Source organism: Mesoplodon densirostris, chromosome 11 (assembly GCF_025265405.1).
Source record: "Mesoplodon densirostris isolate mMesDen1 chromosome 11, mMesDen1 primary haplotype, whole genome shotgun sequence".
Taxonomy (NCBI): domain Eukaryota; kingdom Metazoa; phylum Chordata; class Mammalia; order Artiodactyla; family Ziphiidae; genus Mesoplodon; species Mesoplodon densirostris.
The window spans coordinates 36,139,260-37,292,692 of NC_082671.1; the positions used below are offsets into that span (position 1 = coordinate 36,139,260).

The window sequence follows — 1,153,433 nt, forward strand, 5'->3', positions numbered from 1 at the left end:
TGCACTGTGCAGGGAAGGGAGTAAAACAAAAGTTCTCCATCCCTACCGGGTCCCATGAAGGAAAGAGTGTGAATAACGGGTTAAATAGAGCTCTTAAGTTATAAAAGTCACAATTATAGATGCGTGTAATTTTTAGCACAGAGATTTATTAATTTGCATTCAGATCATTAGAGCCAATTAGCAGCTTCAGCTTCTGCAGCCATGCTTTAAGTCTTTTACCCTTTACTTCCCTGGTGAACCCCAGATCACATCTTCACAGACTAAGGCTTAAAACTCACCTCTGGTGTTAGTGTCCAAAAAAAAAAAGGAAGTTCTACACTGTCGCCCCCTGCCCGCCATACCCAGAAGCTTCTTCTCCTCTTTCTCTCTTTTTTTCTGTCCATCGGGGCCTTTTTCTTTATGTACTATTCATTAGAGAGCCCATTTGTAGCAATATCTGAGGAGTTAATAAGGGAAGGGAAAAGAAAACTCCCTTTAGTCCTCCTTTTCCCACTCAACTGAGACACCTGTAATTTTCAGGAAAGGAAAAGAACAGAAGAGTAACAGAAATATTGCTTGAAAACCTGACTTCTAATGTTGGGCCACAGGCAAGACCTAGAGATTTCCCCATTCCTCTCACCCTTCACTTGGATATGCTGTCTGTAGGGAACACATATTAAATGAACCTTGAGAAACATTAACAAAAGTCTACTTAATTTTTAAGAGTTTGCCTATGGAGTGGTACAGGTCAGTTAATCAGTTCAACATTCTTTTGGGATTCCTTTGGCTAATCTTTGGCTACTATCAGTTGGTTGCTTTTGCTCTATTCCAATTACATTATAAACTGGGAGTTGGAAGCGACAGAGTCTACGTTCCTTATTGCTGCTAACCATTGCATCCTTATAAATAATTTAAAAATTAGCTCAGGAATCCATCACGCCCACGCCGATTGTGTTTATCCCTGGTTATTGCTGCAGTCTCTCTGGTTTCCATTCCCAAGTGGTTGAGAATGGATCAGGATCTCCCGTCGGTGGTGATGATCGATGTCTGTGCTGACCGATGAACTCACCGTCAGGGCACTTTACCGTCACTGCGTCCTCGGTTTTGTCATGATGCATTTATTTTGGATCCCCTGTTTAATTTTCTGTCAGTGTAATTAACATGGCTATTTCTGACCTTCTCTAAGACAAAGCTTTTACCCACCCCCACCTCCCTTCCTCTTAGCAGATGATCTTACCGGTCACAACTCTAGAAAGTGTGAGGTTCTCAGGCTTCATCTTCTGCCTCCCTTGCACCCTCGTTTGCTCTTAATTACATGCATCCTTCACTCCCTCCTAACTTTGCATGGCTAACCACCTCCTCTTTGCTCTTCACGAGCTGGCTTCTCTCCTTACTGCTCCAGCTGCATCTTTTCCAAATACTCACACTCCCTTTTGTCTCCCCTACAGTATTTACCATCTGCATTTCTTCAAGTAAACCTTGCTGTAAACACCTCCACCTACTGTGAACAGACACCTCAACCTTTGCTGAATTGGTTTCACTCTTCCTCATCTGAATGCAGCTCTGAGGTCTGGGTTTTAGATACGCGTCCCACAGGTTCCCAGAACCTCTGCGCATATCTTTATCATAGCACTAATTACACCGTATACCAACTGCCTGTAAACTGTCTTATCTAGTCTTATATTGCTGCATCTAGAGTAGTGCCTGGTACATAAGCGTCAACAAATGGGCATTGAAAATTGAGCAATGAAAAAAAGGAATGACTGAGTGAATGTTGTAACCAATTGCCAATCAATCCATTCTGCTTTGAGAGTGACTCTTAACTCTACTGCTATCTTTGTCAACCCTCCTTCACTGACAAGTTTTCTTCAGCTCAACCTTTTATTTATTTTGGGGGAGGCAGTTTGGTTCAGTGGTTTCATGTATTGTCTTTTTGCTACCTTGCTTTAGAGCCCCTGTGTCTTAGTTTGCTAGCTGTGTCCAAATTTCCTAGTCTCTGTGTCTCATTTATGTCTTGTTCCCTTTAAATGAAAGATAATAATCACAGCCCTTCCATAAGGCTGTTCTATGAATCAATTGAGGTAGTCCCTGTGTAGCCCTTACTGCCTAGTACATAGTAAATGGTAATTATATATGAGTTATTTTAATGACTTCTAGCTTCTACTTTTACAATTTTCTTTTCAGTTTTTGTGAACTATTTCAAACATGCAAGTAGGAATAGAGGCTGATATAACACACACCCATGCAGCCGCTACCAGCCTAAGAAAGAAATCAACAAAGACAATAAAAGCTACCTCAGAGCCCTTTCCTGTATCAACTTTTCCCTCCTTTCCTTTGCTTCTCCCTTCCTCCATCCCAGAGATAACTACTGACCCAAATTTGGTGTTTATCATTTGTATGTATATTTTTACACATTGACTGTGTAGCTAAGAATTATGAATGCAGTATGGTATGCAATGCATTGTCCTCTAGTTACCTGCCCCCCAATGCATCCCTCAAATCAGTAATTCATATTATTTCTAGAGTTATCATCCCAAAACACAAATCTGTTTCTGTAAATCATTCAGCTTTCTTCCTTCCTTCTTTCCTTCCCTCCTTTCTCTCTCTCTCTTTCTAGACTTGGTGTTTTTAGGGCAGTTTTAATTTACAACAGAATTGAGAGGGAAGTAGAAAGATTTCCCGTATACCCTCTGTTCCCAAGTATAGCTTCTCCCATTATTAACATGACTCAACAAAATGTTCCTTTTTTTTTTTTTTTTTTTTTTTTTTAACCAAGGATGAACCTCCATTGAACATCACAATCTCTCAAAGTCCATAGATAGTTTACCTTAGAGTTCACTCTTGCTGTTATACATTCTATAGGTTTAGACAAATGTATAATGGCATATATTCATCATTATAATATCATATAGAGTATTTTCACTGCCCTGGAAATCCTTTGTACTCTTGCTATTCACCTCTCTTCCCCTGTGCCCATCAGAAACCACTGATCTTTTTATTGTCTCCATTGTTTTGCCTTTTCCAAAATGTCATATGGTTGGAATCAAAGGCTACAATATGTAGCATTTCCCAGTTGACTTCTTTCACTTAGTAATATGCATTTGAGGTCTCTCCATGTCTTTTTATAGATTAATAGCTCATTTTCTTTTAGCACTGAATAATGTGCCCTCATCTAATGTATCACAGTTTATCCACTCACTCACTAAAGAACATTTTGGTCACTTCCAAGTTTGGGCAGTTATGAGTAATGCTGCTATGTAAACATCCATGTGCAGGTGTTTGTGTGGACACACATAAGTTTTCCTTTGGGTAAATACCAAGGAGTGCAATTGCTGGATTGGATGGTTAAGAATACGTTTAGTTTTGTAAGAAACTATCAAACTGTCTTCCAAAGTGACTGTATTATTTTGCATTCCCTCCTGCAATGTGAGTTCCTGTTGCTCCACATCCTCATCAGCATTTGGTGTTGTCAGTGTTCTGGATTTTGGCCATTCCCATAGGTGTGTAGTGGTCACAATCTACTGTTGAATCCCTATTAACATATATTCTCATCTCCTATAAGCCGTTATTCAAATGCCACTATCTCAGTGAAGCCTTCCCAGGACATTCTAAAATGGCAACACCCCCATTCATTTTCCTTTCTTCCTTTTTCTCCACAATACTTTTTACCCTGTGACATACTGTGTATTTGTTCTTATTTATCTTTTTGTATATTTCTACAGTTAATTAAGTAAGCTCCATGAGGTCAGGAATTTTGTCTGCCTTGTTTCCTGCTATATCCCTACTGCCTAAAACATAGTAGCTGCTCTGTAATATTTGTTTAATGAGTGTTGAATCTATAGAATACTGCCCCAACTCCTCAACCTGGATTTCAAATTTATATTTCTTTTGGCCCTCCGCAGTGTTGCTTCCCACCCTAACACCATCATTCCAATTTGCCCTGCATCTTCTTGTCCCCCAGCCCTTGGTTCAAGCTGTTGCCTGTGTCTGGGCTACCTCCCTCTCCTACTCATGTCTGCTTACGAGAGCTTTTCTTCTTCCTCAAGCTCAGTTCAAATCCTACCTCCTCCAAGAAGCCTTCTCAGATTCCCCCAGTTGAAATGAACCTCTCCTTCTCCCAGGCTGCTTCAGCGCTTTGTTGCTCTCTTACAACTTGTTTCACGGTCTTCCTTGTTTCAGATTTATTTATCTGTGTGTGTCCCGCAGGAGTGTGGAGGGTGGGAATCCCTGCATTCCCGCCACGCTCCGGAGCACCCAGCACAATGCTCTGCTGCTCTGCTCAGTGAGGGCTCAGCCTGTCTTGTTTAATCAGTGAACCTGCGTGTGAGGAGGGCCTTCAGAAAGGCCATCATACCCCTCAGAAAAGAGTACTGAACTCTTCTTTAACGATTGTTTGGCAAAGTGACCCTTTTAGAGGGCAAAGCACTGAGGAAACTTTAAGCTCTTCTTTAGTTAAAATGATGATATTTCATTGTAATTCTCTGAATATTTCCATGATGTCGGCCCACGGTGCAGAGTAATCAAATTACTTTAAGTCCACGTCGTTTCTCTCTTTTGCCATACATTGTTCCTATTGCTGTTCCTTTCACTTAATTTGTTATATTTTTTCATTTAAAATTAATTTGTCAGCATAGTCTCACTTTTCTAATCCAGCTGGCTTTCTGCCAGCTAAGTTTTATGGGTGGGTTAAAAGGGAAGAATGAACATGTGCGGGTGTATGTAGAATGTCATTTTCTGCTTCACAGACTAGGAAAGGCACTTCCCATCATACAAAATGTGCAAATTAGGGAATTTCCAGAAATATGTCTGTATTCTGCGAGCAATCATGCTAAGTAAGAGGGAGTGTGTAATTTACCTTTGATTTTGGCTGTAGCTACTTTTGTAGAGAAAAATTGCTGGCTATGGCTTTATTTAATAGGATGTTAATAGAATGTTAAAGCTGGGTGAGACCTTAGACACTCCTAGTCCAGAATTTCTTTATCTTCTCAGGACTAGTGCACTCTTTTTTGACAAATATTTAGTAACAGTGCCTTACTGGCTTAAAATAAATTTCACCAACAATTTAATCAACAAACACATTTTTTTTTTTTTTTTTTTTTTTTAGCGGTACGCGGGCCTCTCACTGTTGTGGCCTCTCCCGTTGCGGAGCACAGGCTCCGGACGTGCAGGCTCAGCGGCCATGGCTCACGGGCCCAGCCGCTCCACGGCACGTGGGATCCTCCCAGACCAGGGCACGAACCCATGTCCCCTGCATCGGCAGGCGGACTCTCAACCACTGGGCCACCAGGGAAGCCCCAACAAACACATATTTTTAAAAATCAATATAACAGCCTGACTGAAATAGCCAGGAAAAATAAAATAATATATAATAAAATTAAATATATGTATATAAAATTATATATGTATTTAATTTACATATAAATAAAATCAAAATTTACAATATATATATATATATATAAGTATGTTTATAATAAAAATTATACATGTACATATACATGCATCAGTATCGATATATAAATGTTTGAGCATGACTCTTCTGGAAACATATGAAGTAGTCAGATGCACCTGTACATAGAATAATCATGAATGCAACAGCCATAAATGCCTTTGGATAAAGGTGTGTTGTATTGGCAACTCAAACACTGTATGTTTTATGTCAATGGTATGATTTTCCCAGATAGTGAACTATAATTTAAAAAATATTCAAAGTGAAGCACCTTCACTCATCCATACACAGTCACCCACACGTACACATAGACTGCAGCTGCATGCCTGGAGAAATCAGGGTGTATTAAAATAGCACGAGACAAAAAATACTTTGTGTTTGCCTGTGGAAAAGGAGTTACTGTGTAGGCTCTGATAGTTATAAAAAGGGTTTATTGAATAGCTGAATGTCTGGTAGAACATTTGGAAAATCATGCAGAACATAGGACAGTTTTCCTCTAGTGGAATTTTTCCACTCTTTACAATTTCTGTGACTGACCCTTGCCCCCCACATGCCCACAAGACTGGTCCACAGTCATTGTGATGCCACCTCCCTGTAAATGTCTAGATGGCTCCCTAGCAGCTCGTGCCACCCAGTTTCAAATCTCTAGTCTAGTTCTACCGCCTTCTAAAGGACTTTGAGAACCAGAAAGTTTCAGTTACCTGAGACTAGTCACATAACTAGTTAAGTTCTATGAGGCTCATGAGCTGCTTGACAGCTTTGCTCTGTCTGTAGCTACTCTGTCCATCAGACCTATCGTCAGAAATATCTAGACAGATGATAATTACGAGAAAATTTGAAATCGGACTGCCTAGAATTTTAACTTGCCGCTTACAAGTTTTAGGCAAATAATTTGTGCTAGTTAACCTGTTTGAGCCTCAGTTTCTTAAATAGTAAACCATAGGTAATAATAGAACCTAACTCATAGAATTTTTTTGAGGATTAGTAGAAAGTGTGTATAAAGTGCTTGCTATCGAGTAAACATTTGGTAAAGGATGGCCATGATGATGGTGATGATGATGATGATGATGACGATGACGACGATGGTGACAACGACAATGAAAAAGAATTGTACTTGAGATAAAAACATGTTTATCCTTGATTTTTTTCTAACTTAACTAGACATTTTCTTCTTTAAGCAGCTAGATCACCGAGTCTAGTTTTTATTTCAGTTTGATCCTTATTATCACTCTTACAGATTTCTTTAAGTTAAATGCTCATGCTTTTCCTTTTAGCTAACACTATAATTTAAATTGCCTAGCCCTTGAAATTTTTTCTTCACTGACACACTGGAGATTTGAATACATGACTTTAAATGAAATTGTAGTAATAAAATCCTGTTTACATTGGTAGAGAATAAATATCTAAATTTTATCACACCACTATTTTTGAAAAAGGTATTTCCCTTCACTTTTGTAGAGGCTGTATTCTCAGAACTTAGCTGCTATAATGATTTCTTCAGTAGCACACAAATTCTGTATTACTCTCTCAGCAGTTTTCTCTGTTAAGTGCATTTTTATGCTTGGCAGGATTAGGGTAGTCTAGGAAAATAAGTTTTCTTATTACTTTTCCTGTTTAATTTGTAACTAGTTAAAATACCACAATATGATGGATGATTGATCCTAGTAAAACAGCAAAGTTAAGGGGTAATTGGCAGACTTTGGTTAAGCAATGAAGTCTTCCACTACCTCTCAACAGCCTTTAAGACGACCTCATTATTAAAATGTACATACTAGCAAAATTCTGGGTGTGTGTGGAATTTGATTACTGACTAAATAGCACCGATGCCAAGGTTTTATTTTTATGGTTGATGTGTAATGTTTGTAAAGCAGCCTGTGGAGTGGGTGAGCCCTGGCACTCACAGAGGAGCTTGCATAGAAATGGAATTTTGCAGCTAGCTAACTATATCCTGATCACTTTCTGTTCACTTAACAGGGAAACGTACATGCTTCCAATTGTTGGGTCCAATCAAGAATCATTCCTGGAAATCTAGCTCAATTTACATAGTTTGCTTGTGGAAATTTAATCCTTTCTTGTGATGACAGTCCAGGATGTGAGCCAGTTATTTTCTTCAGAAGCTGAGGCCCCATTTTATAACTATGTGGATATTACCAACTTTATTTTGAGGTGGGTTCATGGGATAATGAATGAATAAGACAAGGTGGCCTAAGACCCAAGTATGCCTTTTTCTTTCATTTATTCAATCAATAATTGCATCATTTTACAAATGTTTATTGAACACCTACTCTGTATGAAGCACTAGTATTCAAGGTGCAGGGAATATGTAAGATAGACATGGTTCCTGTCCTCATGCGTCTTGTTACCAATTCTGATGGATTTGACTTTAGTGTACAGACAAAGTATGTATGCAGGAAGTGTAATATATCTTAGAATGTAAATCTAATGACCATCTCATGGAATGTCAGCCATCAAAAGTTTAAAAATTTAGATTCCTAGCCAAATATAAAAGAGCTAGCATTGTAGTGCATGAACTGTATATTCATGAAAGCAATGTGTAATCATAAAATTCTTGTCAACAGACATTAGTTGAACAAACACTATGTAAATGAACTGGGTATCTGTGGCTAAGACCCAAGCCCTGGCCTTGAGGAACAAATGCACATTCCATTAAAAAAGATGCTGGGTATATTTTCTTCAGGAGAGGTTTGGTACCTTAAGAGTAATAGCCCTCAGTTGTTACCTTTGAAATCGGACAGTCAAAACTTTTAAATTTGCCAAGAAAATAACTGATGAGTGTATATCTTGAAATAGCCTATATCTCCCCAGATCACATACCCATGAGAAGAAATGTCCTTCAAGAATCTTAAGTGACTTTTCCTAGCAGAATCCGTTTTTGCCTCGAAGGGAGTCAGGAAAGACTTAAGGGCATCTTTTAGCAGTGGCGTTAGAATGTAAAGAAATGTAATTGAATTTTTCAGTGGAAAACTCACCTGCAATGATCTGCTCAATGAGTATGATATAAATTATCATGCTGTTATCAACACCATCTTCCATCTGTAAAACCAGGGGAAATACATGAGCATCATAAAAACCCTTTTACCATCAAAAGAATTTTATATTCATGACATTGCTCTGAAAGCAAACACAAGATTTTTCAAGAGATCTTTAATGATTTTGCAGAGGAATCATAGCACTAGGAGCTTATGCTAAGCTGGAAGAAACACAGACTATATATTAATTTGGACTATTACTGAGAGATTTTAGTATTCAGAATGTAAGTAGTCACTAGATTTCTTCTAGAAGGGTATTCCATAGTCAAATTATGTACTGATGGATGAAAAATAGAAAGCAAAATTGAGAAAGTCAGCTTGTCTTTTTGGGAGCTATACCAGATATAAAGTATTACAATAATATCAAGCCTCGAAGTACCCCAGCAGTCTAAATGTCTGACTACGACTCCTAGACATCTTTAGAATTAACATTTGGGTTCTAAATCCATTTTGCCAGCATCACTGTGTCAGATTTCATTTTCCAAAGATGGATGCAAAACACCTCTCATTCCACACACTCTTGCACAACATGATTTTGCCATTTCCTTATGAATCTAATTTCCTTCCTCTTGATTCTGGGCAGGCTTGTGACTGCTTTGGCCAATAGGGTATGCTGGAATTAACACTGTGTAGCTTCCAAGATGGGTCATAAAAGTCAGTACACCTTCCCCCTCGTTCATTGGAATACTTGAGCTGACAAGTAACAAGTCTGATTACCCTGAGGCAACCATATTGTAAGGAAGCCAAGGCATCTCTAGGTGCTCCAAACAGTGGTCCTAGTCTTTGAGTCATATCAGCCCAGGCAGCAGAGATGAACAATGAAACGGGGTCTCCAGGTAATTCCAGCTAGAAAAATCATTGATAAGGTAAACTCAACATCCTAATGACAAAGCATTATAGTCAACTGCGAAGGCCTGGACAAAGTCTTTCCTTCTCTGTAGAAATATTTGTTGAAAAAGTTGGAGAAGAAATTTGCACATTTATGGTAGACATAATCATATCAACCACCATTTTAAAACACTAGGTGTTTTATATATATTCCTGGTATGGGTTGATGCCTATATTCCCTTTCATAGTAGATGTAGCTCTTTCAGTCAAGATTTTTAATGGGAAGCAACACAAAGCAACTTGGGCTGATTAACCAGAAAAGGACAAGGCTATTTGGTAGCTCACAGAACTGTAGGGAGGGCTGGAGTCTAAACATATAAGAACAGTTGAGTTTAAACTTACAGGAACTATTGTAAAACCATGCATCAGAACTGGTCTGATGAATAAACTGCAGGAGCTTCTGCTGCCCACTGAGCACCAGGGGGAACCTCTGGGCTGGCTGCCCATGATTGTTGGATGCCTCTGCTGCCACCAAAGCCAGCAAAATGACCTCCTCCCAAAGCTTGTCCCCTCAAGTTGCTTGTTTCCAAACCAGAGTCAGTAGCACGGACTGGCTGGCAAAACCTTGTCCAAGTGCCTGTTTCCTAGCTGCAAGGGAGTCTGGGAACTTGACTTTTCCAGATTCTGCCCTGATGAAGCCAGATCCGTAAGGCTGCACATTCCCCAAACGTAGTGAGAGTGTTTGGAAGGTGCTGGACAGCTTGAACACATGACAGTTATGTATGAGACGGGATGCATTAGAAGAAGACAAACAGAAGTCTTGCTGCCCACAGCTCAGAAGATTGCGTTATTCCAATGGTGCCAAAAAGCAAAACTAGAGACAGCTGATGGAGCGTTCAGGTCTACCCGCAGGCTTAAATTTTATACCAATGTACATAGGTCAAGAAAAACCCTTGCCCCCAGCACATCACTCAATCTTATTTTACTTTCAAGTCTCTCTTAGCAAAACCCCTACCTGGCATAATGTGGAGATGGGGGAAATATGATCAGAAGCAATGAAATAAATAAGCTTAACTCTGTAGTCTTTACACTGTAGGGTGGGGACGGGGTTCCCTGCCCATCATCTCCTATCATCTCTTGGCAGAGTGTGGTCCTGAGAACAAATGATGATGATGGTGATGGTGCCAGCACTTATTGAGTCTTTACCACATGCCAGGCACTCTTTTAAGTACTTTATAGTTATTAATTCTTTTAAAACCTTATAACAACCCTATGAGGTAGGAAATGTTATTACCCGATTTTACAGATGAAAAAAGTGAGGCAAAAAGAGGCCACGTAGCTAGTAAATGGTAGTGCTGGCATGTGGACCCAGGTAGTCTGACTCTAGATCTGCTTTCTTAAGCACTGATAAATAGGGATTTTGCAAGGTATCTTGGTGGTTGTTCTTTCCCCCCTTGTCAGAGTGGATGCCAGGAATATGTAATGTTTATATATTAACTAGGGGGAAAAGTAGAAAGTGTTCTAAAACACAGGTTTTCATAAGGTGGGCCTGTTTGAAAAAGAAGAAAAGAGCACGGAACTGCAACATTGTCTCATCCTTCAACAGTCTGCCTTCCAGACCCTGCTGCCCAGGAACCCCTTCTTCCTCCTCCTGCAATGATTCCAGTTGTAGCTTTCCAACCTTTTGCTTTGTTTAATCATCACACCGGTGCTGAGAGATTGGTCATTATGCCTCTATTTTACACATGAAAAAATGACTCTCAGAAGGTTAAGTGTTATGGTCAAGATCAGACAGACCATAAATGATAAAAACCAGGCTTTGAATACAAACCCTACATTCTCCACTGTTGTGTAAGCTCTACTCTTAAGGATCTCAGTGAAATGCAATAGTTCAGCACAGTAAACACGATCCAAAAGCAACAATGGCAAGGGCACCAGATTGGTATGTAGTCTTTGGAAGTGGAGTGGCTCTTCATGAAATGACAACATATGAGGCCATGACTATAAATCCTAGCATTTATGAAAAGTTTACACCCTGTTGGTCAAGTACCCATCTTTCCAGTCTGAAAGCACTTGTCAATGAACCTATGAGAAGCATGAACCCAATCACTGCCCCTTTTCCATCTCCATATCTATGCCCAAGTTTGGCTAACCTTACATGAGAAATAACTTCTGCAGTTAGACCAAATGCATTTGGTGAGACCCAGAATGAACAAAATAGAACACTTAAAAATCAGAACTGAAGAAATCAGCTAATTTCAGCCTAACATTTATCAACATTTATGTTAGACTAAACTGATATTCTCTCTTTCTTTGCACCAAGAAATGTTTTGTGGAGGAATAGCATTGCCCTCTAAGAGATTAAGATGAAAAGAAAAGCTTTGGGGTCTGTCCACACATGACTTTGCCAAACATTTCTCCAACCTGTTTTTGTCAATCCTGGTCCATTTCCTGAGGTGAAATTAAATTTACAAGTTTGCATCCTATTTAGTAATGCTGCTGTGATTTAAAAGGCATTTAAAAGTGCATCTCTTCAGCTATACCTGTAGTCCTGAAATTTAGCAAGCATATGCATATTTGCATCAACTCTCTCATGGGATGTTTATTTCTGTCACATACTTAGCAGATTTCATCTCCAGTTGGGGACTCTGTTGATCACTTTAGAGCAGTGGTTCTTATATCAGATAGTTTTGCTCCCCAGGGAGGATTTGGCAATTTCTGGAGATATCTTTGGTGGTCACAACTGGGACTGTGCTGCTGGCGTCCAGTGGGTGGAGGTCAGGGATGGTGCTAAACATTCTGCAGTACCCTGGACAGCACCCCACCTCCTAACAACAAAGAATTATCCACCTACAATGTCAATAGTGCATAGGTTGAGTATCCTGCCTAGGTGTCTCTCTATAGATCCTTTCTTACTTTGTGTGTCTGTCTCTCTTCAGGCACAGTCCCAGAATCTGGATTTAATGCAAAGGGAAAAAAATACCCTTTGTTTTTCCAAACTCTGCCTGACAATACTTGGAAGTTTTTGGTCAGTATGTTTAGAAAATGCCTGAGCTTAGGGCCTTTCCAGAATTGTTACCAATGACTCTGAATCTCCAAGTCCAGTATCCTATATGATACGTTTGTATTTTAATCCTCAGTTTGCACTTTTCTTCAATGCATGTCTGTCGCTCTTCATTCCACTCAACTCTGCCATTTATTTTCTTTGCCATTTATGTTCATCAGCTTGACTTCTTATCTGGAACACATTATGGCCTATCAGCCAGATGACTTATATCTTAAAAAAGGTTAATTAAGGTCAGCTGCAACAGACTCTTTGTTTTAACTCCTTTTCGTTTAGAGAAAGTATACATTTCTCCTTCCTTCTTGTTTGTAGTTTTGAATCGGTTTTCTTCCCTTGGCAAAACGTTTTCCCAATTACCATGCAATTCAGTTGGAAAAGTATGCCCAATGAGTTCTCCTTGGCCACAAACTGATGTCAATCTCTTAAAGAATTCTAGATCTAAATTCTAAATATAATTCTAAATAGTATCTCCCCTGACAGAAACCACAGTTGCCTTTCCACCCAGCAGTTGTGCTTACTGATGTGGTGAGGGGTTGATTTAATTAAATATTGAGTATCTATTATGTACAGGTCAGTATGCCAGGCTGTCAGGGCATACAACCTGAATAAGACAACCTTTGCTAAACAGCTTAAAACCTGGTCAAGGGTGGTAAAATATGTACATAAATAACTGTAATATACTGTTGAAATAGATGTACATATACGAGAGGTGCAGTTTCCATGGTGTGTCTGAAGCACCTTGCTGGTCGAGCTTGCCTGCCAGTCATGCATGAAAGTTCAAGTTACTGATCTAGACCTCTGAAACCCATATTCTGTGTTAGAATCGTGCTGACAGGCTTCCAGACTTCTCGCGTAAGGATAATTTTGTAAATGACAAGTTGTACATTTTGGCCCAGTGTGTCACTGTTTCATCCTGAAGTTCCTTAGACCTCTAAAGTGTATTACAACCACTCCTGGTGATTTATTTATGTCTGGTGTGTCAATTAGACTCAGAACATCACACATTCTGAACATTAATTTGACCTCTCTGCTTCAAAAGATAATTTTAGCTTTCCGATCTCTGTAATAACTGCTGAAGGAAGGACTCAAATGAAATTTTTGTTTAATTTCTGTGTTCTTTAATTTCATCATTTTGGGGGTAGATGATTGCCCTCTCTTCCCTCCACCCCAACTTATATTCTATAGTCTTTTCTCTTCTTGAGGTTGCCTGGTATAAAATTATAAGATTTGGAGTCAAATATATCTGGATTTAAATCCCTGCTGTAACTTTGTGTGTTTTAGGGTAATTTTTCTAAATTCACATAAGTATGATTTCTTCGCCTGTACAGACAGGATAATAACATCTACTTTTCATAGTTTTGAGAAGATTCATTAAGATGACATATAAAATGCTTGCCAAAAAATGCTTCAGGGACTCCTCTCCCCACCTGTTCATCTTCCTCACTTAGGTAATATTTCTTAGGGAACTCTCTCCTCCTCTGTCTCAGCTTCTGTGGCTTCTGTTGCTTCACTATTTACCAGCCCAGATTCCGCCCCGCCGACTCCCACCCCGTCCCTTCTTGGTCATTCTGATCGACAGCATACGTTTTCCCACTTGTCTTCTAAAAAGTTATGTTTAATGTAAAATTTTAACTAATTCCATAATTTACCATTGCTATCATCTGAATGTTTGTGATCCTTCCAAATTCACATGTTGAAATTCTAACCCACAAAGGTGATGGTATTAGTAGGTGGGGACTTCAAGTAAGGAAAGGTGTAACTTTCATGAATGAGGTTAGTGCCCTTATGCAAGTAGTCCTAGAGAGCTCCCTTGCGCCTTCCGCTATGTGAGGACACACCGAGAAGTCGGCAGTCTGCAATCTGGAAGAGGGTCTTCACCAGACCCTGACCATGCTGCCACCCTGGTCTTGGATGTCTAGTCTCCAGAACTGTGAGAAATAAATTTCTGTTGTTTATAAGCTACCCAGTCTGTGGTATTTTGTTATGGTGGCAGAACACACCAAGACAAATATGCTTTCCTTTGGTTAAGTTAAGTGAACCGTGTGATGTATTTTTAAGCAGTTTTCCTTCTGTAGCCCACATGTCGAGATTAATTATGTGGTACTTTTTGTTATCCCGTCCTTTACCAATCACTACTTCCTATTTACGATTCCTATATTTGTATTAAAATAAAGAATCATATTTTTATTTTCCTGTGGAATTGAAAACTTAGTGTAGTTTAATACCAAACTTTTCTGCATGTCTTCCTCCAGAAGATTTTTGTTTCCTGTTTAGCAGTCTGTTTTTGACTTCAAGGTGGTTCATTGAGTACCTTGTATATACAAAGCAATGTACTAGGTGCCTTAAATTCATTACCTCACAACTCCACCAAAAGTTGTGAAGTATCTCTGTCATGAATAAAGTTCTTTAGCACCACATATGGTATTCTGGTAGATTTATTTTTATTTAGAAGTGTCTATAGATAATAGATGTTCTTCTGCCTTTTTCTAAAGAGATACCATTATAAATCAATTCTTTTCAAAGAATGGACTTTAATAATTTTGTTTCTATTATATATTGAACATAGACAAGATAATATATATATAAAGTATAAAAACAAAATAACATTGCATATCCACCAACCAGTTTAAGAAACAAACACAAGTATTTTTTTAAAAAAAAACTTTATTGAAATATAGTTGATTTACAGTGTGTGATAGTTTCGGATGTACAGCAAAGTGATTCATATTCATATATATATACACATATATATTCTTTTTGTACATTCTCTTCCATTATAGGTTATTACAAGATATTGAATATAGTTCCCTGTGCTATACAGTAGGTCCTTGTTGGTTATCTCTTTTATATGTAATAGTGTATATATTTTAATCCCAAACTCCTAATTTATCCCTCCCCCCTTTCCCCTTTGGTAATCATGAGTTTGTTTTCTATGTCTCTGAGTCTATTTCTCTGTTGCAAATAAGTTTATTTGTATCATTTGTTTAGATTCCATATATGATATTTGTCTTTGTCTATCTGACTTCGCTTCATATGATAATGTCTAGGTTGATCCATGTTGCTGCAAATGGCATTATTTCATTCTTTTTTATGGCTGAGTAATAGTCCATTATATATATGTATATATATATTATATATATATGTATATATATTATATATACCACATCTTCTTTATCCTTTCATCTGTTGATGGACACTTAGGTTGCTTCCATGTCTTGGCTGTTGTAAATAGTGCTGCTGTGAACATTGGGATACATGTATCTTTTTGAATTATGGTTTTCCCTGGTATATGCCCAGGAGTGAGATTGCAGGATCATATGGTAGTTCTATTTCTAGTTTTTTGAGGAACCTCCGTACTCTTCTCCATAGTGGCTGCAGCAATTTACATTCCCACCAACAGTGCAAGAGGGTTCCCTTTTCTCCACACCCTCTCCAGCATTTATTATTCGTAAACTTTTTGATGATGGTCATTCTGACTGGTGTGAGGTGATACTTCATTGTAGTTTTGATTTGCATTTCTCTAAAATTTGCGATGTTGAGCATCTTTTTATGTAACAAGTGTATTTAAAAGCTCCTGTGTGTCCTTTGCCTACTCCAGCCCCGCCCAAAGATAACCTCTAAATGCTTAAACTTTGTATGTTTAAATTTATAATGACAACAATGATGCTAATTCAGTGTTTCAAGCTTTTCTGGTATTGAGTCATTGCAGTCAAGGGGCACCAGTGTCTGTCTTGGAAGGTCAAATTGTGGTCATCGGTTTTTAATGCACAATATGAAATAACTGCCTTTTCTTTTTTTTTTTTTTTTTTTTGCGGTATGCGGGCCTCTCACTGTTGTGGCCTCTCCCGTTGCGGAGCACAGGCTCCGGACGCGCAGGCTCAGTGGCCATGGCTCACGGGCCCAGCCTCTCCGCGGCATGTGGGATCCTCCCGGACCGGGGCACGAACCTGTATCCCCTTCATCGGCAGGCGGACTCTCAACCACTGCGCCACCAGGGAAGCCCTGCCTTTTCTTTTAAAAATAATTTATGAGCAGGTTTTCCCCTTATTTCTTATAGATTTTTTCAGATGGTTGTAAGTTATTTTATATGTTTTCTCTGGGTGAAGTGCTGGCACAAAAGCCACCAAGTGAGAAGTCTGTTGGTGGCAGCCATTAAAGTCACAACCCCAGGAGGGGAGGGGCTCCAGATAAAAGACCCAGCAAAGGAAGGCCTTGGGTCCTTGTTCTTTTCTTGCTTTACAAAGACCCCTGAGCAAAAGCTATGGTGTTCATTTAAATTTGCTTCTGCGGGTTGACAGAAAGAAATGGAGAGTTACGTATAGAAGAAAAACATTAGATTTAGGTAAAGGAGAAAAGTGGGTTGGGGAAAAGGCAGTAGGAAAATTGCTGAAGAAAGTTGATTGTTCAGGAATATAGAAAGATGAGCATAAAGATATGCCTAGGGTTTTGTTTTAAATCTTGGGATCTTGGGGAAGAAAATATTATTTGTTTCACTCTGAAGGTTAGAAAAAGGAAAGAGAGATAGATCAAGTGATCAACTGACAGAGAGAGATGTGGGTGAGTGGATGGGTTGGCAAATGTATGGGTGGGTGGATGGATGGGATGGATGGATGGATGGGTGGATGGATGGGATGGATGGATGGATGGGTGGATGGATGGTTTGGTGGGTGGGTGGATGGATGGGTGGATGGGTGAGTGGATGGGTGGATGGACAGATATAGGAGAGAATAGACTGTGTTGCTGACTACTGTAGATTGAATGTATCTTCCCAACATTCATGTGTCGAAATCCTTAACCCCCAAGATGGTGGTGTTGAGAGATGGGGACTTTGGGAGGTTATTAGGTCATGAGGGTGGAACTCTCATGAATGGGATTGGTGCCCTTATAAATGAGGCCCCAGAGAGATCCTTCATCCCTTCTGCCTTGTGAGGACACAGCATAAGGGTGCCATCTGTAAGCCAGGAAGTAGGCTCTCATTAGACACCAGATCTGCCTGTGCCTTGATCTTGGACTTTGCAGCCTCCACAACAGTGAGAAATAAATGTATATTATTTATAAGCCATCCAGTCTGTGGTATTTTGTTATAGCAGCCCGAGAGGACTAAGACCTTTTAAAACTCTGTGTACCAAATTAAGACGATCCCTTTGCAGCTAGAAATGAGGATATTTCTGTCCGTGCAATAAAGCTACGGCAAAGATCTGCTGCTCTGTTTAGGTAATCCTTCTTACTGCCCTCCTGCTCTTAAAAGATTTTCATCTTTTGTAAGGGAGAAAGTTATAATTTTGAGAAAAATAATAACATTCTCTGATTAGGAATGGTGTTTTCTTTTTTTAATCAGGAATTTCATCACAAATTGTGATTCATTCCAAAGACACAAACACTCAAGAATGCACGGATGACTCTGTTTCTTCATAGTAAAACTAAAGTTAGAATCACCACAACGTTTTTCATATTGGATTTTAGAGCAATAATCTTCTTGCTATGCTTCTTTGAGCTAAAATATTGAAAGCTAAATTTTCTATTTCTTTACACATTTAACATAGCAGATTGTTACTTCTAATGTGAAAAGTAACTGTAGGTCTGGGACATATACAAACAATGCTGTTTCTTGGTCACTGACTTTTTAAGGGAGCATTTAAATTCTTCAGCCCTATAGGTCAAACTGCATTATACCACATTTCATTAGAAAAGGAATCTATATAGGACTAAGATAGTAACAAGTTCCAGCCAGTGAGCCATGTATTTCAAGAAATATGCCATAGACAAGAGATTAGAACTACATAAGTTTTGAACCAGTAACGATTTTCTGGATTTGATCTGTAGAGTTACAGGGAGCTTGAAAAATGTCAGCACTTTCCAAAATGCTGTAAACAGGTCTTTAAAAGATTGTTTTATATAGTCACATCATATTATTGATGACTGATCTTTATAGGTCTAGTTTAGAGCTCAACTCAAGAGCATGTATTGAGTGTCAGGTTAACATAATAAGTATAAGGTTTATGAAACAGTCTCTGATATTTAAGAGCTTAGACTACTTGGAGAAATGTGGCATATATTCAAAAATCATAATATTGTGTAGATGAATGCCATGAAGCGTAGAGCAAAAAAAAAAGAGAAGAATTTTCATTGAAAGCGATTACTTTTGGTGGGGGTGAAGGAGAAGCCACGAGATGAGGTCAGTAAATGAACGTCAAGTGCAGAGAGGGCTCCTGGCTGAAGGTATTCTCCGTAAGTGGTGGATATGTTTCCTGTAACTGAGTGAGCTCCTGCCATTTGGCACTGTGGGAAGGAACAGAGGTCTCTCAGATCAGAACCTTCGAGTGGTGGTGCAACTGCTCAGAATATAATTTAAAGCACTGACCCTGGCCTCCCAACCCCCCTCAGTGCTGTGCAGTGTGCCCCTCCCCATCACTGCTGATCTGAGAATAGCTGTGGGTCTGTGAGGAGACAGATTCAGAAGCGTTTATAGCAGTAGATATTGCTGTGACATTTTAACTGTACTTTATAAAAGAACTGATCTGCAGTGGACTGTGAAAAACACCCCAGTGGTTCTTTACCACAGAACGTTTGAGGAGCACTTGCCTGTACAACCTTCCTGCTGCATCTTCTGTCCTTTCCCTTCATTCTCCCACCTTCTTCCCACAATGCACCAGCGGCCTCCTAGCTGTTACTTGAACTTGCCAAGCGAACCCTTCGTCTTGTGCTTTTCCCTCTGCTTGGGATGCACTTCCTCCACGTGACTACACCTTTCTCTCCCTAGCTTCATCCAGAGCTCTGTTCAGGTGTTACCGTACCAGAACCGCGTGCCCTGGTGACTGAAACACGCCAGCCTCATTACTGTCTCTTTACCTTGCTTTCTCTTTCTTCCCTGAGTAATTCATCCCTGGTATATATTTATTGGGCTATTCCTTATTGTCTGCCCCACCCTACTAGAAGTCAACTCCACGAGTCCAGGGACTTGTTTATCTTGGACACTGCTGTAGACTTAGCACCTGGAACAGTGCCTGACTCCTAGCTGGCCTTAATATTTGTTCAGTGCATGAGGGCAGGAAGAAGTGAGTGAGGGAATGAATGGCAGAACAGTTGCAGTGGGGCTAGAAAACGCAGATATGCTCTAGGAAACAGGACGTGATTTAATTTGGCTAGTAAGAAGGAGAAGAGAAAATTTTAGTCAGCTCTAGTTTCAGTTCAAGTGGGTAGAGTCATATTTTGGTTCTAGACTTCAGTACTTAAAATAAAAGAACATTCTCCTTTTTCTGAGCTTTACCAGATGCCATATTACCATCAGAGATCCTTTTCCTGACCAGCTTGAGATGTGCTTCTTTTGTTTTGGAATTTCAGTCTCAGCGCCATAGTATTCCATATCTTAATTTTCATCATCTTTACCCTGTAAGAGTTTGCTCCCAAAACTCTGGTTCAACATTCCCGAAACGGCCGCATATTGGACATTTGTGTGGATGCAGGCAGAGAAGAGTAATGCTGTCTTAACCATTTGGAAAGATGGAATGCAGGGTGCGGTTTCCCTTCCAGTAGAGCTGGGGCCTCAGGCGATGCTTAGTTCATGAAAATGTACAGTTGGGAATCATCCCGCTAAGGGTGATGAAGGCCTGGGGTGGGGTGAGCCTTGACAGTTGGAAAGAAAGGTCAATTTTCCCCGGCTACTGAGGAGATCCTAAAAGATGAGACAAGACAGCTGGATGAAACATCTGCCCCCCATGCGAGCTCCCAGCACTGTTGGCATTGCTGCCATTGGGTCTCACTCAGAAGAAGGCAGTCCCACTTATGAGCGACAAGGAAGCCATTTTTCTCCTCTTGGAGTGGCCTGGTATACAAATAGCATACATAATTAATGTGCCTCAGAAAGCTGTTTAAATTAATTAGGGGATTGTCCCCCAAGAAGTATTCTACAGGAAGAAGTGCTTTAGGTGTTTTCAGCTAGGATATGGGAGTCCTAGGTTCTTTTTTCCTCTCACTGTTAGGACTTTGTGACCTGAGGCAATTCACTTAATGTTCCCCCAAATACCTATAAGATGCTTTATTGTTCCATATTTTATTCATACTTTCCACTTCTAAATCTTTGGAAAACCTCAGTAGAGCCATTCTCAGGGTCATTGAATGAAAGCCAATAATGCCCTTCGAGATCCTTTATAGAAATTTGCTTAAAAGGGCCTGGTTACATATGTTTTTTCTAACATCCCAAAGTAGATATTTCACAGCACTAATCATTATTCTTTAATATGTGCAGTTAAACCCATCTTCTTAATTCTTTAAAATGGAAGACTGCCTAAGACCTATGTGATCAGCTCTTGCAACTAGACTGAATGCATATCAGGTAGGAAATAGTTAAATAACTTCAAAATTATATTACTACTCTGATAGAGCAAGCTGCACTCTCCTTGAAAGATGTCAGTAGGCAAGTCTTACCTAAGCCTCCCATCTTTCCCATTTATTCCTTTCTTTCCATTTGTGCTAAAGAATTTGACCAGGGCTTCCCTGGTGGCACAGTGGTTGAGAGTCCGCCTGCCGATGCAGGGGATGCGGGTTCATGCCCTGGTCCTGGAAGATCCCACATGCCGTGGAGCGGCTGGGCCCGTGAGCCATGGCCGCTGAGCCTGTGCGTCCGGAGCCTGTGCTCCGCAGGGGGAGAGGCCACAACAGTGAGAGGCCCGTGTACCGCAAAAAAATAAAATAAAAAATTTGAACAGTTGTAAGGCTCAAGAGGTACTTGTGTGCAGAAGTGAACTCTATTGGGGATTTATATTTTCTACTGTTATATCTGTTTCTTGCTTGGGGTGCTGCAAGACAGTGTGCGCTAATATTTTGTTGATTAAGTCATGTAAACTCCAGTGGTGCCCAGAAAACCAGGTTTTCTTTGGAAGAAGGAAGCAGTTCTTTCTTCTCCACGGCCATATGGGAGTTCTGGGTTCAGCCTTTAGTCCTGCGTCAATATACATATCTCTATAAAACTGTTCTACTTCTCTAAGCAAAAGAGCATAGATGCTGTACAATATTCTCTCCAATAAACAAGTGCAGAACAGTAGGATTTGCATAAATCTCATTGAAAAGCCACAGAAATCTTGATGTTATTATTCCCAGGGGGTTATCTCATATTTTTTTTCCGCTGCACGTCAGCAGTCGTCCAGCAGATGGTACTGTGTGGTAACTGAATGACAGCTTCCTTTTGCAAATGTGGCTGTGTGCATTTCTGGCCTATATATTTACAAATACTCATTCTGTTAACATTACTGTGGTGGAGTGAATGACACTTTTTGAAATACAAGGTATTAAATGTCAGAGATTTGTAAATTTGTGTCTTATTCCAGCACATTATTATATAGTGTTGCCCTATAGCGCTATAGCGAAACTGTTCATTGTTCCTTAAGGAGCTTTTTATTTTCTGATGATTAACACTGGAGTTTACTTAATAGCTTGTCCTAATAGGGTAGAGATATACCAGTAAATAATCCCCATAGAGTATTATCCTGGGTGTCCCCATCCTCTGTGTTTATGTCGAGCAAAAGATGAGGTTGGGCTGAGGGTAACAGCCCTCAAAGAGCTGCTCACAAATAGCTCACTGTTGCCACTTCATGGAATATTGTGGTGGCCAAAAAGGAAGGAAAGGAAAGGAAACTAGTACGTAGTTACTCAAAGGGTGGTCCTTTGACCCCAGCAGCATGGGTCTTCCTGGGTGCTTGTCAGAACTGCAGTGTCTTGGGGCTCACGCCAGATGTAATGCCTCAGAATATGCTTTTTAACAAGATTCCCAGATAATTCATATGCATGTTAAAGTTGGAGAAGCACTATTAAGTGCCTCCTCTTCCGTTAATGTAAAGCAGATGTTGAGAGCCTGCTGGAAGTCAAGCAGTGCACCTGGGCTTGGGTGCAGCTATGGCCAAGTCAGGATACCAGCCAGCAGGGAGCTTAGAGTCAGGGGATGGAGAGGGTGTTTAAAAAAGAAGAAATTCAGCCATGTAGGTGCTAAGAGAGGTATGTACTAAGGGCAAGCATGTGTTTGTAGGCATTGGGCTGAGATTCACATTTCATCTTTGTGACAGCTCTGAGAGAGAGAAATTACTGTCCCAGAAGAGGAGACCATGCAAAGTCACTCACACAGCCAGTCAATGATGAGCAAAAGCATAAACCCAGCTCTGCCAGGCTCCAAAGCCCATGGTTTTGAATAAGCTGCATCCTAGAAGCCCAGGCTCTTCCAGTAAGTTATCTATCTGTATCACCCCTGTTATAGATAACAAAGGAAAGGGTTGATTCCCAGACCAAGGATCTGAGGACCTTACACTGAAATACCAATTTTGGAAAGTTTGTGAGTTAAACACTGAAGAGTTACTTCCTAAATGGGGGTGGTGATCACTTATACCTCCTGTATGGGTCATCTGAGTTCCTCCATCTCATACAGCCTTGCCATCCTGAGGAAGTCGAGACTGACTGCAGATGGGTGGCGATTGGGGACCTTTAGCTGGAAAATTTGTTATAGAGTGGGATTATATTAATGCTGAGCTCAAGAGATCTAAGCACCAAGTATTCTCTCCCAAATCCAACCAGGTGCCGCTTGCAAATCAGCATTTTCAGGACACTGACTGAGCCCTGCATTGCCCACAGAGCACTGGTTTTAGGAATTGCCCAGATTGGCATTGATTGTTTCAAAACCATTTTCAGGGGATAATATAGTTGTAATTACCTACACTTACAGGAGCCTGGTTGTGTTAGCTAAATGTGTTGATGAGTCTCCCACAGAGAACAGAATTAGATATCTCAGTAAGATAAGGAAGGTACATCTATTTTTTTGTTACTGTATGTAGGAGGATTGTTGCTCAGTCTGAGAAAATTGTTTCAGAGCCTTTTTTCTTCTTGTATCATCTTTTATTAATTCATGTATTGAGCATATCTATAAGCAGAGATGAATGTTAAATTTTTTTTTTTTTTTTTTTTTTTTTTGCGGTACACGGGCCTCTCACTGTTGTGGCCTCTCCCGTTGTGGAGCACAGGCTCTGGACGTGCAGGCTCAGTGGCCATGGCTCACAGGCCCAGCCGCTCCGCGGCATGTGGGATCTTCCCGGACCGGGGCACGAACCCGTGTCCCCTGCATCGTCAGGCGGACTCTCAACCACTGCGCCACCAGGGAAGCCCTACTAGTTCATTTTTAAATTCGCTTCAACTCCACGCGTCCTTAGAGTCAAGGATTTTATTTCAAATGTAGAGAGATGACCACAACTATGAAAGAAATTTATTGTGAATCGTTTCTGGTGATTGTCTCAAGACACTTTCAGAATCGGGCTCTTGACCATTTCATTTTACCTTCACCTTTCTCTGTAAGAAAATGAAATGTTTCCGAAGAGAACAGTAGACTTTGTTACCTAGTATTCCGTCCATGGGAAAGCCGGTAATGGTTGCAATCTGCAGAAGAGACGAAAATGCCAAGGAAGAAAAGTCAATTGGAGTGATTTAGATTTTTAAGAGTGGTTCTGGGACATAATATAAAGTCGATTCATATTCATCTTAACTTCTTAAACATACAAAGCTCAGAGTCATAAAACTTACCATGGCAGTGAGGGTGAATTATCACAAAGAAGCAGTAAGGGTGCCGTAGGTATTCTAAAATCTGTGGAGCTTTGTTGTAGTTAAGAGCATGTGGACCACCTTGAAAATTAGAATAAAAAATATCTCTTGTATATATAGTAATCCTCTCCTAACCATATTGGTTAATTAAACAGAACATTCTTTCCTTTACCAGGCTGAATAACTTCCCAGTACTGACAGTGGAAAAATACATTTAAAAAAACCCAAACAAACAAAGAACACATGAGAAATGTGTTGCCCATGCTAGGGTTGCCCTGGAAAATACGATCAAAGGAAAGGTGTAAAGTGTACCTTCCCTCATCCCTGTGCTCCAGTCAAGCTGAGTTACCGAGAGCCCCGTGAGTGTGCCGCGCGATTCCACACCTCCATGCTCTGCATTCATATTGCCTCTCCCTGCAGCGTCAACTTTGATGCTCCATCCTCTCTGCCCGCTTGATGAACTTGCACGCATCCTTCAAGACTCAGATCAGGTAGCCTTTAATCTTTGAAGTTAGCCAATCACTCCTGCGCTCCTCTTTCTGTTACAGTCTCCTATTCTTATTCTTGTCTCACTGTGTTGAAATTAGATGATGATATGCCTCACCTCTCCCCACCCCAGATGAGCTTCTTGAAGTCAGGAGCCACATTTTATTCATTTATGTCTGCCTAGTTCATGGATTGAAAATATATGGCCACATGCCTCCACGCTTCAATTCATGGTACTTTTTCTCTCGGAATCTAGGCATAGCCACATGGTATTTTTGAACACCATGCTTCGGTCAGCCGCTTACTACAAATTCATTGTGATTGACACACTGGTTTCAGCTTCCTTGCTACCCCTGGCCTAGGAGAACACCTGGCTCAGAGTAGGCATTATTTTTATGTGAAAAATGATACTAAATGGAAACCTTATAAAATCCATGTTTGATTTGACTTTTGATTTAACTAATCTGTTGGAGTTGAACCTAGAAATGTTATAAAACTTTCTGGGATCTTAGCCACTGATATTCAACCACATCTCCTGTTTGTTTTTTTTTTTTTTCGGTATGCGGGCCTCTCACTGTTGTGGCCTCCCCCGTTGCGGAGCACAGGCTCCGGACGCGCAGGCTCAGCGGCCATGGCTCACGGGCCCAGCCGCTCCGCGGCATATGGGATCCTCCCAGACCGGGGCGCGAACCCGTATCCCCTGCATCGGCAGGCGGACTCTCAACCGCTGCGCCACCAGGGAGGCCCCATCTCCTGTTTTGCTTTCATTATTTTGAAGCACTCTGAATTAAATAACATTAGACAGGTTCTTTTACATTGTAAGACTTATCAAACCTTTATATGCCAGAGTGCACTAGGGATCTGCATGAAGAGAATAAAATATTTCCAGTTTCACAAACTTATTGGAACAATGAGGGAATGTTTGATGGAACTAGCGTTCCTCAGAACCCACTTTGGGGAACACTGCTGTAGCAGATTCTAGCTGGTTCTGTTCATGTCATCAGCAGACTGTGTTTGTATGTAGTAATCAGTACTCAGTAATTGGGATAATGAGAACCCCAGGCTTTTCTTTTGCTATCTTAGAATGACATAATCTACGATATTCTTGTAGAAACATGGTGAAATGTTGACTTCCTCTAGTTGATTTGTAAATGCTTTAACCTTCAAAAATATACTATTAATTGAAAAAAATCTTTCTGAAGCATGAAGATAAAGCATTAAGTGGTGTGTGTCAACAAGCTTGGATTCAAGAACCAAGCCTGACATTCCCAAACTCTGTGAAAGCATACTTGTCATTTCTCTTCATGCCCTTAGTTTTCTCACCTATGAAGTGGGGATATTGACTCTGACACGCGAATACAGGCTCAGAACAAACAGTGCAAAGACGTATTTTCTCTCTGCTTCATTCCAGATGTAACACTCTTGAAGCTATTTTTTAAACCAACTTGCTTAGAGAGTAGTTTCATTTCCAGAAGATAGGGATGTCCTTGAAAGTGACTAACAGCATCTGACCAGTTATATAACGTGCCTTGTGTACAGTAGCAGCTGGTAAAGCCTAATATTTCTAAGTCAGTCTTAATGACTTAGTAACATAGTTTGAGACATTTGATAACCAATGTGATTTCTTCGCAGCCTTCCAGCCACCTTCTGTCTTCACACATGCCCAAAAAAAGCAGATGGGAAGGGAGGAATAGCCTGAAATCATCTCTTCCAACAGTGACGATGTTGATGAAGATGGACACTGTAATTTAAAAATAAGTAATTTCTTTTAACAAAGTGCCATGGGAATGAAGTCCATAGGAAAACAGGTTGGGGTTTCTCCATGTTACCTGCCTGCCTGGGTAGTGTAGGTAGTAATGTTCCTGTCCTTGGCCCCATCTCATACATGCCTCTCTTGCATCAGTGCTATGACTTTTGTTTTAAATTGGTAGCAGCATCCATGTATTGGTCATGAAGCTTAGGCTGCACATGGGTTGTTCAGGTTTCATTTTGCATTTTGTTGCAACACATTCATGCAGTTGGAAAATTTGGAGATTGCAACCCAGGCAAGATTTAAATTCCAGTCTTACCACTTATCAGTGATGTGCTCTTGCCAAACTATTTAATTTTTCTTCGTCTTCTTTCCTTAGCCATGAAATGGAGATGGTGATGTATAGGATTGTTGTGAGGATTCCATGAGACGATATAAGTAAAGAACCTGGTGTCTAATCGCTGCTTGCTAAATGCTAGTTCCCACAAAGCCCTCCTTCATTAGTTACCCCTGGAGTAACTAATATAAAATATTAATCTGTGCTTTCTATGTCATTGCACGTTTCCATTTTAATACAATCTGTTTATCTGTCTGTTCTTACAAGATTGCACATCAAGGGTCCAAGTACCTTATTTATATTTATATTCCCAGTATATAATATCTAGCATACAGCAAGCGCTCAGTAAGCCTTTGCTTTATGGATTCTCGCTCACTTTATTTTCTTCCTTATCCCTGTCAATCCAATGAGTGTGAAAAGATTTGTCATTATTTATTAATCCTAATAAGGCCAGACATGTTTTAGTAATTTTGTGAATCAGAAAAATAACCCTCTGTTTTAAATATCTATTTAGAAAAAAAAAAGATAGACTTGTATGTATGTTAAAAAAAACCTCCAGTGACAGCAACCAATCATATTCATGAATTCTCAAATTGTATTCTTATAGAATTAAGTGTAGTTGAACTTCAGATATTGAAGTCTTTCTGCAACCTCAGTGTCATGTTTACTCTCAGTAATTGGGGAAGAATTCTGGTGTTAGAATGCATGCCAGTAATTGTTGGCTCAAGAATTTGTGAAAGGTACACACTCGATTGGGGTTTTAACTTTGGCTCATGATTTATAAGTGTATAAATGGCAAAAAGACATTTCAAGATTGTATATATTCATGCATGTGGTGTTAGAACTTCCGAGAAGCTCTGATTCATTAGAATTGAGCTGACATTTATAAAGACATAAAACTCCTGTGTAGCAGCAGCTTTAATTATTACTTAAGAGCAGAATTGTTAAAATGGCTCCCTCAGATACTGGAGCTTTTGATTATGTAAGGAGAAAAAAAAAGATAAATTTCAAAAATGAAGTTCAGTTATCCAGTTCGCACTGCCAATTACCCTATAATTCATCGTGGGGACAACTTTTACATTTGGTCTAGGAAAGAAGCCAAATATCAAATGTGTCCTTGGCGGCTGGCAGGTAATGATAACGTCTTAAGAAAAAAAGAACACCTTGCCTCTTGTAAGAAAGATTTGGGGGTATTTACAGAAGTATTGGAGCATCTTCAAAGTACATGAGCTCTACAGCAACTGGAAGATTTAAAAATCTCCCTTTTCTGTTATTCATGTAAAGAGTTCTCTTATGGTTACTGGAAAATGCTCCCAATCGGAAGAAAAAGCCCCCAGCGTTTGACCCATGAGACACAAACTCTGAGCTAATGGCATCTTAGTCATCTGTTACTTGTCGTATTTATCAAGGGGAACGTTAACAAGGAGAGCAGTTGCCTGGGAGGGTTAAGGTGCATTCTGCCAGGGTGGCATGTTTTACTTACTCTTATGTTTGCAATAAATGGAGGTTGGTTTGTGTTAGACTGTGAGTCTATTCTCCAAAGACATATATGCTGATAGCACTAATGATTTGCAGTATTTAACAGCAAAACCGTTTTACTTGCTGTGAGTCCAGGCTTTGAATTATAAATGGAATCATTTTATATCTTTTGTCATTAGTTGAAATACATGGGAATTGTTCCACATTTCCCAATAATAATGTATCGAGTACATATTTCAAAATCATTAAATATTTCAAAATCTATTTCTATTTTGAAATAGAAATATTTCAAAATTGCTATCTCTAATTGGTATTTAGAAAAATATGTTTTATCAAACTATACATTTATATAAATTTATATAAATTTACACGGGTTGGAAAAAATATCCAAATTAATTTTAATGTATACAGTGGTATGTTATGTTTATTTGTGCGTATAAGCAGTTTTTATTTGCTTATTGTTTGGGATGATTAAAAATTCTGCCCAAACTCAGGAGGTATTAAGAGGTTGTTTCCTACTGTGGTCTCATTCTAAATGACATTTCTTTTTCTTTGACCTCAAGTTTAACTTCTTGGGAGGGCTGCTAACTCAGCACAGTAAGTAAGTCTTGGCCTCTTTCCTGATTTAAAGCTAATCATATGCAATTTTGGAAAGGCATCAAATTTACTTCTGAAAAAAAAATTCCCTGGCACAGCTAATGGGAGATATAATTTTCATGACTAAAGTAGGTACAAAAAAGTGTCCAAAAATGGAAGAATGAACTTGTGTTTCCACAGACAGCCCTTTTCAGAGTCTTGACCCAGTCCTTCTCAGCTAAAGTTGCTGGCTCTATTTATGGAAGACTTTAAATACCCCTAATTTGCAATTAAATTTTTCATTTGAAATTGTATCCCCTCTATTTAGAGATTATGACTCTAATGCATGATGATGTGATGAGGAAAGGGAGTGTTAGTCATGAAGAAGTTAGAATTGTGAATGGGCTGACCTGTCGTGTTAGGGTTCTTTGGTTTTTGTTAATAGAAGTATAGTTGATTTACAGTGTCGTGTTAGTTTCTGGTATGCAGCAAAGTGATTCAGTTACATAAATATAAATATTCTTTTTCATATTCTTTTCCATTATGGTTTATCACTTGATATTGAATATAGCTCCCTGTGCTATACAGTAGGTCCTTGTTGTTTATCTATTTTATATATAGTTGTGTGTATGTTAATCCCAAACTCCTCATTTATCCCCTCTGCCCCCACTGTCTTCCCCTTTGGTAACCATAACTTTGTTTTCTATGTCCGTCTGTAAATAAGTTCATTTGTATCATATTTTAGATTCCACATATAAGTGATATCATATGATATTTGTCTTTCTGTTTCTGACTTAAAATACTTCACTTAGTATGATAATCTCTAGGTCCATCCATATTGCTGCAAATGGCACTATTTCATTCTTTTTTATGGCTGAGTAGTATTCCATTATGTATATATACCACATCTTCTTTATCCATTCATCTGCCAGTGGACATTGGTTGCTTCCATGTCTTGGCTATTGTGAATAGTGCTGCTATGAATATTGGGGTGCATGTATCTTTTTGAATTAGAGTTTTCATCTTTTCCAGATATGTACCCAGGAGTGGGATTGCAGGATCATATGGTAACTCTATTTTTAGTTTTTTTTTTTTTTAGAAGATGTTGGGGGTAGGAGTTTTATTAATTAATTTATTTATTTTTGCTGTGTTGGGTCTTCGTTTCTGTGCGAGGCCTTTCTCTGGTTGTGGCGAGCGGGGGCCACTCTTCATCGCGGTGCGCGGGCCTCTCACTGTCGTGGTCTCTCTTGTTGCGGAGCACAGGCTCCAGATGCGCAGGCTCAGTAGTTGTGGCTCACGGGCCTAGCTGCTCCACGGCATGTGGGATCCTCCCAGACTAGGGCTCGAACCCGCGTCCCCTGCATTGGCAGGCAGATTCTCAACCACTGTGCCACCAGGGAAGCCCTATTTTTAGTTTTTAAAGGAACTTCCATACTGTTCTCCATAGTGGCTGCAGATAGGTTGTTTTTTTTATAAGGTTTACAATTATGATTATATAAAGGCACCTTCAACCTAAAAAATGCAAATGGTTTGTGATTAAAGGAAGAATGCTCAGTCTTTTTGTAACTTGCTCAATACGAGAAAGAAAAAAATGTATGAAGAGGCTGCAATTCAGAGAACAAAGAAAGAGCATCCAAGATCCTGCTCAGCCAAGTACTAGTGAGCACTTGGTGACATTACCCACTTTCCACGGCAGGGATTTTAGAGCTAAAAGGGAACTTAAATTAGCCCATATTACATATAGAGAAACTGAATCCAGAGAGGTGAAATTGGTGTGCCCAAGCACACTTTAGCTGCATCTTCTGATTTCCATTGCATCTTAGTCACTTCTAGAATGGCCCAGCTGGTCAAATCTACAAGATGGCTGTGAGGCCCTGCAATATGAAGATTTGGTTAGCTGTTTGCAGTATAAAAGGGCTATATAAATTTCAAATGTAATTATACTAAAACTCTATATTTTGGCTTTGGGCAGCTGAGCTCTTGGATGGACAGCTGTTCTAGCTGTGAAAACATCCTCCTACCCATAACTTCCTCTTTTGTCAGAGACAGAGGCACTTGCCAATGTTCCTGCTTTAATGTGCAGCCTTCTGTTTCCAGATGTCCTGTGTCTTGTGAAAGGCTGTTGTTCTTTCAGATGGGGAAGCTTTTAAAAGGAACAGCTGTATCACTTACTAATAGTTTATCTCCATACCCTTTATTCCCAAATTCCTCTTCAGTTTATCCTTCCCTCTCAAGAAAACTAGGGGTAATTTAAATAGAGGAAGGAGGGGAAGACAACTAACATTTCTTCAGCACTTACTATTGGCCAAGTATGCCCTCAAATCGCATTTGGCATGAGGTCAGTATGAATAAATAAATCACTAAAAGATTCCAGGTATCATGCTAGATACCTTACCTACATTGTTAATGGCTGAATAAATCAAGGCTCAGAGATGTTAAAGAAGTCAGGGAGAGAAATGGAAGAGCTAAGAAGCCCAAAAGGAGAGACAGCACTGGGAGAGAGGTCACATTTTCCTTTTCTCATTAATTAAAAAGAGAAGAAAGAAAAAAAGGAAAGAAGGGAGGGAGGAATGAAGGAAGGAAGGAGAGAGGGAGGGAGGGACTTTATTTGCTGGCTGGTCCTATCTGAAAACAGTAATAAATATATTTACATATTTTTATTTCAGAAAGATGTGCTTTTAAGAAAACGTGCTCTGCATTTCTTTGTTAACTCTATTCAGTAACTCTTGCAGCAATGTTCCTGATGTCCTAGACATCCAAGAGGCACCTCTAGGTATTCCTGAGAATACCCTTCGGGATCACTGAAAATGTTTTGTTTCTGTTGCATCCCTTTCCCATCTCAGGCTAAGATTGCATCAAGACCTGTGATTTCAAGATACAAAGTTGAAATCCATTCTTATGAAGTGTTGAAACAAAAACAGCATGTAGGGTGATAGATGTGAACTTGATTCATCATGGTGATCATTTCACAACATATGCAAATATCGAATCATCATATTGTACACCTGACATTAATATAATGTTATATGTCCATTATACCTCAATAAAAAAGAAATCAAACAAACAACAACAAAAAAAAAACCAGCATAAAAACTTTGCCACCTGCAAATCCAATAGGGTGATATTTTACTGAGTCTTACAATACAGTTTCATCACCTGATAGAGGGCTGTCCTGACTGAATCCACAACTGTTACAAGGTCTTGAAAATTGTGCAGTCACCTCTCAGGAACCCAGATCTGTGTTCACAAGGAGGGCTGAATGACAGAGCTACAGTTTAAACTGCTTGCTGATTGGCCAGAGTTGTCAGCTAACGTCCTAGAGAGATAATGTGTTCAAAGGATGAGCTGTTACCTCCCTTCACAGTAGTTTTCCAGATTCATTTTCATCGTGGGATTTGTAATACAATTCATCTCCTCTTTTGTCTCATATCCCCCTTACATTGACTAGTGCTTCCTTCTTTAACCAGTTACTGCTCTGCTTATCTAGACGTGCCCGGGGTTATAGAATGTATCTCCGTAAAGGAGAGACTGAAAAGGGACTTTAATATTATCTGGACGCAACTCCTTCATTTTGTTTATGAGAAAATGGTGACACAGAGGTGTTAGGAGGCTAGGTCAGAGTTATTAAGCTGGAGACTGGCAGAGCCAGAATTGAGCTTGGGATGCGGGGCTTTTAGTCCAGTGCTTTCTGCACTAGACTACATCTGCTAGCCAAGAGGTAACTGATCCTTGAAAATAAAGAAGAGAGATAGATTGTTGTTGTTGTTTGCAGTCAGAACGGCTAGAGCTTTAATGGACACTTGGTAACTTCTTAGCTGAAGACCATTTTCCATCCTTTTCTGAGGGGCTCAAGCTATCAGCATTGCCACACTGAGGGACAGAGATGAACAGGGTGAGGAAGGGGTCTGGTGCCCTGACTCTCTGGGCCCCTGAGCAGGGCAAGAATCAGACACTGTTGAGTGGTGATAGTGGCCCATTCGTGCTGGGGCGGGGCTGGCAGCGCTAAGATGGGTCCAGAGCACCATCCTCCACCATTTGAAGGCAAAGGGCACCTGGTGAATGTTGGCACAGGGATTGTAAATAGGGCTATTTTGTTACTTGTAATTCTGTTTGTTCTAGGGCAAGCCTACATGTCGTTTAGGAACTAGGTATGTCTTCATTTACCTTCAATTCAGGAGGTAGTCTGGGTTTAACACGATTACAGAGAGGGTGGTAAGGAGGAGAGGTAATAATAGGATTTTTAAGATCTAAAAGAATTTGTAATATAATTAGGGAAATGAAAATAACACAGATTGTGGTGTTGGGTTAAAAAAAAAGAGGTTTCAAAATAAGTGGCACAGTAGATGTTCAGAGAAAGAGGAAGCAACACAGTCTGGAGTGACCTGCAAAGGCTTCACAGAGGAGGTTGGGATGCAAGATGAGCTTTCTGTACATATAAGAAATGACCAGATAGAAGAAGAGGCTCAGGCCTCCTTAGCAGGAAGGAGCAGGTATCAGTGTTCCCAGCACTGAGTGTGCATTGGAGCCTGTAAAAGGTGGGAGGCTTATCTCGGGGAGATGAGGTGGGACTGGTGGTACAGGGTGAGATGAGATGCTATCTTGAGGGCCGCTAGATATCCTGGAGGAGAGATGTGACGTATGCAGGTTGGATGGGAGTCGGGAAAAACTAGGCGGGCAAAAGGCAAGAGCTAATGGACTCTAGAATACTTATAATTAGAAACTACATCAGCATTCTTTCTACTTAAATTGAAATTTATTTGGAATGTCCATCTGGCTGATTCTTTGATGTCATAGTTTAGATGTCACTTCTTTCAGAAAGCCTTCTGTGACCCCTGGGTTGAGGTTATTTTCCTTCCTATGTGCTCTCATAGCACCCTGCACTTCTCCTGCCATAGCCTCTCCCAGGCTAGGTTGTAATTGTCTAATGGTTGGCCACACCTTTGGACCGTGAGCTTCCCAACCACAGGACTCGTTTCTGTCTTGTTCACTGTTTTATCCCCAGGGCCTGGTATAGTGTCTGCATAGAGATAATGCTCACTAAATTCTTAGTGAATAACTGAGTGACAGACCAGCTGAAAGAAGAGGAGAGACAAGAGGGTGGAGGGGAGTGGGGAAGAGAGAGGGAGAGACAGAGAGAGAAAGAAGGGAAGGAAGGAAGAGGAGAAACCAAAGATTCAGAGATAAAGAAAACTAATTTAGGGTTATTACAAAGAACTTTGTTTTCAACTAGGCTTCATGTGCCTTTCCACAAAGCCTATTCATACTGATTTAGTATGATGTTAGGTTAGCATCATGGCCTTTGGAAGTCACATACGAAGGAAATCATATCACTTATCGATTGGTTCTGTCTCCTGGTAAAATGAATCAAAATGTTCAAGTTAGTGAGGGAAATTATGACAAACCCAAGGATCAAATAAACTTACTTGCTGCCTCTTCAATAAATGTTTTATTTAAAATGATGATAATGCATCAAAAAAAAAAAACATTAAAGCACTTTCTCATATCCTCTTCCCACAGTTTAAATGCTGTAGGAGAAATTTCATCTTGAAGTGAGTTTTTAACATGCTACCATTGGATCCTGAGGATGTTTAGTAGTCTGATGGAATTGTCAGACACGTCCTCAAGCAAAATTTGTGCCTTCGTTAGCTTGTAAGTTCGTAGAAACAAGGATTTTCTGAACAGACATTTTCATTGCAAGATCCAGTAATCAAATTTAAGATGTTTACCTGAAACCTACTCTTTCTATGGAAATAAACCCAGCCATTTTGCCTTTGGGGTTTGTATAATGATGCAGATAAGTATGTATAATGGATAGCAGCATCTGATTAATTACTGTTAAATCACATTATCTGATTTGCCAAATAAAAATAAATCAGAGACTTCCGGGTAAGATGGCGGAAGAGTAAGATGCGGAGATCACCTTCCTCCCCACAGATACACCAGAAATACAGCTACACGTGGAACAACTCCTACAGAACACCTACTGAAAGCTGGCAGAAGACCCCAGACCTCCCAAAAGGCAAGAAACTCCCCACATACCTGGGTAGGGCAAAGCAGAGAGATTCCCGCACGGAGGAGCGGTGCCGAGCGGCACTCACCAGCCCGAGAGGCTTGTCTGCTCCCCCGCTGGGGCGGGCGGCGCTGGAGCTGAGGCTCGGGCTTCGGTCAGAGCGCAGTGAGAGGACTGGGGCTGGCGGCGAGAACTCAGCCTGAAGGGGGCTAATGTGCCACAGCTAGCCGGGAGGGAGTCCGGGAAAACTCTGGAGCTGCCGAAGAGGCAGGAGACTTTTTCTTCCCTCTTGGTTTCCTGGTGCGCGAGGAGAGGGGATTAAGAGCGCCGCGTAAAGGAGCTCCAGAGACGGGCGTGAGTCGCGGCTGAAAGCGCGGAGCCCAGAGACGGGCGTGGGACACTGGGGCTGCTGCTGCCGCCGCCAAGAAGCCTGTGTGCGAGCGAAGGTCACTGCCCACACCGCCCTTCCGGGAGCCTGTGCAGCCTGCCACTGCCAGGGTCCCGGGATCCAGGGGCGGCTTCCCTGGGAGAACGCACGGCACGCCTCGGGCTGGTGCAACGTCACGCCGACCTCTGCCGCTGCAGGCTCGCCCCGCACTCCGTGCCCCTCCCTCCTGCCCGGCCTGAGTGAGCCAGAGTCCCCGAAGAGGCTGCTCCTTTAACCCTGTCCTGTCTGAGCGAAGAACAGACGCCACAGACGCCCTCCGGCGACCTACACGCAGAGGCGGGGCCAAATCCAAAGCTGAGACCCAGGAGCTGTGAGAACAAAGAAGAGAAAGGGAAACCTCTCCCAGCAGCCTCAGAAGCAGCGGATTAAAGCTCCACAATCAACTTCATGTACCCTGCATCTGTGGAATACATGAATAGACAACAAATCATCCCAAATTGAGGAGCCAGGAGTCAGTGCTGTGCCTCTGATGTGGGAGAGCGAACTTCAGGACACTGGTCCACAAGAGACCTCCCAGCGCCACATAATATCAAACGGCGAAAATCTTCCAGAGATCTCCATCTCAACACCAGCACCCAGCTTCACTCAACGACCAGCAAGCTACAGTGCTGGACACCCTATGCCAAACAACTAGCAAGACAGGAACACAACGCCACCCATTAGCAGAGAGGCTGCCTCAAATCATAAAAAGTCCGCAAACACCCCAAAACACACCACCAGACGTGGACCTGCCCACCAGAAAGACAAGATCCAGCCTCATCCACCAGAACACAGGCAGTAGTCCCCTCCACCAAGAAGCCTACACAACCCACTAAACCAACCTTAGCCACTGGGGACAGACACCAAAAACAACGGGAACTACGAACCTGCAGCCTGCAAAAAGGAGACCCCAAACACAGTAACATAAGCAAAATGAGAAGACAGAAAAACACACAGCAGGAGAAGGAGCAAGATAAAAACCCACCAGACCTAACAAATGAAGAGGTAATAGGCAGTCTATCTGAAAAAGAATTCAGAATAATGATGGTAAAGATGATCCAAAATCTTGGAAATAGAATAGACAAAATGCAAGAAACAGTTAACAAGGACCTAGAAGAACTAAAGACGAATCAAGCATCGATTAAAAACACAATAAATGAAATAAAAAATACTCTAGATGGGATCAATAGCAGAATAACTGAGGCAGAAGAACGGATAAGTGAGGTGGAAGATAAAATAGTGGAAATAACTGCTGCACAGCAAAATAAAGAAAAAAGAATGAAAAGAACAGAGGACAGTCTCAGAGACCTCTGGGACAACATTAAACGCACCAACATTCGAATTATAGGGGTTCCAGAAGAAGAAGAGAAAAAGAAAGGGACTGAGAAAATATTTGAAGAGATTATAGTTGAAAACTTCCCTAATATGGGAAAGGAAATAGTTAATCAAGTCCAGGAGGCACAGAGAGTCCCATACAGAATAAATCCAAGGAGAAATACACCAAGACACATATTAATCAAACTGTCAAAAATTAAACACAACGAAATCATATTAAAAGCAGCAAGGCAAAAACAACAAATAACACACAAGGGAATCCCCATCAGGATAACAGCTGATCTCTCAGCAGAAACTCTACAAGCCAGAAGGGAGTGGCAGGACATACTTAAAGTGATGAAGGAGAAAAACCTGCAACCAAGATTACTCTACCCAGCAAGGATCTCATTCAGATGTGATGGAGAAATTAAAACCTTTACAGACAAGCAAAAGCTGAGAGAGTTCAGCACCACCAAACCAGCTTTACAACAAATGCTAAAGGAACTTCTCTAGGCAAGAAACACAACAGAAGGAAAAGAACTACAATAACGAACCCAAAACAATTAAGAAAATGGGAATAGGAACATACATATCAATAATTACCTTAAATGTAAATGGATTAAATGCTCCCACCAAAAGACACAGACTGGCTGAATGGATACAAAAACAAGACCCATATATATGCTGTCTACAAGAGACCCACTTCAGACCTAGAGACACATACAGACTGAAAGTAAGGGGATGGAAAAAGATATTCCATGCAAATGGAAACCAAAAGAAAGCTGGAGTAGCAATTCTCATATCAGACAAAATAGACTTTAAAATAAAGACTACTAGAAGAGACAAAGAAGGACACTACATAATGATCAAGGGATCAATCCAAGAAGAAGATATAACAATTGTAAATATTTATGCACCAAACATAGGAGCACCTCAATACATAAGGGAAATATTAACAGCCATAAAAGGAGAAATCGACAGTAACACAATCATAGTAGGGGACTTTAACACCCCACTTTCACCAATGGACAGGTCATCCAAAATGAAAATAAATAAGGAAACACAAGCTTTAAATGATACATTAAACAAGATGGACTTAATTGATATTTATAGGACATTCCATCCAAAAACAACAGAATACACATTTTTCTCAAGTGCTCATGGAACATTCTCCAGGATAGATCATATCTTGGGTCACAAATCAAGCCTTGGTAAATTTAAGAAAATTGAAATTGTATCAAGTATCTTTTCTGACCACAATGCTATGAGACTAGATATCAATTACAGGAAAAGAGCTGTAAAACATACAAACACATGGAGGCTACACAATACACTACTTAATAACGAAGTGATCACTGAAGAAATCAAAGAGGAAATTAAAAAATACCTAGAAACAAATGACAATGGAGACACGACGACCCAAAACCTATGGGATGCAGCAAAAGCAGTTCTAAGAGGGAAGTTTATGGCAATACAATCCCACCTTAAGAAACAGGAAATATCTCGAATAAACAACCTAACCTTGCACCTAAAGCAATTAGAGAAAGAAGAACAAAAACATCCCAAAGTTAGCAGAAGGAAAGAAATCATAAAAATCAGATCAGAAATAAATGAAAAAGAAATGAAGGAAACGATAGCAAAGATCAATAAAACTAAAAGCTGGTTCTTTGAGAAGATAAACAAAATTGATAAACCATTAGCCAGACTCCTCAAGAAAAAAAGGGAGAAGACTCAAATCAATAGAATTAGAAATGAAAAAGGAGAAGTAACAACTGACACTGCAGAAATACAAAAGATCATGAGAGATTACTATAAGCAACTCTATGCCAATAAAATGGACAACCTGGAAGAAATGGACAAATTCTTAGAAATGCACAACCTGCCAAGACTGAATCAGGAAGAAATAGAAAATATGAACAGACCAATCACAAGCACTGAAATTGAAACTGTGATTAAAAATCTTCCAACAAACAAAAGCCCAGGACCAGATGGCTTCACAGGCGAATTCTATCAAGCATTTAGAGAAGAGCTAACACCTATCCTTCTCAAACTCTTCCAAAATATAGCAGAGGGAGGAACACTCCCAAACTCATTCTACGAGGCCACCATCACCTTGATACCAAAACCAGACAAGGATGTCACAAAGAAAGAAAACTACAGGCCAATATCACTGATGAACATAGATGCAAAAATCCTCAACAAAATACTAGCAAACAGAATCCAACAGCACATTAAAAGGATCATACACCATGATCAAGTGGGGTTTATTCCAGGAATGCAAGGATTCTTCAATATACGCAAATCAATCAACGTGATACACCATATTAACAAATTGAAGGAGAAAAACCATATGATCATCTCAATAGATGCAGAGAAAGCTTTTGACAAAATTCAACACCCATTTATGATAAAAACCCTGCAGAAAGTAGGCATAGAGGGAACTTTCCTCAACATAATAAAGGCCATATATGACAAACCCACAGCCAGCATCGTCCTCAATGGTGAAAAACTGAAACCATTTCCACTAAGATCAGGAACAAGACAAGGTTGCCCACTCTCACCACTCTTATTCAACATAGTTTTGGAAGTTTTAGCCACAGCAATCAGAGAAGAAAAGGAAATAAAAGGAATCCAAATGGGAAAAGAAGAAGTAAAGCTGTCACTGTTTGCAGATGACATGATACTATACATAGAGAATCCTAAAGATGCTACCAGAAAACTACTAGAGCTAATCAATGAATTTGGTAAAGTTGCAGGATACAAAATTAATGCACAGAAATCTCTGGCATTCCTATATACTAATGATGAAAAATCTGAAAGTGAAATCAAGGAAATACTCCCATTTACCACTGCAACAAAAAGAATAAAATATCTAGGAATAAACCTACCTAAGGAGACAAAAGACCTGTATGCAGAAAATTATAAGACACTGATGAAAGAAATTAAAGATGATACAAATAGATGGAGAGATGTACCATGTTCTTGGATTGGAAGAATCAACATTGTGAAAATGACTCTACTACCCAAAGCAATCTACAGATTCAATGCAATACCTATCAAACTACCAATGGCATTTTTCACAGAACTAGAACAAAAAATTTCACAATTTGTATGGAAACACAAAAGACCCCGAATAGCCAAAGCAATCTTGAGAACAAAAAACGGAGCTGGAGGAATCAGGCTCCCTGACTTCAGACTATACTACAAAGCTACAGTAATCAAGACAGTATGGTACTGGCACAAAAACAGAAAGATAGATCAATGGAACAGGATAGAAAGCCCAGAGATAAACCCACGGACATATGGTCACCTTATCTTTGATAAAGGAGGCAGGAATGTACAGTGGAGAAAGGACAGTCTCTTCAATAAGTGGTGCTGGGAAAACTGGACAGGGACATGTAAAAGTATGAGATTAGATCACTCCCTAACACCATACACAAAAATTAGCTCAAAATGGATTAAAGACCTAAATGTAAGGCCAGACACTATCAAACTCCTAGAGGAAAACATAGGCAGAACACTCTATGACATAAATCACAGCAAGATCCTTTTTGACCCACCTCCTAGAGAAATGGAAATAAAGACAAAAATAAACACATGGGACCTAATGAAACTTCAAAGCTTTTGCACAGCAAAGGAAACCATAAAGAAGACAAAAAGACAACCCTCAGAATGGGAGAAAATATTTGCAAATGAAGCAACTGACAAAGGATTAATCTCCAAAATTTATAAGCAGCTCATGCAGCTCAATAGCAAAAAAACAAAGAACCCAATCCAAAAATGGGCAGAAGACCTAAATAGACATTTCTCCACAGAAGATATACAGACAGCCAACAAACACATGAAAGGATGCTCAACATCTTTACTCATTAGAGAAATGCAAATCAAAACTACAATGAGATATCATCTCACACCAGTCAGAATGGCCATCATCAAAAAATCTAGAAACAATAAATGCTGGAGAGGGTGTGGAAAAAAGGGAACACTCTTGCACTGCTGGTGGGAATGTGAATTGGTACAGCCACTATGGAGAACGGTATGGAGGTTCCTTAAAAAACTACAAATAGAACTACCATATGACCCAGCAATCCCACTACTGGGCATATACCCTGAGAAAACCATAATTCAAAAAGAGACATGTACCAAAATGTTCATAGCAGCCCTATTTACAATAGCCCGGAGATGGAAACAACCTAAGTGTCCATCATCGGATGAATGGATAAAGAAGATGTGGCACATATATACAATGGAATATTACTCAGCCATAAAAAGAAATGAAATTGAGCTATTTGTAATGAGGTGGATGGACCTAGAGTCTGTCATACAGAGTGAAGTAAGTCAGAAAGAGAAAGACAAATACTGTATGCTGACACATATATATGGAATTTAAGAAAAAAATGTCATCAAGAACATAGGGGTAAGACAGGAATAAAGACACAGACCTACTAGAGCATGGACTTGAGGATATGGGGAGCGGGAAGGGTAAGCTGTGACAAAGTGAAAGAGCGGCATGGACATATATACACTACCAAACGTAAGGTAGATAGCTAGTGGGAAGCAGCCGCATAGCACAGGGAGATCAGCTTGGTTCTTTGTGACTGCCTGGAGGGGTGGGATAGGGAGGGTGGGAGGGAGACGCAAAAGGGAGGGGATATGGGAACATATGTATATGTATAACTGATTAAATTTGTAAAATAAAAAAAAATGTGATGAAACTGTCAAAAAAAAAAAATCAGAACTGGAATTGATTTAAGATGTTCACTAAAATTCTCACAACTGACGTCTTCTCAGCAGGAAAGCACCTTTTTGTGGAGCAAATGACAAGGTATATATACAGGTAGATAAGAACTAAGTATATAGTGAGGGGAAGCAAGGTGAAACTGTGCCTGGGGAAGTGAGAATACCAGAGTATTCAGGGGTTCATAAACCGTGTTAGAGACTTGTCTTTATTCTAAGGCAATAGGAAATCTCCGAAGGGTTTTAGGGGATGCCCCAGAACCTGCTGAAGTTACGAGCCAATCCTAAACTGGCCGATTCCACCTCATCTGTTCCTTCCTATGGAAACCAGAGTAAAGGCTCTTGCCCACAGCTCCTCCCTGAGGAAGGAGATTCTGCCTCAGGGCTGAGCCCCATGATTCCCTGTGTGCCCCTCATCCTCTGCCCCCTGTGGTGTGACACCTACTCCCTCTCTTGGGAACTGTGAGTGGAAGAAACCGTCTCTTCAATGTCAGTCATCTCCCAATCTGTTGGCTTTCCCATACCTAAATAATAATAAAACCTATTAAAACAATGCAGGCCTAGGTTGGTGGTGGAGACAGCAAAAACCTGGTAAATGCAAAGGTAGGTATGACATAACAACAACGTTATTCCAAGATAGGTCCATATTGAGGATGAGAGAAAAGTAGGGGATGAAGATGACTTGTAGATTTCTGGCTTGTGTCACAGGGGCCATTCATCAAGACCAAGAAAACTGGAAGAGGCCCTGGGTGTGGGATAAGGTCTTGAGTTCAATTTGGGGTGTATTGATATGGGGCTAACTTTGAGATACTCAAGTGGAAATGTCAAGGAGACAGACAGACAGTTCACGGACTGGTGACTAGATCTCGTTGAGAAAAGAGGATTATATAAATAATAGAATTTAAAAAATCCTAGCAAGTGAGAATTACAGATGGTAACAATCACCAAAAAAGATAGCAGACTCCAAACTGCTTATTATGGGGAGTACCTCCTGCAGGGAGTGAGACGTGAACATTGCTGTGTTGAGGCAAGAGGACACTAAGCAGGAGAAATAAACAGTGTGAACAAAGGTTCAGAAGCAAAATGTGTGTTGCAGATTTGGACAACAATGAATAGTCCAGCTGATGAGAGCAGACACTTTGTATGGGGGAGGAGTAGGGTACCTTAATACCAGTCATTCCCCCCCACCCACCACCACCACCAAGACCTGGAAGGTAAGGAGTTTATTTAAAGTGCCAGCAGTCCTCTGGGCACTTCCTTAAGAGAGTTAAATAGAGTTCCTCTTGTTCAGGCTTTTGTCTTTTAAAATAGATGTTCCTGCAGGATGGAAATTCTCCTTTGCCTGCTGATTACTCTCAGCTAGTGTAGAGGCTATTAATGTTTGAGGCTCAACTGAAGATTAACCAAACATTATTATGTTAATTTTTTTAGCACCAACTATCAAAGATTTATTATTAGTCTACTGTGGGCCCAAATCATGGGACCCAGCCCCCACGATCCCATGGAAATTATGGTTTTGTTGGGAAGACAGAACTTAATACTTACCCAGTGATTTAAAAGAGAGAAGTAACCTAAAATTTCAAGCCAGAAAGAATATATCATGAAATATTTCTGTATTTATCCTTAAACATTTTTATCGTGTATTTCTTTTCAATTGTGGTAAAATATACCACAAGATAACATAAATTTTGTCATCTGAACCTTCTTTTAGTGTACAGTTTGGTAGTGTTAAGTACATTAACATTGTTTTGCAGCCAGTCTCCAGAACTGTTTTCATCTTGCAAAACTGAAACAATTAAATTAAACAATAACTCCCCATTCCCTTCTCCCTTTCCAGTCCTTTCATGTAAGTGAAATCATACATTATTTGTCTTTTTGTGACTGGCTTCTTTCTTTCTTTTCTTTTTTTTTTTTTTGGCCGCGCCGTGCGGCTTGCGGGATCTTATTGTTCCCTGACCAGGGATCGACCCCGGGCCCCTGGCAGTGGAAGCATGGAGTCCTAACCACTGGATTACCAGGGAATTCGTGACTGGCTTATTTCATTTAGCATAATGTCTTCAGGGTTCATCTGTGTCCTAGTTTGTGTGAGAATTTCCTTTTTTTTTTTTTTTTTTTTTTTTTGCGGTATGCGGGCCTCTCACTGTTGTGGCCTCCCCCGTTGCGGAGCACAGGCTCCGGACGCGCAGGCTCCGGACGCGCAGGCTCAGCGGCTATGGCTCACGGGCCCAGCCGCTCCGCGGCATATGGGATCCTCCCAGACCGGGGCACGAACCCGTATCCCCTGCATCGGCAGGCGGACTCTCAACCACTTGCGCCACCAGGGAGGCCCTTTCCTTCTTTTTTTAAGACTCAATAATATCCATTCTGTGTATATACCACATTTTGTTTTTTCATTCATCTATTGATAGATACTTGGGTTACTTCCATCTTTTGGCTATTGGAAATAAAGCTGCTATGAACATGAGTGTACAGATATCTCTTCAAGATCTAACTTTCAATTCTTTTGGACATATACCCAGAAGTGGAATTGCTGGATTATATGATAATTCTATTTTTAATTTTTTGAGGAACCACCATACTGTTTTCCATAGAGGTTATACCATTTTATATTTCCAACAGTGCATAAGGGTTCCAGTTTCTCTACATCCTTAACACTTGGTATTTTGGGACGTTTTTGATAGCAGCCATCCTAATGAAATACCACATGAGGTGGTATTTCATGGTGGTTTTGATTCACACTTGCTTAATGATTAGTGATATTGAGTATCTTTTCATGTGCTTATTGACCATTTGTTTACCTTCTTTGTAGAAATGTCTATTCAAGTCCTTTGCCCATTTTTAAAATAGGTTGTTTTTATGTTGTTGTTCTGAGTTGTAGGAGTTCTTTATATATTATGGATACTAGCCCTTTATCAGAAATATGCTTTGCAAATATTTTCTCCTGTTTTGTAAGTTGCCTTTCACTCTGGGCTATTTCTATACCATTAGTTTCCATGTCTGTCATTATACCAGTACCACACTATTTTGGTTACTATAGTTTTGTAATACATTTCAAAATTAGAAAATATGAGACCTACAATTTTATTCTTCTTTTTCAAGATTGTTTTCACTATTTGGGGTCACTTGAAATTCCATACAAATTTTCAGATGGATTTTCCTATTTCTGCAAAAAATGCCACTGGGATTTTGATAGGAATTACATTAAATGTGAAGATTACTTCAGGTAGTATTGTCATCTTAACAATATTAAGTCTTCTAATGCATTAAATGGGATAGTTTTCTACTTATTTATGTCTTTAATTTGTTTCAGCAATGTTTCTTAGCTGTTAGTGTACAAGTCTTTTGCCTCCTTGATTAGATTTATTCCTAAGTATTTTATTCTTTTTGATACTGTTGTAAATGGAATCTTTTTTTATATTTAAATGTTTTGTCATTAATTCAGAAATAGTAGCTCACATTTCAGAAATTGGTTTAGGAGCTTTTGCCCCTCTCTCCACTATTACTTGGTATTTTGCCCCTCTCTCCACTATTACTTGTCAGGGTTTTTTAAGGCATTTTTTGGGACAATTTCAGTTAAAAGCTTTTTCAGTCCGATGAATGAATCTCTTCCCAAATACAAATTTATGTAATATTTCAACAACTTTAACAACCTTTATTCTATTATAAATATCAAGTGGTTCTACAGACTGAATCTTTGATTTCAAGGACATAAGAAGTTGGTGACTTTCTATATTTTACTTTTTGATTTCCATAGACACATCTTACACATGGAAACAAATGAAAATATGACCTGTGCCCCTAAGCCAAAAGCCATTGGTCCATGATTTATTGATTAACTCATTCAGCATTATCAGTTGGATATCCATTATGTGCCAAACATTGGAAATCTATACAAAATTTCATTTCTGGTAGAATCAAAGAAATTCCTCTCAGTCCTACTGGAATTTTTCTCTTTTATCTACACTCTTCTGATTTTTCTAGCTTCTCGCCTTCAAAAGATATACAAAATAATTTTATCATAATTACAAAAATACTAATAGCTAAGGTTATTTAGAATTCATAATGTGTCAGGCAGTATATAAGTGCTATACTTATTATTAACTCATTTATGACTCATTAACAACAACCAGAGTAAACCAAGGCAGGGAGTGCTGATGGCCACACAAGGTTAATTGGTGGTGTTGGGATCCAACACAGGAAGTCTTGATCAGAAACACTTACTAAAATATAGACAAGTGATGAATCATGGAATGTCCTTTCAGTATAAAATCATATGTCTAACATATGTTCAGTAGTGCATGTACAAGATTTTATATAGAATAAGATTATAAGTAATTATAAATTATGTAAGTTGTATATATATAAAAACTAATAAGAAATATGAAGATGTTATCAGCAAGCATTCTAGATGTTTGGGTTTTTCTCTGGGTAATTCATTTATTCATTTAAAAACTTTCTCTATAGTGGGCATCATTTTTATTTTTAGAAAAAAAAGTTTAAAAATATGCCTCATCTCAGTGAGGGGACTAATAACAAAGCACTTGAAATTAATCTCCATGTTGGGAGTGGCATAGGGGCAAGAGTAGAGGAATCACTGATGATCTTATTTTGACAAAAATAACTAGGCCTGTGAAGATTATAGAAAACTTTAGTCCTGTACATACTTAAAAAATAAAATCTGTGTTTTGAACATGTGTGTGTTTAATTCTTTTGCCTACTTAGCCTTTGTAAATGTGATTTGCAGAATTGGGAAATATAAGCCTTGAGCTTGACATTTGTGAAAGGAGGATGTTTACCCCAAGATGCTTCCCAGAAGGAATGAAGGTGTCTTTGGGCTGCTGGAATGGCTCCCCAGTTTCTGTGGTCTGGTTGCTTTGTATGCCAGTTAACTGTGGCCACCTATATGGACGTATTTCCTGAAATCCTAGTTGAGACTTGAGATTTGAGCCCAACTTAACTGAGTCCAAAGGCATGAAGCTGAGCTAATACCTGTAGAAAATAATTTAGGGAATGAAGGGTAAGCCTCAAAATGTATATTGAGGAATGTGAAGGATACTGAAAACACCCCAGGTAGTGCCCTGCTTCATCTCATGTCTTTGTGTGTTAGAAGTATTTTAAGCGATGTTTGCTTATTAGATAAGGATGCATGTTTAACTAGACTTGATCTCTTTCTTTCTGTAGGAGGTTGCTCCCAGCCTCCTCTTTGGCCCTAGCACATGTCATATTTCATGATATGACTGTATTTGTTTTATTAGTAGTATGCACACTGAGGACAGGAATATAATCATCTTGGTATTTCTTTAAGGCCCAGCAGAGGGGCAAGAAAAGAAGGAACAAACACATGGGAAGCATGGACTATATGCCAGTCACTCAGATAGATCTTCAGTTTGGGTTCCTTTTTGCCTCCCACCCCAACTCTGAGCATTTCTCTCATATCCTGGGGAGCTCAGCTAAGCCAGATTTTGCAAATAAAATACAGTGTGCTCAGTTAAACTTGAATTTCAGAAAGGCAGCAAATGCTTTTTTGTTAGTGGAAGTATAGCCCATGCAGTGTTTGGGATATACCTATATTAAAAAATTATTCATTGCTCTCTGAATTTCAAATTTAAATGGGTCTTTTACCTGGCAATTGGTATTTTACCTGGCAATTCTTTTAAATTTTAAAATGGTTTTTAAAATATTTTAGATAGTTAGAAAAAAGTAGACGAATGACCAGCCAATTAAAAAAGATCCACTGGGCTTGTCTTTGCACATTTAACAGTACTGTTGTTGGTCAGGTACTGGAAGACCAGAGGCTGACATGACTTCTACCCTTGAATGCGCGCCTCAGGCAGCCCAAACGACCAGTTAGGGCTTGGGGACTCTTGTCTGGCGCATAGTAGGAGTTCAATAGGTTTCAATTTAAACAGTAGATTTCTCAGTAATATATGAAAAATCTTAAGGTCTTTCAGAGTTGATACTACGCCCTGATGTTGTCAAATGACTTCACTTTACAAGGTGAATGATAACATCACTGGCAAGAAAAATGCCGGCCACTCAGCTAGGAAAAATTTTATATCCGCCTCATTAAAAGGGCAGCCCTCCCTGTCATTGTCTAATGATCTTGTTCCTTTCCTGCTCTTGTCTAGGACAGATTTTCTTCCTACATTGTTTTCTAGTCATTTCCCTAGCAGGTTAACATTAGGAAAATGTTGAGCTTTCACAATTTCATTAGCAATTAAAAGCCACCACCCCAAACTTGTAGCTCATTATTGTTCCTTGATAAGAATAACCTCCATTGCTTTATACTTGAAATAATAACTATGGAGATTAAAAGCTCCTCAAACTTGCTTTAGTTGGCAGTCAATAGCAGGAGCCTATTCTTCTTATTATTACTATTGTTATTACTTAAAATTCCCTAGTAGTAGAGATAGAGATCCTTTAATTAAACATTGAGGAGTTGTTTATCCTTGTACTTGGGGTAGCTGTAGCTTGAGGCATTTATGGGCCTGGAAGAGAGAGAATTTGTGTGCCTAAACTACAAAGCAGCAATGCAGGACCAAAGCCTGGAAATACCAATATCTAAACGAATTTCCCATTTTGGTCATGGTTTAAACTATATTGAATTGGCAGCCTTATGGATTATATTTGCTAGCTAGAGTATCTGTTGAACACACTGTCAGCTATAAGTGGAAGTATTATGGAGGGAAGAGACGAGATTGGTACAGAGCGCCAGTGAGTGGGAATTTGTCTGACCCTCTGCGGACCTGAAACACTTGGCAGAGAACTTCCCACAGAGCAAGTGCGAAATTAACATGTGTTGAGGTGAACTTTATGTCCCGCTCTGGGTCTGACCAGGTAGGATACCCATTCTCCTTAGGATACACATTCTCCTAAGTAAGCTGTCACTTAGCTGACTACCTATTTCAGGAATCCATTATGCCGTGAATTCTTGTTTTCTTTTTTGGCTTTTGAAGCCCAAGCTTGTCCCTTTGGTGGTATATCTCTTCATTGTTTCTCACACTACCCAGCTGCTGAAACTGATTGACTGAGTTGAATTTTGCAGATGTTTCTTGTATGACTGTGAGTCTTCATAGAGTCTTATACATATATTCATGGACTGAGGCATTAGTGTGTATACGCAAAAACATGTTTAAAATAAACTCAGAGGTGAATACTACATGCAATTAACTTGCAGAATTAAATCCTTTTGAATATTCTCATTCCATAGAATTGTGGCTATTACAATTTGACCTCATAAACTGGTAACATAGGACCGAGACAGCTGGGCCTGTATACTTGAATTACCTGCCCACAACGGTCTCTATAATAGGTACCCTAGGGGTTCTAGAATCACTGATTTGGCAATTTTGCCTAGTAAATTATTCCCCCGTCCGTTATTTACCAGCAGCGAAGGAGAGGATTCTTTTTGTTCAGTAAATGCAAGTTTTCCCATTTTTCTCTGTTTCCTTTTGTAGTTTTACCTCGAATATGAGCCTATTGGGAATTAAATCCAAAGTAGTCTGATGTTCTTTCACAGCAATGGTCCTATTACAGTAATGCTCATTACTGCAGCGGCCAGCACTTAGTGTCTTGATTTCATTCCTGGGCTAGAAAACGCTCAAGCCTGTGCCGGAGTTCTTGTTGTATTTGTGACCCAGACAGCTCATCATTTCTGCCTCTGCTCTGACTTGCCCTTTAAAATGTCTTTTTCACTGCTAAGTTTAAAATTGGCCTTTATACGTAGGAGGCTGCCCTTATCTACGACCCCAATATTTCACTCTGACAATTTTGTTATCCTTATGCCTCTTCTGTCATCCTTTCTTATTTATTTGGCTTCTCTTTATTTAACCTCTTCTATTTTCTCACTTGCCCGATTACCGCTATTACCAAACCAGAAAGAATCACCTGACTCACTCACCTATTTTTATCAATTCAAACCAAAGTATATACCCTGCCCCCTTTATCAGGCAGCGTTCTGTCCTTGTGCTTTCCTTTCCTGTTATTTTAACCCAGTCACTGATCCCAAACACTCCTAATCAAATCCTTTGGCTTTATTATGTCTAAGTTGATTTGTCCCCATGCATGAGTGAGTGTGTCACACCTTTGCTCCTGGCAGGAGTCTTGTCTGATCAGAGCTTGCATCTCCTGCATTTGCTCTGGGCAAGTAGAGTCCTGTCTCGTTAATGTAATCCTGATGTTCTAACCTCATCTCTCTGTCTGCTAACGGTTCTACCCATTACCCACCAAGCTTTCTCACTTTGAAACACCGGAAGTATTTTTTTTTTTTTTTTTTTTTTTTTTTGTGGTACGCGGGCCTCTCACTGTTATGGCCTTTCCCGTTGCGGAGCACAGGCTCCAGACGCCGCAGGCTCAGCGGCCATGGCTCACGGGCCCAGCCGCTCCGCGGCACGTGGGATCTTCCCGAAGTGGGGCATGAACCCGCGTCCCCTGCATCGGCAGGCGGACTCTCAACCACTGCGCCACCAGGGAAGCCCTGGAAGTATTTTTTAAGGTCTTTAAAATTAGTGCTCTAAAACACATAGAAGCATAAATAGTACCTGGTGGTAGATTAATGAATGAAGAGTATTTCTTCTGCCTCACCTATTGATGTTCTGGGAAAGCCTGAACTCATTATTGCCTTTTCCTTAAAACTGTTCTCCTGCTGGGTTCTAGATCCCCTTTTTCTCAAAGAACCCGAGCTTAAAACTGGATCCTCACCCCTGGTGCTCTCCTCTTTATTCTGCCTTAAGAATACTTGACCTTTCTTCAATATCCCTTCACTCCTGCCCTGGTTCCCACCCTCAGGCCCATGTGCCTGGACTATTGTAGTAGGTTTCTACTGCAGGTTTCTAGTAGGTTTCTAACTGGCTTCCTGCCATCCTTCTCCAGTCTACTCTCCATACTGCTCATCAGTGATTTTTCTAAAACTCAAATCGGTTTGTGGCTGATCATTGCTTGCAAGATCAAATATTAACTCCTTAATATGCCCTTTCATTACTTTGCCTTGCCAACCTCTCCATCCTTTTTCTACTTTTCCTGCACTCATTGCACACTGGACTAGTTACAGTGGGCCTCTCTGGGCATTGGTGCCTGTAGCCACCGCTGCAGGAATGCCCTTCTTTTTGGAAACTATACAAAGTGCCCTTCAGTGATTGGCTCAGACGTCTTCTCTGCTCTGAAGCCTTCCTTGACTCACCCAAGTAGCGTTAGTCACTTGCTTCTTTGTCCTTTCTCTGTATGTTTTAGCTACCTTTGTTAATGCAACTCTTCCCTAAATCTCTCACTCTAGTGTGAGATTTTGAAGACTGGAACAATGCCTTATTTACCTTTGTATCCTGCTGGCCTGCTATGGCTCATGGAAGGCACTCAGTAAATATGTGTTAAATTAATTTGAATGAGAATAAAGGCGGGCTTCCCTGGTGGCACAGTGGTTGAGAGTCCGCCTGCCGATGCAGGGGAAACGGGTTCGTGCCCCGGTCCAGGAAGATCCCACATGCCGCGGAGCGGCTAGGCCAGGCCCGTGAGCCATGGCCGCTGAGCCTGCGCGTCTGGAGCCTGTGCTCCGCAAGGGGAGAGGCCACAACAGTGAGAGGCCCGCGTACCACAAAAAAAAAAAAAAAAAAAAAAAGAATAAAGGCATTACTAACTTTTTCTTGGAAAAAGGAAAGCCATGAGTAGTGAGTCTAGGGAAATAAATGAAAGTGACAGAGTCTGATGTTTCCATGTACAGTGGAACTGATTTCATACTAGGTTGTTTGAGGGCAATTATCATTTGGATAAAAGCATGCATTTCCTCCTCTACAGCCCTCATTTGAAGGATGGGCTTTGAAGAGAAAAACAACACGAATGTATCCTTCCTTTCTTTGAAAGAGCAGTGGACTGCTTTGATGGTCAAGCTTCCCAACTGTGAGCAATAAACATCCTCCTCTTCAAATGAACTAATCATCACTCATCCTTTCTGTGGGGCACCCGGCTGCCAGCCTGCAAATGAGGCCTATTAATGATATTACTCATTTCCAGTCTGTAAGGGTGAACACAAGGGAAGGAGGACCCTAAGGACTCCTGCTGGCCATTAATCCATGATACTAATGGAAGCATTTTTATCAATGCCAGTCTCTCATGTTTCTAATGAAGGAATTCTCATCATTTCATTGTTTACAGTTAAAGTTAAAAGGTATATGTGTTTAAAAAGAGACATTAAAAAAATATTACACTTGTATTTTCTCTCCAAATTTAGTGAAATCAATTTCCGAGAGGGTGGTTGTGGGGATCCTTCTAAAGACATTTCTACTCCAAGAGCTATGGCCTGTTTTAAAAGATGTATTGAAAAGCATGCTAATGTAATTGCCACTATGTCACCGCCTGAAAGCGCCCATTAACTAGGGGCAGGCTTATATAATAGGGTTGTGGATAAAGACCCAGGAAGTCTGGAAGCCAGAGAAGGGCATGGGGGAGGCAGGCATCTTCTGGAGGAGATAAGGTCCTGGCACTCCCAGGCCTGGGCTCCTCCAAGCATTTAGAAATGTGTGATGTTGTTATCCATGAGGAATACTTACTCAGTGTATCTTAGGTGGGTGCAGAGATCTTAGACACATCAGGATGGCAAAGCCATCATGTCATATTAGTTATTTCCTTAGAGCTTTGACTCCTTACCAAGAGCAGTAGCAGGTTGTATAAAAGAGTTCTTTTGGGCTTCCCTGGTGGCACAGTGGTTGAGAGTCCGCCTGCCGATGCAGGGGACACGGGTTCGTGCCCCGGTCCGGGTGGATCCCACATGCCGTGGAGCGGCTGGGCCCGTGAGCCATGGCCGCTGAGTGCACGTCTGGAGCCTGTGCTCCGCAACGGGAGAGGCCACAACAGTGAGAGGCCCGCGTACCGCAAAAAAAAAAAAAAAAAAAAAAAAAAAGAGCTCTTTTTATTACCTATACATATGGTCCAGCCTATTGTATGCTTCTACTAAAATGACATAATTCATCAGCAAACCTGAAATATTTTAAAGCTTATTTGAGGCAAATACAATGGAGAACAAGATATAAAGAAATGCTAACATACTGGATGTTAATTTGACTATTATTAATTGCTATTTAATGAAACCTTAGTTTTTCCTTGATCCAAAGGAGAAGTTTTAATTTCATTTTCCCTTTGGGATTATAAGCCCTTTTTCTTGCTTTATCATACATCTGTATTAATTCAGAGTCACTGTTTTCTCATGCATATACTAAACTGCCAGTGAGGAGTAGAAGGCCATTGCTTAATCATTTCACAGAGGCAGTGCAATATACTATTTAAATCCTGGTTCTACCACTTATTAAGTGTGTGACATAGAGTGATAGAACGTCCCCAAAGCTTCAGTGTAATCATTTGTTAAATGGAGCTAATAAGAGTAACACTTAACTCATTGGTCTGCGTGGAGGGTTAAAGGATATAATCCTTTTAAACTGTTATTTGACGCTGGGCACATAGTAAGCCTTTGATATACTTTGTCTGTTATTATCTATTAAGGCTTTTGTCTCTCAATTCTTGAGCTTCCTTATTTTTTTTAAAGGAAATTAATATTGTTACTTGTTTTACGTAGTTGCACACGGTATCTAACTTCAGGATGATTTTTAAATGACAGTGATCATGATGACAGGAATCCTAAGTTTAGGGTTGATGGTGAGGGTCCCGCATTGGGGTGGGGGAGGGGTGCAGGTCTGTAGGTTACAGTGAACTAGGGGAGGGTGTGAGGGGGAAGGAGAAGGGGAGAGGAGCTGGGAGAAAGGGGGAGAAGCTTGGGCCCAGTGACACAGGAGAGAGGGCTGCTTCCCCTGGAGAAAGGGAGGCCGCATGGCAGAGTCCCAGGGTGACGTGAAGACACCCTGGATCTCCACGAGGTGTGTGGGGGGGCGCAAGATGGGGGTTTTATGGGTCTCACCTAGGGCCCAGCAAAGAATGGTTGACAGTATGGTGATGCTTCTGAAGAGAAGGAAAAGCAGCGCTGCTCTCGTGCCAGAATAAAGAGGGTGGCAGGAGTCAAATATTCCAGAAGGACCGCTATGGAGTGCACACCCTGCCTCAGAGCCCTGGCCAGGGGCGCCTGTAAAATAGACAACCTTGCTCCACCCTAGACCCACTCAAACACCTTCATTAGGGCCAGCGCTTGTGGAAGCAGCCAGGAAAGCTGGCTGCGTCGTGCAGCTGTGGCCCCAGGTTTAAGGAGGAAATTGGCTTTGTGCAATTGGGAATTCCTGGATCAGGTTCTGCCCTTAGTTGGCTCCGTTCCATCTCTCTGTCTCTGTAAGCTGGGCACTCACTTCAAGGGACAGCAGAAGGAACACATCTCAAAGCAAACCCCCTTCTGCAAAGGTGAAAAGAGCTCAGAAAGTCGGGATGCTTGTAGTCATGCCACTGGGATTGAGGGTCAGAGACTGTGCCTGGTGATAGCCAAGATCTTCCCCCGGGGAACCACCTGTTACACGTATCCTGTAATCACTGATATGCTTTACTTAACACGATCTCACTTGAATGTCACAACATGCCCGTAAAATAAACAGGGTAGTTATCATCATCCCCTTTTTATGGGTCTGCCTAAGGCCAGATAAATAGTCAGTGGAGAAGCCTTATGTAGAATTTGTTTCTCTTTATTTTCAGTCTGAAGGTTTTCTTAACACCTCACTCTTACCAGTTCAACCCCCAGTTTGCTCCATTAACAGGGCTCAGCTTGCGGTAAATCACTTCCTTACCAAGCTCTGCAGTTCTGAAAGGAACATAACAGATGTTCCATAAACAGATGATACGTTTTTTAAATTGAAATATTCATTAATTCCAAGGACAGATGGAAGGAAACATGGATTAGGCGTTGATTTAGAAGGAGGGGTACCAGCTGAAGTTCAAGAAGCCCCTTTGTAAAATGGCCCAGGTCTCTATAGGAAGATTTTAGGTGTCCCTGACCTTGAGCCGCAAGTGAAGCGTGAGGCATGGTGCTCATGGCTTTGGATTTGTCCACATCTGAGATTTAAATCAGTTACCACAGGAAGCTATAAAACCTTTTTCTCTGGAGGTATTTCCAACTGAGGTAGATAATTTCAGAAGGGACCTGGCCACAGCTTGAAGATGAGCTAAGTGACCTCTTGGTATTTTCTAAGCATGAAACTAATTCGGTAGGAGTGCACAGGTCTTAAGTGTACACAAAGAGAGTCTCAGAGGTAACTTGTCTCAGTTCACAACGTGTCCTGATCTTTTGCAGAAGCTAAGATTTCTCCAAATATGACTCTGGATAAAATGAGGTGTAGTGCAGGACTACTGTGGAAAGCCGGGCTTATAATTCAAGTTTATTAATAAATAGTAATCCTGGCTTAAAATATGTACTGCACACCTTACATTATTCCAGGGACTTTTCTAAGCACTATGTACGTGTTAACTCATTTAGTTTTCACTGTGGCCCATGTGATAGGGTTTTTTGTTGTCCTGGTTTTACAGGTAAGGAAACTGAGGCTTCCAGAGGTTAGAGAGGTTACTTGGCAAGTAAGAGGTAAATCTGGGTTTTATAACGTGCTCCTCCAAAAGGGCCACACATCCCTCCTTGGTGTGGAATCTAGAAAGAGCATATGCCTTGGAGCTAGACTGACTTGGGATTCCAGCATTGCCATTTTCAGGCTGTGTGACCTCAGCAGAGTTACTTCTCTGAGACTCAGTTTTTGTTTTTTTTTTTTTTCTTTTTGCGGTATGTGGGCCTCTCACTGTTGTGGCCTCTCCCGTTGCGGAGCACAGGCTCCGGATGCGCAGGCCCAGCGGCCATGGCTCACGGGCCCAGCTGCTCCGCGGCATATGGGATCCTCCCAGACCGGGGCACGAACCCGTATCCCCTGCATCGGCAGGCGGACTCTGAACCACTGCGCCACCAGGGAGGCCCTAAGTCTCAGTTTTTAAAACTGTAAAGGGAAGATGAAATACTTGCTTTGAAGTGTTGTTTGTAGGAACACACATAAACTGCTGTTATAAGTTTGAAGTATGTCCAGGGAAGTTGGTTGGGTCAACATATGACATTTTGCAAGGAGTATGATTAGTCCTAGCTTTAAACTTGGGGTGACCGAGCCAACTCATACTTTCTCTTGTCATTCTTGAGGGAAATTGCTAATGTAAGATATCTCAAAATCCTTGACAATATCAATAACATTAACATGATGCTAATGTGAATACATCAACATGAACTAATCAGCCTTCCTGGAAAAAGAGACAAGTGTCACCTTGTACAAGTAAAAGAGCAACTTGCTGTGGACATCTGAACCTGGCTACAGGGCCAGCTCCCAAGTAGTTGGTGGGAATGAGACTCAGAAGTTACTGCCTTGGAGAGAGAGTTTCAGATGCTTCCTGTTTGACAGCGATGTCTCTGCTTTTTGGTACAGGCTGAAGGGTTTCCCAGTGAAAGATCCATGAAAAAAAGACTGTCATACTCTTCTTCTCATCAGCCTCCAGCCACTGAGCAAGTGCTGAAAAAACTAGAGTTCTAAGCACCAAGAAAATTCCAAATAAGATACATTTTTACTAAAAGGAATCTGTTTTTAAATTTGAATTGTAGGCAAATATTTAGCTAGTGTTCACGGTCACTTCAAAATAATATATTAAAAGAGCCAGTACTCAATTATTGAGGGGACAAAAGGGAAAACGCTTAATGTAGACTTTGTCTTCTAAAATCAATATTGTCATCCTTCTCGTCCACTAAAAATGAATCTACTAATAAGTATTAAAATACATGAGTGTAGCAGACAGACTCTTAAAGTGACCTTCATCCCCCTGCCTGATGGTGCTCATGCCCTTGTGTGACCCCTCCCCTTGACTATGGATGGTGACTCGCTTCCAAGCAATAGAACAGGACAAAAGCGACAGGATATATGTGATTATGTGATTGTGTTACATAAAATTGTAGTGTGTCATGCTGGGGTGTCTCTCTCCTTTGCTGGTTTTGAGAAGGCAAGCAGGCATGTTGGGGAACCCTGGGTAGCAAGGAACTACAAGCAGCTTCTACAAACTGAGGGCAGCCACCAGCTGACCACCAGCAGGACCCTGAAGCTCTTAGTCTTAACAGCTGTAAGGAACTTAATTCCGCCAACAACCTGAGTAGGCTGGGAAGTAGACTCTTCCCCAGTTGAGTTTCAGATGAAAACTTAGCCAAGGTGACGTGTTGATTGCAGGGGACCCAGCTAAGCCTTGCTCAGACTCTGACCCACAGAAACTGTGAGATAGTAAGTGTGTGTTGTTTTGAACCACTATGTTTGGGGACTATTGTTGTGCTATGTAACAAGAGATGTTAGTACAATGAATGTGATTGATTTTTCTCTCTACATCCAAAAGCTTGCATCAAGGAGAAGAGAGAGAAATGCAGGCCATAGGTATTAAACAAGATGCTAATCATTTTGGAAATTATATTTAGGATGTATATTGTTTCTATATTGATTTCCCTATACCCAGACTCTCTTTTATGCATTTTCAAAGATGAAACACAGACTATACCAGGTGAATATTTTGAAAAGAGGAATTGAAATTATGATATATTCAGAATATGAGAATTATTCCCACCTTCACCCCAATTTTTATTTAATTCAGTGGCATTTAAAATTTTGAGCTTTAGAGGAAAATCATTCCTTCCTCACTTTTTATTTTTTCATTGGGCAGAATGTAATATGTTGGGTTTTTTATCTTTTTTGTGACTTCATTTTCACCTAATATGTATAGTACAGAGATTTATCTAGTTGACACTTTAAATCTCTAGTAGCATTTGAAGTAGGAATACTGCTGAGGACTTAGATTCAATTACCGTAAAATAACATTTTGCTAACTTTTCATTTCAGTTTGCCTAATTCTTTATAAGTACTTTGGAATCATAGAAACTCTGAATATTAGTCAAAGGTTTAGTTCCTTAATTCTTAATCAAAAGTTTTATTTCAGAGACATAGGATACTTTTTAACATTTTAAAATATAGTTTTGTTCCTTAAAAAAGGAAAAAAGAAATTGGCTATTAGTCACCCAAAGGGCATCCCCATTATTTTATTACAACAGTAGCAGCAGCAGAATTGTATTAAATGTCAGAGACATTTATGGGTGCTGATTACTTGCAGTTATCCTCACAAACATATGGTGAGTAGGTACTAGCATTATGCCCATTTTACAGATGAGGAAACTGTGGGATAAAGAGGGCAAATGCCTTATCTAATGTCTCAGATGTAGTAATTGGCAGAGTAAGATGGTAACCAAGCTGACTCCAGAACTAATCACTGAAAATAAGGGTGGAGGCATTTTTATAATAAACTAGCTTCCCCAGGAGAAAAGGCAGTTAATGCCATTTGTACTAAATAATATGATCATGCCTAATATAAACAGACTGTGTTTAACTTCTCATGCTTTGTGTGTAAAATCACACAGAGAAAAGTAATAACAGTAATGCTATTAAAAAGTCCCTGTTAAATGAATTACAAAGCAAAAATTGTTATAACATGAAAAAAATTTACTTAGGAACTACTTTAAAATTTGTCCTTGTGAAACCATCTCTCCTGTATTTACTGTCTGCCTTTGCCTTGCCAGTTTTTTCAGTCAATCTCTCTTCCTTTTTAAGATATCCATAAATATATGCTGTCGCTGATGACTCTTCTTTACAATGAAGAACAGTGTACATTGAAAATCTCACCAAAGTTTCAGAGTTTCATGAAATGGATAAGGAGATGTGGACAAACTGCTCAAACCTAAAAATAGAATTGAACTAGTTAAAAATTGAAGATGAAAAATAGACAAGAATAGTGGTAATATGGGCACTTCAAAAGAGGATGATTTGTGTGTTGAGGGATTTAGTGAAGCCTTTGGGAAAATTAATAAAGCCCTTGAAAACTTACAAAAATGACCTTTTTTAGACTGAACTGTCAAAGTCCATTACAAAGTAAAGGATGTTAAATTCTTCTATCATATAATTTTGTGCTATCATATAAATTTACCCCAAATTTTAAAAATTATGCCCTCTCTAATAACAATCAAAGTCAATATTTGATTCATCTTTGGGGGTTCAGTTTTCCAGCCTTCTTATTTCTGCTCAGTACTATGAAGTATAGCTTGCGTTTTAAGTGGATTCGCCTTGAGTGGCCTTTTCTCGGTACCAACTAGCCCTGAACGGTAAGACCCGCATGCTTCCTGTAGGCAAAGCACAGTTATTTAACTCCAATGGATAAAGTGAAGGAGAGACTGAGCAACCACTTGTCCCGATTATGGGGAGGGCATCTAACTCGATGCGGAGAAGGTGGTGTTGGACTTACGACCTTCAAGCCTAGCCACTTGCAATGCCAACGTCCTATGAAATCCCCTGAGATATGTCAAAGCAAAAAGACCCAGTCAGAGCCTTGAGGCGAGCAGTAAGTGCCCGTGTGCCATTCAAGGAGAGGCTGATCCTGTGAGGCAGCCCTAGCACAGAGGCCTTACCCGGGCCTGGGGCTTCAGTAGCTCCCGTTGTGTCTTTATTCACCTTTCTTTTCTCTATGGAGCATTACCTTTTAGCAGCCCCAAACAGCCTCTCCGAGAGTGCCGTTCAACCAGTAACTCTTGCTTCTTTACTTCCCATCTGTGTGTGTGTGACTTTCCAGTTGACGATCAAAATGCCTTATCCTTGAACCTCTTTGTGTTTAGGGATTGTGCCTCACCCGCCTTTTTAAAATCCTGGCAGACTCAGGGCACCTCTGCCATGGTTACACTATGGAAATCACTGCTAATGCTATTAACATGTGAAAACTCGTCAGGCTTGTACAAAGAATGAAACATGAGGTCCTTGGGACAGCTGGAGCCCATTTCTATGTACTCTCCTGAAAAGGGCAGAGCTGTTAGCAGAATTAGAACTGGTTACACTTGGGAATCACCAGGCTTTCTGTATCAGAGTTGAGGATGGTGTTGCATTGTCTTTCCTACATGTTGTCCAGTGGATAAGAAGTTTAGTCCAGGCATGGCAATAAGAAGCGCGTGGATATGTGTTGGTGTTTGGGACCCAGAAGAGGGAGGCTTATGCTCTCTCCCCCAAATTCTTTCAGAACTCTTTTCCCATGAGTCCAGCTTGCATGGTTGCTATAAGTTAGTGCCAGGATTCTCAGGTCTGGAAAGCATTGTATAGAGAAATGATTCCCAAGTATCACAGATGGTGTCTACTGAGTAAATATGTGATTTCCAGTGTTGCTTCTATTAAATGTCTCTAATTTTTTCAGTCAAAGAAGAAAATCTTAATTCGTCTCCCAAAGAGGTTGATATGTGTGGTTGTTAGATGCCAGAGTATGTACTAAATACTAAGGAAGGAGAAAGGTGAATCTTAATGAAGGTATAATTTTCTTATAAACCAGTACTTGAGCAAGAGAAGCTTTAAATGATCATTGACCATTTTTTATCATGAAAGTGTTAATGTGCCAAGCACTTTATTGGACTAGACATTATTGGGTAATTAACCACATAGAAATCTAGAGATCCCCATCCTCAAGGAACTTTAATCTCACACATGATCTAAGGTGACTTAGATCATGAACTGATTGCGGCAGAGCCTCCACTTTTTGTTACTTGATGAAACATACAGATGCCCCCCTCATTCGGGTGGGGGGTCCAGATCCCATGTTCAGTCCCCCTTCTTTCCGTCAGAGACCACCTACTTTCACAAGGCTTTTTCAGAAGAGGGGAGTTGCTGATGATCTCAATGGTTTGTTTATAAACCCCAGAGGAGTGAGTATGTATTAGAGAGATTTTTTAATTACTATTGGCTCAGTTTCCCTAGGGAGACTAGTTAGCAGCACCACAAATTAAAGTATAACACTGGCTAAATTGTATTGACAAAGATAATGTTTTTATTTCTGTAGGCTGACATTTGTTTCAACTTTTTCCAACCCAAGTTATAAAATGACAAACATAATCTATAGGAATATACTTTATTTCTTATGGCAGAAAGTCAGAGACAGTCACAATTATTCATATCATGGTGCTCCTGAATTGAGTACTCATGGCATCTATTAAGAAAAAAGCCAAGGGGTTCCCTGGTGGCGCAGTGGTTGACAGTCCGCCTGCCGATGCAGGGGACACGGGTTCGTGCCCCGGTCCGGGAAGATCCCACATGCCGCGGAGCGGCTGGGCCCGTGAGCCGTGGCCGCTGAGACTGCGCGTCTGGAGCCTGTGCTCGGCAACGGGAGAGGCCACAACAGTGAGAGGCCCGTGTACCGCAAAAAAAAAAAAAAAAAAAAAAAAACCAATAATCATTGACCTTTATTCACCTGTAACTCTATATTTTGGCTGAAACGCAAAGTTTATAGTACTTATCTGATGATAAATTTTAAAAACAATGTCAAGTTAAATTTCTTACTGAATTTCACTCTTCTCTACCAAGTTCAGAATTTTACTATAAATGCTAGAATAGGAATAGGTTGAATTTTGACAGTGAATATTAAAAATTATCAGTTTAGTTGGACATTTTGAGCATATAAATCTCAGAAATTACCTTGTACTGGTATTATAAAAAATTGTTTCAATATAACAATGTGTATTATTTATAAACTTCTTTATCAAATATTTTTTAGTGCCCAGTTCAATTCCTGGTACATAATATTCAATAAATATTTATTAACTGTTGAGTGAATGGTTTAATTCATGTGTTTTTACCATAATTGCTTTGTGAGGCAAGTAACCTAAGAATACTATAGTGTAACTACTTACAGAAAACATTTGAAAGGTTGATTACTTAACATCTTAAAATATTGATGTTTCTAGTACAATTCAATATAACTACTACTTTATGGTATACATTGCTCTAGTTGATTTTTAAACTTTGTAAAACCTTTTTACCAGCTGAGCTCCTTGACTGAAAGGATTGAATTTGTAGTTTTATCCTTAAAATCACCAAAAGAACAAGGTTTTGATACATACACAACAGTTTGTATGTATCAAAAAAAAAATCGAATGGAGGCAGATATAGTAACTGAGGTGGCCAAGCAAAGGGCCTCCTTCACCAATCCATGTGGAAGCAGTTACAGACAAAAATTTTAAACTAAAAGTTGATTTTTTCAAATGTACTAAACTAAATATGTGTAAAAGACATTTAACTAAGTTGTTGGCATTATACTTCTGAAATTATTAAAGCTTTACATTGCACTAAAATTTGGGGAAAACCCTTTGTTAGAACTTGGAGCAAATAACAGAAAACCAAGGCTCTTATCTGTTTTACTTAGCAGTGATTCTGTATAGCTGGGTTCTCAAAGTATAGTGGACCCTTGGGGTTCCATATTATTTGCTGTTACCCGATGGTGGATAACACCTCTGGATCTTTAGTACCAAGACAGTGGCATCAGAATGCACCACGAGTCATTTATTATTCACCACCATATACTTGCAATTAAAAATAAAACGTGGGGGGCTTCCCTGGTGGCGCAGTGGTTGGGAGTCCGCCTGCCGATGCAGGGGACGTGGGTTCGTGCCCGGGTCCTGGAGGATCCCACATGCCGCGGAGTGGCTGAGCCCATGAGCCATGGCCACTGGGCCTGCGCATCCGGAGCCTGTGCTCCGCAACGGGAGAGGCCACAGCAGTGAGAGGCCCACGTACCACAAAAAAAATAATAATAAAATAAAATAATACAAATAAAAATAAAAAGTGGGTTTCACGTAAGAGTGCCTTTGGTGAAACAATAAACATGTTTTAATATTCTGTGTTACAAAATGGGAAGCACTCTTAGAACACTTCTGTTGCATACCAGTGTACTAGGGCTGTCTTGAGAAAAAGCACTTGCCAGACTGTTTGAGTTGTGAACTGAACTAGCCACTTTACCATGGAATAACATTTTACTGAAAGAACTGACAAACTAACTCTGGTTATTCAGACTTGGGTATTTGGCAGGTATTTTTTTGAAAATGAACAAAATGAACCTGTCACTTCAAGGACAGCAACAGATAATATTTGTTGCCAGGGATAAAATTCGAGCTTTCAAGTGAAAATTGCAAGTTTGGGACACTTGTATCTACCATCATGAGCTTGACAGTTTCCCAATACCGTAATACTTAATGACTTTTCTGAGATGAGTGGTGACAATTAATATGATGTATTGATATGGTATAATGAAATATATCAACATTTGCAAGACCTACATAATTCACTGAACCATTATTTTCCAAGTGACCAATACATGGTGCTATAAAATCATATGTAAAAGTCCATTCAAATGTAAGATAGACCAATGGATTTTAATGTAACAGAGTATAAAAAGTTCATTGACAAAATTTCAGATTCCACACTGAGACTAATCTTTAAGAATCTACCCCTTGTTGGTTTCTGGTGTAGTCTCAAAGAATATTCACAACTATCTGAAAAGGCTATTAAAATACTACTTCCTCTTCCAACTACATGTCTGTGTGAGGTTGGATTTTCTTTGTATGCTTTGATCAGACAACATATTGCAACAGATTAAATGCAGGATCTGACATGAAAATGCAACTATTTCTTATTAAGCTATAAATTTGATTTGTAAAAATATACAGCAGTGCCAATCTTCCCACTGAATTTTTTTGTTTTGAGAAATGTAGTTATTATTCATAAAATATGTTACTTATATTAACATGTTATTTTAAAATAAATTAGTAATAAATATACTTTCAAATTCTCAGTTTTATCATGGTAAATATCAATAGATATAACTGATATGCTCTTTGATGTCCTCAATAATATTTAAGAGGATAAAGAGTTCTTGAGACCAGATAGTTTAAGAACCACTTAAAGTGAGGTAGTCCATGGGAAAAAAAAACATATACTGTGGTGAAATTTTTACTCCCTATCAGAGAGTCACAATGCACAGTGGCATAGAAGCTCTAGGTCCTTCAGTTGCAAAACGTGCTTAATTTTGTTTAATTTGGCAGTGTTCAAACTCCTGAATAAAATCCTATTTGTTTTCTGAGGAAGAAGTGTTTGTGAGGAACACTATTGTGCAAATATTGCTTCATTCACATCTTGCTTCAAATATCTAGTGCCTTGCCTAGGTTAAGATGTTACTGTATTGCAGAATTTCATTCCTTTTAAAGGCTGAATGATGTATATATGTATATACTACATACTAAATACTATGTACTATAATGTATAGTATGTATATACTATATAGTAAATACTATATACTAAATTTCCTTTTTCCACTCACCCATCAATGAGTATTTGGGTTATTTCTACATCTTGGCTATGGTGACTAGTGAACATGGGAGTGCAATTATCTCTTTGAGATCCTGATTTCAGTTCTTTTGAATAAAGATCCATAAGTCGGATTGCTGGATCATATGATAGTTTTATTTTGAATTTTCTGGGGATCCTCTATATTGTTTTCCATAGCAGCAGCACTGTTTTGCATTCCTACCAACAAGTTTCGGTTATGTAAGATGAGTAAGTTGTAGAGATCTGCTGTATAACATTGTGCCTATAGTTAATAATACTGCATTGTACATTTAAAAATCTGTTAAGGGGGGACTTCCTTGGTGGACCAGTGGTTAAGACTCTGAGCTTCCAATGCAGGGGACACAGGTTCGATCCCTGGTCGGGGAAGTAAGATTCCTGCATGTTGCGTGGTGTGGCCAAAAAAAATTGAAATGAAATAAAATAAAATAAATCTGTTAGGGGGCTAGATCACATGTTAAGTGTTTTTACCACAGTAAAATAAAAATAAAAATTTTAAAAATTTATTTTAAACCCCACAGTTCTCTAGAATAGAATAAAAGGGTGGTAAGCTTAATCATGAGACAAGTGATATAGCAATATGTAATGAACATAAGTGGCTGAGGATCTAGTTTTTTTTTTTTTTTTTTTTTTTGCGGTATGCGGGCCTCTCACTGCTGTGGCCTCCCCCGTTGCGGAGCACAGGCTCCGGACGCGCAGGCTCCGGACGCGCAGGCTCAGCGGCCATGGCTCACGGGCCCAGCCGCTCCGCGGCATATGGGATCCTCCCAGACCGGGGCACGAACCCGTATCCCCTGCATCGGCAGGCGGACTCTCAACCACTTGCGCCACCAGGGAGGCCCCGGATCTAGTTTTTTTTTAAATTTCAAATGTTTTCAAGATTTTGTAAGAAGTTCAAAGTCTTTCACCATCAGAATTCTTATTTCTTGTCCTATTTGCATTGGTATAACATAAAAATAAGGCTGTTAATGTTAGAATAATCACTTGAAAATTCTAAGATATTGCCAGTGAAAGGTTTTGAGGGTAGATTTTAAAATAATAGCCTCAAGTTTTGGTGTTTACTTAAAACATGCCAGCATGGTTTTTTGTAACAGCAAGGGATTTGAAGAGTCATACAAGTTTGGTTTCAAATACTGAATCCATAATGTATTGAGTCTTTAAGTGAGCATGTTTATGAATATTGGCACCTATAAAACGGGCTTATTTTACCTAGCTGACTAGGTTATTGTAAAAAGAAAATGAAATTTCAATAGAGCCTGTAGTATAGTCAATACACAGGAATTGAGTGCTCCTTAGAGGCCAGGCTCCGTGCTCAGTACCAGGGTAACAAAGATGAATAGAATACTGGTTCTTTACTGAACAGACTTTGAAATCAGCTCCAGGGAAGAACAAATAAGGTCTCACTCACAGCAGAGAATAATAATGCTATAATAAAGTAAGTGAGGGGAGATAAATTAGGTATCCTCCAATACTTATTCACCCATTCTTTGGTGAACTCCCACATTTTAGCTAAGCACATAGGTACTCAGCTGGAGAAACCCCATTTCCCTTCCTTGATTTCAGCACAGTGTGGCCATATAACGATGGCAGCAAGCAGAAATAGTATGTGCAATTTACTGGTTCTGTGTTTAAAAGGAAACTTTACCATTTTTCTCCTTCTTTGGGCTGAGACTTGGCCATGGCAGTGGTGAGCCAAACTCAGGGCTATAAGGAGAGCATGCCAAGCTATACCATTTCAGATAGAAGGAACCCAGATCCCTGGGTGACTTACATAGCAGCGCTACCTGCCACCTACTTTCCCCAATCCCAGCTACCATCCACCAGCACAGACCCTAATATGAAAAAGTATACCTCCATCGTGTTTCAGCACTCTTACCAATTTGCTAGTGTCCTAATTAATAGAGTAAGCTCAGGACACTGTAACTCCTAGACCTGGACCACTTGGAAGAGATGGGAGAGGGTAGGCCAAGACAAGCCTTCCTGGAGGAAGGGCTCCCTGACCTGGGTTTTGAAGGGTTGTTTTGAGTTGGAAAACACTCCTCCCCAGGTGGTTCTGACCCCCCCACTTAGGAACCCCTCCGCCATGAGAATCACTGATATGATGCCATATAATGAGACTTTACTTTAGTATGATTCCAGTGGAAGATTGCATGAAATAGGAATTGCTTCATTCTTTAAACAAATGTGTATGGAGCATTTACTATATACACATAAATAAAGAATATAAATATCCAATGTAGGACCTTCTCACCGATTTTCTTTGTTTATTTACTTTTTCTACAAACTTGTCACCCCTCCCTCCCCCATATAAGCTTCATTAAGATGTGCTCATTGTCTGTTTTTTAATTTTTTTTTGGTATCAGTTGTACTCGATGCCATTGGTCACATAGTTAGCATTCAGTAAATTCTTTGTTGAAAGAGCCAATGAATAAAGATGAATAAAAGGAATGATATATGCTTAGACATTCAGCCCACCGCAATAAATAGGACAGTTTTGCCCTTGAACTCACAGTTAACTAAGCAGATGATTACAAGTTTGTGTAAGGAGCAGCTATGATAGCATCGATGAAGATGTTCTGCCTTTGAAACTCGGACAGTCGTTACTATAAAAAATAATTGAATTTTATTTCTTCAATAATGCATTACAAAATGAGCTCATGCTTAGATATCGTTGTCCTTAAGTGGGCTCTGAACAGTTCAACTTTAACTATATCACTAAAATAGCTACATCACTTCTTGAGAGTTTGAAGTCAGTAGGGTACTGCTTAGGGAAAGAAATTTACTCAGTGATGTACCAGTGACATGAAAGAACAGTCAATATGGATATGGATAACTGACTTGCAGTGCCCCCGAGGATCAGATGCAAATCATGACTAAGACTAACACCTTGGGCCCTACAGGATAAAGCTTCCATACTGGGGAGTAGTGTGTATTCCAACATTAAAGAAAATTTCTTTAGTTCATATCTGTCAATTTTAATGTTTGATTAGTCAAAGGAAAATTTTTTCCTGGATGTAAAATCTGCATCAATAATTTGCCTTTTCAATAATTTGTAATTGAAAAGTGTTATTGTGTAACAATTTTAAAACTTAAATAAATATTCAACAGAAAGTTTTCACATACTAAGTGGGATTTTGGCATCGAAATTATAAAGTATGTTATGAGTGTTTTTTTCTGTATGTTTTCATGTTGTATCTTTATTACATTTACTAAGTAACTGATAAATGCATATGACAAATGAAATGACAGTATTATGAAACCAAATATGTTTAAATAAAGAAAGTTTCCTCTTTACATATAATCTGTAAATGAAGGTAAATGCTGATAAATACAGTAGTTACCTAGCACTCTGTAGCACTCAGTACTCATTTGATTTCCCAAACCCCTGTATAATCTGATGATTTCTTCAAAGTATTTCCTTGCTTTCATTGAAGTGGATGCAAACTGTTTAAAGAAATTTTCCATTAACAAATGAAAGCAGAATCAAGTTTCTAAAAAAATTTGAACGCACACAAAAAAATGCTCCTTATCTTTAAAAGACTTTTCTTGAATAACTCCTAATTGGGTCTCTAATTTGATTCCCTCTAATCATTAATTATTTGTGTTGTTTATTAAATAAAGCATAGAGCCACCTGCCTAAACAGTAGTACATATAGCCTAAGTTTGCTAGTCTGTAAATTGACGAATAAACTAAGCCAGTTCATCCATCTGTGAAATATTTCAAGGTCGACCATCCATTGGCTAAAAGATTTTGAGTTAAAAAGACAGTGGAGGACAGTGCTTACAGTTTGATAATGTCTGCTTACTGAGCGTGAAATGAAATTTAACTGTGGCATGTCTGCATTTGTAAATTTATTGTGGTTGTTTAGGCTTCTTGCAAAATGAAATGTCAGGCAGTCATTCTGAGGTTCCAAATATATTAGGCTTCAAAGGGCTTGAGTGAATGAGATTATTCTTTCAGTTTTAAAAGATTTTTTCTATTTTTTCCATCATGTAAAATTAATATATTCAATCAATAACTACTGTGGAATAAGCATAGGAGAGTTAAAAATTAAAACTTAAAAATAATTTCCAAATTGGAAATTCTAAATGTGCCATGTAAATATTATAGGGGTTTCAGAAATTTGCAAAGTATCAGAATTCATATGTTCCCTGGAGATGTATTGTAGATAGAAAGATTTAGACTAGGAAGTCTCTTCTAGCTGCATGATGTTATTATTTTTATACAGCTAGGTGCTTTCAAGTGATGAAAAAAAACTAGTGCTGATTATGAAGTCCTTTTAGGTAATGGTGAGAATTCATGTGATCTATTTAAGCTCGATATTGATGGTTCTGAACAATATATTACCAAATGTCTTCTATTGCCTGGGAATTCATTTATACTTCCTTCCGCCATCCCGCTGTCCCCTACTCCCTTCGTCCTCCCTCCTCCTTCTTCTCCTTTCTTTCTCCTTCTTGCATTCTTTCATGTGCTTCTTGGCCATTGGGATGTCTTCTTTGGAGAAATGTCTGTTTAGGTCTTCTGCCCAGTTTTTGATTGGGTAGTTTGTTTTTTAATATTGAACTGCATGAGCTGTTTATATATGTTGGAGATTAATCCTTTGTCCACTGATTCGTTTGCAAATATTTTCTCCCATTGTGAGGGGTGTCTTTTCATCTTACTTATGGTTTCCTTTGCTGTGCAAAAGCTTTTAGGTTTCATTAGGTCCCATTTCTTTATTTTTGTTTTTGTTTCCATTACTCTAGGAGGTGGATCAAAAAATACCTTGCTGTGATTTATGTCAAAGAGTGTTCTCCCTATGTTTTCCTCTAAGAGTTTTATAGCGCCTGGTCTTACATTTAGGTCTCTAATCATTTTGAGTTTATTTTTGTATATGGTGTTAGGGAGTGTTCTAATTTCATTCTTTTACACGTAGCTGTCCAGTTTTCCCAGCACCACTTATTGAAGACACTGTCTTTTCTCCATTGTATATCCTTGCCTCCTTTGTCATAGATTAGTTTACCGTAGGTGTGTGGGTTTATCTCTGGGCTTTTTATCCTGTTCCATTCATCTATATTTCTGTTTCTGTGCCAGTACAATATTGTCTTGATTACGGTAGCTTTGTAGTATAGTCTGAAATCAGGGAGTCTAATTCCTCCAGCTCTGTTTTTTTCACTCAAGACTGCTTTGACTATTCAGGGTCTTTTGTGTCTCCATAAAAATTTTAAGATTTTTTGTTCTAGTTCTGTAAAAAAAATGCCATTGGTAATTTGATAGGGATTGCATTGAATCTGTAGATTGCTTTGGGTAGTATAGTCATTTCCACAATGTTGATTCTTCCAATCCAAGAACATCTCACCATCTTTTGGTATCATCTTTAATTTCTTTCATCAGTGTCTTACAGTTTCCTGCATACAGGCCTTTTGTCTCCTTAGGTAGGTTCATTCCTAGGTATTTTATTCTATTTGTTGCAGTGGTAAATGGGAGTGTTTCCTTAATTTCTATTTCAGATTTTTCATCATTAGTGTATAGGAATGCAAGAGATTTCTGTGCATTAATTTTGTATCCTGCAACTTTACCAAATTCATTGATTAGCTCTCGTAGTTTTCTGGTGGCATCTTTAGGATTCTCTATGTATAGTATGTCATCTGCAAACAGTGACAGTTTTACTTCTTCTTTTCCAATTTGGATTCCTTTTATTTCTTTTTCTTCTCTGATTGCTGTGACTAAAACTTCCAAAACTGTGTTGAATAATAGTTGTGAGAGTAGACATCCTTGTCTTGTTCCTGATCTTAGAGGAAATGCTTTCAGTTTTTCCACCATTGAGAATGATGTTTGCTGTGGGTTTGTCGTATATGGCCTTTATTATGTTGAAGTAGGTTCCCTCTATGCCCACTTCCTGGAGAGTTTTTATCATAAATGGGTGTTGAATTTTCTCAAAAGCTTTTTCTGCATCTATTGAGATGATGATATGGTTTTTATTCTTCAATTTGTTAATATGGTGTATCACATTGATTGATTGTGTATATGGAAGAATCCTTGCATCTCTGGGATAAATCCCACTTGATCATGGTGTATGATCCTTTTAATGTGTTGTTGGATTCTGTTTGCTAGCATTTTGTTGAGGATTTTTGCATCTATATTCGTCAGTGATATTGGTCTCTAATTTTCTTTTTTTGTAGTATCTTTGTCTGGTTTTGGTCTCAGGGTGATGGCAGCCTCATAGAATGAGTTTGGGAGTTTTCCTTCCTCTGCAATTATTTGGAAGAGTTTGAGAAGGATGGATGTTAGCTCTTCTCTAAATGTTTGATAGAATTCACCTGTGAAGCCATCCGATCCTGGACTTTTGTTTGTTGGAAGATTTTTAATCACAGTTTCAATTTCATTACTTGTGATTGGTCTGTTCATATTTTCTATTTCTTCCTGGTTCAGTCTTGGAAGGTTATACCTTTCTAAGAATTTGTCCATTTCTTCCAGGTTGTCCATTTTATTGGCATAGAGTTGCTTGTAGTAGTCTCTTAGGATGCTTTGTATTTCTGTGGCGTCTGTTGTAACTTCTCCTTTTTTATTTCTAATTTTATTGATTTGAGTCCTCTCCCTCTTTTTCTTGATGAGTCTGGCTAATGGTTTATCAATTTTGTTTATCTTCTCAAAGAACCAGCTTTTAGTTTTATTGATCTTTGCTATTGTTTTCTTTGTTTCTATTTCATTTATTTCTGCTGTGATACTTATGATTTCTTTCCTTATGCTAACTTTGGGTTTTGTTTGTTCTTCTTTCTCTAGCTCCTTTAGGTGTAAGGTTAGATTGTTTATTTGAGATTTTTCTTGTTTCTTGAGGTAGGCTTGTACTGCTATAAACATCCCTCTTAGAACTGCTTTTGCTGCATCCCATAGGTTTTGGATCATTGTGTTTTCAATTGTCATTTGTCTCTAGGTACTTTTGATTTCCTCTTTGATTTCTTCAGTGATCTCTTGGTTATTTAGTAACGTATTGTTTAGCCTCCAGGTGTTTGTGTTTTTTACATTTTTTTCCCCTGTAATTGATTCTAATCTCATAGCTTTGTGGTCAGAAAAGATGCTTGATATGATTTCAATTTTCTTAAATTTAGTGAGGCCTGATTTGTGACCCAAGATGTGATCTATCCTGGAGAATGTTCCATATGCACTTGAGAAGAAAATGTGGTTTACTGTTTTTGGATGGAATGTCCTATGAATATTAATTAAATCTATCTGGTCTGTTCTGTCATTTAAAGCTTCTGTTTCCTTATTAATTTTCTGTTTGGATGGTCTGTCCATTGGTGTAAGTGAGGTGTTAAAGTCCCCCACTATTATTGTGTTACTGTCGATTTCCTCTTTTAGAGCTGTTAGCAGTTAATTTATGTATTGAGGTGCTCTTGTGTTGGGTGCATTTATATTTATAGTTGTTATATCTTCTTCCTGGATTGATCCCTTGATCATTACATAATATCCTTCCTTGTCTCTTGTAACATTCTTTATTTTAAAGTCTGTCTTATCTGATATGAGTATTGCTACTCCAGCTTTATTTTGATTTCCATTTGCATGGAATATCTTTTTCCATCCCCTCACTTTCAGTCTGTATGTTTCCCTAGGTCTGAAGTGGGTCTCTTTTAGACAGCATATATATGGGTCTTGTTTCTGTATCCATTCAGCAAGCCTGTGTCTTTTGGTTGGAGCATTTAATCCATTCACGTTTAAGGTAATTATCTATATGAATGTTCCTATGACCATTTTCTCAATTGTTTTGGGTTTGTTTTTGTAAGTCCTTTTCCTCTCTTGTGTTTCCCACTTAGAGAAGTTCCTTTAGCATTTGTTGTAGAGCTGGTTTGGTGGTGCTGAATTCTCTTAGCTTTTGCTTGTCTGTAAAGCTTTTGATTTCTCCATCAAATCTGAATGAAATCCTTGCCGGGTAGAGTAATCTTGGTTGTAGGTTCTTCCCTTTCATCACTTTAAGTCTATCATGCCACTCCCTTCTGTCTTGTAGTGTTTCTGCTGAGAAATCAGCTGTTAACCTTCTGGGAGTTCCCTTGTATGTTGTTTGTCGTTTTTCCCTTGCTGCTTTCAATAATTCTTCTTTGTCTTTAATTTTTGCCAATTTGATTACTATGTATCTCAGCGTGTTTCTCCTTGGGTTTATCCTGTATGGGACTCTCTGTGCTTCTTGGACTTGGGTGGCTCTTTCCTTTCCCATGTTAGGAAGTTTTCGACTATGATCTCTTCAAACATTTTCTCTGGTCCTTTCTCTCTCTCTTCTCCTTCTGGGACCCCTATAATGCGAATGTTGTTGCATTTAATGTTGTCCCAGAGGTCTCTTAGGCTGTCTTCATTTCTTTTCATTCTTTTTTCTTTATACTGTTCTGCAGCAGTGAATTCCACCATTCTGTCTTCCAGGTCACTTATCCGTTCTTCTGTCTCAGTTATTCTGCTATTGATTCCTTCTAGTGTAGTTTTCATGTCAGCTATTGTGTTGTTCATCTATGTTTGTTTGTTCTTTATTCATCTAGATCTTAGTTAAACATTGCTTGCATCTTCTCAATCTCTGCCTCCATTCTTTTTTTGAAGTCCTGGATCATCTTCACTATCATTATTCTGAATTCTTTTTCTGGAAGGTTTCCTATCTCCACTTCACTTAGTTGTTTTTCTGGGCTTTTATCTTGTTCCTTCATCTGGTACATAGCGCTCTGCCTTTTCATCTTGTCTATCTTTTTGTGAATGTGGTTTTTTTTCCACAGGCTGCAGGATTGTAGTTCTTCTTGCTTCTGCTGTCTGCCCTCTGGTGGATGAGGCTATCAAGAAAAGTCTATTTTTAAATGCCACACATTTATTTGTTTATTTATGTTTCTTGGTTGGTTGATTCCTTTTTCCAGAGCATTGCATTTCAAAAAGCTTAGGTTTTTTTTGTTTGTTTGTTTTTAATCGATTCATTTGGCTATAGGGACATTCTCTTGATCTTTAAAATAGTTTCCTGTAGTCTCACTTCTTTTTTGAATTATGATGACTAATCTAATTTAAATTTCTCTTCTTTTCTTTCCTGTAAGTGCTTTGCCATATGATTCATCTTAGCTTCTTGACCTTTTCCTCTTAAAGTCATTTCTTAGACCCCTAATTCTAGCTGTCGTTTATAGGCACACTTGTCTGGTTTGCTATCACAGTACTTACATGTTGTTGATTTTTTTAGGACTTGTTTATCCAACTTGGATTAACCTGTGTTCTTACCTCTCTTCTTTACTTTTATTATTAAATCTTTGGCTGTTTCATTCCTTTGTTTATGCATTTATTTGCTCAGTTATTTCCCACATACATATTATACACTCAGTATTTATTAAGTAGTGGGTGTGCATCAGGAGACAGAGAAAATTCAAAGCCATCTTTCTTCTTGATATTAGCTTTAGTTATAAGTTTAGTGAAGAGTTTGAAACCATTAGCTTAAAAGGGCTTTTGGAGTGTCTGTAGCTTTAAAGATTTATTTATTCACTCTATAAAATGTATTTAGCACCTATGACATGCTAGATACTTAATGCATGCCAGCTCTAACCAATCTTTAGAACTGGCCCTATTTCATATTCTTGCTGGCCAATTTTGGTGTTTAATACAGTTTCAGGAAGGACACTTTAAAGGCCCCTGTATAATTTAAATAGTATGTTTCCATGAACCGTGAAGAGTATGTGCTCATCTCACACTAAATCTGATTCATTCATTTGACTAATGCTATGGTTTGTCTATATTGCCAGGCACTGTTCACAGCTGGGAAACAGAGCAGTGTACATGAGAGTAAACGTCCCTCTTCTCACAGAGATCATATTCTAGAAGAGAAAAAACAGATAACATACGAGTAATCACATTGTGAAACAAAGTAACTTCTGACTAGGAGAAGTGACAGGGTGGTATGATGGAAAGTGACTGTGGGGCTGTATCACAATGGGGGAATCTGGGGTGGCCTCACCAGGAGGAGACAAAAGTTGAGCTGAAGCCTAAATAATACAAAAAGATCCATCCATGCAAACATCTGGTGCAGAGTGAACAGGAAGGACAAAGACCCTGGGCTTCGCATTTTGCCAGGGACAGGAAAAGATCACTGTGGAAGGTAATATGAGCAGATGCTAAAGAGGTAGGCAGCGGCCAGCTCAACTTGGGTTTTAAATGCCCTGATAAAGATTGTTGAGTTTTATGTGTATTAGGAGCACCTAGAATTCATTGCAGAGTTTCAAGAAGGGTAGTGACATTATCTGATGTATGTTTAAGGTGGTCATTCTGATTGTTGTATGGAAAATAGAGCAAGAGTAGAAGTAGGGTGCCTAGTTAGAAAGGATGCTGGCTGGCTTTAGGGGTGGCAGTGGAGCACAGATAGGTAGGCTTGGGAAATATCTATCTATCTATATATTTAAGTATAGTTGATTTACAATGTTGTGTTAATTTCTGCTGTACAGCAAAGTGACTCACTTATAGACATATATATATATACATATATATATTCTTTTCTATATTCTTTTCCATTATAGTTTATCACAGGATATTGAATATAGTTCCCTGTGCTGTATGGTAGGACCTTCTTGTTTATCCATCTTATATATAATAGTTTGCATCTGCTAATAGGTTTGGGATATATTTTGAAGGTATAGCTGATAAATTTGATATGGGTAGGCTAAAGGAGAGGAGTCAAGGATGACTGTGGTTCCTGGTTTGAACAACTAGAAGGATAATACTCTTTACTAAGATGGGAACTATGATGAGAGGTACAGGGTTGAGGGTTGTGCCTAGAGTTTCTGACCTTATTATCTTGGACATGCCTATTACGCATCTTAGTAGAGAGTTGGATACGGTTAAGTGAATCTGGAGCTTAGTGGGGGCATAGCATATGGGTGAGAGTATAAAAGCATTCTCCTGGGCTTCCCTGGTGGCACAGTGGTTGACAGTCCGCCTGCCGATGCAGGGGACATGGGTTCGTGCCCCAGTCCGGGAAGATCCCACGTGCCTCGGAGCGGCTGGGCCCGTGAGCCATGGCCGCTGAGCCTGCGCGTCCGGAGGCTGTGCTCCGCAACGGGAGAGGCCACAACAGTGAGAGGCCCACATACAGCCAAAAAAAAAAAAAAAGCATTCTCCTTTTATTTAATACCACAGTGCCAATTATAAATTGCACTAAGATACTTTCTGTGTTTATTTAGCCTTGTTTCCATCATCATCCAACAATGAAATACTTAAAAGGCACAATGTACTACCTACCTGTTTGGTATACTGTACCTCCATTTGGTAAAATCAGTGCAGAAAAAAATTAATTTAGGCATATACTAGATATGCACACTTGCAAAACTAATTTGGTTATTTTGAAAGACTTAGCAGCAAACTCTACACTTCACATCATTCTTCTTGAGAAAAATGATCCAATAGTTTATATTCTTTTTTCAGGTATATTTTATACAAAACAGAGATTCCAGCCTTTCCTGATAAGATTTTACATTTTGTTTTCACCATGAAGCTAAATTTCCTGACATGAAATACTTAGTTAGAATCAGTGAAACTTAAATAGGTAGACCAGAATTTCTTTCCTTGGGTTGGCCTTTGAGCTACATGGATTATGAAATTATTCTCTCATAATCCGTAATTCCAGAAACATCTAATTCCAAAAACATCTACCAGAAATGGGTTTATTGTCAATGTCCAAAGAAAGTAAGGAGTGTGTGTTGTTTTTTTCTTAAGCCATAGTATCAAAAGCCTAATTGAGTTTTTCTAACAAGTAGCCATTACTGATCCTCAAACTGAAGAGAACCTTTCACATCCTGACCTCCTTAATTTCTGGAGGACCCGAATAGGATTCTCCTCATGGGTGCATTGTGTGTCAAGATGCACATTCTTGGATCTACAGGAACAATGATCAGTGTCAGTCACGATCTGGGACAATTTCCTTGACATTTCCTAGGTGGTCACTGGTCTATTTCTTAGGCTCCCCCAATGTGTATTTGGGCCAACTCAGTGCCTGGGACTGGGTGCTCAAGTGGCTGCAGTCAGAACTGAAAGAAACATCAGAACTTACCTAGGACTTCATCCATTCATTCCGTCTTTAAACATGTATTGAACGTGTACTCTGGGCCCAGTGCTCTGCTGGAGACCAGAGGTCCAAACATCAATAAGATGTGGCTCTTGTTCTGTGTACCTCCCCGTCAAGAAAGAAAGACAGATTTTTAAAAAGGGGCCTTTGTAATACAGCATGAACTGTACTAGATGAGTCGGCAATGGTATCCTAGTCAGCATGCACTAATATGGCTGCATCAGGAGCCCCTCCCAAATCCAGTGGTTTCCAACAATAATCATTTCTATTCTCCCACTCATGGGTGTTCCCGGAGTGGGTTGCAATTGGGTTAACTAAGGCTGGGCCCAACCTGGCAGCTCTGCTTCAGACTGCTAAGCAGGTGGGCTTGGCTGCAGCGGTGGGCTTAGATCCACTCAGTGTCTCTCATTCAGGTCTGTCTCCCCTTTAAGTGACAGTGACTTACTGGCTGTGTTCCCTTGGAGCATCTCAGGGAGGTCAAGGCAGCAAGCCTAAGTTTGTGCTTTAATGCCTCCACTCACATCCCTGTCTTCTTCATGCACTGTTAGCCCAGTGGGACTGGACACGGTTTTATTTCCACTATACAACAGCTTTCCCACTCTTGGTGAGCAAGGTTATGCAAATCTAGTCTCTTCAGCCATCCTTCAGTCAAGTATTCATTCATCCATTTATTCACTCTTCATTGCATCTTTCATCTGCTCATCAGACATTGAGCATATAACATGTTCTCGCAACTGAGGATACAAAGGTGAAAAAATCACCACGACATTTAGGCAGTTTTCTCAAACATTTTTGCACTAAGAGAATTTGAGACACAAATGCATTCCCCTTGCAGATTTTTAACTTCACATCTGAAGTTTTTCATCATACTTTTCCTCATTTATATATTTGTGAAATAGATCATTTCTAGCACATTATACATTTTAGATAAATCTGTAAGATCATTCATTTGAATGTATACAGTGACATCAAAATTACTATAGCAATTTGTTATAATCATCTTTTAAAAGATACTGTACTGTTCAAGTAGAAGAACTCTTGAGAGGCAGCACAGCATGACAGTGACGAGCAGAAACTCTAAACTGCCTGGTTTATTATTAGGAGGTTTATATCTATTAAATTATCTAAGTAACGGTTATGTGATGTATGAATTTCATTTCACACTAGTAAATATGCCACCTCAGCTGTGCGGCAGAGAGCAAGTTATTTAACTATTCTGTATCTCCTTTCCTCACCTACAAATAAGGGTAAAGGACTGTGCCACCTTCATAAAATTGTCCGCAGGATTAAATGAGTACGCGAAGTTCTTGGAGACAGGCTCAGCAATAGATATTTAAATTTGTTGTTGTTGTTATTATTATAAGGGTTAATTGACTGAAAACAGCCTTATAGGGAACACGTGCAAAGGCAGTTTTTCATAAGTAAATGAAATATATACTTATAATTTTCCCTGAAATAAAACAATGATAGCACATCAAATGATAAAAATATGCGTGCCATTTTATGTATCTCAAATTAGTAGTAATGACTACCATGCATTAACTGACTAGACTTTTGAGACGAGGGATGTTGTGAGGAGGTAAAAGTTACATTAACGGAGGCAGAAGCAAAGAGCCGTCAGAGTGCAGAGGAAACATCCTTTATTCTGCTCCAGGCGAGGGTCCGGGGTGCATCAAGAAGACATAGGTCTAAGGCTGGGCCTTGTAGGATTTCTAGAATCTTGTGCGAACGTTGGGTTTGAATGTCAGTGCGGATTAGAGAGGCTGAGAATGATGTCTGAAATCTTTTCTCTTTTTTTTTTTTTTTGCGGTATGCGGGCCTCTCACTGTTGTGGCCTCCCCCGTTGCGGAGCACAGGCTCCGGACGTGCAGGCTCCGGACGCGCAGGCTCAGCGGCCATGGCTCACGGGCCCAGCCGCTCCGCGGCATATGGGATCCTCCCAGACCGGGGCACGAACCCGTATCCCCTGCATCGGCAGGCGGACTCTCAACCACTTGCGCCACCAGGGAGGCCCTGAAATCTTTTCTAACATCAATATTTTGTGAATCTAAATTCCTAAAAAATATTTAATTAGATTACCTATCTTTTGTTAACTAAGGTATCTTGGCATTGTTATCATATTAATGCAAAAAAAAGCTTTATTGAGCATCTACTATCGATACCAGTAGCAATGAGTGCCTATCTCTGTGTGGATGTGTCTCCTTACCCACAGATAAGTATGCCTGAGGAGAGTATAGAAAACACTTACTTGTACACTGAAAGCATTTTACTTCAGGCTCTGATGTGCCCTGTTTGGACCATGAGCTATTATTTTGCTGTTTATTTTTTTTTAACAGTGAAAACAAGTGTTTTCCTTACTGAGATAAATGTACGAACTGGAGTGTTGGTTGAGCTGCTGCAGGGCTTTGGTGACTTTATCTAGAATAACTTAATTCTCGTATACCAACAGACGGTATTTTCCTTCTAGTAAACCTAAGCTTAGTTACTGGCAGAATAATAATTTAAATGCCTTGCATTTGGTGTGAAGAACTTATTTTTAATCTGAAGCATTCATTTTGGAACTTAGTTTCTCTTAAATTTTACACAAATTCATGAAGATCAAGAAGACAGGAAGGATTAGTATTATACCACTCATATTTCTTAGGATATTACCTGTCTTTGAATATCAACTGCGGAAATAGCTAAGTGTTAAAATTAGTCTTCACACTTCAAAGTATCTTAAACAAGGAGAACAAAGGCGGGGCAGGGGGTAGGTACTACACACATAGGAAGAAGAATCCCAGGGGGAGGGCAGCGTTTGCTTGGTTAATTTATAACTTAGCTCCGTGGTTGTCAGAAGGAACAACCCATTGTTCCTTCCAAAAACCTGTTGGAAACTTAGAGGGACATTTTGGATTGTCACAATGCTGGGTAAGGTTGGAGGGAAGGGGGGTGGGTAACCAGCACTTAGTGGATGGAGGCTTGGGGTGCTAGAAGCACTGAAATGAGGGAGAAACTCTGACAAATCATCCTGCATCTTTATAACATTCAAATATCTATATGAATACATATTCCTGTAAGTGAAAGCTTATTTATAATTATTTGAGCCTAGAAACTAATACTGTTATATGCAGAGGCATACGTACTGTTATACAGAGAGGCATAAATCTATTTTTTAAACAGACTTTACTTTTTAGAGCAGTTTTTGGTTCACAGCAAAATTGAGCAGAAAGTACAGAGAGTTCCCATCTACCCTCCTACCCCCCTCGCACGCATAGAATCCCCTCTTAGCAGTGTCCCCCACCAGAGTGCTCCATGTGTTACAATCCATGAGCCTACGCTGACACATCACTGTCACCCAGAGCCCATTAGGGTTCCTTCTTGTTGTTGTACGTGCTCTGAGTTTGGACACATGCATAATAACATGTACCTAGTATTGCAGTACCGTACAGAGTACTTTCACTGCACTGAAAACCCTATGTGCTCTGCCTAGTCATCCCTCCCTCCCTCCCGCTGACTTCTAGCAACCACTGATCTTTTTACTGTCTCCAGAGTTTTGCCTTTTCCAGTATGTCCTATGATTGGAATCATACGGAATGTAGCCTTTTCACATTGATTTCTTTCACTTAGTAATATGCACTTAAAGTTCCCTTATGTCTCATCCTGGCTTGATGGCTCATTTTTCTCTGGTGCTGAATAATATTCCATTATCTGATGTATCAGAGCTTATTTATTCACTCACCTATGGAAGGACAACTGGGTTGCTTCCAAGTTTTGGCAATTCTGAATAAAGCTGCCATAAACATCCGAGTGCAGATTTTTGTGTGGACATAAGGCTTAAACTCTTTTGGGTAAATACCAAGGAGTGTGATTGATGAATTGTATGGTAAGAGTATGTTTAGTTTTGTAAGAAACTGCCAAACTGTCACCCAAAATGGCTGTACCATTTTGCATTCCCACCAGCAATGACTGAGAGTTCCTGTTGTTCCACATCCTCGTAGGCATTTGGTGTTGTCAGTGTTCCAGATTTTGGCCATTCTAATAGGTGTAATGGGTACCTCATTATTGCTTTCATTTGCATTTCCTTGATGCCGTATGATGTGGAACATTTTTTCATCTGCTTATTTGTTGTCTGTAAATCTTGCTGAGGTGTCTATTAAAGTCATAGCCCCATTTTCCAATCAGGCAGTTTGTTTTCTTCTTGTTGAGTTTTAAGGGTTCTTTGTATATTTTGGATAATAGTCACTTATGCGATGTGTCTTTTGCAAATAGTTTCTCACAGTCTGTGATTTGTCTTTTCACTCTTTTGACGTGAGCTATTTTTCAGTTTTAATATATGGTGAACATACTAATTTTTACTGTGCTATCTGTGACTCTACCCTTTTAGTTTCTGTAAATTGTATGGAATGGCTTTTGATCATCTCTCAAATTTGAAATTGTTTATTAGAAGTAGGTGCAAGGATCCAGCTTCATCTTCTGGTGTGATAAGTGTCCTCAGATTACTAATTTAAACATCTATTGTTAAACATATACCTAAATATAGATTATTATTAAGACATTTTATGTTGAAATTATGTATGTGTGGGTTGCATGATCTATAAATTTCATTTAGACTAATAATAGGGCATATTACAAATCTTTGCTGCAGTAAAGTGGTGTTGGGTCTGACAGGGTCATTTCCAGAGCGTTTTCCCTGCCTGCTCTGCCATCTTCAGTATGTCTGAGTGTCTCCCCTCAGGTCACAGGGAGTCGGCTGCAGTTTTTGGCATCACAGGTAAACACCATGGCATCTAAAAGGGCCAGATTGATTTAATGTCTCAAAGGTTTCTCTAATAGATTGGATGTTCCATACTACTACTCAGAAAATACTCTAACCACTACTCAATCTAAATAAACACAGAAGGGCCCTACTAATCAAGAGATCTAGGGAAGATCATAAATCGAAGATTTAATCTCAATAGTTGATCGATTCCTCTTTTCCTAAAAGACAATAGAGAATCTAATTCAGAAGAGTATGGAAACCATGAAAATGCTATTCAGGCAGTTACCTACTTCCCAGAAAGAAAAGATTTAGCTTTTTAAAAAAGAAAAATTTGCTGGCATGTATTTGCTATTCTTGGTTGAAGCACATTTTGTTGACTAATTCAACCTGCTTTATATTCCCATTTTCCCATGTGAGCAAATTTTTTTCTAAGAGAGTTAATTTTATAGTTTAGTGAACATTTAGTTCAACTGAAACCAATTTGTCATAATAATCTTCTTTCTTTACATGAAAATATAAGGGAGCTGAAATTTCTCTTAAAGAAATTTAGTGTTTTGGAATTGGCAGGATAATACCTCAACCAAGGTTCACAATCATAAAAGCCTACAGGGGCCAGGTGGTAACTGGATGAGAGAATTGGGCCCAGGGGAGGGGACTGTGGCTAAGTGGAAAGCACATGTTTATTTATGGTTGGCAGCCACCACTCAGTTCTAATCCGTAGTTGCCATGTTGGAACTTGGCCCAGAGTTACCAGATCTTTGACTTCGCAAGGAAAAAAAATGCTAATGTATGACTTATTTGTGAAATTCCTGACTTTTAGATATTGGCCCAGTTAAAAAAAAAAAAACTCTAATGTGAGCCAAACAAAACACAATTGTGGGAGTTACCTGTTCTGTGAACTGCCATTTGCAGCCTCTAAACCATCCCATCTGTTTAGACTGTAGGGTACAGTCACTGGGGAATAGCACCACTTAACCAGTGTTTACGTTATGGAGTGAAAGGGTGACTCTACAGAAACCGTAGTGTACTTAACTTGAATGGACTTGAACTTCACTCCACTAATTTATCAACTCTTGTGGCGTATTAGTTAATTATTGCAGTGCCTCAGTTATTATAGACTTTAGGTTGCTAAATATGGAGTATTCAGGATAGAACGTGGGAAAAATTCTGGGCCCAGAGTTATGGGCCCAGGATGATGGGTTAAAGAATCCTGTCCTCGTGCACACCCCTCAGACAGGGTAGCAAGTGTCTTGCCTTTTGTCTTTTGGATTGTGACACATACACAATTCTCCTTTCCCCTCGCATTGTACACTGCCACCTTTCTTCATTCACTGTGACCCAGGTAGACTCCTCTAAATACCCGATTCCCTATTCCTGCTTCCCAAGCATCTATGATTGTTTCAATAGGGTTGTCACCTCCTCTCCCATACCTCTCCAAATATATGGCTGAACTCAAAACTTTTCCCTAGCACCACCAAATCTCATCTTGTATAATAATCATGTCATGGGCTTCCCTGGTGGCGCAGTGGCTGAGAGTCCGCCTGCCGATGCGGGGGACATGGGTTCGTGCCCTGGTCTGGGAGGATCCCACGTGCCGCGGAGCAGCTGGGCCCGTGAGCCATGGCTGCAGGGCCTGCGCGTCCGGAGCCTGTGCTCCACAGCGGGAGAGGCCACAGCAGTGAGAGGCCCGCGTACTGCAAAAAAGAAAAAAAAAAAAAATTATGTCATTATAATGACATACCAAAATGTTAACCTTTTGAATAAAATCCTATGAAACTAGGAAAATAACAGAAAGGTGCTTAAGCATAATTTCTGTGTATTTATGAGAACAGTTTCATATGTAGATACTTTTACTTTGCATTGTTTCTTGTTAAAAAATAGTTGCTTATCACTGCTTGGGAAACTCTCAGCCTCTTTAAATACTAAAATTAAAAATCAGTAAACTGTAATGAAATGTTTTAAGGTTGTTCTCTGGGAAAAGGATCTTCTGTTTAAAGCATCATCTGATCTGTAATGTCAGTCCTTTCAGGTTGAACTGGGAGCTAATAACTATAAAACTTAAATAATGTGGACTCCACAAATTTAGAAGTTATAATAAGTCAGGGATAGTTGGGTAAAATTTGTTGCCTGCATAATCTCTGGGGGACAAGTGTATTTGACAGATTAATCATGTGACCCAGGATATATGTTTAGCCCAATTGAAAATGAAACTCTGCTACTATTTTCAAACTCCATTTCAATAGCAAACGACGTACATAGAAAAAATTGAATCACTGAATGCAAATAATACATAATCTCTGAATTTGTATGAAAAAATACCTGGCACTAGGTAATACTTGGCAGTGTTACCTTCATGATCTTGGATAAACCAGTAAAGCACCTTTGAACCTTCTTTCCTCATCCGTAGGGATATCACCTCATTATAAAGGTTGTTAGGATTAAATGATATAAAAGGTTATGTATTATTATTATCATTTATTTAGTGACTTATTCAAGATCCAGACGCCAGATGTTCACATTTTTAGTTCACTGTTTTTAAACTGTTCTAGTTTATTTTTTTGAGAATAATAAATGATTTGAAACCTACAGACAAGTGATTTTTTTGTTTAAAGATGTTTGTAAAACATTTTATAGTATCTTTTTGTCAGCATCATTAAGTTTGTGTTTCTCTTCATGGGCTCGCTCATAAGGCATAAAGAAGGGAAATCTCTAGGAATAGGGGAAATTCATGTAATCATTGAGCATAACTGTAAATCTAACTTTACACATTTCAGAGATGAAATGTTCTCGATTGATGAACTTTTACCTCTTTGAGTAAATGTCTCCCTACTCCATCATTAGCAGTTAATATCTGAAGATAGAGAACTGTCAAAATCTAGAGGAGAGACAGATTGCCTGTGAATCTAAGAACAGATAAGGCAAAGTGCAATCACTTCCCTCTGGGATGTTCCTACAAACTTGATATTGCATAGATATTGAACGACCTTTATACAGTAAGAAGCTTTTTTAAAAATTACATTTCTGGGAATATGGAGCTTCTGCAGAATATTATGAGTTTAGTAGGTAATATGCTAACATGTTTGATTCATTATATTGTAAACAAATCGAATTTTTCCTGGTGTTAAAAATTTGCATTCATTGGAAGATCTGAAAAAGAAACTGGAGAGAAAAAGATTATCCATGATTAACGCTGACCTGTCTAGACTTTAGTGTACCTCTTTCGTCTAGTCTGAAGTGTTTCTGATTGTCATACTTAAAAAAAAAAAAAAGGTTGTGATTATAGAGACAAAGGACGAACTGGGTGTGAGCATTTTTCAAAACTTCTCTCCCTCCTTACATCTTCATCAAGAACTAAATTTTATTTACTATTTAGCCCATTTGTTTTCATATTTTTTAAAAAAGTATAACAACTCAGCTAGATTTATATTTGAGTTCAGTGTAAGCAGAAATTGGATTTTTTAAATATTTCTTTCCCCCAAACCATGCAGTTTCCTTTATTTGCTGATTATGGTATGCTGTTACTAAGTCTATGAGAAACCTCTCTGTGAAGTGCATTTTAATATTTAGATCAAACAGCAATTGGAATACATTAATGCCCAGTGGGTAAATGTGTCATTTGAAAGCAGCTGCTGAGCCTTCTCCCTGCTGCTCCAGTTAACACATACTGCACACTTTTGTCAGCAAGAGGCAGTGCATATGGATGAAACCACTTTGCAGCTCATTAATATGATATGCAGGAGTGAGCAAAGGATTAATCAATCTGCCCATTGCAAACAATACCTTGCCAAGACCTTTCCCAAGTACATGCTTTGCCCTAAAGGGTGCTAGGCTCTAGGGGGTGGGATTAGCATGTAAGAAAACGTCCCTTGGGTCTCTAGCTTTGGTTCAGTCCATTGACTAACAAGTTTCCCCGCCCCTCACTTCTCCTTCATCCCCCGTCCCTGATGATGGAGACATTGGATAGTGAAATTCTAGTTCTGGGACTCCTCGCGTCTCAGCGGAATCTCTCGTTGAACTTTTTTTTGTTTTGCTTCAAAGCTATTTGAAGTACAAAGCTTTGCTGTTGATTTTTTCTCTTAGTCTTTCATTATCATTTCACTTTCTCTCTTCCTTTTTAAAAAAAATTCTTTCTAAATTGCACACTTGACATTTTACTGAGCAAAGTAAGAAATCTTGTAAACCCAATTGTTGTTATTTTTTCCTCTCCCCTGGCTAAAATCTCTGCGTTAGTGGTAGCACGGAGGCAGATGGAAGGGTAGCGCGTCCCCCAGCCCAAGGTTTCATTCATGCTCCGCTGGCTCCCCAGGCAGCTGGGCTGGTGCTCCACTCTGGTGCTGGCTGAGCCAGGCTGTGCGGTGAGCGAGAGATGGACCGCTTCCTGGGTTTTGTCAAGCAGATAAGAAGATCTAGGAGAAGAAAGGGGAAAAAGTACCGACCAGAAGAGGATTACCACGAGGGCTATGAGGATGTCTATTATTACGCCTCAGAGCATTTTCGAAGTAAGCGCTACCCTCCACCTCCTGTTCCTTCTCGCATGCTGGGGCTAACAATAAACCTTGTGTGGAGCTTTAATCTTAAATGCAAAAGGTTTTCCAGATGGTGTTCTCTGGGAGCTGTCTGTAAGTACTGAAGTGCTACATTTTGCTTGATTTGTTGCAAGAATAGCTATCAGATAGCATCTAGACAGTATAAACTGTCCAGATCTATACACATGGTTAATATTTTCAGTGCAATTAATTGATTATGTTAGCATTTTAATGAGCCACTCAAAAAAGTATCTTGCAAGCCCATGTAGTAGGTGGTTAGAATACGTTCGGTTTTAATTGTTGCTCTTAGATAACTGTTTTTTCTTTTTGATTAGGAGAGTAGTTTATTCGGAAGAAATAATTGTTCAAGTTGATGCTGATAATTATTGTTCCTTATGCAGACTTCTAGACAGTTATCTATGATAAATCCGAGGTGTTGTTTGTACAAGGAAGTTCAAATGCTTTTCTCTGATGCATGTTCATAATTTTATTACTAAGTTAAGGGAACTCTTATTTGCTGTCAACTAGAAGCAGTGATACCTTAAGAAAAAAAGAATATATCTATATTAAGATATTTGTAAATGAGCTTCTGAATAGCAGAGAACTAGAATTTCTCTTGTGCTTATCATTGCTTTAAGTTCCTGGTGAGGTTTAGACTTGTCCTAATAGATTTAAAATGCCTAGAAACACCTAAGGGTTCAGAGAGAAAGCAGATACATAGTTTATGAGGTGTCCTAAATGGGGGATACTGGCAGCTATGCATGCTCTACACTTACAAAATTCAAATTTATTTTTATCTTCTTGAATAAGGATCTTTATAAACTTATATTTCAGTTCTAATATATCCTGGCCTTTTGATGTTTAACCATGAATATATACCAGTTACAACCTGTGAGTGTTGACTGATAAATAATTTAGATTCCATTTCCGTGGTATTGGAATCCATGAGAATTAGTTCTAAATGCCAGAAATTCTGTTGTGATTGATGAAAGTTGAGGGTTGAAAATTCATGTGGTGGCAATAACACAATAATGAAAAATTATAATTCTTTGACATTTGCTTGAATAATATGGCTGTGTTGCTTTTACAGAGTAATTCCTGAGTTTTAGAGATGTTTCTTTTCATCATGCTTTTACATGAATAATCTGTTCTAGTGTAGTGACGATCTATGTTTCCTGAACTTAGTTTCCATTGAATTTAACTAAGATTTGTGTCACATCAAAAAATACTGTCAGTTTGCATGCATAATTCTGAAAACTCGGAGACTGAAAAGAAAAACGGAGCTTAGGAACTTTTAGTTACTTTGGTATTGGAAATTGTACATATTTCTTACAACCAATATATACTGAGTCAAATTCACACCTTCTTGGGTTTGTATTGTGATGTGTTTGTGCAAATAGAATCAAACAATCTCAAATTCCTGCATCCTACTAGTTTTGGTAAGAATTTAAAAACAACAAAAGTACTTTATAAGTTTACAAAATGCGCCCACAAGGAGAAATATTTATGGAGATATCTAAGAAGTAGCCCTAAACTAGAGTTAGGAGAATTAGATATCAAAGACAGTAGTCTCCACACATTAAATGCAGTAACTTAAAGAGAATCATGTTTTATCTGATTTGTCAAGGTCATGCTAAGGATAAGATGCTGAACATCAAAAGTCATTTGCTTTAGATGCAGGATGGACATGTTTTCCCCTATGATTTATCAGAAAGTACCCGTTATGTAACATATAACTTTTGGAGTTAGATGCATATCAAATCTCCAACTTCAGACTGCTACATAATAAACAGAAGGTGTCACAATGGGCTCTGACACTTGGGATTTGACATTTCATCAAATGTCAAATTGCCAGGGCTTTTAAAGAAGCCATGTCATACAACATAATGACCTCTCAGTGCATCTTTTGGCTTCCGTTTCAGGTCCTGTCTGAATGGGGTAGGAGAGACATCCCCTCATATTTTACAGGTGTAAAATAGCTGTATTTTACAGCTGTAAAATAGTAAGGCTGATACTCATCCTTAAGATCAATTCTCAAAGAGTTAATTAACATGGTTGACTTTAATTACATCTACAGCGTATCTATTCTAATTAGTCTTTGGCATAATTTGAAAGTTTTATGCCCTGCATTTCCCTAGATGGCTTAGAAAAATTATTTACATTGAGACTCAAATCTTGGTGAAATTTACTGATGACGTTCACATCTTAGTTAATGGTACTATTGATAAACCAGAAGTGTCATTATTATTTTTCTCCCTGTGGTGTTTCTTTCTTGAAAGAAACTTACCTCTCTGTTTTGTCAATTTATCCGATGGTTCAGATTACCGCAAGGACGTTATACGTATAATAATGAATGACTGAGCCCAGAAAGACCTTCCCAGAAAGGTCCCCAATAAGTCTGCCCTTCCTTTAGTACATTCTCAAGTGTTTGCTGATATTTAACTTTATCCTAGATAATTTCTCTTCTATCGTAAGGGTTCTGGTTTCAGATTTTACCATCTTTTCCTTCATCTGAAATACAACGCAGCTTATAATTTCATGAAATGCCAAAACCTGAATTACAATATCAGTAGGGTCTGATAGTATGAAAGAGAAGTTATCCTAAAAATGGAAAATTTTTCTGTAACTCCATCAAAACTGACTTTTAGCAGTGATCATGGTGATAGACTGATTTTAAATCTTCCCTGATTTTATGTTGACTTAATGAATGTCACTGTGCATGGGATGACTGTCTTTGGTTTTTTAAAATCTGCTTTCATCATTCATCTATCCTTTCATAATTCTAAGGTTAGAGTTTAAATAAACTAAACAATTGTTTTGGGAAAATCACCACACTTTTCTGGGGTTTTGTTTCCTAAAATGTGACAGGAGGGATATTTGTTTCTTAAGATTTTTCAAGTTCTAAGACTCTATGATTTTAAACTTTGTTTTACTTTCTAAAGCAATTCAGGTAAAGGTATTGGCTGAAGGATTTTAACCGGGATTTAAACTAAAAAATTCACCTGTGTTATGGGGAATTGGTTTTTCTGGCAGGAATCATCGGTAGGACGGTTCCTGTTGCTTTAAGTTAGTAATCTATCATTGAATATGCAGGAGTTTTAGAGAATCTTTATAAACCTATGAAATTCTGAGCATGTTGTTAAGTCCTAGACCTCATCTTTTAATGTAATTTTATCTGCCCCAAACCACCATTTACTCTGAAATTCTCACATGGATGATTCATTTGGTATTTTTATTTAAGAAAACCTGGCACTGATTACAGAACTGCTTTATAAACCTTACTGCAACAAAAAGCTAAAAAAAAGGATACTGAAATTCAGTTTTATGGTATTTGTTGCTTTTATTTGTTGTTCCCTAAATACTGGATTATAACAATGCCTTTTTAAAGACTGGCAGATCATATTTGATTAGTCTGTTCATAAAAAATTAAATCTTCTGATCCTGTTTTTAATGTATATTTTTATTTAATCACATAGGATAATATTCAAGTTCTAAGACAGATAATGTGCATTTTATAAGTATTCTCTTAGCTCTGTTCGTATTCATGATAGAAATCCTGACCTGCCTGAGTCCAGGCAGGGTATGGTTATTGAATGACTTGAAAAGGAGGAATTTGTTTATCTCTTACTAATGTGAAAGTATGTGAGCCACTTTCACTTATGGCCCTGGCGCCTTTTTGCACATGTGTAATGGCTTTGAATTAGGCATGGAGTTCCTCCGAGGTAGCCACTCTTTTCTGCTTTCATCCTGACTCACCTGGGCAGGTGTGAGCTGTGTGGTGAAGCTACTCAGGGCAGTCCTCAGCGACCCATTCATCTTTCCCACTGAGGTCCTTTCAGGAAAACCAGAGAAAGGGGGGGAACAGGAATACGTACCAGGAACAGGTCTTTTGAAAATAGGTCATTTGTATTTACAAATCTTTTTTTGTTCTTTTGTTGTTGTTCTTTGCCTATTCTAATAGGTATTGAGCAACAATTGTGATGTGTGTGCATACAATCACTGTTAGCTAAGTTACTTTATTAAACAATGTCTGCATCTAAAGTCCCCAGTTAGCCAATTCAGGCTTTAAGTTGCCTGAGATGTTCAAAATGCATTTTAAGAGGGCTGCTCACTTTCTTTTATTTCATTGAAAGATGTCCTACACTGTTCTTAGAGGAAAAACAGTTTTGGTAGTGGGTGTTTGTAGTTTGAGAATTTTTAGGAATTGCTGTGGGTAATTAGTTCAAGTAATTTTTTCTCACTAGTTTCCTTTACAAGTTTGTTTGTTTGTAAATTCATGTAACCACATCCTCTCTGCTTACTGGAATTGACATCAAATTCGGATTCTGTCTCTTGATAAGCATGCCATAAGGATAGAGTGAGAACTTTCACCTACACTTTGGAAAGATGGCTGGTCCCTGCTCCTCTGTGTGCAAAAGCTGAACACAGCAATCACAGGGTGGGGGAGTGAGGGAGAGGAAGGGAGGAAGGGAAGAAGAGAGGGCAGCACATTTCATAGGTCATCCTTACCTATCTGAGGTTTGCAAGCGTAAAAGCCATTTATTTCTATGTTAAAAACAGTGATCATCGAAGTGGCAGGTCTTGGATGTGAGATACTGAATGATTCAAACCTTAGCTGTACTTAGTTTGATTCACAAAATCCCAAATGAGAAACATCGGTTATATAGAAATAGGGCAAACTTGCTTGTTTTATGACCACACTGCTTATTTTTCTTTCCTAAGAATTGCTTTCCATCTCTAGTATAATGGTTTGGTTGAAAATTGATTGACTACCATGTTACATTTGTCTGGGGTGTTTTGTGTCATCAACTTCATTATTTCAAACTGTATTTTTTTCCCACATGGAATAGTGTAAAGGAATATTAAAGTTGAAAGGGACCTTAGAATCCGTTTGTCCAATCTGAGTCTTTTTTTTAGATGAATAAAGCAGGATACAAACAAGGTAAGTGGCTTATGCAAGCCCCCACTGATCCTCAAGGCAGACCTGATAGAGTCTGGTCCTCCACCCTTTATTCTACACTCATCTTTTAGTTCTCCGATGACTCTTCCAATATTTAAGGGCTTGGATCCATCTACAAATGAATTAGAATTTTAATTTCCCTTCTTGGTGGCTTTATTCTTTTGAGCAGTGGGTCATCTTATCTTAAACTAAACTCTTGAACAAAAACTAACTCCTAATATAATATTGAAGGTGAAATTACCTTGGTGTCTTATTTATAGATGATGCTAGTAACAGTGACTGTCACTGACTCAAAAACCAGCCAACAATATTTTTTGTATCACCTCCCATTTGCTCTGTGGTTTGTGCATATACAGCCACTTCTGCCAATGAATATCCCTTCAGGAGACTGAAAGTGGCATAAGTCTATCAGGAATATTAGAATTAGGAGGATCCTTGGAGTTCAGTTAGGGAGCCCTGCTATTTCATATAGGAAGTTCTTTCTCAGCATCCCTGCTCTATGGACCTCCAGCTTTTATTTATATCCTTCCTGTATGAACACATTCATTTCCAGACCAGGCAAGTCATTGAATAAGCCTAAGTCTCTTTTAAACAAGCTCTAAGCTTTATGTTAAGTTGTTTGTGTATTCCAACAAATACAGTAATATGCTCAAAATTTTATCTTGACCCAGATAAACATAGACTCTTATATTTAATGTGCAATAAGATTTCACGCCTCCCCTCTCTTCACATTATTCTTTTGCCGACGTAACATATGGTATGTGGAGGTGAGTAATGCCTTCAATGCTATTTTTGTTTTAACTGTACAAACCCAGAAGAGCTCTGCATTGGGCCCACATCCATTTGGTAATTTTTCTTTTTAAAATTTCTTAAAGGTCACCAAATCTCCCATTTATTTAATGAGAAATACATACTGTGCTTTGTGTTTGCATGATGTAGTGGACATCTATTTGTTTGCCTTGAAAATCTTTTTCCCCCCTGGGAGGAACAATTCTCATATTTAAAATATTCCTGTTTCTATTCCAATTTGGTCATTATTGATTAATCAAAACCGACATAATTAAATTATACCATTGCCTTGGCTATGGTGATTGGTCTGGCAATAGACACATAAACCAAGCTGGGTCAATGAGAGCGCTCCTCTGGGAGCTTGCAAATTCAACTCAGTGCCCTTTATCACATGGAAAAAAACAGTCTGGAATAGGAGAGAATCAAGTCAATATGTAAAAGAGATGAGAATAAAAGATCAAGAGACCTGTCACAGTTTTTGGTTTTTTTTTTTTTAAAGGTTAGCGTTTTTTTTGTTTTTTTAAAAAATATTTTATTGATGGATTGATTGATGCCGGGTCTTAGTTGCGGCAGGCAGGCTCCTTAGTTGCAGACTGTGGGATCTTCATTGTGGCATGTGGGATCTTTTTAGTTGTGGCATGCATACTCTTAGCTGCAGCATGTGGGATGTAGTTCCCTGACCAAGGATCAAACCCGGGCCCTCTGCATTGGGAGTGCGGAGTCTTAACCTCTGTGCCACCGGGGAAGTCCCCCTCTCACAGTTTTGTAGTCACCAGTCCAGACCTTGGGGTCTCTAGGGCTGCCCACATTGAATGTCACATAGCTAGAAAGGACCAGAACCAAAACTGGAACTCAGATCAGCTATTTTCTAGTTTGATCGTGTGGGTAGTTTTTTAAATTTGGAAAATATTATTGTTTGGTATTCTCATCGGTAGAGATAAGTGCCAGAGGTAGAAACTAGATTCTTTCAATTAAACTTCCTACCCTCCAAAAAAGTAATTTTCTTAATGGGATTAAGGTACTCTGTGACTTTAGAGGAATCATGTAGATCTCTATGCTTCTTCAGTTTCTTATTTGTAAAGTGTGGGTACTCCATCCCAGTGCAGAGGACCAGAGACCCTCAGAGAGGATCCATTGGCAGGTCTAGATACAGTATTTTAGAGCTGTGTCTCTCAGGGCATCACACAGCCAAAGCAGCTGGAGGAGGGAGATGGCCAGAAGACAGATTTGAGCAGAAGACATGATTTCACCTAGCAACATAACTGCTGTGCATTTAACATTCTCTGCCCTCACTTTCTGTTCAGAGTTAAATCTTGTTTGAGAGGGGGCCACACAACTTCCCTATCCACATCTCACTGGAGTTCTGCCACCAGTATCTATAGATGCATAAAAGAGGGTTTGGATACACACAATTCTTTCTCATCAGTATATGCCCTAAAACTAGGTGCTGTAGAATACCAAGTACAGGACAGTGAGTCCCCCGAAAGGACATGCGTGTGTGTGTACGCGTGCGTGCGTGTGTGCATGTGCATGTGTGTGTGCATGAGAGAGAGAGAGAGCGCACAACCCCCAACTCACACACGGGACTTATATAGATACTTGTGAGGTCAAAAACAACACCCTTTCTTAACCCTAAGGCAATATCTATTTCTCCGGGCAGGCTGTGTCCTGCTGGTTAAGGATGTGGGACCTGGGTGAGACTACCTGAGTTGGAATCATTGATAAGTGAACTTGGCAAGTAAATCTGTTTGTGCCTCAGTTTCCTCATCTATGAAATTGGGTCAATAACTACCCATCTCTTAGTGTGGGTTATTGTGAATTGAATGACATAATACAGCACTAAGTGCTTGACACATAGTGAGCACTTAGTAAATGTTAATAGAAGAAAGCCTTATTCATAAAGGTATTAAGTAAAGCACAATGGATAGTTATGAATGGCAGGCTAAGGAGCTTACATTCATTGTGCAGGCACTGGGGCACTATTGTAGGTTTTCAAGTAGAGGTAGAGCCAGCAAAGAGCTGTACTTTAGGGGGATTAGTATGGTATTAGTGTATAAAAGGGATTAGAGGTAGAGATATAAATAAAAGGGCATATACGGCAGTTGTGGGATAACATAGGTATGAACAGAAAAAAATATATTCGACACACTGAGTTTGTGTTGCCAGGAAGATGTCCAAGGAGAGCTGTAAGGAGGCAGCTTGAAATATGGAAGTTGGAATTGTGGAAAGGGGGTAGGATTCAAGAGATTTGGAAGATGTGTATATAGATTTGATGGATGAATCATGGGACTAGACGACCTTGGTAAGAAAGAGCGGTCTTTTGACTCTGTCTTATGCTGACTATTCTTGGGACCAAATGAGGAAAACTGATTAAACATACAATTCTGATGATGTAAGAGAGAGTGTCAACAGATAGAGGAATCAATGCTGTGGCTACCTTCATAAGGGAATTCGTAATGAGTACTGAATGGATTGCCCATTTGATTAATTTCTTATAATACTGATATAAAAGATTAATTGAAAGTTGATTATGCAAAGGGAAATGCAACTCAAAATAGGTGTTAGGATTCAAAAGTTGGATTTTTATTAGTGTTGTACATTGGGTTGTGGTGTCCTGGAGAGGAAGCAACTTCTAAATGAGTTTAGAAAGAGCGGGGACTAGTATGTGCTGCAACATGGAAGAACCTCAAAACATGCTAAATGAAAAAGCTAGACTCAAAAATCCATGCACTGATGCAGACGGGCACAAGGTTTCCTGATGGGGTGATAGAAATGTTTTAAAAATTAGACTGTGATAATGGTTGTACAGTTCTGTAAACTTACTTAGAAATTGTTAAATTGATTTTTAAAAAGATAGAGCGATAGGCCCTCAAATGAATATATGTAAGGTTTTTGGTTTTGTTTTAGCAGCTCCCAAATGAGCAATCAGAGTTTATTTTCCACTATGGAATGTCCTAGGCATTAGCTCAATCAAGAAGTGTTTGTTAAGTCCCAACTCAGAAAAAAAGCAAATCAAATATGGAATACAGAATGATTCACCATGATGCCAGAGGGAAACACTCCCAGTGGTATTTTAGAATATATAACAGAATTGATTATATGCCTTTTTTATTTGAAGTGTTAGAATTCCACTCCAATATCTCATCAACTATTACTATAATTATTACTAGCTTAGAGCCAAGAAGCTTTTCTGAAACATTGAACCATAGAACTGAGCACTTTGGGTCAGTAGATTTGAACTAAATATCAGCACTTAGGTCTATAGTTATGTAGAAATTGAGTTGGACTTCAGTTAACATACTAATATACCTTTGAAGTATATTACTTACTATACTAATATACCTTTGAAGATCTCTGTTCTAGAAACTGCCTGAACCGAGTCCAAAATATTATGGCTAAACAGATTATCATAATTAAGTCATTTTAAATTTATTTATTTAAATTAAGTAATATTTAAGGTAGAGTATAATGCTTGAATTTTCTCCTTTACTTCCCTATCCTGCCAAGAAAAGGAAGACAACTTATGGTAAGCACCCCATCATTTTTATTCATTCAGCAAGTACTTGATGATACTCTTCACATGCCAGGCGTCATTCTAGGTGCTAGGGATTGGGTGGTTCAGAAAACAGAGAAGGTCCTTGCTTTACTAGAACCAGAAATCTAACGGGGGAACAGAAAATAAAGAAAGTGTGTTGGGTACAGTGGAGAAAATCAGAGTTTTACGGGCTAGAGCTTTAGAGGTAGTAACGGGGGTGCTTGTCTTAGCTAAGGCGATCTCTCTTTGAGAACGAGATGTTTGGGCTGACTCTGATAGAAGAGACAGAGCCCCCTTGTGATAATCTGCATAGGAGCCAGGGCACAAACCCTCCAGTATTAGAAATGTGTTTATTCGTTTTCATACAGCGCTTGCAGTGACATCTTCTGAATGAGCTGTCTCTTTAGCCTTCATTTGTAAAATCAGTTGTTTGGAACTGCAAATGCATTTTCCCCTAGATTTCAAGCTACGCCTGACCCTAAAGGCCTTTGCAATATTTCACTAACAGGTAAAGTATGGCTGTGGCCAAAGGAGGGGGAGTTAGTGGAGAAAACCTTAATTTTGCTGAAAAAGGTAGGGCTGCAGTTGCCTTTCATGTATAGGAGTCTTCTGTTAGAAGACTTCTGCCAAGTTAAGGGATGCCTAAAGCAGCAGCAGTGTTTCGGAGGAATGAGAAAATAGTTCGCTTTACCTTTAGATTAGTGTCACTTGATTCTGAACATCCATTGAGCACATTTCTTAACCTAAAAGTGTACTTGCCATGTAATCAGAGGATACTAAAATGTATGCTTGTTTCATAGTTTCTTGTTCAAAAATATACCCCACTTCTCCCTGGTCTTTGAAAATCACCACAGTATAGATACTCAATGGCTTGTGCATTTTATAGGAAAGATTATACATCAAAGAATTTTTTTCCAGAGAGTGAGCAGAGTTGTACAGGGTCTTTAGGTTACAGCCCATAGCATTGCCAGTCTCTGTGCTTTATGGAGAATTGGACCCTTTACATTTCTGTTGTTTATTATTTTACTAGCAGTAGATAGCCAGGGAATTTTATATTGCTTCTTGGAATATTAAGTTGTTTGCCAGATCAGTTACTATTTGTTAACTATGATTTATAGGATAATTTTTTATATTTAGAAATAAATTCAGTGTAAGATTTAAAATATCTTTCTGTTTTCTGTCGATTGTCTGAATTGCTTTTCTGGAGACATGTCAAACCAACAAACTTAAAACTTATGCCTGATTTCGATGCTGTGATGAGCGCTTTGTGAAAAGAGGTGCTTCTGATCACTGCAGAGCTGATCTTACGTTTTCATGTTGCTCTTCTGCTGGTGGTGGTATGTGAATCATGAATTTGCAGGTGTGGAAAATATTTGATTTGTGAAGCCCCATTTTTGAGATAAAACTAGGCACATATCACATGCACTGGTTAAATGTCACATGTAACCAGTATAGAATGTGAAGCCAACAGTGGCATCTTGCTGATTCTAAAAATTGAATGTAGGTTAACAAATAGCCACAGTGGAGAGTTTTGCAGTCACAGTTGTGGCTAATGTTTTTTTTTAACATCTTTATAGGAGTATGGTTGCTTTACAGTGGTGTGTTACTTTCTGCTGTATAACAAAGTGAATCAGCTATATGTATACATATATTACCGTATCGCCTCCCTCTTGCGTCTCCCTCCCACCCTCCCTATCCCACCGCTCTAGGTGGACACAAAGCACCGAAGTGATCTCCCTGCACTATGTGGCTGCTTCCCACTAGCTAGCTATTTTACGTTTGGTAGTGTATGTATGTCCATGCCACTCTCTCACTTCGTCCCAGCTTACCCTTCCCCCTCCCTTTCCAATCCAAGAACATGGTATATCTCTCCATCTGTTTGTGTCATCTTTAATTTCTTTCATCAGTGTCTTACAGTTTTCTACATACAGGTCTTATGTCTCCTTAGGTACGTTTATTCCTAAGTAGTTTACTCTTTTTGTGGCAATGGTAAATGGGAGAGTTTCCTTCTCTTTCAGATTTTTCATCACTAGTGTATAGGAATGCAAGAAATTTCTGTGCATTAATTTTGTATCCTGCAACTTTACCAAATTCATTGATTAGCTCTAGTAGTGTTCTGGTGGCATCTTTAGGATTTTCACTATATAGTATCATGTCATCTGCAAACAGTGACAGTTTTACTTCTTCTTTTCCGATTTGGATTCCTCTTCTTTCTTTTTCTTCTCTGATTGCTGTGGCTAAAACTTCCAAAACTATGTTGAATAAGAGTGGGAAGAGTGGGCAACCTTGTCTTGTTCCTGATCTTAGAGGAAATGTTTTCAGTTTCTCACCATTGAGAATGATGTTGGCTGTGGGTTTGTCATATATGGCCTTTATTATGTTGAGGAAAGTTCCCTCTATGCCTACTTTCTGGAGGGTTTTTACCATAAATGGATGTTTAATTTTGTCAGAAGCTTTCTCTGCATCTATTGAGGTGATCATATGTTTTTTCTCTTTCAATTTGTTAATATGGTGTATCACATTGATTGATTTGCATATATTGAAGAATCCTTGCATTCCTGGGATAAACGCTAATTGATCATGGTGTATGTACCTTTTAATGTGCTGTTGGATTCTGTTTGCTAGTATTTTGTTGAGGATTTTTGCATCTATGTTTGTCAGTGATATTGGCCTCTGGCTTTCTTTCTTTGTCACACGTTTGTCTGGTTTTGGTATCAGGGTGATGGTGGCCTCGTAGAATGAGTTTGGAGTGTTCCTCCCTCTGCTATATTTTGGAAGAGTTTGAGAAGGATGGGTGTTAGCTCTTCTCTAAATGTTTGATAGAATTCGCCTGTGAAGCCTTCTGGTCCTGGGCTTTTGTTTGTTGGAAGATTTTTTTTTTTTCTTTTTTTTTTTTGCGGTACACGGGCCTCTCACTGCTGTGGCCTCTCCCACCGCGGAGCACAGGCTCCAGACGCGCAGGCTCAGCGGCCATGGCTCACGGGCCCAGCCACTCTGCGGCATGTGGGATCTTCCCAGACCGGGGCACGAACCCGTGTCCCCTACATTGGCAGGCGGACCCTCAAACACTGTGCCACCAGGGAAGCCCTGTTGGAAGATTTTTAATCACAGTCTCAATTTCAGTGCTTGTGATTGGTCTGTTTATATTTTCTATTTCTTCCTGGTTCAGTCTCAGAAGGTTGTGCTTTTCTATGAATTTGTCCATTTCTTCCAGGTTGTCCATTTTATTGGCATAGAGTTGCTTGTAGTAATCTTTCATGATCCTTTGTATTTCTGCAGTGTCAGTTGTTACTTCTCCATATTCATTTCCAATTCTGTTGATTTGAGTCTTCTCCCTTTTTGTCTTGATGAGTCTGGCTAATGGTTTATCCATTTTGTTTATCTTCTCAAAGAACCAGCTTTTAGTTTTATTGATCTTTGCTCTCATTTCCTTCATTTCTTTTTCATTTATTTCTGATCTGATCTTTATGATTTATTTCCTTTGCTAACTTTGGGGTTCTTTTGTTCTTCTTTCTCTAATTGCTTTAGGTGTAAGGTTAGGTTGTTTATTTGAGATGTTTCTTGTTTCTTGAGGCAGTATTGTATTGCTCTAAACTTCCCTCTTAGAACTGCTTTTGCTGCATCCCATAGGTTTTGGGTCATTGTGGTTTCGTTGTCATTTGTTTCTAGGTATTTTTTGATTTCCTCTGATTTCTTCAGTGATCTCTTGGTTATTTAGTAGTGTATTGTTTAGCCTCCATGTGTTTGTATTTTTTACAGATTTTTTCCTGTTATTGATATCTAGTCTCATAGCCTTGTGTCGTAAAATACACTTGGGACGATTTCAATTTTCTTAAATTTACCAGGGCTTGATTTGTGACCCAAGATATGATCCGTCCTGGAGAATGTTCCATGAGCACTTGAGAAGAAAGTGTATATGTTGTTTTTCAATGGAATGTCCTATAAATATCAATTAAGTCCATCTTGTTTAATGTGTCATTTAAAGCTTGTGTTTCCTTATTTATTTTCATTTTGGATGATCTGTCCATTGGTGAAAGTGGGGTGTTAAAGTCCCCTAGTATGACTGTGTTACTGTTGATTTCCCCGTTTATGGCCGTTAGCATTTGCCTTATGTATTGAGTTGCTCCTATGCTGGGTGCATAAATATTTACAATTGTTATATCTTTTTCTTGTATTAATGCCTTGATCATTATGTAGTGTCCTTCTTTGTCTCTTGTAACAGTCTTTATTTTAAAGTCTATTTTGTCTGATATGAGAATTGGTACTCCATTTTCTTTTGATTTCCATTTGCATGGAATATCTTTTTCCATCCCCTCACTTTCAGTCTGTATGTGTCCCTAGGTCTGAAGTGGGTCTCTTGTATAAACAGCATATATACAGGTCTTGTTTTTGTATCCATTCAGCCAATCTCTGATTTTGGTTGGAGCATTTAATCCATTTACATTTAAGGTAGTTATCAATATGTATGTTCCTATTACCACTTTCTTAAATGTTTGGGGTTTATTATTGTAGGTCTTTTCCTTATCTTGTGTTTCCTGCCTAGAGAAGTTCCTTTAGCATTTGTTGTAAAGCTGGTTTGGTGGTGCTGAATTCTCTTCGCTTTTGCTTGTCTGTAAAGGTTTTAATTTCTCCATCAAATCTGAATGAGATCCTTGCTGGGTAGAGTAATCTTGGTTTTAGGTTTTTCCCTTTCATCACTTTGTCCTGCCACTCCCTTCTGGCTTGCCGAGTTTCTGCTGAAAGATCAGCTTATGGGGATTCCCTTGTATGTTAATTGTTGCATTTCCCTTGCTGTTTTTAATATTTTTTCTTTGTATTTAATTTTTGATAGTTTGATTAATATATGTCTCGGTGTGTTTCTCCTTGGATTTATCCTGTTATGGGACTCTCTGCATTTCCTGGACGTGACTATTTCCTTTCCCTTATTAGGGAAGTTTTCAACTATAATCTCTTCAAATATTTTCTCAGCCCGTGTTTTTTCTCTTCTCCTTCTGGGACCCCCATACTTTGAATGTTGTTGCGTTGAATGTTGTTCCTGAGGTCTCTGAGACTGTCCTCAATTCTTTTTATTCTTTTTCCCTTATTTTTCTCTTCAGTGGTTATTTCCACTGTTTTATCTTCCAGGTCACTTATGCGTTCTTCTGCCTCAGTTATTCTGCTATTGATTCCTTCTAGAGAATTTTAAATTTCATTTATTGTGTTGTTCATCACTGTTTGTTTGCTCTTTAGTTCGTCTAGGCCCTTGTTAAACATTTCTTGTATTTTCTGCATTCTATTTCCAAGATTTGGGATCATCTCTACTATCATTACTCTGAATTCTTTTTCAGGTAGACTGCCTATTTCCTCTTCATTTGTTTGGTCTGGTGGGTTTTTACCTTGCTTCTTCATCTGGTGTGTATTTCTCTGTCTTCTCATTTTGCTTAACTTACTGTGTTTGGGGCCTCCTTTTTACAGACTGCCAGTTTGTAGTTCCCATTGTTTTTGGTGTCTTATCCCAGTGGCTATGTTTAGTTCAGTGGGTTGTGTAGGCTTCCTGGTGGAGGGGACTGGTGCCTGTGTTCTGGTGGATGAGGCTGGATCTTGTCTTGGTGGTGGGCAGGACTGCATCCAGTGGTGTGTTCTGGGGTGTCTGTGAACTTACTATTATTTTAGGCAGCCTCTCTGCTAATGGGTTGAGTTGTGTTCCTGTCTTGCTAGTTGTTTGGCATAGGGTGTTCAGCACTGTAGCTTGATGGTTGTGGAGTGGAGCTCTGTCTTAGCATTGAGATGGAGATCGCTGAGAGAGCTTTCGCCATTTGATATTATGTGGAGCTGGGAGGTCTGTGGTGGAACAATGTCCTGAACTCGGCCCTGTCCCAGCTCAGAGGCTCAGGCCTGACACCCGGCTGGAGCACCAAGACCCTATCAGCCACATGGCTCAGAAAAAAAGAAAGAAAAGAAAAGATAGAAAGAAAAAATAAAATATAGTAAAATAAACAATGTTATTAAAATAAATAAATAAAATTATTAAAAATTTTAAAAGTAATTAAAAAAAAGAAAGAAGAGAGCAACCAAACCAAAAGCAGATCCACCAATGATAACAAGTGCTAAAAACTGTACCCCAAAATAAAGAAAATGGACAGACAGAACCCTAGGACAAATTGTAAAAGGAAAGCTATACAGACAGAATCACACAAAGAAGCATACACGTAAACACTCACAAAACGAGAAAAAGGGGAATATATATATATAAAAGGAAGAGAGCAACCAAATGAATAAATAAATCTACTAGTGATAATAAGCTCTAAATACTAAACTAAGATAAACATAAAACCAGAAATAAATTAAATGCAGAAAGCAAACCCTAAGTCTACAGTTGCTCTCAAAGTCCACCTCCTCAATTTGGGATGATTCGTTGTCTATTCAGGTATTCCACAGATGCAGGGTACATCAAGCTGATTGTGGAGATTTAATCCGCTGCTCCTGAGGCTGCTGGGAGAGGTTTCCCTTTGTCTTCTTTGTTCGCACAGCTCCCGGGGTTCAGCTTTGGATTTGGCCCCGCCTCTGCGTGTAGGTCGCCTGAGGGCGTCTGTTCTTCGCTCAGACAGGCCGGGGTTAAAGGAGCAAATGATTCGGGGGCTCTGGCTCACTCAGGCCGGGGGGAGGGAGGGGTACGGATGCGGGGCGAGCCTGCAGTGGCAGAGGCCGACCTGACATTGCACCAGCCTGAGGCACGCGTGTGTTCTCCCGGGGAAGTTGTCCCTGGATCCTGGGACGGTGGCAGTGGTGGGCAGCACAGATTTCCGGGAGGGGAGGCGTGGATAGTGACCTGTGCTCGCACACAGGCTTCTTGGTGGCGGCAGCAGCAGCCTTAGCGTCTCATGCCCGTCTCTGGGGAGCGCGCCGGTAGCCGCGGCTCGTGCCCGTCTCTGGAGCTCGTTCAGGTGGTGCTCTGAATCCCCTCTCCTCACGCACAAGGAAACAAAGAGGGAAGAAAAAGTCTCTTGCCTCTTCGGCAGCTCCAGGCTTTTTCCCGGACTCCCTCCCGGCTAGCCGTGGCGCACTAGCCCCCTTCAGGCTGTGTTCACGCCTCCAACCCCGGTCCTCTCCCTGGGATCCGCCCTCCGAAGCCTGAGCCTCAGCTCCCAGCCCCCACCTACCCTGGCACGTGAGCAGACAAGCCTCTCGGGCTGGTGAGTGCCGGTCGGCACCGATCCTCTGTGCGGGAATCTCTCCGCTTTGCCCTCCGCACCCCTGTGGCTGTGCTCTCCTCCCTGGCTCCGAAGCTTTCCCCCTCCGCCACCCGCAGTCTCCGCCCATGAAGGGGTTTCTAGTGTGTGGAGACCTTTCCTTCTTCACAGCTCCCTCCTATGGGTGCAGGCCCCGTCCCTATTCTTTGTCTCTGTTTTTTCTTTTGCCCTACCCAGGTACGTGGGGAATTTCTTGCCTTTTGGGAAGTCTGAGGTCTTCTGCCAGCGTTCAGTGGGTGTTCTGTAGGAGTTGTTGCACATGTAGATGTATTTTTGATGTATCTGTGGGGAGGAAGGTGATCTCCACATCTTACTTCTCTGCCATCTTGAAGGTCTCCCTGCAACACTTGTTTTTATAAACTGTGATGGGCAAAAAATTAACGTGTGGAAAAAATTAATTTATGCAAGTATTTTGAAGACATGAATATGAACTTACTTTGCTCAGTGAGTTTTACCCTGCCTGGAATCATGATCACTTTTAAGGGAGCAGCTGTCAAAATTTATGGTGAGAAATACAGGTGCTCAGCTGCTGGTTATAAATTTCCACTTTATGGGTTTACAGTGGCCTTTCATTATTGGAATAGAGTTGGGGAATTCCCAGCACCTAAGAACTACTGTTTATGGCTCAGTTTTTCTACCAATACCAAGTTTTCGTGACTTACAGGGACGAACACCTCTTTCATTCTTTAAAATCTCAAAATGTTTGTGTAATGGTGTATTTAGAACCGTTTGGAAGATGATCAGGCATAAAAGGAAACTTAGAGCAAAGAAAAACTATTGGGATCTTCTAGTCCAGCTCTCTGATGCTACATATGATGAATATTCTTAACAGCATAGGAATTTGCTTAGTAATTGTTTTTTAAGACTTAAAGAGAGAAAATATTTAACTCGGGGGCACATAGTCTGCTAAGAATAGGACTGACGAATTTAAGTCTCTTAACTTGGTGTATTTTTAATCTTATCTTTCTCTAAACCTTGCCCATTGAGTCAAAGATTGTCTTCAACTGAATCTCCACCCCACCCCAATCCCAAGGGTTAGATCTGGGGGCACCTGTATACGCAAATGATGGCTTACTTAGTTTGTAATTACCTATATGTCTCTCCTGTGAGTGCCACTCTTTATATTCCAGCACCTAGGACAGTGCCTGGCTGCCTGGCACATTCTGGGCCATCAGTAGATGTTTCTTGCTTAAAAATTTGTGGAGACTGATTCCCATGAGCCACCCACAGACACCCATCTTATTATTTTATAGTAACTTATTCATATATCCATAATGATTAGGAAGTTTAGAAAATAATACTCTCTAGTGGGAAGAATTTGCATTTGCCCTATCTGTAACTCTGATACTGCCCCTCTGTAACTCCACGTAGCATAAGATAGCACAGCTCTTACAACAAATATTTAAGAGAATCTAAATGTGAAGAAAATATAAGGGGAAAAGAAATGTTTGTATTTTATAATATTTTATAGACCTACCTTCTTTTTTTCAATATACACTTGTTACACACTTCTTGAGGCTTGGTCTTCTGGGGTTAGTGCATGCTGGGCCCTGTGCTAAGCACTTACATGAGTTACTCATTTTTACAAATTGAAGAAGATATTATCTGTGGGACAGATATTATCATCCTTATTTTCCATAAAACTAGGGCCAAATGAGCTTAATTATCTGAGCTGTTAGATGTTATTAGCGAATATTCATTAAGCAGTTACTGTGTGCTGTGAGTGGAGCCAAGTGCATCTCATCTCCCAACTACTATGCTGTGTGCCTTCCTCCCCCATGGTGCTGTTTGAGGATGCTGTTGTGATAGGAACCTCTACCGTTTTGATAGGTTGATGACCTCCTAGGTCATCTTGGACATAATTCCAAGCCTCCAAAGGTAAAAAGACAGCAAAAGCAACTGCTGTTATGACTGTTTTTGTAACAAGGTAAATTTTCTCCTCAATCCTGTTTATTCAGTCATTTTGAAATCAGTTGTGCTTTGAACAGGTTAATTTGCCATATTACATTCTGGTGTAACTTTGTGAGGTGTGTGTGTGTGTGTGTGTGTGTGTGTGTGTGTATTCTTCCCCACTGAATCTAAAATTAGGAAATGATGTATATAATTCACAGCATATTTGGATTAGAAGAAAACTTACAATCACCAAAGTGAGCAAACATATCCAGTCTAGGCTGGGGTCCTTGACTAAACCTTGTTCATAATCCCACAGAAACATAGAAGTGACAGCAGGAGGTCTGGGACACATTTGGTCATCTGAATAGGAATGCATGTTGTGTCTATGCTACGTAGAACGCAGATAATTAAAAGTTAAACTGTCCAAAACCAGTGCATCTGTATGAACAAAAATGTGAATATGGGTATAAATCTGTCATAAAAACAAAGAGTTCTCTTAGGGGTTCCAAATAAATCCTAGAATTTATGAGAGTTAGAAAATGATATAGGAACTAGTTTTCTTTATTTATTTTCTCTATTACTAAGTCACACATGAATCATATCCCACCCAGATAAAATACTCACCTGTGAAGTTTGCTGATGGGAAATATTAATCAAGTAGAGTGAAGTTATTTGCTCTAAGGTATAAAGTTTAGGAATGGGTAATATTCTGATACTTGACAACGGTGATCAAGGAACCCTCAGTGTCAGGTTACATCATTTATATCATCCAGTTTGAGCTTGACTTTATCAAAGTATCATCCTTGGGGTTTTGTAAATGTCTCAAATAATTAGCTGTTTATTCTTTTTTTTTTTTTCCATTTGGAAGTTTTCTATTTTTTACTTAATTTTTTTTCCTTTAAGTTGCAAGTTTCCCAGGTCATCAGAAATTAAAATACTTTATTAACTTGACAGGAATCTCTTAGTTTGAAATATAACAGCAAACCTCAGAAATGACCTGATATTATTTAGAATTATGTAATGTTAAAAGCAAAGTATAAATTTTAAGTTATATAGCGAAAAGTTATAGGGAAGTGTATCCTTTTTTAAGGTGATCAATCAGTTATTTTGAATTGTTAAGACACCGGGTAACTTTTAATAATATCAGGTTTTCTCTCTATCTTTATATCCTCTTCTTTTCAGAAATCTCATTAAATCCCCCTTTTCAGCCTCTCCCTCACCATCAAACCTGAATGTTAACCTCACCAGGCCCTTCAGCCCCTACCTGTCCCCTCCAGCTGTCAGCATGTCGCTGACTTCTCCTTCTTTCATTAGGGGTCCAGCTCCCCTTTACTGTCTGTCTCCCCTGGACCGCAGCCTCACGTGCCTGACAGTGCTTGGTCTTAGTGACGCCAAACCATCTGTGGTCTTTACTCCTGCTCTCAGGTCACTGACACTGTTGGAGGAAAAAGACTGTACAGCCATGGAGGTTGGCTGCATTACAACTTGATGAGTTCCAGCCTTAGCTGGGCTTTCAACACTAGTCATCAGTCTTTCTTTATCTCTAGCCACTCTCTTACCCTTTCTCCAAGCAATTATTCCCCTGTTGTACCTCTCTTCTTCTTTTTTTTTTTTTTTTTGCGGTACGCGGGCCTCTCACTGCTGTGGCCTCTCCGTCGCGGAGCACAGCCTCTGGACACGCAGGCTCAGTGGCCGTGGCTTACGGGCCCAGCCTCTCTGCGGCATGTGGGATCCTCCTAGACCGGGGCACGAACCCATGTCCCCTGCATCGGCAGGCGGACTCTCAACCACTGCGCCACCAGGGAAGCCCTGTACCTCTCTTCTGAAGCCCCAACCTGCGCTTCCCCTCCCTAAACACACTCTCAACCAAAGACATAGACTACTACTCAGTTTTCTTGACTCTGCTTCCCCACCTCCCCCCACCTCCCAAATATCTTTTACAACAACAACAAAATATTCCACATATATAGCTTGGACTTTGTCATCCCCAAAGCACAAAGAAGGTGCTCAGTTAATATTAGACTGATGGATGCCTCAGGGTCCTCCTCATTCCACACCTGCCACTTCTCTGAAAGTGATCCAGCAAAGATCATGAGTGACCTCCTGAATGTATATTTAGCAGCCTTTAAAACTTCTTAATGTTGTTGATCTTTCTCTAGCATTTGACAGTTGGTCATCATTTAGTTTTTTGAGTCTTTTCTCTCTTGGCTCCTCCATCTTTTTCCTGGTTCTTCTCCCCTTTTCTGATCACCTATTTCTGCTCCCCCTTTTCCTGGCTTTTTTGCTTTCCCCCCTCTTGTAAGCTCTTCCTGGGCAATCTCTGTCTCCCTCTTCTTTGTAGTTTAGCTGGCACGAATGAGATCATACTGCCAATTGTCATCTGGATACTCCATCACCTCAGATTTCAGCATTTCCTAAACTGAAACCTGTACCTTATCTCCCACCCCACACGTTTGTTCCACCTTCCTTCTTTCTTTTAAAGGCACAGTCCTCTAAAAATTCGTCCAAAATAAGAAGCTCAAAATCATTCCTCACCCTACCTTCTGTACATTTTTCAATTATATTTTATCTACTTCATCTACTTCATACTCCCTCTGCACCTGGGCTAGACCATAGTTAGAGCTTAATAAATGTTTAATTTTTTTTCCACACAAAATGTAGACAACAAGAATAGTGGATTCCAAGGGACTTGTCTACAACTTTGATATATATATTAATATTTAGGCCTACTGGAAAGATACGTGGCAGTTTATGATGGCTCGAGGCTAAAATTTTTCTGAGGTAATGTATTCTGTTAATGTCGTAGAATTTCAATTCATGATTTTGACCTTGTTCATTAAAAGCAAAGTAGCCAACTTGAGTCTCAAGGACCTGTGTAGCTGGAAATATTAGTTTGGAGTCGAGAATTCAATAACCATTGATTGCCTCAGTACAAAGCAGTTTATTGTTGATGTCTTTTCCCTAAAATGGAGTCAATTATTCTTACCAATGCATTTTTATTAGCAGACTAGCTATTTGGACTAAAATAAGGAAGTGCAAGCACATATTGAAAATTTGAAAAAGTGTTTTTCAGTGACCTCAAAATGTTGATCTAATAAATCAGAGTATAACAGAGGTTTAGTGAAGAAAGGCAATAGAAGTAATGAGAACATGTAATTGATTCTAAATGGTAGCTCTAGATATTGTTTAAATTTAATATCAAAGAAAATTTTGTCTCTTTTTTTATAGAATGGAACTTTTTTGCTTACAAGAATCATTAATTGACCAAAATGTTTAGAATTTTCATGTTCTTTATAATTTTCACTCAGTTTTTTAAACAATTACAATAACTGTTTTCTCACAGAGAACACATTTAAATGAAAGTATGAGAAATTTAAATTCAAGGGAGAAGTAATTCACACTGCATGGTTTTGGAAAGAATGATCAAGACCAAGCAACCTTTCGAGTGCAAATTTCAAATTTAAAGACATGTTTAAATAGTTAATAGAAAAGAAAATTTGCATGCCAGTAAACAAAAAATTAATTATGAATCATTCTTGTCTATTTTGTAGTAAAGCCTGAATATTGTAGTTTTGATAGTAAGTACTGCAGTAATTATACTTTTATTTTATTTCAGAATTTTACAGTAATTTTATGTACATTTTACTTTGTGGTCCTTCTAGCAATCTTATGAGTTGATAAATTAGCTGTTGTTATGTTATTCCCTACTTTATAAATGAGGGAAAAGAAAATAGTGGAAAATTAAATGGCTGTACAGTGTCACACAGTTAGTGAGTAGTGGCACTCCTCTTGATTCTTCTGGGCTTTTCTCCTTTCCTGAATGGACTTGGAGATCTATTGAAACAGCCTACTCTGCCCTGTTTATCCTCCTGTGCCTGCAACATAACAGATGCATGAAATGTATTTGTTGAACAGATTACTGTACGCTAGAATGGAATTTCAATTATCAGTCTCTTAAAGAATCTTACTGCTCAAATACGATATTTTATCAACCTAATAGAATTATGCTGTGCACTTGAAATCATTGAAACTGCATTTTTAAAGTCTTCTAAATGAAGTACTTTTTATAAATTGAGACTTGTCACAGGAAACATAACAAAGAGGAAAAGGATGAGTACTTTATTGTTAATCTATTTGGGGTTAATTCCATTCTATTAGTTCTCTATGACTGCATGACAGATTATCCCCAAAGATAGCAGCTTAAAACAACAAACATTTATTATATCATAGTTCAGGTGGGTTGGAAGTCTTGTGCATCAGCTGGGTCCTTGGGCTCACTGTGTCTCATAAGGCTGCAATCAAGGCATAGGCTGGACTGGGTGAGGATCCCCTTCCAAGCTCATTCATGGGGCTGTCATCTCAGGTCCCTGCTGGCTGTTGATTGGAGACATTAGTTTTTTCCCAAGTGGGCCATCTATTAGGTAGCTCAAAAATGGCAGCTGGTTTCCCTTAGAGCAAGTGAGCTGAGAGAGAGCATGAAAGGCCATGCCAGACAGAAGCTACAGTCTCTGTAACTTAATCTGGGAACTGACAACCCATCACTCTTGCCTTCTGTTCATTAGAGGATAGTCACCAGCTCAGCCCACACTGAAGAGGATGGGATTACACCAGGCTGTGAATACTAAGAGGCAGAATCATTGGAGACATCTTAAGGCTGCGTAGCCCATTCATATGAAATGCTCTTGTTCAAATAGACTAAATCGGAAGTAAAATTCCGGTAGACTGACCTTCACCTTGTTCCGACTTTTTAAAGAAAAAGTTAAAGAAACCCAGCTCAAACTGGCTTTAGACCTCCACCCTCAAAATCAATTTATTTGTTTATTTAACAAAATAGTCATGGGGTTGTCCTGACTTTAGGTCCAGCAGGATTCTGTTTTGTTCTCCCAACACTCTGCTTTCTTAAATAGTCCTGAAGGGATTCTACTGGCCTGTCTTGTGCTTCAGGCTCATCCCTATGGTTATTGGGAATGGAATTCCCCAACTGACCAGTTCTGGGTTATCTACCAGGCCTGGAACCTGGGGGAAAGTGACAGGAGCAGAAATCCAAATCATGTGAACTGAGAGTGGGGGAAAGAAGGATCGAGGTGCTGTTCTCACAATAAGTGTTTTGGCTAATGGGCAAGCAAGCCAGTATTTGCGCTCATCCATCCTCGTTACGGCCCTACTTGTTCTCACTCATGCAATTTACTATGTTTGTGGAGGACCTAACATAGTAAAGGAGGGCAGATCTGACTTTGGTGGCAGTAATAAGAACTACCCTCCTGAACAAAAGAGTTCATGCTAAATAATTGTGTAAAGCTAACAACAAACGGCAATCCATAGTTTTGCAGTGTGTGTCCTCTGGAAGCAAAATGTTTCCTAAACTTTTTCGTGTAACCTTTAATCATTACCAGAGCTCATCCCTAGGACTGAATCCAGTTCATCTATCTGGAGTTTAGCATGAATGCAAGGCCTTATTAATATGTTGACTCACAGAAAGCACAGGTGTGTGTGTGTGCCCGGATATTAATTGGGGTCAGCTGGGGCCACTGGGGGGGTTGTCGAATACTGGGTATCCAGGGTCACTGGTGTGTAAAATTAAACCTAATAAGCTGTAGCTATGGCTTTATAGCAGCTTGTGGTTGTTTTATTTGGGGCTTTTTTCGCTTCCTACTTTTACATATCTGAAAGATGAGACCTGAGGGATCAGCTGTGCTCTTTTTTAGAAGGAAAGTGGAAGTATTAGACTGCCACTGTGATTCAGTTAAACTGTATGAGGTTGATAGCAAAGCCAGTGATCATTTGTCAGATCTTGGAACCCTGTGGATCCATTTAAATGGGACTCTTGCCGGCATAAGCATGCCTGTGGGCTCCTCCTCTAGTCCCGTGAGGATCCCTGGGAGTCAGAATGTCCCGGACGGCCAGCCAGCCAAGGCTCTCACCACAGTACTTCAAGCAGCAGCACTTGCAGGCTGGACATTTGATGGGGAGACTGTCCAGCAACCTTCATTCTTGAGTGCTTATTACTAGACATTGGGTAAGGCACTGGGGATGCTGAGAAAAACAGTGGTCCCTGTCTCTGTGTGATAAGAAATAAATCACATCTGCACTTGGGTTCAGGAGAGGAGAAAGCAGCTGCTTAACTGGCCCTGGATTAAATGGCCATGAAGGTGAACTTGCTTCCTGAAACCGCCGTCCACAGCCCTCCTGCTGCCCAATGGTTGCCTCTTGGTGCCCATGGTGATGTTCTTTCCAGGTCTGCTCACCAACAAAGTACTTATGGCCTCCATGTGCCTCAGGTGTTTGGTTCCTGGGCCAGTTCAAAACTCCTCTGACCTCTGTTCATCCATGAATACTGATTTTTATGTTGCAAAACAGGGTCATCATATCCATCCTTCAGAGTGGATTTTGGTTTTCTGTACCCCTCCACCACCCATCCCCAAATTCCCAGTCTCCTTTACCTTCTTCCTAACACTTATCCCAGTCAAAAACTTATCATCTCAACACCAAAACGTACTGTCATTTGCTAAACCAAATTACTTTCTTTTTTTAAAACTCACAAGGTGTGTGATTGTCTGGTAACCCATGTTATTATGGATGAGTTTTATGGTTTATTTTGCTTTTGTTTTTGTTTTTTTGCTTATTAACCCCAATAAATCTTCAAATGTTGAGATTTCAGGCAACATAGGAGAGAGCATTTGGACTGGATTGCTTTTACTAAATTTTGCTTCTAAGCGTATTCTGTTTAGATACGAGGACACCTTGATGTGGGGAATCCTCAGACTCTCCTGGAAACAGTTCCATCTCCGCAGCCTTCTTCCTTTGGCCAGTACTTAACTTTCCTCTACTTTCCTTTTCTCGCATCCAGCTTCATCTTTGGTGTTTGAGGCCTATGCTGACTTAGTAGACTATTAAATAGCATAAGCCTATAGAGCTGTGAACTTGGTTTAAAAATCAGTCCTCGGGTGTGAGAATCAAGAGAGGCAGAACGTGGAAGGGAAGGATGGCCCTGCTGCACTTGGGCTGGTCAGACCTCTCTAGAAACAGTCTGTTGGCTTTGGGGAGATGTGGGCAAACTGAAGCAGTGCCAGAGAAGAATGACTAGATGCAGGAACGGCACATATGGGCTGGCTGAAAGGACGGAAGGTGTTCACCTTACTTAAGAGAAGACTTCGCAGAAAAATAGCAGAGAGGAGGTTGGAGGTACAGCAGTGCTGCCATGTGCAACCCCAGAATTCGCTCTGTGTGACCTTTAAAAACAAGGCTAAAACTAGTGCGTAGCTTTGAGGAAAGATTCTGTTTTCAGAAAACAAAATGGCATCTTTTCTGTGACCACTGTTAGCAGTGCAGTGAAGGAAGGTATGCACAGAGAACCGAGATGATATTTAGCCTTTTATATTATGTGCTAACTCCGCTCAGTTGGTGGAAGCTGGCTGTAGTAGTATAAGCAGCCTGGCCCTGGACATAGGAGTACAGTGAACTTGGCTTTGAATGCCAGCTCCACCCCTTCCACCTGTGTGACTTAACCTCAGACTCTCAGTGGCCACACCTCTAAAAGAGGAATAGTAGTAGTACTTATCTCACTAGGAATATTGTGAGGCTATTAAAGGGGATGATGCATGGAAAGCAGTTAGTACAGTGCCTTACACGTACTATAAGTGATGCATCTTAGTACTGAAAAAGATTGTGAGGTCAGAGAAAGAAAGATTATGAGATCATGGTTGGTGAGAAAGCAAGCCCTGCTCAGTTGCCATGGGAGTGAGAGAAAGTACGCCATATATTTATCATCTTTGGGATATAGTTAGAATGAAACGATCATTTATACTCAGTCGTATTTTATTTTTATGTTACATAGTTATCTACTTACATCTTAAAAAATAAATTAGAGGGAGCATTGGCTTAAATTAGGGACCTTCTCCCATGTATATTTCCTTTTGTTCCCTCCATCTTTATTTGTATTTCCTAAGTTTAAAATTATGACAGTTACATGGAAAGAAAATGCAATTTTTGTTCTCCTGTTAGCCTTGCTAGTCTTGCCACATGAATGAACTGGAAGGAAGTACATTTTACAATGCATAATGAATGAGCCCCTGCTTCTTAAATGTCTCAGTTCTACTACAGATTAGCTATTTGGAGAGAACGTGAGGGAACTCAGATGGGAAAGCAAGCTATCTTTTTGACAAATCAGATATGTCTTATCTGGCTATACGTATATTTGTATTGAACTCAAAATAGTGTATTTTCAGCACTTTAGGGTATGAATAGTTACTTAGACTCTACTTGGAGTACCTTATCTTAAGTATCCATGGACACTTAAGGAGAAAACTGTAAAATTGATGTGTTGGCCGTGAATCTTTAACGCTGCCTGTTGTATGTTGTCAAGAACGTTGCTAAGGACGTAAAGATGTGTCATTAAAAGAGGTGATGTTGCATGGTCATCTATTTGGGTGTTGAATAACTTCTAGAACACTAAGCACAGAGCCACTTCACTTAGAAATGGCTGCCGAGCGGAAAATGTGAGTGCTTACTGAAGACAGCCTTGATCCAATGGATGTATTTGCCTCAGATATGAATAAGTGAGAACAACTAGATTTTAACATAGAAGTAAATTACATACTCACTTGTTTTTTTCCATGACCCAGTGATTAAGGAACAACACATCTATTTACTCATTTACCCGTCAGCTTAGAAATACGGTGATGTACTATTCATTCAAAGAAGCAGTATTGCCCCTTGGCCAAATCTCAGATGCTAGAATGAGAACGAATTGAAATCCTGGCTCCTCTATTTTATTGATTTTTAACCTTGTTAAGGTATACGAACTTTTCTGAGCATCTCCAGTTTTACCCTCTGTAAAATGGGGATAACTGTGATACCTGTTGTCTGTTGTGGAGATTAAATTAGATCAAAAGGAATGCTCTTGTCACAGTTTGCTACCTGGTAAGCCATAGAGTAACAAACATTATTATTGGGAAAAATGGTTTACGAGTCAAGAGTTATGAACCCAGCTTTGTCACTGACTAGCTGTGTAATTTGGGGCAAATCCTATCAATTCCCTGGACTTTAGTTTCCTTAACTGTAAAGTGAAAGGAATTGATCAAATGACCTTGAATATTGCTTCCAACTCTAAAATATTATCCTCGTTAGCAGACGCATTTAAAAACTCTAAAACAGAAAGCCTCCATTAATTCTAAGTGGTGGTTAATTATTTCAGTCTTTACTTAAACATTCCTTTATGTGAGGGGAGGACCTTTTGCTTTTTCCCACCTCTGTTTCCCTAGGAGTTTCAGTGCCACTAGTTCAAGGGAAAGGTGTTAAGGAGAAAATTAACACCTTGTTTTTAGTGTGTGAACACTAACTGCTCGTAACTGCTCTCTTTAAGGTGGCTCTCTGTTAATGAGCTTGGAAATTCTGTTTCAGTTATAAAGGAATATTCTTAATATTCCTTTGTCAAACATAAACCTATCCATTTCTGAGTCAGCTTTTTATCGAAGTCTGCAACCATGTAGAAAAGTGCACGGATTATAAGCATACAACTTGCAGAATCTTTGCAAAGCGAACACACTCATATAATTAGCACCTAGATCAAGAAACGGAACATTCTCAGCACCTCAAACTCTCCCTCACGCTCCCTTCCAGTCACTAACTCCTGTCCAAGTTTAACCACTGTCCTGATCTGTGCTATTGTAGGTTGCTTTTGCATGTTTTTGAAGTTCACGTAAGTGAAATCACAGAGCAAGTTGTTGTTTCTGTGCTCATAGTGTAGGTGCGTATGTGCAGCTTTAATAGACACTGCCAGAGAGTTTTTGAAACGGGTTCTGCCAATTTATACACTCTCCCCCCCCACCCCCAGCCTCAGTAGGGAATGAGAATTCCATTTTTAATTATTTATCTACTTTAAAATCATGTTTCTTAAAGCAAGCTACTGTTTTGAATTAGGTTATACAGATTTCTTCCTGACACCAGTACCCTCTACTTCGGGTGATGATGTACTCTGATTTGCCCTGGACAGACCCTGGATATACCAAGTTTATACCTATTGTCCTTGTATCATTTTTATTAGTGCTCCCTTCACTTTTAAATTGTCTTAGATTGAGGGGATGATAATGTTCTAAAATTAGATTTTAGTAATGGTCGCAGAACCCTGTGACTATAATTCTAAAAAACATTGAATTATACTTTATATGGGCAAATTTTCTGGTGTGTGAATTATATCTCAATAAAGATGTTTTGAAAAATTGTTCTAGTTTAGATGATAAATCATGTGGTCATCCTGCTTGACCCCTTTTCTACCATTTTAAAAGAGAGGGAAAGAAAAAAAAGGAAGAAACTTAATGTGTCTGGCTGCTTCTTTTGGAAAAAACAGACCTCCCTGGCATGGTTTTTGAAGGATTTGTTAATGAGATGCCATCCAAAGCAAAGAAAAATTGATTATGCTGCACCAATCCATTAAGCTAGACTTTTGAAAGGGGAACCCTTCCACTGGCATTGAGTTTATTTTATAATTTACCAAAAAAAGAAGACTTCTAAAATAAACCTGCCTTAAAGTTTGGCTATGAGATTAAAAATTTTAATTAAAACTATTCTGTTACAATTTCTAGGTAATTTACTACCCTAAAACTCAATAGTGAAAATAACCATTTCATCATGCTCTTGGATTCTGTGGGTCAGGGATTCAGATAGAGCACAGGAGAGGTGACCTGTCCACTCGACACTTTCTAAGGCCCCAGCCGGTCGTTGGTGGGGACCTCAGCTCAGCTGTCAACTAAACTACCTACAGGTGGCCTAGTTGGGCTTCCTCACATTATGGCAGCTGGGTTCCAAGAGCGAGCATCCCAGAGCGCAAGGTAGAAGTGCATGGCATTGTTATGATCTCGTCTCAAAAGTCACCTGCAGTCACTTTTGCCATGCTCTATTGGTTAAGTTTGTCACAAAATTCTGCCCAGATTTAGGGGGAAGGGACATAGACCTAATCCTTTGATGGGAGGGGTGTCAAGGGCACCATGCAATAAGAACATGTAGAATGGGAGTTATTGTGGGGTGCAGCCTTGGAAAATATGCCTCCCACTTCCCTGGATCTTCTCTTTCCTTCACCACTATTGTTTCTGTCCTGCTCAGTTTTGATTCCACTCCCAGTAGTTTCTCCTCAGTGTGGAGTCCTGTCCTGGAAGGGATCCCTGGCTGGATCAGATTCAAAAGTTCACGGTGGGTAGCCTGCCAGACCATGTCTTGGCCCTCACTGGCTTTTGGATTGGGCAGTTTCAGCCACTATGATCGAACTGATCTGCAACACTCTCTAGTGAATACCTGTTGGCTGTTTGGAGGTTCTCCTGTTCTCAGATCCACCAGAGACCTCTTTGCTTCTCTGCTTTCTCCTGCACAGATGCTGATGTTGTTCCTCTTGGTAGTTTGTCCTCACTAGCTTGGAATTTGGAGTCAGTGAACAATCAATACATCATCTAGTTTTGTCTGAATGTTGTCCCTAGGGTTTTGAGTTGGCTATCTAGTTACTCTCTGTTTTTTATGTGGGGATCTGGGAAAATCCAAAATTGTGCTTCCACTACTACCATCATTTTACCATAATTCACCCAAAGAGATCTTTTAAAAAATGTGAATCAGATCATGCCAGTGCTATTTAAGACTTTCCGTAACATCCCATTGCAAGCAGAGTGAAATGCAAACGTCTTACCTTGAGCACTCAGCATATCAGGATTTTCATGCCTCCTCCACTGCCTGTGCTCAGGCCATACTAGTGAATGTCTAATCCAGGTTCCCTGATTCTGTGACAGCTCTCATTATGATCTCTAAGCTGCTTTGTCTTGAGGACCTCAGTTTACTGAATCGCCTTCCCATCTCTGATACAGTAGACCTGTGGCATTCATGGGGAATATGCCTAAGGGGCCTTTCTTGTTTCCACAGATTGACAAATACTATACAGTTTCCTCCATAAAATGAAGTAAAGTATAACTGAAAAATTTAAGTGACCTCCTAATGTTTCTTTGAATACAGAACTAAAATCAATCCTAAAGCCTTTAAAATAAATCCAGCCACTAACATAAATGCTATACTACATTAAACAAGCTTTTTATTGATACTTTCAAGAGGTGCTTACTATTCCCCTCAATGCCCTGTGGTTTGGCAGATAGTGAAGTCCAGCTTAATTTGAAAATCTGCCATATTGACCTGGAATAGAAAAGACAAACTGTCCTTGGGCACCTGAAATCTGGTATCACTTTTTAAAAAAAGGCATCTTCTTCAAGTACAGCACTTCATCACTCTTGAGCTGGTGTTCTGGTTTCTCCCTCTGGTCCTTTATGAATTCCTGTTTTGGGAGACAGGCTTCCAAAGTGATGCGGTCAGCTGTTGTGCTCTCCCCCAAACCTCTCATTCCAGAGAGCGCTTCCCCTCATTTCCAAATCACCTCTCGCTTGGAGGTGAGGCCAGTTCAGACCTCGCCCTCATGTCTGGGATGGTGTTGGTACATGCTCCTCGGCTGTCCATCAATTCTCATTTCCCTTTCCTATCTTTGCAGTTTTCACTGTTGAAGGATTTGGCACCTCCTGAATACTATGAAACTATTTGCCTATAGAAATGTGGCACCAACCCTGTACCGAAAAGTCAGCCCTTCGTTCATTTATTTCCTACTTGTGTTTTTCTGTGTCAGATGCAAATCTTTATTGTGTCTTTAATTTTCCTTTCCCCGAGGAAATACAATCTGCACAACAATGCAGAAACGTCATATCCCCCACTGCTTGATGGTAGGGCTCATGGTTTCATACACGCCTTATGAACTTTTCCTCTGGAGAAGAAAATCCCAGCACTATACCATTTTATGGTACACCTTTGTGTACCAAATACTTTATATACATTTATCTCCTTTCATTTCCACTGTAATCCTGCAGGGTAAATGATCGTATCCCCATTTTACTGATAAAGGAAACTAAGGCTCAGGGAAGTTAAGTAAAAGCAAAACTCGTTTTTATTACAGGTCCCACTAAAAGTCTCTTTACCATTCTCGTTAGTGTGTGGGTACATGTGTATTTGTATGTATGTGTGTATATGGATATCTATATTATCTATATGTTTTTGGAGAGAGAGCAGCACTGTCCCATAGAAATATAATATGATCCACAAATGCGACTCACATATACAATTTTATGTTTTAGTATAGCCATATTTTTAAAAGCCAGAACAGGTGAAATTAACTTTAATGATATATTTTATTAAACCGGTATATCCAAATTAGTGTCATTTCAACATGCAATCAATATAAAAATTGTTAATGAGCTATGTTACATTCTATTTTTCTGTACGATTCTTCAAAATTTGGTATGTGTTTTACACTCACAGTATGTTTCGAAGAGGACTAACCACATTTCAAGTGTTCATTAGTTATGAGTGGCTAGTGGCTGCCATATTGTATTGTACAGAGAGAGGAAGGGCGGGAGGGAGAAAGTAATAATGTATAAGAGGTTGTACAGTACGAAATAAGACTCTGGTAATCCTCAGTTCCTCCATCTTTCTCCTCAAAGGCAAACACAACTTTTTATGTACTTTTCAAAGTTATTCTATACGTCAAGTATATTTTTCCTCGTTTTTTTAACACAAATAAAGGCATACTATACACACGTTTGTATTTTAGTGCTTTTCTTTTTCACTTAACACCATAACTTGGAAGTTATTCCTTAGTAGTATGGGTGTGTGTGTTTATGTGTATATGAAGATATGCATGTATGTGTGTATCTGTGCATATTCAAATAAATTCAACAAATATTTATGGACAACCTACTATGTGCCGCATGCTTTGCTAGGCACTTGGGTTCTATCAGTGAGCAAAATTGATAAACACCTCTGCCTTTGGATATTACATTTTAGAAGAGCGAGATAGACAGTAAACACCTAATTAAGTAAACTCTTTAGTATTTTAGAAGGTAACAAATACTATTAAAAAAAAGAAAAGGAAAAGTTGTAGCGGGTCAGGAATTTCCATTTCAAATGGGGTGCTCGGGAGAGACCTCATTAAGAAGGTGAGATTTGCTCAGTGTCTTGAAGGAGGTGAGGGGTTATCTGTGGGTAAATCTACGGGGGAGGGTGTTCCCAGCAGGGGGAGGGCAGTGCAAAGGCCCAAAGTGGGAGGGTTCCTGTCACATTTTTTATTTTTAATTTTTTTCATTGAAGTATAGTTGATTTACAATGTTGTGTTAGTTTCAGGTGTACAGCAAAATGATTCAGTTATATATATGTATATATATATATTCTTTTTCAGATTCTTTTCCATTATGGGTTATTGTAAAATATTGAATATAGTTCCCTGTGCTATATAGTAGATCCCTGTTGGTTATCTATTTTACATTTAGTGTATATGTCAATCCCAAACTCCTAATTTATCCTCTCCCTTTCCCCTTTGACAACCATAACTTTGTTCTCTAAGTCTGTGGGTCTATTTCTGTTTTGTAAGTAAGTTCATTTGTATCATTTTTTTAAAGATTCCGTATACAAGCAGTATCATGTGATATTTGTCTTTGTATGATTTACTTCACTTAGTATGATAATCTCTAGGTCCATCCATGCTGCTGCAAATGGCATTATTTCATTCTTTTACGACTGAGTAGTATTCCGTTGTATACATGTACCACATCTTCTTTATCCGTTCATGTGTCGATGGACATTTAGGTTGCTTCCATGCCTTGGCTATTGTAAATAGTGCTGTAGTGAACATTGGGATGCATGTACCTTTTAGTGAGGAGCAGTGAGAAGGCCAGTGGAGTGGAGTGAAGTGATTGGAGAGGACAGTGGGTCTTGTCTACTTGAGAGGCTCCTGTAGCCCCTGGAACTCTTGCTGTGAGAGTAAGGAGGTCTGCCAGGTTCTCACTGGCAGCCACAAAGCATTCCAGTGTTTGGAGGTACCATGTACCAGTCTCCTATTGAGAAGGGACACTTAGGTTGTTTCTGTCCTGTCTGATATTCTAAACAATAACATAGTATATATCCTTGAATCTACATGTTTTTGCTCATGCGTGTGAACTTTCATGTAGAATAAATTCCTAGTAGTAGAATAACTCATTGAGGAGATGCTAATTTTTAATTTTCCTAGATATTGCCAATTTGCCCTCTAGAGAGGTTGTACAAATTTATAGTCTCACACACAATGTAGGAGAGTGCTGTTTTCCTATTAACACTGTAGCCATTAACCAACAATTTTATTTTTGCCAATTCTGTGAGTAAAAGTGTTCCCTTACGGGTATGATTTTGGGGTGATCACTCCTCCACTCTAAATCATATAATAATGTGGTTTCTATCCCGCTCCTTTTCCTTTTCTCAGGGCTCCCAACTGCTTTGCACTTTACATCTCTTCATAGCATTTATTGCTTATATTTTCATTGTTTATGTCCTTGTGTCCCATTTTTTTATTATAAGCTTCTCAAGAGCCAGACTAACCTCTTATTTTTTATACCCTCCCCCTGTGCCTAGAACTTGGCTTAAGGCACAATGAACAGTTATCATATCTTTGTTGATTAATGAGTGAATGACATAATTCTGTTTGAATTATGCTATATAATCTTATACTTGTGTTATGAATTTGATAATTAAAACGACAGCAATAGCTGTCACTGAAACACTGATTTATTGGATTACATGTTTCTAACTACTAGCTGAGAACAATTATGTATTCCATCTGTAGTGTTCAGGATGGAAATAGTCAATGCGTTTTCTCATTTCTAATCCCCAAAGTAAGCATTTCTTTAAATATACAAAAACCTGAGTGGGACTGAATTGGACCCTGTGCAGGTGACAGTTTATACAGTTCAATCAGATTTCAGTAGCTTTGTCTGCTTCCATCAGGTTTGTCATCTTGAAGCTGAGCAGCAATTTCTGGTTTGCAGCCTTGGGCATCTGGCTGCTGAGGTCATGAAGTTAACGGCTATACTGTCACTTAGTTTTGAGAACCTTGAAAATGTGATTTGAAAATGGATTTGGGCAGAGGGTTGTGTGGGCTGAGGGAGATGAGCCGCGTTTCCTGGGCTGGCTTTCCCCCCCACCCCGCCCCCCGTACACTTGGGTCCCTGGAGAGAATAACAAATGTTCCATTTTGGAAGTGTTGTACTGAATCTCTCTCCTCCATGCACAGAAGCATATGAAGGGTTCTGAGAAGCCCAGCAGTAAAGAAAACTCTTTATCCCAGTGTTTCTCAAATTAATTTGACCACAGGAAATTATTTTTTTTCCTAGTAACGCCTGTCAGTATATCACAGGATATCAGTGTTTCACAGAACAGAGCTGGAGAAAAAACAAGAGAAATTAGTGGGTTTTTTTTTCCTGTTTTTCATTTTGTACCAATAGAGATGATTGTATAAATTTATAAATAATTATCACTAAATATGTCTATTTTCAGTTCCTAGCATGTATTCATCAATTCAGAAGAGTTGCTGTCTAGTATGGGCTGGTTTGTAGCCATTGACCACAGAAATAGGCCACAGATGAATTGAACATTTTAATTTAGTAATCTGTTTTTGTAAATAGACTACATCCTAGGACTAATTAGAAACTTTAAAGTTAACCTGAGAGCTTAGGAACAGGTATAAGACTGAAAATGGACATGTGAAGAAAGTGATGATTTTTAAAAGTAAACCTAGATATTAATTTCTCCTAACTATAAAACATCTTCACATACCTGAAATGTTGTCAGAAGAATGCTTCTAAAACTTCTGTCTGTATTGTCAAAGAAGCCAACTGATGACCACTCTTGCTTGTGTTTTAATTATGGAGATTTACTTAACAGGCACTGAGAACTTTAATCTGTGCATAGAAATTCTTAAATGGCTCTCCCCTCCTTTTGTTACATTTTTCGTGTTTTTCAGGCTCTCTGATGCCCTCAACTTGCTTCTTCCTCTTCTTCTCATTTCTCTCGCTTCCCTCTCTGTACTCCTGAAAAACATCCACTAGGCTGGCAATTACAGGCTGAGCACAGATGCAGCCTTTAATTTAATTTCACATTCCATCATTTGAAACATGACCGAGGGTGTGCTGCTTCTGCCCTTCAGAGTGCTGGGAAATCAATATGTGAATTTACCTCCATCTTTGCAAACCATCTTTAAGAGAGAGAAGCACCTCCTGTGAAATGAGAGGCTCAGACCCACGAGGCGTGGCTCTGTGTCTGAGACACAGCCCCAAGTACTTGTACTCTCCCACCCCACCCTGCTTTGTGAATGAGTTCTGTTCCACAGTATGTTTGTAAATTGACTGTTTGGGACTTCGAGCACTTTTTTTTTCCCTCCTACTGAAAAATGTTGTTCATGATTATTATGATTCTAGACCAGCCCTTAAAAACCCATTAACCCCTACTGTATCTAAATCACATGTAATTCATGGAAGCTACATTAGTACAAGTTTATTTCCAGTTGAACACAAGGAACAGCCCTACTCTCTTCTACTGGAGTGATGGTTCCATTAGTGCAGCTTATGGCTGGCTGCATTTCCTTTTAGCATCCAGATCTTATTGGTGACTCATATTCAGCTCGTGGTAAGATGAAATCTCCAGGGTTTTTCCTGCATCAAATGAACTAAGGTTAGAGCTGCACCGCCCCCTGCTTTCTTGTACCTGTGCAGTTAAAATGTTTCCTTGTTACGTTCCATCTCATCTGGTTTTGTTCATGCAAGTGGAGTGCTTTATTAATCTTCTTTTAATCATTATTCAACACATTAGTTTTAACTCAGTTGTGTCACTTTCATATTGGGTTAGTTTTATTTCTGTGCTTTTATACAACTTGTGGATAGAAATGTGGGACATGGCAGCTTTGAGAGCTTCAGTTTTCAGAGCATTTTCACAAGAAAACATAGCTCAGTTGAGCATCCCTCAAACTGTGAGGATGGAGCTAATGATCTTAATGATCTTCATTTCTATGGATGGCAAAATAGAGGCAACAAGGTTATCAATAAATGATGACTCTGAACCATACTCTAAGCATTTAGTTTTGTCCTTTTTCTACTACATGACAATAAATCACTGAATGTATTCTCAAATATACTGTTCTCTATTTTTTGAATATATATATATATATATATATATATATATATATATATATATATATATATATTTACTCCCATCTTCTAGCACCATTTAAGTTTACTGTGACTACACAGATTAACCACAGTAGTTCTTGGATCACTGACCCAGTAGTTCTTGGATTCAGGAACTACTGTGGTTCATCTCTGCAGAGTTGTGGGAAACTAGAATGTATTATGAATGCAAGAAAGGAGCTCAGCACTTATTTTTGATTTTGATATTTTCTTAACATTATAGCAACAAAAACAGCCCCCAGCAAAAACGAGAACAATGGCCAACAATGAGTTGGTCCCTTTCTTTCTTCTTTCCAAGACCAGAGCTTATGTAACCAACCTCAGCTTCCAAAGGTCCTGCCAACCTGAGGATACGTAAGGGCCTCAGTAACTATTAAATGGTCATTTCTAGGCTCTGCCTCCTGTCATGATTCCATTGTGTGTCCGCCACCACTAACAGAATTGCAGGAATTCCTTCTCCTCTTAAATCTCTTCCACATACCAACTCTCCAACTTGTTTTGGAAGTCTTTCGTTTACTTGGCCCAGAAAGTTCTGTTTTCCCAGCTGCCATGAGTTGGGGAGCCTCTCTTGTGGCTTTATGGGTCTCCTCCCACTGCTAATGCTCCGAGGCATGGCTGTCCGCCTGTGTTCAACCCCCGTTAGAATCTCCAGTGGGCTTCAAGGGTCAACCCAAATGGGAAAAGCTCTTTCCCTCCCACTTGTGCTATGCTTTCTAACATGGACCTTAGGGTGGGCTGCTCTGTGCTCTTCAAAGCCTAAGGGGCTTTAAAGAAGCAGTGGTTTTCTATCTCTAGTCTCCAGAGTTCTGGCACAAACCTAAGGGCTGGGGGAAACACACACTAATGACCCAGAATCAGGCGTCCCTCTAACCTGACGCCATTATCCTTTTAGACCAAGCCTTTGTATGGCAGCAGACCTCTCTCAGGATATATTATTCCCTCGGTGGTTTCTCGTTCCTCTGTTAAAGACATACCCCATTAGCCCTTCAGACTGCTCAGCTGTGGCTGAAGCTTGGCACTTGCAGGATTTATGTTCTCAATCTTGAATCCCATCAGTAAAATGTCCTTTGCATCATTTTCAGTAATATTCCAAAGGATCCAACTTATTTGGGGTCTTAGGTCCCCATACTGTCCTTTAGGATCACACTCTAATATTCTTTCTTGATTATGTGCCAATTCTTCCATGTTGTATAATTTCTCATCTAAGATCTAAAACCACTGAGGGGTTCCCTGCTCAATTGCTCTCTACTGAGGCAAACTAGGGTAGGGTTGAGGGTTCCAGTTTTGGACATCCCAGGCCCAGGGTTACATTCTGGTTCTGTATGTGACTTCAGGCAACTAACTCAATGTTACTAAGCCACAGTTCCCTAAACTATAAAATGGAGATGATGATACAGTACCCATCTCATGGGGCTGTTGGGGCATAATGTGAGATAACCCTGTACAATATCTGCACAGTATCTAGAATATATTAAACTCTCAGTAAGTCTTGGCTACTTGGTTATCACCACTATTATTATCATTTTTATTATAATTTTTCCTTTGCCATTCAAGCATTTTTAGGTGTCATTTATATGTGTAGGTCCTGTCTGAATAAGTTGAAGACTCTTCCATCAGTTTTGGCACATGCAATGTGCCTCCATGGACTTACCCTCCATAGTAGATCCTAGGCTTGGCTGTAGGTGGCCCAAATCCTAAGGACTTGGTCTGTTTCCAGAGCTAGCGAGCTAACTTTTCTTGTTTACTTCAGGGTTAAGGGAATTACTTTTTTTCAAAATCATTTAGAAGGAGACTCTCTGGCTTTGAGGTAGCCTTTGTAAGAGCCCCTCCAAAAGCCAGGTCAGTTGTATAACCCTCTAAGCAAATTTGAATGAGTCTTAGTATTCACCTGTTCTTTGGTGGAGACTCTGGCCTGGAATTGGCTGAAAGCAGATTGTATCCAAAACTCTTTAGACCAAAATGAGCCCCTAATTTAATTCAACCTTAACGTCTACTCCATAAATACAAAGCAACAGACAGTGAGTGGGCCTTATTTTATGATGTACTCTATGGTTTAATTATTTGCTTGGATAGGAGTGCATGCATCTTTGTGTGTGTGTTGTGTGTGTGTGTGTGTGTGTGCAAGGTCTTGTATGCTTATGGCCCAATATACACATTTCAGTACAGTTGAAACTTAATGGTGCATTGTGTTGCTATATTAGATTTGAGTATCAGGTTGGAAAAATGTCATAATGAAAATAAAAGTATCATTATTAAAATGAATTTCCGTTAAATAAGCATTTTCTGAATTTAAGGGGGAGATCAGGACTCTCAAAGATGAAATGGCCTGTGGTGTTGAGTCTTCAACATGTCTCTGAATAATAAACCACAACACATAGGCCAGCTGCTGAGTTTTATACTGTGGCATGGACTGATAAGTTAAATCAGGGATGCTGGTACCATGAGATAGGGAGTATAACTTGTTATATTTATCAACATAAAGGGGAGAAAATCCATAATGCACAGTAAAGTTACAGCAGACCCCTGATCCATCCAGCTCATCTTTTCGAGCTTCATCGCCCATATGTTTATTCCTCAGTCGCCTGCTTCTCTCTGGCCATCTGAAGGCCCTCTTCCAGTTGCCCTGCCTCAGCTTCCCCCTAGGCTGAACCAGTGGGTCAGCCTCAGGACGTCACTTCCGGCCCTGCTATTTGCCATTCTGTTCTGGTTGACTCTCCGTTCCATGGAATGAAAGACCTGAGTCCCTCTTCTTTTCTTTTTCTTGGCAACAGTTACTTTCACAGGGCTTCCCTGGTGGCGCAGTGGTTGAGAGTCCGCCTGCTGCAGGGGACACGGGTTCGTGCCCCAGTCTGGGAAGATCCCACATGCCGCGGAGCGGCTGGGCCCGTGAGCCATGGCCGCTGAGCCTGCGCGTCCAGAGCCTGTGCTCCGCAACGGGAGAGGCCACAACAGTGAGAGGCCCGCGTACCAGCCCCCCCCCCAAAAAAAAGAATAAAGCTTTCCTTTAAAAAAAACAAAAAACAAAAGTTACTTTCACAGAATAAACTTGGGCCTGACCCAGCTATAAAAAATAAATGTCATAGCACATCTGAGAATGAACTTCATCCTGAATCAAACTCTCCATCCAGGCACTCTTAAATTTTAGGTCCCCTGAGCAATAACTTAGTCTGAATTTGAAGTTTCATTGACCTAAAAGACTGCCTTTCCTATTATCTGGTTAGTCATGTGTTTATTCATTTATTCTATCCTTTGTTCAGCATTTGCTGAGCATCCACTATGTCATAATTAAAACAAAAGCTCACATTTTTTTGGACACTTATGTGTTAGGCATTGTGCTAAGTACTTTATATGCTTTAGTTCATTTCAGTAATCCCATGAATTAGGCATTATTATTACCTCCATTGTACAGGTGAGGAAATGGAGGCATAGGGGGTTAACTAATTTCCCCCCAAGGTCACCAGCTGGTGTGTCTCATTTTTTTTTTATTGGAGTATAGTTGATTTACAACATTGTGTTACTTTTAGGTGTACAGCAAAGTGATTCAGTTATACACATATATATTCTTTTTCAGATTCTTTCCCATTATAGGTTATTATAAGATATTGAATATAGTTCCCTGTGCTATACAGTAGGACCTTGTTGTTTATTTTATATATAGTGGTGTGTATCTGCTAATCCCAAACTCCTAATTTATCCCTCCCCACCTTTCCCCTTTGGTAACCATAAGTTTGTTTTCTATGTCTGTGAGTCTGTTTCTGTCTTGTAAATAAGTTCATTCGTATCATTGTTTTAGATTCCACATATAAGTGATATTGTATGATATTTGTCTTTCTGTGTCTGACTTACTTCACTTAGTATGATAATCTGTAGGTCTACCCATGTTGCTGCAAATGGCACTATTTCATTCTTTTTATGGCTGAGTAGTATTCCACAGTATATATGTACCACATCTTCTTTATCCATTCATCTGTTGATGGGGTGAGTCTCATTTGAATGGCTCTAACACCCAACCTTCAACCAACTTACCAGAGTAGTTTTAAATTATAAGCAGTTAAACTATTCTATTATCCAGTCCTCTTATTCCTCACTAATTAAACCTGAGAATGTCAGCATGGTGGGCTAAGGAAGGAAACAGCTCCTTTCCGAATACTCTATTATTTTTTGTGAACTCAGGAGTGGGTGCAGAGAAAGTGATGCATGCCAGGAAGACATAAGGAGATATTACAAGAAAGTTATTGGTTGTTATGGTGAACTTGCTGGAAAGGAGGATTTTTTCCCTCTTAAATTCAGAGGGTTTGCAGCAATAAGATAATGAATCTGTTTCTGTTGAAAAAGAATAGATACGTGTATATGTATAACTGAATCACTTTGCTGTACACCTGAAACTAACACAGCATTGTTAATCAACTATACGCCAATATAAAATAAAAAAAATTTTTTTTAAGATAATGAAGAGATGCTCTGGGCTTCCCTGGTGGCGCAGTGGTTAGGAGTCTGCCTGCCAATGCAGGGGACACGGGTTCGAGCACTGGTCTGGGAGGATCCCACATGCCGCGTGGCGGCTGGGCCCGTGGGCCACAACTACTGAGCCTGCATGTCCGGAGCCTGTGCTCCACAACAAGAGAGGCCCGTGCACCGCGGGCCTCTAGTGATAGTGAGAGGCCCGTGCACCGCGATGAAGAGTGGCCCCCGCTTGCCACAACTGGAGAAAGCCCTTGCACAGAAACGAAGACCCAACACAGCCATAAATAAATAAATAAACAAACAAATAAATAAATAAATAGATAAATAGATAAATAAATAAATAAATAAAGCAAGCAAGCAAACTGTCAACAAGTAAAAATGAATCAACACTATTAAAAAAAAAAAAGAGATGCTCAGTACACTGGAGACTTTGTGACGGAGTCAATTTCTCAGACACTGTGTTCTGAAAATGTTACCTGTGAATAATGTAGTGAAGAAACCACATCTCAGGGGATTCACTCTTTCCCACTTCTAGGTTGGGACCCAGCGGCCTTTCTATGCTTGAGTCATTTTGGTTATTAGGGGAGAACTATTTCATATTCATACAGGATATTCATACAGGAAGAGGGAGTAAAGAAGTGGTTCTCAAGTTTTGTTGAGCACAATCACAAGGGAGGGGTAGTAAAATGAAGTTTCTGGGGCCTCATCCAGAGTGCTTCTGATCTAGGACATCTGGAGTGGGGCCTGAGAATCTGCATTTCACCGGGCACACCAGGGAAATTTGATGACAGTGGTCTGAGGACCACACTTACAGAAAGGCTAACATAAAAGAACATTTCTAGCCCGAGAATCATTTAGGCAACTGGATCCATTTAATGGAGGCAGTGATCCTCAAAGTGTGGTCCCTGGACAGCCCAGCATCACCTGGGAACTTGTTAGGAATGGCAATTCAGACCTCCTAAGCCAGAAAGTCTGGGGGTAGGGCCCAGCAATCTGTGTTTTAACGACTCCAGGGGATTCTGAGCAAGAACCACTGGCTGAAGGGAAGAAAAGCACTGTTGTAGAATCCTATACCATTGGTTCTCAGATGCAGCTGCACATTAGAATCACCTGGGGAGGTTTAGAAACTATGTCACATTGCCAGAGATTCTGATTGAGTTGGTCTGGGATGTAGGCTGGGTATCGGGATTTTTCCAAAGGTCCCCAGGCTACTCTAATGTGCAGCAGAATTTGAGAACCACTGTCCTATAGCTCTGATTACCTGAGGGTTTTTTTTGTCACCCTGTAATGTGAAAACTCTTTAATGTAAGCATTGCCTTTGTCCCCAGTCACCCATAATGAAATGCCACTGGAAATGGATAAATGTTATTATATATAAACAGTCTCTAGCTGACTTGTTTGTTTTCCATAATTCACGCTTACACTGAGCATGGAGAAGGCACAGAACTTCCTCGAAGCCATTGGGAAAATCAGAGCCGAGCGTGAAATAAGAACACAGTGCTCCCGCCTTCACTCCCTTAGCCCGCTGTCCAGTCCACCAGGCCACGTAAACTCTCACATCACTGACTTCCTCAATTCCCACAGGTGTATCACCCCCTGTGCTGGCAAAATCTCCTCTTTATTACCATGGAAGCAATTGGCAAGGTTGCAAGTCCCAACCAACCAAATCTGTAGCATCCCCAGCTGCATGTGGCTGTATGTGAGTGCATTTTTAGACAAATACTTCAGTGATTGGTGATGGTAAAAAATGTCATTTGGGGAAGTGGGTGCCTGCTAAAGCGAGATTATATAAAATATTAATGTCAGTGAAGTTCATCAGAAAGTGCCAGCAGTTTGCAAATGGCATCCCTTGATGGAAGACACCCTTACCTGGTTTTATCCTCAAAGCCCAGGCAAGCAATACTAATGTGCTGCCCCGCCTCCACCTTCAATACAATATATAGTAAACAGAGCATTTAATCAGTGTCACTGGATGTATAGTTGTGACTCTAGCATTTCTCAAAGTGCTTCTTCAAGGACATAGAGGTTATTACACATTGCTGAAGCAAATTGATTCTACGTTTTATAAGCCTACAGGATACAAACATTCCACAGGAATTGTGTTGATTCTTAACCCTCTCTTCTTCCTGTTATGCGGCCTGTGGTTGTTTTAACAAGGCACATCACAAATGAGTCATTGGACCTCAACATTGTTCCAAAGGGGAACAACCCAAGGCTATTATCTTGTTATAAGACATTACCTCATACGGCACCAAAACATGTATGCATGTTATGTCTCTGGTGGCTAAAGCTGAGGAGAGGCAAACCGACATCCTGGCAGGGCTGCTCCATCTCAATTGACTCATGTATAAATTATTTGCTTGTCTTCTGCTTCAGTGATTATGTAATTTTCTCTCATGTTAGTTGCAATTTTTCAGCCTACTGTGAGAAATCATGCCTGGTAGGCTATTAATCCCGTCAAAGGTCAGTTATACTGATTAAAGCTATTTTTTAACATAGAGACCGCCACTTGCTGCGAAGGCAAAAACGATGATGAATAGCATTCTTCTTCAGCTTCTACTGCTTAATTAGATATATCAGAAAACTCTAGTGCCTTTAATCCTGTCCCAGACCTTTCCATTGAAATAACTCTTTAAACATCTAAGCACAGATGATATGAATAATGAAAGTCATTTTGTTTGTTTATTTATTCCTAAGTCCCTTGTCCTTAGATGCATCTTCTGAGAATTTCTTCCCTCCTCCCATCTCCCCTCCTCCTCACTGCTCATCCCCCAGAGCTGGTTGGCTTCTTCTGATTTGGCGTGTGTCTGGAGATGCCTTGTTAATGTGAAGTACTTTTAATGTAAGTGCAATCTGGAATTTGCAAGTATCTCTTTGTAACAATAAGACTAGCTTACACTGAATTTTTAAAGCAAATCAAATTAAAGCATTTACATTCAAAAGCTGAACAAAGACTTTTCTGAGATTTGAAGGTGATTAGATTGGTAGCAGAATTAAAGAAATTAATCCAAAAAATTGTGGACCATTCTTTAATCCTCTGCCTTGTTTAATGACTATTACCTGGAAGCACAGAAAAGGTTTAGTGAAGGGTGTGTAATACAAGCACACCTCAGGCAGTTGCTTGCTAAATTCTACATCACTTCACATTCTGTCAAAGTGTTTCCGATTTCATGGATGAAGAAACTGAGGCAAAGATGTGTTATGACCTGCCTTTGAACCAGTGACCTCTAGGCTATGGTTTTATTTGGGGTTTCTTCACTCCTTGAGGAACATGAGGGTTTTGAAACTGACTTATTAGCTTTGCTTTTATATGTGCGCTTTTCATAATGTAATTCAACTAAAAACAAGCCGGCATTCCTGTTGATATGGGAAGTGTGTTTGCCACAATTAGTGTATTATACCTGATTAATTATAAAAATCTCTTTGGGTTTTTTTTTTTAATTAGAAAAACGTATGGATTTCAAGCATGATTTTCATTTAAAATAACTGATTTTATTTTTGTCAAATTGGGAGCCAGTATTAAAAAGATAACTCCATTTCTCCATGGTCTGTTGTTACCTAAGCCTAGGCATGCTAAATTGACTTTCAGTCTTTAGTATTTTTTTTTTTTTTTTTTTTTTTTTTTTTGCGGTATGCGGGCCTCTCACTGTTGTGGCCTCCCCCGTTGAGGAGCACAGGCTCCGGACGCGCAGGCTCCGGACGCGCAGGCTCAGCGGCCATGGCTCACGGGCCCAGCCGCTCCGCGGCATATGGGATCCTCCCAGACCGGGGCACGAACCCGTATCCCCTGCATCGGCAGGCGGACTCTCAACCACTTGCGCCACCAGGGAGGCCCAGTATTTTTTTTTATTTTAAAATCAATTTTATTGAAGCATAACTTAGATACAATAAATTCACCCTTTTTAAATTGTGATGGGTTTTGACAAACATATGCATGACCACATCAGGGCAGAGATATCAAACAGCTCCATCACACCAGTAAGTTCCCTTTTACCCTCTTTTAGACGATACCTACATCCCTGGCTGCAAGCAACTGCTGATCTACTTTACATCACTATAAACTAGTTTTGCTTGTACTGGAATTTCATAAAGTGGTGTCATTCAGTATATACTATTTTTGGCTTGGTTTCCTTCATGTGGCATAATTTTTTAGAGATTCTAACATGTCATTGTGCCTATAAGTAGCTAGTTCCATTTTATTGCCGAGTAATATTATTTTATGGTATACCATAATTTCTTTATCCATTCCCATGTTGATGTGCATTTGGGATGTTTGTAGTTTGAGGCTATTTCAAATAAGGTTTCTATGAATATTTGAGAAGAAGTCTTTGTGTAAACACTCATTTCCACATACGAGTGTAATTCCTAGGTCACATGGTAGGTGGACATTTACCTTTTTAAAGAAATTGTCAAACTGGTTTCTAAAGTGATTGTAACATTTTAGGTTCTCAGAGCAATATATGATGGTTCTAGTGGCTACATATCATCACCAACACTTGGTACTATCAGTCTTTAGTATTTATGCTTCTACTCATTTTTTTTTTTTGGTAATTATCAAAGCAGTTAGGTCACCTGATCTACTGCTTAATCATCAGGCTTATCTTCCTTTAGTTAATGATGTCTTGTTCACTTCGAAGTCATTTTAGTTTTTATTTAAATGCCTTAAAACTAAACCCTTGAACCATAGAATTTTGAGTCTCCTGTAACTTAAAGATGATCAAACACAACCTATTTTTAATGGGTAACAAATTGCAGTAGAATGGGGAAACCAGAGTGATTCCCTTATCCACATATTCATTCTCTTTCTCATTCATAGTCAATGCTTGCTCAGTGGCGGGTGGATTCTTCAGTAGGTATTACTCAAAACTTCACTTGTTGAGAATATGCTTGCGTGAACACTGAATTAGAAAGAACAAGTTGTAACTCCATTAAATAAAAATCACAAGTATACCATTAGCAAGTTTATATTTTGATGAAAAGATTAACCAGTCTTGGCCTTGATTGTTGATCTTTAAGTCAAGGTCTTGTCGATACCTGGAGAGGCTCCTGTACTGTTATTATTGCACCTCCCTAAATGTAAGACTGCCCATGTATAGCTGTATTTCGTGTGTCTGGTTCCTTGCAGGGCAGCCATGTGGGAGGGAGGGGTGATCAGGCAGGCCTGATACGAAGTGCTGAAAATCTAAAGTTGACCAACACACAGTCTCTGCCCGCAAGGGGCTCACAGTCTAGTGGGTGGAGACAGACACACGAACTCCAAGTATGATAGGGTAGATGTTTTCATGGAGGTGTGTGTGCTGTATTCTAGTAAAGTCTCAAAGAAACAAGTGATAACTCTGCCTAGAATGCCAGCCACCTTCTGAAAAGAGATGTCATGTACAGAGAGTCCAAGGGGAGCCCCAGGAATTGAAGCCAGTCCTGGAAAGGACCACTGACCTCCACAATATCTCTGCCACTTGCTGATGGATACACTAAATTCAAGACCTGGCACTTCAGCTCTCTAATATAAGGTTTTCATTCCTTTTGAAAACATTCTTTTGATGGTGCTAAGACTTCAAGTTGTCATCAGTCATTTACATCTTAGTGTGGATGAGCTTGAGGTGTTTTTTCTGAGCATGTTTTCAGAGTATAAGGAAAAAAAACCAGAGCCACGGGATAGTAAGTCCTGGAGAAGAGTGGATAAAGAGGCTCAGAAAGCTGGCTGGTAGCCCCAGAAGAATAGACTTGGGTGGTCTGGAAGTTCTGAAGATAACTACGCCTTCACACCCTTTCCCTAAGCAGGTCCTATCCCTGCAGTCATCACCTCCTCCTGTTCATCCTCCCCGCCCACTTCCTCCTGGCTCCCCCATCTCCTCCTCCTGCCTCTTCCCTCAAACCCACTGTTCAATTCTTTCTCTCAAATAGAATGGAGTAGTGAGTCTTCACACCATTTATTAAAGGGAAAAAAAAAAAACTGCTTTGGCTTCACTTATCAAGAGCTTCCTACTCAGCATAAATCTTAGTGTGTTTTCCCTAAGGCAATGTGAAGGAGTTTTAGCACATTCACCAGTGGAGAAGCCAGAGGAAGCAAGGAGAGTGTGACCGCCAGGAATGAGGATCAGATCTCCCAACCCACACATGGCGACCAGCCTCCTTCATTTCGTTACATGGAAGTCTGTAATATTACGCTCTTGATTTCAGCTAAGATCTATTTAAAAAAACAAACTAGGACATTGCTCCTTACTCTTTCACTTGCATAGAGTAACACTTCAAAGGAAGAAGTTCTTGACTGACTAAAGAAAAGCCATTTCAAAGACTGTTGGTGGTGTGAATCAACAGGGGAACCTTGACCCCTGGAGCTCTTCATCCACAAGATAGGCTGGAGGTGCTCAGAGGATAGCTGGAAATCCGTTCCAAATGGTTGGTTCTGCAGCGGCGTGAACATTGCCCTAAATGACTCCAGCACCTTTTTCAACTTTAAGAGCGTTTGAGTCTATGAAGTATCATCACCAGATCAGATGAATAGACTGTGACCAAGGGCCTGTCCCATCAGGGAGTAAGACCAAATGTGCTGTTGTCAGTGATGGGGTTGTATTTAGTGAGATAAGGAACTCCATCTCCTTTCTAATCATATACTCTATTGAAGTTTCAAGAAAGTAACCTTATTCATGAGAAAAAATATGAATACATGCACTTGTTTCCTTCTCTATCAAATAAGGATGTTAATACAGTCTACTTCATAAAGTGTTATAAGGATTAGATGAGTTAATTCACATAAAGCACTTAGAACAGTGTTTGGGACATAGGAAGCAGTAAAGTATTAGCTGCTACCAGTCATACTGTTGTTATATTTTGCAGTCTGCATAAGCTGTCCTCCTTCTCATAGGTAGGGGAACATGGTAGTGACTGTATACAGGCAAGAGATGGTAGGCTTTGCTCAAATTCAAGTGACTTTCTTTGTGTCTGATTACATTTTATTCCAACAAAGAAAAATATAAAGAAAGGAGAAAGACAGCACGTTGTCCTTTTCCACCCCTCATTCTTTCAAAGAACTGTGAATAATAGGCTTTAAAAAGTGTATAAGCCTTCTAAAATGTATCCATGACTAGATGGGGTTTTGGCAATTATAACCCATTCATTTGCTGTGAGCTGTAGGTGAACTTCTTGTTATAAAATAAAACACATCCCTGAAAGGTTTAGCTTACATTAAATTTTGGTCAAAGATCTCAGTATAATTTAAGTCGTAACTATTATCAAAATTATTTTGTTATTTATTAGGTTTTCCTAAGGCATACCTTGAGGTTGCAGCTGGCTGATGTGAGTAAGAAGATGCCCTAGCCAAGCCACATTAAGACTGCTAATTAGTAGTGAAATGGCTGTAGCCTAAAGCCAAGGTCAAGGAATTCTAGCTCCTTTCATCTTTAATATTCACACTAAATCTTACATTCCTTATATTGGTGAGCTATTGGCCTCTGATTCTTTTCCATTTAGTTTTCACTCTCCGCCCAGTTTTTCTGTGGCCAGAAACACAAATGGAACCTATTTTCCAAATGATTGTTTATATGCAGTTTTCATTTGGACAGACAAATGGCCTCTCTGCATCGTCCACATCACTCTTGCCTTTCTTGTTCACAGCTGCTCATCGAATAGAATGGGGAAGCGTGATGTTCCATAGCTGTCCATGGCAAGGTGCATTTGCCTTGTTAGGCAATGTTAGTGCTTTGCTGCACCACTTTGTAATTTGTGTCACTTGGATACAAGTGGGAAGACTTTTAGAGAATTTTCAGAGAAAAGTATAAAACAAACTCCTTGAAAATGTGAGAACATAATACATGCTTAGCAGACTGTCATGGGTGATCTGTATATAATTATTACTCAGTTTTAAGTGGTACTTAAGCCCTTTGTCCAGGATGAGAAGATTCATTTGTGTACATCATCATTATACCTCCTGACATGGGCTTTGGTGACATTAATCTGTGTTTTATTTCCTGCAGCAGTAATGATGGGGTTGTCTTCTGTGGCTTTATTATGTTGTCATGTTTTCTCAGTGATCATCCTCACAGCACAAAAGAAATATCTCATGTGGGGATAAACTCCAAAGTAGCTGACATTTAACAGTCATGCTGGCAAGCATCTAGTTTTCTTCCACTTATTCTTTTTCCTTGTCAAGCTGAGTCCTGGGGAATTATCATTGACTGTGGTCAGCCCAACAGTTGTTTGTGATTTTATGTCAGAACACATTTCTGAGGTGGAGCTTGTTTCTAAACACTAGGTAGCTTGAACAGAGGTGGGCTAGAGAGAACATCAGTCCAAGCCTGCAAACAACTAGCTAATTTGAGGGAAGCTTGGCATAGAAGAGGAGATCACCAGGGTGACCGATTTGGAAAGACCACCAAGTTGCAGTCAGTGGCCTTTGTAGTTCGAGGGTCAGGTTCTATATCTGATGATGGAAGCACCAAGGGGAACAAATGCACCAGATCCTGTTTTGAGGATAGCAAGGATTAGTTTAGTAGTAGAAACCTAATGATCCCATTTTAAAGCTACAATTTTTTAAACAGTATCTCATAGGACTTTTCTTTGCATTTTGCAGTAGCAGAACAAACAATGTGGGCATGGCTTCTGTAAACAGAATATTCAAGAATATGATGATCAGTTACTGTTCTCTGTACTTCAGCTCAATAGCCCCTGGTCACAGCCTCATATACAAAACACATGAAATACAAGGAATGATGAAATGAAATCGACCAGTATTGTTTACTAATTTGTTAGATGTTTTAATGAAGACAATCTCCAGGGCAGAATCAATCTGTGTAACCACTGCACATTGTCTAATCTCCCGTTGAGGCACTTAACACATTACCTTACAGTTGTGTGTTCCATGCCTGTCTCTTTCAGAACGTGGCCTCATTTCTCTTGGATTCCGCAGCATAATGCTCAGCACAGAATGGTGCTGGTGGTGTTTGGGGAATTGAATTGAACCAAATATTGCATCTATCTGCTGAAAGATTTAGGCAGATGTTTAGCTACAAATTTTAAGTTGTACAGAGCACACTGTGAAATAAAAATAAGGGGAAACTAGGAAGGATATTAACAACAGGTAATAGGAAAATGAGACTGGAACGGAAGACAGGAGACATGCTTCCAGCCCCCAGCCCCTTTTCCTGTCAGCCTGCTCTGACCAGGGGGAGATGAAACTCTCAACATAGCTGTATAGCAGGAAGCTTCCTCCAGGCCAGCTGAATTGCCTGCAGTCTAGAATCTCCTAGTTGACAATTATGCCTTCACATTTAACGTTAAGTAAAACTCACACTAAGTAAATATAAAGGGCCAGAAAGTTTTGTCCAAGTTCGTAGAACCATGCTTTCAAAATAGAAGGTGACTATCACAGAAAGAGCAAAAAGCATGGAGACCCAGTTTTAATATTATTTTAATTTATTATGTGTAGGCACAGAGCTAAGTGCTATACAAATATTAACTCATTTATTTTTCTTAATAACCCTCTAGGATAGGCAATATAATTACCCTTATATTACAGATGAGGAAACTGAGGCAGTGGGAAATAAAGGCTAAAGAAATAAAACCTGCTCAAGGTTACATCATGGCTAGCATGTGGCAGAACTGAGACTCACCCTCAGGCTGCATAGCTGCAGAATCTGGACTCTTTCCTGCTGTGCTGGCTTGCGTCTCTTTTGTTCAGTTGTTTAATGAAACACAAAGACTTGAGGCAGCTGAGGTTTGGCTCTTTTAGCTCTAGGAGTCCTTTAAAACTCAGCTTATAAACACCAGAAGCCCTTGAGATTGATGTCTTAAAGCTCTTTCCATTAAAAACATATTTAATGAGCCTTGCTGTGTGCTAGACTCCAAAGGAAAAGCCAAGATAAAGGTGACACACATCCTCCAGAAGCTTTCAGTTGAGTAGAGTGGTAATTTGGGGGGTTCTGTAGAGCTCAAAGCTTTCATTGAAGTTTGCTACCTGTCTGGCATCCTGGCCAGAATCATGGTAACAAAGATACCCCAGGCTATCTGGGGCGGAGCAATAAAGAATACTAACAGGATGAGGCACTAACATTGAAACAAGTTCCAGATCAAATTAAGGATGTACAAAATACTACCTTTTTTTTTTTTTTTTTTTGCGGTACGCGGGCCTCTCACTGTTGTGGTCTCTCCCGTTGCGGAGCACAGGCTCCGGACACGTAGGCTCAGCGGCCATGGCTCACGGGCCCAGCCGCTCCGCGGCACGTGGGATCCTCCCGGACTGGGGTACAAACCCGCGTCACCTGCATCGGAAGGCGGACTCTCAACCACTGCACCACCAGGGAAGCCCAAGGATGTACAAAATATTGATAGTGTGTAATCGTCATTGTGTATGGATTTTTATCCCAAATTAATTTCACAATACTCCTGTTTCCAGAAATACGTCTTTTTTTTAAACTAACTGCCTTTTGTAAGTCTGTATTATTTTTCACAGATTCCATAAATTTTCTGTTTCATTCCTATAATAAAGTATACAAGAAAAGTTTATTTTCTTCCTAGATTTGTTTGGGGAAAAATGATAGAATTTTACACATCTGTGAGGCTTTTTCATTTCAAAGAATCGTTTTGGGGATTTAACAACAACGAAAAGATGCGTGTAAAGCGTTGGCAGAGTTCCTGGAACAAAGGAGGACTCAGATTGATTTGACTGAAAGCAAGGCAGCACCTCTCACACACGTGGTCAAGAGCCAGGCTCTGAGGGCAGAAAGGCTTCATTTCAAACTCCAGTTCTGCCACTTCTTGGCTCCGTGGCCCAAGACCTTGATATCACCTTGATAACCTCAGCTCTTCCTCTATCCTATGGTGATGATGAGACCTACTTCACCACAGATGGGATTAAATGAGATGATGCATAATGCCTGGCCCCAGGAACTCAGTAGTGGTTAACTATCTCTACTAGCACCATACCACTACCACCTCTGCCATCACTAAAGCCCAACTACCCACCATTATTGGGGCTTTTATGGCCGGTTTAATATCTACAATAAAAAGTTAATATAAAAACCAGGTACTTACAAAAAAGGGTACTTATGAAATGAAATGTTATTATATGATATAATTTTCTAGACTAGTTCTGATATCCAAGTCAAGGATCTGTCTCCAAGAGACAGGTTTACTGCTTCAGTGAGTTAACTCTCAGGTATCAGAACACTGTGTTCTAGCCAGAATTTTCTAGAGACTCACCTGAGGCAAGGATTGAAGTACTAGGACTTTATTTGGGATATACAAATCCAGGCCAGTGAGGAAAAGAAACAGGGGAGGATGTCACAAAAAGACAAGTGAGCTGTCAAAAGCAGTCAAACTCAGAAACAGAAAGTAGAATGGTGGTTGCCAGGAGCCTGGGGGAGGGGAAATGGGGAGTTGTACAGTGGGTACAGAGTTTCAGTTTTGCTAGATGAAAAAGTTCTAGAGATCTGTTGCACGACAGTGTGATTATACTTGACGTTGCTGAACTGCACCTGTGAATATGGTGACGATGGTAAATTTTATGTCGTGTTTTTTACCACAATTTTGAAAAAGGAAAGGAGGAAGACAGTTACCCACCCACCTCCCTCCCATCTCCCTTAGGTCACAGTTTGCCCCTTGGGAAGTTAACTCCCCACATTTGCAGGTTGTATTGGGCCTCTCCAGCTGTTGTGTGGAATGCCAGCTTCCACATCGGTAAGTAGAAGGAGAAGCCAGAAGCTCCAAGTGGGTGACTGATGGGCCCAGCTGCCCAGCAGCAGCCATATTAAGGGAACATTCAACACTCCCAGGACAAGTGATGCTGGTGATGTAAACTGAGCTCCCCAGGTAGGAGGAAGCATGGCCAAGGGAGTCTGAAGATGGCAGTGGTCTCCCTTTTTGTGTTAATGAAATAATTGCTACTGCGCTCTACCTTTCTTTATTTTTTTCTTTTTTAATAACAAAAGCATTGCTGTGAGTCAGTATGCCTCATATTAGAAGCCAATATATCATTATTACTTGGCTGGATGCAGAACGTGATTGTTCCTCTTGTTCTTTGCCCTCTTTACCTTTGGAAATAAAGTGAGTCCTAATTACTTATCCTAGTTACTTATTTATCACATAATGCAATGAGAGAGAGCAGTTTCAAGATATTTCATATTTCTAAAAAAATATGAAAGTCTTGATTTTTCATGGCCTTTTTAATGTTCTAAATATTAGCAAGCATCACTGTAGCAATTGCGTTCTCAATTCCTGCTCTGGGCTTTTTCTCATAGGAAAATTTCTGGGTAAATATCACAGGTTCCAACCTCAGTGTTTTCTTTTGGCCCAACTTTCTTTTGCTTTACTACAATCATCACTATGTTTGGGAAGACAGATCAGTCTGTATTCCCTAGAAAAAAAAATTAAATGTAATGATGTTTTAGAAAATATTAAAGTACTTCACATTTAAAAAAAAATTCACAGTTAGAAAATGTGGAACTCATGCTTATTTACCTCTTGATAAATGGTGGCATAGTTTTGTGTGTAGGGAAATGGAGTTTTGATCATAACCCTCAGACCAAACTCATATGACAACCAACTAGATAAAATGATATTAGAATGAGGCAGACAGACTCTGGAAGATGGGCTTCCCAAAATGCTGGAGTGTGGAGTTACTTAGAGGAGCATCTGGGCTTTCCTCCCTTTACTACTTTCTGGCCTTCACTTCCACCCTCAGGTGGGGCCGCCCTCAGGCTGATGTTGGTTTGAGAGTCGAGAGAACTCCATGTTAGGCTTACTTTTTCTGGAATAATGATATATACCTGAGTTGTAAAGGGCAGTGGTTTAGGAAGAATTGTGCTCTTGGGTCCTTTGAGACTCTACCCTGAGTGGGCTGTCTGCCCTTGCTCAGCATCCTGAGGGCCAACAGGAGATATAATGTTTCGTTTCTTTCATTAATTAAACGGGATTGAATCCAGTCATATTGTCTGTGTGCATATGTGTGAGCGGGCGTGTGCATTTGCTTCATCCCATTTTATAGCTCCAAGAAATCCTGCAGTATGGGAATGCAACTTGTGGAGAGAGGCAAGCACGTAATACTTAGGAACTCAGAAATGGATGGATTTTGTTTTAATTTTCAATTTTATAGACTATAAATTGAACCTTTACATAGTTTCAGTTTTACATTAACATTCGTTTTGCAGCCCCTCTAAAATTATTGGATTGGCCAAAAAGTTCATTCAGCTTTTTCCATGTTAACAGAAAAACCCGAATGGACTTTTTGGCCAACCCAACATTTCTGGCTAGATTTTTCTTGAAGGAATACTAAAGGTATCCTTCCAACGATCTGTTTTCCTTTGTCAAAAAGAAACGTAAAACTATTCTAAAAATTGCAACAGGTCATTATTATTTACCAGCAGGTTGTCCCTTAAACCTTAGGTGACTATTAAGAGTCAGAGTAAGACAAACACATCTGTGATAGTTGTATTTGGCGGTTCAAATTGCCAAGCATCATAAAGGAGAAGAGTAAATGATATATCATGTTTATCCAAAGAAATGTTACTGTTTAAGCATGGAGTTGAAGTGCAAGTTGAATACATTGTTGGATCCAACAGTAGTATTTTCTCATCAACTATAAAAGAAAGTGTCTTCTTTTGTGTTCTAAGTCAAATACAGGTATAAACATTCTAGTAAGTTAATGCAACTCTCAGATACCATCCATTGTTCAAGAACTTTCAATAAACATTCATTGAGTACTCACTATGAACTAGGTGTTACAAGATTCCCAGATGAATAAAACAGGATCTACCTTCAGGGTGCTCACAAACTAGTTGATGAATTAGACAACAATAAATAATAAATATACATAATAAATGCTCTGGGAACACAAGGAAGAAGGTGATTAATTCCACCTGAGGGGGTGGAAAAGACTTTGCAGAGGAGGAATCTTTCATCTATGACTGATTTCATCTGTGGTGTATTTGTTGTGGTAAATAATGCTAGCTGTATAACAGATCAACTCCCACATATTAGTGGCTTAACACAATAGGAGATTTATCACTCATGTCATAGGCCAACAGTCCAAAGCGGTGATGAAAGGTGTCTCTGCCTGACACAGTGATTTTGGGACCCTGGATCCTTTCTAGTTGTTGCTTTACTTTCTTCCAGATCCTTAGAATCAGAGGTCTGCAGATGGAAGTTTTTATGGGCCAGACCAGGAAGGGGTCCCTATCACTCCCATTCACATTCTGTTTTCTGGGACGCAGACATATGGTCACATCAAAGTGCAAGGGAGATGGAAAATGTATTTTAGCCACATGCCCAAATAGAAGGGAACACAGATATTAGTAAATGCTAGTAATCTTACTGCAGTGAGTTTTTTTAGATTAAAAGTAAGGTTGGAGGGCCTCCCTGGTGGCGCAAGTGGTTGAGAGTCCGCCTGCCGATGCAGGGGATACGGGTTCGTGCCCCGGTCTGGGAGGATCCCATATGCCGCGGAGCGGCTGGGCCCGTGAGCCATGGCCGCTGAGCCTGCGCGTCCGGAGCCTGCGCGTCCGGAGCCTGTGCTCCGCAACGGGGGAGGCCACAGCAGTGAGAGGCCCGCATACCGCAAAAAAAAAAAAAAAAAAAAAGTAAGGTTGGAGATACACACTACTATTGTATATATATAAAAGAGATATACAGCAAGGACCTATTGTATAGCACAGAGACCTATATTCAGTATCTTGTAATAACCTATAATGGAAAAGAATCTGAAGAAGTTTTATATATATATTATACATATATATATATTCACACACATACATATACGTATATATAACTGAATCACTTTGCTGTACCCCTGAAACTAACATCAACATTTACAAATCATTTTTTAATTTAAAAAATGATTAAAAAGGTGAGTTTGGATAGGAATATAAACAGGAGAGAAGTGCATGAGAAACACACAGTGATCTGAGTTTGGGAAAGAGGAAGTTTTCTACTTTTTCTCCATGCACAGCCTAGTAGGCAGGCGGGGATCAATGAGAAATAATACTAGGATGGTAGTTCAGGCCTAGATTATAAAAGTTCATAAATACCTTACTAAGAAGTTTCCACTCGCCTTAGAATTATAGCTCTTCATTGTTGTTTTAATATTATAAGTATTAGTTGACTGATTTGCTGGGCTGAATTTTTTTGAAGTAGACTTTATATTTATTACTTGTGATTGGAGGCATTATATTTTCATAATGCAATTTTTAAAAATTCAAGCTTTGTTTTTTCAATAGGATTATAACCTTGCAGGTAAGGGCCACATTTATACTCCATATATTTCCCTATAGTTTCCCTAGGCCACCGAGGTACAGAAGTACTCAGTCAGTGTTTAATTAACTAGCTGACAGTTTAATAACAGCTTCACAGAAATGGCTTTTATTTAAATAGGTATAAGAAAGCAGTGTCACTGGCCCATGATACTGTTTCTAAATAATTCAGTTCATATGGACTAGCAACAAAGGGGCATCTGTATTGAATCATGAGATGAAACGTCACTTGCCCATAGATCCAAGGCTTTGAGTTGGAACAGAATAATGGGAACAATTCTTATTCTCTAGGTATTTTAGATTTTGAAATAACAAATTGTATATCGTCCTTGGAAAATCTTTACAGTATTTTTAAGAGTATTTAGTCCTATATCAGAACATTGGTCTAATTTACTATATTTTGTTTCAAACTAGAAAACATTTAAAATAGACATGTGAATTCAGTTTCCCTGAAAATAGTAGATTAGTGGGACTCTCAGATGGAGGATTATGCAGGTGTTTATAAAAATACTTAACACTCCAAGCAGTTTACTTTGTTCATCCTATGCCAAGGCCCTTATAACCATAGTCTCAGTTTTTGCTTAAATGGAAGCTTCTAACCATAATAAATTGTTATGTCAGACTTCGTTATGGTTTGTAATATGGATAAATATTTCCTCTATACAAGAAGCATTTTCATTAGTGACTTGTTGAGAAATTGAGGGCCTGCCAGTGAGAATGACAGTCCAGTGTACGCTCTCTCCGTGCCTATCGCGTCAGCCTCTTGGATTTGTGACATTACTTACTGATAGTTCCTCGTGATGGCTCTGTGCTTTGCTTTTATTTGAAATTGCAGCAGGGTAATTGAAGTCACTTTAAATTTCACTTCCCACCATTGGAGCCTAATGGAGACTTTAAGCTGGTGACACACGTTGTTAGCACGTTCAGATTACATGGGGACCTTAAAAGTAAATTCGCCTAGTTTATGAGTGAGGCAAATTTGGTACAAAATCTAAATCTATTCATTTTAACTAAACAAACTGTGAATTGTTTCCCACTGCGGTTAATGAAGGCACTACACTAAATCTATCTTCTTATTTAATTCAATACTCCTTCAGGGAGCGTCTGCCTGAGAGCCAGTTGTGAATCCCAAGAAGTCCTCCACGTCCTGCCCTTGAGGCACTCACCCAGTGGGGAGAGAGGGCCTCAGGGAGGAGGTGACTTTCGAGCCAGGTTAGAATTGAAATATACCAAACCAAGCAATTAGTAGTTCTTCTATGGACTCCACCCTGCCCTTCTGGAAGAAGCAATCATGAATATTTCTTTACCTTTTATTTCCAAAGTGTACGGACTAGGTTGTGGGTTCGGGTAGCTACAAACTACCTAAATGCAAAACATGGGAAGAGAGAAGAGTTTCCCAGTTATGCTGTTTACTTCTCTTCTGTCCATACGTTTGTGCATCCATCAGCGGGCACATCTCTCCTAGTCTCCCTGCTCCCCTGACTCCTCTATGTGCTTTAGTTTTCTTAATCTTTTTTATTTTTCTGTTCTTTTCTTCTCCATTACGGTTAGAAGTGAGAGGGGTAAAATTGTTTCATGATGGAATATTGATGAGGACAGCCACTCCAGCATCCCACCTTAAAGTCTAATAATGAGACCTCTGGAGCATTCCACAAGCTGCATCTATAATTCTTTCTGAATTTCTCACTTAAAAAGTATTTTTAAAATCTAAAACCTTTCTTAAAATCAGTGCTATGCCCCGTAAAGCAGACTGCTACAATAAATACCTGAAGATGAAAGAGAATGAAGTTATAGCAACCTTAGAATATTTCAGTCTTTATTAGTTTAAATCAACCTTCCTATTACTTTAGGAGATGCATTATAGTTCATTGCCTGTGCTGTTTTAATGATCGCATGTAAAGAATTTATTTTAGATATCTGTGGTTTGGTGACTTAACCCCTATTTCACAAGTCTTCTGCTGATTCTGTGAAATTCTGTTGCTGTTCATATGTGTCATTTAAGAGTGATTTTGGAATTGTATTCCCTTTACTACTCTTACTTTAATACTCTGTAGGTATTTTTGGCACTCTGATCTGATCTAACAGATTTATTCAAAGTCGTTATTGAAAAGCAACTCTGTGGGGCTTCCCTGGTGGTGCAGTGGTTAAGAATCCGCCTGCCAATGCAGGGGAAATGGGTTTGAGCCCTGGTCCAGGAAGATCCCACATGCCGCGGAGCAGCTAAGCCCGTGCGCCACAACTACTGAGCCTGTGCTCTAGGGCCCGTGAGCCACAACTACTGAAGCCCACGTACCTAGAGCCCGTGCTCCGCAACAAGAGAAGCCACTGCAATGAGAAGCCCGCGCACCACAACGAAGAGTGGCCCCCACTTGCCTTAACTAGTGAAAGCCGTACACAGCAGCAAAGACCCAGTGCAGCCAAATAATATATAAATTATTAAAAAAATAATTATTAAAACAAAAAAAAACACAAAAGCAACCCTGTGTCCTTAGATATGTACAGAGAATGGCAGCCCTGGCTTGACCCTGTTGATTCTGGGTTGCCTGGACAACAGGCAGCTGGGACAAGGTGGAGGAAGAAGGGCTGCCTCCTTTTCCTGGTGGGTGAGATTATACCAAGCTCAAGTTCAGCTTCCTACAGGACCTGTGACTCCCTCCCCTAGACAGGTCCACCGTAGCATCTGGATGCTTGGCTTTCTCTGGCCATTCATGTAAGCAGCCAGCACCCTATACTGCAGCTGCGTAACAGTGAGCCCTGAGCACTGATGAGGCTGATTCCCATGCTTGGCCTAGAAAGTGGAGGCTCTCGGGGGAGCTAGATTCCTCTGTCGGAACTCAGACTCACACTGTGGCAACAGCAGCACCCCGCCCAGCATGCTTCTCTGTGGGATGATGAAAGCATCAAGGAACCTTTGGCTTACAAATATTTTCCTTATAAAGCCTATTTAACTCATGCCACGTGGTGTTGTGCAGTTCTCCCCATTCCTGGTCCTTGACAGGTGTGATTCACCCTGTCTGATGGTACTGGGCAAAAGAAAGTAAGCTGATATAATCTCTACCCATTAGGAGGGAAGAAAAAGGCATGAACATTCTCTGTGGTATAGACAATGGGCATATAACTTGCCGTGCATTATCCCTGGTTTGTTGGGGCTGACTCTGTGGCAGGGGTGGAATCCATAAAGGATACCTCAACTGGTACTTGGTTGTCTGCCAGAGAAATAAGAGGAGTATGGAGGGGTAACCCAATGAGATAATCTGCTTTTATATTAGTTTTAAGACATAAACTAAGGTAGCAATTTATTTCTCTCTCATGTACCCATCTGGGCAGAAACAGTCCATGGCAATAGGGACCCAGGCTCCTTCTACCCTGCTGCCCTCTCATCCCCAGGGCATTGTCTTTATCCAAGATGTCTCACCACCACTATATCTCCATTTCAGCCAACAGGAAGGGCGAAGGAGGCGGGGAGGGGCATTTAGAAGATGCGCACGTAGATTCTGCTGCAGGGGAGGCTGGGAGATGAAGTCATCCCCACTGACCTCAGGTGGCAAAACTGCCAAATTTTCCTCCACAGGAAGTCTGACTATACTATATACTAGTCAGTAAAAAGGATTATAGTTTTACAAAATTGGCATCTAGGAAGAGTCAGTAAAACACAGCACAAAATGAGCAAGTGGCTTATGGAACATTCAGTTAGAGAACAGAAATAGCCCCATCAGTTTTCTCATAGACGAGCCTAATACATGGCCTAATATATGGCCGGAAAAAGGCTAGTATTCTGGGGTGAATGAAAAGGTTAGGACCGTTGAGAACTGAGCTTGTTTCTTTCATAAAAGCCTGCTGACTAAACAGTATGGAAAAACAAGTGGACCAAAAATGGTGTCCTTCATTCAACATTTGCTCTGTGCCTTGTAGGTGCCAGATACTCTGTTAGGAATTATGACAATGAGATTGAAGGAGACATAGTTTTTATTCTTGAGGAGCTCATATTCTAATGAGAGAGACAATCATGTATCAATAATTAAAATATTATAATGGATATACCCAGATAAAATCAGGGATTCTGTAAAAGAAGGGGAGAATGGAACGAAGGGATACTGGTGAGCAGCTAGCAGTCTCTGATACAGTTGGCATGGTAATTAATTTATCCAACAGATGTTTATTAATTGTCTACTAAGTGTTAGCCCTGCTCTAGGTGTTAGGGTTACGGTAGTGATCTATCTGTCTGTCTATCTTATCTATCTATCTATCTATCTATCTATCTATCTATCAATCAATCATCCTATTATCTATCTATAATGTATGCACAGTGAAAAGTCTGGGGTTTATACACATACTAAGTCTACAAGAGTGATCACCTCTGGGGATGGATACACTTCTATACAGTGTAAATTTGATAGAGTGTATGTTTTGTCCATATAATTTTTAAAAATTACTTTAAAATGGTAGTAGCAAACAAATTGGAGCATAGACTGTCAAAATACCCAGGAACATCTGGATAGGAAAAAACACACAGAAAGTCTGCATAGCCAAGAAACAGCAGACCATTTGTGGGCTCAGGGCTCGTCACTGGACATTGGGAGGCAAAGAAATTAAAATTTCCTGCACAGCAAAGGTGGAACTGGACCTTAAGTCTCTGTGGATCCTAAGGCAGCTAGGCACATGGTATTCTTGACAGAACTTTTGGTTGGTTACTGATAGGACTTTGGGGTACATGCCATCAACAACTGGGAGGTAAAGGGAATGTGCTGCTGCTAGTTGAGTAGGGAGAGTTACAAGACAACCAAGAGCAAATACCATGGGAAACATGTAAGATATAGGGATTACTGTTAGCCTTATTTTACAGATGAGGAAACTGAGCACAGAGAATTAAATATATCTTCTAGGATCCCACATTTTAAAATGGTGATGCGAGGATTTGCATCCAGGCAGTTTGGCTCTACTGCTTATAGTCTTGGTACAAGTAATTTATAATGATGGCTTAGCATAGTGGAGAAGTTGTAGAATAAGAATGCAAGATCAAAAGAAAAATATATATATATAGCCAAGAAGCAGATATATACATATACATACTTACATGTAAATGTTAATATGTATAAATTTCTCTTACTCTCTTCTTTATAATTTTTGAACTTTTATTGAATATGAATTACAGCTTATTATACTCAAAATATTGTAACTCATATTTCATTCTCTATGAAATTAAACAAAAGCTCAAACATTTATTGACTATTTCTGAGCGAGACAATCTACAGTTTTCACCAAGTCCTAGAGACAACCCTAAAAAAAAGGTAGGTGTTGTTAAGCTCATTTTTCAAATTAAGAGATTAAGTCTCAGAAAGTTTAAGTAACTTGGCTCTTGCCGTGTATAAGCTTTTGCTCAAATCGAGATAGAATTGTACCTGTATAGCTTTTCTTATTTTGTTTGTGATCCTGTGCAATATTCTGTTCTCTATTGTCCAAACAAAAATTCCTTTTGAAATGATTTTATTTTTCTCTTGAACCTTACCTACCTGTTTAGTCACCCAATGAGAAAGCACAGAAAGAGATGCTTCTTTTGCTTCACATTTATTGTAGATAATTTAAATTTTGGACCCCTGTCAAGAACATATAGCTTGCCTGATTTTAGAAGCATCTACTGAAGTACATTCTTTTCACGTACACAACTGCCTCTTGGATTGTGTAGGCAGTAATGCTATGGTTATTATTCAAATTAGAAATGGCTTCATTTGATATCTCTCCCCCTTTTTTCTAGTTTCGATTTTTTTTTTCAAGCGCTTTTTTTTTTTTATGAGAAGAGTGCCATTGTTTTACATTAAGTTCTTTTTACATAGATTTACATCACAGTTTTTTTTTTAAATTCAAACAAAGTCACAAAAATTATAATTATCCTCATCAGTTCACTCAGTCCCATGTAATTAATTTTTTTATCTTTATCTTTTGTTAGCACTTTTATGAATTTATCAGTTTTCCATTAGAGTTCTGAAAATGCTTATTCATGCAGTTCAGCAGTATAGTCACTTACCAGAAACGAGTACTTGTCAGAGTCTTTTGAATTCTGTGAAGATGAAACTCTTTTACAGGAACATTTTTGCAAAAACATCAGAATACACCCAGAACTGTCTATAAATGACAAAAGACTTAAAAATGACCATGGTTAAAGATTTGATGAAAGTTCATAATAATGCAATTGACAAGGAAATTTAGTTATTTCTGAGATATACATTTTAAAGTAATAATTAAAATTATGACTTATAACATTATACCAGAACATATAAGATTTTTATGAAATTCATGTAATGTCTGAAACATTTATATTAACATATTTCCATACAAATAACCCAAAGAAAGTTTAGTATTAATTTTTTGAATTTTTTTTTAATTTTTTGCTTTATAACAAATTTAATCAGTTATACATATACATATGTTTCCATATCCCCTCCCTTTTGCGTCTCCCTCCCACCCTCCCTATCCCACCCCTCCAGGCAGTCACAAAGCACCGAGCTGATCTCCCTGTGCTATGCGGCTGCTTCCCACTAGCTATCTACCTTACGTTTGGTAGTGTATATATGTCCATGCCGCTCTTTCACTTTGTCACAGCTTACCCTTTCCCCTCCCCATATCCTCAAGTCCATTCTCTAGTAGGTCTGTGTCTTTATTCCTGTCTTACCCCTATGTTCTTCATGACATTTTTTTTTCTTAAATTCCATATATATGTGTCAGCATACAGTATTTGTCTTTCTCTTTCTGACTTACTTCACTCTGTATGACAGACTCTAGGTCTATCCACCTCATTACAAATAGCTCAATTTCATTTCTTTTTATGGCTGAGTAATATTCCATTGTATATACGTGCCACATCTTCTTTATCCATTCATCCGATGATGGACACTTAGGTTGTTTCCATCTCCGGGCTATTGTAAATAGGGCTGCTATGAACATTTTGGTACATGTCTCTTTTTGAATTATGGTTTTCTCAGGGTATATGCCCAGTAGTGGGATTGCTGGGTCATATGGTAGTTCTATTTGTAGTTTTTTAAGGAACCTCCATACCGTTCTCCATAGTGGCTGTACCAATTCACATTCCCACCAGCAGTGCAAGAGTGTTCCCTTTTCTCCACACCCTCTCCAGCATTTATTGTTTCTAGATTTTTTGATGATGGCCATTCTGACTGGTGTGAGATGATATCTCATTGTAGTTTTGATTTGCATTTCTCTAATGAGTAAAGATGTTGAGCATCCTTTCATGTGTGTGTTGGCAGTCTGTATATCTTCTGTGGAGAAATGTCTATTTAGGTCTTCTGCCCATTTTTGGATTGGGTTGTTTGTTTTTCTGTTATTGAGCTGCATGAGCTGCTTATAAATTTTGGAGATTAATCCTTTGTCAGTTGCTTCATTTGCAAATATTTTCTCCCATTCTGAGGGTTGTCTTTTCGTCTTGTTTATGGTTTCCTTTGCTGTGCAAAAGCTTTGAAGTTTCATTAGGTCCCATGTGTTTATTTTTGTCTTTATTTCCATTTCTCTAGGAGGTGGGCCCAAAAGGATCTTGCTGTGATTTATGTCATAGAGTGTTCTGCCTATGTTTTCCTCTAAGAGTTTGATAGTTTCTGGCCTTACATTTAGGTCTTTAATCCATTTTGAGCTTATTTTTGTGTATGGTGTTAGGGAGTGATCTAATCTCATACTTTTACATGTCCCTATCCAGTTTTCCCAGCACCACTTATTGAAGAGACTGTCCTTTCTCCACTGTACATTCCTACCTCCTTTATCAAAGATAAGGTGACCATATGTCCGTGGGTTTAACTCTGGGCTTTCTATCCTGTTCCATTGATCTATCTTTCTGTTTTTGTGCCAGTACCATACTGTCTTGATTACTGTAGCTTTGTAGTATAGTCTGAAGTCAGGGAGCCTGATTCCTCCACCTCCATTTTTCGTTCTCAAGATTGCTTTGGCTATTCGGGGTCTTTTGTGTTTCCATACAAATTGTGAAATTTTTTGTTCTAGTTCTCTGAAAAATTCCAGTGGTAGTTTGATAGGGATTGCATTGAATCTGTAGATTGCTTTGGGTAGTAGAGTCATTTTCACAATGTTGATTCTTCCAATCCAAGAACATGGTACATCTCTCCATCTATTTGTATCATCTTTAATTTCTTTCATCAGTGTCTTATAATTTTGTGCATACAGGTCTTTTGTCTCCTTAGGTAGGTTTATTCCTAGATATTTTATTCTTTTTGTTGCAATGGTAAATGGGAGTGTTTTCTTGATTTCATTTTCAGATTTTTCATCATTAGTGTACAGGAATGCCAGAGATTTCTGTGCATTAATTTTGTATCGTGCTACTTTACCACAATCGTTGATTAGCTCTAGTAGTTTTCTGGTAGCATCTTTAGGGTTCTCTATGTATAGTATCATGTCATCTGCAAACAGTGACAGCTTTACTTCTTCTTTTCCAATTTGGATTCCTTTTATTTCCTTTTCTTCTCTGATTGCTGTGGCTAAAACTTCCAAAACTATGTTGAATAAGAGTGGTGAGAGTGGGCAACCTTGTCTTGTTCCTGATCTTAGTGGAAATGGTTTCAGTTTTTCACCATTGAGGAGGATGCTGGCTGTGGGTTTGTCATATATGGCCTTTATTATGTTGAGGAAAGTTCCCTCTATGCCTACTTTCTGCAGGGTTTTTATCATAAATGGGTGTTGAATTTTGTCAAAAGCTTTCTCTGCATCTATTGAGATGATCATATGGTTTTTCTCCTTCAATTTGTTAATATGGTGTATCACGTTGATTGATTTGCGTATATTGAAGAATCCTTGCATTCCTGGAATAAACCCCACTTGATCATGGTGTATGATCCTTTTAATGTGCTGTTGGATTCTGTTTGCTAGTATTTTGTTGAGGATTTTTGCATCTATGTTCATCAGTGATATTGGCCTGTAGTTTTCTTTGTGACATCCTTGTCTGGTTTTGGTATCAAGGTGATGGTGGCCTCGTAGAATGAGTTTGGGAGTGTTCCTCCCTCTGCTATATTTTGGAAGAGTTTCAGAAGGATAGGTGTTAGCTCTTCTCTAAATGCTTGATAGAATTCGCCTGTGAAGCCATCTGGTCCTGGGCTTTTGTTTGTTGGAAGATTTTTAATCACAGTTTCAATTTCAGTGCTTGTGATTGGTCTGTTCATATTTTCTATTTCTTCCTGGTTCAGTCTTGGCAGGTTGTGCATTTCTAAGAACTTGTCCATTTCTTCCAGGTTGTCCATTTTATTGGCATAGAGTTGCTTGTAGTAATCTCTCATGATCTTTTGTATTTCCGCAGTGTCAGTTGTTACTTCTCCTTTTTCATTTCTAATTCTATTGATTTGAGTCTTCTCCCTTTTTTTCTTGATGAGTCTGGCTAATGGTTTATCAATTTTGTTTATCTTCTCTAAGAACCAGCTTTTAGTTTTATTGATCTTTGCTGTCGTTTCCTTCATTTCTTTTTCATTTATTTCTGATCTGATTTTTATGATTTCTTTCCTTATGCTAACTTTGGGATGTTTTTGTTCTTCTTTCTCTAATTGCTTTAGGTGCAAGGTTAGGTTGTTTATTCGAGATGTTTCCTGTTTCTTAAGGTGGGATTGTATTGCCATAAACTTCCCTCTTAGAACTGCTTTTGCTGCATCCCATAGGTTTTGGGTCGTCGTGTCTCCATTGTCATTTGTTTCTAGGTATTTTTTTATTTCCTCTTTGATTTCATCAGTGATCACTTCGTTATTAAGTAGTGTATTGTTTAGCCTCCATGTGTTTGTATTTTTTACAGCTCTTTTCCTGTAATTGATATCTAGTCTCATAGCATTGTGTTCGGAAAAGATACTTGATACAATTTCAATTTTCTTAAATTTACCAAGGCTTGATTTGTGACCCAAGATATGATCTATCCTGGAGAATGTTCCATGAGCACTTGAGAAAAATGTGTATTCTGTTGTTTTTGGATGGAATGTCCTATAAATATTAAGTCCATCTTGTTTAATGTATCATTTAAAGCTTGTGTTTCCTTATTTATTTTCATTTTGGATGATCTGTCCATTGGTGAAAGTGGGGTGTTAAAGTCCCCTACTATGAGTGTGTTACTGTCGATTTCTCCTTTTATGGCTGTTAATATTTCCCTTATGTATTGAGGTGCTCCTATGTTTGGTGCATAAATATTTACAATTGTTATATCTTCTTCTTGGATCGATCCCTTGATCATTATGTAGTGTCCTTCTTTGTCTCTTCTAGTAGTCTTTATTTTAAAGTCTATTTTGTCTGATATGAGAATTGCTACTCCAGCTTTCTTTTGGTTTCCATTTGCATGGAATATCTTTTTCCATCCCCTTACTTTCAGTCTGTATGTGTCTCTAGGTCTGAAGTGGGTCTCTTGTAGACAGCATATATATGGGTCTTGTTTTTGTATCCATTCAGCCAATCTGTATCTTTTGGTGGGAGCATTTAGTCCATTTACATTTAAGGTAATTATCGATATGTATATTCCTATTCCCATTTTCTTAATTGTTTTGGGTTCGTTATTGTAGGTCTTTTACTTCTGTTGTGTTTCTTGCCTAGAGAAGTTCCTTTAGCATTTGTTGTAAAGCTGGTTTGGTGGTGCTGAACTCTCTCAGCTTTTGCTTGTCTGTAAACGTTTTAATTTCTCCATCAAATCTGAATGAGATCCTTGCTGGGTAGAGTAATCTTGGTTGCAGGTTTTTCTCCTTCATCACTTTAATTATGTCCTGCCACTCCCTTCTGGCTTGTAGAGTTTCTGCTGAGAGATCAGCTGTTATCCTGATGGGGATTCCCTTGTGTGTTATTTGTTGTTTTTGCCTCGCTGCTTTTAATATGATTTCTTTGTGTTTAATTTTTGACAGTTTGATTAATATGTGTCTTGGCGTATTTCTCCTTGGATTTATTCTGTATGGGACTCTCTGTGCCTCCTGGACTTGATTTACTATTTCCTTTCCCATATTAGGGAAGTTTTCAACTATAATCTCTTCAAATATTTTCTCAGTCCCTTTCTTTTTCTCTTCTTCTTCTGGAACTCCTATAATTCGAATGTTGGTGCGTTTAATGTTGTCCCAGAGGTCTCTGAGACTGTCCTCTGTTCTTTTCATTCTTTTTTCTTTATTTTGCTGTGCAGCAGTTATTTCCACTATTTTATCTTCCACCTCACTTATCCGTTCTTCTGCCTCAGTTATTCTGCTATTGATCCCATCTAGAGTATTTTTTATTTCATGTATTTTGTTTTTAATCGATGCTTGATTCATCTTTAGTTCTTCTAGGTCCTTGTTAACTGTTTCTTGCATTTTGTCTATTCTATTTCCAAGATTTTGGATCTGGGAAATAGAATCTTGGATCATCTTTACCATCATTATTCTGAATTCTTTTTCAGGTAGACTGCCTATTACCTCTTCATTTGTTAGGTCTGGTGGGTTTTTATCTTGCTCCTTCTCCTGCTGTGTGTTTTTCTGTCTTCTCATTTTGCTTATGTTACTGTGTTTGGGGTCTCCTTTTTGCAGGCTGCAGGTTCGTAGTTCCCGTTGTTTTTGGTGTCTGTCCCCAGTGGCTAAGGTTGGTTTAGTGGGTTGTGTAGGCTTCCTGGTGGAGGGGACTAGTGCCTGTGTTCTGGTGGATGAGGCTGGATCTTGTCTTTCTGGTGGGCAGGTCCACGTCTGGTGGTGTGTTTTGGGGTGTCTGCGGACCTTTTATGATTTTAGGCCACCTCTCTGCTAATGGGTGGCGTTGTGTTCCTGTCTTGCTAGTTGTTTGGCTTAGGGTGTCCAGCACTGTAGCTTGCTGGTCGTTGAGTGAAGCTGGGTGCTGGTGTTGAGATGGAGATCTCTGGAAGATTTTTGCCGTTTGATATTATGTGGAGCTGGGAGGTCTCTTGTGGACCAGTGTCCTGAAGTTGGCTCTCCCACCTCAGAGGCACAGCACTGACTCCTGGCTCCTCAATTTGGGATGATGTGTTGTCTATTCATGTATTCCACAGATGCAGGGTACATCAAGTTGATTGTGGAGCTTTAATCCGCTGCTTCTGAGGCTGCTGGGAGAGGTTTCCCTTTCTCTTCTTTGTTCTCACAGCTCCTGGGTCTCAGCTTTGGATTTGGCCCCGCCTCTGCGTGTAGGTCGCCGGAGGGCGTCTGTTCTTCGCTCAGACAGGACAGGGTTAAAGGAGCAGCCTCTTCGGGGACTCTGGCTCACTCAGGCCGGGCGGGAGGGAGGGGCACGGAGTGCGGGGCGAGCCTGCAGCGGCAGAGGTCGGCGTGACGTTGCACCAGCCCGAGGCGCGCCGTGCGTTCTCCCAGGGAAGCCGCCCCTGGATCCCGGGACCCCGGCAGTGGCGGGCTGCACAGGCTCCCGGAAGGGCGGTGTGGGCAGTGACCTGCGCTCGCACACAGGCTTCTTGGCGGCGGCAGCAGCAGCCCCAGCGTCCCACGCCCGTCACTGGGCTCCGCGCTTTCAGTCGCGACTCGCGCCCGTCTGTGGAGCCCCTTTAAGCAGCGCTCTTAATCCCCTCTCCTCGCGCACCAGGAAACCAAGAGGGAAGAAAAAGTCTTTTGCCTCTTCAGCAGCTCCAGAGTTTTCCCGGACTCCCTCCCGGCTAGCTGTGGCACATTAGCCCCCTTCAGGCTGAGTTCTCGCCGCCAGCCCCAGTCCTCTCCCTGCGCTCTGACCGAAGCCCGAGCCTCAGCTTCCAGCGCTGCGCGCCCCGGCGGGCGAGCAGACAAGCCTCTCGGGCTGGTGAGTGCCGCTCGGCACCGATCCTCTGTGTGGGGAATCTCTCCGCTTTGCCCTACCCAGGTATGTGGGGAGTTTCTTGCCTTTTGGGAGGTCTGGGGTCTTCTGCCAGCGTTCAGTAGGTGTTCTGTAGGAGTTGTTCCACGTGTAGCTGTATTTCTGGTGTATCCATGGGGAGGAAGGTGATCTCTGCGTCTTACTCTTCCGCCATCTTACCCGGAAGTCCTAGTTTCGATTTTTAAATAATTTATACAACTAGGGCTTCCCTGGTGGCGCAGTAGTTGAGAGTCCGCCTGCCAATGCAGGGGACACGGGTTCGTGCCCCGGTCTGGGAAGATCCCACATGCCGCAGAGCGGCTGGGCCCGTGAGCCATGGCTGCTGATCCTGCGTGTCCGGAGCCTGTGCTCCGCAATGGGAGAGGCCATAACAGTGAGAGGCTCACGTACCGCAAAAAAAAAATAATAATAATAATAATAATTTATACAACCAAACAACCTGGACGTAACTTTTATTTACTCACCTTTTTTATCCCTTATATTTTTTTCTAGAGATCATCTTAAATTTTATTTTTTTGGATAGAGTATATAATTTGTTAATTTCCTTCTCAGTTCACTTCCTTTCACTTCTACCTAAATATATTTTTTCAGCTTTTCTAATCCTAAACCCAATTTACTGTTCTATCTATCCATGCTCTCTTATTTATCATAATATATAATTTAATCTTAGCTAGTCTGCTTAGCTGTCATTACCATTGTTTCCATAACTCAGAAGAATATGGTTTAATTTATTGTAACAGTATATGACCCATAAGTGGATTCTAGAAATTTATTGTTCTGCTAGCGGTGGTCTGGGGTAGATAGGAACAATACATACCTGAAGGATTCTCAGCTCAAGAAGAACTCTTTCCCATTGATTACGAATTAGAAATCCATTTGGATTAACACGTACCCTGAAAATGTCAGTGCTTGCTGAGAATGTTAATCCAATCAGCCTTTTACACCTTAGTGCATGATATATTACTTTAATGAGATAATCATGTTCTTTTTCCCTTAGTACCTAATTGAGCTCAGTCGCAATGCTGTAGACATATGGGTGATGTAGGTATTCCGAGGCATTGCAGGGAAACCTGTGATAGATCTGCAGGATTTCAATTGAGACATCAACAAGGGGGCGCTGAGGAGCAGAGGTGGAGAAGGGCGTGTCCCAATTTAGTGTCTTAGCAATAGTTTCCCTGCCCCTTTATAGCATGGATAGTTTCCCTAGTTCTATAAAACAATTCTTCTCAAACTTCACTGTGCATGTGATTCTTCTAGGGGTCATAATAACCGCAGATTCTGATTCAGCAGCTCTCAGGTGCAGCCCAAGATTCTGCATTTCTAACAAGTTTCCAGGCAATGCTGCTGCTGCTGGTCTGAGTACCACATTTTGAGTCACAAGGCTGTAAAAGGTGTGCCAGAAAAGTTTTGAAAATAAGTGACTTTTTGGATGTTCTTTCATTTCTAAATTCTTTTTAGCTCCTCTTACAGAGATTCATTTCTCTTCTAAGTTCTCTCAGCAGCATTATTTTGTTTTTTCAAGCAACAAGATTTCTGATGTTTCCTTCCTTTTTGTCTCTCTTTTTTTAAAAATTCAATTGATGTGACAGCCAGTGCAGAATTTATCTTTTCTTATGACTAGACTGGCCCTTCATATCATATTTATTTTGTGAACTATTCTAAGCTCATACGTGTGAGAACTAACTTCAAGTGAATAAATTTACTCTTCTTAAATTGTAAGCTTTCCATACAACCTACAGCAGACAAAGTACCACATGATTGGGTGTGGCTGAGTGCTGGAGGCCACCAGCACTCACCAGCTTTGCCACCTCTGACTCTACTGCTCACACTGTGGTCACTGAACATCTGTCCTCCCTGGCTTCTGGGGCACCTCTGGGTCCTGCTCCTAAATGGTCCTTTTCAGGGCACTTTATTATCTTGACCTTCTTCCTTTGGTGTCTCGAACCTTTTCTTACACTTTGAAATGTGTACCTCTCTCTTTTTAAGATAGGATTCAAAGTTTCCTCCTACCTGTTCCATGCAGTTAATTACGTGTCTCTCTGCTCTGTAAAGAGATTTGCATAGTTCTACTAGAGCACTTATCAGCTATTACAATGTTTTATTTATGTGTTTGTCTCAGCAGTGGAATGTGAGGTTCTCAAGAACAAAAGCACTATCTTACTCATTTTTATTTCTGTGGGACCTACTGGGCACAGAATAAATGTTGAATGAATGAATACATTTATTACTTTTAATGTGTTGATATTTTTATTGAAGTATAGTTGATTTACAATATTGTGTTAGTTTCAGGTGTACAGCAAAGTGATTCAGTTATATATATATATATATATAGATAGATAGATAGATAGATAGATAGATAGATATTCTTTTCCAGGTTCTTTTACGTTATAGGTCATTACAAAATATTGAGTATAATTCCAATTAGGTCCTTATTGGTTATCTATTTTATATATAGTAGTGTGTTTATGTTAATCCCAAACTCCTAATTTATCCCTCCCACCCCCTTTCCCCTTTGGTAACCATAAGTTTGTTTTCTATGTCTATGGGTCTATTTCTGTTTTGTATGTAAGTTCACTTGTCTAATTTTTTTTAGATTCCACATATAAGCAATATCATATGATATTTGTCTTTGTCTGGGCTTTACTTAGTATGATAAGCAGAATACATTTATTGATCAGCCTCTTTTTCTTATCGTTTTCTCTGTCTGATTCCCCATTTATCATTTACCTCATACGACTTGCCTTTTATCAGCTTTGATTTGTCTACAATCTTGGTCAAACCAATAATATAAATTATCTATAAGTCATTTGTTTACTTTCTGCTAGGTTTTACTGACTGTTCCTGAACACTGATTCTTTAAAACTGCAGTCCTTTTCACTGACTAGTTTATATATGTTATTGTCAGACTTCCTGTAGAGGTACTTTGTCAGCTTTGCCACCTGGGAACAATAGAAGCTTTTGGTGTTACTCACCATCTACAGACCTCATGTGATGGGGCGGTGCTTTCAGTTACAGTTGTCAGGTGCTGCATGAAATGCTTTGTCCTTGACATTCAGGAGCCCCCTGCAATGCAATGCCTCCTACTTTTGCCTTTTATAGGACCAAAGTGACTTTGTTAGAACTGGGAGTCCAATTCATTAATTTCCTGCTGATAATAGATAACATAACCATACAGTACTATGAATTTAGTCATTGTTAACAGTGCTAATAGAACTGTTTGCAACATAATTGGATAGGATTTCTGTGTATGGAACTAAGTTATGATGAATGAGTTACTCAAAGGATGAGGAAAAGTCACCTTTAGATTGTATCAGAGCCTGGGTGGTGCAGGGTTGTCTATGCAGAATGTCTCAGACTGAGACACCAGGGGCTGGGCTGCGGTGCAGACAGGAGATGAAGAGGGTGGGGAGCCAGGCCTCAGGAGGGTCAGGGGACGCAGGGTCAGTATCAAGGTCTGCCGTGGGTTTAACAGTCCAGAGCAGATTGCTTCACAGTCAGGGACGCTCATTCAGACAAGTCTTGGCGGTCACAGTGAACAGTAGGATCCAAGCCCAGGAAGACAAACAAGGCATCTTCCTGAGGATCCTGCAGGGATCCTCCTGAGCAGTCTAGGAGCAAGGGGAATCAGAAACTCAGCAAAAACTCTCTATAGGAGCGATGGACACCATGCTTTATGACCTCCCAGGCACCAGTCCCCGAAGAATGGAGTGACTAGAGAAGGAGGGAAGGGGAAGGCTATTCTTATAGAAATGGACCTTTTTTTTTCAGGAATAGAGGACCATCCGGGTAAATGCATTGGTGAAGAATGAAGGGGAAAGAGGGACATGAAGTAATTAGAGTTAAGCAATGTTTAATTTCTCTCATTTTTAATGTTTTTATGTATTTGTTTGTGTATTAGTTGACTACGCTGCTTACTTCAGTAATTTTTCACTGCCACCATCTGGAAAAATAAAAGCTAGGTGGATCTCTAGGGAACACACTCATGGAATGAAGACAAATAATTTAATTATTACATAGGAAGCAATAGAAAAAAACACTGAAGGCACCTTCTGAGAAAGAGATAACTATTACCATAAGTAACAGCAAGGAAGTCCGCACAGCTAAAGTGTCTGTATTGGTGACTGGAAGATAAGGATGCTACTGGTAATGAGAATTTGCCTCCTTACACAGAAACATACAAATGAAGAAAAGGTCCTCCAGAGATTTCAGTCTTTTCATACTTGTGGCCCTTGTGGTAATCCATGGGGAACTGATGGTTTTGAATAGAAGGTAGGTTAATTTGTTGGCACACTAACCTTACTAGCATTAACTTTGTCTGGTTTTATAGAATGTTAACTTTCCTTCTCCTCTTTGTTATCCCATACTTTGGTGGGCTCATACAACATCCTAGACACTCCAGGACAGACTCCTTGTATGTCCTGGTAAAGGTCAAGTGCCTGGTTACAACAAAAGTCTACAAACATTATGGATATCATGTACTCAACTTGCTCCATGGAGAGCATGGCCACTGTTCTGTACCAGCTGATGTATTTATTCACTTCTCCCAGGTCCTTGGCTCCTGATCCATGGGATCTAGTTTAATCAGTCAGACCTTGGCTTCCGATAGGGTTCTTCCTCATGACCCGTATTCTGATTGAGATTCATAATAAAGTTCCTTTTGATCTCTGCACCACCTCAGATAATAGCAGGACCCCTGTTGCCACCCAGTCTTAACCCTTCCACTTTGGGAGAGGTTTCCCCTAACCCAGTAGTTTTCAACACTTTTTCTACCCCAACATATTTGGGGGTAGAAATATACCTACCAGTAACCCACAGCTATAGCCATTGCCCGAAAATACTTTCAACAAATATTTAATGAGTACTTGCTTTGTGCCAGGCATTACACTAAGCTCTGGGGTGAATATCCGGGGAATAAAATGCAGTCTCTGCATTCTAGCTTCAGACCCCCCATTCTCTTTTTCATGTCTACTCTCAGTGGGTTTTCAGGGGCTGTTTGTTTGCCTTGAGAAATAAACATCTCTTATTGGCCTGTTTATTTGCATACTCTGATCAGGAAAGGCTGCTGGCACTGTCCTATGTTGAAAAGGTTCTTCACAGCTAGACATTAACTGTTCTGTTCACAGAGAGGTATATCCTGCTCTTTTTTGCAATATGAATTTAATTCTTAAGTTGATTATTTTACCTCCTAATTTTGCTAGTCATTAACCGCCTTGAATTAACTATGATTTTTAATTATCAAAATACAGGTAATAAATCGGGCTGACATTCTCTCTTTACCTTTTATTGCCTCATCACGTTTCATTTGCCCTTTTCTTCTCTCAGCTTGCCGTCTTATATTATCATCTGGGGAAGCTGCAGCCATTTCCTCAAATGTTATTATTTGTCTTTCCGTTCAGTCTCTCACTTGAAGCAACTTTACAATGCAATGCTTTTGTATTTTTCTGGGTAAAAAGTGTATGGTGTGATACACCAGACATGGCCACAGATCCATTTATCTAAACAGTGTTAATCTGCTTATCAGCTCATTTCCAATTCATCTTTCTTCAGGATGATCTTTGAAGTGCTATGGTTGTTTTTTTCTTGACTTTCTAACGATCTTCCTGTAATAATATATTCTACTTCCGAAGGGTTTGGTGGTTTTGTCAGGAGACCCTTCTGGGCAGCATATCCACTTTAGGCAATTTCATACCAGTTCCTTGATGATTTCAAGCAAACGTTTCCATCTGGTATTTGTTTTTTACTTGGATTCTGTTCTCTGTCTCTCTCTTCTCCCCCTTCTCAGTTTTTCCTAAGGAAACCATTTTATTAGCATTTCACTTGTAACAAATATCCCAACTTTTTTGGGGGAAAACAATGAGTAGAGGAGGCTTCCCATAAAAATGCAAATGGAACAGGATAGTTACCATCAGAAAGTAAGACCAGCCCTCTCATAGAGGAAACGCTTTATGGAGTTTTTACAGTAAACCTCGGAAAAGCTGGCAGCCGTTATACATCAAAGGGAAAGATATATGAAAGTAAAATAATATAAGAGTAGGGAAATAACCTAGGTACTGTGTAAAACAGAGGGAAGAAAAGGTACAATGGCATATAATTTTACACTTTTGTATTGTGATCTGTTGACAGAAAATTGTTTAGTATGAGTCGAGTAAAGAATTGATAGAGGTGATGGGGAACAATGAAAGGGAAAAGTTCCAGGGAAGAAATGGATGAGGAGGGAACTAGCTATTTTCTGAAGGTGGAAAGCTATGATGCTCTGAAACTCAAAGAATATTCAGATTTGTCGCAGTTCAGCTCTGTGCTGTCCAATACCATAGCTACTTGCCGCTTGTGACTACAGCATACTTGAAATGTGGTTAGTCCAAATGGAGATGTGCTGTAAGTGAAAAATACATACCAGATTCCACTTCTTAGCATCAAATGTATATATATTTTAATAATCTTTAATAAGATATGAGCTATCTTCTTAAGTTTTAGATTGATTACATGTTTAAGTGATAACTTTTTATACATTGGGTTAAGTAAAACGTTATTAAAATTAGCTTCACTAGTGTTTTTATTTTTAAATATGACTACAGAAAATTTACATATGTGGCTCATATCATATCTCTATTGGACAGGGCTGGTCCAGCCCTATACCACGTTAGTAGGACTGCCTACTAACTAATCTAATCCCGTCAGATTTTCATTATTGATAGAAACACCACACAGAAGAACCTAGGAGGATACAATTTTTAAAATTTAATTTTATTTATTTATTTTTATACAGCAGGTTCTTTTTTTATAGATTTATTTATTTATTTTTGGCTGTGTTGGGTCTTCATTGCTGCATGCGGCCTTTCTCTGGTTGCGGCAAGCGAGAGCTACTCTTCGTTGTGGTGCGCAGGCTTCTCATGAGCACGGGCTCTAGGCACGCAGGCTTCAGTAGTTGTGGCTTGCAGTCTCTAGAGCGCAGGCTCAGTAGTTGTGGCACATGGGCTTAGTTGCTCCGCAGCATGTTGAATCTTCCCGGACCAGGGATCGAACCCATGTCCTCTGCATTGGCAGGCGGATTCTTAAGCACTGCACCACCATGGAAGCCCCAGCAGGTTCTTATTAGGTATCAGTTTTATACATATTAGTGTATATATGTCAATCCCAAAGAATAGATTGATTTAGAATACTTCTGTCTTATTCCTACTAGTAGGAGGAGATGTTTCATCTTTCTTGAAAAAGAGAGCTGTGAATGGTTTGTTAAAGAGTGGGGAGCTGTTTTTCTGAGCATCATTCTTCACCACCACGCCCCTTTCTCAAAGATTCGAGAAGGCTCGGTCAAATTGGATGTTTTTTCTTTAATTATTTTTCTAACTTTGAAATTTAAATTTGCATACATTTAAAAACATGTCCATATGCATGTCTTCAGTACACGTGGCTATGCTGAAAGTATGACCTTTCCATCCAGGGTTGAGAATGAGGGCTTTGGCTGGCTTCTAAACTCATGTCCTGGCTCTGTGATCTTAGACAAGTTCCCTCTCCAAGCTTAATTTTTATCAAATGTAATGTCAAGATAATTATAATAACTACTCACTGGGTTGTTGTGAGAGTTAAATGAGATAATTATTCAAAGTATTTAGTACAGTGTCTGGCACATGAGTGCTTAATAAATATTAACTGGTCTTATAACTTTGTGAAAACACCATCTTCATTTACCTCCCCATATTTTGGCCCTGTATTCTTCTAATGGGGTGAATCAACAGAAGGCTAAGTGATTTTTTCCAACAACTTTAATGAGATAAAAGCACTCCTGGCATTATAACTCAAATTTAAACTCTTCTGTGCCTTGGGCCAGCAGCCAGAAATTATTGCTGGCCACAGTTCAGATTCTAGGAGAGAAGCTGGCATGACTACAGTCCTAACATCCCTGTGTTGAAGTCAGGACCTTACATGGATGCTGACACTGTCATTTGTATCACTTATGCCTCCTAGGCACTGACAGGGCTGGGGATGATCCAGTTAAACTTAGAGGGCTAGAGCAAACTGAGAAAAACATGACCTGGGATAAGATCTTTCCCACGGTAGGGTGGAGGTAGGGATAGGAAAGGCAGGCAGAACACACATCAGAGGGCCGAGGTCCAACATACGTGGCATTATAACAAGGACCTCTCTCCACGAAACCACGCCCAATCACCAGGCTTCTGGACACTGGCAGAATTTGAAGATCTTTTCATTCACATCAGGGGCATCTATTAGAAGAGCCTAGATAAAATGCCAGGACTCAGTACTGCAGAGGAGAGCTGGAAGAGACAGGAGCACCGTCCTAGGGGTACTGGGCTTGCTGCTGGGGAAGAGGCTCAGGAAGGAATCGGTTTATTCACACTCATGTATGAAGCAGATGGTGGCTACCCCAGTAACAGATAGAAGCTAGTTCAGAGGACTGAGCCTCAACGAACTTGTAGCAAGATTAGCCTGATGTTGACTTTTTTTCCCTTAAAGAGCAAAATTGATCCAATATTGTGCCTTAAATCTTTCTTGCCTGAGTTGCAGAACCGGATGTGAGGCTGAGTTTACAAACTAGAAAGGGGGGGATTGGATAGGGGACTATTAAATGACTCCCTCCCCAGGAAGAGAATACAGAGAAGTAATCAAGTTATGATAATCCCAATAGTCAGTTTGACAAATATGGGTATCCCCAAGACTTTCTAAGCCTCAGTCTATTCATCTGTAAAATGGAGGTAAATTACAGGACCCACTTTATAGGAGTTCTGTGAGGTTTATATTAGACAACCTAGAATACCTGGCATATTGGTAAGTACTCAGTAGATGTTAATAACAATTATTATTATCTACTTTCTAATCTTAGTTTTCCTGTTGGCAGGTATTACAGTAGCCAGTGTACTTCTTTGATGACTTCAATATCATTACCTCATTACTTTAGCCCGGATCCCTTTAGCCTGGAGCTTTATCGTGACCCAAGCAAAGTGTAGACCCAGTGTTTGTAGTCACTGGAAAATACACTGACTTACTACTCATGCCAATCTGTGAACAAATATCTAAGGCTCTCCTGGTCAAGGAAATGCTTGAGGAACTTCTGAGCAAAAGAAAAGACAGAAAAACACTGAATATGTAAAGGAGGAATCTGGCAGGATGGCTTTCTAGCAGGAGTGAGAGGCAACGTAGGAAGGTAAACTCCCATACAGACAAGAGTTTCACACCTTCACGTTATTGCAGTAGGAGAAACATCAAGGGCATTTATGAGTTGCCTGTATTCTCCGTAATTCAGATTTCTTACTCCCACCCATTTCCATTCATTCTCACTGCTGGCAGCATCGTCTCTTCCCTGGAGTGCCTTGGTGGCCTCCTAGCTCGCTTAGTCTCTTTGTGTCCCCTTTTGCTTCTCCTGATCCATGCTCTCCATGTTACAAGAACGCTGTCTCTCAAAACATGCAGTGGACCGTGCCTCTTCTTCCTGCTTCAAATCCTCCAATGGCTTCACATTGCTCTTGGGATAAAGCATGTCACCTCCTTAACTTACAAGGCTCTCGTGCTCCAGCCCCCGCCCGCCTCACCAGCTCTTCTCCTGCTCAGCTCCCTCTCCTCCCGTCCATCTCTGCACTTCTTTCCAGTCTTCAGACATCTGTGCTTCTCGCTGCCTTGAGACCTGCCAGCCAAGGGGTCCTGGGCACCAGAAGTGGATTCCCCTCACCCATCCCTTCCCTTCTCCTGTCCTTCCCAAGTGAAACTTTCCTTGATTTCTTTGAGCTGGCTGTTAACTGCTCTCTTTGCACTCGGTCCGTCTTCTTTGCAGTAAATCATCACAAATGTCTCAAATAATCACATGTTTGGTGTCTGCCTTCTCAACTGGAATTTAAAATTAAATTTTTAAAATTAGAATTTAAAATCTAAAATTTAGATTTTATGAGGATATACAGTTGGTCTGCCTTGTTCCTTGTGGTATCCAGAATGCCTTACATGGCACCTGGCACAGGGTGCGTGAGGATTAACTATTTATTAAAGGAGGGACAAAAGAGTAAAGAAATAGATCCAAGACAGAGCAAAGAGATGTGGCAATATTGTTTGCTTTTAAAAATAATCTCAAAGGGATACTAGGGTGAAGGGAGAGGAAGAGAGAGAGAGAAGTTATGCTGGAAAAGCTAGAGAGATAATGAGTAATGAGGTGATTTTATGAGGTGAGAGTGTGTAGTAGAGACAGAGAGTATCCTGGGAATCACTAGAGGTGAAATAGGGGACGATTTGAAGAACCTAGAAAGGAAAGAGGCAGTCAGTCACAGTGGACTGAAACCTAGGCAGATAAGCATCTCGCGCAGCTTAGGGTAATGACTTAGGAACCTTCTGGTACCAAAGGGAAGGACACTGACCCTTGTTTAGCTCTGTGCTTAATTTAACCCACCGAGATGTACACATGATCGTGGCCGATTCTTCAGACCTTAGTCTTCCTTGCTGCTTTGCAGCTGTACCTGAAAATTCCTAATGAGTAGTCAGTCTGCAAAGCTCTGTGGAGGTTAGCATGTTAGTGTTTCACCACAGCATCACAAAGACTTGAGAAGCAAGGGAAAGCCAAAGCAAGCACTGATATATATTCAATCTGAAGACTTCTTTCCCAGAAAATGCCATAATGGAACCTCGTCCAACTTTGATGCATCTTTACGACACCAATTCATCTACCTAGCAAAACTCTTTCCTGGTATCTCCTTAAATTTTTCATGTAACTTTTTTTTCCAGGGATTTTTAGCAGCAGATAAATATCAGTTCAGGTACTTAGAATACAGTTCACCTTCTCTGTCCTTTTCCTGGATGCCACATCGCAGGTCTGTCTCAAGAGTCCTCTCCTTCTTTAACTGTGTCATATCCTAAGGGGCGTGTTTGCTTGCTGGCAAGAGGGGAGTGAAGGGGAGAGCCTGGAGTTACTGTTTAATGCCGAAGCGTATTCCCTGGGGGATGGATTCCTGCTGAAATTGATAAGAAATGGGATTATGAAAAGATTTGTCTATCTGGAAGTCACGCCACTTTCGATCGATTGCCTCTGTCTTCCTGGAGCTTTCCTTATGTGGCCTATTTTCTCAAACCCCTACTTGATGGTTTCTTTCCCCTGACACCTCACTCTGCCTCTTCCTGCCACCTCTGTTCTCAGGTTTTCTCCTCTCTTGTCACCTCACTTGTTTTTTTCCCCTCCTGCTGCCACTTAAACTTTTTATCTTCCTACCAGGTTTGATCACATTTTCCCCTTTGTCCTAAAGGAGTCTTAGAATGACTCCAGGAAATATGGAGCAAGTCAGAAATTTATATTCGGACTCTGGGCTTGTTATCCCGCCAGGGTCCCCTGTCACCACTGCCACTGGGCTGCTGAGAGCTTTTATTATTGCCTCCACAGTCCCTTCAGGTGACTTTGTTCCTTTAACTTATCTTTAGTCCAGAATTCTTCTTCCTTCCCAGTCCTTTTTCTATGCCTCAGAAAATTCTTATTATCATTTCAACATTACAGACATATGGCTTTTAATATCTGTAGAGTATCTTAAAACCTGCTTATCCTTCTTTCATAAAACCATGGAAATCTGGTATAAGAAAGCTTATTTTTCAGTAGATTTGTGCACAACCTGGGGAAACCATGTTCTTTTAAATAGAATCAGGCAGAACGCAGATGGGTCCACCTCTTCTTGCCCATCGTTGCTCCAAAGACAAGTATTTGCATATTTTTTCCCTCCAGTTTCCATATCTGTGAAATGGGAATAATAAGTACCTACTTCCTAGGATTGTCATGAGTGTTAAATGAGTTCATAATGTAAATGCTATCAAAAGACCTGTCCATAGTTAATGCTCAATACATTTTAGTTATTATATTATACTTAAGCTTATTATTACTATTGAAGCTTGACATAATATGCAGCCTTTAACATACTATCAATCCTATAAAGAGATTTCACACTTCTTTAAGCGTCAGTTCTTCTGGGGATGCTTCTTTCTAATAAAGAATCTCCTAATATTGCCTTTCTGCTGCATTTTTATAACTCTGTTTCACCATTCACAAAACTTAGGTGTTAATTCCTACCCACCTAGGTAGAGTTCCGTTTGTAAAGTCATTTTCTTCTCACACTGATCTGAGTTGATCCCTTCTTTAAATCTCTTGCTTATTTTGCTCCTCACAAATCATTCCATCATAGACCTGCGGACCAAGAAAATTAACACTTCTATATCATGACTCTGGTTTCCCTCTTTAAAGTACAGTTCAGAGAGGTGATTTTAATTTCTAAACACGAATCATTTTGAGCCTTTGTTACCATAGCAACCACAGTTGTCATCCTGAAACATGATAGCACTGATCACCCCTGACAGCTCACAGACCTGAATTTCAGACAATCAAAAGCAGAGTAATTTGGAGGTCTGTTCGTTTAGAATTTTCTCTTTCACAGTTTCAAGGAAACACAGCTCAGGCTCTCTTCCAATTTGTCAAAAGCGAGAAAAGGCATGGAGGTGGCCACGTTTCCGGCCAAGGTATCAGTCCCAAACACGTTTTTATGATTCTCTGGAAAATAAGGTTGTAAAAAAGTAGTTGCTGACATAACCTTAATGACAGCGGTTTAAGTATGCTGCTGTAATTAAAATAAGAACTTTATTATCCTAGACCTTTGAGAGACTAGCATATATACCATTCAGATCTCAGGATTTACAAAGCAAGCAACTTTGATTCTTGCTGTTTTGCTGTGTGGGCCACACATTTCCTTTGTGCCTCTCCGAGTTGCAGCTTGAATAGAAAACCTGGCAAATAGCAATAAGCATCTGTGTTCAGAATGATGCCCTGTGGTGACAGTGCCATGGCTTTCAACACACTAAACTCTGAAATGTCACAAAAGGAGCTACTCTTTCTCCTTTGATCTCCCCTAGAATAAAATGTTTATATATTGCTCCATGAGGTTAAAACTCTACAGGATATTTTGGTTACAATTTGAAGAGGGCTCTCTTCTTTCCCCGGGATGTCATATCCATTTTATTCCTATTTTACCTGATAAGTTAGTTAGAAATTGTATACAGCTGCTAGTTATAAAGACCCAAAGAGAGTGGCTTTAAAAAATTAATTGATTCTCATTCTCCCATGCTGACAATTTTTTAGACGTTGGCAATTCACATATGAAAATGCCACAGCCCACAGTGGGATCCAGGCAACTTCCATTTTTTCCTGCTTGGACATCTTTACCAAGTGATTTTTGCCTGGGGCCCCAGAACAGCTACTAGAGCTTCATCCATCTCATCCAAGTTTCAGAGTAAGAGAAAGGGTCACATCCCAGCTAAGCCAGCCCTCTTTTTTAGGGAGTTTTCACCAGAAGTCCCATCCACACACTATCACTCTTATCTTATTAGCCGGAACTTAGTCACATGGAAAATACATAGTTTATCAGCTGAATGTGTTACCATCTCTCCAAAAAAACCAGTGTTCTGTATTAAGGAGGTAGGAGAGAATTGATATTGCTTTGGCAGTTAGCAGTCTTTGCCACAATTGGCAATGTATGAAAACAAATATAAACAGCAGATTCCTCTCTCTTCATGATGTGCCGTTTTCCACAGCAAATACTTATTTATTCAGCATGTAAATAATCAGAAAGCTATAATTCTTTTCTGTTGATACAAAAATTACTCTTCATCGTGGTAAAATTCAGCCCCAGCACAATCCTTAATGACTTCAGAATCGTCAAATATTTTTAAAGTATAATTTTCATGCTACCTTCATGTTTTAAATTATTTAATAGTGGGCCATTTGGATATGACACTTTGAGTACCTGTTAAAAAGAATGTTTAATTCTCATCCACATTACATTTCTCAATCCTTTGAATTAAAGCAAGTTTCTTATAAAACTGAAGTCCAGTACACAGATGTTTAAAAACTTAGAAGTCAACACATTTCATGCATTAATACGAGTCCTGTCTCTATTGTTAACTCACCATAGTCCATTTGTGTTTTTATCTCTCTATTATGGCCTGATTATTTTCTTGTCTCCCATAGTATCTGGCACAAAATAATGCTCTATCGATGTTTGTTCATGCAGATGAATTTTTAGGTAACATGTTCCCACCCTATTTATTTGGAATTCCAGTGATTAAATAAAGCAGATATTTTGTAAATGACCATAAACAGGTCTAAATGGACAATGTATTACTTAACAGTGAATTTTCTATCCGAAAAAGTGCATAAGTAATTTTATGCAGTTACAGCACCTTCATTCCCATGACCTCTAAAACTGAATTTAAGACATGTGAAACGCCAAATGGCTAAGATCATCTTTTTGACAAGAATAATTTAGTCTCTTCTGAGTCCAGTGCAGTACAATACTAACTTAATGATAGTCCAAAAATGTTTCTCACTTTTAATCTTTTTTAATGGCAATTATAACAAAGACCTCTTTTCTTTTTATATTCTGTTTCATGCTGTCTTGCTTTTAGCTGAATCTATTCTTTTCTTCATTGGCAATCCAATGGTTCTCCTTCAAATAATGAAATCCACCAGCAGAGAAAATGTCTAATGAGATCTCCCTAAGGAAAAAAAATATGAAAACCTCATGGGCTCTTTATGACCCCAGAGCTAAAAGAGTGGGCTTATAGTCTCCTTTTGCTATTTAACCAAGGATAAAAATGACTTCAATTTTTTTTATTTTACTAGAACAAATTAGTGTGGTTTATTGCATTAGCACAACAGTACAGACAGAAAACTGATATCTTACAAAATAATACCTATATTAGAATATACATATAATGACTTTAATTTTAACATTAATAATCATGCTTTCCACACTTACGTAGTGCCTTTTCTTCCCAAGAGTGTTACAGAATATTGTATTTTGACATAAAATTTCAGTGACAGGTAAGGCAACCAAAGACACATGGAGAAATAGAAGTTATATACAAGTTTTTTGCAAATTTGAAATAAGAAGCCACTTTCTCTGCATATCAGCTCAGTGCTGTGCTCTGGGCATGGGAAATGGGCACAGGAAATACTGCATATGTCTCTTCTTTGTTGATGATCCTCCTGGCATCTTATTCCTGGGCTAGCATCCAGTTAGGGTCTGAGCCTCGTTGTTAAGAACAAGCATATTTTAGGTTAACGATTTGTGTCTTCTTTAGATAACCTACTTTTGGCAAAATGATGTGTAATTTACATATATTTTTGAAAGTAATGAGCTTTTTTAGGACAAATGATTATAAATGTAATATCGGGAGATTGCTGCTGATCTTTAATAACAGGAATTGTAAATAAAAGCAGTAAACAATGCATTTTCCGATCATCCTTTCTTCTCCTAAAATGTTACGGCAAACTATGTACACATAGTTCAAATATTAAGACATTTGCAATTATAGCTACTTATGAAATTATTTGCGGTAGTCTAACACCGCTACTAGCCATTAACAATAGATGATATTTTATAATAGAAATTCAGAGTGGTGAAATTGGATATGATCTTGGGAAATGTTTGTGATTTTTAAGTGTTATTACCGTAAAACAAAAACCACTAGTAGGGTATATATGTATTGGAAAGCAGATGAAAAATAGAACTACTGTTAAGTGTAATAATTTCACATTTCATTCAATCATTCCACAACTAACCTGTGGCTACTATATATGAGTTACTCTCCTGGATGCTGGTTTTGTGATGAATTAGAGGCAATTTTCTGAATATTCATTTAACTATAAGATGATAAGACAAAAAGGAAGTATAAAAATAAAGGCATATATGCAATTATCTAGTTATCTCTAAATTGTGTACCATTTTCCCTAAGATATGTGCTGCAATAAAGCAGTGGTTAAGCTTGAGTCTTATAATCAGAGACTTAAATGTGTATCCTGGATTCACCTTCATCATTGAGTAAACCTGTGACCATAAGCTAGTTACCCATTTCAAATTTCTATTCTGTAATTTGGAAGACACAGTAGTCTCTCCTTCTAGGTTTATTTTTTAAATTATTTTTTATAAATTTATTTATTTATTTTTGGCTGTGTTGTGTCTTAGTTGCAGTGTGCGGGCTTCTCACTGCAGTGGCTTCTCTTGTTGCAGAGCACGGGCTCTAGGCGCACGGACTTCAGTAGTCGTAGCCCACGGGCTTAGTTGCTCTTCAGCACATGGCATCTTCCCGGACCAGGGCTCGAACCCGTGTCCCCTGCATTGGCAGGCGGATTCTCAGCCACTGTGCCACCAGGGAAGCCCTAGGTTTATTTTTGAAAAAGGAATGAAGTGAAGTAAGTAATGTCAGTCACAGAGCATGGTACCTGACACATAGCAAGTATTCACTACATGCTCACTTTATATTGTTACTACAGAGAAGCCATAGATTATTTATACTATACATAAATAATTGTGCACATTCAAAATAAGTACGTTATATGCAGAAAAAGATTAACGTCAATATGGTTTATCTTAATGTTAACCAAAAACCTTCTGGATAAGCAATATCAGAGGCAAAAGGTAGTAATATGTGCCTCTTTTTCATCAAATTTAGTCCATTAATGCTAGTGATCAACGTGAACATGTTTTGTCTGAAGAAACCCTTCTTTCCTTTTTTTTTCCACCTTAATTGAGGTGTAATTGACATATAAAATTGTAAGCTATTTAAAGTGTACATCAAGGAAATGTGCTGTACTTACACATTGTAAAACGATTCTTCCCTTCCAGTTAATTAATAAGTCCATCATCATCTTTGTGTGTGTGTGTGTGGTGAAAACATTTAAGTTCTACTCTCTTAGCACATTTCAATTATACAATTCAGTGTTATCAACTGTAGTCACCATGTTTTACACTTAATCCTCATGAAGAGAGCTTTTTCCTAATCAGTTAATCCACCAACCCTTTTTGATCTGACTGGCAAGATGTTTTGGATAATGTTAAAGATTACTGGATTTTGGATTTTAATCAGCCCCAAAGAAGGAAGGGAGGGAGGGAGGAAAGTTGACAGATGTCACTTTAGTTTTATGTATGCCGGGATTCTGTAAGTTAGTTAGTGTTGTTAGTGTTCTGTTTAGGTCTCGAAATGAAATGCTGTTGTTTTATTTATTTCTGTAAATTTCTGGTCTCGGCTTGCCTAGTGACTTAGGGCAGGCTGTTGAAGGACTGCATGTTTCTTGCCTATATGTTGTATGCTTGACACAATAGAAACTGTAGCAGAGGCTACTGGTCCCCTAAATCCATTCTTTCCTTCTTCATTAATAGCAGAACTCCCTGTTGTTGTTTGTTTGTTTTTAACTTGGGTGCATTTCTTTAAAGCTACCTGTGAATCTAAGCTCCGGTTAGTTTGACATAAGCTAAAATGCAACATGGCACATCTCGGACGTGCCCTGCAAAGAAAGGGTATTATCTTCTTTATCTCTTCCTCTCTTCTGCTTCCTGAATATGGATGTGATGGCTGAGAGTAGGAAGCCACCTTAGAGCTTAAAGGGGGATCTGCGCACTGAGAATTCTGGGGCAAAATAGAAAGACCCTGGGCCCAGGGCATTGTGATGAACCATTCCAGCCTTGCTTCACTGCCTCTGAACTGTTTTTTACAAGACAGAAGAAATCCTACTGTGTTCAAGCCACTATTAATTTAGATTATCTGTCACTCATAACCAAACATCATCCTAAAAAGTACAAGCAACATAAGGAAATTTTTATAAATTGTGAATATGAACTGTATTAAAATCTGAATTCTCTTCCTCCATTTCATTTTTGTAACAAGTCAGCCCTCAAGTTGGATCTTTTGTCTTGGCAATGTGTCTGTTGTGGTGTTTTAATCTTTCAAGTGCCTAGTCTCCTACAAATTCGTAGCATCTGTGAGTATTAATCAACCTCTTTGTGGATTTAACTTAGGTCAAGATTTAGTATCATCAAGAACAGCGCTGTTTAAAAAATTAGAATTTTTCTTTCCCTTCGGTTTATAAAGAATTTTCCCTGGTTTCTTTGAGTATATCAGCAGTTCCTCAGAATTTATAGGCATATATCTGTACCCATTTTGTCTGTTTCAGCTTCTACATATTATTTTATAGATCGTCACAAGACAACTGTTCTTTATTTCCCTGGCATTTCTATTCTTTTTCTGCTTTCTTTCAAGAGTCTTCTATGTTTAAAGAGTGGAGAATTTGTAGAAGGAGTTTTGGAACTTCTTTAAAAAGATTCTGCCTCTGTGTTTTCCTCATTTGTACCAGTTAGGTTTTCTCCACCAACACAGCATGATAGACAACCCCAATGTTTCAGTGCTTACAACAATCCAATCTCCATTTATTTTTCTGCCTCCTGGGTCTGTGAGATGGGGGCAGCTTTACTTCTGAGGCAGATTCGGTCAGATTTGCTCCACATGTCTCTCATTCTGCAACTGGCAGCTACCTGGGTCATATTCTTCCATTGGCTGCTGGGGGAAGAGCAAGAGGACTGAGCCTCTTAAGGCCTCAGCTCTGAGCTGTCATCCTCCCACTTCCGCCATATTCACCTGGGCCAAGTCAGTGAGGCAGGGCTGTCTGTCCCGCCTGTCCCACTGCTGTGCATTGATTGCAGTTACGCGGTGAAGGGTGCAGACCTACAACCCTATTACAGAAAAGTGAAAGTCGGAAACCATACTTTATTCTACCAGACCCACCATATGCATGTGTGCGTGTGTGTGCGTGCGCACGCTCACACACACACACACACACACACACACACACACCCCACAGCACATGTGAGCACAGAATCATCTAATTCTGACTTTAAGATCTAGATGGAGAAAAGCCCAAAAAGGAATAAATGTACTTTGGGAGGTTTGAGCTGTATTTTAGAGTATTCTTTATTTTTATTGTCTTTAGAAAGAGATTTTAGTTTTTAGTATTAAAATATAAATGGGTTGGTCAGCTAACCAAACTACATATAGTATATTTTTAACAAATTCTAACGGCCAAGGCTACCAGCCAATATCCTGAAGGGCACGTTGGGTCTCCTGAGGAAATTTGCTTTTGCTTCTGATAACTGGTGTCGCTTCATTTTAGGATCCAGCTGATTTTACTTAATGGACAAAACGAAGCTAGTGGCTAACTTTACTGCCTTAAATTCTTCCAGCTCAGTGATGCTTTGAGAACTGTACTAAAAATACCCTGCTCAACAGAGTGTAGTTTCTATATATGATTGCAATATACTTTGGGGCCTCTGTGGACATAAAATATTATAGCTCCATGACAGCCTGCTTCACTGGCTGTTAGAGGTCAGGCCAATTATAAATAGGTGCTTAAGCTTTTAAAAATTTATTGTTCATGCCCCCAGATCACAGTCTGAAAAACAGAAACACAAATCATGATGATATGTCGGATACTACAGTTTTATACTAGTTAGGCTGAGGAATATGCACAAATACAGCTCAGTGTACTTAGTTGGTTTCTAACGATTATAATATCACTCAATATAGTTAGTTGGTTTCTAAAAATTATAATGTAGGTCAGAGTAGTTAGTTGGTTTCTAATAATTTTGGCATCATTTGCTGGGAGAGGAGAGACCTTTTGCTATGGGTGTATCCTTCTGTGGCCCCATGTTTTCTGGCTCCCTGTAGTTGGGTAGGACCATTTACTGGACCTAGACAATGATCTGTGAGTAGGTGTTATTGTGACCTGCTGGGCCAGTGGTAAGAGCCAGCATGCCACCCTCTAGCTGTCTTTTTCTCTTACTGTATTGACCTGGAAGCCGCATGTGGAGATGATGGTACCACAAGATGGAAGCAGCCTGGGTCATGGGGTTACCACAGGGAGCACAGTTACCTTGGATGCTCAGTCAGCCTGCGCTACAAACAAGGCAAACAAGAAATGAAGGTGGTTGGAGTTAAGGCTTACATTCTCTCAGGTGTGCAGGGCAGTCATTTCCATTTTACAGATAAAGAAAGTGACTGAAGTTCATAAAGTCAATGTATTTTGCCAACCCACAGAGTGATCATCTGACATTTTCTACAGCATGGTGGTTTACAGTTAACCCAACTACTGACTTGTATCTGTGATAGCTTGAATTTTAGTCAGCTGTAGAAATTTAGTGGACCTGTTGCCTTAGAAAATTATAAAGCTGTGTAAGAAAATTTACTCATAAATCATGTTAGCTATTTTAATAATTTTTCTTATGGAAAATGTTGAGCGTTTTTCTATATATTTCAGGGTGCTATGTGCTCCCCCATCATCACCTCCAACACACACACACACAGACACACCCAACACTCACACATATACATCTCTGTCTGTCAGTGGTTAGTGATTCACTCCCCCATCATCACCTCCAACACACACACACACACACACCCAACACTCACACATATACATCTCTGTCTGTCAGTGGTTAGTGATTCACTCCCCCATCATCACCTCCAACACACACACACACATACACACACACACCCAACACTCACACATATACATCTCTGTCTGTCAGTGGTTAGTGATTCACTCCCCCATCATCACCTCCAACACACACACACACACACAAAACTCACACATATACATCTCTGTCTGTCAGTGGTTAGTGATTCACTCCCCCATCATCACCTCCAACACATACACACACACACACACACACACACCCAACACTCACACATATACATCTCTGTCTGTCAGTGGTTAGTGATTCACTCCCCCATCATCACCTCCAACACACACACACACATACACACACACACCCAACACTCACACATATACATCTCTGTCTGTCAGTGGTTAGTGATTCACTCCCCCATCATCACCTCCAACACACACTCACACACACACACCCAACACTCACACATATACATCTCTGTCTGTCAGTGGTTAGTGATTCACTCCCCCATCATCACCTCCAACACACATACACACAGACACACACACCCAACACCCACACTATACATCTCTGTCCGTCAGTGGTTAGTGATTCACAGTGTCCAGGAGATACAGAGACGATGTGGGACAGAAACAAGAAGATCTGATCCTGCCAGTGCCGTTTATTCACTGTGTGATCTTAGGAAACCACTTAATTTTCGAGCCTCAGTTTTCTTCTTCTTAGAAGAAGGGGTCTAATTAGATAAGGGTTTTTTTTTTCCAAACTGTGAGTCCCAACCAAGTAGTGAGTTATAAATCTGTAAATGATCTCTGCTAGCATATTTTAAAGACCTTCACGGCAAAATTAAGAGGAAGTTACAGAGAGTTCTCGTATACTCCCCTCCCCCCCACATGCACAGCCTCCCCCATTGTCAACATCCCCCACTAGAGTGGTGCATTTGTTAAAATTGAGGAACCCACACTGACACATCATAATCAAAGTCCATAGTTTACATTAAGGTTCACTCTTTTTTTTTTTTTTTTGCGGTACGCGGGCCTCTCACTGTTGTGGCCTCTCCCGCCGCAGAGCACAGGCTCCGGATGCGCAGGCCCAGCGGCCATGGCTCACGGGCCCAGCCGCTCCACGGCATGTGGGATCCTCCCGGACCAGGGCACGAACCCGTGTCCCCTGCATTGGCAGGCGGACTCTCAACCACTGCGCCACCAGGGAAGCCCAAGGTTCACTCTTGGTTGTGCACATTTTATGGGTTTGGACAAATGTCTGATTCCATGTACCCATCATTATAATATCCTACTGAGTACTTTCACTGCCCTAAAAATCCTCTGTGCTCTGCCTTTTCAGCCCCCCTGCACACAACCCGTAACAAGTTTTTACTGTCTTTTAACAATCTCCATAGTTTTTTTAGGATGTTAGAGTTGGAATCATACAGTATGTAGCCTTTCAGACTGGCTTCTTTCACTTAGTAATATGCATTTAAGTTTCCTCCATGTCTCTTTATGGCTTGCTAGCTCCTTTCTTTTTAGTGATGATTAATATTCCACTCTCTGAATGGACCACAGTTTATTTATCCATTTACCTACAGAGGACATCTTAGTTGCTTCCAAGTTTTGGCAGTTATGAATAAAGCTGCTATAACATCTGAGTGCAGACTTTTGCATGGACATAAGTTTTCAACTCCTTTCGGTAAATACCAAGGATTGCTGGATTCAGCTACATTACTGGAACATATGGGGAGAGTTTAGTTTTGTAAGAAACCATCAAACTAAATCCCAAAGTGGCTGTAATATTTTGTATTCCCACCAGCAATGAATGAGAGTTCCTGTTGCTCCATATCCTCATCAGCATTTGGTGTTGTCAGTGATACATTTTTATTATTATAAAAGTAAACTAGAAATGATTAGAGTGCTTAGTAAGGGTAAATGTTATGACATAAAACTTTTGTTTCTGGTGTGTGTGTGTGTATAACAAATATGAATGTGTGTACTGAGTTGAAATGTAAAATGTATTTTTAATGTTGTGTAGTCACAGTTCGAAATAGATGATCTCTTACATCTTTTCCAAATCTAACATTTCTTGATTCTGTGAATTTTCATATGCGTACATATGCACACACACACACAATTTAGTGATTTTAAAAGATATTCATAATATACTAAGTGAAAAAACTAATTTTTAAAAAGCAATACATATATATTTTATGTGAGTGTGTATGTAGTAAAAAAAAAATGTATGTGTGGGCTTCCCTGGTGGCGCAGTGGTTGAGAGTCCGCCTGCCGATGCAGGGGACACGGGTTCGTGCCCCGGTCTGGGAGGATCCCACATGCCGCGGAGCGGCTGGGCCCGTGAGCCATGGCCGCTGGGCCTGCGCGTCCGGAGCCTGCGCTCCGCAACGGGAGAGACCACAACAGTGAGAGGCCCGCGTACTGCAAAAAAAAAAAAAAAAAAAAAAAAAAAAAAAAAATGTATGTGTATAATAGAAAAAAACTGCAAAGTTAATACCAAGATTCGCTCCAGAAGATGTTTTTTAAAATTTTTATTCGTTTCTTTGCCTTTACATTATATAATATTCATGTATTACTTCTATTTTTTTTAATGTACTTTTAAAAGATTCTCTTGTTCTGAAAGGAATCCTTAATTAGTGAGCTTCCATTTTGGTGGCAAAGTAGAGAGAAACAGGTGGGCAGTATGGGGAAGAGTGTCTTATAGTCAGGGCCTGGACGTGCCTGCTGTCCTCCCAGTGGGTGACATGGGCACGAACCCGCGTCCCCTGCAACGGCAGGCCAACTCTCAACCACTACGCCACCAGGGAAGCCCAATAAATAAATTTTTTAAAAAATGTAACTGTGCACTAATTCGACTCTGAGACTCTGATTTTGGACTGGAGGAGTGTCAAGATGTTATGACATGTGGTCTTGATGCTCTCCTACCCTATCATTTCTACAAAGCACCATTTCCCTGCTTTATCTTGTTTCTGTTTCCTAACCCATCTTCTCCCTGCCACATCACAGCTTAATCTATAACCCATTGACCTAATAAAAGAAATGCTCATTTTGCTGAACCACTGTTTTCTTCATCAGGTGTGTATTTGCAAAATGACCCTTAAAATGGGTAGTTGTGCTTAATTCTTTGTGCTGAAGCTATCCTAGAAAGTTGCTAATTCTCTCTTTCTCCTGCTTTTTCTCGGCATGAAGCATCTCCAGTTGTTTTGCCCATAGATACCTTGCTGTTGTGTGGCTTTCTAGTGCCTCACAAAACTCCATGGTGAAGTGGGTGTGTGTGCAAAACTCTTCTTTGCATTCTCAAACCAAAAAGAAAACGAGGAACTCTTATTTGATGGAGGATTCCCATGTGTAGAAACTCAGTTGATTATGTTCTTCCGTTTGCTCATTTGTTTTCCAAAAGATAGGCTGCCCAGGAACCTGTGGCTCCTGTGACTTGATTTAGGGTCAATGAAGGCCTAAGGGCAAATGGGTCTTAAAAATGTAGGGTTTTCTGTTTTGTTTTTCTTTATTGATTTGATGGAAGTACTTCAAAACAATGAAATATCAAAGACAGCATTGGCAGACACAAAAATTATGGGAACAGGCAGACAGAATGGAAATACTACTGTACTTGTCTTCAAGTGACATGACTGGGGTTAGAATTCTGGTCCTTCCCATTTTAGCAGTTTGACCTTAGTCCTATCATTTACCTTCCCACCTGTAAAATGGGAGCTTTTGATCCTATATTACTATTTATCACTAGTAAAGAGTATTAAAGTTGAAATGATTAATTACTTCTGTATTACCTTTATTTTGAACTTCCTTTTCTAGGGACTAGAAGGATTAGAGATTTGTTCCAGAAACCATATAAATCACTACCTATTTTCATAAAATGAGAGAATTCAGCACCTTGCAGTACCTGAAAATTCATCTTAATTTGTTAATATATGCTATTTTCTTATGTGAGGATAGGTAAAATAATTTTAACTTTCTGTACATGTCCTACGCAGATCCATACCTAGATTATGATTTCAATTATGCTCCTAATTTACTGTTTGATATTGGGTAAGATACATTATATATCCCTAGGCTTGTGTCCTTATGAGGAAACAAGCAAACTGAATTAGGATGACCTGCAAGTTTCCTTCCGCTCCACATTTTGTTCATCTGTAAGTTGTACCTAAGTCTGCACCTCCCAATTCTTTATCATCACTGCCCCTGGGAATTTTCAGAGCCTTCATTTTTACATAAATGCAGTGGCTTCTTCAAGACCAAGACCTCATGGCAAAGTGTCCAGTGTGGTTTAACTTGTGTGAAGCTCAGTTACTCAAGTTTGATGATGTTTCTTTTGTTCAGTACTGTATTCTGTATATGCCTTTGGGCAAATGGTTAAGTGGAAAAAGTTGGATTATAAGACATTTTGAGTCCTCTCTTGAAACAATCATGTTTACTTAGATTGAATTGTGGTGATGTCTCAGGACTTTGCAGTGAGTTTCCATTAGTGAAATCATAGAATTATAAAACAGTAGTTGGTTCTTAGAAGTCATATACTCCATACTCAAATAGTGTCCGTCGCTCATCAACATGCAGCCTCTGTTTGAATACCTCTAGGGAGGGAAGCAGGAGGCACATCTTCCCAACAGAATTTATTCCCTTTTTGGACGGATCTGATTTCTAAAAATTCCCTTTTTACATTGTGTAAAAACCTTTTTCCATCTAATTTCCCCCTTTTCCTATTATTATTATTGTTGTTGCTGTTGTCATGATTACTATTACCATTATTATTGTTGTTATTATTATCATTGTCTTCTGGAGCAAAACAGAGTAATACTTGTCTTTCCTATAAATTATAGCCTTCAAGATGGGAGACAGTATGACTGCCTTTCTGTTATCTTTAGCCCTCATAATGTTTTGTTTTGTTTTATGCCTCTAGGACCAGACATCCCATTCAGGATAGTCCCACTTTATGCTATTTTCCCAGCATAAATATTAATGGCATCTCCTTTCACTCTCAAAATTTTCCTAATAGGGCAATAAATCATATAGTCACTCCATGCCTCTGTAATAGTGTCTACCAAAATTATTCTGCAAATTTCTAGATCTCAAGAGTGCTCTATGAGAAAAGGAAAAAAATATTTCGGAAACATTTGTATGTACCATCACTCTTCCTATATATTCACAAAGAACGTCAGTGAGAATTTCTGCAGGAAGGAGATCTGTTTTATTTTGCTTATCCTACTGTTTTTTGAACTTTTAAAATCATGGAAATACCCAGTGTTCCAAGGAAAACAGCTTGAAATTCTCTCTTTTGGAAAAAGAGCTTAGGTGAATTTTGAATTTTAATTCTTGTTATTTTAATATTCTTTTCCAAATTGTTAAGCAACTTTTTCCCAGAATATTAACCACACTAGCTCTTTGTTTTCTAGCTGTAAAATGAGGGAATTAGAGTAGGCTCTGAAGCTCAACAAGTTGGAAAAACTTTGGCAGCCATCATGGAAGCACCTCCCTCATCTTATTTCTCCAGTGTTGGTAGCTCATGGTAATGCAGAATCAGCAGGACATTGGGGGTGGTGGCAATCCACTGGCATTATTGAAGGGCAACGTTGCAGCCTGGAAGGACTGACCATTGTGTGAATGGTAGCTGGAAACTAGTCAGGGGATTTGAAGAAAATTGAAGAGCAGTTAACCAAGTGTGACGTCAGAGGCAGATCTCCATGGAAACCATGTTGCGATGACCCCATTAGCGCTGATTCGGGCGGTGCTCCCACCTCCAGGAACACATCTTCCCCAAGACACAGGGTACCACCTACCTGTTGTCTTCTACACAAGAGAACCACAGATTTGTTATTGTCTAGTCCAAGAATCTATTAACCAAAACAAAAATGGGAAATAGACTTCTTCTAGAACATCTTATTTGGCTTTAAAATCAATATCTTTTAAAGCCCGCTAATTTAATTTTGTCAATTGGGTACATTGGATTTAAGTGCAATATCATTTATAATTAAAGAAAAGACCAACACAATTACTATTCAATATGCATCACCATTATAAGGCAGAGGCAGCCATAGAGAGTCAATTTTAAAATGATCTGCTAAAGATGACATTTTTTAATTGTCTTTCAACTGCACTGACGTAAATCACTTTGGCAATACATTTCTTGGATTTGCATAATGACAGAGCATGACAAGATTAGTTATCATTTTTAACTACTGGGTTTTCTGGCATGATGCTTGTCATCACATCTGTGTGTATTCCCTTTCCAAGGCCATGGTGATATCACATGCATACATTTTCTGAACCAAAGAAATGAACACTTCCCTGGGTCATGTAGTGATTTTTTTTTAACGGTGAGCAAAAGTACCAGTCCACTATAAATAAACAATATTCAGAGGTTGAAAAGGACCATTACAGAAAGACATCTTAGAGCATTTTCTGTAAAACTGACACACAGGCTTTTGCTTGTACAGTTGGATTGTGCATGCTGCCCTCTGTCTACAAAATTCAAGAAAAATAAATTTCTGTCCTAAGTTGTCCAGTAAGAACAGGCTATTACAAGTATGTGGGTCCTGTAACTTGCTGGACTTGTCTTTGTAGGGTAACAGAGACTGTTTCTGATCTAAGTATAAGTTGTGTTTCTATAAAGGTCACTGTGACTAAGGTTTTTGGAACTTGGAACATATTCTGTCTTAAAAACAGAGCTACGTAAATAGTTAATGGGCTCTCAGCAAGTTTACCAATTTCTTGTCTAGGCTGTGTGTTTGGTTGTAAGAAGGGTTAAGAAGGGAGACTATAAAATAGTCTGAAATAGCTGAATTAGAATACTTAGGACAAGCCTGAGTTTCCTGTCCTGAGAACTGGGACTGTGGAGTTTATGAGACTGTCACTTTTCTTCCACTTCTAAGTGCCCCTCACGCCCACATCGCTACCAGTCAAGCTCCCAGGATTGCAGAGTCATGAAGAGTCGGGGAGGCACATTTAGCACACAGGTCTTATTTGTCTGTCTGGGGTCCAGATACCTGTGTTCTTTTTTTTTTTTTTTTTTTTTTCTATTTTTTTTTATTAGTTTCTGCTTTATAACAAAGTGAATCAGTCATACATATACATCTGTTCCCACATCCCCTCCCTCATGCATCTCCCTCCCTCCCACCCTCCCCATCCCTACCCTCCAGGCAGTCACAAAGCACCGAGCTGATCTCCCTGTGCTCTGCGGCTGCTTCCCACTATCTGTCTACCCTACGTTTGGTAGTGTATATATGTCCATGCCTCTCTTTCGCTTTGTCACAGCTTACCCTTCCCCCTCACCATATCCTCAAGTCCATTCTCAAGTAGGTCTGTGTCTTTATTCCCGTTTTACCCCTAGGTTCTTCATGACATTTTTTTTCTTATATTCCATATATATGTGTTAGCATACGGTATTTGTCTTTCTCTTTCTGACTTACTTCACTCTGTATGACAGACTCTAGGTCTATCCACCTCATTACAAATAGCTCAGTTTCATTTCTTTTTATGGCTGAGTAATATTCCATTGTATATATGTGCCACATCTTCTTTATCCATTCATCCGATGATGGACACTTAGGTTGTTTCCAGCTCCAGGCTATTGTGAATAGAGCTGCAATGAACATTTTGGTACATGTCTCTTTTTGAATTATGGTTTTCTCAGGGTATATGCCTAGTAGTGGGATTGCTGGATCATATGGTAGTTCTATTTTTAGTTTTTTAAGGAACCTCCATATTGTTCTCCATAGTGGCTGCAACCAATTCACATTCCCACCAGCAGTGCAAGAGTGTTCCCTTTTCTCCACACCCTCTCCAGCATTTATTGTTTCTAGATTTCTTGATGATGGCCATTCTGACTGGTGTGAGATGATATCTCATTGTAGTTTTGATTTGCATTTCTCTAATGATTAATGATGTTGAGCATTCTTTCATGTGTTTGTTGGCAGTCTGTATATCTTCTTTGGAGAAATGCCTATTTAAGTCTTCTGCCCATTTTTGGATTGGGTTGTTTGTTTTTTTGCTATTGAGCTGCATGAGCTGTTTATAAATTTTGGAGATTAATCCTTTGTCAGTTGCTTCATTTGCAAATATTTTCTCCCATTCTGAGGGTTGTCTTTTGGTCTTGTTTATGGTTTCCTTTGCTGTGCAAAAGCTTTGAAGTTTCATTAGGTCCCATGTGTTTATCTTTGTTTTTATTTCCATTTCTCTAGGAGGTGGGTCCAAAAGGATCTTGCTGTGATTTATGTCATAGAGTGTTCTACCTATGTTTTCCTCTAAGAGTTTGATAGTTTCTGGCCTTACATTTAAGTCTTTAATCCATTTTGAGCTTATTTTTGTGTATGGTGTTAGGGAATGATCTAATCTCATACTTTTACATGTCCCTGTCCAGTTTTCCCAGCACCACTTATTGAAGAGGCTGTCCTTTCTCCACTGTACATTCCTGCCTCCTTTATCAAAGATAAGTTGGCCATATGTGCGTGGGTTTATCTCTGGGCTTTCTATCCTGATCCACTGATCTATCTTTCTGTTTTTATGCCAGTACCACACTGTCTTAATTACTGTAGCTTTGTAGTATAGTCTGAAGTCAGGGAGCCTGATTCCTCCAGCTCCTTTTTTCGTTCTCAAGATTGCTTTGGCTATTCGGGGTCTTTTGTTTTTCCAAACAAATTTTGAAATTTTTTGTTCTAGTTCTGTGAAAAGTGCCAGTGGTAGTTTGATAGGGATTGCATTGAATCTGTAGATTGCTTTGGGTAGTAGAGTCATTTTCACAATATTGATTCTTCCAATCCAGGAGCATGGTATATCTCTCCATCTATTTGTATCATCTTTAATTTCTTTCATCAGTGTCTTATAATTTTCTGCATACAGGTCTTTTGTCTCCTTAGGTAGGTTTATTCCTAGATATTTTATTCTTTTTGTTGCAATGGTAAATGGGAGTGTTTTCTTGATTTCATTTTCAGGTTTTTCATCATTAGTGTACAGGAATGCCAGAGATTTCTGTACATTAATTTTGTAACCTGCTACTTTACCAAATTCATTGATTAGCTCTAGTAGTTTTTCGGTAGCATCTTTAGGATTCTCTATGTATAGTATCATGTCATCTGCAAACAATGACAGCTTTACTTCTTCTTTTCCGATTTGGATTCCTTTTATTTCCTTTTCTTCTCTGATTGCTGTGGCCAAAACTTCCAAAACTAGGTTGAATAAGAGTGGTGAGAGTGGGCAGCCTTGTCTTGTTCCTGATCTTAGTGGAAATGGTTTCAGTTTTTCACCATTGAGGACAATGTTGGCTGTGGGTTTGTCATATATGGCCTTTATTATGTTGACGAAAGATCCCTCTATGCCTACTTTCTGCAGGGTTTTTATCATAAATGGGTGTTGAATTTTGTCGAAAGCTTTCTCTGCATCTATTGAGATGATCATATGGTTTTTCTCCTTCAACTTGTTAATATGGTGTATCACATTGATTGATTTGAGTATATTGAAGAATCCTTGCATTCCTGGAATAAACCCCACTTGATCATGGTGTATGATCCTTTTAATGTGCTGTTGGATTCTGTTTGCTAGTATTTTGTTGAGGATTTTTGCATCTATGTTCATCAGTGATATTGGCCTGTAGTTTTCTTTCTTTGTGACATCCTTGCCTGGTTTTGGTATCAAGGTGATGGTGGCCTCGTAGAATGAGTTTGGGAGTGTTCCTTCCTCTGAAATTGTTTGGAAGAGTTTGAGAAGGATGGGTGTTAGCTCTTCTCTAAATGTTTGATAGAATTCGCCTGTGAAGCCATCTGGTCCTGGGCTTTTGTTTGATGGAAGATTTTTAATCACAGTTTCAATTTCAGTGCTTGTGATTGGTCTATTCATATTTTCTATTTCTTCCTGGTTCAGTCTTGGCAGGTTGTGCATTTCTAAGAATTTGTCCATTTCTTCCAGGTTGTCCATTTTATTGGCATAGAGTTGCTTGTAGTAATCTCTCATGATCTTTTGTATTTCTGCAGTGTCAGTTGTTACTTCTCCTTTTTCATTTCTAATTCTATTGATTTGAGTCTTCTCCCTTCTTTTCTTGATGAGTCTGGCTAATGGTTTGTCAATTTTGTTTATCTTCTCAAAGAACCAGCTTTTAGTTTGGTTGATCTTTGCTATCGTTTCCTTCATTTCTTTTTCATTTATTTCTGGTCTGATCTTTATGATTTCTTTCCTTCTGCTAGCTTTGGGGGTTTTTTGTTCTTCTTTCTCTAATTGCTTTAGGTGCAGGGTCAGGTTGTTTACTCGAAATGTTTCCTGTTTCTTAAGGTGGGATTGTATTGCTATAAACTTCCCCCTTAGAACTGCTTTTGCTGCATCCCATAGGTTTTGGGTTGTCGTGTCTCCATTGTCATTTGTTTCTAGGTATTTTTTAATTTCCTCTTTGATTTCTTCAGTGATCACTTCGTTATTGAGTAGTGTATTGTTTAGCCTCCATGTGTTTGTATTTTTTACAGATCTTTTCCTGTAATTGATGTCTAGTCTCATAGCATTGTGTTCGGAAAAGATACTTGATACAATTTCAATTTTCTTAAATTTACCAAGGCTTGATTTGTGACCCAAGATATGATCTATCCTGGAGAATGTTCCATGAGCACTTGAGAAAAATGTGTATTCTGTTGTTTTTGGATGAAATGTCCTATAAATATCAACTACGTCCATCTTGTTTAATGTATCATTTAAAGCTTGTGTTTCCTTATTTATTTTCATTTTGGACGATCTGTCCATTGGTGAAAGTGGGGTGTTAAAGTCCCCTACTATGATTGTGTTACTGTCGATTTCCCCTTTTATGGCTGTTAGTATTTGCCTTATGTATTGAGGTGCTCCTATGTTGGGTGCATAAATATTTACAATTGTTATATCTTCTTCTTGGATCGATCCCTTGATCATTATGTAGTGTCCTTCTTTGTCTCTTCTAATAGTCTTTTTTTTTTTTTTTTTTTTGCGGTATGCGGGCCTCTCACTGCTGTGGCCTCCCCCGTTGCGGAGCACAGGCTCCGGACGCGCAGGCTCCGGACGCGCAGGCTCAGCTGCCATGGCCCACGGGCCCAGCCGCCCCGCGGCATATGGGATCCTCCCAGACCGGGGCACGAACCCGTATCCCCTGCATCGGCAGGCGGACTCCCAACCACTTGCGCCACCAGGGAGGCCCATAATAGTCTTTATTTTAAAGTCTATTTTGTCTGATATAAGAATTGCTACTCCAGCTTTCTTTTGATTTCCATTTGCATGGAATATCTTTTTCCATCCCCTTACTTTCAATCTGTATGTGCCTTTAGGTCTGAAGTGGGTCTCTTGTAGACAGCATATATATGGGTCTTGTTTTTGTATCCATTCAGCCACTCTGTGTCTTTTGGTGGGAGCATTTAGTCCATTTACATTTAAGGTAATTATTGATATGTATGTTCCTATTCCCATTTCCTTAATTGCTTTGGGTTCGTTATTGTAGGTATATTCCTTCTGTTGTGTTTCTTGCCTAGAGAAGTTCCTTTAGCATTTGTTGTAAAGCTGGTTTGGTGGTGCTGAACTCTCTCAGCTTTTGCTTGTCTGTAAAGGTTTTAATTTCTCCATCAAATCTGAATGAGATCCTTGCTGGGTAGAGTAATCTTGGCTGCAGGTTTCTCTCCTTCATCACTTTAATTATGTCCTGCCACTCCCTTCTGGCTTGTAGAGTTTCTGCTGAGAGATCAGCTGTTAACCTGATGGGGAATCCCTTGTGTGTTATTTGTTGTTTTTCCCTTGCTGCTTTTAATATGATTTCTTTGTGTTTAATTTTTGACAGTTTGATTAATATGTGTTTTGGTGTATTTCTCCTTGGATTTATTCTGTATGGGACTCTCTGTGCCTCCTGGACTTGATTAACTATTTCCTTTCCCATATTGGGGAAGTTTTCAACTATAATCTCTTCAAATATTTTCTCAGTCCCTTTCTTTTTCTCTTCTTCTTCTGGAACCCCTATAATTCGAATGTTGGTGCGTTTAATGTTGTCCCAGAGGTCTCTGAGACTGTCCTCTGTTCTTTTCATTCTTTTTTCTTTATTTTGCTCTGCAGCAGTTATTTCCACTATTTTATCTTCCACCTCACTCATCCGTTCTTCTGCCTCAGTTATTCTGCTATTGATCCCATCTAGAGTATTTTTTATTTCATGTATTGTGTTTTTAATTGATGCTTGATTCATCTTTAGTTCTTCTAGGTCCTTGTTAACTGTTTCTTGCATTTTGTCTATTCTATTTCCAAGAGTTTGGATCATCTTTACCATCATTATTCTGAATTCTTTTTCAGGTAGACTGCCTATTACCTCTTCATTTGTTAGGTGTGGTAGGTTTTTATCTTGCTCCTTCACCTGCTGTGTGTTTTTCTGTCTTCTTATTTTGCTTATGTTACTGTGTTTGGGGTCTCCTTTTTGCAGGCTGCAGATTCGTAGTTCCCGTTGTTTTTCGTGTCTGACCCCAGTGGCTAAGGTTGTTTCAGTAGGTTGTGTAGCCTTCCTGGTGGGGGGGACTAATGCCTGTGTTCTGGTGGTTGAGGCTCGATCTTGTCTTTCTGGTGGACAGGTCCACGTCTGGTGGTGTGTTTTGGGGTGCCTATGGCCTTATTATGTTTTTAGGTAGCTTCTCTGCTAATGGGTGGGGTTGTGTTCCTGCCTTGCTAGTTGCTTGGCATAGGGTGACCAGCACTGTAGCTTGCTGGTCGTTGACTGAAGCTGGGTGCTGGTGTTGGGATGGAGATCTCTGGGAGATTTTCGCTGCTTGATATTATGTGGAGCTGGGAGGTCTCTTGTGGACCCGTGTCCTGAAGTTGGCTCTCCCACTTCAGATGCACAGCACTGGCTCCCGGCTGCAGCACCAAGAGCCTTTCATCCACCCGGCTCAGAATAACAGGGAGAAAAAGCAGAAAGAAAGAATTAGTAGAAGAAAGAAAGAGAGAGGGAAAGAAAGGAAGAAGGGAAGAAAGGAAGGAAGGAAGGAAGAAAGAAAGGAGGGAGGGAGTGAGGAAGGATGGAAAGAAAGAAGGAAAGAAAGGAGGGAGGGAGGGAGCAATGAAAGCAAAAGGAAGAGTGAATGGAAGAAGGGAGGGAGGGAGGAAGGAAAGTAAGAAAGAAAGACAGGAGGGAGGGAGGGAGGAAGGAAAGAAAAAGAAAGTGGAAAGAAGAAGGGTGGGAGGGAGGGAGGAAAGAAAAAGAAAGAAGGAAAGGAAGAGCGGAGGGAGGGAGGGAGGAAGGGAAGGTAGGAAAAAAAGAAAGAGCAGGTAAAGTAAAATAGAATAAAGTATGAAATATAGTAGCGTTATTAAAATTAGAAAGTAATTATTGGGGAAAAAAAAAAAAAACGGACCGATAGAACCCTGGGACATATGGTGGAAGCAAAGCTATACAGAGAGAATCTTACACAGAAGATTACACATACACATTCACAAAAAGAGAGCAGGGGGAAAAATCAAAAATCTTGCTCTCCAAGCCCACCTCCTCAATTTGGGATAATTCGTTGTAAAAAGAGGAAAAGGGCAAGAAGTCTGAAATCTTGCTCTCTAAGTCCACCTCCTTACTTTGGAATAATTCGTTGTAAAAAGAGGAAAAGGGGGGAAAGTCTTAAATCTTGTCCTCAAAGTCCACTTCCTCAATTTGGGATGATTCGCTGTCCATTCATGCACTCCACAGACGCAGGGCACATCAAATGGACCGTGGAGCTTTAATCCGCTGCCTCCGAGGCTGCACAGAGAGATTTCCCTGACTCTGCTCTCACAGCTCCCGGGTCTCAGCCTTAGACCTGGCCCCGTCTCTGTGCGTAGGTCGCCGGAGGGCGTCCGTTCTTCGCTCAGACAGGACGGGTTTAAAGGAGCCGCTGATTCGGGGGCTCTGGCTCACTCATGCAGAGGGGAGGGAGGGGCGCGCAGTGTTGGGCGGGCCTGCGGCGGCAGAGGCCGGCGTGACGTTGCAGCAGCCCGTGGCGCTCCGTGCGCTTTCCCGGGAAAGCCTTCCCCGGGTCTCGGGACGCCGGCAGTGGCGGGGTGCACAGGTCCCCCGGAAGGCGGGGCGGACAGTGACCCGCGCTCGCACACAGGCCCCGCGGCTGCGGCGGCGGCGGGCGGCGGCAGGCGGCGGCGGTGGCGGGCCGCGGGGGCGGCGGCGGCGGCGGGCCGCGGCGGCGGCGGGCGGCGGCGGGCGGTGGGCGGCGGCGGCGGCGGCCCACGCCCGTCTCCGAGGTCCACGCCTTACCCGCGGCTCGCGCCTGTCTCCGGCGCTTCCCTAAGCAGCCCTTTTAATGCCCTCTCCTCGCACGCCAGGAAACAAAAGTGAAAGTGAAAAAAGACTCTTGCCTCTTCAGCAACTCCAGACCCTTTCCCCGGACTCCCTCCGGGCTAGCCGTGGTGCACTAACCCCTTCAGGCTCTCTTCCTGCCGCCAGCCCCAGTCCTCTCCCTGCGCTCCGACTGAAAGCCGATACCCAAGCCTCAGCTCCCAGCCCCGCCCGCCACGGCGGCCGAGCAGACAAGCCTCTCGGGCTGGTGTGTGCCTGAGGGCACCGATCCTCCGTGCCGGAATCTCTCCGCTTTGCCCTCCACACCCCTGTTGCTGTGCTCTCCTCCGCTACTCCGAAGCTTTCCCCCTCCGCCACCTGCAGTCTCCGCCCGCGAAGGGGCTTGTAGTGTGTAGAAACCTTCCCTCCTTCACGGCTCCCTCCCACTGGTGCAGGTCCCGTCCCTATCCTATTGTCTCTGTTTATTCTTTTTTTCTTTTGCCCTACCCAGGTATGTGGGGAGTTTCTTGCCTTTTAGGGGGTCTGAGGTCTTCTGTCAGCGTTCAGTAGGTGTTCTGTAGGAGTTGTTCCACGTGTAGATGAATTTCTGATGTATCTGTGGGGAGGAAGGTGATCTCCGCGTCTTACTCTTCCGCCATCTTCCTCCGGGGTCCTACCTGTGTTCTTAATATCAATACATGTCCACTTTGAGGAGCGCCTTCTCAAAGGATGTGATCCTGAAACATAGATTTTTCCACCTAATTGGTTATTGGAGTACACCAGGAGCTTTTAGCAACCTGCAGATTCCTGGGCTTCTCCCTTTATAGCCCCTGACTTCCCAGATCAGAAATGGTCATGGGCATCTGTATGTCACCAGGAGCCTCTAATGAGTAGCCAGGTCAGGGAACCAATTATCAAAACATCTGAATCCCTTCCCTCCTGATCAAAAATCATGTTTCTTCAAATCAGTTTAACTAGAGTAAGGAAAAAAATACAAATTATGTTTTTTTCTTTTTCTTTTTTCTGTTTTTTTTTTTTTTTTTTTTTTTTGGCTGCACTGCACAGCATATGGGATCTTAGTTCCCTGACCAGGGATCAAACCCACACCACTGCAGTGGAAGCGCAGAGTCTTAACCACTGGACTGCCAGGGAAGTCCCCCAAAGTACAAATTAAATGAACTCACATAAGCTGGGAGTAAAAATAATAAATTAAATGTGTTTGATATTTTTAATGCTTCTCAAAGTAGTTTCACTTCATCACATTTGAACTTTATAGCAGAGAAAAAAGGGAGATTATTATTTTTTAGATAAGGAAACTAACCTTATAAAGCAGCTATAGCAAATCTTCCGTAGCACAAAATGAGTATCAATCTCGAAAGCATCATAAATGAGAGGAATTCTAGATGGATGAGTGAGATCTTCATGCCAGCTGAGCAGTGTATCTTTTGGTCACAGGGGTACCCAGATACTGACGGGGCCTGACTGAGTGTTCCTCTGTGGGAAAACCCTCTTAAGTTATTCCAGATTATCACAGTTTCATCCCTTCTGAAGCTTCTAGATCTACAGTGTCTTCATCAAAGCTCCCACAGCAGAATCAGTGAGGACAGGCGAGGAGGAGAGAGATGACTAGAGGTGGGGTGAGTTGAGCTCTTTATAGCTCTGCCTGTATTCCCACGTATTACTTGCTTTAATGTTTTCGTAGTTTCTAGCACATCTCGGAGCATGACCAGTCAGGCATAGGTGAAGTAGACAACTCTTCATTTATTCAACCCGTATTTACTGGCTATCTTCCTTCTGCCAGGCACTCCTCTTGACATGAGGGCAACAGAGATGAAAAGAAATACTCATGACCATGAGGTGTTTAATCTAGAAGGGAGACAGACACAAAAACAAAAACTACAATTAGAAGATTGCTGTGGCGGATTTATGCTTAAGCTCAGATCTAATGGATAAAATAAGAGTTTGTCAGTCCAATAAGTGAGAAGGTTCTAGGAACAGGGATCACGTGCATTGTCTAAGGAGGAGCAAGACCACATGACAAGTTCAAGAAAGTACAAGGAGTGCAGCGAGCATTGTCTGAGGGACTAGAGCCAAGTATAAATACGGCCCAGGAGACAGATCAGAAAAGACCCTGTGTACCTTGCTGAAGAGTTCGGGTTTTTATGCCCTTGGCAACTGAAAATAACTGAAGGCTTTTTAGCTGGGAAGTTGGAGGATCACTGGCCCCAGCTGAGGAGGGAGGAGAAAAAGCAGACAGGAAGACCTGCACTGGAGCAGCAGAAGTGGGCATAGGAAAGAGCCGGGAGTTATACGAGATATTTATGGAGTACGATCTATGGGACCTTGCTTTGACTAACAGGTGGATTGGTGGTACGGATGGACTGGATGGACGATGAGGGAAAAATAGGCTCACTCCCTGTTTTCTGGCTTGATCACCTGGAAGATTGGGAGCACCATTCACCAAGTAAATATAGAAGTCACTTTTTTTTTCTTTCTTTTTTTTTTTTTTCTGTACGCGGGCGTCTCACTGTTGTGGCCTCTCCCGTTGCGGAGCACAGGCTCCGGACGCTCAGGCGCAGCGGCCATGGCTCACGGGCCCAGCCGCTCCGCGGCATGTGGGATCTTCCCGGACCGGGGCACAAATCCGTGTCCCCTGCATCGGCAGGCAGACTCTCAACCACTGCGCCACCAGGGAGGCCCTAGAAGTCACTTTTGAAGAAGTCATATAAATAAATGTTCACCAAATAAAACTTAATGACATGCAGTTTTCTCATAGTATACTGAATAAGGCAATGTTCATTGTAAACCATGCATGAAAAATGCAGTGATTATTTAATAATTACCATAACTATAAGGGGTAAACATTTTATGCTGATCTCCTTTGAAGAGGTTATTAGGTACAATTACAAACAAATTAAGATTATGTGATATATTTATTTTAGATAGAGTCTGACACAAACTTTTATAGTAACAGAATAGAAAATGAAAGATTTAGAGGACACATTTGGTAGTCAAGTTGATAATTAAGCCACTTTATATTATTTACTGTTCTTCTCTGCTTATGTATTTCCCTTAATTCTTATAGCTTCTTGCACTCATAGTATTTCAGAGTTAAATTATCATTTTCATTGAATATAGTGTGAATAGAAAATGTTTACTTCAAATATTTCACATACTAAATATACAAAATCCTTAAGTTATGAGTTGGATTCTAGTTTTCTTTTCTAAAAAGTCATCAGACCAAACTGATCTGTTGGGTAGATTTAGAGAGTGAAACAAAGATATATTTTCACATTGGTTTAGAATACTAAGTCCTAAACTTAAAAATTACAACTGAAGACATCTTGTAGGAAATTTTAAAATAATAATAAAATTCTATGTCTTGTCAAAACAATCTTGCAGTTTGGGGAATTTGACTGTGCTGGGTCCCTGAGCTGGCAGTAGGATGAATTTCAATGAATTTTTTTACCCATGCCAATCTCTGACTAAGGACGTTCCCAAGTTTATCTGTCAGGGAGCTTTTTCAGTTTTTCCATTTATAATTCAGTAAATGTTTCCTGACCATCCACTGCATACAGGCTCTGTGCTAGGTCCCAGGAAGCAGAGATGAATGGGGCTTAGTTTTTGTTGACAGAGCCCCTAGATCAGTAAGGGAAGCAGATATGTAGAGTAATAAATTACATAGCAGCATGGTAAGCTTGTGATTGATAGAACGGCTGCAAGGTAAGCAAAGGGTCAGAGAAAGAAGAAGTTAACTCTGTAATTAATTCTCTGGGGGACAGGGATAATTAGGAAAGGTTCCTAGAGGCCGTAGCATTGGAGCAGAACAATGAAGGGTGAGTAGGTGGGGGATACAAGTGGAAGATATTTTGGACAAGCCTTGCAGCGTGGGCAACGGCACTGAGAGTGGGGATTCAGGAGACAAGCTTGCTAATTTCTGGTTCCATTGTTCTGAGAGGACACCCAAGAATCTACGTTTTTGACAAGTACCCCAGCTGACTCTTAGGCAGACTACAGTCTACCTTAGTGCATCCTTAAATTTTAAATTCCGTGAGTGGAGATTGCTTTACTTATCACTGAATCCACAGTACCTGGCACACTATCTGGCCCATAGTAGGTAATTAACAAATGTATTTTGAGGAACAAGACTGGTTGCTAAACATTTGGATCTTAAGAAACAATTCCGACTCAATTTCGTAGCTATTTTCTGTTTTGGCTGTGAGTAGATGAGTGTATCACTGCCCCATCCCACTTGGAGAAAGTAAGAGGGTTAACTGTCATAAAGGCAAAACTTAAGGAAGGAAGTGTTTGATGGATGGGTATTAGGTTATTGTAGTGGAAGCAAAAAGAGGCTACTGGTTTATTTTCTTTTTTTTTTCTGCCTCAGAGGCTTAAAATAAAAATAAAAGAAGAGGTCTATGAAAGTACTTTCAATTTTCTGAATGTGCACTGTTCATTCAGCACCCATTTAGCCATTTTTTGGACTTAGTAATCTGCTGATAAAGTCCTAGGACTGTAGAGATGAAAAAGACCGCCCTCAGCAAGCACTCAACCTAGAGGTGACGACAAAGAAGCAAAACTCCATTGCCCTACCTGGTGATACATGCTAGGACTGCAGAGTAAGTGCCAAGCACGGGGTTGAGGACTTTCCATATGCTATCATCTCACTTAATCTAAGAACCTTATTAGACAAATATTTTTCAAATGATGAAACTGTGACTTAGGAATTAAGTGATTCACCCCAGCTCATGTAATAGCAAGGGCTGAAATTTGAATTCAATGTCTGTAAAAATGTGTTGCTATTACTCACTGCATTTCTCCATCACGATACTCTCCTTTTGCTTATGTTTGGCTCTATTTGTTCACGCCCAAATAATTAGGAAACATAATGGAGCTGTGTAAAACGCACTGGCGTCTTAAGTTTCCTCAAAATTCAAGTTCAGAATGGAAAGCTATCCCAGAGGAAACAGAATCCCTATGTCAAATCAATACGCTCAATATGCTGTCTGACATCAGTCATTCATTCAGTGTCCCTATAGTCAACGTCTGAACTTGTTTTATGCTGACAATTAAGGTTTTGCCATTTTCCCAACTCTTATGGGATCTTAAATGACTTTAGTAGGTTTTAGCCATAAATTATGTCCATTTCCTTTGACCAAAAGTACCACTTGCTGCATGATGATTTTATTAATATAAAATATTTTTCCAGTTGGTAAGTACCAAGGTTAACTTAAAATGTAAAAGCATAAATTATGGTCAGAAATCAGACTAGTTAGACACAGTACATTTCATTGCGTGTGAAGTAAGAGATGTATAGGATTGTATTGAATTTCAAGGTTTGAAAGCACCGATATATATATTTTTAAATAGTTACTTTAAAAAAAAACAAAACCTGGCACTAAGATAAAAAGTAAACTACAGTTCTTGGATAACTCAATTCAGTTGATTTTTCACTGATGTGATAGTTTTACATGAATATTTATTTTTTAAAATTATGCAAGTCCTAAATCACTTGGGATTCTTTCTGTTCATACCAACTGATGGTCCAGTTTTGATCTACCCATTTAGGACCTGTGACTCCATGTTCTGTATAGGTTGGCAAATAACTTTTTTGGGTGTTCTCAAACTCATTCTATAAAGCAGTAATGTTATTAATCATACTTTCTCATGTATAACCCATTGAGGCAGACCCAAATAGGCCAATTCTGAGTTCCAAAAGGGCATTTTTTGGTAGGTGGATTTTTATTTTATCCATTAATTGTGTAATGCCCTTGGATTTACAGTCATTCAGTTTATAAGAAATATAAATTTACCAAGGTTTGCAGCAGTGTGAACTCAATTAATGTAAGAAAAATCCCAACATTGAATACAAATATATGTTTTACCTATCATATTTTAGGCATTTAATATCTAAGAGCACAGTGAATTTTGTTTTATTCATATATTTCAAGGCTTAGGCAAAATTTAATTTTTTTTTTTTTTTTGCGGTACGTGGGCCTCTCACTGTTGTGGCCTCTCCCGTTGCCGAGCACAGGCTCCAGACGCGCAGGCTCAGCGGCCATGGCTCACGGGCCCAGCCGCTCCGCGGCATGTGGGATCTTCCCGGACCGGGGCACGAACCCGTGTCCCCTGCATCAGCAGGCGGACTCTCAACCACTGTGCCACCAGGGAAGCCCAAAATTTAATTTTCTTGATGTCAAAACCTTTTGTTGAGCTATGGTGAGGTAAAATTTACCATGCTCAGGAAAATTTCTTGATCATTTAATTATGCTCATAAATTCTTAGAAATCTCCAGATTTTTTTGTATAAACATTTATAAAATTCTGTTTCTCAAGGATATACATTTACTAATAACAACTGAGATGCATCAATTTTGAATCCACTTTTAGGGAGTTTGCTTTTCATTTGTAAATGGAAGCTTTTAGGAATACCCTTCATTAAGATCCTGTATTCATATTTTCCTGCTAAATACATTTTTAACCAAACATTTTGAAAATACTTGTTCTTAAAGCAGGAATCAGAGCAAACAAGTTCCAAAGCAGGTTATCCAGATGATTTAGATCCATCTGAGCTCTAAATCAATACCCAAAGCTATAACTATACTGGTCTAGTAAATTAAATCACTATGTTTGAAGAATGAAGGAAAAGATACCCTCTGTAAAGTCACAACAGATTTCTTGGAGACAAATCTACCGTATCTGTGCCAAACACACCATATTATTTAGGGTTTTCAGAAACTCATGTGCTCTGTACTTACTGACGTAAACTGTGCTGAAGTGATCCAGAAGGGCAGAAACCTTTGGAAGGTTCTTCTATAAATTCATTTCAGAGCTATTTAGACTCACTGATATATTGTATCCCTTCCTCTTCAGAAGCCTCAGTTTGAATTGCAATTTGTGGTTTTATTTTTTAAGAGAATTACATGAATATTTAAAATGCAATTTGGTGTACTGTGTTACTGATCATGCATTATTTATGTTAAGATTCTCTTTAATCATAAGGACTTGCAAAGTGTATGACAGGGGGAATGGGGTGAATTTCTTCTTTGTATTTGGGGTCATTAACTCAGGGGTTATAGCAACAGTAAGTAAGTGCTTTGGTTTCTATGCATCTTGTTTATAGAGGTGCGGAAGTTCACGTAACGGTTTGGAAACAAATTGATCGGGCTTAGAAATACTCATCTACCACGTTCATATGTTTTAACAAATAAATATTAACTTCCTTCAGGAATAAGACAGATTTACAAAAGATGGAAAAAACATCATGGCTGACTTGCTTGTTTCCAACGAAAGGGAAAACCGTAGAACACCTCTCAGGTGGAAATGTCTTAGGGAAGCTCTACTTATTTCCTTAAGAGACTATTTATTATTCTAACAGTTCCCAGGGCGAGTTTATGGTCTTCCAAAGAACAGAGTATATTTTGTTTATTTTATCGAACTCTTTCTCTTCTCTCTTAAGACATAATTCTACCCTCTTCTACTTTTAAAAACACTTTACAGAGGTGGAACATAAACTCCGACTCCTTAAGTATGATCAGTCCCTTTAAATATTCTCAACATGACCTAGATTTAAGTCTCTTTTCTATCCTTTTTTTGATGGCAGTGTAGTTATAAAGGTGCAACCTTAAAAGTCAGGATGAATTGGGGTCAGATCCTGGTTCTGCCACATAATAGCTGTTATCTTTGCATCCATTATTTGACCACACTGAGCCTCAGTTTTCTTATCTGTAAAATGAGAGTAAAATTTTTACTTTACACAGTTATTGTAAAATAAGATAATTTATATAAAATGCGCAGCAAAGTGCTGGGCAAATAGCAGGCATTTTAAAAAATAGCAACTCACTATAAGCTGGCTGATCTCCTTTTATTAAGGAAATTATTATGCTCCTTGTTACGCTAAGTCTTCTGCACTCGTGCTGTGGCATTTTTGGTCCTTCGTGCATACTGTTATTTACCCCTTTTAGTTTAGTTTTGTTATACATTCACAATCCTTCATCAAAAACCCATAAGGAGGGCCTCCCTGGTGGCGCAGTGGTTGAGAGTCCGCCTGCCGATGCAGGGGATACGGGTTCGTGCCCCGGTCTGGGAGGATCCCATATGCCGCGGAGCGGCTGGGCCCGTGAGCCATGGCCGCTGGGCCTGCGCATCCGGAGCCTGTGCTCCGCAACGGGAGAGGCCACAACAGTGAGAGGCCCACATACCGCAAAAAGAAAAAAAAAAAAAAAAAAAAGCCCATAAGGAGATTTTTTTTGAACTACCAGCCTTTAGAAGGTAACACAGTGGCCCCTGTATTACCTGTATGTTACCAAATATGCCCCCTGCCCAGGATTATCCTAACAGCTGCCTGTAATCAAGTATATTAATACTTCTGCAGTGAAAAATGTGGATCTTCACATTTAGTGGGACTGATAAAGATTTATATAGCCTCTGGTTAACTCAGGTCAGATTCTGCCATCAAAACGGTTAAAAACAACTCTCAGTGTTGGGTGCTTTTGGTCTGGGGACCTTAGACAAGAGATTAACTTCAGTCAATCCATGAGGCGACCCTTGAAGATCACCTTGAGTCCTGAGTCTGTCATCAACAGTATACGAGTGTTCCCTCCTCCTTCTGAGTCATCAACAATTTTATAAATATACTTTAAAATTTTTTCAAGTCACTGTGATAAAAAACAAAGTGAGGAGAAACCTTTTTTCTTGTAGATCTGACCAGATCCTGAGACGTTTTCTTTTTCATTCATTTAAGAAAGTTGTGGGCCTCCCTGGTGGCGCAGTGGTTGAGAGTCCACCTGCCGATTCAGGGGATACGGGTTCGTGCCCCGGTCCGGGAGGATCCCATATGCCGCGGAGCGGCTGGGCCCGTGAGCCATGGCCGCTGAGCCTGCGCATCTGGAGCCTGTGCTCCGCAACGGGAGAGGCCACAACAGTGAGAGGCCCGCGTACCGCAAAAAATAAAAAAATAAAAATAAATTAAAAAAAATTAAAAAAAGAAAGTTGTTGTCCTTAACAGAAATAGATCCACAGACATAGAAAACAAACTTATGGTTACCAAAGGGGAAGGGGGGGAGGGATAAATTAGGAGGATGGGATTAAACATATACTCACTACTATATATGAAATAGATAACCAACAAGGACCTACTGTATAGCACAGGGAATTATACTCAATATTTTTTAATAACCTATAAGGGAAAAGAACCCGAAAAAGAATATGTGTATATGTGTATATATATGTATGTAAGTAAGTATATATATGTGTGTAACTGAATCACTGTGCTGTACACCTGAAAGTAACACGACATTGTAAATCAACTATACTTCAATTTTTTTTAAAGTTATTTGGCCTTTGCAGACATAGAGAATGCACTTGAGGACACGGAGAGGGGGAAGGGTAAGCTAGGACAAAGTGAGAGAGTGGCATGGACATATATACACTACCAAACGTAAAATAGATAGCTAGTCGGAAGCAGCCGCATAGCAGCGGGAGATCAGCTCAGTGCTTTGTGACCACATAGAGGGGTGGGATAGGGAGGGTGGGAGGGAGGGAGATGCAAGAGGGAAGAGATGTGGGGACATATGTATATGTATAACTGATTCACTTTGTTATAAAGCAGAAACTAACACACCATTGTAAAGCATTTATACTCTAATAAAGACGTTAAAAAAATACTGCAGTCAAAGCAGAAAAAAAAAACCCAGTTATTTGTCCTTAAATATAATTAAAAATACTTGGATAGACTCTAAAATTTGTTTCAAAATGCTTTGTATTGAATATTTCCTTTTCTTTGTATACTTAATACCCCCAGGAGCTTTTTTCTTATTTTTCTTTGTGTTCTAATTCATGGTGGTATATTAACTTCCCTCTGCTTATAAAAATCATGTTCCATGGTAATGGTATTAATTTGTCAGATGTTACAAATTATATTTATATATTTCATCTGTCAAAATCTTGGCAAAAAATGAATTTTCACCAAAAATATCATTTCAGCCAATAGAGGGAGTCAGCTACAACTGAATATAGTTTATGACATTCAAAGTAAAAGTATAAATTTTAATTTGTGGATTTTTAAAATGTATAATCATATAAATTTTTAAGTATATACATGTAATCTAAGCATAAATATAACCTAATTTCGTGTATTTTCATTGTGGACAGACTAAAGTTTGTCTTTTTATTTCCATAAACATTTATCTATATTCTTTTGTTCTTCTGCCTAACATTGTTTTAATTTTCTTTTAAAACAAAGTATAAAAAAGATATGAATGTTAAATGAACATATAAAACATGTGTTTATATTTGAAAGCTGTATAAAAACTAATTTCTCTTAATATTTCAAAGAAGTAATAATATTATAGCCCTAATGGTATCAAATTGTATCTTTGTACCTGTGGCTTATTGTTATCAAAGGAACTTTTAAAACTGTTACAAAATCTTAAGGTGAAACAGTATATTACTGTCAGTTTCCCTTATAAACTAATCGCAGGTCCTGCATAGACCGTGTGTGGTGACCCCAGGCTGCACCAGGAGCGCCTGCCTGCTTCCGCATCAGTGAGAAAAGCCAGCAGTTCTGCGGCATCTTCTCACTGCCCTTCTGCTACTCTCCTCTGTACCACCTCTTTTATTATATCACAGCCCTCTTGGGGGTTAGTTTGTTTTACTTTGCTGCACTGATAGGGGAGTATACACAGCAGTTTCACCAGCAAATCTAGTGATCAGGAAGGTATAGGGACACATCCCTGATTCCATATCAAAAATCTATCCACTCCCGGGCTTCCCTGGTGGCGCAGTGGTTGAGAGTCCTCCTGCCAATGCAGGGGACACAGATTTGTGCCCTGGTCTGGGAAGATCCCACATGCCGCAGAGCGGCTGGGCCCGTGAGCCATAGCCGCTGAGCCTGCGCGTCCGGAGCCTGTGCTCCGCAACGGGAGAGGCCACAACAGTGAGAGGCCCGTGTATCGAAAAAAAAAAAAAAATCTATCCACTCCAGAGGCTTGTACAAAGGGAGCACTATTAACTGTGTGCTCCAGTGCCCACTGTCTCCATCTCCTAATCCTTCAGTGTGGTTGGGTGCACCCCACCAGACATGGTTCGATCTGACATACTGTTTTCATTGTGGTTGCTGTTGTTTGTTTAGTTTTGAGAAGAAAAAGGAGACTGAGAAATTTACTCAGTGAGAGAATCACTGAGGGGTTGGTTTTATATTTTTTAATTTTTATTTTATATTGGAGTATAGTTGATTCACAATGTTGTGTTAGTTTCAGGTATACAGCAAAGTGATTCAGTTCTACATATATCTATTCTTTTTCAAGTTCTTTTCCCATATAGGTTATTACAGAGTATTGAGTAGAGTTCCCCGTGCTATACTAGTAGGTCCCTGTTGATCATCTATTTTAAGTGTGTATATGGATTGGGATTGACATATATACACTAATATGTATAAAATGTTTAATAAGAACCTGCTGTATAAAAAAATAAATACAATTCTAAAATTTAAAAAAAAAGTGTGTATCTTTTAATCCCAAACTGCTAATGTATCCCTCCCCACCTTTCCCCTTTGGTAACCATAAATTTGTTTTCTAAGCCTGTGAGTCTGTTTCTGTTTTGTAAATAACTTCATTTGTATCATTTTTTTTGACTTATATGTTTTTCTCAATTTCCTTTTTGTTGTCATTATTTTTATTAAATCTTTATTTTTGCTTTTAATTTTTCAGATACTAATATAACTACATGAACCTTTTCTGGTTATTGTGTACCTGGCTTATCCTTTGTCATTCTTTTTTTTTTTCCTTTACATCTTTATTGGAGTATAATTGCTTTACAATGGTTTGTTAGTTTCTGCTTTATAACAAAGTGAATCAGTTATACATATACATATGTCCCCATATATCTTCCCTCTTGCGTCTCCCTGCCACCCTCCCTATCCCACCCCTCTAGGTGGTCACAAAGCACAGAGCTGATCTCCCACTGCTATACGGCTGCTTCCCACTAGCTATCTATTTTACGTTTGGTAGTGTATATATGTCCATGCCACTCTCTCACTTTGTCACAGCTTACCCTTCCCCCTCCCCATATCCACAAGTCCATTCTCTAGTAGGTCTGTGTCTTTATTCCTGTCTTACCCCTAGGTTCTTCATGACATTTTTTTCTTAAATTCCATATATGTGTGTTAGCATATGGTATTTGTCTTTCTCTTTTTGACTTACTTCACTCTGTATGACAGACTCTAGGTCCATCCACCTCATTACAGATAGCTCAATTTCGTTTCTTTTTATGGCTGAGTAATATTCCATTGTATATATGTGCCACATCTTCTTTATCCATTCATCCGATGATGGACACTTAGGTTGTTTCCATCTCCTGGCTATTGTAAATAGAGCTGCAGTGAACATTTTGCTACATGACTTTTTTTGAATTATGGTTTTCTCAGGGTATATGCCCAGTCGTGAGATTGCTGGGTCATATGGTAGTTCTATTTGTAGTTTTTTAAGGAACCTCCGTACTGTTCTCCATAGTGGCTGTACCAATTCACATTCCCACCAGCAGTGCAAGAGTGTTCCCTTTTCTCCACACCCTCTCTAGCATTTATTGTTTCTAGATTTTTTTATGATGACCATTCTGACTGGTGTGAGATGATATCTCATTGTAGTTTTGATTTGCATTTCTCTAATGATTAATGATGTTGAGCATTCTTTCATGTGTTTGTTGGCAGTCTGTATATCTTCTTTGGAGAAATGTGTATTTAGGTCTTCTACCCATTTTTGGATTGGGTTGTTTGTTTTTTTGCTATTGAGCTGCATGAGCTGCTTGTAAATTTTGGAGATTAATCCTTTGTCAGTTGCTTCATTTGCAAATATTTTCTCCCATTCTAAGGGTTGTCTTTTGGTCTTGTTTATGGTTTCCTTTGCTGTGCAAAAGCTTTGAAGTTTCATTAGGTCCCATTTGTTTATTTTTGTTTTTATTTCCATTTCTCTATAATTTTTTTAGATTCCCCATATAAGTGATATCATATAATATTTGTCTTTCTATGTCTGACTTACTTAATGAGAGGTTGTTTTTCTTTTTTACTCTTTTTATTTTTCTTTCTTTCTTTCTTTTCTTATTAGTCATCCATTTTATACACATCAGAGTATACATGTCACTCTATCTTTAAAATAATTTATTTCATCTTCACTTGGAAACACTGGATTAACATCTACCTGAGCCTGATCTGAGAAAATAAGCATTACAAATTAAAACTTCCTGATAGAATTTAAAAGTAAACTAACAAAACATAAATCTGGTGCTGTAAATCTTTAGCATTGCCTTGAATGAATAGTCTTAAAAGATACTCTTTTCATTATAGATACCTAAGATTTTAATAAAATCTTAGACTGATTTTTCCTTTCTTTTTTGTTTTTTTAAAAACTACTGTTAATTTGCCCCATTCAGTTCTGTGGGGAGCTATGTTTAATTCTGTTTATCAAGTACCATGTAAAAGAGCATTCTGGATGCCATTGTTACATTCCTCACGCTGGGTGCATGTGCTGTGTGTTCTGTGTCCCAAGACACACCCCAGTGCTACTGGGGGCTTCAGAGATTTTATGGACCAGTTCACTTTAAGTAGTCAAAGGGCAGTAACGGGATCCTGACAATATGCCCTTTTAAACTATTAGCAACATTCTTAGAGACCATTATACAAATAGCCATTGCTTCTCTGTTTCTTTTTTCTTTTCAGTTTTATTGAGGTGTAACCAACTAATTAAACTGTAAGATATTTAAATTGTATGACATGATCATTTGATATCCATGTATATTGGATCCCTCCATCAAGTTAATTAACACACCTATCACCTCGAATATTTATACCCCCCCTTTGTGGGGTAAGAACATTTAAATTCTACTCTCTCAGCAAATTTCAATTATACAATACAGTGTTATCAACTGCAGTCACCATATTAAACATTAGATCCTCAGACCTTATTTATCTTAAAACTGAAAGTTTGTACCCCTTTACCAACATCTCCCTGTTTCCCCTACTCCAATCCCTGGCAATCACTTTTCTACTCTCTGGTTCCATGAGTTTGACTTTTTTTTTTTTTAAGACTTCACATATAAGTGACATCATGCAGTGTTGGACACTGTTGGTGAGAATGTAAGCTGGTGCAGCACTATGGAAAACGGAATGAAGTTTTCTCGAGAAATTAAAAATAAAACTAGCATATAGTCCAGCAATCCCACTTCTGGGTACATATCTAAAGGAAACAAAAACATTGTCTTAATGAGATACCTGTACTCCTATGTTCATTGCAGTATTACTATTCACAAGCACCAAGGTGTGGAAACAACCTAAATGTCTATCAATGGATGAATGGATACAAAAGATATAATACTTTATATATATATATGTATATATACATTTATATATATGTATATATACACATATACAGAATAGTATATTATTCAGCCATGATGAAGAAGGAAATCCTCTCATTTGTGACAACACGGATGGAACCTGGAGGGCATTTTGCTAAGTGAATAAGCCAGACTTAGAAAGACAAACACTATAGTATAACATTGATGTGGGACATGTTAACACTGATAAAGGACTGTTAGCAAAAATGCATGGGGCCGACTCTCACCACTATTATTCAACATAGTTTTGGAAGTTTTAGTCACAGCAATCAGAGAAGAAAAAGAAATAAAAGGAATCCAAATTGGAAAAGAAGAAGTAAAACTGTCACTGTTTGCAGATGACATGATACTATACATAGAGAATCCTAAAGTTGCTACCAGAAAACTACTAGAGCTAATCAATGAATTTGGTAAAGTAGCAGGATAGAAAATTAATGCACAGAAATCTCTTGCATTCCTATACATTAACGACGAAAAATCTGAAAGAGAAATTAAGGAAACATTCCCATTTACCATTGCAACAAAAAGAATAAAATACTTAGGAATAAACCTACCTAAGGAGACAAAAGGCCTGTATGCAGAAAACTGTAAGACAGTGATGAAAGAAATTAAAGACGATTCAAACAGGTGGAGTGATATACCATGTTCTTGGATTGGAAAAATCAACACTGTGAAAATGACTATACTACCCAAAGCAATCTACAGATTCAGTGCGATCCCTATCAAACTACCAATGGCATTTTTCACAGACCTAGAACAAAAGAATTTCATAATTTGTATGGAAACTCAAAAGACCCCAAATAGCCAGAGCAATCTTGAGAAAGAAAAACGAGCTGGAGAAATCAGACTCCCTGACTTCGGACTATACTACAAAGCTACAGTAATCAAGACAGTATGGTACTGGCACAAAAACAGAAATATAGATCAACGGAACAGGATAGAAAGCCCAGAGAAACCCATGCTCATATGGTCACCTTATCTTTGAAAAAGGAGGCAAGAATATACAATGGAGAAGAAACAGCCTTTTCAATAAGTGGTGCTGGGAAAACTGGACAGCTACATGTAAAAGAATGAAATTAGAACACTTCCTAACACCATACACAAAAATAAACTCAAAATGGTTTAAAGTCCTAAATGTAAGGCCAGACACTATAAAACTTTAGAGAAAAAAATAGGAAGAACACTCTTTGATATAAATCACAGCAAGATTCTTTTTGACGCACCTCCTAGAGAAATGGAAATAAAAACAAACAAATGGGACCTAATGAAACTTCAAAGCTTTTGCAGAGCCAAGGAAACCATAAACAAGGCAAAAAGACAACCCTCAGAATGGGAGAAAATATTTGCAAATGAAGCAACTGACAAAGGATTAATCTCCAAAATATACAAGCAGTTCATGCATCTCAATATCAAAAGAACAAACAACCCAATTCAAAAATGGGCAGAAGACCTAAGTAGACATTTCTCCAAAGAAGATATACAGACTGCCAACGAACACATGAAAGGATGCTCAACATCACTAATCATTAGAGAAATGCAAATGAAAACTGAAATGAGGTATCACCTCACACCAGTCAGAATGGCCATCATCAAAAAATCTACAAACAATAAATGCTGGAGAGGGTGTGGAGAAAAGGGAACCCTCTTGCACTGTTGGTGAGAATGTAAATTGATACAGCCACTATGGAGAACAGTAGAGAGGTTCCTTAAAAAGCTAAAAATAGAACTACCATATGACCCAACAGTCCCACTACTGGGCATGCACCCTGAGAAAACCATAATTCAAAAAGAGTCTTGTACTACAATGTTCATTGCAGCACTATTTTCAATAGCCAGGACATGGAAGCAACCTAAGTGTCCATCGACTGATGAATGGATAAAGAAGATGTGGCACATATATACAATGGAATATTACTCAGCCATAAAAAAATGAAATTTAACTATTTGTAGTGAGGTGGATGGATCTAGAGTCTGTCATACAGAGTGAAGTATGTCAGAAAGAGAAAAACAAATACCATATGCTAACACATACATATGGAATCTAAAAAAAGAAAAAATGTTTCTGATGAACCTATTGGTAGGACAGGAATAAAGATGGAGGTGTAGAGAATGGACCTGAGGACAGGGGGAGGGGGAAGGGTAAGCTGGGACAAAGTGAGAGAGTAGCATTGACGTATATACACTACTAAATGTAAAACAGACAGCTAGTGGGAAGCAGCTGCATGGCACAGGGAGATCAGCTCAGTGCTTTGTGACCACCCAGAGGGGTGGGATAAGGAGGGTGGGAGGGAGATGCAAGAGGGAGGGGATATGGGGATACATGTATTCATATAGCTAATTCACTTTGTTATAAAGCAGAAACTAACTCACCATTATAAAGCAATTATACTCCAGTAAAGATGTTTTTTATAAAATGCATGGGTTTTCAATACATAGCTTTCATTACAGGGCACTGAAAGGAATTTTACGAGTGGTTGAATTATGGGCACATTCACATTGTTCCAACTTTGTAAAGGAGAAATAAACAAGAAGGACTTTAACCCCCACAAAAAACCAACCTCGTTTTAAAAGAAATATTACTTGAAGTGCCCAAGAGGGTCATTAAAGGCATTATCTATGCCTCTGAATAGGCCAGTACAAGTTTTCAGACTTTTTAAAAGAAATCAGTGATTGGCTCGGCAGTAAAATCACAGAAAGCTGCTACTCAGAGAAGAAAGATTGTGTTTACTCTTTTTAATCAGACTTTAGAGACTGAGTATAAGTGAGTTTTATCCACATTGCTTATTTACATGGTATGTTTTAACTTGTCAAAATAAGTGTGTAAATTTGCAGAAGTAATAAATCGTGAGATCAGCAAATCCGGGAAAGTCTCAGAGCAGCAGCTACAGCTTAGAAACTATGGCACGAAGGCTCTAATGTTGGTCATCTCCAAGAACATGTGGATTTGGGGACAGAGTGAAGGTTCTAGAGTGGACAGAGCATGAACAGCTTCATGTATGGGAACCAGCTTGCAAGCTGAAGAATTTAAAACAAACCTGAAACAAATGTTTTTATTAGTTTTAAATTCTGTGTAGTATTTCACAGTTTATTTGTAGCGTATTAACTTTTAGTGCAGTACGCTAACTGTATGAAAGGATGCTGTTTTTTATATCTCTTTTTGTAGTTATTCTGAGTAGAAAAGTCATGTAAGAGCTATTTCAAATCTTAAGGAAAAAAAGAAAAGTAAAAATGATTGCAGTCCTGTTTCTCAGCAATCATACATTGATTCATTCATACAGTCATTCAACAAGGACTTTGTTAAGGACTCTATTAGGTGAATGATATATAACAGAGAAGGAGACTTTCATGGAGCTTATCATTTAGATGAGAATTCTAGGCAGAGAAAGACAATATCAACATGATGAGCTGCCTTTAGGGGATCACAGGATGCTCTCTCAATGTATATCAGGGATAGCAGTGTGGACTGGCTGCAACTTGAAGGAAAAGAAGAAATTATCTAGAGAAATAATGGGAAAAAATGTTCCAGGCAGAGGAATCAATAAATCCTTTATTTTAAGTAGAAAAAAAGAAACTGTGATGATGTGCAAAACTCATGGCTATATTTCTGAATATTTATTTGGGATAGATCCCAACAATGCCATTACTTCATCAGGGGGTGGGAACATTTTTTTAAACATTTTTATTGGAGTATAATTGTTTTACAATGGTGTGTTAGTTTCTGCTTTATAACAAAGTGAATCAGTTGATGGGAACATTTTTAAGGCTCTTGATACAAGTCATGAGGGAGCTCTCTGCAGAAGCGGTACCCAATTGACCTCCTATCTGTGGCACCTAGGCTTACATTTTCTGCAGAGTGCTTGCGAGCATTGGAGAACTCAGTTTCATAGGTGAAAAACATGTCTCATATTTCTGTTTGGCAGTTCTGTGATTATTCGTGATGCTGAAGAGTTTTTCATTAATTTACTGGATATTTGTATTTGTCCTTTAACGTACTGTTTCTTCACATCTCTTGTTCATTTTTCTGTTTAGATCGTAGTGGCCTTTTTATTGATCCTCATGTATTGTGTCAAATTCTTTACCATTCTGATTTACCTTTTATTTCTTTTAATATTAAAATTTTTAAAATATGAAAGTTTGTTGATTTTTTCTTCCATTGTTCTTATGCTTTGAAAATCCTTCCCTATCCATAGATCAAATATTAACCGAAATGTTTCTCTGGATAGTTTATGTTCTTTGTTTACATATTATGCTTATCAAACTGTAGTGTATTTTGATATTTGTGCAGTGTATCTAAATTGACTGTTTTGGAGGAGCGAGCCAGTTTTACCCTCTATTTCTTTGCTATTGATGTATTATTTGTCATCTACTGCCTTCTTCTATGTATTGCTTTAGATCTATTTCCTTTCATTGTCACTTGCGTACTTCTCATACCTTTGTCACATGGTTTTTGGGTGTTTTCTTTTTAACTATTTAAATCATTTGAAGTGTACCATTCATTGGCATTAAGTGCGTTCACAGTGTTGTGCAACCATCACTACTAACCATTTGCAGAACTTTTTTATCATCCCAAACAGTAACTCTGTGCTTATTAAACAATAACTCCTCATTCCCTTCTCCCCCAACATGATTTTATCATAGATTTGTAATCATTTTTAATATCTGATAGGCAGAATATCACCCAGTGCATGACTTTTCTTTGAAGTCGATGCTCTTCATTTACGTATGTGTAGTGATGTTTGAGATGCTTCTCCTGGTTTATCTCCTATCCCATGAGTGGCTCCACCCTCCAACAGTCATTTGGGCCAAGAAATCTGGGTGTCTTCTCAGGCTCTTCTTTCTTCCCCTCTCCTCACATCCATCAGTGTCCTTTTGATCCCCTACCATTAGTACTCCTTGAGTCTCCACTTTGTTTCTACCCCACATGGGCCCTGCTCTTCCTCAGGTCCTCATCACCTGCCACAGGCATTGTTGCCTCAGCCTCCTCTTCCTTTGCCTCCCCCCAGCCATCCTTCACACTGGTGCCACCTGATGGTCTTTTTTTTTTTTTTTTTTTGGTTGCATTGGGTCTTCGTTGCCGCGCACAGGCTTTCTCTAGTTGCGGCAAGCAGGGGCCACTCTTCGTTGTGGTGCACGGGCTTCTCACTGCAGTGGCTTCTTTTGTTGCGGAGCACTGGCTCTAGGCGCATGGGCTTCAGTAGCTGTGGCTCGCAGGGTCTAGAGCACAGGCTCAGTAGTTGCGGCACACGGGCCTCAGAGCACAGGCTCAGTAGTTGTGGTGCACGGGCTTAGTTGCTCCATGGCATGTGGGATCTTCCTGGACCAGGGCTCGAACCCGCGTCCCCTACATTGGCAGGAGGACTCTCAACCACTGCGCCACCAGGGAAGCCATTCCACCTGATGGTCTTTTTAATACAAATATGATCATGCCACCGCTCTGGCTTAAAATCTTCCTGAAGTTCATGACTTTCAGGATCAAGTCCAGATTCTTTGGCAAGGCTTTAGAAATCCACTACATCTCTTTCACCTCTGCTCCACTCTCCCTGCTACACACACACACACACACACACACACACACACACACAGCCAGCAAGCTTAAGCCTAACTGAATTGCATTCACACTCCAGGAAGTCCAACCTCTGTTTAGGTTCCATATCTTTGCTCAAGTCCAGAAACCTCGCCTGTTACTCTCTTTCTCCCTTCCTCCTCCCCTCTCCGTCCCCACCACTGGCTCCAGTCTATTAGGTCTCCTGCCCCTGAGCTTCAGGTCCTTCTGCCTCCTTCCCCCTGGCAGTCACCACACTGCTATGTAATTGTCTACTCCCTAGAGGTTCCAGTTAGGACCTCCATCTCTCACGAGCGCAGTTTACGGCACAATAAATATTTAAGTAACTAGAGTGAGGGTATAAGTGTATGCCTATGCTCACTTACACTTCATTCATCTCGTAATGTTTCTTTAAAACTGATTGAGGGCTTCCCTGGTGGCGCAGTGGTTGAGAGTTCGCCTGCCGATGCAGGGGACACAGGTTCGTGCCCCAGTCCGGGAAGACCCCACATGCCACAGAGCAGCTGGGCCTGTGAGCCATGGCCGCTGAGCCTGTGCGTCCGGAGCCTGTGCTCAGCGGCGGGAGAGGCCACAACAGTGAGAGGCCCGCGTACTGCAAAAAAAAAAAAAAAAAAAATGCTGATTGAAGTTAATAAGATTTGTCTGAAATAATTTTTCACAAGGTTACTGGGAGTTGTTTTCTTCCTTGAATTCTAACTGCCACTTCCTACTGATCACAAAAGAGACCCTCACCCTTTCTTAGTCCACCTCTTGTGAAATAGAATGATTCATTAACTTCTACGTGAAAGAAACTTCCTTTCTCTACCACCCACTCAGTATTTAACTTCTGAATAAGCTATTAATGTGCATTGTATTATGTCTCTTTTTTTGCTATGTTATGGTGACTTTTAATTGAGTTTGTCTTTATTACACTGCCTCTTATGGCCACTTTGTTGTAACTCATTTCCTAGTAATTGGATATGTACCTTCTCTGAAATGTAATTTTCTTTGGGCTTGTAAAATGCACAGAGCAAGCCATATACATAAACCCCTTCATATAACTTTTGCTGTCATTAAAAATAGGATCAAAAATTACTACACTGGGGCTTCCCTGGTGGCGCAGTGGTTGAGAGTCCGCCTGCCAATGCAGGGGACACGGGTTCGTGCCCCCATCTGGGAAGATCCCACATGCCGCGGAGCGGCTGGACCCATGGGCCATGGCCCCTGGGCCTGCACATCCGGAGCCTGTGCTCCGCAACGGGAGAGGCCCGCGTACCGCAAAAAAAAAAAAAAAAAAAATTACTACCCTGAAAACAGAACTCTAGGTATTTAAGCTGCAATTCGAAACTGTCAAGAGAACAAAAGAAGTGAATTTAGCCTAAGAGATCCCAAATTAGGGGAGGAAGCGTAATTCCAGAGCACTATTAGGTGAAAACATTGAATCACAGTGAAAAGAAGCATTTAGTCTTTGCCTGGAAGACTATCTGAGATTCATAAAGAGTAAACTAAATGAGCCTGGTGGTCTCCTTTTAATAGAATATCATGAATATAATAGAGCCAGCATTTAAAATTTAGCCTGACTTGAGTATATATAGCCTGGTGTAAATAGGTAGAAATGGCAGAAATAATACCCTTGTTGGGGTACTGCTGGAGGAATCTGTAGTCCCTTTTCCCCATCATTTACGACCCAGACTTCTCAAAGTGGAGTTGGAATTTGTGTTGCAGGACCAGCTCTGTGACACTTGAATGTCTTGAGATTTAGATTTTTGAATGACTGCATTCACTATAATGTCAGCATCCATAGTAATAATTTTTTCAAGTACTTGTACAGATGGGGTTCTAAAAAGAGATTGATTACCAATTAAGTAGATAGCTGTTGCAAAAGTAACCATGTAGCAGCTGTGTGAATGGGTTCTCTTAAAGGTTTACAGGAGATACACCATTTAAGCTAGCATGAAGTTAATTTAAGGTTTAATTAATCAGGTATTTATTGAACACCTACTGTGTGTCTAACACTCTGATGTATGTAACAGCCATTGCCCTCAAGGAGACAAGATTAATATTTATGAAACAATTTGAGGTTAATTGTGTGCTAAACTCTGGGGCACTGCATTATGGATAATAGGAGGAATCCAGAGGAGGAAGAAAGCAGTGAAGGCAGGAGTTGGAGAAGCCTTCTTATGGGCAGCCTAAAGCACATGTATCTATTTATGTTTATACATGCCCTGTATGTCTTTTCAGAAGTATTCCATAAACTGGTAACAGTGTTACCAAACTCAGGTTTGGCTGCTCACCACTCAAAAGCCAATAATTTGAGAGGCAAGTGTCAGTAGGAAGGAAAGTCGCTTTAATCAGGAAAGACGGCAATCTGGGGAGAAGGTGGACTCGTGTCCTGAGACCAACTCCAAAGATTCTACTCAGCCATGACATTTTTTAAAGGAAAAAAAATGGGGGTGGAGGGGCAGGCAGGGGGAATCTCAGTGAATCATCGAGGCAGGAGGATAGGTTCTGCATCATCCTCCATTGTGTGCAGGCTGGCTGACTCTCTCTTCATATGTTATCTTGCGTGCATTGCTAAAGGGGCTGCTGGGGGTAAAGAGCTAGTTATTTTTTAACTACTTAATTCTTCATTCTTACATCTGTTCATCTAAGGATGAACAGGTTAGGCAAGGCATGGTGTGCATTCAGGAGAGCATAAATCAGGAGTTAGTTTAAATTGCCTGGTGATCTCATTCCTATAATTAGGTTCTTTCAAGGTTAGAGGGGAATAGAAACAGGCAAACAGGAAAGCGGCAAAAGAGCTGCTTTCAACAGTACCTGCTTCTGGAGAAAGGACCTGAGGAAGGACTTACTTTTTTACTGTATTCTCAATTAGATTGTTTGGCTTTCTTACCTTGTGTATATATTTACTATTCACAAAATAAATAGTATAATTAAAGATGGTAGCTCAGGGAGCTGCTTAATGGAAAAGCATCAATGTGCAATTGAAAATATGGCACAGGTACAAGTACAACCTTGACTATTCAATAAATATTTATGTTTTTAAAACATCAGACATCCTCATATATAAAGAACATGATGTTGTAGACAAATAAAATTTTCTTTCTAAATCATTTGCAATAATTGTGATCTTAATTACCTTTTCTCACTCCTGGTTGTTTGTATTTTTGATGTGTGGATTCCTTCCAGTGCATATTCAAGTCCAGGTGCATATTGATGCCATGATGATTAACAGAAGAATTTTGACACAGATGTGACATAACCTGCATATCTGATGGCACAAGTCCCATTATTGATGTATTTCATTCTTTTTCAAGCTCCTAATCTCTGGTTATTTTAAGCATTGTAGGAACTATTGCTTGTGATCTTTTCTCTGTTTAATGCTATACATTGAAGATCTTTTTCTAGTTCTAGGATCCAGATGAATCTAGATGTTTGGTGCCGATCAATAATGAGAAGATCAATAAGCTATTATTCTTATTCCGCTTCCCTATACTGAAGGGGTCTTAATTTGCATTTGCTGATTAAAGCAGTTTGTCTGCAATGTTGACATGAGACATGTAGTTTTAAAAGGGTCAGTACTTCCTACAAAGAGAATAACCCACTTAAAATACCTTCAAACCCATTGCTTTTCATCTTCTTTACACCTCCTCTCCTGGAATTTAGTTCAGAATCAGGGCTCTCAGTGGACAGAGAAAGATGCATTCCTTTCATCCCACCCCGCCCTGCCGACTTAGTTCAGTGCAGGCTGATAGTGCAACCAAACAACCTAAAGTAAGGTCTTCAATTTGCGATTGCCCCAAAAGGGAGCCCTGAGTGAGTCCAAGGCTGCAGACCAGGTGGGTTTGGTTTTTTTTGTTTGTTTTTTCTTTGTTTTTTTTCCAGGTGGGTTTGTTTTGTTGACAGTTTTCCCTATTGCCACATAGCTCATTCCCTTTTCTACTTGAAGATATTTGAGACATCAACAAAAATGGTTTGTTTAAGGGTGTGACAGCTGTATTTTCACAAGAAGCTTACAATAATGAAATAAGTACCTGTAGTGGCCCTCTTCGACAAACTCCAGAAGCTTTGCACATATTAGCATATTTACCCTTCCCACATCCCTCTGAAGTGAGAAAAGGGTCATGTTTATGCTTCTCTTGATCCAAGGAAAGTGAGATATGCCAAAGGTGAAGTTTGAGGTAGGTGAGTAGAGAATGAAATGCAGTCTTTATCTTCCCTTTAGATTTTGCTCTCTTACTTCCTGATTGGTAACATTCAAACAATTCCATCCTTGTGTTCGTTAAATTTGCTTATTCCTTCATTCATTCACTATCAAATATTTATGAAGCACCTGTTGTATGTCAGGCGCGAGGTCAAACATGTCTACAAAGCGGTGTAAACCTTCACTGTTGTACAGCAATGACTTTGGGGTTTAACAGAACCCAAGCCACCTCTAAAAGGCACAGTCTGTAAACCACTGAAGTAGAATAACCATTCATTTAATCATTCATTCAACAAGTTTTTTTTAGCATCTGTCATGTTCTTTTAGGGAAGGTGTCTGACATCCCTCTTAGATCTACATTTCTATAATTTTTTAAAATTTCTTTTTCATGTATATTCTGCCTTTTTCTAACTTATGTTCTTTTGGCATCTGATCTTTATGACTACTGAGAATCAAGAATTTGTAGAATTTCTTTTCTGTTACTCCACCCATAATAATGTTTAGATTAGTATTGTACTTTACTCAGAAAACAAATTTTTTAAAATGACAAGGAGCATGCAGAGTTAGAGTGTTCTGTATATTTAGAAAGTTGAATGGATTGACTTGTATTTCTGTACACCCCCTGGGGCAAGGGACCATTCCTGAGGCATGGAAGTAACCTAAATTTGTAAGGAGCCCCACAGTGGGAGGTATTGTGGTGTGCTGTCCTCTTAATAATGGTGTTTTGCAATAACAGTAACTCTGCTTGTCATTAGCTTCCCCTATATTTATTAGCTGAATTGTAATTTGGATTTGTCTTCACGCCTTCACTTAGTTCTTTAATTTCTTTCAAACTTAGTTCCCATCTGCCCCAGGTTGCATACTGCTTCTTCTACCTGAAATATTTGCTGCCTCCTCCATGGACGGACTCCTACTTATCCTCCAAGATCCAGCTCCAATTCAACGTCCTCTGGGAAACTTTCCCCCAGTTGTCTTACTCCCCCACTTATCCATTCACCTCGCTAACCTGTTCCCTCCTTTTTGCTTCTGCAACCCTTTGTTGATAATACCAGTGTAACATGTATCCTGTTGAATTATTGTTACTTGTTTAAAGTGATCCTGAAAATGTAAATTACATTGCAGAAAAGATGTTCATTAAACAGAATTTCCATTTTCAGTAACTCCTAAGAAACTCCCTAAAGACAAGGGTCATCATGTGCATTTTGTACCTCCAGTATCCTACCCAGCACTTGAAACATCTACTTTTAGACTAGTAACAGCACACAGTAGCAGTTTTGGATAGGATAACCTCCCATGTGCCTGGCAAGGTCTTTCAGATTTATGCCCATGGATCAATCCCATTAGTGGTGAACGTGGACTAGAGCCAAGAGAAGGAGTTGGATCCAAAAGCTGACAGGGTGGCAGGATCTGCTCCCCACAGGTGGCCCCAAGCCTGTGCTGTGTATGCCAGCCTCAGGTTAATCAGTCCGTTTCTAGAACAGGTGTTCTTTGTACTGCATACGGTTGCTGAGAGCAGAGGGGAAGAGTTGGCCGCCTGGTCAGAATTTGTGTAAACAGATGCTATAAAGGAAAAGCGTCGATTGCCTGCTGTGACAGCAGTTTGGGAGTGACCTGAGGAGTGTCCTCCCTTCTAAGAGCAAGGCTCCTCTTCACATGTGCCTGCCCCCTCCTTCACCCCCAGGTGTCAGAGCCTTTTCTAGAAACCAAGGTCTTTTTTTGTGTGTGTGTGGTACGCGGGCCTCTCACTGCTGTGGCCTCTCCCGTTGCGGAGCACAGGCTCCGGACGCGCAGGCCCAGCGGCCATGTCTCACGGGCCCAGCGGCTCCGCGGCATGTGGGATCTTCCCGGACCGGGGCACGAACCCGTGTCCCCTGTATCGGCAGGCGGACTCTCAACCACTGCGCCACCAGGGAAGCCCGAAACCAAGGTCTTTTATGCTGCTTATTCCTCCTGTTGAAAACCTAACACCCCTCACTGTACTGGGAGCCCAATGGTCCTTATGACTTGGGTAGGTACAGATGATTTAGAGGTGGGACTGAAAAGTGTCTCTCTCTTATTTTACAAAGAGTTGCCATTTCTTTTATGAAATTAAAACAACAGTGACGACAATAACAACCAGTAAGACTACATGGTCTGGAGAGGTGTCAACTCTCAGATAAGATAGAAAAGTAGAAGGTCCCTGTTAGTCTTGCCCTCAGCCTGGAGCTGGATCTGCCCTTAGCTTCTGGGTGTTTCCTGGTCATTGGGATGCCGAGTGTGGTCATCCAAGAATTGGTCACCGTCATCTACCTCCTGGGATATGGAAGCATCTCATTAGTAGTGATTACTTATGATTTTACACCTAGAAAACTGGAATGACAGTATGCTAGAAAACTGGGTGGTGGTGGGGACATTAGACCACAGAAATAATAACAGGTAATATCACCACCAATATCAACAATTAATGTTTCTGTATGTCAAGCACTGTGCTAAACAGTTTACATATTGGGCATTTACTATGTGCTGGCACTAAGCCCATCTGCCAAAATCTTGTCAGAATCATAATTGACACCCTGATTTGTATGGCTATAAAACCGAAACTCTTTGGGAGAGTCTGGGTAAGGGATTCATTTGTGGAAACTCTGTTCTATTTTTGCAGCTTTTCATGAAGTCCAAGAGTAGTTCAAAATAACGTTTTTTTAAAAAACTCAGACCAGGACTTCCCTGGCGGTCCACTACTGGGGGTGCGGGTTCCATCCCTGGTCGGGGAACTAAGATCCCACATGCTGCACAGCTGCACAGCTCTGCCAAAAAAAAAAAAAGAGAGAGAGAGCGAGAAAAAGAACAAAACCTCAGAACAACACAGCTCAACAGCACTGCTCTTTGCTGCCCCACCTGGGTAACAAACAGCCTTCTGTAGTAATAGTCAGCCCAAGTCAGGGAGGCTGACAACTCAGATCATGCTGGAAACTCTTGTGCAGCTGTACAAAACTCCAGGACTCCATGTCTAGGGAGTGCCGTTCTCATCTTAGACATGGTGAATATATGTACATAGTTAATATGGCACTTTTCCCCCAGCAGATGGCAGTCAAATGTCTTGAGCCTTTTTATAATGCTCGCCACTGTACCCTTTTGGACTAGCAGTGACCCTGGCAGTGAGGAGACGAGACACGGAGAAAAGATGATGAAATTGAAAAGTGTGTAGGAGGTGAAATGAGATAGCAAGCTCATAGGATGATTTTATTTTAAAGATGTCAAATTTGACTGAAACCAAATCAACCACTAAATTTATCATTGATTCAAAGCATTTAGTCTTCCTAAGCATAGTCCTCCCGTTTATGCATTGCATAACTTCCCTTATTTTAATCATGTTCTCCTCCTTGCAACACACAGTAGTCATCTAAGGAAGCGTGAGGGTTAATGGAATTTTCTTGTCCATGAGTAAACCCTTAAAGCTGGAAGTTTTCCCATGAGTGGGCTTTAGGGGGTCCATGACCCCCCGGGATTATCATATGCTGTGAGCATGTGAATTTATGTGTATTTTATTGGGGTGAGTTTCCCTAACTTTCATTAGATTCTCAGATGGGGTAAAGGCCATAAGAAACACATTCTGTCTGAGGGCCTATCACCCAAGGAGCCCTAGAACAGACTCAGGAGTGGCAGAGGCAGCAGACACCAGTGCAGACAAGGGCCAGCCAGATACCACGGTGAGTGAAGGCAACCTGGGGGGGACTGCATAATGTGCACCCCAAATACCTAAGGAGGCGGCCCCTGCTCAGCCCCTGGTGACAGTCACCCAGTATGCAGACCCAGTGTGGGATGACCTCTGGATTTTCCGAGAGAAGCCACAGATCCATAATTTTCATTGAACTTCAGAAATTTCTGAAGTGTACAACTCAATCAGAACATTCGTAAGCATGGTTCAGGCAAAACGGATGTACCTACAGTTCATGTGTGACCCTTGAGTTGCCAGTTTGATAACCTGAGTTGAGACATCAGCCTTTGATTGATAAGCTGAAGACCTGATTCTCTTGGGATGTTACCATGTTAGGAATACTAGTACTTCTACTAATTATTGTCATCATTCTAATAACAACATTCATAGTAGCAATGGCTAACACTCCAGCACCTATATGTACCAAGCACTACCCTAAAGACTTGATTCACAGTAACTCCTTTTACCATCTCTGAAACCTTGTGAGTTAGGCTACTACTGGTTTTGCAGACACTTATATAGCATTTACTGTATGTCACTGTTCTAGGGACTTCTAGGTACAAGCCTTAACTGGTTTAACCCTTATAACAATCCTTTGAATAACTAGGGGCACTGAGGCATGGGGCTATTTAGTAACTGGCCCCAGCCCAAGCTCTTATTCAAACCCAGGCAGACTGGTTCCAGAGCCTGCAACTCTTAACCAATATGCTGTTCTGACTGCCTCTGTGGTGCTCTGGGTACTGGCCACTCTTCAAATACCTCTCAGCTGTGGTGCCTCGTGGTCCCAGAAAAACCCTGTCCACATTAGCATGGCCATGTGGCATTTCTGACTGTCTCAGCCCTGGGTCTTCTTTGAAACTCATCTCATTTTCATGCATCACCAGACATGCTTTATTCAATCTTTGGAGTTTTTAATCTGCTCTGAAATGAGCAGATCGTAAATCCTTTGCTAGATGAGATTTCCAAATAATGGTGAGAGATGGCCTTGTCTTTTGTCTCTCAACAAGTTTAGCCCCCGCTGACATCATCTGAGCAGTGGAAGGGGTGGAATGAGAGTGAGACTGCGGTGCCGGAGAAGGAAGCGCCCACTTAGCTGTCTACTCACATTTTTGTTTCATCTGAACCTCCTCAAAATGAGTGAGGCTTTCTAAAGGTTTGCACAAAATAAACTCCTGAAATAGATGAGAAATTACAGCTGTAATGACAGGGAATTGACTTTAAGTGCAGCAGCAACGTGGAATCTGTGTCTGATGTACAAGGATGGGATTAGGACATGGGAGCCTGCGCTGGTTTGTGACACACACTTGTTTCCATTTCTGTCCAAACCCTGCTGAGAGACTGATAATGGAAAACAGAGGGAGGGAGGGAGACAAAGGACAGGGTGTGAATTTACTCCAAAGCGGTGATATGCCATGAATTATATCAGTGGGTCTCTCATTTGCTGCTTAGAAGATGCCCCTTAGATTTGGCTGTTGCTTTACAGCTTTGCATTTTCATCAGCTCACTGGTTTGTGATGCTTCCTGTAAGCAGTGAGTCTTAGAGGTTGGTGCACTTCCTTTAGCTTATGCTTATGCGAAACATTTCCTCACCTTATGACTCCCTTTTCATCAGTTAAGCTCTTGTGATTCCCTCCTCAAACAAGTTCAGAGGAGGATCTGCAGAAGACCTTTCGTACTGGGGACTAGTTTTACCATCAGTTCTGAAATAAAACATGAGACATGAAGCCAAAAGGAGGGTTTTAAAAGATGCCAGTAAAAAGAACTCTTACTGACCGCTGGAACTCACAACGAAAAATATGGAAGAGTGAGTGAGCAAGGGCATTCTGGGGGCATTGTAGAATTCCAGGCTTAATTATATAGCCAATCATTAAAAACCATTCAGAGATCTATATGTTGGGAAAGCAGAAGTTGATGGATCTAACTACCTTTTGAAACGTGTATATATTCTTTTAAATTCTGTAAGAACTTGAAAGTAAACTTTCCCCTATTTTATTTTTGATTAAATATTTGGACTATTTTTTCTTTTTTTATGAAAGAAAAATCTGGTGTGTCCATTTGATGCTTTCTCCTATTGGGCCTAACCATAAATCACAGGATTTGCACAAACCTAATGTTTCTACTAGTTTGTGCCCTTGTCATCATCTAGGACCACAGATACAAACAACTGAAAGCATGTTGCTTAAAGAAACCCGTTACTGTGAGGAATGACATTATCAGAATTGGTTTAGAAAGTGCAAATTTAGTAGCAGTTGCCCTGCAGTTGAGCATGTGGAGGTTAGTTCTAAAAGGTTACCAAGGGGGAAAGGGGGGGAAGAGATAAAATTGGGAGATTGGGATTGACATATACACACTACTCTACATACAATAGGTAACTAGTAAGAACCCACTGTATAGCACAGGGAACTCTACTCAATACTCTGTAATGACCTATATGGGAATAGAATCTAAAAAAGAGTGGATATATGTATACATATAACTGATTCACTTTGCTGTACAGGAAAAACTAACACAAGATTGTAAATCAGCTATACTCCAATAAAAATTAATTTTAAAAAAAAGAAAGAAAATAGGCAAATCCCACTAAGTAAAAATAGATTATTTTCCTTATAAGGCAAAAAATTTTTAAATTAAAAAAAAATAAAGTTAGAGAGTGAGGCAAAAATCTCATAAAGTCAAAACTACCGCGATCCTTGTATTTCTTGGGTTGTGCAGATAGAATAGCTGGCCAAAATATAGGGGCTGGGTTATGTTCAAATACAGAATCATCTTCAGTGTGGCAAAATGCTCACCTGATGAGAATCAAGCAAGAACTGAGAACTTGTATGGAATGAGAGAGAGGGAGGGAGGGAGAGAGAGAGAGAGGGAACTCAAAGTTGCTGAAATCATGTAAGTTAAATCTGTATACATTGGCTCCACCATATTACATTTTTTTAATTATAGAAGTTTCAAGTGTACAGAATTCTAATTTGAAATCTGTGTACACTCCAAAGTGATCACCAGCACAAGCCTAGTTACCATCCCTCACCATACAGTTGACTCCCTTCACCCATTTTGCCCACCCCCTGCCCCCTTTCCCTCTGGTAGCCACTAATCTGATCTCTGTATCTATGGGTTTGTTTTGTTTTATTTTGTGTGTTCATTTGTTATTGTTATTGTTTTGTTTTTTTAGATTCTTCATATGAGTGAAATCCTATGGTATTTGTTCTTCTTCATCTGACTTATTTCACTTAGCATAGTACCTTCAAGGCCCATCCCTGTTGTTGCAAATGACAGGATTTCATTCCTTTTTTATGGCTGAGTAGTATTCTGTTTTGTATATATACCATATCCTCTTTGTTCATTCATCCATCCATGGGCACTAAGGTTGTTTTCATATCTTGGCTATTGTAAATAATGCTGCAATGAGCATAGGGGTGTACAGGGTGCATAATTTTTCAAATTAGTGTTTTCATGTTTTTAGATAAATACTCAGAGGTGGAACAGCTGGGCCATACGGTAATTCTCTTCTTAATTTTTTGAGGGATCACCATACTCTTTTCCATGGTGGCAGCACCAATTTATGTTCCCACCAACAGTGGACATGTTCCACCATGTTCCAACATGTTCCCACCAATAGTGCACAGATCTTTCTTCCAGATCCTCTCCAACATTTATTCCTTGTCTTTTCAATAATAGCCATTTTAACAGGTGTGAGGTGATATCTCATTGTGGTTTTGATTTGAATTTCCCTGATAATTGTGATGTTGAACATCCTTTCATGTGCCTTTTGACTATCTGTGTATCTCCTTTGGAAAAATGTCTATTCAGATCCTCTGCTCATGTTTGAATTGGGTTTTTGTTGTTGTTGAGTTGTATGAGTTCTTTATATATTTTGGGAATTAACCCCTTTTGGGATATATCATTTGCAAATATCTTCTCCCATTCAGTAGGTTGTCTTTTCCATTTTGAAAAATGGTTTCCTTTGCTGCACAGAAGCTTTTTAGTCTGATGTGGTCACGTCTGTTTATTTTTGCTTTTGTTTCCCTTGTCTGGGATTCAGATCCCAAAAGATCACTAAACCCAATGTCAGTGAGGTTACTGCCTATGTTTTCTTCTAGGAATTTTATGGTTTCAGGCATTACATCCAAGTCTTTAATCCATTTTGAATTAATTTTTGTGTATATTGCATTTTTGATGCAGCATGTAGTGACTTATTTTTTTTCTTACCACAAATCCAAACTGCATGCTGTCTTCCGAAGCCTGCCTAAATGACCTGGAACCCCAATCATATTTTCTTCACTTTGGATAAGTACAGCACATATACTGCTGAGAACTATTTTATGATTCATTTATTTGGATCATGAGCTTAAGCTCTTCAAGGCAGATACCCCTGTCTTCTGTCTCATTTATATCTTGAATGGTATCTAGAACATGCTTATCACAAGACAATGTGTGTCATTGAATGAATGATTTTACAAAGGCTCAATACTAAACTTCTTCAGTTTTTGGCATGTATTTAAAACTATCCCCATCTCCTGCTTCAATTAATATTTTTCACATAGACTACATTCTGTATCTGAAAACTTCTTATTGACTTATAATTCACAGTTTACAGCTGAGAATTATATTGGGAACTCTCTTGACCCGAAGAAAATTGTCTGTAACAGATAAGTGTTCCAGATGATTAATGTTTCTTATAACTGGTGTTAACTTTTTTTGGACAAATCTCAGCCTTTTTTTGGAACAAGAGGGAGAAGGGGAATGGCTTGAGAGATTTGCCTGGAGATGGAGATACACACACACACATACACACACACACACACACACACTCATGTTTTATACATAAGTATATATAAATTATATATTATAAATATTTTTACAAATTTCATATAGATTTATATATGATGATTTATATAGCTATTTTACAAGCATGTGCAGTTGGTAGGGCAAGTATTACAATTCAAATTTTGTAGGTGAGGAATCTGAGGTTTGGAGAGGTTAAGTGATTTCTCTGAGGTTATCCAGCTAGAAAATGATGAAGTCACATCTCAAACTAAAGTTTCTTGAATTTTAGTATTCAATCATCCATTCATACATGCCTTTAGTGTTCCAGTTACATGTACAGAGTCAAAGACAAACAAGACCCATCTCTTCCTTAAAGAGTTCCCAGCCCAGTAGAAGAGATTAACAGTTAAACTAATAACAGTCCACAGCATTGCAGGCAAGGGTGGTACAGGGAGCAAAGGTGTGGATTTCAGGGTAGACTGGGGTGTTCTGGTGCTCTTTGTCATTCTGTACGGCTGGAACTTTACCAACAGGAGTGGTGAGACAGGGCTGGAGAAGCAGGCTGCGGATCACTTCATGAAGATCCTGATGGCAATGTTACAGGGATTGAAAGAACTGGGAGAGGGATAATCAACCTTTTTTTTTTTAAAGCAAAAGTCAGAAAGATGGATCAAAGGAGTATGAGATGAGAATACAGAAGATTAATGCAAAGGGAACATTAAAACTAGTACAAAAGTTAGGGCAAGACATGATGTAGTTGTAAAAAGGCAGTTTAGCCTGTGGGGCAGTTGGTGGGCAGTTGGATATGGGACTGAAGAAGTCCAGGATGGCACCCAGGTGTTTGGACTGGGGATGATGTGTCATTTAACAGGATAAGAAATGCAGGGGAGGATCAGAAGAATTTGTCACACAACAAAACGTTGGAACCTAGTGGAAGTTCTTTTCATAGTTGTTATATCATAGAGTGCATTAGGCATGTGATATGCAATATGATAGCCACACATGGCTAGTGAGCACTTGAAATAGAGCTTCTCCAAATTGAGATATGTTGTGTGAATACACAGCAGATTTCACTAACTATGTGGAAAACATGTAAAACTCTCATGGGTAATATTTTATATTGATTACATGATAATAGTATTTGGATATATTGCGTTAAATAAAATATGTTATTAATTAATTTTTTCTTAATTTATTTCATCTGTTTCTTTTTCACTTTCTTAATGTGGCTACTGGAACAAAAGAAAATATATATGGTCTTGCATTTGTAGCTTGCATTAAATTTATATTGAATAGCACTGCCTTAAAAATCAGTAGATAATACATATTCAAAAGGCTTAGGGCAGTGAGGATTTGTGAGCAGCACCTTAGAATCCCTCCCGTGTACCTCATGTGAAGCTGATTTCCCATTGTCCCTTAGGATAATTTGGGAGTGGGTTCTGTTGATATTTTACCTATTTTTTTAACATCTTTATTGAAGTATAATTGCCTTACAATGGTGTATTAGTTTCTTTCTAACAAAGTGAATCAGCTGTACATATACATATATCCTGATATCTCCTCCCTCTTGCATCTCCCTCCCACCCTCCCTATCCCACCCCTCTAGGTGATCACAAAGCACTGAGCTGATCTCCCTGTGCTATGCGGCTGCTTCCCAGTAGCTAGCTATTTTACATTTGGTAGTGTATATGTGTCCGTGCCACTCTCCACTTCGTCCCAGCTTACCCTTCCCCCTCCCTGTGTCCTCAAGTCCATTCTCTACATCTGCATCTTTATTCCTGTCCTGCCCCTTTATTCCTGTCCTGGTTCTTCAAAACCATTTTCTTTTTTAAGACTCCATATACACATGTTAGCATATGGTATTTGTTTTTCTCTTGCTGACTACTTTACTCTGTATGACAGACTCTAGGTCCATCCACCTCACTACAAATAACTCAATTTCGTTTCTTTTTATGGCTGAGTAATATTCCATTGTATATATGTGCCACATCTTCTTTATCCATTCATCTGTCAGTGGACACTGAGGTTGTTTCCATGTCCTGGCTATTGTAAATAGTGCTGCAGTGAACATTGTGGTACATGACTCTTTCTGAATTATGGTTTTCTCAAGGTATATGCCCAGTAGTGGGATTGCTGGGTCATATGGTAGTTCTATTTTTAGTTTTTTAAGGAACCTCCATACTGTTCTCCATAGTGGCTGTATCAGTTTACATTCCCACCAACAGTGCAAGAGGGTTCCCTTTTCTCCACACTCTCTCCAGCATTTATTGTTTGTAGATTCTTTGATGATGATTTTCTGACCGCTGTGAGGTGATACCTCCTTGTAGTTTTGATTTGCATTTCTCTAATGATTAGTGATGTTGAGCATTCTTTAATGTGTTCGTTGGCAATCTGTTTTATTCTTTGGATAAATGTCTATTTAGGTCTTCTGCCTATTTTTGGATTGGGTTGTTTGTTTTTTAGATATTGAGCTGCATGAGCTGCTTATAAATTTTGGATATTAATCCTTTGTCAGTTGTTTCATTTGCAAATATTTTCTCCCATTCTGATGGTTGTCTTTTCGCATTGTTTATGGTTTCCCTTGCTGTGCAAAAGCTTTTTTTTTTTTTTTTTTTTTTTTTTTTTTTTTTTTGCGGTACGCGGGCCTCTCACTGTTGTGGCCTCTCCCGTTGTGGAGGACAGGCTCTGGACCTGCAGGCTCAGCAGCCATGGCTCACGGGCCCAGCCGCTCCGTGGCATATGGAATCCTCCTGGACCGGGGCACGAACCCGTGTCCCCGGCATCGTTAGGCGGAATCTCAACCACTGTGCCACAAGGGAAGCCCTGTGCAAAAGCTTTTAAGCTTCATTAGGTCCCATTTGTTTATTTTTGTTTTTATTTCCATCTCTCTAGGAGGTGTGTCAAAAAGGATATTGCTATGATTTATGTCATAGAGTGTTCTGCCTGTGTTTTCCTCTAAGAGTTTTATAGTATCTGGCCTTACATTTAGGTCTTTAATCCATTTTGAGATTATTTTTGTGTATGGTGTTAGGGAAGGAGTGTTCTAATTTCATTCTTTTACATGTAGCTGTCCAGTTTTCCCAGCACCACTTATTGAAGAGGCTGTCTTTTCTCCATTGTATATTCTTGCGTCCTTTATCAAAGATAAGGTGACCGTATGTGCATGGGTTTCTCTGGGCTTTCTATCCTGTTCCATTGATCTATATTTCTATTTTTGTGCCAGTACCATACTGTCTTGATTACTGTAGCTTTGTAGTATAGTCTGAAGTCAGGGAGCCTGATTCCTCCAGCTCATTTTCTTTCTCAAGATTCCTTTGGCTCTTCAGGGTATTTTGTGTTTACATACAAATTGTGAAATTTTTTATTCTACTTCTGTGAAAAATGCCATTGGTAGTTTGATAGGGATTGCACTGAATCTGTAGATTGCTTTGGGTAGTATAGTCATTTCCATAATGTTGATTACCAACATTATATACCAAGAACATGCTATATCTCTCCATCTGTTTGTATCATCTTTAATTTCTTTCATCAGTGTCATAGTTTTCTGCATACAGGTCTTTTGTCTCCTTAGATAGGTTTATGCCTACGTGTTTTATTCTTTTGGGGGCAATGGTAAATGGGAGTGTTTCCTTAATTTCTCTTTCAGATTTTTCATCATTACTGTGTAGGAATGCAAGAGATTTCTGTGCATTAATTTTGTATCCTTCTACTTTACCAAATTCATTGATTAGCTCTAGTAGTTTTCTGGTAGCTTCTTTAGGATTCTCTATGTGTAGTAGCATGTCATCTGCAAAAGGTGACAGTTTTACTTCTTCTTTTCCAATTTGGATTCCGTTTATTTCTTTTTCTTCTCTGACGCTGTGGCTAAAACTTCCAAAACTATGTTGAATAATAGTGGGGGGAGTGGACAACCTTATCTTGTTCCTGATCTTAGAGGAAATGGTTTCAGTTTTTCACCATTGAGAACGATGTTGGCTGTGGGTTTCTTATATGTGGCCTTTATTATGTTGAGTTAAGATCCCTCTATGCCTACTTTCTGGAGGCTTTTTTATCATAAATGGGTGTTGAATTTTGTCAAAAGCTTTTTCTGCATCTCTTGAGATGATCATATGGTTTTTATCCTTCAATTTGTTAATATGGTGTACCACATTGATTGATTTGCGTATATTGAAGAATCCTTCCATTTCTGGGATAAACCCCACTTGATCATGGTGTATGATCCTTTTCATGTGCTGTTGGATTCTGTTTGCTAGTATTTTGTTGAGGATTTTTTCCTCTATGTTCATCAGTGATATCGGCCTGTAGTTTTCTTTCTTTGTGACATTCTTGTCTGGTTTTGGTATCAAGGTGATGGTGGGCTTGTATATTGAGTTTGGGAGTGTTCCTCCATCTGCTATATTTTGGAAGAGTTTGAGAAGGACAGGTGTTAGCTCTTCACTAAATGTTGGATAGAATTTGCCTGTGAAGCCATCTGGTCCTGGGCTTTTGTTTGTTGGAAGATTTTTAATCACAGTCTCAATTTCAGTGCTTGTGATTGATATATTTATATTTTCTATTTCTTCCTGATTCAATCTCAGAAGGTTGTGCTTTTCTAAGATTTTGCCCATGTCTTCCAGGTTGTCCATTTTATTGGCATATAGTAGTTTGTATTAATCTCTCATGAACCTTTGTATTTCTGCAGTGTCAGTTGTTACTTCTCCTTTTTCATTTCTAATTCTATTGATTTGAGTCTTCTCCCTTTTTTTCTTGATGAGTCTGGCTAATGGTTTATCAATTTTGTTTATCTTCTCAAAGAACCAGCTTTTCCTTTTATTGAACTTTGCTAATGTTTCCTTCATTTTCATTTATTTCTGATCTGATCTCTATGATTTCTTTCCTTCTGCTAACTTTGGGGGTTTTTTGTTCTTCTTTCTCTAATTGCTTTAGGTGTAAGGTTAAGTTGTTTATTTGAGACGTTTCTTGTTTCTTGAGGTAGGACTGTATTGCTATAAACTTCCCTCTTAGAATGGCTTTTGCTGCATTCCATAGGTTTTGGGTCATCGTGTTTTCATTGTCATTTGTTTCTAGGCATTTTTGGATTTCCTCTTTGATTTCTTCAGTGTCCTCTTGTTTATTTAGTAGTGTATTGTTTAGCCTCCAAGTGTTTGTATTTTTTACAGCTCTTTTCCTGTAATTGATATCTAGTCTCATAATGTTGTGGTCAGAAAAGACACTTGATATGATTTCAATTTTCTTAAATTTACCAAGGCTTGATTTGACCCAAGATATGATCTATCCTGGATAGTGTTCCATGAGCACTTGAGAAGAAAGAGTATTCTGTTGTTTTTGGATGGAATGTCCTATAAATATCAGTTAAGTCCATCTTAATTAATGTATCATTTAAAGCTTGTGTTTCCTTGCTTATTTTCATTTTAGATGATCGGTCCATTGGTTAAAGTGGGGTGTCAAAGTCCCCTACTATTATTGTGTTACTGTCGATTTCCCATGTTATGGCTGTTAGCATTTACCTTATGTATGGAGGTGCTCCTATGTTGGGTGCATAAATATTTACAATTGTTATATCTTCTTCTTGGATTGATCCCTTGATCATTATGTAGTGCCTTGTTTGTCTCTTGTAATAGTCTTTATTTTAAAGTCTATTTTGTCTGATATGAGAATTGCCACTCCAGCTTTATTTGATTTCCATTAGCATAGAATATCTTTTTCCATCCCCTCAGTTTCAGTCTGTATGTGTCCCTAGGTCTGAAGTGGGTCTCTTGTAGACAGCATATATATAGGTCTTGTTTTTGTATCCATTCAGCCAGTCTGTGTCTTTTGGTTGGAGCATTTAATCCGTTTACATTTAAGGTAATTATCAATATGTATGTTTGTTTTACCATTTTTTTAGTTGTTTGGGGTTTGTTATTGTAGGTCTTTTGCTAAAGTTCCGTTAGCATTTGTTGTAAAGCTGGTTTGGTGGTGCTGAATTCTCTTAGCTTTTGCTTGTCTGTAAAGGTTTTGATTTCTCCATCGAATCTGAATGAGATCCTTGCTGGGTAGAGTACTCTTGATTGTGGTTTTCCCTTTCATCACTTTAAATATGTCCTGGGCTTCCCTGGTGGCGCAGTGGTTGAGAGTCCGCCTGCCGATGCAGGGGACACAGGTTCGTGCCCCGATCCCGGAAGATCCCACATGCCGCGGAGCGGCTGGGCCCGCGAGCCATGGCCGCGGAGGCTGTGTGTCCGGAGCCTGTGCTCCGCAACGGGAGAGGCCATAGCAGTGAGAGGCCCGCGTACAGCAAAAAAAAAATAAAAAATAAATAAATAAATAAATAAATATGTCCTGCCACTCCCTTCTGGTTTGCAGAATTTCTGCTGAAAGATCAGCTGTTACCCTTATGGGGATTCCCTTGTATGTTATTTGTTGTTTTTCCCTTGCTGCTTTTAATATTTTTTCTTTGTATTTAATTTTTGATAGTTTGATTAATATGTTTCTTGGCGTGTTTCTCCTTGGATTTATCCTGTGTCGGACTCTCTGTGCTTCCTGGACTTTATTGACTATTTCCTTTCCCATATTAGGGAAGTTTTCAACTATAACCTCTTCAAGTATTTTCTCCGTCACTTTTTTTTTCTCTTCTTCCTCTGGGACCCCTATAATTCGAATGTTGTTGTATTTAATGTTTTCCCGGAGGTCTCTGAGACTGTCCTCAATTCTTTTCATTCTTTTTTCTTTATTCTGCTCTGCGGTAGTTATTTCCACTATTTTATCTTCCAGGTCACTTATCCGTTTTTCTGCCTCAGTTATTCTGCTATTGCTTCCTTCTAGAGAATTTTTAATTTCATTTATTGTGTTATTCATCATTGTTTGTTTGCTCTTTAGTTCTTCTAGGTTCTTGTTGAACGTTTCTTGTATTTTCTCCATTCTATTTCCCAGATTTTTGATCATCTTTACTATCAATACTCTGAATTCTTTTACAGGTAAACTGCATATTTCCTCTTCATTTGTTTGGTCTGGTGGGTTTTTACCTTGCTCCTTCATCTGATCTGTGTTTCTGTCTTCTCGTTTTGCTTCACTTACTGTGTTTGAGGTCTCTGTTTCTCAGGCTGCAGGTTCGTACTTCCCATTTTTTTTTGGTGTCTGCCCTCAGTGGCTAAGGTTGGTTCAGTGGGTTGTGTAGGCTTCCTGGTGGAGGGGACTGGGGCCTGTGTTCTGGTGGATGAGGCTGGATCTTTTCTTTCTTTCTTTTTTTTTTTTTTTGTGATATGCGGGCCTCTCACTGTTGTGGCCTCTCCCTTTGCGGAGCACAGGCTCCATACGCGCAGGCTCAGCAGCCATGGCTCATGGGCCCAGCCGCTCCGTGGCATGTGGGATCTTTCCAGACCAGGGCACGAACCCGTGTCCCCTGCATCAGCAGGCGGACTCTCAATCACTGCGCCACCAGGGAAGCCCTGGATCTTTTCTTTCTGATCCAGCCTCATGTGCTGGACTGCGTCCAGTGGTGTGTTTTGGTTTGTCTGTGACCTTATTATAATTTTAGGCAGACTCTCTGCTCATGGGTGGTATGTGTTCCTGTCTTGCTAGCTGTTTGGCATAGGGTGTGCAGCACTGGAGCTTGCTGGTCGGTGAGTGGAGCTGGGTCTTAGTGTTGAGATGGAGATCTCTGGGAGAGCTTTCGCCATTTGATATTATGTGGATCTGGGAGGTCTCTGGTGGACCAATGTCTTGAACTCAGCTCTCCCACCTCAGAGGCACAGGCCTGACACGCGGCCGGAGCACCAAGACCCCGTCAGTCACACGGCAGGCTCTTTTTGGCCCTCATCTTCCAGTCCTCTAGCCACCACACATCAGCCATTTCCATGCCCTCAGAGTTTCCCAGCGGTGCCCCCCTTAGGATAATTTTAAGAGCTCTTTCTGGCCAGAGTGGATGGGTGTATTTGGAATCCTCCGGCCCTTAAAGTACTTCTGCTGTGTATTCTGAAGCCAGGGTGTTTAGAAAGTTTCTAAAACTTTCCAAGAAAACTCCCAAGAGACTGGGATTATACATCCAAGAAGTCTCCTTGTAGGAGACTCAGAGACATAACAAGCCTTTGGGAGCACAAAGAAGACTGAGAAATGGGGAGAGGGGCCCTAGACTTGACCCTGCTTCCTAGACCCGTCTTATCCAAGGTCCCCCAGATGCTGCAGAAGCATCCCGACCCTTCAGGTGACCTGACATCTGAAAGCCCCAGACCATTCATAGTGCTTCATGCCAGATACTTGCAGTGCCTGCCCCCAGCTCTTGGTTAATATGATGCTCCCTGAAATGTCTGTTGTTTCACCTTCTCTAGTACAGGAAAGGCCCTAAGAAAGAAAGAAAGGCCTAGCGGTAGCGAGGAAAATGAAATCTGCTCTCAAGACCCCACTTCCTGGACTGAGGTGCTCCATGAGAACTGCTGTCCGGGCACACAAGTCTGAGAGCTGCAGCTGTTTTGTGCTTAGTCCTCGGCCTCTTACATCCCAATGTATATTGGCTATACACTTTGAAATAGGACTTTCTGGTTCTCCCAGTCCTTTCCTCTCATGCCCCCTTCATTCATTCATTCTTTCATTCAAGGAAAAAAGTATCAAAAATCTGCTGTTCTTCAAGTCCTAGGCCTTGAGATCCTCAAAATGAAAAGACGGCCTCTGTCCTCCAAAGCTTTCAGTACCCTGGAAATTTGACCAAATTCACCAGCATTGCTCCTAAGTGTAGTGGGCAAATAGAGGAACTACTTGGAACTCCCTCAACTGCAAAATGGGGTCATCATAGTTCCCCCTGCATTGGCTTTTTGTGAGCATTCAATGAGGACATGTAAGTCTAGGCTTGGACCATGCCCGGCACACAGGGAGCTCCATGTAAGTGCTGGCCTTGTTGCTGTTGCCCATGGTAATGGCAATGATGATGGAAAAGATGACAACAGTTGACATAATGGATTCCCTGAATTCTAAGGCAGAACCCAGGTGCCCCAACCTCCTCCCCACCTTTCCTTGACTTTGCCTCCCCCATGGCTTCTCCCTACACCCCTGGTTTCTTTGTGACTCTCTACCTATGCTCCTGTCACTGGATGCTCAGGTAAGTCCTTGCATTACTGTCAACACAGGCTTTGTCATGAGCCATAGAGAAAGTTGAGGGGCCCCTGCAAGTTAATGCTCCCTGCCTTATGATGGGAAGCTGGGCTGAGGTCTTCTCTAGGCTGCTGGCCTCAGTTTGGTCACCTGGTCAGTTCCAGGCAGGCCCTGCAGGCCCATTTCTGATCCTTTGCTGCCCTCTAGTAGCTATTCACCCAATTGAGCAGCCAGAACATAAAGCCGACCCTGCTTTTGCTGGATTGCAGGGGGCTCACGGAACTGGATCTTTTTATTTTTTTAATTTTATGTTAATTCTATTATTTTTTATTCGTGTCCTAGTGGATATTAGGATGCCTGATGAGAGAAAGAATGACCCTCTCTACTGACTTCTTTTCTCTTTTTCTTAATTTCTATACTCCTTCCATCTTTATGGAGTCCCTTTTTTCCCTTTAGGAATTATTAGAGGGCTATTTCCTCTTAAAGAAACACCTTGACTTTTTTCTCAGAGTCAGTGATCAGTGATTGAGAGTGTTTGCAAAACATCCCCAAGGAGCCCTTTAACGTTATTTTTATAAGGAAAAAAAAAGTGAAAAATAATGGGCAGCATTTTTTTTTTTTTAAGTGAGAGAGGTGTGGTGATAAGCTTAGGAAGACAGGATATAGTTCGTATAAAACTTTGAATTTGATAAAGTGTGGATTTCCTATGAGAGGAGACCTTTCTCCCCCTTGTTCTCTGAGTCTGTACTCCTTATGTAACTGTATTACAGATGGGTAGATTCCGGAGCCTCCGAATGTTTTTTCCAACACACCCGTGTGCACATGCACACACACAGACACATACACATACACACAAACACATACGTACACACACATTTGAATATTATTATTTTCAGAAACTCTGTTGCTCTTTATAGAGCACTTTGACAAAATACTTTCCTATTCACTATCTCATTTGATCACCACAGCAACACCGTAAGATAGGTGAATGCAGTATTGGAATAGAATGGCAGAGCTGTAAGGGATTTTAGAGACACAATCCCCTTATTTTACAGGTCAACAATCTGAAGTTCAGAAAGATGTTTAGTGAGTCAAGATCTTTTTGATCCCAAGTGACCGTAACCCAAGCCAAACTGATTTAGCCAAAAGGAGACACAATTGACACATATAACCAAAAAGTCCAGGGTTTATGGTTTTAGGAGGGGGTGGATCCAGATGTTCCAACAACATCTCCAGGAACCTGTCACTCTCCATCTCTTTCCCCTGTCTTGGCATGGTTCAAAGACACCTTCTTCGGGCATATAACCTTACCATTCTTGGTGGAATGAGAGTTATCTTCTTTTTTGTAGTTCTAGCAAAAATCCTGGGATTGTATCTCATCAGCTTGGCTTGTATGACTGCCTATTTCTGGACCCGTTTGTGTGGTCAGCCCTGGAAGGGCAGTTGGAGGGAGTGCCTGCTGCACTCGCATCACATGGTCTGAGAGTGGGTCCCCCCAAAAAAGTCAAGGTGTTAACCTTCTTTAAAGGGGGAGGGGGACCTTGATGCTGCATAGGCCTGAGCAGTTTATAAGGCTATATGGCAATTTGTATAAAGTGGTTCCATAGTCTTTTGGTTGGAATTCTGGACTGTGTATTCTAAGTTGGAATTTATCCCGGTGAATGTACGTTTGCAGCAAAGAGATTGTGTATTTTTCACCTTTGCACTCACAGGGCACATCACGGTGGCCAGCATGAAGGAGGTGCCCAGCAACTTTTATCCCAGAAACGCCCAATCGGTAACTGCACCAGAACTTCAACCTTAGCCTTCTGACTCCTTAGGACATCTCTCAGTTCTGCCTCCTATTTCCTGTGGGGATTTTTTCATACTTTCCGCCATCATTTCCCTGTTTTTTGATTAAAATATTCTGGTGGGTGGTGGCCTTGGTCACCCAATTAATTGTATGTGTTTTAATGACCCACAATACACATTACTTGAAGGTGTGAAACATTTGTCCATTTCATCGTATCATATATGATAATTATATCCAGACTTACTTTTCCCTCATTTTATTAAAATTATTTAGATTTTTGTATATCTATAGTATGCCTTAAAATATTCAGTTCAGTTTTATTTGAATGAGTCAAGTGTCTTAGAATTGAGGAGGCTTTTGTTGTAGTTTGTTTTCAAAGTATACATTCTCACTACGGAAGGTTTTACTCCTGTATTCACAAAATGAAAGCTGTCAGAATAATTCCATACTCCTAATTTATCCTTTCCCTTTCCCCTTTGGTAACCATAGTTTATTTTCTATGTCTGTGAGCCTGTTCTTGTTTCGTATATGGATTCATTTGTATAATTTTTTAGATTCCACATATAAGTGATATCATATAATATTTGTCTTTCTCTGACTTAGTATGATATTCTCTAGGTTCATTCATATTGCTGCAAAAATTTCATTCTTTTTTATGGCTGAATAATATTCCATTGTATACATATACCACGTATTCCTTTTTTAAAAAAAATTATTGGGCCTCCCTGGTGGCGCAAGTGGTTGAGAGTCCGCCTGCCGATGCAGGGGATACGGGTTCGTGCCCCGGTCTGGGAGGATCCCATATGCCGCGGAGCGGCTGGGCCCGTGAGCCATGGCCGCTGAGCCTGCGCGTCCGGAGCCTGCGCGTCCGGAGCCTGCGCGTCCGGAGCCTGTGCTCCGCAACGGGGGAGGCCACAGCAGTGAGAGGCCCGCATACCACAAAAAAAAAAAATAATAAAATAAAATAAATTATTTATTTATGTATTTATTTATGGCTGCGTTGGGTCTTCATTGCTGGGAGTGGGCTTTCTCTAGTTGCGGCGAGCGGGGGCTACTCTTTGTTGCAGTGCATGGGCTTCTCACTGTGGTGGCTTCTCTTGTTGCGGAGCACGGGCTCTAGGTGCACGGGCTTCAGTAGTTGTGGCACGTGGGCTCAGTAGTTGTGGCGCACAGGCTTAGTTGCTCCGTGGCATGTGGGATCTTCCTGGACCAGGGATCGAACCTGTGTCCCCTGCATTGGCAGGCGGATTCTTAACCACTGCGCCCCCAAGGAAGTCCTATACCACATATTCTTAAACCAATCAGCTGTTGAAAGGCACCTGGGTTGCTTCCATGTCTTGGCTACTGTAAATAGTGCTACTATGAACATACAAAGTACTGTACACAAAATAAATAAGCAAAAAGGATTTACTGTATAACACAGAGAACTATATTCAATATCTTATAATAACCTATAATGGAAAATAATCTGAAGATATATATATAGATAGATATATAGAGATATATATAGCTATATAACTGAATCACTTTGCTGTACACCTGAAACTCAAAATTGTATATCAGCTATACTTCAATAAAAGGAAGAAATTAAAATAGCAGCTAAAACAGCAACAAGTTCAGTTTAGAGGTTAATTGTTATAGTACAAAGTCCTGTTGAATATGGAATGTCAAAGTTTTTTAGCCATATGTCACTAGATATAGAAACTTTTAGACAGATACATACTGTTACTTTAGAGATATATTATCTGTCTAAAAGTTTGTATATCTAGTGACACATGGCTAAAAAACTTTGACATTCCATCCTTGACAGGCGATAATTATGCTTGTCACACCACAATCTACTATCAGGATGAGTTTGTATTTGCTACTTTCTTTATTCACAGAGCAAGCCAAAGGCAGAATTTTTTTTAATTTTAGCATTACTTTTACTTTGCCTTTTTCTTTGTTGCTCTTGCTGCCTCTGACTTCAGTGAAAAACCAGCTGTGTTGTGTGTTTCTTCATATTTGGAAAAGGACAGGGTCCTCATGAGTCACCTTGCCAGAAGTACCAGAAATAAATCTGAGGTATGCTCTGAAAAGGAAGGCACATGGTGCATCCAAAGAGATGGCTTTGTGCCATTGCGATCATGCAAGACTTCATGGAAAAGGGATCATTTTAGTTGTGAATCCCAATGCCCATCTCAAGAATCTGGGCTCTGTAACCAACTGCCAGATTGTAAGACTGTATCCTCTACCAAATACCTAGTGACTAATAAAACCTTTTGCTATTCTGTGTTCAAGCCACTTTGTACAAATAACACAGTTCATCATTAAAACAAGCCTAGAAATGATGTTCACCATTTTACAAGTGAAGAACAGGAAGGGTAAGAAACTTGCTCAAGGTCACACAGCCACTTAGTGGTAAAAGCAGGATTCAAAGCCACGCAATTTGTTTCTAACGCATGAGCTTTTGGCCACTATACCGTCTTCTCTCTACCTAATGCCCCAGTAAATAGTTGGATTTAACCTGGGCTCAGGAGGGTGATTTGTGGCAGGTTTCCTCTTGTACTGCATTTCTCATTTTCTACATATTCCATGCTTTAATGTTTTTCCACCAGATGCTTTTAGCTGACACATTTCTAAGGTCCTTACCTCGGTGGGAGCTTTCCTGGCCTTCTCATGTTGAGTGGAAGCAGGCTTCCTCCCCTGGCACTGGGAAGGGCATTAGGGCCTGGATGCCAGAAGCACGGGGTGTGCGTTATACCCTCCCTTTTATATCACAACACACCAGAGGCGCAGAGCCACGAAGTGCTTTTTAATCACCCCAGATTTGCAAGAGTATGTCCTAATGACACTTCCTAAAGGGCATCATGACTTCTGCAAAACTGTTTTCTCATAAAATATTTGTTAAAAATGCCTAATAAATCCTGTCTTGGGCAATTACACCCTCACCCTTCACACTGCTGTCAGTAAATTAGGTCTTGTTCTTCCTCTTTCTCATAGTTGCCCTCAGCTCCAGTTGGGCAGTGGCACGTTCTGTTTGCAGCCCGATCCGAATATTTGGCCTCACTTTGACACACTCCATAAATTAAGTGGCAGACAGTGGCCACAAGGACTCTAACCTGTTTGAGGCTCATGGCTGCTTTTAACATCTTTGAAAAGGAAACTAAAAGCAGCAGATTATAATAAGCTAATGATGAGTCAGTGAGAGTGTCCATAAGAAACCGAAAAGGGGGTTCTGGTCCCATTTTAAGACCGCCATGAACACTGCTGTGTTCTAAAATACCCTCAAGACTCAGGAGATGCCTTAAAGTTATTAACTGTGAGGGAAAAACATCAGTCTCCTCAACACTAGCCAATTCAGGATGTCCTGTGGTGTTTAATTAATGACCTAAACATGTTTAGCATTTTGAATCAACTGCATTCAAAGAAAAAGAAGTAATATTTAAATAAACACTCAAATGGGGTCTGTCAAGTGTGTTTTGTAACAGAATTACAAAATCAGTTGAAACCAGGAAGAAGGTACAAATTATTCTAGTAATTTAATCAAATTGTTTCTAATGATATAAAATAGTGCAGTGTTTGTTTGTGGAGTTAACCACATTTTTATGTTTTTTATTTTTTAAATGAATTCCCCAGGTGTAGGTAGATGGCAGGAAATTTATGGTTCATGATGACTCTTTCTTGCTAAGAATCAGGAGAATCTGCAAACAGCAGTGTTTATTTTGGGAGTGGAGATATTATATAGAAGAGTGTATACAATGGAGGAGAATCAAAGAGATGAGAAAAATTAGAGTAAGAATGTGTGTGTGCGCGCGTGCGCGCATGTGTGTGTGTTCCCACCTACTACTGATGGTGCTGTGGAATGGTTTCGAGAAGATACTGGAGTCCTTGAGCCAGTATGAAAGGGTTTTTTGTCCTCACTCCCCTCCCCCATCCTAGAATTAGTACCATACTGTCATTGGCAGTGATATTCAGAATATTTAAAAACAAGCATGACAAAGACGCCAACTAGTCAGAGCGGGCAAGCTATCTAGTCAGAATGGACTCCTCTGGGAAACACTTGGTACGTAATTAATGGTCTGGAGCCTGAAGGTGCCTGTCTTAACTGCCTCCGGTTTCTGGTTTCTTCTGGTCGCTGTGGTTCTGGGCACATTACCTGTGCTTCAGAGGGGCATGGGCACAGGTGGGGGAGAAGGGGACGTTGAAGAAGTGATTGACTCTAGATTTGCCTCCTATTATAAAATGTAACTACACGGAAAGGTTCTTTGTTAATTGGACTTTTTTCCCCCTGTAATAGGGATCACGTTTTCTATCAATGAAAAAGGGACACAGTGAAAAAGCAAAGAGTAGAAAGGATATTCAGCCAGGGTGAGAAACCTTGGATTCTTTCCTTTTCTTTACCACTTACTAGCTGAATGACTGTGATGAAAAGTGCTCTCTCTGAGAAACAGGTTCCTTATCTGGAACAAAAACTCATAACAGAGTCGCTCCAATGAGACACTGTGTATAGATGTGCTTTGTAATCTGGTTTTAAAAATTTTACACACACACACACACAGAATACACACACATACACACAGTATACTTGTATTATACCTTAGCAAAATTAATATTTTTTTAAAATCCTGAAATAATTATCATTTTAAGGGAATAACCAATCCTAAATCCAGTAAGCCCAATTCATATATTGAGTTTAAAAAAAAAAAAAAAAAGAGGGGTAAACTTCATGAACCAGCTCTTCTCCAGATCACCTTGGAACTTAATCCGATATATATTTTGTGTAATTCTGCCTGCTCTTCTATCTCCATAGCCCTCACCTGCTGACCTCAAAGAGCACATTGTTAAGTTTGAGCCACCATGAAGAATGCGGTTGATGGCTCCAAGGACACGTGCTTGCATTCGTCTGGTGGCTGAGAGATGGAGGTTCCTCTGCCCCAGGGGTGGCTATGGTAGGAGACTGTGGTCCAGTTCCACAAGTTGCCTGTAGCTGCTTGGGACCTTTGTCCTGCATGTCAGTAAATTTTGAGATTAAAAAATTCACGCTACTGGAAGGCATTTTGCCAGCATTCGAATTCAGGATCTGAGGCTGGGCTCTGATTAGGTGACAGAAGAAGGAGGGGCTTACAGTAAGAAGGCTGAGTTGGGAATGACTCCCAGGGAAATCTCTGAGGACTAGAGAGGCCACACGTGGAAGAAGGTGGGAACACATGGCAGACTCCTTCATTTCCTGGAAAAGGGTTACTCCAGGATGGCTCCAGTTCTGTAAGTTTCCTGGAGCTTTGAGCATGAGCTCAGCTGGATTAGCTGGATTAACCATGATATACAAAGAGAAAAAAAAAAAAATCCCCTAATTTGAGCCCTCGGGAACCTTTAAAAAGGGCTCTAGGATGGGTTATTTCTCCTGCCAGAAAAACAGGATGTTTTGGCAGTTCTGAAGATCTTTCTAGGACCAGAGGACAGAGCCTTAAAAAAAAAAAAAAAAAGTGTTCTAGTAAAAGAGGAAATATTTGATTATTTTAGCCTTAAGGAAAAAGCAAATTAGATCTGAGTTGGCATAATAGCAGGGGGCAAGAGATTTCTGTATGATTTTGAGTTTTATTTGAATAGACATTAAAAAAATGGGCTAGAGTGGTGATGTTCCACTGGCAAGACTTTACTAATGCTATTTGACAGCTGCATATTCTGAGTGCCTGGATTTAAAGAAAGACAAATTTAGGGAAGGCTCTATTAAAGAGCTAACTATAAATATTTATCTCATTTTCACTCATAACCCAATTCTCTACCAGTAAGGTACATCTCATTTAAAGCAAAAAAAAAAAAAAAAGAAAGAAATCAAGGAGGCTAAAATATTACTAGGGGATGACCTAATAGAGATGAAAATGAGATGGGTTAAAATTCAAAAACAGATTTATGCTAATTGAAACAGTTATAAAAATTTGATTCTGCAGTACAATCCATTTAATATACTTTCTTATTGATTAGTGGTGGATGACAACTCTAGCTAGAACATCCTTGGTAAGGGAATTTCATTATTTTCAAAGACCTTTAAAGTAGATGCTTACGATATTAAACTATTGTTCCCACAGAAATTATTTTTCTATTGGACTCCAAGTAGGAAGCATACACATTTCAATATCAGTGGGTTGAAACTGAATTATTATGGCAATTATGGATGGAGAGGATAAAGCTCTATCATTAAATTTGGAATGTTGAGAGTTATTTTAGAAACGAGATTGAAAGATTTTTTTTTTACAGCTTTAGAGTAGAGAATAAGACTACATGAATAATTTATATAGTCCTAGAAATGTTAATCAAATAGTTTGGACAGTGATATATCTTTCTGTTTTGACTAATTCACTGAGTTCCTGGCCAACTATGATTTTTTTCCTTTGGTTTTTGGAATGTTTATCGAGGTTCTTGAATTAAAATTCCGTACCAAATGTTAGTTTGTATTGACTGTACAGTGAGTAGGCTGGTGCTGGCAGATGAGGAACTTGCTCCGCCTTCTTGTCATTTTGTGAATGGATTGTGAAGAGTTTGTTCATTTGCTCTTCACTCCACTGAAGCAGATACTCCCAAATATCTGCTATGTTGCAAGACTGTTTTATTTGCATAATGAGAAGAATGGTTTGGGGGAGGGTTGTTTGGGAAATAGGATAATAAGGTACTTTAAAAATAGAAATACTTGGCCTTGTTTGCTTTTTATTCCTGGTATCTTTAGAAACTGTCTTGACTGTGTTGCTTTCCAGCCAAGTCCTTTTTTGGAAAGGGTGATTAAAGGGGCTGGCACTCCATCTGCCTGTTGATCGCCTTGCCTGCACCCTTTTCCTGAGCCCTTCTTGCATTTCCTCTCTCCATCTAGACTGGCTTGACCCTCATAGATTTGTAAAGTGCCACACAGTGTTGTCTTTCTGTCATAGGGCTGCATCTCTTCTGTAGGCAAAAATACTATTCTCTACTGCATCCCAGAGATAGACTGCCTCCCTCCTTTGCCTTTCTTTTTTGTTGTTCAAAGAACATAGTATATGATACAAACGGTTCCCCCTAAAGGAAGAGTGCAAGCATTTCACTTGCATTTCCAGTTAAATGAGAAGCCCTGAAGCACACTGACCTGATGCTGAGCTGGAAAGGGAAGGGGGTGGAGGGCTGAACTGACGGGAAAACATAGCCCTTTGCCTAAAACTGTAGGTATTGCTCAGTGTTTAGTATTAGATTTATGGAATGGCTCCTCTCCCAGCGTTGTCCCTGCTTTCTACAATTTGGTGCTTTGTTGCTATCGAAACAGCCTCACTTTCTAAGCCATTGTGATTATGCAGGGGGAGGAGGCTGTGGCGGGCAGGGGTGGCAGGAGTTGTGAATGACACATGTTTGCCAGATGACAAGTAGCGGACCTCTGCATCAGGCAAGAGGAATTAAGCTTTGTCACTCCCCGCTGGGACTACCTTTCTCCTGGTATGTGCGCAAGGAATTCATATGCTGCTGCTGCAGCCACCAGAGCAGAGCCCGGAGTACACTTTGCCACGGCAAGCAGTGAGCAAGAATGATAGCTGTCTCTTTTAAATGCCGTTGTCAAATTCTGAGGCGACTTACTAAAGGTACCGTAATTTCCTTGTTATTCACTCTGCGAGTCTGCTGCAGTAGCCTATAAACACAGTTTAATGGTTTTTACTTTCAAATATGACTGCCTTTACAATTTATTGTCAAGCAACAAAGAACTCTGAGATAGGTGTAGATAGATAGAGAGATATGGACTGGTAGACTGGGCTTTGCTTGCTGTCCTTACATCCTGATTGTATTCATGCTGAAATCATGAACCCGACGTGTGTGTGTGTGTGTGTGTGTGTGTGTGTGTATCTGTGTGTCTGTGTGTCTTTTTTTTCTTAGCAACTTCATTCATTGCTGAAAAGAAAATGCGTTTGTGTCCGGTGCTGAAGTTATCATGGGAACCTGTCATTTTGCATGCTGATTAACTGGGCAAGAAAATTCACGTGTGTGTTACTGTCCTTTCCATGACACACGTGCTAAATGCAGCTGGCAGCTTCAGGACCCACACAGCTGACGAATGCACAGAATCATTGTTTATTCTGTTTATTTCTGACATGAGCTTTTTCCCAGGACAGCTTTAGTTTTTTTGTTTATTTTTTAGAATTGCATGTTCAGAAATGTAGGTAGGTAATTTGAAATGCTTTGGTCTTATGTGCTGTTTGAAGAACTTTATTTGAAAGTAAAAAACCATTGCTTTGGGCTTCCCTGGTGGTGCAGTGGTTGAGAGTCCGCCTGCCGATGCAGGGGACACGGGTTCATGCCCCGGTCCGGGAAGATCCCACATGCTGCGGAGTGGCTGGGCCCGTGAGCCATGGCCGCTAAGCCTGCGCGTCCGGAGCCTGTGCTCCGCAACGGGAGAGGCCACAACAGTGAGAGGCCCGCGTACCGCAAAAAAAAAAAAAACAAACAAAAAAAACCATTGCTTTGTATCCTCCCTTCAAGAATTCCTGGCTTGTGATTGTCTCTCTTAGAACTCTAAAATATTAATTAAATCTCTCCGTAATATTTTAAATATGCTTTTCTTTGAAATCACTCTCCGTATGCCATCCCATTTACTTTGTGAGCCTTCTTTTGCAAAGTTAGTGAATGTTGTTTTTAAAAATCTTGCCTTAGGTGCGGATAGATGTGTGAGTTCTTTTGCCTTATTTCCTTTAGATAGAATCTTCTTTAGAGAGAATTTATTATTTTAAAAAACTTCACTCTGAGTAAAAGTGTGTAGCTGCAAATGCCTTTCTTTTGCAGCCTGTGACATGAGTACTGTCAAGTAATTAATGGATGTAATTATGCTCTAGAAGCTCTGCACCTATAAATATGTTAATGCATGCTGTTTCTATCAGTTCAGCTTGACATATCAGAGTTCTTTTATCACCAGCAGTACAGCTAAAAATGCAATTAATATTTTATTTGGCAGAAGAATGAGCACAAAGCAAATAGTGTGGAATAGATCTTGAGTCAATAACAGGAAAGAGAATAAATACTAGAGCCAAACTTACCGAAGGCATTTGCAAGTTGTTTGGATAGCAGAGCAAGTCCTTTGAAAAGGTACTTTGGGAAAAATATAGGAAAGACTATCCATTTTAAATTAGGCTGTTAGCATGGGGTAGTGAATTCTGTTTTGACTTTATCCTCTGCACTTGGTACAAATGTACCATTTCTGTTTATGAATCACTATTAACAGACTATCTTTTATGTGATGGTTTGGGCTAAGACTTAGAAGGTCTCTATTCTAAAAAGTTCTTAGCTGAGTTTAGCATTTACTCATCTTGATGTTAAGAAGTTGATGCTCTTATTAGACTATAACCATAAAACAATTGATATTTTCTATTCATGTGTATCAGAGATTCTTTTACAAATCCTACATACTAGGATGAAAGTGAACCTAAGCAATTTTTAGTTTTTACAAATATTTTTAAACTTTGTCCAGTTTTCTGTGTCTTACGGAAGCATTGCTGTCCGTTAGTGAAAGGAGATTTAAATGTTTACTAAGATAGTTTTAGAAATCTAGATAAATGAGGAAAATATTGATACCTTCTTTGTCATTGCTATTTCACTCCCCCCCCCAATCTTTATATCTGTCTGCCTCTTTTCTCTTTGGCATCTGGCTGAAGACTGCCAATTGATGACTGCAGTAAAATCTCTATGTGGAATCAATTTGCCATCATTCGGTTCCTCTGTGCATTTGACTGGATGTTCAGATGTTGGACATGATGTGTCTGAGTAATGCACCACCTACCTTGTCATCTCCTTACCGTCCTGTCAAACAAAGTTCAAGTCCCACTAATGCTACCTGTTGTTCCAAACTGGATACATTGAGTTCCAGCACCCCACCCCTACCTGTTGTGCTATTTTTCTTAGGCTGTAGTAATGAAACCAAGAACTATATGTAATTACAATCTTAAATTACGCTTCTTTGGTTTTTTTGGGGTGAGGAGTAATGTGCAGATACGCACTTGGATGAAGGTTCTTTCCTGCCTTGTCCCCCTCCTCACACAGCTCCCACACCCTCACTCTCCACCCCCAAAGGCATATATTTCTTTATACCCATTGAAGGCTTCACCTAATACACCTCCTCCAGATAGTTACCCCAGTGCCCTGCAATTTGTCTATTAAGAGGAATTAGATTTGCCTAGTTGAAAGTGGTAGGACTTATGAATTTTCTGTGAGTTTTTAGCAAATGCTTCAAGTTCCTTATTGGACCCCTTGTGGCTAGAACCTTGTCCAGCTCTTAGGAGGGGCAGGGAAGATTTGCTTTGTGTTTCTGAGACTACTTTGCTATTTGTGGTTGGTGTCACCCACAAGAAAAAACAATATGGCAATTATAATATCTTTTTGATTCTCTTAAAGAGAAAAGGATGCAATTAAAGGTAAACTATTTTCTACACACACACACAAATTCTTAGTAGTTTACTTGTGTTTTAGGTTTCTTCATTCATTCATCTATTGTCCATTTAACAAATATCTGTTGAGTATCTACTATGTGTGCCAGGCACTGCCATTTTTGTACTAAAATCCTGGGCTGGGACACTTTATAAGGGTGTCAAGCATTTTAAAATCAATATATTTTTAACAATAAATAAATTGTTCTTTATTTGTGAAATGATTTTTAAAGATCTATAAAATATACACTTTACAGACAAATCCTTTGGTCACCCTGCATAGAAGCATGACCCGCAGGTTTATGGCAGAACATATTTTAGGTGGCCTTAGTACTTTTCAGACTTGGGAATTGAGTCTGTTTTCTTATTAAGGCTTCAAGTGACTGTTTCAATTTGTTTGCCTTATGGACCTCCTACCAAGGTAGATCAAGGACAAAAAAATAACCTTTTCTTAAAAGTCCTGGTCCTACAGTTAAGATAGGAACTTTGGGCCACTAAGAGACCAAAATGGTCATAAGTATTCTTTTACATCTAATAATGAAATCTAGAGAAGAGATGCTGTCTTCCGCCTCTGTTCTAACGCCACAGTGAGACCGTCTACTGATTACCTAGCGTAGGAGCCAAACCCAAAAATAATATTTTCCAGGCACATTGAACAAAGGAATTTTCTTGAGCAAGTAAAGCTGGGCTTCTTGGCACCTACCTTCACAACTGCTTACCTCTGAGAGCCTGCTTTCTTTGCCAGGGGTTACAGTACCTTAAGAGAGGTGAGTGTGTTCTTGGGGAAGGGAATATATTTTCACAGCTTCTACAGCCATTGTTCTGTTTCTCACGTCATGTTTGTGTCGTTTTATTCTCCTTGAAATTGGTTGGCCTCCTCTGCAAAGAATCATTTTCTGTGTGATAACTGGTGTGACCCCACTTCTTTCTCAGGTGCCACTGTTTTTAGTTGGGAGATTGGAATTTCCATGCTCCACTGGTAATGGCATTTTTCTTTCACAAGCTTTCCTCTGTCTACCAAAGTCAACATCAGCCAACTAATATTTACTGACACTCCACAGGGAGCATGCGGCTCTGGTCACCTCTTGTTTTTGGTCTCCATTCATTTTATCTCCCCATCTTCTCTTTACTGGCTCAGGACTCATGTCCAAAAATCTCTGCCTTCACTTTAGTATAGATTTCAAAATCATTTATCATAGCTGGCCTAAGTGTCATTTTATTTTCCTTTTTTTTTTAAATTTTATTTATTTTTGGTTGCGTTGGGTCTCAGTTGCTTCACACAGGCTTTCTCTAGTTGCAGGTGAGCAGGGACTACTCTTTGTTGCGATGCGCGGGCTTCTCATTGCGGTGGCTTCTCTTGTTGCGGAGCACAGGCTCTAGGTACGCGGGCTTCAGTAGTTGCAGCACACGAGTGCAGTAGTTGTGGCTCGCGGACTCTAGAGCGCAGGTGCAGTAGCTGTGGCGCACGGGCTTAGTTGCTTCGTGGCATGTGGGATCTTCCCTGACCAGGGCTCGAACCCATGTCCCCTGCATTGGCAGGCAGATTCTCAACCACTGCACCACCAGGGAAGTCCCTCATTTTATTTTCTACTTGCCTTCTCTTCCTCTCTCTTCCCAGACACACATATGTCCTAGAATAGAATGAACGTTCCCTGTCCCTTTCCCATTAGCTTACTCCAGGCTGCCCTGTTGACCTGAGTCCCAGTGGGGCATCTGAGCTTGTGGCTGGCATCCCACTGCCCCCTGCTGTGCACTCTTTCTTTCTTCTTCCTGATTACCCCTCCCAGCCTGGGTATCCTCTCTCCTCTCCTGCTGCCTGAGCATTCCTGGGCCTCACTTTATCCACTGGCGCTGAGCAGGATTAAAAGGCACTTCCTCTCAGTCTCTGCTCCTTACACCCCCGCCCCCAGCATGGAATCATCGTGCTTGAAAGGGAAGGTCAGACATTAATCTAGGACATGTCTCTTGATGGAACTGCAACTCAACCATTTTAGTCAGCCAGCGATCTTATTCTTAATTCTCTTCAATAAGAACGATCTCACGATGTGTCTGATAACCTTTCAAAGGACCATTTAAGTGAGCTCTGAGTCTTTTTAAACTCTTCGACACTCATCCAATGTTTAAAACTTTTTCTATTCAGAAATTCATCTTCTATGTGTAATCTCCATCAATTTCAACAGTACATTTAATTTTTTTTTTGGTCTTGATGGAAGAGGAAAAATATTTCCTATGTCTTCCCTTCTGCAATATTCTTTTAATCCAAGGAACTCTGTATCAGCCATTGAGTTCAACGTCATTGTTCTGAATGTGATTGCTCCGCTTTTGATGGCTTCGAATTTTCTGCTCAGGTCCCTCTGCACTTCGCCATCTGTCTGTGTCTAGTCTCCCAGCTCCTCTGGCATTCTCCTCTGATGAGTCCTCATCCACGCCGTGATATGATTCAGAATTGATTATCATCTGGGTTAAGAATATTCTCTCTCCCTGCTGGACCTCATTACTCGCATTTCCCCATCCCCATTTCTTCTGCTAACCCACGCTGTCCTCCTCTGTCAGATGCTGCCATCTGGAACAGCTTGACTGTATCTCTCTACCTCATTAACTTTCCATCCCTTTTCACATCTCACCTGAAAACATATCCTTTCTCCTTTGCCTCTACCTCTTAATTTCATCCCCTCGAAGCTAGTTTACTCATTCATCATTCCAGCCTATAAACTTTTAAAAATTCCATGCCCTTAAAAGCTGTTGCACAAAATAAGATTGTCTTATTTTGTTGAAGTGTCATCAGTTGCTAGGACACGAGCATATTTCTCTCGCAAATGGAGAGACCCCACTTGAATAGGAGAATTCTGCAACTGGATCTCAGGCAAGTCTTGCTGTTCCCCCACAAGTGCTGCTAACTGAGGGGATGGTGATGGATTTCTTGCTGTGCTCCTTGTCCAGTGCTCTGAGGGAGTTCACATGGAACAGCGGCTTGGACCACATTACTCCTAGTGGTCTGAGGCTATTCTTTTGTAAAACTAGCTCGGCTTGTCATAGTTGCCAGGTTTATTTCTCCCCTATCTTCTTGGATGGGAATTGCATGCTGGAAATGCTTTTCCTCCTTCCAGAAGCCACGCATCCTTCTGATGGAGTAACTGGTTATCCTTCATATAACCTCCTATGAACAAGAGTTCAGACTCTCTGATATGATTGCGGCTGTTCAGAGAGGAAAAGCTGGTTCGTTACTGAGAAAAGGAATTCCAATTCAGGATAGGCATTCTCACTTTGGGAAAATGAGACCCAGTGTTTCCTTTTTGCCCCACTTTTTCTAGAGTAGGAAAAGGGGGTGGGAACCATATATTGATACCTGCTCGCCCAGAATATTAAAGGGAAATCAACCAAGGTAATACATCACTAATCCCTCAGTGTTCTACATGGTATAGGGGCAACAGAATTGACTTAAAAGTGAGATGACATGTGATCTTGTCGCAGCTCTTCTGTTTTTACCTGTGTGGCCAAAAAAAAGAACTGAACCTCCCCGTTAAACCTCAGTTTCCTCATCTATAAATTAAAAATCATATGCAAAAGCTTTTATATGGCTTTATGCTCATGTTAGCTATAAGAAAATTGTTTCATTCTAATTTTCTACTGCAATTGATTTGAATTTCTGTCTTAGTCAATTTACTTTATTCTGACAGAAAACATATTTTTGGTAATTCAAGAGAAGGCAAAATATGTATTCTGAAAATTTCTAGGAATATAAGGGAGCAGTCAATGCTTAGATCCTTCTCTTTTTTCTCTCTTTCATTCAGTCAGTCTCTTGGCATTATTCTGCCCATATGCGTGAGAATTGTATGTTCACCTAAAAATTAATCATCTGTGCCTTCTACATCTACAGAAGAAAATATATTGTTGCAAAATTTGTTTGGTAATCACTTTAAAGTTTCAGGACCACATGTCTCTCAAAGAAAAGCCATGCACACTTAGCTTCTTGAAGGATGTTACTTCACCTTTCAAATGCAAAGAGACACTTTGACCTTGCCATTAAAAAAGCAATTGAAACAAAATGGTCTCATATTAAGTCAGTGGTAACCACCTAAATTCAGACAAACCTTCTCAGGCTATTAGAACATGAGAAAAAGTATTAATTTGTTATTAAATAATAAGAATTACTGTTACTAATTCTTATTAATAATTCAAACTAGATTTTTAAACAGCTGAACATATGAAGAAAGCACAATAATTAAAATTTGTACTGAGTAAATTTTCTACCCAGTTTTCAAAACAAAGATGAATTAAGAGAAAAGGTAAAATCTTACGTCATGTCACTAAAAATACATTGCTGGTGTTATAATGGAAACCTGGAACCTGGTGTGGGGGGCAAGGTGATTTGCAATTTATCCTATTCTATGTGCTTTTTAATAAGAGTTGAAGTTATACTAGATGTGAACCCATATCTTTGCCCTACATTTTCTTCTTAAAATTCTGCCCACTTGTGTGTGTTAGCACACTGTTGTCATAGGATGTTACTGACTCTGTAGTATACCATTATGTGGATTACCATACTTAACATATCACCCTAGTTTGTTTCCACATTTTCACTCAAATAAATGATGGTGTTGAGTATCTTTAAAGAATTGCTTTGTATCATTTTTTTTTAGATTCCACATATAAGCAATATCATATGATATCCGTCTTTCTCCGTCTGGCTTACCTCAGTGTGATAATCTCTGGGTCCATCCATGCTGCTGCAGATGGCATTATTTCATTCTTTTTTACGGCTGAGTAATATTCCACTGTATAAATATACCACATCTTCTTTATCTATTCATCTGTCGATGGACATTTAGGTTGCTTCCATGTTTTGGCTATTGTAAATAGTGCTGTAGTGAACATTGGGGTGTATATATCTTCTTGAATTATGGTTTTCTCCAGATATATGCCCAGGAGTGGGATTGCAGGATCATATGATACAAATGAAATTATATATAAAACAGAAATAGGCCCACAAACATAGAAAATAAACTTATGGTTACCAAAGGGAAGGGAGAGAGGGATAAATTAGGAGTTTGGGATTAACATATACACACGATTATATATAAAATAGATAACCAACAAGGACCTACTGTGTAACACAGGGAACTATACTCAGTATTTCATAACAACCTATAAGGGAAAAGAATCCTTGGTGTTCTAAATTGTTGCCTCAGTATATTTTCACTTTAAAATCTCCTGACACACATCTCCTGAGAAATGTGTTCGGGATATGTACCTCACATGTGTTCTCAAAGGCTTTTTAAAGCTAACAAAGGTGGCAGAAATGTGTTTGGAATACATAGCCCATATGTGTTCTCAAAGGCAGAAAAACAGTGAGGGAAGCAGCATTTGGATGCCATAATATCCAAAAAGTGAAGCAAGGATAATATTTCATACAGGAGAGAGAGAGAGCAGCCTTCAGTGAGAAGGAGAGTGAAAATGAACAGCCATTCAGCTTTTTAAGTGGGTCATCATTGACCTTTGAGAGAACAGTTTCAGCAGAGTAGTGATGTCCACAACCAGATTATAAGGGCTTCAGGCACACCTAAAGGTCATGAGTACACACCACTCTTCAAAGGTGGACAGTGAAGGTGAGGCTATGGCCTGGGAGTAGCCTCTAGGGGTGGAGGGTGGAACCACAGGGAATAGGGAAGGGTATTATGAGATAGAGATGTGGTCATTTTTTTAGGTTTAGAGGAAGGAGCTTGTAGAGAGGTGAAACTTCAAGATGCAAATCAGAGGAGAGATGATTCCAGAGCAAGGCAAGGCAAGGTGAGAGAGAGTGAGGGCCAAATGCAGAGGGAGACCAGCCTGGGCCAGCAGGAGGAATGCCTTCATCATGGAGATGGTACAGCACAGGAAGAAAGCTTTTGAGGTAGACACTAAGAAAGTTAACCTAACTCAACTTTCTTAATAAATTAGAAGGAGATTCTAAAAACTCATATTCTTGTGAGCTCCTAATGTAGGGGTTTCTAAATTTGTCTATGCATTGGAATCACCTGGGAGCTTAAAAAATCACCTGTGTCAACCCCAGAGCCTGTGATTTAATTGACTGGGGATGTGGTCTACACTTGGGAATTTTTAAAAATTTCCCAGGTGATTCTGCTTTGCAGGTGCATTTGGGAGCCACCAACCTAACCATTTAGGGAGCCCCATGAGGACATCACACTGGTCCTTGGGAATCAGACATGTTTCCGCCAGAGACAAGCCTGGGATTTTGTTCAGCTGCTGGGAGGGAGAAATTGAGCAGATTCAACTTCCTGTGACCTTGAAGGCAGAGACCATCTGAAAATGGAAATGGAGCCAAAAGAAAGAGACACCAGGTCCCAGTATCATCACCTGAGCCTCTGGTCAAGAACTACCTTAAGTGAGCTCTGATCTCTGCCCTATACTTCTTCCGTTATATTAGCCAATAATTTTCCCCAACACCTAAGCTAATTACAGCCAGGTTTGTTTCAGTCACTTGCAATCAAAAGAAGCCTGATATATGGGTGGTAACAGTTGAGCGTACACATTTTGATAACCAGAATCGCTCACGTTCCCCAGAATACCAGTACAACCTCAACAAATCTTGGTCCCCCAGCTCCGTGCTGAGTTATGAGCACCACTACTCATTTAGGATTTCCTTTGGATCATTTTGTTTAGTGGACCATTGATCAAGTGGACCCCTCCCCCCACTAGGTGGTCCACATCAGCATAAACTAGAAGGAATGTCCAGATAGGGATGGAAAGGAATATTTTTCCATGTGGTTTTTCTGTCTTTACTATCCCAGGAGCTAATTCCTCCCCTCCCCTCCCCACTAAGCAGAAGGTGATTGTTTAATGAATGCTGACATAGACCTACTTACGGTAAAGGATTCCACCCTCATTTGTGTTCTTCAGGAAGTCTGTCACCCCAGCCCCCAGATAGGGGTAGTTGCATGCTAAAGCCAGCTTATACTAGCTTAAAAGAGCCAGTGATTAAATTTTCAAGAGTTTTGTGAGCCAGTTGTTAAACATATCTGTTATTAAACATCATTTTATATAAACTTATGGTTAAATAAATTATATTAAAAACAAAGGTAATAAATGCTCAAACTTCATCACTTTCCAATCATTGCCTAATTATTATTTTACAACATTTTATTCTCTGTACTCTTAAGGTCTAGTGTATCAGTATGGTGGAAATACTATATAATGGTGTGCTACTGTACATTTCTCCCCAATACCACAGTCAGTGACATCACATTAGTAGCTTGAAATTAGCTATGGTGTGTTTACACCATGGAAATTGGCATACGCAATAAATCAAGGCTCCCTCATAAGCCCCAGAAAGCCAGCTGTTAAACATTTACCAACACACCACTGAATAGGTACCTCTACTGTACGTATTCATAAAACATGTGTAGATGTCTTTCCTTTTGCTTTCCAAGTGGAATTGTGATTGTCCGTTTATCTGTATACAACCATCAGACTATGAATTCCTTGAAATTAATATACATGCTTTACTTATCACTATATCCCCAGCAAATACACAGTATTTGGCGCAACGAAAATGCCCTGTTGAAGGGATAGTGTTAATTTCTAAAGGTCTCCTGGATTAACCAATCTCATGTGTTCATTTTGGACTTGGAATGTTTCAGTTAACTCCTTCCTTTTCTCCAGAGCTCTTGATTTTTGAAAATATTCTTTCAGGTTTTCACATCACATGAGAAAGTAAGCACCAGGACTATTCCAAGGAGCTTCAGCATCCTCTAACACCTGCTGATTTCCCAGTTTCCCTCCTAACAAGAGGGGTGTTCAACATCCTCCTCCTTTCCCTCTTTCTCTGGAAACCTGCTCTGGGCAGTCTAGAGGAAGATTCTGGCAGGAGGCCAGGAACAGCACCTAGGGGCTGGAGGCTGAAGGACAAACTGTTGTTGAATTCTGCATGACCAAATTCCCAACTGAATTCAATCTGAGGAACATTTAGGACCCCACAGAGTTTCTGATTGAATTGAATTTTTCCCATTCTATAAAGCTAGGGGACCTCATATAGATCAAAGTGAAGTTCATTTATTGCCTTTGTTTTCTAAATGCTTTGTTGGTAAGTTTGGTTCATAAACTGTGAAAATTCAGTTATAAAGTCTCAGAATCAAAAGAGTTTCCAAGAGTATTAATTCCTAATGATATTTTTATGTTGACGATATTTATTTGTTTTAGATGTATGCCTCCCGAATGTTAAAATCTGTATAAGGATTAGGGGCTCAAATCACACTGACCAAAAACTTTCCCTCAGCTACATCCCAAATGTCAACATGAAAGCAAAAAGGGCAGTTCTAAAAATGGAAGTAATGGATGGATATCAAGAGACCAGAGATTTTCAGAAATTTCTGAAAGATGGAAAGTAGATAAACCAAAGCAGACATTATAGTCCAGGACAAATACAAGAAAAATGGAATGGGCAGGGGGAGTCATGCTTCCTGGGAGAGGAGGCACAGACAGGCTCCAAATCTGTGTTGATTTGGGAGATCAGGAAGAAGGAGGTAGAAAATAATGTGATTTTTTTTGAAGGATGAAACACCTGGGAAAGTCAACCCCACTCCCCTTTAATCACCTTCCATTACAGTATTGTTCCCTAATCTAAAACTAGAAAACCAGCCTTTTAAGATGTTCCTGGATATGTAGTGATGATGACCCTCAGAGTAAAACCCTCCTCATTTTGGCATGAAGTTAGTGAGGAATAGGCAGGTATAACATGCCTGTTTACCTTACTGTCTGTTCCCAGCCCAAGACCTTCAGGTAAAGCCTGCCAGTTTTCACATCCTGTCATTCTGAGGAAAGGTTGATCGAAGAAATATATCTGTATAATTTGCACTAGCTACTTGTATTAGCAACTTAGTTTTCTATTAATAAATGTAAACTGATAATGACTGACATTTGAGGGCTAACAACTAACTTGAAGAAAGGAGAGGTGATTCAAGAACAAAAGATACACTTTTAAACATTCTAATTATTAACCTCAGAAACATTGAAGAAGGTATAGTATTACATACATAAAACAAGACCAGCTATAATGATAAGGGGGCAAAAATATGCAGAATTGTTAGAATATAAAAATATGACTACTGGGTCTTCCCTGGCAGTCCAGTGGTTAAGACTTCACACTTCCACTGCAGGGGGCATGGGTTCGATCCTGGTTGGGGAACTAAGATCCCACATGCTGCACAGTACAGCCAAAAAAAAAAAAAAAAGAAGGAAGATATTTTTTAAAAGTAGATACATAGAAGATCAATTGGAAAGACACAGCAGCAACCTAAAAAGACATTGGGAGAGTAGAGAGAAAAAGAAATTATAATGGATATGATTGATACAAGTTCCTGAAACAAAAGAAAGTTTTCAGATTGAAAAGGCCCATTGAGCCCTAAGCAAGATGACTGAAGAAAGACCTAAACAAATTCTCTTGAAATTCTAGGACATTATGAAAAAGAGAAGATCCTAAGAGTTTCTCAAGAGAAATAAATATAGACTTCCTATAAAGGAATGAGAGTCAACTTGGTATCAGACTTTTTATTAACACTAGATTCTAGAAGATTTTTTCAATGCTTTCAACGTTTTGAGGAGGTGTGCTTTTAAAACTAGAACTGTCAGTCAAGGGTGAGCATAAAATAAAGACATATTTAGGCATGCAATGATTCAGATGATTTATATCCAACATGCACTTTTAGAAAAAGCTTGCTGAGAAACTTAGGCAAAGAAAAAATATGTATATGTATCTCTGTCTCTCTCTAAAGAAATTAAAGATGATACAAACAGATGGAGAGATATACCATGTTCTTGGATTGGAAGAATCAATACTGTGAAAATGACTATACTACCCAAAGCAATCTACAGATTCAATGCAATCCCTATCAAATTACCAATGGCACTTTTTATGGAGCTAGAACAAAAAATCTTAAAATTTGTATGGCAACACAAAAGACCCCGAATAGCCAAAGCAGTCTTGAGTGAAAAAAACAGAGCTGGAGGAATCAGACTCCTTGACTTCAGACTATACTACAAAGCTACAGTAATCAAGACAGTATGGTACTGGCACAAAAACAGAAACATAGATCAATGGAACAAGATAGAAAGCCCAGAGATAAACCCACATACCTATGGTCAACTAATCTATGACAAAGGAGGCAAGGGTATACAATGGAGAAAAGACAGTCTCTTCAATAAGTGGTGCTGGGAAAACTGGACAGCTACATGTAAATGAATGAAATTAGAACACTCCCTAACACCATACACAAAAATAAACTCAAAATAGATTAGAGACCTAAATGTAAGACCGGACACTATAAAACTCTTAGAGGAAAACATAGGAAGAACACTCTTTGACATAAATCACAGCAAGATCTTTTTTATCCTCCTCTAGAGTAATGGAAATAAAAACAAAAATAAACAAATGGTACCTAATGAAACTTAAAAGCTTTTGCACAGCAAAGGAAACCATAAACAAGATAAAAAGACAACCCTCAGAATGGGAGAAAATATTTGCAAATGAATCAACGGACAAAGGATTAATCTCCAAAATATATAAACAGCTCATGCAGCTCAATATAAAAAAAACAAACAACCCAATCCAAAAATGGGCAGAAGACCTAAATAGACACTTCTCCAAAGAAGACATACAGATGGCCAAGAAGCACATGAAAAGCTGCTCAACATCACTAATTATTAGAGAAATGCAAATCAAAACTACAATGAGGTATCACCTCACACCAGTTAGAATGGGCACCATCAGAAAATCTACAAACAATAAATGCTGGAGAGGGTGTGGAGAAAAGGGAACCCTCTTGCACTGTTGGTGGGAATGTAAATTGATACAGCCACTATGGAGAACAGTATGGAGGTTCCTTAAAAAACGAAAAATAGAATTACCATATGACCCAGCAATCCCACTACTGGGCATATACCCAGAGAAAACCATAATTCAAAAAGAGACATGCACCCCAATGTTCATTGCAGCACTATTTACAATAGCCAGATCATTGAAGCAACCTAAATGCCCGTCGACAGATGAATGGATAAAGAAGATGTGGTACGTATATATAATGGAGTATTACTCAGCCATAAAAAGGAATGAAATTGGGTCATTTGTAGAGACGTGGATGGACCTAGAGACTGTCATACAGAGTGAAGTAAGTCAGAAGGAGAAAAACAAATACCGCATGCTAACACAGAGAGAAGTCAGAAAGAGGAAAAGAAATAACGTATATTAACGCATATATGTGGAACCTAGAAGAATGGTACAGATGAGCTGGTTTGCAGGGCAGAAACTGAGACACAGATGTAGAGAACAAACGTATGGACACCAAGGGGGGAAAACGGCGGGGGGTGTGTGTGTGTGTGTGTGTGATGAATTGGGTGACTGGGATTGACATGTATACACTGATGTGTATAAAATTGATGACTAATAAGAACCTGCTGTATAAGAAAAAAAAGTTCATTTGGTTGAACCCTGAGTGATTGACAGCTGAAACTGAAAACAAATGTGCCATGCTTACCAATGTGAAGCTGTGTTGTCCCTCTTCACCCACTGGACTCTCACTCCCCTTCTATTCCAATTTCATCTGCTTGGAGGATAAGGAGGATTCGTGGTGGGGCCCAGGTCTCTCTAGTCCCAAGGAGGACCAAAGGCCATAAACACTCTGAACTACGGCATGGAGAGAGGGTTTTAAACCTTTATAACTCTGTTGGTTCTGGCACCCAAGTGCCAACCTTCTTGCTTCCATGGGAGAGGAGGCGTCCAAATATAGCTAACGCAGTTAGGCTAGGGTTCATAGGGGTCACAGTAGGTGAGAGAAGTTTGGACCAACTCAATGTACTTTTTTTGCTGCTTCTATATCTCATGTATAGTAGGAATTGGCATATTATATGCATGTACTTCCCATCCCAATAGTGTCAGGGGGGTTCTCCTAGGAGTTGCGGTAGAAAAGTTGCTTCTACCTCTGGGGTACTGCAACCCTAGCTCTTTGAATTTCAGTGACTGATGATTTTGCTGATTGGAGCCTACTGTGGCTTGAATTGTATCCTCATAAAAAAACGTTCGTACCCCCAGGGACGCGGGGCGCGCACGCGCGCGGCACACGACCCCCGCCCCGGCCCACACCTCGGCCGCCGGAGAGTCCCCTCCCGACGGCCGCGGCGGGGAGGACCCGTGGCGCGCGGCGCGGCGCCCCGGCCCCATGCCGGGGTGGGGGTGGGGGTGGGGGTGGGAAGCGGAGTCTAGGGGTAGAAGGGAGGGGCCTCCCGACTCCCCGCGGGCCCGACCGCCCCGACCCCAAGGCGGACGGGCGACCCCCCATGGGTCTTTAAACCTCTGCGCCGGGACGCGCTAGGTACCTGGAGAGGGGTAGGCGGGCGAGGCTGGGGGGCGGAGCGCCCCACGCTCGCTGCCGCCCTAACACTGACCAACACGCTCTCCGCTCGCGGCCGCCCGCAGCACGCGGGCCTCGGCGCTACCGGCCCGTGACGCGGGGCCCCGGCCGGGCGCAGGGCCGACCACCACACGAGACACCACGGCCACCGCCAGACGACGCCCCCACCATGTCCCCGAAACCAAAAAATAAAAAAAAACTGCATCGCCTGCTTTAGGGATTCCATCACATTATTTTATTTTGCAATGAATGATATTTATATAATCGTAATTTTATAATTGTCATTTATTGGATTTTTAATTTTTATAGTCTAGCTGTACAGAGAAAGCACAAAACTAAATTACAATTAGGGAAGAGAATGTAAATGCTATAAACGTTTGTAATATAAAGATAATTAGGGCTTCCCTGGTGGCGCAGTGGTTGAGAGTCCGCCTGCTGATGCAGGGGACACGGGTTTGTACCCCGGTTCGGGAGGATCCCACATGCCGCGGAGCGGCTGGGCCCGTGAGCCATGGCCGCTGAGCCTGCGCGTCCGGAGCCTGTGCTCCGCAACGGGAGAGGCCACAACAGTGAGAGGCCCGCGTACCGCAAAAACAAACAAACAAAAAACAAAACAAAGATAATTATAGGGGCTTCCCTGGTGGCACAGTGGTTGGGGGTCCACCTGCCGATGCGGGGGGCGCGGGTTCGTGCCCCGGTCCGGGAGGCCTGCGTACCGCAAAAAAAAAAAAAAAAAGATAATTATATACTTAATAAGCTTGGAGGTTTATGGAGAAGAGAGGAATGGAAGGAAGTATAGAGCTGCTAATTTCCTCAATTTATGTGGAATATATCTTAAGGTATTATGTGAAGTTAAGGAAACAAAAAGACCACAAAGTCTGGCGCTGTGAAATGTTGACGTGGATATGAGGCAGCTGAACATTTCATGCACTTCTCAGGGAAGTAAAATTTAGTACAATCACTTTTGGAAAACTGTTTGGTGATGTCTACTGAAGTGTAACTGCTACATATTATCTAGCCCAGCAAGTCCACTCCTAGTTTTATACCCAACAAAAATACATAAATACATGATTCAAGACTTGCACAAGAATGGCTATTGCATTAGTATTAGTATAAAGCTAGAAACAACCCAGATATCCTTTAACACTAGAATGGCTACATATATTATGGTATTCAGTGGCATACTGTATGTAATTAAAAAGAAGACACTACTGCTCCATTCAATAAAATGCATGAATCTCACTAGCATACTTTTGAGTGAAAGAGGCTAAACACGAAAAAGTATACGATTCATTTATTAAAAGGTTTAAAAACACTCAAAATCAATCTATGAGGTTAGAAATCAAGATAATGTGGAGACAGGAAGGAAATTGATCGGACACTGGTAGAGGTCTGTATCTTCATCTGGGCTGTGGTTACATGGGTGTGTTTACTTTGTGACAACTCATGTAGCTGTTCACTTTTACTTCATGCACTTTGTGTGTACAATAAAAAGTTTATTTTAAAAATCCCAGAGTTGAAGAGTACACTATTTATACTTCATAAATATATCTAATAGAACTACCAATATGAGGGGAAGAGGGAGGAGTGGACGGTGCACATTTCCCTCTTTCACAGACAACATTGACAAACAGTGTTTGAAAATGATAAATGAAAAAATGGTAACATTTATTTTGGTAGTTTCAGAAGTTTGGAAAGTGAAACAATTAAAAAAAATATTTCCCATTGAGGAATGGGAGTGAGATGAGAAATAATGAAGAAGGAAATTTTTACTTTTTATCTTTTACTCCTCTACCATAACATTAAAAAGACAAAACAAAAGTAATATTAACAATAATAATCATAGCTGCCATTTATTTCATGTTTACCATTATTGAGATACTGAACTAGATATTCTGTATAATTTATCTCAGTTAAATCTTCACACTTGATATTCTTCACTGCATTTATTAGGGTGGAATTTATTAACCCAGTTATAATGATATAACCTAAAAATCAAGATACCCAATTATAATATGAAAGGATAAAACATTATTTAGAAAGAAAAATTCTCAGCAATCCAGAATATATTTGTTATAAGATTAAGGTACATATATTTGAGTTTGAGCTCCCTAGCAGTTGGAGGCAGGGGAAGCTCTTACTGTGGTTATAAGTCTCATTGCCCATTTAAAAACCTGGAGAGATAATCGGTACCTGGCAACAAATTCTGGAAGGAACGTACACTATGAATGTTTGTCTAAGGTGTGATAGATGCTATAATTATGTTATGGCAAAAAGATAGAAAAGTTATTTGAAAAACTCTCTTATTGACTCACTATAAAAGCCAAGAGCATCATATTATATCATAATGCAGGGAAGTAATTTCTTTAGGAAATGCAGGTAGTAGAATCAGGACATATTGATTTCTGGAGAGTTTCCCAACCTTTGTTCTTCAGAGAACTAATTATGCTCGATGTTAATAGTTACTTCATCAAAAAATGGGTTAAATTGTCTTCGAAAATGCAGCAAACTGTAATCTCTCTTTCATAGACTCAAAACTATCCTAGCATATTAAAGAGCCTTAGAAGTTCAATAGAAAATAAAGCTAATTAATTTCGCTTAACCCAGTTTTTCCCCCAGTTTTTTGAATGATAGGACCTTTCTTCAAGTAACACTGTTACTGCAGATACCAGAGTTTGGGAAACATTAGTTTACCTAGTACAGGTTGGAAGGTAGCAAGCATACAAGCACCAGTGATAATAGCTTTCAAAACTAGTTGTTTCAGATACACTTTTGGCAAGTACTGGAAGATGAATTTTCTGAGAATTGCCTCAAGTGCCAGTATTCTCTGGTATCATGTATAACATTAGACCCATAGGATACAGAGTGCAAAAGTATAGAAAACAAAGTTTGTGTCCTGTTAACAGAAACTTAGGACTCTGACAAAGTCTTTCCTAGACATACTCCTCTATTTTTACACGGAAATAAACTTCAGGGTTGTCTGCAGCTAGATGATGCACACACCCACCCCCCATTCCTCCAAAGTGCAGAGCTGTCTGCATTTTGAATCTGTCAAATCATTTCAACTCAATTCTAGGAAACCTCTAAGATCTGTGCCATGAAGCACAAAAGAAATGATTCGATTCATAACATTTAAAAGGCACTGTTACAAACTGGCCACCCAATGAAAGAGGCAGATGACCCCCAGACACTGTCTAGTTTTTACTGCAACTACTTCCTAAGGAACCTGGCAAACTGAGTTCTCTACAAAGTATGCCCTACACCCAGAGAGCTGAATGAGTAAACTTTGGGGTGGAGTTTCAATTTTCCATTTATATATTAGAGAATGTCTGCCAAATTCTTTATAGCAGAATTAATCAGTATATCTGATAACAATGGCATATGGTCAGCTTTCAGTGTGGTAGAATCTGTGGGCATAATTCTAATGGAGCTCAGATGTTATCAAGTTACCTTGATAAAGGTTAACAGGAAGGGAGATGCCACACCATTTAGAATTAGAATTTGATCTGTCAGACAAGCGTTCTTATCCATGCTGATTCTGACAGTGGTATTATGGTATACCCTTTGAAAAAGCATTAGTAGCTTGTACTTTAATCCAAGAGTGTACAGCTTGACTCATAGATAGTTCTGTTTATGGAATCAAAGGCAAAAAAGATCAATGAACACGACAAGAAGTCTTACCTCGTCTCAGTGTGGTAAAGCAAGGGGAGAACAGTAATCAGCAACGGAAGAGTGACTCCTTAATGCAAGGTAGTAGATTGAGGGACCCAGACTTACCATTTTTCTTTGTTTTTATGAAGAAAATGAGTCATAGTTTTGCACTTTTTAAAAAAAATAAATTTATCCATTTATTTATTTTTGGCTGCGTTGGGTCTTCATTGCTGCATGCGGGCTTTCTCTAGTTGTGGCGAGCAGGGGCTACTCTTCGTTGCGGTGTGTGGGCTTCTCATTGCAGTGGCTTCTCTTGTTGTGGAGCACAGGCTCTAGGCACGTGGGCTTCAGTAGTTGTGGCTCGCAGGCTCTAGAGCGCAGGCTCAGTAGCTGTGGTGCACGGGCTTAGTTGCTCCGAGGCAAGTGGGATCTTCCCGGACCAGGGCTTGAACCCGTGTCTCCTGCATTGGCAGGCAGATTCCCAACCACTGTGCCACCAGGGAAGCCCTAGTTTTGCACTTTGAATGAAATATAAGATGGTTTCCTACTTTGAATGGAGAGCCCACCAGGAAGGAATTATGTGCCAAGAAGGTCATTACAGTAAGTGGCCTGATAGAAAAGACACAGGCACATGGGACAGAACTGTAATAATTCTTGGAGGAAAAGGTATTTTTCTGAGATCTTTTTCAACATTTAGGCAAGTGATAGAAATTTTTAAAAGAGGTTTTTGGGGAAAGAAATAACAGGCGTTGGCAAGGATGTGGAGAAAAGGGATCCTTCATACACTCTTGGTGAGAATGTTAGTTGGTGCAGCCACTATGGAGAACAGTATGGCAGTTCCTCAAAAAATTAAGCATAGAACTACCATATGATCCAGATATCCCATTTCTGGGTATTTATGCAGAGAATATGAAAACACTAATTTGAAAAGATATATGCATCCCTATGTTCATCACAGCATTATTTATAATAGCCAAGATATGGTAACAACCTAAGTGGCCATCAGTGGATGAATGGATAAAAAAGATGTGGAATATATATACACAATAGAATATTACTCAGTTATAAAAAAATAAAATCTTGCCATTTGTAGCAACAGAAATGGACCTTAAAGGTATTATGCTAAGTGAAGTAAGTCTGATGGAGAAAGACAAATACCATATTATTTCACTCTTATGTGGAATATAAAAAAACAAACAACAAAAAAAAAACAGATGAACAAACCAAAACAAAACAAAACAAACATGTAGATACAGAGAACAGAGCTGTAGTTATCAGAGGGGAAGGGGGGAGGGTGAAATGGGTAAAGGGGGTCAACTGTATGGTGATGAGTGGAAACTAACTTTTGGTAGTAAGCATGCTGTAGTGTATACAGAAGTTGAAATATAATGTTATGCACATAAAACATATGTTGTTATAAACCAATGTTCCCTCAATAAAAAATAAATAAAAGAGGTTTGAGTTTGTTTGTTTTTTGGTTTGTTTTAACCAAATTTTAGGAAGAGACAGGCCTGTAAACTATAAAATTTGGGGAAAGCATCATGAAATAATTCACCCAACCATCTAAAGAAACATGTGCTTCTACTTTTCTTCCTGGGGACATTATAACTCAGATGACAATGCACAAGACCCTCAACTCTTGTCAGCCAAAATTGTTCACAGAAACTTACTAGTACCCTTCCCCTGCCCCCAGAGGAATATGTTGCACTGAAAAGGTTTTGAAGTTAAACAGTTTATGCATGATTTCCTCCATACTGTACAGACTTTCAGTGGGAGGGTAGAGTATGGAAATGGGCAGGGAACCTGGTAAAGAAGAGGGAGAGGGAGGAAGCAGGATTCCTGATTTCAGCAGACAGTGGACTGACAAATAACAAAGGGGCCATCAAGATGAGTCGATATTGGTCAGCCATGGTTAGAAGGGAAACCTCTCCAGAAGGACATTTTGCATGGAGTGAATCTGGATCTTCTCGGCCTAGCTCCTCATTTGAAACACAGAAGACAGAAAATATTTTGAGTGGTTATTTTCTTAATCCTTACTAGGATGATACACAATTACTGTCATTCTACATGTGCAGGGGTATGGACACCTTAGAATATTAGGGCTTAATTCTCTCACTGAACCCAGAGTGGGAAAGGCTACAGTGTTATTGATGGGGAAGAAAAGATTTTGTTTTATCTAAACCTTACATGCCCCAAATTTCACTGTTCAACTGATACATATGGTGAAATCTTAAAATAGTTGTATTAAGTGCTAAAGATTAATTTGAGGATGAATTAATCATTTTATTTAAAATCTCTTAAGGGCAGAGTTGGAAAAAAGTGGATTGGTAATTGTATAAATAGGACACTGGTCATCGTAAAGCCTTGAGAGGGTGCTTTTTAGTGATGCTTAAAATAAAACTAAATGAGGGGGCTTCCCTGGTGGCACAGTGGTTGAGAATCTGCCTGCCAATGCAGGGGACACGGGTTCGAGCCCTGGTCTGGGAAGATCCCACGGGGCAACTAGGCCCGTGAGCCACAACTACTGAGCCTGCATGTCTGGAGCCTGTGCTCCGCAAGAGAGGCCGCGACAGTGAGAGGCCCACGCACCGCAATGAAGAGTGGCCCCCCGCTCGCCGCAACTGGAGAAAGCCCTCACACAGAAATGAAGACCCAACACAGCCAAAAATAAATAAATAAATAAATAAACAAATAAACAAAAAAAACCTAAATGAGGACTCAAAAATATTAGTTTGGGGAAAAGAAAATGTTTCAATTACCTTTTTCATTACTTTGGTGAAATTCTAGACAATACAGAGTGTAAAATGTATATTATATGGTGTCTGATATTCAAATGAAGTCCATCTGAGATTTTAATGAAGACTATGATGAATTTTCTAGACTGGACTGTCTTTCCCCAAGTCAAATTGAAAAATTGTAGTAGGTATGGTTTGTTTTGGTTTCTTTGCCACCTCCCCTATTTTTCCAAAATCTAAGCAGGGTTTTATTTTCACAGGACCTAGCTTTCAGAGCTAGTTTGTTTGTTTGTTTGTTTTGGAGAGAAGTAGTCTCTGCTTTGAGAGATTAACTCCAAGGGACTTTGGTGGTTTGAATGCTCCAGCACTTGACCTTTTTCATTGGAAATTCTAGATGAGCAAAATCTCCTTAAGACTCAAATCTCTAGGGGCAGAACTTTGAACTCTCTGGCGGGCTGATATTTAGCATAGGAAGTTCAAATCAGCTACATAGATGGAGCCCTACTCATAAAAATAATTCTGCTTTCAGATTACTCTATAGAAGCCATTTTTCCCCAAATATTCTTAATTTCTATAAGGTCATGGATCTTTCATCACAGCTGGACACTTGAGCATATTTCTGTGTTTCTAGGAAAGCCGCCATATATCTGCATATTTTAACTTGTATTTTCCTAAAAATTATAGCATCCATTCCAACTTCAGTATTTATGTGTCTTCAGAGTATAACTAGTGACTTACATAGATCAGAAGATATATGCATGTGTAATCTGTAATATATATTTGTATATATGTAATACATATGCATAATTTGTATACATATAACATATATACATGAATACACATATATACACATACAAACATGCACACACAAATTTATTTGATGCTGTGCAAAAATACATTTTTTTTTCCATACTTAAACCGTCAATACTGTAATGGGCACAGCCCATATCTTACTCCTCTCAGTATCTCCAGCACCAGGCAAAATGCCTAGAACATATCAGGCAATCAATAAATATAAATATATAAATAAATAAAATGAAATTAATATTAAATTAGTAACTTATTTTCTGTTCACACATCTCCCCCCAAAACAGAAATGTGTTAGTGAAATGAAATAGTGGGCTGAAAATGACTTACAAGAAATATATGTAAAAGTGCTATGTAAAATTTTATATAAATATGGTGTAGTGTTATGTTCCCATGAAATATTAACATTTGAAATGTTATAACTGTACAATATACGTAGTTTTAATAATAGACCCTGGACTAATAATAGTCAATTGAGACTAGGTCATTAGCTGAGGAATAGGTCCTTGACTTAAAATATCAATAAGAGGATAATTCATGGGTGTAATCATTTTTCTTCCTAGCCTTAAATAGCATTAAATGTTGTTCTGTGACATAGAAACAATTTGATAGCTATTCTAATATTAAGATGATGCTAATCATTTGACTATGTAGGCACATCATTTTAATGGGTGATATGTTACGATATTGATTTCATTATTTACTATTTAGCTTTTATTTTAGGGTATGAGTGCTAGAGATTAGTTTTTTTTATTTGTTTTTAAGTGAAGTATAGTTGATTTACAATTAGTTTCTGGTATACAGCAAAGTGATTCAGGTGTGTGTGTGTGTGTGTGTGTGTGTGTGTGTGTATACTTTTTTCATATTCTTTTCCATTACAGTTTATTACAGGATACTGAATATAATTCCCTATGCTATACAGTAGGTCCTTGTTATCCTTGTTGTTTATCTCTTTTATATGTAGTAGTTTGTATCTACTAATCCCAAACTCCTAATTTATCCCTCCCCCTTGCTTTCTCCTTTGGTAACCATAAGTTTGCTTTCTATGGAGATTTTTTTTTAACAGCATTAACTAAGATTTTAAGATATATGAAGAAAATTCTAATAAGGACACATTATTGATTCCTTATCCTCACCGATGGCTAACAGTTCACCAGAGAAGAGTTGGGCTGAGGCTGTTGAGTTGTATGCAGTGTAGACACCAACATGAGAATCATGGAAAACAATGGATAGTTTAGTTTTCTCTCTAGAGAAGCATGAGCACTGATTTATTTCGACGGCTATCTTTGTACAGCAAACAGAATCTTTTAATAGAAAAACAATCCTTTGTATATTTTGTGTGTAGAACCTATGTGTTAACTTGAGATTTATTTGGGGAGTTTGTACTGTAAAATACCATTTTTATGGTCTAAAATCCAGGTAGAACTTCTTTTTATTTTCCACTGGAGAGAGTTTACATTACATAGCAACAATTCACCAGGAGTTAATAGTTATTGAGCCTCTAGTGGGTACATGGTACAACTGGGTCCTTCAAGAAATGTATCTTTTAAATGTCCATTTTTAGAGGACATACTAGATACACTGTCAGAATGAACAACCATTTGAAAGGAAAAAGAATTGTTCTCTTAGATTGAGTTCAGTGTATATATATATATAGTTTATGTTAAATTAGAATCTATACTGAGACATGTCCTTTTTCAGTAACGTATAAAATAAAAATAGTACATTAATAGTCACATCCTCAAGGATTGTGTGATACTATATTACATGCATGTAGAAGTGTAGCTTTTAAATGTTTTGTTTTGAAGGAAATAAAGTTGTTTTCAAAAAGGAAGGTACAGTGACAGCTTCATTCATTCCTTCACAAATATTTATTGAGCACCCAAATGTCAGATAAAGCTGTGGGTGGTGGGTATTCACACCACCGTGTGCAAAACAAGCATTGCTCTTAAACTATGGAGGCTACTTTTAATGGTAAAGTCAGACAATAAACAAATACACGAATAAATGGACACTCTCAGTGTTATGCAGAAGTTAAAGGAAGACATGGGGTAGAGAGTAAGGGGCAAGGCACTAAGTGAGATGGGGGATGTCATCTCATCAGGGATGGCCTCTGATGAGATAATATCTGGGCCAAGACCTGAGAGCCATGTGATTATCTGGGGGAAGAATGTTCTGCACAGAGGGAACAGCAAGTGCAAAGGCCCTGAGGTAGGAATGAGCTTGGCGTGTGAGGCTCACCGAGAGGACGATATTGTTAGAGCAGAGTAAGAGTTGAGTAAAGTAAGCAAAGCAAAGAGTTGAGGAGCTACTTTTTAAATAGGGATTTTAAGTTGATTGCTTATCATCTCCATGTGCAGTCACACCCCTGAGATCTCTAAAAAGGTACAGATTACAAGAATACAAGGATTCAAGCTTATTTAGTACCATACTTTCTAGGCATTTCTTCATGTTTATGAGGATCGTTCCTAGCTGCAAAGAGGGCCCTCATCTAGATCCACGGTCAGCATAGACTGCATTAAGTTCTCAAAGTAATTTGCTAATGAATAGTAGCAATAATCCTGTGCAATGTTTCCATTGTTCTTATTGATTCCTTTTTTTTTTAATTAGGATGAGCTGTGGTTTAACAACTTTTTTTTTAATGTACAGCAGTTTCTTATTAGTCATCAGTTTTATACACATCAGTGTATACATGTCAGTCCCAATTGCCCAATTCATCCCACCACCACCACCCCCTCCACTTTCCCCCCTTGGTGTCCATATGTTTGTTCTCTACATCTGTGTCTCAATTTCTGCCCTGCAAACCGGTTCATCTGTACCATTTTTCTAGGTTCCACATATATGCATTAATATACGTTATTTGTTTTTCTCTTTCTGACTTACCTTATTGATTCCTTTTGTCTCTACCTCTCTGTTTTTTTGTTTTGTTTTGTTTTGTTTTTGTTTTGTTTTTTTGAGGTACGCGGGCCTCTCACTGTTGTGGCCTCTCCCATTGCAGAACACAGGCTCCGGATGCGCAGGCTCAGTGGCCATGGCTCACGAGCACAGCCGCTCCGCGGCATGTGGGATCTTCCCGGACCGGGGCACGAACCCGTGTCCCCTGCATCGGCAGGCGGACTCTCAACCACTGCGCCACCAGGGAAGCCCCTTACCTTGTTTTTGAGTGTGGTTGTGCCCCCTTAATTTTGCTTTAAATTTTCGTTGCTATGTGTCCAGCATGAGCCAGAGGAATGCTTCTCTTGGATAGGGTTTATGGTAGATCTTCCGCGTTCTTATAGCAAATAGTTTCTTCCTTTAGGTCTAGTGTGGATCAACAATTTCTTGGGTTCTATATCCTCTCAGTGACATAAATGCTGAGCTGCTAAATTGAAGTGTGTAAGAAACTGAAGGAAGGGAATACTGGGATGAAGCTTCTATTCTGCTACATTAGATTAATAAATGGAGGAATTGCTAATCCAGAGATGTTATTATTCACTGATTTTATTTCCCAAATTGGTACCAGTACTCATTTGAGGTGATACTTTCAGGAGACAGGTGGGCTAGTATAAAACGGCTAAATATTCTGTGAGAACGTGCACTGTTCAGCATACAGGGGTACCTCACGTTTATAAAGTGCCTGGTTTAAGCTATTGGGTGTTTGGCAAACAGATGCTTGGAAAGTTATAATAGGGTAGTAATTAGATCAATTATATATTCATACTTAAGGGAAAGAGATTTTAAAAAAATTATTATGCCATTTTAAATTTAGAAGCTCTGTGAAAATTGTATGTGGAAACTGAGAGCCTGAGATCTAGAAATCAATGTCAAGGAATCCAAAGACTCAGCTCTTACCATTGTACCTCCGTCAGCCACAACTTTTCTGGCACAATAGAATTGTAAGCACAATAGGATTTATCACAGAACAACCAAATTAAAATACATGAGTGTGGGCTGTTTTAAAGATAGCCTTCTTGACCTCTGGAATCTTTCAAGTAAAACAACTGACATTCATATTTTATAGATCAAGCAAACTAGAGGTGAAAACTGTAGCCTGTTTCATAATCCTCATGTGCTCCTTTCCACTATTTGCAAGGTACACATAGGCCCTAAAGAAAATCCCAAGTAAGCGCCTCTGGGGTGGAAATCTTTCATCACGTTCTAAGAAGAAAAGCCAAACTTCTGGTGAGTCAAATCAGCTTTGGTCCCAGAAGGGAAAGCATATGTGTGGAGAGCACATGGGCATGGACATATTCCAGCTCATAGGTGAGATGCTTTCCCAGCATCCGCTATGCAAAGGCTCCACTTGTTAACTCTACTCATAGACAACTCAACACTAACTGCCCATCGTCAATTATCTTTCAAACTCATGTTTTCTCTCTCCCGCTACATTAGACTATCCATGAAGGCAAAGAACTATCTCCTGTATTTCTCCTGTATTTCCTTGAGTTCCTCCATAGCTTCCACTATAGGACTTGCAGATTGGAGTAGTGGAATAAAGATTTGTTTCATATTATTTGACTTTTCATTAAGAAAATTTTTCACCTTTCCCAGAAAGCAGAATACTTCTCTATCATTCAGTTTGAACATACTACCCAGAACCCCTTTTGCTTCCTAGTATTTTAATTTTTCCCACAATAATTCCCAGATGCCACCTCTGCTAAGAAAACTCTGAAAATACAATGCACGTTGTAGTGGGAAATGGATCTGGCAGCCCCATGTGCTTCTGTCCTGATTCTAATACTTTTTCTTTAATAAAAACAATGTATTCAGAAGTGATGAATGGTATTATTCAGTTTAGAATGAGTGAGTAAAAGCTCCCCTCCCTCCTGCTTAAAATTATGTCCATAGAGATTGCCACCAAGCAAAGGAATTTTTTTTGCTTATTACACAATACTGTGAAATTCTGCTTAATGTGTTGCCAGAGTGCCAGTGAATGGTCACAGGCCTGCAGATATAATCCTAATGTGCTTGTTTCCTGTTTTCCCCAATTAGTCATGGTGTATTAAAGTGAATAACATCTTTTAAGGTCTATTGGCAGCTATTTTTGCTGAAGCATTCATATCCGTGCTTTTTAAAAAGAACAGTAATTGTGAGCATTCTGATTTGGAAATAAAGAGAATTTGAAAATGGGGTGGGGGGAGCTAAGTGACGTAGGGAGAAAAACAGTCCCTAGAGCAGAACACAATAGCTCTTAAAGCTTAAGGTTTAGGAAATAATTTAAATTTTGCTGATGCCTTTCCTCCAGCCTCCGACTTTCCTGGGCTCTGTAGAAGATTGTAGGCTGTGAAATGAGTTAAGTATCCATCCTGCTTTAGGGTAATCCTTACATCTATGGACTGTGAATTTAAGGAGATTAATGGATACATTGAGTGAAATTCTAGGTTTCTTATTTTGGTGCTTAATATTCCAGAGTTACTACGCCACTGCTTGTCTGGGCAAAGTGGAATCCAATAAAGCCACAAAGTATATGCATCCCGATGGGAAATGAATGTTCTAGCAGTAGCAGGAGCCCCTAACACATGTAGGTAGTATATACTAACACATACTAGGCAATAATAAAAATAACTGCTAACTATGTTTCCTGAGCACTTTCCATGGAATTAGGCATTGTTCTAAGCATTACCCGTATTATCCCCTTTAATCCCTATAACAGTGCTGTGACTCGGGTATTATTACCATATTTTAGAGATGAGGAAGTTTAGGGACAGAGAAGTTAAGTATTTTGCCCAAAGTCATGCAGCTAGATTTGAAAGTGGTCTGTGTGGTACCAGAGCCTGACTCCTGACCTCCACTCTGTACCACCTTCCTACATTTACATTAGATACTTGTTGAATCAACGAAGAGGAGGAGTTTGCGGAAGGCATTTAATCCTCTAGTGTATAGGGGGTTGCCAGTTGGGTTTGTAAAAGAATGTTACACAACACTGCAGTAATCTGTTACTCTAAAATATTATCTACCCAAAACTATAAGTCCCAAGAGGCACACCAGTATATGTTGGTGTTCATTACATACCATGTACCAAATTGCTAGCAGACAAATCTCAGAGTATCTTTGATCTGTAATGTCCTATGTGTTTCAAACATTGGTTTCTTGTCGAATTCTTCCTTAATAACTAAAATCAGTCTGTGGTCTAAACTCTGAATAGGTAATAATAGTGACCAGTATGTGTAAACTATCCTTCAAAGAAGGTATTACTTGTCACAGTGCCTGGCAACTGAGATAACGTTTGAAGTATTTCCATTAGCTTCTTTCTACTGAGAAAACTTAAGTTGCATCTCTCTGACTGTCTTTTACTAAAATTCATATTCCAAAACATAGCATGTTCATCACTTGATCTTTGAGGGCTCAAAGTTTCCTCCAAAGCAGACTGACAATGGATATGGTAATATCTCTCTAGTAAAATATGCTTTGATTACTAAATTTCTTGGAGGAAGCCCACAAAATTAAAGCATATTTCTGTCCTGTTGCTTCTTGTCTCCCTCATCATCTTGAGACACATATTTGGACCTTGGCCAGTGAGGTATCCCATTGGCCAGATGACCCAAGCAGACTTGTAAAAGCATTAGTCTATGAATGACTTAAACTGGGGTACAGATTTCTGGTTGCTGCATGGGTGGGTGGAGTGGGGTATTCTCACTTGGATGTGGAGCTGAACACCATGGGGTGCAGGAAAGGAGTGGCCAAGAACGTCTGTGCTTGTTCATTCAGATGTTGGGGAAAGACAGGCAGGGAAAGGACACTGGGATGTGATAGAAAGAATATGAGCTCTGAAGCTTTAAGTCTCAGATCTGACACTCACTACATGTATTCCCTTAGAGCACTCTAAAAGCTTTCCTTTTCTTTAAAATAGGTATAATACTTAGCCCTAAAAGTCACAACTTTGTTCTATACGGTATGGAATAGAGTATTTCCAGCCTTTTCTGTCACTACCTGACAACGCAAGAAATTCGGATATATTCCTCCGTCTAAATTATGTATGAAGATTTTCTATTTCAATGTCTTTGATTATGTTGTTCCTTCTTCCTGGCCTATCCATTTTCCTCATCTGCATGGGCCTGAAACCTACTTCTTTTGCAAGTCCTGGTTTTAAATACTGTGTCCAAAAAGGAAACTTTCCCCAATTCTACGAAACAGAAGTAATCTCTCTTCTCTGTGTTCCAGCCACCCTTGGGGGCACTCGATGACATTTAGCACACCCTTCCTTATACTCATTTATATGCTGCTTTTATCTTTCCTGCTGGACTTCAAGCTCCTTGTGAGGGAGATAATGTCTAGCCTATCACTGTATCCCTATCCAGTGCTAAGCGTGGCTCCTTGCACATCAGTGGTCAATAATTGTGTGTTTAATTGAGTTGAATGAGAGAGGGAAACTGAACTTTGTGCCAATCTCTGGACCTTTCTCTCTGTCCAGGCTTGAGGGACTCAGCCACTTTGACTGAGTCTGCTTTAACCTAAGGTGATAAGGGGGACAGAGGTGATGACTTTCTCTACTCCTCTTACCTGTATAATCTTCTCTGTTCTTCAAGTATTGGTTGCCTGCTGGTAGATGGATTTTATAGATTGAATACATTTTTTAAATACCATCGAAGAGAATCAAGCCAGACCAACTTCAAACATGAAATTGCCAGGGGAAATATCCAAACAATCTGCATTTTATTTGATTTATGGTTAGGAAATGTATTGATTCTTTTTTCTTTTCTTAGTTATCGCATATGGTTTCTTGCTTTTTAAACTGCAAGAGTGATCATCCCTTTCTTTGCTTCTTAGCCCCTGTGAGTCTATAATGATGAGAAACCAAGAGAATGAATTTGTTGCCATGTATTTGATAAAATGAAATGTACAAAATAAACTCAAACTTATAGTGTTCACTTATTAGGATCATCAACATATTTTACACCTTGATTTTTTCCTCTATATTGTTTTAGAAATATTTAGTTATCAAGCTTCCTTTACAGTGTTATTCATGCACTTAGGTGATACAGAAAATGCCTTTAAATGTCCAGTTGAAACGACTTTGAGCTGTGGATGCACATTGGACAGTCGGTGCTAAAGATTTGCCATAAGTGAACCTCCAAAATATAACCAACATGGGAGATAATCTCACCAACTCTCTCATCAACTTCTTGCTCTCCGTGCATTCAGCCCTTCTCTCATTAAATCCTTGACTTAAATACATTATTCTATTCACCTGTTTTATTGCATCTCAGCAGCTACTAATAAACCCAAAGGACTCCATCTTTCAGAGCATTTTAAGGACTGCAGTAATCACACAGGAATGCTCTACAGTGAAAGGAACATTTGGCTGAAATTCAATTCGACAAACATCTATCGGGCAGCTGCCATGGGCTGGAAGACCAGAAATACCATTCCTTATTTTGCTTGAACTTAGAGAGGGAAAAAGACACATACCCAGCTATCATATAGGTCAAATCATGATGAATATGAGGCAAAGCACCAAGGATGAAGAAAGGAAAAACACACACACTTGCTGCATACCACAGCTTCTCAGGGATCTATTCAAAACATTTAACAATCTGCATGCCCAGGGCTTCCCTGGTGGCTCAGTGGTTAAGAATCCTCCTGCTAATGCAGCAGACATGGGTTTGAGCCCTGGTCCGGGAAGATCCCACATGCCGCAGAGCAACTAAGCCCGTGCGCCACAACTACTGAGCCTGTGCTCTAGAGCCTGCGAGCCACAACTACTGAGCCCGTGAGCCACAACTACTGAAGCCTGCGCACCTAGAGCCCGTGCTCCTCAACAAGAGAAGCCACTGCAATGAGAAGCCTGCGCACCGCAACGAAGAGTAGCCCCTGCTCGCCGCAACTAAAGAAAGACCGCGTGTAGCACTGAAGACCCGATGCAGCCAAAAATAAATAAATAAAATAAAATAAAAAAATCTGTATGTCCAGACACTAACCAAATAGATTGGGCATCGACCATAGCATGGAGCAGAGTCCTGCAGAGCCAGGCAGTAGCTCTTACGTTGCCGGATCATGGGACGGTCTGAGGGCTTCTGGGTGAAGAGGGCTAGAGCTGGAGTAGCTAGAAGGCGCTGTGGTGTGTGTTGAGCGGTATGGGTGCAGGTGAAGGACAGCAGCTTTTTCCAGCTGTCTTCAAGGTATTTCAACATGTTACCCCTGATAGGGCCGTCCCAGTGCAAAACAGCAGAAGAGCAAACACAGCCACCCCAGGAGCTAAGTATTATTAAGCAGAATTAAAAATGAGGAAATCACCTCTGAGGGAGGGGATGGAGGCTTACAGCTAGTAAAGGGTAGAACTGAGATTAACCCACATCTCCTTTATTCTAAAGCCCATTGTCTGTAATGGTAACTAATTCATACTGACAAATCCAGAGGAGGAGAAGAGGAAGATGATCATGGCCATGGTTTACAAAGAAAGTGCCTTCTGAGCTGTACCTTTAAATTCAAAAGATACATTATCATCATATCTCCAAGACTGTGTGATACCAGGTGTTCCATCCCTACCAAGGATCTTCTAATCATTCTTTTCCTAGCTCTCCTTCTTTCCCTTCCTTTCTTCCCTCACCTATCACTTTCTTTAGATGAAAGTTCTTAACTTAGAGTTCACGGGGGCCATGCATGAGCTTCAGGAATCTTAGAACCCATTGCATTTGTGTCTATTAACATACGTTTTTGTGGGAAGATGATCCATAGTTTTCTTCTGGTTGTCAAAGGCTTCTGTATAACTCCATTACATTAGAGGAAACTAAAAAACATTACACAGATGAAAACTGTAGGTATTATGATGCCACGTAATGTAACATTCTGAAAATTCAGCGTATCCACTTGAATTTCAAAGACCAAAAAAGTGAATACTCTCTCTTTGACACTTGCACATATATTATTATCCAATAACTGGCATTTTCCATTGCACACAGTAAATACTCTAAGCATTTTAGAGAAATAAGAGACCACAGAACTTAGGCACCCAAAACCTTTGTAGACCTTGCTGGCACATTAGATGTGGCTGACATTAAAGAAATCACCGGTTACATGGGCCGTTCCAGCACATGTGAGGTGATGGTCTAGTGCAGTGGTTAAGTTCAAGCTTGGAATCCGACCACTGAGGTTCAACCTTGGCTGTTGTTTCCGTGCTCTATAGCTTTGGACAAGTTACTTGATCTCCATGTGTCACCATATTCTCATTTTGAAAAGGAGGGCACTGTATTGCCTGTTTTTAGTAGTTAGTGTGGAGAGTTTGCCATCACTGTTGTGCTGGGGTCCCTTGTTGCTGTCTTCTTGTCTTCGCATGGGGCTTTCTCTGCCCCATCAATGAGGTGGGAACAGGCGTAGGGAATGAAAACTGACATGATTCTGAAGGCTTATCCTGTCTTCATGTAGCAAATAAAAATACCTCGAGATTCCAGACTACTTATTCAATCGAGGAAACCTAAAGACAAAGGAAAGCAACCCCTCAGTTTTCTGCTTTACCCGACAAAGCTTCTATTCTTAGTACCCAAATATGTTTCTAAAGCACAGTTTACAGTTGTGGCCATAGCGGTGAAACTGTCAATCAACAAACATTGCTTGAGAGTGCAATACATAAAATACAAAGGGGAATAAAAAGTGATTTCATTTGTAAAAAAGCAAATGTATAGGATATGAAGATGAGCAAGGATTTTGTGAGTATTATCATCCATTACCTATATTAACTGAAATCATGTATACCTTTACATGTTTAGAGTTTTTTGGAAAATGAATGGACCTTGCAGCCCATTTTGAGAAAGCCATGGCAAAGTCAGTTAAGAAACGTTACTTTAGCACTTCTGAACCTTCTGTTCCAGCATCTTTAATCCTCAACAGCATCTCCTTTAATATTGATGGTTCCATCCAATACAAAGAAAAGTCATATTCCTTTGCCTCTGAAGCCCTAGAAGCTTACACTGACGATTTTCATTTAAGCTGTGAGCTTCCTGAAATTAATGATACAAAGGTTAACCTGGATCTCTGATAGAGCCCTCTTGAATTTCTTGCTAAACTAAACAAGGGTAAGCTTTCATTATTCTCTGAGTTCAGTTTTTAATTATCTGTAGGAAGCTGATGCTTTGAAAAGATATATGAGATAAAAGAGTTTTTTCCTTGGGAAATAATTGTCTTAACAGTTCGTGAATCTTTTAATCAGATTGCTATATAATTTTAAGTTTCCAAGACTTTTTCAACAATGGATTCCTTCAAATTGAGAGTTAGAGAAGACACATCCCAGTCTTGATTTCAGAGTGAAAAAGTTCTGGTCCTGGTATAAAGCCTTGGGCTTTGTGACTGAAAGTGTTACCAAGTCACTTAAATTCTCCAAGTGACAGTTACCTCTTTATAAAATGAGACTAATATTCATCATCATCATCATCATATAATCATACCTCACACAGTGATTGTGGGAACTAAGTGTGTGGAGTACAGTCTGTAATTTCCTATGGCTGGGGGGTTGCTCAGGCTCTCTGTCTAGCACAGTGAGCACTTGTAATAGAGGAAGGGGGCTGAGGTCTGGTTCCCATCCCACTAATGACACTTAAGATGTGAGGAGAGCCGCTTACTCTCCCTGTGCTTTAGTTTCTTTGTCAATAAGATGAGGAGACCAAACTTGACATCTCCATAATTATTAAATTATTATATTATGTAGATGGCAGAAAAATAAAATTGGTCAACTCCAGTATTACTCATTGAAAAAGCATCGTTCATATTAGAAGCTGAAAAAAAATACCACCATGAAAGCAGTACTGAGTGTAAATCTGAATTTGTGGCTGATCGACTGTGAAACCCTTGGGAAAATAAACTCTAATCGTAACTTCTCTTTTCTATATAAGTAGGGATAATAATAATGATAATAATATTAAAAATGCCTGCTCCTCCACTAAACATGGTCTTTTTGAGACTATAGGTTGTGTGCAGAAAAGAATATTGGGAAACTGCGTTACAAAAGTAAGGTGGTGTTTATTGCTTTTGGTCTTAGATTATTATGAAAAAGACATTTACCATATTAGTGCTTGATAGGCAAAGTTAGAGTACATGAAACAACTTCTTATTGTTTCATAAGTGAAAAAACAGAGAAACATGAGGATTCATACGAATATGACACAGTCCCACACAAGAGAAAAGCATGTTCCTCAAAGCTAAGTTGTACTGTTTATGGTATTTGACACAGTTTGATAAATGGGCAGGCATGATATGGGGATTGCATCTGAAAGTGTGGTTTGAGTGTCTGCATTATCTATGCAATTGAAGTGCAAAATATGTTGTAATTTATTCAGTAATGCTACTGGTTTTCATGGCAGGGATTTTCATTCTTCTTTTGAGGTTTGGTGGTAGAAAGTTTTTCTGTGTCAGTTTTTCTCCTTGAATCCAGAGAGAAGAGACTTTGTAGCTGTCACTTGTCAATGACTTGGAATGTGATGCAGGCACTTGCTCTTTCCTTCTGAGTTAGTTAACTCCACTATCAGTGCTATTCTTTTTTTTTTTTTTTTTTTTTTTTTTTGTGGTACGCGGACCTCTCACTGTTGTGGCCTCTCCCGTTGCGGAGCACAGGCTCCGGATGCGCAAGCTCAGCAGCCATGGCTCACGGGCCCAGCCGCTCCGTGGCATGTGGGATCCTCCCGGACCGGGACATGAACCCATGTCCCCTGCATCAGCAGGCGGACTCTCAACCACTGTGCCACCAGGGAAGCCCAGCTTCCATGTTTTTATCTTATGTTGCACACATGCTGGAATTTCTCTGGAGTGCACCCCAGGCAATGGAGTCACCGGGTTATGAGTGTACACCTAGACCTGGCCAGACTGTCCCTGTGTCTACTCTTATCAGCAGCATATGAGCTCCCACTGCTCCATTATTACTGTCTTAGTCTGCTTGGGCTGCCATAACAAAATATCATCAGCCGGCTGACTTAAACAACCGAAATTTATTTTCTCACTGTTCTGGAGACTGGAAAGACCAAGATCAAGGTTCCAGCAGGGTTCAGGTTCTGGAGAGGCCTCTCTTTCTGACTTGCAGACTGCAGCCTTCTCACTGTATCCTTAAGGGTGGAGAGAGAGAGCAAGCTTTCTGATGTCTCTTCCTCTTTAATAAGGACACCAGTTCTGTTGGATCAGGACTCTACACTTATGAGTTCATTTAACTTTAATCTCCTCCTTACAGGCCTGTCTCCAATACAGTCACATGACAGGGGGCTGGGGGGGCTAGGGCTTCAACATTTGAATTTATAGGGGTATGCATTTTAGTCTATAACAATTATAAACACTTGATATTGTCAGAAGTTTTGGTTTATGTCTTTTTTGTCAGTCTAGTGTAATAAATTGATATCTCATTGTGGTTTCTTTTTTTGTGGTAAAACATATATAACAAAATTTACCACTTTAACCATTTTTAAGGGTACAGTTCAGTAGCATTAAGTACATTCATATTGTTGTTCAACCATTACCGCAGTTCATTTCCAGAACTATTTTCATCTTCTCAAACTGAAACTTCATACCCATTGAACAATAACTTCCCATCCACCACTTCTGCCAACCCCTGGCTATCTTCATTCTATTTCTATGGATTTGACTATGTACCTCACATAGTAAAATTATACAATATTTGTCTTTTTGTGCTTGACCTGTTTACACTTAGCACAATATCTTCAAGGTTCATCTATGTTGTAGCATGTGTCAAAATTTCCTTCTTTTTAAAGGCCAACTAATATTCCATTGTTACTATTCCATTTGTCATCAAAATACAATTTGTTTATCCACTCATCTGTCCATGGTCACAGATTGCTGCCACCTTTTGGCTGTTGTCAGTAATGCTGCTATGGACATTGATATACAAATAAGTGTACAAAAATGGGTGTATTGTTTGAGTCTCTGCTTTCAGTGTTTTTTTTTGAGTATATATTATTGAGGTTTTTAATTTTCATTTCCCTGATTACTAAAGAGGTTGAATATTGATCTTATTTTTATTGGTCATTATTGGCCATTATTAGCCATGTGTATTTTCTTTTCTTTAAAATGTATGCTCCTATCTTTCACCATTTTATTTTTCTAATGTGTAACTTGTATTTATTTTCCTGATTGAATTTGAGAAGTATTTGTGTATTCTAGGGTACTAATTCTTTGTTGCTTATATGTGTGGCAATTTTCTTCCCCTTGTCTGTAGACTTGTATTGACAATCTCTTTGTGGTAGCTTTTTGTTGAATAGAAGCCCTTAATTTTAGTGTAGCAGAATTTATCATTTTTTGCTTCTATGACTTCTTATTTAAGAAGTCTTGTACCTTGAGGATATTAAGGTTTTTTTTTTTTAATTCTGGTAAAGCAAACAGATATTTTAGGGAATACAATATAAATTATGGGAGAAATTTAAGGCTATATTCAAAACTTCCTTTATCAGGTATTTATTGACTCCTACTATATACCAGGCACCATTAGAGGCCACAGATTCTTTGTCCTCATGGAACTTACATTCTTTCTAGGAGAAAGACAATAGCCAAGTGAATATATAACATGGCGCCAGGTTGTCAGGAATGCTATGATGAGAGCCTCAAAGAAGTTCCCGTCATCAGTGCCAGAACACACTCCCAGGCATGTGAGCTATTTGCAAAACAAAAGAAGAAGGGTATAACATTCAAAGCAGAGTGAGGCTGAAAGGATACAATGGCAGCCCATAGATAGGACTTCTAATCCAGGCTTGCTCCCTATTTCTGTGAGTTGGGTGAAACTCATCTTATTTATTAGTTAAATGTGTGGTTTGAATCACATAACTGGTATGACTCCTTTCCCCTTGAAAATTTTTCTAGAATCTAAAAGGTTTTTGCTTTACTAAACCTCCGTGGGATAAACTGTTTAGAAGGAAATAATCGGGTATTTAAAATTTTCATAAAGCTAAAAGAACATGGTTCACTTCCAATCGTAATTCTTAAGTCTGTGTCCCGGGAAGAGTGATTTTTCATCATTTCCAATAAAACCAACGTTAGATTCCAGCTGAAGCACTGTAAATGGATAGCCATTTATAAAGGAATTTCCCTATAATTAAGATGACTCTGCAGAGAAAGCTATAAAAGCAAGTCTTCCATGATTGGCTGCAAAAAGCAAAGCACTAAAATTGCTAAGTAATACTATAGATTTCAAAATTTATATGTACCTTTAGAGCTAGTCTCATAAAAGGAATGATTATTTAGCAGTCTAACTTCTCGAAAATGGTTTTCATATTGGGAAAAAAAATGTAACGCATACTGCTGTACTTCTTTATCTATGGACATTAAAATGTAGATTTCACCTTGGAACATGTGGAAAATCTTTTCATGGAATGAATGCTATATTAAGTGTAACAGGTGATTGTGATTAATCACTACTTATTACCAGGAGAGGAAAAAGAGAAACCTTTGTTGCCTAATGAAATATAACACAACGCAAAAGGAAAATGCAGAGATGGACCATTTTTGAAGTAGAATATAAACCATTTCACATGTTTTTGAAATACTGGGGGAAAGCATATGCATCTCATGCTTCCCATCATCTGAAGGTTACCCTGGACTCTGACCCTCTTGAACTTGAAGGTTCAGAGTTCCTTCAAGATAATAATCCTCAAGTGTGCTTAAAGTATGTTATTTGACTGCCATTGGCAACTTTACTTTGAGATGTTGCCAGTAGAGATGGATGAAGCCAGTGGTTGCTGAGGCTGTGACCAGATGTTACATAGGGTAGATAATAGCAAAGCCTCTGGAACACAGCTTCCTGCTCAAATTTAGTTCCATCACTTGTAGCTAAGAAAACTTGAGCAAGTTGTGTAACCTCAGGTAATTTCTACCCTTCAGTAAAATGGGGATAGAGGTAAATTAATCCATGTCTTTACTAATTAAAAGAAAGTTTTGGCCATCTTTAAATGCCCAAAAGTTATACCCATTTCCCTATTTCTCAACTCACTCCTTTTTGATTTCGTTTGAACTGGAGATGAAATTTTCATTTATAAAGAGTAATTTTAAAAATTGAAGGTAGTCTTATACCTACTGTAGACGTTGATAAATTTCTTATTCTGTCCTTTACTGGCTGGCCCTGGAGCAAGTCACTGAACCTTCCTGAGCTTCTGTTTTCTTATTTATGAAATGGAATTGATACCAATCCATAAGGATCATAGGTCTCATGGACTCTGAGTATTACCCTTTATCAATATGTAATGGATCAGAGCAAGAATATGCACATTTATCTTAAGCAATGATTTTAACCTTGGATTCAAGTATGAGTTTCTAGAATTCTGGAAATAATGTATATTTGTATTTGTGTACATGGTTTTTTCTGGAGAGAAGCTTCTTATCTTTCAAAACATTCGTAAAGGAGTTTATGACTCAATAAAGGTTAAAAACCACTTCCTCAACATGAGACCAAATAACTGCTTAAAAAGCAAGACTTTTCTGTAACCTGACCAAATGTATTAATGTATAAGGATGTATGAATATATATCTCTATAAGGAAAATGTTCATAAGAACAGAATTTGGTGCTCATTGGAAGCATAGTAGAAAGGAGGATCACAGAGGTAAATACTGGCACCATCCAGGGAGGAGAGGAAATCTCAGCCAATGGTTTCAAGTGGTCCAACCCGAATACCTAGATCATTCCTAACGTATAGAGAGGAGTATTGTCAAGCTCTTCTTGTTGCAAGCGTTCCTACTTTAATAACGTTGCCATCCATTTAGATATAGTTCCTTTCGTTTTCATTCCCTTCTCACCCAGCAACCTTCAGAATATATCTTGCCTCCCATGTAGTTTTGCTTACAGCAAATATTCTTGTACCCATGACAACTTTCTCATTATACATCCATCTCAATATACATCAGTCTCCTCAGTTTGATAACACGTTTCTTACCTCTGAGAAATGAGGCCATGCTGGGTGTGCCAACAAAGCAAGTTTCTAGACCTGCAAGGCAGATGGCTTGAAGAAGAACCAGGGTAAGATCACCAAGGAGTTGAGTGCCACCTTGGAGGGCCTCATAGGAGACGGGAGACTGGGACCCCAGTCTACTTACTACCCCTGTGCAGTACTTCATATGTCATTTTCTATGTTGAACTTCTCCAGAAAAGAATACCTACCTCATAAGGTTATACAAGAATGATATAAAATAATACATGTAAAATACTAACCAGCCCTGGGCATATATTCAGAGTTAATCCCTGCTCATTCCACTTTTCCTCTATTTCTATCACCTTAAAAAACTCACCTTTGACAATCCTCTGCTTTGATGGAAATTTCTGATTCAACCAGTTCACAAGGCGGGACCACCATGCTACGATTTGTCACCAGTCTCCCAGAATAATGACAAAGATAGTATCATTTGTCCCTTTTCTTGTGTTATGTAGAAATCAGGTGGCTGCAGTAGATGGCACTGTAATAGGAAATAGAAAAATCTTGCCTCTTTCTAATGCTTACTAAATGAAGGAAAGCAACAACAAAAAAGAGGGCTACACTATATATGTCTTTAGTATTGCTGTTGTAGTCATAAAAAGGTTGGGTACAGGTACTGTTTCTTTTTCTCATTAATATGTTTTCATGTTCTATTTGAATACTACCTGTAATATCTCTTGTATCTGAGCAGTAAGCAAAAGTCAATAGACAAATACTTATTAAGCACCTAAAATGTACAAGATATTTTGTGGGGAACAAAAATGAATTTGAAAATGGTCCCAGAGTCACTCTGAAGAGTCAGAGACACCTGAAGGGATTCTCTTAGCTGCTGCTCGGCCCCCAGCTTTCCACAGGCCCAAGGTGGTTTAGAGGGTTCCCTCTCAGCACCACTGCTCCTCTTCCCCTCCCCCACTCTCCCCCCGACCTCAGTCCTGCACCCCGCTGTAAAGGTAACCTCTAGCTCCTGCTTTGGAAGCTGTCTCTCAGTTCACCTGCCCTGCCTCCAGTCTCCTGAATGAGCCCTTGATGAAGAACCATGGGAAAGAGTTGATAGAACAGGAGACCTTCAAGATGGCAGTGGAGTAAAACATGGAGATCAACTTCCTCCCCATGAAAACATCAGAAATACATCTACCTGTGGAACAACTACTGAATGCTGGCAGAAGATCTCAGACTTCCCAAAAGGCAAGACACTCCCCACGTACCTGGCCATGTGGCTGACAGGGTCTTGGTGCTCCGGCTGGCTGTCAGGCCTGTGCCTCTGAGGTGGGAGAGTTGAGTTCAGGACATTAGTCCGCCAGAGACCTCCCGGCTCCATGTAATATCAAATGGTGAAAGCTCTCCCAGAGATCACCATCTCAACGCTAAGACCCAGCTTCACTCAACGACCAGCAAGCTGCAGCGCTGGACACCCTAAGCCAAACAACTAGCAACACAGGAACACAACCCCACCCATCAACAGAGAGGCTGCTTAAAATCATAATAAGTTCACAGACACCCCAAAACACACCACCGAATGCGGTCCTGCCCACCAGAAAGACAAGGTCCAGCCTCATCCACCAGAACTCAGGCACTAGTCCCCTCCTCCAGGAAGCCTACACAACCCACTGAACCAACCTTAGCCACTGGGGACAGACACCAAAAACAACGGGAAGTACGAACCTGCAGCCTGCAAAAAGGAGACCCCAAACACAGTAAGATAAGCAAAATGAGAAGACAGAAAAACACACAGCAGGAGAAGGAGCAAGATAAAAACCCACCAGACCTAACAAATGAAGAGGAAATAGGCAGTCTACCTGAAAAAGAATTCAGAATAATGATAGTAAAGATGATCCAAAATCTTGGAAATAGAATGGAGAAAATACAAGAAACATTTAACAACGGCCTAGGAGAACTAAAGAGTGAACAAACAATGATGAGCAACACCATAAATGAAATTAAAAATTCTCTAGAAGGGATCAATAGCAGAATAACTGAGGCAGGAGAATGGATAAGTGACCTGGAAGATAAAATACTGCAAACAGCAAAGGATTAATCTCCAAACAGCTCATGCAGCTCAATATCAAAAAAACAAACAACCCAATCCAAAAATGGGCAGAAGACCTAAATATAAATTTCTCCAAAGAAGATATACAGATGGCCAAAAAACACATGAAAGAATGCTCAACATCACTAATCATTAGAGAAATGCAAATCAAAACTACAATGAGGTATCACCTCACACCAGTCAGAATGGCCATCATCAAAAAATCTACAAACAATAGGTGCTGGAGAGGGTGTGGAGAAAAGGGAACCCTCTTGCTCTCTTGGTGGGAGTGTAAGTTGATATAGTCACTATGGAGAACAGTATGGAGGTTCCTTAAAAAACTAAAAATAGAACTACCATATGACCCAGCAATCCCACTACTGGGCATATACCCTGAGAAAACCATAATTCAAAAAGAGTCATGTACCACAGTGTTCATTGCAGCTCTATTTACAATACCCAGGACATGGAAGCAACCTAAGTGTCCATTGACAGATGAATGGATAAAGATGTGACACATATATACTATGGAATATTACTCAGCCATAAAAAGAAACAAAATTGAGTTATTTGTAGTGAGGTGGATGGACCTAGAGTCTATCACACAGAGTGAAGTAAGTCAGAAAGAGAAAAACAAATACCGTATGCTAACACATATATATGGAATCTAAAAAAAAAGAAAAAAAATGGTCAGAAAAACCTAGGGGCAAGACAGGAATAAAGATGCAGACCTACTAGAGAATGGACTTGAGGATATGGGGAGGGGGAAGGGTAAGCTGGGACAAAGTGAGAGAGTGGCATGGACGTATATACACTACCAAATATAAAATAGATAGCTAGTGGGAAGCAGCTGCATAGCACAGGGAGATGAGCTCTGTGCTTTGTGACCACCTAGAGGGTGGGATGGGGGTGGGTGGGAGGGAGATGCAAGAGGGAGGAGATATGGAGATATATGTATACGTATAGCTGATTCACCTTGTTATAAAGCAGAAACTAACACACCATTGTAAAGCAACTAGTTACTTTTTATTTTTATATAGTAAGAGTATTTTAGTACATTGTTTTATATTTGCTTTAATAATTAACCGGCTCCTTTCCCCAATGTTTTTACATTGTAGGTCTTCCAGAAATTGACTTCTATATAAAAATCACATTTGAATGTTCACTTGAGGTAAAGCGCTAAAGCAAATATTATGACTCAAGATTGTAATTAGAGGCTTTAGACGTACGAGGCACTGAGGACTTGGCTCGGTAGAATGCAAGCTTCCTGTTCTTAGGGAGCAGATGGGAAGTATAGGAGGCTGTATAGCATTTACTTAAGGGATATTTTGATGACATCACTGTGCAAACTCTGTGACATGCCAGTCATCACCTGTTATGTTTCCTGCTATTTGTGTCATGGAGGCTTGTCAGTTCTATATACTGCAAAGTATGAGCGATTATTACTGCAGCCGGATCCATACATTCTATAGGTCTTGTCAACCTCCCAAGAATTTCCTCGTACATTAAAACAAATATTTTCATATGGGGTATTTTCATTTTGGAATGGAACCTGTTCAATTAAACTAAATTACAACCATGCAACCGACACCTATTTTTTCTAGAAAATGATAATTGAGTACAGAGAATTACATTTGTCTTGCTAGCATACATACTTACAGTAAAGGAGAAATTGCTTGAATATTGTATTCTGTTTCAGAGAGACTTAACGTTTCTTTAAAGACAGCATTCAATAAATGATTGTTGAGTGCCTACTACTTGTAAGTCTTTGGGAATATAATGGTGCAAAACAGACTTAGTCCCTGCTTTTTTGGAACTTACAATTCGGTGGCGGAAAATACATCAATCAAATAATGACAAAAATAGTTCAGTAGTTCTAAACTGTGAAGATTTGTATAAGAGTTTCTCAGCCTCAGCACTACTGACATTTGGGCCAGATAGTTCTTTGTCGTGGGGAGCTGTCTTCTTCTGTAGCATCCTTATCCTTACTCTCTGTATGCCACAGGCCACCTCTCTCAGTAGTAACAATCAAAAATGTCTCCAGATGTGGTCAGATGTCCTTGGGAAGGGGAAGCAAAATCACCCCTGGTTGAGAACGCTGATTTCTATAAAAGAGAAATACAAAGCATTTTGAGAACCTGTAACAGGGAACCTGGACCTAAATTGGCAAAGCTTTCCGATAAGTGACAGGGAGATACTTGTGTTAAGCTCTGATGGAAGGTTAGCTAGACTAGAATGCTGGGGGAGAAGGGGGAAAGGACATGGGGAGGGGAAGGGGAAAATGAGAAAAAGAATAAGTTATCTTAGGTGTCTTTCTGAAGGCGGTTCTCCAAACATGATAGTTACCCTGGCAAATTCCGCAAGAGCGGGGCCAGCATTCTGCTCCTGTTTGAACCCCCTGCCTTCAATATAGGGCTGGGGACATAGAGGCACTCAAGGAATTTTCCTTGAAGGCATACTGTGTATCCAATCTAACAGGCACAGTGCTGTGCGCTAGGAGATACATATATGACCAAGCCATGTTCTCTGGTGTCTGTGAGCTCATGATCTCTTAAGAACAAAGTCAAGGTAGCAAGTAATCCTTCTGGGAGGAAGGACAGTCTCCCCTGAAGAGGTGACATTTGAAGAACAGTGAAGAAGAGGCAGGTGCCAGGTGGATGTGCATTTCCCCAGCTGCTCCAGCGTTGGTGACTTACCACTTGACACTCATGTTGTGCTTTATCAGAGCTTCTATCATTGCCCTTAAAACTTTGGAGCACAAAGAGATCTAAACACTCAAATGTTGGAATTAGCACCTAATTAAATAGATAGATAGATACAGATAGACATATCTATTTATATATCTATATATCCAAATCTATCTATCTATATAAAGAGGTGCTAATAAAGGGAGAAATGGTTGCTAATTAGACAAAAACATCGCTTGTTCACTACAGTCACCTACCTGATTCACCCCTTCCTGACTACACTGTGAGCCCTGCTACCGTGACATTGGCACTTGTAAGACATGTGCTTGACACCTGGAAGCTATTCAGTAAATATTGTGAATCGTTATTGAATTAATGAGTGAATAAGCAAGTAGCCTTGTAGTTTCATTTTGTTTTACATGTAGAGCTCCAATGATTGAAGAAGAGTCAGGAAAACCAGTTAGGAGCCTGGTAGTCCAAGATAGAGATTTGGTAGACTTTGGGCACTGTGTTGAATTTCGGGGTTGCAGTTTCCTTCCTAGCTTAGTACATAACATCCTAAGGTTAGATACTGATCTCTGCCACGAAGAAACCATCTGATGAAGAGACAATAGTAATATGGTCTTCCTAGGTGGGCGTTGACCTGCCTTGAGAGATGAGCAAGAACACCTAAGTATTCTTCATCAAAGGAAAGAGTATGGGCTTCCCTGGTGGCGCAGTGGTTGAGAGTCCGTCTGCCGATGCAGGGGTCACGGGTTCGTGCCCCGGTCTGGGAAGATCCCACATGCCGCAGAGCGGCTGGGCCCGTGAGCCATGGCCGCTGAGCCTGCGCGTCCAGAGCCTGTGTTCTGCAATGGGAGAGGCCACAACAGTGAGAGGCCCGCGTACTGCAAAAAAAAAAAAAAAAAAAAAAAAAAAAAAAAAAAAAGGAAAGAGTACAGCTGTCCTCATGTCTGTACGATGGATAATGGCTCAACAGCCAGTGGCAGATTGAGCAAGGGCCTGATCTGTGGTCAGAAAGTGGGAAGGCATGGTGTGCAGTGACATTTGGAGCTTAATGTCCATGCAAATGAATTACTTGGATCAAGCAGAGATGGTCAGAGAGCATAAGAGCACAAATTCTGGCAAAAGAGCATCTGTGCCAAGTCCCTGGGTGTCCCCGCTCAGTGCCCTTTCTTTTTACCACCTGCAGAGTCACCTCTGTAGAAAGAAGCAGACCTCTCTCTCATCAGGATTCCATGCTCGTTTCAGCACAGTGGAATGTGGAGTTGTGGTGCTGACCCTACCTGTTTTGAATTGAGACACGAAGGCCTTTTCACCTTCCCTAGCTCACGGGAGGGAGGGACACAATATGTGACACTGGCAGAAAGAGAGGCCAAGAGAAGGACAAGGCAGATGTATTAGGACAAACCATAAGCAAATGTTTTCAGGATATGGGTTATCCAGCTACTCCTAGCTTCTGCTGGCTTACATTCAAAACAGTTAAGAACTATATTCTCAGTTTTCTTTATAGAAATACTATTTATTTATGTACATCCATTCAGTATATACATGTGTGTATATATATGTATAATTATATATGTATACATAATATGTGTGCATGTATATTGTCAGAACACAATATATATGCACCTTACTTATAGCTATATTAATTTGTAATTGAATTTTTGTTTAACTCTTTTAGCATTTGGTTTAAAAATAGGTATACTTTTAATGTGCATTTGAGACTGATGTTCTTGCTCTGGCCTCTGCCTGGGACTGTCCTCCCCAGAGGTGGGCCGCTCCATGTCTTTCTTTGGGTCTCAGCATTTCCTTCCTAATGGTGCATCCTCCCTCCCACTCAGGAACTCTCGGTATCTGAGATTCTTAGTAGACATGAGACAGATACTTGTTGAATCCTGTTTGGAAGATACTTGCAAATGTCTCTGTATACTCTTTATGCTATTTATATTTTTGGCAGAATTCTTATCTAAATAATGCCTGACTCCTCAAATTTGATAGGTTATCTTAAAATTATTCCTTTCTAGAAGCTCCATTTAAAATTTATGTTTGCAAAATTATTCTACCTCAGTAACATTTTTCATTAAACTCTAACATTTAAAAAACTACTTACATGGGCTCAAATTTTAAGATTAATTGCACCATTTTGAATTTCTTCATTTTATGCATATTGTCAGAGGGTAACTATATTAAAAAATCACTAATACCAACTATGGTTTTCCTTATATAACAGTACAAATGACTATATTTCAATCTAAGTTTGTAAATATTTTATCACTTTATTGAGTCTCTTTGAAAATTAGTGTGGGTAATTTGTAATATTATAAATACTCAGAAAAGAATGTTATAAGACCTACTGGTCATCAGTTCATATGGGAAAGTACATATGTGAAAATCTGTCCATTTGCAAGTCTGACGCATGAGCCAGATTAAGGAGTCAGTTCAGTTTGGACAAAACATAATGTAAGCTATCCATAATGAACAGATTATAAAAATATAAAAGACAACATTTGAGCTATATTGGTTAACAAAAAATGAAGCTAGTATAATATATGTGAACATGGCCGCTCGTCTGGCCCTTTGAAGGCCTGTCTTCAAATGGCAGATTTATAACTATAGGGTCATGACAGATGTGAACATGTGTCTTCTCCTCCCTGAGACCTTTCTACCATTTGTTTTAAACAAAGAATAACATTACAAGCTTACCACCTACACCAAACCTATTTTTCTGGAAAAGGAACTGAAATACATGATCTAAAAGTAAAATATAGCCTTGCCTTGGCTTTTATTTGCATTTGGCTTTTAAACATGGCAAAAACCAATAATGGATTTTCACTTTGAGCTGTTTCTAAATGTTATGTTGGAAATAAGCTGCAAATGTTACATTCTGTGCAACAAGTTAAATTGGAAATGTTGTCCATGCTAAATGAAATATACCCACAAGCATTCTCAACCATGAATGAGAATTCATGAAAGAAAAATGTACTTTTCATATAACTTTTAAAGATTTACTGTGTAATATGAGAAACTGCACATGGGGAAAACCGAATAATAACCACTATCTTTCCTTAGAGATATATTTAAAAGGGCAAGAGGTATGAAAATGAATGTATGTGCTGTTGACCATCAGCCTAGTGCTTGCTGCAGAGAATAATTTTGATTCTTTTACTGTATGTCCTTAGTATAAATGATTATTTTATAGGCTTTATTTCTCTAATACATTCAGAGAGAATCAATAAATTATATTTATTATTCAGATGCAAGAGACATTTTGCAATCTATCTAATGATAAATTTCTAATGCATCCATCTTGCCTTAAAATGTTACTTTACTTATAATTTTTTTTCTCTCCTTAAGAGGATAATTCACAACGATAGTACCTGTTATATACTTTGACTTAAAGCTGTAAATCATTTTGTTACATATTTTTGTACTTCCTGAAATGAGATGTTTTGTTTAATTATTCAAAGCAAAGTAATGATATCAATCTCTATGCCACCGTATTCTAGCCTTTTGAGAGGGCAGATATGAGTATGGAAAAAGAGGAACCAATTGAAATAATTTATTTTCTTACAAATTTTTTAATATCTCAAATCATAGAATGGTTTAATTTCCATGGTATTGGACAAACCTTTTTAAATGGGAAGATACTGAGAATAAAAGTTGTATTTCCATCATCTAGCATAGTGCCTGGCACCTTGAAACTACTGAATAAATATTTAAATAAATGACTGAATGAATGAATGAGGAAAGAAAGGAGGAAGGAAGGAAAGAGAGAAGGAAGGAACTGTGTTTAAAGAGACACCATGCTATGTAACAATAATAATGTGACTGAAGATTACTTTTATTGAAGGCAACTGATAAATAATAATTTTAAAAGAAAATAATTCAAATATCCCTTAGGGTAATAAACTGAGGTACTACCAGCTAAAATTGAGAAAAGGACCTAAGGGTTATTTTAGGTAGTTATTTAAATACATTGATCAAATTTAAAGTAAAGAGGTATCAGAAACCAAGTAAAAAGTTTTATTTTTAATCCTGAAAATGAATATTTTTTTTAAAAGCTCTGGTCTGCAGCTTTGTGAAGGTCTTATTTTTGTTCTTGCTCTCATGGAAGGCACAATATACCTGGCGTATAAGATCAGTCCTGCTGGCTCCTTAATTGTGTATTGTTCTTTGAACATGTCTAATTGTTAACATCTGTCTGATATTGAAGTGGGATGTCCAGAAGGTGAGAGCAGAGCTTTCCGAGGATTTCAGAGCCGCCTACTCAGGAATTTGAACCAAAGGAAAATCAATTTCTTGTTCAACTTATGGCTCAAAATTATATTGGCCTTTTGGGTGAAGGGAATTTGAGGGTCCTGGATGGTGGCAGTGTATCAGTGCATCTTTGTAACTATCATTGAACCGATTTTTGAGAACTCTCTCAGCACACCATTGGCGCAGACTGTCAAAATACCTTTAGTCCCTGGCTGGTTACTCTAGAGGAAAACTGAATACCTTATTTTTTTTTTTTTCTTTAAGATTACTTGCACATATTCTTAAGGATCTATGGAGAACAGAGCACAGAATTTGTGGAGTCGTGAACTAGATTTGAATCTCTGCGCCACTATTTTCTACCTGTGCTACCTTGAGCAGGTAGTTTAATGCCTCTGAGTTTTGGTGTCTATATAGTATCTGTATTACAGGGATGATAATATCAGCTCATCAAATGAAAAAATGAATCTAAAATTGCACTGAAATTGTAAATGCCTTCTAAATAAGAATTTTTTCTATTAGAGGTTTGTAAGAGACAGTAATTTCATCCCCAAACAATGAATTACTTTTAACTCTTCTTTGATAATCAAAACCATATAAGAGTAAATGAGTATTTTTTAAATCTCATTCTTTTTTAATCCTCTGTGCATGTAGAATTCTCTTTGGATGTTTGCTTTCTTGCTGGAGAATAAAATTAGGTGGACAATATGCAGTCATGCTTTTTGTAACCATTTTGAGAAAGTTGTTCCTACATAACTATCCTCAAATGTTTTTTTCTTTCTCCTTTTGGTTTCTTGTACAAGGCAGATAAAAATGAAAAGTTTAATGTTTTGACCATTTTATCGTCTTCACTGATTTCACTTTCAGTGTTCACTTATTGTTCTTTATTTTACCCAATACATGGCAAATGCTAGAAACTTACTGCTCCATTCTTTCCGAAGTGGGCCTTGTACAAATACTGTGAGCTGCTACTTTTGTCAAAGATGCCACCAGGGAGAAAGCAAAAATTCCCTAATGTGTTCTGTTGATTCAGGGAGGCCAAGAAAAACCATCTCTAATGGCTGCCGCTACTTATGTCCACTTTTTCCTACTCCACTTGCCCATTAGGCTTGATGATCTAGTACCCAGTTCTCAATGTGTCATTTTAAAGTTGTGAACTGTGAACATTAGGTGCCCATCTAAAAATACCTTATGTGAGTTTTTGGTTGCCTTTTAAAAGAGAAATATAACTCTTACATTGTAGTACTTCTTGCCCTGTGGCTCCTGAGCTATTTCTCTAATCACAGTGTTTCCTTTGATTTTAACGTGTACATTTTAGTTTATCTTATTTTGTCTATGTCTTCATCGGGATACCTTCTTAACTATCCAGGCAAGACTTCAAATAACTACAACAACAACAGACTTGGAGGAAATGCCGTCTATAGTTTTATCTGAGTGTTTTAAATACCCTTTGTTCACCTCTACCTGAACATCATTTTTAAGCATAATAGAGTAAGAGGATTTGTAACTTCCTCATATTAGAAACCTGTAAAAATAAAATAAACAAATCCTTTATTTGTCTTACTAAGATATGTGATAGTGATAGCTACTGAATGTTTCATTTTTTCTCTTTTACTGTAGGTGATATTGGTGCTTGTCTTTTTTCAGCATTCTCCATCTAATAAGCTTCAGATCCTAATTGTTTTACAAATATGACATTTAATCAATGCTCATTCTCAAGAAACCTCATTCACTACATGCATCAGTGGCTCTTTATGTTTCATTATGCACATTCATTCATATAATTGCTTTCACTGTTTATCTTTTGATACTTATTAGACTTCCTTGGCAAAGAAAGCTGTCAGAAAAATTTTAAGTATGTTCAGTTTTAGATATATAGGTATATATATATATCAATATGGTTTCGGAAATTGTGACATCCTAATCAATAATGCTTTACTTTTACTTTATTTTTTTGAAGAGGTAGATTCTGGTACAACCAGATGGTTCAAAACACAGAACATATAAAAAGGTATAAAATAAAAAGATTAATTCTCTTCCACATCCCCCAGCCAGCCAGTTCCCACCACTATGTTCACAAAATGGAAATAACATTTATTCGTTTCTTAGAATTCCTCCAGATGTTCTTTATGCAAATATAAGCAAATATAAATTCATATTCAAAACTTTCCTTTTAAAAACAAAATATAGCATTCTATGCACACTCTTCTATATTGCTTTTTTCACTGAAAAAGTAAATCTTGAAAATCGTTCCATATTGGCACGAAAAGTGGTTCATCATTCTTTGTTTATAGCTGCATGATGCTCTATTGTATGAGTACATTCTAATTTACTTAACCAATCCCTCATTTGTGAACATGTGAGTTGTTTCCAGTCTTTACTTACCAATATGTATGTTATCCAACTTGTAGAATTTTGCTAATCTTAGAAGTGAAAAAAAAATGGTATTTTGTGTGGCCTTAATTTGCATTTCTTATGAGTAAGATTGAACATCTTTTCTTACTTTTAAGAGCCATTTGTATTTCTTTTTCTGTGAATTTTTCTTAATATCACAGGCCCATTTTTCTACTGGGTTTTGGTTATAGTGTATTAAAATCAAGTATGTGTAAATATCTCAGATTTGGGCAAATGTTAGAAACTGTTTTCTAACCAAAACCTGTCTTTCTTTATCCTGTCAGACTCTTGGAATATGCCCACTTTGGGATGAAAAGTGGAATATCTAGGTCATCCCTGAGATTTTTACATTCTTAGGGAAATGATTCTAATTAATACTGAGAAAAATAAAGAGAGAATGTGATGAAGCATTCATATTGCTAAATTAAATCATATGGTGATTCAAGTACCATGATATCATTAGCTTCAATTAAGCATCATTCTTGTAAAACCAATTAAGAACTAAAGCTTATTAGATGGTAATGTCACTAAAGAAAGATGAATAGGACCACCAACACAGTAGTTTACCAGCATCTTTTTTTTTTCCTTTGGCTCTGTGGAGGAAAGAGCCAGATCTGAACTGGGGTCTCTTCGGATAAATAGAACTGAGTTATCCCCAGCCTCACCGTAGCGCTGATTTTCTGAAGTTGAAACAGACCTCAGGCTATACATCTCTTCACCTTCTCCAGAAAGACAGGCAGACAGACAGACAGACACACACACACACACACACGCACACACATTTGTACCTAAAGCTTATCAAATTGCTCCCTAACTCTTGAGGAAATGAATTTGGTTTCCTTTCTCCTATAACTTGCCTCTCAGGACCCAACAGACCTTTCAGAACACACTTCTGCAATACCAATAAAGCCCTTTGGGATTCATCCTAATAAATAGATATGTTGCTTTAATTTCAATTTATGCCTGGAATGCAAGTGCAAGTCAGGTTTTGGCCATGGCCAGAGAAGGTTGTCCTCATTCAGGATTAGGCCACAGTAACTGCTAATCCCAAACAGCTACTCACTTTTCCCCCCGAGTATCAGAGAGGCAGTGGATTGAGAGAGATAAAAAGAGTCACATCAGTTATTTTCACTTATTTGGTCGGTTGGTTTTCAAGTTCTGAGACCAGAAAGAGTCTGTCCCTCCTCACTTTTTGTACACTGGATTTCAGCTGCCTTTTGGTGGCTAAGATCTCCCCCATCGCCTGCCATCCTCTCCCCACATGACTTGCTTGCTGTTGGCATGAAGGCAGAAAGAAAATCAGATACACAAGGTCTGTCCTGGGTGCTAGGAGGACCACTTGGCCCAGGTTCTACCATCATAAAGAACTGCAGTCTTGGATTTTTACATTATTTTCATGTATTCATCCTAGAGATTCACAGACAGCATTGCAAGGAGTAGGTGTTCCTCTTAAATTTTTGAAATATTGTCCCTGCAGTAGATCATAGAGCCTCCAGTGCATGAGGAATAAGCTTTAAAAAAAAAAATCCTATACTAATAAGGCACTCTTTCAGGGGTTAATATGTATAATGTAAATATTTAAAATATTCCATAACTTTGTTAACTTCATCTAAATATTTCTTTATTTAAAAAACTGCCTATGGTCTCAAATATTTAAAGTGGCCCAGACCTCTCTCAGTGTCCAGGAAATTCCTGGGCACTCAAGAGGGCTATATTATATACATCATTATGTCTCTTCACTAAAGTCACCCAGATAATGAAATGCAGTTATGCAGGTTTTTGGAAGTGATGTTTATGGACATTTTTGGAGAGAAACTATAAAAGTCAGTTAAAACTTTCCTGGTTATATTTTTAAGAGACATGTGCCATTTGGTTGTCCCTGAAAAGTTTTCTAAATTCTAATGCAAGCATACGGATAATTAAAAGGTTACCATTTATTATGAACACTAGCATATTCATTTAAGATAAATCAAATTTATGATTCAAAATAATATTTTTACTTGCTGTACATAATGAATTGCATTTTGGTGCTGGATTTGGGTTTCTTTGTATAGTCGATGAAGTCTATAAAATCACTTATGTGTGTTGTATAATAATGGACAACCAGCTGTATTTGATGCTGTATTGGGGACCTGGCCAGGCCTGACTCTGCCGCTCTTTCACTTTGTGAGCTGTTTTTGGCTCACTGCCCCCCTCTAAGCCTCATGACATTGTAAAATAAGAGGGTTCATTATAATTTCTAGGACCCTTCCCAGTCCTTGAACTCTATGACCAGGAGCATGATTTCATTATTTTAAATTATTATAAAGAATTTTAGTTGTTAGGTTTGACTCTAGTATATGGTATATCTATACTACATTACATATATATGATGGTCAGGAATGCATTCAAAATATATATTCAACAAATATTTATTGAGCATTCACTATGTGCCAAGACACATAGACTATATATGCAAGGACGCTACTCTCTCGGAGTTGATATTCTAGTGGAAAAGACAGACATTAGAAAAGCAAATAAATAGACATTTCAGGTAGTTATAGGTATTGGGAAGAAAGTGAAAATAAGTTAATGGATAGAGAGTGACTTGAGAAGAGAGGACCTGGGAAAGGATGCTCAGAGATAAAGAGATGGCATTTTAGCAAGATCAGAATAAGAGGCTGGTTGTGCAAAGGCCTGGAGGAATAATGTTCCAGGTAGAGGGAATAGCAAAAGTAAAAGCTCTAAGGTGAGAATGATGTTAGCGTGGTCGAGGAGCAGGAGAAATGCCCATGTGGCCAGAGTGGAGGGAGAAATATACAAGACGGGGTGAGCAAGTTGGGTAGAGGGCAGATTACACCTGACATTGTGGTCAGGTGTCTGGATAGTTCTCTCAGTATAGTGGGAAGCCTCTGGATAACTTTAAGCCAAAGAATAATGTGATTTTGCTGGGGGAGCAAGTTAAATGATAATTCTGGCAGTCAAGTGGGCAGTAGATAGGCAAGTTTCAGGGTCTGTTTTCATAGTGCAGAGAGGTGATGGTGGATTAGACCAGGTTGGTAGCACAGTAGGTGGTGAGAAGTAAATGAATTGGGGAAATAGTCTAAGGAAGAACCAGCAGAACTTGCTTAGGGATTCAAGGTAGAATGTAAGGGCAAGAAAGAATCCAAGATAACTCAGAGATTTCTAGCCTGAGTAACTGGTTGGATGGGCATGTCATGGGGTTGGCTTGGGGGGGGAATCAATCATTCTGTGTTGGACATCTTAAGATTAAAATGCCATTTTTAAAAGAAAATTATTTATTTATTTATGGCTGTGTTGGGTCTTCGTTTCTGTGCGAGGGCTTTCTCTATTTGCGGCAAGTGGGGGCCACTCTTCATCGCGGTGCACGGGCCTCTCACTATCGCGGCCTCTCTTGTTGTGGAGCACAGGCTCCAGATGTGCAGGCTCAGTAGTTGTGGCTCACAGGCCTAGTTGCTCCGCGGCATGTGGGATCTTCCCAAACCAGGGCTCGAAGCCATGTCCCCTGCATTGGCAGGCAGATTCTCAACCACTGCGCCACCAGGGAAGCCCTAAAATGCCTTTTTGATGTTCAAGCAGAGATGCCAGATAGACAGTTGTATGTTGTGAGTCTGGAGCTCAAGGGGATGTCTTGGCAGCAGATAGAAATGTGGGAGTCTTTAGCATCTTAGAAATGGATGAGAGAAGGAGAGAGAGGTGTTGATAAGTGAAAGAGGGTCATATATGTATTTCCAGGTCTAAGGGAGGGAGGAGTAAAAGAGAGGGAGGCACCAATAGAGGCTGAGAAGGTGTGGTCATCAAGGCATGGGGGAAGCCAAGACCAACTGCTATATCCAAAGCCAAGAGGACGGAGAGATTGATTCCAGTAATGCTGCCAAAATGTCAAGAATGAAGAGATCAGGGAATATTTTAAAAATCATATTAATGCTAATATGTCTTAAGACATGATTTCTAGAGAACCTTCGGACCAGAAATGAGTGCTACTACCTATACTGAATTTTAAATGTGTGCTATTTCTACAGTTTTAAACTCCAAGATGCAGAAGCATTTTTCTTTAATGCTTGCACAGTATAAACCTAAATCCAATGAAAAGTAATTGCCCTCTAATAGTGATTCAGGAAAAAGAACAAATCAGTGTGCCCTGGGCAGCCTTCCAGCAAATCTGTTTCTAGCTGGGAGAAAAATGATTTATAATACCCAAGAGTACTCGCTTTTTGCCGTATTTCACTTTTGAAAGTAAAATTTCATGGAAAGAAATTTGAAAGTTCTTTTTTTTTCTTAGCTGTTGCCAAACTGGATATGGATTCCATTCTGTCCTTTGTCATTATTTATCACACGAAGCAAGGAGTCTAGTGCATATTCATTATTTAAAAGCTGTGGATGCCTTGTTATTGGATTGTTTCTCATTTATTTAGTAAAAATTTGAACTGAATTGTAACACGTAGGAAACTTCCTATATGTAGACAGAGTATGCATCCCAGAGTTGGTCTGTATACAAAACGATGTCATTGGAGGTACATAATGGAACAAATGCAAACCAGATTTGTGCAGTTAGTGATAATTATGCATAAAGGATCAGGTGAGCAAATCATCTTCCTCATTCTAACTTAAACCTTTACAAGGAGCATTAGTTCTAGGGCCACCAGGGTGCTATGAAAGTGGTAATTTAATAAATGATATCCTAGTACCATGAAAGAATTGGCATTTGCCCACCTGATATGTCTGGTTTAGGGGACTAAGTTATGCCTCTGGGAGGATTTACCCCGTAACATTTTAAAGATATGTTTTATACTTAATAGGTTTCTTGTGTATTTTTTGGATTATTTAACTAAGCTTTTAAGGAGCCATTTTTAGCCCTCTCAGAACTCATCTCTAATCAATTCAATTATGTGTGAAGAGCAGTGGTTTTGTTTCCTGTTGTTGGGTTCTGTCTTTCCCTCATCAAAAAATTAAAACATTTGAAAAAAATTCTAGGCTTTAAAAAATTCTCTATTTGCATGATTTTTATTTCTACCAAATATGATCAATTAACATGTATCAAATGCCCAAGAGGTCCATGAAATCATACCAGGCCAAAGTGGCATGAGAAGCTGGTATAATTGACGCTGGGCTATATACCAAGGTCTTTACATGCATTCTCCCAATTCTCATAAGTTTGAAAAATAGCTAGTGTTATCCCCATTTAAGAGATAAGAAAATCACAGCTTATATAACTTGTCCAAAGTCAACGGAGAAACCGAGTTTCAAATATTTTATGAACATAAAACCTATGTGCTTTCTTCCTCTACTCGAATTGTTTGCAGTTATATTAGCCAAGAAACATTAAACACTGCATGTGTGTACTATAAAGACAGTACACACATGCTCTGTTGCTGTAAACTTTAAGAAGAAAACCTTTAGAAGAAAATAAAAGAATTGCTTCTCTCACCTATTTCTAATTGGCTTATCTTTGCCGATGGCAGTAAAAACAAATGTGGTCAATGCATGCCTCCTTCTATTTATAAAATTTCTAATAGGCCCTCGTGACTCACAGTCTAGATGAGAAGAGATCATTTAGTGGATGTGCATCCAATCCTGAAGTTTGTTACTCACAGAGGAGCTTGCCCTCAAATGATTCTGAGGGCTCCTAGGATGAGTTCAGCCTTTGCTTCATACTTCATCTCAATTATGCAAAAATATGCAATACAAGAAGGAAATTCTGGGGTCAGAAGGATAAAACATAAAGGAAATGGAAAAGAAGATGGTTTAATTATGCGAATTGCTCGAGACTTTCTGGTATTTCTCCAACTAGTTTAATGTCATTTTTTTTTTCAGGTAAGTTTGTAGGTATTTAACAGAGGTGGGAAAGCTTTCTACTTGGTTTAACAAAGAATTTTTTGACCTAATAGATTTTTAGCTAAAATCTCTAATAATTGGAATTTATAAAAGTATCCTTTGAAATTGTTTCCTACAGGAAAGATGCTGACAGGAGTAGCACCAGCAGTGCTTACATGTATCAGTTTTATTAAGTCTGTTTACATAAGTGGGGTGTTTTTCAGATAATGCACAAATGCTTGCAATACATCCCTAATTGTCAAAGAAGCAAATATCTGAGCTTTATGGTACCCAGAAGAGCTATTATGTGTTGTCTACTCTTTCTATCGCAATAAATATCAAATGTTTTGTTAAGCTTGTCTTAAGCAAAATCGAAGCCAATAAAGGCTGCTGTTATACAGTGAAGAAATGTGAAGGCAGGCTACTCTTTTTTTTTTTTTTTTTGCTTTTCTTTTTTTTATTTTACAAATTTAATCAGTTATACATATACATATGTTCCCATATCCCCTCCCTTTTGCGTCTCCCTCCCACCCTCCCTATCCCACCCCTCCAGGCAGTCACAAAGAACTGAGCTGATCTCCCTGTGCTATGCGGCTGCTTCCCACTAGCTATCTACCTTACGTTTGGTAGTGTATATATGTCCATGCCGATCTTTCACTTTGTCACAGCTTACCCTTCCCCCTCCCCATATCCTCAAGTCCATGCTCTAGTAGATCTGTGTCTTTATTCCTGTCTTACTCCTAGGTTCTTGATGACATTTTTTTTTCTTAAATTCCACATATATGTGTCAGCATACAGTATTTGTCTTTCTCTTTCTGACTTACTTCACTCTGTATGACAGACTCTAGGTCCATCCACCTCATTACAAATAGCTCAATTTCATTTCTTTTTATGGCTGAGTAATATTCCATTGTATATATGTGCCACATCTTCTTTACCCATTCATCCGATGATGGACACTTAGGTTGTTTCCATCTCCGGGCTATTGTAAATAGGGCTGCTATGAACATTTTGGTACATGTCTCTTTTTGAATTATGGTTTTCTCAGGGTATATGCCCAGTAGTGGGATTGCTGGGTCATATGGTAGTTCTATTTGTAGTTTTTTAAGGAACCTCCATACCGTTCTCCATAGTGGCTGTACCAATTCACATTCCCACCAGCAGTGCAAGAGTGTTCCCCTTTTTCCACACCCTCTCCAGCATTTATTGTTTCTAGATTTTTTGATGATGGCCATTCTGACTGGTGTGAGATGATATCTCATTGTAGTTTTGATTTGCATTTCTCTAATGAGTAAAGATGTTGAGCATCCTTTCATGTGTTTGTTGGCTGTCTGTATATCTTCTGTGGAGAAATGTCTATTTAGGTCTTCTGCCCATTTTTGGATTGGGTTGTTTGTTTTTTTGCTATTGAGCTGCATGAGCTGCTTATAAATTTTGGAGATTAATCCTTTGTCAGTTGCTTCATTTGCAAATATTTTCTCCCTTTCTGAGGGTTGTCTTTTGGTCTTGTTTATGGTTTCCTTTGCTGTGCAAAAGCTTTGAAGTTTCATTAGGACCCATGTGTTTATTTTTGTCTTTATTTCCATTTCTCTAGGAGGTGGGTCAAAAAGGATCTTGCTGTGATTTATGTCATAGAGTGTTCTGCCTATGTTTTCCTCTAGGAGTTTGATAGTGTCTGGCTTTACATTTAGGTCTTTAATCCATTTTGAGCTTATTTTTGTGTATGGTGTTAGGGAGTGATCTAATCTCATACTTTTACATGTCCCTATCCAGTTTTCCCAGCACCACTTATTGAAGAGACTGTCCTTTCTCCACTGTACATTCCTGCCTCCTTTATCAAAGATAAGGTGACCATATGTCCGTGGGTTTATCTCTGGGCTTTCTATCCTGTTCCATTGATCTATCTTTCTGTTTTTGTGCCAGTACCATACTGTCTTGATTACTGTAGCTTTGTAGTACAGTCTGAAGTCAGGGAGCCTGATTCCTCCAGCTCCATTTTTCGTTCTCAAGATTGCTTTGGCTATTCGGGGTCTTTTGTGTTTCCATACAAATTGTGAAATTTTTTGTTCTAGCTCTGTGAAAAATGCCATTGGTAGTTTGATAGGGATTGCATTGAATCTGTAGATTGCTTTGGGTAGTAGAGTCATTTTCACAATGTTGATTCTTCCAATCCAAGAACATGGTATATCTCTCCATCTATTTGTATCATCTTTAATTTCTTTCATCAGTGTCTTATAATTTTCTGCATACAGGTCTTTTGTCTCCTTAGGTAGGTTTATTCCTAGATATTTTATTCTTTTTGTTGCAATGGTAAATGGGAGTGTTTCCTTGATTTCACTTTCAGATTTTTCATCATTAGTATATAGGAATGCCAGAGATTTCTGTGCATTAATTTTGTATCCTGCAACTTTACCAAATTCATTGATTAGCTCTAGTAGTTTTCTGGTAGCATCTTTAGGATTCTCTATGTATAGAATCATGTCATCTGCAAACAGTGACAGCTTTACTTCTTCTTTTCCCATTTGGATTCCTTTTATTTCCTTTTCTTCTCTGATTGCTGTGGCTAAAACTTCCAAAACTATGTTGAATAAGAGTGGTGAGAGTGGGCAACCTTGTCTTGTTCCTGATCTTAGTGGAAATGGTGTCAATTTTTCACCATTGAGGACGATGCTGGCTGTGGGTTTGTCATATATGGCCTTTATTATGTTGAGGAAAGTTCCCTCTATGCCTACTTTCTGCAGGGTTTTTATCATAAATGGGTGTTGAATTTTGTCAAAAGCTTTCTCTGCATCTATTGAGATGATCATATGGTTTTTCTCCTTCAGTTTGTTAATATGGTGTATCACGTTGATTGATTTGCGTATATTGAAGAATCCTTGCATTCCTGGAATAAACCCCACTTGATCATGGTGTATGATCCTTTTAATGTGCTGTTGGATTCTGTTTGCTAGTATTTTGTTGAGGATTTTTGCATCTATGTTCATCAGTGATATTGGCCTGTAGTTTTCTTTCTTTGTGACATCCTTGTCTGGTTTTGGTATCAAGGTGATGGTGGCCTCATAGAATGAGTTTGGGAGTGTTCCTCCCTCTGCTATATTTTGGAAGAGTTTCAGAAGGATAGGTGTTAGCTCTTCTCTAAATGCTTGATAGAATTCGCCTGTGAAGCCATCTGGTCCTGGGCTTTTGTTTGTTGGAAGATTTTTTATCACAGTTTCAATTTCAGTGCTTGTGATTGGTCTGTTCATATTTTCTATTTCTTCCTGATTCAGTCTTGGCAGGTTGTGCATTTCTAAGAATTTGTCCATTTCTTCCAGGTTGTCCATTTTATTGGCATAGAGTTGATTATAGTAATCTCTCATGATCTTTTGTATTTCTGCAGTGTCAGTTGTTACTTCTCCTTTTTCATTTCTAATTCTATTGATTTGAGTCTTCTCCCTTTTTTCCTTGATGAGTCTGGCTAATGGTTTATCAATTTTGTTTATCTTCTCAAAGAACCAGCTTTTAGTTTTATTGATCTTTGCTATCGTTTCCTTCATTTCTTTTTCATTTATTTCTGATCTGATTTTTATGATTTCTTTCCTTCTGCTAACTTTGGGATGTTTTTGTTCTTCTTTCTCTAATTGCTTTAGGTGCAAGGTTAGGTTGTTTATTCGAGATGTTTCCTGTTTCTTAAGGTGGGATTGTATTGCCATAAACTTCCCTCTTAGAACTGCTTTTGCTGCATCCCATAGGTTTTGGGTCGTCGTGTCTCCATTGTCATTTGTTTCTAGGTATTTTTTAATTTCCTCTTTGATTTCTTCAGTGATCACTTCGTTATTAAGTAGTGTATTGTTTAGCCTCCATGTGTTTGTATGTTTTACAGCTCTTTTCCTGTAATTGATATCTAGTCTCATAGCATTGTGGTCGGAAAAGATACTTGATACAATTTCAATTTTCTTAAATTTACCAAGGCTTGATTTGTGACCCAAGATATGATCTATCCTGGAGAATGTTCCATGAGCACTTGAGAAAAATGTGTATTCTGTTGTTTTTGGATGGAATGTCCTATAAATATCAATTAAGTCCATCTTGTTTAATGTATCATTTAAAGCTTGTGTTTCCTTATTTATTTTCATTTTGGATGACCTGTCCATTGGTGAAAGTGGGGTGTTAAAGTCCCCTACTATGATTGTGTTACTGTCGATTTCTCCTTTCATGGCTGTTAATATTTCCCTTATGTATTGAGGTGCTCCTATGTTTGGTGCATAAATATTTACAATTGTTATATCTTCTTCTTGGATCGATCCCTTGATCATTATGTAGTGTCCTTCTTTGTCTCTTCTAGTAGTCTTTATTTTAAAGTCTATTTTGTCTGATATGAGAATTGCTACTCCAGCTTTCTTTTGGTTTCCATTTGCATGGAATATCTTTTTCCATCCCCTTACTTTCAGTCTGTATGTGTCTCTAGGTCTGAAGTGGGTCTCTTGTAGACAGCATATATATAGGTCTTGTTTTTGTATCCATTCAGCCAGTCTGTGTCTTTTGGTGGGAGCATTTTGTCCATTTACATTTAAGGTAATTATTGATATGTATATTCCTATTCCCATTTTCTTAATTGTTTTGGGTTTGTTATTGTAGGTCTTTTACTTCTGTTGTGTTTCTTGCCTAGAGAAGTTCCTTTAGCATTTGTTGTAAAGCTGGTTTGGTGGTGCTGAACTCTCTCAGCTTTTGCTTGTCTGTAAACGTTTTAATTTCTCCATCAAATCTGAATGAGATCTTTGCTGGGTAGAGTAATCTTGGTTGCAGGTTTTTCTCCTTCATCACTTTAATTATGTCCTGCCACTCCCTTCTGGCTTGTAGAGTTTCTGCTGAGAGATCAGCTGTTATCCTGATGGGGATTCCCTTGTGTGTTATTTGTTGTTTTTGCCTTGCTGCTTTTAATATGATTTCTTTGTGTTTAATTTTTGACAGTTTGATTAATATGTGTCTTGGCGTATTTCTCCTTGGATTTATTCTGTATGGGACTCTCTGTGCCTCCTGGACTTGATTTACTATTTCCTTTCCCATATTAGGGAAGTTTTCAACTATAATCTCTTCAAATATTTTCTCAGTCCCTTTCTTTTTCTCTTCTTCTTCTGGAACTCCTATAATTCGAATGTTGGTGCGTTTAATGTTGTCCCAGAGGTCTCTGAGACTGTCCTCTGTTCTTTTCATTCTTTTTTCTTTATTTTGCTCTGCAGCAGTTATTTCCACTATTTTATCTTCCACCTCACTTATCCGTTCTTCTGCCTCAGTTATTCTGCTATTGATCCCATCTAGAGTATTTTTTATTTCATGTATTGTGTTTTTAATCGATGCTTGATTCATCTTTAGTTCTTCTAGGTCCTTGTTAACTGTTTCTTGCATTTTGTCTATTCTATTTCCAAGATTTTGGATCATCTTTACCATCATTATTCTGAATTCTTTTTCAGGTAGACTGCCTATTACCTCTTCATTTGTTAGGTCTGGTGGGTTTTTATCTTGCTCCTTCTCCTGCTGTGTGTTTTTCTGTCTTCTCATTTTGCTTATGTTACTGTGTTTGGGGTCTCCTTTTTGCAGGCTGCAGGTTCGTAGTTCCCGTTGTTTTTGGTGTCTGTCCCCAGTGGCTAAGGTTGGTTTAGTGGGTTGTGTAGGCTTCCTGGTGGAGGGGACTAGTGCCTGTGTTCTGGTGGATGAGGCTGGATCTTGTCTTTCTGGTGGGCAGGTCCACGTCTGGTGGTGTGTTTTGGGGTGTCTGCGGACTTTTTATGATTTTAGGCCACCTCTCTGCTAATGGGTGGCGTTGTGTTCCTGTCTTGCTAGTTGTTTGGCTTAGGGTGTCCAGCACTGTAGCTTGCTGGTCGTTGAGTGAAGCTGGGTGCTGGTGTTGAGATGGAGATCTCTGGAAGATTTTTGCCGTTTGATATTATGTGGAGCTGGGAGGTCTCTTGTGGACCAGTGTCCTGAAGTTGGCTCTCCCACCTCAGAGGCACAGCACTGACTCCTGGCTCCTCAATTTGGGATGATGTGTTGTCTATTCATGTATTCCACAGATGCAGGGTACATGAAGTTGATTGTGGAGCTTTAATCCGCTGCTTCTGAGGCTGCTGGGAGAGGTTTCCCTTTCTCTTCTTTGTTCTCACAGCTCCTGGGTCTCAGCTTTGGATTTGGCCCCGCCTCTGCGTGTAGGTCGCCGGAGGGCGTCTGTTCTTCGCTCAGACAGGACAGGGTTAAAGGAGCAGCCTCTTCGGGGACTCTGGCTCACTCAGGCCGGGCGGGAGGGAGGGGCACGGAGTGCGGGGCGAGCCTGCAGCGGCAGAGGTCGGCGTGACGTTGCACCAGCCCGAGGCGCGCCGTGCGTTCTCCCAGGGAAGCCGCCCCTGGATCCCGGGACCCCGGCAGTGGCAGGCTGCACAGGCTCCCGGAAGGGCGGTGTGGACAGTGACCTGCGCTCGCACACAGGCTTCTTGGCGGCGGCAGCAGCAGCCCCAGCGTCCCACGCCCGTCTCTGGCCTCCGCGCTTTCAGCCGCGACTCACGCCCGTCTCTGGAGCTCCTTTACGCGGCGCTCTTAATCCCCTCTCCTCGCGCACCAGGAAACCAAGAGGGAAGAAAAAGTCTCCTGCCTCTTCAGCAGCTCCAGAGTTTTCCCGGACTCCCTCCCGGCTAGCTGTGGCACATTAGCCCCCTTCAGGCTGAGTTCTCGCCGCCAGCCCCAGTCCTCTCCCTGCGCTCTGACCGAAGCCCGAGCCTCAGCTCCAGCTCCGCCCGCCCCGGCGGGGGAGCAGACAATCCTCTCGGGCTGGTGAGTGCCGCTCGTCACCGCTCCTCTGTGCGGGAATCTCTCCGCTTTGCCCTACCCAGGTATGTGGGGAGTTTCTTGCCTTTTGGGATGTCTGGGGTATTCTGCCAGCGTTCAGTAGGTGTTCTGTAGGAGTTGTTCCACGTGTAGCTGTATTTCTGGTGTATCCGTGGGGAGGAAGGTGATCTCCGCGTCTTACTCTTCCGCCATCTTACCCGGAAGTCCCAGGCTACTCTTGAAGTCAGTACCCAAATTGTTCAATAGATCTACACACACGTGCATAACCTTTCTAAGCTACTTCTTTATGCAGTGGATGTGTGGATAGTGCATGTCAAATGGTAACCATGCCCACCTCTACAATGTCTGCTTTGCTGTGCTTGAATTATTCACTTTGGACCACTGAGATCAACTCATTTCTCACGTAACTCTTTTGTACTTCTACAAGCTGTGTCATTACATATTTATAGGCTGTCTCCAAGAGAAATTACAATTTCTCTGAAAACGTCTTTTGCTAGAATGTGGCAATCCTAGGTGTAGAATTCCAAAGTCTATGAATTATATAAATTAAGGTACAAGTTTGCATATATTTTCTAAAAGTTGAAGTTTCTGGAATATTACGAAAGCTTTTCCGTCTTGGGCCTTGCCATTAGCTCTAAGCTTCTTGTTATTCTACTACAAGGCTAAATAAGATGTCACTGGGTTAAAGATGGTAGTCTCCAACTTTTCCTCATTATATTTTGCCCTGCAGAATAGGAGAGAATGACTCGGGGCTGAGGGGTCCTTTTAGATCTCCTGTTCATATGTGTACTTATTCCTAGTAGTGCTCGTAAATAGATACATATATGGATGACTATATCTGTGAAATATGGATGGATGGATGGATGTGCATATGTGTGTATGTGTGTGTATATCTTTGTGTTTTTCTCATACAGCATTGATGAATTGATCTGGAAAATTTAAACAACGTTTTTATTGAAAAATGCTGAGTGATTTGCGTGTCAGTATTGGATTTCATAAAATATCTGTGTTTCAAAGTATACTGTGGCTCAGTGTTAAATGCTTATTAGGAGTGTCCTTCTAAAGCTTTGACAATGTAATTTTCAAATTTTCACCTTAAAATACCTTAAGGTGAATTACATGGCAGAAGAGAGAGTGTCAGAGAAAGTTTCAGTTTCCATAAATAAACCTCCTCTATGGTATTATTGCTAACAGAACCCAATATAGTTTTACGTGATTACTTTCATGATTGAAGTATCCCAAAGCAGACCCAAAATTCAATAATGAAGCTGACAAACAGTGATGGAAGGAAAGGTTTCTTTTATTCTAGATGTTCGTAAATGTCAGTAACTTAATTGGAAAACTGCAAGGGTCCTACTGAGTATAATGCTACAAAATCAGTTTAAAATTAAACATTCACATTTTGTGGAGTTGAACTGCATTTTCCTTGTTTGTCCTAATCAACTATAAAAGCTGAATCTTTGCTCAGGCAAGGTTTATGGGGAAAAGTAGTGAAGTTGATGAAGTAGACATAACCCAAGGAGAGTTAGACAAGCAAGTAATTCGTGAGGAAATTGTACGTCTGAATAATTTGTCTCAGAAGCAAATGAAGATAATTTGATAATCTTTGGACTATTAAATCTAGGTTCCTGGGTTTTAATTTTTATTTTGCCACTGACAAATTGAGTCATAATAGACCACTTAATGTCAATGAATTTCTCTAACTAGAAATTCAGCAAATCGTAGCCCATAATGGGCCTTGAAAAAAAGATGTGTCAAGTGTCTGCATCTTTATTATGATAGAAAGTGGAAGGACAGGTTTGGGCAACACTCAGATTGGTCTGCAATGGCCAAATAACAGACTTTCCTCTCCACTAAGGGTTGTTCGTCCTGCAGACTCTCTTTATTGAGGCAGTGGATCCATATTGGGAAAAGAATGGTCTTTGCTGTCAGACAGACCTCGGTTGGAATCATGTCTCTGCCACTTATTAGCTATTTAGTCTTAGATTTTTAACTTCCCCGAGATTCCGTTTTCTCACCTGTAAAAACGGGGATAGTAATATTTGTGACTGTAGAAGTAAATTCCTGCTCAAAGGCCTTCATACCTTAAAGATAAGCAGGTTGATGTTTACAAGGCAGTTCGGTAAGTGCTGTCATGGGAACACGTGTTTGTTGCTGTGGGATCCCTGTTAACTGTGGTCTATCACTCAGCTTCCTCACCCACAAGATAAAGGGATGCAGCCACCACCTCTTGAACTCAGCCAGTCCTGGTGCTTTATTTACACTATTTTATTCAATCCTCACAGCAATTGTATGAGGTAGGTACTATTTCCATTTTATAGGTGATGAAACTGAAGCTCAGGGAGAAGAAGGGACTTGTCCAAGGTCACACAGCTAATAAATGGCAGTGCAGTATGAACTATGAAAATTGCATTACAGTAAAATCTAGAGTATTAAAACTGGTTTGTGTTTTCCATACAAAAGTTATCTCTGTTCTAACACCCTGGTAAGGTTTTGTCTGTATAATCACTGCCTCTCACTGTAACACCAGAGAGTCTCCAAAGTATGGCTTTAAATAATGAAAATCACAGACTTCCAGCCTTCTGACAGCCATGATAAATCCTGCTTTAATCAAGCATTAAAAACATGTCATCCAGGGCCTCCCTGGTGGTGCAAGTGGTTGAGAGTCCGCCTGCCGATGCAGGGGATACGGGTTCGTGCCCCGGTCTGGGAGGATCCCATATGCCGTGGAGCGGCTGGGCCCGTGAGCCATGGCCGCTGAGCCTGCGCGTCCGGAGCCTGCGCGTCCGGAGCCTGTGCTCCGCAACGGGGGAGGCCACAACAGTGAGAGGCCCGCATACCGCAAAAAAAAAAAAAAAAAAAAAAAAAAAAAAAACATGTCATCTGTTTGATAAGCAGTCATTCTGCTATTGCTTGACCTAGCAATGAATTAATGAAGCAAAATGTGTGACAACTCGAGGCATATGTATGATATATGTTATTCCCAAGGCATCCAAACGTGACTCTCACACCCAGTCCTGGGTGCAAAAAGGTGTTGGTTCTAAAATAGTATATAACAACACCAGCTCACACTTAGAAATTGAGATTAAATCTGGGAATTTTCGAAACTAAAAGGAGTTAAGAGATAGGTCCTGAAATGAGCCAAGGCCAAAGGAGATGACAACATTGGAAAGAATGGCTGAAGAGTGCTCGTCACCTGGTTTCCAAAAGCTCTCTGTGAAATTCTTAAGTTCAGCAAAGAGTCTGCCCCTGTCTGCCCAGTAACCTTGCTGCACAGAGCCTCTCCTGCGTCTGAGAACAGAGATTGCAGCCTCCCTACACTGGAGCCTGGCTATTTGTAGGGGTGGCTGGGAGAGCCAGAGGGAGAGGAAAGACAGATTCAATGATCTTTGCTAACCGCACAAATCATTCCACCATTTTCTTTGTTGCATTGCTCCATGTCATCTGGTCTAAGATTTATTTTACCCGTCTAGCTGCGTGAACACTAATGAAAAGTTTGACATGCTGTAAGCAGCAGGCTCTGAACCTGTTGTCTGGAATACGAAAGGAGAAAAGAGAGGGTCCCACTATTTATTCATTTTAAGATGATAAACCACTTGTAGGAACCAGTTCATAAATACTCTGTCGGGGACAATGGTGGGCATAGAGGAGGAGTTGAGAGATAAATTCAGCCAAATTTCATCTTCTAAAATGCTTGGAGCGTCTTGGCTAAAAGGCATTCTTCCAAGTGATTTGTTTATGTGCTGGAAAAAAAAACAAAACTTGAATCTTATAAAGTAAACCAAGAACTCATGATGAGGAAGTGAGATGTGAAAATTTGGAGAAACGATATATTCTTTTCTCAGCGGAAATTTCAGGGAATCTTCAAATGCAGCCTCAAGTCCCTATTCTGTATCAGTGATAGATAGTCATCCAGAATACATCCAGTAGTGACTACTATATGAAAATATGCCTTTCTTTACACACACACACACACACACACACACACACACACTATAAAAAAGGATGTCAATCAAATTTGGGCAAATATTATATCATAGTGATAAAGAGCATGTAAGTTAAAGCTTTATTTCTACACTTTGCTTCCTGGGAACATTTAGGCACCTTATTTCATCTCTATAAGCCTCTGTATCCTCAAATTTTCAGAAGTGTTATTGTACCTGCAACCTGTGCAGTTACATCGTCCTAAGTATTGATAATGTATATGAAGTACTAAGCACAGTGCTAGGCATGTATGTACACCCACACTGCTCTCAGCAGCAATATAATAGTAATGCCATTGAGAATTCACCATGGAATCTATTTAGCATGAGCAATGGCCAATTCTTCCTGAAAACCAGGACTCCTTTTGTAAAATGAAGTTATCATTTTTTACAATTTTAAATATTATTGAGTTGTTGAGAAGAAAAAAGATTATGCATATAGAGGATTTAGACTCGTGCTGACACACAGTGAGTGCTCAGTGTTAGCTATCATTGTGTACAGGAGTATTAGTATTACTGGCATAAAAAATCTTCTAGTTGACTCAAGTATGCTTTTTTTTTTTATGTAACTTATATCCCTTACATACAACCCAGGGCTTCAACCTGAGGTTTACTTTTCCTTCCATCTACTTTGCGTTCTGATAACTTCTGGCTTAATCCATTTTCTCCATTACCACTAAGTCTCATCTCTTGTTTCAGTGTTTTGATTATTAATGAAAGTAGACTCTCAGAAAAAGCGTTGCTTTTCCTCAGCATATTGGAAACATTCTTTGGAGTATTTTTTTCTAAGACCACTGCACACTTCAGCCATGAAAGTAGGAGTTGGGGGTCACAGAGTGGGTTTGGGCACATATATGGCCCGTGTTCTGCAGTCAGATCAATGACCCTGGGGAGAAGAGTCTGTGCTCCTAGCTCCAAAATGTTGCTCAAGATTATAAATGTACACTATTCATTTTGCCTTTTCTGTTACGCCAGGGTGCTAGATATAGAGACCGATTTTCAGCTTGTATTTTGGGAACTGAGTCTGGACAATATTTATTTTTCCAGTTTCATTAGGAATTTGTCAGCAGTAGGGACTATCTGATCATTTATTTGTATAAAGTAATTGTTCAGCAGTTGACATTTGTTTCCGTTTACACGACACTTGGTTAACAGGAAAAAGAAAGAAAGAAAAAAGAAGAAAAAATATTGAGCCACTGAACCAGGTTGGAAAGTTACCTTAGTTATAAGATTTCATCATGTCACTGATTGTCAGAGCAACAGGTCAGGGTTTAAAGGCTATTTTCATGGTAATCAAACCTAGACAAGAATGCTCCTCTCCACAGATCAATGTGAATCATTCTTTTCTTCTAATGACACCCAGCATTCATTCACAAGCTGGCACAAGATTCAGACCTCTTAAAATAAAGTCATCCTGATTGCATTTTACTCCCTCTCATTTTCCCATCAATCTTGACTGCATTCTAGAAACTACCATACTGAAATTTTCTAAATGTAGAAATCTTTGCAGTAATATCATGTAAAAGAAGAGTTCTTGGAGAGCCCTGATTTTACAGAAATCTCCATCTTTCTCTCTACAGTTTACATTAGAAATGCAAAAAAGTTCCCAGACAAGGGGCAAAAAAAAAAAGTGATTTAAGTAATCAAGAGATATGATCATTTAAATGATCCAGTTTTGAAGCTGTGACTGTTGTTATTGGAATGTTAAAAAAAAAAACACTCTCAATCTTTTTTTTAATTTTATTTATTCTTTTTTCACTCTCAGTCTTTTTAATGAAAATACTTTTAACATTTTTCATTAGTTATCTCAAGAAAATCTATGTACTGTTTTAATTATTTTCCACAAAATTTCCTTCAGTCTAAATTGTGATCAATATGTATCCAAGTAACTTAATTTTCTATTATTCATTGGTCAAAAAATTGGGGGGAACCCTAATTTCTCCAAATGTCTTATTTATTTCTATTGATCCTACCATACAGGTCTAGTTGCTATTACATAAAATCATTGATTCATATAACCCTCCAAGAATACTCAGATATGTATAACCTATTTATGCCCACATGAATACTTTCTCCTGAAGAATGGTGCACTTTTAAAATAAGAATTAACAGGTGTGGTTTTAAACAGTCAATACTCACTATGCTGAAGTAATCCATATTTTTTATCAGATTATTATTCTAATGCTTAGAACTTACTGAACCTAGGCGTATTTCACAGTGTTGAGGTACAGAGAATGCCAGCTGGCATAATCTGATGGTCAAACCAAAGATTTACAGCAGATAGGCCTCCCTACATATAGAAAATGTAGAAGCTGTACTGAAAATAAGATTTTAAAGTTTTTAACTGGGGTCTGATATGGTCATGAAAATGAGTTTTATGGCACAGAGTCCATCCCTCCAGAAATTTTTGGTGATGAGGCCTATGACTCTTGTTCATCTGTCCTTGCTGGAAACAGTACTAGGAAGAAGCATCGGAGTTATCATTTGTGATTCAGACACACAAGCAATAGGAATGCCAGAGGCAGAAAATGTGCAATTTCATGCTCATTAATTTCAGAGAGGATTTACAAATTAACCTGGCTCGAGATATTACTCTTCCAAAAGGCCTGCAGGCATCATGGAGCAGCACAGTTACCACAGACCACGTCCACAAGGTTGACTAGATGCTTGGGGGCCACAGTGGTCCTATTTATTCCCACATGAAGATTATAGGTCAAGTTCTGTGTTGGAGACCTACCTTGCAGATGCAAGGAAGCGACTTTGTGTCTGAAACAAAAGAGTTTAAGGAGATAGTACCATGGAAGATGCTTCCCCCATGTCCCTGCTACGAGGTAGAACATAAGTTTTCATTTTCAGTTGTTCTTTACTAGCTAGGGGGTAGTAACTCAATGCTATTTTCTCTCTCCACTTTAAAGTGTAAGTTGACTAATAGATTATTATTACAGTCAATCAACTGCTGTAGGTAATCTGACCTTAGCTGTATCCAGGTACCCCCATAAATCAGCCATGTTAGGATTGTTAAAGCATTTAAAGTGGATCGAGAAGATGAAATTTACTCAAAACCATACATTGCAACAGTTTCATTTCCATTTGAGGAATTCATTCCATAAGCAATTTGATAATTCTAATATTTGAGGTCTGGGGATAGTATTGAAGCCATTCTGCCAGCTTCTTTATGGGCTGCCACTGACACAATCAGGTGACAATCAGGACAGGTGGATCCTCACTAGTTTTGCCTTTGCTGTTGGTCAAATCAATTAGAGCAGGTCTTTCTTCAATGTGTGTGCAGATCACCTGGAGATTTTGTTAAATGTAGGCTCTGATTGCATAGGTCTGGAGTGGGGCCTGAGATTCTCCATTTCTGACAAGCTCCTAGGTGATGCCCATGCTGTTCATCTGTGGACCTCATTTTGAGTAGCAAGGCATTAGATAATGGAGGAGTGAGGGAGAAAGATGGTCTTACAAGACAGGCCAGCAGCAATATGGGCTGTATGGTTGGCATTCTTTTTAGCTGTAATATTTAATCTCTGAAATGGCAATGTGATTGCAATTAATAAATTTTACAGGACATTCTATCATTGTGAATAAACCACTGTACATTTGGGGTTTTTTTAATCTGTAAACATTTTTTTTAATTGTTATTTTATATTGGAGTGTAGTTGATTTACAGTGTTGTTAGTTTCAGGTGTACAGCAAAGTGATTCAGTTATACATATACATATATGCATTCTTTTTCAGATTCCTTTCCCATATTGGTTATTACAGAGTACTGAGTAGCATTCCCTGTGCTATACAGTAGGTCCTTGTTGATTATCTATTGTATATATAGTAGTGTGTATATGTTAATCCCAAACTGCTAATTTATTCCTCCCCCCCTACCTTTCCCCTTTGGTAACCATAAGTTTGTTTTCTAAGTCTGTGAGTCTGTTTCTGTTTTGTAAATAAGTTCATTTGTATTATTTTTTCAGATTCCACATAAGTCATATCATATGATATTTATCTTTCTCTGTCTGACTTACTTCACTTAGTATGATAATCTCTAGGTCCATCCGTGTTGCTGAAAATGGCATTATTTCATTCTTTTTTATGGCTGAGTAGTTTTCCATTGTGTGTGTGTGTGTGTGTGTACTATATCTTCTTTCTTTTTTTTTTTTTTTCTTTTGCAGTACGCGGGCCTCTCACTGTTGTGGCCTCTCCCGTTGCGGAGCACAGGCTCCAGATGCGCAGGCTCAGCGGCCATGGCTCACGGGCCTAGCCGTTCCGCGGCATGTAGGATCTTCCTGGACTGGGGCACGAACTCATGTCCCCTGCATCAGCAGGTGGACTCTCAACCACTGCGCCACCAGGGAAGCCCTATATCTTCTTTATTTTATAAGATGGTCTTATCAGACAGGCCTGCAGCAATATGGTCTGTATGGTTGGCATTCTTTTTACTTTTTTTTTCTTTTATTTTTTGGTTTTCTTTTTCTTTTTCTTTTTTTTTTTGAATTTTTGAATTTTATTTTATTTATTTTTTATACAGCAGGTTCTTATTAGTTATCCATTTTATACATATAAGTGTATATATGTCAATCCCAATCTCCCAATTCATCCCAACACCACCACCACCCCCGCTGTATTCCCCCCTTGGTGTCCATATGTTTGCTCTCTACATCTGTGTCTCAATTTCTGCCCTACAAACAAGTTCATCTGTACCGTTTTTCTAGGTTCCACATATATGCATTAATATACGATATTTCTTTTTCTCTTTCTGACTTAATTCACTCTGTATAACAGTCTCTACATTCATCCATGTCTTTACAAATGACCCAATTTCGTTCCTTTTTGTACCTGAGTAATATTCCATTGTATATATGTACCACGTCTTCTTTATGCATTCATCTGTCGATGGGCATTTAGGTTGCTTCCATGACCTGGCTATTGTAAATAGCACTGCAATGAACATTGGGGTGCATGTCTCTTTTTGAATTATGGTTTTCTCTGGGTATATGTGCAGTAGTGGGATTGCTGGGTCATATGGTAATTCTATTTTTAGTCTTTTAAGGAACCTCCATACTGTTCTCCATAGTGGCTGTATCAGTTGACATTCCCACCAATAGTGCAAGAGGGTTCCCTTTTCTCCACACCATCTCCAGCATTTGTTGTTTGTAGATATTCTGATAATGCCCACTCTAACTGGTGTGAGGTGATACCTCATTGTAGTTTTGATTTTCATTTCTCTAATAATTAGTGATGTAGAGCAGCTTTTCATGTGCTTCTTGGCCATCTGTATGTCTTCTTTGGAGAAATGTCTATTTAGATCTTTTGTCCGTTTTTGGATTGGGTTTTTTGTTTTTTTAATATTGAGCTGCATGAGCTATTTATATATTTTGGAGATTACTTCTTTGTCCGTTGATTTGTTTGCAAATATTTTCTTCTATTCTGAGGGTTGTCTTTTCATCTTGTTTATGGTTTCCTTTGCTTTGCAAAAGCTTTTAAGTTTCATTAGGTCCAATTTGTTTCTTTTTGTTTTTATTTCCATTACCCTAGGATGTGGATCAGAAAGGATCTTGCTGTGATTTATGTCAAAGAGTGTTCTTCCTATGTTTTCCTCTAAGAGTTTTATAGTATCTGGTCTTACATTTAGGTCTCTAATCCATTTTGAGTTTATTTTTGTGTATGGTGTTAGGGAGTGTTCTAATTTCATTCATTTACATGTAGCTGTCCAGTTTCCCCACCACCACTTATTGAAGAGACTGTCTTTTCTCCATTGTATATCCTTGCCTCCTTTGTCATGATTAGTTGACCATAGGTGCATGGTTTTATCTCTGGGCTTTCTATCCTTTCTATCTATATTTCTGTTTCTGTGCCAGTACCATATTGTCTTGATTACTGTAGCTTTGTAGTACAGTCTGAACTCAGGGAGTCAGATTCCTCCAGCTCTGTATTTTTCCCTCAAGACTGCTTTGGCTATTCGGGGTCTCTTGTGTCTACCTACAAATTTAAACATTTTTTGTTCTAGTTCCATAAAAAATGCCATTGGTAATTTGATAGGGATTGCATTGAATCTGTAGATTGCTTTGGGTAGTAGAGTCATTTTCACAACATTGATTCTTGCAATCCAAGAACATGGTATACCTCTCCATCTATTTGTATCATCTTTAATTTCTTTCATCAGTGTCTTATAGTTTTCTGCATACAGGTCTTTTGTCTCCCTAGGTAGATTTATTCCTAGGTATTTTATTCTTTTTCTTTTCATTGCAATAGTAAATGGGGGTGTTTCCTTAATTTCTTTTGCAGATTTTTCATCATTTGTGTATAGGAATGCAAGAGATTTCTGTGCATTAATTTTGTATCCTGCAACTTTACCAAATTCATTGATTAGTCCTAGTAGTTTTCTGGTGGCATCTTTAGGATTCTCTACATATAGTATCATGTCATCTGCAAACACTGACAGTTTTACTTCTTCTTTTCCAATTTGTATTCCTTTTATTTCTTTTTCTGCTCTGACTGCCATGGCTAGGACTTCCAAAACTATGTTGAATAATAGTGCTGAGAGTGGACATCCTTGTCTTGTTCCTGGTCTTAGAGGAAATGCTTAAAGTTTTTCACCATTGAGAATGATGCTTGATGTAGGTTTGTCATATATGGCCTTTATATGTTGAGGTAGGTTCCCTCTGTGTCCGCTTTCTGGAGAGTTTTTATCATAAATGGGTGTTGAATTTTGTCAGAAACTTTTTCTGTATCTATTGAGATGATCATATGGATTTTCTTCAATTTGTTAATATGGTTTATCACATTGATTGATTTGCGTATGTTGAAGAATCCTTGCATCACTGGGATAAATCCCACTTGATCATGATGTATGATCCTTTTAATGTGCTGTTGAATTCTGTTTGCTAGTATTCTGTTGAGGATTTTTGCACCTATATTCATCAATGGTATTAGTCTGTAATTTTCTTTCTTTGTAGTATCTTTGTCTGGTTTTGGTTTCAGGGTGATGGTGGCCTCATAGAATGAGTTTGGGAGTGTTCCTTCCTCTGCAGTTTTTTGGAAGAGTCGAGAAGGATAGGTGTTAGCTCTTCTCTAAGTGTTTGATAGAATTCACCTGTGAAGCCATCTGGTCCTGGACTTTTGTTTGTTGGAAGATTTTTAATCACAATTTCAATTTCATTACTTGTGATTTGTCTGTTCATATTTTCTATTTCTTCCTGGTTCAGTCTTGGAAGGTTATACCTTTCTAAGAATTTGTCCATTTCTTCCAGGTTGTCCATTTAATTGGCATAGAGTTGCATGCAGTAGTCTCTTAGGATGCTTTGTATTTCTTCAGTGTCTGTTGTGACTTCTCCTTTTTCATTTCTAATTTTACTGATTTGAGTCCTCTCCCTCTTGATGAGTCTGGCTAATGTTTTATCAATTTTGTTTATCTTCTCAAAGAACCAGCTTTTAGTTTTATGGATCTTTGCTATTGTTTTCTTGTTTCTATTTCATTTATTTCTGCTCTGATCTTTATGATTTCTTTCCTTCTGCTAACTTTGGAGGGTTTTTTTTTCTTCTTTCTCTAGCTCCTTTAGGTGTAAGGATAGATTGTTTATTTGAGATTTTTCTTGTTTCTTGAGGTAGGCTTGTACTGCTGTAAACTTCCCTCTTAGAACTGCCATTGCTGCATCCCATAGGTTTTGGATCATTGTATTTTCATTGTCATTTGTCTCTGCGTATTTTTGATGTTTTCTTTGATTTCTTCAGTGATCTCTTCGTTATTTGGTAACATATTGTTTAGCCTCCATGTGTTTGTGTTTTTTTACGTTTTTTTTCCCTGTAATTCATTTCTGATCTCACAGAGTTGTGGTCAGAAAAGATGCTTGGTATGATTTCAATTTTCTTAAATTTACCGAGGCTTCATTTGTGAGCCAAGATGTGATCTATCCTGGAGAATGTTCCGTGTGCACTTGAGAAGAAAGGGTAATCTGCTCTTTTTGGATGGAATGTCCTATAAATATCAGTTAGATCTATCTGGTCCGTTGTGTCATTTAAAACTTGTGATTCCTTATTAATTTTCTGTTTGGATGATCTGTCCATTGGTGTAAGTGAGGTGTTAAAGTCCCCCACTATTATTGTGTTACTGTCGATTTCCTCTTTTATAGCTGTTAGCAGTTGCCTTATGTTTTGAGGTGCTCCTATGTTGGGTGCATATTTATTTATAATTTTTATATCTTCTTCTTAGATTGATCCCTTGATCATTATGTAGTGTCCTTCCTTGTCTCTTGTGACATCCTTTATTTTTAAGTCTATTTTATCTGATATGAGGATTGTTACTCCAGCTTTCATTTGATTTCCATTTGCATGGGATATCTTTTCCCATCCCCTCACTTTCAGTCTGTATGTGTCCCTAGGTCTGAAATGGGTCTCTTGTAGACAGCATATATATGGGTCTTGCTTTTGTATCCATTCAGCAAGCCTGTGTCTTTTGGTTGGAGCATTTAATTCATTTACGTTTAAGGTAATTATCGATATGTATGTTCCTGTTACCATTTTCTTAATTGTTTTGGGTTTGTTTTTGTAGGTCCTTTTCTTCTCTTATGTTTCCCACTTAGAGAAGTTCCTTTAGCATTTCTTGTAGAGCTGGTTTGGTGGTGCTGAATTCTCTTAGCTTTGCTTGTCTGTAAAGCTTTTGATTTCTCCGTCGATTGTGAATGAGATCCTTGCTGCATAGAGTAATCTTGGTTGTAGGTTCTTCCCTTTCATCACTTTAAGTATGTCATGCCACCCCCTTCTGGCTTGTAGAGTTTCTGCTGAGAAATGACCTATTAACCTTATGGGAGTTCCCTTGTATGTTATTTGTTGTTTTTCCCTTGCTGCTTTCAGTAAGTTTTCTTTGTCTTTAATTTTTGCCAATTGGACTGCTACGTGTCTCCGCGTGTTTCTCCTTGGGTTTATCCTGTATGGGACTCTCTGCACTTCCTGGACTTGGGTGACTATTTCCTTTCCCATGTTAGGGAAGTTTTTGACTGTGATCTCTTCAGATATTTTCTCAGGTCCTTTATCTCTCTCTTCGCCTTCTGGAACCCCTATAATGCAAATGTTTGTGTGACTAATGTTGTCCCAGAGGTCTCTTAGGCTGTCTTCATTGCTTTTTCCTTTATTCTGTTCTGCAGCAGTGAATTCCACCAGTCTGTCTTCCAGGTCACTTATTCTTTCTTCTGCCTCAGTTATTCCGCTATTGATTCCTTCTAGTGTATTTTCATTTCAGTTTTTGTATTGTTCATCTCTGTTTGTTTGTTCTTTAATTCTTCTAGGTCTTTGTTAGGTCTCCTAGGTCTTCTAGGTCTTCTAGGTCTTGCATCTTCTCAATCTTTGAGTCCATTCTTTTTCCGAGGTCCTGGATCATCTTTACTCTCATTATTCTGAATTATTTTGCTGGAGGGTTGCCTATCTCCACTTCATGTAGTTGTTTTTCTGGGTTTTTTTCTTGTTCCTTCATCTGGTACATAGCCCTCTGCCTTTTCATCTTGTCTATCTTTCTGTGAATGTGGTTTTCATTCCAGAGGTTGCAGGATTATAGTTCTTCTTGCTTCTGCTGTCTGCCCTCTGGTAGATGAGGCTACCTTAGAGGCTTGTGCAAGTTTCCTGATGGGACAGACTGGTGGTGTGTAGAGCTGGCTGTTGCTCTGGTGGGCAGAGCTCAGTAAAACTTTAATCTGCTTGTGTGCTGATGGGTGGGGCTGGGTTCCCTCCCTGTTGGTTGTTTGGCCTGAGGCAACCCAACACTGGAGCCTACCTGGGCTTTTTGTTGGGGCTAATGGCGGACTCTGGGAGGGCTCATACCAAGGACTACTTCCCAGAACTTCTGCTGCCAGTGTCCTTGTCCTCACGGTGAGACACAGCCACCCCCCGCCTCTGCGTGAGACCCTCCAACACTAGCAGCTTGGCCTGGTTCAGTCTCCTATGCGGTCACTGCTCCTTCCCCAGGGTCCCGATGTGCACACTACTTTTGTGTGCCCTTCAAGGGTGGAGTCTCTGTTTCCCCAGTCCTGTTGAAGTCCTGCAATCAAATCCCGCTAGGCTTCAAAGTCTGATTCTCTAGGAATTCCTCCTCCCCTTGCAGGACCCCCAGGTTGGGAAGCCTGACGTGGGGCTCAGAACCTTCACTCCAGTGGGTGGACTTCTGTGGTATATGTGTTCTCCACTTTGTGGTCACACCCAGCGGTCATGGGATTTGATTTTATTGTGATTGCGCCCCTCCTGCCATCTCATGTGGCTTCTCCTTTGTCTTTGGATATCTTTTTTAGTGAGTTCCAATGTCTTCCTGTCTATGATTGTTCAGCCGTTTTCCTCAGTTAGCATTCATTTAAGCTGTAATATTTAATCCCTGAAATGATGATGTGATTGTGATTAATATAATTTTAGAGGACATTCTGTCAGTGTGAAGAAACCACCATACATTCATTTTTAAATGAAGTTTTGCTCTGTTTGGATGTTTTTTAATGTTCAGAATCAAAAGACCTGGTCCCCTTTAAGAATATAGAGCACATCAGTGTCAGAATGAGAAAACTGTAAGGAAACCTGCAGAGTAAAGGATAGGCAGTGATGCCATGGAGACGCAAAACAAATAACAAAAGAGAGGAGAGAAGTAGAAGGTTGGAGTCGGGGGAATCATCTCTTCATAGGAAAGGGACTGTAATGGAGCAGTCGCTGCCTCTGCCTCCTGCCTTTAAGCTCAGGTCGTTCTTGCTCCCTTCTGATTTAAACCTAGTTGTGTGGACCACTTTACCCCAGTAGGGAAGGAGATGAAATTAATTTATTCTCAAAAACTTATGCCAAAGCAATAGAGCTAAAGTCTATGTAGCACCCAGAAGCCTCTGACTCTAGGAGAGATTAAGGGTGTACTTTTCATTTGCCCTAGAAAAACAGGGTCATTTTAATCAGGAAATAAGAACTATTTTGGATTGCAGAGGAATATTTGGCCATATCATTGAGTTTGCATTTCTTTAAATTATGCAGGGCTTTGTGCTTGTAGTTATACCTTGTCTTAATAAGTAGATAAAGACATAATTAAGATCTGTGATCAAAATCATGTGACAGCTAGCCCTCAGGAAATCTTGCTTAAATTTTAGAGTATGCCATCAAACCAGCAAGGCAGCAAACTGAACTGGAGGTCTAATGTCAAAAAGAAACATATTATCTCTGGCTGCTTTTTTGCTCCATTGTCAATCTCTTGTCACCACTACAAAACTGACGACAGAGCAAAAAAGCAGCCAGAGATAATATGCAAATTAATAGCTGTAGCTCTGTGCATATGTACTCCTGTTTTCTAACAAGGACGAGTTGCATTGACTTAGGGCCGTGGTTTGTCAGCTGTTTTCAAGAGTCAAGATGCTTCTTTGTGTCCCAGTTTCTGAGTTTTATATCATTAGTATATGTTGAATGTATCAAATGCTTTTTTCTGAATTGTCTGTGATAATAGTTCTCTTTATCTCCTTCGTCCTGGGAATATTCTGAATTGCAGCAACTGATTTTCAAATGTTAGTAAGAATTTGAAAAAGAATAGATACATGTATATGTATAACTGAATCACTTTGCTGTACACATGAAACTATCACAACGTTGTTAACTATACTTTAATATAAAATAAAAAGTTTATAAAAATAAAAAAATAAATAAATTCTCACTATGGCTTTTGTAAATTTATTAAAAATAAAATGTATGCCTGGAGTATAACCCAATTGAATGTGATGAATTATTTGTCTTTTTTAAAATTTTTAAAGATTTAGTTTTTAAAATATATTGTCAGTTTTTCTTATTTTTTGTTTTGTTTGTTTTGTTTTAGATGCACTCTGCTGTAATTTTTCTTCCTTGTAATATTTTTGTCTTACTTTTCTACCAAGACCATGTTGCTCAAACTTACAAAAAAAAAGAGAGAGAGAGAGAGAAACAGTCCATCTGTAATATGTTCCTGCTGGGCTGGGATAAAATGTTCACAAGACCCAGGTACTGGAAAGGTTATGGTCCCACACCACACAAAACTTCCAGGCTAGCTGAAAATTAACATTGCCTGTTTCTTGATTTTTCTGATTGCAAAATTCTGCATTAATTCATCACAGTGGAGCTACCTTTCTCCTACTGGGTCCCACCTCCACCAGTACCCTAAGCCTATGCTCATTTTTCCCCTCAGCTAATGAACCACATGCTCCAGTCTCAAACCTATGATGTAATAAGGATTCCTCCATCACCATTCATTAATGGTGAATATAAAATTGGATATAAGATATGAGTCTTATTATCTTATATCCACTTTCTTAGTTTGCACATAGTAGGCACTAAAATTTGTGGAATGTAATTGAATTCTAGGGACAGATTATTTCCTTCACAATGGATTTCATTTTGTTCATTCACGAAAAACAGTTTTCTTCTGCGTTCGTAAGGATGTGCATGAACGTTGTAGCATGAGCTGGCTGTCTCCCTCCCTGCTACTAGGAAATAGTCATAATGTTTAATCGCACAAAGTGCCTTTTTTTCCCTAATCAAGAAGTTGAGGGATTTTCTGGCTTAGCAGGCACATCAGTTGTGCATAATTAGTTGCAAGGAATTGTTTAGCAAAGGCTGATTAGTCTCAGCCAAAGGAAATTAAATTTTTTTTTTCAATAAAGCCCTGAAAACAGCTAGAGATTCTTGAAACCATAGTCATATCCAGTTTCTCTGGGAAGCCCAGACTCTGGGAATGGGAGAAGCAAAAGATGGAGACAAGGACCAGCCTGATTACACATGGATGCTATTTGATGCCAGGCAACCATTCAAGCTTATGAGAACATGAGGAGACATGAGTCCATTCCTCAAGATGGGTTTCCCCCAACTCCAGCATGGGCTTTGGTTGTGATGCAGAATGAAACCTTGCTTCTTAGGTGCCTGCCATTTGCTTTCCAAGTTTGTAAATACCAGCTTCACTCGGAACATGTAATCAAAACAGATGATCTGTGTTTGCCGCTCCTGCGTTGGGCACATAAGGAGAGTGGCCAAATTAGGGAAAATGAGAGGGATAGATGGGTCCCCGCCATTGTTCCACTTCTGTTTTAAGTACATGCTTGACTAAGCCCTTTCTGTGTCTCTGTCACAGTGTCGATTCTCCGTTTAATGGAGGGCATTTTCCCTAGCCTCATGGGATGTCACCATAAAGGGGACCCATGCTCTTTCTTGTTATGACCAACGGCAATGGGCGGCCATCATATGTGAAAGTGATTATCTAGCTGCTAAGATGTCATGTTAAAAGGCTGACAGTTCTGGTACCCTGAGGTGCCCTTGATGATTACTTGCAGCATTCACTTCAGTGAGCAGTGACTCACTAGCTCAATGCCTCCTTTGCCCCTATAGTGACTTTCCATAAGGATCCCTTGTTAACATGATCCACCATCAAAGTCAAGGTTGGGCATCTGGTATGAAAATCAGAATTCTTTCGTTTAAAGGCATTATGTTAAAGGTTGTTCGATAAACCTTTCTGTAGTCTGAACGAAAATTAAAGGAAATATATTTTAATATTATTTTTATAAAGAGTCACAGATTTTGAACATACAATAGGGCAATACTTAATAGCTGTTAGGTGGTGATGTGGCTTTAAAAGCAATAGGGTGTAAACCTAGAAAATGAAATCAGAAGGAGGAGGCAGGACAGCTCATAACTAATGTTTGACTTTCTTCAGTTTGCTTATTTACAATAAATGCTCTAGTTTGAAAAGTTAAATGCAGTCTAATCATCTATCAGCAAATATTTAATGAATGCATACTATGAGTCAGGCACTGTTCTAGAGATATTATCAATAGATTGATTCCTTTCTTTGTTATTTGAGCTATTTTTTAATTCACTTACATAATTAGATGGAACTGGAAAGTCTATTTAGTGTCTTCCTGATAAATCAAAGAAGTATTACCATAGATCTTATAGTTCACTGAAACTTTTGAGGCCTTTACTGAGGATCAGTGAATTGTATTGGCATTTATTTTATTTATTTTATTTTTTTAATTGAAGTATAGTTGATTTACAATGTGCTAATTTCTGCTGTACAGCAAAGTGACTCAGTTATACACATATATACGTTCTTATTTTATATTCTTTTCCATTATGGTTTATCCCAGGAGATTTGGATATAGTTCCTGGTGCTATACAGTAGGACCTTGTTTATCCATTCTAAATGTAATAGTTTGCATCTACTAACCCCAAACTCCCAGTCCATCTCTCTCCCTCGCCCCACCCGCTGGCAACCACAAGTCTGTTCTCTATGTCTGTGAGTCTGTTTCTGTTTTGTAGATAGATTCATTTGTGCCATATTTTAGATTCCACATATAAGTGATATCACATGATATTTGTCTTTCTCTGTCTGACCTCACTCAGTATGACAATCTCTGGGTCCATCCATGTTGCTGCAAATGGCATTATTTCATTCTTTTTTATGGCTGAGTAATATTCCATTGTTTATATGTGCCACATCTTCGTTATCCATTCCTCCATCGATGGACATTTAGGTTGCTTCCATATCCTGGCTATTGTAGATAGTGCTGCAATGAACATTGGGATACATGTATCTCTTTGAATTATGGTTTCCTCCAGATATATTCCCAGGAATGGGATTGCTGGATCACATGGTAGCTCTATTTTTAGTTTTTTTTAAGGAACCTCCATACTGTTCTCCATAGTGGCTGTACCAACAGTGTAGGAGGGGTCCCTTCTCTCCACACCTTCTCCACCATTTGTTATTTGTAGACTTTTTAATGATGGCCATTCTGACCAGTGTGAAGTGGTACCTCATTGTACTTTGGATTTGCATTTCTCTAATAATTAGTGATGTGGTGTATCTTTTCATGTGTATTGGTATTTATTTAAAATTTTTGTCTTCAAATAAGTGACCTTAAAGGTATAAATTGGTTCTGCAGTAAAATTTAAATTTACTTATTTTAGGCAAATAAGTATATGGAAGAGAGGGAAGTGAGATTTATCTATACACACAAAAAGAACTGGCTAAGATTGCTCATTTTTGTAGGCTTCTCCAAAGTAATTGACTTACATGATGCCAGGTGTCTGCTGGAGTGGTGTGTCCAGTCACTTGCCTGTGTGATGCCAAAATGTGTGATAACTGATAACCTATCAAATCTTGTTGTCTATCCAAGAGGAAATAACATAAGGAGGAAAGAGCACAGAAATAGGAATAAAAGAAATTCAGTCTAGACTCATTCTAGATGCAGGTCCTTCTATAAATTTTCATCTCTGGGCCTCAAGTCCTGACTCTAAAATGAAAGAGTGGTCTAGAGCATCCCTTATAATCATGAGATTCTAGTGATATATCTACAAATGGCCGTTAAGGGACTTACGAGAAAACTACCATGGAAGACTCCACAGCTCTCCATGACTGTCTGCTCCCCAGACATTCTTGCCCTTGAATATCCTATTATGGAGCCATCAGCCACTGATTCATTCAGTGTCTTCCCTCTGTTTCTATCTTCAAAGTTTGAATCAAGAATTGACTTTGCGTAAATCACATCAAGAGAATTGATGCGCATTCTCTGATGGGTAGGTTTTTGTAAAAGGCCTACGATGCCTCCTGGAGGTTTAAATTAAAGATATATTCTTAGGAAAAAGTTTCTTTAAAAGCAAATGTTAAAAGTGCCATGTTGCTCTGTTGCTATGCTCTCCTTAACTCATGATGAATGTTGCCAAGATTCTGCCTCACTTCCATTAAGAATTATTGCTTTCACCCTAACTTCGGTAAGCTATTCCCAGATAATATCAAACTTATTCCAGTCTGGTCCTTTGACCAATGCAAATTTTGACTTCTAGGTAATTGTCTACTTCCGCCTATGTTCAGCAAGGACACTCTTGATACTGGGAGTGAGGCTGGGGGCTGGAGCGTGGATAAGCCGAGGCTGGCCAGGTGGCCATCTATAATTCAGTTTCAACCTTTTAAGGATGTGTGTAACTAGACTTCTCAGCTCTAAATCAAGGACATTGTTTTCAAATATAAATGAGAAAACAGTTTTACCAGGGTTGACTGCTTCTGTAATGCAAACTGGGTAAATTTCTAAAGACATGGCTCCTTAAAATAGAGCATCAAGTGCAAAACACCCCAGAGTCTCCTGGTCAAATCTCTTATTGCCCTTTAAGAAAATCCAACACTGAATTCAACCCAAGACTTTAATTGGCTGGACTCTAGACAAATTGAAAACTGAGGAAAGCCCTTAGGCTTCCAAGATGCTGTCCCTGTAACTGGTCATTGTGACTGGTGTCTCCTGGCTCACTGCTCTGTCCTCATAAATACACAGTTTCAAAGTTTTAGATAATAAAAGGAAATACATTTTTAAACTGGTTTTATAAAGAATCCAGATTTTAACGTATAGTAAGTTTGTTTTAATGGGTGCTATATAAAGCATATTGCCTGGTTATTAAATCAACACTGTGAGAAAAGAGTTCAAATACTCAGGTGGGCATGGTGTAGCAAAATGAAGACTTTTGTAGTATAATGCTTGCATTTTGTTTTGTGGTTTGTGATTCTACTCAAAATCACATTTGCAAAGAGAAGAGTCAGAGATCTAGGATACTGCTTCCTAAGCAAAAGTGACACTGTTGAGTGTATTGGTATCTGAAAGCTGGTAGTTTATCTTTATGGTTGGAAGAATTTAAAGAGTTGTGTGACAAATGGAATAGAAACATGAAACAGCATGACTGCCATTTTTTAATTGCAGCTTACAGCAGTATTAATCTTTCCTTTTTGTCATTGCTTACAAAGACCTTGTTAGTTTTATGAAGAAATCGTGAATCATTTCAACCAGAAGAACATCCTAAAGAGGAATCGAGTTCCTCAATTTTGCAACACAAACTACTTAGTTGGGAGAAGTATGTTTTCAGATGACTAAGTCTTGTTGCTGAATTAAATCCTTGTTATATTTAATAGTTTGCCATGCACAATATAATGCTTTTTAATCCTTTAATGATTTCCTATCACAACAATGACAACAACAACAACAAATTAACCTGAGAGTGTGGCCAGAAGTAACCTTTGGGTCATCCAGCTTGAGTAGATCTTCTAGGTAATTATTTTACATTATGTCTGCTCAGGCCATATACATCCTATTCTTGAAAATGTTTAAGGTTGTCACTCAGACATCTCTTTTACTTTATACAAATGTCCCATGCAAACTAGAAAGAATACTTCCTTTCTATTTAACCCTGATATTTGATCATTATATCAAATATATTTGATCATCCTAGATCATTATTCCTATATTCCAAGCCAGACTAAATCCTTTCCTAGATTTAAAAAAAAAAAAAATCACTTTACTTAGAATTTGATGGATCCATCACTTGTATGAGTTTGTCACCTAGTGTTTTGCTCATTCAGCTTCTTGCCTGTCACAGGGATACTAGGCTTCTGTCTTCAGTTGCTCTTTTTCTGGTTCTGCAAGTTATTTTCATCTCTTTCTAAAAGAGGGCAAATCAGCTCATTGCAATGTATGTCTTCTTTTCCCAAACCATCCTTCCTTCCCTGTTCTTAACCTAGCTTCTCTGGTCTTACTCTGAATGTCCCTGTCCCTTTATTTTCCACTGGATGCCAGTTCATACTTCCAAGAGGAACCCACTAATTCTGTGTCTTTATTCCCCTGCAATACTAATACTCTGTCATCTGCTTCTCTGAAATATAACATTTCTTTTCCTTTCCTTTGTTCCTCTACCTGTTTATTCTTAGTGCCCATTGAGCCGTTTTATTCCTTCTTTGTCTTCTGGTTACTGATATTCACTGATCCTTATTTATCAATGAATATAGGTGACAGGCAAATCATCTGTGTACTGTGTTTACAAACTTCTTACCATTCTATGCCTTCATGTGCATTATAGCTTGATCCTGACAATCCTAAGAGGTGGATGAAAAAGTATATCCCTCTTTCATAGGAGAGGAAACTGATATTCGGAGCATTTTAAATGACTTGACCTTGTCCTATGGCTAACCCAAGGTTAGGACCCAGGGCTACAGACTCTTTTCTGTTGTATCATATCACCTCTCTCTGGCAGAAGGATTGCAGTCCATTGAAAAATCTTCACTACATTAGAAACTGGATGGAAATTAACCAAACCCTTCATTGTACCTTTGCAGATGAGAGTCCCTACACTAAATCCGCCAGCCAGACAAAGCCGCCTGATGGAGCATTGGCTGTGAGAAGACAGAGCATCCCAGGTTAGACCAGACTGCTGGAGTTTTCAGCTGTTTTCCTTTTGAACCCTGTTATTTGGTGATCCTAAATAGTTCCAACTTGGTAAAAAAAAAAAAAATGCTATTTCATAGGGTGGAGACTGCATTCTACACAACTTGTTCAAACAACGTTCATGAAAGCTAGACTCTGGAAAAGCTTGCAGACTTGTGAAAACTCATCTTGTGTGCAAATCCTTTGTAAAATGACTTGAATTTATATCAGCTCTCACTCACTGATTTACTTTCACCTCTGATTTCAGGGTATGATTCTCAGAGCAGCATCTATCCCTTTACTGAGACAAACCCGGCATAACCGAGTGGTTCAGAATTGCTGTGGCAGATCATATGTTTGCTGAATAACAAATTACTCTCTTCTTGTCTCGTTGAACTTGGATTTACTTCCCTCGAACAACTCTTGTAGAATTCTGGGATTTTGTTTCCTTAGGAAGCTGTGATTAGGTTCCTTGTAGTACAATAAACGATACCTATTTTTTTCAACAAAACATTTGGCAGAAATATCTTAAAATGTCTTGATCCCAAACTTCCGTATTTTGAAACTTTGAATTTGAGAATGACATAAACATTCTAAAATTAAAGGAGGAAGGAGATTCACAATATTATTCAAACTTTATCTGAACTAGGTAATTTGTGGAAAACCTCTTATGGTAGCATCTATACTTAAGAGAAGGATTAAAAGCATTAATACATTTAGAAATTTATTGAAATTAATGTCTTTCTATATTATATACAAGTAAATTGAGTACAGCTAAAGCCTTAGTGACAGGATTCTAGAGTACAGTAGTTTAACAATCCAGGAGAGACAAAGCAGTGTTTCCAATGTTAAATTGAATGGCTTGGCAACTCTGTCAGTGAAAGGGGAATTTTCCATTTGAAAAAAGAGCAAGATGAGTCCAGTTTCTGCCCTGTTCATGATTATTATTTATTTTTGTAAGAACTACATGTGGTTATTTTTATTCTTATTCTGAAGGCTTAGACTCATAATGAAAGTACATGGCTTATAAAGAGGCATATTGTGAATGTTACCTATCCTTGTCTGTGTGCTTTGAAGATTCTAAAGTAATTTGAAATTTGTAATTAGATGGCATCACCCAGTGCTGAGATTTCTTCTATTCCATCCTATAAAATGTCATTCTTAGTGCCGATCACGTTTAGAAAAACTACTGCAATCAGCTATGTGCTGTGTTCTCTGCTTTCTCCTTCTCAGCAATAAGGAAGTACCCAAAGTTTGAAGCTCAAGAATGCCAGTTATCTATCAATTCCTTCTTGGCCTCTCTTATTAGCTGGTGCTCAGTACTCTGCTGGGAAGAGTTGAAGAGACTTTCCACTGTCCTTACCACTTTATGTGGTACTAAACAAAAGCACCGACTAGTCTCATGTCTTCCTTTCATGGGTTTTCTAGTGTTACATACTACATTATAACACAGGTTTATGGGCCAGACTTTTCCTTAAAGTCAATAAGTAGTTTTTAACATTACATGTTAGGTACAGAGAAGTTGTTAATTATAATCCTTAGTTCATGACGTATAGCAATTCTTCATAATAGACTTTTTCCTTTTGTTCTTCCTCAGGTCAGTTTTTAAGTCACTGGAAGCAGGAACCTTTTTTGTAGGCTTCAGGGGTTATTTTCCTGGAGTTTGAACATGAACAAACACCCTTTTGTTCTCTCTTAGAAGGCAGCAGCCAGAAGGGTTGGGCATCCTCAAAATCTTCTTAGTTATTTAGAACAGCCCAAGAGAAAAAAAGAGTTCACCAGCCAGAAGGCTAAGAAACCAAAGTGATTAATAGCTGATTAAGACTTACTGTTATATCTTAAGGAGAAAATTAGGGAACTTCTTGGAAACTGCTTCCTGACTGAGTTCTGGTACTTGGAGTTCTGAACCTTTACTGTCTTACCTAAAAATCCCCATTAATTCTTGTTCTGGCAAAAAAAAAAAAAAAAAAAAAGGGGGGGGGGGACTCTCCCCTGATCTTTGACCAAATAATTAAGTCAAAGGGAGATCTAATCCAGCATCCAGAAATCTTAACCAGTCACCTACCATGGCAACCTTTATCCCTGTGAAGTCAGAGAGAGAGAGGGAAATGCGCAGAGTCCTGGAAAATGCACACTCTTTATTATTTGCTGGAGCTTCAGCTGAAAAATCCCAAAGTGTCCTACCGAGGAATTAAGGTGGACCCCGGGGAGCTAAAAGAGCAAAATCAAAGTTTACAGCCTTTTTTTCTTTCTCCTATGCTTACCTCCCAACCTCACTTCCCTCAAAAGTATTATCACCACCCTGGTAGCAAGGAAAGATGTGTCTAAAGAAAAAATGCACCAAGGAACTGAAAAAAGGCGTAAAGGAAAGTGTGGCTCCTCTACTGGCCCCTGGATCTTCTCAGTGCAAAGGCACTTCTCAGGGCAGATTTTGGTGCCCCAATTCCTGGGCAGTAAGCAAACACCCAGAAGCTGCAATTTTAAAGGAGCTATGGCTTTTCCTCACATCTCTCCCCACTGATCCAATGATGGTGATTGGATTTGACCATTCATGTGAGCACTTTCTCTGATGGAAGGGGGGGAGGTGTAAGGGAGGAAGAGTATAAGGTAGTGGAAGGCATTTTAAAGCTCTCTATACACGTTTTTATGAAAGCTTAAGCTGTTCTTTGAAACTAGTTCTATAGAGACCTGATGCTTCCTGGAATAAATATTTGTACATATATACATAGATAAGGTTTCTTAACATGGGTTCCACTATTTCCATGGCATAACAAAGCGTAACTTTTGATAATTCTGACCCAGAGAAGTAACCTTGAATGTTAACAAAAATATAATTTGCTTTTCATTCATATCAAAATCTACTACCACTGTCTAAACTCAAGATTGCTCTAGCAGTTATTTTATAATCACAAGTCAAATATGTGTTCTTCATGAAATGACAATTCTAACTGTAAATCCTTTCGTTCCACTCCTGTCTCTTCTCAAAAAAGGGAATGGGTTAAACATCTCTTAGGAGCAAAATGTATTTGATTTGGATAAAGGGGAAATGCATTTTTCTTGTTATTTGGAAACGTCATTTTAATCGTGTCTCTTATGGCATAATGTGTTAAAAAAAAAAAGGTTTTTTAGTCTTTCATAAGGTTTTGTAAAAGTTTTAATAACCAGGGCTTCCCTGGTGGCGCAGTGGTTGGGAGTCCGCCTGCTGATGCAGGGGACATGGGTTCGTGCCCCAGTCCGGGAAGATCCCACATGCCGCAGAGCAGCTGGGCCCGTGAGCCATGGCCGCTGAGCCTGCGCGTCCGGAGCCTGTGCTCCGCAACGGGAGAGGCCACAACAGTGAGAGGCCCGTGTACCCCAAAAAAAGAAAAAAAAATTAATAACCATAATAGTAAAAAAGAAATGACATGACTATCTATGACACTGAAGTTTAAATTTAAAGACTTAGCATTCTATTTAAAAATATTAAGGAGGCATATTTCAATCTCACTTCTGCTCATTTTTTTTTCAAAGAGAAGGTGAATCCCAAGTACAAAGCTATTTTGAACTAACAGATTCTACTACACATCTATGATTATTAAAAAGAATCTGTTGGTCTGATCTTCCTTTATTTGAGAGATTACTGGTGAATCAAAGTTTGACCACCTGAGGGTTTGTCCAGATTATTACAGGATATCTGTATGATTCTTGGATTAGCATATTTTACAATACTTTGTGGCTTTAGCCACTTAGAGATGAGGCATTTAATCATGTCTGTCTAATGTTCATGAATGGAAAAGACAGGATACTATACTAGACCTGAAGGCCTAGAGTTAGTGTATTATTTATTTGATTCACCTACTTTTTCCAAGTAGGATAGCTTTCTTTGTTTATGCTAGTCTTGACAAAGAATTCTGGGCAATTCACAAAAGCAGGAAGATGTCAAGTGCTCACACCCATTGCATTTCCAAACTTTGGTGCCCCAGGAAAATTATCTTAACTCTGTAGCCAAAATGAGCCCTCAAAAGTTTGTGTGGGAATTTTTTTTCCTCCTAGAATATGAGAAAAGACATTTATCAATTTGGTCATAATTAAATGAAGGTGATATGTCTTTCTTGCTTCTCACATTTGAGTATTTGCAGAGGGTGTACAGATATGGAGCTGAGAGTCTGAAATGCCCATTAGCCCAAGATGTATTCACTCACGCTGTTTGGAGTACATCCAGGAAGCATTGACACCTACTGAAAAATCAAAGTGTCGAAAATAATACAGTGCCCTTGGTATCACAGAGAAGCTGGCAACCTTGAATTAAGGGGGAAGGACAGGAATTTTGAAGGTTCTGCCCTCCCTGTTCAGCATTTTCCTCTTCGTTAACACACAATTTGACACGTCATTGGTCTAAATTTTCATTATTATAGTAGATATATAGTGTGACATTTACAATAGGATTTTATAGCTAACACTCTTCAGGTGGATGAAGGGCATTTCCTCTGATTTTCGGGCCTGGTTCTCCTTCCTCTGTTTAGTTCCACCATTGAGCTGCTCCAAGAAATGGGCGAGTCCCACAGATGGGAAACCAGGCTCATTTGACTCATACAAAGCACGGTGCTGCACAATGCATACGTGTATCAAATCGTCACATTGTACACTTTAAATGTCTTACAATTCTGTCAATTACATAGAGAATTTCAAAGGCCAGAGGTCTCTCCCCCAAGTCTCATTTGTTCCTGTTTGAACAGAAAATGTCTGTGCGATCCTCTAACACCTAAAGAGAACGTTTGAGCACAATTTAACAATAAAATCGACAAGATGAGAGTGATTCATTCAAGAACGTGTGCTGCTATAGAAAAAAGGCCACAAAAGATATGCAAAAATAGCTGGAGTCTGTAAATAGAGTGATGCAAAGCAGAACTTATTACTTCTTATGGCAGGTACACATGAAGGATTTCCCCCGGAGAGCTGATCCACTTTGCTCTGTGGTACATCCTGAGTTATCAAATAGCGCTGGGCAAAATGAGCAGCTTGATTTGTGTGTTCAGTGCTGCAGCTTTCATTAGCGATTCAGACAAATGACAGTCTATTATGTTTGAACTTCTCTCCTGCCTTAGTAAACACAGGTGAAATATAATGAAATGGTACATAGGCAGCAAATGATTTTTAAACAATAGTTCTTCCAGCATGCAGTTTAGGGGAAATTATTTGTAATGAATTAGTCCTGTGCTTGGATATTCCTTGAGCCCCACTGTGTTACAGGAGTGGTGGCATTTGGTCAATGTCGTGCTCTGGGTACACGAAGTAATAAGAATGATTCTGATGATGGCCAGCACAGCTTCCCAGTGTCTGGAAACATTTTAGAAGGAGACTCAAGGAGACGTGCACAAGAGCCACAGGAGAAAGTCTTTTCTGTCTACTACTTTGGCACTGAAGAAAAATGAATTCTCCTGCTCCCCAGGTTAGGGAGACCTTCAGTTCAGGGTGTTTTAATTAAGTGACTTTAGAGAATTTGGCAGGGTGCAAGCTGTCTGGATAAAATAGATAACCAACAAGCACCTTCTGTGTAGCACAGGGAACTCTACTCAATATTCTGTAATAACCTATATGGGAAAAGAATCTGAAAAAGAATGAATATATGTATAACTGAATCACTATGCCATACACCTGAAACTAACACAACATTGTAAATCAACTATACTCCAATAAAATGTTTTTAAAATAGTTGCTCTGTAAAAAAAATAAAAGAGTTGTATGGATTGATTGGCACTAGGGAAAGAAAAGAACCATCCTACACAGTTTAATGTAGAATAGAGCAGTTGGGCTCATTAATACTCCTTTCTTATTAGGGCTGACATGACTTAGAACAGCCCTCCAATTTCAGTCGTGTCATCTTCATAATGTTTGTTATATATGTTTGTTCCACCTTGACTATAATTAATATGATTTTAAGTAAATTTGAATTGATTCACTTTTTTCCTTATCTTTATCCTAAGCTTTATTATCTTGAATTTGATATGCTAATTATATTTTTCTAATATAAGTTTTTAAAAATTGTAACTGAAATTTTTTTTTTAAGTTTTATGTGTTCCCTCAAATACATCCATCAGTGTTTACATACACTATACTTTGGGAAACACTGACTTGGAGTGAGATTCTTCTCCAAAGAAATGCCTTTGAGAACTTCAGTTTGTCAGTATATTGTTGAGTAGTCGTTGATTTATAGTGCAGAAGTGGGGTGTTTGGATGGGAGTGGAAGGCATTTGGAGCTTTTGCTATAAAATGGAAGAAATACTGATAGCGAGGAGAGAGAACAATATTAACCTAAAGCCTAGGAAATAACAAGAATGCAGTGATCACAAGAGTAACCTAATCTAGAAAGAGAGAGTGAGGGAAGCCATAGATAAATCATAAAAATACTGGTTGTCATTCATTTCATGCTGTGTTCCAAGTATTGGCCTAACCATTCTGATAAATAATGTTGCATTTCTTCCACAACACCTGCAGGAACTAAGTTTTGTTCATTTCCCTCCTACAGTTGAGGGAACAAGTTCGGAGAGCTAAAGTAACATGCCAAGGTCATAGGGCTGGAAAGTAGTGGACAAAATAAAATTTTATCTGAAATGCATTTAGGTAACAATGAATTTCCACCAGAGTCCTGAGCAGTGAGTGAAAGGAGAAGGTGGTGAGAATTCTTAATGAGAATGAGGTGTAAAGACTGACTCCTAGTGGCCAATGGAGTCTCTGCTCTGAAGTAATGTAAGAAAACATAAGGTGGGCAGGAGCCTCTGAGTGTGGGTGGCCTCCGTCTGTCCAAGTTGCAGAATCTATCTCAGTCATCACTGACTGTGCCTTGGATTCCAGGTGGGTCAGTGAGTAGAGGCTGCGCTCAAAGGGGTCATGCCATTATTTCTCTACGTAACTGAGGGCTAGCAGAAACTGAGGAAGCAAGCTGGTAGTTTGCTTTAGGCTGTGCTGTCATTTATTCTATACATGTGTAATTTTCAAGGAAAAAAACTGAAATTGCTAAAGCAGGCTTTTAAATACTTGTTCTTGAACAGGTAACACCATAACTCTCTGCTTTGTGTTTCGCTTCTAAAACCTTAGAATAATACAGAGTTTTAAGATAACACTGACTGAGTAAAATGAGTCACTTTGCTCTGTGTCAGAGCATTTCACCTGGCAAATAGATTTCTAAAATCAGTTCACATAGATCTCCCATGATCTGATTCAATGAGTAGAGACTGGCTCTGGGCAATGTGCTCAGTATATACATTTTCAATTCTCTTAATTATTAAACATTCTTGTACATTTCTAAGGACTCTTACTGAGCTAGATGGTAAACTGATGTTATGAAGATTTCTGCTTCAGAACTGGGGGGGGGGGTGGAAACTTTATAGCATCTGGGAAGTATTTTTCTCTTTAGGAGTTTGATTACTCCCCTGGTGCTTTCCTGCCTTCTGCATGTAAATGTAAACTACTTACACATTGATTCCATGCATTTCACCCTTGCATATTTCACCGAATGGCCTTTATTTTTCCTCCAGCCAATCCTTTACTTGCTCCCTAAGTCCATTATAACTAAAATGATCCTCTCTCATTTTTTTATATGTGCCTAGTAGTGTTCCAGAAGCTAGCAGTATCCTACAAGCGTGTGTCCTCCTGGAGTTTGCATGCTAGTGGCGAAACTGACATTCAACAAGCACTGACTGCCTAACATAAGGTCAGGCTGTGCTAAGTGCAGTAAAGTGAAATAAACTAGTATAAGGTATAGAGAGTGGTGGGCAGAAAGACCTGGACTCTGTGTTTGAAAAGAAAGTCAAGGATAGCCTCAATCAGGCGGTAACAACTGAGTGAGCCTAAAAAGAGGGGTGAACCCATAATGGTCTGGGGGAAGAGGATTCTAGGCCAAAAAGAACAGCCAGTACAAAGGCGCTGAGGTCAGAACGAGCTTGGCTTGTTAAAGAAACTGAGAGAAAGCCAGCATGACCAGAAAGGATGAAGCAATGCTGAGAGTGGCAACAGATGAGGTTGGAGAGAGGGAGAGACAAAGGTAGGTTCTGTAGAACTTGTAGCCAAGGTAAGAGCTTGAGTTTTATTCTTGGTGTGACAAGAAACCATTGCAAGGACTGAACAGTTGAGGTACTGATGCATTTCTTTTTAAATCTCTCTAGCGTCTATATGGAAAATAGACTTTAAGGAGACAGGAGCAAAGACAGGAAGATCAGTTGCCATTGCACTATTTCATTCAAGAAATGATGGTGTCTTGGACTAGGATGATGGAGGTAGAGGTAGTAAAAATGGTCCGATTAGATGTGGAATGTGAGAGGAAGAGAGGAGTCTGGGATGAGTCCAAGGGCTTTGCTCTTAACTGGGTAAGTAGTGATGCCATTTACTGAGACGGACCCTGAGGAAGAAATGGATCAGTGGAAGAGGGGAGTAGGGAACTCAGAGGAAAGGTCAGTGGAGATATAAATTTTGGAGCAATCCGTTTGTATTTACACCCTTGGGGATGAGGGATACCATCTTGGTAGTGCAGATAGATGGAGATGGGGTCCAAGGTCTGAGCCTGGGGCTTCCAGCCTTCCAAGGTCAGCCGTGAAGGGAGTTTCAGCAAAAGACTTGAAGAGGGCTTCCCTGGTGTGGCCCAGTGGTTGAGAGTCCGCCTGCCGATGCAGGAGACACGGGTTTGTGTCCCGGTCTGGGAAGATCCCACATGCCGCGGAGCGGCTGGGCCCGTGAGCCATGGCCGCTGAGCCTGTGCGTCCGGAGCCTGTGCTCCGCAATGGGAGAGGCCACAACAGTGAGAGGCCTGCGTACCGCAAAAAAAAAAAAAAAAAAAAAAAGACTTGAAGAAACGCAGGCAGTAGCAGGAGAATGTGGTGCCCTGGAATCCAAGAACCACGTGGGACCAAGGAGGGAGAAAAAGACTGAACCAAGTATTGATGATAAGATGAAGAAGACGAGGACCGAGAACTGGCTAAAGGATCGTGTAAGAAGAGAGTGTGTAGTGGACCCTAACTGGAGAAGCTTCAGTGAAGTGGTGGGAGCAAAAGCCTGCTTTGAGTGGGCTGAGGTGAGAATAGGACCTAAGTAAACAGAGTCAGAGAATGTGCACAACTCTTTCAAAATTTCAAAAGACTTGGACTTCCCTGGTGGCACAGCGGTTAAGAATCTGCCTGCCAATGCAGGGGACACAGGTTCAAGCCCCAATCCGGGAAGATCCTATGTGCCGCGGAGCAACTAAGCCCATGTGCCACAACTACTGAAGCCCACACTGCAGAGCCCCCGAGCCACAACTACTGAGCCTGTGAGCCACAACTACTGAAGTCTGCGCACGTAGAGCCCATGCTCCACAACAAGAGAAGCCACCGCAATGAGAGGCCCGTGCACCGCAACGAAGAGTAGCCCCCGCTCGCCCACACGCAGCAGCGAAGACCCAACGCAGCCAAAAATAAATAAATTAATTTAAAAAAATTTTTTTTTCAAAAGACTCTATCAAGAGGAGCAGAAAAATGGGACAGTAGCCGGAGGGGGCATGTGGTCTCGGGGAGACTCCCTTTTTAAATACAGGAGAGGATACAGCGTGTTTGTGTGCTGATGTGGTTGATCTAGTGGAGTGGGAGAAATTGACGCAGGAGGGAAAGGGAATGAAAGCGAAAGCAAAACCTTTGAAGAGGCTCAAAGGGGGGCATCCAGCATGCAGTGGAGGTGTCAGCAGGAGGGAAGGCAGACTAATCCAGAGGCACAAAGGCAGGAGGATTATGGTAGGTTTCCTGCTAAGAAGATACTGAGTCCTCTTCTGACTGCTCTGTTTTCTTCTTGAAATAATAGGTGAGGTCATCACAGAGAGGAAGGAGGGGAAGGGGATGATACAGGCTTGTAGAGTGAGGAGGAGGTGTCATTTCAAAGGCTGGGAGAGTGGATTGCCTTGGGCAACGTCCAAGGATTACCCTGCAGCCTTGTAGATCCCTAACTAAATAGAAGCCTCTTCTCTCTTAAAAACCTGACTTCTTCAGATCAAAAAGGGATGAAATGAACTTACACATCTGATGCTGATGCCCCATGTCGTCCCCACATATCATATTCCGTCTCCCCTTGGAGCTCTCCTACAGCTTCTACCTTTCATAAGCATTTCTCTTTATGAACACCCAGAATATCTCGGCTTTTTATTAAACCTTCTGGCAGGTTAGCTCATCCTGTTTCAAGTCGCTCTGCAATTATTTTCCTGGGTTCTAGACTTACCTCTAATTTAAGGTTACAGTCCCTTATATTTAAGAAAATGTTTCTTTATTTAAAGTTCTCCCACCAAGCTTTGCCCAGCAGGGTTCATAACTGGGTGTGGTTCATAGTTGTTGTATTAAAGACTTCTCTCATCACCTGCTTTAGGATCTGATCACTGTTATGCACCAAACCTTACAAAACACTGAGATGAAATGGTGAAGCATGGCTTGTAGTACTCTTACTGGTCTTTCTCTTTCAAACACTGTCCGTGCGCACACACACACACAGATACATCTTTCCTTGTTTTCCTCTTTCAATATAGGAAACTTCACATCTAACCTCTTCTGCTTCAATATTTTTCGAGGCAGGAAACTTACTATCTTACAAGGTAACCCCTGCTTTTTAAAATCTGTGTGTGTTAGGAAGTATTCCTTATGCCGACAGGCTGCGGATTCCTACCTTATACCTCTACCCATTGGCTCTTCTAATTCTTCTGAAGTTCCCCAAAGTCTTTCGAGTACTTTAATGCACCTATCAGCTCCTCCCTGAGCCGTCATTGTTGTTTAACCAGATAAAGCATGTTCCTTCCTTCAGCTTGGCCTTCTGTGACCTATTTTTCACACCCTGGTAGCCTTTCTCCATTTTGTCAATGCTGTCTTGCATGTGGCAGCCAAAACCGAATCCTTCCTCCAGCTAAAGAGCACAGAGTATAAGAAAACCAGTACCTTCCCTGACCTGGGTGTTGTACTCAATTAGTGCAGATTAAGATTGTATTTTTGAATGAAATGTTTGTTTACACTGAACTTTCAGTCAATAGGCCTTATTCTCATGAATATCCTTCAAGAGCTAGGCTTCCTGCCTTGAACAGTAGCACTTCGTATAATGCTGGCCAACACTGTACCCTTTGTTCTACACATGTATTTCTGTTATATTCCGCTAGGAAGATTTGAGAAGAGGAGAGGAGGAGGGGTACTAACAATTGTGGAGCATCAATTGTGTACCAGACTTATTTATTCAAAAGAGATATTTAGGGCTTCCCTTGTGGCTCAGTGGTTGAGAGTCTGCCTGCCTGCCGATGCAGGGGACACGGGTTCATGCCCCGGTCCGGGAGGATCCCACATGCTGCAGAGCAGCTGGGCCCGTGAGCCATGGCCGCTGAGCTTGCGCGTCCAGAGCCTGTGCTCCGCAACGGGAGAGGCCACAAAGGCCCGCGTACAGAAAAAAAAGAAAAAAGAGAGAGAGATATTTAATGATCCCAATTTTATGGAGGAAGAAATTAAGGCTCACTGAGGCTTAAGTAACTTGCGCAAGTTCATCCAACAACAAAGCTGATATTTGAGTTTAGATTAGTGTAATCCAAAGCCCCTCATCTTTCAGCTCTTGTTCCCAGCTCTCAAATGATTCAGCTCATCTTTCCAACATAGTGGAAACAGTCTCTATTCCTGCACATCACATATATTTCCCACTGTCCTAGCAGTGAATTAGCCATAAATTTGACAAGCATCTAACAATGTTAAGAATTTTGAGCATACCGTGCTTTGTGACCACCTAGAGGAGTGGGATAGGGAGGGTGGGAGCGAGACACAAGAGGGAGGGGATATGAGGATATAGGTATACGTATAGCTGATTCACTTTGTTATACAGCAGAAACTAACACACCATTGTAAAGCAATTATACTCCAATAAAGATGTTAAAAAATAATAAGAAAAGAAAAGAATTTTGAGCCTAGCAGTCAGTACCAAGGACAGAGCTGTGCGGCACCGCCAGCACCAGAAACCTTGATCCTCCCCCATCAGCAATGACGTTCGGCCTTTTGGGTGTCATCCTCAGTGAGCTTCAAAGCCACCAGCTTTTAGTTCATGGTACTCTGTTCTGTCCACAAGTTATCATGAGAGATCTTTCTCAAATCCCACTGAAATATTCAAATATGCATTTACATTATATTGTCTTTGTATATAGGTATCCCTTGGAGTTACGACAGGTTCAGTTCCAGACCACCACAATGAAGCGAATATCACAATGAAGCAAGTCACACAAACTTTTTGGTTTCCCATTGTATATAAAAGTTATGTGTACACTATATTGTAGTCTACTAAGTGGGCAATATCATTATGTCTAAAAAAAACCGATGTACATATCTTAATTTAGAAATACTTTATTGCTAAAAAATGCTAACCATCATCTAAGCCTTCAGTGAGTCGTAAGCTTTTTGCTGGTGGAAGGTCTTGCCTCAGTGCTGATGGCGGCTGACTGACCAGGGTGGTGGCTGCTGAAGGGTGGGGTGGCTGTGGACATTTCTTAACATAAGACAGCCATGACGTTTGCCACATGGATCAACTCTTCCCTTCATGAACGATTTCTCTATAGTGTGCAATGATGTTTGATAGCATTTTACCCACAGTAGAACTTCTTGCAAAATTGGAGTCGATCCTCTCAAACCCCACCACTGCTTTATCAACTAAGTTTATGTAATATTCTAAATCTTTTGTTCTCATTTCAGCAGTCTTCACAGTGTCTTCATCAGGAATAGATCCATCTCAAGAAACCAATTCCTTTGCTCATCTGCAAGAAACAACTCCTCATCCATGAAAGTCCTATCAGAGCTTATTACAATTCAGTCACATCTTCAGTCTCCACTTCTAATTGTATTTTTCTTGCTATTTCCACCACATCTGTAGTCACTTCCTCCACTAAAGTCTTGAACCCCTCAAAGTCATCCAGGAGGGTTGGAATCAACTTCTTCCAAACTCCTATTAATGTTGATATTTTGACTTCTTCCCATGAATCAGGAATGTTCTTCATGGCATCTAAGAATAGTGAATTCTTTCCAAAAGGTTTTCAAGTTACTTTGCCCAGATCCATCAAAGGAATCACTCTCTATGGCAGCTATAGCCTTACAAAATGTAGTTCTTAAATAATAAGACTTGAAAGTCAAAATTACCCCTTGATCCATGGGCTACAGAATGGATGCTGTGTTAGCAGGCATGAAAACAGCATTAATCTCATTGTAGATGTCCATCAGAGCTCCTGGGTGACCAGGTGCTCATATTTTTAAAGAAATATTTTTTTCTGAGCAGTAGGTCTCAACAGTGGGCTTAAAATATTCAGTAACCATGTAGTCAACAAATGTGCTGTCATCCAGGCTTTGTTGTTCCATTTATAGAGCATAGGTGGAGTAGATTTAACCTAATTCTTAAGGGCCCTAGGATTTTTGGAGTAGCAAATGAGAATTGGCTTCAACTTAAAGTTACCAACTGCATTAGCTCCTAACTGACAAGAGAATCAGCCTGTCTTTTGATGCTCTGAAGCCAGGCATTGACCTCTCCTCTCCAGCTATGAAAGTCCTAGATGGCATCTTCTTCCAATACAAGGCTGTTTCATCTACATTGAAAATCTGTTGTTTAGTGTAGCCACCTTCACGAATTATCTTAGCTGGATCTTCTGGATAACTTGCTGCAGCTTCTAAATCAGCACTTGCTTCTTCACCTTGAACTTTTATTTTATGGAAATGGCTTTTTTCCTTAAACCTCATGAACCAATGTCTACTGGCTTCAGACTTTTCTTCTGCAGCTTCCTCACCTCTCTCATCTTCATGTAATTGAAGAGAGTTATGGCCTTGCTCTGGATTAGGCTTTGGCTTAAGGAAATGTTGTGGTTGGTTTGATCTTCTATGAAGACCACATTTGTGTGTTCACTGGAGTAGCACCTTTAATTTCCTTCAAGAACTTTTCCTTTGCATTCTTGTTTGGCACAAGAGGTCTAGCGTTTGGCCTATCTCAGCTTTTGATGTCTTCCTCACTAAGCTTAATCATGTCTAGCTTTTGATTTAAAGTGAGAGATGTGTGACTCCTTTCACTTGAACACTCAGAGGCCATTGTAGGGTTATTAATTGGCCTAATTTCAGTATTATTGTGTGTTTAGGAAATAGGGAAGCCCAAACAGGGAGAAAGATTGGACAAGGGCCAGTAAGTGAAGCAGAACCCATGAAATGTTTATTGGTCAAGTTCACCATCTTATATGGGTGCAGTTCGTGGTGCCCCAAAACAATGACAATAGTAACATCAAAGATCACTAATCACAGATCACCACAACAAACATAGTAATAATGAAAAAGTTTGAAATATTTCGAGAATTACCAAAATGTGACACAGAGACACGAAGTGAGCAAATGCTACTGGGAAAATGGTGCTGATAAACTTGATGCAGGGTTGCCACAAACCTTCAGTTTGTAAAAAAGCATAAAGCAAGCCACAACAAAATGGGGTATACCTGTATAATGTTGGTTTGCATGCCTTAATCTTCACTGGTCTAATAATCCTTTCTAAAATTTTGCCAGTACATGCCATCAATCCCAGAGATCTAGGATTTCCAGAGCCCCTGATTGTAGAAATTTAGTTGCTCACTTATTCCCAGACTTTAGGCATATCTTTCTTTTTTTTTTTTTTTTTTTTTTTGCGGTACGTGGGCCTCTCACTGTTGTGGCCTCTCCAGCTTTGCAGCACAGGCTCCGGACGCGCAGGCTCAGCGGCCATGGCTCACGGGCCCAGCCGCTCCGCGGTATGTGGGATCTTCCCGGACCGGGGCACGAACCCGTGTCCCCTGCATCGGCAGGCGGACTCTCAACCACTGCGCCACCAGGGAAGCCCCCCTCGATTACTATTTTTTTTTTTTTTTTTTTGCGGTACGCAGGCCTCTCACTGTTGTGGCCTCCCCCGTTGCGGAGCACAGGCTCCGGACACGCAGGTTCAGCGGCCATGGCTCACGGGCCCAGCCGCTCCGTGGCACGTGGGATCCTCCTGGACCGGGGCACGAACCCGTGTCCCCTGCACTGGCAGGCGGACTCTCAACCACTGCGCCACCAGGGAAGCCCCCATTTTTATGTTTTTTTCATTATTACATCTGCGTATTCTTTTAATTCTCTGGGAGGTAATTTACCTGACTGGAAACTCGAATATATTTTAAACAACTAAGGGATTATTTTAATATCACTCTACTTAACCTTTGGGATAAGTTTCCTCTTACTTTAATCTTAAATTCTGTCCTTTCTAGTTTAAGGTTATTCTCCTTGGAAGCTACTGGAGATGTATCATTGGAATAGAGTAACTCAGCATTTCACCATGCTAAAAGTAACTTGACACCAGCTTCTTCCCCAGGTTCTTCTTCTGGCCTAGAGAACCTGGAAAAATTATTCTTGTTGACCTTATCATCTCTTGTTAGCTATAGTCTCACATGATAAAAGTTGTCCGTATTTCAATAAAGCATATTCAAGAACTATTCTTTCCAGGAGGCCAGATGAAGGTGGTAGTCATTATGGTGGCAAGGACTCCTCTTCTGCTCTCCAGGCACAAGGAATAAAGGGAAGAAAATATTAGAAGTTTGCAAAAAAATGAAATGGCAAATACTTAAAATGCTGATTATATCAAGTGCTATCAAGGATACAGGAAAATAGAAACATATGTTGTTGGCAGGAATATAAAATTTTTGGAAGACATGTTGGTAGCATCAATCAGAGTGTTTAAAAATATATGCACTTTTCCCAACATTTGTGAGAATATATTCTACAGTAATCCTCACACTTGTGCACAAAGATGTAACCATACTTGCCTACTTATAAGATGTGGTAATTTTTGAGAATCATGCCAATCTGATAAAGAAATGCTTTGAAAAAATGCAGGTAGCCCCCAACAACCACTGTCACCATCACTCAATGTCTCTGAGGGAGAGCATCACTGGCTTTGAAGGAGGGTGACTCCAGGGGTAGAAGGGGACCTCTCCCAACTCTGGTGCCTCATTGTGGAAAAGTGGGGACTGAGAATCCCTGTAGTCGTCCAGGAGTTGGACAGGCGAAGTGTGTTTGACCGTGAAAATGGGCAGGTCTGGGAATAAAGTGTGCCAGCAAGTTGGTATATACAGAGATGTTCATTGGAGCTTTGCTTATTATTGAAGTATTGGAAACAACCTAAAGTATCCATCAGTTGAGGAATGGTCAAACCAGCTAGGGTGCAGCCATTCTAAGAGAGATTATAAAACTGTTAAAAAGTATGAGGTAAACCTATAGACCATGTCATGAAAAGATCTCCAAGACATATTGCCATGTTGAAAGCAGCAAGTTAGGGACTTCCCTGGTGGTGCAGTGGTTAAGAATCCACCTGCCAATGCTGGGGACATGGGTTTGAGCCCTGGTCCGGGAAGATCCCACATGCCTCAGAGCAACTAAGCCCATGCACCACAACTACTGAGCCTGCGCTCTAGAGCCTGTGAGCCACAACTACTGAGCCCACGTGCCACAACTACTGAAGCCCACGTGCCTAGAGCCCATGCTCTGCAACAGGAGAAGCCACTGCAATGAGAAGCCCGCGCACCGCAGCGAAGAGTAGCCCCCGCTCGCCACAACTAGAGAAAGCCCGCATGCAGCAACAGAGACCCAATGCAGCCAAAAATAAATAAACAAATTTATTTTTAAAAAAAGAAAGGAAAGAAAAGAAAACAGCAAGTTAGCATTGCGTGGTTTAACCCAATTTTGGTTAAATGTTAGTGCCTGAAAAGAGAATGGAAGTTGGGTACAAACTTTGACAGTGCTTTCCTCTGAGATGAGAGGAGGATTAGAGGGAGAGTGTGGAAGGGCGCCCTCAGGCTTTGAGCCATATACTTCTGTATCATTTGAATATTCCACTAAAGTGTATTTGTGTAATACCTGGGTGGTTTTTTAAAAATACTATAATGACAACAAGGAATATTAGTGGATTGGAGCCGACTGGCATAACCACATCTTGGAGGACATACCAGACCCAACCCTGCAGATGGAGAAGGAGCGGAGGCGGCATGCCTGCCAGCAGATACTACGCAGAGCCGACAAACTTGTAAATATTTATCCATGTGTCAAGAAGCTCATCTGCAAGAGAGAACAACAAAAATGTGAGGGTATCACCATTCATTTACGTAGAAGAAAAGAGAAGATTGGAAACAAAAATGAGTACTGGCATGTAATATTTTAAGTCATATGGAAAAGGGGTCCATGTGTCCCCCGTGATCTCAGAAGCATAACAAGAACTTGTGTGTCAGAGGTCACCAGCCAACATCATCCCACTGGCTGAGGGCAGCCTAGATACACTTGGCCAGTAAATACCGTGAGGCCGTACCCATTGCCCTTCACTCTGTTTCATGTCCGCACCCTGCTGATCAGGTCACAGACGGCCTGCTTCATTCATTTAATGTATCAGATTCGTATGTGCATTTGGATTTTTCACCCAAGCTATCAGGGTAAGTTATAGGAAATCAGATTTGGAAGCAACTTAAGGTGGAACTTTCTAAGAAGTACAGAAAGGCAACCTACCTTCCTGGCTGGGAACACAGACTCTGGAGTTAGCCTGCCCCTTATTTGAATTCTCGTCCTGCCACCTACTGCTATGTGAACTTTGGCTGGTTGCTGAGGTTTCATGCTTCATGTAGCAGTTTTCCTATTGTGTGAAATGAGAGAGTAATAAGTTAGTGCCTATAAAGCATCTGTATTAGCTATCCATTGCTGTGTGTCAATACTACTGCAAATTTCACAGCTTAAAACCAACACACGGGCTTCCCTGGTGGCGCAGTGGTTGAGAGTCCGCCTGCCAATGCAGGAGATGTGGGTTCATGCCCCGGTCCGGGAAGATCCCACATGCCGCGGGGGCGGCTGGGCCCGTGAGCCATGGCCGCTGAACCTGCACGTCCGGAGCCTGTGCTCCGCAATGGGAGAGGTCACAACAGTGAGAGGCCCACGTACCCGGAAAAAAAAAAAAAAAAAAAAAAAAAAAACACACATTCATGACCTCACAGTCTCTATGGGTCAGTTGTCGAGACATAGCTTCTCTGGTTCTCTTTTTTAGGGTCTCACAAAGCTCAATCGGGGTGTCAGCCAGGGCTGCAGCCTCATCTGAGACTTGACTGGAGAAGGATCTGCTTTTAAGCTCACTCAGGGTGTTGGCAGAATTCAGTTCAGGGCTTCCGTTTCTTGCTGGCTGTCAGCCAGAGGCCTTCAGCCCTAACCCAGTTGCCTGCTTTTCCAAAACCCACAAGGGCAGGAAAGGCTCCAGCAAGATGGGTGCTACAGTCTTACGTGCATAATCACTTACATGTCATCGCATACATCCCAGCACCTTTGCCATATTCTGCTGGTTAGAGACAAGTCACAGGTGACACCCACACTCAAAAAAAGGGGATAATACAAGGCCTCATAGTCAGAAGTTAGGCATCATGAATGACCACCTTAGCGTCTGTCTGCCACAGCATACTAACTCAGGCCCAGTACCTTTAAGGTGCCTAATATATGTAGTTAGTATTCATTTAAACTGTCTGAAGAAGACATAGGTAGCTTTCTGAGAAGATTAGTTTCTCACACTGTGGGTACTCAGACAGGACTGGATGGTGACTGTAAATAAAATCAAATGGAGGTAGGTCTTGAACCAGATGACCTTTAAGATCATCTGTGATTTAATTCAGCCACTAGACAAGGTGAACAAACTGCCCTCCTCCAAAGTCTCCTGCAGCATCTTTATGCGTTTGTTGCTGCTATTCTTCTTGCATGGTATCTTATCATAAACAGGTGCTGAATTTTATCAAAAGCTTTTTCTGCATCAATTGAGATGATCATATGGTTTTTATTCTTCACTTTGTTAATGTGGCATATCACATTGATCGATTTGTGGTTACTGATGAATCCTTACCTCCCTGGGTTAAATCCCACTTGATCATGGTTTATGATACTTTTAATGTATTGTTGGATCCGGTTTGTTAGTATTTCATTGAGGATTTTTGCGTCTCTGTTCATCAGTGATATTGACCTGTAAGTTTCTTTTTTGGGGGGTATCTCTGTCTGGTTTTGATATCAAGGTGATGGTGGCCTCATAGAATGAGTTTGGAGGTGTTCCTTCCTCTGTAATTTTTTGAAATAGTTTCAGAAGGATAGGTGTTTTGCAGGTATTTTTTTTCATTTTTACCTGACTTCCCCTGTGTAAATGGGAACTAGAGCAGCCTATGTGATTTTCTCTGAGAATTCTGAGAGTGACTTTGGTCCCTCTTAAAACAGCTGAGCTTTGGGCTTCCCTGGTGGCGCAGTGGTTGAGAGTCTGCCTGCCGATGCAAGGGACACGGGTTCGTGCCCTGGTCCGGGAGGATCCCACATGCCGCGGAGCAGCTGGGCCCGTGAGCCATGGCCACTGAGCCTGCGCATCGGAGCCTGTGCTCCGCAACAGGAGAGGCCACAGCAGTGAGAGGCCCGTGTACCGCAAACAAACAAACAAAAAACAGCTGAGCTTTAAGGGTGGGGTGGGGAGGAAGGAAAGAAATGCATTTTACCTTGACTAAGATTTGCAGAGGTGCAAGGCCTCTTTTCAGCTTCCGGGCCTCTCAAAACCCTAATCAGGTTTGTGTACCTAGACTGCACTCAATAGAGGCCGTGTAACATTACTGGGAAGAGGGCGAGATGATGGATTGGACTTCTAGACTCTCTCTAGATCTTGCTGGTGACTAACGAGGCTTTTTACCCTTCTGATTCACTCACCAGCTCAGCCTCTGCTGTTTGCACTGAAGGCTTGGTAAACATAAACTTTCTGTTTAGTAGCCCAGCCATGGAAGAGGATGAACAAGGCAGTTCCATTGTGGCAGCATAGAATCCAGAAAGCTGTTTTTTATGCCTGAGAAATTATTGATTTAAGACATACATAGCCTTGCATGTGAATTGCATCAGTGCACACACCAGCCCTATTTCTGCATTCAGCCTCTGAGAAATGTGACCAAAGAACCACATGCACCACACATGCCAACATCCAAATACACCCTGAGTCATGCACACACTAGCACCTGGCCCTGTTGTGCTGGGGGGGGTGGGGAGGGGGATGACTGAGGCACTCTACAGCCATGCGAGTGACTAAATATTAGAAATACAATAACCAGGATGCATCCCTGTTATTTCTTTAATTTAAGCAATTTCCCCGTAGAGTTGAGGTGTTAATTGCTTCTGCACTTCTTTGTTGACAGGTATGTTCTTTTTCACCTGGCTAGGAGAAGCAATTATTGTAATGCTCTCCTGGGCTTGGTGAGATATTCTTTAATAGATTTTAAAGGTATTGGTAGGGCAGTGTGCTTTTAAAAAGAAACTGTTCTCTGCCCTGTTCATACTTGATAACATGGGTGGATGTTGTATTCAGACCACATGATGAATCTGTTAAAGAGAAATATGCAATGGAGGAAAAAAAGACAGGAGTAATATTTTTTCAAGAAATATATATCGAGATTTCAGATATGAGAAAAAAATGTTCCTGTGTGTGTATATCACTGAGTGGAACAAAGATTAAACAAAACAACAACAAAAAGAAAGAGGAAGACTTTTCTTTCAACATTCAGCTGAGCATATTTCTCATGAACTTCAACACAAAGTTGTTATTTTCTGGGACTGTTGTGGCTTTCCAAATGACTGTCTGGCAGGTCACTAACTCAATACAAATCAGTAAATATTCTTTTACCCGTTGCGTGAAAGTGACTTTCACAATCCGCTTGAACCACACGTGGTTTTGTGTTTCATACTTACATTCAAGAAGAAAAAGAAAAACAGTCTTAGAATTTTTTTGTTAGAATTTGGAACTTTTTTTTTTTGGCGAGAGTCACTTTGGCAACCTACCAAGCCAAGGCAACCCATGTTAACCAAAGTGATGTTGTGAAAAGAAGCCTGAATTCTGAGTTGAGAGCACCTGGCTTTAAGTTCTAGCAAAATGGTTTGCCTGATATGGTGTCCTTAGGCAAATCATCTAACCTTGAAAAGCTTCTGTGTTTTCATCTTTAAGATGCTGAGTTTCTGTGAGAATCAAATGAGAAAATGTAACACTGCTAGACGCCTCTTCAAGTGGTATAGAGATGTAAGATGGTGTGATCAAAGGAAAGTGTAGGTTTTTGTGGTACCCAAAGCTTATACAATTTGAGGGTAGGCAGCTTTTTCAGGAAAAAAATACAAAAATGTCTTTTTAAGATTTTACAAAACCATGTGACCATGTGAACATCTTGCTAGGACCTACCTCTACCAAGGCTTTAGAAGAAGCCTGTGGCAGTGAAGGTCCTGGAAGCTTGAGTCAGTAGCTTTAGTTGTGCATTATTATTACAGACTTACAGAATGCCAGAGCTGAGAGTGGGTTCACCCCTGTTTTTTCCCAGTAGAAACTTCTTTGGAAACAAAATCTTACATGGAGAAACAGAAGAGAAAACAGATAGGAGGAGCTGAAGTTAGGGCAAGGGATTTAGTTAGAACTGTGTCTGTGTGGCCTCCTCCATCCTTGGGTACCTAAGAACTTCAGTTGAAAGGGGAGTTTGGAGAAACACCATATTTCATTTATTTGAAGACCGCCCCCCCCCCCATTTTAACTACCATGAAACCAGGATGCACCTTACAGCTGTTCTCGGACCTGCAGTGGTTGTGATGTCATCGTTATTGCCTGTGCATGCTCTTACTTGGTTGTAATTCCTGGTAATATGATTGGATAAATGCAACCCCTTGAAGTTTCAGGCAATAAATCATTTAAGGACCATTTGAGGCAGGAACATGCACTGTTGTCTAAAACATTCTTTTGACACTTTGGGGGAAGATCAAGGAAGCATAAGCATCATAACTTGCCAAAAAGGGTCTCAGCAGCTTGGAAGAAAGACCAGGAGACAGTAACATGGCCTCTCTCAGAAACTGGCATCATCAGTGTTCTTGAGGCCCAGAGGACAATGTCATATGGCAAATAAAGACATCAGTGACACTGGTTCAGAAAGTGAATGTGAAGAAGTCCCTTAACTGACTTTAACTTACATCTTCCTTCTTAGGTATGCACTTCGAGTTCATTTGTAAGTACAAAAAAATTTTAAACTTAGTGGTAAGAAAGCATTATGTTGTAATTTAATTGGCAGCATTTCTTAGTGGTAGATAAAACAATAGCGTTCCTTAAAAGTGCTGATGTCTTGGAGTCAATGAAATGTGGTACTTTTTAAACCATTTAGTTCTATTCTCTCATTTTGTAGTTCAGAGATTAATACCCAGAGAGGGTTTAGTGACTTGCCCAAGGCAATATGGCTGATTTTTCCAGGGCATAATGAACTAGCTGCAAATATTTTTCAAGCAGTTGTTCCCTAGTTAGCCCCAGACTAGAACCCTCACTCTTTATTTCACTAATCATCACTAATCAGATTTGTTATTTTTTTTAATTGCTTGGGATCTGCATTTCCTACTAGAATATAAATTCCTGAGGGCAACGATGAAGTCTGTCTTGTTTACTGCTAGGTAGCAAGGTGCCTACCATTTAGCAAATGATCATTAGATTTTTCCAGTGGAAGGATGGATGGATGGATGGATGAAGGAGAGGTAGATGAAGAGAGGGATAGATGGATGGATGGAAAGAACTGAAACATTTCATACTCAGATTGAGGCTACAAGACAGTTAGATAAGGTGGTGTTATATATGACAATTGATGTACTAATACAAGTATGGACTGAGCAAAGGAAATAATAATGACTCTGGTTGGTCTGCTCACTTCCTTGCTGCTCACCCTAAGGGGGAGCCTTTCTCTTGAGACAAGAATATGTTGTCTCTCAAGTAGAGCAGGAAAAAAAGAGCTGGACCAGAAGAGGGACCAGGAGAGAAGGCTACCCTCCTTGTCAGGGTGGAAGAAGCTGACAGGGAGGATGTGGATGTAGGATGGGGGAGCTATCCTTGACGTGGGCAGCACAGCCTCCTCCAGTTCTGGACTCCAGCGGGGTCTCAGTAGGGCTCGAATAAAACGGAAACTCACTGCAGCAGGCTGCTTGCCTTCTCCATGGAGAGTCCACAGGGCTCCCCTGATGCCTTGCTTCTTGGTTATCTGCAGTGACTGCAGTTTTCCATCTGTTCCTTTGAAATGGATCATGTCTCATAAAACAAGAGAGTCAAATAAATGCCTCTGACATCTGTAACAAAATGATAGGGATGGATTTACTGATTTACTGTTGCCCTGGTGGCTTGGAGTTGGCCTAAGGCTGGCCTTATTTTTCAGCTCCTTTCTCAGTAGTATTTCAACTACATGTTTTTGCATCCATTGTTTAGCAATTACTTTATGACTGTTTGAACATTTATAGCATTCAGTTATATGAGAAGGCAATCCCATGCACCTAAAACAGATACAGGCTTCTGCCTAACAAACCAATTTTCAAGACTCAAGTTTCCTGATTTATAAAATGGAAGTGTTGTCCTCTTCACAGGGTTATGCTGAAGGTTAAATTAGATGACAGATGTGAACCATTTTGAGAAGGATTAACTGCTTTAAAAGGATGGATAATCTTAAACGGTGTCAGGGATTTCTTCATTTTAATTTTTCTCTTCAATCCAGTTATCTCACTCATGGTAGACTCACGGGTACTTTGGTCTCCATGGAAGGAGGAGGCCAAGCAGGTGTAGCTCTGAGTCCCATTTTGTCCTGATTATTCAAGAAGTCTGATTTCCTGTTGAAGTTTATCCTCCCTTCATTTCCTTTTCAGGCAGAAAGAATGTTTCCCCCAAGCATTGTTCTTTTAATTGTCTTTGAAGACGCAAAGGCCCCTGAACAGTGTTTAGCTCCCTGTCTTGGGCACTAGCTAAGCTCCTAACTCCTTGATGACTTACTCTCACTAGCTGCCGGTGCAGCCTTACCTGATGTCTGTCTGTCTCAGGGTTTTCCTTTTTCTTTCTTTTTTTTTTTGAATTTTTGTTTTTAAATTTTATTGAAGTATAGTGGATTTACAATGTTGTGTTAATTTCTGATGTACAGCAAAGTGACTCAGTTATACATATATATTCTTTTTCATATTCTTTTCCATTATGGTTTGTCACAGGATATTGAATATAGTTCCTTGTGCTATACTGTAGGACCTTGTTGTTTATCCATTTAAGTGTAATAGTTTGCATCTGCTAATCCCAAACTCCCATTCCTTCCCTCCCCTACCTCCCCCTCCCCCTTGGCCACCACAAGTCTGTTCTCTATGTCTGTGGGTCTGTTTTTGTTTCATACATATGTTGATTTGTATCATATTTTAGGTTCCATGTATAAGTGATATCATGTGGTATTTGTCTTTCTCTATCTGACTTACTTCACTTAGAATGATAATCTCTAGGTCCATCCATGTTGCGGCAAATGGCATTATTTCATTCTTTTTACAGCTAATATTCCACTGTACATATATACCACATCTTCTTTATCCATTTATCTGCCAATGGACATTTAGGTTACTTCCATGTCTTGGCTATTGTAATAGTGCTGCTATGAACATGGGGGTGCATGTATCTTTTTGAATTTCAGGGTTTTCCTTTGCTTACAGAGTGTTTCTTTCTTCTCACTCACCCAGCTGAACAAGACATATTTCTCATCCCTTGTTCAGCTGGGCTCCCAGACCAGACCATCTGATCACTCTGATCCTAGTATGGGAGCTCTGGGTTTTCATATCTAAATAGTTATTTAATATAAGATACTAGCCAAAAGGATATCCTAAAAGTCATGCAAAAATAAAAGACCCTCCCCCAGCAATATCTCATTAATTTGCTAAGCAAATGTTGATACATCTATTTCTCCAACTATTGGATGGAAATAATAGTAATATTGCAAGTAAATTTCCTACTCTCCCCTAAAGAAAGTATTTAAACCTCCAAATACACATCCATAGCCTACAGGGGCTTTCTCAGGACCACGGATTGAACTGTTTGTTTTTCTTCAGGCTCCCAGGCCATGCTGTGCACCAACCACATTTCATTGAAAGTATAGACATTTGTCTCTTAGACATTTAGAATGCAGAAAGGTAGAGGCTGTGATTATGGGTCTTGGAAATGCTATCCCCTAGCACAGAGTCCGACAATAACAGATGCTCACAAAATATTTTTGGACCAAAATGATCCACAAATAGCTGTAAGAATTCAGTTAGCTTCTCTAGGAGAACATTGAAGATCAGAGTAATTTCAAAGTTAGCTGTGCTAGTTGCTTAGTTTCACTTGTAGAATCCAGGTTTTAATCATGTCAACAACTTTAAAAATGTGAGTACAACCACCTGCAAGTAAAAAGTTGCAGACTGGGAGCCTTCCCAAAGCAAAATTGCCTGGGGCTCTTGAGACAAGTGCAATTGTTGGATCTCCTGGCCAGTGCCTTTTGCTGGTCCTTATGGATTCTCAGATATAAATGTCCACCCCTTGGGCAGTCCTGCTCAGGAATCAGGGGAGTTTCACCAAGGTGAGTCACTTCGTGTTTCTGATGTCTTGAATATGGTTTCATCTTGATTTTTAGATGACTACGTAGGAACATGTCACTGATAGGTTTGACATTATTTGCTGTTTCATGACTCCCTACCTGACATGCACACAGTTTATAAAATGTCAGCCTAGCAGAGGATGTACTTTGATTTTCACATTGCTCAAATCTGATCTGACTTAAGATCTTCAGGATTTCTATGTAGAGTACATGGATAGAGTTCAGGGTATCCATGAATTCCCCTGAAACTGTATACAAAATTTTTCTGGGAAGAGGCTTTCTTTAGATTCACAAAGGATTCTGTGATTCCACAAGTGGTTGAATACTGCTGCTAATTGTTTTGTCTTCTATTCATAACAATCAAAATACAGCAGAAGATTGGCAACCTACATATCTGGAATTTTCCTATATCCAAATAATAATAATGCTGACAACCGTAATACCGTGACTAACATATATATTGAACACTTACTATGTGGCAGGTACTATAATAAGTCCCTTATGAGAATTTTATCACTTAATCTTCACAACACCCTAAAGGTAGGTACTTTTTTTAACCATTTTTAAAAATTGAAGTATAGTTAATTTACAATGTTGTGTTGTTTCCAGGGCCTGCTCATCATGAATGTGGTGGTGTGGTGTGTGTGCTTCTCTGGGCCAGGTGTGTGTGTGCCCACACGCACGTGTGTGCACAGGAATGTACATATCTCAGTGATTCCAGATGCCACCACATGGTTCTCTAGGAATCATACCCTTGACTCATATTCTGAAAACAAATTCTCATGCTTGATCTAAAAGCAAGAGCAGAGAGTGGTGTATGAGAAGCAGTAAATATTTTATAGCAAAAATTATACAACTTTATTTGAAGATATATATTTTTATTGAAGTATAGTTGATTTACAATGTGTTAGTTTCAGGTGTACAGCAAAGTGATTCAGTTATATATATATACACACACACACATTCTTTTTCAGATTCTTTTCCCTTATAGGTTATTACAAAATATTGAGTATAGTTCCCTGTGCTATGCAGTGGGTCCTTGTCGGTTATCTATTTTATATATAGTAGTGTGTATATGTTAATGCCATCCTCCTAATTTATCCCTCCCCACCATCCCCCCTGGTAACCATAGGTTTGTTTTCTACATCTGTGACTCTATTGCTGTTTTGTAAATAAGTTCATTTCTACTGTTATTTTAGATTCCACGTATAAGTGATATCATGTGATATTTGTCTTTGGCTTACTTCACTTAATATCATAATCTCTAGATTCATCCATATTGCTGCAAGTGTCATTACTGCATTCGTTTTATGGCTGAGTAATATTCCATTGTGTGTGTGTATGTATATATATATATATATATATATATATATACATACACACACATCTTCTTTATCCATTCATCTGCCAGTGGACATTTAGATTGTTGCCATGCCTAAGCTCTTGTAAATAGTGCTGCTATAAACATTGGGGTGCACATATCTTTTCGAATTAGAGCTTTTTATGAATATATGCCCAGGAGTGGGATTGCTGGATCATATGGTAGTTCTATTTTTAGTTTTTTAAGGAACCTCCATAGTGTTCTCCATAGTGACTGCACCAATTTACATTCCCACCAACAGTGCAGGAGGGTTCTTTTTCTTCACATAAGGGTAGGTACTTTTATTATCCTTGTTTCAGATAAGGAAACTAAGATAAAAAAAATTAAATAACATATAAGTTGTGACACTGTGACATATAAGCTTAATAGAAAATTTTGACAATTAAATTATTGATTTTGGAACAGTGGAAAACTGAAAGAATCCTACTATTGCCATAATTTAAAAGCAGTGATATTTCTTCTAAATGGCTCAAAAGACATAATATATCTGAGTCAATTACACCAAGAGTCCACATTTCTGCTTTATCTATTTTTTAAAATGCTGATCTATACATCGCATACTTTCAGGGGTCTCAGATTTTTGTGGCTGGTACTACATATTTGTGTATCCTCTTTCTCTTGAGGTGATCTGAGTAACTTACAGATATTAATCCAGCCCTCCCATCACTGTGGGAGATAAATACCTATCATAATTTTGTTTCACATGAATATTTGTGGGAGATAATATTTATGTGCTGTACATCCCTGCCATGAATCTAACTTATGTTCAGATTCCCAGGGGATGAGAAAAATTCTGGTACATCCTTCATGTCACTATACAAAGGTGGAAAGTGCCAGAAGACCTTTCCCTGCTAGTCTGGGTGGCAAGAACTGAGACAGAAAATGCAGCCATTCATCACAGAAACCCAGCTTTGAGCCCAACAGCTTTGCTGAAGCAGGGGATGTTAGAAGGAACTTGAAATGAGTATTGGAAAAAGCATCTGTTTATTTCCTGAGGGAGATAAACATCCTAGTGGCACCACTAAAAGTAATATACAGATAAGACTGCACTGTGAGCAATAATATTCTCTCCAAAAGTAATACACAGGAATAGCTATAGTATTCTGGTATGAGCCTCAATCACCCTTATGAAGGCAATGGTAAAAAATAATCAACCAAAGTAGCTTAGAGAAATAACTCTGTCTGCTCCTGTTCAAATTCCGCCACTTTATCATTTTGCTTTGGCACCATCCAGCAAGAATTCTGTTTGCCACAAGCCGATGCTCATCTCCAGCTCATAATTCCCTGTGTTGGGACTGACGTGCCCATTCATTCAGTAGCTCCCAGGAAGCACCTACCACAGCGCCAGGTGCCATTCTAGGCACTGGAGATACAGGAGAGAACAGAACACTATCTCTGTCACTAGCATTGAAAATCTGTGACTTACTGTATAAAGTATTTTATAATAAATATATCAATAGTATTTTTAATACTCTTGCTATTATATTTAATAAAATATACTATTAATTTTTTATTCAATAAAAAATACTATTTTATCAATAGTATTTCTATTTTACTGTTTATGATGTACTTTTAAAAATCTAGTGAATGGAACTTCAGTAAGTAAAGAGCTCTCAGGGTCTATTGAATGTGCCAATGGTGGTTGCTGTTACATGGCTTTTTTATTATTTTTTTTTATTCTTTGGCCACGTTGGATCTTCGTTGCTGCGTGCAGGCTTTCTCTAGTTGTGGCGAGCAGGGACTATTCTTCATTGCAGTGTGTGGGCTTCTCACTGTGGTGGCTTCTCTTGTTGCAGAGCACGGGCTCTAGGGTGTGCAGGCTTCAGTAGTTGTGGCACACGGGCTCAGTAGTTGTGGCACATGGGCTCAGGAGTTGTGGCTCGCGAACTCTAGAGCGCAGGCTCAGTAGTTGTGGTGCATGGGCTTAGTTGCTCCACAGCATGTGGGATCTTCCTGGCCCAGGGATTGAACCCATGTTCCCTGAATTGGCAGGCAGATTCTTAACCACTGCGCCACCAGGGAAGTCCTGGTGGTTGCTTTTAAAATGCGTCTTTTTCTTTTTGTGATATGGCTCTAAGGTGAGGGTCTTACAGACCCTTTGGGGTGTGACAAAAACTATTCTAAGACTAGGTTTTTCCCTAGAACTTAAATCTCATTTGGTTTCTCTCTAACTGGCATTCTATCACGTGACTTTGCCCCCTCCAATCAGTCTCAACAGCACAAACTTCCTCTCTTTTCTGGATTCCCTTCCTCTCTTTTCTGGATTCGCTTCCTCTCTTTTCTGGATTCCTAGTCAAACAAGGTGGAGATCTTGAGATCCGCTTGTCTGTTCTAGCTCCTCACTCCCCGCACACTAATTTATCTCTAACTCAGGGAAGTTCTTCCTCGGTGTATCTGGAGTTCGTGCCATCCACATAGCTATGATGGATTTCAGTTTTTCATGTGTTGCCTACCTGCCCCCCCAAGTCTACACTTCCCTCATTGCCTTGGCATCTGTCCACACTCCAATTCTTAGCCTCCCTTGCAGTTAGGTGTGGACATGGAACAAGTTCTTGCCCTGGGGATATGAACAGAAGCAGGCCAGTGGTGGCTTTTGAGAGCTTTTTCCCCTTCCCCCAGGGAAATGCAGACAAGATAAAGTCCTAAGGCAGAAGTTCTCAAACTTTCTCAGTTCACAGAGCCCTTGATGTCTCAGTAATTTTTTCACAGCACCTCTAGGTCAAGTGAAATATCAGTAGTTCCACTTATTAAGTAGTTAGGTCCAAACAACATAATACATATTATCTCCTAACCATTTAGTAGCCATTTGAAGAAATATAATACGTATAAATTTAAAGAATCACAAATAGTAATGGTATGTGTGTGCTTGTTAGGCATTGCACAGTTTCTCAGACCTTCAAATCAAATGAAATACTGACAAACTCATTTCCTGTTCCTCATTGACTTTCACACAGAACTTCCTTTTTGTCATAGACACCACCAAAAAACCCAGCTTTGGAAAGATAGGCCATCAACAAAAGCAGGGTTGTGTGTTCTAATGTTGAACAAAACTGCTAGTAGGTGGTGGTGTGCCCAACTGATATCACACATGGCTGTAATTCCTTCAGATTTTTAAGATACTCCACTGTGCTCCCATGAGTTCACTTTGAAACCTTGAGGCACCTTGTGCACAGTTTGGGAACCAGATCCCTGGGGGATGACAGAGTCACAAAATGGAAAAGAGCAGAGATCCCTGAATCTCTTTGTAAAGGGGAGCAGGCTGCTGATTGGGAACACCCACCGCAGGCTTGTAAATATATGAGTGGAATAAGCTTCTGCTGTGGTTGAGCCATTGTTCGTTTTTGAATTTGTTGACACAACCTAGCCTAACTTAATTAATACCTTATAGTACTGCAGTGACCTTCTAATGGTTCTCCTTGATCCAAATCTAATGCCTTCCTCCTCAACAGTTCATGTCATCATTACCAAATCAACTGCTTTACGCTAATAACAGGCTAAAACTTTTCTAAAACTCAAAGCTGAGCACTTCCTTTGTTTGCTTCCCAGCCTGATTTCCACCACCAATCTTTCCTCATGCACTAAGCCCTAAATCAGTGTCTCTCAATCTTGACTACATATAAGAATCACCTGGGGAGGTTTAAAAACTACCAATGCTGGGCTTCCCTGGTGGCGCAGTGGTTGAGAGTCTGCCTGCTGATGCAGGGGACACGGGTTCGTGCCCCGGTCCGGGAAGATCCCACATGCTGTGGAGCGGCTGGGCCCGTGAGCCATGGCTGCTGAGCCTGTGCGTCCGGAGCCTGTGCTCCGCAACGGGAGAGGCCACAACAGTGAGAGACCCGCGTACCGCCAAAAAAACAAAACAACAAAAAACCCCACAAAAAACCATTGCCCAGTTCCCCACCTGCAAGGATTATCATCTGATTGAAATGGACCAGTTCCTTGAAGAGCACAAACTACCACAACTCACTGAACCTGAAATAGATCATTTGAATAGCCCTGTAACTATTAAGGGAAATGAATTTGTAATTTTAAAACTCCGAAAAGAAGAAATGTCCAGACCCAGATGGCTTCATTGAAAATTACACAAATATTTTAAAAAGAATAAACACCAACTCTACGCAATCTCTTCCAGAAAATAGAAGAGGAAAGGATGTGTTTCTCAATTCATTTTATGAAGCTAGTATTATTACCCTGATACCCAAACTGAAGAAAAAAATAAAACTACAGATGATATCCCTCATGCATATAGATGCAAAAAAAGTCCTTAACAAAATATTAGCAAATAAAATTCAGCAATATATAAAAAGAATTATATACCATAAGCAAGTGGAGTTTATTTCAGGAATGCAAGATTGGATCAATATTAGAAGATCAATCAATGTAATCCACTACATTTTCAGACTAAATGGTTTTTTTCTTCTGTGATTAACTTCTAACTAGTTGTTTGTTTATAAAAGGCTATGGTTTTCTTCATATTAATTTTTTAACCATCTATGTTATGGAATTTTCTTATTTGTTTGCAAGAATTTTTCATACTTCTCTTGTTTTTGCCAGGTATCATTGTTACTTTTCTGAAAACTTTCTGGAGTTCAGTAATTAAGAGGATTGAATTTCAAGCCCAAAGAAAAACAGCAGACAACTAAATCTCATTCTATCAGTGAGATTCTTGTTGGTTGAGTGTGTGCTGGTACAGATGTAAACCTGCAATTTCTTTTCTAATATAATTAAATATGGTGATTAAGGAAACCGTCAAATCCAGAACCGTCTCATTCCTTGCCAGTTGGGTATCATCTGTTCCCTGTGCTGCTTGCTAATTTGGAGAGACTGCAGTCTTTACTACAGAATCCTCTTAATTTGGGGAGGGATATTTGTAATTTAAATCACAAAGAAAGAAACTGTTAATATATATTGATTTGCCCAAGTTCCACTGTTTCACTGCGAGCTTTTTTCAGTAAGCCTTGATATACAAGCGAATTTATGCAAATGAATGCATCTGTCTTCATTTCTCCTTGCCATTAGATCATTATGCAAGCATTAAACACCAAAAAAGACATAAAATGAGTGATTAGTCTAGTGCAGAGTGCAGGTTAGCAGAAAGCCAACGCCAGAAACATGTTCCTCCCTCTCCAGACTGCTTCTTTTCTCCTTTCTTCAGAAACACCCATAAATGATTTGGTCAGTCCTTCAGGGACTAGAGATACTTATTGGCAGTTAACATTCTTGTGATTCAGCACATTTTCTTGCAACAATATTCTATCTTTATCCCTGAGTTTTGCCTAATTTAGATTCTGCCATAGGTCTGTTCTTCTCCACTTATCCTGATTGATAAGTACAGACAGATTAGACAGAAGACAAAATTGTGAAATAGATGTTGCATTTGGAACAGCAAGTTTTCATTTTACATTGTTGCCAGGACCATCTCCTCTGTGGCCGCCTTCCCCACAACCAGCACTGTGGCATGGTGCCCTGTGACTCATTTGCCTCTGTGACTAGGCTTTAAGCATCTCTGACTTTTTCTGTCTTTGAGTTTCATTGTCTGACTCATAGTAAGCACTCAATAAATGCTTGAATCAATGAATACACAAATTACTCAGTTAACTGGTATATTAATATTTTCTTTGTTTCGTGTTTTTAAACTAGCTCTTGGGGAAAGATTTGAAATATTTTTAAACAAGAGAGTAATTGACTATTACCAGTTTAAAAAGTAGCCCAGATGGATTTGTATTTTAACAGAGATCAAATCAAACTAATTGAATTTAGCTTTTCTAGCTTTTCAGGATTCAGCCAGAGACCTGGGAAGGACCTGGTTCCTTCTGGAGGAAACTGCATTGTCCACGTCCCTTAAGGCTGCACTTATGTCCTGGTATCCCATTCTATTCAGGAAGCACACTCCTGAAAACCAAAGTACAAATGAAATTCTTACTAATTGAAACTTATTTCTCACTTGTCTGTTACTACTATTTTATAGTTGCTTCTTTGTGCATTTCTGATTGACCTTTAAGACAGGCCCTTAAAAACCCATGCTCCCAACTCCTTAAGTAAAGCTCTATAAATCAAGTGCTTAAACATACAGGGTCAATCTACATATTTAAAGAAAATGCAAATAATTTGTTGGGTAAAATTGTATACATTATGTCTCTGTAATATGGAAAGTCATCATCCATTATGTAATTTTCGTTCCTTTAGTTATTAACCTTATTTTTAAAATAATTTATACCTAGCCTTCTGCCAAGGAGGACTGATAGGGGTTGTTTGTTAAATTGACCTCTTCAACTATCAGTTGGGCCTATGTATGTCTCTATGGGATATATAGAGGGTTGTTCTGTTCTGTGTTAAGAGAGCTTAGGTAAAATGCACACTGTGGTGGACTTTTGTTACAAATGCTCCTGGTAAATGATGTAAAGGGCCCTGTGCTTTTATGGACTTGACAAGAATTTTGCTTCTTGAATGTCTATCTTTATTTGGTCTCTCATTCAAAATGTAGTAAATGAAGCTGATATCACTCACACTCACTGACTCTTCCTTGGCTTCTATTTTAAAGAGCAGTAACCACTCATATATACAGTGTCATGAATCTGCCATGAAAAAGGAAGTATGCAGGGCTGCTTAGGTCACAGGATCTGGCAATCTTGAAAGTCCTGCCTAGACTGACATTATTACACCAAAATCAGTGGCCTATCCCTGTTGCCTTCTTTCCCCAAGTACTCTGTTCTCCTCACTAGATCAGATGAGAGATTATTTCTTTCCCTAACATGATTCAATTTTTTTAAATCAGCTAATGGGATAGTGGACCAGCAGCAACAATTTAAAAACCTTTATGATAAGCATTCATAAATTTTGAAATTATAATTAACTCTGTCATGTGTAATAAAGGGCAGAGGTGTGTAAGTAACCTTTTCAGTTTTTTGACTTTGAAAAAGAAAGTCTGTTCTTGAATTTTAATATGAGTGTCTCTGATGTCCTAGAAGTTCATAACCCCTGAAATTCATAACCTGATTCAAGAGGAATTGGAAAACTGTCCAGTTTCCCCATCCCTACCCAGAAAGTGTATGCAGTGAGGGGGATAACATAACAGAGAATTTTAAAACAATGTTTATCGTAGTTAGCCTCTGGATAGGTAAATACTGACGCATTTTTATTTCTGAAAGCAAGGATAGTCTTAAAATTTTCTTTCTGTATTGCCTAAAATCAAAAGATGTGGGTTCCCTCTTGGTGCGTAGACATTATCCCCACAAGATCAGTGAGATTTTAAATTTTCGAAAGTAGAGAGTGGGAGGTTAACAGAAGTGCCCTGGGGTTTCTGAGGACCAACCCTGCTTTAACATACTGTGACACATTTTGTAAGAAATGATGTAAGTCATAACATGAAGCTATTGTACTTTGTTTTCTGAAAGCCAAAAAAAAAAAAAAAAGTCAATAATATTTTTCTTGAACCTGTAGAAAGCTCTTCTCTTGTGTCACTTGGCTTCCTCAGCAAAAATGTATCGGGAACTTGGAGTCTGCACTATATGCTTTTGTATCATTGTTTAAAATTCCATTCTAGCCCCTTGTCTTATGACTCTCACTTTTTCCCTTTGGAATTAACAAGGAGAGACACCAGAGAAAGTCACTTCAGAAGGACAGAAAACAAAGGGCGAATATTATCCTTGTACATAAGCCATGTCAGACTATTGTGAATCTAGAGCGAACTACGCCACTGCTACTACCCATTTTAATAACCTGTAATGGAATATCTGCTCCGCTTTATCTGTATGCTCATCTTTATGAGACACTCTGCAAATTGCAATGGAAAAGAGGCCCCAGATCTTTTCCCACAAAAGAAGAAGTGCAAAGAGTTTATGGGGAGGAGTCCCTTCACCACCCACAGAAACAACCCCTTGCGCTTCTACTGTCATTTACTAAAGCAGATGCTTTTCTTTTAACAGAGGAATTCAAGGGCTCCACCGTGGTTGAACTGATGAAGAAGGAAGGCACCACCCTCGGGCTGACGGTCTCGGGTGGAATTGACAAGGACGGCAGGCCAAGAGTATCTAATCTGCGGCAGGGAGGAATTGCTGCTAGGTAACTGCATTGTGTGGAAAGGTAGAAAGAGGAATGCATGATGTAATTAATTCAAAAGTTAAAGCTCCATCAGAAAAGGTCACTAGTAAACAAACGACACTGCTGTCTGCCGGGCAGAAGCACAGGGGGGCACGTTTCAGAAGCATGGCTTTGCTGGCCTGTGCCAGAATCACCAGGGAGCTCTCGTGTCTTCTCAGGAGCAGCCAGGCTCTCCTAAGATTTTAATTTTAAAGTGTCTGTATGGATCTAGTCCTCGGGTTGCCACTGACCAGCAGACAGGCTGCAGTGGGAGTGAGATGGTCCACTCACCTAATGGGGAACAGATGACCCATATGCTGTGGATAAGGGGAAACTGCCACAGAGGGATATGACAAGCCTAGAAAATGAGGGAGGCCCAACTCCAAGTTTCTAAGTAACAATTTTGCTTCTCCTGCATATTCTCAACTTTTCTACTTGTGAGATTTTCCTTTCATTAAGACAAAGAGGTGGTTTCCAACAGGACAGAAGGCTTGGGTGAGGAGGTCTCATTTTTTGTCCTTGTTCTGATGAGCTGCAGATTGCACTGCGTCTTGCTGACAGCAGAATGTCCTGGGTGCTGGGCAGCGGTAGGCTTGCTTTGCAGACAAATTCTAAATCTACCTCAGAAAAAGGGGGTGGAATGCCCAGGTTTCATTCAAAGTGAGGTTAATGTCCCTTAAATCCTGGACACCAATATTTGTGTCCACATAAGCACAAATTAAGTTTTAGAGTTCTTAACTTATAAAGTGTCACCTGAAATAGTGATTACTTTTGATGATCAACCTATTGGTACAGTTTATAAGCTCAATCCAATTGATTGCTCCATGATCTGGGGAATTGTTTGTAAAACAGGCTGATGTCAACACAAGCACCTTAGTCTCCTGCCTTCGGGTTTTTTTTCTTTTTTTTTTTTTGCATTTTTATTTTTTTGTGTGATTGAAGGACAGTTGATTTACAATGTTGTGTTAACTTCTGCTGTACCGCAAAGTGATTCAGTAATACATATATACATTCTTTTTTAGGTTCTTTTCCTTTATGATTTTTAAGAGAGTTCTTTCCACACCATAGCCTCCTTTAACTTTTAACATTCGTGGCCAATCCGTGATGCTAGGACTTCCTATGTCTTCAGGGCTTCTGCATATGTAGCCCCTAGAGCAAGTGTGATTGGCAGGGGAGAGGATAAGAATGTGGTTTTCACATGTATTGATGCTATAATTAAATGTAGCGCTGTGCCAGTTATGTTGAGTGTTATCGATCACCAAATATTTATTATTTAAGCCACTACCATTTAACAGGTAGTAAACCAAAATAAGTAAAGATAAGATCCCTGCCGTAGGAGGGTTTATAATCTATTGGGGGAAATAAGGTATAAAAAACATGAAAAGTTTGGGAGCAATAATCGCATTGCATAATAGTAAAAAGCAACCACATAAGGGTTGTCACAGAGCATTAGGCAATTAAGTTGCCAAATAAGTGTCAGTCAGTAAACCTGAGTTAAGAGTGACAACACGGACTGCTGGCGAGAGCGGATTACGGAGGCGTCGAAGGAGGAATGATTGGAGCTGGGCTTACGTAAAACAAATGAACTTGGTATTTTTATTTGGGGAGAAAATATTATTGAATTAAGTCCTATCATAGTTCTTGCTGCCTGCTCTTGGTTTAAAAGGAGAGTTTGACTAAAAGCCCCAGAGTAGCCAAGGTTCTACTACGATGGTGAAGAGAGGAGAATGTTACTGAAAACCAGTACTTTTGTTGAACTTTCTTCACCAATACTTTTTTTATTAGTCCCGCTATAAGCAATAAATAGCAAAATAAGGTCACCCTCTGGTTGGCCCTGGACACACTCCTGGTGAAGATACCAAAAGTGGTGAAATGTCCAAAAGGCAGGCAGCAAAAATGAGAGGGAATGAGAAGAAAGGGAAAATTCTAGTGTGTCCAGGATCTGGATAATTTGCCCCAAGAACACCACCTCTTTATGGGCAGAGCAACTAAAAATAACGTTCTCTTTATTTTGTTTTACGGTGCTCCTTAAAAGTAAAAGAGGTAGAGGGTTAGGAAGAAATTGGGGACAGCAGCAGACCCAGTACAGGACTTCCGAAGTGTGCAGTCAGCATGAGAAGAGGGATCCACTGAGTGTCTCTCATCCACCCTCCACTGCACACCCGCTCTTAGGAACCAGCCACATCCTAGGAGCCAGGACTCCAGCTGCGTCGGCATTCTGGGCTTGCATGCTTATCCATGATGGGAAAGACGGAAGTATGCTCAGACTGGCCTGCAGAAAGGAGGGGTCCACTGAGGTGACATTCTCTGTTTTGCAGAAGTGATCAGCTGGATGTGGGTGACTATATCAAAGCAGTGAATGGCATCAACCTGGCCAGATTCCGCCATGATGAGATCATCAGCTTGCTGAAGAATGTCGGGGAAAGAGTGGTTCTTGAAGTCGAGTATGAGCTGCCGCCAGTCTGTAAGTCATTACAAGCCAGGGGCAGAACAGCTGCACCACGTTTTGGCCTAAAACTATTGGTTCCTATCTTTTTCTCTTTTGCCATCATTGTCTTATTACAGGAATGGGAGAGTATAGTTTCTTAATATTTAAAACTTATTTGAGTTGCTATAGCCTACTCAGGAAGAATGTAAAAGAGCATAAATAATGATGCATTTATCTAGGACTCACGTTTCATTAAGGCCATCTGTGAACATCATAACTGTACTTAAGCTATTTTAATAAACCGTCCACATATTTATAAATTCTGTGCCTAAGTTCCATCCAGGCTTTGTACTTAGTGACTAAGTTTAGGAAAAGCATGTTTAACGTGATTTCTATTGATTCTTGTGTAGTTACGTTCATTTCTGAAGCATGAAAATAGAATCAGAATACATTGTTAAGTAATAATAATAGACATAATAAAAGCGCAGCCAACATATTTTGAGAGCTTACTAAATGTCCAGCGTTATAAGGAACCCCTTTTATTGGTACTTAAATCCTCACCACAAAGAAAGTCAGCACAGCAGAGCTGAACTTTGATGTCAAATAGCCAGTTAAGGGCTTCCCTGGTGGCGCAGTGGTTGAGAGTCCGCCTGCTGATGCAGGGGACACAGGTTCGTGCCCCAGTCTGGGAAGATCCCACATGCCGCAGAGCGGCTGGGCCCATGAGCCATGGCCGCTGAGCCTGCACCTCCGGAGCCTGTGCTCCGCAACGGGAGAGGCCACAGCAGTGAGAGGCCCAAGTACCGCAAAAAAAAAAAAAAAAAAAAAAAGCCAGTTAAATCCCAGCTCCAACTTTTACAAGCTACATGCCTTTGAGAAAGTTACTTAAGCTTCTTGTGTTTCAGTTTGCACATCTGAAAAATGGGGATGATATTAGGAATCTATGGTATTACTCACAGATCTGTTATGAGGATTAAATGAGTTAGGTTTTGTATAGCATTTAGGACAGTGCCCGACACTATAAAAGTTTTTGTTAAATAATAAATATATAAATCAATCAAAACTGTAAGAGAGGCATTATTTTCATTATTATTCTCATTTTTACAGAGACTTAAATTAAATCTTTCCCAAATTAGTAGGCATCAAAGTCAGCTCTTTGCTCTTCTATACTACTGAGAACTCAGACTGATTATTACTAACCGATAATAATTCATTTGTTTAGCAATGACTTATCGGCATTACTATGTTCCAGTCCCCACAAAGTACATCGGTGTCATTTATATTCTAGCAGGCGAAGACAGATATTAAAATAAAACCACAGTAAATAAGTTAATTAAAATTGACCCTTGAACAACAAGGCGGTTAGGGGTGCCAGCCCTCTGCGCAGTTGAAAATCAATGCATAACTTATAGTTGGCCCTCCATATATGTGGTTCCTCCAAAACCAAGGTTCTTCCATATCTGCAGATTCAACCAGCCAGGTATAGTGCAGTACTGTGGTGTTTACTATGGAAAAATATCCACATGTACATGGAGCCATGCAGGTCAAACCCATGTTGTTCAAGGGTCAGCTGTATGTTGTATGAATGTTATGGGTCATGAATACTGTGGGCAAAAGAAAATAGAGCAAGGAGGGGGGTTAGGAGTGCTGGGCTGGGGATGGGATTGCAATTTTAAATAGAGTGGTTAGGAACAGCTTCATTGAGAAAGTGACCTTACTCAGCGACTTGAAGGAGGTGAGGAAGTTAGCTGTATGGATTTCTGGGGGAAAAGAGTTCCAGAAAGAAGGAAAAGCCAGTGCTAAGATCAAAAGCAGGAACATATCTGGCATTGTTCTAGAAACATGAAGAAGGGCGGTGTGCTCTAGCAGAGTAAGCATGCAGAGAAGTGGGGGGAGGTGGTCTGAAGTGTAAAGGATAGGAGCGTCTGTGTAGGCCATTGGAGGGGCCTTAAGTTTTGCTCTGAACGATGCGGGAAGGTATTGTATGGTTTGGGGCAGAGGAGTGACAGGATCTGATGTATGTTTTCAAAGGCGCCTCTAGCTGCTGTGTTGAGAGTGGACTGCAGGGACAGGGTAGAAGTTTGGAGGACTGTTGCAGTGATTCAGATAAAAGATGGTGGTGGAGACGGTGACAAGCACTCACATTCCTCATCTGTTTTGAAGATAGAGCCAACAGGATTTCCTGATGGATTTAATGTGGGTTGTGCAGAAAGAGAGGAGTGAAGGCCCACAGGGGGTTTTGAGTCTGAGTAACTGGAAGGATGGAGTTGCCATGAACGGGGATGGGTAAAAATGCAGGCAGAGCTGACTTGCCAGGAGAAGATCCGTAGTTTGTTGTTTGAAATGCTACAGTTAAGGGGCCTATTTGCCATGCTGAGAGAAAATGTCAAGACGAGAGCTGGAGATACGGTTTGGCATTTGGGAGAAAGATCTGGACTAGAAATGTAAATTTAAGAGTAATGGGACTATAGATGGTGTTTGAAGCTTTGGGACCAGATGACAGCACTCAGAGAGTGAGTGTACATACTAATCATAAATTCTTATTCTTAACATAAAATCTAACACTGAAAATCTAATGGTGATTTTACAACAAAATCCATTGGAATCTGTGTTCTGAAACCTTGCTACAATGTTTTTCATTTTCATTAAGAGCAGGCAGTAAAATAGAGTGTTGAGAGCTTGGGCTGTGTCACTAGTTAAATGTCAGTTTTGTCCCTTTCTAGCTTTGTGACTTTGGGCATTTTATTTAAGTTCTCTGAGCCGTAGGTTTCTCAGCTATAAAACAACTATAATGGATGTAGAATTTTTGTAAGAATTCAAGGCTATAATCCTGTAAAGTATTTAGATCATAAGCACATACTCACTAAGCCATAGTGCGTCTTAGCCATTATTACCATTATTATTATTATTATTACTACTACTACTACACTGAAAGTACTGTGTTTTCTTGAACTTAAAGTCAGTTTGCTTTGAAATCACTATCTTAAACCACTGCTAAGGAGTTAAGAGGAGTCAAATATCTAGAGCTAATGCTCTTTGATTAACCATTTGTATTCTAGTGGGTAGATGAATATCAATAAAACACAACCTCTTCCTAAGAGGAACTCTTAGTATAGCTCTCAGGGTGAGGCCAGTAGTGGAGATTTGCTGAGTATTATCCAGCAAATCCAGATCATCCAGATCTGGGGATTTCAGGGTAGATTTGAAGGAGTTTATGTAGGTCCAGTAGGAAGACGAACATTCCAGGCACAGGATATGGCAAAGAGGTAAGAAGATAGTCCAGTACGTAGGTAGAACTGCAAACGGGTTGGAGTTGCTGGAACACAAAGGGAAAGAGAGGGCCTAGAGAGGGATGAGGCCAGTGAGGTAAACAGGAAGCAAGTGAAGGAGGGCCTTATAAGCCATGTGGGTAGAGTGTGGATGGTGTCAAGTGGGCAATAAGGAGCCTTTAAAAGCTTTTAAGGCCAAGGAACAGCATCATCAGATCAGGGTTTTTAGACTTATTTTAAGAGGTCAAATGGAGAACAGATCAGAGGCTATAAGCCCCAAGGCTGTTATAATTTCCCAAAGGAGAGGTAATATCCTGAATAACTATAGCATTCATAGGGTTAAAGAGGAGAGGGTGGGCATCAGAAATATTCAGTGGTTGGTGATTATACCAGCTTTTCCTCCCTCACACAGTAAAGCTGATGGAAAAAGAGAAAATATTTTTAAACACAAAAGTGTGAATTTTGTGGTAGAAATCAGATAGAAGAGGTCTATTCGCCAAGGATTATCTCTGTCTCCTTCTATTATGTTAGATAAATTGATAAGATCTGTGAGTTCAGGGAGGTTGAAAGGATTAATAAGCCTCCCTTTCACTGAGCTTAGACAGCCAGAGCAGGAGCAAGCCAGCAGCAGTGAGCGCCCGGGAGGAGAGCTGCCTGATGAAAGGTAGGCCACCCGAGGCCGAGACTGTAACTCTCTCAACAATCACAGCAATCTGAGGCTCAGCCAATCCCAGAGTCCAGAAAGAATTGGAGGAAGGTTTGTGTGTGTGTGTGTGTGAGAGTGAGAGAGAGAGAGAGAGAGAGAGAGAGAGTGAGAGAGAAAGAGAGAGAGAATGGTACAGAGACAGAGATCTGATAGAAGAAAAATGAAACTTTAACCTTGGGCAGAGCACTTACCTTTTCTGAGATTCAGTTTCTTAGTGAAAAGGAAATAGTTGATCTTCATGAGCTCTAAAGTTCTTTTTGACTCTAAAATTATGTGGTGTTTTGAGACCATATTTAGAGAGAATGTTACCAGGCTGTATCTTGAGTATTAGTGTGTTCAAAATTGGTCTAGAGGAGTGCCTTCAAATTTTTTGGTCGCATAACCCCTAAAGAATTTTGAAATATTACATAATTCTCATCCAATTTTTAACACCTAAAATTCTTTATGATAAACTTCAGTAGTTGGATAGGATATAATTTTTAGCATGATGCTTATTTTATACATCTTTGAATACCATTTCCATTCAAACCTTGGAGCTACAGATTTACCTCATTTGTTTTATGGAAAACATCTGCCACAGAGTCTTATTTTCAAAGGCAGTCCTCACCGTTAAACCATCAGCTAAATCAGACTAGCTTTTTATTGGAAGGAATGCTTCCTTAATTCAAATAAATGTGTTAAAGCATGTCCCTGTGACAGCCTTATTACTTCTCTTTTCTAATTCTAAGAAAGACAGATGATAGATGATGATGGTGATGATGATGATGATGATGATGATGATGATGATGATGATATGAGGGGGAGGTGCGGCATGGTGGGCGTCCCAGGCCTCCTCCCCATGGTTCATTCTGGGATGTAGTCTGAAGAAGCATCAGCTACCCAGGGGAAGCTCTTCCTGTGACAGTGGCAGAGGGAAAACAAGACAAGCCCAACCACAGGAGCACATTTCCAGACTCTGCTTACGTGTCTTAACACCCCATTGGCTAAAGCAAGTCAGCTGTGCAAACCCAATGTAATGAGGTAGGAAAGTGCACAACTCCTATTCTCCTATGGGAAATAGTATATATTGATAAGTTAGAAAAACCAAATCCACCATAGTAAAATAGAGAATGTCACTTTATGTTATAGAAGTATATGCATATGCACATATAGAAACAAGGGACAACAGTACAGCTAAAATAATAGGGAGGAATATTTTTGCATTATAACATTGGTTTCTACCTCGCCTTCGTATGTGCCCAGTTTGATTTTTGGGGTAAGCCCCTAAATTGGATCTCTGTGTCCACATACACACATGTGAAGTAATGAGTAAAATTCACGTGGCCAAACAGGATGTCTGGTGCTGAATATGAAAACCCAGTCGCCAAGAGCCAGTCATGCAAATATAAATTATAAAGACCAAATCTATTTCATTAAATATATTAAAATGTAGTCAACATTCCCATTTATCTTTGTAAATGATGAACAGCAATAGTGTGGATAATCTAAAGCTGTAGATAATCCCCGAAGTCTATATTGACTTTAGATTTGTTTGTAAGATTTTATGGTCAGCAAGATTTAGTTCAAGCAAAATTGAAATTACAGTGCTTTGCATCCCCAGAACAGACACTCAGCCAACAAGGACAGGTGGCCCAGAATTAGAATTTGGTTGTATATAACTGAAAGTTGATTTAATGATTAAATGAAATAAAATTTGTAAACCGCTTTGCAGAGTTCCTTGCATACAGTAGATGCTCATTAATTATTTCTCTCCATATCTTTTCCTTAATAGAACAGAAAGATCATGTTCTTAACCAGGTCTTCAAGTGGCTTGTTGGGTCATGGAAATAAGAAAACTTTTGGTTTGAACTCAGTTTTTTACGTTTAATTAAAACCGTACCTCAACACTTTCAGCTATTTGTATGCACTGTTCCTAGCTGATTAGAATAAACTGAAATTCCCCTGATAGCAAGAATATGACATTTAATTAAATCAGCAGTGTACCAAAACATTTTGTTCAACCGTAGGTTTATGTTGTTTTTTTAGCAGATCCAAGTTCTTATTGTACTTTATGTCCCAGCTGGCTGTGTGCAGTTTTGTGAATTTAACTGTGTACTTTTCATAATCATGTCCATTCCTTTGAGGATTCAGAATTTCTGATAATTAAAAAATAATTATAATTAATGCTTAATTAAAATTACTTCCTATTTCTGTCAATGGCAAGAAACGTTCTTTTCAAAGATACCTTTAAATTCTGTCTGTATGTTTCTTGTTGACAGCTTGATGTAATAAGCCCTTCAGGATCTAGTAACAATGTAAAAAATGTGTCATTGATAATGAACACAGCCTTAGACAATTAGACATCACTGTACAAATTCAAGACAAGGAGTTAAGACCATCAAATTCTATAGATTGCCAACCCTTGTCTCCATGAATAAAAATATCCTTGTATCCATAATGATAAAATATTTTTTAAATCTAGCAAGAGTATACTGTATAATCAGAATTACTAGTTTCTTGAAAAAACAGTCTTAAAGAGTAGTTTAGTTAGTATTCATATAACTTCATATAACTTATCCCCTCGTGTATAATGTAATTAGAGATAGCAACTTGGCAATGGAATTTCATTTTGTGAAATGAGAGCAGTAACCAGGCAAACACAACCTAAGCATGATAGTATCAAGTAAAATTAAGTAGATCTTTATTTTATTAGTCAGTAATAATATTTTGAATGTACTTCGAATTTCTTTTTCTCTCCAAGTTTCATTCAGGTTGCTGTTATCTTTGTTTAATTGCTATGCATCATGTCAGAAAATCAATTTGCATCAGCTTAACCTATTAATGGTAATCTGAGAGTAATACTTTTCCTTCTTGTGCTAGCTGCAAAAATAAATATAGAGGCAGTAATTATTTCATAAGTTTTATAAAAATCATATTATTTTTGCATTATACAAAAGGAAAACAATTCTATTTATCATATGGAGATTGTCTCTCTTGTTATATAGAATTTTAACAATGTGAATATTATGCTCTGTCTAAAAACTGCCTACACGGGAGGAAAGGAAGTATCTCTGATTTTGATTCCACCTGGACCTATATAAGTCATTTATGCACATGACTATTTTATGGTTTTGTATGTCATTCCAATTATTTTTTGTAACATTTTCTTTAAAAACAGATTTTTTTTGCTGTTTTATTACTCAACAAGAATTATTTGCAACAAGGGAATTGTAGTATTTTATGCCTGTCAAAAAAATCCAGAGACGTTATTATGATGTAAGACTTATATTTCCTCTCTCTTTCCTGCATTCAGCTGTTCAAGGATCGAGTGTTATTTTCCGAACGGTGGAGGTCACGTTACATAAAGAAGGCAATACCTTTGGTTTTGTAATACGAGGTAGGTGGCGGTTAGAAAATAGAACTAACACATATTCTTGGAGAATTTGTCAGTGAAATACTGGGAGTGAACTAGAAAGTCATCCTAAAAAAGACTGGTGTTTTCAGTGCCTAAAGTCACATTATAATATTTGCACCCATTTTTCTTTAAAGAAATAAAGCAGTAATTGGGAATCAAAGTGGAATCCAAATGATCTAGCTAATTTATTCCAGTTTGTTAATACAGAACAAGAAGCCATTATTTGTAAACCTTGTGAACTCACAGTCATCCTACTGATTTGCCACTTGTCAACATGTCTTTTGTCTTCCCTTTTATACTTTTCTATATCACTGAGTCAAAAATGTTGATGAATATGGATGATTTGATTTAATGCACTAAGATTAAGTAACTTTGTTTAAATTGTTTTCTCCTAAAATACATCTTGTTACTGTAGCTTCCACCTGATGTGCATCAGCTCAATTCATCTTATTTTGGAATGATATGAATAATAAAAATGTCAGGTGACTCCAACTTGTCTACAAAACCATTAATTCTGAGCTGTAATTCTGGCTTTTATTATTTTAGTTTTCTTATTAGTAATTTCATCCCTTAAAGATTACACATACAAGGGACTTCCCTGGTGGTGCAGTGGTTAAGAATCCACCTGCCAATGCAGGGGACATGGATTCGAGCCCTGGTCCAGGAAGATCCCACATGCCCCAGAGCAGCTAAGCCCACGAGCCACAACTACTGAGCCTGCATGCCACAACTACTGAAGCTCACGCACCCTAGAGTCCATTCACTGCAACAAGAGAAGCCACCCCAATGAGAAGCCCGTGCACCACAACGAAGAGTAGCCCCCGCTTGCCACAACTAGAGAAAGCCCACGCATAGCAACAAAGACCCAACACAGCCAAAAATAAATTTATTTTTAAAAGGCTACACATACATTAATAACTCATAATTCCTAGTATGACAGTGAGGTTCAATAGGGAACTAGATAAGCATCAGGAATTTTTTAACATTTCTTGATTTTTTAATTTGTTTTTACCTATTACATTTTGTACTTCACCAGAGTCAAAATTCTATCAAAATTATTAAGACATTAATTAAAATTAACTAAGCATCTTAATAAATGTACATACATCAAGGAATAAAACAGATGTGTTCACTTATACAGACTTGCCTTAATGACTGAGCTTTGGGCATTAGGTTCAGTTCTGTGTGAATCATTTAGAAAATCAATCAATCAAATGTTCATTAAGGACATGTCAACATGTCAGCATCAGGCAGAGTACTATGGAGTCATGAGACAGGACCCCTATCTACAGGAGATTACAGTCCAGTGAATTTAAGACATAAGTTGATAAAGTACCCAAATGAATATTAGAGAAAACAGGCAACTAGGAACCCATGGAGTGGTTTAGACCAGTAGTTATTACACTTTTCTAACCAAGTCCTACATTTAGGTGGAGTGACAGACTCCAAGATCATTTACCTTAACCATTTTCAAATTTCTGTGCAAAAAATCTAGATGATTATAATGAAAAGTCAGTGTACAAGTAATTTTAGCTTGGAGAGTGTTATATACAAATCTGTTTTTGAAATATAAATATGAAAGAGAGGCACTCCTGAATCGCATGCCTACAAGCCTGATTATTGAAATACTGCAGTAAAAAATACTGCTGGTGCAGATATTCATCACTAGCTGCTGTATGGTTAATCAATAAAAAATCAAATTGCTAATGAAAGAGCTAAACTAACTGTAATTTATCACTTAAGAACTAAAAAGAATAGAAGCAATTGCAATCTACAACCACCTCAAGACAACTGATGATATGATGCTAACAAATGTCCTTCCCACAATTGGCAGGAATTTCAAATATCCATGTGTACATGCATAGTAAGAATATTTTAAGATGAGCCTAGACTCCTACCTAGTACATGGTAGGCACTTAATAAATGGAAGAATGAATGGATGAGGCCTAGATTTGTGTGGACATTAGACTTTTTGGTATTATACTGGTTTTAAAACCTTAGTAATAATAAGCCAATTTTAGTTTATGAGTACCAAATTTTTGTAGGTTTTAATAACTCCCTTAGTATGTCGGTTGAACATAAAAATGCATCAAATTTTACATAATTTTTAATGAGAATAAATAAAGAACTTATATTTTCAAATCAATTTGAGGCCCATCTGGAGGGTCTTCTTGCTCAAAAGGTGGCCATTGCCCATCCCTTAAGAGTTATTGGTTAATCGCAGAGTTGCAGAATGAGAAAGTACTGTGGATAAATGCTATCATGGCAGGTAAAACATTATGGCATAGATGGGATTTGAGCTTAACTTAGATCAATGGGGAATACCAGGACATTCAGGGAGGAGGGAGGGGAAGATATTGCAGATGAAGCATATTCATTTAGTGCTGGAGAATTTCTTCGTACCCAATTAGGATGGATCTTTTAACAAAAAACCAGGCTTTTAGCTGATGAATGGAATTACGTTTCTAATGCTATATGTCACAGATCCAAACACCTTCACTGCCCAAACAATAGAAACTTGTACCCATAAAATGAAAAATGATGTTCTGGCCTAAATCACGGAGAGTTAAATTTCCCTTAATTCCTTTGCCACCAAGCCAGAAGATGGTTTAGGTTAACAGGAAAAATCAATGAACTTATTTATAAAACAGAAAGAGAGTCACAGATGTAGAAAACAAACTTATGATTACTGGGGGGGAAGGGAGGGAGGGATAAATTGGGAGATTGGGATTAACATATACACACTATATATAAAATGGATAACTAATAAGGACCTACTGTAGAGCACAGGGGACTCTACTTAATACTCTGTAATGACCTATTTGGAAAGAGTATCTAAAAAGGAGTGGAGATACTTTGCTGTAGAGCAGAAACTAACACAACATTGTAAATCAACTATACTCCAATAAAAGAAATTTTTAAATAGATGAATAAAATTATGATAAATTTTTTAAAAAAGGAAAAATCACTCTGCCACTAATTTGCTTTTCACTTTGGATGAGGAAATTTCTCTAGTCATTCTCAACTATAAAATTGTAGGTATGTGTACTCATTTAACATATGGAGCCCAATATTCAGATTTGGTCTGCATTGTGTCCCTAGCATTGATATTATTCTAATAGCATGCCAGGTGGGTCATGTTAATGGGCAACCAGGATTGAAAATACCACTGGTCTCTGAGTGGTCTTTATTATGCTTTACAGCTCCAAACATCTAGAACGTAAGTGAAGCACAAACTAAACTTGGCTCATTATTTCAAATAATGACATAATGTCACATACCAATAAATTTAGAGTTCTCTCTCTCACACTTTAACATGTATTCACTGTTATATACTTGTATTTGGACCTCCAAATCAAAATAGTGGAAAGTTTTCTTGCTGTCTTCAGCCCCTTTCCTCTTCTTTTTTTTTTTTTTTTTTTTTTTTTTGCGGTACACGGGGCTTTCACTGCTGTGGCCTCTCCTGTTGCGGAGCACAGGGTCCGGACATGCAGGCTCAGCGGCCATGGCTCACGGGCCCAGCCACTCTGCAGCATGTGGGATCCTACCAGACCGGGGTATGAACCCGTGTCCCCTGCATTGTCAGGCGGACTCTCAACCACTGCGCCACCAGGGAAGCCCCCCTTTCCTCTTCTAAATCAATAGCCCTCAGGGGAAAATACACCTATCTTTTTATGATCACCTTGCAAAAAAGAAGTTACATAATGGTATTTATGTTAATATGATTAAACATGTGCTGTAACTTATTGTCATGATTTTCATTAAAAAAATTTTTCTGAAAAAATTCGGAATTTTCTTTTTTAATTAAGGAAGAATTTTAAAAGAAGCCATCAAATTGATTGAAAGAAATAAAATACTGAAATAGAGCTTTTACCAATCAACCAGACTGAATGAATCTCTTGTAATAGCAATGAACATAAAGGAAGCATTTGCTTTCATCAAGAACAGTGAATGCCTTTTAAAGTTTCTCTTAGGCTAGGTTCTTTAAGCTGACCTCTTTACCAGTGCCAAATTTGGGAACTGGCACTCTGTTCTACAAGACAAACATTAAATGTTACATGATGGTGAGAGGGTACACAGCAGAAGCAAGAAGAATTACAGTCCTGCAGCCTGTGGAATTAAAACCACATTCACAGAAGTATAGACAAAATGAAAAGGCAGAGGGCTATGTACCAGATGAAGGAACAAGATAAAATCTGAGAAAAACAATGAAATGAAGTGGAGATAGGCAACCTACCAGAAAAAGAATTCAGAACAATGATAGTGAAGAGATCCAGGACCTTGGAAAAAGAATGGAGACAGAGATCAAGAAGATGCAAGAAATGTTTAACAAAGACCTAGAAGAATTAAAGAACAAACAAACAGAGATGAATAATACAATAACTGAAATGAAAAGTACACTAGAAGGAACCAGTAGCAGAATAACTGATGCAGAAGAACAGATAAGTGACCTGGAAGACAGAATGGTGGAATTCACTGCCGTGCAACAGACTAAAGAAAAAACGAATGAAAAGAAATGAAGACAAGCTAAGAGAGCTCTGGGACAACATTAAGTGCACCAACATTTGCATTATAGGGGTCCCAGAAGGAGAAGAGAGAGAGAAAGGACCTGAGAAAATATTTGAAGACATTATAGTTGAAAACTTCCCTAACATGGGAAAGGAAATAGCCACCCAAGTCCAGGAAGCACAGAGAGAGTCCCATACAGGATAAACCCAAGGAGAAACACACTGAGACACATAGTAATCAAATTGACAAAAATTAAAGACAAACAACAATTATTAAAATCAACAAGGGAAAAACAACAAATAACATACAACGGAACTCCCATAAGGTTAACAGCTGATTTCTCAGCAGAAACTCTACAAGCTAGGAGGGAGTGGCATGATATATTTAAAGTGATGAAAGGGAAGAACCTACAACGAAGATTACTCTAGCCAGCAAGGATCTCATTCAGATTCTATGAAGAAATCAAAAGCTTTACAGACAAGCAAAAGCTAAGAGGATTCAACAGCACCAAACCAGCTCTACAACAAATGCTAAAGGAACTTCTCTAAGTGGGAAACACAAGAGAAGAAAAGGACCTACAAAAACAAACCCATAACAATTAAGATAATGGTAATAGGAACATACATATCGATAATTACCTTAAATGTGAATGGATTAAATGCTCCAACCAAAAGACACAGGCTTGCTCAATGGATATGAAAACAAGACCTGTATGTGTGTTGTCTACAAGAGACCCACTTCAGACCTAGGGACACATACAGACTGAAAGTGAGGGGATGGAAAAAGATAGTCCATGCAAATTGAAATCAAACAAAGCTGGAGTATCAGTACTCTTATCAGATGAAATATACTTTAAAATAAAGAATGTTACAAGAGACAAGGAAGGACACTACATAATGAATAAGGGATCAATCCAAGAAGAAGATATAACAATTCTAAATAAATATGCACCCAACATAGGAGCATCTCAATACATTAGGCAAATGCTAACAGCTATAAAAGAGGAAGTTGACAGTAACACAGTGATAGTGGGGGACTTTAACATCTCACTTACACCAAAACACAGATCATCCAGACAGAAAATTAATAAGGAAACACAAGCTTTAAATGACACAACAGATCAGATAGATCTAATTGATATTTATAGTACATTCAATCCAAAAACAGCAGATTACACTTTCTTCTCAAGTGTACACAGAACATTCTCCAGGATAGATCACATCTTGGGTCACAAATCAAGCCTTGGTAAATTTAAGAAAATTAAAATCATATCAAGCATCTTTTCTGATCACAATGCTATGAGATTAGAAATAAATTACAGGGAAAAACACGTAAAAATCACAAACACATGGAGGCTAAACAATATGTTACTGAATAACCAAGAGATCATTGAAGAAATCAATGAGGAAATCAAAAAATTCCTAGAGACAAATGAATATGAAAACACAATGATCCAAAACCTATGGGATGCAGCAAAAGCAGTTCTAAGAGAGAAGTTTGTAGCAATACAATCCTACCTCAAGAAACAAGAAACATCTCAAATAAACATTGTAACCTTACACCTAGATGAACTAGAGAAAGAAGAACAAACAAAACCCAAAGTTAATAGAAGGAAAGAAATCGTAAAGATGAGAGCAGAAATAAATGAAATAGAAGCAAAGATCAATAAAACTAAAAGCTGGTTCTTTGAGAAGATAAACAAAATTGATAAACCTTTAGCCAGGCTCATCAAGAAAAAGAGGGAGAAGACTCCAATCAATAAAATTAGAAATGAAAAAGGAGATGTTACAATGGACACTGCAGAAATACAAAGCATCATGAGATGACTGCAAGCAACTGTATGCCAATAAAATGGACAACCTGGAAGAAATGGATAAATTCTTAGAAAGGTGTAACCTTCCTAGACTGAACCAGGAAGAAGTAGAAAATATGAACAGGCCAATCACAAGTAATGAAATTGAAACTGTAATTAAAAATCTTCCAACAGCTTCCCTGGTGGTGCAGTGATTAAGAATCCGCCTGCCAATGCAGGAGACAGGGGTTTGAGCCATGGTTTGGGAAGATCCCACATGCCACAGAGCAACTAAGCCCATACGCCACAACTACTGAGCCTGCATTCTGAAGCCCACGAGCCACAATTACTGAGCCCACATGCCACAACTACTGAAGCCCATGCGCCGAGAGCCCGTGCTCTGCAACAAGAGATGCCACTGCAATGAGAAGCCTGCACACCACAACGAAGGGTAGCACCCACTCATTGCAACTAGAGAAAGCCTGCGCACAGCAACAAAGACTCAGTGCAGCCAAAAATAAATTAATTGGTTAATTAAATGAATAATTTTTTTAAAAAAATCTTCCAACAAACAAAAGTCCACTACCAGATGCCTTCACAGGTGAATTCTATCAAACATTTAGAAAAGAGCTAACACCCATCCTTCGCAAACTCTTCCAAAAAATTGCAGAGGAGGAAACACTCCCAAATTCATTCTGCAATGCCACCATCACCCAGATTCCAAAACCATAAAAAGATACTACAAAAGAAAGAAAATTACAGACCAATATCACTGATGAATATAGATGCAAAAATCCTTAACAAAATACCAGCAAACAAAATCCAACAACACATTAAAAGGATCATACACCATGATCAAGTGGGATTTATCCCAGGGATGCAAGGATTCTCCAATATACACAAATCAATCAATGTGAAATATCATATTAACAAATTGAAGAATAAAAAACCACATGATCATCTCAATATATGCAGGAAAAGCTTTTGACAAAATTCAACACCCGTTTATGATAAAAATTCTCCAGAAAATGGGCACAGAAGGAACCTACCTCAACATAATAAAGACCGTATACGACAAACCCACAGCAAACATCATTCTCGATGAAAAACTGAAACCATTTCCACTAACATCAGGAACAAGACAAGGATGTCCACTCTCGCCACTATTATTCAACATAGTTTTGGAAGTCCTAGCCATGGCAATTAGACAAGAAAAATAAATACAAGGAATACATATTTGGAAAAGAAGAAGTAAAACTGTCACTGTCTGCATGCAAACGACATGATACTATACATAGATAATCCTAAAGATGCCACCAGAAAACTACTAGAGCTAATCAATGAATTTGGTAAAGTTGAAAGACACAAAATTAATGCACAGAAATCTCTTGCATTTCTGTACACTAACAATGAAACATCAGAAAGAGAAATTAAGGAAACAATCTCATTCACCATTGCAACAAAAAGAATAAAATACCTAGGAATAAACCTACCTAAGGAGGTAAAAGACCTGTACTCAGAAAACTCTAAGATACTGATGAAAGAAATCAAAGATGACACAAACAGATGCAGAGATATACCATGTTCTTAGACTGGAAGAATCAACATTGTGAAAATGCCTATAGTACCCAAAGCAATCTACAGATTCAATGCAATCCCTATCAAATTACCAATGGCATTTTTTATAGAACTAGAACAAAAAATCTTAAAATTTGTATGGAGACACAAAAGACCTCAAATAGCCAAAGCAATCTTGAGGGGAAAAAAATGGAGCTGGAGGAATCAGATGCCCTGCCTTCAGACTATACTACGAAGCTACAGTAATCAAGACAATATGGTACTGGCACAAAAACAGAAAGATAGATCAATGGAACAGCATACAAAGCCCAGAGATAAACCCACACACCTATGGTGAACTAATGTATGACAAAGGAGGCAAGGATATACAATGGAGAAAAGACTGTCTCTTCAATAAGTGGTGCTGGGAAAACTGGACAGCTACATGTAAAAGAATGAAATTAGAACACTCCCTAACACCATACACAAATATAAACTCAACATGAATTAAAGACCTAAATGTAAGACTGAACACTATAAAACTCTTAGAGGAAAACATAGGAAGAACCTCCTATTGACATAAATCACAGCAAGATCTTTTTTGACCCATCTCCTAGAGTAATGGAAATAAAAACAAAAATAAACAAATGGTACCTAATGAAACTTAAAAGCTTTTGCACAGCAAGGGAAACCATAAATAAGATGAAAAGACACCCCTCACAATGGGAGAAAATATTTGCAAATGAATCAATGGAGAAAGGATTAATCTCCAAAATATATAAACAGCTCATGCAGCTCAATATTAAAAAAACAAACAACCCAATCAAAAAATGGGCAGAAGACCTAAATAGACGTTTCTCCAAAGAAGACATGCAGATGGCCAAGAGGTACATGAAAAGCTGCTCAACATCACCAATTATTAGAGAAATGCATATCAAAACTACAATGAGGTATCACCTCAAACCAGTGAGAATGGGCATCATCAGAAAATCTACAAACAATAAATGCTAGAGAGGGTGTGGAGAAAAGGGAACCCTCTTGCACTGTTGGTGGGAATGTAAATTGATACAGCCACTATGGAGAACAGCATGGAGGTTCCTTAAAAAACTAAAAATAGACCTACCATATGACCCAGCAATCCCACTACTGGGCATATACCCAGAGAAATCCATAATTCAAAAAGACACATGCACCCCAATGTTCATTGCAGCACTATTTACAATAGCCAGGTCATAGAAGCAACCTAGATGCCCATCGACAGATGAATGGATAAAGGAGATGTGGTACATATATACAATGGAATATTAGCCATAAAAAGGAACGAAATTGGGTCATTTATAGATACGTGGATGGACCTAGAGACTGTCATACAGACTGAAGTCAGTCAGAAAGAGAAAAACAAATATTGTATATTATTGTATATTAATGGAATCTAGAGAAATGGTACAGATGAACCAGTTTGCAAGGCGGAAATAGAGACACAGATGTAGAGAACAAACGTATGGACACCAAAGGGGGAAAGCGGGGGGTGTGGGCGGTGACGGTGTTGGGATGAATTGGGATTGACATATACACACTAATATGTGTAAAATAGATAACTAATAAGAACATGCTTTATAAAAACTAAAATAAAATTCAAAAAAAAACCCCAAAAATATGTCATATGATGGTAACATTCATATTTATCAAATACTGGCAAACTAGAGACCATCCAGATGGGCAGCCAGGATGGTGATGTATGAGGAAATCAGGTCACGCAAACAATAGTTAAGAAAGTGGAAATGAACAGAGGGTGGTTCAAGATGGCTGGGTAGGAAGATCCTGAATTCAGTTCCTCCCACAGACACAACAAACATACAGCTACACATAAAACAGTTTACTCTGAAAATAACCCCAGAAACAGCTGAATTCCTACTCCCCCAGAAATTATGAAGGGGCCACATCGAGACTGGGACAATCTTTGAAGACTGAGAGATGGCTGTTTTGCATAATACATCAAAACAAACACAGAGAGTCAAACAAAATGAGGAAACAGAAGAAAATGTTCCAAATAAAGGAACAAGATAAAACTTCAGGAAAAAAAAAAAAACCTAATGAAATGGAGATAAGTAATTTACCTGATAAAGAGTTCAAAGTAATGGTCATAAAGATGCTCACCCAACTCAGGAGAAGAATGAAGAACACAGTGAGGCCTTCAACAAAGAGAACACAAAAGAAAGAACCAAACAGAAGTCATAAAGCTGAAGAATACAATAACTGAACTGAAAAATACACTAGAGGGATTCAATAGCAAACTAGTTGAAACAGAAGAACAGATCAGTGACCTGGAAGACAAGGTAGTAGAAATCATCCAAACAGAATGGCTAAAAGAAAAAAGAATTTTTAAAAATGAGAATAACTTAAGGGACTTGTGGGACAACATGTAGCATACTAGCATTCACTTTATAAGGGTCCCAGAAAGAGAAGAGAGAGAGAGAAAGGGGCAGAAAACTTATTTGAAGAAATAATGGCTGAAAACATTTCTAACCTGGGGAAGGAAATAGACATCCAGGTTTGGGAAGCACAGAGAATCCCAAACAAGATGAGCCCAAAGAGATCCATACCAAGACACATTATAATTAAACTGTCAAAAGTTAAATATAAAGAGACTCAAAGCAGAAAGAGAAAGACAACTCATAATATACAAGGGAACTCCCATAAGACTATCAACTGATTTTTCCGCAGAAAATTTGCAGGCCAGAAGGGAGTGACATGATATATTCAAGGTGCTAAAAGGAAAAAACTTCCAAGAATACTCTACCTGGCAAGGTTAACTTTCAGAATTGAAGGAGAGATAAAGAGTTTTCCAGACAAGCAAAGCAAAAGTAGTTCATTACCACTAAACTGGCCTTACAAGAAATGTCCCTTTAGGGACATCTTTAAGCTGAGAAGAAATGGCCCTAAATATAAATAAGAAAATATATGAAAGAAAAAATCTCACTGGTAAAGTCAAATATATGGTAAAGGTAGTGGATCAACAACTTATAAAGTTAGTATGAAGGTTAAAAGACAGAAGTAGTAAAATTAGCTATAACTACAAAAATTTGTTAAGGGATACAAAATAAAAAGATGTAAAATGTAACATCAAAACACATCAGGGACTTCCCTGGTGGCACAGTAGTTAAGAATCCACCTGCCAATGCAGGGGACATGGGTTCGAGCCCTAGTCTGGGAAGATCCCACATGCCACGGAACAACTAAGCCCATGCGCCACAACTACTGAGCCTGCGCTCCAGAGCCTGCGAGCCACAACTACTGAGCCCATGTGCCACAACTACTGAAGCCCACACGCCTAGAGTCCATGCTCCGCAACAAGAGAAGCCACTGCGATGAGAAGACCACGCACCACCACAAAGAGTCACCCCAGCTCACCTCAACTAGAGAAAGCCCACACACAGCAATGAAGACCCAATGCAGCTAAAAATAAATAAATAAATTTATTTATTTATATTTTTTAAAAACCCACATCAAATGTGGGGGATACTACAATGTTCAGTGCAGCTCTATTTACAATAGCCAGGACATGGAAGCAACCTAAGTGTCCATTGACAGATGAATGGATAAAGAAGGTGTGGCACATATACACAATGGAATATTACTCAGCCATAAAAAGAAACGAAATTGAGTTATTTGTAGTGAGGTGGATGGACCTAGAGTCTGTCATACAGAGTGAAGTAAGTCAGAAAGAGAAAAACAAATACCGTATGCTAACACATATATATGGAATCTAAAAAAAAAAAAAAAAAAAAAAAAACGGTCTTGAAGAACCTAGGGGCAAGATGGGAATAAAGACGCAGACCTACTAGAGAATGGACTTGAGGACACAGGGAGGTGGAAGGGTAAGCTGGGACAAAGTGAGAGAGTGGTAGTGTATATATGGACAGATGTACACTACCAAATGTAAAAAAGATAGCTAGTGGAAGCAGCCACATAGCACAGGGCGATCAGCTCGGTGCTTTGTGACCACCTAGAGGGGTGGGATAGGGAGGGTGGGAGGGAGACACAAGAGGGAAGCGATATGGGGATATCTATATATATATATATATATATATGTATAACTGATTCACTCTGTTATAAAGCAGAAACTAACACACCACTGTAAAGCAATTATACTCCAATAAAAACGTTAAAAAAAATGTGGTCGGTACTAAATATGTAGTGCTTTTAGAATGCACAAATATTTTGAACACCCCGTTTTTAATGGAGGCCACTTCAGCCACTTGAATTTTTCTTTTTTTAATATTTGGATTTTTTTTTCCTTTAGTTTTTGCTTCATGTCAGGTTGTAGACTCACCAGTATAACAGCCCAGGTTGATTGACACCAAATATGCCCACCTACACTTTGTTTATAACCAGCAGCTGTTCTAATTGGGCTAGTATTTATAATTATTTGATGCTCTTATCACAGTAGTTGTTAAACATTTTGTATCTCACCCCGATTACAGCCATATATTTATTGAGAGGAGCAGAAATGTTGACTTCAACAATATATTCTATATAAAATGAATAAGATTTTTAAGTCTATTATGTGCCAGAAGGAAACATTATATGTATTCCTCCATACAACAATAAAATTTGTTTCGGTTTCTCAGCTGGCATTTTGTAAGTGAATTTTTTAATGGCAGCAATGAGAGCATTTTGTGAGCCGTATTCCTTTTCTTTGCTAGGGGGAGCACATGATGATAGAAATAAATCTCGTCCGGTTGTAATAACATGTGTTCGTCCTGGAGGGCCTGCTGACAGGTAAACTTCATCTTTCTGTGTCACTATCCAAATAGATTAAATAAAGCTGGGGACTTTGGCATAGAAGTTGATGAATTAGAAATTTCATAGTAACAGATAGGTATTAAGTAAATATGTTGGAATGTGAAAAACAAAGAATTCAGGCTGCAGAATCAGAAGAAAGTTTGACTCCAGATTCAATGCTTGCTACCCTATGTTTTTGGCAAATGACTTAACAGTTCTAAGCTCAGTTCCCTCCAACTGTAAAATGTAGATGATAATGCGTACCTTTCAAGGTTTTTTGTTTTATCAAAGATCAGAGATTTGTGGTGCCTTGCAGGAGGCCTTTCATACTGGAAGGAAATCCAAAAAAGAGGGGAGATATATATATATATATGTATAGCTGATTCACTTTGCTGTACAGTAGAAACTGACACAACATTGTAAAGCAACTATACTCCAATAAAAATTAATTATAAAAATAAAAGGCAGCTGGCCCTTTAACAGCAGGTCCTTGAAATGCATCCTCTCCAATTGGTAATATCCTAACTTGAAAAGACAGATGGTGGTGTTCTCGGACTCTTACTATTGCCAACGTCATTATCATGATTATCACCCTTTGATGATGATTATGTATGTCAGAATAGAAGTGACTTTTAGTAAAAGGGAAGGAATATTGTCAGTGTTAGTGTTTAGAGCATTCTCTTCCTGGCTAATTTGAAGATCTGAAAGAAGCTCCTTCAGCTTTCCTACAATAAACCTTGGGGGTCCCAAGTAAACTGACAACTTAGATGTCTCAAGAGATGCTTATCTTTGTATTAATTTCCCACAGCGAAAGTCTGCTCCATAACGGTAGGGAACACAATGCCTGCCACTAGATATAGTTGAAGGAGAGGAGGAAAACGCACTGATTACCCCTGACTCTGCACTATGTTTCAGCCAAGGATGGATTTTTAAAAACTTTTCTTAAGCACTCAAAATAGTAATAATAATAATAAATACTGCTTGTTGAGTGACCACCATGGGCCAGGAACTGTGCTCAGTACTTGGCAGACATTATCTTATTTTATCTTCACAACCACCCACTAAATCAGGTATTTTTATCCAGATTTACAGGTGACAAAACTGAGGCCCAGTACGGTTAAATGACTTGCCAGCTAGGATAGAAATTCAGGTTTATTTTCCTTCAAAGCTCATACTGTTAGCTCCGTTTGTTTTTTTAAGTCAATGTTTAATATAAAATGAGAAAATATGAAGATGCTGGATTCTCCTCTGCACTAAAGTATATTTGCCTTTGCAGAGGATAATACAAAGTCAAAATTTCCAAGGAAATTTTGCTGGTTTTTTTTTCCTTCTCCTGCCTTTTCTTGTGAATTATTCTTCCTGAAGCAAATGAGAATATTTCTATTTCTTAGTAACATTTTAGAGTTGGAGTTGACAGAAATGTCAGGAGCAGGCTACTAGTTTGTGAGCAATGTATTACCAAATTAATGGAGGACTAAAGGACATCTAAGAATTTAAGATAAAAATATAGAGTCAAAATACATAGAGAGTTGCTGGGTGAAAGATATTTAAGACAGCATTTTTATTCTTTCCAAATCCTAAACTTGTAATCCCTGCATCTGATTTTCTTATCTTCATTGACCCTCCCTGAGGCAGGAGGGTTATAACCTGGTAGCCTCTCTGGCTACATTTTAATGGTGTCATTACTATCCTGAGGCATCTTCTCCCAGTGCCTTGAGTGTCTATGGCCACAGAAGGGAGAATAGTATTTGCCGGCCTTTTCCATTGAATGTGAGACTGAATCGATTTAATGATCGTCAAATGGCCTTATAAATCAGTAGGAAAATGGACAGACTAGGGAAATTTTTCACCAGCATTCCCTATCCAGCTTGGGTTCACTGGTGATAAATTGAATGAAATCAACAGACTTTTCTGCTCACCTGGCTTTGGGAAAATAGGTGAGTGCTATTTCCTGGGCTCTAATAAATCAATTTGAGACATTTTGGCAAAAACCTAGAAAAGAGAAAGTGTGCCTTTATTACTTTTACACCCCAAGAGTTCATCGTGGGTGACCTGGTTATTTGCTAATGTGTGGTTATTTTCTTATTACTGATTTTCATATTGCAGCAACTTTCTGGTCAGGGTTACCTCTTTACTCTCTTAATGTCACACTTGATGCTTAAAAGGAAATGCAAATGGGATAGATGGTAGAATGTGTGTGGAAGAGCCTCTTTGGCTAAGTGACTATTAATGCTAAGCCCCATGATGCTAAATTAATGACCATTTCTTTATTCTCCCTTCAGAGAGGGCACAATCAAACCTGGTGATAGGTTGCTCAGTGTGGATGGAATTCGGCTTCTTGGAACCACACATGCTGAGGCCATGAGTATTCTCAAACAGTGTGGACAAGAAGCGACGCTGCTGATCGAATATGATGTCTCGGTCATGGGTATGTCGGATCCTGAGGTTGGGATCTCTAACTAAGCTCTACATCCTGTCACTGTCCATCCCTGATAAACCACTTTGGATTAAGAGTGAACTGTTGTGTCCTCCTGTAGCAGACAGAATTTCATCAATACCATATTACTCTGTTTGAGTTCAGAAAGAGGTGAGAAGTACTTCTCAGCGATTTTGAATTCTTGTGTTGATAGAGTCTATGATAACATCTCATTCTGTCAGTGTGTTTCACCTAGCAATCAGCTCTTATACATGGATTACGCTTTGGCAGGAAAGTGTTTTCCCCCTCCAAATCACAAAAGTGGTATTATTAACTTAGGGGCTAGTACTTTTTCTTTTACTACATAGAGACTGGAAACAGTAGGGGATTCCTTTCCTTCTTGTTACAACACAGAGTGAAGCCAGCTGATCAGAATTAATGGAAATTACCATTTTATCATCAGACTTAGAGACAAAGAAAGGAAAGGGGACAAATAGTATCATTGATTAAAATGAAAGTTGAGTACAATATTCTTTCTTGAAATATGATTCCAATAGAAAGTAATTCTGTTTCTACCCTCTCAACTGTAGTACAACTGGAAAGATATTCACACGTGGCTTTTCAATGTGAAGAGAGAGCCAAAGTTTTGTGTAAAGTTGACTAAGGCAGATAAATTATGAGAGAATGAATTGGAACCTGAAATTGAAACTTAAATCATGTTGTAAATACTTCTTACAATTATCAGACTTGATTGTGTGCCTGACTTTACCAGCAAGTTTTGTCCTGGTAAAATGTAGCCAAGAAAAAAACACTTATTCTGTAACTGCAAACTCCTTTATTTCCCGCTCTATATGATTCACGTAGAACAGTGTTGCTTGAACGTATTCTTAATCTGTCTACTGGCCTGAAATGTGTTTGAGAGGTATGAGGCTTACTAAAAGACTTAAAGTGTGAGTTAAGGAGTTCTTAGCAGAATAAGTGGTATGATATGCCCTTAAGATGGAAAGGTCAGGAATGAATGAACTTTCCTCCCTCTATTCTTCCTTTCTCTTGTCTTCTCTTTCTCCCTTTTTTCTTTCTCTTTTTTATTGTTTTGTGTGGCTTTTGAGTTAGATGATTTGGGTTCTGTTTTCAATCCTACTGATTTCTAGCTATTAGTTTGGACCATGTTACTTATTTCCCTGTGCCTTAATTACCTCATTTGTCACATGGAGATCAGCAGTGCCTATTTTAAAAGGCAGTTAGGAAGATAAAATAAAATTATACAAGTAAGATATATTTTAACTGACGATCCAATTAATTATTAACATAAAAATTGAAGCAGGGCTTCCCTGGTGGCGCAGTGGTTGGGAGTCCACCTGCCGATTCAGGGGATGCGGGTTCGTGCCCCGGTCCGGAAAGATCCCACATGCCGCGGAGCAGCTGGGCCCATGAGCCATGGCCGCTGAGCCTGCGCATCCGGAGCCTGTGCTCTGCAATGGGAGAGGCCACAACAGTGAGAGGCCCACGTACCACAAAAAAAAACAAAAAAAAATTGAAGCAGATATTTGACATATTTAACTCATTCAGTCTACAAATATATTTTTTTAATATTTAAGCTAAGTGACAGGTACCAAGAGTACAGAAATATACAAAACAGACCTGGTCTCTGCTCTTATGAAGTTTGCAATTGACAAGGAGGAGAGACAGTAAACAGGAACATGACCAAACAAATAAACACTCAGAAAGTGATCATTACCTACCATGAAAGGCATGAACTGGATTCTGTAATAGGGAATAAGGGCAGGCACAGGTGAGGGTTGACAGATGCCAATCAGGAGTCAGTGAAGAGGTGACAGGTAGGCTAAAACCTGAAGGATGAGAAGGAACCAGTTCCCAAACTAAATACAGCAACAGTTTGTAAGTTCTGAGCAGCCCACCTCAGAGAGACAAGGGCTCCCCACCTGGGGATGGGCACCATTTCAGACGAGAGCCCTCCATATTTCATTATTACCAGAGTCAGGAGGAGAGAGGATGACTCACCTGTCTTCCTTCCCTACTCACATTCACATTCTGAATCATGCCTGACAGTTTTCATACCTCAGAGTTCTCAGATATCCCCCTAATATAGGGGAAAGTGCCATCAGGAAGGAAACTCATTAAAAGTTTCTCTAAGTTGCTAGATATAAGATCAGTATACAAAAATCAGTTACATTTCTATATACCAGCTAAAACCAGAAAGTTAATTTTTAATATACCATTTATAATAACAATAAAATAATAAGGTTCCTATAAGGAATAAATACAACAAAAGTTGTATCTTCCCATTAGATATAGATATTGATATAGATACAGATATGCATATACATAAAGAATACTTAAATAAATGAAGACCTACATCATGAACTTGGGTGGGAAGTCTTCATATCTAAAATACATCATTTCTTTCAAATGCATCCATAAATTCTATTCAGAATCCCAGAAGGATCTTTGGAGGACTTCAATAAGCTGTTTCTAAAACGTATACGGAGTAAGAAAAGTGGGAGGGAAAACAGCCAAAATGTTTTTGAAACAATATGAAAGCAGAGAAACTTGTTCTACCCAATATCAAGACTCATTCTAAAATTGTGCCATTAAGTCTATGTAATATTTACATGAGGTAATAAAGAACCCAGTGGAAGAGAATCGAATGCCACAGACCACTACAGATATGTAAGCAGAGGTGTAGTCTTACATCAGTGGGGAATGGTTGAGCTAGTCAGTAAATGATACTGGGTCAATTAGTTAGCCACATGGGAAAAAATTCAATTAATCTACTTTATACCACACCCAAAAATAAATTCTGTATTTATATAACCATTTCCCAACAGACTGCTATTATAGATAACTGGAATGAATATCCTTTTATCCAAATCTTTGCTGTGTATCTGACTTCATTAAGTCGAAGGGCATATTTCTTTTTTAAATATTTGATACATAATTCCAATTTTCCTCCAGAAAGGTTATACTATTTTATAATATATTACTACCAGCAATGTTTTAAGTGTACCTGTCTCAACAGAGCACCAGATACAACATTAAATAGTATTGGTTTTAATCTATCTGATTTGTTAAGTAAAAATTGCATTTATATTTTAGTTTACTTTTTTAAAAAAATTTCTAGCACAACTAAATGTTTTTTCACATGAACACTAGCCATTTTCATCTCCTATTGTCTGCTTATGCCCTGTATTCATTTTTCTATTGGAGGTGCTCTTAGTTTTTTTTTTTTTTATTGATTTGTGTAACTATTTGTATTTTAAGGATATTAGTTCTTATCAGTTTTTTGTAAAAATTCTTCTTAGTAGTTTATTTGCCCTTTCTGATGTATCAAAGTTCCTTTCTTTTAAATTTGGATCTAGTATTTTTCTTAGGATATAAATATTAATTTTTTCTAAAGTTACCTAATATCCCTGGATTATTTAATAAAGAATCTATCACATGCCTACTGATTTTTTAAATCATACCTTAAGCTGTTAAATATACTGGACTCGACATCTGGGCTAGCTAGTCTGATTGTATCTAGTTTCACACCAGATTTCAGTATAGGACTTTTGAATTTAATGTCTTAGTATTAGAGCTCTTATTATCATAAAAAGACACATTTTTGGAAAATTATTTATCTGCATACTACATTTATTGTATTATTCTAAGTTTTGCTAACTTTATACAGCAAATGAGCAAACTTTGATTTGGGTTTTTTATGTCTTTTTAAATTCCTTTTTCTCTCTTCTCTTCCATTCAACTCTCTTGCACTTGGTTACTTGCTCTCAGCCTTTTCTCTCCCACTGTGTTCCTCATGCTCTGTCTTCCTTTCTTTCTCCTTCCATTTCTAGCCTCCCAATTATTTTTTTTAGACTCTGTTCTCGGTTTCTCACTTGTCAATACCCTTCTTTATTCTAATCATCTTACTTGGATTGTTTTCAGTATTCCCCTGTAATTATTATCCTTTCTCTCTGTTATGTCCTTCTTGCTTGTTTCAATCCTATTTTTCTAAAACAGGGTTAAAATGGGATTAGGTATAGATAAGGTCAGATAATTGAGAATGACGATTTGTGGAAAGAAGTAAAAATGGTACCTTAGAAAATCAGAATATAGGATACTTTCAATTAGAATTACTGTTCATCAAATATTAACTAACCTTTCCTTTTACCAACCTCCCTAGATATTAGACTCAATGATTTCATTTCTTCGTATCATCTTTTACTTGTATAAAATAAGAATAATGATATTTACCCTGTCGAGCTCATTGGGATATAAAAATCCTCAATAATTAAACTTTTAAAGTAAAAAGCTATTTATCTTTTTTTTTTGTTTGTTTTGTTTTTATAAAGTATTTTATTTTATTTTTTTTTTTTATTATTTTTATTTTACAAATTTAATCAGTTATACATATACATATGTTCCCATATCCCCTCCCTTTTGCGTCTCCCTCCCACCCTCCCTATCCCACCCCTCCAGGCGGTCACAAAGAACCGGGCTGATCTCCCTGTGCTATGCGGCTGCTTCCCACTAGCTATCTACCTTACATTTGGTAGTGTATATATGTCCATGCCGCTCTTTCACTTTGTCACAGCTTACCCTTCCCCCTCCCCATATACTCAAGTCCATGCTCTAGTAGGTCTGTGTCTTTATTCCTGTCTTACCCCTATGTTCTTGATGACATTTTTTTCTTAAATTCCATATATATGTGTCAGCATACAGTATTTGTCTTTCTCTTTCTGACTTACTTCACTCTGTATGACAGACTCTAGGTCCATCCACCTCATTACAAATAGCTCAATTTCATTTCTTTTTATGGCTGAGTAATATTCCATTGTATATATGTGCCACATCTTCTTTATCCATTCATCCGATGATGGACACTTAGGTTGTTTCCATCTCCGGGCTATTGTAAATAGGGCTGCTATGAACATTTTGGTACATGTCTCTTTTTGAATTATGGTTTTCTCAGGGTATATGCCCAGTAGTGGGATTGCTGGGTCATATGGTAGTTCTATTTGTAGTTTTTTAAGGAACCTCCATACTGTTCTCCATAGTGGCTGTACCAATTCACATTCCCACCAGCAGTGCAAGAGTGTTCCCTTTTTTCCACACCCTCTCCAGCATTTATTGTTTCTAGATTTTTTGATGATGGCCATTCTGACTGGTGTGAGATGATATCTCATTGTAGTTTTGATTTGCATTTCTCTAATGAGTAAAGATGTTGAGCATCCTTTCATGTGTTTGTTGGCTGTCTGTATATCTTCTGTGGAGAAATGTCTATTTAGGTCTTCTGCCCATTTTTGGATTGGGTTGTTTGTTTTTTTGCTATTGAGCTGCATGAGCTGCTTATAAATTTTGGAGATTAATCCTTTGTCAGTTGCTTCATTTGCAAATATTTTCTCCCATTCTGAGGGTTGTCTTTTGGTCTTGTTTATGGTTTCCTTTGCTGTGCAAAAGCTTTGAAGTTTCATTAGGTCCCATGTGTTTATTTTTGTCTTTATTTCCATTTCTCTAGGAGGTGGGTCAAAAAGGATCTTGCTGTGATTTATGTCATAGAGTGTTCTGCCTATGTTTTCCTCTAGGAGTTTGATAGTGTCTGGCCTTACATTTAGGTCTTTAATCCATTTTGAGCTAATTTTTGTGTATGGTGTTAGGGAGTGATCTAATCTCATACTTTTACATGTCCCTGTCCAGTTTTCCCAGCACCACTTATTGAAGAGACTGTCCTTTCTCCACTGTACATTCCTGCCTCCTTTATCAAAGATAAGGTGACCATATGTCCGTGGGTTTATCTCTGGGCTTTCTATCCTGTTCCATTGATCTATCTTTCTGTTTTTGTGCCAGTACCATACTGTCTTGATTACTGTAGCTTTGTAGTATAGTCTGAAGTCAGGGAGCCTGATTCCTCCAGCTCCATTTTTCGTTCTCAAGATTGCTTTGGCTATTCGGGGTCTTTTGTGTTTCCATACAAATTGTGAAATTTTTTGTTCTAGTTCTGTGAAAAATGCCATTGGTAGTTTGATAGGTATTGCATTGAATCTGTAGATTGCTTTGGGTAGTAGAGTCATTTTCACAATGTTGATTCTTCCAATCCAAGAACATGGTACATCTCTCCATCTATTTGTATCATCTTTAATTTCTTTCATCAGTGTCTTATAATTTTCTGCATACAGGTCTTTTGTCTCCTTAGGTAGGTTTATTCCTAGATATTTTATTCTTTTTGTTGCAATGGTAAATGGGAGTGTTTCCTTGATTTCACTTTCAGATTTTTCATCATTAGTATATAGGAATGCCAGAGATTTCTGTGCATTAATTTTGTATCCTGCAACTTTACCAAATTCATTGATTAGCTCTAGTAGTTTTCTGGTAGCATCTTTAGGATTCTCTATGTATAGTATCATGTCATCTGCAAACAGTGACAGCTTTACTTCTTCTTTTCCAATTTGGATTCCTTTTATTTCCTTTTCTTCTCTGATTGCTGTGGCTAAAACTTCCAAAACTATGTTGAATAAGAGTGGTGAGAGTGGGCAACCTTGTCTTGTTCCTGATCTTAGTGGAAATGGTTTCAGTTTTTCACCATTGAGGACGATGCTGGCTGTGGGTTTGTCATATATGGCCTTTATTATGTTGAGGAAAGTTCCCTCTATGCCTACTTTCTGCAGGGTTTTTATCATAAATGGGTGTTGAATTTTGTCAAAAGCTTTCTCTGCATCTATTGAGATGATCATATGGTTTTTCTCCTTCAACTTGTTAATATGGTGTATCACATTGATTGATTTGCGTATATTGAAGAATCCTTGCATTCCTGGAATAAACCCCACTTGATCATGGTGTATGATCCTTTTAATGTGCTGTTGGATTCTGTTTGCTAGTATTTTGTTGAGGATTTTTGCATCTATGTTCATCAGTGATATTGGCCTGTAGTTTTCTTTCTTTGTGACATCCTTGTCTGGTTTTGGTATCAAGGTGATGGTGGCCTCGTAGAATGAGTTTGGGAGTGTTCCTCCCTCTGCTATATTTTGGAAGAGTTTGAGAAGGATAGGTGTTAGCTCTTCTCTAAATGCTTGATAGAATTCGCCTGTGAAGCCATCTGGTCCTGGGCTTTTGTTTGTTGGAAGATTTTTAATCACAGTTTCAATTTCAGTGCTTGTGATTGGTCTATTCATATTTTCTATTTCTTCCTGATTCAGTCTTGGCAGGTTGTGCATTTCTAAGAATTTGTCCATTTCTTCCAGGTTTTCCATTTTATTGGCATAGAGTTGCTTATAGTAATCTCTCATGATCTTTTGTATTTCTGCAGTGTCAGTTGTTACTTCTCCTTTTTCATTTCTAATTCTATTGATTTGAGTCTTCTCCCTTTTTTTCTTGATGAGTCTGGCTAATGGTTTATCAATTTTGTTTATCTTCTCAAAGAACCAGCTTTTAGTTTTATTGATCTTTGCTATCGTTTCCTTCATTTCTTTTTCATTTATTTCTGATCTGATTTTTATGATTTCTTTCCTTCTGCTAACTTTGGGATGTTTTTGTTCTTCTTTCTCTAATTGCTTTAGGTGCAAGGTTAGGTTGTTTATTCGAGATATTTCCTGTTTCTTAAGGTGGGATTGTATTGCTATAAACTTCCCTCTTAGAACTGCTTTTGCTGCATCCCATAGGTTTTGGGTCGTCGTGTCTCCATTGTCATTTGTTTCTAGGTATTTTTTAATTTCCTCTTTGATTTCTTCAGTGATCACTTCGTTATTAAGTAGTGTATTGTTTAGCCTCCATGTGTTTGTATGTTTTACAGCTCTTTTCCTGTAATTGATATCTAGTCTCATAGCATTGTGGTCGGAAAAGATACTTGATACAATTTCAATTTTCTTAAATTTACCAAGGCTTGATTTGTGACCCAAGATATGATCTATCCTGGAGAATGTTCCATGAGCACTTGAGAAAAATGTGTATTCTGTTGTTTTTGGATGGAATGTCCTATAAATATCAATTAAGTCCATCTTGTTTAATGTATCATTTAAAGCTTGTGTTTCCTTATTTATTTTCATTTTGGATGACCTGTCCATTGGTGAAAGTGGGGTGTTAAAGTCCCCTACTATGATTGTGTTACTGTCGATTTCTCCTTTTATGGCTGTTAATATTTCCCTTATGTATTGAGGTGCTCCTATGTTTGGTGCATAAATATTTACAATTGTTATATCTTCTTCTTGGATTGATCCCTTGATCATTATGTAGTGTCCTTCTTTGTCTCTTCTAGTAGTCTTTATTTTAAAGTCTATTTTGTCTGATATGAGAATTGCTACTCCAGCTTTCTTTTGGTTTCCATTTGCATGGAATATCTTTTTCCATCCCCTTACTTTCAGTCTGTATGTATCTCTAGGTCTGAAGTGGGTCTCTTGTAGACAGCATATATATGGGTCTTGTTTTTGTATCCATTCAGCCAGTCTGTGTCTTTTGGTGGGAGCATTTAGTCCATTTACATTTAAGGTAATTATTGATATGTATGTTCCTATTCCCATTTTCTTAATTGTTTTGGGTTCGTTATTGTAGTTCTTTTCCTTCTGTTGTGTTTCTTGCCTAGAGAAGTTCCTTTAGCATTTGTTGTAAAGCTGGTTTGGTGGTGCTGAACTCTCTCAGCTTTTGCTTGTCTGTAAAGGTTTTAATTTCTCCATCAAATCTGAATGAGATCCTTGCTGGGTAGAGTAATCTTGGTTGCAGGTTTTTCTCCTTCATCACTTTAAGTATGTCCTGCCACTCCCTTCTGGCTTGTAGAGTTTCTGCTGAGAGATCAGCTGTTAACCTGATTGGGATTCCCTTGTGTGTTGTTGTTTTTGCCTTGCTGCTTTTAATATGATTTCTTTGTGTTTAATTTTTGACAGTTTGATTAATATGTGTCTTGGTGTATTTCTCCTTGGATTTATTCTGTATGGGACTCTCTGTGCCTCCTGGACTTGATTAACTATTTCCTTTCCCATATTAGGGAAGTTTTCAGCTATAATCTCTTCAAATATTTTCTCAGTCCCTTTCTTTTTCTCTTCTTCTTCTGGAACCCCTATAATTCGAATGTTGGTGCGTTTAATGTTGTCCCAGAGGTCTCTGAGACTGTCCTCTGTTCTTTTCATTCTTTTTTCTTTATTTTGCTGTACAGCAGTTATTTCCACTATTTTATCTTCCACCTCACTTATCCGTTCTTCTGCCTCAGTTATTCTGCTATTGATCCCATCTAGAGTATTTTTTATTTCATTTATTGTGTTTTTAATCGATGCTTGATTCGTCTTTAGTTCTTCTAGGTCCTTGTTAACTGTTTCTTGCATTTTGTCTATTCTATTTCCAAGATTTTGGATCATCTTTACCATCATTATTCTGAATTCTTTTTCAGATAGACTGCCTATTACCTCTTCATTTGTTAGGTCTGGTGGGTTTTTATCTTGCTCCTTCTCCTGCTGTGTGTTTTTTTGTCTTCTCATTTTGCTTATGTTACTGTGTTTGGGGTCTCCTCTTTGCAGGCTGCAGGTTCGTAGTTCCCGTTGTTTTTGGTGTCTGTCCCCAGTGGCTAAGGTTGGTTTAGTGGGCTGTGTAGGCTTCTTGGTGGAGGGGACTACTGCCTGTGTTCTGGTGGATGAGGCTGGATCTTGTCTTTCTGGTGGGCAGGTCCACGTCTGGTGGTGTGTTTTGGGGTGTTTGCGGACTTTTTATGATTTGAGGCAGCCTCTCTGCTAATGGGTGGTGTTGTGTTCCTGTCTTGCTAGTTGTTTGGCATAGGGTGTCCAGCACTGTAGCTTGCTGGTCGTTGAGTGAAGCTGGGTGCTGGTGTTGAGATGGAGATCTCTGGAAGATTTTCGCCGTTTGATATTATGTGGAGCTGGGAGGTCTCTTGTGGACCAGTGTCCTGAAGTTCGCTCTCCCACCTCAGAGGCACAGCACTGACTCCTGGCTCCTCAATTTGGGATGATTTGTTGTCTATTCATGTATTCCACAGATGCAGGGTACATGAAGTTGATTGTGGAGCTTTAATCCGCTGCTTCTGAGGCTGCTGGGAGAGGTTTCCCTTTCTCTTCTTTGTTCTCACAGCTCCTGGGTCTCAGCTTTGGATTTGGCCCCGCCTCTGCGTGTAGGTCGCCGGAGGGCGTCTGTTCTTCGCTCAGACAGGACAGGGTTAAAGGAGCAGCCTCTTCGGGGACTCTGGCTCACTCAGGCCGGGCGGGAGGGAGGGGCACGGAGTGCGGGGCGAGCCTGCAGCGGCAGAGATTGGCGTGACGTTGCACCAGCCCGAGGCGCGCCGTGCGTTCCCCCAGGGAAGCCGCCCCTGGATCCCGGGACCCCGGCGGTGGCAGGCTGCACAGGCTCCCGGAAGGGCGGTGTGGACAGTGTCCTGCGCTCGCACACAGGCTTCTTGGCGGCGGCAGCAGCAGCCCCAGCGTCCCACGCCCGTCTCTGGGCTCCGCGCTTTCAGCCGCGACTCGCGCCCGTCTCTGGAGCTCCTTTACGCGGCGCTCTTAATCCCCTCTCCTCGCGCACCAGGAAACCAAGAGGGAAGAAAAAGTCTCCTGCCTCTTCGGCAGCTCCAGAGTTTTCCCGGACTCTCTCCCGGCTAGCTGTGGCACACTAGCCCCCTTCAGGCTGAGTTCTCGCCGCCAGTCCCAGTCCTCTCCCTGCGCTCTGACCGAAGCCCGAGCCTCAGCTCCAGCGCCGCCCGCCCTGGCGGGGGAGCAGACAAGCCTCTCGGGCTGGTGAGTGCCGCTCGGCACCGCTCCTCTGTGCGGGAATCTCTCTGCTTTGCCCTACCCAGGTATGTGGGGAGTTTCTTGCCTTTTGGGAGGTCTGGGGTCTTCTGCCAGCGTTCAGTAGGTGTTCTGTAGGAGTTGTTGCACGTGTAGCTGTATTTCTGGTGTATCTGTGGGGAGGAAGGTGATCTCCGCGTCTTACTCTTCCGCCATCTTACCCGGAAGTCGCTATTTATCTTCAAAGGAAGCCAGGAGATATTTAGAAGTACAAAGGAAATAAAATTATGAAAGAATGTATAAAACTTAAAGTTCATGGACCTCCATTGAGACACCTTTCTGTCACTCCTATATAAAGCTAAATAGGTGAAAAATTGCAATAGAAAGCTTAAGGTCTTAAATTAGGAAAATGAGGAGCAATAGATCATTAGTATATGAAGATGCCATCAGGTACAAATGGCAGAAACCAATTTAGAATAAAGAGGGAATTGATTAGCTTGCGAAAGTGGGGAGTCAATATATATCCTGGCTTCAGAAGAAGCTCAGTAATATCACAGGTGTTCTGTCTCTCAGTTCTCTTTGCCTGGGAAAGACTCTCCTTGTGTCATGACCAGATGGTCCCAGGCAGCCACAGGTCTATATTATGTTGTGAGTTCATAATGCCAGAAAAAGAAATGAAACTGAATCTCCTCTAAAAGATGCTGAGTGACTTAGCTTGGAGCAAATGCTGACCACTGCAGTAATCACTATGTCTAGGGATATAGTGTACCCTCTGCTCTTTGGCAGGGCAGGAAGGAATGTGTGTTGAACAGAACAAGACAAAGAATGGCACTTTCCCAAAGCAGATGATGAAAGTAATAGATGCCACACATATGAGAATTTTCCTTACTTCACGTCCTCGCCAGCACTTGGTATTCTCAGTCTGTTTCGTGTTAACTATTCTTATGGGTATGTAGTGATATCCCATGGTAGATTGAATGTATATTTCCAGGATGAATAATGATATGAAGCACCTTTTCATTTGCCACTTGGACATTCCTGTTGCATTATTTTACTTTTAATACCTTCATTTATTTACATACTATTAAAATTATGTCACATTATATCTTAGGAAGCATGTGTATATCTATAATCATAAATATAAATATTGATTTTATTTATATGTTATTAAAAGTACACAAATTATTTTGTAGGAAACGTGTGTGTCTGTGCAGAGATATTGATATCTCATCACTGGAATGAGATATATTTTCTAGTAAATCTCAGATCACAAATTTTAGCAAATTCAGTAGTCTGGGAAAGCTATTGAAACTATCAATTTTATTAACTAAAGTTGAATTTAGTCTTTGTTAAAATTTTAAAGAAAATTTATTGAGATAAGACTGGTAGGAATAGGTCTGAGGGAAAAGTAAGAGTTCAGTTTTGGATATGTTATGTTTGAGGTGTCTATCCATCATCCAAGTGGAGATATGGAGTATACAGATGGGTCATCAAGCCTGGAATTTAGTGCAGAGGTTAGGGCAGGAGGTATAAATTTTTGAATCATCAGCACAGAGATGGACCTTAAAACCATGAGGCACCTTAGGGAAGTAAGCGTGGACAGAGAAAAGCAAGGCCCGAGGATAGAGCTCTGGGTCTCTCCAATAGTGACCAATCAGAAAGGTGATGAGGAACCTTTGAAATAAATTGAGAAGGAACATCAAGTGATGGAGACAGAGAACCAAGGCAGAGTGTGGAGTCCTGGAGGCCAGATTTTTCCTTCGTAAAACGGTGGTAATTATACTACCACATTCACAAGTTGCTGTGAGGAGAAAAAGAGTTAATGCATATGTGGTGTTTGGCCCATAATATGTGCTCAATAAATATGAACTAATTATTTTAAATGTTTATAGGGAAAAAACCCTCCACTTCATTATTGTTGAAATGTACTACCAAATAATTGGGTCTCAAGAGCCCTGATGTTAGAAGCCAAATAACATAAAATATAAGGAAAGCTTGAACATCTCAGGCAAAAGTTCTGAAAACAATAACTTTAGTAAAATGTAGTGCCTTTTGGAGTCAGACAAACTTGGTTTTTGAATCTTGGCTGTCTGTTGACCTTGAACAAGTTACTTAGCCTCTCCAAGCTTCAACTTTCTCATCTCTAATATAAGGATGATAACAGTACTTCTTCAAAGGATTGATGAAAAGATGAAGCGAGTGAATACATTTAAAGTGTTTATCATAACTAAACTAAACTTTTGTTGACTACCAGGGAATTAAATTTCACGGTTTCCATGCTCCACTTTCCTAAAATGAACCTCAGGTCTCCCATTACCCTGGATTAAGCAGCAGCTGAGGCGTTATTCTGTGACAACATTGAGTCCTCAGTAGAAAGAATGAAAAATGATGTGTTCTGGGTGGCTTTATTTTCTAAAGTTCATCAGAATACTTACTTTGCTTAAACTTTAGCTGAAAATATTTCTAAATAATGTTTTTGAGAATATATATTAAAGATACTTGGGTCTTTGGTAGAGGCACATACAGTTATAAAGGACATCATTCTGAATATCAGTCCTTAGGCCTGTGTTACAGAGTCAAGGGGTACAGATGGTACCAAATCTGTGCTGACATAATTTACTCAGGATTTTCAAAACTTACACGATTCTCTAATAATTATTTATTTTATGATTTTTTCTTCCATAGGAAGACTGGGGGAGGGCTTTTGGTTACTATTGATTTCTTGTTGGCCGTATTAAACAAGAATGACTGTAGTGTAATTTTTTGTTTTGTTTTGTTATTATTTCAGCTTTATTAGGTGTAATTGACAGATCTGTAAGATATATTTAAAGTGTGCATCGTGATAATTTGATATACACATACATTGTGTAAAGATGCTACACTCTTAGCATATTATACAATACAGTGTTATCAACTATAGTCACAATTTTTACGTTAGATCCGCAGACCTTATTCATCTTCTAGCTGAAAGTTTGTACCCTTTATTTTTTTAACATACTTATTGGAGTATAACTGCTTTACAATGGTGTGTTAGTTTCTGCTTTATAACAAAGTGAATCAGCTATACATACACATATATCCCCATATCTCCTCCCTTTTGCGTCTCCCTCCCACCCTCCCTATCCCACCCCTCTAGGTGAACAAAAAGCACTGAGCTGATCTCCCTGTGCTATGCGGCTGCTTCCCACTATCTATTTTACATTTGGTACTGTATATATGTCCATGCCACTCTCTCACTTCGTCCCAGCTTACCCTTCCCCCTCCCAATGTCCTCAAGTCCATTCTCTATGTCTGTGTCTTTACTCCTGTCCTGCCCCTAGGTTCTTCAGAACCATTTTTTTTTTTTTTTAGATTCCATATATATGTGTTAGCATACGGTATTTGTTTTTCTCTTTCTGACTACTTCACTCTGTATGACAGACTTTAGGTCCATCCACCTCACTACAAATAACTCAATTTCGTTTCTTTTTATGGCTGAGTAATATTCCATTGTATATATGTGCCACATCTTCTGTATCCATTCATCTGTTGATGAACACTTAGGTTGCTTCCATGTCCTGGCTATTATAAATAGAGCTGCAATGAACACTGTGGTACATGACTCTTTGAATTATGGTTTTCTCAGGGTATATGCCCAGTAGTGGGATTGCTGGGTCATTTGGTAGTTCTATTTTTAGTTTTTTAAGGACCCTCCATACTGTTCTCCATAGTGGCTGTATCAATTTACATTCCCACCAACAGTGCAAGAGGGTTCACTTCTCTCCACACCCTCTCCAGCATTTATTGTCTGTATTTTTTGATGATGGCCATTCTGACTGGTGTGAGGTGATACCTCACTGTAGTTTTGATTTGCATTTCTCTAATGATTAGTGATGTTGAGCATCCTTTCATGTGTTTGTTAGCAATCTGTCTGTCTTCTTTGGAGAAATGTCTATTTAGGTCTTCTGCCCATTTTTGGATTGGGTTGTTTGTTTTTTTGATATTGAGCTGCATGAGCTGCTTGCATATTTTGGAGATTAATCCTTTGTCAGTTGCTTCGTTTGCAATTATTTTCTCCCATACTGAGGGTTGTCTTTTCATCTTGTTTATGGGTTCCTTTGCTGTGAAAAAGCTTTTAAGTTTCATTAGGTCCCATTTGTTTATTTTTGTTTTTATTTCTATTACTCTAGGAGGTGGGTCAAAAAGGATATTGCTGTGATTTATGTCATAGAGTGTTCTGCCTATGTTTCCCTCTAAGAGTTTTCTAGTGTCTGGCCTTAAATTTAGGACGTTAATCCATTTTGAGTTGATTTTTGTGTATGGTGTTAGAGACGGTTCTAATTTCGTTCTTTTACAGGTAGCTGTCCAGTTTTCCCAGCACCACTTATTGAAGTGGCTGTCTTTTCTCCATTGTATATTTCTGCCTCCTTTATCAAAGATAAGGTGACCATATGTGTGGGGGTTTACCTCTGGGCTTTCTATCCTGTTGCATTAATCTATATTTCTGTTTTTGTGCCAGTACTATACTGTCTTTTTTTTTTTTTTTTTCTTTTTGCGGTATGCGGGCCTCTCACTGTTGTGGCCTCTCCCGTTGCGGAGCACAGGCTCCGGATGCGCAGGCCCAGCGGCCATGGCTCACGGGCCCAGCCACTCCGTGGCATATGGGATCCTCCCAGACCGGGGCACGAACCCGTATCCCCTGCATCGGCAGGCGGGCTCTCAACCACTGCGCCACCAGGGAGGCCCACTATACTGTCTTGATTACTGTACCTTTGTAGTGTAGTCTGAAGTCAGGGAGCCTGATTCCTCCAGCTCTGCTTTTCTTTCTCAAGATTGCTTTGGCTATTTGGGATCTTTTATGTTTCCATATAAATTGTGTAATTTTTTATTCTAGCTCTGTGAAAAATGCCATTGGTAGTTTGACAGGGATTGCATTGAATCTGTAGATTGCTTTGGATAGTGGAGTCATTTTCACAATGTTTATTGTTCCAAACCAAGAACATGGTATATCTCTCCATCTATTTGTATCATCTTTAATTTCTTTCATCAGTGTATTATAATTTTTTGCATACAGGTCTTTTGTCTCCTTAGGTAGGTTTATTCCTAGATATTTTATTCTTTTTGTTGCAATGGTAAATGCAAGTGTTTCCTTAATTTCTCTTTCAGATTTTTCATCATGAGTGTATAGGAATGCAAGAGATTTCTGTGCATTAATTTTATATCCTGCTACTTTACCAAATTCATTGGCTAACTCTAGTAGTTTTCTGATAGCATCTTTAGGATTCTCTGTGTATAGTATCATGTCATCTGCAAACAGTGACAGTTGTACTTCTTCTTTTCCAATTTGGATTCCTTTTATTTCTTTTCCTTCTCTGATTGCTGTGGCTAAAACTTCCAAAACTATGTTGAATAATAGTGCTGAGAGTGGGCAACCTTGGCTTGTTCCTGATCTTAGTGGAAATGGTTTCAGTTTTTCACCATTGAGAACGATGTTGGCTGTGGGTTTGTCACTTAAGGCCTTTATTATGTTGAGGTAAGTTCCCTCTATGCCTACTTTCTGGATAATTTTTATCATAAATGGGTGTTCAATTTTGTCAAAAGCTTTTTCTGCATCTGTTGAAATGATCATATGGTTTTTATTCTCCAATTTGTTAATATGGTGTATCACATTGATTGATTTGTATATATTAAAGAATCCTTGCATCCCTGGGATAAATCCCACTTGATCATGGTGTATGATCCTTTTTTTGTGTTGTTGGATTTGGTTTGCTGGTGTTTTGTTGAGGATTTTTGCATCTATATTCATCAGTGATATTGGTCTGTAATTTTCTTTTTTTGTAGTATCTCTGTCTGGTTTTGGTATCAGGATGATGGGGACTTCGTAGAATGAGTTTGGAGTGTTCCTCCCTCTGCTGTATTTTGGAAGAGTTTGAGAAGCATAGGTGTTAGCTCTCCTCTAAATTCTTGATAGAATTCGCCTGTGAATCCATCTGGTCCTGGGCTTTTATTTGTTGGAAGATTTTTAATCACAGTTTCAATTTCAGTGCTTGTGATTGGTCTATTTATATTTTCTATTTCTTTGTGATTCAGTCTCGGAATGTTCTTCTTTTCTAAGAACTTGTCCATTTTTTCCAGGTTGTCCATTTTATTGGCATATAGTTGCTTGTAGTAATCTCTCATGATCCTTTGTATTTCTGCAGTGTCGGTTGTTACTTATTTTTCATTTCTAATTCTGTTGAGCTGAGTCTTTTCCCACTTTTTCTTGATGAGTCTGGCTAATGGGTTATCAATTTTGTTTATCTTCTCTAAGAACCAGCTTTTAGTTTTATTCATATTTGCTATCATTTTCATTTCTTTTTCATTTATTTCTGTTCTGATCTTTATGATTTCTTTCCTTCTGCTAACTTTGGGATGTTTTTGTTCTTCTTTCTCTAATTGCTTTAGGTGTAAGGTTAGGTTGTTTGTTTGAGATGTTTTTTGTTTCTTGAGGTAGGATTGTATTGCTTAGAAGTACTTTTGCTGCATCCCATGGGCTTTGGGTCATCATGTTTTCCTTGTCATTTGTTTCGAGGTATTTTTGGATTTCCTCTTTGATTTCTTCAGTGATCTCTTGGTTATTTAGTAGTGAATTGTTTAGCCTCCATGTGTTTGTATTTTTACAGTTTTTTTCTTGTAATTGACATCTGGTCTTAATAGTGTTTTGGTCAGAAAAGGTACTTGATATGACTTCAGTTTTCTGAAATTTACCAAGGCTTGATTTGTGACCCAAGATATGATCTATCCTGGAGAATGTTCCATGAGCACTTGAGAAGAAAGTGTATTCTGTTGTTTTTGGATAGAATGTCCTATAAATATCAATTAAGTCCAGTTTGTTTAATGTATCATTTAAAGCTTGTGTTTCCTTGTTTATTTCCATTTTGCGTGATTTGTCCATTGGTGAAAGTGGGGTGTTAAAGTCCCCTACTATTATTGTGTTACTGTCGATTTCCCCTTTTATGGCTGTTAGCATTTGCCTTATATATTGAGGTGCTCCTGTTTTGGGTGCATAAATATAACAGTTGTTATATCTTCTTCTTGGATTGATCCCTTGATCATTATGTAGTGTCCTTCTTTGTCTCTTGTAATAGTCTTTATTCTAAAGTCTATTTTGTCTGATATGAGAATTGCTACTCCAGCTTTCTTTTGATTTCCCTTTGCATGAAATATCTTTTCCATCCCCTCACTTTCAGTCTATATGTGTCCCTAGGTCTGAAGTGGGTCTCTTGTAGATAGCATATATATGGGTCTTGTTTTTGTATCCATTCAGCCAGTCTGTGTCTTTTGGTTGGAGCACTTAACCCATTTACATTTAAGGTAGTTATTGATATGTATGTTCCTATTACCATATTCTTAATTGTTTTGGGTTTGTTATTGTAGGTCTTTTGCTTGTCTTGTATTTCCTGCCTAGAGAAGTTCCTTTAGCATTTGTTGTAAAGCTGGTTTGGTGGTGCTGAATTCTCTTAGCTTTTGCTTGTCTGTAAAGGTTTTAATTTCTCCATCGAATCTGAATGAGATCCTTGCTGGGTAGAATAATCTTGGTTGTAGGTTTTTCCCTTTCATGACTTTAAATATGTCCTGCCACACCCTCTGGCTTGCAGAGTTTCTGCTGAAAGATCAGCTGTTAACCTTATGGGTATTCCCTTGTACATTATTTGTTGCTTTTCCCTTGCTGCTTGTACTATTTTTTCTTTGTATTTAATTTTTGATAGTTTGATTAATATGTGTCTTGGCATCTTTCTCCTTGGATTTATCCTGTATGGGAGTCTGTTCTTCCTGGACTTTATTGACTATTTCCTTTCCCATATTAGGGAAGTTGTCAACTATAACCTCTTCAAATATTTTCTCAGTCCCTTTTTTTTCTCTTTTTCTTCTGGGACCCCTATAATTCGAATGTTGGTGTGTTTAATGTTGTCCAAGAGGTCTCTGAGACTCCTCAATTGTTTTCATTCTTTTTTCTTTATTCTGCTCTGCGGTAGTTATTTCCACTATTTTATCTTCCAGGTCACTTATCCGTTCTTCTGCCTCAGTTATTCTGCTATTGATTCCTTCTAGAGAATTTTTAATTTCATTTATTGTGTTGTTCATCATTCTTTGTTTGCTCTTTAGTTCTTCTAGATCCTTGTTAAATGTTTCTTGTATTTTCTCCATTCTATTTCCCAGATTTTGGATCATCTTTATCATCATCACTCTGAATTCTTTTTCAGGTAGACTGCCTATTTCCTCTTCATTTGTTTGGTCTGGTGGGTTTTTACCTTGCTCCTTCATCTGCTGTGTATTTCTGTGTCTTCTCATTTTGCTTCACTTACTGTGTTTGGGGTCTCCTTTCACAGGCTGCAGGTTCATACTTCCCATTGTTTTTGGTGTCTGCCCCCAGTGGGTGAGGTTGGTTCAGTGGGTTGTGTAGGCTTCCTGGTGGAGGGGACTGGTGCCTGTGTTCTCTGGATCAGGCTGGATCTTGTCTTTTCATGGGCAGGACCACATCCGGTGGTGTGTTTTGGGGTTTCTGTGAACTTAGTATGAATTTAAACAGCCTCTCTGCTAATGGGTGGGGTTGGGTTCCTGTCTTGCTAGTTGTTTGGCATAGGGTGTCCAGCACTGTAGTTTGCGGGTCATTGAGTAGAGCTGGGTCTCAGCGTAGAGATGGAGATCTCTGGGAGAGCTTTCACCATTTGATATTATGTGGGGCTGGGAGGTCTTTGGTGGACCAGTGTCCTGAAGTTGTCTCTCCCACCTCAGAGGCTCAGGCCTGACACCCGTCCAGAGCAACAAGACCCTGACAGCCACACAGTAGATCCGTGGTTGATCAGAAAATGATGTAACTCAGGAACAGCCAGATGAAAGGGATGCATAGGGCAAGGCACAGGGACTGGGAGCAGAGTTCCCATGCCTTCTCTAGACGCACCACTCTCCCAGCATCTCCACGCGTTCACCAACCCAGAATCCCTCTCTGTAGTGTAATTTAAACAAAGTTTCTTACTAAGAAACAGTAATCTTAGTCATTTTAGTAGATGTCAAATGTAACCTACAAACTATTATATTTGATAATAAAGATGGAAAGATAACTAAATGTTTCTCCAAAATGTCATGAATTTTCCCACTGTTGTTCCCAATATTTACTATTCCCATGTATAAACCTTCCAAAAAAATACATATACTAGATAGATAGGTAGATAGATAATCTCCAATTTAAATCTACGTCCCTGCCTCATCCTGCTCTTATTTGTCTTACTCAATCTCTTGTTTTCTCTTCCTTTTGAACTCCTGTATCACTTTCTTGGCAACTCTTGAGGGTATTTACATTTTGCCTTGTCTTAGTTATTGATGAGTTTTTCTGTTGTGCCACTAGGTTCCATAGATTCCTTGGGGACATTAATAAACTATTTGTTGTTTATTTCTGTTGTACCTCATATGGAGTCTTCAGGTATACTAGGTATAATAGGAGGCTGTTAATGATAATTGTGTTTTGAACAATGCATTCACGTATAGATTAGTTGTTCTTATGACTAATCATCATTAAGTGGGTATGTATAGAATATAGCAAAATATCAATGTTTATCCTGTAGGTTTGAAATGAAGTTACTTCATGATATCATCTTATGTTGCAGAATGACATTATAAATCTTTGAGTCACAAAACCTTTTAATCTACCTGTGGTGTTTTTCTGCATTCCTATAAGCCTGTGACTTTCCTCAATATTTATCTGCTCAGCTTCAAACCTTTCCTTCTATTTCCTTCTATTTACCTAGACTAAGCCAGCATGCAAAACCAAGGATACTGAGCAAAATGTTATCCTTTTCTTAGAAATGCCCAAGTGTATTACATCTTTGCCCATCTGTATGGCTAGTCCTTACTTACATTCAATCCTAAGCAAACATAAAATAGTAATTTTCAAGTAATTGTTTTATCAGGGATGGATTTGAATGTTATGAGTCTTCAGAAGAGATGATTAATTCTCTTGCAACCAAACAGTATATAGGTTTACTGGTGTTACCACAACTGAATCTTGGCTAGGCTTTGCATTTCATTTTTCAGAATATGACGACCAAGATATATAATGTCCACTAATGACTTCTCAAGCATAAGTACCAAGAGTAAATTGACCACTATTTGTATTTTCTAATCAGTTTCTTCCAAATGATCTCAATTTACTGTAAACTGAGTTTTTCAAGGGCTCCTAAAAGTAATTAGGAGCATACTTCCTTGTGAGTCCCCAGTTCTATGATATTTTCATAGAAAATATCATAAATGGAAGCCCAGAGAGTTTCCTCCATAAAAGAAGTCTAATTTTTATATGGAAGTAGCAGTTTATTTAGAACGTTACTTTTCTGTAATTAAAGGTAGATTTTCTTATACATTCTCCATTTTTATCTAAAAAATGAATTTTTGCAGAATCCTCTTATTCCTACTCACTACTCATTCACTTTTACATATTCAGAGCCACTTGTCATATATTTGGGAAATAAAAGTAGTAGGTGAGGAGAGAATTACCCTAAATTTTAAAAACTAGATTTTTTATTTTAAATTAATAGATTAGATTTGTTTTTAATTTAACTTTTATAGTATAGTACAATACACAAAGAGAAAAATGTTGAAATCTTATTTGTACAGCTTGCTGAATTTTCACTTGTATATCCTCCAACCAGGTCAAGAAATAGAACACAAACATCATCACCAAAAACCCCACTGTGCCTCCTCCCAATTGCTACCCCATCTCTTCCACCAATGTAACTCCTATCTTGACTTCCTAAGCCACAGATTTATTTTCCTAATTTTTGAACTGTATGTAAATGGAATCATATAGTATATTTCTCTGCTATTGGGCTTCTTCTGTCCAACACTATGTTGTGAGATGTGCTCATTTTGTTGCCTGTAGCAGTAATCCTTTTTCATTGTTCTTGTAGTAGTCCATTATATGAATAGATCACAATTTATCCCTTTCTTGGTGATGATCATTTGGGTATTTTCCAGTTTGAAACTCTTGTAAATAATGCTATGATGAACTTTCTGGTATATATCTTTTGGTGAACATGTGTGCATTTCTATAAGGTTATACCCAGAGGTAGAGTTGCTAGTCCATAAGTCACATGTATGCTCAACATTACTACCTAGCATCAAACAATTTTTCAAAGTGCTTGTACCAATTTGCATTTTCAGTAACAGTTTCTCTTCCTTTACATCTCACTAGCACTTGGTGTTGTCAATCTTTTTCATTTTAACAATTCTGAGAGTGTGTAGTGGTACCTATATGTGACTTTAATATAAATTTATATTAATATAAATTATATTAAATAAATATAATATAATGTAATTTAATATAAATTACATCCTTATGTAAATAAGGATGTCAGGCACCTTTTCATTACTGGCCATTTGGATATTCTCCTTTGAGATATTTCTGTTCAAGCCTTTTGATCCATTCTTTTATTCTGTTAGGCAACTCTTCCATCATTATAGATTTATATGAGTTCTTTATATATTACATATGCAATTCCTTTTTAGTTATATGTATTACAAATTAACCCTAAATACTGCATGCAGAATAAATGCCAAAATCAGTATATATAAGCTATAACATTCCAATAAACTGTATTTGGTTACTTTTTGGAAATTTTCTATGATTTAGACATCCAGGAGCCTAGAAGAAAATGTAATATTTCATCTGGTTTGTTCTACAATATTCAGGTAGATGTTGTCACTGGATTTTAGTACTGTATTAGTTTTCTATTGCTATGTAGTAAAATATCACAAACTAGTGGCTTAAAAACAGTGCCTGTTTATCATCTCACAGTTCTGCAGGTCAGAAGTCCAGGCAGGCTTTCCTGGGTTCTTTTTTTTTTTTTTTTTAGAGTTATTTATTATTTATTTATTTTATTATTTATTTCTGGGTGCGTTGGGTCTTAGTTGCGGCACACGGGATCTTCATTGAGGCATGCTGGACCTTTCGTTGCAGCACGCAGGCTCTTCGTTGAGGCTCGTGGGCCTCTCTCTAGTTGTGGTGTGCAGGTTTTCTCTCTCTAGTTGTGGCACACAGGCTCCAGGGCACATGGGCTCTGTAGTTGTGGTGCGTGGGTTCCAGAGTATGTGGGCTCTGTAGTTTGCAGCGCGTGGGCTCTCTAGTTGAGGCGTGCAAGCTCAGTAGTTATGGCGCACGGGCTTAGTTGTCCTGAGGTATGTGGGATCTTAGTCCCCTGACCAGGGATCGAACCAGTGTCCTCTGCATTGGAAGGTGGATTTTTTACCACTGGACCACCAGGGAGGTCCTTGGGTTCTCTGCTTTGCATCTCTCAAGGTCCACACCTGTACAGGGGTTTTTAAAAGTTGGAATCAGTTTTCAACATTTAAAAATAAGGATTTTCCATTTAAAATAAATCTAACTATCTGACTGCTCTTAAAAGTTTGACTCCTCTGGGCCAGCATTCCTGCATGTAACTGTTGGCTTGAGTTGAGTCTCAGGCTGCCTCCTTGGATAGGGGATATTGTCTTCCATTCGTCCAAATTGTTTCCCTGACACCAACACCTTACAGCAAGTCCCCATCTTGCCTGTTCCCCACAGGCATTTGGGTTTGTGCCACTTGCTCTACCCCAGGACCTTTGTGTTTCAGCCAGAAGAGCTCCAAGACACTGTAGGTTGTGTAGGCGCTCAGAAAGAAGGTCCCGACTAGAATTTCCTGTTCCACATAGTCAACATTCTTCTCTATCTAACCTCACATTTCCCAAAACAGCTATGTGAGGGCTCCTGGGAGAAGGGTGAAGATTTTTGACAGAGTATCAGAGGTGAGAGCTGAGATGCTCCACCTAACTCATTAATTAGTACAATGCACTCTCTCAGTCCCCCTTTTCTGAGCAACTGTTGGCCTCCACATTTTATTCCCTACTGGACCTCCTTCTTCATGCTTGTTACACCCTGATTGTTTCCTGGGGCTTGGGGGCAGGTACCTACCTTGAAGGCTCATCACTTATAAGTTTTTAATTTCTGGGTCTCCCAAGCAATTTGGATAGTCTCATTTTAGTGTCAGAATACTTACTGACATCTTTAAAGACCTGAGTCCCACTAATGTAAGAATAGAACAGAATATCGTTCCAGAGCTCCTTCTGTAAGTTTAGTATTATATTTGGTGCGAAGGGGCTGAATAGTGGTATCAGACTGGGAGTAACATGGATTAGCAATCTAATATTTACCTTTCCCTAAGGGCCCATTTGACTATATTTTAGGTGACATCCATTGTGATAGAATTAGAAGGGTCTTTTAAATATTTTGGGCTACTGTTCCTCACTTGTAACATGAGGGAACTAGACTACATAATTTCAAAGTTCCTTCCAGCTCTAATATCCTATATGATGCTTTGAATTTAGTAACTTCTCTTAAAAGATTTCAGAAGTTATCACTTTTTAAAATTGATGTAACCATAACTCCAAAGCAAAATATTATAAATAAAAATAGTATTTTTATTTTATTTATAAATAAATAAAATAACATTTAACTGTTGTTCAAACTGAATTAAAATGACTACAGCTTAAACCACTATTTAAAAAAGGAAAGTTGGTTGTTTCCTTTGTTAATCACATCAAACCCATCAGTCGCACTGCCAGTTACAAATTTCCAGGAGATTATTTTCTGGCATTCCCAGAGTAAGCATAAGGCCAGCATGCTGCTGTGAAGTCATTATCTGCAAGGATCTTGATCTTGGCATTCTGAGACATTTAATAAATTAATGGAAAGTTGGTTAAAATTCCCTCATTTTCAGATTGTATATTATACTTCTAAAATTAAACACGTCCCTTAAGGGGAATATTAGCCCTTTAATTTAGTGTATTTTAAAAGATGAAAAACTGACTGAACCCTGTCAGGGGAAATCTCTCCTCATGAAGTTTCTTTGAAGTCGTATACATGTATTAGATAGCCTAGAATTGCTTTTCTTTTTGAGAGGGGTAGGAGACAAGCACTTCAATTGATTATAAGGACAGTTCTAGACCATCTTTTTAGAGTACTACCAAAGAACTAATCAAGATTACGTCTTTCTGTGGTTGGATACTAATTTTTTTTAATTTAATTTAATTTATTTATTTTTTATACAGCATGTTCTCAGTAGTTACCTATTTCATACATATTAGTGGAGACATGTCAATCCCAATCTCCCAATTCATCCCACCACCACCCCCACCAAACTTTCCCCCTTGATGTCTATACGTTTGTCCTCTACATCTGTGTCTCTATTTCTGCCTTGCAAACCAGTTCATCTGTACCATTTTTCTAGATTCCACATATATGCATTAATATACAATATTTGTTTTTTTCTTTCTAACTAACTTCACTCTTTATGACAGTCTCTAGGTCCATCCACAGCTCTACAAATAACTCAATTTCATTCCTTTTTATGGCTGAGTAATAATCCATTGTATATATGTACCACATCTCCTTTATCTGTTCATCTGTAGATGGGCATTTAGGTTGCTTCCATGTCTTGGCTATTGTAAATAGTGCTGCAATGAAAAATGGGGTGCATGTGTCTTTTTGAATTATGGTTTTCTCTGGGTATATGCCCAGTAGTGGGCTTGCTGGGTCATATGGTAATTCGATTTTTAGTTTTTTAAGGAACCTCCATACTGTTCTCCATAGTAGCTGTATCAATTTACATTCCCACCAACAGTGCAAGAGGGTTCCCTTTTCTCCACACACTCTCCAGCACTTACTGTTTGTAGATTTTCTGAAGATGCCCATTCTAACTGGTGTGAGGTGATACCTCATTGTAGTTTTGATTTGCATTTCTCTAATAATTAAGTGATGTTGAGCAGCTTTTCATGTGCCTCTTGGCCATTAATATGTCTTCTTTGGAGAGATGTCTATTGAGGTCTTCTGCCCATTTTGGGATTGGGTTTTTTGTTTTTTTAATATTGAGCTGCATGAGCTGTTTATATATTTTGGAGATTAATCCTTTGTCTGCTGATTCGTTTGCAAATATTTTCCCCCATTATGAGGGTTGTCTTTTCATCTTGTTTATGGTTCCTTTGCTGTGCAAAAGCTTTTAAGATTCATTAGGTCCCATTTGTTTATTTTTGTTTTTATTTCCATTACTATAGGAGGTGGGTCAAAAAACATGTTGCTGTGATTTATGTCAAAGAGTGTTCTTCCTATGTTTTCCTCTAAGAGTTTTATAGTGTCCGGTCTTACACTCAGGTCTTTAATTCATTTTGAGTTTATATTTGTGTATGGTGTTAGGGAGTGTTCTAATTTCATTCTTTTACATGTAGCTGTCCAGTTTTCCCAGCACCACTTATTGAAGAGACAATCTTTTCTCCATTGTATATCTTTGCCTCCTTTGTCATAGGTTAGTTGACCATAGGTGCATGGATTCATCTCTGGGCTTTGTATGCTCTTCCATTGATCTATATTTCTGTTTTTGTCCCAGTACCATATTTTCTTGATTACTGTAGCTTTGTAGTATAGTCTGAATGCAGGGAGTCTGATTCCTCCAGCTCCGTTTTTTTCCATCAAGATTGCTATGGCTATTTGGGGTCTTTTGTGTCTCCATACCAAATTTAAGGTTTTTTTTGTTCTAGTTCTGTAAAAAATGCCATTGGTAATTTGATAGGGATTGCACTGAATCTGTAGATTGCTTTGGATAGTATAGTCATTTTCACAATATTGATTCTTCCACTCTGAGAACATGGTATATCTCTGCATCTGTTTGTGTCATCTTTGATTTCTTTCATCAGTGTCTTATAGTTTTCTGAGTACAGGTCTTTTATCTCCTTAGGTAAGTTTATTCCTAGGTATTTTATTCTTTTTGTTGCAAAGGTGAATGGGATTGTTTCCTTAATTTCTGTTTCTGATCTTTCATTGTTAGTGTATAGGAATGCAAGAGATTTCTGTGCATTAATTTTGTATCCCGCTACTTTACCAAATTCATTGATTAGCTCTAGTAGTTTTCTGGTGGCATATTTAGGATTATCTATGTATAGTATCATGTCACCTCCAAACAGTGGCAGTTTTACTTATTCTTTTCCAAATTTATATTCCTTTTATTTCTTTTTTCTTCTCTGACTGTCATGGCTAGGACTTCCAAAACTCTGTTGAATAATAGTGGTGAGAGTAGACATCCTTGTCTTTTTCCTGATCTTAGAGGAGATGCATTCAGTTTTTCATCATTGCGAATGATGTTTGTTGTGGGTTTGTCATATGTGGCCTTTATTATGTTGAGGTAGGTTCCCTCTGTGCCCACCTTCTTGAGAGTGTTTATCATAAATGGGTGTTGAATTTTGTCAAAAGCTTTTTCTGCATCTAATGAGATGATCATGTGGTTTTTATTCTTCAATTTGTTAATATGGTATATCTCATTCATTGATTTGCATATATTGAAGAATCCATGATCAAGAACCACTTGATCATGGTGTATGATCCTTTTAATGTGTTGTTGGATTCTGTTTGCTAGTATTTTGTTGAGGATTTTTGCATCTATATGCATCAGTGATATTGGTCTGTAATTTTCTTTTTTTTGTAGTATCTCTGTCTGGTTTTGATATCAGGATGATTGTGGCTTCATAGAATGAGTTTGGAGTGTTCCTTCCTCTGCAGTTTTTTGGAAGAGTTTGAGAAGGATAGGTGTTAGCTCTTCTCTAAAAGTTTGGTAGAATTCACCTGAGAAACCATCTGGTCCTGGACTTTTGTTTGTTGGAAGATTTTTTTTTTTTTTTGCAGTACGCAGGCCTCTCACTGTTGTGGCCTCGGGATGCGCAGGCTCAGCAGCCATGGCTCATGGGCCCAGCCGCTCCGCGGCATGCGGGATCCTCCCGGACCGGGGCACGAACCCGTGTCCCCTGCATCGGCAGGCAGACTCTCAACCACTGCGCCATCAGGGAAGCCCGTTTGTTGGAAGATTTTTAATCACAGTTTCAATTTCATTATTTGTGTTTGGTCTTTTCGTATTTTGTTTCTTCCTGGTTCAGTCTTGGAAGGTTATGCCCTTCTAAAAATTTGTCCATTTCTTCCATGTGGTCCATTTTATTGGCATAGAGTTGCTTGGTGTAGTCTCTTAGGATGCTTTGTATTTCTGTAGTGTCTATTGTAACTTCTCCTTTTTCATATCTAATTTTATTGATTTGAGCCCTCTCCCTCTTTTTCTTAATGAGTCTGGCTAATTGTTTATCAATTTTGTTTATCTTTCAAGGAACCAGCTTTTAGTTTTATTGATCTTTGCTAGCATTTCCTTCATTTCTTTTTCATTTATTTCTGATCTGATCTTTATGATTTCTTTCCCTCTGCTAATTTTGGGGGTTTTTTGTTCTTCTTTCTCTAATTGCTTTAGGTGTAAGATTAGCTTGTTTATTTGAGATTTTTCTTGTTTCTTGAGGTAGGATTGTATTGCTATAAACTGCCCTCTTAGAACTGCTTTTGCTGCATCCCTTAGGTTTTGGATCATCGGGTTTTCATCTTCATTTGTCTCTAGGTATTTTTTGATTTCCTCATTGATTCTTCAGTGATCTCTTGGTTACTTAGTAATGTATTGTTTAGCCTCCACGTGTTTGTGTTTTTTATGCTTTTTTCCCTGTAATTGATTTCTAATCTCATAGCGTTGTGGTCAGAAAAGAAGACTGATATGATTTCAGTTTTCTTAATTTACCAAGGCTTGATTTGTGACCCAAGATATGATCTATTCTGGAGAATGTTCCATGTGCACTTGAGAAGAAAGTGCAATCTGCTGGTTTTGGATGGGATGTCCTATAAATATCAATTAAATCTATCTGGTCTATTGTGTCATTTAAAGCTTGTGTTTCCTTATTAATTTTCTGTCTGGATGATCTGTCTTTTGGTGAAAGTGAGGTGTTAAAATCCCCCACTATTATTGTGTTAATGTCAATATCCTCTTTTATAGCTGTTAGCATTTGCCTTATGTATTGAGATGCTCCTATGTTGGGTGCATATTTATTTATAATTGTTATATCTTCTTCTTGGATTGATCCCTTCTTCATTATGTAGTTTCCTTCTTTGTCTCTTGTAACATTCTTTATTTTAAAGTATATTTCATCTGATACAAGTATTGCTACTCCAGCATTTCCATTTGCATGGAATATCTTTTTCTATCCCCTCACTTTCAGTCTGTATGTGTCTCTGGGTCTGAAGTCGGTCTTTTGTAGACAACATGTATATGGGTCCTGTTTTTGTATCCACTCAGCCAGTCTATGTCTTTTGGTTGGAGCATTTAATCCATTCACAATTAAGGTAATTATCAGTATGTATGTTCCTATTACCATTATCTTGTTTTGGGTTTGTTTTTGTAGGTCCTTTTCTCCTCTTGTGTTTCCCACTTAGAGAAGTTCCTTTAGCATTTGTTGTAGAGCTGTTTAGGTGGTGCTGAATTCTTTTAGCTTTTGCTTGTCTGTGAAGCTTTTGATTTCTCTGTAGAATCTGCATGAGATCCTTGCCAGCTAGAGTAATCTTGGTTGTAGGTTCTTCCCTTTCATCACTTTAAATATATTGTACCACTCCCTCCTAGCTTGTAGAGTTTCTGCTGAGATATCAGCTGTTAACGTTATGGGATTTCCCTTGTGTGTTATTTGTCATTTTTCCCTTGTTGCTTTTAATAATTTTTGTTTGTCTTTAATTTTTGTCAGTTTGATTACTATGTGTCTCGGCATGTTTCTCCTTGGGTTTATCCTGCCTGGGCCTCTCTGCGCTTCCTGGACTTGGGTGGCTATTTCCTTTCCCATGTTAGGGAAGATTTTAACTATAATCTCTTCAAATATTTTCTCGGCTCCTTTCTCTCTCTCTTCTCCTTCTGGGACCCCTATAATACGAATGTTGGTGCGTTTAATGTTGTCCCAGAGGTCTCTTAGGCTGTCTTTATTTCTTTTCATTCCTTTTTCTTTTTTCTGTTGCACAGCAGTGAATTCCACCATTCTCTTCCAGGTCACTTATCTGTTATTCTGCCTTGGTTATTCTGCTATTGATTCCTTCTAGTGTATTTTTCATTTCAGTTATTTTATTTTTTATCTCTGTTTGTTTGTCCTTTAATTCTTCTAGGTCTTTGTTAAACATTTCTTCCATCTTCTCAATCGTTGCCTCCATTCTTTTTCCAAGGTCCTGGATCATCTTCACTATCATTATTCTGTGTTCTTTTTCTGGAAGGTTGCCTATCTCCACTTCATTTAGTTGTTTTTCTGGGTTTTATCTTGTTCCTTCCTCTGATACATAGCCCTCTGCCTTTTCATTTTGTCTATCTTTCTGTGAATGTGGGTTTCATTCCGCAGACTGCAGAATTGTAGTTCTTCTTGCTTCTGCTGTCTGCCCTCTGGTGAATGAGGCTATCTAAGAGGCTTGTGCAAGCTTCCTGATGGGAGGGACTGGTGGTGGGTAGAGCTAGCTATTGCTCTGATGCGCAGAGCTCAGTAAAACTTCAGTCTGCTTGTCTGCTGATGGGTGGGGCTGGGTTCCCTCCCTGTTGGTTGTTTGCCCTAAGGCAACCCAGCGCTGGAGTCTACCCAGCTCTTCGGTGAGGCTAATGTTGGACTCTGGGAGGGCTCACGCCAAAGAGCCCTGGGAAACCTAGCTGGCAGCAATCCCTCTCTCCCCTTAACTCCCATAACGTCTTGTTTATACACCTCATGGTCTTTACCCCATCAGTGTGGTAGTCTAGTTATTTGTGTATATGACTCTCGCTCCTCTATGACGTTATAAACTCCTTGGGAACAGGGACTATTTCATACCCATACTATATCCTTTGCAGTGTCCAATACATGGAAGACACTTATTTCTTGGTTGATTGAAGAAATGAATGAACAAGTAAATGAAGAGTATTTGATGTTGAGACTATCATTCCCCTAAATTTAATAATGTTCAAAATAATTTCTCATGTATTTAGAGCTCTTTTAGCTTGTAGTGTACTTCACAACTGCAATCCTATTTTATCCTTCTATTACCTTTTAAGGAAACCAAGCTTCCTTTTGTGGTTTGTTTTTTTTTTTTTTTTTTTTTTTTTTTTTGAGAAAACCTGAAAGGATTATGTTGACCACAGGAGTCTGGCACTTTCTGATTAGTATAAGGATCCACAAGACTTCTATGATAGGTCAGTTCACAAAAAGCTAGTGAATTCATTCACGTTTTAATTGAGCACATCAAAATACATTCTTGAAAAACATAGAAGCCTTTATAGGCTTCATGGTCATCACACATTTAATGTTTAATGTTGAAGGTTACAGTTCAGGAATATTAGATAAGACCTTTGTTGTTAACATTTGAACATCTTAGGGAACTTTTTGTTCCTTCTCAGTGAACATACATGAGACTGACCTTAAATAAGGCCTTTCTCCCAGTTCACTCTTCTCTTCACAGTGCTGTTTTTTCACAGAGCTTCTGTGGTCACAGACTGTTAATATTCCTGATCTTCTCTTCCTTATGGTACAAAAAAAGAATCTTTCATTCCAAGGCTTCTCATTGCCTGTCAGTGGGACCTATGGGGTCAAGACTAAATCAAAGATGTTAGAGTAGAAATTATTGTTTGTATATACCTTGTGATGTAGGAAAGGAGGGTATTAGGCTGTTTTAAAAATTAGAAATTTAAGATTCCTTATTTGCCTGGATGACACAGTTTATAAATGTCAAAGTCAAAATTCATCCTTTTCTCTAACATAATATGCTGCTATTAGCAAATTACAGTAATAGTAACTGCAGTTTACTAAGTACCTATTATGTGCAAGGCAATTTTATAAACATTATCTCATTGTATTCTTACCATAAGAGATAGGCATAGGTATCCCTGTTTCAGGAATCAGAGGAAATAAAAGAACTTGCCCAGGTAGAAAAGAACAGAGTCAGAATTCAAACTATTATGTCTGATTCTAGAACCTTTGCTTAAAGCAAATGAACCATCAGAGCAGTCTCTTTTTAAATTTATTTTATTGAAGTATAGTTGATTTACAGTGTTGTGTTAATTTCTCCAGTACGGCAAAGTGATTCAGTTATACACACACACACACACACACACACACACACACACACACGTTCTTTTTTCATTTTCTTTTCCATTATGGATTATCACAGGATATTGAATATAATTCCCTGTGCTGTACAGTAGGACCTTGTTGTTTATCCATTCTATAGATAATAGTTTGCATCTGCTAATCCCAAACTCCCAATCCATCCCTACCCCTCCTCCTCCTTGGCAGCTACAAGTCTATTCCATCAGAGCAGTCTTAATGCAACATTTATATGGTAATTCTTAAAGCTAACTGTTTAGAACTGAACTTGACTTCTCCCCTTAGCCTGTTCCCCTCCCATCTTCCCCATCTCAGGCGTTAGTGCCTCCATCTGAGCAGCTCTCAAATCAAGAGTCTGGGTCATCCTTCATTTTCCCCCACCCCATTTATACCTAGCTCTTCCACAGGGTCCAACTCTCCTCCTTCCAGCCACCCTCCTTGTCTCCATCTTCACTTTCCCTGCACTTGTCCTCGCTGCTCACCCACATACACCACCCTCTCTCTCCCAGCCACCTCCCAGCTTGTGCCCATCCCCACTCTTTACTCCCTCTTCATTCAAATCCATGCTCATACAGAAGCCCGAGAAACCTTTACATAGCATGCATGGAATCGTGTCACTCTCATTCAATTTGTCATCTACTAAATTTCAGATAAAATTAAACTCTATGCCGTGCCTATGAATCCCTGCGTGCTCTCCCCTATCTCAACTCTCCATGGTTTCCCAGGAACTCTCTTCTCTGATTCCCAAGCCTCTTTTTTTTAGCTCCTCCCACATACCAGGCTCCTATCCTCAGGGACTTTGCAAGCTCGGTTCCCTCTGCCAACACCTCCCCACCCTGCATGTGAACAAACTCACATTCTTTACCCAGCTATTTTATACATGTCCTTTCATGTCACTGCCTCAGAGAAAACTTCCCTGACACCCTGTCTAAATTAGGTCTCCCTGTTTTATTTACCCAGGGAACTCTTACTTTTCCTTCACAGTAATTATCACCATTAAAATGCTAATTCTTTGGTGAGCTAATCTGCTGTTTCCTTCACTAAACTATAAGCACCATAAGGGCAGGGACAGGGACATTGTATATTTTTTAACCACTGTATGCACAGTGTATGCCTGAAGCACAGAAAAAGTGCACATTAAATATTTGTTGATGGAATGAAATGCAGACAGCTTAAAACCAGCACATTCACTTATTTCACTAAGTTGAGAGTAAATATTTACTCTTCTCTGAAGGACTCCAAAAGTAGTAGTAAAAGATGCAATAAAGCTTTAAGTAACCAATTTGTATTGCTATTCTGTTAATCTTATCCATTCTTTCCTCCCCTCTCTTCTCTCTCCTCTCCCCTCCCCTCATCACCCCCTTCCCTTCCTTTCCCTTCCCTTCAAGAAGCATTTCCTCTAGGTTATCAGTGAAAACATCAGGGTACCTGAATCCCACAGAGCTACATGGAAGGGCTTTCTGTGAATCATTGGCCCATACCCACAGTTAATTTCTCACCCAAATTTTTATTAGTTATTTTCAGTGATTCCAGAACACCATAGCTCCAGAGTCTAACAGTAAACATTCATCTGGAGATCCAGACTTTTAGGGAATATACCAAACCAGACTCCCCCAAAGAAGGTGCACTGGTATACAAGCAACAAATTATTTCTCTCCAGTTCTTTGAAGATTGGGAAGTACTGGGATCAGAGTACAAAGTGGTCTGTATCACCCTGTGTCCAGCCCTTCTATTTTAGAAGACCCTTGTTTTCACCAAGTAGCAAATATGAGTCTTCATAATAGAAACCCCTAATATATGGTTTTTGAAAGGTGCCCTGCTGTGGTGTCATGGCGGTTTGAAACCTTAGTGTTCTGTAGGTCATTTGAGGACCCCCAGTTTCTCTTTAGTTACAGCTGTTGCTGCTAATTGGGAGTGTAAATCAATTGTATTGTCCAACCTGTCATGTTCCAGACCATCCACAGAGGCCTCAGCCATGTAGGCACTGGTACAAGTAAGATTCTCTTAAGACACTCAGGTGCGGTTTCAGGTAAGCATCATAAATTTGCACCAGCAGAGTACTGAGACCTGACATTTTTAACCCACTGGAGACTTTCATTCTGGCTTAATTTTGTGCCTCTCAAGAGGTTAAAAAAAAAAAAAAAAAAACTACTAAGTCACACACTCTCTCCCAGAGAGTAGGAAGGAGTAGTTATCATTAATTCATAAGAACTCAAGTAATATTTCAGCTGTACCCATGTAAACTCCCACCAGGCTTTTTGCCTTATACACTTTGGTTCATCACTGTTGGTTGCCTGCTTCTTAGGACCCTCTGAAGTTTTGTTCCAGACTTAGATTATCTGAGATGTCTCATGTTGTGGAGACCTGCTGTGGGCGACTCTGGGACTCCCTACTTCTCAGAGGTGATTTCCGTAACTTGAACACATCTTTTGAATTCCTTAAAAGACAATTTTGTGCTGAGTGGTACATTCACCAGTGGAATCGGCTTCACTTAAGCCTTACTATCCAAACAGAATTATAGTACAAGCTCGGCAGACTTTCCAGCAGAACTCTCACACTGGGGAAGGCATATGGGGTGTCTAAAACAGGTTTGAGGATGGTCAGTCAAGTTGAAGATATCATTTGGCAAGAATATTAAATATCCCACCTGTGAAAAAATGAAAATTAGCTTAATTTTCATAATTTGTAGTTAAGAGCCTCCATGTGTAGATTTTCTTTTTAGTACCTTGTCCAAGATATGGATTCATTAGCTATAGATTATAAAACTCAATCCATAACAGTGTAGCTAATCTGAAATTGCAGAGAGAATAATATTGAAATCATTCACGACACTTAAAACTAAGTAAGTGGAACAACGCATGAAAATCTAACTAGCGATACACTCAAAGCTCTCTGGCTCCCTCATCCTGTCCTCCTTTCTCTTTCTGTTAGAAGTTCTCTTGATGACAACATCACTGCATGTTATGTAGATGCAAACACTAAAAGTTTTGGAGGCATATAAATAATAATTTAATTTGAAAAAAAATGTTATTGGAGTATAGTTGATTTACAATGTTTTGTTAGTTTCTGCTTCACAGCAAAGTGAATCAGTTATATATATATTGCATATTTTCACTCTTTTTTTATATTATTTTCTCATATAGGCCATTACAGAGTATTGAGTAGAGTTCCCTGTGCTATACAGTAGGTCCTTATTAGTTATCTATTTTATATATAGTAGTGTGTATATGTCAATCCCAATCTTCCAGTTTATCCCTACTCCCCTTACCTCTGCTAACCATAAGTTTGTTTTCTACATCCGTGACTCTACTTCTGTTTTGTAAATAAGTTCATTTGTACCCGTTTTTAGATTCCACATATAAGCGATATCATATGATATTTGTCTTTCTGTGTCTGACTTACTTCACTCAGTATGATAATCTCAGGTCCATCCATATTGCTGCAGATGGCATTATTTTGTTCTTTTTTATGGCTGAGTAATATTGCATATATCCACGTCTTCTTTATCTATTGCTCTGTTGATGGACACTTAGGTTGCTTCCATGTCCTGTCTACTGTAAATAGTGCTGCAATGAACATTGGGGTGCATGTATCTTTTTCAGTTATGGTTTTCTCAGGGTATATGCCCAGTAGTGGGATTGCTGGGTCGTATGATAGTTCTATTTTTAGTTTTTTAAGGAACCTCCATACTGTTCTCCATAGTGGCTGTACCAATTTACATTCCCACCAACAGTGTAGGAGGGTTCCCTTATAATTTAATTTTTTTATTTAATAGTCCTTTCTCTAGATTTCTCTGGCCAAGTAAAGACAGTAATTTTTTCACCATCAACTAGGAAATTAAATAAGCAGCATAGATAACGTCAGCATGTCCTGGGTTTAACCCAGGAAATAGTAGAGAAGGAGAGAACTAACAATTGGTGTGGTTCATTTCTGCCAAGAGTTGTACAAGGTACTTTATACATTTTATTAACTCTGTCATAGCAACTCAATAGTTAATACATTATTATCCTTATTTTTCATAAATGAAGTTATGTCTCAAAGACATTACAGTAACTGCACCAAATAACACAGATAATATCATGTTAAACCTAGGCTCAACCTCACAGGTCTGATATTGTACCCACAGAAGATTGAGTGCAATTATAGCCAGTCTGTGAAGCAATAAGTGTTTTAAGTATGGATGAAAGTTTTGAAAGCAGCAGAAAAACTAAGGGAATATGGCTTTGTTTTGTTCTCAATGTAAGATTGTGAAATTGAAATGTAAGTTTCAGTTTATATTCTTTCAAAACTAAAAGTTCTGCAGGGACTATTTAAAAATAAAAGTGAAATCTTATTATTTAAAATATAATTGTTTAGGTTCATTATTGAATAAAAATTCATTACTGAACACCCCATTAAAAATCCCAGAACATCAAATATTTAACATTAAGTACCTAAGAGTGTTCTGAGTATGAAGGAAGAAAGTGAGACAATGAATTAATTATGTACTGGTGTTTAATCATTCAGGCATTTTTATTGATTCAAATTATGGTAAAGTTACTTAGACTAAGGGAGTGAGGCATAATTTTCCAGGAATGCTCCTACTTCTTTTTTTTTCATTTGAAACATATAGTGTTTATTTTTTTGTTTTGTTTTGTTTTTGGATATAGTTGATTATATATATAGTGTTAGTTTCAGGTGTACAGCAAAGTGAATCAGTTATACATGTACATATAGGCACTTTTTTTTATATTCATTTCCCATATAGGTCATTACAGAGTATTGAGTAGAGTTCCCTGTTCTATACAGTAGGTCCTTATTAGTTATCTATTTTATATATAGTAGTGTGTATATGTCAATCCCAATCTCCCAATTTATCCCTCCCTTCCATCCCTCCTGGTAACCATAGGTTTGTTTTCTACATCTGTGACTCTATTTCTGTTTTGTAAATAAGTTCATTTGTACCATTTTTTAGATTCCGCTACTTCTTTTTTCTTTTCTCTCTTAATATCTCAAGTATACTCAGAGACATCTTCACAGATTCCTGGGCACTATATCTGCAGCCCAGATTTCCTAGACAAGGATCTAGCTTATCTTCCAAGTGAGGGGAGGAATAGATAGCCCAGGAAAAGGCCACAGGTGTACTCCCAAAGCAGGGTCTATGTTCACTTCTTAAAGTAATAAAGATACCATGAATGATACAGCACCATCATAAAAGTCGAGGTTCCATGATGAAGAGTTTAAAATGGAACAATCTGTTAGCTCTTGCCCTTTGGCAAAAAACTGTCACCTTTTAAAATTCTACAGACATGTCCAGAATGTCCTTGGGCTCCCTTAAATCTTGAATTTCCCACCAAAAAGAGTTGGCTCTACTTTCTGCTGTTTCTACTGGTTTAGAGAAGTTTTCTACTTTCGTATTTTGAAGTATTTCAGGAGTTGTTTCAATTTCTGTTAGTGGGAGTATATCTTATAGTGGCGTGAAGTGCTGTTTATCACTTTCCAATGCCTTCCCTTGTCAAGCAGCAGATGCCTACAGAAGATCCTATCTAATCCAATAGGTGAAAAGATGATGTTCAAAACATGTTTCTGAAGACGTGTAAGCGTCCTGGGAGACAATGTTCTTTAAAGTTGATAACACCACAGTAATTGAATCTCAGCATCATTTGCTTGAACCACTATCTAATGCTGGAATTTCTTCAGAACTTTCCTTACCAAGCTCTATTTGAACACCTGTAATAACAGACATCTTCCTGCCGACCAAGCCTACAGCCCAGAGCAACAGTCCTGCACCTTCACTGCATGATGGAATCACCTGAAGGGTGTTTAGAATGCCCAGGCCCATCCCAGAGGGTTGTTGTGAGAAACAAAGCAAGATGAAATATGTGACAGCACTTTGTAAAGTGTAACTTACAGTAAAAATGTAAGGCACATCATCATGCATCCTGTTAAAAGTAATTTCTAAATATTCACCCATCATTCCAACCTATCTAAACTTTTTGAGATCCTGATTCTGACATCCAACTTATTTTCTATCCCTTCCAGCTATATGTCAAACTTTTCTATTTAAAATTTCATTTGTCATATTCATAAATGAGTATTATTGAGGACCTACAGAATTCAAGACACTGGACAGTGTGCCTAGTATTCCTAGCCAGTGGTCACATTGGCCCAAGTTGGGGGCCCCCTTAGTGCCCTTATTCTGTTGATGCCCTGGTCAGGCTTTCTTTGCTTTTTCATTGACAAGGGATTGGTGGTTTTAATATGTAGTAGTCCAATAGGTTCTCTTTTTTAAATCTAACCATGTCTTTAGACCTGTACCTTTGCCCCATATTGGTTTTTTTTAATATTGCATTTACCCCCTGTAAAAGCCCAAGATCAGTCAGAAATAGAGATGCTTTAAGTACTTCTAAGTATATTTTGGCACCTTATAAGTAAATTGGCTTTTAGGATGTCTGCATGGTTGGTATTCATTTGTCTTATTTCAGATCTGTTCCTAGAGAACTAGGGTACTTTCTTTTAATGTAACCATAAAGCTAAACCTAGCACAAGATGCCAGAGTCTGTGTCTTGCCATTAAGCCATTAACTCTTCCTGATGAACGTTCCCTTCCAGTTTGGGGATGTTAAGAACCCTAAGTAGTAAGAATTCTTTTTCTGTCTGGCAGACACTTACTCCCACTTAAGTAGTTTCTCTGCCTCAGCAGAACCTGATGGAGATTCATTCCATTTTCTGTGTGGATCACTTATCCAACTCAGAAAAACCTGACACTAACTATTTTTAGATGGAGGAGGAATCAGGCTTTCTGGAAAATAATGATATGGAATATGATGATTGTGCAGTAGTCAAATCTTTTTAATAACCAGGGTAAAGCATTTCTCACTTTGTGGCTAATATTTCTACTTTCTCATTGGTATCGGTCACTTAAATGCAAGATTCATTTACACTTTTTACAGCGAGTAGGACATGAACCTTGTGAGTTTCCTGAAAGCTTGCTGCTAGTAGACAGAATTATGCCCTTTTTGTTAAGTCCTTACATTGGTACTGACAATGGAAACACAATTTTCCGGAGCTCGTACAGTAAGGGACACACACAGCCTTATCTACGAAGTGTGCCCAGGTCACTCTGCCTGAGCTCAGAAATCTCTGTAAGGAATTGTGTCACCTGACTTTTCTCACCCACTCTTTTAAAAGTTTAAAAGCTCTTTATCATTTCTCTATGGGCGGGGGACAAGACTAGAGCCCTAGAAATTTTAATTGGAAGATTTTTATTAGCATTCTAAAAAACACATTTAAATATCTATAAAAACTGTCAGTCTATCAAATTTAATACTGAAACCCACCATGTGAATCCTAACAATTATTAATCGTTAGGATTAATGATTATAATTATTAATAATTAGGATTATTAATAATCCTAATGATTATTTCATATGTTATTATTCCCTTAGCCAGGAGCCTCAACTCCCTCACTGATTTAGTTATGGATTCCAGTTTCCCCTGAAGTAAATACACAATAAAACATCACTATACAAAGGGCCAAGAAAAACCAAGGCAGGCTTAAAGAATAATAACAAAACCAGAGAACTTATACCACAAGGTACCCAGATCTATTAACAAGCTACAGTAATTAACAGCGTCATAATAAGCACAGACCGATTGAGCAGTGAAACAGAGAAGAGAGTCTAGAAACAGAGCTGTACATATATAGTCATCTAATTTATGACACAAGTGACATTGCAATGCACTGAGGAAAAATGATCTTTTCAAAAAGTGGCGATGGGTCAGCTATATCCATGTGGAGAAAATATATGGTGACCCTCCTTATCCCACACCATACATAGAAATCAATTCCGGATGGACTACTGATCTAAATGTGAAAATTAAATAGTAAATCCTGTAGAAAAAGCATAGGCGAACATCATCATGACTTTACAGTACACAAAGATTTCTTAAAGAGAACACAAAGTATAACCATTAAAAAAAAGAATAATTAAGAACTTCTCTTTATCAAAAGACACCTTTAACCGTCTGAAATAGTAAGCCATAGAGGGGGAAAATATATTTCCACACCACATATCCAATAAAGGACTCATATCAGAATATGGTTTTTTTTTTTTCAATTCCCAGAAAACAATAAGCCAGATAACCTAATAGAAAGTTGTGGGCAGGGAGATTTGAACAGACAGTTTGTAAAAAAAGATATCCAAGTAGCCAATGAGCCATGAAAGATTGCTCAACACCTTAGTTGCCAGGGAAATGCACATTGAAACCACAATGCAATACTACTACACACCCACCTAAATGGTTATGATGGAAAAGACTGACCACAGCAGGAGCTGACAAACTTGTGGAGCAACTGGAACTCTCATTCCCTGTTGCTGAGATGGTAAATTTATACAACTCTTTTGAAAAACTCTTTGACAGAATCTCCTTAAACTGAACATATTCATACCCTACCGCCCAACGATTCCACTTCTAGTTATGACTCCCACAGGGATGCATACCTGTGTTCACCAAAAGACATACTAGAATGTTCCTAGGAGCAATATTTGTATTAGCCCCAAACCAGAAAAAACCTAAATGGTAAAATGAATAAATTATGGCTTATTTATACAATGGAATATTGTTCATCAATGAGAAGGAATGATCTAAAAATGATCCCCAACAATATGCATGAGTCTCAGAAACGTAATATTAAGCAAAGGAAGCCAGATACAGAAGAGTACAGGCAGAGTCTTTTTTAAAAGTACAAAAGCAAGCAATACTAACCTAGGCTGCTAGATGTTAAGATGGTGGTTACCTGTGTGTCGGGGGAGTGATTTAAAGGAGCATGTGGTGCGGGAATTCTTTGATGCTGGTATTGTTCTATTTCTAGCTCTGGGTATGGTTACACAGATCAGTTTATGAAAATCTATCAAGCGCCAACCTTAGGATTTATGCTTTGCTCCATATGTTTGTTATACTTCAGTAAAAATTTTAAAAACACTTAAGCTAATACTCAGGGTACAAAAGAAAAATCAGTCCTGTAAAATGGAGGTGGCATGTCAAAATATTCCAAAGTTAATAAAATTACTAGGTTGAGGCTGCTGCAGAGAATGAAAGTTAATCATCAGTCATGCTTTAGCTAAACTCAAGGTAACATGGGGTGTGTTATTTAATTTCACTTGCATTGTTTGAACTTTTCTTCTGATATAGTAACTGTTCAACTTGACCCCTTTAACTCCCCAAGAAAAACTTAGGATTTCAGATAAAGCTCATTGGAATATGGAAGGTACATTTTTTGTTGTATGGGAATATTTTCCAAGTAGTGTATTGCAATAGACAAAAATAAGTCAGCAATTTTTTAAAGTTAAAAAAAATTTTAGGGCTTCCCTGGTGGCGCAGTGGTTGAGAGTCCGCCTGCCGATGCAGGGGACGCGGGTTCGTGCCCCGGTCCGGGAAGATCCCACATGCCACGGAGTGGCTGGGCCCGTGAGCCACGACCGCTGAGCCTGCGCGTCCGGAGCCTGTGCTCCGCAACAGGAGAGGCCACAACAGTGAGAGGCCCGCGTACCACACACACACACAAAAAATTTATTAGAGTTTAACTCATCTGAAAAGGGTTGAAATCATTAGTAGCATTATTTGAATAGGATGTCACTGATAAAAATACTTTTAACTAATGGGTAAGTTGAAAAGTCCCCAAAGGTACTTTTTGTCTGCAGGAAGGTACAGCAGGCAAAGCTGCTGTTACCAAGCAGTCTTTTGCCTCCCCTGGGAGGTTCTAATCAAGCCTCCTGCTCTGATTGAAATGCAGGGCTCAAAGTGGGAAGACTGATTAACAAAATAAAAAACCTTAAGTGTTTCCCATGCAAACAGTCATCAGCGTATCTTATGTAATTATGTAGCCCATAAATCAACACAGCGTGCAAGGACTTCAGTCAGAGTGTAAATATCTTAATGACTGAGACATCTTTAACCATGAATAATTTATATCTGCATGATCCATTTTTCTCAGCCATACTTCACTTCAGCAGAATAAACTAATCTTCTGTCAGCGGATGGGCTCTGCATTATATCTTCCTGATTTTTCTTCTGTTTGTTTTTCTCATTTTGACACAGTCCATTTTTTTCTCTTGCACTTTCTTAAATAAGGGTTCCGCATTCATCCACCCTGTCTGCTTGCTTTTATTTTTCCTATGCATCTTATTAGACATCTTGGAATTAAGCCAGAGCTTTTGGACTCCGGCTTTTCATAAGGCTCTCTGTGGATGGAATTGGTTGGCAGCTAGGGAAATAGGCTTAATACCACAAGGCAGTATGAACTTCCTGATGTTGCTGTGTGGAAACATTTATTATGGAAAGCAATTGCCAGAAAAGGCTAATGGTCAATTAACCGTGAGCATTTGTAGATCCCCTTCTGTGATGCGGAGAGTAACTGCCACATGGTAATGCTGGAACGCAGTACTTGCTAAAATTGTTTGTTTTCCTAGAGCGCATTAAAATAAAGGCAGCTGAGAAACATTCAGTTTAAATTCTCTCATCTAAGAAGCTCATCCCGAGCATCCCAGCTCACCATGCTCAGCCTCCTCTGACCCCCATAGGTCTCACATCACTGCCATTCCCTTGACATGTGCCATAGATACTTGGTAATAATAATTGCGCTGGTGGTCCAGTGGTTAAGACTCCGCACTTCCACTGCAGAGGACACGGGTTCGATCTCTGGTCAGGGAACTAAGATTCCTACATGCTGAATGGCATGGCCAAAAAAACAAAACAAAATAAAAATAATTGCCTTGGGCTTCCCTTGTGGCCCAGAGGTTGAGAGTCTGCCTGCCGATGCAGGGGACGCAGGTTCGTGCCCCGGTCCGGGAAAGATCCCACATGCCGTGGAGCGGCTGGACCCGTGAGCCATGACCGCTGAGCCTGCGCGTCCGGAGCCTGTGCTCCGCAGCGGGAGAGGCCACAACAGTGAGAGGCCTGCGTACTGCAAAAAAAAAAAAAATTGCCTTTCTCTAGACAGCTCTATGGACAGGGAGCTTGAGTCACCTTCTGTGGATGATGACATATTTGACATACTTTTTGACATACTTGAGTAATCTTCCTAGAAAGCTGGAAATCATATCCCATTAGGTAACCCAATATTTTTATAAGCACTTTGACACTACTGTATTAAAGATTTCATAGGGGGTGGGGGGATTGCAAACGTTAAGGGTCCTGCGGTTTTTTTAAAAAAGTAACTAGACACTTCATGAGGTTCAACAGAATAAATTTCCATAGTGGAATCCAAGAGTTCTATCCCATCCCCCTGCCTTTTTGGCAAGGGATCTCAAGGGGTTATGAGAAGGAAGGGATAATACATTTTCATCTTTGAGTCCCCAGTACCTTCTGGGGTTCCTGGAATATAGTTAGCACTCAATAAATGTATTTTAAAATTCATGTTGTTGGGACTTCCCAGGTGGTGCAGTGGTTAAGAATTCGCCTGCCAATGCAGGGGACACGGATTCGAGCCCTGGTCCAGGAAGATCCCACATGCCACGGAGCAACTAAGCCCGTGCGCCACAACTACTGAGCCTGTGCTCTAGAACCTATGAGCCACAACTTCTGAAGCCTGAGCACCACAACTACTGAAGCCCACGTGCCTAGAGCCCATGCTCTGCAACAAGAGAAGCCATCGCAGTGAGAAGCCTGCACACCGCAACGAAGAGTAGTAGTGCCACTGCAATGAGAAACTCGCCGCAAGTAGAGAAAGCCCGCATGCAGCAACAAAGACCCAACGCAGCCATAAATAAATAAATTTATAAGAAAAAAATTCATGTTGTTGCAGGAATGATGACTTATCCTGCAGACTTAGAAAGCCCAGTGTGCAGGAATGTGAGATGGGTGATCTTCTATCCTGGCAAGAATCTAGTTAGGCTTCTCCAGCCTCCTGGCCAAAGCATTTGGACTTGGTCTTAGTCATATATATAAAATGCTAACAGAGCAGGGTCTCCTCACAGAGGACGTTCTTGAATTATCTAACATCCAGCTTCTGCTGGAAACCTAAGTAAGGGAAAAGATTGCTATCTAGGAAGATCCCCAGAGAGACATCCAGTCTGTCTACCCAGGGATCTGTCTTTAGATCAAGTTGACCATCACATTAGCTTGTCGCATTTAGAGACACCAGCATTGATTTGCTTTTTAATCTTATGCCTCAACTTTGATCAAGGAGTAGTCATTATGAAAATGCACTGAGAGCATTACCCATTATATCAGTTTGCACCATCTATATACAAAACTCCATGGGAGAGATAGCTCTTAGAACTCCCTGCTACAAGAAAATTTCCACTGTAGGGATGAGAAGACTTCCTCTTCTCCAACAGTGAGAGCTGCATAATTGACAATGTTCCTGTAACCGTTGTAGTTTCCAGGAAGTGTCATCATATTTTTTTAATTGTAACAGAATTCACATAACATATAATTAACCACTTTAAAGTATAAAATTCAGTAGCATTTAGTACATTCACAATGTTGTGCTACACCATCAGCTCTGCTTGGTTCTAAAGCTGAAGCAGTCACTCTTTATTCCCCTCTGCCCCCAACCCCTGGCAACTACTAATCTACTTTCTGTCTCTGTGGATTTACCTATAATTTAGAGTCATTTTTGCTATTCAGTCAGAGCATCTCTATTAACCCTTGTAGGCAAGCATTTGTAGGTCTTTTTATTCTTCCTGATTGCTTCTTTATATTGCATATTTTGTTTAAAGCAAGCAGCCTCCAGACTTTTGTGGAAAGGAGTTGAGTGGAGATAATGTACAAATAAGGATAGCCTCCTTCTTACCTCCAGAACTACTCACGACCCTTCTCCATGCTACTCTGCACTGTGACCTGTGTGGCCTGCATTATGGGCTCCCTTGTCTTCTGGCTCCAGTTGGGTTTAGCTAACAGGGAATCATGGCCAGAGATCAGAGGGAGGGAGGACAGTGAGGTCCAGTGTTATTCCCTGGCTTCACCCTGTGGATTCACTGGGGATGGCTGCATCCTTTGACTGAAGGTCCCAGCTCCTGTCAGCTAGCCCTGTCCATACAGTCCTTTCTGAATCCTGGTTTCGCTAACAGCTCTATCCTTTGCCTTTTTGGGCCTAGTGGAGTATGGTGCCCTGTTGCTTCTAACCCCAGAGTATTGCATTATCCCTTGTGGTTTCCCTATAACCTGCCCACACACTTCTAAATAAGTAAGCCCCCTACATACGAACGAGTTCCATTCCAAGAATGTGTTCGTTAGTCCAATTTGTTCATAAGTCCAACAAAGTTAGCCTAGGTACCCAACTAACACAATCAGCTGTATACCGCTGCTTTTACGCTTGCTTCCAGACATCCTGGGCCTGAAATAAAGATACAGTCCTGCTGTACTTTATACAGTACTGTACAGTAAAGTACACAAAAGCACAACCACTTGTAGAGGATGCACGCATGTGACAATGTACACCAGACACATGAACTAATTTACGTGACTGGACATGTGAATGCATGTTTGCAACTTTGAAAGTTCACAACTTGAAGGTTCGTATGTAAGGGACTTACTGTAGTTCCTTCATTAAAATCTCATCAAATTATCCTAATTTGAGTATATCATGTTTTTTGCTAGCACCTTGACTTAGTAAGCTTATGCTACCCCATGTTTCTGTTCAGCTTTCAGTCAACATGATTTGCTCAGAGTCCTCTGCAGATCATCTGGTCTGGCAGATTCTCCAATGGCCAGACAGTGTCCTTTCCCAGGCATCCAGAGCATTCACATCTCTTCATGCTGTTAGGGTACAGAACCTTTGTTCAATCTCTGAGTGATGCCAGTCTTTTCAAGAGCTCATAATCCTGGAAGTAGCTTATTTACTTGACCATTTCCAGCTATTAGAATACCCACTTATAGAAGGGAAATGACCAATGAGTTCAAGTTCCATCTGGAAGGTGGGTTACCTTTCGTGGAATGGATTGTTCCCTAATGATTTTGCCATCAGATAAACTCAAACCTTCTCAGTCTGGTATTATGAGACATTGAATAGAATTCATTATTCAGGCTTAGAATTTAGACAAAGGAAAAATATCCCTCATCATCAACATCTTCTGGGTATGCATATGCACCCTGTTACAAGAACAGCCATTCAAAGGGTTTAAACATGGGGTTAACATGATTTCAACTACACTAGGAACTCTTAAGCATAACAATATGACTTAAATGTCTGCATCATCACTACTGTTAGCATAACACCTTGAATAAAATAATAGGTCTTCATTCATTCCATCAACAAATAACATTGAGCACCTACTGTGTACACAGATGCTATGTAGACAATATGGAGAGTCACAGTCATGAGCAGGACGTACACAGTCCCTACAGCATGGAGCTTACATTATTATTATTATTATTTTTTTGCGGTACGCGGGCCTCTCACTGTTGTGGCCTCTCCTGTTGCGGAGCACAGGCTCCGGACGCACAGGCTCAGCGACCATGGCTCACGGGCCCAGCCGCTCCGCGACATGTGGGATCTTCCCGGACCGGGGCACAAACCCGCGTCCCCTGCATCGGCAGGCGGACTCTCAACCACTGCGCCACCAAGGAAGCCCCGGAGCTTACATTATTAATCAAAGAACAATTAATTAAAGAGGGAATTGAACAACTAATTGTTGAATTACGTTTATTAGAAGTGCTGTGAAGGGAAAGCGTAGGGTTCTGTTAAAGCATATAGCAGACAGGTTGACGTGGTTTGCAGGGCAGGGCAGGAATCCCTACAGAAGTGACATTTGATCAGAGAGCAGCGGTGGAGGAGGGACCAGGGGAGAGTTAGAACATTCCAGGTAGACAGAACAGTATATATAAGGGGCCAGAGGCAGGAAGGCACACAGTGTTTTTGAAGAATTGAAAGAGGACTAGGAAGCTGGGGCAGAGAGAGCAAGGGCAGAATGGTGGTAAAGGAAACTGGTGAGCTAAGCAGGAGCCAGATCACGTAGGTCCTTGAAGACCCCGCTAATACATTTTACCCTGTTACAAGAACAGCTGTTAAAAGGTTTTAAGCGTGGGGTTAACATCATGAGATCTGCACTTTTAAAAAATTCGATCTGGATTGGGGAAGTTGGGAGACGTGAGAAGAAGAGGGATATACCAGTTGATGGAAGCTTGGACTAAAATGGTGATGATGGATTTGGAAATTGAATGAAATTGAGAACTCTTTAGAAATTAGAATCCAGAGGAATTTGTGAGAGTGAGGGAGAAGATGGAGTTGGGGATGACTCCTGGGTTTCTGGTTTGCCTGACAGGATAAAACATGAGCCATTCACTGGGAGGAGATATGGAGAAGAATCAGTGGAATGGGGTGGCCTCACCATTCGCTTTGGGCATGTTGTGTTTGATGGGCTTGTGAGATATTCAGGAATTGTGCAAGGCAGCAGTGAAGGAATGTATGCTGGACACATGCATTTGAGAGTGCACGTGGTGAGGTGAAACTCTGGGGTGCTAAGGAGAGAGAACAGAGGGCTGAGCTCATACACTGTAAGCTGTTGTCAACAATCCCTGATCGGCTTTACATGAGATAAGCGCCTTCTTTTCCTCATCATTTTTTTCTGCATAAGTTAGGACCTCATTATGACACAGTCTTGTTAGAAAGTTAAAGTTGTGCCCTAGAAAGTTCTTAATGTGAATGCTTCATATTATGGGATGAATGTACGAAGGTGGGGGACCATCCCTCAAACTCAGCCTTTAAAAGATGTTAGTGTTGTCATCAAAATATTTAAAGGTCTGAGGTTTTTCATCCCATCTTTATATATATATATATATATAATTTATTTATTTATTTATTTATTTATGGTTGTGTTGGGTCTTCGTTGCTGCGCTCAGGCTTTCTCTAGTTGCAGCGAGCGGGGGCTACTCTTCTTTGCAGTGCACGGGCTTCTCGCTGCGGTGGCTTCTTCTTTGTTGTGAGGCACAGGTTCTAGGCACATGGGCTTCAGTAGTTGTGGTGCATGGGCTCAGTCGTTGTGGCTCGCGGGCTCTAGAGCACAGGCTCAATAGTTGTGGTGCACGGGCTTAGTTGCTCCATGGCATGTGGCATCTTCCCGGACCAGGGCTCGAACCTGTGTCCCTTGCATTAGCAGGTGGATTCTCAACCACTGCACCACCAGGGAAGACCCTGCATCCCATTTTGATAAACAGTAATTGTCTAGAATCACTTTTATATCTAGCAGCTCCCTTCTTCTAACCATTAGTAGGATTCTGGAATTTAAATTCAGCTATTGTGTATTTTCATAAAGTTTATTAACCTTGTCTAATTTTCCAATTCCCACTAGGCTCTTCCTTACTGACATTGCTAGCTCTTTGCAGAGTCATAGATTATCAGAGTTAGAGATCTTTTATTGAAGTCCCCTAATTTTACAGATTAAGAAAATGAGGTCCAGGGGAGATGATGGCTTGGGCCACACGGTAAGTTGGTGGCATAGCTAGGACCACCCTCCAGAGCTCCAGATCTGAGCCCAGCTTAGAATCACACTGTGTCTTCTCTTAACCATGAGCTTACATTTCTCTTTTCAGAGTTCTGAAGCTTTCCAGAGTTCTGAAGCTTTCCACTTTAAATTTTAAAAGAAACTCATTAATTGCACATTAGGCTCCCCCAAATGTAAATGTTGCATTTGTTGTTCCTTCAAAGCTTTCATGGGGAAAGTACTGCTTAAAGAGAGACTGTTATTCTAGTTTTCCATTCCAGAGGTGCACCAGAGCAGCTATGAGTACACTCTCTCTCTCCCTCTAAATTAATGGTGGCAGAAAATATGATAGCCTTTTTCTATGCTTCTTAGTGTTCCTGTTCCTATCATTTCTTTCTACAAGAAAAAATTTAATATTAATTCTTCACTATAACTGGAACATTAGAGCCAAACATAAGAATATAATTTTTAATACCTTGACAAATATATAGGCCAGGAAAAAAGCATAACAATGTAAGAGTTTATATTTAAACAACTTTCACATATGCTGATAACCTCTTTATAAACTCTGATCTTTAATCCTGATGTAATGCTTTTAAGAAACATGAAAACCTAGTGTGTGTACTGGGTGATGGTTGATGGTGGCTTTATAAAACTTACATCTGCAAATAACTATAAATAGCTGCTTCTTAGAATAAAAGTTCAAGAAAGTTATGTTGGAGGCATAAACTCAAGTGAAAAGGCCTGTCACAGTACAGATTCATTTGGCAACAAAAACTCAAACTTACACTACTAGCTTAAATGTGGTAGAAGTTTATTTCTTGGGAGAGCAAGCAGTCTCTGGAGATACAGTTTCAGGAATCTAAGCATCCCCTATCTGGGAGTGCCATGCCCTTGTCTGCATGGTGGGAGATGGCTCACCAGTTCTGGGCCCACAGTGCAACATCAAGAAAGGGAAAATGAGGTAGAGGAGGGCACAGCCATTCTTTTTAAGAATGTGCCACATCTCACTTCTACTCACTTCCCATTGGCTGGAACTTAGTCTCATGGCTACACCTCACTGCAGAGAACGCTGGAAAATGTTGTTCTTAGCTGGGCAGCCATTCGCTCAGCTAAAACTTAGAAAGCTTATTACTAAGAAAGAAGGAAAGATGGGATGCCAAGGAACAACTCTATTTCTGTCATTTGTAAGAGGTTAAGTTATAAGTAACAAAAAACTTTATTACTTTCATCTGTTAAGCCCAATAAATGTATCTTTAGACAGAAAACCATGTGGAAGAATACATGTGATTGTCACCTCACAAACCTGTCTGTTAAAACTCCAACAAGTCTATGAGAAATGATTTGGGAAATTAGCCCTTCTAAAATTAGTACTAAAGTTCTATAAAAAGAATGTGAGAAAAGACCCCACTAGGCCAGAGCTCACATGAGGTTCAACCTGAACAGGAAAAGACATTGCAAGGGAGCAAACTCCAGGAAGAGGAGGACAGCAGACTTCTGGGGATGGAGCTATAGGCATCAGATTATGTGCACTTGGCTTAGCAGCGAACTTTGACTGTTAGAGTTGAAAGGGGGAAAGAGTCAGCTCCCCTCGTGATGGAAGGACAGCTCACACAGGGGCTGGAAAGACAGCTCACATAGGGACTACAAGGACTGACCAGAATTCTTTACTAGGAGGTCCCAGGGAGACAGATGACGTGCAAACCACTGTTCCAGATAGGCCTGGGAACACTCACTATAAACTCCAAGGTGAGAGTAAGGCAGGACCCTGGGCAGCACATGACCAAGGGAAGCACTGGAGAGAAACAAAGCAGGAAACGAGGGAGAAAGAAGAGAAGCCAGATGATGTCAATGGCCTGAGATCAAGGTGTTAACACAGCAGGGTGAGCAGGACCAGAGAGTTCGGTTTATGGGAAAATTATAGCCATAACACCCAAGAATCAAAAAATCCTCTTAGTGGACTAAGACCTTTGGCTCCTCCCAGCATTTATTAATGGGACTCTGCCCTGAAATTGACAGGAAGAGGTACAGGCCTTTTAACCTTTTTTAGGACTAAATATTACCAATCATTTAAGAAACATAGTGCATACAGTAATCCTTAGCCCTGGAATATGAATGCCGTTGGCATGACTGTTCTCATCTTTACCTTATTTCAGAAAAATCTTGCTTCATCTGGGACTGAAGATGGCTCTCTCCCAGGGGACTTTTAGCTTCAGGAGTCAGTGCATATTGCCTGAGCTTCAGCTATAGGAATACAGATTTCGTAGTTCACCATATCTGAGTGGTGGCTTGGTGATAAAGATGTACTTGCAGGAAGACAAAGTGGTATTAATGAAGTCTCAAACACCAGAGCAGTAGAAAGCCATAAAAATACTACCTAGAGGACCTTCATGATGGTGGAGGAGTAAGACATGGAGATCACCTTCCTCCCCACAAATACATCAGAAATACATCTACATGTGCAACAACTCCTACAGAACACCTACTGAACGCTGGCAGAAGACCTCAGACGGCCCAAAGGCAGGAAACTCCCCACATACCTAGGTTGGGCAAAAGTAAAGGAAAACAGAGACAAAAGAATAGGGACGGTACCTGCCCCTCTGGGAGGGAGCTGTGAAGGAGTGAAAGTTTCCACACACTAGGAAGCCTCTTCACTGGTGGAGACAGGGGGTGGGCGGGGGGGAAGCTTCGGAGCCACGGAGGAGAGCACAGCAACAGGAGTTCAGAGGGCAAAGCAGAGAGATTCGCACAAAGAGGATCAGAGCCGACCAGCACTCACCAGCCCGAGAGGCTTGTCTGCTCACCCGCCAGGGCGGGTGGGGGCTGGGAGCTGAGGCTCGGGCTTTGGAGGTCAGACCCCAGGGAGAGGAGTGGGGTTGGCTGCATGAACGCAGCCTGAAGGGGGCTAAGTGCACCACAGCTAGCCGGGAGGGAGTCTGGGAAAAAGTCTGGACTTGTCTAAGAGGCAAGAGACCATTGTTTTGAGGTGCCTGAAGAGAGGAGATTCAGAGCACCGCCTAAACGAGCTCCAGAGACGGGCACGAGGTGCGGCTATCAGCACGGACCCCAGAGACGGGCGTGAGACGCTAAGGCTGCTGCTGCCGCCACCAAGAAGCCTCTGTGCAAGCACCGGTCACTATCCACACCTCCCCTCCCAGGAACCTGTGCAGCCCGCACTGCCAGGGTCCGGTGATCCAGGAACAACTTCCCCGGGAGAACACACGGCGTGCCTCAGGCTGGTGCAATGTTATACCGGCCTCTGCGGTTGCAGGCTCACCCCGCATCCGTACCCCTCCCTTCCCCCGGCCTGAGTGAGCCAGAGCCCCATAATCAGCTGCTCCTTTAACCCCGTCTTGTCTGGGCAGGAACAGATGCCCTCAGGCAACCTGCATGCAGAGGTGGGGCCAAATCCAAAGCTGAACCCCAGGAACTGTGTGAACAAAGAAGAGAAAGGGAAATCTCTCCCAGCAGCCTCAGGAGCAGCAGATTAAATCTCCACAATCAACTTGATGTACCCTGCATTTCTGGAATACCTGAATAGACAACGAATCATCCCAAACCTGAGACAGTGGACTTTGGGAAAAACTGTAGACTTGGGGTTTGCTTTCTGCGTCTAATTTGTATCTAGTTTTATGTTTATCTTAGTTTAGTATTTAGAGCTTATTATCAATGGCAGATTTGTTTCTTGATTTGGTTTGCTCTCTTCCTTTTTATTTATATATATATATTTTAATTTTTCCTTTTTCTCTTTTTGTGAGTGTATATGTGTATGCTTCTTTGTGTGATTTTGTCTGTATAGGTTTGCTTTTACCTTTTGTACTAGGGCTCTATCTGACCTCTTTTTTTTTAGTGTAGTTTTTAGCACTTGTTATCATTTGTGGATTTGTTTATTGGTTTGGTTACTCTTTTCCTTTTTATTTTTTTCATTACTTTTTAATATTTTTTATTTTAATAATTTTTAATGTATTTTTTTCTTTCTTTTTTTTTTTTTTTCATTTCTCCCTTTCTTCTGAGCTGTGTGGCTGACACGGTCTTGATGCTCCAGCCGGGTGTCAGGCCTGAGCCTCTGAGGTGGGAGAGCTGAGATCAGGACATTGGTCCACCAGGGACCTCACGGCCTCTCATAATATCAATCGGTGAGAGCTCTCCCAGAGATCTCTGTCTCAATGCTAAGACCCAGATCCACTCAACGACCAGCAAGCTCCAGTGCTGGACACCCCATGCCAGACAACTAGCAAGACAGGAACACAACACCACCCGTTAGCAGAGAGGCTGCTTAAAATCATACTAAGTTCACAGACACCCCAAAACACACCACTGGACGCGGTCCTGCCCACCAAAAGACAAGATCCAGCCTCATCCACCAGAACACAGGCACCAGTCCTCTCCACCAGGAAGCCTACACAACCCACTGAACTAACCTTAGCCACTGGGGGCAGACACCAAAAACAACGGGAAGTATGAACCTGCAGCCTGTGAAAAGGACACCCCAAACACAGTAAGTTAAGCAAAATGAGAAGACAGAGAAACACACAACAGATGAAGGAGCAAGGTAAAAACCCACCAGACTGAACAAATGAAGTGGAAATAGGGAGTCTACCTGAAAAAGAATTCAGAGTAATGATAGTGGAGATAATCCAAAATCTTTGAAATAGAATGGAGAAAATACAAGAAACGTTTAACAAGGACCTAGAAAAACTAAAGAGCAAACAAAGAATGATGAACAACAAAATAAATGAAATAAAAATTCTCTAGAAGGAATCAAGAGCAGAATAACTGAGGCAGAAGAACAGATAAGTGACCTGGAAGATAAAATAGTAGAAATAACTACCGCAGAGCACAATAAAGAAAAAAGAATGAAAACAATTGAGTACAGTCTCAGAGACCCCTGGGACAACATTAAATGCACCAACATTCAAATTATACGGGTCCCAGAAGAAGAAGAGAAAAAAAAAAGGACTGAGAAAATATTTGAAGAAGTTATAGCTGAAAACTTCCTTAATAAGGGAAAGGAAATAGTCAATCAAGTCAATCAATTCTTATGCACCCAACACAGGATCACCTCAATGCATAAGGCAAATGCTAACAGCCATAAAAGGGGAAATCGACCATAACACAATAATAGTAGGGGACTTTAACACCCCACTTTCACCAATGGACAGATAATCCAAAATGAAAATAAACAAAGACACACAAGCCTAAAAAGACACATTAAACAACATGGACGTAATTGATATTTATAGGACATTCCATCCAAAAACAACAGAATACACTTTATTCTCAAGTGCTCATGGAACATTTTCCAGGATAGACCATATCTTGGGTCACAAATCAAGCCTTGGTAAATTTAAGAAAATTGAAATCGTATCAAGTATCTTTTCTGACCACAACGTTACAAGACTAGAAATCAAAAAATACCTAGAGACAAATGACCGTGAAAACACAATGACCCAAAACCTATGGGATGCAGCAAAAGCAGTTCTAAAAGGGATGTTTATAGCAGTACAAGCCTACCTCAAGAAACAACAAACATCTCAAATAAACAACCTAACCTTACACCTAAAGCAATTAGAGAAAGAAGAACAAAAAAAATCCAAAGTTAGCAGAAGGAAAGAAATCATAAAGATCAGATCAGAAATAAATGGAAAAGAAATGAAGGAAATGATAGTAAAGATCAATAAAACTAAAAGCTGGTTCTTTGAGAAGATAAACAAAATTGATCAACCATTAGCCAGACTTACCAAGAAAAAAAGGGAGAAGACTCAAATCAGTAGAATTAGAAATTAAAAAGGAGAAGTAACAACCTGGAAGAAATGGACAAATTCTTAGAAAAGAACAACCTTCTGAGACTGAACCAGGAAGAAATAGAAAATATAAACAGACCAGTTATAAGCACTGAAATTGAAACTGTGATTAAAAATCTTCCAACAGGGCTTCCTGGTGGCGCAGTGGTTGAGAGTCCGCCTGCCAATGCAGGAGACATGGGTTCGTGCCCCGGTCCGGGAAGATCCCACATGCCGCGGAGTGGCTAGGCCCGTGAGCCATGGCCTCTGAGCCTGCGTGTCTGGAGCCTGTGCTCCGCAACAGGAGAGGCCACAACAGTGAGAGGCCTGCGTACTGCAAAAAAAAAAAAAAAAAAAAATCTTCCAACAAACAAAAGCCCAGCACCAGATGGCTTCACAGGCGAATTCTATCAAATATTTACAAAAGAGCTAACACCTATCCTTCTCAAAATCCTCCAAAATATAGCAGAGGGAGGAACACTCCCAAACTCATTCTATGAGTCCACCATCACCCTGATACCAAAACCAGACAAAGATGTCACAAAAAAAAGAAAACAACAGGCCAATATCACTGATGAACATAAATGCAAAAATCCTCAACAAAATACTAGCAAACAGTATCCAACAGCACATTAAAAGGGTCATACACCATGACCAAGTGGGGTTTATCCCAGGAATGTAATGATTCTTCAATATACGCATATCAATCGGTGTGATACACCATATTAAATTGAAGGAGAAAAGCCACATGATCATCTCAGTACATGCAGAAAATGCTTTTGACAAAATTCAACACCCATTTATGATAAAAACCCTCCAGAAAGTAGGCATGGAGGGAACCTACCTCAACATAATAAAGGCCATATATGACAAACCCACAGCCAACATCATTCCCAGTGGTGAAAAACTGAAACCATTTTCACTAAGATCAGGAACAAGACAAGGTTGCCCACTCTCACCACTATTATTCAACATAGTTTTGGAAGTTTTGGCCACAGCAATCAGAGATGAAAAATAAATAAAAAGAATCCAAATCAGAAAAGAAGAAGTAAAACGGTCACCTTTTGCAGGTGACGTGATACTATACATAGAGAGTCCTAAAGATGCTACCAGAAAACTACTAGAGCTAATTAATGAATTTGGTGACGTAGCAGGATACAAAATTAATGCACAGAAATCTCTCGCATTCCTATACACTAATGATGACAAATCTGAAAGAGAAATTAAGGAAACAGTCGCATTTACCATTGCAAAAAAAAGAATAAAATACCTAGGAATAAACCTATCTAATGAGACAAAAGACCTGTATGCAGAAAACTATAAGACACTGATGAAAGAAATTAAAGATGATACAAACAGATGGAGAAATATACCACGTTCTTGAATTGGAAGAATCGACATTGTGAAAATGACTATACTACCCAAAGCAATCTACAGATTCAATGCAATCCCTATCAAACTACCAATGGCATTTTTCACAGAACTAGAACAAAAAATTGAACAACTTGTATGGAAACACAAAGACCCCGAATATCCAAACAATCTTGAGAAAGAAAAACGGAGCTGGAGGAATCAGGCTCCCTGACTTGAGACTATACTACAAATCTACAGTAATCAAGACAGTATGGTACTGGCACAAAAACAGAAATATAGATCAATGGAACAGGACAGAAAGCCCAGAGATAAACCCCCGCACATATAGTCACCTTATCTTTGATAAAGGAGGCAAGAATATACAGTGGAGAAAAGACAGCCTCTTCAATAAGTGGTGCTGGGAAAACTGGACAGCTACATGTAAAAGAATGAAATTAGAACACTCCCTAACACCATACACAAAAATAAACTCAAACTGGATTAAAGACCTAAATGTAAGGCCAGATACAATAAAACTCTCAGAGGAAAACATAGGCAGAACACTCTATGACATTAATCACAGCAAGATCCTTTTTGACCCACCTCCTAGAGAAATGGAAATAAAACCAAAAATAAACAAATGGGACCTAATGAAACTTAAAAGCTTTTTCACAGCAAAGGAAACCATAAACAAGATGAAAAGACAACCCTCAGAATGGGAGAAAATAGTTGCAAACGAAGCAACTGACAAAGGATTAATCTCCAAAATATACAAGCAGCTCATGCAGCTCAATATCAAACAACCCAATCCAGAAATGGTTGGAAGACCTAAGTAGACATTTCTCCAAAGAAGACATACAGATTGCCAACAAACACATGAAAAGATGCTCAACATCACTAATGGTTAGAGAAATGCAAATCAAAACCACAATGAGGTGTATCACTTCACACCAGTCAGAATGGCCATCATCAAAAAAATCAACAAAGAATAAATGCTGGAGAGGGTGTGGAGAGAAGGGAACCCTCTTGCACTGTTGGTGGGAGTGTAAATTGATACAGTCACTATGGGGAACAGTATGGAGGTTCCTTAAAAAACTAAAAATAGAACTACCATATGACCCAGCAATCCCACTACTGGGCATGTACCCTGAGAAACCATAATTCAAAAAGAGTCATGTACCACAATATTCATTGCAGCACTATTTACAATAGCCAGGACATGGAAGCAGCCTTAGTGTCCATCGACAGATGAATGGATACAGAAGATGTGACACATATATACAATGGAATATTTACTCAGCCATAAAAAGAAACAAAGTTGAGTTATTTGTAGTGAGGTGGTTGGACCTAGAGTCTGTCATACAGAGTGAAGTAAATCAGAAAGAGAAAAACAAATACTGTATGCTAAAACATATATATGGAATCTAAAAAAAAAAAAAAAGTGGTTCTGAAGAGCCTAAGGGCAGGACAGGAATAAAGACGCAGATGTAGAGAATGGACTTGAGGACACGGGAAGGGGGAAGGGTAAGCTGGGACGAAGTGAGAGAGTGGCATGGACATATATACACTACCAAACATAAAATAGATACCTAGTGGGAAGCAGCCGCATAGCAGTAGGAGATCAGCTCAGTGCTTTGTGACCACCTAGAGGGGTGGATAGGGAGGGTGGAAGGGAGACGCAAGAAGAAGGGGATATGGGGATATGTATGCATATAGCTGATTCACTTTGTTATACAGCAGAAACTAACACAACATTGTAAAGCAATTATACTACAATAAAGATGTTAAAAAAAATAACTACCAAAACTATACAGTCTTGAAAAGTGAGATGACTCAAAGGCTTGAGGTCATAATATATCAATAATAATTATAATAATATTCTATGTGTATAGCACTTTATAAATTACAAAATGCTTTAACTGTACATTGATTTCCATTGTAGTAAATGCTGAGGAAAAGGTACCATTTTCTAGGTAAGCAAGCAGACTTAGAAAATTTTAGTAACTAGTCTACGATACCATGATATCTTCTTTTACACAAAATATTGAGAAAAGAAGAAATAAGTACAGGTGTTATAAATCCAGGCCCAGGCCTCTTTCCCATGTGACCTCTGCCTCTTCTGAGCTTTAAAGGATGTAATGAGTTTTCTCATTTATTCATACATTCATTCGACAACTATTTATTGTACAACCTCTGTGTGCCAGTCATTATGCTGGGCACTGTGGATGCTCTGATGGACCAGACATATGCTCTGCCTTCACAGCAAGCTTGCCATCTGGCAAAGGACAGAGGCATGTCATCCACACTAGTCATTAAGAATGAGTGAGGTGTGTACGACAATAGCAGAAAAATAGCAGGCTGTGGGAGCACAGGAGAAAAGGATCTCACCAAATCATAGGTCAGGAGAGGCTTCCCAGAGGAATTGATGTTTACATCCCCAAGGGTAAGTACCAGTTGATGGAATGAAGAGAGTTCCAAGCTAAAAATAAAGCATGTGTGAAGATGCTTCTGAGGGAGAGGTGACCCTAGATCAGATCCAGAATAGGGATAACCCAGAGGATTTACATATTTAAGTTAGTGTATGCCTTCCTACTATTGGCCTACTTAGGCACATCATCAGTTCACCCTTCCTTCCATCCATCCATCCATCCATCCATAGTAGGTGCTAACATGTTTATTGAGTTAATTAATTTTTTAAACTTTTCTCAAGAGACCCAGTATGTGCCAGGCACTGTGCCTAGTGATGGAGAGGGCATAAAGGTACACAAGACATCCTCCCAGCTGACGTGAAGCTTAAGTGTTAATTGAAGAGATAAACCCGTGCACATATTACCGTAATACAAGCTCGATAGAACAGGTGTCCTAAAAGATGCCCTAAAGTTACCACGCACTGGACGTGGGGATAGTACACAGAGGGAAGTCTAAGCTTCGGTGACAATGTTAACAGATCAACATCAGACTCAACATTCTCCACCTTTTTCATGTGTCTGTTTGATTATTTATTCTGTTTTGTTTTGTTTTCTGAAATTTGTTCTTCCATAGATTCTGTGGCAACAGCATCCGGACCACTACTAGTTGAAGTTGCCAAAACTCCTGGTGCCAGCCTTGGTGTGGCCCTGACTACCTCGATGTGCTGTAACAAACAGGTCATTGTCATAGACAAAATCAAATCTGCAAGTATCGCAGACAGGTGAGAGTCATAGAAAGTGCCTACTCTTCAAAACTGCATGTGTGTTAAAATATGTAGAGATATATTTATATATGTATATACATGCACATATGTAATACCTACACACACAGTAAAAAAAGAGCTCTTCTACCAGTTTATGCAAGCTTCATATACAAAACAAGTTACTGTTCTAGCGCTTAAAAATTCACCTACCTTATCAGCCACCCCATCATGTAATGTTGCTTCACCCAAATGTTTGGTGTGGCCTTTAGAAATGGGAAAAAAAGTCAAGCAACTCAGCACATTTACCTACTGTGTCCTAGGGTAATAGCCCATTTTTGGTTTAGGGTAGCTAAGCAGATCTTTATTATGTGAACAATTAATCCTGCCACCATACAATCTTATTCCTTTTTTCTGAAATAAATAAAACAACATTTTTAAAATGATACAATCTTGAAAGAAAGGCCCTCTACCATCATAGTATGTTAGTCTTAGGGTTTCACCATTTTCAAGGGTCCCCGAAAACATCATTCATTCCCATGACAATAAAAATGCAAGACTTTTATCCTGAACTCTTCTTCCTAATTAATATTTTAGACTTACAAGAAGGGGGAAAAAAAGACTACCTTACCACCTAATAAATTATTTTACAGCTTCTGGTGAGAAAACCCCCAACTCATAGCTGAAGCACTCCAAGTGCATCCATGTGGAATTTTATTTTTAGATGACTTGAAATGCTTTTGTCTTGAGAAGTAGACTCTGGTCACCTTGGAAATGTTTAGATCTATTGGGTTGGCCGAAAAGTTCATCTGGGTTTTTCCATAAGATCTTACCAAAAAAACCTGAACGAACTTTTTGGCCAACCCAATACTTGACTACCCAATCTCCCTTCATGTTTCCAGCCCTCTTCTGCCCAGACCCTGGCCCTGCCTGGGGAACCTCTGACTCCGATGCACCCGTGGCAACCCCTGTAGTGGTCAATCTACAGCTCCACTGTGCTGTTACCTACATTCAGCCCTTTAACAGTAATGGCCATTGACCCACGGGTACTCTCCCATTCAACGGTGCAGGATGCTTTCATTTTCTCCCTGTTTCTTTCCCATTTCACAGCAGGTAAGCAGTTTAAGCAGCTGTCCACTTGACTGGTACCTCGGGATGCTGACTGCTGTGTTTGCTGTTCTCAACGCATCCAGTAGCCAGTCTCTTGAGTTCAGCAAGATGTAGCAGCCAGCCCCTCCCCCATCCCAGCTACCCCCGCACTCCACTCACCACGAAGGCCTCCTTTGACTACTCTTTGACTTCTGCATAATTTCCATCATCATCAAGAGCTTTTGTACTAATAATTGTTTAACTCCAGAAAAACAAAATAAAACACAGTAATCAAGCACTGGTGATCTGGGAGCTTGAGTGAGACAATTCTGAGCAAGCACTGGCTGAATCTTTCCCCAAGTTATTCCCGTTAACACAGAAAATAGTTGTAAATGACCCTATTCCCATTCTGTGAGTCACATCTTAACATTCTGAATGTTTACCAACTCACAGATATAAAAACCTAGGAGGAAAAACCACAGAAAAAAGTCAAGGGGAAACATTTTCCTGTTCTTGCCTCCCTTCCTGCTCACTTCCCCTCAACTTGCAGCATCACCACCCCCCAAATAATATATTTTTTATGAAGGACAAAAGAAAAACATTTCCTTGAGTTTTTCTGTATATTCTACAAGGTTTTACATTCCTCTTCATATCCAAGGAACTTAACATCTGAGAGGCGGTGTTTCCTATAACATCCAAACGATTCCTTTTTTTTCTTACGTAAGTGAAAACTGTGTGAAGTTTTCACTATGAGGACGTGAGAGTCGGCATCCAAGGAGGACCGCACGCCACTGTAGTGAGACTTTCTCCTTTCCGTAGATGTGGCGCTCTGCACGGGGGCGATCACATCCTGTCCATCGACGGGACCAGCATGGAGTACTGTACGCTCGCAGAAGCAACCCAGTTCCTGGCCAACACCACCGACCAGGTCAAGCTTGAGATTCTTCCCCACCATCAGACCCGCCTGGCCCTGAAGGGACCTGACCATGGTGAGAGGGTCCATCCGGATAAATCTCTGTTATCCTCCCCTTGCAATGATTGCTTCTCCAGCAGAGTTAGAAAGCAGGGAGACGCTGAGTTTAATTTTGCTTCTGTCATTTCTTTTCAAAACAACAGGTGATATTTGTTTACTCTTCTTCATCTTCCAAGTCCCTTTTCCTAAGCCACAGGTATTTTACTTGAAACCCCCAAATTGAGGAAAGAAACGTTGTTTGAAATAGAATTTTCAGGCTTGTACTATTTGATTTTTTTTTTAAAGCCTTTGGTGCAAATTGAGTGTGGAGAGAAGGGAAATAATTTGACTTCCTGTTATTCATGTTGAATTTCCACTCTACTTAAAGGACAGTAAGGGCAAATAGTAAAGCTCCCAGTTTTCAAAAATAAGGTGGGTATCATGCCAGACCCTTCAAATATTGGGGGAGGTGGGTGGGAAGTGTTGCATGAGGGATGACTTTCTCTAGATTTTGTCTGTTCGCCAGAGTAGTTTTTTTCTTAGGATGGAGAACAACCTTTCTGGCCAAATATTTCTCCTGGGAGTATCAGAATATTTCACTACAGTTATTCAGTAACAAGTGTCAACTGAGGGAATCTGCATTTTCACTGTCTTGAAGCTCACAGATCTGCTTGCTGAACATTTATATACCATCCCACCTAGGCATCTTTAAATAAAACCCAGTGCAGGAAAAAGGACTTTGAGCCCAAAAGACCTCCAGTGAGGTCTTTGTTCCAACCCTCCTCCCTCCTTTTCCTTAAACCAAGCACCCTCCATTTTTATTCATTGAAACCAATTCCTCGAAGCCTCACTAATACTATCAGGGCTCCCTAAAGGCAAAGAACACATTTCTGTATGTTTAGTTAGCAAGAGAAGAATTTTCTCTGGAACCGAAATTTTGCTTATGAGGAGGTCATTTGTATCCTATGTCTCCAACCTTCTAAAACACACTGCACTTTTCCACAGTTTAGAAGAAAAAGAGGTACCAAATAATTTTCATACTGAATGAGTCAGCTGGATGCAACCTTTTTTAATTAAACAGAACTTAGACAGCCCTGGAGCTAATGAAAATCTCCAGTACAACATTCCCTTTATCAGATTTTAATTTTACACATTGGAGTTGGAGAAATGAGGCAACCGAGGCAGTTTATGAAATTCTGCCTCATTTGAATGGAAATGATAAGGGGGTGCAATTCATGGGAACGTTCCCTTCCCGTCAAGGGGCCATGCGGGCCTTTGCCGCTCACTGGCTGAGAAGGGAGATTTCTAAAATCATTAAGTTTCTTCTAAATTAATCTGAAGTTGCCACTGGATTTGGAGCACAGTGGGCACAACAGTGCACATTGCCTAGTGCTTTTTCAGCATGAGATTTCACTTGGTAAATTCTGGTATCAGTGAATCAGGAAAGTGAACAGACCCTATAAAAATGTCATTGTCTTCAGCAACCTCATTTTTCCCACCTTTTATTTGCCCTGTATACAAATCATAAATAGTTCAAATAGTTTCCACTCATGAAATATTAAATATTTTTACCTGCCAAGACAGTCTGAGAAGATGAATTTATAGACTAAAATGGATGGAGACCAAAAATTAATTTTTCTTTTCTTCACTGTGGAAAACCTGACATCATTTGTGATTTTTCAGGGGGATGAAGGGCTGGTCATTTTAGTAATTCTAGCTTCTATTTTTGATCCTGTCATCCACTTTTGTTGAAAATTGTTCACCATCTTCTTTATCTAACATACAGACATCTTCCTACATTTTACATTAAAATCAGACTTGTATTTCCAAGAAGAAATAAATATTGGCTCTTAAACATAATTAAATCCCCATTAATCCTCAAAAATGTTATTGTGTTTATAATTCTCAAACTTCTGTTTTGGTATGTAGTGGTGGTGTTTTACATAGTTTTACCCTTTTACTACAAGAAAGTTCTGGTTATTTTTTCAAAATCTCTGATGCCTAAACAGCATGTCTCTCATCCCATAGGTGGATGGAGATATAACATTTCCCAGATTTTGCTTAGCAACAAAGCATTCAGGAAAATATAGCATTCAGGGAAATATAGAAATGGGCACATCAACCAGGAATAGATTAACTGTGCCTTTTGCTGGGAAGTAGCAACATTCAAAAAGCCAACAAGAATGAGTTTTTTAAAGAGCTCAGAAATTGTTCCCACTGAGGGTCTTTGGGAAACATAGTCATGACTGGAGGAAACTTCGTAAAAGAGTTTGGAAAAGAAAATGTGAGCAGAGTCATGAGGTTCCATACATTCAGTACCAGGAGGACTTCCATTTCTGAGCCCCAGGAGCAACCACCAGAGTAGCTGTTGCCTACACCCTTGAACTCCTGGACAGGACAAGAGGGTACAGTTAGAGAAGAGAACAAACAGAAGTACCTTCCATATCAGATACCTCAAGATTTCAACAGTGATGTCACCATGGAATGATAGGAAAAACATTATATTTTCCTTGCTCTTTATCTGTAACAAAGGACTTAGGAACACACATAGGAAGAGGCAGTGGAGTATGGTGGCTGAGGGCAGCAACTCAGAGTCAGACTTTCAGCACTTTAATTCTGGCTCCACCACTTGGGAACTTAGCAAGTTACCCAACTTTTCTATACCTCAGTTTCTTCACTGTAAAATGGGTATTATAAAAATACCTACCTCATAGGTATATCGTGAGTATTATCTGAGATTATCCATGTAAAAGCACTTAGCACAGTGCCTGGTATATAGCGAGTACTCAGTGAAAGCTGACTGTTATTATGGAGACCATTAAATGGGAGAATATAAATGAATGTTTTTTGCAAAATGAAAGAGCACGCCAAAAATGTACCATCTAGGGCTTCCCTAGTGGTGCAGTGGTTGAGAGTCCGCCCGCCGATGCAGGGGACACGGGTTTGTGCCTCAGTCCAGGAGGATCCCACATGCCATGGAGCGGCTGGGCCCGTGAGCCATGGCCACTGAACCTGCGTGTCCGGAGTCTCTGCTCCGCAGTGGGAGAGGCTACAACGGTGAGAGGCCCGTGTACCACAAAAAAAAAAAAAAAAAAAAAAAAAAAGTACCATCTAATTTTTAAACTAAAATACTTGCCTAACATATGAGTATTAAGTACACCACCATAAAACAGAATAGATTTAGAGTGCACGTTCAGAATAAGCTATAGCTGTCTTCTCTGGCCTACAATGTTTGTTGAACACCTTTTGCATTCATTATCCATGACATGCAGTTTTTTGCATTACCGAATATAAATTCTGTCTCAATTATTTTACGTGTATGAAGATTTAGTCCCCAGTAGTAGTTCAAAGTCAAAGTCAATGTTATGACCTACATTTAACCTGCCTGCCACAAATGGCACAGTGCCAGGCATACAATAGGTGCTCAATAGTTTTCTTATTGTGTTATTAATTGGGCTTGACAGTAATCAAAACTGCCCAGTAATTTTCAAAGCACTCCATAAAGAACTGGGTCAAAAAGTGAGTGCAGAATTCTGAAGTTCACTCACTGTACCTCATTTGACAATATTTTACAGAGCTCAATAGAATGGCTGTGGGTAGATTAGTCAGACCCAGCAATGACTGCATCTTGCTAAGAAGTCTTCTGGTACACCCTAAAGTCGAATGAGGATGGTGAAAGAGAATCCATCAGGGACTTTCTGGGCAGTGCTCTTTATCCCAAGGAAACTGCTGCTGCAGTGTGGACAGTGTGGACATGGACCCTCTGGCTGATACTCCTGTTCATTCGTGCATGCCTCCATTCACTCATTCATTCACTCATTCATCAGTCATTATATACCAGACACTGTTCTAGTTTCCATGATACATCTAGTGAGCAAGACAAGCAAAGTGGATTCCTAGTCTCATGGAATTTACATTCCAGTCTAGAGGGACAAACATTAAAAGTATATTAAATAAATAAAGCCATTTCAGACAGTAATAAGTGGTATGAAGAATATAAAACAGCAGTGGGATAGCATGATTGGGAGAGGGCAGCTACTTCATCCAAGGAGGTCAGAACAACTCTGAGGTGGTGGTACCTGAGCTGAGACCTGAATCATAGTAAGAAGCCAGCCATGCAAACAAGGGGGAGAAGAATATTAGAGGTAGGAAGAACAGGAAGTGTAAATGCCCTGAGGCAGGAAGCAGCCTGGCTTGTTCTAAGACAAGACAAAAGACCAACATGGCTCAAACAGGCAGTGATGAGGAGAGTGCTAGGGGATGAAGCTGGAGAGATAAGTAGGACTCACTTTTGATTCTGTTTGTAATTGTAACCCGTTGAAGTACCTTAAATAGGAGTCACATGATCTAACTTATGGATTTGAAAGACCATTCTGTATTGTGGATACAGAGATGAACCAGGGAGCCAAGTCTGAAGATGAGGAAGTGATCTAGGTGAAGGAGATGGTGGCTTGAAAGTAGAATAGTGGAGAGGGAGATGGAACCCAAATTAGAAACAGCAGTGGATAGAAGGAAAGGGCCAGATGGTTTAGGGTTACAAAATTATGGTGGCCAGAAAAGTGTGCTGCAGATTCCTGAAATATTCTCTAAACTTAAGTGCCCAATGAGTGAAATTTGTTGAGTGAGAGATACATCTATTTCCTTTAAAAGATGATTCATTGGCAAGTAAATAGAAAGTAGACACAATCAATGCTATTAATAAAGGGCCATTGGATTTTATTCTGTGTACGAGCATCACGCTAAGCACCTTAGGTACATAATTCTCACAGTTGGCCTGTGGAATAGATGCTTTCATGATCTCCACTTGACATACGAGGAAACTGAGGCCTAGAGAGGTTGAGTAACTGGCCAGGGTTATATACAGAAGATGGGCTGGAGCCGGAACAGAAGAAACTCAGCTTGGCCTGAGCCCATGGTGATCTGTCCACACTAGTGCTTTTGTTCCATTTACTGTCTCATTCCAGAAAGGCTGTGAAGTGGCCAGTGAGACTGATATCATGGATGGTATAATCTAAACTCTTATGTAAATAACCCTCCTTTAAATACTTACAGAGTATTTGGCCTCACTACATGAATAGATACTGCAGTCATTCACATGTAAGGCATCTAACCTTAGAATCATAACAGTAGGAGATAAAAGTTCATATTTTATTTTTCATTTTTAAAGATACTTAAATGAAAAATTTCATGTCAATACAGTAACAAACATAAAAGTGCTTGTATTTCAGAACACTGGGTAGAAAATCAAATCTAAACAATATTGAAATTAGAATGGAAATATGATATACAATTTTTTTTTTTTTTTTTTTTTTTTGCGTTACGGGGGCCTCTCACTGTTGTGGCCTCTCCCGTTGCGGAGCACAGGCTCCGGACGCGCAGGCTCAGCGGCCATGGCTCACGGGCCCAGCCGCTCCACGGCACGTGGGATCTTCCCAGACCGGGGCACGAACCCGCATCCCCTGCATCGGCAGGCGGACTCTCAACCACTGCGCCACCAGGGAAGCCCCTGATATACAATTTTTTGAAAATAAAGGGGACACCAGAATTTTGAATTGTATTGACTCTATTAAAATTTCATGGCATCTTAAGGAAATATAAAGTATTTGATATACTTTAATAATTAAATATCTCTTTCAAATGTAAATACATCTTTTAAAAATACCCCCAAAATTATAAAATATATTGAGACTTTTATCTTCTGATTAGAGTATAAATAAGATCCTGATAATGATAGATGATTAGAGTGGTTTATTGTTGAGAAAAATCAAGTTCAAGTGATGAATAGTTGTATAATTAAAATGTCAGAGCAGTAAATTGTGATGTGTGACTAGTAAACTCCTTGAATCAGGAGCCAATGTGATTTATCCTTCCTTCTTTTCTTTTTCTCAAAACAAGTGCTACTAACTGGCCAAGATTTGCAAATCTTTAATCACTAATCTTGTGCCATAGATCTTTGTGTGGTTGACTTTTAAGTTTAAAAAAAATGTTTTTAATCTCTGCTGTGAAGCACAGGGGGAGATTAGAAATTGATTCAATAGTCATCTTAAAAGGAGAAAAAATGGGCTGGGGAAAGTCATGCATTATTCTTGGGAAGATGAAAAGTTACCATCCCTGATGTTAATCATCAGTTTTGCTGACCACTGAGAAAAGTCAATATATATATATATTTTTTGCAAGCAGCTTTCATTTTTTTGTTACACTTTTTATTTGTGCAATTCAGTTACTTTTTCCTCTTTTTTTTTTTGGTTCTTTGTTTGTTTGTTTTTCTTATTTTTCATCATCACTTCATATGGGCAGTGAAAATTCAGAGGAGCGACAGGCAACCTCCCTGGGATTCCTGGGCCAGCGACCACTGCAGTCTTCACACCTACCATCACTATAATACGTACCACCCTGACCATTGCAGAGCGCCAGCCCTGACATTCGCGAAAGCACCTCCACCAAACAGCCCTCGTAATGTTCCAGGCTTTCGCCTCCTGGTCTTTTACTTAAATTATATTCTTCTCACCCCTTCCTCATCTGATTCATACCATTTTTGGTTTCATGGGTCTGGTGTGCTTTTCTTTATGTAGTAGCAACTTATCATTTCTGTCATCTCTTAAGTCCTTCTTTTCCATCAGAAAGCATTTGTTGTTAGGACAGGACGTAAAGGTTCCGAATGCTTTACGTGTGGTCAGGAAATAACAATGCAGAATAGTATATACAGTACAGTATTCTCAGACCTTATTGGTGTATGTGGAACCACTTGTGAAATTCATGTCAGAAAATATCTATGAAAATGAGGTTATGTATTTGATGCATTGAGTTGTTGTTTATGGAGAAACTTGTTTTAATGTTTACTATTTTGTCTAAAGCAAAATTCATAGAGCCTCTCCATGTTGCATTATACTTATGAGGATCAGCGCTGCTCCTCAGGCATTTCCGGGCCCTTGTAACTCAGATTCTAAAGCGCTGTCTCCATGGCTCCTGAGATCCGGTCTCTTATTGGTTGGGGTACCTACTAGCCATTGCTGTGCCTCTTGTGTGTCTTTCTGTATTGTTGCTGGTTGGCAGGCGTGGCCGGCTTACACCCCCCCTGAGAATGCTCTGTGCCAAGTCCTCACTCTTTTACAGCAGCTTTGTCTTCATCCTTCTCTCCTACCTCCACGAGTGCATACAGCCTGAGTTCCCTGAACGTGGGGACTTTGCCTCGAAGCCTCTACTGCACTAGCCCACGTGGAACCATGATGAGGAGGAGGTTGAAAAAGAAAGACTTCAAAAGCTCACGTAAGTGAAATGTTAGCCAATGACTTTGGGCCTGGAGGAAACGTGTGGGTCCGTTGGAGTCTTGGCTATAAGGAAACCTGGGAAGAGTGTTTCACAGGTAGACGCTAAGCAGCTCACAGCCCTGTGCCAAAGACCGTTGAAATGATCTCTCTTATCGACATGGTAATGATTGCACCAAATACAATTTCAGACTGAATTTGTTAGTTCATTCTACCTTTGCCTACACCTTTTTTTTTGAGACCTTTTTCTTGCTCTTTTGATCTGATAAAATAACCAAAGATGTGATGTTTTTTCTTTAAGACTCCTTCCTTATATTCTGGGTAGTTTGGGACATGAAATCTTTGTTCTTAGATTCTTATTCACTCTAAAGCAATTTTTTGAAAACTAGGTCCCCCTTTTGATAAATATAAGAGTTCCATGCAGTTGTTTAATATTATTATAAATTTCATACTAAATTATATTTCATGAACCTCCCCCTGCAAGAAAGGCAATGATAAGTTTAAACATGCGTTTTCAAACTATATCTCATTCCCTTGAATGTGCCTTTTCAAACTCTGTTTCACTCCCCAAGATTCTAATACTTTCCCCAGGAACCTGCCCCCCTGAAAATCTCTGCCCTAACATATATCTCTGTTACACACTCCAGCGTCAGGAAGATTGAAGGATGCTCGTCTTTACAACAAGCATCCTAAGGTCCAGGAATTTCGACTGTGATTCTTAGAAATATGATCTTCTGGGACAGCCAAGCACATTATAGATTAGGCAAGACTAGGAAGATGTGGTTGGCTGCTTGCTTCTGGATAGCTGGTTGTACATGTAAACAAAAAAGGGTGGCTGAATGCCTTAGGGAAGAAGGGAAGAAACACATCACTCCTAAATTTTTCTTTTGTGGTGACGGGAGGGCAGAATATAATCTCTCATCATAATCACATAACTTTTAAAGGAAGAGAACACCTATCTCTCCAACCAGATCTAATCATAGTCTAGAGAGGTGTGAGTATTTCTTGTTTTTTTTGGTGGCCATGATTGTGATTCCTGTAAAGAAGTTCAAAGAAGATGGGATCTCTTCCTGTGCTTACCATGGGGATAAAGTAAGGACCACTCTTAAGTTACCTAAACAAAACCAAACCCAGGTACTTCAAGACTGGTGTTAAAGAGAAAATGTTCTTGTGAGGAAGGGTGGTTGGATCTATTGGCTCTTCAGCTAGTTTGCCAGAGATTCATCTTCAGAGGTGGGTCTGTGGCCAGGCCTACCAATGCCACCATCAGTGTAGGAGACCAGCCATCACCCATACTGGGACATGGTCTCTTCATGTTATAAGAACCTGAGGTTTCCTTACAAGGAAAACCATCGCAAACCTCCACTGTGGTGTATTCATGATATTGACGTGCATATCCCTTCAAATATAAGATTTGTCATCTTCAGTATAGGTAAATAGAAGGAAGACTGAGAACAAGGAGCTTCTAGAGCCTCATATGTTTCTTAGCTGACTCGAGAGAGTAAATTATTTACTCATGGAAGAAATGAGTTAAAGGCAACTTAGTGAACTGGTTATGAGCATAGCCTCTGGAACCAGGTTGTGTGGGTTCTCATCCCAGTGTCATTAATTTCTAGCTCTAGGACCTTGAGCAGGTTTTCTAAGCTCTCTGTACCTTGGCCTTCTTAGCTACAAAGTGGGGCTAATTATAGTATTTACCTTATTGGGTATTTGTGAAGATTATATGAAAATGTGTATATGTGTGTGTGTGTGTATTATATATATGTATATATTCTCATCACTGAAAGGAACATACAGGACAAGAAATACATTCTAGACTATATATTCATATATATATATGATATGTTCATATATATATGTGAACAATGATATATTCTCACATAATCTTCACAATTACCCAATGAAATAAGAACTATAATTATAAATATACTATATATATATAATATATATATGCTAGAACAATACTTATTAAATAGTAAGCACTATTGAGATTGTTAGCTATTTTGAATAGTTTAAGTGTTTGCTATTATGATGCCTAAATCTGAAATGTTAACACTGCTTTCAAACTTAGGCATTTTTCACATGGTTCCACTTTGATATAATACATAGGTTGAGTCTTCCGTTTAATGCCTCAGGATTTGTGGTGGATATTTTTATATGAGATTTTTTACATAAAATGGCTTCTTGTGCAACACTGCTTACTGAGAGAAAACAGGCTAACAGCCCTCAGCAGGGAAGAGCAATTAAAACAGATGCATTCATGTTCATACTTCTGCTTTAATAGCCAAACATTTGTTTGTGTGAGGTAAGACTGCTGTCTTGATTAAGGATATTAGTGACTACAAATAAATGATTATCTGTTTGGCTATCTCAGGTGGATGTTTACACATCTTAAAGTTTTTTGGGTTTTGGGTTTTTTTTTTTTTTTTTTTTTGGCTGTGTTGGGTCTTTGTTGCTACACACAGGCTTTCTCTAGTTGCAGTGAGCAGGGGCTACTCTTCGTTGCGGTGTGTGGGCTTCTCATTGCGATGGCTTCTCTTTGTTGTGGAGCACGGGCTCTAGGCACACAGGCTTCAGTAGTTGTGGCACGTGGGCTCAGTAGTTGTGGCTTGCAGGCTTTAGAGCTCAGTCTCAGTAGTTGTGGCACACGGGCTTAGTTGCTCCTGAGTCATGTTCTCCAGGCCTGCTCTCATGCCTCTGGACCTCTGTATGTGCTGTGCCCTCTGCCACTTTAGCCCTTCCCTTGTTTTTTTTGATATTTATTTATTTGGTTGCACTGGATCTTAGTTGCAGCAGGTGGGCTCCTTGGTTGCAGCACATGGGCTCCTTAGTTGCAGCAGGTGAAATGGGGGTGGAGGGGGAGAGCAAATGATAATACTGAGAAGCTGAGGTTGAGAAGAATGTTGTTTAAGGAATTCTTGTCAAATGGCTGGATCTTTTCAGTCTTGTAGGAAAGACTCAGGAACAGAGCATAAGGGAACATGAGACTGGATGGGCAGGAGAAAATGGACTTATGAAGGATCCTTCATAGTCTGCTAGAATTAAAGATTTTGTTCTCTAGGAAATCGGGAGCCATTAAAAGATTCTAAACTGGGGGGTGACCTTTGCGTAGTAGAAAAGCCCCTTGGGAGCAATTTGGAGCTGTTAGCAAAAGATAAGGGGCAGGGACACTTGTTGGAAGCCTATGTAGTCATCTCTACTAGCAGTGATGAGGCTCTACGCTAGGGGAGTAGAGAAGTTGGGCCCTCATCTTAAACAAAGTTCATCTGGCAATAGTATGCGGAAAGCACTGGACATGAGGGGACCCAGAAACAGGTATATCAGAATAATTGGAATAATGAATGGAATGCAGTAAAAGTAATGAGAGCCTGAATTAAGGCATTGGTGATAAGAAGGGAAAAGAGGATTTATACAAGGTATATTTTAGTCATCATCCTGGGAGAACTTAGCAACTGATTGGATTTATGGCCATGAGTTGTTGTGAGTCAAAGGTTACTTTGAGATTTCAAGCCTAGAGGACTATCAACATGATGGTCCCATTCATAGAAATAGTGGTGGCAACGAGAAAGAGAAGATGATTAACTCAATTTGAAGATGTTGAGTTTGAGGAGTCAATGAGACATCCTTGTGGATGGGACATCAAGGAAATTCATCACTGGAGCTTGAGAGAGTCAAGAGAGGGAGACGCGAGAAGATACATGAGAGGTCATATTACAGGTGCGCTGGAAGTGAATGGGGGAAAGAATGAGAGTAGAAAACACTTAGGACAGAACCGTGGTCAGCTCTGTGTTTGGAGTGCAGAAGGCAAAGGAAGTGGTAAGGGCTGGGAAAGCAAGAAAGTAAGAACAAAGCTTCATCAGAAGTAAGAGAGGAGCTTCAGGAAGAAAGGGATAGTGCCCAAGGCCAGTTGCTGCAAAGTGGTTAGAGAGGACGAGGCCATTGATTTTGACAATCAGGAAGTCATCCTCGTGAGAGCAGTTACGGTAAAGGGTGAAAGGAGAAGTCAATTTTAAGCAGTTTGGGAATCAGTACAAATCTATAGAGAAAGGTCAGAAAGCTAGGGGAGTGAGTAGGAAAGTTAGGAAAAATGTTGAGAGAAGTTTTTATGGCACAAAATCACAGAGGGAGTGGAAAGGGAGGGATAGTATCAAAAATAATGAAAGGAGGAATTAGCCTTGTACATACTCCTGAAATGGGGGTGGAGGGGGAGAGCAAACGATGATACTGAGAAGCTGAGGTTGAGAAGCATGTTGTTTAAGGAATTCTTGTCAAATGGCTGGATCTTTTCAGTCTTGTAGGAAAGGAAGTTTGACCCTTAAAAGAGTAGAAATGTTTGTGAAAAATCCCATGAGGAATCAAATAAGGTGACAAAATATTACACCACAAAAGATTCCAGGGCCCCATAGAGAATAATGTGAATTCGTCATGACTTTCTGTAGCACCCTTCAGCAACTCAGTAACAGCAGTGCAGTGACTGGCTATTACCAAAGAGTATGGTGTATGAGAGTAGACAAAATCACATGAGGTGTAAGAATGCTAGCAGAAGCATCACTGAAATGGTCACCGGAGGTCCAGGTGGAGTGTGGAGGAAAATGACGTTAGAAAAGGCAGCGAGGAAAGATGATGGCTTGCAAACCAGATTCTCACGTGAGGGAGGCAGAGGCTTCTGGAATGTTCTGCTCCTGCCTCACTACCTGCAGTGGCTGTGTTTTTATCTGGAATACAAGGGCATGTCTTACGTGCTTTCATATGAAGCGGGGGAAATATCCGTTGCTAAAAATATTGTTTGAAAGCCATTAGACTGGGAGACAAGTGAGAGAAAGTGGGACTAGACGTCATAAAGAGGAGAAAGTCAGATCGTAGGGACTCGGGAAGATGGCTCAGAAGGACGTGTGATCAATAAGGAGGATTCAGATATTGAGATCCTGGAGCTCTATCCACTTTGAAGGAAGATGGGGTCCAGCACAGGGCTCTGCTGGCAGAGAACTGGAGGAGGATGGAACTGCTTAGTAACTGGCATTGAGGGAGATGAAGAACCGTCAGGCCAGCATGTTAGGAGATTACGGCCATGATGTCAAAGGTGCCGAGGACAACGAAGGGTTAGAGGAGGTAGGTTAAGAGTCAAGTCCTGAAGTCAGTGAGGAAATGGAGGGACTTTGCAAAACCAGAAAACTATGGGTTTGAAGATGAGACAAAACAGAAATAAATACAGAATATGGAACTTGAAATAGGAGTGATTTGAGATTAACAGCACTGCATACGGGGAGCAAGGAGTATTCTAAACCCTTCTCTCTCCTTGCCCCAGGCAGGGAGCATGAGGGAAAATAGCTTCTGGTTGGAGAGGGTCCTGAGGTGTATGGTGTCATCAGGTTTCAGTTGGAGGAAGGAGGCCAGAGACCTTTGTTGGAGGAAGTGGCAGTCAAGCGCAGGACCCTACAGGCAGAGAGCTTGCTCACAGAGAGCAAAGGAGGCCCGGGTGCCAGTGAGCAGCGCTGAGAGGAAGGCACTCCAGGAGGATGCTTCCTCACGACCTAGGTCGGGAATGGGAACTAGACAGCTGTGTGCCTGGGGGCTTGGATGAATATCAGAGAAGTGAATGAACTAAGAGAGGACAAAACAGGCTGGCGAGCCAGTGGGAAAGAACAAGAGCTGAAGAGACCAAATTTACGGGTAGGAGGAATGTAGGGTTTAAAGGACTCCACTGTGGCAACCCAACGCCACGTTAAGGCTGATGACCAGAACATCCTCATCAGCCCAGGAGCCAGACTTGGATGAGTTGTTTCTTCAAAACTGAAGGTCAAGTTGTTTGTAAAAAGCTGGAACCTTAGGTACAAATGGCTAAACTGGGGAGAAAAAAACCACATTAGACCAGTTAAGCCCAACCCCCATTTTCCTAGATAAGAAGGAGATAAATGACTTACCCCAAGGTCACCCGACTGGTTGCTTAGTGATCGAGCCAGGACTAGACCCCAGGTACCCTGACCCCAAGACCATCCTCTTCCTACAGCTCCCACAACTGTCCCTGCTTTTAGGGGGTGGGCCTGAGGAGGGGGCTACACTGATGCTGTGACTTAGATGTGACAGATATTGGGAGATTCATCTATCCTGTTCAGCTCTGGTGAAACATTTTATGCTAAAAGACCAAAACCTCACATCCCACCATCGCCAATGAGCTTTTGTTCCGGAGACATGATCTGTTTCAGAAACGTTGGCGTTCCTGGTGCCTGTTCCAATCTAAAGTCATTTCTTGTGTGTGTGTTTGTTCCTCTAGTGTCATTAGCCTCCAGTACGGTGGGCTTGGCTGGGCAGGTTGTTCACACAGAAACCACAGAGGTTGTGCTCACAGCAGATCCTGTCACAGGATTTGGGATTCAACTGCAGGGCAGTGTGTTTGCCACAGAGACCCTCTCCTCTCCACCTCTGATTTCCTATATTGAAGCTGACAGCCCGGCAGAGAGGTGAGACATTTTCTTTCACGGCATCGTTGTCTGCCCTACATTTCTCGCTGGCTATCTTTGACTAGCTAATAAATTATGGAACAGTGCTCAACGCAGGAAATGCAAGACGTGATGAACTCTGTTCTGACAAAAAAATTTTATGTTCTTGATCAGGTTTGAGAAAGAATAGCGAGCATGAGTGCCTTTAGCAGATTTTTGTCCATTGGCGACTAGAGGCTAAATTAATTAAAAAGGAAAAAAAAATCCATTAAAAAAATCTCTAAAGTCCAAACTTCATAATAATTTCTCTGCCATGGGGGAATGCACATTCATCATTACTATATATTGGTTCAGATCAGATTATAACAATACCATGGTGCTGAATTATTAATTACTTTTCTGGGATACATCAAGATTCCCTTGCTCACATTTGTAGCCATGAAATGCAAGAAAGTAGGACATTGCATATAACCGAATCACTTTGCTGTACACCTGAAACTAACACAATATTGTAAATCAACTACACTTTTATTAAAAAAAAAAAAAAGGAATGTGGGATATTGCAGTTGACCTAATAGGATGCCCACAACATTAAATAAATAAGACCAAATGCTATTTGCCAGGATCTTGGCAACTTCAACTGGATAATTATTTACTCCATTATGACCTATAATGTGTGGTTCTAAATTCAGATGTGGGGTGCTACAGATTGGAGACAGATTGCTGGCCATTAATGGAATTCCAACTGAAGACAGCACCTTTGAGGAAGCTAGTCAGCTCCTCCGAGACTCTTCAATCACAAGCAAGGTCACACTGGAAATTGAGTTCGATGTTGCAGGTATGATCATATAATCTCAAGTCAGCTGCTTAGTCAGGAGTGGACTGCATGTGAATTATGTGGATTATGTGGCAGGCGATGGGGGAGGAACGACAAATTGTTTTTATATAATGAGCGTGTTTTTGTTTCTGAGGTTCAAGGTGTCATTTTGAATTGAGCATTGCTTTTGTATTATTCATTAAAATCTCACCACAAGAACAATTGAAAATAAATGTGACAAAATGAATAAGTAATAGCTGCTACAAAAGTGATTAAAAAAATCATGTAGCCTTTATTCTTCCTGACTTTTCCCCTATATGCTAGAGAAACCATATTCTTCAGTCACAGGGACAAGAAATGCCTCTCTTTGACTCTTCCCACTGCAGAAAAAAATATGAAAGTTCTGTGGGGAACAATGAAAATTCATTGGGTGGATTTATTCAAGCCCAGTAGGTAAATATTTGGTCTCTAGTGTTAAAGAGAAATTGCACCAGACACTTGTTAAAAATGACAAGGGAGACTTTATTCAAGACTATTTCAATAGCGATCAAGACTTGCAATAGGAAAGAGAGATTGAACTCAGCGTCAAAAACAGCAAGTGCATTTGTATGACTTAAGTTTGGCCATGGAAGGAGTCCTTGTCGTAGCTAATAGGTGTACAGGTTTTAGAGGTCGGTGCTAGTTCCCATTTAAGAAAGTTGTCTTCTCTTAGTGAAATACTATCTCACAGACCCAATAACCTTTACCAATCAATAAAGATATGCCTTTGGACATAGGGATCACATCATCCCAACAAATGTTTGCTGAATGTTTACTGTGGTCCAGTTACTATTCTATACAGTGGCGATGCAACAGTGGACAGGAGAGGGAAAAAAAAAATGCTTGTCTTCATGAAGCTTATATTATAGCAGTACAGAAAGTTAATTTAAAAATTAGTAAATATAAATTTAGGCAGTAATAGTGCTCTGAGGAAAATAAAGCAGAATGGGGGTTAGAGAATGACTGTAGGGTTCCCCCCCCCCCCCGCATAGGGTAGCTCTCTAAGGAAGAGACATTTCAGCAGAGATTTAAAGGTTGAGAAGGAGCCAGCCATGTCAGAATCTGGGAGGAGAGCATTCCAGGCAGAGGGAGCAGCCAGTGTAATAAGCTTGGTGGATTTGAGAAACAGCAAAAAGGGCTCTTGCTGGAGCATATAAGGGAGCTGGGGATAGGAGTCAGGTTTGGATTTGGAGGTGGGGTGGGAGAGATTAGAACAGGCCAGTGCAGTGCCTTGGTACAATTTTATAAGTGTAACGAAGTCATGGAGCATGTTATGGAGGGGAGTGAGATAACCTGATGGATGTTTTGGAGAGATCCTTATGACGTGTAGGGGGGACAGTAGCAAACTTAGAAAAAAACAGAAGATTGTAGCAGAAGATTGGTGGCTTGGACAAGGTAGTAGTGCTAGAGATGGTGACAGAGAGTGAAGTTTAGGATGCGGCTTGAAGCAGAGCTAACATAACTTGGTTATGGGTCGGATATGGAAGGTGAGAGACAGGGAAGAGCATAATGATCCTGAGTTATGAAGGTGAGTGGTTGAGCAGATAGCGATATCTTTAACTGAGAAGACCTGAAGCATAGAAATTTGGGGATAACATAAAGAGTTATGTTTTAAACATGAGTAGGCAAATCCACTGTCAATACTAGGGAAAAAAGGACAAGTGCATCCATTCCTTACTCCAAAGACTGTTCCCAAGTACCAGTTACTAAGTGCTAGGTGCTGCGCTATGTTCAGATCATTGAAAGAAAGAATAGAAAGGATTGACATCTTCAAGGACTTTGTATCCAATTAGACACAAGAAAGAACTGCTGAAAGATAAGAATAGACTTGCTGAAAGTGTGTTGCCACTGGAATGCAGAAGGAAGTGCCCAGGAGACTGCAGGCTACCTCCTGGAACCTGGGATTGGGGTCTCTGCTGGAGAGCAGGACTGAGGAGTGACCAACATGGTGGTGATGGTTAAAGTCATGGAATAAAGGACACCACTAGGGAAAGAGTAGTGTTAAGAAGGGGACTGAGGAGGGGACTTTGCCTGAGGAATACTAAGATTTAAAGGGAAAGGACGCTAGTAAAGGAGACGATGAAGATGCTATAGGAGAAGTGGGAGGAGAACCAAAACTCTTTGGAAGCCAAAGCAAGAGTTTCAAGGCAAAAGTCACCATCAATAGCATAAAAGTGCTGTGGAGAATTCAAGTAAGAAAGGCAGGAAAGGAAATGTCCACTGGATTTGGCAATTAGGAAGAAAGACATCGTAGAGAAGTTTCAAGCAACCGGGGGACAGAAGTCAGATTGCAGGGAGCTGAGGGGTGAGGGAAGAAAGTGTCGAGAAGTACAGACAAGCTGCGCTTGTTGTCTGTCTGCCAAGGGGTCTTGGAAGACAGTTTGGCAGGAAAAATGCAGGGAGTGGATGAAAAGGACTGGAGGCCACCATGGGCTCCTCTTTTGAGAACTTCTGCAACATTTAGTTACATACTCGGTGCTCTGTTTTATACTGTCCTATCTTCTTTTTTTTTAAGTTTATTTATTTTATTTATTTTTGGCTGCGTTGGGTCTTCGTTGCTGCGCACAGGCTTTCTCTAGTTGCGGCGAGCGGGGGCTACTCTTCGTTGCGGTGCGTGGGCTTCTCATCGCGGTGGCTTCTCTTGTTGCGGAGCATGGGCTCTAGGCGGGTGGGCTCAGTAGTTGTGGCTCATGGGCTTAGTTGCTCCGAGGCATGTGGGATCTTCCCGGATCAGGGCTCCAACCCGTGTCCCCTGCATTGGCAGGCGGATTCTTAACCACTGCACCGCCAGGGAAGTCCTATACCACCCTATCTTCTAATCAGTGGTTCTCAACCAAGGTCAGTTTTGCCCCAGAGGACATTTGGTAGTGTCAAGACATTTCGCTGTAGATGAAAGGAGATGGGACAACAGATAGAAGGGGATTCCGCATTCAGAGAGGTGTTATTTTGTTTGGTTAAGACTGGAGAGATTTGAGCATGTTTGGGGCCCGGAATAAATGAGAGAGAAAAGAGATAATTGGTAGATACGGCTTTCCAAAGGGATGAGAAGGCAAGTTATCTAGAATATAGGTAGATAACTCGTCTAAGACAGAAACTAGAAGACCTCTCCCTAGGAGTTTGAAGAGAAAGATGTGAGAATATAATTAGATGTTTAGCTGTGATTAGGAAGATCATGTAAGAACTCTCAAGCAAGGGTGAAAGGGTCAGCACCTTGGGGAGAAAAGAATGATGAAGGTTTAGAATAGCTAATGGGGAAATGAATGAGATAACCAACCAGACTCATGTAAAGGGATTTTCAAGCTGGGTGGTAGACCAAGCAGAGTCCAGAAGCTCTAGGTCTATAGCAGCATCAACCTGCATGGTCAAGTAGTTTTTTGTCAGGAGACCTCAACTGCCGAAGAATAAAAGCAAAGACAGTAGATGATTAGATTGATCCAGAGACTGAGATTTCCAGAGAAGTTTCAAAGAAGGAGCGTGTAAGTCATAGAGGTTCAAATCGTTGCAGGAAGAGCAGAGGAATGATTATGATAATAGCATCAAAATTATCATGATATTTATCAAATGCTTACTCTATGGCATGTTACTTTCCTAAGCCCTGCCTGTGCATTAGCTCATTTAGTCCTTAAAACGGCAATGGAGAAAGTTACTATTATTATGTCCCCAGAAAACGGAGATTCCCGTTAATGGTAGGGCTGGGATTTTAACACAGGCAGTGTGGCTCCAAAGGCCACACTCTAAGCACTACGCATACTGCCTGTGCTTGAAAGAATCTAGCTTAGAGAGGGACGGAAATCAATAAAGGATCAGCAGGAGAAACCAAAAGGAAAGGGAGCAGTTAAGGAACTAGGAGTCTTCAGGAAGGAAAATGGGGAGAGTGAGAGGAAGGGAATGAGAAGGCTAACAGCCAGGAGACTGAGGTCAAAGTGGCATATGAGAGTTTAAGATTTCAGAGGTCAAGTAAGGCTCAGGGTAGTGAGCTGCCGAAGTGAAGCGGAGTGGAGGCAAGTATCATTCAACCAGAGGTCTAGGAGTGGGGGATACAGAGTGATGGGAGGAGCATCCACGTGGTGAAGTCTCTCAGGAGGAGGGCGGGACTTGGAATGAGGAGGGCGGGACTTGGAATGAGGAGGGAGTATGAACTAGCTGCTGCTGTTGCCGTGCACAGTCCCATCAAAGTCTCTCTGCAGTTGCTGTTCCCTCTGCCTGGGCAGCTCTTCCCCAACATGTCTGGGTGGTTTGCTCACTTCATTCAGATCTTTGCTCAGATTGCTCCAAGAAGCTTTCCACAACATCTATCACTGTCTGTCCCCTTGCCCAGATTTATAGCTCTTCTTATCCCTTCTTATGCCATGATGTTATGGGGTATATTTATTTGTTTATTGTCTTGTCTTCTCCAGTAGGAAAATCTGTGATGTCAGGGACTTTGTGCCTTTTGTTCAAGAATGTACCCCAGCATCCAGAATAGTGCTTGGAATACAGGAGGCTCTCAGCCGATACTTGGTGAATGAATGAATGAAGTACAATTGGCACTCCTGAGAGACTAGGATCAGGGACTTCAATCTTCACCAAGAACTGATTTCATACCCATTGCTTCTCTGAGGTTCCTCGTCTCTTGGTGCTGCTTGTTTCGTCACATCTGCTCCCTTTGTCCCTGTACAAGTTTTCTGTGACTTCTGACTGTACATGATCGCCCCATCCTTGCTAACATGCGCAGCCAGGACCAGCCATTTTTAACTTCTAATTCCCAAGAAAAAGCATCTAATTGGCCCAGCTTAGGTGTGGCAGCTTCCCCTTCCCGTCAGCTGTGGCCAAGCAGAAGCCAGTAAAAGACCTCATAAGGATCAGTCAGATGGCACTGAGGGTATTCCTTTCAAAGAAGGCTGTCCTGTGGCCCCAGAATGTACTTATTATAATTGTAGAACATTCATGGCAGGAGGACTATCATAATCCAATACCTTCATTTATTTGTGAATGGGAAAACTGAGGTTCAGGTGGGGAAACTCAAGGTCATACAGCAAAGTGAACGGTAGATCCCGGGTCTGTTGACTTGCACCTGTCTTTTCCATATCGTATTACACTCCCTCTTCAAAACGATATTAGGGTTCCCAGCGTGAAACAACAGGATTTCTGAGCCTCTGCCCTACTGACATTGTTTGTTGAGGGGAGGTGTCTCTCCTGCGCACTGTAGGATCTTGAGCAGCATCTACTCACTACATTCCAGTAGTGGAATGGCCAGCACAATTGACCTTCTCCATAGCAGTGTCTACTAAGTATTTACTTGTGCTATACATGCATTTTTATTTTATGTGTATCACTCCTAATTGTCTGGATATAAACCACCATTCATTTCCAGTTCTTCCTCAGAAATATATTATACCCAGACAGTAATTCTCAAACTATTGGATCTTAGAGAGTACCTATCTCTATTTTATAAACATTCTAAGTGACACAGACAGTGGTTAAAAAGCTTGATGGTGAGTACACTTTGGCCTAAATCTATCTCTTTTTACATGGGTACCACTGTCCAAACAAATTGTAGTAATGTTAAAGGGATTTTTCTTATGCTGAAGTTACTTATAACCCCATGATTCTAATAAACAAAAGTTTATTATTTTTATATTTCTTTACCAAAGTCCTTTACCATACATATAATTTTGTAAAGCTATAATCATAACATATGCACAGTTTACATTCTGCCTTTTTCAATACTCTTTTAAATACCAGTGTACAATATCATGAATGCTTAAAGTTTCTACTTTAATGCTGAAGTTACTTTGCTGGAAAAAATACAGCTTTGTCCTGGCAAGAAGCCTCAGTGAAAAATCCTATCAAATGATGTTTGCCATCATTACTAGAATCCCCAGTGTTTTTCTCTGTGTGAGTGGGAGTTAAACATTTACATTTGCCCCCGTTATAATTCCTTAATTTTTTCAAATCTCACAAGGGTGTCCAGGTTGATGAATTGTGATGTGGTGGTTATCTTACTGTGCCAACAATGAATGCTTTGGGCAGAAAAAGCAGACCAGTTGGAAAGAAAGAGGACTTTGTTTACCCAAATGTGTTTTTAATTACAGTATTAACAAAGATAAAGGAAAACCAGGGAAGCACAAAATAATCACATGGGAGTCTAAGAAAATAAATGTTCTGTTTACTTACTCTAAACCTGTTGTTTCTCCAAATATTGGATCTTTTTCCTCTTTATTATTATTTCCTTAAGAAACCCCAAATTAAATGTGCCTTGGCTTTAACAACCAAGTAATTTTATGGGGGGAAAAATTACCAAATAGAAAATAAAACATGTTGACATTTAAGATTAAAATGAAGCCACAGCTTGATCAAAGAGATTCATATGTTGATATTTATTCATCATTATAAATATTTCAAATCTTATGTAGTCAAAAGTGATCTATTACTGTTTTCCAGGAAGTGATAATGTCTCCTTCAGTGTCATTAACAATGTTAATCTTGGTCAAGATTCCCTACATTAAAAATGTAAAGCAAGGGCTTCCCTGGTGGCACAGTGGTTAAGAATCCGCCTGCCAATGCAGGGGACACGGGTTCGAGCCCTGGTCGGGGAAGATCCCACGTGCTGCAGAGCAACTAAGCTCGTGCGCCACAACTACTGAGCCTGCGCTCTATAGCCCACAAGCCACAACTACTGAGCTTGTATGCCACAACTACTGAAGCCTGCACGCCTAGAGCCTGTGCTCCGCAACAAGAGAAGCCACTGCAATGAGTAGCCCGCGCACTGCAACGAAGAGTAGCCCAGCTCCCCGCAACTAGAGAAAGCCCACATGCAGCAAAGAAGACCCAACACAGCCAAAAATAACAAATAAATAAAATAAATAATTTTTTTTAAACGTAAAGCAAAATGTTACTATAGTAACTTTTTTTTTTTTTTTTTTTTGTGGTACACGGGCCTCTCACTGTTGTGGCCTCTCCCGTTGCGGAGCACAGGCTCCGGACGCGCAGGCTCAGCGGCCATGGCTTACGGGCCTAGCCGCTCCGCGGCATGTGGGTCCTCCCAGACCAGGGCACGAACCCATGTCCCCTACATCGGCAGGCGGACTCTCAACCACTGCGCCACCAGGGAAGCCCTATAGTAACTATTTTAGATCTGTGTTTTCCAGGCCCTTATGAATCAAAGACTCACTTGTATAGCATCTTGGGCAAGATGTCATATACATACGTGGATACACATATACATACATTATGCTCCCCTCCCCTTTCACAGAGAACATTTTCGTAAAACGGATAACACTAAAACAAACATACGTGAAATGAGTTCTCTAAATAGCAAAGCTGTTTGTTCCTCTAAAACTTCTAATACATTTACTTATGGACCACTTGTCGTACTTCATCCAAGTAATGGAAAATTTATTCCTGCTACACTCACGAACATTGTATGGGGGCTTGCTGTTTGGCTCCCATCCCATTTCCTCTACTGGATCAACGTGTTCATTAAGAGATCTTTCAGTTGCAAGCCTCAGAAATGCACTCAAGCTAATTTAGACAGAAGAGAGGCATTTCCTGGAAGCACACTGGTGTTTCACAGCCTTTGAGGACAGGTAATAGGCAGCCCCTGGAAGAGCTAGACCCAGGGGCTGTCAAGGCTAACCACTGGCTCTCTCCAAGACCTCACACTCTCTCCTCAAGTACACTTGTTTCTTTCTGCCTTCTCTCTGAAGCCTGGCTATTGGTGCGGATGGGCCAAACTAGCCTCTTCCAAATACCCTCTCTGCCCCCAGTCTGCATGCTAATTCCAAATTCCTAAACTTTCTCTTTTGGTGGTGGGAAGCAGGTAGTAATTAGCCTTCACAAAGATTCAGAAAAGAGATGAAAGGAAGGATTTGAGAGATCTTTTAGAAGTAAGTATTTGTGATACTTGGAGCACCTGAAGCAAGGAAGTAAAGCATACCGAGGTGGTTATTACTTAACCTCATTTCTCTTTTTCTGCCCCAATATATTAAAATTAGCCAGTTCTTTTTGAAATCTACTGGGGAAATAACTAATTTTATCTATCTCAAGTTCCGATTGGGAAATGGGAATGATACAAATTCTTCATGAATAAATAAACAAATAAATATATGTTGTTACTTCCTGGCACATCTTAGTTGAGTCTTAGTTGAGGACAACATCTGTGACACTCAAGGGGCCACACCTGACAGGACAGGAGAATTAAGAAGAGAGGGAGGAAGTGGGAGAAGGCGACAGATTCCCTCACGCCCCAGCGAAGTGAGGAAATAACTGGGAAGAAGGAAGAGGCCAGAGGGGGCAAACTTGCCTTTACTCAGCAGCCCCGGCTGAAACTTACCAGGGCAGTTTGGGGAACCTTCTTTACAGATGACTTTCTAGAAGGCTGGAGGGACCAGGAAAATCAAAATTTTACTGTGTGCTCCAGTCTGTCTATGGCAGTTACTCTGAGTTGGAAGATCAGGTTCTGGTCTTGTAAAAGGTTTACTGCCTAAATTCTTCATGGGCAAGTAGAAAAGGCCAGGAAGAGCAGGTTAAGGCAGATCAAGGAAGGAAGTACTCTGTTTCCATGAGGCCACTCCACCTTTCACCTCTGCTTTGCAGAGACTCAAAACGTGTTTAAAATGTGATTAACAAATTGGACGAGGGGCCTGAGGACCGAATAGTTCTACCCACATCACAGCAGCTGTAGTTAATTCTTTGTGGCGGTTTGGGAGCTAGCTGGGCGCAAAATCAAGCAGAGAAAGTGGTTTCACTCCGACATCCCACAGGCCTCCCCTTATGCTAATGTTTCCTTTGTTTCTTGCCAACCCTTCCCACCCCTTTCTAAAGCCTTCAAGAAAGGATTATAGTCATTAGCTACTTAGTGTGAATAGATGTTATCTCTTCAGAGGATATTTCCATTTTAACCTTGTCTGCAATTGAAGGCCTCCCAGACTGTTAGAGGAAATTTAAGAATATATTTAAGAATATGTAGCAATTCTTTCTTCCTCAGATACTAGTCAGGCCCTGGTAAGATCACAGTAGATCTATCCAAGGTTGAGAGTCGAGCAGTACACACCGCTTCCCTCTCTGTTGCTACATTAGCTTACTTCTCTACTGGTTGGCCAACACTTGAGCCCAACTTCGCTTGTTCCAGTGCCCCCTGCCCTCGTGCTCCTCCCTGAAACGTCCCCATGATCCAGAAACTAGAGGGTCATCCTTGGTGCAGTGGGGCCTCCTGGGTCCCTTTGTTCCAACTGTGCTCAGCATTCAGTCTGGTTGGTTGTGGTCAGGACCATTCTGGTTGTGAGATATTTTGAATATCACTCCTGCTTCTACATCTTTAAGTGTACTTTTCCACACTTACCTTACAAATTCAGGCACACCTCTCCTCCTCCAAATCAACAACCGTCACAGCTAACTGAAATCTTTTCTGAAATCGATCTCCCCCAGCTATAAATGAAAAAAGGAAAGCACTGCTGAATAATAAACTCTGCAAAAAATATGGTTGGGGGAGAAAAGAATATAACTGCTTTTGGTTCTTCAACTTTAGTATACCTAAGAATCACCTGGAGAATATGTTTAAAATGCAGATTTCTAGGCCTTGTCTTCAGAGATTCGTATCCCACAGATCTGGGATGATTCAGGAATCGATATTTTTAACTTGCATCCTAGGTAAATTTGATGGAGATGCTGTCTGAATCACATTTTAAAAACATGGAACTCGACTGTTGCTGTGAATTATGCACTGTTGCCTGTGGGTAGGACGTCTGTTCTTCACAAGGAGCTTAGTTTATCAGGATTTTATGTCAGTTCCTACAGCTTTAACTACAGATGATGATGATGATACAAGTATTCCTGATGCATTTTCATTGATTGGTGCTCCAATCTTCCTAGTCTTCTCTAAACACATTCTTTTTTGTTTTCAAATTCCAGAGTCTGTCATCCCGAGTAGTGGAACATTTCATGTAAAGCTCCCTAAGAAACACAGTGTGGAACTTGGAATAACCATAAGTTGTAAGTACAAGTGATATCTTTTAAAATGCAGAGTTTTAGGAAGACATTAGAAAAGTGTATTCTCAAATGGTTTACAGGTGTGGCAAATGTGTTAAGTTTCATTGCCAAGTTTCTACCTAATGGTACAAAAATGTGGAGCCAGTCACCCTCCAGCACTTAATAGCTGTGTGAATGGGGCAAGTTACTGTAACTCTCTTCAGTCTCAGGTTTCTTCACCTATAAAATGGAAATAAGGGTATCTGCAAAATGTCCTCATTTTGTAGGTTATTCAGAGTATTAAATAAAATAACATATTTATATACCTAGTATAGTCCCTGACAAATAATGAGTAAGTACTCAATAAATATGTCTCACACACCCCACATGAATAATTAGATGGCATATGAAGGAGGTTCTCTACATTTTAACATACGATAGATTAAGTTTTCACAATAATCTATTGAGACTATATTCCCATCTGTCCACTATGCATCTATAATTCATTTTGCAAGAATGAAATAATGTCTTTTTCTTTAGTAACTTCCTGAATTCCTCCATGGTACAAGGTGCCTGGGTAACCAAGCTAAAAAGAAAAGGAGGACATATAAATGTGTTTAATTCCCTCTTTTCCTCAGGCTCTAGATTTATAACTGCTTTGGTAAAACAGCTTTGAAAATTTGAGCCCCAGTGGGAATTTATAGAATGGAAATTGAGGCCTCTGTGCTTTTAATATCCATAAACTAAGTTCATCCATAAATGCTCCAAGAAAATGAAGCAAATGATTAATGCATGAAGACCAGAGGAGACCTAGAAGCAACATCTGTGACCAAGGTGTGGTCCCTTCCAGAGAATGATGAGGCTACATAAAGGTGCCTCACTACACTCTGTCGGATAGCATTTACATCAGTGGCTAAGGAAAAAACAAAGAGTTCTCAAGTGGGTGTATGAAATGGGAGCTGTCCAATTCAACTTTGACAATATACATTTAACATCGAAAATGAAGTTTTATTAATAACCAATAAATCACATATATCTAATGCAACACCAAAAATAGTGGTACTACAATATGGAATAAATGTTAAGAACAAGAAGCCAGGGCTTCCCTGGTGGCACAGTGGTTGAGAGTGCCTGCCGATGCAGGGAACACGGGTTCGTGCCCCGGTCCGGGAAGATCCCACATGCCGCAGAGAGGCTGGGCCCGTGAACCATGGCCGCTGAGCCTGTGCGTCGGAGCCTGTGCTCCGCAACGGGAGAGGCCACAGCAGTGAGAGGCCTGCGTACCGCAAAAAAAAAAAAGAACAAGAAGCCATATGTATGAGAGCCTGTATCTCCCCCAACCCCCAGTACTGGGAGAAAAGTAGGACTGATGGATCTGACGTTCCTCTGTAGAGTAAGCAGAAAGATGAAATGGGACTTTGGAGACTCCAGACCTATTCTAGTTGCTACTACAGTCATTTACGCCTTTAACTGGGTCGCTTCCCCTTTTGGTTTGTTCATTACGAAGCAAAGATGGTATGCCACTGTTCTGTCACCAGCTGTGCTTGCTGAGATTAAGGGAGAGCTCATCAGAACTTACTATTCTAAAAGTATGTGGGGCTCCACGTGGCTTCTGCAACCCCCATGTAACTTTAACCCTGCTCTCATTTATCCTGTCTATTCCATTCCATTCATTTATTCCATCAGAATTGGCTGTGAACGTGGTACCTCTTGGAGTTGCGCAGTGTAGAGCCTGCTGGCTGCACGCAGAGACCCTGCTTCCACCCCATTCTTTCTTCCTCCTGCCTCCATTCAGTAAAGACACTCTGAGTGCCACGGCCGAATACTAAGTTTTGAGTCCTTAGAAATACTTACTACTGGTGCATCTACAGAAGACACCTATTCCTCAGAAGCTTCTCTTACCACACAGTTTGCCACACTGTAATTTTACTCTCAAATTTTACTTAAGAGGATGGTCTTTTTTAATGCAATAGATTTATTCTTTTTTATTTGAAAAGCCGTTTTATTTATTTTATTTTCCATTATGGTGTATCACAGGATATTGAATATAGTTGCCTGTGCTATACAGTAGGACCTGGTGGTTTATCCAGTCTATAGATAATAGTTTGCATCTGCTAATCCCAAACTTCCAATCTTTCCCTTCCCCATCCCCCTCCCCCTTGGCAACCACAAGTCTGTTCTCTATGTCTGTGAGTCTCTTCTGTTTCATAGATAAGTTCATTTGTGTCGTATTTTAGGTTCCACATATAAGTGATATCATATGGTATTTGTCTTTCTCTTTCTGACTTACTGCACTTAGTATGATTATCTCTAGGTCCATCCATGTACATAACTGCAAATGGCATTATTTCATTCTTTTTTATGGCTGAGTAATATTCCATTGTATATATATATATATATATATATATATATATATATATATATATATATATATCTCTTCTTTATCCATTCATCTGTCCATGGACATTTAGGTTGTTTCCACACCTTGGTTATTGTAAATAGTGCTGCTATGAACCTAGGGGTGCGTGTATCTTTGTGAATTATAGCTTTGTCCAGATATATGCTCAGGAGTGAGATTGCAGGATCATATGGCAACTTGCAATAGATTTATTCCTAAAAATTAATATACATAAAAATGTAATTTAATTATAAAGGAGAGTATCCCTTTAAAAACTAATCGTGTGATAGATTCCTTTTTCAAAGTCAGCATTTATATGTTCAGTTTGTTTCAAGTGTGGCCATGTACACACAACTGCAAAATATTTTATTCACATAAAGAACCATATAAAATTATGCTTTATGATGATGTTACATATGTACTAAAACTGATTTTAATACCAATAATGGAAACTATCCCAAAACCCCACGAAACTGCTTGAATTTTAGCCAGCTGTAAACTAAAGCTATTCATGGAAGCTAAAAGTTTTGTGCCATTCCTGGATGGAGAAATGATACGTAAGCTCATCAAACATGCCTGTCAGTCCTTCTACAGCTCCAGCTCCATTTATACAACTAACTGTCACCATCCTGAGTTTGTGTTTCCTCATGGAAAATACTCATATTTTGCCAGTTGGGAAAGCAGAATTTGCTAAAGAAAAAAAAAAACAGAATCCATTTTCATTGTTACGAAATAGTAAATTCCTGAGGTCTAGCACAGTTCCTGGCACATGCAAGATGCTTGTTTAATCCCTGTCTTTGTTGAAGGAGTGAATGAGGAGTCTGTAAACAGTGTTCTTCTAACCAGTGTGCCCTCCAGGAAATGAGCCTCTGAGGGTGATGAGGAATATAGATGTTTGTGCAAAGTGGAAAATGATGAAGAGCAAGGACTCAGAGCCCAGACTGCCCCAATTCCCAACTCTCTTGACCTGTCTGAACTGAGTTTCCTTGTCTAGAAAATGGAGTGCTCATTACCTTCTTTGGAGCATTGTTGAGAAAATTAAATGAGTTAGTGTATGTAAGCTGCCCAGAACACATTGTGAACCATAATGAATGTTAATTATTATAATGATCGATATTTATTTTCCACATAGAGCCTCATGAAATATTTTAAGCAAGGCTCTACCCCATAAAATTTAGTGCCAATCATAATTATCCTACCTAAGTAGGAAATCAAAGGACCCTCTTCTCACTCATACACACACAGGTACTGTTAGGGAAACTGAGGCACTACAGGGGTTTATGAATGTTTCTTGCTATCTTTTTTTTTGTACATCTTTATTGGAGTATAATTGCTTTACAATGGTGTGTTAGTTTCTGCTTTATAACAAAGTGAATCAGTTATACATATACGTATGTTCCCATATCTCTTCCCTCTTGCGTCTCCCTCCCTCCCACCCTCCCTATCCCACCCCTGTAGGTGGTCACAAAGCACCAAGCTGATCTCCCTGTGCTATACAGCTGCTTCCCACTAGCTGTCTATTTTACGTTTGGTAGTGTATATATGTCCATGCCACTCTCTCACTTTGTCACAGCTTACACTTCCCCCTCCCCATATCCTCAAGTCCATTCTCTAGTAGGTCTGTGTCTTTATTCCCGCCTTACCCCTAGGTTCTTCATGACATTTTTTTTTCTTAGATTCCATATATATGTGTTAGCATATGGTATTTGTCTTTCTCTTTCTGACTTACTTCACTCTGTATGACAGACTCTAGGTCCATCCACCTCACTACAAATAACTCAATTTCGTTTCTTTTTATGGCTGAGTAATATTCCTTTGTATATATGTGCCACATCTTCTTTATCCATTCATCTGTCAATGGACAATTAGGTTGTATACATGTCCTGGCTACTGTAAACAGTGCTGCACTGACGACTGTGGTACACGTCTCTTTTTGAATTATGATTTTCTCAGGGTATATGCCCAGTAGTGGGATTGCTGGGTCATATGGTAGTTCTATTTGTAGTTTTTTAAGGAACCTCCATACTGTTCTCCATAGTGGCTGTACCAATTCACATTCCCAACAGCAGTGCAAGAGTGTTCCCTTTTCTCCACACCCTCTCCAGCATTTATTGTTTCTAGATTTTTTGATGATGGCCATTCTGACCGGTGTGAGATGATATCTCATTGTAGTTTTGACTTGCATTTCTCTAATGATCTCACTATCTTTATGCAAAGTCCTCTTTCTGTATCTTCATCTTGTGAAAGCTCTGAGTAGTGAGAAATAGGCCTCCATCTCAGGAAGCGTACCATCAGAGCCTTCACACTTGGCTTAAGGCTCACTCTTCATACCTAATTGACTGAGAAATGAGTCCCTTTGATTTTGGATGTGGTGAGCAGTTTTAGACTAATTTTCATAAGTTCCTGATGAGACATTCATAGCACATTAGTATCAGGCATTACTTTTATAGATTTTATTGCTATGATATGGAGTAATTTATTATAGCAAATAAAGTAGAACAGCCTAGCAGAAGGATGCAGTTTGGGACAAGAAGCAGCATCCTGAAGCTCTGATACCTCAGCCAATCAGAAACCAGAGCCCATACCCTCCAATGCAGCTCACCTGCCTTTCAAGTCAGAGAACTGTGGTTGTCTCTGCCATGTGTAGTTGTCAGTAAAGATCTTTTGGTATCGAAGTTTTCTTTTGAGGTTTTATTACAAGGGAGTTTTATCTACTTTGTACCATGCATGGCACTAAGCAGTTTATATGTGTTTTCTCATTTAATCCTGAAAGTGGCCCGATAACATCTGTGCCCATTTTACACAGCTGGATAAGCTGCCCAAAGACCCAGAGCTAATAAAAGGCCATGCAGGGATTCAAACCCTTTCTGTCTGACTTAACACTGGCTGTGTTAATGTTAACACTCATCCCTGTCACCGTCTGATTGATGAATCTTCCCAGATCCTATATTAGAAAAGCAAGAGACAGCATTTTGTGAGTGCAGTTAATTTGTTGGCTTTCCTCTTTAGTTGTGACTGAATTGTCTGCAGGAACAAAGGCTTGCTTTATTTTTTGTAAAATCATAAAGCAGTCTTTATAACAAGAACAACAAATCTGTCATTTTCGCCTTAAGTCTTAAACATATTTAGAAGAGAAAGGTTCATGGTTTTTTGCCAACTTTGCAATAAAAACTCTACTCACTGGTCCATTTCAAATCAAATAACCAGTGTTACTTACTTACCAGGTAGTATATGTGTGTGTGTGTGTGTGTACACACACACGCGCACATATTTATATGGTTACAATGAAAGTAAAACTGAATGATTGTGTGAGTGAGTGTGTGTGTGTGTGCTTCTCCAGTGTAGTTTGGACAGTTTATCAGGCCCTTTGAGCAACGTACCTTGACTAGCAGCGTAAGTTCCATGAACGGCTAGACATTATAGAATGTTCTTGGAATGATTCACATTTACTTAGCTTCACACTGCAGAAGATTTCACCTGTCTTCAGATACAGAAAGTGTTTTAAACCAAAGATAGGGACTGTCATTTTCTACCTCTTCCAACAACTGTTTGAGGAGAAAAGAATCCAAATCCACTGTGAGCACCAGTTTCTGACAGTGACAGACGACCAATGATTTTCAAGCTTCGTGAGTCAAAAGATGCTAGCTTGAAAACACGCATTTAGCCCTGCTCCTACCCCAAACCCCCATTTTAAAATGAGAGTATAAGATTTTTCAGGAGGCAGAAACTCATAAGGAGAAGAGGAAAAGAAAAATACATAACAGCAACCAAACTTGGAAGTGGCAAAGAAGATGGAGAAAGATTAATTTAAAGAAGCAGAGTGGAAAGCCGACAGTGAGCCTGATTTGCATGCTAAACTCCCAGCAAGTCAGAGAGGTGGAATCAGGAACTTCTGGAAGCAAGAGTGATGGGAGAGTACGAAGACGGGGGATTGGTTGAAAGTCTGTTAAGAATGAATGAGTCCCTCCCCCAACTCAGAACCGCCAAGCACCCCTCCCCTTCCTGGCAGAGCCTAGTTTTATCCTCTGGAAAACGCGAAAGGGAGGGTCTCTGGATTGGGAGGGCACCGCTGAGTGTACCAGTCCAGCTCTGAAAGCAGAGATTCAGTGAAACACTGAATGAGGAGGCTGCTGGTCTTCTCACAGAAGCTCAAAGAAGCCAGGTATCCAGGCTTAATCCCCTCCAAGCTGGAGGAAGAATCAGTGCCATCTGACCCAAAGAAGCAGTCTGGCCTGAACTCTACAGTGACGACCGTAATCCAGGAGCCCCACTCAGGGGCACCAAGCTTTCAAACAGCTACTTTGCAGAGCCATCTTTGATGTGAACAGACAGCTAAGAAAAACATGGGCACTTGGAGGAAAGCATCTAAGATGCAAGACTATCACCAAAAACAAAGAAAAAAACAGAAGCAGCACATGCAGGAAGAAGAAAACTTTAAAAAGAAAGAAAAAAAATGATCATTAACCTCATTTGTATCCCTGGGTGGGAGGCCCTGAATACTATTACACAGTGGCCTCCAGAGGGGAGCAAAGAGCTCCTGAAAAGTAAGAATATGGCAGAAATGAAGGAGTTCAACAGAAATACTGGAAAAAATGTTGAGGAAGATTTCTAGAAATTAGGACAAAACAACAAATAAATAAATGAAGAGTCTAGACTAAATAGGAAAATTATACGAGTCCAAATAACACAATATCCAAATAATAGACGTTACAAAAAGTAAGAAGAGAGAAAAGCATCAAGGATATATTTTCATAAATTTCCTAGAATTGATGGATATAAGTTTCCAGATGTATGGGTCCATGAGCTGTGGATGAAAACAGACCCACACCAAGGCATGTCATCATGAGATTTGAAAACTGGGAGAAAAAGACAATCCTATAGGCTTCCAGTGGGGGTGGGCAGTTTTCACACAGTGTATCAGAACACAAATAATAACCGAGTAATCAGAATGGCGTCAGGCTTCTCAACAAATAGCAGTTCTGGAATCTAGAAACCAATGGAACAGTGCCTTCAAAATTCTGAGGGAAAAGAAATTTCCAGCCTAGAATTCTCCATCTAGCAAAGGTGGAAGTAAAAAAAAGACAACTATGGATTCAAAATACTCTCCTCCCATGCACTCTTCCTCAGGAAGCTGTCAGAGAACGTGTACCAACCACCAAAAGAGAGTAAAGCCAGAAAGAGGGAAAATTGGATTCAGGATGCAAGGGCTCCAAGGATGCAAGAGAGAGTGTTAAAAGGTAAACCGAGGCATATTAAACATTTTAAGAGTTTATTTGAGCAAAAAAAATTGATTCAAATCTGGCAGCACCAAACCAGTAGTTAGGAATGCTCCCCCAACAGGAGTCTGGGGAAAGACAGATATAGGAAGAGCAGAGGCAAAGAAAGGAAATTATTTAACTGGCTGTAACTTAAAGCCTAGTTGGCTGTTTGTGTCTGGTTGTCCTTAGTATTTTGATTTCATAACCTTGTAAAAGCTTAGATTTTGGTTGGCTTCCTTGGGCTACCACAGCATTAGAGCCACCTCAGTTTAATGGCCTCCTTTAATTAATTTAACAGGAATGAAAAGAAACTCTGGGTTCCCAGGGTCTACGGGAAGGAAGTTCCCAAGGTCTGTGTAGTAACCCTAGAAAGCAAACATTTCAGATGGGTTGGAAACCTCTAATACAATTCTTGGTATGTAATAACATGTTGAGAGATTACAAGTCTGAGGAGTTGAATTCATGGTAAACACAAGAAAATTAAGCCAACAAAGACATCAAGACAACAGAAAATATATCCTGTAGAAAAGGCAGGTAATCATGCCATGCAACATGACTTGTCTTCTAATACTGTTTGCAGTCATACTAAAGTAAATGCTAAATATCGATTTTACAAAAAATGACAAAACTGTATTGGAAGAATGGGGGAACAAGAACTGTGTCTGAATATGGTGGTGATATAGAGGCGGAAGAGAACTGACTTCTCATCTTTCATAATAGAAAAAGGCAGCATGCGAGATTTTTTCTTTTTTTAGTTGCGGCCTGCAAACTCTTAGTTGCGGCATGTGGGATCTAGTTCCCTGACCAGGGATCGAACCCGGGCCCCCTGCACTGGGAGTGTGGAGTCTTAGCCACTGGACCACCAGGGAAGTCCCCCCGTCTCCCCTTTTTATCCAGCTTTTCTCCAGGATTTCGTGGCCAGTGCCCAGAGCAGACGTGCCTAGCTCATAGTTGGTGTTCAGTGAGTATGTGTTCGATGGATGACTCTGTGAACTTCAATTCAATGGATTTCACAGAATTGTTCAATGGAGAACTCCAAGCAAATTCAAAGCACTGAGTAAGTGCTAATGTATTCTCGCTCAAAGGGTCCCAAAGCCCTCAGAGCTGAGGCAAGTCAGGAAAGTGAGATCCTTCCAATGAGGACAATGGCAAATTAGAGACGGAAGGCTCCATCTGAAGGAGAGAGTGGGAAAGTGAGTCCAATGTTGCTGGATAATCATCATCATAAACACTTATGTAGTGTATTGTATGCGCACTGCTCCAGTCAATTTACATAGAAAAACTCAATCCTTACAACAAAAACTGTATGAGATCAGCACTGTTGTTCTTTATCACCATTTCACAGACCAGGAAACTAAGGTGTCTGAACACTATGTGCTCAGGCATACGCGGCTTATATGTGGAAGAGGCAGGATTTGGAACCCAAGCATTCCGGCTGCCAAAACTTGCCTCTTCATCACTATACCATATTGCCTCTCTAATTTTTTAAAAGAAGCTGTACATCTGTATGAAATCTACTACTTTTTAAATGTTGGCAACTAAGTTTTTAAAGCACTACAAGTTAAGCTAAGCATGCTTGGTTTGTACCTTCCTCAGAGAAGAATCAAAACATGGTGCTAACCTAAGTGTCCATCGACAAATGAATGGATAAAGAAGATGTGGCACATATATACAGTGGAATATTACTCAGCCATAAAAAGAAACTAAATTGAGTTATTTGTAGTGAGGTGGATGGACCTAGAGCCTGTCATACAGAGTGAAGTAAGTCAGAAGAGAAAAATAAATACCGTATGCCAACACATATATATGGAATCTAAAAAAAAAAAATGGTTCTCAAGAGCCTAGGGGCAGGACAGGAATAAAGACGTGAATGTAGAGAATGGACCTGAGGACACGGGGAGGGGGAAGGGTAAGCTGGAACAAAGTGAGAGAGTGGCATGGACATATATACACTACCAAATGTAAAATAGATAGCGAGTGGGAAGCAGCCGCATAGCACAGGGAGATCAGCTCAGTGCTTTGTGACCACCTAGAGGGGTGGGATAGGGAGGGTGGGAGGGAGACGCAAGAGGGAGGAGATATGGGGATATATGTATATGTATAGCTGATTCACTTTGTTATAAAGCAGAAACTAACACACCATTGTAAAGCAATTATACTCCAATAAAGATGTTAAAATTAAATAAATAAATAATATAGGCTCCAAAAAAAAAAAAAAAACATGGTGCTAGGTCTATTCACAATAGCCAAGACATGGAAGCAATCTAAATGTCCATCGACAAATGAATGAATAAAGAAGATGTGGTACATATATACAATGAAATACTACTCGGCCATAAAAAAGAATGAAATAATGCCATTTGCAGCAACATGGATGGACCTAGAGATTATCATACTAAATGAAGTAAGTCAGAAATAGAAAGACAAATAACATATAATACCACTTATGTGTGGAATCTAAACTATGACACAAATGCACTTATTTATGAAACAGACACAGACTCACAGATATAGAGAACAGACTTGTGGTTGTCAAGGGGAAGGGGAATGGGGGAGGGATGGACTGGGAAGTTGGGGTTAGCAGATATAAACTATTATATATAGAATGGATAAACAACCCCAAGGTCCTGCTGTATAGCACAGAGAACTATATTCAATATCCTCTGATAATCCATCATGGAAAAGAATATAAAGAAAGAATGTATATATATGTATAACTGAGTCACTTTGCTGTACAGCAGAAATTCACATAACATTGTAAATCAACTATACTTCAATAAAAAAAATTTTTTAAAGAAAAGTAAAATAAAACATGGTGCCAGGGTGTGCAAACCATGACTGAGCCCTCGAAGCCCCAAAGGCATGGCCACATTTAATGTGCCTGGTAAGCATGGTAGTGATGGTATCAGGAGCTCAACTTCTGGGCTCAACTACATCAACTCCAATGGGCATCCACCCTGATGAACCTTCCAAACCTCAAGTATGGACTTGATTAAAGGAGAAAGAGAAGAATGTAGTAAACATGAAATGGGCACCATACATGTCTGTAGACCATTAGAAGTTTCACACCTCTCTGCAAAGCTGTGTGGGTTTGTCCAGAGGTCACAGGGTTATTTTCCTCTGTTAGAAGGATGACAGAGATGGGCTTGATGTATTTCGTTGCCTATACTGTTTTGTTTTAGTCCATTTCAATGGAAAATGAATTTTTTTAAAAACCAAAGGAAACATTGAGTGCTCTGTGATGGTTACTAAAGCTTGGAAAAATGTCATGTAAAGTTATTGGCAGATGCTAGGAAAGTTGTATTTGCTGGTCATAACAAAGTTTTTGTTTTTGTGCCCTGTGCCCAGAACAATTTGCTGTTTGAAATGTAATATGAGTAAAACTGCTGGATGTTTATATTTCTCTAGTGGAATTATATCAAATCCTTGAGTGGAGGTTTAAATTATGAATTAATTGTAGTGAACAGAATGTTTTGCATTCTTTGCTAGAAGCTAAGAATAATGATTGGATGAAGTCCCATTAACATTTACTGTGGACTAAGACAGTGGGTAAGGTATTGGTATATGTGTTTGCTTTTTCTTTCAATGATGTGTTACGATATTAAACCATCTGTTCTTGTGCATAAACATTTTCCTGGGATTCAAATGGGATTATGGGATATGATATGGTTCTATGATTATTATGGGGTGATCAGACTGTTTATAATAAAATCTTACATTAGGCGCCTTTTAATGATCCTTAAAAAGAAATCACTCCAGGCTTCAGGTTGCTAAAACATCTCCTATTGGAGGCAAATTGTTGTTTATAAATGTTGGTATGTTCATTTTAATTATCGAACTCCTAAACTAAATGTAAACTTTCTAGGTCAAGATGATATTTTTGTACTGAAATATGGACTATAGTTCATTTTGAGGATTAAGTCTAAGTAGACTCATTCCTAATAGCTTTTCATTATTATTATTTCATTATCACCAAAGGGAAATATTCCTAAGAAAAGTTATAAAGCCCAAAACTGACCACTGTGCAGGATAATAGATTTATCTATAAACTCAATAAAAGTTACATGTACATGTTTAAATATGAATATATATATCAATATAAATAAATAACATCAGTCAGATTTCTGAACATTTCAGAGCATTCTAGGTATGAATTTGTGAGCAAAATTTTAATATTTGTAGTCTTATCTAGCAAAAGATATCCTTCTGGGGAAAAAAAAAATTTACATTAGTGATTCTCATCCACTTTCCCACCCAGTACACTTGAGTAATATGGCAGGATCCCATGAAGAGTGGTGTCTCCTCACAGGTAAGGAGTGAAAGAATGGGTAGGAGAAGGGATCACATGTAAGTACCACTAAGGGGAGCCCCTAATTGCTTTTAATACACTTTTCTGTTGGACTGTTCACTCTTCACCTCCCTCTCTTGAGAATCACGGATTGAAATAGATTTAATCCAGATGGGCAGCTTTTCAATTGCTTTCTCCAATTGCAGATTTAAAATAACTTTGCTTTAGTTTTCAAGTTTATGAGAACTTTAACACAAACATTTTTTATATCAAGAAGGGGTAATATGCGCATTTTAAAATTCATTTGCTGATTCTCTTTGCTTTGCATACAAACTGTACTTGCATTAATGGTTGCTATACTGTGAGACCTGTACAGTAGTGGGTGAATCGTGGATATAAAGATGTGACTATTCTATCTTCATTATTACAGCACCATCCAGTAGAAAACCAGGAGACCCCCTGGTCATATCAGATATCAAGAAAGGCAGTGTGGCACACAGGTAAGAGAGATGGATTTACTGATTCATCCCAAGGTATTTCTTTTTTTTTTTTTTTTTTTTTAATTAATTTATTTATTTTTGCTGTGTTGGGTCTTCGTTTCTGTGCGAGGGCTTTCTCTAGTTGTGGCAAGCGGGGGCCACTCTTCATTGCGGTGCGCGGGCCTCTCACTGTCACGGCCTCTCTTGTTGCGGAGCACAAGCTCCAGACGCGCAGGCTCAGTAGTTGTGGCTCACGGGCCTAGTTGCTCCACGGCACGTGGGATCCTCCCAGACCAGGGCTCGAACCCGTGTCCCCTGCATTGGCAGGCAGATTCTCAACCACTGCGCCACCAGGGAAGCCCTCAAGGTATTTCTTAATTACAGCAGAAATGACCTCTTCCACACCCAAGACAACCTTGCTAATAGGTCATAGTATTCTCAGTATTTTCCAGGCAGCCACGATTAATCGATTATATTTGACATTCCTAAGATCAATGACTATGTAGAGCTCTCCCCCGGTGTCAGTTTGTTTCTGCACCCAGTGCAGACAACAATCACATGAAAATGTTTTTTAGGGTCATTCATGAGTCCAACATAGCCTCTCCTTCCCTGATCATCTTCCATCCTTCATTTTTCCCGCTAAAAAACTGAAAGTGGCCCCAATGATGAGAGTCACCCCACATGGAGATAATAGCTTAGAGGAGAGTTTTGCTAGATACCAGGATGTCCTCCCTAGTCAAGCCAGGTCCTTGAGCCTTAAACAGTGTTTATGTATCCTATTTGGTTCATAGACCACAAAAATCAGGGAGCCTCCAACTTTCAATTTCACAGATCAAAAATATTTTTCAGTGATTAGGCATATTGATATAAGACTGTTAACTTTCTTTTTATTTTCCAGTTAAGGACTTAAAAAATCCCATCTGTTATCACAGTCATTTCATTAAAGAAATATTTTAACACTCAGAAAGTAGGAAGGACATTGTATGAACTTAGGTATATAGGTATAGGCTCAGATACTGTGACAAGGAGACATAAACGGAGTGGATCCAAAAAGACAGAAGTCTGTCTCTCATACAGCAGTTGGGAGGTAGACAGCCAACGCAGGGCTGGAGAAGCAGCTCTGCCGTCCTCTCCAGCTTCTCCAGTCATTGTGATTTTCCAGCCATAGAAGGGCAGTGGGGTGGTGCAGAGAGAGTCTGGGGTGTGTATCTATAGGGGATGACCCAGAAGAAGGAAGGGAGAATGGATTCTGGGAAGCAATTAGCAATCTCGGTCACAGACATAATGCATAAAGGATGGTTCTTACCAAAACATAACCTTCCTTACAGATATGTGTGCACATACATACAGAAGCACCTGCAAGCACTTTAACCTTCTCATTGTTTTTCTCATTTCATGATGGACCTTTAAAAACTTTCAAGACCTGAAGCAGTCCATAACCAGTATTAGACTCTCAGTGGCCACCTTCCAGATAGGTAGCATCCAGTTCACCTTTTCTCCCTACTGCAGCCATAGTGAGTTCCCCAGTGCAGGTGGAAATAGCAGAGACACCAGGACTCAGACCTCCCCTAAGTCCCTCCCACCTTGACTCGCCTCACTCCCTGTATCCTCTCCTAGTGTCTGGACTGCCAAGGACCAAAAGTGGTGCAACAATCTGGAGAAGCATAAGGACACCCGGGCTGTGTAAACCTGGGCCCATTACCCCCCTTCCTGGAAACCTTAGAATTCCTGAGTGATGCTTATATGGTTGTCCTGGTCTAATTGAAGAAAACAGAAGAAAAATATTTTTTAATGCTCTGCAATGTAATGTCACGGCAGCCATCCAGATTAAGACTGGAAAAAGGGGATTTGTCAATAAAATGCAATTTTAACAGTTGAAGAATCTTACTTCTTCTAAAGACTACCATAATGCTGCTTTGTGCTAAATGCCTCTTAAATGGCCTGGTTAAGTGCTCATCATTAATCATGCATTTGCTCTGCCTTTACTATCAGAACGGGAACCCTGGAACTTGGGGATAAATTACTTGCCATAGATAACATCAGGCTGGACAACTGTTCCATGGAAGATGCAGTTCAGATCCTCCAGCAGTGTGAAGACTTGGTGAAGCTGAAAATCCGCAAAGATGAAGATAATTCAGGTATTGATAACCTCCTTAGTTAAGCCTGATTTCTCTAATTGCCTGTCTGTCACCAAAGATATTAGATCTTGGTGTTTTACATACAACAGCTGGCTAGTGACATTGCAGCGGTGTTTTTTGTAGTTAAGAGGGTCTTTAAATTGGGCCTTGAGAGTGTAGTATGAATTTTAAATAATGGTGCTTTTAAATGATATAATTAAGATATTTTCATTATATAAACATAGCTATATTAAAATAACTTTAAAGATGAAAACTAAATCATCACCTGATACCACCCTAATACAATAGAACTGGTCATTTTCTAGTTGATATTATATTACGTAATTATAACCACAGTACATGTTCTCTTTTTTCCTTAGCTTTATAAACATGTTACCATTTTACAAACCCTTAATAGCTATCATTTTAATTTACTGCCCATAATTTATTTACCATTCTTTTCTTCTTACTTAGATTGCTCCCAGTCGTTTTATTACTGTAGGTGGCACAGTAACTGATATTTTTATGCGTGGATATCTTTATTCAACTTTTTTTCTTTTGAATTATTTCCTTAGGAAATATGCCTAAAAGTAGGGTGACTGAGTCAAAATAAAAAGGGAATTTTTATGGTTTCTGATGAGTCTTGTACCATGTTGCTTTCTAAAAGGGCTGTATCCATTGTTAGTGCTTCCAGTAATGTGCAAATACAGGAGAGCAGTGCTTCTCAAACTTGAGAAGGCCTCAGAATCACCTGAAGAGCTCGTTAAAACACAGTTCCTGAGCACTCACCCTAGGTGGGGCCTGAGAATGTCATTTCTAACAAACTTCATCATGATGCTGCTGTGGGCCAAGACCCAGCAACCTGAGTAGCCCCGCAGCAGACGCCCTTTTATCTGCTTTTGATAAGAACCCAAGCTAACTGAAAAAAGTTCATGAACTGAAAGAGTCAACTAATGTGGGGATTTATAGAAAGTGACATATATCTATAACATAAACACTTAATTTAAAAATTTACCAATCTTATGGGTGAAGCCAACACCTTCTGCTGATTGTAATTACAAGCCTTTTGACTTGTTTGCCTAAGTCATACCCATAATATACAGTTTATGATTTCCAGGTTTGGTTTTTGTGTGTTGTTTTGCTTTAATGCAGTGAGAATTTAAATAATTTAAAGCAATCTGAATGCTTACTCCATCTAGATTTTTATTTCCCCAATGTTTTCAAGTTTTTCCTTTATGTAATTAACTGTTGATTTTTTGCCTAATAATCCCCCTTATTGAATCTTTCCAAAGCATTTGATTTTTTCATAGATCCAATATACTCATGTTTCATAGGTTATGTAAGATTCATTAAATTATGTAGTTACAATAACAAGTAAAACTGGCATAAACAGGATTGGGAATAATCATAATTGACTCTAAACTTTCAAGCTTTTGACTCAATTGGTTGCAGGAACAGAGGTACACGGGGTACTACAGAGGGAAACCTATTATTCTGGAACATTCAATGGCATTGGTCAGTATATTTTACAAAGAGGATGGAGAGTCACAATTAATCCAGTAAATTGGTTAAAGGGAGATTGGTTAAGAGAGTTTCTACTGAATATAGTTTCATCCCAACCAGTAATGAGCCGTTGTCAATGTCCTGGAATCTCCTGGAATCTAATCCTCTAGATACAGAGTTCGTGGTCATGTCAGGCCTTGTGTTTATGATTCCTATTCAAAGTCAAAACAAGTTGGTAGTTACATCCATCAGTACAGCTGGTAAAGATGATTATATCCAAGTATATTTTATAACGAACGTTTAAAAATATGCATAGATTTCTACTAGTTATTTCCCAAGCAACTGATTTTCCACACCAACACTTGCATTTCTCTCCTAACAAGCATGCCTCAATGGCATTTTCTTTGGGGGATTTATTTAAAAAGAAGGATAAAGCCTCCAGCATCAGACTGGGTTCTGTCCTAGTAAAGAGGCAAAGCCCTGTGGAGAAACCCATTTTGCATGATTTGCCAAGCTAAGCAGATCTCAGCTACCTTCCTTGCAGAGTGAAGAAGCCAAGCCAGAGATGAATATGTATGGTGCTTGTGATTGGCGATGTTCCCAGTTCCAAAGCCAGGCTGTGCAGACACACTGGGGGGAGTTTCAGAAACAACAGCTGAGCACTTGGAGAGCCGGATCTTACTTTCAGTTGCTTCTTTCCTTTGGCTTATTTTTCCCCTTTAGACCCTTTGCCCTACAATCCCTATGCCTAATACTATGGTAATGGTCATGCTTGTTAGGTGGTTTTTTTTTCTAATTTTAAGAGGTCCAATTTTTTTTTTTTTTTTTTCGGTATGGGGGCCTCTCACTGTTGTGGCCTCTCCCGTTGCGGAGCACAGGCTCCGGACGCGCAGGCTCAGCGGCCATGGCTCACGGGCCCAGCCACTCCACGGCATGTGGGATCTTCCCGGACCAGGGCACGAACCCGCGTCCCCTGCATTGGCAGGCGGACTCTCAACCACTGCACCACCAGGGAAGCCCTAAGAGGTCCAGTTTTTAAAATCCTAAGTCCTTCCATTGAAAACCATGCACCTACCCAAAATAAGACTGTAAATATAGGTGCAAGAGACATATTTACCCAAACCAGATTTTCTCCAGTTGTCATACTAAAATATACACCCACTTAGACACATTTTTATAACAGACCGTTATTTGAAAATTATCATCTGATCATCGAATAGGAAGAATTTGAGTGTTTCTGTATCCTCTTCCCCCATGAGAATATAAGTATAATTTGAGTAACTGAATCCTTTTTTATTCAGAGCAAAGCAAGGGGAAGGGATTATTCAAAATGTAAAACCTGGATATAGACTAGTTCAAGGCCAACTATGTAGACATAAAGAGCACACACTTTAAAATCCAGCTCTACCACATTTGAACTGTGTCAGTTTGGGCAAGTTACTTAACCTGCCTGAGATTCAGTACCATTTTCAGTAATGCGCACAAAATAATACCCACCTCGGGGAGCTGTTGTAGCTTGTTGAGAGAGAGATTTCCTGGCACGATCAATATTCAGTAACTGGGAACTATTTTTATTATTATTACATCCTGAAACGCCTTTCCCCACATTAGTTCTGATCCTTGGTCAAGATATAAATGAGTGGGAAGTAAGCATTATTCATGACAGCAGTCACTGATTTTGGAAGTTTGATACCTTGCTTAATCTGAAATTAAGCTGGTGATTTTAAATTGTTGCCATCCTTTGTCTCTGTATTTTAGAATGGTAATACTCAGTATATATTCTTCACTCCCTAAAATATTGCTTATACTAATATTGGACTTTCGGTACCAGTAGACTTCAGGAATCTTCCAGTTCTTTCCTTAAGTGTCTGCTCCTCTCCATCCTTGGTTCTCTGATCAGTTACAGAAAGTTTATAACCATACTTGATATAAATTGGTTTCCTAAGCTAGTAATACTGCAGTTGAGTTTAACAGATGTTGCTTCAAAACGGAAGCCTCTCTTCCAGCTACAATAATTTTATTGCTCTGCCTTGTACTTTAAAGGAGATGGTACAACTATTCTCAAAGGTTGTTAAAGTCTTTGTTTTTCATTCAGTCATGCCATCAGCATTTATTTAGCATCTGTAAGGTACTAGGGACTGCCAGTTCTTAGATTAAAAAGGACACACAATCTCTGCCCTTAAATCAGTCACCATGTTATAGGAGACACGGAAGAAAATAATCAACAGTATTATGAATGTTCTAGGTGTGTGCACAAAATGTTAAGAGAACGTGAAGGCACCCATTTGAGACTGGGGAGCTCAAGGAAATGCTTCTAACAACCTTGGTCTTGAAAGTATTTGGGAGGTGCTGTTAAAATTAACCAGAGGAAGAGTATGAGCCAAAGGAAGTCAGAGAGTGGCACTTCCTAGTAGCAGGTATAGCTGAAGCAAAAAGTTTGTGTAAGGACTCAGTAGTGGGTGAATAGATGGATACACTGAAGCCAGATCATTATGGTCCTTCTAACTATGTTAAAAATTTTGAACTTTACCCCAGAAGCCAATGAGGAGCCATTAAAAGACAAAAAGCAGGGGAACGAGGCCAGGGTATTTGGTCTGTGACCACTGGTTGCAGTCACTTACTGAAGTAATGAAGAGGCATTCAAGAGAGTCTGCATTAACTCTGTTTCTAGCACTGGCTAGGGGAAGCAGTAAAATAAAATGACTAAGAACACTAGGCTGACTTCACAACTGACAAGCTGGGAAACTTGGGAAAATTAACTTCTCTGGGCATCAGTGTCCTCATCCACAATGTCCATTGAATGCGTCCTGCACATGGCAGTTTTAAGGATCAAAGGAGGCAATATATTGATAGTTAAGCACTCAGCGATAATGAATGGCACCAAGTAAGGCCCAGTGAAGGCAGACTATCAACAGCCATTATTAGGATGCTTTTAAAATTAATTTTAGCTTTATTTTACTATGGCCAAATCTTTTGGAACACCTGGGATTGTAGGGAAACCCCCACCCCCCATATTCAGCGGCCATTCTCTCTAGAGGAGCTTTTACATCTGTCATCTTTCATTACCACGGGAACATAAAATCGAGTAGAGCCAATCGGTGCTTGTCTGGGTCCAAGCCTCTAGAACCATGGCTGTTACCTAATCCCCAGGCCCTCAGAGAAGCAAATAAGATCTATTGCTTGAAATAAGATCTATTGCCTTGACTGCATTTAGATCCAACGTAGCTGAAGAGGGGAGAGTTTGGAGACCTGAGAAAGAACCCTGAAGCAAAGGAGAGAATTTGGGGAAATTGTGGGAGGAAATACATGGAAGCTTCCAAATCTGTCCCAAATAATTTCTAAGGGTCCGCTTTGTATCACTGCCTTTGTGCCAGTCAAATACACAGACGCTAATGACCTCTCTCTTGATTTAGTGTACCTCACTTCTAATACATAGCATGTTTGTAGAGACTAAAAATTCAGTATTTTCCCTGCACCGGCTCTAATCTGCGTTGAGAAACATTTCCAGGCTGCAACTTGTCCCATCTGAAGCAAATTACCTTTTTACAATTTCAAATAGAGTCTTATGCAAATATAGCCTTATTAGTACCAGTTAAATCTGCCCTTCAAAGATTTGGGCTTTCATCTTTTTTTTTTTTTTTTTTTCACTTCATCAGTGTTAAGCTGGCTAAGTAATTTGCAGCAGCATTTTCCCCTTCAAATCTAGGTTGAAGTAGCAGAAATGCCCCATCAGAGCAACCAAGAATGATCCTGGCTATGCGAAGAGCAGTGGTAGGGGTTGTTTTGGCAAGAGGCTGGCTGCAAGAAGAAACTCTGATAGATTTTTTTAAAAAAGTACTCTTCCCTTTTTTCTGCTTTATCTCAAAGTAGTAATGATTTTCAAACTCAAGTCAGCATCACAGTCACCCAGAGGGCTTGTTAAAACACTGGTGACTGGGCCCTTCCTCCAGAGTTTCAGATTCCTACGGGTCTGGGATAGAGCTGAGAATTGGTATTTCTAACAAGTTCTCAGATACTGCTAAAATTTCTCATCCCAGAACTACACTTGAAGAAACACTGTCACAAGGCAACCTAATTTGGAGACTTATAAATGATCACTTACATAAGGAAATTCAAATTCTACTCTTAAACACTCAACAACTCCTTGGAACATGACTTTGATAAGGCCAGAAAGGTTGGCCTTTCTGGCACAACAGTAAGGCAGTTGTAGAGAGTATTGTTCTACATGGTTCATTTTCTCAGGTCTGTCCACCTCCAAGAAGTGTAGCCATACTCTGTGAAATGAATTCCATCACTTTTAGTTGAAGTTAACTTTGATTGACCTGTGCATTTATGCATTCCAAAGACCCTCTCCCAAATCCAAGCCTCCCCAATCCAGCTGCCATTGTGGATTCAAGCCAGATAGCATTCATTTTGTTAAACAAGCAGCATTCAGAAGCCTGAAAATAACATTGCAGATGAGTAATGCTGCAATTTTGCATCTGTTCCGTGATCCCATTAATTTTCTTAACTAGAGCTGAGCAGAACAAACAAGTAGGCTGGCCCCCTTTCACCTCTTTTGCTAATAGTGGTAAACCTTCTGTTGTGATATAGAAGCTGTTTATAATATCACTAAGATCTGTTTAGGCTCACTTTGCAACTTCCTGGTGATCCTGCATTCTTCCTTCTCAGAAAGTTTCTGTTCTGGTTCAACACTCCAGTTGCTCCTTTCTAAGCTGGACCAGCCTCAAGGAGAGAGCGTCTTGGAGTGCTTCCACCTCCAAAATGGTCTGAGCGTAAATGGCAGTTATCACCTTCCTCCCAAGCTGCAGGGCCTTACCGCTGCCAGTTGGGCTGACGCCCGAGAAGGCAGATGGATTTGGAAGTGCAGCCTGCAGCTAACTCAGGCAGCCCAGGCTTTATTCTCACTCTTTGAATGAGCCTGATTGGGTCTGCATCACCTTGGAGAAGGAATCTAGACCTTGGAGTAGCCGGAAGGGTGACTCACAAAGCTAGGAACCAGTGACTGCCTGCTAACAGGCATTTGTCCTTTCGCTCATTTGTTTAGGCATTTACTGGAGTCTCCTTGGTGCCAGGCATAGTTCCAGGCTCTGGGCATGTGAATATAAAAAAATCGTAATTTTCAGGGGCTTCCCTGGTGGCACAGTGGTTGAGAGTCCGCCTGCTAATGCAGGGGACACGGGTTCGTGCCCCGGTCCGGGAAGATCCCACATGCCGCGGAGCGGCTGGGCCCGTGAGCCATGGCCGCTGAGCCTGCGCGTCCGGAGCCTGTGCTCCGCAACGGGAGAGGCCACAACAGTGAGAGGCCCGTGTACAGCAAAAAAAAAAAAAAAAAAAAAAAAAATCATAATTTTCAGGGTGATCTTGTTCTAATTAAGGAGACACATAGAGCGAAAAGCATATATACCAGACCATTCATTCCCGATGGGGGCAAAAATTGGTTCTCAGGTATAAGGGAAAAGAATCTGAAAAAAATAGATATATATGTATGTATAACTGAATCACTTTGCTGTACACCTGAAACTAACACAACATTGTAAATCAACTCCACTTCAATTAAAAAAAATAAAATTTGGTTCTCAGGGAGCAAAGAATCTTAGATATTACGTTACAATAATTTGTGACCCTCCAAAGCCCAACCCTACCCGACTGACTCTTATTCCCTCATATTTAATTTCTCTCATTAGGGAGAATTTAAATTTAATTTTTCTCCTTGATGGGAGGAGAGGAGGCAATAATTTTTTTTTAAAGAAGTTGAGAAACACTATAAAAATACACAGGAGCTGTAGGATCTCATAGGAAAGGTCTCTAGTCTCAGCTGAGGAGCCATGAAGGCTTCCAGAGATATAAGACATCTGAGCCAAGTTCTGAAGGAAGAGTAGAAATTCTCGGGGGGAGGAAAGACGTCTGCTTCCAGGGAGTAACACGTGCAAGGTTAAAGATGTGAACAAAGTGTTTTTAAATGGCCCACAGGTCATTCAGTGGGGAGAGAATTAGATTGGATTGGGATGGGAAAGGATAGTAGAAGACAGAGGCTCCAGCACTGTTCATGCCAAGGGGTTGCGCTTTATTCTTCAGAAATCTGGGACCTAACGGAAAGCTTCAAGGAAGAGAGTAACATGTTCAGATTTATGCTTTCAGAATGTTCTGGGGAGAAAAGAGACGGAATTCAGTGTTGGCAGGACTGGTGAAAATAGATGTGGGAGAGAGGGACAAAGTCTGGATCCGAAGTAGGAAAACAATTTAGGAAGAGACCATTGCTGTGAACAACTGGGCAGAACTGACATGGGGCCTCCTCAAGAGCACATGGCAGTAGGATGCTCTGGGAACCCTGCCTGGTGGGCAGATGGGTCATAGGGTCTGGACGAGACAGTGTACAGGCAGCCGTCATCAGCTAAGAGAGTAAGGAACCCAAACTAATTAAATGTCTCTTTACTCAAGGCATCCACATAGTGTTTTCTAAGGGAATTAATATTTTTTCTTTTTAAAAAATTACTATGAAAATGTATTTAAAAATAGAGAAAGATGGTGTAATGAACCAGCCTACCTCACCTAACATCAACAGTTAGCAACTTAGAATCAGTCTTGCTTCAGATCTACTCCCACCCTAATTTCCGCACCCCACCCACACACTGAATTATTCTGAAGCAATTCCAGACATCATATCATTGCATCTTGCAAATATTATTAATGTATCCCTAAACAATACTCTTATAAAAGACTTCTAAAACACATAACTAAATATCGTCACAATTTTAAATATTAGCAATAATTCTTTTTAAAATTTATTTACTTATTTATTTATTTTTGGCTGCATTGGGTCTTTGTTGCTGCATGAGGGCTTTCTCTAGTTGCAGTGAGCTGGAGCTATGCCTCGCTACGGTGCGCAGGCTTCTCATTGCGGTGGCTTCTCTTGTTGCGGAGCACGGGCTCTAGGCTCACGGGCTTCAGTAGTTGTGGCTCATGGGCTCTAGGTGCGTGGGCTTCAGTAGTTGTGGCTCGCAGGCTTTAGAGCGCAGGCTCAGTAGTTGTGGCGCACAGGCTTTGTTGCTCTGCGGCATGTGGCATCTTCCTGGACCAGGGCTCAAATCCGTGTCCCCTGCATTGGCAGGCAGATTCTTAACTGTGTCACAAGGGAAGCCCCAAAATATTAGCAATAATTCTTAATCTCCTCAAATATGTACTCAATGTTCCCATCTCCCTGGTTTTCATATACATGGGTAGATAGACAAGTTTTTTTAAAACAGTTGGTTTGAATTAGGATCCAAAAAGAAGTATTCATTGCTTTTGGTTGTAACGTCTCTTAAATTTACCCATTCTCGTTTTTGTTTCCAAGTTCTTTATTTGTTGAAGAAATCAGAAATCAACTACATTTTTGTCATAATCTAAATATAGCATCACTTCTTCATTAATATACAGCCATTTTCTTGATTTGCATCTCACCACTATTTAAACTCATTGAGTCCCTAACAATTGCCTTTTGTTATTGTGGTGCCTCAGCTGCCTAATTTAAAATGTTCCTACATAAAGTGGCCTGAAACCATCCTAAACCGGTTTACTCCATTCTGGCGTTATTTTGTCATCTTAGGTGCAAGTTGCCAAACTGTCCAGAAATAACACAGGGCACTCACTCCGGGTTACCTGAAGAATGAGCTAGCTGGAACCAATTTCTCCCCCTTCTCCTGGTGAATGGGACTGCACCCCAGCTCACCTTCCTATGGGCCAGTGGTTGTTTTCATCTAGACTAAATTTTCAACTGAAGCTTCCCACAGGTTCCTGGGTTCTGGGCAGCTGGGTTCCATGTACTTGGTCACTGCCATTTCCCACAACTCCCATAAAGAGCTGATGGCCACATCCGGAATGCTTGGTGCCCATTGACAAGGCAGTGCTCGCACTTGCCCTGTAAGGGAGAAGGGCAATAAAAGGGCAGGGTCTTCCCACTGGCACACACACCCACGCTGAATGGCCAGCAGAGTGCCCAGTGGTAACTAACACTTAACTATATCAAGGTTTACTAATCAAATGACTCACCTAGAATTTTATGCAGAATATAGTTGGTGGCACAGACTGCAAAATACGTGTAATCTGTCCAGTAATACCCTATTCATTTATGTCAAAGCCAGTTCTGACAGGTGATGATGTATCACAGTGTAGAAAAAGTTAGACTTTTGACTGTCCCTCCATTTTTGGTTACTCTGCATCCTGGTGCTTCTCTCAGCAGCTGCTTGGCAGCCCATCACCAGCCTGTTGGCCACAACTAAAGTAGAACCCTGGAAGAAGTGTGTAAACCATGAAACAGAGCTGTTGAAGCAGTGGAGGATTCTCAGCTGCCAGTATAAATTTGAGTCTAATGTTGAAGATGTTTATACCCTAGGATGTTGATTTAAGCATTCCAGTGTGTGGTAGATGGTCTTTATTCTCTATGTATGGAGCTTCTTCTTCCTCCACTGAGGGAGTGGAGGCAATGGGTACGTCCCAGAGCTCCCAATCTGTGGCCAGAAGTGAAGTAAGTGCTGGCAGGAAAGGACACATCGCTTCCTACATTTCTCTATAGACATTTCATTTTATATTCATTATAATTCTTCACTGCACACACAGATAATTGAATTGTTAATTCAAGCTTTTCTATTCCTCCTTAGTTTAGGGTCTCATATCATAAATGAACAGCTGCTCATTGCAGAAATGTGACTGTATTAATGCTTCTCCAGGATACAGCCTGACTATAAAAGCTGACTGTTTTGTTCAAGTATCTACTGGACCATTTCATTGTATCCTTAGGTACAGCAATGAACAACTCCTTAACCACTCACAGCTCCCAGGCCCAACGAATAAAGCAAGAAATGCTCAAGAACTTTCAGCATGTCATAAGCAAATAAAACCCTTTGAATTCTGAGACTTCATATTTGCAACTTGGGTGCAGTCAAAATACCCAACCATGCGAAAGGTGTCCCATGACATCTTTCAAGCCAATGCTTTAGGCAGACCACACTCACAAATGTTTTCCTTCATAGGAACATTAAATGGTGAAACTTAGCTCACAAGAGTGTGGCAACCTGGCATGTGCTACTGAAATGTAACTTACATGGCTCCTAGTCTCAAGAACAGCAGAGAGATAATCATTCAAACGTCTGTTTTACTATCTGTGTATTTGTGAATAAGATTCACAGATTTTGTGAATAAGATTCACATTTTAAGACACAGAGGAACAATAGGTAAGGGATTCCAGATTTCCAAGCCCTACTTAACCATGCATATATTAAAGTTTGCTCCAACCGTGAGTTAAATCAACTTTTCTATATTGAGAGTTAGCTTGCTTGTAAAGCCTGAAAATAGGTATTGCGGAGCCCAGTCTCTGTTTACTGCGTGACTCTCTCCACCCATATCGCCTCCTCAGCGGTGTGTTCAGTCCATGGATATTCGTGGCACACTCACAAAATGCTGGGCAAGCACTGTACTAGGCAGGGACATTGTCTAAAGGGCCCGCAGTGCTGGCTGGGTAGCTTGCTCACAGATTAAAATATAGGTCATCAGGCAGAGAACCCCTTCCCTGACACTGATAAGAACTGCATCCCTGTATTAGAATGGTATATCCATCCTACTAAGGAAATGCTACTTCCCAAAATAATTATTTTCTGAGACACAGTGCTTTGATGACGATGTTTTGAATTTCTTATTTTATGTATGAATATATGTGTCTTTTTACTCTGCTTCTTCCAAAGAAACCAATTACGACTCATTGGCATTTATTGCAGATGAGCAAGAAAGTTCCGGAGCAATTATTTACACCGTGGAGCTGAAGCGCTATGGGGGGCCCCTTGGCATCACGATTTCAGGAACTGAAGAGCCTTTTGATCCTATAATCATTTCAAGCCTCACTAAAGGAGGGTTAGCTGAAAGGTAACATTCGAAGCACCTTCAACAATTATCTGTCTGAAATGGGTTTCCTTCCTCACAGCCACATAAAAGCATGCTCCCCTCTCCTGCTTGGTTATCTGTTGCCTTTTTCAACTCTGCACAAAGGATTGATTTTAGAGCTTGAAAACTCTCAGGCAGAGCTCTGACTTGATTTTGAGGGGCATGTTATAGGCAGTTAAAAGTGTCCTGGGCTTAGCATTGATATTAGTCTCCAGAAATGTGTAAACCGACCACAATGGACTAGAGGTAAATTTATATTGTGTCCATTTTGAGAGGAGGAGACTAAAATTCAAGGAGGTTAAAAGGCTTGTCCAATTCAATTCAGCAAACATTTCCTGAGCCTCTGTTACCTGACAGGTACCAGGCTTAGCTGCTGAGAGGGTGACAGAAGCTTCGTCTTCAAAGATTTCAGGAAACAGTGCTGTGACTTAATAACATCTTGAAATTTGGAATGCCCATTTGTTCCTTTGGCAGTTTGTTTCCATTGGCATGCACTCCACCCCCATTATACTGTATTTCTTTCCAAGACCTGTTGTAGGACATATTCCAAACCCCATAACCCGACCTGTCCTCCAGTAACCTAGCTCAGGAGTGCACACACACTGTTCATGCTGACACTTGAAGACACTGGTGTGCAAAACAGAGATATAGCATCACAGAATTTTGGAGCTGCAGGGTACCTTAGAAATCAGCTCATCCAACATCCTCATCTGTCAGGTGAGGGCACCGAGGCAGCTCAAAAAAGGCTGCCCTGTTGGAATTTCATATTCTGATATTAACAGAGACACCTATGATATGGTATTCTTCAGGTGTTCCCCTGTCCTAGGTTTCTCTGTTAGACAATGAGGAAAAGGTTAATATTGATCTGATTCAGCAACCTCCTGGTCAAGTGTTCTATGGCTTACAGCATGGCTTTTTTTTTTATTTTTTTAGTTTCTGCTTTATAACAAAGTGAATCAGTCATACATATACATCTCTTCCCACATCCCTTCCCTCATGCATCTCCCTCCCTCCCACTCTCCCCATCCCACCCCTCCAGGCGGTCACAAAGCACCGAGCTGATCTCCCTGTGCTCTGCGGCTGCTTCCCACTATCTATCTACCCTACGTTTGGTAGTGTATATATGTCCATGCCTCTCTTTCGCTTTGTCACAGTTTACCCTTCCCCCTCCCCATATCCTCAAGTCCATTCTCAAGTAGGTCTGTGTCTTTATTCCCGTTTTACCCCTAGGTTCTTCATGACATTTTTTTTTTAATTCCATATATATGTGTTAGCATATGGTATTTGTCTTTCTCTTTCTGACTTACTTCACTCTGTATAACAGACTCTAGGTCTATCCACCTCATTACAAATAGCTCAGTTTCGTTTCTTTTTATGGCTGAGTAATATTCCATTGTATATATGTGCCACATCTTCTTTATCCATTCATCCAATGATGGACACTTAGGTTGTTTCCATCTCCGGGCTATTGTGAATAGAGCTGCAATGAACATTTTGGTACATGTCTCTTTTTGAATTATGGTTTTCTCAGGGTATATGCCTAGTAGTGGGATTGCTGGGTCATATGGTAGTTCTATTTTTCATAAGCTGGAGACTGTTGTTTTTTTTGGCCGTGCCGTCACACAGTTGTGGGATCTTAGTTCCCCGACCAGGGATTGAACCCAGGCCACGTTAGTGAAAGCACCGAGTCCTAACCACTGGACTGCCGGGGCACTCCCCAGAGACTCTTTATGGAAGAATGAATTGATCTCTTTTTTTTTTTTAAAGGAAAAAAAAATTCCTTGAGAGTAGATGCATCGGTAGACTTGTTAGGCAGCCCCTCATAATCTATGTGACCCAGTGTCACCTCCGTTGACCCACTTGCTGCTGCCCAGCACTGCTGCCCGCCGACCCCAAAGCAACCTGGGGTCGGGCCACTCAGTCACAAGCAGGCTGTGAGCTGGGCTTCCTTCACTCAGGATATTTCAAGTGAGCCAGCACCCCAGAGGCTAGCACATGGGATTCCCACTCCACATCCTTCTACCCAGGTGGAGAGATCTGAGTGTTTAAACCTTTCCTGAGTTTGACTGCTGTGAGTCTCCCCTCCCCCATCCTGTGCTTTCAAACAAAGATAGACATGGTGAACATCAGAATCGTAAGTTTCAGTCTGCTGGTTCAGAATCGGGTGAGAATGGGACGAGAAGAGAAAAGATCAAAGGTTTATCTATTGCTCAATAAATTAATTTTCTTTTTCCACATTTCAAGCAGGATGTTAAGCCCTTTTACATGTGTTTTCCTATTTAGCCCTCAGAGCTTCCCTGTGAGATGACTATCCCAATTCTAGTGATGAGGAAATTGACACCTAGAGAGGTGAAAATAAGGTGCCCAGGTCACACAGCTGGTGGGTGACAGAGTTGGATTCTAATTGATTCCTGGGGACTCCCTGGCAGTCCAGTGGTTAGGACTCCACGCTTCCACTTCGGGGGACACAGGTTCGATCCCTGGTCAGGGAACTGAACTCCTGCAGGTCGCAGTGCGGCAAAAACAACAACAACAACAACAACAACAAAAAACAGATTCCTGAGTTCAACCTTTTTCAATTCTTGGAATCACCACTGGGGGGTGGCGGGGGGCCTGCCACACCAGGGTCTTGTGTCTAAGCCTTGCTTCCGGTAAACTGGGATGCTGACTGACTGTGTTCAACACTTCTAAGTCTGTAGAAAGAAGGACTGCTCCATGGTAAACATCACCACAGTGATTGTCCCACTTTGTTCGTTTCCTTGGGATTTTTAAGAGGGTTATCAAATGACTCAGCTTTCTTGGAATTTAAACAGCCCACAAGTCCATTTTAAATACTAATTAAAACATTTTTCCTGATTTTATTTGAAACTAAAAGGTAATTCACAACAGACACAGTTATCTTGTAACATTGTTCAGGAGAAGGCAAGGAGTGACTTCTAGAGACCCTTGCCAAGTCCTTATTATTATGAATAAATAAAGTATATCAGGGAATTTATATTCAGTAGCATTCAGGGATGATTTCTACCTTTCCTATTATTATTTGGTGTTTCAGAACTGGCGCGATCCACATAGGAGACCGAATCCTAGCCATCAATAGCAGCAGCTTGAAAGGGAAGCCTCTGAGTGAAGCCATCCATTTGTTACAGATGGCAGGAGAGACTGTCACCTTGAAAATTAAGAAGCAGACAGATGGTGAGTGGGTTGAAAGCCACAATTAAGGATTTGCAGTGCATTTCCTTCCCTTAAAGAATGTGCAAATGTCTACGTGTTTGTTTCTCGGGAAATACACAGCCAGGGAGTGTTGAAGTATCTTTGGATATAAATTTTCTGTGGTACTTAAGCTCCTTTTCTGTCTTTAAAGCCCAGTCAGCATCAAGTCCCAAGAAGTTCCCCATTGCCAGCCACCTGAGTGACCTGGGAGACGTGGAGGACCCGTCTCCAGCACAGAAGCCAGGCAAACTCACCGATACATACCCCTCCACTGTGCCCAGCGTGGACAGTGCCGTGGACTCGTGGGATGGCTCAGGAATAGAAGGCAGCTACGGGAATCAAGGTATGTCCTAGCCGTGGGGTACAGGAAATTTGTCATTGGTGAAGCTCAGGTTTCTCAAAGATCCACCTTCTGCTCCGTGAAAAGAATATCTTTATTTTACTTGTGTCTGCATCAATGTAACCATAGTGAACACATTGAATATGGTCGCCTTTCATCTCCTCCTCCTTAATGCTAATAAGTTATGACCATCTATCCAACACTAGCAGGCCCCCATAGACCTACTGCTGTCCAAGTGTTGGATCCAGAGCTTGTCCTTCGAGCACAGTTTAATATGAGGCAAACCACACAATAAATCGGGTCACTGAAGACCGGCCCCATTGTCCTACTTTTTTTTTTTTTTTTTTTTTTTGTGGTACGCGGACCTCTCACTGTTGTGGCCTCTCCCATTGTGGAGCACAGGCTCCGGACGCGCTGGCTCAGCGGCCATGGCTCACAGGCCCAGCCTCTCCGCGGCATGTGGGATCTTCCCGGACCAGGGCACGAACCCATGTCCTCTGCATCGGCAGGCGGACTCTCAACCACTGCGCCACCAGGGAAGCCCTGTCTTACTTTTTTAGCAAGTTTCCACAAAGATGGAATGAGGAGAGCAGGGGATGTGCAAAGAGATGAGCCAAAGATTTGTGACCCCATTTATTCCTGCCTCTTCCCAACTTTTCATGGAAACGTGTAGGGGTTTCCCCCAATACTCATCATTAGAGAGTTGTAATCATAGTATATTAAAGTATATTGTAGTTCTTTCTTCACAAACATCATCTTCATGGGACGAAGTATAACCTATATGAAAAGGTAAACCTCACTAACACAATATAAACACACAAAAAGTATTAGACTGAAGACAGAGTATAAACTAAATGCTTCGTTTAAAAATATGTTTCCTTCTTAACGATACTTAGCATCCAAAGAGAAGTGTGTCAAAAATTCTCTCTATTTCTCCTTATCTGAGCCTTACCTTCTCTCTAACACCCTGTATAAATACCAGCCTCTGAATCCCTTTTCTGCTCTTGGTTTAAGTCAGAGAATAAAATACATAAACAGTTTGGAGAACATGTGTTCAGGCGGGAGGGTTGCTTTGTAAGAACTTAGGTAACCACTTTTGAGGAGAGTCTGTATCCAGTTTGCTCTCTTCCTGGTTCTAGTTTTTTTCTCTCTGCCTATGTCACTTTCTGTTAAATCCCAAGAAGGATGGACAAAAATGAAAAGAAATGATATTTCAAAGTTATCAAGTCATTACTTGTTAGAGATGATATTGGAGTTCGGTGGAGAAAATATTTTGGTTTTCTTTTTGTTGTTTTGTTTTTTTAAAAAACAAGAAAATTTAATTTAATTTTTAAAGAAAATTCGATTTTACTGGTTTATTCTTATTCAAGACACTATATATTTTAACAGCTTTTTTGAGATATAATTTACATAACATAAAGTTCACTGTTTTAAATGCACAATTCAGTGGTTTTTTAGTATATGTACAGAGTTGTGCAACCATTACCATAATCTATTATAGAACATTTAGTGACCCCAAAAAGAAACACCATACACATTAGCACACACCCACCCTCTCCACCCAAACCTAGGTAACCACTAATCTACTTTCTGTCTTTATAGATTTGCCTATTCTGGACATTTCATATAAGTGGAATCGTATAATATGTGGCCTTTTGTGACTGGCTTCTTTCACTTAGCATAATATTTTTAAGTTCATCCATGTTGCAGCATGTATCAGTACTTCATTTATTTTTATGGCTCAGTAATATTCTGTTGTATGAGTAAACAGGTGGAGAAAATATTTTGAACACCCAAAAGAGGATTGGGACTTTCATTTATCTGGCAAGTAATTTTTTCCAAGTCCAAATACCTTGTGACAAGTTAGCTATGCCACCAAATAACAGCTATTTTCATTGCCAGGGAGTTGATAAACTCCCAGAGGACACTCTGGATAAAGGACCCAAGTCACATTCTATCAGCATAGACTGAGGTTTATTTCTTAATGTGTTTGTTTATTGTTTATTTACTAATGTGGGAACTTTTTTGTTACACAGATTTTGGTGAGCTATTGATTATAATGAGTTCTGCCCCTAAGTGATATGTGAGAACTTCGCTACTCTATCCTCTTACACAATAAGATCAGGCCCATGATTAGCACACTGAATATAAGGCCTATCTCTCGTTTATAAAAGATGAAGAACCATTTATTATTTATGAAGGATTTTGAAAATTTGAAATCCCAGACAGGGAATAGTAGTCATAATTATTGGTATGATAAGTTTGGCATTTATAAATTAAAAATCATTATGAGTTTGAAGAGAGATTAGAGAGATATAGAAAATGGCAATTGGGATAGAATTGACATCCTCCAAGGTGATGAAAAATTGGTAATAATACCTTGTGTTTGTAAAACTAGAGTTTACAAAGCACGTCTACATAACTCATCTCCAGTGATTCCCATAAGGAACACGGAAGCTGAAATCAAGGGATTTCGGTATTGGGAGAGAATCTGAAGTCAGCTAGTCTGGCGTCCAGTGCAGCCCTTGATGTCCTGTCCAGCCTGGCTGCCCGCCGTCATGCTACACGGCCTAGAGCGCCCAGAGCGGCAAGTTGCTGCCTAACTGCTAAGGCAGCTCTCCCCACTCCCCGTACTTAGTTCTGACGGCTCGGAGTTCTCCCTTGTATTGAGCTGAAATCTGTCAGCCTGCAGCTTCTGCCTATTTGTTCTGGTTCTACCCTCAAGGTCATTCCGAAGTAAAGCCTCCTCGACATTTGACAGCCCTTCAGCTGCTCAAAGACAGCTCTCATGCCTCTCTTGAGTCTTTCCTTCTCTAAGCAAAGTAGCCCCAGTTCCTTTCACTGTTCCTCACATAACTTACTTTTGAGTGTTTTTGTCATCCTGGGGGCCTCTCTTCTGAATACGTTCAAGTTTAACTCTATACAAGTGTAGCACTCAGAAAGGAAAGTCATACTATAGTATGGCAGCCCGGAGCAACTCAAGCCTGCCACCTTCATCACTGGAAATTGTAGAACCCATCAGTGCAGCCTACCTCACCATAAGAATTTTGATGGGGAAAAAAAAAAGAATTTTGATGGGCACGTCCTAGTCACTCATTTTGATCTTACTGTTTACCAAGATCTCAAAGTCTGTCTTTTCCCCCTTTTTCCCCTTTACTTGTGATATTGGGTTAAACCAGATCTCTCCAGATAGTGCTTGTGAAGTTGACTTTTTTTAAAATAAATTTATTTAATTTTATTTATTTATTTTTGGCTGTGTTAGGTCTTTGTTGCTGCATGCAGGCTTTCTGTAGTTGCAGCGAGCGGGAGCTACTCTTCGTTGCGGTGCGTGGGCTTCTCATTGCGATGGCTTCTCTTGTTGCAGAGCACGGGCTCTAAGTGCACGGGCTTCAGTAGTTGTGGCTCGTGGGCTCTAGAGCGCAGGCTCGGTAGCTGTGGCACACAGGCTTAGTTGCTCCACGGCATGTGGGATCTTCCCAGACCAGCACTCGAACCCATGTCCCCTGCATTGGCAGGTGGATTCTTACCCACTGTGCCACGAGGGAAGCCCATGAAGTTGACTTTTTAAAGGAAGGCCTAGAACCATACCTTTTTTCCCCTGTGATATATCATGTTGTGAGATGTAGATTATCTTTCCGCCTTGTCTGCGCAGTCTCTCAGCACACTCTCTCTACCATATCTCAAGAAGACTTTTACCTTTAAATCTATAATAGTTGCTCCATTCCCAGTAGGATGTTGTACCTCCGTCATGCACATCTTCCTCCTTGGGCTAGGAATTCATGTCTCTGCAGCCATGTTCCTTATTGTTCTCTGATTCTAGTCCAAAATGTCAAGCTTGCCCCATGCATTCATTAAGTAAATATGTAATGACTGGCACAATAAAAGCCAATATATGATGGGTATACAATGTTGGACAAAAGAGGTATGGTCCTTATTCTTGTGAAGGAGGTTACCCAGCTGAAGGGCCAGACAATTAACAAGTACCAACAGAGTGAATTTTTACTTAGTTAATGAAAAGGGAAAAAGGATGGAGTAATCAAAGCTGGTGGAGAAAGAAGGACTGTGTTTAAAGAAGTCTCACAGTGGGATGACTCTCAGTTCTATTGATGCACACCTTTTCTAGTCTGCTTCTGGGCCAGCTTCTTCCACTCCCCATTCTCTTGACTCTTATATTATTCATGCCTTTCTGCCTTATCAAGAGCTTATGCTTTGGGCCCCCTTGTCTTATTTATTCCTCCTTCAAACTCTCAGGAAACCCTATGATTGCTTTCCTTAGAGTTTGCAAAGGTCAATCAATACAAGAGGAGACTGACAAATTGATGGTACCTGGACTGTCATACTCATGGACGGTGAGGCTCTTGTGATGTCTGTAATTCTTGACTCTTAAGTCAGGCAGTCTGATCCTGTCATATATATTCTTTAGACAGTTCTCTCTTTTGAGTTTATTTTTTCAACTTTATTGAGGTGTAATTGACAAAATTATATGTAGTTAAAGTATACAATGTAATAAGATTTGGTATACATATATATTGTGAAATGATTACCACCAAGTTGATTACCACATCTCTCACCTCGCATAGTTACCATTTATGTGTGTGTGTGTTTGGTGAGAAGGCTTAAGGTCTCCTTTCTTAGCATCAAGTATACAATACAGTACTAGTAACTATCATCACCAGGCTGTGCATTACATCCCCAGAACTTTTTCATCTTATAAATGAAAGTTTGCACCCTTAGACCCACATCTCTCATCTCCTGCTCCCCAGCCCCTGGCAACCACATACTACTCTCTGTTTCTATGAGTCTGACTTTATTTTTAGGTTCCACAGATAAGTGAGCTCACATAGTATTTGTCTTTTTCTCTCTGGCTTATTTTAGCATTATGTCCTCCAGGTTCATCCATGTTGTTGCAAATGGCAGGATTTCCTTCATTTTTATGGCTAAAGCATTTCCCTATATAAATACATATATCCCACACTTTATCCATTCATCCATTGGCAGACACTTAGGTTGTTTCCATATCTTGGCTATCGTGAATAATGACCCAATGACATAGGAGTAAAGCCATCTCTTCAATACAGATTTTATTTCCTTCTGATATACACCCCAAAGTGGGATTGCTGGATCCTTTTTGAGGTCATTATGATCATTTGTATTCTCTCAGAAAAAGAAAACAACTCCATTTCATCCAGGTTTTCAAATATATTTGCATATAATTATATAATCACTTATTTGATTATTGTAATTTTCTTGGTTTCTATAATTATATCCCAAGTATGGTTCTATATTTGATGTATTTGTTCTTTTTTTTTACAAAGAACTGACTCTTGCATTTATTTAATTCCATTCTGATTTTTTAAAATAAATTTTTGCTTTTAATTTGATTAACTTTGTTCTTCTTAGATTTTGTTCTGTTTATGACTTGAATGCATAATTCATTTATTTTCATTCGTCCTTATAGTTTTCATAAAAGGTGATGGTGATTGATCAAAAAGACACCAACATGTACAGTCAGAGTCCAGCTTTCCTTGAACGTAGTTAGGTAACACAACATAGTACGTACAAAGAGTAGCACAGAGCAGGAGATTCAGCAGGATTTTCTCCATTGGGGGAGGGTTATTTTTCTCTTCCATTTCTTTTCTGATCTCTACAAGCTCATATTTCGCCTCCTTCTATAATTTTGCCTTGCCCAGTTTTCCTTGAGCTCTCATATCTCTGATCTCTTGTTTTATAGAGATGTGTATTTTTTAAATTTTGTTGTGATATATTTGGTCATATTCATCATTTGCTCCATGGCAGTCTTTTTCTCATAAGTATCCTTCATCTGTTATGGCTTTGTTTTTCTGTGCCTTCTCTCCTTTGTTTAAATATTAACTTGGTATATGTCTTATGCCAGTTACTTTTAAATTACTGCTTATGTTTAAATGAGATGACTTTCTCCTAAATTGGAAGGGCGCAGAATTTACCCTCAGTTCACGGTACCTGTGATGAGTGCATTCTTCATCAGCCAGCAGAGGGCAGTGACTGCAGGCTGCCACCAATGTAGAATTCCTCTCTGGCTCACTGGACGATTGCTTCATGCAGTCTGTGGCATGTCTGGAGGTATCTCTCAGCCCACCTCCCTGGCTTTTCCCTGGGGCCAAACTGGGTCTAGGGCGCTTCCTGCCACCAGTCAATGCAGTCGGTTCTAGTGTTCCAAACAAAGCATTATTGTTTTGCCTCATGCCATGGCCCCTGCTTTGGAGGACTGGGCCTTCTCCAATATCTCTGGTCAGAGGTGTCTCCTCTTGGCTTCTTAGCACCACACCGCATTTGTCTTTCACGGGATTTGGTAACTCTCCCCGTGTATTATGGTTCGATATTCTAGTTTTGCTGAAGATGGACTCTACATTCTGTTCTTTGTTTTGAGGTGATTTCTAAGAGAAGGTAGATCTATCTTTGCTCTGCCATTTTGAAACCACCGTCTCCTCTAAATGCATTGAATATTTCTTGGCAACAACAATTACAAATAGTTACACAAATGTATGATTTGATTTTCTCATTTTTAGCAAAATTGGGGCTTTAGGAAATAAATTTGGCAGGAAATTATCTGACTTGCTCTCCTGTGCTAAAATTGGCTTTCAAAAATAAAAGTAACGGCAGGAGCTACAATCCCAAAATTGTAGAGTTGAAGACTGATTTTCAAAACCATTCTCTGATTTTAAACTTTATGAATAAGAACCAGCATCACTTTTCTAAATTAATAGTGAATGTGAATTAAGAGCTACAAATGGAAGATATTTATCTGCATCATATTGTGGTACTAAAAACAATATTGAGCATCCGAATTTTACAAATATCTGAGGTGTAGTTACCCTAAAAATAAAAATTATTATACCAAGAGTCCATCAACTTTCAGAAGTACCTACATTTGTGAAGACCTATTTTTTCATCATGCAACTGAATAAAAATTAAACATTACTCTCAGTGAAAGGAATCTAGACTGAATTTTACACCTTGTGTTAGTTTTCTTGGGCTGCTGTAACAAAATACCACAGACTAGTAGTGGCTTCAACAACAGAAATTCATTTTCTCACTGTTTGGGAGGCTAGAAGTCCTTGATCAGGTGTTGGCAGATTTCGTTTCTTCTGAAGCCCCTCTCTCCTTGGTCTGCAGATGGCCACCTTCTCACTGTGTCCTCACATGGCCTTCTGTGTACCTGCATCCCTGGTGTTTTGTGTGTATCCACATTTCCTCTTCTTATAAGGGCACCCATCTGATGGGACCATAGCCCCACCCTTATGACCTCATTTAACTTTAATTACCTCTTTAAAAGCCCTATTTCCAAATAGAGTCATATTAGGGGTTAGGGCATCAACTTATGAGTTGGGGGTGACACAAGTCAATCCATAACATCCCTCACATTATTATACAAAATATAAGACTAGATACTGAAACCTAGATGTGAAAGAAAGAAAGAAGGAAGGGAAGGAGGGAGGGAGAAAGGGAAAGGAGGGAGAAAAAAAGAAAAATGAAAAGGTTTCCAGTTCTAAATAAGAAGAGTAACTACTTAGGACATACGTTTTTTAATTACTTCTATCTTTCACTTTTTTAATCAATTTAGAATTTTAAATCTAGTTTACAGTATCATACCTGTTAATTTTATGTGCTTATTTACATCATCACTCAGTAAAAACAAGTCTAATTATATTTCTGGCAATTGATTTTTCTGGCACCTGGGCTGCCTCATTTATTTTATTCTTTCCATGGCTTTTAAGTTTGACTCCTAGTGTAAAGGGATATTCCTCAGGGCCTGGTAACATCTTCTCAACTGTGGCAACCAACTTGCCTTTACCCAAACCTAATTTCCCTCAGATATTCCCTATTTTAATCATCTACCTGCATCAGTTAGGGATTGGATTCACCTACGTATAAAAGAAAATACAGAGGATGGTGTTTAAACAAGATAGAGGCTTATTTTTCTCCCACTGTAGGGAAGAGCCTGAGGGGGCAGGTAGCCCCACTGTGTTATCAGGACCCAGGCATCCTCCTACTTTCTACTAGCTTCACATCTCATGTCTCTCCATTCATTGCCATTGCCTTTGTTATAAATCCTTCATCAGGTCTGAAATATTTACTTCCTCATTCATCTTACTTTGAGCATCTTACCATTCCACGTTACTATCAATGACCTTTAGAAAACCTAAATCAAACAATGCCACTCCCTTTAAAAAAAAAAAACAAACTCTTTTGATTGTTCTCTCTTGCTGTTGGATGAAGCCAAAGGTCCTTAGTTTAAAACACAGAGTTCTTTGTAATCCAGTCCCCAACTTCTTTTTTTTTTTTTTTGCGGTACGCGGGCCTCTCACTGCCGTGGCCTCTCCCGTTGCGGAGCACAGGCTCCGGTCGCGCAGGCTCAGCAGCCATGGCTCACGGGCCCAGCCACTCCGCAGCATGTGGGATCTTCCCGGACCGGGGCACGAACCCATGTTCCCTGCATCGGCAGGCAGACTCTCAACCACTGCGCCACCAGGGAAGCCCCGGTCCTGAACTTCTTTATCGATCTCATCTCCTGACACTTCCCCACAGTACCTTTTACTCCTCATCCTGAGTTTCTCACTCTTCTCTAAGCAAGCTTTGGTCTTTGGTACCTTGATAGCGCTAGGTGTTTTGATGTTAATCAGTCCCTGCCTTTATCAATTCTAAATCTGTTGGGAAATAGAAATTGGAGTCAGCAATGGATTAAAATATCAACATCTTAATTTTTTTTTGACAGAGTCGGGGTGTTGTTAGAAAATCTGGATTGAACATACACCCAGAGTCAGGATTGTTATTTCCCTACCCCAACCCAGGTCTGATGTTGGGACTTAAGTAAGGGGAAAGTCAGATCTACAAAGCAAACTCTAACCCCAGCATATCAGTTGGATTTGACTTAGCTGAATAGAACTAAAAACCCTAATATTGCAGTGACTTAACTCAAAAAGGAGTAGGCATTTCAGAACTAGTATATAATTCAACAGTGTCATCAAAGACCCATGCTCTTAAGTGTTTCTTCTCTATTATGCTTAGCACTTGCCTTTCATCCTTGGGTTTATCACATCATCCAAGATAGTTATTGGGGCTCCAGCCATTTCATCTACATTCCGGGCAGCAGGAAAGAGAGTTGTAAGGAGCCTTTCTGGAAGTTTTGTTTACATGTCATTGGCCAGAACTTTCTACATAATTAAATTAACACAACTTCAAGGGAGGCTAGGAAATATAGTCTTATCCTGAGCAGTAATATGTCCACCCTCAAAACTGGTATTCTAGTAAAAAGATGAAGATAAGAATGGATGTTTTGATGGGCAATTAGTAGTCTGCCACAGTCAGCTAACTGTGCAGTCTTGGCCTCCAGCCTCCTTTGAGTTCAGTGAGCCCCAGGAGTGGGCCCCAGGTTTGCTTACCTCATGGTGCAGCAGCAGTGGGAGAGAATGGGTCAGGAGAGAGCCAAGAAGGGCCCAAGGGTACATTCCCAGTGCTCTTTTCCAGAACTGGACCATTGGGTAAATCGCTGTTCCTCCTCTGGGGAGAATTAAGTACAGATGGTAAGAGGGACCAGAAAATCCCTGGACTACTGCTCCCTCCATGAGAGTGAAGCAGGAACCCACTGACGGAACATGAGGCCAAGGAGCGGCGCTTATCGCGAGTGCACCTTTCCAGCCCCTCCTGCTAGGCCTGCACTGCTTCCACAGTACTTCCACTAGTAAATGCCAGCTTATCCTCTAAGTCCCAGCTTGTATGTTGCTTTTCCGTTGACACCTTTCATGACCTGTATTCTGACCCCCAGACAGATCTCTATTCTTTTCTCTCAGTGTGTTCAGACTGAAAGGATAACACTTCTCACATGCTATTAGAATTCTCATTTTCTATCTATGCCTGTTTCTCCTCCTCTTTCTCCAAAACCTATACTAAACTGTGCAGTTTGGGAGGACAGGAACCTAGTTTTATTATCTTTTCATTTCAGCTCCTCCAGCAGCACCTGACAAGTCTTAGAGGTGCTGGAACATCTCCTGAATTAGCAATGCTGATTTCCTACTTTCCCTGTTTTATAATAAGGAGACTGAGATCTTGACAAGTTGAGTGACTTAGTAAATAATAAAAGTAATGAACATTAAATGATGCTTTCATTAAAACCTCATTGTGTTCCAGGCATGTTCATGAGTGTTTGTGTGTATTATTCTCAATTCTCATATCAACCTGGTGAAGCACGTGTCATTATCCCTATTTTACATGAAGGTGAATTGGCCAAGACTGCAGAGCAAGGAAGTGGCAAACCTGGGATTTGAACCTAGGTCTTCTCTTACTTCAATCCCTGTGCTAGCATAGCATGGACCAGACCCAGGTCTTCTAAGTTCATGCCTAACGCAAAAATATTTGAATTGTATCCCCTTTTTGTGCCCTGCTTTGTTGTAATGCAATAATCATTTAATAATGCTTATTAAGACAAGGCATCCTTGGTATAGATAGACACGCCTTTCGGCAGGGAGGGGACATTTTCCTAGTACTGATGCTTCATATCTGCTCAAGGCCATCCTTACACTCTTGCCCAAGTCACCAAGAACTAGTTACAGCAGTTGGAAGGAAAAACAGAAAGTTAATCTGCTCAGTTTAAAACATGTTGGAATTTCCCCTGGGAACTGAACGGTCATATGGGTTTAATGCCTGTCAGAAAAGGATGCTCCCCCAGAGGACACAACCATTTAGCATCTGGCTTTTAGCAAGTTTAAAGCTGGGTAAGGGAAGTGAGACGCGGGCTTCCCCTAACTCTTTTTAAGAGACTTCATGTAAATATTTGGGGGTTAGTTTATTTGGTTCAGAAGGAGAAGATGCATAGCCTGTCAGACGGAGCCAGGAGAAATGCAGCGTTGCCCAGTCACCCCCTGTCAAGAGGAGACTCATGTGTTCCCTTAATTCAACACTTCTGACAGAAAACTGCACATTCATCACACAAGACTTCTCCCCAAATATCTAGCCACACTCTGCCGTTACCCAAGAAAGAAAATGAGATTTTGAACTGTAAATAGTTCCTCTGTGCCAAGGACTTCTTATCCTTGGTTTCCTAAAACAGGAGATTCGTAGATTATTTCCATCATGCGGCTGTGTGCTTTCCCCTGCATTCTGGAGATTAAATCCTTTTGATCAGAGAACGTTACCCTTGGCCATCCTGCTTTCTCTGGGCTCTAACTGATAGTGAGGATGGCATTATAGGACCAAACGAGTAGAGGGAAGGTGAATGGGGAAGACAAACAAAAGGATGGCATGGAGACAGTCATCTTATGTGGTTGGGTCATTGAATTGTATGTGAAATTGGAGCCCTAGGCCTGTTTGCTAGATTATGTGTTTTAAGCATAGTAAGAAATGCATGTAATACTGCAACCCGGTACACACACGTAAACACACACATACGTAACGGGTCACAGCCTGAAGTAGTAGATGAAGCCATGTGTGGTGGTTACAGCACGAACCACAAAGTCAGACCTGCCAGTCAGCCCCTGCTCTCCCAGGTGAAGACCCCTCGGGAAGAATTTTGGAAACTGAGACCCCGCAACACAGTTAAAGTTGTCATCCTAACTTTTTTCTCCTCAAATTATAATACTTGCAAAAACTGTCATTTCCAGTTTGTGGTAAATATGCTTAAATATATTTTTGTCAAAATATGGAGCCACAGATTTTGCTCAAATTCGTGGAAAATTGTCCATTATATAACCTCATTGTCAAAGCCATTCCTCACTGTCACCCATCAAGTCAATCAGACTTAATTCCCTGTCGGAAAGAAAGTGAGTCTTTGTTTTGCAGCTCAAATAAACATCATAATGTGCCCACCTCCTCACCCTGACAGCTGTCCTTCTGAATTCTGATTCTGAGATGCAGGGAGATAGATGGATGAGAGGGGGTAAAAGCCTTGCGCTAAATCTGTGCCTGGTTGAAATAAGGCTCCACTCCAAGACCTTCCCTCAGGAATGAGGCTTTCCCGAATTATCCTTTGATTTGATGCCTGGGAGTTTTTATATCCCGGGGCCAAGCTCATTCAAAGGTTTGATATGGATGAGAAATATGTCTTTCATTTGTAGAGGGGCAGGAAAACAATTGTGAATGGGGAAGTAAGAAGGGAGACTTGACCGATCTCAGATCCTCCCGGAACTTTCTCAGCGAGGCCGGTTTTGGGAAGACCTACCTGCCTGTGGAATCTGAGGATCTGAAAACTGATTCTCCTAAAGTTAGGACTGGAGCCCCCAGGAAAGTGTGCAAGTACCCCTAGGTCCTTGAATGCAAATAATAACAGTATCTACCTTCAAAGATAATTATGAAGAATAAATAAGGTGATACAAATAAAGCACTTAATGAAGTTCTGGGTGCATAGTAAATGCCCACCTTATGTTTGCCGTTATTGCTGGTGCTGTAGTTATTTGACCCCTCTGCTCGCTAATAATGTCATTTCTTGGTGGATGAAATAATCCTCGGGCCCATCCCTAACATTGGTGGGTGCCAGCCGATTTAGCCACGGTTGGCCCACACCCCTGCAACCAGCGCCCCTTAGCCACTCCTTGGGCCGGGAACCCACATCTGGTGGCAAATTCCACTCTCAGAAGGACAGACTTCCACCTGGAAGTGGACACAGGGTGTCTGAGCAGGAAAGTCAGGGTTCTGACCTTCTGGAGATTGCACTAGAAAGGGTTAGTTACAGGTCTGGGCATATTCCACCACCACCGCCCCCAGGCCCCAGCAGATTTCTCACCCAGACAGAGGAGGGCAGGAGCCACAGAAAGCACAGATCCAGCACTGTGGCTCCTCCTGCTTGGGTCTAAGGGTCTTACCTCAGGGTTGTTGTTAGACTCATTTGGGATAATAGGTGTGAATGTGTCTTTAATGTAAGATTTAAGTATTGTCTTGATGGCCTTCATGATCCCAAATTCTGTTTAAGTCAGCCCCCTTGAACAAACTAGTGGAACCTACAGAAAAAGACAAGTTACTAAAATAGAATATAATGCCTTGTTTTTGTTTCAGGCACTGGCTTTCAGGCCTCAGGCTACAACTTCAACACCTATGACTGGAGGAGTCCCAAACAGAGAGGCAGTTTGTCCCCAGTCACTAAGCCTCGAAGCCAGACTTACCCAGATGTGGGGCTGAGTAATGAAGACTGGGACCGGTCCACAGTCAGTGGGTAAGGTTTTCACCAACTGCTGCCCTGTCCCAACTGCTTCCGGGTCATTTGGGCCAGATGTGAACTTCTCTACTTCCAGTGGCACCTACTGCTAGCATTGGAAGCATTGTGTGAAGCCACTGTCACCATCCATGCTGGCCCCATGCCCAGATTCGAAGACTTGGGCCTGCCAAGTGGGAGCCAGGGGCTCCACCACACAACAGGGCAAGAGCTAAGTTTCCCTGAATGAAAACAACAGTAGCACATGAGGAAATTCTACTTCTGTAAACCATGTCCTCGCTCTATGACTAGTTCCCTCTCTTTTCATTTAGAAGGTAGTTTCACATTAACTTACATTAGAAAAAAAATATTTTTTTAACTGAGGGTTCCATATTTTCAACTGAGAGGTCTATTTTAGCAGTTTGCTCCTTACCAAAATATTTTAAGGAAATTCATAAAAGGCGATAGCACTTAACGGCTCTATACTGATGTTTGTAATGAGTGGGGAAAACATATTTTTCTCTCTTAGAGAAAAGTTTGATTTCCCTTTCCCTGTAGACAGAGCAGCTGACAGATATTCCCATGTGCCATGTTGACACAGCCGTGAATACTCTGAAATTCAATTAGTAAGACCATGGTCCTTCTGGTCTTTGAGATACTTTGAGTTTCCTAAAGCGTCCTTCTACTGGAGCTGGCTTGCCTTGGAGGCCACAGTGGGAAGAAAGCCAGATCCAAAACGAATCTCTATTTTGTGTGTGAGATGAAGGAGAGGGAGATTCTGGATACCAAAAAAAAAAAAAAAAAAAGTCTGGCAAGTTCTTAACCCAGACTGTTTTTCACAACAGTTTTACAGGGGCTCCGGACAGTGCAGAGGCTGAACAAGAGGAGAACTTCTGGTCCCAAGCGCTAGAGGATTTGGAAACCTGTGGACAATCAGGAATTCTCAGAGAACTCGAGGTAGCCTCGGTCCTGCTACTTTTATTGTTTCTACATTCATTTTTTTCTTGGTCCTTTTGAGTTGGCATTGATCACACCAGTTCATTTAAAAGCTTTAACCCTTTCCACAGGAGAAAGCTGACAGGCGTGTGTCTTTGAGAAACATGAATCTCTTGGTAGCTACCCTTTATGTTTATATTTTTGCTTGTGAAGCTGCCTTCCCTGCCCCCTTGCCGTCTGGACAGTGATTTGATTTTATCCAATGCAGTTAAAAGTATTTCTTTCCCCATTTCCACCCCTCCCCCACCCACCCACCCCTGCCCCGAGCTTACTGATCTGTGGCTTCTGCCATTGCTCCCTGCTAACCCTGACTGTACCTGTTTGCCACTGGATCGTTTGGGGCGAGCTAAGTCTCCCAGCAGTGGCATCTCTCATTCTCTTACTTGCTTTAGAAAGGTTTCTTTGGCATGTTTTCATTTGTACCTGGTAGAGACATTAATTTGATCGTGAAGAGGAACATAAGAGGAAATTTTATTTTACTTCATTTTGCCCTTAAAGTAGATGACAGTGCCTCTGGTGAAAAAAGCCAGTCTGTTTGAAAAGCATCCAACATATTACAGACTACATTGCTGTTAATTGCAAATCCTGATTCTATGTTAACTTAGTGTGAATTCAAGGAGTTGCAGAGAGACGGAGTATAATAGCTGAACTCCTGGGGAGTTCTTTAATCAAAGCCATAAATTTGCTGATGGTATTCACACTTTGGTCTGGGAAGTCCTAGACTGTTTCCTTTTATGTTCTTTTAAATTTTCTGAGCTGTAAAAAATAAAGTGGCAAAAGTTTCATTTTTATTTTGATGTCATATGAGGTCCCCAAGTCACCATAAGGAATGTGAATGGCCTAATGGGGTGGAACTCTTGCAATTCTAAAATGATGACTCATCTTTATATTATTTTGCTTCTCAAATGCATGTGTGGATATTTTATGTGATTCTAATGTTTGTGAATCTGCAAAGAGAATTATAAAGAAAAATATTAGTTTGAATTTGTAAACATTATGATTATTACCTGGCATGAATTGCAGCTTCAGAGCACAAGTTAAAGGACCTGGAGATGGATAATCCTATAAAATTTAAATAAATTAAGATGTTAGCAATTGATTCCCTTTTATGAAACTTTCAAAAAAAGTAGAGTGCTTAAGTATCAGGTGGCTTATTTAAACTTTTACCACTTCCCATATGGAGAAGGATCAGCATTCTCCCAAACTGAATAAAGATCTCAGTTCACAATTTTTGAACATATTCCTGCTTTTCAAAGCATGTTTTGGCTCATATGCCTTTTTCATTTTGCATTTTGAAATACTTCTCTTTTGAAGAAGGAGCTATTCTTCTAATAGCTTCTACATCAGGTAAAATGAAGATGATGTAAAAAGTAATACAATGAAGTTGTGTTTTCACTCAGACATTGAGTTACCTAATGGAAACAACATACGTCAGCATAGAAGTCATGTTGCAGGAGCCAATAGGTTTTCTCTAACATCGTTTCAGGTAGGCGTGGCCCTCGAAATTATACATCCAGGAAAAAAAAAATGGGTTGAATTAATAAGCCACATAGAAATTAAAGTTTTCAACTAGGAAGAATGATTGACAAATCCATAAATTAGAATCTCATTCACACTTTTAGCACAAAGAGATTCATTTATCAGTTTAGATGAACTCTGCTCCCGTGATTGCAAACGCTATTATGCAAAACATATTTTTGGAGCTAGGTTCCTGAATAAGAAATGTATATCCAGGGGCTTCCCTGGTGGCACAGTGGTTGAGAGTCTGCCTGCCAATGCAGGGGACACGGGTTCGAGCCCTGGTCTGGGAGGATCCCACATGCCGCGGAGCAACTAGGCCCGTGAGCCACACCTACTGAGCCTGCGCATCTGGAGCCTGTGCTCCGCAACAAGAGAGGCCACTATAGTGAGAGGCCCGCGCACTGCGATGAAGAGTGGCCCCCGCTCACCGCAACTAGAGAAAGCCCTCGCACGGAAACGAAGACCCAACACAGCAAAAATAAATAAATAAAAAATAAAAATAAAAAAAGAAATGTATATCCAGCATTAAAAGTTAAAGCATACTATAACTGTAACAAATGTAGAAGATTAGCTAAGATGAAAAATGATTACGATTGAAATGAAAATGAAAATTATACTAGTCATTTTCCCCATTGCCAGCAATAATTTAGGTTCAGCTTTAGCGCTGAAAAATATATAGTTTTAACAGAAGAGAAAAATTCAAACTAAGACTTTGGACAAGTTACTTAATTTCCTTATCGGGTATTTTTTCTTTAAAATATGGGGATTATAATGACTAATGTTTATATGGCACTTAACGTAGAACATGACACAATAAATGTTTGATAGAAATTACTTTTGCCACTTTTTTGAGTAATGAATACTGCCTTAACTACCTTTTGCTTAGTATAACATAGGAAGAAGGTTTAACTAAATGTCAGATAGAGAACTGTTGAACTATTCCTCCTAAGTTGTATGTATACCAGTTATCTCACTAATAATTTTGAAAAAGTATAATATAAATTATGAATTGTACAAAATGAAAACAGGCAATACATACTCTTGAAGCAGAAACAAATCCTAGAAAACTTTAAATAATTATTTTTTATTTTAGTTTTTGTATTTGTGTTTTAATTTTAATATTCCTTCAGCAATATCACTAATTCAATTTACATTCACTTTAAACAAAACAATCTATCCCTTGAAAACTCAACCTGAAGGCCTTTTTTTTTTTTTTTTTTTTTTTTTTTTGCGGTATGCGGGCCTCTCACTGTTGTGGCCTCCCCCGTTGCGGAGCACAGGCTCCGGACGCGCAGGCTCCGGACGCGCAGGCTCAGCGGCCATGGCTCACGGGCCCAGCCGCTCCGCGGCATATGGGATCCTCCCAGACCGGGGCACGAACCCGTATCCCCTGCATCGGCAGGCGGACTCTCAACCACTTGCGCCACCAGGGAGGCCCCCTGAAGGCCTTTTGATAGTCTGTCATTGCTTCCATTAGAACCCTTTCTAGATCAGATTGTAACTTCTGTTGTGGCTAAGGCTCATCAAAGCAGAAGTGTTGTCTCCTGGCTGTAGTGATTATTTGACTTCCAATGTGTTTCCTATGGGTCTAATGAAAAATGAGTATTAAAAATAAATGTTAACAAAGCAAATAGCTAGTCTAAATAGGTAAAAACAATAGGTGGATGGTCACCACAGCAAGAAAACAATCATCAGATGCTATCAGTAACAGTAGATTAAACAAGGAAATGATATGTGTGAGTTAAATGCCATAAAATAAAAGGATGTCCCATGTTACCAACAAAACTAGTAATAGAAAGGTTTCAATTTAAAGGGGATTTATCTGAAGTCAACCATTATATGGATAGTCCACACTGGATAAATGTTAAGGGTCTTTTTTCATTTACTAAAAAAAGTCAGTTTTATGTGTTTCAACCTCAAACTTGACTGAGAACCAATATAGCCTCATAGTCAAGAATAAGAGTTTTGGAGACAGATTGCTAAAGTTGTAATCCCAGACTCTTGGGCAAGTTACTTCACTTATCCAGGCATCCCCTTCCTTAAGTGAAATGAGGAGGTATAATAATTATAATACCTTACCATATAGAGTTATTATAAGTATTTAATGGTATGCTACATACACACACACATATGTGGTACTTAGCATTTGTAAATGCTCAATGACCCATGAGGGTTTTTTTACAGTTTTTTTTTTTTTTTGCGGTACGCGGGCCTCTCACTGTTGTGGCCTCTCCCGTTGCAGAGCACAGGCTCCGGATGCGGAGGCCCAGCGGCCATGGCTCACGGGCCCAGCTGCTCCGCGGCATATGGGATCCTCCCAGACCGGGGCACGAACCCGTATCCCCTGCATCGGCAGGCGGACTCTCAACCACTGCGCCACCAGGGAGGCCCCTACAGTTGTTTTTTAAAAAATTATCAGTAAGATAACTGATCTAGTCAGGATATTGATAAGTTCACTTGTTTTGTTTCTTTTTCAACAGAGTTGTAGATATACCTACCTGTGTGCTAATACTTGGCTGTCATTCAAAGATCTTGTTAGTGGCATGTGTATAGCTGAACACCAGGTGAAGCTTGGAATTATAAATCTTAGCAAGATAACAAATGAAAACTCTACTCACTTTGCAGTATTCCCTCCTGATCAGTAATTTTAGATAGTGCACTTGGCTCATTTACTACCTATGGGACCTTGTGTAGATCAGCCTTTTTGTGCCTCAGTTTCCTCACATGTAAATTAGGAGGAATAACAGCACTTACCTCATAAAGTTGTTGTGAGGCTTAAATGCGTGAATACATTCAAAGGACTCAACAAATTACACTTCTGTTACTTTAGCATCGGTATTAACACCACTAGATCATGTTGTAGCCAGTCACGTGGCACGTGGAATTTGTTTTCTGTATCCATGATTTCATGCAGATTCACCGATGCTGGTACACCATTATATAACCATCATACGGAGGAACACAGAGCTGGCTACAGGCATATTTACAGAATTTTAGCATCCTCTAACCATGAGAAATAAACATTCCCAGCATGATATTGGTTTCAAATGCTCTTTTTGTTCCACTTCTGAGACTCAGTCATTTTTAAGTCTAATCTTACCATTCCTTGTGTATTATGCAGGGAACATATTTGAAACTGAACAAACTTCTCAATTCACTGGTAAAATCCAACCCAGGTCTCATCACTTTTGAGCAAAGGGTTGAATACAATAGCGTGATAAATGATTATTCCTTAACCTCTCTGAGGATCTTACACAAAGGTCATTTCTAAGAAACACTGACCTACGCCAAATGATGTGGAGACCTAGCTGATTTACAAACTTCTCCGGCCGGCCACGTGGCCAAAGGAAAGACAGTATGCCAGAGCTAGGCAGCCAGCATTCGGTAGAAGCCCTTGCCTTTGTATCAGTAGCCTCAATTCAGCCCATTGTTACCTCCAGGTGGGACTAGAGGCACCATTGCAAATGGGGTCAGCCTGTTCCCCACTGAGGAGTTCTTAGTTCATTTCTGTAAGATATACTGAAGGTTGCCTCGTGAATCCCATCTTTAGATCCCACTCAGTGGAAAGTTAATGCTTAAAATGTAGTTTGCAGGGCCTCCCTGGTGGTGCAAGTGGTTGAGAGTCCACCTGCCGATGCAGGGGATACGGGTTCGTGCCCCGGTCTGGGAGGATCCCATATGCCGCGGAGCGGCTGGGCCCGTGAGCCATGGCCGCTGAGCCTGCGCGTCCGGAGCCTGCGCGTCCGGAGCCTGTGCTCCGCAACGGGGGAGGCCACAACAGTGAGAGGCCCGCATACCGCAAAAAAAAAAAAAAAAAAAAAAAAAAATGTAGTTTGCAGTGAGCAGATGTTAGAGCTTTTCAGTTTTCCTCCAAACTGCCAGGGGTGGTATTTGATTAAATAAACTCAATGGCTTAAGTACTTAAATTGGATTTGAGTTGTGCATTATAAATGTCACTTGCGAAGCATTTTCCCAGACTTTTCATGGTGCAATTAGTACGTCCATTCTCCAGCCTTTGGTTATGCCCTGAAGAGACCGTATTTTGACTGAGCAGAAGGAGAAATGTGCTTCATGTTGAACAACCAAACGCTTTTCTTAGTCCGTGGCTTAATTGTTTCTGAACATTGTCAATGCCACAGGCAACAATCATGTCGGGGAGCACGATGAGCCTGAATCACGAGGCCCCTACACCTCGCAGTCAGCTGGGGCGACAGGCCAGCTTCCAGGAACGGAGCAGTTCGCGGCCACACTATAGCCAGACCACTCGGAGCAACACTCTGCCCTCGGATGTGGGCAGGAAGTCTGTCACCCTGAGAAAAATGAAGCAGGAAATGAAGGAGATCATGTCCCCAACTCCTGTGGAGCTGCACAAGGTCAGGAAACTCTCTTTCCTTCCCTTAGGGTCACATTCTGTTCAGCGTGGCCACCCTGATGCAAGCATGATCATGACATTCTCCCGTGGCCTCAGCCAAGGAGAGAAGCTAGAGCTTAAAGGCAGATCATCAGAGACCGATTGTTTGCAAAACGTGATCTCTGAGAGGTAATCTCATAAAACGGGGAACACTGGCTTTCAAGCAATGAATTTATCAGAAATGTATTTATGGCCAAAATCTTCTCACAGAAGTTTGAGGTTCTAGTGTCACGTGGAGCTTGAATGAGTTGGTCCTTTACTCCAACTTCATTGGAAGGGAGAAGGATTTTCTAAATGTCATACACTCCCAGCTTCACTGAAAAGGGGTTTCAGGGGTGATGGTGGAAGGCTTAATCATCAGTTACAGACTTCTCAGTAGACGGTTATATTATTCAGGGGACATGAAGTTCTCTTCGAGACATCATTTAGGTGTCTTGGGTCAGGACAGGGTAAGCCCTGGTTACGTTCCATCTCTGCTATGCTAGTTGCCTCACTTTGCTTCATGGAAGAAAACCTATGATTGCAAACAGCTGAATTTGAGTTGCTGGCAGAGTTTGAACAAGGCACGTGTAGGTGACAGTGTCTGTAGAACCCAGGCCAAGGAAAGCAGTGGGAGGGAACTTTCTCTGGTTTTCTTTTGTAGAACTCTAATGCTTTTTGTTGTTTTGTTGCTAATACATAAGGATGTATAGTTGGTAACAATCTCACCCTACTTTTCTTGAGAGCCAAGATCCTCTCTGTAGTTAATAATCTGTTAACTAGAGATAAGTTATCGGTCTTTCCCAGAAGAGCATATAAATGTCAGGTTGAGAGGAGGTAAAGGCCAACTACTCCCTTTTTCCTCTAACGACTTCAGTCTCCCTAACTATTAAAAGCAGCTGTTTTGCAGCTGACAAAGGATAGAGTGAAAGAAAGGATTGTATAGGAAGTTGGGTTCTGAATTCTGTGTTCCAATCCTGGGTTCATTCTTTCATCACTCATTCATTCATTCATTCATTCAATGCATAGACTGTGCATTTACTTACTTAAAGAATGTATTATAAATCCCCAGGGAGCACATGGTCTAATGGGGAGACAGTCCAGGAAAAGGTAGGAAGATGGTGGGATAAGTACAATAGACGCTAGACTAGGCTGCCCTGAGGGACGATGGTGGTGGCGGGCAGGGTTGGGGAGGAACCTGAACCCACTACAGAGGAAGATGAAGCCTTCCTAGATGCAGGTGTTGACTCCACAGGAAGGTGGAGGGTGGGAAGGCATTCCAAAGCACAGAAAGAAACATGTACAAAAGGATGTCACAGATAGCAGTGTACTGAGGGAGTGCAGATCTGCCAACGAGAGCCTTGTGCATTAAGAGGCATTACAGGGCTCCCCTGGTGGCGCAGTGGTTGAGAGTCCGCCTGCCGATGCAGGGGACACGGGTTCGTGCCGCGGTCCGGGAAGATCCCACATGCCGCGGAGTGGCTGGGCCCGTGAGCCATGGCCGCTGAGCCTGCGCGTCCGGAGCCTGAGCTCCACAACAGGAGAGGCCACAACAGTGAGAGGCCCGCGTACCGCAAAAAAAAAAAAAGAGGCATTACAGACTTTACAGAAAAGCAAAGAAGTTTCTGACACTTTAGGGTGGGGACCCAGCTCTAGCCCCATATCACAAGTTAGTTTGTTTATCCAGTTACCCTGAATTGATGTCTGTCTGATAAACACCAGCCTTCACCACCTGTCACATATCCTAATCTGCTAATTGACAAACACCATTAGGAGGCTGTAAGGGCTCCATTGGTGATTAAATTGCAGAAGCTGCATAGTCACTGCTAATTCTGCTGTACCAAGAGAAGGGCTGGCCCTTCCTGATTCCCTTGGTTATTTAGGAACCCTGCCTTCCCCTCTTCTCTTAAAGTCTACTGCCCAGGCAGAGGGGAGCATGCTGGGTAACCCACCTTCCCTCAGCACCAAAGGAAAAGGATACCAGTGAGTGCCTACTGTGTGCTCTGTTCTTTCTATTTTTAGCCTCCCACAACAGTGCTTCTTAGCAGATATTGATTACCTCCAGCTACAGGATAGGGAAATAGCAAGTATAAAATAGAGCCATTTTTCCTTCTGGAATGAAGCAGTCTCCTCAAAGGGAGATAGATTCCTGATAGCCCAGCAATACAAAAGGCTTGTCTTCCCATCCCTCCTGTACTGAAAGCAGTTAGCAAAGATAACGACAGTCAATTGGCTGTGCAAGTTGTTATAGCTGAGGTTTTAAAAAATGTGCTGAAAATAGGTCTTTTAAAAAAAAAAAAAAGGCCTCATGCATTTAAGCAGCACAATGAGTGGCAGAGGATGGACTGGTTGGAACATTTGTGTGGGGGTGTGTGAATTGAGAGGCCGCAGATCACAGACTCCGCTGGACCCACTTGACCTAATAAATGGGTTACTTCTTTCTTCCTTCACTTCAGTCATTTCCCCTCAATGGTAGCATAAGTGCATTTCCCATGTGGCTTCACTCTTCTTCCAGATGGATACCAAACAAAATAAGATGCTTAGAAGTAGGTGGTGTCCTGGGCATTGTAAGACACCCAAAATGATCTTGTTAAGTGAAAATGTAGCGGAGGAGCCTGCCGCCTGACAATTTGGAATTCTGGGGGTGGTTTATGCTCACATCTCGGGTATCTTTTCTTTTTTAAGTGAATTCAATTACCCTGATAGGTCATCCACATGTTTGTTGTTAAACACATTCTCCAATTTTGAAATGCTTGACAGGAGAAATAGTCATTAGAAGAGTCACTTTACTCAGAGCAGAGACTGGTAATTTCACGCTTGTGTCTTGATTATGGGTGACCCTTGAACACTGGAGGATTACCTGACACCATGAAAAGGCACAGTGCCTTGTTGATGCAGTTGAGTTATCTTCCCATTGGGGTGCTATTAGCCTGTACTAAACCTTCACAGAAGTGAGGAAAAGGTACTCTTTTTGGGGGCGGTGGTGTAGAGAGGGGACCAGGGAAATAGAAAAACATCCCTTCCTCAAGTTAAAAATAACCCCAAGTCAAGACTGCACGGCTTGGCAAGTGGAATGAAGGCTGGTTTTCAGTTCCCTGAGCCCCTTGGGTGGACTTTTCTACACAGACCTAGTGGAGGAATTCCCAAGGGGCTGCAAAGACCAGAGTGAAGAGGCTGGGTAGGGTTAATAGCACACCATTCTGAACACACTTGGTGTTATTTTCCAGTTGCCATCTTTCTCGAGGCTGTGTGCCACTTGGTGAAAGCTGGCCACGAGAGCAAGTTGTGGATCTATCCATATTCAAGCCAGTACCTACAAACTCTTACTAGCACTAGAAGCTGCCTCAAGAGGATAGGAATGAATGGGCCGGTATCCACCCCCCTTCCTGGGGAACACAAACAAAAAGCAAAAACCACTCCATCTCCTGATACAGAAAGAATAAAGCGTGGGCTTAATCTTCCAGTTTCTTGAGTTTCCACTTCCTCTCCATTATCTGCCCCTCCTTTTCCACCCAGTCCTCCTCACCAGTACCTTTTCTTCCTTTAGACCTTATGAAAATGCAGAGCTCAGGTGAGAGGCTACATGGTTTTTGTTTATTTCACACTATCTATTGTGTCTGAGGCTCTGCCGTGTCCCAGCAGGTCTTCCGTCAGGTCGTCCCCGTTCGTTCCTGAACCTGAAAAGCTACTTATCCTTCCTGACACTTGAGAACCAAGCACCACGGCCTCACTTCCCTTTTGGGCCTTTGTGGTTGGAGGAGGAAGTTGGCGCTGGAGTGATGGTTTGGTACTTAGATGCACGGCAGGTAGACAATGAGGGAGTCACAGGGAAGTGATACTCGTGTCTCCAGAGGCCATTGCCTCTCAAACTTTCTTGGCTAAGACACAGTCCAAAATACCTTTCACCTCACAATTCAGGACACACGTACACCCACATTCGTATATGTAAATGAATCCAAAAATTGACTGCACAGTATACGCTAACATTTTCTGTTTTGTTTTCTTTTATTTATTTGTTTGTTTGTTTATTTTAACATCTTTGTTTGTTTTCAAATGCTGTCACATTAAGCTGATTTCAAGACTTATTAATGGGTCTCCACCAAAAGTTTGGGAACCATAGCCTCAGAGAATAGTTTGGCATATGGACCTCTGATGATGTTTACCGTCATCACATGGCTGCTTGTTAAAACGCAGGTTCCTAAGCCCAACCTAGACCCACCTGGTCAGCACTTTCTGGGAGTGGGGGCCAAGAATCTACATTTTAGCAACCCCTTAATGGATTCTTTTGCTCCCTAAGGATTGAGAATCACTCCCTTAGGTTTTGCTAACAGGAGGTGATTATCTTGTGTCAGTGAAATCAGAGTCACTGACACATAGTGGCTGAGTAAAGGGGAAATGAGGTTGCATCTTTGGCCCTGGAGCTTCTGAAGTTTTATCTTTAAAATGAATTCTGGTTTGTACTATAGCTTATCACAGATTTTTTTTTTCTCTTTGCAGATAAGGAGCCTGTGATCTTAGCTACAGTTCATTGATAAACCCTCTTTTCCTTCTGAAGCTTAAATATTCTTTGGTGTCCACTTAATCTATTTCTGAGATGAATTCTAGCCTCATTTCTCTTTGCATACTTTAAGGCAAAAAACTTTTTTTTCAATAGAGTAGAAAATTCTTCATATTCAGAGCATTTGGACTTCTTAGAAAATCATTTCCTTTTGCTGGTTTTTTTTTTTGGCTGCACCGCGCGGCATGCAGGATCTTAGTTCCCTGACCAGGGATCAAATCTGCGGCCCCTGTAGAGGAAGCATGTAGTCTTAACCACTGGACTACCAGGGAAGTCCGTGTCATTTGTGTTTTTCAATAAAATTATATTCCTTAATTGTATGCAGCTGTTTTTATTTATATTTTACAGAAAGGTTTTTAAAAATTATTTTCCAGAATCATCTCTTATTTATGGCTGCTGATGGCATGACCCGTGAACATTTGAGTCTCATATTTCTTGTAGCTGCATTTGCTACCATCAGCTTTTCTCTCAGCCAAGTTCACTTTGCAGTTTCAATATATTTGAGTGTTTTGAGAGTGGACCTTTGTTCTTCTTGATGTGATAAAGTTGTTTCACTTCTTGGAAGGAGTGTCATTTTTGGTGTTTAATGCCCAATTCTTTTGCAATATTCTCCCCAGTTCAGGAACAGGCTTGGCCTTAAGAGGAAATATGAAATGGAAACACATATCTTATTCCGGCACAGGCGTCTTCTTCACCAAATATTTGCAGTTGGTACTCAAGATCCAGTGAATTGTCAGGCAGACAGAGGTTTGGTCACAAACTGACAGTCACTGGCTACATCACTTCTCTGAACTTCAGCTTACTCGCTTAGCAGAAAAGAGGAGGGATCCCCTGTTATCAGGAGAGGAGACTTCACAAATAGCATTTCCCAGGTGAAGTCACCATTCAGTCTTACCTCAGCCCTACAGTGACAGAAACCCAGAAAATGAGATCTCCTCAGGATCCCAGCCTTAAAGACGATTCAGGCAGCTGCCTTCGAGCCTCCAGAGGTGGAGGTGTACACCATAATGAGAATCTCTTTACAGAGAGAAATGGACGTGTGTCTAGTTACTAGTCTACAGCAGTCTGACAAGCATATTCTCCCCTTGTAAAACCAGGGGCAGCTGACAATCAGTGTGGAATTATAGGACAAGGGTTGGAGTTTAGGTTGTATGTTTTATATGAGTAATGACATCCAGCCCCCACAGTCCTCAAAATAGATTGTTTCAATCAGCTTCCCTTGTCTGTGATTCTGTTAAGACTTACTTTTCAAAAATGTAAAAAAACAAAATTCTTAAACAAATGATTGGCTTGTGCAAAAAAAAGTGTTTTTTAGCTCATCAATGAGGAATGACAGCAGGATGAAAAAGCTTGTTCAAAGGGAAGATAAAGAAACTATACCATATATATACACATATATATATATATATACATATATATATATGTATATATATATATGTATATATATATATGTGTGTGTATATATATATATATATATATATATATATATATATATATATATGTATATATCTCAGTCCATGGAGGGAAAAAAAAAGAATGCCAAATGAGATTTCCTAGTTAAAATGAAAGCTGCTCAATGACTTACAGGGAAATAAAAGCAAGGCCTTTGAACTTATCTTTTTTGAGGGACAGAACTCAATTTGCATCGTATCTCTTCTCTGTAAGTTGCCATCCACTTTTACAGAGTCTGAGCCCTGAGCCATAGAAATGCTAAGTCAAACAGAGTGCAGTCCCCTAGACTCAGATGACCCTTAGGCGGGCTTGTTAGGCAGTGGTCTAGTGTGCCTGATATTTCAGTTTTTGATCTCTCACTTCTGTCCAGAAATGTTAATAGCTTCCCTTAAGTCTAGCCCTGGCCTAGGGATCATTCATCTTTTTCTGATGTTTTTGCTTGTCTCTGTTGTGATCAAATGTGTTTATTAATAGGTCGTAAAATATTGCTACCTACGAGATATTCACTTTACAAATGAGGTGGCTCCCTGAGGGTCACTCTGTTTCCCTAACGTCCAGGTCCTTGGAGAGTAGCCTGTTGGACCTCTTCCTCCACCATCGTTCTGCTCTATTGTGTGTCTATTGCGTGTCTGGCCGGGCTGTGGTGAGGATGACATTGATAACAGTCCAGCCCAGGGCTGCCCTCTTTCTTGTTTGAGGATCTTTGTAGTGTCAAACCACAGCATTACCTGGAATGAGGAAGTCAACTTTCTTAGTGCTCAGTGCAGTGGGAGTTTGGTCCGCTGTCATTTGTCATACTTCCCGAATGACAAGCTCCTGCCCCCAAATTCCCAGAAGCCCAGAGGATGGGTGAAGGGGATGCCTCTCACCCAGAGATGCAGGTGGCCCCTGAATCAAGGAGGCCACCTGTGATACTGTGGTTTATAATAAGTATACATTTGATCTTGGTCCCAGTCGCTGGCACAGAGCTCCTAAAACCCTTGGAATTTCTTAAATGTTGAGAGTGAGAAAGGTATCTTTTGTTATGTTAATGAGGTTCCCTTTAGATGCAGTTAAGGACGGGTTGGTTGCCAGGTGGAGCCAACCCTGTGATTAGAGGGTTGGAACTTTCAGTCCCACCTCCAGCCTCCAGGGAGGGGAGGGGATTTGCAGGTGAAATCAATCGCCAAAGGTCAATTACTTAGTGCCTGTGTAATGAAGCCTCTATAAAAACCCGAAAGGCTGGGTCTCCAGGAGCTTCCAGGTTGGTGGGGGATGCGGGGAGAGTGGTGCGCTCAGAGGGCACGGAGGCTCTGTGCCCTTCCCGAATACCTTGCCCCAGAGCAATGCTTCCAGCTGGCTGTTCCTGAGTTGTACCATTTTATGATAAACTGGTGATCTGGTAAGTTCTGTGAGCCGCTCTAGTAAATTAGTCAAACCCAAGGAGAGGGCTGCTGGAACCTCTGAGATATAGCCGGTTGGTCAAAGGCACGGGTGACAACCCGTGTCTGAAGACCATTGTCTAAAATGCTGGGGTGGAGGTGAGGTGACATTGTAAGACTGAGCCCTTAACCTGTGGAGTCTGACGCTATCACCAGGGAGATAATGTCAGAACTGAGTTGAATTGTAGGACACTCAGCTGGTGTTGCAGGATTGCTTGGTGGTGTAGGGAACCCGCCTACTCCCAACACACACACACATGTTCGAGCTGTGATCAGGACATCTTGCCCACATGGGCCTGAGGGCTATGGAGGTCAGTAAGTTGCCAGAGGGACTCAGGAAGAGACAGGAGTTCGAGGAGAGCCAGGCCAGAGCAGCCCTGGGGGCCGGAGAGCAGAGGCAGGTGTGGAGAGGGGCCGGCAGGCAGTCCTGAGCTGAGATGCTGGAATGGTCTCTGCCAGGCTGGCTGATTTGGTGCTGGCTGGGCAAGGAGAAAGGGCCAGGGGCAGAGCTAACGGTAACTAGGTGTCCATCAGCTGCCCGTGGCGTGGCTTGATCTCCTGGAGGATTGGAGAATGATCTGGTTCTTTCCTCTTTGGTATGATGTGAAATGAAAGCTGCAAAGGTCCTCTGAGATTAATTGGGAAAGCAGCCCTCAACCCACCATGGATCTTAAAAACTGTGAACTTCCTTGGTTGGGACCTAGTTCTCTGAGGGCCAAGTCAACCCTGACACGCACAGACTTAGGGCCACGATCCAAGCTCTGACTCTCCCATTGTTCAGCCCCCATTTGTCAAGCTCATGGGGCCATATGCTTGCCAGAAATCAGGAGGCAGCGTCTGACGCTGCTGTCTGTCCAGTTCTCTCCTCTGCCAATGAGACTCCTGGACAGGAAGGCAGCAGCTGCTTTTCCTGACCCTATTCATCTTGGAACCCACACTTTTGAGTGGCAGAATCCAAGATGGCTTCCTCTGGGCTGGAAGAATGCAGCTGGAAAAGCCATACTTTATTTTTTTCTTCCAGCCCCACAGGTAGTATAGGATTGTGCTCAAAACCAACATTACTTGAATTGTCAGGTTTAAAGGAACAGGGCTCCCCCAGTGGTGTCTGCAAGAATAAACCCAAGTGCCCGGTAATTTGTGGAAATACTAGAACCATCTCTGATAAGGCCATAGGGCAAGAGGCTGAGCCACAGAGGCAGCCAGGGCTTAGGAACTGCTTCTGGGGATGGCTGCCACTTGCCTTGACGTGCTCAAGAGAGTAGAGACAGTTGCCATTAAAATCCAAGTGGGGAGAGTTGGCTCTGCTGCTGAGGCTTTTCACTTGTGTCAAAACTGAAAACACAGGGGCTTCCCTGGTGGCACAGTGGTTGAGAGTCCGCCTGCCGATGCAGGGGACGCGGGTTCGTGCCCCGGTCCGGGAGGATCCCACATGCCGCGGGGCGGCTGGGCCCGTGAGCCATGGCCGCTGAGCCTGCGCGTCTGGAGCCTGTGCTCCGCGGCGGGAGAGGCCACGACAGTGAGAGGCCCGCGAGGATGTTGTTCAGACATGCAGATAGACTTGCTTAGAAATACAAAACAAGGCTCAACTTGAATCACGGTGAAACCCGCCACCTCCTGTTAAAGCTTCTGTTCTCAGGAGGGTTAGAGGCCATTGCAGGTGCGCTGTGATGAATGGTTAAAATTGAACTGGGTTTCATAAAAGGGTATCCTCGCCCAGAGAGTTACGTTCCAAGAGACTTCATTGGCCCTTTTAGAACAGAAAATCTATCGTTGTGTTCATAGTCGGTTCCCCGGAGGCATCCTCTGGTCAGCACGGAATGGAGATCTTGCAAGAAAAATCTTGATTTACTTGGGTTAGGGTGGAACACGGAGAGCTCTCAGCAGCTGGGAGCAGTTTGGCCGGATGCTTGGGGAAAGCCACAGAAGGGCTCTGATGGGAAGAAATACAGCAGATGTGATCAATTATTCATCTTTGGTTGGTTGGGCAGTTGGAAATGGATAAAAACTGCCTGACCAGCTAGTAGATTTGTATGTCGAGGGGAAAAAAGGTCATGATTTGGTGGAAGGAACACAGCACATGAGGTCAGATATTCTAATACCAAAATTCCCAGGCTTATGTGTTCTAACTGGACAAGTCCATTCACCAAGTTCAAGGGGCGGTGTCCTCGTTCGTAGGAAGGGCATGATTCTGCTGCACAGAGTTGTTGGGAGGTCAAAAGCAGTCATATATAGGAAAGTTCCTGGTGAAAGGATTCATCTGTGGGGGGAAATTGTGACTTAAACTTTGAAATCCTTAGAATTACTTTTGGACGGGAACTAAATCAGAAGTAACCACTACCCATCTCCAGCTAAACAGGAGGGCAGCAGCTACACGGCACAATTTATTGTTGCTGCTTTTGAGAGCAGCCGTGTGTCCTATTTTTGTGAATTATTGATTCCTGGAATCGTACCTCTGTATCATTTTTAAATTTCCTGTTGTTATTTGCTATTTCCAGGAGAACCATAGCGCTGGCTATTAAAATTCACTCTCCTCTAACCTTAGGAAATCTTCCTAGAGAAACAGATTACTTTCAAATTTAAACCTTTTATTAGCCTCTCATCCTGAAGAGTTGGCCATAAAGCTGTATCATCAAGTCTAAGGCTCAGGAGAGCCAAGCCTCTTAGCCAACAGCTGTTACTTTCCAGTTAATGGGCTAATCTGCTAACCTGCTCTGGTTGACGTCCGTTCTCTACTGTGTGGTTAACATATTACCACTGCCTTGTGTTGGCAGTGTTTGGTGACACTCATCCTTCTGCCCTTTCTGGTGGGTTCTGGCCTGTGGAGCAAACGCCCAAGCAGCACAGGCCAACTGAGCAATGAAGAACTTCACTATTACTTGAGGCCCACACCAACTGTACCCCAAATGCAAGGGTTCAGGTTCACTGTATTGAGAAACATATCTCAGAGCTAAGACAGAGTTGGGCTTCCTAATGGCCATTGCAAGCATAGGCTTTGTGACTCTCAGATTCAGATGTGACTGAAGAGTATGGCTTGGCTTGCAGAGCAGACGCCAGTCCTCTTACTGGCCAGCCATATGCAGAGGGTCCATGGGACTGCTCTCCTAACCTATGCCTAGTGGAACAGAGATAACTAGAGTGCACCACCTTCCACCCCATTTGTGCTGCTTGTCACATAGAGAGAACCTGACTAGGAACAAAGATGGAAAGGGGGCATAAGGACAGGAGATCCCACAGACAAAGCCAAAGAGAGGCGTAAAAGCAGGGACCTTGGAGTAGAGAAATTTCATCCACTCGTAAACAGAGTCCCAAGAATAGCAGACTATCACCAACCATGTTAGCTATTTGTCACTGCCACTCCCTCCTCCTTTGTACCCATCTCTCCCTATTCCTCCCCTTCCTCCCTTTGAGAAAGGAACATGAGTCTGGGAAGAAAGGGACTAGAATGTAAACCAGAAGTGTTTCCTCCAATCAAGGCAGGAAGTTCATGGTGAGTCTATGATATCTTGTGCCAGAAAGCAAATAACTTATCAGAGCAAACGGGTCATATCAAAAGGACAACATGAAGTCAATATGGGAGGACTTCCCTTGGCCAAAGATGAGGAAACTTGAGCACCGAAAAGAATGATGCAATTGATCGTAACATATATATAAAACCCCATAGGTTCATATTGATAATGTACTTTAAAAAGGTCATTCCCTTCCCCCTCACCTCAAAAAAAAAAAACCTCATTGGGACACCATTGGAAATATTTAGTGCACTAATTCCCTATTTTAAAAATGAAAGGAAAGAATTAGCATCCATTTTGCCTTTCTTGTACAAACTACTTCAGAGTAACCAAACGGCACTAATTGAAGAAATGAGAATTCTTTACAAAAGAATTCTAGCTCATATAGAAGATAGTAAGAGATCATAAAAAGATTATCATTTTGCAACCCCTAATAAAATTATTGATTCAGACAACGGTCATCAATGGATGAAACCATTAAATTGAAGTTTAATGGGGAACCTTATGATGGAAGAATTAAACTGTCATCACCCGAACCCACCCAAACTGGGACACCTAGACACTGAGTGATGTGTTGTTATAGGAATCACATTGTCCTACCTGTGATCTACCCCTCCCCCCAAAGCTGATTCTGCCTCAACTCAAGCATCCAGAGCTAATTTCCTTTTAAAGGAAAATAGGGCACAGAAGGGCATGCTACAGAGCGAATGACATGGTTTCAACAATAAGTCAGTAACACAGGGAAAAAATGATGGGGGCATGCTCTAGGTAAGAGGACATTTAGAGACCTAACACCAATGCGTGGGCCTTGCTGGAACAAACTAACTCTAAAAATCACTTTTTGAGACAATCAGGGAAATTTTATTATAGACTAGATATTAGAATATATCAAGGAATAAGTGCTGATTTTGTGAATGAATTAATGGCATTGAGGTTGTGTAAAAAAGTGATTATATTTTTTAGAGATTCATACTGAGTTATGTAAGGGTGAAATGACATGAGGACTGGCATTTGCTTTAAAATACTCCCCCAAAGAAGATAAAAGACCGGGGGATGAAGTAAGTGAGCTCTTGATGCTTGTTGGATCTGAGTGATGAGTATATGAGGATTCATTGTCCTAGCATCTCTGCTCTTGAATATGTTTGAAATCTTTCATTAAAAAATAGATTTCTCAGGATTTACCTGGCAGTCTAGTGGTTAGGACTCCACACTTCCACTGCAGGGGGTACAGGTTCCCCTGGTAGGGGAACTAAGACCCCACATGCCTTGCTGCATGGCCCCCCCCAAAAAACTTTCTCCTAACCAAACTTATTGTGGTAATCATTTCACAATATATGTATGTCAAGTCATTATGTGATACACCTTAAACTTCTACAGAGTTGTATGTCAATTATATCTCAGTAACATTCCCACCTCACATAAAACTCTCCTGTCCTATTGGCCTAAGGCAAAATCATAATTCCAGAGAGGCTTCAAATATCTTCTCTGCAATGAATATTTATTAAGCAACCACGTGCTAGGTAAAGAGGTAGTATGCCATGCAATGATCCATGCTTTGCAGTCAGAGCCACTTGGGTTTGAACCACTTCTCTGTTGCTTACTATCTGTGTACCTTGGGCAAGTTTCTAACCCTCCCTGAGCTTTCATTTCCGTCTGTTTGAACTAACTAGGTGGAGACAGTAGCAACTGGTTTGCTTTTTGTTTGTTTTTTTGGTTTTTTTGGTGGTACGCGGGCCTCTCACTGTTGTGGCCTCTCCCGTTGCGGAGCACAGGCTCCGGATGCGCAGGCTCAGCGGCCATGGCTCACGGGCCCAGGCGCTCCGTGGCATGCGGGATCCTTCCGGACCGGGGCACGAACCCGTGTCCCCTGCATCGGCAGGCGGACTCTCAACCACTGCGCCACCAGGGAAGCCCTGGTTTGCTTTTAAAGTTAATCAAGCCCCGCAGCCTTATTAGCAAGAAGTCTAGTATCTTGAGCTGGAGGACCCTCCATCCAACCCTACTCTCCGTGCAAGAATGGGGCTTCCTCAGCTCAAGGCAGGGCAGGCCTGGCTCTAACGTCAGAGGTGCTCTCACCTCTCGTGGCCACACGGTGTCACTATGGAGCTTTGTCCTGCCGGGCCCCATCCACGCCAGCCACCCTGCAGCTTTTTGCCTTGCTCATTTCCAGCATGGCCCGCCCGGGGGCCAGGAGGCGGGGCATGGCTTGACCCTCAGAACTAAATCCCACTCCATTCACACAGCACGTGATGGTCAGTTCTGACTAGCTTCCAAGCGCAACCACATGGTATGTCAGAACCAGTCATTTCATTTATTTGACAAAATACTAGCCCTACTGTGTGGCAGGTACCATTTGAGGAGTTTGGAATATTATCAGGGAAAAAAACAAAAATCTTTGCCCCCCTCGAGGAAGTTGGCAGGGCATCTCCCACATACTCTCCTCAGGCTTTTACCTGAGCCCAGGTTACCAACAAAGACCTCTCCTCTCCTCCTGATGAGTTTTGCTTTGAGGGGAGGGGGTGCTCTCATTCATGCAGTTTAACTTCTCCCCATGCATCATCAAGGTACATGTCAGATGCGAGGGGCTGGATTTTGCTAAAACACACACACACCTCTTCTATAGTAAAGTAGGACTTTCTACTCTATGCTTGTATAAATGAGTGCCACAAAAGTGATCCTTCCACAGATACCAGGTCATTTCAGGTTTTAAAACTTCATATACACTACCTCGTTTAAAACTGTGATTCTTGGGCTTCCCTGGTGGCGCAGTGGTTGAGAGTCTGTCTGCCGATGCAGGGGACACGGGTTCGTACGGAGCGGCTGGGCCCGTCAGCCATGGCTGCTGAGCCTGCGCGTCCAGAGCCTGTGCTCCGCAACGGGAGAGGCCACAACAGTTAGAGGCCCGCGTACCGCTAAAAAAAAAAACAAAAAAAAAACAACTGTGATTCTTGCCCGTCTTGCAGGATTGTTAGTTAGGAGGATTAAGGCAGATATGGTCACTGGACTGTATACTCATGATGGCTGTGCTGTGTTTATTGCTGTATCTTTTTTTTTTTTAATCTTTTTTTTTTTTTTTTTGCTGTATCTTTTTTTTTTAATCTTTTTTTCACTCAGTCCTTCAAACAGTGCCTAGACATCATAGGGTCCAATGCACACGTGTGCACACACACATACACACATTCATATATGCACAGTGATGGAATGAGCCTGCCAAGAGCGTCATTAAGTGTTAGTTCCCTCTCTTCCTTTTCAGAACATGTAATAGCCCCTCTGGTGTGTGAAGTACCACACAGAGCAAACTTCATTGTGCACAGAAATTGGCAGATGGCAGTTCAGAGCAGGGTCTGAGGTTCTGCATTTTAACACACTCCTGAGTGATGTTGATGCTTCTGATCAGGACAACCCGGCAAGGCACAGCTTCTTTTCTCTTAAAGTAAATATGTAACAAAATTCTGGCCCCTTTCCTTCTAGTGTATTGTTGGAAAGAGGCAGGTAGTGGTGAGATGTTGATATACCCTATTTCATAGGTCCTAAGATTACCATGGCCTATAAAACACAGCCTGATTTCAGAGAATTTAAAGTATGAAAAATAAGTACATCTTAGAATCTATGAAATAAGGCACTTGAGCAACAATAGAATATAACGGTTAAGTGCCTGGGGTCAGACAGAGACGGCCCCACCATTCAATACTTTTGTGATCTTGGGCGAGTTACTTAACGTCTATAAAATTGAATTTCCTAACCTCTAATATGGCAGTAACCACTAGGGCTGCCTGGTGATTAGAATTGACGCGGCCAGCTTGGTATTTTAGCTCTCTGTCCAGTGAGATGAAAATCCACAAATGACCACTTTTGTATTCCTTCAATATTCCATATCTCTCTGCAGTAAAGTAACTTGGTATAAAAACATAAACCCGCTATAAGAGTATCAATCTTCACGTTTTGCCCTGTATAGCTCTGAATTTTTGACTCTTCTACAAGAATGTATTTAGGTATTATGTGTGTTCAATAAGACATACATTTTTAAAAAAAAATTGATTTGGCTGTGCTGGGTCTTAGTTGCGGCACGCGGTATCTTCGTTGCAGCATGTGAGGTTTTTTTTTTTTTTTTTGCGGTATGCAGGCCTCTCACTGTTGTGGCCTCTCCTGTTGCGGAGCACAGGCTCCGGACGCGCAGGCTCAGCGGCCATGGCTCACAGGCCCAGCCGCTCCGCGGCATGTGGAATCTTCCCGGATCGGGGCACGAACCCCTGTCCCCTGCATCGGCAGGTGGACTCTCAACCACTGCGCCACCGGGGAAGCCCGTGAGATCTTTTTTTTTTTTTTTTTTTTTTTTTTTTTTTTTTTGCTGTACGCGGGCCTCTCACCGCTGTGGCCTCTCCCATTGCGGAGCACAGGCTCCGGACACACAGGCTCCGCGGCCACGGCTCGCGGGCCCAGCCGCTCCGCGGCATGTGGGATCCTCCGGGATAGGGGCACGAACCCGTGTCCCCTGCATCGGCAGGCGGACTCTCAACCACTGCGCCACCAGGGAAGCCCCCGTGAGATCTTTTTAGTTGCGGCATGCAGGATCTTTTAGTTGTGGCATGGGGAATCTTTAGTTGTAGCATACGGAATTTTTAGTTGTGGCATGCAAACTCTTAGTTGCAGCATGTAGGCTCTAGTTCCCTGACCAGGGATCGAACCTGGTCCCCCTGCTTTGGGAGCACGGAGTCTTACCCACTGGACCACCAGGGGAGTCCCAAAACATACATTTTGAAATAATTAGAGTTAAAAACTAAGCCCAAATTATTGCTTGATGTGTGCATCAGTTTTTGTGGAGGGCATGCAGCAAACCTTACTAAAAATAGCTGTCACATTAAGTGTTACATGAGTGTGATGTGCTGAGTATGTTGTCTGGCGTGTCCAGCACAGTGGGTCTCAGTGAACATTACACATTAATGTGTTTGCCTCTAGAAGGCGGCCTCTTCTCTCTCATTCACTGCTGTTTCCAAGCACCCGGAACCAGGCTTAGCACATGGAGGAGGGACTCAGTACACATTTGATGAACGCGTAAACCTCAGACTAACTCTTGCAGGTGGTCAGAGGAGGACTGGGGGTTGGGGGAAACTTTAGCTGGTGGTACTGCCTTAATGCAGAGAGAACAAGCTGAGGCCCACAGCTGAGAAGGGTGGATTTGCAAATCCTGGCATTTCCAGGAATGCCTGGAATTGCTAAACCAAACCCAGGACAAGGACTGAGGGAGCTACTGAAGGCAGGCCCCAGAGGAGGGTGTTCCTTACAGGAGCACTTTCAGGTCTTTTAAGACTTTTCAAAAAATTGAACTATAGTTCATTTACAATGTTTCAGGTGTACAGCAAAGCGATTCAGTTATATATATGTATGTATATATATATATATATATATATATATATACACACACACACACATACATATATATATTCATTTTCAGATTCTTTTCCATTATAGGTTATTACAAGATATTGAATATAGTTACCTGTGCTATACAGTAGGTCCTTGTTGTTGATCTATTTTATATTATAGTAGTGTGTATCTGATAATCCCAAATTTCCAATTTATCCCACACCCCCCGCCTTTCCCTTTTGTAATTATGAGTTTGTTTTCTATGTCTGAGTCTATTTCTATTTGTAAATAAGTTCATTTGTATCAGTTTTTTAGATTCTACATATAAGTGATATCATATGGTTTTTATCTTTCTCTGTCTGGTTTACTTCACTTAGTATGATAATCTCTAGGTCCATCCATGTTGCTGCAAATGGCATTTTTCTTTCTTTTTAATGGCTGAGTAATATTCCACTGTATATATACCACATCTTCTTTATCCATTCGTCTGTTGATGGACATTTAGGTTGTTTCCACGTCTTAGCTGTTGTAAATAGTGCTGCTATGAACACTGGAGTGCATGTATTGGGTTAACCAAAAAGTTCTTTTGGTTTTAAGTAATAAATAAAAGACACATTTTTCATTTTCACCAAGAACTTTATTGAACAATGTATTCATTAACCAAACATTTTGGCCAACCCAATGTCTTTTCGAATTATAGGTTTGTCTGGATATATGCCCAGACGTGGGATTGCTGGATCATATGGTAAATCTATTTTTAGTTTTCTAAGGAATATCCATATTGTTTTCTATAGTGGCTGCAGCAACTTACATTCCCACCAACAGTGTAGAAGTGTTCCCTTTTCTCCACACCCTCTCCAGCATTTGTTATTTGTAGACTTCTTGATGAGGGCCATCCTGACCAGTGTGAGGTGATACCTCATTGTAGCTTTGATTTGCATTTCTCTAATAATTAGTCATATTGAACATCTTTTCATGTTCCTGTAGACCATCTGTATGTTTTTGGAGAAATGTCTATTTAGGTTTTCTGCCTGTTTTTTGATTGGGTTGCCTTTTTGATATCAAGCTCTATGAGCTGTTTGAATATTTTGGAAATTAATCCCTTGTCAGTTGCGTCGTTTGCAAATATTTTCCCCCATTCTGTAGGTTGTCTTTTCATTTTGTTTATGGTTTCCTTTGTATGCAAAAGCTTTTAGGTTTAATTAGGTCCTATTTGTTTATTTTTACTTTGGTTTCTATTACTCTAGGAGACACATCCAAACGAATATTGCTGCGACTTATCTCAAAGAGTGTTCTGCCTATGTTTTCCTCTAGCAGTTTTATAGTATCCAGTCTTACATGTAGGCCTTTCATCCATTTTGCGTTTATTTTTGTATATGGTGTTAGAAAATGTTCTAATTTCATTCTTTTCCCAGCACCACTTATTGAAGAGACTGTCTTTTCTCCATTGTATATTCTTCCCTGTTATCATAGATTAAGTAACCATAATTGTGTGGGTTTATTTCTGGGCTTTCTATTCTGTTCCATTGATCTATGTGCCTGTCTTAGTGCTGGTACCATACTGTTTCGATATGGTAGCTTTGTAGAATAGTCTGGAGTCAGAGAGAGTGATTCCATTATACCATTCTTCTTTCTCAAGCTTGTTTTGGCTATTCGGGGTCTTTTGTGTTTCCATACAAATTTCTTCTTTTTCTTTTTTTTTTTTTTTTTTTGGCCACACTGCGCAGCTTGCGGGACCTTAGTTCCCCGATCAGGGATTGAACCCAGGCTACAGCAGTGAAAGCACTGAGTCCTAACCACTGGACCACCAGGGAATTCCCTCCATATAAATTTAAACATTTTTTGTTCTAGTTCTGTGAAAAATGCCATTGGTAATTTGATAGGGATTGCACTGAATCTCTAGATTGCCTTGTGTAGTATGATCATTTTAATATTGTTTCTTCCAATCCAAGAACATGGTATATCTTTTCATCTGTTTGTGTCACCTTCAGTTTCTTTGATGAGTGTCTTATAGTTTTCAGAGTATAGGTCTTTTGCCTCCTTAGGTAGGTTTATTCCTACGTATTTAATTCTTTTTGGTGAAGTAGTAAATGGGATTTTTTCCTTAATATCTCTTTCTGATAGTTCATTGTTAGTGTATAGGAATAGAGCAGATTTCTGTACATTAATTTTGAATCTTGCAACTTTACCAAATTCATTGATGAGCTCTAGTAGTTTTCTACTGGCATCTTTAGGATTTTCTCTCTATATTATCATGTCATTTGCAAACAGTGACAGTTCTACTCTTTCCTTTCTAATTTGGACTCCTTTGTTTTTCTTCTCTGATTGCTGTGGTTAGCACTTCCAAAACTATGTTGAATAAAAGTGGTGAGAGTGGGCATCCTTGTCTTGTTCCTAATCTTAGAGGGAATGATTTCAGCTTTTCACCATTGAATATGATGTTAGCTGTGGGTTTGTCATATATGGCCTTCATTATGTTGAGGTAGGTTCCCTCTATGCCCAATTTCTGGAGAGTTTTTATCATAAATGGGTGTTGAACTTTATCAAAAGTGTTTTCTGTACCTATTGAGATGATCATATGCTTTTTATTCTTCAACTTGTTAACATTGATTTGCAGATATTGAGAAATCCTTGCACCCCTGGGATAAATTCCACTTGACCATGGTGTATGATCCTTCTAAGGCATTGCTAGTATTTGGAATTGGTTTGCTAGTATTTTGTTGAGGATCTTTGCATCTATGTTCATCAGTGATATTGGCCTGTAATTTCTTTTTTTGTGATATCTTTTGATATCAGGGTGATGGTGGCCTCATGGAATGTGTTTCGAAGTGTTCCGTCCTCTGCAATTTTTTGGAATAGTTTCAGAAGGATAAGTGTTAACTATTCTCTAAATGTTTGGTAGAATTCACCAATGAAACCATCTGGTCTTGGACTTTTGTTTGTTTTGGGAGTTTTTAAATTACTGGTTCAATTTCAGTACTGGTAATTGGTCTGTTCATATTTGCTATTTCTTCCTGGTTCAGTTTTGGGAGATTGTACCTTTCTAAGAATTTGTCCATTGCTTCTAGGTTGTCCATTTTATTGCTGTATAGTTTCTCATTGTAATCTCTTAATATCCTTTGTATTTCTTTGGTGTCAGTTGTAACTTCTTTTTCATTCTTGTTTTGATTTGAGCCTTCTCCCTTTCTTTATTTTTATTTTTGGTGCTGTGTATTTTTTTAATATTTAATTTTTATATTTATTTGGTTGTGCCGGGTCTTAGTTGCAGCAGGGAGGCTCCCTAGTTGCAGCAAGTGGGCTCCCTAGTTGCTGCAGGTGGGTTCCTTAGTTGCAGCTCAAGGGCTCCTTAGTTGCGGCTCACTGGCTCCTTAGTTGTGGCTCACTGGCTCCTTAGTTGCGGCAGGTGGGCTCCTTAGTTGCAGCAGGTGGGTTCCTTAGTTGCGGCTCACCTGCTCCTTGGTTGTGGCATGCATGTGGGCTCTAGTTCCCAGACCAGGGATCAAACCCAGACCCCCTGCGTTGGGAGCGTGGAGTCTTAACCACTGCACCACCAGGGAAGTTCCTCCCTTTCTTTCTTGATGAGTCTGGCAAAAGGCTTATCAATTTTGTTTATTTTTTCAAAGAACCAGCTTTTGGTTTCATTGATCTTTTCTATTTTTTTTTGTCTTTTTCATTTATTTCTGTTCTGCTCTTTATGCTTTCTTTCCTTCTGTTAACTTCAGGTTTTGTTTGTTCTTCTTTTTGTAATTGCTTTAGGTGTAACGTTAGGTTGTTTATTTGAGATTTTTCTTGTTTCCTGAGGTGAGCTTGTATCACTATAAGCTTTTGCTGTATCCCATAGGTTTTTGATCATCATGTTTTCATTTTCATTTGTCTCTAGGTATTTTTTGATTTCCTCTTTCAGTGATCCATTGGTTTAGTAGCATATTGTTTAGCCTCCATGTGTTTGTATTTTTTGCAGTTCTTTTTTCTTGTAGGTGATTTCTGGTCTCATAGCATTGTGGTTGGAAAAGATGCTTGATGTGATTTCAGCTTTCTTAAATTTATGGAGACTCGTTTTGTGGCCTAGCATGTGATCTATCCTGGAGAATATTCCATGCACACTTGAAAAGAATGTGTATTTTGCTGCTTTCGGATGGAATGCTGTATATATATATATCAATTAAGTCCATGGGGTCTAATGTGTTATTTAAGGCCTGTGTTTCCTTATTGATTTTCTGTCTGGATGATCTGTCCATTGATGAAAGTGGGGTGTTAAAGTCTCCTACTATTATTGTTACTGTCGATTTCTCCTTTCATTTCTGTTAATATTTCCCTTATATATTGAGGTGCTCCTATGTTGCATGCATATATATTTACAATTGTTATATCTTATTCTTGGATTTATTCTTTGATCATTATGTAGTGTCCTTCTTTGTCTCTTGTAACAGTCTTTAAAGTTTATCTAAGTATGCTACTCCAGCTTTCTTCTGATTTTTTGTTTGCATGGAATGCCTTTTTCCATCCTCTCACTTCCAGTCTGTATGTGTTTTTAGATCTAAAGTGAGTCTCTTGTAGGCAGCATATATACAGGTCTAGTTTTTTTTTTTTTTTTTTTTTTTGCGGTATGCGGGCCTCTCACTGTTGTGGCCTCTCCCGTTGTGGAGCACAGGCTCCAGACGCGCAAGCTCAGCAGCCATGGCTTACGGGCCCAGCTGCTCCGTGGCATGTGGGATCTTCCCGGACCAGGGCACGAACCCATGTCCCCTGCATTGGCAAGTGGACTCTCAACCACTGCGCCACGAGGGAAGCCCCAGGTCTAGTTTTTTTTGTATCCATTTCAGGCAGTCTGCTTCTTCTGGTTGGAGCATTTAGTCCATTTACATTCAAGTTAATTATCAATATGTATGTTCTTATTGCCATTTTGTTAATTGTTTCAGATTTGTTTTCATAGGTCTTCCCCCCTCCTTTTCTCTTCTGATATGATGACTATTGTTAGTGTTATTTTGGATTCCTTTTTCATGTGTATATCTATTATAGATTTTTGGTTTGTGGTTACCATGAAGTTTCTATATAGCAGTCTATATACATACCTGATTGTTTTATGTTGCTGATCTCTTAATTTCAAAAGCATTTTAAATACTCTGCATTTCTATTCTCCTCCCCTCATGATTTCTGTTTTTGATATTGTATTTTCCATCAAATTGTTTTATGTATCCCTTAACTGCTTATTGTGCATACAGGTGACAGTTCTACTTTTGTCTTTTAACCTCTACTGGTGAGCTTTTTCCTCCCGTAATTTTGTTTCTAGTTGTGACCCTTTTTTTTTAATTCTTTTTTTTTTTCTGCCTAGAGAAGTTCCTTTAACATTTGTTTTAAAGCTGGTTTGGTGGTGCTAAATTGTTTTAGCTTTTGCTTGTCTGTAAAGCTTTTGATTTCTCCATCAAATCTAAATGAGAGCCTTTATGCATAGTATTCTCAGCTGTAGGGTTTTTTCCCTTTCATCACTTTAAATATATTGTGCCACTCCCTTCTGTCCTTCAGTTTCTGCTGAAAAATCAGCTGATAGGCTTATGGGACTTCCCTTGTATGTTATTTGTTGCTTTTCCCTTGCTGCTTTTAGTATTCTCTCTTTAATTTTTGTCATTTTGATTACAGTGTGTCTTGGTATTGTTCCTCTTTGGATTAATCCTGTATGGGACTCTCTGTGCTTCGTAGACTTGGGTACCTGTTTCCTTTGCCAGGTTAGAGAATTTTTCAGCTATTATCTCTTCAAATATTTTCTTGGGCCCTTTCTCTCTCTCTTTTCCTTCTGGGACCCCCTATAATGCAAATACTAATATGCTTGATATTGTCCCAGAGGTGTCTTAAACTGTCCCCATTTCTTTTCATTCTTTTTTCTATTCAGCAGTACTGATTTCTACTACTCTTGTCTTCCAGCTCACTGATCTGTTCTTCTGAATCATTTAGTCTATTATTAATTCCTTCTAGTGAATTTTTTATTTTAGTTATTGTGTACTTAACCTCTGTTTGGTCGTTCTTTATATTTTCTAATTCTTTGTGTAAAACTTTTAACTTCTCACTCTGTGCATCTATACTTCTCCTGAGTTCTTTGGTCATCTTTATGACTATTACTCTGAACTCTTTCTCAGGTAGATCGCCTATCTCCATTTCATTTAGTTCTTCTGGAGTTTTATCTTGTTCCTTGGTCTGGAACATAGTCCTCTGCCACCTCATTTTGTCTAAGTTACTGTTTGTGGGTTTTTTTTTTTTTTGGCGGTACGCGGGCTTCTCACTGTTGTGGCCTCTCCCGTTGCGGAGCACAGGCTCCAGACACGCAGGCCCAGCGGCCATGGCTCACGGGCCCAGCCGCTCTGCAGCATGTGGGATCTTCCTGGACCAGGGCACGAACCCGTGTCCCCTGCATCGGCAGGCGGACTCTCAACCACTGCGTCACCAGGGAAGCCCAACTGTTTGTGTTTTTATGTCTGTGGTAGGTTAATTACATTTCTCAACCTTGGAGAAGTGGCCCTTTGTAGGAGGTATCCTATGCATCCCAGCAGTGTACTCCCCTTTCATCACCCAAGCTATATGCTCTAGGGGTTCCCCCTAAGAGGGCTGCATGGGTCCTTCTTTGTGGTAGGCTGACTGTGTGGGCAGTCTGGTAGGCTTGGTTGGTTGCTAGACCCTGCCTTGTGCAGATGCTGCTGGTACTGTTTAGTGGGGCCTTGTCACCAGGCAAGGTGACAAGGTTGTGCAACCCTAGTAGGCCTCAGGGGCAGTGCTGGCTTACTGGTGGGCGGAGCCAGGGTCCCAAAGACTCTGGGGCTGTTGCCCACCCACTGGCAAGTGAAGTCAGATCCTGGAGTTAGTGCCGGCAGGCAGAGATGGTTCCTGGAGTCTGTTTGCATGGCCCAGGGATCCCAGAGCTCGTTTCAGATTGTTGGTTGGTGGGGGTGGTGGTTTCCTAATACAGTTGGGTATGGGGTCTGTGGTGTCCAGAAGTTTGCATTGGCCTGCTAGTGGGGAGGGCCGGGCCTCAGCTTGCCCTGGGGTAGGGTCCAGCCTGCATTGTGGGATTGTAGTTTTCTTGCTTCTGGTGTCTGTCCCCTGGTGGGTGAGGCTGATCACGAGGCTAGTGCAGGCTTCCTGGAGAGAAGGGCTCAAGCCTACCCACTGGTGGGTGGAGCTGGGTCTTGGCCCTCTGGAGGGCAGGGCCCTGTCTTGGTGCGAGTCCAGAGGCGGCTGTGGGCTCAGGAAGTCGTTAGGCAGCCTGTCTGCTGATGGGTTCCCTGCCCAGTTAGTTGTTTGGCCTGAGGCTTCGCAGCACTGGAGCCTAGAGGCTGTAGGGTGGAGCCAGGTCTTGGTGCTAATGATCCAGTATGTCAGCCACCAGTAGTGTTTATGTGGCTGAATGATCCCCAGTATGTCTGCCACCGGTGTCTGTGTCCCCAGGGTGAGCCACAGCCACCTCCCACCTCTCCAGGAGACTTGCCAAGACCAGCAGGCAGGTCTGGCCCAGGCTCCTATCAAATTGCTTCTTTTGCCCTGGGTCCTGGTGTGCGTGAGATTTTGTGTGTGCCCTTTAAGAGCGAAGTCTCTGTTTACCCCAGTCCCCTGGGGCTCCTGCACTTAAGCTCCACTGGCCTTCAAAGCCAATGCTATGGGGGCTCATTTCCCTGGTGCAGGAGCCCTGGGCTGGGGAGCCTGACTGTGGGGCTCAGAACTCTCATTCCTGGAGGAGAACCTCTGCAGTCTAATTATTCTCCAGTTTGTGGGTTGCCCACCTGGGGTGTATGGGATTTGATTACATCATGAGTCTACTGGTGGTTCCATCTTGTGGTTCCTTCTTTGCCTTGCGTTGTAGAAGATGTTTCCTTGTAGGTTCCAGTCTTTTTCATCTATGGTGGTTCTGCAGGTAGGTGTGATTTTGGTGTGCTCATACGAGGAGGTGAGCTCAGGACCTTTCTACTCTGCCATCTTGGCCACTCTCCCTTTTAAGACATTTCTTGCCCACAGTACTGAAGCACTGACTGGGATACTAGAGAAAATAAAATGGTGGACTTCCTGGCTCTTGCTCAAAGGCAGAGGATATGCTGAGCACTGAACACAGCACCAGGCACAGTGAACAGGAAGGAAAGGCCTTTGGCCTAGTCCTGATATCCAGCTGCAAAGGGCTAACCCTGGCTTCTCCCAACACCTAGGGGTTGCTCCAGGAGAAGTGAACATGCCCCTGGGAAATTCTCACCTATATACACCTGATGACTGCAAGTAAAAAAAAGAGAGAGACCAGAACTCTCCAGCATTTCTCCTCCTTTTCCAGTTCTGGGTGGGACTTGGCAAATTCCAAGGATGTTCCTAGAGAATGGAAAAAGCTTCAAGACTGGGGGGAGCTGCCTCATCTATTACAAATCTATTATATTGAAATTAGCTTGAAAATATGGTTCATCAAGAAATTTCACAAGCAAAAGTCCTCAACCTACCTAAATATCCCCTTCACATTTTCTCATTTTCCAGGTGACCTTGTACAAGAGCTCTGACATGGAGGACTTTGGGTTCAGTGTAGCAGATGGCTTGCTGGAGAAAGGAGTATATGTCAAAAATATTCGCCCAGCTGGGCCAGGAGATCTTGGTGGCCTAAAGCCCTACGATAGGCTCTTACAGGTAAGACCTCAGATGGAATTTTATTTGGAAATTAATTTGGAAGTCTTATTTGATCAGTGTCCACCCATCCTCCTTTGCCTCAAGACTAGATTAGAGGCCCCTCCTATAGAGGATAGACACTTTTTCCTTTGGTAGAACGTACCAGTTACTGAAACGGCCTGTTTCCCTGTATATATTCCCCAGCAGATTCTAAACTTCTTGAGAACAGGGCTAGTACCTTATTCTCCCATTTCCCATTATACAGTGATTGATATCAGTATCTCACACAATGTCTAAAACCCAAAAGCTGAACCTTGTTTACTGTTAAGTACTAGGAGTACTCTGGTGGTCAGGTATAGTTTCATTGAGCAAAGCAAATTCCTGATCTTATGTACAGTTTTTAGAAAGAGCATTTTGCAGGAAGAGGAGAGGGTTGCCATGAGTCTTGAAAGTATGTTCAAATGGAATGAGTCTGTCCCTAAACAGTTGCCTTTCAAAGCATGAGGCTGCACCGATTGGTTGGCTTTCAGACACGTGGTCATTGAGCAAGTTGTCATTGATTGATTAGATAGTTTTAAAACCAATTCTAGTGATCTTTTTACCATGGCAATATAACAATTACTCTTGTCCTAAGAGTAAGGAACACGTTTATTTTCCATAGATACTCTAGTATTTGCTGAATAAATAACTATGGACAAGTTATTTGACCTCTTTGTCTTCCTAATCTGTAAATTAGAGCTATACCTACTTTTATGGAAGATGAGGCTATAAAAGTAGACTGGACTCAGATTGTAAAGGGCCTTGAAAGCCAAGGTAAAGCTCTTGGACTTTATTCTGGAGGTATATTAATTTTCTAAGCAGAATAATGACATATTTTATAACTTAGAAAGACAATACAATTATATCATAGGTGGAGTGGGGTAGGGTGACAAAGGGGAGGATCACAGGAAAAGGAGACCAGGTAGGTAAGGGTAAGACACACGTACCAGACCTGAGTCTTTAATGCCTTCAGTGCATCCTGGCAGAGCAGTGTGTGAGGCAGCTGGCAGCTTGCATTTGTTGCTCAGGAGAGATGTTACAGCCAAAAGTAAAGATTTGGGATACTGAAGGCATGGATTTGAATAAAGTTTCCTATGGTGGATTTCTAGTAAGGAAGAGAAGAGAAGAGAACTAAAGATAGAATTCTAAGAAAAACAAAATTTAAAGGACAGGAAGACGTAAAGGCAGGAAAGGACTGAAAGTGAGCAGTTAAAATGGTAAAAAGGTCAAAACAAAGTGGTGTCATAAGAGCCAAGGAAGGAGTTTTAAGGATGAGTAGGTAAAGGCCAAAGGGGATGAGAACTCAAGACACCATTCTTGTGTTGGACAATTGGGGTCATTTATACAATATATAAGGGTCAGGTCCCAGACTGAGAAGATTGGGGAGACAGTGAAAAGTCAAGGAATGGAAGCAGCATGTAGATGATTCTTTAAACTTTTAGGGGGAAAGAATAAGGAAACAATGTAATACAGAGTGAAGAAAGAGAAAAACAAATACTGTATGCTAACACATATATATGGAATCTAAAAAAAAATGGTTCTGAAGAACCTAGGGGCAGACAGGAATAAGATGCAGACATAGAGAATGGACTTAAGGACACGGGGTGGGGGGGGGGAAGGGTAACCTGGGATGAAGTGAGAGAGTGGCATGGACATATATACACTACCAAATGTAAAATAGATACCTAGTGGGAAGCAGCTGCATAGCACAGGGAGATCAGCTCGGTGCTTTGTTACCACCTAGAGGGTTGGGACAGGGAGGGTGGAAGGGAGACACAAGAGGGAGGGCATATGGGGATATAAATATACGTATAGCTGATTCACTTTGTTACACAGCAGAAACTAACACAACAATGTAAAGCAATTATACTCCAATAAAGATGTTAAAAAAAAATAAGGAAACATGAAAGAAGATGAACGCATGCGTAAGCTGAGGAGGGGGTGGGTTCATGACCGAGAGAAGTAGTTCAGTATCATGGTCAAGAGCACGAGCTTTGGAATCATCCAGACTGCCTTGAGATTACATCCTCGCTGGACCACTTGCCAACTTCTGATCTCAGGCAAATCTCTTAACCACTATGTGCCTTACTTTCCTCATCTGTAAATTAGGGATAATATTTGGCACTTGGAGCACCTGCCATGAATAAGGTGATCTGCTCAGCATGGGGACACTAGGATGTGTCCCTGTTTCCTGCTCGCAAGGGCCTTACAATTTAGTAGCAGAGAGTAAGTAAGCCAATACCCATGTTATAGTGTGGTCAGGGCCAGGATAGACCTCTCTCTACAGAGTGCTCATTCAAGCACTTTCAAGACTCTAATCAACCTGTTATGTCTGAAATGTTACTCTGGGTTTTGGGAATCATCTTATGTCTATAACAGTAATTCAAAATGGCGCTTCTTGACCTTTCAGGTTAATCATGTCCGAACGAGAGACTTTGACTGCTGCCTTGTTGTGCCCCTCATAGCAGAATCTGGTAATAAGCTGGACCTGGTTATTAGTAGAAACCCCCTGGCTTCACAGAAGTCCATAGAACAGACTCTACCAGGAGGAGAATGGAGTGAACAGAACAGTGCTTTTTTCCAACAGTCGAGCCACGGTGGTAATTTGGAGATACGAGAACCCACTAATACATTATAGCGATGCTTTTGATAAAGCAGGACAAAAGACAATATCTACATGGTGCTAAAAAAAAAAAAATCCCTTTAAGATTTCTGTGACATTTGAAGCACAGATAATCATGTGGCATTAACTGCAAGCACAGGGGTCTTTTAAATCTCATGGCTCATGTTCACTTCCCCTTTCAAGTTGAAGAGGTTTCTTTGTTGGTGATCACTATGTTATATGACAGGCAATCCCCTGCCAAGACCAAGGGTAGAGAAAAAGAAAAACACCTAGGCCACCCCTCTCTACAGTTAACATCAGAGGAAATTTTTTACAAGTCCATCTTCCTATTCCTTTTTAAAAAGAGAAATATCTGTTTGAAAATGTTCTCTATGATAATTTCCTTAATTCACTTTGAAATCAGTTTCTTACTACAAAGTCATTCATGTAAGAATTTAACCAACAAGGCTTTTTCATAAAGCTGGCTGTACTAGAAGAACTAGTTTGGTGAACTGCTGGGACTGCTGCTATGGGAGGGGTACAGGTATAAAATCATCTTAACAACGTTTCAGCACTGATGCACGTAGGCAACCGTAATAGGTGGTGGTAAATGTTTTGCCCAAGTATAGGAATGATTTTAACTAAGATGTATGCTATTCCCTATGCAACAAATTATCAAACAGGATATGTCTTGTGACCTGTTTTTTTTTTTTAAGGACACATTTTTAATAGCTGAAAAAATCTCTGATAATGAATTAGGGTGTTTAGCAACACTGAGAATTAGTTATCTTATTTTTTAAATTCAAGACTAAGAATTTGAGAATGAAGAGTCTATTAAAATGAGGTTTATCTTGATAGGCAAATCAAACTCATACTGCTTGACATGTCTTGAAAACTGATTATATTGAGGGGTGTACAGCACATGTACTTAAAAATGACACTGGACTGTCTTTTGTTCTGAGCCATGCCACTTACTGAAATTGTAAATACATTTTTCACAAAATGCATTGCCAATTATTACCATCCCTCAAAGCAATAAATTGTGACAGTTGCTTTTAATGTTTGTCAGCAACTGTTTTCATTTCTTCAGATATTTTGAATAGTTACACTAATAACTAACTGTTATTTGGTGAATATAAAAAAAATAGATCTGTATATTAATTGTAGAATCTCCATACTGAAACAATTATTTTCCAAACATTTTTATTTTGGTCAATAATTCAAACAACTGCTTAGGTAAAGCATTTGAACACTGTGTCCTTTGTTTAAGGAAAAAGTTCACCTTTCTTTTTTGTGCAAAGAAATATATTATTTCAATCATAGTTCAGAACTGCCAGGGCAAGAAAGTATAAAGCAGAATCATGTTAAGGAAAAAAAAAAAGATCATGAGGAGTCACTTAAATATGTATTTTTATTTGTAACAAGTATTAAACTGTAAAGTATTTTTGTACAAATTTAATACTTTATAGCATGGTATTTATCGTCTATGTATGGTTTTGGGGAATTAAAAATTGTTGCAAATATTTGTATGAAAAAAAACCCTCTACCAAATGGAATAAACAGTGATTTTAAAAAGCCAAAAGAAAAACTTTTTTTTTTTTTTGGTGCTTTGAATATATTTTAGTGTTCTAGACTGAGCCCTACACAATACTTATAGTTACATAACTTTCTACAGGGGGAAGATTTTGCCATAAACTTGAAAAGCAACATGGAAGAGCAGGAAGAGCTTAGGTTTTGAAATTCGATCTGGACTTGAAGTCCAGCTCTGGTACTCACCTAGTGGTGGCATAAAATTTAATTACTGTGAGTCAGTTTCCCCACCTATAATACTGAAGGTCATATCTACATTCCAGTACTTTCATGAGAAGAGGTGTGACACATATGTGAAAATGCTAAAACATCCTGTAAACAGGAACACCTCCAAGACTAATGGTACATTTACTTTAGGTGACAAAGCTTGATCTTAACTCAAGGATCACATCTACCCTGAGAACATTATATGTATCCTATAAAATACATTTCCAAAAACTATTAAAATGTATAAATTTTAATCATGCTATCTTAAAAAAGAAAACAACTATTACCTTATAGTCCCAACGTTTTCATTTTTGCAGATTGCCTAGCAGGCTTTGTAAATTCACAGGAACAAGGCAGGATGTCCATTCTTGCCACTTCTATTTAACAGTATGACAAGGAAATGAAATAAAAGGCAACTAGATTGGAAAGGAAGAAGTAAAACTCTACTTGCAGATGATACAATCTTGTGTATACAAAAACCTTAAGGAATCCACTAAAAAACCTATTAAAACTAATATGAGTTTAGCAAGATTACAAGATACAAGATCAATATACAAAAATCAATTGAATCTCTATACTGTAGCAATGAACAAACCAAAAATAAAACAATTGTATTCTATAAGGCACAGGAAGCTCAGCTTGGTGCTCTGTGATGACCTAGTTGGGTGGGATGGGGGGCGGGGTGGGAGGGAGGTCCAAGAGGGAGGGGATGTAGGTATACATATAGCTGATTCACTTCACTGTACGGCAGAAACTAACACAACGTTGTATAGCAATTGTACTCCAATTAAAAAAAAGAAAACAATTATATTCTCATAGGATCAACAATAAAATACTTAGGAATAAATTCAATAAAAGTATAGAGTAGGTGTGGAAGATGGCAGAGTAAAAGACCCTGAGCTCACCTCCTCTCATGAGCACACCAAAGTAACAACTATCTGCAGAACAACCATCTGTGAAGACTGGAACCTACCAGAAAAGATCTTCTACAACTAAAGATATAAAGAAGGTACCACAACAAGACAGACAGGAGGGGAGGGCTTGAAGTATAATCAAATCCCATACCCCACAGGTGGGTGACCCACAAACTGGAGAATAATTATACTGCAGAGGTTCTCCCACAGGAGTGACAGTTCTGAGCCCCACTTCAGGTTCCCCAGCCTGGGGGTCCGGCACTGGGAAGACAAATCCTCAGAGCATTTGGTTTTGAAGGCTAACAGGCCTTCACTGCAGGAGCCCCACAGGACTGGGGGAAATAGAGACTTCACTTTTCAAAGGGCACACACAAAATCTCACACACGCCAGGACCCAGGGCAAAATCAGTAATTTGATAGGAGCCTGGGCCAGACCTGCCTGTTGGTCTTGTGGACTGTCCTGGAGAGGCAGGGGGATGGCAGCAGCTCACCCAGGGGGACACAGACACTGGTGTCAGACATTGAGGAACATTCAATTGCGTGAACATTCCAAGTGGCTGACATGTTGGATCATTAGCACCAAGATCTGGCCCCATCCAACGGCCTGAAGGCTCCAATGCTGGGATGCCACAGGCCAAACAACTAACTGGGTGGGGACACATCCCCACCCATCAGCAGACAGGCTGCCTAACGACTTCCTGAGCCCACAGCACCAGCCCCTCCCACCAGGAAGCCAGCAGAAGCCTCTAGACCAGCCTCATCCACCAGGGGGCAGACTCCAGAAAGAAGAAAGGTACGATCCTGCAACACAGGCCAGACCCCACCCTAGGACTCGTTGGCCCCCTGCCCTGCCTACTAGCAGGCTAATACAACCTTCCAGACACTCTGGACCCATGACCAGCTGTCAGGAATGGCCCCTGACAACACCAGCAATCTGAAATGAGCTCTGAGATCCCTGGGCCCTGCAGTCAAACTCCAGGAAACACCTCTAACTGCTAGTAGTCTGGTACTACTCCCAGGGTCTGGCTTCACCTCTCAGTGGGCGGGCAACAGCCCCAGAGTTTTTGGGACCCTGATTCTGCTCACCAGTGTGCCAGCACTAGCCTCAGGGCCCATTAGGGTTCCACAACCAGCCACCTCATGACCAGGCCCCTCTAAAGAGCAGCCAGCAGCATCCATGCAAGGCAGGGCTGTGCAAACAACCAGACTAGGCACCAACCAAGCCTTCCATACCACCCACATAGCCAGCCAAAACAGAAAGATCCATGCAACCCTCTTAGGGGGACCCTCTAGAGCATACAGCTTGGGTAACAGGTGGAGTGCACTGCTGGGACACATAGGACATCTACAGAGGGCCACTTCTCCAAGGATGAGAAACGTAACTAACTTACCACGTACATAAAAATATAAATAGCAATAGACAAAATGAGGTGGCAGAGGACTATGTTCCAGACCAAGAAACAAGATAAAACTCCAGAAGCAGAGTTAAGTGAAGTGAATAGGCAATCTACCCAAGAAACAGTTCAGAGTAATGATCATAAAGATGATCAAAGAACTCAGGAGGAGAATGGATGTGCAGAGCAAGAAGTTAGAATTTTTTAACAAAGAATGAGAAAATATAAAGAACAACAAAACAGAGATGAAGAGTACAATAACTGAAATGAAAAATACTCTAGAAGGAATCAATAATAGACTACATGATACAGAAGAGTGGATCAGTGACTGGAAGACAGCGTAGTAGAAATCACTGCTGCTGAACAGAAAAAAGAATGAAAAGAAATGAAGACAGTTTAAGACACCTCTGGGAAAACATGAAGCACATTAATATTTGCATTATAGGGTTGCCAGAAGGAGAAAAGAGAGAAAGGGCCCAAGAAAATATTTGAAGAGATAATAGCTGAAAACCATCCTAACCTAGTAAAGGAAACAGTCACCCAAGTCCAGGAAGCACAGAGTCCCATGGAGGATTAACCCAAAGAGGAGCACACCAAGACACACTATAATCAAAAGGACAAAAATTAAAGAGAGAATACTAAAAGCAGCAGGGAAAAGCAACAAATAACATACAAGGGAACTCCCATAAGCCTATCAGCTGATTTTTCAGCAGAAACTCTGCAGGCCAGAAGGGAGTGACACAATATATTTAAAGTGATGAAAGGGAAAAACTGACAACCAAGAATACTCTACCCAGGAAGACTCTCATTTAGATTTGATGGAGAAATCAAGCTTTACAGACAAGTGAAAGCTAAAAGAATTCAGCACCACCAAACCAGCTTCACAACAAATGTTAAAGGAACTTCTCTAGGCAAAAAAGAAAAGGCCACAACTAGAAAAAAAAATTATGGAAGGAAAAAGTCCACCAGAAAAGGCAAACATATAGTAATGTTAGGAAATCATCCACACACAAAGCTAGTAGGGAGGCTGAAAGATAAAAGTAGTAATATCACCCATATCCACAATAAGCAGTTAAAGGATACCTAAAACAATTAGATGTAAAATATATCAAAACAGTAATAGTGAGGGGAGGAGAGTACAAATGCAGGGTATTTAAAATGCATTTGAAATTAAGAGAACAGCAACTTAAAACAATCAGGTATGTATACAGACTGCTACACAAAAACTTCATGGTAACCACAAACCAAGAATCTAAAATAGATATACACACAAAAAAGAAAAAAGAATCCAAAATAACACCAAAAATAGTCATCAAAGCATAAGAGAATAAAAGAAAAGGGAAGAAAAAGACCTACAAAAACAAATCCAAAACAATTAACAAAATGGCAACAAGAACATACATATCAATACTTACCTTAAACGTAAACAGACTAAATGCTCCAACCAGAAGACACAGACTGCCTGAATGGATACAAAAACAAGACCCATATATATGCTGCCTACAAGAGACTCACTTTAGATCTAAAGACACATACAGACAAAGTGAGGGGATGGAAGAAGGTATTCCACAAAAATGGAAATCAAAAGAAAACTGGGGTAGCAATACTTACATCAGACAAAATAGACTTTCAAATAAAGACTGTTACAAGAGACAAAGAAGGACACTACATAATGATCAAGGGATCCATCCAAGAAGAGGGTGTAACAATTGTAAATATATATGCACCCAACATAGGAGCACATCAATGTATAAGGCAATATTAACAGACATAAAGGAGAAATCAACAGTAACACAATAATAGTGGGGGACTTTAACACTCCACTTACATCAATGGACAGATCATCCAGACAGAAAATCAATAACAAACCACAGGCCTTAAATAACACATTAGAACAAATGGACTTAACCCATATTTTTATAGCATTCCATTCAAAAGCAGCAAAATACATTCTTTTCGAGTGCACATGGAATGTTCTCGAGGATAGATCACATGCTAGGCCACAAAACAAGCCTTGATAAATTTAAGAAAATTGAAATCATATCAAGCATCTTTTCCAACCACAACATTAAGAGGCCAGAAATCAACTATAAGGAAAAAAACTGCAAAAAACAAATACGTGGAGGCTAAACAATATGCTACTTAACAACAAATGGATCACTGAAGAAATAAAAGAAAAATAAAAAAATACCTAGAGACAAATGAAAATGAAAACCCGATGATCCAAAACCTATGGGATGCAGCAAAAGCAGTTTTAGGAAGGAAGTTTATAGTGATACAAGCTTACCTCAGGAAACAAGAAAAATCTCAAATAAACAACCTACCATTATGCTTAAAGCAACCAGAGAAAGAACAAACAAAATCCAAAGTTTGTAGAAGGAAAGAAAGCATAAAAAATCAGATCAGAAATAAATAGAGACAAAAAAAAAGAAAAAAAATCAGTGAAACTAAAAGTTTGTTCTTTGAAAGGACAAAATGGATAAACCTTTAGCCAAACTCATCAAGAAAAAGAGATGGAGAGCCCAAATCAATAAAACCAGAAATGAAAAAGAAGTTACAATTGATACCACAGAGATGCAAAGGATCATAGAAGACAGCTATGAGCAAGTATATGGAAATAAAATGGACAACCTAAAAGAAATGGACAAATTCTTAGAAAGGTAAAATCTCCAAAGACTGAATTAGGAAGAAACAGAAAATATGAACAGACCAATTACTAGTACTGAAATTCAATCAGTAATTTAAAAACTCCCAACGAACAAAAGTCCAGGACCTGACGGTTTCATGGGTGAATTCTACCAAACATTTAGAGAATAGTTAACACCTATCCTCAAACTATTCCAAAAATTTGCAGAGGAAGGAACACTTCCAAATACTTCCTGACACAGTGGTCTCAGGGTGAGACCACTGTCACCCTGATACCAAAACCAGACAAAGATATCCCAAAAAAGAAATTACAGGCCAATATCACTGATGAACATAGATGCAAAAATCCTCAACAAAATACTAGCAAACTGACTCCAACAATACCTTAAAAGAATCATACACCATGATCAAGTGGGATTTATCCCAGGGGTGCAAGGATTTTTCAATATCTGTATATCAATCAATGTTAACAAACTGAAGAATAAAAAGCATATGATCATCTCAATAGGTGCAGAAAATGCTTTTGACAAAGTTCAACACCCATTTATGATAAAAATTCTCCAGAAACTGGGCAAAGAGGGAACCTACCTCAACATAATAAGGGCGACGTATGACAGACCCACAGCTAACATCATATTGAACAGGGAAAAGCTGAAAACTTCCCCTGTAAGATTAGGAACAAGACAAGGATGCCCACTCTCACCACTTTTATTCAACATAGTTTTGGAAGTGCTAGCCACAGCAATCAGACAAGAAAAACAAAGGAGTCCAAATTAGGAAGAAGTAGAACTGTCACTGTTTGCAGATGACATGATAATATAGAGAGAAAATCCTAAAGATGCTACTAGAAAACTACTAGAGCTCATCAATGAATTTAGTAAAGTTGCAGGATTCAAAATTAACGTACAGAAATCTGTTGTATTTCTATACACTAACAATGAACTACCAGAAAGCGATATTAAGGAAACATTCCCATTTACCATCACATCAAAAAGAAAAAAACACCTAGGAATAAACCTATCTAAGGAGGCAAAAGACCTGTACTCTGAAAACTAGAAGACACTGACAAAAGAAACTGAAGATGACACAAATGTAAAGATATACCACGTTCTTGGATTGAAAGTATCAATACTGTTAAAAAGGCCATACTACAAAAGACAATCTACAGATTTAATGCAATCCCTATCAAATTACAGAACTAGAACAAAAAAATTTTTAATTTGTATAGAAACACAAAAGACCAAAACAGCCAAAACAAGCTTGAAGAAGAAGAACAAAGTTGGAGGAATCACGCTCCCTGGCTTCAGACTATACTACAAAACTACAGTCATCACAACAGTATGGAACTGGCACAAAAACAAAAACATAGATCAATGAAACAGGATACAATGCCCAGAAATAAACCCACACACTTACAGTCAATCTACAACGAAGGAGGCAAGAATATACAATGGAGAAAAGACAGTCTCTTCAATAAGTGGTGCTGGGAAAACTGGACAGCTACATGTAAAAGAATGAAATTAGAACATTCTCTAACACCATATACAAAAATAAACTCAAAACGGATTAAAGACCTAAATGTAAGACCATATTTTAAAAATCTTGGAGGAGAACATAGGCAGGACACTGTCTAACATAAATAGCAGCCATACTTGTTTGGATCTGTCCCCTAGGGTAGTGGAAACAAAAGCAAAAATATACAAATGGGACCTTAATAAGCTAAAAGCTTTTGCACAGCAAAGGAAACCACAAACAAAATGAAAAGACAACCTACAGAATGGGAGAAAATATTTGCAAATGATGTCACTGACATGGTATTAATTTCCATAATATGCAGACAGGTTATAGAGCTCAATATGAAAAAAAAAAGAACCTAATCCAAAAATGGGCAGAAAACCTAAATAGATATTTCTGTGAAGAAGACATACAGATGGCCAACGGGCACATGAAAAGATGTTCAACATCGCTAATTAATAGAGAAATGCAAATCAAAACTACAATGAAGTAATCACTTCACGTCGGTCAGAATGGCATCACCCAAAAGTCTCCAAATAATAAATGCTGGAGAGGGTGTGGAGAAAAGGAAACTCTCCTGCACTGTTGGTGGGAATGTAAACTGGTGAAGCCACTATGGAGAACGGTATGGATGTTCGTTAAAAAACTAAAAATGGAGTTACCATATGGTCGAACAATTCCACACCTGGGCATATATCCAGAGAAAACTCTAATTCGAAAAGATACATACACCCCTATGTTCATACCAGCACTATTTACAGTAGTCAAGACATGGAAGCAACCTAAACGTCCATGGATAGATGAATGGATAAAGAAGATGTGGTATGTATATATATACACATATATGTATACACACACACACATATACATATAATGGAAGATTACTCAGCCATAAAAAAAGAATGAAATAATGCCATTTGCAGCAACATGGATGTACTTAGAGATTATCATACTAAATGAGGTCAGACAACAATAAATATTATACGATATCACTTACGTGTGGAATCTTAAAAAATAATAGAAATGAACTGATTTACAAAACACAGACTCACAGACATAGAAAACAAACATGGTTACCAAATGGGAAAGGGGTGGGGATGGATAAATTAGGAGTTTGAGATTAGCACATACACACTACTATACATAAAATAGATAAGCAACAAGGACCTATTGTATAGCACAGGGAACTATATTCAATATCTTTTAATAACCTGCAATAAAAAAGAATCTGAAAAAGAATATACTATGTATCTATAGATAAAGATAACTCAATCACTTTGCTTTACACCTGAATCTAACACATTGTAAATCAGCTATACTTCAATTAAATAACAGCACAAAGCTATACTCTGAAGCTATAAGACATTGTTGAAAGAAATGAAAGAAGACATAAATAGAAAGACATCCCATGTTTATAGATCAGAAGACTTAATATTGTTAAGATGGCAATACTCCCCAGATATACAGATTCAACACAATCCCAATCAAAATGCCAGTTGGCTCCTTTGTCAATAAAATTGACAAGCTGATCCTAAAATTCATACGAAAAGCAAGGGATCCACAAGAGCCAAAAAATCTTGAAAGAGAGGAGTAAATTGAAGGACTCACACTTCTTTCTTTCTTTTTTTTTTTTTTTTTTTTTGTGGTACGCGGGCCTCTCCCGTTGCGGAGCACAAGCTCCAGACGCACAGGCTCAGCGGCCATGGCTCACGGGCCCAGCCGCTCTGCGGCATGTGGGATCTTCCCGGACCGGGGCACGAACCCACATCCCCTGCATCAGCAGGCAGACTCTCAACCACTGCACCACCAGGGAAGCCCAAAGGACTCACATTTCTTGATTTCCTTTTTTTTTTTTTGGCTGCGCCACACAGCATGTGGGAATCTTATCTTAGTTCCCTGACCAGGGACTGAACCTGCACCCACTGCAGTGGAAGCGTGGAGTCTTAACCACTGGACCACCAGGTAAGGCCCCACATTTGTTGACTTCAAACCTGCAAAACTAATGAAGACTCATGGTGCTGGCAAAAGGACAGATGTTTGGATCAATGGAATAGATAGAGAATCCAGAAATAAACCCTCACATTTATAATAAACTGTTTTTTTTGTTTTGTTGTGTTTTTTTTTTGCGGTACGCGGGCCTCTCACTGCTGTGGCCTCCCGTGTTGTGGAGCACAGGCTCCGGACGCGCAGGCTCAGCGGCCATGGCTCACGGGCCCAGCTGCTCCGAGGCATGTGGGATCCTCCCGGACTGGGGCACGAACCCACATCCCCTGCATCGGCAGGCAGACTCCCAACCACTGTGCCACCAGGGAAGCCCAATCAACTGATTTTTTGACAAGGATGCCAACACAATTCAATGGAGAAATAGTCACTTTAAGAAATGGAATTGGAAAAACTGGAGAGCAACATGCAAAAGAATAAAGTTGGGCTCCTACCCCACCATAAAAAAAAATTAACTCAAAATGAATCCAAGAGCTAAATGTAACACTTAGCACTATTTAACTCGTGTAAGAAAAAATAGGAGTAGGTCTTCATGACTTTAGATAAGCATTGGTTTCTCAGATGTAGCACCAATAGCACAAGCAATAACAACAACAAAAATACATACACTGGACATCATCACAATTAAAAACGTTGGTAAATAATGTTTCTAAGGAGACAGGTATGTAGAACATATTAAGAACTCATACTCAATAATAAAAAGGAAAATAACCCAATTTTTAATTGGACAAAGTATCTGAATAGACATTTCTCTGAAGACATACAAATGGCCAATAAGCACACAAAAAGGTGATCAACATCATTAGTCATAAGGGAAAAGCAAATCAAAACCATTATGTCACTTCATATCCACTAGGATGGCTATAATTAAAAAGTCAGATAATAACAAATGTTGGCGATAATGGAGAAACTGGAACCCTCACACACTGCTAGTGTAAGTATAAAATGGTACAGCTGCTTTGGAAAAGAGTTTAGCAGCTCCTCAAAAGGTTAAACATAGAGTTACCATACGACCAGCAATTCCATTCCTAGGTATATACTTAGAAGAAATGAAAATATATACCCACACAAAAACTTGTACACAGATGTTCATAGCAACATTAGTTATGATAGCCAAAAAGAGGAAGCAACCCACATGTCCATGAACTAATGAATGGATAAATTCAACATACCATATCCATACAATGGAATATTTCGTAATAAAAAGAAATGAAAGCCTTCTGCCTCATTGCACTACTGAAAGCAGGATGGGTCATCAGCAACTCTACTAGAGCTACCTGCAAAAATTCAGCCAAGGTTCCTGTGATCTCGCCACATCAGCTCAAACCAGCATGGTCTGATCTGGGAATATTACCTCAATATATGCCGCCAGTTTTTCCATCAGTACATGAAAGATCTAGGCTTCATCAAGCTGGATAAAATGATACTCCTTGAATGGATTATCCAAGACATATACCCAATAAAAGAAATAATGATAGTTCTTTGTACATAATTTTTTTTTAAACTTTAAAAAAGGGAGAGGGATGAAGCACTGTTACATGTTGCAACGTGGATGAAGTCTGAAAACATTATTCTAAGTCAAAGAAGTCAGTAACAAGGGATCATATATTGTATGATTCCATTTATATGAAATGTCTGAAATAGGCAAATCAATAGAGACAAAATAGATTAGCAGTTCTAGGACTGAAAGGGAAAAGGGATTAGAGCTAAGAGGTATAGGATTTCTTTGGGGGATGATTAAAATGTTCTAAAATCAATTGTGTTGTTGGTTGCACAATTCTGTGAATTTACTAAAAGCCACTCAACTACGTAAACGGGTGAACTGTATGTGAATTACATCTCAGGAAGGCTTTTTTTTTTTTTTGCGATACGCGGGCCTCTCACTGTTGGGGCCTCTCCCGCCGTGGAGCACAGGCTCCGGACGCGCAGGCTCAGCGTCCATGGCTCACGGGCCCAGCCGCTCTACGGCACGTGGGATCTTCCCGGACCAGGGCACGAACCCGTGTCCCCTGCATCGGCAGGCGGACTCTCAACCACTGCGCCACCAGGGAAGCCCAGGAAGGCTATTTTTAAAACACTGGGATAACAGGTAAATTTTTCCTAACTTTTTCTTTTACCATTTAATAATAAATAAAACTCAAAAAAATCAAATCACTGAGAGGAAAAAAAATTTTCAAAGTGGAATATCTTTAAAACAATATATTCTCAGAAGAAATGATAACTATGTGACATGATAGACATATTAGCTAATGCTACAGTGATAATTATATTGCAATATAGAAGTAGTGAATCAACATGATGCACACCTTAAACTTACCCAACGTCCTATGTCAATTATATCTCAAATTAAGAAAACCAAAACCAAAACCAATGTGCTTCCAGCTCAGCAGGAATTTCCAGGAAAAGGTACCAGGTAGGTCCAGGCAGCAGTGACGGAGCAAGTAGCAGCCTTGTGAGATGACCACTTTGCAGAAGACACAATGTCCTAGAATATGTGTTAACAATTTGAGAGATATAATTACAGTTTATCTTTACCACTGCTTCAACCCAATGGCAAAGATCACCCACAATGATGATGGAATTTAATAAGGCGTTATTCTAAAAATAAAACACTTTTAAAAGTACAGGTTTTTAAAAAATATATATAACATATTTTTCCCTCATATATGACCAGTGCTGTTAGTTCTCCTGATGACAGATGTCAAAATCACTAAGGTTTTCGTTGATGAAATGATTTTAAAATATCTGCTAACCCAAATGTCTTAAAATAAAACTCCAGTTAATAGACATCCTCTTTTGTCTTGATCCTTTGAAGCTATGTTCATTTTGTGTTGAATGGAAAAAAATAGACAATTATTTTGAGCAATCTGAAATAAAACTAAGTTTCTTGATTATCTGTAGGTTTGAAAAGTTGCCTGGGGGTTAAACTATTTAGTCTCAAATTCTGAAGTTTACAAGACACTTGTGGAGATGACTCTTCCACCTGTTGGAACAACAATAAAAATAAAGTTAATTTTATAAAAATATAGTCAGTCTACCCTGTGTAATTCTATTCCCTCTGACTGCTTCTCAGAAGACATCATACATTTTCCCACCCCGTGGAAGCCTGGAGCAGACCAGAGCAATCAGCTGTCATCCTGCTTTTGCTCACTGTGGTAACGCCACTACCCACCTCCAGGACTGGCATGTAGAAGTGACTATTTGCTAACTGAGTACATATATTTAATTTCTAAAAGTATGGACAGGGTCCACTACATAATTGGGCAGTGCAAAATTAAAATGTGGGCCCCTTGTTCAAAAATTAAGAATTTCAAGATGGCAAGCAGAGAACATTAAAACAAGCATGGGTTCCTTCTAAGCACAAAGCCCTGTATGACCGACTGCCCAGCCTGCATGTCCACGACGCCAGCTGTAGGTGTGGTTAAGACGATACACTGCAAGTACACCTCAAGTATACTCTTGGTACTGTTAGTGATTCCCAAGCACCAATGGACCAGTACAGTCATGAAGAAGACTCACCACCACAGGGAAAGAGAAAAATTAGCAAAATTCAACTCATCATTCATCATGCTAAATCTGTTCAATTTAGAGGACGGTGATGGTTAATTTCATGTGTTAACTTGGCTAAGCCACAGTACCCCGATATTTGGTTGAATAATACTGTTCTAGACGTTTCTTTGAAGGTATTTTTTAGAGGAGACCAACATTTAAATCAGCCGACTGAGTAAAGTGGATTACCCTCCATAATGTAGGTGGGCTTCATCCAATCAACTGAAAGCCTTAACAGAAAAAAGACTGACCTCCCCCCAGGAAGAAGGAATTCTGCCAGCAGACTACCTTCGGAACTTGAAATGCAACATCAACTCTTCTCTGAGCCTCCTATCTGCCAGCTTACCTGCAGATTTTGGACTTTACCAACACCAGCCTTCACAATGGCATGAGCCAACTCCTTAAAATAAATTCAGATAGATAGGTTAAATTAAATAGCCTAGAAAGATAGATAGATAGATAGACAGACAGATAGATGGAGACACACGCTATTGGTTCTGTTTCTCTAGGGAACTCTAAGACAAGGACTATCTTTATTCAGGGACTATGTGATTATGTCTTTCCTAGCTTTTTTTTATTTTTAAGTAAAAATGTCATTTTCTTTCAAAAAATTCTGGAAATCCTGCTTTAAACATGATACATTTTAGCAATATTTTACACATATGTTTTTTAAGGGTCATTTTTGTCACCCATCCCTTTTTTTCTTTGATGGTGGGAGGCTAGGCAAAAGGAAAAAAAAAAAATCAGGTCAACATTTTCTTTGAGGACTTTTTTCCAAACCCAAAGCTATTAATTGACGGAAAAGCAAAAGCTTTCTTCTAGGAGGGAGGGGCTCAGGTACTTTAGTCATTGGTATTTGTAGAATCTCAGTGCTGGTTTGGCTCTTATGTAGCAATACAAATATGAAGGATAGATATGTGGGCAGCCCTTGTCATCGAATTTGATCTTTCACAAACGACACATCTCAATGCACCTGAAAGTCTAGAATTACGAGACAAAGAAGTCCCTAATTTATAAAGTCCTGAAGCTTTGAATTCTAGTTTCCTCGTTTCTAGGGATTCCTGTAAATGCCACATACTTGTGGCAAACCATGTGAGAGAACTCATCCTCTTCAGTTAGGGGACTTCGCTTGTACTGCCGCCATCACGCGGTGAGAACAACCCACACGGGGCAGCCCCCCACCGTCACTCTTGGCGCTCCAGACCTTCAGGGACATTAGCCTCCCCTGGAGCTTAAAAGCTTTGGCAAGCTCAAAACTGAAGATGAATAGTGCTGCCAGTTTCTCTTCGTACCATCCTATAAACCATGATTCCTCCACCCCATGTTGCTGCTAAGAAATAGAAAGCAAGAAACTTTTAGAAAAAGACTCTTTCCTTGGAACTGCTTCTGTTTTCTGCTCCAGGTCAAAAGCTTTATTTATCCCAGGGTCTTTGTAAGATGTAACATAGTTAATTAAAAAAAAAAAAGATGCTTTGTTGAGATGGAAATTCCATCTCAGCAGAGTTGATCTTGAGTACTGAATGAAACTTAGAATCAGCAGTGATCCTACTATTTTGAAGAAGAAAAAAAGGGAAAACTTTTTTCTGCTATGTCTACTTTTATCACTTTCTTTTTTATGGCTGAGTAATATTCCATTATATGCATGTGTATACATATATGTGTGTGTATACACACACACACACACACACACACACACACACCCCACAATGTCCCCAATCCTATCTAAGGGAAACTCCTCTACTTATGCTCTGGATTTTCCCATCTCACCCACTTCAGGACTCCATTCCTACAATTATCCCCTCTCTCTGAATCATGAATTTCTTGTTTTCCATTGGACCATTCCATCAATACGCTAGGATGCTTTAATGTACCCATCCAAAATAAATAAATCAATAAATCCTTCCTTGACCATGAGTCCTCCATCCAGATACAGCCCTATCTCTCTGCTCCTTTTCATAGCAACCTTCTCAAGAACCCTGCCTCTCTACTGCTTCCTCCACCCTCTCACCCCCTAGTCTCTGACCAGTCCACCCTAGGTAGACTTTTGTCCCCTCCCACCACCCTAGTCTTCCTTTTCTCTCACTCGTACTTCTTTTCAGTCACTTTTGCCAGTTCTTCCTCCTCTGCCAGACCTCTGAAAGTTAGGAGTACCCCCAGAACTCAGTCTTAAGGCCTCCTCCTCTATCTGTGGCATCTCCTGAAATTAACCCACCACTATATGCTAATGACTCCTAAATGGACATTCCCCTCCCTAACCTACCCTGAGGCTCTAAACTTCTCTACCAACCACTGCCTTTCTCAACAAGTCCACATATACATCTAATTAATAACTTAAACATAACATGCTGAAAGAGAACTCTCCATTTCCCCAAACGCAGTTCTCCTCATTATCTTTCCCATCTCAAGAAACGGCACTACCATTCACCAAGCTGCTTCAGGCAGAAATCCAGGAATCGTCCTGGGTCATTGTTTGTTTTACCCCCTCACATCCAATCAGCAAGTCAAATAGACTCCATCTCCAACAGGCATCAAGAATCCAACCACTTCTCATCACCCTCGCTGCTCGTTCACTGCTCTCCCTGGGACAACCCGACTGGTCTTCTTGCTTCCACCTTTCTTTCCACAGGTCACTCTCTACAGCAGAGAGATGGCTGTCAAGCATACATCAGATGATATCGCACCTTTGCTTAAAGCCCTCCAATGGATTCCCGTGGCAAGTAGGATAAAGTCCCAGCTGCCTCCTGTAGTTCTGCCTGTCTCTCTGAGATCATCACATCTTCTCTCTTCCTCATTCACTAGGCACACTGGTCACCCTTCCCCTTCCAGTAAGGTCACTCCTTCTCAGCTTTGCATGTTCTACATCCTCTGCCTGGGATGCTCTTCCTCAGGGCCTCAACCGGCTGGCTTCTTTGCATCATTTAGTGCTCAGCTCACACGTAACCTCCTCAGCAAGGACTTACCAGACCAACATGGCAGAATAGCACCTCCTGCCCCCCAACTCCTACCGACCATTCCCTACCTCATTACCTGTATTTTCTTCATAGAATTTTTCTTGACCTGAAAACTTTATTTTCTGTGGTATGGATTGCCTATGACCCACTGGTACAATGTAGTGGCCACGAAGCCAGGGACCTATCTGTTTCTCTCCCTCCAACATTTAGATCAGTGACTAGCAGAGGAGCTATGTTTTTTTATTTCAAATGCTGAAAGAGAGGGGGCAGAGAAAAGGAGGAATCCAAGAAAAACCAAAAGGAAGAGATGAGAATAAGTTTGGTTCAATGTAGTGAATGAATGAAGACTAGATTGACTAAAGAAAAAAAAAAAGGAATAGTGAGAAATAAATGAAATGATGCTGGGAAAGATGGAATTGAACAGAGAAAGGTCTCAAATGCCAAGCCAGATTGCCTGGAATTTATGCAGTAGGAACTAGGGAGCCACTGAAGCCACTGAACTTCTGAATGCCCAGTGCCTGGAATGCAATGGACAGTTGAAAACTATTTGTTGACCAAATCACCAGTGCAAAGGTGACAGCTAAAACTGAGAGAATGGGATCAGGCCTCAAGGGAAAGAAGCCCTGAGCCTGGGGGAGATGTCTCCAGTCAGAGGAAGGGAAGAAAAGGAGGGAAGACATGAAGGGGCGATGAGCCAGAGATGGAGGGGAAGTGTCAGAGGGAAAGGGCACACTGAAACCAAGGGAAGGAAACGTGGCAACAGCAACTGCAGTTAAAAATGTTAACTGTCGGGGGGAAAAGTCCAGAATGAGACCTAAGAAAAGGCCTCTGAAGTTGATAAGAAGATGACTGGGACCAGCCACTTCAATGGAGCTGTGGGGATAAAAATGGGACCATGGCCTGCGAAAGGAAGGGGAAGGTGATGAGGAAGACGAGGAAGTTTCTCCTGGCATGCCGCCTCCACCAGTCCACTGACGCTGTCCAGAGTGCCAGCCTCAAGCAGAGGGAGAAACGTTCAACCGAGATCAAGCTAAGATCCACCGGGATATAGAAATAGAGAGGAAATGGGACAGAGGTGAGAGGAACACTTGTTTTTTAAGTCCTGCAGCACTATGTGGCATTAACAAAAATACACAGTCATTTATAAGCGCACTGAAGCCAGCAATATTGAAATAAAACCTGAACATCAGTCCTACCATAAGAATTTTGCTTGGACTTGCAGCGGCATTCATGCTACATGTTCTTTTGGACCCTCTCGATGGTGATGGATCCTCAATTGTATGCACTTCATCAGATGAAGGTAATTCCCATCCTTCAGCAAAGGGAAACAGCGTGTCACCAGCCACAGAGGCCCTCCTTCTGGGGACGTAATCTGTCACCCTGTCATCTGTGGCTGTAGGGAGTGGGGATGCTGATGGATGTGTGCTGGGTCTCCTGCTGTCTTCAGGGCTCTTTGATGGGGATGCAAACTCTGCTGGAGATGCACAGCTCTCAGAGAGCTTGTTTTGCAAAAAATGTTTTAAACGAGTTTTTCTGGGAACGCTGTTTTTCATAATTGCGCTCCGAAGCTGAGACTCCTCTGCAATGACGTACACTCTGCAGCGGCCCCGGGTCACCGCTGTGTACACGTGCTGCCAGTGCTGGCGGCCCGCCTTCCCAACCACATACACGACTGTCTTCTCCTCCGACCCCTGAGGGGAAATAATGCACGAGGGAAATTTAATACTGCATAATGGGTTCATGTCTCTGGACAGTCTACAAAGGCAGAAAGGAGACAAGTCCTCAAAGTGCTCTCAAGAGCATTCTACCTGGCCAGAGTATTCAAATGAATCCATCTGATGGGTTCCATTTTATTCATTATCCTGGAATTCCCGTTTTCTAATTATGCTGCTAAGTTTGGGTGTCATAGATCCAAAACTGGCATGTAGAAACCCAGCAATAAACTTTAAACTGCATGCAGTGCTAAATCTTCCTTAATAAAAGAATTTGAAACAGCTGTATGGGCTTTATGTATGGATGTCTTACTCCACTGTTACTTATATAACAAAAAACAGACACCTGAAATATCCAATAATAGGAAATAGATAAATATATATATGTTTATTTTTCTATATCATGTATCTATATATGTTACAAACATCAGATATGCTTTAAAATATAACAAAATTTTAAAAACTTGATACATATATATAAAAAATGATCACAACCATGTAACACAAAATACTCTGATCAAAAATACGAAGTGCACATAAAGATGTAACAAAAACAAAGTAAATCACAAAGCAAGAAGGGAATCCTACCAAAAATGCAACCAGTCTGTTTCCAAACGGAGGGCCTATGGAGGATTTTTTTTTCTACTTTCCGTATTTTTCCAATGTTGAACCATTTATTACTCTTATCAAAGTAAGACAAAAGAGAATGACGAACCTTTGTTTCTTGGGTTTAACAAACCAAGAACTATACTACAGGCAAGAAAAATGCCCAATGTCACAATGTAACTGTGAGAAAACAATTTCAAGAAAACAATAACAAATTGTGGCTATTCTTAGTCCCTGTATTTTCAGTGCCAATATAAACTAAGAAGGGGTTAGAGCCATTCTCTCTCCCAATGCTCCCACATTCCTCTGCCTGAAAGAGGAATTGTGGGGGAGACAAACAACAAGATGAGGCATGTAGAAAATACACATCTGCACTAAAAAAAACCTTGTACATACCAAGCACTTCTACCTTGCTGGACACAGAGAGTTTGAACCAACTCTTCAGGTTATAAAAGTTTGATAAATACTTCCTTCCAATGCTGCTGAATCTCAGAAATGAATGTAAATGATACATAATTCTACAAATGTTAAACACATTTGCTAGATATACAGCACCATCCCCTCATCCTCCCATGGACTTTATACTTTACACTGTATTTTTGTAAACAGGTAAACGTCTACCTAAACTTAGCTGAGTTCTTAATCATCAATTAAGTATCACAGAAAAATCTAATAGCCTCATAATGTCTCCCTGTACCCACATTTACTGCAATACACTGTCCTCACAAATAGCAGCCACGGTACTATTTGTCAAATGCAAATCTAGTCACATCAGATTCTGCTTAAAACCCATTAATGGCTCCCAGGCTCTCCAAACAAAAGTCCTAACTCCTTAATCTCGTGCAGCCCTTCAGGAGCCAGCCTTGGCCTTTCCCCTCCTTCCTTTCCCCCTTCCTTCCCATGAGCCAGGCTCCCTCAAGCACAAAGAACTTCCTTGTGATCCTGCCTGTGCTCCCCAGTCCCTGGCCTTCATCTGGCCTACTTCTGGATTAGCTGCCCAATCCATGTACTTTCCAGCACCCTGTACTTCCTCTATCACAGTATTTTTACCTGACTGGACTGTCACCAACTGCCTTCTTAACTGTACTCCTCACTGGACTGTAAGCTCTGTGAAGGCAGGACCACATCTGTCTTGCTCACTGTTCTTTATCAGGTGTCTCATTGAGTGAATGAGGATAAAAATTAGACTGTGAGCCAAGGCTGTCCTCCGAAAGTGGGACATGGGCACCTACCTTCACCTCACAACCTGCTATTAATCATTTGCCCATGTTTTAAATCTTCCTCAAATCATTAAGAACTGTCAAACTTCTTAAAGGAGGCAAGTTTTATTTATTTACTTCTCTAAATTTGTTCAAAAACTCAACAACTGGTATGAATAGACACAAACCACTAATGCCCTTCATGAGTTTATGGACCTAGAATCTGAAAGTCTATATGGACCTTAGAGTGGGGGTCAAAAAACTTTTTCTGTGGCTTCCCTGGTGGCGCAGTGGTTGGGAGTCCGCCTGCCGATGCGGGGGACACGGGTTCGTGCCCCGGTCCGGGAGGATCCCGCATGCCACGGAGCGGCTGGGCCGTGGGCCATGGCCGCTGGGCCTGCGTGTCTGGGGCCTGTGCTCCGCAACGGGAGAGGCCACGGCAGTGGGAGGCCCGCGTACCGCAAAAAAAACAAAAAAAAAACTTTTTCTGTGAAGGGTCAAAGCATCAGTATTTTAAGCTTTGTAGGCCAGATGGTCTCTATGGCAACCACTCTGTTCTTCCTTTGTAGTGCAAGAACAGCCATAACCAATATGTGAATGAATGTGGGACTGGGTTCCAATAAAAATTTATCTACCAAAACAGGTGGTGGACCAGATTTGTCTACCATATTGGATAACACAGTCCTAGAAGGCCCCAGGAGGTGACCTGGCCCACATCACTCCTCTAACCTCATCTCCTGTCACTCTCCCACACTGGCCTCCTTGCTGTTCCTGTTTCTCAAACCTGCTGGACAGCCTCCCACCTTAGAACTTTGGTCTTGGCTATTCTCTCTACCTAGAATGCTCTTGTCCCAGATATTCACATGGTTTAACTTCATTACCTCCTTCAAATCTTTGCTCAGATGCCACCTTGTCAGCAAGGCCTACCCTGACCACCTATTTAAAATTACAACTGCACCTCACCCCCACCCCTTTCCCACAGCATTTACCACCTTCTCACATAATACATAGTTTACTTATTTTTTTCAATTACATCTGTCTCTATCCTCTTCCTTACCAAATATAATCCTCAAAATGTCAAGTATCATTGATTATTTCATGGACTGACCTATACCAAGCACAGAGAAGAGAGTCTGACTCAATACATTTTTGTTGAGCTCAAATGAACTTGAAGAACAAACTATACTGATAGAAGACAACAATCACAAATGTTCTCAGAGGTAAGAGGCATTATTTCAACTATGAAATAAGAGCCAGATTCAATGAAGAGAACATTCCAAGATATCTACTCCAATCTCCAGCCAGTAGTAATAAAAACCCTTCACTACTTATTTGTCTAGAAATGCAACAGAAAAACTGGATTATAAATGTGAAGAAATAAACAGAACAAAACATTAATGAGAGGGAAAATAGGAGAGCTGATAAGAATTCAGGTAACCAGTTCTGGAGGTCCAATATCCATACAGTAGAAGTTCTAGAAAGAAAAAACAGAGAAAGCTGAGGATGAGATAATGAAATTATTTAAGAAAATTTCCCAAAATTGAAGAATATGAGTTTCCAGAATTCCAGAGTCCCCATCATAAAAATCCATGGGAGAAATTTCTCCCAGATCTCACAGCTAGGAATATTTGCCCTTCTCAAAAACTGCTTGTTCGTTCATTTACTTTAACCTAGTAGACATAGTCAACTGACTGCTTCTCTCTTTGCTTTGGGAACTTTGGCCTTAAGGGAACTTAAAAGCTAAATCTGCAGTCTACATTAACACACAAATAGGACAGTATGCATATCAGCATTCTAATCCACTCTTGGCAGTAATCCTTTTATCATGTTTAACTTTATTTTCCACTTGACATGCATTTTTCTTGTTAAATTTATTTATTTATTTATTTATTTTTGGCTGCGTTGGGTCTTCGTTGCTGCACACAGGATTTCCCTAGTTGCAGTGAGTGGGGGCTACTCTTCGTTGTGGTGCACGGGCCTCTCATTGCGGTGGCTTCTCTTGTTATGGGGCATGGGTTCTAGGCACTCAGTCTTCAGTAGTCGTGCCACGTGGGCTCAGTAGTTATGGCTCGTGGCCCCTAGAGCACAGGCTCAGTAGCTGTGGCGCACGGGCTTAGTTGCTCTGCAACATGTGGGATCTTCCTGGACCAGGGCTCAACCCAGTGTCCTCTGCATTGGCAGGCAGATTCTTAACCACTGCACCACCAGGGAAGTCCCTGACGTGCATTTCTTTATATTTTAAAAAATCATGCTCAACTGTGGGCACTTTTTGTAAGCCATTTCAAATTCTTTCTGGAACTGAGGTGGGGTAAGTTAATAAATAAAACACCATCCACTTTGAAAAAAAAACCCTATGCTAATTAATGTTTGCCTACTATTAGAGGATACAGTCTAACCCATAAAATTTTCTGCATAAAAATGAAAGTGGGGGCTTCCCTGGTGGTGCAGTGGTTAAGAATCCACCTGCCAATGCAGGGGACACAGGTTCAAGCCCTGGTCCGGGAAGTTCCCACATGCCGTGGAGCAACTAAGCCCGTGCGCCACAACTAGTGAGCCTGTGAGCCACAACTACTGAAGCCTGCACTCCTAGAGCCTATGCTCCGCAACAAGAGAAGCCACCACAGTGAGAAGCCCATGCACTGCAATGAAGAGTAGCCCCCGCTCATTGCAACTAGAGAACGCCCACACACAGCAACAAAGACCCAATGCAGCCAAAAATAAATAAATAAATAAAATTTATATATATATAAAAAAAGAAAGTGGATGCAGCTTTGTCACCAAAACAACACAATGGCAGAGAGAGGAGTTTAAAACAATGAGATAAATAACAGAGCCACAAATAACTTGTGAGAATTAAAAAATATTAAAATAAAGTTGAAAAGCAAGTTGCAGCAAATGCAATGTGGTGTCCAGAATAAGATTCTGGAGCAGAAAAAGGACATTAATGGACAAACTGGTGAAATCAAAATAAAGTGTATTTTTTAGTTAATAGTACTGTACCAATAGTAGTTTCTTAGTTTTGACAAATATACCATAGTTATATAAGATGCTAATATTAGGGGAAGCTGGGTGAAGGGTACATGGGAACTCTCTGTACTAACTTCCCAACTCTTCCATAAATCTAAAATTATTCCCAAATCAAAAGTAATTACCTCAAAAAAAATAAAGTAATTACCTCACAAGGGTAGAGGAAGGGGATACATTTTTATACCCCAATAAAGTTGGTTAAACAAATAAAAAAGAAGTTGTAAAAATATATATAATCAATACAATACCATTTATGTAAAACTTGGTTACCTTGTTTCTATATGAACAGACAAATTCAGGTCAGAAATCACCTCTGAGGAGGGTGAGAAGGCCTGGGATGAGGGGAGGGCAAATGAGGCAGTTGCTTTGGGTACAAAATTTAAGAGGATACCAAGAAACTCAGCAATCAAGACAAATAAATTAAAAAAAATAAAAAACTCTCCAGAAAGTGGGCACAAAGGGAACATACTCAACATAATAAAGGCCATATATGACAAACCCAAAGCTAACATCATACTCAATGGTGAAAAGCTGAAAGCATTCCCTCTAAGATCAGGAACAAGACAAGGATGCCCACTCTCGCCACTTTTATTAAACATAGTTTTGGAATTCCTAGCCAAAGCATCAGAGAAGAAAAACAAATAAAGGCAATCCAAATTGAAAAGGAAAAAGTAAGACTGTTATTATTTGCAAATGACATGATAGTATAAATAGAAAATCCTAAAGATGCCACCAGAAAGCCACTAGAACTCATCAATGAATTCAGTAAAGCTGCAGGACACAAAATTAATATATGGAAATCTGTTATATTTCTATACACTAACAGTAAACTATCAGAAAGAGAAATTAAGGAAACAATTCCATTTATAACCACTTCAGAAAGAATAAAATATCTAGGACTAAAAAGGAGGCAGAATACCTGTACTCCAAAAACTATAAGACACTGATAATAGAAACTGAAGACGACACAAACAGATGGAAAGATATACCATGTTCTTGGATTGAAAGAATCAATATTGTTAAAATGACCATATTACCCAAGGCAATCTACAGAGTCAATGTAATCCCTAACAAATTATCAACATTTGGTAATTTGACATTTGTGACATTTTTCACAGAACTGGAACAAAAAATTTTTAAATTCGTGTAGAAACACAAAAACCCAAAAATAGCCAAAACAAGTTTGAGAAAGAAGAATGGAGCTGAAGGAATCATGCTCCCTGACTTCAGACTATACTACAAAGCTAAAGTCATCAAAACAGTATGGTACTGGCACACACACAAAAAAAAGACACAGATCAATCCAATAGGATAGAAAGCCCAGAAATAAACCCGTGCGCTTATGGTCAATTAATCTATGACAACAGAGGCAAGAATATACAATGGAGAAAAGTCTCTTCAATAAGTGGTGCTGGGAAAACTGGACAGCTACATGTAAAAGAACGAAATTAGAACATTCTCTAACACCATATACAAAAATAAAATCAAACAGATTAAAGAGCTAAATGTAAGACCAGATATTTTAAAACTCCTGGAGGAAAACATAGGCAGAACACTCTTTGACATAAATCACAGCAATATTTTTGGGGATCCATCTCCTAGAACAATGGAAACAAAAGCAAAAATAAGCAAATGGGACCTCATTAAACTTAAAAGCTTTTGCACAGCAAAGGAAACCATAAACAAAATGAAAAGACAACCTATGGACTGGGAAAAAATATTTGCAAACAATGCAACCGACAAGGGATTAATTTCCAAAATATACAAACAGCTCATACAGCTCAATATCAAAAAAACAAACAACCCAATCAAAAAATGGGCAGAAAACCTAAACAGACATTTCTCCAAAGACATACAGATGGCCAACAGGCTCATGAAAAGATGCTCAACATTACTAATTATTAGAGAAATTCAAATTAGAACTACAATGAGGTATCACCTCACACCAGTCAGAACAGCCATCATCAAAAAGTCTATAAATAATAAATGCTGGAGAGGGTGTGGAGAAAAACAGAACCCTCCTACACTGTTGGTGGGAATGTAAATTGGTGCAGCCACTATGGAGAACAGTATGGAAGTTCCTCAAAAAATTAAAAATAGGGAATTCCCTGGTGGTCCACTGGTTAGGACTTGCACTTTCACTGCTGAGGGTGTGGGTTCAATCCCTGGTCAGGGAATTGAGATTCCGTAAGCCACACAGCGTGGATAAAAAATAAAGTTACTTGCATTTTTAAAAAATTTTTTTAAAAAACTAAAACTAAAAATAGAATTACCATATGATCCAGCAATCCCACTCCTGGGCATATATCCAGAGAAAACTCTAATTTGAAAAGATACATGCACCCCAATGTTCACAGCAGCACTACTTACAATAGCCAAGACATGGAAGCAACCTAAATGTGAATCGACACATGAATGGATAAAGAAGATGTGGTATGTATACATACATACATACATACATATATATATATATATATATATATATATATATAAATACACACACGCATACATACAACGGAATACTACTCAGCCATAAAAAAGAATGAAATAGGGAATTCCCTGGCAGTACAGTGGTTAGGACTTGGTGCTTTCACTGCTGGGCCTGGGTTCAATCCTTAGTCAGGTAACTAAGGTCCCAGAAGCTGCATGATGTGGCAAAAAAAAAAAAAAAAAAAAAGGAAAAAGGAATGAAATAATGCCATTTGCAGCAACACGGATGGACCTAGAAATTACCATACTAAGTGAAGTGAGTCAGAGAAAGACAACTATATGATATCACTTATATGTGGAATCTAAAAAAATGATACAAATGAACTTATTTACAAAACAGAAACAGTCTCACAGACATAGAAAACAAACTTATGGTTACCAAAGGGGGAAAGGAAGGGGTGGGGAGGGATAAATTAGGGATTTCAAATTAACAGATACACTCTACTATACATAAAATAAACAACAAGGACCTTCTATATCGCACAGGGCACTACTGATATATTCAATATCTTGTAATAACCAATAATGGAAAAGAACCTGAAAATACATATACATATATATTTACACATATAACTGAATCACTTTTGTGTACACCTGAAACATTGTAAGTCAACTATATTTCAGTTTAAGAAAATAATTTTAAAGTTAAAATTTAGAGCAAAAATGATCCACAATGAACAAAATATCAAAATTTTAAATAAAGGCAAGATCAGTAAGAGTGCCATGCCAAGTGACACTGGAGACGGAAGCAAGAGGGAAATTCAGTTATTCTGGTCCTGACTGCTCTTTTCCTGGGAGACATGGGAAGGCCTGCAGGATGAGACTTTAACTATGTCTTAGATCCAGAAAATAAAGACAGCTCTGAAGCAGACAGTGTAAAACATTAGTGTCTGTACAGTAGTTTTTGTACTTTTGTGTATTTTGTTTCCTAATTAAAAAAATAATAAAAGCAACAAAACTTAGGAAGAAAATAATGCAAGGTACTCTATCTTGGCAAGCTATTTAAATTGCTTTATAAAAGTCCATTCTTACCTGAAAAGTGTGAATAGTTCTTGCCCATGCATGTTTTATGTTACAATATTGCATTAGTTTCCCAAAATCCACAGTTACTTCGAAGCCAGCCATATTATTAATAGTCAAAAATCTTTTCTTTCCAAAAGTTATATCAGTTTTATCCTGTCATCAAAACAAATAACTGTTTTGTATGTTTTCAAATATGTACACTGTAAAGGTCTATTTTGGGGTTGAACATAAAATGCAAGCACCTTATAAATAAAATAGCATGTATAATTGTTAAGAATTTCAAAAAGCTTAAAATCTAAGCATTAACTGAATACAGACACACCCAAATATTTTAATAACCACAAATGGAAGTTTTTGGTCCTTGAAATTTAACCTTAATTTGACTCTTTGGAGAACAGTCTGTGTTGTCTTTCTTATCTTGAAGACTATACATTTCACTTCTTGCACTGACTATGTGAGTCTGAATGTATTTTTGGCAAAGGGTTTACTTTTCCTCACAGATTTTAAAGAATAAACTTGTAAGTTTAAAAGGCTGTTTATACAATGAGGACAAATTCAAGGTGACCACTTCCATAGTTCCTACATGTAAGCAGCAACCAAGGAAGTGATGCTTTGTAAAATATAAGTGTGTCACTTGTCCTTTGTTTTTTGTTACTCAAGCACTTCAAACTTATTAAAAATGTTTCTTCACAAAGTCTTCCAGAACACGTAAGAGAAAGGAACACTTCCCAACTCACTTTATGAGGCCAGCATTAGTCAGACACCAAAACCAGACAAGATATCACTAGAAAACTACAAACCAAGATCCCTCATGGACACAGATGCAAAAATCCTTAACAAAAAATTATAGAAGAAGAATGCCAGCTCTGATATGATTAAATTCTGAATCAATCCTCGGGCAATAAAAGAAAACTAAATCTATCCCTCATAGGTAAAAAGGTACTATTTTTCTGTTATCATTTACCTCTGTTATGAAAAATACTTCTCCATTGCAGAGTCGAATACCACTTTCAAAGTCATGCTTATTTTTAGCAAAACCATGAGGAGTACCATTAAAGTCTTCGCCACCGGCCTTTAGTTCATTATTTTGTTGGCTGTTGAAGGTATTTTCAGGGAGTAAGTCTGAGAGATACGCGTTCCTGGTACAACAAATTTTATCACCAACTCCAAATTCAAGTCTATTCTGATGGTTTCTGGGTTAGAAAATAATAATACTACATCAGAGTTTGGAAAACCTCAATTTCATTTTCTTTAAGCACTGACTCTTACTCAGATCTGATCCAGTTCTCAAAATTATTTCCACAGTCTTTTTACGTCACTTTTGTTCTCCAAAGGTGAACAAGAAATCAGGCTCCCTCAGTTGTGGTCTATCTACACTTTCTGCAGCACCTCAAACTCAGTAACATTTCCCAGTCGAACTTTTTCAAGTTAGAAATCTTGGCATAAAGGCTCATGTCTCTCTTTGCCTTTATATTACAAAAGTTACCAAAAATCTTATTGACTCTACCTTTTAAATTCATCCTCTCCTCTCTAATCTCTCTTATCACTACCCCAATTCAAGTCTTACAGCACTTACACATATTTCTATTGTAATAATTATATTGTATCAGAATAATAGCAGCAAATCAAATAAGTGCTGGCGATAATACCAGTTACCGTGGTACGTGCTTTAGGTATATTATTTCATTACATCCTTACTATAACTTTATGAGGGAAATTCTGGGTAAGTGTCCTCTTTTACATACATAGAAAGGTGAAATTACCTGCCCAAGATCACAATTACTGTGACCCAGACTGGATGGCCCCAATCTTATGCTTTTCAACCCTTTGTTGGGCTACCTATCATGGTTTTTTGTGTCTTTCCTCAATAGACAGGGAGCTCCTCTTGTAATTTACACTTCTCTGGGTTCTCTGCACTTAATAAAGAGTAGGTATTGATAAATGCCAAAGAAGCGAGTTAGTCTGTCCTACGTGTGAATAGAATGGCTTTTCTATGCTCCTACTTCCCTGATAAAAGTCCACCTAAGGTGCTCTCTGTAGGCACCCTGTTGCTAAGGTTCTTGTACACATTCCACACATATTCTAATTTGAAAAATTGCCCTGAATTCTCCACGCTCATCTTGGAGAAGCTAGAGGTAGGAAACCACAGGGACAATTTTATTCTTTATTTTTCTTATTACGCTGATTACCAAATAATCAATTCCTAAGGATATATATTATATTTAATTGAAGATATCATTTGACTTCACAAAAGAGAAAAAAGATTTTTAAATGTGCAGCTACAGTGATAAATGTCAAAACAAACAAAAGTATGGCGAATCCAGGAAGCACTGTCCTCACTTGATTAGACGGCCCGTGTAGTGCTTGCAACAGCAGGTGTTGATCACGTCACAGTCTTGCCTGGAACACAGAAAAATACAAGGGTCACCTTAATGGAACCTCTTTTGTGTGGATCCCTGTTACCAACAATTATGAGATACTGGATTCTATCAAAAGTTTCCAGGACTGGGACTTCCCTGGTGGTCCAGTGGTAAAGAATCTGCCTTGCAATGCAGGGGACGTAGGTTCAAACCCTGGTAGGGGAACTAAGATCCCACATGCCACGGGGCAACTAAGCCCACGTGCCACAACTACTGAGCTTGCTCACCTCAACTAGAGCCTGCGTACCATAAACTACAGAGCCCACGCGCTCTGGAGCCTGTGTGCCACAACTAGAGAAAGAAAACCTGCACGCCACAACTAGAGAGAAGCCCGCGCACCACAACGAAGAGCCCGCGCGCCGCAACTAAGACCCGACGCAGCCAAAAATAAAATAAAATAAATAATAAATCTTAAAAAAAAAAAAAAGTTTCCAGGACTTTCTCCAGAAAAAGTATTTTGTAATTTTGATCTTAACCCTTTCTTCCACTCAGATTTCCTATGAGTTACCAAATATAATATTTGGTAGAAAGAGCACTTCTTTAGGGAATTCCCTGGCAGTCCAGTGGTTAGGACTCAGCATTCTCACTGCCAAGGGCCTGGGTTCGATCCCTAGTCAGGGACCTAAGATCCCACAAGCTGCAAGGCGTGGCCAATAAAAAGAAAGAGCCCTCTTTAGAAACTGCCTTCTGCTGGACCTACCCAAGAAATACCTCAAAATAAGAGAGAGAATTCACAGTGATGAACTACCAGTCTCCCTTTCCAACAGCACCTAGATTCATAAGGTATGAGATTTAAAAGCTTCATTAAAAACACCAAAATTTTGTAAATGCTTTACCTTCTAAATGCAATAAATTGTGATGTTTTTGCATCTTCTAGGTCCTTCTCTTTGAGTAAAGTACTAACTGCAGAATATAAATCTGATAATTCAAGAGAAAAAAGTTAACACAGCAAAGCACTAAATTATAACATTGTTTCAATGCAGAAACTAATTCATAAATCCTGCTAAGGGGTCCAGGAAAACATCTCACCAAATGGGATACAAGCTCACCATGGGAGCATCAACCTCATTTGTTTCATCAGCCAGGAGCAAGAGAAAAGAGAATGAAGGTGACGGTTCCAGACACACTATCCTCAATCACTAGCCAGGACAGCTCCTAATTTGTAATATCACCACTGTGTATTTACTGATGGTTTGTGAATGCTGAATTTAAAGTAGAAGCAAGAGGACAAAATATGTAACGTAATTACTAATGTAAGACTTCTTTCTGTCTTAAGTTCTGGTGGTACTAGTGGTCATGAGTTATAATTTGAGAATCTATATGCTTTGCGTATGTGATTTCATCTTTAATCTTCACAATACTCACACGATACATGTATTATTATATACAGGGCCAACATTTAGCTTTTACATACCAGTATAACATATGGAGATATTTCTGTTTTAACTAGAAAATAGCGACTCCCCGAACACCACAGTGCCCTCCCTCCCACCCCAGCCATGTCTTTCCTTCCTCCAGAGCCCCCAGATCTCCCCATGATTCAGCAGCTAAAAGGTTAACCCTGACACAGGAAGGGATCCATTCCAAGAGTGACCAGACCCTACCAGCTATTAAATAGTTTAACTAGCACCACTGATTACATCCTTGTTACGACCATGAAACTGAGGCTCTCGGAAGTAAAAGAAATTTTCCAGTGGGGTAGGGTGACCAGCCTCCCTCTTTTTTTTTTTTTTTTTTTTTTTTTTTTTGCGGTACATGGGCCTCTCACTGTTGTGGCCTCTCCCGTTGCGGAGCACAGGCTCCGGACGCGCAGGCTCAGTGGCCATGGCTCACGGGCCCAGCCGCTCTGCGGCATGTGGGATCTTCCCAGACCGGGGCACGAACCCGTGTCCCCTGCATCGGCAGGCGGGCTCTCAACCACTGCGCCACCAGGGGAGCCCTTTTCCTCATATTTTAACATCTCTGGAATTCTAGCCCAGCTATGAAGCCTGTCTTAGGCCTTTGTACCTTGCAATAATGGGAATACCTGAGTAATTTATTAAGAAATACTTATTACTTAAGTATTAAGGAATAATACTTAATTATTAACGAAAAAATACTATATGCCTAAGGAGTAATATATTCAATTCTCTTAAAGAAGAGGCTCATTTTCCAGCTGACGTTTGTAATTAAGATAGAAAACAGCTCCAGCTAAGCTCCACTACCATTCTGAAACAACTTTTTTTTTAAGTACATTCTCATTAATGTAAAGAATGGGTGCCAGAAATAAAACTAAATACATTTTAGGTAGATCTAAATGGAGTGGCAAAGAAAGCCAGTTTCTTAACCATCTTAGTCTCATTTTCTTCATCTGTACTAATACCTACTATGAACTAAGTTAGCTGTGGAGAGAATAAACATTATCTATAAATTACTCACAACATGTGTAATAAAAAACAAGTCAAAAAACAATACACAGCTTATAAACCAAATTATGTAAAACTAATACATGTCTGTGTATGGATATAATATGGTTTAAAAAGAGAAACTCCAAGCTCTTCCTATAGTTTAAAAAGAGGAACTCCAAGCTCTTCCTATAGATGTGACCTTTATGGGGCTGATTCAGGGGAAGAGGACAGGGGATGATTAAAGGAAATATTAAGTTTTACTTCAAACACTTCTGTATCACTTGACTTTTGTTAAGGAATATAAATGATTTCTATAATAATAATTTTTAAAAAGCCAAAAAGACATTTATAGAATCCTATAATTACATGAGCTCATTTTAAAAAAGAATAATGTAACATGTGAACGAACACTAACCCAAAGGAACTGAGATGGGGACACACAAAGGAGGAAAGGCTTACAGATAAAGTCGAATGTCAATTAATTTCACATGCAGAGTGAAAGCTGCTAAGGAGAAAGGATATACCTTGAAGAACTGTGGCAACTACAATAAATCCTCAATAAAAATCATTTAAATGTTCACTAATTCAATTTTGAGTAAACCACTACACTATTTAAAAAAGCTTGCTAAGTTAAGTTTCTAATATAAAGATCAAATTATTTAAATAAATAAATAAATAAATTCAATTTAAATAAATTCATTTGGAGTAGATAATTTAATACCTATTATTCACAAAAAACTAACATTCATACAGTTCCTCAAAACCTATGAACACCCTCAACCTTCACAACTGTCCCCCAGGCACTGTCACTATGACTCCCATTTTACAAATAGTAGAGTGATGTGACATAAGGCAGAAGATTCCCTATCCCATGCACTTCCTCAACCCTGCCATGCTGTCACCCTAACACCCACAATTAGAAGTAATGCTTGTCCACTTTACTAGAAACAGAACTATTAGGAACTCAGCTTGGCAAGAGTTTCACAGCCATTACTTTTGTTTCACAAATATACTCAAAACAACAAATGTAGTATTTACTTTTACAGCAAATACTGTACTTTTACAGTAAATACTGTACTTTTACAGTATTTGCTGTAAAAGAAAAGCTTCATTCATTAAGACATGCTTTCTCAGGCTTCCCTGGTGGCACAGTGGTTGAGAGTCTGCCTGCCGATGCAGGGGACACGGGTTCGTGCCCTGGTCTGGGAAGATCCCACATGCCGCGGAGCGGCTAGGCCCGTGAGCCATGGCTGCTGAGCCTGCGTGTCTGGAGCCTGTGCTCTGCAATGGGAGAGGCCACAACAGTGAGAGGCCCGTGTACCGTAAAACAAAACAAAAAAACAAAAAAACAACAACAACAAAAAAAGACATGCTTTCTCCTGAATGAACCTGGATTACTTAGGGCTTTGCTTTATTTTAAACTAATCACCTACATCCACTTATTTACTCAACAAATATTTACTAAGTCCTTAGTATGCATGTGTCAAGAGCTTACTTCTTTACAAAATTCTAAAGTAATCTGCTTTTGATGATTAATAAATTAGTTTATTTTCAGTGCCTAACGTTTTACTAGCAATATTTATCTTTACCATCAAATAAAATTATAACTAGTCATTTAATAACTATATTACAAAACTGAAATATTTAACCCTATATAACATAAAAGTTTATACTTACAAGAGCGATGATTACTTTTTGAGAACTGAGAACTGCCATCTTCTTCTGGGAGTCTAACAAAAATAAATGATTTATCTTGTATTGAGACAGGGAATGGTGGATCATCAGAGATATTCAGCTCTGCATCAAACGTTGGAAACTGGCGTCTTGAGATTCTTAAATAAAGGTAAAATAATACACCAAGAGCATTAGCATCCAAAAATGTATCTTCACATATGAGCAGAGATAATGTCATTACAATAATTAATATCTGTGAATAGGTCATAAATAGGGTAAAAGGGCTACCCATATATGCATTATAAATAGTAAATGAGTTTCAAAATACACTTAAAAAGACCATAATGTTACTTTTATCCATCAGTCCCCTACCCCTAGCACATTAAAAGCATTAGAAAAAACTGTCATGGAATTTACTAAGCAACATTCTGAGAACTTGACCTACTTTTCTCCAGACCGCTAAAGAACCATACCAAGTAGGTATTATCCTCCTTTCACAGATGAGCAACATGAGGCTTAGTTAAGTACAGTGAGGTTGTCCAAGATCACAGAGGTAAAAAGCAGGGGAGCTAGGAGGGAAATTTGGGCCCACTGGGCTCCATATTCCTTTCTATTTAAATTAATTTAAACTCTTTGGGGCCTTTTCCATACATTTACATCATACTCTTTCTTTTCTCCTTTCTTCTGTATATATCATATATATGGTCTCATCTTCCCAGCTGAACCAAGTATCCACATCTTCTCTTTGTTTCTGTTCCCTCCTCATCCTTCTTTTGCTCTTGTATTCCCCAAGACTAGCAAGTCATATCAGAAAGCACAGTAAAGGCCAGGGGCCTTGGCATACTAGAGTCCCTCCTTGGTTATGTGGAAGAAAACTGACACCCTGTAAAGACCTAACAGCAGCCTAGCTATCAAAGGTAGTGTACCCTACTGTGTCATCTTTCAATCCTTCCCAACAGGGCTGGAAGGGAGGAAAGGAGAAAGAGGGAAGAAGCCTGTCCCTGCTGGAACTATCCCAGATTTAATGTGGGGTACTGAGAAACACCATGGATTTCCTGTTTTGCTTCTGACCCAGGACATGTAACATACTTCTATCTCTAGAAGCTTTTCCGTGGTATCACTGGGATCCTTCTGTCATTAAACACTTGGTGATGATGACCAAGAATAATGAAAGGAGCACAGCTCAGCCCAAAAGATATCGAAAGGGTTACTAAAAGGAATTCCTAAATTTCAGATAAAATTGAGTTCTAAGAAACCTAATGTGCTTTAGATTCTCCCAAGATTTCTAGACTTTAAAATGACCCATCATCTACCAACATTCCAAAACTGCAGTGGACTTTAGGTAGGAGCAGAAGTTATAGGTAAGAGTTATAGAAGAGTTATAGCTACACTTCCAACTGCAGTGTTTTTCTTTCTCTCACTGTTGTGGCCTCTCCCGTTGCGGAGCACAGGCTCCGGACGTGCAGGCTCAGCGGCCATGGCTCACGGGCCCAGCCGCTCCGCAGCATGTGGGATCTTCCTGGACCGGGACACGAACCCGTATTCCCTGCATCGGCAGGCGGACTCTCAACCACTGCACCACCAGGGAGGCCCCTTTTTTCTTTCTTTCTTTTTTTTTTTTTGGCAGTATTTTTCTTAATGTCCCAGTACGAACCTATATCATCTACCCTATTCCTGTCCATTCTGCCTCTACCCCCACTATCTTTTCCAGGGTAGATGGGGCAGGGAGATAGCAGGCTTTGAATATTCTAGTTTCTGCTGACATCCAACCAAGAAAATGTTTAAGCAACAAAAACAGCATCTTGTAGTCTAATACAATACCCTGTCCTGCTGAATATCTGAGCCCGATAGCTACTGCAAAGACCTCCACATAAGCTAATAAGTTTTTTATCCATCATTAAAGAAATAAGAACTCTTCTGACAGAAAACAAATCATCGTAAAGAAAGCACTTCTTTGAGCAAAATCTACCTTTCAATGTAATTCTGCGTTATCTAGTAAGTCATTTTTTGTTCTCAAGTATAGTCAAAAATCTAGTTCCAGGTCCTAAGCCCCAGATGGATACATAGCAGGTGCAACGGCAGGAGGACAGACACACACAAAATGCTGTACAAAGAAGAGCTAAGGCAATGAAGTTTCAGGCTAAATTCGTGATCTTAGCAACAGTTCAGGACCTGTGCTAAATTTTTATTCAAATCAACTATAATCCTCTGCCACTCAGCTGATTGCCCCCTGATCCCTATAATTCCCAAAATAATGGATAATGATAAGGTAGAACCAAAATAATTCCATGCAGATACAGAAATAAAGCATGCACTACAGCCAACAAAGGGAAAATGAAACCTAAAACCAACCAACAAACAAAAACAGCACCTGGTAAAAGAGAGTCAAAAACAAAGGTAAATTTTGGCCCAATGAATAAACAGTCTCTTAATATTCTGTGGCCCCATCACATCTATTACAGAGGATTACTCTAGAGGCTTATGCAAAGATTAAGGAAAGAGAAGGATTCTTTCCTACTTTAAGGAGAGTAATATGCCACAGGTGCCACCAGGATTCATCAAGGAGTAAAATACCTTTTTCTTTACCTTTTTCTTTTTTTTTTCTTTTTTTTTGCTTTAGGCTCCCCTTATAAAAATTACAGGAAATGTCTTCCCCAAGTCACCCTTGAACTCTAATGAATTCATTTCTGAGTCTCTGTTCCCCTTGGGTTTATTCTGGTCTCTAAGCCTGATGCAACTTTATTTCACATATATACTTTTAAAATCAGGAAAACACATTTATACTTAAATTTCAACACTAATTTATCTTGGATCAATAATGAAAAATACTTTGCTTTTCTAACTGTGGGACAAAAGGTATACATATACCTGAAGGACAGAAAAGGTTTGCTAAGAGCATAGTAAACATACTGCACTGAATCACCCTAATTCAAAAGCTAATATTTTTTTTTACCTTTATTTCTAATACGACAGAGAGAAAATGCAAAATTTTAGTTATATTATACCTTGTAGCATTGTCCACAATTAGTTCAGATTCTGCTCTATGGTTTGTCTTTAGTTCAATAGCACAATTTCTTGACTTGAGAGTCTCAAAAAGATCTTTCAGCAAGTTACCAGGTTCAATACTGGGTAACTGTCTAATATCACCTAAAAGGGGGAAAAATACATAGAGTAGGTTTTATGTAACTGGGATCTCGAAATTTAGAAATTATTTTTATTTCTCCCTACTGATATATGCTATAATTATAAAGACTTACTCTGAGGAAAAATGAAAAAAATCTTCGTTTAAAATTACTTAAGAACATTAAGTCTTCAAAAATATTCAACAACAACAATAACAACAAAAACTATTCCAATTGGGCTTCCCTGGTGGCGCAGTGGTTGAGAGTCCGCCTGCCGATGCAGGGGACACGGGTTCATAACCCCGGTCCGGGAAGATCCCACATGCCGCGGAGCGGCTGGGCCCGTGAGCCATGGCCGCTGAGCCTGCGCGTCCGGAGCCTGTGCTCCGCACGGAAGAGGCCACAACAGTGAGAGGCCCGCATACCGCAAAAAAAAAAAAACACAAAAAACCCCACAAAAACAACAACAACAAAAAAAACCCATTCCAATTAAACAATATAAGATAGAAAAAATAGTGATAACACAGTAGGGTAAAACATGACTTGAACTTTTTTCATATCTATAAACACAGGCAAACTGTTGGGGCGTATATTTTCACCAACAGGTAAAGAAAAAAACAGGCCTTAGATATCTAGAATTTAGTCACTTACTCAATCTTGCTCAATGTCTTACTAAACATGGAAAAATCTATGGCCTCAAATAAATAAACTTAACATACAAAATGCAAAATAAACAAACCCAGTGCATTTGATAATAAATTCCAGTAATGTAATGATAACATTTTGCTCTATTAAAAATCTTTTTACTTTAAACAAACAAGCAAACCTTAGAGAAAAGAGAAACTATTTTCTGGGTGGAAACTGAGAGAATGCTTAAGCTATTAATAAAATCAACTGCTTACACAATATCCTCAAATACCTAAAACAGTTATTTATAAATACATTGATTCTCTCATTGCAATTCTATTTTTTCCTCCATTAAAAAACAGGGTCTACACATCGGTACTACCTAATAGCATCAAACTGAATCTCACTGGAATTGGAAAGGACTTACGAGGCTGGTGAGGTCTAATGTGCATTATTAGCTTAAAATCATAAAATTATTTTTAAGTGGTCTATAATTCAGACCTTCTATTATTTCCAAATGATCTACATCCTGATTTACTCTGAGTCTATGAGAATTTTACTTTTTTAATAGTCATCATTTAGGTAATTACAGTAACTCCTCACAACTCTATTTCATTCACAACCTAGCTTGCTGATATCCTGGCCAAAACAAAGAGCCACCCAAGCTGATAAAGAGACTGGTCAAGCTGAAATCAGAGTGGCTTCAGTGAGGTCTGAGAAATGGCTTCCCGCCTGTAGGATATGGATATTAAAACAGTGAAATGGTATAAAGAACCTACTAACCATAATAATTTGAACCAAACAACCGGATTCCAACAGTATTTTAACTTACCAAGAATAATAAGCTTAGAAAGTTGGGAGTGCTCACACAGTAAATTTAAAACTGATTTAAAGATTCCGACAGATACCAAACTCCCTTCATCCACAACCAGAACTCTAACCGAAGAAAATTTCCATGGCATGTCCTTGGTCATTGTTTTTTTCTCCCATAAGTAGAAGCTATAATTGACCTACAAGCAAAGTATGGCATTTTAAAATTCAGGTTATAAAATTTACCAAAAAAAAAAATTTTTTTTAACAACATATTCTTTTAAAACAAAACTCTTAAATGGGGAAGGGACAGGGAGAATGTACATAGAGTAACACAGGGAAACAGACTAAAGTAGAGAACACAAAAGTTATAGTATGAATCCCAGAAAAGACAGATGAAATAGTTCAAAACATTGCTTCCTAGGGAGTACTTGGTGTGTTTAACAAGCTTCTCACACAGCACCATTCCACTGCAAGAATCCCAACTGTTCTCTTATCACTCTTGACCAGACAGAACTCCCTACTGTTTTCTACCCCCAAATAAACCTTCTCTTGGCCTTCTGAGATGGCCCAAACACTTAAGCCCCACTCTTCTCCCAACTATAATACTCCATTCTGGAAATTAGGGGGCGCCTGCCCAAACTAACTATGAAAATACTACTTTTTCTCCTAGTACTCTAAACTCCCTTACTTCCCCAACATTGAAAAAACCACCACCAAGACAACTTAAAAAACTATTTATTACAGGGGTAATAATATTTACTATTTAAAAAATTACAGAAGAGGGAAAATTTTTTTTGTAAAACTACAACCAGAGAATGTTAAATATTTTGTTGTAAACCATTCCACAAATGTTTCTATGTTGTATGCATATATCTATATATGCTCACTTACACTAAAAAATTATTGGCATTTTTATCTGCTAAACCTGGTATCCCTAGCCCAAGGATGATAAATAAGTGGCCTAAGTGCCACCTCAATGCCTCTCCTGTGCCCTTACACTCTTTCCTGAGCCTAAACATGGCTTCAGAAATGTCCTCCCAGCATCCCAACCCGATATTAAGATACTACCAATTGATCAGAGTTGGAACATAAGATGAAATTTAGTAATGATCCCTCTCTGGCCTCTCCTTTTCTAATTCAATCCTTCAGACTAAACAGAAGTGAAGGTGTAACGGAAAAAATCATAAATTGATCAGAAGACTCTTCCACCAATGAGCTACAATGAACTGCTCTAGGATCATGCCCACTCATGTGACAAATAAAAGTAATGCAAAAGCAATTTCTGAGGTGGCTCGTGGGTCTATGATTCTAGGTAGCCTTCCCTAGAACTGCTTTCTCCATTTCACTCTCTTGCTTAGGAACCTAAATGGCTCCCCAGTAAATCAAGTCCAAGCTTCTTTGTTAGGTATACAAGGTCCGTAGTAAATGAGGAGATCATGGCACCTTGGAAAGAGAAGCAAGCTGGGAGGTCAGAAATGTGAATCCCAGTGCTAACTCTGCACTCAGTTAAGGTTTGGGGCCAATTGTTTAACACACCCAAATTTTAAATGGCTCTCCTGTAAAATGCAGATAACATCACTTACCCACTTCACTCGTTTGTCAAGGATTTAATGAAACGGCAAAATACTTTACAAACTTTAAAGCTCAAATTCCCAGTCTAAACCAAGTGTAATTTCCATTATCTTACAATACACAGACTTCATTCCAATCAACGCAGTCCCCTCAAAACCCTCTATATGCACTTGATCATTCACCTCAATGCCTCTGGGAAGGCCTTTCCCTTAAATAAAATGTTCTTCTCCTTACCTGAGCTTCCTTGTCCATTAGACTCCAATTCAATTATTATTTCCTTCAGAAATCTTCCAACGACTAAGTTCCTTGATCTATAAAATGGCAGATCAGGGCTAAAGGAAACTCTCCAACTCTTTACAAGTTTAAAACTTCATGACTCTTAACTATAGCCAAAGCTATTTTTTTCAAGCATCTTAATTCATTTGAAATTTTTATTATGCAACTACTATTTGCCAGGCACTGTAGGCAAAGGAGATAAAGCACTAAACCAGATGATCCAAGTCCTCACTTTGACGGAGCTTTCATTCTACAAAATGTGGACTCATGTTTGAAACCAGTCCCATTGAGAAACAGGGCATGTGCCAGAATCTAAACTAACTACAGCATTAAGCATACACTTTAGTTTACCTGACCTTTTTTTTTTTTTTTTCATAATAAGACTTTCTCAATGAAGGAAGCAGTACACTGATCTACTTTCTGGCACAAGCTCCTATCTCACTGCAAATAGTAACAGTTTATAGACTGGCTGTTTTGAATGGCACTGATCTAAGTGATTAGCTACCACAAGGCAAGAATCTAGAAGACATTCAATAAATGCCTATTGATTGCTGTCAGGAAGAAATGAAAAATAAACTCATTACATTAAGCCCGTGTTTAAGGCAAATGTTTTAGGTAGAGAAAAAATGTAAAAGGCTTTACCTGACATAGTGTATAAGCGTTGAAACCAGTTTTCTGTCTCAGTAAGCCAGCTGCTTTCCCTGTAGGTGCTGTAAGTAAAACTTCTATAGCCTTGCCCGGCTTCCGCTGACTTTGCTCAGTGAAGGTAATCCATTCTTCTGGTACATTCTGGTCTTGTTCAAAATCTTCACAAGCTTTTTTCACTTCTCTTTCTTCCAACAGCTCTATATGCTTAAAAAGCTGGCTAACAATTGTGGTCTTCCCACTACCACCTTTCCCACTTATGACTGTCACAGCATTGGAGCAAATCATGTCCAAAGCAGCCACCTGATCCTGATCCAGTTGGAATTCACTTATTTCTGCCTTAACTTCATTTTCACCATTATCCCAAATAAGGTCACCGCTGTCCTGCATGTCCCAAATATCCACAGGATCTTCTAATCTTGTTTCATCAGGTTTACTTTTATTCAGTGTATCATCACTTCCTGAATTCTCAGGTCTTGTGGTGTGGATAGACGCAAGCACCTTTTTAACATCAACATGTAATCGCCATGGCGACCTTGTCATCAGGTCACAGATTGAAGAGGCAATGCCTCTTTCAGCCTGGTAAAGGTCATAAAGAAAGACACAGCCCTTCTCATACGTCACCACACCGATATCCTTCAAGAACTTCAGAGACTGCCAAGCATCATGAAAAGACATGCGGTCTAACAATTCACAAGTTAAGTCAGCTTCTTCAACACACGTGTGCCCTTGCTCTCTACACATCCGCTTCAGTTCAGAATATATTACTAATGCATTCTTCTCCAAATCAGTCATCAACTGGAGAAGAGACCTGCACTGACAAAATGATGTCCAACTTGCCTCACATCGCAGAAGCTTCAACTGTCTGTAGGTTATCTTTAAGAAAAGTAAATTCAAGTTTGCTTTATAAAAATTATAAATATTTTTATAATTGACTATTTGATGACTATTATGAGAATTACAGTGAAAACTATGGTGTTTATTAATAATTTTTTAAGTCCCAGAAGACATGTGTTTCAACAAAATTTGGGGAAAAAAAACTATGTACCTAATACATCACTAATTTTTTTTAATTAACTGTACTGTGATTAGAGATCTATATAATTTCATAATTAAAATTATGTTTTTTCAAAGCAATACACATACAGTTTTAAAAGTCAAATAACACTGAGACTTATCACAAAAAATAGGAATCCTCTGACTTACCCTTTCCATGCCTTCTAAAGGCAACACCCTCAACATTTTCAGTTATTTCTTCCAGAATTTATCTCCACATTTCTACATATTGTTTATACTATTCCTTAATTTCTTAAAAAAAAAATTAGGTAATTAGAGTTAACTCCTTACTATGGAAAGTCTTTCTTCATGGAAGTTTGCTCCCTTTGTACTGTCACTTCCACACATGCTTCTCTTCCTTTTTTTTTTTTTTTTTTGCAGTACACGGGCCTCTCACTGTTGTGGCCTCTCCTGTTGCAGAGCACAGGCTGCGGACGTGCAGGCCCAGTGGCCATGGCTCACGGGCCCAGCCGCTCTGCAGCATGTGGGATCTTCCTGGACCGGGGCACGAACCCGTGTCCCCTGCATCGGCAGGCGGACTCTCAACCACTGCACCACCAGGGAAGCCCTCTTCCTCCCATCTTTGAGAAAAGTTAACAGTATACATTTTGAAAACTGATTTTAGTTAAATCAGTGTAAACAGGATTCACGGCTGTGACATGATATGCTGTGATTACATTAACTTTGTGTTGAACTCTTGTGTATATTGTGAAGTTACTGACTGCCTCATTTTCTAGGCTTGTTTAGTTTTCCATGTGCCTAACAATTCTGCCCAAACTCTACTGAAAAGGTATAGAACTTCCTTCACCATGATCCACTAAGTAGGTCGTCTACCAGCTCCATTTTTTTTCCCCATGGAGACATCACCCCTGGAGCCCTCCATATATTTTATGGGCTGAAATGTGTCCCCCCCAAAATTCGTATGTTGAAATCCTAACACCCTGTACCCCAGAATGTGATCATATTTGGAGACAGGGTCTTTAAGGAGGTAATTAAGTTAAAATGAGATGACTGAGGTGGTCCCTAATCCAATATGACTGATGTCATAAGAAGATTTTAGGACCCAGACAAGCACAGAGGGAAGACCATGTGACGACACAGGAAGAAGACAGTCATCCATAAGCTAAGGAGAGAGGCCTCAGAAGAAACCAACCCTGCTGGCACCTTGACTTTGGATTTATAGCCTCCAGAACTGTGAGAAAATAAATGTCTGTGGTTTAAGGCACCCAGTCTATGCTGTTTGTTACAGCAGCCCTAGCAAATGAATACAAAACCTCAGTAAAAGTCTTTATTCTGGGTGGTGGTTTACATGCTGAAAAGGGGACTTAAGTCCCACTTGAGTCCCAGAAGGTTCATTACTCTGCTTCTCTTTCCTACTGAATAAATATATATAATAATCTAATGTTCCAGAATCTCATTTTTCCAAGCATATTGAAATCATAGTCATTTTATAGAGGGAACAAATTCATTATTCTAGTATTTCTCAAATGGGGGGCAGGGGAGTGGGATCTGTAAACATTCTTGGGGATCCCACCAATTATCTCAGAATTTTTAAATTGTATTTTCATTTGGAAAACCATCTATAACCAAGTACTGCCAAGATTTAAGTGCCACATTTGGTTTTCAACATCTCTGGAGCTTCACAGTGCCACTTTACTACTCCTGGTCTCTAATAAGAAAAACAGAAGTGCCAAAGAAATTGTAAATAATATTATTGTGCCAAAGAAAAAAAATCAAATGGCATCATCATATACCATATGAATAATGAAGGTCTTCGAAAGTTCAAATAGGAAAGTGAGGAATTGCATAGCACAGCAGAATGGACTTGCCAAACTCATAAGAACTTGTCTTCGATGAGATCTATATTCAAGGTGCAATGGCAATTTAGTTACAAAAAATGTCATATGAAATTAAATTATGTAACTGAAGTATTGATAATTTGAATGTCATTTATTTTGTTATTTTGTTTTCCTTTGTAAATTTATTGCATAAGAGCTACAGGTAGAAGAAGTTTATATTTAGTTGCAACACTGCAAGGAAAATAAATCAACACTGAAGTCATACAAATTTCTTTCCCTTGAAAGAGATGCAAAAAACTGTCAAGCTTGAGACATCCTCCCTTGTATAAGATTACAAAATGCTAAGCAAATGTCTTTCTTACTTTACGATATCCGAGTTTCCATGGCTGTGTACCTAAAATCTCTTCTATCTCTTCCAACACCTCTGTAGAATCTGAGCTTATGAGCCGTTTAAAGTGTCGTGGCAGAAGAACTGGAAGGAATTCCATTATTTTGGGGAACTGCAAAGCTCTCATCACAGTTATAAATGGAACTACAGGATATCAAAAAAGAACAAATAAAAACATACAAATGAGCTCATAAAACAACTGATTTGATGGACTTTCCCATTTAGCACAACCAGTTTAAGAAATCCAAATCAAAGACAGAGTAATAAATTTACTGTGACCAGCAAGAAAATTGATTGTATTATAACACTTGCTTTTGTATCAAGATGGTTTTCATTGTGCTTAACACCAAAATTTATGTTCTTCAAATGCTTAGATAGCTACCTCTTAGCCTTTTGTTTCCTTCTGCTTGCAGTAGAATCAGAATAAAATTTCTGACTCAATAATATATAAATTTAAAGCTAAGCATTAAAAATCATTTACATATTAATCTTATAGTCATTCTTCTTACTGTAATCATGATGCTTTCATCATTGAAATCATTCAATGATGTACTGCCAAATTTATTTGATAAAATTAAGAAATGAAATATTCTATATATATGAATGTCCAGATAACAAACCATATTTAAAAGTTATTTTAAACTATTTTGAACTGAAATCTTTCCAAAATGGATTGCTCATTTTCTTGCCTTTCTTCTCTGCCTTCTGAAATAGAATAATTGATAACTGAACTTCTTAATGACTCAAGGTAATCCTAGGACACAAAAGTTAGAGAGAGACCTAGAATCACACTTTTAGAGCAGGAAAGGAACTGAAAGGTGTTTAAAGATCATCTCACCCAATCTCTTCACATTACAGATGAGGAAACTGCAATGTCAATGACATACTCCAAAAGCAATACAAACACACTTCATCAAACCAATTTAAAAAAAGAATACTATACCAAGATATCAATACTGTACTGGTAATATTTTAAACACACCAGTCATCCAGTATCTCAATTACACTAAAACTCAATGATAAAATCACTTACTTGTGTTTTCCAGAGGAAGCAGTATCTCGTAATCTGGTGGTGACTCTTGTGTTTTCTGTGTAGATTGTTTTTGAGTATTCCTTTCAACGTTCTTTTGGTAAGTTCTTAATTTTTCCCTAAGATTTTCAAAGTTGAGGTCTTTATAACTTGATTCAGCATTTACCCATGCTAAAAATTTATTTCTGTTTTCACTGGAGACATTACAGTCTTTAAGAAAGAGGGAACAGATGTGTAACTGATTTGGTGCTGACATATCTGATTGTAAAAAGTAAGAAGGAAATCCTTGAACTTGATAGCTCCTTGATCCTACAGGCTTTACCTGTACCTTCACTCGCCACCAAGCACCCATTAATGGAAAACGTCCAAACACTTCACATTGCTGGTGAGTGTTTTCATCAAAAATTGAAACTTAAAAAAAAAAAAAAAAAGTTAATTTAGGATAAATTTAAAATCTTTTCCCAATGTTTTGTCAAATCCACTACTCTCTTTAATCCCTGGACAGTACCCTCTATAGATGTCTATTACAGTGTCTGTATTCCACTTACCTGTTTATCTGTCTCTCTCTACTACACTGTAAGCTCTCTAGAACATGACAACGTTTCATCTGTTTTTGTATTCCAGGAGGGAGGCATGGTACATGGCAAAAGTCTGTTGTTCCTCTTCTAAAAGCAGTCCTCTCTCTGCTACTCTGATCTCAGTCAATACTGACCTTCAAGCAGTTTCTAAAAAATGTCCCTCCTACCCAGGGCCTTTGCAAAAGCTATTCCACTTGCCTTAAATAATTTCTTCCTTACTGTTTACTACAGACCTCATTTACTACAGACTTCAGCTTAATCGTCACTTCCAAAAGCCCTGAAACTCATGAACATAACCTCTCATAGCACTTCTTACTATTCCTTCTAAGCACTGAGTGATATTATAGTTACTTCTGTGATTATTTATAGAATATCTGTTTAATTCATTAGAGGGTAAGCTCCATTAAGACAGCAACCTCATCATCTAATCTCTCCAAGGTATCCAAACAAAACAAACACCTTGCTTGGAAGATGGTAGCCAATCACTAACACTTTCAGGATAAATGACTAAACCCTCCAGAAATACTTAAAAATTTTCTGTCTAAACCTGTACTGTCCACTCACCTGTAACTATTTAAATTTAAATTAATTAAAATTAAAATTTAAAATTCAACTCCTCAGGTGCACTAGCTGCATTTCAAGTTCTCAATAGCCACATGTGGCTAACAGCTGTTGGATTGGACAGAGCAAATATAGAGCAGTGCCATCACCAGAGAAAATTCTACAGTACAGCAGTGGTCTGAACAAACATTCTTAAACATCAGTCACCAGGTACACATAATAGGTATAATTCTTAGGACAGGAAACTATACAAGGTAAACACAGATCACAAGGTTATTAACACAAGGTTAATGAATCAACAGTGCCTTGGTGTGTTTCTTATGTGTCTAAGTAGCTGAAAAGTAACCACATACTCGACTCCAGGAAAGACAGGAAAATAGTTAAAAGCCCTGATTCTGTGAATATTGGCTGGACACCCATTGTTTCCTCGACTATGAAACTACCTGAAAAAGTTGTCATCATTAAATGAGATACACGTGGCGCCCAAGCTTAACACAGAGTATTTGCTCAAGTCTCTGCTATTCTTGTGGTTGTTGCTGTTTTTATTTTACCCTAAACAGGACGAAACAGCTAGGCCATACCAAAGGAAGTCTATTAGCAGCGATGGGGCGCCTTACTTGGGACGAGGCCATAATGGGAAACAGTTCATTAATCCTCCAAACCCATCCCCAGGGGCGAGTTGCTTCCTCACCACGGAGCCGACCAGGGAGGCTGCCCGCCTTTACGCCCCCACTGCAGAGCTCCTCGGCATCGACAAACACCGTGTCTTCCTCCTCCTCCGCATCGTCCCTCAGATAATCACCTTCCTCCTCCACCAGGTCCTTGGGTGGGAGCAAAGGTCCCTGTAGCTCGCGCAAGAGCTGACTCAGAGAAGCCATATTCCACTCTCCCCAGCTCAACCCAAATTCCGGAAAACCCGGGCTACGTAGTCGCCCAAGATCAGCCAATCAGCTCCGCGACTGTAGGACCGTCAGCTTCCAGGGGGTTGGGCGAAATGCATGAAGTGGGTTAACTGTATGGTGACTGATCGCAACTAGACTGTAGTGGTGATCACGCTCTAGTATATACAGATGTTGAACTATAATGCTGTACATCTGAAACTTATTTTCTAAAAAAACACCATCAGCTTTCGCAAACGCTCCCACTCCCCAGACTGCTAGCTTGCGCGGAGGGGCGGGGCGGCGGCTAAGCTCCGCTCCAAGCTCCCAGCGGAGGACCGGGATTGCGTGGGGAGGGCCGAGGCTCAGCGGGGGCGGGCAAGGGGCAGAGCTGATGAGGGGGCGGGGTGCTCTCTCCCGCCTCCGCCCCGCAGCCAGACTTGAGGCTTCGCCAGGTTCCCGGAGGAAACCAGCTGATTGGGCAGCGGCAGCTCTGCACTTGGCAGAGCAGCTAACCCACTGCGACTCCTGCATAGAGAGAAACGCGAGGGAACGGCAGTCTAGTGAACCCAGAGAACATGGAAAAGCAAGCCCTCCCTGATGCCTCCAAAACGAAAACCCAGATGCCCTTCGACCAGCACCCAAAGCGCAGAACCGCGAATCTCCAATCGGGAGACCCGCCTGGTCGTGACTCCTTTGGGCCTCTGTTTTCGTCAGGTGTTGAATTTGTATGATCAAAGGCACTTTATTCAAGGTACAGATCTCTAGGCCCAATTCCATACCCATTGTATCCGGTTCTATGGCAGAGACCCAGGCTTCTTTTCAACCCACGTTCCAAGTTGTAGATTTTGATGCTCAGCCAGGTTTGGAAAGCACTACATTAGATGACTTTCAAAGTCCTCTTTATCATTTGCTCTGTGAGTACACCCAGGCCTCCCAAACTTCTTTAAGCTGGACTGCTGCCTGCTCGCAGTGGGGCAAAAAAGTCTAGTTACAGCCCAGGGTATAGACAGGAGTGAGGGAAAGCAAGTAGAAGAGAACAGTGGTTTAAAAGTTATTCTGGAGCCATGGTTCCCATACTTGATGGGGATAGTGTTTGAAAGTCATGGTACTTCTTGAGGAACACCATAAAATATATTACTACATTACTATTTTGATACTATTTATTATGAAATTACTCAATAATAAACCTAAAATAACTAAGCATACACTGTTTGCTAAATCCAAAAGCATCTTATTCTGGATTCTAATATAAATAACAACCACCACCAAAGTTTTTTTGTTTGTTTGTTTGTTTAATTTATGGGACCATAGACCTGAAACTAACACACTTTGTAAATCAACTATACTTCAATAAAAAATAAAGTTCTTTTGTTCTTTTTTAAAAAACTTATGGGGGAAATTACTAAAATTGATTTTTTTTCCTTTGGGTACAAATGTTGACTTTTGTTGCTTTTAGAAACACTCTCTGTTGCATCAGTGTTTCCTAGGATAGTCTGTATGAGGTGGAACGCCTTCCTTAACACTCAGGATGGCTGCTGTTTCCACCACAACATGGAATCTGATCTGACAAATGTCTCACCACTGGTCTCTTTGTTACTAAATGCAGTGGATACCTTTCTGCCTTTGTCTTGACTCATCTCTCAACAGTATTTGACACAGATAACTATTTTCTTCTTGGAACACTCTGCTTCCTAGGCTTTAGTGACTTGTCTTCTCGGGTTTTCCTCCAACCTCTCTGGCCATTTATAGTTTCTTTGGGTTTTTCTACTGGCCTCTTAAGTACTTGTGTTCCCCAGGGTTCCATCCTAAGCACCTTCTCACTCTGTAATACTTCCCTCAATCATCTTTCACCTACTCTGTCACCTACATGCTAATGACCCCAATCTAATCTCCAAACCTGTGCAAACAACTGCCTATTAGATGCCAGGACTGGATGCCCCTTGGCTCCCTCTGACTCAACGCATCCAAACTGAAAGCCATCTGCTGCCCAAATGTGGGTCACTTATGCATTTATACGGAAGATAACCTTGTTACCAACAGGATGATTTAGGCACAAGACTCCAGATGTTAAGCTTCTGTTTATATAACTCAATTGCATTCTACTAGGTAGTGCAGGTTAGGATTCAGGATGGTGAGGACTTTGCTTCTTTACCTGTTGATTCCTCTTTTTTAAAAATGTTAACAATTCTAGGTTCCTGGATACCATCTTTACAGTACACAGTAAGCAACAATACTCAAACCTGGCTGTGCATCAGAATCACTTGGGATGTTTCTAAAAATATGATTCTTGGGCCTCCCTGGTGGCGCAGTGGTTGAGAGTCCGCCTGCCGATGCAGGGGATACGGGTTCGTGCCCCGGTCTGGGAGGATCCCATATGCCGCGGAGCGGCTGGGCCCGTGAGCCATGGCCGCTGGGCCTGCGCATCCGGAGCCTGCGCATCCGGAGCCTGTGCTCCGCAACGGGGGAGGCCACAACAGTGAGAGGCCCGCATACCACAAAAAAAAAAAAAAAAAAAAATGATTCTTGAAGGTACATTTCCACAAACATAAGACAACATAGGCATAAGGTTATTCACTGTATAACTTTTGTAGTAGCAAAGGATTGGAAACAGTAGAAATGTGCACCAGTAAGAGACCTATTGAATAAACTATTGTACATCCACACAATGGAGTATTCTTCAGCAATTTTATAAAAGAAAGAAAGAGGAATACCTTTTTGAACTGATAAGGAGACCTTCCAGGATATTATGTTAAATAAGAAAAAAGACATAAAACAATGAAAATAGTTTTATGTGTTTGCATATGCTTCTTTCTGCAAAAACAAAACAAGCAAACAAACACAGGGAACATAAACCAGAATTTAATGAAAATGTTACCTACAGATAGAGTGGAAACAGGATAACAGAGAAAAAGATGGGAACAAGATCTCTGAGTAACTTTTTATAATGGTTTTGACTTCTGAACCATGAAAATGTTTCACATATTCAAAAATAAAGAAACAAAATCAAAACCTAAAATTGAACACAAACAGAAACAAAGGAAACTATCTATCAAATGGATAACATAACCTCTCAGGGAAAATAATTACTTCAAGTTACTTTTAAATACTTTGAATAAATATTTTAAGTTACTCTGACTATATACCCTTAGTAGGTTATATTCTGAGGACAAAAGATCTACAAAGTAATCTTAAAATTTACCACACACTATGGTTAATGTTAGTTGTAATATTGTTATTGTAATTTGAATACAATGTGTATTGTAGGATAAAGCAAACAAGTAAATGTCTTTGTGTTTTATCAAAGGAAGGTTTTTAATGTACATGAAGAGAAATACAAACATAGAATAAAAGAAGTTAAGAGGGCTTCCCTGGTGGCGCAGTGGTTGAGAGTCCGCCTGCCGATGCAGGGGACACAGGTTCGTGCCCCGGTCCGGGAAGATCCCACATGCCACAGAGCGGCTAGGCCCGTGAGCCATGGCGGCTGAGCCTGCGTGTCCGGAGCCTGTGCTCTGCAACGGGAGGGGCCACAACAGTGAGAGGCCCACGTACCGCAAAAAAAAAGAAGTTAAGAAAATCTCTTATAGCATTATACCTGAGCTGGAAATATCAATATGAGCTTGTGATTTCTTAAAATATATATCTTAGCTCTGTCTACTGAAAGGGCCTGAAAATAACATCACCCCAGTAACTCTGATCCCATCTACCACCTTCATCTTGGTTTTGGAATACCATTTCTTTTTTTTTTTTTTTTGGTGGTATGCGGGCCTCTCACTGTTGTGGCCTCTCCCATTGCAGAGCACAGGCTCTGGATGCACAGGCTCAGCGGCCATGGCTCACGGGCCCAGCCGCGCCATGGCATGTGGGATCTTCCCGGACCGGGGCACGAACCCGTGTCCCCTGCATCGGCAGGCGGACTCTCAACCACTGCGCCACCAATACCATTTCTTATTAAAAGAAATGGAGGCTTCTTAAGAAATGGCTGGGGCTTCCCTGGTGGCGTAGTGGTTAAGAATCCACCTGCCAATGCAGGAGACATGGGTTCAAGCCCTGGTCCAGGAAGTTCCCACATGCCTCAGAGCAACGAAGCCTGTGCACCACAACTACTGAGCCTGCGCTCTAGAGCCCGCGAGCCACAACTACTGAGCCCAAGTGCCACAACTACTGAAGCCCGTGTGCCACAACTACCGAAGCCCGCGTGCCTAGAGCCCGTGCTCCGCAACAAGAAAAGCCACCACAATGAGAACCCCACGCACCACAACGAAGAGTAGCCTCTGCTCGCTGCAACTAGAGAAAGCCCGCGCCCAGCAACTAAGACCCAATGCAGCCAAAAAATAAATAAATTAAATTAATTAATTAATTTTAAAAAAAAGAAGAAGAAAGGGCTGATTCCACCTCTGGGACAGGAAAGTACAAGGTGGCCCTAGGATTTCCTGTACCAGAAGGCAAGGAAGCACTCAAAAGCTAATAGGGTCATGATAAAAAGGATTCAGGAGCCAGCTTGAAGGGCCTCCCACTAGCCAAATTTAGAGAGGTTTGAGTAACAAAAAGAATAATGCCCGCACTTGATTGTAACACACTGAGCAAATGAAAACTGATGTGTCCATTGTGATACTCACTAAAAAAAAATTTTTAAGGAAAGTTAGAAAAGAATGTCAGTTAAGGAATTTAATTGACATTAAATAAGAGTATGGAGAGTAGTATAGAGGTTCCTTAAAAAACTAAAAATAGAGTTACCATATGATCCAGCAATCCCACTCCTGGGCATATATTCGGAAAAGACAAAGATTCTAATTCGAAAGGATACATGCACCCCAATGTTCGTAGCAGCACTACTTACAATAGCCAAGACATGGAAGCAACCTAAATGTCCATCGACAGGTGAATGGATAATGAAGATGTGGCACATATATACAATGGAATATTACTCAGCCATAAAAAGAATGGAATAATGTCATTTGCAGCAACATGGATGGACCTAGATATTATCATTCTAAGTGAAGTAAGTCATATAGAGAAAGACAAATATCATATATCACTTATATATGGAATCTTAAAAGAATGATACAAATGAACTTATTTACAAAACAGAAATAGACTCACAGATATAGAAAACAAACTTATGGTTACCAAAGGGGAAAGGGGAGGGGGAGGAATAAACTAGGAGTTTGGGATTAACATATACACAATACTCTATATAAAATAGATAAACAACAAGGACCTACTGTATGGCACAGGGAACTATATTCAATATCTTGTAATAACCTATAATGAAAAAGACTTTGGAAAAGAATATGTATATAACTGAATCTCTTTGCTGTACACCAAAAACTAACACAACATTGTAAATCAAGTATACGTGAATAAAAAGTTGTTTGTTTTGAAAAAGTAAAAAATAAATAAAAAATAAAAGAAATTTAAGAAGAAATTCTAAAATACAAAACACCATTTTGCAATCCCCAGTATAATAACTAATTCAAGCGAGGATCACCAAAGGATACTAAAACCACTAAGTGAAAAGTCACTGGGAAGCTGATGGTCCCATGGCTATAAGAAATTATAAATTGTGAAGGGGAAAGTGGACCTTTACAGTGGAGACACTTGTCAGTCTCCTCTTAATCAAGTTATCAAACTTAGTGCCGTTAATAATGGGACAAACTGATGTGTGTCTCATGCTGTGATGCACTATGATTACATAAGATCAGCTATGAAGTATTCTTGCCAAAAATATTTAACCTGATTTTAATCAAGGTTCTAGACAAGCACTGTCCAATGGAAATATAATGTGAAGCACATATGCAATGTAAAAGTTTCTGGTAGCCACATGAAAAAAGAAACAGGTGATATTAATTTTAACGATGCATTTTATTTAATCCAACATATCCAAAATATTATTTCAACATGATAATCAATATAAAATCATTAATGAAATATTTCACACTCTTTATCCTAAATCTTTGAAATCTGATGTGTATTTTACCCTTATAGCACAACTCAGTTTGAACGAGCCACATTTCAAGTGCTCAACAGCCACATGTGGCTGGTGACTATAATATTGGACAGCACAGTTCTAGACCTACTTTTCAATTTGCCCAAAATCCAAAGAACTGAGGTACAAAGTGAATAATACCATGTGGAAACAAAAAGATCTAGAATAAAGGTCAGAAAGTAAATACTTTAGGCTTTTCAGCCACAAATGGTCTCCATCACATAACTCCGCTCCCCCCACCCTTTTTCCTCCACTTTTTTCTTTTTCTTTTTTTTTTTAAATTTTCTTCTAAAACCCTCTTAAAATGTAAAAACTATTCTTAGCTCTAGGGCTGTACAACAACAGGCTATAATATGTGCATACTCGATCTGGCACATGGGATATTTTACAAGACAACTGACCTGGATTTTCCAGAAAGTCAATGTCATGGGGAAAAAAGCAGGAAAGAGCAAGAGGGATTCCAGGATTGACAGAGGCCAGTAGCCGAAGTCAAGAGTAGAAGGAGTGGGTAGGAGATGAGGCTGGACAGAGAGCCGGGCTAGAGCCAGAACTTGCAGTACTTTGGGAGGCCACAGTGAGAAGCCAGTGAAGGTCGTAAACAGAAGCTTAACCATATTCTTCTGAAAACATGGCTATTCATCTCACACAAACCAAGCTCTCATTTCAATATCCCCTTGAAATCCAGGCAATGTTTGTTAAATAAATCAATCAACCTGAATCATGAAGCAAAGAATTTCAGTATCTCATTCATATTGCTTCTTCTCATGTAGAAGTTTTTCCCCCTAAATTACACAGAATGTATTTTCTGGTTACACTGGAAATACCTTTGTTTTAGTGTGCCTGGATGGTATCAAGGCAGCTAACACACTGTGAAGCTATCATTAGTAAAACCTAAATGTTTTATTGGGAGAGTAGGGAGGGAATAAGGTTTAGTGACCTGTTTAATTAATGACTAGGTAAAGCATGCAATTAAGATGTAGTCATGATAATGATGGTTTCACAGTTATGGGAAAGCACCCTGAATTAATTTATCCAGGTGAATGTTTAAATTAGCATTTTGTCTGTTTTGTTTATTAAACTGGGGTCCAAAGGAGAACAGTAGAATTAAAAAATGAATTAATAATAGGATTACCCAAGAGATTAACAATTACATACAGAGCAGAAATCCTAATTAAAAATGTGTTAGATTTTGTTCAGTCAAGAGGTTGCATGTGTGTGGCACGTATTACCCCCGTCTACTGGTATCGCGTTCCCCTCTCTTTCTAGGCACACAGTAGGGCTGTATTTCTCCACCTATTTGGAGTTAGTCATGGCCATCTGACCTGCTTTGGGCGATAAAATGATAGCGAAGCATCATTTCAGGGTGGAGCCATTTAATTTTGGGTGCTCAACTCTCCTTGCCTTGGTGATTGTAGGAGTGTGAGGTTTAACGATGAGCCATCATCTAATGGACAACTGCCCTGGAGAGTGACACAGACCCGCAGTAGGGTCTGAATAAATGAGGAGAAATCCTTTTGTGTTAATCCACTAAGGCAGTAGACTTGTTTCTTTCTTTCTTTTTTTAAAAATAAATTTATTTATTTATTTATTTTTGGCTGTGTTGGGTCTTTGTTGCTGTGCGCAGGCTTTCTCTAGCTGCAGCGAGTTGGGGCTACTCTTCATTGCGGTGTGCGGGCTTCTCATTGCGGTGGCTTCTCTTGTTGCAGAGCACGGGCTCTAGGCACGTGGGCTTCAGTAGTTGTGGCTCGCAGGCTCTAGAGCGCAGGCTCAGTAGTTGTGTCGAACGGGCTTAGTTGCTCTGTGGCATGTGGGATCTTCCCGGACCAGGGCTCAAACCCGTGTCCCCTGCATTGGCAGGCGAATTCTTAACCATTGCACCACCAGGGAAGCACTGGACTTGTTTCTTAAGTCAGCAGAACCTAGCCTATCCTTCCTGACACAATACTGACCACACACCAGATGGTTGTGTTTGGTGAGTATAGTGAGAGACATAAGTAAATAATAATGGCCCTTGCTAAAAGTTTCTATAATTTAATTAAGATATGTAGATTTGGGATTAATGGGACACGGGGCTGGAAAACTGCACTGAGGGCCTGATTCAGAGGACCTTTGAAAGCTAAAACACTGTGATAGTATTCTGCAGTCCCAAAATGGATTTAAAGAAGCAAAAAGGGGAATTATACTCAATATTTTATAATAACCTATAGGGGAAAAGAATTTGAAAAAGAATATATATATATACCTATATATATATATATATATATATATATATACACATATATATGACTGAATCACTTTGTTGTATACCTGAAACTAACACAACATTGTAAATCAACTGTACTTCAATAAAAAAAGAAGAAACAAAATGACTTACTCACAGAGCTGACATCTAGTTCCATAATTCTCTAATCAGGACTCTAGACTCCTGGTAGGTAAGTGGTGATACACCAGAAAGGGACAAAAAGTCTCAAGGTAAAAGGCTTTTTGAAGTGTCCAGTTGTCTCATAATGTTATCTAGTACACTGTTCTAATATTTTAAAAAATAAGGATGCATTATATAGAATGAAAAGTTGGCAAGAATTTTTAAGGTAAAAGATAAAAGTAATTTCACCTTTACGAAGACAGACTGGCTAGTACCTCAAGATCCCATGAGGCATGCAAGCCCGCTTCTTTGCCATATGGGCATTTCAGTGGAAATGCTGATGAAATTAACTGACTTTGATGTTAAGCCCTTGTCTCTAAATGTTACAAACAAAGAAATGGCCCCAGTCACCTCAATTGCAATTCAATTTAGCTTGCTTTATTACATAAGTTTTTGCTCAAGCTAAAATATTGCTAGGGCTAAATCTATACCCTTCTATTTCTGTTTCAGTATATGAGTTTTTAAGTTGTAGGAGAATATACTGATAAAAAATTATTGTTTCCTTAAGTATATTTTCTAGAAGCTCCTTTCCTAACAAACATGCCATGAGTGAGGTAAGCACCAAAGCAAAAGCATTCAGCTCTGTTACCACAGGGAGGTGGTGCTGGGGGTAGATGCCTCCTCAGTCATATTGGTCTTTATTTGTGAGGCATTTTATGAAAATTATTGATCTAATCTTATATAATAAGTGAAATAAAAAATAGAAATAAAAAAGAGAAAAAGTTTGGGAAGTATTCATAAAAAGATTACAACTCATTTATTCAGTAAATATAGATTTCAGGACAGTTATTGTTCTGGGTGCTGGAGAAGAACAGTGAACAAAACAGACCAAGTCCCAGTATATTCTAGTGAGAGGAGATAGTCAAAAGTAAGTAAATACAAATATCAAGTTGATGATGAGAACTAGGAGTAAGGGGATAGAGAATGTCTAGAGTGGAAGTTAGTTATTTCAGATATGGATCGATAGAAACAGAGGCAGAAATATTAAACTGACATTGATAAGATAGTGTGTCATATTGGCTATGGGATGAATTATTGAACAGAAGGAAAGCAAATCAGGGACCAGGTAAAAAGTGCTATGCCCATGCAATTCATAGTCAGCAATAGAAGACTGACTTTGTGGGATAGAAATATATTTGAGCATTCCATAGGGTCCACCCTGTTTGAGAAATCAAACTGTCTTCAGATTAGCAGGTATGTTTCCCTGGGTTTATCTTAAATGTCTGGAAAATTTCCTCCCTTTGTGAGAAGATTCCGCATATGACATCTACTTCTGGCCAAGGACAAAAAAAAAAACCATCCAGCTTATGAAGCACTGGAGAAAAGTAAGATATAAAGAAGAGCAGGGCCTCCCTGGTGGCGCAGTGGTTGAGAGTCCGCCTGCCGAAGCAGGGGATGCGGGTTCGTGCCCCGGTCTGGGAGGATCCCATGTGCCGCGGAGCGGCTGGGCCCGTGAGCCATGGCCGCTGAGCCTGCACGTCCGGAGCCTGTGCTCTGCAACGGGGGAGGCCACAACAGTGAGAGGCCCGCATACCGCAAAAAAAAAAAAAAAAAGAAGAGCAAAAAAGAGAAGGAATGTCTGAAAGAGAGACAGACAAGGAGTACAGTGCAGAAAGAGAATTACACTGAGCATAAAGGAGGTAGATGCATGGCAGTAGAGAAAAGAATTTGAACACTCTGCTTTAAAAACAAGTCATAGGGGCCTCCCTGGTGGCGCAGTGGTTAAGAGTCCGCCTGCCGATGCAGGGGATACGGGTTCGTGCCCCGGTCTGGGAGGGTCCCATATGCCGCGGAGCGGCTGGGCCCGTGAGCCATGGCCGCTGGGCCTGCGCATCCGGAGCCTGTGCTCCGCAACGGGAGAGGCCACAACAGTGAGAGGCCCACATACCGCAAAAAGAAAAAAAAACAAAAAACAACAAAAAAAACAAGTCATAGGGGCTTCCCTGGTGGCGCAGTGGTTGAGAGTCCACCTGCCAATGCAGGGGACGCGGGTTCGTGCCCCGGTCCGGGAGGATCCCACATGCTGCGGAGCGCCTGGGCCCGTGAGCCATGGCCGCTGAGCCTGCGTGTCCGGAGCCTGTGCTCCGCAACGGGAGAGGCCACAACAGTGAGAGGCCCGCGTACCGCAAAAAAAAAAAAAAAAAAAAAAAAAGTCATAATGCTGTAATACCACCTCATTTTACCCAATGGCAGATTTCATTAAGAGATATAAAATCTCCAAAATTCCATTTTTGATGGAAAAAAAAACAGAGAATGTGGAGAGTGCAAAGAAAATGTTTTCACACTCAGAAAACAGAATGTTTCTGTATTTTTATCTTCATCCTTTATTATTATTTATGATGATGATAAACAATAATAATGGCTAATTTTGAGTGTTTATGAGGTGCCAACCACAAAGTGCTTTTTGTGAATTAACTCATTTACTCTTCACAACAGCCCCATGAAGTGGTAACATTAAAATGCCCATTTTATTTTGTAGTGAAATTAAGATTTAAAATCTTACATTAAAATAGTCAAATATTTCAATAATAATAATAATAATAATAATAAATAAGATGTCCATTTTAATTATGAGGAAACTGCTACTGAGAGATAAAATGACTTGATTAAGGTTGGAAATGGCCGAGCCAGGATTTGAACCCAGGGAGTCTGGCTCCAGTGCCCATGCTCTTTCCTGCTACACGTTCTCACCTTCTGTGGATGCACCCAGAACACTCTGGGGTCGTGTGCAGACTCATATTTCAGCAGATTAAAACTCATTCTTGATTTGTTGCCTCTCTCTTGTTTGTTTGAGATTTGTAAAATATACACATACTTCTCTGAGATCTTAGAGTAGATTTAAAACTATTATAAAGGTACCTACAACCTGATGTCATAGATTAGTGATAAATAACTCAGATTGCATGGAGGTTACTTATTTTTCACATAGCTACTGTATCAAGTTATAAGAACTCTATACTCAGGGGTCTGAGGTTCATCGTACAGGTGGGAGAAATGAATGCTCTTTACCTCTTTCCTGGCTGGCTCTGTTTTGGAGACATTATTGTTGGCTTACACCTTCCCCATAATATTTGACCATGACTTCACATTTTGAGAAAAACTACTTCCTTACATCTCTCACAATGCTTTTCAAAAATCTCCACCTATTATTTCTTTCCTAAATCATATGATTGCCAAATGATGGGGGTAAGCACAAGGTCTGAGGCATTTCTGTAGTGGGGAAATTCACCTAAAAAGATGACAGTAAGATAGACACTCAGATATCGGTACATCTAATTAATCCCTAAGTTGTATCTATGCTTCCTTTTTCTCTGAAATATCTCTTTGATTGCCCCTTCATTACTATGGCAGGGTCATCCCTAGGGTGTGTGCGTACCTGCACAAATATTTTTTATAGGGTCCCTGTCTATGTAAACAATTGAAGCCACCCTAAATCAGCATGTCAGTGCCATTCTGGCAGCCCAATCTCGCACAATCCTTTAAAAAAAAATACTGTGTTGTCCAATGGGCATGATTAGCTTGCCAGGTCACCCTCCCAGAATTAGGACCTGGCCACAGAACCCCAGGATGAGTGCACAGGCATGAGTTATGGAGCAACTTGGGACAGCTGGTCAACCCACTCATTGGACAGCAGATGGGAGAGCATCCCAAAAGGGAGAAACTGGGACTGAACTTATGTGGGGCCCGGTTCTAGCTTGGAGTGCCCCCATCCAGATAGATGCCAATGCAATCTCAGCTGGTCCTAAGTACCAGAGAGGCTCTAAAAAATTGAGGATGTACCTCAAAGAGAGAGACCCTTTGGATGCCTCAGGCCCTTGTTAGGAGCCCTGCTTGACCAAGTCTGAGTCACACCAACACCTTATTCTGTACCCTTTTCACATAATATATTACAGCTTTCTCCTGGCTAGCCTCCAGACCTCCACTTTCTTTCCTTTTGTGTCCATTGCTCTCATAGTACAAACGTACTATAATATTTTACTGTCTTACTTTGCACCCTGTTCCTTCTGATTTTATTAAACATGAATTTCTCCATTGCAGTCCTCATGAAGTGAGGAATTCATTCCCTTTCATCTCCTCAGGAACATCACTCCAGAAATTCTCTTCTCCCTCCTATATCATTCATTTCTCTCTCTGTCTCTCTCTTGAAGTATTTCCATCAGCATACAAATACGCCATCTTCTTTAAAATCCTTTCTTTGTTCTCACTTGCCCCACCAGAGACCATTCCATTTCTTTGTTCTCCTGAAGTTCGTCTATATTTATGTATCCCCTGCTCCTCTCTTCCAGTGCTGACCTGGGCTTTAGTTCAGGCTCTGCTCTGAGGCATTTGGTAGAGAAGGCGTGGGTAGAAGCTGAAATCCAGTCCATTCTTTGCCTGCCAAGCAGAAAGCCTGGCACAGGACTTTGTCATCCTTGAGGAAGGAACAACATTTTGAAACTGATCTACCCAGGGCACCACCATTTCCAGCTGGCCAGCCTGAGGCAGCCTTCTTTTCCTAATTTGCACAAAGGTCCTGTATATGCTTGCGATAGCCCTGTTCTCCTGTGCTTTGTTAATGCACTTCAGTCAGCCTTTCCCCCACCCCGCATCATTCCCCTGAAATTCCTCTGGTCCAAAGTCACCAGTGACCTCCACAGAGCTATATCCAGTGGTTAGGGTATTCATTCCCTACTGCTGCTGCAACAAATCACCACAAATATAATGGCTTAAAAACAACACAATTCATTCTCACATGGTTCTGGAGGTCTGAAGTTCAAAATGGGTCACCGGGACTGATTTTCTTCTGGAGACTCTAGAGGATAATTCATCTCTTGCCACATCACTCCAACCTCTGCCTCCATTGTCACATGCCGTTCTCTTCCTCTTACCCTCTTGCCTCCTCTTATAAGGACACCTGTGATTACATTAAGCCCACCTGGACAACCCAGAATAACCTTCCCATTTCAAGGTCCTTAACAAAATCACTTTGACGAAGTCTTTTTTGCCATGTAAGGTAACATGTTCAAGGTTCTGGGATGAGGATATGAACATCTTTGGCGGGGGGGCAGGGTGGGGCGGGGGGTGGTTATTACTCAGTCTACCACAGTTAGTTCTCAGCTGCCTTTTTTTAAAACATCTTTATTGGAGTATAATTGCTTTACAATGTTGTGTTTGTTTCTGCTGTATAACAAAGTGAATCAGCTATATGTAGACATGAATCCCCCTGAACTACCAGCAGTATTTGATGCACTTGATCTCTCCTGCCTTGATAAATTTTTGTTTCTTGATTTTGGGGACATCACAATCTCTTGGGTGTCTCCCTCTCTTGTGGCTGCTGCTTCTGAGTAGTCTCCCTTGCTGGTCTCCCCTATTCTCTCTGACCTGGTCTTTGGTCTTCTCTTCTTTGTCTAGGCTCCCTTCATTCAGTCCCATGTCTTTAAATATCATCTATACGCTGTCATTCTTAAATCTCAGCACCTCCATTTAGGTCTCTAACAGGCATTTACAACTTAACATGGCCAAATATGAATTCCTGATCTTCCTCCCTCCTTAAATTTGGTCCACCTTCGATCTTCCCCATCTGGGTTGTTGGCAGCTGCATGCTTTGATGGCTCTAGCCAAACTTTTTGGATTCATCCCCAACTCCTCTCTGTCTCCTAATATCCCATCCACCATCCATCAGCAAATCCCAGTGACTCTACTTTCAACATATACCTAGAATCGACACTTCTCACCATCTTCACTGCTTTCATGCTACTCTCATTTCTGCCCTCCTTTCTGTGTGAACTTATTGCTAATGCCTCCTAACTGGTCTCCTGCTTCCGATTTTGCTCCCTGTAGCCTTTTCTCAACATAGCAGCCATAGCGATCCTTTTAAAACAGGCCTTGGTGTGTCACTCCTTTGCTTAAAACCCTGCAATGGCTCCACATCACCCTCATGATGAAAGCAAAAGCCAGTATCATTCTCTGCCCATCAATCTCACTGACATCCTCTCCTCCTGGGCTCCCCTTTGCTCGTTCTGCTTCAGCTACACTGGCCTATTTTTTGTTCCTTGAACACATCAGATGTGCTTCTGCCTTAGGGTCCTTGAACTGTCTCTTCCTTCTGTCTGGAATTGTCTTTCCCAGGGATCTGTGTGGCAAATTCCTTTACCATCTTTGAGCTTTGCTCATATATCATCTTCTCAGTGGGACTTTCCCTGTCCACCCTGCCAAAGGCCTTTCATGGGACTGTGAATTGCTAGAACCTTTTGAAAGTAATTGAAGAGTGTCTCTTAAAATATTTAACCACATCCTTTAATACAGCCATTCCATTTGAGGGAATCTCTCCCACAGAAATAGAAAGCACAGAAGCACCACTGTGTAAGTATCCATTTATAAGGATAGTTATTGCACCATTTTTCATAGGCTAAAAAGCAGCTGGAAACAATCTGATTGCTCATCAATAGATAAATGTTTGACTTAATTATGGTAAATCATATTAAAGAACATTATGCAGCTATTAAAAAGAATGAAGTTAGATATATAATTACTAAGCTGAAGGATGGCAATGCTGCTTAATTAAGCCAAAGCAACACACATTGCAGAGTAATGTGTAAAGTATTATTACATTTCTGAAAAACAGGAGCAAAAATCTATATGACTGTTTTAAGACCATGGGAAAAGTGTAGCTGGATACACACTAAGCTGTTAACATCAGTTACCTAAAGGATATGGAAGAGAGCAGGAAAAAACTGATCTTTTCTTGAGGTATTTTCAAAGTGTTGCATTCAGTAAAATGGGCACATAATAATTCAGTAATTACAATTTAAAAAATTTAAACTGCAAACAACTTAGTAACAGCTTGCTTGCTATGACCTCATTGTCCATTTTCACTCACTTAAGTCATTGATGATCACCTGTTGTATGTCAGGCACTTTGCTGGATGCAGAGCTACGGGAAGGATAAAGGATGGGGGCAGGGGACAGGGTGTGCTTGTTTTCCATCCAATAGTTGGGTTTTTTTAAAATTATTTGTTCCAATTAAAAAATCAGAATGTTTCACATTTTAAAAATGTAGACCTCTCTTAAATTGAGAATATCTGTCAATACTGGGCCTGCATTCCCTGATGGTAAGAATCTGCTTAAACTAAGTATTTTGTGCCCCCTTTAAATGAAGCTTGTTGTCTCCAGCTGGTCACAGCCCTCACTGTCCTGTATTACTGGCGTGTGCCCTATCTCACTTGTTTATCTCCTGTAGGCATTTGAACCTGTGACTCCTGGCCTAGACTAAGGCTGGGGCTGTGTGGATGCAGAGGAAGTGATGAGTACAGAGATGGGGACACCACTGTACTCATCACAGTGAGTACAGTGGGGTGAGGGGACATCCCTCATGTCCCCTCATGAGAAGAGGACATGGCGTGAGAGGGCTTGGTGACCAATCAGTGAGGGGGATAGGGACCTGGAGACTGGGATGGCTGATGATGTCACTATCTAAGACATAGAACACAGGAAGAGAACCCCGTTTGTGGGGGAACGATGGAAAAGATGAGGTTTCAGTTTTGGACTATTTGAGGCATCTGTAGACCATCTGGGAAAAGATATGCAGATGACAGTTGAAAATATAGATCCTAGGAAAACGATCAGAACTAAAGATAAATATTTGTGAATCAAAGAGGTACTTTGTAAGGTAACCAAAACATTGGTAGTTGGTAGACTGTTCAGGGAGGGAGGGTGAGGGAGTGAACTCTCAGGAACATTCCTCTTCAGAGTAGAGCAGAGGAAGGCACTAGCAAAGCAGACAGAGGAGGGCATCAGAAGAGGGCAGAGACAGCCCAGGGGAAGGTACTCATAGAAGCCAAGCACCTACAAGAGTCTCCCGGGGAAAAAAGTGGTTACGAGCCACACATCACAGAGCATCGTTATATCGTTATCTAGTCCTTCAGAACCTAATCTTAGACACACCTAGAAGTCTTGAGCTCACATCCCAGCTCTGGCACAAGCTTAGTGTGCGATCTTATACAAGTCTTTAAATTCTGGGCCTTGCGTATCATATCTGTAAGTAAGAAGGTTGGACCACGTGATTGATCCCTAAAGTTCTTTGAAGTATTGAATACTAACATCCTAGGATTCTTAAAAGCCTCCGCCTCCAGCCGGTTATCACTACCCGTTCTTCCTGAAGCCATGAAGCAGTCAGTGTATGTGTGCGGGGGTGTATTTCAATCACTTTTACATTTTTAAATATAAGTAAGGCTAGATTTTGTCAGTTCTACCTACCTCAAAAGAAGAAGCAAACAACTGCTCTCTGAGAAACGAGGGAATTTAAAGAAGACCCTACTGATAACTCCCAATTTCACAGATCACTTGTAACATGTTCATGAATTCTCTTACTCTGAAGTTACTTCCAATTCATAGGAATAGGAGAACAGTGATTTACAAAGGGACCAGCTGTTCTCTGGCAACCTGTATCAATCACTTCTCAGAGGGAGGATCTCCCCTTTGGTTTCTAATGTTATAATTCATTAACTAGATTACAAGTTTCTTAATGGTGAAGCTTTTTCTCCTACATAGTAAGCCCTCAATAAATGTGTATTGAAATGAATGTGTCTTAAATTATTCAATGTTCATGTTTAACAACTGGATTGAGAATGGATGTCTCCACTTAATTAGAGAAAGGAACACTTAAGAAGTGAAATTTCAGGGCTTCCCTGGTGGCGCAGTGGTTGAGAGTCCACCTGCCGATGCAGGGGACACGGGTTCGTGCCCCGGTCCGGGAAGATCCCACATGCCACGGAGCGGTTGGGCCCGTGAGCCATGGCCGCTGAGCCTGCGCGTCCGGAGCCTGTGCTCCGCAACAGGAGAGGCCACAGCAATGAGAGGCCCGCGTACCACAAAAAAAAAAAAAAAAGAAGTGAAATTTCAGGAGGGCCCCCCAAAAAAAATGAGCCTTAGAGGATAGGGAATGTCATAGGAAAAAATATGTGGAAAATGGCAGATTCTGAAATAAGAGAATTGGATTGTTATGCAAGGTGAGAGACCACAAGATTAAGAAGGGAAGGTGGATACAAGTTACAACAGTCACAGTGTGGGGGATTAAACAATCATTACCCAATCAATCTGTGGCCACAAATGGAGATGTTGCACATCCTCTTTCACCTGTTACCATCTGATGCCATCACAGTGCAGGACGGGACAGAGGAAGGGCCCGTCAGCCAGATCAATCCAGGTAACATTACAGCGTCTTCTCCTCCAGAGCAGAATTTTAACATAGGCTGACCTTGAATTAGCCAATCCCCTATGTGATGAGCACCTGCGACTTCTGTAAGCTCACCAACAACTTCCCCATCCAATGCCTCCTAACAGGTTCCTTCTAAGGACCAACTCCACTTCTGGAGCATCCATCTGGTTCACATGCAATGGCACTTGTTAGCGTGGCCAGGTGAAACACAGGACACCCAGATAATTTGAATTTCACATGAACAATGAATATTTTTTAAATATACGTATTCCCAGAGTGTCATGTATTTTTACTTGCTAAATCTGACAAACCCTGCACTTTGTATTCCATACCATTTCTGGTTCTGATGTTTTCTGACTTTGACTTCACTGCGACACTTCAATGATCCCCTCCCTAGTGCTTTTCACACCTCTGCTGCCCTCTAATGGTCACAGTTGGTCACTGGCACCAGAGGGACAGGCCGGGCAGCTTGTGTCTAAAAGAATGTCGAGGGACAGTGGATCAAGCTTGTTCATTCAGCAAAGAGTCATGGAGCATAATCTTACTATGTTCCAGGCACTGTGCTGAGCTAGCTAACAATTCCACACCCTCAACTCCCAGGCTAGAAGACGAGAGAGATCTGTACAGAAAGTATACTGGATTCAAAGTCAGAAGTCTCCAAAAAAAAAAAAAATTCTGATCTAAAATCTATCAGTGACAAGCTGTGCAACTTTGAAGTCACTGAGGATTTGGAGGCTTCTGTTTTCTAATCAAAATAGCGTATAGACAGCAGGAAGGAAAAAATTTACTGTTTGAAAAGTGCAGCAGAGTTCATCTGAGAGATAGAACAGCTTTGGAGAAATTCTTGGCTATGCAAAGCCAAGATGCAGAGACTAGCAAGAATGAGAAATATTAAACATAAGTGGATAAAACTGTTGTCAATCAAATGGAAAAGGGCATTGTCCTTGGAGGAATTTTTTGGATGATAAGTGGTTTGGGAAGGGGCTGGGGACAGAGGGTTGGGGTCTTAAAGAATGGGGAAGAGAGAAGTGAGGTAAGAGATGCATTGTAAATGAGAGCACAGCTAGCAACATGGCAGCTGGCGAGGCCCAGGAGGCGGGCCAGGAAGGCCAGTGGGAGGAAGGGAACGTCTGATATCTGAGTCTAAATTTTCTTAGTTTGTTTAGTAAATCTGCTTTATTTCCTTCCAGCCTTTTATTTATTTATTTATTTATTTTTGGCTGCGTTGGGTCTTCGTTGCTGCACCCAGGCACACGGGCTTTCTCTAGTTGCGGCGAGCAGGGGTTACTCTTGGTTGCGGTGTGCGGGCTTATTGCGGTGGCTTCTCTTGTTGTGGAGCATGGGATCTAGGCACGAGGGCTTCAGTAGTTGTGGCACAGGGGCTCAGTAGTTGTGGCTCGCGGGCTCTAGAGTGCAGGCTCAGTAGTTGTGGCACACGGGCTTAGTTGCTCCGTGGCATGTGGGATCTTCCCAGACCAGGGCTCGAACCCGTGTCCCTTGCATTGGCAGGCAGATTCTTAACCACTGCACCACCAGGGAAGCCCATTCCGGCCTTTTATAAAAGAAGTTACAGAGAACAGTACTAGGCTTATAGAGTCTTAGAAATAAAAGTCTGGGGCTGTGTAGCCAAATTAAAATGAAGTGCATTTGCTTATTCAACAAATATTTACTGAATGCTTACTTCGCACCAGACACTGCTAGGTAATGGTAAGCAAAGTTATACCTGGAGCTCTCCTGGAGCTTCAGCTGAGTCTGAGAGTCAGTAATTAATCAAATAATTACCAGTGTTTAATTAAACAAGGAGGCCATTAGACTGAGGGGGCTCTAATGCCATGGCGGCCTGCATAAGAAAACCAAAATCTAAGCTGGAAATGCCTCAACATTACGAAAGTGAAACATAAGGACAACCAGTCACAAACAGCCAACTAGGCTTTAAGCTATAACCAATCAATAATTTCCTTACTTTGCTTCCACCTTTTCTCTATAAAAATCTCTCCTCCACCTCCTGTGGGTGGAGTGCTCCTAACCACTTCCGGTTTCTGGCTGCCTGACTCCAACCAATTTTTCCCTGAATAAACTGTTAAAAATTTTAATATGCCTCAGTTTATCTTTGAACACCAGAAAAGCAATGCAAAATTGCAATAATGATAAGGGCTGCAAAAGAGAAGTATTTAGAGCTAAGAGACAACTCAGAACAGAAGTTGGGGGCTTCCCTGGCGGCGCAGTGGTTGAGAGTCCGCCTGCCGATGCAGGGCACACGGGTTCGTGCCCCGGTCCGGGAAGATCCCACATGCCGCGGAACGGCTGGGCCCATGAGCCATGGCCACTGAGCCTGCGCGTCCGGAGCCTGTGCTCCGCAATGGGAGAGGCCACAACAGTGAGAGGCCCACGTACCCCAAAAAACAAAACAAAACAAAAACAGAAGTTGGACCTAATCTAAGAAGTCAGGGAAGGTTTTCTCTGAGGAAAAGATTGAGCTAAAACCTCAAGTCAAACCTTCTGTTAAAGTCCGGAGGAAGAAGAAGAGTTCATTCCATTGTGGGCAGGTAGGGTGTTCCAGGCAGAGGACACAGAAATAGCTTCCCATTATGTGAGAAAATACATGCACTGGGGAGTCAGAGTAGATCTGGTCAGAAGTGCTCATGCAGGCCAGGATACTCCAAGAATTCTTCCCAGAATCAACTCAGGGATGAGCAAAAAGCCAAGCTGAAGAAGCAAGACCTTTCTCCAGCTCACTGAATGTTGAGGGTTTTCCACAGTGGTGTGACCATTCCTGATACCAAAACCCCTATGAAATATGCTTACACACCTAAATTTACCTAATGTGGTTTCCTTGACATACTATGGATAAATGACCCACATCCATATGCAGTCATTAGAGAGGGAAACTTCTGTTATGGGATGGAGACATTTCATGAACTTTCCCCAAGCTGATGGGAAATGCTCCTTTCAGCCCTTTCTATCAAGCAACTATCCTTTAGCTAATTCCCCCCGTGTTCCCATAGCGTTTGTTGTCAATGCACTCACCTCATGGTATTTAATAATTTGTTGATGTTTCTGTGTCCTAGAAGGTTGACAGCCAGTATACACTCAATGTTTGACCAACAGCTGTGCTACTACATTTGCAGTGTTGCTAAGAACAATATTTTCCCTTAAGAACAGAATCTTGATACCACGGCTCTTCTGGAGGCCAGTCAAGTATATTATATTTGAGAGAGTAACCAAAATAGTAAAGCATTATATCTATGGTAAGTGTGTTTGCACTGTTTTTAAGTGGCTATTGATTGCTAGTAAAGTCAGTTTCTCCCCCTTTCACTCCCCTTATTAAAAATCTCTGTGGTATGAGGCAGATCAAGATAATCAGTAGGAATATACCATTAATTTTGCAACTGAGGTCAAATGAGACTAAGTGTGGTAAAGAAATAAAGGTTTAGAAGAACAGGCCTTTGGGATAATCTATAAATAAACATATTTGAAATTAACTAAATATTAACCTTATCCAAGGATATTAACCTAAAAATATGGAAGAAACTTTCATATAAATTCAGTGATCTGAATTCTTAAAATGCAAAATTAAATGCTGTGTTCAATTTTGTTTCTTACACAAACATGAGTATTGACATGATCCATACAACCAGAAAGAGCTGGCCACCGTACAGTGCTTCGAGGCTTGTACGACATGACAGCATTTCAGTTTCCATTAAATAAACAACAAATGACTTTAAAAATTTAAACACAAGCTGAAATTTTCATAAAGAATCGATTTACTACGTGCCTGCACTATTTCTTCCTAAAACGTACAGAAAGTGACCCCTAGTGGAATATTGAGGAAACATCTCTCCAGTATTTTTCATTGATCTCTTTAATCCCTGTATAGATGCTAAAGGTCCGTTGTGTGCCAGGCATCATGTTAGGCTCTGGGGACAAAACATGACTGAAAGTGAAGTTCAGTGTGGCTGAGAGGCAAACATTAATAGAGAAGACTGATCAGAGCTGTGGTACAGATAGACAAAGTGGAAATAGCTAATTTGGCAAGGGGCTGGGGAGAGGCACAGAGGAGGGTAGAAGTGGAGACAGGCTATTCAGATGGAGAAGCTGGAGCAGCATGGTACCTTCTGGAAATTGTCAGTGGTTTCATTTGGTGAGGCATGAGCTCTTACAGAAGAGTGGATAAAGTAGAAAAGTAGGCAAGGACCAGGCCTTTATCCTGTTGGATAGTGTCTCCCACACTCTGTTCGAAGGCTATAAACAGAGTTGTAACAAATACTGCACAAAAGCATGCTGAGAATGTCAGTATTAACTAGGCTTTACATAGTATGGGAGACTGTTCAAAACTGGGCTTCTTTAAGTTTGTAGCCCTCAGAAAGACTGAGTCAGATAGAAGATTATTTAAGTCAGGAAGTCAAGAGAGAGCATCCCCTGCTCTGTGTGGGTTAGACAGGAGAGTGGGTTAGACTGAGAGGAAGCAGAGAACATGCAGCAGCTCCAGGTGTTGTGATTATGGATAGAAAGAGGTGCCAGTGGGTCAAAAAAGTGTCCACAGTTAATACCGATGGGAGGGAGCATGTATGGGTGAGTCTCACAAATACCCAGCAAGGGTTGAAGAGCAGCTACCCGTAAACAGCACCACCATTAGCAGCAGCAGCAGCGGCAGCATCACTACCACTTATTGAATCATTTATATGTGCCAGGAACTGTGCTGTTTCTGCATTATTTGAATCCTCACAATAAGCCCTTAAGATATATATATATTACTCCTCTCATTGTACAAATGAGGAAGCTGACACTTACCCGGGTTAACCGGTTTGCTCCCAATCCATTCAGCTGGCCGCGGAGTGGCTAATCAATGCTGAATCCACTGTGCTCCTCTGGTTCAGTGGGCCTGGCGCCGGCACTGTGGGCTCCTCAGAAAATCGAGGGCGGTTAAAGCCATGAGACTAAATGAGTTCATCAAGAGAGGCTGTGAGAGGGAGAAAAGAAGGGGGGTGGAGGTGGAAGCTCTGAGAATGGCAACACCTGAGGGAAAGGACGGGGGAGGGGGAGAAAGAGGAGACGAAAGAAGAGAGGGAGGAATCAAAATGATAGTAATATAACCGAAAGAGAGTCATTTCTTGGAAGGGGAGAGAGAGACAGAGACAGGAGAGTGAGAGAGCGAGCCCTTCCAGAAGGAAGTAGAATTCAACAATGTCTGATGCTGCAGAGGAATCAAGGGTGGTGACGTCTGAATGTTGATTACCAGCATTGGCCCTTAGGAGGCCACCGATTGTCTCAGAAAGACAAATCTTTCTGGCATGGAGGGCAAAGCCTTGCTTCAAGGAACTGAGGAACAAACAGGAAGTAAAGGAAGGGAGCGAGCCAGTGCCATCTGCTCTATCAAAGAGTCTGGCTGAGGGGCTTCCCTGGTGGCACAGTGGTTGGGGGCCTGCCTGCCGATGCAGGGGACGTGGGTTCGTGCCCCGGTCCGGGAGGATCCCACATGCCGCGGAGCGGCTGGGCCCGTGAGCCATGGCCGCTGAGCCTGCGCGTCCGGAGCCTGTGCTCCGCAACGGGAGAGGCCACAACAGTGAGAGGCCCGCGCACCGCAAAAAAAAAAAAAAAAAGAGTCTGGCTGAGAATAAGAAGTTAGATAAGATGTGATCAAAGAAGGGGTTTCCCTCTAAATATTGAAAATATATATATAATCACGTATCTATGTTGAGGAGAAGCAGAGATGGAAAATAAGAGGTTGACGGTAAAGTACAAAGGCTAAATGACCGAATACAGGAGAGAAAGGGGGTCTAGAGCATAGACGGAAAAGGCCAAGAAGACCGATGGAGAAAGACAGGGAAGGAGAGAAGAGCGCAGGATAGGCAGATCTGTCCACCAGCAGAAGGGGGCGGGGTGGCGGGAGCAGAGGCAAGGCCGCTGCCGGTCTTTTCCCTCTGAAGTGGGGGAGGATGGCTCAGAGTCAGAGGATAGAAAGGAAAGGAGGCTTGGAGGGAAGCCTTCTAACAAGGGCTGCTGGGTCTGGAGGTGACGGACCACCTGAGACCAGCTGAAGCCAGCAGGCCCGCGTCTGCGCGGTGCTGCCGTGGACTTCCCCCGGCTCACCTGGTACAGACGCAGAGAATGCACATCACAGGGAACTGGAGAGGTGCTGGGAGTAAGCCGGTGAGAGCCGGAGGGATAGGAAGGTGTGATCCGTGGGGAAAATGCTAGCCATTTCGTGAGAACACCTATGTCCCAGGCGCCATGCTAAGCGCATCTTGTATATCATCTTATTTAACCTTACGGCAAACCTGTGAAGTTAATATTACTCTCCTTATTTTACAGGTGAGGCCACGGAGTCTCAAAGACAGCAGCTAACTTGTTCAATGTCACACAGCTGGTTGACCTTTCCCAGAGTTGATGGATTAAATTGGACCGAGGTTGAGAGGTGGAGCAGTTAGATAATGCAAAGCGGGAGGCTGGGCTCCAACAGCGAACTCCTCTCCTAGACTGGATTTGAAGGTCAGTGAAATAGAGAGCTAGGTGTAGATGGGTCCGTCACATTAGTAACGGATTACCACACCGTAATAGCTAGGAGTGGGGATAAAGATGCTAGCCAAGGAAGAAAATTGTATGTATAGAAGCAAGAGTATTGAGGAGAGAGGGTGAAAAAGCCAGATTGTATGAGCCCTGAAAGTGCTGACTTTTTTTGCATGGGGCTCAGCAGGGCTAGCTAATTTGTAGGGCCCAGTACAAAATGAAAATGTGCAGGCCTTTGTTCAAATATAGTGCTGTTAAAGGTACTGAAATGTTAAAAACTCTCTTTTTTCTGCAGTCGCTCTCTCTTGACCTGTCATGGTGTTTTTATTTACTATTTCGTGCCTTGGTCCCTTGGACAAGGGGAATCCCTGCAGAGTGAGTGTGGACCCTCACAGGTGCCCAGTGGCAGCTCTGTCCCATGACTCAGGGCATGGTCCACCGGCTTAGCGGTTCTACCTTCCCTGAGATGCTGCACCCCAGCTGAAGACAAAGAAACCAGTCTCCCCTTCCCTCAACCCACCACGCCACCCCAGAGCAGAAGGACAACCCCGTGCCTGGTGTCTGGATTTGGTTGGGCAAGAGATCCAAGCACACACACTGTGACCCTGCCAGCCTGGAGAGGAGATGGTGCTTCCGTGCTCTCCCTGAAGATGGCACAGGGCAGTGTTGCCCCAACTTTAAACCCCCCTGCCTGTGCCTGCATCCAGTCCCTCACCAGGGGCAGAGGGCAACAGCAGGAGCAAGCACCAGTAGGCTTGTTCTGCTGACATGACCCAATCACTGTCCTGGGGAGGGCACGGAAAGGGGAAGGCTGGGTGGGACCCAGGGTGCTGGGGGTCAGGGAAGGGGAGAGTGAGAGGCAAGAAGCTGACCAGGGAAGGTGGGGAGGCAGTGGAAGGTGGAGCCCCATGTGAGCCAAGGTTCCAGGCCCCTGGTGCAGGCTCCACTGTTCCATCAGACTTCAGTTACAAAGTACAAATTAAAAGGTGAAACTGTTATGTTAGTTTGCTAAGGCTGCTGTAACAAAGAACTACAGCTGAATGGCTTCAACAGCAGACATTTATATCATCATATTTCTGGAGGCTAGAAGTTTGAGATCAAGATAATAGCAGGTTTAGTTTATCTTGTGGCCTCTCTGCTTGGCTTGGAGATGGCCATTTTCTCCCTGTGTCTTTATGTAGTCTTTCCTGTGTGTGTCCTTATCTCCTCTTCTCATAATGAATCTTATAAAATTAGGAATCTCTTTTTCTCCCCAGTCATACTGGATTAGGGCCAATCCCAATGACCTCATTTAACCTTAAGTAAAGGGTCTTTAAAGGACCCTATTTTCAAACACAGTCACACTGTGAGGTACTGAGGGTTAGGACTTCAAAATATGAATTTTGGGGGGACAAAACAATTTAGCCCATAACAATTGTTAAGAGTTTCAAGATGACCACTGCAGAGCATTAACCCCCAAGCCTGGGACAATTCTGTGCACGGGGGCCCGTGTGACTGCACTGGACACATGACCGTGAAGCCTCCCTGGGCTGGGAGGTGAATGGCATAGGAGCAGCGGTGTGCAGCTGGAAGGATTGGACCTCCTCCTCCCTGCCCTAGAAGTGTCAGGTTCATGGAAGAATGAGCACCCTTCCCAGGACCGAATTGTAAAGGAAGCAAAGCAGCGTTCTTGGTGAGAGCCAGGTTTTGTTAAGATAATGGGAAGATATGGTCTTTGTTAACACAATATCTTGAGCAGGTTGAGAATGAAGAGACATTTCTGTGCAAGCAAATGACCATTCCACCGGACTGAGCAGAGCTGTCTGGGAGGGAGGTGGGCAGTGAGCAAAGAAACCCTGGAGGGAAGACGAGTGTATGAGGATGAGAGAATAGAATCAGAGGACTTTACATTTTATTACTTTTAATTATGCTGGTTTTAAACCCTCTGAATTCAGAAATTGAATTAAATTTCAATTGAATTATAATGAAATATTAACATTCCTTGATCCAACTGCTGCTTCACTTCACCTACAAACGTGGTATGACTGACCACTGGAAGGATATTTCATGCTGGTCTACCTGTGTTCTCCTGCGGTCTCCATTCCAATCAAGCAACATTTGCGGGGGATGGACCATGAAGAAGTACATTCTGGAGCTTTCATATACAGTTTACTCTCCCACACTGGAAACAGAAGCATAATTGGTATCACATCACTGTAGTATTCTAACAGATTCAGCTGAGTCCCTTGAATATTTGCTTGGGGGTCATTATCCTCACTATCTTTTAATAGTCTCTCCCAGAGAACAACAACAAAAAAGACTTGTCTGCATTTATATGGATAGAAATACAGGTGACTGATAAGTTTAAAGAGCTCCTCTAGTGGAATATCACTACAGGAAATTAATAACATGTGAAGTAGAAAGATAAAAGCAGCTTTCTTACACAGAAAGTTACATAATGAAAATACCGATATACTGTTGCATATGGTTTTTATTTTCTATTCAAATCCCATCAAATAAGATTATGAAAATTAATTTTCAACTATTCTAATAATGGCAATCATTTTTAAAATTGAAGTAATACATGTTCATTGTAGAAAATTAAAAAAAAAACAAATACGCCAAAAAAGGGAAAACATCATTATAATCCTAACCACTTTCTTTATTTTTATTTTCTTCTAGTTCTTTTTCTATAATTATGTATCCATACACTTTCTTTTTGCAAAAAGTAGGATCCTATTTTACATAGTGTTTCGTAATCTGCCTTTTCCAACTTAGCAATGTAAGTCGAACATTCTTTATAACATTATGTTAATAACTATAGTTGTAATTTCAAAAATTTCCTGTTGTTGAACATTTAGGTTCTTTTCAGCTATTTACTATTGTAAACCATGTAGCAATGGACATCCTTCTAGCTATAATTTTTGTACCTCCATAGGATATGATTTCCATAGGACAGATTCATAGATGAGCCAAAAATGTGTCAAAGTTTTTAAGCCTTTTGAAAAAACATATGTTTAATCAGGTAAAAAAGGCTAAGAACTAGTCCTTCTTGAATAATTATTAGGGATTTCCACATGAAAATAATAATAGAAAGCATACCAGATTAGAGCAACAAGACCAGGGATGAATTTCTGCCTCTTCCACTGACAAGTTCTAAGACCTTGATTAGCCACTCAACCCTTTTAGGTCTTGTTGTCATCAAACAGGGTTGGCAATGAGGTGGAAATATAGTTGTCCTTGAAGTTAAATTAGTTAAATCTATACACAGTAAATATGAACAGGAACAAACCAGGAGAGCGTCCATGATTATATAAATGGGAAGAATGGGAACTCAGATACAAACATAACTTTGTCACCATACATTTAGTGAAATTTCTTTAAGTCCTGTCTGGGCCAAGAGATGTTGGTTGAGCAAAGCCGCACAGGAAATGGAGAGTTAGCAGACATGTTGAAGGCGATCATCCAGGCCCTGCCCAGGTGTGGCAGTCTTGGTTAAGCACCAAGTTTCCTTGGAGAGGCTACTTCTCTAGTGCATGAGACAGTCTCAAGCTTCCTTCATTGAGGAATACTTAAGATCAACGAATTCCCCTGGGTCATATCATATTGCTTCAAATATAACTTACCTCCAGGGGGACAATGCACTAATAGGTTGACTTAAGGATTTCAGTTCTCTGGACAGTTATATTTTTTCATTAGAAAGTAGAGAATTAGTATGCTGTTTTTGTTTGTTTGTTTTTTTTGCTGTACGCGGGCCTCTCACTGTTGTGGCCTCTCCCATTGTGTAGCACAGGCTCCGGACGCGCAGGCTCAGCGACCATGGCTCACGGACCCAGCCGCTCCGTGGCATGTGGGATCCTACTGGACCAGGGCACGAACCCGTGTCCCCTGCATCGGCAGGCGGACTCTCAACCACTGCGCCACCAGGGAAGCCCCTAGTATGCTGATTTTTATAAACCTCCATGAACCTGATCAATGCAGCTCTGCTACTGAGAGTAAGTCCATTCCAAACAGACTGAGGAATTCAGGTCTCTGAGGTGGCAAGGCTAAGATGGATCCCAAAAAACTCACCAATGTCAATGCTGTCCCTGATGGAAGCCAGTCCTACTGAGCATGACCTGCTTTTTTAAAGCTGTAACAAGCAATGAACTAAATATTTCATTATGTTTTTCATTTATTCAGTAGATATCAATCAGTATCTAACTTCATACCTGGAGGAGGTCAGCATCTTAACACTGAAAAGAGACCTAAATAATATGGTAAAGATTACAAACAATAAGCAAAATGCAAAAGTGGACAAACATCTAAATTACTGAGGGAGAACAGAGGAGTGGGTGATTAATCACCCAGGGAAGTTTGGGTGAAAGTTTCATGGAGAAAGTGATATTTATGCTAGGTTGTGGATGGTGTATAAGGATGCCCCTAGCTGAAGGTGGGGATGGGAGAGGAGGGTATTCCAGATAGCTGTAACCGCATGTGCTAAGGCATGGAGATGAGAAGGGACGTGGTATGCTTCAGGAATCATAACAAGTTTAGTGGGACTAGAATGAAAGATACAAAGTCTATGGAAAGGAGGCAGGAAGCAGGTAGTGATGTGATATAAATGACGGAAAACTTGTTTGGGACCAGTTTGTGAAGTCCCTCTTGCACTACTTAAAGAACTTGGATCATATCTTGCATTCAAGATAGAGAAGTATTTGGAAAATGAGATGAAATCAGAGTTCGTTGAATTTATTCCTAATTTTTAAAAATTATTGGAAAGACATTAACCTCAAAGAAAGTACTCTGTGGAGTGCCACATGGTTCTGAAACTGGCCTTATCCTGTAGAGCACTTTTTATCAACAATTTTGTGGATAGAGAAAGCAATCTCATCAAACCGGCCAATGATACAAGTCTGAACAGAACTTAAAGGTTGGATAATAAAATTAAAAATTTTAAGAAAATATTATGATCTCACTTATATGTGGAATCTAAAAAATTATACAAATGAATTTATTTACAAAACAAAAACAGACTCACAGACATAGAAAACAAACTTATGATTACCAAAGGGGAAAGGAGAGAGGGATAAATTAGGGGTATGGGATTAGCAGATATAGACTACTGTATATAGAATAAACAACAAGGTCCTACTGTATAGCACAGGGAACTATATTCAATATCTTGTAATAAACTATAATGGAAAAGAACCTGAAAAATATATATATAACCGAATCACTTTGCTGTATACCTGAAACTAACACATCATTGTAAATCAACCATACTTCAATTAAAAATTTCTTTAAAGACTAGCTAGTTCATGTATTCAAAAAATGTTTATGGGGCATCTGTTATGTTTCAGGAAATTTTCTAAGTGTGGCAGGGATCCATCGGTGAACAAGTGAAAGTCCTTGACCTCATGGATTTTATATTCTAGAGAAGATTGATGATAAACAAATAAATATATAATGTCATGCACTGACAAATGAATTGAAGGAAACAGATACAGTGTAAAAGGTGATAGAGAGTAATAGCAGAGGGAGAAATTCTTGGGGAAAAGAGTTCCAGGCAGGGGAACAACGAGTGTGAAAGTCCTGCATGGGAACGAGCTTGGCATGCAAGAAGGCTAGCGAGGCTGGAGCTGACTGCTGAAAGGCAGCGTGATAAGCTCAAAAGGTGGGATCAATAAATCAAAACAAACAAGATGGCACTGAAGCACGAGGCCTATAAAGTCATTTTAAAATGGTTGGATAGTGTTATAAAAATGCAAATGTAATATACTCTGGGTTTTATTTCATAAAAATTAATTACACAAGGAAAGGATGAAGGAGAGGTGTGCTATCAGCAGTTTATGTGAAAAAGACCTCAAGACCTTGGTAGATCCACAAGCTCAGTAAGAGCTAGTATAAAGTGATGAATTCGAGAGACACACACACACACATACACCACAGACAAGCACATACACACATGCATATGTACATGCATGTATCTCCACCCAGCACAACCTTAGACTAAATTAACAGTAACATATAACATACCCAAATTAAATGACAGAATAACTAATATTCTTTTTACCTACCATATTGAAAGTATTACATTTGATTTGACTATATATTTTAGGAGAGTTATTGATGATTTAAATTTTTCCCCAGTTTTCAATGACCAGGATGCTGTGAAAAATAAAAATATTCGCTCACATATGTTTTTTTTTTTTGCTACCCATCTCTTCTTCCCAGACTCAGAACTCTGCTAACTTAAAGGTCCTGGATCTCAAGTGAGAAATGATCCCTGTGAACACAACCATGGTTTCACTGAACTGGAAGTTGAGGGACTGTCTTTTGGGGCTCTTTGTGCCACTGAACCAAGAAGAAAGAAGTAGGTTATTATTACTGGCTCTGGGGATTGATTGTAGTTTTCAAGGGGAAATCAGATTGGTGAGCACAATGAGGGCAGGAAGGACTAAGTTGGGAATCCAAGGAATTCTGCTTGCTAATAGTTCCATATCCAGGGGTAAAAGTTAAGTGCAGTTGTTACACACCAATAAAAGCAGGGTCACTGAGGAATGACCCTTCAGGAATGAAGGTTTGGTGCACGCCATCAGGGAAAGAAACATAGACAACCAGGGTGCTGGCTGAGGGCAAAGGAAACATGGAAGGAGACTAAAAAAAAAGCACATTGTAAATACAAATTGCAGGCTCGTGACAAATTATAGAAACAAAGACCACAGCAGCCATGCATATTTCCTTTGTTTTGTATTTGTGTATATTAACCGATTTTTATTTTTCCCTCTCATTTCTTCTGTACGAGAAATGTTGGTGATGAGTACCTTTATTCTTAGAAAATCCAGGTGGAAGATAAATTAAGATCACCTAGAGACGGAAATGATGACTGATGAGACCTTGTGTCTCCTCTTTTGGGACAGTGACAGCATCTTGAATTATTTAAGGGTTATTTGTATGATACTATTATTGTTACTGCAAGGTTAAATATAGGGTACAGGGGTGAGGATAAATGCTGAACAGCTGAAGAGTAGGATTTGTCTTTTGTCTTTTAGCTCCATGCTTGCCTGTCTGTGCTTTCCACTATAGTTCAGACAAAACTGTATTTCCAGGACTTCCCCGGTGGCGCAGTGGCTAAGAATCCTCCTGCCAACTCAAGGGGCGCGGGTTCGATCCCTGGTCTGGGAAGATCCCACATGCCGTGGAGCAACTAAGCCCATGCACCACAACCATTGAACCTGAGCTCTAGAGCCCATGAGCCACGACTACTGAGCCCACGTGCTGCAACTACTGAAGCCCACGCACTCTAGGGCCTGTACTCTGCAACAAGAGAAGCCACCGCAATGAGAAGCCCGCGTAACTCAACGAAGAGTAGCCCCCACTCGCCGCAACTAGAGAAAGCCCGCATGCAGCAATGAAGACCCAAGGCAGCCAAAAACAAAAACAAAAAAAAACAAAAAACCCTCTATTTCCTAGATGCCCTTGTCAGCTAACGTCTCATAATGGGATGTGGAAGAAATAGAGGTTTTTCTTTCGCTGCGTCTTACGGGGCCCCTGGCAGTGACAGTGGCAGCAGCACGGGTGGTGGTTCCGTCCACATTCCTGCTTTTCTCCTTGGCAACACTATTCCAGAAGCATCGGCAGCAAGTTGTCAGCAGCCTCAGCAGTACAGTGGTCATGGGCTCTTAGGTATACATTTCCCCTTTTCTCTCTTTCATCCATAAGAGGGAGAATGGCTTCCTGTAGTTATTAATCTCTGGATAACTTCACATTTTCCTCTTTTCGCTCTTCTAGGCTTGCCAAACTTTTGATAGTTGATTCCCACTATTAAATTTCATCTGTTTGAAACACCTAGTAGGGGTTCTATTTCTCCATAAGCACAATCACTGATACAGATGAACGCATGGCCCAGCCTATGCAAAGGAAAAAACATGGAGCAGATGGGAGAGGAAGAGAATGGTCACTGATAGGCCTGGACAAAATGGAGAGATCAGATAATGGGAGGTCTTTATAAAGTCAAGGACAACATACTGTGATTTCTGATGTGTAGCAGCTTCAGGTGGTGATAAGGTCCAGTGTGGCCATGGGAACAGTGGCTGAAGGGAAGTTTAAGTGTGGCTTCACTGTAACCAATGAGATCTTTTAACTGTGATGCAGTAATGCTACTTGGTTCACTCACATGACTATTGCAATCAGGAGCGATGATGCCAGGATATGAGATGGGGAGAAAGAAGAAGACATGTCAGACGATGCCTTCTAAAATATGGTGATAATTTTTTTATTAGGAAAATACATTTTAATGGCCAAGACAGGATATTAGCAATCACGTGAATTATTTCTCCTGCTTCAAACTGCCAGACAAATGCATAGTGAACATGTCAGAGATGGCCCTGCCTCCCATCGCAAAGCAAATGGCCTTAGAGCTGCAGGCAGCGAGTTAACATAAACATGCATATTCGGCTTTGTAAGCATACTGGAGGGTAAGCACACACTTTCCTCCAGGTATATAAAATAAAAACAGTAAAAGGTCATTGATTAATATTTGCCCTTGGCTGAAGTCACTGCAGCCCTTTTTAAAAATCCTGTTACAAACATTTAAAAACATCACAAGATCCAGCGTTTCATGGTCCTGCAAGTACACCATAATTTGCCTGTACACTTTCAGAAGGACATGAAAGTATCATTAGTGAATAATGGGGTTAAGAAGACCACCAGAAGTTATTTCTATCTCACTCCAACGTGCTGTTCAGAATGATTCCATTTTACACTGTATTTATGTATTGGATTCCTTAACTTCTCTTCTGTTGAAATCTTTGTAATGATGGTACCATTGGGATTACCTGGCATTTCCCTTCTAGGAAACACAAGAATAGCACCAACACATTAATTTAGTATAAAAGAACAAAATTTGTGGCTATGTTATGCTCTTAAGAAGCCAACATTCATTTATCTTTTAGCTGGATTTGCCTAGGAAGTGTTTTTATCATATTTACACACTCCATAACTTCGTTATGTCCACAACAGTCCCAGATAGAACTCATTAGAATTGGTATTTTACCCTAGAGTATACTTTGCTTTTTCCCTTTATAATTCATGTGTTATTGTGGATCCCATTAGCATTGTTATATAGCCTCCATCTCTACCTGCTGGAGAAAAGCACGGTATTCAGCCATTCTTTCTCTGCACTGTTGCAAGTTTTATTTTCAGTTGATAATGATAACCAGAGTCTACTAAATTCAGCAAGTTAAAATTTTTGTGTAGGCTAGAAACAGATAGTGAGGCACAAGTCTGGGGTATGGATACTTAAGGGTGAAAAATTTATCTCCCCAAAGATCCTTAATTTAACTGTAGGTTGCTTCTTGAAGTACTTGAAGCAAGTATAGATCTTAAGGGTAACTTTTAAAGATTTTACCAAAATCAACTAATATTTAATTACAGATATTCTCAGTTGTATACTGTGATCTCTTCTCCATTCTTCTGTATTTCAGCTTGTCTGGCTTTCCCCTCTTGGACTGCTTTATTATAAGCCCTCTCAAAACTTGTTACTCAGGGGATACCAGACAAATCTATGTGGGAGCTTCAGTCACTAAGGTTGGAAGACAGAAATAATAAAGGGCATTGGAATAAAAGCATTATTACCAGTTGCCAGTTGTTACCAAGGGCACAGCTGAGCGAAGAGTCAGGCAAATGTAGAAATCTGGAGAACATTTTTTTCCAATATAAAAATAGCTTTAGGGGCTTCGCTGGTAGCGCAGTGGTTGAGAGTCTGCCTGCCAATGCAGGGGACACGGGTTCGTGCCCCGGTCCGGGAAGATCCCACATGCCGCGGAGCGGCTGGGCCCGTGAGCCATGGCCGCTGAGCCTGCACGTCCGGAGCCTGTGCTCCGCAACGGGAGAGGCCACAACAGTGAGAGGCCCGTGTACCGCAAAAAAAAAAAAAAAAAATAGCTTTATTGTTTTCTGATAATAAAAGTGATACATGCTCATTATAAAAACTTCAAATACATAAAAGTCTAAAGAAAGTAAAGAGCACCCAAATGCCACAGCCCAGAAAGAAACGATCATTAACTTTTTAGTGAAGATTTCTCTATGAAACACATATTATTTAAAAATATCTAATGTTATAAATGGGCCCATATTAAACATACTATTCGGTAGTGTGCTTTCTCATTCAATAATATTTCAGGGACACATTTTCTATAGCAATAAACACAGATCTAAACAATTTTTAATTAGTTGCATACAACTCAAGAAGAATATTTAGGCTGTTTCCAATATTTTAATATCCAAACATGTTTACACACTTGTGAAATTTTTATTCATTAGGATAAATTCCTAAACAAATTGCTGGGTAAAAGTGTATCACCATTTAAAATTTTGACATACTACCTTCTAGAAAGGCTGTACTAATCTCCACTCCTGCCAATAGTGAATAAGAATGCCCATTTGCCCATATTCCTGTCAATTGTTTTAATCTTTGCCCATCTGTGAGGACAAAATTAATAATAATGAAAAATAATAAAAACATATTTATTAGCTGTTTTCATTTTCAAATAGGGGATACTTCTAATTTATTAATTTACTCCTTTTCAGAGCAGATATTTCCTGAGCTTAAATAAAGAATTTTCAGTTTGTATCCCCATCAGTGTGACTCAGAATGAGAGTCAACTTCTTTGAACCTCATTTTCCTTGATCTTATAGTAACAGAACCCAACTCAATAGCTTAGATGATGTGTGAATGCAGCTAGCACAGTACTAAACACACCAATATTAACTGAGTCTGAATCTCCTGCAAGTACACTCTTCCTACCTTCTTACCCTCTATCCCAATTAACATTCGTCTATAAGAAAGTTTTAAAACTAAGGAGCCACTGAAAAATATTGGAAATACTCTCTTGCTACTTATAGAGATGACCATAAAAATTTGCAATTAGGCAGATGACATCAATGAGAAGGCTGTTAAGTGAAAGTTTGATGGGTAATGCAGGTTTGGTAGGCATCTTTGGAATAAAAATGCCTACCAAGGAAATACCTGCAATAAAATCTAATGGACCATCAAATACACATAAATAATTTGGGACAGAAAGATGGAAGCAAAGTACAACAAACATCAGCTTATTCCCTGTCAAAATGTTGGCTTATCATTGCGTAGACATGGTTGGGGAATGTTTTTCACCATGAAGCAAATTTATAAGCAACATATACAATTTCTAATTCCTCTTTTCAAAGATATCACAGATATTAATATTTGAAATTAATAACTTTCATCCAAGAATGGTGAAATGGAACCATTTAAGCCAATGATTGATAACAGTCTGGATATTAGAAAGACAGACTTTGGGTACAATCTAGATGACCGTGTTGAGACACTAGATACCAATGATTCTGAAGAGGTTTTGAAGGATTATTCAATTCATTCATTTTACAAATATTCGTTGGGCCATAGTGTGTGCTAGGTACTGTGCTAGCTGTTAGGGATACCAAAAGGAGCAAGATATAGCCTCTGCCCTCATGGAAGTTTCGGTTTTATGGAGGAGAGAGAAGTCAACAGGCAGTTCCAGCTTGGGGTGATGGTGCAGTGAGGCATGTGTAGATGCTTCAAGTTTCTTAGCAGAAGCCTGCTGAAGATGGCATCAGTAGCCCAAATCGACAAATGACCTTTGCATAGGGGCTTGAATCTGCAGTGGCTTCTTTATGTCATGTCGAGTACAAGAAAGACCATGGGCTTTGAAGTCAGACAGATGTGGGTTCAAATCCTGGCTCCTCCAGATCTGGGACGACCTTAGGCAAGTTACATACCCACCCTGAGTCAGTTTCCTCATCTATAAAATGGGATTCATACCTTCAGGGTGGCTGTAAAGGTTAAACGGAAAAAAACATCCACAGCTCTGGACCCAGTTCCCTTTGCCCTCACCCCATCCTTCCAGCCCCAGAGGTGGGGCTGTGCAGAGGTCTGGTAGAGCTGTGGACCCCTGGTTCCCTGGGTGTCCATCCTGGAGTGCTTCTTGGGTGTTTTTTTTCTATTTCTCTTAACCCCTTCTCTCTTTCCAGGAAACTTCTCCAAGACACCTTCCTTGCCCTCTCGAAAGTGCACAGTAAAAAGGGTAAGCCTCCTCCTCACCCTTTCAGCCCTTACTTTCGGTTCCAATAGTTTATGGTTCAAATAACAGATGTCACTGAACAGTTAACTTGGGTAGATGCCTTTTCGTCCTTTCTAAAATGTTTGCTCCTTACTTGGTACCCTAGTAGCTAACACAGTGCCTTGATTCTTCATAAATGCTACTCACGTAACCCTCACTTCCTAGACTCATCATACCTCAGGTCATAAAAGCTGTTTTACACAAGCTGATGTACCACCTTATGAAACTTCACGATTATGCAGTGGATCACAGATCGTTATAACAATTCTTGGGAAGCCAATAAAACTGATTATGTCAGAAATCCCATACCTAATTTCAAAAACAACAAAATACTTTCTTCATGTTTTGGGGATTGTAAAATGGCACAAAAACCTATCAAGTAAATAGGATCTGCCTGGAGGATTGCCCATGGTGCGTTATAAGGATGAAGATGAGTGAAATTCTTTACTAATTCACGTCTGCTGATCAGAGGAAACACCTGGGGGCTCATTATTGGTTTCTTCGTGTCTTAGTCTTTACATCATGAAGCCACAAAGGTATCCTCTTACTGCCTGTAGCAGGATGCAAGATTTAATTTCTATCAGTTAACATTTATTAACGCACCCACTAGAAGGCAAATCTAGTAAGGACTGGATCACTCAATAGAAAATTCTGGTAATTTCTAGCCACAGTGGTATCTGCTTACCATATCATTAATTAGGTTATTGCCAGCTAATCTGACTTGGTCTTTAAGATGTCCAAAATAGTCACACCCTAGCAAGGTGATCTAGTTAAAAAGATCATTGACTAATAGTATTTCTAGAGCTTCTACTCAGTGCTAAGCAAAATCCCATGTAATAGGTTGGGAGCTAGCAATCTGTGTTTTTAACAAGCCTTCCATGTCATTTTGCTGCACGTTAAAGTTTGAGAAACACTGCTTTTTTTTTTTTTTTGAGAAACACTGCTTTAAGTCAACTAAGCAAATTCAAATCAACATCATACCAACGGATTACACATGTGATGAATAATGGTGTGGGTCTGGTGTCAATCAGAGCTTCCTGAATGATCTCTCTTTGAAGGTACTGGGGGATTCAGATTCAAAGTGAAGAGCAGTTTAACACAGAGTCAGTTCTTGATTATCTTGATCACCTCGTTTGAATTATTAGTGGCAACTTCACACAATTCCAGGCTTATTTGCCCGATTCAGCCAAAATACTTTCAGACTACATAAGACAAGCTAAATCGGCCTCAGAATGGTTGGTGATATATAAGGCCAAATGTTGAAGACTTCTACTGATTCCTTGATTAACGTGTATAATCAAGAGTTTTCAAACTGGACAGGTCACAAGAGGTAAAATCACATGAGTCTAGTGCAACCCTTTCCCCTGATAGTCTTAGCACATGGGCAGTTTGGGAGCACTGTGAACACATACTTCATGCTCAGATGGGGAAGACAGCACTGGGCAGCCAGGTACCCCCAGACCAGCCCTCAGGGATGGCCTCTCCCAACTGCTTGCCTGGGGCTTTTATTTGGCTTGTCAATCAGGCTAAGGCTTATTGTGTTTTGAACCTCACTTCCTGCCATGAGATCCTTTCTCCCAGAATTGTAGCTCCATGTTTCTGACCTTGGTCTGTTAACCTGACCCTGATTTCTGATGACTTCCTTCTTTGATTTACTGTTCTTGAATCTGGACTCCAATCTGACTATGATTAACTCAACCGTACTGACTTATCAAAAAAAAAAAAACTACAAAAAACAATCATAGGCCTATTCCTTTGATGCAGAGAAAACTAGAGGTCTGCCCTTTTATTATAAACATCCTGGAGAGGGAGATTCTGTAAATCCTCTGGAAATGGTTTTCGTGGAGTGTTTCTGTCCATCATCATAAAGACAGTCATTATCCCCACTTTGTTCATTTACTCCGGAATGTTTATTATAGCTGAATTTTTGATTATGTGGGTTCACAGAGATAATGTAACTCAATTTAACTTATAAGGAAACACCTGCTCTGTATAGGATGACATGCTAGACCCTGAAGAGATGGACCCTACACAGTCAGGGAATGTGATAGACAGAGTAATGGCCCCAAAGATGTCCATGTCCTAATTCCAGAAACCTGTGAATATATGACTTTAGAGGAGAAAACGAACATTGCAGGTGTGATTAAATTAAGGATCTTAAGATGCAGAGATTTTCCTGTATTATCTGAGTGGGCCCCATGCAATCACAAGGATCCTTTGGAGGGCCAAAAAAAGAGGAAGTGGTCATGAAAAAGAGTTCAGAGAGAGAGGAAGAGAGAGATCTAGATTTAAAGATGTCATGTTGCTGGCTTTGAGGATAGAGGAAGAAGCCATGAACCAAAGAATGCATACAACGTCTAGAAGCTAGAAAAGGCAAGGGAACGAATTCTCCCCTAGAGCCTTCAGAAGGAATGCCAAGGACTTCTGACCTCTAGAACTGTAAAATAATTAATTTATGTTGTTTTAAGCCACTAAGTTTGTGATAATTTGTTATAGCAACAGTAGGAAACTAATACAGGTGTTTACCATCTAGGAAGAGAGATATGATAGCACAGCCAACTTGGATATAATTCAAAAAGTGACAAATATAAAACAGAAATACAAAGAAATTGCTACAGATGATACAAATGAAGTTATTTACAAAACATGAACAGATTCACAGACACAGAAAACAAACTTATTGTTATCAAAGGGGAAAGGGGGGGTCAATTAGGAGTTTGGGATTAGCTGATACGAACTACTATAAATAAAATAAACAACAAGGTCCTACTGAATAGCACAGGGAACTATATTCAATTTTCTGTAATAAACCATAATGGAAAAGAATATGAAAAAGAATATGTATATATGTGTCTAAATGAATCATTTTGCTGTACACCAGAAACTAACACAACACTGTAAATCAACTGTACTTCAATTAAAAATCTTTAAAAATTGAAAAAAAAAAGAAATTGCTATGGAAATGCTGATAAAGTGAGTACTATTGGCTGGAAAGATTAGGAAAGCTTCCTGGAGGATGGCAGTTATGGTGGGCCCTGAAAGACTGGGTAGGATTTCAAAAGGGGGAGATCCAGTAAACACCAGGAGTAAAGGCACAGAGTTGGAATCAAACAAAAAACTGACCTAGGCCTTTATGACCAGCCATTTTCTTGGAACAAAAATTGCTTGATTAAAATTTCATACATTCTACTCAGGATATAATAGTCTCTATGTAAAAAAAAACTGTAATAATAGTCAATATTATATGAGATAAACTATCTTAAGAGTTTAAATACAGAAATACAGATCTTGGGCATGTCATGGCTCCTGTTCAGATAGGCAGACTTGACAGGGATGAACAGAAATATACTAAGAATTGACTGAAATAAGCAAAAAGGCAATTCTTTAAAAAGGTACGGTATTTATTAACATTTACAAGTTAGACGTTTCTGACGACCTTCGCAAGCAAGCTAAACGAAAACAATGGAATCCAACTGAACTGAATGTACTTAGCAGACTGGAGGCTCTGAGGATTCACATGGATGTTGATGGAGAAGACACTGGAATCCACTCCATTTTGGTAGGTTTTGATTGTTTTGTTTGTCTGAAGTCAGAGTCTACGATCTTAAGTAATTCTGAATGGTTCTAATTTAGTCCAGGTTTGATCATGAGGCAATGATCGTGCTAAAACAAAATTTTAAGCCACTCTGTTCTGCAAGTTGGAAGGAATGGAATAGAATTGTTCAGACCATTGATCTGCATTACCCAAATTCACCATCAATCATCCTCTTGGCACTACCGATAAAGACAATGTCTTCCCAAGATGAGACCTGTACTCAGGTGACTCAGCAATACTTGCTTTCTTCTTTATCTTCTGGTGAAATTGATGCCTTTTTGTACTGTTCACATTCATTCCAGGAAAACTCAGAGGAACAGCCAGTCTCCACTGGCATGCCCCTATAGGAATGCCCTGGAACTTCCGCAGAAGGGTCCACATTCACACCAGAGGCCCTCAAGTCCTGGGATGGAGCTGCATGCTTTGGAGACCCACTTTCTTCACAAGGAGAACTGGGCACATTGCAACTGTCCTCGTTCCTCCCGCTCCCTGTCTTTCTGTCAAAGCCCAGGAATGTAACCTCAGACTGGCTGCATTCAAAGGGAGTTTTCTGAGTCGTTCTCCCTTTTCTCCAACCTTTATCATGAGGCAGCGATGGATTATTCTGGTTTTCATCATCTTCCACTGGAATACTTGGTACGTTATCGAAGAACAGAGGAGAAGGACTCCTGAAGGACTTCAAGGATGTGGGAGGATCTTCCGCAAAATACAAGCTGGCTTGAGTACTTTCAAGAACAGTTAGGACCTGATTAACCAAGAAGCCAACACACATTGAATGAAGTCTGAATAACCTCTCCTTTTACCTTTTTTTTTCTGTCTACCTATTAAGGAATATTCTCTTATTTTCATGAAATAAGTTCAACTATAGAATTTGAAATGCGAAGGAACTAAAGATTAGCTAAACTCCTTCATGTTATTAATTGACTTGAAGCAAAGTAGAAAAGAAATTGATTATCAAGAGACCTGACTTTAGGCCTAGATTTGCCACCAACTACTTTGTGACCTTGGATGAATTTCTTATCATTTTTTACTTCAGCCTTAATATGTGGAGGATTGGAAGGGGTCAGGGGATGGTGAACCCAATCTATAGTTCTCAAATGCCAGACTACCTAGGGAAGCTTTCTTAAAATACAGATCCCTTAGCCCCAACCTAAAGATGGTCATTCAAAAAATATGGACATGGGGGCCCAGGGATCTGTATTTTAAAAGCTTTGCAGTTGATTTGGATATGCAGCTGAATTGAGAACCATTAACCTGATATAAAATAATATACATTCACACACACATGTTATTAAAAAAATACATATAGAGAGCTTTATAATTTACAAAGTGTTTTCACACACATCACCTCATTTAACCTGCACAAACATTAATACCCTCACTTTATAGATGAAAAGGCTGAGGCTCAGAAAAGGGAATCACTATCACTAGCCAGTAAAGAGCAGACCTGTTGCCTGACCCCACGTCTTCTGGCTCCCGATTTCAAGTTCCCTCCACTATATATCGCAAAGCTCCTTTCCGGGCCCAAGATTGCAGGTCACACAGTTCTTACTGGTGGTGTCAGGCCTAGAACACAGCTCTCCTGACTCCCAGGCCAATGGTCTTTATATTCTGATTATGTCAACTCCTTGTTTAAAACCCTTCCATGGGGCTCCCCTGGTGGCGCAGTGCTTGAGAGTCCGCCTGCCGATGCAGGGGATACGGGTTCGTGCCCCGGTCCGGGAGGATCCCACATGCCGCAGAGCGGCTGGGCCCGTGAGCCATGGCTGCTGAGCCTGTGCGTCCGGAGCCTGTGCTCCGCAATGGGAGAGGCCACAACAGTGAGAGGCCCGCGTACCGCAAAAAAAAAAAAAAAAAAAAAAAAACCCTTCCCTGGCTCTACAACAGACTTAGGATGGAATCCAAATTCCTAGAATGGAATTCATGTCCCTTGATCACCTGGAACCTCCTATTATTTTAAACCTGTCCAGCTTTTGCTCTCCACCATCCCACTTCCATGGTGCTAGACTATCTGCAGTCTTGGTGCCAAGGAATCCACTGCACCTCTGAGTCTTTGCAGGTATAGATTCTCTCCCTGGAATGTCCTTCCATCCTTAATACCTAAATTCAACCTGTTCTTCAGATCATAGCTCAGCTATCACCTCCATCAAGAAGCTTCCTTGGGGTTTCCCTGGTGGTGCAGTGGCTGAGAATCTGCCTGCCAATGCAGGGGACACGGGTTCGAGCCCTGGGCTGGGAGGATCCCACATGCCACGGAGCAACTAGGCCTATGAGCCACAACTACTGAGCCTGCGCATCTGGAGCCTGTGCTCCGCAACAAGAGAGGCCACGATAGTGAGAGGCCTGCACACTGCGATGAAGAGTGGCCCCCACTTGCCACAACTAGAGAAAGCCCTCACACAGAAACGAAGACCCAACACAGCAAAAAAAAAAAAAAAAAAAAAGTGTAACAACATTATTAAAAAAAAAAAAAAGAAGTTTCCTTGACTTCATAGGCTGGGACGTATTCTGACTCTATGCTGCCATATTGGCCTGTGTTCTCATCTATCATCATGCTTATCTTCTGGTACCGAAACTTCATGTTTATAGATCTGACTCTCCCTTTGGACTGTGAGCTGAAGGGCAGCAATCCAGTATCTTGATCACTGTTGTATCACCAGCACCTAGTCCAAAGCCTGGCACGTGCAAAGCAGGTACTAAATATTTGTTTACTGTAAACAAATAAACGTCTAGATGATTCAATTGATGGACATATGAGTAAATGTAAAAAATCAATAAGGGAAATACATGCTGCATTTAAAAAAAAATTTGGCTGCACCACACAGCATGTGGAATCTTAGTTCCCCAACCAGGGTTTGAACCCAGGCCCTGGCAGTGAAAGCGCTGAGTCCTAACCACTGGACCACCAGGGAATTCCCGTATGCTTCATTCTTAATGGACCAGATCTCTTCATGAATGTTGAATAAAATATTCTCTCCAAATTAGTCACTTATGTCTTTTCATTAAATGTTTTGTGGTTGCCCTGGTCCCACCCAGTAATACCCTCTTTCAGAATACCAAATGATGTGACATTCTGATCTGCAAAAGCTATCTATTAGGTGAGAATTCTCTGTTGGAAGCTGCATTTGTCTCATTGATATTCACATAGGTACACAATTTATCCAATTTAGATTTTCCATGGTTCCATGGACTCAGTTTTTAATAAAACCATGGGTATACGCACTTCATCCATTGAGGGTCTTAATTTTGCCCGTGTTGCAGCACACTGGCCTGCCAAAGAGAACAGCTTGGCGGAAAAATTCCGAGGACAGGGATGTACTTTCTTATCTAGAAATGAGATACATGAATCGAGGCCTCTCTTCTCCAGCAATTCTATAAGGAGATCCCTCTAGGAAAAAAAGGAGACAAACTCGTCATTGAGAACTCAGAATCTATCTGAAAAGTGACCAAGAAATAGGCACAGAGATGAAGACAATTCTTACCAGCTGGATATGCTTTGGCTCATCTAACACCACTTTACAACCTGTCAGAACTTCCATTATTACCTACAAGGAACATATAGAAAGTCAGCTACATAATATAAATATTATACGCGTAGTAATAATTACTAATTATAAATATTACTAAAATATTACAAATTTTAAATATATACACATAATTAGTCATGACTATTAACCTCAATACTGAATACAGTTCATTCTAATTAATGACTTTACATTTCACTACTTGATGGATTACACAAAATTAATGTATAAGACAATGAGTAACAGAAAATCAATAGGTCTAAAAGCTAAAGCCTTTAAAATAATTCTTGGAATTTAGTGTATTCTTGGCAACAAACTCTTCTACTTTGTTAACTGGTAGTTGGTACTTACAATTCCAAAGCTGTAGACGTCTGTTTTAACAGAAAGTTTGCCCTGTCTGATATACTCTTCTGGCATGTACCACAAACGTTTACTGCTGCTGCTGGTCATGCTTATGACAGAGCTCTGAGGTTCTAGGTGGGGTCGGATGTGTGCCATGGCAAAATCAGTTAGTTTGGGTTGAAACTGATCATCCAGAAGTATGTTTGCACTGAAATTGTGATCAAGGGCAAACAAGACAAAAACATCATAAAGGTATTTCGAAAACAGGACAAGCTCACCATTATAGCTGATCAATTCCAAGTAAAGCCATATGTTATTTTCCATGAACTTTTTAAAGGACATTTTCTCATTTTTCTTAAAGTATAAATCCAAGTGTTGTATAAAACCTAAAACAAAAACCTGACCTAGGAACAGTAGGCATTTCAAATTTACAGGCACATATATGGAGCTGGTGGATAAAGCTGATGCTTTGTCAACAGGAGAAACTGAAGTTAACCAAAGCAGCTTTCCTTGTGTTCTTCTTACATGCATGTAGTGAGAACATTAACTGTTTTTTGTTTTTTGTTTTTTTTTCAGTACGCGGGCTTCTCACTGTTGTGGCCTCTCTCGCTGTGGAGCACAGGCTCCGGACGCGCAGGCTCAGCGGCCACGGCTCACGGGCCCCAGCCACTCCACGACATGTGGGATCTTCCCAGACCGGGGCACGAACCCACGTCCCCTGCATCGGCAGGCAGATTCTCAACTACTGCACCACCTGGGAAGCCCCATTAACTGAGTTTTAATCAGATTATAATTAAGTGTCTGATGTGCACAGGGCTGTGCTGTGGAATGCTCAGCGTAGAGCTACTGCTCTGCAGTCATTTGAGGAACTTTTGGTAGTCCCTGCCTTCCTAATAACCCTATTCCATTGTTCCACCTCTATGGATTTTTTGTCTTTGAGTTTTTTTTTAAATATAAATATCTGCAGAGGCGAAGGCAAAGTGCTCAGAGTCAGTTTTAGCTGCTTGGCACATAAAAACCTTAATAGTCACTTAACATCTTAGCTGAGAATAAGCAGCAGCTTCTTTTATCTTTGAAGGGTGGTCTTAGCAAGGATGGGAAATGATAAGCTTTTCACAGGACACACACCTGGGAGCAAGTCCCAGCTCTGCGTCTTCCTGGCTCTGTGACTGCCGGTGGGTTACCTCACCCTGTAAGCCTCAATGTCATCTTTCCTCACATGTGAGATGAGGAAAAAAATAGAACTCACAGAACTGATGTGGGGCATATAAATAGCCTGGCATACAGTAATGCTCAATACTGGTAGCTGGGATGAAGATTAGCAACCCCTCATAAGACAGCAGATGGATATTGATAAAAGAGGTGGGTGGATCGTGAGAAAGTCATCTACTTTTCCACTTTACTTAGGGCTATCTAGAGCTTGCTTTTCATCCCCTGAAACCAAAGCTTCCAACAGTGGGCCTGCCCATCCAAAATGCCACATGGGATGTTTGTAGTAAATGTGGTAATAGCTATAGGATAAGAAGAAGAAATTCTTAGTCTAGAACAAATATTGGATCTTATGAAAGTTCTAGAAATTCTTGCTGTCCCTATACAAATAGGCCCACAGGCAGACCCCAGTTCTAAGGTGTGAACTACAGGTCTTATTATGATTCAGAGTATTGAGTCCTAGTTCTATTTAGAGGATTTGATGCTAATGTCTTGAGAATTCTAGTCCAGACTTTGTCTAGGACTGAGTTGACAACAGACAAAATGATGGGACTCCCCAGGGCCCTTTAAGGATAGAGAAAGATGTGCTCTAAACTTTATTTCACTCTCCCTCCTCTAAAGGTGGCAGGAGAGTTTCAAGGTCCAAAGAGCCCACCTTGTCCATAAGCTGAGGGCCTTTACCTGTTGCGTGATCCTTGTACCTACAAAGAGAAAGTCAGAGAAGGCCTGGCTCTCTAGACTTGTATCAGTAAGCACAGTCCTCATTATTCTCCTTGCCTGGTCTTTTCTCCCCAGATATTTCAAACCTGGCAGTTTCTAAGGCCAGATGGGGTCTCACACAGCACCATCTATGTTACTCCTTACCTGTTCTTCTGTTTTCTCAGTTGGAGAACAGTGGTAGCTATCCTGAACCTCTGAATATGGGGAATACATTAGAGCCAGATCCTACCTTCAACTCAGCTCTAGATAAGAACAGACATTTAGTTCTTAATGACTTCTTCCATAGGTGTACACTTCACTTGTTCAGATCAAGGCTGGGGCTTCCAGAGATCCCCTGATCATTTCAGAGTCCCCGGGTATTTAATGCAGTTTGCCAGGTGTGCCAGGAGGTGAGGTGGGCAGAGAGTTTCATTAACTCTCATTACCAGGACCCAAGCTTCTGCCACCCTGACAGCCTGGCTCTCTTCTGCCCCCCTGCCCTACCACTGCCCCCCCCCCCCGCTTTATTTCAGCATAAGAGGAGGACAGCAAAGATCTGAATGCCAGATCTTCAAGGTCAAACATCTCATCCTCTTCTTCCTCCACCCTAGCCTTAAAGATGGTATAAAACCATAACTTAAAAGAGAATGCAAAAAGCTGAACTGGTGAAACAGAATCCCTGAAGAATAGGTCTTTTCTAAGTACAAAAGGAAAAAAAAGAAACACCACCACTCATAATCTAATCCATTTATTTGATCCTCAGTAAAACTGGGGAAGTTTTCAGCAACTGGTGACTCATGCTTCTGTAAGAGTTAGGCAGAAGTGAGCTGAGTAACCACAGCATTACACAGTGTTACACAATAAAGAACTTTGGGTTACATAGAGGACTTGGTTACACACAGTGACTCATGCTTCTGTAAGAGTTAGGCAGAGGTGAGCTGAGTAACCACAGCGTTACACAATAAAGGACTTTGGGTTACACAGAGGACTTTGGGTCAGTGAGAAGCCATCAATAAGAATGTGAAATTGTTCCAGGGCACTGCATTTACACTTTGAATAATGAAAGTGTAAAGACAAATTGTTTACCAGCAGACTTTAGTGTACAACATAAATTTTGAGTCCAGTGATTTACTCTGTTCTAAATAAAGGTTAATGGTAGCTGAGAAAGAAGGATGTTCTCTTTTAGGAAAGTGGGAACTGCAAAAGGCCCTTCAACAATCAATTGTACCTGAATTCTTTCCCCTCCTTCAACCTCAAATAGAATGTTCAAACATAAGGTGCCTTCAGCTACCTTGCAGGTCAACTGAATGCATTCACCCTACAGGAGTAAAAACAGACTAACAAAACAAAGACAACATAAAATAACTGAAATCATGTAACAACAGAATGCAACAAACAAATGAGAAACATCCAATGGCCCACGCCTTCAATTTAGCACTTCTACCACCTATTTCTTCTCCTCTCCCACAAGGCTACTTACTGTAGCAGAGAGACCACCACCTCTCTAGATAACTCTTCTAGCAGAAGGACTAGCAGTGGTACATTAAGGTGATGGGGAAAATCCCACACAAAGTGGTGAATTTGTATTCTGATTCTGGGGATGTTACTTCATCTCTCTATTGCTAGGGGTCTCTAGGACAATTCTCTTTGGGTACCTTTTGCTCACGTTGTCTCCTCATTTAAAGCTGAAGCCCTTGGGCCTTAAATATAAAGCAAGATGATACACCTAGATTGTAACACAGGATCTGAATTTAAGTGCAAATATGTTTGACATGTAAGCGCATGACTGGTTTTTAAAAATCTGTATCTATATTTTGACTTTAGGGGGAGTTGTTGGTGCTCAGTAGCCCAGTTCCTGAATACCTGGCAACTCTCAGGAAAAGTCTAGGCTTCACTTAATTGGCCCCAGAGATAAAGAGCACCCAACTGGCTCTCCATGGCAGCCTGAGGCACCAGGACAGCTTGCTGTCTGTGTCACTGCTGTTGCAACACTAAGACACCCCTCACCAGATGTCTTGCCTTCCCTCACCAGATGAGGGAAGACCCAGTTTCTCGGACAACCTGCAGATTACTGGAAAAAGGCATACACACCCTCTCCCACTTCAGCATGCAGTGTTATCTTCGCAGTTTCTGCAAAGCTGGAACCCGTTATGCCCCTCTTGGATTATACAGCTTTCCCTTTCTTTCCCATTGACCTAGGCAGCACTCAGAGACAGTATTATGGCTTGTTCTTGCTTTATTGGTGTCTTGTGAGTCCTAGGCCCAGACAATAAGGGGTTTACCTCCTTTAAATGTGAAATTTCGTCTCTGACCAAACTAGCACAACTTCCCTAAGCCTCAACTTCCTTGTAGGTAAAAAGATCTGATGATGCTTACCTCACAGGATTGTTACAAGGACTAAATGAGAAAACATAAGCAGAGTGCCTGATGCACAGGGAGAGCCTCAAAACATGCTTTCAAGGATGTAGTCTGGCCACTGTCCATCCTATATCCACCACCTTACCTTAAAATCCTACAGAACTTGGTTAGGTGTCTCTAGAAGTTCAAGCACACCAATTTGATGTAACAAAGGTACAGAGGGTTGCAGGATAACCCTGGAGATCTGAACACCCTTGGGTTAATCAGTTTCAAGGCATCAGTTGTGTTTCAAAATAGTTCCAGAGAACTTCTGGAAGAACCTGACTAAACTAATATTCACAGATATTTTAAGACCACGGAGAGAAAAATATACATAGTTTGGTATGTATGTGTGCATGCATGTATGTATTCCTGTATATAAATAAATGAACATTGGGGTTTAGAGACAATAGTGGTAAATAAAATCAATAGGGAAAATTTTAATTTACGTAATATTTGTTTTGGCATTCCTTAGAAAAAATGAACATATTTGGAGATTTTAGAAGAAGGCAGCCACTAGGGGGAGAATAGGAAAAATCTGAGGAAAAAGAATTGCTATATCTAAAATGTTTCTGAAAAACAAAAGTAGTTTTTTTTGGCGGGGGAGGGGGGTGATGTCAGACAGGGAGGAGACTGGTTAATTAAACCATCAATCAAACAAACATGTGCATTCCCTGCATTTTCGGTCCCTGGTAAACGCTGAGCTGGAGCCCAGTGGCCTCGCCACACACGTCAGGTCTTGGGGGTAAAGGCAGGAGGAGCTTGGGTCCATGGGCAAGGGTGACACAGTCACACTGAGGGAGCCCATCTGTGGCTGCCCACCCTCCTTCCCAACTACTCAGTCTTTCTAGTCCCTCACAAAGGAAATTCCCTACGCACTTACTACGGCCATATATATTTGATCAATTTCCATTTTTTAAAAAATTCATTTTTAAGCAGATGGCTTCTTCCTTCCTTTCTTTCCTAGACCACCTCCCTTGTATGAAAGACTGTTTCACTTGGCAGGAGACACACGGCCATACCATAAGAGAACATGATCTTGTAGGAAACATTAGAAATGTTCCCCAAGATTATCTCCTCACTTTGGCAACATTAACAAGAATGAATGTCTGGGATGAAAAATGCCGGGGATAAAATGCATTTCAATTTAAAATCATTCATAAATGTGAAAACAGTTAAGCTCGCTAAGGAATAAGATGGAAATAACAAGAAGGTTTACTGCCTTCAGATGCTTTTATGTGATCCCGTAATTCAAAAACATCTTCGTTTTCCCCAATAAAAATGTGAGGGTCTTTCACCAAGAACAGAGACTTCAACTCTTTAGGATTCTTTTCTTTCAATCCTTTTCCTCCTCAAATTCCACCATCTGGAAATGGATTTTGTTTTTATAACATTCTCTTTGCAGAGTTCAAATTACTAAGACATTTTGGGGGTAACTGAACCAGCAGACTTCTTGACAATACCTTTGAAATGTGGTCTCAGCTTCATCCTTGGTGTTCTGCAGCTGTGTCCTTGACAGTGTCTTCTTCCTTCGAAGACCATTTACTCTCTCTCTCTGCTTGCACAAGGCGAAGATTCCGAATGCAGACCACCAGGCCTAATCTCCCCCCGAAAGTCGGCCGCCTGCTGCCATTTTCACTAGGAGTCCAAGGTCAACATTCCCAAATTTGCACATACTAATTATGTTCTCCTGTCCCATTTCCCTGCCTTTGCTGATGAAGCCGACATGCTCCCAGGAGTCCCGGCTAGAAAGGCTTAATTACCTAATAAGAGCATGACTGTTGGACCCACACAAGCGTGGAAGCCACCTCCTCAACCCATCTACAGACATGTGACTGAGGCAGGTTACTACCTCTGTAAGTCTCAGCTTTCTCCTCTGTCAAACCAACGATAAGACCAAACGATGTGTAAACTCAGTCCCCTGGCTTTCACTGAGCTCCCTAACACGTCTGCAGCCTATCAGCCACGCTGAAGGTACTAACACCAGTGCAGTCAGGATAGACTGGGCTTACTGCTGTCTGGGGGCCTTCTTTATGCTGCTCCCTTACCTGCAAAGTACTCCCTCCCACTTATTATCATCCAAATCCTCTATGCAGCTTGATTCACTTCCTCCGCGGAGTTTCCACTCGACTGCTCTGAATTCCAGCAGCCATCCTTTCTCCAAGTTCCTACTGTACAGCCTGCACTCTTCGATTTGGCACTCCCTCAGAGACCATCTTCTGCTGTTTACAGAAGCATAATGCTGAATCTATAGAAGATACCAACTAAACATCTGATCATATAATCAGTTTGTAAATTAAGAGAAGTTGAAACCGTAAGCAGCCTTAGACCACTGGGCATAGGGCAGGTATGTGGCCCAAATGTTGCCGAAACATACTCCCACATTCTTGGCAGACATCACTAACTGAGTTCAGAGCCACCCACCCCAGACTCCCTTTCAACAAGGCACACGGGAAGTCATTACCAACCAATCAAAGATGGAATGTGAGACGAAACATCTGTCAGCGCTGCTAAAAGTATAACCACTCTTTTTCAGATGAGGTAAATAAGGCCCAGCTGGTTGAAATGACTCATTCTATGCAAAATAGCTTACACTAAAGCCTAGCCCTCCTATTTCCCTGTTCGGTGTTCTCTCGATTTACTATAGTTAACTGAAAGAAACATCTTTTGATTCAGCTATTCATAAAAGATCAAGAAACTGTTGATTACAAAGCAGAAAGGAAATGAATTTTAGCTCTTCTTCTCTTTAGTTGTATATAGATAATTCCGGTGCCAAAATAACGGCTAATGGGCGAATCACATTTTGGTGCAGCAAAGAGGAAGTTCTAATAATTAGAGCTGCACCCAAATAGAGGTCTAACAATGTGCTGTGCGGGGGTCCAAGGACAGGTCAGATGAGATACCTGAGTCTCCATTAGGTGGGAGGAACTAAACTCACTGCCAAACCCTGGGCTGTGCTTCACAGAGATAATCTTATTTCATCCTCACAACCCTGGGAAGAAGCACAGTGGTTCTAGTCCCATATAAGGAGACTGAGCCTCAAGGAATTGAGTAATTTACCCACGATCACACTGCTGGAAAGTAGTAAAGCTGGCGTTTGTACTGAGACCTGGGAGACCCCGAAGGCCACACCCTTAGGCAGTGACAAGAGACAGGGGCAGCAATGAGATCACTGGGGTGGGTGCTGGAAAGGGGGAAGGACAGGGCAAAGACTGGGGAGGGGTGTTTCTGGAAAACAGGCAAGTCAGAACTCTCCCTAACCTGCTCTAGGGTGAGCAGGTGTCTGGAGGTGCCTCCTAAAACATATCTGAGCTCATCCTCACTCAGAAGCTGACCAGGGGAAAGCCTGGCCAAGATCTAAGAAAATGTGGTGTCATGTCATTCTCCAGCCACAAGCCCTAGATTTGTGAGTATAGAACACAGTAAAAAAACAACCAGGTGGGGCCTCCCTGGTGGCGCAGTGGTTAAGAGTCCGCCTGCCGATGCAGGGGATACGGGTTCGTGCCCCGGTCTGGGAGGATCCCATATGCCGCGGAGCGGCTGGGCCCGTGAGCCATGGCCGCTGGGCCTGCGCATCCGGAGCCTGTGCTCCGCAACGGGAGAGGCCACAACAGTGAGAGGCCCGCATACCGCAAAAAGAAAAAAAATAAAAATAAAAAATAAAATAAAATAAAATAAAAAACAACCAGGTGAAATGGCACAGAATTTGAAAGCAAGAAGAGGTCCAACTCAAGATTATCCCACTTGGCTCTGATGTACAAGTGAGAAAACTGTGGCCTGAGAGCGGGAGGCGGGGCCTGGACTCGAACCCAGACTTCCTGTGCTCTTTCCATGTCACCCCCGTGACAGCATTTCGTGTTGCCCAGACAGAAGGTGCTCCTCACACTTTGGGCACCTGGCTGCTGAAGGATGACCTTACAATCTTCATTTTTTAAACTATTTTTAAAACGACGAAGGTGTGAGATTATCAAGCTTCTTTGCAGACAGAATTAATTACAGAGAATGAAAAGAAACTTTGGGATATCATTCAGCAACTAGAGACTCCTTCTTGAAATTTCTGATTCTCTGGTTTGAGATAGAAAGGTCTGATGATGAGTTATTTTTTTTCTAATAAATTTTATTTTTATTATAAGAGGAGACATAATCCTTAAATAAGAATTTAATATCAAGTAGAAGTAAAAAATAAGCCATTAAATGAAAAGCCATAGTCTCTCTATCTAATTAAAGCCTTATTGATATTTTGGTATGCTCCACTTTTAATCTTTTTTTTTTAATTCCTGAAGTTGTAGTTCTACAAGGTTATAATTGTATACTGTTTACTATTTCAATTTGGCTTTTTGCGCTGTCACTTTATGTACACTGTATGTTATTTCATACTATTATAAACAATATTTAATAATGTCAAATGATGTATGAGAACTCTTTGGTGATTCATCAGTCTGAGGCCCAAGTGCAGAAAGGAAAATAAAGGTCTTCCATTTCTCACTTCAACAAAAACAGAGCCCTGACTTACCCACAGAAAAGGTCACTGTTTTAACACATTCTGAGATGTCCTTTTTTGAGCCAATTATCAGGGCTGTGCCATAAAATGACATCTCTTCAAGAAGCTGCCTTTCCTTGCAAAGAATTAGAAAATTAATATGACAAAGGCCAAATAGTAGGGATTTCAGACATCCCTGAAAACACAAGGCTGTACACAGTGGGACCAAGAATCGGGGAGGCCCAAGTTTAGAGCAAAATAAAGGATTCAAAAAGAGATTCAGGAGGGTGATCTAGGTCAGCCAATTCACGTTTGGTCAAGGAAGGGGGGAAAGTCTACTGTTATAGTTGGCACTAATTAACACCTTTGCTGGCAGGCTCAGCAGAAAGGCCAAGAGTTCAGTGGCTGTGGAGGGGGCTGATTTGCACTGGAACAGATGGGGACACACTGATGAGCCCTTGTGAAACCACAATTCTCAAATCAATGCCCAGAGCCCCAGAATTCCACACCTTGACACATGACTGGGTGGGTGTAATCTATACATGGTTATGTTTGAGCCCTTGAACCCTCTGGAAAACCCAGAAAGGCAACAATCAGCAGCAGCCCCTTCACCAACAAAAAATAAAATAAAATACACTGCTAGCTTCATTTCCAGCTCAACCCTGCCTCTTCCATGAAATTCTACCTTTCTCTGATCAGATCTCTTTTGCTACTCGTCTCAATATTACCTGTTGAGCACTCTGTGTTATTTAAGTGATTTTATAGCTCAGCACATCCAGACAAATACCTGGATACTGGCCTGAAAGAAATAGCCTCCTTTTAAATTGTGAGACTACCTAAGAGACTTCAGAACCTTTCTGTTCCCACCTATACCCCAGAGAGAAGAAGCCTCAGAGTCCCTTGTAAGAGCCTAGCTTATCAAACCCAGGTCCTTAGCCTAGGAAGTGTTCAAAGCTCCATCCAACCCTCTCCCCACAATTTTCCTTATTTTTCTCCAGTCTTATCTTTCATTATTCTCCAATCTCATCCTTTCCTCTCCAATCAACCAACCTGTCTTTTTTTTTTTTTTTAAGTGTTTATTTATTTATTTATTTGGCTGTGCTGGGTCTTAGTTGCGGCATGCGAGATCTTTAGTTGCGGCACGTGGGATCTAGTTCCCTGACCAGGGATCAAACCCAGGCCCCCTGCATTGAGAGTGTGGAGTCTTGGCCACTGGACCACCAGGGAAGTCCCTCAACTAACTTGTCTTGATTTCATTACACACCCAGCATTTCTTTACTCTGTTCCCTTGAATAAATTATGCCACCACCAGGAATATTCTCTTCCCTTCTTTCAACCAATCCACTGACAATGACCATCTCCTCAAAGATTTGGCTTGGAACTAACTAATTAGAATTAGCCTTCTCAGACCAACCACACATTAGGCATATAAAGTGTCACACTATATATTTTCTGTGTTTTCACTATCTATCTGATCACCAGGTTGAAGCTTCAAGGTCAAGACTATGATCGTCAATGTCTTCCCCCCACTGTGGTCTAAGACAATGCTCTGCACACAGCAGATGTTCCATAAATATTTGTGAACTAAAATGAATGTGATTCGCAAAATGTTCAATAAACATGTGCTAACACAGAAATGATTTTTATTAAAAGAGAACTTAGTTTGTAGGTCCATTTTTCAAACACAGTAAATTGATGATAGAGGTAAGGGCTATGGACTGAATATCTGTGTCTCCCCTAAATTCCTGTGTTGAAATCCTAACCCTTAATAATGTGACGGTATTAGGAGGTGGGGCCTTTGGGAGGTGATTAGGTCATAATGGCTCCCCTCATGAATGGGATTAGTGCCCTCATAAAAGAGACCCCAGAGAGACCCCTCACACCTTCCACCAGAGAAAAGATGGCCATCTGTGAACTCTCACGGGACACAGAATCGGCCAGTGCTATGATTTTGGATTTCCCAGCCTCCAGAACTATGAGAAATAAACGTGTACTGTTCATAAGCCACTCAATTTACAGTATTTCTGTTAGAGCAGCCCAAATGGACTAAGACAATAAGCAAAAGGGTGATAAGTAAAAAGGCTGACTGGCCAGAATATCTCTTAGCCTCCGCCTCTGCTACTCCTACCACTTCTTGACCATTATAACAGGAGCCACCGTTTAGTGAGTGCATCCTCTTTGCCAAGCACCAGACAGACTTTCTGCCATTTACCCTAAGGGGTAGAAGCTACTGTTCTCTTATTAGCACTTTGCAGAGGAAAAAACCTGAGGCATAGAGGAGTCAAGCAGTTGGCTCAGAATCGCATTTTAAAGCCAGCTTCTTAAACCAGATGTCTCTGATTTAAACAATTGTGGATACTGAACTAAGAGGACAGGATGGCAAGAAGGTGGGGAGGAAAGTACAAGAAAAAGAAAATCACTTGGTCACATTTTACAGAGCGCCATGCAGCCGACTTCCTCCCTAACTGTGGCGGCTGCAGTGGTGTGGCCCCATCCTTCCTTCACGATCCAGGGAGGCACTCGGTCCCCAACAGGGAGGCGTGGCTGCTGAGGGCTCCCAGCTGAGCCCCAACCTGGGAATTGCTAGCGGGAGAAGGGAGCTGCCTCACCCCAATACAGCCTCACTCAGGGCTGGCTGGATGCAGGGATGCCAAAACCAAGCACCCTGCCTCATTTGGGGATAGTTTCTAGGGGCCACCCCAACGTCAGCAGTCCCCATGGCATCTGCCGAGGCCTCTGCTTCCATATCCCAGCTCAGCTTCTCCAACCGCCCAATTCTGTCTTCCTCCTCCTTCCCTTACTTTTGTTATTCCCGAGAGCATTCTCAAAAAATTCCCCTGCAGGTAAATTTCTGCCTCTGAGCCTACTTCCTGGGAACTTGCCTGAAGACACTTGCCAATCATGAGAAAGCAGAGATCAGGGTCACAGCCTGTGCTCTGACCTAAAAGCAGGAGAGGCATGCTGGAGGGGCACATGCAAATCTCCCTGCCCAGTGTCAGCTGTGGGAAAGCCTTGTGACTCAGGCAGAGCCGGGATCCTGATGTTCCCTTCGCTCTGGTCGGTGGCCTTCCCTGTCCCCCTCTCCCATCAAGTACCAGGACCTCCACACTGTCTCCCTTCTCACCCCTCTTTCCTATCAAGCTCTGCTTTCAGGAAAGGAGGTGATGAATCAGTCACACAAAAGGAAAATGTTTAAAATTAATGGATTACTTCATGGGATTAAAAATAAGTTCAAGCCCACTTTAAACCAAAGAAAGAATATGTATAGCAAAATTCCAGGTATTTATTTTATCTACCCAGTTAGAACATATATTTAAGCACCTACAGTGCTGAGCTGGCTGAGAGCTGAGTGGAAGAGGGAGGTTCCACTAGGGGGAACCTAGTGGTTGGTTCCACCGACCGCTGAGACTTTCACTGTCCATCTCTGTCCCAGGCCCCATGAGGGCGCACAAATTTTACGCTGATTCCACTGGCAGTTGATGAACTGCCACACTGCAACAGGAGCAGATGCCTACGGGTTGTGTCCCCTCCACCCTACCCTCACTACTCCCCCAGGACAAAACAAAATCTAGAGTCTTCTTATATGAAATACACTTCACCAGAAAAACAAAGTAAGCAATCAGTTCCTCTTCGGTTCAACTTGAAGGCGCACTTAAAGCTTTTCCCAAGATACTAGGTGATGGTTCACAAGAGGCAGCGCCTTTTAACTTCAGTCTCCTCTGCTATTCACCAAAGGTGTATTTACCTACTTTGAGACAGGTTCATGATGAAGGGCACACAGGAAAAATGCACAGTGGGGTGTGGGGGTGGGGTTTGCTACAGGGTATACTCTTTGAATGATTCTTTACTTCTGCTGAAGAAGAAAAAAAACGGAAGATGTTGCTTCTAATTTTCTCACGTGTCTCAAAAATGAACACTGGGATTGCCACTCAGCTTGTCACAGGTGAGTACCTACAGCTAGGAGGCAGCGGGCTCAGTGGCATGGCAGGAGGCTGGAGACTCAAGGAGGAAGAATTTAAATTGCTGATCACTACTGTTATCTTGTGAGGAGTCCCTGTATAAGCCACTTAACCTTTCCTGAGACCTCAGTTTTCTTTTTTTAAAAAAGTGAGATGAATACAGGTTCATTTCACAGTTTGCTGTGAGGTATAATTAATAAAATACACAAAACGGTCTATCCTACACTGTTCATTAATGATTCCCAAAGATAATACAAACTCTCCAATTGGCAATATAAGGGCAGCCTTTAAAATTTGGTACACATGTTTTCATTAAAAGGTAAGATTTTAAATACTTCAATGAGATTTCTTAACACATACACACCAGGGAAACTATAGACAGAAAATAGGGTGAAGTGCGACTCTTCCATGATGATGAAAGGGGCCTTCAGCTGTAACCTACAGCTCTGGGATAATTTACCTTGATACACTGCCACAGATGACAGAGCACGGTTCCATGTTGTGCAAGTACTGAACGGCTCTGGTTGTTCCTATTAAGGTACTGATTCGAATGTGCCAAGAGAGTGGGGCTGTGTCACCCTGAAAAGACAACAGTAGTTGGTTTGGTTGTATTTTCTGAGTAAAAACCAATAAACGCTAATGAGGAGGTGGGGAGAGGGGGTGAATGAACATTGTAGTTTACCATAACCTATTTTTAATTCAAAATAGGTTTTCCTCTACTACCAACGCTGGTTCTAAGCCCCTTTATAGGCAATGGAAATACCCAATAATTTTAATGTTATCTTAATTGAAATATGGCTAATAAGGCGTTTAAGAGTTCATTAAACAAGATTTTAAAATTATTGTGGCACAATGGTGTGGGTAATTGAAAATAATCTGGTTTTATTCTCATCTTAATTGAAATTTAACCAATTTGGAATCAGTTTTTAAACTTATCTTTCAGAAACATCACAAAAGAGAAACCATGGCATTTATTCAACCTCGTTCCTTCTCTTTAAGGTGTCTATCACTTTTATGTCTATCCTTTGTGCTGAATGGTACTTTGCATAAAGTTATGCAAATAAAAATTATCTGAGAAATAAGGGTAGCTGATGTAAACTCATTTGAGACATGGTATCAATGAGGAGTAAGGACCCAGCAACTCTTCTGGCCACCATGTTGCACAACACACAATAGCTCAAGTATTTCAGCAGCTGCCCCAGGGCTTTAGAGGGTCAGAGTATCAGGGAGAGTAATAGATATAACTTACTACACACTGTAATCTGTCAAAAAGTGATCCATTTCTCATATACGGATAAACCAGGCAAAACTTCTCACTCTCTGTAAAATATGCAGCCAACTCCAATATGTTTGGATGTTGGAACCTTGAAACAAAAGATTTTTTAAATCCATCAAACTGTTTATTCAAATAGGAAATGAATAACACTTTGTTTTGGGGATGGTAGGGTGGGCTGGGGAATAGGTATAAAGCAGAATATAAATTTGGCCAAGAGAGAAGGAATTTCAATGGACACGTGATACAGATTTGCCTTCCAAATTGGTCTAAAGCGTTCTGACAGATATTAGCCAATATCCAAATATAAGACAGACATTTTACGAAAGTAAAGGGTTCTTAAGATTTGGGCTTTTGGGAACATTACAACAAGTAGAAAACAATATTTGATATTAACTTATTTTTATCAACATGAAACCCAATATAACTTATTTATTAAAGATAATACAACTGAAATTATCCATTTCATTGCTTTAGGTATACATGTGTAACTAAAATCACCAAAATAGAAGAGTTCGGAAGACTGTTTTCATTCATCCATTTACTGAATGCTACCATGTCAAGTGCTGTACTAGGTCCCAGTCACACAGTTAAGAGACATCCAATGCCTTCAGAAAGCTTGTATTGTTACCTGAAATCCATGTGACTAGTAAAGTTTGATGTTGAAAAACACATCACTGATTTTTAAATCCCAGAATTCTATATCAGTATCATATACATTTTTCAGGTTCTTTTAAAAAAAAAAATCTATTTCTTGAGGGCATGTGTCATCACTGTGAAAACCAATGGAACCCAGTAACAGCTATGAAATATAAAACATGTGAAATTCACCACACATACTGTGAACTCAGCTCAATTCAACAATTATTTATGGAACACCTCCTATGTCTTAGGCATGCCTGGTGATATTAAAATAAATAAAGCTATTTTTCCATAAATGGTGTTATATATAAAATCCTATTATAGGGCTTCCCTGGTGGCGCAGTGGTTGAGAGTCCACCTGCCGATGCAGGGGACACGGGTTCGTGCCCCAGTCCGGAAAGAGCCCACATGCCGCGAAGCGGCTGGGCCTGTGAGCCATGGCCGCTGAGCCTGCGCGTCCGGAGCCTGTGCTCCGCAACAGGAGAGGCCACAGCAGTGAGAGGCCCGCGTACCGCAAAAAAAAAAAAAAAAAAAAAAAAAAAATCCTATTACACATTTCTTCAGTAGCAAAACTTACCTATAAAACACGTGTGTGTGTGCATGTGTGTCTGTGTGTGTGTGTGTATATATATATATCTCCCTTGAGTCCCTCTATTCCTTCTTCCTCAAGAAAGGCAATGTGTAGGTGTGTGTAAGTGTACATACATAAACACATAATACAATCCCTTAAGTAGTTCCCTTAATATTAAACAAAAAAAACTCATCCTCAGGCCTCAGCTTAGATGTTACTTTTTCCAAGACACCTACTCTGCCACCCACCCACCTCCCCAAATTAGCATTTCCTCCTCCCTCAGTGCTCTGTACTTGCTTGTCTTATTATTTAACTTACTGAAATTGACTGTTTGCTTGTGCACTTCTCTCCTAAACCCTGCCTCTGACTTATTTACTAGTAACTGTCTGAGAAAAGGGAGATTGAGTATGATTCAGGAAATAAACTGGATCTTGTTTAAAAAAAAAGTACGCTCTGACTCAGTTTCCTCATCTGCAAAATGGGGATAATAGCAGGACTCACCTCACAGGATTGTTGTGAGGATTAAAGAATTAATACATGTAAAGTACTTGGTATAGGGCCTAAAACTAAAGAAACATTAGCAATATAAATGATAATGATGGCACACAAGGAATATTCAATGTCATAGAGCTGTTAATTCTCTCTAAAGTAATACATAAATGCCTCAGCAGAATAAATCCAAATGGATCAGATATACAAATGTAAAAAATGAAAATATAAAAGTACTTGGAAAAATGGCATAATTATTTTATAACCTCTCAGTGGGGAAGGCCTTTTAAACTATAATACAAAACCCAGAATCCATAAGAGAAAGTATAGATTAAATTCAACTACGTGAAAACTGTTTCCACATGGCAAAAACTAGAATAAGCAAAGACAAACGAAAATGTGATAAAAAATTATTTGTATCTTGTAACATAAAAATAGGGCTAATTTTCTCTAATATATAAAATGCTCTTACAAACCATTAAGAAAAAACCCAACAGCCTAATAAAAAAATGGGCAAAAAACATTAACAGATATTTCATGGAAAAGGAAATATATCTCTTAATATATGAAAAGATTCATTCATCATAGAAAAAGAAATTTAAACTACACTGAGAAACCATTTCCACTTAGCAGATCAGAAAAAACTAAAAGAATAAATGCTATGTTATCAAGAATATGGGGAACCAGGCACTCTAACATATGACTGGTGTAAGTGTAAATTGGTATAGCTTCCACTGGAGGACAATGTGGTAACATGTAACACATACAACCATTTGACCCTATAATTTTATTTATGTGAAGCTTTCTTAGTTTCTAAGCGATATTAAAACTTAGATAAGTTTTCCAACAGGTCTGAAATAACATATATAAAAGGTTTCTTGTTGTAGCAATTTTTTTTAAGTAAAAGATTAGGAAAAATCTAAAAATCCATCAATAGGAAAATGGTTAATTACATTACAGCACGGCACACAGTGGAATACTAAAATAAGCAAAGTGAACAATGTATGCATGCTACCTCTTGTGTGAGAAGAGGAAAGTAAGAAAACAAAATACATATATGCTTACACATAAAATATCTCTGAAAAGATTTACAGGAAACTGATAACTCTGTTGCCTTTGGGAAAATCAGCTGGGTGGTTGGATGAGAATAGTGGAAGAAAATCTCTTGGCTTACCCTTTTGCCCTTTTGGAATTTTGAAGTGTCTGAACTTATTATTTATTCATAAGCAAAGAAATAGTTTAAATATAAAAACCTTCTTATTACAATTTTGGTTTTAGTTTTTTGTTGACTAAATGATATAGTAAGTGTTTATACTTAGCCTCTAACATTTTGATTTCTGGTCCTGGGTATAAACGGAGAAGGATTTAGGATAATACCTCCCTCCCCCCAATTCATGTATTGGTTTAGAACACATCTGAAAAGAACATTTTCTGTTTGTAAAGGGTGATGACTGAACTCTATAGGGTTAGGGGCCTTCAGTGAGACAGGCTGCACAGCTGCAGATATGAATATATATGAAAATGAAGTCATTTTAGTTTGTCTCCAAGGACTTTCAGGCTCATGAATGAATTCCCAGAAAATAATGTGCACATCGAAAGCACTTGATTTCTTTGCCTAAAACTCTCTTCCAGAAGAGGTTTATATTGATGAAAGTTTCTTGACTGGAATGTCTCTAAGAAAGGGGGGAAATGGTAAAATATATACAATTCTAAAGTTCTAAGAATTAGTTTACATTCAGTCATGTTAGTCACATATGATTTAACCCATTTCCTTGTGACAGTTTCTTATTAAAATATGTTCAAGTGAATTATATAAATGGTCTATTTTAAAATGTATTCCAAGGAATATACTAAGCAGATGTCAAAATTTTACCCAATGTTCTAACATCCAACCCACATTTATTAAATGCCAACCATGCCAAGCTCTGTGCTGTTGAATCAAAGATGAACAGAGATGAAAACCAGGCACAAGTGGAGAAATCCAAAGGAATATACTCACAGCAGTAACACTTCAAGCTCAGATAAAAAGCTCTTCCATTGTTTCTTACATTGCATTTTTTCCCCCTAAATATTATACAGAAACACAAGAAAAAAATTAAGGAAAGGATCTCTCTATTTCTGGGATTCTTGCCTAGGGTCTATAGTCTCCCTGAAATTAGATACTTTATGGTATAAATGCATATGAACATTTTTCTGGGGAGAGGATCCTTAGCTTGCATCAGACTTTCAAAAATCCATTAACCCCAAAACAGATTTAGAACCACTGCTTTTGAATTAGAAGTTTTTCATGAAATGTATCATACTATTCTATTTTATATTCAAACCCTTTCACCATATTTTGTACACATTTACATGAATTCAAAAATATGCATTCAAAGAAAATCCCATGACAGAAACTCCCCACTTGATCTCAAAGAATCCTGGTTGTGATAGTTGTATTCTGATTAGAATTGATTTCAATAATTTGGCATTTATGAGTTGGGTCATTTGGCTGTTGGTTCAAGTTTACCTTTGTACTACTTTTGAAAAAATGGGCCCACTAGGAAAATGAAACATATAACTCCTTACTTCAAAGAAGATTCAGAAGCTAGCAGAGTGCCTGACATATGAATAAATTAATGAATTCAATAATATTGTATGGAGCACCTCCACTGTTCTTGATGGCTTCATACACCTGACATCGTTGCATGTCTCTGAATCTCAAATTCCTAACTTCTACCATGAAAGGGTTAAAGTAAGTGTGCTCCAGTTATCGTTTGCAAATTGCTAGACAGGGCAGAGTTCTTTTTTGTTTTTGTTTTTTAAAAAAATATTTATTTATTTAATTTATTTTTTGGCTGCACTGGGTCTTCGTTGCTGTGCGCAGGCTTTCTCTAGTTGCAGCGAGCAGGGGCTACTCTCCGTTATGGTGCGTGGGCTTCTCATTGCAGTGGCTTTTCTTGTTGTGGAGCACAAGCTCTAGAGCGCAGGCTCAGTAGTTGTGGTGCACGGGCTTAGTTGCTCCGCGGCATGTGGGATCTTCCTGGACCAGCGGTCGAACCCGTGTCCCCTGCATTGGCAGGCGGATTCTTAACCACTGCGCCACCAGGGAAGTCCCAGGGCAGAATTTTTAGAGCTCTCTGTCCTCAGGAACAAAGGGAGAGAAATCCAACAGGAATCCTGGAAACTATTTTCCAAGTTAACCCAAGAAGTCAGAAACAATAAACTAGTCTAACAAATCATTTGCAAGGACCACATTATGAGAATTTACATTTTAAAAAACCACTGCCCTGGGAGCAAGTGGATTGGGTCTCAGGCCCACCTCTAACACTCATTATTTGTGACTTATTGTCACCAAACCTCCCTGGGGTCCTCGTTTTCTTAATCTGAAAAAGTGAAGGCGTTAGTTTTTGTGTTCATGCTACCCTAGCACTCTTGCTGCTCAAAGTGTGTTCTGTGCATGAGGAATACCAGCTTCTCTGGGAGCTGGTGGGAAAAGCTGAGTCTCAGGTCCCTACCCAAATGTGCTGAATCAGAATCTGCACTGTAAGATCCCCAGGTGAGCTGGATGCACTAATCTAACACACCTAAGTACAGTTCCCAGCCTCAGTCCCTCTAAGAAAGGTTACTGAAGTTAAGGTCTCAATGGGACAAAACTACATTTCTAGTAAAAAATGCTCTGTGGCTAAGGCTTCATTAAATTATCTCATTCTTCCTGATGTGTATGTGTGTGTGTAGGAGTTTGTACAATCTCTAGGTCTTGGGTAACTTTGTTCCCTCCTGTCTTTTTACTAATACTGAATAGCAACTAAATTCATGAAAACAGCCAATGTGCTTCATTCAATTCACCCAACAAACATTTACTGAGCAACTACTATAGGCCAGGCTCTGTAATAAGGCACTGGGATACAAAGATAAATAAAAGCTCCTTAAAGAAAACCATTCAGTCCACTGGGAGAGGCAGATGAAGAAATCAGTACTATGAGACAGTGGTATTTTGCTGAGACTATACAGAGGAGGGTCACCAAAACCATCCTGGAGGGGTCGGAAGGAATCAAGGAAATGATCATTGTCTTCGGGACAGAAAGGGCAAAGACGTCCCATTCTGAAGCCAGACCCCTGGAAAGAACACTCCCAAGAGGGAGTGTGAGTTGGTGGCAATCGCAGAGAGAAGAGGAAAGTAGACGCATGGAGTCTTTGGGGAGGTGGCCCTGGGGCTCAACCAGAAGAGAATGTACAAATGGGGCCAGGGACACACTGGCCCTAAGAAGCAGGACACCTCTAGGACACCTCTAGAGTAACCACATTCTTCTTGTTGAATGGTTGTAACAGTAGATGGTTTCATTTCTTCATTAGACATTCATCTTCTCAGGAATCTTGAGATGTCTCTACAGAATTAGTGGGGCAAATGCAATTTGAGGAAATGGACAAATTGGGTTCATAATTTTTTTTAAAAAGGCCCTGTAATCTAAGCTGCAAAACTGGAACCACCTCAGATCCCTTCTTCTCCCCTATTTCCCCAGCCCTGTCTAACAGATCACCAGATTTGCTCCATTTCACCTCATCTTTCAGACATAGTACCCTCCCTTGCCATCCCCACTGCCTCTGCCCTGGCTTAGAGCGGTTACCAACACTGGTCACACATCTGAACCACCTGGGGACGCCTACCACCACCACTACTCTGACCCAACCAGATGCTGCAGAGCTCAGTTTTTAAAATGCTTCCTGGGTGATTCTAATATTAAACTGGAGAAGGCAGGTTTCAGCCCTATCCACTTCAGTTTACACATCTGAAATATCCCTCTGCCAGGTCTTTCTACCTCTAGTCTAATTCCTGCCGTCTTTCCTCCAGTGCCCCTGCCAACCTCCAGTCCATCATCTGACCGGTAATCGAAGGGATACTTCAAAACACAAATCTCGTCCTTTCACTCTCCTACTTAGAAACCATCCATGGACTTCACCTATCTTTCCAGTATCATCTGATGCCACTACGTTCCCACCCTCTCACACTAAACTCTACTCCAAACGAACTGGTCTTCGTGAGTAAGATACAGGCTTTCATGCATGTGCCTCTAGGCCTGGGCACCTGCTATCTCTTCCATCTAGAAAGTACTTCCCTCGCTGCCTGGAAAATTCTCCTTATCCTTCAAAATCCAGTTGAAAGGTCACTTCCTTTCATCCACTTTTCCATGTGTTTACTGAGGAAATGTTTACTGCGTGGTTACTCTGTGCCAGCCCCTCCTCTGCCTATCTTCTATGTGCTCCCATGAACTTTGGGGCAAATCTCTGCTAAAGTACTTATCACACTGCAATTTAATCTTTTCTTTACCTGTTTTCCCCATAAGACTGGGAACTCTTGGAGAATGTAACTATGCTTTATTCATCTCCACCCAACACGCAGCCCATAAAAGAAGTTTAGTAAATGTTTATTGGCTGTTGACCAACAATGAAGAACAGCTCTTTGGGTATGCGAGTGCAGACCTATCTCCTCCTGACTCCTGAGTCGGACCCCCGATAGCCTTTCTGTTTCCCTGGCTGTACTCAGCTGTATTCTAACCTCCTGCTCCAATCACTGCTGTGCTGCTCCTACCAAAGCCTCCTCTTTCCCCCGTCCTGAACTGTGATTGGAGATGATTCATAAAGTAGCACCAAATATCAGTCTGTGGCTTAGCCTGTGAAGCTGCCTGGAGAGGGCGCTGCCCATCCTAGAAAGCCAGGAAAACTGGAGCAGACCAGCACAATCTGACCATCTTTAGCAAAGTCCCAATGGTCCTAACAACGCTTTTCAAAAAAGTCTTTCTCAGGCCATACATCTGGGGAGGGGAAGGATTTAACTTCCACATTCCTGCAAGACAGGCATTCATTTCTCAGTCATTTCTCCAGTCACCAGAGGTCATATATCTTATTTCCATTTATGAAATTTTATTTTCAAGTATACCTCCTTTCAATGTTGATGAAAAATGACACATTTTAATGTGAAATATGAGCCAATAAATGGAATGGATATCCTGTGATAGTAATTCTTTCCATACCTGTTTAAATAATTTAATGGCATATGTTCGGTTTTGGATTTCCACTCTGTATACCTCAAAAATTTCCCCTTCTCCGATTAAAAAGTCTTTGTGGAAATTTTTGGTTCCTTCTATGACGTTGTGAAAGCTGATGGAGGATTTAAACAATACTCCTTAGGAAGGAAAGTAGGGAGAAGATAAGTTACTTTTTCTCTTTTTAAGAATCAACCATCATTATAAAGAACCAAGACTTCCCTATTAGAAACAAATCAGAGCCCAGTGAAAAGTCAACAGAGAAAGGCCCAGGAGCAAAAACTGAAGCCCACCATGTGCTCTCTGTACATTTACTTGGGCCTGGCTCCCACCATCCCACAGAGCAAATGGCTTTTTAGATATTCAAACAAAAGCACTGTGATTCTATCACCTTCCCAAAGAGATCAGCCAGACAACTTAGTTGAGGAAACTTTTCCATGACTGTTTCCCTGTCATTAGATCAACAGATTGCTGTTGACCCACTATGAACCTAAAATCAGTAAAAAAAAAAAAAAACTATAGAAGTGGAAATTTTGATAAGATTAAATAATATTCTCTATGCATGACTGGTAGAAACATTTTTCATAAGCCAAATCCTCTAAATGGCTAACTAACTTGCTCAGAGTAAATCAGGAAGATGCTTCACCTTTTTAAAAAAATCATCTAAAGCAGAGATTGGGAGGAAACATTTCAAAGGAAATCAAATACAAATTCAAAGGGAAAAGCCTGGCTAAATGCTTCAGAGACCAATTTTGGCTATATTTACACACTTAGTCTGTCTGATTTAAACCTTTTTTGCTAAACATTAAAGGACCACAACCTTATCTAACTATTCTAATTCTCTTTTGAACCAAAGAAGCATCGGATCAAGTGGCAAAGATTAGGCAAGGCAGCCTTAAATAGCCACTAAAGTTTATCAGAATGATTCCCAGATAGAAGTAAATTATTCTCCCTGCTGATAAAGTAGGAAAGTTGGTGTGGAAAATAACTGATTTTCATAGTCACCTTCAGCACTGCCCTACAATCACCTCTAAAGATTTCTCTATAAGTGCTATGAAAATTTCTAAAACTGTATAAAACCCAACATAATTTTTAAATGTCTTCCTATGACACATAAAAATAGCAAATGCCATGAAATTCTCCTGAGACCACAATTATGCTCTTTACTGGCCAATGAAATTTTAATATAACAATAATGTGTCACCCATCAGAACTATGTGTCAGTCAAAATTGAGAATATTTTGATATCTATGAAAAATTTATCCTGAATCTGCATATTAATGAATAGTTATTATGTTTATTGGATCTTTCTAAATTTCACTTAAAAGAATTCATGAATTCACTTAAAGGAAAACATGATTTAAAGAAAAGTTGTTTTGTTTTTCTTACCTTTTTCATTACGTTCAGGAATAAGAACATTATCCACTGTGACACTAGCTGTTTCCTAGGAGAAGAAATACATATTAAAGTATAATTCAATTTCATCAAGTCTAGAAAGAACAGAACCTCAACAGAAATCCATAGCTCCCCCTGGGACTGTACAGTGCAACAGGGTGGAATCTAATTTAGAAGAAAGCTAGTAGAATGCAAAGTTATTTTATTTTATTCAATAGTATTCACTGCTATATATATTTAAGGCTTCCATACCAACGGTAAAAACTCAAGTATCAAAGTCATAGTTATAGTCAATTTTAAATGACTTCTATTGCTGTAAAAATGATCACCGTTAGTTTGCTTTAATAAAAACTAACAGTAACATGCAAAACACTAGAACAGGAAAACTAAAAGCTGAGTTAAGACAAATGCGTAACTTACAGTACTCTTAAAAGTTCTAAGACTTATCTCTGACAGATCACTGAGAGGACAAAGCTCTTAACTCTTCAAACATTTACAAATCTCCAGTTTCCTGAATCCCCAAATAAATGAACAAGAATGAGAGCTAAAGCTCTCCAGACTTTAAAAAAGTACCTGCAAATACAGGATTTTTCTGCCTGATAACTTCATTCCTTACACTCAATTATATATGCAACAGGGTTCAAGGGTCATTCCCCATGCACACACACTCTACCTTGGATAACATGATCGGAAATCCTTTTCCCTGATGATTGTGCTCTGAAGGATTCAAGGTTGCCCCTGAAAGAGAAATAAGGGAAGCTAGATACAAAAAATGTTATGTCCTTAACAAACTTTATTTTTCTTTTTTACACTGTGAAAATAAATACCTTGCCAGTAAGGTTCATTTCTAAAGCTCAGTTTCATTCCCATTGAATGGTTACAAATTTCTATATGTGAAAGAGCTTTCTAATGATCAAATATACAAACATACCTTTGTTCACTTAAAACATGAGCACCTATCTTTTTTTCTTGTTTGTTTGTTTGTATTCTTGTTTTTTTAATTTTTGTCCGTGAGGCGCGGCACGCGGGATCTTAGTTGCCTGACCAGGGATCAAACCCGTGCCCCTTGCAGTGGAAGCTCGAAGTCTTAACCACTGGACTGCCAGGGAAGTCCATGAGCACCTATCTTAAATTATTGTTAGACATCATTAAAAATATTAAAGTATGAAGGAGAGAATTGACAGGAAAAAAGCAATGTTGTTATCAGTTTTTTGTACATGTATTTAAAATTTTTACCATTATGGGATTATACCTCTCTCGGTTAGTTCACTTTTTATCCCATCTTGTGCCATAAGGTATTAGAGGGGTGAGTGAGTGTGAGTGTGAGTGTGTGTGTGTGTGTGTGTGTGTGCGCGTGCACGCGATCAATCAAAAATGCCCACAAATGCTGCCCAACTGAAGACTATTACTTCTGTCTGAACTAAGGAAGTCTATGTAGCTTCCTACAAAAAATTAAAACTCTGCAATATTTTGCTGTTACTTCTGACATTTTGATTCAGACTTCAGAAGAGTTTCATTTCATCTTCTAGTTTTTCTTAGATTGTATTCTAATGTTTCCTAGATTATTTTGCTTAGAAGACTAGCAACAAAATACAATCAATTAATAATAAGCCTCCTTGAACAAAACTATAAATCAATTAGACTGAACAGACATCTATAGAACATTCCATCCAAAAGAGAAGAATACATTCATACTTTGCAAGTGTACGTTGAACATTCTCCAGAACAGATCACATGTTAGGCAATAAAATGAGCCTCAATAAATTTGGAAGGATGAAATCATACAAAGCATATTCTCTGACTACATGGAATTAAAGTAGAAATCAAGGGCTTCCCTGGTGGCACAGTGGTTAAGAATCCACCTGCCAATGCAGGTGACATGGGTTCAAGCCCTGGTCTGGGAGGATCCCACATGCCATGGAGCAACTAAGCCCGTGCGCCACAACTACTAAGCCTGTGCTCTAGAGCCCGCAAGCCACAACTACTGAGCCTACGTGCCACAACTACTGAGCCCGTGCACCTAGAGCCCATGCTCCGCAACAAGAGAAGCCACTGCAGTGAGAAGCCCGCGTGCTGCAACGAAGAGTAGCCCCCATTCACTGCAACTGCAGAAAGCCCGCGTGCAGCAATGAAGACCCAATGCAGCCAAAAATAAATAAAAATAAATACATTTTTTAAATGCAAAAAAAATAAAGTAGAAATCAATAACAAAAGGAAATTTTTTTTTTTTTTGGAAATTGACAAATACATGAAAATCATACACCAAACTCATAAATAACCAATGAGTCAAAGAAGAAATCACAAGGGAAATTAGAAAATACTTTGTGATGAATGAAAACAAAAGCACAACATGCCAAAACATATGGCATGCAGCAAAAGCAGCACTTAAAGGGAAATTTATTGCTGTTAATGCCCACCTTTAAAAAGAAGAAAAATATCAAATAAATAGCCTAAACTTTTGTCTTGAGGAACTAAAATAGAAGAAACAACTAACCCACAGGAAGCAGAAGGAAGGAAGAATTAAGACTGGAGTGGAAATAAATGAAACAGAAGAACAGAATAGAAAAACAGAAGAGAAATATCAATGAAACTGAAGCTGGTTCTTTGAAAATATAAACAAAGTTGACAATCTTATAGTTAGACTGACCAAGAAAGAAAGAAGATGCAAATTGCTAAAATTAAGAACAAAAGACATAACTACTGACCTTACAGAAATAAAAAGAATTATAAGGGAATACTGTGAACAACTATTTGTCAAAAAACTAGATAAATGATATGGACAGATTCCTAGAAAGACACAAACTACCAAAACTAATTCAAGGAGAAATAAACAACCTGAATGGGTCTGTAACAAGGGAAGAGATTTAATTAATATTTTAAGACTTCCCATAAAGAAAAGCCCAGGCCCAAATGGCTTCACAGGTAAATTTTACCAAACATTTAAAGAAGATTTAAGACCAGTTCTTCACACATTCTTCCAAAATAGAAGAGGAAGAAACAACTCCCAAATCTTTCTTTGAAGCCAATATTATCCTAATATCAATGCCACACAAAATAGCACAGGAAAACTACAGACTTATATCCCTCATGAATATAGATGCAAAAGTCCTCACCAAAATACTAAATCCAGAAACATATAACAAAGATGAGGTACCATGACCAAGTGGGATTCATCCCAGGAATCCAAGGTTAGCTTAATATCTGAAAATATACCATATTAATAAAATGAACAAAACTCATAAAATCCAATAATCTATCATGATGAAGCTCTAGGGAGAGAAAAAAATTTCCTTAATTTGGTAAAGGGCATCTGTGAAAAACTTACAGTGAACATCATACATAATGGTGAAAGACTGAATGTTTTCTCCTTAGATCAGGAACAAGAAAAGAATGTGTTGATCTTGCCACTTCTATTCAACATTACACTAGAGGTTCCAGCGAGGGCAATTAGGCAAGAAATAGCAAACATCCTGAATAAGGTATTGTTGTGTAGAACAAAATTTGAAGTTTGGGGGCGGCAAGGGCACTAAAAGCCATTGTCCTTTTGCTGCACATAAAAAGAGAGACAATACTTCACTGTCATATAAAATGGAAGATTCAAAATGGCTTGACTAAGGTGATTAAGGTGAAACCATCCCACCAAATGGAACAATTTTAAGGAAAGCTAGGCAAAAATAGATTATTTAGATAAGTGATAACTCGGTTCATGGTAGCAACAAAGAAAGACTAAATCTTTACGCATTTCAATTAGGAGCTCCAACTCCTGACTTCAGTGAGCTGCTGTCATAGGAAACACCTGTGCAGCAGGTTACATTTAAATGTTTCCAATGAATCATCATGTGGCTGCTTTCAACAAGCTATAACATTAATGTTTGTAAGATCATAATTCAAAGCATTAATTCAACAAACTGCAAATAAATAATGCTATTTTCCTTAGCAAAGGATTCAGAACAAAGCACTATCCTCCTTTTCATCTCAGATGTATCTATCTCCTGCTATTAGGGCAGTAAATAATTGCCTTTCCACAAATCAACTAATCCCACATTGTAAAAAATAAATTAATTTTCCATGTGCAACAGACTAGGAGTCAACCAAGGATGTGGAGTTTTTGTCCATATAATTCCCCGCTGCATAAATAAACAACACAGAGTGTGAAAAGACACCCTGAAATCTATTCCAGAACACTGAAGTATAAAATATACCCGTGTCCTATCAAATTGGTGTGAGTTTATATTGTGAACAAGTCACGTGGGTGGTTTCAGTGTCTGGAAAAGGCTCAGATAATGAAAAGGCATTACATTTACAGCTCCCAGAGACTCACTACATTTTACCTGATCAGTCAGCTTCAGAGTGAAGCATTCTGCTGTATAAAACTAAGTGAAGGGACTTCCTGGTGGTCCAGTGGGTAAGACTCTGCACTCCCAATGCAGGGGGCCGGGGTTCGATCTCTGGTTGGGGAACTAGATCCTGCATACATGCTGCAACTATGAGCTTGCATGCCACAACTAAGAGTCCGAATGCTGCAACTAAGAAGTCCACATGCCACAACTAAAGAGCCACATGCTGCAGTGAAGAACCCACGTGCTGCAACTAAGACCCGGAGTGGCCAAAATAAATAAATAAATAAACATTAAGGGAAAAAAAAACCTAAGTGAAGAAATAGTGTGCAACAGAAAAAAGGGATTAGCCAAGTTATACAGATAATATCATGGTGGAAGCCTATTGGGAACTGTCTAATACCTTATTGATGTGAAAAACCTATAAAATAAAAGTCATTCTGAAGCTACAGTTTTCTGGTACAAACCTCTTGGGATTTCTTCTTGTGTGTGCAAAGCTTCTTTAGGTGAGGAGGCAGTGGCTTGAGTGGACAAAATATATTATCAAAGAGCATGTGTGCAAATACACAGAACTAAAAATATGCCTGAATGAAAAAGCCAAAGAATAAGCCTGCTGATTTAAAGGAGTTTCCAACCTAAGAGCCCTGAATCTATAACATAAGACCCAAGATCACTCAAGATCATTCTTGTTGAAGTCAATGAATCTAAAGTGGAATAACAGAACAGGTGACATTGGGAGATTATTTTATTGACAAAGAATGAACAGAGAAAACTTCATGAGCTTTATTTATCAGGTTACTATAAACGTAACGCATGACACAGCATCAGAAAGAGAAGGCAAAGAGAAGGAAGAATCAAGCCACTGTGAAATGGACAGTAAACAGGTTAGAAGTTAGAAAGCCATGGCATAAAAACAGCAGTGAAGATAATAGAGAAATCCCAGGGTTATTTTGGAGGTATCACCTGCCTCCAAAATCACTAAAATACAGGGGGGAAACCCAATTATTTTTAACTTCTAATCATATGGTAAAACAAATTATAGCATTATTTGTATTTTACTCATATTGTGGTTCTGGTCATGTTTATGACTCAGAGAGTCAGAGTTTTGGACAGAGAGCTGATTCTCTTAACTAAGTGAGAATGAAACATTTTAAGAAGTGTAGCTTGGGCCTCCCTGGTGGCGCAGTGGTTGAGAGTCCGCCTGCCGATGCAGGGGATACGGGTTCGTGCCCCGGTCTGGGAGGATCCCATATGCCGCGGAGCGGCTGGGCCCGTGAGCCATGGCCGCTGGGCCTGCGCATCCGGAGCCTGTGCTCCGCAACGGGAGAGGCCACAACAGTGAGAGGCCCACATAACGCAAAAAGGAAAAAAAAAAAAAAAAAAAAAAGTGTAGCTTGTAAATAAATATTTTTTAAAAACCAAACTATAAAGTGGTAAAAGGGAATGTGTTGTATAAGTTAGGCAATAAGAAAAGAAAGTGTCAGACACAAAAACGTGAAGCTGCAAACCCCGCTTCAGATAAAATCACAGGTAAGGAATCACTGACATACAGCATGACCAGTCAATGCCTTAGATAAAATACAATATTTACAAGTTACAATTCATATAAAATTGAGTAAGAGCCATATCGTTAGAATCAATGCTTACCATAAGTTGCAATTAAATGGATAGCTCGATGATGCCCCATCTCCTGGAGAATCTGTAAAAGGTCACCAATAGTCTTGTTTTTCTGTGCCCAGGACCAAAGTAATTCTCTTGTTCCACTTTTACCCTGGTCTACATATTTTTCAATGTGACGAACATCCAGCCAGCTGCTTGAAAGTCGCTCCGCTGTGGAAATTGTAATAGGAAGAACCAAAGAATAGTTTACTTTTATTGGAATCCCTTTTTTTTGTGTACCTTATATGTTCTGTTGCATTTTATTTATATTTTTATTTTTAACTAATTTTAGCATGTATTTCTCACCCAACTTCCCCTAATGTTAACATCTTACGTAACCATGGTACAAAGATTAGACCCAGAGATTACTAAACTGAAGACCTTATTCTAATTTCACCTGTTTTTCTACTGATGTCTTTTTTCTGTTCTAAGAGCCTATCCATTTTCTCACATTGCAATTACTTGTTCCTTCTCCTTAATCTCCACTAATCTGATGTTCCTCAGTTTTTCCTTATCTTTAAGGACAATGAAATGCTGTTGTATCCTTCTTGGTGCATAATATCAAGAGGTTCATGATGTCCATGTCTTATCACTGGTGATGTTAACCTTGATCCCTTGGTTAAGGTGATGTCTGCAGGTTTCTCCACTATAAAATTATTATTAAATATTTTTAACTAGTAACTATGTTGGGGGAGATACTCTGAGACTATGGAAGTATCCTGCTTCTCAGATTTTGCCTAAAAATATCTGCATCTGTCTATGGTTCTTGTTTATCATAATTATTACTGTGGGGTTTGCTTAATGGTATTTTTCAATTTCCCCTTTTTCCTTCTATGTTCATTAACTGCAATTCTTCTGTAAGAAAGTATTGTCTCTTCTTCCACATTTATTTAGGTAATTAATTTATTTATATCAGTGTGGACTCATGGATATTTATTTTATTTTATTTTATTTTTTATTTATTTATTTTTTTTTGCGGTATGCAGGCCTCTCACTGTTGTGGCCTCCCCCGTTGTGGAGCACAGGCTCCGGACGCGCAGGCTCAGCGGCCATGGCTCACGGGCCCAGCCGCTCCGCGGCATATGGGATCCTCCCAGACCGGGGCACGAACCCGTATCCCCTGCATCGGCAGGCGGACTCTCAACCACTTGCGCCACCAGGGAGGCCCATGGATATTTATTTTACTCTAGAGGTTAAAATCCAATACTATCATTATTTATTTTGTTGCTAAAATTGCTCCAGCTTTGTCCATTCAGGCTGCTCCTGTATTCTTTTGACAAGCCCTATCATTTTGGGAACACTTTCTTATTGTCTGGCTTTACAAGATGCTCTAGGCTCATTTTGTATTTCCCCTGCCCCAGCCCTTGATACAATTACTTTTCCAAGGAGTCCTGATTCCTTTTATTGGATAATGGTGTTTAAACTTAGATGCTATATGCACTCACTGCTGCCAGGTCCTTCAAGCAGACAGAGGTGGGAAATATATGTATGTGCTCTCACCCATGCATCTGTATTTCTGTCTGTACACACATTAAAAACCATGATTTTTAACTGATACCTCTGATCCAAGTCAATACCATACGGCACATTTTAGACCTTTCTCACTTATATAACTTCATTCTCACACAGTGAGAAACTTTGCTCTCATTATCCACAATATATTTGCTTGTTTGTTCAGTTCTACTATGTACATAAAGTACTTTCAGAATGACTAACCCATAGCCCTGTGAGGAACACATTAACTAATCAAATTACAGCATTTGTGCACACTTGTTTTCGTCCTCAGGCTAAGGGTATTCTGGGAAGAGCCTGTTTTCCAAGGTTACTTAGGTTAGTTCTTTTCTCTCTCATTCTCTTCAGTGTGGTTACTCATTGATAATATAGTTAGGTTCATTCGTTGAAGCTTTTATGAAATGCTGTTTAAAATTTTTGTTCTACGTAAAATAGATAGCTAGTGGGAAGCAGCCGCATAGCACAGGGAGATCAGCTCGGTGCTTTGTGACCACCTAGAGGGGTGGGATAGGGAGGGTGGGAGGGAGGGAGATGCAAGAGGGAAGAGATATGGGGACATATGTATATGTATAACTGATTCAGTTTGTTATAAAGCAGAAACTAACACACCATTGTAAAGCAGTTATACTACAATAAAGATGTTAAAAAATTTTTTTTGTTCTAGACTGTCTTTGCTGAACATTTTTGAGCAATTAAAAGTTATTATCTGGGTAGGGTCAGGGAAATATTCTACTGGGAGAACAGGATTTTAATTACTCGAAAACAGTGTATATGACTTATTTAGGGTCCTGTATAAATACCTTAAAGCTGTACTGAAAGTTTATGACTTTGTAAACAATTTTTATTGGAGTATAGTTGATTTAGTATATGACTTTTTATGGCACCCTGAGATAATAGGATTCTTCAGGTAAAATATTACACGGCCTTTCTGCATAACTCCCAAATTTTAAAGTGTATTTCAAGGCAAAGGAGGAAGAAAGCAAGCAAATGACAGATGGAAAGAATAGCTTTCTTGTCCCTGGGACAGTACTCCCGGATTAGTCCAGCCATCCTGAGTACTGAAATTAGCAATGTGTTTTAGGGCTGGTGATGGTGATGGCAGCATCCCCTCATACCTTTATCCTCCAGAGTCTTAAAAATTCAGGCAGCCAGATACAGATCTATAGATAAAATCCAACTGTCACCTGAGAGTGATTGTGGGGACCTGCAACACATCACTGTCACTGGTTGTGGGAATCGGCCCCTCTCCCTCTACCACACACAAATATGGAAGCTGACCTCCAAGACGAATCAAGGTAACCTCATGGAAGGGCTCACTTCTCCAACAATGATGTTCTCCAAAGGCTGATGTCCTTTTATAAGATGAACAGGCTCTCAGCTCTGAGAAGAGCAATAAGCCCTAGGGAACTATCTTTTGTTCACTCTGTTTCAGACTCCACAGGTTTTAAAAATTTCTTAAGGAACTACTACACCAGTTACAGTCTTTGAACTAAGACATCAGAAAGGCAAATGTCGGGTTTCCCTGGTGGCGCAGTGGTTGAGAGTCCGCCTGCCGATGCAGGGGACACGGGTTCGTGCCCCGGTCCGGGAAGATCCCCACATGCCGTGGAGCGGCTGGGCCCGTGAGCCATGGCCGCTGAGCCTGCGCGTCTGGAGTCTGTGCCCCGCAACGGGAGAGGCCCGCGTACCGCCAAAAAAAAAAAAGGCAAATGTCTTCTGTTTAATATGGCATCCCTTGCCCCCATATATTCAGTCCTACAAGGGTTTGCTGGACTATTCAATTTCCTTCAGTTTTATGTTCCTGCTGAGACTGTAAGTAAATCCTAAAAGTTGAAAGAGATCACAATATGATACCATTATTGCCCCTATTTCGGAGCAAAAAAATGGACTTGGAAGACATTGTTAGTGTCCACCAATATTTCTAGTCCCCTACCCCATCAGAGAGGATGATATTTTCTTGCTCTAGGTTGGTTATGCCTATGTGTCTCTTCCAGCCAGAAACACTGAAGAGCCAGGGGGCAATTCACCAGGTTCCCATCCCTGTCACAGCAATGGGAGAAGCACATGTCAAGATGGGGATGCCCCAAGATGCTGGACCACCACACGGAGGTCAGCTGCCCTGGACTCTCAGTGCTCTTCCCATGAGCCAAAAGTAAGCTTCTGTTATGCTAACCACTGAGATTTAGGTGGTGGTTAGTTTTTTTTTCGTTTTGTTTTTTACTGCAGTATAACTTAGTCTAACCTAATACATACAAAGTTTTTTATCTAGAATGTTTTTTTTTTTTAATTAATTAATTTATTTATTTTTGGCTGTGTTGGGTCTTCATTGCTGCGTCCGGGCTTTCTCTAGTTGCAGCGAGTTGGGGCTACTCTTTGTTGCGGTGCGCGGGACTCTTATTGCGGTAGCTTCTCTTGTTAGAGAGCACAGGGTCTAGAGTGCAGGCTTCAGCGGTTGTGACACGTGGGCTCGGTAGTTGTGGCTCGCGGGCTCTAGAGTGCAGGCTCAGTAGTCGTGGTGCATGGGCTTAGTTGCTCCGTGGCATGTGGGATCTTCCTGGACCAGGGCTGGAACCCGTGTCCCATGCATTGGCAGGTGGATTCTTAACCACTGCACCACCAGGGAAGTCAGAGTGTTTTGTTATTTCAGTCACATCTTATACCCGAAAAGTGTGAAAGGAAGTGGCTGCTCTGGTAAGTACATGTCAAACAAGGGAAGATAAAGTTGAAACATTCAATCTGAATGCCTGCTTAGGCTGTAGGGGGAAAACAGTTACTACAAAATATGTGATATCATTCATTAAGTTGGAATGTTTTTGTCCTTCTTCCATATTTTAAGTTCTGGCAAGAATATCTTCCTTTTACATCTCTTTGTAGAGATGATGTCTCATGAAGAGGCAAGGACTATCCAAATGCCAATATGTTTTAGATAGAGTAGCACTAAAAAAAAAAAATAGAAGGGAACCTTCAAAGCAAAAATAGTTGGCAAGACACGCTAACTCTATTTTAAAGTATTTTTGGATGATGTCATCTGCCTATTTGGTTGAGGCACATTTTTATGAACACTTTAACTCTTTCTAAAAACTCTTGGAAGAAATACTGTAAATCAGTGTAATTCAAACATTTGCTGAGCATCTACTGTGTGCAACAGTGCAGTAACTGCACATAGCACGTGTGAGTGGAGCACAAAGAAGGGTCCCTAACTAAAGATGGGGCATCATGGAAGGCTTCCTAGAGGGGTGGTTTCTGGAGCCTGAGCCAAGTTTAAAACTATGAGTATTTCTAAAGAGAGGCCAATTCTTAAGGAATAACTGGATAGGATATACTACCCTGAGGAGAAAAAAATCTTTCGAGTTATTATTTGAAAACAAGACAACAGAATGAACTCTGAGCCCCATAGACTATGCTGACTTCTAATGAGAAGTCACCAGTCCAGATATCACTGTGGCCCCCTGGATACATGCAGGAACACGTGGGTTTAGTGGCGGATCTGTCACCAACCTATAGTACAACTCCAGACAAGTCACAGCCTCACTGAGCAATCTCAAACTTCTCATCAGTTAATGTCCTTTGACAAACAGTCCCTCCTAAAACAGACACTAAATTTAGTTGCCCTTCGCTGGCCTGCTGATTACATAAGCACTGACTTTAAGACACCTCCAGTCTTTAAAACACTTCCCAGTCTCCAAATGAACGTTCCAATAAGGGAATGCTAAATATCAAGTTTCAGCAAAGGGAAAATTTGGATTTCTACTTTGTCTGTTAGTAAATCAACTGGCTAACATTTATAGAGGCATAATGTACCATATAAATTAACAATTTATGTAACACACAGCAGGACTTTTTTTTTTTTTCCTTATTAAAACAGTTCCCTTTCCACTTTGACTCTGTGAGATAAGACATGCACATAATTTAACAGGGGTGAAGAAAGAAGATGTCCGTGTGGGCTGCCACAGCCCGGGAAGGAGCTTGAGGTGGTGGGACATCAGCTGACTCTGCAACAGCAGGGGCCTGGGGCAAGGTTTCAGTCAGATGAAGGAAGAGGGAAGAGTCTGTCAGATGGAGAGTTGTTCCAGAAATGAAGAAAAGGGCATGAGGGGACAAAGAGGAGACCACTATGCTTAGAGCAGAGGGTTCAAGTGAAAGAAAAGGTGAACAAGCTCCATGAAGTCTCCGTGTTACCTGCATAGGAATGTGCTTAGCACATAGCAGACGTTCAATACGTATCTGCTGAATGACAGACAGAGGCCCTGAGTGTCAGTGTAACTTAAAATTTTACCCTGAAAGTAAATGGGACCAATCTAAGATTTCTGAGGAGGTGATGCAAAGATGGAAGCTTTAGTTTTTGGAAGATCCATCTGGTGGCAATAGCAGCAGGAGTCTCATATACAGTATTTGCACATAAAAAGGTATAAACATTTCATGACTCACAATTCTCATAGTAGGAAAGGAACAGTTTATAACTATTAAGGAAATCCGGAGTTAACCTTTCAAGTTCCAAGGGATGTCAGATTTCCCACATAATTCTATTCCCCATTTTTCTTTTTCTTAATTTCTGAATTTCCTTTTTAAAAGTGCAACAGGCCATGATTCCCTTGAGCACATCTCTAAGATTTAGCTGGAGGGTGAATGAACAGATGCCAAATGAGCTGAGGTTTTTACAGTTCCCTAACACTGACCCCGCGGGCAAAGGTTTCTGAGTTTGCACTAAGCCTAAGGAAAGCTAGATTAGACAAAGGCGTTTTTCCAAGAGTACATAGTTGACAGTGCTGAAACTGACCCAGCTCAGTGAAAATGGATCCTGAAAGCATGGGCTGCTTCCAGGACTGGAAATGAAATGTTTTCTCTTTCCCTAACTGGTGATTCACAGTACAATCTTAAGAGCTTTTCTCCAATGATGATGCATTGGGAATAGAAACACCACTAAAAGAGTATTCTTAGCATCCACAAAATGTATAATTCATTTAGATCAAATTCTGTAAAACAACAGCTTCAATATGATGCGACAGGAATGCAAACTCTTTTTTTTTTTTGCTTTATAACAAATTTAATCAGTTATACATATACATATGTTCCCATATCCCCTCCCTTTTGCGTCTCCCTCCCACCCTCCCTATCCCACCCCTCCAGGCGGTCACAAAGCACCGAGCTGATCTCCCTGTGCTATGCGGCTGCTTCCCACTAGCTATCTACCTTACGTCTGGTAGTGTATATATGTCCATGCCTCTCTTTCGCTTTGTCACAGCTTACCCTTCCCCCTCCCCATGTCCTCAGGTCCATTCTCTAGTAGGTCTGTGTCTTTATTCCTGTCTTACCCCTATGTTCTTCATGACAATTTTTTTTCTTAAATTCCATATACATGTGTCAGCATACAGTATTTGTCTTTTTTTAAAAAATTTTTTTATTAGTTTCTGCTTTATAACAAAGTGAATCAGTCATACATATACATCTGTTCCCCCTTCCCTTCCCTCATGCATCTCCCTCCCTCCCACCCTCCCCATCCCACCCCTCCAGGCGGTCACAAAGCACTGAGCTGATCTCCCTGTGCTCTGTGGCTGCTTCCCACTATCTATCTACCTTACGTTTGGTAGTGTATATATGTCCATGCCGCTCTTTCGCTTTGTCACAGCTTACCCTTCCCCCTCCCCATATCCTCAGGTCCATTCTCAATTAGGTCTGTGTCTTTATTCCCGTTTTACCCCTAGGTTCTTCATGACATTTTTTTTTTTAATTCCATATATATGTGTTAGCATACGGTATTTGTCTTTCTCTTTCTGACTTACTTCACTCTGTATGTCAGACTCTAGGTCTATCCACCTCATTACAAATAGCTCAATTTCATTTCTTTTTATGGCTGAGTAATATTCCATTGTATATATGTGCCACATCTTCTTTACCCATTCATCCGATGATGGACACTTAGGTTGTTTCCATCTCCGGGCTATTGCAAATAGGGCTGCTATGAACATTTTGGTACATGTCTCTTTTTGAATTATGGTTTTCTCAGGGTATATGCCCAGTAGTGGGATTGCTGGGTCATATGGTAGTTCTATTTGTAGTTTTTTAAGGAACCTCCATACCATTCAGGAATGCAAACTCTTAATTCCTGTTATATTCTTCAACACGCAAAGTTTTCTCTAGTCCTTCCTACTTGTTCCTTCCGGAATGTAGAACTTTATTTATTAATAGTCCTAAACAAAGAGTGAACTTCCCAATGACTGTGGTGTTGTAAAAGTGAAGAGCCTTCTACGTGAAAAGATAAAGCAGGAAAAATATGCTGTACTTAAACAGAGTTTAAAATCATTTTTTGGAAGGCAAATGTTTTGTTTGAAAGACATCTTGGCATAATATAAGCCAAGAAAGTCGACCTGAGAAGTCCAGAAATAAATTGATCTGAAAATAGTGACAGCTTAATAATCATTCAATGCTCAAAGGTTCTCAGGGCTCTGTTTTGAGAGGGCTCTGTTTTGAGAGGACAGGACTATCTAGGAGGGCTACGCTGGGGAATTCAGCTGTAGAAATCACTCTCCACATGCAAATATGTCTCGGAAGGGGTTTTTTAGAATGACGCAACATACCCTATTTGGAATGTTTGTATTTGCATATAACCACATGCCAAAACCCCTAGGAAATTGTCTGCGTTCTTGCAAAGTTTGTTTTGAGATAAGAAAATGGGAAGAGGAAAAGATGGTGCTTTTTTTTTTCCCCACAAAGCACACAAACAAATTAGGCAATTAGAAAAAAAAAAACTTGAGGATTTAAAAGATATTTTTAATTCCTAAAAAAGTAAAACGAAACTCAAAAGCATAATTTAGCTCAACTCATCTTACAGACCATAGCATTAACACCCACTAGGTCATACATTTTACAAGAAATAATATTTGTCCATACTTAAGCTTATGTGTACTTTTTACCCCCTACATGAGTAGGACTCCTATTTGATAAACAGGAAGGCCTGCACATGATTTTTCAGGGATCTTTGCATCTGTCCTGCTCTCTCAATCCCAGACCCAGGTAAGGATCAAACTTTAATGACTTCTGGGAGACAAGTGAAGAACAGTTCACCCTCAACACCAGTGTTTCAGTCTGGAACTCAGAAGCTGTACAATTCCACACTCAGGTAATGATCAGTACTATTTTCCCATACTTCCTTCCCTTGTTAAACTTTATAGCATCTCTATTGTTCTGTTGCCTATGTTAAATTGGAAAATCCTTACATGCAGGGGCCATGACATTGTATCTAGTATAATACTTTGGCTAAGATTCTGCCCAAAAAGGTTTTGGATGTTTAACAGACATCTGTTCATTCATTAATTCATTCAGTCCACAGATATTTAGTGCATACCTTCTCTGTACCAGGTACAATATTAGATCCTAGAGGAATAAGCAGAAAACAAGGCAAACAAAAATCCTTGCCCTCATGAAGCTTATTTCTAGGTGGACAATAAACAAAGAAATATATACATATTTATATGTATATATATAAAGTATATGAGGAATGATAACTGATACAGAGAAAAATAAGGCAGTAAAAGAGCATAAGGGAGCACAGAGGTATCAATTTTAAAAGCATAGTTAGGGTGTGTAATAGTTAATCAAAATCAGGAAGGATGTGAAGTAAGCCTCAAGGTTACCTACAGGAAAAACATTCCTTGAATGTCCACGGAGGCCAATTTATCTGGAGTTGAACAAAGAAGAAGAAAGAAGTGAGAAAAGCAATGTAGGTCTTTGGTGTTTACTGTGAGATGGGAAGCTACTGGACGGTTCTGAATAGGATAATGGTATAAGATGCTTCATATGTTAAACAGGCTCACTGGCTGCTGTGTTGAAAAGAAACTTGAGGCGGGCAGATGCAGTAGCAAGGAGCCCAGTTAGGAGACTGCTGAAATTAACCAGGTGGAATCTGATGGTGGTTTGGACAAGGATGGCTGTGGTGACAGTGATAAGAAGTGGTCAGATTATTAGATCGATCCTGAAGGCAGAGTGAACGGCATTTGCTGAGACACAGGATGTGGTTTGTGAGAGAAAGCAAGAAGTCGCAGAAGACTAATAACTTTGGCCTGAACAAACGAAGGATGGGGTTGCCATTAACGAAGATGGGGAAAAGCTCTGGGGGAGGGGAGCACTTCTGGACTGTTCAGTTGGAGACGTCTGTCAGGTAGGCAAATAGGTGGACTAGGTAGTCGGTGCTGATGTGCAAGAGAGAGACCCAGGCAGGAAATCTGGGAGTTATGAGCACATAGATGGCAATGACAAGATAGTGGGTAGAGTAAATAAACAGAAGAGAAGAGGTCCATGGACTAATCCCAGGGGCATGCTAAGAGATGAGAGAGAGAACGAGGAACCTGTAAGAACAGAATAAAATAAAGAGTGGAATGTTCTAGAAGTGAAGTAGAGCTTTCAGGAGAAAGGAGTGATCATCTGTGATCACTTCACTGTGATCATCTTCATCAAATAAGATGAAGACTGAGAACTGACTGTTGGATTTAGACACGGTGACTCTGGACAAGAGGAATTCCAATGGAGCAGTGCAGTGTGGGGTGAAGGCCTGATTGGAGCAGGTTCAAGGGAGAATGGAGAAAATGGAGAGTAAACAGCCCTTTTGAGGAATTTTACCATAAAGTGGAACAGAAAAAGGGGTGGCAACTGAAGAGTAGAAGTTTGATCTACATAGAACATTGTAAGATGTGAGAAATGACATGGCGGTCAGAAGAACATGGGTTTTACTCCACTTTCAGGGAGGGAATAACTCTCTATTCCTTAAGTGTGGGCCACACATAGTGACTTCCTTCCAAAGAGCATAATATGGAAAGGGGTGGGAGGGGGCGCGGAGGAAGACTGCTTTTACAGTGTGGAAACCTGACAGACACCACTCCAGCCATGGTTAACGTCAACAGTGATTAGTCATGTAAACAGTGTGTCCCCCTGATAGGATGTAACGAAAATGGCACTCTACCTCTTGTGGTCTGCCTTCCCCCAATCCACCACCTCAGTCTAGTCATGAGAAAAACATCAGACAAATCTCAAGTGAGGGACATTCTACAAAACACTGATCAGTAGTGACCAGTACTCCTCAAAACTGTAAAGGTCATCAAAAACTAGAAAAGTCTGAGAAATTATCACAGCCAAAAGCAGCCAAAGGATACATAATAACTAAATGAAATGTGTGAAATGTGATATCCTAGATGGGATCCTGGAAGACAAAAGGGACTTGAGGTAAAAATGAAGGAAATCTGAATAAAGTATGAACTGTATTTAATAATAATGTATCAATATTGTAACAAATGTACCATACTAATGTAAGATGTTAATAATGGGAAACTGGGTACAGAGTATATGAGAAGGACAGAATATATGAGGACTCTTTGTACTGATACTATCTTCTAAATTTTTCTGTCAATTTAAAACTGTTCTAAGCAATAAAGTCTATTTAAAATTAAAGAAAGACAACAACATAGACTCTAGAGTCTGACAATCTGGTTAGAATCCTAGTCTGCAACATACTAGACTATGATTTGAGGTAGGTTACCTAAATTCTCTGAGAGTCAGTTTTCCTATCTATAAAATGGAAATAGGAAGAGTACCTGTCTCAGAGTTTTTGTGATAAATAATGAGATAATCCATGTAAAGTGCTTAGCACAGAGTGTCTGGCAAACAGTATGCACTCAAAAGATGGTGGCAATTATTAGTATTATTATTGTTTTAAATCTTTACTAAATACTCAAATGCATATTTAATGTGATTTTACATTTAATTTGTTTTAAAGTGATTAATAATAATTTCTATGATAATTTTCTTTCCTTTTTTGAGAGGAAGAAAATTGAATACAACCTATTACATAGTATCTGTAAGCAGGGTTCCTCTCTCATTGAAGTGTTGAGAGGTTTTACAGTGTGAGCTGCTCCAAACAATTTAAACACTAGTTCAAGGTAATGTAATGAAATCAGTTGTCACCAGAGGCTCTGCATATACATTATGTCTTTGAGGTAGTATAAGATGAATGGCATTTTCTACAGTGGTCCTACTTTCATTATAAAGCCATAAAATCATCAACATCAACCAGAGAATATATTATCTTGTGATTACACCATTTTTAATAACAATAAAATATAAGTGATTTAATGATTAATATGTAGAATGTGTTTAAAGATAGAATTAAATAGAGTAGTGAAAGACTACAGTAAAGTAACTGTTACAAAGATGTTATTAAAGAAGAGGATCTGGCCTAAGCAAATGGCTCCCAAACCAGGCTGTACATCAGATTCAACCGTGGGGCTTGGCAAAAAACAGAAAGATGCTGGACCCTTGACCCAGACCTACTGAATCAACAGCTCCAGGGGTGGGGCCTGGGCATTTGTAGCTTTTAAAGACTGCACAGGTGATTCCTGTTTGTTAACATCTTGTCTACCTTATCCTGTATACACTGATTATACCATATAGGCCACCACATGATCTGCCTTTGCCTGAACTGCCTTTGTAAACATAGCTTGATATTCACCATCATCAAGAATCATGATAAGCTTGAGAACCAACACTTAGTTTGGTTAATCTCTTCTACTGCTTTTCTCTTCTCTTGCCCATTACTATGACAGTTGCTTTCTATATCAAATTTTGGACCCTCTGTATCCTCAGGCTTTCAGCTGTCCTGAGCATAAAAGAAACTGTCTTCTTGATTCAGTCCTCCAATATTCCCCTTTCTGCCCTCTAAGGTCAAGTCTTCCCTCCCAGCACCTCTTTCCCCCCTTTTTCCTTTCACTGTGCCAATGGAGAAACTCAGCCTATTTAACCACAGGCAGTTGCCCTCAACCACCTGGAACGGAGCCAGGCTTCCCTTTCTGCTGAGCCAACAATTCATGAAGCAGCTGGTCCGTTCCAGGTCTCCTTCTAGAGCTCTGGTCCAGACAGCAGGGGCACAACCCCCTACACAATGAATTATAGCTGGAGTATAAAGGAGTAAACAGTTTAGATTCTTCCCCTATAAGAGAACAAATATACAAAGGAACAATGGCCAGATATATATACAAACAGAACTCTAACCCACAACATGCATCAACCAGCCCAGGAAGCCAATGTTCTATCTAGAGTAACCAGTCTGGGAAGTCAAACTACTATCTGTAACAACTAGTCCAGAAAGCCAAACAATAACCCTTATAGCAATTGGCCCAAAATGGCCAAGGCTTCATTAATAGCTGATAGCTTTCCTCATTTTGCCCCAATTCCAATTTAGGGCCAACTGGAGAAAGCCAAATATGTACCCTTAATTAAATAGAATTCCCCACTCCTAGTTGGCCTGCATACAGCTTCCCCATGCCAACAGCCTCCAATCAGGGCATACCTGAAGCCTTCTTTTTCAGCTATAAAGCTTTTCCAATCCTCTGCTTGCCTTTGCATCTCAGTCAAATGCAAGCCATGGGAGCTGACTCCTGACAAGCCTTTACTTGTTCTCATTTCGGTGGTCTTCATTTATTTCCACTACTAGGAAAATGGGGCTGCATGTTTGAAATGCTTCACTGAATGGTTCTTTCATGGCAGAAGTGGCTGTACTTTAGGAAGACTGTGAGATGCAGCTGAAAGAACACAGCAGTACTTGTGACCCTGAGGAAGTCATAGAGGGAAATGTAGACAGACTCCAGAGTCTATGTGTTTTTTGTTTTCATTTTAAATAGACTTTATTGTTTAGAACAGGGTTTTTTTAAGATTTAATTTTTAATTTTTTTGGCTGCATTGGGTCTTCATTGCTGCACGCAGGCTTTCTCTAGTTGCGGCAAGAGAGGGCTACTCTTTGTTGTGGTACACGGCTTCTCATTTCGGTGGCTTCTCTTGTTGCGGAGCATGGGCTCTAGGTGCGCGGGCTTCAGTAGTTGTGGCACGTGGGCTCAGTAGTTGTGGCTCTGGGCTCTAGAATGCAGGCTCAGTAGTTGTGGCGCACGGGCTTAGTTGCTCTGTGGCGTGTGGGATCTTCCCGGACCAGGGCTTGAACCCGTATTCCCTGCATTGGCAGGCGGATACTTATCCACTGCGCCACCAGGCAAGTCCCAGAACAGATTTAAATATATAGAAAAATTTAGAATACAGTCCAGAGAGTCCTCATCTGCTTCATCCTTCCTGTATAATGTGCTTCAAGTCCTCCCTTTGCACTTCCCAGCTGTTGACTTGGGCCAGTTACTAAACCAATGTGCACCACAGTTTCCTCACCTGTTCAAACACTGAGGATGATGATAGTGCCTGCCTGACAGGGGCATTGGAAGGGTTTATGAAACAACGCAGGTAATGAATGAATATCTGAATTTCAATGCTGAGTAAGAGGGGGGAGGGAGGGAGGGAGAGAGGGGGGTGGGAGAGAAAAGATTCAGCAACACTGAGCTGAACTTCCTGAAAAGGAGCAGTGACCTGGGGCTGAGTACTCATGTTTCAGATGAGACATATGTTCTTGTATTTTCACAGTCTACACCAACCTACTTCACACATTTATCATATCTACTCAGTCCATTCACTAACCATGGACTGGACTAAAAACATTTTTCACTTACAAATTCAGTATCTCTAGGAAACCAACAGGTGCAAAAACTGCCATGCCATCATCCATTTCAAAAAGATCTGGTGTGGGAGGGATATCTCTCAAATGCATACTAGAAATGTCCGTGCTTTCCAGAAATCAGAGTTTTCTGATTTTTACTGAAAGGCTACAATATAAAATTACAGAGCCTATAATGAACTATCTTTATACAACTAGAAACCCAATGCCACATTCCATAAAGTGTGACCATACTGTTCATCAACAACAAATTAAACTTTTTTCCTCCTTAGTCTTGTGCTATTTTTGGTAAGAATAATAGCTATTTAAGAGAATTAAGGCTAAGCTGCTTTGACATATTTGTGTTTATTTTCAACTAACATTAATTGCGACATCATGGGGTATCAAATCTAACCATGAACGCACGTACTTACAGATTTTTGCCTGAATTATTTCTGATCACACTCAACACTTCCAACAGGCCGTTGCTCAACTTTCCAAAGCCTGCAGAAAATGAAGTCTTGGAGCCAACTTGCTAGACTAAATTAAAAAGCCACTCTCTAGCCTAAAACTTCATTCCACCAGATTGGGTAAATAAGCAAGATGTATTTAATTAAGCAAACTGGGAGGCACGTTAATTACAAATAATGTTTTACTTTAGCATTTCACCTGAAGTGTAATTAAGGGGAGTGCATTGAAAACACCACAGGATAAATATTTTAAAGGTATAAACATGTCTTCATACGAAAATTATATTCTGGGGGTCATTTTGAAAGGACAGGAAGACATCCCACAGGCGTTTCTTATTGAAAATATTCCGAACCAAGCAAGGCAGGAATCGTGGAGAAACATTAGATGGTTTCACGGGGGGAGCTGGTTTCCCCAAGGCTCCGGTCACACTTAAATCTTACCCGAAGTTTCAGTGACTTAGGGGGAGCTCGGAGGTGGGTCTGGGGAGTCGCTCCCAGTGCGAGCGAGGAAAGCGAGGGTTTGCAGCAAGGACCCCCGGAGGCCGCGCAGTCCTGGACCGCGCGGGCCGCACGTCGGACGGGGCGTGGACGCCGCCCCTCACGGCCGCCGCCGCCCCTCACGGCCCCCGCCGCCCGGGCCGCACTCACCGAGGCTGCGCCAGCCGAGCGCGCCGTCGCAGCTGTCCAGGACAGCGCAGAACTCCCCCAGCAGCGCGGGCGGCATGTCGAACAGGAGCGTGTGCGCCGAGAGCGCGCCGCGGGCCCCGCGGCTCCCCGCCGCCACCGTCCAGGCCATGGCTGGGCTGCCGGAGACGAGGGGCCGGGCCGGGGAGGAACGTGGAGCCCAGGCTCTCCGCGGAAGCGCGGTGCCGTTGCACAACCGCGGAAATCCTGCTTCCACGACGGCTGCTAAGACGGCCGCACGCGCGGAGTCCGGGCCGCGCCTGGGAGGGCCCCACGTGACGCACAGAGCCGCTCCCCGGAGAGGCCCCTGGGCTCGCCCGGCCCGGCCCGGCGCTGGCTCGCCCGGCCCCGGCTTCCCCCTGCAGGTTGGCTTTCAGTTTTAAACAGTCCGTTAGTTCCTCCGGCTTTGGGACGTGAGTGAAGAGACCAAGCAAAGAGTGAGAGGTGGAGAAAGACCAGAAGCTCAGAACTGATGGAGAGTCCGCCACCCCCTCGACCTGGCCTGGATGGATATGAGATGACCTGTCATGACTTCTTTTTACAAAGTTATTTCGTTTTGTCCTGTTTCTTGAGGAGCACTTGGAAAACTCAGAAAAACTGAAAGAAAATAATCACTCATAGCCACACCCGCCCCCCGCCCCAGCTGAAGACAACCACTCTAAACGTTTGGCACATTTTCCTCCCAACTTTTACCGAAGTTAAACAGGTAAATGTGTATGTCTGAAATAATAATTGGAAAAAGATGAACCTAGATACCGAGAACAGAAAAACATAAGAGAGAACGAAGTGAAATAAAAGTGTGGTCGTTTTCTTCTCGAGGCTGTCCTTTGTGCAAACTGCTATTTGGTTTTACTACCTTCTCTTGTCCATGGGCTTTCCTGATGAAGCATTTTTCGACCTCTTTTTCCTTCCTCAAAGTGCTTCACAGAATCTTCCTCTTGCTTTCAACAGGGAATTTAAGTAAAATTGGTTGTTGTTTTGAAATCTACCGTTTATGCTGTAATATCCCACCGCAGGCATGATACGAATGCCACTGCCAAAAAAGAGGGGATGCTTCGAAAGTGGTGAGAAAAATCCCAGCCTGAAGGACTGAAGAGTGGACGATGGCTATCCGCTGAAAAAATCAACACCTGTTTGCAACCTTTCAGATTTGTACTTTTTGGGAATGACGCCCTCTAGAGATCAACAGTGATGATGCACCATCATTTCGTAGCTACGTGCATTTCCAGGTCGTTCTCAGCTAAAATATCCCACAAAATCTACTTGAAAATTGGTAAAACCAACATCGTTTGGGCAAGAGTTTCTGTATCCCTGTTTTCAATGTTCAAATGGCTAAAATTTTATAGCCAATCTGTGCACGCTTTAGAAGCCCCACACCCCTCAAAGGGACTACCTGAATAAGCTGAGTAACAGAGGCTAATCTAGTAGCTCTTGAATTGCTGGAACAGGGGAGCCAAACTCAAATTCGCCAGGGAGCCAGGAAATCACTGTGGCTGAGTGAAGCCAGCACGGATTGCTTTGCCAGATCTTCTGATTTACAGAGAAGGAACAATTTTATGTGAAAGCCAGACTATGCGAAATCTACGTATAGATATGTGAAATTTCTTGCATTTTCAATGTTGGCAGTATCAGACTATGCTTCTTCCCTGTTCCCTAAAACTGTCTTTGACTTCTGAACTTTATATCATCAGGTTGTATCACTCACTACTCTTCACTGTTGCCATCATCCACTGCTCTCCCCCACCTCAATTTCTCCTCCTCATTTTTACACTATATAGCTCCTGCTTACTGTAATTCTTTCCAGTGCTAATTTCTTCTTAATCCTTGGTGATTTAGAATATATGTAGAATAGATGATGATCTTTCTCATACCCTGGACTCTCAGTTCCTCGATATGTCTTCTCCAGTGATTTTCTCCTCCCCACTATTTCAGCCACTTACTCATCCCCTAGAACTTCTCATTATCAATAACTGCACCCCGTCCATAAATTCTATTTCATTAATCTGCTCGAGATTCATTAACAGTACATCTCCTATCCTCTAGTACTCTGACCCCAACAATCCCTACCCCCGTCTGGATACCAAGTCCAAAATCTTGCCACCTCCTCTCTGGCCCCAACCTCTTGACGTTCTCACTTTTCTCTTTATCCAGAAAGTCCACACTCAATTATTATAATCCCTCCCTTGCACATGCTCTCCATTCTCTTGCTCCTTTCTCACTTTGGTGAACTCCCTTGGCAAATCTACCATACTGATGAAATCCAGTTTTCCAATTTTGAGCTCCACCCATACACCTGAATGTAGCTGGAAGGGGGAGGGGGAATAAAAACCCTGTTAATTGGACTCAGTTTAAAATCAAAGTCATGGCTCTCAAGTGGGTCCTTTATGCTGCCAGGCAGTCACACTTGTGCCTTTAGTCCATTTACTCTGCTGATCTCCTTGACAACTAGTATATGGCGTCTCTTTGCTCCTCAATCCCATCACCTTCTCCCCCATCCTCATGCTCAGCTGATGATCTTGAGAGTACTGATGCACCAGGAGAAAACTTCCACAGAATCTCATTACCGCATCGACGGTACCTACCTGCATTTGTACTAATATACACTCCCCCTCCCACCACCTTTTCCATGGATCAATTATCTAGGCTCCTAAATCTAATCTCTTCACTCGGGCACTAGATCCCATCTCCTGTCCCCTACTCAAAGACATTAAGGGCAGCTGTTCACACTCTGCAAAATCCACAATTTCTCACTGTTTACTGGATCAGTTCTATCAGCATACAAATATGAAGTTATTTCTTCCATTTTAAAACCAAAAAACTTTTTTGACGCCATTGTCCCTCTTTTTTTTTTTTTTTTTTTTTTTTTTTTTGCGGTACGCGGGCCTCTCACTGTTGTGGCCTCTCCCCCGTTGCGGAGCACAGGCTCCGGACACGCAGGCTCAGCGGCCATGGCTCAAGGGCCCAGCAGCTCCGCGGCACGTGGGATCCTCCCGGACTGGGGCACGAACCCGTGTCCCCCGCATCGGCAGGCGGACTCTCAACCACTGCGCCACCAGGGAAGCCCCCATTGTCCCCTTTGATGCCACAATCATCCCATTACCTTGCTCCTTTTTGTAGTAAAGAGTTGACTATTTCATCTCTAATTTTTCTCCTTTTATTTTCTCTTAAATCCACTGTAACTAGGGCCATCTGTCCCACCTTACTCCATTAAAACTTCTCTCTTCAGGGTCACCTATGTCCATATCACTGCTGAAGATAATAGTCAAGTTTCAGTCCCCATCTTACTTGACCAACTAGTAGTTTTTGACGCGGTTGATCACCCCCTCCTTCTTGTACACTTTCTTCATTTATCTTCCACATTCTCTTACAATTTCCCTGACTTCATTGGTCACCCTTCAGCTTCCCTTGCTGTTCCTCCACTTCTCCCTTAACTCAATGTCAGAGTGCCACAGGGCTCAGTCCGTAGTTCTCTCCATTGACACCCACTCCCTTGGTGATCCCAGATGGTTTCGAGGCTTTAAATACCAACTATCTACCCAGCACTGCCAAGTGTACATGTTTAGCCCAGACCTCTCTCTTGAACTTCAGACTCATGTCCAAAACTGAACGCTTGATCATGCCTCCTGAACCTGCCCTTCGACATTCTTCCTCATCTTGATTACTGAATCCTTCCAGTAGCTTGAACCCAAAACTATAGAGTCATCCTTGGCTCCTCCTTTTCTTCACAGCCCATGTTCAATCCACCAGCAAATCCTGCTGACTCTATTCAGAATATATTTAGAATCTGACACTTTTCTCCACCTCCACAGCCGCCATCCTGGTTTGAGTCATCACTATGTCTTGTCCAGGTCACTGTAGTAAGTAGCTTTCACTATTGCTTCCTACAGGCTCTTCTCAACACTGCAGCCAGATTGATCTTTTTAAATCAAATCTGATTATGCCTCTCCTCTGTTCAGAAACCAAGAATGGCTTCTAATTTCAGTCAGAAGAAAAATCCGATTCTTCATACGTGCTGCATTCTCTCTCCCACACCCCATCCACTCTGCTACCCTCTGATCACGATTCCTTGTTCATTCTGCATAGCCACACTGACTCCTTGCTGGTCCTTGAACACAGCAGGCAGAATCCCTCATTAGAGCCTTTGTACCTGCTATTCCCTTGCCTGGTATGCTCTTCCCATGTGGCTAAGGTCTACCTTGACCTCCATATTTAAAATCGCTATGGTCCATGTACTCAGATTCAGGCTGGCACGTGACTGGAATTGGCAATAATTTATGGCCTCGGGAACCAAATCTCATTGGGATTTCTCTCTTTCTTGATCTGAGTAAGAACAGGCGGCAGCTCTGGCCGTCTCTGGAACCACTTTGGAACCACACAGAGATCAATATTAGAATGAAGTGAGTCTTAGGGATGGTCTAGTGAGAGAAAGAACCAGATGCTTGATAAGGTCATTAACTTGCTCATTTGTTTTTTTTTTTTTTTTTTTTTTTTTTTTTCTTTTTGCGGTATGTGGGCCTCTCACTGTTGTGGCCTCTCCCGTTGCGGAGCACAGGCTCCGGATGCGCAGGCCCAGCGGCCATGGCTCACGGGCCCAGCCGCTCCGCGGCATATGGGATCCTCCCAGACCGGGGCACGAACCCGTATCCCCTGCATCGGCAGGCGGACTCTCAACCACTGCGCCACCAGGGAGGCCCGCTCATTTGTTTTATGCCTGGAGAATGTCCTGCTTGTGGACTTATAATTATATGACATAAATTCCCTTATTAAATCAGTTTTTTTTTTTTTTTTTTTTTTTTTTTGCTGTACGCGGGCCTCTCACTGCTGTGGCCTCTCCCGTTGCGGAGCACAGGCTCCGGACACACAGGCCCCGCGGCCATGGCTCGCGGGCCCAGCCGCTCCGCGGCATGTGGGATCCTCCGGGATCGGGGCACGAACCCGTGTCCCCTGCATCGGCAGGCGGACTCTCAACCACTGCGCCACCAGGGAGGCCCATTAAATCAGTTTTTAAACCAAGGATCTTGTCATGTGCAGCTAAATGCATCCTGATTCACTGAACAGACATTTGGTATTACTCCCTGATTTTGCTGAGGACCTGAAACCTATGGGAGGGAAACTAACCCCTGTCCAAAACTGGAGTTCAAATGTACATTTACAGCTATATCTGTGGGATGTGAGATAGGCATGGAAACTGGATTGCAGAGAGAGACAACTGGGTCCATGAGAGAAAATGAATGTTAGTAGAGAATGATTCTGGCAGTGTGGGTGGAAGCAATGTGAAGTTCATGAGACGTGCCTGAGACTGTGCTAGACGTGCATGAGACTGCATCAGAATCCATGAAGACTCAGACCCCCTGCCAGCATACATGCTTTCTAGTGAGGAGAGGGCTGTGGTGAGACCGCAAAACTGCTTCACACTATGACCTAGCCCTTTGCCACGGAATGCTCTCTAGAGCCACCCCTCCCCCTCAAGTTTTGGACACTAGAAGAAGAAAGTGTTTCCACCCCAGCTGGAGGTAAGAGAGTAATGAACTGCAAAGATTACAAATGGAGATGCTGAGGAAACCCTGAAGGCCAAAGTGACAATGGCACAGATACATGGTATTATCAGTGGTGAAGCTCCAGCTAAGCACAGGCATCAAAGTCTCAGAAATCTAAAAACAGGTGAGAGAAAGCAGGTGAGGCAGATAACAGCTCTTAATATGTATGAGACAACTATCTTGGTGGCACCTATTTACCCAGTATCCCTAAGGATGAATGTTCAAAGGACACACAGGCTTGTGGGTCGTAGGGAATTTTCTGGTTTCAGAAATAATTTTTGAAACAAAGATCACTAACCTATCCCATCTTTGAGTTTCATCTCATCCTTGAGCCTTATTCTAGAGGGTCATTGGTGCCCTGGGGTTCAGGAATAGGGTAAAGATCAATAATGGGGTGAGAACATTTGTAGTGTGCATTACTTGGTAATTTTAAAAAGTGAAAGTTCAATGGTTTCTTGGGCTTTCATCAAAATGACCTCACGAAAATAACATGCAATAATTATTCCCCAGTTCCTTCTCTCTTTCTCCCTCTCTCCCTCCCTCTCTCTCTCTCTCTCTCTCTCTCTCTCTCTCTCTCTCTCTGTATTTTTAAGGAACATTAGGGTTGCATTGTCTTGTAACTCAGCCTTTTCCCATTTAAGGTATCAAAACATTTTTCTAAAAATCTATTATTTCACAACATAATAAATACTAAAGTTTTAACAATTATCCTTTTACGGTTGATAGAAAGGATTGGGGGGATTTTATTTTCTTACTTTGTGTTTTCTAAACTTACTAAAGTTAACGTATTATCTCTATGATTAGAAAACCTTCAACTATAGAAAATAATTTCTTCCAGCACTTTTATCGTTCATCCCATTTCACTATTTCCTTTTCAAATTATTTTCACAGTATTTTTCATCCCAGAATGTATTTCTAGAATAACTTTTGCCTAACTTGCATGCACACAACAGAGAGAGGGAGGGGGAGAGGGAGAGAGAGAGAGGGAGGGAGGCAACTCTCTAGTGTCTCTTCTTAGAAAGACACTAATCCTATCTGATCAGGGCCCCACCCTGCATGGCTGTTAGCATAACTGGGCCATCTTGGGCCTGTTCAGTTCCTCCTGTCCTTCCACTGAACCTACCTAGGGCTGTACTGTGTAGTGAATCTCTTTTCTGTCATCAAGGGCTTTGTAGTTATTAGATATTGTTTAGTGATCATTAGGTCCAGGTAACCTCTATGCTCTGTTAGTCCCCAAATGATGAAAAATGTTGCTGACGTATTCCCTGTGCCCTCGAGACTAGTTACCCCTTCATAAATCTTGTTTTAGGAGTACACATCCTGTTTCCAAGCACCTACCCCCATAACCCTATAAAATTGTCCCAATGGCCCCTCAGCTGTGTGGAGTGCAGCTTTGAATGCTTCCAGATTGTTGTCCAACTAATCACCCCCTGTGAGTAAGTTACCCTATAATAAACCGATCCATCGAGTGTATGGAGCTGCCTGCCTCATTTTTCAGCCTTAAAATGCATTCTCAGTTCAGTGGATACGTTTTGTCCCTTCCGTTCTCCAGCACACCCTATGACCTCATTAACCTTAATTGCCTCCTTAGAAGCCCCTTCTCCAAATTCACCCATACTGGGGGTTAGGGCTTCAATATATGAATTGGGGTGGCGGGAATGACACAGATTTCAGTTCATAGGAAACCCTCTGCACGGAAATTCAAGAAACAATGCCACATCATCGGGTTTCAGAGTACACATCCTAACAACACTTGGTAATTAGTTGTCTACATCATGTAGCCTTTCATAGTGGTCATAGTTCCTCTTGTTCTTGTACTGAATTTATTTCATTGTCCTTAACTTTTGAAAGAAAAATAAAAGCTTGGATTTTAATATGGTGTCTTGATAATGAAAGCAATAACAAGTCTGTATATGAAAATATCCAGCATATTTGGGTCTAAAGATACTAGTAATTTTTCAGATCAAATGGCCTCAGGGCTTATTCTGAGCATTAGTCTCTCATCACATCATCTTTCTTGAATTTTTGCCTTTTTTTCCTCTATGATGATGCTTGGTATTTTCTTCCTATATTCGTGATTGTTTCTTCTGTTTTCCTAACTGACTCTTCCTCTGGCCTGTACTATGCACCCACAGGCTGAATTCTTGGATCTTTTTATTCCAGATGTTGGAGATTTCATATAATCTCATTTTCATCTATTATCTCTATGTGGACTACACTCATATATATATATATATATATATCTCTCTTTTTTGCATGTGTTTTTTTTTGAATTTTTGAATTTTATTTTTTATACAGCAGGTTCTTATTAGTTATCCATTTTATACATATTAGTGTATACATGTCAATTCCAATCTCCCAATTCATCACACTACAACCCCCACTGCTTTCCCCCCTTGGTGTCCAAATGTTTGTTCTCTACATCTGTGTCTCAATTTCTGCCCTGCAAACCGCAAACTAATATTTGTGTCTTCAGCCCTAGCCTGCCCTGCAGACTCCCTTCTCACTCCTGTCTCCAGTATTTGTTTATTTCATTTCAGTTTTCTGCTTTCATCTCAAATCAACACGCCCCAAACTGATCATTTTCTGAAAAATCAACTCCTTGTTTCTGGTGACATGGCCAAGGGAACTCTTAGTAATTTTGACTAATTGATTGATATATTCAAAAGAATTTTCTGAGCAACTGCTGTGTCAGACATTGTGCTAGGTGCTATATTTGATAAGTCACAAAATTTTTTCTTCTGTAATGTCTCTCATAAGTGTCTGAGTCTTTTCCAATTTGTCTTTACTAGTTATTTTTTTTTTTTTTTTTTTTTTTTTTTTTTTTTTTGCAGAACATGGGCCTCTCACTGTTGTGGCCTCTCCCGTTGCGGAGCACAGGCTCCGGACGCGCAGGCTCAGCGGCCATGGCTCATGGGCCTAGCCGCTCCGTGGCATGTGGGATCTTCCCGGACTGGGGCATGAACCCGTGTCCCCTGCATCGGCAGGCGGACTCTCAACCACTGCGCCACCAGGGAAGCCCATGTTTGTGTTTTTTGAATATCAAACCCATACTTATCCACTGAGACCAGTTGAGAAGTCACCACCTCTGTGTTGTAAATTGACTTGTGTAATACCAAAATATGTGCTTAAATCCTAACCCTTGGTACCTCTAAATGTGACCATAATTGGAAATAAAGTCTTTGCAGATGCAATCAAATTAAGATGGGGTCATACTGGATGAGGGTGGGCCTTAATCCAGTGACTGGTGTCCTTATAAGAAGAGGGAGATTTAGACATAGAGACACAGAAGGTAGAAGACCTAGTGCCACTGGAGAGACATGGCACAGATTCTAAGAGCTTCTAGAAGGAACTAACCCCGCTGACACCTGGATTTCTGACTTGTGGCCTCCAGAGCTGTGAGAAAAAAAACATCTATTGTTTTAAACCCCAGTTTGTGGTAATTTGTTACAGCAGCCCCAGCAAACTAAAACACTCTGTGAGGCCATTTATAACCTCCCCAAAGTTAATCATTCCTTTTTTGGTTCTATAACACTCAGTACTTATTTCCATCATCACTTTTTGTTGTTGTTATTTCCTTGTGGGCTTGTTGAGGGTTGGAGTGTAGTGGGACAGCCCTAGTCATCTTTGGGTACCTTGCATACTGCTTGGCACAGGGTAATTACTCAACAAATGTCTAACAAATGAAAAAAGTGATGATTTTGCCTCTAGCCAATAATAATTACTGCTATCATTTACTGAGCACTTCCTCTGTACAGGGCGCTGTGTCAGTACTTTACATACTGTGTTCCAACTACAATATGCTGACACCAACTGAGTGTATTACAGGTGAATCTAACTCTAATACTCACTACTGGAGTTAGCATGGACCCCACAAGTTAAGGTCAAAGGCCTTCATTTCTGACACTAACTACCCAGAGTTAATACAGGTCCTTCAAGTTAAGGGCTCAGTCCCACATGACTAACCCCACTTCAGATGCCAGCTGCAAGTCTCAGGTATCCCAAATCTACATGTATTTCTGCCTATTTGACTACACATTTGAGAGTTCCCAGAATCCAGCCCCCACCAATTTGATAATTCACTAGAACAACTCAGGAAAACACTATACATATGATGACCATTTTATTATGAAGGACACAAATGAATAGCAAGATGAAGAGGTAAACAGCACAACAAAGTCTAGAAGAGTCCTGAGCTTCCTTGTCCCCTCCAGGTGTACCATCCTCCCAGGACATGGATGCTTTCATCAACCAACAAGCTCCCAGAGCCTCACTGTTTCAGAGTTTTTATCTAGGATTTTGTTACATAAGCATGATCGATTAAGTCATCAACCACTTGATTGAATTCAAGATCTAGGAGGGTGTGGCTGAAAGTTCCAACCCTCTAATCACAAGCTTGGTCTTTCTGGCTTGGCCAGCCCCTTCCTTGTAACTATCTCAAGGCCCACCTAAGTCACCTCATGAATTAGCATAAATTCAGATATGGAGGAAAGGGGTTCTTTGTGAATAACAAAAGATACTCTGATCACTCCAGAAATTCCAAGGTTTTTTGAAGCTCTGTGCCAGGAACCGAGAACAAAAACAAAATACATTTTTTATTATACCACACATATGTATTCACATGAGGGCTCCTTGAAGTAGGTATCTGTGCCATCTGCATGTTACAGATGAGGAAACTGAGGCTTAACCTCAAAACTGTGTTGCCTCTCTAGCCTAGCTTTCTCCCAATCCATTTTATTTCCAAATTCATCTACATTAAACAGAGATTTCATCACATTACTTCCTTAGTGACTCTCTATTACATAATAAAGTCTACTATTCAAGTTCCTCTAAAGTCTGTTTCATGGTGGTTGTGTTCATTTCTACCTCTGGCCATGCTTAATGCCTGCTTTTCCTCCCTCCTTCTAACATTCTCTGCATTCCTTAATAACTCTCAAATCCTACCTATTTAGATTCAGTGAGGGTGGGATAGTAGAGGACCTGCTATCACAGAGTTAAGTGCTTTACACATGTTGTCTCCAATGTTACATATGTTAATACTCCAGCAAACCCACAGTTTAGGTGTTCTGATTCTTAGTTTACAGTAGAAAAAATCCAGGCCTGGAGATATAAGTTTGGGTGCTTGAAAGTTAGTGAGTGATTGAGCTAGGATTCAGACTCAAATTTATTTAGCTCTAAAAGCCCATGCTCTTTTTCGGTAATTCATGAGATTTGTAACCCTCTACTGTTCTGGTCCCTAAACTTGAGTTGTAGATAAAACTCTAAAGATAAAAATTTTTTTTGAGATAGTAGCAGCTTGAGTCTCTACTTCCTTCACTGTTGAACGCAGATTATTATCTAAAAGCCAAAAAAAAAAGGTTTTCGAGTCAATCTATGAATAGGATAGAATTATTATAGTCTGGGAATAATCTAGAAGAGATTTTAGCCTGTAGTTGGTAGAACAAACATATTAAATGAAAAGGAGGGGAGAAAGAAGAAGAGACAGTAAGAAAGAAGAGGAAAGATGCAGGAAGAGGAGAGATGCAGATAGGTCTTTAAAACCACTGAAATTTGTTTAGATTAGTGACTTTATTTACGAAGCACTTTCTTTGAAATTGCAGCTTTAAAGGAAGAGAGGAGGGACTTCCCTGGTGGTACAGTGGTTAGAGCTCTGTGCTCTCACTGCTGAAGGCTGGTGTTCAATCCCTGGTTGGGGAACTAGATCCCACAAGCCGTGTGGCCAAAAAACAAAACAAAAACAAAAACAAAACAAAACAAAACCCAACGACAACAAATAAACTTGTTCTTGAAAATATAAGCTTAAAAAAAATAGAGGATACTGAGTTATTGGATTCCATATCTGCAATTAAGTGCTTTATTGTCATAAGATAACTTTCTTATCTAAACTGAGAGGGAGCAAATAACTTCTGTCACTTTTAAAAACACAATTTAAAAATTTTAGTATAATACACAAAATAGTACACAAACCCTCAGTATAAACAGCTTGCTACATTATCACAAGGAAACATATGTAATCAGCCATCCCAGAAGTCCTTCTAAGTGCCTTCTCCCAGTTCTTATCCCTTCTTACTCCCCAAAGATAATTTCCTGATGTCTAAGACCACAGGTTAATTTTGCTTGCTTTTTAAAAATTAATTAATTAATTAATTAATGCATTGGGTCTTTGTTGCTGCATGCGGGTTTCTCACTGCGGTGGCTTCTCTTGTTGCAGAGCACGGGCTCTAGGCATGTGGGCTCAGCAGTTGTGGCTTGTGGGCTCTAGAGCGCAGGCTCACTAGTTGTGGTGCACAGGCCTAGTTGCTCCGCGGCATGTGGGATCTTCCCGGACCAGGGCTCGAACCTGTGTCCCCTGCATTGACAGGTGGATTCTTAACCACTGCACCACCAGGGAAGTCCCCTTTTGCTTGCTTTTTTAACTTTACATAGAATCTCATAGTGCATATTCTTTGTATTTGGTTTCTTTTGCTTAACATAAGGTTTGTGAAGTTCATTCATGTTGTATATAGTAGTAATTTGTTCATTTTCATTGTAGAAACTATGCAAGTATATGAACATACCACAATTTTTAAATCCATTTTACCAACAGTGGTCAGTTGGGTTGTTTCTAGTTTTTGGCTATTATGAATAAGGCTGCCCACCATTATTTTTTAACTTGCTATTTAATGTCATTTTAAGTAAAGAAAAAAATATCATTTAAAATTATTAGCACAAATTTTACCATTGATCTTTATATTGTGCAATGCCAGTTTTAAATGCAAAGTCATGTGTGGAATCATCAAAATTACATAATTTGTATTTCATAGCCTGTACATGCTTATGTTTTTCATTCTTAACTTCAACTGTGGAAAAGCTGCATGAAATTAACTCAAAATGTTTTTATTTCATTTCCTGTTATGTGCACAATCTACCAACACTCTCTACCTTCAGCTTCCAGATAAGGATGGACTAAAGGGAAAACAAACTATAGTTGTGCTATCTCTCTTTCCTTCTATATCTTCGTTTATAGTGTAAGCGGTTGGCTAATGCTGGGAAGTAGCACAAATTTTAAAAGTTATGATAGGATTCCTTGGTCATTCATGTTTCTTAGAACACCATTCTTTCTGCAAAGTAAATTCTGGTTGGTAAGGAAAGCTTGGCCTCTTTCAGCTGTTTTCACCCTCCCTCCCTTTCTCTTTACTAAGCTGCAGATGTAACGCATTTATCTTGTACTGTTTTCTTTTTCTTTTTCTTTTTTTTTGGCCATGCCGTGAGGCTTGTGGGGTCTTAGTTCCCCTACCAGGGATTGAACCGGGACCTCGGCAGTGAGAGCACAGAGTCCTAACCACTGGACCGCCAGGGAATTTAATCTTGTACTGGTTTCAATCTAGCCTAACTCCCATGCATTACAGGTCTAATAGAATTCTGCACTAATGGGGCTGCCTGAATGCTAAATGCAAATGGTTGGCATGGAAGAGTGTACACACTTATATATTGTGTGTAACTCTTCTGCTCATGCTCCGTTGTGCTTTCACTTATAAAACACAAGTTCAAAGGAAAAATTATGAAGAATTGCAAAATGGCGACAGTTGAACATTAAGTCAAATGCAAGGTCCTTCTGAAAGCAGGGCCCTATGCAGTTGTACAAGTTACATGCCTATGAAGCCAGTTCTAGTTTAAGAGTTCCAGTTAATCCACAACCTTTTCAACACATGGTATTGTCAACCTCTTAACTTTAGTCATTTGGTGAATGTGTAGAGATATCTCATTGTGGCACTGATTTGCATTTCTCTGAACATTGAGGGTAAGCATCTTTTTATATGTTTATTAGTAATTTAGTGTGTGTGTGTGTGTGTGTGAGTGAGTGTGATGCCTGTTTGCCTATTTTTCTGTTGGCTGCCTGTCTCTCTTTTTTTCTTGATTTGTAACAATTGTTTTTATATTCTGGAAAGAAGCATTATGTATATTACATGGGTAGCAAATATCTTCCTCTGTTCTGTGACTTGCTTTTACTCTCTTATAGTGTATTTTGATTACTAGAAGTTCCTCATTTTAATATAGTTTAGTTTGTCAATCTTCTCCTTTGGGGTTAACTGCTAGTTTGTATCTGGTTTCAGAAATCTTTTCTTTCCTCCAAATCATATTTTCCTATATATCATCTTCTCAAAGTTTTATTGTTTTGTCTTTCACATTTATATCCACAATCCATCTGAAGTTTACCTTTTGTAAATGGTAAGAGGGAGGAGATCAAATTTTGCTGATGGTGCTTTTAGTCAATAAGACAATGGGTTTGGACTTTCCTGGTGGCACAGTGGTTAAGAATCCGCCTGCCAATTCAGGGGACACAGGTTTGAGCCCTGGTCCAGGAAGAACCCACATACTGCAGAGCAGCTAAGCTCATCTGCCACAACTACTGAGCCTGCACTCTAGAGCCCGTGAGCCACGATTACGGAGCCCGCAAGCTACAACTACTGAAGCCCGCGTGCCTACAACCCATGAGAAGCCACCGCAATAAGCCTGTGCGCCGCAACGAAAAGTAGCCCCCGCTCGCCACAACTAGAGAAAAGCCAGAGCACAGCAACAAAGACCCAACACAGCCAAAATAAAAAAAAACTAAATAAAATATATAAAATTAAAAAAAAAAGCAAAAGAGTATGACATTAAAAAAAAAAAAAGATGGTGGGTTCCCAGTCCAACTCTGGTTAGTTCTATATAATAAATCCTATTATGACTTTATATTAAAATGAGTAATGTGTTTTTGAAATGCCTGTAACATCATAAAAGGTAAGGTTTTTTTGCTTGTCTTTATGGAAATGAGGTTAGTTCTTTTTTTTCGTTGTTTTATTTATTTAATTTAATTTATTTATTTTTGGCTGCATTGCTGTGCGTGGGCTTTCTTCTAGTTGTGGTGAGTGGAGGCTACTCTTCTCTGAGGTGCGCGGGCCTCTCACTGCAGTGGTTTCTCTTGTTGTGGAACACGGGCTCTAGGCACGCGGGCTTCAGTAGTTGTGGCACGCGGGCTCAGTAGTTGTGGCTCGCGGGTTCTAGAGCGCAGGCTCAGTAGTTGTGGCTCATGGGCTTAGTTGCTCTGCAGCATGTGGGATCTTCCCAGAGCAGGGCTCGAACCTCTGTCCCCTGCATTGGCAGGCGGATTCTTAACCACTGCACCACCAGGGAAGCCCTGAGTTTAGTTCTTTAGACAAAAGCTCCCAATAACATCAAGTTTAAGGATTTGGTTTCAGAATAGACCGTTCCACAGCTATTCTGAGTTCTACTTGCTAAGTCTTTTGAGTGTTATGGTTAAAGTGAGGATGGCAAATGTGGGTGTATCAAAGTAAATGCATCATAAAAATTCCAAGGGATCCTGGGATGACATTACTCTGTGTATATCTACACCTCATCTTTGTACTGGAATGACAGCAATACCATGAATATTCACTCTGATCCATCGTGTTCGCCACCATCATTTCTTTTATTAGTACAGCAACATCCCTTCTTCCCTGGCTGTGGTCATGACTCTACAATGTATTCTACATTTGGCAGTGATCTGGCCTTTATCTATTCAGCCTCATACTTTGCCATCTGTGCCCTACTCAAAGTGAGCTCTGGGCTTCCCTGGTGGCGCAGTGGTTGAGAGTCCGCCTGCCGATGCAGGGGACACGGGTTCGTGCCCCGGTCCGGGAAGATCCCACATGCCGCGGAGCGGCTGGGCCCGTGAGCCATGGCCGCTGAGCCTGCGCGTCCGGAGCCTGTTCTCCGCAACGGGAGAGGCCACAGCAATGAGAGGCCCGTGTACCGCAGAAAAGAAAAGAAAACAAAAAACAAAACAAAAAAAAACACTGAGCTTTGCTCCCTGCTCCCCGCCGCTTTGCAGATGTTGGTCCCTTGAGAGCCTACCTACATCACTCCACTCTTCCCTGGTTGGCTCCGACTTGTCTTCCAGGATTAAGCATTATCTCATTAAGAAAGCCTGGTTTATAGAAAGTGCTCAATAATTTTAGGGATTGTTATTATTAAAAAATAGTGTAAATAAAATCAACTATACTTCAATAAAAATAATGTAATTAAAAGTGTCTCCCTAATGTGATTATTGACAGAGTATATGAATGAGATGGGTATTTGTTGAAAGGAAGGATGAATGGGACTTCGCTTTTATCACTTTTAGCAACTCACCAGGTCAGAAGATTGAAGAAGCTTGTGGAGGAAAATCTGAGAAAACCTTCACTTCAGATGACGCCGAGAATGTAACTCGTTTTCTCTCCCACCCTCATCTGAAGCCATCTCCTTTTTCTCAGCCTAACTGAAGTTTTGAGGCGAGATCATCGATTAGTTGGGGCTTGGCTCGGCCTCAGCCGCTCGGCTAGTTGGGTCTGGACCGCTTCCACCGGAAGTGGCTTGGAGGCAGTTGTGCTGGCGTTGTCTCAGCTCGGAAAGGTGGTTGGGTGTGCGGTTCTGACATGGCGGACACTGACCCCCGCTACCCCTGCTCCTCCATCGAGGACGACTTCAACTATGGCAGCTGCGTGGCCTCCGCCAACGTGCACATCCGAATGGGTAAGTCGCCGGGCCCGTCTCGGCCGCCCCTAGTCGGTCCCGCCGCGCCGCCGGCCTCTGAGGCGAGCATCCTCACCGGCCGGGCTCGGGGGAGAGCGCGGGTGTCCTGGGGTTCAGAGGGCAGCCTTCCCTTCTCCTGCCAGCCCCGCCGGCTCCGAGGAAGAGCGTTCTCCCTCCGCAGGGGCTCAGAGGGAGAGGCGGTGGTCCCCCAGCTGTGCGCTCAGAAACCTGAACCCATCGTGCCTTAAACCCTGTCTTCGGTGGAGAAGGGGACAGTTGAAAACCTCAGTAGCCTGAATTTGGCATCTTTCAGTTAAGAGAAACCTAGGGTTATTTTTTCGGTTAAAATAAGTTTATTATGTTATCATTGTGACATACACGTGAATGGAGTTATTTGCTTGGATGTTTTTGGTTTAGGGGGTGTGAACTTGTTTCCAGGTTCCATGTCCTTATCTTCTTTGCTGGATTGTAAGAAACTGTGAGGGCAGGGACCATATCTATCTCGTTTACTGTTTTCTCTCTTAAGGACCTAAAACTCAACATAGGTGTGAGTATTATTGAGGCACTTGCTGGAAATGGAACATTCCTAGGTCAATCAAAATGCCATGTTAGTTATAAGTTATTATGTAATATCCAGCGGGTAGAAATTATTTTGAATTTAAAATGCTCAGCTTCATGTAAGTGGAATTCATTGTCCGCTCTAGTTCAGCCAATTGATCACAGAAGCTGCAGCAGATTTTCATCCTATCGGGCAGCTGGAACTTGTTCTGGGAGAGGACTTATGAAGCGCTCATGCGCTAAGAATCTTGATCTATATTTCTGGAAGTGAATTTTGGAACTATTTTGGCAATAGAACTCAGTTTTTTTAATAAAAAAATTTTTTAATTGTGATAAAATATATACTACATTAAAATTTTACCATCTTAACCATTTTTAAGTGTACAGTTCAGTGTGTAGTGTTAAATATATTCACATTGTTATGCAACTAATCACCAGAACTTTTTCATCTTGCAAAACTGAAACTCTGTACCCATCAAACAACTTGCCACTTTCCCCTCTCCCAAGCCCCACCACTCTACTTTTTTTGTTTTATGAATTTGACCACTCTAGATAACTTCATATAAGTGGAATCATCAGTATTCGTCTTTTTGTGACTAGTATATTTCAATTAGCATATTTTCAGGGTGTGTTTATTTTATAGCATGCGTCAGAGTTTCCTTTTTAAGGCTGAATAATTTTCCATTGTATTATTTGTATATCAGGAAAATACAATTTTCCATTGTATTGCTTCTATTATTGCGCCCTCACCAACACTGAGATCATCAAACTTTTTAGTATCTGGCAATCTGGTAGATCAGGGGTTGGCAAACATTTTCTACAAAGGGCCAAATGGTAAATATTTTCAGCTTTGTGGATTCTAAGGACACTGTGGCACAGCTCTGCCATCGTGGTGCAAGAGCAGCTATAGAGGACACACACATGACAGTGTGACTGTGCCCAGTAACGCCTACAAGGTCAGGTGATGTGCTGGGTTTGGCCCTTAGCTGTAGTTTACTGACTCTTGTTGTGGGTAAAACATGTTATCTTGTTTTAATCTACATTTCTTTAGCTAGGTGAGTGAAGGTGAGCGTTTTTTCTTTGTTTACACAACTTTATTGGGCTCCCTGCCAATATTAGGGATATAGCAGTAACCAGATAATAGTTCAGTTCTCTAGAGTTGTTATTTGGGTGGAGGAGTAGGGGAGATAGACCCTAAAGAGTCAAGCAAACAAATAGACTACTAACAGTGATAAGTTCTCTGAAGAAAAGAAACAGTGATGGAGTAGACTCTAGGGTCTAGAATAGCAGCAATTTTAGTTCAGGAATGGCCAGGAAAAGAACTCGTAAAGGAGATGGCAGTTGTGTTGTATTGGAAGGAGCTAGCCAGGCGTATTAGTTATCTATTGCTTTATTAAAAATTACCCCAAATTTTAGACGCTTAAAACAACACATCGGGCCTCCCTGGTGGCGCAAGTGGTTGAGAGTCCGCCTGCCGATGCAGGGGATACGGGTTCGTGCCCCGGTCTGGGAGGATCCCATATGCCGCGGAGCGGCTGGGCCCGTGAGCCATGGCCGCTGAGCCTGCGCGTCCGGAGCCTGTGCTCCGCAACGGGAGAGGCCACAGCAGTGAGAGGCCCGCATACCGCAAAAAAAAAAAAACAAAACACAACACATAGTTATTGCCTCACACAGTTTCTGAGAGTCAAGGGTCTGGGAGAGGTTTAGCTAGGTGGCTGTGGCGCAAGGTGTCTCATGAGAGTCCACTCAAGGAGTGGGCTGGGACTGCAATCAGCTAAGGCTTGACTAGCCTGGAGGATCCATTTCCTGGAAACCTCATTCATGCAGATGTTGACAGAGGCCTTAGTTCTTTGCCACATGACATTTCCATAGGCTGCATGAGTGTCATGGGCATGGTGGCTGGCTTCCTCAAGAGCAAGCAATCCGTGAGAGACCATCGAGGAAGCTACAGTGTCTTTTATGACCTAGTCATGGCAGTCCCACACACCATCACATCTTCCTTATTGTATTTATTAGAAGCAAGTTCCTAAGTCCAGTCCACATTCAAGGGGAGGGTATTTAGGCTCCACCTTTTGAAGATGTGTTAAAGAACTTACAGGCATATTTATTTCCCTCTGGCTACAAGTTATTTTTCTTTCTTCCACATGCAAGCTAAGACCCTCCAAAAGTCTTATCCTATTATAACATCAGCTCAAAGTTCAGAATCTTGTCATCTAACGGTATGGATGAGGCTCCTTGGCTATGGTTCCTTAAGTATAGCTCCTATGAGTACATTTCCTCTCAGACTCTGTGGAACTAAAGAATTTTTTAATTACCTGTATCCACACACCCAACATCCAAAGGTAAGACAGCCATAATTTGGTGGTATTTTTGCCAATAATATTCTTCAAAAAACTTTGTGGGTCTCCTGTGATTGTTACTGAGGTTCACTCCATTAGATAAAAGCCACACCCAAACGTCTTAGAGTGAGTTTTGGTTGAGACTGATGAGTGACTATTTCCTCTCAGAAGCCCTATTGTTTGAATGATTTTTTCTGAGGTACAATGTTGGATATTTGTGAGGTTCGTTCTGTTTTGTTTTCTTTTCTTTTTGGCCGCGCCACGCGGCGTGTGGGATCTTAGTTCCCCGACCAGGGCTGGAACTCATTCCCCCTGCAGTGGAAGCGCAGAGTCTTAACGACTGGACCACCAGGGAAGTCCCTTTGTGAGGTTCTAACAAAGGATTTTATCATCACATGCTGTGTCATCTCTTGCATTTTAGTATGAGCAGCAAGAAGGCAGCAAGTGCATGCTCTGTCTGGAAATCTCCTTACTTTGATCACCACTTCATTAGGCACATCTTCTACTTTCCATGTTCCCACAGGTGACAGTGTTGCTAAATTTTTTGACAGTACATAACAAGGATTCTGTTTCCTCCAGTTTCCATAAGATTTTCCTCTTTTAAAGTCCTTACCCACAGCCTCCATAAAGGCGTCATCCTTCTATAGTCTCTTCAAGGCTCTTTGAGCTTTTACCTCGAAGACCTACCTACTTCTACCCACTACCTGGTTCCAAAGCCTCTTCCATATTTTAGGTTTTTGGTACAGCAGCATCCCACTTCCAGGGGATACCAAAATCTGTATTAGTCTTTACTGCTGTGTAACAAATTACCACAAAACTTAGTGGCTTGAATACATGTTTATTATCAGTTTCTAAGAGCCAGGTAGCTGAGAGACTCTAGCTCAGGATTTGTCATAGGTGTAGTCAGGATGCTGGCTGAGGCTGCAGTCGTCTGAAGTCCCGCCTGGTGGTGACGGATACGCTTGCAGGGAGGCACACTCACATCACTATGAGCAGAAGGCTTCAGTTTCTCACTGGCTGTTGGCAGGAGACCTCACTTTCTCATGGATCTTTCCAGAGGGCTGCTTGAGATTTCTCACAACATTGGCAGCTGGCTTCTCCTACAGTGTTCATTCTCAGTGGGGACAGTATTGCCTCCAAGAGGGTGAAAATTGGTTCCTGAGGTGGAGAGCAAAGAATCTCAGGTATTTCAATGGTTTGTAGCCTTCCAAAGAGTTGTGATACATAAACATATGTACAGTATATTTGTGGCATTCAATTTTTTTTTTTTTTAATTTGGCCACGCCACTTTTGGGATGTGGCTTTTGGGATCCTAGTTCCCCGACCAGGGATTGAACCTGGGCCCCCAGCAGTGAAAGTGTGGAGTCCTCACCACTGGACCGCCAGGGAAGTCCCTGTGGCATTAACATTTTATTGGAGGGCTATTAGGATAAAAACGTTCAGAAGGCTTCTTAGATGGGCAACAAAAAAAGGTTGATAAACACTGCTCTAGAGCAAGTGATCTAAGAAAGAGCAAGTAGGTAGCCATATTGCCTTAAAATTTTTTTTTATTGAGGTATAGTTGACAGGTGTTGCCTTTTATGACGTAGAAATAATACACACTGCCACTTCTGCCTTATTCTTTTTGTTAGAAGTGAGTCACTTGAAGGGAGTGTCAAAAGTTAAACCATCATTTCATGTAAAGAATGATAAGGGCATTTCAGGCAGAGGAAACAGCAAGGGCAAAGGCCCAGAAGCAGGAAGGATTTGGCATGTTTGGGGAACATAAAGGTGGCTAGTGAGGGTAATGCATGGTGAGGAAAAGGAAGAGTAGTAGGAGATGAGGTTAGAGAGGTTCCATATCATGTAGGGCCTGTAGGCCCTATAAAATCTTCAAAATTTTATTCTAAGTTTAAGGGACACCATTAAAAGTAGTTAAGCAGGGAGTCACGTGATATGGATTACTTTACAAAAAGATTGCTGACAGCTGTGGAGAATGGGTTGGGACTACAGGTGGGACCAGTGAGAGCGTAGAGACCAATTAGAAGGCTGCTCTAATAGTCCAGGTGAGAGATCATAAGACTGACTGGAGAGGCTGCAGAGGAGACCAGAGAGGTGGTCGACGTTGCAGGTGGAAGCTATGGTAGTTGTTGATGGATTGGGAAAAGGGAGGGGAATGAGAGATGACTCCTACATTTTTGGCTTGGGGGATGTTGGTGCTGGTTACAGATTGGGTAGAACTGAAGAGTTCCTGGTTTAGCCTGTTAAGTTTGAGTAGAAAGGGGAGAAGTAGAAGGGGAGAAATTAGGACTCAAAAAAAAAAAAAAGAAATTGAAAGATTGCTGTTTGGCTTGTTTTCTTTTCATATTAGATCTTCTATTTTTCCCTGTGAGCTGCTTATGTATATCTTTTGCCACTTTTTATGTTAGTTATTCAAAATGGGTGTCAGGTGTTACTTTTTGTGAGATTTGATTTAAGTTCTCATTTTTAAAGAGTATAGAAAAGCTGTGATCTAGAGTATCTGCATAAGGATTATTTTTATGATGAATTTATTGGCTTAACATAGGTTTCTTTTTTTTAATTTATTTTATTTTTGGCTGCATTGGGTCTTCGTTGCTGCGTGTGGGCTTTCTCTAGTTGCGGCGAGCGGCGGCTACTCTTCGTTGTGGTGCGCAGGCTTCTCTTGTTGCGGAGCACGGGCTCTAGGTGCACGGGATTCAGTAGTTGTGGCTCGCGGGCCCTAGAGCGTGAGCTCAGTAGTTGTGGCACACTGGCTTAGTTGCTCCGCAGTATGTGGGATCTTCCCGGACCAGGGCTTGAACCCGTGTCCCCTGCATTGGCAGGCGGATTCTTAACCACTGCGCCACCAGTGACGACCCCTGCATAGGTTTCTTTAAAACGTTTTTCTGTTACAAAAGTAATAAATATTTATTGGTGATATATTAAAAAAAACACAGATTAGCAAAGAACTGAACATGGAAACACCCTCAGTCATACTGCCCAAGGAAAACCATTATTAACACCTTCACTTGTATTCTTCCAGTCTTTTATCACATATGCACTTGTGCACACGCACATATACAAATAAACATTAAACACACTGTTTTGACTGTAGAACAGGTCCATAAAATGTTAAGGATTAACACTGACTTTCACTGCTTAACTGAGAATATATATTATGTGCAATGGGTTTGAATTACATAAGGTACATTGTAGGGTATCAGAAGTAAAGAATATGATTTTTTTATAGTCCAGAAAATCCCTTGGGGGAATAATGGTTTGACCTTTGGTTTAGAATTAAATTTGTGGAAACATAGCCCAAATAATTGCCTATGGCAGATTCTTTGCTTTTGTGAAAAAGGCAGAAACAACTTCCCAAAGCTTGCAGACATCAGGGCCTTTTTAAGAAAGTAAGTTGTAGATTGGTTGTGGAGATGAACACTGTTTATCTCCTTTTTGTTCAAGATTACCTCTGCCTAGGCCAAAGTAGGACTGATTCTCACTGTGACTGTGAGTCATTGGTTACGATATACGTTCATTAAAACCTGTTTAAGACATGAGGAAAAACTCACTATGTTTTGGAAAGGGTGCCAGAAGGAAACACTGATTAAGATTTAATTGCGGGGCCTTTAAGTATTAAATCTTGGGCTTCCCTGGTGGCGCAGTGGTTGAGTCCGCCTGCCGATGCAGGGGACATGGGTTTGTGCCCTGGTCCGGGAAGATCCCACATGCCGCGGAGCGGCTGGGCCCGTGAGCCATGGCCGCTGAGCCTCCGCGTCCGGAGCCTGTGCTCTGCAACGGGAGAGGCCACAACAGTGAGAGGCCCGCATACCACAAAAAAAAAAAAAAAAAAAAGAATTAAATCTTTAGTATTTATGAAAATTCCCTTATTCTTATAAAATATTTATTTTATTACTCGATATTTGGCAGACATACCATCAAAGCACTTCATCATTCCTTGAGGAACCAGGTCTTTGGTAGGAATTTTTTTCAAAGAGAACATGTATCATATTCGCCTTGTCATGAGAGTCAAGAGACAATATCACATCTTTTGTTGGGTAAAAGTCATTCAATAGTGTTTTTCTTGCCTAAGAACAATGCTCTATAGAAGTTATGTAGCTCCATTATTGTTTCAGAATAAGACCTTTTCCCTGACTGGCAAGATTCACTTTTCATTAATTCAATATACGTTTATTTAAAAGCAAATAAAATTTAATGAGTATTTATTCTGTGCCAACTCCTTGGCTGGGTGCTAGGAGTATAAAAATGAATATTATTATCCTATTATTAGGGAGCTTTTTAGTCTTTATAGTCTAATAGTGAAAGACAAGTAGACTTATCACTATAAAATAAAGTGACTAGAAGTATATTTAGGGTCCCTTGGGAACATGGGGAGGAACATTTAATTCAGACTGGGGAACTGAGAAAGGCTGAAATTTTTTTTTTTAACATTTATTTATTTGTTTGGCCACGTCGGGTCTTAGTTGCGGCCTGTGGGATCATTTAGTTGCGGCATGCAGGCTCTTAATTGTGGCATGCCAGATCTAGTTCCCTGACCAGGGATCGAACACAGGCCCCCTGCAGTGGGAGTGCCGAGTCTTAACCAATGGACCAATAGGGAAGTCCTGAGGAAGGGTGAATCTTGAAAGATGATTAGCAGTTTGTTAAGGAGAGATGAGAACTGTTGTTAATGTTTTTTTATTTCTGAAGCTGGTGGTAAGTTGGGTGTTCACTGTATCATTTATGTCATCTGTAGGTCAGAAGACGTTAATAAGTATTTTTAGATCATTAGGCCTTGGAGTTGATATATGGATGTCGGTAATATTTTGAAAGTAAGAATTTCTAATATAGAAACTAGAGGTAAAGGTACTAGAAGTGAGAAATAAAAATAGGTGAGTGAAAGTAAGTTTAAATATTGTTCGCCTTTTATGGAGAATTTCATTTTGGGGAAACATTTGTATTCCTTGGAAATTAAGATTTCCTTTTTAATTTTATATCTAACCATATGCTTTCTATTCCTGCTTTTCAGTTTCAACATAGCTTCGTTCTTTAAATTGTTCTGTTTCTAATCTTTTGCTTTGTTGTATGTTTTACAAATATGCATTTAATGTTTTTTTATTTTGATGAAAACATTTGTATTCTGGCCCATTAACTTAATTTTTTTAAGCTCATGCTTCCTGGAGGATAGTTATCACTTAAAATTTTTGATTTTTTTGGGAGGCGTTTTTTGTTTTTAGTTTTAGTTACAGATTGCATTTTTTGGATTAAGATTTTTAAAAGAATTCAGGGTTTCCCTGGTGGCGCAGTGGTTGAGAGTCCACCTGCCGATGCAGGGGACACGGGTTCGTGCCCCGGTCCGGGAAGATCCCACATGCCACGGAGCGGCTGGGCCTGTGAGCCATGGCCGCTGAGTCTGCGCGTCTGGAGCCTGTGCTCCGCAGCGGGAGAGGCCACAACAGTGAGAGGCCCGCATACCACCAAAAAATAAATAAATAAAATAAAATAAAATAAAAAATAAAAAAGAATTCATATAACAATTTAATGTTTCTAAGAAGACATTTGATCTTGCTGTTCTCTGATAAATGCTTAAGAAAATAGTCATGTGTAACTTTTTTCTCTTTCAGCCTTTCTAAGAAAAGTCTACAGCATCCTTTCTCTGCAAGTTCTCTTAACTACAGTGACATCCATGCTTTTTTTATACTTTGATTCTATACGGACATTTGTTCATGAAAGGTAAGGTAATGACATGGTTCTGACTCATTTTCAGCCGTTGCATATCACTGAAAGGGCATAATATGAGCAAAGTTAGTTTTTTTTTTCTATTAACTTTTAAGGTTAGAACGTAAAAAAGGTTCATTATTAACTCTTGTAAATAAGTTTTAATAAGGAAAATGTTCTACAATATGGTATTTACCTCTAAACTTTTTAGCTTAATTTCATAGGGTTAAATCCTCATCTTCTGGAATAGTATTAAGAATTTTTAACTGTGTATGCAGTTTTTTTAAGTCTTAGGTTTTTTGTGTGTTTATTAGACTTATGTCCTGTCCCCAAAGCCCAAGACAGTGCTTGAAAAGTAAAGATACTTAAAAAAAGTTTAACTTACCTTAGTGTTGGATCACAACTAGGAAAATTTCACTGAAAAGTTTTCAAAGGAGTTCCATATGATTCATCCCTAATTTGTTTAAGATCTGACCTCCAAAATAATTATTTCCACAGCTAAAAGTAATATAGGTTCTTTATATTAAAGGAAAGGAGAAGTAGAGAATGAATATTTTCTTAGAAGTAGATAATTTCTATTCTCCCTTTATGAAAGGGGAATCTTGAACTATTAGTTTGCTATTTGGAGTAAAGTTCTTTAATTTAAATTACAGCTATATAGTAAATACCCTAAAAAAAGTAGTTAGGTACAAAATTGGTTTATTATTTAATAGTTTTTATGTATTGTATTTTAGTTTAAAAAAGCAGTATGCTAATTGCAAAAATTATTCAAGTATGTTAGAAGTTCATGAAGTAAAAAGGCTAAGTCTTCCCCATTCATTGTGGAGAAGATTCTTCTTTTTTTTTTTTTTAATTAATTTATTTTTATTTATTTATTTTTGGCTGTGTTGGGTCTTTGTTGCTGCTCACGGACTTTCTCTAGTTGTGACGCATGGGGGCTACTCTTTGTTGCAGTGTGTGGGCTTCTCATTGCAGTGGCTTCTCTTGCGGAGCCTGCGGGCTTCAGTAATTGTGGCATGTGGGCTCAGTAGTTGTGGCTCACAGGCTCTAGAGTGCAGGCTCAGTAGTTGTGGTACACGGGCTTATTGCTCTGAGGCATGTGGGATCTTTCCGGACCAGGGCTCGAACCTGTGTCCCCTGCATTGGCAGGCAGATTCTTAACCACTGCGCCACCAGGGAAGTCCCTGTGGGGAAGATTCTTTGTCTTCCTGCTCCTCCCCATCTCACAGTCCTCAAATATTCCCCATGGAAAAATAATTTCCTTTGACAGTTTGGTGTAGATCCTTTCAGATTTTTTTCCCCTGTACTTTCACAAATACATAGACAAATTTTATTAAATTGGATAAAACTATAGTGTCTTTTAACTTGAGAATGATTTAATTTTTTGTCTTTCAGTCCTGCCTTAATTTTGGTGTGTGCCCTTGGATCTTTGGGTTTGATTTTAGCCTTGACTTTAAACAGACATAAGCATCCCCTTAACCTGTACCTGCTTTTTGGATTTGTGAGTACTTTGACAATATCTGTTCCTTTAACATTTATTCCTGAGTTTTAGATTTATTTATTTAATTGAATGCATATACATATGTTACAGTAACAGGACAAAATTAATGAGTTTTTAAAAAAATTCAAGGCTTTACCTTTATGATAATCTTCTATCAGATAAAATCTAACTAGAGTAAGCATATAAAACAAAGATACGTAATTAAGGGGAAAGAGAAGCTAGAGGATGAAGCTCAATATCCCTAACTCTTACTTAGGATATGAGTTTAGCTACTTTTGACATGGCTTAAACAATGACAAAATAACAATGGCTTAAACAAGATGGTTTACTTCTCTTTCATATAAAAATCTGAGTGACTGTTTAGGGAAGTTCTCAGGGGCCCATTCATCTGCTATGGTTCAGACATTTCTAAAGTGTTGCATGGTATAAGATAGCTCACCACCATATCTACATTCTATCCATTTATTTAAAAAAATGAAAAGAGAAAGGAGAGAGCAAGCCTTTTTGCTTTTTGAAGTTGTATGCCTCTCTGCTCACATTCTGTTGACTAGAATATAGTCTTGTGACCAGATCTAGCTGCAAGAGAGGCTGAAAAATGTAATGATTAATCTGAACAGTTGTGTGTTAAGGCAAAAATTCTGTTACTAAGGAAGAAAGAAAAAAAGAATATTCAGAGACAGTTTCAAGACTCTGCCACACCAAAGTACTACTTAAATATTTTATTCTTCCTGTGTTTGTGTGAGGTAGTGAGGTTTCTATAAATGTGCATGTGATTTGCAGTTTCATTTGTATTTATATTATAGTGAGTGAGAAAAATAGAATTTTCCATATTACTTTTAGAATCTTCCTGTTACAGATATGAAAAATCTAGTTGAGTTCAAGGAGTAATGGGATCACAGTTAGAATCTAAATATTCTCACAGGAGTTCCCTGGCAATCCAGTGGTTAGGACTTAGCGCTTTCACTGCCGTGGCCTGGGTTCAGCCCTGGTCAGGAAACTTAAGATCCTGCAAGCTGTGCTGCACAGCCAAAAAAAAAAAAGGAATTCTGAATATTCTCACTTAATACATTGAGGTCTCATTTTCATTATGGTGGGCTTATTATCTGTCCCATATACTTCACAAGGCTGCTCTGAAGCTAAAATGAAATCATGCATATGGAATCACATTGAACTCCTGGAAATTAGAACATGTGCATAACATAGTATAAATTTTACATGCATCTATGTAATTTCAATTTCTTTTTCTTAGACACTGTTGGAAGCTCTGACTGTGGCCTTCGTTGGTAAGCCATAATTGTGCTTCCATATGTTAGAGTAACTTTTTTTTTTTTTTTTTTTTGTGGTACGCGGGCCTCTCACTGCTGTGGCCTCCCCCGTTGCAGAGCACAGGCTCCGGATGCGCAGGCCCAGCGGCCATGGCTCACGGGCCCAGCCGCTCCGCGGCATATGGGATCCTCCCAGACCGGGGCACGAACCCGTATCCCCTGCATCGGCAGGCGGACTCTGAACCACTGCGCCACCAGGGAGGCCCAACAGTAACTTTTTAATGTGGGTAAATGTTTTGGATAAAAACGTGTTTGGGGCTAAAGCTTACCATCATGGAATGTCATATTAAAAAATATGGCATAGGATGAAGAATTCCTAAAATATAAGCAAATATTAAATGTTTATGTAGTTAACTGAGTTTAGAGGAAGTGGAAAAGAATTAGGAAAACAATAGGAATAAGAACAATACTCATTTTGTTTATCCATTTGTGAAAATAAGACAACCATAGCTAATCTTTTCCCTTATTTAAAGGGAGCTTAGAAGAACTGATAACATGTTTGGAGCCATGTACTTTCATCACATAAGCTCAGTATCTCAAATTGTCTGCATTGAACTGTACTTTATTATATCCTCATATTTCATCAAATGGCACTACAAGAAACAGTGTCCATTTCTGTTTTGTATTTTGTGTTAAATATATATTTAAAAGGAAGTATCTGTTATAGTTACTTGATGTGCTCTATGTAATGCCTCAAAAAGTTTTGTGATTTATTAACAATAAAAATTCTGATTAACTCAGAATGATTAATCTGGCATACTAAAAAGATCAGAATTGACTATTACTCTCAATAACAGTAAATTGTTGATCCTTATTATTAATATATTTATCTCTTCCTATTTTGTCATTACTGTTTTTAACTTTTTTATGCCAGTTTTATTGAACCTATTTTTTGGTAATTCATCTCTTCCTTTTATAAAAGAATCAGAATATAAATAAATAATAATAACGAAAAAAAATAGGATTGAAATTTCTCAGCATAAAAAGGAAGTATTATTAATATTTACTTATTATTAGTGTTATTATCTATTAATGTTACTATTAATGTTATTATCAAGTCCATCTCTGTCGTCTCTGGCTCCCACCATTTGTAAGGGATGTAGGAGAGAGATTTATTTCAGGGTTATTGGAATCCACCTAATCTTACACTGAAATTTCTAATGAGAAGCAAAAGTGATTTCATGGTTTACCTTTTCTTTGTTCATCTTCCTAACCCTGTAATGGCATAAGTAGAGAAAGTCCAATTAGTTAGCATTTAGGAATAGAAAGAACTGAATAATTAATCCCCCTCAAATTAAAAATTACTTAAATGGGGCTTCCCTGGTGGCTCAGTGGTTGAGAGTCCGCCTGCCGATGCAGGGGACATGGGTTCGTGCCCCAGTCTGGGACGATCCCACGTGCCGCGGAGCGGCTGGGCCCGTGAGCCATGGCCACTGAGCCTGCGCCTCCGGAACCTGTGCTCCGCAATGGGAGAGGCCACGACAGTGAAAGGCCCGCGTACCACAAAAAAAAAAAAAAAAAAAAATTACTTAAATGGTTTTGGGTTCAAAGTACATAATTTCCTTTAAAGAGGTTATAAGTTAGTATTCTGTTAAAATGTTAAGCAGTTGTATTACAATAGTCCTAGACAATCCAGATGATCATACTAAAACTTCAGAAGGGAATTCAATATATATTCAGTAAACCCCCAATAATGTACTCCAAGATAAAGCAGATTTGGATATAAAGCAATTAGTGGTTGGTTTCTGTTCCCTATGGTGTTGGTAAACAGCTGATAGCCCCAGACAGCCCTAATATTTTTCTTGCCTAGGAATTCCCAGCCAGCCACAGGACCCAGAACCATCCCTACTGATATATATATATATTTTTTTTTAACTTTTTATTTTATATTGGAGTATAGTTAATTAACAATGTTGTGTTAGTTTCAGGTGTACAACAAAGTGATTCAGTTATACATATACATGTATCTATTCTTTTCCCAATTAGGTTGTTATAGAATATCCTATTGATATTTAAGCCAGAGTTGACAGTCACCACTGTCAACTATGGTGATAAACTGCAGTGGGGACAGAAATGGGTGAGAATCATTTCACCATATCCCCCAAACTCCTAAACCAACTAGTTGTGTAATATCTCTCTAGTCATTTCTTTAACTTCATAATAACGTGAACCCTTATGTTGCATATTTTGGAGCCTCTTTATTGCACTATGGGTGTGGTTTTACTGTACCAGTATTGAAGACTGAATAAGGAATCTTTCCATAATTGTTTTTATTAGCAAGTAGTACAGGACAAAATAAGGCATTTCTGTTATATGACAGAAAAAAAACTTTTTTTTTTACATCCTCCCATACACTAATATTTCTTTTTTTAAAAAATAGAAGTATAGTTGATTTATAATATTTTATTAGTTTCAAGTGTACAAAGAAACCAATACTTTTTAAATTTAACATCTTTATTGGGGTATAATTGCTTTACAATGGTGTGTTAGTTTCTGCTTTATAACAAAGTGAATCAGCTATACGTATACATATATCCCCATATCCCCTCCCTCTTGCGTCTCCCTCCCACCCTCCCTATCCCACCCCTCTGGGTGGTCACAAAGCACCGAGCTGATCTCCCTGTGCTATGTGGCTGCTTCCCACTAGAAAAAAACTTTTATATTGAGTATGTTTATATGTATTTTAAATCAGTGTTTTGTAATTTTTACAGTTACTTTCTATGATGTGTATATTGTTCTGCAAGCTTTTATACTGACTACTGCAGTATTTCTTGGTTTGACTGTATGTACTCTACAATCTAAGAGAGATTTCAGCAAGTTTGGAGCAGGGTAAGTTATATATGTCCTGGTTATGATAGATAAGTATATTTAGTATTACCTAGTTTTGAGAGAAATTCTATACTGTTAGCTTTGGATACTTTAAAAATAGAGGGTAATGAGAGGTCATCCCTTTGAGTACTAGAGCCAGGCCCTACTCTCCCAGAGCATGCTAGGAGATGGAAAGTGGCTTTGAGTCTTTTGCTTCCCCCGTATTGAAAGGGAAGTGAATGCGAAAAAATTTAAGCCTTCTAGAGAGGCTAGGCTTGCATGCTTTATAAATGGTATGAAATTTACCTAAATTATTTAGATCTTTGTCTTAGCATAAATGTTACCAAATGTTACCATCTACATCTCTGTGGCAAAAGCAAGGTAATTGTGACCCAGGAGTCTGCATGAACTTAAAAATCTTTTTGATCCATCTAAATTAACCTGTATCATTCTTCAAACTAATTAATATAGGGAATGATCCTTTTTATACCAGGATCATGGTACTGTATCGCCCTCACCTTGGTAAGAATACATAGACTCTTTCCTAAGTTCACAGTGGCCTTCTGTTGGCACATAATCACTCAAACATTTTCTGTTCTTTTTCCGGTTACAACACTAAAAATTTACAACTGGTCTACTTTTACAAAACTTTCTTTCCTCCCCCTTTTTTTCTGGTAATCCAGATTACCAGAAGTCTCTATGGGGGTAAAATATAGTTGGTCAGCCAACACTGACAATTGTGCAGGATGCTTATAGTTGTATTAGAATGGAGTTTGATTTAGGGAGAGGCAACATTTTTTTTTCCTTTCCTGTCTTATATGTATGTTGGGGGGGATGTTTTTTATATATTTGTATGTTGTATATGATTTATGATGTATATGTAGTTTCTCTCTCTGCTTCTTCCCATCCCTATCTCCATATGCACCCCTTCCTCCCATCTGCTCTACTATAGTCTCTAGAACTCCTTATATATCTTCCTTATATTTTAGCCTCTTCAGAATAAATTCTTTCTTCTTCCTTATCTCAGCTGAAACTCAATCCCTCCCTGAGAACACTGTTCTCAAGCTGCTCATTCCCCACACCCTATGTTGTTTGGGATGGGGGGTTAGTATTGAAAACTGCTTCAGTCCCCTAATGCTCCTTTCATTATTCCTCAGCATGCTGGACATTCATTGCTTTAAGGTTTATGCTGTCTGGCTATATGCTTCATACTCTTGCTCATTCCTATTACTCATTCCCTTTTTGGTCAAGCCTCCCTCATGCTTTAAAGACGTTAGCGTCAAACTGCATTTTAGGCCCATCCATCACCTTAGCTTCTTGATATCTCTGGACCTCTTCTACTTTGGCAGCTTTCATCTTCCTGCCGTGTCCACATCATAGACATCACATCGTAGTGATTGTCATCACTAGGGGTTGTTCCATTGCTGAAATCTTAAATATCAGTGTCTCATTTTCTTTCTTCACCTTCTGTCCTCTATTTCTTTCATTTCTTTACTCCCACAACACCTGTCTCCTATGCCTGTTCTTCAGCTACTGCTATTGCTGTTATAAACCACTCTTCATCTCAGACCTAAGTGTTGCATGTCTTCTACTTAACATCCATGAAATTCTGCCAGACTAACTTACTAGCTTACAAGTAGGTAAACTTTCAGTTGCTTTACAGTTCTTAATACCACCTTTCCCATACTCCTTGGTGCAGAAGCTTTGGAGTTTCCCTAGGGTTTAAGTATGAAAAAGCAGGTCCTGAGTCCTTTTCAATCCTGAAGGATCTGTACGGTGAGGTGGCAAGATACATCAGTCTAACTTAAGTATAACAGATGTATCCAAGAAATTCTGTGGCCATTCCAGCAAGAAAACTGAGAGCTGGAATCTCACCATGCCCTTGATTCACCAAAGTGGATTATAATACTATGTATGTTTAATTTCTGATTTAATTCTGTTGTTAAAGAACATATTTTATATGATTTCAGTCTTTTGGCATTTATTAAGATTCATTTTATGATATCGGTAAATGTTCTTTGTGTACTAGAGGAGAATGTATATTTTGCTGTTGTTAGATGAGTGTTTAATAAATGTCAATTAGGTCAAGTTGCTTGATAGCATTATTCAAGTCTTCTGCAGGCTTACTAATTTTCTGCCTGCTTATTCTATCAGTTAATGTGAAAGTGGTGTTGAAATCTCCAACTACAAGTATGGCTTGGTTTGTTTCTCCTATTCTGTAAGTTTTGCTTCCTGTTATTTGAAGCTCTGTTTTTGTATGCATACATATTCAGGATTGTATGTCCTCTTGATGATCCCCTTATCATCATGAAGGGGTTATCTCTGGTAATATTCTTGCCCTAAAATCTACTTTGTTAAGATAGCCACCCCAGCTTTCTATTGATTGTGTTAGCATGGTATATCTTTTTCCATCCTTTTATATTTAGCTTATTTGTGTCTTTAGAGTTAAAATCGTTTTCTCGCAGGCAGCATATGGTTGGATCTTACTTTTTGTCCAATCTGATCATCTCTGCTATTAATTGGCTTGTTTAGACCATTTATATTTAATGTGATTTTTGATATGGTTGGACTTAAGCCTACTCTGTTGCCACTTGTTTTCTTTCTGCTTGTCCTATCCTTTGCTACTTTGTTTCTTTTCTCCTCTTTTTCTTTTGGATTATTTAATTCCATATATCTCCTTTATTAGTTATTAGCTGTAGTTCTTTTAAATAGAGGTTGCTTTAGGTTTTACAGTATACATCTTTAAATCATCATAGTCTGCCTTCAAGAATATACCGTTTCATGCGCAGTATACGTAGGTTGCTTCTCTTTACCTTTGTGCTATTGTTACCATAACTTAGTTCCACATATGTTCTAAACCTCATGATACATTGTTATTATTATTTTTGCTCTTTTGTTTTTAAATCTTTAAGAGATTTAAAATATAGACAAAGCCTTTTATGTTCACCCACATATTTACTGTTTCTGTTGTTCTCCATTTCTTTGTGTAGATCCAAATTTCCGTCTAATACTTTTCTGTCTGAGGGATTTCATTTTAACATTTCTTATAGTGCTGGTCTGTTGGTGTCAGCTTTTGAGTGTCTGCAAAAAAAATCTTCATTTTACTTCTGTTTTTGAGAGTAGTTTTTGCTGGTGCAGAATTCTAGGTTTGGGTTTTTTCTTACTTTCAGTACTCTAAAGATGTCACTCCACTGTATTCTGGCTTGTGTAGTTCTGACAAGAAGTCTGCTTTTTTATCTTTGTGCCTTTACATAATATGTCTTTTATCCCCTAAATACCTTTAACATTTTCTTCGTAATTTTCAGTAATATGATTAACATTTTCAGTAATCTGATTATGATATTCCGTGGTGTGTTTTTCTCACGTTTCTTCTGCTTCTTGGATCTGTCAGTGTAAAGTTTTAATCAAATTTGGAACATTTTGGGCCATTATTTCTTCAACCATTTTTATGTTCCCCTTCTTCCTCCTCTCAGTTGAGACTCCAACTACATATTTGCTAACCGTCTTGATGTCGTCCCACAGGTCACTGGTGCTCTGTTCATTTTTTTTTCCCTAGTCTTTTTTTCTCTGATTTCATTCTGGTTAGTGTCTGTTGCTGTTTTCCAGTTCAATAATCTTCTTCAGTGTCTAAACTGTTGTTAACCCCAATCACTCTAATGGATATGCAAGTTCACAGAATAATTTGTTATTGTTATTTGGTTAAAAAAGGGCAATTAAAAAAAAGGCAATTTTGTTTCATTTGTTCATTTATAGATTTTCTAGAAGTTCTATAGCTCTAGAAGAATTAAAATACTTCTAATGATTTTTGGCTTATATCAGTATTTATGTTCCAGTTGAAAACTTTAAAAATGATACTCTTAAACTAGTTTTGTACCCATAAAAACAAATGTTGAATAGATAGCTGTTCTTTCCATTTCTGGGTGTTCTACAGTATTCATTGTACAGTAAAGACTTCTTACATTTCAATTATTCTTTGGCAAATATCAGGATGGATTTATTTCTTTAGAAAATGTTGAATGGGTTTACAAAGTTTTTTGGTTAGGAACAATATTCTAAATTATTAATATTTTGTTTTTATAGACTATTTGCTACTTTGTGGATTTTGTGCTTGTCAGGAATCTTGAGGGTAAGTTGTTTTAGGATGGTAACTTGAAATATAAATAATCTCAAAAAGCTATAAGAAGCATCTTATGGTCAGACACTTGGTTATAATTATCTGGGAACATTTGTATGTAGAATGATTTTAAAATGATATTTTAAAAAATCAAGGTCTTATGCCAATATTATTGATGGAAAGGAAGATGAATGAACAAATGAGTTAAATTACATAGAAAGAGGCCCTCACTTGTAATTGCTAACCTTCAAGTGGCACATGTAATTCTGAATAGGAAATATATTTTAAATTATTTATATTTGGAATGCTACTGTTCAAAGACAGGTGGGTAATTTAATAAAAGGAGGATATCCATTGGTTCATCCATTCACCCTTTCATACAACAGTAGTGGACCTGCCTTGCCTTTTTCTACTTTTAACATTTGTATTCAAAGTTGTACAGAATTATTAAATACATAGGTAGAATATATACCTTAAGAGCAAGTAACTTAAGTATTCTTAATGCTGTTTTTAAATATAAAATTATTATTTTAATCTCTTGCCTATAGTTATTTTTTTACAGTGAGACAGTGGAGTTGGTCTTGGCTGCTGTAGGAGCCCTTCTTTTCTGTGGATTCATCATCTATGACACACACTCCTTGATGCATAGGCTGTCACCTGAAGAGTATGTATTAGCTGCCATCAGCCTCTACTTGGATATCATCAATCTATTCTTGCACCTGTTGCGGGTTTTGGAAGCAGTTAATAAAAAGTGATTGAAAGCAGTGTATAGAAACTGATTCATTAAGTAATAAAGTTTGAGATATAACTATTAAATACTTTTAAGATTTTATTTGTATGCCATGTACTATATTATAAAGTATAAATCTCCTTTTACTGGGAGATTTTAATCTTATTTAGAAAGGAAAAAGTATAAAGAATAAATTCCAGAGAATTATTCAGTATTAAAATTATATTAAAATGTTAATGACATTTCATTATAAAATGATATATTAAAAACTAAAATTCTGCTTGACAGATATTTTGACATAAAATTTAATTTAATATTATTAGTTTTTTAAAGTATAGGTTTCATTTAAAAATTATAGCAGTATACCAGTGACCAGTGAAACTTCGGTAAATTCCTGACTGCATTAGTTTGCTAGGGTGTCATAACAAAGTACCAAAGCACCAAAGAGTGCGTGGCTTAAACAGAAATTTATTTTATTACAGTTTTGGAGGTTAGAAGTCTGAGATCAAGGTGTCAGCAAGGGTTGGTTTCTTCTGAGGTCTGTCTCTCTCTTGGCTGGTAGATGGACATCTCCGTCTTCACGTGGACTTCTCTCTGTACTGGTCTGTGTCCAAATTTCCTCTTCTTATAAGGACACCAGTCATATTGGATTAGGGCCCATCCTAATAACCTCATTTTACTTTAATTACCTCTTCATAAAGATTCTATCTCCAAATACAGTCACACTCTGAGGTACTAGGAGTTAGGACTGCAGTGCTCCTAATGTTTGTGTCCCCCCAAATAATTTGTTGAAACCTAATGCCCACTTGTGATGGTATGAGGAGGTAGGGCTTTTGGGATGTGCTTATTAGGTCATGAGGGTGGAGTTTTCATGAATGGGATTAGTGCTTTTATAAAAGAGACCCCACAGAGATCCCTTATTTCTGCCACATGAGGTGACGGCGAAAAGACACAGTCTATGAACCAGGATGAGGGCCTTTAAACTAGACACCGAATATGCCTGCTAAACTTCCCAGCCTCTAGAACTGTGAGAAATAAATTTCTGTTGTTTATAAACCACTCAATCTCTAGTGTTTTGTTTTGGCTGCCCAAATAGACTGAGACAGACTTCATCATATGAATTTTCAGGGGATACAACTCAGCACATAACACTAAGCATTAAGCTATTAAACTGAAATAAATTAGTAGTATATAGATTTAGCCTTTGGTGAGTTTCAGATGTAAATTTGACTCCATCACTATCAATTAATTTTTGAATACCCAGTTGCATAATGCTATACTCAGGTTTAACATAGTATCATGGGTAAGAGAATTTAAATTGGAATCCTTACTAGGCAACTTACTGGTGATGTGACCTTTGGCAAGTTTCTTATTCTTCCTTACTTACGTCTTTTACCTTATCTTTATAATGGGAATAATAACACCTACTTTATTGGCTGTTATAAGGATTAAATGAGATGGATATATTATATAAACTAAGTGCTTATTAATGTCAGCTGCTGTTATTAATTAATGTTATTGTTGGTCCAAAGGGAGAATGTACTGAATTGTGACTAGAGACCATAAATAAGTGAATGCAGATTTGACATTTAAAAAATATAAAACAATACCATTTTTCATCCAGTAAATTATTGTTTGCTTTGAGAAATGTAGTTTAATAAAAATCGTGTAGACATATAATTAATTATTTTTTTTAATGACAGGTAAACTTTTAAAAATTTGTCTTTCTGATATGACAAATATAATTTCTAAGAGTGTAAAGAGATGACAAGACCAAGAAGTTTGACAACCACTGGTGTATTTATTATGTTTTGTAAATCGACCATAGTTACTCATACATTCTTCTGTTAATGAATTTTATATGGTTCCTCCTTTTTTACTGTCACAATCAGTACTGCCATGTGTACATCCCTGTGTGTGTCCCAGTGTGCATAGATATGAGAGTTTGCATAGGTAGGGAATATACCTAGGAGCAGAATTGCTGAATAAAAGGGCATATGCAACCTCAATTTTTTACAGCAAGTAAAGGTGAAAATACCTAGACTGCACAAATAATAAAAAAGGGGAATTAGCAGGGCTTGGACAGAGTGACAGGTAACTGTAAAACGTACCAAGTGCAGCCAGGGAGGTAGGAGGAAAATAGGGAAGAGCAGTATCTGAGAACTGTTTTTATTGAATATAATTTGGGGAAAGAAGTGCAGTGGGCCCTGTCTGCCTGCCTTCATTTCTTTTCTGCAGATCTCGCACCTGGCTTTTATCCACTTGATCCACTTATGGGGATTAGTGGTGTCAACAGCCAGTTGTGGGCCTTTTTGGAGCAGCTGGGAAGTTAAGTTCTTGTTGCTTGTTCATCTTTAAAGCTTTGTTTTGAAGTCCCTGTCACCTAGTGCCTGGGCAGCTTGGAGTCACCATCTGAATCCCATTCGTCTTCCTAGTCCTTACTAAGTGATTATTCAGATCAGGAATTCCATGGGCGAGGCCTGACTGTAGAGGCCCCATTAGCTGGTCCCAGTAGTGTAGCATGGCTTTGAGATGGGAAACCATTCTGCTTCCTGTCAGGTATTCAGTGCGACCCACTGTGCCTCCTGTCCCACAGGCTCCTCCTAGCTCTGTGATGGAGCTGAAGCAATGTCCAGTTTGACCCTTAAGCTTTATCCCACCATCAGGGGTTAAAGTTTCCTGAAGACAGTAGTTTAGTTCCCATCATCTCTGTATACCCAGCATAGTGCCTATCACAGAATGCATACTCAAGTGTATGAATGAGGGAATGAATTAAGGATATTTAAATATAGCAAGGCCATTTAACTATTCTGTTACAACTGCTTTTATATAAACTGGTGAGGAACATGTTCAAAAAGGTTTTTTTCTCAGTAATGCAATCTAGGATTCAGCCTTTTAAAGCATCAGTAATGCAGAATTATGCCATATATTTAACACTATGACATTTTCATAATAAACTTTTTTCTCTTTTTTGGTGCCAAGTATCTATTCAAAAGTCTTGGCCTGGTATGTTAAGCAAGATGCAGTCAATTTGGACTACCTGAAAGTGAGCTTTCTCTGATTTAAAATGCAATGTGAACATGTATTTTTGGGAGAGGTGGCCAGATCTAACATATAGTTAACTTTAAAATAGAAATTCACTTGCTGTATAGGAACTTCTTAATCTCTAAAGAAAGCAGGTTTTTCAAGCATGTTTTTTTTTTAATATACTGCATGTTATGAGCTTTTTCCAGCCTCTTTTAAAAAACAAAAAACAAAAACAACTTGCTGTAGTCTGAGTTTAGTAATTTCCACATGATGCATGGTTTCTTTAAGGACACAAATTTAAAGAAAAAAGGAACCCATAAATTGTCTCAGAATGAACTCTTTTACTAGTAACCAGACAGGAGTTTACTAGGCCATGATTAAAGACAATTCATTTACTGGTTTTTGGTGTATGTTGTAAATCTCTAGAAAATACTGCTTACAAATAGTCCCGTGCATGCTTGAATTTATTATGTGAAAATGAGGTGAGCGGCCATTTGTTGAGCTCTTATATCCCCTACCTAGGATTATTAGGTTGTATTAGCTTCGTTCTACGGATAAGGAAATCCAGGCTCTGAGTACTCATATCACTCACAAGGAAGTGTTAGAACCATAAATACCACAGACCTGTTCGGTTGCAAAGCTAGTGATATTAGGAGCATATGTAAAATAATAACAAAAAGAACTGGTGTTGTTTGTGATCAGCGTGACCGTCACCGAAGACGAGTGTCCTAGGCTAAGTATTGTGTCTGGTATACATTAGTGATTAGCCGGTAAACACTGATTGAACTGAATTAGTTTGATCATTTTACCCTTTGAACCTGTCTTCGGGATGAGAAAGGGGTTTTTGCTTTTGGTAACAGCTTTGAGGTATAACGGACATACAATGAATTGCACATACTTAAAGGATACAGTTTGACAAGTTTTGATATATGTGTACAACTGTGAGACCACCACCGGGGATAGGGAAATTTAAGGGCTGCAAATAAAGATCCTAATTTGGCTTCTAGAGGAACACGCGACGTGGTGAATATGTGCGAATGGGGAGGTCTGACGTGAATCTAGAGGTCGGCTCTGAGCTCCCTACCTGACGGCAGGGTCATTTGGCGGTTCTCCCTCCTTGGGTTAGTCTCGGGGCTACCCCGCTCACGCTCGGGACGCAGGCCTAGCTGGCGTCCGACCCTCGACCCGGCTTCTCCGCATTTCCCTAATCCGACTTCAGAACCTATGTGGGAGGAGCCCAGCTCCCAGATCAGCTCTCGAACCTGAGGCAAGAAGCGCGTCAGCCCGGAACTCCAGAGGACCCCGCCTCTCGAGGCCGTCCGGGGCGTTTTGGCTCCCAGCGAGCAGCGCGCCGCCCGCGGGGCGGGGGCAGTAGAGCGGGTTGCCGGGAAGGTGGAAGTGCGGGGGCTTCCGGTCGGCGTGAGCAGCGTGCAGTGTCTGAGTTCCTGCGTCTTAGGTGAGTTCTTTTTACCAACCGGCCCCAGTGGGGCGTGGGACTTGGGACTCGATTCCGGCGCCCGTGGAATGACTCTCAAGCCTCGTCCCTCTCTGGCAAGCTTGAGCCCGGGCCAGAGACGCAGGCCTCCTCTAGGACGAGGGTCTCCCGTTGTCTTGGCAGTCCTGGTGGGGCTTCTCGGTGCTTTGTGGGAAGTGGAGTTCTTAGTGGTTCAGCCCCGCTCAGGGCTGTGTACCGCAACCCTTCTCTCCCAGCCCCTCGCAGGGCTTGCGTTGTACACACGGGACAGAGTGAGTCTGTGATTGCTGCCGTCCAGAAATTTTACTCCACCAGTCGTCCGTTTAACAAATGTTACTTAAACTTTACTGTGTGCACAGTGCTACGCGCTGGGGGATCCAGTAGCGAACAAGACCTATTTATCCCTTGCCTTCGTGGAGCCCACAGGCCATCGGGAATAACAGAAAGTAAACTTAAGAATTTTAGATTGTAACACGTATTAAACTGGAAAGAAAAAAATGAGGTGGTAGAGAATAAAAGGTGAGCTTACAGGAGTCAGAAAAGCTGTCTCTGAGGTACTGAAGTGAAGGATCAGTTCCCAGGCAAAGGGACGGCAAATGTAAAGATACTGAAGTCAACGTCATTTGGACATTTTTCTTTTTTTTCCCAAAATAATGTCTTAATGATTAACTGCCTATTGATGTGTAATTAACACAACAAATTGCACATATTTAAAGTGTGTAAGATATATCCATGTATACTCACAAACATAAATCTGTCAGCATAGTCAAGATAATGTTATAAGTCATTCCCACGAGCTTCCCTCTAAACTCTTTATAATCCCTATAATCCCTTCCCAGCCCTCATCACATCCCCACACTGTCCCTCGGTTGTCATTGATTGGACTTTCTTTCTTTTCTTTTCTTTTTTCTTTTTTTTTTTTTTTTTTTTTGTGGTACGCGGGCCTCTCACTGTTGTGGCCTCTCCCGTTGCGGAGCACAGGCTCCGGACGCGCAGGCTCAGCGGCCATGGCTCACGGGCCCAGCCGCTCCGCACCATGTGGGATCTTCCCAGACCGGGGCACGAACCTGTGTCCCCTGCAGCGGCAGGCGGACTCTCAACCACTGCGCCACCAGGGAAGCCCTGATTGGACTTTCTTCAGATGTAATTGGTGCTTGAGGATGGGGTGGAGCATGAGATAAGAGTTAAAGGAGTCAGGGGCCAGGTCACAAATACCCTTGTAGATCTTGAATATATGAGTTGGAAAATCATTAATTCCAAGAAAGACAGTGTCTGCTCTTTAAGTTTTTAAAAGCTCACGTTGACCACCTTCTGGGGGATGGGCTGGGACTGAGGGGTTGAGGGAAAGTAAGAGTAGAAATAGACAAGTTTAAAATAGCTAGATTGATTTGAGGGGGTGGATAATGAGGAAAATTGGGGTGGGTGGAGTCGCCTGTAGTTTTGGGGGAAATCAGGATTCAGTTAAAAGATTTATAAAATATTTTGTGATTTTTAAGTTGTTGCATAAATGTAAGGTGATGGCACTCTGCATTTTGGGGGAAATTAAATTTCTGCATCTTGTATGGAAACTACCGGAGCTTTCAGAATTGGTTTGACTCACAGTGTGCCGGTGGCCACGGGGAGTTTGGTTTGGTGTTCTTAATTGTTATTTAGTGGCTGTATATGCCACGTTGATTCTCACATAATTTGCACATTATGCCATCATAAATCATGAACAGAGTGAAGAGTTTACTTTCCAGTTGTTCATGTTCTGCAGAGATGCCTTTTGACCTGGTTTTCCAAAGATTTGTTTTTTTGTTTGATAGTAAATATTTGCTTTTGAAAATGTAATTTTTTAGCTTTCCAGCTAAAATATGGCTAAAAGTTTACGGAGTAAGTGGAAAAGGAAGATGCGTGCTGAAAAGAGAAAAAAGAATGCCCCAAAGGAGCTCAGCAGACTTAAAAGTATTCTTAAAGTAGATGGTGATGTTTTAATGAAAGACGTTCAAGAGATAGCAACTGTGGTGGAACCCAACCATTGTCAAGAGAAAACGCAATGTGTGGTGAAAGATGAAACAGGTGAGTTTATGTGTTTCATTAAAAAAAAAATTATATCAACTTCCTTTTGTGACTCTTTTCCCCTTTTTCACTGTCTTGAATTCTTTCTCACATTTACTTCCCTACAAACGTCCTGCCATGCCCACATAATTCTTTGGAGGTGCTCCTAGAGATTCTATGCTAAGCTATTTTGAAGCCACCTCATGTGAGTAGGTATGTTTTGGATTGTTCAGAGTGAGCCTTTTGTGCTTATACAATAGCCTAAGTGTCTCAGAAATAGACAGTACTTCAGGAGTAGACAAACCTAGACACACTCTCGTTGGAAGGGTACACAGGAGTCAAGAACTAGGCAGGATAGAAGGAGGTCTTTTTCATTTTACCCTTTGCAAGATCTAGGTTCCATTCTGAGAGTCCTCTGCCCTTATATTATTATTCTAAAGATTAGTTTCCCTGTATTTGATTTTGACAGAGTCTAGGTATGTCTGTTTTAATATAGTCTAAAGTTGGAAGCTGTATATAATGTGTATAATAGTCATTATCCTTAATCCCTCTTTCCTTTATCCCCCACCTGTAAACCATTAGCACCTCTTCTTGACTATCTCCAAAATACATTAGTAATCTATCCATTTTTCTCCTACTTTCATGCTTTCACTTTAATGACAGTTACCTTTCCTGAACCACAGTAGTAGCCATTTTACCTCTCTCTTCAGCTTTTGCTCATTTCTGATTCATTTTGGACATATCACCCAGTATGATCTTTTTAGGATATAAATCAATTATGTCATTCCCATGCTTAAATCACCTCATTATATTTCCGTGTGCTTACCACAGCCTGCCTGGTCCTACTTAATCTCGTTCCAGTACTTCTCTTTAAAAAGGCTGTAACCACAAGCTGAAGTTTGCTTTGTCATTCTCCCCTCAACAGAACATTGAGAACTCCATGAAAGCAAGGAGCTTATTTGGAACACTGTATGCCCAGAACCTAGAACAGCACCTGAAATAATCATTCAGTGACCAGTTATTGAAGGGCTAATGTATATCAGGCACTATTCTAGGAACTGAGGCAACAATGATGAATAACAGAAATGGCCTCCATCCTAGTGGGATTTACATCACATTGGAGGAGACAGAAAGTAAACCAGATAAATGAACTAATATAATATAATGTCAGGTAGCAGAGTCCACAGAAAACCTGTATACCCTGGTAAGTTCCCAGAGAGGGACATTATGGACATGTCCTTCACAATAGATGAGGTTGGTGATAGATGGACCACAGCATGACTGTGCTGAGCTTCCTGCTAAGTCTTCTGTTAGAAGAGCTGGATACCTGAGTGTGACCTGGATAAAAAAGTGTGGCAGCCCCAGGATATCCAGGTCTGTTCTGTCATGAAGCTTGCTGCTTATTGCTGTTCCTCTTCCAAGTACTCTTCATTGGAAGTGGCCAGTCATTCCTAATAGTTTTTCTTCTAAGCCCTGTCCATTAGAAGCGTGGGTGCACTTTTTATTGACGCAACAATTTTATTTAGCTCAAGAAAGCACCTAATCCGAGGAGTGTTCTCATAACTCGCATGTTTTCAGAACCATAAACTTACCCCTAATGCGGTAATTCAAACCCATATCTCCTAAATGTTTCCTATTTAACTTTCCCTGTTGCAAAGGACAATCATAACAATGTTCTCTTTTTTATAAATTTATTTCTTATTGAAGTGTAGTTGAATTACAGTGTTGTATTAATTAGTGCTGTACAGCAGAGTGACTCAGTTATACATATATATATACATTCTTTTTCATATTCTTTTCCATTATTGTTTATCAGAGGATACTGAATATAGTTCCCTGTGCTGTATGGTAGGACCTTGTTGTTTATCCATTCTATATATACCAGTTTGCATCTGCTAACCCAAACTCTGACTTCTACTCTCTCCCACTCCCCTCCTCCTTGGCAACCACCAGTCTTTGTCCCTGATTCTGTTTCTGTTTCATAGATAGGTTCATTTGTGTCATATTTTAGGTTCCACATATAAGTGATATCATATGGTATCTGTCTTTCTCTTTCTGACGTACTTCACTTAATATGATAATCTATAGTTGCATCCGTGTTGCCACAAATGGCATTATTTGGTTCTTTTTTTCTTTTTTATGGCTGAGTAGTATTCTATATATGTACCACATCTTTATCCATTCATCTGTCGATGGACATTTACGTTGTTTCCATGTCTTGGCTATTGTGAATAGTGCTGCTACAAACATAGTGGTGCATGTATCTTTTTGAGTTACAGTTTTGTCTGGATATATGCCCAGGAGTGGGATTGCTGGATCAAATGGTAATTCTATTTTTAGTTTTCTGAGGAACCTCCATACTGTTTTCCACAGTGGCTGCACCAACTTACATTCCCACCAGCAGTGTAGGAGGGTTCCCTTTTCTCTATACCCTCTCCAGCATTTGTTATTTGTAGACTTTGTAATGATGGCCATTCTGACTGGTGTGAGGTGATACCTCATTGTAGTTTTGATTTGCATTTCTCTAATAATTAGCGATGTTGAGCATCTTTGCATGTGCCTATTGGCCATCTGTATTTCTTCTTTGGAGAAATGTCTCTTTAGGTCTTCTGCCCATTTTTTGATTGGGTTGCATAACAACATTCTTTAGAAAGTTTCTTAGTGACTAAATAGATGGTGTCTCTAGTTCCTCACAGATACTTTTTATGTCTTTCATGGTTGTGGGAACACATGGCATCATGTGTATGATCCTACTGAATGTGCTGTAAGGAGTTTTTTCAGTGTTAGTCAAAGATCATTGCACAAACAAAGGAATTTTTTTTTTTTTTTTTGCTTTTGTGGTTTCATGCCACTTTTAAGTTCAGTGTCCTCATTGCATTTATGTGCTTTTTCACGGGGTTGCATTCGTGAGTATTAATAGTTTTTCCATTTTTTAATTCAGATGACATGAAAATGGAGACTGATATTAAGAGAAACAAAAAGACTCTTCTAGACCAGCATGGGCAGTACCCCGTATGGATGAACCAGAGGCAAAGAAAAAGGCTGAAAGCAAAGCGAGAGAAAAAGAAAGGAAAAAGCAAAGCAAAAGCCATCAAGGCAGCAAAGGGTTTGACCTGGTAGACCCTTAAAAACTTGAAAAATGCCGCATGGGACAGGTCTTTGATTAGAATGTATACATTGATTTCAGCTTCCACCAAATGGAAACTTTGTTTCCATTTTTTAACTTGGCCTTTTTCTTCAATTCAAGCCCAATGTAACTCCTCAAATTTGTCTTGGTAACTTGAATAAAATATTTTCTTTGATGAATGAAAGCTACACTGATATTTTAATTGAATGCTATCCAATATGCAGGGATTATCAGACATCAGAATTCTCTCGAGTATTAATGTGGTTGTAATCATTCAGTCTTAGGAAAGATGAAACAATATACTGACAAATTTGAGCTAACTCAGATTTAAAGTAAATTATATATCGTGAAAATATGTTAGTGGATCGTATAAGCAGTACTTGTTTGGAGTTTTGATTTTGTATAATTCAGAATAAAAGATACTCTGTCTAGATCTTGAAGATCTGTTCTCTCATATATCCTTAAGGTTTCCTAGTAGTAGAGAAGACCAGATTCTTCAGTTAAATTTTTTAAAAATTTAAAATTTTTAGGTGGAGTATTGACATGTGAAAATTATTATGCTCCATCTTTTTAGGAGATTAGAACATCCTGGGAACTAGTTTAATGTGCTTCAATTTTTATATTATTCTCAGAGTATGATTCTCAGAATTAGCATTTGTGGATGTGTGGCGAAAAAAATATATTACATGGTCATTAAGTTTGGGAAATGCTACATACTTGAAGGTTCAAAAACAATATTAGCTTAACACAGGCATATCTCAGAGATACTGCACATTCAGTTCCAGACCACTGCAATAAAGTTGACCACATGAGTTTCTGGTTTCCTAGTGCATATAAAAATTACGTTTACACTATACTGTAGTCTGTTTTACAATAGCACTGCATGTAAAAAAACGACATACATACCTTAATTAAAATAATGCTGTTGGAAAAATGGCGCTGATAGACTTATTTGACAGAATGTTGCCACAAACCTTCAATTTGTAAAAAAAAAAAAAAAAATGCAGTATGTGCAAAGCGCAATAAAACGAAGTATGCCTATATAGTCATATAGAGATCTAGCAGACTTTTCCAGGTGCTAGGGACCCAGGGAACAAGATGAGGTGTCTGCCCTCATGGGTATGTACTCAGAAGAGGCTGTTAGCTTCAGAGAAAACCAAGTTAAAAATGAGACCTAGTGGAATAAGGTCACAGGCATCAGGTCACAAATTTTGTACTGTGCACACAGCTACGCTGGGACACAGTATAGAGATAAATAGGACAGGACCCAAATCTTTTAGGAGATTTGAAGCTGAAATTTAATGCTAGTAAAATCTTAGAATTATTTTATATAATAGGCTTTTGTTAATCTATTCAGTGGTTAGTTCACCAAAAAGTTAGTGGATTATTTTTAAATTTATTTATTTTTTGTTTATTTTTGACTGCGTTGGGTCTTCATTGTGGCACGTGGGCTTTCTCTAGTTGCGGTGCACGGGCTTCTCATTGCGGTGGCCTCTCCTGCTGCAGAGCACGGGCTCCAGGCACGCAGGCTCAGCAGTTGTGGCTCAAGGGCTCTAGAGCGCAGGCTCAGCGGCCATGGCTCACGGGCTTATTTGCTCCGCAGCATGTGGGACCTTCCCGGACCAGGGCTCGAAACCGTGTCCCCTGCATTGGCAGGCGGATTCTCAACCACTGCACCACCAGGGAAGCCCCAGTGGATTATTTTTAAATACTTAAGGAAGCTAACAGAAGATGTGAGTTGGAAAGTTCAAAAAAGTTCATAACCTTTTTTTGCCTTTTGGTATAATTTTGAACAGAGTTTGTGAGGAAAAGGCAAATACATAAATGTTTATTCATGAAATAAAAATTTGCTAACATTATCTAATTAAGCCATGATAATATCAGCCTAAATATACCAGCTGTTTCCTTTTTTTTTTCCCATCATAGGAATTGTCTACATCAGTGATGTTACACACTTAGTGCTTATTTAAAATTTGGCAGCATTGTTACGTATGTTGTTTCTGGATTTTTGAGGTCAGAAGCCAGTACCAGGGATATCATGTTTTCTGAGGCTGATAACCTCCAATTTGACTCCAACGGTAGATAGTAGCTTTGAGCTTTCATCCAGGGCCTTTCAGTGATGTTAGGCTGGTCACTTAATGGTTGTCTAGTCATGAAGTTTATACAGTCAGGATTTAACTTAAAAGTTAACAAAATCAAAATATCACTATCAACGTATTTGAGAAACATGTTCTCAAGTGTCGAATGTCCTCTGGCAAGTTGGCTGTGAAAGTGAAATTGTCTTGCATAGCTTGTGATGGGGACCTCTACGGTCACTGAGTTCCTGAACTGTGTGGCCAGCAGGATTCTTCCTACCTCCAAATTTTAGCGGGAAATTTAGACTAGCATTCCAGAATGAGTGCAACGTACAATCACTTCTTTGTTGCTTTTTTCCTGGAGGTTATAAATTGAGAAGTATAGCATAGTCCTTTAATCTCTTAAATGATTAGCTTCATAAAATTTGTCATCTCTTTATTTGACTGATGTTTTCCAGAGAATTCTGTAAAACCACCAGATGGAGCTCAAGCTAAGCACCAAATCATTTTTTGGAATTATGTTGAGTGAGCTGAATCACATTAGGGATTGAATGTGACATTTTATTTTTGTTTTTTAAGAAATTAAATTTAAAATTAAAATATCTAAGGATAATCAAAACTGCTTTCATTTATTGGTTGCTTTGCATATCAGGCTTTGTTCTAAATTATTTAATCCTAAACTCTTCAATCGAAGTATTAACTCATTTAATCCTCCCAGCAGTCCTTTGAGTTTGGTATTGATACTATCTCTCTATACACCAGGGGAAACTGAGGCACACGGGCCATATAGCTGGGATTCAAATTCAGACAGTCAAGCTCCAGAGGCTATGCTCTTGCAGTGCCATTCTGCCTCTCAAGGGTGTGCAAACTCTTGCTAAGTAAAAAAGGTAGTTTTAGGGTAGAATACTTATTTTTGGTTCAATCTGTTTGGGGGGCTCAGGATCAGATGAAGAGCTGGTTTCAGTAGAGAAGTGATTTATTGACCCCTTCTCAAATCTCTAGGCCTAAACCAGACTGGAGTTCCTTTGGTAGCATGCCCTTAGAATGGGCTGATCCCATCCTAAAGGTATAGCCCACATTCAGTGGTACCCAGGCTACTAATCAGAGAAGGAATGTGAACTGCCATTGACACTCTGAAGTAGAATCTAGTGGTTTTGACTACATGTTTTTTTCTAATGTCACATTTTAGATACATTTTCCCCCTACTAGTTCACATGCTGCGTAGAGTAAATATGCAGCAGAATATATTTGCTTATAAGGAAATCTGAATATTTTCAAAATTTGGATCAATATATCTGGGATATGATTTTTAGGAGTTGGAGGAAAAAAGTAACTGGCTATAAATGACTTGATTTAAATATCTGAAATGGACTGGTGTTGATGGTGAGGGTAGTGGTGTGTAGGAGTAGTGAAGTGCTAGCCACAAAATAGAATAAATAGGAGAAATCTAAAGAGACCTCAGGGAATTCCCAAATTTATAAATACTGCAATTGAGATGCAGATGGTGGGCTGTTGACTAAGCTTACTAGCTAAGCAACTAACTTCTGATGCCACCTGGCAGAGTGATTCACATTTATGCTATAGTTAAAAAATAGAAAGCTTTTCCCCTGTATTTGCCGGAATGTAAAAACACCATTGCAGCAGGCACATGCCAGTTTAACAAGGAAATGTTGAGGGGGAATAGGGAACTGTTAAATACTCATGCCAGGTTAAGGCCACTCTGTTGTTCCCAGGGCCCCATCAGGCAGCAGGAGGGCCAGGGCAAGGTTTGTCCCTGCTTACAAAAGCCCTTAAACTTTACACAGTTGAATGCCAAGAGTCTTTCGCACCTATTTTAGAATAGGAGAAGAATAGGATGCAATGTCAAATAGGACTCATTTGCTAGAATACTAGTAATAACAGCCAACATTTAGAGAATGCATACTGTGTTAAATGCTTTACCTGTATTATTTCATTTAATCCCTAAAACAATACTGTGGGGTCAGTACTCTTATTATCTCTATTTGCAGAGGAGGAAACAGCTTTGAAGAGGTAAGTAAAGTTGCCTAAAGCTATACAATTATTAAGTAGTGGGCAAGGCTGTCCCAGAGTGTAGAATGAATGTCTCTGATGGGAAGCTTCAGAGACAGGTTTTGATTGAATCTAAGGAAGAACCTTCTAACTAAGATGTTTGTTGGGAGGTGGAACAAGCAGCTTGGGAGGACTATCCTGTCAAGCTAAGACTGGCCAGCCACTTGTTTGGAATGTGGCAGAATGGACTCAAATATTGTACTTGGAATTTCAGTAGAAAGCTGGTGAAGTACTTTCCAGCTTAGAAGTGCCTTGCAGGAAGTTGTCACTTTGAAATGTATTGTGCTTATTTTGCCCTTAGATAGTTTTTTGGCACCCCATGATTGCAGACTTAAGTATCTTTTTGGTGGAAGGAACAAAATCTGAAATCTTAAATTTGTTAATGTCGTTAAGTCTGGTATTCATTCCACTAAGTTCCACTTTAAAGTATGGAAAAACGTTATGAACATCTGCTTTGAACAATGAATGGGGTGAAGTCCTTTGCATTTTAATTTAAAAACGGCATAGTTTTATAATACATTAAGTTTATAATATGCAGAGTGTGTTTAATTTCCTAAAGCGATGACTTGTCTTGGCATTATGCTGTCTTACGGAACACTTTCTCATTCTCACATTGTCTTTATAGTTTTCAATATCAGCAAAGCCTTTAAATAGTCTTAGTTGGGTGTTGTGTATCACTGTACAGTAACTGCTAGTACATATGGTATTTCTGATCCGTGTAATAAAGTACATTTGTCATGTATCTTGTGATCTACATACCTTTCAGCTGTTACTTCATAAATCTGTTCCATCAGAGAACTGCTTTGTACAGCAGTGGTTCAAGCTGCTTCTAATAAACTAATATTTTGTGTCTTTTATATGTAATCAACGGGGAGTATTATAGACTTGTGCCTCTGTGGAGAAACATTCCACTAAACTTCTTTTCTCTTGACAATAATGGGGGAAAAAAATAGCTTGGGAAGATCACAGATGTTCAAGAACATATGTTGTTTGCTCCTAAAAGTCAACTGAAGATCTTTTGTATTGCTCCAGGTTTTTTGTTTGTTTGTTTGTTTTTATTTTTTTAATGCTTTAGAGAAGAAACAGTTTGAGATATGTGATGGGGGCACAGGGAGATAGGATTACAAATTTCAGTGGAGACCCACATTGGGTGCTGTTTTTCAAAATTCTAAAAAGCTTCATCTTGCTCACACAAAGGGGTGATATTCTGAGCAGAGTGGTAGGCAGTTGGCCAAAGACTGGTCATTCCTACATGCTTTCCTACTCAGATGTAAGCATTCTGCTCTAGGTTTAGTCTTTGTTCTGTCCCAAACTTCAAACTAATATTGTCTTCACAAAAGCATAAGTATTTACTAATGCAGGCAGTCCCTTGAGTAATTGGATAGGGGCTATTGTCTTTCTCCAGCTGTAGAAATTTGCTCAATGGGTAAGCTCTCCACAGACTAGGCAATGGGTTATTGATACTGTATAGTAAAATATTCATGGAAAATGCTTAAGGAAGCTGTATGCCATGGGTGAAATTGGTATGGTTGTCCTTTATAAGCCTGTGAATCTTTAAGAAGAGTTGCCATAAAGAGAATGGGAATCGGCTGTTCCAAATCTCCACTGACGAAATGGGTTTTAACTGTAGCAGAAGGGATTTGAGTTAAATGTAAAGAAGAACTTCCTGAATGTGAGTGTTATTTGAAGCCAGGTATGGGTTGAGAAGAGGCTGTTGAATTGTCTCTCTGGAAGAGAGGGAGCGCTAGAGAAAGAAATGGAAGGGAGCGGGGAGTGGGAGACCCCCACTTGAGATGATTTAAATGTAATTCTGCCCAATGGTTATGAGTCCTTTATTCTCTTTTCTCACACTCACATCTCAGGTTTTGAGGTTTAAAAGGTCAGACCTGAAGAGTATACTTTAGTCATCAGAACTAAAGTGCCAGAGGACCTCTAGGTCTGGAGGTTCTTTTGGTGTAATTCTTAATTGAAAGGAAATGCTAAGTTGTGACCAGTGGATGAGAAAATTGACTCAGGGTTGATTTTCCACCCTTGTCATTAAAGACCAGTGTACACACTGAGCTCACAGTGCCAGAGAGGAATTTGACATTGAGCAATTTCTGGAAAGGCAAGTGGTTGGTAGGCTGTGACCACTTAGGCTTGGGATGGGTTAGAGGGCTGGGGGAAGGGTACAGCTGCCACGTTGCTGCTTGGGCATGTGCCTACTAAATATTTTTTCCAGGAATACTCCAGCAGGACCAGAGGGTTGCAGATCAAACTTGGCACTTTAAATTCCAGAGAGCAGAGACTGAGAGGACAGGATAAGTTTACCCTTTCCTTTTTTTTTTTTTCCCCTGGCTGTCACCTCCCTGTCCTGTCCCCATTTGGTACTCTTTTGCACCTCCCTCTTCTTTGCTTTCCTTCAGTCTGTTTTTCTTGAATATAACTGAAAGAAAAAAAAAAATTTTTTTAAATAAAAACTTAAAGCTGCGAGTCAAACATTCTTTATTTACTTCTTAGGGAAAACAAAAATCCCACCAACTTTAGTTGTAAGTGCTTTTGTTTATAAATGACCCCTGGCATTTTTCTTTGTGGTCCAGTGACAGTAGCTCAAATAGATTTCCCACTTCTGTGCTGTTTTTCCTCATCAGTTTGTCTTTCTCTCTTCCTCTGCATTTTCTTTTTTTTTTTACTTTTTACTTATTTTATTTATTTATTTTTGGCTGCATTGGGTCTTCATTGCTGCACGCAGGCTTTCTCTAGTTGCTGTGAGCGGGAGCTACTCTTCGTTGCGGTGCACGGGCTTCTCACTGCGGTGGCCTCTCTAGTTGCGGAACACGGGCTCTAGAGCTCAGGCTCAGTAGTTGTGGCGCATGGGCTTAGTTGCTCCGCGGCATGTGGGATCTTCCTGGACCAGGGCTCGAACCTGTGGCCCCTGCATTGGCAGGTGGATTCTTTTTTTTTTTTTTTTTTCTGGTACACGGGCCTCTCACTGTTGTGGCCTCTCCCGTTGCGGCGCACAGGCTCCGGACGCGCATGCTCAGTGGCCATGGCTCACAGGACCAGCCGCTCCACGGCATGTGGGATCTTCCCGGACTGGGGCATGAACCCGTGTCCCCTGCATCGGCAGGCGGACCCTCAACCACTGTGCCACCAGGGAAGCCCTGGCAGGTGGATTCTTAACCACTGCGCCACCGAGGAAGTCCCTCTTGTTGTTCTTAATAGTTTTACCACCTATGCATGAATTCCCTAAATACCATACCTTTGTTTTGTCTATTTTTATTTTTTTTATTATTAAAAAAGTTGTTTTTAATTTATTTTTGGCTGCAATGGGTCTTTGTTGCTGCTCATGGGCTTCCTCTAGTTGCGGCGAGCGGGGGCTACTCTTCGTTGTGGTGCGTGGGCTTCTCATTGCGGTGGCTTCTCTTGTTGTGGAGCACAGGCTCTAGGCCCGTGGGCTTCAGTAGTTGTGGTTTGCAGGCTCTAGAGTGCAGGCTCAGTAGCTGTGGCGCATGGGCTTAGTTGCTCCGAGGCATGTGGGATCTTCCCAGACCAGGGATGGAGCCTGTGACCCATGCATTGGCAGGCAGATTCTTAACCACTTCGCCACCAGGGAAGGCCTGCATTTTCCTCTTTTAAAATAAATTTTCTGCACTGGCCTCTTTTTCTGTGTGGATATTACTTCAATTTCCTCCTTAGGCTCAAATCACTACTCTTCTTGCATTCTCTCTCTCCCCTCTCATCTCAGTTTTTCCACTTACTATGTTTTTCTTCCTCTTCCTTTTCACCCTCATCTTCTAACTGGATGCATAAATAGAAGATATGCTTTATAACAGGGGCAGGCCAATTGGCTGGTCATCTGTTTTTGCAAATAAAGTTTTATTGGAACATAGCCAGCCCCACTCATTCATGTATTTTCTATGACTGCTTTTGTGCAACAGAGGCAGAGTTGAATACTTATGAATGAGACCCTCCTCTGGCCTGAAAATCCCAAAATATTTACTTTCTGGCCTGTTAAGAAAAAGTTTCCTGAATCCTGCTTTAAAATATTTTCTGTATTTATTAATGAAGGCTTTTTGTTCTTTATCTGGAAATTCAGGTGAGTTGGATCTGTTTTATGTCTCCCTACTTAGTGAAATTGAGTTGCATTTTATATTTGCAAATTTCTCCCAAATTTCTCACTTAAAGGCAGTGGTATCCAAAAGAACAAAGACAAGCTTACCATCCTGACTATCAAAGCTAAGTGCGTAACGGTGGTCGTTTGTGGTGAGTGTGTGTCTGTGTGTTTAGATGTCTTCCCCACCTTCCACCTCCAACTGGGCTCTTTTTAGTCTTTGGGGGGAAAAAAAGATAATTCCATTGTAAAGCTCTTCAAAAATCTCACAGCCAACTTTTCCTTTAAGTCTGAACCATTTTTGGAAACGTTAAATGCTGGAGAAAGGACTCTTAATTTAATATGGCACCTAGCATACTGACACATAAAAGCATTTCAATGTAGTTTTATTTGGTGGGTGGTCTATCTGAAGATGTTTCACACAAATACCCTTACAGATTGGTTTCATTAACATGAAATCAATATGAACTAAAATAGTCATAAGACTTAAGGCTGAAAAATGTTTTAGAGATGACCTATTTTAACCCTGTGCTTTTCAGCAGATGAGGAAACCGTTGAGGTCCCAACTTTGCCGAGATATTAGGAGTTCATGACCCAGTTCAGAGCCCAGGTCTCTTTACTCTCAGACCAATCTTTTTCTAAACCATAAGGCGGTGACAACTGGCCACACAAATGTAACATTCTGACTAATGTCAAGATTAATTCTATTCTTTTCCTCTCTATAAAAAGAGGGGCTGGGGCTTCCCTGGTGGTGCAGTGGTTGAGAGTCCGCCTGCTGATGCAGGGGACATGGGGTCGTGCCCGGGTCTGGGAAGATCCCACATGCCGCAGAGCGGCTGGGCCCGTGAGCCATGGCCGCTGAGCCTGCGCATCCGAAGCCACAACAGTAAGAGGCCCGCGTACCGCAAAAAAAAAAAAAAAAGGGGGCTGCTAAATGAAATGATGGTATGTGATTAGTCTTTTCTGCAGCTCTATTCCTTCTGTGGTTAATAACCAAACCTTTCCCGTTGGTGGCTGTGCCTCTTTACCTCACAGGCAGTATAACATCTTTTAGTTAAAAGGAAACAACACAGTAACAAACTTCTCCTCTTGCCCTGTGCCCCCATAAAAGGCTAGATTTTTGTTTGTTTGTTTCTACTCTCTTCTAATTCACCCTGTGTAGTTATCGATTTCTTTTTATATTTTATTATTTTTCTCATAAAAGTAATACGTGTATGTTGTAGAAAATTAGAAAACCCAGGAAACTCTAAATGAAATACAATCATTCATAATCCAGCCACCCAGAGAATATTGTATATGTGTCTATATTTTCATAACTGTCTCAACACTGTACAGTTTTATGTTCTGTTTTCTTAACTTTACATCATGAGGATTTTCCCCATGCCACTGAAAATCTTTTGAAACATTCCCTCATATTCTGTCTCGTGGGTAAACTACATTTTCTTGTTTGCCTGTGTTTGGACATTTAAATTTTTTACAAAATATTTTTGTGTGTGTGATTAAAATACTTCCCTGTAATATTAATGGCCTTACTAATCCTTATCTGATATATTCTTGTAGAAGAGTTTTAGAAGAGAATGAACTTTTCTTTAAAAGACTCCTGGGCTTCCCTGGTGGCGCAGTGGTTGAGAGTCCGCCTGCCGATGCAGGGGACACGGGTTTGTGCCCTGGTCCGGGAAGATCCCACATGCCGTGGAGCGGCTGGGCCCGTGAGCCATGGCCGCTGAGCCTGCGCGTCCGGAGCCTGTGCTCCACAACGGGAAAGGCCACAACAGTGAGAGGCCCGCGTACTGCAAAAAAAAAAAAAAATTCTTCCCGGAGCATGTGACTGCCTGTCTGGGGCACACTGGAGGGGCTGTAAATTAAGCTTTTAAAACATTCCTTTCAATATGTCACTCTCCAGCTAGGAAACTTCCCATGGCTGCAAGGTCAGATCTAAGCTTCTTAGTGTGTATGCTCTTCCATTTCTTCACTTCCAGCTAATTTCTCAACCACTGCAGTCTGGCATCTGCCCCCATCTGTCTGCCTGGAGGCATCAAGGAAACAGCCCTAGACTAGACTAAGTGTCAGGAAACTATGGTTCAAATCCCAGCCCTGCCACTTAGTAGTATGTGACCTTGGGCAAGTAACTTAATTTCTTTAAGCCTGTTTCCTCAGGCTTTAAAATGGAAATAAAAAAAACAGACCTTGATTTTTGGGGCTTCCGTGAGATAATAGAGGTAAGAAATATTTTTAATCTGTGGAACACTGTAAACATTAGGGGGTGTATTGTTATTGAGACTGCTCTTGGGGTAGTGTGGTATCCACCAAATATTTCTGATCCTCTTAGGCTTGTGGTAGAATTTTTTACTTCCCCAGCCCTTGCATTGGAATGTGGCCACATGACTGACTTCCGCCAATGAGATATGAGTGGAAGTGACACATGCATTTGCATGCAAAATCTTTTACGAGCTAGGCCTTAGTCAGCTGCTCTCCCATTCTCTCTCCTGTGCAAAGGGCAATGCTGCAGGTGGTTGCTGCCCAGGTCCTGAAGGAAGCACATCAGTGTGGAGAGGAATTCCCAGCTACCCAGTGATGGGCATGTATCTTGAGCAAGACTTTGTTTCGTAAAGCCTAAGTTTTGGGGTGGTTTGTTACTGCACTCTCACCTAGTGGTACAAGCCTACTCTTGGTGTGTCTTTCTGTGTAGTCCTTGGTATTACTGAAATTTTTGAAACCCTCTTTTCCTTTGACTTGGTGCCACTCACACTCTTGGTATTTTCCTCCATCTCTAACAAATCCTCAGTCTCCATTGTATTCTCTTCCTTTTCCACTCAAATATGCACATAAGATGAGTTTCTGACTTCCTCTCCTTTCGTTATATGCTTACCTTCGTCAATTTAGTTTACTCTGACAGCTTTAAATATTTTGTCTTTCTTAGCCCTGTATGTTTGAAAAAGGTTTCCAGTTTGAGGATTACTGGTCTACCCTTTTTCTTATGCCTTGAGGGCAGGGACCCTAAACTGGAATCAGATGGCCAGCTGGCTCTTCCACTTGTCTACCTGCCAGAGACCTAACTTCTCTATGCCTCTGTTTCTGCATCTGTAACATGGGGTTAATTGTAGTTCCTACTTCACAGGTGGTTGTGAGGATTAAATAAGAAAATATATGTAAAACACTTCCTGCCTACCTAGGACACAGTAAGTTTACTATAAATGGTGGTGGTTGTTTGGTTGTTACACATCTTTTTTTCTCTCCTTCACTCCCCAAGTTCTATCTCCAGTTTCTGGTAAGATATGCTTAGAAGTAGAAGACCCATAAGAAGTGTTTGTTTTAGTTCTAACATCACATTGATGGCTGATAATAAGAGTGAAAGATTGGTACCCTTGCCCTGAAGATGCTTTGTGCAGTGTTTGCTTTTTTTTTTTTAAGAAAAAGTCCCAAATCAAAAGAGCTTTTATTGAATCTTTAATATATCACAAATGAGTCTGAAGAATCATCTGGTATCTTTCTGTTTCTGTAGCCAGACCACTCGGATCTTGTTCATCAGCCTACTGAACTGTTCCTTTTTCAGAAACATAGATACCATCCAAAAGTTTTCTGATGTCCTTGTTTTTAACTGTTGTGGCTTGCTAAGTCAAAGCAGCTGAATTTTTTTTAAACATCTTTATTGGAGTATAATTGCTTTACAATGTTGTTTTAGTTTCTGCCATACAACAAAGTGAATCAGCTATATGTATACATATATCCCCATATCCCCTCCCACTTGCGTCTCCCTCCCACCCTCCCTACCCCACCCCTCTAGGTGGTCACAAAACACTGAGCTGATCTCCCCGTGCAATTCAGCAAGCAGCTGAGTTTGACACAAGTTCAATATCATTTCCTTCAAGAATCGACTCATCCTTCTGGGCTTGAGATACTGAACAAGCAACGCCTGGCCTCATCTGAACGCTGCGGATGTATTTTTCACCCCCAAAATTTCAGATTTCAACAAGAGAACCATTCTCCTGAATAGCAACGTTGATGAGGAAGTGAGCATACACAGACCTCATCTGTAACGGAAGCCCATTGTAACACCCTTGATCATGTTCTATACATGACTATAGATAGTGTAAACAGTTGCCAGTTCCTTTCTATTTCCCTACCATTTGTCAACCCGGAGCCTCTTCTTTTTCTTTCCAAGGAGACTGACTTCTACACTGATGTGATTGAAGTCCCATTGCAGGGTGCCTCTGGGGCCCTTCACAATAACTGTGTGTCCCTTCGGAGTAACGTGGACATTTTTTTTGAATGTCGACAGTCTGATTGTTGAGAATGGTCTTCATTCTTGCAGCAGATGCAGCAAAGAGCTGCTGTGTGTTTTAATTGAATATTGCCTTTAGGTGGGTCAGGCACTTCTAAGTTCTCACAGTAATCCCTACACCCTGTCGTTCCCTGGGAGGAAATCAGCTTTCCACAAGCCTGCTCTACCTACACTCACTCATCTTTCCCTTGTGTACTCCGGGCCTATCACTGCCAGGCACCTTGGCTTCCACTGGCTTTTCCCCTGAGAACATCTTTTTTTATGGTAAAATATACATAGTATAAAATTTACCATTTAACCTGTTTTTAAGTGTACAATTCAGTGGTATTAAGTACATCCACAATGTGGTGTAACCATCACCATTATCCATTTCCAGAAATTTTCCATTATCTGAAACAGAAACTCTGTCCCAGTTAAACAGTAACTCCCCATTCCACCCTCCACTCAGCCTCCAGTAACCACTGTTTGACTTTCTGTCTCTATGAATTTGCCTATTCTAAGTATACCTCATACAAGTGGAATTATACATCCTTCTGTGTCTGGCTTCTTTCACTTAGCATAATCTTTTCAAGGTTGTGGCATGTGTCAGGATTTCATTCATTTTAATGGCTGAATAATATTCTATTGTATGGATATACCACATATTGTTCATTCATTTTAATGGCTGAATAATATTCTATTGTATGGATATACCACATATTGTTTATCCATTCATCTATTGATGGACATTTAGGACATTTAGGACATTTAGGTTGTTCTGCTGAGAATATCTTGAAGCTCACGGTGCTCACGGTGCTGGCTCATCCAAGTTCTTCAATCTCAGACAAACTTACCTTTTTTTTTTGCGATACGCGGTCCTCTCACTGTTGTGGCCTCTCTCGCTGCGGAGCACAGGCTCCGGACCCGCAGGCTCAGCGGCCGTGGCTCACGGGCCGAGCCGCTCCGCGGCATGTGGGATCTTCCCGGACTGGGGCACGAACCCGTGTCTCCTGCATCGGCAGGCAGACTCTCAACTGCTGCGCCACCAGGGAAGGCCAAACTTCCCTTCTTGAAACTCCTTTGTACTCTTTGCCTCAAAGTCATATACTGAGTGATGAAAATATTGGAGAAGGAGGTCGGGAAGGAGCAGAGGAAGGGGTCACAGACTGGGTAAACATGATGGTGATAGACCTTTAATTTCTTTTTGCAAACAGATGTATGATTTTAAAAAATAATCTTAGTTAACAATTATAATGCTGTAGGTTTCACATGCTTTTTTTTTTGGTAGCTGATTTCATGTGTTTTTCAATGCGTTTTGACTGCTACAGATAGCTTTTTGTTTTTGTTGTTTGGAAAGTTGGTGGTAGGAGATACCCAGAGCCCCTCAAAGCTGTACTTATGCTGACTTGTGACACCTATTATTTTGTTTGGGATTTAACTTCTGAATCTGGCGGGGGAGGGTTGCATATCTCATGTCTTTGGCACTGTATATTAAGTTTCTCCAGGGAAGAGACCATTCTATGGTTTGGTGTATCCAGATAAAAAAACATAAATTTCTTAAAGAACTTGATGCATACTTGGCACTCCTTAAATCATTTCCTTTTACTTTCTGTTTCTTTTAGCAACATCAACACAATATCATACAGCTAGTAGGCATGTTGTAGTTTACTATTTAACAGCTTGATTCGTCTATGGAGTCTAGCTTTCCAGAGTGCCTGCTTTTTTAAATAAAAATTGACACTAGAATATTTGAAATATTCATCTTCCCTCATAACCACCAACATTCTAATTAGAATACATTCAATACTGATCTTGAGCTATAATACAAAGTTATCCATTTATATCAGCACTGAGTATAGAAAAAAAATTTCAGGGGCAGAGGATGAAGTTTTTCCTTGCTTTCTCTGTGAGCTGTGCTAGTTTGCATCCCTGGCTTATATAGTAAAATATTTTAGTGCTTATTATAGCATCTTAACTCCCTGAGATTTACCAAGGACAAATGTGATCTTAATATTGTATTGTATTTCATTTCACAGGTTTGTTTCATAACCTCAATAGTTATTTCTATTTGCAATTCTGTTTCCTTTCTAAATGTGTTAATAAAATGCTTGCACTAGGATTGGCTTGATGCCAGAATTCAATATGGTCATTCTTCAAGTAAGTGATAAAACTCGTGACAGTGTAGCACTTGGAGATCTTTGGATGCATCCTAACTATACAAGTGGGGAAACTCTTAGTTCCTTATAGAGTTAAATTAAGGTCAGACCTGGTTTCCGACATGAAGTTCAGATGTATTGGCAGATCCCCATGCTTGCATTTATTATACTGTAATTTGGGGCTTAAAGAGTTATATCCAGTCCATCCCCAACATCTGGATAGTGTTTATAACGATCACATTTGATCCTAATGTAATTTTGTTGGGGAATTCACTAGAATTCCTCTGTTGGCTACATTACAACTGAACATGAGATCTGCTAAAATATTACCCCAAACTAGTGTATATCTACAGAGAATATAAATATAGATAGATTTCATCCCCCATCCAACCCCCCTGCCACTAAGGCATCATGATCATCTAGCGGGGCTTCCTTGTCTCCATTGATAAAAATGGGGGTGATGCTTTAACAGCAGCCAACATTCATCAAGGGTTTTGAACCTTGAAAAGCAGAGCAGGCACAAAAATCTTTCAAGGGTGATTATTGTACATGTGCAACCACAATGGCAGCATCATAGACTCAACAGACAGGGATGACATGAGCTTGTCGGTGATTTTTTCCTTTCATTTTCATTTTGATTTAGATGCAATTCCTTACTGTTAGGAAAACATCACTTGGAAAGTAGAGCCAAAGGATTGGTTTTAACCACCCTCCCCCACCAATGGAAGCCCCAAATGAATCAAGTTGAACCTTTTAAAGGCTATTAAGGGAGCCTTTAATTATGTGAGGGGGACACGGGGGAGGGCACAGGGGAAGTTTGGCAATGCAGTTTTAGGACCTCCCAGCCCTGCCAGCAGGGAGATTATTAGCATATTTCATGTAATTTGTGCACAGCCATATACTCTTCCCATGAAATAATTTTAACATTCAAAAAGAGGTAGATGAGAAAAGAAAAAGATAGATAGGGAAGGATAGAGACTGCAGCAGTCTTTAGAGAGGGAAAATTATTTCATTAAATCTAAATAGCATATGCTTTTCTGATGCATAGCATATGCAAGTCTATGCAAATTATTTAATAACAGTGCACTCAGAGTAATTTCCATTTCCTCCCTCGCTTGTGACGGGAATATTCCTTTTAATCAGATTAGATGACATCCTCTGCAAACTTTTGGGGGTTTCAACTTAATTTACCATGCTAAGTAGTTAGGGTAATTTGAAGTAAAGCAATCAGTGGGCTGAAATGAAGCCAAACCTCATTTCTGTCTTTGCGATGAGGAGCTGGCCGGCTGCGTGAGCCCCACAGGACTTCTTTCCCCTCCTCTCCTCGCCCTGCTCCCCAGCACCCGAGACCTCAGCAGAGTTACTAGTGGCCAGTTCCTTGTTTTGACGGCACCTAGTCAGATCTGTTTTGCACCCACAGAGCTTGCATACGATGCTGTATTCCATTGGTTCTCGATGACTGTCACAATGTATGGCGCTGCCTCAAGCAATGATGGAAAGATGAATTCACACTCCTTAAAAACTTTTTCACCTGGGGAGGTCATGGACCCCTGAAGGGGTCTTTAAAGTGATCTGAAGGGGCCCTGCAGATATTCCCAGTCTAGGGGTTCTGGAAAAAGGGAGCAACATTCAGTCCAGTACCATGCATGGGCAAGAAAATTCTTTGCAGGGAAGAATTCATGCGACCCCACACCTGAAGGTGACAGCCACTTATCAATGGTGCCTGTGCTGCATGAGTAGTGCCTTGGCAAAACTATGAAGCTTGTGTTGAACTGTTGCTCACAGTTGTGTGGGCTTTGTGTCTCACAATTCCAGGGGGTGCCATTGTCTTGTAGTCAATGGGAGAATCTGGGAGTTGTCCAGCAGATGGCAGTAAAGGGTCTTTTTTTAATTTTTTATTTTATTTTATTTTATTTTATTTTGGCTGCTTTGGTTCTTCGTTGCTGTGCGCGGCTTTCTCTAGTTGCAGCGAGCAGGGACTACTCTTTGTTGCGGTGCGCGGGCTTCTCGTTGCGGTGGCTTCCCTTGTTGCAGAGCACAGGCTCTAGGCATGGGCTTCAATAGTTGTGCCTCGCAGGTTCTAGAGCGCAGGCTCAGTAGTTGTGGCGCCCGGGCTTAGTTGCTCCGCGGCATGTGAGATCTTCCGGGAGCAGGGCTTGAACCTGTGTCCCCTGCATTGGCAGGCGGATTCTTAACCACTGCGCCACCAGGGAAGCCCCCAGTAAAAGGTCTTAAGGATAAAATTACTTTTAAAATTGTATCAACTAGCAGTTTGAACTGGACCAGAGGCTGCTCGACCTTCCCTTTCACCAGTCCTCTGTTTTATGGATGGTGGTGTTTGGGTAAGGGAAAGATTTTAATTACTTAAACTAATTCCCTGCAAAGTGTTAGCAGATGAGGTTTAAGAATCATCTATGCCAAGGCTGCTAGGGATTTACTAGCCACTGGGATATAAAAGAGAAATTTAATGGTGAAATTTCATGTACCAAGACAAGTAGTAAAAGTTCCTTTCCCTCTTTTTTCTTCAAATCCACCTTTCCCTCATGGTAATGCCTCAACTGGGATCTTGATCTTGAGGCACCAAGATTTGCTCCCTGTGGCATAGTGAGGCGTTTCTCCTTAAAGTCTTGTTTACAACCTTTGGATGTGGCAGAGATGGAAAAGAACAGGCTGTAATCAATTAACTCTTTAAAAATGATTAAGGACGTCATATAACCAAAGCAAGTCCCTTCCTACATTCAGGGAGGAATTCGGGCTTAGGGTTTTCTGAGTGCCTGCTGCGTTTTTCCATTCCTTGTTTTCGATAATCCCGAGGCAACCCTTAAAGTAGTTATCATCTCCCCCATGTCTCAGAGAAGAGAACTTCAGGGAAGTTAAGGGACCCACAGGAAGTCTCTCAGTTAGCATGTGTGTTCGGATCTTAACCTGGCTTACCCCAAAGCTCAACCTTGTGTCCGAAGAGCACTCTACCACATGACTACTAAACAGGGGACTGAGGGAGACTTCTTTGTGATTCTTTTGCCTTTTTGTTGAATGGGTAAAACATATGCATGATAAATTCAGACACAGGAACAAATAGGTTTCTGTCCTTCCATTCCTCCTCCTCTGGCCACACTCCCTTTACCCACCACAGGCAAAGTTTCCCATGTGTCCTTTCAGGAAAAGTTTGTGCTTTTATAAACATATACATATATATTCTTCTTTCCCCTCATGTAAATGGTAGCACACTACACACAGTGTTGCATCTGTCTTTTTTCACTTAATGTATCCTGGAGGTGAGCTAAATAATTCTTAACAGCGACTGAGTTGGGAGTACTTTCCATTGTATGTTTGTGCCGTAATTTTATTTAGCTTAAATTGATTTATTTAACTGATGTATTCAATATTTATTTAACTGAGATTGATGAACCCAACAGAGATTATATTGTTGAATGACTATATTCCTGTCAATGTAGCCAGCCTTTAGAAATATCTTCATGAACAAATGTCTCAAAACTGGAATAAGCAGGGACTTCCCTGGTGGTCCAGTGGTTAAAACTTTGCCTTCCAATGGACGGGGTGCGGGTTCAATCTCTGGTCGGGGAGCTAGGATCCCACATGCCTTACGGCCCAAAAACCAAAGCATAAAAGAGAAGCAATATTGTAACAAATTCAATAAAGACAAAAAAAAAAAACCTAGAATAAGCATACGGCCTCCCAGAGTCACTTAATAATAGGTACATTTTTGAAAAAAGTTATTTTGTGTTTTAAAAATATATTATCATTTCTAACATGTGCCTACACACATGTACACACACACACACACACACACATACACAGACACCACCTGAACTAGAATGAAAAGTTACCTAAGAAAGATACTAAGGATGTTTAAGAAAAGTTAGCAGTGCTTACAGGATCCTTATGCCCCTTTTACGGTAATTGAACAATGAAACGTAGTCTGTGATCTTTCTAAACCTCAACTCTCTTTCTTTGAAGTAGGATGAGATGCATCAGTAAGAAAAAAGTAGGAACAGATCAGCCTTCCAGGAGAGAAAGAGAAGGAAGTAATAATAAAAGAAGGAATTCTAAAATTTCTGAAGATAAAGAGGGAAATTCCTTTCTAATCCAGTCTAACTTCAATCTCTTTGGAGAGGAAGAATTCTTTCTGGGCTGAGGTGAATACTGGTTGGCTTTCTATGTTGACACTTTATTAAGATGAACTACAACTTTATTTTATTTATTTTTAAATTTATTTATTTATTTATTTATTATTTTTGGCTGTGTTGGGTCTTCGTTTCTGTGCGAGGGCTTTCTCCAGTTGCGGCGAGCTACGGCCACTCCTCATCGCGGTGCACAGGCCTCTCACTATCGCAGCCTCTCGTTGCGGAGCACAGGCCCCAGACGCGCAGGCTCAGTAGTTGTGGCTCACGGACCCAGTTGCTCCGGGGCATGTGGGATCCTCCCAGACCAGGGCTCGAACCCGTGTCCCCTTCATCGGCAGGCAGACTCTCAACCACTGCGCCACCAGGGAAGCCTGAACTACAACTTTAAAAGTGCTTAAGAGTTCCCTAAAAGGTGGACTTTATCTCTCGTTAGCTTTGTGTGCTCCTCAGAAGTTACAGGGAGCTTGTTTAAAAGAGAGAGAGATAACACAGCAGTTATTTTCCCCGTATCCATCTACATTTAAGGTCAGGCCCTGTTTAGGGATTTCCAGTATATCAGTGAAATATCTGTGATGATGAGACTTTCAAATATTCTACATAGTTTCATTTTTCCTCTATCTTAGTTTTTCTATTCAAATGACAAATCAACCAAGTTATCTATTGAGTATTAATATTTATCCAATATTTCCAGTATGGTACTTTTATTTCCACATTTGTGCTATTAATCAAATTTTGCCCTATTTCCAGACACCCCTGTTTCTTTTTTTTTTTTTAACATCTTTATTGGAGTATAATTGCTTTACAGTGGTGTGTTAGTTTCTGCTTTATAACAAAGTGAATCAGTTATACATATACATATGTTCCCATATCTCTCCCCTCTTGCATCTCCCTCCCTCCCACCCTCCCTATCCCACCCCTCTAGGTGGTCACAAAGCACCGAGCTGATCTCCCTGTGCTATGTGGCTGTTTCCCACTAGCAATCTATTTTATGTTTGGTAGTGTATATATGTCCCTGCCACTCTCTTACTTTGTCCCAGCTTACCCTTCCCCCTTCCCATATCCTCAAGTCCATTCTCTAGTAGGTCTGTATCTTTATTCCCATCTTGCCCCTAGGTTCTTCATGACCACTTTTTTTTTTTTTTAGATTCCATATATATGTGTTAGCATACGGTATTTGCTTTTCTCTTCCTGACTTACTTCACTCTGTATGACAGTCTCTAGGTCCATCCACCTCACTACAAATAACTCAGTTTCGTTCCTTTTTATGGCTGAGTAATATTCCATTGTATATATGTGCCACATCTTCTTTATCCATTCATCTGTTGATGGACACTTTGGTTGCTTTCCTATCCTGGCTATTGTAAATAGAGCTGCAATGAACATTTTGGTACATAACTCTTTTTGAATGATGATTTTCTCAGGGTATATGCCCAGTAGTGGGATTGCTGGGTCGCGTGGTAGTTCTATTTTTAGTTTTTTAAGGAATGTCCATACTGTTCTCCATAGTGGCTGTATCAATTTACATTCCCACCAACAGTGTAAGAGGGTTCCATTTTCTCCACACCCTCTCCAGCATTTATTGTTTGTAGATATTTTGGTGATGGCCATTCTGACTGGTGTGAGGTGATACCTCATTGTAGTTTTGATTTGCATTTCTCTAATGATTAGTGATGTTGAGCATCCTTTCATGTGTCTGTTGGCAATCTGTATATCTTCTTTGGAGAAATGTCTATTTAGGTCTTCTGCCCATTTTTGGATTGGGTTGTTTGTTTTTTTAATGTTGAGCTGCATGAGCTGCTTGTAAATTTTGGAGATTAATCCTTTGTCAGTTGCTCCATTTGAAAATATTTTCTTCCATTCTGAGGGTTGTCTTTTCATCTTTATGGTTTCCTTTGCTGTGCAAAAGTTTTAAGTTTCATTAGGTCCCATTTGTTTATTTTTATTTTTATTTCCATTTCTCTAGGAGGTGGGTCAAAAAGGATCTTGCTGTGATTTATGTCATAGAGTGTTCTGCCTATGTTTTCCTCTAAGAGTTTGATGGTGTCTGGCCTTACTTTTAGGTCTTTAATCCATTTTGAGTTTACTTTTGTGTATGGTGTTAGGGAGTGTTCTAATTTCATTCTTTTACATGTAGCTGTCCAGTTTTCCCAGCACCACTTATTGAAGAGGCTGTCTTTTCTCCACTGTATATTCTTGCCTCCTTTATCAAAGATAAGGTGACCATATGTGCGTGGTTTATCTCTGGACTTTCTATCCTGTTCCATTGATCTATATTTCTGTTTCTGTGCCAGTACCATACTGTCTTGATTACTGTAGCTTTGTAGTATAGTCTGAAGTCAGGGAGGCTGATTCCTCCAGCTCTGTTGTTCTTTCTCAAGATTGCTTTGGCTACTCGGGGTCTTTTGTGTTTCCATACAAATTGTGAAATTTTTTGTTCTAGTTCTGTGAAAAATGCCAGTGGTAGTTTGATAGGGATTGCATTGAATCTGTAGATTGCTTTGGGTAGTGGAGTCATTTTCACAATGTTTATTCTTCCAATCCAAGAACATGGTATATCTCTCCATCTATTTGTATCATCTTTAATTTCTTTCATCAGTGTATTATAATTTTCTGCATACCGGTCTTTTGTCTCCTTAGGTAGGTTTATTCCTAGATATTTTATTCTTTTTGTTGCAATGGTAAATGGGAGTGTTTTCTTGATTTCATTTTCAGATTTTTCATCATTAGTATACAGGAATGCCAGAGATTTCTGTGCATTAATTTTGTATCCTGCTACTTTACCACAATCATTGATTAGCTCTAGTAGTTTTCTGGTAGCATCTTTAGGATTCTCTATGTATAGTATCATGTCATCTGCAAACAGTGACAGCTTTACTTCTTCTTTTCCAATTTGGATTCCTTTTATTTCCTTTTCTTCTCTGATTGCTGTGGCTAAAACTTCCAAAACTATGTTGAATAAGAGTGGTGAGAGTGGGCAACCTTGTCTTGTTCCTGATCTTAGTGGAAATGGTTTCAGTTTTTCACCATTGAGGATGATGTTGGCTGTGGTTTTGTCATATATGGCCTTAATTATGTTGAGGAAAGTTCCCTCTATGCCTACTTTCTGGAGTGTTTTTATCATAATTGGGTGTTGAATTTTGTCGCAAGCTTTCTCTGCATCTATTGAGATGATCATATGGTTTTTCTCCTTCAATTTGTTAATACGGTGTATCACATTGATTGATTTGCATATATTGAAGAATCCTTGCATTCCTGGGATAAACCCCACTTGATCATGGTGTATGATCCTTTTAATGGGCTGTTGGATTCTGTTTGCTAGTATTTTGTTGAGGATTTTTGCATCTATGTTCATCAGTGATATTGGCCTGTAGTTTTCTTTCTTTGTGACATCTTTGTCTGGTTTTGATAGCAGAGTGATGGTGGCCTCATGGAATGAGTTTGGGAGTGTTCCTCCCTCTGCTATATTTTGGAAGAGTTTGAGAAGGATAGGTGTTAGCTCTTCTCCAAATGTTTGATAGAATTTGCTTGTGAAGCCATCTGGTCCTGGACTTTTGTTTATTGGAAGATTTTTAATCACAGTCTCAATTTCAGTGCTTGTGATTGGTCTGTTCATATTTTCTATTTCTTACTGGTTCAGTCTTGGAAGGTTGTGCATTTCTAAGAATTTGTCCATTTCTTCCAGGTTGTTACTTCTCCTTTTTCATTTCTAATTCTATTGATTTGAGTCTTCTCCCTTTTTTTCTTGGTAAGTCTGGCTAATGGTTTATCAAGTTTGTTTATCTTCTCAAAGAACGAGCTTTTAGGGGCTTCCCTGGTGGCGCAGTGGTTGAGAGTCCACCTGCCGATGCAGGGGACGCGGGTTCGTGCCCCGATCCCGGAGGATCCCACATGCCGCGGAGCGGCTGGGCCCGCGAGCCATGGCCGCGGAGCCTGTGTGTCCGGAGCCTATGCTCCGCAACGGGAGAGGCCACAGCAGTGAGAGGCCCGCGTACAGGAAAAAAAAAAAAAAAAAAAAAAAAAAAGAACGAGCTTTTAGTTTTATTGATCTTTGCTATCGTTTCCTTCATTTCTTTTTTATTTATTTCTGATCTGATCTTTATGATTTCTTTCCTTCTGCTAAATTTAGGTTTTTTTTGTTCTTCTTTCTCTAATTGCTTTAGGTGTAAGGTTGGGTTGTTTATTTGAGATGTTTCTTGTTTCTTAAGGTAAGATTGTATTGCTATAAACTTCCCTCTTAGAACTGCTTTTGCTGCATCCCGTAGGTTTTGGGTCATCGTGTTTTCATTGTCATTTGTTTCTAGGTATTTTTTGATTTCCTCTTTGATTTCTTCAGTGATCTCTTGGTTATTAATTAGTGTGTTGTTTAGCCTCCATGTGTTTGTATTTCTTACAGACTTTTTCCTGTAATTGATATCTAGTCTCATAGCGTTGTGTTCAGAAAAGATACTTGATACGATTTCAATTTTCTTAAATTTACCAAGGCTTGATTTGTGACCCAAGGTATGATCTATCCTGGAGAATGTTCCATGAGCACTTGAGAAGAAAGTGTGTTCTGTTGTTTTTGGATGGAATGTCCTATAAATATCAATTAAGTCCATCTTGTTTAATGTATCATTTAAAGCTTGTGTTTCCTTATTTATTTTCATTTTGGATGATCTGTCCATTGGTGAAAGTGGGGTGTTAAAGTCCCCTACTATGATTGTTTTACTGTCAATTTCCCCTTTTATGTCTGTTAGTATTTGCTTTATGTATTGAGGTGCTCCTATGTTAGGTGCATAAATATTTACAATTGTTATATCTTCTTCTTGGATCGATCCGTTGATCATTATGTAGTGTCCTTCTTCGTCTCTTGTAGTAGTCTTTGTTTTAAAGTCTATTTTGTCTGATATGAGAATTGCTACTCCAGCTTTCTTTTGATTTCCATTTGCATGGAATATCTTTTTCCATCCCCTCACTTTCAGTCTGTATGTGTCCCTAGGTCTGAAGTGGGTCTCTTGTAGACAGCATATATACGAGTCTTGTTTTTGTATCCAATCAGCCAATCTGTGTCTTTTGGTTGGAGCATTTAATCCATTTACATTTAAGGTAATTATCGATATGTATGTTCCTATTACCATTTTCTTAATTGTTCTGGGTTTATTATTGTAGGTCTTTTCCTTCTCTTATGTTTCCTGCCTAGAGAAGTTCCTTTAGCATTTGTTGTAAAGCTGGTTTGGTGGTGCTGAATTCTCTTAGCTTTTGCTTGTCTGTAAAGGTTTTAATTTCTCTGTCAAATCTGAATGAGATCCTTGCTGGGTAGAGTAATCTTGGTTGTAGGTTTTTCTCCTTCATCACTTTAAATATGTCCTGCCACTCCCTTCTGCCTTGAAGAGTTTCTGCTGAAAGATCAGCTGTTAACCTTATGGGGATTCCCTTATGTGTTATTTGTTGTTTTTCCCTTGCCGCTTTTACTATTTTTTCTTTGTATTTAATTTTTGATAGTTTGATTAATATGTGTCTTGGCGTGTTTATCCTTGGATTTATCCTGTATGAGACTCTCTGTGCTTCCTGGACTTGATTAACTCTTTCCTTACCCATATTAGGGAAGTTTTCAACTATAATCTCTTCACATATTTTCTCAGTCCCTTTCTTTTTCTCTTCTTCTTCTGGGACCCCTATAATTTGAATGTTGGTGTGTTTAGTGTTGTCCCAGAGGTCTCTGAGACTGTCCTCAATTCTTTTCATTCTTTTTTCTTTATTCTGCTCTACAGTAGTTATTTCCACTATTTTATCTTCCAGGTCACTTATCTGTTCTTCTGCCTCAGTTATTCTGCTATTGATCCCTTCTAGCGAATTTTTAAGTTCATTTATGTGTTGTTCATCACTGTTTGTTTGCTCTTTAGTTCTTCTAGGTCCTTGTTAAACTTTTCTTGTATTTTCTCCATTGTATTTCAAAGATTTTGGATCATCTTTACTATCATTATTCTGAATTCTGTTTCAGGTAGACTGCCTATTTCCTCTTCAGTTGTTAGGTGGTGGGTTTTTGCCTTGTTCCTTGATCTGCTCTGTGTTTCTCTGTCTTCTCATTTTGCTTAACTTACTGTGTTTGGGGTCTCCTTTTCGCAGGCTGCAGGTTCGTAGTTCCAGTTGTTTTTGATGTCTGTCCCCAGTGGCTAAGGTTGGTTCAGTGGGTTGTGTAGGCTTCCTGGTGGAGGCGACTAGTGCCTGTGTTCTGGTGGATGAGGCTGGACCTTGTCTTTCTGTTGAGCAGTTCCACGTCTCAGGCACCCCTGTTTCTACTGTAAGCAGTTGTTTGATCTGCAAGCCCAGGGGTCCTGCAGCACCAACTGTCTTCCCTGCTCCTCTGCCATCCCACCACCGTGCCCTACAGTAACTCACACCACGTCCCATTCCGTCTCTCTGCTCACCTCCTTCCCCCTCATCTAAAGGGTGTGGCATAAGTGTCTGGAAAGGCAGAGGCCTCTTGCATTTGCTGGTTGCAAAGGACCTCAGAATTAACGACGACACTAAAGTGTAGGGACACCTCCACTTGGCTTAAAGCAGAAGCTGTCAGAATGGAGGGACTACATGTGATGCAATGAACAGATGGTGTGAGCTAGATTGTGTAGGATCATGAAGTTTGAGATTTGGAACAAATCTTAGAGGTCACCTAGTCTAGAGGTTCCTGAGCCTGGCCATGAACATCAACTGAGAAATACACACACACACACACACACACACACACACACACACACCTGTGCAAGAAATGTCACATCACCTATCTAAATCACACAAAAGCAGTTCTGACTAAGGCAGGGGGACTCCCCATCTCTTTGGGTTGTATAAGTGTTCCCGGGGACTTCTGTGTCATTTTGATAGTCAGCTATTGCTTCAGTGATGTTTACCACAAGCTCAGTGGCTTGTAACAGTAAATTTCTTTCCTATGCTCACAGGTCTGTAAGTTAGATGGGGCAGATATGCTTGGGCTGTAGGTTGGGTTCAGGTGTGCTCCACGAGTCTTTCATTTTCCTTCAGCCAGGAGCCACCCAGAACATGTTCTTCTCATGGAAAATTCCAGGAATGCAAGAGATAGAACAAACCATGCAAGTCCACTTCAAGCTTTTGCTTCATTCACACCCACCGGAAGTAAGTCATGTACCCAAGCCCAGTGGAGGTGGGCGGGAACTACAAAGCTACATGACAAATGGTATGGATGTATAGTCCTATGACGGGTGAGTGAAGAATTGGACCAATAATCCTTATTTTCATCTGGCTTCCAAGACATCTTACTCATGATTTTCTGCTTGCCTCACTGGATATTCCTTCTAAGTTTCTTTTGTGAATCCTTCTCTCTCCAAGCATTCAGCATTACATTCCCAGGGCTCATTCCTTTGCATTCTTCTCTATTTGCTTGTATTCCCTTTCCATCACATTGTAGACTCAGGGCAATACCAAGGACACACACACTTTCATCTCTAGCCATTTCTGAGCTCCAGATGCATATATCCTCTTGGATGCCTAACAGACATCTCAAACCCAGTAGGTCCTTTCTAAAACTGCTCTGCCTATAGCCTTCTCTCTTTCAGGGACTGGAAAACCCATCTTCCAATCTTTCAGGTCAATAGCTTCGGAGTCATCAGAGTCTTCTCTTTCTCTCATGTCCTTATCCAATATCTAAGCAAATTCAATTGGTTTTACCATCAAAAGAGACCCAGAATCTTGCCACTTCTTACCACTCTCACAAATTACCCTTTTTGTCTGAGCCACGGTCATCTCTCACCTGGACCACTAAGATGGCCTCCTAACAGGTCTCCCTGCTCCTACTTTTGCCACCTACAGTCTGTTCGGAGTAATGCTTTTGAATTGTAAATCACATCAAGTTACTCTTCTGCTCAAAACCCCCATTTCACCCAAACTAAAAGCCCAAATCTGGGCTTCCCTGGTGGCGCAGTGGTTGAGAGTCCGCCTGCCGATGCAGGGGACACGGGTTCGTGCCCCGGTCCGGGAAGATCCCACATGTCGTGGAGCAGCTGGGTCCGTGAGCCATGGCCAATGAGCCGGTGCGTCCGGAGCCTGTTCTCCGCAACGGGAGAGGCCACAACAGTGAGAGGCCCGCGTATCGCAAAAAAAAAAAAAAAAAAAGCCCAAATCCTTGCGACGACCTACAACACTGTACATCATCTGTCCTCAGCCCTTACTTCTCTGACAATCATCCCCTGCCATTCTCTTTCTCACTCTCCTCTCCCCAGTCTAGCTTCCTTGAATGCATGAGGCATACCCCTGTCTTAGTGACTTGGCTTTCTCTTTCTTAAATTATCTTCTTCCAGATATCTGCTTCTCTCAGACATCTGCTCCAAATAGCTCCCTCACCTCTATCCAGTCTTGGCTCAGATGTTACCTTCCCAGTGGAGCGACTCTGGCCAATAGGTTTAATACCAAACCTGATACCTCTCCCCGATCCTAATCCAGTACCCCTTATTCCCCTTAATTTGCTCAACTTTTTCCATAACACCTATCATCTTCTAACAGTATATCATTTACTAATTTATTATGCTTATTGTTTATTGTAGGACAATTTGTAGGACAGATGGAGGTAAGATGTCTTGAGGAAGGGACATCTTTTTTGTAGTCACACAGTGTTCTGTATTTGCTAGTAGTAGCCTTCACTTGGTGTAAATTCATACATTACTTACAGAATCCACTTCTTTTTCTCATTAGACCATGATAATAAAAGTAGGACTCTTTGGTGTCTAAGCAGTTGTAAACACTATTGTAAATGTGGACTCTGGAATTTCAAAAACAATTGCAAACCTAGGCACTGAAGTTACTCAATTAAATATGATCATGATGATAAGATTACATTAATTTTAATTAATTAATTTGACATTAATTTAAATGAAAACACAAAAATTACTCCGGAAAACTCTCTGGATCTCCCAGAATACACTTATGGACCCCGATTTTGGAACCACTGCCTTATGGAATGATAATTCCCAAGCAGATTTTAAGGTCACCCAAAGTGAAGCACTGAGCTTGAAACTTCTGGGATGTTTCTGACACTGTTACTTGTTCACCTGGTAAAACAAAGCATAAGTCATGCTCTTCTTTCCAACCCTCTCCCCCAATAGAGCAAATTCAAAGTATTAAGTAAGCAGGTTGAAAAGAAAAAGGAACAAATATTTATAGATGTCTGGTGTTTTGCATGTACCATCTCACTCGTGGTCCAATGAAACTATTGAATTATTTCACACTTTTACAAAAAGCAAACTCAGGGAAGTTCGTTGACTTGCTTAAGGTCACATAGAAAGTGGTTGAATTTTTTTTTTTTTTTTTTTTTGGCTGTGTTGGGTCTTTGTTTCTTTGTGAGGGCTTTCTCCAGTTGCGGTGAGTGGGGGCAACTCTTCATCGCGGTACGCGGGCCTCTCACTGTTGTGGCCTGTCCCGTTGCGGAGCACAGGCTCCAGACGTGCAGGCTCAGCAGCTGTGGCGCACGGGCTCAGCTGCTCCGCGGCATGTGGGATCCTCCCAAACCAGGGCTCAAACCCATGTCCCCTGCACTGGCAGGCAGATTCTCAACTATTGCGCCAGCAGTGAAGCCCCTGGTTGAATTTTTAAAAAAATATTTTTTATTTGATAGGCTTCAAGCTTCAAGTTGCAAGAAGGTAAAAAGAAATATATATTCTTCACCCAGAGACCCCATTTAAATTTTGCCAGTTTTCCCAGTGACACCTTAAAGAATCTAATCCAAGGTCACATATTGCACTCTGTTGTGTTTTCATCAGTCTCTTTATTCTGGATCATGTCTTCAGTCTTTCATGACATTGACATTTTTGAAAATTATACACCTGTCATTCTGTAGACTGTCCCTCTATTTGTGTTTTTCTGATGTTTTCTCATGATTAGACCCCAGGATGAATTTTTGGCTATGATATCATGGATGCTGTGTTTTCTTTATTGTATCTTATTGAGAGGCATGTAGTGTCTGTCCTGTGACTGGTGGTATTAACTTTGACTTCTTTTTTTTTTTTTTTTAGAAGATGTTGGGGGTAGGAGTTTATTAATTAATTAATCTATTTTTGCTGTGTTGGGTCTTCGTTTCTGTGCGAGGGCTTTCTCTAGTTCTGGCAAGTGGGGGCCACTCTTCATCGCGGTGCACGGGCCTCTCACTATCGTGGCCTCTCTTGTTGCAGAGCACAGGCTCCAGTCACACAGGCTCAGTAGTTGTGGCTCACGGGCCTAGTTGCTCCGCGGCATGTGGGATCCTCCCAGACCAGGGCTCGTACCCGTGTCACCTGCATTAGCAGGCAGATTCTCAACCACTGCACCACCAGGGAAGCCCCAACTTTGACTTCTTGATTAAGATTGTAGTGTCTGCCTTGTCTCTCTGTTGTAAAATTATTTTCCCCCTGGTATTAATAAATACTTTGTGGGGAGATACTTTGAGACTATATTCCTCACTCCACTTCCACCCACTAGTTTTGGCATCCATTGATGTTTCTTGCAAGAGTTAATTATTACTATGGTGATTGCCACTGTGGTGGTTTTCTAATTCCATCATTCTTTCTGTATTTATTGGCTGGCTTTCTACTTTAAGGAAAAGCTTTCTATTCTCTTCATTTATTCATTCATATAAGTGTGGACTCATGAATTCCTACTAACCAAATGCATCATAATCCATTACTGTCATTATTTATTTTGAGGCTCAAATTGTCCCAGATTTGGAGAGTGAGAGCCCCTTCCAACTGGTTTTGAATCCATGTCTTCCAGATCTGAAGTTTCTTCAGATACCATTTACATTACGTTAAATAGAAATAAAGGAAAAAAATAAATGCAAAATTAGAAAAGCAACTAAGTAGGGATAGTGCATGGCATAGGTTAAGTATTCAGGCTTTGAAATTACCTAAATATTGGTTAAAATCCTGGCTTCATCTTGCCTTAGTTGAATGCTATTGGGCAAGTTGTCTGCCTTGCTGTGCCCTCATTTACTCATTTATAAAGTGGAGATGATAAGATTTATATAACTAGGTTGTAAGAATTAAAAACATAATGCATTGTATATAAAAAAATGTGATGCAGTTCCTGGTATGCAATTAGTATATAATAGGTGGTAGCTAGTATAAATAATTATGAGCCACATTCTCCTCATCTTTAAAATAGGGACAAAAACATATCTCACAGAATCATGAAAGATTAGATGAGCAGTGTGTGTAAAACCATCTAGCACATGTAAGTATTTTAAAAAGTAAGCATTATTATTAATATTATTATTCTCTGAGCTTTCATTTCCTCATCTTTAAAGGGGCAACACTATCCATGTCACAGATTTGTTGTGAAGATTAAATGAAATTACATATGTAAAACTCCCAGCCCAGTGCCCAGGACTTAGAATGTGCACTGTAAATAGGAAGTATTGTTGTCGGAAAGCAGGTTTAAGAACATCTGGAGAAATTACAAAGGGAAAATACCACTTCACCTGAGGAAAATCGTGCATGCTCTGTGTGTGTTGTGTATGTGTTGTATGTGTGTTGTGTAGGTGTGTGTGTTGTGTGTTGCATATCTGTGTGTGTTGTGTATGTGTGTGCTGTGTGTGTTGTGTGTGTTGTGTATGTATGTATGTGTTGTGTGTGTTGTGTTGCGTGTGTTGTATGTGTGTGTTGTATGTGTGTGTTGTCTATGTGTTGTGTACGTGTGTGTATGTGTGTGTATGTATGTGTGTGTTGTCTATGTGTGTGTGTTGTGTATGTATGTGTGTATGTGTGTGTTGTATGTGTGTGTTGTGTGTGTATGTGTGTGTTGTGTGTGTATGTATGTGTGTGTTGTCTGTGTGTTGTGTGTGTATGTGTGTGTTGTGTATCTGTGTGTATGTGTGTGTGTTGTGTGTGTGTTGCGTATCTGTGTGGGTATGTGTGTGTTGTGTATGTATGTGTGTTGTGGTGTGTGTGTATGTATGTGTGTGTGTTGTGTATGTGTGTGTTGTGTGTGTGTGTGTGTATTGTGTGTGTGTGAAGCCAATGACTATAGCTTACCACTCAGAGTTTGAGTCTCTTTTTTTCCTGAATCACTGCTCGCTCCTTTGGGCTGGAGCAGAAGGCATACTTAAATGTAATTGGTTTGGTCAAGTGCAGTGGTTTAGAGATGCACTCACATTCCCTAATCTCATTTTTATTCACTTTCCTCTAACAGGGACTCTAATCGGCCTCCCCACTGATTTACTTCACTTCCTGTAATAAATGAGCACTCAGAAGTGACATTAAAGATGTGGAGGCAGTCACTGAGGGATCAGCACCTCAGCTGAAATGGATACAAGGCTATTTTTAAGCATAAAATCAACAGATCAGCATTAATGTTTGTACATTAATAAGTCCTGCCTTCGTTTCCATTTTCCATTTTCATTTCAAAACAAATCGCATTCAGCAGGTCTGCAGCCAATCAAGTCAAATGCCAAATTAGGTTTATCCTTCATAACTAAGACTGATAACATCGGACATTGAAATCTCAAAAAACAGGTAACTAGTGCTTGGAAACCCTCGCCAAGTGGTCGTCTCAGAGAGAGGTTGAAAGTGGCTTGATGCCAGCCTAGCACTATCCCTCCTCATTCATTCAAAATAAATGCCAAAGACGTTTCATAATCAAGTATTTTACAAAAATGAAGTGGAGTCAGTTCCAGGCTTTAAACACAGCTGGGTGGCGCTGAAGCTGAAATAGTCCAACAAGAATCCCAAACCATTTGGTTTGGTGTGCCAGGTACTGTCAGTCAACACGCTATACGGATTGTTTCAATTAATCCTCACAGCGATATTGGGTGGCAAATACTATTATTATCTCAATTTTTGGACGAGGGATCTGAGGTAAAGGAACTGCTTAGCTAAGGTCGCAGGACAGCAGCTCAGTGAGGATTCACACGGAGGCAGTCTGACCCTGGAGTTCAAGCTCTTATCCTCCTCTAAATACCAGAGGGATTAGAGTTTTGTTATTACTGCTCTTTCGTTTTTGATACTTCTATTTGATTATGAAGCTGTTGGTTGCGCTAGGAATTCACTTCGAGCCGAGTAATGACCTCAGAGGAGGCTGGATCATGATTGCTTCTGCATCCTGTCTGCACGCAGACTGCCTCCTGCCGCTGGATGCTCGGTCCCGTTTCTCAGACTAGCTCAAGAGCAGCCTGAAGCGCAGGGAGGCTGCCCAAGCGTTGATTTCATGATCCAAAAGCTGCGGCCAAGTACCTATTTGTTTTGTTTCTGTAACTTTTCTCCAACAGTGATATCTAGCTATGTGACTTCCGTTTAGTTATTTAACCTCCCCAGCCCTCTCTTTCGGAATCTGTACTCTGAAGTGTTGGATGAGATGTTCTATAATATTCCTTCCATCTTGGACCTGCTGAGTTTCTAAACGGCTGGGTAACTAGGTTATTATCTGTGTTCCTCAGCCTCTCCAGGGATCCATCCCCCACTACCCTTCGTTGACTCTTTCATTCCCCCCACTGCCTCATAATTTTGTCCTCCCTCTTCCTCTTTTTCTATCCTTTCTCTCTTGCTTCTTTTCCTTTTTCCTTTCTCACCTTTCTTGTGCTGTATTCCCTCCTGCTTCCTCCCCCCACCTTTCCTTCCTCCCTCCTTAGATTTCCTGTCTCTGCCCCCTTACTGTCTTGACCTCTCTCACCCCCTCCATTCCCCTCTCTCTTTTCTGTATCTCTCTTTTCTCTGAATGTTCTCTTCTCTCCTTCTTTTCCTCACCGTTTTCTTTTTCTTTCTTTCATTGAATTCGACACACCATATTTTCCTTTTGCGGTACCGTTTAGATACATGTAGATCCTTGGAAAATAATAGGATTGATCAAAGGAAAATCAGAATGTGTGGTACATTTCTTTCACAAAAGAGGCATGAACACTTGGGTTTGCTGGGAGTTTGGGAGCTGAAAATATATTATCTCAGTTTCTCTGTGATGCAAGATAATCTCATCACTACCCTTGCAAATATGATTGAGGTTCTTATTCAATAGAAGCTATTTTTCTTGGGTGTGCCATGTTTTGGGTGCCCATCTAGAATAATCTAGGTTCCTATTTATAGTAAAAATAGCACTTACAAGTTGGTAGTTTTATTTAGAAAACTTGAAACAAGAGAATGATCCTCAAAAGACCCAGACCAAAACTTATACCTCTGTGAGTATATCAAATTGAAAATTCACAAATTGTATCAGCTGGATTTGGGCTCTAAATGAACACAGTAAATGATGTCACTATTTTATCTTGTATTCTTTCTCTGTGCATCACAAATCTATTTTGTATCCCTCCATTTTTAGTTAAATTATTGAAGACTTATCCTTTTCTAAAAGGCTTCTTGTATATATATCCCAGATATCTTAAGTAGAAAAACAACTGTTTTGTTTCGAGTAATGAATCGTCCATTTATCTTCTGACACACAGGCATTAGTTGGATTTTAGCAGAGTGTTTTTAGATTTTCTTTCAAAAAACAACCATTTTTTTCTAGGCCCCTCTTCTGCGCCAACTGAAGTGAGACCAGCCTTTGAAGATAAAACAATGTTTGGATACAACATTTATTTTAAAAATCACTCATGCTTGTAGAACCTGTTGTTTTAAATTCTTGTTGTGGTCTGGGACTTAATACTGTGTGCTCTTGTGAACACTTAGATCCATTCAAGTTTCCATTCTTGTTTCTCAGGAGGGGCCGATCGCTAAAATCATCAGTATGCTTCCAATATTGTTGTGTTAACTCATACCAGTATTTTTAAGGACATACAGATAGACCCATGTTTGATGTGAAGGGATGAAGAAATTGTCTTTGAGTCCTAATTTCTACCAAATTTTCCACACCATCTTATTTTTAGAGATCTCAGATAACCATAGCTTTTGAAAGGGGCAAGGTTGATATTTGGTTCAAGAGGGACCCTACCCTCCTCTCAGAATTTTGGATTCTAGCCTCAAAATATACATCAGGTTTGGAATTTAATTTAATTATTGGAAAATACTTTCTTCATAGAGTCTTTAATAAAAAAGAGATTTCAGAAGTCTCTGATCAGGTGGTCTCCATGTAGAGACCTACGGGACACTTCCTGATTTGTGTGAAAGGACCATGGCTGCTTAGTCCTGGGCTTAACCAACAGCTAGGGCAGCTCTGAAGCCCGCCGGCTGTGGCTGACATGGGCTTACATTCAAAAACGTCCAGGCCCCCAGGAGCTCCCAACTCAGAGCACCTCAAAAGGGGCCGGGCAGGATGATGAATGGGCTCATTAGTGATGTGTGGATTATCCACAAGGGCCTTCTGCACCTGAGACACAGAAAACATTAAAGAGGAGAACAAGCTTAGCTTCTGAAAAGTAGAAAGATGCCATGAAAAGAGCATACACTCAGTGGGGAGATGACATTGGACCTGCTCTCCAGGAATGGACCTTATGAGAGAACTTGCTCAGAAAGTCACTGGCAAAGGTGAGCCATCTCCTGCAGCCTGTAGTAACCTCATGACTTCTGAAGGGAGGACCAAGATCTGTCCACTACTCTTTATAGAGACATAATCATTTTAGCACCTACATATACCACCTCCCCTCTTTTCTCGTCAGCTTCATTCTACTGGGAACACTACGTGCTCCTGAGAGGGTGTTTCCATGAAGACACATTTGGCCAGGACAACTCCCCTTCCTCACGTTGATGCTCAGACTGAGCAGGTAGATGACCATCTTTGCTTCTAGTGCAGAATGTAGCTTAAACTTTGTTTTATTAGAAGCATTACTGTTCAAAATGAGATGCCTGATCATTCTGGTGACACTCAACAATTTGGATGTCTTTTTTGTGAAAAAGGAAATCAGCATAGCTGGGTATTTTAAGTAAAATCGGGCCACCACATTGGAGCTGTGGATGTCTGGCAACGTGGAGGTTGCTTTGTACCGAAAACACAACTTTCCAAATCCAGGTCTCTCAGTCAAATGGCCAGTAGATGGCACCATGAGCATCTGATATCAGATCCAAGGCTGAGAATATTTATCTTCTCAAAGCTCTTCTCGAAATATTAAGCAAAACTTTGACTGTAACGCAACCATATTTGGACAAGCAGGTTTATTTTACTTTAGTCCTTTGTTATTAGAAACATACATATGTGTGTGTACTGTGTGTATACATTTTACTATCAAACCCTGAAGTTCTGGAAAGTATCCTTGATGGTTAGGATGGACTGTAAACTTTTACAGTATTATTTGCAGGCAGGTTTTTCGATTTCTTATTTAACTAAGTTTTTCTTAGTATGAGGTTTAGTGGTTATGTGTCATACCAGTGCTCAGTAAAACTCAGGAGGATATTTTTCACGCTCTAATACCCCGTAAAAGAAACTCATTCGTAGAAATACAGTGTGACACATTGTGTGTTTTTTAAAAGAACAACATAAATAACGTTTTTATTCCAATGAATGCATCTATAATAAAGATATGCACACAAACACATACAGCTCTTGATCAAGATTAAGAAATAAAAGAATGTCTATGTGTGTATAACCGAATCACTTTGCTGTACAGCAGAGATTGGCACAATATTGTAAATCAACTACAATAAAAAGACATTTAAAAAAGAAATAGATGGATATGGTTTAGAATAGGAATGTCGCCTCCATCTCAGCCTCTGCTCCACCCCCAAACCTGAAGGTTTCAGAGTAGGAAATGATTCTTAGAATTCAGCTGTAGGTATAACATTTGGAAGGGACGTTATCCCCTAACTGAACAAGCCATTTCCTTGGGCGGAAGTCTGAACAAAACCTTCGACTATCTCTTCATGGATATTCTCCTTGTTGGGTAAGCAGTCAGACAAAACGTGGTGGACACAGACAAAGACTATAGGGCAGATTAGAGGGTCTAAGACCAAAGTCAAATGCCCAAACTGAATTTGGAACAGAAGCAAAGTTGGGGTCAATTATCAGAAGGGTATTTATGAGAGACACCGAAGTTCCAGAGGCACATGTAAAAAGAGAAACTGGGAACATTCAAGACTCAAGGTGAAAGGTGCATACACGTGGTGACTAGGACTTATGAGCAGGGGTACAAGATTAGCTTCTGGGATGAATATTGTTTGCCTGTAATTTTGTTCTATTTGAAGATGCAAGATTTGCCTTCAAGGATGCCTCTTCGTCCTTCTTAAATGGCATTCTTTTTTTTTTTTTTTTTTGCATGCAGTATCTGACAGACATTGACTTCTTAATCACAAATATTGACTTCAATCATTAATTCAGAGCTTATTTCATTTCTAACTTTGACACAGAGTTATATCTTGCAGAAAATAAAATAATCATTCTTTGAGGTACCCTGGATAGAAGGGGAGGAAGAGTACTGGGGATGTCCAGAAAGGGTGAGCTGCTGTTGGGTTTCTACAGGAATTTCCGTCATTTGGGTTGCAAGTTGGTTTGGGGAAAGCCTTCAGGAAGTTGAGTGGGAGAGAAGGACAGGCAGGAACTGCAGGAGAAGAGAAATCCTAGTCAAAGGCATCATGCCCAAGGCCTGATGTTTGCAGTGACAGAGGTTTCAAGTGTCACCAGGATATATTGGGGGAAAATACTTTTGCATGTGACATTTGGAAGCAGATTCAAATGTAGTTGGCTTTAGGGGTCTTTGTATCACCCTTCCCTGAGGTGGGCACATTTTCATCAGCTCATTGATCTTGATGCACAAGGATTAAAATAGTTAGAGGCAAAGAGCAAAGCCATGTTATCTTCAGTCAAGTTCGAAATATGAGGAGAAAGAAGTATTAGAGTTTACCAAATGGAAACAGAAACTAGTCTGTGGGAAAAGAAGTTTTATTTTCAGTCTTCCAAAATATTTCAAATAGCAGACGATAAAAAGTAATATGAAGACTATTGAGGGATTGCCTGAAACACACACGAAGGGACCAGGCAAACAGTTAATAATGAGAGCAATATTGCTTTAGTGTCCACAGGAATGTTCAAGACTTTTGAGGGGAGAAAGTGCAGAGAGAAAATGTACCTAATTGCTTCTAAATGGCTAAAACAAGCTAAGTCTGATTCTTCCACTTCACAGGGGAGCTAGAGATGTTGGAAAGTCTGGGAGTTCATTCAGTTCATTCAACAAAGAATTATCATTGTGTAGTTCTAGCTTTGGTATCAGATCTCATTTTGAGTTGATGCTCCAACAAATACCAACTGTGTGATTTTCAGTAAGTTGCTTAACTTCTCCAAGCCTTAGTCTGACAGTCATATCTACCTCAAGGATTAAATGAAAGTATGTTAGTAATGAATGTAGAAATACTATCATTCATATTAGTAAATATATATCGAATGCCTACTATATTCTAAGTATAGCTCACCAGTTTAAATTTTCTCCATAATTATTTATGTCGTAGGTGCTAGTTCAGGACTTTGTGTCATGGGGGAGAAGCTGTTTTTCCCAAAGACTGAGGAAGGCAATGTGCAGGAGCTAATCTTCAAGGTCTGCTGAACACAGAGCTTAGTCTTCCCTCAGCAAAAATGTGGTAAAGGATCGTTATTATTATTTTAAAGAGAAAGAAAGGAAAGATATATTGTTGGATTTCCCTTTATGTTTTCATTGTTATTCTTTCTTTTTTTTTTTTTTTTTGTGGTATGCGGGCCTCTCACTGTTGTGGCCTCCCCCGTTGTGGAGCACAGGCTCCGGATGCGCAGGCTCCGGATGCGCAGGCCCAGCGGCCATGGCTCACGGGCCCAGCCGCTCCGCGGCATATGGGATCCTCCCAGACCGGGGCACGAACCCGTATCCCCTGCATCGGCAGGCGGACTCTCAACCACTGCGCCACCAGGGAGGCCCAATTGTTATTCTTTCTAAGTTTCTTCTAGACTCACTTCCACTACATTCTAAAATAAAATGCCTTATAGACACAGGTAGTTAGCAGGAACTTTGGCCCAACACCCTATGATGGAACTGCTCCTTAAACTGACAGCGTATTTGGGGGTTCCACATTTGCCAGCCACTGCCTTCAGTCAGAACAGGTCAATGGTGTGGACTGGGCTTTCTACTCTAGGCAACAGAAATAATTAATTACTTGAGATATATGTAAAATGAAAACTAAATATAAATGAAGTGCAATATGAGTATTGCTGCAGAGGGAAGTATGAAGCCTGATTCTTCTTCTGCTGTATAAAGCTTCTCAACAGGATGGAATTTTAGGGAATTTTTTCAAACAGAATTTGGAAGCACCCTTTAAAAAAAATCTGCAAGTGTTAGTTTTGCTGTGTAATAACCAACCACAGTACATCAGTACTTTACAGTGATAAGCGTGTAACTCTTGCATGGGTCTATGTGTTGGTTAGGGTTCAGGTGGAATTCAGGTCTGCTCATCATGTCTTATTCCAGGACCCAACTTGGAGGAACAGTGGTCAACTGAGACATGTTCTTCCCATGGCAGAAGTCAGAAGCTCCCAGAGGGGTGAGTGGAAACTAGTGATGCCTTATAAGGCCTAAGCTATGAACTGCTGCCTTGTCATTCACCCCACATTCCACTGACCAAAGCAAGTCATGGGTACAAGCCCAACATCAGTGGAGTGGGGAGAGAATCTGAAAAATATTCTAATCTACCATAAGTAGATATTCCAGTTAACTATCAGAAGCTATGAGGTAGTGGTGATTACAAATTAACCAGTATTTGGTACAGATTTGATGATATGAAACCCTGTTTTCAAGTACTAAAATTCAATGAACTTATTTCTGTAAGTTTTCTTAAAGCCATTACTGATGGTAATGGGACATAAGAGCTCTAAAGAGCTTTTTCACAGCCACTCCTGTGCTAGCAGGGTAGGAGGAAAGCGCAGTAATGTTGTCCACCAGTGGCTCCATCTCTAGGGAGAGTTTCACCTGTCCCCTGCTCCTCCAGCAGATGCTTTTAGATTAGCAAATGACTTTCCTTCATGTAATAGACAGTTTTCAAACTGCTGTTTTTTTAATGCATCTTGGGACAAGAGAGACTGTACATGAGCCCTGTAGAAGGGGAATCTCAGTTTCTTGTAACACTTTGGGTCCCTGGACATCAGCCCCATTGACCCTCTAAGCCACACGTTTTGGAGGTTGTCTCTCTGGTGCAGATCTCAGGGGTTGGGGTGCTTGATGGGGCGACAACTCCTCTGTCTTTTGGGGGAAGCACCCGACTGGTGAGATTCCTCCCTATGCATGTTGCCATGCTGGAAATGCAATTTTTGCCAAGACTGTGTCTCTGTCTTGCCTACCCATATCATTGTGGTCCTTGTATCCTTTGTTGTGGAGAAGCAGCTCACCTAGTTTTCAGTTCTTTTTCAGAGGGAAATGATCCATATGTAGCTGTAGACTTGGTGTGTCCACGGGAGGTGGTGAGTTCAGGTTCTCCCTATGCCACCATCTTGGACCTTAGATGGCTATTGCTATCTTTAACCAGAAGCCTACTTTACTTTTCTATATGAAGTTTATTCTGCTTCAACCCGTAACGTGTCTGGCCATAAATTTGTCCTCGGTCATTTAGGAAGCATCTTTCTTTACACTATAGTATCAGGCAGGAACCCTGGTTTTAAGTAATAGCAAAAAGTGGGGACAGACAGCAGTCTGGGAGCACTTCATCTTTACTGTCACTCTGTTTGCTGCCCAGTGCAGTTGTCTTGTACCCAGCTCTGCCTTCTGTCTCTTCGGCCATGATGCTCTGGCCAGGCTTAGAGATACTTCTCCCAGGAATCCTCGCCTGACCACAGACTCAGCATCTCGTGGCCATTCCTCTGTGTAAAGGATGCTACCTTTGCCACTTTGTCCTTCGTCTCTTCCCCAGTCTCAGAGAAACTCAAACTCCCCTATGATCTCAACTCCATCACTTTGCCCTCAAGGGCTTACCCACTTTAATCTTCAGTGTGTATAATCTATGGAACTACTACTTATTCCCCAACCTGAGTGAGGGCTGGGGGCAGCAGTGCTGGGGAGTCAGTATCATAAGGCCAGTTGATTAGCTTAGAAATGCAGTACAGGTTTCTGTTTCTGGGATGGTGATGGGCAAAAAGATGTTAACACTATGTATTTTTTCTTAATAATTCACACTGTTATACTCTGCTTGGAAGCCCTCTACCTCCTTCTTTCCAAGGGCTTCTCTTTTCCCACTTCTTGCTCATTTCACTGGGTTTTTTAATTTACTGCCTGGGGGAAGAGATAAAGTCACCTTTTCAACGGGTAAGTCGAGTCTCTACAGTAAATGAAAGCCTTTTCTCATCTAGGGAACATTCTGTTATACAATTGAATCTTATCAGCATGACCATATTTAATTGAGTGACTTCAATGTCCATGTTTGCGATTGTTTTTGAAATTTTAGAGCCCACGTTTATAATTGTTTTATAATTGCTTAAACATTTAGAGAAATTCAGTTTCTTCTTCTCTAAGGAAAAATATTAGTTTAGTTCTTCTGCATTATGAATGAATTCTCTCTTTTTTGGATGTGGTGACTGGGTTCCACTGGCAATACAGACTCCTAAATAACAATAGCTCAAATATCTTAGAAGATTTTAAAGAGCATTCAACATTTTAGTTTAAACCCAAGATTTATTAAATATTTGCCTCAAGTATAAGTCATTTCTCTCCCTCTGCCCCAGCTCCCCAATTAGTATTTCATAAAGAACATAATTTTTAGAGTTTTTGATTCACATCATTTTTCGCCTCACAAAGAGCGGTTTAGAGCCTGGGTTTTAGAGTGTGTCAGAGTTCAGGTCTAGGCTCTGTAAAATAACCCCAGTGTGATCTAGAGGAATTTCTTACCCTTGATTTTCCCTACCTGTGAAATAAGGCTAGTGCCATTACCTCAGGGACTAGACAATCACAGGAAAACATCATTCGTAAAGCACTTTACCCAAATGAACACTAGACAGATTTGAATATTAACTAATGTTATTGTCACATAAAAGAAAAGATCAAAATTTTCTATAGATTCTTCTATGTATGTAAAAAAGGATATGAAATTTTTTGAAGCTCAGAAGTTTTTCTGGACTTCTCAGTTCTGACTATAAGATATGACATCTACCTTCATGAGAAAACTGGGTGCATGTTCTAAAGATATTATTTTAGAGAAACTGGGTATAAATTAATTTTTTTGTTGTAAAGTTCTATTCTACATATGCCTGTGGCCACCAGTCAAAGGATTTTTATGCCACCTTCTATTGTAAAAGGCAGAGTGAGGAACTGTCTGTAGTCAAACCCATGTTGTTGCTGTCCCCTCCCTGGTCTCCTCTGCATCACATTTCCCAGAATCTCCTTCTTCATTTGTTCTAGACTTGAGTCTGCCAGTGTGAGACCCAAGGGTGAGGTCTGGAAGGAAGTTGAGAAGGAGAGGTCATTTCTCTGCAGAGGTATTTTCAGGCAAACCCATGGGCAGATGACACAAGAATGGTTCACAGCTGCTACTGGGTGAGCGCCTGCTTATTGCCTGCTTTGGTACTCTCAGAGGTTGATGCAGTTGGGAGCGGCTTTTGGAAACTCATTTGCTTTAGTGCAGGCTGAGACCATCAGAAAGGCTTCTGGAAGAGCTCTGGAGAGCCACCAACATAGTGCTGCAGAGTGAGATCTTCAGTGATAGCCTCCCTGACCACTTTTCCCCAGCCCTTCCAATAGTTGTGTAAGCCTCTATTTCCCTCTGTGAAAGCCCTTCCTGCTTAAAATACATAGAGCGGCTTCTGCTGTCCTGATCAAACCCTGACTGAAATTGGCAACATGGTATACTGAACACTAAACTGGGAGTGGAAAGATCTTGTATATTATGGTCATTCCATATCAGCCCATGATGACCTAAATCATTCTTTTTAAAGCAACTCTTGATTTTCCATTTTGTAGATGTATCCTAATTCATTTAACCAATCTCCCATTGAAAGACACTTAGTTTCTCATTTCTAGTTTTTCTCTAACACCAATGAGCATCCTTGTATTTGTACTTTGCACACTTGTGTGAGCATATCTATGGGATAAAGTCCTGGAAGCAAAATTGCTGTGTGCCAAAATAGTTGTAGCAGTTCCAAGAACAGTGTCTGATTTTTACTTTTGCCTTTTAGAAACCATACGTGTGATTGGGTGAATTAATTAAATAATCTGAGTTTCACTTTCTCTGTCAAAAACCCCTGACTTTGTCTAAGAAAGATGTTATTTATACCCAAGGGAGTAATGAAAGTGAGAGCACAGATATTGAAATCCACTTTCTTTCTAGAGGACCAAATTAGACACATTATGAAAATATTTTTTGTATTTTATATTTAAAATATATATATATCATTTGAGGGTAGTTGATTGGGCTTTCAATAAAATAAGTCAGAAAGGATCCCATTACCATATGTTAGCTGGGAAACAAAGAGACCATGAGGTGAGACCTTCTTGCTTCATGCCTCCTTCTCTCTGAAATGCCAGAACTCTGTGGGAGGATTGTGTTTGTATATTTGTGGCTGGATATATATTTGTGTGGGAAGCAAGAAATGCTTGAAACTTTATTATCAAGTTTAGAAGTTTTATGTTCTTCCTTACAACTAGTATCAACACATATAGCTTCCATAATAAAATCTGTCCTTTTTTTCTTTTTTATGAAAAGGCTAACTAACGATTTGCCTAACTAGATGGAAACATATACCTTAATGCTAGGATCACATTTCTAGTTAGGGAGGTAAGTAAGTGTTCCTAGACCTTGGCTTATTTAGGATCTCAATTCTGAGGCTAAATTGCAAGTTTGATAGTGCCTAATCCATAATCAGTACTCAAGAAGTATTTGTTGAAAGAATGAATGAATGTATTAATTACAGAGGGTATTGTGACATTTATTTTCATTAAAAATGATTTGTGCCACCTTGAAGAAAATATTCTTTGTCATTGCCTTTGTGAAAGAAAGACAGCCTCCCACGAAGCTGAAAACCTTATAGAATTTCTGGGTTGAACTTCTTTTTTCAAGAATACCAGAAGATACACTACCTGTTTTTTGAATGAAAAGTTTCACTTTCATTTTCGAGCAGGAAAAATTATCTTTGCCTTGGCCACATAGGTGAAGGTAGAGCCTTGATCGGGTAGTGGAAGGTGGGATTGAATGGATTCCCTTTTGTCCACCTTTCCCTCATTCCTGGATCTGATTTGCAGATCACTTTGGGGAATGATTAGTTGGTACCGAGATGGGAAGTGATGAGAAAAATTAAAAGTAATGGCTACTTGATGGTAAGCCATGTGAAGACCTTACATGGTTCAAGCTGTGAGCTATTCCTAAAATGGAATTATAAATGGGATTTTAACATGTAAAGCCAGGATTGATGGGAAAGCAACACAGAAAAAAAATGTGTGTGTTGTAACACAAACAAACAAACAGACATTGGGCTTGGAAGCCAGATACATTTCACTTCACATTTTACAAGTTGTGTGAGGTTAGGCAAATAAGTTTTCCCATCTTTACAACAAGGTAATCATGCCATTCTCAGAGGGATACTAAGAGACTGAAATGAGATATGCCAAACAGTTTGCAATGGATAAATCTTTACCTCTTCTCCTTTCATTATCATTAAATACTTTTGCATGTTCAAGGACCCAGTATGTACTGGTCCCTCTTGCATTTGTATTTGTAGTTAGTAGATCAACAAAACATAGGTTCAATGAACTAACCCCTTAGGACTATACAGGTTGTATCTAATCTCCCCCTACAAATCTATTTTTTCTAATGGAGCTTAAGAAAATTTCTTTCAGTTTTAATGCTTCTCACCTGTAAAGTGAAGGTGTTGGCATAAGCAGACTTTCCTGCCTGCCTGTGGCTCTCCAAGAGGAAGTTTACAGCTGGTCTTGTTTAAGTGCTGGTACAAGACAGATTACAACTTCGGGTTATTTTTCTTCCTGGTCTTGAACCCTCTTTGAAGGACCCTTATTCTATGTCACCCACCCTCTTTTCTCTTGATAAAACATTTAGTCATTTTGTATCTTTGGACTATCTATGATCTCCAGAAGAAAAAGAGGAGCTGCGAAAACACCTTCCTAGAATTTACAGATAGTAATTTGCCGAATCATTGGGACAAGTCATGGTTCATGCCAAAAAGCAGAAAAACTTGATTTCATTCAATTAAAAAAATATTTTTTTCATTTTTAACCTTGGTGTTGAAAGTGGAATAGAAAGATTGTGAAGTTGGTAAAATGGGGGACTTATTTTTAAGGCAAAATACACCATGGTCTCCTCAAAGTGAAGTAAAGAACTAAATTCTTACCCGTCCGATGTATAGATGGCACTGTTTGCAAAGGAAAAGTCTCTGGGCCCAAGAGAAGCACAAAGAGACTGGGATCCCCACATGCACGGATCTCTTCTTCCTCCTCTGTTCCTAGGCAATAGCTAGCTCTAAGGGGCTTGCTACTCATGTTCTTTCCTTACCAACTTCCCTGAGGAAATGGTTCTGAGCAATGACTCATAGCTAAGGTATTCCACTGAGGAAAGAGAAATCTTGGAGCCAAGCCCAGCAACTAAAGAGAGAATCCACTTCCCCCATCCCAACTTAGGTACAGTCCCTTAGCTATTAATCTGAGCTTCCGCTGTGGGTTGGAGGGACAGAGATAAAGGGCTGGAAAATTCACCAAGACTTGGTAGGGCTGAGGCTCATAATCTTTAACTTACTCCCCTGGGTGCACCACACCATTAACCAGTTAGGGATGGGAGTGGATTTCACAGAGGGTGAGGCTGGTAGACAGGAGGGAAAGGATAGATTAGACGGCTGCAGACTGGAGCAGGTTAAAGAGAACATGGCAAGTTGGTGAAATTCATTCATTCGGTGCTTACTTTGAGCCAAGCACATGGATTATTTAATTTAATTCTCATAACAACCCTGTGAGGTGGGTTGCCACCCGCATTTTACAAACTAGGAAACCAAGGCTTAGAGGTTAAGTTACTTGCTTAGAATGATATAGTTAGTAAATGAGTTACTTACTTAGGATGACGTAGCTAGTAAGTGGTGGAGTCTGAGTTTGATCATCATTCCTGTACATCATCATCAGTGCAAGTGTTTCCTGCTCTTCCACTTTGAACACTCCCTCAGAGATACATGCGTCTCCATCTCTATACCCCTAGCACTTCCCAGGGTGCTGGGCAGGTGTCTGCGAATGTGTCTTCTGCTTCCTCCTTCCTATTTCTGCTTAACCTGATCATGTGGCCAAGCTCACCACCAGCCTCATTAGATTCCATCCTTGAGAGTCAATTTCCTGTTGCCCCTTCTATCAACCTACACTTCCTGGTTCCCGAATAACCAAATCCCCACCCAGATCAACCCTTATTATTGTCTTCTCAGTGAACTATCAGGATGCAGTGCACTACTAAGAAAAACCATTAGCCAGTATTTTACATTTGTGTTTTGTTTTGTTTTTGGTGTGTACAATATCTTTAGGGTAACTTCCAAAGATCACTCACTATTACTAAGCACTTTAAAAATCCATCTCTTGTTGATTCTGTTTTTATCATATGCTTTATGACAGCTTTTCTAAATCTCCTAGAACCCTATATTTACGTTAATTCCCATTTCTACTTTCTCCTGAGATGTTACGCCTTCAATTGGCTACTGAAATCTACTCTTGAAGGTCACCAGTGACCTTCTAATCATCAAGTCATATGTCATTTTTTCATGTCTGACCTCAGTGATGGCCTGGCTGGCCGTCCCTCCTTTTTGAGGGTTCTTCTTTTCTATATATTCTGTGCCTTGGCACCTCCCCTATGTGGATAGAGGCAATATATATAATATATATATATAATACATATATATATATATATATTATATATATATAATCACTGTGCCTTTGTTCTTTGGGCCCAGTATTGCATTTCCAACTACATGCTAGGAATCTTCACCTGGATTCAGCACAAATTCTTGAACTTAATATGTGAAAAACTAAATTAATCATTTTCCCATGGAAACTGGGTCCTTCTCCTGATTTCTTTATTTCTGTTTTTTTTAATCTAATTTCTAACCTAGAGATCTCCTTTCATATCCCCATAGCAAACTTGTTAAAGTTCTGTGAAATCAATTTTCTCCATTTCCTTTGATCCTCCCCTCCCCCACCTCTTTAGCACCATACTCCATTCCCTGGTTAGATTTGTAATTACCTTGACCTAGACTCCAGCCTTCAGCCCTGGAATCCACCTAACACAGCCCTATCATGTCAACATCTTAAAGCATAAGTCTCATCTTAATATTTCCCCCGTTGAAAACAAAGATAAAATCCTCAATAGCCCGTTGTTATTTACTGAGTTGATTAATTTCTTAGGGTCTTCCAAAATATATTTCCAACTAGCCTTTCCTTTTGTCTCCTGCTTCTCCCCTCACTTATATCCTATTTCAAGAAACATCTTTACTTAGTTCCAAGGAACTAACCCATGTTTTCCCATTTCTAGGCCTTTGCTTTTAAGGTTCCTTCCCTGTTAAAATGTCCCCCCCTGACACTTTGGCCTATTAAAAGCACATATTTTTGTCAAGAGCCACCTCAAAGATTACCTCTTCCTGAGAATCTTTCCTGAACCTTCCAATGTGATTTTTTTTCCTTCTTTTCTTTCTTTATTTAAAAAATAATTCATGCCATACAGTGGGAGTTCACCCTTGATGGTAGGTTTGTCTTATTCATCTTTGTATACTCAGCACACATGTCATAGTCTCTTAATAAATAGCTTTTGTGAAGAACTAGGTTGAATGTACTTTGCTTACCACTACTGCAGATATGGAGAAATATAATGCATGGTTCCTGCTCAGATAAATCTTAGAGACATATTGATGAGAAAAGATATTTAGAATTAATGAGATCTCCATTGACAGCCTATGATAAGGGCCAAATCAGTGCTACAGATTGTAAGTACTGAGTGAGTTTGGTGTTAGATGAGTTTTTGGTGGAATGAATTTCGTCTGGTGATAGACCTGAACTTAGTAAATGGGTGAGAGCTGAATTGATGCCCAGAGATAGTGGGAAAAGATATTCTAGGCTGGGGCTGGGAGGAAGGGCTTTTCTCCGCCTCTCTGTGATTTCTACCCACTGGTCCTGGTTCTGTTCTATGGGGCAACAAAGTATGTTTGCTCTTCAAACGTCAGTTCTTCCTCCCTCCCTCCCTCCCTCCCTCTCATCCTCCTTCCCTTCCACCCTTCCTCCCTCCCTGTTTCCCTCCTCCCCTTCCTTCCTTCGTTTCTTTTTTGGTTAAACATTCCCTATTCCTTTGGGCATGTCACAATATCATTTGTAGATCCTTCATCATTCTGGTGGCCTCTGAAGACATGCTGCTCTTAGATAAGGTACCTCTCTTACATGCATCTCCAGAGTTGAATACACTGTCCCGGATATGATATTTTTCGGTTGGAGGGCAGTGAGACTGTCCCTCTCCTGTCCTGATTTGTACTTCCATTAAAGCCGTCCAATAGCACATTGACCGCTCGCTCTTCTGGACAAATGAACACGTGGACACTCCTGCCCCTTTGTATACTAGGAGCACTTTTAAATTGAGGTTCTCCACATGCTTTTATGAGCACTAATTAATTAAGCATCACCGCACCTTGGTGAGGATCTGGGAATCACTTCTTCCCACAGGGAATTACAGACTGCGCCTCCATGGAATGCTAACCGCCATGCCCAGCAACGCTGTGAGGTGGAGGGTTGAGACTATCATATTCAGTTGAAACTGCAGGGGGAATTTTAGGGAGGCAGAATGTAATTACTTTAGTTGGACTGGAGCCAGGATTCCGGAGTTAACACAACTGCTCTTAGAAAGTCTGCCATAAGATCTCTGGTGACCACAAATGGTTAGGTCTGTGGTTTTAGGTTTCATCCAAAAGGTAAACAGCTCAGTGTAGCACAGTGCCCTGAACACCACGCGGGACATCGATTCACACAGCCCCGGAGAGGAAAGGCCACCTACTGAATGAGAAACACCATTTCCTGAAGTACCTACTTGTTCCTGGGAGGTCTCTCATCCTTGCACCAAAGCAGCCCAGCCCTTACTTAGCTAGTGAGAACTGACAGGCTCCCAGCACAGAGTGGTATGGCTGCCAGACTAAATTATGTGCTTGTCATTTTTCCCTGTGTTGTCCAAGATTCCAGCAACAAAACAGTAGGGAACTCCCCGTACACATTTTTGCTCAAAATACATTCGTTTCTCCTCTCAGTAAAGTTCCTGGATCCCACAGTCCAAGTTAAACACAACTGGAATTTCCCTATAAGTCAAAAACAATATTAATTCTGAGCCCACATATTTTTCTTCTTGTAGGGAATGTACACAGTTAAACACAGCACATGTTGCAGACAATGTGCAAATGGTAAAAAGCTCTGGAGGAAAGAAACAAAAAGGAAGAAGTGCAAGAGAACATATTTTTCAGCAAGACAGCAGAGGAGATTTGGTGGGGTGTCTGACCCAGCAATGAGAATTTTCCTCTGTGGTCTGTTGAAAGAAGAGCAGAGGCTGGCATCATGCCGTGGGGTGGACGGTTGGAGGTTTCTATACCACACTAATCTTCAATGAGGATGACTTCTTGGTGGGAAGCAAAGAGATTCTTGTACAATATTAGCATGGTACACAGCTGAATTCATGTGTCCCTGACTTCGGCTGTACAGGAGACATTAAAGTACCTGTTTATCTGAAGTCTCAGGATTACCATAGTCATCTTTTTCAAATTAAAATGGCAATGTAAAGTTTTGTGAATGTTAGTTCTTCTAATTGACAGTGGCTTGTATAATTAAAACAAAGTCACTAATATTTTCTCTTGTTTTCTTTTTTATCACTGAAAGTTCATTTTTCACTAACCCAGACAAGGTCTTCATTTTTATGAAGACCCATGCTGACCCCTAAAAAATCTGATTTTTTTTTTTTTTTTAGTTAATGTTTGTGCCCATCTGGTTTGAATTTAGCATTCTTATGAGTCATTTCACTGTGATAGGAACACTCCACTATAGAAAACTTCTGTTAATATTTTAACATTTTAAATCAAACACCACATAGAGCATTACCTAAGCCTCCTTGCAATTATAGGAAACTGTGCCTTCTATTTGTTCATGGTTCCTGCCTTCACGTTTATTTTCTTTAAATTGAACATAGTATATGGTAAATAAGTGCATACCCCATATGTGTGTTCAAATACTTTACCATTTTGGCCCAACGTATCCTTTTGCAGTTTAAGAGCCTTTTGGAGGCGACATTTGCCTGAGCAAGGATGAATAATTCTATAGGAAGTCGGATGGTCTTTACTTCTCAGGGCTGACACTTAACCCATTTAAAAGAGCTCAATTTATTTTCCGATCAACATTGACATTGACTTTATAACTTACATTTTTACTATCCAAATTTCCTGATTTTGAAGCTTGAACTCATTTTCCTTTTACTGCTGGGCAACATTTCTCAAGGTAGTCTTTAAGGTGAAACGAAGGAGGAAAAAAATGCCAGGAATCTCTTTAAGAAAATACAGCAGTGTCTCCTCCACCTTCTTAAGCAAATGGATGGTTCCCAGGGAGGCTAGATTTGGTTGTGTACTTAGTCAGTAAATCGAATCTGCACATGGGGTGGACATAATTTAACTTAAAAAAATAAAAAGGAGGATTTTGAAGTATTATTTGTATATTAAAAGTAAAGCAAGCATGCTTTAACAAGCCAAGCCATTTTGTCTTTTATTTGTTATATTTAAAATATTTCATCTTAATTTTGGAAGGGAAAAAAAATATCAGTGGTTTAAATCAAGTGCTTCGGGAAGGAGCAGGCCATTTTTAAGGTAGGTATGAGTTCCACACTTCAGCGAAGATACAAATGAACTCCTGCTCTGCATGAATAATAAGGCTGCATTGCCCTGTACCCCCATTCAAGTTTCTTGAGCTTATTTCCTAATCTGCAGGAATAAAGCTTAACAAAACAAAGTGCCTTACCTGGGCTCTGAGCACAAGTTTCTTAAGATAACTTTATTCTAATTCTCATTACATTTTAGTTCACTGATGGCGCTTGGAGAAGTTTAAATCAAAAGAGGAAAAAATAATAACCGTTGACTCACAGAGGTGGGACCCAGTTTCTTAGTCTTTGTTCAGGCAAAACATGTGTTGGAGGCTATGAAAGCTTTGCAAGATCCAAATCTGGGGATTTTCGCAGCCACATGCCATACTGCAGATCCCAGGCTCTGGGCATGACGAATATGGCTGTACTTTCCGTTAGCCATATTGTTGTGACTGAATAAAAAATGTCGTCTTTTTTCACACAATTTAATTAGAAGTACCAGATGTGGTGTTGTATGACCGATGTCAAAATACGACACTTTTATGTAAACACTTTAACTTAATCAATCAAGTAAATAGCTTTCACTATTTTAAAGCATTTCAAATCTGCTTGGTACAAATACATTATTTTTGTGTTATGCTAAATAGATCATGGCCAGCTGCAGCATTATTAAGAGATTAGGGGAATAAAGTTAGATTTTACTATATTATTTTTCAAGTGCCGGCCTTTACAATTTCCTCCTCTGGGAAAGACAAAAAGAAGACAGGGTTAGAAAATCCTTTAATTTTGTGGTGCCGAAGAAAGTTCTCCTAGGGAAAAAAAAGTTCTTTCTCCTCCCCCATCAAATATCGTTATTAAATGTATCTTTGCATTCCCCGATGCTTCCAGGGAAAATTGTTTTTCTCTGGTTCCCTGTACAGTAAACAACCCATCGCTGAGGCAGTGGATCTTCACTAGCATATTAAGTGTCCTGGAAGTTTGATACTCCCGGGAGTACAGCCTGAGAACTGAGCATTCAAAAGCCAAGCCATTAAGTTTCCAAGCACCTTACCTTATCCTGCTTAGTTTGAATCCTTTGTTAAGTTCAAATTGCCCTGTATCGCTAGGGTCACCTTTACTTCATCAGTAGAAGTGGTGGTGCTGCCTAGAGATGTCCCTCTTTGAAGAGCAGAAGCTTAGGGGAGACAGGAAACTAAGTGATGCAAGAAACTCAAGGTCTCAACTGTGAAATGAACTATAGTTACGTGCTCTGAGAGTCGTATGAATCTTTGTGGAATGTTCACAGGGAGGGTGGCTGAAATGGCACTCAGTGGGAAATACTTCATTTGAAGAAGAGGCAAAGAAGGAACAGATTTAAGGCTTCTTCAGGGCCATCGTGGCTCAGCAGGATGGCTAAATGTGTGTTTCTAATAAACCTGTTTCTCACTTGGCCCTGCTTCCCCTAGTCCCCTTTTTTCCTCCCCCGCGCGGGACGTTTGTGACAAAAAGAAGGATCATTTTGGAGAGTGGTTAGGAGAAGCGCTGGGTAAATGTAGAAGCTGATGCATATCCAGCTAATGTTCTAGAATGGTCTGCAGCCCCTAACCTTGGTAGACCTTTGGGACAGTTCTCCCACATTGCACCATCCACACTGCAGTTGACAAAAGCTCGGTGCTCTCTGAAGTTGGGCAACCTAGCAGCTTGGCTTTATCTCCTTTGGAAACTAAGGGGAGGACAAAATGAAAATGAGACCAAAGGCAGGCTCTGCCTTTTCCTGCTTTAAGAACTATGGACAGAGAGAACATCTTCTGGAGAAAATTCGATCTATAGCTTATATCTATTTTCCCTTTCAGGTAACATTTATTTATTTCACTCAAGTCCAAACTTTTTTTGTTTGGTTAGAACAATGAGATTGCTTTAAAACTCAAAACAGAACTAAGGCAAAGCTTAAACAGTGCATAGTTGGTTCAGAATTCCCCTTTAAAAGCCAGTCATAAATGGTGAGTGATTCTGTGTAGGGAGATAGGCAAGATGAAATCCCCACCCAGCCTCTTGAAAAAGGATTGAGATTATTGGAAAGCCCACGCATGCTGGGTGGCACTTACCCCATTTCCATGCCAGACTGGGAGTGTTTTAGTCAGAGAGGTGTCTACGGATTCAAAATTAGGAGAGTGCTGAGTAACCTGTGATTGAGCTTTCTATTAATTTATATGTAAAAATTTTGCCATTTTTAGCTCTATGCTCTGCTACCCATACCTTGAGAGGACTCGGGCATCTGAAGACTGATCAGACTTTCCCTTGGGTCCCAGGATAAAGGAGGCTCTCCTGTTCCCGCCTGCATCTCCCTCCATCTTCTCCCTCCCACCCATGTTTCCTGTACTTTATCAAGGGCTACTAACTTTACTGATCCTACTTAGGTTTCAGGCATTACCTGGAGAAAACAATAAGTGAGGAAACCGAATGAACTTGCAAAGAAGAGGTGTGGGCTTTGTCTTCCAAATGGATTGGTTTTCTGGACCACACACCGTGAATGCAATCAGTTGGTGGGTCTGCTTTTCATGCCACTTAAGCTGGGGGACTGGGTTGTTGTGTGCTTTGAAAAGCTACAGGAGTCCGGTTGGCATTCAGATAGTTTTGCTGTGTGAATCCCAAAGTGCAAAATGTCCTGAAGGGATTTATTTTCCCCTTTCTCCTTTTTTCCTCTTTTTATTCTTATTCTTTTTCTTTCTTTCTTTCTTTCTTTCTAAGGCATCTCTGTTTGTTTTGGCAGTTGTATAAGTCTAAGTGAAAGGTGGGTGGAGGCATTCAGGGAAGGAAGCATTTGGAGGGAGAAAATGGAAATGCGGCGAGGCCGGCTGCCACCCTGTTTTATTTTGCTAGAAGACCTGAATAAGCATCAGATGAATGTTTTGGAAGAGGCTATTCCATAGGACCCTCTCTCTCTCCCTCTCTTCTCATTCTCTGTGGTGGGAGATGAGGCAGGCAGGGCCTGAGAGAGGCAATAGGATCTTCCTGGTAGACTCACTAACACTGCAGAGGTTGCTTCCAGACCAAACAGTTCCAAAGAATTGCCAGCACCATGGCCAATGGTGTGATTGTTTGACTACTTTTCTTGGTCTGTCTTGCAGTATCCCGTTTTCTAGTGCTCAGCTTACATGGCGGTTTCTAGAAAGATACTCCTCTATTGCCAAGCCATGACGTGTTAATTATTTAATAATGAAAACAAATACCCATACTGCATCCAGCTCTTTCCTGCCTCATGGTGTTTAGGCATGCTGTCACGTGCTGTTCCCTCTGCTTGGAACTTTTTCACCTATTATGTCCCCAATCCCCTTCCCTGGGGAAATTTCTATTCATCTTCCATATTTTCTATTCAGGTCTCAGCTTAAATATCCTCTCAGTGAAGTTTTCCTTGATTCCTCTAGGCTGGGCAAGTACCACCTTGACACCCCTCGTGTGTGACGTTTCTCTCCTTGAGAGCACGCATCTTGATTGTAATTTGTTAACTGTTTGGGCAATTACTTGTTTATCACTAGGATTCCCTGCTGGACTGCAAGATCCTGAGCTCAGGACTGTGTCTGGTTCACCACCATATCCCCAGAGCCTGACATAGATGCTTTGTGAAAATTTGTAGAATGAGTGAAGAACCAGTGAGTGCTTGGATGACCACTAGATGGGTGCTGCTGGAGTGGGAGGTGATTGCTACCATGTATTGGAGACCGATAAACCATTAGCTCCAAACGAAATGGCAATAATGATCATGGTTATGCAGAACAGTTAAAAGCCAACTTAAGTATAATCATGGGACATTCAATTAAAAAAAAAAGATAACCAGGAGGAGAGTGTGTGATGATCACTGTATTTTGATCACTGCAGTATGCAATAATGCGTCTTCCCAATCGTGTTAAGCAATCCTAGGTATTTTCAGAGTTCCTCATCCTTTTTTTCGGTGTCTTTTCCCTTCAGTTAGAATAATATATGCATACTTAGTGAATTTGCATGTTAAGAAACTAGATGCCTACCCTGAAATGCATTCACTTCCCTTATTCATTTAAATACATGTTGAGTATTGATAACATGTCACAATTGCTAATGGGTGACATTGGGGAAAACAATTAACCTCTGTGTGCCTCAGTTTCCTTAAATGTAAAATAGGGTTCTAAGGATTAAATGGAGTAATACTTGGAGTGAAGTTTTTAGCACAGTGCCTGGCATACAGTAAGCCTTCAGCCATGTTAGTGATTATCTTTCTTTTGTTGTGTCAGGAGCCATGTCAAACTCTGGCCATCCAAAGATTAAAAAGAGGTGGTCCTCGCTCTCTTGAGTTCATGGCTTGTGAGTGATTGGCACTGTGATGCTCAGGAGTGCCTTTCCTTATCTACAACCTGCCAAGTTCATAAAATGAGCACCAGTGGGAGTTTCTCATTGCACTCACTCTGCATGATGGCTCCCAGCTTTTCAAATATTTTGGCAGGAGCTGCCGTTATGTTCAGTGTGCCTCATCCCCAGAAGAATTGGTTTTTCTTCTTCTGTGGGCAAGAGCCACCTGAAGTCCTCCCCTCTATACCCCAGGGCATTTGAGTGGCAGGGCAGATGTTGGCCATTTGCTGTTGCTCTCAGATTTTGTGGAGCTTGGGTGCTGCTGGACACATACATGGTGGAAGGTTTAGCGAAAATTGTTCACAATCTGTGAAGCATGTGAATTATATTCCTGTGACATTTAAAAAATTCTTGGCAGAGGGAGAAGTGTTGAGTGAAAGGTAATAATCCACTGTTACCTTCCCCTTCATTTGGCTGCTGTAAGAGCTGTTGGAAAGGCCTTTGAGAAATCTGTTGAATTGGATTCGTCATTGTGCTTCCCGTTCATTAGATAACCTCCTCATTCTTCTGTACCATTTTCCACTGACTGCGTGCGATTAAAAAATACTTTTTCCACAGGCATGCAATTGATGTTTGCTCCCCAAGAGATTAACTTCTTAACATAGTGGGTTCTAAGTGAAATTGAGAACAAGTTTTGGCCATTACTTTTATAGGTGAAAATGTCTCACAAGTGACTGCTGTTTCGTTAAAAACGTAATCTCAGCCTTGTGGGAGGTTTGTTTTTGTTTGTGGCAAAGTTTGGGTGATAGTATAGAAGTCTCCCCTCATATTTCCTCGAGACTTTCACCCAGATGTAAGAGAAAACTCCCCAACTGCATAACTCAGAACCATGAAAGCATCTGCATATAATTTCTAATTTTTCAAAAACAGTGTTCACAATACTGTTTGGCAATTCTTCTTTCTTCCTTCTTGACTTCTCTTTTATTTATTTTCACACTGACTGTATTTGTGAATACAGTTAATACTTCTAATTTATTATGTTCTAGGCATTGCTCTAAGAACTTTGCATGGAATAACTTTATTGACACCTTACAACAGCTTTGTGATAGAGTAGTAGTATTATTATCCTTATCTACAGACAAGGAATCAGAGGCAGAAAGAACTAAAATAAGTCACCCAAGGTCACGAGAGAGTGAACAGGGGAGCTGGGATCTGAACCCAAGCAGTCTGGCTCCAGAGCCCTTAACTGCTATGTTCCACTGCCATTCAGGTCCTAGTCTGTGCAAAGTGAACCACAGAGAGGACCTGCATAGCTCAAAGGACTGTAAGTTATTGGAGATCCTTGCAAGGCAACCAGTGGCCTTTGGGTCTTGGTGTTGGAGAGCAGTCTGCCCACTTGTCCTTCACTAGAGGACATTCATTGCTTTGCTGCTTAAAGTAATAACCTTTGGAGATCAATTCAATCTGTATGAAAAACAAGTTGTTCCCAGGATAAAATAATAAGAAACCTTTCTTTTCAGTGATGGTTCCATTGAAGAAAATCATCCTTAGTTATAGTTAAAACATATAATCTCTTTTTTGGCTTTCAAATATGGACCTTGTAAACGAAACCAGACAGATGTGTGCATCTTTCTCCTTTCTCTGATTGGTATTATTTTAAAGTATTAGATGTCTTAAGTTTTGTTTTCAGTATTAAATATTGCTTCTAAGAGGAAACATAAGAATAAAAATGATTTCTATGATGAGTCCACTCAGGCTGAGGCTAGAATTAGCCAATTCTAATTGTCTTTTCATGTCTGTTTGTCTTCTCACATTTGTTTGTTTGAATGAATTCCATTTCTTATACTCCTGTTTGGTCCAGTAGGATGATGGTTTAGACATAGACTGAGTTTACTGACTGCAACATCTGTTTTCAGAAATCTCAGCACTTCTCACCTTTAGTTGGAAGCTGCTAAGTTCTACCCCAAGAACGAGGTACACTTTGAAAAGTTAGGGTGAAGAGTTTACCAGGCCCTCTTAAACGTTCATATCTTTTATGCCTTCCTGAACAGAGCTCTGGGGATAGAGCAATGTGGTCTCGGCTATTAAAGATAGTGGGCCAGGAACACCTGGTCACAATAAATATAGGCTCCTTCTTTCAGCCTTCTCTGTGGTCTTAAAATGAATCTACAAATCTTAAAATCTGTCATTTCCAGGATTATGATAATCCCAGGTAATGAGACATTTTCACAAGTCTCACATTGTAAATCTGATGCTTGCTTATTTAAAAGGCCATATCAAAAGGAGACTGAATTTTGTTAATTGTGCAGTTTCCTGGATTGAATTCATACGCACACCAGATAGACTGAAAAATTAAGAATATTTACAAGATATCTAATTATAAAATCATTAAAGCAAATGAATTCATTGACTGTCATTTTAAGAAGTTGTCCACCACACTGGAAGCAGTTAAGCAAATTCCTGCAGTGTAGAAATAAATTTGGGCAAGCCCAAATATCTATGGGCTTCGGCAAGTCTAAAATCTTCTTTCCAAATAACATTTATTGGTATGTTTCTAATTACAAAAGTTGTTCATGCTTATTTTAGAAAACTTGAGGGGAAAAAAGAAGAAAACAGAACCATCTTCGATCTTACTCATGCCTGAAATCTTGATATCCAAGAAAAAACCAATCGTGTGTTCTGTTGAGGGTCCTTTTTCAAAGCGACTATATTTTGAACTGAATACGCACTTGAATTTAAAATACGAATGAGAATATCTGATAGTAGCACCAGTAACAATGGCTCTACACCCTATTTTCTAACGGTTGGGCAGCTCAGCTTAAGATACACTTTCCTTATTCTTTTTCTAAGTTACTTTTTCCAATTGTGAAAGTAACACCTTAATTATGGAAAATTTGGAGAACATTAAAAAAAAAAATCACTCTTAATGATCCCTACTTCTCCTGAAGACAAGCACTGATGTTGGTATATATTCCTCTAGCCCCAAATCTTTTTTTCTCACATCAGTAGGTGCTTTCTTAGAAATGGATTGGCTCAGGTCCTGTTAGTAAGGCAGGCAAATTTAACAATGTTAGACAACCTGGGCCAGGGTTGTGTAGACTAGAACGGTGTAAGGGGAGAGTTTCCAACCACTGTGCTCTCTGGGCAGAAATTTGTGTGTGGGGTGCCTGGGAAGGGAAACAAAAATGATCTGATCCGTAAAAGTGAATTCAAATGTATTGCAGATCGAATGACCTGTCTGTCTGTAGCTCAGATTTGCTCCAGGGATTCTTTGGTGGAGAGAAGTGGTACCTTGTCCTTATTCCAGCTCATCCTCCACCACAATGTGGTTTTTTGGGGGTTTTTTTGTTTGTTTGTTTGTTTGTTTTTTGTTTTTGCGGTACGCGGGCCTCTCACTGTTGTGGCCTCTCCCGTTGCGGAGCACAGGTTCCGGACGCGCAGGCTCAGTGGCCATGGCTCACGGACCCAGCTGCTCCGTGGCATGTGGGATCTTCCCGGACCGGGGCACGAACCTGTGTCCCCTGCATCGGCAGGCGGACTCTCAACCACTGTGCCACCAGGGAAGCCCCACAATGTGGTTTTCATTCCCCTATCGACTTGTGAAAATAACCAGCCCCGCCTAATAGAATTGGGCACATGGTAGGTCCTATATAAATGCTTATTGAGTGCAACTAAGGAAAACCAAATTTATAATCTGGACTGCAATCTCACTTAAGAATATCAAATTGTTTTCATGAAAGAACGATAACTGAACTTAGTTAAGGGATATATCTTTTAAGTGAATGTGGATATGATTTAATATGCACTGGATGAGGTGACGATGATGACGATGACAGTGGAAAAGGAGGAAAACGTGAAGGCCAGGAAGAATTATTCATTTAATAAAGCATTATGCTTATCTCAATGAATATATATATATGTATATATATATATATATATATATACACACACACACACACACACACACACACATGTCTCTAAGTGTATATGTACAAATGAAATTTTTTACAAAAATGTCTTGGCTGTGGTGCCAGTAGGCTTATTTTTAGAAAAAAGAAGAGGAATTGAAAGTGCCATAAAATAGAGAATGTCAGATGCCAAGAAATATGTTCAAGAAATAAAAAACCATAGTGAGAAAAATGTTACGTTTATACATTAGCAGGAACCTTATTTTTGCTTCCATGAATTTTAAAGTTGCGTTGATTTGACTCAACAAATTTCATTAGCAACCCATTTCGCTTAGAATTTAATGATATGCAAATGATCTATCTGAAATGAAGGCCGGAAACACACATACTTGGAGATATTTTTTTTATTCCTTGGAAAATTCCTTTAATGTTTAGAAAGTGTCAACTGTGGATACTGTCTACTCAGCGTAGAAAATAGAATCAGTGAATGTTCCCTCTGTTTCAACAGATGCTCTTTATAATCTCTGAGATCCTGAGACTCAGAGGGTCTGTGTTTCTGAAAGGGTGGCCCAAAGACCACCTACGTCAGAATCACCTGGGCACTGATTAACATGCAGATTCCTGGGCCTCACCCCAGATCTACTGAAAGAGAATATTTAGGTATGGCGCCCCAGAAATCCAGGTGACGTTTATGCATACCAGAGTTTGAAAACCCGGTGTAGGGTAAATATTAGGAGGTATTTGTTTAAAGATTTAGGCAAGTCCAGACGGGAAGGGATGGAATGGAATACACTGGTTCTTCTACCAGTAGGGGTCACTCACTCTTTAGTCTTGAATTTGGTTCCAACAGGCTAAGAGATAACAAAATCCACATGCTGAGAGTGAACTGATATTCAACAGAGGAGAAAATCAGGAGGTTTCTTCTCCAATGGATTAATCCATTTTTCAGGCATTGTAATAACGATAATAATGATAAATGCCATCTTTTGATTACTTCTTTACATTCAGCACTTTCCACATGCAACTGTAAGGGATCTCATTTGATCCTCTCAATAATTCAGTGACATAGGCACATCTTTATTTTATTGATGGGGCCCCTGACACTCAGAGAGATTAAATAACTTAGACTGGGTCTTCCTTCTAGTAAATTCAGGAGATGGTATCTCTGCTTTCAGAATCTGGGACTTTAGCCCCCAAACCACAGTGCTTTCACAACTTTGCTAAATCTCAGTTTTGAGAGCACCTCACCGGGAAAGAGCTTTAATTGAAGTGTCTTCCGCCCTCTTCCATACTTACCTTGGATCCAGCTTGAGCAGTCGGTGTCACACCTACCATGGTGGGACCCAGAAACCCTGCTAAAACCACAAGCAGAGAGAATTCAGCTCTGGCTATCGTCATTCCCTATTGCTTTCCAGCTCCAGGGATTCACTATTCTTTCAAATCATGATATAGAGAAAGATCTAAGTGCCCACTGTGGGTGAAGATACATTGCTAAGTTTAAAAAAAATCTGTAAGGCTGCCGAGAATGTTCTGTTTCTTGATCCGAGTACTTGCTACATGGATAAATGCAGTTTGTGAAAATTCAGCAAACTGTACACTCATGAAATATGCACTTTTCTATATGTCTATTACATATAGTTAAAAAAATAAAGCTGTAGTCTTATACTGAGTTAAAAAAATAAAGCTGTAGTCTTGTAACTTAGCTGCTGAAACTTGTCTCCTCTCTGCCATCTTCCTCTCGTTCCCACTCCCCCTTTCATTTCCAAATCAACAAACAGTTCTCTGGTGAGAAAATGGTAAGGTAATTATTCCAACAACTGCATATAGAATTGTTTGTTAGACCAAAGGCTCAGAGTAGGAGTTCACCCCAGTGAGGGAAATGGTCTGTTTCCTTGTTGAATCCTTTTCATGTCTTGGTTTCAATAATCTTAAATGTTTAGCATATTTTTCTATTATGTTAACACATTGTGTACTGACTAGGCAGACTCAAAGCATCTTGAATGTGCTTTAAAATTTTTGCTGAAGTAACCTCACAAGACTCCCACATTCTTTAGTTCTGCCTGTATTGAGAATCAGCAGTTACTTTTAAGTTTTAATAAGTTTCACATGTTTTGTACTGAAACTGTGTTTGGTTAATTCCAACCTTTAATTAGTAGCCTCTGGATTGGTGTATACCAGACACGGGGATGTTATTAGTGTGAACTGAAAGCTATGTGTGTTACTCCATAACAGATCAAAACAAACCTTGTATGCTCTGACAGCATTAAACCCCACTGAGACCTGACCAGGATATGGTTTTCAGTTGTAAAAGAAAATTGTAATTCACAAGTCCTCGCCAGATGTCGTACCCCAATACCTCAACTTCATTACATCTACCCAGAGTAGGTGGTCATATGAGGTTCAGCCAAAGGGACTTAGTTTGGTATTTTAATCATGTAAAAATTAGATTTATTCAAAATATTTAAAGTGGGCATATTGATGCATCTTGGGATTTTTTGAGCTTTTTAATTTTTAAAAAACATTTAGAAAGTACATTCTTAGGGATGTAAATCATACTTTTTAATTTAGGAGGGAGTTTTGAAATCCTCATATATAACGGAAGTTCTATCTTTTGACAATGTTAAAGAAGAAAATTTTCATCTACAAAATGTAAAAAGAGGCTAAGGTAAAATAATGGGAAATAACTCTTTTAAGGAGTAAACAAATGAATTCTAAAATTTTCTTATCTCAAACCCAGGCTACACTGTGGATGTCACCAAGTGAAAAATTACATAACAAATAAACAAACAAAAAAATAACTTTACTAGGTCGACGGGGAGAAAAAGAGCCAATCAGTATTTTTAAAAACTAGTTTGATTGGCAGTGGCCTCTGAAGTGTTGAAAGGTATTTGATAAAGTTCAAATACTGATGCACATGGTGAACTCCCAGACTTCTAGGCATTTTGCACACTCTTCCCTGATCAGTGTGTTATATGACTTTAGCAAAATACACATTTTGTAACTTACATTTCTCATATCCTTTTTTAAACTGTTAGATTTGTGAATTTTTTTTTGGTTAGACAGTTGGTCTTATTTTAATACTTATTTCAATATAACTTCAATATAAGCTCACAGTAATATATAATGCAGATGGTAGAGCATAGTAGTAGCTTTCATCTTACAGGCAAATCATATTTTATCTGGCTATAATTATAAAAAGTTATTCTTGAGGGAATGTTGTAGCAAGATTTTTTTTTTAAATGAGAGTTTACTGTAGTAAAGGTCACTGTTAAATTCCAATGATTTAAAATGTAAATTATTGTATTATTTTTTTCCCTATAAAGGGGTAGCTACAGAAAGCAACCCCAAGGTATTCTAGTTATATACATAATTTGACACTAGGCTCCCTATTGACTAATTTGAAAGATAACCGTTATGTTTCTTTGCTTTTAGAAGCCCCTGATTGCCCATAATTGACGGAAGAGCAACATTTTAAAATGTGGTAGAAGGAAGTTCTTTTAAAGAAACTCCCCTTTCTCTTTTTACACATCTTGAACTTGTGAGGAACCAAATAATCACATTTTTGAGAAAGAATGTTTTCTTTCATCAACACCAGGAGCAAAAGATTTCCTTTCTTCCTTCCTTTCTCTCTTTCTTTCTTTCTTCCTTCTTTCTTTCTTTCTTTTTTTTTTTTAAGCTGGCTTTTAGGATCTCCAGTGCTAATTTGTGTGTGTGAACTAAGCAATAAAACCACACAGGCAAACCTGAACTAGGCTCTGAGGTTGGAGAATAAATTTGAACCTTCTTTGGAATTTTTCCTTTTGATTTGTTTTCCTTTCCAGATACAAACCACAGAAGTGGAATTTGTTGCTCTTCATGCTGTGTATAAATTGTTGTTGGCACCGACTTTTTGAATGATATTATCCTCTAAGCATCCTTCAGAGGGCTAAATTTTTACTCTTTCCTCTCCATTTTAAATGTAAAAATTTCAACTTCAAGAACTAACAAGATCCAAAGGTCTCCTGGTTCATTATCTGTTCAGGGTTTTCATTAACAATTCATTTTAGAAAAATTTCCCCTTTTTCAGATTAAAACAGGTAGATAATGAGTTACTCCTTTTTTGTTGATGTTGTTTTTTGCCTACAATGAAAAAGATTTAAAATCATTATCTATAATTTAAAGAAATCTCCAGTCTTCGAAAGGTTATTAGGTAGACTAAGAAAAGTACATCTTATAATCAGTAAAATCTTAACGTTTCATGAGAACTGATAAATATTTGATCCTTTTGGACTTTATTATTAGGCTTGTTAACAGTTACAATTGCTACTAAATTTTCGTAAAAAAAATTAAAATTGATTTGTTTTAATTCAAATGATCATTTTAGCAGCATAAAGAGATATAGTAATATCTCCTTATTTGTTGCGTGTATGTGCATATATGTTTGTGTAGAGCAAACTTTCCATCACTTCTCTTTCTACCTATTATGGCAGAGCAATTATAGCAGAGGATTTGAAACCAGAAGAAGGCCTGCTTTCCAGTCTTCATTCTGCCTTTTGCTGGTTGGATGACTTTAGGTAAGTCCCTTAATTTCTTTGAGCCTCAATGTACTCAGCTCTAAAAAAGAGGAATTAACAACACCTACCTCACGGATTGTTGTTAGAGATGACAAATTCTAACATATGTAAAAACATTTTGTAAACTGTAAGGTGATATATAACCACGTTACCAACCAGGGATGAGTATCTGCTATAAGTAGCTCTCCAATTAGCATGTTTATTATGTAAGACAATGGGGAGATAGTAGTTAAGAGACAAGTCTTTGGAATTAGACATTCCTGCGTTCAAAACTTGGCTCTGTGTTGTTAGCTCTAATAAACTTTGACAAATTTTCTTGATCCCTCAGACTCAGATTTCTCACCTATAAAAAAGGGGATAATAAACTTACCCCAAGGGGTTACCAAGAGGATTAAATTTGGTAATATTTCCATTGAACACTTAGTATAGTGCCTGGCACTTGTAATTGCTCAGTACATAGTAATATAATTTTACGATTTTGTCTTTGCCCACGGTAGTCACTGTAAGTTCTCCTTGAGTAATTATAATCATTACTTTAAAAAAAAATGACATGTCAAGGATTTATAGCTGATAGTATCTATACAAATGAAATAACTCAGTAAACATTTGCTGAGTGAATATACATAACCTTAACCAATATGGAATTTTTAAAATGTACTTTGCATTATCTAGCAAATGCTTAGCCTTTTAAAAATATTTTTGTAAGACAGCTATCAATCAAGGCATAGCTACATAAGTTTCCAATGATTATTTCACCACAAAACTTCAAACAAAGATACTTATAACTGTTCTCTGTTCAAGGACTTTAGCCTAAGATAGGTCTTTAGTCACAACATAATTATCTTTATACAGTGCACTCCCTTGCTAATAACGTCAAACCCCTACACTTGCTATATGGACTTTTCCTAGTGCTCAAGAAATTCAGCAGAATTATAGTCGTCCAACAATTTTGGAGACTAGCGAAAAACGTTTTTCACCAAAAAGAACATTTTAACAGTTTCATAATTTTTTCATAAAATAAAACAAGTATCTTGATTTTCTGTGAAATAAATCAAACAAAAACAGAAAGTCCACAGATTATTCTCCAATTTTATTGCATTCCTCAATTTGAACTTTTATCGGTCTAAGATGTAACAGTAGCTGACGGCATATAATAAGTGCTATGTTAGTGTTTATAAAATAAATCTTTACCACTATGAGGAGGAGTAATGGAGTTTGGCTACTTTTTTTGGATTGATTTCTTATTTTATTGCATTGTGGTCCATGAAAATTATTTGTATAATATCATTGTTCCAGAATTTGTTGAGACATCCTTTGGGGTCAAAATACTGAACATCCTCTGTATGAAGGTTAGAGTTTTAGGTTAGGCTTCTTACTTGTCATAACCTTTTTAGTTGTATTAACCCATTGATTATTTTATTAGTCCAAAAGAAATGTGTTAGTATCTCCTACTATAATTGGGTGTTTGTCAATTTCTCCCTGTAGTATTATTGGTTTTTGCATAATACATTTTGAAGCTGCGCTGTTAGGATCTTATAAATTCACTAACGGGGGAAAAAAGAAAGAAGAAATAACAATAGCTGAAAGAGTGGAATCACACAACCAATTGTGGGCATAAAAGTCAACAAACAGTGAAAATAGCCAAATGGTAAACAACAGAGAAAGAGTTATTGAAAGCACGGCTAATACACATATTAAGCAACCAGGCTCTGGAATTTAGACTACAAATGGTTGTTTGAAGAAGCTCTTTTTGTGAGACTGACAAAAACGAGGACACGACTTATTGCTGTTTATCTGATCTTCCCACTGGTGTTGCTCAGGTCTTCTATCACATGCTTGAGAATTTAGGAGCAGACGCTACCATTATTTGACAGAAAAAGAAGGGGAGCCGGGAGAGCAGTTAGGGGTATCTGGGAGCCTGCGGGCTGGGGGCCGGGGGGAGAAGATGCTGGCAGCAGATGTCATGAGCTGAAGCGGTCTGGTGTCTGACTCAGCTCTCCGTGCAAAGCCCCCTACAAACACTGCCCCACTTCTCAACCTTCTCAGGAGGTTTTCTCTTGATCGGTAGACCCCCGGGAGACTCCCAAATCATGCCATTTCGGCTTTGAGCTTGCTTCGCCTTTTGCCTGGAAAAGTCCTCATCCTCCTCTTGGGGACCTTCTGTTCTTTCAGAGCCGCTCAAACATCACTTCCTCCATAAAGCCTCCCCTCCCCCGGGCACACCCACATGCACCCCACGTGGTAGTGTGGCTGATCTACAGGCACTGGTCGTATATTGTATATTGTCAACCAGTATCCACCTCACTGTGCTGTGATCAGTGGTTTACTCACCTCTCTCCCAGTGTACTCTCAAGTCTGGCTCATGTTGGATTCCTTTACATTCAACCCACAGCATAGCGCCTGGCAGATAGAAGGCCCCAAGGTAATCTAAAATAATGGAATATAAATGTAAATGAAGCCATTTTTATTTGCATTTTAATTATATAATGGCTTTATAAGAGAGCTCAAGTATAATGAATAACCCTGTAGGAAATTCTAAACCTGAACCTTGATTGGGAGATTAAAAATTAATTTTCAAATGTAAAGGAATGACTTAGAGTGGCATTAGGTGCTTCTTGAAAAAAAAAGTTTTCTCAGGATTCAAAAAGTTAAAGAAATATGGGGTTCAGCAAAATTAAAAATAACATATCTTTAAACTCAAGGTTTTACTGGAGCCTAGTTTATTGTGTTTTGTTTCCTTATCTAAATTTTAAATTCCTTAGAGAGTATTTTTATTTCTATTTTCCAACAAGTAGGCACTTGACATATAGTTAATGCTCAGTAAATGCCTAATTGACATTACACACACACACACACTCTTCACCACCACACACAAATACCCCACATCTTGAAACCCAGTGGGAAGCCTGGCACTATTTTTGGTTAAGAAACGTATAAGAAGTTATCGGCTTTTAATTGAATTAACAAATATATAGTTAATTCATGAATAAGAGAATACATGTCTTAGTCAGTGAATGATTGAGAGTCCCCCTCAAATTCCTGGCAGCCCAGTGACTCCAATTAAAGAAAAAAAACTTCAAGGGTATTTTCCCAGTATGGAACTTAGGCTTGTTTTTATTTTGTATTTGTGAAATCCTCTAGCTGCTACTGTAACCCAAAAGCTGGTGTGATGTGAATGTGCCTCTAGTTGCAGGAATGAGTTCAGCTGTGAGGACTTCTCCAGACAACCTGTTTTCTCTATCTGCCTGAGGAAGAGAGAGAGAGCAAACACAAGAATTTCTCCCTTGTAGGACTGACTTCCTCTGAGGCCCCAGAGAAGCCATTTGAACACTCTTCCTTAGTTCCTCCAGCTGTAAAATGGAACTAATAATGACTAATAATGTATTTCACAAGGTAAGTGTGAAGATTCAGTGGTCAGTGTTTCAAGGTGGTAGACTCTGAGTGTTGAAATATTTTCTATAATGTGAAACTCTGTTGGACCTATTTCTTTTTCCTGGCTGAGCAGTATTGTTTTCTATTAGGTTGGGTTTTCAAATCTCCTAAGTTCATTTAAATACTCAATTCACGTGGCATGTAAGCAAGGTGATTTATTTCTATGTTCAGAATTCCATTTTGTGGCAAAGACGTTTCTAGAAACAATAACACTTGGCATCAAGACAAACACTGTGAATTCCTATCCCAGCTACATTGCAGTGTGGGCAGGTCCCCACATTTCTTTGCCCCTCTGTTTCCGTTTAGGTCCTAACTCAAAGTATCTTGTGCCTGACTACGGGAGTGTGAGAAGTCAAGAGGTAACATATGGTGAAATGCTTTAAGCTCTGTGGTAAGGATGCCAGAGAGTATTATTCTACAGATGTGAAAACTGAGTCCCACAGAAGCAAACAGGCTTGCCTTAAATCATGTGACAAGTGAACATCAGGAACTACACTCGGTGCCCTGGATTACAACCGGTTATTTTGCCCTTATCGCTTCCTAAGGAATCAAGTTCCTACAGGGATAGAGCTTTCTCTTGGAGGAACTGCCCTTCCCGCTTTGATGGAAGTCGGCTTTCTTTCACCTGTTGAGCTAGCTTTTGCCTTGCTCTAAAAATGGAGCTGTCTCTCTTGGCCTGCCGGACAGAAGAGGAGGCTGCTAGAGCTTCTTGCCAAGGAAAACAGCCTGGTTACAGTGTCCAGCTGAAGACTTATTACTGGCTGCCGAGAGCCCCGTTATGTAGAAATCAAATAAAGTCTTTAGAGGAGGCCAGAAAGGCAAAGAAATGCTGTTAAATCTTGAGACCTTTATGATGTAGAATAAGGGGAAAATATAGGGTGTAAATTGAGTTGTAATTCCGACCAAGTCAATGCAGTCAGTTGTGATGGCCAAACAGCAGATACATAAAGGCTTAAGGACCCCAAATGTTACAGACTCTGGCTGCTACCCAAACACCCTTGCAGCTGAAACAAAAGAGTCTTGTATTCTTGCAGAGACAAAGCCTTAAAGACAAAGCAGCATACCCTCTTGACTAAAAGGGTTTGCAATGGATATATTGCTAGTAATCTTAAACCTGCTAGGCAGAGACTGGGCAGGCTTGGAAGCAAGCAGCTTTTGTAGGATGACGGGTTTTGTGTAATGCCTCACATCTTCGTGGTACCCAGTGACCTCGTTATTATGCCTGTGAGTACTGGTTGATGTAGCACAATAGTATATGGACACAGGACTCTCTGGATGGGGAGTTTCTTTTCTAGAAACTGGCATGATTTCTTCAACCCCCTCCTGCTGGTCCCACCTCTTTGGATCTGGGCTAAAAGGAGGAGGAAAGAAAAGCAAAAAATAATAGCTGGCATTTTTGATTGCTTATTGTACCCCAGGCCTGTGGTGAGTATACAATATCTCATTTGACTAACACAATATATCTGTGAAGTTTATGGTCTACTTTTTTTTTTTTTTTTGCGGTACGTGGGTCTCTCACTGTTGTGGCCTCTCCCATTGCGGAGCACAGGCTCCGGACGTGCAGGCTCAGCGGCCATGGCTCACGGGCCCAGCCGCTCTGCGGCATGTGGGATCTTCCCAGACCGGGGCACGAACCCCTGTCCCCTGCATCGGCAGGCGGACTCTCAACCACTGCACCACCAGGGAAGCCCTATGGTCTACATTTTTTAAGAAGAGAAAACAGGGGCTTAGATAGGTGAGAGTGCAGGTGTTAAGAGCTTGTGGTCCCCTACTTCTGAGCTGCCTGACATTGGGCAAGTGACTTAATTGCTGTCTCATCTATAAAGTGGTGTGAAAATAGTACTTACTACCATTATGATCATTAAATAAATTAATAGACACAAAACATTGAGAAGAGTACCCAGCACATAGTAGGTACTCTGTAAATGTTACTTTTTTTTTTTTCGGCCGCGCCACGCAATTCGCAGGATCTTAGTTCCGAAACCAGGAATCAAACCTGGGCCCCAGCAGTGAAAACGCCGAGTCCTAACCACTGAACCACCAGGGAATAGCCTTATTTTTATTACTGCCCAAGGTTTTAAGCACAACTATGAACAGCTGTGATAGCAGAACGGCGCCTAGAACTCAGGTCTCTCTGAAGCCTGAAGTGGCTTTTCCCTTAACCATCTCACTCTATTGCCTATAAAAGAAGAGAGACTGTAGCCAGGAAAGGCAGAAGCAATGCTCTGGAGCAGTTTCTAGCTGTTTAGCAATAGTGAAGCATCAGAAAGACAATTCTTTCCACCCTCCACCCTCAGCCATTCTCACCACCACCAACTGTATTCATTTTATTTTTATTATTTCCAATTGCTCCCACTGACAGCCACAAATAAGAGTAGCAAAACATATTTACTTTTGTGCTGTCTCAATTTTGTCTCTATTCAGTGTTTTAAAGGCACAGGCATTTAGATGTTGAAAGGGGACTGTCTAACGTGATTTCCTTCACACAACCCTTTGGACTTGGCTTCAGTTTGGATGAAACACACAGGAAAGCTCTCATCATCGGCTTGGACACATACTGCTTTCCTCACAACCCTGCATGTTGTCTGCACAGGGAAAGGAGAATGTATTGTGTCCTCTTGTGCTTGCAGCTGCCAGCCGTGCTCTGGTGGCAGCAAGGTCCTAGGCTCTCTGCAGGTCATAGTTAGATTTCAAGTAGGATTTGAAGAGCCTGAATCTGTAACAGAGTAAATTGTAAAACTCAGTCTAGCAGTTTAGAGGAATAAAGCAGTTATTAGGCTTTTAATTTTAATAACGATGTTAAGTTTTTAAAAACTTAGGACCAAAAGAAAGTACTCACATGGCTGTATTCAGGGGGTTTGCAAGTTTTAACTCGGGAAATCTGAATTGATTTGGTCCTGCTGGCAGGCTTCTCTGATGTCCAGTAGGGGGTGGGAAACAGTGCCATGGAAGTGCCCCCTGTTAAAATGGTGCAGGCAGGTAGTGCCCTGCCTAGCAGCGTGGGGACATCTTCTCTGGGGCCTGCAGCATCACAGCGTTTTCCTGCAAGTGGCCACTGCTTTGCTTCAGAGTCCATAGGTTAGAGACCCAGAAAAGATCTCCCACTTGTTGGGTGGGAAACCAGGACTTAAAGGTTTGAGTTACTGAAGGGATTGATGTGTCAGTGGAGTCCAGGAACTTGGCCTTTGCCAGTGAGCACAGAGAGCACTAGAAGAAGCTACAGCACAGTCTCTGGAGGTGTTTAAACCCCTTTTCCCCCTCTGCCAACCCCCCACCCCCTGCATATAGCAAATGTTCTCTGGCACATACCCGGGGCTGCGTTATATTTCCACTTCAGAAGGAACTAACCTATCTCCAGTGGCCACAGGGAGACCATGTCAGAGTATTTCAGCAGCTCTCTCTCGGGGGCCGGCTTCCCTCTGTCCTTGGATGGGTCTCTTCATCAGCAAATGAACAGCATGTGCTATTCAACATCTGGAAACACTGAGTCCACACTCCTGCCCAATGGGGAAATCCTTCTACACTCCTGACACTGAATATGCCCTGGGACTGGGCAGGCACTACTTTCAGGGTTTGATGGAATAAATCATCTTTACACTGGGTCAAAGGCTTCTTAAACAGAAAATGATAGAAATGTAAGATTGACCAGCTAATATTCTGGACTAATATCTGATTTGTCATTATGTTGGAGCTGGCTTCCCTTTCTGATGGTTTTGTTAGCTCCTCCATATGGAACTGGTGTCTGTGTGGAATGATTACGTGAATTTTCCTATTTTGTAATAAGCTTGATCAAAGAGTTTTGTTTGTTTGAGGGAAGTTGAAACTAATACCTAAATTAAACAAGAGGGTCATATGCATTTTTCTTATGCTTAGTGTTTTCACTGCCAATCTTGCTGGGGAGGGGGGAAAGCTATGATTGGTGGGTACTAGGAAAGCAGCTCCTCCCCCTATTTTTTCTTCTAGAAGTATGAAAAGTCACTTTACATGGTGAAAAGTGGGTAAGTTCACAGAAGCCTGTTCCCTGCTGGATGATCAAGACTTGTCTCAGGTAAAATTGCTTTCTAGAAAACGTTTTGCTTCATATTAAAGACCTACATATGGACACACACTTGTGCTCATTGGCTTCCTACCTCCCTAGATCTTTTAAGCACTCATCTCTGAGGTAGATGTTGGTGATTCCCATACTGAAAGAAAATGTTTTAAAGTTGTTTTTCTTATCAATGGGTGATACATCATTCGCCCATTTAGCCATGAACACAATGCTGCTAGTCAACGTTCTTCTTTGTTCCAGGTTTTCTATGTTAACGTGGTCTGCGTAGTAAAATCCTTGCCAGTGAAGGGAGAGCCAGATTTGTGGCATGGCCCATAACACACATACGTTACTGAGACCACACACAGATCAAAAAGATAAAGGCACGCATTGCTTTTGAGCAGTGACCCGTGTGCCAGAAATGAGGTTTCACCTACAAGAGACCAGCAGAATGTAAGAGTTTGGGTTCAGGGTATCAGGAGTTTCCTTTTCTGTTGTAGTCTTTTTTTTAAAAGGACAGTAGGACAACATTTTTTAACCCTTTCTATTGTCCTAGTCTCGCTATTTACAGCTGAAAAAGAAATAAAGAACATCTCCCTCCCACCAGTAACCTTTGCAAGGAGAGGAGTAACCTGATGCTAAGATCTGTGGCTCTGGAGCCAGACTACTTGGCCTCATTTCTGAGTAACCCACTGTGGATTTAACTATGGGCCTCAGTTTCCTGTAAAACAGGAATAATCACTGTACCTACCTCATGAGATTGTTGTGAGAATTAACCAAGATAATACAAGTAGAGTGCTCAGCATGGTACCTAAACCCTAGGAAGGTTTCAACTGTTTGCTATGAGTACAGTAAAAATCTTGCCTTGATGCCATCAATATGCTCCAAAAATTAAATCGCATAAAATATGGGGTCAGTTTACTCCAACATTAATAAATAATATACTTTCAGTCGATCTGTGCTGTTTCAAAAATCACCAAGAAGACTAGATAGTACAACTATCACTGGACTGTGAAGGTCCATGAAAAGGTCACCTCTTGAATGCATCCTCTTCCAGAAAATTAAAGCTTTACTCATCTGCCCACCTCCCAGCCCCTTATAGGGTTGGGGTGTAGTATAGGTATAATGTGTCCAGACTGGGGTAACAGTAACAGGGGAGGGGAAACATTATGGATGGCGTTACTTGTTATTACGGTGGATATCTCAGACCTGCTTTTAACCTTTCTAATAGGTGGCTTTTGACCTGGGTGCTCATTAGAATCACCCAAAGAGCTTTAAAGACATTGGGCCCAGCAAAATATAGTCACCCGGACTTGGGTTCAGATTCTGTCTCCACCATCTTTAGATATATAACATTTGACAGGCTATTAACCTCTTTCTTTTCTCATCTGTGAAATGGGGCTGTCATAAGGGTTAAAGATAATGTGTTTAAAACTCTGAGCATGAATCTTGGCATGTGGTAGTTTATCAATAAATACAATTTGTTAATAACCTATTTTCTCTAAAGAGCTCATCCTGAAGTGTCCTCCACCTCCACTAAGCTAAATTATAGAAACTTTGCCGTGAAAATGGTTAAGAACTGGTTAAGAGGGCCTCTTATTTTACAAATGAGAAAACGAAAACACAAAAAATTGCTCCAGGTTACACAGCTAATAATAGGCTAGAACTTGAACCCAGGTCTCCTAAATCTTTGTTCGTGGTTTTTCTTCCTGTTCCACAGTTATCAATCACATGATCTCTGAGGCCCCAAATTCTGGCCCTAGACCCCAGTTTCAGCTTCACGTTTTGACAGTCCCTTCCCGCATTTGGCTTTATGGTGCATCAACACCAAATTGTTACTTCCTGAAACTTGTGCTTGTTGTTTCTCACCTGTTTTCCTTGGCTTATGCGATCATTCTTGCCTGAAATGCTCTCCTTGTCTTTATTTTCTACTAACTACACTAACTCCTGCTTCTGCTGTTGATTAGCTACTACAGCAATTGCCATACCACCATAAACATTTAGAAATCAGACGAAATGTCAGCTATTGGACAACAAGACTTTATTCTTGTGAATGAGAAAGCAAATAAGGTGAGCCCTATGATTGCCAGAGCTTACGGCTTGGAGGCAGTTTCCAAGCCACTTCTCAGGATGGGGGAACGAAAGCAGAGCCCAGTGATCTCACTGACTTGAGGAGGCAGACATCAAAATCTGGGAAGACCAAGGAGGCAAGAATTTGCAAGTCATACCGCCAGAAAGGAGGGCACTAAATGCAAAGGGGACTCTGGAGAGCTGCAAAGCTTACTCAAAGTGTTTGGCTGAATATTATCTGCACATGCATGTGAAGAAAATACCAAGACTAGGGAAAGAATGCACTGAGCTGAACCACACCTGGAGCTCACACAGAATTGGGAAGAGTTTCTGTCTCCCTAGCTCATGTGAAGAAACTTCAAAATCCACAGGGCCTTGGGTGGAATTCTCAGAAGTGTCAAGCCTTAGAAGTGGGGTTACATTAGTCCTAGAATAAAAGCTGCTGTGGGCCCACCATAAAAAGCTTGAAAGCTAGTCTCTCATGGATCAAACTGAGCTGCTATAAAATCCAATATTCTTTAAAGGAAGACAATAAAATCCAGCATCTTACAAAATAAAATTCACAATATGTGAAATTCAAAAAGTAATGACTAGACATATACCAAGAAGCATGAAAATATTGTTTATAACAAGAGAAAAATTAATCAGTAGAAACAAGTTGAGGAAGGACAAAGATAAAGGAATTAGTAGATAAGGACCTTGAGAATACTGTACAAAGCTTATTCTTATGACGAAGGATGTAAAAAAGAAAACATAACATGATAAAAGGAGAATGAAAGATATCAAAATGACCCAAATGTAACCTGTAGAGATGAAAATATTTGAAATTAAAAAGACTGGTTAGGATTAGCAGCATATTATTTGATACAGGAGAAAAGATCACCAAACCTGAAGACAGTAACAGAAACTATCGAAAATGAAGCACAGTTTAAAAAGAGACCAAAAACAGAACCAAAAACAAGTACACACGCAACAGAGCCTCAGTGAACTCTGGGACCATATCAAGCCATGCAATATATGTGTGATTGGGGTCCTAGAAATGTGGTGTTGGGGAAACAGAACGACTATTTGAAGAAGTAATGGCTAAAAATTATCCAAATATTATGAAAAATATAAACCCACAGATCCAAGAACCTCAACAAACTGAAAACAGAAGGAACATAAAGAAAGCCACACCCACGCACATCATAATTAAATTTCTGAAACCAACGCCAAAGAGAAAATCTAAATAGCAACTAGCAGGTAAAAAAGATACCTGCTATAGAGGAACAAAAATAATAATCATAGCAGACTTCTCATAAGCCATGCAGGCCTAAAGGCAATAGACTGTTATCTTTTAAGTGCTGAAAGAAAAAAAATCCCAACCTAGAATTCTATACCCAGGGAAGATATCTTTTAAAAAAGAAGGCAAAATAAAAACCTTTTCAGGGCAATAAAAGGTAAGAGACTTTCACTGTAAGAAATGTGTTTTTTTAAATAAATTTATTTATTTTATTTATTCATTTTTGGCTGCGTTGGGTCCTCATTGTTGTGCGTGGGCTTTCTCTAGTTGCAGAGAGCAGGGGTTACTCTTCGTTGCAGTGCGCGGGCTCCTCATTGCAGTGGCTTCTCTTGTTGCAGAGCATGGGCTCTAGGCACGCAGGCTTCAGCAGTTGTGGCACATGGGCTCAGTAGTTGTGGCTCACAGGCTCTCTAGAGTGCAGGCTCAGTAGTAGTGGCACACGGACTTAGTTGCTCCACAGCATGTGGGCTCTTCCTGGACCAGGGCTTGAACCAATGTCCCCTGCATTGGCAGGCAGATTCTTAACCACTGAGCCACCAGGGAAGCCCAAGAAATGCCAAAATAAGTCCTTTCAGCAGAAGGAAAATAATATCAGATGGGAATTTGGATCTATAGAAAGAGGTAAAGAGCAACCCAAATGATAAATATGTGGGTAAATATAAAAAACCATGTTTTTCCCCTCATTTTCATCTCTTTCACACCTATCCATCCTTCTGGGGAGAAACCCTATACTTCTTTAGCAGCTCTCCTTAGGTCAAACTCAACACCCTATATGAACCAGATTGATTAGGTAAATGAGGGAAGCCTGTGAATGATGACAGGAAATAGTGGGGACAGTGATAAACTCAAGAACGTATGCCTCATCTAAAAGGAACATCTGTTACTCAGCTTTGGCTGATTTTTGTTGGGAGGAAATTGAGCACAACTCTTCCTTTATTTTAATGTAGCCAACTAATCAAACTCAACCCAAACTGAAAAGCCCTGTCTCTCTATATTATACTCATGGGCTATATTTAGCCTTTGGACCACCAGGATACAACTAGTATGTTAGCTATTCTTCACGTGTACTCTCATAGTACTCGGTGGGTATCTCTGTTACACTTACTAAAATGTATTATAATGTTTTGTTGATATACATATGTCTTCCCAACTAGATTAGAACTGTTCGTGGGAAAGAGCCATGTCTTATTTGTTTTATATTCCAAGTGATTAGCACACAGCCTGGTACAGGAAGCACTTCAGAAATGCTTATTAAAGTGGAGATCATTTCGATGTATTTTTTTTCACAAATACGCTCATACTATCTGCATCTCAGAGAACTGAGGAAAGTTTAGGAGTTAAGCACTTGACTAAAAGTTTGGTGCAGTACTCTGGGAATGCATCAAAATAATTTGGTTTACTTTCTTTCATTCAGTTGATAATTCTATGCTATCCTTATTGTGGAAATGTTCTGTGACAACCACAAATATGAGCATTAAAGCAATCTGGCATTTTGGTAGCTGCAGTCTTACTTCAATGCCTTTATTTTTGGACTAAAAAACAGAAACCACAAAGCTTGTCCCTCACCTTCTCCAGGAAACACCTCTCCTAAAGTAATTTCACTGAGGTGCATTTGTTACTGGGCTAGTTTCTATCTAAGCATGAATGGAGGTATGGGTGGGAATCTCTCATTTTATTCCACCCCAGGTTTTCTTTTTAGCCCACCTCCTCTACCCACCCACCCAGCCTCCCTACACATACACATTTCACCTCATCCTGCACACCTTGGTCTCACCATTAAAAAACGAAGTTGACAATGAGCATCATTTTTTGGAAGTTGTCCCAACACTCAGAGAAGTAAAAATAAAATATTAATGGTAGTCAATGCATTGAGTCCTTATTATGTGCCAGGTAGATGATATCATGTCGTGTAATGCTCACAATAATCTCTGTTTCACAGATAAGAAGACTGTAGCCCAAGGTTTCACAGCTCATATGTTCTGATGTTGGATTTTGTGTCCTTACTTGCTCCTCAAAGCATCATCACCTTCATGTCTGTTAGAAAGGTAGCATCTTGGGTCTCACTCAAGACCCACTGAGTCAGAACCTGCATTTCAGTATGATCCCAGGTAACTCGTATGTACGGTAAAGTTTGGGAAACACTGGTCTACATGGGACCACTTCCTGCTGGGTACACAGTTCCTGATAGTGTCCATGATCTCTGTGGCTGAAAGCTCCAACATATTTCTTGGTGTGCCCAACTTTCTCTTCAGGAATGATTTGAGCAGCAAGATTGTTGCTTGTAGAATTCCATTGTGTTGATATGAATACTCACCCCAAGAACTCCCCTTTCCTCCCATCCATCATCATGTTTCATTTTCCACTTTTGGACTTAGCTCAAAGATGTGAACAAGGAGGGCCAGGAGGCTTGCAGAGAAGTGGGTGGGCCACTGGGCTTGCTTGTGGCACTGATGCCCTAAACAGTATATGGCCCCAACTTCTGAGTGACTCTGGAGGGCCACCTAACTAATAATTTCTCCCAGTGGCTGCTTCTGTCCCTGTGCAGGTCATAGGGAAGTGCTCTGCATGGCAGGGCAGGGGAGCCCTCACAGGAAACACCCCTCAAACAAGAAACTTGGCAGAACTAGAGGTATAGAAGCGGTTATGGGTACAAAGGTACATGGATGCTAGTAACTTTATTAAAGCTTATTTTTACATCAGTACCACTCACAAGCAAAAGTCTAACCATTACATACACATGTTATTGGGTCCAAAACAGCATGGAACTGACTTATTGTAAAAGTGGGCTCTCAAAATACTATGTGAATCAAAGTTGTTGGGTGGTCAATGAAAAATGGTTTTTCCAGTTAAGGTGTTTCATACACATTTGCTTTCATATGGCACTGGTGACAAAGGATGCTTTTTATGACATTCTTCTAAGCACCATTATGATGTTAATAAATAAATAATTAATTTTCTTCTTTTCAAGAGCTAGGGTGTCTCCAAGCTTCTTTTTTTCCCTCTTTCCCCCCCCCCCCAAGCTTTTTGTTTGCCAGTTCTGTCTTAGGAAGCCTTTTGTCTTCATCACCAGCCATCTGTAGGGGTCTGAGTTAAGCAGAAGGGGCTGCTGTGGAGTGATGGGAGGAATTCTTTCCTCCTGAGATATGGCTGAGGCAGAATGCTGGGACAGGGGCCAAGTTTCTTGCCAACAGTGTAGAGCATGAAACCGTAGGATACTCATTGATGTTGTTGTAACTTTGTTTTCCACATTAAGTGAGCATAAACACTTCATAGAAATAATGTCATTTTGTACAGATAGCATGGCATAGCCAACCAGAGCCCTGTCTCTGGACACTTATCCACCTGGGTAGCAAAGGGACATTTTCACAGGGTTCTTGCATTAGCAAGACTAGGAAGTGATGGGAATATCTTTACCATAGAATTGAAGTGCTCCAAGGAGGCGCTGTAAGATCATTTTATGTATTCTCTTCAAAGATAGGCAAACATCCAAAGTTTTACAGAGATGAGAGGCAGTGAGGTATAATGAAAAAAGCTAGGCCGTAGGCTGATCCAAATATTGGAATGAAATTTAGTCATATTATTTATTAACATGACTTTGAGGGAGTTGTTCAAGCTCTTTGATTTTTAATTTTCTCATATTCAAAGATGAGGAAATAGGTGCTTTTGTACTTTCGATTGTAAGACAGTGAAACAATGGATTTACCGGATGAGGGATCCTGTTTCCATATAAGTTTTGCTTTTTAGACACAATATTTTAACGATTTAAATTCTAGCATCTCACCTATGTTCTTTAATTTTGTTTCTCTTCACAGCTGAACAAGTAGTAAGCCTGTTTAAGTGAGAATCTGGTGAGGTTAGAGATTTATCATTTTTAACATTCTGAGTAACTTTTTGTCCTCTTCTGGATTGTATTAAGTTTGTGATACTCCTATTACTTACTAGTATCTTTTATTTTTCTATTTTTCACCCTTTTAATAGAAAATAATGATAAACTGAAATAAAATATTCAAATAACTGCACAAATATTGAACTTTGTTTGGATTGCTCTATTCATAGAAGTTACTTATTGGGGTAGTTGGTAGTTGGTAGCTGTCGCTACAAAGAACTTCCAAACCTCAGTGGCTTGGTTTACTTTTTTGCTCACATAGAGTCCAGTGGAGCTGATCTTGCTTGAGCAGTTCTTCTCCAAGATGGGACTCAGGGTTCCTGTCATCTTCCCTGGGTGGCTCTGTCACCCATTAGGGCCTCCTTGGGAGGCCTCTGCTGAATCTGTTCTATTCAGCCAGCTGGTGTGCAAAGAGAAAGAATGAGGAGAATCTCATGGGTCTTTCTAAGGGCCTGTAAATAGGTATATAATATCTGCTCATATTCCATTGGCCGTAAATTGTCAAAAGATCCCATCTAGATGCAAGAGAAGTGAGAGATGTTGTTTTCGTCTTTGTTTTCCAAGAGGGAAACAAAATGGTTTTGGTGAACCCATCACAGTGCCTCTGCCTGACAGCACTGCTGACCACACTGAATTACAGCTTCAGGCAGCCAGCAGGTGGTCTCTCAAAAAGTTTGTTCATCAACTGATGTACAAAACGGTGGTTTGGTTGTATAGTAGGCAGTTTATAGCCATCCACGCATGGTATATGAGAGCTGAATGTATGAACGTTGTAGAATTAACTGTATGTCTATCTCTCAGAGTTACATCTATTTCTGAGTTGTTGCAAAGAGTCAGGGAGAGAGTTAAGTGACAGTGCCTGACACCGAGTTAGCACTGACCAGTGGTTCTCATGGTGCAGCACCCAGATCAGCATCATTGGCATCACCTTGGAACTTGGCAGAAATAAATGATTGGGTTTCACCCCAGACCTACTGAATCAGAAACTCTGGGGGTGGGGCTGACATTCTGTGTTTTTACAAATCCTTCCAGGTGATTCTAATGCAATGAAGTTTGAGAACTACCAGCTGAGACATCGGTTTTCTTTTTTTTCAAGGAAGGGAAATATTCTTTTCGAAGAAAATAGATTCTTTCACAATCTCCTTTAGTAAACTTTTCTAGTGATGAATGGGTTCCAGCTACTCTGAAATTTCTTATAGGTTGCCAAACTTGATTCTTCTACATTTCATCATATTCATTTTGAATTGTCCTCAGAGAAAGAGTAAAACATCTGATCATCACTATTCCTGTACTTCTCCATCAATGTCGAGACCGCTTGGCCAGCTGTAAGTCTTTTCTTCTTTAGGTTCACTTAAAACTTTTATGACTCACAAGTGTATTATGACTCAAAGTGTATTAACTGCTATTTTCTTGTGGCTTTTTGGGTGTGAAATATGGAGCATTATAATAATTTCATACCTGAGAAAATTTCCATTGACTTTTATTTCCCATTCAAAAATGGATGTTCATTTCTTCAAAGCTCTTTATCAAATAAGACTGTATATCATATGAGAACACATCAGGAAAACAAACACTTCTTTAGAAAATTCAGAATGTTAATTTATTGCAATGGGCTACTGTTATCTGAAAATTGTCAGCCATACCAGCATAATGATATTTTCTATCAAGAACATATGAGTGATACTTGCTATTTTGATCATTATTTATATCAGAACATTTTAAAAAGAAGTAAATCCTGATGAGTTCAATAACTTGAAAGGTATTTGACTTGAGTGAAAAATAGGTCATACAATAAACCACAATTATTTAACCAGATTGAAGGTTAGTAGTTTTTCTTCTGGACTGGTGGTGAGATCTCCCCTTTCTGCATCTGGTGGAGAGAAAATGAAGAGATAATGACTTCATAGGTGAATTTATAGAAGGCACTTTAAAAAAGAATAGAAAAGAAATACAATCACACAAAGAAGATGGCTTGGGACACTGGCTTGGGAATAGGGCAGATCCTTTGGAAATACCTTCCCAAGATTTTCACCTTATCCTTTTGTTTAACTTTGTCTGCATCTGAAAACTTACTATCTTCTGGGAATGAATCAGATCTGTCCTGGGCCTTCCTTCTGATGTGCCCCTAGGATTCAGATCCTCAGGAATGAGGAGCTACCTCATAATGTGAACACTTAAGGGAACAGAGACCATGTTTTCTCTGGTATGATTTGAACTTGGGAGGACTGATTTGCCTAATTTCAGAAGTGTGGTGACCCGGCGACATGGAGGCCATGTTTTCCTGCTTCCTTACCAAGCCACTTACCAGTTTCCTGTCCAATTCTCTTCTTTTGCTTAGTAGGTTTTTGGATATTTTCATTTATTCATGTTAAAAATACCTTTTCAGGTGAATTACTCATTTACACATTCAAATTAGAATTTTCATTTGCCAGTTTTATCACAGCTGGCATAATTAACAATGTCAAGTTTTTAAACTATATTGTGACAACATTTAAGCTTGTTATGCTTTTGCTTGTGGATGTAATTAAGACAGTGTGTTTGGTATCAGTTTATTCTTGAAAAGCAAAGTAAAAGCAGATGAGGTGTATTTATAGACTCATCAGCCAATGAATGGATGAAAGATAAAAAGAAATTAATGGGGAAATGTCAGCCAGAATGGAGGAGGGACCCACTGCGAAGTTCATTTCCAGACCAACTATTTGGAATTTATTCCAAAGACAGCTGTCTCTTGAATTACAGTAGGGGGAAAAAAAAATGACATTGTAAGACTATCAGGCCTCAAGTTAAGAAGCAGGCAAAGAGTAACATACTTCAAATAAACTTCTGCAGTCAGGATGGGGGCCCAGGCACAATATGTACAGTCAGAGCCCCACCTGGAGTTATGCCCTCCTACAAAGATTGGGGCTTAGGAAAATCTGGGAAAGAAGGAAAATCTCTAGGAAGCGTAGGAGCTTTGGAACTTGGTCCTGGCCACTTGAAAGCTGTTTTGATTTGGAGCCAAGGACCCCGCTGTGGGGGAGGGGAAGTAGAGGAAAGGGCAGAAGACAAAATTGTAGCGTGAAACTCCAACCCAGGGAATTCAGTTTTCAGAACAGGCAAAGAAGAAAAACGAATTGGAAAGCTTAAGGGACCTAGATTCATTTCTCTGTGTTTTCTTGCGAGCCTGGGCAGTACACTTCCTTGACTGCGACATGAAGCCCAAAAGTTGTCAGAGATTCTTGGGCATGTGTCTAACGTTAGACACAGGTGAGGCCGAGCAAACCTGCATCGTTTTGAGTACATATAAAGGGGCGGCCTGGTGGGAGGAAGTATGGTTGTTTTTGGCGTCCTAGTTTTAACCTTCAGTATTTCAGAAACTAGGAGAAATGACTTGGGTCCGATGAAAGTTCTGTGGTCTGAAGAGCTCAGCTGCAGGCGGGGTGGGAGGCAGGAGCGGCAGAGGGAATGGCTTCACCAATTTTCTTCGCAGAAGAGTCTAAAGGAATCTCTATTAATGACTTAGAAGAAATTTCTCTGGATTTTCATGGGTGAACGGCCAAGAACTGTTCTTCCAAAATTCAGATCGAAAATCCCTTTTCTAGACAATTAAAACATGTTAGTAAACGGTGACTTAATTCAGAAAAAAAAGGGGTTCATGGAGGAATGCTTCTTTTGTTTGTTGTGGATGCTCCTCTGGATCCTAATGTACCCATGTTTCCCATCCGTAGTTTTGTTTCTTCATATTTCCTTACAGTCTTTTTCTCCTCTTCCACCTCAGTGAATTTTATTGACGTACTTTATTGATGTGTGTGAACACAGGCTCTTGGTTTCACTCTTTAAAGAGAGAGAAGGTTATGACACTGTCTCTACATAGAAAAGAAAGAAGGGAGGGAGGGAGGGAGGGAAGAAGGAAGGAAGGAAAGAAGGGAAGGAAAAGAATCAAGGCATAACAAATCCAGTTGTTTTCATTATCTAATCAAACCATCCTATTTCTGAACAATCTCCTCAGCTGTGGCACATCTGGAAAGACTGAGGAAATGAGTTCACAGAGTTTTGAGCTTTGTATTTATTGAGTTATTTTTCTGTCATATAGATAAGGCCTGTGTGCATACATATTTTAAATATATATATATATACGTATATATATGTGAAAGCTGTACATTTAATTGACAAGGCAGTTACCTGACTATCCAGATCACTTTGTAGTTTAAAACAATGCTTCTCAAACTACCTGTGACAAAGGTCCAGTGTGAGAATTTCCAATCAGTCATGACTGATATTTTTGTAAAATATAACGAACATGAATTACAAGAAAAATTAAATTTAAAAAAACCCCTCAAATCATGCACAATGCAAGCCTCTAATGTTAGATTTAGCAGGCAAAAAAATTACCTGTGAAATTACTCTAAAAGTATCTAAATGCTTCCTCTCAGTTTCTGTGCTTAACTTGTTGTATGGTGACAGTCAGCTCACGGGCAGGCACTGTCCATCAAGTAGCACCAGTTTAGATGGTCTCTGTGCTGAGGTATGAAAGGAAAAGGATTATAGTTTAGATTGTTAAACTTCAGAGCCATTAACATACTCTTGAAATACAGACAGGGAGATCAATTCTGGTATTTTTCAAATAATTTGGTCTCGTATACTTATGTATTCTTTTCTTTTGAAAGAAAATATTTAATTGCCTGAGCACTGTTGATTTATAAAAATCACTGAAGTGTTTGCTTAAGTAAAATAAACTATATACATGGAGTATCTCTGGTATCATATGGGTCCTGTTTGTACTCAGACACTGGAAGAATGAATCTATTTTAACACTGAAATTGTTTTAAGAATGAAGCAGTTTCTAAAATGTAAATAAGGGCATGGTATTCTGAAATGCATATACAGCTGACATGATATACACATTCATGTATGCCATGTTTTTCTTTTCAATTGATCTTTCTTTACCCAAATATAATCAATTAATGTGGACCATTGCCTAATCCAGTGTTGACTGAAGTAGCATTAATTCACATATTGGGTTGAAATGCCAGGAATATTGTGGAGAGCTGAAAAGATTGTAAAGTGAATTGTATGTTTTCCTCTTAAACTGTAAGACATTTACCAATTCCCACTGATCCTGAGTTACCCTAATGAACTTTCCACACATAGGCTAATAGAATTTATGTCTATAAAAGCAGTAAGTTAAAGAAATGAAAGCTTGAGTCTCAAAGACCTTCTCTTACTATAAATTTATTATTTGTGAGGAAGAATTTCTTTTTTAACAAAAGATGCAGAGCAGAACTATTGATTATCATCCCCACATGGACCAAGTGGTGAAAGGACTGTGGCATTGTGGAAATCATATTTATTGTTATCATATGTTTTCCTTAACTGTGGCTATCAGAGAGAACCTTTTTTGGGAGGGTGTCATTTACAATACCCTATTGTTTGACATTCAGCTGTACGATTCTGTTTCAATAGTAGTTTATTACCACATCTTTTTTTTTTTCCTTTGTAGATTTAATTTTAGATAAATGTTGCACTCTAGTAATGAGATTTTAAGAATTGCTCAGTAATTGAACCATGTGAATTCAATGGTCTCTAAGTCTCGGGTCTTAAGAAATTACTGAGTAAGTAAATTTTGGGTGGTGAGCGTGAAGAGAGTTCACATAAATATGTAATTTAAACATGGAACTAAAATCCACAGAGAGACAACAAACTGACACCAACAGGCTTTGTTGTGGCCAGTGAGAGGAGCTGGCTCTCCCAAGGCTGAATTAGAGGTGGGGACAGAATGTCAGAGCTTGCATGGGGGGTCCCTGTGGGTCCAGGTGCACTAAGGCTTGGAGTGTGACTGTTGACTCTGCACTTTGGACACCTCAGGCTGCTGAAACCTCTTACAATTTGCCCAGTGTAAGTTGTTTGCCTCCCATAGGGGACCCTTCCAGTGCCCTGGACAGCAGGAACCATCCAGTTTTGTCAAAACACATGCATAAAACTGAGGAGCTCTGTGTTCTGAGGGAGGATGCATCCAGGAGAAGACCATCATTCTCTCTGTCCCTTGGTTAGATCCGTGTTTGACCCCAGGGCATGATTTGCCATCATTTGGCCTATTCTGGGTCTCTGTCTTCCGTCCCTTGTGCTTACTAATATATAGCCCCCAGCTTGTTGCCTTTTTGTGTGTGTGGTGAATATTTTTATTTATTTATTTTTAAATTTTATTGAAGTATAGTTGATTTACAATGTTGTGTTAATTTCTGCTGTACAGCAAAGTGACTCAGTTATACATATATGTATGTATATATATTCTTTTTCATATTCTTTTTCATTCTGGTTTATCACAGGCTACTGAATATAGTTCCCTGTGCTGTACAGTAGGACCTTGTTGCTTATCCAACCTATATATACTAGTTTGCATCTGCTAACCCCAAACTCCCAATCCTTCCATCCCCCCACCCCTTGGCAACCACAAGTCTATTCTCTATGTCTGTGAGTCTGTTTCTGTTTTGTAGATATGTTCATTTGTGTCGTATTTTAGATTCCACATATAAGTGATATCATATGGTATTTGTCTCTCTCTTTCTGACTTAACTTCGCTTAGTATGATAATCTCTAGGTCCATCCATCTGGTTGCTTTTTGAGTGTCAGTTATGATCCATGTTTCCACAGTGATGACATTGGCTGCTTCGGTTTTAGGAACTGTCAGAAATAGCCACTAACTACGAGAAAGAGAGCAAGGACTAGGCCCGGGTAATTGGTAGGCGACCCTGGTTTTGTCGGTTTCATTTTCCTCTTGCCTCCTGGGAAATACAGTCCTACAAAGTGACCACTGAGAATGGGTTGAGATTCCAGCATCATCAAACCCAGAAGGATGACTGTGAGTTCCGTCACCTCGTCTGTTCCCTATGGACCCAATATTAGAGTGTTTTAGAAGGCTTGAATCAGATTCTATACTCTGACTCTGGTCTGTTCTCCAAATGGAAACACAAGGGGAGAATGGACATTATTTGTCTTCCTAACTTTCTTACAAGGTACTAAGTTACATCGTTTGGGGACCATTCTGAAGATGGGGAAATTCATTTTTCAAGGCCAGCAGGGCTGGTTGCTATGAGCAGACTGATGTCTGCACACACACCCTGCTCTCCTCAACCTGTGAAGTTTCCAGATGATGAAAAACTTTTCCATAATCAGAGGATAGTAGTTGAAGGATGAGGGGGTCACTAGATTATGAAGATGGCTATAGTAACAGTGACCGATCATTTCACACAGTTTTTATTGAACCTTTACTTTGTGAAAGACCCTTTGCCAGGTGCTGGGGAGTAGTATATTTTCATTGCTTTGTGAACTCTTTAAAGTCACTTTTGTTATTTTATTTTATTAGCATTTATAAGTCAACATCTAGGGAACTTGATCAAAGCACTCAATAGAACTTCCCCCAGTGGGCAAAATCTTGATCTAATGATTTACTGCCTCTGTCTCTCTGTCTCTCTCTGTTTTCTCTCTCACACACTCCCACCCATACACACTTCTCCTTCTAAATATTTATCAAGGTTGCAGTGGGAGGAACAGTAATATAGCTATACCATTACTTGAGTGAATTTAAAATGATTATTTGTGAGGCCTCTTTCATTCATGTCCAGAGAAGCAGAAATAATTTGATCTAGACTTCGTTGAAGCAATGTTTCAAGGTGGAAAATATTGGTTACTCATTTCAGAAGAAGTAATAAATAACACGTTGTGTTTTATTGCTGAGGTGTGTAAGACATAGAATTATAGAAGTCCAAAGAAGGAAGTGTCTTTAAGGGAAGCTCTCCATGGAAACCCATCAAGCTTTGAATTTGAAGAGTGCTAAGTGGTTTCTGGTAAAGCCACATCATTGGAGATGTTTATCACTTAACAGTGTTCGCACATGGAATGCTGTAATTCTGTGGTAACTGCAGCCAACATCTCCTAGGTTTTCTGGACAACTACACAAATGTTTTCTCTCAGTGTGATATTTAACATCTTCTATTGTAATTCTGAAGGTTTTTCTCATGCCTCTGCATCTGAAACAATTCAATGCTATATTTATTTGAAGTCTCTCCTGGTCAGCGGGCTGACTGTTAGTGATGTATCACATACAGTGGTTTCTGTGATGTGATTTGCTGACCATGGAAAGATGAATGAAGATCACAGTCACATCAAGTTGAAGACTATGGTCAGACTTAAACCATTTCCTTGAGTTGTATGGCTGTTTATTAATCAATGTCTTCATTTTTAAGAATGAAATCTTCTCAAGGTTGCCGTACACTTTGTGGATGTATCAGATGAAGTATAATGTTATACTCGCTCATAACTTCATAAATATGAATGTATTGCTTTGAGGCTGGAATAAAATGACAAGCTCTATTTGGCATCTCTATATTAAAAGGGTCATGAAGAGATTAATGGTTGTTGGCAGCTCGTCAAATTTCTTTGATGTCCACTATTTTTTTTTCCACTAGAATTCTGCATCTGTCACTCCCTGAACGAGTTGCCCACACATTTATGTACACAAATTATGATGCCTTTATTACATCACTTCCAACCTATCTGGATAAAAGCATGGTGGGATTTTTTCCCCCGTGTGCAATTTCCATTTTGGTGGCATTTCTGCTTCTTAATAAATTCCAGACAAAGCAAATACCCAAGCCTGTTTTTTTAATGTAGTTCAGCTTTCTGTTTTCAGTCACACTTTGTTTGGGAGATGTCCTGCTAGGAAGTTACTTAGATTCATGAATATTTGGAGAGATATTTGCAGACACGGGGGTCTGGGGATTCATATAATCCCATTGTATATGATATCTCTTTTCTTTTTCTTTTTCTTTTTATTTATTTATTTATTTATTTATTTATTTATTTATTTTGCACTACGCGGGCCTCTCACTGTTGTGGCCTCTCCCGTTGTGGAGCACAGGCTCCGGATGCTCAGGCTCAGTGGCCATGGCTCACGGGCCCAGCCGCTCCGCGGCATGTGGGATCTTCCCGGACCGGGGCACGAACCCGTGTCCCCTGCATCGGCAGGCGGACTCTCAACCACTGCGCCACCAGGGAAGCCCCTTCTTTTTAAATTCTGTATTTAAAATTTTAATAATTTGGATGTGATATTTAATAACTTCCTGGCTTAATTAATTTTTTACTTAATAGTTTCAATTTTGATCTCTTTCTAAACTGTTATCAGAAGAATGCAAAAAAATTCCAAAATGAACTCTGACAGATATAAAAGGTGCCTCCTCTATTCATATGGTTTTCTGGTCTTCAAAGACAGGCCAGGAGGAGGAGTCAGATGGTGGTGTGGGAAGATGCGGAGTTAGTGTCTCCTCACAACTAGGGTGCCGGCTGTACGCTGGTGGGGGACTCTGATGCCCAAGGAGATGGGAGGAACCCCAAAGTGAACCGGTAGGATGTGGGGGGATTTAGAGGGGAGGAGAAGTGGAGGCCAGACAGGATCAGTGCCCCTGAAGCTGGGGAGATCAGGAGAGGCAGGCGAGAGGCAGGAGAGGAGAGGAGGGTGTTTGCCCTCCTCTTCAGCTAATTTTTCAGTGGAAATCTGCAGGCCAGAGGGAGTGGCAGGATATACTTAAAGTGATGAAAGAGAAAAACCTACAACCAAGATTACTCTACCCAGCAAGGATCTCATTCACATTCGATGGAGAAGTCAAAAGCTTTTCAGGCATCAAAAGCTAAGAGAATTCAGCACCACCAAACCAGTTTTACAACAAATGCTAAAGAAACGTCTCTAGGTGGGAAACATAAGAGAAGAAAAAGACCTACAAAAAACAAACCCAAAACAATTAAGAAAATGGTGATAGGAACATACATATCAATAATAACCTTAAATGTAAATGGATTAAATGCCCCAACCAAAAGACACAGACTGGCTGAATGGATACAAAAATAAGACCCATATATATGCTGTATACAAGAGACCCACTTCAGACCTAGGGACACATACAGACTGAAAGTGAAGGGAGGGAAAAAGATATTCCATGCAAATGGAAATCAAAAGAAAGCTGGAGTAGCAATACTTGTATCAGATAAAATAGACTTTAAAATAAAGACTGTTACAGGAGATAAGGAGGGACATTCCATAATGATCAAAGGATCAATCCAAGAAGAAGATATAACAATTATAAATGTGTATGCATCCAACATAAGAGCACCTCAATACATAAGGCAAATGCTAACAACCATGAAAGGAGAAATCAACAGTAACACAATAATAGTAGGGGACTTTAACACCCCATTTACACCAATGGACAGGTCATCCAAACAGAAAATAAAGAAGGGAACACAAGCTTTAAATGACACAATAGACCAGATATATTTAATTGATATTTATAGAACATTCCACGCATAAGTGGCAGAATACACTTTCTTCTCAAGTGCACATGGAACATTCTCCAGGATAGATCACATCTTGGCTCACAAATCAAGCCTCAGAAAATTTAAGAAAACTGAAATCATATCAAGCATCTTTTCTGACCACAACGCTATGAGATTGGAAATCAATTACAGGAAAAAAACTGTAAAAAACACAAATACATGGAGGATAAACAGTGCACTACAAAATAACCAGGAGATCACTGAAGAAATCAAAGAAGAAATAAAAAAATACATAGAAACAAATGACAACAAAAACACAGCAACTCAAAACCTTTGGGATGCAGCAAAAGCAGTTCAAAGAGGGAAGTTTATAGCAATTCAATCTCACCTCAAGAAACAAGAAAAATCTCAAATAAACAATCTAACCCTACGCTTAAAACAACTAGAGAAGGAGGAACATAGAAAACCCAAATTCAGTAGAAGGAAAGAAATCATAAAGATCAGAGCAGAAATAAGAGAAATATAAATGAAGAACACAGTAACAAAGATCAATAAAACTAAAAGCTGGTTCTTTGAGAAGATAAACAAAATTGATAAACCTTTAGTCAGACTCGTCAAGAAAAAAGGGAGAGGATGCAAATCAATAAAATTAGAAATGAAAAAGGAGAACTCACAACTGACACTGCAGAAATACAAAGGATCATGAGAGATTACTACAAGCAACTATATGCCAATAAAATGGACAACCACGAAGACATGGACAAATTCTTGGAAACGTACAGTTTTCCAAGACTGAACAAGGAAGAATTAGAAAATATAAACAGACCTATCACAAGTAATGAAATTGAAACTGCAATTTAAAATCTTCCAAAAAACAAAAGTCCAGGACCAGATGGCTTCACTGGTGAATTCTACCAAACATTTAGAGAAGAGCTAACACCTATCCTTCTCAAACTCTTACAAAAAATTGCGGAGAGAGGAACACTCCCAAATTCATTGTACGAAGCCACCATCACCCTGATACCAAAACCCAAAAAAGATATCAGAAAAAAAGAAAATTATAGACCAATATCACTGATTAACATAGATGTAAAAATCCTGAACAAAATACTAGGAAACAGAATCCAATAACACATTAAAAGGATCATACACCACTGACTGATTCACTTCATTATACAGCAGAAGATAATGCACCATTGTAGAGCAATTATACTCCAATAAAGATGTTGAAAAAAAAAAAAAGGATCATACACCATGATTAAGTGGGTTTTATCCCAGGAATGCAAGGATTCTTCAAAATACTCAAATCAGTCAATGTGGTACACCACATTAACAAATTAAGGAATAAAAACCCTATGATCATCTCAGTAGATGCAGAAAAAAGCTTTTGACAAAATCCAACCCCATTTATGATAAAAACTCTCCAGAAAGTGGGCATAGATGGAACCTACCTCAACATAATAAAGGCCATATATGACAAACCCACAGCAAGCATCATACTCAATGGTGAAAAATCGAAAGCATTTCCACTAAGATCAGGAACAAGACAAGGTTGCCCACTCTCACCACTATTATTCAACATAGTTTTGGGAGTCCTAGCCACAGCAATCAGAGAAGAAAAAGAAATAAAAGGAATACAAAGTGGAAAAGAAGACTTAAAACTGTCACTGCCAATGACATGATACTACACATATAAAATCCTAAAGATTCCACCAGAAAACTACTAGAACTAATCAATGAATTTGGTAAGGTTGCAGGACACAAAATTAATGCACAGAAATCTCTGGCATTCCTATACATCAGCAACGAAAAATCAGAGAAATTAAGGAAACACTCCCATTTACCATTGTAACAAAAAGAATAAAATACCTAGGAATAAACCTGCTTAAGGAGGTGAAAGAGGTGTACTCAGAAGACCACAAAACACTGATGAAAGAAATAAAAGATGACATGAACAGATGGAGAAATATACCATGTTCTTGGATTGAAAGAATCAATATCGTGAAAATGACTATACTACCCAAAGCAATCTACAGATTCAATGCAATCCCTATCAAGCTACCAATGGCATTTCTCACAGAATTAGAACAAAAAAACTTTACAATTCATATGGAAACACAAAAGACTCTGAATAGTCAGAACAATCTTGAGAAAGAAAAACAGAGTTGGAGCAACAAGGCTCCTGGACTTCAAACTATACCACAAAGCTACAGTAATCAAGACAGTATGGTACTAGCACAAAAACAGAAATATAGATCAATGATACAGGATAGAATGCCCAGAGATAAACCCACACGCATATGGGCACCTAATTTACAACAAAGGAAGCAAGAACATACAATGGAGAAAAGACAGCCTCTTCAATAAGTGGTGCTGGGAAAACTGGACAGCTCCATGTAAAAGAATGAAATTAGAATACTACCTAACACCAGACACAAAAATAAACTCCAAATGGATTAAAGACTTAAATGTAAGACCAGACACTATAAAACTCTTAGAGGAAAACCTAGGAAAAACATCCTTTGACATAAATCACAGCAAGATCTTTTTTGACCCACCTCCCAGAGTAACGGAAATAAAAACAAAAATAAACAAATGAGACTTAAAAGCTTTTGCACATCAAAGGAAACCATAAAGAAGACAAAAAGATGGCCCTCAGAATGGGAGAAAGTATTTGCAAATGAAACAACAGACAAAGGATTAATCTCCAAAATATACAAACAGCTCATGGAGCTCAATATCAAAAAACCAAACAATCCAGTTAAAAAAATGGGCAGAAGATCTAAATAGACATTTCACCAAGGAAGACATACAGATGGCCAAGAGACACAAGAAAAATGCTCAACATCACTAATTATTAGAGAAATGCAAATCAAAACTACAATGAGGTATCACCTCACACTAGTTAGAATGGGCATCATCAGAAAATCTGCAAACAACAAATGCTGGAAAGGGTGTGATGAAAAGGGAACCCTCCTGCACTGTTGATGGGAATGTAAATTGATACAACCACTATGGAAAACAGTATGGAGGTTCCTTAAAAAACTAAAAATAGAAATACCACATGACCCAGCAATCCCACTACTGGGAATATACACAGAGAAAACCATCATTCAAAAAGAGACATGTACCACAATGTTCATTGCAGCACTATTTACAATAGCCAGGACATGGAACCAACCTAAATGCCCATCAACAGATGAATGGATAAAGAAGATGTGGCACATATATACAATGGAATATTACTCAGCCATAGAAAGGAATGAAATTGAGTTATTTGTAGTGAGGTGGATGGACCTAGAGTCTGTCATACAGAGTGAAGTAAGTCAGAAAGAGAAAAACAAATACCGTATGCTAACACATATATATGGAATCTAAAAAAAAAAAAAAAAAAAGAAGGTACTGATGAACCTAGTTGCAGGGCAGGAATAAAGAGGTAGACATAGAGAATGGACTTGAGGACATGGGTAGGAGAGGGAAGCTGGGGCAAAGTGAATGTAGCATCGACGTATATACACTACCGAATGTCAAACAGTTGGCTGGTGGGAAGCAGTCACATAGCACAGGGAGATCGGCTTGGTGCTTTGCGATGACCTAGAGGGGTGGGATAGGGAGGATCTGAGGAAGGCTCAAGAGGGAGGGGATATGGAGACGTGTATGCATATGGCTGAGTCGCTTTGTTGTGCAACAGAAACTAACAGTATTGTGAAGCAATTATACGCCAATAGAGATCTATTTAAAAAAAAGTGAAGGATAAATAAAGACTTTCTCAGATTAAAAAAAAAAAAAAAAAAAAGACAGGCCCATTCTTTAACTTCCACCACTTCCCTAGCATAAAATGTATAGGTGCCCTAAAGAGGTCTCAGCCCACACTCACTTTTCTGTTACTTCCTTTCTTCATTTCACTGCATTTAGGTGTGGAAGTTGGCTTTTTCTGTCACTTGAAACCAATGTCTCAAGGATAAGTGTTTATGTATTTTTATTTTGGTTTTTTTAATGTTTTAATACTAACACACCACTGAATAAATGTTTCTGGGGCAAATAAAAAGTCCAACAGATATTAAGTTGATAAAATCAGTTTATTGATTTTGCTTAAACCACAAACAAAACAGGAAACACATTAATATCTAAACCTGTAAAAGTAAAGTAAAGTAAAAAAGTATAAAATTGTTATATGCGTTGTACTGAGGATTCAGTAATACTACTAGATTTACTGAGAAACCATTCTACCCTCTGCAAAGATGTGTATAACAATATGACTCAATTATCCAGGTCAGTGGGTTAGAGCCCCAGGCTCATTGGAATCCACAGAGAAATATCAGAGCATGACATTTCTGGTCAGCAGTTTTGACTGCCAACCCCTATAGTTTTTACTAACCTGGACTTGGGTTGACTTGTTGCATTGCTCTCCAGTGGCGACGCTTAGGAATATACTCAGAAGTTGGCAGTGGGTAGGGTCGGCAGATAGTTGTGGAGAGAACAAAAACCCGTAAACCAAAAGACAGGCAGTTATCTGAAAACTGACTATGATGTATGCAACAAAGGTGACTCCAATGTTAAACTTTCTGCTCTAAGAAAAACCACTTAAGGTATATTTCACACCTGTTAGAATGGTTATTATTAAAGAGGAAAGAGATAACAAGTGTAGGTAAGGATGTGGAGAAAAGGAAACACTTGTACACTGTTGGGAATGTAAATTGGTGCAGCCACTATGGCAACTGCTATGGAGGTTTTCCTCAAAAAATTCAAAATAGAACTACCATATGATCCAGCAACTCAACTTCTGGGTATTTATTTGAAGGAAAAGAAATTACTAACTTGCAAAGATATCTGCACTCCCATGTTCATTGCAGCATTATTTACAGAAACTGAGACAGGGGAAACAACCTAACTATCCATCAGTAGATGAATGGATAAAGAAAATGTGGAACGGAATATTACTAAGCCACAAAAAGGAAAGATATCCTGACATTTGTGACCATATGGATGGTCCTTGAGGGCATTATGCTTAGTGAAATAAGTCAGACAGAAAAAGACAGATACTGTGTGTAGTCTTAAAAAAATTATATGTGGAATCTTAAAAAAAAAAACCAAACCGAACTCAGGGCCTCCCTGGTGGCGCAAGTGGTTGAGAGTCCGCCTGCCGATGCAGGGGATACGGGTTCGTGCCCCGGTCTGGGAGGATCCCATATGCCGCGGAGCGGCTGGGCCCGTGAGCCGTGGCCGCTGAGCCTGCGCGTCTGGAGCCTGCGCGTCCGGAGCCTGTGCTCCGCAACGGGGGAGGCCACAACAGTGAGAGGCCCGCATACCGCAAAAAAAAAAAAAAAAAAAAAAAACCAAACCGAACTCATAGATACAGAAAACAGATTGGTGGTTGTCAGAGGTGGAGGATTGGGGGTGGACAAAATGGATGAAGGTTGTCAAAGGGTACAAACTTCCAGTTATAAGATAAATAAGTCCCAGGGTGTACAGCTTGATTACTATAGTTAACAATACTATATTTTATTATTATTATTATTTACATTAAGCTGGATTTTAATTGTTTTCTCTTTGCTCATGGTAGTTTTTTTTTTAATTGAAGCATATTTGATTTATAGTATTGTGTTAGTTTAAGGTAACAAAACTGTATTTTATTTATTTATTTATATTTTATTGATTGATTTATTTTTTCGGTATGTGGGCCTCTCACTGTTGTGGCCTCTCCCGTTGCGGAGCACAGGCTCCGGACGCGCAGGCCCAGCGGCCACGGCTCACGGGGCCAGCCGCTCCACGGCATGTGGGATCTTCTCGGACCGGGGCACGAACCCGTGTCCCCTGCATCGGCAGGCGGACTCTCAACCACTGCACCACCAGGGAAGCCCTGTATTTTATATTTGATTGCTAAGAAAGTAGATCTTAAAAGTTCTCATTACATGCACACAAATTTATAACTATGTATGGTGATGGCTGTTAAGTAAACTATTTGTGGTGATCATTTTGCAGTATATACATATGTCAAATCATTATGTTGTACACCTAAAACTAATATAATGTTATATGTATATCTCAATTTAAAAATCACTTACATAAAACAAAAATAAAAACAAAATAGGTCAACAAAAGAAATGTTCCCCAGTCCCAACCATTAAGGGAGGGTTATTTGCAGATAGAGTTTTTGTTTTATCCCAGGCTCCTTCTCAATCTTTTTTCTTTGTTGTTGTTAAACTCAGTAATCTTTTCTATTGCATTAAAAAATAATTCACTTAATAAAACTGGAAAAAAAGAAAAACAAAAAAATAGGCTAAATTTTAATTTCAAAAAATTTTCACTTAAAAAGTTAAGTTTTAGAACAAAGTTTTGGTAGATGTACTTTGTATGTCTTGTACAACTTGTCAACTGCATATTGTGAACTGCTATTACTACATTTTGTGGTAATGTCTTCCTATCTTACCACATAAGATACTGAGTCTTCTTAGTCCTAAAGATGAAAGTATAGTGTCTTTTGTACATGATCTAGTAACGTCATTTAACCTTAATTATCTCCTTAAAGGACCTATCACCAACTACGGTCACATTGGAGGTTAGGGCTTCAATACATGAATTTGGGTGGGTCACAATTCAGTCCATAACAATCACAGACAGTTGTCAGAGTGAGGTGAGCAGTAGAAAGACGTGATCAGACTTTCCTTTTGAAAGGATCACCTTGGTTGCTGAGAAGCTGGGAGTCCAGTTAGAAGGCTGCCACATAAAATGTGGAGAGATGGTGACAGTGGTGAACCACGTGTTGGGTCTGCTGTACAGGTGAATTTGAGAATAATCTGGATGTGACATCTGTCCTTCCATTGAGCTCTTCTGTCAGCCTCTCAATTCCTTTGTGCATCAACCTCTCTGATATAAGACTCTGCTGTGTCTTAGTCTGTTGTGAAATGTGTAGGGAATTTCATTTTGATCAAAATTAATAATAATAGTTAAAATGTCAAATCTTACTAATGAAACTTTAAAATTCAGAATAAAATGTTTTGCTTTATTCTTAGTAGGATGACACTTGCACTCACTTGCAATTTTTTTAAATAAATTTTATTTATTTTTATTTGTTTATTTTGGGCTGCATTGGGTCTTTGTTGCTGTGCGTGGGCTTTTCTCTAGTTGTGGCGAGCGGGGGCTACTCTTCGTTGTGGTGCATGGGCTTCTCATTGTGGTGGCTTCTCTTGTTGCAGAGCATGGGCTCTAGGCACGTGAGCTTCAGTAGTTGTGGCTCGTGGACTCTAGAGCGCAGGCTCAGTAGTTGTGGCACACGGGCTTAGTTGCTCTGCGGCATGTGGGATCTTCCCGGACCAGGGCTTGAACCCTTGTCCCCTGCACTGGCAGGTGGGTTCTTAACCACTGCGCCACCAGGGAAGCGCTCACTTGCAATTTAATAAGTTATCTTGGGCAGAAGAAACAAACAGGTTAAAGAAAAGCATAACTGGGGAAGTCTATAGGAGCAAGTTTTGGCTGAAAACTCTGTGTTCCTCCAGTCTTCACATGGCTGGCTTTTTCGTATCATTCATGCCTCAGCTCAAAAGTCTTCTCACCTAGGAGGCCTTCCCTGACTACTCAATCTAAGGTATTTACTATTGTCACTTTCCATCCCATCACGCTTCTTTATTTTCTATATGGCACTTTCACTCTCTGATATTTTCTTATTTGTTTGTTATTCACTATCTGCCTGCCCCTCATAAGATCCGCACTCCGAAAAACAAGCTCTTTGTCTTGTTCACCACTGTATCCCTGCATCTAGAACATTGCCTGATGCATAGTAAGCACTCAATAAATATTTGTCAAATGAATGAAAGGATAAAAGAAAAACGTGAAGACCCAGTTATGCAGCTCACCAAGACTTACAGACTATGTAAGGGGAAAGAAATCCCTTCTGTGTAGTGCAATGTTGGTGGTTGACAGAGGACCACACAGCAGACAAAGGGCTGGGCAGATTTCAGGGCTAGGTTTGTATTTTTGATGGTTTATGTGCAGATCTGGGAGTCAAGAGATTGGGGGTTCACATCTGCTCTATCTCCAAGTTGCTGAGTGACTACGGTACAAATCATGGACTTCCGCCAGCATTAGTTTCTCCATCTGGGTGGCGTTACTGGCTAGTTTAAACATTTAGAAACCTTCATTGGCAAATATGACTCTATTTGTGCTGTTTCTTTCAGGAGATTGAGTGCTTTGTGGAAGCGAGCCCTGTTTTTCCCTTTGGTTTCTGAGTTGCCCCACCTCGGCAGGCAAGGTGATTAATTGCTCCAGATTCCTCTTCTCCTGTTCCCTTTCCCAGCCTCTCCCAAATATGTCCTTATCCAGTGAGGCTGCGTGGCTTTGATGGGAAAAACAAGGCCTTGGTCACCTTAAAACTGCCTTGGGTTGTCATTCCCAGACTTCATTCCTCTTTACTGGCCTCCCCTGGCTAGATGAATCCACCAGCTCTCCACCACCCAGGCTTAGTACCAGAGGGAGGCTGGTAGCTTTGATTCATCTCCCATGTGACTGAGTGCAGAAATTGTCTTGTGCCCAGATTCAAGAGGCTGTCCACGCATCCATCACCCATTTATTCTTCCCTGCCAACCAGACCTGCTCTGCAGCAGGAGGCCTTGACCCTGTGAACAGCCATTGAGTGATTTCCATCTTCACTTCAGGGCATTCTTACCTCCTAAGAATCAAGCTTTCCTCTAGATATGGCTCTGCCTCCTGTCCTCTGGCCCTACCTAGCTCAGAAGCAGGAGAGCTATTGGACACGGCAGTAAAGGGCATAAGCTTTGGACTCAGCCAGACCTGGGTTAAAATCCCAGGTACACAACCAGCTCTGTGAGCTTCGGCAAGTTACTCAACCTCTCTGAGCCTCAATTTTCTCATCTGTCAAATGAAGATGAGGAGGGGTGATAAGAATTAAAAGATGTAATATGGGCCAAGAATTCAGTGTAGAGCCTGGCATGCGAGTCTAGGAGTTACTATTCTCAATGACTGGTGCCCTCTTTACCAAGTCTAGGGAACCCACCTGAAAATGTTATGCTCCCTCTTTTTCTTAGTTCTCAAGGTTGTTATTGAAGGTTTACATCTTGGGTTTAGAAAAGTTGATCTCCACCTTTTTGAGACCTCATTTGTATGGTTAGATAATCAAATGATTTTCACTCTCGGCATTATCTATTCATCAGCTCACTGCTGATGGCTAGTGTTGCTGGTGCTCAGAAATGTTTCACTTCATCCTTTAAGTAAAAACCCTGAAAAAAGGAAGTGTTCTATCTAATGCCATGTCTACACAGACAAAGTCCAGCAGAAGTTCATGTAATTTCTAGAGACTAGGATTGTAGAGACAGCCAAACTGGATGATTCCACTTGGATTATAACATATTAATATTTTATAGGCTACTTAACTTTTCTTAAAATGTTTGATATGAGCAATATTTTAAAAAATGATTTTATTCTGAAACTGACCTGATCTAATCTTTTCCATGCAATGAATGGTGTATTGGCTTCCCACACAGCCCAGATTGTTGAAATATTTGCTTAGTCCCATGGATGGAATTTGTTTCCTCTAAAAACGGAGATATCTCAGTAGGGGCATTTGTTATACATTTTCCAACTTATCAAGTGGTCCAGCAGGTTTTCCTGAGTGGCATGTAATGTTACTTTCTGGTTTAAAGTTCTAACTTATCCTGTGGGTTAGAGCAGTGAAAGGGGGCATAATCTTTTGGTGTTAAGAAGTCAGCCTCAGCACTAGAAGAAAGAAAAAGAAAGAAAGAAAGAAAGAAAACAATGGAAGCATTGTAAAAAATATTTATAAGTCAAATGTTACAGAGAAAAACCCCAAACCAAAACCTATTTCAAAAAATGTTGGAGGAAATGGTATATCTTTTTATGTGCCTAAGAAAACAATTAAAAAGAACTTCACAGCATTGGGTCTATTAAGTACATTTATTCCAGTGATTTCCCAGATATTTCCAAGTTCCATTTAAAACAGAAATCTCCTATCAAGCAATCCTTTGAAATTATTTACTCTTTTGTGGTTGTAAAGTATGGAAACCTAATACTTTTAATGGAAACCCTAACAAACGGCACATGCTACAAAGTGTCTACTGATGTGCTTTATAGGCTGGAATTCTTACGTCACACAAACTTGCCAGTCTATGTTTCTGATCCCAATAAATGCCCCAGTGATGTGGAAGAGGATGGCTGGAAGGGCAGGGCCATGCAAGAATGGCATGGGTCATTCATACTCATCAGAATGGTATGGCAGCCTGAGTCCTTCTGATGAGGAGCACACCCTGCCAGCAGGCAGAAACAGAATTATTTGGATTAAGGACTTTATTTTGTTTGAGGGATGGTGATTTGTTGGGCACCATAACTTGAAAAAGGGTTTTCTTATATTCAATATAAAGGAATGTTTTGTAAAAACCTGGTTGTGAATCCCCAGGATAAAATAGTATGTAATATTTTTAGCACATATTTAATTGGCAACAGAAAAATCAAAACCACTTGACTTATAACGTTAAAATGGTACTCTGGTTAAAATTAACTCCCAATCAAGAAAATTTAATATGCTTCACCAAATGCATATTTTCATACAAAATAAATGTATTTTAAAGTTATATACTCTTAATTTTATGCTGAAATAGTACTAGCAGTTCACAGATGGATTTCCCCACCCCCCCGGCAAATTATTTTTCATTGAAATGTTTTCAAAGCATCCTCACTTGGTGGGTATGCTTCGATTTAACAATTCAGGCATTCTACATTAAACAGGAATTGATTTATTGACATTTGATGGATTCACACTCACGTTCCTTGATTTAAAAATCTTGTTAAAATGTTGTTAATAATCTGTGGGTATATATTTCAAATAACTGGCATTAAATTTAGAATAACTGTCATTAACTAGAGAGAATTAAATTTAATAGAGTAGTTACTATATATTTAAATACCAATGGATGATTAGAAGCAGATTTATTGAGGGTTTGATCATGGCTGGACAGATTCATGCCTTTCCAGCAAATAAATATGTTCATTTTATTTCTTTTGTTTTATTTTTCTCTTTTAAAGTAAATGGCTAGTATGTATTTAAATTGGTAGTGTATCGAAAGCAAAAGCTTCAATTAATTAGCATTCAAAATATACAGAATACATTTTACTGCTTGAGACAGTTCAAGACTGTACCTTAATTCTTTTTCTTTTTTTAAGTGGAATGAAAGGGGCTTTTTAAAAAATTTTTTAAATATTTTATTTTATTTTTGGCTGCGTTGAGTCTTGTTGCTGTGCGCAAGCTTTCTCTAGTTGCAGCGAGCGGGGGCTGCTCTTCATTGCAGTGCGCGGACCTCTCATTGTGGTGGCTTCTCTTGTTGTGGCTCATGGGCTCTAGGCGCGCGGGCTTCAGTAGTTGTGGCTCACGGGCTCTAGAGCGCAGGCTCAGTAGTTGTGGCGCAGGGGCTTAGTTGCTCTGCGGCATGTGGGATCTTCCCGGACCAGGGCTTGAACCCGTGTCCCCTGCATTGGCAGGCGGATTCTTAACCACGGCACCACCAGGGAGGCCCGGGAGTGTACATTAATTCTTCATGAACCTGGAAAAGTATGCCTTTTGTAGAAAGACTCAGAGAAGCCCAGAGAAGAACGGCTATGAGGAAAAGAGAGTTAGGAAATTCTCCTGATTTTGTTCATTTTTGCCACTTGGTAAAACGGTTGTCTAACCACTTTTAAAATGTCTTTGATATTGTGGGTTAAATATCAAAGACTGATGCTTTTAACAAGTGTTCAGAAAATGTCAGTTTGATACACTCAGACTATCATGTTTTAGTTTTGTTTTTATTTTGAAATAACAAGAGATATCTTCCAAACTATCTGGAGAGGTTGGTTTCTATTCACAGGCCTTCAGCCCACCCTATCCCAAGTCTGAAGCATTCTGTTAGATCTCTTTGATCTGTTTGACTTCTGCTTCATGGAAAAATGCTCATAAACCTTCAGAGAAAGGCTTTCTTTACTTTTAGCTTTATTCAAGAGTTATAAACAGTGCACAGATCTATAGCAAAATGATTTTAAGAGCACTTAGGACCCCCATGCTAACTTATTTGCTCCCTAGCCAAAAAAAAAAAGAGCTTGTTTGGTAAAAAGAAGTTTAAAAAGTTCAACTTTGCTTAGTGAAAAAGAACTCCACTTTTAAGTGGCTGAAAGTATTGCATTTCATTTTTTAAAAAAAATATTAAGATCTCTAAAGCAACAATCTTTTTAAAGATGTTATGCACAAGGATTGGCATGACATTTGAAATGGCTTCAAGAGTCCTGTTACTCTTGACATGGTGGCAAACACTTCACAGATGTGCTTTCTCACTGCAGCCGCATCGAGAGAGAAGACAAAAGCTGCGTCTTCCAACGAGTCCCCGCATGCAGTAGTGCTCCGGTGAGATAGGCTAGAAGCCGTGAGGGTGAACGAACCCTATTCCCTGTAATCCATCCTTACTCCAGCCTTATTGTAGCTTCTCCATTAATTATGGGATCCACCAGCTGAGCTCTGCACTCTTAGATGTGGGATAACAGCTGTAGCTTCAGAAAAAACGAGCAAATGAACAAAGTTCGAAATCTTTGCCATGTGGCATTTTGCATTTCTTAAAGTATCTTCAGTATAGAAAGTGAGAGACAACTAAAGATTGTTTCCGCTACTGCTTTTTAAAAATGGAGTCTCCTCCACCCCCCACCCCCAAAAATGGAGTCTCCTAAATCTCTACAGGAGTTGCAAAATGATATTTCCTGGGCAGAACCAGTACCGTTGAGGAATTTTATTCAGAAAATCACTTAATTTCAGGTAAAAATTCAGATTTCAGCTTCTCTTGAAAAATCAGATCTGACTACATTGGCATTTTCTCCAGCAGCATCAAGTGGAAATAGTAGTGGCTGAGCATTTTATAGAGACAGTTTCAATTTTTATAATTTTCCCCACTCTTTAACCATGTCACTGGGCTGCTCATCTCACTGGTGGACCTCAGTTGGCATGTGGGTCTGTGACTCCTGTAGCATAAGATTACTCTGAAATACCAACAATGTTGTCCAAAAAGCACCAAAACACCTGACCAATTGCTAGTATTATCAGTTCAACCAACTGGCTTGGCTTTCTTATTTCACAAAATTAGCTGTTCGGCTGAATTGACTCATCAGTTCTGGATCTTGCAGGGGGCCAAGGTGGGTGAAGTAAGCATGCAAGAGTTAATCTGTGAACCTGGACCAGAAAGGGTATATGAGATACCCTGAGTTAAACTGGGTTTTCAGCCTCAGGCTCTCTCCTCTCACCTGGAAGTTGACCTCCCTGACCCCATCATTTTTCAGCTAGAAAGTCTAAAGGGTTGAATTTTCTCTGAGAATCCCCTTTGACCTCTGGTTTGTTCCCCTATGTCTTGAAAGCCTGGTCAAACTCCCGAAGCTTTTAGCCTTCCTTGCTTCCTTTTGGCTGTGTCTGCCTTGCCTCAGATTTTCATCTTCGTATGTCTAGCTCTGGCCTGGTAATCTTACTCCAACTCCTGATTTCTCCCCCAGCCTGGCAGTTTGGGGTTGTGTATTTTTGACCTTGAACAGTAGCCAGACCCAGTTAATCCAACCATAGGAGGGCAGCACACAAAACTCAAGGCCTTTGAATTACAGTTGAACTGATCTGAACTGGTCAATTTAGCATGAGGCCAGGAAAGTTATTTAACTTTTGTGTCTCATGATTACATTTTCCTTCCTTCTTCATGGAGCTGAGTGGACAGCTGTAATGGTGCTTATAAAGTCATTAATAGAAAAATGCTCATGAATTCCAGGTAGTATAGTAATATTTTTTATTAAATTTATGTTGTTATATTTAAATATAATTACATAGGTATAACCACAAAAATAATCTTCACATACAAAATCAAATAATTATGAAACCCAGAATGGAGAATCAAAACTGAAGCAAAGGTAGAAAGAGATGACCATTAAGGTGAAATAATTGAACAACTTCTGGAACTGGGATCCATATTTTTTTAGATAACACTTTTGTCTGTATCCCTCTCCATAATTTTGTTGTTGTTGTTGTTGCAGTACGCGGGCCTGTCACTGTTGTGGCCTCTCCCGTTGCGGAGCACAGGCTCCGGATGCACAGGCTCAGCGGCCATGGCTCACAGGCCCAGCAGCTCCACAGCATGTGGGATCTTCCCGAACCGGGACACGAACCCGTGTCCCCTGCATCGGCAGGCGGACTCTCAACCACTGTGCCACCGGGGAAGCCCTCTCCATAATTTTTTTTCATTAAAAAATTAGTGTAGTTTAGATACAACAAAATTTACCATTTTTAGTATAAAGTCCTATAAATCATATACCTACCACCACATGAAAATCATAGAACAGTTTCATCACACCAGAAAATTTTCTGTGCTTCCTTGTAGTCAAATTATCCCTTTAACCTCAGTTTCTGGAAATCAGTGACAACCAGTATAAAATATTTGGGTTCCCTAACCATCTGCAGATATCATCCGGCCCTCTTCAGGCTGCCCTGTGGGAACTGGGGTTAGACTCACTAGCACAAGAAAATACTGATATTTTCATGAGTGCTATTGTTGTAAGCAATAAAGTCCTTTTCTCTGACCCAGGAATCTTGTGCCCTCTGCCAGCATCCATAAACTGGGGCAGGCTAACCTGTTAATTTGCAAGTAGGGTAAAATTTCAGACAATTTATATGGCTCTAGACCAGTTTATTTCCTCCTTTCCAATCCATACACATCTTTTTTCTTTTTTTGCCTTATTGCATTGGCTAGAATTTCTAATATGATGTTGAAAAGGAGGGGTAGAAGAGGACATCCTTGCCTTGTTTCCAGTCTTACAGGGAAAACATTCAGTTTCTTACCATTAGTTACGATAGAAGCTGTAAGTTTTTGATAGATGCCCTGTGTCAGATTGTAGATGTTTCTTGTTATTCCTAGTTTTCTGTTTTTGTTGAGGATTTTTTTCATCTTTGTTCAAGAGGGATATTTGTCTGCACTTTTCTTACAACATCTTTGGTTTTGATATCAGAAAAATGCCTGCCTCATTAAACAAGTTGGGAATTTTTCCCATCTCTTCTATGTTCTGGAAGAGTTTGTACAAAGCTGTTCTTATTTCTTTCTTAAGCATTTGGTAGAATTTGCCATGAAGTCATCTGGACCTGGAATTTTCTTTTTTGGAAGGTTTTTAATTAGAAATTCAATTTCTTTAAAACATATGGGACTAGTCAGTTTAACTATATCTTCTTGAAGGAGCTTAAATTCTCTGTCGGATAGTTCCAACGTCTTTCTATTATTTGAATGTGATTCTGTTGATTGCTTTGTCTCTTAAAATAGTGTAGTATTTTTATTTGCTGCTTTGTGTGTCTTGCAATTTTTGGTTGAAAGCTGGACATCTTATATAGAGCAGTATAGACTAAGGTAAACTGTATTTATGCCTGAAAATGGGCATGCTTCCTATTTTTGCTACTGTGTGAGATTGACATCCTAGATGGTACGGCTGGGTTTGGGGTTATTTTCTTGCTATGGTTGCCCTCATTGTACCACAAGCTTCAACTTCTAGCATTACCTTGTGTTTAGGGTGGGGAGTGGTTTGCTAGAAGGTTTTTCTCAGTGTCTACTTCACTTTCAGATTTAGATCTTCCCTTTATGCCTATGCTTCAGAAAGTTCTCTCCCCATACTTTCGAAGACTGCTATTACTTGTTTTTTGAGTTTGCTAGCCTGGTGTTGGGGAGTGGAATGGAGGTGTTTTCTGTTGTTCTGCTTCAGTCCCAGTTTAAATAGATACTGCATCCCTGGGTCTTATAGGTGGAGCCCTCCCAGTGATTCTTCTGCTCACCCAGCAGTTGGGTATCTCTAATGTTCTGAGCTTTGGAAGTATTCCTGATCTTTCTCAGAGGGCATTTTTGTTCCTCTCCCTAGCTGCAATATATCTTCATCTGTACTCTGATGGTGGCAGGGTTTAATGTCTTTTACCCAGTGGGATAATTCTTTTATTCTGGAAATATAGGAGAGAAGGAATGGGCAGATCTTCATGCCTTCACCTCAGTGCCTGCTCTTCCTTTCCCCAGGTCTGCACCACAAGGGATGCTTCTCCAGACTCTCATCCCGTCTCCAGTTTTCTTATGCACACTCAGTAAAGTCTGTGGAGAAGAGCCTGTAAATGGGTGTGAATTCCTCTACATCTGTGACTCTCAGTAGTTCTAAACTCTATACCCTATACTCTTACACTTGCCCTTTAAGGGTTAGTTAAATATTTTAGCCATATTTTTCTTACCAGCTTGTATAGCATTTGGTATTTGCTGCAGCTCAGCAAGTGCTCTCCTTGGAGGCATCTGTCCTTCTTAAGTTAATTTTCTGACCTGTGACCACATCTCTGTGATAGATTCAAGAAAAGTTGTAATTTTGTAAGTTATCTACCTTTTTTTTTTTGGTTGTGAGTGTGGGATGATGGTCTTTCCTATTTTCTACATCCCATAGTGAAGCCAGAAACCTATTTATTGACATAAGAAAATTCATTTCTAGGTGTTCAAACCATCTATAGGTAAATCTTATTTTATAGACCAAATATCAGTTAGTTCATCTAGAACCTCAAGTAACAGAAAATCCAACTTCAAATATTGAAACCAAAAGTTATTTATCATCTCATTTGAAGAGAAAAATAGAGGTAAAAGGTTTAGTTAAATCACGTCAACAATTTTATTAGGGTTCTAGGTTCTTTCTCTTTTCTACTCCGTTATTCTCAGGATATTGTTGTGTCCTTTTATGGTAACTTCCTCCAATGTCCTAAGATGGTTACTGAAGTTACCAAAGAAGAAAAAAAAAAGCACATAAAAATATAAATAAAATTAATGGCCTTTTTGTATTATTATTTGCTCAGAGAAAGAAAAATATCCCAAGAAGCTTCCCATTAAGACTTCCTACATGTCTTATTTAGCAGGATTGGATCACACGCCCAGTTGCTAAATAGGAATGGAACTACCATGTTTGATATAACATCAAGATTCACCTCTGGTCTGGGGGGGGAACAAACTCCTCTGAAGCAGATAGCCACCTGGTAGCTGAGCAAAATCAGGATTCTATTACTAGCAAATAAAAATGTAAGGAATAGCTGTTAAGTGATTGACTAATGGTGCCTGGTAGAGTGATAAGGTGTAAAGAGGACAAGCTTTGCAGTCAGACATATCTATCCTGGCCCACTGAACTTTGGAAAGTACAAAGGGGATAATATTTTGTAAATATTGATATTTATCTCCCTTCCTTGTTAAATCATATTCCTTGGCATTCATTATTTTGTTACTGTAGCCCAGGAAGGGGGCATGGAGAATGCCACCTGAGGAAGATAGAGGAGATGATTTTGGACTTGGTAGGTGCTCAGAATATGTAGCTATTATTAACCCACAAATATATTCTTATAATATATTTAGCTAATGGCTTTTTCTAATGACAGGCCCTTTATTACAACTGCACTTTCCATTTCTGAGGGAAGATAAGGAAGTGTTTTCTTGCTGAAATGTAGAGTGACAGGCCTTTAGCTGAGCACCTCTTATGTGATAGCAAAAGACAGGGTTGTATGGCAGAAATGGCAATTTAAGCCTCTCCCATTAGAGAGGAGGGTCCTATATTCCTCTCTGATTGAGGTGAGCCACAGCTGTAGAGGATGGAGGGCCAAAGAGGTGAAAGGGAAGTAAGGGAGCTCTTCAGGGACTGGTGTTTGTCTTTCCATCCACAGCTGTGGGACTCTGCAATGAATAAGAAAAGTAATAGCACTGAACAAGAAATAAACGCCTATTTATCTTTAGCCATAACATAAGAATAAGACACTGCTGAGGTTAAAGTGCAATGCATTTAATATAAGACCAAAAATCAAATGAGTCTTTCTGTTTGCACATCAATTATACTTTAGTTATTCTAAAATTTATGCTTAGTCTTAGTAGTCTTTCAATGTATTTATTTCCCCACGGCCCTCAATCATATTAATTCCTTCTTAATCCTGGAATAATTTTTCTAAATTGAAAGTGCTATAGCCATTCTGAAAAATAAGATGGACCCCCATCCACAATTTGGTTCCAATATAGAGACACACCAAGAGGGTATGAAAAGGTTTATTATTCACCTAACTGAGGATTTTCTGGGGAAGGCAGGGCAGAAACCCCAAGTGGGTCTGAAAATGGCTTGAGAGAGCAAGGAAAGGAGATGAACTTAGGGATTTAATGGTGTTTAAGGGTGGGTCCGGGCTGAGGGTTCCTGTGCATGAGTGGAGATTTGTGTGGCTTGAACTCCCACCAGTGCCAAAAGAGGGAACACCCAGATTTTATCAGTTTGCCCAGATGTGGGGAAAAGGGAAAGAGAGAGGTGAGGCTTACAAGCTGTCAGCAGTTAAGGCAAAAGATGGAGTCAGAATCCTCATTAAAATAAGATATTCTTGTGAAGTCCTATTGAAGATGATATTCCAGCTATTTGGACCTCTTGAGAGCTGGGTGGGAAAGCTGTAGGAAGCAGGATGAAGAGAGGATGGAGAAGAAAAGAACAAATAACCTTGCAAAATCTTTTGCTAGTATTAGTTACTTATTCTAGTTCTCAATGAACTTCAGACATATTACTTTTGCCTATGGCTCCTTCGTGACCAAGCTCCTGCCTGCCTCCTCCCTGTCATTCACTAAGCATCAACCCCACTGGCCTTTTATTTTTTTTTAATGCTTTACAATTGTGAACTATTTCTTACACACACAAAAAGTCATGTGCTTTTAAGAAACTATTTTTAAAAATATGTTCACATACCCATAACTCAGATTTAAAATATACAGTTGGGGGGCCTCCCTGGTGGCGCAGTGGTTGAGAGTCCGCCTGCCGATGCAGGGGATACGGGTTCGTGCCCCGGTCTGGGAGGATCCCATATGCCGCGGAGCGGCTGGGCCCGTGAGCCGTGGCCGCTGGGCCTGCGCATCCGGAGCCTGCGCATCCGGAGCCTGTGCTCCGCAACGGGGGAGGCCACAACAGTGAGAGGCCCGCATACCACAAAAAAAAGAAAAAAAATAAATAAATAAAATAAAATATACAGTTGGGAATTCCCTGGCGGTCCAGTGGTTAGGACTTGGTGCTTTCACTGCTGGGGCCGGGGTTTCAATCCCTGGTCGGGGAACTAAGATCCCATGAGCCCAGCATCACGGCCAAAAATATATATATATTTAATAAATATATTTTATATATATATATATATATATATATACACACACACACACACACAGAGTCAACTTTCATTGTTCACGGTAGTTAGGCTCTATAAAGTTCCAGGGAACACTGAGTTAGTGAATATCAGACCATTAGTACTAGGAGAAATATAGGGTTAAATTTCTGCCGATCAACGCATAACCTGTCTTATATGTTTCTGTTTAAAGACATCTTATTTAATGTATATTGTTGATTCACTAACACTGAACTCACAGCAACAGCATTATAACTCATGCCTGATCAGAGCTTATATAACATGTGTTGTCAGACTTCTTAATTTTTGCCAAATTACTTAGCATAATGTGCTATTCCACTTTCGTTTAATTTGCATTTTCGTAATTACCAGGGAAGCTGAAAATATTTCTGTGTGATTATTTGCCATTTGGTTTCCTTTTGTTGGGAACTGCTTGTTCAGATCATTTACCCAGCTTTCTTTCTTTCTTTTTTTTCCTTAAATTAATTAATTAATTAATTAATTTTTGGCTGCATTGGGTCTTTGTTGCTGCACATGGGCTTTCTCTAGTTGCGGCGAGCGGGGGCTACTCTTCATTGCGGCTCGCAGGGTTCTCGTTGTGGTGGCTTCTCTTGTTTCGGAGTGCGGGCCCTAGGTGCACAGGCTTCAGTAGTTGTGGCATGCAGTCTCAGTAGTTGTGGCTTGCGGGCTCTAGAGCTCAGGCTCAGTAGTTGTGGCGCACGGGCTTAATTGCTCTGTGGCACGTGGGATCTTCCTGGACCAGGGATCGAACCCGTGCCCCCTGTGCTGGTAGGTGGATTCGTAACCACTGTGCAACCAGGGAAGTCCTCCAGGTTTCTATTTGATGGTCTTTTCCTTATTAATTTATAGATTTTTTAAAATGTACATTCTGTATACTAATATCTTCTTGATTATGTCATCAACATCTTCCTCCAATAGTGTGTCTTTGCATTTTTAGATGAGCTTTGCCATATGGAAAATTTCAGTTGCTTTCATGAGGTAAATTTTGTGTTTTATTTAAGAAATTCCCTAGCATTACAAGGTTATAGAGACATTCCTATATATATTGATACTCTCCACATTGTCTTCTCATAATTTTAAAGTTTTGAATTTCATAGTTAGACTTTGAATAAACCTGGAATTCATTTTTATATGTGGAATTCATTTTTTAAACATAAGGGTAGTCAATTTTCTCAGCCTCATTTATTAGATAGCCCATTCTTTCCCCACTATTTATTATGCCACTTTCAGGGGGCCCCTGACACCAGAAGTACATATACCAGAAGTACATACTGGGAAATATGTGAATGTCTGTTTTGGGGTTTTCTATCCTGTTGCATTAGACCATCTATTTGTCCTCCAGCTAGTATCACACTGCTTTAAGGACCAAAGCTTTATAATAAATCTTGAGGGCAAGATGTCCCCCTCCTTATTTTTATTTTTCAAAATTTTCTTGATTACTCTTGGTCCTGTATTCTTCCATATGTATTTTAGGATTAGCTTGTCAAATTTAGTCAAAAGCCCTGTTAAGAGTGGGATTAGAAGGGTGATAAATTTACGGATTAATTTGGGAAAAAAATTAACATTTTTACAGCATGGAGTCTTTCCATCTATTAACATTCCAGGGACTTCCCTGGTGGTGCAGTGGTTAAGAACCCACCTCCCAATGCAGGGGACACAGTTTCGAGCCCTGGTCTGGGAAGATCCCACATGCCACGGAGCACGAAGCCTGCCCTCTAGAGCCTGTGGGCCACAACTACTGAGCCCGCGTGCCACAACTACTGAAGCCCGTGCGCTTAGAGCCCATGCTTCTCAACAAGAGAAGCCACCGCAATGAGAAGCCCGCACACCACAACAAAGAGTAGCCCCCGCTTGCTGCAACTAGAGAAAGCTCGTGCGCAGCAACAAAGACCCAAAGCAGCCAAAAATAAATAAATAAATAAATTTATAAAAACAAACAAAAATTCTATACATCTCCATTTATTGGTTTTATGTCCTTAAATACATTTTAATATTTTCCACTAAGAATTGCACATCTTTGGTTAAATTCATTATCTGCCTTATATCTTTTTGCTGCCACTGTGAATGGGATCTTTTCTTTAGTTACATTTTCTAAATAGTTGTTTATTAGGTATAATTAAGCTACTATTTTTATATATTGTTTCTCTTTCCAGCAACTTTGATGAACTCTCATTAATTTTATCAAACCAGTTATGGATTATCTTCAATTTTATATGTCAATAACCATATCATTGGCTACTATTGACCACCCTGTTTCATTTTTCCAGTTCTTTCTCTCTCTCTCTCTTTTTTTCCTGTTATGGATTTCTGTCCCGAATAGAAGCAGTAATAGTGAGCATCCTTCCTCTGTCCCTGACTTTAAAGGTAATGCTCCTGTGATGTTGTACACCTGGAACTAGTATAACATTACATGTCAATTGTATCTCAATTTTTAAAAAGTCATGCCTCTGATGTTTCACATTTAGAATGATGTTTGCTTTAGTTTGTTGGCAGGTAGCTATATCAGGTTAAGAACATTTCTTTTTACTCCAAATTTATAATGTTTCTTTCTTTCTTCCTTTTTCCTTCCCTCCCTTCCCTCTCTTTTTTCTTTTTCTCTTCCTTCCCTCTCTCTTCCTCTTCCTTACTTTCCTTTGTCAAAAATTAATGAACAAATGTTAAGTTTTACCAACTGTTTGTGCAACTATGTTCATAGCTATGCTTAGCATATAATTTTTCTCACGCTGTACTGTCCATGTGGAGTTTTAATATCAAAAGTTTGCTAGTTTCATAAAAAGAACTGGGGATCTTCTCCCTTTTTTTAGTTGTTAGAGCTGTTGTTATATGGTCTTTGAAGGTTTGGTGATATCTGATCCAATACCTTTAATATATATTAGATTAAACATATATCTAATAAATTGAATATTAATAATTATTAAATTAATGTATACTTAATACAATTATATTAATATAGCATATTAATATAAAATAATGATTTAGTGTAATTATTAAGACAATGTATTAATAATGATATATTAAAATATAACTTATTAATTGACTATATTTCTTATATTAAATGAATGTAAATTAAAGTTTGGTATTTAGTATTTCCCTTTACCTCACAGTTGAGGTAGCAACTATATTACAGCTACTCTGGTAATTGCTCTAATTTCCATTTGGGCACCTTTTGAGCTTCCTTCTCTGGGAACTTAAAAACCTCCACGTGATCTCAGTGTGTTGAGAAACACAGGCCTAGCCTTCTGACCAGTTCTCAGAGGGACTGTCTCCTTGGTGTCTCCTGTCTCTCCATTGCTCACTGGGGTGACCTGGAAATCACCTTACTGTGGGGCTAGGATCTTATTTTGAACATTGAGAGTAACACGATTCTATGTGAAAACAAGCTTGTACACCTTTCCAACTGAATCTTCCCATTGGTCTCTGAATAAACCTCACCCATAGCAAAAATTCAATGGAAGTTAGTTCTGGTTTTAATAAAGCACTGTCAAACAATATCATGAGCCATTAATCCATGCCAAAATAAGAAAGTAGAGAAGATGTCAAGTGCTTGGTCATCTACTATTTGAAGGCTCCTTGTTGATTTTTTTAGGGCACCATAAGGCATCTAATAGAAGAGGCCTGCAAGGACATGGTCAGGCCTTCCCTTGCTTTTATGAGATCTAGATCTAAACGTGTCATCTCTGATCTGTTTAGGTGCCCTTCCTTCCAACGAGGGACCTGAGAACTCCTTCTACCATCTAGGTATGAAGCCACCATGGAGAGCACAGCTCAAAATCCCTATGCTGGATCTTCTTTGCATCAAATGGTAAGTAATGGCCTTAATCGGGTCATTGAAAAGGAGGGTCTCTTGATCCTTCATTCTCATTTCCGAGCTTTATTTTCTCCTCACTTCCACCTTTATTCCCTGAAATCAGTATTGCCTAGAAATTCTTCCTACCACAATTATGCTTTCCCAGAAACTCTGGAGCTGGCAGGCAAGAGCTATCCCAGCCCACACCCGGGCCCCTGCACGCCGCCATCCTTACTCACAGCTCCTGTGGGGTTTTCCAAGACTGAGAAGATTCAAAACACACTCTTTGAGGCAAAATGGCCCCAGGAGGAGATTCACGCTAACATAACAAAATCTGACAAGGAGTACAGCTCATTCTGACCCCTCACCCATATCAGGATGCATGTTTGAGAAGAATTGCCAAATATTAAATTAAAAAAGCACACAACTTCATTCTTGTGGTTTTTGTACCATTATTTCAGACAGGCTTGGACAAATTCTACTAATTCTATTGCTAAGTGATGGCTCCAGAAGCATTTCCAGCACCTCGAGGGAGAAAGGAGGTAGGGAGGGAGCGGGAGAGGGGGAGTGGGTTAAATAAGCCTGGTGGGCTCCAGTGGGGCCACCCAAACTATTGAGGGAAGCTGCTGCCACTCACCTTACAAACGTTTTGAAACTTTGCTCCTACTGAGGTAGAGGTTGGCGGGGGTGAGGGGTACACGGTGAAGAAGAAAGAAGGAGTATTCCCTTCGGCAAGGGGAGGTCAGCTTATTCTGCCACCCTGCATGGAACAGCTGTTGTGTACAGAGGTAAGCAATGCCCACATGCTAGCTGAACTAGGGGACAGGACCCTGGCTTTAGTGGTTGTCCAGGTACCAGGACGGATCCAAACAGGCCTAAGATTGTAAGTTTTGGTATTCAAAGCAAAGTCTGGGGCTGGAAACAGGGATTGCAATAAACTATTAAGCCCAAAGCTGATCACAAAGAATAAAACCCAAGAGTTGGAAGCACAGTGAGCAACTGGGCCCAGAACAGGTATAGAATGTGAGGCCTGGAAAAATCCCAGGAAGGAGACTCCATGGTGCAGAGAGAGCTATACACAGCCCAGCCCTGATCAGAGAAGTGAATCACAAGGTTTCATCCTTAAAGAAGGAACCACACTAGAAGACAAGATAGTCACGTAAACAGATAAACCTACACTACATCCCAGCTGCAATCGTGGATATAATCTCCCAAACACTAAGGTAAAAGAGAGAAGAACCTGACTGGGTCCATTGTGGGGGCAGTGTTGTGGAAGGTTTTGCAAAGGAGGTCACAATTAAGAGGGCTTAGCGTGATGCTGGCAGATAAGGATGTGGGAAAGGCAAGAGAATGGCTGTGTGAAGACACAGAGGTATGAAACAACATGGCGTGTGGGGAGCCGTAAGGAGTGAGGTCATTCTGGAGGGGAGGAAGAGAGGGCGAGGGTGAGAGTCAAGACTGGAAAGGAGGACCTACGGGCTGGCATAATGATGGAGGGCCTCAAATTCCATGCTAAGGAGTTGCCTCTGCTGTGTTATAACCAGGCTGTGTGACTTCATCATTTTTGAGTTTTTGAAGGATAAATTTCTGGAGTCTGAAGCATAGAATATTCATTTTGGCTATAGGAATGAAAGGACTTGACCATTTAGAAAGCTACTGCAGAGGTTCATGTCAAGGCTAAGAAGGCTAGAACCAAAGTAGTGGCAGTGGGATTGGGGCAGGGCATGGGGAACAGATCCAAGATATAATTAAGACTTGATCATGAGTTCAGATATAAGAGGTGAGGTAGAGATAAGGGTCAAAGATGACCAGCTCAAGTGCCATTCATCCATCTGCTGTCATCTCCCATGCCTCTAACTTTCCTTTGCACTTGACCTTTACATAGCGTCCATGTGGACCACAAAGCCCTCCTTACCTGCACCCTCCACTAACCTTTCCAAATTCACTTCCCACCCTTGCTCACTGTGCTTTGGCCACACCGGTCATATCAGATACTCCAAGCACGCTCCTGTCTCAGGACCTTTGCAGTTACCTGTTCCATCTGCCTGTAATGCTCTTCACCCAGATATCCTCATGGCTGGCACTCTGATTTCTTTCAGGTGTCTGACCAAATATCAATTGATCAGAGAGGACCCCTGTAACTATGCTCTATCTGAAATAGAAACAGCTTCCGCCCATATCATTTTAAAAATACCCTTAATTGTGCTTGATTTTTCCACAGAATACTTAGCCACTCCTTTTTTCCTGAAAAGTTCTGATTATTCTGTGGTAATGATCATCACCAAACATTAGTGGCTAAACACAACAAAAATGTCTGATTCGTGCAACATGTCCACTGCAGACCAGCAGGGGCCTCCACTTGTGGTAATCCCTCAGGGGTCTCAGAGTGATGAGGCTTCATGTAACACATTGCTTCCACAATGACCACAGCAGTGGTAAGGGAATGTGGTAGTCTGTGCCCAGGCTCCTGAAGTTTCTGCTGGCAAGTGACACAAGTAATTTCTGCTCCTGTGTCACCGGCACTAACAAGTCATACGACTACACCTAAATCCAAAAGGGGAAGGGAAGCGTGCTGTCACCATGTGCACAGCAGGCAGACAACCAGCAATATTTGGGGAACAGCACTCACTATTTGGTACTATAATAGCAGACACATTAAAGAGTTATTTCTTTCTCATCAATCTCTTCTCCAGAACACGAGCATGATAGCCACGTCTTTACTTTGTTCCCTGTGGTTTCCCCAATGTCGAGAACATGCTTGGCATATAGTAAGCACTTAAAAAACGTTTGTTCAATGATTAACACCCATCCAAGGTCTTCCTCTTGGCTGAAACTCCCTGAGGGCACATTCAAGGTTCCTCTATCTTTGTATCTCCTTTGATTTCTGGACAATATCTTGGACCTATTAAACATTTATTAAACATTTTCTTAGGAAAAAACAACCTATGGCTTAAGTCCATGCCACCCTGTTTTATCAGAACTCAAAAAATAAAGTATTTTTTAGCTGAGAGAATACTGGAAACAGATTGGGAGAATGAAGGGAGAGAGAGAAAAGAGGAGCAAGGCAAAAACCTTTTGACTAAGTATGATGTGCTAGGCCCTGTGTTAGGTAATTCCAGAACTCTCAAAGATTGGGGGTAGGGGGTGGCAACTGAGTCCAGATTTCTTAAAATAAATTATATTTGCTACCTGCTTTTTATTTGAATCCACCTTTTCCCCCCTCTCCCTACAAAGCACATAGTTTAACACAATTCTCTCTGATTTGGGTTAGAAAATTTTACAACTTAGAAAGCCACATGGCTCTCTGAGTACAGATCCAATCAGCAGACACTGACTTTTTTTTTTAATTGCTGTCCTCTTTATCGTTGGTTTTGAGTTTATCAGTTAGTCAGACTTCTTTATAGTGGGAAACTCTGCAGTTGTGGCCTTCCAGGGACAAGCCTTAGTGGGAAAGTGAACGAAACTAGCCACCATGAGGCACCCAAGGTTGTGGCTGAGAGAAAAATGCTATTTGTAACACAGGCGATTGACTCAAGTTTCCACTTGTTAGCTCCTGGATATTGGGTGTCAACCCCTCAGAAACATGGAGTGAGTAGACGGACGAACATTCAGTCTCATTCAGAAGCTGAGGTTCATAAAACACATCTGTCCTAGCTTTCTAATTTATGAATAAAAACATGGTAAACATACACACAAGGAAACATGTCTGGACCAAGACAGAAAGCTCTTGGAGGCCTTTTCAAAAATGGAAAGTATGAATGTTCCCTCCTACCTTCACCTGCCAGAGAAAAAGCTGGATACAAGCATAGCAGTGAGTGCTGTGGTTGCAGAAGAGCTGGGTTTTGCTTGTTTGTTTCTAGTCTCCCAAAAGAGGAAAAGAGCAGTATGTTGGTGGTACGAAAAATAGTGTGGATAGTAACACATACCCTACAAGTGAGCACCAAAGGAGACCCTGGGGAAGGGAATTGATCTGCATCTTGGCCTGAGGACCTTATCATCATGGCACCCTCGCTGGAGTGTGATGCAGGGAGGTGGCACCAGACATCTCCAGCAAGAATGGTTCCTTAGTGTTAGCAGGCTTCTTGGAAACAAAGGCAGGATTTCGGAAAAATGAAGATGATGCTCAAAGGCAATATCCTTTGCCAGGTCTTTTGCTCTGGCTAGAGGCTATGACTCAATCTGGCACCAACTTTTACCTGTGCTTTGGAATGCTGGGATACCCACCTGCCTCTCAAATGCTCCAGATTGCGGGAGAGATCGGAAGAGTGGAGATGAACACCCAGTCACCACTAGTACCCTTAAAGTGGAGGGAGCCTAGGGCAGGGCTTTCACTAGTACAGTTGGTGAATATATATGGATTCAGGTAAAGTTCCCCTTCTGAGAAGACACAGTATTGTACCAGTGTTCATGATTTGGCAAGCAGAGTGTGCTTGCTAGATTTTAGTCTTATTTGCCGCTTCAGCTGGGTACCCTTCCGCGGTGAGCAACCTGTACAGCCATACATGGCAGCCTAGCTGCTTCAACTTTCTTCAGAAAACTCTCCCATCATCTTCTGGCTCTTAGTGACTAAGATTCATCTGTAGGGAAATTTCTTCATCAAGCTTTTGTATCCTGAGAAGTAATTCTTTCCCTTCTCTGAATATTTCCATTCTTCTAAACATTTCTAATAGAAGCAAATGCTTCTAATTTGAAAAAAAAAGTGTGTCTCTCAACTGATTTCTTGGTGAGGCAAGTAGACTCACAGTAACAGTACTTAAGAACTCTACAAAAGGAAACCCTTATCTCTTAGCTCTGTCAGTTGAGTAACTGTGTTTCCTTGTTGGCCGGAGATTCCCTTAAACCACCACAGAAACCCCAGCACCAATCCATTGAGATGAGCATGTTTTAGAGATGGGCCAGATGGAAAGAGTCCAGATTCCATCTGTTTATTATATAGATGTGGCCACTGTCCAAATCTTGTAGAATTGCCAGGAGAGAAAAAAAATCACAAGGCGGTGCATTTTGAGGGTGATCACAGTTCTTTGGACTATTTTAAAAGCTCTGGCTGTTCCACGCGTGTGTGTGTGTGTGTGTGTGTGTGTGTGTGTGTAAAGGACACCTTCCAGGTCTCTCTAGATCCAGGCAGGCCTGGATTTGAACTTCTGATCTATTGCTTATTAGCTGTATCAGGGCTGGTTAATTCATGTTGCTGTCCTTCAGTATCTCCATCTATGTCAAAGGGTTGGTGTGAGAAGCAAGAGATTGTAGAGACCATTCATGAAGAGCACTTAACGTAGTGATCAGCACATATTAAATGACTGATAAATGGCAGCTGTTATTATTGGTAATAATATTTTTTTCAAATAGGAATTAAACACCCTTGGGTTGTATATCCACAATTTTTTTAAAAATTGGGGTATAGTTTTTTTACAATGTTAGTTTTGACTGTACAGTGAAGTGAAGTGGAGTTAGTTCCCTGTGCTATACAGCAGGTTCTTATTAGTTACCTATTTTATACATATTAGTGTATATATGTCCATCCCAATCTCCTGGTTCATCCCACCCCCTGCTTTCCCCCCTTGTGGTAATAATAATTTGTTATTATTTAAATTTTCATTAATATTTTATTGTTTGCAAGGCTTCAACTCCCTCAAAGCATTTCTAACACTGAGCTAATGGATTCCCTGCATCCCTCAGACTTGAGACCTTCGGGAATAGTTCACAATTGTGCTTCCTGCAATATAGCCTTAAGGATAAATTCAAATATGCCTGTGTTACAAATAGCATTTTTCTCTCAGTAGTAATTTTTTCACTTTAATTCAGCAATTGAATTTGTGGAGTACTTTCTTGGTTTAAGATGCTGGGCTGGTTAGAACTGCAAAGATATTTGTCCCAGGATCCCTTCCTTCAGGTACTTCCTAAGACATGCACAATGACTGTGACACAATATCTTTCTCCACTACACTCTCCACATAAACTCCTGGAGAGCAAAATTGCTGCCTGGTTTGTGGTTGTACCTCCAGCGTCTAGCCTAGTGCCTGGCAAGTGGCAAATACTCAAAACAGATATTTCTGAATGAATAAAAGCAGTAGATGATGTATATCTGCTCTAGATGTCTTTCTCCAAGTCTTATCTCTAGCTCCATGCCCAACCATTCTCTTATCTCCACACAACTTTATGTCCAAATGTGTCACACATACTGCATTTCACAGTGCATGATCACTCAGCTTTGTACATGCTGTTCCTACTCTCTGAATGCCCTTCCTTCCTCTGCCTGTTGAGCTTCTAAGCGTCCTTGTTGATCCAGTCAAGCACCAGCTCCTCAGTGGATCCTTCCTTGACCTTCCAGAGTTAATCACACTCTTCTTGGTACTCTCTTGGTATTTTGAATGAGGCTGCCCCTATCATTTGCAGGACTCAGGCAAGAGCAAAAATGGATATCCACATACCACATGTCCAAATGTTTAAGTTATAAATCAAACCAATCAATGGTTGAAGAAAATATGTTCTATCTTCTTCCCTTGTCAAAGGTATACAGTAACAGAATAAAAAATATGAGACAACATTAGTTTTATAAGACTGAAATTTGGCAAAATATTGAAGATGGCTGAATTTAATTTAACCATCATTACTAAGCACCATTTAATTTATAGGCTGGAAATATTTAGATGAGTAGTAAAAAAAGATATGCAGAAAGATTGGTTCAAGATGGCGGAGTAGAAGGACATGAGATCACTTTCTCCTGTGAGAGCACCAGAATCACAACTAACTGCTGAACAGTCATTGACAGGAGGACACTGGAACTCACCAAAAAAGATACCCACATCCAAAGACAAAGGAGAAGCTGCAATGAGATGGTACAAGGGGCGAAATCACAATGAAATCAAATCTCATAACCGCAAGGTTGGTGACTCACAAATTGGAGAACAATTATACCACAGAAGTCCACCCACTGGAGTGAATGTTCTGAGCCCCACGTCAGGCTTCCCAACATGGGGATCCGGCAATGGGAGGAGGAATTCCCAGAGAATCAGACTTTGAAGGCTAGCAGAATTTGATTGCAGGACTTCGACAGGACTGGGGGAAAGAGAGACACCACTCTTGGAGGGCACACACAAAGTAGTGTGTGCAACAGGACCCGGGGGAAGGAGCAGTGACCCCATAGAAGACTGAACCAGACTTACCTGCTAGTGTTGGAGGGTCTCCTGCAGAGGTGGGAGTGGCTGTGGCTCACCATGGGGACAAGGACACTGGCAGCAGAAGTTCTGGGAAGTGCTCCTTGGCATGAGCCCTCCTGGAGTCTGCCATTAGCCACACCAAAGAGCCTATAGGCTCCAGTGCTGGGTCGCCTCAGGCCAAACAACCAACAGGGAGGGAACTCAGCCCCACCTATCAGCAGACAAGCAGATTAAAGTTTTACTGAGCTCAGCCCACCAGAGCAACACCCAGCTCTACCCACCACCAGTCCCTCCCATCAGGAAGCTTGCACAAGCCTCTTAGATAGCCTCATCCACCAGAGGGCAGACAGCAGAAGCAAGAAAAGCTACAATCCTGCAGCCTGTGGAACAAAAATAACATTCACAGAAAGTTAGACAAAATGAAAAGGCAGAAGAAAATGTACCAGATGAAGAAACAAGATAAAACCCCAGGAAAACAACTAAGTGAACTGCAGATAGATAACCTTCCAGAAAAAGAATTCAGAATAATCACAGTGAAGATGATCCAGGACCTCAGAAAAAGAATGGAGGCAAAGGATGGACCTAAAATCTGTCATACACAATGAAGTAAATCAGAAAGAGAAAAACAAATACCATATGCTAACACATATATATGGAATCTAAAAAAAAAAAAAAAAAAAAAAAAAAGAAGCTTCTGAAGAACCTAGGGGCAGGACAGGAATAAAGACACAGACAAAGATTGTACTTGAGGACACGGGGAGTGGGAAGGATAAGCTGGGATGCAGTGAGAGAGTGGCATGGACATATATACACTACCAAATGCAAAATAGATAGCTAGTGGGAAGCAGCCACATAGCACAGGGAGATCAACTCTGTGCTTTGTGACCACCTAGAGGGGTGGGATAGGGAGGGTAGGAGGGAGGGAGATGCAAGAGGGAAGAGATATGGGAACATATGTATATGTATAACTGATTCACTTTGTTATAAAGCAGAAACTAACACACCATTGTAAAGCAATTATACTCCAATAAAGATGTAAAAAAAAAAAAAAAGAATGGAGGCAAAGATCGAGAAGATGCAAGAAATGTTTAACAAAGACCTAGAAGAATTAAAGAGCAAACAAACAGAGATGAATAATACAATAACTGAAATGAAAAATACACTAGAAGGAATCAATAGCAGAATAACTGCGGCAGAAGAACAGATAAGTGACCTGGAAGACTGAAGGTGGAATTCACTGCCACGGAACAGAATAAAGAGAAATGAATGAAAAGAAATGAAGACAGCCTAAGAGACTTCTGGGACAGCATTCACATTATAGGGGTCCCAGAAGGAGAAGAGAGAGAGAAAGGACCCTAGAAAATATTTGAAGAGATGATAGTCAGAAACTTCCCTAAGATGGGAAAGGAAATAGCCACCCAAGTCCAGGAAGTGCAGAGAGTCCCAGGCAGGATAAACCCAAGGAGAAACATGCTGAGACACATAACAATGAAACTGACAAAATTAAAGACAAAGAAAAATTATTAAAAGCAACAAGGGAAAAATTACTAATAACATACAAGGGAACTCCCATATGGTTAACAGCTGATTTCTCAGCATAAACTCTACAAGCCAGAAGAGAGTGGCACAATATATTTAAAGTGATGAAAGGGAAGAACCTACAACCAAGATTACTCTACCTGGAAAGGATCTCATTCAGATTCAACGGAGAAATCAAGAGCTTTACAGGCAAGCAAAAGCTAAGAGAATTCAGCACCACCAAACCAGCTCTACAACAAATGCTAAGGGAACTTCTCTAAGTGGGAAACACAAGAGAAGAAATGGACCTACATAAGCAAACCCAAAACAATTAAGAAAATGGTAATAGAAACATACATATAGATAATTACCTTAAATGTGAATGGATTAAATGATCCAACCAAAAGACACAGGCTCGCTGAATGGATACAAAAACAAGACCTGTATATATGCTGTTTACAGGAGACTCACTTCAGACCTAGGGACACATACAGACTGAGAGTGAGGGAATGGAAAAAGATATTCCATGCAAATGGAAATCAAAAGAAAGCTGGAGTAGCAATACTCATATCAGATAAAATAGACTTTAAAATAAAGAATGTTACAAGAGACAAGGAAGGACACTACATAATGATCAAGGGATCAATCCAAGAAGAAGATATAACAATTATAAATATATATGCACCCAACATAGGGGCACCACAATACATAAGGCAAATGCTAACAGCTATAAAAGAGGAAATTGACAGTAACACAATAATAGTGGGGGATTTTTAACACCTCACTTACACCAATGGACAGATCATCCAGACAGAAAATTAATAAGGAAACACAAGCTTTAAATGACACAATAGATGAGATAGATTTAATTGATATTTATAGGACATTCCATCCAAAAACAGCAGATTACACTTTCTTCTCACGTACACATGGAACATTCTCCAGGATAGATCATATCTTGGGTCACAAACCAAGCCTTGGTAAATTTAAGAAAATTGAAATCACTTCAAGCATCTTTTCCGACCACAATGCTATGAGATTAGAAATAAATTACAGGGAAAAAAACGTAAAAAGCACAAACACATGGAGGCTAAACAATACACTACTTAACAACCAAGAGATCACTGAAGAAATCAAAGAGGAAATAAGAGAAAACCTAGAGACAAATGACAACAAAAACACGATGATCCAAAACCTATGGGATGCAGCAAAAGCCCTTCTAAGAGGAAGGTTTATAGCAATACATCCTACCTCAAGAAACAAGAAAAAATCTCAAATAAACAATCTAACCTTACACCTAAGGGAACTAGAGAAAGAAGAGCAAACAGAACCCAAAGTTAGTAGAAGGAAAGATATCTTAAAATCAGAGCAGAAATAAATGAAATAGAAACAAAGGAAACAATAGCAATGATCAATAAAACTAAAAGCTTGTTCTCTGAGAAGATAAAATTAATAAACCTTTAACCAGACTCATCAAGAAAAAGAGGGAGAGGACTCAAATCAATAAAATTAGAAATGAAAAAGGAGAAGTTACAATGGACATCACAGAAATACGAAGCATCATAAGAGACTACTACAAGAAACTCTATGCCATTAAAATGGACAACCTGAAGAAATGGACAAATTCTTACAAAGGTATAACCTTCCAAGACTGAACCAGGAAGAAATAGAAAATATGAACAGACCAATCACAAGTAATGCAATTGAAACTGTGGTTAAAAATCTTCCAACAAACAAAATCCAGGACCATATGGCTTCATAGGTGAATTCTATCAAACATCTAGAGAAGAGCTAACACCCATCCCTCTCAAACTCTTCCAAAAAATTGTAGAGGAAGGAACACTCCCAAATTCATTCTATGAGGCCACCATCACCCTAACACCAAAACCAGACAAAGATACTACAAAAAAAGAAAATCACAGACCAATATCACTGATGAATATAGATGCAAAAACCCTCAACAAAATACTAGCAAACAGAATCCAACAACACATTAAAAGGATCATACACCATGATCAAGTGGGGCTTATCCCAGGGATGCAAGAATTCTTCAATATTTGCAAATCAATCAGTGTGATACACCATATTAACAAATTGAAGAATAAAAACTATATGATCATCTCAGTAGATGCAGAAAAAGCTTTTGACAAAATTCAGCACCCATTTATGATAAAACTCTCCAGAAAGTGGGCATATTATGTTGAGCAACCTACCTCAACATAATAAAGCACATATATGACAAACCCACAGCAAACATCATTCTCAGTAGTGAAAAACTGAAAGCATCTCCTCTAAGATCAGGATCAAGACAAGGATGTCCACTCATGCCACAATTATTCAACATAGTTTTGGAAGTCCTAGCCATGGCAATCAGAGAGGAAAAAGAAATAAAAGGAATACAAGTTGGAAAAGAAGAAGTAAAACTGTCACTGTTTGCAGTTGACCTTATACTATACATAGAGATTCCTAAAGATGCCACCAGAAAACTACTAGAACTAATCAATGAATTTGGTAAAGTTGCAGGATACAAAATTAATGCACAGAAATCTCTTGCATTCCTATACACTAACAACAAAAGATCAGAAAGAGAAATTAAGGAAACAATCCCATTCACCATTGCACCAAAAAGAATAAAATACCTAGGAATAAACCTACCTAAGGAGGTAAAAGACCTGTACTCATAAAACTATAAGACACTGATGAAAGAAATCAAAGATGACATAAGCAGATGGAGAGATATACCATGTTCTTGGATTGGAAGAATCAATATTGTGAAAATGGCTATACTACCCAAAGCAATCTACAGATTCATTGAATCCCTATCAAATTACCAATGGCAATTTTTACAGAGCTAGAGCAAAAAATCTTAAAATTTGTATGGAGACACAAAAGACTCCGAATAACAAAAGCAGTCTTGAGGGAAAAAAATGGAGCTGGAGGAATCAGACTCCCTGACTTCAGAGTATACTACAAAGCTACAGTAATCAAGACAATATGGTACTGGCACAAAAACAGAAATATAGATCAATGGAACAGGATAGAAAACGCAGAGATAAACCCTTGTACCTATGGTCAACTAGTCTATGACAAAGGAAGCAAGGGTACACAATAGAGAAAAGACAGTCTCTTCAATAATTGGTGCTGGGAAAACTGGACAGCTACATGTAAAAGAATGAAATTAGAACACTCCCTCACACCATACACAAAAATAAACTCAAAATGGATTAAAGACCTAAATGTAAGACCAGACACTATAAAACTCGAGAGGAAAATATAGGAAGAACACTGTTTGACATAAATCACAGCAAGATCCTTTTTGACCCACCTCCTAAGGTAATGGAAATAAAAACAAAAATAAGCAAATGGGACCTAATGAAACTTCAAAGCTTTTGCACAGCAAAGGAAACTATAAACAAGACGAAAAGACAACCCTCAGAATGGGAGAAAATATTTGCAAACGAATCAACGGACAAAGGATTAATCTCCAAAATATATAAACAGCTCATGCAGCTCAATATTAAAAAGAGAAATAACCCAATCAAAAAATGGGCAGGAGACCTAAATAGACATTTCTCCAAAGAAGGCATACAGATGGCCAAGATGCACATGAAAAGCTGCTCAACATTACTAATTAGTAGAGAAATGCAAATCAAAACTACAATGAGGTATCACCTCACACCGGTTAGAATGGACATGATCAGAAAATCTACAAACAACAAATGCTGGAGAGGGTGTGGAGAAAAGGGAACCCTCTTGCACTGTTGGTGGGAATGTAAATTGATATAGCCACTATGGAGAACAGTATGGATGTTCATTAAAATACTAAAAATAGAATTACCATATGACCCAGCAATCCCATTACTGGGCATATACCCACAGAAAACCATAATTCAAAGATACACATGTACCCCAATGTTCATTGCAATGCTATTTACAATAGCCAGGTCGTGGAAGCAACCGAAATGCCCATCGACAGGTGAATGGATAAAGAAGGTGTGGTACATATATACAATAGAATATTACTCAGCCATAAAAAGGAACGAAATTGGGTCATTTGTAGAGATGTGGATGGACCTAGAGACTGTCATACAGAGTGAAGTAAGTCAGAAAGAGAAAAACATATATCATATATTAACACATATATGTGGAATCTAGAAAAATGGTACAGATGAACCGGTTTGCAAGGCAGAAATAGAGACACAGATGTAGAGAACAAACGTATGGACACCAAAGGGGGAAAGCGGCGGGGGTGGGGGTGGTGGTGGTGGTGGGATGAATTGGGAGATTGGGATTGACATATATACACTAATATGTATAAAATGGATAACTAATAAGAATCTGCTTATAAAAATAAATAAATAAAAGATATGCATATTGTCACATTATTATCAGTACATATTATTGTGTACATTTTTATATAGTTATTCCATAAAACAGATTTTTCTTGACTTTAGCAAAGTCATTTATCACGTTGTAATAAAGGTTTTCATTTAATTTGTGTCATATTGGCAGTTAGGCTCTAAGGGATTAAACAATAAAATGTGGGTGTATTCAGTGGGTACAAAATTGGATATATTCATGAGTGCATATTAGAGTAAATGTAAAGTCAAAAAGTTAAAATTATTTCTGTCTTTTCACAAAAGTTATTTCTTCTAAATAGTTTAAATTGTCTACAAAATTTAAAGGCAAAAATACATATGATAATTAATGGATATCAAAATTTTAAATCAAAATTATTAAACTAAAACTAGTCCATCTCCAAAAAATGTTCATACCAGTGGACTGGTGCTGGGATACCCATGGCAGGTTGACCGTGGGATAAAGAAATGCAGCTGATCCCTTCACAGAGCTAAAGTTCAAGGCTTACCTCTGCAGGGCTCTGTGCCTAATTTACATATATTTAAGTTAAAATGTTTTGGAAAAGTTAATTAAATCTTACTAGGTATTTTCATAAAAGTAAAACCATTTGCAAATCTAGAGTTCAATGTTCATCTAATTACCAATGTAAATAATCAGTATCATAGTTCATGCATTAGTTAGATCTAGGTCTACATCTGTAAGTTTAAGAGAAATGACAATGTTTAAAATATTGCCAGTTGTTTTTTCAGAAACCATATGCAACAGTTTTGAATAATGAGATAGTTGGTGGGTATCTTCCAGGCCACAAATTGGAGCATCAAGAGAAGCAAGAAAATTGATGCTCAGTACTGCTGGGAAATGATGCTATTTATGTAAGAGGAAAGGTATGACAAGGTCATTTGTCTCTCTTACCTGAGAACTTCCACTGCTCCAATCCTCTTCTCGCTCAAAGCAGTGTTTCACCTCCAGCACTGGGAATAGCATAACCTGTATACCTTCAGGACAGTCATATGCGTATAGTTCAAGGATATGAGGCAAGAGGTGTTTCCTTGCAGGCCTGAAGGATGTTAGTCTTGAGAGCAGTGTTTGGGATTACCAGACACGTGCAGGCATTGAGTGCCAGATCGTAAGTAATAGAGTTCATGAGCTCTTCAATAAAATGTGTGTGTGTGGTGGTGTGACATGCTGCCAGTATTCTTTACATAGTGTTACCTCCATGGAGCCCTTGCTTCCTCCAGCAAGAATCCTTGAAATCATCCTGGACCCCTTTCTTTCACATCCTCTATCAAATCCATCTCCTAATCCTATTGGCATTGACTTCAAAGATACTTCTTGAATCTGACCATGTATCCAGCTTCTACCACCACTATCGTAACCAAAGCCACTGTTATCTTTCATCTTTTGTTGGTGCTCTGTGCCTCCTCAGTCATCTGGTTCCACTCTTCCCTCCCCTGATGCCTCCTAAAGTCTATAACAGTAGGCAGTCATCCTCTTAAAACATAAGTAGCAACATGTTGATCCTGAGCTCAAATTACTTCAATGCCTTCCTGCTCCATTTAGAATAAAGGTTACGGTCTTTGCCATGGTCTACAAGGCGGTCCCTTATTTGCCCCTCTCTTCCTCTCTTTCTTCATTGCCAGCCATTTACTCTTTGCTTGCTGTACTTCAGCCACAGGGGCCTTCCACTGTCTGTCAGATCCTCCCAGCACATGTCACCCTTGGAGCTTTTGTCCTTCTCATTGCCCATAACTGAAACCCTCTACGCCAGAGTCAACCACTAGTCCTGACCTCATTCCCTGCTGACCCTTTCTAAAAAGCAAACTTTGTCCTCCTCTATTGCTTTTTTGCTTTAGCAATTTTTTAAATTAAAGTATAGTTGATTTACAATATGGTGTTAATTACTTCTGTGCAGCAAAATGATTCAGTTATACATGTGTACGTTTTTTAATATTCTTTTCCATTATGGTTTATCATAGCATACTGAATATAGTTCTCTGTGCTATACAGTAGGATCTTGTTGTTTATCCATTCTATATATAAAAGCTTACATCTGGTAACCCAACCTCCCACTCCATCCCTCTCCCAACCCCCTTCTCCTCAGTGACCACCAGTCTGTTCTCCATGTCCGTGTTTCTGTTTCTGTTTTGTAGATAGGTTCATTTATGGTGTTTGTCTTTCTCTTTCTGACTTACACTTAGTATGATAATCTCTAGTTGCATCCCTGTTGCTGCAAATGACATTATTTCATTCTTTTTTATGGCTGAGTAGTATTCCATTGTATATATGTACCATATCTTCTTTATCCATTCATCTGTCAATGGATATTTAGGTTGTTTCCATGTCTTGGCTATTGTGAATAGTGCTGCTATGAATTTAGGTGCATGTATTTGTTTGAATTATAGTTTTGTCTGGATATATGCCCAGGAGTGGGATTGCTGGATCACTCCTCTATTCTTTTACTTTGCTATATTTTTATATTGAAAATAAATAAAAATATAAAATTTTATTTAGAAGACTTATCAGTACCTGATATAACATACCTATTTTAAAATGTTATGTGTCTTTCATCTGGATGTATCATTTTAGATTTGCTTTATGTGGTTCAAGGACCTGACTTAATCCCCTTGCCCTGGAGATGGACATTTTACCCAGGTTTGGCCATTCCTGTCCACAGTGATTGGTTTGAGATTGGACAAGTGGAGAAAATAGGTATCTGCCTAATACTGTTTCTGAAACATTTTGGAAATAGAAGCTCTGATTTTGTTGGAGTTGCTAAATTGGAGCTACTAGTAGCCATTCCACCCATCTATGGGAGTAACTGCTTGAAAATGAAGACAACACAGAGGAAATTACACTTAAGAGGAGGAAAGAGAGATTCTTGAATATTTAGTTTGAGCACCTGGATTTTCAGTTCAATGATCCAATGAATTCATCTTTTCACTTAAGCCAATTTGATTTGCAGCCACCAAAAGATTCTGACGAATATAATTTCACTGCATTATACCTATATTTACCTCAACATTCTCATACAATGATTTCTGGGTAAACCAGATTTTATTGAAGGGTTGGTGTATCTAAAAAGAATGACCACATGGAGGGTTGTAATAATAATATGATATAGTATATTAATATTATTATGTTAATATAACATACCAGTTATATAATAATCTAATCTAATAATAATCTAATATAATTATAAATAATCTATAATATAAAAATAAATACCCTAAACGTTATACACTAAATAGAGCATTTCCCATAGTCTAAGAGAAAACAACCCAAGAAGTTGAACAATTCATAGGGTGTTTTCTCATCAGTGTTCCATACCCAACCTTACACCTCTGTCCTCAGATATGTGCCTCTCTTAAAAAAAAATGCCTCTTGTTTCTAAACTCCCATGGGAGAAACTCCACCCACCTTTTAGGAAATCCTACCCTTATACACAGAATTTGGTTTTATTCCCGGGTCCATCCCTCTTCCCTAGCATTGCATTTCCCCAAGTCTGAGTTTTTCAGCCTATAATAATGCCCAGGGCTGGGAGTGGAATGAGGGAGAGTGGTGGGAAGGGGTGGCACCAGCAGGCCAATCCAAGGTGACCTCTGGAATTTCAAGTGCCTCAGAGTAGCCCAGGGCGGCCGTGGGTGTCCCAAATCCAGACTGCTTTTCAGGTCTCCCTGCTAGGGGGAGTGGCAGACATTTTGTCCAAGTATTTCCTCTGGTCCCACAATTAACTGTTGGATCACACACATACAAGCACTAACAATTCTCAAAGGCAATGTCGTCTAGAAAGCAACGATTTTCTAAGCATCCCCCTGGAGTCTTGCAGAGTGGTGTCAGTTCTTTTTCTTGATCCTACCTCTAACCTTTATTAGAAATGATACTCTCTCAGTCATGATGTATAGGAGCTGATTAAATTTTTAGCCCAGGGATCCTCCTCCTCCCCAGTGTCCTGGTCTGGGGGAAGTGAGATGGGAAGTTGTCTACAGAGGGGACAGTTTCATTAACTTAGTTACAATATCTTTCACCCCTGTTGGGTCTGGGGCTCCTTGAAAAGTTCTAAGTTTCACAGCCAGAGTAGATAGTTAATAAACAGGTGCTGGATTAACGAGTGACATCTGCCATGGTTATATTTAGGAGTCATCACTCGTGAATTTGTTAATGGACTTTATTTATACACATTACTAAAAAAGTGGATTTGGAGTCTTTATTTTGGGCCAAGCTCTTGCTTTTCCAGAAGTTGCTGATTAAGATGAAAATATCCGAGAAGGAAAATAAATCCTCAAGCTCCAGTAAAATGGAATCAGTTCCCATATTGGCCAGAAGAGGGCAGAGTCCCTGTGGGAATGTGGCAGGATAGATGTATTTTGATACTGCAGAAAGGTTTTGGAGCATAGGCACTGGCTAGGGAAGGGAAGAGTAAGTGTCAAAGAGAGTCTGGTGGTGGACAGAGGAAGAAATAATTTCTAAAAGGTGACAGAAGATTTTTAAAATTCTGTTTACTTCATCCAAATTCATCATTCATTTATTAATTTATTCCTTTATCAAACATTGCTGAGCACTTACTATGTGTCAGACTCTGTGCCTGGGGTGAGCAATGCAGAGATGAACACAGCAGACATGGTCTGGGGAGTGTACAGACCAGTAAGGGTTACAGGAATTAAACAATTAAGTGTGTGTGTAATTAATGATTTTGATAAGAGCTATGGAAGAAAATAACAGGATGTTATGAGAACTGCTTTAAGTTGGAGGAGATCTCTCTGATAAGATGAAACCTGGTGGTTGAAGAGTCAGGTGGAAAGTTAGGAGACACGTGTTCCAGGCAGAAGGAATAGCTTGTATGAAGGCCCTGAGGTTGGAGGGGGGTTGGAATCTTCAAGGAATTAAAAGCAGGTCAGTGTGGCTGCACAGGGGTAGCGACTGCACAGGGGTAGCGGCTGCACAGGGGTAGCGGCCGCACAGGGGTAGCGGCTGCACAGGGTTAGAGGCTGCACCAGGGTAGTGGCATGAGATAGGTTTGGAGAGATGAAGGAGGATCATGTGGGGCCTTTTAAGCCATGCTCAAGGGTTTGGATTGTCTTTTTCTTTTTTCTTTCCATTTGAAAGCAGTCATCGTTTATTAACTGACCAGATTACAGAAATAATCAAGGTAGATACATTAGTTCATCCTTCTAATAAGCCTATTGATCTGGTGCCAGCATCTCCACCTTCTAGAAGATGGGTGGTCTTTTTCTTCATTACACCTAGTGGAGAAGACAATTTGAAGGGTCACGGGAAGTTGTTTGCTTCTCTGAAATGTTTTCCAACAGAACAGATCTCATGAATCAGTTTCTCCATGCAGATGATGCCACATTTACTAAGTGATTGAGCAATCCATGTGTTATCTGTCAGGGCAATTAACTTCTTGTTGATTTTGCCATAGCCAAACTTGTAGATCAGTTCATTTCCTGACTTCAGGTTTGGGTACCCCCAATGTAATATGTGCTTCCACAATCCGCAGCATGTTGACTGAAGCCTGGTTCAGCTTCACAAAGGTGCCACTGAAGATCTGGAGGAGGCGAAGAAGCTGCAGCACCTTTCGGACCTTTGAGCTCACACCACTGCTACCTCTGATCCTGATGACAAGTGCCAATTTGGGTTCCTCAGGCACATAGAAGTCGCCAGCTTTTCTTGCCATCCTAGCCATTCGAATATTGCTTCTGTACATCTGCCTCTACACCTTGTAACAGTGCTTAGCCTTTTCATTGATAAACTTCCTCCTTGCCTTTCAAAGCATCTTTTTTTTTTTTTTTTTTTTTTTTTTTTTTTTTTTGTGGTACACGGGCCTCTCACTGTTGTGGCCTCTCCCATTGTGGAGCACAGGCTCCAGACGCACAGGCTCAGCGGCCATGGCTCACGGCATGTGGGATCTTCCCGGACCGGGGCACGAACCCGTGTTCTCTGCATCAGCAGGTGGACTCTCAACCACTGCGCCATCAGGGGAGCCCTCAAAGCATCTTTTGGATAACTTCTCAGGAGCTTGATCTTCAGCTCTGTGAAATTTCTTTGCTTTTTCTTAAGGGTTTCTGGTACAGCGGGAACCTTCTTTTTCTTCTCTTCTGCACACTCCATGATTCCAGCCAGAAAAGAGCAGGTTTGGATATTCTTGTACGAGCAAAGGGAAGCCCCGCAAGGGTCTTAAGCAGAGGCATGGATCATCTTATTCATATTTTGAAAGATCAGTCTGGGGAGTTCCCTGATGGTCCAGTGGTTAGGACTCTGAACTTTCACTGCTGAGGGACCAGGTTTGATCCCTGGTCAGGGAACTAAGATCCCACAAGCCGCGAGGCCGGCCCCCCCCCCAAAAAAATCACTCTGGCTGCAGTGTGGAGAATGAACTGGAGGGCTATTGAGGGAAGCAGGGGTGTTAGGAGGCTGTTACAGTAGTTCAGGGAAAAGACGCTGATAGCTTGGACTAGGGTGGTGACAAAACGTGGCAAGAACTGAGTGAATTAGAAACATATTTGAGGACAGACTTGGCAAGACTCGGTAATCAGAGGTTGAGAAAAGGTGTCAAATGTTTTCTGACTACTTTCTATCATGAGCAATTGGGGAAGTCTAGGGAAAGGCAGGCTGGGGGTGTGAGGATGGGGAGTGGAGAGTAGAAAATGAAAAGTTCAGTGTTGGATCCCTGTAGCTTGAGATCCCTGTGAGATACCCAAGTGAAGATATTCTGGCCTGGAGCTCTGAAAGGAGGGCTGAGTGAGAGATTCAAACTTGTGGATCAGCCTTATATAAAAATGGCATCTAAAGCCATGAATGTGGATGAAGTTACAGAGTCAGGGAGAACACAGAGGGATGAGATGTCCCAGGACTGAATCCTGAGGAACTGTAACCAAGGCAGGGATCACAAACATAGTCTGGATTTTGTGGATTAATGGGAAGAAAGTCCTTTCAGAAATGTATCCAGTGAGGGGCCACCTCATCTTTCTTTCCTTGTAAGGAACTCTTATGTATTAGTTTCCTGCTGCCACTGTAACAAATTATCTCAAACTCAGTGGCTTAAAACAATACAGATTTATTCTCTTCAGCTTCTGGAGGTCAGAAGTCCAAAATTGGTCTCACTAAAATTAAGGCATTGGCAAGGGCTGCGTTCCTTCTGAAGGCTTAGGGGAAAATCTGTTCCCTGGCTTTTTTCTGGCTTCTAGAGGCTGCCCACATTCCTTGGTGTGTGACCTGCTTCCATCTTCAAAGCCAGAAAATGACAGGTGGAGTTTTTCTCTTGCTGCGTCCCTCTGACTCTGAGTCTCCTCTCTCCCTCTTTTATTTCTAAAGATGCCTTGCGATTCCATTGGGCTCACTGGGATAACCAAGGATACTGTCCTCATCTCAGGACCTGCTGATCAGCTGCTTTAATTCCATCTGCAGCATTAAATCCCCCTTGCCATGAAATGTATTGTAACAAATTCACAGGTTCAGTAGATTAGGACATGGGCATCTTTGGGAGTCATTATTCTGCCGACCAAACCTTACAAGTCTTGCTTATTCCTCTTTGGAAAAGTGTAAAAGAGTACACACTACTCCTCAAGTCCTAGGAGAAAGTCTTCCATGATAGTCCAAAAGGGTGCACTTGACAAAAGTGGTGAGATTTGCTTGTGTGTGTGTGTATAGTTGTGTGCCCATACCTATATTTCAGCAATTCACCCAGTTGGATAAGAAAGAAAAACAACTAGTGAAGTCATTGATTAGGGACTTGTTTATATTTATTCCCTTGTCAACTAGAATAGGAATCCTTGGGCTGTTATCATAACAAATGTCTCTGTCTTAGCGCATTTGGGCTGCTATCATAACGAATGTCTCTGTCTTAGCGCATTTGGGCTGCTATAACATAATACCATAGACTGAGTAGCTTGTAAACAATAGAAATGTATTTCTTACAATTATGGAGGTTGGAAAACCCAAGATCAAGGTGCTGGCAGATTCGTAGTGTCTGACGAGGACTCGCTTCCTGGTTCATAAACGGCCATCTCGCTATGAACTTCCAGGAAGGGGTGAAGGATCTCTCTAAGGTCTGTTTTATAAAGGCACTAGTCCATTCACGAGGGCTGCACCTTCGTAATCACCCCCAAGGGCCCCAACTCCAAATATCATCACATTGTGAGTTAGTATTTTCAACAGATGAATTTTGCAGGATACAAACCTTCAGTTTATAGCAGTCTCTTAGTAAAACACAATGTCACTTAATACTTATTAGAATGGTAAACAAAAAAACAAACAAAAACACCCACATGTGCCTCCCCACCCACCCTGCCCTGACAATACCGTCACTGTGTATTCAGTAACCTGTAACAGTCATTTGCGGCTGGTACCATTGTCACAGAAACTCTAATCTACACAGAAGGAAATGGAATTTTTCGGAGGTTATGTAGATGTCATTATGCCAAAGTCACCCAAATAATACAAGATTAAGGTGGAGACAGAATTCAGTGCTCTCTGACCCCGGGCCCATGTCCTTATTTATTCCTTCATCTTGCTTCTCTCAGAGCTGTTTTCTATTTAAGAGGCAAAAAGTCCGAGTTGGACTATGATATATACATACGGAGAATCATATTGCATGTACATATAGATATGATATATACTAATACATATGAAAAAGCCAAATATCTACTAACCCATTGACGTTTTTGATCAATATAGATATAAAAAAGCAAAGAAGGCAGATTGAATGAAATCAGCATTTTTATTACTTGGCTGATATAAATTTTACTTGGACAAATGGGTGTTTGTTTATTTACCCAATAATGTTCCCCTTCCCCCTGTTTTTTATTATGGTAAAATATACCCAATAATGTTTTGTATTAAAAAAGATGAGACTTTGGTGTCTAAATTTTTTTGAGTGAGTTAATGCACTTTCTTGAAGTAAATGCTTATTCATTTCAATTCTCTTTTAAAGAAATATTTGAGGCTACAAACTTATACCTGAGAACCACTTTAACTGTTCCCCATACGTTCTGATATGTAATACCTTGATGGTTGTTCAGGTCTAGATATTTCATAATTTCCGTTATCATTTCCTTTTTAACTCATGAATTGTTTGGAGGTGCTTTTAATCAAAATGTGGTATTCCTCTTTTTCTATATTGCTATTGTTGTCTAACTTAGTGATAATGTGGTTAAAATGTAATCTCTATGACATCAAATTTTTGAAAAATTTCGCGCTGTCTTTGTGACTGGTATGGGATCGATTTGGATAAGTGTTGTATGTGTGCTTGAATAGAACGTGTATCTTCGACTTGGGGAGTACACTTTCATGTAGCTGTAATTAGCATGTTGAATCCACGATGCATGGCCTGCCACAAAAATACAATTTAAAAAATTTTCAGTAGGAGTAAACTTCCTCTCTCCCTGGAGATAAATTCCGGAAATTGTGGTGTCTTTTCTGTGAACTCTGAAGTAATAAACAGTCCTGTTCTCACTTTGGTCCCCAAATCACCATCTCTGGTGAGTGTCTGGCAGGATATATCAATCAGTGCTTCAGTCTACATTCAGGTGAGATGGCACCTCCCTCCATGTGGATGGCTGTGGGCTGCCTCGGGGGATATGGCTGGCTTCTGGATCCTAGTCTCTTCTCTCTCCCCCATCAGCTTCTTCTTAAGCTGCTGCTCTGTCTGTCTAAGCTTCCTATCTTAGTGAATGGCACCAGCACCCACTGCCTAGGTCAGAACTGGCAATTTTCCCAGACTCCTCTTCCCATTTCCACTCCTATTTCTAACAAACACCAAGAGTCATCAACTCTGCTTCCCAAGTATCTCTCAAATTGGTCCAATTCTTTCCATCTCTGCTGCCGCTGCCTCTGTTCAGACCACCTTTATCGCTTGCTTGCATCATTGCAATCACCTGCGAGCTGATCCTCATCTCCATTTTGCACCCTACTTAATTCTTTCTGCTGTAGCCAGTGAGTTTTCTAAAGTATAAATCTGGTTACATCATTCTCTGCTCAACTCATTGAGTGGTTCCCTATAGATCATAGAATAAACTTCAAACTTCTTAACTTTGTTTACACGGTCCTTCAGGATCTGGCTCTGTTTTAAAAAATTTCTCTCCAGAGTCTTCTGTGATCATTTCCCTCTTCCTAAAACAAACCTACACTCTAGCCATTCTTACAGGCCCTAAAATATGCTATGCTTGTTCACCTTGAAACATAATGTATAGGACTTTACGTCTTTGAGATTGATGATCTTTCTTGAGTTTACATATTTTAACTCCAAAAGAGTGGAATGATGGAAAAAAGATTAACACACACACATGCACACACACACAAATACATACAGATATACACATACATTTGTGTATATAGACACATATATATTAATATATATTGGGGATAAATATATGGAAAATTTACATAAATGTATGCATATATGATGGAAATTAGCAATCAATAGATGCTTTTAAAAATTGTACATGGATATTCAGTTGTAGACAGCAGGTTACACAATACATTAATTTTCTCTTCTTCCCTAGATTCTATCAGAATCATAGTAAAGGCATGTAAAAGCAATAAATCCATGAGTACACAAAGAATGTGATTGGAATCAATAAAAAATAAGAGATTTCCACATATTTCTGGAATACAGATTCAGCAAATTTTGCAGAGCAGAAGAAGCTGCCTCTTCCACTGCACACAGAGGAAGATAGAGACAAGAGAAATCAGATTTGCCCAGAGGAATCCCAGAAAGACTTAGGATTCTGGAATTCCAAGCAGAGTAGTGGGTGGTATTTAGGCTTAGGGCTGAAATGAGGGTGATTACATGGGTCGGTGGACTGCCATCCATTTCTTTGGACATAAAATGTCATCAATTTGGTTTCTCTCCTGAGCCTAGAAGTCAGAGGTGACTTCCCAGGAGACCTCAAGTGTCTTAAAAAAAAAAAGAAAGAAAGAAAGAAAGAAAGAAAAAAAGAAGACCTCCACATACCTGTGGTATGAAGAGTTGAAAAGATAAAATCAAGAAAATCCCCAGAAAACAAAACAGAGAGAAATTCAAAAATATATATTTAAAATATCCAAGCAGCATAGAGGATTAAACCAGCCCTATTTGATCAACAGGGCATCCAAAAGATAGAATAGAGAAAACAAAGGTGAATAAATTATCAAAGGAACAATATAAGAAAATTTCCCAAGATTAGAGTCAAATAATCAACTTCTCAGTGAAGCATTCCCGGACTAGCCCATTAAAACTGTAGTCCCTCCACCTAGCCCCTCCTTACTTAATTGTTCTCTTTTGAACTTATAACCACCCAGCATACAATGTATTTTACTTGTTTGTTTAATGTCTCTCTTCCCATTAGAATGTAAGTTCCCTGCAGGAAAGGCATTCGGTCAGTTTTGTTCACCGGGGCATCCTCAGCGCCTACTCAGTGCTTGGTACAGTCGGTGTTCAATAATTATTTGTTGACTGAATGAATAATAGAATGACTCAAGAGATCTAAACCCTCATCTGCTGTGGAAAGAATTCAGTTGATAACGCCTCAAATTGGTTTCTCAATAAAATGATATATAGGCCTATAATTTAGAAATATGAGACAACCCCCTGAAGCAATTACTAAAAGAGTTAAAGGCACTTAACTGCATCTGAGGAATAAGATGGGAGAGTAGGAGTGGGAGGGGGCAAGTTGCTGTTGATTTTCATTGTAAGTTATTGCAAACTATTTGCTTTTTTCACCATGAGACTGTACTGTTTTTTTTGAGAGTGTATATGTCTTAGAAAACATTTTGTATTTATTTTCTGTAAATATATATCAACAATAATAATAGCTAACATTTATTGAGCACTTATTACATGCTAGGCATTGTGCTAAGCTTTATATGGATTCTTGAGGAATGTATTACATATCTGTTGTCATTTTACATGGATTGAAAACATCTGGATTTAACTTAAAAATAGAAAAAAAACCCCTTCAATCCCCAAATGTAAATATTTAGTAAGCTTAAACTCAATCGAATAAATTCTGCTTCTCAATCTTCATAACAAAGATATGAATTTGATATGCCTCTTTCTCTCCTTAAAATGCAAGAAACAAAGCATCATGCAATATTTTTTAAAGTTTTTATTTATTAGGAAATCCTCATAGAACTGCAAAAGCACCTGTCAACAGGAACTATAGAAACTGAAGGAAAAATTGTGCGTAAGCTCTTTTGGAGACATCTGTCTGTGTCATCTGCTTGCTTTTCCCACCACCCTTCTTTCCGCATTTCTCTTTCAGTCGGTTCATCTGAAGTGTAATTGACCTTTGTTTCAGGGAATTTATGGGATTTTCACAACATGAAATGGCTTCTGACGGAGTCATTTTTGGGCCTCAGCTCTGATCTGCTTCCTCCTGTCTGTGTCCGGATATTCTGCTGTGACGCCATCCATCACTGGTTCAGGAACACGTGGTGCCATCACCGCAGCAAATCATTCTTCCATCATTCCAGAGGTGAAATTGAAACATTGATAGCTGTTAACAAAAATCCTTTTAGCACAGTTCTGTCGTTTGGACGCTTCTGGGGTTTAGCCTGTGCTCTGGATCTGCTGGGAGCAGCCCGTTCTTCCCTTTCCTTTTTGCTTGACTAAACTCCTCATCTCTCAGGCTTCAGCTGAGATGTGCCCCTGGAGAAGGCTTTCTCGACCATGACCCCACCTGAATGTGGATCCTGCACCTCCTGCAGCTCCTGGAGTATCCCTCTGACATTGACTTCATAGACTGAATTGTTGCTGCCATTTATTTTCAGTCTCCTGTGCTGGACCTCATGATCCCTGGGCACAGAGACTGAACTCTTCGTTTTGCTAGCTCCAGCACATGGTGTGGTGCCCTGGTATGTAGTAGGTGCTCAGTAACCATTTGAATGAATGAATGAATGAATGAAAGCCACTGTCACTGTGTACAGTTCCACTTTAGTTTCACATACTGAGTATGTATGAAAAATAACAACCAAAACAACTGGACAGCTGTGCTTAACAATTTCTGAGTGAAAGGCTAATGAGTTAAATAATCTTGGCCTAAATCCAGAAGTTAAGGGAAAAAGAGATAGCGAGAAGGCTGTGCATATTTCCTGTGTTCTGTAGGAAATAAATATTTCCTAAGCTCTTTTCCTCCAGCAATTTCCGAAGTTGAGAATGCACCATATAATTTTATAGCCCCATGAAAGAAGAAAGTAAAATGCTTTCAAAATGGTTTGTGCCACATGCTGTAACTTAGCCTCTTATTTATGGCTTGAAAAATAGGTGAGGGAAAGTTGTTATATATTCCTATTTCTTCAGAGCCTTTGAATAATAGTTAACAAAGACCACACTGAAAATTGAACTTACCTTATCACTCATGAGATCAGGTTCTGAGTTATGTGAAGCAAAAACGTTTCCAATACAGTCCCCTCCGCCACCAATCCCTCCATCCCCTCAGCTGGCATGAGAGAAGCATCGTAGTTACTTCATGCCTTTTCTACTGCTACTCTTCATTGGACCAGAGCTAATACACACTGAATGCCCTTCCAAATGATAGGAAAAAGTTGAAAGAGAACTTTAAAGGTGATTTTAAAATTTTAATCTAAGGCTAGTTGAAAGATGATTGTTTGAGGTCGTTCTGTGATTATTGGGAAATTGGGCAAGATTTCATTTTTTAGTTCAAGTATGTGACAGGCGAAGAAATAGCAAATCAAAGAGAAAAATAGAAGAACAAAATTATTCTACTTTGATGGCTTATGTGTTTTATCTGTGATGCTAGATTTTCAGTTTATGTAACTCTGAGGGAAAGTGGATACATCAGGATGCTATTAATAATAATTGTGGGAAATTTTTCATTGATTTATGTGAGATCAGACTCTGGCCCATTGTCTATTTTCATGCGGCAGTTTTTTCTTTTGTAAGAAAAGTACTTTGGTTAAACAGAGTGTATCTTTGACCTGAATGGTGTTCCAGAGACATATTTAGTTACAAGTTGAAACAGTGTTGGTCCCAAATCTGTTACCAGAATAATAGTCACATTATCTCTCATTCATCTATGGGTGATAATATGTGATGTTTCAGTTACTTTCTTCACTAGCTCTACTTTGTTTACTAGACCCTAGTTGGCATTGTATATTGTTATTATTTATGCTTAATTATGAATTACTTTTTATGTTATCTTAAATTTAAGGAAGAACATATCTCCCACACATATTTAAAGTTAAGTATATATATAAACATATATTAATATATAAATTAAAATATAAATATTAAGTTAAATTTTTTTAACTTAAATTATATTAAGTTAAATATATAAATAAATATATATACATTTTATACATATATACATGTATGTATATGTGTTACATATATATATATACACATATAACTGCAGTGGTTGTGAAATAGACAAGCTCTCTCATAAAACTCCACTGCTGACTATGAGGTTACTATTTTGCCATTTGTTGGTTTCAGACTCCAGTAGCTTCTATTATCAGTCCAGGAAGTTCCTTGTTTCTCTAACCTGGAGATATAATAGGAAGCCATGTACAGTGAGCTATGGGAGAGCCAGGAAGCGTTCCCCCCATCCATTACTCTTTCCTTATTCTAAATTCTCATCACTTGGAACTGATTCCTTTGTGTTTAGGCTTTGTGGACATCTTAGTATCACAGAATCCTAGAATTTTAAACCTAGAAGGAATATTAAAGATCTGATCCAACCACCTTCCTAAGCCTGTAGATAAGGAAACTGAAATTCAGAATTTTGTCCAAGGTTTTACACTCTGAGGGTGGTAGAACCACTAGAATCAAGGCCTTCTGAAGGTCACTTCTGCTGACTCTCACTGTGTTCATTCATTTCTTCGCTCTTTAATTTACGGCATAGTCAGGATTCTTCTGGGTGAAAGTGAGAAAAACCCAAATCTGACATACTTCAAGGAAAGAAGAAACATTATTAGCCTCTGGGCACGATAGGCTCAAATAATGTCTTCCACACTTGGACTGTCTCCAAATCTTGCCTCCTGTCTGTGTGGGCTTCATCCTCAGACAAGCTCATCCCATGCTGTGGCAACACGCCTTCCTCCTCACCACCCTCCCCTCAGAAGTTACAGGCATGCATCCTACCAGCTTTAATTCCACCAGAGTGAGAAAGGCTCATTTTCCTAGTTAGTCCAGAAAAGTGGTGACATGAAATCTCACGGGTTTGCCTTGGGTCATGTGCCTGAACCAATCAGGGGGTCAAAATAGATCAACTGGCCTAGCTTAAGTCACATGCTCTCCCCTGCCACCAGGGGAATCTCATAGGCTGAGAGTGAGGGAGAGGAACTTCCTCCAAAAAATTAAAAAGCAAATAAAAATCGGAGTGCTGTGGCAGAGGAAAGTAAAATAGAGACCAAGCCGTTTAAAGCAACCACTATCAGCTTCAAGTGCATACTGTGTCTCAGACACTGTGCTACGTGTTTGTCTGGGTAGCATCTGTTGTTAGTTCATTTGCCTACCAGTTGTTTTTTTTTTTTTTTTAAATGAACATGCTGGCCGAAAGCTGAACTGACAGAAATGGAGTCAAGGAGAGATTACGTTGGATGTGTTGAGGGGGTGATGGGGAGACAAAGGGGAGAGGCTTGGGGTGCAGAACCCTGCGCAGGAGAGGAAAAGTGAGGTCTGAATGAAGGTCAGCAGGGGCCCAGAGGACAGGAGAGATCTGGGAAAAGGCCTATGAGAGGCTACCGGTCTCCACTGGGCTATCTGCTCGGTCTCAGCTCCGCTCCCTGAGCAGATAACCCCGTGGAGATGCGACGCGGTTGATTCATTCATTCGTGCATGCATTTTGGGAGGGCCTTCTGTGGCCAGCTGCTGTGCCAGGTGCTAGGGAGGCAAAGGTGGCAAGACGGATCTTCCCTCATCATCCTCCGGGGGCATGTTATACAAAGCTTCGTGACAACTGCAGGAATTGCTACCAGGGAGAAGTCCAGAGTGTTCCAAGAGAATTTACAGAGGACCTGACTGTGTGCAGGATGTGGGCAGGGAGAAAGGCAGAGAAGGTCCCCTAGAGTAATACTTGAACTGAGACTGAAGAACAGGAGGAGGCTTGCTAGGGCGGAAGAGAGGCCAGGAGAAGAGAAGGAATTCCAGGCAGAGGGTACTGCAGCCTGTGCGAAGGGGTTCAACGTTGTTGGGGAACAGTGGGGAAGGCCAGTGACTGCTCAGGCTGGAAGAGGAATAAGAGCCAGACCATGCCACTCGCTTCGGGCCACTGGAAAGACTTTGAACTTTATCTGCAGGCATTAGGCTTGTGATCAGATTTGTGTTTTTAGAAAGATCACACTTGCTGAGGGTGGAGAAAGAATTGAGGGGGGCAGGTGAGACTACACAGCCAGAGCTTAAAGAGGGGATGGTGTAGAAGTGGCAACAGAGTTGGAGAGAAAGCGATCACAGTCAAGAGGAGACTTGAGGACGTGGGGTGTGAGGGCGAAGCTGGGGCGAAGTGAGAGTAGCATCGCCATATATGCGCTACTGAATGTAAAATAGCTGGCTGGTGGGAAGCAGCCACATAGCACAGGGAGATCAGCTCGGTGCTGTGCGATGACCTAGAGGGGTGGGATAGGGAGGGTGGGAGGGAGGGAGACGCAAGAGGGAAGGGATATGGGAACAGATGTATATGTATAACTGATTCACTTTGTTATAAAGCAGAAACCAACACACCATTGTGAAGCAATTATACTCCAATAAAGTTGTAAAAAAAAAAAAAGAGGGAGCGGATATGGGGACACGTGTATGCATGTGGCTGATTCGCTTTGTTGTGCAACAGAAACTAACACAGTACTGTGAAGCAATTATACCCAATAAAGATCTATTAAAACAAAATAATAAAATAAAAAAACATCTGAAACAAAACAAAACAAAATGAGGTCTTTGAATTTCTTAGTATTGGAAAGGTGACTTCAGCTTCAGTTGGACAGTCAGTGCAATATACCCATGGGTTTGTGAAAGTTTCACATTTTCGTTAGCTGGTTGAATAGCAGGTTTTATTTTCCATGACAGTATTAAATTGGCTGGGGATTAGGCTGAATGTAATTGTTTTATAGCCAAATGGATCCCATTGTAATAGTGACCATATATCAGTCTGCCAAGTGCCTGATTTAAGAGTACAAGGCCACAGGGAACTTCTCTGAGCCTACAGATTTGCTGACTAAAGATAAAGGAATGGGACCTTAAACTCTGGCAGCCCCGCAGAATGTCCTGGGTCTTAACGGTCTTGCTTGCTACAGTTTAGCTAATCCCTTAAATCTGTAGGAGTTCATATATGTAGACTCTGGAACTATATTCTTGGATTGATGAATGGGATGAATAGCCAGGTTCAGATGCTCTGCAGTGCCATGGAAGAATTCCAGTTGATGTGGGGCAAAGACTCCAAGACTGGGTGTGCCATAATGATGGTGGTCTCCTGGAAAACCAGCTTTGCCAAAATGAATTTGAGCCTGGGAAGCTAGAATTAAATATGTTAGGGATTTGCAGCCGAAAGAAGGTTTATCCTGAGCAGTGATTGATAGGATAGTCTACGGTTGTACAATCGTCTAGAGAACAGTGTGTGGAACCAGAGTCAGGGACTCACGGCTCTGCCATTTACCAGTTCTGGCTCCCAAGCCAGTCACGCTTTCCGAGCCTCAGTTAACCTATTTTTAAAGTAAATATAATAATAATAATAATACATGCCATGTCACCCAGCATGGTGCTGAAGATGAAAAGGATGAAATGAAGATGAAAAGAAACGAAATTTGTGAAAGTGCTTTGTAAGCAAAAAATGAAGATGCCAAAAGAATTGTCATTATTTGTTCCAGTCAAGATAGGCCAGGGCTTCCCTGGTGGCGCAGTGGTTGAGAGTCCGCCTGCCGATGCAGGGGACATGGGTTTGTGCCCCGGTCCGGGAAGATCCCACGTGCCGCGGAGCGGCTGGGCCCGTGAGCCATGGCCGCTGAGCCTGCGCGTCCGGAGCCTGTGCTCCACAACGGGAGAGGCCACAACAGTGAGAGGCCCGCGTACCGAAAAAAAAAAAAAGATAGGCCAAATTGTACCATGGTCAGAAATAGCAACATCTTGCCTTAAAACCAGGTCTCTTTCTTGCTCCTTCTGGCAAAGTCCACTGCCCGCTTGGCAACTCTTAGGGTATCACTCTTCCATTAATGTTGAGGATAAATACGTGACTTTAGGGATCCTTGCTCACATTGACCTCACCTCACTTTCTGGTTATGCAGTGGGCCCCACTGGCTGTACCACTGTAAAAAGCAGCTGCTGTTTTCCCCCTCTCCTGGGTTTGTTTTCCCTTCTGGAAGTGCATTTGGATTTTTCTTTGGGCCATCACGCATTTCATATTTTACACGGGGCTGGCTCTTCTCCACACCACCAGTTCAGTCACCAGGGGAAATTGCAAACAGGAGAATCTCATTGTTTACTCTCTTTTTCTCTTCTGGAATAAGCAGTCACTTATTCCTGACTGGTCCAAGGAGACTAGTATCCTTAGGTGACCAAAGGGAAATCTAAAGGGGGTACAGAGTTCAGTGGAAGAGGACTGGACAGAAGAGAACTATTAGGTGGCCTGAAGAATGCTAATGAGAAGGTGAGGGGCAAAGACTGGCTGTAGAAGTGCATTTAGCTTAGCCTCGTTACGCTGGGGGGCTATAGCTGGAGGCTGGAATTTGGAGGGAGAACTGGAGTTAGGTGCTAGGATCTGGGAGGAGGAAGACCCCCGAGAAGCCCCCCTCCTCCAACACGGTGATACATTCAACCAAGAACAAAAGTCAGGAGCCTGGAGCAGCCAGGGCTGAGGGCTGGACTGAATGGCAGAAAGGAAGAGACCCCACAAGCAAATGAAGCTGCGGGGCATAAAGGGACCCCTAAGACCATTGCTGTAATGGAGGTGATTTGCATCTTGCTGATTTTTCAGGGGTGATTCCTTTTAGTAACCAAATCCATTGAGATCAAACACAATGCAAACCACAGTGGGAAAAAGGAGTCTGTACCTATATTAATGATTTCCATGCATGGAATGTACAACCAAAATCAGGTTTGAAAACCTTGATACCTTTTGGACCATGTCTGTGGATATCCCTGTGTGCAAAGATCAAATAATGGTAGAAACTAGAGAAAAACATGCTAGCTTTAAGCCCACCCTGCAGCCAGAGTCCAGATAACAGAAATAACAACCAACCCTGTATAGCACCTTCTATATGCTGAGTGCTTTTCAGCATTTCACCTATATTGACTTCTTTAATCTTCACAACAACGCCTTTTTTTTTTTTTTTTTTTGGCCGTGCTGCGCACCTTGTAGCAGGATCTCAGTTCCCCGACCAGGGGTTGAACCCCAGGGCCACAGCAGTCCTAACCACCGGACTGCCAGGGAACTCCCACAACAACGAGTGTAGATAGATGCTGTTATTATTTCTATTTAAAGATGAAAAAAAAAACGATCCCAGAATAGTTATGTGACTTGCGAGTTAGTGGGAGAGCCAGGATTCAAACCCAGGCAGTCTAGTTCCAGAGTCCACACCTTTTGCACCATGTGGGGCAACGGGATATCTTGTCCTGTGTCCCTGGTCATCACCACATTTGCAAGGGGGTTGAACGACCTGCCTCTTTTGGAATGATGCCACTTAAATGGCAACTCTCTTCCTTAGATTCCTCTGTGACATAGCTGACATGGCCTGCAGAACCAGCAAACGCCAGTCAGTGACATGGCTTGGGAGGTCACTAGAGCTCCTGGGATCTCGAATATTCAGGGAGAAGTTGCGGCTGGAAGTTACAGGACTCCTCTTTCCTCCCGCCTCTCTGGCTTCTCAGAGGAAGCAGACCACTAGGGCTAGATCTGCATCTTCTATTTTTCCTCCTGCAGCAAGTTTCTTCCTAGGTAGGTAGCCCGCCCTCCCTCCACCACCGGCCCTCCACATCTAGGTTCTGGCAGTGAAGCATTTTCACATGTTGTTACTCCATGTTTCCAAGAATGTCTGCTTAATCTAGGATTAGGGCAGCCGCAAAACAGGTGGAATCTGCAATTGAGAAAATAATCAGATGAGAGAAGGAGAGATGGACTAACTGATCACAAGGGGTTGGCTCAAGTACAGGGGGAGGATTAGGGTCCTGGAAGGCTGGTAGAAGTGAGGCAGGGACGCCCCCTGGATGGATGAGAGTAGAGGCGGGTCTTAAGGTTGTGAATCAGGTTGAGAAGCAGGAGACAAGAACCGAACTATTATAAACTGGACACAAAGTGGGGTGCTGATCACGGACACGAGGCCTTTCCCATAGGCTCTACCGGGACTGGGTATGAGAGTAGGACAGGGGCATGGCTGCCGCAGCATGGATGGAGTCCCAAACGCAGAGGAGGAGGCGGGGGTGGGCCAAGGGTCGTTCTGCAGCCACTTCACACCTCCTTGAGGAAGAGACCAGATGGCCAAGTTTTACAGATGGCTAAACTCAGACTGTGGGTGTAGACCTCTGTTGTTGCCTTCTGACCCTGGTCGTTATCCATCTGCATTTCCTATTTCACAAGTAATTTTTATTCTTTTCAACTTCTCTTCCCCTTTTAGGCTAGATTTCTTAGAGCTGAAGAGCAATTGCTCAAGGATGACCTTGCCTAACTTGAAGAATTACTCTTGTTCAATAAAAAATTAATCTTATGTAAATAAAACTTGACAAGAAGTGCATCCATGCTGCCCTGGTCCCCTCTCTTGGGCTTCTTGTTTCCCTTTTCTGAAGTTTCATTCACTGGTCTATAATCTCAGCTTGCATCACGTCCCACTGACTAGATTGTTATTCATTCTGTAGTACTGTTTTTATTGCTGCCCGGACACCTAAACCACTTACCATCCCTGAATTCACCAGAGTCGAGCACCCCTAGCCCTATTAGAACATTCCCCTCCGCCGCCAGCCCCCGCTTATGAAACGCTACACTGGCTGAGACTCAGTGTCCTTGCAGCCCCAGGATCCTTCTCTGATGACGGCGCTACAGCCCTTGTGTGAGAGGACCTGCGATTTGTCTCTGATATTGGCAGAGTTCAAGATGCGTCGAGCCACTTTCAGGGTAACTCAATAAGGTTCTATTTACAGAGCTCTCTCTTGAGTTCAGCTCCCTCAGGAGAAGTTTTGACTCTCTGTAGGTAGGGATGAAGTCTCATTTACCTTTATTGCCCCAAATGATATCCAGTACATATTAGAGGCTCCTCTGATATCTGAATGCATTGGCTGATTTTTTGGACACCCTCCTTGAACTTAGGTTTAAACTTAAGAGATTTCTTAGTAACTTTCACAAGTGTACTACTTATTGTTTGAAAGCAATACTTTTAACTTTTCTAAAAAGAAAAGGAAAGAAAAGCTTACTCAGAGATCATTTAATGAGCATTAATTCTAAAATATGGGAAGTTTTTTTTATCCCATTTATCTACTTACCCTATTCTGGACATAGTATGTCCTTTCTTAGTCTTTCTTTTTCAAGCCAAAGATTATCTCTTGGTTTCTTTGTTTTCAAGAAGTAATTTCTTCTCACGTGCTTTTCTATATTAATAAAAATGAAGAGACTAAATATGGGTTACATTAAATACATTTGGGCTGTCTGTTATTAGGCTGAACTAATGATCCACCCCAGCAGGAAACAGCTTCCCCTCCTTTAAATTCTTACAACTTGGGCCTCCCTGGTGGCGCAGGTGGTTGAGAGTCCGCCTGCCGATGCAGGGGATACGGGTTCGTGCCCCGGTCTGGGAGGATCCCATATGCCGCGGAGCGGCTGGGCCCGTGAGCCATGGCCGCTGAGCCTGCGCGTCCGGAGCCTGTGCTCCGCAACGGGGGAGGCCACAACAGTGAGAGGCCCGCATACCGCAAAAAAAAAAAAAAAAAATTCTTACAACTTGTTGCCTCAACAGTTTACTTGGTCCTTTTTGCATGCTGCCTGTATTTTTGCACCTGCATAATTTTTTTCCAAGGAGATAATATTTTGAAAGTCCTCTTGGTCTGGGACTTAAAGCATAAAGTAGGCACTCACAAAATATAGGCTGTGAAAATAAATAAATGAAGGAATGAAGTAGTAAATTTGACAAGAAATTTCCTGACAGGAGATTTCTTAAAATGAACAAGTGCTTCCTAAGAACTAAACACGGAGAGTTTTAGTGACAATGGAGGCAGCACAACCCAGAGGATTTGGCCTTAAAAAATCCTGGATCTACTCCTAACCACCAGCAGAGTTATAAAGATGATCTTGAACTTGGTGGAATGATTCTGACTCTGCTTATAGGTTTTATAGAGTAAAAAGATTCCTATTCAGTAGACACTTTGTGACTTTCATTTCTTATTCTTTTCACCAAACTGTTGGACCTCTACAGATACTAAGTCAAAGATAACTGACATATCAGTTACTCCCATTACAAACTTTGTAGATGCAGGCCTTCAATGGAAATTCTCTAGTTTTAAACTGTAGACCATTCTTCCTTTACATTTCTTTAAGGTCATCTTTGTAGCATTAAATGTCAGGCAACGAAAGGTGAATTTAGGGCAGTTGATTTAAGAAGTATGATACAGCCTTGCCTCAGAATCCACGGGGTATTGGCTCCAGGATCCCCTGCCAATACCAAAACCCAAGGATGCTCAAGTCCCTTATATGAAATGACTCAGTACAGTCGGCTATAGGGAATCCATGGCTGGTTGAATCCGCGGATTCGGAACCCGCAGAGGGCCTTCTGTACTTTAAAACTTTATGTTCGTGTGTGTAGAGGTGTGGGTGCACACAACAAAACGACTTGTGAATGTCTCTCTCCTTGACCTGTTTTGACCAAAGTTTATTACTCATTTAATGGAGTCATGACAAAGAGCAGGAATCAAAACACATGGGGATCACAGAGGCTGTTATGTTTATTGTGCAGAACAGACAGTGATAATCCACTAGAGAAATATTTTCAACAAGCAAGCGATTCAAAGTACAATCATAGACAGCAACTCTACATGAAGAACAAAGTTAGAAGACACTCAAAGAAACAGGGAGAAAGTCAACTGCAGTTCAACGTCTTGATACTTTTCTCCTGCACACATACCTAACTTGCAGAAATGGTAGAAAAGTTAAATGTCCAGTCTTACTTAGCCCGAGACCAACAACAGCAAAGAACAGTCCTATAAAATTTATCTCCCACAAAAATAAACTATATATATAAAAATTTTATGATGTTCTTACTGTTCCATTGGCCACAAGCTTTTTTCAGTATGAAAAATGAGGTATACTGGGGCTTAAGAGGTAGTAGTGTGTTTTGATTGTACAACGTATAGGAAATAAGAGAGTAATTTCATCAGAGATGGAAACTGCCAGGTGCTCCGAGTGTGGCCAACACGAGCAACTGCTTTAGTTTTTTGAGCTGGCCAGTGAGGTTTCAAAAGGCCCAACCCAAGACACGGAATGGGGCTTCTTATGAGCCACTGTTTAGTTGCTTATTTAATGCACAGTTAACAGTAATGTTGAGTTTTAATTCTCTTCATAGCTCCTTTGGTGATTCACAACAGTGAGCAACCTGCCAGTCTCAGAGAGGTATGTGGCCTTTGAAACTACCTCCCTGAAGCGGCTGGAAGAGAGATGGTTTTGAGTTTCATTTGGCATCAGTACTAAAAGCCAGACTGACACAAGCCGTCATGAGAAGCTACCTCTTGGCCCAGTTGATAATACCATGTTAAAAAGTCAGCACACTCACTAGGAGAGAAAGGAATAAAAACTCTACATAAGAAGCGTTTAAAATAAATCTGGTTGAGACATATTACAAAAATCACATTTGTGTAAAATACATGAAAATATCTGTCAAGCATTTTCTCATATTCAGCTAATCTTCAAAACACATATTTTTGATTGCATCATGCAAAAGCTGAGCTTGTTGCATCTCACCTACAAAGCTTCAAGTTTCTTTGAAGGTTGGCTTTATTTTATTTATTTGCAAAAAAGTATGTAAAAACGTGTTCCTTTCTATCAAAAGCCTTTTACAAAAATAGTTTTGACTAGGGTTAGCTGCAGTCTGAACTATTTCAAACATTGACAAAAATGAATGCTGCAAGTAACAAGTTCATTCCTTTTGAAGTCTGGAGGTAGGTCTTTGCAAGTCAATTAGTCCATTTCCTTAAACAATTCATGTGAGGTACAAACTTGGAGGGTGATATTTAAACATTACAGTCAAATTTTGTGTGATGTGTAGTGTAAGGAGGAAAAATATCCTTAAGAACCTAGGAGCGACTTGGTTAAAAAAAAATTCAAGTTAATGTGGAAAATCTAGCAGAGAAGCTGAAACAAGTATTTGTAAATTTTAATTAAAAAAAAAAACCATAGAAAAATACATAGCCATGCTGAAACACAGTAAGGAGACTGCTTCTTTAACTGTAACTAAGTGTACAAAAAGAACTGTAGATGATTAGCATCACCTACCCATTACTTTTCTTTTTCTTGCATTGCTTGTGTATAGCAGCATGTAGTAAGTACTAAACTGTAAATTAACTGTAACATTCAGAGGTAGTATTGAGCAGTGGGATGTATTGCATCTCTGGCTAAAAGTGCAGTTTGAGTGAAGAGATGGTGAGCTGAAATCAAGGTAAAGCACCTCAGCCAACCATCCTATGTCAAAACGTATTACTTGAAGTAACACATAAGCTTCATTTGAGGTAAGTGGTATTTAGGTCTTTCACAGAAACTGATACACAATGGAGAGAGAGAGAGAGAGCCTGCTTTTTTGTTGTCGTTGTCCTTTAAATTGTAGTATAAACTATAGCAAAAGAAATTTGGATTTCGCCCCTCCCACCTCATAATCCAGGTGAGTTCATCATGCGTTATTCTGTTGTACCTTTTCATTAAATTACAGAGAGGATAATTTTACTTGTCTAGGTTCCTTAAAATGCTTTGAGGCTGACAAGTGTGATTTATTGCTAAATGGCACTTGGCTCTGTAGGAAGTAGATTCTACCCGGATGAGGGTTCCTGAAAAAAAAATGAGGGCCGTGAGTAAATTTATTACTCCTGCTGATATGTGTGGCATCCATAAATAAAGGAGTTGGCAATCTGAGTTTGCTTACTTCCCTTTTTGAAAAGTGAACATCACCTTTTCTGGTTTGTTAAGCTGGATGAAAGGATACATCAGCATTTCGTCTCATTTAGAAATAAAAGTAAAAATTAAAAAAAAAATCATCAAGTAAGTGTCTACAAGGTTATATGAAAAAGAGAGAAGTAGTATCTAGTCCTATCTTTGGTGTTCTAAACAGAAGCTTCACTACTGCGAGTGGGTTGGGTGGTGTCTGAGGCAGCCAGTGTTTCCCACCGTGCCTCTCCTAGCGGAATGCCCAGCGTCACACGGGTGACATGTTTCTGGTTTGGATGCAGTGCAGTGATTGACTAAACCCGATTCAGAGGTTCTTCTCACCCACCCACTCCTGCTTATCAGATCCACAAACTATTAGTAGGTTAAGGAAAAAGAGAACAGTAATTAAAAGTTGCATTGTTAAACTGTGTCCCCTGTGTTTACAGCAGTTTTTCACTAAACCTGGGACCGTGAAGGGATTACAAAGAAGGTGATTAATATAGTCCTTTTTAAGGTTACGTGACTTCTCCCCCCACCCCCGCCCCTCCCCCGCCCCGCCCCGCCCCCTAACCCCAGATGAAAGTGGAAAGACCATGGCGACAGAGAGTAAGTGGTCACTGCAGTGTCTTCTCCCTTCAAAAGATCCAACTGCTGCTGAGGTAGAAATTGAATGCTGGCGCCCCCTAATCCTCTTCCGCAGACTCTTGTGAGGATGTCTCTTCAGTCTCCTCCTGGAACACACAAAGGGCACAACCATTACACTGTGTGGGCTGTTCAGACAAACAGTTCAGAGGTGACCTGTTTCCACAGCACATTATGCTGGCTTCAAAAGAGGATGCGGATGATTGGCAAGCCCCCTCGTTCCCAGGGCTTCTTAAACCGTAATTGAGGAATCAAGGTGTTGTTTTTTCCCAGAGCAGTCATTAGCCACTGTTGACTTAAGGCTTGACATCATGGCGGCTGCTCAGCAAATTCAATTGTGTGCCATCCAGAGAATGTCAGGCCCGTGTGAGCTTACTCACCAATCAGAGAGAAAAAGAAATGGATAAATTTTTCCCGACAGCATGCCAGTCATCAGTTTTATAAACCAGCAAATCAAGTGAAGGGGATCTGTTCTTAAGGGACAAAGAAAACACGTCCTGCAGATATTGGTAATCATAGCTGATGCTCTTAGGGACTGGCTGTTATTATCCCATTTTACAGGTGAGAAAATCAAGGCCCAGTAAGTCGTATACCCGAAGTCACAGAGCAAGTCGAGCCAGGCTTTGGGCAGAGTCAGACGGGTGTTGGCAGCTGTGTGTAACCAGGATGCCACTGCCACGTACCAGAGGCAGCGTGAGGGCAGAATCGAGCCTGAGAAAGGGCTCCAAGAGCTGACGACTCACTTCCTTTCCAAATGGATTTCCTCCTTCTTGTATTTATTAAAGCGCATTTTAAGACAATGACCAGAGTTTGGCATTAACTGCTCAATCTCAATACTAAATCCACACTGACCAAACATTTAATGGTGGTTTGGCCAAGCAGAGAAAATCTAATATATATGTTTTTGCAGGGCCTCCTCTTCCTATAAATCTAATTTCTCCTTCTCTTTTCCTTTTTCTGATTCCGTATGGCTCTGGAATTTGTTGGAATTTCTGCAAGCCGGCTTGAGCTGCAAAGTTCTCTTTCCTTCTGCTTATTTAACAAACGTGCAGTACCTTTCAGGACATGGGTGGTAAAGCGGAGACAATAAACATTTCTGATAAAAGCGTCTTTAGTGAGAGGATGATTTTTATCAAATGCTGTACATTGTCTCATAAGACGGCATGTGAAAAAGATCTGGGAGAAGAGGTAAACATTCACTCCTGCAGCAAACTTTAAGAATGGCCAGCTTAAAACAGCTTATAACAGTCTTCATACTTTAATAGATTTGATTTTCCACATGGCTTCATTTTGTCTGGGTGGCTAACTGACACAATTTATACCTCTCTTCCTTTCCCAGGTCACTACAGTACACCATTCAGTAAAGCATGCCTTAAAGCTTGTCTGCATTATATGACCAAACTTCCATTCATTAGTGTTTGAAACACTTCAGCTGTGAAGGAACTCCTAAATGCTACCATGTGTGACGCTTTTGCGTAAAAGCAGCAAACGGGAGGGAAAAAAACCCACATGAACGGGCACTCACATGCTCACATGAATGCGCGCACACGGACACACACACACACACACACTCTCTCTCTCTCTCTCTCTCTTTCTTTCTTTCTCTCTCTCTCTATATATATCCTGGGCTTTAACCATAGGCCACTGCTTACTGCAAACCCTTTGCAAAAGGTTTCAAACGTTCTCTTCCCCCAAGACTGAAGGAGCTGTAAATCCTGGGAATAAACACACACACAAATGAATGGATTACAGCTTAAAAAATATAACCACGGCAGCATCAAGTCATGAGGTTTCACACCGGTTTTGTTTAGTCTGCTTTGGGTCGTGTGGGAAACGTGGAACGTTTGAAGCTACCCCGCATCTGCTCCCAACCCCCAAACGGCAGCCTTCACATATTTAAGCAGCACGTTTATACCTCTTGACAGGCAACAGGCCATGACCCTGAGATTCTCTATGGAGTCCCGGCCACAAAGGAGGATGTAGCAGGATCAAAGCCACGGACGGACGTGAGAGAGACAAGCCAAGGTTCAGCTGCCCTCTGACCTTGTTTTTTCACTTAATATTTAAATTCCAGAAAGTCATTAAGCTGTTCGGCAGATACACTCTTCACCGTCCCCAAATGACTCACTTCTCATTAAGACAGGAGGTGTAGACTTAGGTAACTACCCTGAAACAGACCACAGATTACACGCCGGCAGATATATGTGATCCTTTCTTCTCCTGGTTAACAAATTAATAGAACGCAGTCAAGCTGGAAACCTCCCTGGATGGAGCTGTAATTATTCCATTTCTAACTGCTCGATTTTCCTAGACTATCTGGAAACCAAAGTACTTCCAAATCCGGAAGGAAATCGAATTTTCAGGCCACGAACTTACAAAGACCTTGTAGTAGATGGAATGTGATCAGCTTTTCAAAACCTTCCCAGAAACTTTGCTTGATTTGAGCTCTTGAAGCTCCTGATATGTAAGTGGTTTATTCAAATCCCTTAGACACAGCTCAGCTGAAAATGATGGTCCCTCATCCTCATATTGTTTCCTTTACTTAACGGTTCTTAACACAACATGGAGGGTTGTTTTATTTCCACCGACACTGAAATGCTTCTACTAGTAGCTGTCAGTTAGTACTGGGTACATAACTAGGATGTCAAGGGTGGGAGCCTCACTCCGTCAAACTTTTGGAGGTCATGCAGCTCTCACACGCTCAGAACGATGTTTGGCTCTTTCTCAATGTTTGGCTCTTGGGGAGCTCTCTCTTCCTGGCATAGCCCTGACTGGCCATCCTCCAGAGGACGGCATGGCTGCCAAGTGGATGAGGTTGGCGGGGCACGTGGCACCTCTCACCTCTGCAAGACCCAGTTCTCACCTTCCCAGTGACTTGGCCTTTTGCTACATGTATGGTTGCTGTGACCAAAGTGTGCGTGTAATTAAGAGAAGAAAAACCCTCTTCGTTTTTTTGTTTTGGTTCCACAATTCATTTACTGAATTGGGGCAGGTGACTTGACAGCAGATTGCGAGATAAGGCGGCGAGAGAAGAGTTCTTGCTTTCCCTCCCAGGAGCCATGTGGGTCATGGATGCATGAAGATGGAGTCGGGAAATCCATGTTCAGCTGCCCTGTCACGGCTGACCAGACTTCACACAGGGCCCTTCTGCGGTGCAAAGAGTGGACAGGACCCGGTGACGAAGGAAATAAGCAGCAGGTTCTGAGGTCCCCCAGGGATCTTACTTTCACAGCAGAGTAGTTGGTAGGGACCCTTGAGATTCAATCCTTCTCAGTTAACTTAGAAGACACTGCCATTACTGCAGGCGATAGCCTGCAACTTGAGATATTTATTTAAATTGCTTCATGTTCGCAACATACGCCCAAAGGATCTTTGAGCTTGGGTAGCCCCCCAAGAGCAGCTCTGAGGCACTAAGGGGGTGGAGAGACCGTAGCCAAGCATTCTCCACATCTCATTAGGCGCTGGCTGGTGAGATGGGAAGGCCAAGCAGCCACAGGCTTACCGTTGGAATGGGGCTTCACGAATGTAGGATAAAAGGACTTTTCAAAGTGAAAGTGCACAGTGACATTTTTATGAGTACCAGCCACTAAGGCCTCTAAATACAGAACAGCCCCCAGCCATCCACTCAGTTACCTTACAAAGACCACTGAGGCTGTACCACACTGGGGTGAAATGCGGATTTTTTGGCAGAAAACTGAAGAGAAGGAAAAGAAAATGGGCAGAGTTGGAGAACTATATTTTTATTACGACTACTGGAAAAATTGCACTCATTTTGCCTTAGTCTTTCTTTTGTTCCCCCAAAAAAGGAATTTAATAAGTCTAACTCTTTCATTGCTTTCATTACGCTTGTGGAAGAAAACCCCCACTGAAACCTAGATATATAGTTTGCACCTATCTCCATCCTTTTAATGTGGTTCAGCACAATGCATGTGGTGTACACCCTTGGGTACACTTCTGCTAACTTATTCAAAAGGAGGAAGAAGACATCCCAATATCCACCCTGATCCCCTAACGTTGGATGGAATTTTTCAATGTCTTAGGCATTTAACCATAGATGTTACCACATAGGCACGGGTGAGGGTGTGCGCTAGAGGAAGGTTCAGGGTTTAATGTGACAGCTGAAGCTCTGGGTTTAATTTTCAGATGCAGACTAAACAGCAGATCTGCAGTGGAAAGGAGGCCAGCGAATTTTAAATGGAACCGAGAAGTGGAAATACTCTCCCCGCAAACCTTAGGAGTGCTGTCACCATGATGCCCCTCTTTGTGTGTATAAGGAGTGCAAAGTCATAGACATCCACGCCAGCTTTAATAAATCCTTATTTTTTCCCCTTGGTTGCAAAGAATTCTGTAACTCTCTTATCATAAAATGCTGCAGGCTACAAATACATCTGTAATTTAAGCTGTCGTGCCAGTAAACCTACCAATACCTGGTAATTTAGAAAGTGTAGTTATGGTTTAATGACATTCTTTTTGTCATCTTAGTATGTCCAGTTCCTTAAGCACTTGGAATGCCACGCTCACGAGTGTTTCATGTTCGTCGTGACTATCTCAAGCCAATCCCGCCGGAACAGAAATAATGGGCTCTCCTCAGCAGCAGTGACCAGAAACAAGTTTTCAAGTTCCATCTGCAGCTAAGTGACCCTCAAGACCACAAAGCGGACTCTTTCTATGTCTGGGTCAGATATTTTAATTTTAAATTGGATTGGGGCTGTTTAATTGAATGGAAAGTGATTATTTCCTCCAACTAGGAAAACTTTATATCGCATTAAAAAAAAACATATCCACTGCAACCTACATAAACCCTATGATCAGGCAAGTGCAAGGGATTCTGGTAGAAACGGTAGGGGGTAAATATGTTTTTCAAAAGGAGACTTTAGAAGTTGGGATATTTACGGTATTTGTACCTGATTTTTTTTTTTTTAATTTTAGTTTTATGTATTGGGTTGGCCAAAAAGTTCACCCAGGTTTTTCATAAGATGTTATGGGAAAAACCCGAACAAACTTTTTGGCCAACCCAATATATACAAATATACAAGCATCTACCTTGCATGTGCTACCATCAATGTAATAAAGCCAGTATAAGGTCTTATCGGGGGATATTTGAAGTAAAGAAGGTTGATCCTAGATGTCACTGACCACAGGCACCAACCCTGGCATTTGTGTATAACTTGTGCCTTATTCTCACTGTGTCAGACAGGTAATGAGAATACTCATCTCGCTGCCCAGCAGGGTGTGAGAAAAAATGTGACAACCAAATGGGAAAACTTTGAAAAAAAGAGTAAAAATCCCGTAAGACTACAGTGTGGAGCTATGATGATTAATTATAGCTACTCATTCTGTGTTTCTTTCTTTACCTGTGATTCAACGATAGATTGTTGAGAAAGAAAGGAAAAAAAAACCCTATTATTAAACAATGCCTCCTAAATAAAACAAAATAAGACATCTTAGATTTGTAAAATACACTCCTGTTTGTCTTATTCATGCCTCTGGTCAGAGTTCCATCACTGAAAATATTGTAAACAGAGGTAATATTTATCCCTGGGATACTACGAATTTCTTTCCTGGGATGAAAGGCTATTTAAAACTATCTTCAGGAGGGAGTCACATTTTTCAGATAGGGAATTCATTTTATGTATAAACTAACTGCAAGTTTCAGGATCCTGGAAGTCACGATTTCTGAGGATCACAAGCTTGATCAATTTTCCATGCCAGATCTAATTCGTACTGAGGAGTCTCATGTTTAAAAAATAGCTAAGGACGCAGCAAAAAGATTTTCGCATGAAGGAAGCACTCAGAAGAAGGAAATTTATTTCAACATTTCCAAAATTGTTGAGGAATGTTCTTCCTTTTATGCAGAGTAGTTTTAAATAAAAGTGGATAGACTAAAGGCTGCTTAGTGGTTATATTCTAGATATGTTTATTAATGGCACAGATTAGGAGAACCTTTACTCTTTGTTTTCCATGTGTAAAAAATTTTTCATAAGTTGTATTTGTTGCCAGGGAACAGGACATTTCTGGATTTTAATCATTATTGCACCAAACATTTTTCATTATCCTGAGATAGGACTTTTGAATAAGATTATGAAAATATCAGTAATAATACTAAGCTAACAAATAATTCTTCAATAAGACATTTCAGTGTCCAGCAAACATGCTCTGAAGGTACAGAAAGTTTCTTGGATAAAGCAACATATTTCTATTCAAACATTAAGGAATTTCTTAGAAAGGCCATGTTTTAAATCCAGTTACTATTTATTCATATTAATTTTGGTCAGCAAGTTTGGATAATAAGAAGAAAGCTTACATATTGAATAAATAATTGTTTTTTATCCAGTTCACATCAAAATGCACAGGAAAAGCATTCTGCAATATGCATAGAAAAGCAGGCAGACATGGCCATTTTGTTTTTAGTCTAATCCACAGGCTTTACCACACAGTTAAAAACAATCACACTTTAAAAAAAAAAAAAAAACTCCTATAGGAAATCTGTCAAGTCCAGAAATACTATATTTTGCCTTTTGGAGTTTTGTATCTTGCCCCAAATTGAGTGATGTTCTTTCACTTCCGTTAGAAGTTTATGTCATCTCTGTAAGACATTCCCTGCCAAGAAACAGCTGACTTCATCTTGCCAATATTCCTTTATTACAACTAAGCTAATGACTTCATATGTTTACGGTTAATAATCATTTTGATATGCTTCCTCTGCCCTACGCCTGTGCTGCTATATCCTTGAGCTACTTTATTATAGGGGTTAAATGTTGCTTTCTACTTGGCTTTCCCCTTCCCTTGACCTTTGCAATGTCAGAGGTCAGAGGTTAAATCAAAAAGTATTTCCTATACAACAAAACAGTCCCACTCAGGGCAGGCTTTGATATAATTCTTCATGTTTTGCCAGTTGGTACCAAACATTTACTGGCCCACAAAATGTTTTACCAGATTGAAAGGGCGTAAGTTGGAAAATAACTAAATCAGTACTCTTTATGACTTAAGCGGTATAAATCACTATTCTCCCTGAGTGAGTAGAGAGTGCCTCTTTTCTTCAAGTCTGATTTATGATGAACTATTGACTGTACTGGCCAAGATACCATGTACAGGATGAGTGTGAGAGTGAGAACTCTCCCTTCTTCCTCCTTCCTCCCTTGTATGTCTAGACTGAAAGCCCCCAGGAAAAATGCTGTCTTTGAGAACAAGATGTTGACTGCAATTCATCAACCTGCTTGTCCCAAAAATGAAATCTCTCATTTTGCTCTAAACAATGTTTAGGTTGTCTGAAATATAAACATCCTTAAAACTGCCCTTGAAGTCTCTGTAAAAACATTCAGCTTTTTTTTTTTAAGGGGGGAAAATCCCATGATAACCAAGGCTTACTGAGATTTCTTTGCCCCCATACACACCACCCACAGAAGATGTTACTCCCAGGTAAAAGCTCTATTTTGAAACAGAAAGCTTTGTTTCCAGTCTTTTAGAAACTGAAAACTTTCCAGTTCTCTCACTGGGAAGTTGAAAAGGAGCAGGTTTCTACCTGTCTTAATTGCCAGAGGTGTAGCTTGCCAGGGCTGTACAACAATGAGGAAATTGGGTTGAAAGGAAGGAGAACTTAGGATTTTTAAAAGCTGTTTTTACCCTTTGGGTAGGGCTCAGGTGAGAAAATATGTCTGAATTATATATAAGGACTCACTTCTAATCTCAGTTTAAAGCCTTAAGAGGGGGAAATCAAGAGACAATAAGATATCTAATAAACCAGCAAGATCTTTTCAGAAGTCTGAGATGGAGTGAGATTTTTTTCTTATCAGAATTAAAACTTGAGAAACAAAGCCCCCTCTATCAATAATAATAACCTGGGGCCTCCCTGGTGGCGCAAGTGGTTGAGAGTCCGCCTGCCGATGCAGGGGATGCGGGTTCGTGCCCCGGTCTGGGAGGATCCCATGTGCCGCGGAGCGGCTGGGCCCGTGAGCCATGGCCGCTGGGCCTGCGCGTCCGGAGCCTGTGCTCCGCAACGGGAGAGGCCACAACAGTGAGAGGCCCACATACCGCAAAAAGAAAAAAAAAAAAAAAATAATAATAATAACCTGATACACTATGGGATTTCTCTTATAAAAACAACAGCAGCGGAAACAAAACCTACCACTGTTGCCTACTCAAGTTGAGAATGTAATCCATGTGGCTGAGAAATCAACTTTCAAATTGCTAAAAAACTAGGAAATTAGCTAATTTCTTATTTTATCACTTTAAATGAAAATATAGTAGATTTCTCCAGTAAGCTTTGTTTTCACTAGTTTTGGAATTAAAAAAAACAGTTAACGTAAATATTAGAGATCTTCCTCTTTAGATTTTTAAGATTATTAAGGTTTGCAGCTGATGGTACCTGGTGGACTTCCCAGGCACAAACCCCTGCAGTAGGGTTTTCCTTAAATTTTTATTCCTAACAAGATGCATGTACTTATATACACAAATGCACATGAATAAGATTTATCATAATCCTGAATTTGTCTCCTTAGAATGAATTGTGACTTTCTGTAACCCAGTTTCAAGAAGTGGCATCCTTGAAGTTCTGAGGTTTCAGAATTTGATGGCATTAGGATACTTCAGAAGAGAGTCTTTGTACTTCCACACATATGGCATTACATACAAGCCAAGTGATTCTAACTGCTTTAGTCCTAATGATAGGATGTAGCAATCACCATAAAATTTCCCCTAAGTTAAAAAAATCCTTATTTTAAAAAGATGCAGTGAAAACACTTGAGGTCAAAAAGATAGTAGTTTTTAACTAATTAGAATTCTAACATTTTTGAGAATACAAATCTCCGGAAATAAAAAACCTAGCATACAAAAATAAGTCAGAATGTAACAATACTCCCTGGAATGTACACAAGTCTCTTCAAAATGTTCTTGGGAGATAAGATGCATTGTTATTATCCCAGTTCATAGATGGATACATAGGGAACAGAGAGATTAATTCACCCATTGATGGGGCCAGAAAGCAAAACCTAGGTCTCCTTAGACACTGCTGAGTCCTTTTCTTGGGATGTAAAATATTTAATCGTGCTAAAATTTTCACCACCTCAAAACAGGACCTGAATGTAACCCTTCAAAGTAGTGTTGATGAAGAAAGGATATGAGCCTGAGTTAATCCAGACTGCTACATGGAAAAGCCATCTGGGAGGGTATTTTGAAAGAAACAGATGGAAAAGGAAGAGATTCTTTTGAATGTGATGTAAAATTTACATTATCCTCCATGAACTTCTGTGTAGTCCCCATGTTTATATAATTCATCACTGTGTCCTTAGACAATATAGATTAGGAAGTCCAATGAGCTCATGTTCTTTTTTCTGAGTCTGAACTCTCCTTTCAAGGGCAAATCTGGAGCAGGGTCTGTAGGTCTGTAACACAGCCAGATTGATCAGCGAGGACCAACCCAATCCATCTGTGGTTTCTTTGATATGCCTGATTCTCTTAGGACAAAAATTTATGATGTCACATCATTTCTTGGTATATTACTGCCCAATTTGCAGTCAGTTTCAGCCACATTGATAATCTCCACCAATGATTTATCTGTCTCTGCCTCTTTACTTTTGAATATGCCATTCATCTCATCTGTAACATCTTCCTTTCTTTCCCTAATCTATGTCTTTATTTTCTCTTCTGTAGCTAAACAACAACAACAAAATTGAAACTCTTCTGGGGATCATCCCTTTAAGCAACACATGGCATTCCACTCATTCATCTGTATCCCATTGTGCGTCATATAGATTGATATTCTGTGCTCATTTGCTCAACAAATGTGCAAATGTCTTCTCATGTGTGTTCACTGAGTATCTTTATCCCTGGCTCTACATTAGACTCACTTGAGGAGTTCATAAAAAATACTAATGCTTGGGTTTCCAGACCAAATAATCAGAATCACTGAAGGGTGGGGCTAGTGGTGTGTAGGTAAATGTTCAACAACTTGCTCTCCAGTAAAAAAAAAAGTCGTGATTTGTAGTATTTTCCAATTTCCATGGTGTAAATACTCCTACCATAGTGGATTTCAAGTTACCTACTTGACATCAGTAAATACAGAATTTGGAAGAGATACTCACAGCTGCCTCACAAGGGCTGGTTCCAGCACATACCACTGGGTAGGGTTCAGAATGTACACACACACACACGCACACACACACGCACACACACACGCACACACGCACAGAGCTGTCAGTCAATTCAGCATCTGTGGGGGATTGGTTCCAGGACCCACCACAGATACCAAAATCATCACTGGGTAGGGTCCATACACACGCACGTGCACAGACACACACACACACACACACACACACACACACACACACAGTTGTCTGTCCTTCAGTATCCGAGGGGCATTGGTTCCAGGACCTTCCTCAGATACCAAACTCTTCAGACTCAAGTCTCACAGTTGGGCTTTACTCCATATCCGTGATTTTTCATTCACCAATTCAACCAACTATTAATCGATCGTGTAGTACTGTAGTATTTATTGAAAAAATCCACGTATAAGTTGACCATCACAGTTCAAACCCATGCTGTTCAAGGGTCAGCTGTATATGGCATATAATATACAACTGTATATATATATATATATATGTATATGTGTATATATATATATATATATATATATATATATATAATTACATTTATATTATCTGTAGGTGATTCTCATATGTAGCCAAGGGTAAGAACCTCTGAACCAGACTACACATTTCTCAGATGCATGTGATTAAGTTTTCGTTTGCCTTATCTTCCCTAAACCCCAAGAACAGAGACTGAATCAAAGTTGTTAACAGACCACGTAAGGTTATTAATCTACTGTTCACAGCCCACGATGCAACAGCGAACACTGCAGTCTCCTTTGACCACAATGCACAGATTTATAAATTCATTTGCTCTTTTTAAAAAAAATCCCTTACTGATTTCCTTACTGATGAAGGATGAGAGGCTAAATATATTTGGGATCTCCTACTTAAAAATGTCAAGTTTGGTTTATATTTTGTTTTGTTGAATATTGCATAGAAACACTTGAACACAGTGTACTTATTTTTAGTGCCCCCAACACTCTTGGCTTTTAGGAAAGGGAACAGCTATGAGGATGATTTTTTTTTCATGGAAACCCTGTTTTTATTCTATTTAAAGCACATGTGTAATTATTCAGATGCATTTCCCCTGTGTGCTTTTATATCTGTTTAGAAGCTTCATTTCTCTTTCAAGCTGTACTTGTAAAGAATAGTAGACACAGGAGATTGTCTGAATGGTCTTTCCCAGGCAAGGCAACATTGTCCCAAGAGAACAGGGTGCAAGGTACAGTTTTAGAGACCTCTAAGGAAAAGATCCCATGGATAACTTAAATTATATGAAAGATCTACAAAGAACTTGGTAACCCATGACACTGCTTAATAACTTACTTCGGCAGGTTCTGCATGATGCACCTAGAACTCCTGGGCATCTCTTTCAACCCAGAAAGGGAGAACAGCAAGATATTTTCATATTTTAATAAAGCTCACGTACTTAGCAATCATGGTTAATTTATTCTTCAAGATATACTTCCTCAATAAGCATGATTCTTATGCTTCTATGTACAGATTAGAGTTGGGACAAGGAACTCCAGGCATACGGAACAAGAGAAGTAAAGCTGGTTCCTAATTTTGATGTTGCCAAAGACGTCAGAGACTGTGATTCAGCCTAACTGAAGTGAGACTTGAGAGTTCATCAATAGCAAAATTAGTATGACCATTTCCCAATTTCCCAGTCTTCTTTGGGAGTGTTTTGGGATCACCAAATGTTATGGAATAATTCAATGAATAGATATGTTTCCTGTCATGGATCATGATATATTTTGTGGCTAAGAAGTCCTGTATCAGGTCAACGGAATATGGATAGTGAGATGGAAAGGACAAAACTTGATGTTTAAGAGTTGGCAAAACACATGATAAGATTAAGTATTTGTTTTATATGAGGCACTAAAAGGTTTTATTTTTTAAAGTATTTTTATTTATTCTGTATACTTCAGGCCTTGATCTTTTAGAATTTCTAAAAATCTCAGTCTATGTATTCTTGACTTTGTCTGAAGGATACAACCAATTTTCAAGAATACTACAATGCTGACATAAGACTAGAAAAATACTAATTAAAGGTTTAATTTGGGGTCATATTTTTTTTCACTATTTATATTAACTGGGGGAAAAAAAGCACAATGACCATCTCTTACCTGAGCAGGCTTCTTCTGAACAACTTGTTGAGGCTAAGAAAGAAAGAAAGAAAGAAAAGAACTGTTATAATTTAAAAGGAAACACACATAATGAAAATAATCAAGTATACATGTTTTAAACATAGACACTTGTCTGCAAAGACAAAAATTTCTAGGTGCAGATGGTTTATTTCAGGTTAAAGGGTGTTTATTCATTATCTTCACATGTTAAAGAAATACAATGCAGGTTATCTCCATTAACACAATTCCCAACTAAGGTCTGCAATACATACCAATTACATCAAAATAAACTTGCTCTTCTATTCACTTTGTTTTAGCCTGTATATCACAAAACTTAGGAAGTGAAAGGGCCTAATTTATTAATATTTTGTTTTTTTAAAAAAACAGCTTTACTGAGATATAATTTATATTCCATAAAATTCACCCATATGAAGTGTATACATCAAAGTATTTTAGTATATTCAGAGGATAGTACAAGCATCGCCACAATCTAATTTTAGAACAATTTCACCTCTTGTGAAAGACCCCATATCCATTATCACCCACTCCCCACTCCCTCCTGCTTCCCTAGCCAACCTCCCATCCCTAACCAATCACTAATCTACTTTCTTTCTCTATAAATGTGCCTATTCTGGACATGTCATGTAAATATAGGGTCTTTTGTATCTTTTGTAATCATACAATATATGGGCTTCTTTCACTTAGCATAATGTTTTCTAGGATCATTCTGTTATAGCATGCATCAGTAATTCATTCCTTTTTATGGCCAAATAATATTCCATTGTATGGATATGCTACATTTTGTTTACCCATCCATCAGTTCATGAACATCTGGGTTGTTTCCAACTTTTGGCTATCATGAATAATGCTGTTATGAAACTTCATGTATAAGAAAACTTCATGTATAAGTTTTAGTGTGTACATGTTTTCATTTCCCTTAGGTACATAGCTAGGAGTGGCATTTCTGGATCACAGAGGTAACTGTACATTAAACTTTTTGAGGAGCTGCCAGACAGTTTTTCAAAGCAGCTTCACCATTTTACATTCCCACCAGCAATGTATGAGGATTCCAATTTCTCCCCATATGTGCCAACACTTGTTATTGTCTGTCTTTTTAATGATAGACATCCTACTGGGTGTGAAGGTGAATGTCATTGTGGTTCCGATTTGAATATTCCTAATGGCTAGTGATGTTGAATATCTTTTCATGTACTTTCTGGCCATTGGTATATCTTCTTTAGAGAAATGTCTATTCAATTCTTTTCAAAATGTATTTGGCTTTTCATTATTGAGTTATAAGAGTTCTTTATATGTTCTGGATACAAATCCCTTATCAGAATATGATTTGCAAGTATTTTTTTCCATTCTGTGGGTTTGTTCACTTTCTTGATGTTACCATTTGCAGAATATTTTGTTACACTTGTATCTGTGGATCTTTATCATCTATATGTATTTAATTCTGGATGTAGTGCAAAACTCCCCTCTTCTGAGTAAAATACCTGAGGAAACTTTTTTCTACTCAGCCTACATTAACTGTCCAATATTTAGAGTATTAGAAAAATATTTAAGTTATTCTTTGGTGTTGTAAAAGGTGGATCTGAAGCCCAAGTTTCTTAATGGATTACTTCCAGTACTCACTCTCATGTCTGAATATAAGCCTCCTTTATTCTATCTACACATCCCTGAGATTTGCAAATACAACGGAACCACTTTGATGTGGGCAGTGACATGCTTCTGGGGTACAAATGAAAGAAATAAAATTGCTACAGAAGTCAAGGTAAATTCACTCTATTGTGACGGGGTAGAGCTTCTATTCATTTTCTCTCCTCTCAGAATTTCAGTGATGGTGTGATGTCTTATTGCCACTATAGTAAACGTGTTTTATAAAAATCATCAGAGTTTTTTATTTTTAGATGAACAAGATAAAAATAAAAGAAATGGCAAAATACTTTTGTTTACTGAAAAAAAAGTTTGAGTTTAAACCACAGTAGAGATGACATTCTAAAAGCCCAGGTTTTGAGATGATGTTTTCTCCAGGTGGAATCCAACCAAGGATGATTAGGACTTCTTGCCTCTTAGGATTCAAATGTGTGTGCTAAGAGAGTATTCATTTCAAAAGAGTCATTTGTAAGAACAGACCACTTTTCTCCCCTCTCTTTTTTCCTGCTGATTACACCTGTACACATGTTTACTCCCAAACCATTTCAAATCCTCACACATCCTCACGCATTCTTGCAGGCTGACTGGTTCCTACTGCTCAGAAGTCCCCCTCCCTTTTTGGCCTAGGAGCCCACATTCATGTGACTCCTCCACACTGTGGGTCTCAATGAAATCCTCTGAAAGGGCTGCCAGCTCACCCAATTTTCCATGAATTAGGTCCTGACACTTCAATGAGGAGAAAGACAATGTCTGAAACCCTGCCAGCCCTGGCTCCCAGCCTAGTTCGTGTCACAGAACTTCTACCAGCTGCCCTTCCACACAGCACTTCATACTTTGCAGACCACCAAACAAACAGACCCTTGAGGACTTTCAATGCTGGTTGGGGTTCTGGCTGCCAGGATGTTTTCCCAGCCTCTGGCACCCAATGGCTCCAGACTGTGCCGAGAACGTTTTCTGTTGTTGTTATTTTGTTTTGCTTTTATTCTTATGAATGGCTTTGGTAGAAAATGTAGATGGAAGCACAATACTACTGCCATTCATAAAGTGGGAAACGAAACAAACTGCTGTCTGGAAATTTTGGGGGACACCAAACAAACTGCAAATCTCTTATCTTCCTTGGGGCATCTGCTAGCTTAGATACCTAGAAACCAGTTGCCCCCCAGGGTTCTCGTCATTAGAAGCACGGTCGACCACTACGTTTTTCTAAGAAAAAATGGATAATATCAACTGTGCACATTAATCTTGAGTGTGGTTAGCAGTATATTTCCCTGCACCTTAATAAATGAGTAATATTTTACACGTGCATCTCCCATATAGAAGCTAAAATCCTTTCTATTTTCAACATCTGCCCCTTTGTGACAGGAAGGACCCAGGTCTTGTTATTTTCATTTGCTCACAGGGAAACTAAGGCAGAGGGAATTTAAATAACTTCCATGAGATCATTTTCTAAAGCTGAAACAACCGGGGTCTCCTAATTCTCTTAATCCCCCATATAATACTCTGAGGAAACCCATTCTCAACCTTTTAAAAACAGTCAAATCCGATTCATCCCAGGAGGATAAGCTATACTTCACGGCCTTGGTTTCCACCTCCAGACTCAGTCTTCTCCTTGGGATCTTTCAGGGTTCCCCTCCCCACCTCACTCCTACCACAGCCAGGAAGCCTCATGGTTTCGTCAGCAGGGCTAGCTCTGATTCTCCTAGGCTGCTGATGGAGAGTGAACCCTGGGGGGCAAGAGGCAGGCCTGCAAGGTCCAGCTGTTCCCCCTCCCCGCTTGGAGATTCTGCCTTTATTACCTGCTGTGGAGTGTCTGAGGACATCCCTTTTAAAGGCATGGGTTTCACAACGACTGTTCTACTGAACAGATAGCAAAGCCCTCCAAGCTCCTGATTTAGACACTTTTTTTAAAAAAATTTATTTTTGGCTGTGTTGGGTCTTTGTTTCTGCGTGCAGGCTTTCTCTAGTTGCGGCGAGCTGGGGCTACTCTTTGTTGCGGTGCACGGGGCTTCTCATTGCAGTGGCTTCTCTTGTTGCAGAGCACGGGCTCTAGACACGTGGGCTTCAGTAGTTGTGATGTGCGGGCTCAGTAGTTGTGGCTGTGGGCTCAGTAGCTGTGGCTCGCAGGCTCAGTAGTTGCGGTGTGCGGGCTCTAGAGCGCAGGCTCAGAAGTTGTGACGCACGGGCTTAGTTGCCCTGCGGCATGTGGGATCTTCCTGGACCAGGGATCAAACCCGTGTGCCCTGCATTGGCAGGTGGATTCTTAAGCACTGTGCCACCAGGGAAGTCCCCTGACTTAGACACTTCTGATGGTTCCATTTCTAGTTACGTCTGTGCAAACGGGGAATTTATACAGTTTAGGCGCTCTGCAGACCTGGCATTCCATCCTTTCCAAGCACTCAGATTTTGAGTTCCTTATAAGATTGTTACACTTTTCAAATAGCTTGTAATGAAAATCTCTCATTCCGTGGTTGCATTTTAACTTCTAAAATCCAATGGGTGGAAGAGAGCTTCCTCCCAGAACAAAAGAACATCAACAACAAAGGACTTTGAAGAAATGCTTTGAATTAATATAATGTTAAAATAAAACTGTGAAGAGAATTAAAAAACCCATCAACTGAATGAATCATGAAAAGATTAAGAAGGGCCCTCTCTAGCCACGGGGACTTCAATGTGCAGTTTTCTGCAGGTTAACCCTTATATTGGACTAGCTCAGACAAATTGAAAGTACAATCTTTGAACAAATAAATATTATTGTTAAAGTCTGTAAATAGCTTAGGATACAGCATGCTAAGAAAGTGCAAAGGATATGAAAAAGGAAAGAACCTCTTCTGGGATTTCTGAGATCATACAGCAAACCAGTATTTCTCCCAATGAAAGGGAAAAAGTTATTGAATTTTTAATGTCCACAGAGTATTTTGGTTTTTAAGATTTTGTAGAAAGACACTGGTGTAGGAAATTTATTTCAGTATAATTAAGGGGCTCCCCAGCCCTCCTGAGAATCCAGCCTATGGTTCCAGGGAGTCTAGGTATTTCAAAGCTGATGCCTAGACAGCTAAGCTACCCCTTCTAGTAGGTACTGAAAGAAAATCCTTCATAACAAAGAACCTGAACATTAGTAGTTCATTTTAATACTAATTTAAACATTAAATGAAAAGAGGCTTGAACTGGGCTTAACCACTCAATTTAAAAAAGAAAAAAAGAGGTACAATGTATAGTAAAGTAAGGATGATCATTATGCAAAGGGTCTTACGTTGACCTATGAAAGAAAATAGTCCTTCATTGGATCTCCGTGCAGATGGGTCTTTTGATTTTATGTAAGTAGTAGACTTTTAATCTAATTATATTTTTTGTTTTACTGCCAGCTAGCAATAGGTGGTTTTGCCCCCTTGATTTTAAAATCAAAAGACCACTATTGAGTCAAGAAGTACTTCTGTTCCCTAGCACAAACTTCATGTAGATCGTTTTTGCATTCTCATAGCAGTATAGGGCAAGACAGATCTCCTAGCTGTTTACTAAAAAAGAATTTTAAAACCCTCATTTCTTTTGTGAGACATGAAAGGCCCCTAAAATGTTAACTCTCATTTCTAAATGAAAGTTAACATTTTAGGGGCATTTCACAGCTCACAAAATAACAGCTCACAGGATAAGCTCAGTCATTTAAAATTTAAAATTAAATATGGTATCCTGCTAAAAAGATATTTGTTTTTAAACTTCCCAAAGAGTCCTTTATGGCCTAAGTCAGCTCACGGAGATAGGGGCGCTTATGTTTATGCTTGCATCCATACAAGTGCAACCAGATCCATCTTCTGCCTGAGCTGACTGATGAATTTCCCCCACCATTTGGAGAAAATTTCAATAAACAAATCAACCTATTGCTCTATTACCTCAACTGCTTTCTGAACCAAATTCATTAAAAAGTATCAAATTGAATAAGTAGACATAACTCAGATTATATAAACTGTCCAGTCTCTACATAAACACTCCAAATACAGCCATGAACCAGGAAGGCCAGCAGCAACTTCATGTCATGTACTGTACAAACTGACAGGAATTCTTTTTGACTTGTGATTTGAACGATATCCTTTTTGACCCTTTGTCCCAAGTAGTTTAAAGTCTCAAAAGATGACCTTTTTCTCTGTATATAACCATTTACCAAGATTCACTTTCATTTATGTGCTGAGAAATATGTTTTTCATTTTCAGTCTCTGAAATTTCACAGTGCAGTTCTGAATATATATATATATATATATATATATATATATATATATATATATATATATTTTTTTTTTTTTTTTGAATATGACATTAACCCAACTGGAGGGAGACTACCATCATCAAGAATGAAAATTCTTTCTTGCATTTCATGAAATGAGGTAATCAACACACTTGTTCATGGTGCTCTAGATTTAGTCTTAAAACTTCAGTATTTCAGAATGTCAAGATTTATATTTGGTCCCTTTAAAAAATGAACTGTATGTGCTATAGGTTTTGAACTTTGAAAAAAAAAAAAAGCCCAAGACCTTCTCCCTCTTTTACAAATCAGATCTTATCCACGTGGAATTCTACAACAGGAAGCAGACAAAATGGTACTTCTGACTGGAGTGCCGATGCCTCATTCACATGGCCTCCCAACCCACTCCCTGTCTTCCCAGGATGTCCCTGAGGCTCCTCAATGCAACACCAAGAGCTCCAGGGAATGTAAAATAACAGTCTCTGATCTCTAGATGCAAATCCTCCATCATACCTGTATCACCAGGATAGTTGGAGTCAGAGCATCTTCACAGCATTCACTCAGTGTGGTGTATACTGTTAGGTTGAACCATATGGTCTTGAGTTTTTGTCAGTCAAAACCAGTCAAATAGCAACAATTTCATATGGTTTAACCTAATAGAATCAAGGTAAGGTGGCCGTTCTCACTAATTCAACTATATAATTTTTGTGATTTGTCATTAGGCTATATCAGCCAACAGATTTCTGTACTTTTTATGAACCTAGATCCTGCACTCTATCTCCCTGCTTATGACTCTTCACCCCGTGTCCTGACCCTTAAAGTTATTTTGCCAAAGTTTTCTGCCAGACTCTGTGGTGAGAGGACGGATTTGCCTTTACCAGGTGTGATGTTCTGGTGTTCTCATTTATTCTGCAGCCTTTCTTCCAGAGCACCATGTCTGTCTTTGTGACCATCTAGCTAACTTCTCATACCCACTCCAAGCCCTTCCGAACTCGACCTCTTCATTGAAACTGAATGGCTGCAGTGACTGGCATATAACAATTCTTGGTGGTTATTCAGGGTGGCTTTCTATGAAAACTGTGACTTCTAGTTCAATTTAAAATGAATGGTCAACTCTCAGTTAGTGACATACCTATACGGAAGTTGAGTTCAGAGCATTCTCTAACACCAAGTGGTTAAATAATTATTTGATCTCCCTAAGGAATGTTTTTGGTAATTAGATAGGAAGGTGTGTCTGAAGTTTGAAGAATTTCAGATCAAATGTTGGTTCAACAATGTGAGGATGAGACTCAGCTGTAGCTATATACAAATCTCACGCCTATTGCATATACCACTCTTACTGGGCTGAGAGTCTTCCTGTTTTAATGGCTTCCTCAGTTGAGAATGATCCTGCCCCCTAGTGGTGGGAGGCCTTTGTAAAGTGGAGAAACCATCCATCATAAGTAAGTAGCTAGTGCCTATTTTTCTCCAGCTTAGAAAAAGCCTGGGTTGGGTCACAACTTCTATATTTTGCGCCTTCTGTGTGCACTTAGAGTTGACTGTGCAACGTGTGTTCACGTGGAGCCTCAAATGGTTACAATTTGACAGTAACATCTGGCCCTTAGAGAGTAAAGGAGATTTTGTAGTTCTCTGTACAATGTCTCCTATCAAGTGATAAATCTATGGGGAGTTTTGGCAAAATCTCTGGAATTTTTGCTCGGTATTGGGGAGAAGGGGAGGTGTTCTTTATTTTCTACTCAACTTGGCTTTACTCTTGGACTTATCGCAAAAGACAAAAGTAAGCATCATTTCAAAAGTATTTATTGGATTATTATAGTAAAGTGCCCTCGCTGCAGCTGACCTTGTTTAATCTGTTCAAGGATGAGAATAGTCACAATCTACTCTAGTTAGTGTTTATTAACATCAGCCTGCATGTGTATGGCAACGAGCCACAGTAGTTCTCATGAAAACAGATTTGAGAGCCAATATTTTGGAGTTTTTGCCTTCCTTCTGGTACCTTACAGACACCTTCAGAATGGAGGAGAAAGATCAACGAGAAATCCTTAAAAAACCCCTCAGCGTCCTGATTAGTTTCCAAAGCCAACCTTCTACAATTTGACCTGATGAAGTTATCCACTGGCTCATTAAATTTGAATTGATATTTGATAAACTACACATCAGATGGGCACTGCGCATACAAAATGAATATGAAATGTTTCCTAGCCTCAAGGATCCTAGAGTCTAATGGGGGAGACAAATGAGGATATTAAGAGTATAACGTGAGACTTCCCTGGTGGTCCAGTGGTAAAGAATCTGCCTTCCAATGCAGGGGACGCAGGTTCAATCCCTGGTTGGGGAACTAAGATCCCACATGCTGCAGGGCAACTAAGCCCGTGTGCCACAACTACTGAGCTTGCGTGCCTCAATTAGAGAGCCTGCATCCACAAACTACAGAGCTCATGCACTCTGGAGCCTGCGCGCCACAACTAGAGAAGAGAAAACCCGCACGCCACAACTAGAGAGAAGCCCAGTGCTGCAACAAAGAGCCCGTGCGTCGCAACGGAAGATCCCTCATGCCACTATTAAGACCTGACGCAGACAAAATAAATAAATAAATAAAATATTAAAAAAGTGTAACATGCAATTTTAGATCAGTTTTCTCCTATGTTCAATGTAATCTTAAGTGTAGAGAGGCATGCTCATCAAAGTAAAAAAAGCATAATCATAAGAAAGAAGAGCTATTTTCCCTCTAATAGGGAACATGAGAAAGTAGAGGTAAGTTCACTGAAGGAAAAAAATACAAGAAATTTGAAGACTTGATATAGAGGAAAAGTATCATTCATCCCTATCACGAAAAATACAGGTAGAAAGAAATTTTCTTTTTCACTTTGGAAAGTTAAAGATTAGAATTAAGTTTAAAAAAGTCAGAAAACGAAACAAAACAAAAATGCAGCTATGGCAGTAGTGTTGTTAAAACCATGGTTAATTTTAAAATGATACTCCTGAGTATCATCAGTGTGTTCCTGAGCTGCAGCATTTAATAGGCATTTTTATCTTATGGAAGATGGCTGTACTTTGGGGATATAATGCATTCCAAAGTAAACAGTCACAAACAGGTCGGGTAAAGAATACGTTGTCTCACGAGTAGACTTCATCTCAATTTTTATGAAAATATTTCATCTCCAAGATTTGGGGGGAAGAATTCACCCTTAGGCAAAGTAGCTGAGTAAAAATTGTGAGATTAGCGTTACTTCATAGGAAAAGAATTAATCTTGTTTCAGACCTATGTATTTATCCTACAGGTTTTTAAACAGAAACACTATGCATTTTTTGGTATTTTTTAAAGACGCAAATTATTTATTTATTCTCTTTACATATTTCTTTTTTCTGTTTATAACCATTCACAAATCTAGTTCACTTTGCAAATGCACACGTGGCTAACAGCACCAAAGTAAAATGAATAAATATGTGAAACACTATGCTGTTGGGTTTTGACAAATCAAACACATGTGCATAGATGCTATGGACTAAATTCAAACTTTAGCTAATGCCAACTTTAGCCAGACAGAAAGACTAATGGTCAATAATGGATAAAAGTAGACATCTATAAGATAATGGAAATTAAATTATATACTATAGGAGATGAGCAATAATTAATACTTCAAATTTGTTGGGGACATACTTGAAAGTCCATTTAAGACACAACGTCTTCTTAACATTTGATGGATTATTCAGAGTGGTTATATGAAACTGGATTTGGACTTGATGAACTAGAGACACAATTTTTCGTATCACATGTAATACCCTTTTTTGTGTGTTTGCCCATTTGCATGGGATAGAAATCGTGTGATTTTTAAGTAGTTCTAATTACTTTTATTTTAACGAAAGAGATTTAGAATCAATACTTAGGAAACTTCTTTGATGCTGAGAACATCTGTCTGGGTCGTAGACTAAAACACTTAAAAATGGTTTTACCGCTACTATATATAAAATAGATAACTAATAAGGACCTACTGTATAGCACACGGAACTCTCCTCAATACTCTGTAATGACCTATATGGGAAAAGAATCTAAAAAAGAGTGAATATATGTATATGTATAACTGAATCACTTTGCTATACAGCAGAAACTAACACAATGTTGTAAATCAGCTATACTCCAATAAAATCTTTTAAAAATCGTTTTACAGAATGATTTGAGGAGCCAGTATTTCCCAGCAGCTATACTAGTTACACATGGAAACCGAATTTAAAAAGCTGAATCATGATTTTAGGCATTTCCTTTCCTTAAGGAAAGAGTCAGTAAATTTATTTGTAATCTCTTACGCTGTTAAGGACTACAAAGGGATAGTTTATGGGTTGAGAGCTCTATGGTACTTAACTGAGTCATATCTCTCCTAGAACCCTAATTTAGCAGTATTTTCTTGGCCTCAGCCTGGGACTGACTTTAGCAGTTGAGTTGTTTTTCTTGGAAGAGGTTTAATATTCAATCTGAGAAATGTTAACTATTCCTGAACATTAGCTTATGTCCTTGAACGTTTTAAACAGTTGTAGAAGTGGGCTCTCTTCCTTGCACGTTCTCACACTTCCAGAGTGTACCCAGCACGCCTGTCTTTCCAGAGAATACCTTCTTCCTGGACCCTCCCTGGAGGTTTTCTCTGGATTAATGTCCCTTTCTTCAGAATCTGTAAATTAAAACATCTCCCTTCCTTCTTCAGAAGAACCTCACATTTCATTTGGCTTGTCTCCGAAGTCTCTATTTCAAACTCAAGGGGAGATTGAGGCAACCAACCCCCTGCACTTCCTAACTCAGCTCTAACTCAGCTCAACTGCTCTAAAACTGATGATTCTAGCATCGGTATACTGTCATCCTAAAAACTACATGTCTTTGTTTAGACCATTCCAGAAATGTCTCTCTGAACTCTGTCTCGTGATCACATCCATGGAATCAAACATTCTTTAACTACAATTCAGGATAAGGTGACATGACTCTCCTTTTTATATTTCTGTTGATCATATATGAAAAACAGAGCAAGGTACCGTTTACAGAGTGATTTAATGTGTACTGTCTGATTTACCCCACAACAGCCATCTGCTGTTCAGATTTACACACAAGCAAGCGGAACCCTAAAGACAGTAAATGGCTTACAAGGGATTACAAGGCCAGTATACAGCGAAGCTACAACTGCAGCCCAGGTCACATGGGTCCACATCTTTTGCTCTTTCTACTATGCCACACTGCCGCAGTGATCAGCTTATTCTGTGCTTATTTTCTTATTAAAAATCAGTGCTATATGCAGCATCTTCTCTCCTCCATAAAAAGAGCATCTGTTTAAAAAGATAATAAAAGTCTAGCCTTCTAGGATTATGACTTCGTTAAGAAGAAAAATGATCAAATAAGAAAAACTGCATTTTAATGTAATGATATTAAAAGATCTTAGTTCAGACGAAGGCTTCTAATATATTTAAAGGAAAAATCAGTATTAGGAAACTATTTTCATAGTAACAGCTTTCTTCTGGAAAAAGTTTTCTTGTCAAGAAATATAAATAGCATCTTCTTTCACACTAGATTTCTATAGAAGTAGAAATCCTGTCCTGCTATGTATATATATGCTTTCCTTTATTCTTTCATTTCCCTTATTCCCTCTGAAAAGTTTATGGAAAAAAATTCAGGCAAGTCTGTGAAGGCTAAGATGTCTGTGATAAATGCTAATAAATTATTTTTGTTTTTTTCCCTGTTTATCACTTGCTCTAACATGGGACAGTGTTAAAAAATGTTAGCTATAAATTCCATGGTGTTTATGACATAGGAAATAGTAGACACAGTTCCTGTATCTGTGGTGTTTATAATTTCATGTATTATATATATTATTGTCTGTGAGCAAAACGTGAGGAAGAATAACGATGCCTGCTTCCCATCAGATGCCATACAGATCCTTCCATATAGACGCCTCATCTACATCATCAGACATCTCTCCTCATTCCCTGTGTCTTTCTACTTCAGAAATCTGTACGTCTCTTTCCTTTAATCCCTTGTCCTGTATGGCCTCTGCATTCACTGGCTGGTGCTTTTGTGCATGTGTTCATTTCTTTGGAATGTGACCACCCATGACACTTATTTTTTACCCACGATATATATAAATATACACTGCCATAGAGAGGGAGTCGTTTAAAACACTCCATTTAAAGCCTGCATATATATATATATATATATGTAATATTTATATATATTTACATTAAGGCACAATTACTAGTCAAAGCTATGGACGTGGACCACTCCATGCTCCAGTCTCAGAGAAGCTGTATCTGCTAACCCTAAGCAGACTGCGCCACCAATGGAAAATTCCCAGGGAAATTGCCCACCCACCTGACTCAGCTCCTAGCACACTTCCTGTCTTCTCCATAGAGTAAATATTCAAAAAAGGTTTTCAGCTGATTTCTACACCCTCTTGGTGCCTGGAGGAAGTCCTCCTCCTCTTCCAGCTCCTCTTCCTCAGGTGGTGGTGATACCCTTTCATAGACTTCATAAAAGGACGCTGAAGAAATGCAGATTCCTGACTCCACTCCTTGATTCAGGAGGGCCCAGTAACCTGCCTTATAAATAAGCAACTGGCCCTCTGGATGTTACTCTGAGGAACATCGTCATAGGAAAACAATGCTTACACTACAATTCTTCCCTCCAACAAGACTGTAGTTGACGCGAGGGAGATCTTTTTCCCAGGGATCCAAGAGTGGGGAAAGGGACATGGGTATATTTTTAAAACATGATAAGATATATATATATATATTTTTGCGGTACGCGGGCCTCTCACTGTTGTGGCCTCTCCCGTGCTCTCCCGGAGCACAGGCTCCAGACGCACAAGCTCAGCGGCCATGGCTCACGGGCCCAGCTGCTCCACGGCATGTGGGATCTTCCCGGACCGGGGCACGAACCCGTGTCCCCTGCATTGGCAGGCGGACTCTCAACCACTGCGCCACCAGGGAAGCCCGAGAAGACATATTAAATACGACTGTATCTCCCTCTATTTCCTGTAGATCAGTGTATGTGGGGAAGGGTAATAGAAATTTAACCAGTTTATAAAAATGTAGGTAATGAATTCTGATGAGTCTCACGTATCCCACCTAAGAAAATTCCTCTTGTATGCTTTTGGGTACAATAGGGAACCCCAACTCAAACTGTCTTAATAAGGATATTATTATTATGAATAAAAAACAAACAAACACAAAAAACAGAAAGCCTGGAGATGATGCCCCTCCAGAACTGGTTAATTCAGTAGGTTAAATGCAGTTGGTTAAATCCTTGGGGTTTCAGATTCTTTCTATCCTTCTGCTCTGCCATCTTACATTTATTCTCACTCTATCTTCCCCAGAGTCACAAAATGGGTATGGCTGTTCCTGGTGGTGCTTCCAGGAAAGCCAAGGTCTCCAGGAGGAGAGACTGTCTGTCGCTTCCTCTGGTCCCGGGCAGACCGCGCTGCTCTCCTCTCCCTGCAAGAGGAATGGGATCACCATGACTGGCTCAGACAAATCAGACTCACCCCTGGGCTAGGAAAAGGGTCACTTTCTGTGAACAAAGGAAAAGAGGGAATGGATCTAGAATAGCAATCAATTGGCTTTGATACTCTTCCCTGTGCAATTCCTTCTGTCTTTGAGCGCTGGCAGGTAGTGCCCTCTTGACTCTGAAATCACCTGCACAAGATTTTTCTCTGCCTTGTTTGTCCTGCACTAGGGCATAAAGCTTTTGTCTTTGTCGAGCTGTTTCACAGGAGGTAGAAGAAGAACAGGCCTCTTTGTAGAATGTACGCATTGCCGTGTTATGATTATTATGGAGATGGTTGGGGGTTTTGCTTTCCCGGACTGTTTGGAATTTTCCTTTGGTGAATCCAGATTTGAGTTCATTTCATCGTGGACTGAAGGGTGTAGCTGTTCCTGACAGTTAGTTAATGAGTGTGCCACGCTGCCTGAAAACCAGCTGTAACTCATTGGTCATGTCCAAAAGGGATTCCAGAGATGGGCAAGAAATAACTAACAGGAGCTTCTGCCCACCGTCTGGAAGTCGACTAAATGTCGATTGACTTTTAACGGGAGTCAACCGGGAGTTCTGCTTTGCTAAACTCTAGAAGAGCAGAACCTGCGCTAGGGTTCTTGTGAGTGTGCTTGGGGCCTTAGGCTGCCCAGGCTTAGGCCTTAGGCTGTCCCTCCTCTGTGAATGAGTTGCCTATAGCTCTAGATAATATATGTCTTGGTATGTCTGGGCTTATTGCCAGATCCGTGTGTGCACCTCTGATCTTAGAAGGGACTGTTGGTGGTAGTAGTTTTTTTTAAATAAAGGAAGGATGTTTGTAAGGTGCCGTCTTTGATTGTAGCTGCTTTTTCCAGGATGTGGAAACTGCTTTGGAGTACTCCAGAGGCAGCTCTTTGGCCTTGAGGAAATTCTCCCTGAAGAAACTCCATTTACCTTGTCCAGGTTTGGAGGCGACGTCTTGGTACCTGCAGAGTTTTGGTCCCTTCACACACACACACACACACACACACACACACACACAAAGGAAGTTTAAGGCAGTGGTGGAGAACAAGCTTTAGAACCAGAATGCCTTCTAAACTCAGGTCTAGAGCAGTTATGCACAAGCCCTGTGACTTGGTAGCAAATTAAACTTCAATTTCCTAATTTGTATAACGTGGATACCTCGCGGGGCTGTTGTGATGATTACCATCTCTAACACACATGGCACAACTGCTGGCTGTAAAAACTTCATAATCATTATTTAATAGCACTAGGGGGGTAGGGGTGGTATAGTAGTAATAGTAACAGCAATAGCAGCAGCAGCAGCAGCAGCAAGGGCAGCATCCCTCCTGGCTGGTGATTTGCATTGTTCAACATCAAAGAACTGGGTTTCACTCTGGTGAATGGTCACTGGAGTCTCTGCAATATAAATTTAAAATCCCCCCCTCTCTGATTTGCCAATGTGTCACTTCTGTGGCCTTCAAGATTCCGATTTTGGCTGCACAGGAATATGCATGGCAACCAGAACAGGACTTTTTATGTGCTTTGTTCACCTAACTTGCACAGGACAATGGCAATTTCCTTTGTATTGTGTGATGCAGAGTTCATTGGCATACATTTTACAAAGATGTTATCTAGCCCGATTTCCTTCATTCGGCTCTCCCCTGGCTATTTAAAGCACTTGATTTGTGGATAGGGATGTCCTCCCCCCAAATTCTTATAAGGCCAAAAAAAAAAAAAAAAAAAAGGAATGGAACAAAAGATTTACAGAGAGGAGCAAAGAACACACGCATTCACAATATTAACCAGGAACCATTACTTAATGGTAAAACAGCTTAATAATGTGGTTTGCAAACTGCATCAGACCCACAGATCCCATTTGTTGAATGGATCCAGCCATGTGAACATTTAAGCTATATGTGTTAGGCATGTATGAGAATTCCCTGTAGCTTTTTTTCCTAATATTACTGTAATATGACGCTGCATCAAAAATGCAGCGCCTAAAGCACTTAACTGCAACCCTGCAAGACTTCACGGCTTAAAGTACTTCCCTTGTTCTCCTGTCTTCAAAACACCCTGAGCTACTGGGAAAGACAGCCAGGCTTTAAAATGTACTATTGTCAGGCATTTCTTTTGAGAGGAACCTATATTTTATTAAATTTAATTAGTGACTACCAATTAGACTGCAGGATTAAAAAAAAAACCCCAACGCTTTATTTTCTTCAAAAATTACCTCTCTTCAAAAATAACTTTCAGCAAGTTACAAAATTAGAATTTCAATTAAATTCAAATTTCATTCTCTTTTTTCAAAGTTATGTGTTGCTTGCAAACTACCTTTAGAATGCTTAGGCTGTTAAAAAGAGTCAAGAGATAACACTTTTCTCTAGGCTACAGCAGCATTATTCACATTACGTCTGCATGAGTGTTACATAGACAGAAAAAAAAAAAACCCAAATCAAACAGATGCCCTTAGGCTATAACGATCATATATACCACACTGCCATTATGCAGATATTTCTGTCAAAGAGATTTCATTTATTCGACAAAATTTTGAGTAGCTACTTTGTGCTAAGATGACTACCAGACTATTCTCAAACAACTGCTAAGCAAGCATCCAAAAGAGGACATTCCACTACACGTTTACTGCTTAGTAACTCTTCTAATGGTTCTAATAATTGATAATATTCCCTGTATAATCTTAAAATCAAGCTAAGTTTCCAACCTATTGTTCGACATCAATAGAATGCAGAACTGATGTGAAAGCTTGGCTACGTGCACAATCTACTTTTCCTAATGTTTCCCCCCAGACTCAACAACTACAGTAGCATCTTCAGGATGCTAAGCCGTGCACACTCTGAAAGTCCCCTGCTATTGACCAGCAGTCAAGCCACTGCTTCCAGCAGTGGGGTAAACTAAAGGGGAACTCTGCAGTACTGCTTATGCTTAAAGAACAAACATCAAGGAAAGTTGAAAAACGATGTCTAGGGGCTTCCCTGGTGGCACGGTGGTTAAGAATCTGCCTGCCAATGCAGGGGACACGGGTTTGAGCCCTGGTCTGGGAAGATCCCACATGCCGCGGAGCAGCTAAGCTCGTGCACCACAACCACTGAGCCTGCACTCTAGAGCCCACAAACCACAAGTACTGAAGCCTGTGCGCCTAGAGCCTATGCTCCGCAACAACAGAAGCCACCACAATGAGAAGCCCGTGCACCGCAACGAAGAGTAGCCCCGGCTCGCCTAAAGAAAGCCCGCGAGCAGCAACGAAGACCCAAAGCAGACAAAAATAAATAAACAAATAAATAAATTTATTAAAAAAAAAAAGACATCTAGCTCGGAGTTGTGTCTGGTCGGGTATATATAATCTGAAAAAGGTGACAATAATAAAGGAACAAGCATTTGTGGAGCTCTGCAAAGGTCTTTCCTATATATATCACCATGTTTATGAGGACTGACCAGCGGACCTCGGGTCCCCAAGGTCACCCAAGCAGCTAATAATGGATGAAACAGACACTGAAATCTATGCTAGTCTATTCCAAAGGGCACACTTTCCCTCCACTTATGCTGCATAGGAGTGTAATGATGACAAAGTATTTGTACAAATACAATTCATCTCCCAAAACACCCTCGCCCCAATTCTCAAAGTGGTGAGGAATGTTCCTCTGTCACAGCCCAAGAACAGACTTAGCCCACATGGGACAGAAGCCCGGGGAATAAACTGGCAAGCTGGTGTCTGTGATGAGCACTGAGGATGCTAAAGTCACGTCTGTTTTGAAGGGCAAGTGGCAAAGGAAAGTTCACTGACTGTAGTTGTTACAAGAATCGTTTTCTAGAAAGTGAGGAAACCCTTGGAGGAGATGGCTGCTTCAGGATTTTGCAGATAGTAGCCATGTCACAATGCCCAGAGAGTCCAGCAGATGCACAGATTTCTTCCCATTTCATGAGAAAGTGGTTGCTCTCATGTTAGGAGTACTTTGCAAACATGGTACAGGGCACCACGTCTGGTGGGGAATACATTCACCCCTATATACCATACTATTTATGACCGTATAACTGTATCTATAGTCTCAGCTAGCACTGTGTTTGCTCCTACATCCAAAACGAGGTTTGATGAACTGAATCTATCCTTCTAACTTCCCATTGAGCTTGCTTGTTCATTCATTTTTTTCATTCCTTCAACATACATTCATTGAGCGCCTTCTAGGATCAGGGTGGCACATAGGTTCGTCTCATACAGTAGGTACTCAAGAAATGAGAAAGGAAGAAAGGATGAAAGAATATGATCTTTGCCACTTGACAAGTCTAGTGATGCTCACGATAATGACCAAATGTCATCAAGAAACACAAACAATTACATTCAGTACATTTATAGATGTAGCCAGAGACACACGAACCATATCCATTAGCCAGATTTTCATATACAACATTATCAAAATTTCAAGTTAAAAATTTAAAGATGTTAATATTCAACTATCTGGAAAATTAATATTTTCTGAGAGTCCAAAGATTAGCTGAACTTTTACAGTATCTGGTTTTGACCCCAGCTCTCACTTTCCCTTTCTTCTGGGAAAGAGTCGTGCAATGACGATGAATGTGAACCTTCAGTGAAATCTAAGTATCTTGCCTTACGCTTCTTAGGATGAAAGCGTAGATTTCTTGCATTCAAAAACCTGGACCTTGAAGTCAAATTGTGCTACAAACCGTGTACAACTGAAGAACAAAGATAACTATTTAAACTAGCCAAATTTATTAGTTTAAACTATTCAAGCACTCCAATTTTTTAGTCCTCCATTGGTTGCGGTGATTTGGCCTCTAACTACTAATAGGTCCACACACTCAGAATTTTTAGAGGGAAAAGAATACGGATGCCTGATCAGCAATTTGTATGCTGAAAATACCATGCATATTTGGACACACAAAGCTTTGGATATATATCAATCTGCCTACACACGCGTGTGCACACACATACATCTATCTATAAACTTTGTTAGCTCCTAGATTTCATTCTTGTTGCCCTTGATAAACAAAGAAGTTATAAGCATATAAAGGATATTTATAGGATCGAGAATCTCTTAAGTCTTTCAACATTGGATCGCTTTACATGGTTGTAAGATGATGGTTTTGGGAGGGAGTAAAGAAGGAAATTCCAAAATGTGAATGGTATTTAGACTTCTTAAATTTTTTTCTTCAAAGGCAAAGAAAAAGAATAAAATTATGTTTTCGTTATTCGACAAGATGGCATGCAGAAGGGCTGTTGGGCAGAAAAATAACTACAAGGAATACAAAGATCTAGTGACTTGAGTCCCTTTCATGAAATATGTAAGTTAAAAAATATTCAATAACCATAAAACAACTTTTTCTTTGATGCTGAACAAAAAACAAGCTTGAAGTTTAGTGCTGCTGAGCAAATGAATGAAAAATACAGATGTCTTTACCTTCAGCTCAACTCAGAGTCGCCATCTGAATCGTCCCACGCCTAACTCTTTGTATCACAGACTGACTAAATGTATCACAGCATTAGTCAACAGCAAAGGTTTAAAGCAAAACTTAAAAGTACATATTTTTCCTTCTTTTAAAAAATCTCTTAATGAATTAGTAAAGGCAGTTCTGCCATATCCCTTTTCTTGCCCTCCATGAATTCAAACCTTAAAATAACACAGAAAAGCGAAACATGTTACGTCTTTTCCTGGTGTAGTACTCCAGTCTAATGTTTTCAAATTAACTAAGACATTGTTTCATTTAAAATGTAGGACTTTGATGCTATTTTAATTTTCCAAAGTCAGCTCATAATGCCAATTTCCCCAAAGGTCAAAAACAATATATTAAGGAAATACCACCTGCTACTAAGAGCTTCCATAGGAAATTTGCATTTCCACTTTGCAGTGTATTATTTAGGGGAGGAAATGACAACCTACTTCATTATCCCAAAGCACGGAATCCCAATCCCTGCAAAGGAGCAGAAAAAAAGAAAGAAGACCAGTGTCCATTTTTCCACTGACACTTCATGGAAATTAAAAATTCAGTAGGAGAAAGCAAAAAGCATGTGTTGAAAGATGTCGGGCCCACCCACACACTCTCTTCTGTTTCTGTTAAAGCCAGGCTTGCTTGCCAGCCCACCTGAGTGGGGCTAGTTCCACAGAGGGGAGGGGATGGGCCCTGGGCACATTTTTCAATCTTTTGTAAACAATCCTTGAAGGAATAAGGTGGTAGTCACAGCTGTGCCCTTTATCTGGCCTCTGAGAGTGAGAGAGAGCACATGGAAAAGGTCTTTCCAGAGTGCAACAGATCTTTTCTACAGAGCTATTTACAAACCAAACAAGGTTGAAGATAGATTACTTCCTACTGTCCAGCTCACAGGGAAGAAGCATTTTGCTCAGGTATAGGATATACATCAAGGAACAAAGGAGTTGCAGAAAGCATCTCCTCTTATAAGCATTCAATTATATTGAGGTGTCCAATATATTTTACTATGAAAGTAATCCATAATTTTTCAGCTTTTCTTGAGGGTATCATTTCTCTCTTCTTCCCTCTCATCCTTTTCTATTTTTCATGGTTTTCCTCCTTCTACAGTTCTTATCACCATTTACAAAAACCTGCTATTCCCTGTTATATACCCCATACTTAATGTGTATGGTAGTTAAAGAAACCTGTATCTTGACACATTACAAAGATTTGTTCAGTGGATCAGTGATTTGATCTGGGTAAGGGCAAACAACTAGTTTGATCAACTGTTTTTCCCCACTGAGTTGACTGACTATCCTCTTTAAAGTACAGAGTTATTTTCAGTTGAATTTAGTTTAAAATTGAGTAAAGGTATATTCTTTGAAGTCATTGATGTAAGGTACTTGAAGAACTGATGGAAGGTTTAGTTGGTTATCTACCTGTGCAAATTAACTACTTAAATATGTATGTCCTCAGGAAAGATCAAGTTGGTAAGATTTTTTTTTAACTTTTAAAACAAAGGTGAGTTTATATAGGTCTTTAAAATTAGCAAGAGCTTCCTTTCATCTTCAGAGATGAAAATTATTTAAATTTTGTGGTCACAATGCATATAGCTCAAAAAATCAGCGTTGTTAAAGATACAACACTGCAATACAAGAATGGAAAACAGAGGGTTTTGCTATTGAGAGAAATGGTTCAACAAAATGGCCGAAAGGTTACCCAGTCTTTACCTAAGAAGCGGTTTTGAGAGCAGAGAAAACCGCTCTTATATACATATACAGAACTCATATATATGAACGTAGACACAATATCCAAATACCTATACAAAACCTTGGCCAATTCCCTGAATATTTTAGTTCAGAATCTGAAAGTCTGCTGTGCACAGACCGTGTTAAAATGGTGAAAAGATTAAAAAATGGAAATATCAAAGGAAATGAAAAAGAACTGGGATTGTTTAGTTCGAAGAAGATGAGGATGCTGGTAACTTAAGAGCTGTCTTGGGGGACCTCCGTGGTGGTCCAGTGGGTAAGACTCTGTGCTCCCAATGCAGGGGGCCCAGGTTCAATCCTGGTCGGGGAACTGGATACGGCACGCATGCCGCAACTAAGACCCGGGGCAGCCAAAATAAATAAATAACTATTTTTTTTTAAAAAAAGAGCTGCCTTGGGGATATGTATATAGGATAGGGACGAATAAACCTCTCTCTTCTGTGAGCGCAAACCAGGAAATATGTGTAATAATTTAGGAAAGGCATTTGGATAGCTGGAAGCACGACAAACTATATACATCAAAACTCTGGCTTCTAACTCGTTTTCTGCTTCTAGCTGGCTATGAGACCTTGGGCCAGTCTCTTGAACTCTCAAGATTTCCATTATTTCCATCTCAAACGTCTAATGTCGCAATTCTATAAAGCATAAAGAACTGTTTGTCTTTGCCTTCTTCAAAACTGAAATAATGACCCGGCCACTTAAAAGTGAAGGAATGTCTTTTCCAGTGTGGTTAATATATTTGGTGGCAAAAATGAACCCCTGGCAGAGGTAGTATGAGAAATCAAAAGGCAGATGGTCCGTAGTGAAGGAGCAATTCGTCGTTTCAGAAAGTTGTGATTCCTTCCCAGAGCCTGGCGTGACCACGGATGGTAGCTCAGAGAATTACATTTCAGAAAACGCTCTTGGTTTTCCTACCATGAAGGGCATAAATTCAGTACCTACAAGTATAGCAATGAATAGGCACCTGTGACCATCCTGCTCGGAGGAAGAAAGGAGCCATTTTGTGCAAACAATCCAGGGCTGGAACTCTGGCTGGTTTAAAAGTGGTGTTAAACTGTACTTTTAAAATGAGTAATAAAACTCCCATGTGTTGGGCTTCCCTGGTGGCGCAGTGGTTGAGAGTCCGCCTGCCGACGCAGGGGACACGGATTCGTGCCCCGGTCCGGGAGGATCCCATGTGCCGCGGAGCGGCTGGGCCCGTGAGCCATGGCCGCTGAGCCTGCGCGTCCGGAGCCTGTGCTCTGTAACGGGAGAGGCCACAACAGTGAGAGGCCCGCGTACCGCAAAAACAAAAACAAAAACAAAACTCCCGTGTGTTGAAAGAAGGCCATAAAACACTGCAACTCCTCCCTTTACAAAAAAAAAAAGGAACATCTAGGCCTTTCCCTAGGAGCCTGCAATGGCACACTCTCCCAACATGACACTTCAGCAGCAAGAAGAACCCTGCGTGTTTCACCGCTAACAATGTTCAACAGAGCCACGCAGAAGATTAAATGCAAGAACACATTTTTTTTCTTTCCTTGAATGCACACAGGGATGTTTCTGGGGTTGGAGGTTGCATTTTTCTCGCCACATACCTCCCTCAGAGCTGCATGTGTGTTGGGAAACAGCTGAAGGCGCATCTTGCTGAATGTTTCATGTGACAACGGGTGCGTTTCAGAGCTTCCTGCTGCTGGTGGTGATCCTGCTAACCTTTCCTTTGTAATCTCAGCAGTTAACGAGGCTGTAAACCAGCATCCGAGCTGATTGAATGTAGGTTTAAAGGGCAAAAGAAAACAGTGGTTGTCTAATGATTAAACGACTTCTTTAACAAAAATTGCTCAGCACTGAAGTTGTTTTATTTTCATGTTTTAATCAATGTACATGCCGATGCAAACTGCGTTCGGGCTGAAACAGAACTTCACCACACTGTTGTGGTCAGGGGGAAAATGGCTTCTATGACTTTAAAAACTCAACTCTGTAAACCCGCCTTGAAAGCCTCTGCCCCGCCCCCTCCTCCCGCCTTCCATGAATTAATTCTACAGAGACAGAGTTAAACACAGAATTTGTAAAACTATTGAGAAGTAAACTTCTGGATCCACAGTAACCGGGAGTAGTTGCCAAATGCAGATAAATCTTCACCCGGAGTAGGAAGCCCTACACTGTTTAGAAAACAATTCCTAGACTTTGCCACGGTTGAAACTTACTGAATGCTCAAACCACCGGAACCCCGTGCTTGCTCTCACACATGGCTTTTAGGGGCGGAGTTAACACTTTTCAAAAAATCAGTGGCTTCCCTAATAAAAAGCTCCAGTGATTTAGTGGAGATTTTGATGGTCTTGCGTTTTGGTGTCCCCGAGAGCAGAAGCTTTAATAAATACAGTGATTTAGTGGAGATTTTGATGGTCTTGCGATGGTGTCCCTGACAGCAGAAGCTTTAATTCATTTTGCTCTAAGCAGGTGTGTAATGAGAATAGAGGCTGTGTTGATAAGAGAACCCTGGGAGTTGGTAATATATTATGCTCTGTAATTTCTTCCCAAAATAGACTTAATGGAAAGAGGATGCATAATATACCCCTTCTCAAAGGAAGCGTTCCCCAATACAACAGAAGCAGTCATTCTAAAAACAGCTTTATGGCTCTTCAGTCAATGGCTCTATTTTCTTCCCTTTCACAACTTCCTTCCTTCTACTATGTAAGAATGCACGTGTGGACACACACATTCCCATCTCCCGCACACGCCACTGAAAATGCCCCCAAGATCTGCATCCTCCCACTCACTGAAAATTTAAATCATTATTTGAGGCGATTTAACCTGAGTACTTTAGAATGATTTTCATTTAATTTCATTTTTACTCCAAATCTGATGGTGAAGAACCATTAATTAGCTTCGGGTGAAATTCAGTTCAAGGAGCAATTACTAAGTGCCCTACTATGAAGTCTTGTATTAGACTCAAAGACAAATATGATGAGCTGCAAGCAGTACACTTCCCTAAAGGTAAAGATGGCCTCAGGAGCAGAACCAGAACTTTGGCATCCAGACTGCTGATTATCGATCCTAAACACACCCCTAAATTGCAAGTCCAATTACTTTCCAAGGTCTCAGAAATGAAATTTCCTTGCTCTACCTGTGATGTTTTCCTTAGCTGTATTTCACAGGCTAGAGGACTATTTCCTCCTGCTCTGGGCTAACCAAACCCTTATTAGAACAGAACCAGTCCAACAGTTGAGTTGGGTGTCAGTTTTTTTCAAATTTGTTAGATAATTTCCTTTGAGTGAACGAAGGTATAAATGGTGGTTAGATTCTCAGGCTGGGGACAAAAGTCTATAACATAAAGTGTAGCACATTTATAACAGAAATGACAGAAAGAAACACTTGAGCTATTCACAGTTAATTAAAGGAGTTAAAGGTTCCTAAGAAATAATTTTGAAATTCATTTTGGAACCTGATATTTGAGGAATACCAGATTTTAATAAAAGACAGTGGATGGAAACTTTTGAGGAGGGTCTGAATGGGAGTTTCTAGGCATTTTCAAGGGCTGAAGATTAATGGCATTCTTGCTTCATTCCCTTAAATTTTACCTCAAAACATATGGTTTCTCTCTTCTCTGATATGTGTATTGCCTGGGCCACTCTAGCAATGGGACAAAATGGTAGAAGAGGCATGGAATAAAGTGGGAAGACATGTTCTGAAAGAACCTGAGGGATTTCCCTGGTGGCGCAGTGGTTAAGAATCCGCCTGCCAATGCAGGGGACATGGTGTTCAAGCCCTGGCCCAGGAAGATCCCACATGCCGCGGAGCAACTAAGCCTGTGCGCCACAACTACTGAGCCTGTGCTCTAGAGCCCGCGAGCCACAACTACTGAGCCCACACACCGCAACAAAGAGTAGCCCCCACTCGCCGCAACTAGAGAAAGCCCGTGTGCAGCAACGAAGACCCAAGGCAACCATAAATAAATAAATAAATATTTGAAACTCTGTAAGAGTTGGAAGAGAGAAGGAAAGGGAAAGTAAATTGGATACTTGTGTATATGAAAATATACTTGAGAACATTATCTTGAGATGTAAAGGCAGGAGGAACCTCTGAGCCAACTCTATTCCACTGCACAGCAAAGTACCCTCTGCCAGAGACGTCATAGATACTGTTGTTTAGAGTGACCTCTGAACTGTGTGTGTGTGTGTGTGTGTGTGTGTGCGCGCGCGCACGCGCACGTGCGCAGGTCCTGTGAAGGCTGAGCCAAGGTAGAGGACACCTGGGATTTGTAACCACAGGGCATTTACAGAATTTGAGTACCTGCCCTCTATCCAATTTACAGTCCAGGAATTAATGTGTTGGAGAAATTGGAGAGTATCTTCAGACAGCAAAAAGAACAATGGGATTAGAAGCAGGTCAGATGAAGATAGAGGAAAATAATTTTACACCTTAATTGGAAGTGAAGAATTTAAAACCTAGTTTCAATAACATGCAGGACAGTAGGTACTAGGCAAAGCTTCCACGGCCCTGAATAAACCATGACAAAAGGAATCTTGGTAACAGCAGGAGAAATTTTAGTTACTCTTAGGTAGTACCTTCCCAGGCAGGCTGGGGCTGCCACTGGGGAAAGCTTTCTGAGGGGTGTGAAAGTTTGGCATCTCTGATCAGACAACCTCTAGAGCTCCCATTTGAAGCCATAAAATGGCACTTCTATTGGTGTCCTAACACGCTTATTCTTGGTTCCCCCTGGGTACAGGAACCTACAGGAGCTTAAGGTACTCACCAGGCAAGTCAGACAGTTGTTTGCTCTTCAGCATCCTAACATATTTTGTTTGCCTAGTTCAGGGCCAGAGCTGGCATGAGGAGCCGAAGACGGTACCAGCTTATTCCCTGAAAGCAGAGAACTGACAGTGACCTGCATATAATACAGGGAAGCCCATCATGGGTGACCAGTGTTCCTTCATCAAAGAACCCTTCCACTTCCCCTTCTTCCCACACACAGTCTTAGAACATCAATTTGTATAAATGATAAAGACAGAGGTGCTGTGGTTTGGGAGTGGGAAAGGACCTAGAATCTTGTCCTCTTATTCCCTGAGGAGCCTTCTTATGGCTCCTATATATACATGTACATATGGCTGTAGGGAATTTTTGCTTCTCTTTTACTGGACCCGAATTTACAATTAAATCAGCCAGAGGAGCCAGCCACCCTTCTCTAGGGCACACCAATTACTGAGAAGGAGCAATTTCCCCTCGATTCCAATTGGAGACACCAAAGAAGTGGTCAGATTTTCCCAAGGTCACATGGTTAGTAGTAGGAGAATTGGATCTAAAATACACACTCTGTAAAATCTTTTACATTTTCCTTGTCTATTTTTCTTTTCTCCATCATTTCCTATTATATTTTAGTAGACCCTTGATGTTTTATGAGGATTTGGCAACCCCCAAATTCAGTCTCTAAATCCAGGAAATATTTTGCTCAGGTTTGGAGATTGCTCCTAAAACTGTATTCCTATTGAGAGGCAAGCCTTTCCTGTGGGAGAGGTTAACTGCCTTTCCAATTTTCCCCCAGGAGTCATCCCTCCTGTGATGGCTATTTTCACAGAGAAGCCAAAACAATTGTTTAGTCTCCTACAGAGAGTGTCTACGTAAACCTCCACTAGGGGACAAGGAGGTCGCATTGTGCTGGGACTGCTGGCTTTGTGTTGCCTCCCTTCATCCACAGACTGAATGGTTTCCTCCCAAACATCAGCTTCCAGGAACCAGAATTCAACTTTGTGCCTAAGAAAAATAGCAACCACTCAGTGTTACAGATCTTAGAGTCCACCTCTGGTCACTGAAAACTTGGGTTGTCCGAGGTCCTTCGTGTTCTTTTTTTTTTTTTTTTTTCCGGTACACGGGCCTCTCACTGTTGTGGCCTCCCCCATTGCGGAGCACAGGCTCCGGACGCGCAGGCTCAGCGGCCATGGATCACGGGCCCAGCCGCTCCGCGGCATGTGGGATCTTCCCGGACCAGGGCACGAACCCGTGTCCCCTTCATCGGCAGGCGGACTCTCAACCACTGCGCCACCAGGGAAGCCCTCGTGTTCTTTTTTATAGCCTGAATCCTTTACAGATTGAGGTAAAACAGGTTAAATAAGGCCACAAATAAACAGAGCAGATCTGAACACCACCCGGTGACAGTTTTTGGTCCTATTTTGTCATTTATATACATACTCTACCCCTTACTTGATTCTATGACATGTCTTTCAGTGGTGTTGATGGATTCTCAGATGTTCTAATTCTCATCAATTTAATGGCAAGTAATAGAACATGCCACACCCTTCCACATTGTTCTCTGTCTTCCAGAGTAAGGAAAACAGCTGATTTACATACATGTTGAAGGATTATTGCATTAGCTTTTGAATAATGTTTAGTTTCTGTTTCATACATTTTATTTCATCTGCAAAGATCTGTGCTGGAAACACCTTCCCTTATCAGTGAAAGCATCTCCTCGGTTGCCAACTTCCTCTTGCTTCTAGAGCTGGGAATTAACTGACTATAGGTACCTGTCTTCTGCAGTCATGCTCAAGGCTCCTCCACAGTCTTAAGAAAGCCTGACAAAAGCAGACATAGAAAAGTGGATCAGCATATATTTGGCTTTCCATTAGGACCACTACCATGTCTTTATTCAATATCTTGTCTAATTCACTTGAGCTTCCTTTTGGGCCAGGAGCTCTTGGGCTACTGCTATACTTTCATTAGTCATACTATCTTATGTGTCATTTAACAAGCACACCACAACGTCTAGTGTTTATATCAGTGTGATTAACGAAGACTGGCTATTGTTCTTCTCAGGGTGCCAGTCTATATTTTTATAGTGCTTTCCGTCATCCATGTTTGGGATTTAGCGAATCTATGCTGCATAGTATTCCCACAGAGATGTGGCTGTAAAATCCATGAGGTCTGATAAAAGTTCTTATCTGATATTCATCCATTTTCTGTGGGAAAGTTCTATCACATGAACGAAGACTGTCTGGCCCTCCCTTTTCTTTCTTATCCTCCTGAGAGATTTACCAGAGTGGTACCCTTTCCTTCCTGCAGAAACTTTTTTTTTTTAATCGCAAGAAAGTTTCTTTAAATTCTAAGGTGCTTTACAATTTTCAAAAGTTTCACACACATGATTTCATATAATCCCATAATAATGCTTTTTTTAATCTCCTACCACTATCTTGCCCCTCTCCCCTCCCATTTCCACCAGTAACCACTAGTTTCTTCTCTGTATCTGTGAGTCTGCTTCTTTTTTGTTTTATTCACTAGTTTGTTGTATTTTTTAGATTCCACATGTAAGTGATATCATACAGTATTTGTCTTTCTCTGTCTGACTTATTTCACTTAGCATAATACCCTCCATTATCCATCTATGTTGCTGCAAATGACAAAATTCCACTCTTTTTTATGGCTGAATAGTATTCCATTGTATATATATACCACATCTTCTTTATCCATTCATCTGTTGATGGACACTTGGGTTGCTTCCGTATTTTGGCAATTGTAAATGATGCTGCTATGATTGTTGAGGTGCATGTATCTTTTCATATCAGTGTTTTTGTTTCTTTCAGGTATACACCCAGGAGTGGGACTGCTGGGTCATATGGTAGTTCTACATTTTTTTTACATCTAGAGGCACTTTGTTATGGTTGACCCACTGGTATCTCTTGCTCTGCAATATCACAGACATCACCCCTAAAAACAGGAATGACTGCCAGGAAATGGATGCCAGCAACCTTTATAGATTTAATAAAACAAGTAACATTGCTGCCTTTTCAACAGTCTATTCATTGCCCTTCTAGGAACACTGGTGGTAGAACATACTAAGGGTACATACAGATGCCATTCCTAAGACTATTTCCCGAGTCTCCAGCCTCTGGATATTTGTCAACACTTCCATCTTGATCTCTACCTACAGGTGAATTTTACTTCTTTTCTTAAAAGTTTGAGAAAAATGTGTGCAGACATTTTCAAATGATAAGAAAATTACAGTTTGATGCTTTCAGAACCATTTTCTTATTCAGATCATTGCTGCACATAAATTGGTAGAAAATAAAAACGTTGATTTTTCCAGGTGTCTGGGATTCTTTAAAGGAGATCTTGTAGACTAACTATAGAGGCATTTCCCAGGTTCAAAATTAATTAACCACCTCCACCAAATTTTCTCACCAGCCTTGCTTTTGTTTCCCATGTGTACACTCAACATCAACAAGCCTGAGCTCTCTTTTTAAGTCCTCCTATTGCAAAATTACATGGACATCAGATTTCCCTCTAGAACAATGCTGTCTTTAATTCATCTGCAAATACTTACAGGTATTCTTATGAAAATGGAACAAAAATCAGAGTGAGGGAAGTGAGAGAAGCATATTTCAAATCCTTGAAATATAAATATGCCGTGTGTCTGCATTTTGCTAAGATTAGGAAGGATGTTTGTATAGCTGGCTCTGAAGGACATGTCACAAGCAATGCATCTAGACATTCTTTTAGAGGAAGAGGTTGGGGTAAATGATTTAGAAAATCCAAGTTAAAAGTCTCCTCTGAGTGTAGAAGGGATGATTAGGGATGTTTTAGTTTGATTTATCAAAACTGGAGGTTTCATATATAAAATAGATAACCAACAACAATGTACTGTATAGCACTGCATAGTACTACATAGTACTGTATACGCAATATTTTGTAATAACTGTAATGGAAAAGAATCTGCAAAAGAATATATATATACACACACACACATATATATATACAACTGAATCACTTTACAGTACACCTGAAACTAACACAACATTGTAAATCAACTATACTTCAATTAAAAAAAAAAAAGGAGGTTTCCCCCGACTAAATTTCTGGATAATTATACACTTGTAGAAATGACTGAAAACGTGCCTCTCTTTCTCTCAATCTGTCATTAAGTGTAGAATAAATGCTGTAGAACTGCATTAGGTACCAAAGAGATATACAAAAGAGTTTTTTTTTGGTCTCTGCTAAGAAGCTTAAAGTTCCATCCGAGGGAAAAGATGAATGTTCGGGAAACAGCTAGACAGTCAAACAAATTCAAGGCCAAACCCGAACACTGAGGTTGTTTATCTCTCCGACTTCACACTCCAGGAACAGGTCAGCTTTGCTCATGACCCCTGTCTTCTCCTCTCCTCCTCAGTGACGCTTCTCCTTTCTTTTCTCAACTCTTCTCCCTTCTGCCTGTCGTACGTGTTAGGCCTGTCAGCGACTTTATAGGCACAGTTGAGTACTATGCTATTATCCTCTTTTTTTATGGACAAAAACCCATGATCACCTATATCTGCTTATGTGACTGATTCATTCATTCATTCACTCACTCATTCATTCAAGATGATCAGACCCAGATTCTGCCCCGAGTGTGCCTCTGTCTCGAAGTCCTAGCTTTTGTTTGTCCCTTTTATGAGTCATCAAACACCACCAAGGCACTTTACTGAACTTCTTAGCAGCGTCCCAGTTCTAGGGATCCAGCTGCCTTCCACACCTCGATGGGCTTCCCAACCTCTTCATGGACTCAGCGGCGTGGGACTGAGGCCACAGACTCTCAAATACCTCCACTTACTTTTTCTTTCTTCTTCAACTCCCCCCTCCTCCCTCCACGCACCATCACTTAGCGCCCCAAGGGCTCAGCCCCAGGCTCCCTGCTGTTCTCCTCCTTCTCTGCTCACTCCCTTGAGGCACCCACGTGGCTTCAATCAGAACCTGTACTCAGAGGAGCCCCAGAGCCCCATCTTCAGCCCTGACCTTTCACTTTCTCTTCAGTCCCTTATTTCCCAATGTCTACGAACTACACAGATTAGATATTTCACTGCCATCTAAAACCAACATGTCAAAACCAGACTGTATCATCTCTCCACCCCCTCCCCAGGCCCGGCTGCTGGCTATCTCCCCATCAGCCACAGAGGCACTGGTGTCCTCAGTCCCTCAGATCTATCTTCCACCAGCCCCCTCTGCATTCATGGTCCCCTTTGCCCGGCACTCTTCCCTCAAGTCTTCTACTAAGCCCTATTAACTCTCTTTCTGCAGCATCTCCTCAGATCCAATCTTTCACCACCATTTTCCCTGTTGAAGAACTATTCCAGATATTAACTATCTCAAAGTAAAAATATCTACGTATTAACACACTCAGAGAAGTAATAAACAGGAAAACTTTCTTGGGATGCCCTGCACATCCTAAAATGGATCAGGAACGGTTCCCATCACATGTCTTCTGGTGATTTGTAGAGCATGAAAGAAATGCTTCAAGCTGAAGTTATACAAATACTTCTTAGGTTTTTCTATTTACTTCACTCAGTAGTTGTTTTATTATTATGTTCCCAGGGAGGCACTGGCCTAACGGGCACATTAGAAATAGATGAAGAGGGCTTCCCTGGTGGCGCAGTGGTTGAGAGTCCACCTGCCGATGCAGGGGACACGGGTTCGTGCCCCGATCCCGGAAGATCCCACATGCCGCGGAGCGGCTGGGCCCGCGAGCCATGGCCGCGGAGCCTGTGTGTCCGGAGCCTGTGCTCCGCAACGGGAGAGGCCACAGCAGTGAGAGGCCCGCGTACGGCAAAAAAAAAAAAAAAAAAAAAAGAAATAGATGAAGAAAAATAGAAGCAAGGTAAATTTAATAATGGCATTCCCAAGCATATCCACCACAAGACTTATCTTCAGTGCAGTACATCAAGCTGTCAGAAAAGTTTGTCTCTGGCTTCTCATTTCTTAATTTTGATCCCCTTTTTTGCATTAAAATTTTCTTCTACCTTCTTGAGATGAATTTCAGAAGAACCATCAGTTACTGGATATGAGAAGAAGCTGGCTGAGACTTATAAGTTCACTGATCGTCACAACTGGTTTGACTAAGCTTTGGACAACTTAATTGTTCAAAGCACCTCCTTATTGTTCTAGGTGGGACTTACACAAAGTTGTGAGCTTAGTGGAAAGGGATCTTCTTTCCTGCTAAGGAAGAGAGCAGAGAACTCCTCTCAGGACCACTGAGCTCCCACATCCTGGGAAGGTTTTCAGCGTGTGGATTATGGAATTCTCTTGGCAACCCCTCCCCATTGTCCTTCTATTACCTCAGTTTAAGCCATTTTAGATACTCATTAGAGTCACCTCCAGAGGAAGAGTGGAAAAGAGGCAGAAACAACCCTGAAAGGAACTAACTATGTCGAATTTGCCAATTTGCTTTGAAAAAGAATCTGTGAATAGAATGTTGGAAATTTCAGGAAAATCTATTTGGCTTAATCCCAAATTGCCTAGCATTTAAACACAGAGTAACTCTACACAAAATAAAAATCAAGGCAGGGGTTTCCCTGGTGGCACAGTGGTTGAGAGTCCGCCTGCCGATGCAGGGGACACGGGTTCGTGCCCCGGTCTGGGAAGATCCCACATGCCGCGGAGTGGCTGGGCCCGTGAGCCATGGCCGCTGAAGCTGTGCGTCCGGAGCCTGTGCTCTGCAAAGGGAGAGGCCACAACAGTGAGAGGCCCGCGTACCACCAAAAAAAAAAAAAAAAAAAAAAAAAAAATCAAGGCAGGTATTCAAAAGTGCATGTAAAGAAACAGCTAGAATCAGTAGAAGTAACTGCGGCAAACTGAAGCAGGGAAGGCAATGTTATTACACATTGTATTGGGAATAACAGATACAAGAAAAGGAGGAGGCCAACGGAATGAGAAAGGAAGGTTAACGTTGGATGACACCAAAGAGACAAAGATAGGGAGTACTTCTTCAGCATCTGTTTTCTGACGTTAAACCACATCAGAGCCAACACTCTGGTTTCTACAAAAAGGTTAAATCCGTACAAGGGTGCTGAAAGTTCAGTCCACCCTTTAACCCTCAGGCTATCCTCCCAGGCATGGTGGTGCACCTGCTGAGAATGGGTGCCTTTTATAATCTGCACAAGGGTGCCACACAGAGCAGCAGTGAAAATGCGTCCTGGGATTCATCTAGACCTCAGGTGGAAACCCAAGAATGAGTAACTCAGTTCTGAAAACGATATGAAGGACATCTGACAGGTCCTATGTAGGAGAGAGCCACCAAGAAGCCACACAGAGGTAACTTGGGTAACTCTTTGAGGTGAAAATGAGGTCAAAAGCTACATATGTATATGTATAACTGATTCACTTTGTTATAAAGCAGAAACTAACACACCATTGTAAAGCAATTATATTCCAATAAAGATGTTAAAAACAAAAAAAAAGGAAACCATGGCAAAAAAAAAAAAAAAAAAAAAAAGAGAGCTATCCTGGACTCCTCCAAAGCCAATTAAGTGACTTTTTTGCATATTGTTTCCTTGGGGTGTTCTCTTTTCAGAGCTGATTCTTGGGAGTAGCTTGTCTGTGTGGACATAGCATCAGAGGGCATATGGAAATGGCATGAATACCTCAGAGGAGATCTAGTGATGAAACAGCATAATGGAGGGGATAAAAAGAATGTCTTGGGAGGATGAGTAGGCAGAATTATTTCAAATTCCGATCAATCCTAGGCTCCAAACTAGTAGAAAATAGTGACCTGATGTAGAGGAGGGTCACAGGGAGAGGGAAGTAATATTTATCAGAGCATCGATTATACACTAGAAACATTACATCAATTCCGACAAGGACCATATGACATAGGTCCCATTAACCGCACCTGACAGCTGAGGAAACTGCAGTTCAGAGAAGTCAGGCACTCCGAGTCCCGTGGCGCATATTCAAACCCAGTTCTAACTGCAAAGACCATATTCTTTCAATCACATCATGCTGCTTATTAAAAGGCTGAACAATATATACCTGATGAGAAAAAGTTAAAGGAACTTCTAGAACTCATGCTTGACAAAATAGACTGAAAAGTGAGATGTTTGTGAAGTAATGTCTGGGAAGGGTAGACTTAAAGGACGGCAGCCAGCTGTTTTGAAACTTATTCTGAAGAAATAAGAATAGGAAATGGGCTTCAACTGCAACACGAAGGAAAGCTTCCTTCTCAGAATGTTACATGTGTTGGAATTAGTGGCTGAGGAACACTGTGGAATTTTCTTCCTGTGCAGAAGTCAAGACGTCTGACTCTGGGAGAAGACGATAAGTGGGGTTTGCTTAAAATGAAGGAAACCGCTGGAGGAATTCATCAGAGAGAAGGAAGAGAAGAACTGCCACAGAATGGCATGCTACAAAACAGCACAAAAGGGCTTCCCTGGTGGTGCACTGGTTAAGAATTTGCCTGCCAATGCAGGGGACACGGGTTCGAGCCCTGGTCCAGGAAGATTCCACATGCCGCAGAGCAGCTAAGCCCGTGCACCACAACTACTCTCTAGAGTTCGCGAGCCACAACTACTGAAGCCCACGTGCCTAGAGCCCATGCTCCGCAGCAAGAGAAGCCACCGCAATGAGAAGCCCGTGCACCGCAACGAAGAGTAGCCCCCACTTGCCGCAACTAGAGAAAGCCCGCGAGCAGCAACAAAGACCCAAGGCAGCCAAAAAAAAAAAAAAAAGGCAGAAGGAATGGGAGAAGGAAAGAAATGTTGGATGGGGAAATAAATAAAAAACAAGAGGATCATGATTACAAATATTGAAAACACTTTTGTTTCAATGTCTAGTGTAACCATTTCTGTGGAGCCAAGTTCTACAGCCTCACCTTCTCTGAAGGTATTTTCAAGCAATATATTTAGATTTTTATCTGAAAAGAAGAATTTAAGTGTGATCCTGCCTCAGAGCAGGAATACATAAGTGCTAAATGACCACTTTAGGGGCTTTGGTAATCCTCAGAGCAGTTTTTTTACCTTATATTTATATGGATTTAACAGTAATCTCATTTTAGAAAATTTAATGCCTCATTTAGTTTTCAAATTCCCCTATGTATTAGGCTTTATCATCCTATTGCAATTTGTATTTTTAGGGTTATGAAAGCTGTGGCCCAGAGAGTCTAAGGAACTTATCTAGTTCCTAACTGACAGAGCTAAGACTCGACACTAAGTCTCTGAATGAATCTCCGGTCCAGGATTCTTTCCAGAATCTTAACCTGCATTTTCAACCACATTCTCAGCATTGGCTGTCAACCATACCACCTCCGGTTGTTCCCTTAACTTTGATGTGAATCACCTGTAAACTCCAGAGATTGCTTGCAAGGGGGGCAGAAGAATTGCTAAAGAAAACTGATCATTCAGAGTAAGAGAACAATAAAAAGGACCAACGTGTCTAGGACACCCGTGTCCCTCTACAGACACGCTGATGAGACTGGCTTCCTCATGGTTCTAGAGAGTGGGAAGCAATGTCTAAAGGCTTTTGTTCTTCGTGTTGTTGAAGCCCACTATGAAGGCTGAACCCAGAGAATGCTCTTTCCTCCATTTGTTTATTCATTCATTTATCCACATTTGAAACAGAGGAGATCATAATTCTTTATCTCTTTTTTCACAGCACTGAAAAATCTTAAAGTAGTGTGTCCTCTGGAGAAGTAAATGACAAAATATAAAAAACATATCAAGTTCACTTTAACATTTAGAAAACTTTTCATTGTTTAGTTTTCCAAAATAATATGGAGAAATTTAAAGAGATTTAAAAACATTTATTATTTACCTTAAGAATCATTCTGGGAAATGTGCTAAGGATTGCAATTATTGGGTGTTTTGGGATTATAAAGAGACCATGCACAGAAAAACTAATGGGAAGAAAACATAGTTATAGATAATAAAATTGAAGAGAGCTACGGTGTCTAAGTCAGGAATCACAGTCTGAAGCCCTGATTTACACTAGAAACTCTATATAATATAGCATCTGTAACTGTAAATATACCCAGATCCACAGAGAGCAGAATTTAGCATAGAGATGCCACCATAAGAGCCTCATTCCTATTGGGCCATGCTTATAAAACAATTTCAAGCATGAAATCATTGATCAACATAGAGCTCAATGTGATGAATTCCACATCTTGGATATTCAACAAGATGGAGCCTTCACCATGTATGGTATTATTTCTACACAGATACTCTAGTCTTTAAGGGAGGCAAGGAAGCTACAGTGTAAGGGATCCCATCATTACAAGTATGACAGAGATGGAAAAGGGTCTCAAATGAAATTGTTTGATATGATGGGAATTCAAATGCCCAAGTGCTCATTAGCAGGCTTGGCTTTAGGGATAAGCTGCATTAGTGGAATTGACCATACTAAGGGACTAGGAGAAATAGGCAACTTAGAGCCTCTGACCCAGCCCTGCTTCCTGCATCCTAATCCCGCTGTCATCACACAGCTCTCCTTGGAGCTCTGCCAAGCAATGTGCCAACAGAGAAGCTGCTCTGTTGAGAAGAGGATGTGGATGGTAACTACCCTGTCACCTGCTTCCGGGGAAAGTTGAAAGCATATTAAGGTTTTTAGAAGCCTGATCCTCCCAACAACCAGCCCATTATTAAGTTATCCTTTTATCTAAAACTAACTTTAAAGTGAAGTGATAGAGATAGTGTTTCTGCTACCCCGACCTTTGAATATCTGTTTTTCTAACAACAAAACCCAGCTAGCTGTTTCCCAGACCCAACATTTGAGCACAGAGGCATCTTCTAAACTTGCTTGTGCCTAAGTTATCATAGTATTCCAAGTGATCTGGATATACAAAGTCTTGTGTTGAAATGAAGAGTGGAATTTCTATTAGATATACATCAGTTTTTAGGATGAGAAAATGTCTGTCATACTTCTGAAGCCTTCTTTCTTTTTTTTTTTTTTTGTGGTACGCGGGCCTCTCACTGTTGTGGCCTCTCCCGTTGTGGAGCACAGGCTCCGACGCGCAGGCTCAGCAGCCATGGCTCACGGGCCCAGCCACTCCGCGGCATGCGGGATCTTCCCGGACCGGGGCACGAACCTGCGTCCCCTGCATCGGCAGGCAGACTCCCAACCACTGCGCCACCAGGGAAGCCCAAACCTTATTTCTTGATGCTATTACTCATGAGGATCTTGACCATTGTTGCAGAGTCTGGTGGGGACTCCAATGCTGCAAGAAATAAACTTAAGTGGGGTTTGGGGGTCTATGAAAGGCTGAAAATCAAGTCTCTTAACCACTGACATTCAGTGACTAGTAATTGCTACTTCTTAGTCTATACAGTTCAAAAACTTAAGAGTTGGATTTGGGCCCTCTGAATTCAGTCAACCCAGGGAACAAAGGGTACTTAGTTGTTTTTTAAGGAAAGGGGACGCATGTAAGAAACCAAAAGAAATGGAGATGTGCATTTCAGTTTAAGTTGGAAAGTGCTCTGAGAACTCATAAGGAGCTATTGTAAAAAGGAAAAAAGGGAGGAAACCGTAAAAAGTGGCCCAGGATCCAGTACCCAAAGTTCCTACCTGAAGATATCCATGGAAAATCAGAGCCCACAGAAGCAGGACAGAGAGAGATGCAGACAGGAGCAAAGGGAAAACAGCAGGCTTTATGGAGAATTATCAACTATACGTGTTTATATTCGTGCCTAAAGCTATATCGTATCTTATTCAGTAATCAATAAAGTTGTGACAACAGTATCTATTTTACAGGAGTGAAGACTAAGATGTCAAGATTTTTAAGTAAGAGATAAAAGATTTAACACAGTACTTGAGTATGTGGTAACTATTGTTCAGAACTGTAATATCTGACTTCTAGAGAGGATACTTGGCTTATTGGAGAAAAAAAGAAAAAAGATTTGAAGAAAGTCTCTGTTCCTGGTGATGGAGACCTGTCTTATGAGAATGGTAAGACAATGACTGAATTAAAAGATTGAACAGAGCCCCTTCCTCCCACTGGTGGAAGGAAAGGAGAATTTTTTCAGCTATGGTGTCCCATGGATAAGTGCTCAAGGCCAGACTGTGAGCTGAGTGTGACGGAATGTAAGAACCATCTGGGGCACAAAGAGGGGGGGAGGATAGGAGCCTTGTACTTTTAGAGCTTTGCTCTTAGCTTCTCTAGTCTTCCCTCCCACCCTCCCTCCTTCTCTGTTTCTCTCTGTCTCTCTCTCCTTTCTGCCTCTCTACATCTTCTCAATATATTATCTTTTGTACCATTAATTTTTATCGATCTCTTTTTTTTTGTCCTAGTGAAAGTGTTTCTTCTACACATTCAACACCCAAGACAATATATATGCAGCAATCTCATATTCTAGGACCACATGGGCCCAAGGAGCTGACCACAGGGCACTAGGGAGGCCAGTCAGGGAGTCTCCGAAGAGGTGAATGCATTTGGAAGGCCAGAGCTCTCCATGTGCATATCTGGGCAGGCATGTGTTCCTGCCACATGGTGTGAGTCTAACATCTTGGTCCTGTAAGCAGGGTATAAAATTACGTGCAATGGATTTACGAATATGGGGTTTATGACTCCATAATTCCTGCCTACAGATGATCTACCCCTAAATTCATGTCTCTGTAGGCAAAACAGAGGCATGTCATCAGGCTTGAAGCATGATGATTTGGTTAAATTAGGTCTAAGGTCTATTTTCATTCTTTTTTTTTGGGGGGGTCTGTTTATTCAGATAATGGCATCTCTTCCCCATGTCACCAAGCCAGGTACAGCCTTAGTACCACTAGCTTTAGATTGTTTTCATTTTCATATTAACCTGAGAGAATAACAGGATTTTTGAACTTGTCTTCCACACGAATGCAAAATTCAAAATATGCCTGTAAAAAGATTAAACAGAAATTAGGGATGCTAAGTATCCCATATTACAGGAACAAACCAAAGTTTTCTAAAAAGGACAATCCATAGTTTAAATTTCCTGCCTTCAGGGCATGTTACACCTTACATCCTCTTAGATTCCACAGGTAATATAATTTATATTAAATGGGACAGGTCCCAGCAGAAATTTGTACAGGCACCAGGCAAAACAATTACTTTGATGTGCTCTTTTGAAAGTATTGCAGCACCTAGGTACAGGGTTTACATGCAAACAAATAGTAGAAGATTTAGAAGTACTCTCTGCTATTAAAATTATTAAATTGCTAACATGTAATTATTGAGTATAATATATAAACAAAACTAATCTATTTACTTGTTTTCTTAAAAAATTAATCAACAGTTAAAAGTAAGAAAAAGTCAGACAGTCTAAGAGTTTGCTAAGCTACAGTTTCCTAGAAAAGAAAGCAAAACAAATCCTCTGTCAGCGGATGTGTTCAGAACTAAACCTTTTTAAAATGATAGCAGGATTTGTATGGAAACACAAAAGACCCCAAATAGCCAAAGCAATCTTGAGAAAGAAAAAGAGAGCTGGAGGAACCAGGCTCCCTGACTTCAGACTATACTACAGAGCTACAGTAATCAAGACAGTATGGTATTGGCACAAAAATAGAAATATAGATCAATGGAACAGGATAGAAAGCCCAGAGATAAACCCATGCACATATGGTCACCTTATCTTTGATAAAGGAGACAAGAATATACAGTGGAGAAAAGGGCCTCTTCAATAAGTGGTGCTGGGAAAACTGGACAGCTACATGTAAAAGAATGAAATTAGAACACTCCCTAACACTGTATACAAAAATAAACTCAAAATGGATTAAAGAACCAAATATAAGGCCAGACACTATAAAACTCTTAGAGGAAAACATAGGCAGAACACTCTGTGACATAAATCACAGCAGGATTCTTTCTGACCCACCTCCTAGAGAAATGGAAATAAAAACAAAAACAAACAAATGGGACCCAATGAAACTTCAAAGCTTTTGCACAGCAAAGGAAACCATAAACAAGACGAAAAGACAACCCTCAGAATGGGAGAAAGTATTTGCAAATGAAGCAACTGACAAAGGATTAATCTCCAAAATATACAAGCAGCTCACTCAGATCAATATCAAAAAAACAAACAACCCAATCCAAAAATGGGCAGAAGACCTAAATAGACATTTATCCAAAGAAGATATACAGATTGCCAGCAAACACATGAAAGGATGCTCAACATCACTAATCATTGGAGAAATGCAAATCAAAACTACAATGAGATATCACCTCACACCGGTCAGAATGGCCATCATCAAAAAATCAACAAACAATAAATGCTAGAGAAGGTGTGGAGAAAAGGGGACCCTCTTGCATTGTTGGTGGGAATGTAAGTTGATACAGCCACTATGGAGAACAGTATGGAGGGTCCTTAAAAAACTAAAAATAGAACTACCAAATGACCCAGCAATCCCACTACTGGGCATATACCCAGAGAAAACCATAATTCAAAAAGAGTCATGAACCACAATGTTCATTGTAACACTATTTACAATAACCAGGACATGGAAACAACCTAAGTGTCCATCGACAGATGAATGGATAAAGAAGATGTGGCACATATATACAATGGAATATTACTCAGCCATAAAAAGAAACGAAATTGAGTTATTTGTAGTGAGGTGGATGGATCTAGAGTCTGTCATACAGAGTGAAGTAAGTCAGAAGAGAAAAACAAATACTGTATGCTAACACATATATATGGAATCTAAAAAAAAAAAGAAAATGGTTCTGAAGAACCTAAGGGCAGGACAGGAGTAAAGACACAGACATAGAGAATGGACTTGAGGACATGGGGAGGGGGAAGGGTAAGCTGGGACGAAGTGAGAGTGGCATGGACATATATACACTACCAAATGTAAAATAGATAGCTAGTGGGAAGCAGCTATATAGCACAGGGAGATCACCTCGGTGCTCTGTGACCACCTAGAGGGGTGGGATAGGGAGGGTGGGAGGGAGACGCAAGAGGGAGGGGATAGGGGGATATAAGTGTACGTATAGCTGATTCACTTTGTTATAAAGCAGAAACTGACCACCATTGTAAAGCAATTATACTCCAATAAAGGTGTTAGAAAAGTGATAGCAGGATATATGTTGTAAAGGCAATTACAGTGGAATTCAGGTGGGGCCAAAGTACATCAAGATTATAGTTCTGTAACAAAAAGCCTTTTGCTGTAGTTTGACTACATTGCAGGAAGTCCTCAACCTACACAGGAGTTGGGTTCCAAAAGTCTGTTCATAAACTGACTATCTGGAAAGCAGAATAAACTTTCTTACTGAAATTATGATGCTTAAAAACAGAAGCATTTATTAAGTTCCCATTAGATGCCAGGTAAGTTGCTAAAGTTGAAAGTCCCTTCAAGGCAGAGACGGGTGTATAAACAAATAGCTGCAATGCAGTGACCCTGACCTGTAGGAGGTGCTGTGGATGAGCCGAGAGAGGAACGTCTAACTCCGCTTCCCAGCAACAACGGGGATCAGTCACCTCACAGTGAGAATGCAAAGAGGGAAAGAATAAAGAGAAAGACAATGGACATAAAAGAAGAAGAGATGTGGAGAAAGGAAACATGGAGAAGCCAAGAGAACAAGACTTTAATGACATGAGGAAAAGTACAGGAATGTATGAGCAAGAGTTGCACAGAAGAGAACAAACAGACTTAAGAATAGAACTACAGTGGTGTGTGAGATAATCCAGGTTGGGGGGAACAGCTCACGGCTCAGGCCAACAGTTTCCTGGACCTGTTCTTGAGGGGGAAGAGGAAGTCCATGTCATATACAGGTTGCCATTTGTATGTAATGGCTGTTGCAAAGTCAGGCATGGGCAATCCAGAGTGCCCTTTATACTGTACCGTAACTCACCATTACAGTCAGGTAAGCTCCCACATATGTATTCACACCAAGTCTTAGGCAAATTCTTGGTCCACTTGATTGTCTAATGTGACCTTCTTCCTCCACAGGGATAGAATGCAGTTTCTTCTAAATGCTTAATTGGAAGACTCTATAGACATTGCTATGGTCTGAATGTGTCCCCCAACCCCAAATACATACATTGAAACCCTAACCCCCAGAGTAATGGTATTAGGACGGAGGCCTTTGTGAGGTGCCTAGGTCATGAGGCAGCGCCCTCATGAATGGGATTGGTGCTTTTCTGCAAGAGGCCCCAGAGTTGGCTTGCCGCTTCCACCATGTGAAGACACAGCAAGAAGTCTTCAGCCTGGAAGAGGGCCCTCACCTGACCATGCTGGCACCGTGATCTGAGACTTCCAACCTCCAGAACTGTGAAAAATAAATGTCTGATGTTTATAAGTGACCCAGCCTGTGGTACTGTGTTATATCAGCACAGATGGGTTTAAGACAGGTATGGTGTCAACCTCATTTAAAGGCGTAAAAATTGAGTAAGTTAGTATCAAGAGGCAGTCAAGCTACATTTGTGAAGACTGGGAAGCAGTGGTAGGAGCCGAAAGGGACTGCCAAAATGGAACTTTAGTCACAGTGGTAGTCGATACCACCCAGGGGCAGGAGGAGGACTCGAAATTATGTCGGAAACCCAATGACATCATGATTCTCCAGTGCAGCTGCCTAATCCCATGTCTACCACATCCCAGAACCACTCAGCCACAACAGGAATGTTACCTAGAAACATCCTTACTGGAAAAATTAAGCACTTGTCCAATAATTTCCTGTTAATGACCGATTTCCCTAAATGTTGGCTTGTGTGTCTCCTCAGGGGCCACTCTATCTTTCTGCTCCCTATTCCCAAACTGCTGTCATTAATGAACTCCCCAAAGAATAGGCCTTCCAGGTGCTTCCAAAGAGGAGCACAGACTCCTATTTGAATCTCTCCATCATTTTCCCTCATGCTCGTTAATCGTTGAGTGATCTAACTTCACACAAATGCTGGGAGGCCCAGAACACTCAGCACAAGACTCCAGCAGAGGACTGACCCCTTTTAATTGAAGTGCACAGTTCACATGCTTGATTTCCATCGTCTTAAGCCTCAAGGACTGCCCATTCACCACTGGAACAAGTTGCTAGCATGGGTGCGGCACGTTGTAGATGAGCAGCCATTGTGAGCGAAGCCTGATTTGAAAAGCTATCGATCTTTAATGTTTGTAGCAATTACAACACTATATTTAATGTTGAGCCTCTGGAATGACTATTAAGACTCTTAACAGTCAACTCCTAAGCATATGAAACCTTATAAACATGCTCTTTTGCCCTCAAAGAACTTACAATCTAAAAAAGAATAAGAAAAGAAAACTCAAAATCCTTTCCCCATAGGACTTAATGTTCAGCATCATTTATTCTTAAGCTCTTTCATTTTCATCCCCTTCTTTAATGCCCTTTTCTCCTCCACCTCTCTAATCAGTTCCACCAACTCTAGTCAGCACTCAAACAAAAATATCTCTCTAAACATTCTGTGACAATTTGAATTCTAAGTGTTGATGGTGGGGAAGACTCTAGGATTTTCTTCTCGCTCAAGTATGGGAAGCAAAAACCACACACCATTGAGACTTCTGCTTAGCTTTTCCCTTCTAAAGCCACGGAGCCCACAAATAAACCCAAAGATGTACATAAATACTTATTAAAGAATGTTGCTGGGCTACTGAGGACCCACTTCTGTAGGAATCACCCTTCAAGGGCTCACGTAAGATGGTAACAAATCTGTATGCCTATAAGATGCTCTCGCCAGAGGCACTGACCCCCCCTCCCCCGCCCAGAGTAATCCCTCCCAGTCTCCCTCACCTCTCTCACAAGACTTCCAGAGGAACTCCCCCTCCATCCATTGTTACATGTGACCTCATGGCAACTTCCCGACATGAGTTTAGCTGCAGGCTGATGTCTAAAAGTTCAGGCACTATAAAAACTGGTTTATTGGGTGCAAAAGAGAATTAGGACTTCAAAGACTCTTACTCTGTCAAATTAAATTAACATATGGAACAGCAACTAAGCTATGATTGGTATTCATAGCATCAGCTCTTTGGTAAGGCTCTGGCTGGTTTTTAATGCAGCTTGTTCACTGTTTTAAGTGAACTATTGCTGATCTACTCTGGTTACTCAGAAGAATATTTAACGATGTGGGGAATGCTCACAATATACTGTGAAGTGTAAAAAGCCAAATACAAATTATATGTAAAGTATAATCCAAATTTTCTAAGTAAGATAGGCTCCATATTATATTCAGTTAAAAAAAATTATTTCCTTCGTCTCTGAAAGAATTATACCAAAATATTAATGCTGACTCCCTCTGGATAGTAAGATTAAGGGAATAATTTTATTTGATTTCTTGTACTTTTATGAATTGTCTAAAATTTCTAAAGAAAATGTATTACTTTAATAATCAAAAAATGTGTTCAAAATACATTTTTAAAGAAAATTTTTCCTTATGTAAGAAGAAACATGCAAAAAATAGTGGGCATATACAGAGACAAGCCTTTACATTCATATTATTGGCTTTCTGTGGCTCTTCTCAGATCAAGTGCAGTCGAGGGCTTATTTATCTGCCCATGTGATAAAGGCGGTGCCCACGCACAGGACAGGTTTTGACATGAAGTATTTTATTTACCTTTTTGTTCGTTTTTCTTTCTATTCCCCAACCTAGAAGACAGTAATAATGAACAAGCAAAGTAATAGAATAATGGTAAATTTTTTTCTTTTTCTTTTTTTTCCTCTGGAAAAGGAGTTAGTTTCAAAAGCTGGTGAAATGACATGGAAGAAGCTTGATAAAGACTTAAACAAAATCAGTAGGCTGAAGCATAAGAAATAGAAAGTATACAATCATTTTTGTCTTGCATTTGGTTTAACTGAATTTGGTTTACAAAACTGAATTTGCATTTGGTTTAACTGGTTTAACTGAATATGTCAACATCACTAATTACACATAATAATAAATGTATAATTTTTAGTATTTATCCTTATTCCCCAGTCATCTATACACATATATGTATTTAAGTGATAAAGTCAATTTGTTAGCACCTCCTAAAATAATCAGAAAGCCAAACCTCTAAAAAAAAAAAAAATTAGGACGTGCACTTCAGAACCTGATGTAAATGATTTTCTATTTATCTGCAAGTTTTAAATTAAAAAAAAAATGCTGTTTCACTCCACAATTCACCTAATCAGAAGATGACTTGGTATAAAGCTATACATATATACAAGATGCTTAAGAGTAGTCAAATTAGCAGGCAGTGTAATCCCCCAAATAGCCAAATAATTGTTTGAATCGATTAATAAACAATATCATTCAGAATCATCAGACCAACCAATTGAACATATAGGAATCATTTTCTGTGCACCTTGCTTTATTCATTTATAAAATAGCAATACTTTACCTATAAGGCTGCAACAAAATTTAGTTAAGGAACAATTGCTAAGAAATTGAGGGTCAGGGGTGGCTTGCACTGTCATCTTAATTTGGGATGCTTTCTACTGTGGAAAAATAGGATAAACCACAATTATTTAAAAGAGATTACCTGATAATTGTACCTATCGTGCTTGATATTAGAAGCAGTGTTAAAATGAATTGCTCTGCAACTTGCATTTATTAGATGAGTTTATAATCTAGAAGCAGATACAGTGATTGCAATGCTTTGATCACTCAGCCAAAGGACAGTAATGGGCGGAAGCAGTAAATCCAGATTCTAGTCCTAGACAATGACCTTGGACAAATCTCCCAAACCTCCCAGGGTCCCCTGCAAAATGAAACTGATGATTTATCTGCTGGATTAAGTGGTGCTTTGCCAAGTTACCCAACACATTCAAGATATTATAAGTACTATTCATGATAATCACAATGGGATATGCTTGGTTTTTTTATTTACTATTACTGGCAGGTCTAACACCACCTCCCTCAAATGAAACATTTCCCTTTTATTTCCACTAGGAAATCAAGGTGCTCTAGGCAGTTATCAGGAATGTAAATTTGTCAGCGTGAGTCTTGTTTCATTCCAGCAACTGAAATGAACGTTATCTGTTTTCTGCTCATTATCCACAGAAGCCGCACCTCACCAATCCAGAAGCCACAGGACGTGGCGTAACTTTGGGTTCTGCCATTCTGTCATTTAATCCGTATTCATTTTCAAGATGAAGGAGCACTGCCCTCGGAACACAAACAGCCTCTCTAGGCCCACCGATGCAGTGTTTGACAGGGCTGTCAGAAACATTTTGCTAACATTTGACCTACATAAATATTCACTGTGACACTTCGAACCTGTTATACTCGCTCCTTTTTACAGGGACTCCCGTTAACCGGGGATCTTTGCTCCGCCCCGCCCCGCCCCCCACCGAAGTCTCAGTCTGCTCTTGTGACCACAGTCTTTCCAGCTTTCCCCAGAAGGTAGCCCTCCCCCCATCACTTTCCTGTGTGTTTCAGCATTTCCCCAAAGTTTCCTAATAGACTGCAATTTATATTGCCTCAAACTGATGACTTAAACCAATTAATAAGAAGACCAACAATCCTACATTTCCCTTCATTTCTTAGGGTACGTTGACGATTTATGCATTTAACTTTATGGCACGATTTTCCAGGCATTTCTTCAGTGAAGTGTCCCAAGTTTCGGCCTTTCTCATCATCAAAGCCACTGATTCCAAACTGTGTGTTTTGTGGAAAGGACATAAATAAAAAAAATCCTAGATCAATATACAATAAAATATAAAGCAACTAAAGGGAGATGGTATTTCCAGTGACATCTCATGTCCTGATGTTTGTTTCTTTAAAAAAAATATATGTATACACTAATATCTTGGATCTATATTCATAAATAACATATTCTCTCTCCCTTTTATATCACACCTCAGCTTGCTTTATTTTCTTTCTAATCACACTACCTGGTTTATCTGATCATTTTACTCTAAACAGTTGAGATATAAAATATTGGGTTAATACTGATAAGTAGCACATTGACATTTTACATGGGACAGGAAGGAGAGTGAGGAAGGGGGGATTACTTAGGCCACACTGTGAGCTGAATAATTATATCCTGTGGTATCAGTGGGTCAAAGACTTGGTTGTTATCAGAGATGAACAACAAGATCAGAATATGGTTCTCTACTTTCCTCTCAATAGAAAAGATACCACAAGACTCTGTTGCCTGTTCCATTCCCTCATTCCCAGACAGCTGTTTTCTCATGCTGTGCTATCTACTGAAGAAAACGGATCTGGTCATCCAGAAGTCACTTAGTTTTATCCTCGCACTTGTTGAAAAGCACTTCCCCAGGCTCAGTGGGTGTTCAGTAATGATATAAGAAAGAATATATTTTTTGTTTGTTTTGTGTTGTTTTTTAGGGCCTCGGGGTAAAAACCTTTTCAGAAAAGACAGAGAATTTTTGGATCAGAGAGACCTGTACTCAAATCCAGCCTCCATCAAATTTCGTGTAAAATGCCTCATTTTGGCATAAAATGGAGATATCAGAACCTAGGTCACAGAGTTCTTTAAAAGATTAGTTTTGAGGAATATGCCTGGTATAGAATGCAGCACCTAACAGATGGTCAATAGTGTTGATTTAGTATTACCAGTCTACGGAAAAGAAATTCAGATTATCATTGGCCCTCACAAATTCATACCAATTCTCCTTAAGACACTGAGACTAGCTTTTTAATTTTACTACTTATTTGGAATGGAAAAAACATCTTTAAAGCGGGGTGATCCATATTGCGAACAAACATTTGACCTTGACCTAGAGAATAGGGACCGAGTCTTAACTTATCTCTCTGTGGAGCCATAGACAAAGTTTGGCATCTAGCTGGTTCTCAAAAAAGAAACTGAAATTAAGTTTCAGTTATTCAATTAATATAAAAATTAAGTTTATATACATCATCGATTTTTACTGTCCTTGAAATACAATTCTATGGGCCTAACATAAAACACTTAGTTTTCTGAAATAGTTAAGTATATTTCAGATGTAAGTACTTAGATTAGATTTTCAAAGACAAAGTAGGTTACTGGTGATAGCTTTTTTCCCCCAGGCGTGTGTGTGTGTGTGTGTGTGTGTGTGTGTGTGTGTGACTTTTCATTCTGTTTGAAAAGTTCTGCTGGTGTACTCGAAATAACAAGGACCTAAAAACAGGACTCAAGAGAAATTTGTGGAGGATTAATGGATTTGGGTCATAAGGCTTCTATTGTCTTCCATTATCTAGTAAATGATTAACACCAGGCTCTCCAGGAGAAAAAACTGTGTGCACATCTACACTTACACAAGTTGATTATAAATTCTGTGATATAAAAATGTATTGCAAACAATCTCGAATATTAACAAGACATACAATACTCTATTTGTTAATTCCAAACACTTGTAACTGCAGTTTGACTTGCTATTTCTTGCAAAATTCACAATCACTTTTTATAATTCTATCACCAAATACAGTGTCACAAAATCGGGCTACAAAGAAATGCTTGATTCCTATTCAATTTAGCAAAGAGCCATGCTGTTAACAAACGAATGCAGTTCCAACACAAATATAGGTTGATATTTTCATTTATATTAACAAGTTAAGACAAAGTGAAACAATGAAGTCAGAACTTCACTCAGTCATCAATAATGTAATTTCTTTGCTGAATTAGGTAATAGTTTCTGAAGAGTTGAAGAACATTTCCTCAATTTTTTTCTTGCTATTCACTAAAGGCCACAGGCATAGCATTCTTAAATTTAACCCGAACTGTTAAAATATTCTCAATAACTGCATCTTAAAGTCTGGACAATCATCAAAACAATATGTCAAGCCCTATTTGTAGCATTTTTCAATTTCTGTAGCATAATTGTTCCCACTACGGTCAGTTTCAAGCTACCAAGGTGTCATCACTGAACACAGAGTTGGGAAGAGATACATGCATTACATACTATTTTCTCTGGATGAATGCAATAAACATAAATAACCTCAAGAGCATAAATAATAGCAAAATCTAGTAAAAATAATTTGGAAATGATGAGCTTTGTGTACTACCTTTCTTTTTAACGAAATTTATTTAATTATATGTGTATATACCTTAACTTTTTTTTTTTTTTTTTTTCTTTTTGCGGTATGTGGGCCTCTCACTGTTGTGGCCTCTCCCGTTGCGGAGCACAGGCTCTGGATGCGCAGGCCCATCGGCCATGGCTCACGGGCCCAGCCGCTCCGCGGCATATGGGATCCTCCCAGACCGGGGCACGAACCCGTATCCCCTGCATCGGCAGGCGGACTCTTAACCACTGCGCCACCAGGGAGGCCCTACCTTAACTTTTTAATAATCGCTATGTGTAACAACCAGCTCACGAAATTCCTGAAAATTTGATAATCTGCTCCAGCACACCACAATATCTCCCTCAAAAACCCTGGCTAGTTTGAATCTATCCAGCTTTACCTGTAAGCAGCTTGAAATTAGTCTCAGAAATGAGTGGAGCTTCTACTACAAAAATGGGGCTAATTTTTGAAGCCATATATCTGTGACTGTGGTCTCCATGCCCTGTTCTGTGTATTCATTACAGTTCACAGAGTTAGTCTCATTTGACACAGTTGGTCCTTGACTGGCAGCTGATGTGAGCTCGCTGTGTAAATGTTAACGCCACGCGCGTCTGGTTCCTACCTGAGTCGTGCGCAAGGTTCCCCTCTGATAAGCTCTGATCTCTGGCGCTCAGCTACGCTCTGAACAAGGAACAGATTCTACCTAGTTTGATAACACCCTGCGAAGGGATCTTGATGAGAAGAGCCTGAGCCTACCCTGGGCACAAAAACAAGTCCTTGGAATTGTAGTGTGGGAAATGCTCAGCCATTTCACAACTGAAGATCTAGTATTTTCACAGCAAAATCGCACCATATAAAATTTGGAATGCAGTAAAGCCCTACTAGAGAATGTAGAGACTGATATTTACTGCTCTTTCGCTCTTATTCAGAGGTAGCAATGACTGAAATAACCCAAAGGGACCTCAATTCAAACAAATCATTTTCATTGTCAGCAGAGCAAATATGACCTAATTTGCTACCAAGAATTAGCAAAATAATCTAAACTGCATATACAAAATAATCTACAATGACTAAATAATTATCCTGTAAGTCAGGGTTTTTGGAAACACAAAATAGCCAGATGACTGAGACAAAAGGTTTCCTCCCTCCTTGGATTGTGTTATTTATTTATCATTTTATTGAAGTCCCCACATAGCTGCCTCAATGTCTGACTTTGTGAGAGGTAGAAAAACTCGAGTGTCAGGAAACCAGTTACTTTGATGGCAAAAATGCTGAAGGTGAAATGTGATCATTCATAATGGAACTAGAAATGCCAGCTTTCCTAAGATGCAGTGGGGTGTTTGTAAATTACAATGAAAACTATCCAGAGATAAAAAGTCTTCAATTCTCATCATAAAAATAACACGATCTGGGAAATGATCACTTTCTTCCCCAGAACTACAGAATCCTAAAGGGTATACAGACCGTGGTAAAATGTCTAGAATGTAGAGAATTTGCTATAGATAGTGAATTAGGCTTTTCTTCCATAAGCATTCAGAAACTTGGCCAGAACGCTTCCATTTAATTCCCTAGACCAGAATTCTTGTCATCCAGAGATAAACTTGATTCAAACCCTCATCCCCCTCTACTTAAACCTTTTGCAATTCAGAAAATATCTTGTGATTATCACATCATAAGGCAGATTTTCCCAAGCGTGCATGTCCTGTGATGATAAGGAAGAAAGCCAATGAAGTAATGGGGTGAATTCTGAAGCAGGGGAAAGTAGGATGTGAGCCATTATGGTGGGGGAGGGGGAGTTAAATGTAGGTACTACAGAAAATAAATAAACATTGAAAAGGACTTGTTCCCCAACGTGTCATAAACTACTGCCTATGAAATATAAGGATATTTGGAAACATTTAGATATTTGACCAAACCGTTAGGTTTTCATCTGTTGGAAGCATGAGTTATAAATGGACAAGAGGGCAGATGAGGAAAAACACAGCCAATGCAGTTTGCCAGATGCAGTTGGAATCTGGCTCTGTTATCCTCTAACTCTGTCACCTCACTAAGCCTCAGTTTCCTCACCTGTAAAATGGGAGTAATCATGACACAAGTTTTGCAGGGCTTGCTAGGAGGATTAAGAATAATGTTAGGGCCTCCCTGGTGGCGCAAGTGGTTGAGAGTCCGCCTGCCGATGCAGGGGATACGGGTTCGTGCCCCGGTCTGGGAGGATCCCATATGCCGCGGAGCGGCTGGGCCCGTGAGCCATGGCCGCTGAGCCTGCGCGTCCGGAGCCTGCGCGTCCGGAGCCTGTGCTCCGCAACGGGGGAGGCCACAACAGTGAGAGGCCCGCATACCGCAAAAAAAAAAAAAAAAAAAAAAAAAAAAAAAAAAAAAAAAGAATAATGTTAATCTGGGCCTCCCTGGTGGCGCAGTGGTTGAGAGTCCGCCTGCCGATGCAGGGGATACGGGTTCGGGCCCCGGTCTGGGAGGATCCCATATGCCGCGGAGCGGCTGGGCCCGTGAGCCATGGCCGCTGAGCCTGCGCGTCCGGAGCCTGTGCTCCGCAACGGGAGAGGCCACAACAGTGAGAGGCCCGCGTACCGCAAAAAAAAAAAAAAAAGAATAATGTTAATCAAGTGCTTGATACAGTTGATGCTCAAAATATAGCTGCTATGGTTGGGATCCTGGTAGATATAAATGCAATTTATGCCCTTAAAGTATGTTGAATATATTCAATAGCCATATGTATAAAACAACAGAGTATTAAATAACATAGATATTTTAAAACTCATGAAGCTTTCTTAATGAAAAAAAAAAAAAAAAGATACCTAGTTAGCCTTTTGGGCACTGGTGTAACAGGGCTCAGCAGGAAACACCAGCCACTGTAGGTTTCTGTTGAGACTGGGAAGCTCCACTTTGGGAGAGTTGAGAAAGTCTTGGAAAAGAGATCTGAACACTGGTTTACCATTTCAATAGATTATACTGAACTGACTGTAACAAATAGCACTAATCAAAGAACAAAACCTGAAAGAAAATGAATAAAACACTGCTCTACCGCAGATAATGATTTTCTACCCCGTTGTGCAGGCTGGCAAACTTTTTCCCCACCCGACCTGTAGCACCTGTATATTAAAAACTTACTGAGGGAGGGATTTTGGGGGCCTACTAAAGAGCATGACCATATCTTAGTTAGAAAGCAGCCTGGTATCATGTTTGTTACCTAGTAGGGACTGAGGCTCATAATGCAACACCCACACTTAACCAGGTCACATCAGAATTAAAATAAAGAATTAACATCAATGGCTTGTGGAAACATGAAACCACTGTGCTGTCCTTTTCTATGGATGAATCATTTAACTTTCTTATTTCTCCAGAAGAAGTGGCAAGCATTGTTCCTTACCTACCATCCCTCGTCCTAACATCCCTTTTGAACTTTATTTTTTATTTAAAAATTTATTTAAAATTTTTTTGGCCGTGCCACGTGGAATGTGGGATCTTAGTTCCCTGACCAGGGATCGAACCCATGGCCCCTGCAATGGAAGCATGGAGTCCTAACCACTGGACTGCCAGGGAAGTCCCCCCCGTCTGAATTTTAAAACACCGTTTGGTACACTTCCTCACTCCGTGATCTCCCTGATTGTTTTTTTTTTTTTTTTTTTTTTTGTCCTTTTTCCTGGGCCCCAGTATGAAGATGTAACATAAGATAATGTGTCGAAAATAAGTATAGTAGAATACCTGTATTAGGATGCCTAAAACTCAACTTAGTCCCAAGTTACATCACAAAAATTCCCATTCAAAATAAGACGTTTTTTCTTTAATTTTTCTACACTCCTCTTAGTGTAGAAAAGAAACTGCCCTATAAAGTGTGACACGGACAACTCAACTAGAGATGTACCAAGTAAAACAACCACCTGGAGTCAGATGCTTACGTTAAGTGTTGGTTCCCACAGACTCACTCAGCACAAGTCCCAGATATATTTTCAGGACGTAAATGTCAGGGAGTAAGAAAGATCTTGAAACCAGATTCTTCATGCGGTGTTCCTCCAATGTTTATTCAATTAGGAAAATACAGACCTCCCTGCAGGCTTCGGGGCTACTGTAGATCAGTTTATAGAATCATCTTATGTCAAACAAAGACCTGCAGTTGGCCACTGACTTGCGAGCAGCAGTGAAGGTCAGAAGATCTGCTTCTAGGTGTGGCCACGCTGCACACAGACAGAAATGTATGTTCATAAAAAGAAAGGAGAGGAAAAGACTAAGAGGAGGGAGGAAAAACACAGAAGGAGAAAGAGAAAGAGAAAGAAAGCAGTACACCTCCAACAACGGCTTTGTGACCCCTCTGGAAATGCTACCCAGTTTTTTTTTTAATCATGAAAAGATCCCATTAATGCCTCAGCTCCATCAAACAGCAGACCAAGTCCATGAATGGCACCTATCAGAGCCCAGGGTAAATCCAATGATTAGAGGGAATTCGCCAAAGGGCCTTTGTCGCTGAGAAAAATGCCTACTCCAGAGAGGAATGCAGAAAATTCCTGGGAGCACAGGCCTTCCTTTGTTGGCAGTCTGGCGGTATTCTGGAGCAAATAAAGGGACAAAAATGGGATCTTAGATGCAATGAACATTTGAAGAAAATGTTTTTCAAAGACCTCCTTGAAACACTCCTTTAAAAAAAAAAAAAACCCTCAAACTATCACTCTGATAAAGATGAACTACAGGACTTCAACCCACACCGCCATTTTACAGGATTGCATAACCTTGGAGATTCTCAACAGGAATAGTGTTTTCATTAGATCTCCTTTGTCCTACTGCGTTTCCTGGTTAAACAGTAAGTCAAAGTTAAAACTTTACAGATAAGAAAACACACACATTCCCTCACTCCCTTCAAATTTACTGACAGAATCCACTGAGATTTAGCATAACATAAAAGCATCAGGCAAGGAAAGAGGATAGCGTGTAACACTGAATTGAGGATATCAACCAAACTCAGACCAGAACAAAACATAAAGGATATGCTGAGCTATCACCGTTATGAAAACATGCAGACAACCAACCAGAAAGAAAATCTGCCAGGCTGACTAAATAGGATGAAGAAGGCACGTTAAGGCACAAGCACCCTGGACATCAGTAATTCTCATTCATGCTGTACACAGCAGCGAAATTTTACTGAAGCCCCCTAACTAACTAAAGGATGGCAAAAAATCACAGCCTTATATCGCTGCTACCATTCAATAGCTTGGTTATACCAGAGCAGGCAGAAGGAATGCGAAGCCAACTACACTTCTTTTAGCATGTTTTCCTGGAGAAAACAGAATCTTTCAGTTTCGTTTGGTGCAAAGAAGCTGGCCTAATAGAAGATGGATCTGAACCTTTGGTACAGGGGTATTTTAAACCTTCAACCTGAGGGAGACGTCAGAAAGGCATTTGGTACATCTGAATTTCTCATTTTTTTAAAAAGCTCCCCACCCCCATGCTTCTTCAGACCCAAACAATTTTAATGACTTTTCTGCACAATGGGCCCCTAAGTGTAATACCTTCCCTCATAAATCTTGTTGTAGACTTATTTTATGTTCCATTTTAACAGTTGGCAGGGTTGAGGGAGGAGCAAAGTAATAATCATGTAATTCTAGTGGAAGGTTTTCCTCCCCTTTCTCCCGGGCTGAAATATAAAATATTATTTATTTGCATCTTTAGAGAGCCATTCACTAACATTCTTCAAAACTGTAGTAAAGTGGTTGCAAAGCCTTTATTGCTTTGCAAATGTTGTTCATTTAATTATTTGTTTTAAATGCCATTTTACTGGTACCAGTGGGTCTGCATTGTAAAGCCTGTATTAGGATGCTATTTGGGGTATACACAACAAATTCAAGCCTTTGGGTTGTGCTTTTCCATGCTCACTTCTGTTTGCCCATGTAGCCATATATAACACTTTTCCCTGACTTCTCTTCCAAATAATTGAGCATACATAATTGTGAGGTTATTGCATCGCTGTTTATGACGAACCTTGTCCTTCCTAAGAGGTACTCCAATACGTCTCTACCTTAGGGTGCACTCTCAAAGTTTATACCTCTGTGCACCAAAGGGGAGAGGGTCAATTTTACTTGTGCATCATTAAATATATAGTTTGGCAAGCACTAATGAATACAATACTTTCTCAACAAACATGATGGCTTGAAAAACAATTGGCACACCTTTCTGATGCATTTTGCATATTTCCTCCTATGTCTGGACTGAAAAAGCTTTATCGTTAGAGTTCTTATGAATAAAATGCTTCGTTTTGCCAATGTAAAAAAATAAGATCCATTTGAAAGAAATATATAAAGCAGGAATAAATTTAAGCACAGAACCATATAAATGCTCTCAACGACCCTGATTCAGGATTCCCTATAAATGGAGTGTACCTCTCCACCACTGTAGATTTCTCTGAAATCTTGCCAAATGCATAAATCCTGGAAACATCTTCTAAAAGATAAGAATGAGCTTGGAAAATAGATCATGAAAGAAATATGCAGTGCCTATAAAATAAACCACACACATACACACACAATTTTCATTTACCAGATCCTGTTTCACAAATCTAGCAGATGGTGGAGTTTTAAAACTCAGTTTTCAAACGACAATCTGACTTTCTATTTAAACCAGAATCTTCAGTATGTTAAAAAAAAATGTGGTGGATACAATACAAACACCAGGGGTACATAACCATGCTCATGTTAAGTTGGCCAGAGGAAGAGAAGAAAAATGAATAAGAAATAGAAATTCAAAAAACATGACAATTGTTAGCTATGTAACTTTATACTTTTCTATATCATTTCTTTCTAGTACTACAATTTTTTTAAAAAGTGAATTAAAAAATTTCCGTAGCAACTTTCTACTTCAGCTAGTGATATATTTGGGTACTCTGAGCAAAAACAGCGATAACACAATACTGAGGAACAGCTATTCTATGCAGACCAGACTCTACATGGAGCCAGAAAGTCAGACATCAGTCTTGTTTTTTAGACTTCTTCCTTAGAAGACTCAAACTGTTCTAATATCCTTCCCTTTTGATCCCAGTCCCCCCCAAATTAGAACAATTAAACTCTCTGCTGCTTAGTTGCTTAACACTTGGAATTACAGCTCTGATTTAGCTCTTTGTCAGCAGGGACTGTCAGGCCAGCGGTACACCACGAAGGTGCAGGCAGCACAGAAGCTGGTCCTAAGCAGCCATCGCTCTGAGATCTACAGTGCTCGCTAAGGACGAACGGCTCAAACGAGGAGGTGGCTGCAGAAGGAACTCCTGCTCTGCATCCATTTACAAATACTAATATACAAAACCTCTAAGTGGACTCAATGCTCCCCACCCCCTTTTTTTTTCTTTCACGTTTTACACTTGTGCTCTCCGGAAGAAAATGACATCACGCCGAAGATATAAAAAGCAATAACGGGGCTTCCCTGGTGGCGCAGTGGTTGAGAGTCCGCCTGCCGATGCAGGGGACACGGGTTCGTGCCCCGGTCCGGGAGGATCCCACATGCCGCGGAGCGGCTGGGCCCGTGAGCCATGGCCGCTGAGCCTGCGCGTCCGGAGCCTGTGCTCCGCAGCGGGAGAGGCCACAACAGTGAGAGGCCCGCATACCGCAAAAAAAAAAAAAAAAAAAAAAAAAAATAGCAATAACGAAAGAGGTTAGCTCTTCTTTGCAAAGGTATGTTTGGCCTGTCCTCAGGCAACGCTGGGTTCTGGAGTGCCCTGTCCTGGCAGATCCTGTCGTGACAGTAAACGCCTGGGATCTCAGGCTGTAACCATCCCGGCGGCAGGAGATGGTATTTGGGGCTATGAACAGAATGCGGCCCTTAAACGTCCTCCTGTACTAACAGAAATTAGAGAGTGGAGCTGTAATTTCAGCCCTCCTTCCTTCACGCAGGACCCTGTCTCCCTGTCTCCAGGAAATGGGGGCTGAGTTAGTGGGGCATGACTATAATAGGAATCTGTGACTGGAGCGGGGTAGCCATCAGTATAAATCTGTCATAGACACACTCACAGAGGAAGAGGGACTTCCATACACTGCAGCCTTTACACTTTTTGATGCAGATACAGATTTATGGCCCACGGGAAGCAGAAAGCCTTTGAGGCAAAGGGGCCCTGTGAATCAAGGCCGTTTTGTAGGTTTCCGCCGCCTGAAAAAGCTACACATTTATAATTGTGCTCGGAGTCAGCCCCCTTCCAGCCCCAGGACGCAGCAGCATTTGGTTGAAATAAAACTGAGGACTTTCCCCAACAGCTGGCCAGCTCTAGTTTTAAGTTCTAACAACAGGATGAATGAATTGAGGACGGCTGAAGGGATCAAAAAGCATTATGCCAGATTTTTTAGAGACCCTTTCCCCAACTATGCTGTTCCCATGTATCAGATTCATTCAGAGATGGTGAACTCTACTTTGAAGAGTTCCCTCCCATTGTTCGGCTGACACAGATGACTCTTTCACCAAGATACTTAGAAATGATCTGGCGGAGACCGTGAGGAAATGTCTAAAAAAGTTGCAGGCAAGAAAAGAAAAAAAAAAAAAAAAAAAAAGGAGTCAGCTAGAAGTAAATTAAAAACCAGCCCAGAGTTGGTGTTAATTAATTAAAAACACAATTTCAAAGCATCCCTAATAGAAGACTTCCTCCATGCAGCCAGTATCTGATTCAGGGAGTGACTCAAGCAATAAAATCACAGTTGGGACGACTCTCGTGGTGCTGGCAGGCCAAGTTCAATATTTTCCCTATGAGGCATGCCTGTACTATAAAAAGAATGTGATGTTTGAAAATGAGTGTCTCTGCTCTCTGTGTGCTGGCATTAAAAGCCTTTCCTAGCCCTCTTGCCACACTTTGAGAGTACAGTATGAATCACGATCATGTGGCGAGTACCTCCTTGCCAAATTCTTTCATGCTGCTACCACGGTGCGTTCCCTCTCAGGCTCCTGCCAGCAGCCTCTGTCGTCCAGCCAAGAGCATCAGTGCGAGCGGCAGTGCAGAGGCGGGGCACTTCACTCCACACTCAGCAACCAGGACACAAGGAGGCACATTCTTGTAAAAATGGGAATTGCTGAATGGACCGAGTGGGCAGGAGGGGACAAAAGTCAGCTGAGGGACGAGGCAAAGAAGCTGGAGAGAATGGATGAGCCATACAGAAGAGGGGCTGATGCTTCTGGAGGGTAGCCTCTGTGTCAGGCGTGGGGTTGGGCTCTTTAAGTTCACGCTCTCAAGGAATACTCCTGAGATATGATCGCCCATACCACGGGTGAGGCAACAAGAGACCAACCGGTATCAGAGAAGTGGCTTCCTGCATTATATAGCCAAGGAAAGCAGAGCTTAGGCTGGAACCCAACCTGGTGGTCCTGCCCTCTTCCCTCTCTTTACCGGCTTCTTTGATTCTTCAGCTGAAACTGGGAGAAGCCAGGAATTTTTTTGCCATCTTGGGCTTTTTAATTTTGTGTTTGTTTTTTTTTTTTTTTTTGGCCGTGCCATGTGGCTTGCGGGATTTTAGTTCCCCAACCTGGGATTGAACCTGTGCCCTCAGCAGTGAAAGCGCGGAGTCCTAACCACTGGACCACTAGGGAATTCCCAGTCTTGGGCTTTTTAATATTTAAGCCACTCTCCTAACTACCACTGTTGTCTAAATGAACATAATGCCACTTTCAACCATACATGTTTATTAAAACTGTATCAGCCAGATTAACATCCATTGGACCAATCTTCACAGCCATGACCACAGAACTCACCCCAAGCCCACCAGTCATTCCCATATTCTGCTCCAGGGTCACAGAGGGAACTGGGTTCAACATCATGAATCATTACTGATGGAACCACTCAAAGTTTATCCCTTACTTACATCTGCATTTCCTTTGTGTTCATTTATTGTTGTGGTTAACTACAGATTAATTGACTTGCCAGTTTTCTGGCTGAGTCTCCTGTGAACCTAGCGTGGTTTGGCCTCTAAGAGGCAGAAATGGACTGTGAAACCAGGATGCTCCCTGGAGTGACAATGCTTCTAAATGGCCTGTTACATATAAAGGTTTGGAATCAAAAACAGAGTTGGAGGAAGTTTCTATGCTTTGCATTATTAAAAAGACAACTTGTCCCAATGGCTGGGAAGAGGAAGATACAGAAGAGGAGGTAGAGGAAGGAGAGAAAGGCCCAACTTGCATGCAAGGGTCTACAGGAGAAGCAGTAAAGTGGACATCCTAATCCAAGAAGGACAGTCTTTCCTGGAGTTCTGGTCTACCTGAAATCACAGTGGCGGGGAGGAAGGGAATGTGGATGTTCATAGCCCATCTAGCTAGCTAGCTTGAGTGGGTAGTCTGTCAAAAAAAGAGTTTCATCTTTTCTTAAGTTTCTTAAAAGTTTCATCTTTTCTTAAAAAATATTTATTTATTTGGCTGCGTCAGGTCTTAGTTGTGGCATGCGGGATCTTTAGTTGCGGCATGCGAACTCTTGGTAGCAGCATGTGGGATCTAGTTCCCTGACCAGGGATTGAACCTGGGCCCCTTGTATTGGGAGCACAGAGTCTTAGCCACTGGACCACCAGGGAAGTCCAAGATTTTCATCTTAAGCAATATAATATTTAGAATAATACCAGGTGATGGTCTCATTCTTCTTTGCATTGATCAAATCCCAAGAATCTATTAATGAAAGATTAAGTAGGAAATTGAAAGGACTCCAAACCAAGACCTATTACTTTAATCAGTCCATCACTTAATTGTGCAGCTATTATGTCTCAGGCACTGTGCTAAGGCCTGGACATACAAAGATAAATAAAACATGTTCTCTGCCCTATTGGAGTTGAATACAGTGGGATAATACAGAGCTTTTTAAGTGCTGTACTTAAACAGTGGCCTGTCCTTGTAACTACTAACTTTGTGGTATAATAATTTCCAAGATTTGGGCAACTCTCATCTTGCTTAGTGCTTTTGCTGATGAAATTAGACCAGAGGAATTTGTATGATTTTTTACTGCTTAACTACTCTGTGAGTTGGTGATGTCGTTGTTGTATGGATCCACTTTTGTAGTAATTGTGGAGGAAATGAAAGTGGGTAAGAACTGGTGGGAAGAGAGCCTGGATTTTCTTTAGTGAAGAAAACAGAAGAATTTTTCAGAGTGATGTGCCATATAAGTGGGACAAGGGTGTAGAAAGAAATAGGTAGTCAAATAGGATGGCTCTGAAGCCAACCTGTTCTGCCTGGCTCTATCACTTATTTACTTAGCTGTTGAACTCTCCAGCAGATTACTTTACTTATCTGTGCCTTGGTTTCTTCATTAGTAGAAAGGGGATGATAATAGTACTACCTCATTGAATTGTGAGAAAAAAATGAGATAATCCTTACAACAACCCTGATATGGACTTTCCCATGACCTAAACCACTTCCAAACTAAGATTTGTCAACAACTACCCACAAACCTATTTAAAGTCATACTCCGATTCATTCACCATTCTGCAAAGCTAGAATATTCTGTCCTAAACTTTTTTGGCCTTGTGCACTGGGTTTTCAGGTAGCATTCTTGGAATGGAAACTTTCTTGAGTACTCATCTGTTTTTATCTGTGTGTATAGATTGTTATTTACTACCCTTGTATTTACTAGAACAGGTTGTCTGGACATCTCCAGTGCATCTAAGATTATTTTGCTGGGAAAGAGAGGGAACAAATGCCAGATAACACTGGCAGCTCGTGGTGCACTGAGGATTGTTTGATCTATAGGAAAAAAGCCCTTTTTCTTTCTTGGAACTTGAGGGGAAAAAACAATGGTGATACTATATTAATTACAACAATCAGTTTTACCAAAGTCCAAATTAAAGAAGACTTAGATATCTAGTTGGGATACTGGAGTTTATGCAACAAGAATAAAAATAAAAGTTGAGGAGATTAAAATGTGCACATTTAATATTTCTTTTAAAAAATGTTTAATACTTTGGATATTTTGGTGTAGATTGGAGGAGAGTGCCAGAAGAATTCAGAAGTATAATAAAACAAGATACCAAGTGTGTAGTCCTCCTTGCTAGTATGCATGTGGAGGGCAGCTCACTACTGGTAGAAAGAGCACAGGCTCTGAAATCAGATAAGCTGGGGTGAGTGCGTCTAAAAGGGGATGATGGTCCCTGGGTCCCTGAGTCATCTTTGCTACAAGAATTGCGCGAGATAATCTGATCAAAATGTGTAGCGTGCTGAGGCACTCTCTATATATATTGGTGAAGGAATCAATGAGTGGAAGATGTAAACAAAGTTTTATTCAAAGGTTTCTTTTTACAAAATATCTGTGCCTCCCTAACTCACAAATAACATCTTATGCCCCTAAACCGCTAAGGAAAAAGGCATTAATAGCCTCAGAAAAAACAGCTGCTATTTCTAGTAGTCTTTGTGAAGGGGTGTGTGTAGGTGGGTGTGTCTGTGTCTGTGTATGTGGGAGAGATCAAGAAGAAACTCTAAAACCTAATGTGTGATCCAAAAGTCACACAACGCCTTGGGGTCAAATGCAAGGAAGGCGCAGTTAGAATAATAAATTCAAAAGTTTTTTTTTTAAAGCTTATCTGTGTCAGGTTTTGTTGTGTACAGGTATCTTACTATAGAGGTCCTAGGGATCAAACTCCAAGGAATCTTCACTGTTTATTTATTTTAATTATAAAAGTTAAGATCTATGGTTCTTTAAGATTTTTAGAATTTCACAGATTCTAAGTGTCAAATATTTTTCTTAATATTCTTCCATATGGTGATTCACTGGAATGCCAGCTTCAAAAAGAAGAGTTAAGATTTTCATTGCCTTCATCGAACTGGCCTTAGAAGAAGTCGTCAAACTTCTGTCTTTGAAACTCCCCATAAAATAACATTGATTGCACAGGGGCCATTTGTATAATGAGCTCTTTATAGAAAAGGCATCACTTAAATTGCCAAATAAATAGAGTGAGGTAACTGGCCTTCTATAATTCTGGGCCATGAGAAACATGCATTACTTTCTAAATGAGCTCAAAGTCATTAAAAATCACAAGAATTTCATAACCTAACCTATAGTTCAAGAGAGTCTGGCTTACTTATTAAGGAGCACAGGAGGAAGGCAATGAATAAACCAGGAAATGAGGAATTCAGTGGACTGTGCCTTCAAAGAGCAAGAGTGTGTTCAAGATAAGGCAGAGAGTGAAAGTGACCACTGTCAGCTGGCTCTTGGTTAGCAAATTGATAAGCTTTGTCTGGACATTTCTCTTGAATTCAATGGTGAGCCCTGGTTGGATTTCTGCCTCCTTCCCCAAACACCTCTCTGTTGTCTTTTAGCCAATGTACTTCTCAGTAATTCCCTGCAAAAATGATGAATCCAAAGAATCTCCCCATCAGGAGGAGGAAACAGGGACTAAGGATGCTAGAGAATCTTGGAGTTTAATTGAACTGTCAGCTGGAAAACAGTTTGATAACAGTCCGGTTTAAATTCCACTCAGCATTGTAACTCTTAAAACTGCGCTTCTTTTAGTCAATGAATCATTTTTAAGAATGGTTACAATACAGCAACAAAGATATTTATGTAAGCCAAGTTTAAGTAGTCTGATCTTTTAACTAGCAATTTGGTTTTTTTTGTGTGTGGTACGAGGGCCTCTCACTGTTGTGGCCTCTCCCGTTGCGGAGCACAGGTTCCGGACGCGCAGGTTCAGCGGCCATGGCTCACGGGCCCAGCTGCTCCGCGGCATGTGGGATCCTCCCGGACTGGGGCACGAACCCGCGTCCCTTGCATCGGCAGGCGGACTCTCAACCACTGCGCCGCCAGGGAAGCCCGCAATTTGGCTTTTTTAAAGACATTGTCATGGCATAGATATTTGATATCATCAGATCAAATTTTAAGAAAATTTTAAAAATGTGGCTCTCGGGCTTCCCTGGTGGCTCCGCAACGGGAGAGGCCACAACAGTGAGAGGCCAGCGTACCGCAAAATAAATAAATAAATAAATAAATGTGGCTCTCAAACTATCATTTATAGTTATCAAAACTTTTCATATCATTGTTGCGATTATTATTATTTGAACCAAGAAATATGGGAAAGGAGGCCGGCCTTGATATTATTTTTTAACAAGGAAATTGGGTTGAGATATTTAGAGTGTACTGTAAGGTGCAGGAATGCTCTTGTTGCCTCAAAGCAAAGTGTTTCCAGCATGTTATTTATTCCTAGGGATCGTACACATTCCAGATGACATCACCAGGGCTGCTGGTGCACAAGAAAATAAGCAAATGAGATACACATTGGCTCATGTGGCAAATCACCGGCTTTGCCAAATGGAAAAGAACAGAAATGGGGAGGGAAAACATTTTGTTTTCAATCTACAAGGATATTAATAAAACTCAAACCCAGCATTCTGTGGCTACGTTTCCCAGGAAGAGGAATCTTTTCTGGCCAAAAGAACATAACAACAAACTTTCGTATCTGAGAAATATGTATCTCATGATGTCATTTAAAAACCCACTATTTACCATGACTAGGACTGAAAACATGTTTCTCTGAACCTCGGAAACCAAGAAAAAAATTGAGGGCAAATTCTACCTAAAATCATCTGCAGTTCAGAGTAAATCAATTCAGTGAGTGTAATTTGATGCATTATTTATCACAGCTTAAAGTCAAAAGCTGCTCTAGATAAAATTCGAAGGAAAAAATAAACAGTAAGTCACCACTTACTAAAGAGAGGATGAAGTAAAAGAATATGAAAGTTTCTTAAGAGACTTTCTATGTAAATGCAATTTATAGACACCAGTGAGAAATGAAAAAAGCAAACTTCATAGTGCTGAATACCAAGTAAAAATAGAATAAATTGGAAGGCTTGGGACTTCCCTGGTGGCTCAGTGGTTAACAATCCACCTGCCAATGCAGGAGACACGGTTTCCAGCCCTGCTCCAGGAAGATGCCACATGCCGCAGAGCAACTAAGCCCGTGAGCCACAGCTACTGAGCCCGCGCTCTAGAGCCCGTGAGCCACAACTACTGAAGCCCGTGCGCCTAGAGCCCGTGCTCTGCACCAAGAGAAGCCACGGCAGTAAGAAGCCCACGCACCCCAACGAAGAGTAGCCGTAGCTCGTCGCAACTAGAGAAAGCCCGCGCGCAGCAATGAAGACCCAACGCAGCCAAAACTAAATAACTAAATAAATAACTAAATAATTTATACATAAAAAACTTAATGGATACAATTATTAGCAAATTTCGGTTTGGAAATCATCAGTGATTAATAATATTAGTAAACACACATATAGCACTGTGTGCCAGGCACAATCTGAAGCACTTTATGACATTAACTCATTTGATGCTCTCAACAATCCATTATAATAATATGATGATTCCATAAAAATTCCCATTTTGTGGCTGAAGCAACTAAGGCTCAGAGAGCTTAAGAAACTTGTCTGAGACCATACAGGTAGTGATTATTAGCACATATTATTCTAGATGAGGCTAACTAACAAAATTTCAAAGATACTAATAAATATTGAGAACTTAGAAGCATAATTCCATTAGAATATAAAACAATTTTTTAGAGAAATTTCACTTAGTAAAGTAACAATGCTGAGCTCTCCAGATAGCTTAACTTGAGGATATAAATTATATGCATAAATACACAATCTTTCTTAGAAATAAAGGCCAGCACAAATAAAGTTTAAAATTTGCCTTTGACAGCAAAAGGAGATACACCTGTGCATTAATACTGTTTAGTCAGTATCAACTGAGCAGGTATAATTTGGTAAAAATGCTAATTTTTCCCAAGAGCCACTGGGCTTGCACATGTATCAAAATACCACATGAAATTTCTTTCCCAGTTTTTAATCCCTTCCTGAATTCTCTAACTTAAATGATACATATTATACATACCAAAAAAAGGCAACTGGCCCTTTAATTTTAATAGGGTACAATTTATTTGGAAAGTAAGATTCCTTATTATAAACTGTGCCTCTTCCTGGAGACATTTAGAATTTTGAAAGAAGTAGATTTGGCAAGAATGTAGTGCAGCCCTTAATTTACAGAGGAAAAGACAGCGACCCATAGAGATTCAGGTTAGAATAAAGGCTACCATTAAGCGGAAAGCAGGGCAAGGCACGCTGGCTAAGAGCATAGGAGCATTTACTAGCTGAATTAGCCATAGGAGCATTTACTAGCTGAATTATCTTGGGCAAGTTATTTAACTTCTCTAAGCCTCACTTTCCTCATCACAAAAGAGGGAAATATTTCATGCAGTTGTGGAAATTAAGTGGGATTACAAATATAGTGTGCTTTGCCTAATAGCTGACACCCTGTGAAGGCTCAGTAAATGGTCACTGTTCTTGTATTGTTATCTTTAAATGATTTCCAACCAGCTGGTGTCAGAACTTGATGTAAAGCACTTTGGGAGTAAGTGTTGTTATGAGCTGGTTCCTAATTCCTTCCATATACCTGGGCCTAAGGAGGCAAAATCATCTATCATTAGTCTTTTCCGCAAACGTAGTATTATTCACCACCTCCTCCCTTCTTTTACCCCCTAAAACAGTTCTTCAGCTCTTAGGAGGTGTTTTTCCATCAGAATATAACTTCGAAGTTGAATATTCTAAACTCTCAGTCAGGAAGGTTCAGAATTCGCTTTCACAAAGGGGATAAACATGGATTCAGGAAGTCTGACCAGCAACAATTCCAGGGCTCACATTACCCGCTTCCTCGTTATTCCAGTTGGGCTCTTCCTGGAAAGGGGAGTCTGCTGTTTGATTAAACATTCCAGTAACATCAACACTGAACAAAATCATATAATCGGCCTGATCTTAATCAAGTGTGCTTACCTCTCCTTGGGAAAAGCATTCAAATTAAAAAACATTTCCCTAACAGATCAGATACGTAGGAACAATTCCCCATCTCTGCTGCTTCGCTGGCATGTCAAGTCCCCGTTCATATGAGACCAGCCAACGCGTACTGAGCACTTCCTAAGGGCCAGGCACAGTGCCAAGCGCTTTTGCTTACACTTTCTCATTTAACTCTCACAACCCTTAGAGGGAGGGAGGTACTATTCTCATCCCCATTTTACAGATGAGATCACCGAGGCCAGGGAGACTAAGTAAGTTGTCCAGGGCTACATCATCACCTCCAGAGCTACTAAAAATCCAACAGTGGTGTGGACAGGTCCTCAGCAGACCTGGCTCAGCCATTGCCCAGATATGCTACATTCTCTCTGGCCTCAGTTTCCCATCTTGGAGAGAATGCAGCCACTCTCGAAGTTCCTTTCCAGCCTGACATTCCACAGCCTGCTGCTGCTGCTGCTTCTGGCGGGCTTCTTTGTTTCCACGCTCAGCTGCTCTGGCCGGGCCTCCCCCGGCTCTGCCCTGTTTTGTTTTTTGCGGCTGGACCTACTACAGACGCACTCCTGGCAGCGCAGCCCAGAGCGCAGCCGAGGAGGCTTCCTCTTTCGCTCAGTTCCTGGCCGCTTTAGTATGAACAGAAAAGGTGGGTAGGGGCCAACTGGCAGAAGCCACAGAAATAGCAGCGCATGATTCTCCTATGAGCAGGAGAAAGGTCGGCACGCAGGACCCCGCCATCTGCTGAGCTCTTTCACTGACTAAGGTTGCTTTTGGCACGCACAGGCACCAGGGGTTTCCACGCTTATTTCCCTCTGGTCAGAGTAGACAGCTTTGCTGATAGACAATTCGGAGGTGATGCTCCACAGCCCCGTGCTAGCAACTGACCAGCCAGGGACAGGAGATGGAGACCTTCAACTGCAAAGCCACACGGGAACACCACACGGGGAACACCCCCAATCTGGATCTCTTATTCTGTAGCCTGCAACCTCCTGGGGGATCTCCCCGGGCCCAGGCCACCTCTGAGCACTTGGGAAAAGGTGTGCAGTTCAAGGACGCGTAAACCGCAGTGACTCAGCCATCCCTGCACTTGCGGGAAAGGTGGGTTCCCTGGATTAGCAGGCTTCCTTCGCCAGCACTGCGTCCTCATTAGCATCTGCCTGCAGGGATCGTGTGCTGGGCTGTCTGCAGCACAGTTTCTCCTCTCCCTGTCATCCTCTCTCTCTCTCTCTCTCTGGGTCTAGGGCAATACTCAGGCCAGGACAGTTCCAGTCATAACTGGATCTTTCCACCACTTAGGAGCACACATGAGGATTTGCTGGAGTGGTGTTTTGTTTTGTTTTGTTTCGCTACTATTAAGCAAGATTGCTTCATAATCCTTTAAGTGTTTTTCAGCCAAGTTTTATTTACATATCCTGGCCAGCAAGCACGTGATTAACCCAAGGATGTCACGGAGGGAAGGCAAATGCTACGTCTGAACAAAAGCTGATGCTGTTTCGGTGAGGAGACACACACAGCTGAGCTGTCGAAAGGACAACCGTCTCTTGGGCCAACACTACACAAAACTCTCCGACTCTGGAGACCCTCAGAAACAAGAAGGAGCTGCTGAGGTAGGGACCCAGATGCAAGTGATTCTGCTTCCGTCTCCTTCTCTCTCTTTCACTCTCTCCACTCTGGGGGCAAAGCTTGAGGAGTGCCGGATGCCCACAGCATCTCATACATGTGAATGGTGGCAAGCTCTCTGTCTGTTTACCACAATGATACACTTACAATGTGGTGTATTCCTACAATGTACACACCACCCAGAAAACAAGCTGCAATGGCGTGGACAGAAAGGAACTCTTTCGATCAATATTTATTGAGCGGCTTGAAGTGAAAGAACTTTCGTATCTTTCACCCCATGATAAAGGTAATTAGAGCCAGTTATGATCATTGCCATTCCGCAAAAATATATCTGATGATCTACCAGAAGGTTAAATGGATCCTGACTAATCAGTGAAATTTTTTAAATAGTAAAAGAAACTTAAACCCCAAGGCCTAGACTCCTGGAATAAGGATCTGCTCGCGAATGAGAAATCCTTAAACATTAAAATAAGCATTTACCAGGAGGTCTTGATAAGCATTTATCAATGAGGTCTTGACTATATATAGGCTGACTCTCAGGCAAAACCTACTATAACACAAACAGTGACCTTCTATTTCTAACTCTCATCCCTCCACACTGCCTGGCTATGCAACTTTAAAACAAGTCATTTATCTTCTCTGAGTATGCGTATTATTATCTTTAATACGAAGGGACTGGGTCAGGGATTTCTAATTTCCCATCTAGTTCTAAAATCACAGATTTGTTTAATGAAAGAATCTATTAACACTGTCAATGGCAGTTTTAATTTTAATCTTTACCTACAAAGGCCATATAGCACAAAAAAGATTGCTTTGCCATAACCTCCTGCAGAAATATTTTTGCAAAATTTTCCTTGCTCTTCTTGGAAAAAAAAAATATCATGCCATCAGGCTCTGTGAGAAGAGGCCAATGATACAGGATGGAGGATAGTGGTTTCATTTATTTGCTCTGAATGGCAATGCTCTGAAAGTGCTAGGATTTTCCCCATGAAAAATGTGTTTGCCGCTAATATTATCTCTTGTGATCGGGAGTGTCAAAGGTTTGTGAATGGATTTCAGAATGTGCAAGTGGCACCTCCCATCATTAGCTGTCTACATTTTTTTATAACCACTTGCATACTTTTGGTCAACCACTGTAAAATAAACAGTCCTTCTCAAATGTTTTTGTTTTCTTTGACAACACAGCAATAATTCACTTGGAATGCTGTAGAATAGCATTGTAAGGCTGGCTTTTTATGATTTCTATTCATCAAGTTGTTTTTAAGTTGAAAGATGCCAGACTGAAAAGAACATAAAACACTCTGGAGATGTACTATGCTTATCTCTTCTCCCCCATCCCTTCAAAATATACATGCGTACAATATACGCAATCACCACACGTGCACACGTGCATAAATTGATGTGTATATACACAGTCAAAATGTATATGAAAAACAATATTCATCGAAAGCTCTGGCTGTTTTTGTTTTTGCACTTGTACTTTTGTTTCATGCTTGAGAAGTGTAACATCCAAGTTAAGGTACGGTTTTGTGTTCAAGCAGATGAAGATGGAAATTAACATTTATTCCTGCCTAGAAAAGTTTTAGAAAAAATGTCCTAACACACTCTCGGCTTATTTGGTTAAACACTCTTGATCGCTTTTCTCCAGTCAGGTACACACTAAAGAAGGAGTTTAGAAGAAATATATAATTTGGTCAAAAGAACTTTATTTTTTTGTGTGGGGGGCAGTGGCGCTGGGGGATAATCATCTCAGATGTAATATATGACAGAATAAGGTATATATCTGTGTGTCAAAACGGAAGGATGGGAGTTAACTTGAGAATAGTGCACAGTTTCGGTGTACCACTACACACGATAGCTTTATATAGGTAAGAAGTTGGAGGTAAGAAGCTGGAGTGTGGGCAGTGATCTATTTTCATCTTACCCATTCTCCTCTCTGAGAATCCCATCCCTAGTCTGCACGCCTCGCCTCTTCAACTGTGATCTATGACAAGCATGAATAAGTCTTGTGTTGAGTTTAATTTCAGAGGCTGGGAGTTTATCAGCTGAGCCATCTCACCTGCATTCCTTGAAAGTGATGGGAGCCCTAGAAGCCTGGCCTAGCTTTGGGCTTCTCCAGCAGAGAGCAGTGAAACACTGTCAATAAACTTAATTCTGGAAACCAGAGTAGCTTCCAAGCTAAGAGGAAGGCAAAGGCAGAACTGGCAAGCTCATCGGAGTTGTGAGGAACTGGGGAAACTGGGCTTGTGGATTTTCAGAGCTGGATGTGTGCAGAGGTTTGATGCCGATGGTGACAGCACTGCATATATTTACACACTTAAATTTTAGTCAAAATAGCACTTTAGAGCGAAATAGATAAGCCACAAAAAAAGTGTATGCCTTCCAAAACTGGTCTCTTATTTTAATCGTGCAATCACTGTATTATTGTACATTTATTAGGTCACTTTCAGTTGCATTCGGTATTATCACAATGTCAACTCTTGAATCCCATTCTCCGGCCACCTACCTTGGCAGTTCTTCAAGCATTCCTTGTTTGCAGCACAGTAACTGCTTGGTAAATCAAGTGCCGGAAGGAGTTTGTACACATGCATTCTACAGGAAACGTGGTCGCGAGAGCCGTTTTAAGAAGCTGTGGCTCCAGTTCAAAATGAGGTTCCTAGTGGGGATGTGTGAATGATGCTTCCAGGTGACGTGATTTACAACAGGACATGTGAACTTGTTAACAGTATAACACAAAAATGTACAACTCCCTGGACACCCAGTCCTTGGCTGGGGTGCGAATGGGTTCTTCTCCTTCCAATCAGCAAAAGCTGATGACAGAGAATATTAGGGAATGGACCATGTCTGTGCTAAACTGCTCTCAAAGAAAACATCTATTTTCACTTAGGAAGTATGAGCGTTAACGATCCCATGAGGTGGTCTATATGATCTGACTTGTTACTTTTCTTAGATGAAAAGAAGTTTAATCCATTATATATATATTTTTGAAGCAAAGCTATCAGAGAGATTATTCGGCAAAGATCTTAAAAAAAAAAAAAAAAAAAAAACAGCAGGCAGATCACTCGCTGGCTCCTTGGAAGCAGGAGGTAATGCCCTATGTATACATCAGTGGCTCCATGAGTTTCTATTCTGAAACGTTCTGCTGTCTTCAAGTGCTGGGCTCAGATGCCAGCCTGTGCGTGCAGGCTGCCAAAATACTAAGTGAGGCATGGGGCGCTACACATCAAAGGGGAGAGGTCGGCATGGCAGCTTGCCCGAAAAGCACGCTGTACAAAGGATGAACTTCGAAGAGACCGGCTCACATCAAAAGTCACCGCGTGTTTTACATTCCCCCAGTGCCCGGGGGTCATTTTACCTTCCACTGGCAGCTCCTCTCAGCCAATCTATCTCCCATTTCTTGAAGGACAACTCCCTCCCCTTCTTTACTCCTCCCAAAGCCCCTCTCCAGTCCCATCCCAGCAAAAAGAAACTCTTCACAACCAGAAACCGACTTCCAGGGGGCAACTAGAGCTGCGCACCTAAGGGTGAGGCTGCCCTGGGACCAGAGAACGTGGCGATGCAAGGCTGCATTGCTTGGGAAAGCACAGCCCCAGTGCTCCACGTCAACATTCCACCCCCTCGGCCTTTCCCAAGGTCTCAGTGAGAAAACTTTTTTTTTTCCATTTTCTTTTTTTTGGGTTCTTATCAGTTCAAATAAGAACAATGAATTCCTCAAGCCCACAAGAATGTGACAAGGTGTCAACAAAGCCGACCAGGAAGGTGATGTATGGCCCCTGGGCTGCAGCTCCCATAAATCACTTCACAAACCAGAGCTGCAAAGAATGAGCCTTGCAAGCAGAGTACAGAGGGCCAGCTCCCTGCACCCTCAAACAGGCACACACCACACCCAGCCTCTCCCAGCGCCCTCACTGGAGTGCACCTGTCACCCCTGCACCAACAAACTGGCCTGCTCAAGGGTTAAGTTCTTTTCCTTCTGTGGCAAGTACTGTTCGTACATGGGGAGCACTATATAATTTAATGTGCTTTAGAGACATGCGTTGATGTGGCTTTGTTGAAGGCTGTCTGGAAAGTTCTACACGAAACCCCAATTTTAAAGGTTTATAAATGACAGAAGTATTTGTTCTTCAGTCAAAATTTGATTTAGAAAGTTTGGGCTTCAGTGGTGAAATGATTTTATGGTTTTCAAAAATCGGATGCCAGAAATTGTTTTGCCTGCTTTGTAAATGACACAAAGAGAAATTGAGAATTACCCATCCAGCATCCCTCTCTGGGATCCTAGGATGTGGCTTTCTTGAAAGAAAAACTGGACATATAGTTGTGTACAGACCAAAATTAGGAAGGGGATGGGACTATTTAACATTGCCTTATGCAAAGTAACATATTGGCCAATATAGAATTACCAAAGAAAATATTTTCCGTCACTGTTTTAACATACCTAACCGATTTATACTTGACACCATGATTTGGGAGTGAGTATACAGTGTAAACACCCAGTGTAAAAACTCCTGAAAATATTTACATACAAGCGTTTGAAGAATTTTGCAGAAATTAGAATTCATTCTATGAAAAACATAATACAGGACTTCTATTTTTTTTTTTGAAAAAAAAGAGTCTTAAGTAAATACTTAACAGTTCAGATCAGCTAAGGTAAATCATTTACAAACGTATTAAAATGTAGACTGATTGGCAGCTGCTACATTCTTATATAACAAGTAGTTTAGGGGAAAAAGAAGGAATTTCTAAAGAAACAGTGTTACGAAAAAATGAGAAGCAATAACAAAAGAGAATAAACTTACCAATGCTCACACTAACAGAAGCCAGGGGCAGCCTAGTTGAATGTAATTCTATTGCTTCCATCCAAACACTTTTAAAAAATTAAAGCGTTTCAAAATAGCTAGAGGGGCCAGGGTGAGCTCATTCTCTACTGACTAACTTTGCTCATTCTCTCAACGATAGTAAAAATAATTCAAAAGAAAAGCAAATTTAAACAAGGAAAGTAACCTCCATCACGTTGGTAGTTCAAACTCATAAAGGGAGGACTTATGATTGATGTAACCCTTGGTATTTAAAAAAACCAAAATATATGAAAATTTAAATAAAGAATTCTCTGCAATCCAGTATGATGGTTGAAATAACAAACTGAGGTTGTTATAAATGACATGTTCTTCTAGAGCATGTAAATAGGTCAACTTGGAATAATATAAATTATTCATTCAAGAATGCAGCTACTCAATTAAATGAAGTCCATCTGGTATTATTGCCAGTAAGACAACCAAAGAAAGTATGGGCTGAGCCACTGTCAGTTGTCTTCTAAGATGAGAATGGAGAAAATCCAATTTGGGGTTACTTTGGAATAATTACCTGTTGCATTAACTCTTTAAATATAAATGTTTCTTTTTATTTTTACACATGTGTGGTTTTGAAAAATAAAACTCACCATGGCAATTGCGTCAAGCTCCATGGAACTTCTACATGACTATTACTGGGGAAAAAAACCTCTTTCTGGTTGAATAAAGGGAAAAGAGAAGATAGAATGAGTACATGCAGATCTGTGAGATTCCAATTTTCTGGCATTGGAGAAACTTGTAAAAAGAGCTACACCTGCTTCAAAATGTGACTATTTTCCCAAAATGGAGCTCCAAACTGGAAAAGGCAAAGAAGAGGGCATGGGGGAAGACCATTTGAAATTGTCTCTAATATTTGTAAGCATACTTGTGAAAATATTAACCTTCCTATATAGATACAGAAGAACAGATGAATTAGAACATGATCATCCATTCTTTGTAAAAAAAAAAAAAAAAAAAAAAGATATCTTGCTAAGCCTCAAGGAGGTTCCATGGGTAAATCTGGGCAGCCTGGTACATATCACAAATTGGCAAAGATCAAGTGTACATGGGTTACCTGTACTCCACTCCAGTGAAGCTGGCGAGGCACCTGGAATCACCCTACACCTCCTTCTGAAAAAGACTAAAACAACTACTAGAAAGAACCACATCTTCAGTTGGTTTCCCTTCTATTGGAAACCTATGGCTTTGTCGTCTGAAAGCAATTTGCTCCCATTGAAAAGACGACAGTTCAACTTTCCTGAATATTCGCCTCATGTCTTAAAGACTTATCTACACTTTCACCCAACGTGTCTCAGCAAGACTGACAAAGCCTTCAACGAAGTAGCAGACTTTACATAGTTTTAAATTATATACATTTTTATATCTTTGTTACTTATATGTTTTACATACATGTATTATTCACATTATATATTTATTAATTTTGATTTTCAGTTTGCAAACTAAAAGTAAGTTTTATCTGAGATCTATGAAGAGTATTAAGAATACATTCTTACTCTTATCCACATCTGGCTAGTGTCAATAAACACAGACCAAGACCCAACTCCAGTTAAATGCACACAGTGAAGAAAGAACAATTGTAAAATTATTACAAATTTGCCTCTGTCCCATTGTCACTTCATTCACTCAGCAAGTACTTATTAAGCACCCACTGTGTGCAAAGAGCTATAGTAAGGTATAGAGAGATACAAAATGGAATCTCACTTATTATTTGCCATTAATTGGCATACCTCAAACTACCTTATGTTATTACTTATCTTTTTATGTATGTGATTTTTGAGTTCCATAAGGCGGGGACTACATGTTAAACCCCATGGGTTAACCCTATAAAGTCCTCTGTCTTTATTATTGGACTTACAATGATAATTTTCTGAGGATGAATATACTAAAATGTAACTCAGTAATGTTATAATGGTGGTATTTAAATATATATGTGCATATATATTTCATATTACACAAATATGTATTACATACTTTATATGACTAATAAGACCCTAACTTTCTACCAAGCTCTCTCTGTATTATGGGAAGTTACACTTTATCTCTAATGTATATGACTCACTAATAATGACACTGGAAATCTCTCCTATTCTCTTCCACCCTGTTCTGTTAAAATAAATACTAATCTTCCCACACTTGACTTCTAGAGTGACTATGTATAGCCACGTACACTCAGCCTAAATTCAACACAAATAAAATATTGAGAGAAGGAAATGAACCTTGTTTGCTGATAACTGCCCTACTGGGTTTTCACAGCACCACTCATTTCTAACATGCCTGGTAAGTGCATCCAGAGGGCTCATGGTGTAGATACAGACATATAGCGTGGACACATTCTTTCCTTGGATGCTTTTTATGAGATAGGCAGTGTGCTATGGACCGAAAATACAATGAGGAAGGAGATACAGTCCACTGTGTGAAAAATGTAAACAAACAATTACAGTACACTGTGAACTGTGTACTGGGTACACTGTATCGTGGGTAAGACTCCGTGCTACCAATGTGGGGGGCCTGGGCTCGATCCCTTGTCGGGGAACTAGATCCCACATGCATGCCGCAACTAAGAGTTCGCATGTCACAACAAAGATCCCGGTGCCACAACTAAGACCCAGAACAGCCAAAATAAATATATAATTGTTTTTTTAAAAAAAGAGGAGGCGGTACTAATTTTGGGAGGGGGAGAACCAAATGTGAACTGGGGCTTGGGAGATGTGTTGAGATTTGTCCAGATGGAGACAAAGGTAAAGAATACAACAATGAGAGCCGAGGAGTGAAATCACCAATAGAGGTTTCGGAAAGACTAGCCTTTCTGTACTAATGGGGGGAAGATTACAATTGGAGGATGATAAGAGGCAGGATTAGAAACTAGGCCTAATGTGAGAATCAAGCTAAGAAAGTTAAACTTTCTCCCTTGGGCGAATGGAAGCCATTGGAGGCGTTTGGTCTTGGAGAATGCACTTGTGGGAGTATTGAGGGTGGGCTGGAGACAGAAGACTAGAGACAGCAAGGAAGCTAGCAGGAGACGAGTGCAAATAGTTCAAGGGAGGGATGATAAGGGCCTGTACAAAGGAAGCAGCAGTGGGAATGGAGGAAAAGCAAACTCAAACCATATGGCACAGTAAATAAATGACAGGACTCTGTGAGTGTTGAAATGGAGGAAGAAGGGAGTTCAGGGTGACCGGATGAGTGACGGCACGCTCACGTAAGCTAGGAATACAGTCCTTGACATGGAGGTAGTAACCAAAACATAGATGTCATGAGTTTCCTCAGAATGGACACACGGAATGAAACACAGTGGGCTTCGCTTATCCCCCTGGAGACAAGCAAGCAACGTGGGAAGGGCAGGTAGAAAGAGAAGCGCCTGGAGCTTTCAGATAAGAGAAGAAACGTCAGGCCCAGATTTTGTTCTGGGATCCAAGAAGGGAGAGTGTGCTATAAGGAAGAGTGGTCAAAGTTCAGATCCTTCAGAAGAGACATCAGGATGAGGACTGAGATGCATCCCTGGGATTTGGCCGTCAAGAGGTTGTTGGTGACCTGACGTGGAGCGCTTTCTGTGGGATGAAGGGGGTGGTGCCACATATTTCACTTTGCATCCTGTTGTCTCCCTGATATTTCAGAATGGTTTCAGCCTAAGGGCCTGAAACCCCAGAAAGCTATGATGCTGAGAAGCACTAACAAAACTGCAGAGCACAGACGGCCATTGGTAGGTACTGTGACATTATCACACCAAAGAGGGAGGTTAAATATAGTGTTCATAATCCAAGGTTATTCCACTATTCCTGAGCCTTTCTGAGGAAAACTACCTCGGTAAGACACGGGCAGAAACCAAACTGGAAGAGATTTTTAAGAAATGCTAAGAAGTTCATTTGGCATTGTTCTGTGAAGCTGACAGCCTGAGTATGAACTACAAGTGGGGTATGATTAGAAAAGGAATGTAGCTCTCTAAGCTAAAGAGAAAACCATACTTTAAGGATCCCCATAGTAAAGGGATATACTAATGGATAAAACATATTCTGCCTCATTATTCTTTAGCTTTGAGAATCTAGATATACAGAGAACATTCAAGATTCTCAAGAGAAGGAGGAAAAAAAATATCTGAAGGCAAAGCTAAAGGTTTCTTGCTTCTACTAATGAACTTCAACTCATTTTCCATTTGTACCCGCAAGTAAGAAACCCATATAAATGGATTAAGAGGGCCAGAAAGACACAATCCAGCCGGGGTCAGCAAACTTTTTCTGTGAAGCGCCAGGTAGTAAATATTTTAGGCTTTGGGGGCCAGGTGGTCTCTGTGGCAACTACTCAGCTCTGCCACTGCAGTGGGAAAGCAGCCACATGCAGGACACAGGACGTGAATACATAAGTGGCTATGTCCCAGTAAAACTTGGTTTCTGGATACTGAAATTTCCATCTCACCTGATCTTCATACATCACAACACATTACCATTCCTTTTTTCAACCATTTAAAAATATACAAACCAGGGCTTCCCTGGTGGCGCAGTGGTTGGGAGTCCGCCTGCTGATGCAGGGGACACGGGTTCGTGCCCCGGTCCGGGAAGATCCCACATGCTGCGGAGTGGCTAGGCCCGTGAGCCATGGCCGCTGAGCCTGCGTGTCCGGAGCCTGTGCTCCACAACGGGAGAGGCCACAACAGTGAGAGGCCCGCGTACAGCAAAAAAAAAATATATATATATACAAACCATTCTTAGACTGCAGGTCATGCAAAAATAGGCGATGGGCTGGATTTGGACTGTAATTCACTGTATGTTGACTCCTGTGCTAGAAAACCCTCATCCAGGTCAACCACTTCCATCAGCCTAGACTTAGTGAATTAGAATTTCTGGGTGTGGAACCTACTGATCTGTAGAGACCATGGAATTTATCTATTTCAGAATTTACAGAAATCTGGTTCTTCAGAAGTCCCAAAGTCTTTCTCACTGTGGCCCTGGGTTAATCACCCTGATGCTAAGAATGCAAATTACAGTTAACCTAGGCTATACATTCAATTTTTTATGCATCCAACAAGTATTCATTGAGTGGTAATGGTTTCTCCAATGCTGTGGGAGATATTACTGAAGGCAAAACGGGGTCCAAATCCTCCAAAGTCTACATCTATTAGAGACAATAGACACATGCATTAAAATAATGATACAACAATTTCAATGCAAGTTCACAGAATTAAAGGGAGAGGTCTGAGATTGCTAATACTTACACCAGGTGGCTAGAAGGAGGTAAATCCTTTCACTTTCAAGTTAGTCAAAGCACGTGACTACCAGCTCCTGGCATTAGAAAGCTGTAAAAATCATCTCATAAAATGCTAATTACCTGTATTACAAATACCTCTTTTAAAAGCTGATGGTTTAAAGAAAATGATTGTAGCAAATAATTCTAATGCATTGGTCATGAGATGATCTATGGCTATGATGTAGGCTTCTGAGTAAGCCTACTTTTTTTCCGAATCAATTCACATCTGATCATTCCCTTACACAGAAGTCTTTAACAGCTTCCCATTTCCTGTGATGCCCAATCTCCTTGGGCACGTGGTACACGGCCTTCATGACCTATGTTATCACTTATTGTTTAGGCTTATTGTCCACATCATCTCCTACCCGTGCTATGGCCCTAATTTACACTGTTCAACCCAACCTATCTGCTCTCACTTGAACACGCCTGACACTTGCCTGCTTCCCTTGATTTGTTCCTACTTTTCACACAGCATGGAAGGCTCTCACCAGGAATGGAGCTTCATCTTCCAGCCATCCTATTAAAATCCCATTTATTCTTTAGGGCTCAGCTTGAAGTACCATTCATCTTCATAAAACCTTCCTTATTTTACCTAGTTGGAATAAAGGCCTCATTGATCTTTGTTTATGATTTACATCTTGGCAAAACTATTTATAAAATACTTACTTCATAAGGCTCTTAGAAAGATATAATAATAAAGAAAGATAATGTTTATAATGCACCTAGCATCGTTCCTGACCCATAATTGGGGTTCCAAATAAACAGAAGTTCCAAGCATATGCATATCTACCCTTAGGCTGTAAGTTCTTAAGGCTAAGAACCATATTTTATTTACTTACTCACAAACCTATTAAGTGCTCAATAAATGTTTATTAAATATAATTGGAATATTGAGCACTACATTTTGCAAAGCACAACCAATGCTTTTAATCCTAAAGCCAAATCTGAGAAGGACTGAAAATTGTAAGATGTCCATATTTTTCTAATTGTTTTGGCCACATGGTGTTGAAAAATCATGGGTTTGGGAGTATGATAGATCTGGATTCTAGACTTGGTTTTGTTACTCCCTAACTGTGTATCCGTACAAATTACTTAAATTTTCTGAAACTCAGTTTCTTCATTTATAAAATTATGTCAATCAGGTGTCCTTTGAAGGTTTATTTTGAGGTCTCTAGAATAATACCTGGTATTTGGTAGGCATTTAATAAGTATTGATTATGAATATTAAGTGAGTCTGTTTAGATGCCCCATTTATATTACCTCCATTGAGAAAAGATGCTCAAAATAGTATATACCAGAATGAAATGTGAACTGTATTTCTTGACCTTTCTTGCTTTTTTTTTTTTTTAATTGAAGTATAGTTGATTTACAATGTTGGTAGTTTCTGGTGTACAGCAAAATGATTTAGTGTGTGTGTGTGTGTGTGTGTGTATATATATATATATATATATATATATATATATATATATATATGATATATATATTCTGTTTCATAGTCCTTTCCATTATGGTTTATTATGGGATATTGAATATAGTTCCCTGTGCTGTACAGTAGGACCTTGCTGTTTATCTATTTTATATATAGTAGTTTGTATCTGCTAATCCAAAACTCCTACTAATTTATCCCTCCCCAACCCCCTTTCCCCTTGGTAACCATAAGTTTGTTTGCTATGTCTGTGAGTCTGTTTCTGTTTTGTAAATAAGCTCCTTTGTATCATATTTTAGATTCCACATATAAGTGATATCATATGGTATTTGTCTTTCCTTATCTGACTTACTTCACTTAATATGATCATCTCTAGGTCCATCTACGCTGCTGCAAATGGCATTATTTCATTCTTTTTTATGGCCGAGTAACATTCCATATATATATGCCACATCTTCTTTATCCATTCATCTGTCGATGGACATTTAGGTTGCTTCCATGTCTTAGTCATTGAAAATAGTGTTGCTATGAACACTGGGGTGCATGTATCTTTTCGAAATAGAGTTTGACCATTCTTTCTTAAATACAGAAAGACAGCAGCAATCTCTAGCCCATTTTGTGTTGGGGAAGGGGAGTGGTGCAATGGAGGGTAGTTTACTATGATCCATGAGGAGTTACCCTATTGACAGTACATTCTTTGACTTCTCCCTGATGACCTCAGTGGATAGCAAGAGGGGAGTGCGGACCATGATGTCAGATTAGACTTGAGGATCCATCAACCTATCAGATGGAAGTTTAAGAGCTATGATAACTACCATCTGCTTGGTAAGCTCCCTGAAATACAACTATTGTGTTTCATTTTCTAGTCATTGCTGTCATCTTTCTGAGTTGCTCTGTGATCTACCATGTTCCTCCTCCAGTCTTGCCTTGATTTATGTAGATACATGAATATAGGAGTGGTGGTCCCTATTTGATGATGTATATCCAAACTAAACTGGCCCAGGGAACCCTACACAAAAATGAATCAAAGTCTACTTGGTACTGAGTTGAACTGAGTAGGACCGTTAGAAAACAAGTTAACAGTTTTCTAACAGTTTCCCAGACTTATTTTAGTGAACCATTTCATCAGCTGAATGTTTTGCAAAGGTTTCTGACTCTTTGATTAAGGAAGTGTAAGCAGCTTACTAATGCCAATCTCTTAAAATATATGGTACGAGAAATCAATCAATGGTAATCTATTAGACTCACTTGTACACAGTGTGTTGGTGGTTTGGAGCAGCATTAGCATTTTAAAAATGATCGTACTATAATCTGAGTTTTGGCACAAAATCTTGATTTACTTTTTACTTTCTATGCCACAATTCTATTATTCTATCAAGAATAAGCAACAAAACCCACCAATCACCTAGATGATAACATTAAAATTGATGCTAGCATTCCCATAGATTCTAATGAGGATTCAGGTAAAAGAGTTAGGTGAGAACAAGAATGGTGCTACCTGGGTTTTTCTGCCATATCACCATTCCATAAACCATCATTTAAGATGCTGGTTGGATGCTGGATGACTGAATTAGACAAGAACCATTGAGAAAACAGCAAAGAAACTCTTGCTTCAATTTTTCTCCATACTCAAGGTAAATGGTGTTTGGGGCCCAAATGATGTGACATTGCCTCAGTCCTCCCTTTCCTGTTTCACGTTCAGACACAGCCAAGACTGGAAATCGGACACCTCCCTGATCCTAGTGGACTGCTGCTTCCAGGATGATAATTTAGTTTTCATTCTTCATGGGCTCCGTAAAACCACCTACTGCTAGAGAAGCTCTTTGACATGTTCTTAACTCCAAGAACAAATGAAAATGGCATTTTGAAAAAAAGTGAAGCCAGCACAAAGAAGTCAGAAACATGATACTGTAAAATCAGGCACTTATCTGCACTGCAAGTGAAAAAAGCTTCAGACTCAAAGAACTTAGCAATTTAACCACTAGTTTTCTCCTGAGAGTTGAGTGTCACAAGAGATCCTTACATTTCCAATGGCATTCAACAGAATTCTTCCCTTTCAGTAAGGCCAGCGGCAGAAGGTTTACTGGATATTTGTTCCTTCTTGGACTCAGAGATTCTTTTGTGAGCAATATTGGAGGGAGAAAGAACTCAACAGGGAGTGGACATAGGAAGACAAAAGGGACAGGCCTACAGGTGCCTGTGACATCTGTTTCTGTGACCAGTGGCAGAGTAGAAGGCCAATCCTTCATCAATTTAGCAACATGGCACTCCAGTCCCTCGTTCAAGCTCTTGGTAAACACTGCTGAGGAGTAACAAGGGACTTCAGGGAACATGTAAGAAAGAGATACCACGTCCTCGCCCTCCAGGTGGTTCCAGTCTTGCTCAGGTGACAAGCTTTATGTATGCTGACTCAAATCTTTTCCTCACTCCCTCCAGAGCTCCACCCAAAATTCTTCTCCAGCAGGCAGCCTTACTGACTAAATCACTCACGCCTCAACTCTGTGTTCCCCACAAGACTCATATCCTCCCCTTCTACACAATTGGAACTTGGCAGAAGTGTTCTTTAGTTGATTTCTGTGTGCTCAGTCCAGCTGATTTGTCAGTATCATGAGGATAGGGTTTTGGTCTTCTCTTTCCTTTGTGTCCGTTCACAGTAATTAGTTCTGTAGCTTAAGCATAATAAACACTCACTCAGGGAGGACTGGCCAGCCAATTCCGACGCCTCCTGCTCAGATATCATTCCAAGTGCGCTGCGTCCTGGCTCTCCCCATAAAAGACTGAGTTCCTAGAGGTCCCCCTTCCTGAGAAGGTCTCCGGGTTTTCATGTTACCTTTGTATCCAAAAGCAAAGATGTTCTCAACAGAGGAAGAAGTTGGAAAAGAATCCAGTGCTTCAGGGCTAGACCTCTCCTCCTCATCAAAACAGGACTAGTGGTTGCTTCTACACCGTTTGTGCCATTAACTACATAAGGAGCACCAGCTAAGAACAAGGGCCAGTCCTCAGTTCACAGTGTCCACACTTTTTGCTGTTATACAAGCTAGTAACTTAACCCACCAACTAAGGAGTCTCCTGCGCCGCATTCTACCTCTTTCCTCACAAATTCTGTTTCGTCCTCTACTATGTTCTTCTGCAGTGTTTAGAAACCAGAGAACCGGAACAGATTTCTCCTCCCCCATCCCCACACACACACTTTCTCTCTCTCTCTCTGTCTCTCACTTCTACAGGGGAAACAGCAACAGAAAGAACAATCTGACTCAGATGGGTTAAGGGAGCACAATGCTAAGCAGCGTTGATACACGTCGGCTGCATCTCAGCTAAGTGCCAGCGATTTTTTTTTCTGAGTTAGCACTGCTAAAAAGAACGACTATTTTAATTAATGACTGCTTTCTTAGATCTGTGCTGAAAAATGAAAGGTGGGCTAAGGTGGGAGAGGTAATATTTATTTCACTTTGAAGCTTACAAATAGTCACATAGGTGGAATAGATATAATGAATCCTCTCACTGTTTTCCTGCCTCTTATGATACCTGCGACATATTCTTGGGTGTTATACCTGTGGCATCCTTCAGTACCCAGAGGAGAAGAAAAACAAAGATGAATGCTCAGGTAGCCCCGTCTAACTCCCCCCTCCCATCTGCTGTTAACTCCGTCCAGGCCAGCAGATCTACCAGCTGCGAGGCTGGCTTCTTGTCATTTGGGATTCTAAGTTCACACAGCATCTCCTCCACAATGTCCGCCCAGACTGCCCAATCTAAAGGAGTCTCCCTCACTCCAGTACCCTCCATTACGTGAACTTGGTTCACTTTTCCCCATAACTCTCATCAGTGTTGGAAATGATCATCTTTATTTTTGAGTAGCGAGACCACTGTTCATAGTCCCTCTTTAGAATGTAAGATCTATGAGAGCAGGGGCCTTGAAGTGCTCACTAGTGTATCTCCAATATCTGGCACGTTGCCTGGGAGTAGCACTGGTGTGAGAAAGGTTAGCTAAGTGAGTGAGCACATCTCCTTAGGGAGGATTCTCAGTTTCCAGTCTTTCTCCTATGTTTGTGAATATTTATTCTCTCTGACATAGAGGCCCACCCTCCTTAGACCCAAAGGAATTACATATTTTATGTGATTCCCTAGGGTTCGCACATTTGACTCATCACCATTTTAGCCAATAATGACAGTTTGAATATTAGTGAAAAATATATGTGGACACAGATGCTTACAATGAGTGTCTTCCCAACTTGATAATGAGGAAATGGAAAAATGTCACTCTGGTGAATTCCATATTGTATTTCCATTCAAACTGGAAAACTTTTGAAAATCTGAGGCCTAACTTAGATTTAAATTTAATATAACTATTTTGTATGTGTATGAAAAGCACATATGCATTTCATTAATATAGAGTGCTTTCATTTCTATTTGCAAATGTTTAGTATAAAAAGTTCACCCTCATGAAATCAAACAAAAATACACTAATGTGCAAAAGACCTGAAATGAATAAAATACATCCCACTATTTCTTTTTTTTTTGTTTTTTTTTTTTGGTGGTACGCAGGCCTCTCACTGTTGTGGCCTCTCCCGTTGTGGAGCACAGGCTCCGGACGCGCAGGCTCAGCGACCATGGCTCACGGGCCCAGCCGCTCCGCGGCATGTGGGATCTTCCCAGACCGGGGCACAAACCCGTGTCCCCTGCATCAGCAGGTGGATTCTCAACCACTGCGCCACCAGGGAAGCCCCATCCCACTATTTCTAATCACAGTTAAGTGAGATAAGAAATAAGGGCCACCAAAAATTTTAGACTGTGCTCAAGTGGCCATTGCACATGCAAATGAAAGGAAAATCTACTACGTGTGTTAAATGTAAACAGCATAGAATCATTTGTAGGGTGTCTTAGGGAAGAAAGAGGATACGGTAAGTCCCCTACATACGAACCTTTGAGTTGTAAACTTTCAAAGATGCGAACACACGTTTGCATGTCCAACCATGTAAGTTAGTTCATGTGTCTGGCGAACATCGTCACGTGCGTGCATCCTCTACAAGTGGTTGTGCTTTTGTGTACTTTACTGTACAGTATTGTATAGAGGACAGTAGTACAGTATCTTTATTTCAAAGCCAGGATGTCCAGAAGCAAGTGTAAAAGCAGCGGTATATAGCTGACTGCGTTAGTTGGGTACCTAGGCTAACTTTGTTGGACTTAACGAACAAATTGGACTTATGAACGCGCTCTCAGAACAGAACTTGTTTGTATGTAGGGGACTTACTGTATATGAACATTACAATATTAACGTTAATGTCTTTAGTTTAAAGCATTTTTTTCTAGTATGTTAAATACTTCCCTGTATCTAAAAAAATGAGCATTGCTATTAATATAGCAAATCTAGTGATTTCTGCCAAGTGCAAGGTGAACACAAGCTACCTACAAAATAGCCAACGATGGAGTCCGTAACATCACAGAAGATTTCAAAGAGGTGCAAGAAAATGCTATTATTTTCCTAATAATCATACTTTTGTTGCCAGCTATGGAATTTTTGACTTTAGAGCACTACTCAATTAAGTTAACCCAGGAGTCAAAAATTATCATCTTGGCTGCTATGTGGCTGGTATTCTTCAAATGTCTTCAGATGCCTTGCTTAAGTTTGCTTTTCTGAAAAGCATTTACCCACCTCTCTGGGGTGTTATAGGAACTAGGAATCCTGGAGCCCATAGAGCCAAAGCATGGCCAGCAGGTTGGAAGCTAATAAGCACAATGGAAATGGGCTCTACTTAGTTACCATGGATACCTCAGATATAAAGGATTCCTATTCGAGGTACTCATCAGCAGCTACTAGCACAAAATCCCACATGCTGCCTGGACCTAAATGTGATCATAAATGTTTACTGCACATACATAAGACTCATGGAACTAAGACTGCAGAGCTGTAGTGCGGGAAGCAGTGTGTTTCTTTCCTTCAGTGTATTTGTGTATCTCGTTTTCCATCTGAAGAGGTTAATTTTGCAATTAGCTTTACAGAATGCAGCATTTTTGTTGCATTACTGAAACTGCTTGGCCAATCTTGGATGAAAGTGAAAGTCCACTAGCAGGTCAGAGGGATTGCAGTGGGCACCGACCCTAGCATCCCTGACCTGTACGGTCCTATTCATGTGAAAACCTTTCAGACCTTTTCTTGTGAGTGAGTCCCAAATTACAACTCAGTTCCTCATCATCTGATTCATGCAAAAGGGTATCATCTTGGTGGGTTTTTTTTTTTTTTTTTTCTGTCTCTGAAATCTAATGATCCTTAAAGCCAAGGCTGTCAGTTTAATCAACACACCAGGGACATTTCACTCTTCTTTACAGTTGTTCACATCATACCTCAGAAAGGACGGTGCAGTCAACTGCTGGGGCCAGGACTTGCACTTGTGCCCATTTTGCTAAACAGTTTCAGTAAACCAATAAAAATGCTCCATTCTGTAAAGCTAAGTGCATAAGAAAACTTTAACTTTTCCAGATGGAAAACGGGATGTCACTGACAGGAGCTAATGATCTGGCCCCCAAAAGGATTCTCCTTGGTCTCATCTCCCTGCTGTCCTTGAGTGCTGATCGCAACGTCAGGATGTAGGGCTCACTGCTGTCTGTGGTGCGCTTATGCTAGTGAGCTTGTGGAGAAGTCAATTACCATGAGCTGAGCGTGGGTGAGGAAGGGGCCAGGGAGCCATATAGAGGTCCTGTGTATGGTGGGACCACTGGTCCACATACCATAGCTAGCAGCTGACAGCATATTTTATCTCCTTTGTGTGCAATGGTCCCATATTCCCTTTCTTCTCCACTTTCTGCATCACTTTTCTTTTCTTTCTTTTTTTTTTTTTTTTGGCACCACTTTTCTTTTTCCACATTTTCTAGAGATCTTTATCCACAGTCATGGCTTCAACTACTACCATGAATGGCCCTCGTATCTTTATCTGCAGCTCAGCTTCCTCTCCCAAACGTCATCCATACATAACTAAGGATACGATTATTTCATCTCTACTTGGAACTCTAAACCCATTCTTCTCCTTCCTGGGTTTTTTCTCTTAGCTGGGGGCATGGCCACCCTCCAAGTGATTCGTGCTTCTAGCCCTTGACAGTTACCACTTTTTAAATATTTGGAGCACAAGAGATTTCTAGCCACTGCCTTCCATTTTGTACACCCAGCAGATTAACTGTACTAAAACAGTATTTTTAAATGTACTTTCAGAAACAGTTTTTCCTCACCTCTCGTGTAATATAAAAATGTGAAAGTACTTAAAATATTTAAGCCTGTTGGTAGTACTGATTGTGGGAAGCAGGGAGAGAAGTGGGTAGAGAAAAGCCATTTTCTGTTGTTTGAAGTTGTGTAGGGTGTGTGTGTGTGTGTGTGTGTGTGTGTGTGTGTGTGTGTGTGTGTGTTGGTAAGTTTGTTGTAAGAGCCTGAGAAAAAGTAAACATATCCAATGTTTATTCTTTTGTTGCCACCCTTTAAAATCTAAAGTCTCACTGTGGAGTTAGGAACATGCCCATGAATAAATCAATTTTAAAAAATGTGTCAACATATTAAATTTTAAAGAACTGTCTATTCAGAAAATAGTTGCAATATTTCTTTACTGAATTTACTCTTAAGATTTTATCATTTTGTTTACCATGGACATATAAGATGTTTAAATTAAATATACAGAATATCTAGAAGGAAGTCAAAAGGTACGAACTTCCAGTTATAAGATAAATAAGTCATGAGGAGGTACTGTACAGCACAACGACTATAGTTAATGACACTGTATTGCATACCTGAAAGTCACTAAGAAAGTAAGCCTTAAAAGTTCTCGTGACGAGGGCCTCCCTGGTGGCGCAAGTGGTTGAGAGTCCGCTTGCCAATGCAGGGGATACGGGTTCGTGCCCCGGTCTGGGAGGATCCCATATGCCGCGGAGCGGCTGGGCCCGTGAGCCATGGCCGCTGAGCCTGCGCGTCCGGAGCCTGTGCTCCGCAACGGGAGAAAGTTCTCGTGACGAGAAAAAAAAAATCTGTAACTATGGGGGTGATAGATATTAACTAGATTTATTATGGTGATCATTTTGCAATACACATAAACACTGAATCATTATGTTGTGCACCTGAAACATAATATAAACATAATATATAATATATATTATATAAACATAATATAATGTTTTATGTCAACTACGCCTAAAAAAATTAAAAAATGATTTTAAAAATGATTTTTTTTCTGAATTCAGTGTATCATATATATAGAATGAGGATTAAAAATAATAAACATTCACATATAAGTTTTGCCACATGGAACTCTGTTTTGTCCATCCCAATCAACAAGTGTTATTTCTTTAAATATTCTTGCTAAAAAAATCAATCATAGACACTTTTTTTGGGGGGTTTTTATTTGGAGGAAAAATCTCCCAAATAGACACAACTCTTTCCAACAGCGCAGAGGAGCATGCCACCATGTTATCAATCCTATTGGGCAGCTTCATCTTAGATTGAGTCCCTGAACTAAATTTAGCAAGACTGTTTACATTTTGTTATCTTTGCAGGTATTTTTCCAATATCTGCTTCTAAGTCTACTTCCTATTTTGTAATCTCACTGAACGCAGTAGTAGAGCTAATGTCACTTATATTTATGTCTCTTACTATTGGATCCAAGAGATTAACAGCAGCAGTAATTCCTCAGGATGCTGTAATTAATGACATAATACTGTGGAAACACTTAAAAAAAAAAAGCTTCCAATTACACAGTTTTAAGAAATCATCTTGTGGGAATGACCTAGGTAGCCTAGCCATATGCTTTTTAAATTTCATTCCACAAATGTGTATTAAGCAACTACTGTATACCACTGTCCTAGGTTTTGAAGAAAATGCGAAACATGTGGTACCTCTTCTCAAGGAGTTTACAAAACTGGTAAACAAAGATGGGATTTGTTCAAAAAGTCTCAGTACAAGAGAAAATGGATCATGCTCTAAGCAAGGCACTAACAATGTATGTTCATATTCAGGGGTGAGACAGCCCTCTTCTGACCAGGAGAGTCAGGAGCTACTTCATAAAAGAGTGGTGTCTAGACCAGACGTGGAAGACTGGAGAAGATTTTCAGCAGTTGGGTATGGGAGAAAGAGATTCCAGTCAAAGTGAAGGTGAGAAGGTGTCTGTCTTGTTCGTGGAATAGGAAGCTTATTCACTTGGCTACATGTATGTGAGGAAAATGGTAAACAGAGAGCTCAACAGTTCTATTTATGAGACCTGAAAAATTTATAATTGATTCAGTCACTAATTAGGAGCTATTGACAGTTTCCGAACAGAGGAATGACCCAATACAGAAATGACCTGAAAGAATAATCTGGAAGTAACCTAAGAACACAAATGCAACAAGATTAGGGCGGGTACAAGGGGTGGGTGTGTGTGTGCATGTGTGTGTGTGTGTGTGTGTGGAAAATTTAGGCAGACTGTAGGAAGGGGGGTTATAGGATTTACCCTCCCAAACTGGACACTCTGGGGACTGGCAGGGGTGTTATTGGTAGTTACACTGGAACAACAGGCATAAACTGCAACTGTCCTGAAATAAACGTGATATATAATCATTTTACTTATGAGGCACTAATGTGGCATTTTAAGAGATAATAGTGTTACCCTCTGTGCCCAGCATGGAGCCTGCGTTTCCATAGAGCTGGAAATCCTGGCTCGGGGTCTCTTCCCTCAGCCGTCACTGAACTGCCCTGGAGCCCAAGGGGAGAGTGGCCTCACTGAGGTTGCCGGCTCTGGAGGGGCCCCAGCAGCCGAGGCCACGACAGTCCTTGGGACCCCGAGCTGGTTGTTTCAACAAGAAACTTAAAGACAAAATGGAAAAACAAGGAGGTTTGTGCCTGAGATGTTGATGTGAAACCAGGGATGGCCACCTTGTGCCAGATCACTCATCCTGGGGTAAGCCTGCTGCCATGTCATGAAGACACTCAAGCAGCCGTAAGGAGAGATCCATGTGGCAAGGAACTGAGGCCTCCGACTTACAGCCACATACTTCTAAATATTTTCAAAACATTTGTATGAATTTTTATCCTCAGCAGCAGTGAATGAGATTCAAGGATTATACACATTCTTGTCAAACTTGATAATACCTGTCATTTTCATTTGAACTTTCTGGTTGTTTTGGTGATGATGAGATGCCGTGAGAGATATGACTTCATTAAACAGAATAGGTCAGGAGCCTTGGTCTCAATATCCCTGTTTAAAAAGTGTTATCACATGTCTGCCAGAAAGAATTGCTGATGACACTGGAAAAAATTGAGAGTTATCCTTAACAATTAGGGGTTTTGCGACAACATGGATGGACCTGGAGATTGTTGTGCTCAGTGAGGTGGGTCAGACATAGGGGGACAGATATCCTGTGATGTTGCTTATATGTGGAATCTTAAAAAAAAAAAAAAAGAGGCAGAAGACCCACATTATGAACAAGAAATTGGTCCCTCACCAGACACTAAGTCAGCTGCAGTCAAAGAGCTGGGCTGAGGAGAAATATCTGTGAGCTTGAAGACATATCAAGAGAAACCTTCAAATCTCAAAAGAAAAGAGAAAATGGGCAGGAAAGAAATCAACAGAACAGAGTAATCAGTAATTGTGGAACAATAAAAAATGCTATGACGTATAAGTAATGGGTATAGCAAGAGGAGAATAAAGATAACAAAAAACAGAAAATATTTTTAAAAGATGACTGAGAATTTCCCCAAATGAATGTCTGACACCAAAACCACAACATCCAAACTCAGAGGAACATATGAATAGTAAAGAAAACTGACCAATATCTCTCAGGAACATCAATGCAAAAATCCTCAACAAAATATTAACAAATCGAATCCAACAATATTTTGAGAGAATTTTATATCATGAATGAAGGGAATAATCCCAGGTATGCAAGGCTGGTTCAACATTCTAAAATCAAACATTATATCCATCATATCAACACCCTAAAGAAGACAATCATTAGCATATCAATAGATTCAGAAGACCTTTGAAAAAATCTAACAACCATTCTTCATAAAAACTCTCAGTTAAAGAAACAGACTGGAGCTTTCTCAAGTTGATAACAAAAATCTACAAGAAACTTTTATCTTACATCATGATTAATGGTAAAAAACATGAAGCTTTTCCACTAAGTTTAGGTAAAAAGCAGGATGTCCCCTTTCATCACTCCTTCGCCATATTTTACTCCAAGTCCTTGCTAATGTAGTAAGGCACAAAAATAAATAAAATAAATACAGATTGGGTAGAAAAAAATGAAAGCAGCCTAAATAAAATGTGGACCAATATACTTTATGGACACCTCACCAAAGAAAATAGACATTTTGCATATAAGTATACAGAAGAATAATCCAGATTACATGCTGCCATGAAAAAGCAAATTAAAAATACAATTACATACCACTATATAACACTTAGAATGGCCAAAATGTGAACAATGACAAGAACAAATTCTGTAGGGGATGTGGAACAATAGGAAACCTCATTTGTTATTGGTGGAAATGAAAAATAATTATAGCTACTTTGGTAGTCTGATTGACACTTGCTCTAATATTGAACACTCCCTTACCGTACAATCCAGCAAGTATTCTCATGGATATATACTGAAAGTAGTTTAAAACATACGTTCAGACAAAAACCTGCATATGGATATTTATAGCACCTTATTCAATATTGCCAAAATGTGAATGAAACTAAGGTGTCCTCCAACAGGTGAATGAAATAATGTAGTACTAATATATTCTGGGAATGGAATAATATTGAGCACTAAAAAAGTAAGCTACCAAGCCATAAAAATATACGGGAATTCTTTTTCTCTTTTGAAATATAGGTGATTTTCTTTATTTTTTAATTTAAATTTTATTGGAGTATAGTTGATTTACAATGTTGTGTTAGTTTCAGATGCACAGCAAGTGATTCAGTTACACATATGCATATATTCATTCTTTTTCAGATTCTTTTCTGATAAAGGTATTCCCAGAATATTGAGTGGAGTTCCCTGTGCTATATGATAGGTCCTTGTTGCTTATCTATGTTATATATAGCACTATTCGTATGTTTACCCCAAGTTCCTGATTTATCCCTACCCCCCGCCTTTCCCCTTTGGTAACCATAAGTTTGTTTTCCAAGTCTGTGAGTCTGCCTCTGTTTTGTAAGTTAGTTCATTTGCAACAGTTTTTGGGTTCCGCCTATAGGTGGTGTCATACGGTGTTTGTCTTGCTCTGTCTGACTTGCTTCACTTGGTATGATCATCTCTGGGTCCACCCATGTTACTGAAATTGGCATTATTTTCTTCTATTTTATGGCTGAGTCATATTCATTATATATATGTATCACATATTCTTTACCTATTCATATGTTGATGGACATTTTGGTTGCTTCCATGTCTTCACTATTGTAAAGAGTGCTGCAGTGAACACTGGGGAAGATGTGTCTTTTTGATTTATGCTTTCCTCTAGATATGAGCACAGGAGTGAACTTGCTGGATCATCTGGTAGCTCTATTTTATTTCATTTCATTTCAATTTCAATTTTTTTGGAGTATGGTTGATTTACAATGTTGTGTTACTTTCTGCTGCACAGCAGAGTTAATCAGTTATACATATATCCAATCCTTTTTAGATTCCTTTCCCATACAGGTCATTACAGAGTATTGAGTGGAGTTCCCTGTGCTATACAGTAGGCCCTTATTTGTTATCTCTTTTATATATAGTAGTGTGTATATGTCAATCCCAATTTCCAATTTATCCCTTCTGCCTCCCCTTACCCCTGGTAACCTCCATTCTGTGCTCCATAGTGGCTGTTACCAACTGGCATTCCCACCAATAGCGTGGTATTGGTGGCGCAGTGGTTAATAATCCGCCTGCCAATGCAGGGGACACAGGCTTGTGCCCTGGCCTGGGAAGATCCCACATGCCGCAGAGCAACTAAGCCCATGTGCCACAACTACTGAGTCTGCGCTCTAGAGCCCACGAGCCACAACTACTAAGCACGCGTGCCACAACTACTGAAGCCCACGCACCTGGAGCCCATGCTCCACAACAAGAGAAGCCACTGAAATGAGAAGCCCACGCACCACAACGAGGAGTAGCCTCTGCTCGCCACAACTAGAGAAAGCCTGTGTGCAGCAACGAAGACCCAACGCAGCCAAAAATAAATAAATATAAATAAATAAATAAAAACAGATAATAGTGTTATACTTTACAAAGTACCTCATTTAAAAATGGTTTGAAAGTTAACCTTTTTAGAAATAAAATCCCACTTTTTTGCAATACCTCCCAGCTCAAAGACATAAACTCAGGAAAATCCACAGATGGCTTACTCAGGGTTAATGCTAAATCATAAACTGTCTGTTCACTGTCACATGGAAAACCCTGGTTCTTTTTACCCTGTAAGCCCTTTGAGGAAATGGAACGGACTATGTTTTCTTGATCTCTCTACTTCAGGTCCAAGCACAGTGGCTTGCATAGAATAGCTACTTGGTTTTTGTCGTATCGAACTAGCCAAGAGACCAAAGGCAGAATATGGCAAAATTTGAGTTGAAGGGAATTAGGGTCTCCTCCAGGGGAAACAGGCAGTTAGAATAGAATAGATACAAGGTACCACGAAGGTAAAAAGGACAGATATGGAGGCAAGGCAAAGACATAATGGACCCAAGGTGACTGTGCTGCCCAATACAGTAGCTACCAGCCATGTGTAGCTATTTAAACTTTAATTAGTTATAATGAAATAAAACCAAATATTCAGTTCTTCAAATGCACCAGCCACATTGCAAGTGTCCAAGTAGCCACATGTGGCTAGTGGCTACCATATTGGATGGCACAAATACATTTCCATCACCACAGTGAGTTCTGTTGGGCAGTGCTGCTCCAGAAGAACTGGGAGAATCCTAGCACCTTCAACAAAAGTGAAAGAAAGCAGAGGGGTAGGTCTGAGAAGCAAAGTGGCAGCTAAACTTTTCGTGGATGTCAAAAGCCGAGGAGATGGAGAGAAGCAGAATGGGGACACTTGAAGACATTTGACAAAGAGGTTCAAGAAAGTTTGATTGCAAATAAGTTCACCAACGTGAACAACTACTTGAAGGCTGTGAGCGAATTTGGTAAAGAAAAGAAGAAGTGGGACAGGAACTTGAGAGCCAAACAGGACAAGATTTCTTAGCTTGCTTCCTATTGCTTTTAGTGCAGATCTATATGTTCTGCAATTTTTCAGACGCCCCACCGAGCCTGGCCTATATCTGAAGCTTGATAAACATGGAGAGTCACTAACTGGTGAGACAGATAAAACTGGTGCACAGGCATCATGCCTGGGTGATGCTGTTCACATTTCTCCATCAGGGCAAGGATGACAATATTCCAGGATTGTCCCAGTTTTCCCGTTTATGACTTTTCAGGATGTTTCTAGGTTAGATTTGTTAATAATTGAGATAAAAATAACACTACCAGCCAGGTGATTAAGATCAGACGGGAAATTTTTTTTAAATGCCGCCTTTTTAAAAGAATCAGAAAGGAGCATGGTGAGCAACATTTTGACACTTTGGCTTCATTTTTAAGAGTTTTTCGTGTGTGTTTTGTGTTAAAGGTTTTCCCATAATTGCAGTATTTAATATACATTAAAAAACCCTGCAATCCTGAAAAACTAAGTTGTGCATTGCTCTCTCGTAGATTCACTATGTAAAAGTATAAATATAAGGCTGCCTCTTATACAAATGACAGACAAAACTCAAAGAAGCACAGTAAATTATTACATGGTTTAAAAACTTTTCTTGCAGTGTTTTATTGTAAAAGAAGTATTATCACAAAAATGGAGAATAAACTTTTTTCCTTTCAGCCCATATGTGAAACCTGAATATTATTTGAAGTTGATAACAGAAACTGGTGTTTCTAAATATGTCAGTGAATACAACACTTTTAAGCCTTGAACCAATGTAAAAATTACTGAATCAATTTTTTTTTTGAGTGGGAAAGGTAGGGAAATGTAAAGTCAGTTATAAAACATATGGAATACTGAGAGATGATTCAAACAATCTGACTTACTATTGTATGTATACACATTCATTTTCTCGAATTAGTACATACCATCGGAAACTGCATCAACCCATAAAAATAACTCATACGCCTATCATGTTTTTCCATTTTAAGTTTGTAATAGCAATAACGACCTCAGCAAAAGACATTTCCTTGGAATTAATGGCTGGCTGGGAGGCAGAGCCGAGGGCCACTGGTTCCTCCCAGCTGGTCATTAATCCTCAGGAAATGCCTGCACCTCCACCATTATTGCTAAAGCACCATTATAGAAAATTCTCACAGTTCTAATATATGGAAATCTGAGGCTATTTTGCAAGCCCATGGTATTCATGTTAGTTAATAGGTCACCACTGAGCACAGAAGACATAATTATCAAAACGACAGAAGGGAAAATGTTGTTCTCCTAGGTCTGTAAGATTATAGGAAATGGGGACTAGCCTTATGGGAAGAAGTAGATTTGAAGCTAAAAGATATTAATTTAGAGGGAGATTTAGAATCACATATATAAAAGTTAATAAAAGACACGGCATCCACTCCCATGACTTGATTTTAAAAATATTTTTTAAAAAAGGTACAAGTTATGGTTATATGGACATTTCCTCCCAAATTGATCAAATAATGCTAAAGAGAATGAGGTCAGGAAGAATGTTTAGGAACACAAATGACCGTATTCAACTAGGAAAGTTTAGGGGAATGCATACAGTTGAGGATGCTGACTGTGTGTAGGATTTCTTTCTTTTTAATTTTTACTTAAAAATTGTACACACACCATGAAATATTATCCAGCAAACATTTTGTTCTAGACTTTACTACCACAGAACAACTTTTTTAAATTTTGATTTTTTTATCTTAGCTGGAGGCTTTAGCACATGCAAATAAGCATCTAATAACTGAAGATAAGATCGAAATAATACATAAATATAGTGCTAATGTTCTGCAACATAGTTTTCAGTTCTCTAAAAAAAATTTTACTGGCTTCCAAGCTAAAAGGCAAATGAAAATTAGGTGTTTTCAGGTCTATTCATTCCCTCTTTTAAATAAACAGGACCCAACAAATGGTTTCAAAGCAGGGAATTAATCCAAAAATCACACCCAAAACAGTCTATAAATTTTTTCAGTGTATTACTGTAACTAACTACAAATGTTGGATATGATGCTTTACACTCAATGAAACTCACTGCAAGTTCTCATTGGGTGTTACAAATACCTGCCTGGTTCTAAACATGATCTGGAAGCTAACGAGACCTGTTATGAACTGTGTTCCCCCCGAAGATGTTGGAGCCCTAACCCCTTGTGCACCTATGAATGTTACCTTATTTGGAAATAGGGTCCTTGCAGATGTGATCAGGTGAAGCTGAGGTCGTTAGGGTGGGCCCTAATCAAACATGACTGGTGTTCTTTTAAGAGGAGAAGAGACATGCGGACACACAGTAAGAATATCATCTGACAACAGAGGGAGAGATTGCAGCCATGCAGCTAAAAGCCAAGGAACATCAAGGGTTACCAGCCACACCAGAAGCCAAGGAAAAGGCATGGAACAAACTCACCCCTAGAACATTCAGAGACATACTGACACCCTGATTTTAAACTTTTGCTTTCCAGAACTGTTACAGAATAAATTTGTGTTGTGTTAAGGCACCCAAGTTCATGGTACTTTGTTACGGCAGCCCTAGGAAACGAATACAAGACCTGAAGGAAGAAGTGCGTCAGAAGAACCGTCAACATTACAAATGGAAAACCAAGTAAAGACTGGTGGGGTGACAGGAAGCACCCCCCTACAAAGAAAAAGCAATGGACTAGGAGTCAGGAAACCTGATTCTTGTCCCAGCTAATGAGGTTGTCTGACCCTGAGCTGGACATTTAACTGTTCTCAGCTTTCATTTTGTCACCTGCAGAATAGGAGAAAATTCAACTACTTCATCTCTAAACTAAGTCTAGGGTTACTGATGGGCAGATCAAGCACCAAACAGACGAACGAACATTTTCATACTTACAGAAATCACTCTTCTGGCATTGCTTCGAAAAGGGCTCAGTGACAGACAACAGGACACAGGAAGCAGAACCGCAGGCTCCCATTTGCCACTTCCATGGTCACACCAGTAATTTGACCACATTTATTTGGATCAAGTCAGGCCCAAAGTTTGCTATGGAAGTAACAGCAGCCTGACCTGATATTCTTTTATAATGCTTTCTTTTGATATATAGTTTTTTCTGCCCTTTCAAGATTTTCAAAATGATTCAAAAGTAAGCTTTTGTTTAGATAAGATCATTGTTACCACCAAAGACAAAGGATGTCACTTGCAAATCATGATTTTTAAATTTTATTTTGCCAATAGGAAAAGTGTTCATCCAAAGAGGAAAAGAAGCACTTTATATGCTGTGACATAGTTGGGTTTTAGGATCCAATAGGACAGTGGCAACAAATATAGTAAACTTATCCTCCAAATGGTTGCCACAGTGATCAAATTTACAGCTTTTTGCTCATTGGTTATCATGCCCAAACGTCATCTTCACCACCACCATCATCATAATCATAAATTTTGGTCATCTGATCAAACACTCAGATTCTGGGAGTGACTAGTAGAACACGACAGGCCTTTGTCATTCTCAGTTTTAATATTCACAGTTGAAGCTCTTTGCAAATCCAGTTTTTTCTCAGACTGGAATACAGGATACTTAGCTGGTGAGGCAGCCTGGCCATCTGCCTAGTGTTTGCATCTCAGTATAGCTTTGCTCTGTGTGTGTGTCTGTGTGTGTGTGTGACAGATGGTTGCAATCTTTTTTAAAATTAGGGAATGTAATGCCATTGTGGCATTCTCAAATGTGGATATTCCTAAAGGTCTCAAGATAACAGGATTCTACTATAGTTCATTCTAGAGTCTGAGCCAGATAGCCAAAGTACAATTAACAGGACAGCTCCCCCAATGAATATCTGTCCTCATGGACATTTAAAATCTGTGTGAAACAAATTTCTAGGCAGGGAGAAAAGCATTTATCCACAACCTCGGGTCTCTGGAGACATGTTTCAATATATCCCAGAGAGGGCAAACAGGCACTCAAATCAGCCTGTTGCATGCGGCCTCGGGAAAAGCAGGTGTGTAGACTCCTAGGCCAACTCTTTGCTTCCTGGCCTCTGAAACTGGCAGAACTCTTAACACAGTACAAAAGCATAAGCTCCTCCAGGCAAGTGGTTAGCTGTGTGCCTAGCCCACCTATGATGCTGCCTGGGCCAGCCAGCCCTGTCTAATGAGGGAACGTGAAAGAGTGACTGCACAGCCACAGACAGGAACCAAGGGCCAGATTTCCACTCTCCACCTCCCCACAACCACATAAAGTCCCTGTGTATTTAGAAGAGAAGACACATCTTAACGTCTGTCACCACGGGATGTGCTGACAACTCTCAAGCTACCTACAGTCTTCAGAAAGAATACCTCTGGTGGTGGATACATGAATCTACACAGGTGGTAAAATTGTACAGAGCTTAAAATACACACATACATACACAAATGTGTACACATAGAAGTGGGGAAATCTGAATATGATGAGTGGACTGTACTCATACAATATCCTAGTTGAGATACTGTACTACAGTTTCACAAAATGCCACCACTTAGGAGAAACTGGGCCAAGCGTGAAAGGGATTTTCTGTAGAATTTCTTATAAGTGCATGTGAATCTGAAATTAAAAATAAAATTAAAAAGGAAAATAAGGATATATTTTCTGGAGTTTGAGGTAAAGGAGGAAAGAAGACGAAAAGGGGTTTAGGGGCTTCCCTGGTAGTGCAGTGGTTGAGAGTCCACCTGCCGATGCAGGGGACGTGGGTTCGTGCCCCGGTCCGGGAATATCCCACATGCCGTGGAGCGGCTGGGCCTGTGAGCCATGGCCGCTGAGCCTACGCGTCCGGAGCCTGTGCTCCACGATGGGAGAGGCCACAACAGTGAGAGGCCCGCATACCGCAAAAAAAAAAAAAAAGGAAAAAAAAAAAGAAAAGGGGTTTAATTTTTCTCTCTACCAGAGAAAGCGCAAGAAAGAGATTTTTTATTTAAAAAAATATATAAATGTGTCAGGCTATCAAAAGCTCCCTTTCTAGTTAGAAGTTTTTCCTATTTAGAAATTTGGAAACAATGTGGAGGGCCTTCCTTCTGACCTTTTTTTGGGGGGCAGAGGGAGGTCAATAAAATCCTGACAATGTTGGTAGAACACCAAGTATCTCAAAATCTGTACCCTCATCAGCTATTTTTCATACCGAATACTTTCAGATGTCACAATATTAGGCGTAGCTTACCAGTTTTGCATTAAGTTAACCTGGAAGAGGTTTTTTTATTAATTCACGAACACGGGAAGCCTCGCTGTAAACCAGGGCAATCATCTTTCCTAGACTAACAAAAGGGTCTGGAACTACATTCCCACACATCTGCCTCAGCTTTCTCTTATGGATTTTAAATGGAGAGTTGAATGCTATGGTGGTGTTCTCAAATTTGGATATTCCTATTTGAGATCCAGAGAGAGACAGGAAAAGTAACTAAATTTATTGAGCGCTCAAGATGCGCCAAGCACTGTGTATTGAGCTGCCGAGACCAGGAAGGGTGGAACCCATGTGTGGTGAGGGTACAGGCTCATGCCCCAGACATGACATCACACCACCACTCTGCCTAGTCAGAAGCACTGACTTCGGAGGCCAAAAACGATTACATGATTCAATGGCTAAGGTCACAGACAGCCATGGAGGAAGGAGCTCCAGGAGAGCAGCATCCACAAATCCTAAATGGACAGCTGGGTCACTATGGCTAGTTTTATTAGAATATAGAAACATGTAAAGTAATCAACAGGATATTTAACCAAATTCCACTCTCTACTACCCAAACTTAAGTACTTTCAGCCCCATAATTAAACTTGAAACCAAACTAAATTGAGGCAACAAAAAGATGAATCCAAATATGGGGGAAGGCTTCTTGTGTCTACAAACCCTAACTGTAGATTCAAGAGATTTAAAAAACTAACAGAACATGTAAATCTTCATTTCGACATTGCTATGTCCTGTACTGTCTGGGATCGCTGTACTCTCCAAGGTCACTTCCACTCCAAGCAATCCCCCAAATCCCAAAGTTCTCTTCCTATTCAGATGTGCTTGACCATGCCATTCTTTTGTTTGGAACTTGGCAGTGACTACCTTAAGTCTAACAACCCTCTCCTTTAATGTCCATCACTGGAGAGATCTCTGCTGCTCATTTACCCCTCCTGGGTCACATCACCTCTTTATTCCCACTTAGACCACCTGGCCCTCTCTTTACTCACCTAACTCTGCTTATTGATTCAGCCTCTCTGCACACAAACTCAATCCCTATAATGCTGGAACTGTTTTAATCTGTGTCTGTCATACATCTGAAAGTTGTCAGTTATAGCCTTCCAACCATAAGAGCTGATGAAAGTGGAAATGGAAAAAGAGTAAATGCCCTGTAACTGCTATGTAGGATAAGGGTGAGGCTGAGGAGGGCGACCTACCTTTTTTAAGTTACATAAGTAACAAGACCAATTTCATTCACCCTATTGTAAAGTATTAAATTTTAATTGCTGATTACCCTTACTATTATCACTTTAAGATTGTGTGGTGTTTTGTGACTTATAAATGACTTCTTTTTTTTTTTTGCGGTACGCGGGTGTCTCACTGTTGTGGCCTCTCCCATTGTGGAGCACAGGCTCCGGATGCGCAGGCTCAGCGGCCATGGCTCACGGGCCCAGCCGCTCCGCGGCATGTGGGATCCTCCCAGACCAGGGCACGAACCCGTGTCCCCTGCATCAGCAGGCGGACTCTCAACCACTGCACCACCAGGGAAGCCCATAAATGACTTCTTTATGTTACCCTCAGTCCAACTCAGGAAGGCACAGAAGATATGATAATTATTATCCCCATCTTACCTATGAGTAAACAGGCTCAAGGATGTGACTTGTCCAAGGTCATATAGCTAGAAATTCATTAAGTCAGGAAACAAGTCAGAGAGGCCTTTCATCACAAACATAGTGTTCCATCTACCATACCATCGGAAGTCTCGTTTAGAAACAGGATTAGTGGGTTGGAAAAAAAGAACCTAGTCAGAAAGATCTGGGAATGTTATTATGTAAAAATGAAAAGCTGACAATAAATTTTCACAGGTTCGAACAATAATGATACAAGATACCATACTTTGAGCCTTTACCGAGAACGGGACACATTAGTTAAAACTGCAAGGGAAAGATTATCAGCCTCATTTTACAAAAGAAGAAATTTAGGCTCAGAGAGGTAACAATGGCCTAAGGTTAGTAAGTGATAAGGCCCAGAGTGAAACCCAGATCTGCTAGGACCCAATATGTGTATACTTTCTGCTACCCCAAGTAGGAAGGTTTATTTTGAAAAGGGACATAACAGATGTTCTCTATCACCATTAAGAACAAGACAAGAGGAAATGAACTGAAAACCGTATAAGGAGAAATTTAGGTTGAATGTCTCAAGGCCCTCCTGTCATAGGCAGGGTGATTAAACTTGCACCATTACCAAGGGTACTCATGAAACCTCCTTTCTAGAAGTTTTTTTCACATATATAAAAATTTGCTCCCAAAGAGACTTTCAAGACAGTAAGTAAATCAGTCTAAATGTTTTCTCGGACTCAAAAAATTCCTAAAAAGATAAAATCACAAAATAGAGACACCTAAATTTTCACACAGATTCAAAAAGCTGTGTATGCCTTATGGATATAAAATGTCAGCTTCTCACATGGGGGTCTAAAATCTTATCATAACATATTACTTAAAACAACAGCAGGGACTTCCCTGGCCGGTCCAGTGGTTAAGACTTCGCCTTCCAATGCAGGGGTTGTGGGTTCGATCCATGGTCAGGGAGCTGAGATCCCACATGCCTCGGGGCCAAAAAACCAAACCATAAAACAGAAGCAATACTGTAACAAATTCAAGAAAGACTTTTAAAAATGGTCCAATAGATATTTCTCTAAAGAAGATATACAGACTGCAAACAAACACATGAAAGGATGCTCAACATCACTAATCATTAGAGAAATGCAAATCAAAACTACAATGAGGTATCACCTCACACCAGTCAGAATGGCCATCATCAAAAAAATCTACAAACAATAAATGCTAGAGAGGGTGTGGGGAAAAGGGAACACTCTTGCACTGTTGGTGGGAGTGTAAATTGATACAGTCACTATGGAGAACAGTATGGAGGGGCCTTAAAAAAACTAAAAATAGAACTACCATATGACCGAGCAATCCCCCTACTGGGCATATACCCTGAGAAAACCATAATTCAAAAAGAGTCATGTACCACAATGTTCATTGCAGCTCTATTTACAATAGCCAGGACATGGAAGCAACTTAATGTCCATCGACAGACGAATGGATAAAGAAGATGTGGCACATATATACACAATGGAATATTAGCCATATAAAGAAACAAAATTGAGTTATTTGCAGTGAAGTGGATGGACCTAGAGTCTGTCATACAGAGTGAAGTAAGTCAGAAAGAGAAAAACAAATACCACATTCTAACACATATATATGGAATCTAAAAAAAAAAAGGTTCTGAAGAACCTAGGGGCAGGACAGGAATAAAGACGCAGACACGTAGAGAATGGACCTCAGGACACGGGGAGGGGGAAGGGTAAGCTGGGACGAAGTGAGAGAGTGGCATGGACATATATACACTACCAAATGTAAAACAGATAGCTAGTGGGAAGCAGCCACATAGCACAGAGAGATCAGCTCGGTGCTTTGTGACCACCTAGAGGGGTGGGATAGGGAGGGTGGGAGGGAGACGCAAGAGGGAGGAGATATGGGGATATATGTATATGTATAGCTGATTCACTTTGTTATAAAGCAAAAACTAACACACTATTGTAAAACAATTATACTCCAATAAAGTAGTTTTAAAAATAAATAAATAAAAATAAAGCTAAAAAAAATCTATTTGATAGGAATTGACACATTAAGAATATTGAATCTTCCAATCATTAAATATGTATATCTGTATTTATTTAGGTCTTTTTTGATTTCTTTCATTGGTGTTTTGTAGTTTTCAACATATGTACAGATCTTGTATATATTTTGTTAAATTTATACACAAGTATTTCATTTTTGGTGATATTGGAAATGATATTTAAAAAAATTAAATTTCCAACTGCATTGCTAAAAAAAAAAAAAGAAAAAAAAATGGTCCACATCAAAAAATCTTTAAAAAAAAAAGAAAAACCCAACAGCAAATAGTAGTGCTGAATACATACCACATTTTAATAATCTTGGGCAGAAAACTTTTTTTAGCAAAAAAACAAATGTCAGTCACAAGGGAATTCTTCATACCGTGACCATGTACAGCCAAACCCTCTCACACTATACAATCTATGTATTAACAGGATGCATGTATCCTATTAATCCTATAATGTACGTAAGCCCACTCGCTTTACCACAGCAGGAAACCATATGGTGCCAATGAGTATGACATGAATTAGTTCCCTGTGAATACTAAGGAAACCCTAAGAAGTTTTCTACAATGCAAGTAAGAAAATAGAGAAAATTTCTTCCTATAACTACTAAAAAGGGTCCCAATTGATCTCCACTGAGATTAGTGATTTAACAGCAAAGCAGATTAAGATTATGTATTAGAGAAAGTCACCATTTTATTGTTTATAAAATTAAGGAGTTTAAACAATTTTGTGTAGCTCATCAGTTGTCTAAACAGCATGCAAAGCAATGCACAAAACCCTAAGCCTGGCTGATTCACTGATCGATTTTAATGTCCACAAAAGAAGTAGGTCACCACTGGAGGAGGAGCATGATGAAATAAAAACACAGGTTTAACAAGCCATTGTTTTGGTGTGATAGGCTGGAAATGAGCACTCTAAATGGCAAATCTAAATGGAACGTCAGTAAACTCTATACCATTGCTCTGAAAAGAATTATAAGGAAGAGAATAAGGATTGGGAATGAGTTCATTTTCATCCAATACATGTGGGAAATATATATTCCAAAGTTAAGAAAGGAGAACCAAGGCTGTAAAAAATCAAACATTACTTATTCCCAGAAACGAAATGTAAAATTGAGTAAGAGCGCAGGAGAATGAAAATGTAATAGGATGGACAGTTCAGTGGCGTGAACAGTACTACTCACCAAATGTCAGTCTCTCAAGAGGATCGGAGACCACCGAGATGGTCATGTTCATACTTCCCAGCTCCACCCCAGATCTACCAACTGAGAGGGGGCCCAGGCCTGCAAATCCTTCATCAAAATCCATTAGGGAATTTAAAGAACTTTGGGGTTGTCTGAGAGAATAATGACAGGAAAGAAAATGCTGAAACTGAGATTCTGTAATTAGGAAATTAGACTCTGGGATCAGCTTCTGACACAAACTGGGTGATGGATGTCTTCTCTGATATTAGAATCATTTGGAACAGGGAATGAGAAAAGATTGCAAAACAAATGGTATTTTATAGAACATTATTAGCTATAATCTTATGATTCCCTGTTCCTCCACACCTCCCTGGGCTTTGGTGCTTCCTGTAATAGGGTGCTCCCTCAAGACTGAAAATATTTGAATTGTCTGGAAACTTGGCCGACCTGCACTTCCTTTATTGGTAATGTTAGTGCTTAAACTTCTAAATTATGTGACATTGCTACCTATGTTATTCCGACCGTAAAGTCCTTATCCCTATAATGACGTAAACCTAGGGTATTAGATTTTCCCCCAATGAGTCCCTAGCTATAAACCCCATGGCTTTATGTGTCACTTTAAGTGCTTCAAAATACCCTTGAAAGAAGTCAAAGAAACAAATATTTATTAACAGATTTTCCCCTGTCTTTATTTGCATGTTAGTACTAAAAATTAGGACCAAAGGAAATGGGAGACAGGCAGTTAAAATGAGTTTTTATACAAAAAAATGAGAAACTACCTTTGAAAATTATCCTGTGACGTTTTGCCAACAAAGCTCTCTTCTGTGTTTCTGATGATCCAAAGCTGTGACAAAAATTCTTCTAAGGTACAGCACTAGAGTCTATTTTGGAAAGCAGAATGCTATTTCCAGGAGTGAGGGAATGGAAACATTAACATAGGGCAAGGCATTCAAAGTCTGCATTGGGCCTGGGTGATAGTGGCTCACAGCATACTTCTTAAGTGGAAAGGCATAGGCTGGAATTCAAAATTATTATAAACACTGCTTTGATGCCTACAGGTTGTACTTTTAACCCTTGTGTGGCCTCTTTGAAAATACAAATCATCCAATTAAAAAAAAAAAGACAAAGAATGCAATTCAAATCCACATTCGCTACTGGAAACAAAAACTGAAAGGCCATGCTTTATACACACTAATGAAATACTGTCATTCTATTCACCAAACATTTATTACGCCCAGCTACGGGTCTGAAACTATACTAACATCAATGACGATGATCTATTGAGTGCTTGCCTCTTGAAGAATAAAAATTTTTGATGGCTTCTCATTTAATTCTTACAAAATAATCCTATGAGATGAGAACTATTATTACCCTTTGTTTTACACACAGGGAGACTGGGCTGGTAACAACGAGCAACTTGCCTTGATAAGCTGATAAGGGAACCCAGGCAGTCTGAACTCTGAATCACTTTGCTGAATTCCTTCCTATATCCTAGGTGCTGAGGGTAAAAAAGATAAAGGCAACGTGCTCTCTAACCTCACAGAGCTAATTTTTAAACACAAATGGTAGCATGATTCAGAAACATTAAAGTATACAATCAAGTTGTTTTAACACCTAGTGATTTTTAAATTATTTGACACACATAGCATGAACAAAGAGAAAAAACAAGATCAACATATGCTGATATGGCGGCTCAAGAGAATTATCCTCGTCGTTCTGATTCCATTTCTCCTCTGCTTTTTGGAGCCTGTATCTAATAATTTAATACCTATCTTTTTAAGTCTACCTTAACTGGATAAAATTGAACTATTTTGATAAATCAAACATGTATATATCTGCTGTTAGCCTGGATATTTGCTATGGTGATAATGAGAGGATATAACTCTAGGCCCACTAGTACAACTAATTAATAAATTATATATATAGCTAAATTCAAATAATAATATAGAGAGTTATTAGGATTGGGAAAGCAACATAATCACTTCTATAGAAGGACTCAAATTCTTGAGTCAAAATGCTTGACTTCAAGCTCAAAATTTTGAGCTTCAAGCTCAAAATGCTTGAAATGGAATTTAATTTACCCTCACAACATCTGAAGCACAGAGTAGTTAATCTAACAGGCTGGCATCAGGTTTCCTGTTTGGTTGTGAGCACCTCAAAGGCAGCCTCCACCTATTTTGTTAGCCTCTACATTCCCAGGACCTAGCACAGAGCGTGATCCATAATATTGCCAGAAGACTTTAGCAAAATGTTTAGACAAATGGAAAATCACAAAATCAAAGGGTCTCGGAATTGGAGCCCTAGGGTTTAAATGGTCCAGCCAAGCAAGAGACAAGCAAACAAACAAGTGAACCAAAGTGCTTAAGTTTCTTCTATATCCACAGTGTCCATCGTACATGCTGAGCCTTCTGCACAATATTATGTTCAAAGAGACACTCGAAGTGCCTTTTCTGGGTTAATGCATTGAAACCACAGCACAAAGTGATGACATGGCTTCCCTTGGTTGTACAACTAGGGTGAGCTTTATGATCTTTTAACACCCCAACAGGGCACTTTCCGCTTCATAAGGCAATCTCCATTCGCCAGAATTTAAAGAACTGTCATTCCCCAACCTGAGTCTAATGGAAGAGCAGACAGTGCAATTCTTCTGGCTTTGAACAAGGGCAAAGCCTTGCTAAACCAAGCCTGATCTGCAGCCACTCATTAATACTAAGGAAATATAAAAAAGAGACTTTGCTTCCTATAGCATCCTGAAAAAGATGTCTTACTTCTAAAATCACATTGATTATAAGAATGAATAAATAATGAATTAAAAAACAAATTTCAAAAAAACCCCAAAAAACAAATTTCAGTGTCATGGCTGCACTGAATTTACCCCTAAGGACAGGGTTTGGGGGTGGCTTGGATGTATCAAATCGACAGATAATCTGAAAACCTTATGTATGCCATTACTCTCAGCCTCCTTCCCACCAAGCCTTTTACCAGAGTTGACCCCTGTTCCTGGGTCTGCCCCCCCATCTGGCAGAGGCGCTAATGAGCAGTGAAATGGCCAAAGGGCAGGCAGCAGGGGGGAGCAGGGAAAACAACACAAAAAAGGAGACAGGAGGCTGGATCCTTTACAAACTCAACAATCAGTCTCTGGACAATAGAGCTGGTGGTAGCAATAAAGGTTTTGTATTTTACAACTCGAAATGCTTGACAGCCATTAGTTATAGATAGAATGTTCCTATCAGGAGAAAAAGTGTGGGCACAGTGAGCGACCTGCCCAAAGGTACACAGCTCGTCAAAACAGTCTTTATCTAGGTCCAGAGAAGAAACGGTAGGCTTGATTAAATCCCGCTGGATTGAAATTTTGCCAAAAAATAGTGAAATATCTGTGTCAAATATGGAAGAGTTTAGAATCAAGAATTCCTTGGTTAAAAAAAATAATCTTAAAATAAAAACAGATTCCACTCTTAAAAACAGAACAAAAATGTTCTCTTGAAATATGGAGTAATAGTTTTACCTATCTTACCTAGTTAAAAACATATATATATACGGCATATTAGTTTTATTTATATATGACATGAGGGTTTCCAGTGTTTTAGAAATATTTACTGCCATCCATAAATACTCAGATTTGGGGGAACATAGGTAAATATGTGTATGGTAGTATGGATAAAGTCTTAAATACATTTACTGTCATATAAAATGGTCACTGAATTTCATAGTACTTGTCATTTAATTAGAGTGAAACTGAGATAACTGTCTTGGCCAGGATTTTACTGATTTGATTATTTGGGTCGAGAAACAGGACATTTATTTGAACTGCCTCCTGTCTATAATCTGCCACTCATCCACAAGTGGGAGAAAAACATATTCTTCCTTGATTATAGTTTAATAAGACCACCTGGCTATTGTGGTATTGTGGTAGCATCACTTGAGCAGTGGACCCCAAGGTCGATGTCTGAATAATCCTGAATGGTCAGGATCTGGTAGAAGCTGGTAATACCAAACTGAACTGGATGACCAAGTAGAGCTGGTTATCAGCCTCTTTGTTAAAGACATCATTAACCGAATAATTGAGAACAGGACTTCAATACTGAAACAAGCAAAAAAAAAGAGACTAAATTAAAATGCTAATGATCAAATCCAATTCTTGCCTTCTAAGTATGATATATTTATTAGTGTTTTCATATTTAATTTTGCAATTTTATATAAGCATTTTAGGGAATTTTGCAGTGAGCTATTAAAAAAAGAAAATCAACTTAAGTCACTTTTCCTCACAGAGTTCTATTAGGGTTTGCAAAAAACTCCATTTTTATCACAAAATATTGCAAAGGAGATAGTTTCAGAAAATATAGCTTACCAATATTGAACACATTATAAGCATCAGAAAATTTATATTTTAATTATTAAGCATATGTCAAAAGCTCATGTGCTTTACAGGAAGCATCTCCCGGTTTTTAAAGCATGTTGTTTTTCCAAGTTTCTAAGGGAAAATGGTTTTGTCTTCACACACTCCATTAGTAGACAGTTTTTGATATTCTATCAAAGTCATTTCTTTCCCTCTGACTCCAGTAAAAAGTTACAATTATCTGCAATATGCATTATTGGATATTCCTCTCTAAACATCAAAGAAATATTTTCAGTTTAAACAAAGCAAGTGTTAAATTACAAATGGCTAAAAGTTAAAAAAAAAGTAACAAACATCTGGAGGGGAAAAGTAATGGAAATGAAAACCTAATGTTTTAACTTCAACATTAGATTTCCAGGTTCCTCAATACATTAATGCTTGAGATCTTGAGAAGAAATCCAAAGAGTTTCAACCAGTCTAGTTGTAACAGGTTTTATTCCGATTTAGTTCCTCCTACTTGATTTTAAAATCATCACATAAGTTTCTAGATTTCTACAAACTTAGAAAAACAGAAAGCTCTTGTTGCCTATCTAGAATGTTTGACTAACAAATGAAATTACATCACTTTCCTGTGTATCACAAGTTCTTTAATAAAGGAACTGTCCCCCAAAAGATATGGAATAGAAATGCATATTTTTAAATCAACAGACCACACACACCCCATTACCAAATAAAGAGAATCAGCAATCTGAGAAAACAGCTGGGGTTTGTGAGTAACTTTCTAGTGACCAATTGAAGTTAAGCTTCAGCATCTAGTCCTTGGATCAATTTCTAGGTCAATTTCAGTATCTCCAGAATGATTTCTTTTTTTTTTCTTTACAAACCATTCATTCAGATTGGGGAGTATTTCCCTTCTGTTGTTAATTTCCTCTCTCATAAAGATATTCTGAAAACAAAACACCTAAAAACATCTCTGGTTCCCACTGATTTATTCTTTATTATTTTGTCCTTCCTTCTTTTCCTCCAGAAGCACTGGCTGCTTCACTAAGCAACATCTGGATGGAGCATTTCATACACAAGGTTAACAGTGTTATTACTGCGCTGTATTTTCTCGAGCCTCAGCTCTACTCTCTAAAACTTTTTCCAAATATTTTCCATCGCTAAATCAGTGACGTGATGGGCTCCTTTCTAAAGCCCAAATCGAGAGATGCAAATAAATATGAAATGCCTAGTTTCAACTGGCAGAAGGACTGACTAAGTGAAATCTCTATAGGTTCTAAGAGGCCAGAACATCTTTGCGTGTGCCTATTGAGGCACACAGCAGAAATACTACTTTCCAAATTGATGAACAACACATGGCATCGAACCTCTACAGTTAGAAAGCTTATAAGTTGCAATTTAAATTATCTTCCTTGGGAACTTCCCTGAAGCTCCAGTGGTTAAGACTCCACGCTTCCACTGTAGGGGGCACTGGTTCGATTTACTTATGGCTGCACGGTGCAGCCATAAATAAATAACTAATCTTCCTTAACTACAAATAGATTAAAAATATACCTTAGTATTATTTATAAGCAAGTCTTAAAGTTGATGATATTCACCATAGATATAGTGAAGATATAATGATACCGCCAAGGGTACTCGGTGAGTTTGATGCACAACTGTCGCCTCACTCCATGTGTAGCTACAGGTAGCTATAAGCTATTAGGGTTTAGGCTGTCAGTGATATCTACATGAAAGGGTACAGTGGAATTAATAATAATGTTAAACATTTACTGAGCACTTACTATGTGCCAGGCCTTCTATTAAGCCCTTTGCATCACTGCCTTATTTAATCCTCACACGATGCTATTAGAAATGTGTCACTCTTACCACCTTCTTAAAGAGGAGGAAATTGGACCTTTAAAACTGAAAACATTACTACCGTATGACCCAGCAATTCCACTCCTGGGTATTTATCCGAAAAAAATGAAAACACTAATTCAGAAAGATACATGCACCCCGATGTTCAGAGCAGCATTATTTATTATAGCCAAGATATAGAACCTAGGTGCCCATCAACAGATGAATGGATTAAGAAGATGTGGTGTATACAAACACACACACACACACACACACACACACACACCCCTCCCTATATATACACAATGGAACATCACTCAGCCATAAAAATGAATGAAGTGTTGGAGGGTATTGTGCTAAGTGAAATAAAGAAAGACAAATACTGTATGATATCACTTATATGTGGAATCTAAAAAATAAAACTAGTGAATATAACAAAAAAAGAAATAGGCTCACAGATATAGAGAATAAAATAGGGGTTACCAGTGGGGAGAGGGAAGTGGGGAGGGGCAAGATGGGGTAGGGGATTAAGAGGTACAAACTACTATGAATAAAATAAGTAAGCCACAAGGATAGATAGTACAACATAGGGAATATAGCCAATATCTTATAATAACTATAAATGGAGTATAACCTTTAAAAATTGTGAATCGGGCCTCCCTGGTGGCGCAGTGGTTAAGAGTCCGCCTGCCGATGCAGGGGATACGGGTTCGTGCCCCGGTCTGGGAGGATCCCATATGCCGCGGAGCGGCTGGGCCCGTGAGCCATGGCCGCTGGGCCTGCGCATCCGGAGCCTGTGCTCCGCAACGGGAGAGGCCACAACAGTGAGAGGCCCGCATACCGCAAAAAAAAAAAAAAAAAAAAAAAAAATTGTGAATCATTATGTTATACACCTAAAACTTATACAATATTGTACATCAACTATACCTCAGTTAAAATAATTTTTAAAAGTGCTTTTAAAAGTGCTTTTAATTTGCTGAAGATTCTAGTTAGTCAAGTGATGGGCCAGAATTTGAACCCAAGCCACCTGAATCCAGATCCTGAGCTCCCGACTCTAAGACCAGTAGAAAAGTTACGTCCCACTTCTCTCTCCTTCCTTTACCTCTCACCTCCTCCACACCAAAAAAATGTGAAAGTGCAAAGCAGCTCATCAAAATAATAGATCTGAAATCTGATTCAAACTCAGAAAAAAACCAAAAAAAACAAAGGGGAATAAAGTAAATAAGAGAAGTGCTCTTAACCAAAATCTAGTTAATGTCCTCACTGGATTAGTCAACACTCCATCCCCTGCAGAAGCAAGACTGGCACAAACTTCTTTCTTATGTCCACATACTTTTGGTTAATCAACTTTGGAGTAACCTACCAAGTACTGATCCCAGTCACATCAGATGAGAGGGTTACAATATAGATATCTTCTTGTAGCCCTGTTACATGACACCATAAAATGTGCAAGACTTCTTTTTAAAAGCGAAAGAACTTTAAAACAAAACAACCCAGAAGAATAAAAGGGGACCAATTTGACTTTTAAGCCCTGTACCTAGTAAATCCTGTCAGTTCAAAAATATATCTCTAATATAAGGAAATCAGTGAATGACACTGTTGGAAAGAATTGAACTTACTGTAAAGTACAAGGCTCATTTCCTATGGAAAATGCAATAATTTATTTCTTTAGTACAAGCTTTCCAGTAAAGAATGCCCTTGAACTGAATGCCTTGCTGTGACTGGCTGCACACTCTACCCAACAGAATATATATAAGCAAAAAGGAAACACGCTGTCTAGAAAAAAAATACACAATTTCCTTCTATTTCCTTTTCTAAGTAGAACAACTCTTCTTTGGGGAACAAATCGGGGTCTTATAACAATTAGCTACACAATATTTTCCATTCTCACAGCCAGTAAAAACTAGAAACCACGAGGGTCAATGAAGATGGCCCAATTATTCCCAGGAAGGCAAGGGATTTTGTGGTGGGTGCTTCACGTGGGCTTCTTATTCAACATGAAGATCAGGTGCCTGGAATCCAGATATCCCGCAAATGAGCAAGAATCCATTGAGAAAATAAAAACATATAGATCCTTTAACTACTACATATTTTATTCCAGCTTGGCTGAAACATCGGCTGTGTGAGGATGAGTGGTGGAAAATAAAGGCATAAAGGGAGGTGGGTATAAACTGTGGGGACTTCGAAGAGCTAGGGAAGGTTGTAATCAATTCAGTGGCCAGCTGTGGATCCGTAGAAAGTTTCTAGGAAGAGCAGTGATGTGACTATACCCTATGCAGGTTAACTGGCAAACATAGGAGAGCCAAAGGTAGAAAAGGTGAAAGGTAGGAAGACCAGTTAAGAGGCAAGATATGGAACTTAAGAGTCCATCTACGGATAAGTGCCTGAAGGAAATGTGGTGGACATATACAATGGAATATTACTCAGCCAGAGAAAAAAGGAAGTCCTGCCATTTGCATGGATGAAATTTGTGGACATTATGCTAAGTGAAATAAGTCAGACAAAGACAAATACTGTCTATCACTTAATATGTGGAATCTAAAAATACTAAATTTATAGAAACAGACAGTAGAATGGTGGTTGCCAGGGGCTTGGGGGGAGTGGGGGTGTGCGGAGGGAATGACGAAATATTGGTCAAAGGGTGCAAACTCCCAGTAATAAGGTAAGTTCTGGGGATCTAGCATGGTGATTACAGTTTACAATACAGTATTATATACCTGAAAGTTGCTAAGAGAATAGATCTTAGATGTTCTCACCACAAAAAAAGAAATGGTAATTTGTGAGATGATGGAGGTGTTAACTAATGCCACTGTGGTAATCATTTTGCAATACATAAGTCAAATCAACACGCTGTATTCCTTAAACTTACACAAGGTTAGATGTCAATTACATCTCAGTAAAGCTGGGTTGGGGGACAACTGATGGAAGCTGAGTGCTGATTAAATCTCACTGTATTTGCTTACAGTGCGTTTCATTTCATTTTAGCAACATTAATCTCATGACTTCAAAGAACTTACCTATTTCCTATTCTGTTGCCTATAAGAAAGTTTATATAGGTTTTTCTTATTGATGAATTCAGTGGGATACAATGTCCTTTTAGTTCTGATGCTTAGAAAATGGCAGACCTATATTTGATATGTATGTCAATACCAATTTAGTCAACACTGTGCTCACTAGAGTATAATGGAGTAGCACTTTTTGACTTCTGACACTAGGTCAAAAAAGGCCTTGCTTGCAGCTTTCTCCTCATTTGGGAAAACACCCTCTCTGGGAGCCCCTGAGTGTATGTCAGAAGGCTGACTTCCCACCCTGAGACCACCATGTTAGAAAGGCCATGTGTGTGGGTGCTCCAGAGGACACCCCCAGATGCACGCAGACTTCAAGGCAATTCTGCAAAAGCACCAGACCTGTGAGTAAAGATGCCTCCAAATTCTACCCCAAGCATGAGAGGTAACCCCCAGCTGCTTGAGTCCTCCCAGCTGAGGCCCTAGACATCCTGAAGCAGAAACAAGCCTTTCTGTTGTGCCCTGTCCATATTCCTGACCCAAAGAATCCATGAGCTTTTTTTTTACATTATTAAGTTTTGGGGTGGTTGATGAAACAGTAATAGGTAACCAGAACCATATGTCTAACAAGAGAGGTAATAAACCCATTGGTTATGGAGCCCACACCTGGAATATGATACTTAGTTCTGGGTGACATATTACAAAAGACAAAAAAACAAGCATACTCAGAGGAGAATAAGAAGAATGTTCCTTCATGGGAAAAAGCTGAAAGGCTTAGAGATATTCAAACCAGAAAAGAGAACAAAGGGTATATGTTAATTGCCTTCAAATATCTGAAGAGCTATCACAAGTAAAAGTAATAACAACTACTCTGTATATTCCCAGGAGGGAGGCCTAGGAACAGTGAGCAGAAGTTACAGGGAGTCAGATGGAAGTGTTTTCTAATGTTCAGAGCTTTGCAGAAAAGAAGAGGCAGCCTTAAGAGGACGTGAATTTCCTAACATTAAAGGTAATCAAGCAGAGTCTAGATGATCACTACCCGGTGGGTTAGTTTGGAGAGAATTCATTTATTGACCAGAAGGTTGAATAAAATGCTCTTACTTTAAGGTTACACTGTAACACTGAGATGTTTTTAATCTAAAGATCATCCCCATTTCCTTGTGCTAAGAAATCTAATCCCAACACATGTTGAGCAGAGGGAAAAAAATACAAGATGAATAAATTGAATGAAAGGCAATACCAAAGTATAAATAGAAAGGGATGCAGAACTCTGGAGGAGAGAAGAATGGCAAACTAACAGGAAAATACAATCCAGCAGAGCAGCAAAGGCACTTCAGAAAAAGATGAAGCATGAAGATGGAACCATGGAAGAGAGAAAAGCAAGGCCAAAGATCCCATCATAGATGACCCAGGGTAGAGAGGATGCCTTCATCTTTCTTGAGAAATGGTTTTATTCGTTTTTAAGACTTTTCTCCTCGGTCAGTGAGAAAGACAGACCAGAAGGGTAATGTAGCAGCATAAAGAACCAGGTTCAAGTGGTAAAATTAACAAAGCTCTTCAGTGATCAGTGAATTTCTGGCCTCAGAAAGATACAGGATCTGTGTGCCTATGGGGTCAGGTACACCTGCATGGAAGCCACCGGCAGTATGTAAGAATCACTACTAAGGGAAGCAAGAAAAATCAGTGTGTAAAACCTGGTTTCCTAACAAAGGCAACGTGAAAAGGAAAACACAAACCACCTAGAAAATGAGATATTTCCAAGGCCAAACCATCCCGGGAACAACAAAAAGAAATGAAAAGAAAGAGTTAAAAAGTTATCTCATACACATTTCATCTGAATTTTATCACCATTTGTAATCAACTTCCAATGTTTCATAATACCCTTTAACCTTAGTTACTCAACCCAGGGAACAAGTCATCTCATTGTTACCCCATTTGAAGGAAGAGTGGAGACTCTTTTCATGTTGATAAGAGATAGAAAAAGGAGACACTCCCAGGAAAGAAAAGTGTTTTGAGGAAACTCCTGGAGCCTGAGGGTAAGAGGTGGTGATAATATGCTGCTGGCCTTAACCCTTTCAAAGATGCATCACACCAGAAGTTAGAAATTCATGTAATCGATAAAATAAAAGTCATTTATTAAAAAAAAAAACAGAAATTTTTCAGTACTAAAAAAGAACAGAAATTTTATCTTACTACTCACCCATTTCCTAGGTCTGCCTCTTGGCCGTTTTTCTCCAGTGGCTTCTGCTTTCTGCAAAATGAAAAAGGAAGTCATATCGTTTCCTACCTGACATTTCTTATAAGTGCTGCACCAAGGGACACATTTCAAGTAAGAATGTTCTGGTTTGCAGATGAGGTATTAAGATTGCTTTAACAATCTCTTTCTCCTTGAAGGTTCATCTTCTCCATTTTTCATTGCATGATGCAAAGAGAGATCTATGCAACCCTCACCCTAATAGACTCCCCTGGAGTAATCTCTGAAATGCATGAAAATGTTTTTTAAAAGCCATTTTGCCCTTATTTCTATCTGTAATTAAAAAAAATTATCCCCACATATCCATAATTATGTAAAGTAGACTTTTAGAAAATTAATGTTTCTTAAATGATGATTTTCTTTCCATATCACAACTAAAATTACCAAAATTAACATTGATATATTACTGTACAATTTACAAACCACTTCTACCCACATTGTTAGGCAAAAGCAAATCTAAATGTGAGTGAAAATATATAGGCTTCTAACTCAACAAAACAAATATTAGCACATTTCTACATAGTTAATTTCCTATTCCTTGTCCCAAACAAACACCTGTCAATCAGTTCACCCAAAGCAGAGAGAGAAAAAAAAAGCTAGCAGAAATCATCAATGTTTTTCTCTGAGATGGAAACCAGGGATGTTAAAAATAATAATTAATAAACAATGTATATTATTAACAATTGCACACTCAACACAAACCTGACATGAATATATTTCTAAATACCTTAACAGTTTGCTCATTGTTTTACTTCACAGATGATTTTTCTGGTATCACAGTTGGTTTTTTCCCTTTTGAGTAAAATTTTAATATTATAATTTCCCTGTGTTTATCACCCCTACTCCAATCCCCAAATACACCAACACACACATATCACATACACTTTCTATAAAAATACACGTTTATAGGGACTTCCCTGGTGGCGCAGTGGTTGAGAATCCGCCTGCCAATGCAGGGGACACAGGTTTGATCCCTGGGCTGGGAAGATCCCACATGCCGCGGAGCAACTAAGCCCGTGCACCACAACTACTGAGCCCGTGTGCCACAGCTACTGAAGCCCACGTGCCTAGAGCCTGTGCTCTGCAACAAGAGAAGTCACTGCAATGAGAAGCCCACACACCACAACGAAGAGTAGCCCCCTCTCACTGCAACTAGAGAAAGCCTGTGCACAGCAACAAAGACCCAACACAGCCAAAAAAAAAAAAAAAAAGTTTATAATTTTCATTTTCAGAGTAAAGAAAACTTAGTACATCCTCTTCTGTGTATGAGAATCATCTCAAGGCTATATAAACACAAAAATACAGGTAACCTGAGCCAGGATAACTCGTTTTGCATTTTACTTTTGTTACCTGGGTTAGCGGCAAGTACTTGGTACAATGATACTAAAATTACCTATTATAACTGTCTACACTGCCAAAGACTCTCCTTTCTCCCTTCAATCTGGTAAAAATAGATGGAGATAGGTGATAGATTGATAGATACACAGAGAGATACAAAGATACAGGTACATAGACAAAATAAGATTTTTATGTCACAAGATTTCTCACCAAATATCTTCCTGACCTATCTAACAGGTTCCATGAATTAACTCAAATTTTGTATGATTATAATGTCAGTTCACATTTATTGAGCATTTAAAATACCCTAGGCACTGGGCTAAGTCATTCACATGTGTTATTTTAATCTTTACAACAGCCGTCCATGTAAGGTAGCTGTTATTATTTCTCTTAGTTTGCAAACGAGCAATTAAGTCTTAGAAAGGCAAGCTGAATAACTCAGGTCACACACAAAGCTGGTAAATGGCAGGCCTGGGATTTGAACCCCGTTCTGTTGGACTCTAAAGCCAGGGCTCTCGCCGTCCTGACAACGCTACCTCCCTTTAGGTTACATGCATTTGCTGCTATGAGGAGATATTTTAGTTAAGGAAAATTGTCACTAACTCAGCTCCACCTGAGAGTCAGATTTGGGCACTCTGAATCATAGTAGTAGGGGTTACTACTTTGAATGGCTCCACAAAGGAATCATTTCTTGTCAAGGGTTAGTGGTCCTGTCTTACCTTCGGTCATAAGGGCATGAGTTAAATTAAGTGAAAGCCAGGAGTGCCCAGTGAATCACACCCTCTTTCTGAGTGTTGTCTCAGGGAGAGAGGGAGATCTCAAAAGGAACAGAGACTCCACTTTGGAAAGCTTAGATTCAAATCCCTGCTCTGCCATGTTAGCTTTATGACTTTGGGCAGGTCCCTGAAAACCTTAATTTGGTTTCAGGTGTGAAATGGAGATAACACCTCCGGTGAGGACTGAAGTGGCTGCCATAAATGAGGTGCTCAGGGCCTCCCTGGTGGCGCAGTGGTTGAGAGTCCGCCTGCCGATGCAGGGGATACGGGTTCGTGCCCCGGTCTGGGAGGATCCCATATGCCGCGGAGCGGCTGGGCCCGTGAGCCATGGCCGCTGGGCCTGCGCATCCGGAGCCTGTGCTCCGCAACGGGAGAGGCCACAACAGTGAGAGGCCCGCATACCACAAAAAGAAAAAAAAAAAAAAAAAAAAAAAAAAAAAAAAATGAGGTGCTCAATAAATGTTCTTTCACTCCTAACCAGATGGAACTCTTAAAGGGAAAGTTTTCCCTTAAGTTAGTCCAATCTCATAGAAGGTTCAATCAATGCAAATATTCCATTACACCCATAGATCACCTTAAGAATGAAGCTTTTAAGAAGCCCTCTGGCTAGTACATCATGAGTTATAGGAGTACAAAATTCCCTAATACAGAAGTAGTGTCTAATTTACCCTTTAGGAGCAACTGTAAGGTTGCACAGTTTACTCAGTAGTAAATTATACAAACATGGAAGATAGAAACCCTTTCTAATGGGCATGGGGATGGTAGGAGGGGTTGAGAGTAGGAGATTGCTGATCTTAAAAGCTAACAGCGCTACACCAGGCTTTTCTGTATGGTGGTTATGTTCCGGGGCCATGATGTGATCCGGGAGTATCTAAAGTCTGTTAAAAAGAGGGTTGTTTTCTAAGAGGGTTACACTGCATTTCAAAGTTAGAGAAAGCAAATCTCTCATAGAGAGAGAAAGCCCTGCAAACAAGAGGACTTAAAAACGAGCATCCCATTTACAAAAAGTCTATTCAAAAATAAAATTCGCACCATTAACTAAAGGGCAAAATATCACGATTATCACTTGGACTTGTTAAAAGCAAACTTGCTCCTTGGTCTTGGGGCCAGTATTACATGTAAACTGAAACCCTCTTCTGAGTCGACATCTAGAAGAAACACATTAGCTGTGCTGTGTGTCGTCGATCTGGGAGGTTTTCATTGTTCCTTAAAACCCACATTATTTAATCATTCTGATCAAACTTCACAAAAGCTGCAAAACCAGTTAGGATTTTCCTTTGTAAACCAGCATAGATCCAGGAATTTTACATATTGGAAAACACTGGCTTTAACTTTTTTCCCTGTGTTTAATGCTCTTCAGAATATTATGTTTCAATAGAAAACGAACAAAACATTTCGGGGGCTTGTTTTGTTTTTAATATGTTAACATATGCAATACTGTGTGAGTGTATATTTGGTTTTCCTCCGCCAGGGTGGAATTTGGTTCCACACTACAAACCCATGTATAATTCAGACAATAACTTATTCTGAGTACTTACTGCTTATCTCAGGGCGGGGGAGTAGGGAGAGAGGGTGGGAATTCTGCATTTGTAAGAACTGGATTTCAGACTATTATCAGCCCTGTTATACTAACGTTTGCAACGATCATATGTTAAAAGTGTTATTCCCTCCTGGCTTGTCTTCATTCTTATTTTTGCCTTTTAAAAAAAGTGTAAGTTCAGAACTGTGTATTTAATTTTATAAGATGCTTCAGAAGCAAGTTCATGAGGATTGGGGAGACTATTAAATGGGAAATGTAATTACATCTTTCTCTAAGAAGTTTTGGTACTCCAGGCTCTTAAATGTATTAGCACTAAAAAATTAATTAAAAAAGGAAATTCATCTAGCAAATAGAACTCTTGATCTTGGAAACAGTGCTTAGCATTAGTGTCTGGTGCATAAGATGTGCTCACTACATATTTGTTGCATGAAGGAAGGAAGGAAAGAAAGAAACACTGGTGTTTATAGCACCTGTGTGTTTCCCTGTTGTTTCCCTCTCGCCTTTAGAATTCTACAGCTTGGTAGGGCTTTAGAAGACATTTCATCCAGCCCCTTCATTTAACAAATAAAAAAACTTCTGGATGTGCCATGATCTCCAAAGTCATAGCCTTCTGGTTTATTTGGGGGCCAGAAGTCTGTGGGAATGTGTTGCAGTAGGCACATATTGCCAATCCCTTTATAAGCTTGTAGAGAACTGCCCTCTGAAGATTTCTCAAAATCTAACTTACAACCTACATTTCTGGTTACTGGAGAAAACATAATCTACCTTGTAGCAAATACTTTACAAGATATTTGACACCGCATAATAGCGGAAAGATCATAAGCTTTAGAATTAGATTTGAACTCAAGCCCAGGTACTCCCATTTACTGGAGCTGAACCTTAGACATGTCACAGTTTACATCTCTGAATCACAGTTTTCTCATTTGTGAAATGAAGACCATAATGCCTACATCAAAGGATTAAAGGAGCTAATGTATATGGAAGGTAAGCCTGACAAAAGCTATAGCATTTAGTAGGTAGTCAAATGTAATTTCTTAACTCCCTCCATATTTTAAAATGTTACCCTTAAAAGGAGTACCTCCCAATTTTGTAAGTTTCCAGTCAAAGTACTGAGTGATTTTCTGAGCATTATCTTATTTAAGTAGGGCAGCTATTACTTCCCCTGTTTAAATGGGCGATTAAGCAATCTGCCCGTGTTCTTAAGTGGTGGAACTGAGACCCCATCTGATTTCAAGGCAATAAAGGGTCTGTTCTTCTGGGAGATAGTCCCATACAAAATGAAGTAGCCATGGGGAAATTAAAAAAAAAAAACTTCTAGGGTGGAAATCAAATGAGTAGTTAAAAGTAAAATATTTCCAAGTTTCCTATAAAGGCATAGACAAGAGCTGAGATTGGGAATCAAGTGCATCAGCTAATTCTGACTTTTGGGTCAAATTTAGATAGCTATTAATTTTTTGCTATTCTAAATGCTCACATCATCCTGTGATAATGCATAAAAACCAGAATGCCCCACTCCGAATCAATCAGCGCATCTGTATACACACACACACAAAAGAGCTAGAAAAATACTTGGGCTTAGTAGTACCTTGCTTTGTTTTCATGTATCTTTACATATATATGTATATATGACTAAGACCTGCTGACTTTAGAGCATATGGAGCCATCTAAAAACAGTGTAGAGTCACATTTTATTTCTTTTAGTAGCTCTTTCAAAAATATAAAGAGTACACTGGCATCAATGTGCACTGGCATCAAAATCAACTGGACTAATCAATCACATTAAATGTTAAGTAATTGTCACTTTACCTTTTTGCTAATCTAGTTCTATGGGTTTCCAAACTGTACATGAAACTATTTTTAGTCTTTAGAAGACATTACAAGTTTGCCATCACTACATATTTTCCAAAAAAGAAATAAAAGTGAATTCTATCATCCATTGTAGTTCATGCTCGTTTTCCCCAAGGAAGTCCTTGTTGTCAACTCCCATGTCATTATTTACACATGCCTGTCTTCACCTATACAAACATGAAATTAAAGCCAAGGCCAAAATAACAGGAAAAGTTATTTTCAAAGTTTAGGATTCTCCTCTTTAACTGTTCCTCTCCCTCCTTTGTAATCAGAAAAATCAATAGCAATGATATAAGAGTTCATAAGGATGACCTTCCGAGCAAACTGCTCCCTCCATTATCCTGGAGAAAAAAATGGCTGTGACTACTCCTTGCTAAATCACTTAGAAGATGCCATTCAGCATTGTTCAGTGGATTAAAGCAATATAGAATAATAAAGCAGCAGCCTAAAATGGAATCAGTTCTCCATTCACCTTTTTCTCCTGGTTGGCCCTATAAAAATTCAGAGCTAAAAATCTCAGAATCTAGGATATAAAATTCATTGTTCCACCCTTGTGCCAAGCTATATGGTTCCAGAGCGAGCTCTGGAAACTGCAGAAAGTCAGCTAACAAGATAAGATAGGTCTGAATGATTTAACTGACATAAAATGCTCTTCAGCATCCATCTAGTCTCAAAAAAGAACTGAAATGCAACAGAATACCAATCTGTTATGTTCTCTTGAGCAAAATGATCTGTTGAGACCTTGAGATAAAAATGAGCCAGAGTTGGAAGTGAGTCAAAGTAATGAGGGGCTTTCGATGAAAAAGTTCAGAAGAATAACTGGCAAAGAATGAGACCTCTGGGTTCCTTGAAGTAAAGTGATTTCAGAAAATAACTCAAATGTATTTGAATCTTCCATATTTGGATCATAATCTACAATGACTCAAAGGCATTGTGAGAGAGAATTTACTGATACATTAAGGCTCGGTCCTCTCTGGCAAAGTTAAGTGAAAAAAAAAAAAAAAAAAAGAGTCAACTGTTTAGGTAAGACAGCCTAAAATACCAAGATAATGGAGACAACAATTGGGCTTTACGTAATTCCACCTGACTGGATTTATCTGTATCCTTAGATAGAGCCCTGAGTCCCAGTGGAAGTTACTTGTCCATAAAAACACAGAGGAACTCAAAATAACTCATATTAGTAACATAGAAGCCATAGGCTCGAATTGTATGACAACTGCCAACACCATCTTTCCCTGACTTACCTATAATGATGCCTTTGGTTCCTCTCTTCAGCTCGCCCTACTATATCCCGTAAAAAATCATGTCCTTGCTCAGCATCTATGTGCTAATATTTAACTGAAATGGGGAGGAAAACCCATTCTCTCATCCTAAAATATCTGTGCTTGGTGTTAGTAATCATTTGTGAAAAATCAACCACCTTCCTAGGAACATGATTAGAAAAGGAGCACAAATCTTCCTCTATAGTATCCAATTTGTATCAAGTCTTCTTTGTTTAGGCAAGCGGAAAATATAAATTAGGTGTCTGCCTGAACACATTATTTGAAGTATACTTTACCTAGATGGTATTTTCATTTTGTACTTTGCTCTCTATTTCTCTTCACTACAACCTAAAGTCAAAAGGAAGTTCAAGCAAATCTGTGATATTACGAAGTAGGGCTATCTCACACCTGAGATCTTTTTTATATGCAATTCTTCCTATTAAAATTTAATTCAATCTCAGAATTTTTTTTTTCCCTAAAAGTACCTGAATGACAATTGGCCTGACTTACAGATGAATTTGACTTGTGACCTTAAAAACTGGAGAATTAGTGAAAGAAACCCCTCCAGTGTTCTCTCATTAAACAGGCACAACAAAAACCCTAAACTAAACATAAAGGAGATTATATCTTTCTTCTCTCCAAACATGAGAAATGTGAAAATACAAAGTATTTCCATCCAGCACAAACAGGAGAGGAAAACAAAATAAAGCAAAAAGGAAATTAAGAGCCAACTGGTCACAGGTATACCTCAAACTAAGACATAAATAAAAGGGTCAAGACACACACACAGATACACACATACACACACGAATAAATTATTTATTCAGGAAAACATTAACTTCTGATTTCTTTTATTAAGATAACAATATGAAACTGGTTCAGGGATGAATTTTGAGCACTCAGATTGGTGTTCTTAGGAATAACTAGAATTTCTACATAATGGTTATCCATGGGAATTTGTCATAACGGAATAGAAGCAAAGTGAAGAATAATTATCTTCTCTTCCAAAAGTTCCAGGCATAACAAATTATGTTTTTATAAATGTTTGTTTTATATATTACACAAATCAATTTTGTATTGAATATGACCTGAAATTAAAGTGATTGCTAATTTAGTAGTCCTTCACTTGGTCTTGCAACTTTCCTCATGCATTGTCAAGTGTCACACTGCTAATTTTCCAACAAGCAGTTTTGTTTTCAAATGCCCCAAGGCCAGTTACTGGGTCCAAACACAAACTTTGGAAGTAAAGAAACTCCAAGCAGCAAGAAATTTTAAACATACAACATCATCAGTATCCCAGTGTACACTGTATCTCCTCTAATTTTAGAGTTCTGTTCTCTTATATACTTACCAGGTTTTGTTATATATTTTCCATTTTGGTGAGTCTCGGTTTGCAGGAGAATTCCCAATTTATTAATCATAGAAGACTTCTCATCTCTACTTTGGTCAGGCTAGCATGTTATGAACAATGTAACTTTTTCTAAAAAAGATTACTTTTCAAAGTCCTAACAAAAATATGTTTTGTTAGAATACAACATATGTTTAATAAACAAATATATGTTTGATAATTATGTTTACATAGGGTAGTAGCAAACTCAATAAATACCGATTCGAAAGTGAAAATACCTTAAGTTTACACATGCCATGAACAATTCATCAGTGTCATTCATTATTTTGCAAAGTGTTATCTTCTCCAGATGAAGCGTAATTTATAAGACTGAAGAAATATAACAGTCAGGTTCTGAGCAAAACTATGTATCCATTTTTATTAGAAAGGGGACTTTTATAACAGAATTGTGTGAAATAATTTTGTCTGGAAGAATGAAAGATTTCAGAGAAAACTTTCTTTCAGAAAAAGAAAGCCTACTTCTGTTTTGGAAGTTGTAATACTATGTGCATACACATGAAGAATTATCAGAAAGATGAATAGCCTAAGGGTCATTTATAAATGCCTATCACCAAAGTAACTAAAAATAAGTCAAACCTTACTTGGGAAGAGACCAACCTTTTGTTATTTTGCTTTAGGTGGTAAATTAGGCACAAGTCTCAACTTTCCTTTTGTCAATAAAGATTTTGCTAGTCAGTGGCAAACTTTCAAACTGAAGAGAAGGTGATGGAAGCACCTTTTTACTTGTTCCAAAAAAACAGTAATACAGTAAAATATGAGAGGTAATTCATTTTCGCTTTTTTTGTATTGAATTTTAAATAATTTATTTATGATGAGATTTACAGATTTCTTCCTTGGAGATGTTATGATGCATTTTTCAGAGCAATTACATCATAGTTTAAATGTTTGTCAGCTAGCTACCAAGATATTTCTTTACCATTCCATTAGAGTAAAATTAAGATAGAATTAACTTAATGCAACAAAAAAACCCTATGTTAAATTGTCCCTCTTTTTAAATTGAATAAAGCAGGTAAAAAAACAAATAGTAAGTATTCATATTAGTAATATCAGATTACACAGGCACCTTTAACTGACAAGATAATTTAGAGCTACTTCAATGTTTAGTCATTAAATATGAGTACAATTAAATCTTCACTCTCAGAAGCAGTTATATTTAAATATATTAGAAATCTGCTCTTTCAACTCTGTTCAAGACTGTTAAAATAAAACAGAGAAGAACTCATAGTTGCTCCCTAAATAACTTTATATGTATCACTGGTTGCTATGGAAGTTTACAACACTGAAAACTATCAAATATAATATGGTTAGTGCTCACACTCACAGAGAAAACCACACAAAACATTAATCCTCAAAAGATGAGCATACAATCATTTTCAACAAATACTATACATGGTATACTCAAATCGACTGTAAAGATATATCAAAATTTACTTCTGAATTTTGAACCTTTGTTTTTAACGAGCATACAAACCCACAAACAAAATATAGAAACTTTTTTTCTGATTTATTTGTAAAGCTTAAAAAATGTGAATTTTATCTTCACCTTCCCTTCTCTGTCTACGCATTGATCCTGAGATATTTCTTCTTTGTTAGCTCAAATACCACCAAACATGAAGTTTTTAAACTGCAATTTAAAATTTATAAAGAAAAACACTGGAAGTTACACTTGGTTGGGTTCTATCCTGTCCAAAAATATACAATAAGTGAGTCAAATATTTGTTTAAAAAATTTCTCATTGTCCTATTCAGAACATTTCTCTATCACCTGAGGTGGAAAGGCTTTTGAGAGATTATGATATATTATATTGCAGGTTTATTGTAAACAAACAAGGTACTTTATTAGCACATTTAAAGTTGTAAAATTAGTAAAAATTTTTTTCCAGAATTCCATAATTGGATTTACTTCTAATTATCATCTATTTGGCAAAGTACTTAACTTTAATAGTGGGATTTGGTTTTCCAGTAATCATGTAAATAGGCACAAAGTAAATTAATCTTTATTATTTTTTAAGGAAATTGCAAAAACTTCACCACCAGACAAAATCTATAGCTTTGATTTGTTTTTAACTATTTCACAACTGGTGCAAATCTTAATTGTTCATTCTCCACTCCCCCACCTCCCCCTCCCATCTCCGTTTTAAGTTTCTTATTATTTGGTGATTGTTTAAAAACAGCAGTGTAAGCATCCTCATGAACTTTTTATGCTAAGTATCTGCTTGAAAATCTCACCAATATTAAAGGTAGGAAGTGAGTCTTGGGTTACCCACTTGGGAGAAATCCTTAGGTGTGGATCTAGAACAGGAAAATTACAGGGAGGTTCCTCTGGGCGTTGAGAAAGTTGGGAGGACGTAAGAAATCTCACCTTTTGAGCTGCTTTGGAGGGACTCTTGTTTTTGCTGCCTTTGGGTCTTCCCCTTGGTCTCTTAGGAGAGGGCTCACCGGTTGGCTCCTAGTTTCGGGGGGAAAAAAAATGCTGCTGTGGCAAGAATGGCTGAAAGAAATTGACCCTGACTCTATAGTTGTATTTTCTGCCTGTGCTGCTCAACAGAACTGTTGGAACACATTCAGTTCAAGCATAAACGGATGATGATGGTACAGAGTTTACAGAAAGGGGAAATAACTATACTTGTAATCCAAGAATTCATAGAGGAAATTCTATTTCGCATATGAAAGCTAGATTCTATTTCAACCCGAAAAAGGTAACAAAGGCTGACTGTTCAAAGGTTGCTTGTTCTAGAAAGAAAGTTATACATTTTAAGGTGTAAAATATGCAAGACTGTGTATTTGGCAACGCATAGAAATAATAAGCATTTTACACAAATACTACTCTCCACTATACCAGCATTTTAAACAACAGAAATATGAAGCTAACATCAGAAATATTTCAACAATCTCCCATATTGAAAAAGGTGGCTTTTGATCATTCTATATATCTATATTGTAGGTCAGTTATAATTCAATCAACACACTGAGTGAAATACTGGAGCAATTATCCAAGTTCTTCAACTTAAAATAACTCCATTCCTCCTAAAATTTCCAAATAATTATGGTAAATCTGTTGTGGGAGGCTTTGCTTGAATTATCTAGGTAATTGCTTCAATTCTTCACTGCCAATTGGAGATGTAGGAATGGTCTCCAGTCTAGATTTAAATGTCTTCTGATAAAAATAAATATTTTCTCCAAAACTTTCTTTTGAGAAAACTCTTATGGGGGTGTACCGAAGAAAACTAAAAGGGATGGGGGGTGGGTAGTGAGGAGGAATGGGAGTGTCTGGGAAGGAGAAATTGAAACTATCAATAGGTTTAGCAAAACTTTAAACGGCTTCTATGCCAAGTAGTAAATACTCGAGTGGTTAAGAGAATGCGATGATTAATATTCCAGATCCTAAATATTTATCCAGTGAATCATCAATTTACATCTCATTCAGATTCGGTTATTAAATGAGAATTAGCTTAAAATGCATAAAAGTCTTCAGTGAAAATTCGCATCCTATTTAGAGATTCTGAGGAAGGTTTCCTGCAAGCTTCTGTGGGACCACTAGCTCCAGTGGGCACATCCGGAGCAAACACATAGGAGACACATTTTTCTTTCTTTGTGAACTCTGCCTTAACTCAAAGGTAAAACCTCCAATCACCTCCAGACCCCACTGCAATTTCTTTTGGATTATTTTTTGGAGGTGGGGGGCAATTAGTAGAGTTAGAGTGAGCCGGGTGGCGTGTGGGAAACAAGAGCGGGGGGGAAGGGCAGTGACTTCCTGGGAGGTGTAAAACAGGATCCTAACGCGATGTAAAGTGTCGCCCGGGCAGAGCGGGAAAACTCAGGGGCCTCTAGATTGGCTTGTTTCCTTTGAGGATTTCAAAAAGGTACAGCAGTTTTTCTAAAACGCACTGGCAGGCAAACATTGTTCGCCTTCCCCACCTTGCTCTCGGGCAGCTTTGGGACTCTAGGATTATTTTCTAATAGGCCTATTTGCCATGAAGGAAGCGCTTTAAGGCTAAAGAACGAAGAAGTAGCTTTAAACCCCACGGAAGCGGAGTTTAAATGTTCTCAATAGACAAGTCCCGCTCCATCCTTGCCCGCGGAGGCTTGGAAATTGCTGCGAACAAAACCCCTCCACCCCGGGCGCTGCGCGCAGCTCCGCAAGCGCAGGCTACACGCTTAATTGGTTGCATCCGCAGACAAAACCCTCCACTCCGCGGGGTCCCGGGCGCCCCTCGATCGTCCCCCTCCCAACCCCCAGCCACTCGCTCTGGAGAAGGACGTTTCAGGTCTGCAGCTCTGAGGCGCGGGACCCAAGGCAAAAGGGGGACTGGGCGCCTGGCGAGGAAGTGACCCTAGCTACCGTGCACCCTCTCGGACACTGCTTGCCACCGCGCCCTTGGCTGAACTACTTAATCCTGTCCCGTGGGGACCCAGGGTCTCCTGTAGCCAGCCCCTTTCCTGGGACACCTCAGCAGCGGCCGCCGCGCCGCATTTAAAGAGCCCTAAGAGAACCGGGCGGGCCCACGAGTTCTTTGTCGGGAGGGCGCGAGTCTCAGGCCACCGAGAACTTGGGGAGGGCGCCAAGGGGGCGGCTGCGGCGCGCCAGTACCCGGCCAGCGAGCAGCCCCGGTTGGCGGGAGAAAGAGCCTACGGCCCCCGAGGCTTCAGCCCCTCCAACCCTGACCCGCCAGAGTACCCCTAACCCCCGGGCCACTGCAAAGCGGCTCGGAAAGTGCCTGGCGAGCCCCGGCTTGTCGGACCCGGCCGCTTCCCGTCACCAGGAGACACCGCGCCACTCGGGTCGGGCACAATAGCGAAAGTCCGAAGACGCGCTTCGCCCGACCCCGCCTCCAGCCCGCACCCGGCAGCCCGCCCGCCGTGGCTCCCACCTCCCGGCCCAGAGGGGCGCGGGCGCCCGGGGCTCCGCCGCGCACTCGCGCCGGGACTCCGTGGCTCGCCCCCGCGGCGGCGTGCGGCGGGCGCGGCGGGCGCGGCGGCTGGATACCCGCGCTCGGGTGGCCGCGGGTCGCGGGGCCCTCGCGGAAGGAGCGGAGGTGGGCTGCTGCCCGCACCCCGCCCGCGTACTGACTTGCTGCTGCTTCCTGGGTCGGCCGCGTCCTCTCTTCTGAGGCGCCGGGGCGGCAGGTTGTCCCTGGGCTGAAGTGGACGGCTGCCCGGCGCCTTCACCGCGTGCGCTCATCCTGCCTCCCGCCGCCGCTACCGCTGCCGCCGCCGCTCCTACCGCCGCTGCAGCCGCTTCGCCTCTGCCGCCCCGAATCTGCCCAGCACCTTTCGGGAGACTGCGAGGTAGGGCTGGAGAACGAGGCGGGGTGGGCGAGAGCTGGCGTGCGGCGAGGGCTGCTGCTGCTTAGGCTGCCGCCGCTGCCACCATCAACACCGGACGTCCAGCGGCTGCCAACAAGAGAGAAGAGGGGAGGAGGAGGAGAGAAGGAGGCGCTGCTGGTGGCGGCGGCAGGGTGGGTGGGTGCCGGAGGTGGAGGTGACGGTGGAGGTAGCGAGAGGAGGCGGAGAGCGAAGGAGAAGGAAAAGAGGGTTTCAAGTTGGGAGGCTCCCCTCTCAGTTTGGGATCAGAAGTTGCGGTCACCGGGAGCACTTCGGAAGCGGCTTGGAAAGGGAAGAGACTTGGAGTGAATTGTGTCCCTTGAAACGTTAGGCGGGGAAAGAATTCCTCCTCCTCTTCCCCCTCGCTCCGCGCTCGCAGAGCAAGAAAGAGAAAGAGAGAGAAAACAAATAGCGCCTTGGGCAGTCGGAAAGCAGAGGGAGGATGGGGAGATTCTGCCGGGATCGGGTCGGGCACTGAGCGCGGGCAGGGGACGGAGCGGTGGGTGGCACCGCGCCTCCTCGGGTGGCGGGAGCGGGCGGCAGCGGCACCGGGGAGTCGGAGGGGGACGGGCTGATTGCTCTTGCGTCCTGCACCAAGCGCGCGCTGCCCGGGCTGGAAGTTTTCTGAGTTCCTGCCCCAGGATTCAAGCGGGATGAGAGTGTGTATGTGTGTATGTGTGTGTATGTGTGTGTGTATGTGTGTGTGTGCGCGCGCGCGCTTGGGGAGGGGGCGGCGGGATGGGGGGGGGAGTGCCCACCTCTAATCGTAGGCGGATAAAGGGGAGGGGGCTGCGCCCTAGGAAAAGTATGAGGAGGAGGGAGGCCAGGCGGACCGCCGAGCCAAGGCGCCTGGCCGTGGGCCAGAGGCAGCGTTCGAAATACAACTGCCTCCGCGGCGGCGGCGCCCGGGTGCCACCCGGAGCCCCGCTCACGTGCTCTCGCCCGGCGGCGGGGTTAAAGGGACAGGCCGGGGATGCCGGGCCGGCTCGCCGCCGGCCTCGCCCCACCCGCCGCCCGAGGTCGCCCCTGGCCGGCTGTCCTAGGAAGGCGCGGAAATGTGGCTGCCCCCGGAGCCGCGTTTACGGGCTTGGCCTTTACCTGCACCTCCACGATGCGGAGCCAACACTCTGCAGGAAGCGTCTGGCTGCACGCGCGGCAGAGTTCTCGTTTCCTAGGAGTGGGGATCGACTGAAGAGGAGTAGGAGCAGGCCCCCGCCGCCCTGTTCTGCGTCGGAATGCCTTCCTCGCAGATCGCACGACCCGTCGCGCGCGCGCGCGCACACACACACACACGCGCGCACACACACACACAGACACGCTCGCAGATCCACACACACACGTGCACTTAGACACACGTGCACACTCCCACAGCACATGCAGGCATAAACACACATGTAAACAAACACGCTTGCACTTACATGCACACATGCACGCAGAAACACATGCACTTTCACAGACACAGGCACACGTGCAAACAATGTGCACACAGGCACACGGAGCGCGCCAGCCTCTTTCCTGAGCTTTTTTTCTCCGGGAAAAACTGGAGGCGACGCGAAGTCTCCCCTTGGCTGGCGCTATGCACCCGGGTTCCAACGCTCGCAGGGTAGAGGGGTTGCCCAACGCGGGGACCCCATAGCTTCCTAACTCCACAGTTGAGCCAACTGTCCAACTCTCCCTTCAATTTACCTCGATTTAACCTTCTCCCTGGGAACTCCCTTTCTGCCAAGTCCTAATTTTATAGCCTGGACTGTTTCTGAGTTATGTGAACACCATAACTACCACAGTCCGTTTTAAAAGGTGGAGTACATTTTAAAATGTACCTCTTTTCATCCTTGAATAACAAAAAGCTCTGAAAAAAATTAGGTTGAGATTTTCACACATCACACCCAAAATTATTTTGGACCAATTCCAAAATAAAAACTTTCACCCGAGGAAGAATTTTTTTCTTTCCCCCAAATACAGACCACCGTGGAATAAAAACCGCCTACTTTACAGCCCTAAGTAAGGGAGTTCGGCACCGCCAGGTTCCTCTGTGCCTGTGGAGGGAGGAGGCGCGTGTAAACGTCCGCCTCAGGCGCGGCAGCGCTGATTGGTCCGCGTTGCCATTTTAAATCCATTTCCAGTTGCCCTTTGCAGAGCTGGGACACTTAGCTGCGCGTTGAGTGCCCTGCAGAAACCCAGGGTTTCTCCTGGGTCTGGGAAAGCCTAACAGTGATGGAGAAGGAGAGCCCCCATCCCCTTGGATGGAGACCTGCGCTGACTGGGGAGGGAGGGGTCTCACAGGAACCAAAGGTTTTCTGCCAGGACTTGGCTGAAAGATGGTATCTTCATCAAAGAGATTGAAATTTCACGTACCGAAGATTGCAGGGATGTTTCCTAACTGCCAAGTTTGCACATGCTTTAATGTGATCACATTCGCACAGTGGTGTGCACATTCTACATACACATACAAAATGGGCTTCTCGTTTGTTTTTGTTTGCTTGTTTTTGCAAGGACTAGAGATAAAATTCTGAGGGTGAATGTAGGAAAAATCACCGAAGATTTCAACCAGCCAATTGGAAATTGGGGTACCTTATATCCTCGGATTTTTCTAAATTATGCAGAGGCCAGCAAGGAAGGGATTTCAGAATTTTATTTTTGCATTAATCCTTGACTGGAAGAACAGCACAGAAGAAAATGGGGGTGAGAGCCACTTGTTTTCAGACTACTGTCACTTTGCTGTCAGACTCTTTGACCCTTTTTGAATTTATAACCAGAAGGATAGGAAACAAATATTGCAGCAGGTTTTGTCTATATCAGTTTTATATATTTTCATTCCTGGAAACTATATTTATTTTTTTTCTAGTTTCTATGTTTTCTGTCCTCATTTCTCAACTGAAAGATCACTATAATCTCTGAGTTCTTCCAGTTCTAAGACTTTTAAAAATGTATATCTTGCTCTCTAATTGTGTCCTGTTTGTATGTAAATTCCATGGAAGCAGGTAGTGTTTCTGACACCTCTTTTTTGCACCAGTTGTGTGCAGGCAGCGTTCAGTTCATAATAGACTTTCGGTACTTACTAATTTACTTCTATGACTGTTACTCTTTTTTTTTTTTTTTTTTTTTTTTTTTTTTCTGTACGCGGGCCTCTCACTGTTGTGGCCTCTCCCGTTGAGGAGCACAGGCTCCGGACGCGCAGGCTCAGTGGCCATGGCTCATGGGCCCAGCCGCTCCGCGGCATGTGGGATCTTCCTGGACCGGGGCACGAACCCGTGTCCCCTGCACCAGCAAGCGGACTCTCAACCACTCTGCCACCAGGGAAGCCCAACTGTTACTCTTAATAAGTTACTATTTTACAAATGTACCACAGGATGAGAAAAGCATTACATATATTAAAATAACTTCAAAATTATTTTGATTAAAAGAAAATGCATCTGTGATGAAAATATTGGGGTTCTCACATTGTACTTTATCATATTTAACCTTTAATATATTCATGAGTTAAAGAATGATTAAAGGAATTTCTCAATTATAACTGATTGAATTAATCATGGATAATTAAACAGAGATTTATTAAAACCAGATACTTTGGAAGTGAATCTATATAGGGTCACAGAAAAAATATAACTAATGTTTATTGAACAGAAATAACACACACACACACACACACACACACATATATATATATGTTCAGCATATAGAAGCTCAGTATAGCACAAGGCAAACACATATTTCTGAAAAATATTTCCAGTATTTTAACATGAACTCATTTGTACTGCTCAAACTCACAGTTTTAGTGATTTTGTTTTTTAAAAGATGCTTAGTATTTAATGAAATGCAGGAATGATAATCTCTAGGAGTTTCCCTACGGAATCACCAAGAAAGAATATACAGTGCCAAGTTAATATTTTGGTGGGGGAGGGCGGGGTAGTGGTTTTGGACTGGGCTTCTAGTCCCATAGACAAAGGGTCACCAAACAAAATAAATTTGTCCCCTCATTCACTCTACAAACATATGTTGAATTGGTTTTGCAGTAATTGCAACTATTATTCTCTCAGGACTCAGGATTGTAATTCATTCAGAACTGGAGAGAATCTCTTTGGAAACAGCTAGGTGCTCATTTAAAATCTATTTACCTGTTACGTTAAGCCTTTCATTTACCCTTACAAACATTGATCCTCTTCCATCTAATACATAGTGTCCTCAACAAACATTTATTGAATACCTAAAAGCACTAGGATTCACAGAACATTCTTTTTGACAAAAGTCATGGAAGTGGAACAGAAGTGGCATAGTTTCATTTCCATGTCTCATCTGTTGACATTATACTGTCAGCCCCAAACAATCTTGGTCTAGGTATACAACCCAGCAGCTTTAAAGTCAGATATAGGTATGGTTGCCCTCCTGGTGTACGTGCTGTGCATAATCCCTGGGAATATAATTTGATGGATTTTACTCCCGAGATTAGATTCTGTTAGATGGTACAGTTGACCTTAAGATAAGGAAATTATCCTGATGAGCATGACCTCATCATATGTGTGCTTTTAAAGCAGAGCATGTTCTCTAGCTGATTTTAGGAGAGGAAGTTAGAGATTTGGAGCTCAAGAATGATTTGACTGTCCATTGTCTGTTCAAAGATGGAGAGGACACATGGCAAGGGATGTGGGGAGCCTCTAAGAGCTAAAGGCAGCCTCAGGCTAACAGCCAGCCAGGAAACAGGGACCTCCTTTGTAAAACCACAAGGAGCTGAATTCTGCCAACAAGAATGAGCTTGGAAGTGAACCTTCCCCAGAGCCTCCACTGAGAACTCAGCCAGGCCAACACCTTGATTGCATCCTTGTGATGCCCCCAGGCAGATAACCCAGCTATACCTGCCTTCTGACCTACAAAACTGTGAGCTAAGTATGTGGGTATTTTAATGGTCTGTTAAGTCATTAAGTTTGTGGTAATTTGTTGTGCAGCAATAAAAAACTGATAAAAGAGGGATCAGGTCTGGTAAACTTCCCTTCCTCCATTCCATGGATTGCTTCAAAAACACAACTACTCATACAGTTTTTCTGTACGTCCTAAGTGTTTGCACTACACCTACCAAGCCACCCACCTGCTGTATCTTTTTGGGCTGGCAGTGAAGTAATGTCCAGCATGGAAACACATCATCTGTGTTGCTTTCCATCCTTTCCTCTTTCCCTCTCTCCACCCCCACTCCATCTCTGTCTCTACCTCTTTCTCTGTCTCTTCTCAGTACCTTGGAATTCCTGAAGCCACCATACTGGAGAGACATGGGGAGAGGTCACACATTCAGATAATTCTAGGCCCCCCCAACCCGTGCCTCTAAGCCACCCCACACTAATGTAAAGCTGCTCAGAAAGGAGAGACCCCTGCTGAGCACTGCCCCAATTGCATTTTACTAGTATCAAATAAATGTTTTTATTCTTTTTTTAAAACTTTTTATTCATTTATTTATGGCTGTGTTGGGTCTTCGTTTCTGTGCGAGGGCTTTCTCTAGTTGTGGCTAGTGGGGGCCACTCCTCATCGCGGTGCGCGGGCCTCTCACCATCGCGGCCTCTCTTGTTGCGGAGCACAGGCTCCAGACGCGCAGGCTCAGTAATTGTGGCTCACGGGGCCAGCTGCTCCGTGGCATGTGGGATCTTCCCAGACCAGGGCTCGAACCCGTGTCCCCTGCATCGGCAGGCGGACTCTCAACCACTGCACCACCAGGGAAGCCCCAATGTTTTTATTCTTAAGCCACTAAATTTTGAGGTGGTTTGTTATAGAAACTGGCCCATGATTTTTCCCCTAAAGCTAATTTCTTTTTTATTTACCAATTAATAACTTTATTATTTTTTTTAGCTAGATTTTCTTAGCTAGAAATCACTGTTAGCTGGCACTCACTTTAAACCCTCCTCTTTGCACATTAAACGATCACCAAGTCCCTCCAGTTCTGCCTTCTAAATGTTCCTTCAATCTGTCTACTCTCTACTTCCACTGTCGCTGCCCTAGCTAGAACTTTCTCCATTTCTCATTTGGACAACTCCAATGTCTTTTTTTCTGGTCTCCTGACGGTCAGTCTTATATTTAAAAAATCCATTTTCTACAATGCATCTAGAAGGATCTATTTCTTTTTTGGATCAGTTATATTTATTATATTAGAAAATGGAGGTGACAGAAAAGCAAAGAAAAAAAATTGCCAGTTATCCCACAACTCATAGATAACCCTGTAACATTTGAATCCTTCTAGACTTTAAATGAACTACTATAGGTTCATGCTACACATTCTGTTTCATAACCTATTTTTTATGTAAATATATCAAGAATTTTTTTCATGTCAATGAATGTTCTACAAGACCACTTCTAATGGCTTCACTGTATTCTACTGTATATATATATTAAAATAGAATACTTGGAATTAAGTAAGCACTTGATAAATATCTTTATGACATCCTTGTGAAAAGATGAAGAAATATGGCTTGGATGTTGTGCATTCCTTTGTGCTGACATCAACTTCCAAGGTAGTCTTTTCTATCAGCATCCTGGCATAATTTACAGATTTTCAGATATCCTAAAGGTAGAAGGGATAGCTAACTCTGTTGATGCCCAAATTTAAGATTGAAAAAGATCTCAACAGCCCATACTATAATTTGAGATGATGAATATGAAGTATTCATGGGGGGAATTGGTTTCAAAAGGAGGAAAAATCAGCTATACCAGTATAGGGTGGAAAAAGTGATTTAAAAACAATTCCTTGGATTATGTATCAGACTAAGAATTGCTAGTTTCCCACCTAATGTTCATTCTGCCCTTCTAATTTGTAAAAGAACACCTACAGTGTTGGGTATGGCAACATGCCCAACCATGAAACTACATTTCCCAGCCTCCCTTCTAGATTGTGGTGCTCAATGAAATATAAGCAGAAGTCTTCAGAAGTATTTCTGGGAAAGCTCTTTAAAGGGGACTGACTCGGGGCTTCCCTGGTGGCGCAGTGGTTGAGAGTCCACCTGCCGATGCAGGGGACGCGGGTTTGTGACCCGGTCCGGGAGGATCCCACATGCCGCGGAGCGGCTGGGCCCGTGAGCCATGGCCGCTGAGCCTGCGCGTCCGGAGCCTGTGCTCCACAACGGGAGAGACCACAACAGTGAGAGGCCCATGTACCACACCAAAAAAAAAAAAAGGGGGGGGGGGGAACTGACTCAACTGAGAGGTTTCTCCATTTGGATGTCCAGTTGTTCCAACACCATTTATTGGAAAGGACTATCTTTGCTCCATTGTACTTCCTTTTTTAAATTGAAATATAGTTGACGTACAATATTATATCAGTTTCAGGCGTACTACACAGTCATTTGACACTTGCATACATTATGAAATGATCACCACGATAACTCTAGTAAACATCTGTCCCCATACAAAGTTATTATAATGTTAGTGACCATATTCCATATGCTGTATATTACATCCCAATGGCTTATTTATTTTATAAGTGAAGGTTTGTACTTCTTAATCCCCTTCAGCTATTTTGCATCCCCCACCTCCTCTCTTCTGGCAACCACCCATCTGTTCTCTGTATCTGTAAGTCTGTTTTTGTTTGGTTTGGTTTATTTGTTTTGTTTTTTAGATCCATTGTATTGTCTTTGCTCCTTTGTCAAAGATCAGTTGCCTATATTTGTGTGGATCTATTTCTGTGCTCTCTATTCTGTTCCATTGATCTACTTGTCTTTTCTTTTGTGAATACCATACTGTCTTGATAACTGTAACTTCACAGTAATCTTGAAGTAGAATAGTGTCAGTCCTCTGACTTTGAGTCCTCCTTCAATACTGAGTTGGCTACTCTACATCTTTTGACTCTCCATATAAACTTCAGAATCAGCTTGTTGAAGTCCACAAAATAACTTGCTGAGATTTTGATAGGGATTGTGCTGAATCTATAGATCAAGTTACAAAGAACTAACATCTTGACTATACTGAGTCTTCCTAATCATGAACATGGAATATCTCTCCATTTATTTAGTTCTTTCATATCTTTCATAAGAGTTTTGTAGTTTTCCTTATGTAGATCTTGTACATATTTCATTAGATTTATACCAAAGTATTTCATTTTGGGGGGTGCTAATATGAACGGTAAAATGGCTTTAACTTCAAATCCCACTTGTTCACTGGTATATAAGAAAGAGGTGACTTTTATATATTAACCTTGTTTTTACAACCTTGCCCTAGTCACTTATTAGTTCCTGGAGTTTTTTTGTCAATTGTTTTGGATTTTCTGCATAATCATGTCATCTATGAACAAAAACAGTTTTATTTTTTCCTTCCCAATCTGTATACTTTAATTTTCTTTTCTTGTCTTATTGCTTTAGCACTTCATCAACTACATTTCAGATTTTCTTACCCCAGTACTGGTTCTGCAGAGGTTTCTGCTCTGGGAAGTTGTCATTCTCTGTATTCACCTGTCCCTCGGTTTTTGAGGTAGTGATTGCCATGTGATCTTACTGCTCTTATGCATCTAAGAATAATTTTTTCTTAGTTTGTTCAGCTTCTTACTTGTTAGGACAGAATAGCAACTTATAAGCTCCTTACATGCCAGTTCAGAAACCGAGAGTTCCTAAAACTGGCTTTTAAATACTCAGAATAGAGAAAATAATAATATCACTATGTTTTGCCCTTGTCAATGTACATCAGGAAAATTATATTTAGTTCTAGGCACTGTGTTTTAAGAGCGATTTTGACTAATAACATGTGACCCAGGTAGGTATTCCATATAAGTCATACAAAGACCTTTTGAAGGAAATGGGTTTTTTAGCCTAAAGAAAGACTTGTGGTAAGATGATCACCCTTGTAAAGTACTGCCATTTTGAGGAAGTAACTTTAGATTCTTTATTGCTTCAAGCAGAAGAAGGATGGGTCATCAGATTTCAGCCAAATATAAGATAGAACTTTCCAAATTTAGGGTTGTTTGAATCCACACTGTATTATCTAATTGCATAGTCAGTGAACTCCCAGTTATGGAGATGTTTATACACAGAGACTTAGCGACTAAACAAAGTACATTGTGGGAATATTTGGAGTAGGAGGTGAGATTAGAGAAATTGTTTTCACTCCTTTTGAAGACCAGAATCCTTCTTCAAGTGAAAGCCTACTGAAGACTTCTCAGTATAACCCCACTCCTGGAAAGACTCTCTGGCACTTCCCAGGACACAGCTTTAAAAGACTGGATTAGAAGATAACTCTGTAACTCCGATTCCAACTCATAATGTTAAAAAACCTCAATTACCAATGAATATTTGCCCATTCATGACTTTTGTCTTTGATACCCAAGAAAAGTATTGGGAGAAAACCTGATTTATCATCAGAAAACTTTTAAATAAAAATAAAATTCCCTGTCATATATGTATCATAGGTGAATGATTATTGTGTATTTTAAATGTACAACTATATTACCACCTAAGGGAAATTTTAGTCTGTGTCATCATCTCCATAATTTTTTGTAAACTGTACATTGTAATAAATTAGTAACTAGTATCTATTATAATAGTAATAGGTAGTAATAAATAATAATAAAAATGAATGATAGAACACCCATTTGGTATCAAGCTTTGTTTCAGGTGCTTTGCAGGGAGGGAGGCTGAGTTCAAGGAGGAACATTAAGGAGAGAGAGAAAAACAAAAACAATCAGACCTAGGTGTAGGTTCAGACCTCAAAGAATTTACAAACTGGCCAGAGTTACATGTACAAAAATCACTATAATTTAAAGCAGAAAAAAAGATAATCACTTTCAAGTATGTGCTGAGTGAGTTCAAGGAAAGAAGAGATTTCCATGGTATGGGAATTAAGGGAGGCTACATGGGAGCAGTGGTGTTTGAGAGGGCCTGGAAGGACAGCTAGACAGAGATGGGAGGAAAGGGATTTCAAGCAAAGGGAAGATTATGGAAAATATTGCTGAAATGCAAACTGAAGCACTTATACCAAGAGAGGTTTTACTGCATTAGTCAGAGGCCAGCTGGAAACAATTCACTGCAGATGGTTCTTGGGAAGGCACTGGACTGGAAGGACCACATATAGAGATTGGGCAGAGTTATAGGAATGAACAAGGAATGTTGAGGCCCCCAGACACTAGCAATGTTGGGGAGCCATTACCACCCTAGGACTGAAGGGTTAAGCAAAGGAAGCAAAGGAAAAACCATTAAGACCCTACTGAGCATTGGAGCCCTGGGGGAAGGGCTATCTGGTGGGAGCTGAGGTCGCAGAGGCCCGTGACCACTGCCAGAGAAGAGGCACCAAAGCAGCGCATAGACGGGAAGAAATACCCTGACCTCTTTCTCCTTCTTCTCTGCTTTCTTATGTCAGTGCCTCCCCCGGCCAAACTGAACAAGAAGCCAACAAGCAAGGGAACTTGGATGACTTAAGCCACCAGCATGGGCCTCCAGGTAGGTGGGGCACAAGCAAGGCTGAGAAGGACAAAAAATGGAAACTGGGTGGGTGGTTGGTCGAAAGAACAAGGAATAAGCATGACATGAAAGATTAGAAGTTTAGAGAGAATTTTGGAAATCTTAATTACCACTTTAAAAATTTCTAAATTATTTGGTAGTCCATATAGAGACACTGATGCTTGATCAACAGGAGAATGACATAACAAACATTCCAGAAGTGGGCAGGCCAGGCAAGGCAGAACTCCATGATGTTATCAGTGTTCCATGTTCCTTCTTCCATTCTGCACCCTGATTCTTAGCATGTGGCTTTCATCTACGGTCACCCTCATGGCTAAAATTTGGCCACTCCGCCTCTAGTCTCACATCCATGTCCTAGACAACAGCAATAAGAAGAAAATGACAATGAAACCGAAGTTTTCTAGAAATCCACAGCAGATTTTCGTCCCAGGATCAACCTCAGCTACAAAATGAGGGAGGCTGGGAAAAAGGCACATTGCTACTCTGAATAAAATCAGTTTTGTTTTTTTTTAAGAAAGAAGAGAAAAAGAAATATTGGTTAGAAGCTAGCAGCATTTGATATAAAAGAGAAGAAAGCCTGATGAGACGAGGGCACTCTAATTCTTAATTATTTGAGCTTCCAGTAATTCCAAATTTGGGTGTTGTTGCCTAGATGGAGAGGTTGGGAGGAGGAGTTATTTGGGGGAATGAAAAGGGTTTCTGAGATTTGAGACATACTAAATTTTGAGTGACAGCCACGTATAACACATAATGGCTAAGCCATGTTAGAAAACAAGTAAGGGGAGAGAACTGGAGATAGAGAGTTGAGTGGTAAGGTAGATAGGATTATTGTTCCCCACATTTTACCTCTATACTTAATAAGATTATACATTCATACCCTTTGCCATTGCAAGCCAAGTTTACTTATCAGCTCCACTGAAGCTGGGTTTGGTGACATGAATTTTTTCAACAGTGGTTTGAGAGCAGAAGTGACATGTGCCAGTTTTAGGCCATGAGGTATTTCTGTTTGCTGTTTGAGATTCTCAGCTCCCTTATGAGAAGAGCACTCCCTGGTCCTACGATAAGGACTCATGAAATGGATCAGAACCAATGCCCAGCCAAGCCCAATAGGGCCACAGGCAACGTGCGAACTCATGAGGGAGAAATAGATGCCTGTGGTTAAAACCACTGAAGTTTGAGGTTGTTTTTATTATGAAATGCTATTGTAGCAGAAACCTAATTAATACATGTGGTCATTCTCAAATACACAAGAACATATGGGAACTACTTCTCCCTTACTAGGAAGACCCTGATCAAAAAGACAGATAAAACGAGTTTTGGCAAGGATATGGACCCTCATACATTGCTAGTGGGAATGTAAATAGGTACACCCTCTTTGGAAAAGTCTGGCTGTTCCTCAAAATGTTAAAAGTAGAATTATCATATGATGCAACAATTCCACCCCTAGATGTGTTACCAAGAGAAATGAAAGCATAGGTCCATACAAAAACTTATGCGTGAAGGTGGAGAGCAGCATTATTCACAATAACCAAAAAGTGGGAACAGCACAAAAGTTCATCATTGGTGAATGAATAAACAAAATGTGGTATATTCACATAAGGGAATATTACTCAGCAATGAAAAGGAATGACATACTGACACATGCTACAGCATGGATGACCCTTGAAAACATTATGTTAACTGAAAGAAGCCAGATTCAAAAGGTCACATATTTTATGATTTCATTTATATGAAACTTCCAGAATAGGTAATCTATAGAGACAGAAAATAGACCTGTGGTTTACAGAGGATGGGGAGGGGGATAAGGAATGATTGCTAATGGGTAAGGGGTGTCTTTTGGGGGTTATAAAGATATTTTAAAATCGATTGTGGTGATGGTGTCACAACTCTGTGAGTATACTAGAGCTGTGTACTGTAAATGGATAAATGGTATGGTATGGTTTAAAACAAAGAACAAAGGGCAAAGCCACAAACCTGTCAATAAGACACATGCTGTAAGCTGAGGGCAGTAAACCAGTCACACTCTCTCACCTGATCTGTGACAATGGCATATGTGGTTGTGAAAGCTGGTCTGGGGTTAGTAGGTGCAATCTTTGCCAGACAAATAGAGATATTCTGTATGTGGCGCTAACTTGCCTATGTAGGAAAAAGGCAGATATTCGTGGTTTCATTAGCACCATGATGATCTCACCCAGTTGGTTTCAAGCTCTGTAAAAAATATTTCCTTTAATAATGTTCACAAGCTATACTTGAATAAAATCTAAGTGTAGAACATTCAAACAATTCAGAAAAATTTGGAGGAAAATATGAAAGTGTGACAATCTTTCTTTACCAGCCTACCAACGGTACATATTCTCCTCCCAGAGGTAATCACTGGAAAAAAATGGACATACTATAACCTTCTAGTCCTTTGTTCTAAGCATTTGCTTAAATATATAGGCAAGTATACAGCCTTATTTTTACATAAATTGGACCATACTAAGCACATTGTACTGAAACTTGCTTTTAAAAAACTTAATATGTCTTGAAGATCTTTCCATTCGTTTTTATCAGCTGTACAGTGTTTTTCTATAGTATGGTTATATCATAGCTTGATTATCTATTCCCCTATTGAAAAATGTTAGATTGTTCCCAATGTACTGCTATTACAAAGCAATGGTAACAGAGTTCTTGATATATACATCTTTGAGCTTGTGTGCAATATTTTCTGCAGGATAGTTTTTAAAAGTTACATTTCTGAGTTGAAGAGAATGCACATCTTAAATTTAAAGTCGCTTAAAAAAATTAGTAGAAACCTTTTTTCCAAATAAACCTTTACATGGAAGCCGAATATCTAGAAAATTAAGAGAGAAAATGCATTGATCTTTGGCAGGAAGCAGAGCTCTGAAGCTCTAACCCCTTGGCCTCACTCTCAGCCTCTGGCTTTCATTGCCCCAAGGCACCTTCATGGAACCCTAGGGTTCCACAGAGTACAGATTGGAAACCATTGCTTTAGTCAACTGAATTGACATGTAATATTTCAGACTGTAAGGATGGATTTCAAATGTGGTTTTTATTACAAATTAATTCCAAATCATATAGTTTTAACAACCTATAAGAGTAGTGTATTATTTTATGTCAACCAACTGGACCACTGTCAACCAGGATGACTTTTGAAAGCAATGGAGTTTCAGAGTTTGTAGAGAGGAGAGACTTAGGGGAGGTAAGCTGATTACAGGAAGGGGCTGGGTACTGCTGCTGCATTCACATGGCAACCTGCCTGCCTAAGCTGGCTTTGGGGAGCTGAGAGTGAGTGGTAGAATAAAGCACCTCCCGTCAAGCTACCACTTGGCTTGACCATATCATAAACGTTTCATAAATCAAAACGAGATGTCAGGAAGACAGAATAATTCAGATGCTAGATTTTATACATCTTTATTACCTATGGTTCTGTGTTAAATCCCAGCCTTAGAAATAGGAGCTTTGAGAATGCTTATATTACCATCAGCTAAAGGAATACATCTGGATAGCAATAAGTCTTTTGCAATCCAACACAAAATGTAGGGTGATGTTACCTAATTCTTATGAAATCTTTAAAAAATGAAGTTCGAGAAAAAAAAAATACTTCCATAGCAACTCCTTTCAAATATACCAACAGCATTTAGATTGGAAATCATCATGAAGACATACAACTTACAGTCCCCAATTCCATTTTATAGGAAAAAAAATAAGTAAAGCTAGTTAAGGACCTCCCTGGTGGCACCGTGGTTAAGAATCCACTTGTCAATGCAGAGAACATGAGTTCGAGCCCTGGTCCTGGAAGATGCCACATGCCGCAGAGCAACTGAGCCCACGCGCCACAACTACTGAAGCCTGTGCGCCTAGAGCCCGTGAACCGCAACTACTGAAGCCCATGAGCCTAGAGCCTGTGCTCTGCAACAAGAGAAGCCACCGCAATGAGAAGCCCGTGCACCACAGCGAAGAGTAGCCCCTGCTCACCGCAACTAGAGTAAGCCCGTGTGCAGCAACAAAGACCCAACGCAGCCAAAAATAAATTTTAAAAATTAAAAAAAAAAAGCTAGTTAAAGCTGCGTAGTTGAGACACATTATCTGAAGCTAAAGTCTGGCTGATATTTGAGAAAATAAAACAGAATAAAACCCAAATATTCAAAGACATGTCATTCCCACTCCTTGTCACAGCCGTTCATTCCCTCATTGAGAGCAGAGGCTGTGTCTTTTACCTTTATGTCCCATGGCCTTGCATAAGATTCAGTAAATCTTCAATAAATGAATGAAAAAAAAATGATTGGTTGCCACCAAATCTGAAAGGAGAAAGTACATAATTTAATTAAAACATTCTGGCCTCCTAAAAGCCGTTCTTAATAAAGGGACAGATCTTTTAAGAAGCAAACCACTTCTTTAAAATTAAAAAAAAAAAACAAGCCCCTTATAAAATTCTCAGATACTACAGAAAGATATAAAATGTTCTAATTTCACTCTCTAGAGGTAACGTCTGTTAATAGTGTCTTGTTAATTCTAAATGTTTTATGCTTTTGTGAGTCTGTGTGTAGAGAACACCTCTTACTCTTTTTGGCCACGCAAGGTGAGCATCCTTTCCCTGTGCTTTGGGAATTCCCACTTAATACTTAGTGGGGCACATCTTGCCTCTCAATATAGAAGCTAAAACTGCCAGCTATTCCCTTTTCTGGTGTCTCTTGCAGCAGAGGTATAAACACACATTCTAGCCTCCATCACTTAGCCCCCTAGACCTTAGAAATTAGGAACTCAAAGAGCAGGAACCACAAGGAATCCATGCTGGTGAGGACGGGGGCAGTGGCTGCAGTCAGCAGTTGGAAGCAGCAGTGGGTTAATGTCAGGGCACCAGCAGCATTCAAGATTTCCCAGGGCAGCTGCACGGTGTGGTCTGCAGCATTGTAACTGGCTGCATAGCTCAAAGCTGGTTCTGCCAAAGGAGTGCATTGTGTTTGTGCTTTGCCCAGATCTCACTGGATCCCTTTTTACTGTTTTGTGTGCTTCTCCTCCCCAGCATCTTGAGGCTCTTTCACTTCCAAAAAGCAGCACCTACATCTTTTTCTCAAGGGCTGTCCTGCGGCTCCTGGAATTAGCTTTTGCCAGAATGCATGGAAAGCCAGAAGTCCTGGGAATTTGCCTTCCTGGAACAGCCCTTATCCAGTGACTTAGAGGTTCACAGTTGGAAAGCCCAGCCCTAGGCCTTGGGTTGGGGCCATACTGAGGTGTAACTTCCACTACGGAGTTTCTCTGTGGGATCAGGCTATAGCTACTCTGGGGACCTTTGCTTGAGACTGCACCTTTGCTGGGCTTTCCCGTCCTGCTTCCCCAACTCCCAGTGGGCGTCTCCTGGCATCATTGAATAAATCACCAGCATACGAATCTTCCAGGGTCCACTTCTCAGCAGTCTGACCCAAGACAACCAACTTCCTGGAGATTCTGAACCAGTCAAAACCCTTTTTTTTTTTTTTTCTTTTTTTTCTTTTTTTTCTTTTTGCGGTATGCGGGCCTCTCACTGTTGTGGCCTCTCCCGTTGCGGAGCACAGGCTCCGGATGCGCAGGCCCAGCGGCCATGGCTCACGGGCCCAGCCGCTCCGCGGCATATGGGATCCTCCCAGACCGGGGCACGAACCCGTATCCCCTGCATCGGCAGGCGGACTCTTAACCACTGCGCCACCAGGGAGGCCCTCAAAACCCTTTTTAAAGATTCCCCCTTTCTGCCTAAATTAGCCTGGGATGGTTTCTCTTGCTTGCAATTCAGTATAGATAGATACAAGCACATGCATATATACATATGTTAAAATACAGGTATACTTTTTTTTTTTTTTTTTTTTTTTTTTTTTTTTTGCGTTACGCGGGCCTCTCACTGTTGTGGCCTCTCCCGTTGTGGAGCACAGGCTCTGGATGCGCAGGCTCAGCGGCCATGGCTCACGGGCCCAGCCGCTCCGTGGCATGTGGGATCTTCCCAGACCGGGACACGAACCCGTGTCCCCTGCATCGGCAGGCGGACACTCAACCACTGCACCACCAGGGAAGCCCCATGTATACTTTAAACAAAAATTGAATCATAAAAATATTTTAGATTCTGAGTCTTTGCTTTTTTGAATAGCTACTTATTTATTTTCATGTCCATTTTTACCATCTTTGGAGTCTACCTTTATGAATATTCCTTTCTTGCTCCCTTTCTAATGGTTCCATGAATTTCTCATCAATCTAGTTCGGGTGGAATTGGGACCACCCAGCTTTCAGGGTTAATCTATACTTGGCTTAAAACAATCAGCACATCCCTCAGAACTGGGTTTGGTTCATGGGATAATCACGAGACCAAATCTGGCAAATCAGGGCAACAAATTATGGGACTTTTGTTCGAACTGTATTGCCCCCACCCAGGACTGAGCAAGAAATATGCACCTAAACTTACAGCTGTAGGCAGCTTTGGGGGGACTAGGAAGGAGCAGCCTGCCAGGGGTTGGGGTCAATATAGTGGCAGTAGAGCAAAGAAATGGAGAGAGGGACACATTTTTTAGCCCTGGATAAAGCCTTGCCTGAAGGACCGTTCATTTATATGACCCAATATATTCCCTGTTTTGTTTGAGATAGATTAGGTCAGGCTTTCCGTGCTTTTCACCCTATAGGTCTGTCATGAGGTTAAATGATTTAATATATGTAAAATGCTTAGAATTGTGCTGTACGTGGCATCCACTAGATTATGGCTGCAGAAGTAGTAGGCATAGTCCATCATATATGGTACACAAATCTTCCGTTTATCTTGTTCGCCTCTGGTGCTCACAGTGGCTTTTATTTCATTCCCCGTTTCTGTGTGATTCTAACCGCTCTTGAGTATCCCCACTTCTTCCTCATCCCACTTTCTTCCCATTTTCCTGTCCCCTCCCCCATCATTTCATCTTTCTCACCTTCTCTCCCTTCCTGAAACGTGAAGTGGTTTGTGGATGCAGAATTTAGAATCAGGGAGAGAAACTCGGGAAGGTGATGAAAGTGCTTTCAGTGCCTTTTTAAGCTGTATCTCTTTTTGTCTTGTACTCAATTTCTCTCTCTTCCTTCTTGGTACTGAGGGTCATGATACTCAAAGCCTTTGTTGTTAATAAGCAAATAAAAATCAAAAGTTAACATCGTGTTTTACCACATTATTTGGGAAAGCATGCAAGGGCTCCCATACTCCCTGAAAAGACATCTAGTAGAAAGGCAGATCGCTCTTCCTTTTAGTTCACTTACCAAGGACTCTATACTATTTTACACTTTCTTCCGTACTTCCCTTTTCCAATAAATCTTTCCATCAAGTGTTTATAATGTGTAACTATTCCTCTTTGTTCAGATGAGCAACCATGTAGTACAAGGAAAAAAAATTCATTGAGGTGTTTGGATCACTTCACAATATAGACAACTGAATTTTTAGTGGCTTGGCATCAGAACTTTAGGATAGAATTTCTTTATTTTTTAAAATATTTATTTATTTATTTTTGGCTGTGCTGGGTCTTAGTTGTGGCACATGGGATCTTTGTGGCAGCCTGCCAGATCTTTAGCTATGGCATGTGGACTCTTAGTTGTGGCATACGTGCGGGATCTAGTTCCCCGACCAGGGATTGAACCCGGGCCCCCTGCATTGGGAGAGCAGAGTCTTACCCACTGGACCACCAGGGAAGTCTCGTAGGATAGAATTTCTTTTGTGGTATAGTCTTAGCCTTAAAATGTACATTTCTCCAAGAGACAGCATAAAATGACATTAATACTGATATAATAAAATATCCTTTTATGAATACAATACAGTCTTGATTATGAATTTGACTTCCCTTGGAACATGTAATGTACACAGACATTTTAAGTGGGAACACTCCAGTTTAAATTTTAACGCAGGATAAAGATGTAGAATGATTCACAGGACAAGTATTTTTCTCACAAAGTACTAACTACTTATGATTCAAATTTACTTTTCCCTGCTTTTGTTTTCCCAAATCATTATTTCAATTATTTAATGTTCATCTTCTGACTTTTAATCTACTCACCATTTATTTGCTTGTGTATGCAGTCAAAAAATAACTGTGGCGCGTCTGCTATGTGCAAAGCAGCGTGCTAGGTGCCTTTAAGGGGGAGAGAAGGGAACAAAAGTGAGTAAACCCCTTCCCCTAAAGAGCTTACAGTTGATTAGGAGCAGACCCAATGTACAAATAACTCTAAAATATAATGTAAAGAGACCTAAATATGGGGCAGGGAGAGAGAAGAAGCACAGGCCAAACAAGGAACAGTTAGTCAAAGAGGAAAATAGGAAAGCCTGGTGCCTATGTGTGACTTGAATTATTCCATCTAGAAGGCTGTAAGGAAAGGAGCAGTGGCAGGTGAGGGCATAGAGTAGGCTGGGCCTCACCTAAGCATTTCATGATTGACAAAAGCCAAAGGTTATTTATGGGGACTCAAAGGATCCAATCTGGGTTTGGGGGGTTTTAATCTTGCAGATTTGCTCAGAATAGAATGCAAATGCTTACAAACCAGAGGCACTATAATTGACGGTGTTATGTCAGATATTTAATTTTCCTTAGATACCTACAGTTTTCACCAACGTTGGTGCGCCACTAAATAACATTTTTGCAGGCAAAAATATTGGGGCTGATGGAGAATGAAGAGAGGGAGCCTGAAGCCCAAGTTAATAGCCGCAAATCTAGTCATTCTGCGGAACCCAGGGATTCCGAACATTTTGCTGAAAACGTTTCAGATAGCTCACTCTACAAGGAACAGGGTTTTCACTACTCCTGGGACGTTGTGGATGGAGATGGCAAATTGGATCCACGATTCTTTTCATCCTATCAAGTTGCACCATATGTTTATAAATAGTGTTTTTGTTATGACCCTAATTGAGGGAGATTTAGTGCTGGACTATTTCTGACTTGCTATTGTCTAAGATCTTGCATTCTTGCAAAAGTTGAAACAGAAAACTAGAGTAAATTACACATATCTTCTGCCTAAAGGATTTATATTTTCCTTTTGTTTGTTCTTAAATACCATCATTTGACTCATCTGCTGACTGTTCAATTGCAGGACATAGTGGCCTAAAGCCAGATATCCTGTCCTGTGGTTTCCCCTCCCCCACTCATGAGATTAAGAGGGAAGGGGGCGGGCGGTGTAGAGGGAGAAGAGGAAAAAGGCAGAGGAAGTTCCTCTGTTTTACTAAAGACCTCATCCAAAAACAAAAGAAAAATATGTTAGTGTAAATACCACTACAAAGACAATTTCTGATTAGCCAGAAGCTTTCAGTGTGGTAGCTGGCACTGGTTCACTTCTTCTATGCAACGAGAAATATAGACTGCGTGAATTTCAACAGCACGTTGAAGTGCTTTGTGATGGCACTAAATCTCAGCCTAATGTGCTGATGGAAGGGGCCCACCTGCCTTGCTACCCAGGACTGAGTCTGAGTTAAAGTCTGTGATGACTTGCTGCTTCTCTTAAGAGGCTGGGCTGCTGGCCTCCCTCCCAATGCTGTCTTTGGGGCTCCTGTATCTTGCATTGGCCAACTGTGCCAATTCATTTGGCAGTCAACTAAGAAGACAGCAGAGGTTTGGTTTAACAGCGATGTTATTATTATTATTTTTTTTTTGCGGTACGCGGGTCTCTCACTGTTGTGGCCTCTCCCGTTGCGGAGCGCAGGCTCAGCGGCCATGGCTCACGGGCCCAGCCGCTCCGTGGCATGTGGGATCTTACCAGACCCGGGCACAAACCCGTGTCCCCTGAATCGGCAGGCGGACTCTCAACCACTACGCCACCAGGGAAACCCAAAGCAATGTGATTTTAATGCTTAATGAGGTATATTCCACATTCCACATATCAGTAGGACTCTTCCTTTTCCCGCCTTCTCTCCCTCGGATTTTCTTCTTTTTCCTGTGCATTCTTCCCTTCTTCTCCCCCTCCCTCCCTCTTCTCCCTTCTGTCTTTCTTCCTTTCTCTCTTTCCTTCCTTTCAACTTTATTCTTCTTTTCCAGGGGCGGTAAGTCATTTCATAGCATGCAAGTTAAGAACAATTGAAAGAAGAATTATATTATGCTCGGCAAACAACGTGCTGCCTTCAGGACATGGTAGATGTTGTCATCTGACTTACATTGTCACAGAGAACATGGGTTTGTCGTAAGTCATGTTGGTAACTGTAGTAGTTAGTGTTGGCCTTACCTGGTCAAGGAAATCTGTCCTTCGAAGGCATAGGAGAAATCATGCTGTTAGTCCTCAACAATGATATTTCCAGGGAAACCATTGGCTTTTTTTTTTTTTTACATCTTTATTGGAGTATAATTGCTTTACAATGGTGTGTTAGTTTCTGCTTTATAACAAAGTGAATCAATTATACATACACATATGTTCCCATATCCCTTCCCTCTTGCGTCTCCCTCCCTCCCACCCTCCCTATCCCACCCCTGTAGGTGGTCACAAAGCACTGAGCTGATCTCCCTGTGCTATGTGGCTGCTTCCCACTAGCTATCTATTTTATGTTTGGTAGTGTATATATGTCCATCCACTCTCTCACTTTGTCACAGCTTACCCTTACCCCTCCCCATATACTCAAGTCCATTCTCTAGTAGGGCTGTGTCTTTATTCCTGTCTTGCCCCTAGGTTCTTCATGACCATTTTTTTTTTCTTTTGTTTTTTCTTTTAGGTTCCATATATATGTGTTAGCATTCGGTATTTGTTTTTCTCTTTCTGACTTACTTCACTCTGTATGACAGACTCTAGGTCCATCCACCTCATTACCATTGGCTTTTTATCTGGCTACGTGTTTCCACCAACTGATGCCAACAAATGGTTGTATGGGTACTCATCTCTGTGATAAAGCAGCTGGTGGTGAAGCATCAGTTGTTCTGCCTTCTGTGGCTGTAATTGTTAACATATTCTGACAGCATCTGGAAAGAAAGACCTGTACCAAGATCTGTACAGGCATACACTGTGTGTTAGTTTCCTGGGGCTGCCATAACAAATGATCACAAACTGGGGGACTTTAAACAACAGAAATTTGTTATCACACAGTTCTGGAGAACAGAAGTATGAAATCAAGAAATTGGCAGGGAAGGTTTCTTCTGGAGACTCTGGGAGAATCTGTTCTATACCTCTCTCCTAGTCTCCGGTGACTACTAGCAATCCTTGGCTTGCAGACTCATCATGTCAGTCTTTGCCTCCATCTTCCCCTCTGTGTATCTGTGTCTCAAATCTCCCTCTCCTTTCTCTTATAAAGACAGTCGTTATTGTATTTAGAGCCTACACTAAATGTAGGATGATCTCATCATGAGATTCTTAAATTAATTACATGAGCAGTGACACTATTTCCAGATCAAGTCACATTTACAGGTTCCAGGGGTTAGGACTGGAACATATCTTTTTGGGGACATCCAACCCACTACACACTAGTACCTTAAAACAAAAAATATCAAAGATTAAAATCTGTAAAGTGACTGCAAACCAAATCAACATTTAAGCCAGTGAAAAAGAAATTTTGAGCTTGTTACTGAACAAAAGAGAAAACATACTTCTTTTGCCACAATCTTTTTGTCTACAAGGACTTCCGTTGAGTTTTGTAAAGGGTGTTCTCCTTAAACACTGATGTCATGTTTACAATCATTCGGAAACCAAATAAAAGAAAACAAGGTTGTTGTGTTGCTTCCAAAAGTTTTACTAAAAAAAAAAAAAAAAAAGACTGCACGAGGAAAACCATGTGGGTGGCTTCACTAAAGAGACACCATTCAGAGGAAAGTCAAGAGTAGTAGTGATTAAATCAGTTTAGCAGTTTTAATACACAAAGGTCAAATGGTCAGTTTGGAAAAAAAGAAACCTGTCAACTTCATTGTTTTAATCCTAAACTAAAATCAAATGGTAGGTTTCATTCAGTCACCAGAAAGCTTTTGCTAGACCATAACTTTTTCATGCTTCTAATGTTATGATCATGCTATACCCCTGCCTCAGAGTGAAAAGAAAATAAGCCAGTAGCTCTAATAGATTAGCCTTTCTGTGGACAGGCCAGCCAGCACACTCTTATGACTGTGGACGGCTCAGTCTTTGCAGGCTCCTGTTTTGTTGACATTTCTATTCAATTACCCAGTGGAACACATTTGCTACTTTCAAGTGAAAACCCACATCTTCCTCCTAATATATTTGTCAACATCTCAGCTGTTGACTTTGTATGCAGTGAAGTCCCAGTAGGTCCTTTGAAAAGCAAATACTTAAGAAGATGATTGAGTGAGCATCAGCCTGAAACTTGGGGACATTGGGCAACTACTTCAAGTTCCTGGGGCAAGTAGTATTAATAGGACCTTAACTTGGAACTTGATTCTTAGAGCCCATATTCAAATATGACCACAACAATGCCTGCTACTGAAGTGGTTTTCCCAATGTCTATCATTTGGGATGACCTATGCCTCTGCATCCCTCCAACAGAGGGATCATTAAGAGCTGACTTTACCTCTCTCTGCGTTTATCTCTAGGAGCATTTCAACCTACAACCATTAGCCAGAAAATGGTTAAAATTGATGCTGTAATGTTAATTCTTCTTTTTTTCCTTTTTTTTTTCTTTTTTTTTGCTGTATGCGGGCCCTTCACCGCCGTGGCCTCTCCCGTTGCGAAGCACAGGCTCCGGACGCACAGGCTCAGCGGCCATGGCTCACGGCCCCAGCCACTCTGCGGCATGTGGGATCTTCCCGGACTGGGGCACGAACCCGTGTCCCCTGCATCGGCAGGCGGACTCCCAGCCACTGCACCACCAGGGAAGCCCTAATTCTTCTTTTTAACTGAAATGCAGTTGATTTACAATGTTGTGTTAGTTTCTGGTATACAGCAAAGTCATTCAGTTATACATATATATATGTTCTTTTTCATTATAGGTTATTACAAGATATTGAATATAGTTCCCTGTGCTATACAGTAGGTCCTTGTTTATCCCTCCCCATGCTATCCCCTTTGGTAACCATAGTTTGTTTTCTGTGTCTGTGAGTCTGTTTCTGTTTTGTAAATAAGTTCACTTGTATCATATTTTAGATTCCACATATAAGTGATATCCTATGATATTTGTCTTTCTCTGACTTCACTTAGTGTGATCATCTCTAGGTCCATCCATGTTGCTGCAGATAGCATTATTTCATTCTTTTTTATGGCTGAGTAGTATTCCATTGTATATATGTACCACATCTTTATCCATTCATCTGCTGATGGACATTTAGGTTGCTTCCATGTCTTGGCTATTGTAAATAGTGCTGCTGTGAACATTGGGGTGCATGTATCTTTTCGAATTAAGAGTTTTCTCCGGATATATGCCCAGGAGTGGGATTTTTAATGTTAATTCTTATGTAAAGGGACTTTTAAGATGAGGCAGTGCTTAGAATTTTGGACTGGAAAGCTGGCAGCAATTTGACAAGAACATTTAGTGGTTTGGCATTATGTTGACATGACTTCAACAAGAAATACTTGTCAATTGTAAGTGCTAGCTATGTACACATTTGGGGTTACATATATGCACTATCAGAAACAGAGAATGGGACTCTCTTTTACAGCCATGTGACTCTTGAGTGTATTTATGGATGTAGGCATTAACATCTGTGAAATTACACATGAAATATAAACCTTAATTGAAATACGCTCATCGTGCTTAATTGAAACATGTTTCCAGGAAAGCAGAGGAGGTTTTGCCTATGTAAAAAATTGCAGAATAGAAACCAAAGGTAACACAATATTCTTTATTAGTGCAGTTTTTTATTTAATAAAGCTGTAAGACAAATATCTCATGTGCTTGGCTCCTTAACAATACTTATTTTTTATCAGAATTAATATTCTTCCATATTTTCTTTGGAAAAAGCAATATTGATGTTTATATAAAATGCAAACAAATGATGCAATGTTTCACATTTTCCATTTTTTCGCTGTGATATATTTATTCTCTAAAATTTTATGTTAGTGCAACAAAGAAAAGTGCTTCCACAGTTCATTCCAAGATAATATATTGCTCCATTATAGCGATGCGGTTACAGCTTGGGCTTAGGAACTGGAAGCTAAAGCAGTCTTGGTACCTGTGTTCATTATATCTTGAACAAGGCTCTTTTGTAGGTCTTGGACCACAGATGAGTTATTAAAAGACATAATTTCCATGCAAGTGGCAAAATCTTTAAAATACGTGGATGTAAATATCGATGTAGACATAGATATATTTCAATGCACTAACTACTAAAATATCTTTGAAGAGAACATCCTTCTCAGCAAAGAGAAAATTATAAACATATAATTCTAAAAAATTAAATGAATGTTAAAAGAAAAAGGCATATTGATTTTGACTTTTTATATTTTTAGTTGTTCTGGGAATGATAGCGCTCACTCCACATAATCATATGTCTCTAACCTCCACCTGTTTACTTTGTTACTAGAGCATAGTAATGTGTGCTTTTATATATAATTATATAATATTTCATAAATATTAAACAAATTTTAAAGCATAAGCCTAGTTTGAAAACTCTTAATCTGTCAACTTCTTGGAAATTTTTGAAAGGAAAAGCTGAGTATGAGCATAAAATTATAAGTAGTTGGATTGAAACAGACAATACTGGTCTGTAATACATCCCTAAATTTTATTGACTTCTTAGTGTATGCCAAATATACATACATAAGCTCAGTAATCCTCATGAAAAGCCTTTGAAATAGGTTCTTCCAAATTTCAAACAAACAAACCTGAAACTCAGAGAAGTTAGATCACCCGACATCACATCTTTAGTAAATGGAAGAATCTGCACTCTTAACTACAGCCATCTAAAGATGATTCAATTTACTCATTATGTATTTTCTAAGGAAATCACTTGCATTCTTAAATAGTATGTACTCTATTTTTTATATTTAATTGAACAAAATACCTTTTCTCTTGTTTAAATAAAAAAATGTAGGGGAAAGTGAGAATTTTAGGTTGTTAAAATATTTGAACAATGTACACTAAAGCCAAGTGCTAAATAGCTAGGATGACATGACACATATTTCCTTAGGAATAAGATCTTTCTGAGAGATCATAAATATTTAAGCATAAACATACCATAGAGTAGCAACCAGGACAACTCTTGATTTAATGTGGAATTTTCTCAACCTTGAGATTACTAACTACACAATCTGAATTTCTCATTAATCGACAAATATCCACTTTGCTTTGGAACGTGCAGATCTTTAAGCTAGATCTTAACTTTCAAGATGTTCGACTTCCAAGACCTTTAGAAGACCTTGTGAAAGTAATGGATAAAAGAAAATAGCCCACAATCATAGATTTTTGTGTTCTTGCTTAATTCAATTCGAATATCTCAGCCTACCACTCCTCCTCATTTTTTGTAATCACTATAACTTTATTATTTTATTTTATCCATTAATCACAGTTTTACCTCAAATAACCATTCTTTCCTTCTTCTCAAAAAGAGAAGTCCTGAGTCTTAGCTAGACATATGTCTTTCCAGAATAAAGGCTACATTCCTTAACTTCCCTTGTAGCCAGGTGAGACCATGTGAGTAAGTTCTAGTCCAAGTGCTGGGAGAAAGGAGCCAATGCATGCCCCTTCTTCATGCTTTCTTCCCACACACTGAAATGGAAATACAATGTCTGAAGCATTAGCTGCCATCTTTGAACATGAAGTGATCTTGGAATGGAAGCTTCACATAGCCAGGCAACCACCTGGAAGGAGGTGGTTCCTGCCACTGGGGAATGCCATTCCAACCAAGATCAATTGCCTTCAGACTTTTTAAACACAAGAGAAATATTTCTAGCTTGTTCAGTCAACTTTTTTTTTTTTTGGTAATTTGCAGCCAAACCAGTTTATCTAAAGAAATATACAATTTACGATCCCATTTGATCTGTATTGCTTATAAAGTGCTACAACAATGGCAGCACAGTTTAGTTTTAGAGTTCTGGTAGCAGGCACAAGCAAATAGCTCAGGTGATCAGGACGTGGCTGAGTTTGGATTGTTTATGAATTTGCTGGCTGGTTTCCACTTCTTATATCTTACGTGCTACAAAGTGAGTTTTTAAACTTTGTTCTGAATAATCTCTGACAATGTCCAGTTCAACAGATTTTTCTTTTTTAAGATGTTGGGGTAGGAGTTTAGTAAATTATTTATTTATTTTTGCTGTGTTGGGTCTTCGTTTCTGTGCGAGGGCTTTCTCTAGTTGTGGCAAACAGGGACCACTCTTCATCTTGGTGCACGGGCCTCTCACTATCGCGGCCTCTCTTGTTGCGGAGCACGGGCTCCAGACGCGCAGGCTCAGCGGCCATGGCTCACGGGCCTAGTTGCTCCGCGGAATGTGGGATCCTCCCAGACCAGGGCTTAAACCCGTGTTCCCTGCATTAGCAGGCAGATTCTCAACCACTGCGCCACCAGGGAAGCCCAGTTCAACAGATTTTGCAAGCGAAATGCTTTTTGAAATAGCTGCATGTGTGCGCTTACCTTACAAAGTTTTCTGAAACGATACTTGGGAATTAATTTGCATGCAGAGACCTAGCGTCTGTGTTCTCTGGTTAGGTAGGTGGGGTAGAGATGTTTACTTGGTCAACCTGAAGGCCCAGAGGAGACCTTGACATGTGAGTTCCTAGGCAGCTGCTGAGATCACCTTAAAAAAAAAAAACCTCTCAATAGAGGCATATTACCAAAGGCACAGAGGCAAATATTGATACTACAGGGATAGATTTGCCAGCTATGTCACAGGCCTTAATGGCATGTGAACAGAGGAAGCTGTGATGCTTTATCTTGACTCCATGACTGGTTATATAGATAAACCACTGTGAATGAAACTTCAGTCAAATGTTTAGTGAAGTTCAATCCAACTGTAGCTCTATAAAACCAGTCCTGCTTTTACTCCAGATTTGAATATAGAAACAATTTATTGAACTTTGTACAATTCTAGATGAATTGTTTTCCTAATTTCTCATGTGACGTAACAAAAAGAATAATCGAGTGCTACCTAATTTTACATGAAATCTTAAGTATTTAAAAGTGGGAGTTTTGAGGTATTTATACTTAAAAGCCTTTGAAAAAAGTGGTTGAATAACTATTTCCTTCTTGGATGGAGAAACAAACTTTCCTTTAACTTAAAGAAAAAAATCACATTTGGGAGGCAGCCACCAGGGACAGCTTCACTTGGAAAGAGACTTTTTGAGAAAGTTCCAAGTGACTGAGAAAAGAGAATTATAATGGAATTTGCTCCACAACTTTTATTCTGACAGAGGGGCTATTCATCCTATGGAATTCTTTTAAAATCACTGACCTGAACAATATGCTTCTGAGAATGTTTTCCTGCTTAGCTTATAAAGATATTATTATGTATCTATGATATAATCACTAGAAAATGCTTCCTCTGGGGCATTTGTTGTTTCTCTAGTTATCACAGTTCACTGTAGAACTGATATACCTGACGTGCTTAAAGGTATAACGGGAAAGCAGATACAATCTTTAATGCCAGCTGTACCTTCTGTCTTTATATTGGAGTCAGTGGTTATAGGTAACGATTGAATTAAAAGATGTCCTATAACAGATGTTTTTATAATTTAAGGGATAAAAATTACTGTAACAAAGTTATAATAGTTCCTATAGTTATTTGTGATTCTGATGTCAAGACAAATCTATTTTCAACTATAAGCTCTGATACAAGCTACTTCTCTGAGCCTCAGTTTCCTTTTTGTAAAACAGAGCTAAAAATATCTCTCATCTCCTAGGACTGTGTTGGGGATAAAGACAGATTATATATGTAAATGGTCTAACACAGTGCTTAACTCATTGCTGTCTAAGAATCCGTACAATTCTTATTTATTTATTTATCTATTTTTAAAAAATTGAAGTATGGTTGATTTACAGTGTTTCAGGTGTACAGCAAAGTGATTCAGTTACATATACATATATATATATATATATTCTTTTTCAGATTCATTTCCATTATAGGTTATTACAAGATATTGAATATGTTCTCTGTGCTATACAGTAGGTCCTTGTTGTTCATCTACTTTATATACAGTAGTGTGTATCTGTTAATCCCAAATTCCTAATTTATCCCTCTTCCCTGATAATCCATACAATTCTAAAGCCCACAACCATAAATAATAGAAATACATATTATATTATACTGTCATTCGTTTCACTGTGGAACTGAAGAAAAGTAGCTCAATAAAGTTAACCAACTATGAAGAAATTGTACCCTTTAACTGTCATTTAGGTCCTCTCAATTATTCAAACTATTTGAGAAGATCAGAGATTAAGTTAATGTAAAACAGAAGATCAGAGATTAGGTAGTAAAACTAAAAATTCTTTACATTTGGCTTTGGGATGTGTTTGGTTCTTACATTTGAACATTGATACATCTGGTGGTCTAGATATTCACTTCAAAGACAATGATGAAGACAAACTGAGGAGATGTAGTTCAGGAACAGAGAAAGATGCCTGGTCTCCCCACTCAGCCTCTCTATCCAGCTCTTCCGGTAATGCAATGGCAGAAAATGTCTGCTTTCCCTTAACTGGTGAAAATCTGTGCTCTCTCAAAACTGCTTTATAAAGTAGGGAGGTGGCTAAGTCTTTGAGCTTCAAAGGGCTTCTCTTCAGGCAAAGTAAGTAGAGGAAATTGAAATGTCTAAAAAGCTATAATTAAGCAGTTGCTACACTGACTGCATTGAACTTGAAAGCAAGCCTATTATGGACAACCTAAAACTCTGATAAACCACCCAAGGACAATACTGATTAACCTCAGGGTCCTTTGAATATTTATGAGGCGTAGATCTGAACATACTAAAACAAAGCCTGCACCATTGATTTTATTATTTATTTAGAGGTATTAATTTCTTTTTAAGTGAGCATCTAAAAAGCTGATATAGTAATATCATTAAACTGGAAAGATTTTTTTCTTTTGAGAAAGGATCACTTCTAGGAAGTGCTCAGATTCTTTTATTTTAGATAAAATATTTAATACTTGATTTGAATCTGATAGAAAATAATTTAAATAAGACACATTAAAATGCACTTCAGCAATAAAACTTGCAATGTATTTTTATTTTTTTATTTTTTATTTTTTTTTATTTTATTTTTTTTTTCTTTTTGCGGTATGCGGGCCTCTCACCGCTGTGGCCTCTCCCGTTGCGGAGCACAGGCTCCGGATGCGCAGGCCCAGCGGCCATGGCTCACGGGCCCAGCCGCTCCGCGGCATATGGGATCCTCCCGGACCGGGGCACGAACCCGCATCCCCTGCATCGGCAGGCGGACTCCCAACCACTGCGCCACCAGGGAGGCCCGACAATGTATTTTTAAAGCCACACATGAATTTATGGTTAATGCAAGTAAAATAAACTATTCTTACAAGGAGAAGGTGGCACTTTAGCAAAGCAAAGATGTTAAATCTGATCTTTAAAAAACCTAGAGAGAAGGGCTTCCCTGGTGGCGCAGTGGTTGAGAGTCGGCCTGCCGATGCAGGGGACACTGGCTCGTGTCCCGGTCCGGCAGGATCCCACATGCCGCGGAGCGGCTGGGCCCATGAGCCATGGCCGCTGAGCCTGCACGTCCGGAGCCTGTGCTCCGCAACGGGAGAGGCCACAACAGTGAGAGGCCCGCGTACGGCAAAAAAAAAAAAAAAAAGTTATTCACAAAACAGAATAAATAAGAAAAGGAAGGCAGAACCTCCCATTAAAAATAAAGCTTGATTTAAAAACAAAACAAAACAAAACCTAGAGAGAATAGTATGACAGTAGGGTTTTTTTTTTAAGTATCAATTGTAAAACAATTTAAAAAGACAAAAAGGTTTATTTCTAAAAGATTTAAAGCAAGCTTCAGAGAAACTTAATAGTATGTAATTGTAAAGTGATTTTTAACGTTCTAACAAGTGTGTGGGCTGCAGTGTTGATGAGTACTGCATGGAACAGGGTGCAGGGTCAAACACTGGATTATATACAGTTAAACATGCTTCATTATGCTTTAATTATCTATTGCTACATAACAAACTTCCCCCAAATTTAGCAGCTTCACTGGGTGGTTCTGGGTCAGAGTATCTCATAGGTTGCAGTCAAGATGCAGCCCAGGGCTGCAGTCATCTGAAGGCTTGACTGGGACTGAAGGGTTCGCTTCCAATAAGGCTCACTCATGAAGCTGTTGGAGGGAGGCATTCCTTCTTTGCTGCCTGGGCTTTTCTTTGACACACAGCAACTGGCTTCTCCCAGAGTGAGTGATCCAAGTGAGAAAACAAGGAGAAGACTCCAAAACCTTTTATGATCTCACCTCATGACAGGGAGCAACACATTGTCACTTCTGCCATCATCTATTCATTAGAATTTGGTCACTAAGTTCAACCTTTATGCAGGAGGGGAAATAAACTGTAATTCTTAAAGGGAGAAATATCAAAGAACTTGTGCCTGTCTATTAACACTCCACATCCCTACAGAACTTCTCAGAGCCTTTATTATTCTGATGTGAATCCAATTGCGTGTGTACCATTTCCCAAGCTTATTTGGCCACTGAATTCATTTTTGTGGATTATCTTGCAGGACTGGTGTTTCATTAAAGACACTTAGGGAGACACTGGTTTAACACTGCCATCACAAGGGAAATGTATTTCTTCGAGTTTGCGATGTATGATATTGTTAGCTTTTAGTGATGGCAATTCATTATCTTCCTGGTGCTAGCTACAGATTTCTAGGCCTTAGATAAATAGCCACCTGTGGTCAACGAGTGTTTATTGCTATCTTCTGTGTGCCAGGCACTGTCTAAGAGTTGTCTACTAAAGGACAAATAAGAAATGGTCCTGGGCCCTGATGAGCCAACAAATGTAGCACAATCTAGAATAGTTACAGTGAGGTAATAGCAGAGACATAGAGCCTAAATTATGTGCCTTGTACAGTTCTAAGTGCTTTGTGCCTATACCTCATTAAGCTCTACAATAACCCTATCAAGCAGAGTCCTCTTTTGCAGATGAGAAAATGGAGACAGGGAGAGGTTAAATAACTTGATCAAGGTTACACAGCTACTAAATGTCAGAGCTAGGATTCAAATTGAGGGGGAGTCTGGCTCTCAAGTTTAGCTCTTTGCATTATGAATATGGCTTGCTAAGTACTATACTACCACTTCTTTTCCTGTAGAAGAGAAGATTGCAAATAGCTCTGGCCTAGGGGACTAGAGGAAAGTGTCACCATGGAGGTGACATTTGAGCTAGGTCTTAAAGAGTAACCAGTTGGAGAAGGAAGAAAGGCAGTTTCAGCCTTAGGACCTAGTGTCCCTAAAGGCACAGAGTCTTGCCCCTGAATTGTGGGTTTAGAGAATGCTGGTGTGAATTGAGAGCACCGCAGATGATAGAGGGCTCTGGGAAAGGAAGCTTAAAAGTGAATGGCAATTACCTGGGAAGTAAACTTCAGAACCACAGTGTTATTTGGCTCCGATCTGCAAATGTTTCATATGAATATCCACCTTTGCAAAGAGTGATCCGTTGAGCCAGGAATATCTGTCTAAGATAGTCTCGAATATGGGGTGTGGTGGACACTTTGACGTACCACCCAGAACCCCTTTCAGGGATGAAGGGCTTAACTCTCCCAGATGCTGGGACTGCTTCCAGCAGAGAGCCCTCAACGGTCAGCCCCCTTTGGGGATTGCATGGGCTGAAGAGAGCTGCCTCCCGCAAGGTCAAGGCCCTTTTCCGGGATGCCTGCATGCAATGACTGATCAGTGTTGGGATGTAAAGGCTGGCCTCTCCTGTCGACTCAGGACAACACAGAAAGGTCATCCTAGCTTTAGAGAGCCCTGTAGAGTCAGCTGCAGACTTGGTTGAAATTGCAACACAGCTTGACTTCTCTCTCTGCTCAATCCTGCTTTCATCTCTCCTCTTCTGCGAGGTGATCCCAAGAGGCTCCATAGTAAAACTCTTGAATTCTAATCTCCATCTCAGAGTTTGCTTCCTGGAGAACCCAACCATTGCCAATTAGTACTAGGAATGGTTGGGAGAGCAGATGCTGGGATGGAATTTTGGAGTGCTTGGCTGGCAATTCGAATTTCCATCACTGGGATAGGTGGTACCCAGGTAACCTCTGGTACAAGGCAGCACCGCAATTGTTAACACCTTTGCCAGTGGTGAACTAGGATGGTAAACTGGTGACCAGTGTAACAGGAATCACTAATTGGTGTGGTGTAGTAGGAGTTTGAGAAATGTGTGAGAAAGAGTAACTGTGAGGATGGTGGAATTGGTTGGCTATACCCAAACTCAACTGACACTCTTGAAAAAACAATTAGGACACAAAACCAAGAGTGACTGACATTTAAAAGCTAAGAATGAAAGCCAGAGACAGCCTCCTTGGCAGCATAAAGTGGCTCTCATCTTTTGGAGGGAGAGCAGAGAAAGCTGAGGACCAGAGTACTTAATCATGACAGTAGCAGAGCTCAAAAGGAGGTTAAGCTCCCAAACAAGGCAGATCTGTTATGCCAAGGTCAGGGCCCTGGATAGAGGGGGAAGGAGGGGAGTGACCTTGGCACATGGACAGGACATCTGGATTGATTTGCTTGAGAATCATGAATTCCCAGATTCCTCCGAATCCACTGAGCCTGCACAAGGGGCCCACTCTTCTTATTTAAGGGTAGCCCTTCCCCTGGCTTCCTACGAGGTCAGTAGGTAGAATTCAGTCACAACATAACCCTGCCAAGGGTATATTGGACCTGATGAGGGAGGAAAGGGACTAGACCCCCAAAGAGCAGGTGAATGGGCGGGGGCCGATGAGGTGCATGTGTCTGGTTGTTGTGAGTGCTTTTTGAAGGGTAGTGGAATGGAAGGTTGAATAAGGGAGTGTTTATCCAGGATAGTGGATTAACACCCTGGCAAGGCCCCCACGAGATGGCTCCTGGATGCCTCCTGGAAAATGCAATGAAGCACATTAAGTGAGATAGGTGTGCCAGAATTGCTGTGATGGGGGAGAAGGGGTTTAAAAGCTCGGGGAAATGGGCATGCTGCAGTGGGTGTGCTATGTAACACCAGGAAACCACCAGAGGCCTTTGTTCTACAGGAACAGGGGAAGAGCATCATTTGCCAAGCAAGAGGGATATGATGGTGAGAGGGGCACCAGCACCCCTAAGAACTTCAGTGGTGGCTGCCCCCTGGAGGCCAGACTTGATGGTAGGAGAGGCCATCTCTGGTAGCGATGGGTGTGATAGGCCCCCCAAGTAGACACAATCATCGTAATGAGAGGCAAAGTCATAAAGGCAGACAGAGGGGTCTGTGCTCAGTGTATTACGGATACTGTTAGAATACAGTATCTCTGATGGAAAAAGAGATGGGCAGCCGAGGAGGGTACAACTCAATCCATAAAGTCAAAAGAAATCCAGGGTGGATAATCAGGAAGCTAAGGGCAGTCATCCTGATAAAATGGTTCTGAACCTGAGCCAGTTTTCGAATCTGGAACCCAGTGGCTAAAGAAGAAGCTCGGTCCCCAGGAAGAAAAGCCCTACACCACCACAGCAAGTGAACACACTAATGACTCCCCCGCCCTTACCTAAAGAAATCTGTGGCCAGTTACTATGGAGAAGGGACACTGATACCCAGGGACCAAAGCATTGCCCTTAGCTCCCTTTTAGCACGTGGTCACGCGGAGGCCAGGTAAGAAATGGAGTCCTGGCCACCGGTGAGCCCACTGGGACCATGAACCCATCCAGTGGTCATTTCCTGGTCCCCAAATATAACTGGAATAGATATATACTTGGTAGCTGGCTGATTTCTGCATTAGCCCGTGTGGTCAGAGCTATCAAAGAGTCCAGAGAAAGGCCAAGTAGAAGTCTCTGAAACTGCCCCTCCCCCCAGCCAAAATATTAAATCAAAAGCAATATTGCATCCCAGGGAAATGACAGAAATTAGGGAGGGCAAGAATGTTTGAATTCTTTGTATATTTCCTACTGAGATCAATATACTTCCCAGCTAGCTCACTTCAGCCACTGGACATCAAGTCTAATTCATCTCCAAGGCCTCTAAATTGAAAACAATTATTTCTAGTGATGATTTCATTAGAGCCATTAAACCCAATTCCATTATGACTAACTGATTTGAAAAATCCACAAAAACTTTTAAAATGGGATTTTGCCTCTGTATGCTGTCTCTACGGGTACTCTTAGAAAACACATTCACTTAAAGAGTTATAAAGTTGTTTGCTGGGAAACAAAAGCCTTTTATTTAAAAAAAACCTATTTTCATTGTATCTCTCCGGGTGTGTGTTTATTAATTTTTTGACCCATAAGGACCTCAGTTCCTAAAATAGGAAATCTAAGGCTGACTTTACAGAAAATAGTAAAAGACATACATTCAGTCTTTGTCCTCCTCTTTCTCCTCTTCACCTCTTCAACTTTTTCTTTTCTCAACCTAACTTGCCTCCAGTAACTTTATGTGAATGTTTTAAGTGATATCTCAGAGAACCCAGAAAAATGAGGCCATATTATAATATTCAGCATTTGCTATATCTTTTTCAAAGAACAATCACTTTTTGTTTTTATGTAAAAAGAGTTTTAAATGGGCAAAATTTAGGGAAAAGATGACTTAGTGGGACATTTTAATTCCCACTGGATAAAGATTTTTGATATTTCAGTGGAATAGCCTCCATAGATCTTTTCTACAAGAGTGAACTTGGTTCCTTAGAGTTTTTGCTTCAAACACCAAGATGGCAATACTGCATTGAAAAAGATTCTCAGAAATTACAGATTGTATCTTTCTTATATCCCTATGTACTTCCTACAACTAATGCAGTGTTTGGCAGAAGGTGATGAAAGGAACGGGGTTCTGACAGCTAATAAATAGGTCTGATTTCCACAGTATTTCCATAAATGTTCACCAGTTCTCCATATTCATCTTATCAGGGTAGACAGGCCCTGTTTGACCTATTCTCCGTTCCAGGTGCCTCTTCAAATGGTTAAGGATATAATGAAGAGGGACTGAGGGCAGATGTTCAGAATTATTTATGTGTCAACTATTTTTGCTCTTGAAACACACACAAAACAAAGCCATGAAATTTACATTCAACACTTTTGTTGTTAGTGTGGTGCTATGTATTAATTTGAATGAAAAAGATTAATACATGTGAAGCACAGTCCTAGGCACTAGGAAGCACTATAAAAGAATCTGAACAATACCAAATTGTTATGATTAGCATTATTGTTATCTAAAAAAATATTTTGATCACATACCACAGATCATAGAGCAGCCATTTTTTTATTTGGTCAACATGGTATTTTCAACTTTTTAAAATTATTATTAATTTATTTATTTATTTGGCTGCATTGGGTCTTCGTTGCTGCGCGCGCGGGCTTTCTCTAGTTGCAGCGAGCGGGGTCTACTCTTCATTGTGGTGCATGGGCTTCTCATTGTGGTGGCTTCTCTTGTTGCAGAGCACGGGCTCTAGGCGCATGGGCTCAGTAGTTGTGGCTCGCGGGCTCCAGAGCACAGGCTCAGTAGTTGTGGCGCACGGGCTTAGTTGCTCCGCAGCATGTGGGATCTTCCCGGACCAGGGCTTGAACCCATGTCCCCTGCATTGGCAGGCGGATTCTTAACCACAGAGACACCAGGGAAGTCCCTCAACTCTTAAAATTAGTTGGTAACGTTGAAAAAATCAGGGCATTACAAATCTTGGATTCTCGGCTTCTGGATCCACTTTCTCCTATGGCTCAGTCACCAAGTGTCCCCTGCCACACGGTCTTCAGTTCCCCACACTCCTCCCTACTTCCTACTGCCCCTGCCGCTGAAGCAGAGTGTCAATTGCTATTTTTTTGCAGCATTTGTACTGTTGTCTTTTCTCATAACTGCCTGCTTGTCTTTCTTTTAATGTTCCTAGTCCATGTGGGCATTTCAGTTTGCATGCCCATCAATTTGCAAATTGAAAGGGACCCCACAGTGTTGTTATATCACTTTTTCTCCTTCCACTTTTGGCTTCTGTCACTACACAGTTGTTACTACCAACCTGCTTCCTTCTTTAGACAACATGGTCTGAGTGAAGGCTTTCACCTGGGAACATACCTCTCCTGGGAAGATCATGTGTGGCCTCTGTGACCAGTAACCTCACAGAATTGTCTGGGTTTAGTCATTGTTGCAAATATAATTTCTACTAGTGAGTGGAACAGACATAAGACTGTTTCATGGAACCTGGGAGTTTTTACATTTGCTCCCAGCCCATCCCCCGAAAATAACTCTTTTACCCTAAAATGACATTTACATTCATGAAACTGAGTAAGTAAACGTTGAATTCCTTTTAGCAAGAATTTTATGGCTGTGTATTCTGTAATTCTGTACAGTTCCAAACAAACTGTAATTTAGGGAATTCAAAAGGAATTAGTTACTTAGTGTTCTGTAATTGAAAATAATTATGTATTTTTATTTTCACTTTTTAACTCTTTGTTCTGTAGTGTTTAGACAGTCTATGGAAAATTACATTCAGTCTAACTTTTATAATTCAGTTTATCTTTTCCTATTATCCTTTTGGGACCAAGATTTACCAATTAGAATTGAGGATGACAAGTTTGGCACCCATCTTTGTGGAGTACTTCAATATTTAATTCCAAAAGTTACTCTAAGTTTTTATTGTCGTTTGTTCTCAAAAAAGGCTCCATGCTGACAACTGTGACTTAACTTATCATCCTTTTAAACAGCAATTGGTTATAGTATCTAAGATCTTAACATAGTAAAGAAAATCTTCAAAAAGATGCAGTTGTAATTGGTTGACACGCTGATGTCACATTAATAGGTTGTAAGGAGACACTAAACCTCTAGCTTTGTTCTTCCACCATTCTTTTTTTTTTTTTTTTTTTTTTATTTTATTTTTTTTAAATTTTATTTTACAAATTTAATCAGTTATACATATACATATGTTCCACCATTCTTGATATTTAATTTCTGGATTTCTTCCCTCCCTCCACCAGGTAAAATATTGTCTAGCTTTTTCTATTGCTCTTGGATAATAAATGAATAGTGCCTTCATTTTGGCATTTAAAACAATCCCGACTATAATTAGATGACTATAGTCCAGTGCACTGTAAAAATCATCTTTATCCAAGTTAAAGCTTTTTGTGTAGATTTATTTGGACATGGACATCGCTGGTTTTATCCCCCTTCCTTGCTTTCTTTCTCCTCATCTCCCTTAGCTGCTGTTTCTGACCCTGGTACGGTTGGATCAAAGGCTAGAGAAGATGAAAGGAAGAGCCGAGACATGGCATTGGTGGCCCAGGCAAGACAGGTGCTCAAAGCTGATTCTTTCCTCTCAAGCCTAGCTGTTGCTGGCTCCACAGTGATCCTTGGCTGGGACCTCTGACTGCCACCACCATGCCATAGTCAGCAGTCTGATTAACACTGCCCCTTGGAGGACATTTGGGCACCTACTCCTCTGTTAGGGTCACATCATCCCTCCAGGTAGCCACTTAGCTATTTGGGGAGGACCCCTTCTAAGGCAGCTCCAGGCTGACTCCCTTTTACATGGTCCAGTCTGAGCTCCAGGAAACACTCACCTTTTCCCACCATCACCTGAAGTGAAGTTTGTCCCATTGCAGCCCTCCTTACTCTGCAACCAGACACAGTGGTGTGTCCACCACCACAGCTTGTACACTTACCGCTCTTAGTGGGTGTCAGACATCAGTCCTTATGTTTCCAAACTCCAAGGGTGTTTATAAGTTCTCTGAGACATACCCAGCAAGTCCCTGTTGTTTGTGCTGACACATACAACAACTTTTCCAAAGAAATTCTCTCCCACTTCTTCCACCCACCTAGAGGGTGGGATGCTGCCAGAGCCAACTTGGGGTCAGCCCCTTTGCAAATCCCACATGGGTGGCCTAGAACCTCATATGTTAACAGGGGGTACTTGGAACCAATTGCTTTTTTCTTGGAGTTTGGTGCTTCTACCAACACTGAAGCAGAATGATGCCAATTTTATCATCCAGTTACATAGTCAATCCTCTTGACTCTGGCTCAGTGGTATGCTGGAGCTGGTTATTAACCATGGACATTATTAAAATGTAAATGATATAAACTTACAATTAAATAAACTATATATTTTAAAAAAGTAACAAGTACTTAAAGATCATCATTTCCTAATAACTTTGCTTCATTTTACTATTATCTCTGCTCTTGAGATTTTTTTTTTGTCTATTGCATCTGTTGGATAAAACTATTACATGATGATGTGCCACTGCACATTTATTCCCAGTGCTGCATTCAGCAATCTCACTTTGGCAGGTTGAAATCAGCTATGGTGGGAGTGTTTGCACCAAGGAAATTGGCAAATGTAGCAAATCAGGTGCGCCTCCCCCCACCCCCCATCTTGTTGTTAAACATTTGCCAATACCCTACTGCTCAGGATACACTCTTTAAAGCTGTTAAGAACTAGTAAGATAGCAGGTGCAGTCCAAGTTAAGGCAGCTCATTTCAATATAAAACGGTTACTTTGTAAGTACTAACACTTCCCAGGATCAATAGATTCATCGTGTTCAAACAAAGTGTGTCTCTCTCTCCAGTGCTTTTAGCTCTTGGGAGATCAAATTGGTTCCTCTTTGCAGGTATCCACCCTTAATACTTTTTCAAGTAAAAGTCTGAGATGAGAGAAAGAAGCTCCTGCAGCTGCACATTCCTTGGCAGCCCACATCATAAATGCTTTTGCAAAAATGCCTCACCCAATTTTTTAAACTGTTCTGGGCTGTATTTAATAGATGATGAAAATAATGACTTTTAAATATGCCACTGCACAATTAAGCCACTAAAGCAACTGAGATACTTGGGAAGCTTGAGCCTAGGAAATAAGACAAAAATACCTGCAGGAAAAAAGCAAAGTATCTACAGGGAAAAGGTGGAACTTGGAGGTCAAATCTGCATCTACACAGTCAAATTGAATAAATGTGAATGACACTGTAAAAGAAGCAGCCTCTCATTTCTCGTTCAATAGTATACATTTGAGCATTAAATAATCTTTCCGTCTGCTCAAGCAGACTCAGGGAAGAGCTATTGACCCCATCGTTTCTCAGGAGTGGGGCGAGGGTAAGGGATGCTCATTCTCTAATAGTGGAGTCTATTCTAGGAGGAATATGGTGACATGATGGTTGTTGAAAATATGAGAGACTTTATAGAAAATAATGTGAAAGCAAAACTATGAGACACACAGAACAGGAGAGTTGCTGAATGGAGGTGTCTCCTTTATGTGTTCAACCTCCCTCCTTCCTGACACCATCTTGGGCTCCCACACATCAATATCTGAACCTGGAAATACCTTTTCCACCTGCCCTATGAGGTATGTTTCCCAGCATGCACCAGTGTGAGCCTTTTGCTTCTGGCCAGCATCCTCTCTGATTGGTTGCCCTCTGCACTGGACTGGTTCTTAAACATTTCAAATATCACTTTGGGTAGCCCTTTATATCCCACCAAGAACATTAAAGTCCACCATTTCAGAGGACTGAAGGCAAGACACATCAAGGAGGCAAGACAAGTATTACTGGCTCCTCTTTAAAAATCAATTGATGGGCTTCCCTGGTGGTGCAGTGCTTTAGAATCCAATGCAGGGGATAGGGGTTCGAGTCCTAGTCCGGGAAGATCCCACATGCTGCGGAGCAACTAAGCCTGTGTGCCACAACTACTGAGCCTGCACTCTAGAGCCCGTGAGCCACAACTACTGAAGCCCACGCGCCTAGAGCTGGTGCTCCACAACGAGAGAAGCTACCACAATGAGAAGGCCGTGCACCCTCTCTCTGCAGCTAGAGAAAGCCTGAGCGCAGCAACAAAGATGCAATGTAGCCAAAAATAAATAAATAAAATAAATAAATTTATTTAATAAAAAAAATAAGTAAATTGACCTAGCTCTCTGGGCTGCTAGCCAGTGAAAGTGAAGATAGAATCTGAAACTCCCATTTCCTGACTGTGGGTCCAGCAGAGCCTAGTAGAAAGAATATGTATTGGTTTTCTGTTGCTGTGTAATAAATTCCCACAAACTTAGAGGCTTAAAACAACACCCATTGGTTAACTCAGTTTCTGTTGGTCAGAAGTCCTGACACAGCAAGTCTGGATTCTCTGCTTAGTGTCTCACAAGGTTGAAGTCAAGATGTTGACCATGCTGTGGTTCTCATCTGCATCCTCTTCCCAGCTTCAGATTGTTGGCCAAACTCAGTAACTTGAGGTTGTAGGACTGAGGTCCCTTTTCTTGGTAGGTGTTGGCCAGGGGTAGCCAGCTGAGAGTGCCCTAGAGATTGCCCTCAGGTCTTATCCATAACATGACAGCCTATTTCTTCAAAGCCAGCAGGAGAATCTCCCTGACTTCTGCCAAGATGGAGTAGTCTTAAACACCATAATGTAATCACAGGACTGACTCTACCCTCATATTCACAGTCCCACCCACACTCAAGAGGATGGGATTATACAGAACGTGGACATCAGAGGAGTAGGAATCTTGGGGGCCATCTCAGAATTCTGACTACCATAGGGCATAAGCCTCTGACACACAAAGAGGACATTTACTGTCAACTCTGTACTAACTAGCTCTGTGACTTAACTTCTTGAAGCCTCTTGTTCCTCAAAATTAGGGCAATACTATTCATAGACGGTTGTGAGAAATAAAAGTGCTAACACCTGGACAGTGTTTGACACATGAAACTCATTCAGTGAATGCTTTGTCCTGCTCCTGCCACTGCTTGCCAATGCATGCACCACTGCATGCAGGTACACCAGGTCAGCTCAATATTTCTTGTGTTATAATAGTTACAAAGCAGTGTGTTGTGAACTACGATATTCAACATGGTGCATTGACAATGGAACATGGAAAGAAAAAAAAGATGACTAGCTCATCCTACTTATCTCATCTTTAATGAGTATCTCCCATATTTTAGATGCTTCCTATGTTATCTTATTAACCCTAAAAACCCTGCACAGTAGGTATCACCATCCCCATTTAAGAGGCAAGGAAACTAAGGCCCAAATGCAGACAGTGAATAAGTGACAGAGTTCAAGACTGGAGATCTCAGCCTGTAACAGGGTATCCCACCATAGAGCCACTGAGAAACCATGCCTTGTGTGTGTGTGTGTGTGTGTGTGTGTGTGTGTGTGTGTGTGTGTGATTCATCAGGAAGGAATGCAAAGAATTTCCCCTCCCCTCAGGGAGAAGGCTGGGCCCCTTTACCCTCAACAGAGAGTACACAGATTTTAAAATGTTGCAAAGGGCCATCAATTCCTATTGTGAGAGAAAAGGAGCTGAAAGAATATTTTGTAAATAAGGACTACAGAGAGAAGGTCTGGAATTAGTGATTGCAGTGTTTCTCTCATTATTTAGCGCTATTTTTAAGGTTCAAAATAATCCATTCGTTTTTGTGGTTATTGTTGCAATGTCATTATTTCTATATCTTAAAAAAACCCTGAAAATATGGAACAAGATCAATGACATTATTAACTCTCAATTAAAAAGAAAAAATGAAACAACTCCCTACTCAGAGGATCATATACTGAACTAAAATTTCTAATTGAAAAAAAAAAGATATACTCATTGAGAAAGATTACTCCAAAGCTCTCAGAAAGGAGCAGAGACTTGATAATTGACCAGGCAAAGTTTATGCTGCAAAAAAAAATTCTTGCTTTAGTTTAAAGGTTTTCTGAAAAGGTGGGGGGCAGGCGGGGTGTGTGTTAAGAACATAGCAGCACTGAGGTGGATGCCAGTAACACTTTAATAGCATTGCCATTTACACATGGTAAAATGAAAAAAGGGGAAGATAAACTAAAAAAGTTTTCTTTGAAGTAAAAATTACATCTTCCTAGCAATAAAAAGTCTCTGCAAAAAGAAAAAGCAAAATTGTTCAAAAAGATCTCAGAGTTATGGAATAAGAGATGAAAATCTTTGAAGCTGAGGCATCAGAGAAAAATATTTGGAGATAGATTATTACCATCTCTTCATCATTTCACCAACTGGTATAAAGTCAGAAAGAGCATTTCAGCAGCTCACTCACTTAACTTTCATTTATAGATGATTTAGCTCTGAAGAATAATGAGTATTTTGGATCTAAAAAGATTTTCATAGGCTGAAACGAGCACTTTCTAATAAGATAAGGTCTAGGGTCCTGTGCTTGGGTACAAATATCTAACTGTAGGTACGAGACAGAGGACAGACACATGACTTAGCAATAATGTGCAGTAGGCAGGGACTGTGTGTGTGTTGCCTACCCATTTCTATTTTCCCTTCTTCCTTAATAATAAAACCTGAATTTTATTTGCAGCAACAAAGTGCCTAGCTAAGACTATATTTCCCAGCTTCCCCCCAAAAAAGTTTTGGACAATGAAATATAAATGGGATTCTTTGTAAATAATTTTTAAGATAACTATTTAAAGGGTTCTGACTCATGTAGGAGGGATATCTCTTCTGCTTCTTGTCCTACCCTTTCTTTCTGCCTAGAATAGATGTAGTGGCTGGAGCTCTAGCAGCCACATTGTGGACACGAGTCCACAATGATGGACACGAGTAAGCCTGTCAGAGAAAAACAACAAGGTAACACTGGATCCCTGATGCTGTTATGGACCTCTATACCAGCTCTGAAGTGTACTACCTCTGGACTCCCTTTATATGAAAGAATAAACCCTTAACTAGTTATCCTGCTAGTTGGATATCTGCTACTAGCAGAGAAACTCAATTCCTGATACTGGTAAGCAGTACAATGTGATTATGAAAATGGTCCAGATGATCTGAGACTGCATTAATAAATATTTTGTGCCTGGGTAAGACTATACAATGCAAGACAACAACAGAACAACAGCAACAAAAATTGGTGCCTAAATTTCCTTCTACCACAAGCCCCCAAAAAGAGGCAAAAATTATTTTCCTTAAGGCCCCTGAGGGGATATGATGCTGGTCTGATCCAGAAGTGAGGAAATCAAAGGATATGCTTGGATAATGAAGGCAGAAATGGATGGCTCTGCTAGCTTTGGCCACAGCACTTCATGAGTGACAAAAGGGAAAAACGGGATGGTATGCTAAACACAGTTGGTTGTCCCCAATATCCATTAACTCGTTTTCTAAAGCAGCAGTACCTCCAAGGTTTAGCAGGGCATATGGCTCTCTAGAAAATATTCCATTTCCCAATCTCTCTTCCTTAGATGTGCAGGCATGCAACTAAGTTTGGATCAATGAGATATAAGCAGGATTGGCGATTTCTGGACACCTTTCCTAATGGATAGCACACAGGCACACTTGGGTCTTTCTGCCCCCTTCTCTATCCTGCTGCTTAGAGCTTGGGTGCTATCACTCAGATCTTGAGATGGAAGCTATGTACAAAAAAAAGAACAAGCTGGAAGGAGCCTGGGTCTGTGGTGTTGTGCAGGGTCATACTAGTCATAGATCACCTCCCTGAAATTTTAGACATAAAAACATACTCACATCTTGTCTAAACCATTATTGGTTAGGTTGTCAGTCACTTGTAGCAAAGCCTAACTAGTGCAAAGGCTTGGGGAATTCATAATCATGTCAGGGCATTGAAGGAGCTGGGTCTCCTTAGCCTGGAGGAGAGATCACTCAGATGGAGAAGGTGGCTGTTTTAAAAAACCTTCAACTTCTTGCAGAAGAGAGATAAGCCTTATTCGATGTGGCTCCAAGGAAGAAAACTCTAGAAAGACAGATATGGATAAAATATAGGACAAATTATAAGTATCACTTTTAATTGAGGTGAGTGTCTGATCTGGACCTATCATCGGCTGTATTATCTGATATGACTGGTTAATTTAATCAAACATTCCTTGGACTATAAGCTCAGTGAGGGCAGGGGCAGCATTGCCCGTCCCCAACCCCACTCAGACTGACCACAGCGCCCCCAGCCCCTAGCAGTTGCTGGATAAAGGTCTGCTATGTGGGTGAAAAGACAAAAAGCAAAACTGGCCTGTGGAGTGAGAGGCCTTTGCAGGACCAGAGGGGTGAGCTTTGAGGGCAGTCCCTCCCCCAGTAGCAAGCAGACTTTCATTGCTTTTTAAATTCAATCCTTTTTTTTTGTTTGGTAAAGTCTAAGCAAAGTCTACTTTAAAAAGGGAATGCTGGCAAGAGTGGCCATTATCACATAACAGAAGAATGTATGGGACAGTAATGATTCTAGGGAAGAGACAGGGAAATTCTCCATTTGCTTTCTCCAATGCGTGTGTACATATGTGGACATATCTAAGGAGAAATATACCAGGAAATACGGTATAAGATCTTCACCACTACCACTTTCAGATATGTAGATATTTACCATATTTCTCTTATTCCCTTCAGCCACATTTCAAGCCACGCCATCTTGATCCCATTCAGAAAATCTGAACTTTGCAAGTAAAACTATATCAGATGTTTTGCTTACAATTTTCTTTGTATTTTTTTAATCCCCAAAACTGATTCAGGTGTGCCCTGCTTTAAGGGAGTCAAGTACAGGATACTAACACCCAAACTTGACAACATATAAATTAGGGGTTGAGAATTTGTGTTACAAAAAGAGTCTGAATGTATCTTCTTGGGAGAATGACAAACATATTAAAACTAAAGCCACTTCATTAGAATAAGACTAAAATCTCCCTGAGGTTATGATGCAAACCAAAGGGAAAATACTATTTTAAGGACATGGATTCAACTGAGACATCCTTGTGATTAGGGCATTCACTGTAATAGAAGTGATCAGATATCGTTGGAGTCTGGTAAAAAACAAAGGTCTATGACACACAGAGCTGTTGTACAAAAAGAGTTCTCCCTATGTTATACTCGGAGGGAATAATTATTTTAAATAAAATGGACTTGCAGAAAATAATCACAGTAATGACACTGTGTTTTCCCTGATGCATTTTAGATAGGAGCCCTTTGAATCAGATATTTGGTCCTGGATCATTTATTCATTAATTTAGTAAACATTACTTAAAGTCCACTGCCCCCCACCCTAGGCTAGCTGCTGGACACTTAAAGAATAAGTCATAGAGATACCTACAAGTTGTCCATGCACAGACAAGTAGTCATAATAGTTTATGGTGAGTGTAAAAAGGTATTGCCTGTCTGGAAATAAGTTTTCCAAAGAGAAGTTGTGGCATAGGCTACCTCTTGCTCTTTGAGAACAGAGTAAATTGATGTATGGTCCACCACTTCCCACCCGGTTCTATCAAGGTCAGCAGATGCAGCTTGGAAAAGCAATCACAGTCCCTAAAGATTTTCATTGTATTTTATGGCAGCCATGTTGACTTTGAGAGACTTTTGGCCTTTGGATTATGCTTGGCTTCAGTAAAGGATCTGGAAGGGGAAAATGAGGAGTAGCTTTTTTTTTTTTTTTTTTTAACTTAGGATGCATGATTTCTATAGAGAGGAGAGGATAGACTTATCCAAAAGCTAGATGGACCTAAGGACTACCATAAAACTCTCTGAGAGAAACTTCCCATACATTAGATTAGAGATAGGAAATGACAACTAGTATTTCTTTTTTTTTTTTTTAAATTTAAGTATAGTTGATTTATAATATTTTATTAGTTTCAAGTGTACAAAGAAACCAATACTTTTTTTCTTAACATCTTTATTGGAGTATAATTACTTTACAATGGTGTGTTAGTTTCTGCTTTATAACAAAGTGAATCAGCTATACATATACATATATCCCCATATCTTCTCCCTCTTGCATCTCCCTCCCACCCTCCCTACCCCACCCCTCTAGGTGGTCACAAAGCACCAAGCTGATCTCCCTGTGCTATGCGGCTTCTTCCAACTAGCTATCTATTTTACATTTGGTAGTGTATATATGTCCATGCCACTCTCACTTCGTCCCAGCTTACACTTCCCCCTCCCCATGTCCTCAAGTCCATTCTCTACGCCTGCGTCTTTATTCCTGTCATGCCCCAAGGTTCTTCAGAACCTTTTTTTTAAATTCCATATATATGTGTTAGCATACAGTATTTGTTTTTCTCTCTCTGACTTACTTCACTCTGTATGACAGACTCTAGGTCCATCCACCTCACTACAAATAACTCAGTTTCGTTCCTTTTTATGGGTGAGTAATATTCCATTGTATATATGTGCCACATCTTGTTTATCCATTCATCTGTCCATGGAAACTTAGGTTGCTTCCATGTCCTGGCTATTGTAAATAGAGCTGCAATGAACATTGTGGTACATGACTCTTTTTGAATTATGGTTTTCGCTGGGTATATGCCCAGTAGTGAGATTGCTGGGTCATATGGTAGTTCTATTTTTAGTTTTTTAAGGAACCTCCATATGGTTCTCCATAGTGGTTATATCAATTTACATTCCCACCAACAGTGCAGGAGGGTTCCCTTTTCTCCATACCCTCTCCAGCATTTATTGTTTGTAGATTTTTTGATGCTGGCCATTCTGACTGGCATGAGGTGATACCTCATTGTAGTTTTGATTTGAATTTCTCTAATGATCAGTGATGTTGAGCATCCTTTCATGTGCTTGTTGGCACTCTGTATATCTTCTTTGGAGAAATGTCTATTTAGGTCTTCTGCCCATTTTTGGATTGGGTTGTTTGTTTTTTTGATATTGAGCTGCATGAGCTGCTTGTAAATTTTGGAGATTAATCCTTTGTCAGTTGCTTCATTTGCAAGTATTTTCTCCCATTCTGAGGGTTGCCTTTTCTTCTTGTTTATGGTTTCCTTTACTGTGTAACAGCTTTTAAGTTTCATTAGATCCCATTTGTTTTTTTTTTTTTTTTATTTCCACTTCTCTAGGAGGTGGGTCGAAAAGGATCTTGCTGTGATTTATGTCATAGAGTGTTCTGTCTATGTTTTCCTCTAAGAGTTTTGTAATGTCTGGCCTTACATTTAGGTCTTTAATCCATTTTGAGTTTATTTTTGTGTATGGTGTTAGGGAGTGTTCTAATTTCATTCTTTTACATGTAGCTGTCCAGTTTTCCCAGCACCACTTATTGAAGAGGCTGTCTTTTCTCCATTGTATATTCTTGCCTCCTTTATCAAAAATAAGGTGATGGGGACTTCCCTCGTGGTGCAGTGGTTAAGAATCCTCCTGCCAATGCAGGGGACACGGGTTCAAGCCCTGGTTTGGGAAGATCCCACATGCCACTGAGCAAATAAGCTCATGTGCCATAACTACTGAGCCTGTGTTCTAGAGCCCGCATGCTGCAACTACTGAAGTCCAGATGCCTAGAGCCCATGCTCCACAACAAGAGAAGCCACCACAATGAGTACCCCACACACCACAACGAAGAGTAGCCCCCACTCGCTGCAACTAGAGAAAGCCTGTGCACAGCAATGAAAACCCAAAGCAGCCAAAAAAAAAAAAAAAAAAAGGTGACCATATGTGTGTGGGTTTCTCTATGGGCTTTCTATCCTGTTACATTGATCTATATTTCTGTTTTTGTGCCAGTACCATACTGTCTTGATTGCTGTCGCTTTGTAGTATAGTCTGAAGTCTGGGACCCTGATTCCTCCAGCTCCTTTTTTTGTTTCTCAAGATTGCTTTGGCTATTCTGGGTCTTTTGTGTTTCCATACAAATTGTGAATTTTTTTGTTCTAGTTCTGTGAAAAATGCCATTGGTAGTTTAATAGGGATTGCATTGAATTTGTAGATTGCTTTGGGTAGTATAGTCATTTTCACAATGTTGATTCTTCCAATCGAAGAACATGGTATATCTCTCCATCTGTTTCTATCATCTTTAATTTCTTTCATCAGTGTCTTATAATTTTCTGCATACCGGTCTTTTGTCTCCTTGGGTAGGTTTATTCCTAGGTATTTTATTCTTTTCATTGCAGTGGTAAATGGGAGTGTTTCCTTAATTTCTCACTCAGATTTTTCATCGTTAGTGTATAGGAATGCAAAAGATTTCTGTGCAATAATTTTGTATTCTGCAACTCTACCAAATTCATTGATTAGCTCTAGTAGTTTTCTGGTAACATCTTTAGGATTCTCTGTATAATATTCACCTGCAAATAGTGACAGTTTTACTTCTTCTTTTACAATTTGGATTCCTTTTATTTTTTTTCTTCTCTGATTGCTGTGGCTAATACTTCCAAAACTATGTTGAATAATAGTGGTGAGAGTGGGCAACCTTGTCTTGTTTCTGATATTAGAGGAAATGGTTTCAGTTTTTCACCATTGAGTATGATGTTGGCTGTGGGTTTGTCATATATGGCCTTTATTATGTTGATGTAGTTTCCCTCTATGTCTACTTTCTGGAGAGTTTTTATCATAAATGGGTTTTGAACTTTTTCAAAAGCTTTTTCTACATCTTGTGAGATTATCATATGGTTTTTATCCTTCAATTTGTTAGTATGGTGTATGACATTGATTTGCATATATTGAATCCTTGCATTCCTGGGATAAACTGCACTTGATCATGATGTATGATCCTTTTAATGTGCTGTTGGATTCTCTTTGCAGGTATTTTGTTGAGGATTTTTACATCTATGTTCATCAGAGATATTGGCCTGTAGTTTTATTTTTTTGTGACATCTTTGTCTGGTTTTTGTATCAGGGTGATGGTGGCCTCGTAGAATGAGTTTGGGAGTGTTCCTTCTTCTGATAGATTTTGGAAGAGTTTGAGAAGGATAGGTGTTAGCTCTTCTCTAAATGTTTGATAGAATTCACCTGTGAAGCCATCATCTGGTCCTGGGCTTTGGTTTGTTGGAACATTTTAAATCACAGTTTCAATTTCAAAGCTTGTGATTGGTCTGTTTATATTTCCTATTTCTTCCTGGTTCAGTCTTGGGAGGTTGTGCTTTTCTACAAATTTGTCCATTTCTTCCAGGTTGTCCATTTTATTGGCATAGAGTTGCTTATAGTAATCTCCCATGATCCTTTGTATTTCTGCAGTGACAGTTGTTAGTTCTCCTTTTTCATTTCTAATTCTGTTGATTTGAGTCTTCTTCCTTTTTTTCTTGATGAGTCTGGCTTATCAATTTTGTTTATCTTCTCAAAGAACCAGCTTTTAGTTTTATTGATCTTTGCTATTGTTTCCTTCATTTCTTTTTCATTTACTTCTAATCTGACCTTTATGATTTCTTTCCTTCTGCTAACTTTGGGGGTGTTTTTTTTTTGTTGTTCTTCTTTCTCTAATTGCTTAAGGTGTAATATTAGTTTGTTTATTTGAGATATTTCTTGTTTCTTGAGGTAGGATTGTATTGCTATAAACTTGCCTCTTAGAACTGCTTTTGCTGCATCCCATAGGTTTTGGGCTGTTGTGTTTTTTGTTTCTAGGTGTTTTTTGATTTCCTGTTTGATTTCTTCAGTGATCTCTTGGTTATTAAGTAGTGTATTGTTTAGCCTCCATGTGTTTGTATTTTTTACAGATTTTTTCTTGTAATTGATATCTAGTCTCATAGCGTTGTGGTCAGAAAAGATGCTTGATACAATTTCGATTTTCTTAAATTTACCAAGGCTTGATTTGTGACCCAAGATATGATCTATCCTGGAGAATGTTCCATGAGCACTTGAGAAGAAAGTGTATTCTGTTGTGTTTGGATGTAATGTCCTATAAATATCAATTAAGTCCATCTTGTTTAATGTGTCATTTAAAACTGTGTTTCCTTATTTAGTTTCATTTTGGACAATCCATCCATTGGTGAAAGTGGGGTGTTAAAGTCACCTACTATTATTGTGTTACTGTAGATTTCCCCTTTTATGGCTGTTAGCACTTGCCTTACGTATTGAGGTGCTCCTATGTTGGGTGCATAAATATTTACAATTGTTATGTCTTCTTATTGGATTGATCCCTTGATCATTGTGTAGTGTCCTTCTTTGTTTCTTGTAATAGTGTTTAGTTTAAAGTCTATTTTGTCTGATATGAGAATTGCTACTCCAGCTTTCCTTTGATTTCCATTTGCATGGAATATCTTTTTCCACCCCCTCACTTTCAGTCTGTACGTGTCCTTTGTTCTGAAGTGGGTCTCTTGTAGATAGCATATGTATGGGTCTTGTTTTTGTATCCATTCATCCAGTCTGTGTCTTTTGGTTGGAGCATGTAATCCATTTACATTTAAGGTAATTATTGATATGTATGTTCCTATTACCATTTTCTTAATTGTTTTGGGTTTGTTTTTGTAGCTCTTTTTCTTCTCTTGTGTTTTGTGCCTAGAGAAGTTCCTTTAGCATTTGTTGTAAAGCTGGTTTGGTGGTGCTGAATTCTCTTAACTTTTGCTTATCTGTAAAGGTTTTAATTTATCCATCAAATCTGAATGAGATCCTTGCTGGGTAGAGTAATCTTGGTTGTAGGTTTTTCCCTTTCATCACTTTAAATATGTCCTGCTACTCCCTTCTGCTTTGCAGAGTTTCTGCTGAAAGATCAGCTGTTAACCTTATGGAGAATCCCTTGTATGTTATGTCTTGCTTTTCCCTTGCTGCTTGTAATATTTTTCCCTTGTATTTAATTTTTGATAGTTTGATTAATATGTGTCTCTGTGTGTTTATTTCTGGGTGTATCCTGTATGGTATTCTCTGTGCTTCCTGGACTTGATTGACTATTTCCTTTTCCATGTTAGGGAAGTTTTAGACTCTAATCTCTTCAAATATTTTCTCAGACCCTTTCTTTTTCTCTTCTTCTTCTGGGACCCCTACAATTTGAATGTTGGTGTGTTTAATGTTGTCCCAGAGGTCTTTGAGTCTATCCTCAATTCTTTTCATTCTCTTTTCTTTTCTGCTCTCTGGCAGTTATTTCCACCATTTTATCTTCCAGCTCACTTATCTGTTCTTCTGCCTCAGTTATTCTGCTATTGATTCCTTCTAGAATATTTTTAGTTTTGGTAATTGTGTTGTTCATCACTGTTTGTTTGCTCTTTAGTTCCTCTAGATCCTTGTTAAATGTTTCTTGTATTTCCTCTGTTCTGTTTCTGAAATTTTGTATCATCTTTACTATCATTACTCTGAATTCTTTTTCAGGAGGGTTGCCGATTTTGTCTTCATTTATTTGGTCTTGAAGGTTTTTACCTTGCTCCTTTGTCTATAACATATTTTTTTGTCATTTCTTTCTTTTTTTTTTTTTTTTTTTTTTTTTGATTGGTGGTGCTGTATTCCTGTCTTACTGGTTGTTTGGCCTGAGACATCCAGCACTGTAGTTTGCAGGCAGTTGGATAGTGCTGGGTCTTAGTGCTGAGATGAGGACCTCCGGGAGGCCTCACTCCAATTGATATTCTCTGGGGTCTGAGATTCTCTGTTAGTCCAGCAGTTTGGACTTGGAGCTCCCACCACAGGAGCTCGGGCCCGACCTCTGGCCTGGGAACCAAGATCCCACAAGCTTCATGGTGCAGTAAAAGAAAAAAAAAAAAGAAAGAAAGAAAGAAAAAAGGAGCAGTATAATATCAAAGAATAAAAAACAAAATAAAATTAGAAAGGTAAATATATATTAGGAAAAATAAAACTATAATGGAAACAACTGCAACAAGGTAAAATAAAACCACAACAGAAAAAAGAAAAAAAAAGGGCAGGGGTGGTGGGGGGGAAGCCAAAAGGAGAGAACAATAACAAAGTATAAAGAATAGAATAAAATTAGAAAAATAAATGATTTATTAGGAGAAATAAAAATATAGAAGAATCAACAGCACTGAATCAACAAGGTAAAACAGAACCCCAATCTAAAAGAGGAAAAAAAAAAAAAAGCTTTGGCTATGGGTGTGGAGTTTAGGCGTGGGTGGAACTTAGGCAGAGGTGAGGTTTAGGGTGGGATGGGACCTAGGTAGGTGGGTGGGGGGACGTTTGAGTGTGGGGCAGGGCCTAAGCTCAGGACCCACATAGCCGGAAAAGGCCCTGGGGGCGGGCCCTAGGTGGGGCGACATTCAAGCGTGGGGTTGGACCTCTGCCTAGGACCTGCCAGATGGGGCGAGGCATCACATCGAAAGGAGGGCGTCTGGAGTGTGGAGTTATGGAGTTTGGAGGTAGGGCCCTGAGTGAGGGTGTGTGGGTGGGGTTTAGGTTCAGAGCGTTGGAGGGGGTCTCGGAGGGGGTCTCCAAGTATTGAGGTAGGGCCCTGGGTGGGGGTGTAGGGGCGGGGCTTGGGCTCTGTGGGGCATGAGGGAGGCTCTGAGGGCTGACGATTAGGCCTGGGAGCCCAACAGCCTACCTGGTGCCTAAGTGGACAGGGAAAGCACTGGCCCTGTTCCTTTCTGTTCCTTCCCATCCCTCCCCCACTGTCTCCCCCAGGGTCTCCCCTGTCCCCGCTCGACCCCTAACTGTGGGTGTGTCCCACTGGGTGTAGGAACTCCTCCCCTCCTCCAGCCACCCCTCTGGGGTGCTGGTCCCGGAGGTCCGGCCTTTACTTTTGCTCTCCCTCCCACTCCCTCAGGATCTGCATGGCTGGAGGGGGCCTTGGTGGGCAGAGGATGAGGTCCGGGATCTCAGCAGGCTCCTGGGGGCCCAAGTGGGCAGGGGAATCCTGGCCACGCTCCCTTTTGATCATCTGCCCTCCCAGTGGTTCCCCAATTTACCCCTTCCGGTGTGGGATCCCTTCCCCTCCACCAGCGGCCCCTCAGGGGTTCCAGTCCCCTCCCGCCTCCACTTATGCTCTCCCTTCACTCCCCCCACACCCCACATCCTACCCGGTGGCTGGGGGTTCCTCCTGTCCCCTTAGGTGTCCATGGTTCCCCACCAGTGCCTGGTAGGTGCCCTAGTTGTGAGGAGATGAAAATTCCATGTGTTCCTAGTATGCCATCTTGACTCTGCCCTCAATAATTTTGTTTTTTGAGAGAAAGTTTTAAGCACTGCTCACCTTCTTCTAAAATAATGAACAAGGAGGAAAAACAGTACCAAAATCGACTTCATTTACAAACAAACAAACATAAAAATATGCTTAATTTTCTTCGTGTGGTGGCTGTAAGAAAATATCAAGGAATAGAGGGAGAAAAAGGAAAAGAGGAAAAAGGAAGTGAAAAACACAGAAAGGAAAAGGAGTAAAGTTTCCTGAAGTAGAAAGGGGAGCTGCTATTTCTAACTCTTGCTATGTAACAAACCATCCTTAGTTTGTGATGTGAAATAACAACCCTTTTATTTAGCTCATGGCTCTGTGGGTCAGGAGCTTGGGCTTCCACACAACATGGCAGCCTTAGAGCAATCCAACTTGTCCATGGCTTTCAAGAGGCCAGGATGGAAACCTTCTTAAGGGCTAGGCCTGGAGCTGGTGTATATAGCATTACTTCTACCAGATTCTGTTGGTCAGGGAAGTTATAGGCCAGCCAGATCCAAGGGGAGGGGAAATAGACCCCAACGTTCAATGAGAGGGATGTCAATGAATTTGAAGCCATTTTTTAATATACCACAATATTCAATGAAGAGATAGATCCCTACCTTTGGCCCATGTGAGGTCCACAGCTGTAATTATACAGCCACATGACAAACAGGATCAGAATCTGGGTCATTCTGGCTTCCAGTCCTGAGTAGGCCCCCTCAGCTACATCACATATATGGTTTATCCTGTTCTATATCTTGAAAAGCCACCCTTAGTAGATAATGTTACAGATTTCCTCTATAATCTTTAGAAAAATACCATCCTGCAAATCTTTTTTTATCTTTTGCTCTTTCTTGGTGATGTGCTTTTTTCTTTCCTTTAATGATAGAGTAAGCTCATATGTGTGGCCTTGTAAATAGTAACTTGTCCAAGGTAACAATTTATTCCAGGACAGCCTAAGAGAATGTTGATTGTATTTATTTTACTACCTGTGTACTTCCTGAAATGAGGGTGGTTTGATAAAATATTACTGTGAAGCTGCTCTGTTTTGGGTACTGTATGTAAGCCTGCATTAACTAATTCCCACCAGACTTCAGGATTCATGTCATCTGGACTCAATGAGTTGTATATGATCAGATTTTTCAAGTATTCCTTTACCTGTGTTTACAGAGCATATATTTGACAGAATAATATTAAAAAATATAAGATTCCTTTACCTGCGTTAACAGAACATATATTTGACAGAATAATATTAAAAAATATAAATATATATTAAAATATATAATTTTAATATAATATTAAAAATATAAGGCAAGCAGATGGTCAGAGTCTTGACTGGAAAGAGATCTTATTGAAAATGGTTTGTGAATGCAGAGCATGCTTTTGTTTATGCGAATGTCCTTTTAAACATTTGGTTTGATCACCAGTGGAGGTCTTGAAAGAGCCCAATGCTTGCAGAAATATGTTAGCTAATATCCTCTACCTGAAGTAATGGCTCCCTTAAAAAAAGAAAAAAAGAAAGGGTGGAGAAGTTTTCTATAACTCCTTGTTGCCCGATGTCTGCCTTGCTACCTAAATCATGGAGGTGATAAAAACCTCTTCCTGATCCCCTAGGCCTGATGTAGCTCCTTTTTCAGTGAAGAAAGGCATGAATTCCATCCAGTGAAAGCAAGAGGAGGTGAAAGAAAACAGAAATGGAAAGACAAAGACTCATACCAAGAATTTCCAGGGATCTCAAGTTTAGTTCCTTTGTGTTGGGAAGACAGGTTGGTGAGAAATCTGGGCTCTGCAGTGATACCTGGAATAAGTGTTAGCACTTTTATATGTAAAGAACAGAAAGTTATATTTAAAACCCTGGACACCTCACACATGTTGCAAAGGGAAACTTGGTAACGTAATATTTGAGTTTTTCTACAGACCTCTCTTCCATGGATGCCAGTATCCTATTAACAGAGAAAAGAATGTAGATCAATATTTCAACAGTGACACCTAGTACCTTTCATTATTTGAATAGTCAATTCTGGTACCCTCTCACCATTAGTCTCTAGCTGTCACCACTGAAAACATCAGTGGAGTGGTTTGTGCAGTGTCATTGGAATGTCAGAACCCATGTCCTATCTTAGTTGGACCCATGTCCCATTTCAGTTGCTAAGGTATCAATATATGGACAAGATGAGGTTGAGAGAGCAAGCCTGGAAACTGCTTACATCTGTTACCGACTATTTGCTGCTGAGTATTTTAGGAAGGTTGAATATTTGGGGAGGATGAACCTTATCTCTTTAATACACATAACCTTCTTTGTCTCACACTAGGACACACACCGTGTACGTAAGCACCCACCAAAGTCTAATGGCCCTGTGCTGTTTTATTTCCTCAGGCATATTTCCTCTACTCCTTGCAGCCTTAAGCATTGTTCATTTTTCTACATATATTCTTCTTCTCTCTCCCTTCCAGTTATGCATATCCAAGTTCTCTTCTCTTTCACATCCTAGCCCATGCCTGTACTGGAAGTTGTGGCAAAGCCATTTTTGTGATTAAAATGAAGGCTTCTGGGCCTCCCTGGTGGCGCAAGTGGTTGAGAGTCCGCCTGCCGATGCAGGGGATACGGGTTCGTGCCCCGGTCTGGGAGGATCCCATATGCCGCAGAGCGGCTGGGCCCGTGAGCCATGGCCACTGGGCCTGCGCATCCGGAGCCTGTGCTCCGCAACGGGAGAGGCCACAACAGTGAGAGGCCCACATACCGCAAAAAGGAAAAAAAAAAAAAAAAAAAAAAAATGAAGGCTTCTTTTTTAATACCATCACATGAAATGTTCAGTAACTAAAAAGATTTCTCATCTTCTCCAAAAAGACACCTTAAGGGAATTTTTCTTTTACATGGAGTGCAACAATTTATTATTCTAAAACTATATGGCTGGAAAATATGGCAGAAGCTTCCTCCACCTGCTTCTAGATGAGACTGTTTTTGGCACTCCACACAAGTGGGTCTCTCTTGGGAGACAGAAGATGATTTTATAAGAAGTAGACCAGTGTGCAGAAAATCAACCAAATAGTAAGTCATTGACTACCAATCCATCAAAGAACTAGTTTGCCAAAAGACCAATTTTTCAACATTATTGATTCACCAAGAACTTGTTGCTTTATAGTTATTAGCATAATTGCTTGATAAAATTCCAAGCTAAACACTGTTGGGCATCTTCACACTCTCCTTATATCAGTGCACACACCCACTATCACATGCACACAAAGATCCCTCCCCATCCATGTATAAAAACATTCCCAGTGAATTGCTTGTAATCCAACTCCTTCCCCTCCTGGTCAAGAAAGAAAATCTGTAAATCAAGAGCAATAGGAAAAGCAGTAGACTGGGATGAAAATATATTGGAAGATAAAAACTCACCATACAGTTTTAAAATATCATTGAGATTGCTGACTGCATCTTGCCTGATACCAGAATTTTTTAAAACCCGAGAAATTGTCTCTTCCCTAAGTAAGCTGTATATTGAGCAGCCTGACTGAAACACACATTCCTGTTACTCTATTACTTGTTAAAAAGTTATGAATCATTAAGTGGACAAAGTGATCACTGGGCCAATTGATTTCTTGACAAATTGTTATTATGTGAAAGAAATGCTAATGGACTCATCTAGAACATTATATAAATTCTCTTTTAAACAATTCTAGAAGCTATAAATTTTCTCTCCAGAATTTTTTTGCTTATAAGTCTAAGTTCATGCATTTTTTTTTGATTCTCAGTAGATATACCAATGAGCTAGTTGAAACAGTGAAGTCATTCATCAATAAATACTTTTTAAGTACCAAACAAAATATTTTATTAGACACTTATAGGTGAAGAAAAGAGAGGAAATCCTAAAGAAACATGTGATGAAAATTCTGTTCCTTACTGACTCAGAAACAAAATATTCATATACTGGCTGACTTGAGAACAATTAAAAAACATCCTATCAACAAGTTCACAATGACACTAAACAAGAGTAATGTGCAGACAGCTCTGACCTCCTTTTGGGTCATGCCCACAAGCCCCAGTGTCCACACATGAAAGCAAATCTTCTCTCCTCTGGCAGGATGTCTTTTTTTTTTTTTTTTTTAATTTTACAAATTTAATCAGTTATACATATACATATGTTCCCATATCCCCTCCCTTTTGCGTCTCCCTCCCACCCTCCCTATCCCACCCCTCCAGGCGGTCACAAAGAACCGAGCTGATCTCCCTGTGCTATGCGGCTGCTTCCCACTAGCTATCTAACTTACATTTGGTAGTGTATATATGTCCATGCCGCTCTTTCACTTTGTCACAGCTTACCCTTCCCCCTCCCCATATCCTCAAGTCCATGCTCTAGTAGGTCTGTGTCTTTATTCCTGTCTTACCCCTATGTTCTTGATGACATTTTTTTCTTAAATTCCATATATATGTGTCAGCATACAGTATTTGTTTTTCTCTTTCTGACTTACTTCACTCTGTATGACAGACTCTAGGTCCATCCACCTCATTACAAATAGCTCAATTTCATTTCTTTTTATGGCTGAGTAATATTCCATTGTATATATGTGCCACATCTTCTTTATCCATTCATCCGATGATGGACACTTAGGTTGTTTCCATCTCCGGGCTATTGTAAATAGGGCTGCTATGAACATTTTGGTACATGTCTCTTTTTGAATTATGGTTTTCTCAGGGTATATGCCCAGTAGTGGGATTGCTGGGTCATATGGTAGTTCTATTTGTAGTTTTTTAAGGAACCTCCATACTGTTCTCCATAGTGGCTGTACCAATTCACATTCCCACCAGCAGTGCAAGAGTGTTCCCTTTTTTCCACACCCTCTCCAGCATTTATTGTTTCTAGATTTTTTGATGATGGCCATTCTGACTGGTGTGAGATGATATCTCATTGTAGTTTTGATTTGCATTTCTCTAATGAGTAAAGATGTTGAGCATCCTTTCATGTGTTTGTTGGCTGTCTGTATATCTTCTGTGGAGAAATGTCTATTTAGGTCTTCTGCCCATTTTTGGATTGGGTTGTTTGTTTTTTTGCTATTGAGCTGCATGAGCTGCTTATAAATTTTGGAGATTAATCCTTTGTCAGTTGCTTCATTTGCAAATATTTTCTCCCATTCTGAGGGTTGTCTTTTGGTCTTGTTTATGGTTTCCTTTGCTGTGCAAAAGCTTTGAAGTTTCATTAGGTCCCATGTGTTTATTTTTGTCTTTATTTCCATTTCTCTAGGAGGTGGGTCAAAAAGGATCTTGCTGTGATTTACGTCATAGAGTGTTCTGCCTATGTTTTCCTCTAGGAGTTTGATAGTGTCTGGCCTTACATTTAGGTCTTTAATCCATTTTGAGCTAATTTTTGTGTATGGTGTTAGGGAGTGATCTAATCTCATACTTTTACATGTCCCTGTCCAGTTTTCCCAGCACCACTTATTGAAGAGACTGTCCTTTCTCCACTGTACATTCCTGCCTCCTTTATCAAAGATAAGGTGACCATATGTCCGTGGGTTTATCTCTGGGCTTTCTATCCTGTTCCATTGATCTATCTTTCTGTTTTTGTGCCAGTACCATACTGTCTTGATTACTGTAGCTTTGTAGTATAGTCTGAAGTCAGGGAGCCTGATTCCTCCAGCTCCATTTTTCGTTCTCAAGATTGCTTTGGCTATTCGGGGTCTTTTGTGTTTCCATACAAATTGTGAAATTTTTTGTTCTAGTTCTGTGAAAAATGCCATTGGTAGTTTGATAGGTATTGCATTGAATCTGTAGATTGCTTTGGGTAGTAGAGTCATTTTCACAATGTTGATTCTTCCAATCCAAGAACATGGTACATCTCTCCATCTATTTGTATCATCTTTAATTTCTTTCATCAGTGTCTTATAATTTTCTGCATACAGGTCTTTTGTCTCCTTAGGTAGGTTTATTCCTAGATATTTTATTCTTTTTGTTGCAATGGTAAATGGGAGTGTTTCCTTGATTTCACTTTCAGATTTTTCATCATTAGTATATAGGAATGCCAGAGATTTCTGTGCATTAATTTTGTATCCTGCAACTTTACCAAATTCATTGATTAGCTCTAGTAGTTTTCTGGTAGCATCTTTAGGATTCTCTATGTATAGTATCATGTCATCTGCAAACAGTGACAGCTTTACTTCTTCTTTTCCCATTTGGATTCCTTTTATTTCCTTTTCTTCTCTGATTGCTGTGGCTAAAACTTCCAAAACTATGTTGAATAAGAGTGGTGAGAGTGGGCAACCTTGTCTTGTTCCTGATCTTAGTGGAAATGGTTTCAGTTTTTCACCATTGAGGACGATGCTGGCTGTGGGTTTGTCATATATGGCCTTTATTATGTTGAGGAAAGTTCCCTCTATGCCTACTTTCTGCAGGGTTTTTATCATAAATGGGTGTTGAATTTTGTCAAAAGCTTTCTCTGCATCTATTGAGATGATCATATGGTTTTTCTCCTTCAACTTGTTAATGTGGTGTATCACATTGATTGATTTGCGTATATTGAAGAATCCTTGCATTCCTGGAATAAACCCCACTTGATCATGGTGTATGATCCTTTTAATGTGCTGTTGGATTCTGTTTGCTAGTATTTTGTTGAGGATTTTTGCATCTATGTTCATCAGTGATATTGGCCTGTAGTTTTCTTTCTTTGTGACATCCTTGTCTGGTTTTGGTATCAAGGTGATGGTGGCCTCGTAGAATGAGTTTGGGAGTGTTCCTCCCTCTGCTATATTTTGGAAGAGTTTGAGAAGCATAGGTGTTAGCTCTTCTCTAAATGCTTGATAGAATTCGCCTGTGAAGCCATCTGGTCCTGGGCTTTTGTTTGTTGGAAGATTTTTAATCACAGTTTCAATTTCAGTGCTTGTGATTGGTCTGTTCATATTTTCTATTTCTTCCTGATTCAGTCTTGGCAGGTTGTGCATTTCTAAGAATTTGTCCATTTCTTCCAGGTTGTCCATTTTATTGGCATAGAGTTGCTTATAGTAATCTCTCATGATCTTTTGTATTTCTGCAGTGTCAGTTGTTACTTCTCCTTTTTCATTTCTAATTCTATTGATTTGAGTCTTCTCCCTTTTTTTCTTGATGAGTCTGGCTAATGGTTTATCAATTTTGTTTATCTTCTCAAAGAACCAGCTTTTAGTTTTATTGATCTTTGCTATCGTTTCCTTCATTTCTTTTTCATTTATTTCTGATCTGATTTTTATGATTTCTTTCCTTCTGCTAACTTTGGGATGTTTTTGTTCTTCTTTCTCTAATTGCTTTAGGTGCAAGGTTAGGTTGTTTATTCGAGATATTTCCTGTTTCTTAAGGTGGGATTGTATTGCCATAAACTTCCCTCTTAGAACTGCTTTTGCTGCATCCCATAGGTTTTGGGTCGTCGTGTCTCCATTGTCATTTGTTTCTAGGTATTTTTTAATTTCCTCTTTGATTTCTTCAGTGATCACTTCGTTATTAAGTAGTGTATTGTTTAGCCTCCATGTGTTTGTATGTTTTACAGCTCTTTTCCTGTAATTGATATCTAGTCTCATAGCATTGTGGTCGGAAAAGATACTTGATACAATTTCAATTTTCTTAAATTTACCAAGGCTTGATTTGTGACCCAAGATATGATCTATCCTGGAGAATGTTCCATGAGCACTTGAGAAAAATGTGTATTCTGTTGTTTTTGGATGGAATGTCCTATAAATATCAATTAAGTCCATCTTGTTTAATGTATCATTTAAAGCTTGTGTTTCCTTATTTATTTTCATTTTGGATGACCTGTCCATTGGTGAAAGTGGGGTGTTAAAGTCCCCTACTATGATTGTGTTACTGTCGATTTCTCCTTTTATGGCTGTTAATATTTCCCTTATGTATTGAGGTGCTCCTATGTTTGGTGCATAAATATTTACAATTGTTATATCTTCTTCTTGGATTGATCCCTTGATCATTATGTAGTGTCCTTCTTTGTCTCTTCTAGTAGTCTTTATTTTCAAGTCTATTTTGTCTGATATGAGAATTGCTACTCCAGCTTTCTTTTGGTTTCCATTTGCATGGAATATCTTTTTCCATCCCCTTACTTTCAGTCTGTATGTGTCTCTAGGTCTGAAGTGGGTCTCTTGTAGACAGCATATATATGGGTCTTGTTTTTGTATCCATTCAGCCAGTCTGTGTCTTTTGGTGGGAGCATTTAGTCCATTTACATTTAAGGTAATTATTGATATGTATGTTCCTATTCCCATTTTCTTAATTGTTTTGGGTTCGTTATTGTAGTTCTTTTCCTTCTGTTGTGTTTCTTGCCTAGAGAAGTTCCTTTAGCATTTGTTGTAAAGCTGGTTTGGTGGTGCTGAACTCTCTCAGCTTTTGCTTGTCTGTAAACGTTTTAATTTCTCCATCAAATCTGAATGAGATCCTTGCTGGGTAGAGTAATCTTGGTTGCAGCTTTTTCTCCTTCATCACTTTAAGTATGTCCTGCCACTCCCTTCTGGCTTGTAGAGTTTCTGCTGAGAGATCAGCTGTTATCCTGATGGGGATTCCCTTGTGTGTTATTTGTTGTTTTTGCCTTGCTGCTTTTAATATGATTTCTTTGTGTTTAATTTTTGACAGTTTGATTAATATGTGTCTTGGTGTATTTCTCCTTGTATTTATTCTGTATGGGACTCTCTGTGCCTCCTGGACTTGATTAACTATTTCCTTTCCCATATTAGGGAAGTTTTCAACTATAATCTCTTCAAATATTTTCTCAGTCCCTTTCTTTTTCTCTTCTTCTTCTGGAACCCCTATAATTCGAATGTTGGTGCGTTTAATGTTGTCCCAGAGGTCTCTGAGACTGTCCTCTGTTCTTTTCATTCTTTTTTCTTTATTTTGCTGTGCAGCAGTTATTTCCACTATTTTATCTTCCACCTCACTTATCCGTTCTTCTGCCTCAGTTATTCTGCTATTGATCCCATCTAGAGTATTTTTTATTTCATTTATTGTGTTTTTAATCGATGCTTGATTCGTCTTTAGTTCTTCTAGGTCCTTGTTAACTGTTTCTTGCATTTTGTCTATTCTATTTCCAAGATTTTGGATCATCTTTACCATCATTATTCTGAATTCTTTTTCAGATAGACTGCCTATTACCTCCTCATTTGTTAGGTCTGGTGGGTTTTTATCTTGCTCCTTCTCCTGCTGTGTGTTTTTCTGTCTTCTCATTTTGCTTATGTTACTGTGTTTGGGGTCTCCTCTTTGCAGGCTGCAGGTTCGTAGTTCCCGTTATTTTTGGTGTCTGTCCCCAGTGGCTAAGGTTGGTTTAGTGGGTTGTGTAGGCTTCTTGGTGGAGGGGACTACTGCCTGTGTTCTGGTGGATGAGGCTGGATCTTGTCTTTCTGGTGGGCAGGTCCACGTCTGGTGGTGTGTTTTGGGGTGTTTGCGGACTTTTTATGATTTGAGGCAGCCTCTCTGCTAATGGGTGGTGTTGTGTTCCTGTCTTGCTAGTTGTTTGGCATAGGGTGTCCAGCACTGTAGCTTGCTGGTCGTTGAGTGAAGCTGGGTGCTGGTGTTGAGATGGAGATCTCTGGAAGATTTTCGCCGTTTGATATTATGTGGAGCTGGGAGGTCTCTTGTGGACCAGTGTCCTGAAGTTCGCTCTCCCACCTCAGAGGCACAGCACTGACTCCTGGCTCCTCAATTTGGGATGATTTGTTGTCTATTTATGTATTCCACAGATGCAGGGTACATGAAGTTGATTGTGGAGCTTTAATCCGCTGCTTCTGAGGCTGCTGGGAGAGGTTTCCCTTTCTCTTCTTTGTTCTCACAGCTCCTGGGTCTCAGCTTTGGATTTGGCCCCGCCTCTGCGTGTAGGTCGCCGGAGGGCGTCTGTTCTTCGCTCAGACAGGACAGGGTTAAAGGAGCAGCCTCTTCGGGGACTCTGGCTCACTCAGGCCGGGCGGGAGGGAGGGGCACGGAGTGCGGGGCGAGCCTGCAGCGGCAGAGGTCGGCGTGACGTTGCACCAGCCCGAGGCGCGCCGTGCGTTCTCCCAGGGAAGCCGCCCCTGGATCCCGGGACCCCGGCAGTGGCAGGCTGCACAGGCTCCCGGAAGGGCGCTGTGGACAGTGTCCTGTGCTCGCACACAGGCTTCTTGGCGGCGGCAGCAGCAGCCCCAGCGTCCCACGCCCGTCTCTGGGCTCCGCGCTTTCAGCCGCGACTCGCGCCCGTCTCTGGAGCTCCTTTACGCGGCGCTCTTAATCCCCTCTCCTCGCGCACCAGGAAACCAAGAGGGAAGAAAAATTCTCCTGCCTCTTCGGCAGCTCCAGAGTTTTCCCGGACTCCCTCCCGGCTAGCTGTGGCACATTAGCCCCCTTCAGGCTGAGTTCTCGCCGCCAGTCCCAGTCCTCTCCCTGCGCTCTGACCGAAGCCCGAGCCTCAGCTCCAGCACCGCCCGCCCTGGCGGGGGAGCAGACAAGCCTCTCGGGCTGGTGAGTGCCGCTCGGCACCGCTCCTCTCTGCGGGAATCTCTCTGCTTTGCCCTACCCAGGTATGTGGGGAGTTTCTTGCCTTTTGGGAGGACTGGGGTCTTCTGCCAGCGTTCAGTAGGTGTTCTGTAGGAGTTGTTGCACGCGTAGCTGTATTTCTGGTGTATCTGTGGGGAGGAAGGTGATCTCCGCGTCTTACTCTTCCGCCATCTTACCCGGAAGTCCAAGGATGTCTTTTTGTCCATCCAGATCAGACATCTTTCTAATTTTCAAAGCATAAGATATTTTTTCCCCATGCAAATCATTCTCAACCCAACAGGTATTTTTACACTTTCAGTTGTTTTACTCACATAAGTCTGTTTTGATTCTAAATTCAATAGGAAAAAAATTGACTTCAGTCTTTATATTTCCTAGCATAGACACTTGAAACTATACCGAGATAAGATTTTTTAAAATATTTGTGCATGATGATTTGAAGCAATGCAGCGGAGATCAGATGTCTGTAAACATCTACTTTTGCCATTATTCTTGTATGCAGAGAAAGTATGGCCCAACTTAAAAGACCAGGTGACTGGGCTTCCCTGGTGGCGCAGTGGTTGAGAGTCCGCCTGCCAATGGAGGGGACACGGGTTCATGCCCCGGTCCGGGAAGATCCCACATGCCGCAGAGCGGCTGGGCCTGTGAGCCATGGCCATGCGTCCAGAGCCTGTGCGCCGCAACGGCAGAGGCCACAACAGTGAGAGGCCCGCGTAATGCAAAAAAAAAAAAAAAAAAAAAAAAAAGACCAGATGACTAACCAGCGAGCTAAATGATGATCTATAGAGAATGCAGGAGGCTTAAAAAAACTGTAATTTCAAAAGATGAGTTTTCTGATGAAAATGCAGCCAAAGGTCCCAGGGATGCATATAGAAATATAGTCAGTGTTAGGTCCCAAGGATTTGGGCCTCTGACATTATACATAATTTTTCAGACATGCATCTTAATTACTTGGAAATACCTTAAGAAAAATCACCAAAACATTATAACAGGTCTTGAGACATAAGAGAGTCCAAGGATTGAGCAGTGCCGTCCTCCAGGGCAGAGACCACATTTCCTCTATTGTTTCATGTAGCAGTGTGCATAAGGTTGCTGGTCAATAAATAAATTAATAAAACATCCCCATAGTTACAAGCTTCCTTGACTGGAGGGAGTTTTCAAATAATATTACAAATAATATTTTACAAACACCGACAAGCAAAATGATAAAATTATGTAGATGGCCTTCTCTCAAATACTTGTTGATGTCAATATAATCAGACATGGCTTACTTTCATGTATCCAGCCTTAAGTGGCTTGAGAGACTATTCAGGATTTAATTAATGTGCTGGATACATAGCTCGCTACATTTGATCATCAGCATAGAAGGAATCAGCAAAACAGAAATGCTTGTTTTGAACATACTTATTGTCCTCCAAGTCTACATCTTGGTTCTGCCTCATATACTTTACGAGAAAAAAAATTATATATATATGTATATAATATATATATATACACACACATATATATGTGTATATATATGTATGTGTGTGTGTGTGTATATATATATATATATATATATATATATATATGTATATACATATATATGGCTGAATTTTTAAATCTTCGAACTGCATGGTTGGAAGAGCCTTTAAAGATGCTCTAGTCCAGCCATCCAAGTCCAAATTCCTCCACATTCTAGTCTAGACGCTGAGATTCCTTGCTGGACTGCAACACCCATACAGTTTTGTTCTGCCTAAAGCAGGGGTAGGCAAACTGTTTCTGTAAAGGGCCAGAAAGTATATATTTTCGGGTTTGTGGGTCACACAATCTCTGCTGCAACCACTTCCCCCTGCCTTTGTAGTGCAAAAACAGCCACAGACAATATGTAAGCGAGTGAAAGCGCCTGTGTTCCGTTAAAACTCTATTTACAGGGCTTCCCTGGTGGCGCAGTGGTTGAGAGTCTGCCTGCCGATGCAGGGACGTGGGTTCGTGCCCCGGTCCGGGAGGATCCCACGTGCCGCGGAGCAGCTGGGCCCGTGAGCCATGGCCGCTGAGCCTGCGCGTCCGGAGCCTGTGCTCCGCAACGGGAGAGGCCACGGCAGTGAGAGGCCCGCGTACGGCAAAAAAAAAAAAAAAAAAAAAAAAACCTCTACTTACAAAAGCAGGCAGTGGGTCAGATTTGGTCAGGCCCTGGTCTATTTGCTATGAAGCATGGAGCATGGAGATGGATGAAAAAAAAAAAAAACCCTAAATAACATGAATAAAATACTCATGATGAATACCAACGAAAGCTCTCCCTGACTTCTCAGTCCATATGACTCAAGATTTTTAAAAGAAATTGACTTCTTCTTACTACTTTTGTTGGGTCCTCTTGAATAAGGATTACCTCCTCCTACCCCTCCCCTCTGGCCAACCCAAAGTTGAGGTAAACAAGAGAATCTTGCAGACATTCATGCAATCACCTTCATATATCTTGGATATTCTTAAGGGTGGCATTATTTTAAAACAAAATTAGATACACTCTGGTTGATAATGCAAAGATGTTATCACTTGTTATCACGGGGTGCAACCACATGCAGATAAAAGGGGTGATCCAGGAACACAGGATCAGGAAGTGAGCACAGCTCAACTCTAAATGAAGGATCGTGTAGTGAAGCTGATTTTGAAAATGAGAGCCAACATAGCCCGGTATGAAGCACACGGGCTTTGGAGTCAGAACCATTTGGATTTGAATTGTTTCTGCAACTTAGTAATTCTGAAACTTTGGACATGTTTCTTAATTTTCTTACGCATCTAGTGCCTCATCTATAAAATGGGGATAATAATATTTATTTTTCAGGATAGTTATAAGGGTTCCATTCAGTAAGGTCTGTGACATTCCAAGCACAGTGCCTGACTCACAAGAAGCACCGATATTTTATACTGAGAGAATAATGAATGCTCTGTTGTAAAATTTTGCCAACTGATCACAATTTAGAAAAATCTGCCACCTGCGGGACAAAAGTCTAAATTTTAAGGAACTGTTTTGCTTTCGTATTTCCAGGGGAAAATGTCAATTGCTTCCACCATACTAAGTGACAGTTATGATCAATAAATTATAGAAAGGCATTGAACTTCACACAGACGTTACCTGTTTCTCCCAGTTTTATTTTCCCTATAGCTCTGGTTATTGTCAAGCTTGGAGCCAGATTTAATCACTTAGGTTTCTCCTCAGGTGTCAACGCAGGGACTCAAGAAACAGAGATTCCAGAATACAGTCTAGCTCTTTTCTAACCAGGTCCTCAAATGATTAGCCAGGAGAGACAATCCAACTTGTTTCCCTTTGAAGGCAGCCCTAAGACCACCCAGGAGCTTGCAGTGCTCGAGAGAGTGGTGGCATGTTTATATAGGAATGTGAGCTGTATAGAACATGGAACACCTGTGCTCTGTGGTCTTCACAGACCCCATTAGCTTCTGGAAAGAATTCAGGGTAGAGATCCTTAATGGGATGCCCCAGAAAGTGCCTCAGTTCTGAGCACTGAAATAATTTCTTTAGCTCTGCTAGCTCCATGTAAAACATATTCACTAATAACCACTTATTTACCCAAGTCAGTGCCATAAAAGAATCCTTGATATTCAGAGAAGAGATTCAACTTATAATGAGAACTTAAAGTGTTGGTACACGGAACTGACTTGGGGCTTAATATGAGAAAAGTCTTTCAAAATCTAGAACAGTTCATATAAGGAATGGGTTGTCCTGTGTGGTAGCAAATCTCTGTGGTTAGAAGTGATGATCTATTAGAGGTGTCGTGGAAAGTATTCCTGTAATGAAAGGAAGGAAGAGTAGTCTGAATTGTTTTATTCCTACATTTTAATTTAACTAGCATTTTTGAGCACCTAATACTAACTAGCACTTTTTAAGTTCTGACACACTGATAAAGGTTAAAAATATAAAGATAGATATGAGGGCATTTTTCCATTGAAGGACTTAAAGATGGGGGGAATGGGGAGGGAATTCCCTAGTGGTCCAGTGGTTAGGACTCAGCGCTTTCACTGCCATGGCCCGGGTACAATCCCTGGTCGGGGAACTAAGATCCTGCAAGCCATGGAGCACAGCCAAAAAAAAAAAAAAAAAGATGAGAGGGGAAGATAGCCAAGTTGCCAATAATTACAATAGAGCACAGGTACTACAGTAGAGAAATGTGCAAAGGTGGGGCACCTAACTTAGCAGATAATGATGAGGGAAGGCTTTCTGGAGCAGGTGACACTGAGTCTCAAATGGTTAGCTAACATAAATTAGTCAGATGGAGGAAGGAGGTAAGAAGCCATTCCAGGGAGGAGGAACAGTATAAACAAAGGCATGGGGTCATAGAAACAATAATGCTTCAGCTATTCGAGAGGATTTTCCCTAGTGGTGGGTCACAGGGCTCTGTCATCAACCCTATCCCATTCAATGCTGTAATAAATGTTGTGGATGAAGTTTCCCTAATCAAATTTGTGAATAATGTGAGGCTGAGATAATACATAATACATTTGAATAGCAAAATTAAGACCCCAGAAATGACATAGTAGGGATTCAGTAAATAATTGTGAATCAGTAACTCTTGACGGTGTGGTTATATGGCTGCAGAAATGCAGTACGTAGGAGACCTAGATAAATAAAGCACATGTAAAGAGGTAAATAAGGCCAGCTAACATCCGTTGATCTTGATGATGAGTTTGTGGGTATCTGCTGTTTTATTTTCTACATCTTTCAATATTTCATAATTTTCAAAAAACATTTAGGATTCTGGTAACTATAATTCAACAATGGGACATAGCTGCCAAAAACTCAAATGCAATTTTTGGCTGGAGCAACAAAAGTCAGTACTGAGGACAGTATCTGTCCTGTGCTGACCTGATTACACACGGACAATCTGATCAATACTGGGAGTTATACTTAAGGACATATGTTCAGATCTGTTCAGAGGAGAAATACAAAAGAGTGAGAGACTCAAAACCACGTTCTGTGAGAAACATTTGCAGGAAGATGATGTTTCATGTAGAGCAGTCTAGAGGGTTCTAATAACTGTCTCCAAAGGCTTTCATTAAACACATGTTAGACTTGCCTTATGTAGCCTTAGAACGCAAGGCTATAATGATGTCATGTCATATATGTGTTTAAAGGATACAACATTTACATGCACTCTGCAAAAATATTCACACTTTAAAGGGGATAGCACAACCTAAATAGTGTGGCTGGCTCCTGCATTTATCCACTTAATGAGTGTACATGTGCCCTCAAATGTGGAGGAGACAAAAGGGTTGAATCCCCCATCTCAGGACTAGTTGGCCTCTCAGAGCATGAGCATCTCCCCTGTCTGAGTGTGACTCTAGCCTTGAAAAGTACATGTTGGTTGTTGTTTTTTTAATCCATATATCTCCTATATGCAAGCCAACTACTTTCCTTGGTTCTCAACTAAAGACACAGTGCTTAATTCCTACACTGGAGAGAATGCTGGCTAAGGACTCAGACTGATGACTATGGGGGTGCTTTCCTGAAGAATGTTCAAGACCAAGTTTGGCTATGTGCAGTTGTTGCCTTGTGTTTACTTTGGAACCAAACCTCCTGCAAAAGATGCAACTTCACAACAGAACCAAAAGATAAAAGTTGCATGCAGATGATTTCAGTTTAGCCTAAAGAAGAAATCTCTAACAACTTACTTCTTTAGGAAGTTAAGAGGACTCTCCGGGGCATCAAAGATATTTAAGGGGAAACTAGATGATAACTTTTCAAATATGTTGCAGATGGGACTCAGGGATTTGACAAGCGTGGTGAATTAGACCAAGTCTAATTGGCCTCATGTAATCTTGAGATTCTGAAACTCTATGATACAAAGATCAGATTCATCCCAAGTCCATGACTTAACTTGTTGCCTTCTGCTAACTTATCCATCCTTCTTTCTTCAGAGTCCTCTTTTTCTGATCTTTTGAAACCAACTGTCTCTGTCAAGAAGCATTTCTCAGTTCATCTCTGCTCTAGTACAATGGATGGTGAATCATAGGTGCCCAGGAATGGTAGCCATTGCTGCATTTTTAGTGATGGCTGCATTTGCTCTTAAACTTCTGTTTCTTAAATGGTGGTGACTCATTTTGCATGGAGCTTTCACATTTTCCTGGGGCTAAATCTTAGAAACTCAAGATTCTGGCTTACATGATTTCACTAAATGTGGATATTTATATGTGTGATATTTATAGGACCAACAACAAACTCCCAGTGGGAGGGGAAAGTTCAGGGTTGGAGTTATCTATTGGTGCATAAGAAAACACCCCAAACTTAGTGACTTAAAACAACAATAATCTTTGTGATTTGCTCACAGACCTGCAAATTGGGCAGGATTCGGCAAGGACAGCTCCACGAAGTGTGAGCTGGGGTGGCTCAAATTCTGGGGATCACTCCTGGGGGCTGGAGTCCTCTGAAGGCTCACTCACACACACGACTGGTAACTGATATCAGCTGACAGGTGGGACCACAGCTGGGTTGTCAGCCAAAGCACGTACGTGTGGCCTCTCTGTGGCTGCCTGGCTTCTTCACAGCATTGTGGCAGGGTTCCAAGAGCAAGTGTCTCAAGAGAATTCGCTAGAAACTGGATCCCCTTTTATGGCCTAGTCTTAGAAGTCACACAGTGTCACTTCTGCTATAGTCACAGGCCCTCTCCTGTTTGAGAGGAGTAGACACAAACTCTACCTCTCTGTCCAAGAAGTGTCCACCTCGGGTTGTAAGAAGCCCATGTGTGGTGAGATATCTTACTGCCACCATCTTGGGAAGTACAGCCTACCAGGAAATGGATGATTTTTTTGGAAACAAGAAGACCTGAAACCTGCTCAGTTTGATTTTTTGCATCCTGTAGTATATTAGGAAAAATTGCATATGCTTCATCTTCACTCATATATTACCCTTGAATGCATGGTTTCAAAAATCTAGGCCTCCCTGGTGGCTCAGTGGTTAAGAATCCACCTGCCAATGCAGGAGACATGGATTCAATCCCTGGTCTGGGAAGATCCCACATGCCGCGGAGCAAATAAGCCCGTGCACCACAACTACTGAGCCTGCGCTCTAGAGCCCATGCTCTGCAACAAGAGAAGCCACCGCAATGAGAAGCCCACGCACTGCAATGAAGAGTAGCCCCCACTCACCGCAACTAGGGAAAACCCACGTGCAGCCATAAATAAATAAATCTATTTTTAAAAAAGCCTTCTGCCTCCATCGTATGTGAGAACTAAAGTATACTCTACCAAAGGAGGCAGAATCCTCTTTAAAAAAAACAAAAAAAAAACTAGGTTTAAAAAAAAATTTATTTATTTATTTATTTATTTATTTTGGCTGCCTTGGGTCTTTGCTGTGTGCGGGCTTTCTCTAGTTGCGGCGAGCGGGAGCTACTCTTCGTTGCGGTGTGCAGGCTTCTCATTGCGGTGGCTTCTCTTGTTGCGGAGCATGGGCTCTAGGTGCATGGGCTTCAGAAGCTGTAGCACACGGGCTCAGTAGTTGTGGCGCACGGGCTCTGTTGCTCCACGGCATGTGGGATCTTCCCGGACTAGGGACCGAACCCGTGTCCCCTGCATTGGCAGGTGGATTCTTAACCACTGCGCCACCAGGGAAGCCCAGGGTTTGTTTTCTTTAAGATGACATGGCTACTTTATTAAATAGATGCAAGGAAGGTAATACAGGTGTCTGAATTTGAGGTAAAGCTTTGTGCAGACGTCAATTTGATGAACAGTTCATTGTGACTACATTAAATGACAACATCGCTGTCAATACTAGTCTTGTAGAAAACCTCTTCTCTCTCATGTGTGGAGATAGTTGGGCAAAGGCTGTTGCTTTGTACTCATCCTCAGCAGAGCAAGGAGGCCACAGTCTATTGTGTCAATTAGCACGGGGGACGTAAGAAAAGAAGATTCTGACTAGTTTGTTCCCACTTCTTCTGGTCCCCTAAAGCTCCCTTCCAGTCATTGCATTGCTTTCACTTCCGCACCCTAAACTACCCAGGCAACGAAATAAGAAAGCCAGACCAAACCAAGAACTTACCATCTAATTAAAGCATCGAAACACGTTTTGAATCACGTCATAGTTTTGAACAATGACTGAGCTCATTGCAGTGTGCACGTATGTGTACGTATGAGTGTAAATGGACAAGAGTTCCAAAGCTTGGCAACGATTTGCCAAGGACTAACTTTTTTTTTTTTTTACATTTAGAGGCTGTTAGATGAATGGCTTCCTCTGGTTGACTGGGGTAAGGAAGGGAGAAAGGAGAGGAGGGGAGAACAGGGGGATATGGGAGCGGGGGCACTGCCCTGGGTATTTTGACACCGAATTCTCCCTACGTGGACATAGCGCTACTGTTCATTTCTGGTGTTTCTCTGAATAAAAGTCATGAATGTGGTGAATATCATGACATGAATGTAATTCTGCAGCCTCACAATTGGCAACAAAACTAACACATAATATGTTCATTCAACTTTCTCTCTGAAAGCTGTACTGAATTCTTAAAAACTACAGTGGCCAAGAGTAGCTGTTTTTTTTTGTAAGCAAGAAGCACGTAACTCTGACTGCTTCTTCAAAAGCTGTGGAGAAATAAGCCCAATAAATCAGGAGGATAACATTTGCTGCAACCATTTGACCCCAGACACGGTGTTACTTCCAACCCTTCTTTTTTGAGCTTTCCTCAGCCTCCGCAGCCACCCATCACCAAAAACCACCACTTTCACATCCCAGGGAGGGATGCAGGGAAAAAAAAAAAAAAGAGGAATAAGCCCAATAAAACTATGACTGCTGGAACAGCATCACTGAAGGAAGTTATGCTAGTAGGCTATTCTCAAACTGTTTCTCTCTCTCCCTTCTTTTCCTTAAGAGGACATAACACTTCTCAATGTCCCTGTGTCCCTCAGCCTGTCTTTCAGCCACCACTGCCAGGTGGTTTGCTTTTCTGAGTTCCTGTTACAGCAGATCAGTACCTGAGTTTAGTACACTCACTGGTTGAATCACCCAAGTTGAAAGATACTGATTTAAAACTCCCTAATAGGGCTTCCCTGGTGGCGCAGTGGTTGAGAGTCCACCTGCCGATGCAGGGGACACGGGCTCGTGCCCCGGTCCAGGAAGATCCCACATGCTGCGGAGCGGCTGGGCCCGTGAGCCATGGCTGCTGAGCCTGCGTGTCCGGAGCCTGTGCTCTGCAACGGGAGAGGCCACAACGGTGAGAGGCCCGCGTACAGCAAAAAATAAATAAATTAATTAATTAAATAAAATTCCTTAATAATATAATGCATATCATTCCAAATTTCTAAGAGGGCCTGTCCTCCCTTTCAGGGTTAAAAGGTCCAAGGGAGGTTTGTGTATGACAAGAGAGTGTTAAGTTTCCTCTCAGAAACGTTTAGGAAGTTAGATAGACTTTTTTTTTTTTTTTCCAGGCTCAGACTGAGGATCAGGAATATGCATACATTCAGTATGAAAAGGGAAGGAGTTTCCCTTCAGGATAGGGTCATGGCTCAGAATCCCAGTGGTCACCTGGAATCAGACCAAACACACACCTTGGGAACTAGGGACATTAATCTGTCTGGCTTGCGGGTGTGAGATGATTCTTTGGAGGCCAAGGGACAATGAGGTAACCAGGAACGAGGAGGAATCAAGGGGGATTTGTGACCAGAGGGAGAACCGATAGAATGAGCAAGAATTATAGGTTTCTGCCTACTGAGAATAAACAAGGGGTGTCTGGTAGATGGATTTAGGCACAGAAGAACCTGAAAGATCAGGTGACATATAGTGCTAGATAGGGAAGTCTGTACTAACCTTGGGTCTAATGTAAGGATTTATTTTGTTAGGTGCTAGGTCTGATACTGGGAGTTGGTGGAATTCTCCATAAGACATTCCAATGTGGGCCGCATCTGTCTAGGGGGATTTGCTATCAGAACCAGCAAGCATTCCCCCCAAATAATTATAACCCAGGGTGGTCTCTGGGCACCCATCCCCTTCTCCCTCCAGAGAGTTGGGGGCTTCTGATAGCTGGCAGGCCTCCCAGCTAAGAGTCACGTGTCCCTGCCACCCTGGCAAATTTACAAGGGAGCTGTGGCAAATTTACAAATTTACAAGAGTGCTGCAGAGCCAGGAAAACACTGGCCTAGTGGGATGGCTGAAAGTTTTCCTGTTTCTTCACGGGAGAGAGCATGTCCTTTCTCTTTAAGAGCATTCGCTTATTTTTCAGTTCTGCTCAGCCACTCAAAACAGAGAGCCCCTCTCTTCCCCACCCTGATTAAAACGGGCCAGTTTTAGCAAAAACTCATTTTTCAAAATAAAATTATGGTACACATTCAAAAAATGAGCTTCTTCGACAGTTGTTTCTCATTAAAATTCTTACCTTAAGGATTCAAAACATGATTTCACAGCCCAGCCTCTCCCCACCAAAGGATTGCAGAGTCTCAAAATCCACTAAAGGCTCAGATGCCTGACATCATTTTACATAAAGACAAATACCCTGTGTTTTCCACAAGCAGTGAAAGTGAGAAGTATGCCTGTGGTGAGAAGGTGGAGGTTAGGCTCTTCAATAAAGAAAAGGCTGTACGTGCAGAGCAGGAGTGAAGAGGGGCCATTGCTCCAGTTTGTCTCTGGGAATCTGCCTATTAGGCAGATTCAAGCAGTTACGAAAAGCATGAAGAATTCAGAAGTAAACAAAACTTTTCATATCTAAATCACAGGGACTGCAACACTGCCCCCCGCCCCCCAAAGGCAGTTTAGATGTCAAGGAGCATCATGTTTTGCAGCAAAACAGAAGTTCCATGCCTACCAGCTTTTAAAGGGAAGCATAATATTGACGTCTCAGATGTTAGTTAGATGGACTGCTGAAGGTTGTTCTATTTCCCAGTAACTATGCTCCGATGTGTCCCTCTCTCACCCATGTTGGGTTCTTTGGCACTGATGACTGAAAGAGTGATACCAGAATTCCTGGGACAGCACTGCTGAGAGAGGCTTCTGTATGAACACTATAGAGAATGTAAGATTGCCAGGTTTCCTAAGTGCTAAGAGAAAGTAGGGGAAGGGAGAGACTTGGGAAATGGTACAGTGCCAAGACCAACCTTGCTCTTTTCAGTGGTGCTCTCCAGAGGATATGATCTCAAAGGCATCATTTAGGCTTTGGGGACCAACCAATCCCAGAGGATGCCTTAGGATTAGAGGAGAACAGTTCTCAAAGCCATGTTTGCCAAGGCATCAACAAACTTAAGTCCTATGACTTAAGGTTTCAGAAAATTGCAGTCTACAATCCAAGAGGAGAATATGTTCAACTCTCTTTTAAAAAATTGAAGTATAGTTGATCACAATGTTTCAGGTGTACAGCAAAGTGATTCAGTTATACACATATATATACATTCTTTCTCAGATTCTTTTCCATTATAGGTTATTACAAGATATTGAATATAGCTCCCTGTGCTATGCCGTAGGTCCTTGTTTATTATTTTATGTATAGTAGTGTGTATCTCTTAATCCCCAATTCCTATTTTTCCCTCCCCCTCATTTCCTCTTTGGTAACCATAAGTTAATTTTCTATGTCTGCGAGTCTATTTCTGTTTTGTAAATAAGTTCATTTGTATCATTTTTTTTTGGTTTCCATATGTAAGTGATATCATATATTTGTCTTTCTCTGTTCAGCTCTTGATAATGTGGAATTTTCTGGTAGTGCTTTTCACCAGAATCTTCTTAGGTTTTTTTTTCTTTCTTCTAGTTCATGTGGATGCTTTTTGGTCAGAATCATTCAGTCTCTGCAGCTTCAGGGCTAACAAAAGCTCATGAAAGTAGCCCCCACCAAGGTCATTGCAGCTACTGCAAGACCATGCTTGTTGGTCGCTTTCTCTCTCCTGTTTCTGATAAAAAATTTCACATCGCCACATGGTTCTGGTGGAAGAGGCCTGAGAGGCAATGGTAATAGGTTTCCCTTAGACTGGACTAGTTGTTTTATTTGCACAATGCACCTTGTCTATCTTCAAAGTCTTGTGGAAATTAACGATTCGATTTTGGTTTTGACTATTTACTCCTTTTGTCTCCAAACATTTCCACAAATGAGCTGAATTTATGATTCAGTATGAAACTGACCACTTGCTTACCTGGGTCTTAGACATAAGATCAGTTCTCAAAGCCTTGGAATGACTTAAAATGCCCATTCAGCTAATAGGATGAGAGCTAAACCTTTAGACCCGTGATTTTATATTCACTCCAGACTCCGTGGAGTCCCAGAACCTCACATTTTAATTTACCTTTCATCTTAAGTCAATTCTGGCACTTCCAGAAACTACCACAAGTTCTGATGTCTCCCAACTGGTAATTCCTATACGGAATGAAATATGTTAGGGCTTCCCTGGTGGCACAGTGGTTAAGACTCCGCCTGCCAATGCAGGGGACATGGGTTTGAGCCCTGGTCCGGGAAGATACCACGTGCTGCAGAGCAACTAAGCCCATGTGCCACAACTACTGAGCCTGCGCTCTAGAGCCCACAAGCCACAACTACTGAGCCTGTGTGCCACAACTGCTGAAGCCTGCGTGCCTAGAGCCCATGCTCTGCAAGAAGAGAAGCCACCACAACGAGAAGCCTGCACACCGCAACGAAGAGTAGTTGCTCGCCGCAACTAGAAAAAGTCCACGCGAAGCGACGAAGACCCGATGCAGCCAAAAATAAATTAAATTTATTTTTTAAAAAAAGGAAATATGTTAGAAAAATAGGTAAAATCTCTTATAGCTAGACGGATATCAGTTGGCTGGACGTATGGCAGCTCAAAAGTACAAGCTAATCCTTCTATAATGTGGTGGTAACCTGAGAAGTAAGCCCTCTCTCCTGGTTCAAATTTTCATTTGGACGGTGGACTCACTTTAAAGTTTTTATTTGTGAAGGCCTTAAGACTTTACTTCCTTACTTGGAGGTGACTTGGCAGGCGATAAATCTCGGTTTATATAGGTTTTCTTCAAGTGATGTTTAAAAATTATATGACTTGACTCAAGTCAAGTTTAAGGTCTCCTGTCTTTAAAGATTTTCTCTCCAGAGATCAATGTCTTCAGCCTCTCCACCACTGAGATGCCATTGCTCTGTGTTGCCTTATTTGCACACCCGAAGGCAACTGGTGACTTAACAGGTGACAAGATCATCTCAGATGCAGCTTCCGTTTTTGTGGTTGACTTTTTATACTTCTTATATCCCAGCTGACTTAAATGTATTTTTGCTTCAGTTAATACCACCAATTCCTCTAGCAAATATATATTGGGAACCCAATTTAATAAGAACAGCAAACATTACTGAGCATTTACTATATTCCAGGCACTGCTGTAAGAGCTTTACATATATTTTTTTGCGTTCAATCCTTTTGACATCCCTGTGATATAGTTTTATTATTCATTTATAAGTGAATACATGAACAAACCCAAGAGGTTAAGTAACTTGCCTCTGCAGGTTGTTAATAAGTGTCAGAGAGAGGATGTGAATCCAGGCAGTCTGACTTCAGAGCCTCCACATTTAATCCCTACCCTATACTACTTGCAGCCCCATACAGACAATCAATAGAGGTATGAAAGAAAATAAAGCATGATCATTCCTGTACTTTTCACTTCCTCCTCCCTGCCCACTACCATCTAGGTCAGATTCCTGAGGGCAGTGCACCCACTCCTACATCTGTGCTCAAACACTGGTCCTGTATGCTGAGTGCCATCTGTATCCAAATCTGACTGCATTCTTCAAACAGTTTTCTCTCTCCTCCCACCCGCCCCTCCCTGCCTTCCGAAGCCATGCTAGCTCACTTCTGTCTCCTCTTTCTTTGACCTTATTACAGCTAATCAGACACTACCAGCAACATTGTTAGCTCCTTGAGGGTAGTGTTTCATGCATGTTACTTCCTTTATATTCTCTAGATTAGGTAGAGCGGCCAAGCTGCTTCTACAAGGCACCTTCAAATCTGCCTCCAGCACCTAGCAGTTTCTCCTTTTGGCTGCTCTACTGTTATTCTTTTCTTCCTCTTCCTCATTTGTCTCCTCCTCCCCCCTCAATATTATAAAAGTAATATCCATATACTCACTGTATCTCTTCATTGTTTCTGATGAGAGGTCAGCCTTCATTTGTCTCATCATTCCTCTGAATATGATTTGTTTTCTTTATTTCTCTGGCTGCTTTTTGCTTTGTTTTGGGTTTTCAGCAGTTTGACTATGATGTGCTGAAATGTGGTTTTCCTTGTACTTATTTGGGGTTTGCAGAGCTTCTTGGATTTGGAGGTCAATTTTTTTGTTTGTTTATATGGCTTTTTAAAACCCAATTTGGGGAATTGGGGGCTATTACTTCCTCAAATATTTTTTCTACTACATTTTTCTTTATTGGAGTATAGTTGCTTTACAATGTTGTGTTAGTTTCTGCTGTACAGCAAAGTGAATCAGCCACACACATACATATATCCCCTCTTCCTTGGATTTCTTTCCCACTTAGGTCACCACAGAGCACTGAGTAGAGTTCCCTGTACTATACAGTCGGTTCTCATTAGTTATCTATTTTATACACAACAGTGTATATATGTCAATCGCAATCTCCCAGTCCATCCCATCCCCCTCCCCCCTTGGTATCCTTATGTTTGTTCTCTACATCTGTGTCTCTATTCCTGCTTTGCAAATAAGTTCATCTATACCATTTTTCTAGATTCCACATATATGTGTTAACATATGATATTTGTTTTTCTCTTTCTGACTTACTTCACTCTGTATGACAGTCTTTAGGTCCATCCACGTCTCTGCATATGGCACAATTTCATTCCTTTTCATGGCTGAGTAATATTCCACTGTATATATGTACCACATCATCTTTATCCATTCCTCTGCTGATGGACACTTAGGTTGTCTCCATGTCCTGGCTATTGTAAATAGTGCTGTAATGAACATTGGGGTGCATGTATCAGTTTGAATTATGGATTTCTCTGGGTACATGCCCACGAGTAGGATTGTTGACCCCGAATAGCCAAAGCAATTTTGAGAAAGAAAAAAGGAGCCGGAGGAATCAGCCTCCCTGGCTTCAGACTATACTACAAAGCTACAGTAATCAAGACAGTATGGTACTGGCCCAAAAACAGACATAGAGATCAATGGTACAGGATAGAAAGCCCAGAGATAAACCCATGCACCTATGGCTACCTAATCTACAGTAAAGGAGGCAAAAATATATAATGAAGAAAAGACATCCTCTTCAATAAGTGGTGTTGGGAAAACTGGACAGCTACATATAAAAGAATGAAATTAGAACACTCCCTCACACCATATACAAAAATAAACTCAAAATGGATTAAAGACCTAAATGTAAGGCCAGACACTATCAAACTCTTAGAGGAAGCATAGGAAGAACACTGTTTGACGTGAATCGCAGCAAGATCTTTTTTGACCCACCTCCTAGAGTAATGAAAATAAAAACAAAAGTAAACAAATGGGACCTAATGAAACTTAAAAGCTTTTGCACAGCAAAGGAACCCATAAACAAGATGAAAAGACAACCCTCAGAATGGGAGGAAATATTTGCAAATGAAGCAACTGACAAGGGGTTAATCTCCAAAATATACAAGCAGCTCATGCAGCTCAATATAAAAAAAACAAACAACCCAATCAAAAAATGGGTGGAGGGGCCTCCCTGGTGGCGCAAGTGGTTGAGAGTCCGCCTGCCGATGCAGGGGATACGGGTTCGTGCCCCGGTCTGGGAGGATCCCATATGCCGCGGAGCGGCTGGGCCCGTGAGCCATGGCCGCTGAGCCTGCGCGTCCGGAGCCTGCGCGTCCGGAGCCTGTGCTCCGCAACGGGGGAGGCCACAACAGTGAGAGGCCCGCATACCGCAAAAAAAAAAAAAAAAAAAAAAAAAAAAAAAAATGGGTGGAACACCTAAATAGACATTTCTCCAAAGAAGACATAAAGATGGCCAATGAGCGCATGAAAGGATGCTCAACATCACTAATTATTAGAGAAAAGCAAATCAAAACTGCAAAATTGCAGAAAAGCAAATCAAAACCTCACACTGGTCAGAATGGCCATCATTACAAAATCTACAAACAATAAATGCTGGAGAGGCTGTGGAGAAAAGGGAAACCTCTTACACTATTGGTGGGAATGTAAATTGATACAGCCACTATGGAGAACAGTATGAAGGTTCCTTAAAAAATCTGCTCCATTCTTTCTCTCCTCTTTCTGAGACTCCAACACATACATTAGGCTGCTTGAAATTTTGCTACCACTCACTTTTTAAAAACTGTTTTTCTCTTTGTTCTATGGATTAAATAATTTCTATTGATCTGTACTTAGGTTTACTGGCCTTTGTTCTGCAGACTCCAGTGTCCTGTTAAACCAATTCAATGAGTTTTCCATTATAGATATTATAATTTTCAGTTCTAGAATTTCCATTTATTTCTTTGTTATCAGCTCTCTCCTGATAATTCCCATCTATTCTGTCATTATGTCTATCTATCATTTCCTAAGTTCTTAGACATATTTATTATCACTGCTTTATAAAGTCCTTGTCACCTAATTCATCATCTGAGGAATCTCAGTATCTATTTCTATTGACTGCTTCTTTTCTTTGACTACGAGTCACAGTTTCCGACTTCTTTGCACACTTTGCTCAGTAGATTTTTATTATAAGCTGGACAACTTAGATGATCAGTCATAGGGAGACTAGAATAGGTTGTCTTCCTTTAAAAGATGTCTATATACTTTTTTTTAAAAAGCACTTATTTATTATTTATTTTTTTGGCTGCATTGGGTCTTTGTTGCTGCACACGGTCTTTCTCTAGTTGCAGTGAGTGGGGGCTACTCTTCATTGCAGTGCACGGGTTTCTCATTGCGGTGGCTTCTCTTGTTGTGGAGCACAGGCTCTAGGTGTGCAGGCTTCAGTAGTTGTGGCACGTGGGCTCAGTAGTTGTGACTCGCGGGCTCTAGAGAGCAGGCTCAGTAGTTGTGGTGCACGGGCTCAGTTGCTCCACAGCATGTGGGATCTCCCCCGACCAGGGATCAAACCCATGTCCCCTGCATTGGCAGGTGGATTTGTATTCACTGCACCACCAGGGAAGTCCCTATATACTTATTTAAAAATACATTTGAAAGTACAGGGGAAAAGAAATTATCAACTTGTTCATAGGCCAATGTAAACATTTTAAAAATAACTATTCATCTAGCAGACAGTGTCTTCCATCATTCTACCATAAGTCAGTCTCAAGAGCTGGTTTCTTTATGTTGCTGGAAACATACTCAAATGGAACTGACTCCAAGTTGCTTGTTAAAAAGATAAATGAACAAATGACTTGTAGTTGTAAATACCAGGGAAAGACTTGAAGAAAGGTTAGAATTTGGAAAAGGTTATGCTAGGCACATGGGGCATAAATGCATATACTCAACAATAAGTTCCATATCTTCTTGACACTATCAAGAAATAATGTTCTTTTTTTTTTTTTTTTTTTTTTGTGGTATGCGGGCCTCTCACTGCTGTGGCCTCTCCCATTGCGGAGCACAGGCTCCGGACGCGCAGGCTCAGTGGCCATGGCTCACAGGCCCAGCCACTCCACGGCATGTGGGATTTTCCCAGACTAGGGCACGAACCCGTGTCCTCTGCATCGGCAGGCAGACTCTCAACCACTGCGCCACCAGGGAAGCCCAGAAATAGTGTTCTTATTTCATCCTTTTCCACTACCCTGTTGACAGCATTCAGAAAAGATATAATATGTTCATAGATCTCCCTTTCATGGGTTTCTTGCCACTTTACTTAGTCTTCTAAACGGCCGTCAACTATTGCTTTATTCCAGGATCTGACCCAACTCTTCTGCTTTCAGGGATCGGGGGCACAGCACTTGAAATAAAGATAGAAAGGTGGTTTACTATGACAGCTACCCTTCAGCTTAATCCCTGTGTTCTTCCTGCCCTGCTTCAGCACTGCTGTCACCCTCCTTGACTTGAGTGGACTGTCTGATATCTTAAAAAGGTCAATTTCTGAATTTCTAGTTCTGTGAGCAGTGGGTCACAGTGGGAACAGCCTAAAATGGCAGCCCTAGTTTACCGGCAACTTCTTAACTTAGTCCAATTTTTAAATTCTTCTATTCCACTAAGCCCATTTTCAGTCCCACCACCCTACCCCATTCCTTGCTCCTGTTTTTCCTTCCTTTTAAGAGCAAACAGAGCCTGCCAGTCAAAAGTCCTGAAGTCCTATACATCTTGGACCCTTCTAAGCCTTCAGGCCTCTATGCCTTCTGGGAGGTGAAATGGGAATAGCTAGAACATGAGATTAGACCAGACATTTGGTTTTAATATTTAAAATGCTGGGATCATGTTTTCTGGAAGATGCTTAGTTAAGTATCCACTACCCCCTTTCTTCCTTGCTAACAGAACTCTATTTGCCTTGTGTTGGCAGTGTGTTCAGTCCCAGGCTTTGGCTCATAATTGTGATGGTAATGCTCACCTCCTTTGCAGCTAGTTGTGGTCATTTTCCCAATTCTGACCAATGAGATGATAGGAAATCTGTTATAGTGGGATGTTGTGGGAAAATGTTTGCTTTTCTCATAAAAGAATAGTCATGTGGGCATTGACCCTTCCTTCTTCTACCCTGCATTGAATATGAATGTGCCAGGAGAAAGAGCATCTGTGTGACACTGAGGAAAAGTCAGGGATGAGCAGAGATGCCATAGAATCTGTCCCAGCAGGTATCTCCCTCAAGCTTCTTATAACTTGGAAAAAAATATTTGTTTGAGTTACTGGTCATCAGGTTTTATTTGTTGTTTTATTTTTGTTTCTTTGCTTTTTGTAGCTGAAGCACTCCAAATAGATAGGTTTGGGGGATCTTTTCTTTCTTATACTAATAGGAAAAAAACAAATCCATAGCAGAAATGAAAAGAACAGTGGAAGAAAATACAGATCAATGTAAGAAGTGCCTGTTTCAAAACACCTAAAGCCTGTGGTTGATAGAGGGTGCTAGGATCTGAATGTTTGTGTCCCCTTAAAATTCATATCTTGAAGGCTAATGCCCAGTGTGACAATATTGGGAGGTGGGAAATTTGAATGATGATTAGGTCATGAAGGTGGAGTCCTAATGAATTGGATTGGTGCCCTTATGAAAGAAGCTCTAGGCAGCTCTCTTGCCCTTTCCACCACATGAGGACACAGCAAAAAGGTACCATCTATGAAGAAATGAGCTCTCACCAGACACCGAATCTGCCAGTGACTTGATCTTGGACTTTCCAGGTTCCAGAACAGGGAGAAATAAATGTTTGTTGTTTATAAACCATCCAGTCTATGGTGTTTTGTTATAGCAGCCCCAAAGGACTAAGACAGAGAATATTGTTTTAAAGTTACTATACTGTATTTTAGATTTTTCCCCTTCAGGCTATTTTTTTTCTGGAACACTTCATTCATTCATTCATGCATTCATGCATTCAGCAAACATTTGCTGAGCCCCAGCTATTTGGCTTTCACTAGGATAGGTACTGGGGATACAAAAATGAGATGAACAACAAAACCTCTTCTGTCCTCATGGAGCTCAGACTAGTAGGGGAGACACAAAAGTAAAGCAGCGTGATTAGTAGGGGAGGGAAGAAAAAACATAACAAGCTGAGAGAACTGTATGTACAAAGGTTCAGAGATGAACTGGCCTATGGAATATTAGTGATGAGTGAGAAGTTCAGCGTAGAACTTGCAGGACTGAGCGACTGGAAATAAAGTTGACATACTGAGCAGGGCTAGGTGTAAAACCCTTGATTGCCAAACTTTATAATTTGGTGAAGCCTAAGGGCAATAAACTGTAGGTAATCTAAACCTTTTTTAGATTTTGTCATATTTTAAAGTTGTTGGGTTGACATGGTCAGATTTCCTTTGTAGGAAAATTGGTGGGAGTTTAGAGGACTAAAGTGAAAAGAAATCCATGAAAGGGAGTGCCACCATCTGTGTGCCACCATCACAGAAAGTTCTGTTCAACAATGCTGGTTAAATGTTTTAAAAGACTTGAATGAGGAATCAGGGAAATATAAATTTAAATGACAGTCCATTTCATATCTGTGAGATTAGGGAAAGAATGGAAAAAGCCTGATAATACCAAGTGTTGCTGGGGATGTGGGAAAGCGGGGCATCTGACACGATGTTAATAATCAAGCACATGGTTATAAGCACTCTGAAGAACAATTTGGCCCCATCTAGTAAAGATGAAGCTATGTAACCCTACAACCCAGCAATTTAACTTTTAGGGACAAAAGTAAGAGAAACATTCTCATACGCAAACAAGGAGCCCAACCAGTACAAGGACATCGCTACAACATTCTTTCTAACAGGAAAAAAATATATATCCTCTAAATACCCAAATTCAGGATGAGTAAGTAAATTCTGGACTCTTCATTTAATGGAAAACTATACAGCGGTTAAAATAAAGAGCTCCATGTCTCAAAATGAATATATCTCAAAAGTTTATTGTTAGACTTCCCTGGTGGCACAGTGGTTAAGAATCCTCCTGCCAATGCAGGGGACATGGGTTCGAGCCCTGGTCCGGGAAGATCCCACATGTTGCGGAGCAACTAAGCGGGTGCACCACAACTACTGAGCCTGCGCTCTAGAGCCGGCGAGCCACAACTACTGAGCCCGTGTGCCACAACTGCTGAAGCCTGTGCGCCTAGAGCCCGTCCTCCGAAACAAGAGAAGCCACCGCAGTGAGAAGCTCTGTGCACCGCAACGAAGAGTAGACCCCGCTCGCCACAACTAGAGAAAGCCTGCGGGCAGCAACGAAGACCCAACACAGCCAAAAACAAACAAATAATAAATAAATTTATTTAAAAAAAGAACTTTAGGGCTTCCCTGGTGGCGCAATGGTTGAGAGTCCGCCTGCCGATGCAGGGGACACGGGTTCGTGCCCCGGTCCGGGAAGGTCCCACATGCCGCGGAGCGGCTAGGCCCGTGAGCCATGGCCGCTGAGCCTGCGTGTCTGGAGCCTGTGCTCCGCAACTGGAGAGGCCACAACAGTGAGAGGGCCACGTACCGCAAAAAAAAAAAAAAAAACTTTAAAAATAATTTTTAAAAAAGTTTATTGTTGAATGAAAAATTTTGTCTATATTGTAAACAATATGCAGGGGGTATACTGTGTTTATTAATTCCCTGGCATAGGGTTATTCTGCACACTGCCTCCATACTGCCACCAATTTTTCTAAAAAGCTAATCTGGTTATGTGAAACCTTGCACTTTCTTTAAATGGGATAAAAGTTCTCTCACTGAAAAAAATATACGTTGTCATTTTCCACATTTGAACAATCTCTGTCCAGTTAAGTCTTGTGTTCTCACCTCAGCATTTATGTAGTTTGAAGGTGGGTCAGAAAAGTAATAAAGACAACGCAAAGTTGGAGAATGTTACATATTAAGGAATGTTGGCATTGTTAGCCTGGAAAACAACATGAACTTGAGGTGTTTAATGATGGTTTGAGGGCTTCTGTGTTTTCACTTAGATGTGCAGGATCTGTCTGGTTTAGCCTTGAAGATCTTAAGTCTAACCTGTTTCTTTCAATGGATCTGAAATTATTCTGGGATTCCCTCCCCCACCCTCCTTTTCTTTCTCTCCTCTTTTCTCTTCTTCTTGGAAAGCTTTATATAACAACGTTAGGAAAGCTTCAGGTGAAAAGCTGATTCAGTTGAATTCAACATGATTGAAGGGACAGCTACTATTTATTTACCAAGCCCTGTACTAGGGTCTGGAGCCATCGAACTGAGTAACACAACCCTACCCTCAAAAATCTCATAGTCTAGATGAATAAAGATCAATATAAACTAGTCATTGTACCCCTGCAAGATTAATGCCAAAATAGACTACTTCAGCGTCTTTATTCTATGCAAAATAGCCTTTATAGAGTCGAGGAGAAGAATGGCTGTAAAGGAATCTCGGTCACGGCGACCACCCAGGTGGTGCCAGAGTTGGAAGTAGCCCTCCTCCCCCAGCACCCGCCATCAATGCGGCTCAGAACGAATTAGCTTTTCAGGAACGCAGAGAGCAACGGAAAAGGCGGCCAAATCTTCCAGGCAGAAGCAATTCCGATCCGAGGATTAGAGCCTATCAGTGAGGGGTGACCGAACTGGAGGGAGGACAGAAGGAAGGAAATAGGGCTTAAGCTCCGGGGGAGACTCTCTCAGGAGACAGGGTCAGGCACCAAGCCGCCGCCTTCGTCGGAAAGCTTCCACCCGCGGGGGAAACAGGCCCCTACGGCGGGGCTCTCGCGGCTGGGCTGCGGCCTGGCTGGGACCCCGCGCCCGCCCGGCTCCAGCCCGCGCCCCGACCGCCCGCGATCTGAGTCGCCCGGAGGAGGAACTCCAGCGGCCAGGCCTCCTTTGAAGTCTCGGCGGCCGACGGGAAGGGAGATGGATGACACGGGGGACAGGGCCGGGGCGGAGGGGCCCTGCCCGGTTCCCACGATCGATCGGCCAGCTCGAGGGGCCAACGCAGGGTGCGGGCTGGTCCTAGTGTAGGACGTGGAGTGGGTGTGCACACGTGTGCGGGAAGGAGCTGCGCGGGGAGAGGAACCGGCTGAGCGCACGTGAGAGATGAGGCCTGGTGGACTCTGGCCAGGGGCTCAGGGTCAGCTACCAGGAGTGTGGGCGGGACCGAAGGCTGGCGGGGAGGCGGCCGAGGAGCCGCGAACACTACGCCCCTCTCGCAGGGTGGCAGGCGGAATCCCTGCCCCTTCCCGGGCGGCCTGGGGCACGTCGGTGGAAGGAGACTCGGCAGGAATGAGGTTCCGTTTAACCTAGGAGCGCAGGAAGAGCTATTAACTTGTCACTGGCATCTGCTCATTCTTAAAAGAAAAAACCCCGCGAGCCAAGGGACCCCCAGGAGGGAGCGCTGGGGGCGTGGCCGTCGCCCCCTCTGCTCTCAGGGGTTGTTTCCAAGGCTCGCCCGGCCCCGCCCATCCGCCCGACCCCGCCCACTCAGACTGCGCGGCGTCGGCCAGCGAGCCAATGGGAAGCCCCCAACCTCCAGCCCTGGCTGCAAATCACCGCAGGAAGTGTTACGCTCGCCTCAGCACTAGACAAAATCGATTACTTTTCTCCCCTCCGTGGTCCGGCTGGGAACCCGAGAAGAACCCGGGTGGATACCTGTCGGTCTGCCCTCGGGCCGGGAGAACTAGCGCTGATGGCTCTGGGGGCTCGGGAGGTCTGCTGCTTACCTCTTCCTCCAGCCTTGCCGACACGGATAATAACGCGCCCAGTTTGAGGCTCGGAGAGAGGCTCATTAACGAGACACAATAAAGGCTCTCCTGGAGAGGAAGGCGGTCTTCTCCCCCGACCGCAGATTATTTCCGATGGGGGTCATCGGATAAATCCACAGGTCACATCTGTTCAAAGGGACCTATTAAAATATTTGTTGACCTAGAGTGAGAGTTACATCTGAGAGGGCGTGTGTGTGTGCAAAATTGGAGGATGCACCCCACCCACCTGCTAAAATGCACACAATGAGAGGATGTGAAGGGGTCTTAAATAACTACCAGTTCAAATCCCCCTTCTCCCCCAGTCTTTATGTTTGAATAGTCTCCGCGTGCAAGGTAGAACTTTGGGTTGCAAGGTAGTTGGGAATTCCTAAGATTTAGTGGTTAAGAAAAGCTTTGAAATGGGGGAAATATTACACTGAAAAAATTTGAGCAGCGAAACCAAAAGATGGAACATGGGAGGGAGGGAGATAACAAAATAGATAATAGAAGACGCTTTAAAAAAATATCATCTGGGGGCATCACTGGTGGCGCAGTCGTTGAGAGTCCGTTTGCCGATGCAGGGGACACGGGTTCGTGCCCCGGTCTGGGAAGATCCCACATGTCGCGGAGCAGCTGGGCCCGTGAGCCATGGCCGCTGAGCCTGCGCGTCTGGAGCCTGTGCTCCGCAACGGGAGAGGCCACAACAGTGAGAGGCCCGTGTAACGCAAAAAAAAAAAAAAAAAAAAAAAAAAAAAAAAAAATTGACTTCAAGCATCCAAACTCTTCAAAACTGTATTTTTCTTCTTCTTTTTTCCAGAAACATGGGGACTTTTTGGGCTTCCATCACAATGGGCTGTTTCACACTTCTGTGCTTTGACATATGCTGTTCCATCTGCCAGCAATGTCCTTCCACTTCTTCCTTATTCACCTTGTAAGCTCCTACTCATCTTTCAAGACCCAACCCAAATGTCACTACCTTTGAACCTTCACTGATCCATCAACCTGAATGAATCGCTCTGTTAGCTGTCCAACCAAAATACTTTACACTGTTTCTGTTTTTGCATTATCGCTCAATGTTGTGATTATTTATTTACTCTTTTTCATCCACACAGTGAGTATTCAATCATTGACTATTGAATATTTTAGATACTTAAGAGTCCAGTTTTGATTAACTATACTTGAGATGGATGAATATCACATTAAAAATTAGTTTCTTTACCAGCCTAATCTTCAGCTTAGCTGCTCCTAAGTCTCTCTAGACTCATAACTTAATTGGCTACTTAGAGAATTTAGAAAGTGTAGCATTTAGGAGTTACCTTCAGCTGCTAATGACAGAGACCAGAAATAACATTTGCCGAAACATGACAGAATTTTTTTTTCTCTTGCAGAGGCAGTCCAAGGCTAGTATGGTGGCTTCACAGCCATCAGTGACTCTTTTTACATTTTTGTTCAGCGGTGTGAACACACTGATTTGCTTCTGAAACTTTAGTAGAAGGATGATGACAAACTTAGCATTTGTTCAGTTGTTTTCCAAACCCTATGAATCTGTACTCTTTGATCCAAAAGTAATACCAACACTCTGGGCTCCTGCCAGAGAGAAGAATCTTAATTTTAAGTTATTTGGCTCAGCTGAGAGAAGTGATATATGGGGAAGGCTGCCCAGTGGATATGTTATTTAGTGTTTAAAGTGAACCCTCAAATACTGAATTATATTAGCTTAGTCTGCAAAGACTCCCCTTCACTCAAGTCTTGATTTTTATGGAAGGCTATTACAAGAAGGTTATTACAAGCCACCACCATTCATAGTAGGTTGCTTCCATTCCCCAGATTGCTTCATGGTCCATGACGGACGCTGGAGCTATAGCCATCACATCTTTTTTTTTAAAGACAGGAAGAAGGAGAAAGGGACATTAGAATCACAGAACAGCTATATAAAATTCTGTAGATCCTTGGTGCCTCTTGGACTAGATTCTACAAGCTTCTCCTACCACAACACAGCTGGTTAACACTGACTATAATTGGATTAAAGCATTTTGCTACCTGTAGTGGTTATTTTAAAAATTGCTGCAAATCCTTTGCTACTCTTCCCATTGGGTGGTAAAGTGCATGTCCACTTCATGCAAATCTGGGTAACCTTGTTTTGACTAATTAAGTATGGCAGAAGTGATGCTCTGTGACTTTCAAAACTAGATCATAAGAGGCCATGGAGCGTCCCTCTGGCTCTCCCGAGAGGTTTGCTCTAGCTTAAGCCAGTTGCTATAGAAGAAGTCTGAATATCCTGAGACTGCTATGCTGGAGAGGCCACGTGTAGTCACTCCATTGGTAGCCCCAGCTGAGCCCTCAACTGAGAAGCAACATCATTGCTTCTGTGTTGGATGTCCCAGCTGACATGTCAGTGTGACCACAGGAGAAACCCCAGGGCAGAACCGCCCAGCTGAGCCATGCCCAAATTCCTGACCAACAAAATTGTGAGCAAAATAAAATGGCAGTTCTAAGCTGTTGGGTTTGGGGGTTATTTGTTCACAATAACAGATAGCTGAAACACGGTCAGACTGTTCTGATTGATGTGTGCTAGTCTTTACCAAAGTATTTCAAGCAACCCCTCTGGTAGGATCCTGTTTACACTCTTAATGATCCATCAGCAGCTGTTTGTATCTCACCGATTATAAATCCAACCATATTTTTGCATAGTTCCTCCAAAACTTTTTCCAGTTTTCTGTATTTCTGAGGCTCTCAGCCTGACAGTTTACCTAAGGAACAAGTAGATTACAGATGCAACTACCCTTCCTTAATGTTCAATGATACATTGCCTATCTCCTTTGGGAGAAAGTTGCCTAGAACAATGTAAGATGGTTTACAGGTTTCACCGACTCTTCATTTTGTGGATAAGAACTGGCTATGAGTCACATGGCATGATTTCAACATAGATTATTAGTTAGTCATGACCTTTTAAAAAAGTTCTCCTTAAAGTCACTATGCTACATAGGTCAGTCACAAAAGTACACATACTGTATGATTCCATTTATGTGAGGAGTTAGAATAGTCAAGTTCATAGAGACAGAAAGTAAAATGGTGGTTACCAGGGACTGGGGAAGAGAGAAATGGGAAGTTAGTGTTTAATGAAACAGAATTTCAGGTGGAGAAGATGGAAAACTTCTGGCAATTGATGGTGGTGATGGTTGCACAACACTAAACTGTACACTGAAAAATGGTTAAATGATAAATTTTATGTTATATACATTTTGCCACAATAAAAAAAATTCAAAAAAATTCTCCATTCCAACACCCCCTATAAAAATCAAGACAAGCAGGAACGGTCTCCTGACAGATCAGATAACAATCCTTTGAGGGGTATAAAACAGGATGATCTCCCTTGTCCTTTAAAAGACTCCCTGCCATGGTAAATAGGAAGAGAAACCTTTTCCTCTGGTCTGATGACATTGTTTTATTTTCAAGAACCAGAAGGGGCCTCAAAAAAAAAAAAAAAAGTGCTTGTAGTATCTAACACCTGTCAAAAATAACAGCCTAACCAACTATAATAAAATTAAAGTCCTCGTTTGTGGGAGCTATTCTCAACTCATTCAATTTCATTTTGCGATGAACTTATTCTGGAGTCTCATCAGAAAGCCTCGTCATTCAGTCAGAGGTACTGTGGGAGTCCTACTGATGTTTTCCTCCAGCCACTGTGGGTGATTAGGAAACACCAGCTTTGAAATTTTTTCCATGCCAAAACAGTATGGAGCTCCAGGGACGCAATTAAACATTTGTTCAAGTGCTGGAGCACGTTCAAAGCAACTTCCTAAGGAAAATTTTGGCTCACCCTTGAGGTGCCCCTGCAGCCTACCTCCGAGGAAACCTGGGATGGTCTTCAACGGTGTGAACACACTGATTTGCTTCTGAAACTTTAGTAGAAGGATGATGACAAACTTAGCATTTGTTCAGTTGTTTTCCAAACCCTATGAATCTGTACTCTGTGATCCCAAAGTAATACCAACACTCTGGGCTCTTGCCAGAGAGAAGAATCTTAAGTTATTTGGCTCAGCTGAGAGAAGTGATATATGGGGAAGGCTGCCCAGTGGATATGTTACTTAGTGTTTAAAGTGAACCCCCAGGGCTTTGCTGGTGACACAGTGGTTAAGAATCTGCCTGCCAATGCAGGGGACACTGGTTCGAGTCCTGGTCCAGGAAGATCCCACATGCTGTGGAGCAACTAAGCCCATACACCACAACTACTGAGCCTGTGCTCTAGAGCCCCTGTGCCACAACTACTGAAGCCCGCATGCCTAGAGCCCATGCTTCGCAACAACAGAAGCCACCGCAATGAGAAGCCCGCGCACTGCAACGAACAGTAGCCCCCGCTCTCCGCAGCTAGAGAAAAGCCCACGCAGCAACGAAGACCCAACACAGCCAAAAATAAATTAATTAATTTTAAAAATAAAGTGAACCCCCAAATTCCGGGTTATATTAGCTTAGTCTGCAAAGACTCCCCTTCACTCAAGTCTTGATTTTTATGGAAGGCTATTACAAGAAAGAGGGCTGTGATAGCCTCTTTTCTTTTCTATAAAAGTACTGTTAGGACACTTCCTGTTACGTCCCTTGGTGCCCTTTATGATACTCCGCATAGGAAATTTCTTTAAAAATTTAGTTTCATTTGAAAATAGGCATTCTTTGCATTTTTCAACAGCAAGATCGGTATCAGGGTTTTTCTCTCTTTACCTTGGCTGCTGAGAAGCTCAGAACCAAATCTGAAGCTTGATTTTAGTAATCATGTTCACTCTTAGGGTTGCCTTATTTCAAGTTTCCATTTTTTCCCCTGGTTTTCTATTTTGATTTTACCAATTTATTTGAAATGGGGCTGTTTTCAGTCGTAGACCACCCAGATTCTTTTTGGAAAGAAATAATAAGTAAAACGTACTTAGCTCTTAACTCTTAACTCCCTTTGATTGTGTCACCTCAGCTCAGCCTCAATGTACAGGAATTAACCCTCAAAACGAGTGTTTAAGAAACTTAAGAGAAGAAGGTGACGACTTAAGGCTGGTAGGAGGAAACATACTGAAGGTTCTAGAAGAGGCAATCTGTATGCTAAATCCACATCAGAGACTTTCTTAGAGGGAAATGACCTTTAGTGAATTCCTTCACTTACTTGGAGCCCAAGACAGAACTGAAGTTTGGCCAGACTCAGTTTAATAAAGGACTATCCCTCAGCTGGGAGTAATCCTGTCTCCACTGAATTCCCTAGTACTTTATTTGGAGCCTATCTGGAGGCATTTACACTTTCTACCCCTTGTTACTGTCTAAACTTTCTTCCTATCACTAGACTGGATGATCCATGTGGGTAGGAGCCCTGCATTTATTCATATTTTATCCCTTTCCCAATTCTTTCTGAACCCTCCTACCAGAAGAGGTTTGTCCAAATATTCCTTGAATGAAAAATCACTCACTCACTCACTAAATGATGTTCTTTCAAAAGTTGCTCTGTGTGTGATTCACTCTTGGGAATCTGCTGCACAGGTTTGTCCCTTTCTCTGTAGTGTCAAACACTGGCTCTTTGCCCAGACAGGATACCAAGATCTAAGAAGCATGTGACATTCTTGGCATTGCTTTGCTCTCCAATGATGGTCAGCCATAAGGTTTCTGATAAGTAAATGGATGTCTCAGTCGGTCCTTTCTATTCCTTCCCCAAATTATCCTGATCATTAATTACACTTTCCAAAATTACTAGGCTTATTTGTCTCGAATGATGGCAATTAGACTTTGGAATACATTCCTAGAAGATGCGGTTGAAAAACGAATTTGTATGAGTATGCCATTTGTGATTTTCTTACCAGGGATGAGTTTTTTAAAAATACTAAACAGAAATCTTGGCTAAAGAGATGTTAGCCAACTTCTAATCCGAAGTGCAAAAAAAAAAAAAAAAAAAAAAAAAAGTCTAGTGGCTGAATTCTTGCCAGGGAAGGAGGGCAGCGGGTTGAATTAATAAAGGAAAGTCTGACAAGCCAACCTGTCAGAAAGCACATAGGCATAATGTTATGTTTGTGGGCGGAGGCTGCCGTTCATTACTATTCCTTAGGTGTCCTGAATGACCCACGGCTCGGCTTTTGTACTTAGAATAGCTTTGGGGTGACGTCCTCCCCCTCCCACAGAGTCGCAGTTAGCAGCAGCTCGCCCCTGCCCCCTCCCCGCCCCACCGGGTCGCCGGCCAGGCTGCGGCGCCGGGAAAGCCGAGCCCGCGCTCCCCGGGACCGCCCGACTGCTCGACCGCCGCGACCCCCAGCCGCGCGCGCTCGCGGCCCCCGGCGATCGGGACGCGCCGCCGGAGCCCCTCCGCCCGCTGCCGGCTTCCGGGGGTCTCTGGCCCGCGGACCCGCAGGGACCCCCGCTGCCTGGGATGCGGAAGTCGCGCCCGGGAGCAACCAGCGTTTCCATCCCGAGGGCGTTGTTGGGAACCCGCGGACACCTCCAGCCGCAGGGGGACCGGCGTCGAGCACGGGGGCGGCTGCTCCCCGAAGATGCGCCCCGGGCGCCCACCTAGGGTGTCCCCGCGGTGACGTCGGCTCTCAGGTCTGCGGCGCGCAAGTGCCCACGACCCGGGCGGAGCGAGGGGTGTTCAATTTCTCCCTCCTCGCGGGCGTCCGGGTCCCGGGGTTCCTCTCAGCCACGCGCCAATGCAGGGCGCTTTGACTTTCATCAATTAGGGGCACGTTTAGAGCCGGCATGAGCGTTTAAAATAATAACAATGATAATAACTATTATATTAATTAATTTGTATAATTAATTATTATATTAACATTAATAATAATAATTATTATTTTAAGCGTTTCGAAGAGGGAGGGGCCGGAGTGAAAGTGGAGGGTAGGAGGGGAGAAGTGTTAAAATCTCTACCAGACCAAGAGAACTCTTAACTGGTTACGAGTTTGTGACAGTTTATTGGCTTTCCCCAAATATCCTCAGATTAGCCTGACAGCTCCTTCCCTAAAAATACCGAGTAAAAGCCCCCGACTCGGGAGCAGTTAAACGGTGTCACTGAATCCAATCTCAGAGCGATTACAGAGTTAATTCACATAATAAGCAAATCATGGAGTTGACAGATTATTATATGAACACGGACAAATTGTTACATAAAATATTTTAATACTGATTGTTTTATTAGTAATGTTAAGCCTCTTCATGGCTGTTTCTGTTTCTCAGGACTGACATGTTAAACAATGCTCCCTGCTAAATAAATAAATCAAAATGGTGTGAACTGTCTCCGTCATTTAACTGTACACTTTCATTAACATTATTAACAAGATTATTGATAATTCTACTGGATATTTAATCCGTATAAGGTTTTTCAGTAGCAAATGTTACCCACAGAGGAAAAAAATGCCAGCTTAAAGTGGACTTGAATAACATCCAGGTGTGAAACAGATCTTTTTGATGTTTAAAGATAACATTAAGGGTTCCTGTATCCTTAGACTATTATGATTTTCCAGTGCACATGCTCCAGCTCTTAAAATCAATTTCAATTATTAATGACAACAACAACAAGAAAGTACAAGGGGTGTAATCATAAGTCAAAACTTAGAAAAATGTTTTGCCTAGCAAAGAAAGGGGAAATGTAATTTATATCTCATTTTATCAAAGAAAGCTCTGTGCAGTTTACTTAGTGCTGTATAATTATGATTTCTAGTTTTAATAGAGACATGTGCATATAAAATCAAAATGATTAATAGGTATTTTGCTGATAAAAAGAAACACAGCAACTCAATCTTTTACATTTCAAGTAAAGCTTCATTGACAAGGAACATTTTAGCTAATGAAAAGTCTTTAAGAACTTAAGTGGGGTGTTATATATCATAGAAGTAAGTGAAAAGTCAAATTTTAAATTCAGCTGGGCTTATCACTTTCTCTCAGAAACTGGAATCTTACCTATAAAATGAAGTGAACTTGGGGAAGGGGTGAAGAATTGGGAAAGAAGAAGAAGGAAACTAAAGAAATTTTAGTCTATGAACAACATAAATACATCAGTAAAGCATATACATCTTTTTCTTGTAAAGAATAAATAAAAGGACAACAGTAAAACTTGTTAAAATTTCATGCAACAGGGCCTCCCTGGTGGCGCAGTGGTTGAGAGTCCGCCTGCCGATGCAGGGGATACGGGTTCGTGCCCCGGTCTGGGAGGATCCCATATGCCGCGGAGCGGCTGGGCCCGTGAGCCATGGCCGCTGGGCCTGCGCATCCGGAGTCTGTGCTCCGCAACGGGAGAGGCCACAACAGTGAGAGGCCCGCATACCGCAAAAAAAAAAAAAAAAATTTCATGCAACACAAAGGAAGTGTTCAAGCAACACCATCTATACTGTCCTATCATTCTCTTTCTGGGCACCAATTTAACCAAAAATATGTTTCCTAGTAAAAGAAGCAAGAAAGCCAGAGAGACATCACTGGAAAGTGTTGTTTCTTAGGGGGCAGCTTTGCACATTGCAGTATTAGTAGCCTTGAAGGTACTAACTATGGCATGAGGTGGTCATTAGACCAAAAGTCAAATTTGCCTGTATGTTTTAAACAATGCGAACTGGAAGTATTTCCGAGAAGAGCACCGCCAGGACTAGAAATTTAGGTTACATCAATTGGAAATATTAAAGGAGTTAAGTTTAAATCCCTGGTAAGGGAAGATTTAGGATGACTGATAATCATATTCAGTTATTTAAATGTTATCCTAAGGGCACTGGAGTTGGGATATACTAAAAATTTTAGTGAGAAGAAATGAGACTTCAGTGGCAATGGGAGAAATGGGTATTAGTATCTGAAGGCTTTCCTAATCTTAAAGTTACTGAACAGTAACAAGTCACTAAGCAATGCATTCCTACGGAACTATAGCTCAACTACCTGTTTAATGTACCTTAATGTTTAGAATCTTCTAGACTAGCTGGTGAAAAAAGCTGAACTTGGGAGGTCCTTCTGGTCGTTCATTGTGAAGTTCTACATAAAAATAAAACTTGTGCAGAAATATTTCATTAAAATATTATTTTTTTATTGGAGTATAGTTGCTTTACAATGTTGTGTTAGTTTCTACTGTACAGCAAAGTGAATCAGCTATACGTATACATATATCCCCTTTTTTTGAATTTCTTTCCCATTTAGGTCACGACAGAACACTGAGTAGAGTTCCCTGTGCTATACAGTAGGTTCTCATTAGTTATCTATTTTATACATAGTATCAATAGTGTATATATGTCAATCCCCATCTCCCAATTCATCCCACTCCCCGCTTCCCCCTTGGTATCCATACGTTTGTTCTCTATGCCTGTGTCTCTATTTCTGCTTTTCAAATAAGATCATCTGTACCATTTTTCTAGATTCCACATATATGCGTTATTATATGATATTTGTTTTTCTCTTTCTGATTTACTTCACTCTGTATGACAGTCTCTAGGTCGATCCACGTCTTTACAAATGACCCAATTTTGTTCCTAAGTAATATTCCATTGTATATATGTACCACACCTTCTTTTTCCATTCCTCTGTTGATGGACATTTAGGTTGCTTCCATGTCCTGGCTATTGTAAACAGTGTTGTAATGAACATTGGGGTGCATGTGTCTTTTTGAATTATGGTTTTCTCTGGGTATATGCCCAGTAGTGGGATTGCTGGGTCGTATGGTAGTTCTATTTTTAGTTTTTAAAGAACCTCCATAATGTCCTCCATAGTGGTTATATAAATTTACATTCCCACCAACAGTGCAAGAGGGTTCCCTTTTCTTCACACCCTCTCCAGCATTTATTGTTTATAGATTTTGAAATGATGGCCATTCTGACTGGTGTGAGGTGATACCTCATTGTAGTTTTGGTTTGCATTTCTCTACTAATTAGTGATGTTGTGCATCTTTTCATGTGTTTGTTGGTCACCTGTATGTCTTCTTCGGAGAAATGTCTGTTTAGGTCTTCCTCCCATTTTTTGATTGGGTTGTTTGTTTTTTGACATTGAGCTGCATGAGCTGCTTGTATATTTTGGAGATTAATCCTTTGTCAGTTGCTTTGTTTGCAAATATTTTCTCCCATTCTGAGGGTTGTCTTTTCGTCTTGTTTATGGGTTCCTTTACTGTGCAAAAGCTTTTAAGTTTCATTAGGTCCCATTTGTTTATTTTCGTTTTTATTTTCATTACTCTAGGAGGTGGGTCCAAAAGCATCTTGCTGTGATTGATGTCATAGAGTGTTCTGCCTATGTTTTCCTCTAAGAGTTTGATAGTGTCTGGCCTTACATTTAGGTCTTTAATCCATTTTGAGTTTATTTTTGTGTATGGTGTGAGGGAGTGTTCTAATTTCATTCTTTTACATGAGCTGTCCAGTTTTCCCAGCACCACCTATTGAAGAGGCTGTCTTTTCTTCATTGTATAGTCTTGCCTCCTTTGTCATAGATTAGTTGACCATAGCTTCATATTATTTTTGATGATAAGTTCCTCCTTTGTCATTTTCCCCCCTGTATTCCTACAATTTATTTGAATTTTTATAAGAATAATTATCTACTAGCTTGGACTGACAGCATAAAACCACTGAGTCTCATTTTCTTCAACTATGGTGATAATTCCTATCTCACAAGTTGTCTTGATGATCACATATGATAATGAAATAAATTCATGTTTAAAAAGTGTAATTAATATTAAAAGAAACTCCCTACATATTTATGTTATGGGTGATGACTTTCTATATTTTTTTCTTGCTGTATTTGGTTGCCTTTTTCCAAAGTGGTTAAAAGATCAAGAGCACAGTTGCCTTTCCTTGTTAGTTGTTTTAGTTGTAATTACAATTTTTTTTCTTTTGAGAAGTTAAATGAATACCCTAGTGGAGACCTACCTTTATTTAGCATGTCTTAAGGAACAAATTCATCATTAATGGTGAATATCAGAATTCCCTATCGTGGGTCCCAGTGACCTACCCCTGACACAGTGAGTCATGAAGTCCAAGGGTGGGATACAGAAATCCTAGTTTGAAAATGCTCCAAGAAACAAGATGCATGCCCCCAAATCTGAGAACCCCTGTCCCAAGAGTTAAATTCATTGCCTTGTGTCTATAGCCAGATATGCCAGTCATGTTTGTATACTGAGACCACAGAATGATTCTAGCTTATGGCTGTCATCTTCACTCCCTAGCCTTCAGGGAGACTGCAGAGAGCTGATGTCCTCTGTCACTTGTGAGCTAATCTGGCTCACACTCCTTCAAATTCAAAAGGGCTCATAAATGATTGGGTATCCTAGAGATCTCAGAGCCTAAACTTTAGGATGGGCTTAGAATTTGCATCCATCTCTTTTGACAGTGATCGATGTGTTCTTAATTCTCATGGAATAACAGGTGTCAATTGTGTCTGCCCTGAGCAAACATGGATATATGGTCAGCCTACCAAACTTAGACCAGGCTTTCTGGAATCATCCTGGAAGCATCAGAAAAATCTCAGCAAACCCTCCATTACCAAGGGGCATATCCAATCTCCTTCCTTTCCGCACCCCCAGATCCTGACTCAGAGCTGAAAAACAGGACTTAGGATGCTTTGGGGGATCGAGAGTGGCCCTGGAATCCAGTCTGGTAGTCCTAAAAAGAGGAATATCTTCCCTGGGGACTCCCCTTTCATCATTCTGTTGGTTGCCAGACAACCGAGAAATGTCATGAGGGTAAGTGTGTCCTGGGGCTCCTGAGCTTCTAAGTCCATGGCCGGCCGTTGTGCACAGCCCGTCCCAGGCAGAGCTCCTCCTGTCGCTGCTGGTGAAATGCAACTTCTCTCTCCATTTGCTGATCACTTCCTCATTTCCCAGTTTTCCCTGAAAAGCTCAAATGTTTTACAGGCCTAATACAATTAACCTTCCCAGATTCTTTCTCTTTCTCTAGGGCTTTGTAGTTATGGGATTGCATTAATCTTTTGTTTCCATTCTTTCCTATCTGTTGACATTTTCTTCTCTTTACTTTCCTCTTTTCCTTATTATTTTTTCTATCTGGATGCTATGACAGGAAGCCTGACTAGAGGAATGCCAAAATTAACATATGAGGACCAGATTGAATGACTAAGAGACAAGGAGATGGTTGAAAACCTTGATGGAGTTTAAAAGATCTTTTAGGACTAGGTATTCAGGATAAAAAAGCAGAGGAAGAACATTGGAATCTCAGTGTTACTTTTGAAAATGTAAGGATTTATGGTGTGTATATGTGTGTCACCACAGACTTTATCTTTCCTGAATTCTGAGAGCAGCCAAGAGACTGTAAATAAGCAACATCAATCCCAGCACTTTTTTTTTTTTTTTTTTTTTTTTGCGGTACGCGGGCCTCTCGCTCTTGTGGCCTCTCCCGTTGCAGAGCACAGGCTCCGGACGCGCAGGCTCAGCAGCCATGGCTCACGGGCCCAGCCGCTCCGCGGCATGTGGGATCCTCCTGGACCGGGGCACGAACCCGTGTCCCCTGCATCGGCAGGCGGACTCCCAACCACTGCGCCACCAGGGAAGCCCCCCAGCACTTATTTTTGATCATTCAGTGTCAGCAGCAGAGGCGAGAATAAAATACAAAGTCTGTTGTGTTTTGTAATTTTATTTAAGGACCAAATAACAAGAAGGAGAAGGTTCAGTGGTCTCTCATTTAATCTGTAGGAAATTTGTTGCTGAAGCTGTTTTCTTAGAACTATTTTAACCTTTTCATATGTATATATTTTCAGTTCCCTGCTGCGCTGCTTCTCTATGTCTTATAAGGTAATCCATGAACTTCCCCTCCATTTCTACAGATGAGAAAACTGAACCACCTTTATTTGTAATCCATTTCTGAATTCTCACTAAAGCATGAACCCCTGGACATTATCACAACACTAAACTCCTTGCAAATTACTTCTACCCTTTGACTGAAAAAAGAATGAAAGAAATCTTAGAAAAATAAGGTTAGCATTTCTAGAAGAACGGCATGAACATTTCATGTAATACAATGTGAAGGCAGGAAAGATCACACCACTGTGGACATCACCGCCATACAGAAAACACTTGCCATTTTTATCAAGCTATTCCACAAATTTGGCTTAGTTGGGGGCAAATTCTTGCCCTTTTCAAGGTGAAAGGGAACGATCAAGTTAAAACCATAAAAAATTCCATAGTTTCAGCTTTTGTTTTTAGGATTATTGGAGCTTGAAATAATGAGTTCCAAAAGCAAGGGTATGAATTCTTAGAAAACCAAAACCAAACTAAAAATAATGGAAACAAAGAAGAGGTTCATCGAACACTACAGCAAGCCACTTCTCCAGTTTTGCAGTTTCACTCCCCTGGAACTTTAAGATTTTACATAGTTATATATCTAGTAAAAGTAAAATCATTCATCTGAGAAAGAATTGTATAATATTAAGAAATGTACAAGAAAACAGTTGACTATCTTACTGAACCAAATGTGAATGTTCAAAGTTTGATCAGCTCTCTTACTAAAATTCATTACATTTTTAGAACTCTACATCTATGAAAGCTTTTCCAGGAGAGAAGTTTATATTGTAAGACATTTCATAAAAACAGAGAAACAAACACAACTCTGACTTTTGAAATTACCATGGAAAAGAAATCCAAAATGTTGACATAAACTGAGAAACATACTTGGGAATTTAAAAGCGTGTTCCTTCTTTGCTTATGGGCTCGCTCCACTTAAATTAACAATGAATGAAATACACTCTGCCTTTTTCCTCAATTAACTTTCCATTCATTTACAAATACAGTGGGCCTGGGCCCTGGAATTAGATCTTTCATTCTTCTTCTTCTTTTTTTTTTTTTTTTGCTTAAAGCAAAATCATGTAAATTTTATTTGCCAAATAATATGAGTAAAAGTTTTCATGGCTTTAAAACAAGCACATATTAACATTGGTAATATTTTTGTGATCTGAGAAAATAAATAAAATCAACAGATATTAGATCTTTCATTCTTAAGTCTGTGAAAGTTGTTAAACTAATCAAAGAAACAAAACAAAATGTGAAATAGCTCCAAGGAATTAAGGTTGTTCCCTTAAGGTAGAGATGATGTCTCATCACTTACAGTCCTACAAATCCTTGGCATTCTCCAAAAAGTGAAGATTCCCAAATTTAATTTCCCTCTTAACTGACAGTTAACAATTCCCATAAAAAAGTTAACTGGTAACCATAGGAGAGAGAGAAGGGATGGGGGGAGGGGGTGTGCATCAGAGCATCAGATTTGGAAGGAGTTAGAGAGCTTTGCGTCCCCATCTATTTCTTCTGTTTGTAAGGAAGGAACGGTTGTTAATGAAGATCAGACAAAGTTAGAAACCAAAATCTCTGTTTGTAGGGTCAAAAAACTCAAGGGCCTTTTAAATATTTAAAAAACAAAACAAGTTGCATAATCAATGTTATGCTTTAAATAACCTACTTAAATAATCTGAGTTGTTTCAGATTTCATTCCACGAAGTAAAATGAAATCCAGAGACATAAGTTTTCATCAAACAATTTGATATGTTTGTAACATATATATACACTAACAAACAATAAGCACATACACAGACGTCTGACTTTCAAGGTTTTAAGATTACATGCACCTGAGTCATTAAATTAGAGGAAGTGCTACAGGTCTGTTATAATAGAACATGAAATAAAATCTTTATATACTTCAAGGGGTTAGGATTACTAGTATAGAAATGGGTAAATAAAAGCTTAAATCTCCTCTGATCACACTATGTCATCATTCTAAAGGCTTTACATGTTCTCCTTGGAGAGTTAGTAGAGTAGACCATAAGCCCTTCCTGGAACCATGGGTGTCCCAGTATAATAAAGACAGAACGGCCTGAGGGGAAACCATGCTTGGCTATTGTAACCACGCTATTTATCACAATAATGAAACTCTGTCGAAAGCAGTGGTCAGGATGATGCATTACATGGCCGAATCATAAAGCATGGTTACCACCAGTACTGAAAAATCTCAAGACTTTGGCCACCTCACAGGTTGGCTTGACGTTTGTCCTCCGTGATAGATCCTCTGCAGTCCATCAGCTGTGTTTAGGATATTGCAATTCTCCCTTGTTGTAGATGTCAGGTCAATATACTTGCAATTTTAGGCAATAATTTTGAACTCATACAGTTGACATCTTTGCTCAGTTTAGATTTGTGGGCTGGACCACAGGACTTTCCAGGTGACTGAGTGCCCTGCCTGTCACTGACCATATATGGATTTTAATCATGGATTTCAAATACAGCCAGCGGAATACAGAGGGCGTGAGGCCCAAGACCAGATGCACCTCCTGACTCCATAATACCTGCTACAGTTCTTCTCCTTTGCCTCTCTAAATTATTCTTTAGGTCTAGCTTAGCTGTCCCAGAGCTGTGATTTTAAAGATGCTATAGTGCTTTTTCAACTTCCTCCTTTACCTGTGTCTATCACTTCCACCTTTTTTGCCAAGGATTGACATAGGACAGCTTCCTACACCGAAAGAGGGTTTAATGTACAAATAACTTTCAGTGAGTTAGCATTTAATTGTAATTCACACTATAATGTAAATGACCTGCACAGAATCCTTTCAGTGTCTGAAAAAGAGAAACAGCATAATGTTAATAGATATAGGCGTTGTAACCAGCATTTCACAAGTCCTTCATTTACAAGGTCATCCCCATTAAACCACAGCTATCCTCATTTTACAGCTGAAGACAGTGGGGTTTAGAGAAGTGTGAGGAAATTGTTTAAGGGTTACTATAGGACAGAGCCAGGCTTCACCCACATCCACCTGATACAAAATTTTAAGCATTCAACTCTACTACCTGAGGGAATTTAGCAGTTTGGCCCAGGCCTTTGTTCTCAGCCTCATCACAGATTGACCCACAGGCATATCACCATTACACCAATCCTTTATTTCACCAATATCTCTTTTATTGTTTCCCTAAATGCCACCACCTCCCTTCTCATCCTCTGTCTTGTCTGTGAGAACCACCTATAAGCTCCACTTAGAATCTCTTTACCCAGACTTCTGGACTTTATTCCAGAAGATTGGTTTCTTCCCTTTAATTCAAGGTTCTTTTGTTTTAATTGAAGTAGAGTTGATTTACAATGTTTTAGGTGTATAGCAAAGTGATTCAATTATACATATACATATATATTCTTTTTCAGATTCTTTTCCATTACAGGTTATTACAAGATATTGAATATAGTTCCCTGTTCTATACGGTAGGTCCTTGCTGTTTACCTATTTTATATACAGTTGTGTGTACCTGTTAATTCCAAATTCCTAATTTATCCCTCCCCTTCTCTTTCCCCTTTGGTAACCATAAGTTTGTTTGCTATGTCTGTGAGTCTATTTCTGTTTTATAAATAAGCTCATCTGTGCCATTTTTTTTAGATTCCATATACAAGTGATATCATATGATATTTGTCTTTCTCTGCCTGACTTATTTCACTTAGTATGATAATCTCTTGGTCCATCCATGTTGCCACAAATGGCATTATTTCATTCTTTTTAATGGCTGAGTAATATTCCATTGTATATATATATACATACCACATCTTCTTTATCCATTCATCTGTCAATGGACATTTAGGTTGTTTCCATGACTTGGCTATTGTGAATAGTGCTGCTTTGTATTTCAGGGTTCTTAACCTAGGATCTAAGAACAAAACTTCTGGGGGTAAGGGGCATTAGGATAGGCAAAAGCCTTGAAATTGTAATTTTTCATGTATATAAACAAGTACATTTTTTCAGGAAAAGGAGGTTCATGGTTTTCATCAGATTCTCAAGGAATCTGTGACCACAAAATATGAAAACCATGGCTTGATTCAATTTCCAGTGTATAGAGGTGAGAGAGAATGAATTTGCCTAGAAAGTAGAATTTGGGTGACATCAGAGTAGTGCAAGAACAATTTACTTTGAACTTCACAAATCTGCCTGAAATTTTCTATATGCTCTGTTGTAAAAGTTTTACCCATTGCCCACTGTTTGTTACAGAACTTAGCTCACCACTCAAAAATCAATCCTCAATGGGCCTCCCTGGTGGCGCAGTGGTTGAGAGTCCGCCTGCCGATGCAGGGGACACGGGTTCGTGCCCCGATCCCGGAGGATCCCACATGCCGCGGAGCGGCTGGGCCCGCGAGCCATGGCCGCGGGGCCTGTGTGTCCGGAGCCTGTGCTCCGCAACGGGAGAGGCCACAGCAGTGAGAGGCCCGCGTACAGCAAAAAAAAAAAAAAAAAAAAAAAAAAAATCAATCCTCAAGAGAGGCAAATGTTGGTAGAAAGGAAAGTTGCTTTTAATCAGAATGCCAGCAATCTGGGGAGATGGTGGACTCAGTGTCCCCCACAAACCACCTCCGAAGATTCTGCTCGGCCATGAAAGTTTTTAAAGGCAAAAAGGGAAGTAATCTCAGTCATTGAAATGGGGGTCAGAGTCATCACCATCCCCCACTGTATGCAGGCTTGTCAACTTCTTGGGATTTTCCTTTAGATGCTATCTTGTTCACACAGTTGGTTCCTGAGATTACTGAAGGGGAAGCTAGGGAAGAGATCTGCTCAGCTGTTAATTACTTATTTTTCATTTCTAATTCTTTGGTCTATGGAAAGAACCAACAGGTTAGGCAAGGTATTGTGTGACCAAGAGATTTGAATGGTGTGCTAAGTCCGCAGATGAGTAGAGCATGGGGGTGCCTGGTTTAAGGTTAGTGACAAGACAAATGGGTGCCTCCTGCAGAGAGCTCTTTCCTGCCAGAAGCTGCTTACATATTTAGTTCTGCATGTCTTATATGTGGAGCATGTAGTAGGCATTCTTGATGCATCACATTCCCAGCTGGTTCTTGGTGGAAGGGGTTCTTGGTTTCAGACTTGACTGCTAGAGCGACAGTGCCCCTGAGCTTCTGGGATGCTCAATAAGCAGTTGAGGAAAGTGGGAGAGATGGCAACAATAGTGGTAGAGTATGTCTGGTAACTATGAACTATGAAACTCCTTGGGTTCCTGGAGACTGTTCAATAGCCTCGCATTTTATGGTGTGGTTTACTTGGTCATGCAAGGTGAAATTATAAACTGCTATCTGATAAGACCCAACGCTTTTGATCATGATTAAAGTGTTAGGAGAGATATGGGAACATATGTATATGTATAACTGATTCACTTTGTTATAAAGCAGAAGTTAACACACCATTGTAAAGCAATTATCCTCCAATAAAGATGCAAAAAAAAAAGTGTTAGGAGAGTTGAACATAAGTGAGATTTAATGCAATTTAAGGAAAGTATTTAGCAGTGAGTGGATAAATAGAAAAAGTTTAAGAGGAAAAGTGTACTTTTCAAAAGAGAACATACTCAAATGCAAGGAAAAGAAAGGCTAATGACGAATGATGACAATCCTAGTTCTAATTACTGTTTGGGTGTTAGTAGTTAAAAAGGTTGTAACCACCCAATAACTATGTTTTCTCATTGCTGGAGAACACAGTGAAATCTTTAAGGAAAATAATTTCCTTCTGAAAAATCATGGTTGTTGATCTGGAGGTGTGGCAGGGAGATGGAGAGAGGAGAGAATCAGAAATGGTAGTAGCCTTGTTCTTTTTACTAAAAGTAAACGAACAGGTCCAAAGTGGTTTAACACATGCAAGTAAAGCCTCTAGGAGCTGCACTGAAGATGTCAAGGAGCATTGTGACATCTTGCTGGGGAGGCTTTGGGAAGCAGCTGGGCTGGGTCCAAGCAGACGGTCCCAAGCAGACGAAGGAGAGTCAAATTAGGAGGGACCAGGATGCGCCATTAAAAGTCCTAAAAAGGAGAGACAGAAAGAATGCCAGGAGACCACGTGTGGGGCATCTTCTGTGGCCCCCTGGGGAGTAGGCAACACAGAGAAGAAAGCTGGACTCGGAGGTGGGTCTTGATCACAAATAAACTGGAAAGAATCTTCAGGATTAAGTTAAAAGAAGACATTCAGCACATGGGAGAGACTAAATGGTTCTTTTAAACCCTGGCTAAGGCCATAAGATAACATGAAACTGTAGTATTAGTCCTTAGTTATATATGGTTTGCATTACCAAATTCTCTGGACACCCAAAAGTCATACAAACTCCTTGTAAAATACATTTCACAGTGTGTACAAAACTATACAGAATTATATAAATTCCGGATACAAACTATAACATAAAAGTCTTTCCTGATCCCATTACTTTTTCCAGAGGCAACCAGTGTTAATAGTTCTATATGCATCAAACACTCACATACACATATGCACACAATTTTTTTTGTATATATGCGTGTGTATTCTGTGATTTACTGAACAGTGTACCACAGCCTTCTCACCATTTTAACTCATATAGATCTGCCTCATGCTATTAATGGTTACAGATGATTTTGAAGTATCAAATATTGTAATTTATTTAGCCATGTCCCCTCGCCAATCCCATCTTTAGCAGAAATCTCTCAAATGCCCTTTCATTCCTTTATTCATTCATTCATTGGATTCTGAACATCCACAATCAGTATGGCTTCACGTCAAACATATGGTTAGTACAAAGATGTAAAATCCATGATTTTTACACTCAATACTTAAAATCAAGTGGAGGAGATAAGAACCTAGTTGTATTAATCTAGCTGTAAAATATAAGACAGTTTAAAGCCACATTAAATCCTTTCTGCTCTAGGCAAAGTATTAGTAGGAAGGGAGTCAACGTAAACAAATAAATAACCAGTTTGCCGCACTGTATTAATGCTGCACGGGGAGTATAAACTAAGAGCTAGAGGGAGTTCAGAAGAGGGAGAGATGGCTTCCAGCAGGGCTTTCCTGCTCCCATCCCCTCCATGCAGCCCGGCCAGATCAATCTTCCCGCAGCAGCACTTCGATCATGCCACTGCTCTTCTCAGAAACCTCCCGTGACCCTCCGTGGCCTGGCTTCTCTTCCTATTTGCTGCAGAAATTACTTCATCCATGTCACTGTACCATTAGAATGGAGGTCATTGTCATAGGGTTGAAAGCAACCCAGAGTTGTTCCAAGATCTGAGTGTGAAACCTGCTTCTGTCACTTTTCAGCTAGGTGACCTTGGGTAATCCATGCAACTTCCCCAGATTCAGCTTCTTCCTTTGTTGACTGCTGATATGGCCCATCTCATGGGTTTGGTATAAGAATTAAATGAGATAAGGTGAGTGAAAGTTCTTTGTTAACTATCGAGTGTTTTGTGAGTACAAGATATATACGCATATGTGATATACAGATTTGCAAAGGCACTGGATAATCATGTATTTATAAATATGGCTAGTACTTCTGTATGATATGCCTAAAGGAAGCTTTGATATTTGGTTTAGACTCTGAAGGATTGATGGGATTTTGAGAGGAGAATGGGGGAATGGCATGAGAGTATGTAAAGAGGTTGGAAGGCCCACAGTGTGTTCGGGGAACAGCAAGTCATGACTGGCTCAAGTGTGAGGTTTACCCAGAGGAGAGCAGGAGCTCACGTTGGAAAGAACTGGGATCAGCTCTTGTGGAGGCTCCCAAGGACTGGGCCACGAGAGGTTTCTGAGCAGAGGAGTGGTGTGATCAGTGTTCTGCGCAATGGATTGACAAGAGGGTGGTTAGAGGGAGAGAGGATTGCTGAAAGACTATGGTTAGGCCAGGTGGCAAAAAATAAGCTAGGATCGAGCCAGGATTCTGGCAGAGGAAATGGAGAGGAAGAGGTAAGTTAGTGAGATTGCTGTGAAATCATTGGCTGGATTCTTCTTGGTCATTGATTGTACTCTGGGGAGGAGGGAGAAAGATGGATGAAGGAGGTTTTAAGCTTGATGGTGATCTGGGGTTGGGAAATGGGGCTGCTGAGCACCAGAGAAAATGGGGGCGGAGGGGAGGTGCATTTATTTGCCTGGGATATTGTGGTAATGGAAGAGAAAATCGAAAATGTAGCCAGCAGTGATAACTGACCTAGCCAGGGACGCAGCTGCCTAGGGGCTAGGTAATGCCCCCCAGTTTCTCCCAAACCTCACTGATTCAGAAACCGGATTGAAGCATACGTTTGCATTCTCTGTGAACACAAACTGTACCCAGATAATTAATAGCAAAAACTAGACTTAGGGAGACTCTTAAATCTTAAAGGAACAAACAGTTTTCTAGAACCCACTTATTAGAAACAATTGACTTGATGATTATAATTTATTCTCAACTGTCTCTTCTATTCATGAAAGAGTTTCCTTCAAAGGATTTGGCTTAGAAACTTTATTAATCATGTTTCAATGACGGTATATCCTTAAAAGGAATCCAGATGCATTTCTCTACAAATAGTCTTCAATTCAGACATTTTACCAGTTCAAACCCACTTTGATTTCTAATATGTTTGAATAAATAAGGCTATGCTGCAAAGCTAATCTGTTTCCTGAGAATTTGAGAAATAACTTGGAAATCAATTGTAAAACACTATTTTCTGGGAAAACCCAATACTCTGTAGCCAGATGTCTCCTAAAACACTATAACCAAGAAAAACCCTTCATCTGCATTATTCACCAAAGGAAACAGGAATTTCTCCCCATTGTCAAAACTAATAGAAATTTCTCATTTTATGTGGGTTTACTCCATTTCGTCTTGTGATCTACTATTATCTATACTGAAAGCAGCAACGAAATATAGTTCACCATAAAAATGAGTCACTGAAGTATAAACGAGACCATGTCATGCAAATAGACTTTCACGTTGGGACAATAACCAACACAGGGAAAATCAGTGGTATAATTCCCAGACGTTAAAAAATGCACAACTTCATATTGTCTTATTTATTCCAAAGACCTATATATTTTTAAATTTATTTATGTTTGGCTGTGTTGAGTCTTCGTTGCTTCGCAACGAAGAGTAGCCCCCGCTCGCTGCAGCTAGAGAAAACCCATGAGCAGCAGCGAAGACCCAAACGCAGCCAAAAATAAATAAATAAATTTATTTAAAAAAAAAGAAAGACTAAGGGTCTTTTTTTTTTTTTTTTTTTTTTTGCGGTACGCGGGCCTCTCACTGCTGTGGCCTCTCCCGTTGCGGAGCACAGGCTCCGGACGCACAGGCTCCGTGGCCATGGCTCACGGGCCCAGCCGCTCTGCAGCATGTGGGATCTTCCCGGACCGGGGCACGAACCTGTGTCCCCTGCACTGGCAGGCGGACTCTCAACCACTGCGCCACCAGGGAAGCCCTAAGGGTCTTTTTTGAATAAAACAGACTTGAGCCAATTCCAAATATTGTGTGTGCTTGAAAGTCATGAAAATGTCTATTGTTCAAACATTTACCTCTTTGGTGGTAACTTTTCACTTTCCAATCTCCTCTTCCCTCCTCATCTTATTGCCCTTCCTTTACCTCTGTCCCACACAAATCTATCCAAATGGGGGAGTGGTTTTTTTTTTTTTTAACCATAAAACACTTTGCCTACTACCATCTATTGACTTTTGGTTTTCATTCCACACTCCTGTATGAATAATCAACTAAACAATGCCTCCAATGTAACCTCAATGAAATCGACATACGGATTGGCCTCGCTTCAATTTAAAGGTAGAGGCAGTTTCCCACATATCTATTTTCAGGTAAATGGCTCAGATTCCCTCCTAGGGTTCACAGAAAACTCTTAGTAACATCTGATGTGTTTGAACTTTACAGTGGCGAGGCAAACAAAGAAACTTGATTCTTCTTAAGGTGGATCTATTTCTATAAAAATTAACCATTATACATTAGAAGTGTTGGAAATAAAACGAAAACTACATGCTGATTTAATCCCAGGCTCTTGGTACCTGGTCAGCTCCTGAAGATCTTTAAACAGTTCCCTTAAAGATGTTGGGGTCAGCCTACAAACACTGAGGCCTTTATGGGACACCAAAACTCAGACTTGGAGTAAATAATGATCAGAAAACAACTCTCCAACCCTAACCTCTAGCCCTATATCTCTCCCCGCGCTGTCCTCCCTGTGCAGTGGAAATTGAATACAAACTTTATATCATCAACTCAAGATGAAATCATCCCCTTACCACTTTACTAGCTTGCTTACATTTTAACATCTTTGACATCTTACAATCAATGGTCTCATAATCAGTGTTGGCCAGGTAGAAGTCCTGACATAATCGTCATTGCTTTTGTTCCCATAACCTTGAGTTTGGTTGACATTTTGGAAACATGACTGGATAACTGCAACCCTTCAATATTTAAGTCAACAAACTGTTAAAAGATAATTTGAGGAAGAAACATGAATTCTGGCTGTTGTCTGAAAACCTTCCTTTGATCTGGTGAGATCAAGCAATAACCAGCATTTGCAGAAATGGGTGTCTATGACTTGAAGGAAAATCCCATAGAGAATAGTGGAGCACTCTTGTGCAGCAAACACAACATTTTGATAGCACAGAGAGCAACACTGTGTGTGGAGAAAAATTCTGAATCAAAAAATGATGGAAAAAGTTAACTTGTGATGAAGGCTTTAGGAATAACTTATAGTTATTTTGCTCATATTTTTCTTTGTATATGTGCATTAGAGCAAAATATGTTAAAGAAAAATCTATCTAAATAAGCTTAAGTGAACTCTTTCAATAAAAGCAAAGTAAAAATTATAAGTTACAACTCCCCTCCCCAACTTTGTGCCATTTTAACTGGCAGTACTTCTCTTTTTAAATTATACCTGAAATGTTGGTTAGTCTTATAATCAGTGTTATCTCAGATTTGATGAAATAAAAACACATTCTATTCTTCATGGAGGGAAGAGAAAAGAGGGAGGGAGTGGATATAGGGAAAAGGAGAGATTTCGCTATGACTAGGAGGACTCTTCTATTGCTTCTTGCTATGTAGAGGTCCAAAGCTGAAACTAGCCACTGGTTCAGTCTAAAGACAGCAGACTAGAACTTTGCACAGGATTAAAACAAGTGTGCCAAAAACCTTCAAAGTAAGAAAATATAAGGAGGAGGCAAACCAGTGTTATTTATTTTACGACCTTTGTGTTGACCATCAACACTTGGTATTCCTACAACGTGTTTCTTGGCAATTTGAAGCTATAGGCTGATGGACCTTTGATCCTGTGAGGCTGGTAGTTTGTTTTTACTTCCACTTTCCATTTCTACAAAAAATGAAGCCAACCAGTGCCTCCTGTAAGAATTGAGTCAAGCTATTGACTGTTGAGAAATAACTGTAGTCCTCTGCTTGTGCCACTAGACAGTGTACTCTCTCTATATTCAAGGCACTGACAATGCTGTATTTCCTTAACCCTAAGAAACTGGCTATCGAATAGAAGAGGTAGCCTTATAAATAACTAAACACTAAGTGTAGATGGACTAGCCAATATTTACTACAGATCGTATCTGGGATGTACTCGATGTCTTAAGTGCTTGTCTCCTCTGGATTTATTCCAAGAGTAAAAGAGAGAAGATTCCCAGGAGGAACATTGAATTCTTATGGTTCACTATTTTTTCTTGGGAAATGAATGATCTAAATTGCAGATGAATTCATTGACTCTCCAAGCTGTAGGCACTAGCTCCCCCACTCACACCACAGGAATCCAAAAGCAGAACTCCCTTGTTTTCTGGAATGTTGGAAAAATAGAAAGAGATATGGAGCTCCTTATAGTAATTTTTGAAGTAAACAATTGACACATATTTATAAATAGAAGTATTGAGGTATAATGGAAAGAATAAGTTTTTGATGCCAGATCTGGGTTAGCACCAAAACTGTGATCTTGGGCAGACTACCAAACCCCTCTGAGCCTGATTTCATAATCTGCAGCATGGGAAGGTTACAGGAGATAAATTAATCACTGGCTTGTAGTAGAAGCTCAATAAATGTTCATTTCTGTGAAAGAGAATGACTACTGGTATCATTACTTTATAAATCACCTCTTCTTAGAATGTGTGTTATTATAAATAACGCTACAATGAACATTTTTGTGCACAAATCTTTGTCTAATTCTCCAATTTTTTTTCTTAAAATATGTTTCGATCAGTGAAATCATGAGATCAAGGGTATAAACATTTTTAAAGCAAATTATAACATATCCAAGCCTTTTCAGAAAGTTTATGTCTTTTTATTTTTATTTTATTTATTTATTTTTTGGCTGTGTTGGGTCTTCGTTGCTGCCCGCAGACTTTCTCTAGGTGCGGCGAGCAGAGGCTACTCTTTGTTGCGGTGCGTGGGCTTCTCATTGCGGTGGCTTCTCTAGTTGCAGAGCACCATCTCTAGGCACGCGAGCTTCAGTAGTTGTGGCTCATGGGCTCTAGAGCACAGGATCAGTAGTTGTGGTGCACGGGCTTATTGCTCTGAGGCATGTGAGATCTTTCCGGACCAGGGCTCGAACCTGTGTCCCCTGCATTGGCAGGCAGATTCTTATCAACTGCGTCACTAGGGCAGCCCAGAAAAGTTATGTTTTTTTTTACTGAGTAGGAGAATGCCTTTCTCACCTATACCTCATGGGCATTACATTTAATTTTTCTTGTTTAATGGTATCTTTTGCCTTACCTTTGTTTTAGCTAGCATTTTTTGATTACTTATGAAATTGAACTTTATTATTTATTAATTATTTGTATCAATAACACTTTTTCATGAAATACTGATTTGTGATGATTCATTTCTCATATAAGTTTTCATGCATACTAGAGTCTGATTCTGAATCAGCTATGTCTTCCATTGCTATGTCTTTCCAATCTTGTAACAATGTCACACTGTTTCAATTATCATAGCTTTACTCCAAATTTGAATATGTTTTGAAAAACCTTAAGACCACTGAGCTCAAAAATAGCAAGGCATGGTAAGATGCTAGGGAAAAAGCAAAAAGAGAAAAAAGAGACCTAGACAGAGGTAAAATGTTGGGAAGCCTCGACTTGCATAAGCCTTGAAATAAGATTTGGAAAGTCCCTTAAATCCATTATGGATCACGATAGAGATGAAAAAGACGGGTAGGGAGGTAGCTTTTCTCTGTACCCTGATCACAGCCTCAATGACCAGATGATAGGTGAAGAGTGGATCCCTTTGTGTATGCATTCAGTTTTCCAAATTGATTTTTTATTCACTTGCAAATGAGATCACATCACTTTTTTGTTTGGAAATTTCCAATCACCTAACCATCACATAAGAGTGAAAACTACACTGACAAGGCATTGAATGGCCTGGTCCTTGCTGGTCTATGCAGCCCTATCTCCCTCAAAGCCTACCCCCTTCTGATGGCAGGAGAGGATCTGAATTCCCTGGGTAACCATCCCCCTTCCTTCTGTTCTCCTGATTTTTTTCCTCTGACAAATCCCCATAGTCCTTTACATTTCAGTTCAAATAGAATCTCCTTAATCAACTCTTTCCAGCCTCTTTCAGCTGCTCTCTTTTGTACTTTCTTCATCTTTCCATCACAGCAATGACTTTATTTTAAGGATATACACTCCTTGGGGGCAATGACCATGTTGATTTCATCTTTGAATCCCTGGCATCTAGCATGGTTCCTGGCACAGAATGAGTGACTAATAAAAAGTTCTCAAATAAATGAGACCAGATTGGATCTCGGATGCCATGTAAGAGATACAGCTCCCCTTTTCCCCTCCTGAGAAATACTCCAGAGTTAGAAATGAAACACAACTCTGTACAAATTTTTTCAATATCAGTCTTTTGAGTTTTTGAATTTGTTTATTGGCTATTGCCAGAAGGGCATACTTGAAGATGTTTCTCCATCCACCTTATTGAGGGATGTGTAATGATTATAAAGCTCTTTTTGTAGAGAGGAAGCACGTGGCTGGGATAAATGTGGCTAATCTGAAGGAGAGGAGCAATATCTCTGAAAAAGCACCGCCATCATCCAAAGAAGGGAGCTCGCAAATCCGCCCACTCACTCATCAAAAACCAAGTAGGACAAAAACTATCAGCACCTTCTAACCACAAGACTAAATTATAAACTTCCAGCTGCCAAGCCTCGCTTCAGATAATGCTCTTATTTCTGGCTTTTCCAGAATTTTCCAGCTTTGACACACATCTCAATTTTAGTGCTAAACAATAAAGCACATCTTAAGGCCACAACTGAACAAAAACCCCTGCTGGCCTCAAAGTCCAGTGCTTCTGGGGACAATCCCTGGGAAGTGGGCTAGACAGGAAGCAAAGCTACCTCTCACTTTCACAAGTTGTAACAGCCTTCCAGATCGTGTCTGTGGTCAATGACTGGCCAGAACTGGCCAGCCTCCAACAGGCTTGTTTAGACTACTTGATGAGTTGACACAAGCAACGACTCTTTCCAGTGCTATTAGTGTCTGAACATTAACGAGCAAGTGTTCAGTGAGACTATTAAAGAGAAAGGGCATTTTAATCTTTGTTTTGGAAGTGAGCCCTCCAAGTAAACCCGTGGTGAGGGAACCCTTCTGAGCCAGTGACTGGACGGCAGCAGCGGTTGACAGGAGATGGGCTGAGTCATCGCTGCCCAAGGATCCTCCGCTCAGGGACCAGGAAGAAGGGAGGGGACCGCCCCAGCCCACCACCCTGAGAGAAAGAAAATGCTAAATACACCATATGATGAATTGTCAGCACTCTGTCAGCAATACTATACGTTTAAATTCCAAACCAATGGTTCACAAAGGAGTCCCTTATCTTTCCTAACTGCAAAATAAACAAACCTCCAGGAGAGAGGGTTTCTCACCTTACAAAGGAACCCTTGCAATTTAGAGACTGCTAGGATGGTATTTAAAATTATGGTTCTGGGAACTGGTGTGGTTCCCAGGTGTGTTACCCTGTCAATGACAATCTCAACTAAAAGTGTAGAGATGGTGTCAAGAATGTGACACACGAGGCTGTATCTGTCTCTAAGAGTGGGCATTCCAAGACAAAACAAAGGCAAATGTTTCACGCGCGAAGGAGAAACATGTGCTGATCTTTGCTTCTTTTTTTCTTGTTCTTTTGTCAGCAAACACAAAAGCAGAGAATCATAAAACTTAGAGTTTAAAGGGAACTTAGCGGTCTTCTGATCTAAGAGCAGTCTGTTTTGCATATTATTAAGCTGGAGAGTTCAGCTAATGAGGACTCTAATCATACTTTTCATCAAATAGTAATAACCATTTAATTTTCTCCCTGGGGACTTATAAAACTAGAAAGAGAAAAGTTGTATATCTCTACATCCATGAGTATGAATCAAGAATCATTGGTAGGGGCTTCCCGGGCTTCCCTGGTGGCGCAGTGGTTGGGAATCTGCCTGCCGATGCAGGGGACGTGGGTTCGAGCCCTGGTCTGGGAAGATCCCACATGCCGCGGAGCAACTAGGCCTGTGAGCCACAACTACTGAGCCTGCGCGTCTGGAGCCTGTGCTCCGCAACAAGAGAGACCACGATAGTGAGAGGCACGCGCACCACGATGAAGAGTGGCCCCCGCTTGCCACAACTAGAGAAAGCCCACGCACAGAAACGAAGACCAAACACAACAAAAATAAATAAATGAATAAACTCCTACCCCCAACATCTTCAAAAAAAAAAAAAAAAGAATCATTGGTAGGATCTATGACACTTCTACTGAGTACGCATCAGTGTTTATTTTTAATCATTCTTATGCAGAATTTCCAAACAGCAAGGAATTACTGACTGTTCCACAAAATCTCTTTTCTTCCAACCATTCAGTTCACTGAGTCCATCATCAATTTGGCTTGTATAACTCTTTGAAAAACAAAGAGTTTTAACTTCAGACTCTCTTTCATATTTAATAACAGTGTTTGAAAATGGGAGAGAGTGAGAAATAAAACCATCATATAATATTCAAGCTGAAGAAGATGAGAAATCGGACCTATGTATCCTTTCATCCTCCCCCTCCATCACTGAGGAAACTATAAACACTGGATCGTGAGAGCCCACTCAAATAGTAACCTTGGAGAACAGAAAAAGAAAAGAATGGTTACAGCCTCAATTATATTAGCGATTACAATCAGCACCTACAAGCCTGCTGCAAATATTTCTATGTTGGCAATGTTAGAAATGATGGAAGATATGCCTGGTGCCCATTTTCAAGATGAGGTATATATGTTGATGATGACTTAAGGTTGTCATAGAAAGTAACCACAGCTGCCTTTTGCTTCATTTATCTGTTTCTTTCATACAAACTATATATTTTAGAAAGTAATTGCCTCTGTCTTATTCCTAATTTGGAAGTAGAACTTTAAACCACAAGCCTCCTATTCAAATATGTTTTTCACTTTGGGAGGCTGAATAATAGCCCCCCAAAATACCCAGGTCCCGATTCCTAGAAACTGTGAGAGGTACCTTGTATGATAAAAGGGACTTTGCAGATCTAAGTTCAGGTTCTTGAGATGGGGAGGTTATCTGGGATTATCTTGGTGGGCTCTAAATACAATCACAAGTATACTTATAAGGGGGAGACTTGATTATAAAGAAGAAGGAAAAGGTAATGTGACAACTGAAACAAAAGTCCAGACTGTTGACTTTGAAGATGGAGGAAGGGGTCATGAGCCAAGGAAAGCAGAGTGCAATTCCAGAAACTGGAAAAAGCAAGGAAACAGATTCTTCCTTAGAACCTTCAGAGGGCATGAGCCCTGCTGACACCTTGGTTTCCACCCAGAAAAATCATTTTGTGCTTCCCAGCTTCCAGAACTGAAAGAGAATAAATTTCTCTTATTTTAGGTCACTGAGTTTGTGGTAGTTTGTTACAGCAGCCGTAGGAAACTAATACAGTCACCTTTCCTTATTAAACAGGCTTTGTGGGACTTCCCTGGTGCCACAGTGGTTAAGAATCCGCCTGCCAATGCAGGGGACATAGGTTCGAGCCCTGGTCGGGGAAGATCCCACATGCCGCTGAGCAACAAAGCCCGTGCGCCACAACTACTGAGCCTGTGTTCTAAAGCCCCCGAGCCACAACTACTGAGCCCGTGAGCCACAACTACTGAAGCCTGCATGCCTAGAGCCCGTGCTCCGCAACGAAGAGCAGCCCCTGCTCGCCGCAACTAGAGAAAGCCCGCGTGCAGCAACAAAGATCCAATGCAGCCAAAAATTAAAAAACAAGACAAAACAAAACAGGCTTTGTAAATCACTCACAAAATCAACATTTTTTTTTCCTTAGAATTATAGCTGATGTATATGGGAAACCTGGGCTGTTGAAGAAGTTGCATAATGCAGCACGATAAATTGAAATACTCTGCCCCTTTAAAATTGGTCATCTTTGGAAAGACACTTTTGCTCAACTATCTTTTGGCTTGCAATTTATAGCTTGTATGACTCCAAATAAATATTATATATTTCTAAAATTAGAATATTTTGACATAATTTTATTTAACCCTTCATTTCTATTACTCAATATTGAAATTTTCCAGTTTGGGCTTCTTGTTCCTTTTAAAACAAATAGTCCTTTACAAAATATGGTATTTCCCCCCCCACCTTCTGAGAAATTAAATGAGAAATGGTGGCAGTCTATGTTGAAACATTTGTCCTTTAAATTATTTAAAAATCTCCGGAATAATCATATTTTAAACATCTGGAATGGCATAGGACCATTAAGGGTATGACTAGTAAGTGATTCTGGAGAGAGGAGTTGTAGAGAGATGACACTGATGATCTACATGCTTCATTGTCAAGCCTGTTTTTGAGTATGGACCCTCTCCCTCCTGGCACACTAATATTTAGCTCTGACACCTTTATGCAAATGCTTTCACTGCTTGTCATACTTTTAGCTTATGTGATCTTATTAATTCAACCAACACATGTTGATTAGTACCAGGCAATGTGCTAGATAACAGGGAGATAGTGTTAAAAGAAGACCCAGGTCCTTGCCCTCATGGAGCTTATATTCTCATCTCAAATCAAATTTAAATTCTTTATCACCAATCTTTAGCAAATCTCCAATGCTATGAATTTCTCTTTCCTTTCTATCCAAGGACATTCCAGCTTCTCAATAAATTGGTAAAAGAAGTAATGCTCTCTACATAGGAAGGGCTACAGAATTTATGGAGCTTGGAATCTAATGTAGAGAGCATACACTTTTCCTTCCTTATTGGATTTATAGTTATTCTCTTAACCGCTCTACCCCACCTGTCTAGCAGTTCATCCTCACAGTTACCTCCCAAATAATCCTTCACCTGAGTGCACTTTGAAACCCAAGGAGGAGTCAAAAAGAAAAGGAAAGAAAAAACAAAAGGGGAAAAAAAAGAAAACATTTGGGAAAAACAAACAAACAAAAAAACAACCCAAAGAGTCAACTCTTGGGAGTGTGAGTGAATGTGTTGGCCAGAAGTTTATGAGGACAAGCCTATGAGATTTCAAGGCAAGGGAGACCAGAAACAGGAGAACCGCACATCTTCTCTCCTATGGTTTGCTGCAGAATGCTATGTCATCAGTCAGTGGTAACAAGAGACATTAACTGAACACCTACTTTGCTGTAGGTACGGTGCTCAGCACTGGAGTTGAGATGAGGATTTCCCATCTTCAAGGAGCTCACAGACCATGACTTTAATGAGTACCTGCACGATAGTATTGTTTCCTCTTAATTACCATAACTCAGTAGGATGATAAAAGAGAAGATCACATGAATGTGTGAAACGGTAAGAAACTCTTTATGTCTTTTTATGCTTGGTGGATTGTAATAAGGCCCACATTAGCAGGGTCCAAATGTTATCAGCTGGTTATTAATCCCATTGTTATGTCATTTGTTGTTTCTTGTCTTGGTGAAAAGTACTGCTCAGAACCAACCATCACCTGTGCTTTTCTGCTCTGTTCATTGTATAGTAACTTTATGGGTGAACATGAAATGGTGATGGTGGATGGGGAAGCATGGGTATTGGGAGTTGAAGTATCTAAGTTACAATCCCAGTTCTGCTATTTGCTAACTCTGTGACTTCATACAGATTTCTTAATTTCTCCCTATCTTCATCTGTAAAGGTAGAGATAATATCTCTTCATAGTGATTTTTAAAAAAGGATCAAATTAGATAACACATAAGGAATATATCGAACCAAACCCAGGCCCTAGGAGGAGAGACAGGACATAAGAGTGCCGTATTGGAATTGAGTCACAACCATGAGTTGGGAGTTTTTTAGAGAGGGCTGACATTCAGCTGATGGGCACTGGTTCTGCTAGAGTTGTCGTTTACAGCTGGGGTCCATTTTGATTTGTTGGTGTTTGCACTAGACTGGCTAAAACATATTCTGAACTTCACTCTTGCCTTGCAGTAAGCTCTTTCAAGGATAAAACTACTTGTTAGTCTGTTGACTCTAGAGCAGTTGAAACAACCTTACAGAGGTCAGTGCTCCCTTTTTATAATAATTCCCTTTATTATTCTAAAATAAAATAATTTTTTATTATTCTGTACAAGATATATAGAAAAATTAAGGAGGAAAAGTACAAATGGATACTCGAATAAACCTACTGTTAGGGTGAGTAATAACAGTATATGTGTTTACATGTAGTAATAAAAAGAAAACTAATCTTAATTTAAGTAAGGGGAAATGTCAAGAAGAAATATAGAGTCAAAGTGCAGAAAATGAAGTCCAATACTCTTACAAATGAGCTGGGTTCTGTTTATAAGTATAATATCAAAATGATTCCCAATTTATGACATGGATTAGGAAAATAACACTATCTTAGTAGACGTGTATTCAGTCTCTAGGATTTTAAAAATCCTTGGAGGCTGTATTTTTTGATGGATGATGTGGAATAGAAGGTTTGGGAAAGGGAACTATAGTTCAAGAGGTTGTTGAGAAGTTGTGTGGTGGTACACCTCTGGGGACAAGGTCAGAGTCAGACTGAAAAACAGCAAACATCCCCTGCCCAAATTAGCAAGTACTTCCAAAACATAGTTTTCACAACATAGATTTCTTATTATATTGCCTCCAAATTTTTGAATATGAAATATTATAAACCAGCCCTTTTTTAAATGGACCTCAATCTGATCTCTATGTTTTGTGTGTCTCTGCTCATATAATGTTTGAATGTTAAATTCATTAAAATACATCTCAGATATCTTTTATTACAATTTTTGGTGACATCTACAGATGTAGACTGAAACAGGTTTGTTGTATGGGCTGTTGAAGACCTTGAACAGCATTGTGATTGGTGACACGACTTCTCAAAATGACAGACAACACTTACTAACCTTCTAAACCAAACAAAGGACCTTCTTCCTTTGATTTACATGGTCTGTTGCTTTGCTGGAAAGTCAGTGTCTATTAAAACTGTTCAAAAATTCTCTATATAAAGTAGCATTAGGTTTCAGGCTGAGATAATTATAAACAAATTTTTCACTTATTTGACTATTTTCTGGGATATTTAAAAGCTGTACAAAGCTCAGCTTCTTCATTGAGCAGACTGTCCCCTGCCCTGGGAGACCTCTAGCATGCCTGCTTCATCAACTGCTAGAAGTATACCCTAATCATTGTGAAAACAAAAAATACCTCCACAGATTTCCAAAATGCCCTCTAGGGGGAGGTACCACCTCTGTTGAGAATCAATGATCCAGATCTGTGAACTTGAAAGCATGAGGATGGCCGTTCTCATGTAGCCTCTGAACACATACTTTCCCCTTTGTTTCTGTGTTGCATTATCCAGGCAATCCTATGTGATATTTCCAATTTTAATGACAAAAGAACTATAGAATAATTAAAATATTTCTTAAGGTAACACTTGGCTAGAAGTCCAATTTGGTTGGACCCTATTTTTAGTCTTTCTGTATAACACACAGGATGTGGTCCAGTGAGGGAGGTGCTTCAAAAGTTATAGATCAGAACATGTGCATTAGTAGAGACGGGTGAGGGCTGTAGACGTCTTGATGCTGGGATTTGCCTTTTTCATCTCTCCATCAACTAGGACAACGCCTGGCCTGTAACAGCTGCCACTGTTCCTTTCTGTTGGGTCAATGTTGAATGCGGTATGCTGGCACACCTGTTGCAATGCAAGGTAGAGGAAATAGGGACAGTGTCAGAGCTTGGCATCACACTCATCCGTTAGGAAGGATGGTCATTTGTGGAAACTGGTTCCTGAGGAGCACACCAGGCTCAGTCTTAATCCTGGAGCTTGTAAGCCCAGGGGGTGTGTGAGATGGGTGGGAAGGGAGAGGAGTTAGAAAGCACAGTTCAAGATGAGGTTCTAAAGGCTGTGGTGTGGTGCAGAGTAACCAAGAGTCTTGGGACAACACCTAGGCAAGCAGGAAAGCTACACTGCTGGTTCACATCCCCTATAGCCGGGCTGAGACCCTGGGGTGAGACTCCTGGTCCTCCTGAGAGGACCTTCAGGAACACAGTACAGCACAGGAGCTCTGGCACCAGCTTGGAGTTTAGGATCATGTCCCAGGTCTCAGGGAAATAAGCAGGGCAACCGGCTGGACATTTCAGAACAGAGTCAAAGGAAGAGTCCCAGTTCGATAGCCTGAAGGAGAGTGTGAGATGGCCTGAAGGATGGGATGGGATGAGTTGTGCTGGGGGACGTTGTGGATGACCAGGGGCCACGGTCTCAAGTCTCAGGTATGATTGACGACAAACGTGAGTTTGGGAGCAATGTGGTGGGACAGAGTCTGGCCACCGGGCCCTGTGAGTGGAGCAAGGTGTGTTGAGATACTTTCCAATGAAAGAGAACCTGAGGGTGTCCTGGAAAGTAGGGTCAGGCTGGTCTCAGCTTGGAAGGACTGGATGAGGCAGAAGGAAGGGAACTAACTGGGTGGGTGGTAGAAGTGAGGTGAGGTAGGCAGCATCACTTTTCAAGTATACATTTGAATGAGGTGATGTATTTTGACGTATAATGTACTGTGAGGTGCGTGAATTATGGTTAGTTTTAACTATATAAGTAAATCACAGGAACTTACTAAGAAAGGCTTAATTCTTAGTGCCCCAACCAGAGGGAAAGCAGACCAAAATTTCCAGGTTAATTTTCAGTCACTAAATGTTGGGGAAAGGTCTAAAGTCTTCCACATGGAATGTAACTTGAAGTGGGAAGCAGGAAGGAGGGAGAAGTGTGTGCCATTTCTCCCCTTGACTTTACATCTGTTATTACTTTCTTATTTCCCTGAGATACTAGCCTTGCCTCCACAAAAAAACAATCCCTTCTCCCTTCCCATAGCAAAAAGAAGGCAGGAATATAAATGTGAGGCTTTTTTGTTTCTAAACCTATCAATAGGATTGATTTTATTTGAGCATCAGTTATCTTAAGTTTCAAGATTGTCTTATCCTCAACCAAGCAGTGACTGCTTATGTAGAAACAAAGATCACGTCACCGTTTAATGAAAGGGGTGTGATGACAACACATTTCACTCTAAACAGGAATCTCAGCATTAATAGTTTTCATGTTATTGAAATCTCAAATTTTTTTAGCCACATGGCCTTGTATTATGGATTCTTGGTCCACATTACTCCCGAGCTGGATCCAGTGGGAATGACAAGTAGTTATTTCAACCTAACATTTTGTGTAGATCAAAACAAAAAATCAAAGAGAATGGTTTAAAACAACAGACAGCAAATAAAGTAGAAGAAATTTAAGACAAGATATCTGTCTCAAGGTCTAGTAAGCTGTGCTGATTCAAGAAGAATATCTTAACACCTTTGTTGGTCCATTCATGGGTCAGATTTAGAAGCAGTAAATTTAAATTCTGGGGTGTTTACAAAGCAAAGATGAGATTTCTCACGGTCATCCTTCACAGTCATCAAATAGCTATGGACAAGGATCTATGACAAGATGCTGGGAACCTAATAAAATAGCTGCTAAGGGCCAGATCACGCACCTGGATGATAACTAGTGAAACATTGTTGCCACCCTGTAAGTATCAGTTCTTGCTGTTTCCCAAGTCCTTTTTTCGTAATTTTAAAGTTAGGTTAACCTACAGGTGCAAGTAAGCCTTCCCCGCTTAATAAGAACCACGACTGGCCCTACAGTGAAAAGATCCTGACCATGTTGGATAAATTAAGCCTATCATTGCTATTTTGCAAGTAGACCACATTCTCTTCTTACCTAGAACACCCTCTCCACACCTTCCACTGATCTAAACAGCATGCCTCAAGGCCTAGTGAAAGTCATTTATCATCCTAGAGCCTGACACTCACTGAAGCTCCCTACAGTCCTGAGGGTCTCAGCTACATAATTCAACCTGTGTTTCTTTGGGGTTTTCTTTTTTTCTTTCTTTCTTTCTTTTTCTTGATGCATGCTATTGCTTCCAATGTTAATCCTGCCTCTTCCACCAGAGCACTTCACTTATTCCCTTAAGGCGAGTTTCATGTGGTAAGCATCTTTTGCCTTCAACTGGTACAGAAATGAGTTACTATTTTTGGCAAAACGAATTTAAGACTTACAAAGCACTTTCCTGTATATTCTTCTTTAATCCTCATGATAATTCAGTGAGGTGATACTATCATTATCGTCATTTTATAGACGAGGAAACAGACTCACACAGGTCGAATTATTGGCCTGGGATCACACTCTTAGGGAATGGTGAGACTAGAATTGAACTCAGTACTCTGGATTCTAAATCCTTGGAAATTTCCCCTCTGTAGATGGCCCCTTCCTAACAGGGTGCTCAATGGACCTAGAATTTTCTTATAGAATAATTCTGTTATACAAAGGTGGGTGGGGGCATGTTTATGATTCTTGTGGTTTACAAGATGGAATTTAGTTTGTGGATATTCAAACATTTTAAAGGTTCATGCTTGTAAGAACTTTAAATGCATCGATACCGTGGGAAGAGATTGATGTGAATTTCACTTCCATAACTGCCTGGAGCCATGTAGTTTTATACCTATATGTAGATATGTACTGTATATGTTCAGTTCTTCTTCATTTTTTTTTACTAATTAAATAACTTAATTTTGAAATTAAAAATTTCATACGGTTGATCACCTTCACTCATTTAACCCATTCCCAAACCCCCTTATCCTCTGGTAACCTCCAATATTTCTCTGTGTCTATAAGTTTGTTTTTGTTTTATTTATTTTTTGTTTTGCTTTTTAGATTCCACATATGAGTGAAATCATGTGCTATTTTTTTCTGCCTCCACCTGACTTAGTTCACTTAGCATAATACCTTCAAGTTTCATCCATGTTGTCACAAATGGCAGGATTTCATTCTATTTTTATGGCTGAGCAGCATTCCATTGAATATCTTTATCCATTCATCCATCGATGGACACACAGGTTGTTTCCATATCTTGGCTACTATAAATATGCCACAGTGAACATAGGAGTGCACATATCTTTTTGAATTAAGTATTAAGTGTTTTTGTGTTCTTCGGATAGATACTAAGAAGTGTAATAGCTGGGTCATATGGTAGTTCTATTCTTACATTTTTTGAGGAATCATCATACTGTTTTTCCATAGTGACTAAACCAATTTATGGTCCCACCAACAGTGTACAAGGGCTCCCTTTTCTCCACATCCTCCCCAACATTTGTTATTCCTTGTCTTTTCATAATAACCATTCTAACAATTGTCAGGGGATATGTCTTTTGATTTGCATTTCCCTAATAATTAGTGATGTTGAGCATATTTTCATGTGCCTAGTGGCCATCTGTATGTCTTCTTTGGAAAAATATCTATTTAGATCCTCTGCCCATTTTTAAATCGGGGTTGTTTTATTGTTGTTGAGTTGTATGAGCTCTTGATATATTTTGGGTATTAACACTTTATCAGATATATGATTTGTAAATATCTTTTCCCATTCAGTAGGTTGCCTTTTTGTTTTGATGATGGTTTGTTTCACTGTGTAGAAATTTTTAGTTTAAGTCCTGTTTGTTTATTTTTCCTTTTGTTTCCCTTGCCTTTGGAGTCAGGACCTCAAAACTATCACTAACACCAATGTCAATGAGATTACCACCTCTGTGTTCTTCTAGGAATTTTATGGTTTCAAGTCTTACAGTCAAGTCTTTAATCCATTTCGAGTTAATTTTTGTGTATGATGTAAGATAGTAATCTAGTTTCATTCTTCTGCATGTGGCTGTCCAGTTTCCCCAGTGCTATTTATTGAAGACATTATCCTTTCTCCATTGTGTATTTGTTGTCCCTTTATTGTAAATTAATTGTCCATATGTTTGTGGGTTTATTTCAGGGCTCTCAATTCTGCTCCATTGATCTGTGTGTCTGTTTTTGTGCCAATAGCATACTGTTGGACTACTATAGCTTTGTGTAGTATAGTTTGAAATCAGGGAGCATGAGACCTCCAGCTTTGTTTTTCTTTTTCAAGATTGTTTTGGCTATTCAAGATCTTTTGTGGTTCTATACAAACTTTAGAATTATTTTTTCTAGTTCTTTGAAATATGCCATTCAAATTTTGACAGGGTTTGCATTAAATCTGTAGATTGTTTGGGGCAATATAAACATTTTAACAATATTAATTATTCCAAACCAGGAACAAGGAATAGCTTTCCATTTATTTGTGTCTTTTTCAATTTCAAAGTTAGTTCTTTATTCCACATTAAATTTCTTTTTTAAGTATGGTGTGAGGCAGGGATTCAGTTTATTTTTCCATTTGGAAGGCCAGTTTTCCCAACACTATTTGATGAATAATCCATTACTTTCATTGATCATCAGTACCATTTCTACACTCATCAAGTTTCCATGTGGGTTTTTGATTATGGATTTCTTATTTTGATCCATTAGTTTGTCTATCCCTGTGCTAATAACTTTATAGCTCCTTAATATTTTAGGGAAAATTCCTTAGTCTTAAAAATCATTGTGGGGCCTCCCTGGTGGCGCAGTGGTTAAGAGTCCGCCTGCCGATGCAGGGGATACGGGTTCGTGCCCCGGTCTGGGAGGATCCCATATGCCGCGGAGCGGCTGGGCCCGTGAGCCATGGCCGCTGGGCCTGCGCATCCGGAGCCTGTGCTCCACAACGGGAGAGGCCACAACAGTGAGAGGCCCGCATACCGCAAAAAAAGAAAAAAAAAAAAAATCATTGTGACTCTTCTTGGCTTTTTGTTCTTCTAGGCCCTTAACCAGTTTGTTAAGTTTCACAAAAAATCCTTTTGGATGTTGATTATAATCACATTGAATTTATATATGTACTATACCCATATTAGAGAAAATTCAAAAACAAAAAGAACAAAGTCTCACAATATTAGCACCCTAACACCATCACTCATGGATACATATATATTCATACGTGTGCTTATTGTGTATTTCCCACTAGAATGTTTCCTCCCTGAGAACCAGGACTTTGCATGGCTTGTATTGCAACAATACTGATGCCTGGAAAAGTCCCCAGCACATAGTATATACTCACTCAGTATTTGTAGAATAAATAAATAAATAAATAAATAAATAAATGTAGGTGCATTTTCTTATCATCTTTTTTTTCATTACTGCCTCTTTAAGTAGTTTTAAAACCTTTAACAGAGGGATTCGATTTTTTTTCCATGTAGATTTGTGAAGAATAAGACATTATTCTAAGAAGACATATTTCCCATAATGTGTTGCACAGACATTAGACCAGGAAGATGCTGTGTGAAAAGAGAGCTCAGTGGGCAAACATGTTTGAGAAATGCCTCATGCAATACTTGTCTCTTAGAGTCACCATGTATATTAGAATATTAAAGGTTCTAAGAAGTTCTGTAGTCATAAAGCTAGTTCAATTTTTTTCCAAAAATGATCTGCCTTCCTCCCACCTTTTAAAAATGCCAAACCCCTTATTATGTCAAATGCAAATGTTGTTCTAAAAAACAAATCTACTATATCTGGGAAAGCATAGAACTGGAAAATATTAGAAAATGTAAAATGATTTAAATATCTTCTCCTATACAATTGAACACTTACTATAGTAATGCTATATGCCATAGAAAAGAAGAGTTGATGGGACTGGCACATCCCTTGAGAAGACTTCAACTTTAATAACTTTTCCCCTGCTAGTATTAGATAAAGTGGAAATGATTAGTTGCCATAAACTTCCAAATTTTTGCTAGTTCATAGAAGGAAAATGTAGTCAGGGAAATACATTTACGAATGTCAATTTCATTAATTTTTATGCCTGAAGGAGAATAAACTTGTAAACACTGTCTTGTATCTGTATGTCTATGCTATTACACTAGTGCTGGCATGACAGCCAAGCTACCTCTGTGCTACAGCCCTTTTTTTGTCACTCTTTGATTTGACTCCCAGAGGAGGAAAATTATTTAAATAATTGAATATTATATACTGTGACAACTGTATTTTCCAGATTTTAGTGACAGGTGGTATTTCCTGTCCTGGACCAAACACTAGATTTATAAAATTTCTTCACTATAACCATTCTGCAATTGATTTTACATCGAATAACTGTAGTTTACTAGGACTTTCTTGAGAGTCAGTGTGGGCACTGTTCTTACATCAGGACAGTAGACATAAACTGGGACTGTCCCCAGCAAGTCAGGCATGCAGTCATCCTAATTAAATAAGACTCATTTCAAATGACTCCTTTAGTGTAGGATGACTGATTGTAACTATCCTACTTTTGAGGGCTTTAAAGCATATATTTTTATTATAATTGATGCAGCCATTTAAAAAATTACCCACAATTTTATGATTCCATCATAAAATCAAGAGTGTGAGGGAGTTGTAAGTGATAAATCAGTCTTACCAGGCATCAGAAAATGTAGGACCTCTTTTTATAAAGCATCATAACACTGTACTTTAAAAAGAACTGTAGGACCCTGAATATAGACAAAGCCAGTGTGTTTCTTTTTGTTTGCAACTCTTTTAAAATAAAATTTATATATCATAGCTTTGAAAAAATGCCATGGATATGTCAGCTACCCTGGAGGTGACTGCATTGGCATTGGTAACACATCTTCAATTTCTGTTTGGGGAGTGGGGGTGGCCCTTTCCAAGGGGAAACCTTAAGGATAAAGCAGTGGTGATATTTTTACATTTTTTTTGAATAATAAAGTATGATTTTGTATGCTATTTAGAATTAATAATTTATCTTTTGGGAACCTCTCTTCGACATCTCGTTAGAAGATAGTAACAAAAATAATCCCCCCAATTTGTGTTTTATGAGTAGAATCATCTTCTTGCTGTAGATATTTGATCCAGTTGGTCTGTAAAGGTATAACCTGGGAGTGCTTAAACTGAAGTCTTATGTATACATAACACAATTATAAGCATAGCCAGATACAGATACAGATACACATGGTATAGATACACAGTTATATATTCTACTTCTGAGGAGTTTCTCAGGAGGACAGTTTGCTTCTTTCAGAGATAAGTTAATCAGCTGTGAGGCCTTAGTAGTAAAATACTTAGGTCACATAGCCAGCAGCACATTGATAGATGATAGATAGGTAGATAGATAGATAGATGCAGGTATGGGTATAACCAGAGTATATAGCGTATTTCAAATGTAAATAGAGATATAGATGATACAAATATAGGTATATGCAAATAGAGACATAGACACAAATATAAGTTATATAGCTTATTCTTTCCTATTTGAATGAATGTAATTTAATGAATGAACATTAATAACAGCAAATCCTTACTTTCATCTTGATTTATTTTTCCAAAATATATTTTGACTGTTATATAAATGAAACCGAAGGAATGGCTAAGATTCACATTAAGATTACAGACTTCTTCCCTTACATGCTAATTTGAGTTGTAAGTTTAGAGAATAACTGATTTGAAAGACTACTCAACGGCTTGTGCCCTGCTGACTTCCCAGCCTGGAGTGTTCTTTTTTTTTTTTTTTTTTTTTTTTGCGGTACGCGGGCCTCTCACTGTTATGGCCTCTCCCGTTGCGGAGCACAGGCTCTGGACGCGCAGGCTCAGCGGCCATGGCTCACGGACCCAGCCACTCCACGGCATGTGGGATCTTCCCAGACCGGGGCATGAACCCGTGTCCCCCGCATCGGCAGGCGGACTCTCAACCACTGCGCCACCAGGGAAGCCCCTGACGTGTCCTTGCCACAAATTTCTAAGGCACAATGTTAGTCTCATCTACTCAGAGAGGCCTTCTTGAGCACTCTGACCAGGAGAGTGGACCAACCCCGAACTCTCTCTAATACTCTGCTTTGTTTTATTCTCTTACATTTGTCATTCCTCCTCCCTTCCTTCCTTCCTTCCTTCCTTCTTTCCTTCCCTCTTTCTTCTTTTTCCACTGTCTCTGTCTCTAAGGAGCTGGAACTTCATTTACATTATAGTGTTTTCAGAGCCTAGAATATTGCCTGGCACAGAGTAGGTATTCAAAATATCTTTGTTACATGGGTAAATGGATAAATGAATTAAAGTTCACCCAGTTTAACTCATCAGATAATGAGAATTTTGTGATCCTCCAATAAGAGAGGAAACCACAGTTTTTTGAACTCCAACCATATTGCAGGCACTGTGATGGGAACTGCTGGAATATCATTCAACAAAATCATACGTGTGAAATGGAACTGTTCTCATGTTTCTTTAACTGAATTTAATTTCTATCTGGGGCCCTTATTTTGTTGGGCAGTGGGAACTTTATCTTCATCTATTTGGAATTCCATGCCCCTTTCTTTGGGGTTGTGCCTACATTTCCAAGATTGACATATGTGAGTGCGGAAACCAGGTTCTGGTTTTATCAGCTCTCCATGCTGGGATCTGAGGAAGCATCCTTGTTTCTGTGTGGTCCTTGTCTTTTGTCCAATCAGGTCCCTTCAGATGTGACCCTCTCAGCTAATTCCTGACAACCTGAGCACATGGCCAGGCTGAGATGTGGGAAACTCTGCTTCCTTGCTTCTTTCAACTACCTGAGACCACTGTCCTCCATCTGAGAAGAGAAGGACGCCGTAGATGGCACTTAAGGGAATGTTTAGGAAACAAGCAGAGGAAAAGGTGTTCCATTAGCTCCTTAGAAAAGATCAAGAGATATGAGGACAGAATGGCATCACGGGAACCAATGAAAGAGAGGATTTTGTAAAAGTGAAAGTGGTCAACAGCATCAGACACCAAGGAAAATCAGTTGAAACGGTGAAAAAGGGGCCCTAGGATCATGTCTATGTGGTGCCCAAACAATGATTGAAAAAGAGAGAGAGAGTGAAAAGAAGCATTAGCTCATATATTGTAAAACACAGACAAAACATTTGTTTGGACTCTTTTCCCTTATGGAAAAGTTTTGCCTTTATTCTATACAAATACAATGAATGAATGCTGGTCAAAGGTGACTTTTCAGTCAGAAGATCGCTGACTACGGTGATGGTCACTGGCTTTGTCTCCTCAGCCTTTAATTTAACTAACTTGGCATACTTGAAAAATATTTTGTATTCCATCCTTAGATTTGTGCTGTTTCTTAAATGTCAGTGACCTTTTGATATGGTCAGTTGCTCATTTTCTTTCTGCCCACCCCCCAAAGAGAAAGGTTTTGTAGAGGCATTATACAGAACAGCTGCTTGAAACATGCATAGGCCAGTTTACATTAGGCTGTTTTTTCTAGAGAAAGTCATAGTTTAAACAAATGGTTGTGTCTATTTTAATCATTTTTGCCCTCTTTTGAAGTGTTTTTTCAAGCATAAGTTTTTTTTTTTAGAATAGAGTTTTGCATTATAAATTAGTCTGCTCTGTCATGTCCCTTTTAAACACAGCTGTTACTACAATGTAAACAGAGTTTTTAAAATGTAGATAAACAGTTATAAGAGGAAGAGTTTCAGGTGTTTTTAACACATGGTCAGTTTTTGCTTACTTGAATTCTGTGGTTTGAAAGTTGAATTCAAAATACACTTTTGATTTCACAGATGTCAGGCTATTCAATACAGCTGTTCACGGATGCCCTAAAAGGCATCTTAATTTCACAGTCATTACAATTTGATAGTATCATATTTTTGAAGTCATACTGGTAGTAAACCTAAGATGAATATGGAAATTTTATAATGGTACACTACATAGTACCCTTCTGGGGCATAAAAGTGGAATGGAAAAAATATCTAGTGGCCCAAAGCTAAAATGTGAAAGGATTTTGTGTGGCCAACCCAACAATGTGAAATATATAGTAAATTTTAGTATCTTGGAAGGAATGATAGTCTCAGTAAAAGAGTCCTTATTCTTCAGTGGAATGATCTTATACCTATAGTCTAAGAATTTATGCCTAAGCCCACACCTTGAAATGTGGAAAATTAGGCACTGTTTGAACATAAAGCTGATCTAAGTTTATTATTTAACAAATTTCAAAAAAATGGACCTGGGTACAGCAATGAGTCTAATATTTCCCGAACACCAAACTAGGTCTTCTAGGTACACAAGAAACACAAGCATTTGAAACTGAGAGAGTATTAGAACTAGAACATTTCAATGATTTTTGGTGGTATGATGACAATATATTTGAAATCAATACTTCCACGAAATATCTGGAAATCTACTATCAAAATATTCTAATGGATGTTTATGGATATTATTGTATAAATTATTATCCCAAACTCCTCGATTCATTGTTTATCTGTAATAACATGACATATTACTTGAGTGATAAATTTAGGGACCACAATATTTTATTTTATTTTTATTTATTTATTTATTTATTTATTTTGCGGTACACGGGCCTCTCACTGTTGTGGCCTCTCCCGTTATGGAGCACAGGCTCCGGACGCGCAGGCTCAGCAGCCATGGCTCACGGGCCCAGCGGCTCCGCGGCATGTGGGATCTTCCCAGACTGGGGCACGAACCCGTGTCCCCTGCATCAGCAGGCGGATTCTCAACCACTGTGCCACCAGGGAAGCCCGGGACCACAATATTTTAGATGATTATTTGGAAAATGTTCTCCCAGGCAATGTCACATAAAGTAAAAATGAGAGTAAATTAAATTATATTTAAAATGTAGTCTAGTTAGAAAGTGACATTCATTTGAACGTCCAAGAAAAACATACACAATTTCTACCCATATTGTTCCCAAACCACCATGTCTGAGTTATGGATCTTAGGGAGGAAGCCATGTTACTAAACCTAATTACTCTGTGTTTGGCTTGGAAAAATAGTTAAGTGATTATTTAGCTATATCACACAACCCAACATGACCTCATTTTCAATAAAAACATCTGATTTGATCCAAAGCCTTCTGCAGTACTGCATAATTAGACACCTTATCCATCAAGGTGCAAGGAAACCTTGGTAAAGAGTAAAACAAGAATTTTCATGTGTTAAGTTATACAGTAGAGGGAGTCCCGTGAATATAATACATACATACTGATATTGCCAAAGAAAAGTCAATTAAAAATTATATGTACTCTAAGAGTTACAAAGCTCAAAATGTGCTGTGTAATTCAGGTCAAATAGCCCTTGAGTACAGGTATTCATGAAAATTAGGCTTCATTTATTAGAGTTTTCATCTCTAAGAGCTTTTTTTTTTTTTTTCTTTTTTTTGCGGTATGCGGGCCTCTCACTGTTGTGGCCTCTCCCGTTGCGGAGCACAGGCTCCGGATGCGCAGGCCCAGCGGCCATGGCTCACGGGCCCAGCCGCTCCGCGGCATATGGGATCCTCCCAGACCGGGGCACGAACCCGTATCCCCTGCATCGGCAGGCGGACTCTTAACCACTGCGCCACCAGGGAGGCCTTCTAAGAGCTTTTAAGACTTTTCCTAAGTGAATTTTGGAACTGATCTAAAAAGTATAAACAACATTTTTTCTTCATTAGAATGTTCAGAACATGTTTGTATGTATGAACACACATATTGTGTATTTATAAGTAGTGCCATGTTTGGAATCTTAAATTTTCCCCTAAAATTTGATCAAATACCTGATCCTTTAATGTTTTTACCTCCAGTGTACATAAATCTTGTTTCAAGGTAAATTGTTTGACTCCCTTAAATAAGAGAGAATCTGGATTTCTTCCAAAATGTCACTTCTTATTTTTTTTCTCTGTGATGGCTGTCCCTTATACCTCCCTAGTCATATAAGTGAAGGTTAAGACCAAAATGTTTTGCCAATTTTTTTCCCTTTACTTCTCTGTTTTGTTCAGCCTCACACTGTACAATTGACATGGAGAATCTTGCCAAATACAAGTAACAGTAACTCTATAGACTACAGTAATTATGGTCCCTAAAGAGCTTTGAATAGTGCTTAGAAATTTGTGATCAAGGAAAGCTGTTAATATCTTCACTTACTTGTTTATATTTTTAAAAACATGCTCCTCTGGGGTTTATTTTGCCTATTACTATAGCCCATTGATATAATTAGTATAAAATATGTAGTCAAATGTTATTTTATAAGCATAATACAAAAGGACCCACCCAACACATAAGCCATTTCTTTACTAGTTAAGAAGAAAGAACTAGTGAGATGTTGAAAAATTTAGGCAAGGTGTTAAATTGCTGTTGAAAATGTAGACTCTCCTGAGTGGATAGTTAACTATTCTACTGGAGAAGCTATCTTACTGGTGGACTTTCCTGTTTCTTTTAAATATTCTTAATATGACCCTGGAAAGGGCTCTCCTGAGGTCAAACGTTGAAATGTAAAGTGATGAAGAGATGATTGAGTTGACTATTATGAAACCTTCACTCTTCATCACTTTAGCATAACACAGCCTAATGCCAATATAATCTTTTCTACCAGATATGAAGGGTACGTACGGAATGATGAAAAGAAAATGATTTCATTTACTATCTTAATCATATTTTCTTTTTTGATTTCTTTATTGTTAATTTCCTTTATTCCAACAACAACAAAAAAAGTCTGTACAAAGTAGAGAGGAGTAATTTATAAGTATGGTGCTAGCCATTGCCACTTTTGTAAAGGAAGCCCAGGGAACTCTAGGGAATGTAATCCGGTAAGTGTTTTATACCTTATCACTTCCCTACATTTTCGACCAGCTTCCTCTTGCCCTGGTCCCTTTCCTAAATGCCCCACAGTCCTCTCTTTTCACTTTCTCCAGTAGCTTTGTCCAAGATTACCTAGTGACCTTGCTAGCCTTTCCTCTAATTCTTTTTTGCTCCTCAGTCAATACATTTCCTGGAGATTGATCAGATAGTCCTATCTCCTTGAGGGAAAATGCTGGGTTCCCACTGGAGGCTTTGTGGCACTGAATAAATTCCATGACAGTGGTGTTGTCCTGGTCAAAGGATGAAATAATTCACACTCTCACCAAACAAAGCACAAATGTCCCTTGGGTACAACCCCAGCTCAAAAAGTTTTCCTGCCCCATGCACCACACCATTTCCATTGGGCAGCCAAGTATTTAAAATTATAAATATGTGTTCTATTAAAGTTTCTAACCATCAGTTGTGGTTTTAAATGACAGAAAAATCAAATTCAATCTTGCATACACAATAAGAGAAATTTATTGGTTCAGGTAATTGAAAAGCCTGGGAGTAGGTCTGGCTTCAAGTGTGACCTGATTTAGTGACTGAAGTGATGTCATTGGGATCTTTGAGTCTTAGTTTTGCATTTTCTCTGTTAGCTTCAGGCTCCAGAGCTTCAAGCTCCATATTCACTGATACAAGTTGAGAGGAAAACTCAGTACTTCCTGGCAGTTCCCATTGAAATCCCAGAATTCATTTTTATTAGATCAATTTGAGATAAATTTGTGAACCCATAGCTGTAGTTAGGGAGAAGCAGTTCCATAGATAGAAAATGCCTGGGTCACAAGTTCCAGTCCTGGGGTGGGGAATAGAGACCATCTAATCACATCATCTGAGAGTAGAAGACAGGTGGTTCCCCAAAGCAAGTTCTGGTACTGTTTCCAAGAAAGGGAGATGAACACTGGGCAGTATTATCTTCTGAACTCTAGGCAAAGACACAGAATGTCCTAACCTGTTCTCAAGGTGGGCTTTCATTTGGCTCTAGGAAAAATGAGGTTATGTTCAAGGGACATAAAAATCAGGTGTTAACATCCAAATGGACACTAAAATATCTAATTCAATAGTAGGTTATTTTAAATATTTAAGCAATATTTGTGTCCTAGATCAGTTCCTTCTCTTTAATTTGCCATTTTTGTAAGCAAAACCACCTTCTCGTAGTGTTCCAGGCCCAAATGGTCCAGGGCTGGGACCAGGGTGGGTGAGGAGAGTGAAGGGAGGCACTTGCCCGAGATGCCAAATTTAAAGAGTCCTAGGGGGCTTCCGTGGTGGCACAGTGGTTAAGAATCCACCTGTCAGTGTGGTGGACACGGGTTCGAGCCCTGGTCCAGGAAGATCCCACATGCCGCAGGGCAACTAAGCCCATGCACCACAACTACTGAGCCCACGCACTGCAGCTACTCAAGCCTGCACGCCTAGAGCCCATGCTCCACAAGAAGAGAAGCCACCACAATGAGAAAACCCACGGACAACAACGAAGAGTAGCCTCCGCTCGCCGCAACTTGAGAAAGCTAGTGTGCAGAACGAAGACCCAACGCAGCCAAAAATAAATTAATTAATTAATAAAGAGATGTAAAAAAACTCAGTGTGGTAGGCTAAAAATTAGTCCCCCTGCCACCCCTCCCCCAAATCCACATCTAATCTCTGGAACCTATGAATGGCAAAAACTTTGCAGATATGATTAAGTTAGGGATCATGAGATGGGGATATTATCCAGGGTTATCTGGGTGAGCCCTAAATGTAATTATATGTGTCCTTACAAGAGAGAGGCAGAGGGAGATTTTACACAGGAAGAAGAAGAGAAGGTAGTGTGACTACATGGTAGAGATGGAAGTGATGCAGCCACAAACCAAGGAATGCTGACAGCCACCAGAAGCTGGAAGAGGCAAGGAATGGATTATCCCCTAGAGCCTCTGGAGGGACCGTGGTCCTGCAGACACCTTGATTTCAGACTTCTGGCCTCCAGAATTGTGATAGAATAAATGTCTGTTGTTTTAAGCCACGAAATGTATAGTAATTTGTTACAGCAGCCACAAGAAACTAATGCACTCTGTAATCGAGATAAATATTTTAATGCAATATTTATTTTTAAACATCAAAATTAATGCAAAAAATCCATGGTAAACAAAATATGAAAACTTTAAACAAAGATGGGCTATCTTTGGAGTAATTCTTACTTATTTTGCTCCCTTACTCTCTACAGCCAATCATTTGATTACACCTGTGGTCTGTGCCACTGTAATTTCTCTTGACTTGCTCTTTTGCTCATTTTTCCATGGAGGCCACTTTTCTGGCTCATATGCCCATGATATCTCACTGTCATGATGTCAACAAACAGTAATCTGCTTTGCCTGTCTCTGCTTTCTCCTCCTTTCTAATCCATCCTCATTCCAGATAGATTTTTCCTAAAACATATATTTGGTCATGTCCTTCTATTTTTTAAAAAATCTTTAATGGGTTATCAAAGCCCTTGGAAACCAGCTTTCCAGTCTCATCTAACATGTTTCCTTTCCACATAGCCTTAGTTACCCAAATACACCCTGCTCTTTTCTAGCCAGCTATCTTTGTTCATACACTTTCCTTATATTTCTCATCTATTTATGTTTTATAGACACTGTGGCATAAGCCTTAAAATTAAGGTCCAATATTATGTGCTGTCTTGACATTTGGTAAAATTGGAAGGACTTCAAATGGTCCAACTGCAAATTCCCTTTCCCACCCTGCTTCTGCAGATAAGGTCTCATAGGCAAACAACGCTCCTCATTAGGAGGATCACGTATAGCTCCTGTTTATCCCCAAGTAGCAGTTTTCAGATCCCTACCAGCCTGCAGGATTATTCAAACAAGCCAATTGTATTCTCCTGTGGAATAGGGGATACCTCACCCTCTTGATACTACAAAGACTGCTTCGCACAGGCTCTGCTTTTCTCTGTTTCTAAATGCAACCCCTGGCATGCAGTGTCCCCCTCCCCCAGGTGGTGAGTAGCTGTGATTAATGAACTGCTATCCATGTCATCTGTCCAGTGTTGGGTGTTGTGTGTTCAGCCATCCCCATAACCCTAGGGCAGGAATCCCTCCTTCACCAATGAATTGGAGGTGATTAAAACAGAGATTCCTGTCCAGATCCCAATATACCATTTACTATCTTTGTGACTTAAGGAAAATGAAAAGAACGGGAGAATCATTTTAAAATTTAACAAATTATGAGCATTACCACCTCATTTTTAAGTTGAATAAAAGGCTGCCAAGGACCAGCTTCAAGGTTCAAAGTACTGGGACTTTGTCACCCCATAGCGGGGTGACATAACGGTCAGAAGTTCAGGCTCTGGAGTCAATTTTCCTGGGTTCAAATTGTGGCTCTACCTCTCACTAGCTTGCAATCCTGGTCAGGTTTCTTAATCTTCCTAAACTCTAGTTTCCTCAAGAATCTGGACAATGATAATATCTACTTGCCTTGTTGTTGTATTGTCCACATAAAAGAGATAATCTATGGAAAAGCCCTGTCACAGTCCCTAGCACATAAGTGCTTAGTAGATATTAGTTTTTATTATTATTCATATTATAGCATGAGCCAGGGCAATAGATGTACGTTTGGCTCTGCTACTGAGATCATATTTAGTTTCAAACAATGAAACCTCAAGAGGCTCCTGGAGTCCTTGATCCTACAGTTTCATGTCTGCCATTTTATATATGTTGTCTTAATTGGAACAAAAGTGACTTTTCTAAGAATTCTATCACACAGACTGTAGGGTTCAGGTTGCCCTGGATAGAATGCCACCCTTTTGATTGAGCCCTCACCTTTCACACTCTTTGATGCTATTGGAAGAGACCATCCTCAAGTTAATCCTAAGGATTATCCAGGTGATCATTCCAGCCCTTTTATCGGGGCTCCCTGCTTGACACCTTGCAAATGTATTTGGGCAAGTGATGTGTGGGGGCGAGGGGCGGGGAACAGTTTACATTCACACAGCAGCATATGTCTTTCTCCCACATGATTTTCTCCCATACAGGGAGCAGAATAGAGACATCTTTACATACTAGTCAGATTTCGGTGTGTTGTATTTTGCCAAGTGCCAGACACTCTAGGTAAATGAGATTATATTCCATGTTTTGCAAAGTCATTTCAAATTAAACAACTTTGATTCTGAGTTCTCAGACTGCATCCCAGAACACTGTCTGGTTAAACATGTTTTTGTTTCCTTTTAGTCTCTGGGTGTCGTTCCATAAATATTGCTTTTTAACTAATCTTCCTTCAGGATTCCATTACTGTCCCCAACAGCACTGGGGTTTACAACAGCCTTGGAGTTCATCTCACCTTATAGCCTAGGGTAAATAAAACTTCTGAAAAAACAAGTAGAAAAATGGCTGATATCGTCCATTCATCATGAAGGAGGGAACACTGCCTGAGAGCTTCCATCTTCCAGATTTAGTTTCAGATCCTGGTGTGGCTAGCGATCTGTTTGGTTTCAGTTCTTTTGAACTTTTAATTTCCGCTTTGGCAAACCAAACCCTCCATGGCACTTCTGGCTTCCTCTCTTCTTATTTCCTCCATGAAAAAAAAAAAATCCCAAAGAAACAGACTTGGATGGTGGTTGACTCAGGTATTGTATGGATGGTTGTTAGTTGTGGTGGGGCAAGGAAGGTGCAGAAAGGGAAGAAAAGTGGTGTCAGGAATAAGGAAAATATAATGGGGGCAATTGTTCCCTTCCTATTTCACTTCTGTGTAATTTTTTGAATTTTTATTTTTAAATTTAAAACAATTTTAATTAAAAAATTAAAATTTTTTCAATTAAAATTTTTAATTAAAATTGCTAATTAAATTTATTTATTGAAGTATATATATATTTTTTATCTTTATTGGAGTATAATTGCTTTACAATGGTGTGTTAGTTTCTGCTTTATAACAAAGTGAATCAGTCATACATATACATATGTTCCCATATCTCTTCCCTCTTGCGTCTCCCTCCCTCCCACCCTCCCTATCCCACCCCTCTGTGTAGTCACAAAGCACCGAGCTGATCTCCCTGTGCTATGCAGCTGTTTCCCACTAGCTATCTATTTTACGTTTGGTAGTGTATATATGTCCATGCCACTCTCGCTTTGTCACAGCTTACCCTTCCCCCTCCCCATATCCTCAAGTCCATTCTCTAGTAGGTCTGTGTCTTTATTCCTGTCTTACCCCTAGGTTCTTCATGACATTTTTTCCCCTTAAATTCCATATATATGTGTTAGCATACAGTATTTGTCTTTCTCTTTCTGACTTACTTCACTCTGTATGACAGACTCTAGGTCCATCCACCTCATTACAAATAGCTCAATTTTGTTTCTTTTTATGGCTGAGTAATATTCCATTGTATATATGTGCCACATCTTCTTTATCCATTCATCCGATGATGGATACTTAGGTTGTTTCCATCTCTGGGCTATTGTAAATAGAGCTGCAATGAACGTTTTGGTACATGACTCTTTTTGAATGATGGTTTTCTCAGGGTATATGCCCAGTAGTTGGATTGCTGGGTCATATGGTAGTTCTATTTGTAGTTTTTTAAGGAACCTCCATACTGTTCTCCATAGTGGCTGTACCAATTCACATTCCCACCAACAGTGCAAGAGTGTTCCCTTTTCTCCACACCCTCTCCAGCATTTATTGTTTCTAGAATTTTTGATGATGGCCATTCTGACAGGTGTGAGATGATATCTCATTGTAGTTTTGATTTGCATTTCTCTAATGATTAATAATGTTGAGCATTCTTTCATGTGTTTGTTGGCAGTCTGTATATCTTCTTTGGAGAAATGTGTATTTAGGTCTTCTGCCCATTTTTTTATTAGGTTGTTTGTTTTTTATTATTGAGTTGTGTGAGCTGTTTGCATATTTTGGAAATTATGCCCCTGTCGGTCGCATAGGTTTGCAAATATTTTCTCCCAGTCTTTAGGTTGTCTTTTCACTTTGTTGATGGCTTCCTTTGCTGTGCAAAAGCATATAAGTTTGATTAGGTCCCGTTTGTTGATGTTTGCCTTTATTTCTATTGCCTTGGGAAACTGACCTAAGAAAACTTTGCTATGATTTATGTCAGAGAATGTTTTGCCTATGTTCTCTTCTAGGAGTTTTATGGTGCCTTGTCTTATA

At 40.2% G+C, this 1,153,433-nt stretch overlaps 6 protein-coding genes and 3 pseudogenes across 11 annotated transcripts; 4 read left to right on the top strand and 5 right to left on the bottom strand.

Moving 5' to 3' along the window:
* Positions 1–84,365: 84,365 nt before the first annotated feature.
* On the top strand, positions 84,366–546,340 carry GRIP1 (glutamate receptor interacting protein 1). 3 transcript variants are annotated; one of them, XM_060112175.1, is made up of 25 exons: positions 84,366–84,498; positions 324,371–324,451; positions 359,203–359,338; positions 361,675–361,820; positions 369,052–369,135; positions 381,718–381,793; positions 384,079–384,224; positions 442,496–442,643; positions 444,531–444,700; positions 450,961–451,116; positions 451,777–451,929; positions 458,200–458,386; positions 459,058–459,203; positions 469,113–469,193; positions 481,544–481,613; positions 483,585–483,730; positions 494,965–495,109; positions 498,180–498,319; positions 498,489–498,680; positions 511,698–511,854; positions 512,679–512,790; positions 512,901–512,945; positions 518,490–518,723; positions 543,538–543,684; positions 546,113–546,340. In XM_060112175.1, exons 1-25 carry the CDS (start codon positions 84,366–84,368, stop codon positions 546,338–546,340), a joined length of 3,459 nt encoding a protein of 1,152 aa, XP_059968158.1. The 3 variants fall into 3 exon arrangements, with proteins under 3 accessions (XP_059968158.1, XP_059968159.1, XP_059968160.1); XM_060112176.1 differs by lacking the exon at positions 450,961–451,116; XM_060112177.1 differs by lacking the exons at positions 450,961–451,116; positions 512,901–512,945.
* A 10,972-nt stretch (positions 546,341–557,312) lies between these two features.
* Positions 557,313–592,964, bottom strand: HELB (DNA helicase B). The gene is made up of 13 exons (XM_060113473.1): positions 592,768–592,964; positions 590,941–591,348; positions 589,882–590,051; positions 586,662–587,540; positions 584,191–584,368; positions 582,615–582,756; positions 579,613–579,767; positions 576,385–576,466; positions 575,469–575,528; positions 574,093–574,321; positions 573,138–573,281; positions 564,268–564,762; positions 557,313–559,554 (listed from the first exon to the last, which is right to left on the bottom strand). Exons 1-13 carry the CDS (start codon positions 592,952–592,954, stop codon positions 559,450–559,452), a joined length of 3,234 nt encoding a protein of 1,077 aa, XP_059969456.1. The 5' UTR covers positions 592,955–592,964; the 3' UTR covers positions 557,313–559,449.
* On the top strand, positions 557,819–558,392 carry LOC132499499 (small ribosomal subunit protein uS14-like; annotated as a pseudogene).
* Positions 592,965–632,604: 39,640 nt separating the features above from the next.
* On the bottom strand, positions 632,605–681,048 carry IRAK3 (interleukin 1 receptor associated kinase 3). Its single transcript, XM_060113046.1, has 12 exons — positions 680,901–681,048; positions 665,748–665,930; positions 660,437–660,501; positions 659,758–659,812; positions 658,357–658,508; positions 654,345–654,409; positions 650,620–650,734; positions 649,831–649,949; positions 636,636–636,834; positions 636,243–636,305; positions 635,984–636,148; positions 632,605–633,505 (listed from the first exon to the last, which is right to left on the bottom strand). The coding sequence occupies exons 1-12, from the start codon at positions 681,046–681,048 to the stop codon at positions 632,990–632,992; spliced, it is 1,845 nt and encodes a 614-aa protein (XP_059969029.1). The 3' UTR covers positions 632,605–632,989.
* Positions 681,049–696,836: 15,788 nt separating this feature from the next.
* On the top strand, positions 696,837–716,161 carry TMBIM4 (transmembrane BAX inhibitor motif containing 4). Of its 2 annotated transcripts, XM_060112869.1 has the most exons (7): positions 696,837–697,003; positions 705,504–705,612; positions 706,993–707,098; positions 708,348–708,381; positions 711,135–711,252; positions 715,312–715,357; positions 715,894–716,161. In XM_060112869.1, exons 1-7 carry the CDS (start codon positions 696,907–696,909, stop codon positions 716,098–716,100), a joined length of 717 nt encoding a protein of 238 aa, XP_059968852.1. In that variant the 5' UTR covers positions 696,837–696,906; the 3' UTR covers positions 716,101–716,161. The 2 variants fall into 2 exon arrangements, with proteins under 2 accessions (XP_059968852.1, XP_059968853.1); XM_060112870.1 differs by lacking the exon at positions 715,312–715,357 and having other exon boundaries at positions 715,916–716,056.
* Positions 716,162–720,456: 4,295 nt separating this feature from the next.
* LLPH (LLP homolog, long-term synaptic facilitation factor) lies at positions 720,457–725,924 on the top strand. The gene is made up of 3 exons (XM_060113243.1): positions 720,457–720,558; positions 722,415–722,634; positions 725,555–725,924. Exons 2-3 carry the CDS (start codon positions 722,430–722,432, stop codon positions 725,731–725,733), a joined length of 384 nt encoding a protein of 127 aa, XP_059969226.1. The 5' UTR covers positions 720,457–720,558; positions 722,415–722,429; the 3' UTR covers positions 725,734–725,924.
* An 11,584-nt stretch (positions 725,925–737,508) lies between these two features.
* On the bottom strand, positions 737,509–738,282 carry LOC132498838 (large ribosomal subunit protein uL6-like; annotated as a pseudogene).
* A 115,883-nt stretch (positions 738,283–854,165) lies between these two features.
* Positions 854,166–855,118, bottom strand: LOC132498979 (large ribosomal subunit protein uL30-like; annotated as a pseudogene).
* A 19,497-nt stretch (positions 855,119–874,615) lies between these two features.
* Positions 874,616–1,014,684, bottom strand: HMGA2 (high mobility group AT-hook 2). Of its 3 annotated transcripts, XM_060112431.1 has the most exons (5): positions 1,013,817–1,014,671; positions 1,011,108–1,011,194; positions 1,000,521–1,000,571; positions 886,895–886,927; positions 874,616–874,769 (listed from the first exon to the last, which is right to left on the bottom strand). In XM_060112431.1, the coding sequence occupies exons 1-5, from the start codon at positions 1,013,925–1,013,927 to the stop codon at positions 874,722–874,724; spliced, it is 330 nt and encodes a 109-aa protein (XP_059968414.1). In that variant the 5' UTR covers positions 1,013,928–1,014,671; the 3' UTR covers positions 874,616–874,721. The 3 variants fall into 3 exon arrangements, with proteins under 3 accessions (XP_059968414.1, XP_059968417.1, XP_059968415.1); XM_060112434.1 differs by lacking the exons at positions 874,616–874,769; positions 886,895–886,927 and adding an exon at positions 923,322–923,397 and having other exon boundaries at positions 1,013,817–1,014,682; XM_060112432.1 differs by lacking the exons at positions 874,616–874,769; positions 886,895–886,927 and adding an exon at positions 924,962–925,043 and having other exon boundaries at positions 1,013,817–1,014,684.
* Positions 1,014,685–1,153,433: the final 138,749 nt, after the last annotated feature.

Coding starts and splice junctions, on each gene's coding strand:
- LLPH (XM_060113243.1), top strand. CDS start 722,430: ATGGCTAAAAGTTTACGGAGTAAGTGGAAAAGGAAGATGCGTGCTGAA. Junction 722,635..725,554: donor TGTGGTGAAAGATGAAACAG/GTGAGTTTATGT, acceptor TTTTTAATTCAG/ATGACATGAAAATGGAGACT.
- HELB (XM_060113473.1), bottom strand. CDS start 592,954: ATGGCTTCTCTGAGTCAGCTCTTGCGCGAGCTACAGGGACCTTTGCTC. Junction 579,768..582,614: donor ATTGTGGACAATGCTACAAG/GTATAATATAAC, acceptor CCTTTATTTAAG/AATCTCAAGACGCCAGTTTC. Junction 574,322..575,468: donor TACACGGGCCGTCTAATCAA/GTGAGGACAGTG, acceptor TTTCTAACCCAG/AAACCATCAGAATAGACTTG.
- HMGA2 (XM_060112431.1), bottom strand. CDS start 1,013,927: ATGAGCGCACGCGGTGAAGGCGCCGGGCAGCCGTCCACTTCAGCCCAG. Junction 1,011,195..1,013,816: donor GACCCAGGAAGCAGCAGCAA/GTCAGTACGCGG, acceptor CCCCGAAACTAG/GAGCCAACCGGTGAGCCCTC. Junction 1,000,572..1,011,107: donor CCTCCAAAGCAGCTCAAAAG/GTGAGATTTCTT, acceptor TTCATTTTGCAG/AAAGCAGAAGCCACTGGAGA.
- TMBIM4 (XM_060112869.1), top strand. CDS start 696,907: ATGGCGGACACTGACCCCCGCTACCCCTGCTCCTCCATCGAGGACGAC. Junction 707,099..708,347: donor TGTACCTGCTTTTTGGATTT/GTGAGTACTTTG, acceptor TCTTTTTCTTAG/ACACTGTTGGAAGCTCTGAC. Junction 711,253..715,311: donor TTCAGCAAGTTTGGAGCAGG/GTAAGTTATATA, acceptor TTGTTTTTATAG/ACTATTTGCTACTTTGTGGA.
- IRAK3 (XM_060113046.1), bottom strand. CDS start 681,048: ATGGCCTGGACGGTGGCGGCGGGGAGCCGCGGGGCCCGCGGCGCGCTC. Junction 660,502..665,747: donor CCATTTAATTGCAACTTATG/GTAAGCATTGAT, acceptor TTTCTCTTTCAG/GGGCAACCTTGAATCCTTCA. Junction 633,506..635,983: donor TAAGACCCTCAATGGATGAA/GTGCGTATACCC, acceptor TTGGTTAATCAG/GTCCTAACTGTTCTTGAAAG.
- GRIP1 (XM_060112175.1), top strand. CDS start 84,366: ATGGACCGCTTCCTGGGTTTTGTCAAGCAGATAAGAAGATCTAGGAGA. Junction 384,225..442,495: donor ATATGATGTCTCGGTCATGG/GTATGTCGGATC, acceptor GTTCTTCCATAG/ATTCTGTGGCAACAGCATCC. Junction 481,614..483,584: donor AAAGGCAGTGTGGCACACAG/GTAAGAGAGATG, acceptor CTTTACTATCAG/AACGGGAACCCTGGAACTTG.